The sequence below is a fragment of the Lepidochelys kempii genome, chromosome 2 (assembly GCF_965140285.1).
Source record: "Lepidochelys kempii isolate rLepKem1 chromosome 2, rLepKem1.hap1, whole genome shotgun sequence".
Lineage (NCBI taxonomy): Eukaryota > Metazoa > Chordata > Testudines > Cheloniidae > Lepidochelys > Lepidochelys kempii.
In genome coordinates, this window is record NC_136381.1 from 144395417 (window position 1) to 145548849 (window position 1153433).

The 1153433-nt window shown below is 42.5% G+C and overlaps 5 protein-coding genes and 1 long non-coding RNA gene across 25 annotated transcripts; 3 read left to right on the forward strand and 3 right to left on the reverse strand.

Moving 5' to 3' along the window:
* Positions 1-56251: 56251 nt before the first annotated feature.
* On the reverse strand, positions 56252-228486 carry MTRR (5-methyltetrahydrofolate-homocysteine methyltransferase reductase). Of its 12 annotated transcripts, XR_012157386.2 has the most exons (16): positions 228409-228486; positions 215039-215193; positions 210748-210901; positions 208016-208133; positions 206412-206793; positions 202644-202766; positions 194438-194591; positions 173815-173900; positions 142419-142599; positions 139272-139314; positions 137573-137744; positions 127277-127395; positions 103283-103375; positions 103011-103193; positions 102328-102423; positions 101530-101606 (listed from the first exon to the last, which is right to left on the reverse strand). XR_012157386.2 is itself a non-coding variant. In XM_073332380.2 (15 exons), the coding sequence occupies exons 2-15, from the start codon at positions 215180-215182 to the stop codon at positions 101462-101464; spliced, it is 2097 nt and encodes a 698-aa protein (XP_073188481.2). In that variant the 5' UTR covers positions 215183-215193; positions 228409-228486; the 3' UTR covers positions 97020-101461. The 12 variants fall into 12 exon arrangements, 9 of the variants coding, with proteins under 9 accessions (XP_073188490.2, XP_073188489.2, XP_073188481.2 ...); XM_073332380.2 differs by lacking the exon at positions 102328-102423 and having other exon boundaries at positions 97020-101606; XM_073332381.2 differs by lacking the exons at positions 102328-102423; positions 228409-228486 and adding an exon at positions 228138-228354 and having other exon boundaries at positions 97020-101606.
* Positions 119947-122700, forward strand: LOC140907134 (uncharacterized). Its single transcript, XM_073332395.2, has 2 exons — positions 119947-121428; positions 122011-122700. The coding sequence occupies exons 1-2, from the start codon at positions 120957-120959 to the stop codon at positions 122274-122276; spliced, it is 738 nt and encodes a 245-aa protein (XP_073188496.1). The 5' UTR covers positions 119947-120956; the 3' UTR covers positions 122277-122700.
* On the forward strand, positions 228089-243009 carry FASTKD3 (FAST kinase domains 3). Of its 3 annotated transcripts, XM_073332392.2 has the most exons (7): positions 228618-228722; positions 232822-234291; positions 235036-235121; positions 237190-237364; positions 239722-239791; positions 241174-241288; positions 242151-243009. In XM_073332392.2, exons 2-7 carry the CDS (start codon positions 232851-232853, stop codon positions 242247-242249), a joined length of 1986 nt encoding a protein of 661 aa, XP_073188493.2. In that variant the 5' UTR covers positions 228618-228722; positions 232822-232850; the 3' UTR covers positions 242250-243009. The 3 variants fall into 3 exon arrangements, 2 of the variants coding, with proteins under 2 accessions (XP_073188494.2, XP_073188493.2); XR_012157388.2 differs by lacking the exon at positions 242151-243009 and having other exon boundaries at positions 228089-228722; positions 239564-239791; positions 241174-241201; XM_073332393.2 differs by lacking the exons at positions 241174-241288; positions 242151-243009 and having other exon boundaries at positions 228089-228722; positions 239564-241167.
* Positions 243010-256259: 13250 nt separating this feature from the next.
* On the reverse strand, positions 256260-274454 carry CFAP90 (cilia and flagella associated protein 90). Its single transcript, XM_073332398.2, has 4 exons — positions 274068-274454; positions 260660-260776; positions 257066-257139; positions 256260-256332 (listed from the first exon to the last, which is right to left on the reverse strand). Exons 1-4 carry the CDS (start codon positions 274236-274238, stop codon positions 256278-256280), a joined length of 417 nt encoding a protein of 138 aa, XP_073188499.1. The 5' UTR covers positions 274239-274454; the 3' UTR covers positions 256260-256277.
* Positions 274455-282532: 8078 nt separating this feature from the next.
* On the reverse strand, positions 282533-713543 carry ADCY2 (adenylate cyclase 2). Of its 7 annotated transcripts, none has more exons than XM_073332374.2 (25): positions 712545-713539; positions 700468-700665; positions 614782-614943; positions 513817-513966; positions 432659-432807; positions 431097-431208; positions 424908-425035; positions 408261-408419; positions 407749-407881; positions 407169-407345; positions 405496-405539; positions 402279-402359; positions 385699-385768; positions 381942-382039; positions 369651-369735; positions 348417-348554; positions 318629-318748; positions 312836-313020; positions 311120-311204; positions 301256-301414; positions 293088-293234; positions 291005-291112; positions 288026-288140; positions 284337-284461; positions 282533-283355 (listed from the first exon to the last, which is right to left on the reverse strand). In XM_073332374.2, the coding sequence occupies exons 1-25, from the start codon at positions 712767-712769 to the stop codon at positions 283203-283205; spliced, it is 3306 nt and encodes a 1101-aa protein (XP_073188475.2). In that variant the 5' UTR covers positions 712770-713539; the 3' UTR covers positions 282533-283202. The 7 variants fall into 7 exon arrangements, 6 of the variants coding, with proteins under 6 accessions (XP_073188475.2, XP_073188479.1, XP_073188478.2 ...); XR_012157385.2 differs by having other exon boundaries at positions 283268-283355; positions 284337-284483; positions 712545-713543; XM_073332378.2 differs by lacking the exon at positions 700468-700665.
* LOC140907136 (uncharacterized) lies at positions 362675-381354 on the forward strand. Its single transcript, XR_012157389.1, has 3 exons — positions 362675-362773; positions 377212-377281; positions 381274-381354. It is a non-coding gene; the product is annotated as an uncharacterized LOC140907136 (long non-coding RNA).
* Positions 713544-1153433: the final 439890 nt, after the last annotated feature.

Genomic DNA, 1153433 nt, shown 5'->3' on the forward strand with positions numbered 1-1153433 from the left:
ACTTCATGGGACTAACAAGAATAAAAAGCAGTAAAATTTTAACTGCATATTTAAAACAAACCTATATTACTTTCAATACACACTAGAAGCAGGCCCATTGAATGAGGTCTTATGTTTACATAGCCATTTTTCAAAGTAGAGCCACACTTCAAGTCAATTACTGTTCTGCCTATGTGAAAACTGAAGGATTTGATACACATTTTTTTTCATGCATATTACAAAGTGATTTTTGAGTTGTGCTGAATGCCTGGGCTCCCATTCGAAATCAACAGAGGACAGGGCCTGAAAACTGCTACATTAAAAATATTGCTCATTCCATTTTTTCCCAATAACGTCTTTATATTTATGTACTTTTGTTGAAGTTTCAGTTTTATTATACATGATATATTCTATTCCAGAAAAATACACAATATGGCCCCAATCCTGCAAAACTCAATAAGAATTCAGTTCAATGGGAACATGGGTAAAGCTAAACAAAGAAGGTATGCATTTTCAGGATGTAGGCCTAAGACTGTGAGTTAGAATCATAGAAGATTAGGGTTGGAAGAGATACCACCTGCTCAAACCAGGACCAACCCCAACTAAATCATCCCAACCAGGGCTTTGTCAAGCTGGGCCTTAAAAACCTCTAAGGATGGAGATTCCACCACCTCCCAAAGTAACCCATTCCAGTGCTTCACCACCCGCCTCGTGAAATAGTTTTTCCTAATATCCAATCTAGACCTGCCGCCCTGCAACTTGAGAACACTGCTCCTTGTTCTGTCATCTGCCACCACTGAGAACAGGCAGGCTCAATCCTCTTTGGAACCCCCTTTGAGGGAGTTGAAGGCTGCTATCAAAATCCCACCTTACTCTTCTCTTCTGCAGACTAAACAAGCCCAGTTCCCTCAGCCTCTCCTCCTAAGTCATGTGCTCCCGCCCCCTAATCATTTTCATTGCCCTCCACTGGACTCTTTCCAATTTGTTCACATCCCTTATGTAGTCAGGGGACCAGAACTGGACACAATACTTCAGATGCAGCCTCACCAGTGCCAAATAGAGGGGAATAATCACTTCCCTCGATCTGCTGGCAATGCTCCTACTAATGCAGCCCAATATGCCATTAGCCTTCTTGGCAACAAAGGCACACTGTTTACTCATATCCAGCTTCTCATCCAGTGTAATCCCTAGGTCCTTTTCTGCAGGACTGCCACTTAGCCACTCGGTCCCCAACCTGCGGCAGTGCATGGGATTCTTCCATCCTAATTGCAGGACTCTGCACTTGTCCTTGTTGAACCTCATCAGATTTCTTTTGGCCCAATCCTCCAATTTGTCTAGGTCACTCTGGACCTTATCCCTGCCCTCCAGCATATCTACCTCTCCCCCCAGCTTAGTGTCCTCCATGAACTTGCTGAGGGTGAAATCCATCCCATCATCCAGATCATTAATGAAGATGTTGAACAAAACCAGAGCCAGTACCAACCCCTGGGGAACTCAGCTTGAGCTTCATACCGGCTGCCAACTAGACATCGAGCCATTGATCACTACCCATTGAGCCCGACAATCTAGCCAGCTTTCTATCCACCTTATAGTCCATTCATCCAAACCATACTTCTTTAACTTGCTGGTAGGAATACTGTGGGAGACTGTATCAAAAGCTTTGCTAAAGTCAAGGTATATCATGTCCACCGCTTTCCCCATATCCACAGAGCCAGTTATCTCGTGATAGAAGGCAACCAGGTTGGTCAGGCAGGACTTGTCCTTGGTGAATCCATGTTGACTGTTCCTGATCACCTTCCTCTCCTCCAAGTGCTTCAAAATGGATTCCTTGAGGACCTGCTTCATGATTTTTCTGGGAACTGAGGTGAGGCTGTCTGGTTTGTAGTTCCCCAGATTTGCCTTCTTCTCTTTTTTTAAAGATGGGCACTATATTTGCCTTTTTCCAATCTTCCAGGACCTCCCCCAATCACCACAAGTTTTCAAAGATAATGGCGAATGGCTCTGCAGTCACATCAGCCAACTCCCTCAGCATCCTCGGATGCATTGCATCTGGCCCCATGGACTTGTGCATGTCCAGTTTTTCTAAATAGTCCTTAACCTGTTATTTCACCACTGAGGGCTGCTCACCTCCTCCCCATCCTGTGCTGCCCAGTGAAGCAGTCTGCGAGCTGACCTTGTCTGTGAAGACCAAGGCAAAAAAAGCATTGAGTATTTCAGCTTTCTCCATGTCATCTGTCACTAGGTTGCCTCCCCCATTCAGTAAGGGTCCCACACTTTCCCTGACCTTCTTCTTGTTGCTAACGTACCTGTAGAAACCCTTCTTGTTACCCTTCACAACGCTTGCTCGATGCAACTCCAGTTGTGCTTTGGCCTTCCTGATTACACCCCTGCATGCTCTAGCAATATTTTTATTCTCCTCCCTAGTCATCTGTCCAAGTGTCCACTTCTTGTAAGCTTTCTTTTTGTGTTTAAGCTCACTGAAGATTTCTCTGTTACGCCAAGCTGGTTGCCTGCCATATTTGCTATTCTTTCTGCACATCAGGATGGTTTGTTCCTGCAACCTCAATAAGGCTTCTTTAAGATACAGCCAGCTCTCCTGGACTCCTTTCCCCATCATATTAACCTCCCAGGGGATCCTGCCCATCCCATCCTTCCCTGAGGGAGTCAAAGTCCGCTTTTCTTACGTCCATATTCTGCTGCTCTCCTTTCTTCCTTTTGTCAGGATCCTGAACTCGACCATCTCATGGTCACTACTGCTCAGGTTGCCACCCTCCTGTACTCCCCTAGTTGGTTCCTCCAGCACTTGCACCAGTAAGTTGTCCTGGTTCACCAGCTACTTACAGACTTCAAAGTATAATGGTAATATTACCAATAATAATAGTGTATAACTATTTTATGAGGTGCACCATACCTGCTTGAAGCATGAAACTAAAGATTATGTGCATCCAGCACCCTAAAACTGTACAACATATGTTATTCCATCTGCAAAATGTGGAGTTTATTGAAAAGGTCATTTAATTTTCAAACATTAATTTTAGACTGTAGATAGATAGATTAGATATTTTTTTAAAGCAGGGGAGAAATTTTCCAAGGCTCTCTAAGTTTTTCCAGATACTGTACTGGCCCACTCAGCAGCCCATACTTTTGGCGGGAGCAGGAGGTGGTTCATAGCTGGTTCAAAGCCTCTTTTTGCATTGGTTGAAAATTTAGTGCTGTATCTCTTAGAAGGGCAAATCAAAATCTCAGTCTGTGTCTGTTCTTTGACCTGCATGGTCTATATTCTCAAAAGTGATTAGGGATTTAGAGTGCCTCCGCTTTGGGGTGTCCTGATTTTCAGAAAATGCTGAGTAGAGCTGAGTAATTGGTTATTCAGTTCCGTGGCTCAGTCAAAAAAATCTGAAAAAAAGATTTTATTTCAAACTGAAACTGAATTTTTGTTTTTTCTCAGTGAAACAAAAACTCAAAAATATTTGCTTAGGTTGAACATAAGAAGACATGGCCATGGTGTAAAGTATAAAATTGCAAATGCATGTTAAAAAAAACCTACCCTAGGACATTGACATGCCTAAGACCTTTAGCATTTTCCCTTAAAATTGTCATCTGCACCCTGCAACTTCTGGTAACTTATATTTGAGGCCTTTTGCAACCTACACCTCAGACTGACATTCCTAAGAACTTGAGACAAACTAATGATTTTTGAAAAGTGCTTTGAACTCAGTGATAGTAAAGTCAGAGATTCTTTCATTTTTGTTTTTAATTACTGCTTTCTGTCTGAGAACACTTTCGGTCAGAATTGCAGCTACAGAACTTCAGATGTTTCTGAGATACCAATCAGTTCAGTCTGGAGTGGCTGTTTTCAGCAGACACTAATGGCTTGCTGATAAAAAAAGTCTGCCCCATTTGTGGGCCTAAAAAATCACACACCTGTGCATCTAAGTGTATCGAAAATGCATGTTAGTTTAGAAATAGGTGCAAAGTCTAACTTTTGCACACAGTCAATTCAAGCATGGCTTCATAATGAAAAAGTGACATAGGAAATAAATGAGAAACTGAGAACAAACTATAGCTAAAATAAGCCAACAGCATCAGCTTGGCAGTGCTATAAGTAATTGCACATACAGCGCACCAGGCCATCATCTTGCTTAATCACAAAGGGTACAGCTACACAGCAAAGGAAAACCCGCAGCTGGCCCAGGCAGCGGGGCTTTCATTGCCAGGCAGACTTCTAGGCTTGTGCTGGAGCCCGAGCTCTGGGACCCTCCCACCTCACAGGGTCCTGGAGCCCAGCCTAGAAGTCTATACAGCACCACAGCCCAAGTTCCGTGAGCCCGAGTCAACTGGCAGAGGGCCAGCCGCGGGTTTTTCTTTGGTGTGCAGACATACCCAAAGGGACCAATTCATAAAAGTTTTATGGATCATTTATGCATCTTTCACCGTGATTACTCAGATCAAACAGCTCACTTATTTTATTGCTCTTTGAAATTCCTTTCCCCATGCAAATTCCCATCTTAAGTGTTGTGCATCTGTGTTTGTGAATGATCAAAAAACAAGAAGTCAGCTTTAAAAATGAAAATGCTCTTCCTTTAAATAAACAAAACTGCATGTATTTCTAAAGAAAGGTTGTTTTTTTTTCATTAAAAAGACAGTGCATCAGTGAAAGGGACAGTATCATTTTTTAATTTAAAAATTACAGCACAGGACCTTAAAATGTATAAACTCAGAAAACTAACATTAATGCAACATTCAGGTAGAAAAATCAAGCCTTCAGAAAGTTCCAGACATTAAATTACTGCCACAGCTATATTGTACACACTGTGGGTGAATTCCTCGCCCCATTGAAGTCAATGGGAGTTTTCATTAACTTTAATGGGGTCAGGAAAGATTTCACTCTCTGTTTTTGGACAGTGTGCATTAATGACATATACAATAATACATTAGTTTTCATTTAACAAGGAAAACATGAATATAAATTTTCCCTATGGGTTGAAGCAAGTACTATACCATTCTCTGTATTATTAAGCATGGAGAAAAAACACTAATTAGTGTTTGATGATGCATGACATGCAATAATTTAGCATAACTCAATGATTGAGGCTGGCAGAAACAAACCAACATTCCCCCATGCACTGATCACACAGGGAATGGTGAAATACTTGCTACAATCCTTAGTCCATTTCTCAGATGTTCATGGTTTAGTTTTCAGGAAGGATATATATTTTGAGGATTCTGAATGCGAAACCAGACTTCATCTTCTCTTATTCTGTACTCCTTTTAGGAGTTGAAAGTCAGGCCCATATGTATTTTCAAATACAATATCCCTTAGATTCTGAATAATTGCTTATATATAACTTGTTATCTTGATTTTACAAGATATTAAAGAGTTCCAGACAATAAACATATAGGCAACAAAGATACTTTTTGTTACATTTGCTAAAATGCTAAAACTTGCAAAGACAAGCTCAATTAATAGAAAATGATGTCTAAAATTTTACCTAAATGCACCGATATACCATTCCTTTGGTGAAAAGTATTACTAATTTACAAATAATCTGAAGAGGAGAGATGCCTGTTATTGTGTTGCTGTATAGTTGATATTCCAAGCAAATCAAATATTGCTGACAGCACTATTGCGGAAAAAATATTCTGTATTGCGATGTGTTCTTTTTAACACCTTTAATTTCCAATCCGTCCCATGAAATATAAAACCATGGTCTCTTCTGACCATCTCCAGTGGCCTTTCAAGAAGAAATTAAAGTTAATAATATTTTAGCAATTAGCAATATAACCTCACATAACCCTGAGAGGTACAGAAGAATCATTATCCCCGTTTTACAGAGGGGCATATTGAGGCACAGAATAATTAAGGACCCCGTATTGAGGAGCGTGCACACTTACAGGCTGATCCACTGAAGTCAACAGGAGTCATTTTGACCAGGATCCTAATCTGCAGTTAGCCAGGCAAATTGGATATATGCAAATAGTCAGTTCTAGCTGGTCATTTGCAGATGCAAATACCTAATGTCCATGTGTAGTTGTAATAATTGCATATGCAAATTAATTGCACAACTATGTATACTTTTTGTAAACTCCATTTGTTCACATGCATTTTTGAAAGTTAGTCCATAAATGATTTACCCAGGGGGACACACAGCAAATTAGAGGCGTGGCCAAGATCTATGAACTCAAAGAGTTCCTGGTTCCTAGTCCTACCCTCAGTCCATAAGAGAACACTGCCTTTCAAGTTCTCAGGGAACTTGTCAAAAAACAGGGATCAGGGATAGCAGGGATCAGACCTGGAGACTCACAAAGAGACTTTAGGCATTTCAATGCTAAGTGCTACAAGGCCTAACTGCTAGGGGCTAGATTCACAGGACTTAAGCACCTAACTGCCACTTTATGGGCCTAAATCTCACAATCAGGTCCTGCTGGGATTCACAAAACCCACAAGCTGCCCCCAAATCTGTAGGTGCCCAAACTCACTTGGCACCTAATTTTTGCAGTAGAAGATCCCTAGCCACTTATGTTTCTGCCTCTGGAAGAAACTGCTAAGTGCCTAATGGCTGGCATGTTTTCCTAGTTGCCTCACTACCTGTACAACATCTCCAGTAACTCATTACTTAGTAAATAACTTCGCCATTACTTGTGACTGAAAATAACTACATAAAAGCAAATTCTGTTCTGTATTATTCACAATTTGAATATCTTTTGCCTGAAAGGAGCTATATCTGTCTAGATCTTTTCTCAGCATTCCTTCACTGGCTCACCTACTCCTTTTTAAAGCCCATCTCCCAACCCTTTTTCCACTTATTGTCTGTTAAGAAATCTGAAAAAATTCCATTCTGCTTAATAAGACTACGCTAGGACATTTGCCAATTTCAGATGGCCAGACATTCGCCAAAATCATAGCATCTCAAAACTTGGAAAGCTTCTTGAGTGATTTCATCAGGTTAAAAGGCAATACAAATAAAAGTATTTTAATAAAACCCACTCACACAATATCATCTGGTTATAAAAAAAATCACTTACCTTCAGTGAAAATTATAAAGGCTGACTTATGAAGGCTGACCCAGATGTATTTAGATGACACTTGCAGAAACAGCTTCAGAATTATTTTCCCATATTGTAAGTATACTTAAATAAAATATACATCAGACCACTGTTTATATCATTAAAGAAGAAAAAAAATACTTAGAAGGGATAAAAAGGAGAAAAAATAATGACTGACTGTGCATTCATAAACAAGCCTATTTTGAGCTAAGGACAGTTCTCTACCTTCACCTTTACCCATTCCCAGTGTGCATGAAGAACTGTCTTAGGTTACAGAATGATCTTGCATAACACACATGCTACTGTACAGTGCCTAGGGACAATCTGAGATAGAACTTCAAATGAAGCTTTGCTTCTCAGCTGAATCTATCAGAACCTTCCTTTTATTCTGACTGTAAAAGGTCATCGAGACCAACCCTCTGCTCAAAGCAGGACCAATCCCAACTAAATCATCCCAGCCAGGGCTTTGTAAAGCCAGGCCTTAAAAACCTCTAAGGATGGAGATTCCACCACCTCTCAAAGTAACCCATTCCAGTGCTTAACCACCCTCAGAGTGAAACACTTTTTCCTAATATCCAATCCAGACCTCCCCCACTGCAATTTGAGACCATTGCTCCTTGTTCTGTCATCTGCCACGACTGAGAAGAGGTGGGCTCCATGCTCTTTGGAACCCCCCTTCAGGTCGTTGAAGGCTGCTATCAAATCCCCCCTCACTCTTCTCTTCTGTGGCCTAAATAAGTCCAGTTCCCTCAGCCTCTCCGAAACTGGTTTCATTTGTTTTCTGGTGCTTCCTTTGCTCCACAGAGATTATAATCCTGCCTCATTATCTTTTTTTTTTTTAATTAAAGAAAAAAATCTTGCCACTGCTTTATTATGGACACCTTGTTCCCACTTAGAAACTCTTGGACCCCATTATTGCTTCCTATTCAGAAATGGCCGACTTGAAAATTAAGAAATCGTTAAGGCTTATCTGCTGGGCCAAATTTTGCTCTGATTTGCAGCACATGCAACCCTCTTTCTTTTAGTTAGGGCCCATGTGGCTTTCTGCTGTCATTGTTTCTTCAAGCGCTCCTTATTCTTAATGCTGTTTTGCCTCACTCCTCCAAGAATTCTCCTAGGCAGTTCTGTATACTATTTACTCATTAGCTATGCAGTACACCATTTTCTGGAAGCAAACTTTGAAAATAGGCAGCTGCACTATGAGTAAGGTGGCAGTAACAAGTGTGCTCACTGATGTCTTTCTTTCCAAGTAGAGCCTCTGCAGGCAGGGAGCAAAGAAGTTGGAGACTTTGTGTGATTCTAGAATTTTTCCTGTTATTGGCAAAATGCAAAACAAAAAGAACTTGTACATTCGATGTGTGAATTATTTTAAACCAATACAAACCGGAAATCAAAAGGCTAATCCAGTTCTTACAATGCCTGACCAAACAGAAGTCCACCAGCAGAAGTCAGAGGCAGAACCAATAGTTCTTTCTAGAATGCTCCTGCTTCCGCTATAGCCCAACAGTGCAAAAGTGCTGTTGAATCTGAAGAAAAATAGTGTGCTCACTCTTAAATTCTGAGTCATAATCAGGGTTGATGAGAGGGTATCTGAGGGGATCTTTGAAGGGTGCTAGAAACTTTTGTTTCGTGGAAATTGTTGAATTAATCACCTCAACATTTTCTGGTTTAAAACTAAACTGGGCCTTGCAATTTTGATGCATCCCTAGTATATTGCCTTGGCAAGCAGAATGACCATATTTTAGTAAAGAAAATATGTTTTTTATTAGAGTCTGATCCCTTCTATCTCAGTAATAGCCTCACATCGGGATAATTAAATAATAGCTAGGGGCATTATTTAGAGAGTCTTACAGATAGTTCCAAATATCCTCCTAACTCTACAAATCTGGAGCAGCTTTTTATGGATCAGAGTTTAATGTCACTACAGATCTTTCTTATTTGATATTTTTGTTGATTTATTTTTCAATAAAATGAGTTATTATTTTGACTCTTGTTGGGATTATGCAAATTGGAGAGTGTCCTGGATGTTATCTGGTGTCTCCTTTCAGAGTACACATGAGTTAATATTGGAAATATTATTCTTAGCTCATTATTTTGTATAGGGAAGGATTAAAATATGCTTTTCTTGTGTCTCAATTAACCTAGTATATTCAACAGTGAAAATGTTGACAAGATGAGGACAGGCAAGGTGTTGTTGGCATGCAGTGCCTATTTGCTCATGGAATGAAATGTTAGTGGCATATGGTGATGTCACAAACTCACCAGTCTACACTGTCACTGACACATCCATGCATGTTCCTGGACCCAAATACCTAGCCGCCAGTGCTCTGGATTTTAAATCACTTCCTAGCTTCTACTCAAAAGGAATGTTTAGCCTTTAACACAAGAACTATCTAGTCCTTGTTTTTTTCCAAACAGCAAATCGCTTTGGAAATGGAAAAGCAGGTAGATCTTAATTTGAATCAGATGCATATCAGTTAAATGTTTATGTTTTACCCAGAGAGGTGAAGACTAGTAGAAGGAGTACAGGACTTGACTGTCTGTTATTTACCCATCATATACCTGTACAGAACTAGAACAGGTGGAAGTATCTCTCTCTTTTCACCACTAGATGGCAGAGTCTGTGCAATGGATCTGTAGTTAGTCTAGAGGCTTGTCTCCACCTAGGGCGGTGCTAAACCTGATCGATTTGCTGTGCATTATTTAACTCTCAATACTCAAGTCGCACTAGTAATGTGCACAAAGAATGGCTGTGCCTCTTTTAAGTTCACAACATTGTGTACACAAGGTGGTGGCTTAGTGCATATCAAATGTGGGACGTTCTCCCAGGGCATTCTCTTTTGCTCTGCTGCTGAGCAGTTGGCATTTGGCATTTTTTCTCACTCTCCATTGTGTGATGCAAAGAGGAAGCAAGGTGGGTTCAATTTTTTTTAAAAAAATCCCATGATCCCACTCTCTTCATCCCATGCCTCCTCTCTTCTTGGATGGACTAGCACCAACTTCAAATTGCTGTCGGTCTGCACAGGCTCAACAGTGCTCCCTGACACTATGCCAACAACCTCAAATATGCAAAGGCTGCTTAGGCTGTATTTCAATGCTACATGAATTCAATTTTGGACTTCACCCACTGCCCCACCTAGCAGGTATTGTGGCAGTAATAGCAGATCCTCCAGCAGCACTAACAGTTCCAGCGGTGGTGAAGGAAGTAGATGAGGAAGAGGACGAGGATAAAGAGGACACCTTATAGACACTTTAACTGATAGTGGAGAAGCAGCTTTACACCACGCAGGGCTGTTTCTGGGCTCAGGAAACATTGGTGACAAAGGATCGTTCTGCAAAGGGTGACTCTTTTGAGATATGTGTTGAACTAACCCTGGAGCTACAGCAGCAGAGTACCATCATGTGGCACCCCATACCTGTGGAGAAGCAGCTCATCTTTGCCATCTGGAATGCAACCATGCTCTGAATGCTACCATAGCCAGCCAATTTGGAGTGGGGAGATCAACTGTTGGGGCCATAGTCATGCAGGTGTGGAATGCCATGGAAAAGGTACTATTGTACTGGGTTATAAAGCTTGTTCATGCTCAGGTGATTATTAATGTCATTGCAGGCATGGGGTTCCCAAACTGTGCAGGGGCAATTGATGGGACCCCATACTCATGGTGTGCCAAGTGCTGGTTGACCACCAGGTTTACAAATATAAATGCAGGGTGATCTGGAAGGGTGACTGATGCTATGAGAAGCACATGGGATCTTTATAGGGAAGAAGGCAGCACCCCGCATTTATTGAAAATACAACAGTTAGCATATGCTTTTCAATCTCTCACACACACACACACAATGCACACACAATGCACACAGTCCTGCCAGTTGATGTTTATCGTTACCAGTCCAGAGTCTGGATCAATCTAGTGGCCGGCCAGATTGGTCGCAGAGGGGAGCAGGGCTCTGTCGGTCACGATTTGATGCTTCTGGAGTGTGGCAAGATGAACCCAAAGTCCCATGGCCAAGCACCCTGTTCTTATAGTCTTTTTTCTCTGTTGAAGTCTATGGATTTTGCTGTATCAGTTTGTGACCGGTTACTTCTTAATTGGTGATGTTAACATTTCAAAACACCTCTGAGAGGGTCATCCTGCCCTGGTTTCGATTTAATCAATTGTCTTGTCTTCTGGGGTGCCAGCCTGCACCTCAGGGTTGTCAATCTGCTCTTTCTTCATTATGGATGCGCATTGATGGTTCTTTGACGTCCTTAAGTTCCCTCACTCCTTCCTCGGCCATCTGGCTATAACAATGGCCTTCACACCTTATCTTTTGCTGATGCATACACTCCTCATTCACACAAACAGTCTTTTACAGAGACCTTTGAGAATACAAACAGTGTCAGTTTATTTTGAATCTCCTTAACATAGACATACTAAACCTTAAAACAAAGAAATGTATATTTAACTAAAAAGAAAAGGAGTACTAGTGGCACCTTAGAGACTAACCAATTTATTTTAGCATAAGCTTTCGTGAGTTACAGCTCACTTCATCGGATGCATTAAGCTGTAGACTAACACAGCTGCTACTCTGAAACCTATATTTAAGTAGAGTGCCTAATTTGTAATACATATAGGAAACCATCCTAAAACAAAAGGGTGACCATAATCAGTCATAAGCATTGTTCTGGTCTGTCCCTGCCTTAACATCAGTACACACACTGGCAGTCTGTCAGATGCATTTCTGCCAGTGTCCCAGGCAGTCATTCCTTTCTGCTATTCAAATGGGTTGGCTGGTAAAATGAAATCAAGACATACATTAATTCTTATAGTACAAATATAAAATCCTGCTCCTACAATCTATCTGAACCTATTTACCTTAAAGGATAAAGGACAGTTTGCCCCCAGGATCACAATGGACAGGACTGGTGTGAACATTGCTCCAGTTATGCTGGGACACCCAGTATATCTTCTGCTTCCCTTGCTAATCAAGCCCTTCTCAGGCTACTTGGACAGAAGAAAGGAAGGAACTGTTTAACTATCGCCTCAGTAGCTGCAGAATGGCAGAGTGTGCATTTGGCTGCTTGAAAGGAATGTTGTGCTGTTTGCAAGCTAGGTTAGAAGCTGCAGAAAAAAGTGTGTCTAAGATTATAGTGGCCTGTTGTGTTTTGCACAGTATTTCAGAGAGTGAGGGAGAAGCCTTAACCATGGGTGGTAGGCTGAGGCACAGAGACTTGCTCAGCAGTTCGAGTAGGCAGCCAGGTGTCCACTAGAAAATGGGAACAGCCAGTGCTATGCTGTCAGGGATGCCTATTGATCCTCCTTTGAGTCTCAGGCCTGCAAATGTGCAGCTGTCTATCCAGCCGTTAACCTCTGAGGGGTGGGATGTAGTGTGAGCAGTGCAGTGTTGTTTATGGATGGAAGTGAAGTGGGACTTTGTGGTAATTCTGGTTTTACCTAGTCTCTGTGCCTAGATATTTTTGTAAAACCCTGTGAATTATTTACAATCTATGGATCTTTTGTGTAAAATGCATTGCTGACTCTTTATAAGTGAATTTTTAATGGTTTTTATCGTTAACCATCTATTATAAAGCAAACAGAAATAAGCCTTTCATTAGAAAATAATGAAACAAAAATTCAAAGTGTCAGTGCAGTGTAGGACACACCAAAGGAATGGGGGCATCACATCACAGCTGAGTAGACACTTGCCTCTGCCTTTTCTTGTTCTTTCTGGAATTGCGTGGTGAGGTTCCAAGTTATTAGGAGCTGGGCTCCCAGGTGTGGCTGTTCTCACCGTCCTGAGCTTGGGGCTGTGAAGGAATGGCAGCTGGGAGCATGGCTGCAGTGGGGAGGAGCTGCTTGTTGTCCCGGTACCCTGATCCAGGGGCTGTAAAACCCGGCCGGGTCCTGGTTTAAAACACTGCATCACCTGCTGCCCGAATAGCAACATACACTGCAGCCCAGCAGTCTGGCTCTGTATAGCCCCCATTATTTGCTTCTGTATCTCCCTCCCTTTTTTGCCATGGCAAAAAGGCCATGTCTCTGGCCACTGTAATGTCTTTGGCTACTCCAATGAGCCCTCTGGAGAGCTCCATTTCTTTTTCCCCCCTTCATCCTCACATACAGCCTCAATTTTTCCACTATTTTCATTTGTCTCTGGGACTCTGCAATGAGGTCTGTGAACATTTCATCCGGAGTTTTCCATTTTCTCCACCTACCACACACACATTCAGGCTAGCCAGCTGTTCATCTGTTGATAAAGGCCCCCTGGCTGCTGGCTGAGGATCTGGCTGCTGCAGGTGCCCTAGCTGTAGGAGTGGAAGAAACAATAAAATAAAAACACACATGCAGTTACTGATTACATTTTCATAGCCTCTCTGGAATATGATTTGGATATGTATTGCTGAGTTTCCCTCCCAGGGATTCTTCCCAGTCTTGAGGGAAGCTCACAGATAGTAAGTGGTATATGCATGAGGAAGGCAATACTGGGATTTTGTCTGTGCAGCATATGCTGTTTGTGTTTGCTGTTGTGGCTTGGTGACTAAGCTGGGGGTTAAGTTCCTGGTTTGGCTTTGCACTTTTGCATGTACAATGTGGGAGGGTTAGCAGGGGGCATGTGGGGACAAGCTGGATAATAATCCCCTCTACATCCTCTTTAGGCTATCCTGACTGAGGCAGATGACTAGAAGGCAGAGAATGGCCTTACTCAAAAAGGCAATGGGGTGGACCAGTAACCACCTTGGTGAACAACTTCAGTGTATTTCAGAAGTGCTGCAGGAGTGGAAGGGAGTTGTGAGCTATACCTGAACAAATGACCTGCAGCTATCCCTATAACGTCCAGACAAAAAAACCAAGAAATTTCTCAGTCTTTAATCAACCCTGCAGACATGATGAAAGTGCAGAGAACAGCAGAAACGGTTCTGCAATGATTTTCTGAAGCACTCGTTATTACGGAGTATTTATATCTCAGCAGGGAGTTGCACTCTTTGTACCTTTTCAGGAATACACTGTCCATGTCTGCCTCATGTAAACTGAAAATACTAATCAAGCTTCTTTTCCTGTAACCATTGTCTCTTTAAACGGTTGAATTTCACACAAATGAATGTTTTCATTATTCAAATCTGACATGGGAGGGTGGTGGGGTACAGGCGGCAGCTGCACCATGCTGCCAGCAGCCATTTTCAGCTGGCAAATGCAGGGGGTGCGGGGGGGAAGGTTCACCAGGCAGGACAGATGTGGTCAGGGAAAGGAAAATAGGTAGATGGGTATATGCATTCCGTGGCATGGGCCTGAAAATGGTCAGTAGTCAAGGCTTTAGCCTGAGACAGAGGGCAATTGCCCAGGCAGAGCAGCCGCCATTCTGAAAATGTGTACCGTGGGGGGAAGGCAGAGTGAACAGATAATTTGGACTGAGGGAGGAGAGAAGTGGGGGTTGGACACTCAGAAAGGCTCCTAGCTCACATCCACTTAAAAGATGGTGGCCATAGGATAACTGGAACAGAAGCTATCAGAGCCATGTAGCACAGTAATAATAATAGATACATGCCAAGGTTCCTCAAGAGGATCTGCCACCTAGGATCTGGCCTGGGTTTCTGTTTGGAAACTGGGCTGTGTTGCTGCATGGGAGACATTAGGCTTGCCTTCTGCCTGGCTGGCATCAGTGTCCTGGGTCCCAAAGAGATTCTGGCTTTCAGTGAACAGGTCTTCCCTGGCCTCCTCATGCTCACCCTCCGAAGAGCCTTGCTGGTTGTCTTTAGTGGGTGAGGGAGAGTGTTAACAGAGCAGGCAGCAGGGACCACAACCATCCTGGGTTGGGATGTTTTGTAGTTGATCAAAATACTGTACAACTCCTCAAACTAATGGACTAATCACATTTCCACCTTTCCTGCCATTCCTAACTTGAATGTAAAGTTCTCCTGAGCTGTTAGCTCTTTATCCTACACTCGTTGGCACATGAGCTGTGGCCCCTCATGGTCTCTGTTTGGCAAAGTCCACAAAAAGAGTTTTTTCACTGACATATCGCCCCAGAGAGAGATGAGATCCAGGGTCTCAGGACAGCTCTGGGTGGCTTCTAGAGCACTATCACAGCAAAGCTGATGTATTTGAATCCAAGAACAAATGGATAAATGCTGGCCCTGAGCCAGTTTTCAGATGTGGGATGGGACCTGCCACCAAATTGACCACAGACCAGCAGAGGGCACACAGATAGACAGACAGGCCAGGAATGGTTGCCTGCTAAGCAGTGGGGAGTAGCAGTTGGAGGGCTACCAAAGTACTGCACAGCAGCTTTGCATGCACACAAGCAATAGACCAAACTAGCTCAAGTGGCATCAAACGTAGTCACTCTGAAAGAGGATTCCGCAGTTCACATTAAATATGGAGGTAGTAAGTTATAATTAATTGCATCATGGGTACCAGAGATGACCTATACGTGCCAACAATGGGAGAGGCAGAATGAGGGCAGCAGCTTCAGCAGATGTTACTGAGCATGCTCAGTACCAGCCAAGCAGCAACTGTGTCTGTGTGGGGAACGTGACCCCATATCCCTCTACTCCCTCCCCCCTAGACACACACACATAGGTCACCTCTGATGGGTACACAAGTGCCTGGTTTACAGCCCTCATGTAGACCATCACTAAACAGTTGCTGCAAATACAATAATGCTTACCTCTTAGATAGCACTTTACATAGTCAAAGTGATTTACAGATATTCACTAATCAATCCTTACCATTCACCTGTGCAGTAGTATTAAGGCAGCATTAGCAGTATCCACAGCTTTCCTCTGGCAGCGTGTTATTTGATTATGTTTACAAAAATTAACAAAAATGTGGAGATAAGTCAATGGTCATTCCTGGATCAGTGCAGAGTTTATTGTCCATGGAGGCAGCTCAGCAACTGTGCAGTGTATGACGTAATGTACACAGCAGGGGATTTGTGAACTCATCCAAACCCAAGTGGCTGGGTGTATGGAAATGGAACAGTTGTTTCCTGTGGATCCAAAACCCAACCAGCATTTCCTTTATTAGGGTTAATTTATGAAGGAATATTTTATGCTGTTATCAAAAGAAAAAAAAACACCCCTAACACCTATTTTATTTGTATAAAGTGCTCAGACATGAGATGTGTCCCCCGATCACTCTGTGATGGCATAGAGCAGTATGCACTCAAGGTGATCATTTCCTCCTGAAATTAACTTGTCTTTAACTATAAAAAGCAGAATTAGAGCAAAGGGAAAATCCAGTTACTCAGAATTCACTTAATATTTGCCTCACATCAGGCAAAGAACTTATTCCACACAGAGTATGTTTTATAGATGGCTGAACAAGCTCTCATTTGCATTAATCCCTTTAAGTCATCCTTCATTTTAGCAGTACCCCAGTACTGCAATCAAAATGCTAGGGTTAAATATATCAATGGTGACACTTTGGAGGGGGATAAATGTGTGCTTTACTGCAAATTCTAATTTTTATTTGGTTATAGTTTTGAAATTTTTGATGGGCTGATAAATGTTTCTTCTTAATCCTTGAGGGAAAAATGCAATATGGTAAGGATCTGAGGAAATCTGGTTACTGAAGGATTTTATTTTCAAAAGGTACAGATCCAGCTTAAATTTAGCAACAGACCCAGGCAGCTGATCAGCCTTTCAAGATATCAGGAACAGTTTTAAGCTTCAGTCTATTGTAACAACATGTTAACCAGGATTTCTTTACTGAGAAGATAAAAGTGATGCAGTTAGTAAGATTTTAAAACTCAAAGATTCAAAAGGTAAGAAATAAAAATAATAAGTGCCACAGCTGGAGTTAGAGACCAGAATTTAAAAACACTGAGAAGTACAAGGTGAAAATGGAGACGCTGATAATATGATAAATGGAACTGATCATATCTATGACAGTCGTTTGATCTTCAACAGCCCACTAGACTTGAAATCTGCTGATAAGGCTTGCTATAATTACCTCATGTCATTCAAACCCTTTATGCAGCTCAGGACACCAGTAGATTGCAGGGGATATTGTTAAGGAAAACAAAAGCCTATTTGGCTTCTGAGCACCTTTGGAACAAGTTAACAGAAAGGGGGGGATGGAGCAGAGAAACAAGCTGCAATTGATGGAATTTGTGCTGACAAGCAGGTTTGTACTGTTTTTCGTGATCCAGTGATTTCTTGGTCTTTCAAACAGCTTTTGAAATACTCTTTCAGACACATCACCTTTCAAAAGGATTTCATTCCTTCAGCCTATCCAGAAAACAGGAATTCTGCATCAGTGCTGCAAATTAATTGCTACTGCAGCAAGTCTCCTGGGTTTTAGTGGATTTGTTGTGAGAGTCAAATCTTCATCATGCCATATCTTTAATCTCTGTTCATTGATCTAAAGCAGTGGTTAAATGAGAAGCACAAGGAAGTGGAGCAGCATTCTGGTTGCTATAGCTGTCCCCAGTCGTGATGTGACAACTAAACACCATCAGGCATACCAAGAATGTGCGCAGGGGTTATGGCAGGAGAAGCCCAAGAATGGCTGCCTCCGTTGGAGAGTTTCTCCCTCCCTGAACATCAGTTTATGTTTCTATGGGATCCAGAAGCAGCTGCTCAAAGAGATTGAAGCCAGGTAGCTACCAGCTCTGTTGCTCCTGGGAAGGCTGCAGGTGCACTGGAGGGAGTCCAGCAGTTTCCCTACTCCTACAAGGAAAAGAAGAGGTGACAAGTGGTACATTGCTCCTTCCTTCTGTGGAGAGGGCACATGTGCAGAACAGATCATAGAAGCAAAGAGAATCTGGGCAGGGTTGAGGGATAAGAACCACCATAAAGAATGGAAAAAATAAAGACACAAGAGAGACTGAGATAGATGAAGAAAAAAAATCAATGGTAGGGGGAGGATGGGGAAATAGACAGGACAAAATGACTTAGTCCGGGGAGGTGCACCAATTAGGGAGCAGAATATAAAAGATGTTAAGGGAAAGCAATGAGAGGAAAGATGATAGACAACAGGAAGAGAACAGAGAAATTAGAATGAACAAATAGGCAAGGATAATGGAAAAGAAGGGAGAAATATGAGAGAAAAGATGTGAAGACAAAAAGTTGTGAAGAAAAAGAGGAGATGACAGAAGACAAAAACAGGAGAACTGGATACAGTGGTGTAGTCAGCAATCCACTCCATGACTGCTTTTGAAATCCAGGCCAAGATTTAGGGATAACCTGTGTGGCAGCACTAGATAGTACAGTCTAGCAGTTAGTGAGCCGGAGAGAATGCCAGGCTTTGCCAGCATCCACTAGGCTCAGTAAAGCGCCCTTTCATTCTCTATCACCAACAACCTTATGGGTACAAAGGAAATAAGCAGAGAAACCCATCCTACAAGAAACAACATTTCTTATCAACCACAGAAAATGCTACCTCATGAAAAGCTATTTTATGCATTGTACAGGGAATCATAACCATGCCGTGATACACAAATCATGCAGAAGACTGGCAGATGTTAGCAGCAATACTTTGTTTTTAAAATTCTGGGTTCCTCTTAGGAGCACCAAGTGAATACAAGGGAAGGGAGTTTAAAAAAAAAAAAAACCTCAACAACCTTGAATAAAATGAAATCAGACTAGGTGTTTCCCCTAGATCCAAGTTGCTCTCTGCATATTCCAGGTCCCTCCTTTCTACTTTAAATTTTGAGACAGAATTTATTTTAACCACTCCCTCTCCCAAAACATAGTGCTTGGCAACATGCAGGGTTTCTACTAATTAACATTCTTCCAAAAGTGCCAACTCCAGTGGTTAAAAGCAAGACATCTACCCACTATTAATGAGACTGCTATGACACTTTCCCACTAGGTGATGAAACAAGGAGGAAGGAGTGTTGTTTCAGCTTCTAGGGTGGAAAAGGCAGGAGAGACAGCAAACACATCAGCACGACCACTAATTATTTCCATTAGTAGCAGTGCCCACTTCCTTTGGCCCAGCAGAGGTACAATTCAAATAGACTTTCAGGGATCAAAAGAAAGGAGTATGCTCACTTCAGACTGTGATGTCAAACATTATTGTTAACATCTGTCGAACAACAAGCACAACAATCAAGCCTCAGAAGTTTTTATCCCCAGTGATAGTGAAGATTTTGTTGGCTTGACTGCAGCTTGGAGGAACAAGATGTTTACGATTTTACACAGGCTTAGAAGTGCTGGTTAGATGAAGCTTCACATGCAGGGGAGCCACTGGAAAATGTGGCTCCGGGAAATACCACTTCATTTTGGAGAAAGCATTACTTTTCTTTCTGTGCTCAGCATGACATAATTGGTAGCAGATTTGAATATACCCTAGATGGTCACTTGGCTAGTGAAAGTTGTAAATGAAGGATAGCGGGCCTGAGGGTAAATGGTAGTTGATAACCATAGACTTCTAATGATGCATCAGCTAATCTGCACAGATTATGGGGAGGCTGTTCCTTTAATTAGTTAGAATTGCTAAGAGAAATGAAGAGGCAGTAATTATCTATGAACACAGAACAGCCATAGGACAGGATAGTGAGGTTCCATTCAAACTTAGGATCATTCCCATTGGTCTATTGGGCAGCAGTAGTATGAAGAAACATGCTGGGGCTCAAAGCCCAGCCAGATTTATTATGCCGAGTAACTGAACCGCAGGTGTCACTAAGTGCCAAGCAGGCATCAAGATGAGGTAGGATTCTCCTAGTGACAGGAATGTTTCCCCACTGAGTGGTGTAGAATTGGAGTCTGAAGCACAAAGGAGAGTGAGATTACCTTCTCTGAGGGGCACAGTCTCACCAGGGACAGAGGAGACCAAAGGGGAAAAAAAGGAAAGTTTGGGTTGGAAGATTAAGAACAATTATGTTCTAAGTGAGAGTTATATGGAAAGAAAAGAAGGAAAAGTAAAAAGGGATTTTTTTTTATGAGAAGGGAATTATCCTCATTCAAGTAAGTGTCATGATCAGCATGTGGGCAGTCTGACCTAAAGGTCAAAGCACGAGGCAGTTTGGGTCAGACACCATCAGGTCAGAGTCCAAGACAGGCCAGAGGGCATACCAAAAGTCAAGTGTCAGGAAGCAGGCAGGTCCAGTTACCAGGAGACAAACTTGAGAGCAGAACTATGGATGTTAACCTGAGTCAGGCCAGGTCAGGAGACCAGGAAGACCAAGCCAGGGGAGCGGGAGCAGGAAGCATAAGGCACAGTCCAGAGCAAGGCAGATCCCTGTTGCATGAACAGCTTCCCATTTCTGTGCTGGTTTTAAATAGGGGCTGTGAACCAGTCAGGGCCCCCAGCATTCTGCCATTCGGCTCCAAGGACTGGGGTCTTCTGTTTGAAGCCAGTTTCTAATTTGACAACAGTTAGTAGGTCCCTGTGTGGCAAGTTAGCAACTGCTAGCTCTGAAGAGCCCTGTAGACTAGGGTTCAAGACCCATTGTCCCTGACAAGTAAGTTCGTAAATAAAACTTAATATGAATAAATCTAGTAAAATGATCTTCCCTCTTGTATAAATATTTAACTAAAAGGTTTTATCAGAGTTCTATCCCAGAGATAATAGGAAAAGCTGTTTAATATTTTCTAGTCAATTATTTTGAGTAACAATCTTAGAGCCTGTCATCTTCATTGTTTTATGTAGGGGATGTATCCTGTCATTAGATTTAAGTCACTAGTGCAAGTCAAGCATACTACCTGAAGGTTTTCCAAGTATCAGAACATGGACACAAAGCCTTCAAAGAATCTAGAGATCCAACAGAAAGTCTGAAAATAGCCACACTGATTTCAGCACAAGAAGCAGGCAGATAAAACCAAACATTGGATACAATTGAACATAATTTTGACTTAGTGCAGAACTAAGATTCAATTGAATCTTTACTTTACAGAATGTTAAAATATCTGTTTAAAGGGTGAATTAGTGAATACACATTTTAAGCAGTTTACATTAACCATTTATAAATAATCATGTTAGTCACTGCCATGTTTCTCTCTCCAGAATTACAATCACTTCCATGCAGACAGCTAGTCTGTCTAGGTAACTATAAATCAAGCAAAACAATTCAGTTGTGATTACTACAGTTGGGAAATCCTACACCAGAAACAAGCAAGTATTTAAGTCAAATACTATACAGAATGTACCAGATGGTGTAGCTGGTGTAGACTGGCATAGCTTTGTTGACTACAAAGATCTGTTTCTTCAAATGCCACCCCACAGAAGATTGCCTTAGATTCAAATTTAAGATCCCTTGTGATAACTTACTATATGACTTTCGTATCAATGTAATGAGGAGTGGTTTTTAAACTGGTTTCAGAGTATCAGCCATGTTAGTCTGTATTCGCAAAAAGAAAAGGAGTACTTGTGGCATCTTAGAGACTAACCAATTTATTTGAGCATAAGCTTTCGTGAGCTACAGCTCACTTCATCGGATGCATACTGTGGAAAGTGTAGAAGATCATTTATACACACAAAGCATAAAAAAATGGGTGTTTACCACTACAAAAGGTTTTCTCTCCCCCCACCCCACTCTCCTGCTGGTAATAGCTTATCTAAAGTGATCACTCTCCTTACAATGTGTATGATAATCAAGTTGGGCCATTTCCACCACAAATCCAGGTTTTCTCTCCCCCTCCCCCACACACAAACCCACTCTCCTGTTGGTAATAGCTTATCTAAAGTGATCACTCTCCTTACAATGTGTATGATAATCAAGGTGGGCCATTTCCAGCACAAATCCAGGGTTTAACAAGAACGTCTGAGGGGGGAGCGGGGGGTAGGAAAAAACAAGGGGAAATAGGTTACCTTGCATAATGACTTAGTCACTCCCAGTCTCTATTCAAGCCTAAGTTAATTGTATCCAATTTGCAAATGAATTCCAATTCAACAGTCTCTCGCTGGAGTCTGGTTTTGAAGTTTTTTTGTTGTAATATCGCAACTTTCATGTCTGTAATTGCGTGACCAGAGAGATTGAAGTGTTCTCCAACTGGTTTATGAATGTTATAATTCTTGACATCTGATTTGTGTCCACTTATTCTTTTACGTAGAGACTGTCCAGTTTGACCAATGTACATGGCAGAGGGGCATTGCTGGCACATGATGCAATATATCACATTGGTGGATGTGCAGGTGAATGAGCCTCTGATAGTGTTATTAGGCCCTGTGATGGTGTCCCCTGAATAGATATGTGGGCACAGTTGGCAACGGGCTTTGTTGCAAGGATAGGTTCCTGGCTTAGTGGTTCTGTTGTGTGGTATGTGGTTACTGGTGAGTATTTGCTTCAGGTTGGGGGGCTGTCTGGAGGCAAGGACTGGCCTGTCTCCCAAGATTTGTGAGAGTGTTGGGTCACCTACCCATTTACCATTTGTGTTCCCTGTTGTGTTCCTAAGGTGCATTTTGTTGCAATAAATATTTGACCAATTTATATTGGAAGTCCTGTAAAATACTTTAAGTCTTTTCTCCAAAAGGTGTGAAATTATTGGGAGCCACCCGATGGCACTATTACAGATAATGAATGTATAATCAGCTGTTGAAGAAATGCTTTTTGTCAGTTTTTTTGGTTTTGTTTTGTTTTTTACTAGCTGAGAATATGAACAGTCATTTCTGTTCCTCCTGGAATCTCTGTAAATGAGAGTTACTTCCTTAGACATAGAGGCAGAGAGAGCGCTCTGGCTATCTGGGGGAAGGGAAGAAAACTATGGGGCAAATGGAGGACTCAGTGAAGGGGCAAGGTATTGAGAAGTTGGATAAAAAATTCTCAACTTTAGGGTGTTCATCTGAACATCAGCAAAGTCTCAACCTTGTGAGGTTCTTTGACCTTACATACAAAACCATTGTACCCAGGGCCTGTTTGGATGTAATTGACGATGCCTTTTAACTTTGTAAAACAGTTCTCATTTAATCTTTCGCTGTGGGAACTTTGTACCTAGCCAGTGTTAGCATCGCTAGCCTTAGCTGGCAATGTCATCTGGAAGCCTTCTGAAATGAACACAAATCCCGATAACTAATTAATGAGGCAAAAATCACTTGCAACTTGATATTAATCCTAATAATGCCTCAGTAAGAACAATATCACAGTGACACCAAACAGTCCATTCCCATTTTGCAGATGTTATGGTGGAATTGACTAAACTAAGGAAAGAGAAATCTATAACTTCTAAGAGACTATATTAGCCAAACATATTATGCCAGTCATAGGCAACAAGCTGAAAAAATAGATACTGCAAGCGTATCTCAAGATGCACAGACTTTAAAACCCCATTTTTAGTCCTTTTTTTGTTTGAAGGCATCAGCACCTATGTATTGTTTGCTCATCTAGTGCCTTCCAATTAAAAAAAAAATCTGTATATCTTGAGATATGCCTGCAGTGTCTGTTGTAAAGCATTCTCAGGTCCTTGCCAATGTTGCCTATTACTGGTTAATATGTTTGACCTTTGTAGACTTAGAAGTTACATATTTCTGGTTCCTTGGTTTAGTCAGTTCCACTATATCATCAGCAAAATGGGAATGGACTGTTTGGTGTCACTGTGGGATTGTTCTTACTGAGGCATTATTAGGATTAATGTCAAGTTGTAAGTGATTTTTCTCATTAATTAGTTATTTGCACTTGTGTTCATTTCAGAATGATTCTGGATTGCCAGCTAAGGCTAACAATGTAGTGTCAACAGAATTGAGGTTATATTCAGTGAAGCTTTCACCTGTTGTTTACATTTTTGCCCTTATGTTTACACTATATATAAAGCCCATTTCTCTACCCCTAAAAAGAAGCTAATGAAAGTAATGAAGCAGAAAGTTATGAATTGGTGGCCTTACATTATACCTAACTTGATCTTAACGACATTTAATTTACATTGCTGTGCAATATGGAGTCCTGCTGTAATCCTCTATACCTCAAGTACATATAAAGACCTTAAAGAAAGCATACTTGGAAAAAGCTAGTGTAGTTTCCTATTGCTCATTGGATTCATCATATCCTTTAAATGTTTGAAATATACCTTAAAGCACAATCATATAAAAAAGTTTCCTAATGTTTAGAATCCAATAGCTACTTATCCAGATTAATATTTTGTCTCAAGTGAACATGTTTTGTTCACTGTATAGTCTTGATCAGCTACTTGTTATACTGGCTAAGTTTTATTTTATCGTACTTGGTATCAATTTTTGCATGTCTGTTTTGGACCATTTGTTGATCTTAAAAAATACAGGAACACTTTTTAAAAAAAAGCAAACAAACATGTACATGTGAGCCTAAAATGTAACATCTGTTTTGAATGTTTAGGTCTCCCATTGCACCAGTCAAGTAAGTTATAGACACATCACTAGTGCTTGTTAATAGTACAGTATGCACATTCTATGTAAAAAAATCCTGAAAGGAGGGAAGTTTAATCTGAGCCTGTGAGTACTAACAAGTGTGCTTTCTTGCACTCACCCTGAGTGACGTTGGTGAGCATGGTCAACAAAATAAGTCCAACCTTGTCCCCGATCAAGTCAGTGGCAAAACTCGACCTTGCAGCTAGTAGATTTTAGACCAACCAGAGCTGGGTAATTTGCACCTACCTAGGGATTCCCCAGGAAATCCACTTAACATGTATTGTCCCAAAAATCAATACTTGTCTGGCACATCTTCAATATAGTCTTTTGAACTTGCAGATCTCACATCTCCCTCCTAGGGAGGTTACATGCAATCCTGGCCCACAGTAATATATAAACTTAATACAATAAGGTTTTTCAAGGATACTGCAGGAATTGTCCTGTCAGATCCCCCCTCTCCCACAAGAAGTGAATGTAACTAGGGTACTTGACTGGCATCCTAGGGGAATCCAAAGGTTTATTCCCAGGATAGCATTTAAGCCATTACATTTCATATTTCAACTATGCATAAAATAAACATTCTTCTATCAAGCCAGCATACATCCTTCAAAAATCCATACAGTCATTTGACAACAATGCCATATAATTTCTTTCTTTAGAATCAGTGTGACATAGCTCTTACCCATCCCTCCTTGCCCTTGTAGCCCCAAAACCTTTAGGTATACATTTGAGACCTCGTCCTCCCACCTGGTTTTGGGGGGGTCCCTTTCTCTCTGAAGGTGTCAGCTGTCCCAGCAGTGGTTTGCGGGCCCCCCCTCCCCCCGTCCTCATCCCTGGAGTATTCCGGGAAGCAACTTTTCAGACAAAAAGGGAGAAATAAGGCAGGGCTGCCTCTTTGTGAAGTGATTCTCAACAACTTTTAACAGCAGTGTGGTGAGGCAAGGGAGATTCTTTAAATCTCCCTTAGCCAAATTCCTTTCTCTGTCCCACCACGATGGTCTAAACTCAGCTTCTCTGGGAGGAGGATTGATCCGTCTAGTGGGGGTTCCACTCACCACTATCATGCCTCCTGGCATCTATGTCAGGGAATGTAGCTTTTGCTGTGTTGGGTGCCCTTTGCTGTTCATTGCTCACTCTGCAATAATCTTTCTTCTAGTAACTTACCCCTCTGGCCAGGTCACCATTTAGCCCACCCTTTCCAGGGTTACAAAGTCCGACAGGACAGCTCCCCACTTGCCATTGCCAGATGGTGTTCAGCCCCTCCTCAGTCTCTGTGCCACTATCCCAGTAGCTGGCAGGTGAACCTGGGCGCATCTGCTACAGAGGATTCCAGCCCCCCCCCCCCCCCCCCCATTGCTGTATCCTCCTTCCTACTCAGCCTGTCTGCCTGTCTCTGGCTCTCTCCTGTTTCTGGGTTTACCACTGGAACCAACTCTATTCCCTGTGGCTACTCCACCCCCTCCTGGCCTCTTGCTAGACTTCTTACTCCAGGGCAGGAGCTCAGAGCTTATTCTCTCACTGGACTGCCTCCTTGCTCCGAGAGTGACAACAGCCCCCTTCCCCTGCTGCTTTCAGCATCTTGGCTTTATAGTGCTGGCCCAGGCCTCCCCCAGCTTCTCTCTCAATTAACTCTGACCCTCCCTCACACAAGAAACCTAACTGGCCTCTCAAGTGCTTGTTAAGCCTATCAGGACTGGTGTGGGGTGAGCCCCATCACAATCACCCATCAGAGGGTGGTGGTCCTTTGATCCCCACATATTGAGTCAAGGTGAAAACATTACAGAGATAACATATAAAAACAATTTAAAAAACCTACATGCATGCCAAAAAGCTTACCAAAGCTCATCCCGACTCCAACCTCAGGCTCTGGTAGGTCTTAGCCCTTCAAAACGCACATGTGGATTTTCCTTGCGGTTACAACTTCATCTGCATCTTAGATCCAGAACCAGAACCCAGGCTGGGGCAAGCAGCTATTCCTTTATACAGCTTGGGCCTTTGATATTGGCCTTCTGTTACAGGTAATCAGCAGATAATGACCCACTCCTCGGGGTGCAGCTTCAAAAAGTTGGGGTTTTGCATAACCAGAATTGGGTAGTTTGCCTTAATCTCTCCCTAGAGATTCCCCAGGAAATCCATTTAACACTTATTGTCCAAAGATCTATAACTCTCTAGCAGATTTTCAATATAGTCTTTTGAATTTTCAGGTCTCACATCACATCTCATGCCCAGAGAGGTTACATAAAATCCTGGCCCACAATACATAGACTTAATACAATAAGATCTTTCAAGAATATTGCAGGAAATGACCCTATCTAGGCACTGTCCATAAGAGTAGTAGAGGGTCCCTGCCCTGAAATGCTTACAATCAAAATAGACAGACAGACATGGGGTGAACAACTGATGGCAGCACATATAGTTCTACAATCTTGTATTTTACTTTGGGGTGGGGGTTAGGAGTGGGTTAGCTAAATGGAGAGACAAGGAGAAGTGAGAAAAGGAAGGTATAATGGGTAGGTGTGGACTGAGACTGGGGTGAGAAGACTGAGGAGCTGGCAGAGGATTGGAGCAAACAGCCAATCAGCACAGGGCAGAGAAATTTCAGTCCAAACTGTAGAAAATGTTAACAGCATCCACCAGTCCTGGCTTAAACTGCTTCTGCATCTGCTCTGCTGGCATCAGCCTCAGCTGGCTCTTCCCTGCAGTTTCTTCTGGCTGTGGGAGGGGTGGCATTGCCTAGGCCCTAGTGCCCATCAGAGGTCATAGTGCCCATCTTCCCTGCACAGCTCTGCATCTGGATGTTACTTGTTAGGGGAGGGGTGGCCCTGGCTGCACCCCATTTTCCCTCCTACCCCAGTGCAGCAGTACCTGCTTCTGTGGTTGTTGTGATGGCTGCAGCCTCCGGCTAGCTCCTCCCTGTGGTTTCTTTCCCAAAGACAGCATGGCTGGGGAGAGGTGGATGCCATGTAGATCCTAGTCCCTCAGTGAGGGGTTGTTCTCCCTGCTGCTGCTGTCCTGGCTCTTGCTAATGTGTGTATCTGCTTCCACAGCTGACTCTGCCCCCAGGAGCCCCTATGCTTCCATTCCCATGTCCAGTTACTCCACAGTAGTTCCCCAGGTTCCAGCTGGAGGCAGTCTACTCTCAAAGTCTGGTTCCATCCTCTGGATGTTCCCTATTACAGTCACAAGCAGAAGTTCTGGATCTATTCCTATTCATATTGACAGAGAATTATTTGCCATATATGACATCTGCAGCTCATTTGTTTGCCTTCTGCTTTTTATGTGTTTCTCAAAAGATCTCTATAAAATAGATGTCTGGGTGGATCAGGTGATTTTTCTAACCCCTGAGCTCTATCAGTAGATCAAGTTTAAGAGTTTTTATGACAACTTTCCTTGTGACTCTCAATTACTTCAACCAGCTCCCTGTGTGCAATGCCATAGATCCTGTACAGTCCTTTCCAGATTTATAAATGTTTCAATCTTAGTTTTACCTTGACTTTTTGCAAAAACAAACAAACAAAAGCTTTCCTTCGAGAGACCTGCATATTTAAGTCCTGCCTTGTCAGTGGAGGTTGCAATGACTTGTACCAAGTTTGGAAAATTCCTTGAAGCTTTTAAATAGTCTGAGCTGGGCAGCTGATTGTTAGCTCTCTGCATGGGCTGTCAGGGTAGAATATTAAACTAACTTGAACATTTATTTTTGGTCTGCTCTTGTCAGAATTGATTTATGTGCAGAACGTCTCGATTCTCAGCCTGTATATTTTTAATATATTTCCCCAGTAAAGTGCGTTGAACAGTCTGTTAAATGAGCAGCTTGTGGATAGGTTTCCACATAGACTTCTTTGGTTTCAGGTAGAGCTGTGTGAAGAAGTTCTCACTGCTCGAGAAACTAACAAAAATCTCATGACCACTAACAATATTTGCATATATGCAAAGTACTCATGCTTCAAGACATCAAATATTAACTGAAATGAATATTTCACCTGCATATGGAATGTGTACATCTGTTGGCAAAATAATACATAATAATTCTTGAAATGTATTAGAGACCTTTTTTTTTTTTCAGAAGGTGGAGAAAGCTACCAGAGGAGAGGCTGTTCTAGTTTTGATTTTAGCAAATAGGGAGGAAGTGGTTAAGAATTTGAAAGTGGAAGGCAGCTTAGGTGAAAGTGATCATAAAATGATAGAGTTCATAATTCTAAGGAATCATAGGAGAGAAAACAGCACAATAAAGATAACAGATTTCAAGAAGGTGTATTTTAGCAAACTCAGATAATTGGTAGGTAAGATCCCATGGAAAGCAAGTCTAAGGAGAAAAACAGTTCAAGAGAGTTGGCAGTTTTTCAAAGAGACACATTATTAAAGGCACAAGGTCAAAGTATCCCACTGCGTAGGAAAAATAGGAAGTATGGCAAGAGACCATGCTGGTTTAACCAGGTGATCGTCAATTATCTGAAACTCAAAAAAAAGTGTTACAAAAAGTGAAGACTAGGTCAAATTACAAAGGATGAATATAAACAAGTACCACATGTATGTAAGAACAAAATTAGAAAAGCCAATGCACAAAACAAGATTAAACTAGCTAGTGACAAAAAGGATAACAAGAAAACATTATATAAATGCATTAGAAGCAAGAGGAAGGCCAAGGACAGTGTAGGCCTGTTACTCAGTGAGAGGGGGAAAACAATAATGAAGTATTTTACCTGGGATATTGACCCTCTAGTGGCTTGCACAAGAAGGGGGCATCTGTTTGGGGTACACCCGGGATACTGTCATTTTCAGGTTCTCTTCTCTGCACTTCACATGGTACCAGGGCTCAACATTTTGTCCACAACATTCCTCCCAAAATTATATTAGTTCCAAATTATATTGCCAGCAGATCGAGGGACGTGATCGTTCCCCTCTATTCGACATTGGTGAGGCCTCATCTGGAGTACTGTGTCCAGTTTTGGGCCCCCCACTACAAGAAGGATGTGGAAAAATTGGAAAACGTCCAGCAGAGGGCAACAAAAATGATTAGGGGACTGGAACAATGACTTATGAGGAGAGGCTGAGGGAACTGGGATTGTTTAGTCTGCAGAAGAGAAGAATGAGGGGGGATTTGATAGCTGCTTTCAACTACCTGAAAGGGGGTTCCAAAGAGGATGGATCTAGACTGTTCTCAGTGGTAGCAGATGACAGAACAAGGAGTAATGGTCTCAAGTTGCAGTGGGGGACGTTTAGCTTGGATATTAGGAAAAACTTTTTCACTAGGAGGGTGGTGAAACACTGTAATGTGTTACCTAGGGAGGTGGTGGAATCTCCTTCCTTAGAAGTTTTTAAGGTACGGCTTGACAAAGCCTTGGCTGGGATGATTTAATTGGGGATCGGTCCTGCTTTGAGAAGGGGGTTGGACTAGATGACCTCCTGAGGTCCCTTCCAACCCTGATATTCTATGATTCTTCTAGAACTAAAATTATATTACAATAGGGGGGTCACTACTGAAATATCTCATTCAAGAGATAGTTTGTTAGTACAATCAAAAATACTTCTGGTTAATCAGGTACTTAGAATTGCCTGGTAAGTGGAACAAGTGCGCGTTGAAGTATTATGCCCAGGGAAGGTTTGGAGGGCTTGTTAGAATATAGATATTCAGGCCTGCCTATAAAGGCCTGTAAAGGCCTACACTTTAAGAATTTAGGTGTATTTTTTATCACTTAGCTAGTTACAAGGGGTAAAAAAACAAAGAATCAAAATCACAGTCCGTCTGTGTATGGGCCTTCCTTTACTAGGATAGTCTGCAGCCTTGTTCTTAGGCTAAGGCCTTTGGCTAAGCAGAGGAGGCAGCCATAAGCTGGGAAAGGAATGGTCACATCCTCACATTCCAAACCAGTCACATTGAAATAAGGTGCTATTGGGCTGTTAGGAAGACAATCCTGTCCTGATAGTGCCCATCACCACCAGATAAAGAAACAGATCTTAAGATGGTTATAGAAAACTTAGTTCAATAGCATCCTGTCTGGCAAGAAATCACTTATCAATGGTTGTGGTTGAGAAACCCTCATTTCTGTATTGTTTTATCTTTATGGCCCCACTTTTCTATTGTTAATCTGTCTGATTCTCTAATTGTTTCTGTCTGCTGTATAATTAATTTTGCTAGGTGTAAGTTTATTAGGGTAGTGGAATATAATTGGTTAGAGAATTATGTTACAATATGTTAGGATTGGTTAGTTAAATTTCAGTAAAATGATTGGTTAAGTATCATGATTGGTTGAGAATATTACTGTATAAACTGGGGGTCAAACAGGAAGCGGGGGGAAGGGAAATTGGAATCATGTTTGCTAATGGGGGAATGGGAACAGGGAATAGGGAACGGGGAACAGGGACACAGGCAAGGCTCTGCTGTGTCAGACCTGGGAAGGGGGACATGGGGTAAATGTTCTGCAGCATCAGAGCTGGGAAGGGGGACACTGGGGAACAAACTATCGGCATAGAGAGATAAGCCCGACTGGTGTGAAGGGCTTCAGAATATGCTTGCTTGGAAACTAACCCCAATAAACATCACATTGTCTGCACTCTAGACTTCCGGTCTTCTTTTTTCTGTCTACGTGACAAGAAGCAGGGGAGAGGGTGGAGGGAAAGCCCTCTAACAGGGTTCAGTGGTCCCACAGTTCAGGGACGCTGTCACAGTGGTGAAGCGAGTAGGGTGAAATGGATAGCCTGTTGTTCTGAGTGAGATTTGCACTTCATGCACTGGTGTAGAGATTTTAACTGTGGTTGTTGAGAACAGTCAAAGAGAAGGTTACCAGCTTGTTGTTTTCTGTTTGCTTGTTTTGGAAAAGGAAACAGGACCAGAAAAAGCAGAACGATGGATAAGAGTGATGCAGTTGCAAAGTTAGAGCTGTTCAGACAGCAGCTGGCAGAAAAAGAGAAAGAACATTACAAAATCTTAGAGTTAAAGCAGCTGGAAGTTGAGGCTAACCAGCGAGTCTTGAAGCAGAAAGGGACAAAGAGGAAGCCACACATAAAAGGGCCATGGAATTAAAAGAACTGGAAATAAAGGCCCAGAGGCAAGCTGAGGAGTCAGCACATTAGTGGGCCCTAGAGCTGAAAACCAAGGAGGCTCGGGAAAGAGAGAGACACAGAAATCACCTACTGTATCTGGCAGACAAGTAGAACCAGAACCCCCCACTCCCACCCCCTCCATACACACCCACACCCACGCCACTGATTCCCACCTCTCAAAAAATCCACAAATGGGAATAATTGTGTCCTGCATAGAAAGAGACAGATAATGTTGCAGAATATTTCACTACCTTTGAGAGGCTGTGTGTGATTCATGAGATTCCTGAGGACAAGAAAATCCCCACTTTGCTTGCAAAGTTAACTGGTAAAGCTCTGAAAATATTTAATGAAATGCCAATTCAGGATGCTTTAAATTACTCTAAATTCAAAGAAACAGTTTTGAAAGAATTTCAGATTATCCTTGAAACATATAGGATCAAATTTAGGAATCTTAAGCGGGGTGCTGGTCTGAGTAATGGGGAATATGTAAACAGAATGAAAGATCTAATGGGAAGATGGGTGAAGGGAAAAGGGGTTGCAAAATTTGAAGAAATGTTTGACCTTATTGCTCAGGAGCATTTCTTAAGCATATGTCAAGATGATGTGAAACAGTGTCTATGGGACAAAAATGTGAAAACTGTGGATGAAATGGCTGCTCTTGCTGATGCCTTTGAACAGACCCAGGCATCTACTGAGAGTAAACCACAAAAAGAAGGTAGAAAGTGGGAAGTGGGGTTCCCGTTTTACCCCTGGGGAAAAGGAGGGTGGCTGGGAGGCTGGGCATTCACCTCCCCAAAACCATTCCTCTAATCCCCATTCTAAATGTCCTATGAAAACAGAAGAGCCCAAAAGGAGCTATCACTGTAATTCCACTGATCACCTGAAGAATAAATGTCCTATGCTGGTAGGAAGCAGGCAACAAATAGCATATGTTAATTCTGCTGTCCCACAGTCCAGGCTGCACCCCGGGGACCTTGTCACATGCTCCAACCCCTATGCCCTCCACGCATCCTCCTGGAGTGCGAGCCCTTGTTCCACTGGACACTCCCAGAATCCCCAGTTCCATTTTTCCCAAAGGAACAGTACCCCTCAATTTACCAGTTATGCTTCAGGATCACAGCTCTGCTTAACAAAAAGCACTTTGATATATTTGTTGTGAAAACAAGCAAACATCTGTATAACAAAGAGTAGAGATTCAAATCACAGCAAGTAAAAATATTGGAAACAATTGGTTATGTGCAAAACAAAATCATAATAAATTTGTTAGTCTCTAAGGTGCCACAAGTACTCCTTTTTCTTTTTACGTTCTAGAGCAGTGGTTCTGAACCTTTACTGCAGCCTGCACCCCTTTGGTTCACACCCCTTATCAAAAATTGTGGAAGTAGGTCAGTTCTTTAAACCTAGATATATTTTTGGTTTGGTTTTTACAGTAATCGTTAAAAAATGTATAATGTTAATAAATACATAGGTTTGATGAAACAAAGTAGTTGTACTTACGTGCCTGTGCTTAATTTGTTTTCGATGATTTACTTTCTAAACAAATCTGCCATGTCTCGCACCCCCAGAAAGGGCATCTCGCACCCCCAGGGGGTGTGAGCACCCCAGGTTAAGAACCACTGTTCTAGAGCCTAGATTTAAGAAGCAAGATACTTTCCTGGCTAATGAAGTTTTGCTCACCCAAAGTCTTTGCAGTATTTTTCAGTCAGGCTGGCTGTGACCTACCTTTCATAAGACAGAACACGCTGGCAGTGTGTCTCCTCAGTGAAAGAGACTCTCTGTCTCTTTACAACCCCAGATAAATCAAAACAGTCCAGTGATCTTTGTCCATAAACTGGACCCACTCTTGCTGTGTGTTCTTGCCTGTACATTTCACAATCTCTATTCAGTTATGCAACCTGGATTAGCTGGTGGTTCCGTGTGCAAATAGACTTACACTGTCAGACACATAATGCATAATACACACCTGGCCAGGCAAAGATTAGTGTCCAAGAACCTGAACCTGTTGAAAGCCAGTCTGGTGACCTGCTTTTAATTTCAAGGCTTTAAGAACATAATTTCCAGTATAGATATATGATTCCTTAAAAATTAGCCATCCATACATCTCACAATGACAATGACGACCAGTGCATTACAGGCTGTTGGTAGAGACTTCACGTGCCACCGTTTGGTGATTATTAGGCACATAGCCACAGGGGATTCTTATAACCCACTATGCACTTCTTATGTGATCTGCTAGTTGGCCTCAAGGGGTCCCTGCATCACAAGTGCCTCTGCTTGTGCAATAGAATACCAGAGGGGGAATTTCCTGGCCCCAGCTGGTGAGCTGCTCATACCCGAAAGCATGAGGGAGTGAAATGTATTTTATTTTATTGGCTAGGGAAACGTGCGCTGTATTTGTCATTCCTGTCAGCTGCATCAAGCAGTAGGTTTCAGCCTCAGTTATGGCCTGTTGCTAGGGAGCCATGTGGGAGGTGTCCCACCCTCCCTCTTCTTCTGGTTCCGTGATGGTGGTTTCAGCCCAGCATGACTTTCCTTGCTTCTGACATTAGTTTCCCATTAGCAGTGATAACTTCCCCACCAGGCCACCCCACGGTCTCCTGACGTTGGTTCAGAGTAATGCTTCCCTTTTCTTGCAGCGCTAATTTTTTTTAATTCCTTTTTAAACTGTTCATTTACTTTAATTAAACTCACCCACGCCTCATAAGCTTGCTTACCAAATGGATTAATTTGCAGCTCTAATTTTTAATAGGTTGGCTAGATATGATCAGGACAGCAAAAATGTCACTCTAATAAATCTGAGTTCTAAATCTATGGCTTTAATCACAGCAATATTTTAAGGTAAAGTTTTTCATTTTTACTTCTTACATGTTCTCTCATCTTGTACTTGTTCCTTGCTTATTTCTATTGCAGTCATATGTTAAGTGAAGGTGTCAAGGTTCCTCCCCCACTCTGAACTCTAGGGTACAGATGTGGGGACCTGCATGAAAAACCTCCTAAGCTTATCTTTACCAGCTTAGGTCAAAACTTCCCCAAGGTACAAAATATTACCCCCGTTATCCTTGGAATGGCCGCTACCACCACCAAACTAATACTGGTTACTGGGGAAGAGCTGTTTGGACGCGTCCTTCCCCCCAAAATACTTCCCAAAACCTTGCACCCTACTTCCTGGACAAGGTTTGGTAAAAAGCCTCACCAATTCGCCTAGGTGACTACAGACCCAGACCCTTGGATCTTAAGAACAATGAACAATCCTCCCAACACTTGCACTCCCCCTTTCCTGGGAAATGTTGGATAAAAAGCCTCACCAATTTGCATAGGTGACCACAGACCCAAACCCTTGGATCTGAGAACAATGAAAAAGCATTCAGTGTTTTACAAGAAGACTTTTAATAAAAAATAGAAGTAAATAGAAATAAAGAAATCCCCCCTGTAAAATCAGGATGGTAGATATCTTACAGGGTAATTAGATTCAAAAACATAGAGAACCCCTCTAGGCAAAACCTTAAGTTACAAAAAAGATACACAGACAGAAATAGTTATTCTATTCAGCACAATTCTTTTCTCAGCCATTTAAAGAAATCATAATCTAACACATACCTAGCTAGATTACTTACTAAAAGTTCTAAGGCTCCATTCCTGTTCTGTCCCTGGCCAAGACGACTACAGACAGACACACAAACCCTTTGTTTCTCTCCCTCCTCCCAGCTTTTGAAAGTATCTTGTCTCCTCATTGGTCATTTTGGTCAGGTGCCAGCGAGGTTACCTTTAGCTTCTTAACCCTTTACAGGTGAGAGGAGCTTTCCCCTGGCCAGGAGGGATTTCAAAGGGGTTTACCCTTCCCTTTATATTTATGACACGCCCCCCAAATCTCAGCTAGGGTGAAACACTGGCTGGGATTTCTTCCTGGAGCTCTAGGAAAACAGAGTTAATAAGACACATGCATCTCTAAATATACTACCAAGTACATAAAGACTAACAATATTTTCCACATCTCAAGGACGATTTTAACCAGTTGATTCTGGGAAACTTTCACGGGAGAGTGCATCAGCCACTTTGTTAGAAGCTCCTGAGATGTGTTGGATGTCGAAATCAAAATCTTGGAGAGCTAAACTCCACCGAAGAAGTTTTCTGTTAGTTTCTTTGACGGTGTGAAGCCACTTTAGTGCAGCATGGTCGGTTTGCAGGTGGAAACGCCGTCCCCAAACATATGGGCGTAGCTTTTCCAGAGCGTAGACAATGGCATAACATTCTTTTTCAGTGACTGACCAGTTGCTTTCCCTCTCAGACAGTTTTTTGCTGAGAAACACTACAGGGTGGAATTCTTGATCAGGTCCTTTCTGCATTAAAACTGCTCCCACACCACGCTCGGATGCATCTGTGGTTACTAGGAACGGTTTGTCAAAGTCTGGGGCCCTTAGTACAGGGTCAGACATGAGTGTCGCTTTAAGCTTGTTAAAGGCCTTCTGACACCTTCCGGTCCACTGAACAGCATTTGGCTGTTTCTTTTTGGTTAGGTCTGTCAGTGGGGCAGCGATTTGGCTGTAGTGCGGTACAAATCGTCTGTAATAACCGGCCAAGCCTAAGAAGGATTGAACCTGTTTCTTTGACTTTGGGACAGGCCACTTTTGGATAGCATCCACTTTGGCCTGTAGGGGGCTGATAGTTCCTTGACCCACCTGGTGTCCAAGGTAAGTCACTCTGTTTAGGCCTATTTGACACTTCTTAGCCTTAACAGTTAGTCCTGCCTCCCTTATGCGCTCAAGGACTTTTTGTAGATGTTCCAGGTGGTCTGCCCAGGAATCCGAAAATATGGCCACATCGTCAAGGTAGGCGACTGCATATTCTCCTAATCCCGCTAGGAGACCATCTACAAGTCTTTGGAAAGTGGCGGGTGCATTTCGCAGCCCGAAAGGGAGTACATTAAATTCATACAGCCCGAGATGTGTGATGAAGGCTGACCTTTCCTTGGCAGATTCATCTAGCGGTACCTGCCAGTACCCCTTGGTTAAGTCCAAGGTAGAGATGAACTGGGCCCTTCCCAGTTTCTCTAATAGTTCATCTGTGCGTGGCATGGGATAGTTGTCTGGGCGAGTTACAGCATTTAGCTTACGGTAGTCCACGCAAAAACGTATTTCCCCATCTGGTTTGGGAACTAGAACCACTGGAGATGCCCATGCACTTTCAGAGGGGCGGATTACACCCATCTGTAACATATCCTGGATCTCCCGTTCTATAGCAGTTTTAGCTTGAGGAGACACCCGGTAAGGGTGGACCCTAATTGGGTGAGCATTACCTGTGTCAATGGAGTGGTATGCCCGTTCAGTCAGTCCTGGGGTGGCTGAGAACGTTGGCGCGTAGCTAGTGCACAGCTCCTGGATCTGCTGTCGCTGCATACGCCCAAGGGTCATGGAGAGGTTCACCTCTTCCACACCACCAGCACATTTCCCTTCGTAGTAAACACCTTCAGGCCACTCAGCGTCGTCTCCTCCCTGGGCTGTAAACTGACAAACCTTTAATTCTCTGGAATAAAAGGGCTTTAGAGAATTAATATGGTACACCTTAGGCTTTCGGTTGGAGGTGGGGAATGCTATGAGATAATTAACAGCTCCCAGGCGCTCCTGGACCACGAATGGCCCTTCCCACGATGCTTCCATTTTATGGGCCTGGAGCGCCTTTAAGACCATGACCTGGTCTCCTACTTTGAAGGAACGCTCTCTGGCATGTTTATCATACCAGGCTTTTTGCTCTTTTTGAGCATCCTGTAAGTTTTCTCTAGCAAGGGCTAAAGAGGTTCGGAGGGTGTTTTGTAGGTTGGTTACAAAGTCCAGAATGTTAGTTCCTGGAGAAGGTGTAAATCCCTCCCATTGCTGCTTCACCAACTGCAATGGCCCCTTAACCTCACGGCCATATACAAGTTCAAATGGGGAAAACCCTAAACTGGGATGTGGTACAGCTCTGTAGGCAAAGAGCAACTGCTGCAATACTAGGTCCCAATCATTGGAGTGCTCATTTACGAATTTACGTATCATGGCCCCCAAAGTTCCATTAAACTTCTCCACCATGCCATTTGTTTGATGATGGTAAGGAGTGGCAACCAAGTGATTTACCCCATGAGCTTCCCAAAGGTTTTTCATAGTTCCTGCCAGGAAATTAGTCCCTGCATCTGTGAGGATGTCGGAGGGCCAACCTACCCTGGCAAAAATGTCTGCTAGTGCCTGGCACACACTTTTAGCCCTGGTGTTGCTTAGAGCTACTGCTTCCGGCCATCGGGTGGCAAAATCCATGAAAGTCAGTATGTACTGCTTTCCTCTGGGTGTCTTTTTCGGAAAAGGACCCAGAATATCCACAGCTACTCGCTGAAATGGAACTTCAATGATGGGGAGTGGCTGGAGAGGAGCTTTGACCTGGTCTTGGGGTTTTCCCACTCTTTGGCACACCTCACAAGACTGGACATAGGTAGAAACATCCTTGCCCATTCCCTCCCAGTGGAATGACCCCCCCAAACGGTCTTTGGTCCTGTTCACCCCAGCATGGCCACTAGGGTGATCATGGGCTAAGCTCAAGAGCTTGGCCCGGTATTTAGTTGGAACTACCAACTGTCTCTGAGGATGCCAGTCTTCCTGGTGTCCCCCAGAAAGAGTTTCCTTGTATAAAAGTCCTCTTTCTACAACAAACCTGGATCGATTAGAAGATCTGAGAGGCGGTGGGTTGCTCCGTGCCGCCGTCCAAGCTCTCTGGAGGCTTTCATCTGCTTCCTGTTCGGTCTGGAACTGTTCCCTTGATCCTGGAGACATCAGTTCCTCATGGGATTGTGGACCTAGGCTTGGTCCCTCTGGAAGCGATATAGGGGATGGAGCTGTTTCTGTTGACTGTGAACCGCTCTCCGCTGGTGCACTATGTTGGGATTCAGGCTCCGGCTGAGCCTCTTGTGTAGGGTTATCGGCTGCTGCCAGTTCAGGTTCGGTGGGGCCCTCTGGTGTTGAGGTTGCAAGTACTGGATTCAGTGCTGACACGGGGTCTGGTGTTGGTTGTTCGGCTGGTTCCGGTTCTGGGACTGGTTCCGTCTGGGTCTCTGGGACTGGATCCACTACTGCTGTTGCAGACATTGGCCTGGGGTCCAGGTCCATCACCTCTGACTGGGTCCTGATAGAAGTTTCCGGAACAGAGCTAGGCCTCACGGCTTGTTTAGCCTGGTTGCGGGTGACCATTCCCACCCTCTTGGCCTGCTTCACATGATTGGCCAAGTCTTCCCCCAACAGCATGGGGATGGGATAATCATCATAGACTGCAAAAGTCCACATTCCTGACCAGCCCTTGTACTGGACAGGCAACTTGGCTGTAGGCAAATTGAAAGAGTTGGACTTGAAGGGTTGAATCGTCACTTGGATCTCTGGGTTGATTAAATTGGGGTCCACTAAGGAAGCATGGATAGCTGACACTTGTGCTCCGGTGTCCCTCCACGCGGTGACCTTCTTCCCGCCCACACTCACAGTTTCCCTCCGCTCCAAGGGTATCTGGGAGGTATCTGGGCCTGTGGACCTCTGGTGTGATTCCGGTGCAATGAACTGTAATCTGTTGGGGTTCTTGGGGCAGTTGGCCTTTACATGCCCCAGCTCGTTACACTTAAAACATCGTCCAGCTGACGGGTCACTGGGACGAGGAGGGTTGCTGGAGAACGGGGTGGTGGGACGATAAGGGGTCTGGAGGGTTCTTTGGGAGGTAGGTGGGGCTTTGGGCGGCCCCCGGTAATAGGGTGTGGTCTGGGGTGGTCCCTTCTGGTCTCCGCTCCAACTGCGACCAGTTTTCTTCTTCTCTGCCACCTCCACCCATCTGGCTCCAATCTCTCCTGCCTCGATTACAGTTTTGGGTTTCCCATCTAGGATGTATCTTTCTATTTCCTCAGGAACACCCTCTAAGAATTGTTCCATTTGCATTAGGAAGGGCAAATTTACTGGAGATTCAACACTTGCTCCTGATATCCAGGCATCCCAATGTTTCACAATGTGGTAGGCATGTCGGGTAAATGACATGTCTGGTTTCCACCTTAGGGCTCGGAACCTCCGACGAGACTGCTCGGGTGTTATCCCCATTCTGACTCTCGCCTTGGATTTAAACAGTTCATACTTGTTCATGTGTTCTCTAGGCATTTCAGCTGCCACCTCAGCTAAGGGTCCACTGAGCTGCGGCCTCAGCTCTACCATGTATTGGTCAGTAGAGATGTTGTACCCAAGGCAGGCCCTTTCGAAGTTTTCTAAGAAGGCCTCGGTATCATCACCTGCCTTGTAGGTGGGGAACTTTCTGGGATGGGAAGTGGTACCTGGAGAAGGATTGTTAGGGTTTGTTGGTATGTTCTGCTGGGCCTTTATTCTCTCCATCTCCTCCACATGCTTCCTCGCCTCCATTTCCCTCTTGTGGGCAGCCTCCTGTACCTCCTTCTCCAGCCGCATGAGTTCTATCTGTCTTTCATGTTCCCTTTGTTTTTCCTCAGCCTGAAATTTGGCTAATTCCAGCTGTAGTCGAGCCGAGGATTTGGCCATTCTAACCTCTCTGTTTTTAACTAACTTTACACCCGAGGTTTAGAAATAAACAAACAAAACTTGGCTGTAATTTTTTGCTGTGCTGGAATAGAATACCTATTCTCTGATAGTGATTGTCAGCCTACAGAAAAAGACAATTCCCTTGTCTCTGCTCTGGGCCCAAATTAAAGCAAAAAACCTCGAACTACTTGGGAACCTGCTTACCCAGCCCAAAGAAAAAAAAATTTCTTTTCAAACCTGTGCTCCTTGTAAAACAAAAAAAAAAATCAAAATCCTAAAAAAAACCCTGCCACTTTTGTCTCCAGGCAAATGGGTAGAGCACACACCCCCTATTTACTTTTAGGAAGAAAAGAAAAAAAAAAACAAACCTCTGGGTTGGAAGACTGTGAATTTCCCTGCAGGAGTTAAGTACCCTGCCTCCAGGCAAATGAAACCTGCAATTCACAAGATAATCCCCTTTTGTCTCTGCTTGGCCACAAAGCAGAGAGAAACCAAGCTGCTTTCAGTTTCAAAGCTGCCTTCTGGACTTCCTAAAAATTCCTTTTTAAAATCTGTATTTCTAGTTCAAAAAATCTCAACTGGATCTCAAAATGATTTCAGGTTAATCCCACCGCTGCGCCACCATGTCAAGGTTCCTCCCCCACTCTGAACTCTAGGGTACAGATGTGGGGACCTGCATGAAAAACCTCCTAAGCTTATCTTTACCAGCTTAGGTCAAAACTTCCCCAAGGTACAAAATATTACCCCCGTTATCCTTGGAATGGCCGCTACCACCACCAAACTAATACTGGTTACTGGGGAAGAGCTGTTTGGACGCGTCCTTCCCCCCAAAATACTTCCCAAAACCTTGCACCCTACTTCCTGGACAAGGTTTGGTAAAAAGCCTCACCAATTCGCCTAGGTGACTACAGACCCAGACCCTTGGATCTTAAGAACAATGAACAATCCTCCCAACACTTGCACTCCCCCTTTCCTGGGAAATGTTGGATAAAAAGCCTCACCAATTTGCATAGGTGACCACAGACCCAAACCCTTGGATCTGAGAACAATGAAAAAGCATTCAGTGTTTTACAAGAAGACTTTTAATAAAAAATAGAAGTAAATAGAAATAAAGAAATCCCCCCTGTAAAATCAGGATGGTAGATATCTTACAGGGTAATTAGATTCAAAAACATAGAGAACCCCTCTAGGCAAAACCTTAAGTTACAAAAAAGATACACAGACAGAAATAGTTATTCTATTCAGCACAATTCTTTTCTCAGCCATTTAAAGAAATCATAATCTAACACATACCTAGCTAGATTACTTACTAAAAGTTCTAAGGCTCCATTCCTGTTCTGTCCCTGGCCAAGACGACTACAGACAGACACACAAACCCTTTGTTTCTCTCCCTCCTCCCAGCTTTTGAAAGTATCTTGTCTCCTCATTGGTCATTTTGGTCAGGTGCCAGCGAGGTTACCTTTAGCTTCTTAACCCTTTACAGGTGAGAGGAGCTTTCCCCTGGCCAGGAGGGATTTCAAAGGGGTTTACCCTTCCCTTTATATTTATGACAGAAGGCTTCTATCTATATGGGGTAGATGGGAGTGGGTGGGAAGGATGGTGGGTGGCATTTCTACAGACAGCGTGCTAACAGGTATATAATGCTCTCATTATTAAATCGTTAACTTCACCATTTGATATTTTTTACTGTGGGAGTCCCTGACTTTAAAGCTTCTCTGATTGTTGTTCAGTTACTTTTTCAACAGTTGAGGCTTATCGGAATTATTATCACTGATCGGACAAATAAATCAACTGTAACTTTGCAAACCTCATACACAATATATTCCGTAGATTTTTATCTAAACAATATCAAAGATTTCAACTATTTTCCCCTCATAGTTGATGGTAGAATTAAGACACTTATCTTAATACTGTGTTATCCTCACTGGCCAGACTACACTTCGGAAATGATGTTATATCATGTATCTCTACTAGTTTGAGCAAATGTAAATGGTGAGTGTGGTGAGTGGTGGACAGAGTTTCAGAGGTTTCCATGTGAAGACTGCACCCTTCTTAAAGCCTTTTGTGTACATTTCAAAGTATGCACTGTTTAAAATGTACCAAGGTTTCTGGGTGGACCCCCCCGAGCTGTAAGCTGTTATAGATAGCAACGAGCTGTCACCTCAGGATCCCTCTTGGACTCCACAAGGACAAGCTTGTAAAGAAAATGCACATGGAAACCTAGGGATTGGCATAGCAGATTAGGGGTCCATCTAAACCTGACAGTGGTCAGTAGCAGATACTTCAAAAAGAGGGGAAAGCAAACATTATGCAAAGTTTCTTTCTAATGCTGTCGGTTAAAGGTTGGCTCATGCCCTGAAGCATGAGAATTTATAACTCTATTTTTTAAAACTCTTATATCATATAAATGTGGGTGTTTGGGAAATACATATGTAAGGACATTTCAGTTAATTTATTTTTAATAAGAACACTTCTTTTCATTTTTCATATTATCACACACAAAATACTAAATTAAAAGAACATTAAGGTCACAAAGTTAGGAAATGCCAGAATTAAGGTTAGCTATATAACCTTATTTCTGCTCCGATAATACATTTCCACAGGACCACTACTTCATTCACTGCACAAGGGATGTACCTGCTCTTTGTATTGTGAAGAAGGTTGTAGGGCCCCTGCTTCACTTGTTGCACAAGTTGGAAGGTGTGTAGTGAAAGGCAGGAGACTGCAAGAAGAGAAAGGAGAGTCTCATAGTTAAGGCAGTCCTGGAATGCTGCTCTGGAGAATTGGATTCTATTCTTGCCTCTGCCACCGAGTTTCTACATGATGCTGGGCAAGTTACTTAAACTAAACGTTCTACAGGTAGTCTCTAATATTGTGTTCTTCATTTTCTAGATGCCCAGTTTGAGACCATGGCTGATTTGCACAACTGGTGAACACTCACAGCTGCAATTTTAGTCAACAAGAGCTGTTCTTTGAACATATAAAGTGCTATATACTGCTAAGTATTCTGAAAAATCAGATCTTAGACACCTTAAATTAGGCACCCAAAATTAGTAGAAACATTTGACCTAAATTTCTCTGTGCCTCAGTTCCCCACCTGTAAAATGGGGATAATTTCACAGGTATGTTTGTGAAGACAAATGAATATTTGTAGATCCCTCACATACCATAGTGGTGACCCTCATAGAAAAACCCATGAGGAACTTAATAGTTCTGTCCTCAGAGCAGGGTTTGAATGGGGCCATATATTGAATAATGAAGATAAAACAAAATATCGAATAACTACTCATTAAGTGAGCACCATCCATACTGTGCACTGAGTGAGGTAGGGGTCCTGTGGGGAAAAGTACATCATGTAATTAAAACACAAGGGGGGGGGGGCTGAATTAAGGTAGCATAAACTCTTGTCATCCTTTCTGTGGACTAGCACTAGAGGGGGATGAGACACATGCTTCACAGACATTTAGTGACAGCAGAGGGATGTGAGACTTGGGAATTTTGATTTCCATTCTAGGCTCTAGAAGGAAGTGTGCTCTAATGATCACAAACCCCTCTGCTGTCCACTGCCACCCAAGCTTGACCTTTCTGTCCCAATCCTGTCTCTTCCCTGCCCCGGCTCCTTATCTCAGTCCTAGTCTCATCACCCAGTCAAACAGAATTTTCCCCTCCCAGCTCCTCAGCCAATTTGTGTCTCTCCATACATACCCCACCATGCTCCAGGTATCCCCACCATCACTGGCTCACAGTCCCTTTCTCCCTCTTCAGATTCCTCTACCAATCTCAGTCTTCCCCCAGCTCCAGCCCCTCCCACCTTTTTGCCCAGTCTGTCCCAGACTGCTCATCTGACCTCAGTCTCCCACGCCAAAGGCTTCCCAGTCCACTTCTTTTTCTCTCCCTGGATCCCACTCTTCTTTCTGCTCTGACTTCCAGTCCCAGTTTCTCTCCCTCCCTCCCTCCCACCAAGTCCTAGTCTCCATCCACCCATGGCTTCTTGTCCCAATCTACTTTTCCTGCCATTTGGCTGTTGTTCCTTCTACATTTGACTCAGGCATCTTCCTCTTACACACTATAAGGGGTCACTGAGAGCACAGTGGTGATGGTCTCTCTGCTTTCAATTCTGGTGCCTTGCCCCACTTGGCCGGCAGCAACAGGGAAGCAAATGTGGGGAAGTCCTGCTGACCTTCTATATTCCTGGCCTGGAACATACCCCGTTGTTTTGTGGGGATGGCACATGCGCAAAAAGGTCTCACATAGAAGCTGTTAGGGACTGGAGCATGGTCAGTGCAGGTGGAATCTTTGGCAATTTCAGCTGCAAATCTCTAGCAAATCTCTGAGTATGTGCTGAAATTTTTCAAAGTCTTTATAACTTGGCTATATGTGAGAGAATTGTCATGAGAAGAGCAAAAGGCACACGCCAAACATGAATGCCGCCCCTCTACCAAATCTGAAATCCCTGCTCCACAGCTTCTGCAAAAAGGGATGCCAGAATTTTTTAACATGGCAAAATGTTCTTTTTCCTAGCCTTGCTCTTGAAAACAGCTGAACTGTTTTGGCTGAAACTTTCTAAGTGTAAAATAATCCTGAGGCCAGCACCCAGCATGGAAATTTTCAGCCCAAATGGTTAAACTTTGATAAAGTTATGGGCAACTGAAAATGGGGTTTTATAATGAGGAGAAATAAGCAACCATAATAAGTGGTGCTTCCAGCTCTGACTAAAATAATATTATTTTTAATTAGATTAACTAATGAATTGCTATATATTTCCAGCTTCAATCCTAACTGATTGTTCATCTGTGTATAATAAAGTTATTAAACAGGAGAATTACTTTTGATAATTAGCATTGACATTTCTACACTGTATTCTTCACTACTCATTATTTTCTTAGTGTATGGTCAGAATTAAGGTCGGGGTTAAATAAATGAGAACATCCTAAATACAAATGTAATTTTTTATCTGATCAATTTCATCTAAAAATAAAATTAATAGTTTAAATAAGAACAAAAGAACATAAGAACAGCCGTACTGGGTCAGACCAGAGGTCCATCTAGCCCAGTATGCTGTCTTCCAACAGTGCCCAATGCCAGGTGCCGCAGAGGAAATGAACAGAACAGGTAATCATCAAGTGATCCATTCCCTGTCACCCATTCCCAGTTTATGGCAAACAGAGACTATGGACACCATCACTGCCTATCCTGGCTAATAGCCATTGATGGACTTATCCTCCATTAATTTATCTAGTTCTTTTTGGAACCCTGTTATAGTCTTGGCCTCCACAACATCCTCTGGCAAGGAGTTCCATAGGTTGACTATGCGTTGTGTGAAGAAATACTTCCTTTTGTTTGTTTCAAACCTGCTGCCTACTAATTTCATTTGGTGACAGCTAGGTCTTGTGTTATAAGAAAGAGTAACTAACACTTCCTTATTTACTTTCTCAACACCAGTCATGATTTTATAGACCTCAATCATATCCCCCCTTAGTTGTCTCTTTTCCAAGCTGAAAAGTCCCAGTCTTATTAATCTCACCTCATGTCGAAGCCATTCCATACCCCTAATAATTTTTGTTGCCCTTTTCTGACCCTTTTCCAATTCTAATATATCTTTTTTGAGATGGGGCTACTGCATCTGCACACAGTATTCAAGATGTGGGTGTACCGTGGATTTATATAGAGGCAGTATGATATTTTCTGTCTCATTATCTGTCCTTTTCTTAATGAGTCCAAATATTCTGTTTGCTTTTTTGACTGCCGCTGCATATTCAGTGGAAGTTTTCAGAGAAGTATCCACAGTGACTCCAAGATCTCTTTCTTGAGTTTGCATTATCTTAACTCTTCATTTCCTGATTTTGAAGTTTTGCGTGTAGTTAAATTAGACATGCTGGAAGGACATGAAGCGCCACTGGGCACCTTAACTCTGCATTAACAGTGCTTTTGGGTAGTTAATACACACAGCTGTAGCAGCGAAGAACTATTTATTTGTTTTTGTTAAGCCTACAATGTGCTTGGTGCTTTCCAAGCATCAAAGAAAGCACTACCAGAACTAATCATGGCTCTAAGAAGTCTGAGTTCTAAAGCTATGACTTTAATCACAGCAGTACTTTAAGGTAAATTTTTTCATTTTTACTTGTTATATGTTTTCCAACCAGTCTGTCCGTCTGCTTCTTTGGGGGTGGGAGTGATAGCTCAGTGGTTTGAGCTTTGGCCTGCTAAACCCAGGGTTGTGAGTTCAATCCTTGAGGGGGGCTATTTTTGGATATGGGGCAAAAATTGGGGATTGGTCCTGCTTTGAGCAGGGGGTTGGACTAGATGACCTCCTGAGGTCCCTTCCAACCCTGATAGTCTATGATTCTATGACCTGGTGCTTATTTTCTACTGTATTTAGTTACTGAGTCCAAAGATCTAGTTAGTTAGTTATCCTGAGTGGTGGTGTGGGAGATATGGGAGTGATCAGCATTTGTTTGCATAGTGTGCTAACAGATACAACTCTTTCATTTTTAGATACCTGACTTCACTATCGATTGATTTATCTTTTACTTAAAAGCATCTCTGAATATTGTCTAATCACTTTTCCAGTGTTCGTGACTTACATTAATGAACCATTATAAGTGATAGGACAAAGATATCAGCTTTTGCCTTGCAATCCTCATGTACAATACACTTCATAGATTTTTATCTAAAGAATATCCCAGCTTTCACCGACTGCTCGCTCATAGCTGATGGTAGAATGTAGACACGGTTTTACACTGCACTATCCACACTGGCCGGACTGCACTTGGGAGAGGATATGTTACATCACGTATCTCTGCTAGATTGAGCAATGTAAATGGTGGGTGTGGTGAGTGGTGGACAGAGTTTCAGACGTTTCCACGTGAAGACTGCACCCTTCTTAAAGCCTTTTGTGTACATTTCAAAGTATGCACCATTTAAAATGTACCTGGTCTGCAAGGTTTCTGGGTGGACCCCCCCGAGCTGTATGCTGTTAGAGATGGCAACTAGGTGTGACCCCAGGGTCCCTCTTGGGCTCCACTGAGACCAGATGTAAAAGAAGATGCACATAGAAACCCAGGGATTGGTGTAGCAGATCAGAGGTTTATCTAGTCTGACAGTGACCAAGAGCAGATGCTTCAAAAGGAGGGGAAAGTGGACAGTTATGGAATGACCTACCCAGAGAGAATGCTATCAGTTTACAGGTTGGCTTATGCCCTGAAGCATGAGGGTTTATAGTTCTATTTTTGAAATCCTCTGTAATGAAAATATGGATGTTCTCACTATTCATACGAATATTCAGCTATTTTGAATGTTTAATGCTCCTGTGTAAAAGAAAAAATCAGTTCCTGTATCTGTTTTAAATTTGTTGTTTTTCAGTTCCATTGAATCTTGTTCTTGTATTAACAGGGAACAAATAGGAGCACATGATTATCCATCTCTCTGCCCTTCATTATTTTGTGTACCTCTGTTTTCTCTCTCTTCATTGCCTATCTCAGCCAAACATTTCTAGTCTTTACAATCTCTTCATGTAAAAGTCTTTCCAATACCTCTAATTATTTTTGTCACCCAACTCTGGATTCCTTCCCTTCTATTTCAGTTATATCTTATCCGATATGAGGAAACCAGAACTGAATCCATTATTCCAGGTGTGGCCCTATCACTGATTTATACAATGGCACCAGAATATTTTCTGTATTATTTTCCATTCCATTAAGTAACCTGATGCTTTTCATTTGCTTTTTGACTGCAGGTGTGCATTGGGGGAGGGGGCAAGAGTAGGAAAGACTGTGTATGAAATGGTGTTAGAAAGAGGATTACATCTCTGGAAGGAATGGCCCAAAGCCTTGTTCAGTTACAATGCTTATAGTGTTGCTTTGCACTGGCAGTGTGGTACAAAGTGACTACCTAGGATAAGGGGCCTAAAGCCTGCATAGTTGATGTAATAAAATGAATCTAAAGTCCTTAGACTAATCTAATCTTTCTCAAGAGTCCTCCTTCCAGTAAAAGAATATTTATAAATATAAAAAGCTGTTGAATAAAATTAGAGTCATGCATCATAAGCAAGGATGTCAGAACCTTTGAAGTAGATACCAAACCCAGTATGTCAAACTCTCTTTGAAACCTGAAATCCCGTCCAAAAATGTTTCAAACGGAAACATGTTAGCTTGATATAAATTGTTGATTAAATCCTTGAAGAACTGATTCAGCATCAGTACAAATTATGTCATTTTTATTAACATCTGAATTAATGCTTCAGTTCTGGTATAAAAGGTTTATCACATTGACAAAGCACCCAAAGTATATTAGGATTATACAAACTGTAATGGGTTTGTTACAAAAATAAGCAGCTTTCTAAGGCTCTCATTCACAGATGTTCATTTATCTCTAATCCTCTTCTAATTCTACTTCTGTGATGATAACCTGTATTTTCTTACTGTATCCATGCCTTTTATTCTAAACAAGGGGACAAATCCTGCTCACATCAGCAGACTCACTGCAAGACCCTGAGGATGTTTTCCAACATTTGCACTGTAAGACTGTCCACAAGGCAGATTTTTGTCCTCGATTCTAGATGGTACACTGGGTTTGTAGAGTAGTCGTTCCTTTGTTCTGAGAAGATATTGTCAATTGTGCCAGATTTTATAGTGGTTTGGTGATGTGCATAAATGACTAGAATGGGGCTACCAAGCTCCTTTGCATTTATTGGGTGGGCCAGAAGTTGAATGATGGGCAAGTGAACCAGTTTGACCATTTTTATAGGTTTTAGACAAACCAAGCTTCTGGACTTGTAGACTCTAAAGTCTTACATTGTTTTCTTTTTGAGAGCAGTTATGTAAGTTGCACTTTCACACTAAAGAGATTTCACTACAATACATGAATGAGGTGAATTGAAAAATACTATTTCTTTTGTTTATCATTTTACAGTGCACATATTTGTAATAAAAATAATAATATAAAGTGAGCACTGTACACTTTGTATTCTGTGTTGTAATAGAAATCAATATGTTTGAAAATGTAGAAAAATATTTAATAAATTTCAATTGGTATTCTATTAACAGTGTAATTAATCACAATAAATTTTTAAAATTGTGATTAATTTTTTAAATTAATCGCATGCGTTAACTGAGATTAATTGACAGGCCTAATCTAATCTAATCTAAATAGATGTATAGACAATTCCAGATTAAAGTACAACTAAGTGATGTCACTAGCAGAGTGGAGGGTATAGAGAAGGGGAATTTGAAAAGCAATAAGCATGTATAATTCCATGTGCACTGAATTTGTAGTTGTATATTCATTATGTGGTACTTAGCAGCATGCTGCCTATCTGCTGAAAAGTAAATCTTTAGTGTAAATCAGTTAGAATATGAATCTCACATAAACAGTTTTATTTCACAGAAATTAAATAGTTTCTCAGTGTCATACAGTGTATACTTTAATGTACTGATGCAATTCATCATTAGTGTCTAGTTTGGGTATGAATTAAGCCAAGGTAAAAATTACTCCTAGGCCAGTACTGTTTAGAAAGCCAGTAACATACTTCTTGCAAAGAACACTTGAAGGGCTGCTACCCAAAGGGGGCATGGTACCCCACAGATAGTGGGGAGGGATAGCAAGACATATAATAATTGCTCCAACCTCCCTATTTGCTGTGGGGAGAAGGAGGGAGAAGATTGTACCTCGAAGGCCAGGTCTACACTAGAGAAGGTTTGGCCATATAACTATACCAGTATATGACAGCAGACATTCCTAGTGTAGATGCTGCTTATACTAAAAGAAAGTGATGCTTTTGCCAGTATAGTTTATAGGATAGACCTGGCTATATTATTTTGTTTTTATTATTTATTTGTATTACCATAGCATCTAGGAGCCCCAGTCTTGGACCAGAACCCCATTGTGGTAGGCACTGTAAGATGGTCCATGAGTATGACAATTTGTGCACTCCCACGTGCACCAGCAAGCTCTGGGAGTCATTCTGCTTGTCTAAACAGAATATCCCCGAGCTTCTTCTGGGCCAGTGAGGTTGACTGCAATCAATTGAGGGCTGTGCCTGAAATCTAGTTCAATAAATCAGTTTCATTTTTACTAGAATGTTAGATCATCTTCACTCTGAAAATTAATGGAACCGATTCCATTTCAGAAATGTCTGAGGCAGAATACTGATCTGCTGCTGGACCACACCGGAGACAGCCTGATTGGATTACAATTCTCTTTTCCCCTCCTCTATCATTACAGTGACTACAAATAGTCTTATCTTCACAAATCACTTGACATACCGAGGACCTGTGACCAGTGACCTTTCTCAATCTGATTTCTGGACTTCAATGTGCTAGATGCTTTTCAAACAGAAAATAAAGCACAATCTAATCAAATCTACTCTAATCTATCTAGTTGTATAGATCAATTGCATGCACAAATAGTTGCTGATCTTCTCACAGAGTGGAGAAAGATTGGCTGTCCATTGGGGTATGCAAATTAACTCCAATGATAGAGTCAAGTTAATCAAGTCTTATGTTGTTAGAAGGTTTGATCAGATCCTTGAAGAGGTCAGGAAGGAATCCTTCTCCCCCACTCTCCCCAGTGTTCATTACACCATAACAGGTTAGGGACAAATTGGCATTTGACTTCCTCTGAAGTTTTTGGTATTGGCCATTTCTGGAGGCAGGGTACTGGATTGGGTGGACCAAAACTGTGAACCATTATGGCACATCCTGTGTTCCCTCTGATTTTTGCACAACAAAATTATTGTTTGCTAAATTGTTATATACATTTTAACACCTCATTTGTATGGGATGTTCATTTCCTGCCTGTAAACTTTATATAGCAATATAGGAAGATTTTCCAATATGATAGTTTCAACAGCAGCTTGAATCTTGGTATCAAACTGCAATTGTTTTGTTATTGCTTGTGTTCTGGGACACAGCCAGGCTAATCTCCTAAAAAAAAAAAAAAAAGCTGTGTTGTGATCATGGTAGAAACTTCTGCAATTTGGTACACTTGGGTAAATTCATCCTTGCTGGTGCAGTAGCGCTAAATTAAAAATCAACTGAATGACTTACTGTGAGTTGCACTGCAAATGACTAATACGTACGCACTATCGTAAGACAAAGTATGCACAGTGGGTTATTTCTTGCTGCTCATGTAATAAATTAGGTTTTTGTTTGTAATGTTGAGCTTCAGCAAAGAATGATTAAATTATTTTTTCTTGACTCATGAATGCAAACTCTCCAGTATGGGAGAATATTCAAGTCTGATCTAGTTGGAGACCTGGGCAACCGTGAGTGTCCCTTCAAATGATCACTTTCAGCTACATAAGTGATGATGTTGTTTATACTCCAGATCACATATAGATTTAAGAATCCAGAGCTTCTGGACACTTAACCAAAGGACAAAGTTGCCATAATAATGGAATAAAAAATTTCAGGGGGAGAACAATAGAGTCACCTGACTTGGAGATCTCTTTATTAGCATGGGGAAGCAGCTTTTTTTTGAAAAGAGGAAATGTTTTAAAATGGGGAATATAATATACTCTTAGATTTTTTCACGTGTATAATTGTATTGAGCACTTGCCCTGGTTACAGATAAAAATGAGTGAGTGCATCTTTGGATACAGACCAATCTGTGGACTCAGTTTTTGAAACCAGACTATTTGAGGCCAAGTTGTGGCTAGTCTTACATGGGTGCACAAGAGATGCATCATGCCCAAAGTGACCCCTTTTCACGTGCCCTGTGCAAAGGTCAATCACAGTTGCCATCCCTGCACTTGGTGGAGTGCAGAGGGCCCAAAGAGGCCAGGGAGGAAGAAGGTTCATGACTTTGCTCCTCTTCACATTGGTTTGCAGAGTGGGCCAGGTGGGCGGGGCGGGGGAGCAGTCTGACCCCCTACATAAATGAGAGTGCAGCCATTGCAGTCCCCTTGGGAAGGACTGTGCCTCTCAGAGACAGATTCTGTCTCTGAGCTTCCCCTGAAGTGGAAGGGCTCTGCACCACCCCATCTGGAGCAGAGCTCTACAGCTACAATTTGACCTCTGTCTCTGTAACTAATGAGTTCATCAAGGTGGTGGAAGGATCAGTTATGCTAGTGTATGGAAGAAATGGAAGTAAGTCAGAGTCCAAATTACCTAGAACCATGGCTCGTCGACATGGGGAGTTAATCTGCAGTGAGTTGATGCACGTTAGCAAATGTGTAGCACTCAAGCCACACTAATAGTGGGCACAGGGGATAACTGTACCCTCTTTCAGTTCACATCATTGTGTACATGTGGCAGGGGCTTGTTGTGTACTAAGCACATGGAGTTCTGGGAGATCATCTGTCAAGGTTCCTTCCCCACTCTGAATTCCAGGGTACAGATGTGGGGACCTGCATGAAAACCTCCTAAGCTTACTTTTACCAGCTTAGGTTAAAACTTCCCCAAGGTACAAACTATTTTACTCTTTGCCCTTGGACTTCCACTGCCACCACCAAACTTTATCTGGGTTCCTGAAACAATGTAGTTTGGAAATGTCTTCCCCCCCAAATCCTCCCAACCCTTGCATCCCAATTTCTGGGAAAGGTTTGGTAAAAATCCTCACCAATTTGCATAGGTGACCACAGACCCAAACCCTTGGATCTTAGAACAATGAAAAAGCATTCAGTTTCCTTACAAGAAGACTTTTAATAGAAGTAAAAAAAGAATCACCTCTGTAAAATCAGGATGGTTAATACCTTACAGGGTAATTAGATTCAAAACATAGAGAATCCCTCTAGGCAAAACCTTAAGTTACAAAAAAGACACACAGACAGGAATATTCATTCTATTCAGCACAGCTATTTTCTCAGCTATTTAAAGAAATCATAATCTAACACATACCTAGCTAGATTACTTACTAAGTTCTAAGACTCCATTCCTGTCTGTCCCCAGCAAAAGCATCACACAGACAGACACAGACCCTTTGTTTTTCTCCCTCCTCCCAGCTTTTGAAAGTATCTTGTCTCCTCATTGGTCATTTTGGTCAGGTGCCAGTGAGGTTACCTTTAGCTTCTTAACCCTTTACAGGTGAGAGGATTTTTCCTCTGGCCAGGAGGGATTTTAAAGGGGTTTATCCTTCCCTTTATATTTATGACAGTATCCCATGGTCCTTTGCTTATCTGCTGAGCTTTGTGCATTCTGGGATTTCTCTCACTGTGCACTGTAGGATGAACATGGAAGCCAGGCAGAAACCTGTGTAACTATGGGACTTGGGGTCAAATTTAAAAAAAAAATCCCATGATTCTGCTAGGGTTGCCAACTGTCTAATTACATAAACCCAAACACCCTTGCCCCGCACCCTACCCTGCCCCTGCTCCAAGGCCATGCTCCTGCCCTGCCCCTTCTCCAAGACCCCACCCCCACTCACTCTGTCCCTCCTCCCTCCGTTGCTCGCTTTTCCCCACCCTCACTCACTTTCACGAGGCTGGGGCAGGGGGTTGGAGTGCAGGAGGGGGTGTGGGCTCTGGGCAGGAGTTTCGGTGCAGGAGGGAGACTCAGGGCTGGGGCAAGGGGTTAGGCAGCGGTAGGGGGTGGGGAGCTTGGGCTCTGGCTGGGCGGTGCTTATCTTGGGTGGCTCCCTATGGCACATCCCTATGCACATCCCTATGGCAGCAGCTCCTAGGCCCACCTTAGCCCCGCTGTGCCGCACGACTTTTAGCACCTAAAATCTCCCAGTTTGTCTTCAGTAGCCTCTGGGACATAGGTCTTGATTACAGGAGACTCCTGGCAAAACCAGGAAGGTTGGCAACCCTAGATTCTGCTGCCTTCACCCCATGCTGTCTCTCTTTCTGGGTGGGCTAGCTCCATTTTCAGATTGCTGTTAGACAGCATGGGCCCAACAATGCTCTGCATTGCTGTGTTGGCAACTGAAAATATGCCAACGCTGCATGGGCTGTATTTCAGCCCTTGAAGCCACGTGGCCTTGGTTTTGGGCTCTGCCCACTGAACTACCTAGCAGATGATGTGGCTGCAGCAGCAGCTCCTCCAACTGCAACAGCAGTGGCAGAGGAAGGAGGATGAGGAAGACAAGGACCACACCGAGCAAATGCTACTACATGGACTCTTCCTGGAACAGCTCCACACACTGTAGCACCTTTTCTGGGCTTGGGAAGCCAGTATCAATTGGTGGGAAAGAGTCTTCCTGCAGATCTGGGATAACTAGCAGTGGCAAGAGAATTTCAGGATGGCAGAAAGCACCCTTTTTAGCGTTCTGTGCTCAACTAGCCCTGGAACCAGTGCTCATACCTCTCAAGAAGTGGGTCACCATTGCCATTTAAAGCTGGCCACCTTTAATGTTACTGGTCTGTAGCCATTCAATTCAGTGTGGGAAGATCAACTCTTGCGACCATTGTCATGCAGGTGTGTGTTGCCGTGCGTATGGTACTGCTGCACCAAGTTACAAAGCTTGGTAATTCTCAGGCTGTTATCAATGGCTTTGCAGGCATGGGGTTTTCAAACTGTACTGGGGCAATTGATGGGACCCATGTGCCTATTATTTGCCCCCACACCCTCCATGGATCAGAGTTTACAGGATGCATGGATGCATCCGATGAAGTGAGCTGTAGCTCATGAAAGCTCATGCTCAAATAAATTGGTTAGTCTCTAAGGTGCCACAAGTACTCCTTTTCTTTTTGCGAATACAGACTAACACGGCTGTTACTCTGAAACCAGTTTATAAACAGAAAGGGATATTTCTCCATGGTGCTCCAAGGGCTGGTTGACCACCATGGCAGGTTTACAGACATAAATGCAGAATGGTCTGGAAGGGTGAGCGATGCCAGGATCTATATGAGCTCTATATTTCACTAGGAGAGTGGTGAAGCACTGGAAGGGATTACCTAGGGAGGTGGTAGAATCTCCATCCTTAGAGATTTTAAAGGACCAGTTTGACAAAGCCCTGGCTGGGATGATTTAGTTGGTGTTGGTCCCGCTTTGAGCAGGGGGTTGGACTAGGTGACATTCTGTGGTCTCTTCCAACCCTAATCTTCTATGAGTCTATGTTTCCAACCAGCACCTCATTCCAATGCCCCAGTGCCAGCCATCTTCATCCACAGCGCACAGCTGAAAAATGTGGATCAGTTCAAGTCTGTGAGCAGCACCATCTCAAGTGAGGCTTCCGTTGATAAGGAAATTTCCTCTGTAATTAGTATAGCCAGCCAGGCCCTTGTCCGACTCCGAACAGAAATTCTTAACCAACACAACATTTGTATCTCCACCAAATTGAAGATATATAGTGCAGTGGTTCTAACATCTCACCTGTATGGATCTGAGATGTGGACTCCTTATGGAGTCACATTAAACGGCTTGAGGAATTTCACATGTGCGCCCTCCTCTCAGTAATGAGCATTTGTTGGCAGGGACAGAGTGGCTAATATTAAGTCCTTGAAAGAGCAAACACAACCAGTATTGAGGAAATGTTATTGAGAACACAACTTAGGTGGACCAGACATGTCATCAGAATGGAAGACCACTGTCTCCCAAAACAAATCTTGTATGGGGAGCTGAGTCAGGTCAAAAGAAAGAAGGGTCGTCCATATAAGTGCTCAGAGATAATCTGAAGAGCAGTCTCCAGTGGGCTGGCATCAATTCCAAATAACTTGAGCAAATGGCTTAGAACAGGACTCACAAGATCAGCATGTAACAGGTTTGAGCAAGATTGACAAATTCATCTCCAGGCTGCACATGAACATCACCACAGAGCTGCATCATTAAACATCATAAGTACAGACTTTCCATATCCTCAGTGCTGCCAACTCTGTGCATCAGGGTTTGGACTTCGGAGTCATATGCGTAGCCATAGATGAGAACTGCGACAATATCAGCAGCAGCAGCAGCGATGGACTACCAACTACCAGTGATGGGGGAGGGATAGCTCAGTGGTTTAATAATTAGCCTACTAAACCCAGGGTTGTGAGTTCAATCCTTGAGGGGGCCATTTGGGGATTGGTCCTGCTTTGAGCAGGGGATTGGACTAGATGACTTCCTGAGGTCCCTTCCAACCCTGATATTCTATGAACACTCTTTGCATTTAGGCAGCTCCAATTCTGCTAGAGACTGTAGTCTCTGAGGGTTGTTTGTGTTTCCTCGGCTCCTTCTTTTTTGTAAAATGAAAAGGAGTACTTGTGGCACCTTAGAGACTAACAAGTCCTCCTTTTCTTTTTGCAAATACAGACTAACACGGCTGCTACTCTGAAACCTTCTTTTTTGTAGTAATAGTCCAAATGGAGGCTTCTAGGCTGGAGTCCCCTTCATTTTTCCAGGTGTTTTACAGGCAGCCAGAATCTTCTTTGCAATGAAAAGCTGGATGTCCATAGAAGTAACTGAAAGCAAGGAAGAAGTGCCAGTACCGTGTGATCTGAGAGCTCCCAAGTGCAGAAAAGTAGGATCTGCAAACCTGCTCTGGAGTTGTTGTGCCCTCTTTATCCTGGGCAGGTCTCTGTGTCCATTCTGTTTCTTCTCTGTCTCTGTCTCTCTCTCTCTGGATCTTTTCGGTGAATGCTGGAGAACAGTGGGGAAGATGACATACATTCAGAACTGCGTTTTCCTGTCCCTTCGTTACATTTACTAGCCACTGCTGAGAAATTTGCAGAGTTCCAAGACTTAGTAAATCCCTTTCCCAGGGAGGACCCACAGTAAGGTTTTCTTTATTTCACAGTGGATTTATTACACCCCTCTCCTGCTCATACCAAGGTATTGCTAAAGATTTCACACTTCCCCCTAGGGAGCTACATACTCTCAATTTTTCCCCTGATTGGCCACCACATTTAATCATTCACAATGGAGAAGGACACCAAAAAATCACTGTTCTTTCCTCCTGCACTAAACGAATTGCAAAAAGTCTAATGTTCTACCAATGAACTTCCCACAAGTGTGATACATGGAGGCAGAGAGCTATGATTTCACATATGCCCATTTAATTCCAGTGTCAACAATCTCCTATCTAGGGATAATAAAAGTTAGATACAGATTCACTCACCAAGTGGCAAAAGTGACAGCTGGGGCATCAGCCTTCAGCATTGGATCTGTGCAGGATGACAGAGTAAGCCTCCTTCTTCTCCTCCACTCCCTGCTACCACCTGGAAAATAAATCCACCCCCCTGGTGAGCTAGCAAATGAACAAATTCACCATCCATGTAGCATATGCTGCATGCATGGCTGTGTTTATGCCACTGCAGATCTGCCTACAAAACATACCACAAACTAGTTATGTGAATCAAAATCAGAGAATGAAGACTCATGAAACCAAATACACAGACAACACACTGGAGAAACCTCCTGTTTTCAGTTTCCTTGTTTTCAGTCTCTACTTGCAGTTTTGTGACCCTTCACTACACAATGGTGGTGAGCCCGGTGAGGTGGAATTCATGGTCATTTTTAGGCACTCATTCATGAATAATTGCTTGTGTCTTTATGGGCAAACAAACCTGACTTTCCTGAGACATGCAACCCACTTCACCCCTGCTGGCAAATTGCACCCATTCCGTACCAGTGAGAACATCTGTGCTCTAGAGAGCTTTCCAGGGAAGATGTGTGATGAGCAAGCCACTGTCATCTACCAGGGATTGCATTGAAGGAGGGCAGTTTTAATTTGCAGCTGGTGCTCCATAAGAGTCCCTCTAGAGGGCACTGCCAGGGTGGAGGGATGTGTTCTGAATTAGCATGTTCCAGGTGCTCTGGGTATACCATAACCTCAGTCAATGCCACCCGCATTTGGGGCAGTGCTGGCCACTTCTGTGTTCGTGGTGGACCTGGGGCTGTGGATGCTTAAAACTCTTCTTGGTGTACGTTCCACCATCAGAACCCTAGCCCTATGTCATGCAAATAGAGACTCGTGTGAATGTAGTTCATAGACTGGAAGACCAGGAATACCACATAAAGGGGTTTTTTTTAGAGTACACTGAAAAATTATTTGTAACTGTAAATGTTGAAGTAAGGACATGACAAAATTCAGTACAGTATCATAATATAAGTAACAGGTAGGGCATATTCTGAACAATCTTCTTATTGCTTTCAAGCAGCAGCAGACTATGATCAGGCATTAACATGACACACAGACCTATTCTTATTATGCTGTGAATTAGAGATTTGGGGCAGATAGCATTTCCTGTCAATTGCCCATGCCTTTCAGCTAAACAGTAATGACAATATCATGCATTTAAGAAAAGACCAAGACTCCTACGATAGCACAAATAATAAATAACAATAATAAGACTGAAGCACAAATAAATAAAGGTCAACTTGTCTGTATTTCAGATTACAAAATACAGTATTTACACTGTCACTTCATTATTAATTATTATTTATTTGTATTATCATAGTCCCTAGGAGCCCTAGTCTTTAAAATCGGTAATCATAACTATGACCCCCACATCTTCTATTCTTCCTAGTTATTTTCATATCATACCCATCTAATACCCTGGTCCTCCCTTATACGGTAGCTTTACAGTCAGACCTCTCCAGTGCACAGGAGTTTTTAAATCACTACTACCATTACCGTCCATTACGCCCAGCCTCTGGCTTCTCCCAGATTTGTTGTAACTGATCAAATCTGGGGAAAGGCAGGCTATAAATATTTTATTGCCTGACTTGTCCTTGGCTTTTTTGTTGTATTTTTCCTCTTCATCTGGATATCCCTGTCCTTGTAGCATGTATACAAGGACAAGCAGAGAGGTTATACACAAGCTGACACTCATGGTGACACCTCTCTTTCCTTTGTACACAAGGCAGCAGAAAGCATTTTGTGAATGTTTCCAGCTTTAAAAAGTCCACTTAAAAAAAAGCAAAAGTAAATCTGTCCTTTGATTTAATTTCAGAACAATTTTCTGGGAGCAGGAAAGTGATTGCAAAGTCTAGAGACTATTTAACAAATTCAACCTCAGGCACTTCTATTTATCATTTTTGGCTGGTAGAATTAACTTAGTTTCAGAAATAGTGACAGATGGATTTCTTGATTTATGATTTATTTCAGCTGAAGCCTGAAAGAAACTCTTAAAACCCCTGTAGCAGAAATCTTATGTATTGACCTATGGGATGATTGATCTCCAATAGAAGGTAAAACAAATGCATAGTGCAGCTGCAAAGCCACATCTTATAAAAAGGGTTCATCAATCTTAATGCCTTGTTTAACTTTTTTTTTTAAAAGAGACTTTATCTTTTTTTTGTTAGGCTGCAGCTCATAAGGTGTCAAAAACAAACAGACAAAAACAACCCCAAATCAACTAACCTCTGACGAGTTTCAAAGTGTTTTGAAAGCAGCAACTTTATTTCTAAAATTTTATTAATATTTGAACCTTTTTTTCTTCAAAGACTGGATCATCTTGCTAATTACACTCCTTACTCAGAACATATTACAGATACTGCAGGAACCAATCAGGGGCTTCTATTTTTCTAATGAAACTAGTTATACCAAGTAAATTCAAAGAACTAAGGAATGTTGCAGTCGTCTAATGCCACTGAATAATGGCTCTTGGAAACAGTTTAATTAAGAGTCTTGCACTTAGGAAGGAAGACTCCCATGCACTGCTACAGACTAGGGACCGAGTGGGTAGGCAGCAGTTCTGCAGAAAAGGACCTAGGGGTTACAGTGGACGAGAAGCTGGATATGAGTCAACAGTGTGCCCTTGTTGACAAGAAGGCCAATGGCATTTTGGGATGTATAAGTAGGGGCATTGCCAGCAGATCGAGGGACGTGATCATTCGTCTCTATTCGACATTGATGATGCCTCATCTGGAGTACTGTGTCCAGTTTTGGGCCCCCCACTACAAGAAGAAAGTGGAAAAATTGGAAAGAGTCCAGCGGAGGACAACAAAAATGTTTAGGGGGCTGGAGCACATGACTTATGCGGAGAGGCTGAGGGAACTGGAATTATTTAGTCCGCAGAAGAGAAGAAGAATGAGAATTTGATAGCTGCTTTCAACTACCTAAAAGGGGGTTCCAAAGAGGATGGATCTAGACTGTTCTCAGTGGTAGCAGATAACAGAACAAGGAGTAATGGTCTCAAGTTGCAGTGGGGGAGGTTTAGGTTGGATATCAGGAAAAACTTTTTCACTAGGAGGGTGGTGAAGCACTGAAATGCCTTACCTAGGGAGGTGGTGGAATCTCCTTCCTTACAGGTTTTTAAGGTCAGGCTTGACAAAGCCCTGGCTGGGATGATTTAGTTGGGAATTGGTCCTGCTTTGAGCAGGGGGTTGGACTAGATGACCTGAGGTCCCTTCCAACCCTGATATTCTATGATTCTATGACTCTAAATAAAAGCTTTAAAATTAGATATATTAAAAAGCCACAGAAAAGGGCATCTATACAAATCAGAAGATATTTGGGATACTTAAGAACATAAGAACAGCCATACTGCATCAGGACAAAGGTCCATCTAGCCCAGTATCCTGTCTTCCGACAGTGGCCAATGGCAGGTGCCTCAGAGGGAATGAACACAACAGGTTATCATCAAGTGATCCATCGCCTGTTGCCCATTCCCAACTTCTGGAAAAAAAAAACTATTAGCCAGGATGGGCAGGGACACCATCCCTTCCCATCCTGTGTAACGGTCATTGATGGACCTATCCTCTATGAACATTATCTAGTTCTTTTTGAACCCTGTTATAGTCTTCGCCTTCACAACATCCTCTGGCAAAGAATTCCACAGACTGACTGCATTGTTTGAAAAAATACTTCCTTTTGTTTGTTTTAAACCTGCTGCCTATTAATTTCATTTGGTGACCCCCTAGCCTGTGTGTTATGAGAAGGATTAAACAACACTTCCTTATTTACTTTCTCCACACTTGACTAAATCCAGCTGACCATTGTACATGGAAATAAAAACCAACATACATCTTGGGCCAAATTTTACCTTTATTTGCACCTGGTGCAACCCCATTGACCCACAGAATGTCAAGACAGGATAATTGCTAGTGTGATATTTACTTGTGATAGTTCGTGGGGTGAAATTCTCCACCATACGCAGAAAGCCAAAGAAAATGGTTTTGAGGGGAGAAGTCTGAAATTCTGTGGTGGGTTGAAGAGACAGGCATCAAGCACAGGCATCAAGGCAGCTATTTGGGGCAGGGACCCTTTTCTCATTATGTGGGTGTACAGCAATTAGTACAGTGGAACCCTGATCCTCGATTTGGGACATTAGGTGTCACCACAGTATAAATAATAACAAAAAGAAGAGCTGAATGACAGGCCCTTCAAGCTATCATGAACTAGATAAGCAGCCACTGCCACTTTGCATACCCACCCTGTTCAGGAGTTAGGACAAGCAGATCCCCATAAGAGTGGATATAATGGCTGTGTTCCTGGCCTGTCTCCTATAGCCCCTTCCTTGCTACCCTCTTAAAGGTGGCATGGATCCCCTTATCAGCACACACAAGCATTCCAAAGCACCCGCACCTGGTGGCCAGTCCAGCAGCATGCTGCCTGCAGAGTGTCTGCAGAACTTTAGTAATGCAGAGGCCCTGGTAATTTTACCCTTTGCAAAGTTTAAAAAAGAAATGGGCCTGCTTCTGCTTCCATGGCAGTAAGTATAAAACTCACAATGACTTCAAGCCCCCGCCATGTCTCTGGAAGCACCCACATTCTATACCTGAGAAGGTTTAATCTTCTGGGATGGCACTTGTTTTATTTCTTACTAGCTCATACATTATGCACCATAATGCATCTTTGTTCCTCTCACCAGTTTGCAAAGCATACAATAAAACCAGGCTTCCTTAGCCATAATTTCTGCCAACAAGGAGGCTGCAACAGTTTCAGTCAAACATTCATTTAAATTCCATCAATGGAATGCAAGGATACACCTCATACAACAGTGAGCAGCACTGGGGAACCATATTTCCTAGCATCGGTGAAGATGCTGGGAATGAACAGCAAGATACTAGCCCTGAAAAAGCTACTGGATCCACATTAAGTTGTGAAAAATCCTTTTTAAAAGTGGTAGTTATTAAATTCTTAACAACAGATGATTGTCATTAATCAACATTAATGGTATATACCAGGGGTGGCCAACCTGTGGCTCCGGTGTGCCAGTGTGCCGAGGGGTGAACACTGCTGAACCCCGGCTCTGCCACAGGCCCTGCCCCCACTCCCCCCCTTCCCACCCCGTCCCCTGTGCGTGCCGTGCCCTCGCTCCTCCCCCTCCCCCCCAGAGCCTCCTGCATGACACGAAACAGCTGATTGGGAGGTGCGGTTGGGGAGGGAGGGGGAGGTGCTGATTGGCTTGGCTGCTGGTGGGTGGGAGGCACTGGGAGTCGGGGTGGGGGTAGAGGGAGAGAGCTGATGTGGGGGCTGCTGACTTATTACTGTGGCTCTTTGGCAATGTACATTGGTAAATTCTGTCTCCTTCTCAGGCTCAGGTTGGCCACCCCTTGTATATACTAAATAAAGGGAATACTGTGAATTTTGCACTAACTTTAATTATGCAAAAGGAAAAACTTTAAAGAGATCATTGTTTATAACTACTTCAATAATGATTTAGTTCACTGGAGATTTAATAATTTCATAGAATTTAAGGCCGGAACAACATTAGATCATCTAGTCTGACCTCTTGAAAAGAATTCCTAAAATAATTTTCTCCTTAAAACATTTGTTTTATCCTAGTTCTCAGGACAGTATGTTACATTATGAAGTATCCCAGTAGTACTGAATAGTATTGGTAGTAGTCAGGTAGTACTGAGTCTTGTTATGCAGTGTATTACAATGTAATGTGGAAAAAACAGAGTCTGATGGAAATGACTCTACAGGGCAAGTCAACACCACAGCACTACCTTGGCGCAGCTGCACTGTTACAGCTGCACCACTGTAGCATATCTGGTGACGATGCACTATGCTGCTGGGAGAGCACACTCTCGTTGGCATAATTACTCCACCTACACGAGAAGTGGAAGCTACGTTGGCAGGAGAGCATCTCCCGCTGACGTAGTGCCGGTGTGGACAGCTCTTAGGTCGAAGTAACTTCCATTGCTCAGGAGGGTGTCTTTTTCACACCCCTGAGTGACATAAATTACATGGACTTAAGCAGTAGACCATCCCACAATTACATTTCCCGGTATTAGTGGATCAGGGTTAGGTATGATTATCCCCAGGCTTCTCTAGATTAGCAAGTACAATAATTTGTTTATTTATGTTGTTGGAATCCAGATTTGAAATGGGCTTTCATTTATGAGGAATAATGTTCATTATGTTGTACAGATGCATTAGCAACTAGGCAAGCCTGTGCTTGTCCCCAAATATTAGCCGTGGCAGGGGAAATCCTTAAGTGCTGTCGCTAATGAGATTTGATGCAATTTTGGGAAGTACTTCTTCCAAAATGGTTTCACACAGCTTCAGTCAATCAGTATCCTTATGACACCATAAAAATGATCCACACTTTTCTGTGAAAAAGAAAACTATTAAGAACAGAGGATAACAGAGTCAAAATATCTGAACGATAAATAAGAGGTGAATATTTGCAATAAGTGATTATACCTTTCATATTTAACCTGAAAAATCACTGCCTCTTAATGTTAAAATATATGTTCCATTCTGGGGTATGGTAATTTGGAAGTCACAATTTGAAGTTATAAGGATATACAGCAGAATAAATAAAAACAATCCAGGAAGCTTCTGATGGATTCCATCTTCATCCACTGTGAGTCATGAAGCTGAATTGACTGATTTTAGGTTTATTTGCCAATTTGTTTGTTTGTTTTTAGGTTTTGGAGGCTGGTAATAACATAATCAAAACAATAAAAATGAGGGCAAAAACATTAGCTCTGAGAGTGGCCATTTAATAGTAAACCTAGACTCACTAGGGCCTGATTCTCCTCTTCTTTGCATTTTGTGTGTGTGTTTACAACATGGGCATAAAATGATGGTACTCTAACTGGCTACAGTAGACACAAGACTGGTGAAAATCTGGGTCTGTATTTCCAGGTCATGCAAAGTGAAAAAAATCCCTAAATGCTATGCTGCAACTGAAATAAAGTATGAAATAAAGTACCATAACTCCTCCTTTGACCCCAAAAGAAATGAATCAGGTTAACCTTAGAGTTCTTGGGTCCACAACTTGGAAATATTCCATTGGAGAAAGTGGAAAACCAACAATGGAATATAGGATGTTCTGTAATTAATGTAACATTAATTTGTTACCTTGTGTTGAATGAGATTGTCCTGAACTAGACTGGGTGCATGATGAGGCCATCTGGGGTGGTGCATTCTAAATCCCTCCTGTGGAAGCTGTTCCTCTTTGTGTAAAATACTTGAATAGCCATCGGGCCAGAAAGTGAGAATGATTCTGTAACCAATAGTTCAGGGTGTCACCTGATGGGGGACACCCAGGATCCAGTCCCTGTCTGCTGAATTCTTAATTATTTATACAAAGTGGAACAGCTTCTACAGGAGAAGGAACAGAAATCTAAACTTGGGTCATCCATATCCCAGGTGAGTACCCTCACCACTGGGCGATTGGATATAAAGGGTAGCACAACACCTCCCCCTCCATGTTTTTATTAATCTAGCACTTCATTTTCTCCTCTTTTATTTAAAACAGTTTAAAAATACACAGAATGAAATGTTCAGGTCAAATCATTTTTTTGGTTGAATTCCCAATGAACCAAAAACATCAATGATTTGCACAGTTCTAATAAGGACTGCTCCAGCCAGTCAGACCTGCACCACAAAATGGAGCTCAGATATCAGTGAGAGGACCTAGGGATAGATTCAAGGTGAAGAGAAGAGGACTTGGAGCTGGAGGAGAAGCAAACATGAAAGGGAGATGATGGCAGAGTGTCTTTGCTATGATTGGTAGTTAGACATGGCAGTTTAGAGGGACATGATGGAGAGATTTTCAGGATCATGGGGCAATCAACTCAAAGATCTCCTTCACAAACCACCTACCTATCCATGTCCAGTCCCATCTCTTTGTCTCCAGGGTACCATGGTCTCAAACCAAGTTAATGAACCATGGAACTGCACACCATCAGCAATATTCACGGCACTCTACCCCTGTTCCAATGTGGGGGAAGAAGAAGATATACTGATGATGTTATGTTATGTATGGAGCACTGCACATCAGTATCTTCAATATTCTCACTATTGATGGTTGGATTGTTTTGCTGTTATTTCCTTACATGCATCTGTTGCTGTTTTGCACTTTTTTGCTTTGTTTTGCACACCCTTTTGACTTTGTAATGGCAGCTGGACTGCCCAAATTCGTTTACCTTCAGCAAAGCTTTATTTGGTCCCTTACTGAGGTCTCCTTCTGCTCATAACAGCACATCACCACCACCACTGTCTTCTGCAAGCAAAAGGCCACCTCTTTAAAAATAACCACCGTCTCTTGATGGCTGCTTCTGCAGAGGCATACCAATGAAATATTGGCTTCAGAACAACCAGCAGCTGTCTTGCCCAGTTATGAGCCCAGGATGAGCAGGATCCATACTTTAGAGCACAAGCAGGTAACAGCAAACAAGAGTGGACTCTCCCAGGAAATGAATTTCCTGAGCCCAGACCATTTCTGTCCACAATCCCCAGGGGAGAGAGACAACAGCAACAGTGAGTGGAGGGGCAGGATAGTGGATGGAGGGGGGTACAACAGACGGAAGCTGAAATCTTATGAGAACAGCTCTTCTCGTGAGTTTTCTGCCAGCTGCGTTGGGATGCCGCAGCCAAATTCACAACCAACCTACCTTTGGATTTCAGATAAATTTTGGCTCCATCCAGATCTAGATCCAGACGTTGCCCATCTCTCATAATGATCTTTGGGTCAAGCACTTCTTGACAGTTGATGACTAGCTGGAGGAATTTAGGCCCTAAGGGTATGCTTTATACGGCTTATCAACCTGGATTTGTCTCATACAGTAACATTGGAGCATGAAAGTCTTCTTCCCCTTAATACAACTGAAAATCAAACGATCACTCCCTTAGATTTGTATCCAGAAACGTACTTTTGTACGACACTAGCTACCTGCACCACCTGGATGATTGAAGGTGCACTTGGGGGACTGGGGGGCTCTACCCCTTTCTCATGGCTCCCGAGGCAGCGCTCAGCCTACAACTGCCACACAGCAGCCCCCCTGAGCAGCTCTAGTAGGGAACCAGCACGGCACTAGCCTACAAAGGTCCCTGTCCCTGAAGCTTCTGATCAGGGGAAACATCCAGTACCCTGACTGGCTGAGGAGTGCTATTTAAACCAGGAAGAGGCACAGGAAGTTGTCTGAGCAGTAAAAGGAATCCTTGTCTGCCTCCCTCTATAGATCTCTCCTGCTTACCCAACTCCTGGTTCCTGTCCTCTCTATCCCTGTCTGGTCCCAGTTCTGACTTTCCTGACATGCTCCAGGTTCCTGCTCCTATGCCTTCCCCCGATACTGGCTTTGGCTCTGACCTCTGGTGTGGCACCTGTCTCTGTCTTTGGCTTTCTACCTGATGCTGCTCTGGTTCTGATCTTTGGCTTGGACTGGCTTCTAATCATTAGGTATGACGGCCCATGCCCTGGACATTACAGTATGTTAGGCCTGATTCTTCCCTTAGGTTATGGGGTAACTCCACTGAAATTAATGGAATTACACCAGAGTGAAACCAATGTAAGTGAGAGGAGATATAGTCTTCAGCTTCATAATTCATAGCGAACCTGAGGCATGCATTTTTATTTATGTAACCAAGCAAGTTTGGCTTTTCTACAAGAGATAGAAGGCAGGGCCTTGAGTAGTACTGCTTTTCCTTTATTATATGTAATAAGAAGCTGTTTGGATGTAAGCAGTGTCAGGATGAGCTCCACCCTGACATCTGGTGGTGAGGTGTGGCAAGTTGTGGAAAAGAACTTCAGGGGCCGATCTCATTTGCATAGGCACACCCACCACACCTAGAATGAGACCATAGCTGCCCAAATGGTCACTTTGGCTGCTGTGGGATCCCCAGTGTCTCTGTTATTGGGGCAGGAAGAATAAATTGTTATTACCCTGATTATGGGAACTGTGCTTGGAACTGTACGTGGCCTTTTGTTATGATGGAGGGATTCACCATCAACTAAGTAGCACTCGCTAGGCAAGGGTCATGGGTTCCAAAACTGTGTGAATGGAGAGAGGCTGGGGACAAGTATTAATACTTGGTGGCATGGGCCCCTTGGTGAGGGCCTTACATGCTAATTGCACTTCCTCCTCTCTCCACTGTGGAATATCAGAGCTAATTTTGATTTCATTAGACGTCTAGTTATAGGCTGCTGAGCTCACTTTGGGCTGACAGTGCACCAGCACTGGGGCTCCCCTACTATAAGCTGAATTCACCTAAGAGCTGAAATCACTGAGTGTTGTGTTAAGTAGTGGGGGAGCCTGAAGATATATTGTGGAGCAGTTTGCGGGACGGCTGGTGAAGCAGTTCAGCGCGGAGCAGTGTGTGGATGGCAGGAGCTGCTTGTGGGCCATGGAGCTGAGCGAAGGAGTTCGTGGGGCTGCTGGCGGAGTGGAGTGCCGCTATGGAGCTATGGGGCGGTCAGCTTCAGATCACGTAAGGTGCCTCTTACCCCCGTCCCATTTCCACCCAGGTTGGAAGGTAAAGCTCCGCAGATAAACTTTCGAACTCTGGGGCTGCCCTGACCAGGGACAGAGACTTTTGGGGCATTGGACTTTTGGGACTTTGGGTGATTTGGGGTTGCTGGACTCAAGAACCAAAGGGAAAAGGGCATGCCCCAATTTGCCTGGGGTGGGGTTGTTTTTGCTCATGGGTTGTGTTATGAATCCTGTTGGTGGTGTTTCCCCAACATAATGCCACATTGTTTCTCTCTGTTATTAAAAGACTTTTGCTACACTCAGACTATGTGCTTGCGAGAGGGGAAGTATTGCCTCTTGGAGGCGCCCAGCGGGGGTGGTATATATTTGTCCCAGGTCACTGGGTGGGGGCTCGAGCCGGTTTGCATTGTGTTATTGGAATGGAACCCCTAGATATTGAACCCGGCCCTTGTTGCTGCCAACTCTGACGGGCAGAAGGGTTACATTTTTGGGGGCTCGTCCGGGATGCTTGGGTCAGTACCCCTCGCAAGCACCTGTTGAGTGATCCACTACATTGGGAAACAATTTATATATTTTTTTTGTTTGTGCTTATATTTTGAGGAAATTACTGTTTGTATAATGGCTAATATGTCAGGTTTGTTGGGCCCTGGCTCAGCAGCTTCTAGCTCAGAGGCTGCAGCCTCGGCTGATGATTGGACAAAAGCTCTGGGGCAAATATTGGAAAAGGTTGTGCTGCCCCATGCTGAGTCAGACTCTTGTCGTAAGTTAAGATTATTTGCTGGAGAGGAGGAGTTTGAACCCTGGTTAGAGCATACCACTGAAATGCTGCAAGAGTGGGCCGTACCAGATGCAGAAAAGCGAAGATGCCTTATAGAGAGCCTTGGCGGCCCAGCATTAGATGTGATTCGCACCCTGAAGCTCATTGACCCTGGGGTCAGTGTGAAGGACTGCCTAGAGGCCCTTGAACACAACTTTGGGAGCATAGAGGGCCCTGAAGACAGCTACTGTAAGTTCCTTAATTCCCGACAACAAAAGGGCGAGAAGGCTTCAGCCTACATACAGAGACTGGAGAGACTGTTTCAGAGAGCTGTCATGAGGGGAGCAGTGACTGCTGAGCAGATGGATCAGACCAGACTGGCTCAAATTGTAAGAGGAACTCAGTATCAGAACCCGATTCTACTTCATCTCCGGCTAAGAGAACGACGGGAACATCCCCCAAGTTACTCCCAGCTGATAAAAGAGGTCCGAGAGGAGGAAGAAAGGCAGGCTGCCAGTGAGTTTTGGGAAGCCCAAACATTGGAGCCAGCCAGCACAACACCACTGCAAACGGCCAGTGTACTGATGGTGAGCACCAGAGAGGAACTTGCCCAACAAATGCAGGTCCTGACGGAACGGATAGCTGAGCTGCAAAGTACCGTTGACCGAGTTAAGACTTCCAGGAATAAGAAGCCTCAAACTGTGGCGATTGAGAAGCCCGCACTTAGAGCCACCATCCCCCCCAGGCGAAGGGGGAAAGGTCAATTCTTCTGCTACCGATGTGGTCAGGATGGACACAGTGCTGCCAAGTGCCGTAATGAAGAAAACCCCTCCTTAGTGTATGGAAAGCTGAGGATCAGTTGGGAGAGATCCGGTAGCTGCCAGAGGGTCTGGGGACGGGGACCCCCCAGGTCTGCAGGATTTGAAGATTCCCCCAGAAAAGACTGTCCAGCTGGGATCCCTGCAGGACTGATAGGGCCTCGAGCAGAGGTCATGGTGAGGATCGAAGGGGTGGAGTGTAAAGCAGTGCTTGACACTGGATCTCAAGTGACTATTATATTTCAGTCATTCTACCAACAGATGCTTAGGCACCTGCCTATACAGCCACTGACTGGCCTTGGCCTGTGTGGCCTCAGCATGGATGAATACCCCTACCAAGGGTATGTCATAGTGCACCTGGAATTCCCAGAGGAGGTTGCTGGGGTGAGAGAAGAGGTAGACACAGCTGCCTTAATATGCCCTGACCCTAAAGGGACCTCTGATGTGTCTGTGCTGATAGGGACCAACTCCAGTCTCTTCAAGGTACTCGCGGATTACTGCAGAAGGCGGGCTGGAGACCAATACCTGAATACCCTGATGATCCATACACTTTGTGCTGAAGCCTATAGGAAAATTGAGAGCGCTAAAAGGGACACATCTGAGCTACCGCTTGGGGCACTGAAGTACGCGGGGACAACCCCCTTAGTAGTGCCTGCAAGGACGGAGCAAGAAGTGCTTGTCATGAGTACCTGTCTGAAAGGCAGTAAAGGGACGTTAGCAATGATAGAGCAGCCGATGGGAGGAGAGCTCCCTGAAGGAGTGCTGGTCCCCAGTGGAGTCATAACCCTACCTGCTGAAGCCCAGGAAAGGGTGACTATACTGATTGCTAATGAAACGAGTCATGATATTTTTGTGAAGCAAGGACAAAAGATAGCAGACCTCTTTGAGCCTGAGTCGATTGTAAAACCCCAGTGTGAAACTCAAGTTCCGACAATAGACCCAGCAAAGTTTGACTTTGGAGATTCACCAGTGTCCGAGGACTGGAAAGATCACCTGAGGAAGAAACTTTGTGAAAGATCCAAGGTGTTCTCACTGCATGAGTGGGATGTGGGATGTGCAAAAGGAGTAGAGCACAATATCAGACTACATGACTCTCGACCTTTCAGGGAGAGATCTAGGAAGATTGCTCTCTCTGAGATGGAAGATGTGCGACATCATCTTCAGGAGCTGGCTGCGAATGGCATCATTACAGAGTCCCGCAGCCCATACGCCTCACCCATTGTGGTAGTCCGCAAAAAGAATGGGAAAATCCGGATGTGTATTGACTACCGCACCCTAAACAGCCGTACTGTGGTCGACCAGTACACTATGCCTCGAGTGCAAGACGCCTTAGACTGTTTGCTGGGAAGCCAGTGGTTCTCTGTGTTGGATCTTCGAAGTGGATACTACCAGATCCCTCTGGGAGAAGAAGATAAGGAGAAGACAGCCTTCATCTGCCCATTAGGGTTTTATCAGTTCGAATGCATGCCCCAGGGATTTCTGGAGCACCTGCCACCTTTCAACGTCTCATGGAGAAAGTTGTGGGAGACATGAATTTACTGCAAGTGTTAGTTTATTTGGATGACCTGATTGTGTTTGGAAGAACCTTAGAGGAGCATGAAGAAAGACTTCTTAAAGTGCTTGATAGGTTGGAGGATTATGGTCTGAAGCTTTCAATTGACAAATGCCAGTTCTGCAGAACCTCAGTGAAGTATGTGGGTCACATTGTGTCCCAAGAAGGTGTGAGTACTGATCCTGATAAAATAGAAGCACTCACTACATGGCCACGTCCAAGTAACTACAGAGAACTCAAGACCTTCCTTGGATTTAGTGGCTACTACCGCAGATTTGTGAAAAACTATGCTACGATTGTAAAGCCTCTGAATGATCTTACCAGGGGACATCAGTCCAGCAAGAACAAATCTAAGTCCAAGAATAAGGGGAGGGACGTCCCCAAAGCCTCCTGTGCAGAGACACAATGGCCCCTTTGCACCATTTGGGCCACGGTGGGATGAGAGATGTGAAAGGGCTTTTCGAGAAATCATTACTTGCCTAACTCATGCTCCAGTCCTAGTTTTTGCTGACCCAAGCAAACCATTTATCCTGCATACTGATGCCAGTTTGGAGGGTCTGGGAGCAGTCCTGTACCAGGAAGTGGAAGGCAAATGTAAACCTGTAGCCTTTGCCAGCCGAGGATTGTCTGATAGTGAAACTCGCTATCCCACCCACAAGCTGGAGTTTTTAGCCTTGAAATGGGCCATCACTGAGAAATTTCGAGACTACTTGTATGGTGCTCAGTTCCAGGTGTGGACAGACAACAATCCACTGACTTATGTGTTAACAAGTGCTAAGCTGGATGCTACAGGGCAGAGATGGGTGGCCGCCTTGGCTAGCTATGAGTTCAGCATTCAGTACTGATCAGGGAGAAGCAATGTAGATGCAGATGCATTGTCCAGGCGTCCGCAGGCTCCAGGAGTTGCTGTGATACCCACAGATGGAGTGAGAGCTATTTGCAGTGTGAGTCGTCGAGAGCCAGAGGCCTGTGAGAGCCTTCAGGGATGTATTGCAGAAGCTTTGGGCCTGCCCCCTGAATGCATGCCTTCTGCCTCAGTGAACTATATTGCATTGGACCAATCTCCTTTGCCCATGCTCAATGCGGCTGACTGGCAAGAAGCCCAGCAGCAAGATATTGACATTCGTGATACACTACTTGCCAAAAGGGAGGGGCGAAGCCCAGCTGCGGTTGTCCCACCTAACCCGGAGGGTAAACTACTATTGAGAGAATGGACCAAACTAAAACTGATTCAGGGAGTGCTACACCGAATGACCACTGACCCTTTACAAAAACAACGAGCACAACTAGTACTGCCAAAAAAGTACAGAGCCCTGGCCATGAGGGCCCTGCATGATGACTTTGGGCATTTAGGGATGGAGAGGACCCTGGAACTTATTCGTAGTAGGTTCTATTGGCCCCGAATGGCTGAAGATGTTCGCAGGAAATGTGAGACTTGCGCTCGATGTGTTCAAAGGAAAACTCTGCCCACGAGGGCTGCATATCTCAAGAACATCACCAGCAACAAACCTTTGGAGTTGGTATGCATTGATTTCTTGTCTGTAGAGGTAGACAAGAGGAATGTTGGAAACATTCTAGTAGTGACTGACCATTTTACACGGTATGCACAAGCATATCCCACACGTGATCAGAGGGCCACCACCGTTGCTCGAGTATTATGGGACAAATATTTCTCAGTCTATGGATTCCCAGCTCGGATACACTCTGATCAGGGGCGGGATTTTGAGAGTCACCTTCTGAAGGAGGTGCTGAAGATAGCAGGAATTAAAAAGTCTAGGACAACGCCTTATCACCCCCAAGGTGATCCTCAGCCAGAGAGGTTCAATCGAACCCTATTAGATATGTTGGGAACTTTGCGACCAGAGCAGAAGGCAACCTGGAGCCAGCATGTCGCATTTCTGGTGCATGCCTACAATGCCACAAAGAACGATGCTACGGGAGTCACCCCATATCTCTTGATGTTTGGGCGAGAACCAAGATTACCCATAGACTTGTGCTTTGGTGTATCAGAGGATGGAGATAGCTATGAAACTCATCAGCAATATGTATCCCGACTAAGAGAAAAGCTGCGGGATGCTTATCACTTAGCTACCGCTGCGGCTCGGAAGAACGCAGACCGCAACAAACATCGATATGATGCTAGAGTGCGTTCGCAGGAGCTCCAGCCGGGGGACAGAGTCCTGCTGCGAAATTTGGGTATTGCTGGCAAACACAAGATAGCTGACAGATGGAAGGCAATACCTTACCTGGTGATGGAAAAGCTGGGAGATCTGCCGGTCTACAAGATCAAACCTGAAGACGGTCCAGGGCAAATAAAGACGGTGCATAGAAACCTTTTGCTCCCTGTGGGGGAATTGGTAAGCACCCCTTGTGAGATGGGCCATGGCAGGGCCGCCGGGCAGAACAGAGGTGCTAGACCAAAGCCGCCATCCAACACAGACAGTGGGCCCCCTGCAGCTAACTTACCCCTATTCTGCACATCTGAGAGTGAGTCTGAGGAGGAAGACACCACCCTGGTGTATCCTGGAATGGAGACAAGATTTCAGTCTCGATCAGCTGAACCAAACGAGAGTTTTCCCTCTTCCGCCCTAAACCCAATGGCGGAACTATTTAGGCCCCTTTCTGATACCCCGGTGCTGCTGATGAGACCCCCCTGTGATGACACACACAGGTTATTGGACAATGGGGACAGACAGGTAGAGGATGTCCTGGGCACCTTGGACCCTCCAGCGTTAGAACTAGGAGTGCAGGGGCCTACGCCAGTAGCCGAGGGACCCTCCAGGGAAGCCTCTCCATCCGTCACTCAGGAGGATGTTCCCCCTACTTCGGCAACAGAGATTCTCAATAGACGAGACAGGGTGATAAGACCAGTGAAACGGTTAACTTATGATGCACCTGGGGTGACTAGTGAGGAGCCAATACATTTAGCACACAGGCTTGTGGAAGCTAAAGTGGGCTTCCTGAGGCCCTTTGGAGGAAACCAATGAGTTGGTATAAAGGGAGTGTGATTTGTCGGGACGACAAAGTCTCGGCTGGGGGGAGGATGTAAGCAGTGTCAGGATGAGCTCCACCCTGACATCTGGTGGTGAGGTGTGGCAAGTTGTGGAAAAGAACTTCAGGGGCCGATCTCATTTGCATAGGCACACCCACCACACCTAGAATGAGACCATAGCTGCCCAAATGGTCACTTTGGCTGCTGTGGGATCCCCAGTGTCTCTGTTATTGGGGCAGGAAGAATAAATTGTTATTACCCTGATTATGGGAACTGTGCTTGGAACTGTACGTGGCCTTTTGTTATGATGGAGGGATTCACCATCAACTAAGTAGCACTCGCTAGGCAAGGGTCATGGGTTCCAAAACTGTGTGAATGGAGAGAGGCTGGGGATAAGTATTAATACTTGGTGGCATGGGCCCCTTGGTGAGGGCCTTACATGCTGATTGCACTTCCTCCTCTCTCCACTGTGGAATATCAGAGCTAATTTTGATTTCATTAGAAGTCTAGTTATAGGCTGCTGAGCTCACTTTGGGCTGACAGTGCACCAGCACTGGGGCTCCCCTACTATAAGCTGAATTTACCTAAGAGCTGAAATCACTGAGTGTTATGTTAAGTAGTGGGGGAGCCTGAAGATATATTGTGGAGCAGTTTGCGGGACGGCTGGTGAAGCAGTTCGGCGCGGAGCAGTGTGTGGATGGCAGGAGCTGCTTGTGGGCCGTGGAGCTGAGCGAAGGAGTTCGTGGGGCGGCTGGCGGAGTGGAGCGCCGCTATGGAGCTATGGGGCGGTCAGCTTCAGATCACGTAAGGTGCCTCTTACCCCCGTCCCATTTCCACCCAGGTTGGAAGGTAAAGCTCCGCAGATAAACTTTCGAACTCTGGGGCTGCCCTGACCAGGGACAGAGACTTTTGGGGCATTGGACTTTTGGGACTTTGGGTGATTTGGGGTTGCTGGACTCAAGAACCAAAGGGAAAAGGGCATGCCCCAATTTGCCTGGGGTGGGGTTGTTTTTGCTCATGGGTTGTGTTATGAATCCTGTTGGTGGTGTTTCCCCAACATAATGCCACATTGTTTCTCTCTGTTATTAAAAGACTTTTGCTACACTCAGACTATGTGCTTGCGAGAGGGGAAGTATTGCCTCTTGGAGGCGCCCAGCGGGGGTGGTATATATTTGTCCCAGGTCACTGGGTGGGGGCTCGAGCCAGTTTGCATTGTGTTATTGGAATGGAACCCCTAGATATTGAACCCAGCCCTTGTTGCTGCCAGGTCTGACGGGCAGAAGGGTTACATTTATATTAAAGAAATTAACCAATTATCGCATCGTTTACAGACAGTAGTTGCATCTAAAGGCTTCAGGAGTCTGAGAATTGAGAAAGTAGATTTCATTTTCCTATGGGCACACCAGATATTCATTACCTTTCCACAGATCAGTTAATTTTAGTACCAAAAGCATTCCTATAGTCAACCTTGCTTCAGATGCTTCAAGAGTTAATGGAACAGTAACAGTATCTTAACGAGTGACTCAGTAGCTTTCCATGTCCTGCAGCGTGAAAATGTTTTAAGTGCTTGTACTGTTCTTTGAAAGGAAGAAGGACCTAGCTAATCACCTTCTCAGTCATGTTTGAAGGAAGTGATCTGTGTAAATTTGGAAATGGAACTATTTTGCTAAATTTTATGAAGCTTGAAGGATTGGAGGTGAACCTGACTGACAATAACCTTTAGAGCTCAAATACATTAGCATAACAAGAACTTCTTAAACATGAATGCTACAGGTGGGTGGCCTCCAGTGAAAAGAGGCAACAGTAAAAAGCCTCCAATATGTGCTGAAATGTAGAATGGAAATTATTAGAGTGGGCACTAATCTGGACTGCTATATAAAACTTACAAAATCCTTTCCATTATAACCTTCTGTTTTCAGTTGCTCAAAACATTTAAAAATATGCATCTTTGGGGGCAAAACTCTTCATATATATCTTTCCCAGAAGGTGAATTTTGAGTTATGTGAAGATGGGGAAAAATACAATTTTTCCCATTGCAAAATAATTATTGCAGCTTTTAACTAAAAGAGCTCAGGATAACTCTACAGTTGCTAATTTTTTTAAATGACTCTTGGCATGTAAATAACTTAAAATCAAATTTCAAACTTAACTTTGCATTTCCTGGTTCTGATTTGCTTTAGTTTTCATTTTTAACAGAGCATTAAAATGAGCTGTTTTTTCTTTAATGGAATATACAGAGGTTCTTCAAGCAGTTTGTGTTGGCATTGGTCTGGCCAGCATTTTGGTCCAGATACTAAATAATGTGGGTTACTCTGGAGCATACACACTGATGGGTTTTTTTAGATTGAATCTAGCTCAGGGTGTGTTAGGACAGGGGGTTCCACAAGCTCCTTCAGTTATCTTAAGTGCAAAGCAGCTAATTGTCCAAAAGTTCAGCTATTTAGGTTCTACAGTGACTACCAACCTCTCACTGGGTGAAGAACTAAATGTTCACATTGGAAAGGCAATCACCACCTTTAGCAGACTAACTAAAAGAGAACTAAAAGAGCATGTAACAACTAAAAGCTCACCATCAAGACCAAAATGTTAGTGTACCAAGCTTGCATCCTCAGCACTCTCATGTATGGTGGAGAAACATGGACAACTTACACTCATCAGGAGAAAAGGTTAAACAATTTCCACCTATGTTGTTTATGCCGCCTACTTCACACCAAATGGCAAAATAAAGTCACCAATGCAGAGTTTCTTCAAAGGGCAAATTTACCAAGTGTGACAGCCCTGCCCAAGCAAAGATGAATGCGCTGGTTGGGCCATCTGAGTAGGTTGGAAGACAGACACATACCCAAGGACATGCTATATGGGGAGCTATCAGAGGGAACAAGAACAACAGGATGTCCCAAGCTTCGCTATAAAGACACATTCAAATGAGATATGAAGGAATTTGGAATTGATCCTGACCAATGGGAAGTCTTGGAAAGTGATCATAACGTCTCAATCAGGGTATCAAAGTCCATGACACAAGCTGGTGCCTACTGGTTGAAGAGAGAAGAGCTCGTAGGAAGCAAGAAGCTCCCAAGATGCATACATTTGCAATAACTGCCAAAGATCATGCAAATCTTGGATTGGACTATTCAGTCACATGAGACATTGGAAACCATCTATATCATAGGCTTCAATTCCCACCATCTCTCACAGAAAAAAGGATGCCAACACATTAATAATTGGAACAATTTACCAAGGGTTGTGATGGATTCTCCATCACTGGAAATCTTTAAATCAAGACTGGATATTTTTCTAAAAAAGAAACACACTAGTTCAAGCAGGAATTCATTCAGTGAAGTTCTATGGCCTGTGTTATACAGGAAGTTGGACTAGGTGATCAAAGTGATCCCTTCTGGACTTATTTTGTGGTCCTATGTTAGGAGACCCAGAGGAGAGTAGTAAAATAGAGGAGAGTTGGTTGGTAGTCTAATCTCATTCCTCTCACCCCTTATTTAATATTAGTGTGGAGAAGGTGTTTGATCTGCATTGTGGTTTGTGGGCTTTGAGGAGGTAATGAGTCTTTTGAGGGTGTTTGAATAGGAAGGTAGGGGTTTGGACTGGGTTTGAAAATTGTTCCATGTATAGTGTCAGCACAGCAGAAATAATGGAGATGAAAACAATGGATGAACCTAGGTGAATGAAGATTTACCACCATGTGTAGTTGTGACTGGTGGCCAGGGCTGACCCAGTATCAATGAAAGATCTGTAATGTCCTGTGCCAAAGATTTCCATAGTCCTTCACTGTGATATAATTGGTATGTAATATAGCAGCCTAACATTCAGTACTTGGTGAAATTAAATTTCCATCTCTTACTCAGGCTAAATTTTTATTGACTTCAGTAAAAGTTTAACTTGCAAATTGACTTTGGTCCCTTTACGCATATGGGTTTTGATAGTCTTGGTCAACATCACATAGGATGACTATGGCAGAGCCAGGAACAGAACACAGATTTCCTTGGTCCTAGTTCAATGCCTTAAACAGAAGACAGCATCCTTTCTCTTCTTATAATCCTCTTCTTTATTCATTGTTCATCCTGCTTACTGCAGGCAGGGGTCTTGTAGAATAAGTAGTATGTTACCATTGAAGAGTGTATCAAAATCAAACTTAACATTCTTTTAGAATAGTTTTTTCTATATCATTTCCTCAGTTTAACAAAAATCCAACCCAAAAACAAACCAAAACCCCCTGAACCAACCTCCCTCCCATCCTTCCCCAGAGATGTGATCATGTGAAACCTTATTGACACTCCTTATGAGTCCTCAAAAAGATTTGAAGCCAGCACCTTTAGATACAGAACACAGACTGTTATCACTTCAACTTAAGTAACCAATACCTACAGTAGGTTGTTAACCTCTATGCGGACCAGTAGAAAGGTACATGACACACAGTTTGCCATTGGCTTATACAGCTATTTGCTAGGCAGCAAAGAAATGCTGGGGATTCAAAGTTTCAAACCCACATAATTGCTACTATATTATTTTACTCAAAAATATATATATTCACCAAATTTAGCTTAGAGCATTTTGGGTTTTTTTGTTTGTTTTTGTTTAGTTTATATATTGTGATACAGCATGGTCAGAGGGCAGCAGGAGAGTGGGTTGTTTTTTTTTTTTGAAGCAGAAAAGAGTTTTATTCCCTGTAGAGGGAAGAAAGTTTGCTATAGATTAATTAAAGCACCTGAAGCCAGTTACCTGATAAAATCCCCCTGTTTCAATCAGACAAGGGAAGGAGTTGAAGCAGAGTGGATTGGTGTTGGAGCAGAGAGCAGTTTGGAGGGAAGCAGACGAGAGTTTGGGGAAGTGCTGTGGTCAGCTAAGAAGACCAAGACCCTAGGTAAAGGGACACCTGGTTTGTGCAGAGGGAGGGCAGGAAGCCCCACAAGCTGAAGGGCAGGAGGGGGAAGTAGCCCAGGGGAAGGAACCGCTAGTTCAAGTGGTTTACCGCTATCCCTTGGGCCCCTGGGCTGGGACCCAGAGTAGAGGGTGGGCCTCTCAGAGTAGGGGTGAGAAACGGTGCCCTGAACCTTCCCCAAGAAGAGAAAGCGTGAGACCCATCAAAGTAGTGCTGGCAATTTGCCGCAATATATATAATAATAATTTTGCCTCAACCTGAAAACCTTGCAGCACAGGTCAAGTTTGTCTTCAACGAATACTTACATACCATGAAAACATAGGTTCATAGGGCAGATAATGACAAGCGCCTTATAATAGTGGTGCCAGAGGGTGCTATTATAATACAAATGGAGGCTATTAGTGTTGCAGGATGTAAGAATAACTGCTAAAGGTCACATTTACTGAATCATATTGTTACCTTGCTTTACAGTAGCAGAAAACAATAATAGTAATATAATCATCTGTCTTGTCAGGTGCCAACAGCCAAACTATAAAACACTGGAAGGCCTAGCCATCATCTCAATGTCTGCACATTTCAGCTCACATTAGATTAGAGCCTTGTTCTGTCACTTCTACTGAAGGATTTTGTTTCTGTGTATGCTAACAATAGCAGTCCCCAATTTGCCCTTAGCACTGACATGCTTATTTTATTGCCCGCTTGCCCTAGTGCTACTACCAACAGGATACTTGTGAAGGCTGGTAAGCATCCTGAATTTTTGCCAAAATAGAAAACTCTGTTTACGTGACTTAGATGACAATGTGCAGGCACACTCTTCACTCCACAATGTTACTTTATTATGTTAGACTGTGGCAGCAAAAGGCCTTTTTTCACATTTTGTTTAGCCAGCCAGATTTGGGCAAATACCTGAAAGCAATTTCTGCAGATATTAAGTTTGGGACTGGCAACACCAGAATACAAAGGACCACGTGGGAAACATTAATAATGCTGAGGTCTCTCTTCTCAGAACTAGACCCCCAGGTTGGTCCAGAATAATCGGCTAGCAAAGCTTCCTAACTATAGGTAGGCTCACACTAAAATCTCAGATCTGAACTCTCATGTACTTTGCGGAAGTTCAGATCCACCTTTGGATCTGACCTTTGCAACTTCAGGCCAACTCTACTCTTAATGTATTTTTGCATATAGAGAAAGTTTAATTTTAATTTTATTTCCTTGACAATGAAAGAGAGGAAGTGCACAGAAAAATAAGCCTTTGCAGGATACGAAGACAAAAGGTTTTCCTGTGAGTTTCTGCCTGAGGCTTTGTTGCTTTGACAGTTTGACAGTTATTGTTTGACAGTTACGGTGCCTACTGAGCTACTTCAGTTCTTTCATTCTTCCTTGGATTTGAATGTTACTGTACAATGTGGACTAAGTACCACATATGGAAGAAGCTGAATCAGCTTTCTGAATTAAACACTCTGAACAATTATTAGTACTAAAGTATTTATATAGCATATTTTTCTTCCATAATATCTTTTAGAAATGAATTTTGTTCCTTTGAGAGCTTAGTGTATGCAGTGGTGCTACTTTGCATACTCTAGTCTAGGTGGGTTTTAAAGGTCTTCTATATGAGGTCCTAAGAACTTATAAAAGTCTTCACTTTCGACACATACGTCCTAAAGCATATTTACAGCATGGCCAATTAATTTTACATTGTATTGCTTATGAATTACTCCTGGATCAATCTGACCCTTAGCTAGTCTCTGTTGCTTTGAGGAAAAATATTGCATTAGCCAGTAGGTCAGAAATAGCTTTATAAATCTTAAAAAAGAAAAGGAGTACTTGTGGCACCTTAGAGACTAACCAATTTATTTGAGCATAAGCTTTCGTGAGCTACAGCTCACTTCATTGGATGCTTCCTTTTCTTTTTGCGAATACAGACTAACACGGCTGTTACTCTGAAACCTGTCTTTATACATCTTATTTATAAACTTTGGAAGTTAACAGTTTATCCTTCTGAATGTTGAGAGGACGGGGTGGACCCTCCATTTTCTTGTCAAATATTTTGGGATAGCCCCATTTTTCTATGCTTTACATCCACACCATTGTAGTTTCATATCATGGCTACCATCTTTTTGGCCAATGAGGACTTACATGAGCTCCCTTGAGATCCCACCAGTGTCTCTTTATTGGCTGAAGGTTTTATGGTTACAAGGCACTCCACATACCTACACTCTACCAAAATCTGTGCTGCCTTAATACCCCAACCTTGTCAGGTGCCAATTCCCTGGTGAGAGCTGTGAACTTATCTTAATTTCCACCACCTTCATCGAACACTGAAGTTGCTCAGCACCTCCCTTGATCAGGCCCTTTGGGTACAAAAGTATAAAAACAGAAGCCACAATTTTGTCTGCCAGAGGGCAGTGTAGAGAATTTAATATGAAGTCACTAGCCCAGCAGTTAGTCTCCCTGAAATTTTAAGTTCTCATTTCATTTTCATAATGGATAATATCTACATAGTATCCCAGCAGGTGACCCAAGCCAATGACCCTTTATAAACCTGCAATGCTGCTTCACAATTGAAAAAAATGACATTTTAATAAGACCGTGCCTCTGGGCATAAGAATTGGATTTCTAAAAACACTAAAAACACCACAGGACAAGTTAACTATGTGCATTATTATTTTGGAAGAAGTCATAAAATAACATCTAAAGTCGCAGATTAAATGTCTTTTTTATTTACCATTTTGATCTGTGATTGTCATGGCTGGAACTTCTACTGCATTTTATATAACCTTTGATGTAGTTAATGTTATGTTCTCAGTATATACACAGAGAAGTTAGATAAAAACATAAATACTCCTGCTGGAAGATTGGAATGTAGCACTACCTTATTTCTGAACATTCAGAACAATAACACACAAGAACTCAAACAGAGAGAGAGAAAGCAGGCTGCTCCCTAACACAACTCATCCTACCTTACTATATGCCAGCTGTCTGAAGACTGACTGTTGCTACTAGGCCCAGAGCGCATACTACACTATGGATGAGGACACTCAGCCTTCCTCATGCACGCACACACACACACACACTCTCTGAAAGTGACAGCTTGCAAATGCAATATAGTCATCAAGATACCACAATTATTAATTCATACTACTTGGGGTACACAGCCAAAGTCAATACAAGCTGACTGAGAAATCCAATTCTTTTTCTATAGGTGAAGCCTTTTAGCTGTCTGACCCTGCTGAAGGTTTCATTAGCTACTGCAATGTATAAAGTGAACTTTATGTTCATGAAAAGTGAGAGCTCAACACTGGAGATTAAATCCAATTTTCTCTACACTACAGGTACAATAGTAGCAGTATACACTCCTCCCTCACTGCTTCACCAACATATCTCAATCCTATTTTGGAAAGACTATCTTTAGGAGTGTGAAAATAATTAAATTTCTATGTCCAATCATTTTCTTCTAAGGCTGACTAATTTCTCTATCTGTTTTTATCATACTATCTGATTGCTTGATGCCAACATGAAGGACATGTTCAGGAGTGTAGATAACATTCCACTAGGAACTGGCATTTCTAGACACATTCATAGAATCATAGAATCATAGAATATCAGGGTTGGAAGGGACCCCAGAAGGTCATCTAGTCCAACCCCCTGCTCAAAGCAGGACCAATTCCCAGTTAAATCATCCCAGCCAGGGCTTTGTCAAGCCTGACCTTAAAAACCTCTAAGGAAGGAGATTCTACCACCTCCCTAGGTAACGCATTCCAGTGTTTCACCACCCTCTTAGTGAAAAAGTTTTTCCTAATATCCAATCGAAACCTCCCCCACTGCAACTTGAGACCATTACTCCTCGTTCTGTCATCTGCTACCATTGAGAACAGTCTAGAGCCATCCTCTTTGGAACCCCCTTTCAGGTAGTTGAAAGCAGCTATCAAATCCCCCCTCATTCTTCTCTTCTGCAGGCTAAACAATCCCAGCTCCCTCAGCCTCTCCTCATAACTCATGTGTTCCAGTCCCCTAATCATTTTTGTTGCCCTTCGCTGGACTCTCTCCAATTTATCCACATCCTTCTTGAAGTGTGGGGCCCAAAACTGGACACAGTACTCCAGATGAGGCCTCACCAATGTCGAATAGAGGGGAACGATCACGTCCCTCGATCTGCTCGCTATGCCCCTACTTATACATCCCAAAATGCCATTGGCCTTCTTGGCAACAAGGGCACACTGCTGACTCATATCCAGCTTCTCGTCCACTGTCACCCCTAGGTCCTTTTCCGCAGAACTGCTGTCTAGCCATTCGGTCCCTAGTCTGTAGCTGTGCATTGGGTTCTTCCGTCCTAAGTGCAGGACCCTGCACTTATCCTTATTGAACCTCATCAGATTCCTTTTGGCCCAATCTTCCAATTGATCTAGGTCCTTCTGTATCCTATCCCTCCCCTCCAGCGTATCTACCACTCCTCCCAGTTTAGTATCATCCGCAAATTTGCTGAGAGTGCAATCCACACCATCCTCCAGATCATTTATGAAGATATTGAATAAAACCGGCCCCAGGACCGACCCTTGGGGCACTCCACTTGATACCGGCTGCCAACTAGACATGGAGCCATTGATCACTACCCGTTGAGCCCGACAATCTAGCCAGCTTTCTACCCACCTTATAGTGCATTCATCCAGCCCATACTTCCTTAACTTGGTGACAAGAATACTATGGGAGACCGTGTCAAAAGCTTTGCTAAAGTCAAGAAACAATACATCCACTGCTTTCCCTTCATCCACAGAACCAGTAATCTCATCATAAAAGGCGATTAGATTAGTCAGGCATGACCTTCCCTTGGTGAATCCATGCTGGCTGTTCCTGATCACTTTCCTCTCATGCAAGTGCTTCAGGATTGATTCTTTGAGGACCTGCTCCATGATTTTTCCAGGGACTGAGGTGAGGCTGACTGGCCTGTAGTTCCCAGGATCTTCCTTCTTCCCTTTTTTAAAGATTGGCACTACATTAGCCTTTTTCCAGTCATCCGGGACTTCCCCGGTTCGCCACGAGTTTTCAAAGATAATGGCCAGTGGCTCTGCAATCACAGCCGCCAATTCCTTCAGCACTCTCGGATGCAACTCGTCCGGCCCCATGGACTTGTGCACGTCCAGCTTTTCTAAATAGTCCCTAACCACCTCTATCTCCACAGAGGGCTGGCCATCTCTTCTGCATTTTGTGATGCCCAGCGCAGCAGTCTGGGAGCTGACCTTGTTAGTGAAAACAGAGGCAAAAAAAGCATTGAGTACATTAGCTTTTTCCACATCCTCTGTCACTAGGTTGCCTCCCTCATTCAGTAAGGGGCCCACACATTCCTTGGCTTTCTTCTTGTTGCCAACATACCTGAAGAAACCCTTCTTGTTACTCTTGACATCTCTGGCTAGCTGCAGCTCCAGGTGTGATTTGGCCCTCCTGATAACATTCCTACATGCCCGAGCAATATTTTTATACTCTTCCCTGGTCATATGTCCAACCTTCCACTTCTTATAAGCTTCTTTTTTATGTTTAAGATCCGCTAGGATTTCACCATTAAGATTTTCCACCATTGGCTGGTCGCCTGCCATATTTACTATTCTTTCGACTCATCGGGATGGTTTGTCCCTGTAACCTCAACAGGGATTCCTTGAAATACAGCCAGCTCTCCTGGACTCCTTTCCCCTTCAAGTTAGTCCCCCAGGGGATCCTGGCCATCCGTTCCCTGAGGGAGTCGAAGTCTGCTTTCCTGAAGTCCAGGGTCCGTATCCTGCTGCTTACCTTTCTTCCCTGCGTCAGGATCCTGAACTCAACCAACTCATGGTCACTGCCTCCCAGATTCCCATCCACTTTTGCTTCCCCCACTAATTCTACCCGATTTGTGAGCAGCAGGTCAAGAAAAGCGCCCCCCCTAGTTGGCTCCTCTAGCACTTGCGCCAGGAAATTGTCCCCTATGCTTTCCAAAAACTTCCTGGATTGTCTATGCACCGCTGTATTGCTCTCCCAGCAGATATCAGGAAAATTAAAGTCACCCATGAGAATCAGGGCATGCGATCTAGTAGCTTCCGTGAGCTGCCGGAAGAAAGCCTCATCCACCTCATCCCCCTGGTCCGGTGGTCTATAGCAGACTCCCACCACTACATCACTCTTGTTGCACACACTTCTAAACTTAATCCAGAGACACTCAGGTTTTTCTGCAGTTTCGTACCGGAGCTCTGAGCAGTCATACTGCTCCCTTACATACAGTGCTACTCCCCCACCTTTTCTGCCCTGCCTGTCCTTCCTGAACAGTTTATAACCATCCATGACAGTACTCCAGTCATGTGAGTTATCCCACCAAGTCTCTGTTATTCCGATCACGTCATAGTTCCTTGACATCACCAGGACCTCCAGTTCTCCCTGCTTGTTTCCAAGGCTTTGTGCATTTGTATATAAGCACTTGAGATAACCTGTTGATCGCCCCTCATTCCCAGTATTCATTTTTCATAGAACACCAAATAGCTATCAGGTAGTCCTGCTCATTTCTATTCTGGATTTGAACTGGTATCTTGGAGTTACTGTAAAAGAAAGATGCTGTGAGTCTAGCCAATTGTTTGAGAATTCTAAAGGAGTTTTTTCTCTCATGGGCCAATTGTCACAGGACCAGGGAGGATTTTTTTCCCTTCTTCACAGCACCTTCAAGCCACAGTGGGTTAAGTAGGAATGTGCTTAGTACTTAACTGAGGTACTTGTGTTGAGCTGTTAATCTGAGGCAATTTGTGACCAGTTTCCAGTGCTGCTAAAAGGATAAAATGAAAAGTTCCCAGAGGCAAAAGACCTGGGATTTGGTGATGGGCTTCGGCTCATGGGATAGGGTGAGACCTTGTGGCCTTCGTGAGCCAAAGTCAGACCTTGCAGGCTGAGGTCCCCATCCTTCTGCACCCTCTATCCCCCTCGAGGGGGGGAAAGGGGCTGCTAGGACTCAGAGAGCTGAGTAGGCTGAGGCAAGTTTACTCTGAGTTATGGATTATATGGTAAGGAGTCCTGTAATCCCTGCACTGGAACCAACTAAATGCCTGTTGTAGGAGAGTATGGGAGATGGGTGTGTAGCACCCCGCTCCTGAGCTAAAGTTGAATTAAAGTTGAGACCTGCTGCTTAATTCCATGCATGTGTCTTTTCTTATTTCACCACTGTATCCGCATCAGTGGAAACTTGTCTGGTTTTCTGACAGCTTACCTGCCAAGTTTCTGGCTGCCAGGCCTTCCAGGATCCCACACAGCCTGGGAGCATATTTTCGTTTTGTAACAAAATAGTCCTGCTGTGGAACGATTTAAGAACATAAAAACGGCCATACTGGGACAGACCAAAGGTCCATCTAACCCAGTGTCCTGTCTTCTGACAAAAAGAAAAGGAGTACTTGTGGCACCTTAGAGACTAACAAATTTATTTGAGCGTAAGCTTTCGTGAACTACAGCTCACTTCATCGGATGCATTCAGTGGAAAATACAGTGGGGAGATTTATATACACAGATAACATGAAACAATGGGTGTTACTATACACACTGTAACGAGAGTGATCAGGTAAGGTGAGCTATTAGGAGCAGGAGAGCGGGGGGAAAAAACTTTTTGTAGTGATAATCATGGTGGGCGATTTCCAGCAGCTGACAAGAACGTTCCTGTGGGAGATTTTGACAGGACAACGAATGATGAGGCAAGTACTTTGGTATGATTCAGTAATGCTTACTAAACCTGATTTCTTGCCTGTCTTGCCAATAATTAGGGCATAGGTTCATGACTGAAGATCCTATTATGTATGATTCAACTCCTACAATTTCAGTATTTAGATATCCCTGTGGTGATTTGATTTATGTGAAAAAGATTTTCCAAAAAGTAAAACAATTTCTAAGTAAGCAATAATTTTCTCCATGTATTCTGTAACTCCAGAATTATTTCTCCTTGAATTGGGATAACTTTAGATTTTTTAAAATTTCTATTGATTATATCTGATTATATTTTTAGAGCATAATTATGTTGCAAAAAATTTCTGTTGTAAATTTGTGAGGCTTTAATTTATTTCAAGTGAGAAAATGCCTTTTATAAAATGGAAAATTTACTATATACTGAAAAATAACTCCTTAACACTTAGTTTTTTAACATATAAAACCTTCTGCAGCAATTCTAAGACCAAAATATGTCTCAAACGACTAAATTCTTTTGGCTGCTTGGTTTGTTTAAAAAATGACAAAGGAGTATAATTGTTTTATATTCCATTGCTTCCACTGTTCACTAACAAACCTTCACAAATAATTCACATCTGAATGCTAACCTGTAAATTACATTTTACCCCACTACAGTGGCAAAGTTATTAAAGCAACGAAATACAGTTTCATAATAAAAGAAACTAACCTTCCATGTAACAATGCTAGAAAAGACCATTACTAAGTAGACTGTATGACTGCCCGCTAGTGCTGAACACACCCATATTGAAAACGTTATATGTGGTACTCATTTGGTGGCCTCAATGCATGATCGCCTATTAGATGAACTCTGGCTTAAATGGGGTGAATATGGGAAAACCTCGGTATAAGTCTCTGCTGCTTAACCATATGAATGTCTGTCTTAGCTCATTGGGCACTTTCCTGAAGACCCACATTCCAGTTCAAAAAAAGACCTCTCCTTATATAGTAGATTTCATTACTAACTGGCATACAGGCCTGATATTTGAAAAGCTGTGTAAGGAAAATGTCACATCAAAGAGGATAACCAGCTGCAGTGGAACATAGAGATGTGGGTTCGTGCATCAGGAGCAAAATTATTAATGCCATTTTGCTTAGTGAGAAGACTGAAAGGAGTCTTTGATGGCTGCTTGACTTTGCCCTTTTTACTTTACTGTGGGAGTGTGGTGTTGAAACTGGATTGTAAACCTGCTCAATTTTACTTTTTCATCCTCAGACAGGGGAAGCAGAGCAAGGAACTACAAGGTGTCCTTGACTTAAGCTACTAATGACTTTGCCAGGGTAACAGAATGTGGTGTTGTGAAAAAGTACCAATTACGGAATACAAAAACATAAACCTCTGAAGTAAAATATATGAAAAGCTTCACTGAGTTTTTAATTTTAACAGGATCCCATAACAAATGACAAAGGAGTAACCAGAGGCAAAAATAGGGCATACTGTACTTAAAATACTGTGAGAATGCTACATGTTTTGTTTTGTAAATGAACAAAAGGACAAAAAGGTTTTCTTGGATGTCTTCTATAAATAATGTGGGACAGTCACACATAGTGGAACAGAATATCCTGAACACTCCTTAGAGTGGCTGTAGACTCTTAAATTCATTCCCCCCTTTGAGCCAACAAAATCTGAGTTTGTTGTCCTTCAGGGCACAATGCCAAGCTCTTCTACTTGCTCTGTCTTTTGCTTTGGGGGTGGCTGAGTGGGATGATTCTTTCTATAACTGGCATAGAGTTCTCTTGAGGGTGATTTTTATATACAATTACTTTGGTTGATGTTTTTATGATTGAACGCCATTATTCCTCATCTACTCTCTGAAGAAACTACTCTTGAACAGTAAGAGGTGAAGTTTTAGTTTTGGGGGGAGGGGTGGTAAACACAGAAAACTGTATTCTCTCTCAATCTAAATTTTCTGAGATTCAGGGAAGATATCAAGACTCTAACCCTAAACATTCCTCAGTTCAAAAGAGAATGTGTAACAAACATACAAGAAAGTTTTTAGTAAATTTGTTGTGCTGTCTGATAGCTATTTTCCCTGCTTCTGTTATGTCCAATCTTTAGAATAGGGGCATACAGATATGATTGCTGGATGCTGGCAATAAATATCCCAACCCATTAGAAAGCCAGTATTTCTCTGTCACAGAGAAACTAGGTGGATGTAGTTTGGTGAAGGAGAAACTTTTACTCTTAGGGCTCCACTCAACTTTTGACTTGACTATTCCATACATCCTGGAACCTCTACGACTGCAGAAGCGCTTCTTTTCTCACCAGACTTGATGTTCAGAGGTTCTAGTCAGGATAAACGCAGCCAGAGCTACTCACAATCTGGAGACTAATACACAAATAGCACATTCCTTGCAGATTTCTCCAGGCACACGTATTCAGATACTGCCCAATAGCAACTTACTATAGTTGCATCTTCCTTAACCAAACTGTGAGGAAGTAGATCCGAATGGATGGCTAAGCCATCTTTAGAAGTCTAGAAGCTGCGTCAGAGCAAATGACACAGCCTCAGTGTCCAGCCTTTTCCAGAGATAAAGAAGAGACAATACAGAGAAATACCTATGGGTCTTCCCAATTGGCAATAAATACCATAATTACACTCAATCTTACAATTCTTGATAGACTTCTTCTTAGTTCTAGGGAAGCTGGGCACAGTGACCACCATGCAATGGGAGCAGAGAGACACTTATTCAGTGAAAAATTCACTGGTAGTTGCATATTTGCTGTCATGAAATCATTGCTAAATGTAGGATTTTGGTTGAAACTCCCATTTTAAGGATAGAAAAAGGCAGCAATCAAATTCTGTGACTGTATTTATAAGTACTTTGGGCTAAATCTGAACCAGAAATTGAGAATTTTCTTGTGGGAATTACATACTTAATTATTGACTTAGGCAAGATGGTGACAGATGGGAGGTCCTTTATCACCATTAAGACATACCATCTACTTTAGCCTTTATTTTCCCTGTTCCCCTAACCCAGCCACCAATCCAAGCTTAAACCTATAACTAAGCACAAGTGGAACTGAACCTGGCTCCAGTAAGGACCCAGCCCATCCTGTCACAGAAACATTACCTCAGAGGAGCTCTTGCCCACTCCATTTGTGAATGGCCACTGAAAGGACAAAGGACATTTAAACTCTGGCTGTAAACTCGGTGGTTCCATAGTGTCTGAGAAAACATGTTTGAGAGGCGCTGACTACAGATAAGTGCAGCCCACTTTATAATCCTTCCAAATGAAGTTTTTTTAAATCAAACTCATTATTAAATCCAAATCAGGCCAATTAGCCTATAAAATGTGGAGTCTACACTGCTTTTAGGCACAGATACAAACAGGAATTATGGAGGTGCCACCTATGCCTGAGGCCTCAGCAATGGCAGGAAATGGCTGTGTGAAATGGGCCCAGATGATCCCAGCTGATGAACCCAACTTGATGCTGCAAACAAAGGTGAAAAAGCGCCAAGGCCTTGGCCAATCTGACATGAAGGAAAATTCCTTCCTGACCCCAAATTTTGTGAGACAAGGTGTGGGAGGTAATATCTTTTATTGGACCAACTTCTGTTGGTGAGAGAGACAAGCTTTCGAGCAACACAACTCCCCTTTAGACCAAAGTTGAAAGTTTTTCTCTCTCATCAACAGCATTTGATCCAATAAAAGATATTACCTCACCCACCTTGTCTCTCTAATATGCTTGGACCAGCACGGCTACAAAAAACACTGCATACCCAAATCTGGTGATCAGTTTAACCTTGGGCATGTGAACAAGAATCATATGATGAAGCACTTAAGACCATAGGATTTGCAGGCTATGATGTAGCTACATAAATATTCACAGCACTTTACCAAGCCCGTGGTTATGACATGTCCCTGCCCCAAAGACCTGACAGACAAAGGGGTCAGATAGTGGATGCTTACTCACCCGGCACAGCACTCTCTCGGTTAGTTTCACTGCAGTCAGTGGGACCATTCATGAGTAACTACTCCCCAGTGGGAGTGAGAGGTTCACAGCCTAGCTCTAAATGTGCAAATACAAAATTCATTTTCTGCTGGTTTAGCAGGTCTGGGTGCGAGGCAGAGTCTGACCTGCCTTTGGAGTGTCCTGGACTTCTCTGATGGTCTCTGATCTTTGGCTATCACACTTGTTCTCTGTCTCTCTGTATGGGTTTCAGTGTTTGTGCACTGTCAGGCATGTGGCAAAAATGCCATTATTATAGCTACAATGATAAACTGACCCTGGCTGTGACTGTGCCTATGCCTCTCCCTGCCCCCACCTGAGCTCCAGTGATAGAAGAGATTGTAATGGAAAGATGAAATGGAAGATCTCCATTGTGACATCCCAGTGAGGCTGTTACCATAGTGACAGCACCTGTAAACTGCAGCTGAGCAGTGAAGTGGCTGCATTTTGACTGAACTACATTATTTTGGTCCATTCACCCACCCAACCTCCACCCAAATTGAGTCCTTGTTCCTCCTCTCACACCAAGAGGCTGTTGGTTTTCTTTGAAGGAATTAATAGAATCAGACCCAGGGAGTCCTGGAAAGACCACATGGGTCTGTGTTTGAATATTAACACAATCTGTATAAAAAGATTTAGCCAAATTTTCCAAGTGTTAAAGAGGCACAAATAGGTCATGAGGAGAAGATTCAAAAAGCAAAACTAGAAACATGAGAAAGAAGGAGGAAGGATACAGATTGGAGAGAGAGTCTGTGAAAAGAAGATAAAAACATGAAGACCAATAGGTAAGGAAGAGAAAATCTTTGACAAAGAGGCATGGAAAACAGGGCTTCTTATCTAATGCTGCCTATTGATAATGTCATTTATGCTAAAGCCCTGTCTAACCTTTTCCTAATATCTGCAGTAATGGTTGTCTCCCTTGCTAGTGCATTCCAGTAACTTCTTGCTCTTCCTGTCAATGTTTATCTTAATGTCTCAGCTACTTGTTCCTATCCTTGGTTTCACCTCACTTTTTCTCTCAGTAGTGTTACCTGGTAGATACTTAATTATTCTGATCCTGCCCCATCACCCTTGGGGTCCTGCTATATACCAGCTATCTAAGAGATGAGCCTAGTGATTCATCAGGCTATTTTATGTCAAGTTGTCTCATTTCAGCCTGTGTTGAAATTTAATGGTTATAGATAGGAGGTCTGATCCAAAATCCTAGATCACAAGTCCTATCTCTCCCAATTCTGACATTCTAAATTTGAACCAGGATCATTTTCTGAATTTCAGAGCCCTCCCACATCTGTATAATGAGTCATTCCAAAACCCTGGAGTCAAACCAAAACATCTTACAGCTTTTGTATGACTCTTAACCACTACAAGGCAGTGTTGCAGATTCTTCCCAGAAAACTCCAAGTCAGATCCTGCCTCAGTCAACTCAGGCATTTCCAGAGCTGTGGAGGTGCTGAGGGGGCAACTTCTTTACCATCACATGGACCCTACAGCCTTGAATGTTTTGCTCCATGTTTCTGTCAAGTGCTTGTTAGGTATGGGCAGAGTTTGTACCATATTGGCGAGAGTCAGGGTGCAATCTCCTGAGTCCCAAGGAGCACCCAGGGCACCAATACTGTGCTAGGTCCCACTGGACAAATGTTACTGTCTCTCCAACCTGTGACATAGGCCATCTTGGACTATTCCTCCAGATCATCCTCTAACATCACATCAAAAGGGACATGATCCTCCAAATCCACTTCTCTTACTCTGAAATGACTTCCCAGTGTAGCTGAGGCCTGGCCTGACATGAGTAATTAACACATGGAGGAAGGCCTCATTTCTTGGAGGATAGAATTAGAAAGGTAAACAGATCATTAGGCTGAAAACAGAATGTTTGTGCTAATTAAGATAAGTAAATAGGTCAGTAGGCAAAAAAGACAATGTCTGAGCCAGCTAAGATAAGAGGGAGAGCACCCATATACTAAGAATGGACAAACGTAGTTAGGAATGTAGAGAAGAGGAGTAGGTGGAGATTGGACAATGCATGGACAGAGCATGTTGCTGCACAGGGATTGGGTCCTGCAAAGTGACCAAGCCAGTCCAAAACATATGATGCAATGTAATGTATAAATGTATATAAAGGAAGCAGTTTTCTGTGTAACTCTGGATGTTTGGTATGCCCTATACTCATGCCCTATGCTTGAGTCTGATCAACTCAGCGTAGCTTTGCTGTATGCCAAGTAAAGGAACCTGAGTAGTGAAATCTGGAATGAAACTGAGTTTTTTGGATCCCAGAGAACTGGATGAAGTGTTCTCCCAGAATTGGACAAGATGTTTTGGACAAGCCAAGTGAAAAAGGTCTCGGAGGGAGTCCCAACACACAGCTCCCTAATTATTCAGATCAAGGGGCTTGTGCATGTAGGGCCAGGTTTCACCTCATTGGTGGGGCAGCATTTATTTTGGTTGTATAAAATTCCTGGGCACCATGAATTTCAGCACCCATGTCCAAAGTCCTAGCACCTAATTCCCATTAACTCATACCCAAAGAATAAATTTATTCTCCCCCCCCCACTCTTTTAATGACCTGGAATGGCGAGGACCAAGGAATAATAAGGGCTATAACCTATGAATGTGCTGCAAGGGTCCTTGTCTGAGACCCTGCCTGCCCAAATCCTTCCTTTTTAACATACATTTTTACTTATCCTGCTAAAACTCTAATTGACACCTCTTCATATATATATCTGTTTTGAAGCTATTACGATCCTCCACCTTCAATCTAGCTTTCTTTTCATTGCTTTAATGTATTTCATTATTACTTACAACCGTTGTCATATTCTTACTTATCTGCTTCTTGAGGTCTTGGAATTAGTGATTGGCTAGCTCTGTTCAGTCAGTGTTCATCCTCCCTAAACCGTTTTACGAGGGAGGGCTATATCTGGCTAATAAATCACACATGTCTATTTTGCTTTGCCCTATTATCTACACAGTAGATATGTTACTAACCAACTTTTTTATTTTTTACCACCTTTAAAAGCTGTCAACAAGACACATTCAGAAAGCAGAAAAATTACCTTTCATATTTTTATAACACTATTAAATATAAATCTACTTCTCAAACATTATTTAATATACATTTATCTAACACCATTCATTATAAGTTTCTTGACAACAACCTGGGTAGACAGACACGCACTAGCTCTGGTCAAGCTAGTGCGCTAAGAATAGCAGTTTGCCCATGGTGGGACAGGCTAGCCACCCTAGTACAATCAATCCCACCTGACCCCATGGATATGTACTGAGGTGGCTAGCCTGAGCTGCTGTGACCACATTGCTATTTTTTGCACTGGGAGGCACTCTCCCAGGGGCCATGTAGACATACCCTTACTAACGATAGCCTTTGTTCTGCTTGCTCTTCTGCAGTGCAAATGTTGGTGGCTAGGAATGTGCAGAAGTGTAACCCATTGGGAATCATCCTCCACAGCTGAGGGGGTGTCTTCAAGCCAGTCTCCTGATCCTGGGGGGAGCAGGGGCTGATGCAATCTTTAAAGAAACTTCGAGTTGCGTGCAGCCAACATGTCCTCTACGAAGAAGGTGGGAAACAGGTAATGTTGTGTCAGCTACACTAGTTTTATGTCATCTGAGGATTCCCCTACACCCAGGAACAGATGGCTGCTTTGTGCTGCCTTTTTATATATACAGTGGGTGACAAACAGAGAAACCACCAAAAGGAAGTGAGTAGATGAGACTGGCCCACAAAAGTAGAATCTGTTGTAAAATCTTCCTGAGACAGTCTACATTAAATGTACAAAGGAAAATTTCCCACATGCTACATTTTACTTCTGATAGTGATTCAGTGGTTACTAGGGAATTTATCTGTTTTCAAAAAACATTTTCATACACTGAGAATTTAGCATGTTTTAAAAACTCTTTGTCACTTGATTTTACATTCACTTTTCTTCATCCTCTCATCTAAGCTAATCACTTCAATAAACAAAGCCTTCAAAATAGTCTACACTTTGAACTGGCACTGAAGATGTTGGGAACACAGATCATCTTTATTTATATTATGGGGTTGATTTGTTGATAGCATTATCTGTTTAAAGCCAGAGTTCTCTCTTTCCAGCTATTATTTCTGTCACCAATTTTTATTTATTTTTGATTGATGTGTCTTTGCTAACCTATATGAGCTTTCTCTTTAGTATATAAGAAATCGTTTGAAAGATCATGACTTTCAAATTGTGCACTCCTTCTGCACATGCAAGGCAGGGCTCCCCTGTAATAATGATAAACAAGTGTTAATGAATGAAGAATTCATCTAGGAAAGTAAAGATGGTCTTTTGATTAAACCCCTGATCAATAGCTCAGAAGATCAGTGTTCAGTTCCTAGCTTGGCCACATGCCGTCTTTCTGACTTTGGGTGAATTGTATTGTGTCTCAATTTTCCATCTGGAAAAAGAGAAGGATACTTATTTCTCACAGCCTCTGTCTGTCTTGTCTATTTAGACTGTAAACCCTTCAGGGCATGGGCTGTCTCTTACTATGTTTGTTTAAGGCCTAGTACAGTGAGACCCTGAACTCAGCTGCGGCCTCTAGATGTTAGATAAATAAATAATACTAATAAAAGTTACAACTCATCCACATTTTTAGTGGTCAGACAAAAGAGGGGTGCTTGCTGTGAACATTCCTGGGAGAGAGAGAGAGAGAGTGAGTGTGTGTGTGTGTGTATGAGAAACAGCCTTGCAAAATTCTCCTTTCCAACTCACAGGGGATTTTTTTTTGCCTTTGTGGGCCAGTAAAAAACACCATTAATTTTTGCATCATAAATCATTATAGGTATTGAGCATATAAATTTTGTGCCAGGGTTGGTAAATTTTCCTAAAAAAAGTTTGTCAAGTCTGGTGTAAATCATTGCCCAAGCCGAGAGGATTAATGTCTGGTGTCACTGCAGAAATGTAGCCCCAGTGTCAAGCCTGTTACATACTTTGGAAAAGAGTGCTAGCAGAATTTGGCTTCCTCATTGAAAGAGTCAGCATCTCTAGTCAGAAATTAATATAACAAAGAGTTCAGTTTACTCCTCTATAAAGAAGGCACTATACTGTGTTTATCTGACATTCCTCAGCAGGCAATCTGGACTGCTGTGTTCCCTTAGCTCTTTAGCCTCAGGTGCCTTTTACGCTGCTTTGCTAGTGAACAGCAAACCCTTCCTGGCTTTGCTCACTCAGTCACCAGAATGTAAAGTCACTCAGAGCTGAATAAACGAATGATATGTCTAGACATTCTTGAATTATATATGGGGTGACACCTGCATATTCCCAGTCCCAACCTTGCTCCCCAAAAATGTGCATCTTATATTGCTCAGTAGCCCCCTGGACAGTATAAGATCATAGTTAATCTGGCATTCCAACAATGGGTAATGTTTATGCACCAGGCTTGTTGACTTAAATGGAGATTCCCAAGCACTTCAACCAAAAGAGCTTGATTTAGATAAAACAATAAAACAAGTTTAACTAGAGAAAGATAGATTTTAAGTGATTAAAAGTAGAGATGCATATGAATCAGGATTGGTTACAAAAGAAATAAAAGGATAAATACACAAGCTAATTCCTAAACTTTACCAAGGCTAACAGATTTAAAAGGAAAAGAAGTTTTTCTTACCAGCAGGTACAATACATTTCACAGGCTGTGACCATTTCTTTCCCCCCACCCTTTCAGTTCTGTCAGAGTTGTTGATTTCATAAGCAGAGAGATGGTAAGAGAGGGATGATGTGGAGGTCACTTTCCTTCTTTCTTTGAAGATTACCCCCCCCCCCCACACACACACACACACACAAGCAGGGTACAGGCAATCTCCCTTGTATATGCAGTTCAAAGTGTTTTTGGGAGGAAATGTAAATTTTTTGTTTATACCTCTCCCCCACCCCGCTGATTAAGTAGGTAATGGCCTTTTAGCTCTTTGCTTGTGTGCCAGTGTTCTTTGTCTCTGAGAAATTGGTTTGTGGGTGTTACCCAGACTTACAACATATTTCAGTAACAATCATATAGCAAAATCTCTTAATTTTACATGCAGTGTTACTACACACATTTCAACAAGAAGATAATCAGCAGATTTTGAGTTTTCAAATGATACCTCATGCTTTGTACAAATTATATCATAATCATATGAAAATGGTGAACATGGAGTACAGGGTGTCACAGTTTACTTCCATTATTTTCACCTACAATTTCAGGTTAAAACCAATTAAGATAAATTCTAGAAGAGGCTAGAACTGCAACCAGAGAAGCAATCAACTTCAATCTACATCTAGGTGAAAGTTCTCAAATCTTTGTTTTGGGATTTTACATATAAAAACTGAGATCCTTCTGGAATTTTGTAAGGTTTTCTAAGAATTTTTCAGCCATTTCCTGAGAATTTTTCAGCTGTTCCTGGCAGTTTTTCAGAAATGATCCTTTTTCAGAACTGATACTTGCGGTACCCCACTCGTTATGCCTTTCCAGCTTGACTGTGAACCACTGATAACTACTCTCTGGGAAGTTTTCCAATCAGTTATGCACCCACCTTATAGTAGCTCCACGTAGGTTGTATTTCCCTAGTTTATGAGGTCATGCGAGACAGTATCAAAAGCCTTACTAAAGTCAAGATATACCACATCTACCACTTCTCCTCTATCCCCCTTCAACATCCATTTTACCTCTTCCATACATTCATCACCCCCATCGTCTTCCAGCAGCCCGTGGAGGGGTGGGGGTGGGGAACCCAAATAACTTCAACTCCTAACATGGCTTACAATCAATTCAAGCTGACTAAACACAGATGAGATGGCCAGTGTGAACAAGGCCTGAGTTAGGTTCATACATTTCAGCATTACTTTGCAATTTGCTTTCACCCAACATCTATGGTCCAACACACAAATGAACAAAATAGAAATTAGCTTTTCAGGTATGTTACTTGTATCAGGAGGCAGGGAAAATGTGTAAAAACCAGAGGTTCTTCTGTTTGTTGTGAAGGCAAGGATGCCTTGGATATGGGTCACAGGGATGTCTGATGAAAGGAACATAGCAAAAAAACAAACAAAAAGAAATCAGGTATATTAAAGCAATTAGCTAGGACAGTTAGTGTTATAACTACATTTTCACATTCTAAAGAGGTTGTGAGATATGTATCCATTCTAAAGTGAAGTCATCTCCAGTGTCTCACATTTAGGACAGCTGAGGACCTGGCCACAATGTTTTGCATATTTCAACCATGCTGATACAATGCAGCCTATACACACGTCTTATTCCATATATTAATTTGCAAAAACTTCATTCACAATCCTTGTGTTTCTTCTGTTTTAGAACTTTGGTACTATTTGATTTGTGTTCTGCCTGTTGATTATTTTCAGTTTTGTTCTCCCATGCATGCCTTTCCCTTCCACAACCAGTGTCCCCCACAAAAGGCCAAACATATATAACATAGCAGAAAATCAACACCAACACCATCAGAGGGTTGTTGGTTTTGTTCTTTCCTTTTTCTTTTGTAGATGGTTATACACCTTAACTGTGATTTTAAAAATACTGGCACTTGTCTGCTATCAGGAGCTGTAGCAGTAGCTTTAGTGGCTCTATACTATCCAAGGATTCTAACACACTGACAAAATCCTCGAAGGGCTGGATTCACTAGCTTTCCAATTGCTGTAAATTGCTGGAGCAGTGCAACACAGGAGCCACAGTCAAGCTGGTTGGAAGGAGACCATATGGCCATTTAAAAAAAAACCTTATTAATAAAAGCTACTAGTAGTGTTACTAGACCAGCTAGCATTACTTCTGCATATCATATGATATAAAATGACTGGTAAGTGGTCTGAAAAAGGAAATGAAAATGGCAGTTTCTTAAAATCACTATTTCAAACTTTCCCTGGTATTTCCAAGACAACTCATTAATGACACAGAAAATAGTTAATCCTATCTGCTGAATGTGCTTCTTTGGATTTCCAGGTCTCAGTGATGTTTTCAATCAAACACTAATTTCTAAAAGATGATTAGCAATACATCTTTTTTGATTATGATAAAGCTAAAACCTTTTTGTCTCAGGTAAATAAAGACAAGTATGTGAAGGTGAATGCCTAGTCTAATATACTGATATTCATGATACACTAGTGATTCCAGCATAACAATAATAAATTATAGGTCTCTTTCTTTATTTTACTTTTGTGTGTGTGTGTGTGTGTGTGTTTCATTTTACATGTTGAATCCCAAATTACATTGTATTGATATTTTAATAGATTTTATTACATATATCTCCATCATGTCCTCTTTGTGGAGCATTATAACCTTTTTCTATAAAGCTTGGTATGTAAAATTTTAGTTGAGCTTTTCTATTGACCTTTTAAATAATTGCTACTTTGCAATTATGTCAAAGTTTTAATAAAAGTTAATTTCAATTAGAGTTAATTGCAGTTTCTTTTTTTAAAAAACTGAGATTTTACTCTATCACATTTTCCTCCAACTGCTCCCTCTGCCTATACTGAGCTCAAATACCACAGTGGCAAACATTATAAAACAAGAATCAGAATACAAAAAGTGCTGCTTTATGTGTAGGACAGAGTAAAAATGGAATTTTCCCTAACAAGAATACTTGAGCAATGCCACAACTGAGAAATATTTCTTCCCCTTTGTCTCTTCCTCTAAGGGTCTAATCTTGGAGAGAAAGAAGGGAAGGAACCAAAAGAAATGGGGACTTAGGAGTCATGAGTTAAAAGGAGAGGGAGCAAAGGGAGTGGTGAGTTGAAGAAAGGTAAAAGTAATGACAGTTGAAATGAGGAAGAAAAGAGCTTTTTGTCCTTTGAGCATCCCTGTTAGGCAGAGGATGGATTTTTCTACCTGAATTTGGAAAAAATTATTTTGGTGGTAGTAATTCAGATTTTTCTGAGGAAGCAAAAGATTTAAGGCTGTAAAATGAGTTTCAAATTACCTAATTTCAGAAAATATAATAATAATTTGATATTCCTATCTCAAGCTGCAATAATTATATCCAACAAAATTTAGCACAAATGTCAGATTTGTTCAGGAAAGGCCTAGAATTAAGCCAGCAGAGTTTAAAGGAATGAATTAAAGATACTTTGCATGAGTTAGCTGGGAAAACCTACTCAATATCAGCCAGTGTTTCCAAGTATCTGCAAAATGTTGTAAGCCCATTACTTCATCACTCAAATATCAATATTCATAGAAAAGCTTGGAGGTGGAGAACATAAGAACGGCCACACTGGGTCAGACCAAAGGTCCATCAAGCCCAGTATCCTGTCCTCTGACAGTGGCCAATGGCAGGTGCCCCAAAGGGAATGAACAGACAGGTTATCATCAAGTGATCCATGCCCTTTCACCCAATCCCAGCTTCTAGCAAACAGAGGCTAGGGACACTATTCCTGCCCATCCTGGCTAATAGCCATTGATGGACCTATCTTCCATGAATCTATCTAGCTCCCTTTTGAACCCTGTTATAGTATTGGCCTTCTCAACACCCTCTGGCAAGGAGTTCCAGAGGTTGACAGAGTGTTGCATGAAAAAATACTTTCTTGTGTTTGTTTTAAACCTGCTACCTATTAATTTCATTTGGTGGCCACTTGTTATTGTATTATGAGGAGTAAATAACACTTCCTTATTTACTTTCTCTATACCACTCATGATTTTATAGACCTCAATCACATCCCCCCTTAGTTGCCTCTTTTCCAAGCTGAAAAGTCCCAGTCTTATCAATCTCTCCTCACATGGAAGCTGTTCCATACCCCTAATCATTTTTGTTGTCCTTTTCTGAACCTTTTCCAATTCCAATATACCTTTTTTGAGATGGGGCGACCACATCTGCACACAGTATTCATGGTGTGGGCATACCGTGGATTTATATAGAGGCAAAATGATATTTTCTGTCTTATTATCTATCCCTTTCTTGATGATTCCCAACACTCTGTTCGCTCTTTTGACTGCTGGTGCACATGGAGTGGATGATTTCGAAGAACTATCCACAATGACTTCAAGATCTCTTTCTTGAGTGGTAACAGCTAATTTAGACACCATCTTTGTATATGTACAGTTAGGATTATGTTTTCCAATGTGCATTACTTTGCATTTACCAACATTAAATTTCATCTGCCGTTATGTTGCCCAGTCACCCAGTTTTGTGAGATCCTTTTGTAGCTCTTCATGGTCTGCCTAGGACTTATCTATCTTTAGTAGTTTTGTAGCATTTGCAAATTTTACCACCTCACTGTTTACCCCTTTTTCCAGATTGTTTATGAATATGTTAAATAGGACTGGGCCCAGTACAGATCCCTGGGGGACACCACTATTTACATCTCTCTATTCTGAAAACTGACCATTTATTCCTACCCTTTGTTTCCTATTTTTTAACCAGTTACCAATCCATGAGAGAACCTTCCCTCTTATCCCATAACTGCTTATTTTGCTTAAGAACCTTTGGGGAGGGGCCTTGTCAAAGGCTTTTTGAAAATCTAAATACACTATATCCACTGGATCTCCATCTCACGTGCTTGTTGACCCCCTCAAAGACTTCTAGTAGATTGGTGAGGCATGATTTCCCTTTACAAAAACAAATGTTGACTTCCCAACAAATTATGTTCATCTATGTGTCTGACAATTTTGTTCTTTACGATAGTTTCAACCAATTTGCCTGGTACTAAAGCGAGGCTTACTGGCCTGTAGTTGCCAGGGTCACCTCTGGAGCCCTTTTTAAAAATTGGTATCACATTAACTATCGTCCAGTCATTTGGTACAGAAGCTGATTTAAATGATAGGTTACAGACGACAGTTAGGAGTCCTGCAATTTCACATTTGAGTTCCTTCAGAACTCTTGGTGAATAACATCTGGTCCTGGTGACTTATTACCGTTTAGTTTATCAATTTGTTCCAAACCCTCCTCTAATGAGGGAGTTATTGTGCCCAGAATTCCTTGACAATATTTTAAATATTTATTGTTTGCAACTTGTGTCATATGTTATCAGGCAAAGAAAAATTCCTTCAAAATACTTACACGTAATATGTTCAACTAAATCTTGGCAATAAGATGTACGTGATAAACAGTACAACTAAATAAGTAATGTTATGTGTGCTGTATACGATGATATATATAATATTGGATACTATATAAATGCAGAAGTTTATTTTCAAAGTATACCATTATTAAATTGGAGGAATGGAGCTCCATGAGAATCTACTTGGTAATAATGCTACAAATTGAGGACTCATAGGTTCCATTTTGTTGTTGTTGTTGTAAAGGTTTTAAATGCCTTTCAAAAGATCAGTAGGAATGATCAAGAATTAAATGACTAGAGAAAATTTTTTTTTAAAATTATCAATTGGCTGCTTTTAAGAGAGAATTTACTTAAGTGAAGTTGAAATAACAGTAATCCAAAGAATCAGCGGAGTCTTCATACAGTATATACGGTGAAAATTATCTAACAGTCTTTGTTTTGCAAAGGCACAGAGGTCACACATTTAGGCCCAGACATCCTGTAGATAGCGTTTTTCTTGTCGTAATGTAGCCAGGGTTTTCATTGCTTCCAATTTGTCAACTCCAGCATCAGAGCTTAAAATGTCCACTAAAGTATCATTCACATCTTTAGCCATGTGCTTTGCATCTCTAGAAAAGACAGAGACAAAAAAATAGTACTTATTAGCAGATTTCTCCTTTCACCGGCAGCCACAGATACAGGATGTTTTTGGAAACAAGCAATACTTTTTAAAATAAAGAATTGTAGAATTTATGTTGGCTTATACCATAGACATTAATTGCTCCTGTACTTGGGAGTGGTGGCAACAGTAATACCTAAAACAGCTAAGACATGAAGCTTTCAATACATTCAAATGTATATGGAGCAGAAACTCAGATCCACATTTAAACTGGAAGAAAATAATTGCCTTCTGTTGGATGGAATTAGACTTGCTCAAGTGTTTGTGGTTATGCTACCCTCTAGTTGCTCAGATACAGAAACAATAAAAGCCCTAATACTACTGACCACTTAGTAGTAACATAAGAAACAGACTTCTGGTTTTGAAAGAGAAGCTACTAAGTTCTGGGCCCAATGCCACGTGTTCAATTAACTGTTTGTAAGTAATCAGGGATGCATTACAAACAGAGAGATGCTCCCAAAAATCCTGCACCTGCAAGTGTGTTAGATCTCCGTACATAAAAACCTCACACCATAAGGATGTTACCGTTACAGAAAACATTCCCTAAAGCCCCACAAGGGCAGGAAAAGAAGGCTAATGGAATTCTCCAAGGGAAGATATCCTGGGTAGCAGGCTGCTGCTCTGTACCTCCAAACCTATAGAGTGCCAGCTGAAGGGCTGTTATCACATACCTCCATAATTCATTACATGTATATATGTGTATATCTTCCACTTTCACAAGAGTTACACCATTTGCTTGTAGCCTGTCCTATTTTAACTGGAAAACCCTACATGAACAAGAAACATTTCTGAAACATTATGGTGAGAACAATCAATAGAGTAGTGGAATACTTGGCCATAACCTAAGAAAAAGATTAAGCTGTAGGGCTGGATGATTAACATTATACCATAAAGTTAACACTCTAAAAAACAGGAATATTTCAGTACAGTAGAACCTCAGAGTTACAAACACTAGAGTTATGAACTGACCAGTCAACCACAGACCTCATTTGGAATTGGAAGCACACAATCAGGCAGCAGCAGAGACAAGACAAAAAAAAAAGTCTAAAAAAGCATAATACTGTGTTAAACGTAAACTACTAAAAGAAAATAAGGGAAAGCAGCGTTTTTCTTCTTCATAGTAAAGTTTCAAAGCAGTATTAAGGCAATGTTCAGTTATAAACTTTTGAAAGAACCACCATGAAGTTTTGTTCAGAGTTACGAACTTCCATTCCCGAGATGTTCGTATTTCTGAGGTTCTACTGTATTGTAAATGCCAGTCATTTACTTGATGCTATTGCAAGTCTTTCAAATGTATTCAACAATTTCTATTAAATGCTCCCTCTGTTAGGCATTCAAACTCTAGTCTACTCACCCACATACATAGAAACAACCTCTCTCCTTCAGCAGGACTCTGGCAACCTCTTTAGCACAAAGTCGAATGTTGTCCTGCACATATTTAGTTGGTTTTTTTTCTGCTGCAGCTGGAGGGTCTCTTGAGAAACAAACCTTAAGATGAGTTAATGTGCCATTTTCAACAAAACTTCTGAGCTCATCTCTGAAAGACAATGCAAAAACGTTAGAAATCAGTATCCAAAGCATAAATACAAGGTGCAACAGAGTTCCAATACTACCTACAGAACCTGCCTGAATAAGTAGTCTCTGTCCTGATGCCGGCAGCCAAAAAACAGCCATGTCTCTCCAAACTTCCAGTCCGTATGCTCTTCTTGGAGTTTCTGTCTAAATGCACAAGGGAAAAAAGACACATGTACACATAACGTGGAAACCCCGTCTTTCATTCAGTCAGTACTGCAACTATTACATTCACAGATCATCTAAACTCTGAGGACCCGATTCTCATTTGCACTTTATGGCGGCAAAACAGCATAAAGGGGACTTCACTCTAAAGCACTCAGCACTGACTTAACTCTGCTATCACGGACATCAACGGGAGCTTTGCCATTGACTTCAAAGGGAGAGGAGTGAGACCAACAATGAGCCCTTTTGAAAATCCCTCCCTACAATCCTGAATAATGGAAGTGAAGGATATCATCCTTAGTATCTTTCACTAGAAGCATTACACAAATATTTGGGGAGAAAAATCTGCTCAAGCCATTTTCAGCATACTGCATATCTATCATTTCCAACTTTATAGGAGTAATCTTGGCAATACTAAATCACGGGGAGTTAGTTTTACTGCTAAAAATAATGCCAAAAATAAAAAGCTCTGTACTTGGTTTTTATCTGTGACTTTCTGTTTAACTTTTGTTTTAGAAATATTTCATATAATCACTGCACAATTTGGTGTTGAAAATTCTATTAACTTTTTAAAGTGAGATATGGAGAGTATTTCAAGATCTAAAGAAATGCTATAGGGATGAGAAATAAACACTAGGTTTGTACAAATGGATTCAGTTAATAACATAAGCACAGATCCAAAGTTTCACTCATCCCTTTAACATAACCTATTTTAAAATATGGCTACCAGAACCCCCTCTCTCTCATCATCTGACTTCCCCTGGTGAAGGGAAGGAATCAGGGAGGTCCCAAGACAGTCCATATTTGTTCCTAACATATCTAAAACCCTTCATTCGTTATACTTCCCACCCAATGACCACTTTTCTCTCCCCTTTACACTTTTCCAATGGCATTGTGGGACCCACCACATCTGGTAGCATCTCTCAAGAGTCCCAATTCCACTTTACCCAAAGTCAAACCTGCCAAGTTCCAATTAATTCTTCAAGAGACATTTGCCATGGAACAAAAGACATGAGCTAGTTTCTGCCAGGAGATCTGCACAGTAGGATGCTTACCTGTGGGAAAAATCATAGTTTTGCTCCTTTCCCTGAACTTAGCTCTCCCAAATTGTTCTCCCCTTTGGCTAATTCTGTTCCCCTCCTAATTCATTCCCTCCCCACGCTCTCTCTGATGGAAGGAGGCAAAGCAGTTAGCTGCCATCGTTTCACAATAGCCAATGATGGCTAAGAATGGTCACTGCAGGGAAAATCTTGCTGCTGCTGCTCATTATTATTGATTGTGTGTAAGCCAACTGGGTAGATGATGTTCCAACGAGGCTGTGAGAAGGCACCAGGGAGCAGAGCAAATGCATGACTCTGGGTAGCCCTGCTTACCAGAAAGATCACAAGTGGACCTGTGTCCTGTCGCTGCTAGAAGGGCTTCCTGGATTGGTGTGGGGGAATTGCCATGCAAAATTCTGATGCTGCTTGAGCTGGGAAGAGGGCCTTGGTTTCCCCCAACAAAAGCTGAAATGTTGCCTAGGGTTGGCAGAAGAGGGGCCCTGGTCTGAAACATCAAAGATATGAGAAGACAGGGGCAATGAGGGGGTCCTGGGATCAGTCAGAGGAAGGGAGACGTCACTGCAGACAAAGCCTTCAAAACGTTTGAATATTTTGGATCAGCTTTTCTAAACATCTGAATTTTCAGGTGTTTAAGAGAACCAAACATTTTAGCTTCACATCTGTTTACCAACAATACTGTAATGTTTTGGGTGAAGTCACATTAAAATTAAAGCTTTGGAATATCAAACTTTTACCCCAAATCAACAGTATGCCAGTACATTCTTATGGGTTGGTTTAATTAAAATGGGATACACATTTTACTATACACAACTAACAAATCACAAAAAGTACATGTGTATGCAATGCACTATTATTCATCAAACATTTTAAGCTTTCCTTGTTAAGACTTTTCAGTGTGATAAAAAGGCTATCAAATCATTTGGGACTAATCTCAATTATATAAGCAGTTACCCGCATCCCATAAGAAATACTAATGAGAGAAGTTCTTGGTCCAACACAAACCTACATAAATCACAATTTCACTGACTTTCAGAAGCAGCTGCCAATGCAATCCATGGGCATCTCCATCTGACTAACATAGACTATGTTAGAAAAAGAAAACCCAGAATGAAAGCTAGCTTTTTTTTCCTAACACAAAACTCTTCAGAAGAAAGGAACTAAACTTTCAACTCACAAACTACTGTGTTTAGAAGATCAGTCAATCGTTTTAAAATTAAAAAAAACCCCGTGGTTACTAACCTTTTGTAACTGTTGTTTTTTGAGATGTGCTGCGCATGTCCATTCCACGTTAGGTGAATCACAAGCAGTGCCTCAGGAGGTGAGCTTGGAGTTCACGGACATGCTGACTGCAACACGGCTCTTCTGAACCTAGCATCGTCTTGAACCTGTTGAGTGATGGCATAGTGGGATGCAAAGGGATGCATCAACAGCCAAGTTGCGACCCTGTAGATTGGAACCTGTGCGAGGAATGCTGCTGAAGAGGTCTGAGCACTCACGGAGCGTGCAGTTATGATGGCAGGAAGTGGGACCTTCGCTTGTTCATAACATGCCCAATTGCAGGAGATTACCCAGGATGAGATCCTCTGGGCTGACACTGGAAGTCCTTTCACCCTTTCTGCTAACTGCTACAAAGATTTGTGTGGATTTGCAAAAGGATTTAGTCCTCTCAATATAGAAGATGAGGGCATGCTTAACATCTAAGTGAATCTGGTGTTCTTCTGAGTTCTTGGGAGGCTTCGAGAAGAAGACTGACAAGAAAATGACCTGGTTGCTATCGAACTGCAAAACCACCTCTGGCAGGAAGGCTGGGTGCAGGCGTACTTGGACTTTGTCCTTGAAGAACACCGCGAAAGAAACAACAAAAAAGACAAGAATGTGCAAAGCACCATTTCTATTTGTTTAGATCCAGTAAAAAAAATAGACACAACTGCACATTATTTTTATTATTGAGTCTGCAAAAAGAAACTCTACATAAATAAATTACGATATTTGGACATGTATATTTTGTGTGTTTTTCCTAAAGTTAATTATTTTAGGAAAAAAACTGTCAGAGCGGCCACCAACAAAAGCTGGTGGCTGCACTCTGAGGCTACCAAAAAAATTGTTGTGAGAACCCCTGCCGTAGTGGATGGCTTCCTACTACCTAGCAAGACCTGGTGAATTTGTTCGAAACAGGCCTGCTCCTCCAGGTTCAGCCATGTAGCATCCATGCAGTTAGGGAAAGGGAGTCGAGGTTTGGGTGGAGTAACTGGCTGTGGTCTTGTGAGATCAGGTCTGGATGGAGCGGAGGCAGGGTTGCTACTGATGGATCTAGTAGTGTGCCAAACCACTGTTGGTGTGGCCACACCGGGGCTGTAAGAATAACACTCGCCTTCTCCCATTTGATTTTCAGGAGGACCTTGTGAACCAGAGGGACGGGGGGAAATGCGTAGAACAGGAGTTCTGTCCATGGAAGCAGGAAGACTTCACAGAGGGAGCCTGGGCTGTGCCCCCACAGTGAGCAAAACTAATTGCATTTCCTGTTATGCTTGGTCATGAACAGATCTATCTGGGGAGAGCCCCACCTTTGGAAGATGAACCTGGTGACCTCTGGGTGAAGGGACCACTTGTGGTGAGAGGAAGAGAATCTCCTGAGGTCATTCACAAGTGTATTCCAGGCTCCCAGAAGATGTGAAGGCTTGAGGTGGATGGAGTGCTTCATGCAGAAGTTTCATAGATGGATGGCCACCTGACACAGGGTGGAGGATTGAGCTCCTCCCTGCTTGTTGATACAGAACATGGCCACAATGTTGTCCGTCAAAGCTTGCACCACCTACCTGAGATCTGAGCAAGGAAGACTTGGCAGCTTAAGCAAACCGCCCTGAGTTCCCTGACGTTTATGTGCAGGGAAAGTTCTTCCTGGGACCACAGGCCCTGAGTCCTCAGGCTGTCCAGGTGGGCTCCCCAACCTAGGACTGATGCGTCCGACTCTAGGGACCCTGACAGCTGTGGGGGCCACAAAGGGGACTCCCATCATTACTGAACTTGGGTGAGGCACGGACCAGGGATGGAACAGTGACCACCAAGTCCAAATGGTGTCTGTTCGGGAAGTAAACTGAAGCTAGCCACATCTGCAGGGGCCTGAGGCCAAACCTGCATGCTGGACCACGTAAGTGCATGCGGCCATGTGCCCCAGTAGCTTAAGGCAAACTCGACTATTGTAAATGGGTGGACCATGACCTTGGATATCAGGTCCAACAGTCTGGAAACAGGCCTCCAAGAGGAAGGCTCTGGCTTGGATCAAGTTGAGCACTGCCCTGATAAATTCTGTTCTCTAAACTGGAATAAGAGTCCACCTTTGCTGGTTTATCAACAGGCCCAGCGCTCAGAAGGTGGCTTGGACCATGCTGATGTTGTTCTTTACTTGAGCCTTTGAATGACCCTTGATCAGCCAGTTGTCGAGGTACGGGCAGACCTGAATTCCTCACAGTCTGAGGAAGGCAGCTACCACTACCATGCACTTCATGAAGACCCAGGGGGCTGCAGATCAGCTGAAGGGAAGGGCTGTGAATTGGTAGTACGTTTGGTTTACAATAAACATGAGAACTCTCCTGTGGCCATGAAAGATAAAAATGTGAAAGTAAGTGTTCTTAAACTCGAGAGTGGTGTACCAATCCCCTGGAAACAGGAAGGGAATAATGGAGGCCATGTGAAACCTCAGTTTCTTGAGATATTTGTTGAGATGACATAGGTCCAGAATGAGTTGAAGGCCTTCCCTTGGATTTTGGGATTAGGAAATCTTGTGAATAAAACCCCTTCCCTCATGTCTTGAGGAACCTCCTCCACGGCCCCCATCTGTAGAATGGTCTGCACATCCTAGATGAGGACCTGCTCATGAGAAGGGTCCCTGAAGAGGGACAGCACTGGGGTGTAGGAAGGAGGGGTGGATGAAAACTGGAGGGCATAGCCAACCATCCCTGTATTTAGCACCCAGCAGTCCGATGTTATGCAGGACCACACCAGGCAGAAGCAGGATAGTCAGTCCAAAAATCAGGGGGAGGCAGGATCTGAGACGAGAACTGGTATGGCACCCTTGGGCGCATCTTCAAAAGGCCTGCGTGGGCCCACTGGAGTACCCATGCAACCCGGCTGGGAAGTTGAGGTGGAAGGAAGCGGCTGACGTTGCTGGTAATCTCTCCCTTTGTTTAAAAGGGTTCTGTCTCAGAGGTGAAGCCGAGAAGTGTGGTGGCTGTTGGGGCCTGAAATGCTTCCTTGAAGTAGATGAAGCATAGAGGCCCAGGGACTCAAGGGCAGGGGGCCCTTGAGTCCTTCAGGCCATATAGTCTCATGTCCATCTATCTCAAAAATAATGAGGAGCCTTCAAAAGGGAGATCCTGGATTGATTGCTGGACCTCGTGAGGGAGATCTGAGGATTGAAGCCAAGAGTATAGCCTTATGGTGACAGTGGAGGCCACTGTCCTACCTGCTGGGTCAGCTGCAACCAGTGCTACCTGGAGTGAGGTCCTGGCAACATTCTGACTGTCCTTTAAGACAGCAGAGAATTCCTGCCTTGAGTCATGAGGCAGAGAGTCTCTGAACTTGGACAAGGAGTCCCACAGATTATAGTCATATCTCCTCAGTAGGGATTGCTGGTTTGAGATATGCAGCTATAAACTACCTGTTGAATAAACTTTCCTTCCAAACAGGTCCAGCTTTCTTGCATTGTTTTGTTTGGGGGTAGCACTTGTCTGGCCCTCTTGTTGGCCACTGACACGAGGGACCCTAGAGGAGGGTGGGAGTATGGGTACTCGTACCTGTTGGCTGGCACATAAAATTTCTTTTTAGCACTCTTTGAGGTGTGGGGCAGAGAAGGAGGAGTTTGCCACAGGGCCTTGACTGGCCTCATTAATGGGCAAGTTAGGAGTTGCTTCAGCCATGTCGATAAGGCTGTGGGATGATTCCTTAAACTCCTCAATCTCTACCCCCAGATTAGCTGCTATCAGCTTCAGAAGGTCCTAATAGACCATGATGTCATCCTGCGGAAGTGAGCTACTCGGCTCAGAGATTGACTTGTCTGGGGAGGAGGCGGCAAGAGCGGCTTGTACCGGAGGAGGGGCTTTTTCCTTTTCCTCAGCCCCAAGAATGTCGAAGGAAGCCACATCCTGAACATCGGTACCGGGGTCGGTACAGGAGTTGGGTCCAGTACTGAGCAGGAAGGAGCAGTAGCCAGCCGCTTGGAAGCCACCAAGTAAGATCAATGGGAGGGGTGACCCAATACTGGGGAAACCTCCAAGGGTTCCAGAAAGGCCACTGCACAGACCACTGTTCACTTGGCCAGGCACTGGGGGGCTGACCAGTACTGACCGATGTCCGGAGATGCACAGAATGGGTACCGGTATTGGCCCTTTTGCTGGACATAGCGTTCCACCTCAGATTCAGAGTCCCCACAAGGCAACCACGGTGGAGTGGTACCCCCCTCTCTCTCTCCATTCGGTGCCAAGGATCTGGAGACCAGTGGCACAATGGAGATGGTCACGAAGAGGGTATCAGGCATGGCTTGTGCCCCATGCTCCCTCCTGCTCACAGTCAGTGGAGATGGCAGCTGTCCCATCAGAGTTGGTGGAACCGGGAGTGCCAATAAGTCCCTGTGCTGCAAAGGCCTCAGAGATTGACAGTACTGTCAATCTGTTGGTGCCATGGTGGCTTCTGGCTGTCAGGAGAGGGTCCCGCACTGGACTTGAAACTCTGGGCAGAGTTGACGGTGGTGCTATGGGACCATGGATGGAGAAGTGGCCTGGAGCAGGTTGCACTCCATTGCCTTTGCCATGTTTGTCCTTCTTCTCCACTGGTGAACGCCCTTTGTCGGTGCATTGCTTTTTGTGCTTCTTCCTCAGCACCGGAGATGGGGAATGGTACAGAGCAGCGTGCAGTGCCAGAGGAATGGTTCGTACCGAGGCTGACATGCTCAGTGCAGAATTGGAATGGCTTGATGGCTTACATTAGGATAGCCTTCAGTCTTACCTCTCTTTTCCATTTTTGTAAGGGGTCTAAAGTCCTGACAAATCTGGCACTGGTCTCTCATGGGAATTTTCCCCAAACATTCCAGACAACTGGAGCGTGGGTCGCTCACAGGCATAGGTTTGCCACAGGAGGCACAAGGTTTGAAGCCCAGAGACTGGGGTGTGCCCAGCCCCAGGGGCAAAAGCAGGGTGGAAGCAGGGTGGATTTGATTTAAATCAAATTGATTTAAATCATGATTTAAATCACGTCAGGAAGACTTGATTTAATCATGGATATCTACATAAAAGTGCATTCTTGGTGGCTGTTATAACCTTAATACATATTCTTCACAACTCAGAGATAGATTAGGTTTCATTTTTGGAAGGTACACATTATATATTTTTTAAATTATTTATTCTGAAAACTTTTCAGATTAGTTTTACAGCTATATCAGAAAATGAATGATTGTTTGGTTATTTCATTTACCACAGGTAACTGAAGCAGATATTTATGAAGTCATTGGGAGGTGAACTATCTCCAATTCAACAGGTTAATCATTAATATTTGGAGGATTTTCTTGCCACGCTGTATTAGGAGGAGAACATCACCAGACAGAGACATTTAAATTGTTTTATTTAAACTAAAACAACAACGGTATCTATTCTGGATTTTTTTTCTTTAAACAGCGAACAGATAATATTTTAACAAAACAAGCATATGAATTTTTGAATTTAAACATTTAAGTTTTTTAAAATCAGGTTTGCTTTTGTTTAAATTGCTTTTAACTAAAATAGTTAAATGAAATATTTAAAAAAACAAAACAAAAATTAAATCGACTATGTCAGCCAGGTCAACATGAGAAACTTAAAATATTGGCTTCTGCAGCTAACTCAGTCATCTTCACCTTCATTTTCTTGTTTGTTCATAATCTGGAAAAGAAAAACACGCTTTCCTGCTTTTTCAGGTCCCAAATGATTTCTCAATTTGGAATGAATTAGTCCAAAGGAAGAAAATATTCTTTCTAGACCACCAGAAGAAGCTACTGCTGTTAAAAGTGATATTATCACTTCAACAGTCTCTGAATCCAAGTGCTTAAGTGAATTCCACCAGTTCTGTGGTGTGACTTTTTTTAAATCATCAGCAAACATATATTTCTTGAATGGTTCACCCTTAGCTCTGAAGTTTATTATAGGTGGCATTATGGAGGGATGACTGCTGGATGTCCATGTCATAGCCAACTCCTCTTCTTCAGCAGTTAAGGTTTGACCCTGGTACAGAGTATTGAGAATATTTCCTAGAAAATGAGCTGGAGATAGCGCTTGTCCCATTCTTTTTTTTAATGCTTGTAATTTAACTCTGTCATTGCATATTTCTCTTTAAGATCTCACTCAGTTCCTTCCAAATTTCAACAGCGTCAGTGATAAAACAGCTATTTCCCTGCATTTTGTTCTTGGATACATTTGCAGCATTGTCTGTGACCAAGCTGCATACTAGATATTTGAAATTTTCCCCACAGTTTGTTATAGCTTTTACTGCTACTTCTTGTAAGTATTCTGCTATGTGTGCATTTCCTGATGTATCAATTGTTTCTGTAAGGAAGACATTCCCGTCTTCTGTTGTCACACAAGCACATACAACAGGATCATTGCAGACATTGCTCCACCCATCAAGACTCAGGTTAACAATTTTACCCTCTAGACCTTTTGCACACTGCTCAATTTCTCTTTCATACACTTTATCCAGCCTATGACATCTGCTGTGTTGGGTGGACTGTATCCTGGTCTTAATGACTGAACCATGTTAATAAAGTGTGGGTTCTCAATCATACAGAAAGGAGAGTTTGTTGCATAAACAAACCGGGCAATTTTTTCCATCAATTACTACTTTTTGTATTTTTTTTTTTAATCACAAACTTATCTATGGTTGTTTCTGGATGATGGCGATATAACTCAAACTATAGAAAATGATGGTGATCTTGAAGGTGGATAGTCTTCAGAATCCTGTATGTTGAGGATGGATTCTCCTAAACAAAATAAGTCAATGCAGTTATTTAATTATTATTACCATACTGCTCATTTAGTATTACTCATTGCATTCACTGACACTCAGTACTACTTTAAAGGTGAAATTGTAAAAGGAAGATTTGCCTATTTCAGCTATTTTTTTTATCACAACCACATCTAAAATGATAGTAACATAGAGTAACAACTATATTTTTTGCTCAAACATAAGAAATCAATAATAGTCCAGAAGGAAGAGAGGCAGTCCTTAAGAAAGAGGTATGAAATAAAAAAAGTTTACCAACCTGAAGATCCTGCATGTTTAGACGTGTTCCTTTCATCATCTTCAACGAAGTTTCCTCCTGAGAAGGAACACTTCTCATGATGTTGTTTCATTTGGACAACCAGGCCTTGCATTTCTTTGTTGCACTGTTTGCATTTTGCACGCATGCCTGTCTTACCCACAGGTAGAGGAACTTCATTAAAATATTCCCAAACTGGGTCTCTTTTACAGCCTGCTGCCATTATAGGTTTTCCATTCTAGTGAGAGAATGGTATGATAGATCTCAAATGAATTAAGGTTACAGTCAGAAAGGCCTCAAGACTTCTGGAATATGTTGCTCAAACAGTTTCACTTTTGTTTCTACTGCCTGTCCCTCCCTTCTCACATTTATCTCCAGACTTCTTCTCCTTATCCAGATCTCTTCCGCCCCCAACAATCTTCTATTCATTGAACTTTCTGAAACTTTTCACTTTTAGAGAGAGGTAAGGGATTGACTCTGTGCACACACATTTGCAGAGGGACAATAGGGTTGAGGTCTGTTAATTCTCACCTCTATATTATTTAGTTATTCATTTAAAAACATTTTTGCTGTTAACGAGCATGTTATCTCTAGAGACACAAATCCACAGTTTCAGAACTGCAAAACTAAGCATCCCTGATGGTATCTTTTAGACTGAGTCCCATTGGGTAGATAGAAAGATTAACCTAAATAATCTATACAGAAGCCCTTGGAACCCCATAAGATTGGATCCCTAATCCATGAACTATTGGAACTCATTTACAAAACTTTTCTTAAATATTACATGAATATATTGTCTCATACTACAGAATTAGAATTTATAATCCCTATTCCATGATGAGATATCTTTGAGCTATAATGTATCTTAATTAAATCTATCTTTAGATAGGTTTTTTCCTCAAAAAGCATTTTATCAAAAAAATCTGATTTAAATAAAAAAAAACAGATTAAAAAAACCCAAAAACATTGATTTTTATCCACCATGGGCAAGAGAGCCCCTCAACAATAGGAGAGAGGGTGTTCTAACTATTTACACTAATACTACTTATACTATATATTTACTAACTATACTTAAAACTAACAAACAAACTATAAAACAGAGTACAAAACCACCGAGAAGAAGCCTTGCTGAAGCAAGAGGAGTTGTTCCAGCAACCGTCATGGGCACTAAGAAGGAACAGAGGGTGTGTGGCCCCTAGCATCACCCCTTAATCTGGTGCATGGCACCAGAGGGCGCTAGAGACTGCCTGATAGATATCACTGAGGGAAAATTTTCCAGCAATGCTGCAATGCAGCTCACACATGCCTAATGTGGAATGCACATTAGCAAGCCCTTGAAGAATTTATTAAGCAAAATTTGTGGACTGTCAAAAATAAGATTAAAAACAGAACTGATCAATCAGGTGCAAACAATGTTGGATGGAAATTTGTGAAATTCCATTTGTGAAATTCAAATAATATTTTTGAGCAAGATCTAAGATTTTTTACGTGGTTTCAAGATGTTCCTGTTTGGACACTGGGTGTTTATGCATTCCTCAAAACACTGCAGATTTACAGAACTGTGGTATATTTTAAAGTTAGGATCTTAGCAGATGATTAAGCACAAATTCAAAGCACTAATTTTTGTCTGTTTTTAGTATATACTTTAAGCAGTTTGGTTGGAAACACCGACTGGAACTTGAAAAAAGCATGGAGTACACACATTAGTCCCATGATCTTAGCACCAAACTCTCAAGTATAGTCTCAGATCTGACAATAATTGCCTCTGTGCCTTGGGTCAGTCACTTTCCCTCTTTTTCCTTCTGAGTTTTCCCTCATCTTTAAAAAAATGCAGATAGTTCTACCTACCTACTTACTGGAAGTATTGTGAGGATCATTTAGTGTGTGTACAGCACTTTGAAGACTAAAAGCAATATATAAGAACTTTTATTATTTATTATTATTAATAGGAATGTGTTCTTCACTATGTTTTACCATAGGTTCCAAAATGTTCAGGGCAATCAAAACATACACAGTCAACACCCAGAGAACCTTCCATACTCACTAAGGGCCTGATTCTGCTCACAATCACGAAAACTCCATGCCCCTCAGGTCTCCTCAGCAACAGAGGCTACTCTGTGTCCTGAGAGAGAATTCCCCTAGCCCCGCCTCCAAAGGGCAGTCATACATAACTTAGGCCGCTGCCTACCTCTTTCCCATTCCCAGAATCTGTCCAGTCCAATTGCAATAAAATGCATTCAAGCTTTGAAAAATGATGCTGGGGAGGCTTACAGCTTGCTTAATGCCATCTGAACATCCCAGTGTGGGGAAACAGATGGGAGGAAAGGGTTAGACTGCGTCCCACATGAAGGATTGATTTAAAGGGGATGTGGAGCCTGAAGACATCATCTTGGCTTTCTGTTCAGAAACGGAGCTAGCTAGAAGACACTGGGGGTGAGAGGGACCCTTTATCCCTGCCCTGAAGTGGGAATGAGGAGGGGAGGGGAAGAAGCAGAGAGAGCACCATCTCACTCTACAAAGTACATTGCAGCATTGTTGGTTGTTTTGGTTTCTTCCTGACCTATTGATAGAGCTGTGCAAGAAGGGTACTACACTTCATTTATATCTTCTTTGCAGCTTCATGCTGTGGAGTGCATCCATTTCCTTTTTCCTGCCTCAGTCTCTTACACACCAACCTAACCTCTCCCAATGCACAGTCACTTCAGATGACCTACGTGCCCCAAAAGATGATGCAAGCCATGGTTAGGATTGGGTGCTAAATATGAAAATTAACACTTAAACTTATATTATTTATCATGTGAAAAAGATGTATGATAAAACTGTCAGCGTCCTAACAGACATTTAAAATGCCTTTCTGCCAACTTTGAAGGCAACATTAACAATACAGAAAAATTTAAATAATTACAGTATTGTGGTACAATTCTGTTATGGTCAGCTCCTCACAGTATTTGGAAGGAAACCTGTCAGCATGCCACATTTTATAAAGAGTCACAGGAGAGCATAAGGGCACTTGCCAAAGAAAATCTACCAATTCAAATACAGCTTAAAAGGTGAGTGTGAGATTCCTTGGAAATACAGATTATGTGTCAAGTCATGTGTGGATGTAGCAGCTTTCACAGTTATGCATCCAGGACTACATCCTCAAATGACATATATTAGCGTTGCTCCATTGATTTAATGAAGCTCTGCCAATTTATACCAGTTGAGCACCAGAGTCTGAGTCCTCCAGAAAGTTCAGGGAACTCAGACAAAATACAGAAGGCCAAATTCTGCCTTTTATATGCTCATGCACCTTGAAAGAGTACACCTGCTGTCTATACAAGCCACATATAACACTTTGCTCTTACAGAACATTTTTAATCTAAGGATCTCCTGGTATTTTACAAACAATAATTAAATCTCACTATTTGTGGGAGCTACAGGTAACGTGAAGTACAGATTGGTTAAGAGACTTGTCCAAGGTCACACAATACATAACAGAACTAGGAATAGAGGCCAGGAGTTCTGGCTCTCAGTCTTTTGTTCTAACCACTGCACACATCCTTCCTCTTATAGAGAATTTATCACTATGTATCAAATGTTATTCCTACAAAGAAGGCACGTGCTATGTTTGAAAGGAAATAGTATTTAAATTCAGCTCAGACAGAATGGGAGCACATAAAGCAGTATGATGCCCTTTCACTTTCCCTCAATCACTGTGTACTTTGTGTCCTCTGAAATGTGTGTGTGTCAGACACATTGTAATAATCAGTTTCATTTTGGAAATTTTGTTGACATTTTTGTTAAAAGATTAAATCTGATAAATTTGCTACTCACTAACACTCCAATTCAATAAAGCACTTAAGCCCATGCAAGTGTGTTGCTGAGTAAGGGCCCCAATGCTCATCCACCTTTGCAATATGCTTTGAAATCTGCTAGTGAAAAGTGCTTTATAACAGCAAAAGTATTACTACCACCACCATGGGGAATAAATTTAATAAGATCTTTCCAAATGAATCAATCAATAAATGTAAATTAAGGTGGAACTGTTTGAGCATATTGTGTGTGTGCGCGCATCTTAGGTTCTGATAGCATTTTTTTCCCATTTTGCTGTGATTTTTTTGCTGCTAGGAATGCTCTTTCAAATGATTTTTCTCCTGATCAGAGATCATTCTAGATAAGCTTCTGCTGCAGCATCTAAAGAAAACTGAAGAGAAATTTAATGGAACCTATCTTGCTTCTCCTCCCTGGTTCAAGAGTGGATTGAAGGATAATTGAGATGACATGTTTAAGAGCTACTGACAATGACCACTAGCCCTGACTCATGCAACCACAGCTGTAAACTTATTTAAATCTTTAGATTGAATATATGGACGTTGCAACGTTTAAACCAGCTTTACATTCACAAAACATTTCAGCAGGTCGTTATACCCTCTGGGGCTATGGACTAGCATTAAAAACTTAAAATGCCTTGGCTTGTAACTACATAAAAATTTGATTAAACTGAAATATTCCTGGCTGTCCCAAACAGCCCCTTAACAACAACAGGCTATTGGCATCATTATAATATGTAGAAAATTAGTCACAGCAGCAAATATATTGGCTTGTTAAACAGTACACATTATGATTTTCTTTAGTAGTAAAAACGAGAGTAAACTTAGACAACAAATCCTCTTAAACACCTCTACATCAGCAAATGCAGTTTCTGCCTGTCCCAATTAATATTTTGCTAAGAATTTATTACCCAACAGAAAATCATTTGACATTGCAACAATTCAATTTCATGCTTCACATACAAATACTTACCCTCGCTTTTTTTCCCCATTACTAACACATCACTTACTCTTCCAAATCTCACAGTGTAAATTAAAATCAAAAGCTCTGCATTCATGCCTTAAACCTATAAAGTTAAGTCAGAAGCAGGCTGGAAAACTGATCTGCAGATGTTTGAGTCCAAAACTCTAGTCTTTTCCACCACCACACACAAAAGGTCTACAAATCTACTACTTTCCTACAATATTGGAAGAATTGTCTTTATACACGTTTGAAACTCTTCAGAAATGAATGGGAATTAGCCCACATCAGTGCAAAAGAAAAGGGTTTGGCTATTGTCCAAAAACAACATGTCCAAGAATATTTTATTGCAGTATTTATAGTATATGAAACAAACCTGCTCCAAAAATAATCAAGCTTTGAGTTGATGGCAATGCACATAAATACCACATGTAAAATAACACTGATCTCCCATGGAAATGTTTACCGTTAAATATTTACCTGTGTCCTCTATTTCTGAAGGTAATAAACTTTGTTCAGCAGTCTCCTCTGTGTAATCATACATATCTAAGTAGTGGAGTGTTAACTGTAGATAGGATTATTTATTCTTTATAATGGCTCATATAGTAACTATTCCCACACAATATAACCAGGTGAACAATAAACCACCGCAGAAACAGATGCTCTCTTGCTTCTGTTTTAGTTTAGATAAAGTCTTTGAATGGTGTTTAAATTAAAACAAACAAAACAAAAAACAAAGTTGATATGACATGTGAAGAAGGGAAAGAAATGAGTTACAAATATGTTATTGAAAGCACTTCTAAAATGGACTCCAGGAAATATTTCCTGGCTCCTTTTCTTACAGAAGGAGAAAAATATATTGGTGACTAATTGATTATAGAATACATATTAATTAGAAAATGGATTGGTTTGAGATAAAGTATTGTGGTGCTCAAGTAAAGGAGCCTGAGTAGTTGAAATGCCAACAAACTAGAATGAGCAAATCTGGAATTATTGGTAACAAAAGGAATGCTGAAAAGACAAAGCACAAACAGAAAGTAAAAGCCATTTTGGTGTGGGATTTCTTTTGTTAATTATGGTCCTCCTCCTGCAAACACTACTGTTTGAAGGACCAGGGCATCTGTGCATAGCGTATATAATATTTAAAATTTCATTTTACCTTTTGAGCTTCAGAGAACATGCTATTTGATTTCAGTAAGTGAAAAGCTTAAAAAAACCCTGAAGCCAAAATTTAATTACACCATTTTAAAAAAGACAATCAGTACATTTCCACGCACCTCCAGGGCATTCACAGAACCAACTAACTTCAGCCACTCAGCAACACGCGATAAAAATCTACCTTTGCTCCCCTTATAAATGGAAGTTGTAAGAAGAACAGAAGGGGAAAGGTCTCCTCTGTACTTGACTGTGTGTTATGGGTACAGGTGTAAGTGTACCACTGGTAGATAACCAGAAAGATATGTTGGTGTCCCCTGTTCTAAAGTCATTTAATCACTAACTACTGTATATTTTACAGTAAGGAAGGTTTGCTTTGCCAAAAAAACTGTATATTATACCAATACACAAGTTTATACTGAGTTCCTTATTTTTTGATGGGAGGAGGAAGGAAGGAGAGAAGATAGCCAGCGTAATAAAACAAATTCCCATCTGAACTTATGGAACTATTGCACTTTTAGTGTTTTTAAAAAAGTATGCGGTCTTTGTCTCCTTATAATAAAAAAAACTCCAAAAATATGGTCTATAAAATCCATCAGTACACAGAAGCTGCTATTTTCCTCATAAACATGGAGGCTAGTGAAATTACTACTTCTTGACTACCACCACCACACAACTTTTTTTCAGATATTAAATCCTATCTTTTGTTAATGTCACAATGTGAAGAAAATGATTTATTACTGATATTTATTTTTGCTGTTTCTGGTATAACCGAATATCAGCTAAGTATAATTTTTACTGCATATTAAGGTGGATAAAATGCCTCTTTTGTTTCTATTAATATGGTAGAGTGTATGAGTATGATTATAAACTAATATCAGAATAATAAAACAAACAAACAGATTATACATCAGGTTATTTTACTAGTCAGATAAATTAGACATCATGTACATTATCTCCTTAATAGTATGAACTTCTGTAGTTTGTGCATTTGATGCACTTTTCAACTGTCAGGATTGTAATTGTTCTGTACTTTGCTAAACACATTTTTTTTCAATAGTACATTTAATAAAAGGTGCTGGACTGACTGCTTTGGAGAGTGAATCTGATACTGGAGAAATTCTCCAGTCCATCTTGCATTCCTGACCTCCATTTTGAATAAGCAAGAGTCACTATTGGAAGCTGCAGGTCACATGATATTTCTGAGCATGTGCAATACAAATGTAGGTGGAAAGGTCAAAAGTAAGGGAAAGGTCAGATGAGGTAATCATAACTCTGGGGTAAACAATGGCAGTAAGCATGGGTGGAATGTTGGCATGTGTTCAAGAATGTGAGGTAATGTTTGGTACTGAGCATGTGCAGGAAAGATCTGATGATGTCATGCATCTAGAAAGTTCTGACAGGACACTATAAAAGGCAGTGTGTCAGCGGGCAGCCAGGCAGTTAGGAGTGGAGCAGCCGAAGGAGTAGGAACTGAAGAGAGCAAAGCAGAGAACAGCAGCAGACCTGAAGAAGCAGCAGTGGCAGCAGCAGCAGAAGTCAGCAGAGTAAGCTTGCCAGTTATAAATATAGTACAGTATAGAAAAGCATAGTATAATGTTAGTGTGCATGTGTGGGTTAATAAAGATATATGTATGAGTGTTGATAGTGAAAGAAATGTATAAGATTTAAAGAGTATAGAAATTGCTGTCAGCAGCCTGTGACAGATTGGCCATCTGTGACAGGGTGCAACCACTAAGAACCATTTCAACTGTATGTTATTGCGGCTGGGGTGCTCTTTAACTTGTTGTGTTTTTAGATTACTACTGTATTACCCCAGTCTACACTAGGAGTTGTGGTCGAATTTAGCGGCATTAAATCGATTTAACCCTGCACCCTGTCCACACGATGAAGCCCTTTTTTCCGACTTAAAGGGCTCTTAAAATCATTTTCCTTACTCCACCCCCAACAAGGGGATTAGCGCTGAAATCAGCCTTGCCGGGTTGAATTTGGGGTACTGTGGATGCAATCAGACAGTATTGGCCTCCGGGAGCTATCCCAGAATGCTCCATTGTGACCGCTCTGGACAGCACTCTCAACTCAGATGCACTGGCCAGGTAGACAGGAAAAGGCCCGCAAACTTTTGAATTTCAATTTCCTGTTTGGCCAGCGTGGCAAGCTGCAGGTGAGCGCAGAGCTCATCAGCAGCGGTGACCATGCAGAGCTCATCAGCAGAGGTGACTATGATGGAGTCCCAGAATCGCAAAAGAGCTCCTGCATGAACTGAACGGAAGGTACGGGATCTGATCGCTGTATGGGGAGAGGAATCGATGCTATCAGAACTACGTTCCAGTTTTCGAAATGCCAAAACATTTGTCAAAATCTCCCAGAGCATGAAGGACAGAGACCACAACAGGGACCTGAGAGGCAAGCCTACCAGAAAACCAGAGAGGCAAACAGCCGCTCCAGGTCAGAGCCCCAAACATGCCGCTTCTATGATGAGCTGCATTCCATTTTAGGGGGTTCAGCCACCACTACCCCAGCCGTGTTGTTTGACTCCTTCAATGGAGATGGAGGCAATACGGAAGCAGGCTTTGGGGATGAGGAAGATGATGAGGAGGAGAAGGAGGAGGAGGAGGAGGTCGTAGATAACTCACAGCAAGCAAGCGGAGAAACCAGTTTTCCCGACAGCCAGGAACTCTTTCTCACCCTGGAGCTGGAGCCAGTACCCCCCGAACCCACCCAAGGCTGCCTCCCGGACCCGCCAGGCAGAGAAGGGACCTCTGGTGAGTGTACCTTTTAAAATAGTATTCATGGTTTAAAAGCAAGCATGTTTAATGATTAAATTTGCTCTGGCATTCGTGGCTCTCCTGGATGTACTCCCAAAGCCTTTGCAAAAGGTTTCTGGGGAGGGCAGCCTTATTCCATCCACCATGGTAGGACACTTTACCACTCCAGGCCAGTAGCACATACTCGGGAATCATTGCAGAACGAAGCACTGCAATATATGTTTGCTGGCGTTCAAACAACATCCGTTCTTTATCTCTCTGTGTTATCCTCAGGAGAGTGATATCATTCATGGTCACCTGGTTGAGATAGGGTGCTTTTCTTAAGGGGACATTCAGAGGTGCCCCCTCCTGCTGGGCTGTTTGCCTGTGGCTGAACAGAAATGTTCCCCGCTGTTAGCGACGGGGAGGGAAGAGGGGTTAGCCACACGGTGAGGGGGAGGCAAAATGTGACCTTGTAACGAAAGCACGTGTGCTATGTATGTAATGTTAACAGCAAGGTTTACCCTGAAAGAGTGTACCCAATGTTCTATAAAATGTGTCTCTTTAAATACTACTGTCCCTTTTTTTTTCCTCCACCAGCTGCATGTGTTTCAAGGATCACAGGATCTTCTCCTTCCCAGAGGCTAGTGAAGATTAGAAGGCGAAAAAACGCACTCGCGATGAAATGGTCTCTGAGCTCATGCCTGCCTCCCACACTGACAGAGCACAGACGAACGTGTGGAGGCAAACAATGTCAGAGTGCAGGAAAGCACAAAATGACCGGGAGGAGAGGTGGCGGGCTGAAGAGAGGGCTGAAGCTGAAAGGTGGCGGCAGCGTGATGAGAGGAGGCAGGATTCAGTGCTGAGGCTGCTGGAGGATCAAACTAATATGCTCCAGCATATGGCTGAGCTGCAGGAAAGGCAGCTGGAGCACAGACCGCTGCTACAGCCCCTGTGTAACCAACCGCCCTCCTCCCCAAGTTCCATAGCCTCCTCACCCAGACGCCCAAGAACGCGCTGGGGGGGGGCCTCCGGCCACCCAGCCACTCCACCCCAGAGGATTGCCCAAGCAACAGAAGGCTGGCATTCAATAAGTTTTAAACTTTTAAAGTGCTGTGTGGCTTTGTCCTTCCCTCCTCCACCACCCCTCCTGGTGCTTCTCTCCTTCACCACCCCTCCCGGGCTACCTTGGCAGTTATCCCCCTATTTGTGTGATGAATGAATAAAGAATGCATGAATGTGAAGCAACAATGACTTTATTGCCTCTGCAAGTGGTGATCGAAGGGAGGAGGGGAGGGTAGTTAGCTTACAGGGAAGTAGAGTGAACCAAGGGGCGGGGGGTTTCATCAAGGAGAAACAAACAGAACTTTCACACCGGAGCCTGGCCAGTCATGAAACTGGTCTTCAAAGCTTCTCTGATGCGCACCGCACCCTCCCGTGCTCTTCTAACTGCCCTGGTGTCTGGCTGCGCGTAACCAGTGGCCAGGCGATTTGCCTCAACCTCCCACTCCGCCATAAACATCTCCCCCTTACTCTCACAGAGATTGTGGAGTGCACAGCAAGCAGTAATAACAGTGGGAATATTGGTTTTGCTGAGGTCTAAGCAAGTCAGTAAACTGCGCCAGCGCACTTTTAAAGGTCCAAATGTACATTCTACCACCATTCTGCACTTGCTCAGCCTGTAGTTGAACAGCTCCTGACTACTGTCCAAGCTGCCTTGTATGGCTTCATGAGCCATGGCATTAAGGGGTAGGCTGGGTCCCCAAGGATAACTATAGGCATTTCAACATCCCCAGTGGTTATTTTCTGGTCTGGGAAGAAAGTCCCTTCCTGCAGCTTTTGAAACAGACCAGAGTTCCTGAAGATGTGAGTGTCATGTACCTTTCCCGGCCATCCCACGTTGATGTTGGTGAAACGTCCCTTGTGATCCACCAGTGCTTTTGCAGCACTATTGAAAAGTACCCCGTGTGGTTTATGTACTCGCCGTCTTGGTGCTCCGGTGCCAATATAGGGATATGGGTTCCGTCTATGGCCCCACCACAGTTAGGGAATCCCATTGCAGCAAAGCCATCCACTATGACCTGCACATTTCCCAGGGTCACTACCTTGATATCAGCAGATCTTTGATTGCGTTGGCTACTTGCATCACAGCAGCCCCCACAGTCTATTTGCCCACTCCAAATTGATTCCCGACTGACTGGTAGCTGTCTGGCGTTGCAAGCTTCCACAGGGCTACTGCCACTCGCTTCTCAACTGTGAGGACTGCTCTCATCTTGGTATTCATGCGCTTCAAGGCAGGGGAAATCAAGTCAAAGTTCCATGAAAGTGCCCTTACGCATGCGAAAGTTTCGCAGCCACTGGGAATCGTCCCAGACCTGCAATACTATGTGGTCCCACCAGTCTGTGCTTGTTTCTCAGGCCCAGAATCGGCATTCCACTGCATGAACCTGCCCCATTAGCACCATGATGCCCACATTGCCAAGGCCCGTGCTTTGAGAGAAGTCTGTGTCCATGTCCTCATCACTCTCGTCACCGCACTGACGTCGCCTACTCATCCGGTTTCTCTTTGCCAGGTTCTGGCACTGCATATACTGCTGGATAATGCGGGTGGTGTTTAATGTGCTCCTAATTGCCAAAGTAATCTGAGCGGGCTCCATGCTTGCTGTGGTATGGCGTCTGCACAGAAAAAAGGCGCGGAACGATTGTCTGCTGTTGCTCTGATGGAGGGAGGGGCGACTGACGACATGGCTTACAGGGTTGGCTTACAGGGAATTAAAATCAACAAAGGGGGTGGCCTTACATCAAGGAGAAACAAAAACAACTGTCACACAGAATGGCCCTCTCAAGGATTGAACTCAAACCCCTGGGTTTAGCAGGCCAATGCTCAACCCACTAAGCTATCCCTCCCTCTGGTATTTCAGGCAGGACTGAATCTCCATTAAAGTTTTCAAGGTGCCCCTGACAGACCTCACCAGAACGATTGTCAGCCGTTGATTTCACAGAGGGAGGGAGGGAGGGAGGGACGGACGGGGGAGCAAATGAATACAAAACAAATCTGGTCTATTTCTTGTTTTGATACACTCCATCTGTCTTTTACATCTTTAGCAGGCAGCAGACGGTGCAGTAGGACTGCTAGCCATCCTCATCTCCTGCCTGCTCACCGTAAGATGGTACAATAGTCCTGCAGGCAGTCCTAAAGAGAATGACCTGGTCGAGTCACTCCTAATTTAGTCCCTGCACTCATGTCTGGCCAGGCGCTCCTGACCAACCTTACCAAGGCAGCCAGGAGCACCTCGGACACAATGACGATGGTTTTCAGGCCTATTGCACCGTCTGCTGCCACAAGGCAATGGATTGCTGCTGCTGTGTAGCAATGCAGTACCGCGTCTGCCAGCACCCAGAAGACACATGGTGACAGTGAGCTGAGTGGGTTTCATGCTTGCTGCAGTATGGCGTCTGCACAGTTAACTCAGGAAAAAAGGCGCGAAACAATTGTCTGCCTTTGCTTTCACGAAGGGAGGGAGGGAGGGCCTGACGACATGTACCCAGAACCACCCGAGACAATGTTTTTTGCCCCATCAGGCATTGGGATCTCAACCCAGAATTCCAATGGGCGGCAGAGACTACGGGAACTGTGGGACTACTCACAGTGCAACACTCAAGAAGTCGACGCTCGCCTCGGTACTGTGGAAGCAGTCCACTGAGTTAATGCACTTAGAGAATTTTGTGTGAGGACACACAATCGACTATATAAAAACGATTTCTAAAAAAACGACTTCTATAAATTCGACCTAATTTCGTAGTGTAGACATACCTTTAGAGATTATTGCTTATACTAATCCAAAAATGCCTTGTTTTGGAAAAAAATACTGTTTCTGTCAATCATTTATTGGAAGGCTGTATCCATGTCCACCAGGTATTTCCTTAGCTATCCTGGAGACCCATACTTTCGGAAAACAGATTGGTTAATAAGTGGGTTGTTTTTAGGAAACCCTTAGTAAACACAGGAGAGGGCAATAGGTGAGCTATTCTGGGGATACTCTACATTTTTTCGGGGTACAATGCCCTTTATTCATCCGCAGAACAGGAACTGCAGGAGCATTGGCATATATCCCAAAAATTTTTGCTCACGTGCTTCAGCCATCACCTGGTGGGACCTCTTGGGGTTTGTCTACACAGCTAAAAAACACCCACAGCAATGAGTCTCAAAGGCCAGGTTTACAGACTGGGCTTCATGCTACGGTGCTAAAAATAGCTGTTTAGATATTTGGGTTTGGGCTGGAGCTTGAGTTCTAAAACCACTCTCTTGGACTTCACAGCCTGCGCCCGAATGCTTACACAGCTATTTTTAGTGCTTCAACACAAGCCCAAGTCTGTGGGCCTAAGCTCTGAGACTTGCTGCCTCAGGTATTTGTTTTGCCATTTAAACATACCCCTACAGTCAGCAGGGATTCCAATTTCCATGCCCATTCAATACATGGCCTCTTAAATATGACTGCCAGAAAGGCTGTCAAAAATTCCATTTGCCATTTTAAGTTTTGTGATGTGGACTCTTGTTCTGAAGGAAATGAACTGAGACTACTAATTCATTTCTCTTAGATCAAACAACAGCACAGTAACAACTTTCAATAACTATTGATCTCATCTGTACTCTTACTAGAGACTCAGAAATGAAAGATTTTGTTTCTTCTTGTCAGTCCCTTGAACCATCCACCTCCCCCTATATCCAGCACATTTATGTGAAAACAGAATGTGTTCCATGAATTTAGACACTATGAAAATTAAAATAAAATTGTTTCCAACAAAAGCCCTAGTGATGATGTAGTACAGAGGCGGGCAAACTTTTTGGCCTGAGGGTTGCATCCGATTTCTGAAATTGTATGGAGAGCTGGTTAGGGGAGGCTGTGTCTCCCCAAACAGCAAGGCATGGCCCGACCCCCGCCCCCTATCTGAACCCCCCGCTTCTCGCCCCCTGACGGCCCCCCCGAGACTCCTGCCCCATCCAACCCCCACTGTTCCCTGACGGTCCCCCGGGGACCCCTGCCGCATCCACCCCCGCTCCGCTCTCGGTCCCCTGACCACCCCTGGACACCCCCACCCCTAACTGTCCCCCGCCACCCCATCCAATCCCCTCCCTCCTTCCTGACTGCCCCCCTGGGACCCCTGCCCCATCCAACCCCCCCTTCTCCCTGACTGCCCCCGGACCCCTCACCCCTAACTGCCTCCCACCGCCCCATTCAACCCCCCCCTCCTTCCTGAGTGCCCCCCCGGGACCCCTGCCCCATCCACACCCCCTGCTCCCTGTCCCCTGACCGCCCTCCGCCACCCCATCAAATCCCTCCTCTCCTTCCTGACTGCCCCACTCCGGGACCCCTGCCCCCATTCAACTCCTATTCCTCGCCCTCTGACCGCCCCGACCCCTATCCACGCCCCTGATCACCCCCTGAACTCCCCTGCCCTCTATCTAACTCCCCCTTGCTCCCATACCCGCTGCCTGGAGCGCTGGAGGCTGGCAGCGTGGCTCCACCAGGACAGGCAGCCGCGCCGCGCCATGCCACGCAGCAGAGAACCGGGTCAGGCTGGGATCTGCAGCCCTGCTGCCCAGAATATAGCTCTGCGCGGCAGCGTGGCTACGGGGGAGAGGCCAGGGGCGAGCCTCTAGGGCCAGGAGCTCGGGGGCTGGGCAGGACGGTCCCGTGGGTCGTAGTTTGCCCACTTCTGATGTAGTAAGTGGCATAAGAATATGTCCAACTGGAAACAACTGAAGAAAGTTACCCATTACATGTCAACCTGACACCAGATATTATGAAACATTTTCCTTTACATAACAAACTGGTAGCTTTTCAGGTAATAATGCAGAACATACCTATGTTGCAGGAAACCAATAAAAGGTGAAACTCCCGTTCCTGGACCCACCATCATAAAAGGGACAGATGGATCTGAAGGTAAGTGGAAAGTGTTGATTGGACGAGCAAAAATAGAGACCTAGAATGAAATTAAATACTATTACATGTGTGGGAACATATGTGTGTGTGTGTGTGTTCGTTCCCACACACATGCACACGTGTACACAGAACAAATTAATGAATTATATTTGAATGATTGTAGTCTGCTTAAACTTCTCAGTTTACTGAAGTCATGTAAATATTTGAGGCCAAATTTCAAATAGGTTTCTGAAAATATAGATGCCAGATTTGCAGTCTATCTGCACGTCCAAAAGTGGGTAAATGCACACAGAAACATGGGTTTCTGAATATGAAAACTGATACAATCTCAAATTTAGGAGAGGCATTTTTAGAGGTTCTTGAAATTTTGATCTGTAGTACTCTGAGGAAACAAGGCTTTCTTGATGCTAATCTTAAACTGTTTCTTTCCTTCCACTTGTGACCCCTGCTCCCATCATCTCTTATTATTATGGAAAAGAGTCAAATGTGAGTTTCTCTGGAACTGCAAGACTGACTCCCAGACTTCCCTCTGCCCACACAGATAAAACTTATCCAGGCCCTCCAACATGTCACATATTGCAACACCTTTCTCTCTGATTTTGACAAATGCTTGCCCCCTTAAATCCACTGAAAATGCCACAAGTATCTTCTTGGATTATCCTTCTAACCACATTACCCGCCCCTGCATCCCTCTGTTAGTTCCACCTGTTTAGCTGTATCAAACACAAGCTCCTTGTCTTTTTCTTTTCAGGCCAATCATGTCAACCCCCACCTCTGCTCTGCCAGTGATGTCAACAGTCATTGTCCATCAGTGCAGTTTTTCCTCAGGCACCTCTGTGATTTCTTAAATGCCACCCCTTTTGCATAGTAGAAGCTACACTGTGATGGTTTGCTTTTGTGGGGAACACTGCCTGGTCAGGGCTTAGACCCTTCAACATGCGGGGTGGAGGGCAGGTTGGTAGGGGAGCCAGGGACCTCCCACTCCACTGGGTTCCGGCCTAGGGCCCTGTGAGGGCTATCAAAGGCCTAATACCCAGGCCTAGGCTGCCTTCCCTGGACCACTTCCTACCACTCCGCTAATGTCCAAAGTTCCCAGTCTGTGGCAAGGAGGTGTAAATGGAGGGGGTCCGGTGTAAAGTTGGCAAGGGGGTCAGGTTACCACTAAATGCCTCCTTGTGGCCATGCTTGGTGTGACAGCTCTCTCTCTCTCTCTCAGGGCAGCAGCTGCCTCCTCCTGTGACTTGACCCTCTGGCCAGGTCAATTTCCAATCTCTCCCCTGTCCTGGTAGTCCACAAACAACCCAAGGGGAATTAACACAAACAAACAATTCATATGAGAGAGAGAAGGAAATTCTTCCCTCTCAAGGTGTATCTGAAGCAGATTCTCCCTTCCCTCAGGGAGGAACCTTCCGGCAGTTGTTGCTGGGAGAGAGATCCTGCCTTCTCTCAGCCCTTTCCTCAGGAGCTACAAGTTGCAGGTCTGCTCCCTTCCCTGGTTTGCCCAAAAATGAGCTGTTCTTCTCCCTTTTAACACCATCTCTAGTGTGTGCATCTTTTGCAGGTATGGCAGGATGGGACTGGCTGAGCTCAGAACATCTCCTTAACCCTTGTTGCCCAGTATGGGGTTTGAATATCCCATCACATGTACATAAAAATCATCACAAAGCCACTACATTATCCTTCTTCAAATCACTCCTTCAACTTCACCTAACTGTGATGTCCACAAAACACGTGACAATGTGCTAGGCAGCTGGTGAACTGCGACTGCTGTTTGTTATACTGCAAATCATCTTTGTTTCGATTTTCACTAAGAAGGTTCGTGGTGACTGGACATCTAACATAGCGAATACCAGTGAAAATGAGGTAGGATCAGAGTCTAAAATAGGGAAAAAACACGTCAAAAATTACTTGGACAAGTTAGATGTCTTCAAATCACCAGGGCCTGATGAAACGCATTCTAAAATACTCAAGGAGCTGACTGAGGAGATATCTGAGCCATTAGCAATTATCTTTGAAAAGTCATGGAAGATGGGAGACATTCCAGAAGACTGGAAAAGGGCAAATATAGTTGTCCATCTATAAAAAGGGAAATAAGGACAACCTGGGAAATTACAGACCAATCAGCTTAATTTCTGTACCCGGAAAGATAATGGAGCAAATAATTAAGCAATCAATTTTCAAACACCTAGAACAGTAGTCCCCAACCTTTCTGTGGGAATAGCATATTGCTATTCCCAGAAGCCTGTGGCGGGCGTCGGACATCCTGTAGCCGAAATGCTGCTGAGAAGCAGCAGCGGCAAGAAGTGTCGCCGCTGAAATGCAACCGAGAAATCCAACGCTTCTCGGCAGCATTTTAGTGGGCGGTTCTCTGGCGGCCGTGCTCAGTGGAGGCATTTCGGCGGCAGGGTGTCCTATGGGCCCACAAAAATGCCCCAGAAGGTGCCATGGCCTAGAAGATAATAAGGTGATAAATAACAGTCAGCATGGATTTGTCAAGAACAAATAGTGTCAAACCAACCTGATAGCTTTCTTTGACAGGATAACAAGCCTTGTAGATAGGGAGGAAGCGGTATATGTGGTATATCTTGACTTTAGTAAGGCTTTCGATACTGTCTCACATGTACTTCTCAAAAACAAACTAGGGAAATATAACCTAGATGGAGCTACTATAAGGTGGGTGCACAGTTGGTTGGAAAATCATTCCCAGAGAGTAGTTATCAGTAGTTTAAAGTCATGCTGGAAGGGCATAACAAGTGGAATCCTGCAGGGATTGGTTCTGGGTCCGGTTCTGTTCAATATCTTCATCAGTGATTTAGACAATGGCATAGAGAGTACACTTATAAAGTTTGCGGACGATACCAAGCCTGGAGGGGTTGCAAATGCTTTGGAGGATAGGATTAAAATTCAAAATGATCTGGACAAATTGGAGAAATGATCTGAAGTAAATAGGATGAAATTCAATAGGGACAAATGCAAAGTACTCCACTTAGGAAGGAACAATCAGTTGCGCACGTATGAAATGGGAAATGACTGCCTAAGAAGGAGTATTGCGGAAAGGGATCTGGGGATCATAGTGGATCACAAGCTAAACATGAGTCAACAGTGTAAAGCTGTTGCAAAAAAAGCAAACATCATTCTGGGATGTATTAGCAGGAGTATAGTAAGCAAGACAACAAGTAATTCTTCCACACTACTCTGCACTGATTAGGCCTCAACTGGAGTATTGTGTCCAGTTCTGGGCGCCACTTTTCAGGAAAGATGTGGACAAATTGGAGAAAGTCCAGTGAAGAGCAACAAAAATGATTAAAGGTCTAGAAAACATGACCTATGAGGAAAGAGTTACAAAATTGGGTTTGTTTAATCTGGAGAATAGAAGACAGAGGGGACATAACAGTTTTTAAGTACATAAAAGGTTGTTACAAGGAGGAGGGAGAAAAATTGTTCTTCTTAAACTCTGAGGATAGGACAAGAAGCAAGGGGTTTAAATTGCAGCAAGGGCTATTTAGGTTGGACATTAGGAAAAACTTCCTAATTGTCAGAGTGGTTAAGCATTGGAATAAATTGCCTAGCGAGGTTGTGGAATCTCCATCATTGGGGATTTTTAAGAACAAGTTGGACAAACACCTGTCAGGGATGGTCTAGATAATACTTAGTCCTGCCTTGAGTGCAGGGGACTGGATTAGATGACCTCTCAAGATCCCTCCCAGCTCTCTGATTCTATGATCTTACTGCTATGTTGTGCTCCCCCAATCCTGTTGTTGCATCCATTTGTTGCCTCCTATCTTATACTTCAAATTGTGAATTCTTCTGGGCAGTGGTCATCTTTTTGCTGTGCGTGTATGATGACTAGTAGAGTGCAGCCCTAATCCCAAATCGGGGCCTTTAGCCCTTACCACAATACATATAAATAACAATAATGGGGACTCAACCTACTCCACTGAAGTCAATGGCAAATGACAAACTTATTTTTGTGAATTAATTCACTGGAGCAAGATTAGGTCCTTCGTTAAGGGAGACCCCAATTTCATTTATTTATAAAGTTTAAGGGGAGAAATGTTAGAATAAAATTTAAGAAATTCTGCTCTACCACGTAAAACAAGTTTTTTTTAAAAAAAACAACAACTCAGTTCTTGTTGTTTAATCCTCTGTGTGAAGCTCCCTTTTATCATTTCTCTAAAAATATTACAGCCCTATGTTTCTTTTTGCTATTTAACAATAAGAAATTAGTGCAATTCCTGCAGGGGAAGCTGAAGTTTGTATTTATAAAACCATAGTGCATTCCACCATATTTGAGTTAGTGGGTTACTTTTGCCATTATGTATTCCAATACTGTGTGTGGTTCTGATTTTTTTTAATATTGCTTCTGCAAATGGTACATGTATATCTATTTTTAAAAGAGTTTGTAATTAATCTAGTATATTTCTGCTCAACACCAGCCTCATTCATTTTGTATTGGTATTCTACATATTTTGCAATCAATGTGTACAGCTGCACATTTATCTATGTTGAATTTTAGTTTACACAGCAGATAAAAACAGATTAGAATTTTGTTCAGCCCACTGTAGTAATTAACCTTTCATTCTTCTCCCCCACACCCACCATATGTTTAGGCCCCTTTCCCATGTCCCAGTAGTAATTTAAAATGTGATAATATATATTAAATCAAAGATGTTTGTGAAAGCTGGGATAAACTACATCATATGCACACTGAGTCAATTTCCCTTGAAAATAATTTTTAAAAAATGAAAATAATTTTTAAGACAGATCTTCCTCTAGTAAATTTGACAAATTACCTCTGACTATGGATATCTTGCAACTGGACTCCCTCTTTTAATCAAATAGATGGTGATCTAAACTTTTTGGTGTCAGTTGTTCTTCCTTTTTGGCATGCTGCTTATACAGTATCCTGCCAGATTTTTGATATTTCACTTATTTCTAATGAGCCTGAGAGCATGATGAATATATATGATGGCAAGCAATTCTCTGACAAAAAATACCCTGTAAATCCCTTCTCATGAGGCAATAAATAATATACACATAAGGTGTTGTAAAAAGGTGTCATCTTCCAACAGTTCCCTGACCTTAGGTATAACACCAGAAATCTCTCAATCTTCTATGGTTGTTCCAGAAACTTTTCCAATATAGTAACTTTCAGTAACATGGCCTGCTACAAAACCTCACAAGAGATGGGAAAATCATGAGGTTCACCACTGAGAGAGAAAAAGAGCACCCTCTTGGCAACACTTACAGCCCCCAACAGCACTCTAACATGGGTTACAACATATTACGCGACTAAGGCCCTATGTAAACCATGATTTCATAGACTGCAAAGAAATCGTGAAGTTAGCTCAACACCACATTTTTTTTTCAATATTCTTAAACAAAATGAAAATGTGTACAAATTATTTCATACAAAGATCACTGTAGCAAACTGCACAGTTGAGATGTTACATCTCCATGTGTACTATTTTCCCGCATGCACAGAATAGTGTGCTGCAAAGTAATCACACCATCAATGCGACTGAATATAATCTAGCTGGGAAACACTGTACACTACAAATAAGAAAATGGATGCCTCAAAAAAAAAAAAAAAAAGTGTCTGCAGCAGATCACATAAAGCAGTATCCACCATGAGTTTTACCCAGTGATGGAGATAAGCTCTTCAGTACCTCCTGAAATGTTACTGTACATCACTACCAAAAAAGTTCAAAACAGTCAACTGGCTTTAGGTGCTTATCAAAAGGTGGAAACTGAGAGCAGTATAGCAACTCTTACTTGTGAAGAAATAAAAGCCAGTGACTTCCTTGTTTCAAAATTCCACTGAAAACTGTAAGGCACGCAATTCACTAAATATTGACAAGACAGACACATTTGTTTGCACAAATATCTCCCTTCATAAAACTGGACAACCAAAGGCTATGGGAATTTTTCAGAAAGAATGTAGTAAATGGTGGAGTGATTCCTTCATCAACCCAGCTGAGATATGAATATTTACCTAAAGTTGACAAGTGTCAGAAGAAGGAGATTATGGAATTTGTAAAGAAGTCTGGGTGGCTGTCCGTGGTCACTGACAAACTAACTGATGCCCAAGATGAGTATCTGTTACATATTTTGTTTTGAAAGTCCTAAATGGTGAAGACAATCTAACTTGTAACGGAAAGTTGTCCTTGCTGATACCATTTACCTATATGTGGTTATTTACAACACCATTGCACACGCTACTGTAAAGTGCTGAATACCTTTGGAGTGGATTTTGATTATATTAGTTCATCTATCTCTGACAACACACCCTATGTCAAAAGCTTACAATCAAATGCTTTGGCATTACTGCTTAACTCAGTTCAACATACCTGTAGTGCTCACATAGTAGCCCTTGATAATGAAATCTGAAGGACCAATTTCCCAAAGGTTGACAAGCTAACAGAAAGAGTCAAAAAAGTTTGTAAATATCATCCGAGCAGAAAATTGCATTTTAAAGAAAATCTGCAAAGGACAGTCTAGGCTGTGGGTTCGAATCTTCCTGTGAAACTGCCCCCTAAGGCAGTTAAGACAAGATAGGAAGCTTGTATGCTGCTACTGATTACCATACACAGTACATTACTTTTTACTTGAGTTTGGTGGAAGAGGAGATGAAAGTTACAAACACAAAGTGTTAAGGAGCTGAAACATCTGTTGTACGGTTCCGAAATTTTACAGCTACAACTCAATTTCATCTACACATAAGCGGGGGAATTGGTCCTGCTATTGTGGGGAACTTTCCCAGCTTATACACTACCTCGGTGAAGTGGGCTAGCAAAAGGATCTGAGTCCTCGCTCCCACTTCCTTTACCCATAGGCCTGCCTGACCTCAAGGGCTCCCCTTCCACTCTCCTGTCTGGCAGAGTCCTCATAACCCAAACAAAGCTGGGCCCAGGATTCCTTGGGGGCTCGATCCCCAACATTGTTTTGGTCACTTAGGGAAGGGGCTAGGGTGTCCCCACTCTGGGATTTGCTCTCTGCACTGGATGCTTCCCTGACCCACTGATCATTACATACAGTTCAAAGCAAATACAACTGATTAAACAGCAATCAATTTTAAAAAAATAAGGAAAAAATGGGAAAGGTTAAAGGAAAACACATAACCCCGCTCTGTGGCACGGGGACATCACAACCAGCATCTCTGGAATGTAAGGGAAGTTCAGTCTGTTCCTCACAAGCCCCAGGCCTCCTTCTCAGGCCTTTGCTGTGCTGCAGGGATGCTGTGGTTCAGACACTTGCTCTGGTGGTGGCCACACACTCTTAAGCTCTAGGTGGCAGGACCCTTCTTCCCAGAATTGCCTCCGCCCCACTGGGGTTATAATCCCCATCCAAGTCTGGCCAGCCAGGCGTCTTAGCTGGGCCCGCTGCCCAGGGTCCCCCTTGCTCTCCCCGGCTGCACACGGCACTGGACTGCCTCAACTCCAGCTCCACTCTACCTCAGCTCTGTTACTGCTGCTCTGCCTCCAGCTCACTGAGCTGCTTCTCTGGCCCCTCTGGCTCTGGTTGCTGCAGCTCTCCTCCTAGCACAGGTCTGCTCTGTGGGCTGCTTTTCTGGTCCCTCTGGATCTGGCCCAGCTCTGCTCCCCAGCTGAGCTTGGGCCCCGGCTTTCTCCTTAGCTCAGCCCAACTCTGTCTGACCCAGGCAATTCCAGCTCATACGGTGGACAGAATCCCCCTGGCCTCCTGATTCCCTGATTAGCCTGCCTACCCTGTCAATCAGGCTGACCTGGAGCATTGGCCTCTCCCCATTGTTCTTGGGGACAGTCAGTCTCACAGTCCTGATTTCCCATTGGCCCTTCCCCTTACTTTTGGTACTGGGAGCTAGCCAATCAAAAAAAAAAAAAAAAACCAACAACAACAAAACCTAACAAACAAACCACTGAGTTTTAGTAAGGGGACAACAGTCCCCTTACATTAAGGTATGGCAAAAAGCTTGCTGATTTGATCAAATGGTTCGAAAGCTGTGAGATGTGCATGAATCAAGTATACAATAAAGTTGTTGACTTAATTAACAACTTACTGAGCACTTAAAAGTGAGCAAGACAGTGGTGATGCAGGGATTCAAAGCCAATATATTAAAACTTTTACTGAAGTTGCAGATAAGATTACAAACTACAACCTCCCGAAGTGCATGGAAAGAAAACCCCATTTCACCCACCCAGCATGCCAGTTCCTTAAAGCAGTAAGGGTCTTTGATACCTTGCAAGTATATACTTTAAAAATGGATGCCATCCCACTCGATTTCTTAAATCATTTCAACAGGAGCTGCAAAACTGAAATAAAAGGCTACTGGTTTTATGCAAAGGAATGCAGCAATGACTACCTTTTGGAGGTCTACAGAACCTTGTCTTTCCATGTCTTTCAAAATTTGCCTTGCAATATTTATTTGCAGTCCCTAGCTCTGTGGATGCCAACCAGAGTGTTTCAGCATATGGGCGATTCCTACTGAGCAGAGGCAATCCATCAAAAAGGAACCACTCAACAAACTGATACTTAACTTTAATTAAAAAAAGAAATAGAAATAATTGAATATTTAGTTGACTGTATATGTGTTTGCTTACTGCTAATTTTAGTTGTAAAATTAATTCCATGCATACTCCATGAAATTCAATATTTTGCCCTTTACATTATGATGAATTTTTTAAACAAAACAAAATTTTCACAGGGCACTCTATATGACCTTCTTAGAAGTGCGTTGGGGCCAGATTGGGAGTCTAGTCTTTTAAAGAGATGGAACCTTACCGGATCAGCCATTCCGCTGGCTGACACACAAACCCACCTTTCCACTATTTCAACACTACACAGACATCCCTTCTACAGCATTTTTCAACAGTGTGGGAGCACTGCTCACACTTTCCCCTCCCAGCACACACATTGCAGCTCTGCTTCTCTGCCTCTGATCAAAAATCTTGGCTCTGGCTGAAGCACACACACAGAGCAGGGAGCTGAGTACTCTCTCCCTAATGCATAGGGGCAGAATAAAGTGCCATAACCCAAGAGAGAGCTGGACAGAAAATCAGGCAAAAGAGAAAAAAGACGTTCCTTTCTATGAGTAGTGTCGTAAATCTACCTTTTCAGTGGCTGTTCAAAGATATGAATCTTTCTCTAAAGGAAGTCATTTCAAGGAGAAAATGGCAAGAGTGAAATATTTTTTAGAAAAACAGAATAGGTTACCTGAACTCTATAATTAGTTTTTCACTTTCTTACATTACTGCTATATGTATACACTCATAGTCATACTTTGTGTGGTGGGATCGAACCATATGCAATTATTGAAAAAGGGGAGGGAATAGCAAGGATACTGTCAATACTGCAGTGTTACAACCTTTACCCATTGGCTGATCAAATGTACACATCTACCTGTGCAGAAAGACTCAGAAAGGGAGAGAAATAGTTTTACCAGAAATGCTGAAACTGCCCTCTGATTGGCTAACCGTAAGCCAGCTGACCCTTTTACAAAGTTATAAAAGACCGAGGCAGCTGTGGAGGAGGTTGTCACAGAAAAAAAAGCTCATGGACCAAGGTCCTGATCCTGATACCAGACTCCACTTTTCAGTGTCAAAAGTAGATAGGAAGCTGGTCAAAAGAAGCCTGGGCTAACATTACTCATGCACTAAATTCTCTGCTGACAAAAGTCAATGGAACTGAACCTATTTAAACCAATAGAGAATTTCAGTAAATGAGCCGTCATAGTGGGTTAATTTCCTTTTTAATATGCACATGTAACTCCCACGAAGATTACTGCAAGTTACATGTGCATTTCAAGGTGAGGATTAGATATGAGGAACAAGCTGCAAATGAAGATCTGCTTCCAAACTCCTCCCGAGTTGGAGGAGCATTTAAACCCGGGTTTTGGATTCTGGCCCATCATTATTAATTTTAAATCCCTCCATGAATTCACTCCAACATGATGGTTATATATACTTTGCCAGGATATGCTATTCACGGATAAAATTAACAGAGATTTTAAACAGAAAAAAATCCCATTGGAGATATACCACACTGCAGATATAAAGGGATCACAAAGGGAAGGAGAAACTTGTAACTAGGGGTGTAACTGTACAAATGGAGAAACATATTGCCAGTATCAGAATATCTGAGCCTCAGATCAAAGAAATAAGGAAAAATTTTTTTTCCAGGAATACACATTCTAATTGTATCACCCTAAAACCACAAGAATTTAGATCTTGTTTTGGTACCTTTACAGCTGACAATTTTTCTTCCTTTTTATGTGGCTGAAGCATTGGTGCAACTAACTCAGCGAGCCAACCTGTACACACTCCTTTTCGTGAAACCAGTCGAGATGGGGAGGATGGAAACTCCACAACATTAAAAACAAACTGCAGTTTTCCTGGTTGAAATAAATTGGAGCTGCAATGACACAAATGATTGAACAATCAAAATACTATCTGAGAAGGAATCAGTACAGTAGCTTCATTTTGAGCCTAATCCAAATCTCATTGAAGTCAGAGTCTATCCCTTGACTTCATGGGGTGGGGTTGTACAGGGCTGGATTGGCAGGTGCCTGGACAATACCATATGAATGACTCACAGAATTCAAACAGAACTCTTCTGAATTTATCAGATTCATATGCATGAGAGTTTTATTTTGTGAGAGCACTGGTAAAATGTTACCAGCCACTCAAAGAATATTGCTTTATTTATATGCAACCCAACATTTGTGTATGTTTTTAATTAGAACATTTTTATAACACTTTTTATTAAACTAAAAAATGAACTTAGATTCTTTTCTACCCAGGTTTTATTTTTCCTTTCTTCCACCCTATTTCTTCTCCTCCATCTATTGTCTCCATCTTTTTCTATTTCCCCTCATTCTAGATTTTATTTAATGTTTAATATTATTCCCTTTCTTTTCCTCTCTCTCTCCATTCCTTTCCTATCTTCCCACTCATCCTTTTTTAATCTTTTTCCAGCTCTCCATTCTTTTTTTAACCAATTTCATCACTTTCCTTCAATTACTTCCTCCTTCTCATCGTCAGTCTCCCCCTCCTCCATTCCCACTCAATAACTCTTCCCCTTGCAATCTTCTCACCCATAAATCAGCTTCCTGATGTCTTTCTCAGAGAACTCAACTTGGCCTGCTGGGGAAGGCTGCTAGGCAGGTCCTTCCCAGAGATTGCCATGCCTTCAATACTTGTCCCTGTTAAAGGGCTATTGGGGGTCTCTTCCTTCTCCTCTTTCTGCCTCACAGGATTTGGGGATGGAGAGCCAGGCTGCAGTGATCTTCTGTATCTCTTCCCAAAGGCAAAGGCTGGGAGCTACCTGGCTGAGTTAGTTCAGCAGCACTAGTAAATGGGAGCAGTTAGTCACTCCACTCAGTCTGCCTGATCTCAGAGTAAAGCAGTTCCAGGACTGGCAGCTGAGCAGCGAGACAGCCCTGCTGCTCATGGAAGACATCAATCCACTAGGCAAATGCCTCATGGCCCAATCTAGTCCTGAGATTATTTACTTGCCTGCTGTGTGTAACTAAAGCCATAGTGCACGCTTGTGCTGGAAGTATTCCAAATAAATCAAGGACATTTTCATGTGTTTAGTCTTGCCTCAAGATTTCTAAAAATAAAATAAAATAAAATAAAATAAAATAAAATAAAATAAAATAAAATAAAATAAAAAAAATAGTTCCACTGTGAGGGACTTCTGTAGAAGTAGTTACCTATGTGCTGGGGATTTTAGCCACTGGGGATTGCATGTGTATGTACAAACTCAAACAGGTAAAGCTGATTTCCACACTGACCGCAGGATCAAAGTTCTCTTAAACAAAACTAAACTGCAATATAACCCAGAGTTTGCTCTCTGTAATGCCTTAACAAGGTATCCTTTTGTAAGGAAAAACCATGCCTAAATTACAAACAAGATATAATCTAAATATATCAGTACCTGGAAGCTGAATAGGACCTGGCTTGCAGTTTAGGAAGATGTTCTGAAACGAATAATAAAAAACCCATTGGTTATCATTGTTACATCAAAAATCATAAGCAAATTTCCTTATGCCTTACTAATAACACTGTGGAAGAATTTTAAATATATTATTTTTTTCCATTCGTATTGATTGTTTACTTTTTGCATTCCACAGAATTTGACAGGGAAAACCAACAAGTGAATCTTGACTCACTAGTCTCCTAGTCAGACTATTATAGCTTCCTCCCCCCAAAAAACTGCATGGGATTAGCAGATGTGCACAATGAAACATGATTTCTGATTGGTGCTGTCTGTGAGTACACATTAACACAAACACAAGAAAATATAAACCAAAATAAGGTAGGTTTTGATTACTCTTTCAGTATAGCAGAGAGATTTACACATTTATTTCAAAGGTAGGGTGGCTCAATGGATGAGCCTTATGTTGGCCATATTAGATATCTGGGTTTCATTACAGCTCTATTTAAAGAATGGGTCTCAAACTCAATTTACCTTAGGGCCAGTGCCAGTCCTCAAATCCTCCCAGTGGGCCAATAATGCCAGTGAAGATGATGTTCAGAAAATAAAACGTTTATATTGTATTTTTTATTTCGAATTTATTAGAAATAATAAAACTGTCATATAACTTTATACAATTCTTCGCCTGCCAGAGAGTTGTTAGTGTTTGCCAGACTCCTGGCAACGCTTCTGTTCTGTCACTTTGTTGATGTTTGGCCTCAGTGACTGAGCAGCTGAAACCTTCAGGATTGCAACAATGTGTGCATCAGATAGTTGTGTTCGGTATTTAGACTTGTTTATAGTCATTGTGGAAAAAAGTGATGCTGCCTCGATGGCTGACTCTGCCCAGAAACTAGTGATGGTAATTCTGTCCCTCTCCTCCAGCCAATGGGAGCTGCGGGGGGCGGTGCCTGCAGGAGACATTGCTGGCAGCGTGTCTGCATGCTTCTCTCCTCCGCAGGCCGCAATGGGGAGGTTCTCGGGCCTCAGATGGCTTGCAGGCCGGGACTTTGAGACCCCTGATTTAAAGAGACCTTGTGTGACATCAGTTATCTTATCTATAAAATTGGGGAAACAATAGTTTCCTGCCATAGGTTATGGAGCCTTAATAGTAATGGCTGTGACGTGCACAGAAATATTAACAGCAGTTGGCTGAAGAGGTGAAATTTGAGTTCTTGGTTCCCCAGGTCAGTCCCTCTTAGACTACACAGTTTACTGTGTGGAAGTTTCTGTCTCTTTTTCTTCCTCTCCCCTCCTAGAATCCGAGCTCAGTGCTGGCATTTTAGGCAAATTCTGGCATCCTACTTGATAGGACTATTAATAAAGTTGAATAATTTTTATTCATGAGGTTATTCAGCTTGTTCTTGGCACAAGACATTAACAACAGGGACAGTCCAGTCAAATACATTATGCATGCACACTGCCCCATAGATTTTCCCCTAATTCTTTGCCAAAAAGTTATAAGAAAGTTGTTATAAGAAACATGAAATTTAAAAACAGGTGTTTTGGAAGGAGGCTGTACTTCGGGAACCCCTCAATGAAATATTACCAAATTTGTACCTGGATCCTAAACTGCCATCCCACTTTTTCAAACCAATCTTACTATGCAGATATTATACAGGCCTGAAAACACAAATTTAAATGAACACTTTTACAGCCTTAACTAGTGCTCACTCCATAATCAGACAGATGTGTATTTGCACATTTTTTCCTTAGAAAGATGCAAAAACTTAAAAGGTTCTATTCAGCAGTAACTCAGCCTTCAGAGTAATAACTTACACCAGCATAACAGTGGTAGAAATCCTTGACGGTACAAAGTGTGGCTTGGGAGCACGTGCACTGTGGTAAAGTAGCTGTAAATCCACTTGAGTAGCGAGGTGGGGAATGGAAATAAAGGGTACGCACAGCAGAATTATGGATAAGCTAGAGACAAAAGGGGCACGCACATTTCTTTGGCACTCATGTACATCAGCACAAAGATGGAAGAGTCGTGACATAATTTAAGTCTGCCCTTCCTCATCAACCTGGAACAGGACAGAGTCAGACATGTGACCTACCACCCACACTAGTGAATCTCCTTTCCAGGACAGCAAATTCAGCTGGTATCTTGCATACTACACGTGTACACTTGAAACCTCTCTGAGCCACCTTTTGCTGGATTCATACACCATAATATGGACTACAGTATTTTGACATAGTGGACCACAGTATTTTATCTGAATACAAAAATGCAGAGATTTCTGGGGTCACTGAAATATTAAGTGCTTTTGTTTTCAAAATGACATTCCTTCTCTACTCAGAGAAATTTGGAGATAGCTACAGCTACGGTCTATCCTTTTAACATTATATTTAAGTACAATCCTGCAATCCACTCACCCACTAAATTCGCATTAATTCCTTACATTAATTTGCATTAATTCCTTACAACACACAATATTTCAGATACTCAGATGCTCCAGGGCCCTCCAATAAATGAAAGCCCCAAAGTGCAGGAAATTCAGGGCTGTGTGAGGAGAACGCAAACTAGTTGTATCTTTTATGATTCATTCAAATATAAATATCTGCAAATAGCAAATATACAAAGCAAACTTTAGTAGAGTATTTGAACCAGAAAGTTTAAAGAAATCTACTGTATTATTTCTTGTGAAAATTATTTTTATACAAGGTATTTTTGGTTTGTTTTTAACAGTTATATGGGATACAGGGAAAAATAGAGTACCAAAAGAAGAACAAGAGAAGACAAAAACCTTAAGTGTTGGAAAATGGGCCCTTGAAAATGTTAGCCTTTTTTTAAAGCAGCTTTACAATAAAGGCCCTGATCCTGGAAACACTTATGCCAGTGCTTATCAATATGCACAGGAGCAGCGTAAAGTCAACAGGACTACTCACCTGCATGAAGTTCAGCATGTGCATAAGCACTGGCAGAATCAAGGCTAAACACTACAAAGCGAAGAGCAGGTCTTCATTTCCAGATTATAATTTCAGTTTGATAACCATGGCTAGTGATATTCCCAAAGAAGCAATAACTGAATAGTGTTTTGTTCTTAAACGTATACTCTGTTGCATTTTCAGAAATTAAACACAACTGAACTTAAATCAGCAACTTACCTATCAGCAGGTTAAGTGGAGGTCTGCATGTTGGAAAAGCATGGAGTAAATCCAACAAGCAGATACTTGGGTCTCTAATGAAACTACTGTAATCAGAGGCTCCTTGTTTGCTGCACAGCTCCTGAAGCCTTCGCTTTTCTCTGGCATCACTGGTGTATTCTACAAGAGCTCGCAAAAATGCCTAGGGGAAGAGAAAGCAGGTTTTAATTGGGATGAATTTTACTGTTTGTATTTTCATGATATTTTGTTCATTACCTCAGTGGAGATTTGCCCAACTAGCTGGGAACAATTTGGATTGCCTGCAGGGACATCCCGTAGGTTAACAAATAATGCAATTTGCTACGTGCTACATATTTTCACCTCCCATGAAAATTTTTCCATTTCTCAGACACCTCCTTCAGGGCCTGGGGCAGCGTAGCAGGTCACAAAATCTGATCTAGTCAGGTGGAGGATGGTGTATACTGCTGGATGAATGTGCAATATTAAGTACAGTATATACTGAGCAGCGTAAATGCAATTATAGTATTCTATTCTGTTCTCCTATGTCCACATACAGCAATATGAGCTTTTCCTATGGAAAAATAAGTTGTGTATTGTAAGACAGTGAAAATCATGTTTAAAATATTTGCAGTGTTATACTTTCAACATGACATTAAAATATACACAGTACATAAAAAGAAACACGTGAATCAAAATACTGTGTAAATCAGAACTTGTATTCTTCAAAAAAAAAGACTGAGTTTGCTCAAATTACATTCTAGCACCAGACCTCTACAGAAAGTAACAGTTTTGACTACAAAGTTATATAAAGCATGTTGTACACTGAACAGACTATAAAACAGATGGGTTATGAAAATTGTCTTGGGTGGTGTTCCCTAACCACTACTCTACTTACTCTCATTGCTGACACAAATTTTGCAGAACAGTTTAATGCAGTTTTGAAAGGTTAGGCCAATTAAAAGGCTTTTTTATATGGAATGTTGTATAATACTGACATCCAGTGGATCCTGCTGTAAAAACTACTCCAACTGAATGAGTATGGCACGTTCAAAAATGCATTTCATTGAATTTTTCCCTAAATGTATCTCCAAGTGTGTCTTAACAGAACTGTATACTAGTGTTGCATTTTTTTAAAACTTTCTCCTATTTCCAGGCATTAACTGTAAAGGAAGTAGTTTTCATTGGTTGTGAAATCAAATTCCACAACTGAACTGGCTCAGCTGCAAAATCTGTGGAGTATTTTGCCAAGTTATTGCAGAATTAAAGCACATGGGAGTTATGATTAAAATAAAAAAAATTTTGGATTGTTCGGATGTAGCAGCCCACCCATTTCTAGTAATAATACTGGAGATTTAGTTGGGGATTGGTCCTGCTTTGAGCAGGGGATTGGACTAGATGACCTCCTGAGGTCCTTCCAACCCTGATATTCTGAGTCTATGAGATGTAACGTGTACAGGATATCTTTGGTTAGTGAGCACAGCTTTGATTATACACTTACAGCCAAATTCTGCCATCCTCATGTTGAAGTAGCACCATATTCCATGAGAAGTACCATTTATTTCAATGGGACCACTCACTGAGCAAGGTCCTACTGAATATGAGTAAGGTTATCAGAACCTGGTCCTTAATTATATGCCTCATGAGGCTTGCCTGGTAAAGGTGAAGCGTCTAAAAGGGGAAACCTTTTTTAAAAGGTTATTTATTTAAAAAAATACAAAATAAACGTGTGCCTGTTTATTGATAATGGCTTGTACTTGAAGAACTATGGCAGTGTAAGAAGACAGACAAGAACAGATTTACTACAGACAGCACAATTAGGCAGTTTTGCAACACAACAAACAATTGTTTTATTGTTAGATGTCAGATCAACTGCAGTTAGTTCATTTTAAGCTTAACGGATCTACTCAGGTCAATGCCCTAGAAACTAATGGTATGTCTACACGGCACACTCATTGCAGCAGCGTGTAGAGTACATAAACTGCACCTCCTGCAGTATACGTATAAACAGCAGTGTAGACAGCGAGACATGGCTTAGGCATATAAAGACACATTTGAACCTTGTGGGTATGTACCCTACACAGCTCTCTACCTGCCAAAGCAGTGCCTTCTTCAGCTACACTGCTATTTTTAGCAGTTTTTTGTCCCACTCCCAAACCTTTCCCTGCCACAGAGAGCTGCTGGAGCTTTTCCCCTTTACCTCCCCACTGCCAAAGCCTTTCACTACCACACGTGGCTACATACTACAGCGTGGATGCAGCCTGCTTTTCACAGGAGCGTGTAGCTATGCATATGCTACATGCCATCACCAGTGGTGTACAGTGTAGACATACTTTAGGTTTCTGCCCCTGATAGCACAACTGGTCCCCATATATCATTTACCCTCTTGGTCCCTTAATAAGGACTCATACTTTTTTTTTTTGGTAGATCAAACACCCTGCATTTGTTTATATAAAGCACATGGGACTGTTAAGAAAATCATCTGTATACACAAAAAGAAGAGTACAGCTTCAACTGTTAATATCTGCATGTAGTGGGTAGTCTTTGAAAAAGTCTATAGCAGTTATTCTCAAGGAGGGAATGAAAATCAGCCTTCATTTAAAATTATGTTGTTGTTATTTCATACTATGGCCTGCAGAAATAGTACTACAGCTGGTACAAACACGATTTTTCGGTTCTCCATTTTCAACAAAAGTAGGACAAGTAATGGGCTTAATCTGCAGCAGGGGAGAGGTACATTCGATACTAGGAAAAACTCTCACTATAAGGATAGTTAACCACTGGAATAGGTTACCAGAAGAGACTGTGGAATCCCTGTCACTGACAGTTTTTAAAAACAGGTTAGATAAATGCCTGTCAGGGATACTTACTCATGCCTCATTGCCGAGGGCTGGACTAGGTGACCTCTCGAGGTCTCTTCCACATTTTCTATGATTCTACTAAATGTTTCATTTTGACTAAATAAAACGTAGCTTTTGACCACTGTTAAAATCTTTATAATTTTTTTTAGAGAAAATATAAGGAATCTTTTAAAACAAAGTCATTTCAAACTGAAAAATTGAAATGTTTCATTTAGAAAATGTGCTTGGACAGAAGACCTCCACAGAGAATCCCAGGATTCTGCAGGAAGCAGTGCGAACAATTCAGCATATAGAATTCTTTTCTCCAAGTCAGAGCAGTGGCCCATCTAATCCAGGATCCAGTCTCTGACAGCAACCAGTACCAGATTCTTTAATGGTGTAGAGAAACCCAGTTGTGAACAGCCAACCTTTGGGAAAGTTTCTTCCTATCCCTATATACCCATTGTTTTTTAATATTTAACCTATGTAATTAGAGCTGGTAAAAAAAAAGGAAAAAAGTATTATTTTTCAATTTTTTTAAGTGAAATTTTGAAATTTCAAAATTCAAAAAAATTATATCCAGTTCTAATCTAGTGTAACTGTGAATGTTCAAATGTCCAGTCCCTTTTTGAATATTATATTGTTTTTAAAATTTCTCTTCATATTTAAGACTCTCCATTCCTCCAGTTGTGTTTGCCTCTGGACAGCTTCTGTTTTTCTGTATCTTTATTGATGCAGCAAACTATTACTAATAGTAATCAAGCAAAACCCAGCATAGTGATAGGAGGCTGCTGTATTTTGGATGAGATGGAATAATCACTTCTAATCCCATTATATTTATGTCAGAATAACAGTGTTACCTGGTGTTCGTCTTGGGCAACTGCATTCTACTGTCCTGAATCCCTTCTGTTATGTCAGTTAGCTGTGCAAATCCTCACTGGCCTGCGCTAACGTTTGATTTAATAAAAGTGGCAAAGAGTCCTGTGGCACCTTATAGACTAACAGATGTACTGGAGCATAAGCTTTCGTGGGTGAATACCCACTTTGCCGAATGCATGTATATCGGATGCATCTGTTAGTCTATAAGGTGCCATAGGAATCTTTGCCGCTTTTAAGATCCAGACTAACACAGCTACCCCTCTGATATTTGATTTAATGTTGCTGATACATCTTCAATTGAGCGTGTGAATAAACACTTGTAGTTTAGCTTGTTGCAGCTGTAATTCATTCTGGGATCATTTGAAATGAAAGGTTATTTTTATATACGTATATATGCGTATCACAAGGCCTTGATGTAGCCAAGATCCTTCAGGGAGACACAGGCAAGAAGTGGTCTTAATGCTTTATTATTATTATTTATTAAGCACCAATGTTCTTGGTGCAGTTCAAAGCCAGAAGACCCTGGCTGGGATTCACAAAGGTTTTTTGGCACCTAACTTCCACTGAAAGGGGAGCTGGACACCTAGATACCTTTATGAATCCCATCCACTGTCCCTACCCAAATAACTTTGAACTATAAGGCGGTGGTTCTCAACCAGGGGTACATGTACCCCTTGGATTACGCAGAAGTCTTCCAGGGATATGCCAACTCATCTAGATAGTTGCCTAATTTTACAACAGTTACATGAAAAGCACTAGCGAAGTCAGTAAAAACCAAAATTTCATACAGACAGGGACTTTTTTAATACTGCTCTATATGCTGAAATGCAAGTACAATACTTATAGTCTAATCGACTGTAGGTGAACAGAGCAGTGCCCCACAGTGGAAGGGAGGGTCTTCGGCGTTGCAGTCGTGGCGGACGATAAAACCATAAGTCCCAGTAGAGCATCTGATGAGAATGCTGCTCTATGGCATGGTGCTGTTTGAACATATGGGCTGATGCCCAGGCTGCTGCTTTGCAGATGTCCATAATAGGCACATTGTTGAGGAAGGCTATCAATGTAGAGTGCTCTGGTGGAGTGTGTGGGGTTCCCCGGCGGGGGTTCTAACTGTTAATGGTGATAACAAAAGTCAATGTAGCTGGAGATCTATTTTCACAGCCTTTGTTTGGATATGGCGTCTCCCTTAGATCATTCCATGATGGAAAGAAATAACTTTGGTGACTTTCTGAAAGACATCCAGGGTACGAAGACTTGCATCTCGTTTGTTCCCATGAGATTTTGGGACAAACGATGGGAGATGGACGGGTTGGTTCAAATGGAATGATGAACCTATTTTAGGTAAGAGATTGGGATGTGGTCATAGGTGTGACATTGCACTCCACATGTTTTATGGAAATATGTTAATGAGCTTGAATATAATGTAACTGGAATATGCTTCATGCAAAAGGTCTCTTGTAAGGTATCATTACAAAGCTTTTAATCTACTGAGTGTAGTCATCCCATTTGTATGTTTGTATCATTCTTGTATCTAAAACTAGAAATATGAAGTCTAACTCTGAAGTCCTATCGTAATTATGCAAAGTGTGGGTCATTAATGATGGTTTAGAAGCTTGATGGCTCCCATTGACTATAAAAATTGGTTGTAAATGGCTCTATTTACTTGTAAGCCTTTCTGTGTTCATGTCAGTCAGGCCAGGAAGAATGGAGGCTTGGGGTCTCACAGGACATGTGACCATGTCTCCTGGTACCGGAATCCATCTTAAACCTGGTGCTTTTCCATTCAGAAGGAGGGGTGGGGACTCAGAGAGACAAAAAAGAGTCCCGCCTTGTGCCAAAGCTATAAAAGGGGGTGGAACAGAACAAAGGGGGCTGCCAGTCATGAGAAATCTCCTACTTACCACCTGAGCTGGAACTAACAAGGACTGTACCAGGGGAAAGGAAGGAGTCTAGTCTGTGAAAGAAGATTAAAACATCTCTGAGGGTGAGATTTACCTGTACTCAGTTTCTTAATGTATTAGGCTTAGACTTGTGTGTTTTGTTTTATTTTGCTTGCTAACTTACTTTGTTCTGGCTGTTATTACTTGGAAACACTTAAATCCTACATTTTAAACTTAATAAAATCACCTTTGTTTATTAATAAACTCAGAGCAAGTGATTAATACATGGCGGAGCAAACAGCTGTGCATCTCTCTCTATCAGTATTACAGAGGGCGAACAATGTATAAGTTTACCCTGTTTAAGCTATATACAGGAAGCTTTATACAGCTTATGCAGGAAGACCAACTTCACTGAAAGGTGGAGAAGTGAACATGTTGCTAATGGGTCAAAAGGGGCCACCATAAGGCATCGCAGGACCAGATCGAGGTCCCATTATGGAGTAGGGGCAGATATTTCAGGGTAAAGGTTATGAAGACCCTTGAGGAAGCGTATAGCAGGAGGGTTGGGGAAAAAAAATCAAGAAGAGGAGGTTACTCACCTTGTGCAGTAACTGACGTTCTTTGAGATGAGTCACTCAGTGGGTGCTCCACTTCAGGTCAAGGTGCGTCCCAGCACCTTGGATCGGAGATTTCTATAGCAGTACTCCTACGGGCCGCACATGTGCTGTGCCTACCTCACGAGCTGTCAGTGTTTGAATAGCGTATGCACTGCCCAGGCTCCTCAGTTCCTTCTCTACAATAGAGTGCGTTCCAGATTCCGAAGTAGAGGGGAGGAGGGCGGGTAGTGGAGCACCCAGAGGGGCACTCATCTTGAGGAACGTCAGTTACTGCACAGGGTGAGTATCCTCCTCTTCGAGAGAGAGATGTCCTGTGGGTGCTCCACTTCAGATGACTGAAAAGCAGTATCCCTTAGGATGGTTGGGACTTCGGATCAGGTAAGAAGGCTGTTGACAAGACTGCTCTACCCATCCTGGTGTCGGATGCTGCCATGTGCATGAGAGCGTAATGACTGGCGAAAGTAAGGTTCGATGCCCAGCTAGCTGCCTTGCATATGTCAGAAAGCAGGACATTATGGAGAAAGGCAGTGAAAGTGCAGACAGCTCTAGTAGAATGTGTCCTAATTGATGTAGGGGTTTGTAAGTGCTTCAGTTGCTAGCAGAGACGTATGCAGTCTGCAATCTATTTGGAGAGTCTCTGCGTAGAGATAGCTTTTCCCTGTGATTGCCGAGTGGTAGAGATGAAAAGTTTGGGGGTTTTCCTAAACGGTTTTGTTCTATCCAGGTAAAAGGATAGTGCTCTGCACACAACAAGAGTGTGCATTGCTGTTTCAGAAGCATTAGTGTGGGGTTTGGGAAAAATGTTGGTAGGTGTATTGGCTCATTGAGGTGAAAGGAAGAGTGAATTTTAGGCAGGAACTTTGGGTGCGTGCAGAGAGTGCGACCTTATCATGGAAGAATGTGGTATACGGAGGTTCCACCATGAGTGCTCCAATTTCTCCTACTCGTCTGGCAGGCGTGATTGTTATCAGGAAGGTAGTCTTGTTGGATCATATTAAAGAAGTTCTGTATTAAAATCACAAATGAGTTTGATTCCCCAGAGTTTAAATTCCAGGGTATTACTAATTAAGAGGTCTCTTGGTTTTTGGTACTGTTTCTCTCCCTCTATGTGTGAAACTTGCAAGCTGCTAATTGTGTTAGTACATTCTAAGACAGAGTCTATTCTCAAAGCAATTCACAGAGAGAGAGACTCAAAGCAATACTCTAACAACAGAAACAGCACCCAGAGACTCCCCGCCCTTTTGTTGTATTAACAATTGTGATTAAAATAGAGATAGAGGATGTATGTGGATGGATGCTTGGTGTGGATAATAACTGAATGATCAGGGAGGTGCCAGCCTAAGAATCCAGTGTCCATCGGCTGAAGAAGGCGTCAAGTGGAAATAACCAGACGACCCCCCCCGCCCCGGAGGGCAGACTGGAATCCACCCAACAGCCTCAAGGATGGGAGAACCAAAGAACAAGATAACATCTTGGAGCCGTCAGGAATGTGCTATCTGCTGATTGATTCAGCAACAGCATGATGAAGCAATTCCCATAGACTGGCATAGGAAGAAATTCCTATAAAAATGGACTCTAAAAAGTGAGAACTTTGGGGTCTGATTCTGCAAACCAACTTCCAGGAGCATCAGATGAGCATCTGACAAGGCCCTGCTCCCTCCTCATGTCCAGGCCACCTGGCCAGTGGCTTGGCATGAGCAACTCTAAGGCTGGTAACTATGATAACAACCTTGCAGAACCGGTGTGTGTGTGTGTGTGTGTGTGTGTTTGTATGAATGAATGTGTGAATAAATATGAGATTGAATGGAATGTTATAGCTATAACTAACTGCTTACTATGATTCTTTCTGTATTCACAATAAATGTGGTATTTTGCCTTTTTCCCTTTAATAAGATCCTGCTGGTTTTTATTTTATTGGTACAACATTTTGGTGGAGAATTGCGAAAGGGGGAATATTGGTAAAAAACCTCAGTTATTGTAAATATTGGTGTGCACACCGCCAGCTCCAGTGAGCTAGGCATTTCTATTAGGTTAACCAGACCTGCTGGCCTCCGAGAAGGTAGCAGGGGACCTGCTGGCCTCCGAGAAGGTAGCAGGAAAAACAGATTAAACCAGACCTGCTGGCCTCCGAGAAGGTAGCAGGGGACCTGCTGGCCTCCGAGAAGGTAGCGGGGAGAAACAGGTTAACCGGACCTGCTGGCCTCCGAGAAGGTAGCAGGGAGAAACAGGTTAACCAGACCTGCTGACCTCCGAGAAGGTAGCAGGGAAGAACAAGCATAGATTAAGCACTGAACAAAATCAGGAGTGATAGAAAAATTAAAAATTTGTTAGAATGTTAAAGAAAAAACAGGGTAAAGCAGGTATGGAGGGAGGAATGAAACCGGACGGAGCTCCCCCCTCAGCTTTCATTAGAGAAATTACACCTTTCAAACAAGTCCTCCAAAGATATGGACATAATCCATGGACTGAACAAGTCCTTGTAGATGTCTGTACTATATCAGACCTAGAGGATAGATTGGCTCAATACATCCTCATGTACAAACCTTCTAGTGCTGCCAAAAGAGACGCAGCAGCTATTTGGCTATTATGGGAGGCATGTAATAACAGTTACCTCCACCTAACTACCTGTAAAGAAAATAACATTTCTCTGCAGGAAAAACTAACCCAATTGGAAAAAGGGATAGAAAATTGGAAAGTGGTGGCAATAAACTCACAAAGCCAGATGGAAATAATAAAAGAGGCACTGCAGGAATACAAAAGCAAAGAAAGATTCCTGACAGAGCAAACTACCGCATTTAAACAAACAGAAAAAGAAAACCAAGCCCTAATTAAAGAGAATCAGGTCCTACAAGGGATGGTTAAAAAGCTAACATTAGAACAAGGCAGAACTCCGGTAAACCACAGTCGTTGTGAATCTATTATCAAACAGCTTAAATTGAAATTGGGCTTTGCCACCCGTCAAATCGCGGCTGTTAGCTCAGGAGAATGGGACCCTGCCAACCTTAATCTAAAATCAGATTGTGGGGGGGAAGCCTGGGATCACTGGGACCCCCAAGGAATTTGGGAGAAGGATATTGTGGACGACCTAAAGGAAAGTCCTTCAGCCTCGGTGGCTGCTTTAGAACGGCGCACCATTACTACCCGAAGGGCGGATGCTGAGGGAGGGGGTAATGAACAAATCACAACTATCCCGGTGTCAGCAGCAGACCTAAAAGCAATGGCTGACCACCTAGGTACACTAAATAGGGAATCCTTTTCCCGGTGGTGTACCGATGCCTTCCTATTAGCCGGGAGGAAGAGATTAACCACTACAGAGATCTACCGGCTTATTGGGATATGCGCAGCTCCAGAAATAAGAGCCACACTGGACCGCATTAAGGTAGAAGAAGCTACCAATGAATTATCCCTAATGGCGATTTTCGGGGAACAAATAGGCAGGAGAAATTTTATAGCCCAAGCTGTAGCTTCAGCCCAGGGTCCCAATGAAGACCCAGAAAACTATTTTACTCGATGGGCATTAATGCAGGTGATGGCCGGTCTAGTAACCGTGGCTGGCATTGCCAATTTATATACCTTACCATTCCCCATCTCCTCCCTGAGAGATTGTGCCGCGTCACTACTACCATATTATTCAGGGAAACTGGCTGTTTGGCAGGATGGGCATCCTGCTACTTTAGAAGAATTAAGGGGGATGGTGCAGCAAATTACCACACATGCAGGACCAAAACCTAACATAAAAAAAGAAAGAGTGGCATATGTGGCTGCCATGGAGCCAACAGTCACATATTCAAATGAAAGTGGGGAAAAGGGAATTTTAGCACCCCGTGGAGGTTCCTGGAGAGGGAGGTCTCGAGGACGGGGAAATTATCATGCAGGAGGGAGGTTATATCCAGAAACACACAGAGCTCGAATAACTGAGGAGAATAGACCATCTCAGGGATGCCCCGATAAGCTCGATCCAGATATGCGTCGAATGATGTGGAGATTGTTAATGCAGCTGGGAGGGGATCGGGAAAAATGGGACAAGGCTCCTATGGCTGATATCATGAGGGAAATCCTAAGACTGCAAAGCCAGCAGAGGAGGGTATCTGGGGTAACCACCCCAAGCGCTCCTCCGATGGATTTGCTTCCTCCCCCTGCAGAGGATCAAGAATACTTCTAGGGAAGCCCGCTGAATGTAGAATCCCCACCTGGTATAGGAGCACAGCAGTGGAGATTCATAGGAAAGTTAACATGGGATCCAGGAGGGAGACCCCACATATACATTCAGCAGGGAGACCAAGCTCCTACCCTAGCCCTAATTGATACCGGAGCCTCAGTCTCCTTAATTAAGGCAACCCCCCACAATGGCAGGAAGGGGCAGGAGGTAATCCTGCAGTCATTCCAGGGGAAACCCAGTATGGGACAAGAATGGACACAAGTCCCTTTCACAGTACAAGGTTTCCCGTCCTCAGTGCAATGCTATAGCACAACTGGGAACTTAATTCAAACAAAATACATGACTAACGATGTAATTCTAGGAACGGATTGGTTGTTTAAAAACAATATCCTAATCGATTTACCCCGGAGTGCCCTGTGGAGGCTGGAAGCCCTCCCCCCTTTTTTATCAAAAGAGAGCCAAAACAACATGGTTTCCAAAAGAGGAGACCGATCAATTGCAGCCCTCACTGCCCAACAGAAAGAGGAGTGGCGTGCAAAGTTTCCCGTGGTCTGGACCCAGAAGAAAACAGATTGTGGTAAAATCAATGCTTGTGTCAAAATTGTAGGGGAACTAATACCGCCCCAGAAACAATACAGGTACCCTAAAGAACTGAAGCACAATTGATCCAGATCATCAAGGACCTGGAAGAACAGGGGGTTATCAGGAAAACTAACTCTCCCTTTAACTCCCCTGTGTGGCCAGTCATAAAGGCAGATGGACAGTCCTGGCGACTAACTATTGACTACAGGAGGATCAACAAAGGAAGCATACCCATGGCTCCCATCATGGCAGATATGACACAAGTTATCCAAAAAGTACAAGCCACCTCCAGGTACTTTTCAGTTATAGATCTGGCTAACTGTTTCTTTGCAATACCCTTACACCCTGATTCACAGGACCGGTTTGCCTTCACCATAAGGGATCAGCAATACACATTTCAACGCTTACCCCAAGGATTCCAAGACTCTCCAGCTATTGCCCACAGACATGTGGTAGATATGCTGGATCAATTAAGTCCAGCAGATCGACTACTTGTTTTTTCCTATGTGGATGATATTTTGGTTTTCGGGGAGCTGGAGGCGCAGGTACAAAGGCTTACAGAGGATGTCCTCACACTAATCCAGGACACCGGATTCAAGGTAAGCCTGGAAAAAGCACAATTGGTGCAAACCCAGGTCAGTTACCTAGGGATTATCATTGGCCAAGAGGGAAGGCAGGTAGATCAAAGGAAGATGAGGGCATTAATTGAAATGCCAGCTCCTACCGATGTACACTCCTTAAGGGTTTTGCTAGGGGGATTCAACTTTTTACGGCCCCATATCTATAAATATGCAGAGATCACCCTTCCTTTATGGAAATTGCTTAAGAAAAAGACACATTGGGAATGGGGTCCAGACCAGGATACCGCTTTAAACACCTTAAAACAAAAAGCCCTAACCGCCCCTGCTTTGCGCTTCCCGGATGAATCAAAACCATTTGTCATCCGGTTAGCAGCTAATGAAGTGGCCATGGCAGCTACCCTCTTACAACAAAGTGAGAACCAGAAATTGGTACCCGTAGCATACGAATCTAAGAAATTGCAGGGAGCTGAATTAAATTTCGACACTTGCGAACGGGAGTGCCTGACAGCAGTATGGGCTGTTCAATCCTTTGAGCCGCTTACCGGCAGTGCCCCAATTACAATACAGAGCACACATACACCTCTGAAATACATCCTGTCTGGAAAGTTGATAGGAGGCAGGGTATCTAATACCAGGATGGCACAATGGACCCTAACCCTGGTAAATAGAGGAGTCCGGGCTGACACAGTAGCTAAACCTGACATGCTGACTCATGCTCTTATCGAAAGGGGGACTAAGCATGAATGTCCACTAGTTACACTAGAACAGAGAATCATGCAAGCCCAAGCGCCCCCCCTTGAAGAACTAGATACAGTGGGGCGGGAAAGACACATTTGGTTCACCATGGCAGTTCCATGGTGATCCATGGTAAAAAGAGAATCAGATATGCAGCCATAAATTTAGAAGAAGAGGTGCTAACAGGGTATTTAGATCAGGGCTCGGCACAACATGCCGAACTCCATGCAATATATCAAGTTTTAAAACAGTATGCAGCAGAAGAATGCCCCAAAACTGTATACATCTATGCTGACAGCAACTATTGCGTGAATGGAGTGCAATATTGGATGTTTGATTGGCAAAAGAACGGCTGGAAAGCCGCGGATGGTAAAGAAATAGCGTATATAGAGGAATGGAAATGGATTTATGCCTGGCTTACCTCTCATCCCGATCAGTTAAAAATCAAACATGTAAAGGCACATGGGAAAGGCTCAGCAGCTGAAACCATCTGGAATAACCGTGCGGATGCTATAGCCAGAGACTATGAAGGGATAGCAGCAGTAACCCGAAGGCAGGAACAGAAGGTATTAGGATCAGTCCACGTCCCAGGAAGAATTGAAAGGCAGGAACTAGTGAATATAGCTCACCAATTCATGCACGAAGGAGTGGAGGGGACGCTGGGAAGGTTAAAGCAAGTGGCAGAATGGAGGGGGATGAGAGATGATGTAGAAACATGGGTCAGGAACTGTGTTCAGTGCGCCAGAGATAAAGCCCGACCCCCATACCAGCCTCAATTGCTACATCAAAGAAGGCTGGGTCCCTGGCATAGGATCCAAATAGATTTCATTGACAAATTACCACGAAGTAAAGAAGGATTCCGGTACTTGCTAGTAATCATAGATTCATTCTCAGGATGGGTGGAAGCTTTCCCTACTAGGGACAATAGCGCTCGTACCGCAGCTAAGAAACTATTCTCTGAAGTAGTTTGCAGATATGGGACTCCCGAGATTATTGATTCAGACAACGGAGGATCATTTGTGGGAAACATATTTACCCTAATGCTTAAAGCTTTGGGGGTGTCACACAAACTTCATGTTCCATACAGACCCCAGTCCTCAGGACAAGTGGAACGAATGAACCGCACTATTAAAGAAGCTCTCAGGAAAGTTGTGGACCGCACCGGTAAAGACTGGCCTGAGAAGCTTCCACTAATACTGGCAGCTATCCACAGCAGCAACAGGCTGAGAACTAAAATACAGCCTTACCAAATCCTCTTTGGGCAGGCAATGAGGCTGGTCATTAACCCTGAGCAAACATCAGATACGGAGATAAACAATCCACTGGGAGCTCATGAGCACTGGCAGTGGCTAAAGCAGCTGCAGGAAGATAAAGCCACCTTACAGCATAGGGTGAGCCAAGCCATTGAGCTCATGAATACAAGAATGGAAAACAAAAAACCTGGGGACTCACTATTATGGGAGCCAGGGGATCAGGTAATGTACTTAAGGCTGGGCAAAAGGGATCACACACTAGAGTCGAAGTGGACTGGACCTTACTCCATAGTTGATCGCCTCAGCCCTCTCATTTATCGCATAGACAAGAATGGGAAATTAAAATGGGTTCACGTTTCACAACTCAAGCTGTTCTCATGACTTAATCCTCTCACACTGTAATTGTATTTTCAGACACAACACCCTGATAACAGTTGTGAACCAGGATCTGCAGACGTGGTGCGTTTATTTTTCATTCCTGCAGGCACGAAAGACTGCTGCTTAAAACCGCCAGCTCTGATCCTTATCAAAAGGGCAAAACAATGCCTCCAAGGAGATGGAAACCAGAGCTACAACAGACGCGGCAGCCCCCGTTCTGGATCAAAGCGTTAACCCTACTTACAGTGGTGAAAACACAACACCCAGGCGCTTCCACGCCCATCAATAACAATGGTATCCATGCTCCGGGATACATGGGACAAGGTAAATCAATTCTCACTGCCTTACTAATACATGCACAAGCCAACAACACACCATGGCTTCCACCACAAGAGACAGACATTCACTTAAGATGGGTTGATTTAAAAACTAATCTCACATTAACAACTTTAGGGGAAACACATGTATATATTGGAGAAGGGGAACTGGGGCTACAAGTAAATATCTCAGTCGCCGCAGGAAGGAAAAAACATTGGATGGTGGGGGTACGGACGGCAGGATATGTGGGAGATACCACCATACTTTCAGACTACCCCTCGCTCCCTTATATATGGGAGGGGTTTATAAAATCCGGGGACCTTGTAACTGTAATTGTAGTCTACTGCCCAAGTCACACACATGCAATGACATTCCCAGATGGGTGTGAATGGACTTGGGAAAAAGAATATGGGTTTATAAGAAACACCCCGGTACAAATGGCAAAACCAGCATTATTTAAAACCCAGACTACCCCGGTAAAAGCCTTGGTGAGCCCCCTGCTGGTAAAAGTAAGAATTGACATGGATTGGACACGACTAAATGTATCAAAAGTAGAGCCCAAGTGTATGCCTTTTTCTCTCCCCATACTATTAGCCTGGATAAAGACACAAACTGTCCCCTCCAGACACCCCTCACCCCAGAACTAAAAGAAACATTATGGATACCATGCTAGGCGGGTTCGGAGCAGGAGCAGGACTTGCCAACTCAGTAGATTTGGAAACTATTAAAAACAAATTAAACTCCCTGGCTCAACTACAGGACAACCTGATACAAAAACAAGTACATGCCAATGTAGACTTGGTACAAATTGGTTTGGGCAACTTAAAAGCGCAGTGGAATCTCTGGCAATGGCTCAATACTACTACATGGCTTATGCACAAGAAAAGTTTAGATATAGGAAACCACACGGCCATAGCCATGGGATGCACTGAAATGCAGATACTTGCCCTTGCCACATTGGAACATGAAATGTTCTGGGTCATATCAGGAAATATTAAGGTTTTGATGCATTTGGTAAAACAAAGAAAGAGATCTTTATTTGACACTTATCAATATGACTGGATGCAGTACGTTTCCAGTAGTGTAAAACCAGACTTGTTAATAGGGGAAATTGTTGTCAAAATTGCACACCAACAGTCCCTGGAGGCAAAGGTATTGAAGGTTAACCCACTCCCCATATTACACATGGGATCCTTTTGGCTACCCTGGACCTTGAGCCAGTGGGCTGGGGAGGGAGGGAAGCTATTGGACACTAGAGGTTGTACCGAATGGACTCCTCAAAAGTGGGTGTGCCTCACCTTGCCTGTTGCCCCAGAACCTTGTAGTAAAGATACATCACTAGGATCATGTATGTGGCATGAATTGGAATCACAAACTCAAATTGCCTCACAGTACTTTCTCTTGAATAGGCTACATAGAAAGTGACACTGACGATTATAAATCTTAGTTTCAAAAGGGGGATTATGTTGGATCATATTAAAGAAGTTCTGTATTAAAATCACAAATGAGTTTGATTCCCCAGAGTTTAAATTCCAGGGTATTACTAATTAAGAGGTCTCTTGGTTTTTGGTACTGTTTCTCTCCCTCTATGTGTGAAACTTGCAAGCTGCTAATTGCATTAGTACATTCTAAGACAGAGTCTATTCTCAAAGCAATTCACAGAGAGAGAGACTCAAAGCAATACTCTAACAACAGAAACAGCACCCAGAGACTCCCCGCCCTTTTGTTGTATTAACAATTGTGATTAAAATAGAGATAGAGGATGTATGTGGATGGATGCTTGGTGTGGATAATAACTGAATGATCAGGGAGGTGCCAGCCTAAGAATCCAGTGTCCATCGGCTGAAGAAGGCGTCAAGTGGAAATAACCAGACGACCCCCCCCGCCCCGGAGGGCAGACTGGAATCCACCCAACAGCCTCAAGGATGGGAGAACCAAAGAACAAGATAACATCTTGGAGCTGTCAGGAATGTGCTATCTGCTGATTGATTCAGCAACAGCATGATGAAGCAATTCCCATAGACTGGCATAGGAAGAAATTCCTATAAAAATGGACTCTAAAAAGTGAGAACTTTGGGGTCTGATTCTGCAAACCAACTTCCAGGAGCATCAGATGAGCATCTGACAAGGCCCTGCTCCCTCCTCATGTCCAGGCCACCTGGCCAGTGGCTTGGCATGAGCAACTCTAAGGCTGGTAACTATGATAACAACCTTGCAGAACCGGTGTGTGTGTGTTTGTATGAATGAATGTGTGAATAAATATGAGATTGAATGGAATGTTATAGCTATAACTAACTGCTTACTATGATTCTTTCTATATTCACAATAAATGTGGTATTTTGCCTTTTTCCCTTTAATAAGATCCTGCTGGTTTTTATTTTATTGGTACAACAGTCTTCGTGAATACATGGAGAAGGGAGCAGGTAGCCATTTGCTCAAAGGGTTTATCCATCAGGGCTCTGAGAACTAGGTGGACATCCTAGGGTGGAGCAGGTGGTTTTACATCTGGATATAATGTTTGGATGCCATTCAGGAACTTTTTGGTTACTGGATGGGCAAAGACTGTAGTGTTGTCGATCTTATGGTGAAATGTGGTGACTGACGCAAGGTGGACGTTGAGGGAACTCGTGGAGAGACCTGATGTTTTAAGGTCTAGCAGGTAATACAGTATCAGTGGGAGTGGGGCGGAAACTGGGGAGGTCTGTTTGGCCGTCCACCATGATGTGAACCTCTTCCATTTATGTAGGTAAGTAGTGTGCGTGGTGTGCGTCCTGCTGTGTAGTAGGACTGTCCACACTTGTTCAGAACATGCTAATTCCTCATTAGAGAACCATTGATTAGCCAGGTCCTCAGGTGGAGTCACTGTATGTTGGGGTGAAATAGCTGGCCCCTGGGTTGTGATAGGAGGTTGCTGAGGGGGGGGGAAGGGGAATCGGTGGCTTGACCTACATCCGCATAAGGAAGGGATACCATGGTTGTCTGGGCCACATTGGGGCTATTAGAATGATGTTGGATCTGTTTGTTCTTATCTTCTGTATTACTCTGTTAATATTACAGAGGTATTAGTGGAAACACATACATGAGAGTGTCGGTCCATGGGAACATGAAGGAGACTCCTCGAGAGCGTTTCCCCCGGCTGGCTCTGGGGCAGAATGTCGGGCATTTTTTGTTTATAGCCGTGGCAAATAGATCTAGTTAGGGATAACCCTAGGTCTGGAAAATGGTGGATAGAATGGTGTCGTTGAGTTCCCACTCGTGCTGTATGGGGAAAGATCGACTGAGCTCATCTGCAGTGGTGTTCTGAGAACCGGGCAGGTATGAGGCATAGATATGGATATTGTGCTGAAGGCACCAATTCCATAGTTTTACTGCCTCTGTGCAGAGGGAGTGGGACCAGGCTCCCCCCGTCTGTTCACACAGAACATGCATGCAATGTTGTCTGTCATGATCCGAATTTTGCAGTTTTGGATAATGGGAAGGAAATGGAAACTGGCACTGCGTACAGCTCAGAACTCTAGTAGATTTATATGAAGCTTAGTTTCCATAGAGGACCAGAGGCCCTGAGTGGTGAGGTGACCCATGTGCATTCCCTATCCTGTGAGGGATGCATCTGCAGCAATGGTCAGTGAAGGGGGTTCTTGTCAGAAGGGAATCCCGGCACAGATGTTGATAGGACAGGTCCACCAGAGGAGTGAGTCCTTGACTTTCGGAGGCATAGTTAGCAGTTTGTTTACTCTGTGGATATTTGGTTTGTATACCATGGCTAGTTACCCCTGAAGGCATCCCATGTACATGCTGGCATCTGGGACCACGAATGTGGAAGCGGCGATGTGCCCTAACAGCTGCAGGGAATCTTGGACTGTAACCCGCGGGCTGGCACGTATCTGGGTAATTAGGGTACCCGTTGTGTGGAATCTGCCCTGGGGAAGAGAGGCAAGACCCGTGGTGGAGTCGAGGTGTGCCCCGATGAAGTCTATTTGTTGGGTAGGTCGTAAGGTAGATTTGTTTCTGTTTATTTGCAGACCCAAGGTGTGGAAGCAGTGCACAGTTGCAGAAGTCGCTCGGATCGCCTCCAAGTGAGTGGGGGACTTGAAGAGACAATTGTCCAGGTAAGGAAAAATGAGGACCCCTTTCTTTCTGAGATGTGCTATTACGACTGCTAGCACTTTTTAGAAGACACGTAGGGCAGTGGAAAGGCCAAAGCAGGACCCTGTATTGGTAGTGTTCCATTCCCACAGCAAATCTGAGAAAACGTCAATGGGCAGGGTGGATAGTGATATGGAAATATGCGTCTTGGAGGTCAAGGGTTGAAAACCAATCTCCCTGCTCCACCGTTGGAATTATTGTTGGTAGAGTAACCATCCAGAATTTCTGTTTCTTGACAAACTTGTTTAGATGTCGAAGGTCCAGGATAGGGCACCATCCATTTTTCTTTTCTGTCAAGAAGTAATGTGAGTAAAACCCTTTCCCTCTGTTGAGCTGATACCCGCTCTATAGCTCCTAGTTGTATGAGGTGGTATACCTCTTGACGGAGCAACTGTTCGTGAGAGGGGTCCCTTAAGAGGGACAGGGTGGGAGAGTGGGGGGGAGAGTATGGAGAGGAAGGTGATGGCATAACCCGATCTGATAATTTCCAGGACCCATCTGTCCATAGTGATAGCTTCCCAATTGGCAAGGAATGGGCGCAGACGGTGTCCAAAGAAATGGATGGTTGAAATCGATGCTGAAGACTTCAAATTTGTTTGTTTGAGGCAGGAGGGTGAGTCACCATTGTTTGTGGAGGGTGACGTCATTGGGTTCTGGGTCTATGGTGTTGTTGCTGCATAACGTATTGTCTGAAATGTTGATTTTGAGCAAAAGCATGGCTGATATCTGTACTGCCTCTTTTTGTGTGGCAGGTGGCTGAATGCCTAAAGATCTGAGTGTAGCTCACGATTCTTTCATGGAAGGAGGACCTCATTGGTTGTAGAGGCGAAGAGCTTGTCCCCATCGAAGAGAAGATCTTCAACAGTGCTCTGTATCTCCTTGGGAAAGGAGGAAGTAGTAAACCATGAGGCACGCCGTATGATGATGGCTGTGGCCGTGGATCTGGCGACTGCATCTGCACCATCGAGGGCGGCCTGAAGAGCTGTGCGGGAGATCAATTGGCCCTCGGACACCACCGCTTTGAATGGTTGTCATTTGACTTCCAACACATCATCAATAAATTGCATTACTTTAGCATAATTTTTGTGGTCATATTTTGCTAAGAGCGCCATGTAATTCGCTACTCAAAATTGCAAAGTGGAAGATGAATACACTTTGCACCCAAAAGAATCCAGTCTCTTGTTCTCATTGTCAGACGGGGTAAATTGGAAAGCTGGTGCTTATTTTTCTGGTTGGCCATCTCGACCACTAGCGAATTGGGTGAGTAAATAGAAACTCCGAACACTTCGACAAGACAAAATATTTGTAGTCCAGTCTTTTGCTAGTGAGGGTTATTGTGGCCGGGGTCTGCCAGATAATTTTAGCTGGTTCCATGATGGCCCCATTAATTGGTAGGGCTACTCTGGATGATGTGGTAGCTTGTAATATGTCGGTAAGTTCGTGGTGGGTTTCTGGTACCTCCTCCAGGGTAATCTTGAGTTCATTGGCTACCCTTTTAAATAATTCCTGAAAGTGAATGAGATCATCAGTAGTGGAAGGCGGTGGGAGCACTGTTGCCTCCCGTGGTGCTATTGCTGTAGGATGGGGAGCCATGTCCTATGCAGGCGGAGTGGCTATTTCACGTCTTATCTGCATATCCGTGTAAGAGCATCAGGAAGCGTATGACAGCTTTTCTACGGGCGGCATGGTGAACACTCAATTGTGCCGTGGTGTAGTTCCATGGACCCCAGTGTGGCCATTGCCTAGGAAAAGAGGTAGGTGATCCCATGCAGGAGTTGCCATACCAGTGTGGGGAGCCATTAGAATAGGAGGGATGCATCTCCCACTTGTGCGTCTCCCACTTATAGGTAAGCGAACCTGGGAGGAATATTGTGAAGAAAACATATCGTCGTCATTCTCTTTCTCCTCTTCTCCACTTGAGAGGCTTGGAGCGGTAGGGGAGTACTGCAGATAGGGTGCTGAAGGTCCTGGTGATAGATCAGTGCCGAGTAGCGGAAATTGAGGGGTATGTGACATCTTAAGTCCCCTGGATGTAAACACTGAGGTGGTGTAGCGACTCCAGGTGCCGAATAATAAGGCAGGAGAGGAGTAAGGGTTAACTGAAGTGGAGCTGATGCCGCTGCCGTTGGTGCAGGCAGAGTCTGCGGAGGCATCTGCTGCACTGAAGGTTGCACTGGGGGGTGTATATTGTGCCACAAGAGAAGGCAGGCAGGCAGGCAACATAAGGAGGCTCTGTGCCGGGAGAGTCAGGTGAGAAAGAGGCGCTGCAAGATTAAATGGCGGTGCCGCAATCTCTACTTATGCTCTCAGCACCGTGCTGTCAAAGGTTGCTGAGGGAGAGCTGTAGGAGGCGGGCAGCTGAACGCCCTGAGCCTCAGCACCAGGAAGCTGAGCAGCCAACTCACAGTCGGTGCCTGAGGTGCCTGCAGAGTTAAAAGTGCTGAGCCATGGAGCGGCGAGCACTTGTGAGGTGGAAGTCATTTGAGACTTCTTTGCTGAGGAGTAGCCCCTGACAGGGGGAGGAAGCTGGCCGTTTCTTTGTTTTACCTTTCTCCCTTGAGGGTTTTAAAGAGCTTTGCTGGCCAGGGTCAGAGGTGGATCTGAGGGCGTTTTCTAAGAGGAGCAGTTTCAGTCTTAGCTCCCTGTCCTTGCGGGTTCATGCATTAAGCTTATTACAGTGGACGCATTTTGGGGGTACATAAGACTCCCCCAAACAGCATACACACTGTGAATGACTGAGATAGGGATGGTCTTGTTGCAGGAGGCACATCTCTTGAAGCCGCAGGAGCCGGGCATGTCCGTAGCCGAGGTTTTGGTTTTTTTTAAAAAATAACTACAAAAACTAAACTATTTTTCTTAAATAGTAACTATGACTAAACTATCTAAATTAAACTGAGAAACAGAACTATCTATGAGTAAATCTGAGAGGACTGCTGAACTCCGTCTCTAGCCAGGGATAGTCGAGAAGGAACTGAGGAGCCCAGGCCGTGCACGCGCTATTCAAACACTGACAGCTTGTGAAGTAGGCACAGCGCGTGCGCGACTCGTAGGGGTACTCTTGTAGAAATCTCCGATCAAAGGCACTGGGACGCACCTTGACCTGAAGTGGAGCACCCACAGGGACATCTCTCGAAGAGGAACTCATCTACTTAGTGGGGCAACACTGATTGCCACAAGATGTACTCTGACCAAGCTCATTCAGAGACCAGATTTCTTGAGTTCCAGTGTGTAACCCATTACTATTGATAAAGGAGAGGTAGTTGCTACTGTTTGCCTATTCTGGCACCAGGTATGGAATCTCTCTTATTTGCACAGGTAGGTAATTCTGTGTAGACGATTTTCTGCTGTTTAAAAGAACATCCCTTACCTCCTCTTAAGAGGTCATTTAATCATCTCAGAACCATGGAGTAGCCATGCCTTCAGGTGGAGTCTTGCCAAGTTTGGGTAGTAGATCTGACCTGCATCCTGAGACAGGAGATGAGGAAGAGTGTGTGGTGGGAACACAGAAGTCTTCAAGTGGTGAGGAAAACCACATTTGTCTCGGCCACGTGGGTGGATATCAAGGTGACTCTAGAGTTGTCGGTCCTTATCTTGTGTATGACCCTGGCTACAAGGGGCGGGGGCACCGGGGGAAAATCATACAGTAGATGTGCATCCCATTTGAGGAGAAAAGCATCGCCTAGAGAATGGGATCCCAGTCCCACTCTGGAGAAGAAGCATGGGCACTTGGCATTCTGGGTTGTCGCAAAGAGGTTTATAGTTGGGAACCCCCTGTGTCTGAATATGTTCTATAGTACGCTGGTGTTCATTTCCCACCCATGGTTCTGGGAAAATTTTCTGCTCAGTGCAACTGCAGTAGTGTTTTGGCATCCTGGTCGATAGAAGGCTGAGATGTCGATGTGGCAGATTCACCAGTTCCATAGTAGCATGGCTTCCGTGCATAGGGAGCATGAGTGTGCCCCTCCTTGGCGGAACATGTGTCCGTAAGCACCTTTATGGCCTTGTCCCTGATCATGGTTAGGAAGTTTGAGCATGCATTCCGGACTGCCAGCAGCTTCAGTAGGTTTATGTGTAATGTTGATTCTGACGGGCACCAGCAGCCTTAGCTTGTGTGGTTGTGCCTCCCAACTTAGCAGAGAAACATCTGTTATGACTATCATTGATGGAGGGGTCTGCAAAAAGGGAACTATCATGCAAACGTTGTGTGGTTGAGTCCAGAGAATTTTTTTTTACTTTGGTTGGCATCGTAAGATTTTTGTTTGTACTGTGTCTGTGTAGAAGATATGTCCTGAGCTTGCTTTGCAGGCATTGCATTTGATGACAAACATCATTGCTGACATATGGCCTAAGTGTTGGAGGCAAGTCCTGGCTGATGTCTGTGGGCTGGCTTGCATTATAGCGATTAGGTGGACTAGAGTGGAAAAATCTATGAGGGGGCAGAGAGGCTGTAGCATCTAGAGAGTCGAGGTAGGCCCCAGTGAACTCCAATCTCTGCACAGGTGTGAATATTGATTTTTGTTAGTTTATTTGTAGCCCTAGCTGTGTGAAGAGAGCTACTAACTTTTGGGTAGCTTCTACTGCCTCTTCCCGAGTCGAGACTTTGAGTAAGCAATCATACAGATGGGGAATATTATGACCCCTTGTCCATGGAGGTGAGCTGCTACCACTGCAAGGATTTTTAAGACTATCTGTGGAGCTGCAGATGAGCTGAAAGGGAATATTTGGTACTTGAAATTATCTGTTCCCAGAACAAATCTGAGAAATCTCCTGTGTGAGTGATGTATCCTTATGCATGGGGGAGGTCGAGGGCTGAGAACCAGTCCCCTTGTTCTAGTGGTGGAATTATTATTGCTAGAGGGACCATCCTAAATTGCTGGGTCTTCATGAATTTGTTGGGTCTTCCTAAGTCAAGAACAGGCCTCCATCTCCTGTTTTTTTTCTAGGTTAGAAAATAATGGGAGTAGAAACCCTTCCCTCTGTTGTGCTGGTACTGGTTCTACTGTGCGTAGACGTATGAGATGGTTTACCTCCTGTCACAGTAGGTGTTTGTGAAAAGGGTCCCTCAAGAGGAATGGGGAGAGAGGGTTGTTTGGAGGGGGATGAGGTAAATTGGATGCAATAGCCAGTCTTGATCATTTCTAATGCCCATTTGTCTGATGTGATTTTTCACCACACTGGGTGGTATGGAATCAGATGGTCTCCGAATGGATGGATGGTATCAGATGGGTCCACAATAGAAAAAGAAGGAGGTGTCTCTGGTCCTCAATCAAATCTTCAAAACTGTTGTTTAGAGGGAGTTGTTGGGATGTCGAGAACTGAGAAGGGAGTGGTCTCCATCTTACGGGTCTCTGCCACAGCCTTTGAAGGTCATATTGCCTCTGAGGTTGCGTGTAGGACAGGGGTGGGCAAACTATGGCCCGCGGACCAGATCCAGCCCCTCGGGGCTTTGGATCCAGCAAGCAGGATTGCCACCCTCATGGCACCATGGGCCCCACTCCGCTCCGGGAAACGATTGGCACCATGTCCCTGCAGACCCTGGGGGAGGGGGGCAGAGGGCTCTGGGCGCTCCTCTTCCCTGTGGGTACCGCCCCCGAAGCTCCCATTGACCGGGAACGGGGAACTGCAGCCAATGGGAGCTGGGGGTGGGGGGGAAGCACTCGCAGGCAAGAGCGGCACGCTCAGCCGTCTGCCGCTTCCCCCCACACACACCCAGGGGCCGCAGGGACGTGGCCAGGGCCAGCAGGGAGCCTACCCTGGCCCTGGTGTGAGCCACTGCAGGTAAGCTGCGGCAGCGGCACTGGGCCGGAGCCCACACCCCAAACTCCTCCTGCACCCCAAACTCCCTGCCCTGAGCCCCCTGCCTGCACACCAACCCCTGCTGCACCGCACATTCCTCCTGCACTCCAACCCACTGCCCTGAGCCCCCTCCTACACCCCTCCCTGCACCAATGCTCTGAGCCCCCTCCCACACTGTGCACCCCCTCCTCCACCCCAACCCCCTTTCCTGAGCTCCCTCGTACACCCCGCACACCTCCTCTGCCCCAAACCCTTGCCCTGAGCCCCTTCCTGCACACTGCACCTACTCCCACACCCCAACCCCCTCCCCAGCCCTACATTCATGGCCCTGCATGCAATTTCCCCACCCAGATGTGGTCCTCGGGCCAAAAAGTTTGCCCACCCCCGGTGTCGCATGTGGAGCTAGATCTTTGCATCGAGTTCCCGTTTGTTCTTTTGTGTAGGCATGCATATGCCCAAGGATCTCAGCGTCGCCCTGGAGTCCTTCAATGTGTGAAGGGACTCATCCTTTTTCGTTGCAAATAGCTTGGGTCCTTTGAATGGGTGATCCTTGCAGTTGATTGTACCTCTTTTGGAAAACCCAAGAAGTGGAGCCAGGAAGCTGGTCACATTACTATGGCTGTGGCAGTGGACAATGCCCCCGTGTCTGCAGATTCCAATGAAGCTTGTAAAGCTTTGCAAGTTAGGATCTGACCCTCGGATATAAGGAGATATTGGCTAGTGTCATTCAGTTGCACAATGCAAAGAGCAGTTTACATGTCAGAGGCTGTGTATGAACAGCTCAGGAGTGGGGATTCTCACAGCAGAGCAGGGTAAGGCTGGCTCCCAGAGTCATAGATTGGAGTGACCTAGCAGATCACCGGTCCATAAATGACCAAAGGGGAACGTCACAGTGGTGTCAGAGACTGTAGCAATGCTAAGCAGCTTGGTGTTGCATGTTTGAGTGGCTCCGGCAGTACCGAGGCAAGGATGGCAAATTTCCCTTTTTTGCCTTTTTCTGAGCCAGACGCTTAGGTCTTTGGCTCACACAGTACTGGATGGTCCCACTTCCTGAGGTAGACAGTCGGTACCGATGGGGTCTGAAGTGTTGAGGAATGTCTCTTTTTCATGGGTTTCTGAGAAGGGGAGGTCGGACCCCGTTTCTCTGTCACCTTTTTGGAGGAGTGCTCCTTCCTCTGAGAGGGTGATGGGGAACCTCTGTCAGATGCTGCCATCTCAAATCGAGGGCAGTAGAGAAGGAACTGAGGGAGAGTTGGTTGCACACCACTATGTAACCGCCTGAGGCGGTGCAGGACAGGGACAGCACATGTGCGACCCAACCAGGCACTACTAAAAATCTTCAATTACAAGTGCAGGGGCACAGATTCACCTAAAGTGGAGCAACCACAGGGACACTCCTCAAAGAAGACTCCTCTTTATATAGGCATCTGCTCTCTTTCATGCCTGGATGTGAAGAGGAGCACCATGGAAATAGAAAGGGACATGAAAATGTGGCATCCTGGCAGTTTCCACAGGTTTTGTGGATCTAGAGCCAAGAGAATTATTAAAGAATTAGAAAACATACCGTACAGTGACAGACTCAAGGAGCTCAATCTATTTAGCTTAACAAAGAGAAGGTTAAAAGGTAACTTGATTGATTTAACTCTGCACCTGTCCACACAACGAAGCCATTTTTTTTTTTTTTTTTTTTTTTTTACTTAAAAGGCTCTTAAAATCGATTTCTGTACTCCTCCCCATCGAGGGGATTAGTGCTGAAATCGACATCGCTGGGTCGAATTTGGAGTAGTGTGGATGCAATTTGACGGTATTGGCCTCCAGGAGCTATCCCAGAGTGCTCCATTGTGACTGCTCTGGACAGCGCTCTCAACTCGGATGCACTGGCCAGGTACACAGGAAAAGCACTGAGAACTTTTGAATTACATTTCCTGTTTGGCCAGCATGGTGAGCTCATCAGCAGAGGTGACCATGCAGAGCTCATCAGCAGAGGTGACCATGCAGTCCCAGAATCACAAAAGAGCTCCAGCATGGACTGAACAGGAGACACTGGATCTGATCGCTGTATGGGGAGACGAATCCGTGCTATCAGAACTCTGTTCCAAAAAACAAAATGCCAAAATATTTGAAAAAATCTCCAAGGGCATGATGGATAGAGGCTATCACAGAGACCCGCAGCAGTGCTGCGTGAAAATTAAGGAGTTCAAGCAAATCTACTAAAAAACCAAAGAGGCAAATGGCCACTCCGGGTCAGAGCCCCAGACATGCCGCTTCTATGATAAGCTGCACGCAATTCTAGGGGGTGCCCCTACCACTATCCCACCCCTGTACATGAATTCCTGCAAGGGGGAAGTCTCACACAACAGGGATGAGGATTTTGGAGATGAGGAAGATGATGAGGAGACGGAGGATGAAACCATTCTCCCCGATAGCCAGGAACTGTTTTTCACCCTGGAACCAATACCCTCCCAACCCAGGCTCCCAGACCATGAAGCCGGAGAAGGCACCTCTGGTGAGTGTACCTTTTTAAATAGAATACATGGTTTAAAAGCAAGCATGTTTAATGATTAATCTGCCCTGAAGACTTGGGATGCATTAACAACCAGTACTTCTACTAGAAAAGTCTGTTAATGTGTCTGGGGATGGAGCGGAAATCCTCCAGGGACATCTCCATGAAGCTCTCCTGGAGGTACTCCCAAAGCCTTTGCAAAAGGTTTCTGGGGAGGGCAGCCTTATTCCGTCCTCCATGGTAGGACACTTTACCACGCCAGGCCAGTAGCACGGAGTCTGGAATCATTGCATAACAAAGCATGGCAGCGTTATGGTCCCAGTGTTTGCTGGCATTCAAGCAACATCCGTTCTTTATCTCTCTGCGTTATCCTCAGAAGAGTGATATCATTCATGGTCACCTGGTCGAAATAGAGGAATTTTATTAAGGGGATATCTAGAGGTGGCCATTCCTGCTGGGCTGTTTGCCTGTGGCCGAAAATAAATCATCCCCACTGTTAGCCACATGGTGGGGGGAGGAGTGAAGCGATCATCCCAGAGAATTGGCTGGGGGGTGGTATTAGTTGGGTTTGTGCTGCACGTTAACCTGAAAACCGCAGCCCCTCCTTTTAAATGGCCAACCCATTTTAAATGGCCAACCCAACGGGTGCTTGGTATGGGAAATGAGGGCGCTGCTGTTTGAAACCATTCCCACATGTTATGAAGGTTGAAGAAGCCAAAAGACTGTGGCTTACCATGGCTGCCTGCAAGCTGAATTCTATTGCCCGGCCCTGCGTGTGTGATTTCACACCAAACCAGCAGGCCCTCAATATATCTTCTGGCTACCTAACAGGTGGCTTTGAGGGGTTCTAAGAGATTAGCTCTGCAGGTCCTTAGCAGTCCATAGGCACTCATTGGTTAGGGAATCTTAGATGGTTTGGGTGCTATGCTTTAAGGAATCATTAAATCTTTATAAGATTACTACAGTGTTTGGAGACCTCCTGACACTCAAGCTCTCCATTTATGCGGCATTGCAAGCCCCTATCCCACCATTATTGGAGAACATGTTCTGCAGATGTTCCTGCCAGTGATTGAGAACAATCACAGCTTATGACATTGGGATTTCTTAAGGAGACTTTAAATTTAGCAAACATCAGAGTACTGGAAAGTCGTAGGAGTACAAATGCTGAATGAATTTCAATGATCATGTGAACTTTCTCTTTTGAGGTCTCCCTGCTATGACATTTCCAAGACATCAGCTGAGGGTTTCTATATCAAGATCACAGGAATCTTCTGGCTGTTTAGAGTGTAATTTGTAATTTACAAACATTAGATACAGTGAGATCTGCAAGGCTAGGGACATTGAAGTGGTATGCTGTTTGTGTAAGAACTGAGAGATGGTGACCATTGTACTTGTGTCCTACAGAACTAGTTAAGGAATATATTGTGAGAATACACCTGATATATTGGGCTGGCCTGTGGAGTGGCTTGGCAGTGCATGTGTGGGTGGACATGCAGGTGTGGCCTGGTGGTGGGGGGTAGTGAGCGGGCATGTGGGCAGGGGCATCTGGGTTTCAGATGTGCAGGCATGCGGGGGTGGTATGGCAGTTGGCAGACATGCAGGTGTGGCCTGGTGGTAGGTAGGTGGGTGGGAATACTTGGGGTGGGTGGACATGCGTGGGTGGCCTGGCAGGTGGGAGCAGCCTGGCAGCAGGCAGGGAATCATCTGGGGGTGGCCTGGAAGCAGATGGCTGGGGATGATTTAGTTGGGGATTGGTCCTGCTTTGAGCAGGGGGTTGGACTAGATGACCTCCTGAGGTCCCTTCCAACCGTGATATTCTATGATTCTATGAGAGGCAAAATGTGACCTTGTACCGAAAGCACGTGCTATGTAATGTTAACAGCTTGGTTCACCGTGAAAGAATCTACCCACTGTTTTCTAAAATGTGTCTTTTTAAATACTACTCTCCCTTTTTTTCCTCCTGCAGCTGCAAATGTTTCAACACTCCCGCTATCATCTCCGTCCCAGAGGCTAGCGCAGATAAGAAGGCGAAAAAAAAGCAGTCCTGAAATGAAATGTTCTCGGAGCTCATGCAGTCCTCCCACACTGAAGGAGCTCAGCAGAATGCGTGGAGGCAAACAATGGCAGAGTCCAGGAAAGCAGAAAATGAACAAGAGCACAGGAGGGATGAGCAAGAGGAGTGGTGGCGTCAGCATGATGAGAGGAGGCAGGATGAAATGCTGAGGCTACCAGAGGATCAAACTGATATGCTCTGGCGTATGGCTGTATTGCAGAAAAGGCAGCAGGAGCACAGACTGCCTCTGCAGCCCCCGTGTAACCGCCCGACCTCCTCCCCAGGTTCCCTAGCCTCCTCACCCAGACGCCCAAGAACACTGGGGGGAGCAGCAGGGGGCATTCCAGGCACCCAGCCACTCCACCCCAGAGGACTGCCCAAGCAACAGAAGGCTGGCATTCAATACGTTTTGAAGTGCAGTGTGGCCTTGTCCTTCCCTCCTTCCCTACCCCTCCCGGGCTACCTTGGCAGTTATCCCCCTGTTTGTGTGATGAATTAATAAAGAATGCATGAATTTGAAACAACAATGAATTTATTGCCTCTGCAAGCGGTGATCGAAGGGAGGAGGTCAGCTGGCTTACAGGGGAGTAGAGTGAACCAAGGAGGCGGGTTTTCATCAAGGAGAAACAAACAGAAATGTCACACCGTCGCCTAGCCAGTCATTAAACTGGTTTTCAAAGCTTCTCTGATGTGCAGCACTCCCTGCTGTGCTCTTCTAACCACCCTGGTGTCTGGCTGTGCGTAATCAGCAGCCAGGCAATTTGCCTCAACCTTCCACCCCACTATAAACGTCTCCCCCTTATTCTCACAGATATTGTGGAGCGCACAGCAAGCAGCAATAACAATGGGAATATTGAGGTCTGAGGTCTGAGTCAGTAAACTGTGCCAGCGTGCTTTTAAACGTCCAAATGCACATTCTACCACCATTCTGCACTTGCTCAGCCTATAGTTGAACAGCTCCTGACTACTGCCCAGGGTGCCTGTGTATGGCTTCATGAGCCATGGCATTAAGGGGTAGGCTGGGTCCCCAAGGATAACTATAGGCATTTCAACATCACCAACAGTTATTTTCTGGTCTGGGAAGTCCCTTCCCGCAGCTGCAGACCAGAGTTCCTGAAGATGTGAGCGTCATGTACCTTTCCCGGCAATCCGATGTTGATGTTGGTGAAACGTCCATTGTGATCCACCAGTGCTTGCAGCACCACTGAAAAAGTTCCCCTTGCAGTTTATGAACTAGTTGCCAAGATGGTCTGGTCCCAAGATAGGGATATGCGTTCCGTCTATCGCTCCAACAGAGTTAGGGAACCCCATTGCAGCAAAGCCATCCATTATGACCTGCACATTTCCCAGAATCACTACCCTTGATAGCAGCAGCTCAGTGATTGCGTTGGCTACTTGGATCACAGCAGCCCCCACAGTAGATTTGCGCACTCCAAATTGATTCCCGACTGACCAGTAGCTGTCTGGCGTTGCAAGCTTCCAGAGGGTTATCGCCACTCGCTTGTGAACTGTGTGGGCTGCTCTCATCTCGGTATTCTTGCGCTTCAGGGCAGGGGAAAGCAAGTCACAAAGTTCCATGAAAGTGCCCTTACGCATGCGAAAGTTTTGCAGTCACTGGGAATCATCCCAGACCTGCAACACTATGCGGTCCCACCAGTCTGTACTTGTTTCCTGGGCCCAGAATCAGCATTCCATGGCTTGAGCCTGCCCCATTGCCACCAGGATGTCCAAATTGCCAGGGCCCATACTTTGAGAGAAGTCTGTGTCCATGTCCTCATCATTCTCATCACCGTGCTGCCATCGCCTCCTCGCCTGCTTTTGCAGGTTCTGGTTCTGCACATAGTGCAGGATAATGCACAAGGTGTTTACAATGCTCATAACTGCCATGGTGATCTGAGCGGGCTCCACGCTTGCCGTGGTATGGCGTCTGCAGGAGAGCAGAGTTGCAGCGGAACGGGTGGATGACTATGGTTTGCAGTCCTACTGCACCGTCTGCTGAAAGCAGTGTGGCGCCCACATGGAAAAAAGGTGCGAAAAGATTGTCTGCCATTGCTTTCATGGAGGGAGGGGTGACTGACAACATGTACCCAAAACCACCTGCGACAATGTTTTTGCCCCATCAGACATTGGGAGCTTAACCCAGAATTCCAATGGGTGGCGGAGACTGCGGGAACTGTGGGATAGCTACCCACAGTGCAATGCTCCGAAAGTCGACGCTAGCCATGGTACTGTGGACGCTCTCCACTGACTTAATGCGGACACACACAATCGACTGTATAAAATCACTTCTATAAAAATCGACTTCTATAAATTCGACCTAATTTCGTAGTGTAGACATACCCTTTTGATAATGGGCTCTTCAGTCTAGCAAAGAAAGGTATAACATGATCAAATGGCTGGAATTTGGAGGTAGACAAATTTAGACTGGAAATAAGGTCAATTTTTAACAGCGATGGTAATTAACCACTGGAAAAATTTATCAAGGTTCATGGTGGATTCTCCATCACAAAAAATTTTTAAATCAAGACTGGATGTTCTTCTAAGAACTATGCTCTAGGAATTATTTTGGGATAGTTCTATAACCTGTGTTATGGTCAGACTGGATTATCACAATGGTCCCTTCTGGGCTTGAAATCTATAAGATCTTTTCTTAAAAACAGCAAAGCAAGATATAAAAACCTTTTTGGGAACTGCTCTTATTTCCAGACACCAGGTAAGAATAAATTCCACAGTACTTCCTTTAGGTATATGCTCTGGAGCTGCTCCTGTGGAGTGGAGAAATGGAAATTAAATTAGTTAAAGCCAGCAATAAATTTCACAATGCATTTGTTCTTTAAAGAAATATCAGAGTTAAACTGAACTTCATATTCTGAATTACTGGCATTTTTATAGCTAGACAATATTCTCTAGTGAAGAACCTACCATAGAACTCAAGCTTACTGAAAAGGTGTGAAATAAAATAATAGGGTTTGTTAAACACACATTACTATATGCTTTACTGCTGAATTTTCAAGGCCTTATTGCCACCTCCAATGTGATGGAAAAATCTCCATGGAGAGAGGCTCTCCAAAGTTTTCCCCTATGCTCTCCATTACAATGGGAGGGTTTGGGAGGTCTATGGATTGTGGAAGCTGCAACTTTGCCACACCCCACTGACCTCTAAGGCTACATCTTTACTGCAATTAGCTCAAGTTAACTCCTCTCAAGTTAACCTAGTTACAGTGAGAGCAGCCACACTGCAAAACAACACTAAAGCTGCACAGAATGACTGCTCATCAGCTGCTAATATAGTGTGAAGTCTTACCCTCAACTCAATAAGAAAAGGAGTACTTGTGGCACCTTAGAGACTAACCAATTTATTTGAGCATAAGCTTTCATGAGCTACAGCTCACTACACGGCTGTTACTCTGAAACCTCAACTCAATGGGATTTCTCTCGAGGGGAAGGCAGGATTAGGGAGGAGAAATAGAGCAGACACACAGACCCCCTTCTCAGCCTAGTTCGCTTCCTGAAGCAACATCTGCTGCAAATGTCTCAGGAGGAGGAGCAGAGCTGAGGAGACAATCTCCTCCTTTGGACCTGGCTGGGAATTAGACAGACACATTCCCGAGCCCATTAGTCTAAACATTTGAAATAAAGTTTGGCATTTCCCTCGGAAAAGACCTGTAGCTGCAAGGTCTGGCTGAGCCACTGGCCAGTTGTAGGCAGAACAATCTTGAGGAAACTTTAGAGAGTGGGGCAAACTTCTGCTGCCAGTGACTGATGGGTCTGGTACTGCCCCCAAGATGCAAACAGCGTAAAGCATCAACTGTAACAAATTTGTGGCCCTTGGCACACAGAATGGAAAATTTCTTAACAATAATTTCTGCTAGCAGCATATTCCACAATTCTGGACATCTAGGCTGCTCCCTGCAGCTCAAGGAGGCGGATCAGTGTTTTGGCACCATATGCTCTGGCCACACCTCCTCTGCTCCCACTATTCCCCAGCTATAAAATTTATATAACACCAACAACAGATATGCCAGAGATAATGAAATAACTATGTACATTAGACCGAAGAAGACAGTCATATGGTAACGATTCTATTTAGTATCTGACTCTTAAGTCATGAGCCATCCAGGGTGGGTAGAACTGTGGAAGATGCTGCAAGCAGAATGAACATTATCAGTAAGAAATCTTCTGTTCTACAGCACAGCGTCTCCCACAATTCTGAATGTCTGGGAAGTAGTGACCAGTGAAGAGATGTAGGGAGGATTATGAAACAAAAGTCTGGTAGAAAAGAAGTATCCCCCTTTTTGTGAGCTCTCTCAAAAGTCTATTTCTGGGCCACTGCCTGCAGCATCTACCTGCCAAAGGAAGTCTCTGCAGAAGATAAAAGGTCCACCTTGTAGTGTTTAATGAAGGTGTTATAATTGTAGACCAAGTGACACTCTGTACATCAAAGTAGCACCCTGGAACCCCCATATTCACCACTGTGATTTGATTATATGTTTTATACAAAGTATGCCTTGCGAGGTACCATTTTGTAAGTTTTGATCTGATCTGTTGGATAGTATGTACTATCACTGTATGTGAAGTTATGAAGTATTACTATTTGTGTTACTGAAATATGTTGAGAGGTTGGAAACACCCACAACGAGCCTTTCAGTTACAACAAAGGAGTAGTCATCGATAGCCAGACAGTTGTTATTGGCTCATCAACACACAATCCACTATCCCAGAGGCTTCTAGAGAAGGCATATGCACAATACTGTTTGACCAATGGGAACTGCCTGACCTCCACATAACTGCAAGGATCTTTCTAGTAGCTGGAAGAAGGGATAAAAAGAGAGATGGTGACATAATCACTGGGTCTCTCCCCCGCCCCACAATCTCAATAGCTGGAAGAAGGTCTGAAAGACAAAGAATTTGAACTAGGGAAGTTTGGTCCCAGGTTGGAAGGTATTCCCAGCCTTCGTGTTGAGGAACTATAGCCTGTTTGTACCATCTGTCCAGGTGAGAAAAGGTGTTTGATTCAACTCTTGCTTAGACTAAAAGTTTAGGATTTAGAATGCATGTTTACTTTTTATTTTCTTAAGGTAACTCTCTCTGACCTTTATGCCTACCACTTATAATCATTTAATTTTTTTTGTAGTTAATAAACTTACTTTAATGTTTTATGCTTACCAGTGAGTTTGTCTAAAGTGCTTGGGAAACCTGAGCTCAGGTTACAAAGGCTGGTGCACATCCACTTTCCTTTGACAAAATGGCAAACTAGGTAATAAACTTACACTGGCCAGACTTCTGACCAGTGCAAGACGGTACAGTTCGGGGGTGCAAGACTGGGGAGAATTGGCTGAAGCCTCCCTATTGATAGTTCATGAGTGGCTGGGAAATCATTCATGAAACTCAGTTGGGTGCGTCCCTGAATGTGTGAGTGCAGTGCCTATCAGAGGCTTGGAGCTTGACATCAGCATCACAGTGTGAGAGGCCACCCAGGTTGGTTGGTTGGGAGGGCTCAGTGGTCCCACAGTCCAGGTTGCTCACCGGGAACCCCGTCAGAGCTGCTCCTCAAATTTCTGAAGTGGACACATTTGGTCATTCTGCCATGAGGTTGCTAAGGAACTCATGAAGTGAGCCTTGATCCCTTCCGGGACAGGAATCTCTGAAGATCTGTAGGCTTCCAGAATACATATTCTAATCCACCTAGCAATGGAGAACTTGAAAGCTCTGAATCCCTGGCATTTCAGGTGGAAGGACACAAATAGGGAGCCCAATATTCTTGTGGAGTCTGTTCACTTGAGATAGGTTTTCAACACCCCTCTGATCTCTAAGGTGTGCCACACCTGTTCAGTTGGATATTGTGTTTTGGACAGAATAAAAGAACCACAACTTGTTGGAAAGTATGGAAGGAGGAATTTACTTTAGGAAGACAGAATTCCGGTGCCCTTAGCTCCACCTGATCCTCGTGTAACACAAAGTAAAGCTCCTGTATAGATAAGGCTGCCAATTTCAACACTCGCCTGGCAGATGTGACAGCTACTAAGAAACAAGTGTTAATAGATAAATAAAAGGCCAACACTGAAGTCAGAGTCTCAAAATGAGTGGAAGGTGCCATTTTGGGAATAGCTGCCTGACTGATGGTGTGGCTTATTGGACTGCTCAAAGCAATGGGGCTATTTGTGGACTGTGTGCCAGGGAGTCTGAGGATTTTGCAAATAGCCTGCTACCTAAGAGCAGACATTTGATATGCAATGGTACTGGACTGATGGCCTCTGTCCATGCCGTCTTGGAACAAGTCCAGAATGGTTGAAATCTGTGTTCCCTGTAAGCTACGTGGTTGGGCAGCCACCCAGGAGAGATTCAAGTGCCACCCAGTTGATTAGCAGAGTGCGCTTATCCAGCAGTGTGTGTTCAGGTGTCCCTCCCCTGCGCTGCTTTGCAGCCTCATTGCTGTATTGCAGCTGCTCCCAGAACCCTCCTGCTGGCTGTACAGAGCAAGGGGGGGACGACGCTGACATCAGGGTGTCCCTCTCCCCTGCCCCTGTCCCCCATCTCCACAGAGCAGGGGAGAAGGGACAGCCTGGGTAAGGATGACTCAGAGCTGCTGCAGTCTGAAGGGTGAGTGATTGAGTGCCTTTCTTAAAACAGACAGCGCCCGGTTTCTGAGACTTCCCCAGCAGCCAGCTCAGACAGTCTTTGTCTCTCTCACTCATACTCTCTCTCCCCTCCTCCCCCATGCCCATGTACCCCATCTCTGCAGAGCGGGGGATGGGAGACAACAGGGCTCAGGACAGAGCAGGAGGTGCCTTTCACTGAGTGCCTTAAAGAGACAGCACATGACATTTCTCAGAAACTTCCCCAGCAGCCAGCACGCTCACTGTCTCCAAGTTGCGCGCACAGTCTCTTTCACACTCATCTCCAAAAACATACTTGTATTATTATTGTTGTTACTTCTTGGTACTTCTTGCAATACAGATATATTCTCTGTAATTTTATTCTTTCAAAGTGTGTTATTTTAGTGTTTTGACTGGTCTATGAATTTCATTATTTTCATTTCTCTTACACTTAAATTTAATTCTTTGAGTAGTGAGTTCTAAAATGCCTAGCCTGTCCCGACTGAAGTAATTATCCCTATGGTAACTTTTTAAAAATATATATTATATCTAGGTTTGTTTCTACTGGTGGCGCACATACTTCTGTGCGCATAAAATTTATTCCGCACATGGATGGAGAAAATTAGAGGGAACGCTGGTTGGAATTCCTGGAATTTCCATTGAGCTTTTGGCAATAGTCATTGAATCTGGACAAGATACTTTTAATGTTGATACTCTCCTAGCTGTAATCAACATCTTAATGACTCCTGAGGACAGACCAAGATCTTCTAGTGCTTCCCTCGCAATAACCAGACTGTTTGTTGTAGCCGTTTTGGGTCCAGATAAGGAAGAGGACTTTGCGAGAGGATGCCTGGTATCCATGGAAACTGGAGTACAGACTCCAGTGTCAGCCCCGTTAGGTCTAAGAATCAAGGTCTTCTCAGCCAATGAGGAGTTATCAGTATCACCTGTTGTCTGTTCTCATTTTATTTTTCAGTAGTGAAAAGGGTGGAAACTTGTAAGGTATGCCCTGCAGCCACCTGTGCGATAAGGCATCTGTCCCCATAGATCTGGAGTCTACCTCCCTTATGAGGAATTTTGGCCTATTTACATTTGTACAATTCATGGACAGGTCAGTCAAAGAGAGGTGAAACATCTGAATGATGAGATTGAGGAGACTGAAAACCTCCTGATTCTGACCCCACTAGGGCTTGTTGACCCTGGGCCTGCTGAGCCAGTCTACCTTTTGGTTCAGGTCTCCTTTGATGTGGTTTGCTCCGAGGAAAAGGAAGAACTGTTCCGCCCACCTCATTATTTTCACTGTAGTGCTGAACTTGTTGGTCCCCCTGGTTATTTAAATATACTATCATAGTCATATTGCCTGAATGAACTAGGACATGGTTGCCCTTTAGGATGGGCTGGAACTTTTGCAGAGCTAGCTTAACCATTCTCAACTCTCCAAGGTTTATGTTGTGAGCCTTTTCCTTTTAGCTCCAGCAGCCCTGAGCTATCTGGGTCTCCAAATGAGCTCCCCAGCCCTCCAGGCTGGTATCAGTTGCCAGGACTAAAGGAACTGGAAGGCAGATGGATATATCTTTGCAGACAATGTTGTGGGCTGGCCACCAATGTAAAGAGTTGAATACCTGTTTTGGAGCCCGTATTTGATCTTTCATGTGTTCTAGGAAGAGGTGCTAAACCTTTAGCCAACCTTGGTGCCAACCTTGAAGACTTCTGATGTGTGATTGTGCTGGTGGAGTGATCCCTATGCACAAACACTACGCGACCTAGAAGTTGGAGACATAATGCTATGGTAGGTCTCCTACAGCTCCAGGGCAAGAAAATAAATTTCTGGGTGGAACCAGAGAATTTTTCTTGGTACTAATGATGAAGCTGTACTTCTGGAGGAAAATCAACATCTGAGACGTGGCCCTGTATGCTGCTGAATGCGATGGAGCTTTGATCAGGATGTCATCCAGGAAGGGGGACAATGAGTTCCCCGACACCTGAGTCTGGCTACTATCAACCCCAATATCTTTGTAAAAACCCTGGAGGCCAAAGACACAGTGAAAAGGAGTGTTCAGTATTGACAACGTGTCCTGCCATAGGTGAACCTCAGAAGTATGCAAAGGCAGAGTCTGATGGGAATATGGGGATATGTTTCTGCTAAATCTACTGAATCTTATGGACTTTATACGCTCATCAGGAAAAGAGGCTCAACAGCTTTCATATGTGTTACCTTCATCGAATCTCTGGAATCTCCTGGAGGGACAGTCACCAACACTGAGATGCTCAAATGGGCCAGCATACAAAGCATGCAAACACTCCTCAAACAGAGACGCCCCCTCTGGCTTGGGCATATGTGCCAAATGAATGATGGGTGCGTCCCAAAGGACTTCCTCTATGGCAAATTGGCATGTGGAAAAAGAACCAAATGACGCCCAAAATGGTGTTTCAAGGATGCATGCAAGCGAGACCTCAAAGAAACGGACATAGATGTGAACAAATGGGAAGATCACACTCAAGACCACAGCCTTTGGAAACAAGAGCTTAACAAAGGTCTCTGGAGTTAGAAGAGGAAGCAGTCCAGCTTAGCAGAGGAGAAAAGAGCTCATAGAAGGCAGAGCCCAAAGGGTCAAAACATCACCTTTAAATGTGACCGATGCAGCAGAGATTGTCTCTCTTGAGTGGGCCTCTTCAGCTGCCATAAAATCAACTGAGTATACCTCTGAGGGGCGCACACCCATGGTCTCTCTACACTGCAAGATGCCTACTACTAGATCAACTGAAGTCAAGAAATCCCCATAGAGCAGGGATGACATTGTAGAGCCCAGAGTCTGCACCCAAAACTAAATTTTCTTCATCCACTTGAGCCTTTTGAGGTCAGGAATGGCTCTGATATCTCCCATTCACTTCTGTACAATGAAGAGGATGGAGTAAAACCCAGAGAATCTTTCTTCTGAGGGAACACAGTCTATTAGATGAGGTATTTCATTCTGGATCAGATTGTTTATGGGGTGTTGAAGCTGGGAGACTGAATAAAGAATGGATGTAGTTGAGCCCACAGCTGAGGGAGTATCCCTGGCTCATTATTTCCCTGACCTACTTGTCTGTGGTCAATGAAAACCATTCCTCTAGGAAATGAGAAATCCTGCCCCCTAGCTTCAGCTAAGCCGAGGCCTATGCAATCTTTGTCAGATTTTGGGGGGAGCCCTGGACCTTGATTCCACTGTGTTCCCTTGAGGAATCTGTTGTCCCTTCACTGGTAGCTCTGTGCTGACAAGGAGTGAAAGGAGACCCTCTCTGAAGGCTGGTCTAGATTCTCTCCTGAGACCACCTGGTTGCAAAGGGAGAGACTGTGGATTTTGCCATAGCCACCATCTTATCCAGCTTTTCTCCAAACAGGAGGGAGCCTGTAAACTTGGCTGAGCATTTTGACTGAGTTCCCACCTTCTAGGGTCGGTGCCAGAGGTGGCAACTGGCTACTGAGCTGGAAGCCATGGCTCAGCCTGAGAACCATGCTGCATCTAAGGAGGTGTCAGCTACAAATGCTGTTGCTAGGGAGACTTTCTTTAAAATGGAGCCATGTTTCGGGAGATCTCAGTCCTTAAGGCCTTTGAGATTTTCCAGCCAGGAATGAGATACTCTTTCAAAGCAGGTAGCTGCCAGGGGTGTTCAGAAGTGGCAGAGGCGGCTTCAAAGCCCTTTTAGAGAGTGGCCTCACGGGGTTATCTTTCCATTCATGGGGTCCCTAAAGTAGAACTCCCCTTCTGAGGAAATAACCATACCCCTGGCAAGGGACGCTGGCATCAACTTACAGTGTCTCAGCACCATTGGTCGTTTGGTTCTTGAATGTTATAGTGCCTGAGGTCACTCTTATTAATACGCTTGCCTTACCAGGCTTGTTCCATTCATCCCTAATCACTTCCTCAGAGGACTGAAAGGGTCTTGCAGCCTTGGGGAGGATTTTACGCTGAGGCTAAATCACAGGAGCCTGCTCACGTTTCAGAGCCGGACAGCTCACCCTCCTCATTGGAGGAGAAGGAAGAAAAGGAGGAGAATTCATATATCCTGGATTGTTTGTGCTTTTTCTTCCCCTTTTTAGATTTTTTTTTTAAACCTTTTTTGCACACTTTGGGAATATAGATGCTCTGCTGCAGCTTTGGTGAGGCCTTTTGCTGCTTGCCTCCCTTAAGGTCTTGAAAGGTTTGCCTCAGTATCCTTCCCCAGTGGGTCCTATTCCCCCTGCTTGGGGGGGGGGGGACTCGTAAGATCCTCCTGGTCGACTTGGGAAGGAGAGGACTAATTGAAAGCCCTGCTAGTTTCCCCAGGGTGCTTGGGACGCACTTTAAAACTTGGGGGAGGGGGTGGGAGGGGAAACCTATGGCCTCACAAGCCTCCATTCTTTGTTCTGGGACTTACCCTCCGAGTCAATTGGTCAGGGTCCTCCTCACCTTTGGAACCTCTCCCTGCTCTGCCCTAGGGTTCCTGGTCCATTTTTCTCAGTCGGGGTTGTGACTGCCTCATTGGGTAGGGGACTATACCTGCCTGTCTGACTTGCAGCTGCAGGATCTAACTGAGTTAGGACTGGAAGGCTGGATGCACTACTTACCATCTGCTGAACCTAGGAAGGCTGCCTCACATATAGAACAGTGCTTGGATTTGACCCAGTGCTTTCTTGGCTGCTCTGCTATTCCTGTAAGGGTCTGAGAAGACAGCAGGGAGATGCTGAAATGGAGTCTCAGGGAGGGCTAAACCCCTGATCCAGGGAGGAGATGTAATGCTGAGGAGGGAGAACATTGCTCCCCACTGCCCAAAAAAACTGGGCAGAAAAGTAGTAAAAGTAAGAGCAGGCGCAAAAGAGACTGCCACTGTCTGCTGCTGTGGAAGCAGACAATCTAGCTGCAAGTGGGAGCAGAGGGAGTGGCCAGACTGCAGCGCCAAAACACCAATCCATTTCCGCAAGGTACAGAGAGATGAGAACAGCTCGGACAGCCAGAACTGTAGGAGACACTGGGTTGCAGAAGGAAAAGTTTTTGAAAAGTTAATAACTGACTTCAACCATAGCAGCAGTCTCTATAGTTCATACACACATACCATATATACAGGAAATAAAAACAACCAAGTAAGAAACTTGCTCACTGAAGTGTTTTAAACAGCAATAGATCACAAAAGCATAATCTTCCCTTTTCATTATTATTTATACTGAGCAATTTACAAGTACAGCATTTCACAAACGAACAACACACAAACATGGAAACTGAACTACACTTCAGTTTCATTTTTTTTTCTGGGTAGTGCCAAATTTAGGGCTTGTCAAAGGTGCTACATTAACAACCCTAGAGATTGAATTTCTCTGGCTACTTATCACAGCCTGGACAGGCTGAGCAGCTGCAGTTCAAGCCTCCCCTCACCATCCTACTAATGTGCCTTGAATCTGACTTGAAGGGACTACACACCTCTTGGGGTGTGTAAATAGTGGATGGAATATGGAAACTGAACTACATTTTGAGTCCTCAATCCTTGGGTTTAGCTGAGCTGCGTCACTACAGCTGGGGATTTCCACACCGCAGCTGAATCCCAGTAGGCCCATTAAGGCACTTTTACAGCTTGCTTGCACCACCAGTGCAGCAAAAAGGGAGCTGGGGGCCATACAAGGGAAGGATGTGGGAGGGCATATCTGGCCCTACATGTTCAGGGGTCATGAAGGATCTGGCCCTACATTGTTCTTTAGCAAACCTACTATCAACTAATAATTAACAAAAAATATAAACGAGATGTTTCTATTGCCGTTTAGTCAAGACACTGCAAAGGCTGGGCAAATTAATCTTTAGTCAATGTGCTATATTTGCCGATTGTAATAAATTAAGGTTACTTACTTGTAACTGAGGTTTTTCAAGATGGACTCTGCATATTCACACCTTTGGGCTATGTGCCAGCTCATGCTATTGAGTGGGGCAGCCTTCGATTAGTAGTGCCCATTAGAACATTCACCCACCCCAGCCCCATCCTCCCCCTTAGCGTTCAAGCACGTTCCGACAGTGGGACTATAAGGGAGGGTGTGTGTGCGCAGCAGCGGCGCCTCAGTTCCATCCACTGCTAATCACAGCATCATAGAGCTGGAAGGTACCTCGAGAGGTCTTCTAGTCCAGGCCCCTGCAGTCAAGGCAGGACTGAGTATTATCTAGACCATCCCTGACAGGTGACTGTCTAACCTGCTCTTAAAAACCTCCCATGATAGAGATTACACAACCTCCCTAGGCAATTTCAGCGTTTAACAACCCTGACAGTTAAGAAGTTTTTCCTAAAGTCCAACCTAAACCGTTGTGCTGCAATTTAAGCCCATTGCTTCATGTCCTATCCTCAGAGGTTAAGAATAATTTTTCTCCCTCCTCTTCGCAACAATCTTTATCTACTTGAAAACTTATGTCCCCCCTCAGTCTTCTCTCCTCCAGACTAAACTAACCCAATTTTTTCAATCTTTCCTCATAGGTCATATTTTCTCGACCTTTAATCATTTTTGTTGCTCTCCTTTGGACTTTCTCCAATTTATCCACAACTTTCCTGAAATGTGGTGCCCAGAACTGAACAAAATACTGAGTAACAATGTAGAGTTGTGAGTAGTTACAACTCTGCAGAAAAAAAAAAAGGAAGGCAGAGAGTGTGAATATTCCTAATTCACCTCATAACTTTGGTTACAAATAACCTTCATTTCTTGAGTGTATTCTGCATGTCCCCACTCTTGGGACAGTTTAGTCAGCAGTATATATCGAAAGAGGGACAGTGGGTAAAAAAGTCCTAATTAAACAAGGACTACAGAACCAATCTACCAAACTGGTCACCTGATGCTAACACACACTGCTTAGTAAACATATGTATTGAAATCCACATGGCTGCTTTTACACATTTGAATTAGTGGGGAATGCCTTATACATGCTACAGAAGCAGCAATTCCTCTAGCGGAGTGTGCTCTCAGCAGAGCAGGAGGAGATTGTGAGGCGTTTTTATAAAACTTTTCAATATATATTATCTGACCCACCTAAGATCCCACTTATGCACAGATGTTATTTCCTTCATAGTTACCCACATATGAAACAGTTTGCATAAAAATCTAAAATCCATGGTCCTAAGTATCTTTTAGCATCCAAATAGAGTAATTCTGACTTGCCATTACTTGAATGTGGTCTGGGGAAAAACACTGGTAGACTAATGGATTGATTGACATGGAAATGAAAAATTACTTTTGGTAAATTCTGTGCGGGGACAAAACTACTTTATGAAAAACTGTAAATGGAGGACCACTAAGGCATGATGTTCACTAACTTTCCTGGTCGATGTTATTGCTATAATAAACGCAGTCTTAATCGAAAGATGAAATAGAGAATAAAATGATAAAAGTTCAAAGGGTGAAGACAATCTGTAATAACATTAAGTTTGAATTTCATGATGGGGTACGCTTTCTCACGGGGGATAGAGATTTAATAACTCTTTCAGAAACCTCTTAATATTATGCAAGAGTATAGATCTATTGTTATACAAAATGCTGCAATTGTGGCTAAATATACCCCAAGTGATGTAATAGATAAACCTTTATTCTTTGGAAAGAGCAAATAAATCTAACATGGATTGAATAGGAGCTGACATAGGATCAATACCCTTATCTAATACCTACAGTGGAAATCTTTTTCATTTTAAATCATAACATTTTCTGTTTGTTGTCTTGTAGCATTAAGTAAAACATGTACATCTACATCTCTAATTCTGTCAGAATCTTATTGCTCACATTATCAGACCCAATGAAAATAGACCTGGATGATGCACTTTCCATTGCTACTGTGATAGAAGATCCAGTGACAAACATAAGCAACTGTTTCAGAGTAGCAGCTGTGTTAGTCTGTATTCGCAAAAAGAAAAGGAGCACTTGCGGCACCTTAGAGACTAACCAATTTATTTGAGCATAAGCTTTCGTGAGCTACAGCTCACTTCATCGGATGCATGCTGTAGCTCACGAAAGCTTATGCTCAAATAAATTTGTTAGTCTCTAAGGTGCCACAAGTACTCCTTTTCTATAAGCGTCTGTAGTTCCCTTTGAAAAGAAGGAACCACTACTGTCTCGGCCACACAGGGGTGACAAGTATCATCTTGGCTGATCTTTACAACCATTAACATTGAAGAGAATGGTGGGAAAGCATATACATTAGATCTGTACCCCAAATGAGAAGGAATGCATCTATTAGAGAGTAAGTGTTCACTCCTGCTCTTGAACAAAAACAATACATTTGGTAAATCTTGTGGCCCGTCTATATTTGGAGTGCCCAAAATAACAAAAATGTCCCAGATCACAGAGTCTTTCAATGACCATTTATACATCTGGGAAGAGTCTCTGCTTAGTTGATCAACAAACTGGTTGAGACTTCCTGTCACATGCAGAGGCACTGCATAAATCTCATGAAGTATACACCAATCCCAAAGTTTCATTGCTTCCTTGCAAAGTTATCATGAGCAGGGTCACCTGTTTGTTTACATGATATATTGCTCTCATATTATCTGTGGCCACTTGAACCACAGATCCTTGCATTTGAGGGAAGAATGAGCTGAGCATCAAATGAATTGCTCTTAACTCCAGAACAATGAGATGAAGGTGACGCTACTCCTTATTCCAGAGACGACTTGTTACAAAATTGTTGAGGTGCGCGCACCCAGCCTCTTTTTGAGATGTCTGTTTTAATTATCATGGAAAAAGAGAGGGCTGAGCATCACTCAGCTCCATACATTTTCTTGGTCCATCCACCACAAGAAAGTTTTCTGGATTTTCTCTGGAACGTTATTAGATTCACATTTGTATTTGCAGGTCTGAAGCTTCTTGCTAACCAGTGTTGTAGAGGCCTCATCTTTAGTATTGCATAAGCTGTGACTGATGTCACTGATGCCATAAGAACCGGTGGGAAGAGGAAGAACTTTACTTTCTAAGATGGACTCTGAAGTAGAGAATGATTGGTAGATTTCATCTTTAGGAACTTCTCCTCCAGAAGGTCAGCTTTTGCCATTTTGGAGTCAAGAAGTGCTCCTAAGAAAAGGATATTTTGTGAAAATGTCATTAGAGAATTCTTTTTGTTTATCAAAAATGCCAATCTTTGGAACAGAGAGCATATGAATTGAGCAATTCCTTCAGTTAGTCTTTAGAAGCAACTTTTCAGAGCCAATAATCTAAATATGGAAAAACAAAAGCCTCCGGTCTTCTCAGAAAAGCTGCCACTACAGATAGGTTGTAAAGACTTAGGTACACTGTAAAAAGACCAAAAGGGAGGACCCTGCATTGGAAAAGGTCCTGCATTATGGAAACACAAAGACCCTTTCTGTGTGATGGTCTTATCAACATATGAAAGTCAGCTTCTTTGAGATTGAGAACAGCAAAACAATCTAGATAGGAGAGGGAGGGGATAATGGATTCTAGAGTTGTACATCTAAAGGTTTCGCTTCAGAATGTTCTGTTTAGCCTCCTCGGATCCAGGATTGGCTGAAGACCTCTTTCTTTAGAATTACGAAACAGTGTTAGCAGAAAGTGAAGGTTACTTACTGTAACTGGAGTTCTTTGAGATGCATGATCCCTATTTGTATTCCACACATGGAATATGCATGCAGGCCATGCACGCAAGTCCAGAACTACTTCAAAGCAGCTTCCATTGGCCCACACATGCACAGTAGCTCTCCTAGTCTTCCCAACCAAGAATATAACAGGCAGTGTGGGTCAATACCCCTCCAGTTCTTCTTCTTACCACAAATCCAACAGGATCTGAAGCAGAGCATATGGAGGTGAAGGAGTAGAATACAAATAGGGACCACACATCAAGAACCTCCAGTTACAGTAAGGAGCCTCCATTTCTTGAGTGATGGTCCCTATGTGTATTTCACGTATAGGTGATTGGCAAGCAGTGTTCAGACTGGAGGCTGGTGAGGAAGCTGGCAGCAAAGATGCTTGCAATACTGATGATTCCACTGCTTCAGCAGCCATGGCATGAACTAGAGTATAGTGCATCGCAATCGTGTCGATCAAACTCGAGGTGGCCACTCTACTGATGTCCTGCCGCAGAACGTGTGAAAGGGATGCCATGGACGCAGCTTGTGCTCACGTGGAATGAGGTGTGACACCCCCAAGGGGAGGAATATTTGCTATCTTGTAGCACTCTTAAGATTCACCTTGGGACCCATTTAGAAATCCACTAGAAGGATATGGCTTGCCCCCCCAATCTCTTTGCTATGGTGATAAAGAGTCTCAATGATTTCTTAATAGGCTTATTCTTTGCAGGTAGAATGCCAGGACACACTGGATATCAAGAGAGCAAAGTCTCTTGTCTTCAGAGGAAGCATGGGGTTTTGGGGAAAATACAGGTAAGTAACATTTAATTGATGTGGAGCTCAGAAACAGTCTAGCGGAGAAACTTGGGATGTAGTCAGAAAGAAACCTTTTCTTTGTGAAACACTTTATAAGGAAGGTCCACCATATGGCTCTGAGCTTGCTAACCCTCCTAGCTGAGATGATAGCTACTAAGAATGCCACCTTCATGGACAGGTAGGCCATGGTACAAGTCTCCAGGGGTCTGAAAGAGGACTAATGATCTTGGACAAGACAAGGTTAAGGTCCCACTCAGGGGTAGGTTTAAACATTTGTGAGAAGGTCCTGATCAGGTCTTTCATGAATTGTACCGTAGTTGGGTGAGTAAAGCTCGAGCATTCTTCCACGGGAGTGAGAAAGGCACTAAATCGCTGCTAGCGGTACTCTTAGTGAACTGAGAAAGAGACCTGAAGTTTTCAGGGACAGGAGATAGTTTAGACTATCAGGATGCTTACAGTATCTGGAGAACATTGATGTAATTGTGCCCAGGCTGAAAAGCATCTCTACTTAGCCTGCTAGCAGGTTCTAGTAGACTCTTTTCTATTCTGGTTAAGGACAACCTGAATAGGAGTCAAACACGAGCATTCTATTTCTGATGCCCACTCAAAAACCAGGCCATGAGGTGGAGAGAGCCCACTTCGGGATGCTTGGTCTTCCTCCCATCCTGGGTTAGTAGATAGGGGAACAGGCAGATTCCAATTGGTGGGATGGCACACACTGTTAGAAGTTCTATGAGCAGAATGTCTGGGCCAGTGGGGTGTTGGGGAATGATGTTGGTTTTGTTGCAGCATATCTTCCCTACGACCCGTGGAAGCAGCGGAATGGGAGGAAAGGCATATCTGAGGCTCTTCGTCCAGGACATCAGCAGAGCATCACCTTGGGAGTCGCAACCCATAGCTCCCCTGGAGCAACATAGGAGCAGCTGCCTTTTAGTTTGGGATACAAAGAGGTTCCATAGCAGAGTACCCTACTGTGTAAATATCTGGTTTAGGACGGTGTTGTGAATCTCCCATTCATGGTCTATCAAGAAGCTTCAGCTTAATTTGTCTGCCAGGGATACCAGGAAGACACACTGACTATACAGTTTCAGAGTAGCAGCCGTGTTAGTCTGTATTCGCAAAAAGAAATGGAGTACTAGTGGCCCAGGTGCCACTAGTACGCCTTTTCTTTTTGACTATACAGTGATGCAGTTCCTGACCCACCAGTTCCAAAGTCTGAGGGCTTCCTGGCAGAGGGGACAAGATCTTGCTCATCCCTGTCTATTTATATAGACTATCTTAATGATTTTGTCCAACATTACCTGTATATGGAGTGAACATAAAAGTGGAAGGAAGGCCTTGCTTGCGAAGTGGACCACTCTCAGTTCTGCTGGTCTCTCGTGGGGTCCAGGTGCCCTGAGCAGTGTGATTGTCCAGCTGAGAACCTCACCCTCAAAGGGAGAACTGTCAAAATGGTGGCCATAGGTGTGGGAGTTCAGAAGGGAACTCCCACCATGACCTTTTCCGGGTTGAACCACCACATTAAGGAGGTGATAATGGGTGGGAATGACTATCCTGGAGTTGATATGGTCATTATTTGGTTGATAGATCCAGTGGAGCTAAGCCTGCAAGCATTACAAGTGGAGTCTGGCAAAAGGAGTCATGCAGCCATACAGCCTAACAGAGAGCAGCACTTATGCACTATGATTTGTGGTCTGTGGGTGATGTGTGAAATCAGGTTGTTCATAGTATGAAGCCCTTTTGAGGGGAGGAATGCTCTTGCAGAAACAGAGTCAACCTTCCCCCTATAAAGTTTATTGACCTTGTGGGTAACAAAACAGACTTTTCTTTGTTTATGCAAAGGCCTAGGGCTGCTAAAAGTTGTAATAGAAACCCTGTCGCCAACCTGACCTCCTGACGAGATCGGTCTTTCAGGAGCCAGTCGTCCAGATATGGGAATACCCTGGCATTTCATCTGAATGGCTACCCCAGAGAAAACCTTTGTAAATACTCTGGGCTCCATAGCCAGCCCAAAGGGGAGGATTTGAATCGGGAAGTGTTCCTGGCTTACCATAAAATGCAGGAACTTCCTGTGTGATGGGTGAATGTCCACATGGAAATGTGTCCTCCATATCAAAAGCTGTGAACCACATCTTTTCATGAAGGGAGGGGATTTTACATGCCACCATAATCATCTGAAACTCCAGCTTTGGCAACTCAACATTTTTATTCCAAAGGTCCAGGATGGGTGTCCACCCTCCCTACTTTTTTTGGGGAGGGGGCGGGGGGGGGAGAATTAGGAAACAACAGGGAGAACCACCCTCTCCCATAGTAATGAGACAAAACACATTCTACTGCCCCTCGGTGTAAAAGAGATTATCCTTCCACTGAACAATTATCTCGTGTAGGCCTTGCTGGAGCACTAGGCATAACTAAAAGCATGAACCAAAGGCTGTGAACCAGAGTAGGCCTGGCCTTGGCAAAACACCATCACACAGGTACTAGCTAACACCAAGCAAGCACATTCCTGACTGGAGAGAATGGTTTTGTTTGAATTAGCTGGGTATAAAGATAAGGGTGATAACTAACCGTGTCTGGAGCGTAATACTTGTTTGTATCAACATAACAAAAGGAGAAGTCATAGGAGCAGCTTTGTCCTAGCCTAAGGGACAGGATCCTAGTGTCCTGACTGAGCTGGTACCATTGTCATGGGCATACACGTTAGTGTACCTGTAGATCTTATGGGACGCTAATACCGTGCTTTGTCAACAATAGTCCTGGCTGAGCACCTTTGCCATTGAACCAAGCCTATGGCCTTTCTGATGAATTACATCGAAGTCTGCTGAATTAACATGGTGTGAGCTGCACTAGTAGACAGTGCATCAGAGCTCCAAGAACAGCAACACCAGCAGCACTAACAATGCTGCAGCACAAATAACACGCCACAGCACCAAGTGCGGGGACCAGCAAGTGGGTTTGTGAGGAGGGAAGGACAGAAACTCTACGGAGTATCCCTGGTGTATAATCTCCAGAACCCATAGTGATCTTGTTCCAGTTGTGGGCAAAGGGTGTAAGATGGCCCCCATAGGTGATAGGGGAAGGGTGCTTGGCATCAGTGAGGTACGCAAGTCTCTACCAATATGTCTAAAGTGGCTCTTATCTGGTGGCTGAGAGTGAGTAGAGGCTGTGGCAGTAGAGGGGGCCAAGAAGCGAGGCTTCTGAATCTTTTAGCATAGCCACAGAGACTCAGCTGTGCACTGGTAATGAGGTGCATAAGGAGGGAGTGACCTCAGGCTATAGGATTGCCTTGGGTGTTTCCTCCTGGGGGCTGGAGTATAAATCCCCAGGGAATGCAGAGTCAATCTAAAATCTTTTAGTGAGTGCAGGGACTCATCCATTTTCTCTTTGAAGAGATTCAGCTAATCAAAAGGGAGGCCCTGGGTGGTGTTTTGGACCTCCCACTGAAACCCTAACAATTGCAGCCAGGAATCCCTCCTCATGACTAGACTAGCAGCCAAACTTCTGGAAGCTGTGTCCACTGCATCGACTGAAGCCTGGAGGGCTACTTGTGCCACTAGCTTCCCCTCATCTAAAATAGACAGAAATTGAGTCCTGCCTTCTGTGAGAAGCTTATCTCTGAAGTTTGCAAGCCTGGAATAAGTATTAAAATTGTATTTTGCTAACGCCACTTGGAAGTTAGTGACATAAAATTGCAGGCCTCTGGAGAAGACCTTCCCCCACAAGAGGTCCAGTCTTTAGAGCCTTTATCTGCCATTTTAGAGTGTGACTGAGCCCTTTCAAACAGCTACCTGAACCACCAGCAAGCTGGGGGGCAGAATGAGAGAATAAGAATTCAGCCCCTTTCGCAGGAACAAAATACTGTTTCTCAGCCCTTTTCCGGGTAGAGGCCCAGGATGCTGGAGCATGGCATACTACTCTAGCCAGTTATAGTATGGCTTCATTGAAAGGCATGGCCAACTTACTTGGTCCCTGCAGCTGCAAGATGTCCAGGAGCTGGTGTTAAGGGTCCTGGACCTCCTCTAATGGGATCTGTACGTCACTGGCAACTCTTTCTAACAGCTCTTGGTACCAGCAGTGGTTATCCAGTGGAGAAGGCAAAGGAGTGACTGCCTCATCCAAGGAAGATGAAGACACAACCGTCGGAACTGTTGGTACTTGTGCATCCAGTTCCTCCATCTCCTTCTTGTACACTGACAGAACTAGCTGGCAAGAGGGAGAGGAGTGGTATAATTCTTAAGAGTGGCCCGGATGCCTGCCATAATGATCCCATGGACACCAATAAGGCAAGAAAGAGGGATTAATGAGTTGTGGGGGACCCCAAGCAAATTGGTACCAATGACGCGGGGCGGAGGGGAGGGGGGCAGGAAGACCAGGGGGTCATACCCAACAGAATGGTAAGCATAACCCCTCCTTGACTATCTATCAGGGCTCAACTGGCTCTGTGGATATACTGTTGTGGACATCTCCTTTCATTTATCAGAGTCCAAGAACTGCTCCATCAATAGCAGTGGTGCCGTTGTACCAAGCCACTCCTGCCAGATGGTTGGAGGTGAGACAGCTCCTGGGACAACGATAGACTCCTCCTCTGGAGTAAGGACAACCCTTAGGAGGTCTGGGACAAAAAGAAGTGGAGTCTGTGGGTCAGGGAGGAATTTATACAAGTCTCAGTACACCCAGGTGTCCAGGGGGTTCCTGCAGTTAAGTCTGAAACGTGGTGAATCTGTAGTGACTAGATTGTCTTGAGATAGACAAGGCAGTACTGACAATGGGTCCAAACCAGCAATTGTAGACTGAACTGGAGAATATCTGCCTATCCTTTCGCTAGTACATACGTATGTACTAGGAAGGGGCATTTGGAGGGATGTGTGTGTACTGGAAAGGGGTATTTGAAGGGTGCTGGAAGGAGTTACGTGGAACCCCCCTGACCCAAACACCCACACACCAGCTTCCCGCCCCCTCCCCACCCGGGAGCCTAGCCAAGGGACCACACACCCACACTCCTCCCCTCAGAGTCCAGTCACAGGCTCTAACCCATCCAGCTTCATTACTGTCGTACAGAGACGACCCATACCTGCTGATAGTGATGGGGCACAATTTAAAGGTTTAGCCGCCCCCGGAACAACTCGAGTCATGTGTCTCTCCCTAGTTACTCTCAGTCTCACCTCCCAGAAAGCAGCAGGCCCTCCACGGAGCTCCCGATGGGGTGCAGCTCGCTGGCTCTGGCAGCTGCCACACAGGGAAGGGGCCTGGCTGCACTACGTGACCGAGGAAGGCTGGCAAACTTGGGAACCGCAACCTGCCCAAATCTCCAGTGCAGGCGCACTGCGAGATGGGGATTTGGGCTCTCCCATGTTCAGTGACTCCCAGTGGTGGCCAGCAGCTCTGCAGTGCCAATTATAGGGCGGGGTAGGGAGAAATGAAATTCTGTGCAGAATTCCCTGAGGAGTAGGATCTGAGCCTGGAGCCGGCCTCTTATTTTCATGTTCCTTAGAAATTTAGAAAAAAAAGTCTTAGAAATGTCAGAACTGGAGATTTTAACTCATAAGACTTCTAGCAGAAGGAAGGCCTGGAGCCTGTTCTGCCTCTTCCTTCTAGTTCATGATGTGAAAGACCAACAGATAGTACAAGGAATAGGAGAATGCCCTTTTCCTAAGCATTTTAGGCACGGAGCATGGGCATCTGATGCCGGAAAAAACTGTGTGATAATGCACATCTTTTAAATCCATATTTCTTGATCTTTGGATCCACCATAGCTAAGTAACAGTAATACCAATACTAACATTAACTATTTACAAATGTCTAACTATTTAAAAAGTAAGGCACGTATCTTACTAAGGATCTTGAATCCAAAGAATGCTCACATCTGGTCATGTGGCTGGAAGGAACTGAGGGAGCAACCACTGCCATGCCACCTTGTACAGCCCCATTCTCAGAACGTGCTAGAATGCTGAGGGAAGGGGCAAGGAGGAGTGCTCTAACAGGCAATACTAGTAGAAGGCTGCACTGGTCAAAGGCACTAGTCAGCACATATCCAATATGCAAAGGACACTCGAAGAAGAGCACACAGATTTAAAAATTACAAACGTAATCTTAGTAAAATAGTTTGTTTCACCAGGACAGGCTCCTGATTGTTTGAGAGATACCTAGTAAAATCATGGCCAGTGTTTTGCAAACCCATCCCCGCACTTTTTTTTTTTTTTAAGTGCCAGTAAGATTAAATGACCAAATGTCCTAACCGTTGAAAAATTCAAGCCAAAATGTTCACACCTATGAGCTTCCATTATATTTAAATAGGCAAACAAGCATTATTTGTTGCTTAATAGTGCATTATACATTACCTTTCTTTTTAGTGGCTTGTTTAATCTTTAAGCAAACAACGCACTCTTTCCTTTCTGAAAGTCCCAAGATATGAAGAAGTTCTTGCACCTCTTTGGGATTGTTGGGGCATATGACACAGAAGGCATCTCCAGGTTGGTAGCAAAATGTTGTTTTCTAAGATAAAGATTTTTTTTTTAAATAAAGCTGTGTAATAAACCATGGCCCATATTCTCCACACTCATAAAACAAAATCCTGCTGTTAAAGACAATACCATCGTTTTATATTTTTATTATATTTGGCCCTGGTACATCAGAAATATAAGCATGTAACCTTTTCTTTTTAAATTTAAGCTTTCTACTTAGGAAACCTATTCTCTTACTGGTTGAAGAGTTTTTCAAATATATAAAATAAGCCCAGTTAAACAGTTTATGCAGAAAAAAATGTGTTTACAAGGAGATTTGTATATACAAGAGGCCCCAATTCATCATTAGTTGTGTATATTGTTTTTCTATGTCTGGAGAACTAAATAATATAGCTACCACTAACAGCGACCACTCTGAAAACTAAATAAATACTGAATCTTCGTGGTGAACAATTTACATAAATTTGTTACCCTAACAGAAAATTAGCAGGTTAAAATACTTTGGTGAATGGTGATTATAATTATATACAATTATTTCCTTTTCCTGAGAAAATTAGCACAAGTAAGAGAAATTCAAAGAAAATTAAACATAAAACTAGATCTCTGAATATAAATAAGAGGTCGTAGTCTCTTTATTTGGCTGAGGTGCATGATGTTAACTGATGACTTAATCCTAAGCGAAGGTACATGATGCTAATGAATGCTTAAGTCTTAAGTGGAGCAGAGCATCTGACTCAAGAGGTGAATATAGCTGAACTGATTGTTAACAGCAACCATAGTATAATTCAATTTAATATCCTTGTGGGGCCCAAAGAAGCCCACCACAGTAGCACAAAACTACATAAAACCAAGGAAGCTAGTTAAAAGGTACAGACACAAAAACTGAAAGGTCTGTAAGATGCATAGAAACCTTTTAAAAACATTATAATAGAGGCTCAAATTAAATATATACTCCAAATTAAAAAATATAGTAAGAGGACCAAAATGTGCCATCATAACTAAACAAAGTAAAGTAAGTATTTAGAGGCAAAATGGCATCCTTTAAAAAAGGAAAGTTAAATCCTACTTAGGAAAATATAAAGGAGCATAAACTCTAGCAAGTCAAAAGGTAAAGTATAATTAGGTATGCCAAAAAAAAATAATTTGAAAAACAACTGACCAAAGACAAAAAAATGTGTTAGTTTTTCATTTAAGTACATCAGAAGCAGGAAGCCTGTCAAACAATTACTGGGGCCACTGAATGACCAAGTGCTAAAGGAGCATGCAAGGAAGATATGATAATTGTGGAGAAGCTAAATAAATTTTTTGCATCAGTTTTCACTGCAGAGGATGAAAGAAAGATTCCCACACCTGAACCATTCTTTTTTTGGTGACAAATCTGAGGAAGTATCCCAGAGTGAAGCATCAATAGAGGAGGTTTTGGAACAAATCAAGAAATTAAACAGTAATAAGTCACCAGGACAACATGGCATTAACCCAAGAGTTCTGAAGGAACTCAAATATAAAATTGCACAAGACCTAACTGTGGTATGTAACCTATCATTTAAATCTGCTTTTGTACCTGATAACCAGAAGATAACTAATGTTACACCAATTTTTAAAAATTGCCCCAAAGACGATCCTGGTAATTACAGGCTGGTAAGCTTACATTAAAATACCAGGCAAACTGGATGAAACTATAGTAAAGAACAGAATTATTAGACACAGATGAACACTATTTGTTGGAGAAGAGACAACAAAGCTTTTCTAAAGGGAAATCAGGCCCCACCAATGTATTAGAATTCTCTAAGGGGATTAAACATGAAGACAAGGGTGATCCAGTGGATATAGCACACTTGAACTTTCAGAAAACCTTTGACAAGGTTCTTCACTAAAGACTCTTAAGCAAAGTAAGCAATAATGGGATAAGAAGGAATGCCCTCTCATGGCTCAGGAACTGGTTCAAAGACAGGAAACAAAGGGTAGGAATAAATGGTCAATCTTCAGAATGGAGAGTGGTAAATAGCAGTATCCCTCAGGGATTTGTACCAGAACCAGTGCTGTTCAACATATTCATAAATGAGCTTGAAAAAGGGATAAACAATGAGGCGGCAAAATTTGCAGATGATATAAAATTGCTCAAGATAGTTAAGTCCAAAGCAGACTCTGAAGAGTTATAAAGGGATCTCAAAAACAGGGTGACTGGGCAATAAGATGGCACATGACACACAAGCCTCTTCGACTACCATTCCAGAGGACATGCTTCCATGCTGCTGATGCTAGTTTCAAAAAAAAAAAAAAAAAAAAAAAAAGGGGGGGGGGAATTAAATTTGTGACTGAACTCCTTGGGGGAGAACTGCATGGCTCCTGCTCTGTTTTACCCGCATTCTGCCATAAATTTCATGTTATAGCAGTCTTGAATGACGACGCAGTATGTTGTTCATTTTAAGAACATTTTCACTACAGAGTTGACAAAAAAAAAAAAACACCACATGCACACATAGAAGGTACCAATGTGAGATTTCTAAAGATAGCTACAGCATTGGACCCACGGTTTAAGAATCTGAAGTGCCTTCCAAAATCTGAACATGCTTTCAGAAGAGTTAAAAGAGAACCACTCCAATGTGGAAACTACAGAACCCGAACCACCAAAAAAAGAAAATCAACCTTCTGCTGATGGCATCTGTCTCAGATAATGAAAATAAATGTGCCTCGGTCTGCACTGCTTTGGATTGTTATCAAGCAGAACCCATCATCAGCATGGACCCATGCCCTCTGGAATGGTGGTTGAAGCATGAAGAGACATATGAATCTTTTGTGCATTGGCACACAAATAACCTGCAACCCCGGCTACAACAATGCCATGTGAATGCCTGTTCTCACTTTCAGGAGACATTGTAAACAAGAAGCAGGCAGCATTATCTCCTGCAAACGTAAACAAACTTGTTTGAGCGATTAGCTGAACAAGAAGTAGGACTGAGTGGACTTGCAGGCACTAAAGTTTTACATTGTTTTATTTTTAAGTGCAGGTTTTTTTTGTATATTCTACATTTGTAAGTTCAACTTTCATGATAAAGAGATTGCACTACAATACTTGTATTAGGTGAACTGAAAAATACTATTTATTTTGTTTTTAACAGTGAAAATATTTGTAATAAAAATATAAAGTGAGCACAGTATACTTTGTATTCTGTGTTGTAACTGAAATCCACATATTTGAAAATGTAGAAAATATCCAAAGCTATTAAAATAAATGGTATTCTATTCTTGTTTAACCGTGCGATTAATCACGATTCATTTTTTTAATCTCACAATTAATTGTGATTACTTTTGTTAATCTCTTGACAGCCCTAATGCAAAGTAGTGCACTTGGGAAAACAATCTCAACTATACACACAAAATGATAGGATCTAAATTAGCTGTTACCACTCAAGAAAGATCTTGGAGTCATTGTGGATACTCCTCTGAAAATATCCACTCAATGTGCCGCGCCAATCAAAAAAGCTAACAATGTTATGAACAATTGGGAAAGGGATAAATAATCAGACAGAAAATATCATAACACCACTATATAAATCCATGGTACGCCCACATCATGAATACTGCATGCACTTTTGGTCACCTGATCTCAAAAAAGATATATTAGAATTGGAAAAGATACAGAGAAAGGACAAGAAAAATGAGTTATGGGTATGGAACAGCTTTCCGTATGAGAAGAGATTAGAAAGACTGGAATTTTGGAAAAGAGATGACTAAGAGGGGATATGATAGAGGTCTATACAATGTGACTGGTGTGGAGAAAGTGAAGAAGAAAGTGTTATTTACTCCTTCACATAACACAAAGACCAGGGATCACCCAATGAAATCAACAAACAGCATGATTAAAACAAATAGAAGTACTTTACATAACACACAGTCAACCTGTGGAACTCATTGCCAGGAGATGTTGTGAAGGACAAAAGTATAACATTGTTCAAAAAAGAATCAGATAAAGTTCATGGAGGATGGGTCCATCAAGGCCTATTAGCGAAGATGGTCATCGATGCAACCCCATGAGGTGGGTGTCCCTAGCCTCTGATTGTTAGAAGCTGGGAGTGGATGACAGCGGATGGATCACTCAATGATTGCCTGTTCTGTTCATTCTCTCTGAAGCACATGGCATTGGCCAGTGTCAAAAGACAGTATACTGAGCTAGAGTGACCATTAGTCTGACCCACTATGGACTTTCTTATGTTGTTCTTATGAAACTCCAGCATGCATTGTACAAAGTATGTAGACAGTGTGTAGGCAACAACAATAAAAACATTTATTCATAAGATGCACCAGGCAAAAAGAACTCTGTGATCCTAACAATAGAGGCCCAAATTTTCAAATAAGTGCATGCACTTTTGAGCCTGACTCAGGAGTGCAAATCTTCTGGATGTGCATGTGAATTGGGGTTACACGCATAAGCACACACAAAAGAGTGCATACTCCCTTAGGTACTGACCTGTTTGAAAACTTGGGGCAGAATAATTTAAAAAACAAACCCTAATTGTAACCAAGGAAGCACTTCTGAAAAAGTCCTATTGAAATGAAAAATAATTAAACCAATAGGATTAAAGAGCCCACAGAAGGTACTTTAAGGACCTACAGAATTGAACAGACTGTGGTATTACTGCAGTAGAATTCTATAGGTTGGCTGTATGGAGTACATTGGATATTGTTTAAATAAGATAGCATTTTTATCATACAGTATCACCTAGCTCGTGTATGGTGCTTTTGCTCTAGTTTTCCCTGAGTAAAGCAAAGTCATTCTATTTTTACAACTAGGAAAATAGAGGTAGAGACTAAGTGCTATGGAGACACAAAGAAAGTCAGTGTCAGAACCAGAATTAGACTCAGGAATTCCTAGCCTCCTGTCTTGTACTCATATCACTTGACCGGGCCTCATTCCTGCTACACAATGCTAGTAAGATCAATGCTTGCATGTATTAAGTATCACGGAATACCAGTTTTACCTTATTACCCAGTGTTTCAAAACATCTTCAAAGTCGTGTATTCATGGAGTCTTTTTGTTATTTTTACTAGCATCAACTTTTCCCCTCATTTTCCTCATTTCTGGTTACTTTAACCCCTTTCTTTTATTGACAGAATCTTTCACAAAACCAGTCTCATTCAATCCAAAATTAATGGAAGTCACTGTGATGTTAATGTGGCTTTAAGAGAATGAACAGAATCTCTAGGATGTGGGAGCTGACAGCTGGAGGAGGCCGATGGTTTGAGGTTAAACTGAGAGACGGACCTGAGTTCAGATGCTCTGTATATATGTTAACTATGTATTTAATAAAGACAGTTAATTTATGAGCAATGAATTATTATTATTAAAGACTAGAGAGACAAAGTGGGTGAGGTAATATCTTTTATTGGACCAACTTCTGTTGGTAAGAAGTTGTGATGGAAGCCTATGAGGGAGTTTAGTCCATCTGTCCATGCAGAATGTCCATGGGCTGGGTTTGTAGGAGATGTAGGGTTTGTAGAGTTTCTCTTGGAGTTGTTTGGGGAAGGATTTGATGATATCCTTAAGTTCCTTGGTAAACTGTGGTGTAAGGTCTTCTTTGAATTCTTTATAGTAGATGGTGTCAGAGAGTTGCCTTTTGGCCTCGTTAATGTAGTCATCACGGTTGAGGACTATGATGGCACCCCCTTCATCTGCTGGTTTCATCACTGTCTGGTAGTTACATCTCAGGGTCTGTATGGCCATCCTTTTGCTGGTAGAGAGATTAGGGTAGATACGTTTGTGATGTTTCACAAAGCAATCCTCTATGTCTGACCTATCAGTCCTCATCCTCAAAGTCCACAACACTTTCAGAAGACAAGCCTGGGAGCTTAAATTTGTAATTCTGCTAGGCACTAAAAATCATGGACTAAACATAGACACTGCATTTATGGCTTATTACAACAATCAGTAACCACTAACCCCCTCTTTTTGTTCTCTGACTACAGAGGTGTTATCGGGACTGTCATAAATATAAAGGGAAGGGTAAACAGCTTTCTGTATACAGTGCTATAAAATACCTCCTGGCCAGAGGCAAAATCCTTTCACCTGTAAAGGGTTAAGGTAACCTCGCTGGCACCTGACTCAAAATGACCAATGAGGGGACAAGATACTTTCAAATCTGGAGGGGGGGAAAAAGGCTTTTGTCTGTCTGTGTGATACCTTTGCCGGGAAGAGATCAAGGATGCAAGCCCTCCAACTCCTGTAAAGCTAGGAAGTAAGCTAGCTAGAAAATGCATTAGGGTTTCTTTGTTTTGGCTTGTAATGTAAATTCCCTGTGCTAGAGGAAATGTGTATTCCTGTTTTTGTGTCTTTTTGTAACTTAAGGTTTTGCCTAGAGGGTTTCTCTATGTTTTGAATCTGACTGCCTGTAAGATTATCTTTCGTTCTGATCTTTCAGAGTTGTTCTCTCTTTTTTTTTTTTTGTTCTTCTAATAAAGTTCTGTCTTTTAAGAATCTGACTGGGTTTTTTGCGTCTTAAAAATCCAAGGCTGGTTTGTGCTCATCTTGTTTATTCTCAAGCCTCCCCAGGAAAGGAGGTGTAAGGGCTTGGGGGGATATTTTGGGGAAAATAGGAACTCCAAGTGGTCCTTTCCCTGACTGTTAAATCACTTGGTGGTGGCAGCATTTTACCTAATCCAAGGCAAAGACTTTGTGCCTTGGGGACGTTTTAACCTAAGCTGGTAGAAATAAGCTTAGGGGGTCTTTCATGCAGGTCCCCACATCTGTACCCTAGAGTTCAGAGTGGGGAAGGAACCTTGACAGGGACACTCTACTTTGAATGATCCCTTAGAATATGTGCTACGTGCTTATGCTAAACAATCTGTTCTCTCTTGCATTTACCTGTGAGGCCTGGAGTTCTTTTCCGAGAACTGAAGAGCTCTGAGTGGCTCAAAAGCTCGTCTCTCACCAACAGAAGTTGGTCCAATGAAAGATATTACCTCACCCAACATCTCATTTCTCTAATACCATTGAGCCGACATGGCTACAACAATGCTACATATATTAAAGACTAGTTGATTACTTGACTATAAAACAACACATGGTACCAAGAGCAAAGGAAGTTATAAAAAGAATTGAAAGAAGTTTAAAAAAAATAGCTAAAAGTTATTCAGAAGTGAAAAACAAATTGGAATGAAATAAGGCAAGAAGTAAATATAAATATCAGTGAAGTTTGTATCAAAATAATTATTACGATAAAGGATCGCATGAACTACCTTATTTGAAGCCAAATGATAAAGTACATATCTAAATGGTAGAAATTGGGTTCAGAAAGCCACTTCAACAAAAGACGTACCACCTCAATCTTGTGTCATGATTAATGATGGTCAAGTGTATAGACAAAATTGGAGACATTTGCAATTGTTGTTGCAATTTTCAAACTCAGCTGAAAAAAGAAATGATATCATACCGCATCAAGAGCGGCAAGAAAATGAAAATGACATTATCCCTCTAAAGTCATAAGAGCAACTTCAATATAGAAAATATGGAAGTTAGATGGTCACTGTATCAAAGGAGATTTGTTAAAACACTTATAGTAAGCAGTTAATTCTGATTTTGTAAATAGACAGATACACACAAATAAAGTTGTGCTAAAAATATTGAAAGAAAGTAGATGTGGTGTTACTGTGGCTTTAAGAAATGAATGGAATCTCTAGGGTGTGGGAGCTGACAGTGGGAGGAGTGAGTTGCTGTGATGCTGGACTGATAGATTGACCCGAGTTAAGATGCTCTGCATATATGTTAATTATGTATCTAAATAAAGATTCTTGTTAAATTACTAGAAATGAATTATTAAGACTAGTAAACTATACTTGCATATAAAATATGTAACAACTATAAAATGTTAGCTTATGTGGGGCCATACCCTCTACTAAATAAGTGAGATCCTTTGCATTACAAACAAGATCAACCTCAGTTGACCCACACTTCAACACACTATAGAAAGATATTTTAATAATATAACCCAGAACATTAGCATATAACATCACTCTTAACAGCTTTGTTCTCCAATTAATATTTTTTTTTACCCTTTCTTCCACCAGCTGAGGAGGTTTATCAACTTACTGAAATATCAAGTTCTAACAGCAAAGCTGTTTTTACTGCATCTTCCCTAGTGAGCTGAACTGCTTTGGTCACTGGAACATGGAAGACTATACCATCTGAAATCAATGAGGACACACTGAGTTCCTGAAAACAAGGACATAAAAGTTTAATCTGATTATATATGACCAACTGTATGGCAACCTACTATATAACATGCACAAATAAACTCACAAGTAATTAGTGGGACCATTTTCTTTTTCATATTAAGATCATAAAAACACCATACTGTAAACATGCACTCTATATACACATACAGTATCTCCCCCATACCTTTTTAAAAAATTCATGCCCGAGTACTAACAGGAACACTATTCAATTCTAAAGTGTAATAAGCACAAATTGTGGGGAAAAAAACACACAGTTTGATAAGTCACTGCTAAAGTGGATACCAAATACACGTTCAGTAGTTTTCTCTTTGAAGAGTTACCTTAAAAGATCCAATTTAAAAGTGGCAATTAAATCAGATACTGTATGAGGAAAAGATGACAGAGTGGCTAACACCATAACTAATGAATGTTGAAAGTAAGACTATAAACCATTTAAAAATTAGAAATATAAGATACAGCTAGGGTTAGACCAGTAAGCAGCTTATGGGAGAGAGCTTTAAATACGGTTGTATTTTTAAGCCTCAGCACTCTATAGACAGTACAACAAAAGAGCCAAAATTCAGGTTCTGTGCACACCAGGAGAGGCAACATGCTCAGTGCCCAGAAGGAGGAGCATGCTACGCTGTAGCAACCCTTTCTAACTCAATGAAGGGAAAACGCTAACAATTCCAGCCCATCTCTGCCAGAGGGTGTCCTCAATTAAAGGCAAGGCTCTAGCCCTCATTTCACTCCCACCTGTATCAGTGAGCATCATCCACTACCATTAGAGAAGAGTTAAGAAAACTGAAAATGGGATATACATTATACTGTTTTCTCAGATGGATTCGAATTGTTTTATCAATTAAAACAAGGGCAACTATTGACATCAGTATCCTTAAACAGAGTTGGGCAAATAACTAATTTTTCAGTTTGCTGGCAGTTCCAAAAAAATTATTTCAAGTCAAACTGAAACAAACATTGCAAAAAATTTCAGTTAACTGAAAAAAATCCATTTTGGTTCAACCCCAAATGGATTTTCCACACATTTGTTAAGGGCTAGATTCACAAAAACAGCCGGAGGAAGAGAAGGGGATGTGGTGGTACCATCCTCCTTATAACTTTTAGCCCAGTCATTAGGGCATTCACCTGAGATGTGGGAGACCGAGGAGCCATTTTCTCCTATGCCTCACATGAAATTATTTGAACTTGGGTCTCACTCACTACAGGAAAGTGCCTTAACTACTGGACTATAGCATATTCTGGTGTTGGGGGTCTCTCAATCCTTCCTGTTCAAATTGAAGCACTTTGCATAAATAATTTAAAAAATCACTGGAGCAGGAACTTGGGTCCCCCAGATCCCAGGTAAGTGTCCTGTCCACCAGGTTATATAGTCATGTTCACACTTTTCTTGGCACAATGACTATACATTGTCATTATGAATAGGCACCATCACCACCTCCTCCTCCTTTGTGAATGACAAGTCAGTCCCTCCCCAAATTTTTTTTTGCCAAAACTATTTAATGAATTGACATCAACTTCACAAATAATTTCAGGTGTACTGAACCGGTTTTCTTTTTCCAAACAAACTATTAGTCTGAAAAAATTCACCCAGCTCTAATCCTAAAGACTCCTTATAATTAAAGCAGAAGAACGAATAATATTCATTTTGAACTGTTACCCCTTAAAGAACATTTTAAATTGCTCTCAGAATGGTTTAGTTCCAGTCACTCAGACTCAGAGTCCAAATAAATCACTAAAGAGGCCACGCACCCAGCCCCGCACTTGAGAGTGGATGAGAGGGAATCCTTTTATGGGGACGCTAAAATCTGAGTTGATGGGCTTCAGTAGGAGTTGCCTTTAGTTTTGCTTAGAAGGAAGGGGATGGTTGCTGCAATGTGAGATCTTCGAAAATACGTATGCAGCAGGGTAACAATAGGGGAACAAAGAGCATGTCAGAATTCCAAATGTCATCTGAAAGAAACTTAGAAATGTAACCAAATGCTCATGGTCTGGAAAACAAAGTACCGTTTTTGAGCTGCATTTTCTAGACCATTCTGGGCTTTGTAACTACAGAGTGCAAAAGATCACAAGCTGAGGCTGTGGAGCCTTTCTTTGTTTTGTTTTGCATAGCATATCATACCATGGTTTAAAATGGCTTCTTTGTAAAAGCATATTGAGCTTAAAGCAGCAATATCAACCATTTGCTAGCTTTTAACCTGCAATTTATTGTTCAATTTACAACAGTAAAACTAGTATGAAGTTATTATGGTGGCAAGTTTGTCACAGCTATTGACTGTATTTTGAGCTGGTTTTGCATGATCATTTCTGACTTTTGTAAAGTACTGCGTTTTGAATGAAAATTGGACTAGACGGATATTAATGGAAGGAGTTTTTCATTACTACAAAATAAATTTTTGATGATTCCAGCAATTAAAGTTGTTCACTTCCTGGCATTTTGGAGTAATTTTCTTAGAGAGGGCTTATCATCTTGTCTGTTATGTAACTGGTTATACTTATCAGGTCATTGTCCGCTAAACTGACAAACATTCATTTTCTACCCAAGATATAAGCAGACATTTGTTACTTATAAAGTAATATGAAAATCTGCTTCCTTCAGAAACATATATGCCTTAGAAATTTTTTCAAAGGTCCCACTTAACTACAGAGACACAAGGTGGGGGAGGTAATGTCTTTTATTGGACCAATTTCTCCTGGCAAGAGAAACGAGCTTTTGAGCCACACAGAACTCTTCTTCAGCTCGAAAACTTGTCTCTCTCGCCAACAGAAGTTGGTCCACTAAAAAAATATTACATTACCCACCTTGTCTCTCTCTAATTTCTCAGACACAGTGTAAGAGTGGACTCACCCCTGCGGCGCCTCCTGCTGGTTGTCGGGAATTAGCTCACCAGCCTCTGGAGCGCCCTCTGCAGGCCGGTGATCCGCCTTACCATTGGCCCCACATCCCTCCCAGACCCAGTGCCCCATGTCTCTTGGATGGCTGCCCCCTGGCAGTACACCTATTGTCTCTCAGGGTCCCTGTCCCCACCCAGGGAAACTCCCACTCCCTATCCCTACCTTGCCTTAGTGTAAGGCTACCGCCAGTCACCAACTAGCCCCTTGTATCGGGGGAGACTACAGTGTAAAAGCCACTCATCGCTGGCAAGGAGAGGTTTGGACCTGCTGCCTTGGCCTACCTCCTTTGCAACCCCAATACCTGCCCTGCCTTGCTCTGCGTCCCAGTACCTCTATGGGCCTTGGACCAGGCCCTACAGCCTGAGGAGTTGCCAGCCTAGAGTGCCCACGCTCATCTTGCTCCTTCCCCAGCATTGCACCACCCTTCGTACCCTGTCAGGCAGGCATCCAGGCCCTGCTCTCTCCCAGCCTGGAGAGACTCTGGGCCTCTGGCTCACAGCCTTTTTATACAGGCCAGCTGGGGCCTGGCCCAACTGCAGCTGCTTCCCCAATCCGCCATCCCTAGCCACAGCACTCTCTGGGGCTGCTTTTAACCCCTTCTATTTTAGGAGCAGGATAAACACCACGCTTCACACAGCTACACTCTATTTAACTATAGGAACATGTGTGCAAACATCCATTGATCAGAATTTTCTCTATCTTTTATCATCCAAAACTCTGAAGTCCTTACCTGGCCAGTGCTGTCCTGAAACTGTACATCTATATATTCTGATGGCAGAGCAGGAATATTAAGAGCAGACTGTGAAAGAGGAGGGACTGATCGATCAAGTGAAGCTTCAGTATCTTGAACAGACACTACAGAATGAACATTAGCTGGTTTTTGGGATAAAGCATCAGTAGCCTTCACTTCTAAATCTTCTAGCTTCAAATGCTGTATTTCTGAGTCTAAGCTGCATATTCCTGACATGCTTGGGACTACAGTCATTGCAGAGACACCATTAGACACAGCCCTGAGATTGCTGCTCATGTCTTCTTTTATGTTCCATGACGTAAACTCTCTTCTGAGGGCAAGCCAAAGCCCATCAATCCATGGCTCAACCACTATTTCCAAACTGAAACAAACAAGGCAAAGTGAAGGTAAAGAATGACTTACTTCACTTTTAATTCTTACGGATAACCAAAAGAACAAAAAAGGCTTGATGACACTTCTCATTTTCTATTACCTGTACACAAACAGCTGCCATTAAAAGGACTTCCTTTACCAAAAATTCACGTTTGCATTTGACATGACATTTTTTTTCAGATTTAGGGGGAAAAAAGCACTCTTTCTGCCAACTATACAACCTTTATCCTCTTATGATGAAGCTTATTATAAGGAGTTAAAAGAGGAGTAACTGGAAAACACATGACTTTCAGCTGTTTATTGTAAGCTACAGACATAACTAATAAAGTTCCATTTTTTAAAAACACAAAAATAAGTCTTATGGTTGTGGCAATGTTTGTATGTTTTATTCTGTCCAGCACCTTCACATGGCTAACCAATATAAACAGCATTTCAAAATAGCTTTAAGCCAAGGCTCTGGTCTCCAACTGATGGAAAGTGAAACCAGAAAAACAAGAACAAAACTATTTTCTCACAGTAAAAATCTGTATCTCCAAAGAAAAGGAGACACTGAGATTAGTGGGCCATTTTACAGAGGAGAAACAAAAATAATTCAGGGAGTACTCAAACTAATCCTGCTACTATGGGGGCGGAGGCGGAGGAAGAGAGACAAAAACAAACTGCACAGAAGACTCCACCTGTTGCGAGACAAAAACTGGTATGCTCAGATGGGTAAATCTCCTTTGTATGAAGCTGAGGTCACAGTTTTGTTTGAATCCAGTCTCCATATACTAGCTAGAGGTCACATTACCCACTGTTTCAACTACAGAGATATTGTAGAACTGTGGTTGTTTTGTATTTATAAGACTGAATTTTCTTTGGTTAAACCTAAAAACTAGAAATAAAACCTTGTACCCATAATATAGGTAAAAAACGGCCAAGCATGTCACCGTTTATGAAAAGGTCTTCAGATGCAGTTTTTAGAAGTTCTGAGCCCTCACAGCTTCTACTGGAGTTATGGATACTTAGCACTTCTCAGTAAACAGGCCCATTCAAATCCACTGAAGATAAGTATGATTATTCTAGCTCATACTGGGTTCAATCCAGTCAGGTGCTTAGCATCGTCAAATACTACTGGCTTCACTGAGTATTCAGCAACTGGCAGGATTCATCTTTAAATCCCGTGTTTACTGGAAGAAAATAAAAAACAATTAAACTAATTCTGCTCATACCCTACGCAATCATCCGCCAGTCCAGTCTCATAGAAATGCTGTGCACCGAGTTCCTGGAGTCGTTTGTCTACTACCTTCCCACCATTGCAGAAGAACATGTATTCAGAATCTCCCAGACCTGAAAAATCCACGTAAAGAGGGTTTATATCTACCAAATAAATAAATATAAAGTTTACAGTGAAAAATCAAGATATTGTCTCACAAACAGGAAAGTTGGTATGTATATGAAAAGTAGATGTATTTAAGTCCTAAATTAACAAAACATGTGTGAACTGAAAATTGAATAGCTGATTACATTAAGGTATAGTTGACAAATGGTTCCTCTTCATTTACCTGCCCACTGCCAAGTTCAAAATGTTGTTTCTGTTGCAACAGCTGTGGGCACTAAAAATACCTCAAGCAACATCTTCCTACCATGTTTTAGGTGTTTATTATCAAAAACTGTTGTCTAACAAAACACCTAAACTAAAAACAAATTGTAGGTTGTAAATTCACATGAATACCCAAGAAATAAACTTATTTCAGCTAGAGCTAAGATTATTAATATATGTCACTAATTTAAGGGAGGAAAACATATTAAACATACTAGAGAGAAAAAGAAAAAGAGAAACATTGGAAATGCAGGAAAATTTAAGTAAAGGTAAATTTTAAAACCAGAGAGGTATATGGAAATACATGAATCAGGTAATTTCCCCCACTGTCTTGCTCAGGAACCACCAGAGATACTGAGTAAAAAATATCCAAGCATAACTCTTAGGTCCTTAAACCTCAATCGCCTTAGTAAAGATCCTGATCCAGCACAGGGTCAGAGAGAATATCTGCTCTTAACTACACTCTGATTAGGGGTCTCACTGCCTTCTCAATGGCTGGAGAGGCCATAGTAAAAGATGCACATAGCATAACAAAGGGTATCTTTCCTCACTATTCACAAAGAATCATAGAATTGTATGACTGGAAGGCACCTTGAGAGGTTATCTAGTCTAGTCCCTTACACTCACAGCAGGACTAAGTATTATCTTGACCATCCCTGACAAGTGTTTGTCTAACCTGCTCTTAAGAATCTCCAGTGATTGAAATTCCACAATCTCCCTAGGCAATTCATTCCAGTGCTTAACTGCCCTGACAGTTAGGAAACTTTTCCTAATGTCCAACTCAAACCACCCTTGCTGCAACTTAAGCCCCAGTGCTTCTTATCCTATCTTCAGAGGTTAAAGAGAACAATTTTTCTCCCTCCTCCTTGTAACAACCTTTTATGTACTTGAAAACTTATGTCCCCTCCCAGTAGGTATACTGTTAGTTTAAAGATGGCATTACACACAGAGCTAGCAAACATGAAATCAGTTACAAAAAAATCAATGCTCTGTTTCACATTCTCAATCATCCATCTGCAATAAGTAATAAATACAGTATCTTCTCCAGAATTAATAGGACCATGGCTGCATACTTCTTATACACCTCAGAAAACTCATAACTAAAAATAAACTTCAGAATACACATGACCAATTTTTTTAGCCTGATAGTCTAAATGCAGGTTGAACAGTCAGCAGCACTCTGGTAGTGGAATTAAAGCTTTTCAGATGAACTTTTGCATTTCCAGAACTTTCTGGGTTTTGGTTTTATACCTCAATATTATTTGATTTTTCCCCATTAACTTACTGACAAGTATTAATTTTAACTGTAGCTTAATTAACAAACGCCATTTGATGTTTCTCACTATTGTTGAAATGTATGTCATGGCACAAGCATTAAGAATTTTCAGAAAAAAAAAAAAACACTGACATTTTTACACTTTCACATCTCCAAACTTACATAGTCAATTTATTATAAATTTGGTAATACAAATATTTTCCAAACCCACACCTCGTATCTCAATTTGTAGTCTCAAATTACTTCTCACCCCCAAAAAGAAAAGGAGTACTTGTGGTACCTTGAGACTAACAAATTTATTTGAAAGCTTATGCGCAAATAAATTTGTTAGTCTCTAAGGTGCCACAAGTACTCCTATTCTTTTTGCGGATACAGACTAACACAGCTGCTACTCTGAAACGTCTCACCCCCAGGATGCCCAATGGATATTAAATTGATGAATCACATTTTAATCCTGAATCACATTCATGAAAAATCCCTCATATACTGCTCCACAATTATTACACATAAAATCAGCTAACAATATAGGAATAAAAGCTGTATTATAAGAGATTTGGTCCTGTCTCATAGCACTCTCTTTTGGATGGACCCTGGCTTGCTCTTGTTGAGCCACCACTCTCCCTGGGGGAATTCTGCCTGGAATCGTCTCACCAAGTCTAGGAAAGTTAGTTTCCAGCAGGATCAGTTGTTATGGTTCCTTTTCTTTTAGTTCAAGTCTACTTGACAAACAAGATCAAAACTTCTCAGTCTCCCTTCTGTCCATTTCTGTTTCAGGGAACAGTTCTTCCCAGCAGTAGCTCCAGTCTCTGTCAGGTATTGCAGCTCCTCCTCTCCATTTCCTGCTCTTCCTTTTATGAGAATCAGCCAATTAAGCTGCAGATCTTTTACCAGGCACAGCCAGCAGTGCTAGTCAGCCACCCTCTGGCTTCTGACCTCAATCAAATGGTATCCCTTATACCTTCAAAGGTATGAATAGGCTTATTTACCATTTTAAAATGACTTAAAAGATACCACACTACAGTGGGGACAATATAGTGATAAATTAATTTCTGATAGAAAAGGTGACACAGGAAATACTGTATTACCTAACAATCCATAACGTAGATGTGCAAAATGATCAGGTAGCAGGGTCTTGTTTTTAATTTCCTTAACAAACTTGCAAGCTGTGTCTGGAGGGTCTCCAGTACCAGTAGTGGAAATAACAATAACAAGAGGGTCCTTTTCTGTTGCCAGATTATACTACAAAAAGAGTGGAAAAAAAGCAAATTAAAAAGTATAACCCAATACACATTTATAGTCAAGTCAAAGAGTTGATCCTGGCAGTGTTGTCTTTTACAATTGAATGGTCTCTTACTTTCCCCCCATCCCACATTTTTATGCTCTCTCTTCTCTTTTCTTCCTTATTTGCATGAGACCATAGTAAGCCTTCTAAATAATGAAGAGTTTATTTGGTGGATGCAACATTCTCTCACTTTGTATTACTTTTTTTTGCTTGTAACCTCTTGTTTATTAACCTATTCTAATATGTGAAACAGTCTGTATAGAAGAAGAAAAGAAAAAAAAGACTATCAGATCGCATGAACTCATGTCAGAAGTCTGAACTGCTTGGTCATCTCTTAACTCTATGATGTATGTATAATTAACCTAAAGAATGCCAGTGGTGTTACACAACAGACCAGTGTTCATTTCTTTTTTGTACAAGACGTAAACAGCACTGTCTTGCAGTATGGTTTTAAAAAAAAAAAACTGCACTCAGTAACTTTACCCCTCTCATCCTCTTTCATAATCTTTTTGTAAAGTGTGAAAGCAATACAGGGGTATCCATACTAATCCTGTGAAATAATGGCATCTGCACATTTAGGGTTAAATTTTCAAGAAGGCTTTAATCTCACACCTTATCATTTGTATGGCCAATCAATTAAGGGCAAAATTCTGAGCACATAATTACTTGCATATCCAGACTTACATGTGATGTTCTGAGAATGTGGCCCTTTACAGTATCTGCCACCTATCATTTGGAAAACACATCTTTTGCATATCTCCTTTTAAGTGATTGTTAAGTGTTATATGTTGCTTTCACAAGAACTATTTAACCAACTCTTTCATTTATTTACATGCATTTGAAATTCTCATGTGAAAACAATTCCACTTGTTTGATGAGTCAAGTTGTCCATAGCAAGAAAAACGTGGTTGCAGCTGCACTGTGAGCTTAGTGGCAAAAGCATATCAACTGTCAGTTTGATTAATCAGACATCTACACCATCTAAAGTATCCCTGCAGGGTAAGTTTGGAATCACATGAACAGACAGCAGTTCATGTGAAAAAGACGTTTTTAAACACGTTCCAAGTGCTTTTATTTAAACAAAATGCTTACGTTTAAATATTAAGGTTATGACAAGTTATAAATAACAGGTACGACACAGATGTACAGTATCTAGCTTAGGCTACTAGTTCCTAATTTAAGCATCTATAGTACAGACAATAGGAGGTCTTATCATAAAGGCAGTATTAGGTCTTAATTTAGAACTTAAGATTTTGTGGGACTTTTTTCATACCCATAATAATGTAAATTGCTAGGTCTTCCACCTCTTTCTCAAGGCACACAAAAACATTACTTGCACAGACCCAGTACCATTATATAATTCTAAAAATTTCTGAGTTACGAATGAAGGCAAGAAAACAAGATCTGTCAGGACATTTTATTTTGCAACTTTTCAAATAACTTGTTTTAGCTGTTTCCAATATAAATTGTAAAACTAAAATGTGAAATGTATTTCGGTACAGATGCTGTTTTACACCCGAACTCAACCCCTCAGATAAAGCCAGCTCTAATGTTTATAATATAGCTGTGCAGGAATAAACCCACAATTAGGACAATGCATCATCTTTTTCTTTGTATATATAGAATCAAAATAATGATGCTTAAAAAGAGTCTTCCACCAATCCACAGGCAAGGCTGGCAATGCTGGCATTCAGTCACATATAGCTCTACAGAACCACAAACCCTTGGGACATGCTCCGAGTAAGAGGGCTAGCATACCATACAGAAGAGTCAAGACCCTTCCATACATGTATGTGCATGAGACTTCAGCAATTATGGCATAAATCGCTCCCCTTTATTGCTTTCGGAACTATCCCTGTAGCAGGCCCATTCGAGTAACTAAGAGTATGTCTATACCGCAAAAAAGCACTGCAGCAGCAAGTCTCAGAACCTGGGTCTACGGACTCAGGCTCACGCTACAGCACTACAAATAGCCATGCAGATGTATTGGCTCAGGCTAGAGCTCAGGCTCCGAACCCCGAACCCCACCCTCCTAGCAAAGACTTCATAACCCGAGCTCCAGCCTGAGTTGGAATGTCTATGCAGCTATTTTATTGCCGTAGTGTGATCCCCACAAGCCTGAACATGTAGACCTTGGCACTGAGCGTTGTTTTTTTGTTGTTTTTTTTCCAGTGCAGATATACCATAAAAGCATCAGAGATGCCCTGGCAGCTTAGCTGTTGTTGATAGGTCATGGGCCACCCTCCAGCTGAGGTCACTCCTGAGTGACCAGTGCTAGGTCAAGACCTTCTCTCCCTGCACTCTCAGATGCTGGCTTCTGTGCTACCCTCTAAGTGCAAAGTCAGGAGGTAAAAAAGAGAAGAGGAGGCATGGGGCCTGCTCCATCCTTGTCTTAATGTGTGAGCATGTGCATGCACAGCTGCATGGAAGTGCTTATAGGAGATATTGGAAAATTGTTATGCCCCTTTCCCTACTGGCAAAATTAGTCTAACTCAGCCAGCCGTTAGTCCCTGACCTGACACAAGCACAACCACACAAGATGTGCAGATTGTAGAATTTTTCCCCCTCAGGCCTCCCATGTCAGACTTCACTCAAGGCCCCACAAAACCTAGGCGTAGCCCTGGTATATTTTTCCCTGATTTGTCCCAGCCAAATAGAAGGCCTCTCCATTCAGGTACAGCTGCTCCCTGGACAAGGAGTGAGGGAACCTGTAATTGAAGAGATCTGCAAAGCTATACAAATTGTCTTCTTCTCTTACCAAAATAAATAATAAACTTTAATCAACAAATTCTCACATCTGCGCAACATTTCATCTCAGCAGTAAATCACAGCTCAGTGCCAACTTTCCATGTCTGACAAAATAGACTTGTTCCAGTAGCAGGCCACCTCCAGCCAAACAGGCCTGGAGATGCCTCCACAGCAGTCTGTAGAGTGTGTGGAAGGAAGAGACAACTGCTCTGAAGTAGATTGGAGGCTCCCTCACCTTTTGGGCTTGCTTTATGTACTCTCCATAAGAATTGTTAATGTGTATAAAATACACAAGATGTGCTACTGTAAGTAATATTACACAATAAGTGCTCTTTCAGAAGTGTAAGCTCTGCTGACAAACAAGTAGTACTTCCCATAAAGATGGCCTGAGAACAGTAAATAGTTTACCTTTTTGTTCTCTGTTGCTCCTTTGATTACATGAAAATATCACCCATCCCTGATCTCCAGAATAGGTTTTGTTTTCTGCTTACTTATTTCCACAGGAATATCAGGAATGTCAGGTTTTATCTTTTCTGTTCTTGTTGGAGGACCCAGATGTGTGGATTTGGTCCTTTCACAACCTTTAACAGAGGGTGTGGGATTCCTGAGTTCTTAAAAACACATTGGTTTACAACTCCCTTTACTAGATAGGTGTAACAAAACAAACCCCCCAAAGAATTTTAATCATTCTGAATCAAAATCACAACCCCACTCTATCAGGTCTTTACTTCCTGGATCACGCGGATATCATGTGTCATCCTTAGCAACTGTAAATTCACTTATGTCAACAAAGCTAGACTGGATAACTTCAGTGGGGATTCTACATATCACAGAGATAAACCTGCATGGATCTGACTGCCGTATTGGGATCTATGTATATATAGAACCCAGCCTGTTCTTTGGGCATTGTCATAATACAAACAATAAATAAAACTAAAAAAAATGTTGTGCTTTTTTTTTTTTTTTTTTAATGATAGCGCCTCCCATCCACTAAGTACTGAATTAATTCCAGCAACTCATTTCTGCATGTCCAAGAATCATTTCAACAGGCCACTTTAATGCTAGTGTAGACACACACAGAGAAGAATATTCATATACTCATTTACTACTCTAAGCAAACCATTAACCATAAAAAGGATACATTTGCTACAAGGCTGGTGGAAGCCTCAGTTAGTACTGATCCAAACCACTGACATGGATGTTATGAAAATATAAATGTACGTGATATACTCTCTTCTCTATGCGTGCACATAGCTTCCATTACTGTTAATGGCTACTATAGGAGCACACAGAGGGAAATACATTTCTTAAAAGTCTATTTTCCAAACCAGCATAGAGTATCTCACCTTGTCAGACTCACTTATACAGTGAATATCAGCTTCAAATCCATGTGCATCTGCCTGCGTGCATATTTCCTCAGCTATGGCTTTTGCCTGTCCCTTCTGTGTTGCATAAAGCAGCAAAAACCTCCTCTTTATTTCACAGCACATTTTTAACTACACTGCAGAAAGGAAAAGGAAAGGCAGGTTTACTTCATACAAAGAAATCGAAGCCTGATCATTTATAGAAAAATAGATACCTGGTTTCTACATTAAAAATGCAGACCAAGGGGCCTAGACTAGAGGGAGTCCCATGCAGGTTGACCCCTATATGCCTACACAAAGATCCTTGCAGGATTGAGGCTTGAAGGACCAGTTGGTGACAGCAACACACCATATTAATGTGGGTTTTCATTGACTTTACTTGGAAACAAAGCAACAGAGCAATGATTCTCACAAAACTGAATGCTGCTATTTGTCACATGATCCCTTATTTCCCACAGAAAACTGGTGTATATTCTGACATATTTTTGTAGTTTGCATAAGAGGAATGGGTGGACACTCGGTGAAGCCAACAGCGTAAACATACAAACAAGTGCATTTTGTTACTTATTTTTAAAAAAATTAAGCTTTCCCAATGCAAGTAATTTCTGCTCTAGCCAGTGTAGGCCAAATCCTAAAGCCCTTATACACAGATCAAAGAGCTACTGAAGTCAACAGGTGTTTTCCAGGAATAATGACTTCATCGTTTGGCTCTGTACTTTATTATTATTATTCTTTACTCCATGAGTCAAAAACTAAGTATTTCTAATCTAATAACAGCACAAATATCAGTATGTTTTTCCTTAGAATGAGAATATATATTAAAGAAATCAAAGCAATCCCTCATATGAAATGTGATTCCCTCCCCAAATATACATTAGGTTTTGGGTTCTGGGTTTTTTGTTTTGTTTTTTTACAACCCACAGCATATATTTATGTTTTCTCCTTTAATAACAAAAAAGGAAGTTATTTTACACGAACTACTCTCTCAAGATTTTCTTTTATGTGCATGTCAAAATTTTAAAACACCTTTAGACAAGAGAAGGAAGATTACTGGAACTGGCAAGAAAAAATGACAACTGGCTTGTACCTTCTATATATATTGTAAATTAATCCTTTGTACATTAATCTTCTGTGTCACCATTTTGCTGCTGCTGTGAAACTCCAGTAAAAAAAAATCTCATGACTATAGTTACTGTGCTAACTGAACATGTATTAAAGTAAATGTTGTCTTTGAAAGAGTTTTTTCGTGTGCTCAAATCTGATTTCTCATCATTCTTGCATCTTCCCCCTGCACACCCACATGATCAATTACAGCAGACTCAATTTATGATTCACATGCTTTGATATAGTGGAGCCTGTGACAAAATGACAACTGCATTTTCCTCTCTTCCCCCTGGGAAACAGGATCTACACCAAGCACAGTCTGAGTACAAAGGAAAAGCACTGCATGTCTGGTGCTCTACTGATAAGACAGGACATTGCTCTCCACAGCTTTATTGCAGGTAATGCATGAGAGTAATCCTTTACTGCTTTAAGTAGTCCTATAAATTAGAGTGGCTGAACTAAGACATATCTGTTAGTTGTACAGTGCAAGTACCATGCCTCAATTCCCTTAAATGATGGGAAAAGTAACTACACAGAAAAAATAAATCTTTCATTGCATTTTGGTGTATTAAAATACTCCATTTTACATAAAATTTAATATTAATAATTATGAAGACCTCTTCAAAAAAAATCTGTCTGAATTTGCAATCTGTGAGAAATAAGTTTTACACACAAAACAAAGGTACAAATTTACCTTTTTTCCTATTCAACAGGAATTACATAGCGTATATCACCTGTGGAAGTATAACATTGTATAAGGGGACATGCTGGATACATTGTACATGAGAGGGCATGCCAAAACATGTTACAAAGTATCTGAGGGAGCACACGTAGGGACAGTTAGCTTTTGAATGGAGAAGCAATTTAGATAGAGCCAGCACGTCTAAGAAGCAGGCATCAGAATGGAAGGTGTGAAGGGCAATTAGTTAAGTTAACTGGAAGCTGTTAAAGGAGATTGTTAAGGGTGGCAGGTAATTGAAGATACGTGACTGGTCTCAGGGATCTTGAAGGGTGGGGACTAAAATCTTTTTCTTTTGTCTGTAACTTCTCTGTAACTTGTTCTCCAAAAAACTGTATAAATTAAAAGACACAAGCCCCACTCGGGGGGCTCACTTCTAAATGTATTAGCAGAGCAGCTTTGCTAATAAAACAGAGTGGTCTGATAAATTGTGAGTCTGAGTCAAACTTTGACAATTTGGAGGTTCCACCGAGATGGCAAGCGGCTTCACTGAGGCTGTGTGATCCCTGACTGCCTTGCAGGACGATCATGGCAGCCGGCGCCTGGACGCTTAGTCCAAGCGATCCTCCATGAGACAAAGGTACACAGCAGCAGCGCAGTCTACGCCATTGAACTTGTTGGTTCCCACTCTGTTTGGGTAGGGGTCTTTGGATCCAGCTTCTGGAATCAGACATCTCAGGTAATTATTATTTTTGTGCTTTAACCGGTTTGAGGACTGTCTTGTCTTTGTGTCTATCCGTCTTCCCCGTGGTGTGTGTGTGAATCTGGGAGCCATCCCTGTCCGGAGACTGGCTGACCCAGGGGTCCCCGTCCCCACGGTCTGAATAAGTGGAATCTGCACAGCTGCAGCCGCACCACACCTTGGGTATAACCCCCGGTGTGAAAGCAAGGGCAGTTGAGGCAGTAGCCCGTGGGCTCCTTTCTGTGTGTTGCACCGGGTACCGCTCTGCTGAGCCCGAATTTCCTTCTTGTGTGAATGCTGTGTGAAGTCCTCCTGGATGGATAATCAGAAGTCTAAGGTAGAACAGTTCCCTAAGGGAACTCCAGCTTATTTTATGTATTTTAGGAGGGGTCCAGACTCTTGTAGGTTTCTTGAAAAATGGTCCAAATTACAGTGGCCACTGTTAGGTTTTTGGGACAAGGATCGAGTGGACGCTTTAAAAAGCAAACTCGTCCTCCCAAAAACCAAATTGGAGAGAGGAGAAGTAGACTGCTTCATGCAGTGGTGGGAAGAGGCAAATTGTAGACGGACTGAGTCAAAACTCACCTCTCTTAAAAATTCTATCAAAAAACTAACAGTTCAATTGGATGCAGTCTCTCCCACCACTAGTCCGAGCGCCCCCCTTTGCCCAGTCCTGTGCAATGATCCGGATCAAACCCGACCCCCACTTCTTTTCCAGTGGTTCCTAACCCTGCTACAATACTAGCGTCTATTCCTCCAAATGCAACCCACTTTACTGTTGTAGATTTGTGCTCCGCTTTCTTCTCTGTCCCAGTATCTCTTTGCCTTCTCCTACAAGGGTCAGCAATATACATGGACTACCCTTCCCCAGGGATATACAGAGAGTCCATCCTATTTTTCCTCAAGCCCTAGCCAGGGATCTCGCTGATCTGGTTTTCCCATCAGGATCCACACTGATCCAATATGTGGACGACTTACTCCTGTGCTCCCCCTGTCTGCCTCAGAAACTGATTTACTAACACTTCTCACAGCTTTAGCAAACAAGGGTCATAAGGCTTCTAGCACAAAATTGCAGCTCTGCCAAACCTCTGTCACATACCTAGGCTTCCTTCTCTCCCAGGGCTCCCGTACACTCTCTCCAGCCCGGGTACAAGCCATCCTTAGCTTTTCCCAGCCTTGCTCTCCACGCCAGGTCAGAAAATTCTTAGGCTTGACAGGGTTCTGTAGGCAATGGATTCCCCAATATGCTTCTCTGGCTAAACCAGTCCAAGAACTCACTCGATCCTCTGTACCTAACCCCATGCCATGGCCACTTGAAGCAAATGCTGCTTTCATCTCCCTTAAGCAGAATTTAGCCTCTGCCCCGCCTTAGGGTTACCTAACTATGACAAGCCTTTTACCTTTTTCTGTCACGAACAATCTGCTTGTGCCCTCGGGGTTCTTACTCAGGAACACGGTGACAGAAATTGCCCGGTGGCTTATTTTTCTGCAACCTTGGACCCTGTAGCCCAGGGTTTACCTCCTTGCCTATGTAGCTGCTGCAGCGCGCCTGGTCGAGATGTCTGAGTCCCTTGTCCTCCGCTCTCCTCTCACTCTCATGGTTCCCCATTCTGTGGAAACTCTCCTTCTGCAACACAACACTGCTCACCTCTCCTCTGCTCGCCTCACTAGGTATGAACTTTTGCTGCTTTCAGCCTCACATATCACTATTAAGCGCTGCTCCCAGCTAAACCCTGCTACCCTCCTTCCTTTACCTAGTGATGGTGAACCCCATGACTGCCTTGCAACTGTCTCCGCTATCACTGTCCTGCGCCCCGACCTTTCAGATGTACCTCTCCCTAACTCTGACCTGGTATTATTCACTGATAGGTCCTGTTATAGAAATGACCAAGGCCACCTTCTTGCAGGGTACGCTGTGGTCTCTGTCTCTGAGACCACAGAAGCTGCGCCCTTACCCTCTGTGACCTCTGCCCAGGGGCTGAACTGATTGCTCTAACCTGTGCCTGCTTTCTAGCCGAGGGGCTCTCTGCCACTATTTTTACTGATTCTCGGTATGCCTTTGGGGTTGTGCATGACTTTGGCACCCTCTGGCAGGCTCGAGGTTTTCTTACCCCTACTGGTACCCCTATCAAGAATGGCCCCTACATTGCCGCCCTCCTGTATGCAGTTTTACTACCGTCTGCCTTGGCAATTGTTAAGTGTACTGGCCACTCAGCGGCAGACACCGAGGTGGCAAAAGGTAATGCACTTGCTGATGCTGCTGCAAAACATGCCGCCACTATAAAACCTTCACCAGAAGCGTTTCTTGGTCCCCTCTCTGTCTCTGTAATGCCACCATCCCTGTCTCATCTCGCTCAGCTCCAGGACTCTGCCCCAGAAACAGAGAAAGACTCCTGGAGTGCTTTGGGTTGCTCTTTGCATTCTGATTCCCTTTGGCGATCGCCCACCGGTACCTTTGTAGCCCCCCTCCTACATGGTGTTTCGCATGTCGGCAAGGAGGGGATGGTCTCTGCTATGAGTAAGGTGGGGTGGCGGGCTCCCCATTTCAGCTCCTTTGCAACCCACCACTGTGCCGCTTGTGTTACTTGTCAAAGCCACAATGTACGCAAATCTGTAAAAGTAACACAAGGGTTCCGGGGTTTGCCTCAAGCACCTTTCCTACACTGGCAACTTGATTTTGTACAAATGCCAAAGTGTCAGAAATATGAATTCATTTTAGTTATAATATGTCTGTTCTCGGGTTGGATTGAAGCCTTTCCCTGTCGCAAAGCTGATTCATTGTCCGTTGCAAAATGTCTGTTAAACCACATTATCCCTACCAAGGGAATTCCTGCCACTTTGTCTAGTGACCAGGAAACACATTTTACTGGAAAAATTGTTCAACATCTAAACCAGGTATTACATGTCACCCACCTGTTGCACTGCCCTTACCATCCACAGAGTGCAGGGGCAGTTGAAAGGCGAAATGGTGTGCTTAAAAATAAGCTGGCAAAAATCTGTAGTTCCACAGGGTTAAACTGGCCAGCTGCTTTACCACTGGCCCTTATGGAAATTCGGTCATCCCCATCCCAGAGACACAAATTGAGTCCATTTGAAATCATCATGGGATGCCCTATGCGAACAATGGCTACTATTACCCCAGCCCCAGACCTAAAGGTGCGAGCAGCTTGGCCGACGGAACCCACCTCTGCTGCCTGTCACACTCTTGAGCCTGGTGATTGGGTCTACCTGTGGCACCACCTTCAGAAGCACGCCTTGGAACCCCGGTGGAAGGGTCCATACCAGGTACTGCTCACCACCCAGACAGCAGTGAAATTATCCAGCATCGCTGCATGGATCCACGCCTCACAGTATAAGCCAGCACCACCTCAAGGGGACCAAGCACCTCTGCAAGACCACGCAGAACCAGCTTCAACCCCAGAAGACAAAGAGGAACAGCCTGCAATACCTTACAATCTGCGCTCTCGTAAGGGTTGCCAGAAGCAGAGGGTATGCAGACAGCAGGACCCAACAAACAAGAAGCAGTAGTGAGCCTAGTGCCTGCTGCCTGGTGGACGTAAAACCGTGACTGCGGTTCCCTCGAAAGGGGTTGTCGGAACCAGAAAGGGTCCTGCTTCCAACATGTGTCCTTTGAGAAGCTTAATCGTCAGCTACTGTGTCCTGAGGGTCTGGGGAATCCAGAGTGACAGTGACAATTCTTTCATCCAACAACAGGTGCAGATAGCCCAGATCCTGAATATTTCTAATTGCTGGGTCTGCAGCCACATCCCAGCTCACTCACAAGCTAGTATCCCCACCATGGCAATCCCTTTGAATTCCTCAGAGCTTACTGGAGAACCCTATCCACTTAAAAGGACATGGAAGGAAAATGACACTTGGGGGCTGGGAAAAACATATGTTCCTAAACTTATAAGTGTGGTGAAAGGAAAGGGCCACTGGTGCTGGGTGTGTAATGGGACAGGGCTGAATCTAGGGAGGAGCAGCTGTCTCCAATACATCGTGTCCCATGGTGTATGGGACTATTCAAACAAAGTTGGAGAATGGTGAACCGGGTATGGAAAGATAAACTTCCTCTCAACCTGGGATCAAACCAAAGATTCAATCTCTTGCTCCCCCTACAGCCTCCCTGAGAAAAACAGCACCATCTACAAATATCATGTGAATGCTACCTCTTCTCCCAGTGAAAATCATCCTGTGCCCTTTGGAGGATACTATTCCTCCTTCGTAAATTCTTACATGTCAAAGGGTTGCAATCAACCCTTCCCAGCTTTAATGGGACATCATTGGGTTTGTGGGGAAAATGCTTACACTGTGTTACCAGCAAATTGGTCAGGTATCTGTTATCCTGCTCAGCTTTTCCCACAATTCCGGGTGCTTCAATTCCTCCCACGAAATCGCCTCCGTAATTTCAGGTGAAAAAGGAGGGACTTGCCAGATGCTAAATGGTATGTGGATAGCATAAGCCCCCTAACTTGGGAAGAAGCTGTTGGCATTTCTTTATTCCCAGTAGGGGGGGTAATCCACCATGCAAAAAGGCTTTTAAGGTTACAAGCGGTGGTTGAGATCATGGCCAATGAAACAGGAGAGAGCTTAAAAGCTCTAGCCAAAGAAGGAGGAGCGGTCCGACAAGTGGCCCTCCAAAACCGTCAGGCATTAGATATATGCTGGCAGCCAAAGGAGGGACCTGTGCTCTAATTGGAACAGAATGCTGTGTATACATACCTGATAATACTAATGAGGTAATAAATCGTGCTAGCCATCTGAAGCAAATTGCATACCTTCCCCACGAAGAACCAAGTTCCTTGTGGAAATGGATAAGTAACTTATTCAATTTCTCTAGTCTGGGAAACTGGTTGTTTCAAGGAATCCTGACTATCCTATTTGGAATTCTAATAATCTTTGTGTGTTTTCAATTGATTTCTTGTTGTATCCAAAACTGCACAAGACACACCATCCATCAGGTTACCCCTAACCAGAGTGCTAATCTAATGTTGTTAAATGTCACCAGTGAAAGTAATGAAAAAGAACGATTGATGTATGGAATCCAGTAAGTCATTGGTCCTGGGCGTAGCCTTGACCAAAAGGGGGGATTGTGGAAGTATAACATTGTATAAGGGGACATGCTGGATACATTGTACATGAGAGGGCATGCCAAAACATGTTACAAAGTATCTGAGGGAGCACACGTAGGGACAGTTAGCTTTTGAATGGAGAAGCAATTTAGATAGAGCCAGCACGTCTAAGAAGCAGGCATCAGAATGGAAGGTGTGAAGGGCAATTAGTTAAGTTAACTGGAAGCTGTTAAAGGAGATTGTTAAGGGTGGCAGGTAATTGAAGATACGTGACTGGTCTCAGGGATCTTGAAGGGTGGGGACTAAAATCTTTTTCTTTTGTCTGTAACTTCTCTGTAACTTGTTCTCCAAAAAACTGTATAAATTAAAAGACACAAGCCCCACTCGGGGGGCTCACTTCTAAATGTATTAGCAGAGCAACTTTGCTAATAAAACAGAGTGGTCTGATAAATTGTGAGTCTGAGTCAAACATTGACACATGTATGTTAAAGATTGGATTCAGACTGCAAATCCAAATCCTGTACGTTAATCCTGATTGGCTTCCCCTCCCTCTGAACGAGGTGAAATTACATTTCAAGAGGCTAAGTGTCTGTTTCTTCTAAACTTTTACTTTTCACATCCTCGAAGAGAGAGACATCCAACTCCTTTGCCTGATGCCACAATGCAACCACATTTATGCTGAAATACAGATATTCTTCTACATTAGCTCATCTACTGGAACTAAAGGGTAACTGGCTAACAAGCTTTTTGAATCATTCTGAATGGAAAACACACCAATACTTAAGCTTTAGCAAGGTGGAAAGCGATTTGTATTCTAGGACCTCAGAATACAATATAAACATGGATCATCATCAGCATATCTCTCCATAGCTCCACAAATATAGAAACCTTCTGTGGGGCAAGACTTTCGCTTATCAGAGACTCCTCTGATCTCACTAGACCAGTGGCTCTCAACCTGCAGGCCGTATGCAGCCCAATTAGCACACAGCTACGGCCTAGCTGCATGCTAAAGGCCGCAGGGGCCAGCAGCGGGATCCGAGTTGCCAGGCTGTCTTGCCCTTGCACTGGGGTCTGGGGCTGCCCTCACCTGCAGCGGGGTCTGCTCCTGACCCGACTCTGTGGAGGGGTCCCTGGGTGGGGGCTGGGGCGCTGGGCATAGGCATGGGGGGTTGGGAGGGAAACTGTGGTTCTCAACCTTTGGCCCAGGTAACACATTTTAGGCCGCGTATGAAGCCCACAATGATGAATAGATTGAGAGCCACTGCACTAGATCTATCTGGCGAGAAGTGAATAGTTTAAAATATCAGATTAAATCCAGAAAAAAAGCCTCTGAAATAAAAATCCATATAAACAAAATACCAGCTGTACATAGTCCTCAACAAGCGGATGTTTGTGTCAACCTGATTTGTTTTGCAACTGATGGCAATGGACAGGGCTTGAACCACTTACTGGCAATAGGACTAAACCTATTACCGGAAACAGATGCAAAAGGTTAAGAGAGGGAGAGCCAGTGAAGTCTATGGGAGATGTCTTGATGAGAATTCCACCTCCTCAGGTACCAGAATTTCTACCAGAATGCTTTCCCTGGCCCTGCTCATAGGATCTGTCAGGATTCCTTCCCCACTCTGAATTCTAGGTTACAGATGTGGGGACCCGCATGAAAGACTCCCTAAGCTTATTTCTAACAGCTTAGGTTAAAAACTTCACCAAGGCAAAAAGTCTTTGCCCTTGGATTAGGTAGAACGCTGCCACCACCAAGTGATTTAACAAACAGTCAGGGAAAGGACCACTTGGAGTTCCTATTTTCCCCAAAATATCCCCCCAAACCCTTACGCCACCTTTCCTGGGGAGGCTTGAGAATAAACAAGATGAGCACAAACCAGCCTTGGATTTTTAAGATGCAAAAAACCCAATCAAATTCTTAAAAAACAGAACTTTATTAGAACAACAACAAAAAAAAAAAAAAGAGAACTCCTCTGTAAGATCAGAACAGAAGATAATCTTACAGGCAGTCAGATTCAAAACACAGAGAAACCCTCTAGGCAAAACCTTAAGTTACAAAAAACCACAAAAATAGGAATACACATTTCCTCCAGCACAGGGAATTTACATTACAAGCCAAAACAAAGAAACCCTAATGCATTTTCTAGCTAGCTTACTTACTAACTTTACAGGAGTTGGAGGGCTTGCATCCTTGATCTGTGTGACAGAGACAGACAAAAGCCTTTTCCCCCCCTCCAGATTTGAAAGTATCTTGTCCCCTCATTGGTCATTTTGGATCAGGTGCCAGCCAGGTTACCCGAGCTTCTTAACCCTTTACAGGTAAAAGGACTTTGCTTCTGGCCAGGAGGGCTTTTATAGCACTGTATACAGAAAGGTGGTTACCCTTCCCTTTATATTTATGACATCCATCTTTCTTCTCTGCCTAAAGCTAGTAAGTGGCTAAGTACAGTAGAGTTAAGAACACCAAAGTTACGAACCAACCAATCAACCACACACATCATCTGGAACCGGAATTACACAATCAGACAGCAACAGAGGCAAAAAAAAGCAAACAGTACAATACTGTGTTAAACGTAAACTACTAAAATAAAGGGAAAGTTTAAAAAAATATTTGACACGGTAAGGAAACTGTCCTTGTTTCATTTAAATTAAGATGGTTAAAACAACACTTTTATTCTGAATAGTAAAGTTTAAAACTGTATTAAGTCAACATTCAGTTGTAAACTTTTGAAAGAAGAACCATAACATTTTGTTCAGAGTTAAAAACATTTCAGAGTTATGACAAACCTCCATTCCCAAGGTGTTCGTAACTCTGAAGTTCTACAGTATGAAGCTTCACCACCTCTGGCTTTGAGAATGGAAGAAGAGCTTTCTCCCTCCACATCAAAGTCTGACTACTGTGGGAGCAGAGCTCTTTTCTACCCCTTCTTCAACCCATGATTTTTGGGCCACCATCCGCTTCCTTCTCCGTGAAGAGCTCCAGTGTTTGTCACAACATTCCTAAGCAGCACAAGAGCAAAACTGATAGATGACTGGTGCCTCCCCAAAATTTTCCCAAGCTCCACCAGCTCTCCCCTAGTAGCCAGGCCCTGGAGGCACTCCTAAATGCTGCCCAGTGCAGCACAGCAGCTGCCTTGGAGAGTGCCTGGCTGTGGCTGGGCTTGGCTTCCGGGACAGAGGCTGAGCAAGTCAGAGCCCCGCCCCGCTCGCCCCATCAGCACTCTTAGAGTTGGCTCTTGTCCCTGGAACCTGAGCCTGGGCAGGGAGCAGAGGCAGGAGCAGCCTGCTCCCTGCCTAGGCTTGACTTCTGAGGATGGGAGCCAACTCTGAGCATGCTGGAGGGGCGCGGGTGCTCTGGTTTGCTCAGCCACTGTCCCCAGAAGCTCAGCACGGGCGGGGGTAGCCTGCTGCTGCCAGTGCCAGGAGCTCTCCGAGTCAGCAACTGAACTGCACCAGTCAGCGTGGCTGGAAGAGGCTCTGGTCCCGCCTCTTACATTCTTGCCCCGCCCCTTCCTCTCCCCATCTGGGCAAGCTGCCGGAGGGGCACTTGGCCTTTTGTGCACCTCTCACAAGTCTCTTCTGAACAGGTCAAGGTACCTGTGTTAGTCTAGTAAAACTACATGCTATCTGAACAGGCTTACTTCAGTTATTTATCTTTGAATACTGCCAACTTTTTTTTTTTTTATTATTTAAAAACTACAAAAGGAGATTTTATCTGTCCTGAATTAGAAAAACACTGTTGGTCAGAAATATCCGAAGACCCTGCCACACAAAGAAGCTAACTGAAGCCTACATGATTCACATAAAACGACAGTGACTCACACACTGGTGAATATCGTGTACAGTGCAGGATATGTACCTGAACTGATACTATTTTCTGTACTCTTCTTCCTTTCCTGTACATACTCAAAAGGCAGTAGGTCAGTTCACTTAGGCTACAGGTTCCAAATGAAAGATAATAAAATTGAATAATACTGAAGTGTCATATTTTGACAAGAGCGCCACATCAATGCCTTTTAACCTGACCACATTCACATCTGTTGAGACTTACATGCCCCCAAATAAAGTCTTCTAAACAGTGAAAACAGCAAGACAGGGATTTGCTGACCCAAAGAGCCCCGCAATGCCCACTGGCATAAGGCCCACGCTACTGTAACTGATATCTGGCCTGACATTCACTGCCTCCAACATCACACCGTTGTAATATGTATCCAAAAGGTATCTTGTAAGGTATCATATGTAAATCAATGAAAGGCTGGTCATGAACACCATTGTGTGACCTATGCATCTGTTGTGTGTGAACTCTGCAGCTGAACGCCACCTCCTGGGTCCTAGTGCCAGTTGTGCTCCCCTTCTGCGAGCTGGGAACCTTCCTGTTTTCTGTGCAACAGCCAGTGCCCGCAGTGGGACAGCGTGAGGGAGTGTGGGGATGAGGGGGGAAGAGGCAGTGGGGAAGGAAGGGGGTGGAATAGGGCAGGGGGAGGGGAATGTGGGAGTGAGGCATAGGTGCTGGAACTAGGGATGTGGGGGTGCTGCCATACCCCCTGGCTTGAAGTGGTTTCCATTATATACAGGGTTTCAGTTTGGTTCAATGGCTCTCAGCACCCCCACTATATAACTTGTTTCAGCACCCCTGGAGTGAGGAAGGGGGCTGGGGATGGGGTATCCCAGGGGGAAGCAGGAGCCCAACATGCAGAGTCCCCTCGGCAGCACCTGGGGCTCCCCTGTTAACCAGGCCCATCAAACCCTCACCCAGACAAGTCCTACCCCTCTACACCTGGACCCCCGACAAGCCCCCCATCCTCACCCCACCGAGCCCCAACCAGCTGCACCTGGACTCCTACCCCATCAAGCCCCACTCCCCCAAAATACAGTACTGTAAAATTATAGTTTGCATAGGTACTCTTTATTATATACTGTACATTACTGTATACATTATACATTTGTACATATTACTGTACAGGGTTGTATACACAAAACCATGTACAGTATACTAAACTTTATGGACAATTTAAGGGATTTTCAAGGGTAATTTTGACTATATGTGATTTTAGCCTTACGTGCTGACTCCCAGCTCCCAGCGCTTCCCACCAAGGGGCAGCCCGCCCACTCCCTCCCTGCACCTGCCGATCAGCTGTTTCATGGCCTGCAGGAGGCTCTGGGGGGAGGGGGGGGGCACGGCAGGCCCAGAGGAGGGGGCGGGAAGGGGGGGAGTGGGGGCAGGGCCTGTGGCAGAGCCCGGGGTTGAGCACTGAGCACCCCCTGGCACGCTGGAAAGTTGGCGCCTGTCGCTCCAGCCCCGGAGTCGGTGCCTGCACAAGGAACCGGGTATTAACTTCTGTAGAGCGGCACCCGGCTCAGAGGCCGCCGGTTGGCCACCGCTCCCCGAGGTTAACGGGCGCTACGCGGCGCCCCTGCTGGCCAGTCTCGGGAGACCGGCGGACTGAGGGGAAGGGAGGCGGAGGCTGCGCCCCGTTTCACCTGTAGGGCCGGTCTCGTCCCGGCGCCGGCGGGCAGGAAACGGGATTTAATTCTTTAACCCGATCCAGGTTTCCCGTGATCTCGCGTCCCGGGTTTATCGCGCCGAGGCCCGGCGGCTGAGCAGAGACGGCGGCGGCGGCGACCCCCCCCCGCAGGGTTCAGCCCCCCCGCAGAGCAGCTACGGGCCGCCCAGCCCGGGCGGCCGCCCGCCCGCCAACGGTCACCCCGGTCCGAACACGCTCGCGTCGCAGGACGCGGCCCGGTCCCTCACCTGCTCCGCGCGGCCCAGTCTCCCAGAGGCCGTCACGCCGCCCTCGCAACCGCCGCACGGAAGAGCGCCCCGGAAGCCAACTAGAGCGTTGCCCGGAGTTGAGCCAGGAGCGGCCCCGCCCCCTTTCCGGCGGAGACTCGACCCGGCGGGCGGGGCGAGTACTCCGGGTTAGTCTCTGGTTGGCCCACGTCAGGGCGCTGAACGCCAGGCGGAAGGGGGCGGGGTCTTATCGAAGAGGAGGCCGCGCTCACGCGCGTTGCGGGAACTGCGCGTGGGGTCGCCGCTCGGAGCCCGGCCTGGGCTGCGTCACCCAGGTACGGAGCCCGGCGGGGCAGCAGCAGGGCAGCTCCGCCGTGTTTTTCAAGCCAGCCACGGGGGGTGGGAGGGAGCTGGATGCAGGGGTGGCGGGAGCGGGGCCAGAAGGCTCCTAGCGGTGAGGGGAGGCTGCCCTTCCCAGGTGTGTGATCCTTTCCCCGTCGGATCGCTGGGGAATGCAGCCGGCTCCAGGGAAACGTGGGAAATTGGCAAAGGACGTTGTGCTAAAGCCCTGCTCTGGTGGAAACTGTCACTGGCTCTTTAAAGAGCGATCGAGTGGTTAAAACAATATTTCAGAAAGAATAATTCGTGTCTAACCACGCTTTGGGCTCTAAAACCTAAAAATAACAAAATGTAGTAGCCTCCTTGCTCTTTTCCTTAATTAGCAATGGAGACTGGTCCTCTGTGGCTCACAGCCAAGGGTCTCACGTGGTAAACACCAGTTAGCAAATAGTTGCTGTCTTGTAAACGCTGCCAGACCTAGCACTTCCTACTGGGAGTCGTTCTGCTAGCAATCCTGATTAACTGTTGCCCTCCTTTTGTAGTCATTTACCCCTGTCCAAAGTGAATGTAAAATGCTGCCAAAAAAGGAGAGCATTTTGCACCCCCATTGCACAAGTGTAAACAAATATAGGAACGGGTATAGTTGTGGATCAGGGGTTTTTGTGTCCTTCATTAGATTATCATGTACTACTGGAGTGTTAACTCTAGGTGCAGAGAAGTGTACCTTTACACATAGCTGTAACATGTTCTTTATGGGAGAGGTATCTGTACCTTGGGACTGAGAGGGCCAGATTCTTTGCTGTTGTAAATCAGTACACCTTTGCTGAGGCCTCCTTACTCTTTTTTTTTCATTATGAACAATTAGACTGTCTTTCAAAGGTGTTAAGACTAATGTTATAAAATGGGAGGAAGGGGGACTGATTCAAAGGCCTGCTTGAAGTTTCACACAGAGTAAATATTTGTATTACTATTCATTGTGTTTTTATAAGTAGCACCTGCTATAGGGCGTGGTGCTTTCCAAACAGAAAAAAGGGAATGGTCCCTTTTCCAAGGAATTCAGTCTAAGTACAGATTGACAGGCAGACAAATAGGCAGAAGTTTGGGGAAATGTGAATGACATACTGTTCTCTCTTTTTAGTTAATGTGCATGCCAAGTAGATTCCCTACTAACTTTGCAGGGGGGCAATAAAAATACTTCTCCGAAACTTCCTTCTGATTACATGCTAGTTTAACTCAAAGCAGAGTCAATGTAGCTATACAACTTAATTTGGTTGAATATGGATGGTAGTAAGAGGCAAGAAGGCATCCTTTAAAAAGTGGAATTTAAATACTAGTGAGGAAAATAGAAAGGAGCATAAACTCTGGCAAATGAAGTGTAAAAATATAATTAGGAAGACTAAAAAAGAATTTGAAGAACAGCTAGCCAAGGACTCCAAAAGTAAGTACATCAGAAGCAGGAAGCCTGCTAAACAACCAGTGGGGCCACTATACAATCGAGATACTAAAGGAGCACTAAGGGATGATAAAGCCATTGCGGCGAAACTAAATGAATTCTTTGCATTGGTCTTCATAGCTGGGGTGTGAGGGAGATTCCCAACCATGAGCCTTTCTTTTTAAGTGACAAATCTGAGGAAGCTGTCCCAGATTGAGGTGTCATTAGAGAAGGTTTTGGAACAAATTGATAAACTAAACAGTAATACCTCGCCAGGACCAGATGGTATTCACGTGAGTTCTGAAGGAATTCAAATGTGAAATTGCAGAACTACTAACTGTAGTCTGTAACCTATCATTTAAATCCGCTTCTGTACCAAATGACTGGAGGATAGCTTATGTGATGCCAGTTTTTAAAAAGGGTTCCAGAGGTGATCCCAGCAATTACAGGCCGGTAAGCCTGACTTCAGTACCGGGCAGACTGGTTGAAACTATAGTAAAGAACAAAATTGTCAGACACATAGATGAACATAATTTTTTGGGGAGGGGTCAGTATGGTTTTTGTAAAAGGAAATCATGCCTCACCAAATCTACTAAAATTCTTTGAGGGGGTCAACAAACACGTGCACAAGGGGGATATAGTGTACTTAGATTTTCAGAAATCCTTTGACAAGGTCCCTCACCAAAGGCTCTTAAGCAAAGTAAGCTGTCATGGGATAAGAGGGAAGGTCCTCTCATGGATCAGGAACTGGTTAAAAGACTGGAAACAAAGGGTAGGAATAATGGTTAGTTTTCAGAATGGAGAGAGGTAAATACAAGTATCCCTCAGAGATCTGAACTGTACCAGTCCTATTCAAGATATTCATAAATGGTTTGGAAAAAGGGGTAAACAGTGAAGTGACAAAGTTTGCAGATGATACAAAACTACTCAAGATAGGCAAGTCCCAGGCACACTGCAAAGAGCTACAAAAGGATCTCTCAGAACTGGGTGACTGAGCAACAAAATGGCAGATGAAATTCAGTGTTGATAAATACAAAGTAATGCACATTGGAAAACATAATCCCAACTATACATATAAAATGATGGGGTCTAAATTAGCTGCTACCACTCAAGAAAGAGATCTTGGAGTCATTGTGGATAGTCCTCTGAAAACATCCACTCAATGTGTAGCAGCAGTCAAAAAAGCTAACACAATGTTGGGAATCATTAAGAAAGGGATAGACAATAAGACAGAAAATATCATATTGCCTCTGTTTATATCCATGGTAGATCCACATCTTGAATACTGCATGCAGATGTGGTTACCCAATCTCAAAAAAGATCTATTGGAATTGGAAAAGGTTCAGAAAAGGACAACAAAAATGATTAGGGGTATGGAACAGCTTCCATCTGAGAAGAGAGAAGACTGGAAATTTTCAGCTTGGAAAAGAGATGACTAATGGGGGATATGATTGAGGGCTATAAAATCATGACTGGTGTAGAGAAAGTAAATAAGGAAGTGCTATTTACTCAGTCTCATAACACACAACCTAGGGGTCAACAAATGACATTAATACTCAGCAGGTTTAAAACAAACAAAAGGAAGTATTTTTTCACACAACGCACAATTCAGTCTCTGGAATTCCTTCCCGGAGGATGTTGTGAAGGCCAAGACTATAACACGGTTCTAAAAAAAGAACTAGAGAGGTTCATGGAGGATAGGTCCATCAATGGCTATTAGCCAGAATGCGCAGGGATGGTGTCCCTAGCCTGTTTGCCAGAAGCTGGGAATGGGCAACAGGGGATGGATCGCTTGATGATTAACTGTTCTGTTCATTCTCTCTGGGGCAACTGGCATTGGCCACTGTCGGAAGACAGGATACTAGGCTAGATGGATCTTTGGTCTGACCAAGTATGGCTACTCTTATGTTAAATACATAATTTATCAATGTGCAGTTCAAAAAATATACTTGTCAATAATAGGACTCTTGCATAGTTCAAGAATTACTGTTTTAAATTAACAGTGTGAACTTGAAATCAAGTCAACTTTAATAAGTGTTAAAGGTAGTTTCAGGTACGGCACTACACTTACTCCTGAGTTTCCATGCCAATTCTTAGGGCCTCTAATTGAGAAGCCATGATTCTGCAGATGTTTTCACACATGTTTCTCTATAAGCATTGAAGTCAGTCTAATAACTCATATACTTAAAGTGAACTAAATATGAAGTAGATATGTAAGTGTCTGCAGGAATGGGATGAGGTTGTCTTTTTTTATTTTATTTTATTTTATTCTGTTGCTGTATGCGCAGGTAACTAAGGCCCTGATCCTGTAACTGCCTGGGTATAGGCATGTGCTTGAGCAGGTCTACCCATAGGCTTGGGATCTAACTGACTATACACATGTTCTGCAGTCAAGTGTGCAAAGTAATCAAGTTGGGGAAAAAAATACACCAAAATAATTTTTCTCTGATGGGAGGAGGGGTGTCTTTGGGAAACAGACCATTAAGGGAGCAAGGAAGAAATCCTATAGACAGGTTGTTCAATGCCCTCTGTAGGGTTTCTTCCACCTCCCTCTGAAGCATCTGGACTAGATGGGCCACTGGTCTAATATGGTAAAGTAATTTCTATATTCCTGTTACACTGTCATTTCTCTATAATGTCCCTTTCTTTTTTTCCTCCTGTAGGCAACTTCCAGGGGAACACTTGACCTGATATGGCTTTGATTAACTTACAGAGTTTCCAGTTTTATTCTTCTACTGTACGCACATGCAGATCCCTGGGAACACTAAGAAAAACCTTGAACCACCTTAGTGATCAAGGCAGACAGCTAAGGTCATGGTGCTGTGGTTCCTCGGTCTTTGGCACAGTACTTTCAAGGGTTAGGTTTCGGTGTGTGTTTTATAGAAACTACCATGCAGAACTCTGGAACCAGCCTAACTCCATTACGGGAACTGTGCATCTTCACAGAGATGCTGGGAACAGTTCTAAATCTGATGGCAAATGGATGGATGAACAAAAATTTTTCATGGAGCTGAACAGCTTCAGTTCATCCAATGAGATTTTTAAATTTCTGAGTTCTTTAGAAATTATATCCGACACCATGGCGGCAGCAGCTTTACAGAGGATCTGTGAATTTGAAGTGGATGACAGTGGATTGAAGAATCCCAAAGACATATTGGAGAATGAAGTCTTCAGGGCATTATGCTTTCAGTTTGAACATGAATCACAAAAGCTGTCAGACACTGGTCTCGTGACTGCATTGCAGGCTTTGATAAAGTTGCGTGTAGATCCCTGGAGTACTTTGATTGTGCGTTTGGTATCAGAGAGCCAGGAACGGCTTGATAAGGGACAATTAACCATTAGAAACCTGTGTATTCTTGGAGAAAGCTTGCTTGATTTGGAAGGCCCAGGTTGTACAATGCTAGAACAAATTGTGAACCAAGCACAAGGAAAAAAGCTTGAAGAATGGACCACTGAGGAAATAGCAATGGTTTATGGAATACTGCAGATGAGTATTACAGAAGAAGGACAATACCAAGACTTGTTAAACCACATGAACAATATCACTTTAACCTTAGCTCCCCAACTAAGCCCTAAATTGATAAGCAGAATACTGAATGCGCTGGTTATTCTTGACCAAACTCAGGCAATTCCTTTAGTAATAAGACTATGTAAGTATTCAGTGAGGCATGTCCCTCGATTCACAAATGATGAACTAGCAAATGTGCTGGGAGCTTTCATACACTTTGGACATGCTGACCAATTCTTCACAGAAGCACTGGAAAGGCTTGTTCCCAAATCCTCCTTCACCATGCACCCGGAAGCAGTCAGCAAAGTCATGCAATACTGCTGCAGAAAGCTGATCCGTTCTAAGCCCATCTTTGATGCAGTGGCAGAAAGTTTTGCTTATAATGCCGACAAATGCACCACCAGACAGATTGCTGAGTATATTGTTCCATTTGGGACACTCAATTACCTACCACCAAGTGCTCCCTCTGTCTTCAGAAAACTTGAAAGGATACTAAATGCTCGCTTTACTCAGTTTCAGCCTCACACCCTGCTGAATCTGCTCCACTCATGCACCCTTATTGAGCGTTACCCAGTAAACTTTCTGGCAAAAATATTTAACCCCTATTTTCTTCAACAGCTGCAGGGTAAGGGAACTAAGTTCATCTGTGTCTCTGGTGCTCTGTATATTAGCTTCTCTCATACCAGCTCCTTGCCAACCTATGTGTCTCAAACTCCACAATCAGCTGTTGGAGCTAACTGAAGAAGAGGGGATCAGGAAGTTGAAGGTGCCTGTACGAAGTTTAGAGACAGAAATTTTGAAAGGAGAGCAGAAAGATAGGCTCCTTCCCTGCTTTAGTTGTTTCTGATTAAATAATAATACTTAGCAGCTTCGTATTTTAAAAGTGTTCCATAAACTTTAACCAGCTGATCCTCAGAAATTAGTAAATACTATCCTCGGCATAAACTTTAACCAGCTGATCCTCAGAAATTAGTAAATACTATCCTCGGCTTACAGATCGGGAAAATGAATCACACATTGTGGGGATGGGTGGAAGAGGCTTCCTTTCCCATGTTTAATCCACTGGAACTCAGTGCCTCTCTGATGTCATGATATCTTGCAAGATAACATGAAGAACCCAGATCTTGCCAGATATTTATTTTTCTTCAAAATTTAAAAATACAGCTATAAGTAAGTGAGAGAGATGATTTTCAAATATTTGATTTTTATATGTAACTTTTAAGTTTATGTGCATGTTCTGTTAATGATTCAGGATAAAGCAGCTTTTATGAATGTTTCTTTAAAAACAACTCCCCTTTGTACAATGACTTGCATGGGAATTCTTGTTGAACACATATCTGTACTGAATGTCTGAATCTTTTTGTTTCAGCTCAAACACCAGGTTTGGATAGATTTGTCCTCTCCCAGCTGACCCAGCTCTTTTTAACAGTTACCTTGGAGTGTCCCTTCTATGAGGTAGTAGATATAAGTTGAAATATTGTTTGGGATTTTTTTAGTCCACATAGTAATCATTGCATAATTGTTCCTTCTGAAGCAACATAATATAGACCAGTGGTCCCTAAACTTTTCAGGTTAATGCCCCCCCCTTGCCCCTGTCTGCCCCTCCTTCACCCCCTGGGCCAGGAGTGGGACCGTGGCTCTGGAGGAGGGGGGAATGGAGCTGCGGCCCAGGGCCAAGGCTGGGGCCAGTACTGGGGCAGAGGCACGGTCAGGGGCCGGGAGCTGCAGGCAAGGCTGAAGTAGAATTGGGAGTGGGGCTGGGTGGCACTTCCTCCCTGCCCCCTGTGGGGGCAGGCCCAGGCCCTGTTGCACCCTCCATGAACATTCCTCTGCCTCCCACAGTTTCGAGACCTCTGATATAGATATATAGGTCTCTTTTCATGATTAAAATTGTGAGACAATGAGCTTGTCCTACTTTATTTTTCTGTTCTCTGCACAACCAGTTACATACAATGCACCATATGCAGCCATTTAAAAAAAAAATCCCAGTGTGAGGTCATACAGTGGAATCTGTCTGGTTGCAGAGGGAAGGGTTATTGGCAAGGATTTCAAAAATGTGTAAAAGAAACTTAACCTACTCTGCCTGGCAGTTTGTCTGACAAAACATTTATTGGCAGGAAAATGCTAATTCATCAAAACAAACTTTTTGGAGGAAAGGCTTGGTCTACCCTTTTAATGGCCTGATGGTGCGAGATGCTGAGTGATATCCACACCCCTGGGGGTTGAGGGTATGCAGCATCTCACAGGGTCAGGTTCTTATGGTTTCTCTCACAACCACTACATAATAAACAGCTGTCCTGCTTCTCACACTTTAACCCATAGAAATTCAATATAATATACAAAGGCTGGTGAGAAAGGGGGCACTGTGATGAGGGGACTGCTTCCCTTAGCCTGAGATATGTTATAAAGCCTGTAGTTGTAGGTGTTGGGGATGAGGAAGTGACAAACTCTTTGGACCATAAATGAAATCCTGCTTTAGGTATGGAGGACCTTAAGAATTAGGTCTTTATGAAGAACTTTATGATGAGAAAGATGGAGTCTTTATTTTTCCTATCCCATAGGAAAGCCCAGTGGAGGAGCTAGCATTTTTTGTCTAGTGGGAGGAACATCTGAGTCATGGGATGCCCTCTTCTCTTCTCTTCTCTTCTCTTCTCTTCTCTTCTCTTCTCTTCTCTTCTCTTCTCTTCTCTCAATTTCTGGCTATGTAAAATGTTGGCAAATCACTCTTGCCTAATTTCTTTACTTTCCACAGGAAAGTAAAGTGTTGTCTGGCCCAGTTGTAAGAGTCTAACAGCAGTGTTGTCTTTTTCTCCTTGTTTCCTGTGCCTGGGTCTGGAGGGACAGGGCAGAGCTGATGTTAGTGTTGGAGCTACAGAATTCTGGGACGCACCTGTAACTGTCAGGAGGACTGGAAACCAAGCACATCTGGCAGGTGTAGTTACCATGACTCAGACAGCAGGGATCTCAAACGACATCCATTGGGAGTGAACTCACCCATTGCACTGAGCTGTGCATAGAAGACATTTCCCTTTGTTTTTTTTCTTTGGTATGAGAGGATATAGAAGGTAACACAAGCTCCTGTGATTCACCAAGCAGCTCCACTGGGAAATTGAACCCTTCAGGCTTGTCTCCTTGCAGCCTGTAGTGTGGACTAGCCTAGGCCATCCTTGAGGCTGATGGTGGATGAATATATATTTGAACATATAATAAGAGTCTTGCTTGAAGTGTTTCTGTTGTTTTAGTTTGGTGTAGTATTTGCATCCTGTTTGTTAGGGTCCTGATTCAACAAGATTCTAAAGCACATTATGTACACTCTTTTACAATAATACACTTGCTAACTATTAAAAAAATAGCTTACCCGCCCCATTATTTTTTAGTTTCTTAATTACCTGCATATGTAGGAAATGTTTCTATGTGCTACTGAGGTAACTGTAAGAGCAGAGCAGATAGAGGCTTAGATTTTATCTTTTTTCTTGCTAAGTGAAATTTTATGAGTATTTCCTTTTCTTTGCTCTTTTGATAGGGTCCTAAACTCCTTCCAAAGTATCGAGTAAAGTCCTTTCTCATACCAGGCCGTTCACTGGAGTCCTCTGTGGACGTTCACCTCTACAACAGGGTGAAGACTGGACTAGTTGATCTGCTAGGAACAAGAATGTATTTTGCTTCTCATGTGTTGACACCATATTGCTATACATTAGGTGAGTGGTGATGTCATTTTTTAAGGTAGAGGTGACTGGACCTATTGAGGTCCCTTCCAGACCTACACTTCTCTGATTCTATGATTATTGTCACACTGTCTGGAGTGGCTCAAGACTGAGAGTACCAATTTCAGGGCAGACTGTCAAAAAGCAGGGCAGACACCCCAAACTGGTGGTGTGATCTGTAATTAGATGTCACCAACCCAATAACAAATGTGAATTCCCAAAGTACAACCATAGTTTGCTAATGGAGTCACAGACAGCCCCCTTAGACATTCCAGTCTGTCTTGCCACCCAGGCAAGCTGGACTATGTGGCAAATGGTCACTTACAACAAAAATCACAAAATACTCAGGTTGCTTCCAGTCCCAAGAGACCAGTCACTTATCCCAGATCAGTTTGTTCCTTAGATCTCACACCAAAAACAACGTTGGTAACTAACTAAAAGTTTATTAACTAGGAAAAAGAAATCAGAGTTATTTACAGGTTAAAGCAGAAAGCATATACAAAAGTGAGTTTCAGTCTCTGATTCAAAAGGTGATAGAGTTATAGTAATCGGTCAATTCAAAGCATCTTTGGGGCTAACCCCTACCAAGTAGCATGGGGATCTCTTTGCTTATGTTTAGGAATATCTGCCCCTCAGTCTAAACAGCATGAAAGAGAGATTCAGTTTCTCCTTGTCAGGGATTTTTATCCCCTCCACTCCAGAGTTCAAACTGATGGGATGAGTTCATGGGATGAGGTCTCTCCTTCCTGGAGGAAATTAGGAATGCAGTCAGTAATCCTTCGATGCTACACAATGCTTAATTTGCCTTCAATGGCCATGGACAAGCACTTTACCTTAATCAGTGTTGTATGTCCTATTTGGCGAGTTACAAAATTATAGAGGTTTACAATGCAAACGCTCAGTGTAACTTTATACCATGGGCTATAAAGGTTATAAGTGAGATCAGTATATGCAACATATTACAAGCATTTTATAAAGTCTAAGCACATTCTTATCAATTTACCATCTAATATCTATTTTGATAATGCTAACACACAGGAAAGCAAGACTGGTTTCTAGCTATGCATTTTTAAGTGTTCAGTGGGGCCTGGGGCCTTGGCATGAGCTGGGCCTTGGCATGAGCTGGCACTTGGCCTACCAGTGTCACAAGTAATATTATAGTAGCGGAACTTTGCATCTTGTTGTCACAGTTTAGAGCAACTGCACCTGTATTCCCTCTCCGTGGTCCACGAAAGGTACCCATTTTAGTCTCGCAGCTCCTCAGCCATCACCTCTGGAGTAGAGACCCATGTCTCCTTCCCTCCTGTCTAGGATTTTTCCAGGCTGCACATTTTTCTGCCTACACTGATAGTCACAGCATGCCATACAGCCGAAACAGGCCAGCAGCTGCGCTTTGCTTTCTCTTTGAAGGCTGTGAACAGGTGTGATGGCCAGCAGTTACAGTTACCTCCCAGCTCTTTCTATGCAAAACAGAAAATGTGCAGTTTAATATATTCTTATTTGTTAAATGTATATTGTGATCTCTCAGACCAAAAAAAAAAAAAAATCAGACAAAATTAATGCTATAAACCTTTTTAAAAAGCAGTGTTCTCAAAATGTCATAGTTTGAAATTCAAAGTTCTTAACTGACTCATGGCACAGTGCAGAAAAAGAAAACTGAAAAATAGAGATTTTTTGTTTTGTTTTAAAAAAAATAAATTTTGTTTTAAACCATCTCCAAAATGTCTTGTCAGGCAGGGAAAGGTAAGCTCAGATTTGCATGTGCACACATAAATTTTATTTAGCAGGAGTCCACTCATTTTAAACTTTCGGGTGGAAAGGATATTTTATTAAGAAGTTGGTGGGGTGGTTAAAATGAGATCTAGAAAGGAAGTTACTAGGTGCATGCAGTGTTATACACTTACATTGTAGGCAATACAGCTATGGAAAAATGAAGATATGCCACTATCTTGTCTTGAATGTCAGAAAATTCTCCACTTCAAGTGTGCATGAAGCCAAAGAATCATTCCTTGATTAAAATCTTGGCAAACTGAAGGTCTAGGTTGTCCGTGGTAATTGCTGGCTGCCCAGATTATACATACCCAGCAGTTGCATAATTTACTTATGTCTTTTTTAGAAATATTTTCCATATGTTTGTCTGCCTTGTTTATTCTTTAATCATTAACCGCCTCTTTCTTCTTAACTGCTTTTTAGACGGGCACATGGATAGATGTAATTTGCAGTAGAAAGCTACGTTCGTTCTTGGGGAGTGTCCGTCCCTCAGGGAAAAATATTAATACAATTACAGTAAGCAGTGTATATTGTATGAAAGCATTTGTTTTTCTTTCCCACTCGTCCCTCCCCCAACCCAGATGTTGAGATTAAATTAGATGAAGAAGGCTTTGTATTACCTGCCACCCGATATGAGGAGGTGCACAGGAGGTAAGAGAACTACAAACACTAGAGGCAAAGACCATCAGACTGTGAGATTACATTAAATTGACAAAAATGGCAATATTCAGGGTGAAATTCTGGCCCGATTGAAGTCAATGGGAGGTTTGCAGTGAAGCCAGATTTATACCCTGGGTATCTTAAAACCTTGACTTGCAATGTATCACATATAGAGCCACATTGTGAGTGGTGATGAGGGACAGACGAGGAATTCACTCTTCACTATGTAGGAGCCAGAATGGATAACACTAATTTTCTAATAAATAAATAAATAAAAATTAAATCTAATTATTTTACTTTATTAGTTGTTTGTTTTCTTACCATTTTATACTTTTAAGTTGCTAAAGTGGATGTTTGGTACTTGTTTCTTTAGTTTCCTAATTGTAAAATTTCCGATTTTACATAAAGATCTTTTTTCTACTAATTAATTTCACCTTTAAAATGTCATCTGTGCTGAAAAAGTTAAGTCCAGGGCCTTATTAACATACTTCATGTGAGACCAGCACAACCTCAGTGACTAAATTGATGAGCAAGGAATTTATACTATATTTGCAATTGGACTTTCATAAGTCAAGGAAGCTGAATGCTTTGACCAGGCTGTACTCCTCCATCACAATTTTCAGTCTGATATCCTTGGGACTTGTGCTCCTAAGTCATATAGGTAGTTTTGAAAATCCCACCTATAGTTGTCTAAATGTGGGGTTAGGAGCTTAAACATAGCCTCTTACTTTCAAAAAGTTTGGCCTATGTTCACAATAACTTTTAATTTATTGAAAACTGCACATTGTGAAAGATGAGGCAAATTTTGCTTTGGAATGACAAAGGTTTTATGCCATTGAGAGACATTTTTAATCAAAATACAGTTTTTGGCCTTGATGCTGCAAACCTTATACACATGCTTAACTTTAAGTAACATTCATATAAGTAAAGCTACCTGCATAAGTGTTTGCAGGATCAGACTCTTGTTTTCAGTATTTTGTTTTTAACTGTATCAGTTTTGTAAGATTCAAATAAGATACCACACCAATAGTGGCATTACAAATAAACAATTTAGGTAATTTGATTCATTATATATTTTAATGTAAAATTGCTATGTAAAATTTTTTCAAATTAATTTTAGAAAGTTTCAACCTGATTTAAATACATGATTTAACAAAAAATCAAATTGTTTAAATTGCCTTGATTTAAATCACTCTACCCTGGGAGGGGCCAATCATAGTAGCAGCCCCTCTGCTCTGACCCCGTGAGGGACTATGTGCTCTAAAAGGGTGTGGGGAAGAGGCAGTATCCCTTGCCCCCTTCCCTGGGGCCCACAAAGTAGGTCTAATAATTGATAACGTTGTTTTTAAATGCACTTTTGTGTTTGATTTTAGAATAGCCCTGTGTATTGACGGTCAAAAGAGGTTTTGCAGCAACAATCACAGTCTTCTAGGCAAAGAAGCTATTAAACAAAGACATTTGCAATTACTTGGTTATGAAGTTGTGCAGGTAAGGGCTGAAGCCATCAGCTAGTGCTTCTCTAGCTAGAAAAAGATTGAAGGCTAATTTATAATAAAGGTTAAAGCTACTGCTGCAAACACTTCCCATGCTGGTTGTGGACTTGCTCCGGTTATGTGACCTCTTCCGTTTCTTGGTCTCTTCTTCTGGTCTTCCTTTTCTTTTTTATTATTAATTCATTCTTTCTGCTTGCCAGTTGCAAATTTCAAGAGCACTCAGCTCCTATGACTGTTTTAAGATTCAAATCCTGGTTCCATTGACTTCAGTGGAAGTTTTGTCACTTGAGTTCAGTGAGACTAGGATTTGTACCTAAATGTCTCACTTTTTTTTTTTTATTTTCAAAAGACCTTAACTGGGATTTTTTTAAAGGTGAAGGGTTTCTTGGTGTGTGTGGGTTTTTTATTTTTTTTCCTAAGAATACATATAAAGCCTCTCTTCTGTTCATAGAATCCCCACAACTAGGTCATTTTCTTTAGTTTGCTTGTTGTTCATATTTATTTAATTTTTGCTGAAAGACTTTTTTCCTGTGTGGATTGAAGTAAAATCCTTTTTTAAATTTTGCAAATGGAGAATTTGTTATAATCAGCTAGTGCAATGCACCCAACTTTAGTAACTGACTCTGATTCTGCAATGAACTCCACACTCAGGCAGTCCCTATAGGGTCCACTTGCATGGAGTCAGCTGCAAGATTGGAAGCTTAATTTGCATTTTTAAAAGCTTAACAAAATTTGACGTGAAATTATTCATTCACGAAAATTTCATTTTATGAAAGTTAATCTTAAAGAATATTGACTATAATGCAGTTGTTCATTTAAAGCAATTTCTCACAACCATTTCTCTCTTTAACTTCCAGATTCCATTTTTTGAGTTTGAGACTTTAGATAACAACAGAGAGATAGTAGAATATCTGCACAAGAAAATTTTTCCTCATACCTACAGGCTCAGCTGGTGATACAATATAACAATAATAGAATACAGACTGGTCTACAGCACCTCTAGGTACTGTGAAGTATAAATATTTTGCATGGGAGAACCACTCTACTTTCAAAGTAACTCCTCATGGGATGATTTTAGCTTCCGAATGTGAGTCTCTCCAGTTCCTGGATGGATTGATGTACAAAGAATTAGAAAGGGCAACAGAATGTATTTTGTTTTGTGTGAACATTTACTGCAGCTGAATAATAATGGAAAATGCTTGCAAAACCGTTCATGCTGAGTTTCCTGGGTATTGCACTTTTCTTTTTAGAGTTGACAGAGATATGCTTATTATTAGACAGATATGCTTCAGTGGTACAATAAATTCAGTTGCACAGTGTCAAATTGTGCACTGTCTTACACTGTGCAACACTGGAATTATTGGAGTTTCCAAAATATATAAAGCAGGGTAGAATTTTGCCACTCATGTGACATAAAAGGCTTAGTACTTATGAAACAAATTTAAATACCCTAAAGTAAAGTATGGTTTATTATCATAATTGCATATATATTTAAACTACTGTTAATTTCTTTAATAATGTGATTTAAGTATGCAAGTTTTCTATTTACCAGGAATTTTAAATGTAAAAGAAAATCAATGCACTTCATTCATATTTGCTCATGTTCTTATTTATATTTCTCACCATTTTAGATTTCTCAGCTGTATTCCATAGAACCTAAAATATTACTGGTTTTAATGTTCAGTGACTCTAATAAAGAGCACTATTGCCCACTGATCACAGAGTAAAATAATTTATTTGAAAGTATGAAGAATTCATTGCATTGTCATCAATCCAGTACTGTTTGTTGTACTGCTCTTTTTCCAGTTAAAATGAAGAATTATTCTTAAAGATGGAAACTTGAATCCCCAACTACCTTGCACTGTCAAATCAACCTTATTTTCTCTGATAAAGACCACTCGTTACAAGCTAATGGAGTTACACAGGTGGCACTGAGAGACTCGTTTGTTCGGCAGAATGTGTGTTGTTGGAGACGATGTCTGAGATAGAGGTAGCTCAGTTTTACTTTGAGAACACAGGATGAGTTCAGTGAGGAAAAATCTTTCATGCGGGCTAGATTGTTTCCTTTATGTCCAGTGATGTGTAGGTACTTGTGCAAATAGTAAAGCCAACCTACAAAGTTAAGCAAGATTGACCGTAATTACTACAGATGGCAGGTGACCTAAGTCAGAGGGAAAATTCGTGTAGTTTTAAAACCAAACAAAAATACACCTCTTCTTATTTCATTAAAACATCCACCTCTTCTAGCATGGGTTCTGGTTTTTTGTTTTGTTTTTTTCTGAAGGTACATCTACACAAGGATAAAAACCTGCAGCTGGCCCAGGCTCACAGGATTTGGGCTCTGGTCTGAAAAATTGCCGTGTAGATATTCAGGCTTGGGCTGGAGCCCATGCTCTGGAACTCTGCAAAAGGGAAGGGTCCAGTGCAAGCCTGAATGTCTACATAGCAATTTTTCAGCTCGGAGCGCAAGCCTGAGTCAGCTGACGTGGGCCAACTGCAAAGTTTTTATCCCTGTGTAGATGTACCTTCAGAAAAAAATCCTTGTTGATTGCTTTTGAAATGCAGACATCTGTCAGAGCTGCCAAACAGTACCCAGAGGTTTGAGGTTGATGCCAAGAGCTGGAAGGACATCTAGATTTTATTTACCCTGACGTGCTTTCTCCTCACTTTGTCCTCTCCCAATCCTTACCTCACCCCTCCCTTACTGGTGTGGGAGCATGGCACTCTGGCAAATTGCCAGTGTGGCCTCTTTTCTGGGTCAGTTCAACCATCCAAACTCCCGACTCTGCTGGCTCACATAGCTAGGGAATGGAGCTGAGCACCAGTCGGAAGACAGCTTGTGTTATAAAGAGCAAGCAGTACTCCCTGATCAGCATGTCAGAAAATAGTCTCCACAGGTGAAGTAAGGGGGAGCAAAGGAAAAGCCTTATTAATTATTTGTATTATCATAGCTTCTTGGGGCTCTAGTCATAGACCAGTGGTTCTCAAACTTTTGTTCTGGTAACCCCTTTCACATCGCAAGCCTCTATGTGCGACCCCCCCTTTTAAATTAAAAACACTTTTTTACATATTTAACACCATTATAAATGCTGGAGGCAAAGCGGCGTTTGGGGTGGAGGCTGACAGCTCGCGACCCCCCCTTGTAATAACCTCGTGACCCCCTGAGGGGGCCTGACCCCCAATTTGAGAACCCCTGCCATAGACCATTGTGCTAAGCACTGTACAAACCCAGAACAAAAATACAATCCTTGTCCCAAAGAGCTTGCAATCTGAGTGTAAGACAAGAGGCAACAGATGGAGACAGACAGGCGTCTACAAGAAAGCAATGAGACAGTACAGGCTGGCATGGTATGGTTGTGGCATCAGCGCACCAGCAGCTTAGTGGTAAGGGAAAGTTTGAAGGAGGATAATGTGCTAGTTTCAGATGTTTGCAGGGAGCTGCTCCCCAGCAGGACGAGCGAGGAGGAGGAGTCCTGCAGTAGAGGGATGCAAAGAGAGAGGGGTGATGTGATTAAAGTTATGGCCTAGGAGAATACTCTTTGCCTGATTGAAGCTGTAGCAGGCCTGTCTTATCAGTACTTCCCTTGTTATGAGTATGAGGTGGTGCTGCTTGTTTCTCTGACTACCCAGCAGGTGGTGCTGTTGTCAAATGGCTTGATGTTTTGTAGTTTTCAAGCAAAAATCATGTGTAAATGAAGTCAGCAGACTAGATGTGAGGACTAAATCTTGATCTAATGTATTTCACGAAAAATAACCTGTATGGAACATGGCTGTATGCTCCCTGGCTGTTAGGGTGTGGCTGTGTGTGAGGCGGGGGGTTGGCGATAGCTCTTGTGAAAGGTGCTACTGCACAGTCAGGACATGTTACCCTTATTACGCTTTGTTCTTGGTAGCAAAATATAAATTATGAGCGGGAAAAAAAAATCTGAAGGTGCTACCATTTCTTCTCTGCTTCCTCCACCACGCCACCCCTTGTTATGCTTGTTACTTGATTTTCTGCTTATGAAAGCCATGAGCAAGAAGTTATTTATAAAAACAGCAGAAGAGTTCAGCTGTGACCACAAAAGGCTTAGAACCTGTTTCGCAGAAGTGCAGACTAGTCACCACTGAAAATGAATTCAGTAGGAGCGGTGGGTGTTCAGCCCCTTTGACAATCAGGCCCCTCTTAATTGGAATAATCTTTACTGACTAGGCTGACTTCGATGGGGTTTTATCGGTTTTGAACATCAGTGATTGATAGTTCTTGTGGACATTTTTTTTTTCATTTTTAAACAGCAAAAATTTTGAGAATCAAATGGATGCACTGATGTCTGTTACAAGTCCTGATTAGAGAGACAAGGTGGGTGAGGCAATATCTTTTGTTGGACCAACTTCCGTTGGTGAGAGACAAGCTTTCAAGCCAGAAAGCTCTTCTTCGGTTCTAGGAAAGGTACTCCGAGCATCACAGCTAAATGCAGATGGAACAGATTGTTTAGCATAAGTAGATAACACATATTGTAAGGGACCATTCAAGGTAACTCTGCTAGACACTAAAAATCATGGACTGAACAGAAACACTGTATTTTTGTTTTATTACAACAATCTGTAACCCACTAACCCGAACTTTTTGTCCTGTGACTGCAGAGGTATTAACAGGCCACTGTACCTTGAATGCTCCTTTAGAATATGTGCTACCCACTTATGCTAAACAATCTGTTCCATCTTCTTTAGTTATGACGCTCTGAGTATCTTTCCCAGACCTCAAGAAGAGCTCTGTCTGGCTCGAAAGAGTATCTCTCTCACCAACAGAAGTTGGTCCAATAAAATATATTATCTCGCCCACCTTGTCTCTCTAATATCATTGGACTGACATGGCTACAACTACACTACATACAACAACTCGTGATTGTCATTTGAAACTGGTAATGAAAATATTGTGTATTCTGGGTTCAGTTGAAACATAATAGGCAGCAGGTTTAAAACAGACAAAAGGAAGTATTTCTTCACGCAATGCACAGTCAGCCTGTGGAACTCCTTGCCAGAGGATGTTGTGAAGGCCAAGACGATAACAGGTTCAAAAAAAGAACTAGATAAATTCATGAAGGATACGTCCATCAATGGCTATTAGCCAGGATGGGCAGGGATGGTGTCCTTAGCTTCTGTTTGCCAGAAGCTGGGAATGGATGACAGGAGATAGATCACTTGATGATTATCTGTTCTATTCATTTCCTCTGGAGCACCTGGCATTGGCCACTGTTGGAAGACAGGAAGCTGGGCTAGATGGACATTTGGTCTGACCCAGTATGGCCACTCTTATGTTCCTATAAAATTTATACAAACATTTAAGCAGACATTTCAGTCCTTTACTCTGAAAAGGAGAGATTTTTACTATCAATTAAATGTGCTTTTAGAGTGAGAGAACTTTTTCAGATGAATACTGTCCAAACCCAAGTGTGTCCTAAGGAGACATGCCTGCCCTTTCTAACACACTACAGTATTTAGTGATAATTAGAGGCCTCTTCATGCTGTAATTTTCTGCTGCTTTGGGTACTGAACCAAACAGGATTTTTCTTGTCAGAACACCAGGTATTTATCTTGACATTTAAGAGCAGCACAGCACCATTTTTCTTCAGTGAGCTTTGAATATTTGAGTCAGTTTAATTAATCAAGTTGTTTGTTTAAAAGTGGGATAACTTCAATAGGGGAGACCCATATTAGAGTATCCCACAGCTTAGCGTACTCATCTGACAGATGCCAGAGCCCTGTTGTAATCCCTTCTCCCCTTTGGTGGGACTTGAACCAAAAGGCTCCTACATCCTGGGTTAGTACTCTGTCCACTAGGCTAAGGGTTATAAGGGAGGGCCTCTTCCCCCTACCACTTCACAAGCTGTTTTGTGTGAACTTTTCTGAGGGTTCTGATGCAATAGGCAAGCTCATTGGCCCCCGGCAGGTGACTTAGACAGCTGAATGCTTATTTTCCCCTGCTTTGTGAGCTGTTCTTGGGCTCAGGCAGGAGATAAGGGCCCAGGCACATAGAGTGAGGCTGCAATAGGCATGTCCAGAGGCAAAAACTTATGCACCAAGTGAGGTTAGGCACCTACAAGGTTTGGCAGCAGCCAAGAGAGTTTTGTGGATTGCAGTGGCACCTAAGCACTTTCATGGATGTGGAATCTCACATTAAGATGTTGCAAAATAGGTATCTAAAGTTAGAAACCTAAACTCCTATTTAGGCTCCTATATGAGTGTCCCAATTTTTAAAAGTGTTGAGGACCTAGCAGCTCCCATTCACTTAAAGTGGAAGTTGATTTGAAGTCAGTGGGAGCTGCTGGGTGCTCAGCACTTGTAAAAGTCAGGGCATTGCTTTAGCTGCCTGGATATTAGAACTGAGAAGCATTTTTTGACCTTTCGTGGCTGGTCCCTTTAAGGGGAGTCAGGACCCAGTCCACTTGTGAAGGGCTTTTTTAAGGAGAACAAGCCCATCTCTGCTGACCAGTAAGCAATTAACTGCCAGCCAGCCAGCCCACCCATGCAGCTAATTGACTAACAAGCACCTAGGTCTGGTAAAAGGCTACTAGAGCTCAGTTGGAGGGAGGTGATCTTAGAGAGGAGTTTTGTGAAACTGTAGCAGGGTAGAGTTAAACTCTTCTGGTTTACTAGTGGGAAAAGTGAGTAAAGGGACCAAAGGGGAAAAGCTGACTGAAGACTACAGCTGGGAGAAGAGCTGGGAAATTCTGACCTCAGGAGAGGATGCTTGCTGGGATTAGCCCCAGAGCTAGAAGAAGGGTTAGGTTTGAAGGCCCTATGAGGAGGGGTTTTGTACTCTAAAGAAAATTAATAAATGAGACTTCACAAAGGGAGTCTCTTGTTCTCAGTTCCTGGGTCTGGAAATCCTTACATGACTAAAAGAGTAGTAGGCCTGCAAGGACTTGCCCATTCAGAGGGTCGAGGGAAACATTTTATGAGATGTGTTCTGGTCCAAAAAAACCAAAATCAGAGAGACAAGGTGAGTGAGATAATATATTTTATTGGATCAACTTCTGTTGGTGAGAGAGACACAAGCTTTTGAGCTACACAGAGCTCTTCAACTCTGGGAAAGGTACTCCAAGTCAAAACATGTTGTTGGTTTAGTGTCTTTGATTTGAAATAATTTTTCATTTAAAAACTGTAAGGGGGCTTATTCCTTCACCCACTTCCCTGGTCCTTCTCGCATGAACAGAGAGCAACAATACCTGAAGTCCAAAGGTGCAAACAATTCAATGTTTATTGGGGTGAACTTCCAGCAAGCATGATTCCAGTTTCATTCCTTACAGAAGAATTACCTCCAGGCTGTCCTTATTTTGTTCTATAGTCAGGCTTGTGAATTACCCCACTCACTGGTCATTTATGAAATTCATGAGGTGGTATACCTCAGTTTCCCCTCTTGTACAACAGACCAAGTTTGCAATAGTTTCTCTGCTGTACCAAGCATTAAGTTTATTCTCAGGTAATAGCTGAGACACAGCTTCAGATTTTAGCACTGTACACATACACATACCCCTTAAGATTAACCTGCCCCCCTTATTTTCAGGCTTGACTTGTTTTTTCACCTCCCTTTCCCAGAGGGCCATAATCTGAGGCTTCTAGTAGCTTGTTTGCTGACCAGGTGTATTCATTATTTGCAGCTCCTTTATGCCCATCAGCTAGGTAATTTGCATTTACACAGAGGCTTACTAGCTTGCTTCTGGATCCAAAGCTATTAGCAGCTCAGAGACTGTCTTAAAAGGGAAACATACCACTTCCACTAGAGTTCTGATTACTTTCCACTTTCATCTCCTGCTCCAAAACCCACAGATCTGAAAAAGAAAGCACAACCTATTGTGGCCCCTTTTGGAGCCCTAATAGGATTTTAATTAAGTACCATTTTTGCATTTTTTTTACCCCTTCTCCAATATACACTGCACCCATCCTGGGAAAATGCACATTCCTTCCATAGTTTAATCTCCATACCATATTAATTTTACACAAGGTGTAACTGCCTCCCATGCCCACAGAGTTTTCATGCACACCCACCAAAGCAACAATCTGATCCCCCAGAGCCACCCCAAGGCTCAGTGTTCCCCTCATTCCTCCCCTTTTCCTTTTCTTTTACCTGTGCGCACATACAATTCTTTTGCCTAACATCCCTTGCACTGTGATTACTCTTTACACAACTGTACCCCAATTATACTTCCAAGTTGTTCAACTAGACACAATGAGGGGCAGCCAAGTTAAGTTCCAATAGAAACCACTTACATCCTTTAGTGATTTTGATTAGGTTACCCAATAGTCAAATAATATTGATCTGATTCTCCTCTACCTGCTGCCTGTAGCAGTCCCTTATAGACCATTTCTGTGGGAAAAGGGCCCATTTTCCCTCAGAAAAGCTGTAAAGGCTTCTGGGGACAAGCATAGTGGTGCCAATCTATCTGACCCCCTTGGATAATTTAATTACCAAGCTTCCATCAAATGTGACTGCACAGAGTTGCACATACAGTTACATTTATATAACTGGGTTTTATCATTAAACAGAAACACCACAACTGTTACTCTTTTAACATCTTCACAACAGTTACTTTTTACCATCTCCAAAATGTTTACTTTCCTCCAAACCCTGTATTATCAATTTTTGCAAAAGCTATTTTGTGACTTTTCACTCACTCGCTCCTTCATTCAGTTCTTTAAGGTAGTGCAATTTGTCTGTAACAACTTAGCCACCAAGTACAATTATTGCCACACAGCTGCCTTAACCTGTGCTGTCTTTATCTTGAGACTGTTCAAAGAGGCAGTAAAACATTTGTCTCCATGGATGCCCATGGATCTTTTACTCCAAAAATTCCAGTGGAATACAGCAGACCTCCCTCATACTTTGTCCAAAAAAACCAAAAACATTTCATATAAGTATCCAAAGTACCCTCCATTAAAACTTCAGAAAAACAAAAGTGTGGAAAGGCTGGGGGAGAGGTGGAAAGAAACCAATAAAGCCTGTCAGGTCAGATTAAAGTATAGGCTACCAGCAGCAAATTAAGTAAACCGAGACAAAGAATAAAAAGGATATAGTTGGCTCTGAGCCAAGAGTAGGCTCCCTGGGTTGAAACAGTAAGGAACCCTTATCCCCAGGTTCTCATTCTGGCTCTGGGAGAAGAGTGGGGGTTGTTTCCTGCTCCTGCAAACCTGCCATTTTGCACTTTGAAACTTCCCCCCTTCTTTCTCTCCACTCCCCCAGGACCAAGTCCCAGCCCCAGTCTGTAAAGGTAGTCTGTTAACTCTGCTTTTGACTTTAAACCCTGTAGTGCCAAATCATCTTTCACTACCCCTAACTAATTTACAACCCTTCAGCAGCCCTTGCTGAAGCAGCACAAAACTTGAAAGATTACTGGCAGCTTCCCATAATGCTGCCCTTACTTCAAACCTCTCACAAGCAGACTGAAGTGCCTCCTTTCCCTGGAAGGCATTCAGTCCCCATGGGCAGAGACCTTCCTCCACTACCCATATACCAAGGAGTGGGGGGGGGGGATGGAAACAGGGACCACCCCCCATCCCTCTAGATCCCCTAACACTTCCTCCATTTCCTTTTTAATCTCATCCCAGGTTGACCCTTGCACCTGGTATGGGCCCTGGTTCTTCCTTACCCATTTATCCAAAAAATCCTTTACCCTGGCTTGCCAGAACCCACAACTACCATCATGAGAGTTTGCTATACCCCCTCCAAGCAGCTACGTGGACTGTTCAGGAGGGGGACTTACAGGCTGCCACTCACCTATCAGATGCAAAGTATCCAAGTCACCGGCACCATGATGTTAGGGGGCTTATTCCTTCACCCACTTACTTCCCTGGTCCTTCTCGCATGAACAGAGAACAACAATACCCGAAGTCCAAAGGTGCAAACAATTCGATATTTATTGGGGTGAACTTCCAGCAAGCATGATTCCAGTTTCCTTCCTTAGTGTCCCCCTTCCCAGCTCTGACACCACAGAGCCTTACACCTGTGTCCCTGTTCCCATTCCTGCCCTTAGCAGGGCATGATTCCAATTTCTCCATTCCCTGTTCCCACTCCCCCACACGCACTCTTCCTGATTGACTGCAGACTATATAGTAAAACTTGAGTCCTGCTTAGCTATACCTTAACCAATCATTTTCCTGAAATTTAACTAACCAATCCTAACATATTGTAACATGATTATTTAACCAATTATATCCCTCCACCTTAATAAGTTTACACCCAGCAAAATTAATTATACAGCAGACAGAAACAATCACAGAACCAGACAGAGATTATACAGACAAACAATAGGGAAATGGGGACTACAGTGATAGAACAAACACAGAAATGAATGATTTGTGTCCATTTATTCTTTTATGTAGAGACTGTCCAGTTTGACCAATGTACCTGGTCCAGTCCACACAAGAGATCCACTTCCTGGACACTACAGTGCTAATAAACAATGGTCACATAAACACCACCCTATACCGGAAACCTACTGACCGCTATTCCTACCTGCATGCCTCCAGCTTTCACCCTGACCACACCACACGATCCATTGTCTACAGCCAAGCTCTGCGATACAACGGCATTTGCTCCAACCCCTCAGACAGAGACAAACACCTACAAGATCTCTGTCAAGCTTTCTTACAACTACAATACCCACCTGCAGAAGTAAAGAAACAGATTGATAGAGCCAGAAGAGTTCCCAGAAGTTACCTACTACAGGACAGGCCTAACAAAGAAAATAACAGAACGCCACTAGCCGTCACCTTCAGCCCCCAACTAAAACCCCTCCAACGCATTATTAAGGATCTACAACCTATCCTATAGGATGACCCAACACTCTCACAAATCTTGGGAGACAGGCCAGTCCTTGCCTACAGACAGCCCCGCAACCTGAAGCAAATACTCACCAACAACCACATACCACACAACAGAACCACTAACCCAAGAACTTATCCTTGCAACAAAGTCCGTTGCCAATTGTGCCCACATATCTATTCAGGAGACACCATCACAGGGCCTAATAACATCAGCCACACTATCAGAGGCTCGTTCACCTGCACATCCACCAATGTGATATATGCCATCATGTGCCAGCAATGCCCCTCTGCCATGTACATTGGTCAAACTGGACAGTCTCTACGTAAAAGAATAAATGGACACAAATCAGATGTCAAGAATTATAACATTCATAAACCAGTCGGAGAACACTTCAATCTCTCTGGTCACGCAATCACAGACATGAAGGTCGCTATCTTAAAACAAAAAAACTTCAAATCCAGACTCCAGCAAGAAACTGCTGAATTGGAATTCATTTGCAAATTGGATACTATTAAATTTAGGCTTAAATAGAGACTGGGAGTGGCTAAGTCATTGTGCAAGGTAGCCTATTTCCTCTTGTTTTTTCCTACCCCCCCCCCCCCCCCAGATGTTCTGGTTTAACTTGGATTTAAACTTGGAGAGTGGTCAGTTTGGATGAGGTATTACCAGCAGGAGAGTGAGTTTGTGTGTGTATGGGGGTGGGGGGGATGTGAGAAAACCTGGATTTGTGCAGGAAATAGCCCAACTTGATTATCATGCACATTGTGTAAAGAGTTGTCACTTTGGATGGGCTATCACCAGCAGGAGAGTGAATTTGTGTGGGGGGGTGGAGGGTGAGAAAACCTGGATTTGTGCTGGAAATGGCCCAACCTGATGATCACTTTAGATAAGCTATTACCAGCAGGACAGTGGGGTGGGATGAGGTATTGTTTCATATTCTCTGTGTATATATAAAGTCTGCTGCAGTTTCCACGGTATGCATCCGATGAAGTGAGCTTGTAGCTCACGAAAGCTCATGCTCAAATAAATTGGTTAGTCTCTAAGGTGCCACAAGTACTCCTTTTCTTTTTGCGAATACAGACTAACACGGCTGTTACTCTGAAACCTTTTTTCCTGAGTTACCTGTGCAGACGCCATACCACGGCAAGCATGGAGCCCTCTCAGGTAACCGTCACCATATGTCTCATGGGTGCTGGCAGACGTGGTACTGCATTGCTACACAGCAGCATCAACCCAATGCCTTGTGGCAGCAGACGGTACAGTACGACTGGTAGCCGTCATCGTCATGTCCGAGGTGCTCCTGGCCACGTCAGCCATGAGCGCCTGGGCAGATGTGGGCGCAGGGACTAAATTTGGAGTGACTTGACCAGGTCATTCTCTTTAGTCCTGCAGTCAGTCCCATTGAACCATCTTATAGTGAGCAGGCAGGCGATACGGATTGCTAGCAGTCCTACTGTACCATCTTCTGCCAGGCAGGCAAGAGATGAGGATGGCTAGCAGTCTTACTGCACCGTCTGCTGCCAGCCAAAGATGTAAAAGATAGATGGAGTGGATCAAAACAAGAAATAGACCAGATTTGTTTTGTACTCATTTGCTTCCTCCCCTCCCCTGTCTAGGGGACTCATTCCTCTAGGTCACACTGCAGTCACTCACAGAGAAGGTGCAGCGAGGTAAATCTAGCTGTGTATCAATCAGAGGCCAGACCAACGTGCTTGTTCCAATAAGAGCAATTACTTAGGTGCACCATTTCTTATTGGAACCGTCCGTGAAATCCTGCCTGAAATACTCATTGATGTAAAGCCACCCCCTTTGTTGATTTTAATTCCCTGTAAGCCAACCCTGTGAGCCATGTTGTCAGTCGCCCCTCCCTCCGTCAGAGCAATGGCAGACAATCGTTCTGTGCCTTTTTTCTGTGCGGACGCCATACCAAGGCAAGCATGGAGGCCGCTCAGCTCACTTTGGCAATTAGGAGCACATTAAACACCACACGCATTATCCAGCAGTATATGCAGCACCAGAACCTGGCAGAGCGATACCAAGCGAGGAGGCGACGTCAGCGTGGTCACATGACCATATATAATAATGATAATGCGTGTGGTGTTTAATGTGCTCCTAATTGCCAAAGTGAGCTGAGCCGCCTCCATGCTTGCCTTCATATGGCGTCCGCACAGAAAAAAGGCACGGAACGATTGTCTGCCATTGCTCTGACGGAGGGAGGGGCGACTGACGACATGGCTCACAGGGTTGGCTTACAGGGAATTAAAATCAACAAAGGGGGTGGCTTTACATCAATGAGTATTTCAGGCAGGATTTCACAGACGGTTCCAATAAGAAATGGTGCACCTAAGTAATTGCTCTTATTGGAACAAGCACATTGGTCTGGCCTCTGATTGATACATAGCTAGATTTACCTCGCTGCACCTTCTCTGTGAGTGACTGCAGTGTGACCTAGAGGAATGAGTCCCCTAGACAGGGGAGGGGAGGAAGCAAATGAGTACAAAACAAATCTGGTCTATTTCTTGTTTTGATCCACTCCATCTATCTTTTACATCTTTGGCTGGCAGCAGACGGTGCAGTAAGACTGCTAGCCATCCTCATCTCTTGCCTGCCTGGCAGAAGATGGTACAGTAGGACTGCTAGCAATCCGTATCGCCTGCCTGCTCACTATAAGATGGTTCAATGGGACTGACTGCAGGACTAAAGAGAATGACCTGGTCAAGTCACTCCAAATTTAGTCCCTGCGCCCACATCTGCCCAGGCGCTCGTGGCTGACGTGGCCAGGAGCACCTCGGACATGACGATGACGGCTACCAGTCGTACTGTACCGTCTGCTGCCACAAGGCATTGGGTTGATGCTACTGTGTAGCAATGCAGTACCACGTCTGCCAGCACCCATGAGACATACGGTGACGGTTACCTGAGCGGGCTCCATGCTTGCCGTGGTATGGCGTCTGCACAGGTAACTCAGGAAAAAAGGCGCGAAACGATTGTCTGCCCTTGCTTTCACAGAGGGAGGGAGGGAACGGGGGCCTGATGATATGTACCCAGAACTACCCGCGACAATGTTTTAGCCCCATCAGGCATTGGGATCTCAACCCAGAATTCCAATGGGCAGTGGAGACTGCGGGACCTGTGGGATAGCTACCCACAGTGCAACGCTCCGGAAGTCGATTCTAGCCTAGGTACTGTGGAAGCACTCTGCCGAGTTAATGCACTTAGAGCATTTTCTGTGGGGACACACACACTTGAATATATAAAACCGATTTCTAAAAAACCGACTTCTATAAATTCGACCTAATTTCATAGTGTAGGCATACCCTAAGAGAAGGACCTTACACCGGCAGACAGTGATTTTGATTCTTTCTTTTATACCTCTATAACTAGCTAAGTCATAAGAATACACCTAAATGCTTAGGTTATATGCCTTTACAGACAAGCCTGAATATCTATGTCCTATCAAAATCTTCCTTCAGTACTATTGTACAAAGTTAAATACTTGAAACCAAAACAAAACACTTCATTTTGAATTGAATTTAAGGTTTAGTTTGACCCTCAAATGATGTATTTTTTTTAAATTTCCCGTTTGCCAAAAATCTCAACAAATTTTGTTTTCAGGTTGATCTGAAAATTGTTTATATATTTTTCTGGATTACAGATTTAGGCACCTGTTTTGGAAAATCTTGGCCTTAACCTCTTTCTGCCTCAGTTTTTCCATCAGGATAATACTGCTTACAAATCTAATAGGAATGGTTGTGTGGATTGTAAACTGATGTTTGTAAATGCTTTGAAGAAGAAACTTGCTCTATCCTATCGTAATACATTGAAAATTAGTAGAGAAATTATTTGCAAGATTTTAATGAAATGTAAAGGTACATTTACACTAACATGGGGAAACTGACAGCTCTTATGTCTTAATTTTTTTTTCTTTTTATCCAAGCCACACTGACCAGCTGAAGGAAAGTATTACAGGAAAAGGCAAAACAGTCTTCATTTTCTTATTGCTGTGAAAACTGTGTTACACTATGTTCATGTCAGTGGCTGGGGGGACAGGAGCTTTATGATGGTTCAAGACTTTGAGAAGGTTTTTCCAACAAGCAGGTGACTCCATTTTTCCTGTAGAACTCAGCCTGCACATGGTTAATCCTTGCATAATTTCTGATCGACTGCTCTACAGGCTGGTTTATGTGTCTCCCATATTCTGAAGAGGACAAAACAGCAATGGGTCTTGCCAGTTCCTGTAAGAACATTATTTAGATTTTATATTCCTTAACATATAAACACACATTCAAAACAGTAGAGGAGCCACTGCTGTGACAAATATAGATTGCTAGATCTGGTGTAGCAGCTGATGACAAGTGGTCCTTCAGCCTAGACAGAACTGTATAATATGTGTTAGAGCAAGGCACATTTGTTTATCCGACAGACAATTACAGTCATTAGTCTATTGTCCAAAATTCCTGACTGAACTTTAACAATAGTGATAAAATATGAATGCATCACTGAGATATGGATATCTCCACTGAGATGGAGATATGCTCTGAATGACTATATACTGATTACATGTACATACCCATATGTATATCCACACCGTAAACATGTGCAGATAATTTCCATGTCATTAGTTGCAGACCACATAAGAAATTAATTTAGTATGTTTTTTGGGGGCAGTAGCGAGGTTTTATTAGCACACAGTTGGGATGACCTGTACAATGCACTTGTGACTGTGATGCCTGTAATGCTCCCGGCCAGTTTTTGTGCTCTGCTATCTCTCTACACCTTCATGTATTCTGCCCACTTAACTTACTGCAAAAAATAAGTTAATGAAATCTGAGCGTGAAAAAATCAGTTCACTGACTCACCCGTGGTAAGCAGGAGGCTTTCCCTGGTGATTGTAGAGGACTAAGCCACTCATGTCTGTGCAATTAAAGGTCTCGTTTTAAAAAACAATCTTATGGTTATGACGCTAACCTTGTAAATGTGAACTGGCTGTAAATGTAGACTGGTGCAGCATTACCCTCCTGAATCACAGCAACCAGGAGGCTCTGGAGGCAAAAGAGACAGAAAACTTTCTTCCTTCCGGTAGCTACAGTGTGGATGGAACTTCAAATATATGAGAACTTGTATGTTTGTATGGGGTCTGGCACAGTCGGCCCCTAATCCTAGCTGGGGTCTGTAGGTGCTACTGTAATAATAGAGGGTGATACATAAAGATGGAACCTACAGCAGGGTTAAGGTGACAGCTCCTAATCTGTGTACAAATACTTGATAAATTTGGATCAAGCCTTAGCTACATTAAAACTTTGGTCTATGTACCACTGAAGCAGTTGTGCTCTGCTGGGACAATGCAGATCACGAAGGTCAGCGTCAAGCATTCTCTGTTGAGTCAATCCAACTACGGAGTGAATGTCCAGAGGAGATCAGGCAAAGCGGGAGTCTGACCTTTCCTGATATCTAGGAAACACTGCACAACATTCCTCTTCAAAAATGCTTTGCTGACATCATAACATTTCCAACAGTGACACCCCACTTGTACCCCTAAACTCTACCAAAATAAAAGGAAATTAATCTGGAGGAAATACAAAACACCCCCCAACCAGAATCTTGACCCCAAAAAGAGAGATGAGCCAGCTCCTACATGAAGGCTACTAGGCACTTTGCTTTTGAGGTTAGGCAGAAGCTGCTCAGATACAGAAGAGACACTGGGAGAGTTCCCTGACCCACCCAGAATCCCATGATTCACAGGGAAATCAGAGGTAGTTCTCACAGATCTTAGAGCTTCTGAACTGAGCATTTGCTCTCCCATGCTGGTGTCTGGGCACCCCTCCTCCCAGGCAGTATTAACTCCTACAAGGATCTCTCCACTTGGACATCCTAAATGGTTTCAGCCTAGCTTTGCTCCACAAACTCTACTGTGCCCGGAGAATACAGAAAATATAGAGAGGGGAGACTGCTAGCTCAGGAAAATAGGGTGTGTGTGTCTTTGGGTATGTTTATACAGCAGTTGGGAGTGTGCATCCCTGCTCAGGCAGCTGGAAACATGCCAGCGCTGCTTGAGCTAGTGCATTAAAACTATCAGGGGACGCTGCGGCATGGGCAGCAACGCGGGGTAGCTACCACAGTAGAAGCCTGCCTGACCCCTGGAGTCTGCACTTGGGTGACTAGCCTGTGCTACTACCTGAACTGCACCATCCACACCTGTCTACCCAGTCTGATGGGCGTGACTTTACTCTTGCCCTGAATCTGGTTTAGGATACTTTGGGAGCCTAAGTCCCATTTACAGACACCATTGACCCACAAAACTCCTGCTTGGCTGTAGGTGCCTAAACTCATTCAGCATCTAAACTGTTGCCTCTGGGCACATGTCCTGCAGTCTCACTTTAGATGCCTGAGTGCTTTTCTACTGCCTGAGCATGCGTACTGCTTCCTTGAGATAGGTGTCCAAACACCTCTTTCCCACCTAAGCACCAGCTGAGTCACGAACTAGGAAGGATAGGCGTTCAGCTGCCTAAATCACATGTGGGGCCCCAATCAAAACTGCTGGGGGGGGGGGGTGAAAGTGGAGAAGGACCTCCCTTATAATCTTTAGCCTAGGGTTCTCAGCCAGGATACAGAAAACCCCAGTTCAAGTTTTCTCTTCCCTCCCACTTCTGCCCCCTCCTGAGGGGAGAAGGGAGTTGAACAGTGAGCTGCCACATCTCAGGTGAGTGCTCTAACCACTAGGTTATAGTCATTCTAACATTCTCTGGCCCAATACATATTTAAGTATTCTGTTGTTTAATTAAAGTGGAACAATTTCCACAGGAGACAGTGAGGAAATCCTGTCTCAGCATGTCCCAGGGGTTAGAGCACTCACCTGAGAGGTAGCAGATCCATGTTTAAATCCTTACTCTTCAAGTGGAGGTGGGACTTGAAGTGGAGGTTTCCCATATCCCAGGTGAGTGCCCTATCTGCTAGGCTAGAGGTTATGAGTCCCTCCTGTCCCCCAGCTGTGTTGTTTCAGGCCCCACAAACAATTTAGGGAGCCAAGTGCCTATCTGCCCCTATTCATGGATTACTAGCAAAGCAAGGCACCCCTGTGGAGCCTGGACTTAGGCACCTATGTCAGAGAGGGGCAGGGTTTAGCATGCCCCCTCTCTGGTTGGTGTCGCCCATTGGCTCGCATAGGTGGCTCCCTGCCTAGTGTGCTGGCTTTGTGGATCACAGTCTAAGGTGCCTATTATAACAGTTCTTAGGGTACCCAGGACAGTTAGTCAACCTGTTATCTCCTGCCTCTGGTGTGAGGGAGTCTTGTTTCTGGTAATTGGCTGTTAGCTCCCTAGCACCATCAAGCCATTCAAGCACTCTCTTCTAGGCTATGCCAGCCCTGTCTTTGCCTTGCAGGTTAACAAAAGGTGCACCCCAACCCCTGAGTCACTTTGAATTGTTCACCTATGCTATCCTGCCCCTGGTACTGGCTATTCACAGAAATTCCAGATTCTCTGTACCCAAAGATGCAGTGTACCCCAATTTACCAGTTTCACCAGGGATGCTGGAAATAGGAGTACTGGGGGTGCAGCAGCACCTCCTGGCTTGAAGTGGTTTCCATCATATACAGGGCTTACAGTTTTGTTCAGTGGCTTTCAGCACCCCCCACTATAAAAATTATTCCAATTCCACTGGTTTCATATTAAACCACTGTTCCTCTAAACCACACAGCACTTGTAATAAAAAATGTAGTTTTATTTAAGAAAAAATAAAGATGTAACTAAATGGTGAAAGCAAGTGGTTACAACACAACACAAAACGAAAGCATAAAACACTAACCTGGGTCTACACTTTTCAATAGTTACGTCTACTGTATAACTAAGTTCAGTCCATTGCAGATCTGGCTGATTTCACAAGAACCAAAATCTAAATGTTCATGAAAGACCCCCACTCGTTAAGGGGTTTCCTCAGTGAATGGATCCAGAGTGCCTTTCCCTACACTCTGTTATTCTGAAACAATCTTTTGTCTTTATTCAGAGCCAGGGCAAGCTCCTGCTTCCTCTATTGTTCTTTTTCACCTTCAAGTGGTTCCAATCATTTGTGCTTGTCTCTGATGGTTTTCCATTGAGAGTTCTGGGATATGGCAAGGGCAGCCAAAAAAACCTGGTATTACCTGGCCAGCTGACTAGGGAGGGGTAACAACTCCCTCTTGTCTGAATGGGTCATCAGTGAGACACACTACCCCGATGACAAACCTTTACTCCAAGTCCTTAAAGCATACTTGTAATATAAATACATTATTCCTTAAATATTACTTGGTCAGATATTTCAAAAGGATTATGAAGCTTGACAGGTTACAAGATTTCTGTAGATATCCTAAGTTACTTTTTATAGATAAATATCCTATAAGACACATGTTTGGTGTAGTGAGTTTGTCAGGTCTGAGATAAGAGTGCTTTGCAAAGAACAGTGGGCCACATTGTCAAAAGGTCTCCGTCACATCTCTCTCTCCACATTAATTGTGTTGGAGCCTAGGCACCTAACTCCAGTGTTGTCAATATGAATGAAACCACTTTAATGTCAGCATATAAACCTTACCTCATCGTTAATGTTAAGACCTCGATTGTTTGCATGTTCTCTGTCACATCGGTGGAGTTTTTCATTGTAACCCATTGGCCTCTTAAAAATGGAGTCATATGTGGAAACAATCCCTGTCTTGGGATAAAGAAAAAAAATGATTAACTTAAGGTGGTGTTTAACAGTGTGAGTTAGAAAATAATGTAGTAGAACTACTAACTGGTGCATGTGCAGCACTAGATGCTGTGAGGAACATCAGTTATTAGCAACATTTGGGGCATCCTTTTGAAATAGTCTGAAGAATTGTTACAATTCTTTTGTGCATTTGGTTTGTCTGTGAAAAATGTGAAACTAAAACAACTTCCACGGTATATGAAAAGACATTGCCAGAGGATTTTTCAGAGAATTTCATATCACTGTTTCCCCCTTTGTAATTTATAGTAACCGCATGGAAGCTTAAATCAGTTTCCTTATTGAACTATTTTCCTTCAGCAAATGCACACACTTGATTAAAGAGACATTTTGACTGAAGAAAATGAAGAGAGAAAGGCAGCTTTGAAGTTCATTTTGAAAGAAATAGATATTGAAAGTAGCCTGTGAATCAGCCTTTATCTTCAAGTTAATGCATATTTTTGTGTAGCTCAGAAACATACGGCATGAGTAATCTCTGGTTCCAATAATATGGATAAATACACACTTGCCACCTCTCCCAGAAACATAAAAATGATTGTACTTAAAACATCTTTTCATATGAAGAACTCAGAGCTCTATTTAATGAGAGTCTCGAGTGAATCCCAGTCATGCATTGCCTGGTGTACTCAAGACTCACACTGATTGCAGCACTGGTTTTTTATATACAAGAAATGAAGCCTTGAGTCCTTGAAGGCCCAAGGTGCTAAGTAATGCACAATTAGCTACAGACACTAGAGATTTATTATTGTTTACAGATACTGAACTGTATGTTTCAGAAAAAAATGTTTGAGAGAGGAGAGGAAAAGACCTTTTGCAATATATTAATAATTACTGTACTTATGAAAATCATCAAAGGCTCAGCACTTTGACCAGAGAAGATCTCAACCTATCACACTGCTCTTGTGACACATGATCAAAAATCTGAAAAAGTGAAACTTTAAAAACTTCAACCCTCATTTTTGGCTCAGCAGTGATGTAGTTGTAATTAGGCTTGGAAGGATTAGATTTTTATAGGTAAATGCCAGTAAACATCGATTTCACTGTGTACATACAACCTGACCAAATAAATTCCATCAATAATAATTGAAATTTACAGATTGGCAAAGTAAGAAAAGTGCTGCTTGAGAACTTTACGGTTTGATTTAAGGATATTTACTTTGTATATTTTCATGTGTGTGGTTGACAATTTGTGGCTTTAATGGCTATAAAGTTTTAACTTTTTGAATATCAATGTGAATCATTAAATAATTATCTGACACCCGCCCCTCCAGTTTCCAACAAGTGTGAACATTTACATTTATAAATATAAAAAATGCTTAAACCCCATAATTTTGTGCAACTATGAACATTTACATAATTTAAAAAATTTAAAAGAAATTATTACCTATTAAACAAAATTCTGCCAGGCCTTATTGTACTTTAGAAAACTGAAGCATGTTCTGATTTTTATATGCTTTTTTTCTATTTTATAACTATTTCTCTGAAAATATTAAAGTCAGAACAGTACTAGATGGTTATAATGGTCCCATTGAAAGGAAACTTTTGGCACTGCCTTAACTATGGTGTCACTAGTGCACTCCTATAGAATCATAGAATATCAGAGTTGGAAGGGACCTCAGGAGGTCATCTAGTCCAGTGGTTCTCAAACTAGGGCTGCCGCTTGTTCAGGGAAAGCCCCTGGAGGGCCGGGCCGGTCTGTTTACCTGCCGCATCCACAGGTTCGGCCAATCACAGCTCCCACTCGCCGCAGTTCGCCACTCCAGGCCAATGGGGGCTGCGGGAAACTGCGCGGGCAAAGGGATCTGCTAGCCACCCTTCCTGCAGCCCCCATTGGCCTGGAGCGGTGAACCATGGCGAGTGGAAGCTGTGATCAGCCGAACCTGCGGAAGCAGCAGGTAAACAAACTGGCCCACCTTCCCTGAACAAGCGGCGGCCCTAGTTTGAGAACCACTGATCTTGTCCAACCCCCTGCTCAAAGCAGGACCAATCCCCAACTAAATTATCCCAGCCAGGGCTTTGTCAAGCCTGACCTTAAAAACCTCTAAGGAAGGAGATTCCACCACCTCCCTAGGTAACCCATTCCAGTGCTTCACCACCCTCCTAGTGAAAAAGATTTTTTCCTAATATCCAACCTAAACCTCCCCCGCTGCAACTTGAGACCATTCTTCTTGTTCTGTCATCTGCCACCACTGAGAACAGTCTAAATCCATCCTCTTTGGAACCCCCTTTCAGGTAGTTGAAAGCAGCCATCAAATCCCCCCTCATTCTTCTCTTCTGCAGACTAAATAATCCCAGTTCCCTTAGCCTCTCCTCATAAATCATGTGCTCCAACCTCCTAATCATTTTTGTTGTCCTTTGCTGGACTCTTTCCAATCTTTCCACATCTTTCTTGTAGTGTGGGGCCCAAAACTGGACACAGTACTCCAGATGAGGACTCACCAATGCCAAATAGAGGGGAATGATCACATCCCTCGATCTGCTGGCAATGCTCCTACTTATACAGCCCAAAATGCTGTTAGCCTTCTTGGCAACAAGGGCACACTGCTGATTCATATCCAGCTTGGAGGAGAAGGTATTTGTAAGTATTTGTAGAGACTGGTAGGGGCAGTGTGCTGGAAGAGAAGCTGAGCCCTGGTTAGGGGACGGGGCTTCTCTGACTAGGGGTCCTATAAAGGTAGCCAGCCAGTCAGGCAGCAGCTAGGACAGCTGCAGTGGCACAGGAGCCAGCAAACAGAGCTGTAAACAGGGGAGTTTGAGTGGGAATTCTGTTAGAGGAGAAGGTATTTGACTTAGGTGAGAAGGCGATGACCAATACAGAGGCAGCAGTGGTAGCGACCCAAGCAGTGGAAGACACAATGAAGATGACTGGATGTTGAAGCCGTGGCATGTATATGGTCCTGGAGGGGGTACCTGAAAAGAGTTTTGTCTGCATGAAGTGCCGCCTGATAGAGCTGATAGAAGAAAAGATCCGAGGATTGGAGATGCAGGGGGAAACTCTGGTTGAGTTTAGAAGGGGGTTTGAGCGGATGATGAAACAAAGGCATGAGGAGGCTGAAGGGAAAAGTTCAGACTTGCAGATGGAAGCAGGACCAAAGAATTCCAAGGGGAGACTGCTGGGTGAGGAAAGTGGACCGTAGAAGCATGTCACTAAGAGAACCAGGCAGAGGAAAAGATGGGCTAGTGAAGGAGAAATAGAGCTCAGGAACAAGTTTGTGGAGTTGGAAAATGAAGAAGGGGCACAGCAGGTGGTCACTGAAGGTGGAAGGGCAAGGAAGAAGAGAAGAGCAGCTAGTCTGAGGGGAAGAGTCAATGGAGATAACACCACCAAATATGAGCCCCAGGAGGATATGGGATGAGTCGCAGAGGATTGCAAGGGACAATAGGAATCAAGAGGATTTGCAGCCAGAGGGAACAGGGGATAGACCAGAGAATCGCACCATCACCAGGAAAAGGCAGGTCTACGTGAGTGGGGACTCCTTACTGAGAAGAATAGAAAGGCCTGTAACCAGAGCTGATCCAGAGAACAGAAGGGTTTGCTGTCTGCCGGTGGCTAAGATATGGGATGTGGAGCTGAGGCTGAAGAGGATCCTAACAGGAGCGGGAAAGAATCCACTGATTGCCCTTCATGTGGGAACAAATTATATGGCTAGATTCTCGCTGGAACTTATCAAGGGAGACTATGCAGGCTGGGGAAGATGCTAAGGAAATCGAGGCTCAGGTGATCTTCAGAGGGATTCTGCCTGTTCCTAGAGAAGGGCAACAAAGGTGTGACAAGATTATGATGATCAACAGATGGCTCAGGCAGTGGTGCTATAAGGAGGGCTTTGGGATGTATGGCCACTGGAAAGCATTAATGGACAGAGGACTGTTCTCTCCTTTTCTTTTTGCGAATACAGACTAACAGGACTGTTACTCTGAAAGCTGTTCTCTCGGGATGGACCTCACCTGAGTAGGAAGGGAAATAGACTTCTAGGATGGAGGCTGGCACAACTGATTAAGAGAGCTTTCAACTAGGAATTTGGGGGAGATGGTTGGGACATGTCCAGGTAATCTCCATGCCGGATTTTAACATTGAGAGGGAAGAAAATGAAGTAAGAAAGGATACAGCCATGCGTAGGAGAATGGACATAAGGAGGAAGGGTAGTTTAGATACCAGTCTAATAGGTGGTACTGGCAATAGAATGGTTTCAGAGTAGCAGCCATGTTAGTCTGTACCCGCAAAAAGAACAGGAGTACTTGTGGCACTTAGAGACTAACCAATTTATTAGAACATAAGCCTTCGTGATGCATAGAATGGAACATATAGTAAGATACACACACACATACAGATAAGTTAGAAGTTACCATACAGACTGAGAGGCTAATTAGTTAAGATGATCTATTATCAAGAGGAGAAAAAAACTTTTTGTAGTGATAATCAAGATGGCCCATTTAGACAGTTGACAAGAAGGTGTGAGGATGCTTAATTTAGTGAAATAGATTCAATATGTGTAATGACCCAGTCACTCCCAGTCTCTATTCAAACCCAAGTTAATGGTATCTAGTTTGCATATTAATTCAAGTTCAGCAGTTTCTCCTTGGAGTCTGTTTTTGAAACTTTTCTGTTGCACAATTGCCTCCCTTAGATCTTTTACTGAGTGGTCACAGAGGTTGAAGTGTTCTGCTACTGGTTTTTGAATCATAACATTAAAAAAAACAGTAGAAGAACACTTCAACCTCCATGGCCACTCAGTAAAAGATCTAAGGGAGGCAACTGTGCAACAGAAAAGCTTCAAAAACAGACTCCAAAGAGAAACTGCTGAACTTGAATTAATATGCAAACTAGATACCATTAACTTGGGTTTGAATAGAGACTGGGAGTGGCTGGGTCATTACACATATTGAATCTATTTCCTTAAGTTAAGACACCTTCTTGTCAACTGTCTAAATGGGCCATCTTGATTATCACTACAAAAGTTTTTTTTTCTCCTGCTGATAATAGCTCATCTTAACTAATTAGCCTCTCACAGTTTGTATGGTTTCAGAGTAGCAGCCATGTTAGTCTGCAACCAAAAAAAGAAAAGGAGTACTTATGGCACCTTAGAGACTAAGAAATAAGGTGCCACAAGTACTCCTTTTCTTTTTACAGTTTTTATGGTAACTTCTAACATATATACACATACAGATAAATGTTCCATTCTATGCATCCGATGAAGTGAGCTGTAGCTCACGAAAGCTTATGCTCTAATAAATTTTTTAGTCTCTAAGGTGCCACAAGTACTCCTGTTCTTTTGGCAATAGAATGTCTCTTTACCCAATTAGGCACAATGTGAGCGAAGCCAAACAGCAAAAATTAAGATGTTTGTACACTAATGTGAGGAGCCTAGGCAACAAAATGGAGGAACTAGAGCTATTGATGTAGGAAGTGAAACCAGATATTCTAGGGATAACAGAAACATGGTGGAATAGTGGTCATGACTGGACTACAGGTATTGAAGGGTCTGTGCTCTTTAGGAAAGACAGTCATAAAGGCAAAAGTGGTAGAGTAGCATTGTATATCAATGATGAGGTAGAAATAAGTGTAAAGAAATAAGAAGTGATGGAATGGATAAGACAGAGTCTGTCTGGGCAAAAATCACATTGGGGAAGAAAGCTACTAGAGCCTCCCCTGGGACAGCGCGTGAGATATGCTATAGACCGCCGGGATCCGATTTGGTTATGGATAGAGACCTCTTTAATGTTTTTAATGAAGTAAATACTAATGGGAATTGTGTGATCATGGGAGACTTTAACTTCCCAGATATAGACTGGAGGACAAGTGCTAGTAATAATAATAGGGCTCAGATTTTCCTGGATGCAATAGCTGATGGATTCCTTCACCAATTAGTTGCTGAACCAACAAGAGGGGATGCCATTTTAGATTTGGTTTTGGCAAGTAGTGAGGTCCTCATAGAAGAAATAGTTGTAGGGGACAACCTTGGTTCAAGCAATTATGAGCTAATTCAGTTCAAACTAAATGGAAGGATAAACAAAATTAGATCTGTGACTAGGGTGTTTGATTTCAAAAGGGCTAACTTTAAAAAATTAAGGAAATTAGTTAGGAAAGTGGATTGGACTGAAGAACTTGTGGATCTAAAGTTGGAGGAGGCCTGGAATTACTTCAAGTCAAGGTTGCAGAAACTATCAGAAGCCTGCATCCCAAGAAAGGGGAAAAATCTCATAGGCAGGAGTTGTAGACCAAGCTGGATGAGCAAGCATCTCAGAGAGGTGATTAAGAAAAAGCGGAACGCCTGCAAGGAGTAGAAGATGGGAGAGATCAGCAAGGAAAGCTACCTTATTGAGGTCAGAACATGTAGGGATAAAGTGAGAAAGGCCAAAAGACATGTAGAGTTGGACCTTTGCAAAGGTAATTAAAACCAATAGTAAAAGGTTCTCGAGCCATATAAATAAGAAGAAAACAAAGAAAGAAGAAGTGGGACCGCTAAACACTGAGGATGGAGTGGAGGTTAAGGATAATTTAGACATGGACCAATATCTAAACAAATACTTTGCCTCCGTCTTTAATGAGGCTAATGAGGAGCTTAGGGATAATGGTAGGATGACAAATGAGAATGACGATATGGAGGTAGATATTACCACATCCGAGGTAGCAGCCAAACTCAAACAGCTTAATGGGACTAAATCAGGGGGCCCCAAATAATCTTCATCCAAGAATATTAAAGGAACTGGCACATGAAATTGCAAACCTATTACCAAGAATTGTGAATGAATCTGTAAACTCAGGGGTTATACCGTATGACTGGAGAATTGCTAACATAGTTCCTTATTTTAAGAAATGGAAAAAAAGTGATCCGAGTAACTACAGGCCTGTTAGTTTGACATCTGCAGTATGCAAGGTCTTGGAAAAAAATTTGAAGGAGAAAATAGTTAAGGACATTGAGGTCAATGGTAATTGGGACAAAATACAGCATGGTTTTACAAAAGATAGATCATGCCAAACCAACCTGATCTCCTTTGAGAAGGTAACATATTTTTTAGACAAAGGACATGCAGTGGATCTAATTTACCTTGATTTCAGTAAGGCATTTGATATGGTTCCACATGGGGAATTATTAGCTAAACTGGAAAAGATGGAGATCAGTATGAAAATTGAAAGGTGGATAAGGAACTGGTTAAAGGAGAGACTACAAATGGTCATACTGAAAGGTGAACTGTCAGGCTGGAAGGGGGTTACTAGTGGAGTTCCTCAGAGATCGGTTTTGGGACCAATCCTATTTAATCTTTTTATTACTGACCTTGGCACAAAAAGTGGGAATGTGCTAATAAAGTTTGCAGATGACACAAAGCTGGCAGGTATTGCCAATACAGAGAGGGACCGGGATATCATACAGGAAGATCTGGATGACCTTGTAAACTGGAGTAATACTAATAGGATGAAATTTAATAGTGAAAAGTGCAAGGTCATGCATTTAGGGATTAATAACAAGAATTTTTTGTTATAAACTAGGGACGCATCACTTGGCAGTAACAGAGGACGAGAAAGACCTTGGAGTATTGGTTGATCACAGGATGACTATGAGCCACCAATGTGATATGGGTGTGAAAAAAGCTAATGCAGTCTTGGGATGCACCAGGCAAGGTATTTCCAGTAGAGATAAGGAGGTGTTAGTACAGTTATACAAGGCACTGGTGAGACCTCATCTGTGGAATATTTTGTGCAGTTCTGGTCTCCCATGTTTAAGAAGGATAAATTCAAACTGGATCAGGTACAGAGAAGAGCTACTAGGATGATCCGAGGAATGGAAAACCTGTCTTATGAAAGGAGACTCAAAGAGCTTGGCTTGTTTAGCCTTACCAAAAGAAGGCTGAGGGAAGATATGATTGCTCTCTATAAATATATCAGAGGATAAATACCAGGGAGGGAGAGGAATTATTTAAGCCCAGTACCAATGTGACACAAGAACAAATGAATATAAACTGGCCATCAGGAAGTTTAGACTTGAAATTAGACGAAGGTTTCTAACCATCAGAGGAGTGGAGTTCTGGAATACCTTCCAAGGGGACCAGTGGAGGCAAAAAACATATTTGGCTTCAAGACTAAGCTTCATAAGTTTATGGAGGGGATGGTATGATGGGATAGCCTAATTTTGGCAATTAATTGATCTTTGAATATTAGTGGTAAATATGCCCAATGGCCTGTGATGGGACACTAGATCGGGTGGGATCTGAGTTACTACAGAGAATTCTTTGGCTGGTGAGTCTTGCCCACATGCTCAGGGTTTAGCTGATCGCCATAATTGGGGTCAGGAAGGAATTTTCCTCCAGGGCAGATTGGCAGAGACCTTGGGGGGTTTCGCCTTCCTCTGCAGCATGGGGCACGGGTCATTTGCTGGAGGATTCTCTGAACCTTGAAGTCTTTAAATCATGATTTGAGGACTTCATAGTTCAGACATAGGTCGGTGGGTTGTTACAGGAGAGGGTGGGTGAGATTCTATGGCCTGCGTTGTGCAGGAGGTCAGACTAGACTATCATAATGGTCCCTTCTGACCTTAAAGTCTATGATTCTATGATTCTCATCCACTGTAAGCCCCAGGTCCATTTCTGCAGAACTGCTACCTAGCCACTCGGTCCCTAGTCTGTAGCAGTGCATGGGATTCTTCCGTCCTAAGTGCAGGACTCTGCACTTATCCTTGTTGAACTTCATCAGATTTCTTTTGTCCCAATCCTTTAATTTGTCTAGGTCCCTCTGTATCCTATCCCTATCCTCTAGAGTAGCTACCACTCCTCCCAGTGTAGTGTCATCTGCAAACTTGCTGAGGGTGCAATCCATCCCATCCTTCCAGATCATTAATGAAGATATTGATCAAAACCAGCCCCAGGACCGACCCCTGGGGCACTCCACTTGATACCAGCTGCCAACTAGACATGGAGCCACTGATCACTATCTGTTGAGTCCGATAATCTAGCCAGCTTTCTAGCCACCTTATAGTCCATTCATCCAGCCCATACTTCTTTAACTTGCTGGCAAGAATACTGTGGGAGACCATATCAAAACCTTTGCTAAAGTCAAGAAATAACACATCCACTGCTTTCCCCTCATCCACAGAGCCAGTTATCTCATCAAAGAAGGCAATTAGGTTAGTCAGGCCTGACTTGCCCTCGGTGAATCCATGCTGACTGTTCCTGATCACTTTTTCTCTCCTCAAAGTGCTTCGAAATGGATTCCATGAGGACCTGCCCAATGATTTTTCCAGGAACTGAGGTGAAGCTGACTGGCCTGTAGTTCCCTGGTTCCTCCTTCTTCCCTTTTTTAAAGATGGGCACTACATTAGCCTTTTTCCAGTCATTCGGGACCTCCCTGATCGCCATGAGTTTTCAAAGATAATATAATGGGGTTATTCAGTAAGGGAAATATGTTACTTGGTGTTCAAGAGGAGGGGCTGTTTTGTTTTTTAATCTATTCTCCCTTTCACTTCTCAGAGGCGATGAGCCTTGCAGAATTCTAGGTGGTGATTTGTCCTCTCCATTATTATACTTCACTATAGCTTTTCCTTTGCTCTCCATATTTTATTTAGAAGCCAAGTAAAGATCTACCTCATGCTGGTTAAAAAGAACTACTGCATTATTCACTGACTCTCTACATCAATGAAGAAAATTCAGCCTTTCTTGGATTTGAAGGTAGACAACCAGCCTATTATGTTAAACTGTAAATCTGTCCTAGATAAACTGTTTTGAGCAGTTCTGCCAGAATTATACCAATTACATTGCTGTGGTTACAGATCCTTGTTATCACCTGGCATGTCAAGTCCCACCTAGTTTTGCAATGTCTGGCTGGTTATTTTGTCTGCAGATACTTTACTGATATTAATGGTAGTCATTTCTATCAATTGCTAAATGCTAGAATAGTAGGCCTGTATTTTTAATAAACCAGTCAAAATGAATGAATCATGTAAAATGGACAAGCAATCCATGTCTCAGGTGAGCATTTCCTATGATCTGGCTTAATAAAATCAAGCACTTATAAATCACTTTGCAAACATTAATTAAAGTTCACAGCATGCCTAACAAATAGGCATGGGGTACTTTATAGATGGGGAAATGAAACACACACTGTTTACATGAATTTGCCCAAAACCAGAAAGGGAGTCATTGTCAAAAATGGGATTAAAATTAAGGATTTCCTGTCTTCCAGTCATGTTCTCAGGCCACTAGCCAGTGCATCTGTCTACCTCAATCTCTGAATTACATTTGTTTTTAACACTCTCTGTTGAAATAGTCAATAAGCTTACCCCAACAGTCAGTCAGCTTATTCCTCACAGTCACCCAATGCAAACCTCAAATTTGTCATGTCTTTTTAACTCATGGTCTAATAATTCCTTAGTTATGCAGACCCCTGGGTCACATCTATGCTTTTTTTCCAGGTCATTTCTCATGCTTATTCCCATGGTGCTATCCCAGATGAGAATCTATGAAATAGCTGTTAACACTTTTAGTTTTTATTTTATTTTTATATTATCAGAGTGGCATCTTGTAACACTCCCAGATTACCTGGTTTGTAAAAGTGACTTCATATTCTAAACAAAGCTCTGCCATATGGCAGCTGATCAACGTGAATTTGATATAGAATTTACAATGAGACTTTATCAGCCATTTTTGGAGCTGCAGCCTCACCTTGGCTTAATGTTGTTGTTCTCCCTTTCTTTCTTTAATCTTTTCAGCACAGCATTAACTATTCTCATTCACAATGCTCATTTGGCTCTGGCACTACAGTGCCTTTCCTGGGTAACTCTGAAACCTGCAGATGAAAATGAGCAATGTCAATGCGGATTATTTTAACAAAACCATCCAACCAATGTGGCAAGAGGATGGGCTGTGGTGATCTTTGTCAAATGCATTAGATAAGTGAATTGTAACATTTTGGATTGAAATGAGCAATTCATTTCACACACATGATTAAGCCACACTCAGACCATTGCAGCACTACTGACCTATGCTGAATGTGAACCAGGAACAGACGTGAAAGGTTCTATATCCTGTTACTTAGCTGTGAGCAGGTAGTACTTTTATCCTACTTCATATAAAATCTTCACAGTCAAACTTACCCCCACCTAGATTTTTGTCTTTGTTGGTGACTCCAGTAATAATAGATCATAAATCTCAGCCTAAGATTTCTCCTCAGTCTTGGCTGCTCCTAGAGTTTCCTACAGCACCTTGATAACTCTGCTTCTCCTTCTTGCTGAAAGTTAAGCCTCACCTGTCCTAATGAGTAAGCAGTATTTACTCAGCAGCTTTATGCAGTATTTTAATTCCTGCTAAGAGAGAGAGTTAACATAAGAGTCCTAAATCCCTTTGCTGGGTAATAGATTTGGCCACCTCATCTTCAAACTCTTAGGCACCTACAAAATCACTGAGATTCACAAAGTTGGAGTTAAGCACTCAGGCTTCCTATACAACAAATGGAGGCAGACAGGTACCGAAGAATGGATTCACAAAAAGCCAGCATGCCAGACGGCTTCCTGCCTAAACTAGCCAATGGGAAATGCCAAGGAGAAGGGCACGTGCTAAACGCTACCCCTCTCAGGCAGGTCAGTGCCTAAGGCTATGTCTACACTTAAAACACTGCATCGACTTAGCTGCAGCTGGGCTGCATTATAAACTTCAGTGTAGACATGATAGTGATGGGAAGTGTTCTCCTGTTTGCTTTAGTTAATCCATGAGAGGTGGTAGCTAAGTTGACAAGAATTCTTCCATTGACCTAGCCATCTACATGGGGATTTAGGTTGTCTTAACTACGTCGCTCAGGGGGTGTGAAAAATTCATACCACTGCACCGTGTAGCTGTATCAGTCTAATTTTCTAGTGTAGACCAGCCCACCGGTTGGAATGGAGGGAGGCACTCATCTCTGCTTGGGATTCTCAGCTATGAACCCTCTCCTGGAGTCAGATGCCTCTTGCAAGAAGCTTGTGGAGGGGGAGGCCTCCATAACTTCCAGTACAGTGGTTAGGGGACTCATGTGGGATATGGGAGACCCCCAGTTCAAGTCCTACTGCCTGAGGGGGAAAAGAGCTTTTAACAGGAATCTCCCACTTCTCAAGTGAGTGCCCTAACTGACAGAGTTTAGGTGCCTACAGGTTTGATGGCAGCTGAGTGGGGTGTTTTGTGAATACCATTGGTGCCTAAATCTGGGCCTACGTCTCTTTGTGAATCTAACCTATAGTAGTAAAGTTAACCATGTGCATGAATGTTTGTAGAATCAGAGCCCTACTGATGTTGAACTATTTTCCACTTCTGAACCAATATGGAAGCTATTTTCTATTTCAATCTCTGACAGCACAGACTTCTCAGCAGAAATTGGACACCTAATCTGTGCCAAATATAGATAGCACTGAGATATTTTTCAATAAAATCACTATCTGAAGTATGTTTAGAGATTTAAACAGAGGACAAAATTCTGTTTGTCAATTCAATATGTTTTGTTGAAATTCACTCCAACTCCTTTCTGTATCACTTTTCCCATCTAGAAAATGTGGGTAATACCTTTCCTCCTCCAGTAGTGTTGTCAAAATTAATTACACTCCACAAAGAACTTTGAAAATGAAAAGTGCTATGTAAGTGTTAAAGTGGACTTTCCAGCATAAGGCAAAAGTGTGACAGTCTCATGTGGTTGATTTGTGTGCCTTTAAACTATTGGCATCAAATTTCAGACGGTTGTGTTGTCATCATGTCTATTGTGACTCAGACCAACCCACCCAATTTTATTAAATGCAAATACATGGTCCCAGATTGAATTAGTCTGCATAAAAGACTGCCAAAAAGCTGAACTTCTTATACACACCCTTTATTAATTTCGCTAGGGCTCAGTAAATTCCCATTTAACTACTTTTTTTCTCTAGGCTGTAAATTATACTCTGAGGAGCAAACAAGATTTTCCAGATGCTGAACATCCTTGTTGATATTAATTGCTTTACTTCGGAGGAATGATGAGTGCTGACCACTCAGGGGCCCAGGCTCTGCAAATTAAAGATTTAAGGGTGGGGAGGGAAAGCCAAGAATGGATTTTCCTCTCCAGGTGAAATGTACAAACATCTACTTACTTCCTTGCACATCCGTGCGTGTGATGTTTCTCCTGCCCCCGGCAGCCTCTTCGCTTTCACTCCCATGCGCCCTCCTTTCTTTTTCCTCCTCTTTTCATTCCCTCTCCCCCAGCCCCGCTCCATGCTGTCCTCTCCGCGCCCTGCCCCGCTCTCCTCCCCCTCACCTTGAACTCCTGGTGGAAGTAGCTGTGCTCCGGAGGGTCCCTGCGGCCGGGCGGGATGTAGCTGAAGGCGGACAGGGCGCAGAGCGGCAGCTGGTGTTTCCCGCTTGCCTGCTCAGCTGCTTTCTCCTCCCGCTGCCCGTCTGGTTCCGTCGCCTCCTGGGTGCGCGGCATCCCGCGGCCAGAGCCCGGCCCGCCTGGGGCACGGAGCAGGGAGGCCCCGCTGTTGCTGGTCCCGTGGTTACTAGGAAACACACTGAGTATCCAATTGTGAGGCCACACAAAGGGAGCGGGAAATGAGAGGCGCCGTGCGCCACATAACAAGCTGTAGGCGTGTTGGCACCAAAGGCAGGTAAGTTGTGCCCTACAAAGCGCTCGCAGGGTGGGCGAAGTTTCCCCCCATGTGTTCATTTGTCCCTCTACAGCCCAGGTGGCTCCATAGCAGGACGCCCCCTTCTGGCTCCCGGCCTAGGTGTATTTTTGACAGGGTTTCATCCTTTCTGGTAATGTGCTGAAATAGCTCCCGCATGCTCAGATATTGGAAGGACATGGAAAGAGCCCCTGTGTCTCAAGCTCGCCTGTCAGGTGGCTCCCAGTCCCCCTACTCTGGGTTTGGACTGTGCTGTGCGGCTCCCACTTTCCACTTCACCGATTCTGTATTTGGCCAGAGGCTCGCTGTGGGGAGGCGGTTTGCTAGCGTGGTAGTTCTGTGCAGGGATCTGTGGTGCAGGCTTGTTGGTTTTTAATTGTTCTCCCCAGTGACTGGTGCATTGGGGTGCGGTTGCTGGTCTTGGCCCTAGAGTTCAGTTGTTGCACTGCTCAGGAGGTCAATGTTTCTGATTCTGAGGAGGAGTGAGATATAGGAGTGGATCATGCTTTTATTTGGATTTAATGTTTCCTAGGGGAGACTGAGCATCTGTAGCTTTGGCTGAGATGGTACCAATCATTTCTTTTCTTTCTGTGTATGTACGTGGGGGGATAGCTGGGGGGAAGGACAGCTCAGTGGTTTGGGCATTGGCCTGCTAAACCCCATGTTGTGAGTTCAATCCTTGAGGGGGCCATTTAGGGTTCTGGGGAAAAAAAAAAAAATTGGGGACTGGTCCTGCTTTGAGCAGGGGGTTGGACTAGATGATCTCCTGAGGTCCCTTCCAACTCTGATATTCTATGTGACCTTGAATAATGGACACTCCTGCATCTTCCCCCGCGTGTTCCTCAGTGACTGATCCCCCTCTCTGAGGAAGTCTGCAATGTATCTGGGCCGTATCAGTTAGAGCCCACAGCCAGAGCAGTAGAATAGGTCCTTAAAAGGTCATAAAGTTTCATTTACACCCATGTTTAAATCCCCTTTACCCTGCGAGAGCAAAGTGTCCTATTAGATATGAGAATTGGGCCTAACTTCTTTGCTTTCTAACTTGTGTTCGATTCTCCTCACTCAAATTGGGCACCCAAAAAATTAACTTCTGACTTAGTAGCAGTTTACAACCACCTCACATTCATTTTGTAGAGAGATAAATTTAATAATTTTATTAAGATAATGTTAAAGTAAAAAGAAAACAGTAGAGAGTTTAGGCCTAGAAGTTTTTGGTTATCAGGGAATAAGGGACAGATTATCAAGGGGTGCGAAATTCGGTTTAGTGGCATAAGGAATACATAATCTGCAATCTCCCCGATTGGGGGTAAAAGTTTAATGGGTCAAAGTACAGACATTGAGATATGGGGATATGTTGTCCATATAATGGCTATGTTCAGGTGTGGAGTATAATGAGCGGTTATGATGATGAGATGGATCTACCCTCATTTGGTGGGATTTAATGTTCAATGAGTTTATGGTCACAGTTCATATGGTCCAATGGAAAAAGTCTCTCAGTCCTTTCCCATAGTTGATGCACAATATCGTACCGGCTTACACCTCCTGGTACTGTCGGTGGCCGGTGATGGGTTTGATGTAGATGTCCCTGGACCATCGGATGGTGTCCGAGACCATGAGGTGCCACATGAGCCGTGAGTAGCATCAACCGATCCCACAGGTCCGCAGCACATGCTCGTTGCAGGGGTCCCAAGCGCCCAGGGCTCCGATGATCAGGGCATCCATCTGCACCTCGTAGCCCTTCGCTCTCAGGGTGTCGGCCAGGGGGGCGTAAAGGGGCAAGGCAATGGAGAATATGACCCCATAGAACAAAGTGGCAGATTGATCTGACAAGTAGTTTTATCTTCCAAGGACTCTGCTGTTGTGATTTTTACTTTTTAAAATATTCTTATCTGTGAGCTCCCTTTCTGACAAGATACAAATCATTATAACTCTGTTCGGTAGCGTACAACATCAAGGACACAATTCAGCAGAAGAGTTCATCAGTAAAGTCCCTAGAGAGGAACTTGTTAAGTAAATGGTAGCATTAGAAGCGCAGAAAAGAACAGGAAGACTGACACATGGCATTTAGAGACATGATGAGCACTGATGAGAATCATAAGAACTCTGATCTCGCTACCAGAAGTAAACTGAGCTGGCATAAAGTAGTAGTAGTAGTCGTCGTGGCACTGATGGCGGACAGCTAGCCTGCTTGTCAGATTAGCAATTCAACATTGGTAGGAATCATGTCCTTGATTTCTGGCCTCAGTATCTATCAGATGTCCAGATACTCTTGGTACTCAGCCAAGCCCTGCATTAGAGAAGACTTCCTAGCAAATGCTGCAACTGGTCATTCAGGTGAAGAGCTGGGAAGACTCTGACTAGTTTTTGAAGGTGACTTTTCCTTCCTGCCAGCATAACCTCTATCTTACTCAGTTAAAACTTGAGCCAGTTGTTTCACAGAGGTGCATATTTCCTCTAGACCATTGGGCAGCTGGGTGATGGCAGAATGTATGTGCCCCAAAAAAGAAGGAAACAGTAGAGAAGCTCTAGATGAGATGGGAACAGTAGAGTATCAGCAGTAGGGTTGAACAAATGTTTTATAGGAAATTTGACAAATTTCACCTCTGTTCTGTTCATCAGTTATCCACAAACCATTTTTAGAATGTTCTGGAATGTATTTCTTGTTCCAAGGGATTCCATGAATAACTTCTATGATTGATTCTTGGTGTGTAGATTCAAGTTTGTGTTTAGTCAGCATCTGAACCTTTTTGTTACTTTGGACTGCTTGCTGTTTGTGTTCCCTGACTTAGATGAGCATAACTCTGCCCCACAAACCTACTTCACAGACAATCATGTTCACAGGCTGAAATATGGGGCTTGGGAATCATTCAAAAAAAAAATTTCCCACAAAACAAAACTTCTAAAAACTATTTGTTCAGTGTCAATTAAAATGTTAATTTTGATAAAACTGAAATGGTCTCTTTTGATTTCCCCATTTAAAAACATTTTATTTGTATTTAATTTGATTTGATGTTTTAAAAATAGGGCCTAATACTTTATTTTATATTACATTCTAATTTAAAAATAACTTGGTGACTGGTATTCTACTTGGCAGAATTCTAATTGATTTGGCAACTGGTACTTGGTTTGCTCAATTGGTATTCTAACTTGCTATTTGTAATGGGTATTCTGTTTGGTAATTTGTATTGTAAATGGCCCAATAATATAAAATAAATTTCAAAACAACATTTTGAAAACAAAATCAAAATGTTCCATTCAATAAGGTCAGCCTTACTGGGATGCTTCATTTTGATTTTTTTTTTAATGAAATGTTATTGAAATTCATGCAGGACATTTTCATTTTGACTAATTGACATATTGTAATAGAAAAATGTTCCCTTGGTAATATTTTTGACCAGGTCTAGTCACGAACTGTTTTTGTCAGATTTTATCCTACAGCATGTGCAGTTGCTGATTGATTAAAATATTCTTCCACCACATTTCTACCCATCACAGGTTGCTGCTCCCCTTCCCCCTTAACTTCCACCCCCAATTAAGCATTTTAAAAAACTTAGGAAACTAACATACAAAAACTTGATTGTGAATCTGTCAGGGTTGCTATACACACACCATATGTGACAAACCCACAAATGCAAGGAAATAAAAAGTGAAGCCTCCTAGCAGTATATACTATCTTCACCCCACAACCACATCCCTTACCATTACCACAACTACTGGGCACCACCACTCATTGGCACACAACCATCCAAACTTCCCCAAACAACACAACCACCTACTACACCAAATATCTGCAACAACTAGGATCAGGAAAAGTGTGGTGAGTTTAGGTTGTGCTGTATGATAGTGGTGGGAAAGGTAAGGTCTGTGCTTGTGAGTGGTGGAATACAATTATGCACTGTTTTCATTGCCTTGTTTTGGGGGGTTTGTGTCAGGTATGCTGTGAGTGCAGCAACATGTAACTGCTCCAGCACAATACATGGTTTTTTGGTGCATTAATTCTTTGTTTGCTTAAAACTCTCTTTCTGTGAACGTTCCTGCTAGTATATTCATTTGCTGTAATATCTGCAGAAAGCAAACACACACCAAGCAGACACAAATTACATTTTTATTTTGGCAAACATTTATGGGAAAACCTGGAAGTACTGACCCAGTTCTAGTCATCAACGTATTATTGAAATATGAGCCCATAACACATCACTGTGTCATCTAGGGGTGTAACATAAATTGCTTAAGGCCAGATTATGCCTGGCTTCATGTGCACTGATGGAGCCAAGGATGAGGTGTGGCAGAGAGAATGTAAGATCATGGTTGGCTCACCCCCAACTGACTGGCCATTGGAACCGATCAGCTTCAGGAGGGGTACTTAACTGCACCTAAAAAGTGAGTAGTGGCAGCTTCAGCATGCCTAGGAAGTTTGGGAAGCAGGGTGCCTCTGCACAACCCCTTCCAGTGCATTTTACCGACATTAGCCCTTCAGTGAATCTGAACTGTATCCACTCAGCACCAGAACCTCATGCTGTGAGAAACTAAGTCACATCTAGCATGGCCTCGTGGGTCACCAAGAACAAGCAGAGAGTAGGAATGGAAACTCCTCCTCCTGCCAAGAATTTGGGCCTCCATGGCAGCTCTACCGGCAATCAGGGTCTCTATAAGTAACTCTGACCCTTGCCATTCCTAGATGGCAAAAGTCAATGGAGTGTACCTGAGATGCCTATTGATTGACTGTCATGTTCTTTTTTCAGGAGGGGACTCTATCACCCACCTTAAAATATGCAATGGCTCAAGTCACACTTGTGACACTGGTAGACCAGGTGCTAGCTCATTCCAAAGCCCCAGCCTCATTGAATACTTACAAATGCATTGCTGGAAGCCAGGCTAATTTACTTGTGATTGTTAAATGTATAAGAGTGTACCTGGTGTTTACACTTCATGAAAACTAACAGGATGTTGTTACATGCATTGTTTTCACGTATCTGTATCCTGTTATAATGTAATAGCAAACAACTACATTGCAAATACCCCTGTAACTAAATAACCCATCAAACGTGGAAGAAGCCTGTGTAATGCAAATGAAGAACTTAACAGTGAAGTGCTATATCTTGTGCATTTGAAGCCAAGTGGTCATAGTGTGTGCAGATCAGAGATCAAAGAACCTAAATGCACTCCTCTCTTTCCACCAATCAAAGAAAGAGCCTACAAAAGTGGTGACCCTGTCAGCTTTTTTTCTGTGAGAAGAATCTGGAACTATGGACTAAGGGAAAGATCCTTCATTGCTGGACTGTTTGGATTCTAACAGGGCAGAATAACTGAATGAGAAGACAGGGATTCCTAATGTTATTCTGGGTAGCCCTGAGAAACTTTTGGGAAACTGGCAGATTACTACATCTCTAATACCATTTGAAATTACAGACTGTGACTCACCTGTGTATATATTTTACCTGCTTTAACCTCTATAACTCTCATTCCTCTTTCTTAGCCAATAAACCTTTAGTTGGTTTACTGGAGAATTGGCTACCAGTGTTGTCTTTGTGAGATCTAGGATGCAAATTGACCTAGGTGCTTAGCTGGTCTCTTGGGACTGGGAGAAACCTGGAATATTCGTGGTTTTTGTGTAAGTGACCACTTATCACATGGTCCTGCTTGCCTGGGTGGCAAGATAGACTGGAGTGTCTAAGGGGACTGCCTGTGACTCCATTATAAGACTACTGTAGTACTTTTGGAGTTCACATTTGGTACGGGTTGGTGAAATCTAATAATGGAACTTACAACCAGTTTGGGGTGTCTGCCCTGCTTTTGACAGTCTGCCCTGAGGTTGGCACTAATGGTCGTGAGCCACTCCAGACAGTGTGACAATACTAAAAACACCAGTGCTAGAGACTTCTCAAATTCCTATCTACGACCGCAGTATCTAAACATCCCTTTTTCAGGCAGCTACTCAAGATGTCAGCAAAAAAGTTGTCCAAAACCACGTGTCAGCTGCCAGTCTTCCAGATCCTTCTGGAGGAAAAGTTTCTATTGCTCCAGTAATAACATGAGAAACTTTGACATTAACAAAATATGTGGACTTTGGACTCACTATGTTATTTATCATTTAACATGACACAATAATTAATTACTTAATGTTTACAAAGTACTTTGAAGATAAAAAGGCAGTTTTCAGATTTGTGAAAACATTTTTTCTAATGTTCTCTCAAATAATTTTAGAGACAAGGTGGAAGGGCAGCTTTTTACTGTGAAAATTTACTGGGCTATTTAAGGTTTAGGTACTCCTTTTTCAAAATGTCTTGGAAACAAGTTTGTTCCATTACACCATGAACGGGTTTGTCAAACTCCCCTCTTGTAGGGCTATTAATGAAAAACACTGGAGCCTCAACTTTGCAATTGACTGTTTGTGGGCAGACCAGTGCACAGTCACTCGAAAGACTGGGACCAAGGTGAAAAGTAGGGGGAGAAATGCTGAAAGTAAATGTGAAATTACAGGTCTTTCTAAATAAACAACAAATACATCTATAGACTTTGTGAAGCTTTTAGGCAACATGTGAAAGACAAATTGCTTTTCAGAGGAAAAGCTAAACACCTACTTTAACAGTAAATCTCATGGTATTTGAAAGTTTGTTGACATATCTACTTGAGTGTCATGACATAAGGCTCTGAATACAAAATAAGATGGAGACTTTAAACTGTATTGTCTTCCAAATTTGCATAGCTGTTTGTTTTTCTTTAGCAAGCATGCTGTAGTTGTACATCAGTGGAAAAAGCAGATGCACTGATGTCTTTTATTTAAATACTTTAAAATGCATGAAACAAAGATAACAAAAATGGGATGCAAGGTGATCTTTACGAAGTATAAGACCCTGTCTGTCTGTCTCTGGACACAGCATTTAAAAATATTAATTACTTGTACTCTGTATTACTATCTAATTTTGTAGTTAACAAGTAAAATGACAAATATCTACAAACTGGGTTTTTTTCTCTCTCTTCATCCCCAACTGGCTCTGCCAGTGTGGAGGAGGGCACTGCCAGGAGGGTAATAATGAGCCTAGCACACCAAACAATAAGTTAGCCCGTGATACATTGTCCCATTTGGAGCCTGTATCCAGAACAGAACTCTAAGAAAGCAGCAGGACTACCCACTACTCATGGTGTACATCCTTTACCCAGGTCTTTTGATCCACTCTAATGATGATAGTATAAATTCTACTGCCTTAATAACAGGCAAATGATGAATTGCAGTGTAACTCTGCTTTCTTATTCTCTGGGACAGGATTTGGCTTGATCATAGCAAAATGTCAGAATAGCATATGGATATTAAGAATGGTCAACACACAATTTTTGTGCCATTTACTTATATTGGTTTAGAAAGTTACCAAAATAGGTTTTACCACTATAAACATGTTTATATCGATATAACAGCTTCCACATTATAGGCTGCACGGATTTACATTGGTTTGTAAACCGATAGCTAATTTGGTACAATAAACTCTCAGAATATAGACATAATCATTTGTTGTTTCATTGGCTCAGTCACATTCAAGCCTTTTCAAATGTTACACAGTAATAGAGTATTGAAACACTAAACTTTATGTGACCTTTTGCAAAATCATAAAGCATAAGAGCAGCTTTTCACTTGGAGTATTTTTATTCTGCAAATTGAATGCTAGATATGCTACAAGTTCCCAAAATGTGTGAGACTGTATATGAAAAGCCTAACCTTGAATTGACAGACTAAAAGTGACAGATACTGTAATTTCCAAATGTGTATAGTAATTCATATCTGGCATAAAAAAATTTAATCAAAAATGGGTTTGAAGTGATTGCTTTGACCTGTTATTGGCAGGAAATACTGTCTGCATGACTGTAATGACACACACACAAGGTTAGAGCATAGTCAAAGCCTAGAGATGAAATAATATTATGTGTGAACAAGATATCCTTCCTAGAGAATATTTACAATAGGAAGATGGGAGACATTCAGAGGAAATCTTAGAGATAAATGACCGATGGCTTCCTCTGGGTAGAATCTGGGAAATTATTTCTTGTTGCCAATGGAACTATTTGCTGAACCGTGTGGAAAGAAGCAAAACTAAGAGACAAAGTGTAAGACAAAGTACATACAAACTTTTAATGAATTAACCTTACAAAAGACAATGGCATTAAAACAGCTGACGTGTTTGTACAAAACTGCTCCTTTATTGTTAGGACAGTCTCCAGGAAAGAATGCCAGCCAGGTACCCCCAACATGTCACTGGCTACGAGACACAGCTGGTGAACATATCCAAACTGTATATGGAGGGACAAAATCAACTTATTTACAAATACTGTATACTTTAATGTCAGACTAGTGGATGCTATTGGGGAGCTACTGTATCTTCCAGGAAACATCATGCACCAGAAAATATTATGCACCCCTAGCTTTATTGCCTTAAGATTGTTTTTGTTTATCACTAACATCATCTTAGTCCCTTTGGTATCAGCCTCTGCATTTTAGTCTCTTTATCAATCTCTGTTTCTTCTTTCTTGTCTTGAAGTAACAGTGTAAGTTGTAGTACAGTCTTCCAGTCCTATAGCACACAACACAACTGCCCTGGGATATAAGAATAGCGAGGTGCGTACTGCTGGCTCATTGGACCATTCTGCAGCCACACAAAAATAACAGTTCCATAATACTGGAAAATAACACGCACATTCATGTTAAGGGCCAAAATGGAGTTAAAAAGTGTGTGATACTTTCCTGAAAATATGGTATCGCTGACATCTAAAAATATTCTTCAGGATGCCACATTCCCTTGTGAAAGGGACCTCGTCATTTCAGTATGTACAAAATATGTTTTCAGTTCTCCTTTTCCTTTTACATTTATTATGCCTCTGCAAGTGCACATATACCCCAGCGTTTGTAAGACATTGTTTGTCTCCTCTGTAACCTGAAACATATAATTTTTTTTTAAATGATGAGCACAAAAAGAGAGAATAATAATCTCTCTTTAGCATCTAGGACAGAAGTCAGCCTGGATGCTTTCAAAGTTATTGTCATGATGCTTGGAAGATCTTTAAAAGGCACCAAAATACTGGAGGCTCATTTTTCGATCTTGAGCACCTACATTGAGTCACTCAGGAGTTCCATATGCGAGCCATCAAATAATCTGTTATTTAGGTGCTTAACACCTGTTTTAGGCATCTTACCTGATGTGCTTAGGTTTGAAGACACGGGGCCTGCAGCTGCACAATTAGCACTAAAAACAGCATTTGTTTAATCTACCATATGCTACTCCAAAAAGCATTTCAGATTTTCATGAACTGTGTATCATTCCTGTAGAGCCCATGGACTGAACAGAGACACTGGTTATGGCTTATTACAACAATCCGTAACCCACTAGCCCCCTCTTTTTGTCCTGCGATGACAAAGGTGTTAATGGGCCATTCTACTTTGTACAGTCCCTTAGAATATGTGCTACCTAGTTATGTTAAACAATCTGTTCCACCTTGCACTTAGCCGTGATGCTCCGAGTACCTTTCCCAGACCTGAAGAAGAGCTGTGTTGCTCGAAACTTGTCTCTCTCACCAGAAGAAGTTAGTCCAATAAAAGACATTACCTCCCTTACCTTGTCACTCTAGAACATCAACAGTTATTTTGCTACTGCTGCTTTTCCTTAGTGACTAAATGTGTTTTAAATCTTTACTTTCCCTTTTCAAGGCCTGATCTTTCTGTACTGTGCATCTCTGACTGCTGGCCCACATTCTATGTGACCCTTTTGGGCTGCAGATGCCTAGAGGCTGCCCCCCAATATTGTCAATCTGCCTAGTTCATCACTAAGAACACTTCATTGATTCATTTAATCTATCAACATGATGATCTGTTTCTGAAGGAGTAAGTCACTCAAATAGTAACATGAAAAAAGAAATACCTGTATTTTATCTAAGACACCAGTGCTGTCCATCCTGCTAGCCACATTCACTGTGTTGCCCCAAATGTCATACTGTGGTTTCTGAGCTCCAATTACTCCAGCTATTACAGGTCCATGGTTGATGCCTGTAAAACATTGGTTGACCCTCTGTGTTGATGAGAATTTACCAATAAGGATGAGTAGTATATTTCGCTCAAATATAAAGTAAATGAACATTATATTTGGCCTATGCCCGATAGAGGGCACAATAATAAATGGTATGGCCCAAGTGTATTTGATCACTTACTGCAGCAGGATATTAGTAATAAAAATGCCAAGTTAGCCCACCTCAATTTCACAAAAATTATTTTCCTTTTATAGTTTCTTAATAATTTGCTAGTGCCATCTTTAGAGAGCGTCTCTACCTTCAATTAAATAGATGTACTAGAATTTCCTTCAGTCTCTATAGCGAATGGGAATAACCTTCAATATTAAAACAATGACTGCCAAATCTAATTACTTTTACAGCATTCTTTTGTTTTTGACATACAAAGTAGACTAATGGACTCGGAAAAGATGAGTTCTCACTTATAGGACCATCTTTTGCTGATAGCATTGACCTAGAGTGTTTGGGCTAATAAATAAATCTACATGATTACATTCATACCTTCTGCTTAAGCAGTGTGTTATGGTAGTAAAACATTAGCTTTGATATAGATTGCTAGAGGGAATAATAAGATCATACATAGCCACCCAAGAGACTGTAGGCAATTCCATCCTGCAGTCATTCGTGGTTCCTGAGTTCATTTTTGTTGTAGCAACCAGGCAAGGTACTAACAAACTTCAATAGGACTTTATTTTTAAAGTGGAAACCTCTTTACCGAGCTGCTGCTGCACCCTCGGTAGCTCTCACTCCGCCTCCTCAACTCCCTCCCCCTCTTCCTATTTCCTGTCCTTTCAGGCTCCCAACAGCTAGTGCTCCCAGTTCTAATAATTACAAGCAGCATCTAAACACGACAATTTTTGAGAAGCGGGGGAGGGGCGGGAATGACTCTCATGTGACATAAGTTTCATTATCAGTAAACAGAACATGGCTCTTGTTTAGTTTTTATTTATACTATCTTGGAACTTCATACAAACATGCCCTTGACGTCAGTGGGAACTCTCATTGGGTGGGGATTAAGAGTAGTGTAATCCTACAATTATAACCTAGCCTATGGACCATGCTTAAAAAAAATGGAATGAAGCTATCAACAAAGGAAATGTGGCACTCCCATAGTAAGAGTATCAACAATGCCTTGATGGGTTTCTATAAAGAATTATACAGCTCCTATCCAAATGCCTCTACTTAGCAGATGCACTAGTTCTTTGAAGGAATTAATCATCCCTCTTGGGGGACGATGACAGAGGCCCTACAGGGTTCATTAACATGGAGGAAGTGGTTACAGCTGTTAAATACAGATAATTGGGAACAGGTGCAGCTCCCAAGTGATACCAGGTAGAGGGCTATAAATGTTTGTCTGAGCACTTGGCTCCTTAGCTTCTGAAAATACTAATTCCTTTAATAGGTTGCTTAAGGCCTTCACTAGATTAATTGAGAAAGGCAAAAACTGTTCATTAGGCTTAACAGATCATGGTATTGGATGGACAGAGGAGACTTGCTCTAAATCTGTTTTTATTATTTTTGGTCTGCCCTGGCGAGACTGTGCATGGAGGAGATACTAGGGTGACTAGCGCTCTAGAAACACCTCAAATAGCTTAGACAGATAGCTTAGATAGATAAATGAGTGTGTGTGTGATATCCAATAAGAGCAACACAAAACAACCACTAGGGATGCTCAAAATCAGCAAAAATGTAATCCTCTCTTTAACTCAGCTGCAGGAGCATCACAATTGCATGTGGTAACCAAAACAGTAGGAAACTACGATTGCATCTGAACTATGTCCTTGTTGATTGTTATTTGAACAACCTTTAACATCTCTCTCTCTTAACCCCATTAAGCAAAGGCGTACAATTTTTATAGACTATACAGTAACCCCCCCACATAGAAATCACATGTCAATAGTGTTGTTTAGAGAAGTTTGCTCCACGAACACTGCTTCAATATAATCTTTTGTACTACAATTAGTGTGTGGGTTTAGCCCTTGACTTTCATCAGCACTTGTTCGTCACATAATGCTGACGCTGCTGATACCACTGCCTTACAGGTTGTGTTGTTTGAATTAAATCACTGATGGGAATAAGAGAATTTCCATTTCCTACAGGATTATAACTCCACCTCTCTTGATAAACCCACCGACTTACATTCGCTTTGAACTGAAAGGGAAGGGAGAGGGAGATATTTCATCTTTGCTTTGCTGTTCCTATTAACTGTGGCTCATCCTACAAAGAATACTACTCCCAAAGGATTCATAGATTCCAAGGCCAGAAGGGACCACTGTGATCATCTACTCTGACCTCCTGTATAACACAGGCCATAGAACATCCCTGAAATAATTCCTAGAGCATAGCTTTTACAAAAACATACAGTCTTGTTTTTAAATTGCCAATGATGGCAAAACGTTTGAGGAGTACATGAATAACTAATATGAGACTAATGCCAAACTCTTACCACAGGGGTGGCACTGTGAACTAAACATGAGAGCACAAGCAGCAGGCACAATACATGGGAGTTACACTGCAAGGAAGACTAGAAAGGTGACTAGCTGCTGTTTAATTAGAAACTAAATACTTCAGGCATGTTTATAGGATGGATTTATTTATTTATTTCCAATAGTTATCCACTGCTTGCATTTCACACTTTCTAAATTTCATTTTGCATTCAAAAACTATCACAAATTATTACTGGGAAATTTAGTCTTGGGATATATGGGCTTCTGCCAGTTATAAACTCATTTTGTCTCCTTTTCCTGGCTTAGTGATAACAACCTTGCATTTATTTTGAAAAATGTCATGATACTTTAAGAGAAGAAGCTAGAAACTGAATGATAAGTGATATCCTTAACAAATAGAATTGACTAAAAAAATCTTAGTGTTTGAGGCTGCTATGTTCCAATAACTGTAGGGGTGTAATATAAAGGAGAAGCGGACAACATAACACTAGTTCTGCCAGTTATGCAACTGATGTTGTCCCCATCTATATGCGATTCCCAGCTGTTTTTGAAGGAAAGGGGTGGGTCCAACTTTCTTGTATTTTGGGAGGTTTGGTTTAAAACAGAGAATTAGATCTGTACATTTTGCAGAAAACAACATACTTTTGCTATTTTTATCACTTGAAAAATATGAGGACAGTTTAAAATGAACAGCAACCAATATACAAGAGAATAGAACATAAGACTTCATTATTTCAGATTGGGCAAGGTGGGTCATATTTTCAGCACCGAATGACTTAGGTGCTTTTGAAAATCCCACTCTGGATTCTTTTTGCCTCCTCTCCCATTTACATTTTAAACGTTAAAAATGTTTAAAAATGTTTAGGATAAAGACTGATGAGTCACTATCAAACCATTTCAGACACAAAGGCCAATATTCTCAATGGAGCCTATAATTCTGAATGCCTCCATTTTTTGGGTGCCCACCTTGAGACACATCTAAGGCCACAACTGCAGAGGAAGTCAATGGCAATACCATTCAATCTTTTTAATGTACTCATATTTCACACTGAATTCTCCCTTGCAAAATATTCTTGTAAGACTCTTGTGCCACATACCTATTCGTAACTTGAAGTCATTGAATGAGTGCTTGTTTATTACATCCAGTTTTGCCACAAGGGCAAATGCAAACTCCACCATAGTTCCTATGTGCATATACTGTCGTTCAGGTTCCTGAATATAAAAAAGCAAATAAATAGGAATCCACAGAACCAGAATCAACAGAATGTTTTCTGTGAACTCAGTTGCTGCAAGAACATGCACAAAATACTCAGAATCTTCAACATACTGTCATATGAGAGTACGTTGCATGAGAAACAAAGCTGCTGTGATAGACAATACCCAATGGTAGGGACTGAAATCTGCTCGGCTTCAGCTAGGATCAACTAGGGCATAACAATGTATTGTCTCTTTTACTTAATGTATGCACAGATGTCCAGGATGGGCGCGCGCACGTGCGTGTGTTAATGAAATCCTTTCCTTTTCTAGATACTTATAAACAACTTCACAAATATTAAGGTAGGTGTAAAAACACAGTGAGCTTGATCTTATAATTTTCTTCTACTTTCAGTTTTATGAGTGCAACTGGTTTTAGTAAATCAAATATATATAAGTCAAACACAGTTTCAAATTGTAATGGAAAACCATTACTGCAGCGCAGTCTGTTGTATTCAAAGCATAAAAATTACATTCACTTATTTGCTAACAGGCAATTTAAGAGGAACACAAGCTGCTAAAGAAATAATAATTTAAATGTAGGTAAATATTTTGCAGAATATACATCAATATTTAGCAGAAAGATTCTAATTGGGTGACAGAAAAAGAAATCAATTTACTCAAATAGAAGCCACTGAATATGCTTCATGCCTGCTATGCTACAGCAAATGATCTGGAATATGACATTTTATTAATATGGTAAATGTATTTTAGGAGGCTGGGTGACTTGATTGATAAAGTAACATCTTCAAGACTAGGATATTGCTTTAAATTCAACACAGATGTCTCAATTTAATGTTCAGTGACAAACAACATTCAGAAGCAGTCTAATAAGACTTAACTGTTTGACACAACTCTACTCTCACTTACACTGCTGTTATTCCATTGATTTAAATGGAGTTAACCCTGATTTACAGCAGTGCAGGTGAGAGGAGAAGCAAGCCCTTTGTGCTGATCAGGAGGAGACCAGTACTGAATAAGCAGGGATCATGAAGTGCCTGTTATCCCTGGAAGCTAGGTCAGTGACCTGAACTGAAAATTGGTCAAGATGATGACAGCAGCCTAGTATAGCGAAATTGTATTAGATACAATAAAATACAACTAGGCAAGGAGGAAAAAAGGTATATTTTGACTGGCTTTTCCTTTGGCTATCTCAATATTAATTTATTGCATTAGTATCTATGCTAAAACTGGCTGGAATTTCTGTGTGGCTGGATGATTTACAGCTAATGGCAGACCATATATTCTTGAAACAACATGGTGAAAGTTTGATGTCTAGTTTACATTATTTTATGCATACAAATTATCTTTCTTCTTTTACTGTGGCTGCTATGATACCCACTCTGATTACAATTCATGAGCATCATTTTGGAGAAGCTAGATAATGAAGAATTTTTAATTTGGAGATTCCTTACTTTTAATATTTTGATATTTAAAACTCTTAATAAATAACTGTGTGTGTGCATGCATGTGTGTGTGAATAGCACTATGCCTAACCTGCCATATTTGTAAAGGCTCTAAAATTTCTGGTAGCAACATCTCCATGTTCACAATGCAGCCCAAATTCAATCACTTTTGCATTTGGCAACATGCTGGAAAAAAAGAAATATTATTACTAATGTATTTGTATTGTGGTGGTGCTGAAGGACCCGACTGGGACCCATTGTGCTAAGCACTGCACAGACAGAACAGAGATGAACCCTGCCTCAAGGAGCTTAGAATCCTAGTAATAACTTACATAATTGTGTGTTGATAGATGTTGTAATGATATATTTCTTTCTTTCTCTTTTTATACAAGTGCTCACATTGCACAATCTCTGGGCTCTGCGAGTAAAGACTTACTGAACAGTAAAAGACTCTTGCCCCACTCCAAAACCAAGCCCCTTCTCAAAAATTATTCTTACAACATGCACTGGAGTTCAACAGGCTGCTCTGCTGCAGATCCAGGGGGAAGCAAAATCTACAGCCAAGTACCTCCCACCGAGGATGTTCCTCTCTCAACCCGTAAATGTCCAAATCAATGGTGGTTTAGCAAAAGCACTTCAGAGGACCTGAACTGCAGAGGGGGGGGAATGTGGCAGGCTATAGAGATACACTCTGTCACACTGCCTTTTAATCCCAATTTAAATTGTCACCACCATATGACCAGACAATTCGACTGGTCTGTGTGACTGTTCATGGAATCACTGAAATTAGAACTAGGAAAGACCCGTCAAGCTCATCTTGTCCATCCCATTGCAATGCAGGATTAAGTCTAGCAGTTTGTGTAGATATCTTATTTTACAATAACTAACAGAACTAGTTTAATGTGAACCTAGGTACCTTTTTAGTTCATGCTCACAGGGTCTACTAGGAACATTTACAATGCAGCATGCTGGTGTGTGCTCCAGTTTACACCCTTTTAGTCCAAACAGCAGGATCGTGTAGACAAACCCAAAGTATACAGCTGATTGTTTGTTTGTTGTTTTCCTTGGAACACATGTAATGAAACACCAATTTTTGAAGTCTTTCATAGAACTCTCTAAATCTATTCTAGCGAAGTGCTTCTGAGAACTGTTGCACTATAATAGGGAATAGTGGTTTTGGAACTAAAATGCCATATTTAGATTGAGAAACTGCAAAGAGGTCCTTTTATGTTACACTGTCTGAAGAGTAATAGTTCACAGAAACTTGAAGAATTTAGTGAATAAAAATATACAAAATCTTGTCCAATATGATAAAATCCATGCTAGTCCTGCAATACACTGAATCCCTCTGAATGTACTTTGAATTTCATGTGAACACAACTTTTACCTAGCAAGCTGTTTATGACTTTGCTGTACCTGACTGTGTTCTTGGCTGGGCGTAGCACTCAGTCCTGTAGCTGCCATGTAAGTGCTTCCAATGGTCTTGATCTTTTCAACTCCACTAAATTTTGGTTTAGACAACAACTGTGAAGAAATAAGAGTTATTCAATTACCCAGATTCTCAGTGTCTGGTAGCTACACACCTTAACAGTATTCTGATACTTAATCCTCAATGCTGTCTTCTACCTCTTGTTAGAAGAAATAAGTTGAATACAGTTTGATGGATGTAATTCCACATGGAATTTTGTTCTTATTTAGAATGACCTTAAAGTGCAATGGTCCATTTTACGCTTACACTGAACATCTTTTCAGTATTGTATGATCAGTAGAAAGTGTGTTCAGTGTATCAGAGTAACAGCCGTGTTAGTCTGTATTCGCAAAAAGAAAAGGAGTACTTGTGGCACCTTAGAGACTAACCAATTTATTTGAGCATAAGCTTTCGTGAGCTACAGCTCACTTCATCGGATGCATACTGTGGAAAGTGTAGAAGATCTTTTATACACACAAAGCATGAAAAAATACCTTCCTCCACCCCACTCTCCTGCTGTCCAGTTTGACCAGTGTACATGGCAGAGGGGCATTGCTGGCACATGATGACATATATCACATTGGTGGATGTGCAGGTGAACATCCACCAATGTGATATATGCCATCATGTGCCAGCAATGCCCCTCTGCCATGTACATTGGTCAAACTGAACAGTCTCTACGTAAAAGAATAAATGGACACAAATCAGATGTCAAGAATTATAACATTCATAAACCAGTCGGAGAACACTTCAATCTCTCTGGTCACGCGATTACAGACATGAAAGTTGCAATTCTTCAACCAAAAAACTTCAAATCCAGACTCCAGCGAGAAACTGTTGAATATGAATTCATTTGCAAATTGGATACTATTAATTTAGGCTTGAATAGAGACTGGGAGTGGCTAAGTCATTATGCAAGATAACCTATTTCCCTTGTTTTTTCCTAACCCCCCCCCCCCCGAGACGTTCTTGTTAAACCCTGGATTTGTGCTGGAAATGGCCCAACTTGATTATCATACACATTGTAAGGAGAGTGGTCACTTTAGATAAGCTATTGCCAGCAGGAGAGTGGGGTGGGGGAAGGTATTTTTTCATGCTTTGTGTGTATAAAAGATCTTCTACACTTTCCACAGTATGCATCCGATGAAGTGAGCTGTAGCTCACGAAAGCTTATGCTCAAATAAATTGGTTAGTCTCTAAGGTGCCACAAGTACTCCTTTTCTTTTTGTTCAGTGTATGTAATCTAGAATATAATAGTTGCTGTTAAGTATGGGCCAAATTCTTCTCTTTTACATGTGTACCATTCCTTGAAGCCAATGGGATCTGCATGCATCTGCGGGCATAAAAAGGTTCCTACTTGTGTCACATGAACCAACAGATAAGCCTTTTTCTGCATTTTGAGTATGTGACTTTGTAAAAAAAAATATGGGACTGTTTATTGTCTCATGTATTGCAATTTCCCTCTGAGTGTGTGCAGGTCAAATGCTGTCTGCAGTGTGTTGCATAGCTGTAATTGTCTTCAAATTCTGCCATCAGTTCCCCAGTCTGCATCTGTCTTTAGTTTAGGAGAAAGATGGGTTTTAAAACCTTCACATTCTTATTAGTCACTCAAAAACCAGAAAAACTTAGACTAATACAGATCAGATGTAAGGAAGTATGATTAATTTCAAGGGAAACAAATTTAGGTACCAAGTTTTAGGCACTGCAGTTCGAAAACTGTGGTAAGTTTCTGATATGAGGGTGTTGTGTTGAATAAATAAAGGGCCAAACTTCTCCCTCAGACACATGTGCAAGGCTCTCCCTGAAGTGGATCAATGGCAGTAGGATACATAAGCCAAAATATGATCTGCTCCATGACATATACAAATCTTTTCTTAGACCCAAATCTCTATCAAAATATCCATATGAAATGGACACTTAATGTCCTGCCAAACCGTCCTCTCAATTGCTCTCTCAAACATTCTCATTCACTATTTTACAAATTGGTCTCAAGGTTTAATTTGTATAATAGTTGTTGTTACTAGTACTTACATCATCAAAGTCAGCAATGATCTCATTTAGCAGTCTGAGACATTCCAAGCCTTCTTTATTTACATCAGATTCTGTGTAAAATTCTTTGAAATCCGGAATAGAGGCAAACATGACACAGACACAGTCATATGACTGGTGATATAGATCCTGCCCAAAAGAAAAGAACAAAGCTCTAAATACAAAAGATTCATCAACCATAAAAGGTATAGTGTGGAAGAAAGAGACATGATGGAGAGGACTGTTAGTGGGAGTAGATGTCCTCCCAAGATTCCCACGTTCTGGTACATGGAACTAACTTCTTACAATCTGATGTTTCTTATTCTTATTAGCTAGAGTTTGTTTAATCTACAGTAGGTAATTAAAAACAAATTAAACATATTTGTTAAAGAAACCTTCAATGTACAAAATTGGAAACATTCAAAGTGTTTTAAAGTTACTTGATTTTTTTCATTAATATAAACCCTGGAAAATAAGTTATCTTATAATGCTAATGAAATAGGGTCTATTTCTGCAAGCCTTCGATGCACAGAACTGCCTTTGACTTGAACAGGACTGACTGCAGGGCTGGACCTATAATTTACAAAACAATCTCTATTCTACTATTAACTATATGTATTGTAGTAGTTCCTGGAGGACACAGTCAAGATCATGCCTCCATTGTTCTAGCCAGTGTACCAATGTATAGCAAAAGACATAGTCTATGCCCCAAATAGTTTACAATCTAAATAGACAAGAGAAAGGATGACAGAAAGTAAGCATTATCCCCTTTTTACAGAGAAGGAACTGAGACAAAGAGATTAGAGAATGGATCTGAAACTGATTGAGGTCAACGGAAAGACTTCCATTGACCTCAGTCAGTTTCAGTTCCATTCACTAATGGGCTGTGGATCAGAGCTGAAGTGACTTGCCCAAGGTCACAGAGGAAGTCTGTGGCACAGCCAAGAATTGAACCCAGATCTCCTCAGTCCCCATTCACTGCCTTAGCCATAAGTTCATCCCTTCACCTGGAGGATAAATTTAAGTCACTTATAGGAAACAAAAAAAATACTTCTGATGCTAGCAACTTCATACTCATGGAGGCCAACACAAAACTTTAAGATGTGCCAAAATCAACTACTAAGAAGAGACTGTGCAGTATATGTGTCTTAAGGAAGATTATAATAGTGTTATAAGGCCAAATCCTGTTCATCTTATTTACATGAGTACTCCCACTGATTTCATTTCCATTTCAATATAGGTGTGTCCCATTTTCTGGGGGGCAAGAAAATGACAGCAGGGAAGATTGCATGTCTCCAGTCTGAGGGAGTTAGATGGCTCTGAATATTTCTGCATTTTCTATCCATGTTCTAAGAGTTAAATTACTACAGCATTCAGGGAGCTGTATCAGAAGCTTAATATGCTTCCCTGTTAGCTTTGAAGATAAAAACTTAAGTATATTAATGGCCCACATGTGAAGTACTGCTGTGCAAGGTGGTAAGGTTGGAAATGGTGTTCAGTAATTCATTTTTCTTTGATGTGTCCCTGTAGCTAGGACCATCAATACTGCCTGACTATGTCTGAAGTTTTATGCATAACTAGTATAATTTAACAGTGACTTGACAAGGTAAAATGAAAAATTAGTCAAGAAAATGTGTGCTAAGTCTGCCACAAAACAGTCTGTGGGGAACAGGCACTGTACAGGTAGGTCTCAAGCAACCTTTATAGAAATTTATCAAGTCCTACAAAGTCCTATGACCAGTATCTTTCTCAATATAGATAACAAATGTATTTTTCTGGGATATCAGACATGCTGGCAGGCTCATCTGTTACAAGGAGACATCCCACAGACACCTTTACATCACATTGTTTCAGCTTAGGTATATTTTTCAAGTTTAGCTTTCAAAATTACAAATCTAAAACACCGCAGGAAAAGTGGGGAAAAGGGCCTGATTCTTCAAGGTGCTGACCAACCTAACTCTCCCTCTGAAGTCAACAGGATTTGAGGGCCCTAAGGACTTTCTCAGATTGGACCCAAAGTGACTTCTCTTGGCCTGTATGGGTTGGCTCAGTATTAAAGCCAAGTCTAATGTCATTAATATCCCCAAAATATGTAGTGAATATCCCAGCATGTACCTAGAAGACTTAAAGAGGATTTTAGCCAAAGCTTAGTTTAGACCAGTGGTTCTCAAACTTTGGGGTCCCAAAACCTTTTGAATGGAGTCACCAAGGGCTGGTGTAGACTTGCTGGGGCCAGGGGCTGAACCCCAAACCCCACTGCCCAGGGCCAAAGCCAAAGCCCGAGGGCTTCAGTCCTGGGTGACAGGACTCAGGTTACAGGCCCCCTGCCTGGGGCTGAAGTCCTTGAGCTTCAGCTTTGGCCCTCTTGCCCGGATCAGTGGGACTTGGGTGAGCTCAGGCTTCAGTTCCCCCTCCTGCAGTCATGAAGTCATTTTTATTGTCAGAAGGGGGTCGCAGTGCAATGAAGTTTGAGAACCCCTGGTTTAGACTTCTTTATGTGCTGATTGCACCCCATGGCTTAGTGGGGTCAGACAGCACATATTTCTGTGGTAAACTCAGTTTTCATTTTACTTTCTCAAATCATTTTCATCCTCACTGAATTTTGTTTTTGTAAGTGAAATAGTCTGAGCCACCCAAACAGTGCTGGGATTTCAAAGGAGTGAAAGGCTGCTCAAACTGTGTTCAGTGGGAGCAGATGGTAGAGAAACCATTCAATAATCTTTATAAAAAGAGTAGGGAAAGTATTTATAGCAGACTCTAGCTAATGCACACAAAAGAGCTCCTTTTCTTCACTCAGCAAACTTCTATAGTTGGTTTTAATTACTGAAGCTTCTTCTTAAAAATAAAATGTACTACTATTATCTAATATTATAAATATTAGCATAAACGACGCATGTCAAAATAAACAAACTACATTCGGTGATCATTTATCCATCTTAAAAATTGGTGTTTGCTCACCTACTTGATAATTTTTAAAATTTAGTAATTCACAAAGGTCCTCCTGGTCATTAATTGGTGTTAATTAGCAAAGTTCTATTGTACTAGATTCTATATACTGTTTTAAGTTGAAACAACTCATTTATTCAATAAATATACTGGGCTAAATTCTACAGTGCCTTAAATTACACTGAAGTCACTAGATAAGCCTAGTTTAGTAAATAACACAGTGTAAGTATTAAATGGGTCTTAACTCAGTTGATCTTGCATTCTGGGTGTGTGAAACATGGTGGATCGGCAAAAATCAACAGGATAATGTAGTACCTGGCTATAAACTATTGAGGGAGGACAGACTAGATCAGAGAGGAGTGGTGGAGGACGTGCAACACCGCATCTAAGAGATTACATGAAATCTAATGGAAGAAAAGTGCTGAATGGTGGGAACTACACAGCAAAATCTACAAGAATATAAATGAGATTAGAGTAACAAGAATACGGATATATTAGTAAGGTTACACGCTGTTGGACTTTGATCAGGAACAGGATATTGGGTGTACAGTGCTGAAAATATGTCACAGAGAGAGATAATGATATAGAAAAGATAAACCAGGTGCATCTATCCTCTCATAATGTGGGAACAAGGGGACAGCCAATGAAACTGAAATGCAACAAATTTTAAACTGCAGCTGATTAAATGGAATACTTTGTTACCCAAGGAATAATAAATGTGAAGAGCTTGCTGCCATAAGACAATGTTAAAGCCAAGTCCTTAGCAGGATTCAAAAAAGGATTAGCCTTTTGTTAAAGTTATTAGGATAACAACATCCATAGTTATATTAGGTAGGATAAAAATATTTTAGAAGGGAAATGAAACCTCATGCTTAAGGGCAAGACCCAACCAATAACTGATAGGGGTTAGGAAGAGACTTTCCCTAAGAACAAATTATTCTCTAACTGCCCACTGCAGTGTTTCCTGCATCTCCCTTTGAAGCATCTGGTTCTGACCATTGTCACAGACAGGATACTGAACGAGATGGAATATTGGTCCACTTATGGACCCCAGGGTTATCTGCCATATAGACATCACCCACAGAAGCCACAAGACCCTTGCTGTTATGAAGGAGTGTTTGTGGTCTTCCCTGTGGAATAGGTTCATTGCCCAGAAGCAGTAGTGGTAATTGTGCAATGCACAATGATAAGGGAGAGAGTAAGGCACTGTTGTGAGAATGTGCATAGTGGGGGTACAGATGTGCTGCTGAGACTCAGAAAGCATCAGTGTGCATTACACCCCAGTACTGTTGGTTGTACACCAAGACGAGGACAAATAACAGAAGAGAAAGGGTTACAAGTGGGACTGTACCACGTGTAGATAGAAATATAACCTTGCCAGTTGCAAAACAGGGTTACCCCTCCCTTCCTCTCTCCCCGCGCTGAAAAACAGACAGACAAACTGGAGATGACAAACTCACTGCATGGCATATGTTGAAAGGGGAGGTGGAGCTCAGCTAATCTGTGCACGTCTCTGACACAGGCTAATGCTGTAGATCCTGGTGTTAATGTCTAATGGCTTCTGTACATTTACAGCACTGCAGCAGCGCTGCTGTCGGTACAGCTGTAGTGCTTAGTAAAGATGCTGCCTGTGCTGATGGAAGGGCTTCTCCCCTTGGTGTAGTCAATCTGCCTTCCCGAGAGGCCGTAGGTGCATTGAGGGGAGAAGCCTGCCCATCGACATAGTGCTGTGTACACTGGCAGTTGGGTCACTATATCTGCATTACACAGGGGGTATGGATTTTGCATGCCCTCGAATGACGTCGTTATACCAACATAAGTTTGTAGTGTAGATCAGGGCTAAGACACCAGTGAGTCAGGTTTACACAAAGCCAAGCGTCAGCATGGCCCTCACACAGGTGATGAGAGGATTTCAAACAGGAACTCCAATCTAATGAAGTTATTTGGCTTGTTGATATAATAAGGGCTTCCTTAACTTGGGAAAAGCATTTATCTGAAAAGCAGAACTCTCCAAAACATTAAGCCTAAGATTCTGTATACTTGAAAATCTAATGCAACAGCCATCAATGCTTTCCCTGTCTGTCACTCAGACATCCTGAATAGCTGTAACTAACTGAAGGAAAGGGTAGTTTTATTTCCATGTAATATTAACAAATATTCAAATAAATCATGACTTAAAGAATATATATTTTTGAATTTAAAATAAAAACAGTGAAACAAGCTTGCACTTCCGATTCTGAGGAGAAAGTCCTGGAGAAGGATCTTGCCCAGTTGCCAACATCTGCAAGGGACAAGGAGAATGCAATGGTCTCAAATTGCAGTGGGGTAGGTCTCGGTTGGATATTAGGAAACACTATTTCACTAGGAAGGTGGTGAAGCACTGGAATGGGTTACCTAGGGAGGTGGTGGAATCTCCATCCTTAGAGGTTTTTAAGGTCCTGCTTTGAGCAGGGGATTGGATTAGATGACCTCCTGAGGTCTTTTCCAACCCTAATATTCTATGAATGAGATCACCTCTGAAAGAAGGAAGTTCCCAGGACTTGGAAGGCAGCATCTTCCAGAGGGCAAAGAGGTATTGATGGAAGAAGGGAAAGGAAACAGTCTGGGAATGAATGGCTTCCATCTCCCACCAAAATTAAATGTTATGCTCCTTGCGGCAAGTTCCCTTCCCCCTCCTATTGAATCTCAATCTCTTCTGCCAGGCCCTCCTGCCCTTCCCCCCTCCACAGCCCAGCTGCTGACTTGATTGGTCCCAGAGATCTTGTGAAGGATGGAGGAACAATCAGGTCCTGCTTTGCACTATCTGTGGTAGGGGCCTGACACTTGCTTGCTTTCTTTCCATCCCTCCTAATGGGGCAGACTGCAGTGCTGGTCTAACCACTGTACTGGCGGCGGCTGCAATTAGTGGACTCTGTAGTGGGCTTGCAGGTGAGCTCACAGTAGTAAAGTGCCCACATTACATGAGTGCTTTGCCTCTCAAAGAAATTGAGGGTGACAGAGATCTTGAGCCTACACCATATGTTAAGTGGGTAAACACTAGTGAAGAGTGGATCTTTCAAATCCCAGCCCTGTCTCCTATCCTTCCCATTCATCCTTTGTTACCTTCCTTAACTCTCCTGATGATAATGTTCCCAGTTTGGTATCTGATACAGACACAGAATCCAGGAGGTTCCAACAAATAGATATTTATTACAGTTCACTCTGAGACCACTGCATTAGCCATTTGCACTTCCTGGTGTGGACCACTAGTGGGTCTCTTAAAGACAGATTCCCACTATCCGATCCCACTCATTCTCCATCTACCTCCTTTTTTCCTCCTTCATTCTCTTCCCAATAGTTTCTTCTTCCCTACCATACTTGTCTTGTTTCTCTTTCACATAAATCTCACAAATTAAATTCTGGAATAGATCCTACATTACTACTTTTGAAACAAATTTTGTTTAATCATTAAATGAATTTTAGAAACAGGGTCAAACTGTTTTCCGCAAACATAGTCTTAAATGAAATTGTGTTTGCACAAATGTTTGGAACAAGCAAATGCAATGGGTTATGAACACAACAAATTTAAATTGTCTGACATTTAAAATGTCTTTTAAAAATTCTCCTTTATTTATCCAACTCTTACATACACTTATGTGTGCACACACTCCCCCCCATCCTTCTGACCCCCACCACTGAAATGAGGCCATCTCAAAATGATTCATTTTCACGCTATTCTGACTTTCTTTATATATTTTATCATCATTCCCAACTACAAGGCCCTTCCCCAATATTAAAAGGAAAGCTTGTAGTACGCATAGATGCAACAAATCAGAAAGTTTTAAATGGTTTTCCATACCCTTAGTGTCATTAATTAAAACAAATCTGAGTAAACAGTTGATGTTTAAAACACAGCACACATAAAGCAACAGTATGCTAATATTCCTAAGTGTTTCCAAAGATTAATCTAGTAGCTGGATCTCGTCCATTTGAGAAATGGCTTTGAAACTAGTTGAAGAGAAAAATAACTAACAGAAGTATTACTCTAATCTTTTTTTAAAGGGAGGACCATTAAAGCATGCCAAACCAATTTTTCCTTTGCTTGACATGACAGCTCGGAGGGCTCAGCACATCACAGTTGCTGATCATCAGCAAATTTATCTAAAGCTAATTTCAATCACAATATGCTTGAGGGTGAGAATATAAATCTGGTTGCCTATAGTTAGGTGACCAGATGGTGCTACTCTGTTGGGCAGCTTTGCAATAGCATATATGAGAAAGTAGGCTCCTGATGGCTTGCTGTCTTTAACGCCTGAGCTGAGAACTGGATCTGTGCCAACCTGGCACAAAGCCAAAAACTTCTGTGGTTCACCGGTATCTTCTGCCAACTTTTTTTCAGAGTGGATACCAGCTCATGGGTAGTGAAAAGCAGAAAAGTTTTTATGTGCAGTACTTTACTATTAGGTCTTACTGCATGCTGAAATGAGGGAAGAAACGTTGCTCTTTCTGACCTAACTCATCAAAGATTAAACACCACTGCTAAGTATCTATTTTGATTTATTGTGAAATCATTACTCTGCTAAATACAGTTATTTTTGCATAGTTCAGATCTGTGAAGAATTTTACTCTCTACTTTATAAGCACTTTCTTTCATTCTTCATTACTACACCTTTAGGAACATTTAGGCGCTGGTCTACAGCCCACTGAAGTCAATGGGAGTCTTTCTATTGACTTCCATGGACTTTTCATCAAGTCCTTAAGCAGAGAAGAAATGGATACTGAGGCATTTAAAGATTCTTTTCTGAATGAATGTGTTCCCTCTGTCTTATTTTTTTTTTAACTTTTCCTTTGATAGCTAGGCTCTCCTGACATCAGCAGCAAATGGAGCACTCAAATACAGCTCCATATTGCCACTAGAGGAAAACAATTAATTTCACTGTAAATTCAGGTCCAGTCAATCGTCTCCTTTCTCCCTCCCTCTCCCTTTTCCTCCTTCCATGTCTGTATCTTGCTTCTTGGATGACAAAGTACTTTGTCATTTAGACAATTTCCCACTTTCTATTGCAAGCTACCATGCCACAGTCTCTGTTGTAAAACAGACCTTTAAATTATCATAAAGAAAAGAAAATAATTAGTAAATTTACAATCCTATCAATAAGGACCTATTGCTTAAATGATTGTTTTGAATGATATGTCCAGTCTCTGTGTGTTCATCACAGAGTAGCTGATAGTTAGTAGTGGCTGACCTCGTTCTTCAGGTTCCTGGCCAAGAAGTGTTCAGCCACATGTGCAGGAAGCACGTTCTCCAGCAGCACCCGATTCAGGTTCTCCATGGTCTCAATCTCCTCACGCTCTTTTTTGAACTTGTTCTTCCACAGGAAGTCTAACCTACAGTAATATTCATTCTGTTACAAGAGGACACAGAAGTAAAGAAACAATAGGCATCTTGTCCTGCTCGAGTACAGGTTTTAAGAGACAAAATAAGCACGGTACACCCTCCTTAAGAGGCTCCCTGTTATCAAGATTCTCTTGTATATGTGGCCACTTTATGGTAGCCCCATACTCCACTGAAGTTATTCCCAAGTGCCCATTTTGACATATGTTTTTTCTCTCAACTTAGTAAGGCCAAAATCTGGGACACTGTGGAAAACTGACCTAAAATGCGGGAAAAAACTCCACAGGGCAGAATGCCTTAAATGATAGGGAATTTACTTTTTTTTAATCCAACTATGCTTTCTGTGCCTTTCGATTCACAATTCAAAATTTATGAGAGAAAGAATTTAGAATTACTAAATAAGGTAACTTCTACCTTGTTTGGGATAGAGGCAAACTGGGGTCTAAAACACCGATTTCTTTTGTAACATGGAAGATAAGATGGGTGAGGTAATATCTTCTATTGGACCAACTTCTGTTAGTTAGAGAGACAAGCTTTCGAGCCACACAGAGCTCTTCTTCAGGTCTGGGAAATATACTCCGAGCATCATAGTTAAATACAAGGTGGAACAGACTATTTAGCATACATAACTAGGTAGCATATATTCTCAGGGACCATTCAAGGTACAGTAAAAAGAAAAGGAGTACTTGTGGCACCTTAGAGACTAACCAATTTATTTGAGCATAAGCTTTCGTGAGCTACAGCTCACTTCATTGGTACAATGTCTCTCTCACCAACAGAAGTTGATCCAATACAAGATATTACCTCACCCATCTAGTCTCTCTAATATCCTTGGCTCACCATGGCTACAACTGCACTTTGTAACATGAGACAGTTAAGAAGAACTGTCTGTACACACTACACTAATATTCATCTTCCTTGGTTCATGCAATCAGCCTGATAAAGAGGGTGTACTACAGCAAAAAGCAGACAGTTGATCAGTACACAGAGACTAGCAATGTAACATAATATTAATCTTTGTTCTGAGTTTGGACAAAGTTTCATAAAGCAAAAGAGTAAAAAAACTGAAAATATTAAAAGGATACAGTCAACCTGGATTTTTTAAATTAGCTATTTTTAAATAGTTTTAATTAAACTACACATAAAATTGTATACCCTAACATTTTTTATTTTAAAATCATTTTTAAAATATGCATATCAGAGTTTTTCTTCTCTCCTACAGTGTTTATAAAGATTCTTGGGCAGCCCCAAGAACAATACTGAAATGATGAGGCCTATACTACAAACAAATTTGTTTGCATACTAACCTAGGGATATAAGCAGTAGAGCAGATTCTTCTCAAATACCATTTATTTTTAGTAGCAGAAGTGGCAGTAGATCTTTGACAGGTTTGCTTTTGGGAGGTTTATTTTTGTGATGCTGTCTTGTCTGTGACAGGGTTGGGCCAAATGGCTACAAGACAGTGATAGAAGGCAGATATATTAGCCCCAGGTTAAGTAGGTCCCTTTTCCCTGGGTACGGTAACAGGGAAGGTTCCAGAACAATTACGAACTTTCTGGAAACAATTAAGACAGACAGGCTGATTAGAACAACTGCAGCCAATCGAGAAGTGGCTAGAATAAATTAAGGCAGGCTAATCAGGGCACCTGGGTTTAAAAAGGAGCTCACTTCAGTTTGTGGTGTGCATGTGAGGAGCTGGGAGCAAGAGGCACTAGGAGCTGAGAGTGAGAACGCGGACTGTTGGAGGACTGAGGAGTACAAGCATTATCAGACACCAGGAAGAAGGTCCTATGGTGAGGATAAAGAAGGTGTTGGGAGGAGGCCATGGGGAAGTAGCCCAGGGAGTTGTAGCTGTCGCACAGCTGTTCCAGGAGGCACTCTAGACAGCTGCATTCCACAGAGCCCTGGGCTGGAAGGAGTAGAGGGTTCCTCCCAAACCTTCCAACTCCTGGTCAGACACAGGAGGAGTTGACCTGGACTGGGGGTTCACGAAAACAGCCAAACTGAGGGCTGCCGTGAATCTCTGAGGCGAGCAAATCCACCAATAAGCGCAAGACCCACCAAGGTAGAGGAGGAATTTGTTATATGTATTAAATCCCACCATAAGAGTAGATTACAGTATATAGTATATATTTTTTCCTTTTCAACCATAGCATCTCCATTCTCATTTCCCATGCCGTCCTAAGTCTCTTCACTACTTTCCAATTTCTTGTTACTCTGCAATGATCATGTATGTAGCTGAAAAAAATTCATTTTATTTCATGGCTTTCTGACTCTTGCACAATGTCATCCCATGACAAGGAACTTTTTCTGTTATACCTATACGCCCTGCATACTTGGATCTACCTTGATAGACATGGACCCTATAAATTCCTAAATCTAGACAATTCACAATACCAGGGAATTAAGATTGTTGTGTTGGGGTTATTGTGGTATTTTGCAAATTTGGCAATTTCATCATAGTAACTTTACTGTACAGATTTTGAAAATTTCACTGTTATCCATTCTGGAGGTGCTTGCACAGCTTTTCCATTAGATTAACATATTTTGGGATAAATCCAAGGTATTATTTCTATATTACATTTAAAGACTATATGGGCCTGATTATGATCTAATTTAGACTGGTGTAAATCAACAGCAATTTCCATTTAGTCAGTGGAGTTCTACCAGAGTAAAACTGTTGGGAGGTCTGAAAAAGACCCCCAGACATTGCACTAAAGAACAAGATTATGCAAATAATTTGATGCCTTCTTCAACTACTACTTAGTAATCTTAGTAAGCCTTCACACAAAAATACATACAGTTCTTCTGGATAAAAGAGTGCTGTCACAGTATGAACTGATGCATAGTTGTCTTGTTGAGGCTACAGTCTAAGATGTTAAAACAGTAGAATGAGGCACCCAAATATTATTCCAATGACTGTATGTGGCTTCAAAGGAAATGCAGATAAATGACAGTGGAGTGAAAAGGGTATCTGTGAACACAAACTTTAAAAGGAAATAGTAGAAGAAAATCATGCCTCTGTTTAACACGTATTGATCAATGGACTGAAGCTGGCTTTAGATACTAATGACAAGCTGGATGGTGAGGCCCGAGTACTATGCACATATTTTAGTTACAAAACAAAAAGAGAAACTGTAAGATGAATTAACTTATCTACTTTGATCTATCTACTGTGGGAAAAAGAATGTAGGTTTAAATTAAACTGGATACTAGAAGTATAATGTCTCTGCAACCAAAAGGAGAACAGCTTTATTCATGAAAGTAAAATGGGTCTTAGCATTTCAGCAGGAGCATACTGTCCAAGCTAAAGCTGGAACTAGCAGGATAGTGAAGCAGAACAAGCAAAGAATCTGCAGCTTCTGAAGGAGCTATTCATATTGCTATCAAATGTTTTCAAGTGGTAAAAAAAGGAAATCAGAGTGGGAATAGTTAAGTGTGTACAGAGGCAGATTTAAAGGAACAGAGAACCTGTATACAAATCACCTTTTCTAGGATTCTATTGTTGACATTCTGCAGTCATCCTTACCACCAAATGACAATTCCTTATTACAAAGAATCAGTTCATGAACAATCTTGTTTCAAAATTGACCTCATTATGCAAAAGGCATCAGTCACTTTTCTAGAATACCTATTTTACTGTTCAATTAAGAGAAGTATTCTTTCAACTCCTTGTTGCAATCATATTAAGGAAGTGTCAATTTACAGTGAAAAACAAACAAGCTTTCCTACCCAGGTGGTTCCTAATAAGGATGACAAAGGAAAAGGCCACCAAATATAATAATTGCAGAATAAGTCTATTAAAAAACTGAAATGCCACAGTGATTGCCATAAGCTAGTTAAAAGTAAACTGGAAAGCTGAAACAGAATTTTGAAGTCATGAATTCTAAATACTCTATCAAGTTACAATTTTCATATGATATCAAACATCTGTGTTGAAAAGACTGGGTAAAACTAGGTGCTATGTGCACTATAGTCTTCAAAAAGTCTTCTAGTGTGTTTAAGGTTTGTATTAAATAAATAATTTATTTACTGCTTTATTACTTATCTCTTTAAATCTAAGATGCCACAGTAATATTGTGAAGAGAACATTGATATTATGAACAAAGATACACCATCAAAATTAGCTGTGAATTAAACAAGAAGTGTTAAAAAATACTGCTAAAGTACTGTACACTAAAAAATGCATTCTCTCTGGACTAGATTCATGAAGGATACCTAAAGATGCAATTAGGTGCCTAAATCCAACATTTAGGCAGCAGCGACACTCACAAAGGCACCACTCAGCTTCTGCCTAACACCGTAGGTGGCCATGTTTCCACTGGTAGACACGCGTAAAGCCAACAAAGCCTGATGATGCCCCACAGCTAACTAGCTGTTCAGAGCTCGCGCTCATGCCTTAGCCCCCATAGGATTCTCAAACCTGACATTCTCGCACCTATCTCATGTGTGGGACCCAATCTGGTAGCTGTACTCAGAGCGTACCCAACTCACACAAAAGACAGCTGGAAGGTCAGGAGGGAGCGAACGCGTCCACCCAGTGACCAGGGCACTCATCTGAAACATGGGAGATCCACTTTTGAATCCCTATTCAGCCTGATTTGGAGCAGGGACTTGAACCCAGGTTTTCCAACTCCCAGGTGAGTGCCCTAGCTGCCAGGCTATTGGCTCAGTCTCTCTTGTTGAAGCTATTCTACTTTGTATAAATACTGTAATTAAATATTTATTGGAGCAGGGACTTGATTCTCCCACAAACTAGGCAAATAACGTAACCACATTATTGGCTATAATAGGATGGGTCTCTCTCATTTTATTGTGAAAAAGGGCTGACCGGGTTTAGAAGACTAGATCCCCAACTGCCTCTCTCTGATCTGTCAGTCAGGTGCCTCAGGCCCAGATCAATGAGAGTGAAGTGCTGAAGAACCTTTGTGAAGCCCCACTCCTCTCCTCAGCATTTCATTCCCAGCTAGCTTAGGTGGCTCCCCACTCAGCTTGCTGGCTTCTGAGCATCCCTTTGTTAATCAGTCAGATAATTCTCCCAGGATAATGCAGGGGAGCCTGAGCATGCTAGGGCTGTGAACTTCACTGGGTGGCTGGCTGCCTAGGGGCTAGATGTTGCAATGCCTATGTCCCATTTGTGAATCTAGCCCTCTTTCCCTATGTATTTAGATTTGTTAGTCAATTTTAGAAACAAAGGACCAGCTACTCTCAGATGTTTTATTTGTATCGACTTGTTTTTAATGTTCATTTTTATTAGCATTTCCACAGTATAACTAGTGTTATATATAACAAAGTAAAAATCCTATTAAATCTTTTTATTTTTATAAACAATGTAAAAACTAAGATTCCTACTTTCACCTATTAGTTAGAGGTATCTCCTGAACGTACCCACACAGGGATTTGTGAATGTCTTGCAAACCTCACAAGAGGGGTCCCTGCAGGTACAGTATCCTCTGAATACCAAAGAGACCCAGCTTTTCTGGTTCAGGGATCAGCTACTTTCTTGGCTGTGACTCTTGAGATTGTGTACAACAGAAAGGGTGAGGAGAGAAAGTGCTGCCTTTATTTGTAAAGAACACAGCTCTACAGAGGGAGCTCACTCAACATAATAAGGGTTGATGTAGAGAATTACTGGTAAGAGACTGACCCAAGATTAGAATCTACAGTTTACGCCTAGACCACTATGCCACAGTGCATCTCAGTAAAGGCATTGGATTTTTCTGTGCCTTAGTTCAGCTAATAAGCCTTTGTGCTTTCCTAGTGTTTTTCCTTGCTATATTATATATAAAAGCAAAGCACTTTACAAATTTGGGTAAGCATGATTAGCTCAATTTTACAGTTGGTTTAACTAAATAAAGTGTATGTAAGGTAATTTGTATGTAAGGCAATATGGTCTTGAGGATATGATATGAGTCTATTATATCAGTTATCAAGGTTTTCTTCTTAGCTCAGTCACAAAATTCCTATACAAGCCTTGGCATGCCTCTCAAACTCTAATCCTCAATTACAATACCTGGAATATGGGGCAAATCATGTCAGTCCACGTTGGAATGGTGGTAGGAGTTCTCACTGAATGAAGATTGTGGAGTGCATAGATTTATTAAGGATTATCAGTGGAAGAGATGAAGATACAAATCAAGACCTGTGTTTATTTCCTTCGATCAACGGAGAATTTTAATGGAAAATATAGCAGAAGTCATTATACTGTGAAAGTAGAATGAATTATATTGAAATTATAATTCATTAAAGAAATGCTACTTGAAGGGTTTGTTGAAATGTAGTTGTCAGGAAGAAAAACATTAAGGAGTGTGAGACAATGGGTCCTCAAACTAATTAACTTCAAGCTCCTACTGAGCTAGGAGATTGGTAAACATTAGTATGCAAATAAGATATGTATGTATATTTGTCAGTTTCTGTTTTCTTTTGTCTCTTATGTTAAATTGGCTTTGGCTTATTGTATAAATAAGTTAGCTTGAGCCTCAGAGAGGGGCTCACATATCTGGGTGCACTGGCAAAGCACTTTGCTAATAAACAGAGTGGTCTGACAAATTACGTGAGTCCTGAATCTGACTTTGACAATACCATGGAGATTCCTTTTATTTTTCAAAACCAGCCTGACACAGATTGGAAGATAACAACTAATAGATACTCCACTGCCATGTGTTCTTCTTTCTCCATCACTAAACCAACTTCTGTACTTTTAAAATAATGACAGTTTATGAACCTTCTTAACAACTCTGCTCTTGAAAAACACCTCTTGCATGACCCAATATCAAAATTTACCTCCCTTTCAAATTTTGTAGTGCAATGGGATTTAACTGGGCAGATACAAACAATAGACACTTGGAAAAAGTGTTAAGAGGAACAATTTTGAAGTATTGTAATATCAAAATACAGTATAGGTATATGTTCTGAAAATTTTGCAAGTGCTAATTAGGCGGAATTCTAAAAAAGTTTACAAGTGTGTGGAATTTTTTTTCTTTATTTTTGGGGGTAGAATGAGTTACAAGGGGGCTCACGGTCAGCAGAGAGGGTACTGTCTCTTCCTAAGAACCCACACATGTGCTGAGCTGGGAGAAAAATCCTCGTCATACAGCTCCAAAAGTACAGTATACAGCTAAAGTATAATTTCTTAGCTGTCAGCTCTAAGAGCTAAAGCCACTTTTGGCCATCTGTAGGATATGTGTAGCTTCACGCTGCAGTGAAAAGCTAGTTGTGACATGTAGCTACATAGGTTAGTGAAAGGCTGTGGTGGGGGGAGCTTCTGGAGCCTTTCCCTGTTACCAGGGTCTTCATCTGTGGAGTGGAAAGGCTCCCGCAGTGGGGAGCTGGTTGAGCTTTTGCCTGCTTCAGGTAAGGACTCTGGAAATGAGCAGCTGCCAGACTCTTTCCCTGTGGCAGAGGAAGGCTCCAGTACCAGGGAGCTGGCAGCACCTTTCTTTGTTGCCAGAGACCTTATCTACAGCTGCAGAAGGCTCCAGCAGTGTGGAGCTGCCAGAGTCTTTCCTTGCTGCCAGAGCCTTTTCCTGCAGCAGGGAAAGGCTGCCGCAGCTGGGAGGCAGTGGGTCACTACATGACTGAAAATTAGGGCAGTCGATTAATCACAGTTAACTCAAGTGATTTTTTTAATTGTGATTACTTTTTTTGAATTAAATATAGTGATGAATCGCACTAGAATACCAATAGAAATTTATTAAATATTTTTGGATGTTTTTCTACATTTTCAAATATATCAATTTCAATTACAACACAGAATACAGCACATATTGTTCATTTTAAGAACACTTTCACTGCAAAATTGACAAAATGCAAAGAAGATACCAATGTGAAATTTCTAAAGATAGCTACAGCATTCGACCCAAGATTTAAGAAACTGAAGTGCCTTCCAAAATCTGAGAGGGATGAGGTGTGGAGCATGCTTTCAGAAGTCTTAAAAGAGCAACACTCTGATGGGGAAACTACAGAACCCAAACCACCAAAAAAGAAAATCAACCTTTTGCTGGTGGCATCTGACTCAGATGACAAAAATGAACATGTGTCGGTCTGCTCTGCTTTGGATCATTATCGAGCAGAACCCATAATCAGCACAGACACATGTCCTCTGGAATGGTGGTTGAAGCATCAAGGGACATATGAATCTTTAGCGCATCTGGCATGTAAATATCTTGCGATGCTGGCTAAAACAGTGCTATGCAAATGCCTGTTCTCACTTTCAGGTGACATGGTAAACAAGAAGCAGGCAACATTATCTCCTGCAAATGTAAACCAACTTGTTTGTCTGAGTAATTGGCTGAACAAGAAATAGGACTGAATGGACCTGTAGGCTCTAAAGTTTTACATTGTTTTATTTTTGAATGCAGGTTTTTTTTGTACCTAATTCTACATTTGTAAGTTCAACTTTCATGATAAAGAGATTGCAATATGGTACTAGTATTAGACACATTGGAAAATACTATTTCATTTGCTTTTTACAGTGCAAATATTTAATAAAAAATAAATATAAAGTGAGCACTGTACACTTTATATTCTGCATTGTAATTGAAATCAATATATTTGAAAATGTAGAAAACATCCACAAATATTTAAATAAATGGTATTCTATTATTGTTTAACAGCACGATTAATTGTGATTAATTTTTTTTAATCACTTGACAGTCCTACTAAAAATAGTAGTGCAGATGGGAGGCATGGCTTGGGAAAGTAGAGCGTCTGTAGGGTATATACTCAGGTACACACCTACACCCAACATGCATGTCTCTTCTCTATTCACCTAAGTTGTGCCTCACAGTCTACAGCATTGCTTAAAACCATAGTGGAAGGGCTACCTGAGTGCATACCATACATGCCGCTGAAAGAAGTGTGCAGTGTAGTCGTAGCATTGCAACTGTGGTGGGTCCAGTGTAGCAGGTGGGTTAAAATGTATCTCATATGAGGTCCCTGTAACCCAATGGCTTGCTTGAGTATGGGGCCTGAGCATCACACTGTGCAGTGAGGTGGTATGCCTCCATTTCTTGTGCAACATATGGCTCCATGTATTTCATCTCTCTTACCTCCTGAGTGGAGGAGAGGAATGGACTGGGGACTCCAGCTTCCAGCCTAAGTCCTTGGGCAGGCCTGAGGGTATACAGGTGTCATGGTGCCCAGTTAAAATCCCCACTGGAACAGCCCTGCTAGGTAGTTTGCAGAGTAGTCCCCCATTGGATAATAGTTTTAATAAAGTTGCAGCCTCCACATTTAAGCAGACTATAGCATAGTCGTCTCATTGTGTCTGCATCAATGGGTAATAATTGTGAAGAAAATAGGTTGTAATTAAGCAACTCTAGCCAATGAGTTATCAAGGTAATAACTAAATGGGAAGGTTGAAGAGGTAGTACCAAGCGGTGTTTGAATAAGAGGGAGACAAAGAAATGTTAAATAAAACCAGGGGAATTTTTTAAATGATCTGTAAATTCTACTTCGCCAAAACATTCACCATACTCCTTCCTTTAGAGTAATCTTCAGTCTTGTAGCCAAAACAGTTTTCCAAGGTAAAATTACAGGAGTGCTGAAATCAAGGGTTTATTATGGACGCTGGTTGCAATCTCATTAATTTTTTACATAATACCACTCTGTGTATACACTCCATGTGTATATGTGTATATATGTGTAAACACAGACACAAACACACATATGCATTCAAAAATAGTAAAGCAGATGAAAAGAGCATGCTGCGTACCTGTCTACCAAGAACTAGTAATGTCACGAAGAATATAAAGAGAGACACAGAACCCATTGTCTTCAGGTCTTTCAATATTCCTGGCCTGTAAAAAAGAAACACAGCTAAAATGAATTCAAAAAGGAAAAAAAACCCTGTAATCTTAATACTTAATCACAGTCTTGGTTTCCTCCCTTCATTTCTGTGCTGTAAACTCCTTGCACAACTTTTTAGTAACCAAACTAAAAACTTTAACATAAATTGCTTTATTGTTTTCTGGAATATTAAAACTGTACTACTAAATATATTTATATAATGGGCCCTGCTTTCTGACTGTACAACGTAAATCTGGAGAATAATATTAAATTTAATATATTCAATGCTTTTTTTTGCCTGTTAAAGGAGAGTTTCTGATTGCTTTTCAATATGTTGGTATAAGTAGACTGTAGAGAGAGTTTGTGATGGCAGTACTATATTCTGCTTCCATACTGTAGTGACTAACCACGTCTCTTGAGTGTGAAGAAGTGAAATGAAATCATAAGGTACCAAGAGGCTTCTTAAGCTCAGAACCACACAAGGCAAGAACCACACTAATCACCTCCCTTGGACAGCTTATTAAAACCCCAAGTTCCTTTGAGATGAGAGAATGTATGGCGAGGGATCTGGTCTACACTTCCAGAAGCTAATCTACATGAGCAAGGCCACTGTTGCTCCCACTGGTGGGAAAGTTTTAAGAAAAATGCTAGTGTAGAAATAACCTTAGTGGCAAAGTGCAGGTAGTCAAAGGTGTATGAGAAATGTAACATATCAAATGCTTCTGCAGTATATCACAGGGATGTCAACTACACGTGTGGTGTGTATTATACTGTGTACCTGAATACATCTCCTCACTCCCCCATTTGTGTGTTACACTTTGCATTTTCAAAGGTAAACAGAAACACAATGCTAGTCTCACTATTCTATTCAGATTCTTATTCCATGGTATCCTAGTGCCTTAAGATCTGGCTCAGTGAATGGAGTTAGAAGGCAAAGTACTGGAATTCTACTCAAAGCACTCATGATTTTCTACCATGGCGTATGCACTGCCTACACATGCTACCTTTATAAAAATGTATTTTTAAGAAAAGGTTGGGTAGAAGTAACACACGTCCTTTCTACACTGTAACAGGGAGGTTCAGGACACAATTATCTTGCCCACAGCAAAGACCCAAGTAATTCGATGCAAAATATATATTCATCCATGTAAGAAGTCATTCCCAATTACACCCATTCCTTTGCCCCCTCGAGGAGTAGTTTCTGCACAGGAAAACCTCTCTTTGCTCTGAGAAGCACGTATTATATAGTTAACAATTTAAGACAAATGCCCTAATTCTGGGGAAAAAAGATGCTCTGTCTGTGTGCAAAAAACCAACAACACATGTTAACAGGGTTCAGGTAACAAAGAGCTAATGCCTAATATCCTTTTTTATGACAACACAAATCAAACCATAATATAGTGCAAACATCAGATGATTTATGCAGTCTGAACAGGTTTATTTCTTTTATTCTAATACTGTTACATATACAATCAAATCATATATTTTGCACACAGGAGTCAGTTGTTATCTTGAATTGGGATTTGTAGATGTGTATATATATATTTTTTTAAAAAAAAATCCAAGCTCTGTTCTGCTCTGCTACACAAGCAATATTATTAATTGTCTTTCCCCTAGTAGCATGCTAAAATAACCAACCTACCTTTTCATAGGTGCCATTGCATACAGGAATTTGTTGTAATCATCCAGTGTGGAGCCATGAGTGTGCAGAAGGATGACATTGTAGCCCACCAATGCAATCAGCATGATCACCATTTTCAACTCATAATTTATCCGCAGGAAAACAGAACAGGATATCAGCCCCAAAATGCAGCTATAGATAAAGTACTGGCACATGGAAACCAAACAAGACAAACATTTAGGATTCGACCTAGTGAATATTAACTGGAGAGAAGAAAGTAATTTGTAATAAAATGGCCACATTAGCTTTACAAAAATGATTAAACCCCCATATAAATTAAATAGGAAATCTCTCATTACTACCAAATAATCAAACAGAACCCTGTGGACATTTATACTTCAAAAAAAAAAGGTAGCTTTTCTTAGGCCAAGTATATTTTATTTCTTATTAAGATATTTCTGGAACACTGCTGGCTTGTCGACAGAAGTATGTTTGACTGAACCTGAATCACCATATACTCATTTTGGGAGATCTCTGAGTGCTTTGCACAGCACAATCAGCCGTAGTTAACTTGTGATTTTAATTTTTCTCCAGTGCTTCTTATAATTTATTGCTGCTTGAAATAAGCAAAAAGTAATTCTTGTTCAGAATTACTTATATTAAATCTTCATTTAATCTTGTGAGTTCAATCTATATAAAGTAGCAGAATCCATTTTTCTACTATGTAAGCATTACTACTTTTGAAAGTGGTTTTCATACTGGAAAAATGTTAATGTTTGTGCATCCAAAAAGAAACACAAAGATCAACAAACTTTGTTGTGAAGAAAAGAGCACCGGTTAGAAACAGACAGCCCAATTTGCAAATGCTGCCTCAATGGGTGTGCCTGATTCAAGTTGAGAAGCCAAAAATGTAGGTACCTCAGATTGCTGTGCATTTTTGAAAACATAACCCTAAGGTTGTCTATTTCATTTTTTTGGTTATGTCTATACTACAGCCTATGTCAGCATAATTTATGTCACTCGGGGGTGCGAATATTCCACCCCCCATGAGCAACATACGTGACGCCCACATAAGCGCTGGTGTGCACAGCGCTATGTCGGCAGGAGAGCTGCTCCCACTGACACAGCTTCTGCTGCTCACAGAGGTAGCACAGAGCATCTTCACCAGACGTGCCACTGCAGCACTGTACATACAGACATGGCCATGGTTCTTATACATTAGCTTAATGCTCTTCTGTCTGGTTCCCAACACTGCATGGGGATGTTTAAATCCTGCAAGAATCGTGTTTTCAGTTAAACAAAATTTAAAGCCATGGAACCATTTGTATTTGTAGCAAACCTACCTTTTGGATTTAAACTACTAGGCAGTTTCATTAAAGCACTGTGATTTGGACCTTTCTTTCCCCACCTCAATCCCTCAGAGCTGGGGAATGGGGCAGGGTGGGGTGGGGTATGCCTAGACCAGGGTGTAAAACTGTGCAAAAAGCTGCCACCTCTGCATAGCCACCTAACTAATTCTTGCAAAAGATCCATACGGCCAATAGAACGGACAGGATAGAGGGCACAGATAGGGTTTGAGGAAGGAACAGCAAGGGGTAAAACATATGAAAAGTCAATACCACTGGAATTACCATTAATGTGTGTTGTGAGGTTTCTGATCCCTCTCAGCGAGCACAAAACTGCAATCTAGCAAACTAGTGGCACAATAGCTTTCTGGCCAGCCATTTTCTGCCCTGCCTAGATCAGCATGGAGGAAGAGTTCATCTGCATAGCTGGCCAGAATCTATAGATTTGGGGGACTTTTATATAAAGGATTGCTTTGCTTCTCATGTACTTGTAGCCTCACCACTAGTCTTTGCCCTCATACCCCTGCAGCGCTCACAGAAGATGGGTACAGAATACCCAGACAGCAGCTATTTCAAAGCCACAGAACTGCGCTATTCCCAACTCTTGTGATTTGCTCAAGAGACTTGTGGTATTTGGTATTTTTCTTAAAGCTTCAGGCCCTGGAGTGCTGTGATTCTGAGATTTTCAGCATTATTTAGAAAGAAAAAAATAAGTTGATAACCCTCATGGCTGTGGAGGACAGCTTGAAAATACAAATTCAAAGGGCTCAACATCCAGAGGCACATAAAAAGAACTCCAAATACATTATAAAACATCTCATGATATTCTGGGAGCTGAGTAATAAATTTTGAACATTTGAGGCTGGCAAGACTGGAATTGTTATTGTATTTTGTCTCTCACAGGAGGAGATCATATGGGTCTAAAAGATATAAATTCTGCATAACTTCTAACATTTGGAAACCATTTTGCAGCCTCCTAACAAAACAAAAAGACAACCAGTCCCTTTGCAACCGATTAAGTATTGCCTGACAAGTCTTGTATAACAGAGGTATGCACAGTAATGTAACTAAGAACATCTCATATTGCTGCAAAAAATATTAATTATCATGGTTCCAAATAGGGCTCAATTCTTCTGGGATTGAAGCATTTTAAAAATCTCTTATTCATTCATTCTAGTCTACATACTCAACAGATCTGTCAGCTTCACTTTTTATAAGTCACAGGCAGTTTCTCTGTGGGAGTAATGTTTAATGCCATTATACACATATACAAAAGACTGACTTTTAGTTTAAAAAAAGAATGTTTTGCCACCACGAATGTTCAATGTATCATCCAATAAACATAGAATAGTTTTATCTATACATTTTTAATTTTTCTAAATCAGTGATTGATTAATAATTCAAAAGGATTTTGCCTCTCCCCTGCTGTCTTTATCAAGCCAGAAATTATGAGCTCTGAAATGCTTTGGGTGGTTTAGGATGGAACTACTGTACAATTAGGAGGTTTTTAATAAATAAATAGGAAAGAGGAGTGTTAAAACCTTTATTCCACCATAAATTATTCACTATACCTGAATTATTAAGAAAGCAATGATAATATTTTGTTTATTTCTGTCATAACTAAGTTAACACATTTATTAAGTGACAGACAATATGGATGCTACATGTAAAGAATGCATTTTGATATTATTTAAGTTTTAAAGGAACATATTAAAGACCAGTGTGACAAAGTTTCTGCTCTACCTTGGTGGGTCTTGTGCTTATTAGCGGATTTGCTTGCCTTGGAGCTTCAAGGCAGTCCTCAACTTGGCCGTTTTTCTGAGCCCACAGTCCAGGTCGACGACTCCTGTGTCTGACCAGGAGTTGGGAGAATTTGGGGGGAACCCGGGCCAGCCCTCTATTTCAGGTTCCAGCCCAGGGCCCTGTGGAATGCAGCTGTCTAGAGTGTCTCCTGGAACAGCTGTGCGACAGCTGCAACTCCCTGAGCTAGTTCCCCATGGCCTCCTCCCAACACCTTCTTTATCCTCCCCATAGGACCTTCCTCCTGGTGTCTGATAATGCTTGTACACCTCAGTCCTCAAACAGTCCGCATTCTCACTCTCAGCTCCCCACACTCACACCACGAACTGAAGTGAGCTCCTTTTTAAAACCCAGGTGCCCTGATTAGCCTGCCTTAATTAATTATAGCAGCTTCTTGATTGGCTGCAGGTGTTCTAATCAGCCTGTCTTAATTGTTTCCAGAAGGTTCCTGATTGTTCTGGAACCTTCCCTGTTACCTTACCCAGGGAAAAGGGACCTACTTAGCCTGGGGCTAATATATCTGCCTTCTATTACTCTCCGGTAGCCATCTGGCCCAACCCTGTCACACCAGTTACTAGAAAAAGTCACAATACCATGAAGAGCTGGGTATCTCAGTAAGACACTGGATAGTGTCAAACAGAATGTTAAAAATTTATCCTTTGTTTTGGTGAAAAAACCCTCAAAAGAATGATAAAAGCACAACAAAATAACATATGACAAAAGAGATTATAAAATGTTTCTGTTTAAAACAAGATAAAAATAAATTAGTGGACTGACAGTTTTTCCATGTATGTACATACAGAGGACTGGGGAAGGTTGAGGTCAGTTTATTTACAGCAGAAGCACTTTAATCATATCCTTACATAGTAAAGAAATGTGCTACCAAATAAGCAATGAGCTCACACTAACAGATCAGGAGATAAATGTTTGACACCTTCTGAAATCTTCCTGGATGCTAGAACTCCTTGCAAAATATCAAATTCCATAATGTCTCAATTAAGAAAAGAGACTACATTTTTATTAAAATTTTTGCAAAAAATATGCTCCTTCTTTAGAACCACTGACCTAGAAATAAAAATGTGCATGAAGTTAATCCCCATTTAGATTCGTTGCTTTCACACTGACATAAAGCGAAAACTAGTGAGAGTTGCAAGAGGTCAGTCCACCAATCAGGCCCTGGCTGATTAAACATTTCTTTCAGAATTAATTAAAATGATGTTTATAATTAACACATTATCTAGTCAATCTTTACAACACGCCTCTGAATTAGTCATTATTTTCATTTTATAGATTGGAAAACTATGCCAAAGATGTTGAGTGGCTTGCCCATGGCCGCAGAGGGAGACAATTCTTAGAGGCAGAACTCTTGAGAGTTTAAGCCAGGAGAGACCATTACATCATCTAGCCTGACCTCCTGTATATCACAGGCCATTAAATTTCACCCAGTTACCCCTGTGCTGAGGCCAATAACTTATGTTTAGCTAAAGCATATTTTCCAGAAAGGCATCCAGTCTTGGTCTGAAAGACATCAAGAGATGGAGATTCCACCACTCCTCTTTGTAATTTGTTTCAATGTTTAATCATTCTCAGTGTTAAAATATTATGTCTAATTTGAATATATTTTGTTTCTGCTTCCAGTCACTGATTCTTGTGGTGCCTTTCTCTACTAGAATAGAAAGCCCTTTAGTACTAGGTATTTTCTCCCCATGAAGGAAGTTAGACATTAATCAAGATACCTCTCAATCTTCTTTTTTTGATAAGCTAAATAGATGGAGTACTTTAAGACTCACTGTAAGGCACAGTCTTCAGCCCTCAAATCGTTCTGTCTCTCTTTTCTGGACCCTCTCCAAATTTTCAGCATCCAAGGATCACACTAGCCTCTTTTCCCCCCCCATAGCATTGCACTGGAAGCTCATGTTGAATTGCTTGTCCACGATGACCCCCTAATTCCTTTTCATAATCACTGCTTTCCAGGATATAGTACCCCATTCTGTAGATCTGAGCACCCCTCCTTGTTCCTAAATGTATGACCTTGCATTTGGCTGTATTACAGTAAACTTGTTTGAATGGGCCCAGTTAACCAAGTGATCCAGATCACTCTGTTTGACTGCCCTGTCCTCATCATTATTTACTACTCCACCAGTCTTTGTTTCATCTGAAAATTTGATCAGCAGTGATTTTATATTTACTTTCAGATAATTGATGTGAGTATTGAATAGTGTCAGGCCTAGTACCGATACTTCTGGAAACCCACTAGAAACAGACCCATTTGATCATGATTCTTCACTGACAATTACTTTGAAATCTGTCAGCTAGTCAGTTCCTAATCCATTTAAGGTGTGCTCTACTGATAATGTACAGTACCATATTTTTAGAATTAGAACTCTAGAGTTCTTGGCTACTAGACATTCCTCTAAACCTCTTTCTTAATCTGAAATTCATTGACATTCAAAGTTAGGGTCTGATTTTCAGAAGAGCTGAGGCCCTGCACCTCTCCTTGACTTCAAATTAAGTTGTGAGCGCTCAGTACCTCTGGAAAAAAAATCAACCCTTCGGAGGCTTTTTGAAAAATCCTCTGAGCCACTAAGCCTCAAAAGGTCCAGTGACAGTAGGTTTAATGTAGACATTGCAAATTATAAATAAAGAAAGAAATGTAAAATGAACTTACTGGTAGGTAAAAATAGTTGTTTTGTATATACCACAGTGTTTGATCACTTGATTTGGGAAAACTTGCATTTGATGAATTAAGAATCGGGATGAAAACTATCACAGGATCATCCAGGAAAAACTAGAAGAAAATAATATGAAGTTTGTTCCTGCCTTCAGTGGTGACAGATCAAAGAAGTAAAGGGCATGAGAGGGAAAAGCTCAGTCATTAATTACTTATCTTAATTGTAAATTCTTTTCTATTGTAAATAGAAAAATCAAAAGGAACAGTATCAGTTGATTGCCTTTTGCCTGGATGCTTCAGACAAAAACAACTTTGTTAACCTATATCTGAAGCTTTCTATTTGAATAAGAGATGAAAGGCTGTTATATTCAGCTCTAATCAGCAGCTCTAACACACTGAAGGCCACAATAAAGTGAGCTTAATGCATATAATATTCCATGTATGCACCTCAGCCTTACCTCTTATTTAAGTGAAGGAAGACTTACAGAAAGAGCCTCTTTATTCAGTTCAGTTTTAAAGGCCCAAGCCTGCTCCCATTGAAGTAAATAGCCAAACTCCTATTTATTTTGATGGAAGCAGAATCAGAGGTCCCAAGTCATTTTTGAATTGAATGTAATGGGGTTTATTTTCAAATTACCATCATGTGTGCCCACAGTGCAAAAGAAAATACATCATGAAGTACTTTGATGTAAACTTATATTTAGGCTGGGCAGAATTACATTTTTAAAATAATTTTGACAAAGAATATTAATGTTTATTTTTAAGCATTTTCTTAATTCAAATTTTCACAACTGCAAAATTAAGGAGGGGTCAGACCATAAATATTTAATGAAAATAGACACTGAGATTCAAAAAGTTAAAGCTTTGTAACTGTTAAAACACACATAGTCAACATCACATGTCAATATATGCAAAGCAAATATAATTAAATAATACTTAAATAAGTTCTCAAACAGCATTTTTGTTACTTTGTCTATCTTTGTCAAAATTTCTATTGTCGTCGATGAAAATATTTTTTGTCAGCTTGTCTCTGTATGGTGACATCAACATTTACTAATAAAAAATCTAACCCTTCCAACCTACATTCATCTATCTTCAAGCACTGCCATTAAGCAGTCTACAACAATCTGAGGAACTAGAAACATAAGTTTTATTATACTATGAACACGTACCCAATGCCAGGTGAAATAGGAGACTAAGTAAAAAAATTAAATAAAAGAATACACAAGGGGAAAAATACACAGAAATGTTGTCAGTTTCCATGAACCAAACACCAATTACTTCTGAAGTACGTGTTTGTATTTTTGTCTCTTTTGTCCAACTGTGCCCACCTGCTATCTCACTTATGTCACTTTGGAGATTCTGTAGTGCCTGTATACACAGTATTTTAATGTAGCATTCTCTTTTCTCTCCATTAGAGATAGCTCAGCCTCTGCATTCACATCCTTGGGGCATGGAGGGGGGAGTGGAAAGGAAAGAAAGTTGTAATTTTATTAACCCCAATGTTTACCAGTATTTCAGCAAACTAGCACTAAGTTATTATTTTCACCTTTACTTTATACTCCAAGCAGATTTTTCTCTCACATTCACATAATCTATCCTCTGTTGTGGACCGTGTGCAATGCAGGATGACAATGATTGCTGCGCGGATGCTCCTTTGAAGAGGAACCTAGGATGAGCACTTTTGTGCTTTTCTAATTTATCTGACCAGAAGACAGTACAAATGCAAGACAGTGATATTAGGTTCTTTTAAGCTTTGTAACTAACTTGTTAGCTTCCAAGTGTGTTTACACTGAGGTATTTAGAGTAAAAAGTCATGTCATCCACTACAATCAAATCTAACAAAATCAAGAACAAATTGTTTAAAAATATACCTTTATCACCAATTAAAACTAATATTTTCACAAAAATGCAAGGTTAAAATAAAAAAAAGAAATGCATGTAGGGCTTTCTTGTGCCTTTAAAACATGGCCTCCCTCTGGGGCCAATTCAGAGGGGCACAACTCTCCCATTCGTAGTTCCCAGAGGCACTGTATATGGGATATGCAGATCTGAGGGAGTTTTAGGAAGTATAGCCACAGCTGCAGCTTTTGAAAGGGTGCAGAGTACACTCCCTTCCCACGTAAGGCCAGCCTTGCTGCACAGCACAGAGAGGGATAGGACCATAACAGCTCTCTCTGCACACCCTTTGAAGAGGTCCGGGCTGCATTAAGCGCTGCTTTTGTGCAGTACGTGCTGAGTGCAAGAGCTAATTGAGATGTTTCACCTCCTTGTGTACCTGTGCTGGACCAGGCAATCTTTCCCTTGGATGCTGTTGCTTTTTTAATGCATTTTTATCATTAAGTAGCTGAGATTGTAATTATTTATTTGTATTACAGTAGCATATACGGGCCCTAACTGAGATACGCACCTCATTATGCTAGGTACTATACAGAGAGATCGTAAGAGACAGTCCCTGCCCTGAAGAACTTGAATAAATAGAAAAAAAAACAGGCAAAGGTTGGGAAAAATATTATTATTAATAATCAATTAATTATTATTATTATTTATGATTATATGCTAGAACGATATGCTGAAGAAATCAAGTCTGAAGAATCAGGGCAGAAACAAAAACCCTCTTTCACTGTTTGCATTTGCATACAGGTGCTGGCTTATTTTGCCAGTTTCGAGAGCACCACATATTGGCCACTGTTATGTTCTTAACATTTTATATGTGTGCACTGAGACAAAATGGGTCTTGACTCCTAATGTACCCTTCTAAAATCTGTATGTTTCTACATTAGTTCATTTTTGGTTTTTTAAAACATATTTCAGCCAGTTCTAGATTTGATGACAAAAAAGACAAAATATCATTTTTCAAATATTTAAAAAGTAAACAAAGAATTGTAAACTTCCTACTTTACTTAGCTGCCTAAGGTAAATGTCACAGACTCATCAGATTTAAATTCACTGAATAAATATGATGCACGCAACCATGTAGTTAAATAAGTTTACCTTCTCCCTTAATATATTTACAAGAGTCTGTCCACAGATGCTAGACACAGGGTAAAATTTTGAAATAACATTGAAGAATTTAGTTACACACCTTCCATTAACATTAATGGAAATCACAGAGATAAATCTTACCCTTCTTTAGATATCTGACACCAGAATTAATTTAAGGGATAAGCACTGGGAACTGTGTTTTATGAGGCCTTAATCAAACCCACCCAATGTAATAAATCAACATAATATACTAAATTAAATTCAAATTTTCCTCTGTAATTCCTGTATTATATCATTGTGGTACCCAAAAGGAATACTCTGTAGAGGCATAAAGATTTCTTCATTGAACTATAAGTGTATCTTTTTGAGAAACAGTTTGTAAGGTAAATCTTATTTAAATATATAATATCTGTGTACATCAAGACTTTAAAATACATCACACCGTAGAAAATAATTTATAGTGCCAAATTATCTGTGGATGTAAATTCACGTGTTTATAGATTCCAAGATCAGAAGGGACCATTGTGAACATCTAGTCTGATCTGCAAAACACGGGGCCATGACCTCTAAATTAATTCCTGCTTCAAGTAAAATAGCTGTGGTTGAATTAGAGCATATCCTTTAGAAAACAAATCCAATCATGATTTAAAAATTGCCAGTGATGGAAAATCCACCACAATCTTTCATATGTTATTCCAATGTCTAATTATTTTCATGTGCCTTATTTCCGATTGGAATTTATTTGAATTCAACATCCAGCCACTGGATTTTGTTACACCTTTGTCTGATAGATTGAAGAGCCCTCTATTTTCAAATTTCTGTTCCCCATGTAAGTACTGACAAACTGATCAAAATCACTCCTTGATAAGCTAAATAGATGGAACTCCTTGAGTTTTTCACTGAACAACATTAACACAACTTACATCGACATCTACTTCCTGAGAAAATGCAATAAACAAAACATCATTCTCAGAGGACTCACCATCTATAACCCTCTGATCATTTCCTACAACTCCAAATATGCTGAACAGCTCTGCAGAAGGACTTCAGAAAAACTGAGAAACCATCTCCTGCACCTCACATACTCCAGAAGGGACCACTCAAACAAAAAAGAGGAGGTTTCTACCTGTAACTGGAGGTTCTTTAAGACGTGTGGTCCCTTTCTGTATTCCACTGAGGGTTATGCATGCGCACCATGCACTCAAAGTTAGAGAATTTGAAAGTAGTGTCTGTTGGTCCACCCATGAGCCCTGGTTTGCCTCATGCTTCTGTCCGAGGTGATAAAGGGCAAGGCGGACCGACTGCATCTCCAGTTCCTTCTAAATCATGAATCAGACAGATCCATAGCAAAGAGGAAGGAGGGTGGGAAGTGGAATACAGATTGGGACCACACATCTCGAAGAACCTCCAATTACAGGTAAATAACCTCCTCTTCTTTGAGTGATGGTCCCTATTGTATTCTGTTGAGGGTGACTGACAAGCAGTACCTAAGTTGGAAGAGGGTATGAGGATGAGGATGGAATGGTTGTGCAGAGAACTGCCGTGCCGAAGGAGGAGTACGCTGCAGAGTCCTGCACTAACGTGCAGTGTGTTGTGAAGGTGTGCACAGAACTGCATGTGGCCCCTTTACATATGGCCTGATGCAGCACATCTAGAAAGAGAGGCCATGGTGGAAGTCTGGGCTCTCCTGGGGAGAGCCCACACCTCAGCGAGGGGGCAGGGAAAGAGGCAGGCCTGATTGTTGGTAATGTAATGCAACCAGAATGTAATGCAACCTGAAATCCATTTAGAGATTCTCTGGGTGGAGATGGCCTGTCCCCTGAATCTCTGTGCTACTGCCAAAAACAGTCTGGGGACTTCCCGATAGATTTCATTCTCTGCAGGTAGAAGGCTATAGCTTTTCAGATGTCCAGGGAATGGAGTCAGTGTTCCTCTGCAGATGTGTGTGGCTTCGGGAAGAAAACAAGTTAGTGAATGGATTGATTGATGTGAAATGGGCAGATCAGCTTTTGTAAAAATTTGAGATGCAGGTATAGGAAGACTCTATCTTTGTGGAAAATTGCAAAAGGCAGGTCTACCATCATAGGTCTGAGTTTCCGACCTTTCTTGCAGAAGTGATAGTAAAAAGGAAGGCTTCTTTCATGGAAATGAGTGATAGAGAGCATGATGCCAACAGTTCAAAGGGGTGTGATTGGTTGGATGTGTGGGAAGGTTCTGATGAGGCCCTTCCAAAATCTAGTGGTTTGTGGCTGTGTAAAGACAGAGTAACCTTCCACAGAGTTGATGGTGAGACCTCATGCCTTCAAGTATAGACTGTAGTCCAGGAGGAGGGAGATCCCTGCTGATTCTGGTAAAATTCCCTTTTGTTGGTCCTAGTAAGTGAAACATTTCCACTTGGCCCCGGTAACAGGCCCGAAAAGAGAATTCCTTCCTGCTGCATCTGCTTTAGAATGTGCCTGTTCTTCAGCCATGCAAGATGGCTGAAGAACAGATCCATTCTAAAGCAGATGTCCATCCAAATACCACGCTCTGAGGTGGAGCACCTGTGAATTGGGATGTCTGATCTTGCATTGCACTGTGTCAGTATATCGGAGAAAGTAAGGATAGGTAGACAGTGGTAGACAATTGGTAGACACTGAAGGAGATTGGGAAACCAGAACTGTCTGGGCCAATAGGGGCCAATAAGAATGACCATCGCTCTGTCTTGTTGGATCTTGTGGAGTACCTGAGGCAGGAGTAGTAGAGGAGGGAAGACGTAGTTGATTTGCTTTGACCAGGATAGGAGTAAAGCGTTGCTCTGAAAGTGGTGGCTGAAACCTCCCCATGGTGCATTTGCTGTTCATATGTGAGGTGAATAGGTCTCTGGCTGGAATCCTCCATCAAGTGAAAATGTCATGTACTACTGAATCGTGAAGTTTCTATTCGTGGTTGATCACAAAATGTCCCCGGAAAATAGGCCGTGGACAAGAGGATCTGGCAATTGATGCACCAAATCCAGAGAGTGATCAATCTTGTGCCCCTGTCTGTTGTTGTGGAAAACAGTGGTGGTTGTCTGACAAGATGAGAATGTTGGATCATATTAAAGAAGTTCTGTATTAGAATCACAAATGAGTTTGATTCCCCATAGTTTAAATTCCAGGGTATTACTAATTAAGAGGTCTCTTGGTTTTTGGTACTGTTTCTCTCCCTCTATGTGTGAAACTTGAAAGCTGCTAATTGTGTTAGTACGTTCTAAGACAGAGTCTGTTCTCAAAGCAATTCTTTGTAACAACAACTACTCACACAGAGACAGACTCAAAGCAATACTCTGTAACAACAGAATCAGCACCCAGAGACTCCCCGCCCTTTTGTTATATTCATCTCCCTTTGTTAACAATTGTGATTAAAATAGAGGTAGAGGATATATGTGGATGGATGCTCGGTGTGGATAATAACTGAATGATCAGGGAGGTGCCAGCCTAAGAATCCAGTGTCCATCGTCTGAAGAAGGCGTCAAATGGAAATAACCAGAGGACCCCCAGAAGGCAGACTGGAATCCACCCAACAGCCTCAAGAATGGGAGAACCAAAGAACAAGATAACATCTGGCAGCATGGAGCCGTCAGGAATGTGCCATCTGCTGATTCCCATAGACTGGCATAGGAAGAAATTCCTATAAAAATGGACTCTAGAAAGTGAGAACTTTGGGGTCTTGATTCTGCAAACCAACTTCCAGGAGCATCAGATGAGCATCTGACAAGGCCCTGCTCCCTCCTAATGTCCAGGCCACCTGGCCAGTGGCTTGGCATGAGCAACTCTAAGGCTGGTAACTATAATAACCTTGCAGAACCTGTGTGTGTGTGTGTATGAATGAATGTGTGAATAAATATGAAATTGAATGGAATGTTATAGCTATAACTAACTGCTTACTATGATTCTTTCTATATTCACAATAAATGCGGCATTTTGCCTTTTCCCCTTTAATAAGATCCTGCTGGTTTTTATTTTATTGGTATAACAAGAACATGATGGGAACGGAAGAATGGGAGAAAGGATTGGCATGCCCTCCTTACAGCTTGGAGTTCCAGGATATTGATATGTGTCTTGGATTCTTGGGGAGACCATATTCCTTGTGTCTTGTGATTGCCCATGTGCTCTCCGCAGCCTAGGAGGGATGTGTCTTTGCTGATCATCTTGTCCGGGGAGGAGGGAACCCCTATGCATATGCGCTATGGGTCTGTCCACCACTGAAGGGATGACTGTACCCTGGCAGGGGCTGTCAGCATGAGATCCACGGTGGGACATTTTGTCAAGTAAACTGTCTGAAGCCACATCTGGAGGCAGCAGAGGCAGAGTCCAGTAGGCAGTCACATATGTACACAAAGCCGTGGCCAAGGAGGAACAGGCAAGTCTTGGCAGGTATGTAAGGATGGTTGACAATGTGAGTTATGATGTCTCTCATTGCTTGGAACCTATTCATTGGTGGGTAGGCCTGTGCTGTGACTGAATTGATGGTAGCCCCTATAAAGTCCAGGGATTGTGTGGGGTCTAGGAGCGATTTCTCAACACTGATGCTGACTCTGAGGGATGAAAGTTGGCCAAGTAACATGGAGGTTGATGCTTGGGTTTCATGCCTGGAGAGTGCAGGTAGAAGCCAGTCATCGAGATATGGAAATATGAGGACCCTATAATCATAGAATCATAGAATCATAGAATATCAGGGTTGGAAGGGACCTCAGGAGGTCATCTAGTCCAACCCCCTGCTCAAAGCAGGACCAATCCCCAATTAAATCATCCCAGCCAGGGTTTTGTCAAGCCTGACCTTAAAAACTTCTAAGGAAGGAGATTCTACCACCTCCCTAGGTAACGCATTCCAGTGTTTCACCACCATAGAGACTGTCCAGTTTGACCAATGTACATGGCAGAGGGGCATTGCTGGCACATGATGGCATATATCACATTGGTAGATGTGCAGGTGAATGAGCCTCTGATAGTGTGGCTGATTTGATCAGGCCCTGTGATGGTGTCCCCTGAATAGATATGTGGGCACAGTTGGCAACGGGCTTTGTTGCAAGGATAAGTTCCTGGGTTAGTGGTTCTATTGTGTGGTGTGTGGTTGCTGGTGAGCTTCAGGTTGGGGAGCTGTCTGTAAGCAAGGACTGGCCTGTCTCCCAAGATCTGTGAGAATGATGGGTCGTCCTTCAGGATAGGTTGTAGATCCTTGATGATGCGTTGGAGAGGTTTTAGTTGGGGGCTGAAGGTAATGGCTAGTGGCCTTCTGTTATTTTCTTTGTTGGGCCTGTCCTGTAGTAGGTGCCTTCTGGGTACTCTTCTGGCTCTATCAATCTGTTTCTTCACTTCAGCAGGTGGGTACTGTAGTTGTAAGAATGCTTGATTGAGACCTTGTAGGTGTTTCTCTCTGTCTGAGTGGTTGAAGCAAATGCGAGAGCTGAGGAAGCGTTGTTCTAAGTCAGCCATAAAAATGTTGGCATACTGTGGGGCCATGCAGGTACCCATAGCCGTGCCGCTGATTTGAAGGTATACATCCATAGTGGCCAGGATGGTGCTTTCAGGAAGATCACCGATGGATTGTAGTTTCCTCAGGAAGTCAGTGGTGTCTCAAAGATAGCTGGATTGCTGGTAGCATAGGGCCTGGGGAGGGAGTCTACATAGCCAGACAATCCTGCTGTCAGGGTGCCAATGCCTGAGATGATGGGGCCTCCAGGATTTCCAGGTTTATGGATCTTGGGTAGCAGACAGAATACCCCTGGTTGGGGTTCCAGGCCATCCTCACCACTATGGATGTAAAAGCCCTTGTCTGATAGAGGCCTCTATGATGGAGAAAACGTTGGTGAAGACCCTGTGAGTGGTGGCTATTCTGATGGGAAGCACACTATACTGGAAATGGTGGGTGCCAACTGTGAATCTCAGGAAATGTCTGTGGGCCAGATGAATATCGATGTGGAAATAAGTGTCCTGCATATTGAGAGCCGTAAATCACATGCCTTTTTCTAAGGATGGGATAATCGCTGCCAACGTGACTGTACAAAACTTGAGTCTGAATGAAGCAATTGAGATGATGGAGATAGAGGATTGGTCTTCACCTACCTTTCTTCTTGGGTATCAGGAAATAAGTCAAATAGAACTCCACTTCTTAATATGCATTCTATCACTCCCCACTGTAGTAGTTAATCTCTCAGGTGAGAATGCTGTTATGAGAGTGATAGGGAGGTTTTTTTTGGAGGAGGTAGCATGATGAATTTGATCATCTAGTCATGATGCATGACATTCAGCACCCATTTTTCCATTTTTATTGCATTCCACACTTGGGAAAAGAGTGCTAACTGACCCCCAAATGGGGTAAGGGGGTCATGAAGTGGTAGACAAAGGGGTTGGTGGCTCTCAAGGTTGTCTCAGAAATATTTCTTTGTTGGAGTTTGTAGTTGTGAGGATGAAGCCTGTAAAGGGGGTCCCAGGAGGCAGGATCTCTGGGTTTTCTCTCACTTCTTGGTGGCTCATAAGGTCTCTGAGGGCAGAACTTGGGGGACTTGTAGAGTTGGGTAGATGCTGGGTGGTGGAATTTATGTTCTGGACAAGAGCATAGATGCCCAGTGAGCAAAAGGTGGTTCTGGAATCCTTGTGGGGTATGTAGTGAATCATGCATCTTTTGATTGAAAATATGGGAATAACTAAAGGGGAGGTCTTCAATTGTGTTTTGCACCTTCCTAGGGAAACCATAAGAGTGGAGCCACGATACCTGACACATAATGGTGGCCTTAGCCATGGCCTTCAAGGAGGTATCTGCTGCATCCACTGCCAATCGGAGTGCTGTTCTGGCTACCAGCTTCCCTTTCTCAACACCCAAAAACTAGTCCTGTCATGTTGACGGAGACTATCAGCAAATTCCTCAAATTAGCTGTAATTCAGGAAGTCATATTTGTCTAGAAAAGCCTGATAGTTCCTGATCCTGAATTGAGGACTAGATGAGGAAAAGACCTTATGCCTCAAAAGATCCAAACACTGCTCTCCTTGTCAGATGGTGTAGAGCAAGAGTGCTGTTGTCTGGCTTGTTCAGTCACTGCTTGGACAACCATAAAGTTTTGGGGGAGGTATGAGAAGAGGAATTCAGACCCCTTAGCCAGAATGTAATAGCATCTTTCAGCCCCTTTGGGAGTAGGCATGCATGTGGCCATGGTGTGCCATACTGTTCTTGCAGGCTAAAGAATGGCATTTTTAATAGGCAGTGCAACTCTAGTTGGTCCTGAGGAGTGGAGGATATCCAGTAGTTTGTGCTGGGTAACCTAGATTTCTCGTGGCACCACGAGAACTGGACTAAGGCTCTTCTACCAACAGATGCCTGCTAGAAGGAGCTCTCAGTGGAGAGGCAGGTGAAGTTTCTCTTGCAGATTGGCCTGGTTCTGAGGAGGGTATTGGGACTAGGGTAGTATGGCCAGTAGGCCGTATCCGGGGAATGTTGAGATGGTCCTCACAGCATGGGGTACCAGTGGATCTGTGGTGGTTGAAGTGGTGGGTGTTGCCAAGACCAGGACAGCCTCCATGAATGCAAGTATGGATGGTTAGGAAGTAACGACAGTCCCTCCCCAGCTTCCTGTTCGTTGGTGGATGAGAAGGCAGACTCTGGTTCCATTGGTGGTACCGCGGGAGCCAATGAAAGGGTGTACGCTATTGGAGTGGGTGGAAAGGGGTTCCGCAGTTGAGGCATATCCTAAGGGGGAGAAATAATCTCCCTAGAGGTAGAAAGGCCTGACAGACCCCAGGTCTGTCAAGATGAATACATCCTGGGGCTCAAACACAGTTCCCGATTTCCCTGGTGATAGAGATACCCTCTCTTTACTCGGTACTGGTGTTGGTACCATGGACTTCCCCAGAGCGGGCAGATTCCGCATCTTGTGGGGCATCTGTGCTGACAGTACTAGTGGACTAGTGCTCAGAACCACCAGATCCCATTGTTTGTGGGACTTCATTTCATGTCTATGGGGTTTGGTGCATGCTCTGTCTCTGTGGCTTGAGCTCATGGAAGGATTGTCCACTTTCTTTGTCTTTGACTTAGCCCCATGCTTATGGGTATACTACCTTACCTCTTGATTAGTCCCTGGCATGGGGTCCACAGGGGCAGTTCCACTGGCACCAGATTCAGACTTGGTAGTAGGAGGTGCGCTGATGTATGGGGTGGGGTGTCCTCTGGCCTGGGTCCGAATGAGGCCTCATGGTGAGTTCAGTGAGGTGCTTCTGGAGGTGGAGAGCCTGATCTTCTCAAGAACAGCTGGGGAAGGACTGGCAGATACCTGGGTGAGATGTGAGCTTCCCCAAGCAGTAGAAGCAGTATTGGTGTTTGTCACATACTGAGAAGAAGTGCGGACAGGAGGCACTGAGTTTGAAGCCCTGTTTCCTGGGTATAGTCTGGTACCCACACAAGGATACAGGGGAGGTAGTGGGAGTGAAGAGAAATTCTCTGATTCTGGGTGCATGGTGTGCATGCATAACCTTCCACTGGGGGTTAACCTTCCACATCACTTGAAGAATCATCATCACATGTTTCCACACTCTGGAAAGAAAAAAATCATGAAACCTACCTGGAGATCATGCAAGGAACCCAAATCAACTATCAAAAACACTGACGAGAGCAATCCAACACAATAACAAAAATGGAACCAACTACAACTCCACAAACCACAGAATACCACTTCTGAGAGAAACCATGGTACCAGGACCCACCACATAGACACTACATGACACCCTAACATTATCAATTTATCAAGACCAACCCTAACAGGAACTGAATTATCTGTACTCTCCAAGAGACTGATCTTCTGCTTACCACAGAACCTGATACCATACTAACATGTGGAGAATTAGAAGTATTCGTTCACCTGACTCCACCTCAAACAATTCTTTCACAGCAGTGACGACACTACCCACAACTACCAAGTCCCCATAGACAGTCATAAGAAAAGAAAGAATCTGGACTGGATACTCCACAGTGGATTAAACGGCACACTTGATCGTTACATTGATTGCTTCAGGAAAAAACCTGACTGAGATCCCTAGCAAACATCATATCCATGACAATCTCTCCACTGCTGAAAGGACAAGTATACAGAACTTGAAACCGAACCACCAGATAGCAATCCAACCAGCAGACAAAGGGGGTGCCATTGTAGTTCTCCACCATCATGACTATGTCAATGAGGCCAACCAACAACTCTCTGACACCACCTACTATAAAGAACTCAAAGAAGACCCCACGCTAGAATTCATCCAAGAATTTAAGGATATCATCAAATCTTTCCTCAAACACCACACAAAAAACCATCTACATCCTCATCCCCCACGAACCCACCCCAGGGACCTTCTACATGCTTCTCAAAATACACAAACAAGGGAACTGAAGCAGGCCCATCATATCTAGCCATGGCATTCTTACAGAAGTAATATCAGGACTCATAGAAACCATCCTCAAACTCACACAAAGGGCCAGCTTCCTCCAAGACATCCCTGATACCAGCCACGTGGTGGGGGGAGGGGTAAAGCAATCATCCCAGAGAACTGGATGGGGAGAGGGGCTCGTTTGGTTTCTGCTGCTGCATGTTAACAGGAAAACCACAGCGCTAAATGGCCAACTCAACGTGCTTTGCTTGGTATGGGAGAGGAGGGCACTGCTGTTATGACGGTTGCAGAATCCAAAAGACTATGGCTTACCATGGCCGCCTGCAAGCCGAATTCTGTTGCCCGGCACTGCGTGTGTGATCTCTAACACCAAAGCCACAGGCACTCAATATAAGATACAAAATGCAACCTTGTACCAAAATCACATGTGCTATGTAATGTGAATAGTGTTGTTCACCGTGAAAGAGTAAAGCCATTGTTCTGTAAAATGTATCTTTTAAAATACTTCACTCCCTTTTTTTCCTCCAGCAGCTGCATAGTTTCTAGCCTCCCTCCTCCGTCCCAAAGGCTATCTCAGATAAGGCGGCGAAAAAAACGCACGCACAATGAAATGTTCTCTGAGCTCATGCAGTCATCTGGCACTGACAGAGCTGTGTGGAGGGACACAATAGCAGAGTACAGGAAAGTGGCTGATGAATGTGAGGACAGGTGGCAGCAGGAAGATCACAGGAGGCATGAGACAATGCTGGGGCTACTGCGGGATCAAACGGACAGGCTCTGGCATCTGGTGGAGGTTCATGAACGGCAGCAGGATCACAGACTGCCACTGCAGCCCCTGCTTAACCGCCCTCCCTCCTCCCCAAGTTCCACAGCCTCCTCACCCAGACGCCCAAGAACACGGTGGTGGGGGGAGGCTCTGGGCACTCAACCACTCCACCCCAGTGGACAGCCCAAGCAACACAAGGCTGTCACTCAAGAAATTTTAAAGTGGCCTTTTCCTTCCCTCCTACCCTCCTCCCACACCCACTTACAGGGAATTTAGAGGCAACCAAAGGGGTGGGTTTTCATCAAGGAGAAACAAACAGAAGTGTCACACGGTACCCTGGCCAGTCATGAAACTGGTTTTCAAAGCTTCTCTGATGCGCAGCACTTCCTGCTGTGCTCTTCTAACCGCCCTGGTGTCTGGCTGCGCGTATTCAGCGGCCACGCGATTTGCCTCAACCTCCCACCCCGCCATAAACGTCTCACCCTTACTCTCACAGAGATTGTGGAGCACACAGCAAGCAGCAATAACAATGGAAATATTGATTTCGCTGAGGTCTGACCGAGTCAGTAAACTGCCCCAGCAACCTGTTAAATGTCCAAATGCACATTCTACCACCATTCTGCACTTGCTCAGCCTATAGTTGAACAGCTCCTTACTACTGTCCAGGCTGCCTGTGTACGGCTTCATGAGCCAGGGCATTAAGGGGTAGGCTGGGTCCCCAAGGATAACTATAGGCATTTCAACATCCCCAACAGTTATTTTCTGGTCTGGGAAGTAAATCCCTTCTTGCAGCCGTTTAAACAGACCAGAGTTCCTGAAGACGCGAGCGTCATGAACCTTTCCCGGCCATCCCACGTTGATGTCTGTGAAACGTCCCTTGTGATCCACCAGTGCTTGCAGCTCCATTGAAAAGTACCCCTTGCAGTTTATGTACTGGCTGCCCTGCTGGTTCAGTCCCAAGATAGGGATATGCGTTCCTTCTACAGCCCCACCACAGTTAGGGAATCCCATTGCAGCAAAGCCATCCACTATGACCAGCACATTTCCCAGAGTCACTACCTTTGATAGCAGCAGCTCAATGATTGCGTTGGCTACTTGCATCACAGCAGTCCCCACAGTAGATTTGCCCACTCCAAATTGATTACCGACTGACGGGTAGCTGTCTGGCATTGCAAGCTTCCACAGGGCTATTGCCACTCGCTTGTGAACTGTGAGGGCTGCTCTCATCTTAGTATTCGTGTGCTTCAGGGCAGGGGAAAGCAAGTCATAAAGTTCCATAAAAGTGTCCTTACGCATGTGAAAGTTTCAAAGCCACTGGGAATCATCCCAAACCTGCAACACTATGTGGTCCCACCACTCTGTGCTTGTTTCCCAGGCCCAAAATCGGCATTCCACAGCATGGGCCTGCCCCAGTAACACCATGATCTCCAAATTGCTGAGGACCGCAGTTTGAGAGAAATCTGTGTTCATGTCCTCATCACCGCGCTGCCGTCGCCTCCTTGCCTGGTTTCTCAGGTGCTGGTTCTGCATAAATTGCACGATAATGTGCGAGGTGTTTACAATGGTCATAACTGCTGTGATGAGCTGAACAAGCTCCAGACTTGCCGTGCTATGGCATCTGCTTGGGCAATCCAGGGAAAAGGGTGCGAAACAATTGTCTGCCGTTGCTCTGATGGAGGGAGGGGCGACTGACAACATGTCTTACAGGGTTGGCTTACAGGGAATTAAAATCAACAAAGGTGGTGGCTTTGCATCAAGGAGAAACAGAATGACCCCCTCAAAGATAGAACTCAAAACCCTGGGTTTAACAGGCCGTTGATTTCATGGAGAGAGGGAGGAGAAAATGAATACAAAACAAATCTGGTCTATTTCTTGTTTTGATCCACTTCATCTATCTTTATACATCTTGCTGGCAGCAGACTGTGCAGTATGACTGCTGGCCATCGTCGTCTCCTGGCTGCTCATTAAAAGACGGTGCAATAGGACTGCCAGTGGGACTGAATCGCCATGAGATGAAACTTAAAAGAGTAATGACCTGGCTGAGACACTCCCATGTTTGCCCAGGTGCCCCTGACCTCACTGAGGTCAGTTAAAAGAGCACCCTGGAGTATGTTGACGATGGCTACCACTCATACTGCACTGTCTGCTGCCAAAAGGCAATGAACGGCTGCTGTGTAGCAATGCAGTACCACGTCTGCCAACACCCAGGAGACATATGGTGATGGTGAGCTGAGCAGGCTCCATGCTTGCCATAATATGGCGTCTGCTCTGGTAACCCAGGAAAAAAGGCATGAAACGATTGTCTGCCATTGCTTTCACAGAGGGAGGGAGGGAAGGAGGGCCTGACGATATGTACCCAGAACCACCCACGACAATGTTTTTGCCCCATGAGGCATTGGGATTTCTACCCAGAATTCAAATGGGCTGCGGAGACTGCGGGATAGCTATCCACAGTGCAACACTCCGGAAGTCGGTACTGTGGACGCACTCCGCCAACTAAATGCACTTAGAGCATTTATGTGGGGACACACAAACTCAACTGTATAAAAACGTGTTCTACAAAACCGAATTTTAGAAATTCAACCTAATTCCGTAGTGTAGACATGGCCTAAGACCTGAAGAGCTCTGTGTAGCTCAAAAGCTTGTCTCTTTCACCAACATATGTTGGTCCAATAAAATATATTACCTCACCCACCTTTCATGATAAGGCATTTTCCAATTCTTTACTCATTCTCATGGCTCTCCTCTGTGACCTTTACAATTTTTCAATATTCTTCTTGGATTGTAGACACCAAAACTGGATGCAGTATTTCAGTAACACTCACACCAGTGCCAAATACAGAGGTAAAATAACTTCGCTATTCCAACTCCACATTACCCTTTTATATCTCCAAGGATCACATTAGCTCTTTTGGCCACAGCGTTGAACTGGGAGCTCGTGTTCAGCTGATCATCCACAATGACTCCCCACTCTTTTACAGAGTCTCTGCTTCTCAGAATAGAGTCCCCTTTCCTGTCAGTTTGGCCTACATTCTTTGTTCCTAGATGTCTGACCTTACATCTGACCATATTAAAAGACATTGTTTGCTTCTGCCCAGCTTACTAAGTGATCCAGATTGATCTGTATCAGTGACCTATATTCTTCATTATTTATCATTCCCTCCCAGTAGTTATTTTATGTTTTCTTCCAGGTCACTGACAAAAATGTTAGATAGTGTAGGGCCAAGAAGAGATCCTTGAAGGTCCCCTCTAGAAACACACCTGCTCAATCACGATTCTTTGTTTGCAATTACATTTTTGTGACTTATCAGTTAGCCAGTTGTCAAAAAGGATTGTAAAGGTGACAGCTGCATTTTCTTCTATTGAATTTATCCATTTTCAGCAGCAGCAAATTTACCCATAATCAACTGACACAGTTTTTTACTGAGTCAGCAGACACTGGTGCTCTCTTTTAGAGACTCCCCTCTGTTGGCCTTGTCAGCCATGGTCCCACCTTTATCCCACACCCTTTACGGAACCTAATATCCAGGGATGTAATAGAAGGGATTCTGGCTAGCTGCTTGTCTCCTTGCCCACTTTGCAGATCCCCACAAAGGCTGGTTAAAACTTAGTCCAAAGAGAAGAAACAAAATAACCCTCTAATAATAGATTTTAAATAGGAAAATGGTCTCTTTCAAATGTATTTTTTCAGTTAGTATTACTTGTATTACAGTAGAACCTACAAGTATCTAGATGCTCTACAGATACATAGCAAGGGAGAGTCCCAGGGTCAAAGAGCTCACAATCTTATTGTCTAGATAGAGAAAGTAGTCATGGGGTGAGAGAAAGGGTATAATATATAAGCACAGGCAATGCAGTGGTGGTTCAAAAATGCCATGTTAGCACCACATTTAAAAATAATTTTGAGTGGGTTTTATTTTATTTTTATTTATATATTATGTATATAAACTGTATTCTAGGACTGGGAAGATGTAGTAAAGGTAGGAAGGAATTAGCTAAAAGCAAAAACAAAGGAAGGGAGAGGTGACATTGAGAGGACAGGAAGAATGGAGAGGACCAGACAGGGCAGGGAGAAGAAAAATGAACTGAAAAGACTGTGAAAAAGGAAGTAGGAGAGGGTTGGAGCAAGCAGCCAATCAGCATAGAGGAAAGAATGCTTTGAGTTTTGATAAAAGACACAGTACTCTAGTTTCATAGCTCCAAGCAGATAACAAAGATACATGCTTGTGAGACAGTATTGTGCCTTTATTCACAACTTCCTTTTCTATGCCTTCTGTGGCAGAGGTGGTTGAGGTACTTCTGATTTACCTGAATTACCTGACATGTATAAGACTGGTATAAAAATCTGCCATTCTTGGGAGCATGAGAACTCCCCTAGGTTCGTAAATGGTCTAAAGCTACTCTTACCATGACTTTAATCCTGTTAGCTTCCACAAATTAGGTTTATGACACAGATTGACAGGGCACAATGAAAATTAAAGTCTTCTATTTTCTATCCAGCTACTCATTAAGTCTCCCAGTTTGATGACCTAATAGGTCTTTTCTATCTCTGAGAGTTCAGGATTATTATCTACAGTATATTTCCTAGTGCTTTGTTCCATCCAGTTAAAATTCCCAACAAAAGGGGCATCTTCCTTTTCCCCTGGGTGAATATTGCACACTCTAACATAACTCACTACATCTAATCTTCAATGAGACCAGGATTAGACCCCACCGGCTACAGCTAAAAAATATTTCTGATATTTACATTACATTGGCTGTTTTAAAATTTCATCCCATTATTCCTGGCTATATTACTGTAACAACATTAAAACTAGATTCAAATATTCAGTAAAAAAATACTTCAAACTATCAGTGTTCTCTACAACTGTCCCTTGCAATATGAAGGGTGAGTTTTAGTTGGTATTTTGGGTTTGATTTTATCATTTATCAGATGCAGTATGGGTAGATATCCATTAGACCTTAAGGGCTACATTTTGCCTTTTCCTAATGAAAGAGTTCATGGAAATAAATGCAGTTAATGGACTCTATTCTTAAGAATATGTTGCTTGGAGATATAATAATAATACTTCACTCTCACCCACAATTTGCTATTAATATTAAGCCAATGCAAATTTTGCAAGAATATTTTAAAGTCATTTTTGCAAATCAGAGCTAAGATTTAGTGCTAAGGTGGGAATTGTACTTAAAATTATCATCAAATAAATGACAGGTTTCAGAGTAACAGCCGTGTTAGTCTGTATTCACAAAAAGAAAAGGAGTACTTGTGGCACCTTAGAGACTAACCAATTTATTTGAGCCTAAGCTTTCGTGAGCTACAGCTCACTTCATCGGATGCATACTGTGGAAATTACAGAAGATCTTTTTATACACACAAACCATGAAAAAATGAGTGTTTACCCCTACAAAAGGTTTTCTCTCCCCCAACCCCACTCTCCTGCTGGTAATAGCTTATCTAAAGTGATCACTCTCCTTACAATGTGTATGATAATCAAGTTGGGCCATTTCCAGGAAAAAACCAGGTTTTCTCCCCACCCCCCACACAAACCCACTCTCCTGTTGGTAATAGCTTATCTAAAGTGATCACTCTCCTTACAATGTGTATGATAATCAAGGTAGGCCATTTCCAGCACAAATCCAGGGTTTAACAAGAACGTCTGGGGGGAGGAGTAGGAAAAAACAAGGGGAAATAGGTTACCTTGCATAATGACTTAGCCACTCCCAGTCTCTATTCAAGCCTAAGTTAATAGTATCCAATTTGCAAATGAATTCCAATTCAACAGTCTCTCGCTGGAGTCTGGTTTTGAAGTTTTTCTGTTGTAATATCGCAACTTTCATGTCTGTAATCGTGTGACCAGAGAGATTGAAGTGTTCTCCGACTGGTTTATGAATGTTATAATTCTTGACATCGGATTTGTGTCCATTTATTCTTTTACATAGAGACTGTCCAGTTTGACCAATGCACATGGCAGAAGGGCATTGCTGGCACATGATGGCATATATCACATTGGTGGATGTGCAGGTGAACGAGCCTCTGATAGTGTGGCTGATGTTATTAGGCCCTGTGATGGTGTCCCCTGAATAGATATGTGGGCACAGTTGGCAACGGGCTTTGTTGCAAGGATAGGTTCCTGGGTTAGTGGTTCTGTTGGGTGGTATGTGGTTGCTGGTGAGTATTTGCTTCAGGTTGGGGGGCTGTCTGTAGGCAAGGACTGGCCTGTCTCCCAAGATTTGTGAGAGTGTTGGGTCATCCTTCAGGATAGGTTGTAGATCCTTAATAATGCGTTGGAGGGGTTTTAGTTGGGGGCTGAAGGTGACGGCTAGTGGCGTTCTGTTATTTTCTTTGTTAGGCCTGTCCTGTAGTAGGTGACTTCTGGGAAGTCTTCTGGCTCTATCAATCTGTTTCTTCACTTCCGCAGGTGGGTATTGTAGTTGTAAGAATGCTTGATAGAGATCTTGTAGGTGCTTGTCTCTGTCTGAGGGGTTGGAAAAAATGCGGTTGTATCACAGAGCTTGGCTGTAGACAATGGATTGTGTGGTGTGGTCAGGGTGAAAGCTGGAGGCATGTAGGTAGGAATAGCGGTCAATAGGTTTCCAGTATAGGGTGGTGTTTATATGACCATCGTTTATTAGCACTGTAGTGTCCAGGAAGTCGATCTCTTGTGTGGACTGGACCAGGCTGAGGTTGATGGTGGGATGGAAATTGTTGAAATCATGGTGGAATTCCTCAAGGGCTTCTTTTCCATGGGTCCAGATGATGAAGATGTCATCAATATAGCGCAAGTAGAGTAGGGGCGTTAGGGGACAAGAGCTGAGGAAGCGTTGTTCTAAATCAGCCATAAAAATGTTGGCAGACTGTGGGGCCATGCGGGTACCCATAGCAGTGCCGCTGATTTGAAGGTATACATTGTCCCCAAATGTAAAATAGTTATGGGCAAGGACAAAGTCACAAAGTTCAGCCACCAGGTTAGCCGTGACATTATCGGGGATAGTGTTCTTGACGGCTCGTAGTCCATCTTTGTGTGGAATGTTGGTGTAGAGGGCTTCTACATCCATAGTGGCCAGGATGGTGTTATCAGGAAGATCACCGATGGATTGAAGTTTCCTCAGGAAGTCAGTGGTGTCTCGAAGGTAGCTGGAAGTGCTGATAGCGTAGGGCCTGAGGACGGAGTCTACATAGCCAGACAATCCTGCTGTCAGGGTGCCAATGCCTGAGATGATGGGGCACCCAGGATTTTCAGGTTTATGGATCTTGGGTAGTAGATAGAATATCCAAGGTTGGGGTTCCAGAGCTGTGTCTGTGCGGATTTGATCTTGTGCTTTTTCAGGGAGTTTCTTGAGCAAATGCTGTAGTTGCTTTTGGTAATTCTCAGTGGGATCAGAGGGGTAATGGCTTGTAGAAAGTGGTGTTGGAGAGCTGCCGAGCAGCCTCTTGTTCATATTCCGACCTATTCATGATGACAACAGCACCTCCTTTGTCAGCCTTTTTGATTATGATGTCAGAGTTGTTTCTGAGGCTGTGGATGGCATCGTGTTCTGCACAGCTGAGGTTGTGGGGCAAGTGATGCTGCTTTTCCACAATTTCAGCCCGTGCACGTCGGCGGAAGCACTCTATGTAGAAGTCCAGTCTGCTGTCTCGACCTTCAGGAGTCCACCTAGAATCCTTCTTTTTGTAGTGTTGGTAGGGAGGTCTCTGTGGATTAGTATGTTGTTCAGAGGTGTGTTGGAAATATTCCTTGAGTCGGAGACGTCGAAAATAGGATTCTAGGTCACCACAGAACTGTATCATGTTCATGGGGGTGGAGGGGCAGAAGGAGAGGCCCCGAGATAGGACAGATGCTTCTGCTGGGCTAAGAGTATAGTTGGATAGGTTAACAATATTGCTGGGTGGGTTGAGGGAACCATTGCTGTGGCCCCTTGTGGCATGTAGTAGTTTGGAAAGTTTAGTGTCCTTTTTCTTTTGTAGAGAAGCAAAGTGTGTGTTGTAAATGGCAGAAGGAGGAAAGCAGAAGGAGACTCTGCTGGCTGGAAGGCATGAGATACACTGTCCTGAGGTTGGGGGTTCCACGACCACCACTCCCAAGAGAAGGAGGCGGGTGGTCGTGGTCGGGGACTCTCTCCTCCAGGGGACTGAGTCATCTATCTGCTGCCCTGACTGGGAAAACCGAGAAGTCTGCTGCTTGCCAGGGGCTAAGATTCGCGATGTGATGGAGAGACTGCTGAGACTCATCAAGCCCTCGGATCGCTACCCCTTCCTGCTTCTCCACGTGGGCACCAATGATACTGCCAAGAATGACCTTGAGCGGATCACTGCGGACTACGTGGCTCTGGGAAGAAGGATAAAGGAGTTTGAGGCACAAGTGGTGTTCTCGTCCATCCTCCCCGTGGAAGGAAAAGGCCTGGGTAGGGACCGTCGAATTGTGGAAGTCAACGAATGGCTACGCAGGTGGTGTCGGAGAGAAGGCTTTGGATTCTTTGACCATGGGATGGTGTTCCATGAAGGAGGAGTGCTGGGCAGAGACGGGCTCCACCTTACAAAGAGAGGGAGGAGCATCTATGCGAGCAAGCTGGCTAACATAGTGAGGAGGGCTTTAAACTAGGTTCACCGGGGGGCAGGAGACCAAAGCCCTGAGGTAAATGGGAAAGCGGGATACCGGGAGGAAGCACAGGCAGGAACGTCTGGGAGGGGAGGGCTCCTGCCTCATACTGAGAATGAGGGGCGATCAGCAGGTTATCTCAAGTGCTTATATACAAATGCACAAAGCCTTGGAAACAAGCAGGGAGAACTGGAGGTCCTGGTGATGTCAAGGAATTACGACGTGATTGGAATAACAGAGACTTGGTGGGATAACTCACATGACTGGAGTACTGTCATGGATGGTTATAAACTGTTCAGGAAGGACAGGCAGGGCAGAAAAGGTGGGGGAGTAGCACTGTAAGTAAGGGAGCAGTATGACTGCTCAGAGCTCCGGTACGAAACTGCAGAAAAACCTGAGTGTCTCTGGATTAAGTTTAGAAGTGTGAGCCACAAGAGTGATGCAGTGGTGGGAGTCTGCTATAGACCACCGGACCAGGGGGATGAGGTGGATGAGGCTTTCTTCCGGCAACTCGCAGAAGCTACTAGATCGCACGCCCTGGTTCTCATGGGTGACTTTAATTTTCCTGATATCTGCTGGGAGAGCAATACAGCGGTGCATAGACAATCCAGGAAGATTTTGGAAAACGTAGGGGACAATTTCCTGGTGCAAGTGCTAGAGGAGCCAACTATGGGGGGAGCTTTTCTTGACCTGCTGCTCACAAACCGAGAAGAATTAGTGGGGCAAGCAAAAATGGATGGGAATTTGGGAGGCAATGACCATGAGTTGGTTGAGTTCAGGATCCTGACACAGGGAAGAAAGGTAAGCAGCAGGATACGGACCCTGGACTTCAGGAAAGCAGACTTCGACTCTCTCAGGGAATGGATGGGTAGGATCCCCTTGGGGACTAACATGAAGGGGAAACGAGTCCAGGAGAGCTGGTTGTATTTCAAGGAATCCCTGTTGAGGTTACAGGGACAAACCATCCCAATGAGTCGAAAGAATAGTAAATATGGCAGGCGACCAGCTTGGCTTAACGGTGAAATCATAGCGGATCTTAAACATAAAAGAGAAGCTTACGAGAAGTGGAAGGTTGGACATATGACCAGGGAAGAGTATAAAAATATTGCTCGGGCATGGAAAAATGAAATCAGGAGGGCCAAATCGCACCTGGAGCTGCAGCTGGCAAGAGATGTCAAGAGTAACAAGAACAAGTATGTCAAGAGTAACAAGTAACAAGGTTTCTTCAGGTATGTTGGCAACAAGAAGAAAGCCAAGGAAAGTGTGGGCCCCTTACTGAATGAGGGAGGCAACCTAGTGACGGAGGATGTGGAAAAAGCTAATGTACTCAATGCTTTTTTTGCCTCTGTCTTCACGAACAAGGTCAGCTCCCAGACTGCTGTGCTGGGCATCACAACATGGGGAATAGATGGCCAGCCCTCTGTGGAGAAAGAGGTGGTTAGGGACTATTTAGAAAAGCTGGACGTGCACAAGTCTATGTGGCCGGACGAGTTGCATCTGAGAGTGCTAAAGGAACTGGCGGCTGTGATTGCAGAGCCATTGGCCATTATCTTTGAAAACTCGTGGCGAACGGGGGAAGTCCCGGATGACTGGAAAAAGGCTAATGTAGTGCCAATCTTTAAAAAAGGGAAGAAGGAGGATCCTGGGAACTACAGGCCAGTAAGCCTCACTTCAGTCCCCGGAAAAATCATGGAGCAGGTCCTCAAAGAATCAATCCTGAAGCACTTACATGAGAGGAGAGTGATCAGGAACAGTCAGCATGGATTCACCAAGGGAAGGTCATGCCTGACTAATCTAATCGCCTTCTATGATGAGATTACTGGTTCTGTGGGTGAAGGGAAAGCAGTGGATGTATTGTATCTTGACTTTAGCAAAGCTTTTGACACGGTCTCCCACAGTATTCTTGTCAGCAAGTTAAGGAAGTATGGGCTGGATGAATGCACCATAAGGTGGGTAGAAAGTTGGCTAGATTGTCGAGCTCAACGGGTAGTGATCAATGGCTCCATGTCTAGTTGGCAGCCGGTGTCAAGTGGAGTGCCCCAGGGGTCGGTCCTGGGGCCGGTTTTGTTCAATATCTTCATAAATGATCTGGAGGATGGTGTGGATTGCACTCTCAGCAAATTTGCGGATGATACTAAATGAGGAGGAGTGGTAGATACGCTGGAGGGCAGGGATAGGATACAGAGGGACCTAGACAAATTGGAGGATTGGGCCAAAAGAAATCTGATGAGGTTCAATAAGGATAAGTGCAGGGTCCTGCACTTAGGATGGAAGATCCCAATGCACAGCTACAGACTAGGGACCGAATGGCTAGGCAGCAGTTCTGCGGAAAAGGACCTAGGGGTGACAGTGGACAAGAAGCTGGATATGAGCCAGCAGTGTGCCCTTGTTGCCAAGAAGGCCAATGGCATTTTGGGATGTATAAGTAGGGGCATAGTGAGCAGATCGAGGGACGTGATCGTCCCCCTCTATTCGACATTGGTGAGGTTTCATCTGGAGTACTGTGTCCAGTTTTGGGCCCCACACTACAAGAAGGATGTGGATAAATTGGAAAGAGTCCAGCGAAGGGCAACAAAAATGATTAGGGGTCTGGAACACATGACTTATGAGGAGAGGCTGAGGGAACTGGGATTGTTTAGTCTGCAGAAGAGAAGAATGAGGGGGGATTTGATAGCTGCTTTCAACTACCTGAGAGGTGGTTCCAGAGAGGATGGTTCTAGACTATTCTCAGTGGTAGAAGAGGACAGGACAAGGAGTAATGGTCTCAAGTTGCAGTGGGGGAGGTTTAGGTTGGATATTAGGAAAAACTTTTTCACTAGGAGGGTGGTGAAACACTGGAATGCGTTGCCTAGGGAGGTGGTGGAATCTCCTTCCTTAGAAGTTTTTAAGGTCAGGCTTGACAAAGCCTGGTTGGGATGATTTAATAGGGGATTGGTCCTGCTTTGAGCAGGGGGTTGGACTAGATGACCTCCTGAGGTCCCTTCCAACCCTGATATTCTATGCTTGTCTAGTTTTAGTAAAGTCCAGCCATGTGGAAGCTTGTGTGGAAGGTTGGTTTTTTATGAGAGTATCCATTTTTGAGAGCTCTTTCTTTATCTTTCCTTGTTTGCTGTAGAGGATGTTGATCAGGTGGTTCTGCAGGTTCTTTGAGAGCATGTGGCACAAGCTGTCAGCATAGTCTGTGTGGTATGTAGATTGTAATGGATTTTTTACCTTCAGTCCTTTTGGTACAATGTCCATCTGTTTGGATTTGGAGAGGAAGATGATGTCTGTCTGTATCTGTACAAGTTTTTTCATGCAGTTGATAGATTTCCACTCCATACGGCTAAATGCAGTGCCTTGCATAATGACAGGTTACAGAGTAACAGCCGTGTTAGTCTGTATTTGCAAAAAGAAAAGGAGTACTTGTGGCATCTTAGAGACTAACCAATTTATTTGAGCATAAGCTTTCGTGAGCTACAGCTCACTTCATCGGATGCATACTGTGGAAAGTACAGAAGATCTTTTTATACACACAAACCATGAAAAAATGGGTGTTTACTACTACAAAAGGTTTTCTCTCCCCCCACCCCACTCTCCTGCTGGTAATAGCTTATCTAAAGTGATCACTCTCCTTACAATGTGTATGATAATCAAGCTGGGCCATTTCCAGCACAAATCCAGGTTCCCCCCTTTTCCCCCCCCACACACAACCCCCCACCCCCAAAAAGAAGTGTGTGGGGGGGAGAAAACCTGGATTTGTGCTGGAAATGGCCCAACTTGATTATCATACACATTGTAAGGAGAGTGATCACTTTAGATAAGCTGTTACCAGCAGGAGAGTGGGGTGGGAGGAGAGAAAACCTTTTGTAGTGATAAACACCCAAGTTTTCATGGTTTGTGTGTATAAAAAGATCTTCTGTAATTTCCACAGTATGCATCTGATGAAGTGAGCTGTAGCTCACGAAAGCTTATGCTCAAATAAATTGGTCAGTCTCTAAGGTGCCACAAGTACTCCTTTTCTTTTTTCATCGAATAAATATCATGGAACATGGTTATTTGTTACACTGCAGTCAAAAGTGCTAATTCTACAAGATGCTAAGGCTTTAAAGTACAGCTTTTGATGCTCTACAGTAATCTGCATTCTGAATAAAAGAAGAACTTGAACTAATTAAAGCCAATTTGTTGAAAAAAGCATCATTTTGACCTTTTTCAGTTTAGGAACAATTTTTAATTTTAAAAATATTCATATACTAGTGCAGTTTGAACTTAAACCCAAAAGTGAACTTCTTTGTTTCATTTCTACTTACAATTACCAAAAAGAAGAAATGCAAAATTTGGATCCAGACTGAGAATGGAACTTAGCAGAATTTTCAGAATGCTTGGATCTGTGGTTTGTTTTGAGCCCATCTCTTCTTATCATACAAGGTGGGGAATGTGAGGGCAACCTCTCATCCCCCAAAAGCAACCCCCCCAACCAACCTACAATTATCTTCATAGACTGAACCAGATAAAGTTCTAGTAGATCTTGCTTCTTTCACAAATCTTACATGTCAGTGTTTAGGAACTCAGACAAGTGGATTTCATCATTCAGACATCTCAAGTGTAGTTATTAAAAATGACTGACTGCTGTCTCCTGAAAAATGCTATGAAAGCAAAATAAAAAAAACAATATGTATTCAAAACTATTCTGTAATTAACTGAAGGACACTTACAATTTTCAAACTATTTTAATAACTCTAAATAATTAAGCATACCCTGTGAAAGAGCGAAGGTAACAATTGTCAAAAGTGCTTTTTCTAAGTACCATTGACTTTCAGTGAAATTAAGGCTATGTCTACACTGCGTACCTTCCAGAGGCACAGCTGTAAGGTCTCCCATGCAGCTGCTCTTTGCCAACAAGAGAGAGCTTGTCTGCTGGCAAAATAAAATCACTTGCAGTGAGCGGTGGTGGCTTTGCCGCAGGGAGAGTGTCTCCCACCGACATAGCGCTTTCCACACCAGTGCTTTTTGTTGGTAAAACTTTTGTCGGTCAGGGTGTGTTTTTTTTCACACCCGTGACCGAAACAAGTTTTACCAACAGAAGTACAGTGTAGACATAGCTGAAGGTTCCAAAGTGCTCAAGGCCCAGATTTTTAAGGTATTTAGATGTTCAAAAGGGATTTAGGTACATAGGAGCCTAAATCCCATTGACCATCAATGGGATTTTGGTTCCTAAGTGTCTAAATCCCTTTTGAAAATGAGATTAAGTCTCCTAAATAAGGTAGATATATGCTGAACACAGCAATACCAAAATACTTTAAACATCTGGGGTAAATCACTTTTGAAAAAAAATACTCTAAGTAAATAGTACTATTCCCATTTTTAGATGGGCAACTGAGGCAGAGAAATTACAAGACTTTTCCAATTTTAAAGAGGGAATCAGGCATGGGACCAAGAAAATAAATAGTAGTTCTTGGTTCCCATGCTCTACTCAAGCCACTAGACCACGTGTCCCTCAATTAAACATGATCAGTTGATTCCAATGCTATGCAGCCACAGGATTGGAGGCTCCCCACCCTTTTTAACTAACATTTAGAAATCAGTCAGTGCCCCCCTTGGAATCCCACTGAAATGGAATCATTCGTTTACTTGTGAATTATGTATTTAATAGGTTAGTAATGGACAATTAATACAATTACATGAATTTATCCTATTACAACAGAAGAGAAAAGCACACTCCTGCATTACTGGAAATGGAAAGCAATTTGTCATTTTTGCCTTCCACAGAGAAGTATTTAAAGAACAGAAAGAAAGAAGAAAATAAGAGAAGAGCCAGGATTTGACCTTATTAATTTTAAAGGGTGATCTTGCTCAGTTTGAAATCAATTTTTCTGTTAACTGAATTGGGACCTTAAATAATACATTTAATTTCATATAAATGAGAAATAATTAAACTGTATTAGAAGCCATTTTTATTACATGGTAGAATGCCCCAAAGAACTAGGATCTGCAACAAAATGGTTTAAACATTTCTCATTTTATCAACCATAACTCGTGATCTAAATTAATAGGCACAGATTGTGGTTTCTGCCATGCAGAGGAGGGGGAAGAAAAGGGGAACAGCTGTAGTGTTGAAGGGGTGGGGAGGGTATATAAGTCATTATGCTTCTGAAGGACAGACTGGCAGAATGGCTCAGGGGAGTCAGTGCAAGTATTCTCAGCACTAGCCTTTACTATGTGAGCTTCCCTAGTGCCAGCCACTGGACAACAGCTAACATGCTGTGCCCTAGCCAATGTTCCCTCTATTCTTTTCCATCCATGTGCAAAATGAATTTTGTTATGTGCACCAATATCGAGGTAATGTATGGATGTGCGCCACCAATAGAAACAAAAACTCTAGATATAATATATATATTTTTAAAAAGTTACCATAGGGATAATTACTCCAGCCAGGACAGGTTAGGCATTTTAGAACACACTACTCAAAGAATTAAATTTAAGCATAAGAGATGAATAAAAACTATGAAATGCATAGACCAGTCAAAAAACTAAAATAACAGCACTTTGAAAGAATAAAATCACAGAGAATATATGTGCACTGCAGGAAGTATCAAGAAGTAACAACAACAATACAAGTATGTGTTGGGAGGCGAGTGTGAAAGACAGAGTGTGTGTGTATGTGTGAAAGAAAGAGAGACACACACACAGTGTGTGTGTCTGAGACACACGTGTGTGTGAGACACACAGTGTGTATGTGTGTGTGTCTGTGAGAGACACATTGTGTGTGTGTGAGAGACACACAGTTTGTGTGTGAGACATGCGCTGCCCCTTTAAGCAGATCTGCACTCAGAAGCCTTAAGCCTACTTGTTCAGACACAGCAGCAGCCACCAGCAAGCTACATCCCCTGTCCCACTCCTGAGACCTGTCATATCCCTCCCCCACTCTGTGGAGATAGGGTGGGGGAGGAGGACACCTTGCTGTCAGAAACACCCCCTCCGCTCCCTCCAGGAGGCTCCTGGGAGCTGCTGGCCAGGGACTCCAAGGCAGAGGGCAGGAGCAGCATGGCATTGGGGGGAGGGGCACCTGAAGTGCGCAGCACTTGATAAACTGCTGGTAGCCAAGCAGCTTACAGGGAACTTAGGTCCTAGCCATACCACCTACCCAGCTGAGTATCTCCCCTCCCTCTTCTTGGTGCTATAGAGTATCACTGGGCATGTTTGCCTGGCTCTGCCTATCATATAAGAAGAGCTAGATCATCATTCTACCTGGAAGGGAGGAGGGGAATGAGGCTCTTTGTATTCTCTTCCTCATTAATGCACTCACATAGGGCAAGACAGAATGTAGCCCCTTATGTTGTTTCTGTGTTATTTAAAATAATTTTAGCTAGTATTTTTACCCCGTCTCACTACCAGTCTCTCTGATTTAAATAACACACGTTTTTCATAACATTTTCAAAGTCACCTTAGTGGCTTAGCTTTCATCCCACTAACTTAGTCACTTTGGCACTTTCAAAAATTTTAACCTTTGTCATTTTAAAACAGATTTTCTTTTTTTTTTAACAAGGAAGAATTTTCAATTAAATGGTGTGTAAATTATGAACATGTTGAGGGGAACGGACAGGTGTCAGAAAAATCAAAGTGAAATTCAAGCACTCTGTACGGCATTTTGCAGACATTCTGCTAACATCATAATCCACTGAACTGATCCCTGGACTGTGCTGAGCAAATATTTTGTTGTTTTTTGCTGACTATACATATTTGAATTATGGATTAGAATTATTTATTTTCACACTCAGAATGTTTTAAGATTCTCTCAGTACCTTTTACATTCAAAAATTCTCATAACACACATGTCCAAGAGCTGAATTATTGTTGAGAACGTCTCATACGCAGAGGTCAGAATTGATCACCCCCACTATACTGTATGTTTGCTTTGCTTTGAATTTCTGAGTCATTGGAAGGCCATTACTACTATTCACCCGACTGAAATATCTACAGACCACAACTTTAAAATGTCATCCAAGTAGATCATAAAAATAAAAATAGACCTCACTGGGGCAGAAAGAGAAACAAAACATCGTTATGCTTACCATATTGAATATGGCCAGTGTTAATGTTATAGTAGTAGTGGTCAATGTGAGAGTGATTCGTGGCCAGGGACGGTTTGCAATTATTCCAGATGACTTCAAAATCCACAACAGTGAAGCTGAGGCTTTCTTGCTGCATTGCTAAGTATAGAAAATATGAAACACATAACAGCATGAGTATTCTTAATTCCTACGAGTTCCTTTAGGTTATAATTAGAATGATCACAATTCTGAATGGCATTAATATGTAGGTCAATCAGCTCAAAAGAACATTGCACAGAAGTGTTCAACTGTTATCTTGCCACAGTGGTTAATTATCTTTCTTATAAATTAAGAAAATTCTTGACGTAATATCAGTCCAGGGATTCAGATTGCAAACTAGGTTATAGTTTATTAAACACCCACAATACAATATTACTAAATAATAAAGCATAATGAAGAATATAAAATCAACATCATCATCACTATTATTAAACTTTTTTAAAAAATAACCAATGCCTGAAGGCCTCTGGGCATTTAAAAAAACAACTAAGGGTACTGCACAGTTACCCAGATCTCTTACTCAGGCTTTTGCCCCTACCGTTCACACAGAAAAAACTAAGACCCAGGTTTGGAGGTGCTTTAAGCCCAGGCTAGTTTACACAAACAAGGATATAGATTAGAACCCACTCTCATTACTGTAAGGACACACGGAAAAAACACTCCAGTGCTGATAGTCCTCTAATGCCCTTCCTACAACTCCCTCTGCAGGATGGGCAAGTTTCCCCGCAATTGACACAAATGACTGAGAAAGTATCCTATAGCATCTCAGCATAAAGAACCAGAGATATCTGTGTCCCCCACAGGCCCTTCCTTCCTTCCCTCCCTCAAGGGCAAATGCGGAAACAGTAAGGACATAGTAATTCAAGTAGGGCTTTGCTGTGGGGATGTTCACATCCAAGTGAGGCTAACATGGGTGCTCAGACACAGGTGCCAATTACCCGGGTTGACTGTGCAGTGTAGCCATAAACTAAGCTCTTCAATGCAGGTTCAGGAATCAGCCCATGCAAATCTGTTTGCAAGACTGAGGCCTTTTAAATGGATATATTTGAAGTAGTCCATAAAAAACATCAGAAAGTGGATCAAACAGAAAGCAACAAAGATCTCCCAACATTCATTCCCCCATATAATGATATAAATATTATGCTGACTTTTTAATATATATTCAAAACATATTTTTAGTCTTTTTAGTTTTAAAGACTTGTTTGCTGGTGCTTGTTAAAGTTAAAGCAATGACATTTTAGGAAACTGAAGTCCTCTCTTCAGCCATTGGCAAAATAAAGAAACATGACAGCTCAGATAATAGTCTCACTTGAGCCGCGAAGTAAATTGGATGTGTATTGCAGATGGTTCTGCAGGTGGACATGCATGTAGAAGGCACAATTTGGCACTAACACTAACATTCCTCAGACACAAGGCAAAAAAATATTATTGCATCTACCTCCACCTATGTCAGTCTGCACCAAATTTTTTTCCTTGTGGCCTCTAATCATGTAGGCACAAAGTCTGGAGGCACAAGATATTCACATAACATAAACAACATTCTGTGCCCAAAGACTTCATTAACACAGTTACAGTTGCCCAATAGTACATTGTGCCCTTCTAAAATGTCAAATTCAGCTACACTCAAACCTCTGAAAGCTAGGAAATGAAAAGTTAAGGTACACACCAATCCACAACACAACCTTAACTCTGCCCTCTGCTCCAACATGCCAATAATACACATACTATCATTCTACCCTTACAGATAATAACCCCACATGTTGCCTTCCTTCAATCACAATCAGCCCCATTATTCAGGAAACGGGTGAAAAGCGTGAATCATGATTACATTCCCCCAACTGCTTATTGAGAGTCTTTCATTTTCCCTCTGTTTAGTAATGCTAATGTCCCAGACAATACTTCTGCATAAAATCTGAGTCTGCCTGTGGATTTCAGAGCACTTCAAAATTATTGTTCTTAAATCAGAAATGTTGGTCTCAGAACAAAATCACCACAAGAATCACTTGCAGATCACAGGCAGAGAACAAGGAATACGTGCAATACACATTCTCTGAAGCTCCTAAGAGCAGGGCTGAAACTCCCAGTTAATAGATATAGCGCAGGTTCAATGGCCACAGTACACCACCTACTGACATCCAATTACTTGGACAATCGAGTCCCAGAATCCCCCTGCCTTACAAAACAGCCCTACTTTTGCTCCACATGCCCTTTTTACTCACACTGGCCTGCCAATTTGTGTTGATCCGCTCTCTCTAGATGGAGAGGGTTATAGAAGTGCAGTACCATAGTTCTGTGCAGTGAATCTGAGCTCTCTTTGTTAAAATCCACTGTCAAACTGAATCAAGCTGAATACATTAATATGTCAGCCGTCATATGAACAATCTACAGTCTCTTGTGTACCTGCAGGGCTCTTCATCCCGGGAATAGTACTTGACATTATATATATTTTTAAAAGGCTAATGGACTGAATTTTGTATAATTCCTTTTAAAATTTACTCTTCTGTTTTTCTATTATAACAATAGTGATATTTATTACTACATATACAGAGAGCAGATTTATTTTATGAGGAAAAACTCTGGAGACTACATTACATTTCAGGAATCAATACATTGTGTAACAAATAAAAATTATCAATCAGAATTTGTTTTGGAGCTTTCATCAAGTTCCTTTCTTGTTTTTGTTGTTGTTAGTGTCATCTTGATACTGTAGAATCTATGTATACTGTTACCTTTGACCTGAAGAAAAATGTGGACACAGCCACTTTGTGACTTGAGAAACAAAGTTGTAGCTGGTTATTTCCAGTCCCCACACACCTTTTAGGAGCACACCACAAAGTTTCAAACTTTCATTTTGTATAGTACACCAAACCAAGATATTTTTAGAAAACTTCCTTCTAGAAGATAAGCCAATTTAGATCAGAAGATCTATCCGTCCATGGAAGAAAAGAAAACTGTAATCTTGATTTTGGTAAGTGTATCAGTCAGTTCCATTATTCATTTTAAGTTAGAAGAATTCAAAGTGCTGAAACCACTCTCTTTTCTTAAGACTTTCATTTTCCCCTTCCAAGACTGCAGAGGTGGCTAAAAAAAAATGCTGTTTTGTTCTCAAAAAGCTAGGAGCAAAAATGCATGGATTATAACATGGGTCTACCGTAGCTCTCCTAATGTAACATAGCTTTACATAAGGAATGTAGCCAAATAGTAAATGTGTAATTTGAACACATTCTTACGTTAGAGTTCTCTGAACTTTGTTTAATATACAATTGTTAGGCTAATTAACAAATGTGTTGCTTCCACTAAGCCACATTGTAGGAGTATGTGCCTAGTCACACAGTTAACAGTGTGCTTCAACAGTGTGCATTCACACTGTGCCCATGTTTGAAATCTTTAGGACTGGTACATGGATTTTGGCTCATACCTTCACAGATTACTATTCTCTCAACAATGCATCATGATAAGATAGTGTGTTGGGAGACTCAGTGCTTAGCCATTATTCAGGAAAAAAGTTTATCTCTGGCTTTCCGACTTGATTGCTTCTAGAGAGCTGCACAGTCCCTGCTCTTTGGAGCTTAAGAGTAAAGCTTCTGAAAGTAGAGAAGAACTGAGGGATAGTTAAAGAGTGAGTGGTGTTTACACCCTCAGATGACGATACATTCAGATCTCCTAGAGATCTGTACATGCCCCCTAATTGTCAAATACTGCTTAGAAGTACCACAAACAGTTAGATGGTCCTGAAAACTTAATTCTCTCTATATAGAAGCTGGCTGCTCTTTTGACATTCAGGGTGTGTAATCTTGTTTCCACGGTACAGAAAACACAGGTAGTGATAAAGATAATTTTAATGAAACCAGCTAGTTTCTGACAGAAGTTTTAGGTGATACTATAGTACTATTTTGTTCTTTTGAAAGATGGTCTAGAGTGAGTTTGCCATAAGATCCTGAAACTTTAAAATCTTCCCAGCTGGAGTGCCAGCCAATGACAGAGAGAGTGCAAAGACAATGAACTAAGAAATGCACAACTTAATATTTATATAGTAAAACTACACATAATAGCACAAAGTAAACCAGACCAATGACTGCAGAAGAACATATAAAAATGTGTAGTACACCAACTTTAGCTCTGGAAAAATACATAGAAAAGTAGTGAAAGGGAATCCATAAAGTTAAAAGTTCATTTCAGTAGGAAATCCAAAAGTTTAGCTGCTAATCCAAACTATTTATTTTCATGAGGAACTACATCAAATTATGTGGCCTTCCAACCCTAAACGGTCCCTCTCTTCTGTGACAAAAACATTCTGGATTTCCCCCATTTTATATTGTCTACTTGGTGGATACAGTGAACTGGCATCCCCTTCTGACTTCTTTAATGGATGATAACTCTTCTCAATGCTAGAGAAAGCAGTACCAAATGACTTCTGTGACCACCCTGAAACCATGGACTCTGAAGGAATACCATGCAAGTGTCATATGATTAAACCCAACTAATAAAGCTCAAAACTTAAAAATACACCATAAAAAGCTTCACCAACATTTTCGCTGACATCCACATAGTGAAATAATTTGTGCATCTTTGACACATTTTTTGTCAATGTGAAAAATTCTACAAAAAATTCCCTGACAAACTTGAAAGGAAGCAGGTGCTGAGTATGAATTCTGTGACTAATATTTTGCATAGTGCTAGATGAAATTATATCAGAACATAAGTGAAATAATTTGAGTAGTCTGAATCCTGGCTAAACACTACACAGCCACCACAGTTCAGTACTATTGGAAAATTAGGCAAACGTTTGATTCTGGGAAGCCCAATACAGTGGGATCACTGAATTTCAGGACTGAGTTGCATTAACAGAAAAATCAGTTACTAACCTTTCGTAACTGTTATTCTTCTAGATGTGTTGCACATATCCATTCCACTCTTCTAGAGTGCACCTCCCACACACAGTCACCATATATTTTTCCCTCCGGGGTACCTGTCAGGGTGGTTCAAGAGCCCTCTGGTGCCGCACACCACTGGCGTCGGTATAAATGCCCCAGCAGACCCAGAGCTTCCTCAGTTCCTTCTTTCTGGAAACTCTGATGTTGAGGATAGGAGGGTGAGTTGTGGAATGGACATGTACAACATATCTTGAACAGTTATGGAAAGTTAGTAAACATTTTTTCTTCTTTGAGCGATTGCACATGTGCAGCCCACTCCAGGTGACTCCCAAGTAGTAATATGGGAGGAGGGATTGGAGCTCATGTACACACAGATGGCTCAAGCAAATTTGGCATCATCTCTAGAATATTGGTTGGGGCATAATGAGAAGTGAAAGTGTGCACCAGGTTGCTGCTTTATAAATGTCCTGAATAGGGATCTGCACTAGGAATGCCATTGAGGATGTTTACGATCTTGTGGACTGAGCTCTTGTCTGGTGGTGAAATGCCTGCCAGATAATAATGAGATGAGATACAGGACGTTATCGAAGATGAACTTCTCTGTGAGGTGAGGTTTCAGAGTAGCAGCCGTGTTAGTCTGTATTCTCAAAAAGAAAAGGAGTACTTGTGGCACCTTAGAGACTAACCAATTTATTTGAGCATAAGCTTTAAGTGAGCTGTAGCTCACGAAAGCTTATGCTCAAATAAATTGGTTAGTCTCTAAGGTGCCACAAGTACTCCTTTTCTTTCTGTGAGGATACTGGAAGAACTTTAATTCTGTCTGCTGTAGTCACAAACATTTGGGTGGACTGCTGAAATGGTTTGAGCCTGTCTATGTACAATGGTAGTGATCGTTTAATGTCCAATGTGTGTAGCCATTGCTCATCCTTATTTGCATGTGGTTCTGGGTAAAAAAGAGATACATAAATTAACCAATTCATATGGAAATTTGAAAGTACTTTAGAGAGAAAACTCAGATGCAGGTATAAGTACAACTTATCTTTAAAGAAGACTGTATCTTGTGGTTCAGATGTGAGGGAACACAGTTCAGAAACCCTTCCAGCAGAAGTTATAGCAATTAGGAAAGCCACCTTCCAGGAAAGGTATAGTAAGGAGCATGTTGTGAAAGGCTCAAATGGTGGTCCTATAAGTTTAGACAGACCAAATTCAAGTCCCCAGGGGGAATGGGCTCCCTTAACTGAGGATACAATCGTTCCAGGACTTGAAAGAATCTGACTGTCATGTCATTAGAAAAAATAACAGGTTTCCACACGAGGGTGAAAAGCTGATATTGCTGCTAGGTGAACCTTGATAGAGGAAACTGCTAAGCCTTTCTGTTTCAGGTGCAGCAGATAGTTGAGTATATGCTGTATAGATGAATGCATCAGTGAGACTCCGGCATGATATTATCAGATAGACAACCACTTCCATTTTGACAGGTAGGTGGCCACGGTGGAGGGCTTTCTGCTATATAGTAAGGCCTTGTGAACTTTCTCTGAGCAAGTCTGCTCTCTGGTTTGACCATGGAGCTTCCAGGCCATTAGCTGAAGAGATTGTAGGTTCAGGTGGAGCAGCCAACTGTAGTCTTGGGAGATCAGATCTGGGTGCAATGGGAGTGAGATTGGAGTTGCCATTGAAAGGCCCAGTAGAGAGGAGAACCAGTGTTGGTGGGGCCACACTGGGTCTATTAATATAACTCAAGTGTGATCCCACTTGATCTTTAGTGGGATTGGGGGAAAAACATAGTGACGTTTTTCTGACCAGGGTAGAAGGAAGGCATGTGCAATGGAGCCCAGACTGTGGCCTTGCAGGGAACAGAACTGGTGAATTTTTCTGTTGGTCTATTTAGGGAGTCTCACACTGCAAATGCATATGGGTAAATCTGAGGAAAGGAATCACTTGTGGTGACTCGAAAATGACCTGCTTAAGCAGTCTGCTAGCTTCTTCTGCACTCCAGAAGGTAAGAGGCCTCAAGGTTGATTGAATGGGCTATGTAAAATACCCACAGGTGAACTGCTTCCTGACAAAGGAGGGATAAGTGAACTCCTCCCTGTCCATTGAGGTAAAGCATTGCTGCAGTGTTGTCTGTAAGAACAAACTGGTTTATCCCGCTGATATGAGGCAGGAAAGACTGACAAGCAAGACAAATCACCCTGAGTTCTCTGACATTGATATGAAGAGTGAGCTCCCTCGAGGACCAAAAACCCCAAGTTTGGGGGAGGGGGAAGGGTGAGCTCCCCACCTGAGAACTGCAGTGTTTGAGACCAGAGTCACTGACGGTTGAGGGCAGAAGATGGGAAAACCTGCACAAACATTGAGTGGATCCAACCACCAATTCAGTGAAAATAGAACTCACAGTGTCCAGATGAAGACAGCTTGGTGAGTACACTGAGGCCAGCTAAGTCTCGAGAAGTCTGAGGTGCAGCCTCACATGTTCTACTACATTTGTGAATGAGGCCAGTGCCCTAGGAGCTCCATATAGTTTCAGGGTGTTGTGACTGGATGAAATGTGAGGTCCGTCACTAAAGATTGACTAGACCAGAATCTTGATTCTCGGAGGAACATTCTGGCCTGGGTAGACTCCAACACTGCCCCTAACAGCATAATTCTCTGTACTGGGCAAAGAGTAGACTTATCTGCATTGATAAGAAGACCTAGAGCCTTGAAGGTTGACTGAAAGAGCTGAACACTGGATATAACTAGAGCTTTGGACCAACCCTTGACCAGCTAGTCTTCCAGGTGATGACAGACCTGCACTCCTACTCTCCTCAGGAATGCTGCCATCATGGCCATACATTTTGTGTACCTGAGGAGCTCCAGACAGGCTGAATGGAAGCACCATGAACTGGTAATGTGAGTGCTTCACTATGAACCTGAGGAGCTTTCTGTGCCCTTGGTATACTGACACATTAAAGTAGGTGTTTCTTAAATCGAGGGCAGCATAGGATCCATGTAGGGAATAATGAATGCCAGGGTGACCATGCAAAACTTAATCTTTTTGAGATAGTCGTTAAGCTGATGCAGGTCTAAGATAGGTCTGAGACATTCCTTTGCTTTTGAGATTAGGAAATGGGAGTAGAAAATCTTCCTTCTTAAATGTGTTGAATCTCCTCTATGTGTCCCAACTGAAGGATCAATTGAACCTCCTGGACCAGAAGTTCTTTGTGAGAGTGGTCCCTGAAGAGGCAGAGGAAGGGAGGGTGGGAAGAAGGGATAGAAATAAACTGGATGATGTATCCCACTTCTAGAGTGCCCAACACCCAAGGGTCCGAGGTGATACAGGACAAAACCCTGAGGAAATGGGAAAGACAGTTTGCAAACAAAACAAAAACAGGGTCTGGCATCCTGGGAACTGGCATGGCATCCCTGAGCATCACAGAATCATAGAATCATAGAATATCAGGGTTGGAAGGGACCTCAGGAGGTCATCTAGTCCAACCCCCTGCTCAAAGCAGGACCAATCCCCAATTAAATCATCCCAGCCAGGGCTTTGTCAAGCCTGACCTTAAAAACATCAAAGGAAGGAGATTCCACCACCTCCCTAGGGAACGCAGTTCCGTGTATCACCACCCTCCTACTGAAAAAGTTTTTTCTAATATCCAACCTAAACCTCCCCCACTGCAACTTGAGACCATTACTCCTCTTTCTGTCATCTGCTACCACTGAGAACAGTCTAGATCCATCCTCTTTGGAACCCCCTTTCAGGTAGTTGAAAGCAGCTATCAAATCCCCCCTCATTCTTCTCTTCTGCAGACTAAACAATCCCAGCTCCCTCAGCCTCTCCTCATAAGTCATGTGTTCCAGTCCCCTAATCATTTTTGTTGCCCTCCACTGGCCCTCTGTATCCTATCCCTACCCTCCAGCATATCTGCCTCTCCTCCCAGTTTAGTGTCATCTGCAAACTTGCTGAGGGTGCAATCCACGCCATCCTCCAGATCATTTATGAAGATATTGAACAAAACCGGCTCCAGGACCGACCCTTGGGGCACTCCACTTGATACCGGCTGCCAACTAGACATGGAACCATTGATCACTACCCACTGAGCCAGACAATCTAGCCAGCTTTCTATCCACCTTATAGTCCATTCATCCAGCCCATACTTCTTTAACTTGCTGGCAAGAATACTGTGGGAGATCGTGTCAAAAGCTTTGCTAAAGTCAAGGAACGACACATCCACCACTTTCCCCTCATCCACAGAGCTAGTTATCTTGTCATAGAAGGCAATTAGATTAGTCAGGCATGACTTGCCCTTCGTGAATCCATGCTGACTGTTCCTGATCACTTTCCTCTCCTCTAAGTGCTTCAGAATTGATTCCTTTAGGACCTGCTCCATGATTTTTCCAGGGACTGAGGTGAGGCTGACTGGCCTGTAGTTCCCAGGATACTCCTTCTTCCCTTTTTTAAAGATGGGCACTACATTAGCCTTTTTCCATCACATCAAAATGCCTGCTTAGAACCCTCTAGATGTCTAGGTATGGAAGGCATTGATATACAGGCAGAAGGGGGAGGTGGTCTGTGCCTATAACTTCTACTCTTTTTTCTCTGTAGGTCGTGTCAGACCACTAGAGCAGAATTCCAGAGAAGTTGCTGAGGCTGGAAGTGCTTCCTGGTGTGTACAACTTGCAAGACTTAGAAGTTGCCCTTGTGTCCTTTAACCCAGGGAGCTTAGCATCAGTTTGCTCTGAAAAGAGCAAGGAACTCTCAAACAACAGGTCCTGCAATCTGTTGGCCCTCCTGCAGGAGCCCAGAGGACAGCAACCAGGAGTTCCTACACATGGCCACTACCAAAGCCACAGACTTAGCAGCTGAGTCAGCCACATCCAGAGCAGCTTCAAATGAGCCCCTTGCCACCTCTTTTCCCTCATCCACTAGTGAGGAGAACTCCTGTCTAGCATCTTCTGGCAGCATGTTTTTAAATTTCAGCATGGAGTCCCATACATTAAAGTCATACCTGCCTAAAAGTGCATGTTGGTTTGCAACCCAGTAGAATAAACTTTCCTACCAAACTGGTCTAACTTTTTTGAGTCTTTTGATTTTGGGGTTGCATCCTGATGCTCCTGCCTTTCCCTCTCATTGGCAACGGATACTACCAAGGACACTGGATGGGGATGGAAGTAAAGGACACATAACTTTGTGTGGGCACATAATACTTGTGCTCAGCCCTTTCAGAAGAGGGCGGAAGGCATGCAGGGGCCTGCCACAGCCACTTTATTGGGTTCATAATGGCCAAATTGAGAGGTAGGTGGTGAAAGTATTCATTTACTTCCTCTACCTGTATGCCCAGACTTCAGGCAACCCTCTTTAACAATTCTTGATGTGCATTATAGTCATCTCGGGGAGGCGACATACACCCTCCTGTGACTGCCATGTCAGGGGAGGAGGAAGAGGAGACCAGCATTGGCTGCAGATGCTCTTCCTCTATTTCTTGATCTGCAAGGTCCTGTTGAGCTAGTTCTTGATGCCTAATACTGAGCTTGGTACCAGAGTCAGGAATTGGTGCTGCTCAGTGGGTAGGTGCCACATGTCTTTCTGAGATCAGCGAATAGGAGTGCCTGGAATACAATTTGGAAATGGGGTGACAGGCCCATGGATTCCAAAAAGGTCTCTGGACAGGGTCCCCAGTGACCTTCTGGCCATGAATGCATCCAATGAAGTGAGCTGTAGCTCACGAAAGCTTATGCTCAAACAAATTGGTTAGTCTCTAAGGTGCCACAAGTATTCCTTTTCTTTTTGCGAATACAGACTAACACGGCTGCCACTCTGAATCCTGTAATTATGCAAGGCACTGAATTTAGCCGTATGGAGTAGAAATCTAGATTTTCCACTGAATGTATCTGATGAAGTGAGCTGTAGCTCACGAAAGCTTATGCTCAAAAAGTTTGTTAGTCTCTAAGGTGCCACAAGTACTCCTTTTCTTCTTAATAACATTATTAGCCAAGTTGCTCAGGGATGCAACCCTATGCTCTGGGTGTCCATAAGCCTTTGACTGTCAAATGCTAGGACTTGATGACAGAATAATTGCCATACTTATGTGCCAATCATGTCACAGCTGAAACACAATGTCACAGGAACTGTCACACATACCCTTGACATGGTAGGTGTGGTTGGAATATCTTGATTGAAGACCTTTTATTTATTGAAAGCAAATGAATCATATTTTGTACAGTTCAGTCACTGTTTCGTTTATCTTGCAGACATCCTAATATTTTATTAAATTGTAAATTACAGAGTTAGACAGTGAGTAACCAAGGCAAAAAAAAATGTACAAGTTATTGATATAGCTATTTTCAGTCGAATTCAAAGAACAGGCCAAAATTCAGTTAAAATCCCAATCTAAGTTTTGTGAAAGGAACTAATGCCCTGATCTTGTAAAGAGAATGCACATTTATTCCAAGCATGTGAGTAGTCCCACTGACTTTAACAGGAATACTCTGGTACTTAAAATTAAGAACATGTGTAATTCTTTACAGGACTGGGGCCTTATTGACTAAATGACTGCCAAGTGACAGACATTCAGTTATGTAAGTAGGCTACTATTTGTGCAGTCCTCTTTGTTAATACTCGTAAAGAAAACCTTATAATCAAGAATCTGAACTAATCAAAACACTGCATCCTTCTAACAGCCTCAAACTTGCAATACCATTGGCATAATGTGTGTACCACTGCGGAGGTAAAGCTTGAAATCAAGAAAATGGTTTCACTACTTCCTCTGTACTGCTTGGAAGTATATGTTGTCTTTCTACCAGCTTTGTAAGTGATGTATGCACTAACAATGCTATTTATGCTAGTGAATTGCAAATACCTTTAAATAAATTATTTCTGATTACCATGTAAATTCTATGTAAACAGATGTGAAGGTTGTGCATCACTGCTACGGAAGATGACCAAACATTTAACTATGAGCTCATACACCTCATTGTAACAGTTCGACCCTAATACAAATTAATAATAATTACATTAATAATTTCTCTTTACAGCTCGAGTACAACAGCATCACTAAAAATAAGAGCAAATATGAGCATAGACATTTCAAAGTTAAGACAATGTCTTTATCGGTATGGGAAAAAAATTCCTTATGAAGAGCAATTGTTTACTTTAGGGAAGAGATAACAGAAGGGAGTATGATAAATATATACAAAACAAGGATTGGGAAAGAGAAGGTAGGTTGTTAGAGAGCTTATCCCTTTACCCTCCCATTCCCTTGTCCATCTCACGTGAATAGAAAGCAGCAATACCCAAAATCCAAAAGTGCAAACAATTCAATGTTTATTGGGGTGAACTTCCAGCAAGCAATGATTCCAGTTTCCTTCCTCAGTGTCCCCGTTCCCAGCTCTGACGCCACAGAGTCTTGCCTGTGTCCCTGTTTCCATTCCCACCCTTAGCAAAACATGATTCCAATTTCCACCCCCTTACTTCCTGATTGACTGCAGACTATATAGTAAAACTTGCTTAGCTATACCTTAACCAATCATTTTACTGAAATTTAACTAACCAACCCAACATATTGTAACATGATTATCTAACCAATTATATCCCACCACCTTAATTGGTTTATACCCAACAAAATTAATTATACAGCAGACAGAAACAATTAGAGAACCAGACAGAGATTATACAGACAAACAATAGGGAAGTGGGGACTACAGTGATAGAACAACACAGAAATGAGGATTTCACACCCCAGCTATTGATAAGAGAGTTCTTGCCAGACAGGATGCTATCAAAAGTTTTCTTTTAATCTTCTAGGCTCTTCCCTTTCTCTGGAGGTGATAGATTGGATCACCTTTTTAACAGCCCCAAACCGCCTTACTTCAGTGTGACTGGTGAGGACGTGACCGTTCGCTTCCTAGCTTATGGCTGCCCCTGTTGTTTAGCCAAAGGCCTTAGCCTAAGAACAAGGCCTTAGACTATCATAGTGAGAGAAGGCCTATAAACAGGCAGACTGATTTTGATTCTTGTTTTGTACCTCTATAATTAGCTAAGTGATAAAAATACACCTAAATTCTTAAAGTATAGGCCTTTGCAAACAGGCCTGAATATCTATATCCTAACATAGGTAGAGCACTTATTTGTACTTGTTCATAATATGGGAACAAAGGGAACAATTTCCAGTGAAATTGAAAGGCTGCACATTGGTAAAAATTGATTAAAGAAAATACTTTTTTCACACAATGCACAATTGGAATGTGAAATTCTTTGTCACAGAATCTCTTTGAGGCCAAAAATTTGCAGCATTAAAAAAAGAACTGGAGTTTGGAAGGGCTAAAATCCTCATGCTTCAGGGTATAAGCCAATCTCTAACTAAAGAGGGTTAGGAAGAAACTTTCCAAACTGGGCAAGTTATTGTATAACTGTCTACTCTTACACATTCCTCTGAAGCATCTGATACTATTCACTGTCAGAGACAAGTTATTGGGCTAGAGAGGCCAATGGTCTGATGTAGTATGGTATTTCCTAAAAGGAAAGAATTCTAAATTGTGGATGCAATGTGCTTGACACTTCAGAACCACTATATTTTCAAGAGATGGCTCTGTATGCATACTTGATTAATAATCTCAGGTGTTGAACTGCAGTGCTCTGGAATAGTGTGATCAATGGTCCATTAACTTATTATGATGAACCTAAAGTGAAAATCAAGTATAAATCTCCTACCTTTTGATGTATTAACTGAGTCCCAAAAAGATCTAGATAGTCACATAACCCTTAATGTCTTTAAATGAATTATTCTTTGAAGAGCATAAGTATTTTTCAAGTTCTCTTTCCAATGAAAAGAAAAGGAAATGTGCAAGAACTGTTAAAGACTGACAATCATTTCACATCTTATTCCCTTTGCAAAGATGACAACCATTTAAAACCAGAACAGATTGAGAGGGCAAACAGGTGTCATTTAAGTAAGATGAGTGCACAGTGTGATGACAGCCAGATGTCCTTAATTTCAACCAAGCAGAACCCAAGAGCATTACTTTGACAAAAAATATTGGTGTTTCCACTTTAAATCCTCAAGAAGTTTATAGCATTTCTCTTAAATATTTTTCCAGGATTGAAATTTGGCATAGCAAGGCTCGACAAGGTTAGGATACTAATTAGTTATTTATTTTTGCATATTTTAAAATGAAATCAATTGGCAATTTTAAGTTATATGAACACATACACATAACCAGGAGGACAAATGCTGCCCTCAGTTGTGTGTACATGTCTCCTGTTGACATAAATGTATGCAAGTTATCTGAGAGCAGAATATGGCCCTGAACATTTTGTTTTAAATTGTGTTACAGGGCCTTATTAAAGAAAAAACTGGCTTTGCAGCTGCCACCTCATACACTTTCTCGGGACCTTCTGTAAGGGGCTCCAAAACATCCATCTCTGGAGATCAGGGATGGCAGAACCCAGCTTGCCAAACAACTGTACGTATTTGCTTTTTTCAGATTGGTCAACAACAACAACCCACCATGATTATAATTTAGGTAAATAAATCCTGTCTTCTCAAAATACTGAAAATTAATGGGAAAATGGTTTCCTTCTATCAAAGCATGAAAGCCAAATACGAGAATCTGTGCTGGCCTGAGCATTTCAGGCTGTTCTTTTCAGTGGCAGAACAAGGGTGATGTCATGGTAGCAGTCTGCTATAGACCACCGGACCAGGGGGATGAGGTGGACGAGGCTTTCTTCCGGCAACTCACGGAAGTTACTAGATCGCTGGCCCTGGTTCTCATGGGAGACTTCAATCACCCTGATATCTGCTGGGAGAGCAATACAGTGGTGCACAGACAATCCAGGAAGTTTTTGGAAAATGTAGGGGACAATTTCCTGGTGAAAGTGCTGGAGGAACCAACTAGGGGCAGAGCTCTTCTTGACCTGCAGCTCACAAACTGGAAAGAATTAGTAGGGGAAGCAAAAGTGGATGGGAACCTGGGAGGCAGTGACCATGAGATGGTCGAGTTCAGGATCCTGACACAGGGAAGAAAGAAGAGCAGCAGAATACGGACCCTGGACTTCAGAAAAGCAGACTTTGATTCTCTCAGGGAACTGATGGGCAGGATCCCCTGGGAGAATAACATGAGGGGGAAAGGAGTCCAGGAGAGCTGGCTGTATTTTAAAGAATCCTTATTGAGGTTACAGGGACAAACCATCCCGATGTGTAGAAAGAATAGTAAATATGGCAGGCGACCAGCTTGGCTTAACAGTGAAATCCTTGCTGATCTTAAATACAAAAAAGAAGCTTACAAGAAGTGGAAGATTGGACAAATGACCAGGGAAGAGTATAAAAATATTGCTCGGGCATGCAGGAGTGAAATCAGGAAGGCCAAATCACACCTGGAGTTGCAGCTAGCAAGAGATGTTAAGAGTAACAAGAAGGGTTTATTTAGGTATGTTAGCAACAAGAAGAAAATCAAGGAAAGTGTGGGCCCCTTACTGAATGAGGGAGGCAATCTAGTGACAGAGGATGTGGAAAAAGCTAATGTATTCAATGCTTTTTTTGCCTCTGTCTTCACAAGCAAGGTCAGCTCCCAGACTACTGCACTGGGCAGCACAGCATGGGGAGGAAGTAACCAGCCCTCTGTGGAGAAAGAAGTGGTTCGGGACTATTTAGAAAAGCTGGACGAGCACAAGTCCATGGGGCTGGATGCATTGCATCCGAGAGTGCTAAAGGAGTTGGTGGATGTGATTGCAGAGCCATTGGCCATTATTTTGAAAACTCATGGCGATCGTGGGAGGTCCCGGACAACTGGAAAAAGGCTAATGTAGTGTCCATCTTTGGAAAAGGGAAGAAGGAGGATCCTGGGAAGTACAGGCCAGACAGCCTCACCTCAGTCCCTGGAAAATCATGGAGCAGGTCCTCAAGAAATCAATTCTGAAGCACTTAGAGGAGAGGAAAGTGATCAGGAACAGTCAGCATAGATTCACCAAGGGCAAGTCATGCCTGACTAATCTAATTGCCTTTTATGATGAGATAACTGGATCTGTGGATGAGGGGAAAGCAGTGGACGTGTTATTCCTTGGCTTTAGGAAAGCTTTCAGTATGGTCTCCAACCGTATTCTTGCCAGCAAGTTAAAGAAGTTTGGGATGGATGAATGGACTATAAGGTGATAGAAAGCTGGCTAGATTGTTGGGCTCAATGGGTAGTGATCAATGGCTCCATGTCTAGTTGGCAGCTGGTATCAAGTGGAGTGCCCCAAAGTAGGGGCATTGCCAGCAGATTGAGGGATGTAATTGTTCCCCTCTATTTGACACTGGTGAGGCCTCATCTGGAGTACTGTGTCCAGTTTTGGGCCCCACACTACAAGAAGGATGTGGAAAATTCGGAAAGCGTCCACCGGAGTGCAACAAAAATGATTAGGGAACTGGAACACATGACTTATGAGGAGAGGCTGAGGGAGGTGGTTTGTTTAGTCTACAGAAGAGAAGAATGAGGGGGGATTTGATAGCTGCTTTCAACTACCTGAAAGGGGGTTCCAAAGAGGATGGATCTAGACTGTTCTCAGTGGTAGCGGATGACAGGATAAGGAGTAATGGTCTCAAGTTGCAGTGGGGGAGGTTTAGGTTGGATATTAGGAAAACCTTTTTCACTAGGAGGGTGATGAAGCACTGGAATGCGTTCCCTAGGGAGGTGGTGGAATCTCCTTTCTTTGAGGTTTTTAAGGTCAGGCTTGACAAAGCCCTGGCTGGGATGATTTAGTTGGGGATTGGTCCTGCTTTGAGCAGGGGGTTGGACTAGATGACCTCCTGAGGTCCCTTCCAACCCTGATATTCTATTATATTATGATTTGTAGCTGATGGGTCAGATTCCAAATCTGCAATGGCTAAAGGGTGTAACTTGAGCTCACACACCTAGCTTGGTTGCAGTGAGGGTTGCTGGGATTCTGCATTGCAGAAGAGACAAAATTAGACACATGCAGTGGGAGAGGAAGACAGATATGAATGAGGGTCCAGCTGTTTTCCAGTTTCTCTTTTGCAGTTTCTCTTTTCTCTTTGTCTTACTGTATCAGGCACACAATTATGGTGCACAATAAATAATAATGGTGCTAACAGGAGCGATTATAATAATTCACAGCTATAATATAATAACCTACTTTGCAGATGCCAATAAGCTGCTTACTGACAGCCAAGCCCACAAGGCACAAATAGAAATAGTGCCCCCACTGCTTGCAGCTGCTCAGGTCAGCAAGAAATCTCATAGGTCACACAGATACAATCCCGGATCCCCCTTCAGGGGAACATATTTTCTCTCTATAGTAGAAAATATATGAAAAATATATTGTGAGCATTGAAAATAAATATTAGATATTATTAAAGTGGCATCATTTCTGGATACTGCCTACATTTATTGGAACTCTTTTGGGTTGCTCCTTTAAAAGAAAAGCCCCAGAAAAGAATGTTTGCATTCCCCCCTTTGCTGGATGAATGAGCAAAGACTTCAGTGGAGCAGGTATTCCAATATCATTTGACTCCAGTATGCCAGGACCCTGTCTCCTGTTTTCAGAACTGAGCGGTCCCATTGAGAATAGTGCCCCATCAACATACATTTCTGCTCTGTCCAAAGCACTGCAGCCTGCCATGTAGTCCTGCTGTAGCAATCTATTTCTTATTTCCTTCTTTTTGCTCTGCCATTCACCATTCACTGGCACATCTTTGCTGCCATCATATTTTTCCTGATGTCATTAATAGACAGTAATAAAAATGATATTATATTAGGTTTGTGCATAAGAGCTAATGTGGGCTAAAAAGTAATACTCAATTGTAATCTAGCAGCTTTATCTAAGAATCTCAAAGCACTTTATAAATGTTAAATTAAGTCTTGCACCATGGCTAGGAGGTAGCATTATTATCTGTATTATATAAAGAAGCAAACTGAATCACACAGAGATTGAGTTCCTCAAGAGCACACTTCAATTCAGTACTAGATTCAGATAAAACAATGCAGAGTTTTAGGGCTAGATTAACAATGGACTTGAGGCACTGCACTATATGGGGAGAGCTAGGCACCCAAGAAAGAGATCCTAGACGCCCACAATCTGAGTGGGAAGCCCCTTAAGTGAGCCAGGAGTAAAATGCAGAGGAGAGGGGTGCGGCTTATGACCCAGATCCTCACAGATACTTAGGCACTTCACTCCTACAGATCTGAGTCTTAGGCAGCCAACTGACAGGCTGGAAGGAGGTGCCGATCTCTTTTTGGGATTCTCAGCTGTGAACGCTTTTGTGCTTTTTACCAACTATAGTACAAGTAATGCTGTGTAAGGTTACTATACATGAAAGAGGTTAGAGGAAACAAAAACAATATTTCAGTTTATTTACTTTGGGCACTTGATAGCATTATGTGTATAGTCACTTTAACTATTTCCTCTGTAAAACCAGTACATCTGTTTTCCCTCTTGCTTGTGTAAGTCTTTCATACCAGGGGAAAAGTTTGAAAGAGTGATTGTAAAAAGCACAGCTGATAGAGGTGGAGAAGGGGCATGAGAAAGGTGAAGTATCTGAAGCTAGTTAGTTCATTAAAAAAAAAACTATTAGATTTCAAGTAATACTGTCATTTAAAATCATCTGATTATGAGTTTTATCTCCAGACTGCATAAAAAAGTATATCTAAAAGACAAACCCATATGTTTATCAAATGCATTAGATTGTATTCAGGTCAAGTATTTTCAAATAACATTCTCGGATAAGATACCTATCACCCTTGTAAGGGCTTCTCCCTTCAATCTCTCAAAAATCATATTACATAAACTGAACATTTCTATGCAATCAGCATATACTTCAGAGGGTGAAATCATTGCTCCTCTGAACTGAATGGGAGTTTTGCCATTGACTTCAATCGAGCCATGACTTCACCCACTATATTTTTTCATGAAGCAACTATAAACATTTCCAGTGGAGTGTGCTTCAAGCAAGGTTTGTTTACCAAGTTGTGTTGTTTCTCTCCTTAGTTAGGGTTATATTAAAGTGTTCATTTAAATAGGAAATATAAATGAAAAGGATTCTCCAGTTCTACATCTTTTCTCCCTGTGAACATATGCACAAGCTGTACACAGAGTTAATCACCAATTAAGAGGGAGAATTTTTGTGGCAGACCCTTGTTATCATAATGACAGCACTGTTCTGAAACCTCGTGTAACAGAAGTTAATACTATGTAAAATATACATCAGTTATTTTCTTATGATACTGGATCTGTTTAGTTTAGTAGGAATGAGACTGTAGATTTTTGAAATCCTAGGAATCAGGTTTCTCTCACAAAACATTAAAAAATACCGTGCTACCAAAGGAACTCTCCTAATAACTAGAGAGGCATATTGAGCAATATATATCACATGCATTTAGACCTAGACTTTCCAGGTCAGCTCATGGTAATGGCCAGACTCTAACTTCAGATGCTTTTTCAGCATTACTATTTATTTAAGAAATTTGCTACTAGGCATGTAACCAAGTACATGTTTTTAAAACCTCCTCATACATGAGTATAGGATCTTATCTCGTGTATAGTCATGGTGATCTGTACTGTGTACTAGTTTCCCTGTCTTGACAGCAACCCCACAATATTCTTGGGTTGGGGTCTATCCAAAGAACACATCTTTTCTTAGGAAGCATAACCAAACTTAATTTTCAAACAATCTTGTTATCGGTTTACTTCACATATCAAGTCCTTTTTCATTTATAGGTGATCCTTGATTTTTGTAAGGAAGATTGATATCACCTGTTTTATATGTATCTCATTGCTCTGCTTATTCCTAAAAATATTTTTATGGTATTCTTTAGTTAAGACTTGGAGTTCTAGCTTAGAATCCTCTAATTTTCTCATACCTGAACTAATATATACATGGACTGATTGCTCCTCTTGTACTAAGGTCCTCAATTACCTTTCTTTCTTTCTGAGACCCCCAAATGCAACCACTTATTCTCCATCAATCCCAGAATCCTCTCTTTTCTTCCTGCTTCAGTGGAATCTCTGACTGCATAGAAAGTGTGGAGCACCAATACACTCCGACTGATACAAGTGTACCAGGCAAGCAGGAAATAATCATAGAATCATAGAATATCAGGGTTGGAAGGGACCTCAGGAGGTCATCTAGTCCAACCCCCTGCTCAAAGCAGGACCAATCCCCAATTTTTGCCCCAGATCCCAAATGCCCCCCTCAAGGATTGAACTCACAACCCTGGGTTTAGCAGGCCAATGTTCAAACCAGTGAGCTATCCCTCCCCCGTCAAGTCCTATGATTGGTTTCAAAATAGAAGACGTCGTTGGAAAATAAAGACTAAAGAATATGTTTAAAGAATCAAAAGAGCTTAATTTTGATTTAATATGTCTGTGAGATGACACAGGATGAATGGCAAAACCACATATTAATTAATTAATGTGGAATTATACCATAATTATATAAATAATGTCCAGTTAGATTTTAGTTAAATATTAAGAGCCAAATTCAGCTTTCATTTACACCATTGTAAAGCTACAACCTCTTCCTGGCTCTCAAAGGAGTTATTCTGTGTCTACTCCAGTATGACTGAAGGAAGTATTTTGCCCTAAAACAATAAATATTTGTTAAACATTCTCTTAACATTTAACAAAATATCATGTTAACATGCTGTTCAAATGCAATATTTAAATGATCTTTTATGCAATTTACAGAGAAGAAGTTTGCCAACATCTTGCATTAAGTATGTGAAATACTTAAATGCTACACATTAACAGATGGGCTAATAAGTAGATAGTAACATTAACAGTTCACGTGGCAACAGTATTTTAATATCAAATTTCAGTATATAGTCTTCTGTCACATGATATTTAAATTACAATAAATATTAAATGTGTTATTAAATACAGATTACACAGTTGTTTAATATTTAAAAATCACACAAAATTTTATCACAACATGAAAGTATTCACCAGGTAAATAAAAAAAATATTCTATCTCTCATCAGTGCAAAAGCAAAAAACTCTACACCTTAGAAAATAAAGCAAATCAGTCTATTTATAATGCAAACCTGTCAGAGAATCTGCCCCCAATTGCAATCATTGTATGCAAAGATTGTCATCACATTGACATTTTATGTTTTTCAGATCATTAAAGAAGCTGAAAGCCTTAGGGACCTGGACCTCCATGCCTTACTCAGGGAAAATTCCCACTGAAACCAATGGGAGCTTTGGTACAAACAGCAGGAATAGGTCCTTATTAAACTGGCATTTTTCAAAGGTCACAGGATCTTGAAGACAGAAGGTTCTATGATCTGGCTTCTTATATATAAGAAATGGTATAGACCACTGAGTTAATATTTTCTGATTACCTACCAAAAGCTGTCCAGCGAAACAGATAAAAAGAATGAAGGAAAGCAAGAGAAATGCCACCCCAAAGGAAATTCCAAGGATAGATGTTCTATAAGACAATAAGAAAAAAAAGTTTATTAGGCATTATGCAAATGATGTACACATATCTACAGTGCAGCCTTTCTTTGTTCAGAATGTTGGTAAAGACAGTTAGAAAATGATATCCCAGGTGTTAATCCTGCCTAAAATGCAATTTTCGAACATCAATGACCCAGGGAAACAAATCCAGTATTTTACCAGAAGGCTAATAAGCATTACTTCTTAGTAAGGGGCTATATTTTGTGCACCAAATTACAATTTTCTAAATCTAACAATATCAGCAAGATTGCATTTTAAAAAAAAAACACCCACTTTTTAAAAATATGGTAGCTATGTTCCCGCCCCGCGGCCATTGTCTTTCTTCTCAACAAAGGCTGAACCATTTTCTATTCACAGTTTCCAAAAAATGATACCTTGGGCAGAGTCCAGGCCTGGAAAATTTCTGCCCATGAAGAGCTTCAGAAAATTATGAACAACTGAAAAGAGTGAATTATAACATTATACAACCTTAAATATAGCTGTTGATAGTGATTTCTGCATTGCTTAATGTTATTGAAGCAAAGGTAATTGATTTCTCCTCTTCTAAAGACATAATATAAGATATTAAACACCAGTTGTCTTTACTAATGCTTAAATGGGAGCAGACATCTATAGTATGTTTTCCTATAGAAACTCTGTATTAAAGGAGAATATTATTACTAACCTACTGCTATTTAATTATTGTAGAGTCTATTTAAATCCAAAATTAACATTAATAATAATATAGATTTCATAGAAGGAAACAAAGTGAAAAACAGTAAAAGGAAGCAAATAAATACATAATAACAAACATTTAAAAAAGTCCCTTACCCATGAAAAATAACAACGAAGAAAAAAAATCAACATTAAAATGAGAAAAAGGATTTTTTTTAAAAAAAACAGTCTATCTGATAATGAGCCTCTAATCCACCCTTTGCTGTGCGGTACCCATGGGAAAAACCTAGTGCAAATATCGTCCATATATGCCCATTAAATACAGAAGAGGAGAAGCAGAGCCCATATGGCATTGTGTTCCCTCCCCTAAGATACTGGAGGTCCTTCCATGTGAGAACCAAGGCCGGCCATGATGAATCAGTCCAGGTGGAGAGGGGAGGGCACTCACTCCATGAGGTATTATAATATGGTCACGTGGCAGATTTTCCCAGAAAAATACATTAGAGCTAATTGTGCTTAAGGAAGTATTGACTCTTGCTCTGTGCTTGGGGACTGGGAATAAGGAGATGCAGGTGCAGTCATGGCTATCCTACCAATGGCAAAACAGATCCTGAGTTAGCTTTACTCCTGGGGAATGCGAGGGGGAGGGAGGCAGGGGAGAGCAGCAGCACTCAAGGCCTAGTTCTTAGCACCAATCTGCAGTTTTACCTACAGATCTTGAGGCATCTGCAGAGTTTAAAAGTTATACTTCTTGGCTCCCCTGGGCATCAGCAAACTATTTCTTTGCCAAATATGATACATGGGCAACGCGTGGATGGAGTTTTCAAAATAAGCTTTCTACTCCTGCAGATTTTTCTGTTTTATGCCATACTATTGCCATTAAAATAATTTTTTCAGGGGTCAGTCACGGTCCATAGCTAGGGCTCCTAGGTGCTAAAGTAATACACCAAAAAAGATAAATAAATAAAATAAGTAATACACATTTTATATTATAAGCTGTCTGGCCAATTACTTAATGCACCTTTAAACTCTCAGTATTAGTAAAAATTCAATTTGGTGAGAACAGCTGAATAAAAGTAAATTTGCAAGGTCATTCATAATGCCCTCAGCATGTATTCATCTTGAAATAATCAGGATTTTTTTAAGTTACCTGAAAATGCATATTATTAATTATTATTATTAAATATTTGTGTTACGGTAGCTGCCAGAATCTCCAATCAGGAGTGAGGCCACATCACACTTAAGCAGTGCACATGCACATGTGAGGACAGAGGCCCAGATCCTCAAAGGTATTTATACAATTAAACTGCAGTGAGCTCAATGGGAGTTAGGCACCTGAATGCCTTTGAGAATCTGGGCTGTACTGGCTACCCTGAAAAGCTTAAAATATAAAAAGATAAGTGACACACAAAGGCTGGGAGGAGAAGCATACAATCCCATACATATAATTTTTACATATGTTAACACTTGCAATTGTTAAATAATAACAAACCTACAGAGTAAGTGCCAGCTCACCCCTACTGCCTCTCAAGCAAGCATTCATAGAATCATAGAATATCAGGGTTGGAAGGGACCTCAGGAGGTCATCTAGTCCAACCCCCTGCTCAAAGCAGGACCAATCCCCAATTAAATCATCCCAGCCAGGGCTTTGTCAAGCCGGACCTTAAAAACTTCTAAGGAAGGAGATTCCACCACCTCCCTAGGTAACGCATTCCATTGTTTCACCACCCTCGTAGTGGAAAAGGTTTTCCTAATATCCAACCTAAACCTCCCCCACTGCAACTTGAGACCATTACTCCTTGTCCTGTCATCTGCTACCACTGAGAACAGTCTAGATCCATCCTCTTTGGAACCCCCTTTCAGGTAGTTGAAAGCAGCTATCAAATCCCCCCTCATTCTTCTCTTCTGTAGACTAAACAATCCCACCTCCCTCAGCCTCTCCTCATAAGTCATGTGTTCCAGTCCCCTAATCATTTTTGTTGCCCTCCACTGGACTCTTCCCAATTTTTCCACATCCTTCTTGTAGTGTGGGACCCAAAACTGGACACAGTACTCCAGATGAGGCCTCACCAGTGTCGAATAGAGGGGAACAATTACATCCCTCAATCTGCTGGCAATGCCCCTACTTATACATCCCAAAATGCCATTGGCCTTCTTGGCAACAAGGGCACCCTGTTGACTCATATCCAGCTTCTTGCCCACTGTAACCCCTACGTCCTTTTCTGCAGAACTGCTGCCTGGCCATTCGGTCCCTAGTCTATAGCGGTGCATTGGATTCTTCCGTCCTAAGTGCAGGACTCTGCACTTGTCCTTGTTGAACCTCATCAGATTTCTTTTGGCCCAATCCTCCAATTTGTCTAGGTCCCTCTATATCCTATCCCTACCCTCCAGCGTATCTACCACTCCTCCCAGTTTAGTGTCGTCTGCAAACTTGCTGAGGGTGCAATCCACACCATCCTCCAGATCATTTATGAAGATATTGAACAAAACCGGCTCCAGGACCGACCCTTGGGGCACTCCGCTTGATACTGGCTGCCAACTAGACATGGAGCCATTGATCACTATCCGTTGAGCCCAACAATCTACTTTCTACCCACCTTATAGTGCATTCATCCAGCCCATACTTCTTTAACTTCCTGACAAGTGATGGTGTCAAAAAAAGTGATGGAGATGGTGTCAAAAGCTTTGCTAAAGTCAAGGAACAACAGGTCCACTGCTTTCCCTTCATCCACAGAACCAGTTATCTTGTCATAGAAGGCAATTAGATTAGTCAGGCATGACTTGCCCTTGGTGAATCCATGCTGACTGTTCCTGATCACTTTCCTCTCGTCTAAGTGCTTCAGAATTGATTCCTTGAGGACCTGCTCCATGATTTTTCTGGGGACTGAGGTGAGGTTGACTGGCCTGTCATTCATTTGCTGACTTCTAGGAGTCACAATGGAAGTGGGTATTGAGGAAAGATTTGATAAAAGAGAAGGTAGTGGCCTTATAGACCAGTTTTTGGAGGGTATTCCATATGTACGGAGAAGGAATGAGGAGCTGACATGTAGGCAGAATAGAAAGTCATTGCTGCAGAGTGAAGGAGGTGGGGAGAGGAGGCGATTTAATAAGAGGCCAGAGTGGTCAAATAAGGGCAGACTTGTGAAAGGATTTCAAGATCAGGACAAGAAGCTTATACTTGATGGGGGGAAGCAGTGGAGGTGTAGAAAAAGGAGAGTAATGTGGTCTAAGTAACAGCTGAAAAAAGAGGATCTTAGCAGCTATGTTTTGTACGTGTTAAAGGGGAGCAATGTCAGTGTGAGAGTAGCAGAAGACAAGGAGGTTTCAGTAGTCAAATGACAGATGATAAAAGCTGGGGTCAGAATTTTGATTGTCTGGACAGAGAGAAAAGGACAGATCTTAGAAATGTGGTGAAGGTAGAAGTGGAAAGTTTCGTCTGTATGGGCAAGAGAGTGGGAGTGGCCAAAGGTGACCTCTTAGGCTACAGGACTGACTGACAGGGAGGATGGTGGTCATGTAAACAGTGAGGAGCCTTTAAAGGGTTTTTGAGGAAAGATCAGCATTCTCTTTTAGTTACACTAAACTTACGCAGAAAGAAAAGGAGTACTTGTGGCACCTTAGAGACCAACAAATTTATCTGAGCATAAGCTTTTGTGAGCTGCAGATCACTTCATTGGATGCATGCCTTCTTAATATTTCCCTGTTTGCTGTATAGGATGTTGATCAGGTAGTTCTGCAATTTCCACTGTAGCTCACGAAAGCTTATGCTCAAATAAATTTGTTGGTCTTTAAGGTGCCACAAGTACTCCTTTTATTTTTGCGGATACAGACTATAACGGCTGCTACTCCGTAAGCTTAAGTAGTTTCACTTTGCTCCTTAAGCTACAAGAGTGGGAAGCAAGCTACAGAAAAATGAAATACCAGCATTTTAAACACTAACCATGGGAAAATTGCATCAGCAATTTACTTTTGTTATTGACATGTTTTAAGTTTGCAGGAATGTCATACAGTACCGTGTGTACAGGATACTGCATGAAGCAGGGTACCAGAGTATGTGGGTAAATAATTTTGATATGGCAATGTTTTTCTTGGGGCACTGCCCGCTGAAGTCAATGGGAGCTGCAGTGCCTGTGAAAATCAGGCCACTTATTTAATTGCCTAAATGTAGATTTAGGTACCTAAATTGAGGCACTCCAAATTTGAAAATCTTGGTCCAGATCTTTACATTAAAGATAATCCTGTGTATTGTGTAAGCTCTCCACATGTACTGTAGTAATTTATCAGATTCTTTTTATCTGCTTGGTTCAGACAAACCATTTTGGCAAAAGGGTATTCAGAAGCCTTCAGGTCCATTAAGTATTTTACTATACCTATTTGTGGGGGAGTGATAGCTCAGTGGTTTGAGCATTGGCCTGCTAAACCCAGGGTTGTGAGTTCAATCCTTGAGGGGGTCATTTAGGGGGCAAAAATTGGGGATTGGTCCTGCTTTGAGCAGGGGGTTGGACTCAATGACCTCCTAAGGTCCCTTCCAACCTTGATATTTTATGATTCTATGAATACCCTCATTTCCAGGAGTTCCATCCCCAAATGTTATCATTATTTACCTCACCGAGCTCCCTGATTGGCCAAGATTGTATATCATCACCTGTGGAAGGACTGATTTTTTAAGTGTGATGAAAAGATATAAGAACTCCCTAGTTTTCACAATACCTGTAAGTATGAGGAATAGATGATCTTGAGCATCCACATTATTAGCAGTCTCGTCTTATTCTTATGACAACATTGAGATAACTATATTTTGACCAATTCATCTTTTATGAGATTGTTTCAAAATGAAAATACATTAGTATTATATATAACTAATGTTGGCAATATTTTTATTGAAAATACTGATTCACAGTAAAGACAGAGATATTAAAAGATGGGGTGGGGTGGTTTTCCTTGTCCCTCACTTATATTATTGTGACAGAATATTATGTGTATTACTGAATATATCTTTAAGAATCCATTAAATGCTATGGTAATTCATGCCTCTGTTTCTTCTTGGCAGGGAACTAATTTTCATGTTCATAATTGTTTGACTGCAAATTCTATTCTTCACCTAAAAGCAGTAAAGAAATAATTTTTAAAAAGATGGAGGTTATACATGACAACACTAAATTTAACTTTGTTTTTGTAATCTAACGGTAGCTAAATCCTTGGGGATTTGGCTGATGCATTCACTGAGCCTTCCACAGATTCAATCAGTGCAAATACTTTAATAATACAATTGCTTCATTGTTGAGAAAAATCCTTTGAATATTAAAACTCATTTTCAGTCCCTTTTTTTTCTTTATTAGGTGCAGCAGAAACAGCTCATAGTGCTGTAGCTTCTTCCTCTTGTATTCTATTCTATTTTGAAAGCTTGCTTTCAGACAAAGGTGCTGCTTTTGTTCATCATGAAATTCAGCCTTGCTCAGCTGGACACTGTTCTAATCCCCCTCCCCCACCAAACATGTTCCTAATAAAGTCTTATGGAGAGAACTACATGAATCAGCATCTCTGCGTGACAAAAGACATAATGATGAATGATGCTGTTGTTAAACATAGATGCCTGTCAGAACAAAGCCCAGGGAAGAGATCTCAGATATAGCCAGGACAAACCCAGTACAGGCACAATTGCAAATGCCTTTACCTATATTGATGAGCAGTCACCCAGGAAAGTAGTCCCATTGAATTTTATGGTGAGCAGTTACTTAAAGGAGTAGCCTCAATATGAGTAAGTAGTTCACAATTTAGCATTCTGCATTTCAAAAACAAATAGTGCCAACTTATAGTCAACCAACTACATAAAACCAGTGTATAGAAGGCAAGAAGAGTGTAATTTGGTGTCAGTTACAAGAGAACGCTGCTGTGATCTGAATAAGGTGTAAGCAAGGGAGCAGTACTGGAAGTCCTGCTTTGAGAACATGCAGAGATCAAAGCCTTATGGTCATTTTAATGCAACTGTGTATCACAACTGCCCATTAATTTTTTCCAAGACATACTGGGTAACCTGATTGAATTTAACTTTATGTTTCATACTATGCAGTTTATTATGTAAACAAGTAATTGATTTATCTACTCAATGGGAAAAACTATTAATAAACAATGTAATCACAGGATAAAGAACTTCTGCCAATCACACACCTGAAATATGAAATGTTATAATAATCTTCCAAATCACTTAAATAGTGACTCTTATTCATCACTGTATTACTCCAGTTTTACGTCATTGCAGTTGGTGTTGCTGTACTGAAATCGAAGGAGTTACAGCAGCAAAACAGAAGTAATATAATACTAACTCAGGCCCCATTATGGATCCAGTTCTAGGTCCAGTTATCTCTCTCTGTGTTCACTCAAAAAAAAAAATCAAGGAAATGGTCTAACTTTTACTCTTCTGTTATGTTTATCTACGCTCAACCAACATCATCCTGGAAAGCCTGAGAGAGCATTAGTACAGAATTGCAGGGGAATTTTTTTTTAATCTTCTGTTAAAATATAGTTTATTGAACAGTCTTTGTGTTGTACATAGAGGAATTATGTTAATAGCATTGGAGTAAATTTATTGTAAATGAATTTTGTGATTATCAGCTACAACCCAATTGCAAATGATAAGCTTTAATGTTTAATTGTCCACGAAAGCTGCTAGTTGCCTTGCACACTCCTCCATCATTATCTTTTAATTACGGACAGGTGAAAATCCATATGCCTGCTTCACTTATAAATGTACAATGCCTTAAAAGTTGTCTGACTTCATTTATTTATTTTATAGGATTAAGAAGTACAGAATGTGAACCTTTTAAATATGCACTGACAGCAGGAAAAAATCCCTATGAAATAAGGTATATGTCATTTTTATTAAATATAGTTAATTTTAAGAGGATCATCATATATACCACAATTTTTATAAGCACAATGTTATTTGCAATTTGACTTGAATTTATGAAGAACACATTTTAAGCAAAACAGAAAAGTAATAATGGTCTTGTAATTAGTCACGTGTAGCTCTGAATTAGCTCTTTGGTTTGAAAACTGCAAAAAGTAGCAACTGCAGAATCATGATTGGCACAATTTTGCTTTCTCTATGTAACTCATTTTCATTAGAGATTTTCATTCTTGATAAGTTAAATAGCAGGGTGGTGGAAATGGAATTAAAGTATTTGATTCACTGTCATGGGCTCAAGAAAGTGACCCTTTCAATCTATATGGGTAGGATCAGTATCACACTCATTAATTGCTAGGCTGAGTTCCAAAAAAGACCCTCATTGGCAGAGGCTGCCAAGATATTGCACTGAATCAGTTCATCTTAAGGGGTCCCTAGCATGGTGTGAACTGTAGATGAAGTGCACTACTTTGCCTTGCTCAAGGTAGACTTTCTATAGCAAAACCCAATCAGAGAAGTAATGCCTGGTATTTATAACCATTACTTTATACAATGAACTTCTATAATATCTTCAGACTGAAGTTCTTAAATTGTTTAAGAAATATTACTGAATTCAGAACACTGATGGGGGGGTCAATATTAGTATTATCCTCATTTTACAGATGAGGAAATTGAGGTAGAGAAAAGTCACCTGACTTCCTCAGGGTCATACAGGAAGTTTGTGGTTGAGCTGAAAATAGACCTCAGATTATTTTATGAACATAATTTATGCATTCATTGAACCTTCTATAGATTCATTTAGTGTTAATTAAAAACACTACTGCTTCATTGCTGAGAAAAACCTCTCAGCATGAAAAACCTCTCAGTATGAGGGAATACTATTGCTGCCTCTTCCCCACCACAGAGGTTCTGTGTGCAGTTAGGTGGCTTCTGAACACACCTACCCAATTGGGCCTGGCATGCAAGTTAGGCAGAGGAGCAACTATTTTCCTCAGATCAGAGAAAGGTGCCTCCCTGCAGCCCAGATGATGGTACCTAATGCCGTGAGAAGGATGGGGCTTAGGACACATTCCTCTTGTCAACATCTCTCATTGTCTAGCTTAGGCAGCTCCTTGCTTAGCATGCTGGTTTTTGTGGATCGAATTCTAAGGTGCCTGTGTCTTCCCACACATTGCACGGAGAACACAGATGCCAAACTCAGACTTTGTGGATCACAGTGTTGTTCCTGTGATTTTTTTTAGGCGCCTAGAAGTTAGGAGCTGCAATGCGAAGTGTCACAATGCCTAAGTTCCCTTGTGGATCTGGGCTTCAGATCATATGAAACTGTTAGGAGTTTTGAAAAGCAGTAAGAACAGGAATAATGCAAAGGGATATAAAGAGTTAGAAACATGGAGAGGAAACAAAATGAGATTCATCATGGAAAAATGCAACCTTAAAATGAAAACATCTGGGCAAACCCCAAATAAATATACTTGGAAGGAGAAATCTATGCAGGAATAATGCTGAAATATATGCAAGGCTAATAATGGACAGTAATTTACAAAGATTATAATTTGGTAATTCTACAAAAAAAGTGCAATTTGGAGTGTCTATGCAAAAAATCACATGACAAGAGTCAGAAAGTAGTATTTACTCCCTATACAGCTCCATTGCCATCACACCTGGAAAATTTCATTCAGTTCTTGGCAACTCATTACCAGAGAGATTGACAAATTGGAGTGAGTCCAAACTGAGCAAAATGATGACAGGGTACAGAGATTTTATTATGAGGAAAAATTAAAAAAGCTAAATATGTATTGCTTGGCAAGGTGATTACTATTGTCTGCCACATCAGTTAATAAATATTTGAAGGCTGTTATAACACCGAGAAAAGAGAAGAATTGTTTAGGGTGGTCCATGATGACATAACTAGAAGTAATGGGAGAAAATGAAGAAAGGATAAATTATAGGCTTTCTTGTAGTGATAAGTATGCATTTGTAGAACAAAATCCTAAGGGAAGTGGTTATACCATCATTGCTTGGGACTTTTACAACTAGATTGGGCAAAACACTAACAAATATACAGTGAGGAATCGATACTGCACTTGTAGACCAATAGACTGGGTGATCTAATGATCTGGATGGCCTTTTCAATCTCTAAATTCTATGATTCTCCCTCTTGATTCCTGATCCCAAGAATAATACAAAGTCCTATTTTCCCCTCCAAAAAGAAGGAGCAAGCAAATATTAAATTTTAACCTTGTTGAAAATGCAGTGAAAATTATAAAAACAATCCAGAAACATAGACAAAGATAAACAAAAGGTCAGAATTTGCCCACAGATACACATATAACTCTGCACATATGCAAATGTGGGAAGCATTTGGTCCAAATATTATAAAGTAATTTGTCTTTTATGTTTTGCTTTATTTATTCTTTTTCTGTATTATTTTCTACTCTGTTGTATTTTTTACAATGTGTACTAAAAAGATTTAATCTAATATGTGAGTCAGAACCAAATATTGCACTCTAAAAAAGTAGTAAGTTTTATGCTTTGTATTTTCTACTTTCTAAAAGTGTTATGTAGCTGATATGCTACTACTTTTACAGTTTAAAATGTACCCTTACGAAGAAGAAAACATCTTCTAAGTTTGCTTCATGGGGAAAAGATGAATCATACTTGTGTTTCATTATGTGTGGCACGGAGGTGAGAACATGAGATTATACCAACAGATACCTCCTGTCATAAATATAAAGGGAAGGGTAAACACCTTTAAATCCCTCCTGGCCAGAGGAAAAACCCTTCCACCTGTAAAGGGTTAAGAAGCTAAGATAACCTCGCTGGCACCTGACCAAAATGACCAATAAGGAGACAAGATATTTTCAAAGCTGAAGGGGGGGGGTGAAACAAAGGGTTCTCTCTGTCTGTGTCATGTTTTTTGCTGTGACCAGAGCAGGAATGCAGGTCAGAACTCCTTCAAGAGTTACAGAGTAGCAGCCGTGTTAGTCTGTATTCGCAAAAAGAAAAGGAGTACTCTTGGCACCTTAGAGACTAACAAATTTATTAGAGCATAAGCTTTCGTGAGCTACAGCTCACTTCATCGGATGCATTCAGTGGAGTTAGTAAACAATCTAGTTAGATATGCATTAGATTCTGTTTTGTTTAAATGGCGGATAAAATAAGTTGTGCTGAATGGAATGTATATTCCTGTTTTTGTGTCTTTTTGTAACTTAAGGGTTTGCCTAGAGGGATTCTCTATGTTTTGAATCTGATTACCCTGTAAAACCATCCTGATTTTACAGAGGTGATACTTTTACTTTTTTCTTTAATTAAAATTCTTCTTTTAAGAACCTCATTGCTTTTCATTGTTCTTAAGATCCAAGAGTTTGGGTCTGTGTTCACCTATGCAAATTGGTGAGGATTTTTATCAAGCCTTCCCCAGGAAACGGAGTGTAGTGCTTGGGGAGATATTTTGGCAGGGTGAGACATTTCCAAGTGGGTACTTCCCCTGTTCTTTGTGTAACACTTTGGTGGTGGCAGCTTTTAACCTAAGCTGGTAAGAATAAGCTTAGGGGGTCTTTCATGCAGGTCCGCACATCTGTACCCTAGAGTTCAGAGTGGGGAAGGAACCTTGACACCTCTGAAGACAGGTGCACAGTTTCCCATGTTGAATATGGCTCCTGTGAGAAACTGTACATGTTTCTTAACTTCAAAGGCAAATAAGGCATTAAAATGATTAAATATCCAAATTAAGCAACAGAAAAAGGGGAAAGTAGAAGTCCTATCTATTACACAGTGGTAAGATCAGGCAATAATACTGTTAACCTAGTAAACTAGTAAAGAGTTTAACCCATGCAATCAAACAAAAAGTTAATGTGCCAGATGATGTAATGTAAACATTTATTGGAACTGCATAAGGCAAAATGTTGGTAATCTGTCTACTCTTACTTGGTTGGATGAACAATACTCTAGTAAACTCTGAAAGGTGCAGATTGTCCTTGGTCCTAAGGGGAGTATGCAAGAGGAAAGAAGTATCTAAAGGAAAGAAGGTCAGTTGTAGTCCCTGTATTTGATGGAATTTCACTAGAGAAGTTCAAATGCAAATGTTCATGCTTTTTTAAATTTTAAAATAGAAATTTCATCAAATTTCACAAAAAAGTAATATTTAAGGGATGCAAAAACACCCGAAAGGAAACGATGAAAATGTCCACAGATTAGAAGGTCAGAAAGAACCATTGTGATCATTTAGTCTGACATAATGTATCCACAGGCTATTGAAGTTACTTTAGTTATAATTACTTATACATAGTATTGGATACTTTTCCACACTCATTTCAGTTTGATCCTTGTCCCCAAAATAGGTCTAATTTAAAAAAAAAACACCAAAGGTGATAAGTATTAGAGCATCAGAATATTATGATATTTAAAAACAGAAGTTATATAACCTAGCTCTGAAGTAATCTGGAGGTCTCATTCATATCTGTTTCATTCCACTCTCCATGAATTAACACATGCATTCTGGCAAATGCTAAATTATTACCTACAGTTTAAGGATACTACCATTTTTTATTTATGATCCAATATGTAGCAATACAAATGAACTGGATATAAACTAGAAAATTTGAATAATATTTACTTACTTTGGTAATACCAGAATCTGCACGATAAAAATGCAGAAGAATATGAGACAAGCACATGTCACATAATACTTGAATGCTGGCAATGTAGTTGTTCTGTACTACAAAATAAATTAGAAATTGTTAAAACTACTGTTCCCAAAATAGATAAAATTGCTGACTAGCCTAAGCTGCATTTTAAACAGGAAGATATACATAAAAACCCTTTTGCAAAACTTAATTTATTTTTTCTTCAGTGATTATCCTCCCCATTGTCATGCATAGCATCGAAGCTTTTGCTCTCTTTCCACACTTTAGAGAGTGCTTCTTCTATCAAACTGAAATGTCCATATATTGTATCTACCCAAAGAGCATGATTATAATTAAACATCCTAGAGGAGATAATTAAGTTAACTCTAGAAACTTTAAATTTTTTAATAATGTTCAATTTTTCCATTCTCTTCAAATTCTCGTGCAACCCTAGCTAATGGCATAGGTGTTACAACACGTCCCACTTTGTCTAGGAGTGACCCATACCCTAAAGAAGGAACTAGCAATGACACCTATATTCAGGTGGCCTAACACTTTCCATTAGAAAAGATTTTTGTGATCTTTTTCTGACAAGCTCTCACATGTTCATTGTTTGCAGTAGGTCTTTGAAATTTGGCACAGTTATAGTCTGTTAGTGTAAATACTGTGATGTCGTTAAATTATATGCATGCAATTCGGTCCTTGTCTTTATAAATTCCTAATTAGTTTATAAAGAAACATATTTAAAAATAAGAAATAAAATATTTATCACAGGAAATGCATTGTTTGCTAGGTAGAAATATAGATGTCTCAAATCTAAACCAATAAAGTATTCTAAAAATAAATGTTTTTACTATTATAATTGTTCAGGGTCTAGGAAATCAGGGAAAATATAATTAATGCAAAATAGATCAATGAGTAATTTCGTAAGTGCTCAAAATGGAAACCTTATAAATGATAAGTGAATGAGTTGTGCTTTTTAACTGCAAGTACACAGCTATGCCTTTATACTAAAGGCCAAATTCTGCCCTGAAATACATGCACAGAACTCAAAATGCATATCTATGGACAGAACATAGCCCAAAATGTGAATTTTAGGACTTTTTTCCCCCAGGCACTCTTGAATTCTGTGGCACATTAAAAACAATTACTATCAGATGGTTAAATGAACTTTAAGGCATATGTCTGAATATATTTGCAGTTGGTTCTGTTGTTGCAGCTGTTGAAGTGGTTTGTAGTATTTTAATAGAACCACTGAACACTTAAGGCCTTGAGCTGTTGTTATAAACTCACAAGAAAATTCTGACCCACTCGATAATTTGTTTTAATATTTTACACTTCTACAGGCTTGCAAGAAGATCATGTAATTAGCTTCTTGAATTAAATAAATTATTTCTCTCATTACTTTGGTTTTCTTTCAGATCAAGTAAGGCCCAATCTTTCTCATACTGATGTCAAAGACAAATCGCTCACTGACTTCAGTGGAAGCTAAGGTTGCCAACCCTCCAGGATTGGCCTGGAGTCTCCAGGAATTAAAAGATTAATCTTTAATTAAAGATTATGTCATGTGATTAAATCTCAAGGAATACATCCAAAAAAAATTGGCAACCCTAGTGGAAGCAAGAGTGAGCCCATAGACAATAAAAGAAAACGGAGAAGGAAATTTAAAAAGTTGGATATGAAAATAATCATTATTTGTCACATGGCAGCACTCAGCAGCCCATATAGTGATCTGGGCTTCAGTAAGCTCAGCAATGCGCAGATACTTAAAAAAAAAGTCCCTACCCCAAAGAACTTGGACCCTGGAAACGCTTACACATGTGCTAAACATGAAGCACAGAATATTCCCATTAACTGGTCTACTGAAGCGGTTAAACACATCCATGAGTGTTTGTAGGATTGGGGCCTAGAATATCATTTCCTCTCCTCCACTCAAACTGACTTGCACTTTTCCTCCTTCTCTCTCCTGCTCTTCCTCTCCCCATTCCACACACAACTCATTCACTTTCATGTGCATGTGAAGAATGAGGGGGAAAAGAGAGATGACAGGAGAGAGAGGCAGAGAAAGGAGAAAGCAAAAGGGAGACGAGAGAAAATACAAGAAATAGAGTAATGTTGCTCATTCTCTCATCAGCAGGACTCATTACTTTCTCTCCTGAAGGAAAAGATTCATAGATTCCAAAGCCAAAAGGGACCACAGTGATCATTTAGAGAATCCACAACAACCCTTGGTAAATTGTTCCAATGGTTAATTACGCTCACTGTTAAAAATGTATGCCTTATTTCCAGTATGAATTTGTCTAACATCAGCTTCCAGCCATTAGATTGTGTTATACCTTTCTCTGCTAGATTGAAGAACCCACTATCAAATATTTGTTCTCCACGTAGGTACTTAAACATTGTAATCAAGTCTCCCTTTAACCTTCTCTTTGTTAAGCTAAACAGATTGAGGTCCTAGAGTCTACCACTATGAGGGAGGTTTTCCAATGCTTTAATCATTCTTGTGGTTCCTTCTTTGAACCCACTCCAATTTATCAATGTTCTTGAACTGTGGACACCAGAACTGGAAACAGTATTCCAGCAGCAGTTACATCAGCACTAAATACAGAGGTAAAATAACCTCTCTATTCCTACTCGAGATTCCTGTTTGTGCACATGAGGAGGAGCTTGAAGCGTGTTTCCCACCAGCAAAAGGAGTACAGCAGGAGGACTGGCTGTGGGATAGAGGAATGAATCCCTTCTCCCTAAGGTTCTAAAAATCAGAGGAAAGGAGAGCTCTGGACGAGAAGCAGAGGTGATAGCAAGGAAAAAGTGTTCTGTGGCCCCTTTCCTAGTTGTGCTGTGGGTGAGAAAGAGGCTGCTGTCTGCCTCCTACTTCAGGTCCCCTGCTACATGGGAGAACTCTACCCTGGAACACTTATCTATGTGCATTGGCAAGAGGGAGTCCAGCCACTCAAGCACGGCGCCTTCAGGGAACGTGATTCAGAATCCTGAAGATCATGAAGAATTATGGTACTCTATATGGACAGGATGCTTCACACTGCTGTTCACTATCATTCTTTTACCTATACACATCAAGTTACAGCCTCCTATTATTAAATTATGTTGTAATTTAGCAAACATAAAAGAAAATAGACACATTTACAATAACATTTTTTTAAATGTTGTAAAATTTTATAAAATGACTGTCAATTAAAAACAGAAAAAATGTGAAATTTGATAAAATGTACATTCTTTATATTGAAAATGCCCTCATTTACCCACGTAAGTCCCATATTTTCTATTCTGTTTGCAAATCAGGTTTTCACTTTTTTTTTATCATATTCTATTTTAACAATAACACTTAGGAAAGAGAAAATCAGATTCCCACCCCTATCCCTTCACCAGCCTTACCACACCATACCATATGCAGCTCTTAGTGCTAATATTAGCCAGTAACACGAATACTCTGTGTGGTGTGCATCCTGGCAGATAAGATGCACTGAATTCTGAGGTCTCAATTCTCCCTTGTTAGCACCATTTGTAATTGAAAGTATATAGAGACATTCAGAAATAGTTTATTTACGTTTGGGGGACTTTTACGGGCTGCATTATTTTTTTCCCTATGCCAATATAAACGTAAAAGAAGCTGATGATAAGTTTTAGCATTTTAAAAACAAAACATGTTAACTACCTAACAAATGTCTTTTGTGAATTGCATTATTTAAATTAAAATGCAGAAATAATTGATTCTGAGGTGAAAACAACTTACTTCTTTTTCCAGAGTTTTATTATAAAAAAGTAGTGATATTCTTTGAATGTCTTCAGATTTAAGCCATTGCCTGAAAGAATAAAGAAATATACAAAACATTATAAAGGGCACCAAAACAGATTAGCCCTGTTTTTTCTATCATTGAAAAGCTGTAAAGTAAGAAAAACAAGGCGGATGACGTAATATCTTCTATTGGAGAAATTTCTGTTGGTGGGAGAGATATGCTTTTGAGCTACAGAGCTCTTATGCAGGGTCTAGTAGGTACTCAGAGTATCACAGTTAAAGGCTAAGTGGAACAGATTGTTTAGTGTAAATAGATGATACATATTGTAAGACAACATTCAAGGTAAAGTGGGCTCTGCAGTCATAGGACAAAAAATGGGGGTTAGTGGGTTACAGATTGTTGTAATAAGCCATAAATCCAGCGTCTTTATTAAGACTATGATTTTTAGTGTCTAGTACAGTTATGAATTTAAGTTCCCACACTCATCTTTTGAAGGTGTTGTGCAGGTTTCCTTTGAGGACATGGACTGAGGGTTCAGATATAGAGTGATCATTTTGTGAAAAGTGTTCTCTCACAGGTGATGTGCGTTTTTGTCTTTTATCATTTTTCTGTATGAGTTGATTGGAGAGCATAGTGATTCTCTGATTTCACCCACATAGTTATTGGGGTATTTGGTGCACTGGATGAGACACAGGTGTTAGGCATGTGTAGGATCTATGGATTTTGAAAGGTGTGTTGCTGGGGGTATTGATCATGGTAGCTGTGGAGATATGTCTGCAGGTTTTGCAACTGTTGTTCTGGCAGGATCAGGTGCCACTTTGAGTTGGGGGAGTTCTGGTCTGCGGGGACCTTCCTTCTGATGACGAGCTTGATGAGGTTGCGGGCGTTGTCTGAAAGTCAGAAAAGGGGATTCGGGAAAGATTTCTTTCAGGATGTGGTCTGCAGGGAGTATTGGCTGCAATTGTTTGGTGACACTCTGAGTACCTTTCCTAGACCTTAAGAAGAGCTCTGTGTAGCTTGAAAGCTCTTCTCTTTCACCCATAGGTGCTGGAACTACGGTTGCAGGGAGTGCTGCAGCACCACCTGACTTGAAGAAGTTTCCATTATATACAGGTTTTACAGTTTGGTTCAATGGTTGTAAGCACCACTACTATACAAATTGTTCCAGCACCCTTGCTTTCACCTCCAGAAATTGCTTCAATAAAATATATTACCTCATCCACCTTGTCTCTCTGAATCCTGGGACCAATATGGCTACAAGAACACTGCAAATAACAATGTAAAGTAAGATGTCAATTTATGTGTTTTGAAGAAAGTCAGTTATTGTGCTTCAGAATGGAGAAAGTAAATCATATTGACTGCAACAGATGATCGTGTAGTTCCACCCTTCCACTTGGTTTCTATATCTAACACACACACAAAACTGATATTTTAATGAATGGGCTGTACGTGGATGGTTCATGAAAACATTCAAAAGGGAGCATTGCATTATAAAGTGTTTCATGTAAAAAGCTTTGCTGCTGGTTCTTCACTCTGTCTTCGATAATAATGATCCATTCCACAGATGTTCATACCTGGGACATGGGGCAGAACTTGGGGTGATTCTATCCATCATAACGTACAGTGACTAGCATTTCACAACACACAACCATGCCATTTAATGGATGCTTTACACCAGGGATCAGCAACCTTTGGCATCATCAGGGAAAGCCCCTGGAGGGCCAGGTCAGTTTGTTTACCTGCCGTGTCCACAGGTTCGGCCGATCGCAGCTCCCACTGGCCGTGGTTCACTGTCCCAGGCCAATGGGGGCTGCGTGAAAGGCGGCCAGCACATCCGTAGGTCTGTACCACTTCCCGCAGCCCCCATTGGTCTGGGATGGCGAACTGCGGACAGTGGGAGCTGTGATCGGCAAAACCTGCAGACGTGGCAGGTAAACAAACTGGCCCGACCGGGCTGCATGCCAAAGGTTGCCGATCCTTGCTTTACACAATATGCAAAGGTGAAAAAAGTAATTAAAAAGGGAGTGGGATGGATCTGTGTTTGAGATACATTCATCTAATGAATCTGAATCTCTTTCACATAGACCTTTTATTATCAAAGCATCATTTGCTACTTACAGACCAAAATGTGTAAAAATGAAAAAGTTGCAGTAAGATTGCACAATATGTTTTTGGAGCTATGTGTAAAAGTAATGTATATTCTAGCTAATAGATTATTGAAGTAGCACCAGACGAGGTCTATTTTTGAAAGTCCACATTCAATTCAATGGGAGATTTTATTTTTTTAAAATTAAACTGTAATTTAATTTTGACTCTTTCCAACTGGCTAGACCTAATGAGGACTAATCTGCTACTCCGTAAATAACATTTTTTTAAAAGAGCTCAGTTCTGAGCATGTGCTCAGCTTTGCAACACCTAACTTTAGGCACTCTGCCGCCCACTGGAATCCTCAGTGCTGAGTTAGGCACCCAGGATCTCTATATAAATCACAAGGAGAGTTAGGTGCCTAAGAATAGGATTTGCAGAAGCCAGCATGCTGAGCAGGGAGCCACCTAAACTATCCAGTAGGGAATGCTGAGGAGATGGGTACGGCAAAACTATTATCTTATTCTAATCCTATTAAGGACTTCACACATTAGCACTTTTACTAACTAACTTTTGAATCTTTAGACAGTAACATTAATGTTACATAAACATAAATTGTTGTATTTTAATTAAATATGCTGTTTGTAATGTAACTTACGAACCTTCACGATGAAAGGCAATATATGGGTATTACACGTTATTTATTAGATTATGAGAGCTGAGAGATTTAGGGTCAATCTACTTCCAGCTGAAAACAATCTATGGAAGATGGAAGAAAATCTTATTAAAACACTTCAGTGGGCAAAATATTCTTTTTTTCATTAATGCCACTCAGCTATTTGATTATAATGGGGCTACTCCTCTTTGTCTCTGATTAATGGGTGTTAATTGAGAATTTGCAGCATAAACAGTTTTCCTAACAGTACAGACCCTTTATAGATTTAGAAGAACATTTTACTTACAAACGTTACCCGGAGTGCATTATCATCTTAAATGAAATTACAGGAAACAGCAAGGTGAAGGTAATTTTCATGGAAAGCAAAACAAAGCAACTTATTAACTAAGATGCATTTATCAAATTGTTCAATTACTGCAGTTGGTAGAAGCATTTAGGAAAAGTGAATTCAGAGTAGTGTGAGCTGGCAATGCCTTCATCATGATCTTTAAATGTTGTTTCTCGCCGAAAAGTGACTCTGAAAAAAACTGCACCTTCTTATTCAACCAATCTGTTCCTTCTGGGTATCCAGAGTCATACATATATCCAGGGATGAAATTGGGCCGGTACAGTGTACCGGTAAGAAGCCGGTACCAGCCCATACCCAACCAACATTAAAGCGCTTTAACATAGCTGCCCCTTTTGCCTCCCTCTGACAAAGCAGGCAAAAGGGGCCCCTGCCCCAGGGCCAGCAATTTAAAAGGGCCTGGGGCTCCCGGCTGCTGCTACTACGGCAGTGGCTGGAGCCCCAGGCCCTTTTAAACCTCCGTCAGAGCCCCGGGCCGCACAAGCCAGGCAGCACGGATGGGCTGGCTAGGGAAGGCTGACCCCTAGCCCCGTCCCTTCTGCCCAAGGCCCTGCCCCTTCTGGGTGCCCAGAGCTGGCTCCTGTACCAGTAAAAATGTAATGTTACTTTACCCCTGCATATATCTGATGATATTAACAATAAAAATAAGTTTTTACTGACACTCCTGTTAGTCCTACAGAGCCATTCCATCTAAGATGAAGTGAGTTGGAATCTCTTCCTTCACATGCATCAGCAACAGGCTTCTTTTCTTCTTTTTCTGGCCTACAGATTGCAAATGTTTCTTTTGGGCGGGGAGCCTGCTGCTGCAATACATACGTTGGTCACCTTAGTCAAAATGCTCAATGGTAGTTGGGCACCTAATTACCTTGGAGAATCTGGGCCTTTGCCATTACACTGATACCACAATGCCTGCTACATGAGCATTCATCTTGAAATAATTCAGAGATTGAATCTGGTGTAGATGGTAATAAAAGAACAGGATATTCACTGACTGCTTGTAGGTTCTGGGTAAAATTTAAGGTATTGATTTTGACCTATAAAACCCCAAACACCTGAACATTTGCCTGAGAGACTGTCTCTTCCTTTGTGCTATACTGATGTGGTCAGAAGAGGTGCGTGAGCTGGAGTCCCCTCAGTAGAAAAGAAGAATGGCAACAGATTATTCAATTAACTTTGGAATTCATTCCCCATATTGGTCTGAAAAAGCCTGCACCTGATGCCATTCAGGGCATGCTGCAAGGCCTATCTCTTTACCCAGCATTTTGAGGAGGGAGAGGTATGATGAGGGCTGGTATTCATGGCTATGGCAGAATACTGGCAGGGTATTTTTTTGGATATGATAGTTATCTCTGGTGGATTATTGCCAGATTGTGGGGGCCCTGATTTTCATTTTTTTTTGTCATTACACTTTTAAAGTACGCCAAAGTTCTTATTCTTTTAGTTATAAACCAAACAAAAATAAATAAATCAACTGAACTGTTAACCAAGTTCCACTGGAACTTAGATTTTTTTCGGGGGGCGGGCTCCAGCTTTTGTGGTATCTGTGAAGCTGGCTGACAAGGTGCCAGCTCTTGCCAAGGCTTTAGGCCTCTGCTGAGTACTGACAAATTCATTGTTGGAAACCAGTCTGTTTCACCTGTGTGTTCATATGGTTAAGGTAGGTATCAGACTGTGTTTAGTGTTTCTTTAGTGATAATTTCTTTATCACATGCTATACGATAATATTTAAGTTTTTGCTTTGTAACTGTACAAACTGTTTGCTTGGAAACCGTGAACCTAGTCAGGAAGGACTGTCTTCTGCCCATCAAAAAGGGCTATCAAAACTAAACAGGCCACTGTGGAACATCACAATACAAATATTTTGTTAATTGCCCCTTACATTCATGAAAAAGATATGTGAAAAATGGCTCATCCTATCAGCTTGAATTCTGGAAGAAGGAAATAAAAATAGCTGACAACAATATTTTTAATCTCTTTTGCTGTTTGGACTCTCACAGAGCTGGAGCTATGAAACAGAAGCAGAGATGCCCAGGGCCAACCTGGGTTAGCAGTAAAAGACATTCAAAGGTGACAGATTTCTACAATTCTGTCACCTTTGAAAACCATAGACTGTAGCTTGTTTGTGTATATATGTTTGCCTTGTAATAACTCTCTAATTTCTTTTCTTAGTTAATAAATCCTTTGTTTACTATAGGATTGGCTACAAGTGTTGTTTTTGATGTGAGAATTAAGGTACAAATTGACCTAAGGTAAGTGACTCGTCCTTTAGGACTGGGAGTAACCTGAATACTTTGTGATCTTTGGTGTATAGCAACCACCTACATTAAGTCCCGCTTGCCTGGGTGACAAGATAGACTGGAATGCCCAAGGGGACTGTCTGTGACTCCAAGGTAAGACTGTTATAGTGCTTTAGGAGTTCATACTTGTTACTGGGTTGGTGAAATGTAATTATAGAACATGCAACCAGCTTGGGGTCTCTGCCCTGCTTCTTGACAGTTTTCCCTGAGGTTGCCACTTATGATCGTGACACTCCTGACAGCATGACAGTGTCTATGATTAAGGCTGCGAGTTTGTCCATGACTTCTACAGTGGCTGGTGCACCTGGCTTGGGGGCTGCCTGAGCAGCTCGAGCAGCCTCTGTGCCAGGCACACCGGCCACTGCAGGGGCAGTCTCGGGCCACCGCACCCCCGTCCCCCAGCTGCAGCAAGAGTTTTGGTGTAGGAAGGGGCACAGGGTTGGGCCATGGGATGAGGTGAGGCATGCTCTGCATGGTGCTTACCTCGGGGGGCTCCCCAGAAGCGACAACATCCCCCTCACTCAGCTCCTAGGTGGAGGCATGGCCAAGAAGCTCTGTGCACTGCCTCTGCCTGCAGGCACTGTTTCTGCAGCTCTCACAGGTGGTGGTTCCCGGCCAGTGGGAGTTTCAGAGCTGGTGCTCATGGTGGAGGCAGAGTGCGGAGCCAGGTAGGAAGCCTGCTGGCTCTGCCAATCCCCTCCTGCCCCGAGCACCTGTGACACCCCTAGGCTGCCCCCTGCAAGATCTAGGGCTATATAGTAGAAGTCATGGATAGGTCACGAGCCATGAATTTTTGTCTACTGCCCGTGACCTGTCCATGACTTTTACTAAAAATATTCGTGACTAAAAGATAGCTTTATCTATGACAGGCAGATGAAACCCATTTACACCTCTGTAATCCCACACACAACAATGGGCTTTACACAGCAGTAACTGAGGCCCAATCTGGCCTGCAGAAACTGTATTTTAGGTGAAGCAGCTAACACGATCTATAGTGAAAGTTGCCTGATATTTCCCATTATAAGACCCCATTCATTATAGTTTATAACTTTGCCGAATTAGGGATTAGGGAAAAATAAATTGTATTGCCTTTGTTAACAAATTTATTGTAAGATTTATTTTTTTTTAAAAAGATTTTTGGAACTGGGACTTGAAATTTGGCACTGGTGTCAAGAATGTGCCTTTTGCTGCTCCGGTGGAAAATATGCTTACATTTGGCCAAGTTGAAATTCTATTTCACATATGCTCAGTTCACATATGACCTGTTAAAGTTTGGCAGTTAAATTTTCTGAATATTCTGTCCATGCCCTCACAATTCCTGCATGCCGACCAGGCTGTGCATATGCCATGCCTGCAGAGCAGAGTCACTGAGCATGCTTCTTTCAAGGGTTGAATAGGATTTTCCCCACAATTGCTTTGCTGAGCTGCTTTTGTGTCAGATGTGACAGATATTGCAACCACTTGCAGTATTTGGGGACCATATTGTATTTTATGTTTAAAGTATGAAAACCTCAAAAAGTCACTGTATTAAGATGGGCCAGGCAGTATGAGCTGTAGAAATACGCATAGCTCTTTGTATCAATACAGGTGATGTGTACTTGTGTGTTTCTGGCTCACTGTGTGTGTGGGAAGGTTGTGCAGAATCTGGAATCACCAGGGAGTCATTTCTGCAAAATGCCAAGGGTGGCTATATAGATTTCCAGCCTTTGAATCTGCGAATAAGGGGAGGTTGCATCTGTTTTCAGTAGGCTGGGGGACAAAGCAGGACTTTTGGTATAAAAGGCTGAGTTCAAACAGATTCAGGGTTTTCCTTTTGATTCAGCAAATGGATAGGACCTTCTGTCCAAGAAAACACTCCAACTCTTGCTCAGCAGCTGGAATGGATGTTTGCCTATCAGACTCCCCATGTGGAAGATGGGTTAATTCTGGTATGTTTGTTACCAATAAGTAGAAACTTTTATTATCTTTCTATTATTTTCTCTGTTATGCCTCTGCCCCCAGAATGCTGTTTATTTTGGAAAAGCTGTGTGATAACCTGTAACTACTGGCACATACTGGTCATTGTCGTCACAGAGAAAGCACAGCCCAGGTGCTGGCCTTTAGGCTGATTGGTTTGCTGGAGATTTCATAATGTATGGCAAGGGGCTGTACCGCTTTAAAAAACCCGATCAGAAGGGAGATACACCTGGGTCGCTGGCCCATGAAAAATGACAACTGGGAACCTGAAAGCTCAAGAGGGTGCCCTTGCAGGACCAGAGAGAGGGAATACAGGGGTTCAGCTACCCAGAAACTATGACCAGGCACTAAAACTGACAGCATGGAAACTGTCTCTCCTGTGTTCTCAGTTTTCCTCACGGGGAGGGAGGAAGTGGGGGCTGCAGGAGACAGAGTGTTTGGGGGACAGTAGCCAGACAGTGGGGGAGCAGTGTGAGACAAGAGTGAGGGAGGGTGAGAGCAGGTAGGGAGAGGGACAAGAGTGTGATGTTTAGATGCTGCTTGTAATTATTAGAACTGGGAGCACTGGCTGTTGGGAGTCTGAAAGGACAGGAAACAGGAAGGAGGGGGGGAAGGTGAGGAGGTGGAGTGAGAGCTACTGAGGGTACAGCAGCAGCTTGGTAAATAAGTTTCCACTTTAAAAATAAAGTCCTGTTGAAGTTTGTTAGTACCTTGCCTGGTTGCTACAACATTTTGGCGAAGAGGATGGATCTTCCGCCTCTGAATCCACCTGCACCCTTTCTGCAAAGCCCAGGTGAACCTCCAATTGTTTTTACTGCCTGTATCCATATGCTTGGGACTTATCTGCTTGCAATCACTGCTACAGAGATTTCTGAAGTAAGAAAGCGTGCTCTGCTAATCCACTGCCTTGGAGCAGAAGGGCAGTATATATTTTACACTTTCCCCTCGCAGATGATAAATATGAGACTGCACTCACTGCATTAAAGAACTTTTTTGTACCAAAAGTGAATGTAGTAGCTAATCGCTAAAGATTTCACCAGCGTGAGCAGAAAACAGGGGAGACTATAATTTAGTATATTGCTTCCCTGAGGAGTCTGATTGTAAGTTGTGACTTTGGGAATATCGCAAATGAGATGACTAGAGACCAGCTCATTGAGAAAACAACCATGCTTCGCATAAGACAAAGCTTACTTCTAAAACCACAACTTACACTAGAAAAAGCAATAACCATTGCTATTCAGATTGAGTCAGCTACAGCTGAAGCCAAAATAATGAGCATGGATACAGGAGGCACAGTCTAGGCTGTGACTCCTTTGCAGAAAAGTTCACTATCGCTGCAGACAAATGATTACAAGAGGAAAACTAATGGAAAACCATCGAATCAGCAAATTCAAAATACAGTAAAAGCATGCTTTTGCTGTGGATCCCCACAACACAGGATGTCTGGCAAAAGTAGCTCAGTGGAATCATTGCAAAAAGATTGGGCATTTTGCTAAAGTATGTCGCAGCAGCCAGTTCAATCAACAGGTGCATGCAGGTACAATACCAGATGTTACTGTGCTGAGCATGGACAAAATCACTCCTGCACATATTCCAGAACAAATAAAGTGCACTGTAAACATTTCCGCCACACCCTCAGGCAAATCACACTCTATTCAGCTAATGTTGGACACTGACACAGCAGTATCTATACTACCTGATTCCATCTATTTGCATTACTTTAAAGATGTGCCACTTTACTTGGTGTGTTATTTGAAAAAACATATTCTAGTACATGGCTGCATGCCAGCAATAGTTGCTTTTGGTGATTGCTGTGTAACTGCAGAGTTCTATATTGCCCATAAAGGCACTCCTATCCTTGGCAGAGATTTATTGGCTGCTTTAAATATCAGGGTAGTTAATGGATGAACTGATCTTCCTCAGCAAAGCACTCTTGCGATACACACACCAGTTGCAGCTGGGACCCAACACCAGGTTGAGGAGAAACTCGGCTGTGCTTATGGGTTTCTGCATAAAGTTAAAATGCGGAATAATGTGATACCTGTACGACAGAAGTTACATTGCTTACCATTTTCAGTTAGGGAAGCTGCTTCAGAGGAACTTGTTCAAAAGGACATTATTGCAGAGATTGACTCCTCGGAATGGGTTTCACCTATAGCAATGACACAGAAGAAGGATGGAGGCATTCGCCTTTGTGTGGACTTAAGGGAGCCAAATAAAGCTATTATGATTGACAGACATCCTCTTCCTCACACAGAAGAAGTATTTGCAGAACTCCGTGGAGCAAAGATGTTTTCTACTCTTGATTTGCAGAGCACATACTACCAGGTTATGTTGCATGAAGATAGCAGAGACCTCACAGCATTTATTACACATGAGGGACTATTTTGTTTTAAACGTGTTCCATACGGTCTTGCATCCGCCCCAAGTGCCTTCCAAAAAATGATGTCATTGATTCTGAAGAATCAACATGGAGTTCAGTGCTATCTGGATGATATTATCGTGTTTGGAAATACTTCTGAGGAGCACGACAATAACCTGCAGTCTGTACTAAACTGCATCAGCAAAGCAGGCCTCAAGCTCAATAGATCCAAATGCAAATTTAGACAAATTGAATTCTCCTTTCTGGGGCATACAATTTCACAGGCTAGACTAAAACCTGATCCAGATCATATCCTGGCCATTTCAAACGCGCCTCCTCCAACAGATTGCAAACTTTATGTTCCTTCCTGGGTCATACCTCCTGGTATGCAAAATTCATTCCTAATGATGCTTTTGTCATTGAACCGTTTTGAGAATTACTACAGAGAAGTTTAACCTTAGTGTGGACAACTGATGCACAAGCTAGTTTCGAAACGGTGAGAGACTTGATTGTACATAGTCCAGTACTTGCACTATTCACTCCTGCTTTGCCCACAGTTGTAACTACTGATGCTTCTGATTATGGACTTGGGGCTGTCTCACATAACTTCATGAGGACAACACAGAGAGGACTGTTGCATTTGCTTCAAAGACACTAAGTAATGCTGAGGGAAAATATTCTACAGTCAAAAACGAAGCACTTGCATGTGTCCGGGCTACTGAAAAATGGAGAACTTGCCTGTGGGGGCCGCATGTTCAAGTTGCACACAGACCGCAGCCCTTTGATGACGTTGCTCACCATGAAAGGACTGCGAAGAGGAGGATATCGTATTGCTAGATGGTCTGCAAGACTACTCTCTTTCAATTATGAACTGGAATATAAGCCTGGAAACCAAAATGTGGTAGTTGATTGCCTTTCTCGCCTGCCTTTGCCTTCATCAGATGGTCCACCGGAGGATGAGGATGTAATAGTTGCACTTATTACAAGCACTCTTACTGCAGTTACAAAAGAACAATTTCAAGCTGCTTGTTCAGCATGTCCAATTCAACAAAAACTATGGGAATTTCTGACAAAGAGATGGCCCAGTCACCCTAAAAACCTTGACCCAGTTTTGCTGCCTTATTTTAGAGTTCGGGATGAACTTTCTTTGCTTGATGGTTGTGTGCTACTAGGTACACACTGGCTACTTGTGCCAGAATAAATATAGTCAAAACTCATACACCTGGCACATGATACTCATCAAGGAACTGTCAGAACCAAACAATGACTATGGGATCTGTATTGGTGGCCAGGGATGGACTCTCAAACCGAAGCGCTCATAAAATGCTGTGTCACTTGCCAAATGCATGATAAGACAGCAGTGACATGTACCCCTCCATTACAGCCTGTTCCTCTTCCTGAATCTGCATGGGAAAAAGTGACTATTGACACTGTAGGACCCTTTGATATTGCTCCAAGTGACTGCCGTTATGCCATCACTTTAATAGACTATTTCAGTAAATGGCCTGAGGTAGCGTTTACATCGCAAATCTCTTCTGCTACAGTAATTAAGTTCCTCTCTTCAGTTTTTAGCAGGGAAGGTAACCCCAAAGAACTGGTTTCAGATAATGGTAGTCAATTTACTTCCCTGGAGTTTGAAACTTTTCTAGCAGAGAGGAACATTTTACACAGAAGGTCATCCCTATATTACCCTCAAGCCAATGGGGACATCGAACGATTTAACAGAAGTTTGAAAAAGAGTTTGCAAATGGCTAAATTGGAAGGGCGATTGTGGATAACCTTCACTACTGATTTCTTGCAAGCATACCCGGCTACACAACATGCCACAACGCAAAGATCACCCACAGAGTTACTGCATGGGAAACAGATGAATACTAAACTGAACATTGCTGGATTGTTAAAGGAACGACCTGAGGCCCCAACTGAGGATGATGTGAGAAAAACAGTTGAACAGAACCAAGCAAGTATAAGGCTTTCACAGACAAGCGGAGGGGTGCTAAGGAACCAAAGTTTGAGTGCGGTTCCTTCGTTAGAATACGAAAAACTGGAATTTTACGCAAAGGGGACCATAAATTCACAGCTCCTCTTAAAATCATAGAGAAAAATGGACCTTACACCTGTTGACTTTCTGATGGGCGGGTATGGAATGCTTATCTTGCACCTTCCTATGCACCAATAGGAGATTATGCCAACACCCAGTCTGCATTGGATGACTTCACATAGTATCAACACAAGAAGACATTGCACTGGAAGCGGGGCTTGAGAGATGGCCTGTCAGACCCAGATGACCACCTGTCTGGACTAGAGACTATGTTATGTAGTATCTACAGTGTTTTCAGTGTAATATTTCTGCCAACAGTATAGTGTCTTGTTTCATATTTGCTCCTGTGGTTAGAATAACAATGTTTATTTTAATTGGGAGAGTTTCTTAAGAGAGGAGGGAATATGGTGTTTAGATGCTGCCTGTAATTATTAGAACTGGGAGCACTGGCTGTTGGGAGTCTGCAAGGACAGGAAACAGGAAGGGGGGGAAGTTGAGGAGGCGGAGTGAGAGCTACCGAGGGTGCAGCAGCAGCTTGGTAAAGAGGTTTCCACTTTAAAAATAAAGTCCTGTTGAAGTTTGTTAGTAGCAGTTTGCCTGGTTGCTACACAAAAGAGCTGGGAGGCAAGTGGAATAGGAGTACAGTAACAGTTGTATAGGAGTACAGTAATGTTGTCCCGGTTAACACTGTTTCATTGTTACATCACTGATCTATTAGAGATTATACTCATTTAAAGTTGCGCAATGTTTGCTTATAACGTTGTTTGGCCATGGGGGCTGGGAACCAATGTGGGGCGGCAGCCCTCCTATCAGCTCCCCTCCACCCCTCCAGCACCTCCCGCCCACTGGCAGCCCCATGGATCAGCAACTCTCTGCTCCCTCCCTGTGCCTCTCGCCTGCAGCAATTAGCTGTTTCGTGGCATTCAGGAGATTGGGGTGGGGAGTGGGGAGCAGCGAGGATGCAGCTTGCTTGGGGGTAGTGGGTGGAGTGGGGCAGAGCTGGGGGTTTGAGCACCCCTGCCCCCAGCATTTTGGAAAGAACAGCAAGAGGAGCAGCCAGACAATCCACCCTCCTTCACCCTCTGACTCCACCACCTCAACCAAGCTTCACAATCATCATTGCTGAGTATAGCATTGTTTGTTTGTTTAAAATTGTTTAAAACTTATATTGTATGTGTATATGTATATAGTTTTTTGTCTGGTGAAAAAAAATCCCTGGAACCTAACCCCCCTCCCCGATTTACATTAATTCTTATGGGAAAATTGGATTAGCTTAAAGTTGCATTTTTCAAGAATATAACTACAATGTTAAACAAGGAGTTACTGTACAGGAAAGGGAGGAATCTGGGAAATAATTAAGGATGGAGAACTGGAGCAGAGGAAGAGAAGCTGGGGCAGGGGCAGAGAGAAGCAGATGTGGGTGGACGGAGGGAGGACAAGAGGTAAAGAAGGTAGACACAAGCGTATGGTAAACGGGAGCAGAAATGTCTCTAATAACCTAAGTACACTACCTTCCAGAACCTAGAACTCAGACCAGGAATTCTCAGGCTCTGCACTCTTCTGCTCCCAGCAAATAGATCTGAAACTATCTGGCACAGTGAGTGTCTAAAGTCCCACCAGTGCCTGATCTACATATTATTACTCCTTCTGTGCCACTGCGTATGCACATAATTTATGTCCCCCACAGGTTTCTTTGCTTCCCCAGAGAAAAATGATTTTCTGATGGGGAAGCAAAGGGAAGCCACAAGAGCGGTCATGTACCCATCCCCAGTAGTATATTTTGGGTGCCCAGGGCAGCAAGCAGAGAGGTAAATCACTGTGGCGCAGGAAGCGGGACTGGGGAAGACCCAGCTGGTGGCTCCTACCCTGCACTGGGTTCAGTTGCTAGTCCAGGCTGGGCTGGAGAGGAGGTGACTTCCTCTTCCCCTGCACATCATCTGGGGCTGGGTCAGAACCACCCCCAGCTTTCTCCCCCAGCTTCCGGAAGCTCTACAAAATAACCCCCCACCCCATGAATCCTGCACCCATCACTCAGCTGAAGGGAGAGGGAACCCTGTACAGGGAGCAGCTCCCCCATCTGTCCATCCCCCATGCATCTAGTCCCCTTCAAACCCAGACCTTCCTGCCGAGCCTCACTCCCCGCACACTCAGAACATCCCTCCCCCAATGAGCCTCACTCCCCCTGTACCTGGACCACCCCGATGAGCCACCCACACCCAGATCTCCACACCACCGAGCCCCAACCAGCTGCACCTGGATCCCCACCCCACTGAGACCCACTCCCCGAGCATCTAGACCCTCCACTGATCTCCCCACACCCAGACCCCCCCGCTGAGCCCCAACCATCTTCACCTGGATCCCACTGCAGAGTCCCATTACTGTTGCATTCAGAACCCCCCAACAAGCCCCTGTGCATCTAGATCCCCCCCCTGCAACTGGACACCCCACTGAGCCACATGCACCCAGATTGCCCCACACAGAACCCTCTCAACCCACACCTGGATCCCCCCACACACACTTGCATCCTGCCTGCCCACACCTGGTGCACCTGGCAAGGAGGGGCAAAGCCCAGCAGTGTTTCTGGGGCAGGCTCGGTCATTGTGCTGTGTCAGGGTTGGGTGCAGCCTCACCCTTGAGTCCGTGTCCCGGGGGGGGGGGGGGGGGACTGCACAGTGATCTCCCACCTCTGTGCAGCCAGTGGCCTGTGCCCCCCAGTGCCATGCTGGAGCCTCCATATTTACTTGACAAATAAAATTTGCAGAATTTTAAAATATTGTGGGGAGAATTTTAATTTTTTTTGTGCAGAATGCCCTCAGGAGTAACATATGCAGCCTATTACTGGTATCAGTTAATCTAGTAACAGAGTGCAAATGGCAGAGGTTTGTGCTGTGTATTTAAAAGTTCAGAACCTGACTGGCCACTAGCTTAGGTAATCAGCAGGGTCTGAAATATGTGAACATGTAATTATTACTGTGTTAATGCATATGCACAGTCAGCCATATTTTTGATATTTCTTAGTTTTGAGCACTTGACTTTGCAATTTTACTGTTATCTGCATGTAGTTTTTGGATGTAGCTTTTACTAATAACGATGTGTGAGAAGGAAAGAAGTCAGCTTAGATCTCTGATCATAAGTTAAGACTGCAGGATTGGCAAGTTTTTACATGTAAACTAAGAACATTTGTTATGGAAATCATTGATAAACAACACATAATGGAACCACACAATGCCATTTTGCAGTGTCACTTTTTAGAGCCCATGTACTTTAAAACACACTAAAGCTATATGGATTGTGTCTTGTAACCCATTCTTAGACTAACATAGTGTAAACAAACCTATTTGTCTATCTGAGGACTTGCTTACAATCATTTTGTTATTTGTGTGTGACATGACTGTCAACATATACTTCCATTGAGAACTTAACTCAAAATTATTTTCTTAAAACTACAGACAGCCTGATGGGATTGTTACACATGAAAATTAATTGTGGTCCTTGAGTTTCTAGCAATTAGGTGCAGTATACAAGTTATTCAACTGAGTAAATATTGGACACCTGCAGTGGCGAATACAATTCATGACTACTAACCACAATTTTTGCAAACACTTCCCCCTATTTCACCCTGAAGTGATGGTTAATATTTAAAGGAGTCTGTACCCTTCAGTTAGAGAAGTATTAACTTTGTTCTAATCTATTCACTACCAGGATCTGATATCATCAATAAGTGTCACCTCCAGTTCCTCCAAGGACATATACTCAATGTGTGCCTCTCTGCCTCTGAGAACAATTTACGTGTACAGACTAGCTACATTATGCTCTAAGGAATCAATGGACCAACTGAAACAATGGTTATCAAAGGTGGCACAAGAGGTTCTGTTCTGTGGAGCTGCTTCTGTCACTCTGATTTCAGTATTAGAAAGTCCTGGTTATTATTTCTTCATCTCACTTACACTTCTACTGTGACAGATGCAAGTAGATATGGAATACAGCTAGAGGAGCATAATGCTTTATTCTCTTTTTCCATGTTTATCCCCATCTGTTTTTACCCGTGATCATTAATTATTTCCATTTTCACTCCTTACTGCTAATTTCCTTTGTTCTTTCTCCTTACCTCTGCTCTGTCTTTTCAATTACTATTTTAAGGTGCACTTATCTATGAAGTCAGAAAATAAAAGAACAAACCCAAATATTTCACTAGCAGTCCCATCAGTTTGGGTTATAACTACACTTAATTTCCCAGTTGTATATAAGGCTTTATTCAAGCATAAGCTTTCGTGAGCTACAGCTCACTTCATCGAATACATCCGATGAAGTGAGCTGTAGCTCACGAAAGCTTATGCTCAAATAAATTGGTTAGTCTCTAAGGTGCCACGAGTACTCCTTTTCTTTTAGCGGATACAGACTAACACGGCTGCTACTCTGAAACATATAAGGCTTTGTAACAATTCTTAGGAGGATTTGGAGGAGTGTTGTACACATGGGGACTTAGGGCCAAATCGTGGATTCCTGTAGAAGGCCTAAAGAACGAAGTTTTGAGCAGAGGAACTTCCAAGGGCAAACGGAATCTTCCCCCACTATATGAATCACAAGTGCAGCAGCTATTAGAACAATGCCCTTGAAAAAGTTGCTGCACAGTGCTGCTCTTTCGCCTGCAGGGAGCGTAAGTCTCTCTGAGGGGCCTGTTCTATTTCCTGAAGTGGAATGGGGGACGCTCCACAGCTTTTTGGGTGCTGTGCACCTATCCCAGGAGAGGCAGCAGACTCTGCCATCAATTGTAGAAGAATGTGAATGTTAAAGGGAGGAGATGTAAATATACTTTTGAGCATTAATTCCATCAATGGCCTGAATCATCCTCTCATTCAATTCCTCTTCAAATCTTTTCTTCTGTGATTTTGTTCTGTAATGAAAAAAGATGAGATATTATCATTGGATCTTGATTGGAAAACTGGACTATAGTCACCAAAATGAAATTCAACAAACACAAATGAAGGTGCTACAGTTAGGGAAGTAAACCAAATGTACAAATACAAAATGGGAGAAAACGGGCTTGACAGCAGCACTGCTGAGAAGGATCTGGGAGTTGTGAAGGATCACAACCTCAACATGAGTCAGCAATGTGATGCTTTTGCAAAAAAAGGCTGCATTAACGGAGGCACCGCATGCAAGTCACAGGAGGTGATAGTACCACTCTACTCAGTGCTGGTTAGGCCTGAGCTGGAGTACTGCATCCAATTTTGGTCATCAATTTTTTAGAAAGGATGTAGAGAAACTGGAAAGAATGCAGAGGTGAGTGACAAAGATGATCAAAGGGATGGAATGCAAGCCGGATGAGCAAAGGCTGAAGGAACAGGGTATGTTTAGTTTGGAAAAGAGGAGATTAAGAAGGGATATGATAGTTGTCTTCAGCTACTTGAAAGGCTACTATAAAAAAGATGGAGAAAAGTTGTTCTCTTTTGCCACAGAGGGCAGGACAAGAGACATTGGGTTCAAACTACAGCATAGCAGATTTAGATTAAATCTCAGGAAAACTTCCTGTCAGAAGAGTAGGACAATGGAATAGACTGTCTCCGGAGGCTATGGAAGACACTTTCACTTTCACACCTTCTTCACTGGAGGTTTTTAAAAGGAGGCTGGATAGCCACACGTCTTGGATGGTTTAGACACAACAAATCCTGTGTTTTGGCAGGGGTTTGGACTAGATGACCCTTGCAGTCCCTTCTAACCCTGTGATTCTATGACAAATCATCCCCCAAAGAACATACAATCTAAAAACAAAACATAAGGTGGTGCTTTAAAAACAAAACAAAATACACTTGTAGAAAATCAGAGTTGAGGAAATTTCTGTTAAAGGAAAGTACTCACTTCAGTAACGTAATGAATTTATAAAAAAGAATTTCATATTCTCAGCTCCTTAAAAATATCCATGTTTGCTGCAGCTGTTTTTGGTAATATTTGTCTACGTTGTGTGACTAGGTAAGAACATGCCATTCACATTCATAGGAACACTTTGTATGGTCTGATTAGAGGATCTAGAACTTTCCAGTAGCAGGTTTGGAAATAATTATCAAAATTTTATTTTCAAATATATTTCAGGTTTCTCTTTATATAGTCTGTAAAACTACTATAATGAACAAAAAGGTTCATTTTTATTTTAAGTTAGCTGGGCATGGAATGGACATAATGTCTGCATGCATAGGACTCTCTTCTGTTACACCAGGCTTCACTTGTTCACTTCAAAAGTTGTGCTCTCCTAAAACCTGGAGCACCTCAAATATCTCCAGGTTTTCTTTCCACCCTTTCAAGATTAGTATCCAAAATTTAAGATATAGGTAGTACCTTAGATTTGAACAACCTGAACTCCTAGGGTTTATAACTCACAGATAACTCACAGATTTGAATTTTGGCAAGGTTAATTCAAGCACTTCCTCCTTCTGTGCCATGACTTTTGGATTAGTTCTTAATAATTGAGGATCTAAAGGATGGTTCAATTGATAAGATAGCGTAGGTTTGCAGAGCAGTTTCTATAGAACCCTATTACTTTTCCACTGAACATAACTGATTTCAAAACTATTGACATGTATCACTGATTTCATGACTATTAGGTATGTGTCAAGTGTCTATGACCTATTTCTTACAAGGAGTCCAGGATAACAACAGATACTTGTCCAATCTTATCTAACCCTATCTAGCGAACAACTAAGAAGATGGGATTTCAAAAGAGCTGAGCGCTCACCTAACTGTTCCCTTTGACCTCACTGGGAGTGGTTGGGTGATCAGCTCCTTTGAAAATCACTACTTATTCAAGTGCCTTAATATGGATATAGGAGCCTGATTTTAGGTTCCTATTTGTGAAAATCTTGGCCATAAGCTATATTATATTTTCAGGCCAATACAATTCTAGTTTTTTGAACCTTTGGAGTCTATTTTAAAGTACAATTAAAGAATAAGAAAACAAATGCATTTCCAGCATTTGAAAGAATTTCATTCTTTGAAAATACTACAGTAAAATGGTTCACTCTTTCACTACAGTGCTGACATACACGATTTTCACATTCTGTGCAAACTGAAACATAACTAATCCCCTTTAGCCTTAAAGCCAGGATGTGTTTGTCAGGTCTTGTAGGATCAGCCAAAGGTTGGTCATCCTATGGGATCCAGAACTGCTTCTGAATGGGAACACCTGCCTTCTTGTCATCCTTTGGATAGTGTCGGGTATTTACAGGGCATGGACATGGGAAGAGAATAAAGAGAGACCACAGGATGAATTACCACCTTTGGAAAGGGAATGAAAATTTTAGTTTTGAATGGAATGGTTCTTTTAAACCAATTGATGGTACTTGTGATATCACTTATAGCAATGAAGAAAATATGTTATTTACAGTTTAGCTTTCTCAGGCTCTTAGAAAGATGATACCCAACTCTAATTTTCTTGCAATACCATGCTAATTTTATTTTCAAAGAACAGCCATACTCTTTTCTTGTTTTGGAAGTTTCCAAAACAACTTTGGGGATTTTTAAAGAACTTTTTCAGTTCACATACATCCATTTCTTCTCATTCTTTCCTAGTAACGGAAAGTTCAGCCATGAAAAATGACAAGTTGAACTTTATCATGTGAATTTATAAACATTTGTCTGGCAGTAACCCAGAATATGGCACAAAACAGCACCTGAACCACAATAATATTTTCTGAAGCTACTTTATGAAGTAAGTAACACTCAAAATAACAATTGAAAAAACCCTTACCAGCAGCCCCACTAGATTTAACTGGATATCAAATATCCAGGACAATGAGGCAGCTTCACTTTCAGATGATCCACACTGTACTGTAATGCAACTTTCTATGGGGTTAATGCTGCTTGTTGGCAGATATGCATCCATAATTAATAAGCATCATTTTAAAATATCTCCATTTTTACATCCAATCTCTTTGTTGGAAGGACTTGCTCTAAAAATCATATTTTGGAAAAAAAATGGTTCTTAATGGTGAAAGTGTTGTATCTATTGTACTTTATGTGAATACATTTATACATACCTTTCTCTGCAGCGCTGGAAATGATACTGACCCATTGGCACATCCTAAAAAATAAAAAAAAAAAGAAGGAAAAAACCCCTGTATCAAATGTAGAACATTATGAAAATATTCCTCATGTTGAAAATATTTGTTAGACTATAGCGATGCAAAATTTGTCAAGAAGAAAACTCTGCAAATACATTAGTGCTTATCTGTTACCAGATCAATACATGAAGTTTTCAAACAGGTGTTAATAAGTACCAGCTTTTTCACATAATAAGTTTTAATGAAGAAGAAAAAGGGAATGATTTGGAAAATATGATTAGGCAAGAAGCTTCAAGGTAAATATTAAATTATTAATATGATTTGGTTGGATCCAAAAAGCTTTTTCCCTATAAGTTTTACTACTTCAGTACCTAATCATGATCCCACTGAAATCAATGCCAAAATTCCCATTGCTTCCAAATGGGAGCTAGGGTTAGTCAGTGCCTTTGAAAATTAAGTAACATCTAATTAAGTGCACAAATATGCATTATGACCACTATTTTTAAATGATGATGATTACTGACAGCAACCATTATTTTGTGACTAAATAACAGTTTGATGCTTTTTATGGTTAACATGTTGCATTCGTTTTATATTTTTGCTTTGATGTACTGAACTTACTGATCAAAAATCTTGAGTTAATGAGAAGTTACATGGTTCAACCCTACATACTCAGTGCAAGGAACATGGGATTGAATTCCAATGTTGAATACAACCAGAATTCCACCCCCCCCCTTTTTTCTTTTTCAGTAGTAGATGATAGTGATGTGCAGTAATCACAGAAACATTGGGACTGAATGATAGGAAAAAAAATCTCTTACCTAATAATTTACTGGTGTGCTATAGAACTATTGATCCAAATCCTCATCTATGTTTGAGGAGACCACAATGAAGCTTGGAAAGGCAGGTGCTGTTGGCTTGTATACTCCAGGATAATTTAGAGCAGTTAAAGAGCACAGCAAAGCCCTGGCCATGCTGCCTTTTCCCCAACTATGCCTATACTGCAGTGAGAGAGTATATCTCTCAGAGAATCTCTCTCTACTGGTGTTCTCCTCCTGTGGCTGTCTGGCACTGGCTTTTAATCCAGAAACTGTCTGCATGGTGGTGCTAAGTAACCACACTATACCCTGGCGTTGTGTCCATAGGCCTAGAAAGCCCAAATTTGCTCTCCAGTGTGCACACACAACTCCTGTTGATTTCAGTGGGATTTCAGACTTGCACTGATAGCAGAATTTGCCCTTTAGAATCTGATCCAAAGCCCATTAAGTCAATGGAAAGACTCCCATTGACTTCAGTGAGCTTTGGATCTGGCCTTTAAAACTGGATCTCAAAACAGAAAGAAAATACAGAGGCATATGTTTTTGTTTAACAGGAAATTATAATTTTTTGCAGTGTTGCTGTAGCCATGTCTGTCCCAGCATATTAGAGAGACACGGTGGGTAGGTAATACCTTTTATTGGACCACCTTACCTGAAGAAGAGGTCCATGTAAGTTCAAAAGCTTGTCTTTTTCACTAACAGAAGTTGATCCAATAGAAGATTTTACCTCACCCACCTTGTCTCAGGAAATAATAGAACATTTAATACCAAGGATTTAATTTTTCTTTCAAAATAGCTATATAGTTTGAAATTACATAAATAGGCCCATACTGTGGTATTAATCTTGCCATTTTCAGTGGTCATGCTGTCCCTGTGGTGTAAGTGTGCAAACGGCTTGGCTGCACCCCAAGATTCCAGGTACCGAGTCATGCGGACAGAGGCCCTCATCTTAGCTCCATCTAAGGTATGCCGGGGTCTGAAGTGGTGCTGAGGACTTCGCCTTTCTCCCTGAAGGGGAAAAAAAGATGAATATTTGTCAATGATTTAATATAGTACATGCTTAAATCCTGTTGTAAAACACACGTGTGCACTCACACACATGCAAACATATGTGCACTCTCTCATGCTTTTATATGATACTATATATCCATACATTTAACTATAACTAAGAGGTGCTGAGAGCATGCAATTCCCAGTGGCTCCAATAGGAGTTGCAGAGGTTCATTTCTTCTCAGGATCTGGCCATTACTGTATATATCAAACAGAAGGTTTCTTTTCCAATCCAGGTAATATTTGTTTAGTACTTCTTGGCAACACTAAGTCAAAATCATTGTTCTCTGAGTAACATTTTGTGTACAGGTGTGTTTAAAAACAGAACTATGGTTGACAGCATAATGCAAGTACTACTAACCTTGGGATTGATTACAAAGTAGGTTTTAACATTATGCTCCTTCAGATATGGGTCCCTTACATCTCCAGCCCCTTCTTCCACTTTGTATGCTCCATTCAAATGTGCCAAGGTGACTGAAGTAATGTGAACACGGCTGAAATTATGTTTGTTAAATAAATTATTATGGAATATTAGAAATATTAATTTATAGCATTATTTTTAACTGAAAAAAAATTCAACAGTTTTCTTATATAGAGTTTTGCAAATTAAACATACGATAATTAAGGGTGCCATTTTCAAAAGTTCTTATGTGTACAAATCAGGTAGAAAGCAACAAATCTGGGGTTTTCAATATAAAAAGTATCAGCTCGACTCATACCTTCCCTCAGGAAAACAACTAACACATATTGATAATATTGATAAGAAGCTCTAAGTCCTGGTTAAGATTTCTTCACAAAGTTCTGCCATCAATTATCTATATATTATTTATTTGATAGGAAAATTTATTAAAGTTCATGTATACAAAGTCTTACCCTGGGACTCCTCCAGCTTCCATGTGGTTTGCCAGTGTAACATCATGTGACCATACATCATACTGCCACTTCTGTAGCCCAATAACACCACAAAGAACATTTCCAGAATGCACTCCTACACGCATATTGATATCAACTCCAGTTGCATCTCTGACCTTCCTACAATTAAGAAGAATAATCATGTTAGGATACAACATGGATCCATAATTTTGAATTTACAAGAAAGCCAAACAACAGTGATAATGGTACCTTATTTCATTTATCTCTAATACCAGGAGGTTACTCAGATGTTTTCTTTTACTAAAAGGTTTACTTTTTATACATTATCACTGTCGTCACATTTTTTGAACCATTTGTTTGCAACAACTCATTCTAAAGTCCAAACTAGAGTTCCCTTTTTTAATACCTATGTTAATTATTTGAGGAATAGTAAGCCATACAGAGGAGAAACTTGGCCTTCTGACTAAGCTTGAAGTGCAACTCTTTGGAAGATCTTTGTTCTATCCCAGCTCTGTTGCCAAGTATGTGTGAGATCTTCGATAACTCATGTAACGTCTCTGTACCTCAGTTAACCTATAATATTTACCTACCTCAGAAGAAGTGTTATTAATGTTTGTAAATGTTTTTAACTCCATGGAATGAAGGTGCAAAATTAATCACTTCTACACACTCCAGTGACACAAAGCAGCTGTAGTCCTGTATATATGGCCGGTTAATATAGTGGAAAGCAGCTGAAGCACACTGGTTAATCTAACCCTCAGATTATTTTGTTAGGAGGCAGAAAACACTCACAGTTCTTGTGATCCCCATGTATCAAACTTGGAAAATACTGAGAATGGGAAATCTGGTTTGGGAGGTTCAGAGTGGCAGTATGAAATACTGCTACAAAGAGATCCATATGCAGTAGTTATTGTAGGGTTTGGTACATGATATTGGTAACATAATCAGTCTAAGGGAAAGAATGGTACCACATTACCTTATAGTAATGTGGGGGGAGGGATAGCTCAGTGGTTTGAGCATTGGCCTGCTAAACCCAGAGTTGTGAGCTCAATCCTTGAGGGGGCCATTTAGGGATCTGGGGCAAAAACTGAGAATTAGTCCTGCTTTGAGCAGGGGGTTGGACTAGATGACCTCCTGAGGTCCCTTCCAACCCTGATATTCTATGATTACTTGCCTCTTGAATTATGGAACAAATATGGCACAGTCATTTCTCTTTCTTCTCAAGCACCAAGAATTGGCTTGGGCAGAAAGTGGGCACTGGACCTAATGGATGTCTGGTTTAATCTGGTATGGCAAATCCTATCTTCCTGTAACATTTCTGAAATGGTCTTTGGCCCAGAAGGTGAAAATTGGTGGAGTTTTATTTGACTGACAATGCTTCAAATCATGCTTCAAAATTATTTTTATGAAAGATGGGGTTGGAATTCTCAGATATTCTAGGCCCCATTCACTTGATAATGCATGTTTCCTTTCTACTACTGCTCTTGTACACAGTTTTTCTGTAGCTGACATACAGTTTGTAAGTGATCTCTGTAAGCAGTCAGCGTAAGATAAATGCAGCTTTGTTCTGCAGGACTTTAGTGCAATACATCTCTTTAACAGACTACTACAGAAAATCAACATCCTTGGGAGTTTTTTGTGCTTTAGCAAAGAACAGCAGAGAGGACAAAGTTCTCCCAGCTTTATTTATTTATTTTCTCCCCTACCTTGCATCTTTGATAGTCATTTACATCTGTGTATTGTGTTAGCCATCTGTGCAAAGCAGGTATAAAATGCTACCAAATCAGAACAGCAGTATTTAGCAAGCGCTTTGTACAGGTGGCTAACACAAAGGTCAAAGGCAGTTGAAATTTAGGCCCTAAATCTTTTTCCAGTGACATCCTGACCAAAAGTAAGATAGCAAATTGGCCTCTGCATTTCATTTTAGGTCACAAAGTTGACAAATCTTACATGAAATTTGAGGATTTTAATTAGCTTGAATCAGGTTTCAAGGTCACATTTTTCTCTGTGTGTTTCTCTCACAAACTCTGAGTTGGTTTTCATTCTTGACACAGAGGGTTTCTGGGAGCAGTGGGAGTAGCAATGAATCCTCATAATTCAGGCTGATGCTGCTAACTGAAGCTCTAAGGCTACAGTTGTCTGTTACTGCCATATCTTTGCTTCACAGATGGCCAATGTATCTGTCTAGCAAAAGTTTAACTGGGGAGCACAGCTTTCCTTCCCCACACCAACTTTTCCCTGTCCCTGCTGTGTGGGAGCCTGGACAGAGCCCACAAAACTTTGCCATTTACAGAGGACTCAAATGCCCTGTCAGTGCTTCTCAAATTGTAACCCCTGTTCCCTACCCAATGACCACACAGTTTCTGCTGAATAATGTGCTCTCTACAGCTGAGGAAGAGAGAGCAGAATGCGCTCCATACAGAAGTCAAAACAACAAAGAAATATGAGTATCAGAAGACATCAGAACGTTATACTGAGATTATTCCATTTTGATCTGTTATTACAGTGATGCAAAAAACAAACAAAAACACAACCCAGGAAAGCTTACAAGAAATAAATTGTGTTGATCCTCAGATCATGAAACAGGCTACAGAATATTGTAAAGAAAATAAACCATTATTTACTAAGTATTACAAAAATACAGTTTCGTAAATCAAATCATTATGAACTTTTATTGCAATTATACCCAGGACAATAAGACTGGAAGAATAAAATTTAATTGAAGAAAAGGCACTTTAAAGATACATTAGAAACAATTTCATGTAAGGAAGAGTGGCATGGAATGGGAAGTCTGTTGATGCAAAAGGTTGGAAGCAATTACTGTATATCCTGTGTAAGAAGAGTTATATTAAAAGGGTTGAATCATAAAAAAAATAGCTAAAATGCTTTCTTTTCTTCTTAATATTTTTTATGTAAGATAAAGTACTGCTCTGGCTAACCAGTAGGCTTTTTCAGAGGAAACCAAAGCAAGTTCTTGGTTTCTTTTGGATTTCCTTAAGGAGGGATGTATTAACAAAGAAGAATTAGAAAGACTATTGTAAATTAGAGTTATGGATGCAAAATGTCTAAGGCTGTGGAACTACTCACGTTTTTAAAATTAGGCATGTGCTTAAGTGCCTTGCTGATCTGGGGCCTAACTGGCTTTCTGACTATGCATACAGGCAACTAGATATAGAAATTAAGAATATACACACAGAAATTCAGCAGAGCACTTTGGCTAGGATTTTTCAAAGGAGCCTGAGGGAGTTAAAGTGCCCAAATCCCATTTAATTTGATTTCATTTGGGATGTGGGCACTTTGGGTCCCATGAAAATCCCAGTCTTAAACACATGCTGAAGTGTGTTGCTGAATCAGGACTACAGAAACTGAATGCTCACCCTATTTAAAGGGTTTTTGTTGTTCCAACAATTACTTTCATGTCAATGAAAATGTTCTCTGAACAAGAAAGAATTTCATGAGATTAAATCAAAGACAGCCGTTGAGAACCTCTAGTTCAGTAATATTTAATTGAGAAGGCCACCAGATGGTTGTGCGGGAGAGAGGTGAAAGAAAAACAACAACAGAATTTAAAATGAAATGTAGAATATTTCTTTGATATAGAATCATAGAATTGTGTGACTCTGAAGGGACCTCAAGAGGTCATCTAGTGCAGTCCTCTGCACTCATGGAAGAACTAATTATTCTCTAGACCATCCCTGACAAGTGTTTGTCTAATCGGCTCTTAAAAAATCTCCAATGATGGAGATTCCACAACTTCCCAAGGCAATTTATTCCAGTGCTTAACCACCCAGACAATCAGGAAGTTTTTCCTATTGTCCAACCTAAATTTCCTTGCTGCAATTTAAGCCCATTGCTTCTTGTCCTATCCTCAGACGTTAATGAGAACAATTTTTCTCCCTTCTTCTTGTAACAACCTTTTATGTACTTGAAAAGGATTATCATGTCCCCTCTCAGTCTTCTCGTCTCCAGACTAAACAAACCCATTTTTTTCAATTTTCCCTTACAGGACAGCACTATACTCCTTCCCCCAGCTTAGCTTTATGCTTAAGCCACCCAACTGAGGTACAATTGCTGTTAGTACAACAGGAAGCATATGTGCATATAGCTTGATGGGAGTCGTGGGCACTGAGCTCCTTTATAAGTAAGGCAATAACTGTAAGGCATATTGACTCCATAATGTGTAATGTAGACCACAGAAGTAAAGCATTCTGAAATAAAGATGATAAGTAGGACTATTCACATATTTACATGGGAATCATCACAACTTTTTACTTCAGTTGGGATAGTCATGTGTTTAAGAACCAGGCTAAATAAGGGACTAAGACCACAGATGACTAACTAGGCTCTCTATTTTTTTTCTATCACCTAACAATTTGGTCTAATTCCTCTTTTACTTTAGGGGCCACTGGAGCTGAAATTATCCTGATATGTACAGCAAAATCTATGCACAATTGCTAGTTTTAGTATCAAAGTGTTTTACTTTTGTAGTTCAGGGCCTCAGTGTCCACATATGTGTTGACCTGAAACAACTAAAAAAAAATTTCAAAGAGAAAAATAAATTCTATGCATATTAGATGACATCCTTCCACGAACATTCTTTTTCCTTCTAGGTTTTGCAGTGGCAGATTTAGAGTTAGTGGGCCCTATGCACAGCTTCATTTTCGCCCTCCCCCTGCCCAAGACCCAGCCAAGAAAAGAACATTCTCTCTCATCTCTCACCCATTTTTCGTTCTTTTTTTCCTGCATCCTTCTCCTATATTATAAGTAATAGGAAGTAAATGAAAATAAAGTGAGGTACCTTGATTGGGGCAGGGGGTTGGGTGCTGGGTGCAGGCTCTGGGCTGGGGCAAGGGTTTGCTACCCACAATTCACAATGTGTAGCAATGTATAGCAACCTCCGGCCGCTCAGTCAAAACTCCTTTTGTCTTAGGTAGGGGCTTGTGATTAATTTGCCCTTAGTTATGTTAATTTAGAGTGAGTTCACAGGCATCAAGAGGTCTGTGATTCAGCCAGTCATCAGTACCCCTCAGTTTAACAGTACAAAGCAGGAGGAAACAGGCTTTTTGGAGGCTGGTGAGTCTAACTTGGGAACTCCTTAGTCAAATGACCCCAAATCTTGGTCAAATGCTAAGTTTCCTCTAAGCTGCGCGGCCAAGCCTATCAAGGGTCGCACAGGTGCTCAGGGCTGTGGCAGGGAGACGCGAAGGTGGCTCTTCTGCGGCCCCAGCCCCAACCTAGTGTGGCCAGGGAGAGGCGCCTCGTCCCCCCAGCCCAGGTGCTGCTGCGGCTGGGGAGGGGCGCCTTGTCCCCCCAGCCCAGGTGCTGCTGCGGCTGGGGAGGGGCGCCTTGTCCCCCCAGCCCAGGTGCTGCTGCGGTGAGAGAGGGCTGGGGGGAGTCCTCTCTTCCCGCTGTGGGCCCCGGGGCAGCCTGCACCCCAAACCCTTCATCTCTGGCCCCTGCCCAGAGCCCACACTTCCAGCTGGAGTCCTCACCCTCTGCTCCAGCTCTGAATCCTCCCACACTCCAAGCCCCACAGGCCCACCCCCGCCACACATAACCTCCCTATTGATACACACAATAAAATTCACTCCACACATGCATGGGAAAAATTAGAGGGAACCAAAATTGGTCAAATGACACGATGCCCCCATGAAGTACACCAAATTTCAAAGCAGTTCAATTAGCTGTTCAAATTTTAGAGCACTTACAAACTTTAAAGCATATGAAATGGTGGGAATGGAAACACCTCTAGTCATTTTTCTGTTTTGGTGCATGCACAGTGAAAAACAAACAAACATACATTTTCTTAAATACTTTTCTCAGTTTGGGACACCCAAAGATTTAGTGGGTGCCATGCACTATGTTGGGTAAAACTTGACAGATTGAGACCATTTTAACCTGCATCACATCAACAGTTTGATCTCTAGCTCTGGAGGAATGCTGCCCCCCTCAACCTAGAATTTTTTTTAAATGGCTGTTTTTTGGGGGGCTGATATCTCTGGAATCCTGTGCTCAAATGACTCCAAATGTGGGCTACTACCCCACCACTGGACCCTTCTGAGGCATACCAAATTTTAAAGGAATCTGACAAAGCATGTACATTTTAAAGGACTTAGAAAGGTTGACCATTAAACAGATGTTGTGGTGCGACCTTAACTATAGCAGTGCTGCCATGCCACTATAATAAAATGTCCTATTTTGTTCACAGAAGCCAAAACAGCTGGAATAGAGAGACGGAGCAAACTGTCATTGCCTGGAAAGCAAGAGTGCCCTTTGCTTGGTAAAATGACTGCACTGCACCTTAAGTGGAGGAGGGGGCGGGTATTGTATGGCTCTCTGGGGGAAGGCGTATAGTGCTTTATGGGTGGGGGGTGAGTGAGAGGCTCAGGAGCTGAGGCAAAGTAGAGTGGGTTAGTGTGGTAATGCTGACCCATCTCCCAGGGACTGGCAGGGCTGGGGAGTTGATAAAGGGCAAGGCTGGCGGGAGAAGCCCTTTTCCCACAAACTAGGTGGAGCAACATCCACCCTCCCTCCCCTTGGAGGTAGCAAAATACCAGGTTTGGTCAGGATCTGCTGAGGGCATTGTGTTAGTCGCTTCTTTCTAGAGGGGCTGGGAAGGAATTTTTCCCTCACCACCAGATTGGCCAAGGTGGGCTGGATTTTTTTTGCCTTCCTCACAGCAGGTTCAGGGGGGCACTTTGTTATGGTGAGTAAGGAAGGGAATTAGGCTCTGATGTCGCAATTTGTTACATAAGCGTGGGGTGGATGTCCAGCACAGATACTCCATAGGGAAGGGATACAGTGACTGGATAAATGGCTCGGTAAAGGATTTAAAAAGAAGATGTTTCTTAAAGAACTGAATTGGGCAGGGGAGGAATTCACGGCTCCTATGACTGGTAGGGCATGGAGCTACCCCCGCTTCCTTATCATAGAAACATAGAATATCAGGGTTGGAAGGGACCTCAGGAGGTCATCTAGTCCAACCCCCTGCTCAAAGCAGGACCAATCCCCAACTAAACCATCTCAGCCAGGGCTTTGTCAAGCCTGACCTTAAAAACTTCTAAGGAAGGAGATTCCACCACCTCCCTAGACAACGCATTCCCGTGTATCACCACCCTCCTACTGAAAAAGGTTTTCCTAATATCCAACCTAAACCTCCCCTACTGCAACTTGAGACCATTACTCCTCGTTCTGTTATCTGTTACCACTGAGAACAGTCTAGATCCATCCTCTTTGGAACCCCATTTCAGGTAGTTGAAAGCAGCTATCAAATCCTCCCTCATTCTTCTCTTCCGCAGACTAAACAATCCCAGTTCCCTCAGCCTCTCCTCATAAATCATGTGTTCCAGTCCCCTAATCATTTTTGTTGCCCTCCACTGGACTCTCTCTAATTTTTCCACATCCTTCTTGTAGTGTGGGGCCCAAAACTGGACACAGTACTCCAGATGAGGCCTCACCAATGTCAAATAGAGGGGAACGATCGCATCCCTCGATCTGCTGGCAATGCCCTTACTTATACATCCCAAAATGCCATTGGCCTTCTTGGCAACAAGGGCACACTATTGACTCATATTCAGCTTCTCGTCCACTGTAACCCCTAGGTTCTTTTCTGCAGAACTGCTGCCAAGCCATTCGGTCCCTAGTCTGTAGCGGTGCATTGGATTCTTCCGTCCTAAGTGCAGGACTCTGCACTTGTCCTTGTTGAACCTCATCAGATTTCTTTTGGCCCAATCCTCTAATTTGTCTCGGGCCTTCTGTATCCTATCCCTACCCTCCAGCGTATCTACCTCTCCTCCCAGTTTAGTGTCATCTGCAAACTTGCTAAGGGTGTAATCCACACCATCCTCCAGATCATTAATAAAGATATTGAACAAAACCGGCCCCAGGACCGACCCTTGGGGCACTCCACTTGATATCGGCTGCCAACTAGACATGGAGCCATTGATCACTACCCGTTGAGCCCGACAATCTAGCCAGTTTTCTATCCACCTTATAGTCCATTCATCCAGCTCATACTTCTTTAACTTGCTTATAGCCCAACTTAACCCCCATTTGCGGGGAGGAGGGGTAGGAGGGATGATAAGGTTCCAGCAATGGGTTGGCTGGGGCACCTGGATGGAAAAAGAGTCAGGGGGTGAGCTGGCGAAACTGAAATGATCATGGAGTTACCTGTACTGTACACTTTATCTGCCGGGTAATCCCAGACATCTGATAATAAAGTTGTGGCCTGATTAAAACCATATCAAGTGTCTCCTGTCCTTCTTTTGGTATACCTGGCCAATATAAAATCTTATCACTAACAAGCACTCTATTAACTGTCTTTTCAGTCTCATCTAGGGATATTGCTTGAAATCCAGAAAGAGAATAAGAATACAGCTATCATAACACCTTAATAAACTCTCTTATTAGTCTCAAGAAACCAGTCATTGCAACTGATAAACGAAATAATTACTTTTATAAGCATATTGTTTCCCCAAGTGGCACCCTGTTCCCAGTAAGCTATATACTTCTCAAAAGTACACACTTGAGTTAAAATATTCTTAATATATTAAATGTATGATGTGTACTTGTATTTCGCTATCAAGATTCGTCTTAGTTGTCTAGAAGTTACCCTAAATCAATAAGCAGTTGAGAACATTGAGGAACTCATCATAACTAAGCCTAGTACTATTTGTAATGGGAAACTGGGCTTCTCTGCAGCAAAAATTATTGTGAGAAACCAGAAGTGTTTCAAAGATTCAGCCTAAAAATCATGCAGATTTTGTGGTCAAGAGAACTGAATATTATGTTTTTGGCTTAATGTGTGATATCCCTGTGCATGTGTAAGTGGCAAAGTTTGGCTATAAGTATCTCTTGGCCAACATAACTTTGAACTGAATTGACATTCTTTGATAATTAAGTTGTTTGTCTAAATTTTGAAATTCTACTGTAGAATTGTTTGGTTGAACTGATGTGAGCAGTCCCATAATTCCAGTGGCATATAAACTTGGCTGGAAGTAAATAAGGATCCATGCTTAAGAATCCACAATTCCATGCTGATACCAAAATCACCTGCCCAGAGTAGTACAGAAGTGTCCTTTTGTAACAAAACTGTAATAAGACCTTGAATTAGTGAATTGATTTATTATTTCTTGAAAGTTGTAACTTCCTATTTTGAGTTCATTTTTTAACATTGTGAACGCTATCACCTAACCATCTTTATTTTGCTTTCTGTAATTTCTTATCAGCTTTAAAAGCTGGTTAATTAAACTATTTAACCAATGTGTGGTTTATAACTTACCTTTCTCATACAGATAACTGTTCGAAGTGTTGTAGCTCTGTTGGTCCCAGGACATTGGAAAGAAATGATGGGTGAAGTAGTATCTTTTATTAGACCAACTTCTTTTGGTGAAAAAAAACTTCCTCACCAACAGAAGTTGGTCCAATAAAAGACATTACTGCACCCATCTTGTCTCTCTCATACAGATAACAATTGTATCACAACATTTGGACAGTATTATTACCAAAAACGTTTGTATGGAATCATTAGTGTACTTAAGAGCTTCCAAAAGAAAATACCAGAGTTCCTGTTGCACCTAGAAGTGATAGTTGCTAATACTGGATGGTATTCTTGTATATGACCATACAAAAGAGAAACATGATAATATAATGTTCAATGGAAAAATATTTCATTGGAAACAATGAAGTCCATAAGTCTCAAGCTCAATAAAAATAAATACTTGTACCATAAATAACTGAAAGTGATGTAAAGGGGGAAGACACACTTTTGTATTTGGATTTTTAAAAAAACATTAAGGAAAAGCACCCTCCTGATTCCATTCCAGTACTGAAAATAATAATATATATGATTCACCAAGTAGGAAGATATCAATCCAGCCTTTCAGAAAGGCTACATCCTTTCAATGAATGCCTGATATGCAAGAGTACTTCCTATTCTATCCATCTACCTACCCACTCAGGTACCTCTACTAGAGTAAACCACAAAAATAGGTATCCAATAGATTGAAAGAATTACTGTCTCAAGAATCAATACTTAAGTTACATCTGTGATGCCAGTAAGCATGGATGTGTGTAATTATGAATTAGGGGGAGTATTATTGCAAGGTCAGATAAAACCAGGTACACACAATCTATAGCAGGGATCTCAAACTCAAATCACCACGAGGGCCACATGAGGACTAGTACATTGGCCCGAGGGCCGCATCACTGAAACCTTTTCACGCAACAATACAAAAGTATAGTTAAAAATGAAAAAAACGAAGACTAATATAGTATATTATTAAAAGTCAATGTATTAACTTTTTAAAAACTGTAATGCGAAGAAGGGTTTTAATAAAATATAAACAGTCAGTAATGCACCTCCACTCAAACGACAAAACATGCATTTACTTTTAGAATTACTTCGCTTAAAGCCCCCACCTGTGCCCCAGGGGGCGGGGGCTGCATAGGGCACCAAAATGTCTAGGGATGGCCCTGGGTGAGGGGAGCTTGGCTGCCGGTGGAGTCGGCACCTTTGGCGGGTTGCAGGAAATAACTGGCTGTGTGTTTGAGACCCATGATCTAAAGAAGGCATATTATGCATGACAGGTGCAATACAAAGGCAGAGTGTACCTGGTAAGTTCCAGGTAGTTGCTAATACCATTATAGATACTCTTTAAATGAACTGATGCAGAAACATTGCAACTAGAAACTGAAGCTTACAAAAAAGCTGTGTAATCTTTAAAACTAAAGTCCAATTCACTGTTACAACAAATCACACAGATCACTACCAAAAATCTGGACATCTAGATGATATAATATTTTATGACATATAGGAAGCTTGCCAAACAGTACTTGGACTTTATTACTAGTGGTGAGTTTTGTTAAGTTATTGAGCATAATTAGTATAAGAACACATTAATGGTTGTTTAAGTGCCAAAAAACATCCTAGAAATAGACTAACATGAACTGAAGTATTTGGTTGTTATAGGAGAGTACTTCCAAAAATATTTAAATTTGTACATTTATTTGATGTTTCTACCTTAAAATAGTGCAATTAGATCTCTGCTTAATGGATGGTCTGCCCCATTCTGCACCAGCTTCACTTTCTGAATGAACAGGTTTAAGATAAGACTCTCAGTCATAACTGAGATGTGCTCAGTGAAGCAAGGAAAAATGGGGATAGGACAAAGGTGACTCCACGACATCTTTACATTTCGCCAATCCTCTAAATTGTCTGTCCCAAGAGCTCTTTTTGGAAACCAGAGATAAGGACACCTCAGTCATACCCCACACTCCCTCAGGAATGCACCAGGAGAATACTCAGATGCTGGTTAAACCATCTTCCTGACTGTTTTCCATTACCACAGCTTCAAAAATAATCCTTACCTGGATGGATAAAAATCAGTAATTTTTTAAAATTGATTTTGAAAAAATTAAATTAAATATAATTCAATTTGAAATTGATAAGCTTAGGCCTTAACATAGGTTATTATAATCTCTTAAAATCATTTACATTAAATAAAAAAAAATCCAAAAACAAAAAACTACCCAAGAGATTAAGCAGTATATGTCTATGGACAAGTGTTTAAAGAAACAATGAAGTGAGCTGTAGCTCACGAAAGCTTATGCTCAGATAAATTGGTTAGTCTCTAAGGTGCCACAAGTACTCCTTTTCTTTCTTCAAAACACAGAATTGGTGAAGTCACTAGCTTAGTACCTGGAGCCAGAGTTTGTTGAAATGCTAACCCAGCTTCTGATAATACTCTTTTCTGCAGGTGGAAAGAGAATATTTTCTTCATTTCAGTTTATTCAACTAGTTCAGTTCACAGATTAGTTCATTCAAAGTTAAAGAAACCAATTGGGAGTTGAAAAAGTAGGAAAGCTTGTTTTCTTCTGCCAATATATGAATAAAAACTAGGTGTAAGAGGATGAGAGCTACTAGTTGTAAAATGCTGAAGGACATGGTGAGCAGAAACAATTAGTACAGTTCATTAACTACATATAATACATCCTTTGATTAATAAATCAGATCATTTTAAATGCAAAACGTGTTTCGATTTTTTTCTCTCATGTATCCAGCACTTTTAAGTTAATAAAAAAATGTATATAGTGTTTTTGAGAATTTTTAAATGAAACTGAATTTCCATCCAAATAGAGCTTGATAGAAATCACAACTAAAACATTAATCATCATCTAGAAAAAAATAACTGCATCATTCTCCATTTTTCTAACATAAAAAAACCAATAAAAACTAAGAATCTGATTAAAAGTAAGTATAGTTACATATTGTATCCTCCTGGTTGGGGGCGTGGGTGAAAGAAAAGAAAAGGACGCACCAAATTTAATGTAAAGGTTATATTTTAGTGCTGTCAATTAACCAGTTAACTCATGGGATTAACTTAAAAATTAATCGTGATTCATCACAGTTTTAATCGCACTGTTAAACAATAGAACATCAATTTATTAAATATTTTTGAATGTTTTTCTACATTTTCAAATATATTGATTTCAACTACAACACAGAATACAACGTGTACACTGCTCACTTTATTATTATTTTTATTACAAATTTTTGCACTGTAAAAATGATAAACAAAAGAAATACTATTTTTCAGATCACCTCATACAAGTACTGTAGTGAAATCTCTTTATCATGAAAATGCAACTTACAAATGTAGATTTTTTTTTGTTACATAACTGCACTCAAAAACAAAACAATGAAAAACTGTAGCGCCCACAAGTCCACTCAGTCTTACTTCTTCTTCAGCCAATCACTAAAAGAAACAAGTTTGTTTACATTTTCGGGAGATAATGCTGCCCACTTCTTATTTACAATGTCACCAGAAAGTGACAGAAAGTGTCAGAAAGTGACAGAAAGTGTCACCAGAAAGAACAGGCATTCGCATGGGACTTTTGTAGATGCCATTGCAGGATGTTTATGTGCCAGATATGCTAAACATTCATATACCCCTCCATGCTTTGGCCACCATTCAAGAGAACCTGCTTCCATGCTGATGATGCTTGTTAAAAAAATAATGTGTTAATTAAATTTGTGACTGAACCACTTGGGTGCAGTCTCCGGCTCTGTTTTACCCGCATTCTTCCATATATTTTATGTTATAGTAGTCTTGGATGATGACTCAGCACATGTTGTTCATTTTAAGAACAATTTTGCTGCAAATGTGACAAAATGCAAAGAAGGTACCAATGTGAGATTTCTAAAGATAGCTACAAGCACTTGACCCAAGGTTTAAAAATCTGAAGTGCCTTCCAAAATCTGAGAGAGATAAGGTGTGGAGCATGCTTTCAGAGGTCTTAAAAGAGCAACACTTTGAGGCAGAACTACAGAACCTGAACCACCAGAAAAGAAAATCAACCTTCTGCTGGTGGCATATGACTCAGATTATGAAAATGAACATGTGTCAATCCGCACTGCTTTGAATTGTTATCGAGCAGAACCTTTCATCAGCATGGATGCATGTCCTCTGGAATGATGGATGAAGCATGAAGGGAGATAGGAATCTTTAGCGCATCTGGCATGGAAATATCTTGTGATGCTGAATGTAACAGTGCCATGTGAACACCTGCACTCACTTTCCAGTAACATTGTGAACAAGAAGCAGGCAGCATTATCTCCTGCAAATGTAAACAAACAAGTCTGTCAAACCTGTTTGGCTGAACAAAAAATAGGACTGAGTGGATGTGTAAGCTCTAATCTTTTACATTGTTTTAATTTTGAATGCAGTTATTTTTGTACATAATTCTAAATTTTTAAGTTTAACTTTTATGATAAAGAGATTGCACTACAGTATTTGTATTAGATGAATTGAAAAATACTATTTCTTTTGTTTTTTACAGTGCAATTACTTGTAATGAAAATAAGTATAAAGTGAGCACTGTACACTTGGTATTCTGTGTTGTAATTGAAATCAATCTATTTGAAAATGTAGAAACATCCAAAAATATTTAAATAAATGATTTAACAGTGCAATTAATAATTCAATTAATCACAATTAATCTTTTAGTCACATGATTAATCACGATTAATTTTTTTTAATCACTTGACAGACCTATTTGGTTGCAAATAGTATCTTTTCATGGTTACTAGCTAACGAGACTCAACCTTTCTTTAGAAAAATAACTAAAGAGTAGAAATGCAAAACACAATTAAAATTGATCATTTAAATCAAGGTTTCCTGCTTGCTGGTTTAAATCACTTTAATTTATATCAATCCACCCTGATCCTTATTTTTCTTGTACAAAATTCTCAGGTCTAAGTATAATCTCCCTGAGATTTCAATCACTTTACATTTAGATTCCCCTATTCCCAGTTCTAATTATTCTTTCAGAAAATAAACAGAGGAATCACATAGTAAAAGAAGGTTTCAGAGTAACAGCCGTGTTAGTCTGTATTCGCAAAAAGAAAAGGAGTACTTGTAGCACCTTAGAGACTAACCAATTTATTTGAGCATAAGCTTTCGTGAGTTGCATCCGATGAAGTGAGCTGTAGCTCACGAAAGCTTATGCTCAAATAAATTGGTTAGTCTCTAAGGTGCCACAAGTACTCCTTTTCTTTTTATAGTAAAAGAAGAAAGAAAGATATTATTCAGGGTATCTACAAGTCCAAGGCTTGAATTAGGTGCACAAGACTCTTTTGAAAATCTTAGCCTAAATACTTACAGAGTAAATAATAATAAGAGTAAAAATGAACCAGGTTTTCAAAAGTAAATATGAACTTTACAAAACCTCACAATATCTACCAAATAACTACATCTAAGAAAACTAAAGCAACAATCATATCAACAGCTAGCACTTATTTTCCTAACTAAATTGTATTAAAAGAGATATTCTTAACACAGACTCTTTGGTGAGCAACATGCATTCCCCTAAAGAAGTGGTCTGTTAAAGACAAACAGCTTTCATTTCTTATCTATGCGTTACAAGAGAAGTAGCCTTTTCCAAACTCAATTCTGGCTACTGAGACCTTAACCTATGCACAGGTATGCCCATGTCCTCATTAGATGCTGTCATAACCCCAGACTCTCCAAGCCCAGGAAATTCATTTCCATCCAAGACAGAATGGCTCTACCAGTTCAGAATCAAAAACAAAAGCTATTTTTCTAGTCCAAAGAAAGGCTTTGGAACTCATAGAGTTATAGAGTTTAAGGCCAGAAGGGGCTACTACAGGCGGAGTTATTTCCTGCGACCCGCCACAGGTGCCAATTCCACCGGCAGCCAAGCTCCTCTCACCCAGCGCCGTCCCTAGCCATTTTGGTGCCCTATGCAGTCCCACACAGGGGAGGGAGGGGGAGACTGTATGGGGCCCCAGGCCTCCGCTGGGAGGGAGCAGGCTTGGGGGGCAGGGGAAAACCACCCCCCAGCACTCACCAGTGGAGCGGAGCGGGCTGGGGCCAGGTCGCTCCACTTCCTGCCGCCTGGTGAGCTCAGGGCAGGCCCGACCCCGCACTCACGGGGCAGTGGGAAGTGGAGCTCCGCTCTGCTCTCCAGGCTCCCAGCCTTGGGACTTGGGCAGCAGGGGAGAACTGTGGATGGGAGCCGGCGGAGTGGAGCAGGCTGGGGTTGGGTCGCTCTACTTACCGCCGCCGGTGAGTGTAGAGCAGATCCCTGCTGGAGTCGTCAGGGGAGTGGGGGCGGGGCTGGGGCAGAGCAGGGGTGGGAAGGGGCGGGGTGGGGCAGGGGCTTTGGGGAAGGGGTGGAATGGGGGCAGAGCAGGAGAGGAGAGGGAAGAGGTGGAGCAGGGGCTGGAGCAGCACGCAGCTGCACAGGGCACCAGGAAATTTGGAGCTCCTGGTGCCCTACGCAGCTGCGTACTTTGCATATGGGTAGGGACAGCCCTGTCCTCTTTCTTACATATAGGTATGATTTACCTATTCTCCAGTCTTACAAAAAATTGACAGATTTGCTAAAAATCCTTGCTACCGGACTAGCAATCTCATGTGGACCAGATTCACTAATACCACCTGAGCACTCTGTTTAAGTAAAGCTGATATAAACCTAGTATAACTGCCAGTTTAGGTGTTTTTACAGCTGTTTTGTATTGCTGGAGCAGTGCGGAAGCAGTGGGCGTGCATCTGTGAATCTGGCCCTTAGTTTAAAACTCTAACCATGGGAATCCTTTGTTTCTTTTAACCAGCCCTGAAAAGCTTCTTTGTGAATAACTGATAACAGAAATATTTAACAGCAATTGCTGATAACAGCAATTTAATTATTAGTAGTAATAATAATTTTAAAAAAGAGTGCCTACCATGAAACTGGACTAAAAGAACCTTGCGTATTGTCTCACTGGATTTGTCATAGTCCATCCCTCATTTGTACTCCCCTTCATTCTCATCACCATCTTTGTTGTTGGCCAAATAACTAAATCATTCCTCCAAAAAGGTGACCCAAATAAGACACTGTATCCAAATGTGGTCTAACTAATACTTTATACAATGATGGGACCATATCCTTAGCTTGACAAAATTTATTTCAACAATCTTCAGCTGCTGCAGACAGAGTCAAGATTGCCATTTTGGATCTGGACTTGAAACATGAACACAGAGCTACTGAAATACATAAACCAAGACCAGAACTGCAGATGGAAATGAATGACATTTTTACTGTTGACAGAAAAATACTGTCCAGTTACAAAACCACTGCACTTACTTTATGGCTTCACACATGTCCAATCCCATTTTCACACAGTTCTTGGCATGATTTTGAAGAGATATAGGTAGTCCAGACACACAGTAGTAGCAATCACCTAAGATTTTAATTCTCATACATTCATTTTCCTGAAGGAAAAAGAAAAATCAATCAGAAGACAGTCACATAACAAATTACATAAACAAAATGACTAGTGACTGGATTTATGTTATATCATGATGTATGTTACTTCTAATGATATAACTATAATGGAGAAATCTTGTTAAGGAAGAACAGGATCTCGCTGAGGAGGTTTAAAAGGGCTGTTAGAGAATAATGTCCAGTTTTGGGCCCCACACTACAAGAAGGATGTGGAAAAATTGGAAAGAGTCCAGTGGAGGGCAACAAAAATGATTAGGGTGCTGGAGCACATAACTTATGAGGAGAGGCTGAGGAACTCGGCTTACTTAGTGTGCAGAAGAGAAGAATGAGGGGGGATTTGATAGCAGCCTTCAACTACCTGAAAGGGGGTTCCAAAGTAGTCTGCCATATTAGTAAGGCACTTTTACATGCTCCATGAGAGTCCAGTCAGGTCTGAACATTTATAAAAGTAAAATAAAATAAATAATATAAATAAAATGAGGGGGAAATCCTCTTTATTCCCATTCATTTTTTTTTTAGCTGAAATCATGATAATATGGTAACTCAACAATATATTTACTTTGACTGAATGAGTCATTTTTGCTCTTTTATCATCAAGTCTCTCAAATTTGCTGGAAGAGCTGAAGCTACTATTGATAAAATGCCAGGCCATAGACCGAGACAGGAGAAACTCTTAGAAGGATAGATTTTGCTCTCTTCAGAAATGTCTGAATTCCTTCCCCTAGCAAAGAGGATGGAAACAGTGAGCGGACCTGTGGAACCTCATGACATGATTTAGCATCTCATTCTTACATAGGAGGCACATTACATCCTGATAGCTCTTCCTAGTATTGCTGCTTGTGCACCCTCTCTTCCATCACTGAACCCCTCCCCCACAGCTCCAGGCCATCCCATCTACAAGCTGGCCTAAAATTGAGGTTTTTGTAACTAGGTGTTCGGTATCTGAGTTAGGACATGTGTATGTGTATTGCCGTAGTGTCTAGTGGCCAAAGCATGGATTTGGGCCCGCCATGCTAGGTGCTGTGCAAACACACAAAAGAATGATCCTCTACTCTACACCACTGTGAGTTAGTCTTTGTGTGAGGGGTAATCATAGGTACTGACTTCCCCTCTTTCCCGTGAGTGCTCTACCCCCCTCTGCCCCTGGCCCTTCCCCCATTCCACCCCTTCCCCAAAGTCCCAGCCCTCTCCCTGCCTCTATTCCAACTCCTTCCCCAAATCCCCACCCCCGGCATCGCCTCCCCACCTGAGCATGCCATGTTCCTGCTCCTCCCCACTCCCTCCTGGAGCATGCTAATGCTGCCAAACAGTTGTTTGGAGGAGGGAAGTGCTGGGAGGTAGGCAGAGAAGCAGGGACACAGTGTGCTTAGGGGAGGCAGAGGTGGGGCAGGGGGTGAGGGGAGCTTGGCTGCCAGTGGGTGCAGAGCACACACTAATTTTTCCCCGTGGATGCTCCAGAGCTGGAGCACCCACGGAGTCGGCCCCTATGGGGGGATTCATTCAGTGTGAGTATTTGGAAGTAAGGTTGGCTTGCAGTGTTTTGTACTATTAGTTAATTTACTATAGTTATTTGATCATATTTTTCAGTTTACCATTTTCAGTTTTTTACTCCTTGTTAATTTAAATAAAGCTGTTCTGGGAGGATTGTCAACATTCTGTTTTTATTGTCCACTTGCGTGTGCTTTAGTGGGTCCCTAGATTGTAAGGATGCCTTATTCACCTTGTAGTAACCCAAGTCTTTTAAAATATGTTTTTACTATGAGTAATGCACTTCAAGTTGCACATGGGCTCCATAAACTGAGCACCAGATAATTTTTCTTTAGCAGCAGCTATGTAGTCTATGTATGCGTCCTCCTATTTCCTCATGCTCTGCACCAGGGGAATAAAGAGGGCTGCCAGACTGCCACCATCTTAGCTCCTTCTCTAACGCTAGCTCCCAGTACGATTGCCAACTTTCTAATTGCACAAAACCTAACACTCTTTCCCTGTCCCCATCCCACCCCTTCCCCAAGGCCTAACCTCTTCTCAGAGGCTCCGTCCCCACTCACTCCATCCCCCTCCATCACTCGCTCTCCCCCACCGTCATTCACTCACTCACTCATTTTCACTGGGCTGGGGAAGGGGGTTGGAGTGCGGGAGGGGTGATGGCTCCAGCTGGGGGTATAGGCTCTTGGGTGGGCCATAAATGAGGGTTTCAGCAGGTGGGAGGAGGCTCAGGGCTGGGGCAGGGGGTTGTGGTATGGGGTGCAGGCTCTGGGAGGGAGTTTCAGTGCAGGAGGGGGCTCAGGGATGGGGCAGAGGTTGGGGGGTTGGAGGCGGTTCGGGATGCGGGCTCTGGGTGGCGCTTACCTTGGGTGGCTCCTTGGAAGCGGCAACATGTCCATGACATGTATTTTCATTTTCAAGACATGTATTTGTATTTGACATTACAATTCATGTCACCATATATCCATCCATTTTCATTTAATGAAAATGGATGGTGATACAGTGTACTACTCAGGATCCAGGAAAGTGAGAGAAAACAGGGTTTCATTATATTATCCAAAGAGACATCAAAATGTATGCTTGGATATAATTCAATCAGAGACAGAATCATTAAAATTTGCCTTCAAACAAAGTGAGTTAATGTGCTGACTGTACAGGTTTATGCCCCTATGATAGCACCTACTGCTGATGTGATTGATGACTTCTATGAATAGTTTGAAATGTCACTCATTAAAATACCAAACAGAGACATCACCCTCTTAACTGGAGATCTGAACAGAAAAGTAGGAGTGGAAATCTCTCATAAAGAAGTAATGGGAAACAATGGTCTTGGTTTATAAAATGGGAGAAAAAGGCATTTATTTGAATTTTGCTGCTCTTATCATCTGGTCATTACAAACACCATCTTCACCCAACATTCTATATATTTCTTTATCTGGAGGTCACCCAATGGCATGATAAAGAACTAAATAATAATACATTAAATTATATAATAAAATAATGATAGAGGGACGCTGGGGATTGAGCAGCCAATGGACAAATACTTTCCCGAGTGCAGACTACAGATCAGACCATCAACCGTTAGCCTCAAAAATAAAGTTAAAACTTAAAAAGGTAAGATGTTCAGCAGGTCCACTGTATCTGGACTTTACAAAGTTAACAAAAATTACATGACTTCTGTTGAGAATGGGTTTGAGGCACTGCAAAAGGTGAAAGAAGAGAAAAATCCAAATGAACTTTGGTATAAAATGAAAACTATCATGCCTGAAGCTGCCAAAGTAGATTAATTTAATTATCTGGGATCATACATATCCGACCAAGGAGGCTGCTCCAAGGAAATCTGAAAAAAACTAGTGATGGCTTGCTCAGCCATAGATTCTCTTTTGAAAGGGTGGAAATCCTGTGGCATCTTGAAATGTATGAAGGTTTGACTGGTGGAAAGCTTCATTTTTTCCACAGCAACATACATAGGTAAAATCTTGGGAAACTAATGTTGCTGATGAGGAAAAGTTAAGTCTCTAAGATGTGGTGCTGTCAAAGACTCCTGTGTTATCTCCTGGATGGAAAAGAAGATGAATGCTTAAGTTAGAAATATTATTGGAGAGAAGCAGACTTACTCTTGGAAATCAACAGGTGCAAACTTATGTAGTTTAGGCACATCAGGGTAGAGATGGAAATAATCTCAAGAAAGTTATCATGGAAGGAATAGTAACATCACAGTAGGAGATGACCAACGAGGAGATGGATAAATGGAGTGTGGCAGATCACTGGGAGGTCAGCTGCTGTGTATGTGAAGTTAGCAATGGATCAAGAATGCTTCAAAAAATCCTGTTATGTCTCTAGTATTCAGACATGAATAAATGGACTTTACACTATATTTACAGCAACAGGATAATGGAGAACAGGGTCATCATTCTGAACTTTAGGCGGCAGATGCTCTTGTTCAGTTCTCTCAAGTCCAGAATTGGTCTTTATCCCCATGTGTCAAGGTTCCTTCCCCACTCTGAGCTCTAGGGTACAGATGTGGGGACCTGCATGAAAACCTCCTAAGCTTACTTTCACCAGCTTAGGTTAAAACTTCCCCAAGGTACAAATTAATTTTATTCTTTGCCCCTGGATCCACTGCCACCATAAAACTTTAACTGGGTTTACTGGGAAACGTAGCTTGGACACGTCTTTCCCCCCAAAATCCTCCCAACCCTTGCACCCCACTTCCTGGGGAAAGTTTGGTAAAAATCCTCACCAATTTGCATAGGTGACCACAGAGCCAAACCCTTGGATCTTAGAACAATGAAAAAGCATTCAGTTTTCTTACAAGAAGACTTTTAACAGAAGTAAAGGAATCACCTCTGTAAAATCAGGATGGTAGATACCTTACAGGGTAATTAGATTCAAAACATAGAGAATCCCTCTAGGCAAAACCTTAAGTTACAAAAAAGACACAGACAGGAATAGTCATTCTATTCAGCACAGCTATTTTCTCAGCCATTTAAAGAAATCATAATCTAACACATATCTAGCTAGATTACTTACTAAAGTTCTAAGACTCCATTCCTGTTCTATCCCCAGCAAAAGCAGCATACAGACAGACCCAGACCCTTTGTTTCTCTCCCTCTTCCCAGCTTTTGAAAGTATCTTGTCTCCTCATTGGTCATTTTGGTCAGGTGCCAGCGAGGTTACCTTTAGCTTCTTAACCCTTTACAGGTAAGAGGATTTTTCCTCTGGCCAGGAGGGATTTTAAAGGGGTTTACCCTTCCCTTTATATTTATGACACCATGTCTTCACATGGATGAGAAATTACCTCAAATAGAACTCCTTTGTGTAGCAGATATTAGTTCTATTGCCCTCAGCTCAAGGATCAAGTCTGGCTCCTGCAGAAGAATGCTCTCATTAGAGGGGTCCCCAAAAGAGAAGGGAGGAGGAGGAGGGGGCTGTAGAGAGAAAAGAACTGGATGGTATACCTGAGAAGATGACCTCTTGTACCCATCTGTTGGGCATAATTTCTGTCTAGGAAGATAGGTAGTTGGAAAGTAAGCCTTTAAAGGGAGGGGAAAAATAGGATTTGTGCAGCTTCAGAGGGACAGTTGGGGTGCAGCTCTCAAAGTTCCAATTAAAACAACTTCTGTCTCTTTTTAGAGGGGTTGGATGGGGAACCTTCCCTCTTGTCCTTATGGGATCACTCATATCTCCCTTCTCCATTTCTGCCCTATCTTTGCTCTCCAGTCTCTCATTGTCAGAGGTGGGAATGGAGGCCACAGAGATCTTAGAGCAGCACAGGAGAAGAAGAAGGGGCCATCCCTACCTTCTTCAGGCTAACTTAGAGGTGGTTCTCCTCAGTCAGAGGTTACACCCACCTTCATTCCCAACTCCATGAGGAACTTTTGGAGCCGAAACTCCCTAGGCTGCTTAGTTCTACTTGGGAACAACCTGCAGATACTATAGCAGGAAGGAACCGGACCCCTGTTAAACTAATTCCTAACTAACTATACTAAAAACTAACTAAGAAACTATAAATGCAATCAATACTTATAAACTCTTTATGAAGTAGAAGTCAGCACGAAGACTGAAGCTGCATTCTAATCCATGAAAGGTAATGAGGAACTAAGATAGCGGTGATCCAGCAGCCTCCTTTATTTCCTCGTTGCAAAGCATAAGGAAAACGGGGACGCATATGCAAACCACATGGACACCGCTAAATTAAAACTGACCAGTGCCAGGAGCACATGCACAAACTGAAGTGCAATACAAAATCACTCGAAGAAACATTGTTCTCATTAGTATAAGAGCGCTACATTGGATTTCTCTGTAAAGTTTCAGAGGACACTAGCCCCTGAACTCCCTAAGTTGAAGCACTGAATAGTCTACATACTAGAACCAGGTTTAGCCTCCTGGAGAATCTCCACCTGGTTTCAGTACACTCTCCTGCTTAAAGCCTGAGGATTGCTGCCCAGAAGACTGTGCCCTTGCCAAGAGGAAAGAGTGTAGAGTTCCCATGAGGAAAGCATTGCACAGTAATAATAAACAGCTGTAGCAGAAATGAGAAAAGCCGTAGCAGATAATTACCTTTGCAATTTGATCAAACTTGCCAAAGAGCTCGTTAAGCATGTGTACCAGTTCTCCAGGTGAACAGTCACTAGCCAGCCGAGTGAATCCTACAATATCAGCATACAGAATACTACAAAGGAAAGGAAAACACACTTGATTATCAGTTTCCCTAGCTTTAGAATAAAGAAATATTTACCCCTAAGCAAAATCCAAAAATAAGTGCTCAGGACATTGCAGAATCAGGCCCATATGCATGAATCAAGGTGCTGCTCACAGCCATATATTCACAGCTCCTTAAAAATCTTTTTTCAACTTTGTGTGATAAGGTAATGACATGCCATTGCACTGAGACATAATCACACATTCTTCACAGAATTATTCCTTAGTTCATACTATGCTCCTTTCATGGGCACACTTTGTTGTGTCTAATTAGAGGATCCAGATCTTTCCAGCAGCAGGTTTGGAAATAACTGTTATTAAAACTTTAATTTCAAATATATTTCAGGTTTCTCATTATATAATCTGTAAAACTATTATAATGAACAAAAAGGGTCATTTTCACTGAAGTTAGCTGGGTAGGTTTATGTTAACTCAGAGATTTGAATTTTGACACGGTTAACTCAGCCCTTCCTCCTTTTGAGTTATGACTTTTGTATTAGCTCTTAAAAACTGAGGACCTAGAGGATGGTTAAAGAGAAATGATATTTTAGAGTAATTTTGATAGAAACCAATTACTCTATATAAGTCCAATTGATTTCATGCTTATTGAATGCATAGGTTTTAGATATGTATCAAGTGTTTATGACCTATTTCTTATAAGCAATCAAGGATTAAATAAACAGACATTAATCTTATCTAACCCCTTCAGCAAATTGCTAAGAGGACGAAAATGTCATATAAATTAAAATTTTCACAAATAGAAGCCCAGAGTCTGGCTCCAAAATTCACGTTCAGGTACCTAAATAAGTGACCTGATTTCTTTTATTCACCCAATTATTCGCGCTATTGTTTTCTATCTCCAGAAATGGGGACCATAGTACAATCCCTTTAATTTGACACAAGGTTTATGAGACAACTTTTTTCTTCTAAATTCTAAAAATGCCAAGTTTGATAAATCATCAGATTTTGCAGCAGAATCTGCAAATATGTCCTCAAGCATTCAGTCTATGTTAAAGCCATTTCTATTTCTACTCAGCTAAAAGCCTTAATTGAATTCTGTTCTAACTGACATAACTGGAAATTCAGAGTAACTTCACACAGAATTTGGCCCTTCAACTTGAAAGACTACAGAATAGGAAACTTTACAAAGACATCAGGATCAATGAGGAAAGCCCATTCTAATATAAATCAGAGGATGACTTCTATGAAGTTCTCTGAGTTGACTCCAAAAATAGCTATGCCTGACTGAAACAAGGAATCTGTTGTTAAGAGTTTGGTCAAATTAATATACAATATTTTTGTACCAGAACTTAAAGTGGTTAAAAAGCATGGTAAAACAACCTTCCCTCCACACTTTACCCCACCCCCCTGAAAATGTTTTGCTGACCTAGTTGATAGATGGTAGTAGTAAAGTACAATACCTCACATTGGTGTGCCTCTTGACATATAAATTGTGAAAGTTGTTCGTATTTTCCAGCTGGCCTGCTTTGGGGCCTTGTAACCTCTGAATAATCTCAGCTTTCATTTCCATGGCAATGTGAGCAGGCAGTAAAGAAAGTAGAAGACGTTCCTGGATTAAAAAAAAATTTTAAAAGGTCCAGTATTTTTATATAAAAAATTGGAACAGTGTGATAAAGAAAAACTGTTACATGTTCACTATTGCAAATAAGCTTTGAATAACTATGTGATGTGTGTATGCTTGTTTAGAATCATAGAATATTAGGGTTGAAATCCCCCTGCTCAAAGCAGGACCAATCCCCAGTTTTTCCCCAGATCCCTAAATGGCCCCCTCAAGGATTGACCTCACAACTCTGGGTTTAGCAGGCCAATGCTCAAACCACTAAGCTATCCCTCCGCTCCCTTTAGGATGGGCTACAAAGGTTATTAGCCACTTGAAATACCTGATGAACACACACATATATCAAAATAATATCAAAATTATTACAGACTTAGGGTAAATCAGAATAATTATTAACAAAATGTGAGGAGCATTACACTTCCAGTGATTTATTCAATATCTAGATGGATTATAGGATATCCAGAGATAACAGCCATAGGATAAATAGACTGAAAAAACTAAAAGAAAAAGGAAACAGCTTTGGAATGAAAATTTAGCAAAGAGGACTTTAGTCAAATGCAATGCTGTTGCCGAACACTTCTCATTATAAGACCCTGTTTTCAATTGCTTATAATTTTGTCAAAACATTAACCATTTGGGCTGAAATTTTGCATGACAGTTGTCTACGTCAGGTTTATTGGGGGAGGGGAGGGGCAAAGTGGGAGGGGAGACTGATTTCAGCCAAAATGGTTTGGCTGTTTCCAAGAACAAGTTTAGAGAAAAATACATTGTTTTGTCCCTGTTAAAAAAACAAACAAACTAGGGACATGAAATTTGGCAAGTAGGCGGCTTACATTATCAGAGATGTGACTTTTGTGGTCTCCATGAAAATCCATCTCAAATTAGGCCAAATGATAAGCCTTTGAAAAATCGCAATTCACACATACTCAGTAGAGACTAGCTAGGGTTTTGCAGCTAAATTTTCTGAAGATTTCCTCCAAACTGAGCATGCTGGAGCCTGGGGCTGAGCAGGATTTTCAATGCAATTTACTCCTGAGGGAATTCTGTGCCAAAAAGTTAAAAATTCTGCAACAAAAAATTAAAAATTCTGAGCACAGTATTTTCAAATTCTGCAAAATTCTGCATATTTTATTTGTCAAAATAACACAATATAATCACAGCAGTTTCAATTATTTTTGGTCGCTTATTTCAAAATACCTGTCAGCAAGTATGTCTGTAACAATATAGATAACAAAAAAGATTCAGGAAATGTTTTTTGACAAATAGATTCCTTACCTAGGCATATTAATACAGAAATCTGAGTAATAATTCCTTTAAATTACAACACAGAATCATATTTCCCACATGCCTCAGAAGCCGTGCAAAGGCTTGGGGGAGTTAGGGGTAATGAAGGAGCTGAGGGAGGGGGAAGTAATTGCTGGGAAGGAGCCTTGATGTGAACTTGGTGGGTTGTTAGATATGGTTGGGAAAGTTATGGAACAGGGTTTTTTTGGTGGGCGGTGGGGGGTGTTGGGAAGGGATTGTTAGGAAGCTTCCCACTTGCAGACCCTGGCTGGCCCCTAGCTTCTCCCATTCAGTCAGACACATCTTCCCTTTCCCTATGTGTCCCTGCACTCCCTGTCCACAGGTGTCCCTCCACCTCCACTCAGAAATGCACTCCCAACATCCCCATGTGTCCTTGCACCCCCTCCCCGTTTCCATGTGTCTCTGTGCCCCCACTCAGTCATCCCCTGTCCCAATGTGGCCCTGCACCTCCCTCCCCTCTGTGGCCCTGCAGCTCCACTCCCATTCAGCCCCTGTCCCAGTCTATCCTCCCTCACTAGCCCTTATGAGCCCCTGTCTGACCCCCCAGCAGCCCCACGCTGTCTGTTTTCCCATAGCCCCTGTCTCCTGACCTGACCAAAACAGGCACTGTGAAGAAAGCAGGCTCTTTCTTTTCCCTAGCTGGCTGGGAGCTTTTGCTCTGTTCTATTGCCATATCACCCTCTGGTGGGCAAAAGACAGAACTTCAACAACGTTCCAGCAGAAGCTTTTTTCTGTGCAAAAAATTAAAAATATGCACAGCTCATTAATTATGCACATGCACAGTGGCTCAGAATTCCCCCAGGAGTAGCAATTGCAGCGCTGTGCTGTGCAGGCTAGGACAGGTCCAGGTCTGGGCACTGGAACTGAAAACAGGGATACTATTTCTCCTGTGCTCTCAGTGCTCCCCCTCATGGTACTCAGGCATTGTAGAGGAGAGAAACTGGTATGGGGAGTTGTTGTGGGGGGGGGGGGTGCTGGGACTGGCTGGGCACGGAGTCTTGGATTGGGAGCAAGAGAGGGAAATGGGGGCAAACTGAGATCAGACTAAGAATTGGGAGGGGGGTAGACTGGGACTGGCTTGGCAAGAGGTGGAATAGAAGGTGGAAGGGGGAGGGGAGACAGCCCTGACCAGGATTCAGGGTGCTAAATACCAACACCAGAAAATATGGATACCTCCAGCACATCTGCAACTCTTTACTTTAATCATGATTTCTTCTTTAAAAAGGTACTTCTCTGTGATCATCTTTGTGTGACAATATAATGGTTCACAGTAGCAGACATGCATTGATGAAACAGAAAAACCTTCACATAGTTTGCCTTTCTACTCAGAGTAGACAATTGTGATGGCAAGTGCTCATGAAATTGAATCACCATGAGACTAACTCTGCACCCACTGACGTCAACAGAAAACTCCCACTAATTTCAATGGATGCAGACTCAGGTTCTATAGTAATTTGCACCCAAACTGATCACTTTGGTTTTGGAATAAATCAGTTTTTCTTTTGAGGTCTGTAATTTTTATCATATTCTTTTGTTGCTGTTAGTTTTGATGTACATACTGCTACATATTAGATGCATAGCGGGCAGTGTCATGAGGAAAATGTCATAAGCAAAGGTATATCTGTTGCTTGTTTTACTTAATACTTGCATGTTTTATTCAGAGATATGCTTGTCCCCGTAGGCCCCAAGTCTGACACTTTCTAACAAGCAGGTGGTCTAGAACATGCACGAGAATATATATGTAAAAGGTTTTCATTAAAATGTGAATGCTGTTGTATTTCTCTGGATGAAAGACAAAGTGGTGTTAAAGGCAGAAATTTGCAAGTACATCCCCAAAATGTCAATAGTTTCACTTTTAATACTGCAGAATTGGAAAATGTCTTCATTTTCTTGGCTGAGATATTTTGACAACCACAGAGAATGTCCATAAAAGCAAAAGGGCACTAAGTACACGATGTGAGCTTACACTTACTGCCTTCTATTTTCAAAACAGCTAGTGGCTGCATATGCTGTGACTTAAGGTACAGGTCAGAAACAATTAATTACCAGCACTATAGTACTAGTGAACTACTGGTAATATTAGATGAGGTGATGATATGCTCGTGTCCTATTTTTTGCTAGACATTTCTAAGCAAAGATTCCAATTATTGCAGGCTCGTTTGCTAGCTTCCCTACATTGCTTCAGATATTTTTTAAAACATGGTTTATTTAGATGTTTTTGAAGAATGAAACTATATGGAAAGGAACCCAGTGCAAGCAATCTAAGGTAAAGATGGAAATATACTTATGCAACAAATTTGATATAGAATAAAACAATGTTTGTTTTAAATTCCCTTGAAAAGAGCACCCATGTATATAGCATGATTCTGGTCACATGGTGACACTCTAATCTATTGCAGGTGTATTTTGTGTCACTTGCTCTTGTGGCAAGGCTCCACCTGAACCATATAATGGAAAAGGCCTCAAGAGATACAGAAACAGGCATAAGGTAGAGAAAAGAGAAGGAAAAGGCATTGAGAAAGGAGTAGATAAAGTTTTGAGTTTCTGAGACAGAAAAAAACCCAGCCATGAACATGAGACTGGTAAGAGCAGAAGGAAATAGTATAATCTCATCATATCATAACTCTCTCCTGCACAGTGGAGAAGAGGGGCAAGAGAGCACTGGAGGTGTGATATCGTTAGGGTGACCAGATGTCCCGATTTTATAGGGACAGTTCCGATTTTTGGGTCTTTTTCTTATATAGGCTTCTATTACCCCCCACCCTCTGTCCCGATATTTCACACTTGCTGTCTGGTCACCTTAGATATCGTAGACAAAACCCACATTTGACACTCTTCCATAAGGGTTAATGGCCTGGCCTGGAGAAAGAGGTAAAGTCACATCATTCTGCAACATTTACCAGCAATATCAAATGTGAAGGGAAGGAAACAGGCTTCAGAGGTGGTAGGAGACAGAGATGACCTAAGGGGTGGGCTGAACAGCCCTGAGCTAGGAATACCAGGAGTAGCCAAGCATGGGAGGAAGCCTGGACTTGACTTGTTTGGTTTGTTATTAAAAGTCAAATGCCAAGAAGGCACTGATCCTGAACAAGGCACACGTTGTTTTAGAATAGCAAGAAAGTAATCTGATTGCAATAGGGACCGCTGGCAAGAGGGAGCAAATAAAGTGGTGGAGGGAGGGAGAAGCAAAGAAAGAGAAAAAACCATCAATTAATAAGATGCATGCCAAATTCCTCTCAGTCATAATGCTTGTCTGATATATTCCTTTCCTCCACCTTGTGTGTTTTGTCTATTTAGAATATAAGCACTTTGAGGCATGGAACTGTCTTATTCTATGTGCTTGAGGAACCTAGCATTCTTTTGGGCACCTGATTAATAAAATGATTTTTTCTATGGGCATACCTACATACAGAAGATGTTAGAAAAATCTTGCTTCAAAGTACTGTACTGTTTTGGCTCTTATCCTGAAAACACAGACAATATAAAGGAAATAAGACTGTTTCCCTCTGATTTACCCATAAGTTCACTTAGCCCTGGTCTACACTAGGACTTTAGGTTGAATTTAGCAGCGTTAAATCGATGTAAACCTGCACCCGTCCACACGATGAAGCCCTTTATTTTGACTTAAAGGGCTCTTAAAATCGATTTCCGTACTCCACCCCGACAAGTGGATTAGCGCTTAAATTGGCCTTGCCGGGTCGAATTTGGGGTCCTGTGGACACAATTCGATGGTATTGGCCTCCGGGAGCTATCCCAGAGTGCTCCATTGTGACCGCTCTGGACAGCACTCTCAACTCAGATGCACTGGCCAGGTAGACAGGAAAAGAACTGCGAACTTTTGAATCTCATTTCCTGTTTGGCCAGCGTGGCAAGCTGCAGGTGACCATGCAGAGGTCATCAGCAGAGGTGACCATGATGGAGTCCCAGAATTGCAAAAGAGCTCCAGCATGGACTGAACGGGAGGTATGGGATCTGATCGCTGTATGGGGAGAGAAATCCGTGCTATCAGAACTCCGTTCCAGTTTTTGAAATGCCAAAACCTTTGTCAAAATCTCCCAGGGCACGAAGGACAGAGGCCATAACAAGGATCCGAAGCAGTGCCGCGTGAAACTTAAGGAGCCGAGGCAAGCCTACCAGAAAACCAGAGGGGCGAACGGCCGCTCCGGGTCAGAGCCCCAAACATGCCACTTCTATGATGAGCTGCATGCCATTTTAGGGGGTTCAGCCACCACTACCCCAGCCGTGTTGTTTGACTCCTTCAATGGAGATGGAGGCAACACAGAAGCAGGTTTTGGGGACGAAGAAGAAGAAGATGATGATGATGAGGTTGTAGATAGCTCACAGCAAGCAAGCGGAGAAACCGCTTTTCCCGACAGCCAGGAACTGTTTCTCACCCTGGACCTGGAGCCAGTGCCCCCCGAACCCACCCAAGGCTGCCTCCTGGACCCGGCAGGTGGAGAAGGGACCTCCGGTGAGTGTACCTTTTAAAATACTATACATGGTTTAAAAGCAAGCATGTGAAAGGATTACTTTGCCCTGGCATCCATGTCTCTCCTGGATGTACTCCCAAAGCCTTTGCAAAAGGTTCCTGGGGAGGGCAGCCTTATTGTGTCCTTCATGGTAGGACACTTTACCACTCCAGGCCAGTAACACGTACTCGGGAATCATTGTACAACAGAGCATTGCAGTGTATGTTTGCTGGCGTTCAAACAACATCCGTTCTTTATCTCTCTGTGTCATCCTCAGGAGAGTGAGATATCATTCATGGTTTCCCGGTTGAAATAGGGTGCTTTTCTTCAGGGGACATTCAGAGGAGCCTGTTCCTGCTGAGCTGTTTGCCTGCGGCTGAACAGAAATGTTCCCCGCTATTAGCCATGGGGAAGGGGGAGGGTTGAGGGGGTAGCCACGCGGTGGGGGGAGGCAAAATGCGAACTTGTAACGAAAGCACATGTGCTATGTATGTAATGTTAACAGCAAGGTTTACACTGAAAGACTGTAGCCACTGTTTTATAAAATGTGTCTTTTTAAATACCGCTGTCCCTTTTTTTTTCTCCACCAGCTGCATGTGTTTCAATGATCACAGGATCTTCTCCTTCCCAGAGGCTAGTGAAGATTAGAAAGAAAAAAAAACGCACTCGTGATGAAATGTTCTGTGAGCTCATGCTGTCCTCCCACACTGACAGAGCACAGACGAATGTGTGGAGGCAAATAATGTCAGAGTGCAGGAAAGCACAAACTGACCGGGAGGAGAGGTGGCGGGCTGAAGACAGGGCTGAAGCTCAAATGTGGCGGCAGCGTGATGAGAGGAGGCAGGATTCAATGCTGAGGCTGCTGGAGGACCAAACCAGTATGCTCCAGTGTATGGCTGAGCTGCAGCAAAGGCAGCTGGAGCACAGACTGCCACTACAGCCCCTGTGTAACCAACTGCCCTCCTCCCCAAGTTCCATAGCCTCCACACCCAGAAGCCCAAGAACACGGTGTGGGGGCCACCGGCCAACCAGCCACTCCACCACAGAGGATTGCCCCAAAAAAAGAAGGCTGGCATTCAATAAATTTTAAAGTTGTAAACTTTTAAAGTGCTGTGTGGCATTTTCCTTCCCTCCTCCACCACCCCTCCTGGGCTACCTTGGTAGTCATCCCCCTATTTGTGTGATGAATGAATAAAGAATGCATGAATGTGAAGCAACAATGACTTTATTGCCTCTGCAAGCAATGATTAAAGGGAGGAGGGGAGGGTGGTTAGCTTGATGGGAAATAGAGTGAACCAAGGGGCAGGAGGTTTCATCAAGGAGAAACAAACAGAACTTTCACACCGTAGCCTGGCCAGTCATAAAACTGGTTTTCAAAGCTTCTCTGATGCGTACCACACCCTCCTGTGCTCTTCTAACTGCCCTGGTGTCTGGCTGCGCGTAACCAGAGGCCAGGCGATTTGCCTCAACCTCCCACCCCACCATAAACGTCTCCCCCTTACTCTCACAGATATTGTGGATCACACAGCAAGCAGTAATAACAGTGGGAATATTGGTTTCGCTGAGGTCTAAGCAAGTCAGTAAACTGCACCAGCGCGCCTTTAAACGTCCAAATGCACATTCTATCACCATTCTGCACTTGCTCAGCCTGTAGTTGAACAGCTCCTGACTGCTGTCCAGGCTGCCTGTGCACGGCTTCATGAGCCATGGCATTAAGGGGTAGGCTGGGTCCCCAAGGATAACTATAGGCATTTCAACGTCCACAACTGTTATTTTCTGGTCTGGGAATAAAGTCCCTTCCTGCAGCTTTTGAAACAGACCAGAGTTCCAGAAGATGCGAGTGTCTTGTACCTTTCCCGGCCATCCCACGTTGATGTTGGTGAAACGTCCCTTGTGATCCACCAGAGTTTGCAGCACTATTGAAAAGTTCCCCTTGCGGTTTATGTACTCGCCGGCTTGGTGCTCCGGTGCCAAGATAGGGATATGGCCCCACCACAGTTAGGGAATCCCATTGCAGCAAAGCCATTCACTATGACCTGCACATTTCCCAGGGTCACTACCCTTGATATCAGCAGATCATAGAATCATAGAATCATAGAATATCAGGGTTGGAAGGGACCCCAGAAGGTCATCTAGTCCAACCCCCTGCTCGAAGCAGGACCAATTCCCAGTTAAATCATCCCAGCCAGGACTTTGTCAAGCCTGACCTTAAAAACCTCTAAGGAAGGAGATTCTACCACCTCCCTAGGTAACGCATTCCAGTGTTTCACCACCCTCTTAGTGAAAAAGTTTTTCCTAATATCCAATCTAAACCTCCCCCACTGCAACTTGAGACCATTACTCCTTGTTCTGTCATCTGCTACCATTGAGAACAGTCTAGAGCCATCCTCTTTGGAACCCCCTTTCAGGTAGTTGAAAGCAGCTATCAAATCCCCCCTCATTCTTCTCTTCTGCAGGCTAAACAATCCCAGCTCCCTCAGCCTCTCCTCATAACTCATGTGTTCCAGTCCCCTAATCATTTTTGTTGCCCTTCGCTGGACTCTCTCCAATTTATCCACATCCTTCTTGAAGTGTGGGGCCCAAAACTGGACACAGTACTCCAGATGAGGCCTCACCAATGTCGAATAGAGGGGAACGATCACGTCCCTCGATCTGCTCGCTATGCCCCTACTTATACATCCCAAAATGCCATTGGCCTTCTTGGCAACAAGGGCACACTGCTGACTCATATCCAGCTTCTCGTCCACTGTCACCCCTAGGTCCTTTTCCGCAGAACTGCTGCCTAGCCATTCGGTCCCTAGTCTGTAGCTGTGCATTGGGTTCTTCCGTCCTAAGTGCAGGACCCTGCACTTATCCTTATTGAACCTCATCAGATTCCTTTTGGCCCAATCTTCCAATTGGTCTAGGTCCTTCTGTATCCTATCCCTCCCCTCCAGCGTATCTACCACTCCTCCCAGTTTAGTATCATCTGCAAATTTGCTGAGAGTGCAATCCACACCATCCTCCAGATCATTTATGAAGATATTGAATAAAACCGGCCCCAGGACCGACCCTTGGGGCACTCCACTTGATACCGGCTGCCAACTAGACATGGAGCCATTGATCACTACCCGTTGAGCCCGACAATCTAGCCAGCTTTCTACCCACCTTATAGTGCATTCATCCAGCCCATACTTCCTTAACTTGCTGACAAGAATACTGTGGGAGACCGTGTCAAAAGCTTTGCTAAAGTCAAGAAACAATACATCCACTGATTTCCCTTCATCCACAGAACCAGTAATCTCATCATAAAAGGCGATTAGATTAGTCAGGCATGACCTTCCTTTGGTGAATCCATGCTGGCTGTTCCTGATCACTTTCCTCTCATGCAAGTGCTTCAGGATTGATTCTTTGAGGACCTGCTCCATGATTTTTCCGGGGACTGAGGTGAGGCTGACTGGCCTGTAGTTCCCAGGATCTTCCTTCTTCCCTTTTTTAAAGATTGGCACTACATTAGCCTTTTTCCAGTCATCCGGGACTTCCCCGGTTCGCCACGAGTTTTCAAAGATAATGGCCAGTGGCTCTGCAATCACAGCCGCCAATTCCTTCAGCACTCTCGGATGCAACTCGTCCGGCCCCATGGACTTGTGCACGTCCAGCTTTTCTAAATATTCCCTAACCGCCTCTATCTCCACAGATCTTTGATTGCGTGGGCTACTTGCATCACAGCAGCCCCTACAGTAGATTTGCCCACTCCAAATTGATTCCCAACTGACCGGTAGCTGTCTGGCGTTGCAAGCTTCCACAGGGCTATCACCACTCGCTTCTCAACTGTGAGGGCTGCTCTCATCTTGGTATTCATGCACTTCAGGGCAGGGGAAAGCAAGTCACAAAGTTCCATGAAAGTGCCCTTACGCATGCGAAAGTTTCGTAGCCACTGGGAATCGTCCCAGACCTGCAACACTATGCGGTCCCACCAGTCTGTGCTTGTTTCCCGAGTCCAGAATCGGCGTTCCGCAGCATGAACCTGCCTCATTAGCACCATGATGCATGCATTGGCAGGGCCCATGCTTTCAGAGAAATCTGTGTCCATGTCCTGATCACTCACGTGACCGCTCTGACGTCGCCTCCTCACCCGGTATCGCTTTGCCAGGTTCTGGTGCTACATACACTGCTGGATAATGCATGTGGTGTTTAATGTGCTCCTAATTGCCAAAGTGAGCTGAGCCGCCTCCATGCTTGCCTTGGTATGGCGTCCGCACAGAAAAAAGGCACAGAACGATTGTCTGCCACTGCTCTGACGGAGGGAGGGGCGACTGATGACATGGCTCACAGGGTTGGTTTCAGGGAGCTAAAATCAACAAAGGGGGTGGCTTTACATCAAGCAGTATTTCAGGCAGGACTTCAAGGAGGGTTCCAATAAGAAATGGTGCACCTAAGTTATTGTTCTTATTGGAACAAGGAGGTTAGTCTGGCCTCTGATTGATACATGGCTAGATTTGCTGACGCTTGCCTCGGTACTGTGGAAGCACTCCGCTGAGTTAATGCACTTAATGCACTTAGAGCATTTTCTGTGGGGACACACACACTCGAATATATAAAACCGATTTCTGAAAAACCGACTTCTATAAATTCGACCTTATTCCGTAGTGTAGACATACCCACAGAAGCAGCAGATAAAGCCAATAGTGCCAAATTAGTCAAATCCCTCAAAAGATAACTTTGCTGTTGTTTGAATGCATGTATGATAAGAAAGAAAAGCTGCTATTAAGTGGGAAAGTTATGTAACATTTATATCCTAAATATTCCATTATGTGGGGACACAATAAGTAATCCTGGATCACATTTGAAACAATGGGTTAATTTTTAATATCTTTTAATAAAAAATGAAACTTGCAAAGGCATCATACTGTGTCTTACTGTTTACAGGCAACATTCCTAGTCTGTTGCTATCAGTTTGTCAAACAGAAAGTAAATTGTAGCTTCTGTCTGCAAATAAGGAATGTTGGCAAACTCAACATTTTTAAAATTACATACTCTTCAGTGTTTAGTGAGATCTCTGACTGTTAAAAAGGAAACAGCTGAAAACACAATAATGCTTTCTAAACATATCACCCAGCTTGATGCTGTGGACTGAGCTGCCTGCAAACTGGAATGTAGTGAAGATCATGACAATTCAAAAAATGTCATTTACTTTTTTTTAAAAATTTGCCACTGCTCTCTCTGATGATGATGGGAAATCTGCAATGCACCATTTGAGAGACTGACTGACTACGTATTAGATGGCATGCCAACTGCAGACGATGTGACAGATGAAGATAGTCTACCCGTTTTTAAGGAGTTTGGAGGGGACTGGAAAGAAAAGGCATTTCTCAGCGCTACAATCCAAAATGAAAATTCAGGGGAAATTCTGAATAAAGAGGAAGAGGAAGACGATTCATCTGTCAGCCTATTCAAATTAAAAACTACAATGCAGCAATCAACATATTGGAGGAATGTAGGGATTTCTGTGCTTAAGAGAAAGAAAGAAAGAACGGTTACTTACCCTACAGAAACTAGCTCCTTGAGATACTGTAGTCAGTGTGGATCCCACTGCAGGTGTGTATGCATCTCATGGGTATGAGATTGGATTAAAAAAAAACAACAACAGTGTCTGTTGGGGCCGTACATGTGCCGTGTGCCTCCTCATGCTCCCATATGAGGGCATAAACAGTGGAGTAGCCATGTTATTTTCCCCTCTCCCTCCAGTTCTCTTGCAATTCAGAGCCTGTGTTACCGAGGTCCCTAAAAAGAAGGGATAAAGAGTTGGTTGTGGGATCCATGCTAACAATGTCTTGAAGAACCACAGTTACTATAGGATAAGTAACCATTCTCTTTCCTTCCAGTATGTATCAGTGTGGATCCCACTGTACGTGACTGACAAGCAGCATCCTCCCTGGACAGTAGAGTGAGGAATTTTGGCTGTCATCAAACAGTGATTGAATTACTGTTCTCTTGAACTTGGCATCTAACCTTGCTGCCATACCAAGGGCATAACATAAACACAGGTCAGTGGGTTACTATGTTGCAGCCTTGCAGATCGCAGAGACTGGAACATTACTGAAGCAGGTAGAAGATACTTCCTATGCCCTGGTGGAATGATACAATCAGAGGGAGAGGCTTGCCTTCCCTCTGATGGCAGGGATAGCAGTTGAAAAGTGTGATCCACTTAAAGATTTTCTGTGAAAAGATAGCTTGACCTTTCAATGCACCGGTTATGGCCACAAAGAAGTGGAGGGACAGACTGAAAGGAATGGTCTTGTTCAGTTAATAGAGCAAAGCTCTGGATAAATCCAAAGTATGCTGCTTCTTTTCTCTTGGTGTCAAATATGGCGTTGGGAAGAAGACTGGCAAGGTAATTGACTAGTTCAAGTGGAATTCTGAGGCCATGTTAGGGATGAACTTGGGGTCTGGTCTCAGCACCACCTTGTCCATATGGAAGGGCATATAAGGCAGTCTAGCCATCAGGGCTTGAAACTGACTGACTCTCTATTCTGAGGTAATAGCCACCAGAAAAAAAAAATCTTGATGGTCAGATGTTGTATTAAGCAATCTGACAGTGGTTCAATGTTGAGGTCCCAAGTGGGTCTGTAACTGGAGGATAAGTATGGAAGAGGAATTTTGATACCTTTGGATATGAGACAATCGAGTACAACCATACCAGCGTGTGACAGGCTGATATTGCTGCAAGGTGAACCTTAAGAGTTAAAAGCCATCCTGCCTGTTTCGGGTGCAGCATGGAGTCAAGGGTCATCAGTATCAGTGCCTCTTCTGGGTCTAGGAAAGGAAATATTTTCCATTTTGAAGAATAAGTCTTCTTGGCCTGTATGAGAATTTTCTGAACCTGCACGGAGAAGTTTGTCAGTAGTGCTCAGAGAGGCAACAACTATGGGCCAGGGTGCAGTATCTGACCCTGGTTCTCAGATATTATGTTGGAAGTGCAAAGTGTTTGGGAAGCCACACGGACATTTGCAATATGCCTGTGTAACCCTTCTGCCCATCAGAGCTGGCAGCAACAAGGGCCGGGTTCAGTATCTAGGGGTTCCGTTCCAATAACACAATGCAAAACCGGCCCTAGCCCCACCCAGTGACCTGGGACAAATATATACCACCCCCCAGGTGCCTCTAAGAGACAATACTTCCCCTCTGGCAAGCACAAAGTCTGAGTGTAGCAAAAACCTTTTAATAACAGAGAGAAACAATGTGGCATTATGTTGGGGAAACACCACCAACAGGATTCCTAACAGAAACCATGAGCAAAAACCCACCCCAAGGAAATTGGGCCATGTCCTTTCCCTTTGGTTCTTGAGTCCAGCAACCCAAAAGTCACCCAAAAGTCCAACAACTCCAAAATCCAGCAACCCAAAAGTCTCTGTCTCTATCCTTGGTGAGTTCAGAGTTCAAAAGTTTATCTGCAGAGTTTTAACCCCCCCAGCCTGTGTGGAAATGGGGTGGGGGAAGTAAAGGGACACTTTATGCGCTCTGACAGCTGACTGCCCCACCTCTCCGTGGTTTCCGCTGTAGCCTTTACCGCCAGCCACTCCTCTCTACCAGCTACTCCTCTGCAGTAGCCATCCTGTAAGCCGCTCACCAATATATCTTCAGGCTCCCTACTACTTAACACAGTACTCAGTGATTTCAGCTCATAGTGAGGGAGCCCAAGTGCTGGTGCACCATTAGTTCAAAGTAAATTCAGTTCTGCAATCTGTAATCAGACTCCCAATGGAATCAAAATTAGCTCTGCTATTACACAGTGGAGAGAGGAGGCAGTGCAGCTGACAGTTAGGGCCCTCAGAAGAGGCCTATACCACAAGGTACAAATGCCCATGTCCCCTGCCTAGCGAGTGCTACTTAGTTGATGGCGAGTCCCTCCATCATAACAAAAAGCCAAAGACAGTTCCACTGTCCTTGATTCACATAATCTGGATAATAACACTTTATTTTTCCTGCCCCAATAACAGAGAAACTGGGGATCCCACAGCAGACAAAGTGACCATCTAGGCGGGGTGGGTGTGCCTATGCAAATGAGATCAGCCCCTGAAGTTCTTTTTCACAACCTGCCACAAATCACCACCAGATGTCAGGGTAGACCTCATCCTGACTCTGCTTACACCTGATAGCCAAAATTGTCCAAGACAGTAAGGGGCTATCAGAATGACCATAATCATGTCCCATCTGATATTGGATATGATTCTGGGATGTGGAGTCAACTAAAAGGCATATAGGAATCCTTGAGACCTCTGAAGGAGAAAGGCATCTGGTAATGAGCCTGAGCTCATGTCCCCTCTGGAGCTGAAGTTTAGGAATTTGGCGTTGTCTACTGTAGCAAACAAGACTAATACAAAAGCCCCCCATTGGCTGTAGGATGGACTTCTGCAGCAACCACTCATCACTGTTTACCCCATGTCTCCTCAAGACACATGCTATATTTCTGCAGACCCTGGAAAGTGTACAGACTGAAGGGTTATCCCGTGTTGATGACACCACATTCAGAGCCTAATGGCTTTCTGGCAGAGAGGATGATCAAGGACCTCCTTGCTTATTTTTGTAGTGCATAATGGATGTGTTGTCCATCAGGATTTTCATCATGGAATTCTGCAGAATGGACAGGAACACTATGCAGGCCACTCTCATGCCTCTCAGCTCCAGGAGATACATTTTTAGTTTTAGGTCATTCTGAGAACATGTTCCTTGCATCTACAGATGGTTCAGGTGGGTACCATAGTCTGTTCCTGAAGTTTCTGTGATAAGTGTCATCATTGGGCAGGTGTTTGAGAATGGTATCTCGGTTAGTAGGGTCACTGGAGCTAGTCACCAACTGAACTCTCCCAGGACTAGAAGCAAGACTCTCTTGTTCATATGATGTCTGAATGGGGAGTAGACCTACCTCAGCCAGAATTTAAAAGGTCATGGCAATACGTGGTCTAAGAGTTCCAGATGTGTACACAATTATCAGTGGATTTGATTTTATGTCATTTTCCATCTACTAGAGAGGCCTGAATCTGTCCTCTGGGAGGTAAGCTTTTGCTGACTGGAAGTTGATCATAGCGCCTATGAACTCTATCATCTGTGATAGTATGATGGATGATTTATCATGATTAACAAGCAGTATCCTAGTTGAGAGAACAGGAAAAGGCTGTTACAGTCTCCTGCTGGAGATCTGCCTCTGATCAGCCAGTCATCCAGGTACAGGGAGAGCTGTATTCCGCGTTTGCCATGTGTTATGTGAAAACTCTTGGTGCCATGGAGATTCTGAAGGACAGAACCCTGTACTGGTAATGATTGGGCCCCACTATGTATTCCTCCTGTGGATGGATAGCTATATGGTAGTACGCATTCTGTAAGTCGAGAGCCATGAGCCAGTCTTGAACATGGAGAGATGGAATGATAGGCAAAAATTACCCTCCTGAACCCAAGACAGCGTATGTATTTGGTTAGTCTCCTCTGGTCTAGGACAGGATGAAGATCCCCTTTCTTCTTCAGAATGAGGAAATAGCAAGATTAGAAGCCTCTTCTCCTTAATTCTGGTGAAACCATTGTTATGGCCCTGACACAAAGCAAAAAAAGGCCACTTCCACTTGTAACTGGTTCTTATGAGAATGGTCCCTGAAGAGGGACTTGGAAGGGGGCTATGTAGGGGGCAAAGAGTGGAATTGGATAGGATAGCCATGGTGATGATTTCAAGCACCCACCCGACTGATTTTATGGAAGACCATAACTGGTTGAATCGGGATTGGTGGCTTCTGAACATAGTGCTCTCTGGACTGGATCTGATGTAGCTCCTGACAATCCTGTCAAATTTGTAGGATAAGGATGAACTGTTGAGGAGGAAGAAAGCTGACATATGTATTGCACCTCATTCTTTCCCTAGTATGGTACTTAGGTTGCCTGGAAAGGTAGGATGGCCCCTGTTTTCTTGACTGGTGTTCAAGGTGGTACAGCTGGGAGTGAAAATCCCCAGAGAGTGCAGTGTGACTTTTGAATTTTTTAACAAGTGTAGAGAACTGTCCGTCTAGTTTCTGAATTCTTCTGCTTCCTCAAAAGGCAAGCTGTCAAATCATGACCTCTACCTCCCTCTTGATGCTCAGTGCCTGGAGTCACACGGCTCTGCACATTGTCACCAGGGAGGCCATAGATCTGGCTATGATGTTGGAGGCATCCATCACTTCCTGTTAGGAGCTCTTGGCCATCAAATGGCCTTCCTTAATTATGCCTAATAATTCCTCTCTGTTGTCATGAGAGAACTTCAAGAGGAATCGTATAACCTAGCTCCAGGTTAGAAAGTTGTATTTGGCCAGTAAGGCCTGGCAATTAGTCACATGCAGCTGTAGGGAAGCCGAGAAGCATGATTTTCTTCCATTCATCTTTCAATGGAATGAGTTTATTGTAGGATGGAGAAGGCTTGAATCCAAGAGCTTTCAAATATGCCATGCAAAGTAAATCTTATTCTGTACAGAGTGTAACACACAATAGTCGGTCCAGACATGTTGATATAAATCTTGGCGATTACACATCAAAGACACAGAAGAGTTCTGAAGGTTTAGAACATTTTCAGAAAGTTTAGCCAAAACTAAGAACTAGTGGATCAGATACTAGCCAGGTTCCATCTCGCTGCCATGGGCTGTAAAAGGGAACAGAGAGAGGGTCGTGGTCATTCCACCCTTTATGCCCTTGTACAAGTCCATGAGGAGGCACAGGGCAAATGCATGGCCCTGATGGATATTCAAACATTGGTCTTGTGTATGAGGCACATGAGCACCTGCAGTGGGAGTCATACTGACACATACTTGAAGAATTTAAGTACTCTCTGCAATATTGTTGATAATTGCAAAGTGAGCATCAAATACCTTGCAAACCATCTACAACAAATGATTTATTGGCAAAATGCAAGGAGTCTTAATGCCTTCTGTATTGTCATCAGAAACATTTCTTTTAATGTACACACTAGGGCTGTCAAGCAATTAAAAAGATTAATTGCGATGAGTCACGCTGTTAAACAATAATTGAATACCATTTATTTAAATATTTTTTGATGTTTCCTACATTTTCAAATATATTGATTTCAATTACAACACAGAATACAAATTTCAGAGTGGTACAGTGCTCACTTTATATTGATTTTTATTACAAATATTTGCACTTTAAAAACAAAAGAAATAGTGTTCAATTCACCAAATACAAGTACTGTAGTGTAATATCTTTATCATGCATGTTGAAGAATTATGTACAAAAAATAACTGCATTCAAAAATAAAACAATGTAAAACTTTAGAGCCTCCAAGTCCATGCAGTCCAACTTCTTGTTCAGCCAATCTCTCAGACAAACAAGTTTGTTTACATTTGCAGGAGACAATGCTGCCTGCGGTTTGTTCACAATGTCCCCTGAAAGTGAGAACAGGCATTTGCATGACACTGTTGCAGCCGGCGTTGCAAAATATTTACATGCCAGATGCGCTACAGATTCATATGTCCCTTCATGCTTCATTCATTCCAGAGGACATGCGTCTATGCTGATGACAGGTTTTGCTTGATAACAATCCAAAGCAGTGTGGACTGATACATGTTCATTTTCATAATCTGCCACCAGCAGAAGGTTGATTTTCTTTTTTGGTGGTTCAACTTCTGTAGTTTCTGCATCGAAGTGTTGCTCTTTTAAGACCTCTGAAAGCATGCTCCACATCTTATCCCTCTCAGATTTTGGAAAGCACTTCAGATTTTTAAATCTTGGGTCAAGTGCTGTAGCTATCTTTAGAACTCTCACATTGGTACGTTCTTTGCGTTTTGTCAGATCTGTAGTGAAAGTGTTCTTAAAATGAACAACATGGGGGGTCATCATCTGAGACTGCTATAACATGAAGTATATGGCAGAATGCAGGTAAAACAGAGAAGGAGACATACCATTCTCCCCCTGAGGAGTTCAGTCACACATGTAATTAATGCATTATTTTTTTAACAACCATAATCAACATGGAAGCATGTCCTCTGAATTTGTGGCCAAAGCATGAAGGGGCATATGAATGTTTAGCATATCTGAGACGTAAATACCTTGCAATGCCAGCTACTTAAGTTCCATGTGAATGCCTGTTCTCACTTTCAGGTGACATTTTAAATAAGAAGCAGCAGCACTATCTCCCGTAAATGTAAACAAATGTGTTTGTCTTGGCAATTGGCTGAACAATAAGTAGGACTGAGTGACTTGCAGGCTCTAAAGTTTTACATTGTTTTGTTTTTAAGTGCAGTTATGGAACAAAAAAAATTCTACATTTGTAAGTTGCACTTTCATGATAAAGATTGCACTATAGTACTTGCATGAAATGAATTGAAAAATACTATTTCTTTTGTTTATCATTTTTACAGTATGAATATTTGTAATAAAAATGACAATATAAAGTGAGCACTGTATACTTTGTACTCTGTGTTGTAATTAAAATCAATATATTTGAAAATGTAGAAAAACATTCAAAAACATTTAATAAAATTGGTATTCTATTGTTTAACAGTGTGCTTAAAACTGCAATTAATTGTGATTAATTATTTTGAGTTAATCACGTGAGTTAACTACTATTAATCGACAGCCCTAGTATTCATATAGGTAAAATGCATTGTGTAATTAGTTTTGATGTGTTTGTTTTACCTTTTTTATATAACTTAGATAAAAATGCATCATCCAGTCTCATAAAATATGCTAAACTCAGTACAGATTTTCAGTTAGTTTTATCACTGTAGATCTTTTAAAGTAAATGGATCTATACCGATTTTTTCCTGCAAAGAATCTGGCCCTCTGTTTTGTACTGTGAATAACACATTGCTGCTACTTAACAAATAAATAAATAATCACAAGTGCTTGGTATAGTAGATTTTCTTAAGGGAAAGTTGATGATTCATTCTTATTAATCAGTTCCTTTGTTGGCCTCTTGGCCTATGGAGAACATTATAGTTTGTTTGTTTTATTGTATAACTTACAGAAGCCCATATGATAAGTATTTTGTACATCACTGTATTTATATTTTGTATTTACAAAATATTATGCTGCCAGAGTGTTCACTGGATCACTTGTATCGAAGTGCACAATATTAAATGGCCATCACCTTATCTTTTCAAAAACTAAGCACTGGTAATGACTCCAACAATTCAAAGATTCATAGACTTTTACGGACAGAAGGAACCATTAGATCATGTAGTCTGACCTCTTGTATAACACTGGCCATAAAATTCCACTCAGTTACCCCGTATTCAGCCCAATAATTTCTGTTTCACTAAAGCATATCTTTCAGAAAGGCATCCAGTCTTAATCCAAAGACAATAAGAGATGGAGAATTCACCACTTCCCTTGCTAGTTTGCTCCAATGATTAATCACCCTCACTGTTAAAAAGTTGTGCCTCATTTCTAATTGGAATTTGTCTCACTTGAACTTCTGGCATGCCTTTCGTCTACTAAAGAACCCTTTGTACCACGTATTTTCTCTTGGTGAAAGTACTTAAATACCTTAAACAAACCACCTCTTGGTTTTCTTTATGATAAGCTAAACAAATGAACTCCATAAGTCTCTCACTACTGGGCATTTTCTCCAGTCCCCAAGTCATTTTTGTATCTCTTCTTTGCATCCTCTCCTATTTTTCCAACATCCTTTTCAAAATGTGGAAACCAGAACTGGATGCAGTATTCCAGTATTAGTCACAACCAATGCTATATACAAAGGTAAAATCACCTCCCTACTCCTATGCACTACTCCTTTGTATTCTTTAATTCTAGAAGTATGACTTCGCATTTGTCTGTATTATAACATAATTTATTTGAATGGGCCCAATGTACCAAGAGATCTAGATCACTCTATTCTCCAGTCTGCCTATCTTGGTGTCATCCACAAATTTTATCTAAAGTGATTTTATATTTACTATCAGATCACCGATAAAAATATTGAATAGCATGGAAATTAGAGCCAATCCCTGAAGGACCCCCATAGAAACAATCCCATTTGATGATGAGTCCCTATTGACAATTCCTTTTTGAGATCTATCAATTAGCAGTTCCAAATCCATTTAATGTATGCTTTATTGATATTATATAGTGTTAAATTTTTAAGCAGAATGTTGGGCAGTACTAAGCCTTACAAATGCCTTAATACATTACATCTATGCAGATACCTTTATCAGCCAAATCTGTTATTTTACCAAATAATTAAATCAGATTTGTTTGACAAGATCTATTTTCGATAAAACCATGTTGAGTGTTGACTGGTATTAATTATATTCCCATTTTTAAATTCTTTATTGACTGATCCCTGCATCAGGTTTTTCCATAACTTTGCCCAGGATTGATATAGAATCATAGAATCATAGAATATCAGGGTTGGAAGGGACCCCAGAAGGTCATCTAGTCCAACCCCCTGCTCGAAGCAGGACCAATTCCCAGTTAAATCATCCCAGCCAGGGCTTTGTCAAGCCTGACCTTAAAAGCCTCTAAGGAAGGAGATTCTACCACCTCCCTAGGTAACGCATTCCAGTGTTTCACCACCCTCTTAGTGAAAAAGTTTTTCCTAATATCCAATCTAAACCTCCCCCACTGCAACTTGAGACCATTACTCCTCGTTCTGTCATCTGCTACCATTGAGAACAGTCTAGAGCCATCCTCTTTGGAACCCCCTTTCAGGTAGTTGAAAGCAGCTATCAAATCCCCCCTCATTCTTCTCTTCTGCAGGCTAAACAATCCCAGCTCCCTCAGCCTCTCCTCATAACTCATGTGTTCCAGTCCCCTAATCATTTTTGTTGCCCTTCGCTGGACTCTCTCCAATTTATCCACATCCTTCTTGAAGTGTGGGGCCCAAAACTGGACACAGTACTCCAGATGAGGCCTCACCAATGTCGAATAGAGGGGACCGATCACGTCCCTTGATCTGCTCGCTATGTCCCTACTTATACATCCCAAAATGCCATTGGCCTTCTTGGCAACAAGGGCACACTGCTGACTCATATCCAGCTTCTCGTCCACTGTCACCCCTAGGTCCTTTTCCGCAGAACTGCTGCCTAGCCATTCGGTCCCTAGTCTGTAGCTGTGCATTGGGTTCTTCCGTCATAAGTGCAGGACCCTGCACTTATCCTTATTGAACCTCATCTGATTTCTTTTGGCCCAATCCTCCAATTTGTCTAGGTCTTTCTGTATCCTATCCCTCCCCTCCAGCGTATCTACCACTCCTCCCAGTTTAGTATCATCCGCAAATTTGCTGAGAGTGCAATCCACACCATCCTCCAGATCATTTATGAAGATATTGAACAAAACCGGCCCCAGGACCGACACTTGGGGCACTCCACTTGATACCGGCTGCCAACTAGATATGGAGCCATTGATCACTACCCGTTGAGCCCGACAATCTAGCCAGCTTTCTACCCACCTTGTAGTGCATTCATCCAGCCCATACTTCCTTAACTTGCTGACAAGAATACTGTGGGAGACCGTGTCAAAAGCTTTGCTAAAGTCAAGAAACAATACATCCACTGATTTCCCTTCATCCACAGAACCAGTAATCTCATCATAAAAGGTAATTAGATTAGTCAGGCATGACCTTCCCTTGGTGAATCCATGCTGGCTGTTCCTGATCACTTTCCTCTCATGCAAATGCTTCAGGATTGATTCTTTGAGGACCTGCTCCATGATTTTTCCGGGGACTGAAGTGAGGCTGACTGGCCTGTAGTTCCCAGGATCCTCCTTCTTCCCTTTTTTAAAGATTGGCACTACATTAGCCTTTTTCCAGTCATCCGGGACTTCCCCGGTTCGCCACGAGTTTTCAAAGATAATGGCCAATGGCTCTGCAATCACAGCCGCCAATTCCTTCAGCACTCTCGGATGCAACTCGTCCGGCCCCATGGACTTGTGCACGTCCAGCTTTTCTAAATAGTCCCTAACCACCTCTATCTCCACAGAGGGCTGGCCATCTCTTCCCCGTTTTGTGATGCCCAGCACAGCAGTCTGGGAGCTGATATCAGGTTAACCAGTCCACAGTTACCCAGGTCATCCCTCGTGCTATTTCTGAATATTTGCATTAAATTAGCACTCTTCCAGTCTTCTGGAATGTTCACAGTATTCTTAGATGTATTAAAAATTAATGTCAATGGGTCAGAGATCTCCTCAGTCAGCTCTTTTAGGACTCATGTCTGCAAGTTACTGTGGTCTGCTGATTTAAAAACATTTATCCCTAGTAGATCCTGTTCAACATCCTCCTTAGTTACTTAATCAACAGGAAAATAGTTAATCATCCTCATTTCATAGAATCATAGAATATCAGGGTTGGAAGGGACCTCAGGAGGTCATCTAGTCCAACCCCCAGCTCAAAGCAGGACCAATCCCCAACTAAATCATCCCACCCAGGGCTTTGTGAAGCCTGACCTTAAAAATATCAAAGGAAGGAGATTCCACCACCTCCCTTGGTAACGCGTTCCAGTGTTTCAACACCCTCCTAGTGAAAAAGTTTTTCCTAATATCCAACCTAAACCTCCCCCACTGCAACTTGAGACCATTACTCCTTGTTCTGTCATCTGCTACCATTGAGAACAGTCTAGATCCATCCTCTTTGGAACCCCCTTTCAGGTAGTTGAAAGCAGCTATCAAATCCCCCCTCATTCTTCTCTTCTGCAGACTAAACAATCCCAGTTCCCTCAGCTTCTCCTCATAAGTCATGTGTTCCAGTCCCCTAATCATTTTTGTTGCCCTCCGCTGGACTCTTTCCAATTTTGCTCTGAGTATATCATCTTGCTTCTTTCCAAGTAATGAACAGAAATATTTTTAAACATTCTGTCTTTTCTGAATCATTACTAACAAATTTCACTGTCGCTATCTATTAATGGGCTTATATCATTGTTAGGATTTATTTTGTTCCTGAAATATTTAAAGTTTTTCTTGTTGTCCTTAGCCCTACCAGCAATGCATTTTCCCTTGATGTCTTTAGATCCCTTATTAATTTTCCACATTTCATAACTTCTAACGTATTTTTATTGCTATCTACTTACCCTTTTTTCCCTATTAGTTACACATTTTGAAGGAGGGGGTACTGCTTCCTTCACTTCCCTTAACCAGGATAGGCATTTAACTGAAGTTGTCCTCTTTTGTGATTGTAGAATTGTGGCTTTTTGGCCATCTAAAACCCTTCTTAAACAACTCCCCATTTTCATTCACATTTTTCTCTCTAAATTTTTCCTCCCAAACAATCTCACACTCAGAATTTTCTTCATCTTTGGGAAATGAGCCCTTTCAAGTATCAAAACATAAGATCTTTTTACCAGTGAACATACAAACCTGGAGGAGTCATCAGCTGATATCAAGAGAGGAAAAAGGGATCAGTGAGGTAGGAATTAGAAAATCACCACTCTGTTTTCTTGGCTCTTACTATTAGTGCTTTAAGATTGATGTTATATGAACATAAAACATTTGCACAAATATTTTTTCATATTAAATATATTACCTATGTTTTCAGAAACTGTTATTATGGCAAAATATTGCAATCATGAGTTACCCAAAGTTTGTGCTTCTGTTTTATGTATTGGAAAGACCTATGCTTCAGAAGAGTTGTAGAATAAAATACAATCAGTTCAGGCACTGTCTAGAAATAAAAGGATTCATTTTCAAAGTTAGTACACAACCATTTTGTGCACCCAACTTGCTAAAAATAGCTTCATTGCTTGTGAAAAATCAGGTATTTGTGCTGCTAATGTCTTCTTAGCTACAAATACCACTAAGGCTGTTTATAAGCATTGTTTTTTTGCAGTAGTTTCAGTAAAGGAGACTTAAATCTCTATTGCACTGCACTGGCTTTCCCACAGGTACCGTGGCAAGGCAAATTCATTTAAGGAATACTTTTGACATTTGATTTCTATGTACAGATTGTGTACAGGCAGTAAGTAGCCTGTGCCTAATTGAAAAGTCAGGTCTAGTATTGCTTTGGTATGCATGCACTTAGAGCCTGAGCCAATGCCCACTGAAGTCAACCCCCAGTGACTTCACTGGACCCTGGATAAGGTCCTGGATGTATATGGCTTTATATTCTGTAACTGAGTTCTACTGTGTTTGGTTCCTTCTTCATCAGGTCTCCTCCTTATAGTTAAGTTTTATGCATATTATTTATTGACTTTTATTTTTATTTGTTTTTATTGTGGTAGCATCTAGGTGCCCCAGTCATAGACCAGGAACACACAGTGTTGAGGGGTGTACAAACACAAAACAAGATGACATTCCCTGTCCCCAAACATATATGGCTTATATGTTTAAACACTAATAATTAGTAAGGATATGAGTTGGTCATGGAGGTCATTAATTCTGTGATTTTCATGACCTCTGCGACTTCAGCCCCGTGCAACGGTACTCGGACAGTCAGTCTCCCCGATCCCCACCCCGCGGCAGGGCTCGGGCAGTCAGCCCCCCTCAGTGAAACTCAGTCTGTCAGACCCAGGTGGTGGGACACAGGCTTCAGCCCCCCCTCCCCACAGTGGTCAGCCCCCTCCCCTCACACACACAAGTCCTGGGCTTCTGTGAATTTTTGTTTATTGCCTGTGACCTGCCTGTGTCTTTTACTAAAAATACCCATGACAAAATCTTAGCCTTAATCATTAATTCTGACAGATGAAGCTTGATGAAAGCTGATTTATTTATATTCTTTGAACATGATAAGTTCAGATACTATGGTGATGAGCACCCTGTGAATTATTAACAACGTAACAATATGAAATACTGTCAGTTTCTCACATTCTGTCACTTTTCACCTTTCTCCAATGTGGTAGTCTCCAGCAGGGGGAATCAAATTTCTCATTTTCCTCTTTAAAAGCAAAAACAATATATTCCTTTAATTCCAAAACCAGCCCTTTTTATGAGTTGATGAGAAGGACTTTACATCGCTTCTATAGTGCAAAACTGAGCAAAATGATTGCACATTTCTGCTCCCATTAGTGTAGCGAAAGGGATCACTCTATAGTGGAATAAGCTGACAGTAGGTTAACAACTTCCAGACTAATGGAGTTTTGGTTGAATGATACAGATATAGATAATGTCAAAGAATCTGCTGGTCTTTACATACTGAAAGGATACATATAGAAAACACTGAGTACTGGCATTGACTTTGCTAAGACCTTCTTCAGCTGTCCTCTTGGATACAGAAACAGCAACAAAGAGGATAAGGATAGGAGCTGATAGTAAGAGGAGGAAATTGTCTCACTGAACCATGAATGAAAGCATCACAAAATAATTCTTATAGGTTTCATTATTAATCAACAAAAACTGCTCAGCTAGGTGACTATGACCCTAAAACCCATTAATCTTGGTCATTAAATATGCTACTACATTTCAAAATTCATCTGATACTAAAACTTTGGCATAAAATCAATACCTTTTTGCAATCCTTACCTAAACAGCTTGGCCTCCCCTGCAGTGAAATTCTAATGTCTCGACATGGTGGAACATATAGTATTACTTTCACAACTAAGGTCTATGAATAAAACAAGCAGGGAAATGTTCAAGTTCAAGTAACATGTTAACAATGAATAATTCTCTGGACAAGTGCTGGGTTTAATGCAGACAAACTAATAGGAAAGCTCTCTCACTTCTGATTTCAATGAAAGACTTAGCAGCCCCCTAGTTTGGATATTAAACTAAGTGATGTGTTCAGGGGTATCAGTATTTTGACATCTAAATTATTTATTTCTCCTCTTTGTTTATATTTATTCCTATAGAGTTTAAACTTTTCTAAATCAATAAGTGACACTGCTATAAAAGAAAGGTAATTATATTAATATTGACATCTAAACTGATATCTTACCTCTGTCATTTTTTCATTTCCTGTTTTTCCCCTCTACCAACCTCCTTTGATTTAATTCCATGCAGTCATACAAAATAATAGAAAGTAAACTGAGACATACAGGGCCAGATTAAGACCTTTAGGGGCCCTAAGCACTGAAAAGATTATGGTGCTCCCCATATATAATTCAAAATAAAAACAATACTATACTGTAAAATAAAGTTTTATTTTTCGAAATGACACAAAACTTACATGTATGCTGAAATTAAAATAGCTTCTTTCTAGATTTTCTGATCGCAAAATTCTGGATAAGTTCATCGAAGCTGACTCAGCAAAGCATGTCCACTTCTATACACAGTAGGGAAAGTGAATCAAGTCTGTCCTGACACATTGCTGTTCTCTGAGGGTTTTTTATGCTTTTCAGCTGAGAAAAAGAGCATTCTGCGGAGCATTTAGTAATCATCAATGTTAGAAAAATATATAGTGCGATCTCTACATTTGGAAATACACGATGTATTCCGTCTTTCTATATTGTGTCATGAAGATCAATGTGACTGAATTTCATTTTTCCTGTTTCATTAAACTTTGTGCACATATAACAGTGGAACTGCCATACTTCCCCACAGAAATTCACGTTCAAGTCAACAGGGTATAAGTCGACTAGCTCTTGGGAACCTTGTGAATATTGTTAGTCAGATAAGTCCATATCATTTAGAAAAGAAAATCTACTTGATACTTCTTTGTACAATTCACCTCTCCTCTTCATATGAGCTTCAAGTGTATCAATTATAGCGTAGGAAGTAGATACGTGAAATTTGTCTCTAGGATTCAATGCTGTTTCTGTTGCACTGCTATCATTTGCTTGTTTTTTCCTGATTCACTTGTGGGACTGGGCTTCTTCATAGTTAGTATCAGGCGAGATATCTTTTGATATGTCTTCAAATCTTTCGAAATCATTCCTCAAAAGTGCATAAGTGGTCTGCTAATGATTGAAGAGGTCTACACGTTTTCAAATCCAATTCTTTTTCTTGGAGAGCTTGACTTGTGTGGTAAAAGTGTTGTAAAATTTCATTCCACATGATCAACATGAATACAAACTCTAGTTCTTGCATCTTGTATGCAATGTTTTCTGCCTCTCGTATAGTTTCTCCCTTTTGTGATTGGTCTTCAGCTATACTTTCTAATGCATCCACAATCTTTCAATAGGACTCCAGAATTGCACTTGTTGCCACTGCATGTGCCTCCCAGCGAGTATTAGAAAGAGATTTCAACACACGATCATTGCCCAAATATGTTTTAAGAACTGCCCATCAGTCTGTGGAGGCAGAGAAAAATGTATAAAGTAACTGGACTGTTGAGAAAAATCTTACTGTCACCGGACAACAATCAACAGCACTGCGGCCAACAAGATTGAGAGAGGGTGCAGCACATGGTATGAATATGGCATATTTGTTCTGTTCTAAAAGCTTCTTCTGCATTCCTTGATAACAAATTACACAACGTACACTATTTTTATGTATATATATGAAAGAAAAAAACCGAATCCAGCATGTATAACTCAGAAGAATATATCAATAATAAAACATAAATGTATTGCAATATGTGACAGGATTTGATTTCCCTGGTTTAGGTGGGGATAAGTAATAAAAAGATAACAGAAAAATGGGGGAATAGTGTATAGAGGAGTGTAAGGAAGTCTAACAAAGTTCTGATTTTTCCCGTGATGACTACTTTGATGCTTTTTTTGAAATATCAAATTTTTAAAAAAAAATCACATTTTTTGGTGCCCCCTGCTTTGCTGGTGCATTAAGCACATGCTTAGTCTGCCTATTGGGGACATATATCATAACAGAAATAATATAGAAATCTGCTACATTCTTCACACCTAAATTTGCTTACAACAATATGGTGCCATGACATAGCACTTGCCAGATTATGCCGTATGGGTGCCCTGACTCCTTGTCATTTAAGATTTCTAGGATAGTAGCAGTGATTTTGTTTTTGATTGATTTAAATAGAATTACTTAAAAATTGAAAAGGAGGCATGGATTTAAAATAGAATTTTCTTAAACTGGACATGATGGTGAACGGGCTTTTACCCCATTTAGATAAATTTCCAAATGATAAAAAAATATCATTGTTGCTACTCAATTACAAGAACTTATCCCCAAGGAGGCACAGAAAGCTAGAAAATGGTGGGCACAGCAGAGTCGCCAGGCACATGTTGTTCACCAGGAAGAAGAGCTACCAGTGAGGAGCAGGCAGTGGGGACACAAATCATACTTTCTGCAGATCTCACCGGTAAGTATTGCTAGTGAGAAGGCATTCCCTATAAGCTGCTGCCATTGCCATTAGGTATAACTGAGTTTAAATGAGCTCCCTAGGAGACAATCTACTCGGGTGTTTTCCTGACTAAGTGCATCACTATTAAGTGGACTGCACAACATCCCGTTTTTATTTTGAACAGCATTTTGAAAATGTTCCATCTAATCAGTACAACAATTATGAAAACCACCAAAAGTACATATAAAAAGAAAGCTATCTTACCTGATAATACTTGTGACTGGGTGCCTGGATGGGCCACACTGAGAATGCTATACTCAGGGCAAACTGCAAGGAATGGGGCAGACAATCCCCCAAACTGGTGGTTATAATTAGATTCACCAAGCCAGTAACAAAACAGCTTCTGTGATACTACACTGAAGCTATATACAATCCCCTTTAAGCACTCCAGCCTTTGGCCTCCATCCAGACAGCCACGTCTAATATAATGAGTGGTTACTGAAAACCTGATTCACCATATGTGAGGTTCACCAGTCCCAAAGGACCGGACACTGATCCATAGGTCCAGAGGTGAAAGCGGGCTGGTATGGTCCAGAGGTGAAAGCAGGCTGGTACGGTGTACTGGTAAGAAGTGGCCGCCGGTACCGGCCCGTACACAGCTGACGTTAAAGCTTTGCCATGGCAGCTCTTTAAGGACCCTCCTTAAAGTGCTGCCATGGCAGTGCTTTAACATTGCTGCCCCTTTCCTTCCCCCTCCCCATCCCCCCGGGCTGCTGAGAAGTGGAGGGGGGGGAAGGGGCAGGTGCCCCGGGGCCCGGCAATTTAAAAGTACTAGGGGCTCCTGGCCGCCGTCGCTACCGCAGCAGTGGCCAGAGTCCCTGGCCCTTTAAATTGCTGCCAGAGCACCAGGTGGCATGGGCCGGGCAGTGCAGAAGGACTGGCTGGGTGAGGCTGAGCCCCAGGCCAGCCCCTTCCGCCCAAGGCCCTGCCCCTTCTAGGGAGCAGGGCCCCTGTACCGGTAAGACTTCTATGTTACTTTCACCCTGCATAGGTCAATGTGTCTCAGATCTTACCCAATAATCATGTAGATACCAATTATCTAGTAACTAAAAGACTAAAGTTTTAATAATAATAGGAAAAAGAAAGAAGAGATTTGCAGTGGTTAAGAGATCAGTATACATACAGATATGTGTAAAGTCTTTAGGTCAGTTTCATTGCAGAAATGGTGAGGTTGCTGATTTGCAAAAGTCTTTCTGGAATCAATTAAAAAGGTTGTAGCAGGGGTGCGCAAACTTTTTGGCCCGAGGGCCACATCTGGGTATGGAAATTGTATGGCAGGCCAAGAATGCTCACAAAACCGGGGGTTGGGGTGCATGAGGGGGTGAGGGCTCCTGCTGGGGGTGCAGGCTCTGGAGTGGGGCTGGGGATGAAGGGTTGGGGTGCAGGAGGGGCTCCGGGCTGGGACCAAGGGGTTTGGAGGGTGGGAGGGAAATCAGGGCTGGGGCAGGGGGTTGGGGCACAGGATGAATCAGGGGTGAGAAAACTATGGCCCAGGAGCAGCATCCTTTTTCATTTCAAAAAGAAAAGGAGCTCAATCTAGTTAGTTTAACAAAGAGAAGTTAAGGGGTGATTTGGTTACAGTCTATAAGTACCTAAATGGGGAACAAATAGTTAATAACAGGTTTAAGAGTAGCAGCCATGTTAGTCTGTATTCGCAAAAAGAACAGGAGTACTTAGGACACCTTAGAGACTAACAAATTTATTTGAGCATAAGCTTTTGTGAGCTACAGCTCACTTCACTGGATGCATTCTGTGGAAAATACAGTGGGGAAATTTATATACATAGAGAACACGAAACAATGGGTGTTACCATACACACTGTAACCAGAGTGATCACTTAAGGTGAGCTAACATTCAAAAACCAGTCGGAGAACACTTCAATCTCTCTGGTCACTCGATTACAGACCTAAAAGCGGCAATACTTCAACAAAAAAACTTCAAAAACAGACTCCAACAAGAGACTGCTGAATTGGAATTAATTTGCAAACTGGATACAATTAACTTAGGCTTGAATAGAGACTGGGAGTGGATGGGTCATTACATAAAGTAAAACTATTTCCCCGTGTTTATCCCGCCACCCCACCCCCCACTGTTCCTCAGATGTTCTTGTCAACTGCTGGAAATGGCCCACCTTGATTATCACTACAAAAGGTCATCGTCCCCTCGTTCCCCCCCAGCTCTCCTGCTGGTAATAGCTCACCTTAAGTGGTTGCTCTGGTTACAGTGTGTATGGTAACACCCATTGTTTCAGGTTCTCTATGTATATAAATCTCCCCACTGTATTTCCACTGAATGCATCCGATGAAGTGAGTTGTAGCTCATGAAAGCTTATGCTCAAATAAATTTGTTAGTCTCTAAGGTGCCATAAGTACTCCTTTTATTTAATAACAGGCTCTTCAATCTAACAGAGAAAAGTATAACATGATCCAGTGGCTGGAAGTTGAAGCTAAGGAAATTCAGACTGGAAATAAGATGTAAATTTTTAACAGTGAGAGAAATTAAATATTGGAACAATTTACCAACAGGCGTGGTGGATTCATCATGCTGTAGAGACACACAACAGGACATTCATGCACTAAGTTACTCTCCATGTCTTATTAAGCAAAATATTCTTTAAGCCTACCCCATAACAATGGGTAAAGTTTTCAAAAGCACCCTCATTTTTACAAAAATCTCCTGAACTACTTAGGGGCCAGAGGGTAACATTTGAAAAAGTTCTTAAGACCCTGATTTGTAAAGGTATTTAGGCACCTAAAATGAAGGTGGATACCTAGTGGGATTTTCTAAAGTACATAGGCACCTAAATCCCACTGATATCAATTTTGATTTTAATGGAAGTTAGGCATCTAGATACTTTTGAAAATCCCTTAGGAGCCTAAATACTTTTAAAACTCTGGCCCTAAGTGGACTAAGAGCCTAGTTCCATTAATTTTCAATGGGACTTAGGGTACGTCTATACGACCCGTTGCATCGGCGGGCAGCGATCAATCCAGCGGGGGTCGATTTATCATGTCTAGTCTAGACATGATAAATCGACCCCCGAGCGCTCTCCAGTTGACTCCTGTACTCCACCACCATGAGAGGCGGAGGCAGAGTCGACGGGGGAGCGGCAGCAGTCGACTCACCGCTGTGAAGACACTGCGGTGAGTAGGTCTAAGTACGTCAACTTCAGCTACATTATTTACGTAGCTGAAGTTGCATAATTTAGATCGATCTCCCCGCCCCAGTGTAGACCAGGCCTTCGTTTTCTAATTCACCCAGGCACTTCTGAATAAATTATCCCTTAATTATGTAGGAGTTTTTGAAAATACGACTTAGGTGCTTTTGAAAAAGGTACCCAATTGCTTTAGAATCAGAGAACTGTTCTGACAGTGATGCCAATACATTTTCCTATGTTAATATGAATTAATTTCACACATTATGTTGTCTTACACAGAAAAACTGAGACTGCATCTCGCTAGGTTTGGTAGCATTATTTCTAATGAAAATGATGCATGGGATGAATTAAATGTATTCCATAATTAACACATTTTAATCATTTCAAATGATTTGTTCCTGAGTGAAATTTTTATAGGGATTGGAGAATTCTTTATATGGGGATCCTTTTAAAGTTAATTTTCTACATACAATATCTGTCACTTCCCATATTAAGGTAGGTTGGTTGGTTTTGAACTCTGCCACCAATCAACCAAAATTTAGATACTATGTTGTAAATCACTGCAATGTGCTAAAAATCAGAATTCTGATTCAAATAAGTAAAATTCATAGAATCATAGAATCATAGAATATCAGGGTTGGAAGGGACCCCTGAAGGTCATCTAGTCCAACCCCCTGCTCGAAGCAGGACCAATTCCCAGTTAAATCATCCCAGCCAGGGCTTTGTCAAGCCTGACCTTAAAAGCCTCTAAGGAAGGAGATTCTACCACCTCCCTAGGTAACGCATTCCAGTGTTTCACCACCCTCTTAGTGAAAAAGTTTTTCCTAATATCCAATCTAAACCTCCCCCACTGCAACTTGAGACCATTATTCCTCGTTCTGTCATCTGCTACCATTGAGAACAGTCTAGAGCCATCCTCTTTGGAACCCCCTTTCAGGTAGTTGAAAGCAGCTATCAAATCCCCCCTCATTCTTCTCTTCTGCAGGCTAAACAATCCCAGCTCCCTCAGCCTCTCCTCATAACTCATGTGTTCTAGACCCCTAATAATTTTTGTTGCCCTTCGCTGGACTCTCTCCAATTTATCCACATCCTTCTTGTAGTGTGGGGCCCAAAACTGGACACAGTACTCCAGATGAGGCCTCACCAATGTCGAATAGAGGGGAACGATCACGTCCCTCGATCTGCTCGCTATGCCCCTACTTATACATCCCAAAATGCCATTGGCCTTCTTGGCAACAAGGGCACACTGCCGACTCGTATCCAGCTTCTCGTCCACTGTCACCCCTAGGTCCTTTTCCGCAGAACTGCTGCCTAGCCATTCGGTCCCTAGTCTGTAGCGGTGCATTGGATTCTTCCATCCTAAGTGCAGGACCCTGCACTTATCCTTATTGAACCTCATCTGATTTCTTTTGGCCCAATCCTCCAATTTGTCTAGGTCCTTCTGTATCCTATCCCTACCCTCCAGCGTATCTACCACTCCTCCCAGTTTAGTATCATCCGCAAATTTGCTGAGAGTGCAATCCACACCATCCTCCAGATCATTTATGAAGATATTGAACAAAACCGGCCCCAGGACCGACCCTTCGGGCACTCCACTTGATACCGGCTGCCAACTAGACACGGAGCCATTGATCACTACCCGTTGAGCCCGACAATCTAGCCAGCTTTCTACCCACCTTATAGTGCATTCATCCAGCCCATACTTCCTTAACTTGCTGACAAGAATACTGTGGGAGACCGTGTCAAAAGCTTTGCTAAAGTCAAGAAAGAATACATCCACTGCTTTCCCTTCATCCACAGAACCAGTAATCTCATCATAAAAGGCGATTAGATTAGTCAGGCATGACCTTCCCTTGGTGAATCCATGCTGGCTGTTCCTGATCACCTTCCTCTCATGCAAGTGCTTCAGGATTGATTCTTTGAGGACCTGCTCCATGATTTTCCAGGGACTGAAGTGAGGCTGACTGGCCTGTAGTTCCCAGGATCCTCCTTCTTCCCTTTTTTAAAGATTGGCACTACATTAGCCTTTTTCCAGTCATCCGGGACTTCCCCGGTTCGCCACGAGTTTTCAAAGATAATGGCCAATGGCTCTGCAATCACAGCCGCCAATTCCTTCAGCACTCTCGGATGCAACTCGTCCGGCCCCATGGACTTGTGCACATCCAGCTTTTCTAAATAGTCCCTAACCACCTCTATCTCCACAGAGGGCTGGCCATCTCTTCCCCATTTTGTGATGCCCAGCGCAGCAGTCTGGGAGCTGACCTTGTTAGTGAAGACAGAGGCAAAAAAAGCATTGAGTACATTAGCTTTTTCCACATCCTCTGTCATTAGGTTGCCTCCCTCATTCAGTAAGGGGCCCACACTTTCCTTGGCTTTCTTCTTGTTGCCAACATACCTGAAGAAACCCTTCTTGTTACTCTTGACATCTCTTGCTAGCTGCAGCTCCAGGTGCGATTTGGCCCTCCTGATATCATTCCTACATGCCCAAGCAATATTTTTATACTCTTCCCTGGTCATATGTCCAACCTTACACTTCTTGTAAGCTTCTTTTTTATGTTTAAGATCCGCTAGGATTTCACTATTAAGCCAAGCTGGTCGCCTGCCATATTTACTATTCTTTCGACTCATCGGGATGGTTTGTCCCTGTAACCTCAACAGGGATTCCTTGAAATACAGCCAGCTCTCCTGGACTCCTTTCCCCTTCAAGTTAGTCCCCCAGGGGATCCTGGCCATCCATTCCCTGAGGGAGTCGAAGTCTGCTTTCCTGAAGTCCAGGGTCTGTATCCTGCTGCTTACCTTTCTTCCCTGCGTCAGGATCCTGAACTCAACCAACTCATGGTCACTGCCTCCCAGATTCCCATCCACTTTTGCTTCCCCCACTAATTCTACCCGGTTTGTGAGCAGCAGGTCAAGAAAAGCGCCCCCCCTAGTTGGCTCCTCTAGCACTTGCGCCAGGAAATTGTCCCCTACGCTTTCCAAAAACTTCCTGGATTGTCTATGCACTGCTGTATTGCTCTCCCAGCAGATATCAGGAAAATTAAAGTCACCCATGAGAATCAGGGCATGCGATCTAGTAGCGTCCGTGAGCTGCCGGAAGAAAGCCTCATCTACCTCATCCCCCTGGTCCGGTGGTCTATAGCAGACTCCCACCACTACATCACTCTTGTTGCACACACTTCTAAACTTAATCCAGAGACACTCAGGTTTTTCTACAGTTTCGTACCAGAGCTCTGAGCAGTCATACTGCTCCCTTACATACAGTGCTACTCCCCCACGTTTTCTGCCCTGCCTGTCCTTCCTGAACAGTTTATAACCATCCATGACAGTACTCCAGTCATGTGAGTTATCCCACCAAGTCTCTGTAATTCCAATCACGTCATAGTTCCTTGATTGTTCCATAGTTCCATAGTTCCATAATTGAAGGAGAGGACAAGATCATTTGGAGGAGTGGAATGGTTTTACAAATCTGAGACAAGCACTTTGCTCACAGTCCAGCTTTTTGTGGTGTGCCATACCTCTGGATGTCCTCATTTGTTGTTTTGTATTTTTCATGCTGGAAAAGCTGGAAAACACTGTGACACAAAGCATAATTTCAGTTTGAGTCAGGAAAGAACTCATACGTTTAGCCTAATCAAAATGAAAGGTTCTGTAACAGAGTCCTTGGTGGTGCCTCCTTCAGTGGGTGAGGGAACCTGACCACACCTACTTATTTACACTGGGTGGTCAAAATATAGGCCCTACTTCCCTACCATTTGCAAAGGAGCCTCCTTTAAGTCTTTCTGGCTGGGGGATCAAAATGAAGGTCACAAACATTGCACATTCAGGGATACTCCTTCCCTGTAGTCCCAGCAAAGGGGGGTGGAGTGAGGTGACCGCCAATAATCCAGCCACAACATAATGGGTTTGGGGGAACTGCTCTGTCTGGGTCTCTGAGACAGGCTCGGCCTGTCTGTCTTACCCTGGGAGTCTGCTGTACACTCCTCAGGATTGCGGTGAAGGTCTAGGAATTTCCTAGGAATTCCCTCTGTGGCATCAGGAGTCACTCCTGCAGTTTAGGGCAATCCTGCTCCTTCCCCATCACTGACTGCAGTTTTCTCCCTTTTAAAGGCTTCCTCTTTACCATGCATAACTGACATGACCAGAGTGGTGGGGCTAGCTCTACCGCCAGGGCCTCTCTGGCCCCTTCCTCATTCATGCGGGGCCTAGAAACTCCATCACAGCAATCTTAGTCACATTTGGCTCTGTTTCCTGTACCGCTCTTGGTGGAAATTCCTGCTCTCTCACTGCTACGAAAACTGTGTTTGTCTGGTGCTAGTGGGCTCACCAATATGGCAGTTTTCTTTTCACTCCATCCTCAAGTTTCCCATCTACTTACACTGAACAGTCATGAAGAAAATTACAAATCCTAGAGACAGAGAAAGGTTAATCCACCAGTTCTATACTTTTGCAGCCAGTTACAATAATCAAAACAAACCACACCCACAAAAAAAGTAAGAGACAATGAACTTGCTATTAAAATAGACTCAACAACTTATACAAATACATTATTTTTAACTGAGGATGGGGAGAAAGAGTACTATCAAGGCTTGATTCAGCAAAGCACTTAAACTCGTTAAACTGTAAGCATGTGCTTAAGTTTATCCTTTCATTCCATTGACATTCTTAAATTGTATATATCACCATGTGATCTGAGCCCTTCAGATATCACCTTCAGCACAGCACTTAAGGACACGCACAACTTTAAGCACCTGCTTAAGCCCATGCTATTCAGCAAAACACCTAAGCACATGTTCATATTAAACACATGCTGAAATACTGGAGGCAGTCTTTCCATGTGAGATTGAGTAGGATTCAACCCACAATTTCTGGGATTACAGCTAAGTACATAAACAACTCAGCCACCACTCCTCACTTAATAAAGGGGTAACTGGGTAAAATTTAAAGGCCTGTGACATACACAAGAGAAGACTAGATGATCTGATGGTCCCTCATGGCCTTAAAGTCTATGCAAACAAACAATCACCCACCAATGGCAAGACATGAATCCAATTCAGGATGATGACTTAGTGCCCATCTTTAAAACGGGAAAAAGGAGGAGCCAGGGACCTACAGACCAGTCAACCTGACCTCAATACCTGGGAAGTTACTAGAGCAATGTGTAAAACATCCAATTTGAAAATACCTGGAAGATGAAGGCATGATCACTAGCAACAAGCATGGGCTTGCCAAGAACAAATCATGCCAAACCAACTTGATTATTTCCTATGACAGGGTGACTGGTTTGGTAAATAGAGGGAATATGGTGGACATAAAGTATCTGGACTTTAGCAAGGCTTTTGACACAGTCCCACACAACATTCTGATAAGTAAGCTGGAAAAATTCAGGCTCGGCAGAACTACAATTAAGTGGATACAGAATTGGTGAAACAATGACGAACAAAGAGTAACTATTCATTGAATGATGTCAGGTTGGAGGGAGGTCTCAAGTGGGGTTCCACAGGAATCTGTTCTGGGTTTGGTGTTGTTTAACAGCTTTATTAATGCTCTTGATGTAGAAATAGAAAGCATTCTGATCAAATTTGCAGATGACAAAATGCTGGGGGGTGGAGTGTGTTGCCAACACTTTGGAACACACAAAAATTCAGCTAAAATTCAAAGAGATCCTGATATGTTGGAGAATAGGGCCATAGGCTACAAAATGAAATTTAACAAAAAGAAATGTAAAGTGCTATCCTTAGGGAAGAAAAAACAAATGCAGAAATACAGAATGGGGGATAACAGACGTGGCAGCAGCACTTCTAAGAAGGATCTGGGAGTTGTGATGGATAACAACCTCAGTATGAGTCAACAATGTGATGCTTTTGCAAAAAAAAAAGCAAATGCAATTTTAGGTTGCATTAAAAGAGGCATAGCATGCAAATCATGGGAGGTGATAGTACCATTCTACTTGGCACTGGTTAAGCCTCAGCTGGAGTATTATATCCAATTTTGCTCACTGCTGTATAGAAAGGATGTCGAGAAACTGGAAAGGATCTAGAGGAGAGCGACAAAGATGATCAAAGGGATGGAAGGCAAGTCAGGTGAGGAAAGGCTGAAGGAACTGGGTATGTTTAAGTTTGAAAAAGAGGAGGTTAAGGAGGGGACATGATAGTGGTCTTCAAATACTTGAAAGACTGCCATAAAAAAGATGGAGAAAAGTTGTTCTCTCTTGCCATAGAGAGCAGGACAAGAGGCAGTGGGTTCAAACTACAGAATAACAAATTTAAATTAAATCTCAGGAAAAAATTCCAAACTGTAAGAACAGCAGAATAATGGAACAAACTGCCTAGGAAAGTTATGTAAGTGCCTTCAATGGAGATTTCCTAAAAGAGGCTGAAAAGCTATCTACCTTTGGAGGTTTAGACACAACAAATCCTGCATCTTGGCAGTGGGTTAGACTAGATGACCCTTACGGACCCTTCTAAACCTCTGGTTCTGTGATTCTGTGACCTGGTCCTCTCTCATTGCAACTCTCATTTCAGAAACAGGAAGCAAATGAGACAGGTGGAGGACATTTCAGCAGAGGCTGAATGCTCTCCCTGGCCCTTGAGCACCAGCACTTGCAGATGAGGAAGGCCATACCAGTCCAGAAGTGGGCAGCTACTGCCACCTGGAAGCTGGCTACCCCAGACTGCTACAGCTTGGTGACCAATCAGTTTGACATTCACAAGTCAACTATCAGTGCTGCAGTGATGGAAGTGTGCAAGGCAATTATTGTTGTGATTTATGTCTGTGTGGGGAATCTTCATTCCCCATCCATCTGGTAAGGTCCCCAAAATAATTGCAGGCTTTGAGTGAATGTGCTTCCCGAACTTTCCTGCAGCCATCGATGCTACACATGTGCCTATGGCCTGCCTCTACAAAGTGCACATGAATATATCAACTGGGAAAGATACTACCCACTTATTATGCAGGCCATGGTGGACTGTAGAAGGAGGTTCATGAACACCAATTTGGGGGTGCAACATCAGTGTTATGACACCAGGGTATTCCGAGCTGGCATTTTTAAATTGGGACAAGAGGGGATTTTACTCCCACCCAATAAGATGGATATCAATGGGGTGCCTGTGTCTACTGTTATTCTGGGAGACCAACCTATCCTCTAGTGGCCTGGCTCATGAAGGGCACCCTGGTTCACCCTGATGTGAGAGCAGCTGGCAGAAGAAGTTTTAATTACACATTGAGCAGTTGCAGGAAGGTGGTGGAATGGGGATTTGGCTGACTGAAGGCAAGATGGCACTGCCTACAAACCTGTTTGGATGCCAGTGTGTATAATTCCATTTATATTGTTGAGGCCTGCTGTGCACTGTGCAACATGTGAGAAGGAGGGGAAACTTTTGCCAGAAGTGGGTCGATGTCTGTACTGGATTGCAGGCCCAATGCAGGCAGTCAGAAAGTGGGTTTGGTCCAGGAAAGAATGGGAAGTAAGGGATCCCTTGTGTGTACCCATCCTTGGTTTGGAGCAGGAATTATGATAATTGATAATTAGCATGCTGAATCAATTTACTTGTGAGATAATCAACTTGATAATCAATACAGGTATTGTAAATCTGACTTTATTCCAAGCTTTGCTTTGAACTTCCTGTTTCTCTTCATTGTATCCTAAGTACTCATACACTGAGAGACTGAAGTGAATTAATAATTTCCTAACAATATAAATATTTTAAAATATACTATTTAGCTGACACAAACAAGAAATAGCAACTGAAACAAGGTGCATCGACAACAAAATAAGAAATAAATCCTCAAAATGCAAAGTCACTTGTAATGGAATGTCAGCATATTTGTTCTCCTTTCCCCATGGATGCAGAGGGGTGGATTGCAGTGGGTACATCTGTCCATGTGCACTTCCATTCATTGACTGCATAGATTGGATCATTCCCCATCCAGAATTGTCCATTGGCAGTGTGATGTAGTAGCATGGAGTGAAGATCACTAGGGCAGGCTCAACCAGGATGGTGGCAAAGGCTGAGGTCTGCTGTCTGTTATGCCAAGAAGCTACTTGAACTGCTCCCTCAGCTGTTGTCAGTCCTGCTTGTGGCGCTTATCTCCCTATGTTTCCAAGCATTGCTCAGCCTGTGCTAATAATCCCAGCTTTGTACACATGCAACACAGTGTGCCACAGTACATTACTGTTTAACATTTTCTCCCTACTTGGAATCCACCTTAGATCATATGTGGCTGTGGGGGAGGAAGAGAGTCAAGGGAAATGGAGGATGTTCTACCCTCAACTGAAGTGTTGATTGCAAAGCTGCCAAACTGCAGGCTTTAAAGTAGTGAGATTGGCCATAAACAGAAAAATCTGTCCCCCAGGGTGTTGTAATCTCCCCAATAAAACCAATATATAGAAGGTGGTCTGTGTCATACCCAGCTGCAGCAATGACAGTGTCCTCCCTGGTCCATTAGCTCATCCCCTCCCCAGAGATGTTCTGAGCCATCCTTCCTTTGCCCTGAAGCAGTCAGCATCTGCTCTGACTGCTCTAACCCACCTGCCCCTTCTAGTCTAAAAGCCCATCATTTGAGAAAGGGAACTCCATGCTCAGGGCAGTGCTAAGTATCTGATGAAACTAATCCTAGAAGGGGCACATTTTCACTGACTTGCTGCACTGGCCATTGTGATTCTTGGTCTTCCTGTCCTCAAGCCTTCAGAGCTTTGATTTCCTCCCTGCATTGAGATGCCACCTGGGCAATCCCTCCTTTGCCAGCTTATTGGAGATTTCCTCATAGAACTGCTGATTTCAGGTCCATCTTCTCCAAAATTGGGTCTTATCAACCTCACACCAGAGGTAAACTAGAAGCTTGGTTCAGCATCTGGCCAACTGGCAGAAGACTGGGAGGATACAGAATGGAGCAGGCAACATGAAATGTAGGGCTTAAATATCAACCTGGGATCTATAAACTAGAAGGTTACGTCCAGTACAAAAGAAGGGACTAGACTCATAGTCTCAGACTTGAGGCCAGAAGAGACCATTGTGATCATATAGTCTGATTTCCTGCACATCAGAGGCCACAGAACCTCGCCCATCCACTCTTGTAACAGACCAATCACCTCTGGCTGAGCTACCGAAGTCCTCAAATCATGATTTAAAGACATCAAGTTACAGGGACTCCACCATTTACTTTAGTTGAAACCTGCAAGTGACCCAAGCCCCACGCTGCAAAGGGAGGCAAACTCCCCTCCCCCACAGCATAGAGAGCCAGGGGCCTGAGCACGCCAAGTGACTTCCACCAACTTCCGATCCGCCAGCTCCTGGCAGGAGGTGCACCCCAATTTGAAAACCTCTGTGCTGAATGGAAGGCAGAAATCTTGGGGGGGGAGGGGCACATGACCTCATGTGTCCCTTCACATGTCGCCTCTAGGGAGCGCAAATATGCTTGCTCACCCCAGGTGCTAAAATGCCTAGTTACAGCTCTGATCACAGGCTCTGCTTCTCTCACAGCACACTGCCCCCTATCAGCCTCTGCAAACTGAAAACAAACAGAAAGCAAAAAACAAAATACAAACCAGCAAGTAAGCAAAGAAACAAACTCCCAGGTACTCATTTATTGCCCCTAAAGAACAGAGGCTTGCCTCCCTTCTTCAACAGAACTGTGTGAAGTAATTGGATCATCATCAGCACCCATGTTTGATTAGCCTTCATGCTTCAACCACCATTCCAGAGGACGCGCCCATGCTGATGACGGGTTATGTTCGATAACGATCCAAAGCAGTGCGGACTGACGCATGTTCATTTTCATCAACTGAGGCAGATGCCACCAGCAGAAGGTTGATTTTCTTTTCTGGTGGTTCAGGTTCTGTAGTTTCTGCATTAGAGTGATGCTCTTTTAAGAAATCTGAAAGCATGCTCTGCACCTCGTCCCTCTCAGATTTTGGAAGGCACTTCAGATTTTTAAACCTTGGGTCAAGTGCTGTAGCTATCTTTAGAAATCTCACATTGGTACCTTCTTTGCGTTTTGTCAAATCTGCAGTGAAAGTGTTCTTAAAACAAACAACATGTGCTGGGTCATTATCTGATCCTGCTATAACATGAAGTATATGGCAGAGTGGGTAAAACAGAGCAGGAGACATACAATTCTCCCTGCGTGAATTCAGTCAGAAATTTAATTAATGCATTATTTTTTTAATGAGCATCATCAGCACAGAAGCTATAATGGTGGCCGAAGCATGAAGGGGGATATGCAGTGGTGAGCTGGAGCCGGTTCGCACCTGGGGTTAGCACAGAGGAGTCCATAAGCCAATAAGAAATAAAAGAAATAACCCTAATTGTGTCTTTCTAAACATTTGTGATCTACTTACACATTTGGAGTTTCAAATAAGTAGGGTTGAGGTATGATTTGATGTTTTTTTTCATACCTGGTTTTAAACCTGCTTACAGCTTTGCTGCTCTGTGTCTCTGCTCTTTCCTGGAGAACCACAACACACAGACAAAGGGAAGTTTTTTCCCCATTTTAAAAAGTACTAGCCCTGCCACTGGCTCTTTTCGTCAGGTGCCCACTCCTTTTCCTCTACCTGGGGAATTCTGTTTACACTTTACAAGTAAAGCAAACAGAGAACAGCCACCAAGAGGGACTTTATTACTAACTGGCTGGCTGGGTGTCCATAAAAGGGAGCCACCCCTCCCCTCCACTTCATTTATCACAGGAGGGATTCTGGCAGAAAAGTGAGAGACGTTTACTTTGAATTCATTTAGGTTGTTAAGGGTGGGAATTTTGCAACAGAAAAGCTTCAAAAACAGTCTCCAACGAGAAACTGCTGAGCTTGAATTAATATGCAAAGTAGATACCATTAACTTGGGTTTGAACAGAGACTGGGAATGGCTGGGTCATTACACGTATTGCATCTATTTCCTTAAGTTAAGTATGAATAGGCAGTTGTCTGTGATGTGTCGCATGGTTTGTACTTCACCACAGTCACAATTTGGGGATTCTTTAATTTTCCATTTGTGGAGGAAATATCCACATCTTCCATGTATCGTCTAAATGTCATTGACTGCAGAATCCCAGGACTTCTTTAATTGGATCTTTGTTTGGGATGTCACAAGTAGCCCTCAGTTTGAGCCAGTGAGTGCTGGAATCCTTTCCGTTGGACTGTAGCGTTGATGCTTGAATCCAAAAAGGATTTCTGGATTGGAGTTGGAAGAGTGGCAATGAATTGAGATCTTGGTGTACCAGTAGGTTCAGAGAGGCCAGGATCTTACTGTCCTCCCGGACCACAGCAGCACTGTGCCTGATGTTGGCTGGTATGATGCCCACCAAAACTGGGAGCCCCAGTGTTGGCACTGGTTTGAGGGAGCCACTAACGATCCTGAGTCCAGCACAGATTTTGTGAGATTGGTGTGGGAGCTGTTGCAGCAAACAGGCATACACTGTTGGCAAGAGCAGGGCTTGTACTGATGTTTGAAGCATGTGTCCACCACATCCCCAGGATGTGTCAGCAAGCTTCTGGATGATGTTAACCTTTATCCTCTTTATCTCCTTTTTGGTGTTCTCAAGATGTCGGTGAAAGCTCAGTGTCCAACTGAGGGTAACTCCAAGGTACTGTGGGTTGTGGTCATGTGATAGAGGCAGACCCCAAAAGTCCACTTTCAGCAGCACTTTGGCCTCATGGTTATTCAAGTGGAAGGCAGAGAAAAGTGTTTTTGAAGCGCTGGGCTTCAGCTGTCAAGCTCTGAAACATGTCTCAAGTGTTTGGAGGTGGTAGTTCATTACCTTTTCTGTGGTCTTCAGAGCGGACGCTTGTGTTGCTAGCACGTTATCACCTGTATAGATGAATTTACAGGATGCTGTGACCAGAATGTCATTTTTACAGAGATTGAACAATGCAAGCGCCAAAACGGATCCCTGTGGGAGGATGTTGTTCAGTCTCTGTGATTTGCAAGCAGATTCACCAAGGTGTACAGTGAATCTTCTGTTACTCAGCATCTTGGTGAGGAATCTGATGACTGAATGGCATGGGAAAGCTAATGATAACTTCATCAGGAGACCTTTGCACCATACAATATAATACCTAGGTGAAAGATGAATGAATGCTGCTGCTGCTTTTAATTTTTGCTGGCAGCCAGATTCTATGTAGCTGGTTAAGGCCAGCATCTGATCACAGTAGTTGTGACCAGTTCTAAATCCAGCCTGCTCTTTGGGAACCAGTTGCTCTAGTATCGGCTGTAGCTTTTGAAGCTACCAACTCCCACTTTTTCATGTGCTGTGTATTTATACCTGCCTACTGTATTTTCCACTCTGTGCAGATGATGAAGTGTGTTTTAGTTCCTGAAAGCTTATGCCCAAATAAATGTGGTAGTCTCTAAGGTGTCACAAGTACTCCTCGTTGTTTTTGCTGATACAGACTAACACGGCTACCACTCTGAAACTATACACTGTAACCTATCACCTAAATCAGCTTCTGTACCAAATGACTGGAGGATAGCTAATGTGACGCCAATTTTTAAAAAGGGCTCCAGAGGTGATCCTGGCAATTACAGGCTGATAAGCCTGACTTTAGTACTCGGGAAACTGGTTGAAACTACAGTAAATAACAAAACTGTCAGACATATAGATGAACATAATTTGTTTGGGGAAGAGTCAACATGGTTTTTGTAAAAGGAAATCATGTCTCACCAATCTACTATAATTCTTGGAGGGGGTCAACAAGCATGTGGACAAGGGGGATCCAATGGATATAGTGTATTTAGATTTTCAGAAAGCCTTTGACAAGGTCCCTCTCCAAAGGCTCTTAAGCAAAGTATGCAGCCATGGGGTAAGAGGGAAGGTTTTCTCATGGATTGGTAACTGGTTAAAAGATATGAAACAAAGGGTAGGAACAAATAATCAGTTTTCAGAATGGAGAGAGGTACATAGTGGTGTCCCCCAGGGGTCTGTACTGGGCCCAGTCCTATTTAACACATTCATAAATGATCTGGCAAAAGGGATAAACAGTGAGATGGCAAAATTTGCAGATGATACAAAACTACTAAAACTACTATAGTTAAGCCCTAGGCTGACTGGGAAGAGCTACAAAAGGATCTCTCAAAACTAGGGGACTGGGCAACAAAATGGCAGATGAAATTTAATGTTGATAAATGCAAAATAATGCTCATTGGAAAACATAATCCCAACTCTACATATAAAATGATGGAGTCTAAGTTAGCTGTTACCACTCAAGAAAGAGGTTTTGGAGTAATTGTGGATAGTTCTCTGAAAACATCCACTCAGTGTGCAGCGGTGGCCAAAAAAGCAAACAGAATGTTGGGAATCATTAAGAAAGGGACAGATAAGACAGAAAATATCATATTGCTTCTATATAAATCCATGGTACACCCACATCTTGAATACTGTGTGCACATGTGATCGCCCCGTCTCAAAAAATATATATTGGAATTCGAAAAGATTCAGAAAAGGGCAACAAAAATGATTAGAGGTATGGAACAGCTTCCGTATGAGGAGAGATTGATAAGACTGGGACTTTTCAGCTTGGAAAAGAGATGACTAAGGCAGGATATGGTTAAGGTCTATAAAATCGTGATGAGTGTGGAGAAAGTATATAAGGAAGTGCTATTTACTCCTTCTCAACACAAGAACTAGTGATCACCAAATGAAATTAATAGGCATCAGGTTTAAAACAAACAATGGGAAGTATTTTTTCACACAATGCACAACCTGTGGAACTCCTTGCCAGAGGATGTTGTGAAGGCCAAAATTATAACAGGGTTAAAAAAATAACTAGATAAATTCATGGAGAATAGGTCCATCAATGGCTATTAGCCAGGATGGGCAGGGATGGTGTCCCAGAAGCTGGGAATGGGCAACAGGGGATGGATCACTTGATGATTACCTGTTCTGTTCATTCCCCTGGGGCACCTGGCATTGGCCACTGTCGGAAGACAGGATACTGAGCTAAATGGACCTTTGGTCTGACCCAGTATGGTCGTTCTTATGTTCTAATGCCGTTACAGTTTGGGGGCTTTTGTCAGCTCAATATTGCCAGAAGAGTGCCTCACTCTCTTCTTTCCAGCAAAGAGTGAATGCTTTTCTGAAGCCTCTTGCAATGCCTGATTTGGCGGCCAATGTTAACAGGCCTACAAAGCAGTGGTAATGAACCGGATCTGGTGGGATCAGATTTATTGGGCCCTCTATGATCACCGCATAGCAGTACCAGTGAGCAGACTGTAAATTCCAGTACAGTTTCACTAGGAGCTGAATGAGTGGAACTTGGAGGCCTACGCAAATCACAACTGTGCGGTACCGGTTGTTGGGAAAGTCATCAAGAACTGACTTTGTAGATAGTATTGGATGGCCACTAATGTAATTAAAGACTGCATCATAATGCATATCACAAAGGGGTTGAATTAAGAATCCTTATTCTGGCATTTCCTAACTTGAGTGCTTGACTTAGCAACTTTAATTTTCTTTTAATATAGGGTATGTGGGGGGTTTTTTTGGTGCGTGCGTGCGTGCGTGTGTGTGTGTAATTTCCTAGGTTTTTAAAAAAGCAAAGGGAAAAAACAGAAATCTCATCATATTGACACCCACATGGGTATTCAGCAGTGTTGAAACCTTTAGATCGAATGCACAGACCTTTGCTGGTTGAGCTAATTGAGTAACTGATAGCAGTAATAGATTGTCATCCTCTCTAGCGACCAGCACTAGAAGGGGAGGAGACACACATTTTGTCAGTGGGTTTTTCACAGATATTTGCTGACAGCAGAGGACTCAAATCCTGGGTTCTATTTCCAGATTCTGGAAGGGAGTGTGTTCTAAGTGGGCACACATCCATCTGCCTGCTGTTTACCCAAGCCTTATGCCTTCTGTCCCATATCCTCCAATATATCCCAGTTTGAGTTCTTCCTCATTCAAGGCTCCTCATCACAGTCCTATTCTCCTGATCTAGCTAGTTCCAGACTCTACATCTCAAGTTTCTCGACCCAGTCCTAGCCTCCCCCTCTGGGCTCCTCATCCAATTTGTCCCTCACCCATTCACCTATTTGTCACACCCCACCCGCCCCCCACCCCACTGGCTCTCAGTTCCAGTCTCCCTTCCCGGGCTCCTCATCAAATCTCAGTCTCCACACCCTCAACCCCTCCTTAGTTTCTTGTCTTTGCTCAGCTAGTCCCAATTGTTCCTCAGCACCTCAGGTCCTCATCAGCTCTATCCCCCTCACCCATTCCTGTTCCCTCCACTGACACCCTCTCCCAGTCTCTTTGTTCACCCTTGGCCACTCCACCTCAGTTACTTGTCAGATCTCAGTCTTCCTGCCCCCTAAATGACTCCCAGTTCCCCCACATCCCCCCTTTTCCTCCAAGACTTCTTACCTGACCAGTTCCAGAGAAGATCCATCCAGTACTCTGCCTGAAGCTGGGATACTTTACATGTGTGTAATACCTGTACAATAAGATCCCAGAATTGTCACTCTGTCTGTGTTTCGCTCTGAAGCTCAGAATGTCTCCTGAGTCAGTATGAAGTGATAGAAAAAGTTACAAGCATGCCTGAGAGATTTTTTTTTCTGTTTAGCTGGGTTCATGGTCTGTTACTATCCAGTTTTTAACTTTTCAGACATTTTGACTTTATGAATTACACTCAAGTAACAGCAAGGCTTGCTATGCCAAGCATCCTAGACCATTGTGGTATTAGAGGTAAAAACCAACCACCTTCACCTTAGAGCTAATTTGCACACAACAGTTTCATTGGCGGCATGAAGGATACTGCACAGATCCTGGATTGCATTAACAGAGGCATTGCATGCAAACCACAGGCGGTGACAGTATTACTCTACACAGCGTTGGTTAGGTGTCAGCTGGAGTACTGGGTGCAATTTTGGTCACCAATGTATAGAAAGGATATTGTGAAACTGGAAAGGATCCAGAGGTGAGCAACAAAGATGGTCAAAGGGATGGAAGGAAAGCCAAATGAGCAAAAACTGAAGGAACTGGGTATGTTTAATTTGGAAAAGAGGAGATTAAGGGGGGATATGATAGCGGTCTTCAGATACTTGAAAGTCTGCCATAAAAAGATGGAGAAAAGTTGTTCTCTCTTGCCACAGAGGGCAGGAGAAGAGGCAATTGGTTCAAACTACAACATAGCAGATTTAGATGACATCTCAGGAAAAACTTCTTGTAATAACAGTAGGACATTGGAACGAGCTGCCTAGGGAGGTGTGGAAGCTTCTTCACTACAGGTTTTCACAAAGACACTGGATAGCCATCTGTCTTGGATGGTTTAGACACAAAAGATCCTTCATCTTGGCAGGCCCTTCTAACCCTATGATTCTATGAGTCTATGATTACTTGGCTCAACAGCTAAAGTTCTTCAAAACCACCCACCTAACAGCACACATATAACCCCAACACATATAAGCCCTCACAGCAGCACATACCCCTCATTCGCCATCTGCACAAATCAGCAAAAATCTCTCAGCACAACCCACCCAATACAAATAAACACAACCAGTACGCACAATAACGGCAAACACGCATAGCCTCTTATCATTGCACACACAACTCATTCACCAGCTGCAAAAATACACACAACTTTCACAGCACAACACCACTACTCATACAACAACGCAGCCAGCATACTCAATAACCCTAATCACACATAGCCTCTCACAGCAGGACACTCATTCACTTGCAAAAATCAACACAACTCTCCCAGCACAAAACAACCCCCACAAAAATCAACACAACTCTCCCAGTACAACATAGGAATTCACCCATCCTTACTCATACTAACCCCAATATGACAGCTGCGGGTCATCAACAGGTTCAGTCATTACTGGGATTTGTGGTCGGTTACCATTCAATTTTTAATTTAGCTATATTTTACTTATTTACACACATGAGCTTACAAATTACACCCATGTGGCAACATAAGTTTTCAGTGACTAGTACAGATATATAAAGTATACAAGTGTATATATATTTGTGTGTGTATGTTTATATACATACACACACAGATCCTGTTTTAAATGTCAAGTAAAATGGATATGAAAAAGCAGAATTTACACAAATTGATTTTACAGTCTTAGTTTTAGTGTATAATATGCACATAGCTGACAGGTAAGTACAATATAAAGTACATAGAGAATTAGAAACCTATTACAGGCTTGGTCTACACAACAGAGTTAGGTCAACATAGGACAGCTTATGTTGACCTAACTAAGTCAGTGTCTACACTGCAGCCTTGCTCCCACCAATGTAAGTGCCCTACTACACCGCCTTAATAACATCACCTCCAGGAGAGGCTTATGTCAGTGTAGTTGACGCTTATGTCCAGGGCTTATGTCAGTGTAGTTAGGGCGACACAGTGTCTGTATAGACACAGTGTTACTTACATCGGCTGTTAGCTTTAGAGCCCAGCTGCCCTCCACTCCCCTGGAAAGCTGGGCAGCTGGATCCCGCTCCTGGCTGGGAGCCACAGGTAGCAAGACCCCACTCCCGGCCGGGAGCTGGGGCGAGAAGCCCTGGGGGACTGGACTCTGCTCCCAGATGGGAGCATGGACAAGAAGCTGGGCTCTCAGCTCGTGAGGACGCACACCAACAACCCAAGAAGGGTAGTATGGACATGCATCACCGCAGTAATTACTGTGGTGGCTGTAAGTCAACCTAATAGACATATGACAAACCAAGATACAGATATTAATAACTGATTCTGATAACTAAAAATAACTATTGTAAAAGTATACATTGTTTTTTAAATTCTGACTCTGTAACATACTGTACCTGCATCAGCAGATTAAAGGCCCATTTACTCCACATATTTTTTTTAAAAAGCCAGGTAAGTGCAAATAAGTGTTCCCGTTTCTTGTGTTCTAACTGATATGCTGGCTTATATACAACCATGAAGCCACTTTAAGGGCTTGGTGAATGATAAGAATTTAATCTTCTGCACTACCAATGCAGTTTTAAAACAACCCAGTAATTAGATTGATGGCACTCAATACAAAGATAGATGCATTCTGTAACAGTTCTTATAGAACAGTTACGTTGGCCACTTCATTGTTCCTTGTTCATATATTTATCAACACTGTTCATTCTACTAAAATCATATAAAATAACAGATCTATTAGACTTATTAACCAATTCATTTTAAACCATTCACATCCGTAAATTGGCAGCATTTCTTTACTGAACAAAATACCTGTTTCCTTAGATCAGGGGTCAGTAACCTTGCTCCATCCTCTTTGGAACCCCACTTAAGGTAGTTGAAGGCTGCTATCAAATCCCCCCTCAGTCTTCTCTTCTGCAGACTAAATAGTCCCAGTTCCTTCAGCCTCTCCTTGTAAGTCATGTGCCCCAGCCCCCTAATTATTTTTGTTGCCCTCCGCCAGACTCTCTCCAATTTGTCCACATCCTTTCTGTAGTGGGGGCCTGTAGTGGGGCGGCTACCCCACTCCCTCAGAACAGGGGTTAAAAGCAACAGTGGAGAGGACAATGGCTAGGATGAGCAGCTGAGAGAGTAGCTGGCCACAAGTGTGGCCAGCTCAATTAGGGTCCAGCTGGCCCTGATAAGAGGGCTGGGGGTCAGAAGCTGGGAGGAGTCTCACTGTAGCCCTGGAGGGGGAAGGGCTAGCTCCCTGGGAGCAAGGTACCTGAGGTGGAGCAGTGCTGGGGAGGGGCAGAGGAAGCTGGGGAGCTCCAGCCTGGTAAAACCCCAGATTGAAGGCCTTGGTGAAGGCCTACAAAAGGTATGGGGGCTGCAGAGAGGCAGCCCAGAGATAGGCAAAGGCAGCAGGTCCTCCTTGCCAATAATGAGTGGCCTTTACAGACTGCAATCTGCCCCAGTGAGTGGGGGCTAGATGATGACTGACAATAGCCACTGAGGCAAGGTGTGTTTAAAGGATTGGGGGTTCCACTGGGAGGGGAGACCCAGAGCATGGGGGTACTGCTGGGGCAGAATCCTGAGGTAAAGGGGCACCGGGTTCCAGGAGGGACACGGGGGCCAGCAGCAGGTGAGACACTGGCCTGCACAGGGCGCTCTGGGTTGGAAAGAGCTAATTCCCAAGATGACCAGCAGGAGGCGCCGCACCGGTGAATCGTTGCCTCATTACAGGGGCCCAAAATTGGATGCAATACTTCAGATGTGGCCTCATCACTGCTGAATAGAAGGGAATAATCACTTCCCTCGATCTGCTGGCAATGTTCCTGCGAAGGCAGCACAATATGTCATTAGCCCTCTTGGCAACAAGGGCACACTGTTGACTCATATCCAGCTTTTTGTCCACTGTAATCCCCAGCTCCTTTTCTGCAGAACTGCCACTTAGCCAGTTGGTCCCCAGCCTGTAGCAATGCACGGGATTCTTCTGTCCTAAGTGCAGGACTCTGCACTTGCGCTTGTTGAAGCTCATCAGATTTCTTTTGGCTCAATCCTCCAATTTAGCTAAGTCAATCTGGACCCTATCCCTATCCTCCAGTGTATCTACCTCTCCCCCAAGCTTAGTGTCATCCACAAACTTGCTGAGGGTTCAGTCCATCCCATCATCCACATAATTAATGAAGATGTTGAACAAAACCGGCCCCAGGACCAACGCCTGGGGCACTCTGCTTGATACCGGCTGCCCACTAGACATCAAGCCATTGATCACCCGTTGAGCCTGATGATCTAGCCAGACTTCTATCCACTTTATAGTCTATTCATCCAATTCATACTTCTTGAACTTGCTGGCAAGAATACTGTTGGAGACCGTATCAAAAGCTTTGCTAAAGTCAACATATATCACATCCATCACTTTCCCCATATCCACAGCCAGTTATTTCATCACAGAAGGCAATCAGGTTGAAGAGCGAGGCAAAAAACCGCATTGAGTACTTCAGCTTTTTCCACATCATCGGTCACTAGGTTGCCTCCCCCTATGAAAATATTTTCAAGTTACAAGAACCAATAGCACACCCAAAACCATTTTCTAGTTTAATTCTTCCCTGCAAGAGCTAAAAAAGCAAAGAAATGAAAAGAAAGAAAATAAAATAAAAGGTAAACATATTTTAACCAAATTTATGTTGAAGTTAATGACTAAAAAGTATTTGCCCCAGGGCTGAGATGCTGTATATTTCATTTAAATGCATAGTGATTCATGTCCGCAAAACATGGTGTAGAATGGAATGGTGACAGACAATAACCATTCAGTGGGTTCAGTTATGGTCTAGTACAGAATGTAGTTAACTCATAATTACAGCCAATCCTTGCTAATTTGATTTTTAAACAGGCTATTTAGAATGCAAAAGTAAAAGGACAGAGCACTGCATATTTAAGCGTTCTCTGAAACGTTAAACTGTACTTAACAAGAACCAGGCTGCTGCCAAAGCAGTTTAACATTCTAGAAGATATTCTGGAACTGGAGTCAAGAGAATCACCAGCTGTTGTAAGGTCAGTGAGTTACTTCTCCTGACAGGTTTTTCAAAATCAAACTTACTGGGAACTACTGAAAAAATATGTCTCTGCTTTTGAGACTCAGTTGGAAACTTATGTAAAAACAAATCCCTCTTTTAAAAAGGTTCATTGAAAAACAATTATGTTCACATCAGCTCTGCTGCACTAATATGCATCTTAATCTGCAAGTGCAGGTATCAGTACTAAGAATCAGACACATATACAGAGATATATCACTTTCAGCCAAATATATATAGGGAAATGAATATCTGAAATATTTACAGTACTAAAAAATGTCTGCAAGAATTAAAGTCTAGTGGAATATGGCACAGCAAGCACGTCACAGGGAGCATTTTATTCTCAAGTTATACCTGAGTTGATAATGGAAAACAAGTCCATCCTCTTAATGATCAGCAGTTGCATCTCACTTGCAATGTCACCTTCCTTTTGCTCACAAATGTCTGATAATTATTTGATAATATTGTAGTGAAATCATTTTTATTTGCTTAGACGAGAAGCATAGTGTGTCAGTGCTTGACCTTTATGATGTAACAAAAAATAGCCATTAAAATGATGTTTTTCTAATTTCCCAATGGGATGGTAAAAACCAGTATGAGATGCGTTATATTGAGACACCAATAACCTCACTGAAATCAATGAGCAGTGAGGTCACTATTACACAGAAATAAAAAACAGGTGTAGTTGCAATATGTATAATGAGGCTATCAAGAGAGTAAGAAGATTTAAATGGGTGGAAAAATCTCTTGGATAAGGGCATAAGTAGTGCACAGTCACTGCCGCAAGATGTTTAAAGTCACTGTTGCTTTGATGCTGCTGCCAATAGAGCCCCAAGCTTGTTTACTGCATTCTTCACTTGAACATAAAAATAACCTTGAGCTTATATTCAGAAATATATGGAAATAAATTCATTTTACAGAAATTGAAAAGAAAACCATCATTTCACAGCAGCTGTACTGCAGGCAAGCATTTTGAACACTATAATCTTTCTCTCACCTGAACTACTATGACAGAAAAATTTGTTATTTTAAATAATAGTGATTTAGGATAGGGTTTAGAGTATTTTAGCTAAAAATGCTAAACCTTTGTGAAGTGGCTGCACATGTCCCACTTTCAGAAGGGGCTCAAGACTCCCACATTTCATCAATGTATGGTACTATGTTCTCCTTCTGACAAAACTTGTGGATGGAGCCAAATTCAACAGAAAAATATATAAAAAATGCAGAGGGAATGCATTTCTTTTTTTGAAAAAATGTTAAAAACTACAAGCCACAGAAATCATGTTAGAAAAGCAGCATAGCAGTTCAGCATAGATACAAGAAGATGAGTATAGTCAGAGCAAAGAAAGAATACTTTCAAGTATATTTAAATCCCTTGATCCCACCACCTGCTAAAGCAGTGGTGGGCAATCTGCGGCCCGCGAGCCACACGTGGCCCATCAGGGTAATCTGCTGGTGGGCTGCCAGACTGTTTACATTTGCATGGCTGCCTGCAGCTCCCAGTGGCCCCGGTTCACCATTCCCAGCCAATGGGAGCTGCGCAAAGTGGTGCAGGCTACAGGGATATGCTGACCGTTGCTTTCCGCAGCTCCCATTGGCTGGAAATGGCGAACCGCGGTCACTGGGAGCTGTAGGCGGCCATGCAAATGTAAACAAACTGTCTGGTGGCCCGCTGAGGGTTGCTCGCCACTGTGTTAAAGGGTAATATGTGGTTCCTAGAACCAATGACACTGTGAACCATTGATATTTTTGCGTCAGGGAGAGGAAAGAGAAAGAGATGATGGCTAAAAATGTTGCCCTGTAGTACAGCTACTGCAATTGCTGTTCTTTTAATTTTTTCTAATACATGTTTACTTTCTGAATAAAGATCTACTGTGTGAATTAATGGAGTGCACAGCATGTTGATTGTGACTGAACCAATTTATAATCACACTTTCATAGCAGGTGGTATTGCATTGAGATAGGAGCACATATAGAGATTACATACCAGTAACTGGAGTTTCTTTCAGATGTGTGACCCTTATCTGTATTCTGTACATGGGTACGAATGCGTGCCATGTGCCTGAGACCAGACAATTTGCTATCAGTGTCTGTTAGTTCATTCCTGCATCCTGATGTTCCACATACTCAATACAGAGGACATAAGGAGAAGTTTCAGAGTAGCAGCCGTGTTAGTCTGTATTCGCAAAAAGAAAAAGGAGTACTGGTGGCACCTTAGAGACTAACCAATTTATTTGAGATAAGCTTTCATGAGCTACATACGATGAAGTGAGCTGTAGCTCACGAAAGCTTATGCTCAAATAAATTGGTTAGTCTCATAAGGAGAAGTGTGGACTGACCGCTTATACAGTTCCTTCTCTACAATGAACAGAGAGACATGATCCAAAACAGAAGGAAAGCAGGGTGGGTAGTGGAATACAGAAAAGGATCACACATTTCAAAGAACCTCCAGTTACAGGTAAGTAATCTCAATTTCTTCTTTGAATGCTGGTCCCTATGTGTATACATGCCTGTAATACTGCTGTCCCAAAGGCTGAATCTTCAGAAAAGGCCTGGACTAAAACATAATACTTTGTGAAGGTCTGGATGGTACACCAGGTTGCCACCTTACTGATTTCCCTTTTAGGCACTAATCAAGGAGATGCTACTGAGTTTGCTCTAGTGGAATGGGCCCTCACCCTGTCTGGGGGAGGGAGATACACTAAAACGATAGCAGGAGATCCACTTGGAGAGTCTCTGAGCTGATAACACTTGTCCCTGTAAACACTCTGCTATAGAAACAAAGAGTCTAGGCATTACTCCGGGGGGCATTCTGCCCACAAAAAAAATTAAAAATTATGCACCCAATATTTTAAAATTCTGCAAAATTTTGCAAATTTTATTTGTCAAAATAACACTACATAATCACGCCAATTTAATTTATTTTGGTAATTTATTTCAAAATACCTGTCAGCAAGTATGTCTGTAACAATACAGACACACACAAAAATTCCCCTGGGGAGTAGAGAAATTAAAGAAATCCCTACGATAACCCAGTTCCTGTTTCTCTGCCCCCTTCCCGTCCGCAGGGCCCAGCCAGGCGGCCAGACACCCACAACCCTTTCCACCCCAGAGCCCAGCTGCGGCCCCCCTTGCCCAGATACTGGTCCCCCTCCCCCCCAGAGCCGAGGAACCCAGAGGGAGAAACAGCCTGATGCTCAGTCCAAGGCTTGCATAGATTTTCCTGCGTGCTGCCCTCCCCTTTCCTCAGGGTGGGTGGGGAACTGCAGCTGCCAAGAACCCTCTAACTTCCTCTCCCTCCCCCGAGCAGTGTCTTCTATGTGCAAGCTGGGCTCTGCCAAATCCAGTGGCCCTAGTGGTGGCTAACAGCACTGCAGCCGATTTCTGTAGGGGAAAGAAAATTCTGCACGCACAACGTTAATTTCTGCAAAATTCTGCATTGCACAGTGGCACAGAATTCCCCCAGGAGTAAGGCACTTTTCTAATTGATTTCATTCTTTGCAGGTCTAACACTGATGCCTGTCTGACGTTGAGGGAATAAAGGCTCCTTTCCTCACTGGAAGCATGAGGTTTTGGAAAGAATAGCAGTGAGTGAGTAGATAGACATGTGAAACTTGGAAATTACCTTAGAGATGGAATTTCGGGGGGAGGTGCAGGAAAATCTCCTTATGAAATATAATTATGATGAATTGACCATGAACACTCCCAGTTCACTCATCGTTCTGGCTGATGTGGTGGCGATGAGGAAGGTGACCTTCATGACAGATGGGACATCAAGCATGTGACCAGTGGTTCATATGGTGGGCTGGTAAGCACTGAAAGTACAAGATTGAGGTCCCATTGTGGTGTTGGCTTCACTACTGTTAGGATGATCCTAGAGAGACCCTTCAGGAATCTGATTGTTATTGGGTGAATAAAACTAGAATAGTCCTGTCCCGGAAGACAGAAGGCACTGATTGCTGTTAGGTGGACCCACCATGAACTAATGGAAAGTCTCGACATCTTGATGGTGAGGAGGTAGTCTAAAAGAGCAGGAATACCTGCTGTTTCTGTGGATAACTGTTATTTTGCACTCAGGCAGAGAAATGCCTCGATTTAACTAAACAGCATTTTCTGGTGGAATCTTTTCTGATGTGATAGAAAATAGTTTGAACGGCCTCCGAAAATGAATGTTGTAGATCTGACACCCATCCAAGTACCAGGCTGTGAGATCAAGAACATCTGGGTTGGGATGTCTCATCTTGCCATTTTCCTGAGTTAGCAGATCTGGGAAGGGTCAGATGCTGATAAAAGGATGGGTTGACATTCATAGGAGATTCAGAAACTAGAAGTCTCTGGGCCAATTGAGTGCGATGAGAATGACTCTGAAATCAGATTTTGTTGTGATTATTTTTTTTTTTTGCAGAACATGTGGTAGCAGTGGGATGGGGAAAAGGCATACCTCGAGTGGTCTGTTCAGGATAGCAGAAGAGCATCTCCCACGGAGTCCCAACTTAGTGTTGCTCTGAAGCAGTACAGATTGAAGTTGTTCACCTGGAAGGAGAACAGGTCCCAGGATGGTGTTCCCCGCTGAGTGAAGATTTTGTTCAGGACTGAACTGTGTATCACCAACTCATGGTCTGTGAAGAAATATCTTCTGCAATTGTCTGCTAGAGAGTTTTGCACACCTGGAAGTTATGTTGCCAACACTGGGATATAGTTCTGGATAAACAAGTTCCTTAAGTGGACTGCCTCTACATATGAAGAAGAGATTTTGCTCCTTGTTTGTTTATATCAAAGACAGTCATCATGTTGTCTGCCATTACCTGGATGTCTGGACCACACAAGCAGGAGGAATCCATTGGAGGCCACTTGGACTGCCCCTAGTTCTAGGAGATTAATATGCATCATGTCCTCCTGAGAAGGCCACATGCCTTGTGCCATGTGACTGCCCATGTGTGCTCCCCATCCTATGAGTCTGTGATTATGGTCATGTTGGGTGTGGGCAGAATGAAAGGGACTATAGCACACAACTTCTCTAGATTCATCCACCATACAAAAGAAGCTGTGACCTTGGTGGGGGATAGTTACCTTGGTATTCATGTTTTCTCTGTTTGATGAGTAAACAGACTGAAGCCAGGTCTGTAGAAAACAGAGGTGAAACCTGCGAACACCATTAGATAGATACACATGGCCATGTGGCCTAACAAGGAAAGACAGACTTTGTGCTTCAAGGTCTGACGGTGACATTTTTTGCCAGGCTGTTCATGGACTGGAATTTGCCCATAAGGAGCTAGGCCTTTGCTGAGGTGGAGTCTAGGGTTGCTCCTACTAAGTCTATGAGTTTTGTAGGAATCATAGGAGACTTCCCCCCGTTTACATAGATTCCCAAGGATGCCACAAAGTAAAGCAAAGATAAGAGTGTGTCATGGCTGGGTCATCATCAACCAAGCCCAGTGTTCACAGCCAGCATGCACAATCATGGAACAGGAGTTGAGAGTTGTCATAGAAGATTAAGGTTGGAAGTCATCTAGTCCAACTCCCTGCTCAAAGCAGGACCAACCCCAACTACATCATCTCAGCCAGGGCTTTGTCAAGCCGGGCCTTAAAAATCTCTGCAGATGGTGATTCCACCTCCTTCCTAGGTAACCCATTCCAGTGCTTCACCACCCTCCTTGTGAAATTGTTTTTCCTAATATCCAACCAAGACCTCCCGCACTGCAACTTGAGACCATTGCTCCTTCTTCTGTCATCTGCCGCCACTGAGCCAGTGGCTCCATCATCTGTGGAACACTGCTTCATGTAGTGGAAGGCTGCTACCAAATCCCCCCTCACTCTTCTCTTCTGCAGACTAAATAACCCCAGTTCCCTCAGCCTCTCCTTGGAAGTCATGTGCTCCAGCCCCCTAATCATTTTCGTTGCCCTCTGCTGGACTCTCTGCAATTTGTCCACATCCTTTCTGTAGTGGGGGCCCCAAAACTGGATGCAATACTCCAGATGTGGCCTCACCAGTGCCAAATAGAAGGGAATAATCACTTCCCTCGATCTGCTGACAATGCTCCTGCTAAAGCAGCACAATATGCTGTTAGCCTTCTTGGCAACAAGGGCATACTGGTGACTCATATCCAGCTTCTCATCCACTGTAATCTCCAGATCCTTTTCTGCAGAACTGCCACTTAGCCAGTCGATCCCCAGCCTGTAGCAGTGCATGGGATTCTTCCATCCTAAGTGCAGGACCCTTGTTGAACCTCATCAGATTTCTTTTGGCTTAATCCTCCAAATTTTCTAGGTCACGCTGGACCCTATCCCTGCCCTCCATCATATCTACCTCTCCCACAAGCTTAGTGTCATCTGCAAACTTGCTGAGGTTTCAATCCGTCCCATCATCCACATAATTAATGAAGATGTTGAACAAAACCAGCCCCAGGATTGACTCCTGAGGCACTGCATTTGATACCGGCTTCCAACTAGACATTGAGCCGTTGATCACTACCCACTGAGCCCAATGATCTAGCCAGATTTCTATCCACATTATAGTCCATTCATCCAATCCATACTTCTTTAACTTGCTGGCAAGTATACTGTGGGAGACTGTATCAAAAGATTTGCTAAAGTCAACATATATTGCGTCCACCTATTTCCCCATATCCACAGAGCCAGTTATGACATCATAGAAGGCAATGACGTTGGTCAGGCATGACTTGCCTTTGGTGAATCCACGTTGACTGTTCCTGATCACCTTCCTCTCCTCCAAGTCCTTCAAAATGGTTTCCTTGAGGACCTGCTCCATGATTTTTTCAGGGACTGAGGTGAGCCTGACCAGTCTGTAATAAAGAGGAGGACTATATTTGCCTTTTTCCAATTGTCCGGGACCTTCCCTGATCACCATGAGTTTTCAAAGGTAATGGCCAATGGCTCTGCAATCACATCAGCCAATTCCCTGAGCAACCTCGGATGCATTGCTTTGTGAATGTTCAGCTTTTCTAAACAGTCCTTAACCTGTTCTTTCACCACAGAGGGCTGCTCACCTCCTCCCCATACTGTGCTGCCCAGTGCAGCAGTCTGGGAGCGGACCTTGTCTGTGAAGACCAGGCCAAAAAAAGCATTGAGTACTTCAGCTTTTTTCACATCATCTGTCACTAGGTTCCCTCCCCCATTCAGTAAGGGTCCCACACTGTCCATGACCTTCTTGTTGCTAACATACCTGTAGAAACCCTTCTTGTTACCCTTCACATCCCTTGCTAGCTGTAACTTCAACTGTGCTTTGGCCTTCCTGATTAAACCCCTGCATGCTCGAGCAATATATTTATACTCCTCCCTAGACATCTGTCCAAGTTTCCACTTCTTGCAAGCATCCTTTTTGTGTTTAAGCTCACCAAAGATTTCTCTCTTAAGCCAAGCTGGTCGCCTGCCATATTTGCTATTCTTTCTGCATATCGGGATGGTTTGTTCTTGCGCCCTCAATAAGGCTTCTTTAAAATACAGCCAGCTCTCCTGGACTCCTTTCCCCCTCATATTAGCCTCCCAGGGGATCCTGCCCATCAGTTCCCTGATGGAGTCAAAGTCATAAGGCATACAGTCCAGAGCAGGGTGGATCCCAGTTGCATGGACAACTTCCGGTTCCTGTGCTGTGTTTATATAGAAGCTGTGAACCAATCAGGACCCCCAACATTCTGTCAATCAGGTTCCAGGATTGAAGTCATCTGTTGAGGTTCAGCTTCTGCCCTAGCAACTGTTAGCAGGTACCTAGCTGGAGCTTACTAGCTCTTAAGCATCCTGTTCACTGGCGTTCAAGACCTGCGGTCCCTTACAGACTGCTGACTGAACTTCCTAGCTGGCGATACCTGTTAGGAGTCAACTGTCCAGGTACAGGAAGACAGCATAGCTCCTTCATCTCATCTGATCCACCACCACTGAGAAGACCTTCTTGAAGACTCGTGGTGCTGTTACCAGTGAGAATGAAAGTACTCTGAACAGGTAGTGCTTTTGTCCTACCAGAAATCTAGAGAACCTTCTATATGTCCAGATGAAAATAAACATTTTTCATATTGAGAGCTGCGAACCACTTACCTTTCTCTGGGGAGGGAATTATGGATGCCAATATAACCATGCAGAATATTCATTTGCAAATAAAAATATTCCATTGACATACATTGAGAATGGGTCTCCATCCTCCTTTTTTCTTTGGGACTATGAAATATTGGGAGTAGAACCATTCCCCTTGATGTTGAGGTGGCATTCACTCTATACCCCCTCACTGGAGGAGAGAATTCACCTCCTGACAGAGGATCACCTAATAAGAGTGGTCCCTGAAGAAGGGCTGAAAAGGAGGTTTGTATGGCGGAAAGGAAAGAAACTCGATGGAGCTAGAGTGGAGGATATCCAAGACCCAGTTGTCTATTTTTTGCCCTCCAGTTGTGGGTGAAGTATGCTAGGTGCCACAAGAAGTTCAGGGGAGGAGCACAAGGGATGGCATCACCAATGGCATGCTGTTCTTGAGTATCCTGTCATAAGTAATCGCTAGTTGGTGGATGAGTTTGAGCAGATAATGCCAGAATGGAGGAGGCTGCATACCTCAGTCTTTGTACCTTCTGGTGTTTGTGTAGCAGTTCTTTTGGATGGTGGTGACAGAAAGATTGCGGGGGAGGCTTTGGCTTATACACTTGTTTACAGTGTTTCCTCTTCAGAGCTGGGACCCAAATGCCCAGGGAGCAGAGGATTGTCTTGGTGTCTCATCAGTCTTCTTGTTAAAGTGGTTGGACTCCTCAAAGGGCAAGTCCTTTTTTGTACTCCAGAAGCCTGTGCTCACTGTGTGGAGAATTTTTGTTGTTGTTGCAGCACTACATTTGATGTGTATAAATTATAAAATTTCATATTACATTAGGGTTACCAGCACAATTTCTAACATTCACCTACACACACTGCATAGGGAAATGTGGCCAAATATGAAAATGAGAGCTGCTAAACAAATATTGTAGAATGAAACTTGATAGCTCACGTTGACAAAAAAAGATAGAAATGGTACACCCTACATAGCCCATTGCGAAGTCAGTCAACAGGAAATGATCACCCATCTCAGGAACAAATGTGTTAATAGTCTATATAAAACAGCCTGGCTTAAAACATTTGAAGTCACCACCATACAGATGAATGTGATTATATAGTCATAAGATTTAGGCCAAAATTTTCTAACCTAAGTGCCCAAAGTACATTCTTACATCCACATTTTGGCTCCTATATCAGATTGGCCTTAATGTCAGAGGTGCTGAGGTCTACTGTTTTGTCTAGTCTAAGTATTTGTAAAAGTATCTAGAGGTGTCTACATAGATGATTTAAATAAATGTAAATAAATATGTACTTTGCAATCATAACATATCCTTTATCTTGTGTTGATTTCTGTATTATATAATTTCATTTTAAATCACCATAGATGTCTACTACTCTACCAGTAATAGATCTGATGTCATTTACATAAATTGGTATAACATGGAAGTGACAAAGCAGCAATTATAATTTGTAGAATTAGCCTTCCTGCTTTTAACTCCCAGGTAAAATCAGATTAAAAAATTTAGGGCTGTTCTCTAACTCTAAAGATTACTTTTTGTCAACACCCTGAATATTTAAAAAAGTGAATCTCTGACTCAATAAGATCAGATCATTATATTTTTCCTTATTATAATATTATCAGTGTTACAGAATTAATTTTAAATCTGGATTCTTACCGAGAGGGAAATTATCTATAAATGCATCAGGGCAAGCTATGCTTAATGATGTAATAACATGCATTTGTGTACAAATATGGACTACACAAATTTCCAAAAATTCTTTATGATCATTGACAAACATACAACCTTGAATGTGATAAATAATAGTGACTTTTATAAATAAAACTGATCATTATTATTTCTGGTGTTGTGCATCTGTAAACAGCATCCTGTGCACAGATTAACAAAAGTTTGGGATTATTTTGCAATGGCTGGGAGGATTTTTGTTGATGAAGATGTAATTTATTTAAGAATAGGAAGAGGACATGACATTATTAAAGGGGACAATGCTTCCTTTTTCATTTCCTTCTCTTTGTTTGGAATCACAAGTATTCATGTATTTCAAGACACCTGGCTATAAAAAAACCCAAACCATTGAATAAACTGTGCATCAAATGAGGAAGCTTTGGAGCTTGATTGATCTGAATTACATGACCACTGATAGCTAAGGGAGTTCAATCTAAAAAGACAGGCATTCTCAAATGTAGTACAGCAATTCTGTTTGCTTCTGTTTCCCTATTTTAACTTTCCTTTGCTGAACCAGCATGTGCAGAGTTACCTACTGAGAATTCAATTATTCTGTGAACTAACCCATTAGCTGATTTGTATGCAAAACAAGATTCACCATATCACAGCTCTGGAACAGAAAAGGCATGGTTTCGAATTTCTGGATCATACAGGGGTTACCAAAGGCCTGAGTCACCTATTAATTTAATCTTATACAAGAGGAGTGGGGGGGTTAGAGGATGACAATTGTTTTAAAAATGCCATTTACTCAAAATGCAAAGTGCAAGTGAATGAATAGCTTCCAGAAAGAAGCAAGGAGGGTTTTGTTTGTTAAAGAACAAAACTTTACCAAAAAGCACACTGACTACAGAATCACATTTCTGCTTGCAAGACCCTATTATACTTCCATTAGCTCTATTTAGCACTCCATTCTGTGTTTAAAACGCCCACCATTTAGTCTGAAATTGCTCATCTTTGGCTTTAGGCTAAAGATGATTTTGTGAGAGTGTTAGGGCTAGCTAGCTTGTTCAGTTGTAGGGCTCTGACAATGTTTCATTGTTAATATTTTAAAATGTATCTATTTAGCTCTGTATTAACTCAAAAGGAGTTGGAGCTGAAGACTTGCAATTTTCACATAAAATCAGGGTTTAGTACACAATTGTATTGTGTATTAACACTACTTTCATGCTTGTTGCCTTCTTGTGCTCCAGAATCTAGGCTTTCATGTAATCTTTATTAACTATTTCACTGCTCATCAAACCATGTAAGACAGGAGATGGAGGATCATATTAAGAATGTCTACAAAATCTACTGTAAGTGACAGCTTGTTTTGACACCACAAGTCTTGGGAGATATTGCCAATTTCCTCCTCCCACTCACACCCACACCCCACAGCTGCAGAACCAGCAGGGTAAGTGAGCCCCATGATGGGGCATCAAACTTGTGCAACAGTGACAACCCCCATCCTGAACCTTCAGTGCAGACTTTTACTACTTGGGAAACAGAATTAATTACATTAGATCCCTTGATCCTGCTCTCATTGAAGTCAACTGCTAAACTTCCATTGTCTACAACAGTACAGGATCAGGTCCTAAATTGTCAGCAGAAGACTATTATCCTATGTGAACAAGCCACTAGAGAAAGGTGCATAAAACACTGAAAAAATGGGTGACCTATAAAACTAGCCCCATTTTACAGACAACATAGCCAACAAAGATATAGCAGATTCTTGCTATGAAGCAGTGTGCCATAGTAGATGGAGTTTGGGTCTTTCATAGTAGAGAACTGTGCTCCCTTCCCAGCTGGTGTGACCTTTCACTGGGGTTTTAGATATTTATTAATCATAAGAGTTGTAAAGAGTACAGAATCACACCAATCAATAGAAGAGTTGATTCTAGAACTCATGAGTTCCTGCTTTCAAGTTATTATTAATTTGTACCTGCAACTGCTCCACTGGGTGATTGTGCTGCTCCACGTGGTCCCTCCAGAAAGGACGGACGGACTGCTGGAGTCATGTGTTGGTTCAGGAAGGTGGTCAAAGGAAACAGCTTAGTTTTCTTCCCCTTGCCTCCCCTCCACCATTAGAGCTGCTCTGGTGGCTGAGCAGAGTCTCTGCTCCTGTGGTTTCCTAGAACAGTGTGTACCACAGGGGCCGAGCCTTAGAATATTCAGGCTTTTTGGCATGGTGCCAAAATCAAGTAGTGACAATTCCAGCCACAGCAGGAAAATGATAATTTACAAATTTTTTACTTAGTCATATCTGAAAAGAATTTCATGGGATGAACAAAACACAGCTCTCTAACCCCAGAACATTTTCCCTGTCAGATATCAAAGCCCTGCTGCAAACAATTGAGCTTGTCAAAAAAAGGTTACAAAACTATTTTATAATGGAAAGTATTAGGCAACCTAAATATTGTCAGGATCCAAGGCCTGCAGCAGAGCTAGTCTCCAGGCTGCCTCACCCTACAGCTGTCCTGCAGCAGGCTGTTTGATTAGCTCTGCCACCTGACTGGCTGCAGAGGCCAACAGGCTGTCTCTTAAGCCAGCAGCAGCTCACTGGCTTCTCAACGCTCATGCTCACCACTATGTCTGCTCATGTGCTACCTTGTTCCTGCTACTCTTGCCTTGCACCCGGCCTAGCCTCTGTCCTGTCCCTACCTTGAGGTCTATCCTGCCCCGGCCTGATACCTTCAATTCCTGCCCTCCCATTTGATCCTTGGCTCTGGCTCCTGACTATGGACTCCAGCTTCACCAACGGCTCTAGTATATGGATTCTGCCTTCCGGTTTGACCCTTGGCTTTGGCTCCTGACTGTTGACTATGGCTCTGACACCGGCCATTAGGCCTGCTGCCTGCTCTGACCACTAGGCTAGACCACCATGTCCCGGTTGGCTGACAAATACAGGGTTTGCTGACAGCTCCCCCTTTAATATTCTGATATTTTGTGCCAATGACACTTCTTATTTGAATATCACCTACAACCTCTATTGATGCAGAGCTTTTATAAGATGTAGGTCAATAGAAAGTGTTGAGTTACAGCAGTCTGTGGCTGCGTATCTTCTTCAGAATAAGAGATGAGTGCAATTCCTTTGAATGTCTGGTTCTATGTCTGACTGATGGCACTGAGGGTTGCTGAACTTCTCCATGCTTCTCCTTATCTCTTCTTGGCTTTGCAAGGAAATCCACCAGTTGCTTGGTACCACTGGTTGGTTTCCTTTCAATTGTACTATAACACGCTGCCTCATGACGTGTGATGCAAAGAAAGATATTTGTAGTTTCACTGGATCTAGAAATCCAGTAAGTTTTCACTGGGCGCTATATTCTCACCTACCAAATGAGGTGGTGCTTTAGAAGCTGGCAGCTGATTTAGACACATACTGAGGTGCACTTCTCTACCAGTATTCAATGGTATTCTCACTGGTGGAATTAAAATGTGGTTACTTTTGCCTCCACTCTACATGAACTAGCAGTTTCAGTTCAAACAGTCCCTTCTTCTCAAGTCAAATGACCTGTCTCTGAATATGACAACAGATACTGAGGTATAAGTAGAAGCAGCACAAAAGGCATTTAATGAATTACCAGTGTTAGTTACTATAGTGTCTTTCATACATGTCCATAAAGTCTAGCAATATTCTCATCACACAAGCAATACTGCGGTGAAGGCAGGTAAATTCAACACAATACCCATGACCACAAACATTCAGCACTGTTACAGCATTGCAAGAATTGTAATAAACTGGAACTTTCTGCAAGAGTAGGAGTACTTGTGGCACCTTAGAGACTAACCAATTTATCTGAGCATGAGCTTTCATGAGCTACAGCTCACTTCATCGGATGCATACCGTGGAAACTGCAGCAGACTTTATATACACACAGAGATCATGAAACAATACCTCCTCCCACCCCACTGTCCTGCTGGTAATAGCTTATCTAAAGTGATCATCAAGTTGGGCCATTTCCAGCACAAATCCAGGTTTTCTCACCCCCCACCCCCCCACACACAAACTCACTCTCCTGCTGGTAATAGCCCATCCAAAGTGACAACTCTCTACACAATGTGCATGATAATCAAGTTGGGCCATTTCCCGCACAAATCCAGGTTCTCTCACCCCCTCACCCCTCTCCAAAAAACACACACACAAACTCACTATCCTGCTGGTAATAGCTCATCCAAAGTGACCACTCTCCCTACAATGTGCATGGTAATCAAGGTGGGCCATGTCCAGCACAAATCCAGGCTTTCTCACCCCCCCTCTTTTTTCCCGGACACACACACACACACACACACACAAACTCATTCTCCTGCTGGCAATAGCTCATCCAAACTGACCACTCTCCAAGTTTAAATCCAAGTTTAACCAGAACGTCGGGGGGGGGGGTAGGAAAAAACAAGGGGAATAGGCTACCTTGCATAATGACTTAGCCACTCCCAGTCTCTATTTAAGCCTAAATTAATAGTATCCAATTTGCAAATGAATTCCAATTCAGCAGTTTCTCGCTGGAGTCTGGATTTGAAGTTTTTTTTGTTTTAAGATAGCAACCTTCATGTCTGTGATTGCGTGACCAGAGAGATTGAAGTGTTCTCCGACTGGTTTATGAATGTTATAATTCTTGACATCTGATTTGTGTCCATTTATTCTTTTACGTAGAGACTGTCCAGTTTGACCAATGTAAATGGCAGAGGGGCATTGCTGGCACATGATGGCATATATCACATTGGTGGATGTGCAGGTGAACAAGCCTCTGATAGTGTGGCTGATGTTATTAGGCCCTGTGATGGTGTAAAAAAATAAATGGACACAAATCAGATGTCAAGAATTATAACATTCATAAACCAGTCGGAGAACACTTCAATCTCTCTGGTCACGCAATCACAATCAATTGGTAAACTCTGGCAAGTAAGGCCTCATTGTCATGGAATCTATCCTGGCCCCTACAAGCTCTATCGTCTGTGATGAGAAAAGAAACAATTTCTCCCTGTTCACCAGGAAGTCCAGTGGAATGAAGAGCGAGTGGGTGCAGCTGGGGCTTGTCAGTGTTTCCTTATGTGATCTGCCCTAATCAGACAGTTGCCTAGACACGGTAAAACATAGATTCCTTTCTTTTTTAGGTTTGCCACCACCATGCAAGGCATTTCATAAGGACTCTCATTGCAGTGAAGAGTCTATTTTGTACTGGTAATGAATTGGCCCCACTGTAAATCTCAGGTACTTTCTGTGGACCAGGTGGATGGCAATGTGCAAGTATTTGTCCTGTATGTCAAGCCACAAACCAGTCCTGAGCCACAAGAGATGAAATGATGGCTGCAAGTATTATCATCCTGAATCTGAGGCAGCATATATACTCGTGCAGTCTCCTGAGATCTAAGACAGGAAGAATAATAACCCTTTTTTTTCTTCAGAATAAGGAAATGTTAGGAGTAGAAGCCTATTTCCCTGCATTCTTGCAGCAGCTGCTCTATCGTCCCCTAACAAGGCCACTTCTTGTTGTAATAGGCTGTCAAGGAAGGATCCCTGTAAAGTGATGAGGAAAGATAGTGTGGAGAGGGCAAGGAATGAATATGGATGGGGAGCCATAAGCAATGATGTCTAACACGCATTTATCATCTGTAATCTTTACCACGTGTCATGGAAAGTGGTGAGGTGATTTCCAAATGTCTGCTCTGGGTACATGCATGTGTGAGTGCAACAGACAGAGATTTAAAAGACCAAAACTAAACTTTATTTCTAACTGCTTACAATTTAATTAAAATAAGGATTTAAGGTTTAATTTCCTCCTACTGCCTACACCCTGTCTGATGTTTTAATGCTCAGTAGTGAACTGTCACGTCCTAATCAGAGGATGATGATTTTGGGAAAGAAGAAGCAATACTGTAAAAGCAAAAACATGAACTCATGGGGAAAATTCTTTTTTTCATGCAAATACAAATGATACATTATCTGGTTTAGGCATTAAGTGAGCTTTTATGTATTCATTTTTAGTATTAGTTTACCAGAATATTTTTCAAACTTTTCCATTCATCGTTAACAGTTTCAACATCTCAGCAATTTAGAGTGAGATACCTTCATTTTGGATTCATTTTAAGGTAGTCCATGAAGTCTTTTCATCCTACACAGATGATATGTTTCAATGAGACATTTAAAATCCCACTCAATGATTTGAAATCTCTTTCATGTAAATCTGTTTTAGCTTGAGAGATCTGTTTCTAAGCCCATTATTACATTGTCTCCTTTTCACAGAAGGTATCTGAGAGAGCCCACTGAATGTCACTATCTCTATGCACTTCCTCCCCTCTATACTGTAACAATTTCTCAAAATATTTTTTCTGTGTCTCATAATGCAAAGCATCAGCAAGAAGGGTAATTATGCTAACTACTTGTCAATGTCAAAATCTAACATAGCTTTAAAGATTGATTACCCCTGCTAATTGTCAGCAAGGGTGTATCAGTGAGACAAATAATTTTTATAAAAGGGTATTTGAAATGCATATGCTGCAGCAAAGTTTCATATGTTAGAAGGTCAGGGTAATTTCACATTTCATTTTATATTTATTAATGAGAGGGAAAGCAAAGATGGAACAAACACATATGAACAGGTAGGAATCCTGTATTCTGAATGATACCTTTAACCACAGATGACATACTGTGTCCGTGAAACTAAAATCCACTGTTACCATAACCATGACTGACAAAGAGCAAAATATGCTAATAAGATACTTGAGAAGGATGCCATCAATGCTGCCATCAATTTCTGGGCCCAAGGGGCTATAATAAGTACACCCATTCCCATTGCACAGCTTCATTTCTCTCCCCTCTCCTCCCCCTTTCACCCTTTACTGTTAAGAATGTTCAGGATTCCAGAGTCCACACTGTAAAACCTGATGGACCCCATGAGGATCAAAGATGTAGAAGATTATGGAGGTGAACAATACGCAAAGGAGTCTAAGTCAAGATTTTTTTTCACCCATGAGCCGAAGATTTTCGGTTAGTTAGACTTTCTCTGCTCACTCTACATTTCAGAATGGATAGTTGACTTTTTTCAGGTAAATCTAAAGCAACTTCAAAACTGGGGGCACCATGAAAGCGTTATACAACTTAATTCAAATTTATAGGGACTTTAAAAGTCCATCCACTCTTACAAGGTATTAAGAAGATGAGGATATTCTTATTACAATTACATTGATAATGGAGGATCTGCTCTCACAGAGGGCATATTACATACAGAGGAATCAGAAGAAAACTGAGTCTCCAGGACACCTTAGGTGTATTGCCTGTTAGAATATAGATATTCAGGCCTGTCTGCAAAGGCCTATACTCTAAGAATTCAGGTTTATTCTTATCACTTAGCTAGTTATAGAGGTATAAAAGAAAGAATCAAAATCACTGTCTGACGGTGTAAGGTCCTTCTCTTACTGTGACAGTCTGAGGCCCTGTTCTTAGGCTAAGGCCTTTGGCTAAGCAGCAGAGGCAGCCATAAGCTGGGAAGCGACCGGTCAAATCCTCACATTCCAAACTAGTCACATTGAAAGAAGGTGCTATTGGACTGTTAGGAATACAATCCTGTCCTGATAATGCCTATCGCCTCCAGAGAAAGAGAAGTGCCTAGAAGATGTAAAAGGAAACTTAGTTTGACAGTATCCTGTCTGGCAAGAACTCACTTATCAATAGCTGGGATGTGAAATCCTCATTTCTGTGTTTGTTCTATCATTGTAGTCCCCATTTCCCCACTGTTTGTCTGTATAATCTCTGTTTGGTTCTGTGATTGTTTCTGTCTGCTGTATAATTAATTTTGCTGGGTGTAAACTAATTAAGGTGGTGGGATATAATTGGTTAAATAATCATGTTACAATATGTTAGGATTGGTTCGTTAAATTTCAGGAAAATGATTGGTTAAGGTATAGCTAAGCAGAACTCAAGTTTTACTATATAGTCTGCAGTCAATCAGGAAATGGGTGTGTGTGTGTGTGCGGGGGGGGGAATGGGAACAGGGAATAGGGGTGGGGAAATTGGAATCATGTTTGGCTAAGGGCAGGAATGGGAACAGGGACACAGGTAAGTCTCTGTTGTGTCAGAGCTGGGAAGGGGGACACTAAGGAAGGAAACTGGAATCATGTTTGCTGGAAGTTCACCCCAATAAACATCTAATTGTTTGCACCTTTGGACTTTGGTATTGTTGCTCTCTGTTCATGCGAGAAGGACCAGGGTGAAGGAATAAGCCCCCTAACATTGCCACCCCAGCCACTGACTCATCTGAATAATACTTTGTGTTTGGCACTTTACAAACATTACTTAATACAGTCTCACAATACATCTGTTAAGTACATGGATAATTGTGTGTGTGGCATGGAAGAATCTGGATGATCTCTTTCCGTCCTAACCCCATTTTTAAAAAACAGCTGGAATTTTCCAGGTAATACAGAAAAAAGAACAATCCATAAATTGAACTATTTGGCTTGACCCTACCTTTCTGGGCCAAAAGAAATCTGATGAGGTTCAATAAGGATAAGTGCAGGGTCCTGCACTTAGGACGGAAGAACCCACTGCACAGCTACAGACTAGGAACTGAATGGCTAAGCAGCAGTTCTGCGGAAAAGGACCTAGGGGTGACAGTGGACGAGAAGCTGGATACGAGTCAGCAGTGTGCCCTTGTTGCCAAGAAGGCCAATGGCATTTTGGGATGTATAAGTAGGGGCATAGCGAGCAGATTGAGGGACGTGATCGTCCCCCTCTATTCGACATTGGTGAGGCCTCATCTGGAGTACTGTGTCCAGTTTTGGGACCCACACTACAAGAAGGATGTGGATAAATTGGAGAGAGTCCAGCGAAGGGCAACAAAAATGATTAGGGGCTGGAACACATGACTTATGAGGAGAGGCTGAGGGAACTGGGATTGTTTAGTCTGCGGAAGAGAAGAACGAGGGGGGATTTGATAGCTGCTTTCAACTACCTGAGAGGTAGTTCCAGAAAGGATGGTTCTAGACTATTCTCAGTGGTGGAAGAGGACAGGACAAGGAGTAATGGTCTCAAGTTGCAGTGGGGGAGGTTTAGGTTGGATATTAGGAAAAACTTTTTCACTAGGAGGGTGGTGAAACACTGGAATGCGTTGCCTAGGGAGTTGGTGGGATCTCCTTCCTTAGAAGTTTTTAAGGTCAGGCTTGACAAAGCCCTGGCTGGGATGATTTAATTGGGGATGGGTCCTGCTTTTGAGCAGGGGGTTGGACTAGATGACCTCCTGAGGTCCCTTCCAACCCTGATATTCTATGATTCTATGATTCTATGATACTGGAAAGCCTGATCCTGCATTAAATCACAGAATCACAGAAATGCAGGGCTGGAAGGGACCTGAAGAGGCCATCTAATCCAGCCCCCCTACACTGAGACAGTAAACCTAGAACATCCCTGACAGGTGTTTGTCCAACCTGTTCTTAAAAGCCCCCCAGTTGTGGGGATTCTACAACCTCTCTTGAAAGCCTATGTCAATGTTAACTATCTTTACAGTTAGAATTTTTTCCCCTAATATCTAACCTAAATCTCCCTTGCTGCAGATTACACCAATTATTACTTGTCCTACCTCCAGTGGACATGGAGAACAATTGATCACTGACCTCTTTATAGCAGCTCTAAATATATTTGAAGACTGTTACCAGGTTCCCTCTACCCCCAGTCTTCTTTTCTCAGTTCTTTTAACCTTTTCACATATGTTAAATTTTCTAAATCTTTCATCACTTTTGTTCATCTCCTATGGACTCTCCAATTTATCCACATCTTTCTGAAAGTGTGGTGCCCCAAACAGGACACTACTTCAGTTGAGGCCTCACCAGCTAACTAGAAGACAAAAAACCCAAACCAAACAAATATGTGTATACATAATATACAAATAGAGTGCAAAATTTAACTCAAGCTCAACTATGTTGAATAAACTATGTAGCTATATAGGTACAATGTATAATACGTATGACTCATGTATTTGACTACATATATTCACTTGCATTTCTCCAGTTATTAATGTGTTCTGGTAATATTTGTCGTTGTCTGAACAACCCAGTGTGTCTTGCCAGTTGAAGTTTTGGGGTGATTTTGCAGAATGCCTGTTCAACTATTTTATTTGGAATAGAAACCAATTTACATTCTCAAAAGCAATTCAAAAGATAAAGCATAGGCCAAATACTTTAGCTCTGTATGCTTTCTTAAAAATAAGGGAAAAACCATCACATGATTTATAATATGAATTGCAGTTCAGCATATTTTTCAGTAGCAATTATAAGTTACATATTGTCTATGAATGCAAATTTGATGGGATATCCAAAGCACTTAGAAGCACACGGTTCCTGTACTCTATTCAAGCAAAACGCCCACTGAAGTAAATGAGAATTTTGACTGAGCAAGGAATGCAGGATGAGGCCCTTTAATTGTTATGCTACAAACTTTTTGTTCTAATGTTTTGCCTTGATCAAATTTAATTGGGCATTTTAAAATATTTACCCTCTCCTACTTTTTAATATGTCTCATTCCTATAGCAGCAAAACAGTAACACTAGGCCATTCTAGAATTTAATTTTGCTAATTGAAATGTAACACTGCACAGCAACTTTTGTAACCTCTCAGCAACACAAGTAGCAATAAAAGACAAAAATAAATCAGTCCTTTACTCCTGAGCTAAAAATGTTGCAGACGCAGCTTGCTCAGCCACTGTAGGAGGGAAAAATGCATATTGTTCTGAAGCTACGTATCATTCATCATTTTACCTATCTAGATATTCATACAGCATTCATCATCATGATAAGCAGCAATGGTGGGATTTCAAAGACCTACACTTCCCTTTTCAGGTGGAAGACTAGCAGGTATGACACAGGTAATTTAAGTGTGGGGGAGAGGGAAAAAAAGAAGATCCTTGGGGAGGAAGGGGTAGAGGTGGTGGTGGTCATAGGGAGGATACAAACAATAATGTGTTTATAAGAGGACATCTTTGAAAGCAGTTCTCCAATCCAGTTCAATTTCATCCATGCCACTGACCCATCTCGAGTTACCTATAAAAATGTGGAAAACCAGAATTGTAGGAAGTTATTCCTAGGTTTATATATGAGCCAAAGTTGATCGTTAATAACAGATCTCTTAATTGGCTATACTGCATGTTTATTTCTACTGAAGACAAAAATTAAAATAAAGCCTTAGCTTACTATAACAAAGGCAATACATTTTCCACCACTGGTCTATAATGATTGACAGAGTACATTAATGAAAGGGTGCTGTTATTACTGATTTACACTTCTACATTTTGTCAGGCTCCCAATATTGAGACTACTGTCAACACAACCCTGACAGGCAATATAGATCAAACACCCAACAAAGAGTTGTAAATTTGCACAGTTGCTTCCTTTCCACCCTCACAACCACAACCACATTTGCCTGATACCTTCGTGGAAGTTTTGGGAAACCTGAAATTGCTTAGTGGTACCTTCTCAGAGATATTGATATCCTTGAGCAGACAATGCCCACTGAAGGAAACCTCAGGCTAAAACGAGATCTTGTCCTACGTCAATGACTTCTTAAACACCTTTCTACCCCTTTTGTGCACTACTCTAACCCTTTGTATCTATAGACTTTGCACTCACAAACTCTCTTCCCTGATTCTGATACTAATTAGACGTATCAACCCACTAACTATACAGTATTTAGATGAGAAAACAAAAATGAAAGTAACACATAGAATCATAGAATCATAGGGCTGGCAGGGACCTCAGGAGGTCATCTAGTCCAACCCCCTGCTCAAAGCAGGACCAATCCCCAACTAAATCATCCTAGCCAGGGCTTTGTCAACCCTGACCTTAAAAACTTCAAAGGAAGGAGATTCCACCACCTCCCTAGGTAACCCATTCCAGTGATTCACCACCCTCCTAGTGAAAAAGTTTTTCCTAATATCCAACCTAAACCTCCCCCACTGCAACTTGAGACAATTACTCCTTGTTCTGTCATCTGCTACCACTGAGAACAGTCTAGATTCATCCTCTCTGGAACCCCCTTTCAGTTGAAAGCAGTTGTTTCAGTTGAAAGCAATTGAAAGCAGCTATCAAATCCCCCCTCATTCTTCACTTCTGCAGACTAAACAATCTCAGTTCCCTCAGCCTCTCCTCATAACTCATGTGTTCCAGTCCCCTAATAATTTTTGTTGCCCTCTGCTGGACGTTTTCCAATTTTTCCACATCCTTCTTGTAGTGTGGGGCCCAAAACTGGATACAGTACTCCAGATGAGGCCTCACCAATGCCGAATAGAGGGGAAAGATCACATCCCTCGATCTGCTGGCAATGCCCCTACTTATACATCCCAAAATGCCATTGGCCTTCTTGGCAACAAGGGCACACTGTTGACTCATATCCAGCTTCTAGTCCACTGTAACCCCTAGGTTCTTTTCCGAAGAACTGCTGCCTAGCCACTTGGTCCCTAGTCTGTAGCAGTGCATGGGATTCTTCCATCCTAAGTGCAGGACTCTGCACTTGTCCTTGTTGAATCTCATCAGATTTCTTTTAGCCCAATCCTCTAATTTGTCTAGGTCCCTCTGTATCCTATCCCTACCCTCCAGCATATCTACCACTCCTTCCAGTTTAGTGTCATCTAAAAACTTGCTGAGGGTGCAATTCACGCCATCCTCCAGATCATTAATAAAGATATTGAACAAAACCGGCCCCAGGACCGACCCCTGGGGCACTCCACTTGACACCGGCTGCCAACTAGACATGGAGCCATTGATCACTACCCGTTGAGCCCGACAATCTAGCCAACTTTCTACCCACCTAATAGTGCATTCATCCAGCCCATACTTCTTTAACTTGCTGACAAGAATACTGTGGGAGACCATATCAAAAGCTTTGCTAAAGTCAAGGAATAACACGTCCACTGCTTTCCCCTCATCCACAGGGCCAGTTATCTCCTCATAGAAGGCCATCAGGTTGGTCAGGCATGACTTGCCCTTGGTGAATCCATGCTGACCATTCATGATCACTTTCCTCTCCTCCAAGTGCTTCAAAATTGATTCCTTAAGGACATCAAGGACACTGGTCCTTGATACTCAACTTTGGACAAGGAGCACGCAGCACAGCTCAGGAGGGTGAAAGGTTTGGTTCCTCAAACATAAATAAGAGCACCCTAATTCCTATTATAAATTATGCTGGTTGGCGATGGCCCCAAGGAGCCATGATGGCAGCTGGGAACTTCCAGAGCACAGGGAAGACCCATATCCACTTTCCCCAACCACAGAGTGCAGGGAGGGGGGCTCATCATAGGAGTCACTACACCAGCTCTATACCACTGGAGGATTCCTCTGCCTAGGAGTGACCCTCCTGTGTGTTTGGCTATGGTTGCTTTGCTCCCACAGCATGGCCCAAAACAAGGATAATTCAGTGACAGTCTGGCAGGGCTGGCCTTACCATGAGGAGAACTGAGGTGGCCGCCTCAGGTGCCAGATTGTGGGAGGGAACCACTAGGACCAAAGTGTAGAAAATTGTGTCTGCTCCTGATGCATATGTATTCTCTCTGCTGTAGATGCACAGAGATGCTGGAGAGCTGTGCTGGAGGAAGGAGGGCACAAGAGACATAACAGGCAGGCAGGAGAAAAGGTGAGAGGGAATAACAGAAAGCAGCAAGAACTGCAGGGAGAGAGTGGAGGAGGAGCCTCTTATGTACCTCTCTAGCACCCCCAGAAGCCTGGACTGATTAACACCAGCTTCTCAGGGAACTTCCTGTTTCCTGCTGCTTCCCTGAACCCACTTGAGGAGAACAGGCAGCCAACTGAAGTAGTAGGAGCCAATTAGGCCCTTAAGACACTGATATCTTCCCTCACTCAGGCCCTGCTACCAGCCTGCTTATTTGTCCCCTTCAACTGATTGTTGAGAGTCACTATAGCTGGCACAGAACAGCAGTCATGAGTGAAAGAAGAAAACGCTCCTCTGGGGCAGCATTCAGAAAAAGAAAGAAAGCAAAGGAAGCTTTTCTATCTAAGCAGGAAGGAGCTCTCCTGAGATACAGAGACACAGATGTTCACGGTGAGCCTTCCAGCCCCAGTGAGGATGTGAGTGGTGAGGAGATGCCTGATCTTCCAGTTAGTCAGAGAGCAGGTGACCTGGCAGCTACTGCAGCATCCATATCTCCATCTCAAATGGATATAACCATGCACATTCCTGAAGAAAAGTGTAGATCAGAGAAGAGTGTGGTGGAGGCGCAAGAAACAGCTGCTGCTGAGTTTAGTTCCTTAAGTCTAAATGATCCAGGACTGTGGACCCACTTGAGCGGTAGCTTGTGGGACTTCCTTGTGCTGCATGGGCCACAGCAAGTGAAAAACTTCATGTTCCCCAAAGACAATGAAAATAGAAGTTTTCATCTAACACATTACTGGCATGAAATCCCCAATGGTGACAAAGTGAAAAGGCCATGGCTTATGTACTCAAAAACCCAGAATGCTGCATACTGTTTTTGTTGCAAACTCTTCCAGTCTAATGTTCCAGACACATTGGATTCTACAGGAACAAAGGACTGGAAAAATCTGGCTAGAAAACTGGCATGCCATGAGAAGGCAGGAAATCAACACAGAGCATTTCATAGTGGAAAGAGCTTGAGACAAGACTAAGGTTAAAGGCCACCATAGATGATCAGCATCAAGAGAAGATTGCATCAGAGTCTCTTTGCTGGCAAAATGTTCTGAAAAGGCTCATTGCCACTGTGAGAATGCTTGCTACCCAAAACCTAGCACTGCGTGGCACTTCAGATCAGCTGCATGTGCCAAACAATGGAAACTTCCTTAAAATTGTGGAGCTGATGACTGAGTTCGATGCTGTACTCCAGGAGCATCTAAGAAGAGTCACCACCCAAGAAATGTACACAAACCACTACCTTGGAAAAACAATTCAAAATGAGATCATACAGTTACTGGCAACAAAAGTCAAACAGAAGATTGTGGCAGATCTGAAGTCACCAAGATATTACTCTGGACTGCACACCTGACATCAGCCATACGGAACAAATGACTTTAATGGTGCATTTTGTAACAACAACAGAACCTAGTGAAAATGTCCCTGCAATGGTGACTGTCAGAGAGCATTTTCTAGAATTTACTGACATTGATGATACTACAGGAGCTGGTATGACAAATGTGCTTCTTAAAAAGCTGGAAGATACGGGAATTGCAATAGCTGACATGAGAGGTCAGGGCTCTGACAATGGTGCCAACATGAGAGGAAAGAACAGAGGAGTGCAGACATGGATTCGAGAGTTAAACCCTCAAGCTTTTTTTGTCTCATGCAGTTCTCATTCATTGAACTTGGTGGTCAGTGATGAAGCATCAGCTTCTAGTGAGGCTGCTGAATTTTTTAATGTAATTCAAAGCATCTGTGTATTTTTCTCTGCATCAACTCATCCATGGCAAATTTTGAAGCAACATCTGGGAACATCCTCTCTGAAACTGAAACCATTGAGTGCCACATGATGGGAAAGCTGAGTGGAGGCAATAAAACCTATCAAACATCAAATTGGGAAGATAGATGATGCCATAGTTGCCATTATGGAGGATAATGCTATGACAGGAACTTTTCGTGGGAGAACAGTGGCAGAGGGAAATGGAATCACCAGAAACATATTGTGACGGGGCAAGGCCAGATGGCTATAGAAAAGTAGTGGGAGACAGATATATTAGCCCCAGGCTAAACAATTCCCTGTTACCAGGATAAATAAATGGCAGCTGCTCCAGGTCAATTAAGACACCTGGGGCCAATTAAGATCTTTCCAGAAGGCAGGGAAGATAACTAGGTTGATTGGGACACCTGAAGCCAATTAGGGGCTGGCTGAAACTAGTTAAAAGCCTCCCAGTTAGTCAGTTGGGTGCATGCATCAGGAGCTGTAGGAGGAAGCCGTGCTGTTGGAGGAACTAAGCAGTACAAACCATATCAGGTGCAAGGAAGGACGCCCTGAGGTAAAGGTGAAGGAGATATTGAGAGGGGGCTGCTGTGGGGAAGTGACCCAGGGAATAGTACACGTCCTATTTCCAAAAAGTCAGCTACCATTGCAGATACTATTAGGATCCCTGGGCTGGAGTCTGGAGTAGAGGGCGGACCCGGGCTCCCCCCTCCCCTCCCCGATTAATCACTGAGACAGGGAGACAACCGAGTCTGTGCGAGGGAGGGTGGCTTCTCCTCACCTCCCTTGCTGGCTTATGATGAAAATGGCTCAGTAGGCTGTAACCCTTGCCACTAGAGAGAGAAGGGCTATGTGGAGGGTCACAGTGAGTATCTGCTGCGCTCCCTGGCAGATATTCAAAAGATCGAGGCAGCCGACAAGATTAATTGCAACCGAGATGAGTTCTCTACAAAACTGGGGCAGACGACTGAGACCCGTCACCATATCCCCACGATACCCAGAGCCAAGGTAACATTGAGACCCTACCGAATCCCAGCAGCCAAAAGAGAAGAAATCAAGGCTGAAGTAAAGAAAATGTTAGAATTAGGGGTTATTGAAGAATCTTACAGTCAATGGTCCAGTTCAATCATTCTGGTGCCTAAACCTGATGGTACCACAAGATTCTGTAATGACTTTCATGGACTGAATGAAGTATCCCAGTTTGATGCACACCCCATACCATGCATCAGCGAACTGGTTGACCGACTGGCTAGTTCCCAATTTTTGACTACGCTGGATCTAACAAAAGGGTATTGGCAGATTCCCCTGACCAAAGAAACTAAAGAAACGACAACGTTCTCTACCCCGGACGGGCTATTCCAGTATACCATCCTCACTTTTGGGCTACATGGGGCCTCAGCCTCATTCCAGCGCCTCATGGAAAATACATAACTTCAAATTTCTGTGTGGCTTAGTGTTGTGGCATGACATACTGTTTGAAATAAATAAGAGACTCCAAGGTGTTGACCTTGATATATCTGTAGCAATGGAACAACTGAACAAAGCAGTCATACCTACAGTCTTACTGGTCAGATGAGGGATTTCAAAACGTTCTGAAAAGTGCACTGAAGTTGGCAGAGTAATTTCACACTGAAGTTATTTTCGCACCCATTCAAGAATACAAGAGTCTCAGAAGAAGAAGACATTTTGATTACGAGGCACGGATAATCCCATAAGAGACCCCAAACAACAATTCAAAGTTGAATTCTTTAACCAGGTACTAGATTGTGCAATACAGTCAGTTGAAGATGTCAGTGAAGTCAGTTGTGCAATACAGTCAGTTCATGCAGCTCAAGGAACACAGCAGTACATTTGGGATGCTGTATGATATTCCAAAACTCCTCACTGTACCTGAAGAAGACCTACACCAGCAATACAGGGCACTAGAGACAGTGCTGACACATGATGACATGCGCGATATTGATGCGAGTGATTTAGGGGATGAACTGAAAACCCTTTCGAGACACAGTTCAGCAGGATCAACTCCAAAGGCTGTTCTGGAATATATGTGCACAAATAAGATGACCACCCTCCTTCTAAATGCTTTTGTTGCTCTGTGCATACTTCTAACACTTCCTGTAACAGTTGCCAGTGGAGAATGCAGCTTCTCCAAGCTGAAGTTAATAAAAACACATCAGTGCGCCACAATGACACAGGAGAGGCTAGTCGGCCTTGCAACCATCTCAACAGAGCATGAGCTGGCCCAGACTGTGGACCTTCAGCAGGAAGCAGTTCAAATCTTTGCAACCAAGAAGGCACGGAAAGCACCACTTTGATTATTCAAACAGATAAAAATGCCAGTGTTTACTATGCAGACAAAAAACGTTATATTTGCTGTTAAGGTGTTTGTTACTTAAAATTTTTGAACAAGGCATTTTAAGTTGTTAGTTCTCCATTATTGGGGTAGGTAGCAGAGCAGTACCATGAGAGGAGTAGAACAGGAAGAAGGCAAAATTGAGACCTTTCAAAGTTTTGGTCCAAGCGAGGGGCTGAAGGTAATGGCTAGTCGGGTTCATGCCACTAGCCGTCACCTTCAGCCCCCAACTAAAACCTCTCCAGCACATCATCAAGGGTCTGCAACCTATCCTGAAGGACAGCCCATCACTCTCACAGATCTTGGGAGACAGGCCAGTCCTTGCTGGACAGCCACCCAACCTGAAGCAAATACTAACCAGCAACCACACACCACACAACAAAAACACTAACCCAGGAACCTATACTTGCAACAAAGTCCGTTGCCAACTGTGTCCACATATCTATGCAGGGGACACCATCATAGGGCCTAATCACATCAGCCACACTATCAGAGGCTCGTTCACCTGCACATCTACCAATGTGATATATGCCATCATGTGCCAGCAATGCCCCACTGCCAAGTACATTGGTCAAACTGGACAGTTTCTACGTAAAAGAATAAATGGACACAAATCAGACATCAAGAATTGTAACTTTCAAAAACCAGTCGGAGAACACTTCAATCTCTTTGGTCACTCGATTACAGACCTAAAAGTTGCAATTCTTCGACAAACAGACTTCAAAAACAGACTCCAACGAGAGACTGCTGAATTGGAATTAATTTGCAAACTGGACACCATTAAATTAGGCTTGAATAGAGACTGGGAGTGGATGTGTCATTACACAAAGTAAAACTATTTCCCCATGTTTATTTTTCCCCCCTACTGTTCCTCACACATTCTTGCAACTGCTGGAAATGGCCCAGCTTGATTATAACTACAAAAGGTTTTTTTCTCTTCTGCTGGTAATAGCTCACCTTACCTGATCACTCTTGTTACAGTGCATATGGTATCACCCATTGTTTCATGTTCTCTGTATATATAAATCTTCCCACTGTATTTTCCACAGTGTGCATCCGATGAAGTGAGCTGTAGCTCACGAAAGCTTATGCTCAAATATATTTGTTAACCTCTAAGGTGCCACAAGTACTCCTTTTCTTTTTGCGGATACAGACTAACACGGCTGCTACTCTGAAACTAACTATTGGAACATTCATTTGAACATTCCACTTCTGGCAACAGGGATTACTCAGCCCATGGTCCCCTTATTTTGAGTTCCTGATCCTTAACAGTTCATAAAAGTCTGAATCTAATGACTTTTAGGGTAAGATGCAGTTTTCCTGTTTAGCATCTGATGAGATATTTTGTGCTTTAAAATTTTGTAACTGTCAGGATGACAGGCACTATGGAAATAGAAAGAAAGAAAGAAAGAAAGAAAGAAAGAAAGAAAGAAAGAAAGAAAGAAAGAAAGAAAGAAAGAAAGAAAGAAAGAAAGAAAGAAAGAAAGAGTCAGCCTTATATTTAGCTATTACAATAAGTGACAGATGCTCTCATTATGAAATTCCCCCAGCTCTTTGTTATCCTACTTGAACCTTAGAACTATGTCACCTGACTCATCTGTACTGTAGCTTGAAATACATTTTTAGGACAATACAGCAAGATTTTAGAGCAGTTCTGTTGGACAGGGAGAACGGATATTTCCCAAAGGCAAAGATCAACATCACATGGCTGATCCAATCAGAAGAAAACAACTGACAAACCTGAATACAGGTTCTATGTAGTGCCTTCACCTTCCATTGCCACAAAATATTTTTCATAAAGTAACTCAAGAGAAAACACTTAGATGATAACAGAAACAACAAGAAGTCATTTTATATTCAGATTAAAAATGTGACAATCATTAAACAGATTTTGCATGGAGTTTAAAGCAAAGCTTCCAGTGACTTAATCAATAAGCTTTTTGTACTCACAAAGTGGATTATGCTCTGATAAACTGGGGTTTTTGGAAAAGCAACAGAATGGACCAAGGTATGGGAGTAACTATACCTGCTGCCGCTTCTCAAATTCCAACTTGATGCGGGACTTGATGCAGTTGCAGGTGTCCTGATATGTCTGCTGCAGAGCAAGTTCCATGAGGTGCTTGTGATATGCTCCTGCCAGGTTTCCACAGATAAAAATGATAGCATTTGCCAATATCTAAGGGGGTAAAAAAAAAGAATAGGCGAGACAGTGAACTTATTCAAATGAGGTATCAGGAAATAATCACAAGCAGAAGCAAAATAGATTTTTGTAGTTAATGTGTTTTGTTCCTGTTTGAAGTTTATATTTAATGGACATTCTCCTTTCAAAAAGCCCTCATAATTACGGTCGCAAAATCCCTAGAGATGACCCGTTTTGGTATTTTTCATTTTTTGAAAAAACTTAGAACTCTGATGAATAATGTGTTTGCCTGTTTCATGATATACTGAAAAAGGAATTCAGTTCATTTTCTGTGTGCAATGTTGAGCATTAATTAGGTGCTGGCATGCTTTACTACTGCTAAATGACAGTCTTTGCTACTAATAATTATGTTATTGTTATTTCAATAGACCATTTTCTTTAGTAGTATGAAATGCTCACAGCCAAGAATCAGCCAAGTAGGAGGCTGTCAAGCATTTCTTGAGGCTCACCCACCACTATCCTGGAGCTAGAAACATTAAGTTTCACACAAGAACAAGCACTAAGGTCTGATACACAAAAGGAGTTAGGTGCCTATGTCCCAGTTTTAGGATCCACTGAGATTCACAAAAATCCCACTGTACTCAGTAGGTACACAACAGTCAAAGAGGAGCTCCCTCATAACTTTTAGTGCAATGGTTAGGATACTCACCTGGGATGCAGGAGACTTCCAGTTCAAACCCACCTTCAACTGTGGGGGAGAAGCGATTTGAACAGGGATCTGCCACCTCTCAGGTGAGTGCTCTATCTATTGGGTTTTGTGAAGTTGTTGAACCGTGGATAAATAATTAAAAAATCATTGGAGTAGGGGGACTAAACACTGGGTCTACCACATCCTGGACCAGTGTGCAAAACCACCAGGCTACAGAGTCATTCTCATGTTGCTTACTCTCTCTCTGTTCCCTCCTTCCCTCTCCCCATGTAGAAATATACAATTAGAGCACTCATATCTTATCTTTGCCCTGTAATGACACCATGCAATAACCATACAATTATGATTAAGGCATTTGAGTTTTTGTGGTGCTAGATTAAACTGATTTTTAAAAGACATATTACATTTCCCCCTTCATAGTTTCACTACAGGGCAGAACCACCTTAAAACAACTCTGCTCTGTATTCATAAAATGAATTCTTTTTATATTAAAAAGAGGACATTACCACTTGCTATTTTTAATTATATGAAAATATGAATGATCATTTTTTTTAGTTTAACGTTTATGGCCAGATTCACCAGTACATGACAGGTGGTTTCTGCTGTTCTTGCATATTGGATCAGATCAATGATCCATTTAGCCTGGTATCCTGCCTTCTAACAGTGGTCAGTGCCAGATGCTTCAAAGTGAAGGAACAGAACAGGGCAACTATCAAGTGATTCATTCCCACTCACAGCCTCTGGCAGTCAGAGGCTTAGGGACACCCAGAGCACGGGGTTGCATCCCTGAGCATCTTGGCTAATAGCATTGATAGGCCTATTCGCCATGAATTTATCTAATTCATTTTTAAACCCATTTATACTTTTGGTCTTCACAACATCCCTTGGCAATAAGATTGACTGCGGGTTGTGTGAAGAACTATTTCCATATGTTACTTTTAAATCTGCTGCCTATTAATTTCATTGGATTAGCCCTGGTTCTTGTATTATGTGAAGGGGTAAATAATACTTCCTTATGCACTTTCTCCTCAACATTCATGATTTTATAGACCTCTATCATATCCCTCCTTTGTTGACTCTTTTCAAGATCAACAGTCCCAATCTTTTTAATCTCTCCTCATACGGAAGATATTCCATATCCTTAATCATTTTTGCTGAATTATCTGTACCTTTTTCAATTCTAATGTATGTTTTTTTGAGATGGTGTGACCAGAACTGCACACAGTTTTCAAGGTGTGGGTGTACCATGGATTTATAAATTGGTATTATGATATTTTCTGTCTTCTTATCTATCCCTTTTCTAATGGTTCCTAATATTCTGTTAGCTTTTTTGACTGCCACTGCACATTGAGTGGATGTTTTCAGAGAACTTTCTTCAATGGTTCCAAGATCTCTTTCTTGAGTGGTAACAGCTAATTTAGATCCCATCATTTTGTACGTCTCGTTGGTATTATATTTTCCAATGTGCATTACTTTGCATTTAGCAACACTGAATTTCATCTGCCATTTTGTTGCCCAGTCACCCAGTTTTGTGAGATGCCTTTGTAACTCTTCACAGTCTGTTCTGGACTTAACTATCTTGAGTAATTTTGTATCATCTACAAACTTTGCCACCTCACTCTTTACCTTTTCCCAGGTCATTTCTGAATATGCTGAACAGCACTGCTCCCGGTACAGATCCCTAGGGGGCACCACTATTTACCTCTTTTCATTCTGAAAATTGACTGGCATATTGGATCAGATCAATGGTCCATTTAGCCTGCTATCCTGCCTTCCTACCCTTTGTTTCCTATCTTTTAATCAGTTACTGATCATGAGAGGACCTTCCCTCTTATCTCACATTGGCTTAGTTTACTTAAGAGCCTTTGGTGAGGGATCTTCACAAAGACTTTCAGAAAGTCCAAGTACACTATATCCACTGGATCATCCTTGTCCACATTTGTTGACCCCCTCAAAAATTGTAATAGGTTGGTGAGGCATGATTTCTCTTTTCAAAAGTCCTGTTGGCTCTTCCCTAACAAATCATGTTCATCTATGTGTTGGATAATTATGTTCTTTATTACAGTTTCAACCAATTTGCCTGGTACTGAAGCTATGTTTACTGTCCTGGAATTGCCTGGATCCCCTCTGCAAACTTTTTTTAAAAATTGGCTTCACATTAGCTATCCTCCAGTCATCTGGTACAGAGGCTGATTTAAGTGTTAGGTCACATAGCACAGTTATCAGAGAGGTGGCTGTGTCAGCCTATATCCACAAAAACAACGAGGAGTCTGGTGGCACCTTAAAGACTAACAGATTTATTCAGGCATAAGGTTTCATGGGTAAAAAACCCACTTCTTCAGATGCATGGAGTGAAAATTACAGATACAGGCATAAATATATATATACTGGCACATGAAGAGAAGGGAGTTACCTTACAAGTTGAGAACCAGTGTTGACAAGGCCAATTCAGTCAGGGTGGATGTGGTCCACTCCCAATAATTTATGAGGAGGTGTCAAAACCAAGAGAGGGAAAATTGCTTTTGTAGTTAGCCAGCCACTCCCAGTCCCTATTCAAGCCCAAATTAATGGTGTTAAGTTTGCAAATGAATTATAGCTCTGCAGTTTCTTTTTGAAGTCTGTTTTTGAAGGTTTTTGTTGTTGAAGGACGGCTACTTTTAAATCTGTTATTGAGTGTCCAGGGAGATTGAAGTGTTCTCCTATTGGCTTTTGTATGTTACCATTCCTGATGTCTGATTTGTGTCCATTTATTCTTTTACCTAGGGACTGTCCGATTTGGCCAATGTACATAGCAGAGGGGCATTGCTGGCACATGATGACATATATTACATTAGTAGATGTGCAGGTGAATGAGCCCCTAATGGTGTGGCTGATGTGATTGAGTCCTCTGAGGGTGTCAATTATTGGGAGCGGACCACATCCGCCCTGACTCAATTGGCCTTGTCAACACTGGTTCTCCACTTGAAAGGTAACTCTTTTCTCTTCACGTTTAGTATATATATTTATGCCTGTATCTGTAATTTTCACTCCATACATCCGAAGAAGTGGGTTTTTACCCACGAAAGCTTATGCCCAAATAAATCTGTTAATCTTTAAGGTGCCACCGGACTCCTTGTTTTTATAGCACAGTTAGTAATTCTGCAATTTCATATCTGAGTTCCTTCAGAATTCTTGGGTGAATACCATCTGGTCCTGGTGATTTATTACAGTTTAATTTATCTATTTGATCAAAACTCTCCTTGACTGACACCTCAAGCTGGGACAGTTCCTTGGATTTATCACCTAAAAAGAATGGGTCAGGTTGGGAAATCTCACTCACATCCTCTGCAGTGCAGACCAGTGAAAATAATTCACTTAGGCTCTCCACAATGACCTTGTCTTTCTTGAATGTTCCTTTAGTACCTCAATAATTCAGTGGCCTCACTGATTGTTTGGCAAGCTTCCTGAGTCTGATGTACTTAAAAAAATGTTTTGGCTAGTTTTTGAATCTTTTGCTTAGTTGCTCTTCAAATTCTTTTTTAGCCTGCCTAATTGAACTTTTGCACTTTATTTGCCAGAGATGATGCTTCTCTCTATTTTCTTCACTAGGATTTGACATCCAATTTTTACAGGATGTCTTTTTGCCTCCACGCACCTACTTTACTTTGTTGTTTAGCCATGGTGGCATATTTTTGGTCCTCGTAAAAAATTTTTTGTTTAAATTTGAGATATACATTTAATTTGAGCCTCTATTATAATGTTTTTTAAAATTTCCATGCAGGTTGCAAGCATTTCATTTTTGTGACTGTTCCTTTTAATTTCCATTTCATTACTGTCCTCATTTTTGTATAGTTCCCCTTCCTGAAGTTAAATATTACTATAGTGGGCTTCTTTGTAATTTCCCCTCCCCAATCAAGGATATTAAATTTTTATTATATTATGGTTGCAAGCACACATAGTTTCTCTCCATTCTACCTCTCCTTACATGCCCCTACTTGCACACAGACGTATACCATTTCCCACTCTCTTTTGCACACACACTCACATTTCCCAGCATACACAAACTTACATAAACACACACACCATTCATCACTTGCCTTCTCTCTCCTGCCTCCTCTATATTTCCCCCCTCCACATGGACACACACAATGTTGTCTCCGTCCTTCTGTCCTCCCTGTTAAGCAGATTTGGAGCAATAGCTTTGGAAAGAAATAGCTGGGATTTAATGTCCATTTTTGCTGTTGTTTTTCCTAGCTGAAAGTGTATCTGTCTGTACAGGCTGGTACCAAATAGTTCCTTCAGAGAGACTCATTCAGAATTGCCCTTTTTCAAAATGGCTGCCATTTCCCATTGTTCTCAGTGGGACTGAGGTTATATGCTGATGCTCACTTTCAAAATGGCCATCACCTCTTATTGTTCCCAGTGATAATTGGCCCAGGGAAAATGGGGGCTTTTGTAAAGGCATCACTCAGTGCACTCTCTATTCACAGTACTGCATGCTAGGAATGTGCTGCTTTATTCAACTACATAGTGTAACCCTCCAACTCCCTTACCATAAGCTGGGCTCAGCCAGGACTGAAGATTGCATCCCAGAAGCGTTGCTGCCTTATTGGCAGGCAACCTTTCCTTGAGCAGATAGGAGGCTGGAGGGAGGGAGCTAAAGCAGCAGCCCCAGATGATCCAAAAAAAGGGGAGCTCTGATGGGTTCTTTACCCCACAAACCAGTAGGGTTACCACCTTTGAAATGCAAAAAACCCAGCAGAACCCCAGATAAGGCAAGCCTGCTGCAACCTCAACCACCAACCACAAGGCAACTCTACAATCTCTCCCTTCAATACCCACTTATAGTCCCCATCGAGATAACACATATAGATAAGATTGATAACATTGCATGTCTCCTCACTCTCAGGTGATTCAGACCCTCTCTCACATATAGGCACGGTGCGCTTGCCTGTTGGTGGGCAGACAGCTGCTGTATTTTCAACAGTTTTGATCTATTATTGCTTAAATTCTGGAAGGGGAACACTGCAGTATATTTAGTTGGGCACAGAAACTTTTAACATTAGACATCCCAGTTGCCTCCTTCCTTGTACTGTGATAATAATGCAAACCTTCAAAATATTAAAAAGCTTTTTAAAAAAACCTGGCAGATTAAATGATTTTTCTGGAAACTGGCAAATCCATTAAAAAAAAGACAGGCCAGACAATTACCAGCCAGCTGGTAACCCTAGAGACCAAATGCCGGGGAGAGAGGACATAGCCCCTCTCTCTGGGGTGTCAGCTGAAAGGAAAGAGAGAGGGAAAGCAGTGAAGAGAGCCAGAAGGGGAGGGAGCACCCAGCTCCCCTTACGGACTGACTGTTTTTACTATTTTCCCAATCCCCATTTAGGAAACTCTGCCACGTGAGGTTCCCCTAGGGCCTGCCAGACCATTGCGAAAGAAAAGACAGCCCGACAGACAGTGCAGCTGACTGCCACAGCTGTCACCACCTACAGCCTGATCACTAACAGTTATTTCAGCCAGGAGGAAGAGCAGAAAGCTTATATCTAAGATTGTTACCACAATGTGAGGAGGATTCAGACCATCCATTCGAGCTGAAAAGCTATTTCTGAGACCCAGACAGCTCTACAGATCATTGGATCCCACAGACAAGACAAACAGAGGGAACAGTGCCTACAGCAGCTACTGGAGCACCACCAACAGGGACCTGGACTGGGGACTGACACGTTAGAGAAAGGGTTGCCAATTTGGTTGGACATATTCTTGGAGGTTTCATCATATGACATAATCTTTAATTAAAATTTAATATTTAATTCCTGGAGACTCCAGGACAATCCTGGAGGCTTGGCAACCCTAGTTAGAAGGTCGACTTAACGTTAAGAGTCAAGGAGACTTTGTGAAAGAAAAAAAAGGTTTCTGGAACTCTCTCAATCTAGTCATAGTCATATATATACAGAAATGCAAAGAATGAGTTATTATATATATATATAGTATAACTCATATATATATATATATTTAGTATAACTCATTCTTTGCATTTATATTATTTATATAAAGTTTATTGGAGTTGTTTGGTGTTTTGACAATTGTGTACTTATTTATGAAGTGAGTACAGTATCCGCTGTTCGGATGGATTACCTATTATTTCCCAGGAGGCACAACCATTAAAGCATCAGTTTGAATAATCCAGATCACCAGTGGGAGCAGTCATGAGTTTGGCATAGAGCCCACATTGGCAGAAAAAGACCCATGACCTCAGGAAATAAAGCACATCCCACATCTCCCGAGTTTGCACCCTCAGAGGTGCCAGGGTGTTGCGCTGACCATAAGTTACCTTGGGCTGTTGTTACAGCATGGTTCGGGGGGAGCTAGCAGTGAACTGGTTTTGACCAGCCGAGCTGGCTTGCAGCCACTCGACTGGGTAAACAAGTGACGAGATAAGTGAGGACCAAGATTGTGAAGTGTCAGAATAGGAAGCAACAGTGTTTCCTGGCAGAGCCCACCTGTGGGTGAATATGCCCCTCCCTGCCCCCCAGAAGGAGGTGATGATAAAAGCAGCTATGAAAATTGCCTTAGACAAACAGTATCACCTGCGGACCCTGGCCTTGTGGGTGCCCAGGAATTCCCCACGCTGGAGCAGCACCTGCTACGAGCCCTCAAGGACAAGGAAGGAGGATCCAGGACTGTCCATAGCAGAAGGGGCGTAAGCATTGATTCTTGCTTGCTTGCTGGAAAGCACGTATTTAGTAACATGTGAAGGCTGGGAGGCTTGTTATACTTTGGCGATAAAACAGATTATACTTATGCACCTGGCGTGGCTTCACTGAGTGTATCCGAGGCCTGCCCCCCCCCTTTGGGACCGACACCTGGCATAATCGGCAGGATACACTTGGTGACACCCCCGCGAGGTGTAGCCAGAAGTGGAGCAAGTGAGGATGTGAGGTTGTGGCCACCGACAAGATACCAGGCTGGAGTAGTACCTCCCTGGGCACCGGTGGCCAAATTGTTATGCCAGGTGGCTCCCCTGCTTAGATGGGACAGGGACGAAGTTCCCCTCACCCCGGCCAAACTGGCCGAGCAGATGGAGAAGGCAATAGAGTTATATGGGCATAATAAACTCTATAAGGATTGGGGGTGGGGATGGTTGTTCCTGATGGTGGTGGAAAAGCTGTTGGCAGATAACGAGCAACTAGAGAAGAATGTAAGCATCCTGGTTGATGATAAGCGGGCTCTCATGAATAAGAATAACATGCTAACTGAGGCTTTGGAAGTGGCTCAGCAAAGGGACCACAAGCAGCAGGAGATAGCCAAGACTATGGCGAACTGCTATGCCCAGGATCGCCATCGCCGCCTCCTGCAGAACCCCTGCCCCACCGTGTCCCAGTCCCAGGTTAGGGCCCTTATGGCATCGGATTGGGACCCCGATTAAAATCAAATGCCTGACTGAGGGGCAGACTGTTGTTTTACAGCCTGAAATCCCCATCACAAATTGGATTTTGGACCCCAATACTAGAAATTGAGTGGGGGAGGGCACAGCAAAGCTCTATTGTAAAGTAAAAGTGGTATATTAGTGACCGTGCCCACGCACGGCCCCAGGACACTAGTAAGCTTCGTGAACACATGCCGCAGCCCCAGGAGGATTGCAGGGTGGCCGCCCGCCCCCACTGCAGCCCAGCCCCCACCTGAAGCCCCCACTGTGTAATGGGGTGCCTCATTTGATAGTTTGAGCACTGCCGAGCAGCCCTACACCTGGTTTACTGATGGCTTGGCCAGGTATGTTTGTAAAACGCAGTGCTGGAGAGCTGTTGCCTTAAATCCTGTTCGCCAGTTGCGTGAGACCGCCAAGAGACAGGGAGCCTCCAGCCAATATGCTGAGCTTTATACTGTGCTGCTGGTAGTGAGGCAGGCGCTTGCCCCTGGGGACCCTGAGGTACACCTGTTCACTGACTCTCGGGCAGTGGCTCAGGGACTGGCCACCTGGATGGGCTGCTGGAGAGCCCACGATTGGGCCATCCACAGCAAGCCCATGTGGGGCACCACTATTTGGCAGGAATTGTGTTCCGCTGTGCAAGACCTTTTATGTCTTTCATGTAGATGCCCAACAGAATCGTACCCAGGAGCATTATTGAATGCTGCCATGGCCCAACTGGCCTACTTAGCCGAGTGTACGGCAGCCCCCGACAATGTGCGGGAGGATTTTTTTCCTCTTGGCTTCCTGGATACACACGCACTCAGGACACTTGGGCCCGGAGGGGACGTACCGTTGGGTGCAGGCCCGAGGTATCCCCACTTCACATGTAGCCCTAAAAACAGCTAAAGCTGTTTGTAAGATTTGCCAGATTGTTAGGCCCTTACAGGTGGAAATCAGCTACCCCGGACAGGTGCCATGGGGAGACAAGCCTGCTCAAATTTGGCAAGTTGATTATGTTGGTCCACTCCCTTGCGACCACTGCAAGGCATATATTCTCACCACGGTTGATACGGCCACCGGCTAAGGAGAGGTCTGGCCCACATCCCGTGACGACCAGTGGAATACAATCACTGGCATTACCAAGCGAGTTGTATTACACAATGGAATTCCCTCTCAATTGCATTCGCATAACAGTCCCATTTCGCCGGTAACACGGTGCAGGATTGGGCCGCATCTTTGGGAGTCCGATGCGTGTTTCACATCCCCTACCATCCACAAGGGGCGGGTGTCATGGAGCGGTATAATGGATTGCTGAAACAGCAGCTACGGCTCCTGTCACTAGTCTGCACACTCAGGGGGTGGTATGGGGTACTGACCAAGGGTGCCTATCAGCTGAATACACGTCTGTACTATGGCCTGACGCCAATGGAAAGCCAACATGGTGGAGTGAGTGTGCAGCCAGTGACTGAGGAGCCCGAGGGCTTGGGACAGTCAGACCCTGATGTGTTAGGAGTTGTACTGCTTCACCTCGCTGCCCATCTCCCGACTAGGGGGACACGAGAGTCAGCAGGGGTGGATTTGTCACCCCAGACACCATTGATCCTGCCACTCAGAAATTTATTCCCATCGGGATATGGGTAAAATTACCCAAAGGGTGTTATGGGACAGTGGCTTCCCGCTCCAGGCTGGCTTTGCGTGCAGGAGTGCACGTGCAGGTGGGGGTTGTAGACCATGACTACTGGGGAGAAGTACGAGTTTTGCTGTTCAATCTTGGAAAGGAACCCATGAGTACACAACCGGGCAATCAGGTGGTCCAGTTCATCTGTGAGCAGACTGCCCTCCCCCAGGTGCAGCGCCTGCAGGAAACGGAGGTGCCAGACACCGCCTGTGGAATGGGAGGGTTTGGGTCCACAGAAAGGGCTGAGGAAGAGGATGGCCGGGTATGGGTCCGGTACCTCAGGCGGGGCATCCAGTGAGGGAGATCGTTGCTCGGAGGCCCAGTGACACTTACTGGGTCAGCATTGATGGGATAATGATCTTGTTTGTCTTGATAGGGGCAAATTATTCCCAAGAGGATGCTCGTGTGCATCCTTTGGTGACATTGGGCTTCTGTGCTCGGTGGGCAAATGGGATCATTGTTGTACCGTGGACATTTGCGATGGAGTGCTGCGACCACAAATGGGACCATTGATAATTTTACCTGCCCTGCACATCAGAGCTGCCCCGACATGATGGTCTCTATCAACTGCACAGGCGTGTGTATGCTCCAACTCCCAGGCCACTGGCCAGGCACCCTCTTGGTATATGCTGATTCGTCAGTCAACGTGACCCTTCATTTGCTAAATGATTCCTCCCACTGGTGTGGACAGGTGACACCGCAAATCCAGTCCTCTAATACGACTGCACTATGAGAGCTGCTTAACTGCACTGGAAATAATACCCGTTTTCTCGTAACCCATGGGACTATGTGGAGCTTCACCAATAAGATTTACATAGAGGGGCACAGCACCTTTTTGATATTGCTAGATGTACTTTCTGGTTTTGCCCCACTGAACTGAAGCAGACCACATTTAATGGTTTTGCCCAACTCGTGTAGCCCCATAATTGTGGGACCACATATTGATGTAATTAATGTACATATTAATGTGAGGGCAGTCCATGTTAGAGGACTGGATTGTATAATGCAAGCTGTCGGCCCTGGGCAGATGGTTTGTGGAAGCAATGGCTAGCCTTCTTTGGCCCACTGGCAGGGAAGGGGCGCAAAAAGTGGGGCCTTATGGAGACAGTGCTAGGAGGGGCTGGTACTGGCACAGGGATATTAAATTCCTTTGATATAGAAGTACAGGAAGTCCTCACTTAATGTTGTAGTTATGTTTCTGAAAAATGCGACTTTAAGCAAAACGATGTTAAGTGAATCCAATTTCCCCATAAGACTTAATGCAAATGTGGGGGTTAGGTTCCAGGGAAATTTTTGCACAAGACAAAAGACTCTCTCTCTATATATATATATACATATATATATATATATACACACACACACAGTATAAGTTTTAAACAAACAATTTAATACTGGTACACAGTGATGATGATTGTGAAGCTTGGTTGAGGTGGAGGAGTCAGAGGGTGGGATATTTCCCAGGGAATGCCTTACTGCTAAATGATGAACTAGCAATTGGCTGATCCCTCAAGGGTTAACTCTCACAATCTACAAGGCAGCAGGAAAGGAGGGAGGGCAGACAGAAACAGAGACACACACCCTGTGTGTGTTTGAGAGACAGAGATGGGCATTTCCCCTTTAAATATGAAGAGTGGGGTCAGAAGTACACTGCCTTGTTAATTAGATCAGCAAGCTGAGACCAGAAGGCAGCTGCAACTGCTGCCTTAGGCAGCAGCTCTCTCCATCCATGTGTCCTCCTTGCTCTATGGAAGATGGGGTAAGTGAGGTACAGAAGTAGGGGGGAGAGGGACACCCTGAGATTAGCCCGCCCCTTCTTCCCCTCCCCCCCACACAGCAAGCAGGAGTCTTGGTGAGCAGCTCCAAGGCAGAGGGCAGGAGTAGCACATGGCAGTGGGGGGAGGGACAGCTGAACTGACAGCAACTGATAGCCTGCTGAGCAGCTGCTGCACAGGGAACTTAGGGGAGCAGGGAGCTGACAGGGGGGCTGCCGGTCCACCCTGATTCCAACCACCCACCAGCTAGCTGCAACGAGCTGCTCTTCCTGCAAGCAGTGGACAAAGCAGGCGGCTGCCAAACGACTTTAGAAGGGAGCACTGCACAACTTTAAACGAGCATGTTCCCAAATTGATCAGCAATGAAACAACGTTAACCGGGACGACTTTAAGTGAGGAGTCCCTGTACTGCAAAATAAGCTTGCCACATTGGGCGCACTCAACTCGGGGGTGATCCAGCTGCAGGCAGACTGGCTCCCCTTGTTGCTGGGAGCGTCAATTCAAAATTGGAAAGAACAATGGCAAATGTGGAAGGTATAGTGGTTGGGAAATAGCTTGCTTTGCTGCTAATATTGCATGGAATAGTAGTTTAATGGTGTCATGTGTAGTGCATCAAGTTGTAGCTTTGATGCAAATAGAGATGTTGTGGTTAATCCTTGTGCAGGGAGAACTGGTTGGGTTACGAGTGCTTGCCACCGTTTTTCGAGGAGCGCTGAAAGGCTGGGTTCGTGTCAGTGCTGGTCCAATTTTTATTCTTGAGCACCTGCGTGTCCAATTTCAAACTGTGCGTGCACATCCAGGGCAAGTTCCCTCGATGTGGTGCGATTACGTGGCCCTGCCACTATTATTGGCACCAGTATGTGGGCCCCTGAGTTCCACAAAGATAAGGTGATGCTTGGTAGTAATAGCACCTACTTGTCCCATGACTGCCAACACTGGGAGACCACTTGGGTGTGCCGTGAGATTCCCCCAGCTCCAGAGCCTTGCAGCCTCCGTCACGTCGTGGCCACGTGTGTGTGGCAACGGTTTGCTGCCGATGACACGCGGGTTTATGACAATGGCCAGGGTTGTGTGTGTGTGTCGTTTCACACTGTAGTCTGGGAGGATGGGGAATGCAGTGAGCCCACGGTGGAGCATTGCTGCTGCAACGTTATCTATGCAGTTGACCGCACCATAGGTGTGGTATACTGGGCCACCACAAGAGATGCTTACGAGCAGTGGCTTGAGTTCAGGCCCTGAAACGTTTCTCTGGAGCTCAGGGTTACCTTTGCTGAATAGGAATATTTTTTGCAGCAATAACCTATGGTTTCTCAGGTGCTTGCGGAGCATGGCGTGGCACTCACATGACTGCGGGTAAGAATGTTGTATGATCATGGCTCCTGTCTCCAGATGACGAAGGCTGAGTCAGAGCTAACTGTTTATCATTGGTGGGATGTATTTAAATTTAGTGCAGCCGTGGCCTTAGGGGGGCACCCCTTAATGTTGCATCTCATTGCTGTTTTTGTAGTGATTGGGGGCTGCTTTGTATTGTGGGTTGTGCTGTATTGTTGTATTCAACGGATGGCACAGTGGGTGTGAGTGTTCACGGCATACCATGAAGCTCCGTATGGCCCCCCCCCCAGTATAGCTCTGCCAGGAAACAAGGGGTGGCGTGTTGGGGCTGACTGCAAGTTACCTTGGGCTGTTGTTACAGCCTGATTCAGAGGGGAGCTAGTAATGAACTGGTTTTGACCAGCAGAGCTGGCTTGCAGCCACTCAACTGGGTAAACAAGTGAAGAGATAAGCGAGGACCAAGACCGTGAAGTGTGAGAATAGGAAGCAATAGTGTTTCCTGCCAGAGCCCACTTGTGGGTGAATATGCCCCTCCCCGCCCTTAGAAGGAGATGATGATAAAAGCAGCAATGCAAATTGCCTTAGACAAACAGTCTCACCTGCGGACCCTGGCCTTGTGGGTGCCCAGGAATTCCCCACGCTGGAGCAGCGCCTGCTACGGGCCCTCAAGGACAAGGCAGGAGGGTCCGGGACTGTCCATAGCAGAAGGGGCGTAAGCATTGATTCTTGCTTGCTTGCTTGCAAGCATGTATTTAGTAATGCGTGAAGGCTGGGAGGCATATTATACTTTGGCAGTAAAACTGATTATACTTATGCACCTGGCATGGCTTCACTGAGTTTATCCAAGCCGCCCCTCCCTCCCCCTCCTTGGGACGGACACAGGGCATTACAATAGCAAACAGAATGGGGAAAAAATCCACTAACTGAACAGGAAGTAAGGGTGGAGTTGAGCAGGACTCCAATTCATAATATTTCTGAGTAACCCAGTTAAATTCTCGATGACCACTTTACTACAGTGGTCTCCTATGTCATCAGAAGGGAAGAGAGGAATACTCAGTCTCCTTAAGAACAATGGGACATGGATGTCCAGCCCCTTCCTGGAAATCTAAGAGCAGCATGCTGCTTCTTTCTTATGGAGAACAATGAGAGATGGCACCCACTTTGAAAGAGAGCAGTTCTCCATGCAATTCTCTGTTTTACAACATTATTCTTCAGCCTTCAGCCCCATACTTACAGTTATGAAGAGTAGTGGGAGACAGATAGACCATGAGCCTTAAAAAAATCTCAAATGTAGCCTAGTTACAAAATTTCTCTACATTTAACTTATATGAGTTAACTGCTTTGTTAAGATAATTTAAGACAAAAAAGTTTTGACACATTGTGCTATATTCCTTTAAGGGCCCATTTAAAAATTAATATCAATTCCTAAACTAATTAACAGTTTCTAAACTCGAAAGTAGGTACTGTAAGTCTGGATTGGGGGGGGAAAGGGGGCTACGCTATATTTCTCAGACATAAAAAAGAGTCTGAATTTCTGTGTTAAGTGCACAACTCAGCGTAACCTTAACTGGTGCCTCCATAATCTGTTACTGGAGGAGATTACTATGATGAGAGAGACGCAAAAAGAAAACTGGGGCCCAGGTTAAAAAAAATGAGTAAATAGATGAGTATTTGGGGTAATCTGGGTTAAATGTAAGAAAGACAAGGTCAAAGGAAAAATAGAAAAGAAGAAATGTTCTCCATCCTTCCTCAGTCCCTTTTTTGTTCATTGCCTATTACACTCTTAGGGGCAAGGGCAGTGTATTTTACCATCTGTAAAGAGTTAGCATTCATTTAGGTAGTATATACATAATAATATATACACAGCATATGATAAATAGTCATTCTTTTAAAAATAAAATTAAGTTTGTGCTTAAGGTGAGCAAATTATCAAACAGAAACGTTCTGAGAAATATGGCACCAGGGAATTTCAATTTGGTCTGTAATTCTACTGAAGTTTTCCAGACATATCATGAACTTTTACATCCATGAATAAAGTTCTGCACTGTTTTCAGGCTGTCTACATTACATCACAGCTATAAACACTAATGGGAGATACTCTGCCCCAGGAGTTGTCATTAGAAGTAGCCCAAAACTACCTCCCTTATTTCAACTCTCCTCTCAGCTTTGTGAGTGCCTTTCTAAAATGAGACCAGAACCAGGCACACTGGAAAACAAATAAGTACCTTGCAGGGAGAATCACTAGGAATGCCTGAGTGACATAACAGAGCAGAAGGGCTGCTATGGTTTATACTTTTTTATCCTAGGTAGGGTGACCACAAATTATATTCTTATTATTCTTATTTTTCCCATAAATGTGAAATTTCATAAATCTTTCATAAATCCTGCTAAGTGCTTGAGTTCTTGGGGCAAGGAGTTTCATAGAGTCATTATACAGTGTGTAAAAGAGTATTTCCGTTTATCTGTTTTAAATTTGTCTTGATTTATCTTTGTTAGGCCATTCATTATGTTGTATACCTCTATTCTGTCCACTCTCATTAGTCTTTTCTTTAGAGTAACTAGTCCTAAACTCTGTAATTTCTCTTCAGTATGGACCACTTCCTTCAAAACATAATCTGGTGCTCAGATTTTACTGAGTCTTTATTCGAAGAAAAATCCCACTGATTTAGTTGCCGAAGGGTACTGTCTTCACTATTTGTCCCCAGAGAAGAAATATAGCTATAATCCCAAAGAAATACTTTGAGGATAAGATTTTCAAAAGTGCTCAGCATTGCAAAATTCCCATCAATTTCAACAGGAGGAAAGCTGGGCTAATTCAGAGCCTTTTTGAAAATCCCACCCTAAATTTATCTGCTCTTAAACATTATCAAGACAGCTAGATAACCCACTTGAGCCACTTAATTTGATAAATGAACCCTAATAGACATTAAAAATTTGCTAAACAGCCAAAACCTATGTATAGGCTTCATATTGGTACTGAATCTAAATTCACAGCAGGTTGAATATATTTTAAGTATGACTGATTTTCTGTAAAAGGAGCTAGGATTTGCCTGAACATCATTCAAAACCTATAACATACCATATTATGACATAAACTTCGGCACACTATGAGAAATTAAGCATTTTTATGTTGTGACTAAAGGTTAAAAATCTAACAAATGAAGTCAGTGTTTTGGTAATGATTTATTTCCATCTATGTGACTTGAATTTTTAAGGGCGATTATATCACCAATCCCCTCCTTAAAGGAAATGGATAGAACTAAAAACATCAATAGGAGAGGAAAGATGGTCAAGGTGCTAATCTAGAACTTTGAAAATCATAGAATCATAGAATATCAGGGTTGGAAGGGACCTCAGGAGGTCATCTAGTCCAACCCTCTGCTCAAAGCAGGACCAATCCCCAATTAAATCATCCCAGCCAGGGCTTTGTCAAGCCTGACCTTAAAAACTTCTAAGGAAGGAGATTCTACCACCTCCCTAGGCAACGCATTCCAGTGTTTCACCACCCTCCTAGTGAAAAAGTTTTTCCTAATATCCAACCTAAACCTCCCCCACTGCAACTTGAGACCATTACTCCTTGTCCTGTCCTCTTCTACCACTGAGAATAGTCTAGAATCATCCTCTCTGGAACCACCTCTCAGGTAGTTGAAAGCAGCTATCAAATCCCCCCTCATTCTTCTCTTCTGCAGACTAAACAATCCCAGTTCCCTCAGCCTCTCCTCATAAGTCATGTGTTCCAGACCCCTAATAATTTTTGTTGCCCTTCGCTGGACTCTCTCCAATTTATCCACATCCTTCTTGTAGTGTGGGTCCCAAAACTGGACACAGTACTCCAGATGAGGCCTCACCAATGTCGAATAGAGGGGGACGATCACATCCCTCGATCTGCTCACTATGCCCCTACTTATACATCCCAAAATGCCATTGGCCTTCTTGGCAACAAGGGCACACTGCTGACTCATATCCAGCTTCTCGTCCACTGTCACCCTTAGGTCCTTTTCCACAGAACTGCTGCCTAGCCATTTGGTCCCTAGTCTGTAGCTGTGCATTGGGTTCTTCCGTCCTAAGTGCAGGACCCTGCACTTAACATTATTGAACCTCATCAGATTTCTTTTGGCCCAATCCTCCAATTTGTCTAGGTCCCTCTGTATCCTATCCCTGCCCTCCAGCGTATCTACCACTCCTCCCAGTTTAGTATCATCCGCAAATTTGCTGAGAGTGCAATCCACACCATCCTCCAGATCATTTATGAAGATATTGAACAAAACCGGCCCCAGGACCGACCCCTGGGGCACTCCACTTGACACCGGCTGCCAACTAGACATGGAGCCATTGATCACTACCCGTTGAGCCCGACAATCTAGCCAACTTGACCAGATGTCCCGATTTTATAGGGACAGTCCTGATTTTGGGGTCTTTTTCTTATATAGGCTCCTATTACCCCCCACCCCCTGTCTCGATTTTTCACATTTGCTGTCTGGTCACCCTAGTGGCACTTGCTTCTTCAGGCAGTGACCACATCCAGTTTTGGGTGAGGGGTGGAATTGGGGAAATAGGCCTGCCCTACTCCACTGGGTTCCAACCCAGGGCCCTGAGGATCTGATACTCCTGTGCTCAGGCTCGGTCTCTCACTTCAAGAATCCTGTTCCCTGGGCCACTTCCTACCCTTACTTCCAGCGTTCGTAGTCTCCTGGCACCAGCGGTCTCTTCTCTGCCATCCTCAGTGGTCAGCTGGGCATCTGCAGGGGCCTCAGCACAGTTGACCTCCACAGCCAGAGGCTCCAGCAGCTTTCTGGCAGGAGTTTGCAACATACATCTGTTCTCCTCCTCAGTCAACCCAGACTGAGCTAAGGTGCTCCCTCTTATACTCTGTCTCCAGCCGGAGCATGCCCAGCAAGGGTGAGGGGGTGTGGCTTCTTCAGACTACAGGGTGTGGTTAACCCTAGCTGGGCCAATGTGGGGTTGATATACCCCATTACATTGCACTCTTCCAATATAACTTAACTCAATAAGACTTTATTACAATGGAAAGACTATAAGAATGTCAGTTAAGAAAGGAGAGGTTATTTATCTTGTACAGCAACTGGAGTTCTTCTACACATGTGTCCCTATGGGTGCTCCATGTCAGGATGTGGGCATGGCTGTGCACTCTTGACTGGAGATTTTCATCAGCAGCGTCCGCAGGTCCACACCAGCGACCTAAAAATGCACATGCTCCAGTACGAGAGCATATAGGGAGGGGTGGACCTACCACCACTCCAAATCCTTCTCTACCATGAAAGTCCCACGAGCGACCCCAAGGCAGAGGGGAAGGAGGGTTAGTAGTGGAGCAGCCCTAGAGACACACATCTCAAAGAACTTCAGTTACTGTACAAGATAAGTAATATCTCCTTCTTAGAATAGTGTCTCAGAAATGGTGTAACCTTCAGTTATAAGGGCTTGAAACTGTCCCCTCTGATCTTGTCGCAAGTGTACAATAAAGAATGAACATTTAGAATAGTTCATAAAATCAGATTTCGCCATCAGGGCTTAGTAATATTCTTCTTTGAACTGCAGTATGGCAGAGAAGAGGCTTTCCCGTTCCAGTCTTTTTTCCCATTCATTGTTTGCCTCCACATCTATAGAGTTGGGTTTAGATGGAAAAATAAATATTCTGAGTGTTTGGGAGGGATACAGAACTTTTTGTTTTCCCTTTAGCATGTAGGGGTGTGGTAGCTTGCCACACAGAATAGGGCCAGCAGAGCATAACTGATGGGCAAGGCAATTGGGCCTTGAGGAGCTGTCTGAAGTATGTTGGGGCTGCTGCATCTCCTTCAATGGGATGTGCAGGGTCTCTGCTACATGCCTTCATAAGGTCCTGAAAGGCCTTGAAATTGTCAGCATAAGATGGTGGGGGAGGCATGACAGCCTTGTCTGGTGGGGAGGAGGATTTGTGGGATAGTAATGTTTCTTCTTCCATGGGGGTTCTTGCCCCCTGTGAGATCCTGCTGTGTAGAAAGATCCAAGGGCACTGGCTGTTACTCTTGCATGCCCTTTTATGACATGGACCCTGTGGAAATGGCCACCTTAAGGGGCCCAGGGGTTTCAATAGGCCCACTTTGGTGGGGCGCAAAGGAAAAGGGCAGGACCACACTTTTGTCCTTGTCAATGCTGTGTGTGTCCCCTGTTACAATTTACAACATCAGGGTGTACCCTAAGTGAAGAACGTTGAAAAGGGGAACCCTGTATAGATATTCACAAATCTGACGAGGTGTCATCTCCTGTGTTAATTGGGGGTGGCAACCAGTGTTAGTAAAGGTGGTCAAATTTGTACTGGGATCTGAAAAGGATCTGTAATTGCATTGATATTGGGTGATGTTGATATGAAGGTACCAGATGGTGTCAAGTTGGTACTGGCTGGTGTCTGTTTATCCTCAAAGAGTTTATGAGGGACTGGAGGCCCTGATGGTACCAGAGGGTAAAACATCGTTGAAGATGGTAGTGACGGTTAGTAGGATCCGGGAGATGAGATGGTACCAGTGAGGAGTGACCCCTCAGCAATGGTGTCTCAGGCTTCTCAGGATCTGAAGGCCTGCATGGATCAAAAGCCTGGACAATACCAGGGAATCTGGGTAAGAAACATCAGGCATCAGAATACCTAGTGGTACCAGAGATGGTACTGAAGTATGATTAGTGCGTCCTTCACATGTGGTTGCTGGAAGTGGTACTGATGACAATTTCAGCTTGGCTCTGGAGTCCTTATGTTTTAGAAGCACAGAGTCAGTGCTGATATGTGTTCCACTTTAAGTAGTTTTCCAAACAGTTTCTCAATATGTGGCATGTTCATCTTAGCTGGTGCCTTGGTCTTGGTACTGGATGGGATGGGTGCCTCAGTCATACCTGTAATGAAACACAAGGTCTCCTAAGACCCAGATTTAGGAAGTGACTTTCCCTTTCTCTTCTCCTGCTGTAGGAAAGAGGGTCTTCTCTTCTTCTATGGTTTAGATGGTTCTGAAGAGCTCCTAGGGTCTGCGAACTTTTGCAGTAGAGACAGCTGGTGGCCCTCTGTGGATCCGATGTACAGGGGAGGAGGGACTCAGATCCTGTGGGTTTCTGGGTGTGCTCTATTAATAGAAGTTTGAGCCTGTCCTCCTTCAATTTTTAAATGTGTTCTTAAAGCCTGAACAAATCTTATTTAGCGGGGATGTGAGATTCCCCAAGGTAGTGGAGGCAGCTTGCAGGGGAAAGACCTATGGCAGGTCTAGCAGAATTTGAATCTCGGGGTCTTGGGCAAAACCTGCATTCAATGCTGTGGATCAAAAGCCCAAATCAGGCCCCAGCCTGAAAGGGAAAAAAGCCCTTTTCAAAGCACAAATTGTTCTAAACAAAAATAAAGAAAAAAATACTAAGCAAGTATAGACATTTTTTTTTTTTGCAAGACATGCAGCAAACCACAAGGCTAGCTAATGGATGCTGTGATACTCTATCTCAAGCCACAGGAAATGCAGAAGGAACTGGAGTGGTGGCAGGTCTGCCCCTCCTTACATGCCTGCAGGTGCAGACCTAAGGATACTGCTGATAAAAATCTTTTATCAAGAGTGCATGGGCATGCACACATCCTAATGTGGATCACCCACAGGGACACTACATGAAGAAGAACTGTTCTGTGTTCTCATATGTAATTCATTCAAAAATACAGGTAAATCTATAATACACAGTATTGTTTGCATGTCATATACTGACATAACAATGTCATAACAAGTCACTATATGTATCCAAAGATAAATGTTCACGTAATTCTTATAGATTATCTCCCTAATGTATTTATCTAACGCTCCCTGTAAGTATAGTTACACTATACCCATCATCTTTAAAACACTTCAGTTGCAAGTTATATTTTACAGTATTTAGAACACAGCAAATGACATACATCTTCTGGTTACAAAGTGAGATTCAGAGTTATTCCCGCCACATTTAGACATATTTGGGTAAAACATAAAAGTGACATTTGGTTAAGTGTTGAAAAGAGAAAGAATTGTGGTCTGTTTTTTTAGCTACCACATGTGCAATTATCATGACTGTGTGCACAAACTGCATTACTGAATGCACAAATTACCAGAATTGGTCAATTAATAACAACACTTACATTTTCTATAACACCTTTCATCTATAGATCTTAAAGTGCTTCACAAACGAGAGTAAGGATCCATGTTCCCATTTTACAAAAGGCAAAGAAAAGTGAAGTGACTTACACAAAGTCACATAGCAGGTGAGCAGCAGAATTAGGAACATGATCCTGAATGCCTGACTTCCAGGTCCATGCATATGTGCTGGACCATGCTACCTCCCAAAGCCCATGGCACTCATTAAACTTCCTCTTAACTTTTAATCTGCAACACTAGCAACTGAAGTGTGTGACCAAGGGCTGTAATGTTGAACACTTGAGTTTTGTTGTTCATTATGCTGTAATTGACAGATTAGAATAATTTTTCACTGTACAGCTTGTTTTAAGAGATCTTTTCTCACTGTGTGAATAGACCAATTTTTATTTTATTTTTTAAAAGCCTGGGAGTAAAATAATCTAGCATAAGCAACCATAATGATCCATTACACTGATCACCAGCAGGGTTTGACCCCTTGACTTTTAGGTCCCCAGTACAGAACTCTACCATTGCAGGTAAATTAGTAACTACTATCCTCTATATAGAGCATACACTAATGGGGGACCTAAGCATTCTGCTAGTCAGTTACACAGGTATTTGCTAGACAGCAGTAGAATATTGAGGGTCAGGATTCCTGATTATGGAAGGGGAGTATTGTCTGCATGTTAGGGCAGTGATTAGTGATGGGGTTGGTGTGTTCAATCTGAAATGCAATATAGATGTTACTCTGTTACTCTGAAATATAGATGATGAATGAGTCATGAGACAAGAGTAGTATAACATTTCTTAAGTTTGAAAGGGGGATATTCTGTCCCACACTAGTGAAAGATTTTAGATCACTGGATCATCCTGCAGTGGTGTTTCATGGTGAGATATGGGATCTTCATAACAATGGAAAGGGGAAACTCTCTAATTCTTTGCTCCCTTGGGACTTCTAACATTCAAAAAGTATAGGCAGCTTTAAAAGCTGCTATTATAAATACACATTTTTTACAAAGTTTATTACAGAAATGTTTTCACCTTTCCTACAAATGTGAAATTACTTCTCCATAAGAAAGATGTCTCAAGGTCCATCACAGACAATATTCTGTTCTTAAGCCTTGACAGGTTTAAGGTCTTGTATCTCATGGAATAACAGGGCTAGAAACAAGAATTTATACCTTTAGAATGCAAGGAATCCTGTGTTCCAATTTGATAAAACTTATTGCTTTAAAGTCTTTCAAATTCATGACATTATTATTAAGGCTGTGAGTTTGGCTGCAGGCACCACCCCCGCACCTTCCATTGGCCGCAGTTCCTGGCCAATGGTAGCTGCAGAGCTGCTACTTGGGGTGAAGGCAGCGTGCAGAGCTACCTGGCCATGCATCCATCTCAGAGCTGAGCGAGGGGGATGTCGCTGCTTCCAGGGAGACGTGAAGTCAGGTAGGGAACCTGCTGGCACAGCCAATCTCCCCCAGCACCCGCGGTGCCTCTGGTCCACGTCCCCTCAAGATTTAGTCAGGAATATATTGTAGAAGTCATGGACAAGTCATGGACAGTGAATTTTTGTTTACTGCCCATGACATGTCCATGACTTTTACTAACAAAGTCTCTGAATAAAGACTGGGAGTGGATGTGTCAGTACACACAGTAAAACTATTTCCCCATGTTTATTCCCCCCCACCCACTGTTCCTTACACATTCTTGTGAACTGCTAGAAATGGCCCACCTTGATTATCACTACAAAAGGTTCCCCCCCACCTCCTGCTGGTAATAGCTCACCTTACTGATCACTCTCCTTACAGTGTGTATGGTAACACCCATTGTTTCATGTTCTCTGTGTATATAAATCTCCCCACTGTATTTTCCACTGCATGCATCCGATGAAGTGAGCTGTAGCTCACAAAAGCTTATGCTCAAATAAATTTGTTAGTCTCTAAGGTGCCACAAGTCCTCCTTTTCTTTTTACTAAAAATACCTGTGACTAAAATGTAGCCTTAAGCAACTTTATAAATCCTTAAAAAATTCTGAAGTGGTCGTGTCCAAAATTTTCCTGTCGTGCCCTCCCCCTTACCAGTAATGGAAGCTGTCCACACCTCCTCCATTGCATTAATGCACAGCCAAGGCTTCCTCCACAGAGGTGCTTGGGCTGAAGGCAGAGATGGGGTCAGAACTGGGAATGGGGGAGGAGCTGGGTCTAGAGATGGAGCTGGCCTGGGGATGCAGAGTGAATGAGGACAGACCTAGGGGCAGAGTGTAGCGGTGGCTGGAGCTGGGCTGGAGGTTGAGCAGGGGGTGGAATGGAGCTGGGGGCGGAGCTGGGCTGGGGGCAGAGCTGGGGACAGAGCAGGGGGCTGAATAGAGCTGGGCTGGGGGCCAAGTGGAGCTGCAGTTGGGGGCAGAGCAGCTCCCTGCCCCCCACGGTGTGCCCCACAGTAGCCTGGGCCTCACTGCACACCCCTCCAAATGTTCCTCCATGCCCCCCTATGGGGGTGTGCCCCACAGTTTGGAGACCACTGTTCTAAAGTGTATAATTTAGATGAACAAAATATGTTAAAAATATTTTTTTTTTCTCTCTCCAATAAGACTTTCATTGCTAAAGCAGGCCTGGCTTTACAGGTGGAGAATAAGAAAACCAGTCCAACTAAAAATTTTCAAAACCCTATAAAATATTTGTAAAATATTTGTCTACATGGAAATTGGAAATGAAATAACTGCATCCAATGAAGTGAGCTGTAGCTCACGAAAGCTTATGCTTAAATAAATTTGTTAGTCTCTAAGGTGCCACAAGTCCTCCTTTTCTTTTTGCGAATACAGACTAACACGGCTGCTACTCTGAAACCTCTCTAAAATAGTTTATTTACAAATTGTGGCATATATCAAAGACCTGATGCTGGAGCAAGAAGGCTTTATTTGTGCTCTTTGAGAAAACATTCTTGTGGCTATTTTGTTTTTAAATCACAACAATTTGATTCTGCTCAAAGATCTGGAATATTAGAGTAATCCCAGTGGAGATGGATTAGTGAGGAAAGCAAAGGAAGCCAGTTGAAAGACTATATAACTAGGGTACTATGTTCAGACTTCCATGTGCCAATAAGCATGAGAGCTACTGCATTTTGCATGAGCCTTATTCTAAATGTGAAATGAGCAGGAGTGCCTGAAAATAAAGAATTACAGTAGAAAACAGAGAGGGCGTTTTTCAGTAATTCTCATATGCTGAGCCATGGTCTCAGGCTGACAGTAAAAAGTTTTAGTAACAAAATGAAGATAAATACACATCGTATGAAATGGACACGGAACATAAATCTGAAGATAATATAACACCCATGCTTTTAAATTTAAAGATGAAGTCAATAATACACTCTCAAATGGAAACACCCTGGGATCATGGCTTACGAGCTGCATAGAGCCATTAATCACCATTTCTGTTTTGTTCAGCTTCACCTTCATGAAATTGTGGGGTATCCACAGCAAAATAACCAGAATATAAATAATCAAAGTCAAGTCTTCACTGTGATAGATGGATGGAAGAGTAAATTATACAAGTATTATCTGCATAGCTATGAAAAAATAGATTATAGTTCATATGACTGAATCAACTGAAGCATGTAAATGGTAAAATGAAGAGCCCCAAAACAGATCCTCTAAGGGACACCAAAAGGAAAGGTTGTAGAAATTGATCTGTAGTGATCAGAAGATGCTGTTTCAGAAGTGTATGAAATATAACAAGCCATATCAGGCCTGTACCTGTCAACCTGACATGGACTCTGAACATGTGAAAAGAATACTATGTTCTACTGTTTCCAAGGCCATTGAGTGGTCCAAAAGTGACATTATGGTAGCATATAAGCACTCAACAAATCTTCAGTATATTTATTCTCAGAACATTCCTAAGAGAAACCGAGGTCCTATTATACCCATGTCAAGGTTCCTCCCCCACTCTGAACTCTAGGGTACAGATGTGGGGACCTGCATGAAAACCTCCTAAGCTTACTTTTACCAGCTTAGGTTAAAACTTCCCCAAGGTACAAATTAATTTTACCCTTTGCCCTTGGAATTTCCACTGCCACCACCAAACTTTAACTGGGTTTACTGGGAAACGTAGTTTGGACACGTCTTTCCCCCAAAAATCCTCCCAACCCTTGCACCCCACTTCCTGGGGAAGGTTTGGTAAAAATCCTCACCAATTTGCATACGTGATCACAGACCCAAACCCTTGGATCTGAGAACAATGAAAAAGCATTCAGTTTTCTTACAAGAAGACTTTTAACAGAAGTAAAGGAATCACCTCTGTAAAATCAGGATGGTAGATACCTTACAGGGTAATTAGATTCAAAGCACAGAGAATCCCTCTAGGCAAAACCTTAAGTTACAAAAAAGACACACAGACAGGAATAGTCATTCTATTCAGCACAGTTCTTTTCTCAGCCATTTAAAGAAATCATAATCTAACACATACCTAGCTAGATTACTTACTAAAAGTTCTAAGACTCCATTCCTGTTCTATCCCCAGCAAAAGCAGCATACAGACAGACACAGACCCTTTGTTTCTCTCCCTCCTTCCAGCTTTTGAAAGTATCTTGTCTCCTCATTGGTCATTTTGGTCAGGTGCCAACGAGGTTACCTTTAGCTTCTTAACCCTTTACAGGTGAGAGGATTTTTCCTCTGGCCAGGAGGGATTTCAAAGGGGTTTACCCTTCCCTTTATATTTATGACAACCCATCTTACAGACAAAGAATTGAGGCACAGAAAGACTAAGTGACGTACCTAAGGGCATACAGGAAGTCTGTGACAGAGTGGGGATTTGAGTCCAGGTCTCCTAAATCCAACGTTAGCACCCCCACCACTTGACCACCCTAGTTCCAATTCTTTGGATCCATGTGAAACTACGTGTTCTTTCCAGTGCAGGACATTCTCTATACCAGGGGTGGGCAAATTATGGCCCACGGGCCGCATGTGGCCCGTGAGCTATTTTAAGCCAGCCTGCGAGCTGCACCACGTGACTGGACCCTGCTCCGGTGCTTCAGCTGGGGCGTTCGGTCAGGGGTCACACCACGTGGCTCGGCCTCACTCTGGCACTCCGGCTGGGGTGCAGGATTGTGGGTCGCATCACGCGGCTCCTGGAAGGCGCGGCATAACCCCACTCCGGCTCCTACACGCTCCAATGGGAGTTGCAGGGGTGGTGCCTGTGGATGGGGCAGCATGCAGAGTTGCCTGGCCATGCTTCCGCATAAGAGCTGGAGAAGGGATATGCCACTGTGTCTGGGAGCTCCTTGTGGTAAGCGCTGCTCACAGCCTGCACCCCCTGAGCCTCTCCCCATGCCCCAACCCCCTGTCCCAGCCCTGATCCCCCTCCTGCTCTCCAAACCCCTTGATCCCAGCTCAGAGCACCCTCCTGTACTCCAAACCTCTCATCCCCAACCCCACCCCAGAGCCTGCACCCCCAGCTGGAACCTGCACCCCTTCCCACACACCTGCCCCAGCCCTGAACCCCCTCCCGCCCTCTGAACCCCTCGGTCCCAGCCCAGAGCATCCTCCTACACCCCAAATTCCTCATTCCCAGCCCCACCCCAGAGCCTGCACCCCCTCCTGCACCCCAACCACAATTTTGTGAGCATTCATGGTCCCCACTACAATTTCTATTCCCCAAGGTGGCCCTCGGGCCAAACAGATTGCCCAACCCTGCTCTAAACTATATTTTTATACACAAACAATTTAAAACTAATAAATAAAGTGAAATATTACTTAAAGTCTGAGACTTCTGCTGGATAAGTGACTTGTTGGCTGCGTTTAGAAACAGAAATCTGAGATGTCTGCTGGGTAAGTGACTTGTTGGCTGCGTTTAGAAACAAAAGATGACAAATTTAAGTAGATCTGACTCTGCTCTCACTAGAGTGTCATTGAAGTCAACTGTGTGATTTGAAGAAATGTTGGAATAAATCTGACAGTAGTGCCATTATGATCTCTCACTGATACTGCATTTTTCTAATTCTTCAGCTGATTAAGCCAGCCTAAAGAGGTATATGCATTTACTGCACAATGAAGTACTATGATATTGAAAAAGAGAGGAATTGTAAATTGTAAAAGAGGGTGTTGATTTTGAAGGACAGTTTATTTGTAAAATATCTGAGCTCATGCTGTTTAACAACTGCCGGGAAAACTCAGAGTTCTCTAGAGATTCAGAGCCTGCTCCCATTCAGTGTGGTACTTTGCATCCATTTTTTCTTCAGTATCCACTCTACTGTGCTCCCACATACAATTCTTGCATGAACAGAGTTCTTACAAAAATAAAACCTTTTATGAACTTGAAGGCAAAGTGGTGATCGAGGTTGTACATTTTCTCAGCACTGAAGTCCTGAAGATCTTGCATGCTTGCTTATAATTAAAAAAAAAAATCTCCCAAAGGATTAAATAGATACAATTTATTCTCATTGAAAATAGCAATTAGATCTTTATTAGAATGAACTCGTACTCAAAACTGTCAATCTGATTCCTGTTATCCTCTTACTGTCAACTTTCACTTGAAATGGATAAATAGTATGTACTTTAAAATGGTGCAGCTGGACTAGGAAGGAGAGTACTTTGACTCCTGAGTTTTGTCTATTATAAGAAACTGAAGAATTGATGGAAATGGTTTTCAGCAACATGCATGAATACGTAAAATGCTATAGAACAGGGGTGGCCAACCTGTGGCTCCGGAGTCACATGTGGCTCTTCAGACATTAATATGTGGCTCCTTGGATAGGCACCAACTCCAGGACTGGAACTTCAGGCGCCAACTTTCTAGTGTGCCGTAGGTGCTCAACCCCTGGCTCTGCCCCCACTCCATCCCTTCCCGCCCCCTCCCCTGAGACTGCCGTGCTCTCGCTCCTCCCCCTCCCCCCAGAGCCTCCTGCAAGCCACGAAACCACTGATCAGCAGGGCTACCAGTGGGTGAGAGGCGCTGGGAGCAGGGTGGCGGAGCTGATGGGGGGCTGCTGACATATTACTGTGACTCTTTGGCAATGTACATTGGTAAATTCTGGCTCCTTCTCAGGCTTAGGTTGGCGTCTCCTGCTATAGAAGATTGGTGGGAGCAGAGGTAGGCCATCACTGAGCACTTTTGGAAATCCCACCAGTAACTGTTAATCCAGACCGGAAAGAACAATTTTTAATATCATTTCATAAAGCATGATTGAGACTAGTAATGAAAGCAGTTTGGACCAGACTACCCTAACAATTAAGCCTTTTTCATTTCCAGCTACGGGGACCCATTGCTAAAAAACATTTTCAGCAACAGTTCAGCATTCTAGAGTAGGCAAAGTTTTGAAGGTGACTGAAGGCAAATTTTATTTCTCTTTAATTGTGTTGAATCTGCAGTTACTTCTGCCTAACTAAACAGGATTGTAGAGCCTCTGGCTTTTCAGAACCAACCACAACATCATTATCCTATTTCCAAGTTTATAGTTGCTTCCACTAATAAGCCATTGAAATGGTTGAACCAAACTCAGAAGAAAGAGTTGGACTTTGAGGCAGTTGGACAAGATGCAATGTGAAACCCAAATGCTTTTTAACACAAAGCTTTTTATCTTGCCTTGCCTAGCAAACCAGACTGCTGTAGCCAAGCAGCCATCCAGTAGATCATTTAGACACAGCAGTGTAAAAGAAGCCCATTGTATGTGCTAACGGATTGGGTCTTCCTATGGTCAAAACCTCATCAGTTTCCGATGGCTGGCTTCTATTTAACCTTTCTTTCCAATGCAATCAATGATCCAAAATACCAATTTACTAACTGTCTTGCAAGAATTATGTACCAGAGCAAGTAGGCCTTAATCTTACCCATTTGTGCATGAACAAATACATAAAGCACATGTGAAACAATCTGTTATACAGAAACAGTTACCAACAGTAGAACATACCCAACCCTTCACCACACAAATGACCAGCAAACTTAAAAAACATGTGTCAAGCATAAAAAGAAAACAAACACACTGGTCTGGAATTGGGGCAAAGCAAATGGCCAGACTCCAGGTCCTTACAGGATGAGAAAAATGGGAGCGGGGAAGGGGACAGAGCGCTGCAGAGGAAGGGATTGAGAGCTTATGTTCTCCTCATGGAAATCAATTGGGGAAACCGGGGTGCAAGGTTACTGCCAGAGTCCAGCCGCCTCTGGCATTTGGAAAATCAAAGTATACTCTGTCCATTTGGTCTCCCTTTCTACTGCCCTTCACAAGACCAGCCCAGTTAAGGAAGAGGCTAAAAGCCATCATTTTTTTCTCTTGGGATATTGATAATGTTTATTACTAATGTTGTACAGTGAAAATTACAGCTGGAAAGATGAAATTTATAGATTCAGAGTCACAGATTTTAAGGACAGAAGGGGCCATGTGATAGTCTAGTCTGACCTCCTGCATAACACAGGCCATAGGGCTCCCCTGTATTAATTCCTGCTTCAAGTTCAATTGCTGCATTTGAACTAGACTATTTCTTTTAGAAAAACATCAAATCTTGATTTAAAAATTGCCAGTGATGGAGAATCCACCACAAACCTCAAAAAACAACTGAAAAGGAGCAGCTAAAATGGAAATACATAGGCAACCTTAACTGTAGCTATCTCTATGGATACCATGTACTACAAAATACAAACTACTCTTTCCAGAAATAATTTTTTCCCCATTGATTTTAACTTACATTGTACACAAATTTAACATCTAATGTCCTGATTTTGAATTGCTTCACGCAGCACACTACTAGTCTATGTAGAGCTCTGGCTAGTCACATGATGCTGGCTCTTCTTCCTCCACATTTGCAGCTACTAAATTGCATTAAAAGAATTGAATACTTTCCTAATATTATTTTTCATGTAAGCAGTATCTGTAGCTGTGAGGTGAGAAATAAGAGAGGAGGTGATCAATCGAACTGTGAATGGAAGTAGAAGTGTGCACAATACAATTGCCTATTAAAATGTGATTCACAGTCTGCAAAAATGGGAGGTCCCCTTACTGTTGTGACAGTTTGTACCCTTATGTTCATCCCTTTCATAAGACTATGATACATTTTGTAGAAGTATGACTTGTGAGGTATTATTTGAAAATTCATAATTTACAGATCACTACTGTCCTGGTAAAATGCGTGTGGCAACATTGTATGTAAAGTTATAAGATTCTACTGTATGGTATCACTGAGACATATTCCAAGTCTGCAAAAACAGCCACAAACCTATTCCTCAGAAACAAAAGGCAAACCGATGACTCGGCCAGTTGTCAACAAGATCAAACGGACTGTCACCTGGTGAAGTGATAATTCTTTGGCAGGAAAAAAGGGTGTGAGTGAGAAATTTACAACTTGGCAAAGAAACGGCAGGAAGTTCCTCTCTTCACAGATTTTCTGTCTCCTGAACCTTAGCTGGAGACGATTTTCAAAAAAGAACTAAGAAAGGAGAACAGATGTCCCAAAATACTTCTCCCTTTCTCTCTCTGCCCATGGCATCAACAAAAACCTGAAGGACAAGGAGGGGCGGAGTTCTGGCTGAAAGGAATCCAGCCAGTAAGACTGCTGAAGCATGTAGTGAGAGACCTTTGCTTTGAATTTATTTAGCTTGTTAAGTTAGACATTAGAAGTGTTTTACCTTTTATTTTCTTGTAACCAATTCTGATTTTTATGTCTCATTACTTTTAATCACTTAAAATCTATAGTTAATAAACTTGTTTTATTATTTTATCTAAAGCAGCGTGTGTTTGGATTGAAGTGTTTGGGAAACTCCATTTAAGATAACAGGATTTGTACATATCATTTTCTATTAATAAAATGACAGACTTTATATGAGCTTGTATTGTCCAGGAGAGGGCTGGACAGTTCACAACACACATTTGTGAGGGAAAGTCTGGGACTGGAAGTTTGTTGATGTTTCCCTACTGGTGTAATTCATGGGAGGCTGGCTATAGTACTCATACAGTATAGCTGTAAGTAATTTACATGCTAGAGGCTGTGTGTGAGCAGACCAGGAATGGTTGCTCTCACAGTGAAGCAGTGTAACAGGCACTCCAGGTTATAGAACTGAGGGTGTTACACAGCTGTTCAATAGTCCAGATTGTACCCTGAGTAATTTCACAACTGTATTATTGTATTGCTTATTTAGAATGATTATGGCATTCTGAAAGTAATATTTTGAAAGTAAAAATTCTTTAAGTCCTTACATATATTGTAAGTTTTATCCAGTAAATATTACCAAAAGAACATATAGATGATGGAGAAATTAGTTTAATCAGACCCCAAGACAATGTGAGGAAGATTCTGGAGTGGCTTTCAAACCTGTTGACAATTAGATTAATGTTTAGCAGTTTGGCAAATTATTAGTCTCAATTAAAAAAGAAAAGTTTCAGAGTAACAGACGTGTTAGTCTGTATTCGCAAAAAGAAAAGGAGTACTTGTGGCACCTTAGAAATTGGTTAGTCTCTAAGGTGCCACAAGTACTCCTTTTCTTTTTAAAAAAGAAAGTAGTCTTGTTTTATCCAAAACAATGGAGAATCAACATGGGAAATAATAATTTGGTTTCAATTATAGTGATGTTTTATTATTCCAGCAATCAGAAGAAGATAGCATTTTCAGTCCTAAAATACAAAACACATGCATGCTAAAAATTCCCAGGCTGGATGTTGGTCTGATGTCATTTGGCTGTTTTTGTAGAGATGAAGGAGTATGAACCTGTGATTAGGTGATGTCTCCACATTTGTATATATGATGCGGTTTGTACGGTTTGAATACAAAGTAATAACTGAAGCCTTTCCTGCTAGTACTTGAATATCTCCAAGCATCATCATAGTGGCAGGCAGTGAGAAAGCCAAGACAAATATTCTTTGCTCACAGCAGAGAACTGTGTATATTTTTAGGGCCCTTTCACATTGTTGGGTCTGATGCTATATTGTAATCTCCACTTACCATTCTGACAGCTACTGGAAATGACTAACTTTTTCACAATTTGATTAGATTTTCCCCCTAGAAGTGCATATGTACAGGTAAAAATGAACCTAGTGCCATATAAGAACTGTAATAACAACACATACAATCAGAGTCTATAGATTCTTATCCACTATCATATGTAATTTTTTTGTATATAGAGATAGGATTACTTCCTTTAAGGGAACCAAATTATGTGAAAAATGTTTGCCCTATCCTGGATCGCACTAATTTTTTGTTCTCATTTTCTTTTTTCTTTCTTTCTTTTATTTTTTTAAAAGTAAATGAGTTGTGGTTTTGTTTTTTTTTTGTATTTTGACTTAGGTTCTGAAAGCTTTGTATGTTCCAAAAACAGAATTTAAAATCCACTCTCCCAACATTTTTGCTTGGATTAAAAAGCAATGTGTTATCCTGAAAAGTGTGAAAACAATTTTTATATAGGTTTCAGAGTAGCAGCCGTGTTAGTCTGTATTCTCAAAAAGAAAAGGAGTACTTGTGGCACCTTAGAGACTATAAATTGGGTTTGGCACAATCAGCTTGGGTCTGTGATCAGGGGATTTACACTTATAGTTTTGAGTTACTTTATATGTTCAAGAAGGGAGGATTAACTTCTCCTGGAAAAGACTGATGAGGCAGCTTCAATGAAAAGTCAATTTGGGAATAATTATTTAATATACATTTGGGGTTTTTCCAGATGGTATTTAGTTATTTAAGAAGGGAGGATTAACGTCTCCTGGAAAAGACTGATGAGGCAGCTTCAATGAAAAGTGAATATGGGAATAATTATTTAATATACATTTGGGGTCTTTTCAGATGGTATTTAGTTATTTAACTGGTTAATTTTTATGATGAGGAACTTGTCAATTTTTAGAAAAAAATGCTTCTTCCTCTGATATTGGGTTAAGAGTTAGTATATAAAAAATTTCAAAAAGAAAAGGAGTACTTAGTCTCTAAGGTGCCACAAGTACTCCTTTTCTTTTTTGCGAATAACTAAATACCATCTGAAAAAACCCCAAATGTATATTAAATAATTATTCCCAAATTCACTTTTCATTGAAGCTGCCTCATCAGTCTTTCCAGGAGAAGTTAATCCTCCCTTCTTAAACATATAAAGTAACTCAAAACTGTAAGTGTAAATCCCCTGATCACAGACCCAAGCTGATTGTGCCTATCCCAATTTATTGTAGTTTACCATGTTAGAATATGGTCAAGTAAACGTCATGAACCCTGCATAATATAACTAGGAGCTCATCTTGTTTCTGAGCATACTTCAGTGCCTTGTCTGGATGTGTGACCAGGAAAGCTTTTCTGGTGAAGCAGCAAGAGAGATGATGCTGTGTTCCTTGCTGAATTTCCTCACTGAGTTAAGAGCTGCACGCTTGTCCTGCAGTACAGCTTATATCTCGTTATAGTTGGGAAACTGGAACAATATAGGCTATAATCTGTGAAGCTCTGCAGGTATGGGGGTTGAGTATACAGTATTCTGTGCCCTTTCAGCTTTGAGCTTGTTATTTTTACTAATAAAGCTGCATGTCAGGATTTTAAAAATGAAATAGGATTACACAATTCAATACCTGCTGGGACTCCTATAATTCCAATATGTATCCTGCAATCCCTATCCTCACTATCTTCATTTAATTCCTTACACACTTGTAGTTTCTTTGCAGGATAAAGGGTCTGTCTTCATGTTAGTTCATGCTTCTTCTGCAAGTTTTGCTTATTTCTACGGTACTCCCATTTCTTAGTTAGGTCTTTCAGTTTAGTGGAAAACTCCTCCAGGACGGAATATGGAAAGGACTGTAAACCTTCACATTTTTTCCTATATTATGGCAAGATTTATGTAATTTCTTCCACAATTATAACTGCCAAACTGTCTCTCTTTTTTTAATAGTGCTTATGTCTGAGGACATGCTGCTGTTGGCACCATTTGTTATGTATCGCTGTCAGGAGACTCCGTCTTCCTTCTGGTTTTGAGCTGATCTAAATTTCAGATTTTCTTTTTAAGCAGGTGTGTCCAGAGAGACTTATTCCACAGTAAAATCCTATTTTGGCTCATTATCCTGTTGTTTTAGATGGTAAATGGAGCCAGAGGTCAATATAAATGCAGCTGTTAGCTAAGTCTGCATTATATGCCCACTGGCTCCCACATTTTATACATTGTACAAAGTCAGGCCAGACAGCTATAAAAGAGTGGTGGAAGGCACGTATATGTAAGCGGGGGAATAGTCCCACTATTGTGGGGAATTTTCCTGGCTTCTGCGCTACCCCAGTGAAGTGGGCTAGCGAAAGGATCTGAGTCCTCGCTCCCACTTCCTTTACCAGAGGCCTCCCTGCCCTTGAGGACTCCCCTTCCACTATCCTGTCTGGCAGAGTCCTCGTAACCCCAACAAGGCTGGGCCCAGGATTCCTGGGAGGCTCGACCCCCAACCCTGCTGTGGTCACCTAGGACAGGGGCTAGGGTGTCTCCACTCCGGGGTACTCTCTCTGCACTGGGCTCTTCTCTGACCCACTGATCATTACATACAATTTAAAGCAAATGCAAGTTATTTAATCAACAATTAATTTTAAAAGGAATAAGGGAAAATGGGAAAGGTTAAAGGAAACACATCACCCTGCTCTGTGGCAGGGAACATTGCAGTGTCTCTGGAAAAGAAAATAACAGAACGCTACTAGCCGTCACCTTCAGCCCCCAACTAAAACACCTCCAACGCATTATTAAGGATCTACAACCTATCCTGAAGGATGACCCAACACTCTCACAAATCTTGGGAGACAGGCCAGTCCTTGCCTACAGACAGCCCCCCAACCTGAAGCAAATACTCACCAGCAACCACATACCACACAACAGAACCACTAAGCCAGGAACCTATCCTTGCAACAAAGCCCGTTGCCAACTGTGCCCACATATCTATTCAGGGGACACCATCACAGGGCCTAATAACATCAGCTACACTATCAGAGGCTCGTTCACCTGCACATCCACCAATGTGATATATGCCATCATGTGCCAGCAATGCCCCTCTGCCATGTACATTGGTCAAACTGGACAGTCTCTACGTAAAAAACTAAATGGACACAAATCAGATGTCAAGAATTATAACATTCATAAACCAGTCGGAGAACACTTCAATCTCTCTGGTCACACGATTACAGACATGAAAGTTGCAATTCTTCAACAAAAAAACTTCAAATCCAGACTCCAGCGAGAAACTGTTGAATTGGAATTCATTTGCAAATTGGATACAATTAACTTAGGCTTGAATAGAGATTGGGAGTGGCTAAGTCATTATGCAAGGTAACCTATTTCCCCTTGTTTTTTCCTACCCCCCCTCCCCCAGACGTTCTTGTTAAACCCTGGATTTGTGCTTGAAATGGCCCACCTTGATTATCATACACATTGTAAGGAGAGTGATCACTTTGGATAAGCTATTACCAGCAGGAGAGTGGGGTGGGGGGAGGTATTTTTTCATGCTTTGTGTGTATAAAAAGATCTTCTACACTTTCCACTGCATGCATCCGATGAAGTGAGCTGTAGCTCACAAAAGCTTATGCTCAAATAAATTGGTTAGTCTCTAAGGTGCCAGAAGTACTCCTAGTCTGTTTCTTGTAAGTCCCAGGCCTCCTTCTCCAGCCCTGGCTGTGCTGCAGGGATGCTGTGGGCTGGACACTCGCTCTGGTGGTGCCACAAGCTCTCAGGCTCTAGGTGGCAGGACCCTTCTTCCCAGCGTTGCCCCACACTTTCAGGGTTACCAATCCCCCTCCGAGTCTGGCCTGCAGAGCCTACTGGCTGAGGTGTCTCCCTGTGCTGGGCCCACTGCCCAGGGTCCCCCTTGCTCTCCCCAGCTCTCCCCCTTGCTTTCTGTCAGTCTCAGGGTCCCCAGCTCACGACACCTGGCTCCGGACTGTTCCAGCTCCACTGTCTCCACTCCAGCTCCACTCTGTCTCAGCACGGCTGCTGCTCTGCCTCCAGCTCCCTGGGCTGCTTTTCTGGCCCCTCTGGCTCTGGTTGCTACAGCTCTGCTCCCAGGACAGGTCTGCTCTGCAGGCTGCTTCTGTGACTCTGCTCCCAGCACTGACCTCCTTCGTGGACTGTTTTTCTGGCCCCTCTGGCTCTGGTTGCTGCAGCTCTGCTCCCAGGGCAAGTCTGCTCTCTCTGGGCTGTGCCTCTGGCTTTGGGGCTGCAGCTCTGCTCCCAGGACAGGGTCTGCTCTTTCTGGGCTGCTTTTCTGGTCTCTCTGGATCTGGCCCAGCTCTGCTCCCCAGCTCAGCTTGGGCCCCTGCTTTCTCCTTAGCTCAGCCCTATGCTGTCTGACCCAGGCAATTCCAGCTCACATGGAGGATGGTACCTCCCTGGCCTCCTGACTCCCTGATTAGCCTGCCCACCCTGTCATTCACACTGACCTGGAGCATTGGCCTCTCCCCATTGTTCCTAGGGATGGTCAGTCTCAGGGTCCTGATTTCCCATCGACCCTTCCCCCTTTTTAGTACGGGGAGTTAGCAACTAAAATACCCCCACTGAATGTTAGTAAGGGGACAACAGTCCCCTTACATACATCAGCGCTAGAATGGCAAACGCCCTTTTCTCCTTGAGCAGAAAAGAGGTTACCTTAGGCAGTGGCAGATTAGACACTGGGCTGATGGGGCCCGTGCTCAGTGGGGCCCCAGAAAACGTGGGGGCCCAGAAAAGAGGTGGGGCAAGGCAAGCTCTTGCACCCTGACACCATTTCTCAGCACTCCTATCAGACTCAAAGGTAAGACATTATGGGACGCATTCTTTATACAGGAACATATTTCCCTTCTTACACTTCCCAAAGCATTGAGAAATCAATTAACCTAGAGCTAAACTCCTTAAACTGGAAAAATAAAGAGAACACATATCTCCAAAAGAAGCGACCAGCTTGAGCTTCAGAGGGGAAAACAAACCCGCAGGCTTTTACAAAATCCCTAAAATCAGAATATAAACCAAATATATTGTCCTTCATCCTCTTAAAATTAATGATAAAATCTAGGCCTCTTCCCACCAAAAACCAAACCAAACCAAACCAACTTTTTTCGTGTCAATATGCTGATACTACACTCAGCTGGGTGAAGTACTATGACAAATACATTCATTGGCTATTTAAAATCACTAAAGTCTATATTGTAAAGGCAGCAGAAGAGCAATATGTATGTTTGAGGCTTGTATGTTATTTGAGGGACTTGCAATCATTTTGTTTTTTCTTGAGTTCAATGGAGCCAAGATTTCACCCCTATCCTTTAATGGGGCCTCAAGTTGAGGGCTGTGATCCCCCTCTCTTTCTTTTGGCCTGTGTGGAAGGGGGAGAGGAGCTGAGGGTTGCCTAATACTGTTTACTTCTCCAGTCTTGGGGGTGGGGGTGGAATGGGGCTGGACTGTGGGCAAAATGGGAGCAAGGCCATAGGGGAAGGGGTAGAACAGGGTGGGGCAATAGGCAGGGCTGCAGGCAGAACAGGGGTTGGACCACAGACAGAAGGGAGGAGGGTGGGGGAGGGGGCCCCTACTTGCTCTGGCCCAGGGCCCCAGGACACCTTAATCCGCCTCTGACCTTAGGTCAACCAGGGACACCTCAGTCCAATTAAGGGCTCTCTTCTGGTGAGAAAGAGGGAGGAGAGATAAGCTGCAGCAAAGTAAGTGGCAGCAGGCACAGAAAGGCTTCTTCTGGGTGGAAGGCTGCTCTCCTTCCTGTAGGGGAAACAACCAAGTTAACTGTTTGAGGAAAGACTGGCACCCAAAAGCCAGCATAACAAGGCAGCACCCCAGAGAGGGGGCAGGGAAAGGTATTTTCTTTTTGTGTTAGGACTTTGTTTCTTTCATTTGGTTGCTTGGGCCTACCCTGAGCCTCACCTGGTAAATATTGAAAAATAAACCCAAGTGAGGAATAAAAACTCTCCAGCATGGGACTGATTTACATCAGGCCCGGCAACCCCCACTGCCAGAAAGGGAAACACTAAGTCCAACGAGGTGAAGGATGTGCCTTGTCACAATACATTATAAAAAAATATACATTTACATTTAAAATTAGATGAAAAACATGTTCACAGGTTATAATGATGTTAAAAACTGGGTTATATATCATCTATTGGTGAATTTTTCAGAAGACTAAATTACTTTGAATTCACTTATTCCAGAATTCTAAATCTCAGGAAACGACTAAGGGATGCTTAATTTAATTCTCTTTTAAGTATTTAGTTTGCTCAAATGTTGCTCTCCCTGTATCACTGAGGTAAAGATGGAAACAAATTTCAAAGGCTTGCTTATCCTTGGATTTACTGGCAAACATACTTTGCAGTCAGCAAAACAGGTTAATATTTCAGAGTTAGTAATAATCTGCTAATTGTTGGCATGCCTAATTGGAAACTGGATTATCTTTAAACTGTAATGAAAATAATTTCTGCCTCCTTCTGCACTCCCTTCACTAAACTGATAATACTTGTGATTTTTTTTATATACACAATCTAATAGAAACTGTTAGCATTTTACATTTTTCTTTCTCTACTGTTTGCTTACATTCTGTGATTTTCTATTTTATAGCGATGGCGAACAAAGATGAATTTTTTTAAATGTCATTTTAAATGCACATTATCACCTGCTATGTCTAAATAAAAGTACCATTCATAAAATCAATGTGTTTTTCCTGTGTTATGTTTCTTCTTTATGAATTTCCCAAAGTGATCATACTGTTTATGTTGTCTACCAGCCTCAAAAATATTCCTGAAATCATCTATGAGTTTGTCTGGTGACTAAATTATAAGTGCTTATTAGAGTTATTGTTAGAGTTGTACATCTCTCATATATGGCCATCCTTGTCAGGAAAAGGTACTCCGCAGGAAGGATGTACATCAGAAGGCAAGAATAAGAACTCTGTGGGCTAAAAAGTGGGAAACTTTGGACACACAAATCTGAATTATGCCAAACCCTGAAAGCCCTCACAGCCAGATTATTTTTTAATATTTATTATATATATTTATAATATTTTCCAAGACCTCCATTTTACTCAGTGAGGATGTCAAATCAACATTCACATTAATACATAATTGGAAGATTTCTAATGAGAAAAGTTACTCTTACCAAACCTGGACGCCAGATTTTTCTGGTATCAGATAGGCACTATCGGATAGTGTCAGCAATTCCAAACGCCTCTTAGGAAAGAACATTTAAATTGTTTTTATATTCAGGAAGGGACAAATTGCACATTAAAGCCTCTGTATATGGCTGACCACTCAATAAGCTTCCTATGAGGGGATGCCAGTTTCACTTCTTCATGGTTCAAAGCTGCCAGGGTGTTATTTGCTATAACCATTCCTATTACAAAGCACCATTACTGCAGGACTAATTACAAGCACTTAACCAGTAATGTAGTCAACAGAGTCAATGTAGAAAACAGAGTTTACTCACTTCTCATTTGAGGAATATGCAGTTTAGGTTAGGTTACTGACTTTTTTTGTTTTGTTTTGTTTTACCATTACCCCACTGTCCTGAACCAAATTCTGTTCTAAGTTACACTGGAGTAACTTTACAAGTTTACACTGCTGTAAATGACAGCACTTATTTGGCCCCTTCTGTTTACAGATTACACTTGCTTGAAATGTCAGGTAGTATCACAAGGAACAGGCTTTTACTCCTAAGCCTGCTGATATCCAATGAACTTTAATAAGTAATTAGATGCTTGCAGGGGGATGTTCCCTTAGGAAATACAGTAATATTTTCCATACAGCAATGTTTGCTGCACAACTTTTAGCTTGAATATAAAAGTAATATAATTTTCCCACCTCGTATGATGCAGTAAAATAAGTTGGTATAGAGTTAATATTTAAAACTGCTTTGGAAATTCCATGGTAAAAGCTTGCCACTACATTAAAATGAGTACTTTTCCTTTAATTAACAGTACAGGGATACAAGAAACAATACACCCATGGACTTTAGATTTAAGACTATATAATATCTTAAGGAATGTGCTCTTATTTAATCAAAAAGTGGGTAAAGTACATTCAAAATAACCAAGAATACGAGAACATACCAACAGCCATGTAGCTGCTTTCATGTGACATGGGCAGAAAGTTTAAAGTGCAGGGTGTGTTTTCCTTCTCCCCTGCTGTTCCCTACAAATCTCCTGCCGCCCCCGTGAGTTATTGCTTCTTTTCTCTTTCTGTATGAATGACTCAGTCTCTGCCACTCCCACTCCCATGTGTGTTTACACTTTTAAAAAAATCAATATGGAGTGAAATCCCTGGTAGGTGTGTGAGAAGAAACTAAAGCATGTCTGGTGCATGACTGATCTCACTTGTGCCTCTTGATTTAGACTAAACTAGAAACACCTGCCTGAGTAAATGGTGCTTTCTGAGTGCTTTTGAACATGCCAAGTGTGCACTCAACCATTAACCGCACCTAAGCCCACCCTCAGGGAACTTGTGTACAACTGAAAACCCTTAGTTGCCCAAACATGCCCTAAGCCCAAGCTTTTGAAGGTTTCAACCTATGTGTGTTCATCATGGGACTGAGTTCAGGGCATTCATAATAGGCTTTGGAACCTGCAGTATCCTCCCCCACCCGTACCATCCTCCCTTTTTTGGTCTGACAGGGATCAAATTTGTTCACCTTCAGAAAACTGTGTAAAACCCATATATTTCCCAGGCTTTCCTGAGGCACAGAGTGATAAGATATTCAAAATTGTACATGCACTTAGAATTCTGGATATTTTTATGTTGAAATGATTGAATATTAAAGACTGATTCCAAATGGACTTTAAGCAAAATCCCATGTATAAAGATCCCTCTTTTCTACAAGTTGGTGAACAAAACCATAAAACACTTAGAGCCTTGATGTTTTCATGTAATTCTCCTTGCATCTTTGCACCAGAAATCTAGCCTGCCTTGCCTTTTCTCTACTATATCTGATGTAAAATTTACAAATATTAGAAACAATGACTGGCTATCCCTATTGCAAAAAACAGTGAGGTGTAATGACAATGATAGAATAAATCCATACAGAGAGTCATCTCACAACAACATCTGACTAGGTTCTTGTGGCACCTTAGAGACTAACCAATTTATTTGAGCATAACTGTAGCTCACAAAAGCTTATGCTCAGATAAATTGGTTAGTCTCTAAGGTGCCACAAGTACTCCTTTTCTTTTTGCAAATACAGACTAACACGGCTGCTCCTCTGAAATCTGAATAAGTTCTTGTTCAACAACAAATGCTGCAAAAGGTGTCCTCCCTAAGACATTTTTTTTTACAAAGGCATTGTATTGCACCATATACAATGGCTCATCACATATGACCTTATTCTTATCCCCAACAACTTACCCCATAAGAGTCATCAGTCTGGCATATTTGTGAGGATGAAAGTACTAAGGAAAAGTGGGAATAAGATTAGAAAAGAGCTACTACTAGAGTATAAAGCATTTTGCTACACTTCACAAATTAGTCTTTTAATGTTTGCACAGATTGAACATTTTTACTTTGGCAGATTAGCTTTGGCAGAGAAAATGGACCCTGAAAACTGCTGATAAAGACATAGTTGACCAAATGGCCAGTTTGGGGAATGGGCTCATCTAGCAGCAGCAAGTGGCACTACAGCAAGCACAACTTCTAACTGGATCCAGGTAGCTCTGTAGGTGGGTAGGCTACGGTGCAGTAGACTAATTTTTAAAAAATGAATTATAAAATAAAATAGTAGCCTACACAATAAGTTAATCTGTAAAAAAAGGATTTAGATTTACATTTTTTTAAATTCTTTTGGCCAAATTTTCACTGATCCTGATTGTACATATTTTAATTTCTGTCTGATAGCTCTTCAAGGTTAACTTAAATAGTGGGGTATTGTTGTGAAGAGATGGTCAACAGAATCAAAAATACATATCATGGCCTCTAACTGTGAAGCACATAACGAAACTATATATTCCATATTGAGTAGGTTATATAAGAACGTAAGAATGGCTCAGTATCCTGTCTTCTGACAGTGCCGGTACTAGATGCTTCAGAGGGAATGAACAGAACAGGGCAATTATCCAGTGGTCCATCTCCTGTCCACAATTCCCAGCATTTGGCAGTCAGATGTTTAGGGACACCCAGAGTATGGGGTTACATCCTTGACCATCTTGGTTAATAGCCATTGATGAGCCTATCCTCCATGAACTTACCTAGTTCTTTCTGAACCCAGTTATACTTTTGGCCTTCATAACATTCCCCAGCAATAAATTCCACAGATTGATTATGCACTGTGCGAAGTACTTCCTTTTGTTTGTTTTAAACCTGCTGCCTATTAATGTCATTGGGTGACCCCTGGTTCTTGTGTTATGTGGAAGGGTAAATAACACTTCCTTATTCACTTTCTCCACACCATTCACAATTTGATAGCCCTCTATCATATCCCCCCTTTGTCGTCTTTTTTCTAAGCTGAAAAGTCCTAGTCTTTAATCTCCCCTACATGGAAGCTGTTCCATTTGTGCTATGAATCTAGGGTGCCAATGTGAGATCTTGGCAGTGAGGCTGACATTCATATAGATTAGAAAGGAATACTTTACCTGAAGTATTCCTAAGTAGTTTCAACATAATATACATAAAGAAAAATTCTAGTACTCAGTGAAAATAACTCCCAGAATTGCATTTCCATTATAATTGTGTTTATGTTTATATTTAGCTTTGTTTAATTGCTACATTTTGCATTTAACGTATTTCCATTTAATAAGGTTTGTTTATAGTCTGTATATTGCCCTTTAGCAATGTGAAATATATTGATGCCCACGAGCTTCAAGAGACTGATGTTTAAGTGTATCACCATACTTTGCAAAAATCATCCGACCTTGTCCAAAGGATCCTGCATACAAAGTTTAAATATATTAAATATATTTGACCAGCAAATATCTGAAGAAAAAAGTAGCACTCCAGTGACTGGCCACACTGTTTATCAATTCCCATAACTATTTCCAAATTCACATAACTGGAAAATTAAGTGCACAAAGTTATTACAATGTAAATGCAATGTATTTAGTGTATTTTTAAACTTCTGATGCACGTGTAAAAGCCAAAAAATAAACAATTAACTAGTAGTTCTATAATGTAATCCCCTGATTATGGAACATTTGCCTTTCCTTTTCTTGTCTGTTTGTGGACCCTGCAAAGGAGAGTCCTCTATCAGGATGATGTCCTAGCATGTATCCTATTAGTGACAACCCCAACCATACTGTTATAGAGAAGCCATTTGTTCCAGCTGCAGATGGAAGTTAACCTTTACAGTAAAATAAGCTCCACCCCACAAACTCACTTCTTAATTGTACTGCATACTTTTGTAAAGCTTTTTCTATTATCTTAAGGACCACAAGATATAAAATAAATATTAAACAAACCTACAAAAACATGAAAAAGTTGTACAGAGATGGGACTTACTTAACCCCTGCATGCCAGTGATCATCAAGAGTGAGTAGTAAATGTGACAACACCCAAAAGCTTGGATGTTACCTCCAGGAGAAGCCAACAATATTTAGCCCTAGCTTTTCATGGGCATGTATCATGCAAAACACAGTGCTTTTATTAGTATCCTTGTTTTGCAAACATATTCAATAATCAATAATTTAAACAAAGCAGCCGAAATACACAGCTTAACATAAAATACGTACAAATAATTTGACTTCTCACAATTACAACTGAGGTAAAAAAGACTTCCCAACATCATGGCAGTTGAAAAACAAAACAAAACAAAAAACAAAGTCATATATATCAATATGCATTATATATATACATACACACACAAATACAAACACATTAAATGTACACTGATAGTGTGACAGGGTCAGGCCAGACAGCTACTGGACAGTGCTCCTATTGGGTTCCAGGGAGGTGGTCAGGCGCAAACCTGCCCACGGCTAAAGGACCTCCCCCAGACTGTGGGGAGGATCCACTGAGCCCAGGAACTCAACTAATTATGTGGGACAACAGAAAATATAACAAGGGCAGGTGTGAAGGTCAAAGGGTCAAAACAAGGTAGCCTAAAGGGGCAAAGAACCCCGGACAGTGCCCACTGCTCCTCAAAGGTGTCAAGGCCATCAGATGCCGCCCAAAGGAACTCTGCCCGGATGCATGAATGGAGGGAGGATCAAAAATAGGCCCCACAATCGCAGGGAACCCCCTCAGCCAACATCCTCTTCCTGGTCTTATAGATGGCCACTTGGCCATAACCAGGAGGAATTTGATGAGGAGGTCCTGTGACTTTGTGGGGAGAAAAATACATCCAAAAATACAAAAGAAGATCTAGGAGGAGCTGGAAAAGGGGCTGCAACTTGGCGCACTCAAGGTAGACATGCGCCACGGTCTCCCTCACACCGCAAAAGGGACAGGCTCTGGGGACAGGAGTGAACCACACTAAGTAAATGACCGTGCTCATGGCTCCGTGAAGGAGCTGTCAGCTGATATCCCTGGCAGGCCTCGGGACAAGAGTGGAATACAGGCTGGCCCACCGGGGTTCCTCACCCTCAGCAGGTGACATTAGATCCCACCATTTGGTATCAGGGTGGGACACAAGGTGAGGAAATGGAGAGTATGGAGCACGAGTGTGTATAGATGTACCCTTGGCTCTGCTTGAAAGCGAACCACCTGCAGATCACACAGCTGGCTCAAGGTATAAGGGTGAGGTGGCCGGGGAGGCTCATGGGACGGGGCCCAATGAAAAGATCCAGAGGGCCCCAGGTGTGGGGTGGGCAGGGAGCACCATCCCTCAGGATCTGCTCAAGGTAAGCTTGAGAGGCGGGCGACAAGGCTGCCCTCACCTCCTGAAGTATGTGTCGGGGAGTACAAAGGGTGGAGAGTCCTATATGGTGAGCGAGCATCAGGGGATCTCCCCAGTCATAGTCTAGGAGGTGACTGTGGTCCCGCCAGGACCAATCTCTGGTGCACCAAGGGGGACTCTGCCACCTGCACACCAAGTTGGAGATTGTGTAGCAGGGGCTCCGTGAGGAGATCCACCCCCTCGGTGGCCACCATGGACCTGGTTGCTGAGACCAGCTTCCAGGTCTGGAGCAGGTCCTGATAGAAGATCGGCAGCTCAGAGAGGTCTAGCGGAAGACCTCTCGGATGGAGATAAAGGAGCTGGTCATATCAGAGCCAGCATACTCCACGCCAGACTACCTGCACCACAAAGAAGACTCTGAAGGGCCTGGAGGCGGAAGACATAGACCTGAGTGCAAAGGCAGATCCAGCCCTGTCCTCCCTCCTCCAGGGGAAGACTCAAGACCCCTGCAGAGACTCAGTGCAGTCCTGGCCAAAAGAACTCCAAAACCACCATCTGGAGGTAGGCAAGGAAATCTGGGGCCAGGATCAGGGTACTGAGCCGGTGCCAGAGCATGGACAGGACTAGCTGGTTAAGCATCGGAGAGACACTGGGGCAGTCCTGTCCTGCTCTGCAGCCGCTCAGCCACCCTGCCCTCCAAATCCTGCCAGTTCTCCGGTGGAGAAGGATGTGTGGTGGAAAGGTAAACGCCAACATAGAGCAGCGGACCCGCACTCCACCACATGGCTTGAAGGGAGCTAATCTGCCACCCATCTCTGACCATCATGCCAGAGCTCTTGAACCAGTTGACTCGGGCGGAGGAGGCCGCTGAGTAGATCGCCTGGCAAGCCTCCACCCACACCAGGTCACCTGGGTCCTGGACCACAAGGAGCATATCGTTGATGTACACCCCCCACTTTTTCTCCAGGGTGTAGAAGAAGCAGGAGCATCAATCCATCTTCCTAAGGAGATGGATGCGGAATCAAATGAATGCACCCCCGGCCTGATGATCCTTGAGGGCCCGGAGCTCCTCCCGGCACTCTCCACAGAGCGGTCAATCCCTGGGGCTGATGGCCAGATGTCTCTCCAGCTCCAAGACCTCCCACTCCAACTGCTCTATCCCCACATCCCTCTGCTGACTGGCGCCCCGGGTCTAGTCACGACAGAATAGATGGGCACACATCATCACTGTGCTGAGAGAAAGGCGCACCTCTGCCCTCGCCAGGCCAGCCAGAACTCCAGGAAGGATGTCACAAAGCCCACATCCTCCAGCAGGCTATTGTTAAAGTGCCAATAGGCCGGCCCTGGCCTCTCCGAAGTAAGAGAGGCCATCACGGCCACCAAATGGTGGTCCAAGAATGGGGCTGAATGAACGCTGGAGGAGTGAGCCCATGAAAGATGATGGTGAGAGAAGTAGATGCGGTCCAACCAGGAGTGGCGCGACACGTCGTCCAGTGATGGTTGCACCAGACTCCACCAGGGAGTGATGGTCTATGATCTCCTGGAAGACATTCATGGCAGCCGGGCATTGCTCGGTCCCTGAGCAGTCCTGCTCTTCGAGGGTGGTATTGAAATCCCCGCCCAGGACCAGCCACTCGCGAGGATCCATAGAGCCAAGGAAGGCAGATGCCTGCTGAAAAAACCACACCCACTTCAGGCCCGATGTCAGGGCATAGATGTTGATGAGGTTCAATGTCAGCCCCTCCATCCAGGCCCAGAGGTGCAGCAGGTGACCCGACATAACCCCAGCACCTTAGGCCGTAGGTCAAGGAGAACAGCTGTATAAGCAATGAGATGGCTGAAATACACCCTGTCCCCCAACTCCAGCCATCAATTAGCTTCAGAGGCTGGATCCGTATGGGTCTCCTGCAGGAAAACCTCAGAGTATCCCCCATCCTGAAGGAAGGAAAACACCAGGCACCTGTGGAGACCCATCCTATAGCCCCAAGTGTTTAATGTGGCGAAGATGGTCAGTGCCATGATGAGGGTTGGGGAGGATCATCATGGGCAGGGACACTAACAGCCACCTTTGGACCCCACAGCAATCCGTGACCAACATCAAAAGCCATCAGGGAGTCATGGAAGCTGTGGAATCTCCTCCAAAATGGCCCTCACAGCCTGGAGGACTTGATGGAAATCCCCCCAGCGCTGGAGAGCAAGCTGCACCTTATTACAGGAATAACGTGTGTCCAGGAGAAAGATATGCAGGTCATCTCACAGCACATCTGGGGTCAGGTTCGCAGATCCCTGACTGACCTCCGGTCGGTTCCCCATGACTGCCCTGTGGCCTATTGAGGCGAAGCATCCGTTCTGCCAGCGCCACACAGCCTGTCTCAGACCCCGGCATGGGAGGGAGCAGCAGACGGAAAACAGCAGCCCGACGGGTCGGGAGAAGAGAACATGAAAGCTGCCTTCAAAGGGCTGTCCAACGGTAAGGGGAATGAGACAACCCCAGCAGTGGCAGCAACATGGGAGGTAGACGGGGAGGGAATGGATACAACATCAGAGATAGGACCGGGGCCGGGAGCAGGGGTAGAACCAGGGTCAGGGATGGGGGAAGAACTGGGATTGGGAACCCCGGCAGCCAAGCTACCGGAGTGCGGCACCTCTAGATCTGGCACGGGGTCGAGGGAAGAGGTACGGGAAGGGGACCTTTTAAGATTCCGGGCTCAGGCACCATGACAGGCTTAGCACCTACAGCCATGGCATCAGGGAAAGGGGTGTCTACAGTTGGGCCCCCAACTGGAGGAGAAGGCAGCTGCTCAGCATCAGAAGGGTTGCACCCAATGGTTCGGATGCTCGGCACCAGCTATCACCTCAGCAGGCCCAGCGGCCACAGACAAGCTGCCATCTGTGGCTGGGCAGGGAGATGAGCCCAAGGACACCCCAGGAGTAAGAGTGGGGGCAGCGGTCAGAGGGAAGGGAGGAGGGGGCAGCATAATGGAACCTGCACCCAGATCAAGGTCCACTGGCTGGGGGTCGTCCTCCCCCTGGGTGACTGGGGTCAGACCCAGTGCCTCTATCTCCTCAAAGATGGAGCGGAAGTCCCCACCTGCTACCCCAGGGTCCTCCCCACCAACAACCAAGGCAATACTTGCCTCAGTGCCAACAAGGAGTGCAGATGACAAGGGGACAGGTGGGGGGGTCTCCATCCAAGGCCCCTGCAAGGAGGGATTCCAGAAGGGGAGCGGTACTGCTGCTCACTGCTGCCATGACTTCCCCAGCCTGCTTTAGGTGTTGAGATGGAAGGCTCAGCAACAGCAGCCCCCTTCCTGGTCTTGCGGGGGGCCTCCTCCCCCTCTGCATCAAGGGGAAAGTGCTCGAGATTGTGCCTTCTGCTTGCCTTGCTTCACCTGGACAAGAACCCAGCACTCTCAGGTGTTGGCTGAGGGTTGTCCGGCAGAGGCAGGGCCAGGGGGCAAGGGTGATGGTATAGAGTGTCGGGGAGGCATGGGGAAGGGAAAGCTTCTCCTGGGGCAGACCCTCTCCCATGCTCAGTAGTATCCCTGCTGCCCTCTCCTCTGCAGGCCCTGCCAAACCGCACATGATGGAAGCAGGGTCCACTAGTCTGGGCACACCATGGGGGCTACCCCCGAGGTCCGAACAGCGGCAATGGCAGGCTGCGGAAGAGGAGGGGCGACTGCAGGGGCCAGACAACCAGGGTCACCAATGATGACAGGGCCGGAGCCCTCCTGGGGCTTGGGGGTCCTAGGCATCCCTCCATGCTGGGCCAGGGGCAGTCCCTCTGGACGTGCCCCATCACCCAGAGGAGGTAACACCGGGCCTCTCCCAAAAAATAGTACAGCTGACTGTTATCAACACTGAACAGAGCAGAGCACCACACCGGTGGCGTCTGACAACAGGCGGCATTGGGAAGAAAGGGTGGGACAGAGGTGAACACCACCCGCAAGCCCAGGTCCTCCAAGGACTCGAGGGGGGCGTACATGCCCCCGACTTCCAGGCCCTTCTCCATTGCCTCCTGGGCAGCAGCCTCCGATGCCAGGAAGAAGTCCACCTTCCAGTACCTCTTAGAAGCTGCCACCATGGCCGTGGGTCCCGCCACCCTCACCAACCCCACACATAGGTCTCTACATGGGGTGAGGCAGGCATCAGGAGGCAGCAGACGCTGTGCGTCCTGGTTAGGGTGGGAAAGGGGCCCCAGCTGCCAGGGATGGAAGCGGAGGCAGTGGCCAGGATAGATGATGGAGTGGTGGGTGTAGTGGATGATGATCACAGCCATGCATGCCTCCTCAAATAACAGCAGATGCCAGTGCTCTGGCCGAAGAGTCAGAAGCATGAAAGTAAGCTCTGAGAACATGCTTAGCCACATTTTGTCCCTCCATCAACATTGCATTTGCTAATCTCCTCTTATCATCTAGAAAATAAAGCCATCTCTTCTCACAGATGGAACTGTTAATGGGCCATGCCCACCTGGTAATTAGCCACCTGAATTCCCAGAGAAGAGGAAGAAGAAAAACTCTCCCCCAAGGGCATCAATCTCCTTCTCTTTTCTGTCTGCAGGAGTCAAATGGTCTTGACCAGACCTGAGCCTATTACTGGCAGCAGCAACAATCAGAGAATTAGGCCCAGGGTGAGTGTAAAAGTACAACCCTCATCCTCATTGGATATCTGATACAACTTGTTTGCTTTCTTAGATATAGGCTGACAAGAAGTAGGGGTAGCCCAAACAGTCTTAGCAGGCTGCAGAAGACCATCCAGTACAGGAAATAACATCCTGTTCCTGGAAAACGCACCAAGACTGTTGAATACCAGGTGCAACACCTGTTCCACAGCAACTGAAGGTAAATTAAAACTGGATACCATACAATCCACTAGGTTATGGAACTGCAAAGCATCCTCAGGAGATGATGCAGAAGCAACACCCATGTGTTCATCTGTGACAAATCAGAAGGGCATGCAGGTCTAGGAGCCAATGGAGTCTCTCTTCCTCTCCCCCACTGAGCTCTCACTTGGATATGGAGAACACTCAAAAGCAGAACAGTGAACATCAGCCACCGCCACAGTAAAAGTCCTTTTTGGATCCAAGAATGGTCCCTGTGATGCAGTAGGGAGTGGGGTTATGTGACGCAGCAGGTAGGGAGGAGTGTTGACCTGGGAATGTGGCAGGGGAGTTTCATTGGGGAGGAATACCTGAGAGCCTGTAACCTGATCCGGGGGAGGGGGGGAATGGGGGAGGTAACACCTCTGCCCGGGAAGCTGGACAAAAGCTGCAGGAGAGAGCCGGCTGGAGGGATTTTGGTTTCAGTTTTGGGGTGGGTGGTGGAATGCAGGGAACCCCAAGGCTGGGTCTAAGCTCCCTGCTCCCCAGAAGGACTTGACTAAGGGGTCCTGGTTGTACCCACAAGCTCTGTTTTAGACTGTGTTCCTATTGTCCAATAAACCTTCTGTTTTACTGGCTGGCTGAGAGTCACAGTGAATCCCAGGAAGAGGGGTGCAGGGCCTGGACTCCCCCACACTCTGTGACAGTCCCCAAAAGGGAAAGGATGACTGTGCCAGTCCCAAAGAACCAGAAAGCACTGGATCTGGAGAAAGACTTAGCTCTGCACCTGAAGTCTTTGAAGTCAAACCCAGAACTGATTTAGGTTTCAGTCAGAATCTCAAAGGCCATGTCAGAATCAGATAAATCCAACAAGTCTGACATTTGGGATCTAGCACTGCTAACAGTGGCTGTCTTCTTCACCTTCTTCTTTTGAACCAACACAGTTGGAATTAACGGTGTGATCCCAGGTTTCTTAATAGACAGACAGACAGAGCCTGGGAAGCCTTGAAGGCTTTAGCAGGAAGAGCTGACAAAGCAGGAACCGGAACTGGAACTTTACGCATCTTAATTTTGCTACATGAAGCAACTGGATCCAAAACAGGTCTCGGTCTTCTGATCTGATGATCTCCTGAAAGCTGACAATTTAGTTGCAAGAACTTCTTTAATCAAGAGCACCTGTAGCCTGTTCTGCCTGTCCTTACATGCTCTGGGTGTGAAAGTCCAGCAAACTCACGAAGAGAACAGCCCTCTCCAAAGCTCTTAAGGAACCTAAGGTGGTCATTCGATGTGGGGGTGACAGCTGAGCACAAAGCACATCTCCTAAACCCCAGCTTCTGATTCTTCAGTTCTGACATTACACAGAACTGAACCAACAAATTACACTAACTATACTGTTACTAACCTAACATGATGCTTTACACTAAAAACAACAACTACAACAAACATCCAAAGGCACTTGAACAGGAGAAAAAATCCAGAACTGATGAACCAGAACAGTTCACTTCTGTCTGGTGCAGCAGTTGTAAGGAACTGAGGTGATAAAGAATGGAGCAACCCCTTATATCGTCTTGCACTCAGAACATTTGGAGATGTTAACATTTCTGGGCTGCAAATTATTGATATCTGTGTTTGTAGAGCAAAAGGTACTAAATGAATGGAGCTGAAAATAAGATGTCCCTTAAAATACATGAAAAGGTAATAAAACAAACAAAAAAACAACTAGATGAAGAACTTAGCAGCAATTAAATGAAAAATAAAAGACAGTCAGAATGGTTCATTTAATGTTTTTAATCCTAGCTTGATTAAGTGTAAATTAAAATTGATTTTAAAAGAATTTCAAAAGAAGAAATATTTAGGTTTAATAGCCTTAAGTTGCACTCTATTCTTCTAGTCTCCTGCTATGTCCTCAGAGCCATATTAAATTGATATTTAAATACTCCTCTACTGAGCCATGGTTTATGCTTAATATTCCATCTAGCGCTCATCCCATGAAACAAAGTATGTATATGCAATCTAAAAGTATTGAAAGATAAATCAAAACACCAACCACCAGTGTATCAGAGACTGAAGATATGAAAAAACTCACTGGTGTTTTCACTATAAGAAATGCATTAAAACAACAACATCAACAACAGCAGCCCACAAATGGTTCAAAGTCCATTAGCACTTTGTATTGTGGATTATGGAGAAACTGAAATCATGGTCCTGCCACCATCAGACAACCAATACTGAAAATGGATGATCAAGGAATACAGTTCTAAAGGACAACAAACATTAAGTGATAGAGGGAAAAATTAAGAGAAATTCATATTTTAAATACACAATCTTATTTTCATCTTTGTATAATATATTTATTATGAAGTTATATTACCAATGTTAAATTCTACTGCATTATCATTTTTAATATAACACCTCTGAAAAAGTTCAAGTATATTGAATGGGAAGAACCTGAGCATAAAAGGAAATCAATAAGAATAAACTATTTCTCATCCACATTACCTAAAATATTCAAAGCTATAGATTGAAAAATAATATGCACAAATTATTGCATTTGTAGAACATTTGTAGTACTATGGCTGGGGTGGGCAAACTTTTTGGCCCGAAGGCCACATTGTGGAATAGAAATTGTATGGTGGGCCATAAATGCTCACAAAATTGGGGTTGGGGTGTGGGAGGCAGTGCGGGCTCTGGGGTGGGGCTAGGGATGAGAGGTTTGGGGTGCAGGAGGGAGCTCCAGGCTGGGATTGAGGGGTTTGGAGAGTGGGAGGGGCTCCAGGCTGGGGCAGGGGGTTGGGGCCTGGGGAGAGGCTCAGGGGGTGCAGGCTCTGAGTGGTACTTACCTCAAGTGGCTCCCGGAAGCAGTGGCATGTTCCTTCTCCGGATCCTATGCAGAGGCGTGGCCAGGCAGCTCTGCACGCTGCCCCATCCGCAGGAGCCAGAGTGGGGCCATGCTGTAGCTTCTGGGAGCTGCGTGGTGCGGCCCCCGACCCTATGCCCTGGCCGGAGTGCTGGAGCGGGTCCAAGCCACGTGGTGTGGCCCTCAACCCAGCATCCTGGCTGGAGTGGGGCCAAGACGTATGGTGCAGACCTGACCCAGTGTCCCGGCCGGAGCACTGGAGTGGGGCTGAGCCATGGGATTACACTGCAGTACAAACATACCTCCTGTCTCTCTGCCAAGTTTCCTCTGACCAGACAGTCATGCCTACCTCTCTGAAGTTAGTAGTAGTTACACCACACTCACAATGTATAGTAGGCAGCTTTATGTAGCATTAAGAACATAAAAATAGCCATAATGGGTCAGACCAAAGGTCCCTCTAGCCCAGTATCCTGTCTTCTGACAGTAGCCAATGTCAGGTGCCCCAGAGGGAATGAACAGAACAGGGAATCAAAAAGTGATCCATGCCCTGTCATTCATTCCCAGCTTCTGACAAAGCTAGGGACACCATCCATTTCCATTCTGGCTAATAGCCATTGATGGACCTATTCTCCCTGAATTTATCTAGTTATTTTTTGAATACTATTATAGTCTTGGCCTTCACAATATCCTCTGGCAAGGATAGTTCCCAAAGTTCCACAGGTTGACTGTCCATTGTGTGAAAAAAATACTTCCTTTTTTGTTTTAAACCTGCTGACTATTAATTTCATTTGGTGACCCCTAGTTCTTGTCTTATGAAAAGGAGTAAATAACACTTCCTTATTTACTTTCTCCACACCAGTCATGATTTTGTAGACCTCTATCATATCCCACCTTAGTCATCTCTTTTCCAAGATGAAAAGTCCCAGTCTTATTAATCTCTCCTCATATGGCAGCCGTTCCATAACCCTAATAATTTCTGTTGCCCTTTTCTGAACATTTTCCATTTTAAAAATATATATTTTGAGATGGGGAAACCAAACTTGCACGCAGTATTCAAGAGGTGGGTGTACCATGCATTTATATTGAGGCAATGTGATATTTTCTGTCTTACTATCTATCCCTTTCTTAATGATTCCCAACATTCTGTTGGCATTTTTGACTGCTAATGCACATTGAGCGGATGTTTTCAGAGAACTATCCACAATGATTCCAAGATCTCTTTCTTCAGCGGTAAAGGTTAATTTAGACACCATCATTTTATATGTATAGTTGGGATTATGTTTTCCAATGTGCATTACTTTGCATTTATCAACATTGAATGTCATCTGCCATTTTGTTGCCCAGTCACCTAGTTTTGAGAGATCCTTTTGTAGCTCTTCACAATCTGCTTGGGACTTAACTATCTTGAATAGTTTTGTATCGTCTGCAAATTTCGCCTCCTCTCTGTTTACCCCTTTTTCTAGATCATTTATGATTATGTTGAGCAGTACTGATCCCAGTACAGACCCCTGGGGGACATCACTATTTACATCTCTTCATTCTGAAAACTCACCATTTATTCCTACCCTTTGTTTCCTATCTTTTAACCAGTTACCAATCCATGAGAGGATCTTCCCTCTTATCCCATGGCAGCTTACTTTGCTTAAGAGCCTTTGCTGAGGGACCTTGTCAAAGGCTTTTTGAAAATCTAAATACACTATATCCACTGGATCTCCCTTGTCCACATGCTTGTTGACCCCCTCAAAGAATTCTAGCAGATTAGTGATGCATGATTTCCCTTTACAAAAACCATGTAGACTCTTCCCCAACAAATTATGTTCATCTATGTGTCTGACAATTTTGTTCTTTACTATAGTTTCAGCCAGATTGCCCGGTACTGAAGTCAGGCTTACTGGCCTGTAATTGCCTGGATCACCTCTGGAGCCCTTTTAAAAAATTGGCGTCACATTAGCTATCCTCCAGTCATTTAGTACAGAAGCTGATTTAAATGATTGTCTACAGACAACAGTTAGTAGTCCTGCAATTTCCCATCTGAGTTCCTTCAGAACTCTTGGGTGAATACCATCTGGTCCTGGTGACTTATTACTGTTTACTTTATCAATTTGTTCCAAACCTCCTCTAATGACACCTCAATCTGGGACAGTTCCTCAGATTTGTCACCCAAAAAGAATGGCTCAGGTTTGGGAATCTCCCTCACGTCCTCAGCCATGAAGACCAATGCAAAGAATTCATTTAATTTCTCCACAATGGCTTTACTGTCCTTTAGTGCTCCTTAACATCTCGATCGTCCAGTGGCCCTACTGGTTGTTTAGCAGGCCTCCTGCTTCTGATGTAGTGAAAATTTCTTTTGCTATTACTTTTTGAGTCTTTGGCTAGCCGTTCTTCCAGTTCTTTTTTTTTTTTTTGGCCTTCCTAATTATATTTTTACACTTCATTTGCCAGAGTTTATGCTCCTTTCCATTTTCCTCACTAGGATTTTACTTCCACTTTTTAAAGGATGCCTTTTTGCCTCTCACTGCTTCTTTTATTTTGTTGTTTAGCCACAGTGACACTTTTTTGGTTCTATTACTAAGGTTTTTTAAATTGGGGTTGTAACATTGGGGTCATAGCATTGTAACTCCTGACAACACCATAGTTCCACAGCAGATGCTCGTACTCTGTTATACTAGGTATCACTTCACCTTGTTTCCTTGGCATACTGAAATACCTAGTATGCTGTTGGCACTATATAAATAACAATAACAAAAATACATTCCAGACTTTTTCTTCTGATGCAATACAAGCTCTGTTCCATGTGTTCTCAGGGGAAGAATAATTACCCCCCCCCTCCACATAAGGAAGATGGAAAAGAAAAGAAAAGAAGAAGAAGAAGAAGAAGAAAAACAATCCCACTCAGAGTTCCACTCAGGAATTCTGATTTTTTAGAGCAGTCCATGAGACAATGCAAGTAGCTTTTCCTCTGGCACATGCAAGCACACATTGCTTAACTTTAAAATAATGAATGAGAGTGTTACTGGCTTGATCTATTGAATGTGTGAGAGGATTTAGCAATGTATGAGAAGTTTATTTTTCCCCTCCTCTCCAAATCATGATCTTTTGCTTTGGGATAATATTTCTCAATCAGAAAAGTTCCTGATATTTTATTAATAATAATTTGGATATCAATAGCAGCCAAGGATCACCAATCGTTTTATAAAGGCAAGCATTAAAATCTCCATTTTACTGAAAAGAAAATGGAGGCCCAAAACAGAACGATGACATTCAAAGGCCCTCAATAAATTAGTGACAAAGGCAGAGATACCCCTGAAATCTTCTGATTCCCAGTGTGCTGTACTAAGCATTACTAAACCACGTTCTCTGCTCCACCTTTCAAAAACAGAAAGTATCCCTGTAACTGAATACGCTATTTCTTAGGCAGTACAACAGATTTCCGATAAAGCTGGGTAGCAATAAACTTAGTTGACATGTTTTAATTTAATTCTCTATAATACTATAGAAAAATAACAAGAGAGTTTCATTAATGCAACGCACTGTGATCATATTTGCTGTTCTCTTTTAAAAAGTTCACTAGACCATGACTATGCAAATGTCAGGGTGTAGGATTAATTAAAAACATTTGTTTTTTTTACAGGGTGAAACAGCTATTACAGCTATTATTTTGCAATTTTCCTCTAGCAAGTTATGTTTCTACAGTGTGCATTTTGTCTCCTGTCCAATGATTATTGTGAATGGAAGCAACAGAGAGCTGCAGCTACAAATTCAATGTATGTATGAGTTAAATATATGGGCCAGCATTAAAAAGTATATATAGCAAGCTAAAATTAAGCTCTTATGTGCACGTTTGGGCACCTAAATTAGAGGCCTATTTTTCAAAAGTGCTGAACACTTAGCAGATCTCATTGATTTCAGCAGGAAGCTATTGACTTGAAAATCAGTCCACGTATTTAGCAGTATGCTTCTAAACACATTTAGGTACACCATTTGGAAAATCATGGCCATGAACTATTGCTAAACACTGTTTAAACAGCACAGCACCACAGGGAGAGATTGTTCCCAAAACCCCAGTTCCCAGTCCTGGCAGGCAGACACTGATAAAGTTAAATGAGATCATGCAACCTTTGGGAAAAGGAAATGAATTACATACTAACATTGTAATGGTCTCTTGTAGTAGAAAACGCTTTATCACAGTTGCAGGGCTCTGTGGCACTGCATCTGTGATAAAGCGTCTTCCACTACAAAAGATCATTACAATGTGCCACATGTTATGCACTGTATATTTTCAGTGAGTCTGAACTAGCTTGGGAGCTTGATGGGTGCACACCATAGGCACCAGAAGGACTGCAAGAGTGTGGGTGGGGGGAGAGCCCCCACAACGGCCGAATCCTGCTGGAGCCTCAGCCGCCCCCACGAGTCCCACCCTACCAAATCTCCTGCTCTTCCCAACAGCTTCACCTTCTTGGAGCCCCTGCCCTTTCCTGAGCCCCTCCATCAGCACCCTCTCCTGGAGCCACAACACATACACCCCAGTTCCACCCTGCTGGAGCTTCAGCCACCTCTCCCACCATTTTCACACTCTTGGAACCCTTGCACCATCCCACCAGCCCCACCCTCCCAGAGCCCTTGCCCCCCCCACACCTACACTCTCCTTTTCTTATTCTCCCTGCTGACCAGCCCAAAGCCATCAGATGATGGATCTTTCCTGCTTCCCAGCCCCGGCAGATCTCTGGCACCAAGAGGCGCCCCTGCTGCAGTAGTCAACAGGTGAGGGCTCAGCTGCTAGCATGTAGCTTAATGCAAAACGGGACCTGGGTGCTGGCCAACCAGGCCAGGTCACAGCACGCTCCCTCCCAGCCAGATTTTAAAGGGGAGGGACAATGGAGTGGGAACTTTTGTAGAAGTGGAGGGGCTAAGGTCAAAGTGGTGAAGCAATTAATACTTAAATAACCTGCGAAAAGCACATATGTTTCTTTTGTTAAAAAGTGGGTGGGCCATGGTCCCCTGGCCATCCTGGTTCAGGCAGCTGTGGTGTACACCAGCTACACTGCAGTTCTAGAATGATCTCCTTCTGGGATACTTGGGGACAGTCCTCAGTTAAAAACATAATTCCATGGTATGAGAGACACTGCTCATTGCTTGCAGAGCAATTTGTGCATCTTCTGTGATCTGAACTTGCAGTTGTGTATTAGGACCTCAATGGCCACCTGCATTATGCTGTCTCCTAATACCCAGGTGTTTTTGAAAATGTCTCCTCAGTTAGCACTGAACTCACTTTATCAATCAGGCACTACTGTGCATGTTCAGATCTAGCCTCTGTGAACATGACAAATTAGGTATGAAAGATTTAAGACCAATTTTTTTATACACATAGGTTCCTTAAGTTAAAAGGTCACACAATCAACTTTGAAATATATCAGCTTAGAAAACAGACTAAAAAGTGGTAGTTTCAGCCTCTGAACTACCTCTGAATCCCCCTGTCTATTTCTGCAATTCTAAAATCACTTTCAAAAAGTTTTCTGTTCTCCCCTGTTACTGTGTGAAAGAACTACAAAATCTACAAGGGAAACTGATTATACAGAAAGTAAACAATCATTAAGAATTTAGATGATCCCATATTCTCTGGACCGTATTCATACTGGTGTTGTCTTAGAACCTGAATGCCCAAAGTTGGATCTGCCCTTGTGTAACAGAAAGTCTCTCCAGTTCAAGACACACACAGAGATTTGAGAGGAAAGCTTTCGTTACAAATTTCTTAGCAATCTGTGATAGTCCAGAAGACTTAGCAAGTAGTTTAAAAAACAATTTAACAGTACGACTGCTGCATTTCCTGAAAAGGCATAAGAACATTGGGTGGTACACTGATGTGATTATCTTTCCTTCAGTACTTTCCAGAAGCAAATCCTGTCCTCTCCTTTACAGTGGGCTCCATTTGCTGCAGAATCAGTGTGGTTCTCCTGCATGGTGGGGGCTGGGGAAGATTTGTAAAGCCTGTAGAGAGTCTGCACACTGCAGGTTGTGCAGCCCAGCTTTGTGGGGGCTCCTTCTGGGTCTCAGTACAACAGAGCTAGGGGGTCGGTGAGAGGACAGTGTGGCTTACTCTTCACTGGAAAAAAAGGTGTGTTTTTAACTCAATTTAGCTAACATGCAGTAAAATCCTAGTGAAGACAAGGTACTTTGTAGTTGTCACCCAAGTTACCAGGTTCAATTAAAAAGACTATGCAGGAGCCTAGGGTTTTACCTTGACATGCTAACTAGTTTAAAACTACAAACTGCCTCGTCTTCACTAGGATTTTACCTTGTGTTTGCTAACTCGAGGTAAGAACACACCTTCTTCCATAGTGAAGATTCACCCGGTGAGGGATGGGCCTGAGTACTACTGCTGCATGGATCAACTGACACTGCTTAGAGATGGAGGATTCCTATTGCCTGTCCCATGGAACTCCAATGCATATTCCTGACTCCTCAGGGATGTGGGCTTGATACAAATAATCCAAGTGTCAATCACTGTCCTCTTCTGCCAACAATGGTGACAATTAACTCCAAATAAGATGGTGGTGTAAGTGAAGTAGCCACCTATTAAGACATGGATTGACACCACCAAACTCACTTCACCTTGGCCAAACAGACATGAAATGTTTTTATTTTTTTAAACCAAAAGAAGCCTCCAAGGAAGGATATGTGTTTTTAGATTGGCCTTGTGCTTTTTGTTTGTTCGTTTTGGTGACTAAATATATCCTGAAGGCTTTTAAAACAGAAAGAGTGTGGCAGGGTTACCAGAATTCTTACACCATAAGCAATACTGGAGAGAAAGGAGATCTCTTGTAGAGATTCAGCACCCCAACATCCTGAATTCAGCATTGGCATTAACCAAAAACAAACAAAAAACTTGGAGTTTCAAACACTCTAACTAAAAGGTCTCTCTGCTCAGCTTTCAGTCTCATACAATATCATAATCCCAATCAATTTCTACTTCCCCAAAATGTCCTTCAGCAAAAGTAGGTAACCAACATTTTAATTTCTAACCTGAAAAACAAGCAGAAAAGCAGAACAAATTTTTGACAAGTCTTTCAAGCCTTCTTCATATATTTCAAAGAGGCACATACACAGCTTTTTTGTTTTGTTTTTTTACGGTAACAACAAGGAGTCCGGTGGCACCTTAAAGACTAACAGATGTATTCAGGCATAAGTTTTTGTGGGTAAAAAACCCACTTCTTCAGATGCATGGAGGGAAAATTACAGATACACGCATTAATGTATATTGGCACATGAAGAGAAGGGAGTTACCTTACAGGTGGAGAACCAATGTTGAAGGCCAATTCAGTCAGGGTGTATAGTGGTCCACTCCCAATAATTGATGAGGAGGTGTGAATACCAAGAGAGGGAAAATTGCTTTTGTAGTGAGCCAGCCATTCCCACTCCTTATTCAAGCCCAAATTGATGGTGTTAAGTTTGCAAATGAATCGTAGCTCTGCAGTTTCTCTTTGAAGTCTGTTTTTGAAGGGTTTGGGTTTTTTTTGAAGAATGGCTACTTTAAAATCTGTTATTGAATGTCCAGGGAGATTGAAGTGTTCTCCTACTGGCTTATGTATGTGACCATTCCTAATGTATGATTTGTGTCCATTCATCCTTTTACGTCCATTTATCCTCTACGTAAAAGGATAAAGTTTAGCAGCTGAAAATGTGGGAATAATGGCACTGAACCCCACAGTATAATGACTGGAACTGGAGGAATATCAAGTCCATTGCACTCATCCTATAATGGCTTCATCCTCCCTTCTTTATTAAATTCCTCTATTTGAATAATGTGCACTAATATCAATCAGGTCAGTATATTCTGTAGAAACATAGCACAAATAATTCCAGTAAGAGCATTAACTGAACATTTGTTTCGCAGATAGTGTTGTCTTCCTCCCATGTCTATAGTTCATGGTCAGAGGGCTTATCACAGTTCAGGGCACCTATATTCCTCCTCTGTGATCCCTCAAGGGCAGCTGCTGTAGGCTTCTGGTTCCTCAGCCATCACTTTTCTTGGGTGGAGACCAATCTCTCTTTCTCTCCTGACCATGGGTTTTCTAGGCTGCACAGTTCCCTGCTTACACTGTGATATCCCCAGCAAGTCAGACTATCTAAACAGGTCAACACCTGCACTTTACTCTCTCCTCAGGGGTTATGAACAATATATTACAAGCACATTTATTCTTGAAGTAAAAGGATTACAGAAAAAAAAATATAAAAACAATAAAAGTTCCTATACACATGCCAAAAAACATACCAGAGGTCACCCATCAGTCTTATGCACCCTCAGTAGGCCACAGTCCTTCCAAGCTTTCCCAGGAAGTATTGGGGCCCACTTGGACAGAAGGTCCTGTCCACTTGTTGGATGGAAAAGAAGGTCCTGCATCAGTTTAAACTCAGGCTATTTATACAAAAGTCCTTTGTCTGTTGGTCTCTGGAGTATCCAGTTTGAACTAGTATATGCGAGGCTCTCCTGCTTGTGGTACTTCTCTGGAGATATTACAAGCTGAGTAAATTTGCCTAACACCCCCCCCCCCCCCGCACTGTTCTTAGTTCCCCGTGGAGCTGTGGTTACCCTCCCACAATGTTACATAAACTGAATATAGTAAGATTCCCAAAGATGTTACAGGAAATTGCCATATCTGTTACAGGGCCTGATTCTGATTTGCCACAGTGATTCTGAGCTCCCTTACACCTGTGCAAGAAGTTACCTTTCTGTTATGGTATCATTTTATACCCATTCTATACCGTTCTAACTGACTACACAAAGTACAAGACATGTAGAATTTGTTTAAATGGCAAAACAAATGTATTAGTTTTCCAACCCCACTGCCTCCATTTCTACATGACTCAGGTACATGGAATATGTCACCAAATGCAATTAGCCCATTATTTTAAAAACAAAATGTTGACAAGCCTGGTTATGTTCAGGCACTGGTTATTTAAATAAACACTAGCATTGTACCAAGCCTAGACAAGTGTTAGAAAACAATTTGAAAACCTTTGGGAAAAGAATCCTTACCTAAAGATCGAACAAGCCTATGCTGAGATCTGACAACAAATTAAAAGACAGATTGGAACCTACAAGCAAAAGTATTAGACGTAGCAGCTACTACAAGTCCAGTAACCTGTACTGCAAATAAACAATCAAAAACCTCCTGAAATGAAAAAAAATAACATGGTCACATAAAAAACATAGATAAAAGTGTCAACTGGCTGTATGTAAGAAAGCAGGAAATTACATGAAGCAAAGGAAAAAGGATTGCCAACCAAATGCAAGAAGACTGCCCCCCCCCAAAAAATTAAAAAAGTAAAAAATAAAGGGGGAAAAACCTCAGCAGCTTACAAGGGAAACAGCACATTTAGAAGAGTAAAATAAGATGATGGTCTTTCATAGGCCTTCACTAGTCTTTAGGCAGGAGGATAAAACTTTCAGAGAGATCAGAGTACAGGCCAATTATCAGACATGTTCATAAGGAAGAATTCCCTTTTCCACTTTTGTTTTTTGGTGTAATGAATTGGTATCATGTAAGTAACTGCAGTTGTATATCAGCTGTGAGTGTGTCAGAGCTGCATGACTGGCATGACCCTAAAACACATGAGTAAACCAACAGAGACTCCTCACATGAGTAAGGGTTGCACAATCTGTCCCTAGATTAATTTTTAGTTTTTACCCCCTCTCCAACCTGTCTCTTCAAATCTCTCAAAGACCTCACTATAGTTCCCATTAAATTGACTGAGTTGACCCTGAGCGCCCTTGATCAGAAGGATGAAGACTAAATTTTCCTTGGGTCTGTGCTCCTGGAATGACTAACAGGCAGACATAGTGTTTATTGTAAGGGAGGGAACTGCCTCAGCCATAGGATGGAGGGACCAGCTCTTGTGGCTCTTTCTTAGCGCTTACCTCCAAGTCTCAAGGAGAATAATGCATGAGGATCTTGCCCGCTTGAGTTTCAAGCAATACATTTAAAAGTCTATCCCACTCAGTTCTCTGTCTTTTGTGCCCAATTTCTGTGGGCACAAAGAGAATGAAATCTACATGCTACCCTCCTTGGACACACACTCTATGGTCACATAATCCTTCCTCCTCGGGAATTTGAAAGGAAAAAGTCTCTCCCCTCAAGCACAGAACCCTGTTTTTTTCCATCCCCAGAGAGATATTTGTTTGAGGCCTGGCACAAGCACTTTGCTACGGTACTCATATCAGTCTGACTGTTACTGAATGGCTTTTTTAGACTATGCTCTCTGTGACTCTAACAGCATCCCAGTGTGAAAGGGCAGAGGGCTCTCTAGTATCTGGTAGTGAGTTTCAGCTGTCCTGACCTGTTCAGTGTACCCCAACTCACTAATGTCTTAACCCGTATCTAAAAGGTGTCATGTAAGATATCAATAGAAAGCTAATAACATGCTAATCAGTGATAATATTGTGTGGTGTATGTACAGAGGATGAATTCAAAATTACAAACATATTAGGAATTATGTTATCAAAATATGGCTGGAAATGCAATTTACATAGAAGGTAAATAGGGCCAACAAAAGGAGGAGATAACCACTCAGCACTGCAAAAGGAGGGGAGATTTCAGGAAACAGATCAATTTGCATTTTAGCAAACACCAGCAGTGGAAGAAACCAGCTCAAAACTTCTTTCACCAGGAGACTTCATGTTGCTTTTCTCACAGCTTGAATGAACTTTACTTTAGGGGTAACTTTCAGAATAATCCGTTTCAAAGATTCACTGCACTATAAAAGAGAAGGAAAAAGAACCCCAAGTCATCTTGCACTTAAGAAGACAAAGGAACCAGCACTTTGGACTTTGTGGAAGATCCTGACCAGAGGAGTGGTCAGCCATCTTACTGGAAGGTAGATTGGCAAGGAACTACTTTGAAGAAAGGCAGTAGCTTGTTTTGTTAAGTCTGAGCCACTAGAAAGCATTTTTCACTTTTATTTGCTTGTAACCATTTCCAACTCTATCGTTTATACTTGAATCCACTTAAAATCCTATCTTCTTTTCTTAACAAACTTGTTTTACTTTTAATCTAAATCAAGCCAGTGCTGTGTTTCACTTAAAGGGAATGTTAGCTCCAGTTAAAGTGATAGGCTGCGGATTTTGTCTCTTTAGAAGCGCAAAAACCTTATTATTCTTCTGAACGTCCAAGAAAAAGCTGGACATTGCAGAGCACATGGTTTGGGGAAAATCTGGGACTTGGGTTTTTTGGAGTCATTGTGACAGATGAAATCAGAGCTTGTGTATGCCAGAGTGTGACTGGAGTGTAACAAGCAGGCTGCTGGAATCAAGATTCTTGTCAGCAAGTTAAGGAAGTATGGGCTGGATGAATGCACTATAAGGTGGGTAGAAAGCTGGCTAGATTGTCGGGCTCAACGGGTAGTGATCAATGGCTCCATGTCTAGTTGGCAGCCGGTATCAAGTGGAGTGCCCCAAGGGTCGGTCCTGGGGCCGGTTTTGTTCAATATCTTCATAAATGATCTGGAGGATGGTGTGGATTGCACTCTCAGCAAATTTGCGGATGATACTAAACTGGGAGGAGTGGTAGATACGCTGGAGGGGAGGGATAGGATACAGAAGGACCTAGACAAATTGGAGGATTGGGCCAAAAGAAATCTGATGAGGTTCAATAAGGATAAGTGCAGGGTCCTGCACTTAGGACGGAAGAACCCAATGCACAGCTACAGACTAGGGACCGAATGGCTAGGCAGCAGTTCTGCGGAAAAGGACCTAGGGGTGACAGTGGACGAGAAGCTGGATATGAGTCAGCAGTGTGCCCTTGTTGCCAAGAAGGCCAATGGCATTTTGGGATGTATAAGTAGGGGCATAGCGAGCAGATCGAGGGACGTGATCGTTCCTCTCTATTCGACATTGGTGAGGCCTCATCTGGAGTACTGTGTCCAGTTTTGGGCCCCACACTACAAGAAGGATGTGGATAAATTGGAGAGAGTCCAGCGAAGGGCAACAAAAATGATTAGGGGACTGGAACACATGAGTTATGAGGAGAGGCTGAGGGAGCTGTTATTGTTTAGCCTGCAGAAGAGAAGAATGAGGGGGGATTTGATAGCTGCTTTCAACTACCTGAAAGGGGGTTCCAAAGAGGATGGCTCTAGACTGTTCTCAATGGTAGCAGATGACAGAACGAGGAGTAATGGTCTCAAGTTGCAGTGGGGGAGGTTTAGGTTGGATATTAGGAAAAACTTTTTCACTAAGAGGGTGGTGAAACACTGGAATGCGTTACCTAGGGAGGTGGTAGAATCTCCTTCCTTAGAGGTTTTTAAGGTCAGGCTTGACAAAGCCCTGGCTGGGATGATTTAACTGGGAATTGGTCCTGCTTCGAGCAGGGGGTTGGACTAGATGACCTTCTGGGGTCCCTTCCAACCCTGATATTCTATGATTCTATGATTCTAAGATTTGCTGAGTCAAAGCTACTTAACACAGAGACACTTGTGCATGCTTGTCTGCTGGCTGTTGGTGTCCAGGCTGTGAGCCATAGCAGCAGAGCATTTAAGAAATCCAGGGTTACAGGGCAGGCAGTGACATAACCCTTCACTGGTCTGGACTGTACTGCAGAATGTGACACACTCTCTCTCCAGTAAGGTCATCATTCCAAATAGTTTTAAGTCCCAAACTCTGTGGTAACTTGGGACTATGACATTTTGACTGTAGATGTCTAGAATCAGCTCAATCACTCCATCAGGGGAAATGTTTCAGAAATGTCTTTATCATTCCTTCATTCACTTATTTTAAATGTTGGGGGTCTTCCATGATCCTGGTTTTGGGGCCTGATTGATATAAGATGATCCTCTGGGTCTGGTGCTTTCCCACTGTCTCTTTTACTCTCCTGTTGATGAACTCTGGGTGGGTGGACACACTAATTCAATAAAATCAAAATTCTAATGGAATGAGGCATTATGGGATCTTGAGTGTCCCCTTTTCTTAGTTAGCCAAGGTAGGGATGGGTCACTTTCACTTTCTGGATATGTATGCAAGACTTCTGAGGACACTGAAATGAAGATTTATAACAGCTTAGGAAGCATTTCTGATCATGTCCAGTAAGCGCTGGGTGAATGCCTGGCCACTCTTCACATGGTTATTAATAGGGACCTAGAAGTGCCCCAGGGGATATGTTATGTACTATTATAGAGACTTACATACCTTAAGTTTCTGCTAAATAATTTTATCAAATCCTGGCCACATGAATAGCTGCTGGGTAAAGCTGTTCTCAGTGCACAACCTCTAGTAATATGACTCAACAGCATGGAAATATTATTAACCACATTCTCCAAAGAAACTTTGTCATGATGAGCAGGGCTTACTGATTTTTTTTTTAAATATATTGCCTTTTTTTCCAGGAAAAAAAATCAGAGTTTTGGAAGGGGGCAGATGGGTTAAAAAAAAACAACACAACAACGCTAAAACCCACAGGCATTCTAGGAAAGCAACTGTATACAACAGAAAGAAAAGGAGTACTTGTGGCACCGTAGAGACTAACCAATTTATTTGAGCATAAGCTTTCGTGAGCTAAAGCTCACTTCATCGGGTGCATACTGTGGAAAGTTTAGAAGATCTTATTATATACACACAAAGCATGAAAAAATACCTCCTCCCACCCCACTCTCCTGCTGGTAATAGCTTATCTAAAGTGATCACTCTCCTTACAATGTGTATGATAATCAAGTTGGGCCATTTCCAGCACAAATCCAGGTTTTCTCACCCCCGCCCCCCCCCACACACACAAACTCACTCTCCTGCTGGTAATAGCTTATCTAAAGTGACCACTCTCCTTACAATGTGTATGATAATCAAGGTGGGCCATTTCCAACACAAATCCAGGTTTTCTCACACACACACACACACCCCACACACACAAATTCACTCTCCTGCTGGTAATAGCTTATCCAAAGTGACCACTCTCCTTACATTGTGTATGATAATCAAGGTGGGCCATTTCAAGCACAAATCCAGGGTTTAACAAGAACGTCTGGGCGGGGGGGCGTTGGAAAAAACAAGAGGAAATAGGCTACCTTGCATAATGACTAAGCCACTCCCAGTCTCTATTCAAGCCTAAGTTAATTGTATCCAATTTGCAAATGAATTCCAATTCAGCAGTTTCTCGCTGGAGTCTGGATTTGAAGTTTTTTTGTTGTAAAATAGTGACTTTCATGTCTGTAATCGCGTGACCAGAGAGATTGAAGTGTTCTCCGACTGGTTTATGAATGTTATATTTCTTGACATCTGATTTGTGTCCATTTACTCTTTTACATAGAGACTGTCCAGTTTGACCAATGTACATGGCAGAGGGGCATTGCTGGCACATGATGGCATATATCACGTTGGTGGATGTGCAGGTGAACGAGCCTCTGATAGTGTGGCTGATGTTATTAGGCCCTGTGATGGTGTCCCCTGAATAGATATGTGGGCACAGTTGGCAACGGGCTTTGTTGCAAGGATAGGTTCCGGGTTAGTGGTTCTGTTGTGTGGTAAGTGGTTGCTGGTGAGTATTTGCTTCAGGTTGGGGGGCTGTCTGTAGGCAAGGACTGGCCTGTCTCCCAAGATTTGTGAGAGTGTTGGGTCATCCTTCAGGATAGGTTGTATATCCTTAATAATGCGTTGGAGGGGTTTTAGTTGGGGGCTGAAGGTGACGGCTAGTGGCGTTCTGTTATTTTCTTTGTTAGGCCTGTCCTGTAGTAGGTGACTTCTGGGAATTCTTCTGGCTCTATCAATCTGTTTCTTCACTTCCGCAGGTGGGTATTGTAGTTGTAAGAATGCTTGATAGAGATCTTGTAGGTGTCTGTCTCTGTCTGAGGGGTTGGAGCAAATGCGGTTGTATCACAGAGCTTGGCTGTAGATGATGGATTGTGTGGTGTGGTCAGGGTGAAAGCTGGAGGCATGTAGGTAGGAATAGCGGTCAGTAGGTTTCCGGTATAGGGTGGTGTTTATGTGACCATCGTTTATTAGCACTGTAATGTCCAGGAAGTGGATCTCTTGTGTGGACTGGACCAGGCTGAGATTGATGGTGGGATGGAAATTGTTGAAATCATGGTGGAATTCCTCAAGGGCTTCTTTTCCATGGGTCCAGATGATGAAGATGTCATCAATATAGTGCAAGTAGAGTAGGGGTGTTAGGGGATGAGAGCTGAGGAAGCATTGTTCTAAATCAGCCATAAAAATGTTGGCATACTGTGGGGCCATGCGGGTACCCATAGCAGTGCCGCTGATCTGAAGGTATACATTGTCCCCAAATGTAAAATAGTTATGGGTAAGGACAAAGTCACAAAGTTCAGCCACCAGGTTAGCAGTGCCATTATCGGGGATAGTGTTCTTGACGGCTTGTAGTCCATCTTTGTGTGGAATGTTGGTGTAGAGGGCTTCTACATCCATAGTGGCCAGAATGGTGTTATCAGGAAGATCACCGATGGATTGAAGTTTCCTCAGGAAGTCAGTGGTGTCTCGAATGTAGCTGGGAGTGCTGGTAGCGTAGGGCCTGAGGAGGGAGTCTACATAGCCAGACAATCCTGCTGTCAGGGTGCCAATGCCTGAGATGATGGGGCGCCCAGGATTTCCAGGTTTATGGATCTTGGGTAGTAGATAGAATATCCCAGGTCAAGGTTCCAGGGGTGTGTCTGTGCAGATTTGATCTTGTGCTTTTTCAGGGAGTTTCTTGAGCAAATGCTGTAGTTGCTTTTGGTAACTCTCAGTGGGATCAGAGGGTAATGGCTTGTAGAAAGTGGTGTTGGAGAGCTGCCGAGGAGCCTCTTGTTCATATTCCAACCTATTCATGATGACAACAGCACCTCCTTTGTCCGCCTTTTTGATTATGATGTCAGAGTTGTTTCTGAGGCTGTGGATGGCATTGTGTTCCGCACAGCTGAGGTTATGGGGCAAGTGATGCTGCTTTTCCACAATTTCAGCCCGTGCGCGTCGGCGGAAGCACTCTACATAGAAGTCCAGTCTGCTGTTTCGACCTTCAGGTGGAGTCCACCTAGAATCCTTCTTTTTGTAGTGTTGGTAGGGAGGTCTCTGTGGATTAGTATGTTGTTCAGAGGTATGTTGGAAATATTCCTTGAGTTGGAGACATCGAAAATAGGATTCCGGGTCACCACAGAACTATATCATGTTCGTGGGGGTGGAGGGGCAGAAGGAGAGGCCCCGTGATAGGACAGCTGCTTCTGCTGGGCTGAGAGTATAGTTGGATAGGTTAACAATATTGCTGGGTGGGTTGAGGGAACCATTGCTGTAGCCCCTTGTGGCATGCAGTAGTTTAGAAAGTTTAGTGTCCTTTTTCTTTTGTAGGGAAGCAAAGTGTGTGTTGTAAATGACTTGTCTAGTTTTAGTAAAGTCCAGCCACGAGGAAGTTTGTGTGGAAGGTTGGTTTTTTATGAGAGTATCCATTTTTGAGAGCTCATTCTTAATCTTTCCCTGTTTGCTGTAGAGGATGTTGATCAGGTGATTCCGCAGTTTCTTAGAGAGCGTGTGGCACAAGCTGTCAGCATAGTCTGTGTGGTATGTAGATTGTAATCTTTCCATTTAGATTTAGAACAACGCTTCCTCAGCTCTCATCCCCTAACGCCCCTACTCTAATTGCGCTATATTGATGACATCTTCATCATCTGGACCCATGGAAAAGAAGCCCTTGAGGAATTCCACCACGATATCAACAATTTCCATCCCCACCATCAACCTCAGCCTGGTCCAGTCCACACAAGAGATCCACTTCCTGGACACTACAGTGCTAATAAACGATGGTCACATAAACACCACCTTATACCGGAAACCTACTGACCGCTATTCCTACCTACATGCCTCCAGCTTTCACCCTGACCACACCACACGATCCATCGTCTACAGCCAAGCTCTGCGATACAACTGCATTTGCTCCAACCCCTCAGACAGAGACAGACACCTACAAGATCTCTATCAAGCATTCTTACAACTATAATACCCACCTGCGGAAGTGAAGAAACAGATTGACAGAGCCAGAAGAGTTCCCAGAAGTCACCTACTACAGGACAGGCCTAATAAAGAAAATAACAGAACACCACTAGCCGTCACCTTCAGCCCCCAACTAAAACCCCTCCAACGCATTATTAAGGATCTACAACCTATCCTGAAGGATGACCCAACACTCTCACAAATCTTGGGAGACAGGCCCCCAACCTGAAGCAAATACTCACTAGCAACCACGTACCACACAACAGAATCACTAACCCAGGAACCTATCCTTGCAACAAAGCCCGTTGCCAACTGTGCCCACATATCTATTCAGGGGGCACCATCACAGGGCCTAATAACATCAGCCACACTATCAGAGGCTCGTTCACCTGCACATCCACCAACGTGATATATGCCATCATGTGCCAGCAATGCCCCTCTGCCATGTACATTGGTCAAACTGGACAGTCTCTATGTAAAAGAGTAAATGGACACAAATCAGATGTCAAGAAATATAACATTCATAAACCAGTCGGAGAACACTTCAATCTCTCTGGTCACGCGATTACAGACATGAAAGTCACTATTTTACAACAAAAAAACTTCAAATCCAGACTCCAGCGAGAAACTGCTGAATTGGAATTCATTTGCAAATTGGATACAATTAACTTAGGCTTGAATAGAGACTGGGAGTGGCTTAGTCATTATGCAAGGTAGCCTATTTCCCCTTGTTTTTTCCAACCCCCCCCCCAGACGTTCTTGTTAAACCCTGGATTTGTGCTTGAAATGGCCCACCTTGATTATCATACACAATGTAAGGAGAGTGGTCACTTTGGATAAGCTATTACCAGCAGGAGAGTGAATTTGAGGGGTGGGGGTGGGATGGGGATGTGGGGGGTGAGAAAACCTGGATTTGTGTTGGAAATGGCCCACCTTGATTATCATACACATTGTAAGGAGAGTGGTCGCTTTAGATAAGCTATTACCAGCAGGAGAGTGAGTTTGTGTGTGTGGGGGGGGCGGGGGTGAGAAAACCTGGATTTGTGCTGGAAATGGCCCAACTTGATTATCATACACATTGTAAGGAGAGTGATCACTTTAGATAGGCTATTACGAGCAGGAGTGTGGGGTGGGAGGAGGTATTTTTTCATGCTTTGTGTGTATATAATAAGATCTTCTAAACTTTCCACAGTATGCACCCGATGAAGTGAGCTTTAGCTCACGAAAGCTTATGCTCAAATAAATTGGTTAGTCTCTACGGTGCCACAAGTACCCGTTTTCTTTTTGCGAATACAGACTAACACGGCTGTTACTCTGAAACCTGTATAGAACAGATCTGGTCTGCCTTATAACATTTTATTTGTACTGAAAAAAACCTGGAAGGAAGTTTCATACCCCATCGCTTTTTAAGGGTGAGCAAAAATAGGGTGTAAAGCATCTAAATGCTCCATTTCTAAAAAAAGAAAAAAAATTAAAGTCAAACATTTTTCATGCTTACAAGGATTTCCTTACAAAGAAAAATGAATTCCTATAAATGAGAAGGAAATGCCATTCTAATGAGTACAAATCCTTTTGTTCTAGCATCTTCCTCACTGATTCCTCTTCAATTTGGTGTCAGAATGCCAGTGACTTCATCACTCCAGTATATTCTGTCAGAACCAATCTCTGCCTTCCAGTACCAGAGTGAAGCAGAGATTAGGGCAGCTAATAGCCTGCCTCCCCAAATCTGCCAGAGTTTTGCCAACCACGACCTATCACCCTTACAGATGGGCCCAAGCCAAAGAACAAACAACTTGGGTCCAGATCTGTATTTGGCACTAGTTCTGCCAAGGCAAGGGGTATTGGGAAATGGGGTTTTTGTCCCATTGTGTTCCCCTCCAACTGATCAGGGGAATGGAGATCATCTCCAAAATACATGATCCCCATAAGTGAATCCAATGAGTCTCCTGAGTGCATTCAGAAAGGGGTGAGTGGAGATGTCAGTTGATTCTCCAGCTGTCTTGGGCTTGCTTCTTCTATTTGTGTGTTATGTGGGAATTTGATTCAGGCCCATCTCTAGCCAATATGGCTCAATGGAGCCTGAAATAAAGAAATAGAAAATAAATGAGTAGAAATTAGAGACCTACACGTCTAAAATGTAGCAAAGACCCTGAGAGTGACAGGGGCAAGTTGAGTACCAATAAGTGCCTACCAGGTAATAGCAGAGAGAAAGAAAGAGAATTATTCACAGCCTCAAAGGGTAGTGCGGTACGATCAACGAGCCTAAAGCCGAGGGCAACAGTTAGCTGAAACACTAGGGGAAACAATCACAGTAAAAGCAATTGTTTGGTGGAATAAACTAGCAAGGGAGATATCATCTCTGCAGAGATTCAACAGGGGGTAAGTATAGTAAATGCATAATTTAAATAATGCAAATACCAGTCAATAGGCAGCACAAGATAAGGTGTCCTATTCCTCATGATTTTATCAAATATTTTTCTCTTGTCCCTACTGGTATTTATGTTTTTATCACATTTTTACAATGTTAATTTCCAAACTGTCTCTTTTCCTCCTGTTTCTCTCTTGTCTGTTTTGCTTCATAGATCTTCTTGTCATGATCCTTTTGTGCCCTTTTAATACTTGCAAAGTGGACAGCTAAATCCTTTGTATTTTGTCCATAATCAAATAAAAACCTGTGTGGCCTTTCCCAGCAACACTGGGTCTGTTTCTAATAAATTAATTCCCTTAAAGCAAGCCAGCAGTCTCTAGGTATGAGAGGAAGGACCCACACCTAGAGAACAACGAATGGAGCCAAATAACATTTTGGGGGGAGAAATCAGTCAAAATGCAGCCACTTCCCTGCTCAGCTGCAGTTCACAGTTGCTGTCATTATGGTGATGGCTTCACTAGAATGTCACAATGGGGATTTTTCCATTCCATCTTTCTATTTCAATCTCTCCTGTCACTGGGGCTCAGGCTGGGGCAGGGAGAGGTGAGGACACAGTCACACCCATGGGCAGTTTTCCATTGTTGCTATAATAATTATATAATAATGACATTTCTTTCCACAGATCCAACAGTACAAAAGCACCAAAACCATTCACACAAAGAGTAAATGAGAGAGAGAGAGAGAGAGAGAAAGAGAGAGAGAGAGAAACAACTGAAACATCCAGAGAGCAGGGACCATCAGCAAAGCCCATGAGAGCCCAGAGGCTGTTCAGACTGTGTCTCACACCCACACCTGCTTCATCAACAGAGACTGAATTGTGTGTGTGTGTGCCACATTTATGGCTGGGCTGTGAACACTTCACTCTCACAGAGGAGTGGTTACTCACAAATATTACCCATTGACTGAAGAAGGACTATTTGCATGAGTAAATGCTCATCAGGGTGAGTGAGCACTCTACTTCTTGGCCCTTTGTCCATAAACTCTTTGGGGCAGGTTCACATCTTTGTCAGTGCACCACACATATTTACAACATAGTATAAGGGCCAAATTCTGCCACATGTAGGCTGAGTAGCACATTACTCTGCAAGAGATGCCACCAAAATGAATGGGGCTGCTTGTAGAGTAAGGTACTGCTCAAGATTAGAATGGGGGACTGAATCTGGCCCTAAGAGGTCTTAATCACCTTGAGTAGTACCTTGTTGCTTATTAAGGAAATCAGTGAAACAACTCATGGAATAAGATAGTACTCAACCTAAGTTTGGGTTAGTAAGAGCTCCTCTGAGCTAAGGAAACAAATAATGAATAGTTCAATGAATAGACAGGGAGAGTGCATTCTGAAACTATAGAGAAAATGCACAATGTACTTAGGGCATACCCTGAGGTGCTCTACAAATACCCAAGAATTTTTCAGTCCTATGGAATTCCTAAGCAACACCCCCAAAAAATTTACAAAGAGAAACAGATAACCTGTCAAAAACAGCAGGCCAAGCAGAGCTCAAGGACAGTTATGCTAAAAATTATCCGTGAAATCCAGACATCAAGTAGTAATATCACATTAGAAGGCAAAAATGCCAAGAAAGTCAACAGTTCATCTCCCTAGGCAGCACCATATTCGCCAAAGGAGACCTCAAGATGGAAGTGATAACAAGGATAGGAAATGCTGTGGATACAGCATTTACTAAACATGATAACATATTGGAAAAAAACATAGCATTAGAAAAAAACTGAGAAATTTAATTTCAAATGGAATCTCAGTGTTAACTTAGCTCAGAGAAAGCTGGACATCTACCAAAATGTTAGACAGAAAATTAGATACCTTTGAAAATAAGTGCCGATAAAAGATTCTGGGCATTGGTTGGAAAGACTTCATTACCAACTAAGAGATCTGAGAAATCACCAACCAGTAGCTCATTTCCACTAGAATCAGGAGGAAGTGCTGGAGGTATGTGGGGCATGTGCACACAGACACATGCCAACACAGAGATGCAGCTGTCAAGTGGAAACCAACTGATGTGAGGAAACAAGGGTACCCAAGAGAAACCTTAAGAACTCTTAGCAGGCAAGGCAAAATGGTCAATCTCAACTCCACAGAGCAGATGGAAGCAGCAGCAAATGACACAGCGGAGTGGAAGAGACCAGTTTCTGCCCTGAGTACCAACACTGGTGTGAAAAGGATATAATTTAATGGAATAGATAAGTGGTCTTGACGTGTTTCCTAAGCACCTGCAGGGAAATACAACTCATTTTGTTGGTAGGTGCAAACAAGATTAAGTCAAGACAAGGCTAATAAGCTAACATTTTAATACACATCTTGGTCTAAGTGGAGTGTGTGGGTGAAGAGGAATGTGGAATATAGAAAATTACAATTGCAGAGGAATGTGTTGCTGCATTACGCAGGCTGGCTTTCTACTGTATATCATTCATTTCTAGAAATCTAGTCCAATGGGCCAAACACCTTTTAAGTATGATAGGAAAAACAGCTGACAAAATTGTAGTTATTTGGTTACTTGCTGTTATGCCTATCACCATGGGCCTGACCCAACATCCATCCAGCAGAGTCAGTGTAAAGGAGCTGCCGACTTCATTGAGAGCTGATCCATTTCCATGATCATTGTTTATAAGCACTAGTCCACTGTCCTTAAACATTAGACATTTTTGCCTTCACTAATACAGAATTTCAAAACTGCTGTCTATACTTAGGTTACACATCAATGAATAAGAGGAAGCTTTTGCTAATCGCCCTGGGTTGAATCAATTTGAACTTAACAATTATGGGATTTTGGTTCAGCAATACACAGAGGGGCAGAAAGTGAAAAGTGAGAGGAAGATGAATTTATAGTTGCTCTTCAGGAACATGAATTTCTGACCTATGCAACTAGCTACACTTTATGTAAGAGGAAGTTACTTACCTGTAACTGGAGGTTCTTCAAGATGTGTGGTCCCTATTTGTATTTCACTGAAGGTTATACAAGTACAATATGAGTCTGGAGTCGGAGAATTTGAAAGTAGTGTCTGTTGGTCCATGCAAGTGTCCTGACTCACCTTGTGCTTCTGTCCAAGGTGATAAAGGATGGGGTGGACCGACTGCATCTTCAGTTCCTTTTCCACTGCAAATTTGACCAATCCGCAGAAAAGGGGAAGGAGGGTGGGAGGTGGAATACAGATACGGACCATACATCTCGAAGAACCTCCAGTTACAAGTAAGTAACCTCTTCTTCTTCTTTGAGTGATGGTCTCTCTTGAATTCCATTGAGGGGGATTAACAAGCAGTACTTACATTGGAGGAGAGTGTGAGGATGTGGAATGGTCATGTGGAGAACTGCTATGCCAAAGGAGGCATCTGCTGCTGAGTCCTGCTCTAAGGTGTAGTGTGCTGCAAAGGTGTATACAGAACGCCACATGGCTGATCTACATATGTCCATGAGCAGCACATCCTGAAAAGAGCCTGTGTTCAAAGTCTGAGTTCTTGTGGAGTGAGCCCACACCCCAGTGCAGGGAAGTAAGCCTGACAGCTGATAGCAGAGTTTAATGCAACCCAAAATTTATTTAGAGATTCTCTGGGTGGAGATGAGTGTTCCCTGAGTCTCTCTGCTCCTGCCACAAACACAGTCTGAGGACTTACTGATTGGCTCTGTTAGAAAGACAGAGCTTGTTGGACGTTGAGGGAATGCACCATTCCTCTGCAGATGGGTGGTCTGCCATCATAGCTTCAAGTTCATGACCCTTCTTGTGGAGGTGATAGCAACAAGGACGGCAACTTTCATGGAAAAGAGGGACATGAAGCACAATGCTAACAGCTCAAAGGTGGGCTTTGTTAGGAGAGAGAGAATTAGATTCAGGTCCCATTGGGGTGCAATCATTTGGATGGATGGAAAGGTTCTGATGAAGTGTTTCCAAAATCTAGCGGTTAGTTTGTGTGTAAAGACAGAATAACCTTCCTCTGGAGGGTGGACACTCTAATCACTGCCAGCTCTCAAAGAGCTTGGGGGAAACCAGAAGACTTTAATGACAGAGTGCCATCCAGGATGAAGGGAGATCCCTGCCAATTCTGGTAGAACTCCTTTTTTCTGAGCCCAAGATGAGAAACATCTTCACTTGGATAGGTAACATTGCCTACTAGAGTCCTTCCTGCTGCTGGAGATAATGTCTTGGACAGCTGAAGAGCACATCCGTTCTAAAGCAGATGCCCATCCAAATACCATACCCTGAGGTGGAGCGCATATGGACTGGGATGCCTGATCTCACCATTGTACTGGATCGGTAGATCAGGGAAATTGGGGATGGGAATAGTTGGGCAGGATGACATGCAGAGAAGATTGGGAAACCAAAATTGTCTGGGTCAGGAGCGGGATATGAGAATGACCGTCCCTCTGTCTTGTCTTATCTTGTGTATCACTTGAGGTAGTAGAGGGAAGGTGTAGTTGAGTTAGTCTGACCAGGAGAGAAAAGAGTCACCCTTGGAGCAGTAGCTGAGGGCCCCCCAGGGCAAAATTGATGTTCATCTGTTAAGTGATAGGTCTCGTGTTCTACAGAATTGTGAAGTTCCCACTCACGGTCGATGACAGAATGTCTGTTGAGTGAGTCTACGAGAACATTCTGTCCCAGGAAATAGGCCTGTGGACAGGAGGACCTGGTGATGTAGGCACCAATTACAGAGATTGACCACTTAGAGCATAGAGCAGATCTCGTTCCCACCTGTTTATTGATATAGAAAATAGTGGTGGCTTTGTCTGACATGATGAGAATATGATGGGAGCAACTGAAGAGAAGAAAAGATTGGCATGCCCTTCTTACAGCTCCAAGTTCCAGGATGTTTCTGTGCATCAAAGAGTCCACCATTCTGGTCATCCATGTGGGTTCCCCAGCCTACCAGGGATGCGTTGATGATGATCATCTTGTCTCTGGAGTCAGGAAAAAAGAAAACCCCCATGCATACATGATATGGGTCTGTCCACCAATGAAGGAATGACAGCACTGTGGTAGGGACTGTCATTGTGAAGTCCATGGAATGATGGCTTGGTGAGTAAATGAACTGAAGCCATACCTGAAGGCAGGAGAGGTGGAGTTGTGTGAACCAGTCGGGGGGGGGGGTGGAGGGGCATCTAGGCACAAGAAGCTATGTAGCCAAGAAGGGAGAGGCAAGTCAGACATACAGATTGCTATTGATGTGAGTTACAATGCCACTCACTGTCTGAAACCTGTCTGTGGCCAGGTAAAATCTTGCTGTGACTGAGTTTATGGTAGCCCCAATGACATCTAGAGAATGTGTGTGGTGAAGGATCGATTTCTCAAAGTTGACACTGACTCTAAGGGAAGAGAGGAGGCTGAGTAAGATAGAAGTTGATGTATGGGCTTCTTGACTGAATCTGGAGACTAGGAGCCAATTGTCAAGGTATGGAAACACAAGGTCGTCATAATACCTGATATGGTCCACTACGATGGAAAATACTTTGGTGAAGACTCTGGTAGCTATTCCGAACAGGAGCACTCTGTATCGGAAATGGTGGGTACCCATTATAAATCGCAGGAAACGTGTGGGCAGGATGAATATCAATGTGAAAGTAAGTGTCCTTCTTATCGAGGGATGTGAACCACATGCCTTTCTCTAGGGATGGAATTAACATTGCCAGCATGACCATACAAACTTGAGTTTGCAGATAAACAACTGAGGTGTTGAAGATCGAGGATTGGTCTCCACCCACCTTTGTTCTCAGGTATCAGGAAACAAGTTGAGCAGAAACCTGTTCCCTGATATTCTGGAGGAATGCATTCTATTGCTCCCCATTGTAACAAGGAGTTCACCTCTTGCGTGAGAATACTGTCATGAGAGTGGTTCCAAAAGCGAGACAGGGAGAGGAGATTTGGAGATAGCATGAGAAACTAGATCATATAGCCATAGTGGATGATGTTCAAATTCCATCTGTCCATTGTTATTGCACTCCAAGCATGGGAAAAGAATGCTAAGTGACCTCAAAGGGAATAAGAGGGTCATGAGGTGGTGTGCTTAGTGGTTGGCAGCTCTCAGGCTTGCATTAAGAATACCTCTTGGCTGAAGGTTGGGTCTGGGACCTTGAAACTTGTGAGGGGACTCCTGGAAGGTGAGACCTCTGCATCATTTGATGTTTATTTGGGGGGCTCATAAGGTCTCTGCAGATAGAATTGAGAAGACTTATTGTGTTGTCTGGATGAGTGGCAGTGGAATTTTTGTTTTGGGGCAGGAGTGTAGATGCCCTGGAATCCTTTAGTGTATGTAGTGATTCATCTGTTTTCTGGTTAAAAAGATGGGATTCATCGAAATGGAGGTACTCACTGGTCTTCTGGACCTCCCTAGGAAAACCAGCAGACTGGAGCCAAGATTCTCTATGCCTGACAATCCCTGTAGCCAGGGCCCTGGAGGAGGTATCTGCTGCATCTACTGCAGATTGGAGGGTAGTTATGGCCACAAGATTAACTTTGTCAACAAGTGCTTGAAAAGGAGCATGATGATGTTGTGGAAGGCTATCAGCAAACTCCTTGAATTGACTGTAATTAGGTAGTCATATTTGGATAACAAATGCCTGATAATTTGCAATTCCGAATTGCAGGCTAGAAGATGAGAATACTTTACATCCTAGAAGATCTAGATGTTTCCCTTCCTTATAAGCTAGGATAAAGTGAGGGTGTTGCTGTTTGGCTCTGTCTTTAGCAGCCTGGACTACAAGGGAATTCAGAGGTGTGGTGGGAGAAGAGAAATTCAGAGCCTTTGGCTGGAACATAATAACACTTCTCTGCTTCTTTGGGACAGGCAAGCATGTGGCAGGAGTGTGCCACACTGGCCTTGCAGGCTCCAATATGGCTTTGTCAATTGGCAATGCTATTCTCGTATAACAGCTTAATACCAGTAATCTCACCTTACTGGGAAAAGTTAATATAAACACCTACACAATGTAAAGCTAAACAGAGTTTTCTCTAGTGATCACAAATTTCAAAATTAAATCTAATTTGTGACTCTGTTCACTAAAAGTAATGAAATATGTTATTGCTCATGCTGTGCTACTTGTAAAATTAAAAATATATCCCTGGGACCCTTATTAAAAACACTGTAAAATTAACAATGCAGGTCATTAAGCTTAGCAGCACATGGACACGGACAAAGCTATTTTAATTAAAAATTGTAGTGCTGGTGCAGTTTTAGGTCCTCTGCATATTCTGCCTTCAGTAGGAAACAGTTTTGGATAAATCTTGCCTGTGCTGTCCTGGTGCACAATACAGGGGAAAGTGTGTCTCCCTTGTCTCCTCCTTGTCTCCACAGAAGCATGAAGTTAGGATCTCTCCATACCATGTAAAAAAATGCCCTGACCCATCTGCCACATACCAAGGGGAAGACTGGAGGAATGTCTAGCTTCACTCAGCACTGCTCAGCTAGTTGGGGATATACTGGGGTTAACAGCAATTACTAAGCAATGATGTATTTTTGCTGCTCAAGGAAGCAAGAAAGTGGTCTGTACAGCACATCATCTCCTGTCTATTTTGAAGTAACCTGGCCAATTCAGGAGGTTTTCTTTTGCCACTGGAAACAGTCATAGCTCCATTTCATTACATTGACTGAAACTTAGTCTTTGCTATATAAAGAAATAGAAATAAAAGTTCAAATAATGTTAAGATTGTTATAAAAAAGCCCAAGAATGTTAATATTAAGGCTGATGATCTACCTTTGAATTAAGTTGCTGTGAAAGGATGTATCACCAGTTAAAAGTAGAGCTTGGATTCTGGCACAGCGCCTCATGAGACACTGTTTATTATTTCAGAGACTTGTTCCAATAATGTATATATTACCACAGACAAACAAAGGAAGAGAAGTGAAAAGGCCTGCTAGACTACCCAGCCTCTCTCAGTGCACCACCATTCCCTAAATTTACTCGTATTTTGTTCAGTCTAGTTTTAAGTTATGGAGCTTCCAGCAAGTCTATTGCAGGACTACTCTAGAAACTTAATTTCACAGTAAAGTTCTTCCCGATTGTCAGCCCTTACGTTCCATTTCTTTCCTTTATCCTATTACTTTCAGTTGTACTCCCTCCCTTCACCTTGGAGATAGAGAAAGATATCCTGGCCATGGCAATCAAACAGAAGAGGACTGGGAGGAATTCCATACAGCTAGAAGTTTCCAATTGATACCAGGTTTCATCAGTGTGGAAACTGTGGAAGATTCAAGCTCAAGTTTCACTCAAGATTCAGCTAGTGCAAGGGAATAGAGAGATGTATAGGACATCAGTTTGGCCCAACTTGTAAGAAAATTAAGATTGCCCACAAAGAGTTCTCCAACCGTCCAAGGAAATCCTTGCTGGGGATTCAATACTCAGAAAAACTGAAAGAATATCTTGCAAGAGAGAGGCGGACAACAGCACGGCGTGCCTTCAGTGCCTTGGTGTCACTGAACCTGGTGGGATGATGCGCACAACTGGAATGTTAAAATCAATGGTTATAACCTATTTAGGAAGGATCAAATGGGCAAAAGGGGAGGGGGGTGGCACTCTGTGTCAAAAATATCATCACCTGCTTCTGAGTCACTGATAACTCAGAAGAAAATGATTTTGAATTCTTATGTATAAATATCCTAACAGATAAAAGCACAAGATGGGGTATGAACTGATGTCTGCTACAGATCAACAAATCACACCAGGGAAAAATATGACTGGCTCCTTACACACCATCTGATAATATGTTGGGAAAAAAGCTGCATTATCATGGGGGACTTCAATTTGATTGACATATACTATAATCTAATGCTCCAGTACTAAAACTTCCTTGGAATTTCTAAATATTATTATAAATGACAATTTCCTAACTCACAAAGTGTTGCATCCAATATGGAGAGATTCTGTATTTGACCTCTTCTTGACAGATACAGAGGAACTGATCGCAAAACTAAAAATCAATCATAGCTTAGACACAAGTGATCGTGACTTGATCATATTCATAATGTGAAAACAGAATAAAGTCCAGACCAGTGATATATAGACTTAGTGCTTTAAAGGGCCCAGTTTCATAAAGATGAAAACAATTATGAGCCAAATCACCTGGGAGGCAGAATTTAGTCAGAAAAATGTGAATGATAATTGGGAATTCATTAAGAAAACTTCACCAGATGCCCAAAAAGCCACAATCCCACAATTGAGGAAGAAGGCCATAAAAACAACCTGGTTTTGAGAGGAAGTGAAGGCTACTATATATATATATATATATATATATATATATATATAACTAATGGAAGAGAACGGAAGCTGATAGTAATGAATAAAAATCAGAAACTAGGAATTGTAGAAAACTGATAAGGGAAGCAAAGGAACACACGGAGACTCCCTATGGCCAACAGATTTAAGGACAATAAGAAGGAGATTTTAAAGTATATTAGGAATAAAGAGAATCCTAATAATGGCATTGGTCCATTACTAGATGGAAATGGTAGAATTATCAATAATAATGCAGAAAAGGCAGAAGTATGTTCAATAAATATTTCTATTTTGTATTTGGGAAAATACAGATGATGCAGTCATATCATATGATAACTATGGGCAGTGCGTATTGGTGGCTGGGGGAGGCTATACTTCCCCAAACCTCTGCCAATGCTTCCTGCCATGGCTGCGGGCTGGGCCACAGCAAGGCTTAGAGCTCCTCCAGGCAGCTACGGCTCTGGGCACCTCTGGCCAGCTGGGGATCTGGGCAGCATGGGCAGCGGGCCAGCACTCGGAGTCACTTGGGCAGGCCGGCACTCGGGGCCATTCTGGTGGGTGGGCCGGCATTCAGGTCGGGGCTTGGGTCATCTCAGGTGGGATGGCCGGAGCTCCTCTGGCTGGGTGGGGTCTCGGGGCTCCTCTGGCCCTGGTGGGCGAGAGTGTGGGGTTGGGGGGAGGGGGCAGAGTAGGGGCAGGGCCTTGAGCTGAAGGGGCAGGGCAGGGGACTATCTTCCCCAAACAGAGGGCTCACATGCTGCCCATGATGATTTTATTCTTTCCATTCCATTAGTATCTCAGGAGGATGTTAAACAGTAGATATTAAATCAGACATTTTTAGGTCAACAGGTCCAGATAACTTGCATACAAAAGGTTTAAAAGAGCTGGTGTGGAGCTTGCTAGACCATTAAATTTGATTTTCAATATTGGAATACCCAGGAAGTTCCAGAAGATTGAAAGAAAGCTAATGTTGTGCCAATATTTCAAAATTATACAGCTAATTATAGGCCTGCCAGACTGACATCAATCCCAGTCAAGATAATGGAGCAGCTCATATGGGGGTCAATTAATGAAGAATTAAAGGAGGGTAAAGTAATTAATGGAACTCAACATGGGTTTATGGAAAACAGATCCTATCAAACTAACTTGATATCTTTTTTGGATGAGATTAGAAGTTTGGTTGATACGGTAATAGTGTTGGTGTAATATACTTAGAGTTTTGTAAGGCACTGGACTTGGTACTGCATGACATTTGATTAAAAACTAGAATGAGATAAAATTAACATGGCAAACATTAAGTGGATTAGAAGCTGGCTAGCTGATAGGTCTCAAAATGTAAGTATGAACTGGAAATCTTCATTGAATGGGTGTATTTCCTTTGGAGGTTCCACAGAGATTATCTTTTAGCCCTTAGCTATTTAATGTTTTCTATTAATGACTTGGAAGAAAACAAAGTCATCACTAATGAAGTTTGCAGATGACACAAAAATTGGGGGAGCGGTCACTGATACAAAGCAATCTGGATCACTCAGTAAACTGGGCTAAGGCAAATAATATGTGTTTTAATATGGGCTAATGCAATCCTTACATGTATAAACAGGGAAATCTCAAGTTGGAGCAGAGAGGTAATTTTACCTCTGTATTTGGAACTGGTGTGACCACTGCTGGGACACTGTGTCCAGTTCTGGTGTCCACAATTCAAGAAGGATATTAATAAATTGGATAAAGTTCAGAGAAGAGACACGAGAATGATTAAAGGATTAGAAAACATACCTTATAGTGGTAAACTCAAGGAGCTCCATATCCTTGGCTCATCAAAGAGAAGGTTAAGGGGTGGCTTGATTACAGTCTGTAAGTATCTATGGGGAACACATTTTTAATAATTGGCTCTTCAATCTAGCAGAGAAAAACAAACACAATCCAAGGTCTGGAAGTAGAAGCTAGACAAATTGAGACTTGAAATGAGGTGTACACTTTTAAAAGTGAGAGTAATTAACCACTGGAACAATTTACCCCAGGTTGTGGTGGATTCTCCAGCACTGACAATTTTAAAATCAAGATAGGATGTTTTTCTAAAAGATCTCCTCTAGGAATTAATTTGGAGAAGGCCTATGGCCTATGTTACACTGGAGGTCCGTCTAAGTTATCACAATGACCTTGGAATATATGAATCAGCCTAAATCCAGATTGAATTTCCATTGTTGGTAGTTCTCTATCAATACATTGTATGAGGGGGTTTTTATTTGTATAATGGCCCTAAAGCAATGATTCTCAACCTGCAGCCTGTGGGCTGCTTGAGACCCAACCAGCACACAGCTGCAGACCATCTGACATCCTCAGGGCCATACAGGTAATATATATATTGTATGCACGTGGCCCACATAAAACAGAGAGCTGCATACGTAGCCCACAATGGTAATTAGGTTGAGAATCACTGCCCTAAAGGAAAAGGAGTACTTGTGGCACCTTAGAGACTAACCAATTTATTTGAGCATAAGCTTTCGTGAGCTACAGCTCACTTCTTGGATGCATTCAGTGAAAAATACAGTGGGGAGATTTATATACATAGGGAAAATGAAACAATGGGTGTTACCATACACACTGTAACCAGAGTGATCAATTAAGGTGAGCTATTACCAGCAGGAGAGTGGGGGGGGAAAAAACCTTTTGTAGTGATAATCAAGGTGGGCCATTTCCAGCAGTCTCTATTCAAGCCTAAGTTAATTGTACCCAGTTTGTAAATTAATTCCAATTCAGCAGTCTCTTATTGGAGTCTGTTTCTGAAGTCTTTTTGTTGAAGTATTGCCACTTTTAGGTCTGTAATCGAGTGACCAGAGAGATTGAAGTGTTCTCCAACTGGTTTTTGAATGTTATAATTCTTGACGTATGATTTGTGTCAATTTATTCTTTTACATAGAGACTGTCCAGTTTGACCAATGTACATGGCAGAGGGGCATTGCTGGCACATGATGGCATATATCACATTGGTAGATGTGCAGGTGAATGAGCCTCTGATAGTGTGGCTGATTTGATCAGGCCCTGTGATGGTGTCCCCTGAATAGATATGTGGGCACAGTTGGCAACGGGCTTTGTTGCAAGGATAAGTTCCTGGGTTAGTGGTTCTATTGTGTGGTGTGTGGTTGCTGGTGAGCTTCAGGTTGGGGAGCTGTCTGTAAGCAAGGACTGGCCTGTCTCCCAAGATCTGTGAGAGTGATGGGTTGTCCTTCAGGATAGGTTGTAGATCCTTGATGATGCGTTGGAGAGGTTTTAGTTGGGGGCTGAAGGTAATGGTTAGTGGCCTTCTGTTATTTTCTTTGTTGGGCCTGTCCTGTAGTAGGTGCCTTCTGGGTACTCTTCTGGCTCTATCAATCTGTTTCTTCACTTCAGCAGGTGGGTACTGTAGTTGTAAGAATGCTTGATTGGGACCTTGTAGGTGTTTCTCTCTGTCTGAGTGGTTGAAGCAAATGCGAGAGCTGAGGAAGCGTTGTTCTAAGTCAGCCATAAAAATGTTGGCATACTGTGGGGCCATGCAGGTACCCATAGCCGTGCCGCTGATTTGAAGGTATACATCCATAGTGGCCAGGATGGTGCTTTCAGGAAGATCACCGATGGATTGTAGTTTCCTCAGGAAGTCAGTGGTGTCTCAAAGATAGCTGGATTGCTGGTAGCATAGGGCCTGGGGAGGGAGTCTACATAGCCAGACAATCCTGCTGTCAGGGTGCCAATGCCTGAGATGATGGGGCCTCCAGGATTTCCAGGTTTATGGATCTTGGGTAGCAGACAGAATACCCCTGGTTGGGGTTCCAGGCCATCCTCACCACTATGGATGTAAAAGCCCTCTACACAAACAGTCCACACAAATATGGACTACAAGCCGTCAGGAACAGTATCCCCGATAATGTCAAGGCAAACCTGATGGCTGAACTTTGTGATTTTGTCCTCACCCCTAACTATTTCACATTTGGGAACAATGTATACCTTCAAATCTGCGGCACTGCTATGGGTACCCGCATGGTATGAGAGACTGCTAAATTGGAATTAATTTGCAAACTGGATACAATTAACTTAGGCTTGAATAGAGACTGGGAGTGGATGGGTCATTACACAAAGTAAAACTATTTCCCCATGTTTATTCCTCCGCCTCCTTCCCCCACTGTTCCTCAGACGTTCTTGTCAACTGCTGGAAATGGCCCACCTTGATTATCACTACAAAAGGTTTCTTTCCCCCCCGCTCACCTGCTGGTAATAGCTCACCTTAAGTGATCATTCTCATTACAGTGTGTATGGTAACACCCATTGTTTCATGTTCTCTATGTATATAAATCTCCCCACTGTATTTTCCACTGAATGCATTCGATGAAGTGAGCTGTAGCTCACGAAAGCTTATCCTCAAATAAATTGGTTAGTCTCTAAGGTGCCACAAGTACTCCTTTTCTTTTTGCGAATACAGACTAACACGGTTGCTACTCTAAAACCTGCCCTAAAGGGTATCTTTATTCAGCTGCCTGTTAGCTAGAGGAAGGTTCACACTGTGAAAAGGACATAAAGAGACTCACTGTGGCAAGTACCCCTTTTATGTAGCCATATAAGTGCAACAGGAAAAAATCAAGGCCCAAGAATATTAAGACATCTTTCGAAATCTTTAGTTGATATTAAGCTAACAGCCTCTTCTGGGATAGCCTCCACTGACCACCAACCTACACATCAGATTATTCTCTAGGAAGCCTATGTGCTCATATAAATGGGCACAGTTTCAGTCTTGCCCATTTACACCAGCCAAGTCCTTAGCCCTTTTTTTGTTATAGTTAATCTGCTGATACTGTGCTTCTATTTTTAACTGATAATTTAACATTTTTTAATGTTGACATCTATTAAGGTGCTCACTTAACACTCTGTAACTCAAATTAGCATGCTAAATAAAATTGTTAGGATATAGATATTCAGGCCTGTCTGCAAAGGCCTATACTCTAAGAATTTAGGTGTATTCTTATGACTTGGCTAGTTATAGAGATATAAAAGAAAGAATCAAAATCACTGTCTGCCGGTGTAAGGGCCTTCTCCTACTGTGACAGTCTGAGGCCCTGTTCTTAGGCTAAGGCCTTTGGCTAAGCAGGAGAGGCAGCCATAAACTGGGAAGTGAACAGTCACATCCTCACATTCCAAACTAGTCACATTGAAAGAAGGTGCTGTTGGGCTGTTAGGAATACAATCCTGTCCTGATAATGCCTATCGCCTCCAGAGAAAGGGAAGTGCCTAGAAAATGTAAAAGGAAACTTAGTTTGATAGCATCCTTTCTGGCAAGAACTCACTTATCAATACTGGGATGTGAAATCCTCATTTCTGTTTTTTTTTGTCATTATAGTTCCCACTTTGCTATTGTTTGTCTGTATAATCTCTGTCTGGTTCTGTGATTGTTCCTGTCTGCTGTATAATTAATTTTGCTGGGTGTAAACTAATTAAGGTGGTGGGATATAATTGGTTACATAATCATGCTACAATATGTTTGGATTGGTTCGTTAAATTTCAGGAAAATGATTGGTTAAGGTATAGCTAAGCAGAACTCAAGTTTTACTATATAGACTGCAGTCAATCAGGAAGTGAGTGGGTGTGTGGGGGAGATGGGAACAGGGAGTGGGGGTAAGGAAATTGGAATCATGTTTTGCTAAAGGGGGAGATGGGAACAGGGAATGGGGGTAAGGAAATTGGAATCATGTTTTGCTAAAGGGGGAGATGGGAACAGGGAATGGGGCTAAGGAAATTGAAATCATGTTTTGCTAAAGGGGGAGATGGGAACAGGGAATGGGACTGGGGAAACTGGAATCATGTTTGGCTAAGGGCAGGAATGGGAACAGGGACACAGGTGTAAGGCTCTGTGGTGTCAGAGCTGGGAAGGAGGATACTAAGGAAGGAAACTAGAATCATGCTTGCTGGAAGTTCACCCCAATAAACATTGAATTGTTTGCACCTTTGGACTTTGGGTATTGTTGCTCTCTGTTCATGTGAAAAGGACCAGGGAAGTAAGGGGTGAAGGAATAAGCCCCCTAACAGAAATACTGTATATTTTTTATATGCTGAAGTGTGAATTTGATCATCCAGACATAGATTATGGAGGCCCTATTAACGAGCGTGTGTTTGAAAATCAAGCTCACTGTATGATATTGTGAATTTTGTACCATGAATTTGTATGTAGTTATAAAGGCTTATGAGGTATTATCAATTCTGAAAGAATTATCTACTAGAATAAATATGTAGATATGACAGTTCCTGGGTACCCAGAGATGTGAGTCACCTTGTTACCTCCTGTCTCTATCATGAGGGACTCTTGCTTGTGATAACTGGCTGTTACCTCTCTAACACTGACAGTCTTTCAGCCATTCAAGAAATTTCCTTAGGGCTGTGTCAGCCCAGTCTTTACCTTGCAGGTTAACAAGAGGTGCACCCCAGTCCCTGAGTCCCTCCAGCCCGTGACACTGACTATTCACAGAAATCCCAGATCCTAATCATAGAATAATAGAATATCAGGGTTGGAAGGGACCTCAGGAGGTCATCTAGTCCAACCCCCTGCTCAAAGCAGGACCAATCCACAACTAAATCATCCCAGCCAGGGTTTTGTCAAGCCTGACCTTAAAAACTTCAAAGGAAGGAGATTCCACCACCTCTCTAGGTAACGCATTCCAGTGCTTCACCACCTTCCTAGTGAAAAAGTTTTTCCTAATATCCAACCTAAATCTCCCCCACTGCAACTTGAGACCAACGGTGCACAGTACCTCAGTTTGCCAGTTTTGCCTTAAACCACAGCTCCTGTAAACCACATAGCAATAGTAATGAAACAAAAGGAGGTTTATTTAGGAAAGAATAGTGATTCCACTTGAAACAAGAGACAGTGATGGAAACAAATTGTTACATAGAAAACAAAATCATAAAAAATGAGCTAGGGCCTACACTTATTCATAGTTACCTTTCCTATATTATAAAGTAGTCTTCCCCTTACCCACACCCCCACCCTACAATGTTTAGTCTGTTGCAAAGCTGGCTGGCTTCACAGTAACAGTAGTCAAACTTTCATGAAAAACTTCCCTGCTCAACAAGATATCTCCTCAGTGAATGGATGAAGAGTGCCTCTCCCTACTCTGTGTTATACTTAAACAATCTTTTGTCTTTATTCATAGACAGGGCAATCCCCTGTCTCTTGTAATGTTCCTTTTTTACCTTCAAGTGCTTTTGATTGTTTTCATTTGTCTTTGATGATTTTCCATTGACTGTTTTGGGATGTGGCGATGATAGACAATTGAGCAGCACATTACATCACTAGCTAATCAAGGAGGGATGGCAATACCCTCCTGAAGGAATAAGTCATAACTCCTTGGTGATTCCATTTAACCTTATAACCATAAGGGCATACACTTCAATATAGTTACATTATTCCATAAATATTACTTGTACACATGACGCCATGATTATGAACATTGATAAGTTGCAAGCTTAAACAGAGACCTTACATGCTATCCTTTATGAACAAATACCCTGTACGCAATGCATTTGATGAAGGGAGTTTGTCAGGTCTGAGACGAGAGCTGTTTGCAAAGAACAGGGAACCTTTTGCCAAAGGACTCAATGTGTCACAGTAGTCATTTGTGAAATACATAAATTTACGTTACATTGGAGATTTTAGCATAGATTTTGTAAATCCATATGTAAGTAGCTAATTGTAAAGGGTTGTGAGGGCTTGAGGTGGCTCTGAGAATGAACTATCAGTCCCTATACAAAATGTTCCAAGTGGCCAGCATAACATGTAGCCTCTGACAACCAAACTCTTATCCCTTGCCTTCTCATGGCCCATGTTCCAAACAAAATGTGGGGGTGTGAAAGGTGTGGGTCTAGCACTTTAAAACCACACTTGTCAAGGCAGGTGGAGCCCTTTAGCTGTGGCAGGCAACTCACGTAGAAGAAGGAAGACTCCAATTTAAACCACCTTAAGTTGTGAACAAATTTTTTTAGAGTGCTGGGCAACTCTGGAGCTCTGGAGAGACAATTGGAAACCATATATGTACTCCTGAGAACAACCTGGATGGTGTAATATCCACGAAGGGGGAAGCAGCATCCAGCCACTTGTCTTGGCAGGCCTCGCCAGCCAGAGACCTACATCATGGCATTAAGAAAAGGAGGACTTGTGGCACCTTAGAGACTAACCAATTTATTTGAGCATGAGCTTTCGTGAGCTACAGCTCACTTCATCGGATGCATACCGTGGAAACTGCAGCAGACTTTATATACACACAGAGATCATAAAATAATACCTCCTCCCACCCCACTGTCCTGCTGGTAAAAGCTTATCTAAAGTGATCATCAAGTTGGGCCATTTCCAGCACAAATCCAGGTTTCCTCACCCTCCACCCCCCCCCCACACACAAACTCACTCTCCTGCTGGTAATAGCCCATCCAAAGTGACAACTCTCTACACAATGTGCATGATAATCAAGGTGGGCCATTTCCTGCACAAATCCAGGTTCTCTCACCCCCTCACCCCACTCCAAAAAACACACACACAAACTCACTATCCTGCTGGTAATAGCTCATCCAAAGTGACCACTCTCCCTACAATGTGCATGGTAATCAAAGTGGGCCATGTCCAGCACAAATCCAGGCTTTCTCACCCCACCCCCCCTTTTTCTTTTTTTTTTTCCCAGGGACACACACACACAAACTCACTCTCCTGCTGGCAATAGCTCATCCAAACTGTCCACTCTCCAAGTTTAAATCCAAGTTTAACCAGAACATCTGGGGGGGGGGGGGGTTAGGAAAAAACAAGGGGAAATAGGCTACCTTGCATAATGACTTAGCTACTCCCAGTCTCTATTTAAGCCTAAATTAATAGTATCCAATTTGCAAATTAGGCTTAAATAGAGACTGGGAGTGGCTAAGTCATTATGCAAGGTAGCCTATTTCCCCTTGTTTTTTCCTACCCCCACCCCCCAGATGTTCTGGTTAAACTTGGATTTAAACTTGGAGAGTGGTCAGTTTGGATGAGCTATTGCCAGCAGGAGAGTGAGTTTGTGTGTGTGTGTGTGTGTGTGTGTGTCCCCGGAAAAAAAAAAGAAAAAGGGGGGGCATTAGGTGACATGCTGGATTGGGGGGGGGACTAGTCTGGCCTACTTATTGCCCCACCAGACCCTCTTGCAAACAATGGGAGGGATATTTAGCCCTAGACCAGGAGTTTGCCCACCTCAAGCCTGGCAGCCCCACGCCAAGAGTATTCCCAGTTACTGGCATCCAATTGTCTCCCGAGAGTTGGGAAGAACAGCCCAAAAGGTGACTCACCAGATGAAAATTCAGACTCATGAAAGAAATGTCTAAAAAATATTTGTGTCATCCTTAACAGGTAAAGTCATGCATCTGGACAAGATGAGTGTCCAAAGAAACATCAACATACTCTGTGTGCAAGAGACCAGATAGAGGATAGTAATCAATAGCTATTAGCCAAGAGGGTCAGAGACACAACTCTATGCTCCATGTGTCCCTTAACATCCAATTGCCAGAAGGTAGGACTGGATGACAGCTGTATAATCAACCCATTGAAAGAAGCCAGGGGTTATGCCTATGAGTCAGCAGGGCATGTAGGGACATGCCTATAGACAGGGGACTCCAAATATTTTCCATACCCATGTGCTGTGAGCTTGTGTTTGGGACAAAGGATATACAAGCCACATGGCAGGGATATAAAAAGGCAGCTGCATCACCTCCAATTAGTCTTCAATCCTGCTCCTCACCTCTGAAATAACTTCTTCACAAATTAAGCCTGGAAAAGACTGATCTGATGACCCAACCCAAGGTAGCTGAGAAATGGGGGCAGAAGAAGCAGATATATAAGAAAGTTATTCAAAAAAAGATGAATCTATTAATCAAAAAGGAAATTTATCAATCCAGCACATAGAGAGGAAAGATGCTATAGCAATAAAAGAACAGCACTGAAGTCAGCAGCTGTGCTCTATTCTTGGCTCTGTCAAGACTCCAGACATGACCCAAGACAAAAGATACAATTTCTGTGTCTTAGTATCCCAATTCGTAAAATGTGGTTAATATTATTTACCTATCATATCTTGAAGATTTATTATATTTTTAGAGGGCCACAAGATGTGTTTATGTAAAAAAAAACCAGAATAAATCTTGCACATCCTGGGCTTCAGGCCAAGTTAACTCTTTTTTATGAAGGTAGGGAGGGGGAAAGGGGGGAATTCCATATTATGGGCAAAGGGGACTGAAACGTATTCATGGCAGATTAGCTAGTTAGAAGAGCACAAAGATTTAGAATGTTGAAATAATTCCTGGAGGAGATGAAATAATGGGTAAAAGGAAATTGAGGCAGTCAAAGTTGCCTAATAAATCCATTTATCACATGTATGTTACCTCCAAATGTGCAGGGGAAGGAGGTGCACATCTAACAGTGATGCATTCCTATTCAGCAGGATACACTAATACTCAAGGCATATTCACATACATAGGATACATCCCTCAGCTCAGGAAACATGACACATTCTGCTTTTTCCCCTCTTTTTTTGAATATATTTTAACATGGTAGGCAAAAACTTAAGCTGAATTTTGTAAATTGACATTCTATACCACTGAAAAAATCCACTTGCTTTATTCAGGCTGTTTCATTTGCTATATTATAGTACATTGCACATTTGTGTCACATGGACAGAAAGGGTTAAACATCCTGCAAAATAAATAACCCTCAAAAGACATGTGGAGGAATAATATTTGTGTATTTACATATGTATGAGTAGAGTCAACGATGTAATCCACAGTCCCTGTCTATGGTGTATTCTGATAGTTCAGAGATTAAAAGAACATCCTAGCATGTAAATGAATTGTAAACACAGGCTGTCATAAATATAAAGGGAAGGGTAAACACCTTTAAATCCCTCCTGGCCAGAGGAAAAACCCTTTCACCTGTAAAGGGTTAAGAAGCTAGGATAACCTTGCTGGCACCTGACCAAAATGACCCGTGAGGAGACAAGATACTTTTAAAGCTGGAGGGGGAGAAACAAAGGGTTCTCTCTGTCTGTGTGATGCTTTTGCCAGGAACAGAAAGGAATGGAGTCTTAGAACTTAGTAAGTAATTTAGCTAGATATGCATTAGATTCTGTTTTGTTTTCATGACTGAGAAAATAAGCTGTGCTGAATGGTATGTATATTCCTGTTTTTGTGTCTTTTTGTAACTTAAGGTTTTGCCTAGAGGGATTCTCTATGTTTTGAATCTGATTACCCTGTAAGATATTTACCATCCTGATTTTACAGAGGTGATTCTTTTACTTTTTCTTTAATTAAAATTCTTCTTTTAAGAACCTGATTGCTTTTTCATTGTTCTTAAGATCCAAGGGTTTGGGTCTGTGTTCACCTATGCAAATTGGTGAGGATTTTTATCAAGCCTTCTCCAGGAAAGGGGGTGTAGGGTTTGGGAGGATTTTGGGGGGAAAGACGTTTCCAGGCAGGCTCTTTCCCGGTTATACATCTGTTAGATGCTTGGTGGTGGCAGCAATAAAGTCCAAGGGCAAAAGGTAGAATAGTTTGTACCTTGGGGAAGTTTTAACCTAAGCTGGTAAAAATAAGCTTAGGAGGTTTTCATGCAGGTCCCCACATCTGTACCCTAGAGTTCAGAGTGGAGAAGGAACCTTGACACAGGCTATCTTGGTATTCATCTCTCTTCGAAATATATTGTGAATGGTGGAAGAACAAGCAAATTGCCTTATATTAATTCTATAGCTAAGTACCGGCAATGGACCTCCTTCAGAGTCATCCTCATTACCTTTTGTTCCCAGAGAAACTCCTAACTTGTCAAAAAGGACATGAAATTGTATAAAAGATCCTTGGGTCCTGATTTGGTTATCTCAGATCCGCTTAGGCTTCATCAGGGGAAGTTTGAGTCACAAGACTGAGGTCCCAGTTATGCTGGTACACCCTGAATATGATATTTGGACATTGGACTATAACCTATTAACTATTTCTGAAAGAACTCTTTGCAACTACAATGCTCACCATCTCTGCTATGAATCTAAACCTCAATAAATTGAACTCATGTCTGTATGTATATTGATCTTTTAACCATACTCTCTCTCTTTTGTTTTTTAATAAATTTTAGTTTAGTTAATGAGAATTGGCTGTAGCATATATTTGGGGAAGATCTGAAACATTCAATAACCTGGGAGGTAATGTGTCCAATCCTTTGGGATCGGTAGAACCTTTTCTTTTATATGAGGAAATAAGATTTTCAGGAATCTTCATCATATTTGACTGAGGTACCTGGATGGAGGCCTGAGGCTGGATCACTTTAAGGGAACTGTGTTGTTTGGACTTCTGAGTAACCAGTAAGATAATAAAGAAGGAGTTTTATGCTGGCTTGGTAAATCTAAGTATTGGAATATCCACCAGCTTTATGGGGATTGTCTGCCCCATTCTTTGCAGTTCATCCTAATTGAGTGATCATAGCTGGCCCGCACTGGGACCCCAGTCACATTATATGGATTATTGTGAATTACTATTTGCTATGACTAGTTGCTATATGTATGACAATAAATAAATAGACAGCAGTGGGTTGAATTTTGCCTTCGGATATACACACAAAACTGCAATTGATTTCAAAGGAAATTGTGCAGATGGACCTTAAGGCAGAACAGACTTATTTAACTGCATATTAAGTTGAATGTGATTGTTATGAAAATTTCAACTTTTTATTTCCTAACTTTTGTCTATTTACAACTATTGCCTTAAAGTTACATTGATATAAATGTTTATAATTAACATTTCACTTAACACTGTACTTGTACTGTTAAAGTAACATTGGTATACAGATTGAAACAGTTGTTTTCTATTTTGTGAATATGTATATAGGATGGGTATGTGGGTGTAGCGGGGGGTGATGACTTCTTTCTACTATGAGCACAATATTTAAAATGTTTTCTTCATATACATTTATCAGTTCAGGAAACCTGTCATATTCTGCTGTATTTGTCTTTAAATTCATTCCAACATTGTTGGCAAACATCTTGTCTGAAGATATTAAAATCATTTTTGTGCCATGGGGAAATTCTGTATGTTATATTCCAGACCAACTGGCTATTACCCAGTCCTAGTCTGCTGGTGATCTCTCATGCAATCATTCCGATCACAGATACATGGAAAAGTCTTCTGTATAAAAAAAGGAAGTAACTGTTTTCATGATAAATCAATATCAGAAACCCTGTCTTGTGGTAACACAGATATGTATGCATGCTCAGCGATCCCATGCTGTAACAGTGGCAACTGTTATCAGACTTGCCACTGCCTCTGGATCCCTCCCACCCCTAGCCTATCTGAATACACAAGCATTCTCCCAGATTAACTTCCTACTGTTCCATGTAGGATCTGTGGAGAGGTGAGCAGGTGTTCTGTTGAGCCCTCTCGCATATCATAGATTCAAAACTGTTTGAAAAGGGATTTTTTCCTCCCTGGGGAGAAAGCTGAGGGTTGAGCTCCCCTTCACCAGGAGAGTCATTCCAGAGGCGCCTTTGTGCACAAAGCTGGAGGGTCCAGGAGTGAAAGCCAGACTGTAGCACTGCTCTCCTGTTGGGATTCAATGAATCTATGCAAAGATTAAAGCTGGCAGGAGCTAGTGCTGCTAGCATAGACCTATCATGAACATTGTAATTTAAAATTTGCATGGAGAACCACACTGCAAGTGTAAAGACATGGGCCCAGACATAAAAGTATAAAGGAGACAACCTTTAAAGTCTTATAGAAACTGCATAATCATCATATTTACTATTTGCTTAGTATCAGTCATGTGTTCCCTGCTATATGATACAGAAAAATAAAGACCATCAACTGCGAATAGGATTTTGATTCCTAAGTGCCTAAATCCCTTTTGAAAATATTTAGGTTTCTGAATTAGTTAGGCATTGCAAGGCTGAGTGAGAGGTACTGAGATTCACTGACACACACACCCCACAGTGTACACAGAGCACACTGAGCTGGCAGCAGTCAGCAGGAGCAAGGCATACAGCCACTGCCACACCATCCCCATAGAGGACTGCCAATTTTGATTTGACACATTCCTGGAAGTTTCATCACATGCCATAATCTTTAATTAAAGATTAATCTTTAATTCCTGGAGACTCCAGGATAATCCTGGAGGGTTGGCAACTCTATCGTAGGCAGGAGGAAGTAATCAGAGATGACAAAATCCAGCCCAAGAGGTCTGGGCTGTTTTCAGACCCAATCTGAATCCACTACTTGTAGTAGGGCCCCTCTGGGTTTGGGTCAGATTGCAAGACTCTAATGGTGACTGCTGATTAGGAGAAGATGCCTCCATAACATGTGTAAGTTTTCCATTAAGTTGTCAAAACAGGTCATATAACTGGGCTCTAAACCCCTGAACAGGCCAGATGAGATAGATCTGTTTGTTTATATCTCAGTGAGTACTATGTCGTTTGGACCCTTGGATCCAGGATGGATAAAAGAGTTACCTTTCCATAACTGGTGTTCTTTGAGATGTGTTGCTCATGTCCATTCCACAATAGGTGTGCTTGCTCGCCATGTGCACCGATGCTGGAAGTTTTCCCCTTAGCAGTACCCATAGGGGAGTGCCCCCTAGCGACCCCTGGAGTGGCACCGCCATGGTGCGGTATAAGGGGCATTGTGTGCTCCCTCCACCCTCAGTTCCTTCTTGTCGGACAACTCTGACAGAGGAGAAGGAGGGCAGGATGTGGAACGGACATGAGCAATACATCTTGAAGAACACCAGTTATGGAAAGGTAATTGTCTTTTCTTCTTCGAGTGATTGCTCATGTGCATTCCACAATAGGTGATTCCAAGCTATATCTGTTGGAGGTGAGAAGGAATTCACAGACACTTGGGATGGAACACTGCCCTGCCAAACTCAGCATCCTCCCTGGTTTGGGAAACGATCACATAATGCGAGGTGAACGTGCGAACCGATGACCAAGCGGCTGCCCTACAGATGTCCTGAACTGGGACTTAGACCAGAAAGGCAGCCGATGAGGCTTGCACCCTAGTCGAGTGTGCCTTCACAATCAGCTGCGGGGGAACTCCTGCCAGGCTGTAACAAGTACGGATACACAAGATGATCCAGTTGGAGAGCCACTGAGTGGAGATCGGCCGGCCTCTAGTGCATTCGGCCGTGGCGATGAACAGTTGCGAAGACTTCCTGAATGGTTTTGTACATTCCAGGTAAAAGGCCAGAGCCCATCTCATATCCAGCATGTGGAGGCGGGCTCCTCACTGGACACATGGGGTTCAGGACAGAGCACTGGCAGGAAAATGTCTTCGCCCATATGATAGGCAGAGACCACCTTAGGGAGGAATGAAGGGTGTGGTCAGAGCTGTACCTTATCCTTATGGAACATTGTGTATGGGGGTTTGGAGATCAGGGCCCAGAGCTCCAATGCTCATCTAGAGGATGTGATTACCACCAGAAAGGCTACCTTCCATGAGAGGTGTGACCAGGAGCATGTAGCAAGCAGTTCAAATAGAAGTCCATTTAACCTGGCCAGCACCAAGTTCAGGTCCCACTGACACATGGAGGGCCTCCTGCTCCCCAGGAGGACACCCTGAACCCCTTCCGAGCAAGTCCTCTCCTCCCGGCCTAACCACTGAGCAGCCATGCCATGAGATGTTGGGCCGCTAGGTTGGGGTGGAGGAGAAGACCCTGGTCCTGGGAGAGCAGGTCTGGGTAGGTTGGCAATGGCCAAGGCAGGGCGACTCCCAGGCTCGTGAGAGTCTCATACCAATGTTGCCTGGGCCATGCCGGAGTGATCAGGAGGACACAGGCCCTGTCTGTTTTTATCTTTTCCAAGACCTTGCCAATCAGTGGAATCAGGGGAAAAGGATAGAAAAGCTGACCCAACCAGGACAGAACGAAGGCATCGGAGATCATGCCCACGCGTAACCCTCCCCTGGAGCAGAAGCGGGGACACTGGTGGTTCTGCTGGGTCGCAAACAGGTCCACTTGAGGAGTGCCCCACATTTGGAAAATCCTGTGTACCACCTCTGGGTGCAGTGACCATTCGTGCTGAGAGGAAAAGTCCCGGCTCAGCTGATCCGCCCAAGAGTTCCGGATGCCCAGTAAGTGGTGGGCTTCCAAGTAAATATCGTGAGCTATGCAAAAGTCCCACAGCCTGAGGGCTTCCTGGCGAGGGCTGAGGAGCGGACCCCGCCTTGCCTGTTGATGTAGAACATTGAGGCCGTGTTGTCCGTGAGAACTCTGACCACTCTGCCTGTTAGGCGCGAGTGGAGGGCCACGCATGCCAGACAGACTGCCCTGAGCTTCTTGACATTTATGTGCAGGGCAAGGTCCTGTGTGGACCACAGACCTTGGGTCTGGAGGTTTTCCATATGGGCTCCCCAGCCCAGGTCCGATGCATCAGACACCAACTCCACAGTCAGGGGTCGGCCCCTGAATGGGACCCCTTGGAGCATATTCCACAGGGAGGACCACCAGCGTAGGGAGGCTATCACTGGTTCGGGCACAATGAGGACTTTGTCCATCCTGTCTCTGGACAGGGAGAATAACGAGGCCAACCAGAGCTGGAGGGGCTGCCTCCTGCATCTGACGTAACGAACCACATACATGCATGCTGACATATGACTCAGGAGTTGGAGGCACACTCTGGCAGTCGTCACGGGGAATCTTGTGACTATGCTGATGAGCTCCCTTAGGGTTTCGAATCTGTCCAGTGGGAGGGAGGCTCTGGCTGACGTTGCATCCAGAATCACCCCAATGAACTCTATGAGCTGCACCAGTACCAATGTGGACTTGGTGTCGTTTACCAACAGCCCCAGTGTGGTGCACATGGATAGAAGGAGCATTACGTGATCCTGTACCTGTGACCTGGAGCTACCCCTGACCAGCCAGTCATTGAGGTAGGAAAAGATCTGGACACCCTGATGCCTGAGGTAGGCCGCTACCACAGACATACACTTTGTGAAGACTCTGGGAGCCGTGGATAGGCCAAATGGGAGGAGAGTGAACTGGTAGTGCCCCTGCCCAACCGTGAAGCGGAGGAAATGCCTGTGGCCCTTGAATATATGAATGTGGAAGTACACATCCTATAGATCGAGGGCGGCGTACCAGTCCCCGGGATCCAGGGAGGGGATGATGGAGCCCAGAGAGACCATGCAAAACTTGAGCTTTACCATGTACTGGTTCAGGTCTCACAGGTCCAAGATGGCCCTGAGCCCCCCGTAGCCTTCGGGATAAGGAAATAGCGAGAGTAGTACCCCTTGTATCTGAACTCTGCCAGCACCACCACCACCACCCCTAAGTGAAGGAGCCGCCGCACCTCCTACTCAAGTAAGCTCTCGTGAGAGGGGTCATTAAAGAGTGACGGGGAGGGAGGTTTGGTGAGTGGAGAAGAAAGAAACTGGAGGGTATAGCCCCAGGAGATGGTGTTGAGGACCCATCGGTCCGAGGTCAGCTGTGACCACTCCAGGAGGAAACTACATATCTGGTTGGAGAAGGGAAGGTCGGGTGGATCCCTGGTACAAACTGGTAAGTTGCCCCCGGGGATCCCATCAAAACTGGCGCTTACCCGCCTGTTTGCCCTTAAGAGGGCCCAGGCTCGGGCACAGGCCAGGATTGCATCTGCAGGTGCTTTTTATCATCCCTTGACTTTTTATAAGGGGGCTCATATCTGGAGTGGGTGGCCTGTCTGGGAGCCTGCTGCGGTTCAAACTTGGTCCTGGCCAGGGCCAGAACATAGAGGCCGAGGGTCTTTAATGTTGTGCGGGAGTCCTTCAGACCATGTAACTTCACGTCTATTTGTTCCGCAGACAGGGCCTTGCCATCAAAGGGAAGGTCCTGTAAGGAGTTCTGTGCGTCGCTGAACAACCCAGACAGCAGGAGCCATGATGCTCTCCTCATGGATACCACAGAGGCCATAGGTCTTGCAGCTGTATCTGCAGCATCTGAGGCTGCCTGCAGGGCCACCGAGGTGGCAGTCGTGCCTTCCTCAACCAGAGCCTTGAACTCCTTATCACGCTCCTGGAGGGAATCTGCAAATTTGGGCATCGAGCCCCACAAATTGAAGTCATATCTAACCAGCAGGGCTTGGTTGTTCACCACCCTCAGTTGGAAGCTCGAAGATGAATAAACCTTTCTACCAAATAGATCTAGTCTCCTCGAGTCCTTATTTTTAGAAGTAGAAGCGGGTTGACCTTGATGCTCCCTATGGTTGACCGACTCAACCACTAGAGAGTTGGGGGCGGGGTGGGTATACAGGTATTCATGCCCCTTGGCGGGCACGAAATAATTCCATTCTGCCCTCTCAGAGATCCTTCCTAGGCAGTCATTTCCCTTTTGTATGTGTGTAACTGATTGTTCCTTCCTAAGTGGAATACTTTATATTTGTCCTTTATTGAATTTCATCCTATTTACTTCAGACCATTTCTCCAGTTTGTCCAGATCATTTTGAATTATAATCCTATCCTCCAAAGCACTTGCAATCCATCCCAGCTTGGTATCGTCCGCAAACTTTATAAGTGTACTCTCTATGCCATTATCTAAATCACTGATGAAGATATTGAACAGAACCAGAACCAGAACTGATCCCTGTGGGCTTCCACTCATTATGCCCTTCCAGAATGACTGTGAACCACTGATAATTACTGTCTGGGAACTAGACAGTACTAGTTATGCTCCAGATAAACAGATATTACACAGATATAATCACACACACATAAGTGGTAGCTATTACACTAATCAATAATGATTTTTTTTAAATGTAGTTGAATATTTCATATAATATTCTGGCCTAAAGTGACAGTAGCCCTGGCAGAAGGCCCAGAATAATTGTACCTTCTTTGTGTTTCCCCAACCCAAAGACCAAAAATCACCGCCAATAGGCAGGAAGAAAGTGAGGCCATATTCCTGATTCAAGTGAAACTCCTACAAAGAAATACACCTCAGATAATCTTTTCCTCATGCCTCATTTAATATTATTGATAACACAACCCTGCATTCAGAACTGGAACTAAACCTTAAATCTACTTCCCTAAAGTAGGAGTTTCAAGATATTTAAGTCAGCTTTATTGACATTCACCTATGATTTGGAATACGTTATACACAAACTATACATGGATTCTCTAAATTTTTCTAATTAAAGTTCCAAAACGTGAGTGGAAATGGTTTCATTCTTCATCACCTTATAATGCATTGATTGGTTGTTATTCTTACTGTCATTAGGTTAATTTTCTTGCCTGTTTTATGTATACATTTACAAAAATCTAAGCAAATTATTTTTTAAGCAATGCAGTTTCAATGCAAAAGAAAAATGATAATTTGTTCCTAAACAAGCCCATCTATTTCTATAGGGTTATACTAACACTGATAACATGAAAATTGTCTTCCAAGTTAAATATACATTTTTTCCTCAACATGTGTTTTAAAATCAAAGCTGAGATTCACACATTATTACAAATAATGTAAAAAAATTCTGGTAATTTGAATTTTTTTAAAAAAATCTGTGAATTTAATTGTACACAATGTCTCATGCAAAAACAACAGAGCTCAGTTACAAATTAGAAATAGTCTTTACTTGGAAAAATGGTATTGTAATTCAGAAATCAGGATAATGGATATGCCACATACAAAGGCTATGCTAACCTTAGTTTCTGTGTTGATAATTACTAAGCAGCCGTTGATTCTACTGGTGGAGTGCATGTTCAGCTATCCATTAACAGAACTGACATTTAACCTTAATATAAGAAAGAGTAAAGCTGTTAATTAGGTTGGCAAGCAATCCAAAAATGCAAAGAGAAATAAATTCATGTTCCCAGGCATAGATCACAGTATCTGCTGCCAAGTTTACCTGGCAATTCAGTGCGTAATCAATGATTAATTCTATGAATCACCTACCTGCCAAACCAAGTGTTCCTTTATGATGGCTGTAGCTGATAGACAGATGCTCAGCACAATGGTGTGGGATGAAGAGGTCAAGACGCTGGCAATTATAGCATCTCTCATGTTGAAGGGCAGCATGGTATATACCACAAATATAATGAACAAGAAAAATGATACCTGTGTGGAAGAGTAGGAAAAAAAGAAAACCTGTCAAATTCACTTTGGAATAAATAGAAGTTACCAGTCAACATTAAACTAGCTGAACTACAATTCAACTGTAAACTATAAAATTTCTTTATAATTCAACTTACGTTAACATATAGAGGAAATTTAAAATGTTCACGAAGGTGCCATAGACAAAAGTACTGAATTCTATTTGGTTTAAAAATTGCAGTTTCAGAATTTTTCCCATATTTGTTTTACAAAAACTTTCAGATTTGTCATTATAAAACAAAATAATAGTTTCATAGCATCATTCCCACAACTGAAGGGGGATTTTCTTGGAAAGAGAAGCTACTTACCTTACAGCAAGTAGAGTTTTTGAGATGCGTGGTTCCTATCTGTATTCCATTGTGGGTACAAATACACTCCATGCACCTGATACTAGAAGATTCTTGCTTGCAGTGTCTGTTGGTCTGCATTTCCTCCCCTCTCCTCCTCATGCTCTGAACGAAAGGTATAAAAGGTGGCATGGACCAACCACCTTTCCTGTTCCTTCTCTACCATAAATTAAGGAAAGAATCTGAAGCAGAGGGGAAGGAGGGCAGGTAGTGGAATACAGATAGGGACAGATAGGGATCTTGAAGAAATTCAATTACTTTAAGGTAAGTAATTTCTCTTTCGTCTTTGAGTGCTGATCCCTATGTGTATTCTATTTCACTGTGTTGAGTCACTGTGGGCGACTGTCATACAGGCAATGAGAAGGGCGCGAGGATCTGGGCAGCAAAGATGATTGGAGGACTGACACACCAAAGAATGTATTAGTTATGGAGGCTTGCACTATGGCGTAATGTGTCATGAAGGTACAAACAGAATTCTATGTTGCTGCTTTATTTCTTGGGGTGAGGCTACTAAAGCTGCTTGCACTCTAGTAAAGTGGGCTCTTGCTCTATGTGAGAGAGGAATATGCACCAACTGATCAGAAGGATACAGCCTGAAATGCTCTTGAAGACTTTCTGAGAGGAGATCAATTGACCTCTCATTCGCTCCACTAGGGAAACAAATAGTCTAAGTAACTTAGTGATTGATTTTGTTCTTTGCATTAATATTTGTCACACACACACAGGGAATGGAGTCTCTTATCTTCAGTGCTGGCAGGAGGCTTTGGAAAAATATAGGTAACTGTATTGTCTGATTTATGGGCAAGTCTCAGATTACTTTAGTGGTGAATTTTGGGTGTAATTTCAATGAGACTTCATCCTTATGGAATACTGTATACAGTGGATCATCTAGAAGGGTTCCAAGTTCTCCTACCCTTCTAGCAGGAATGATGGCCACTCGGAAGGCAAGCTTTATCAATAAGTGAGACATTGAGCACCCAGCTAATAGTTCAAACAGTGGTTTAGTTAAGGCTGAGAGTACCCAGTTAAAAGCGCAGATTGCAATCAGAATGGTTATTGGAGTAAAGATTCTAACCAAACCTTTAAGAAAATGTACTGCCACAGGATGGGTAAAAATGGAATGCACAACAACTGAAGGATGGCAGGTGCTGATCACTGCCAAGTGAACTCGCAATGAGCTAAGGGAAAGGCCCGCAGGAGACAATCCAGTGCCTGATTCCTCTGGGGACATGTGACAGCGCTGGGCCCAAATAGAGAATATCTTCCACTTGGCTAAGCAGGATTTCCTGCTGGATTCTTTCCTACTGTTAAGGATGGCTTGAATGGCTTCTGAAAATGTCTGTCATGTGTTTGACACCAACCCAACACCATGCCATGAGATGGAGAGAGTCCGTATTGGGATGTCTGATCTTGCCTTTGTTCTGGGTCAAAAGATCCAGAAAGGACTGGATGCTGGTAGGTGGACAGGTTGACATGTGAAGAAGGCTGGGAAATCACAACTGCCAGGGCCATCAGGGAGTGAAGAGAATGATTGTCACTCCATCCAGTGCTGCAACACTTTTTATAGTGGGGGTGCTGAAAGTCAGATAATGAAACTGTAAACCATGTGTGTTCAAAAGCAATGTGAAAAAGCACAATTCCTGCTCACACCACACGGGTGCAGCACAGCTCCCGAATTCTCAAGAATTGCAAAATAATTCTGGCTTCATTCTGACAGCACCAGCAAACTTTTCACAGTAAAACCTGCGGGTGTTGCAGCACCCCCTGCAACCGTGTCTATGACTCCATCCTGTTCGATATTTCAGGGAACTCGGGGTAAGAGTGGAATGGGGGAAAAGTGTATCTTAAATGACCCGCCCATAAGTCTAAATGGGCACCAGGAGTCCTGACCCTGAGCCCCTCTGGAGAAGTAAATTTTGCATTGCATGAGTTGTGAAGAGGTCCCAATATGGAGTTCCCCAGTAAGTGAATATATTGTTCACCATGGAATCATGCAGCTTCCATTCGTGGTTGATAGAGAAATGTCTGTAGAGGCTATCTGCTACTGAATTGTGCATGCCTGATTGGTGTACTGCTGATAGGGTAATCTGGTGCCAAATGCACCAATTCCACAGGCTGACCACTGACTATAACAGTTGCCATTGAGCTTGATGCTGTATCTGCTGCATCAACTGCAGCCTGTAGTGACGATCTATTCATCAACTTGCCTTCACTGATAAGGGCCTGAAATTATGCCCTATCCTCTTGAGGGAGTTTATCCTTAAATTCTGAGAACTTCAAGTAATTCATGAAATTGTACTCTGATAGCACGACTTGGTAGTTGGATATTCTGAATTGGAGGCTGACATCAAAACCTTACTTCCCAGAATGTCCAAACATTTGGCCTCCTCATCTGCAGGATTAGCTCTTGGGTGCTGTTGCCTACTCCTTTCTTTGACCACTTGGGCCACCACAGCAGGATGGGTAAACAAAAACTGCACACTTGGATGGAATGAAGTCCCTCTTTTCCACCCTTTTAGAAGTAGGCATCTGTTGCTGGAGTATGCCATGCAGTTCTAGAATGGCCTCTTTTATAAGAAGTGCTACTCTTATAGGTTTCAAGATTTATAAAATATCCAAGAGCTTGTGATGAGAGTCCTGAGCTTCTATATGGATTTGGGAGTCTGCCACTCCTTGACAGCTCTTGAAACTGCCTATGGTCATCTGGGGAGAGGATGAGGCAGGAGAAACTGCCTCATCCAGGGATAAGGATGATATTCCTGTCAGTGTCAGCAGTACCACTGGATCAGGCTCCTCTTCCTCCTCTTCAATGGATTCTGGATGGAGATCTGGTTGGTCTAATAGGGTAGAATCATAGATTTGTAGGACTGGAAGGGACCTTGAGAGGTCTTCTAGTCCAGTCGCGTGCACTCACTTAGCACTCAAGGCAGGACTAAGTATTATCTAGACCATCCCTGACAGGAGTTTGTCTAACCTACTCTTAAAAATCTCCAATGATGGAGATCCCAAAACCTCCCTAGATAATTTATTCCAGTCCTTTACTACCCTGACAATTAGGATGTTTTTCCTAATGTGCAGCCTAAACCTCCCTTGCTGCAATTTAAGCCCATTGCTTCATGTCCTATCCTCAGAGGTTATCAAGAACAATTTTTCACCCTCTTCTTTGTAACAACCTTTTACGTACTTGCAAACAGTTATCATATCCCCTCTCAGTCTTCTCTTCTCCAGACTAAACAAACCCAATTTCTTCAATTTTTCCTCATAGCTGGCGTTTTCTATTTTTGTTGCTGTTCTCTGGACTTCCTCCAAATTGTACACATCTTTCCTGAACTGTGGCACCCAGACCTGGACACAATACTCCAGCTGAGGCCTAATCAGTGTGGAATAGAGCAGAAGAATCACTTTTCGTGTCTTGCTTGCAACATGCCTGCTAATACATCCTACATAACCCCATCCTTTGGAGGTTTTTTTGCAACAGTGTTACACTGTTGACATATTTAGTTTGTAATCCACTAAGACCCCCAGATCCCTTTCTGCAGTACTCCTTCCTAGGCAGTTATTTCCTCTTTTGTATATGTGCAATTGATTGTTCCTTCTTACGTGGAGTACTTTGCATTTGTCCTTATTGTATTTCATCTTAGAAAGGTGATGAGACTCCAGGTAGGATTGCAGAGATTCAATCACCATGGTCCCCAGTAAGAGCAGCTCGAGGGTCAAAGGTAGGTTGTGGCAGTCCCAAGCATTGGGTACTAGTGGTCCTCTGGAGGGTGTCCAGACATGTGAGGAGGGGCCCAGGAGATTCTCGATCCTCTGTCTGGGCTGCCCTCTCTACGTGGAGGAGCTGTTAGACTATCGGATCTATGTCTATGGGTGGTGTCACTGGTACCACTGAAGTTGGCATATAGCAACTAGTAGATGGATTGGGAGATAGATTTCTCCCTTTCATAGTCCCTGTGGACCATTTGTGTCAGAACCTCTCTCATGAGGACAGGTTATTATAGAAAGGGATATTGTGAATCCAACTGCATGAAAATATCCTCTCTCCCACTCTTGGGAGATGCAGACTCTCTTCTTCATATACCATCAGAGCCGGTAAGAGGAGGCTTTCAGAGATTGGTGCTTCTTTATGAGAGTGTGGTGGTATTGTCGGTGTCTATGGCTCTCTACGTCTATCTATTGATCAGTACTGATAGTTCTCTTGGTTCCTGGTGTTGAGTGCTGGCTACTGATGGAGTTGGTCTTGCTCCAGATGTCAGGGCCGGCACTAGGTACTTCTGGTCTTATGAGCCTGTTCGTTGCACCCAGGAGTCTTAGGGAAACCTACATCTCTCGAACCAGAACATGAGGGATCACCCATTTTGGACAGAGACAGGGAAGAAGCCATCCTTTTGGAAGTGGAGTTAGGTGGGAACTTACCCCAAGATTTCTGAGAGCATTTTCTAGTCTCCTGCTGAGCCTGAGGAGTTGAGTCCTTGGCTCTCCTTTTGCCCACCTGAATCAGACGTTGCACTGCTAGGAGTTGCACTTCTCAATGTTTCTGCCCAGTGGTCCTGGTGGTCTGCCTGGCCAGGATCAGATTGGGCCTCATTGCACACTCTGTAAGATATTTCCTACATCTGAATTCCTGCTTGCCAGAGTCATCCAGGAAAGGAGCAGCACATGCAGCACCTTAGTGAAGAGAGAACTTTTCAAAGGAAGTAAAGGCACAGCTGGAGGTCACTGCTGACCAGAAACGAGCAGGGGCAGAAGATACAGTTCTTAAAGCCCAGAATCCTGGGCATAATCTGAGTCCTGTACTAGGAATGGGGGTTTCCTGCAATGGGAAGGGATGTCCCCAAATTCTAATAACTAATTCTAGACTGACTAAGACTAAATCTAACTAAAAAAGTCTTATTTACAGTATTTAAGGTTTAAAGTCAGAGAATGAAGTCCATGGACATTGAAGGGTCTGTCACAGACCATGTCATGGTAAAAAGCATCTGAAGACATGGTCAATCTATCCTGCCCTGTGTACTTTCCTTCAGAACACATGAAGAAGAAGGGTGCAGACCAACAGACACTGATAGCAAGAATCTTCCAATCTCAGGCACACAAAGCACATGCATGCCAACAGTGGAATACGCATAAGGACCAGCACTCAAAGAAGAACTGAGGATTTCAGACATCAGGGCTGGTGATATTTTCAGAAAGCACCTATCTATCTATCTATCTATCTATCTATCTATCTATCTATCTATCTATCTATCTATCTATCTATCGCCACACACACACACACACAGTAGCTGCACTAATAAGCAGAAGGCACTATGTTAAAGAAAAAATATGTACATTTCAATTTCTGATAAAATTAACATAATACAAATTTTGGTAAACTGAAAAATATCCCAACAGAAATGAATATATGAGGGCAGATTTGACCCAGAAGTCTTTCCGTATATAATTAGTCAAAACTCTGACTTTGTGTATGCAGGGATAATGCCTATAAAGTCAATGGAATTGCCTGTAAAGCTTATTTGGAGTCCCTGCAATGGTTGCCTCTCAGTCCATAGTACAGAGAGCAGCCTATCAAATGTCTAAAAGGATTTAGGTGCAACACAACTCTCGCAGTGACATCCTGCTGTGTGGTCAGTCAACACTGTATACTACATGCTCACTATACCACTAATATGGATTCCTCCAGACCATGGTTGTGGGGAAAGGTGCTCCACTGATGACTATGTTCTAATCTTTCTGCAAATAGAGGACTTCAATTATTAGAGATGTCTATCCAGCAGCTTTTTTGAACATTAGGGGCCTGACCCTGATGCCATTGAGGTCAATGGCAAAACTTCTTAAATTAATTTTATAGATATATAATAATTATACATACACATTCATATGTGTACATGGGGGTGGGGGGGGGAGGCACTTCCAAACTAGAGCTGAGCTGAAAAGGAAAGAAAGGAGGTATATCATGCAAGTGGCAATGACTGGAAACATTATGCCCATAGAGGTCAGGAGCAGATGTCTCCAGGAGCATTGAGACATTTTTCCGACACGTTTATAAACTGCGTAGCATGATCTCCCACCTAGCACAGCCTTCCAGATACAGCTACTTCTGTGTATGGGAAGCAGGATCATGGCCACACTCCCATGCCACCAAGATATAACCTTGTGTTCCACTGACCATTCTTGTCAGAACTCACAACTAGGGTTGCCAAACTTTCTAACTGCACATAACCAAACACCTTAGTCCCGTCCCTTCCCAGAGGCCCCGGTCACCCTACACAACAATTCCTGACTCTGAGTGAATGTCTCTCTGCAGAAGCACTAGTGGTGGAGGAGAGCATTTGGGCTTCTTGATTCTTTTCTCCCTCAGAACAACCATAATTTGGCCGACACTATATACTGCATAACATTCTTTTGGTTTTATGTGCACTGTGATGGAAATAATCTAGTAGAAATAAAATTGATTTTTTTTAAAACAAAAACTCACAAACCACAACAGCTCTCAACATTTTGCTCTTCCCTCCTCCTTCCTCCCCTAAGTTCCCTTTTGTATTCTCAAATTTGCATTGCATTTGCTCATTCCTGCCTATACAATCAGCCTTGGATACAAGAAGTGGCTCTCAAGAGCAGTAGCAGAACCATAAATATTACATTTAAATGCTGTCATCACAGACAGTCATTAGAATATGTTTGACTTCCCCGTTCCACTCAAGAAGTCAGATCTATGCATTTCTTTTTGACGTTACAAACAAACCACACATAACGCATTAGAAATGTACAGTAGCAGTGCTTGACTTGAAATGCATGAAATGCAAGGCAAAGAACACTTGACAATATTTGTTTGTGCAACTGACTAGTTCATTCAGACTATTTCCATTTTCAATGGTTTCTCCTAGCGATGATTTTTTTTGTTAAGATAGTGTTTGAGGCTTAATGGGCTTCATTCAGCAGCTGTTTGACTAGATGGTGATCTTGAAAACTAGGTCAAAGAAAGCTGCTACAAAATAGAAGAGTATAGTGATGGCTGGAAGTATTTGTGACAGTACACTGACAAAGTAAGTAATGCATCAGTTTGAAATTTTTCAAGGGAGTTGTAATTTCCATAGCAGAATTTAAAACCTACCAACAGTGATTTCTTTTGTTAGTGCAGTTGATTAACATACTTTTTTTTCCTCCACTTCCTCCCTTGTTTTGGTTCATTTTTCTTATACAAATAAGTTCCAACTGAGTTGAAAAAAAATCAAGAGAAGCTTTGAACAGCCTTATAATCAAGATACAATTCAAAATATCTGGGGGCTCAGTCATCCTACACTTTGTGCACTGTATGGACAGGAATAACTAAGATGCAGGAGAGGTAAGTATGCAAGCTTCAAAAAAAAATGATAAAAAGATCTGTCATGCTCACTCTGAACAGGAGGGTTTGGAGAGGTGAAATCTCACCCCACCTCCAGGGCCAAGGTAAGCTGCTGCAAAGTGACTATTACCTGTGTTATTGTTACCTTTGCTGACTCTCCACAAATATCAGTAGGTTGGAATAATCACTGCAGTCTCTCCCTGCTAGTCAGGGCCGGCTCCACAGTTTTTGCTGCCCCAAGCAGTGAAAAAAACTGCCACCATGGATGGCAAAAGGAAGAAGCTGCTGCCAATTCGCCGCCGTGGCCAGCAAATGGGAGAAGCTGCCATCGAATTGCCGCCGTGGCCGGAGAAATTGCCGCCCCTTTCTAACTGCTGCCCCAAGTGCCTGCATGGAACGCTGGTGCCTGGAGCCGGCCTTGCTGCTAGTTGTAGGGCCAGTGGATCTCTTAACCTAACCTATTCCACCTCCATCTCCTCCTCTTCATCAGTACCCATAGTGAGGTTTAAATGGTGCACAGGGCTTTGCCCTGGTTCTCCATGCCAGGGTGAATTTCACCATCTGTTCATAGTGCTGGATAATCAGCACAATTCAATTGCTGTTCACTTGCTGTTCAAAATCTCAGAAAAGGGGCATATCAAAGGAAAAAAAGGATGCAGATAAGGGAAACATGACACTGCTATGTTTCTCTGTTCCAGAGTGCCCCAAGCAGATGTATGTTATACTGATCTGCAGACCAGCATCTCTATGATACAAGAGTGATTCCATGAAGGATGGTGTGCCCATCCAGAAACAGCAGTAGCAGTGACAGTAGAAAGAATGAAAAACCCAGAAAAGAAATGGCTCCTAACCTAGGAGAACAGCTAGGGAGAAAAGGAAAGGCTGACGAAGCCTGTTATTTTTAAAACAAATCTCAAGTGATAAGTGGAACAGGCTCTACAAGTCAGCACTGCATTACTAAAATACAATTTCTTTCTTTCAAAGCATGCTGAGTAACAGACTTGAGCAACTCTAGTTTTGGTTCAAGCCTCACTTCAGTTTTAACATTTGTGAAATATTTTATCTTCTAATCTGCCACAAACTGATATTTTCAGGTTTTTTGCTAAATGAATATTATTTAGAGTTTAGTGGTCCCAAGTGAGAGAGTCTAAATAAAATAGGCAATAAAAAGGGCGAGAGAAGGAAGTCTCACTATCACCATTTTACTGAAGGGAAGATGGAGGCACAGAGATTAAGTGACTTGCTTACAGTCACGTAAGAAGTCTGCAGCAGAGACAGGAATTCAACCCAAATTCCCCTCTTCCCATCTCTTAACCATAAGGCCATAATTCATCTTTTTCTTTTGTTTTTATTTTTATGAACACTGAAAAAAGCAAACAAAGTTGACAGAATTTGCCGCTCACATCAATTTTACATTGCCTGCCCCATTGAAAGGGGAAGGATATTGCAGGATATATTGCTTTTTTACACCAAAAGCCAATTAAGAAAAAGAGACGCTAGATGTGCTTCTTACATCAATTACGTTCCAACAATGACCCATGGCTTCTCTAGCTGGATGCCGTTTTTAAACTATTGGTAAATGGTTAATCATAACTAGTCTGGAATTATGTAAAAGTCACTCAACTTAAAAAGTTACTGTCATCAGAGTTTCCCTCAGAGCTGTTTTCACTAAAGAGAGTGACATCCCAGCCCTGAAGCAGTCATGCAGATCCAAGTACACTGTTAGTGTGAACAAGGAGAAAGCGTTGCTCTGGACAGATGGTTGTAATGAGGCATAAGCCAATAAAACATTTGTAGTTAAATGGGACCATATTTTACTTGTAAATATAGTGACAGAAACATTTCATTAGGAAAATAATAATAGCTTTATGCTGTGTCCCCCTAGAAACACCCTGTTGCCACCTGCAAATATACACACTAGTTGGCCAATTTATTAAAGGATAATTCTCAAAGTATTTATCAAGATCCAGCTTTTTTTTACTGTAGAAGGAAATGGAGTAGACATTTCACTGAAGAATAAAGAATTATCCTCTTAAAAGAAAGATATTTGATTACAGCTATTGGTTTCAAAGGAAAGAAAAGGTATCTATATACAAAAACAGAGCAAAATAAAATAAAATTATACACACAAAATGTATTTAAGAAGTTTATTCCATTTTTGTTAATGTCTATAAAGCTTACAAAATTGTTTATACATATTTAATAATATGTTTGTTTTTAGGTTTAGGGAGAGTTTAGGGAAGCTGTATTCTCTATTCGGACACAAAGAGTTAACGTTGCAACTGCTGGTTTCAGAGTAACAGCCGTGTTAGTCTGTATTCGCAAAAAGAAAAGGAGTACTTGTGGCACCTTAGAGACTAACCAATTTCCTTGTGCCCTTCCTGAATGTGTGAGTTTAAGTCCTCAAACATCTAAAAACCAAGGTGCAAAATTAAGTTCATACTTCCCAAACAAGTTTCACTTCATGTTAGGATCACCTTCTGTTCTGAGTCACCAAATAGAAGAACCTATATGTAACCCATATAGGACAATAAAGGATAACAAATATGTGTACTTTAAGAATTTAGGTGTATTCTTATCACTTGGCTAGTTAGAGGTATAAAAGAAAGAATCAAAATCACTGCCTGCCAGTGTAAGGTCCTTCTCTTACTGTGACAGTCTGAGGCCCTGTTCTTAGGCTAAGGCCTTTGGCTAAGCAGCAGAGGCAGCCATAAGCTAGGAAGCGAACAGTCACATCCTCCCATTCCAAACTAGTCACATTGAAATAAGGTGCTATTGGGCTGTCAGGCACTATCAGGACAGGATTGTATTCCTATCACCTCCAGAAAAAGGGAAGTGCCTAGAAAATGTAAAAGGAAACTTAGTTTGATAGAATCCTGTCTGGCAAGAACTCACTTATCAATAGCTGGGATGTGAAATCCTCACTTCTGTATTGTTTTGTCATTATAGTTCCCACTTTGCTATTGTTTGTCTGTATAATCTCTGTCTGGTTCTGTCATTGTTTCTGTCTGCTGTATAATTAATTTTGCTGGGTGTAATCTAATTATTGTGGTGGGATATAATTGGTTAGCTAATCATGTTACAATATGTTAGGATTGGTTAGTTAAATTTCAGTAGAATGATTGGTTAAGGTATAGCTAAAAATATTACTATATAAATTAGGGGCAAACAGGAAGTAAGTTGGGATTCGAAAATAAGGAAAAAGGAACTTGTATTTAAGCTTGCTGGAAGTTTACCCCAATAAACATCGAATTGTTTGCACCTTCAGACTTCGGGTATTGTTGCTCTCTGTTCATGCGAGAAGGACCAGGGAAGTGGGAGAGTGAAGGAATAAGCTCTCTAACACAGTACAGTGGCGTACCTGATTTTCAGCAAGCAGGCAAGTTAGCTCCTTGTATACAGGGAGGAATAATGGGAAAGACTGGGGACTAAAAGGTCCAAAAAGACTTTTAAATGTTATAGAGCATTCCATAAAACCATCTACCACTCAAAAGGGGGTTGGGGGATGGACAAGAAAAGGCCTTTAAGATGGGGAGCACTATTCTCAGATATTACAGGGCTTGGTGTAGCCCAAAGTGAGGTTTTGGTTTATGTAAAACTATTAGTTATCTATCTAGCTGTAGCCAATACATCAGGGGTGACCTGTCTATATAGGCGAATGAGGTGGTCACCTAGGGTGCCAAGTTAAATGGGGCATCAAATTCAAGGACAAAAATCAAATTAAAAAAAATGAAAAAGATGAAAAAAATACAAATAAAATCACAAAGATGTCATTATTTTAATTCCCTTGAGCGTACAGAGGGAATATGAATGATAATTTCTCTACATTTCTGAGAATTTATTAATATGTCAAATCTTTTATTTACTGCAAAAATAAATAATATTTTAGCGAATTTTTTTTTTCAGTTTGGGACATAGGGTCAAGATAAGCCACTCCACAATTTTGATGAGCAATAACCCAGCCACAATGAAACACATCCGCCAGCAGCAAGAGCTGCAATGCTAATGACACCTAACTCGAATATACATCAAGGTCGCATAGCCGGAAATTCATGTAGAGCGGAGATATCGCAAGTTCATACATATCAAACGGTCATTTTAACACACGTCGCAGGTAGATGGTTAAGAATCGAGTGAATACTGTGGAAAATTGTGTTTCTTGTTGCCAAAGAATAAAGAATAATATCATTCAACATTATAAATCCAAAATGCGTATCTTTAAGCATTATTAAACCTTAGCGTTATTATCAGGCTGTGTAATTATGAACTTTTCTTTGTTGTGACTGGTTCACATGTAATAAATAAGGTCCATAAAAGAAAAGTAACAGCGTTAATGCTTAATAGACTATGAAAGTGATGACATCACACTCCAAGCAGCTAACCATGAGGAAGGGGATTACTTTCCAAACAACCGGTGTCGGGTTAGAACGTCCAAAAAGGTCATTTTGTTTCCTTGTAAATGCTGTAACTAACTGTTTTAATACGTAAGTGAGTGTCTGTTACTAATAATTGAAGCTTTAAGCAGTGAAAAGACATGTTGGGATGGCTGCAATGTGGTTTAAATCGCCAGCCATGTAGTGCGTGTGTCAGCCATCCTTAACGCTATAATGCTTGCAGTCGGGAGCACAGTAGATAGCAATATTCAAATGCCTCATGGCAGAAAGAGGAAAAAGAAAACCCTCAGGAGCTGAGTATTATAAACAAAAGGCTGAGAAGGAAAAGGACCAAGCAAAACAGCAGGGATCCTTCCTGAAACATCTCCTCTTTAATGCAAATAAAGATGAAAGCAGTTCACAGCATCCAGAAGAAGGAATTTTACTTGGAGAGGGGGAGATTAGCTCACATCCACATGGAAGCAGTTTGGAACATCAAGATGAAGTTATATTACTTCAAGATGAGGTTTCAGAGTAACAGCCGTGTTAGTCTGTATTCGCAAAAAGAAAAGGAGGACTTGTGGCACCTTAGAGACTAACCAATTTATTAGGGCATAAGCTTTCGTGAGCTACATCTGAGGAAGTGAGCTGTAGCTCACGAAAGCTTATGCTCTAATAAATTGGTTAGTCTCTAAGGTGCCACAAGTCCTCCTTTTCTTTTTTCAAGATGAGGGTAGCTCACATCCACAAAAAAGCACTTTGGAAACTCAAGATGATGGAAACTTACTTCTAGATGAAGGTAGCTCACAGCATCAGACTGATATGGAAGTGGAAAAAAATTATTCATCTTCAGAGATACATGCAGAAATTGAAGTAAATGAAGTAGAAGGAAGAAAGGATGGCGAAGTTACAAACAAGTTACAGTATGGGGACCCAGCTTTATAGCCCAGATGTGATGACAGTGTGCGGCAAATTCTCATGGAACATGGACCCAAACAAGTTCATGAATTTCCCTTCCCTAAGGATAGAAATAAAAGAAAATTCTCTGCTCAGCATTACAAGAGGAAACTCATTAATGGGGAAGAAATTCATCGAAACTGGTTACAATATTCAGTGTTGAAGGACTCTGTGTTTTGCTTTTGCTGCAAGTTGTTTTGAAATCAAGCAACTGGTACATCACTTACTGAAAATAGTTCGAAGGCCTGGAAAAACTTATCTTCAATTCTCTCTTCCCATGAAAGAAGTACAGAACATTTGGAATGTTTTCAAAATTGGAAAGAACTTGAATTATGATTGAAAAAAGGAAACACTATCGATGAAGAAAATTTATGTGTGATCAAGGAAAAAAGAATATTGGCATCAAATATTAGAGCATCTGATTGCTTTAGCGAGAGTTCTCGGTGGGAAAAATTTAGCATTCTGCAGCCGCGGTAGAAATGAAAAATTATACACTCCAGGTAATGGAAACTTTTTAAAATTTGTTGAATACCTAGTTTTGTTTGATCCAGTCATGAAGGAGCATCTACATAAAATAATTAATTAAACAGAAGTTCATTACTTAGGAAAAAATATGCAGAATGAACTGATTTAAATCCTAGCAAATGCCATTAAAAAGAAAATTGTAGAAGCTGCCCATTCTGCAAAAATATTTTTCAATAATACTGAACTGTACACCAGATGTGAGTCATGTTGAACAAATGATGATCATTCGTTTTGTGGATATGGAAAAGTCTGCAGATGAAGATAATGTTGAAGTGCTCATAAAGGAATATTTTTTGGGTTTCATACCACTGAAGGAGACGACTGGAGCATTTATGACAAACTATTCTACAAGAGCTTGAAACAATGTCATTATCTCTTGAAAACTTACATGGTCAAGGCTATGATAACGGGAGTAATATGAAGGGTAAAGACAATGGTGTGCAAAGGGGAATGGTGGAAATCCAACCTAGGGCCTTTTTCATTCCTTGCAGTGCACATTCTCTGAATTTGGTTGTCAATGATGCTGCTAGATGCTGTTCAGAGGCAAGCAGTTTCTTTGACGGGCTGCAACGTGTTTATGTGTTTTTCTCAGGCTCAACACGCCATTGGAAGATTCTGACTCGCCATGTGAATTCTCTAACTGTGAAACCACTTAGTCAGACAAGATGGGAGAGTTGCACTGATGCTTTGAAGCCTCTTTGCTATGTACTTGGGAAATATTTATGATGCCCTAATTGAAATTTCTGATACTACCTTTACTGGATCATCTTGCAATATGGCACGTTCAGATGCAGAAGCTCTTGCAAATGGCCTTTCCAAGTTCAAATTTATGACTTCACTTATTTTGTGGTATAATATCCTTTTTGAGATTAACCTCACAAGTAAGCAGCTTCAGGAAAAGAACTTGAACATACATTCTACTATTCAAAAACTGCAGCAAACTAAAAATATTCTGGAGGAATTCAGAAGTGATGAAGGGTTTGAAAGATCACTGGTGGAGTCTCTTGACCTTGCTGAAGAAATAGACTTTCCGACAGAATTTGAACCAGAGCCAGTTCACATTCGGCAAAAGAAACAGCAGTTTTTGTATGAAGGACGAGACACACCCATTCAGAACCCAAAACAAAGGTTCAAAGTGAATTTCTACTTTGCAGTCCTTGATACTGCTATTCACTTAGTTGAGGAAAGATTTCAACAGATGCACCAGCTAGAGTCAGTATTTGGCTTTCTATATGATATCCACAGCTTGCAAAAGAAAATAGCAAAACAGAGAAGAGAATTTTGTATAAAACTGGAGTCGGCTTTGACTAATGAAAATTCAAAAGCCATTCATGCTACAGATTTGTGTAGTGAGCTTCAGGCTTTTTCAAGACGACTTAAGAAACATTCCACTCGTGAAGAAGTACTGAAGTTTGTTTGTGAAAATAAACTCAGACAGTTTTCCAAACATTTTTATAGCTCTACGCATTCTTTTAACTTTGCCATTTTCCATAGCTAGTGGAGAACGTAGCTTCTCAAAGTTAAAATTGATATAAACATATCTGCATTCAACAATGGTGCAAGAGAGATTTGTTGAACTTGCCACAATGTCAACAGAGCATGAAATAGATGGAAAACTGGATCTAAAAGAACTAGTGACTGAATTTTCAAAACTTAAAGCAAGAAAAGTCACGTTTTAAGAGCACAGAGTGTTTTTTATTTGGAGTGTTTTGTAAATACAAGTTAAAGTTCATTGAAGAGTTTTCTTATTTCTTTCTATATTGGATGTGGTGGTAATGGTAGTTAAAGCAGGATAGCAAAATGGATGATTTTGGATTTGTAATAATAAAAACTATAATTAACATTTTAATGCATTTTTATTTGAAATCAGACTAAAATATCATCTAGCTGTTGTGTACAAATCTATTCTGAAAATTTCGTGTCTCTATTTTATCTGATCTCAGAAACATTGGTTGGACAGACGGACGGAGGGACAAACCGATTAATTATGCCTCTGTTTAAAAAAAATGCTTAAAAAAACATTAAAAGGAAAAAAAGGCGCTAAATGTTTCCCAGTTTACCAAAAACCACATCCTAGATCTACACTTGGGGTTTGGGGATGGGGGGCGCCGATTGCACGGTTCGCCTAGGGCACCAGTTGCTGGCAGCTAGTCTAGGGCCTCCCCTGCAATACATGCTACACCTCAAGAAGATACACTTGGTATGGGAAAGGAGGGTGCTGCTGTTTGAAACCATTCCCACATGTTATGAAAGTTAAAGAAGCCAAAAGACTGTGGCTTACCATGGCTGCCTGCAAGCTGAATTCTGTTGCCCGGCCCTGCGTGTGTGATCTCTTACACCAAACCGGCAGGCCCTCAATATAAGAGGCAAAATGTGACCTTGTACTGAAAGTACATGTGCTATGTAATGTTAACAACTTGGTTCACTGTGAAAGAGTCTACCCATTGTTCTCTAAAATGTGTCTTTTTAAATACTACTCTCCGTTTTTTTCCTCCTGCAGCTGCAAATGTTTCAACGCTCCTCCTATCATCTCCGTCCCAGAGGCTAGCGCAGATAAGAAGGCGAAAAAAAAACGCACTCATGATGAAATTTTCTCTGAGCTCATGCAGTCCTCCCGCACTAAAAGAGCTCAGCAGAATGCATGGAGGCAAACAATGGCGGAGTCCAAGAAAGCAGAAAATGAACGGGAGGATAGAAGAGACAAGCAAGATGAGAGGTTGTGGGAGCAAGAGGAGAGGTGGCAGCAGCATGATGAGAGGAGGCCTGAGGCAACGCTGAAGCTACTGGAGGACCAAACTGATATGCTCTGGCGTCTGGTGGAGCTGCAGGAAAGGCAGCAGGAGCACAGACTGCTGTTGCAGCCTCTGTATAACTGCCTGCCCTCCTCCCCAAGTTCCATAGCCTCCTCATCCAGATGCCCAAGAGTGTGGCGGGGGGGCCCTCCGGGCACCCAACCACTCCACCCCAGAGGAATGCCCAAGCAACAGAAGGCCAGCATTCAATAAGTTTTGAAGTGCAGTGTGGCCTTGTCCTTCCCTCCTCCCCCCATCCACCACCGCACCCAGTGCTTCCCTCCTCCCCCACCCCTCCTGGGCTACCTTGGCAGTTATCCCCCTATTTGTGCGATGAATTAATAAAGAATGCATGATTTTGAAACAACAATGATTTTATTGCCTCTGCAAGCGGTGATCGAAGGGGGGAGGGCAGTTGGGTTACAGGGAAGTAGAGTCAACCAAGGCGGTGGGTTTTCATCAAGCAAACAGAACTGTCACACCGTAGCCTTGCCAGTCATGAAAATGGTTTTCAAAGCTTCTCTGATGCACAGTGCGCCCTGCTGAGTTCTTCTAATCACCCTGGTGTCTGGCTGCGCGTAATCAGCGGCCAGGCGATTTGCCTCAACCTCCCACCCCATCATAAACGTCTCCCCCTTACTCTCACAGATATTGTGGAGCACACAGCAAGCAGCAATAACAATGGGAATATTGGCTTCGCTGAGGTCTAACCGAGTCAGTAAACTGCTCCAGCATGCTTTTAAATGTCCAAATGCACACTCTACCACCATTCGTCACTTGCTCAGCCTATAGTTGAACAGCTCCTTGCTACTGTCCAGGGTGCCTGTGTACGGCTTCATGAGCCATGGCATTAAGGGGTAGGCTGGGTCCCCAAGGATAACTATAGGCATTTCAACATTTATTTTTTGGTCTGGGAAGTAAGTCCCTTCCTGCAGCTGTTCAAACAGACCAGAGTTCCTGAAAATGTGAGCATCATGTACACTTCCTGGCCATCCCACGTTGATGTCAGTGAAACATCCATTGTGATCCACCAGTGTTTGCAGCACCATTGAAAAGTACCTCTTGTGGTTTACATACTGGCTGCCAAGGTGGTCCAGTCCCAAGATAAGGATATGGGTTCCGTCTATTGCCCCATCACAGTCAGGGAATCCCATTGCAGTAAAGCCATCCACTATGACCTGCACATTTCCCAGAGTCACTACCCTTGATAGCAGCAGCTCAGTGATTGCGTTGGCTACTTGGATCATAGCAGCCCCCACAGGAGATTTGCGCACTTCAAATTGATTCCCGACTGACCAGTAGCTGTCTGGCGTTGAAAGCTTCCAGAGGGCTATTGCCACTCACTTGTGAACTGTGAGGGCTGCTCTCATCTTGGTATTCTTGCGTTTCAGGGCAGGGGAAAGCAAGTCACAAAGTTCCATGAAAGTGCCCTTATGCATGCAAAATTTTCGCAGCCACTGGGAATCATCCCAGACCTGCAATGCTATGCAGTCCCACCAGTCTGCGCTTGTTTCCCAGGCCCAGAATCGGTGTTCCACGGAATGAGCCTGCTCCATTGCCACCAGGATGTCCAAATTGCCGGGACCCATACTTTGAGAGAAGTCTGTGTCCATGTCCTCATCACTCTCATCACCGTGCTGCCATCGCCTCCTCGCCTGCTTTTGCAGGTTCTGGTTCTGCACATACTGCAGGATAATGTGCGAGGTGTTTGCAATGCTCATAACTGCTGCGGTGATCTGAGCAGGCTCCATGCTTGCTGGGGTATGGCATCTGCAGGAGAGCAGGAGAGCACAGTTGCAGCGGAAGCGCTGACTGAGGACAGATGCCATGAGAATGGATATTTATAGAGAACGACGAGAGGACTTGTGAGGTGGATTCACGAGAGCAGGAGAGCAGAGTTGCAGCAGAAACGGTGGATGACTATGATTAGCACTGCAAACATTTCCCAAGGAGAAACACACGTACTCGGGAGCCCATGACAGACAACATGGAGAAATTCGCTATTGAGACAACAGCAGCGGAGCAGAGTTGCAGCGGAAGCAGTGGATGACAATGGTTTCCAGTCCTACTGCACCGTCTGCTGAATGCAGTTTGGTGTCCGCACGGAAAAAAGGCGCAAAATGATTGTTTGCCATTGCTTTCATGGAGGGAGGAGTGACTGATGACATGTACCCAAAACCACCTGTGACAATGTTTTTGCCCCATCAGGCATTGGAAGCTTAACCCAGAATTCCAATGGGCGGCGCAGACTGCGGGAACTATGGGATAGCTACTCACAGTGCACAGCTCCGTAAGTCTATGTTCGCCATGGTAGTGAGGCCGACTTAATGTGCTTAGTGTGGACATACGCAATCAACTGTATAAAATCAATTTCTAAAAATCGACTTCTATAATATCGACCTAATTTCATAGTGTAGACATATGCTGAGAGTCACTAAAGGGGAGCAGGGAAGAGAGCGCATGAATTACAAGGAGAAACCTTTACTACTGTCCCTGCCACCCCCACAGTCACCAGGGACATGCGAGCCACGTGACACTGTTAAGCCTGTCATCCTGATCCTAAAAAGCATCCTAACCAGAGTGGGCCAGAGAGAGGGAACCAATGACATCGCCATCTCGACTAGCTTCAGCTAAATCCTGAACAACACCCAGAATATGTGACCGAGGTTTCTGCTGCCACCTTCTCCCTAGTGTGTCATTTTCCTTCTTACGTAATTTCTCCTCTTCCCTATCTCTCCTCTTTTGCCTTCTGTGTAGTGCGAGTTTGGTTTAGTCAGCCAAGACAACGCCATCTTCTGCAAAACTCTGGTCACAGGCTCAGAGTAAAGACAGCTAAAAGCAAAACTTTAAGCACCCTGACACAGTTACAAGTCTACCAGGTCTCCAAGTGGCTGAAAAGACTGGGTGCTGTGCCTGTGGGTATGTCTACACAGCCAAAAAGACCCATGGCACCAAGTCTCAGAGCTTGGATCAACTGACTCAGGTTTGCAGGCCTTGTTCTGTGGGGCTAAAAAATAGCAGTGTAGGAGTCAGGGCTCAGGCTGGAGACTGGACTCTGAGACTCTCCCCCTTTGCCAGGTTTCAGAGCCCAGGCTGAAGCCTGAGCCCAAACATCTGTAGTGCTATTTTTAGCCTGTCAGCTTGAGCCCAAGTTAGTTGGCCCGGGTTCTGAGACTCGCTGCCGCAGGGTTTCTTGTTTGGTTGGTTGGTTGGTTGGTTGGTGTTGTTTAGATGTACCCTGTGTTTCTCCAGCAGTGAGGATGCAAGTAAGAGTTAGCATCAGAGACAGAGCTGCATTTTCTATCTTTGCTGTTCTTTTCTCTTCCTTTTTGGGTTTGTTTCTCTTGTGTTGTCTTTTAAGGGCACAGGATCAGACATCTCCAATAACAGCAACTACCATCTCAACTACCATTTCTCTTTTCCCCCAAAAGGCCAGTTAAATTCCATTTTTAATACCATCTAAAAATTGTCAAATATAGAATTTTCCTTTCAAAACTCTACAACAGAAGGGAAATGGATTAGGGCACGTTGTTAAAATGAAAGCCTTACTTATCTCTTTATATTTCAAATGCTTTAACTATTAGTTCTTCTTTTTCAGTATCTTTAATAAGAGATTTTTTTATAGTGGTTGCTACAATAAGAGTAAGCCTGTGATAGCTTGACACAAAACCCTGCACTGTACTTAACTATTTAATGCTGTAACAGTGAACAAGGGTGTCTTTAACATCTTATCACTTATTGGGGCCAAGTCGTGCCCCTTCCAATACAACATTGCATAGCATGGCACTCAAGGTGCTGAACAAAATATAAATAAAATAAAATAAAACCATAAATAAAAACCATGATTAAAATAGAACAAAGATATAACTAACTTAATGCGCTCTTAAAGGCAAACAAACAAAAGCAAATGAGAGGGTCCAAATGTTGATTAAATTAGTTATGTGCAAACAGAATAAAGTCCAACTCAGCAATATGTAAGCAAATTTGATGCTTCAAAAGATGAAAACAATTATGTGTCAAATCAGCTGGGAAAAAGGATTAACTCAAAAATATAGGAATGATAATTTGGAACAGTTTAAAACATTTTAGATGCCAAAAAAGCCACATTTCAGAAAGAAGATTACACCAAGTAAAAAAATAGCCTGCCTTAAAAAGGAAGTGAAAGCAGCTATAAATAATAAATATAAATAAATGGAAAAAGAGGAAGTTAATAGCAATGAATATGGACTATAAATTCAGAGTTATAAAAAAAAACTGATAAGGGAAACAGAAGATCATAAGGCAAAATCTATGCCTAGCAGAATTAAGGACAGTAAGAAGGTTTTTTAAAACATACTAAGATCAAATGGTATCCTAACAATGGTATTGATTAAATACAAAATGGAAATGCTGGAATTGTCAATAATAATGCAAACATGGCAGATGTGTTTAATAAATATTTTTGTTCCCTGTTAGGGAAAAAGCCAGATGATGTAACCTGGCCACTGCTGGAGACAGGATACTTGACTAGTTAGATCACTGGTCTGGGCCAGTATGGAAGTTCTTATTTACATCATATATTAATGAAATACTTTTCATTCCAACAATAACTAAAGAGTACATTAATTATCACCTACCAAAATCATACATTTTAAAATTAGCAGATCCAAATAACTTGCATCTAAGTTTTTTTTAAAAGAACTAGCTAAGGAGTTCTCTGGACCATTAATGTTGATTTCTTAAAAGTCTTGGAACACAGAGGAAGTTCCAGAGGACTGGAAGTATGCCAATGTTGTGCTAATATTTTAAAAGAGATGACCTGGGTAATTATAGAATTGTCAGTGTGACATCAATCCTGGGCAAAATAATGGAATGGCTAATACAGGACTATAGGATAACACAATTAATACAATCAACCTGAGTTGATGGAAAACCAATATTTTCATACTAGATTTTTTTTTATGAGATTAGAACTTTGGTTGATAAACATAATAATGTTGATGTAATATACTTAGACTTCTGTAAGTCACTTGACTTGGTACTGCATGCCATTTTAATTAAGAAACCAGAACAATACATGGCACACATTAAATATATTAATAATTGGCTACTAGATAGAGCTTAAAAATATCTGTAAATGGGGAATCATCATCAAGTGGGTCTGTTTCTAGTGGAGTTCCACAGGATCAGCTTTTGGCCCTACACTATTTAACACTTTTATCAACAACCTGGAAGAAAAAACTTTAAATCACTACATAGGGAATCAGAGTAGCAGCCGTGTTAGTCTGTATTCGCAAAAAGAAAAGGAGTACTTGTGACACCTTAGAGACTAACAAATTTATTTGAGCATAAGCTTTCGTGAGCTACAGCAGAGGAAATGAGTTACACTGCCTGGGGTCTTTCACAGCAAAGGTATTGTCTGCTCAGATAAGACATACAGTAGGATCCCTACTCGGTGTTGGTGTTCGAGGGCAGTCACCTGTCAGATTGAGGCTTCAAGGGGATGTCTCAATCCTGCCCTGGGTCTGCATGTGCAAAGTTCATTGCAGGATCAGAGTCCCAGAGGTCAAGAGGAGTTTGCCTGAGTCACAGACAATATAAGGAAATCAAGATTGAGCCCTAAAGGAACAAAACTAAGCAGCACTGTTCTGGAAAGTTATGGTTCAAGAAATGCTGTCTGTATAATTTACCTGTATAACCTCGGATGTATTTTGTGTGTCTAGCTCAGGGGTGGGCAAACTACGGCCCAGGGGCTGGATCCAGCCCGCCAGCCATTTTACTACAGCCCTCGAGCTGGAGCGGGGCTGGGGCTTGCCCCACTCCGATGCTCCTGCCGGGGAGCAGGGTCGGGAGTTTGGAGGGGGGGAGCAGGGCTGGGCGATTGGGGAGGGGGCAGCATGCAGAGCAGAGCCCCCTGGCTACCCCTATGCATAAGAGCTGGAGTGGGGCCATGCTGCTGCTTCCGGGAGCCACTTGAGGTAAGCGCTGCCCGGAGCCTGCACCCCGAGCCTCTCCCCACACCCCAACCTCCTGCCCAAGCCCTGATCCCCCTCCCACCCTCCAAACCCCTTGGTCCCCACCTGCAGCACCCTCCTACACCTCAAACTCCTCATCCCCAGCCCCACCCCAGAGCCTGCACCCACAGCCAGGCCCCCTCCCTTCTACCCGCACCCCACTCCTCTGCCCCAGCTTGGAGCCCCCTCCCGCATCCTGAACTCCTCATTTCTGGCCCCACCCCAGAGCCCACACCCCCAACTAGAGCCCTCACCCCCTCCCGCACCCCAGCCCCAATGTTGTGAGCATTCATGGCCCGCCATAAAATTTCTATTTCCAGATGTGGCCCTCAGGCCAAAAAGTTTGCCCACCCCTGGTCTAGCTGCTTACTCAGTTCTGTACCATACTGAAACATAAGCACTAATACATGAATATAAAATAAAAAGTTCTTGTTGTACTGCTGCATTCTTTATTATTATAAGTCTCAGTTTTTCCCCTTTATGTCGCTGTGCAATTAGCAGAAGCTTAGCTTTATTAAATATTAGAATTCTAAAAAAAATCAGTAAAAAATTATACTTAATAAAACATTGAAAGTTCTTCTTTGTGTAGCTTTACATGCTTTGAAAACCTGCAAAAGTATGACAGGGTGTATCGAGGCTTTGAGGCCCCCCTGCTGGAGGCCTTATGGTCCTACCACACTCCACCCCAGGAAAGGAGCAGTGAAAGTGGGTCCTCCAGGCCTGCCTAGACAGTCTGTAACGAAGCAGCCAATCAGAGCACAGCAGGCTCAGAAAAAAGAAGCTGCAGGGACTGAGCAGATCAGTTTCTGGCTGGGACCAGAAGTGTGAGGAAGTCCTGGAAGGCTGTGAAACTCTCCAGGTGAAGAGGAAGGGGCTACATGGGAACCAGTCCAGGAAATAGCAGCAGCAACTATTAAAGGAAGCAGCACCTGGCTGCTATTTGTAGGGTGCATGAGTTGGAACCCAGAGTAGTGAGTGGGCCCAGGTTCCCTCCATTGGCGAAGTGGCCAAAGTCCTGAGAAGGGAACAAGTTTCATTTAGAAGCCTAAGCACAGGGCTGGAATGTAAAGGGTTCAAGGATGGGGCTGAAGACCCTGAAGACCTTGTTGAACTTCCATCCAATGCAATAAAGGGCAGGTGGGCCAACAGCATCTCCAAGTCCTTCTCCACTGTGAATGGGACAGATCTGAAGCAGAGGGGAAAGACAGTGGGAAGTGGAATATAGATAGGGACCAAACATCTCAAAGAACCTCCAATTACAGGTAAGTAACCTCCTCTTTTTCTTCGTGTGATAGTCTATATTGTTTTCCACTATGGGTAACTGACAAGCAGTATCTAATTAGGAGGAGAGTGTGAAGATGAGGACAGAAGGGCTGTGCAGAGAACTGCCATTCCAAAGGAGGCATCAGCCACAGAGTTCTGCACCAGGGCACAGTGTGTTGCAAACATGTGGACAGAACTCTACATGACCACTTTACAGATGTCGAAAAGTGGCACATCTTAAAGAGATGCCATGGTCATTGCTTGAGCTCTAGTGGAGTGAGCTCATACCCCAGTGTGAGAAGATAGGTTTAAAAGCAGAGTTTAATGCAGCTGGATATCCATTTGGAAATTCTCTGGTTAGAGATGGCATGCCCTCTGATTCTCTCTGCTATTGCAATAAACAATTTTGAGGACTTCCTGATTGGTTTCATTCTCTGCAGGTAAAAGGTCAAGGCTCATTTAACATTGATGGACTGGAGTCTATGTTCTTCTGCAGACACATGCTGTTTTGGAAAGAAAATAGGTAAGTGAATGGATTGGATAAGGTGAAACTGTGAAACCACCTTAGGTATAAATTTGGGGTGTAGGCATATCCTTGTGGAAGACTGTAAATGGTGGATCCACCTTCATTGTTCCAAGTTCAACGACCCTCCCTTCCTGATGTGATGGCTACAAGGAAGGCGACCTTCAGAGAGAGGAGGGCATGCAGCAAATAGCCCGTGGTTCAAAGGCGGGTCTTGTTAATACCGAGAGTACCTGATTCAGGCCCCACTGGGGCATAATCTTCTGAAGAGTTGGGAAGTCTAGAAGAGGCCTTTCCAAAATCTAGGAGTTAGCAGGTGTGTAAAAACAGAGTAACCCTCCACAGGAGGAAGGAATGCGCTAATAGCCACTAGGTGGACTTGTAGGGAGCTGAGAGAGAGACTTGATGTCTTTAAAGATAGAATACAGTCTAGGATGAGGGGAATCTCTGTAGCTTCTGGTATAACACCTTTTTGTTGTGTCCAAGATAAAAAGCATTTCCACTTAACCCAGTAATATTGTCCAGTGGAGTCTTTTCTGGTGTTAGAGAGAATGTCCAGTACCACCAAGGAACATGCCCATTCTAGGGCTCACACCCATTCAGATACCATGCTCTGAGGTCCAGTGGTCACATATTGGGATGTTTGATCATGCCATTTCACTGAGTCAGTTTGGGATGGTAACGGATGGATGGGATACTTACTTGTGCAGTAGTTTGGGGAACCAGAACTGCCTGAGACAGAAAGGGGCAATCAAAATGATCGTCACTTCATCTCATCAGATCTTGTGTAGCACCCAAGGTACGAGTGGTGCTACACAAGATCTGATGAGAGGAAATGCATAGTTTTTGATACGGTCTCCCACAGTATTCTTGCCAGCAAGTTAAAGAAGTATGGGCTGGATGAATGGACTGTAAGGTGGATAAAAAGCTGGCTAGATCGTCGGGCTCAACGGGTAGTGATCAATGGCTCCATGTCTAGCTGGTAGCCGGTATCAAGCAGAGTGCCCCAAGGGTCGGTCCTGGGGCTGGTTTTGTTCAATATCTTCATGAATGATCTGGAGGATGGCATGGACTGCACCCTCAGCAAGTTTGCAGATGATACTAAACTGGAAGGTGTGGTAGATACGGTGGAGGGTAGGGATAGGATACAGAGAGACCTAGACAAATTAGAGGATTGGGCCAAAAGAAATCTGATGAGGTTCAACAAGGACAAGTGCACTTAGGATGGAAGACTCCCATGCACCGCTACAGACTAAGGACTGAATAGCTAGGCAGCAGTTCTTCAGAAAAAGACCTAGGGGTTACAGTGGATGAGAAGCTGGATATGAGTCAACAGTGTGCCCTTGTTGCCAAGAAGGCTAATGGCATTTTGGGCTGTATAAGTAGGAGCATTGCCAGCAGATTGAGGGATGTGATCATTCCCCTCTATTTGGCATTGGTGAGGCCTCATCTGGAGTACTATGTCCAGTTTGGGACCCCACACTACAAGAAAGATGTGGAAAAATTAGAAAGAGTCCAGTGGAGGGCAACAAAAATGATCAGAGGGCTGGAGCACATGATTTATAAGGAGAGGCTGAGGGAACTGGGATTATTTAGTCTGCAGAAGAGAAGAGTGAGGGGAGATTTGTTAGCAGCCTTCAACTACCTGAAGGGGGTTTCCAAAGAGGATGGAGCTAGGCTGTTCTGAGTAGTGGCAGATGACAGAACAAGAAGCAATGGTCTCAAGTTGCAGTGTGGGAGGTCTTGGTTGGATATTAGGAAACACTATTTCACCAGGACGGTGATGAAGCACTGGAATGGGTTACCTAGGGAGGTGGTGGAATCTCCATCCTTAGGTTTTTAAGGCTCAGCTTGACAAAGCCTTGGCTGGGATGATTTAGTTGGTGTTGGTCCTGCTTTGAGTAGGGGGTTGGACTAGATGACCTCCTGATGTCTCTTCCAACCCTTATATTCTATTATTCTATTTCCCATTTGTGAACAATGACATGCAGTGGGTACTCTAAATTCACTGTGGGCTTACTGACATGAGTGGGAACTCTTTTGTTGCCTTCACTATGCTCTGGATCAGGCCCTATGTGAGGTGGCTCTGGGCTCCACACCAACTCCATGCTGGCAAACATGTAAATGGACTTTGGGGGCATGGAAGATTCAGTGAGAAAAAACCCTCAATAAGGAGTGCACAGGGGTTGACTAAGGACACAGATGCTGTCAAGCCACCTCATGACCTGCACATAGTTCATTTTTGGTCTGTTCAGAGGATTAACACACTGTCATTCCTATAACACTATCCCAATATTTACTCTTACACAGACTGAACCATCCCTCCCTCTTTCAGTGGCTTCTCATACACTAAGCAGAAGGCTGACAGAATACTATGTTATAGCATCTGGCACAAGAGAACCTTCAGGACAGAGAAGAAATCATCCAGTGCTCTGGGTCTTCTATGACAGAAAAGAATGGAATCACTCAAGTGTAATTCCATCTATTCTTGACAGGGTCCACAAGCATGCCAACAAAAATTTGTGATTAGTGGTATCAAAGGCAACTGATTGCTCTAAAAAGTGTTAGCAAGGGCACTTGATTTTTGTCCACTGCCAGTAGGAGATGCTCAGTGAACATTACCAGGGCTGTTTCTGAGCCATGTAGGTCTAAAAATCAAACTAAAAGGATTCCTGGAAACATCAGGACATTAGCAACTGCCAAAGCTGCTTCGTTATAACTTTCTCTGTGTTCCAGAATACAGGCAGACTAGGTATAGAGAGATAATTACAATGCTTCAGTACCAAGAGAAGGCTTCTTGAATTTCCCTCCCACCCTAATAGTCAACAGAAAGCAGAAGTTCAAGGAAATAACTTTGATGATACATTTCCTTAGCCTCCACAAAAGTTTCAGGAAGGTATTCTGAAGCTCATGAAAGACTGATCAGTATTCTGTTCTAAATCCTTCCACATCACAGAGATATTTCCTTTTCTGCAAATTATGTTCCCAACCAAAACACTTCATATCTACATTTACACTTGTTTGTGGTGGGACAAGGAGATATGAATCATACCAAATTACTTCCTATTCTACAGTTCAAACCTACGACGCTCCCTCACACCCAGGATGGTAGTTCACACATAAAAGTGCAATCAATAGAAACAGTGCCAATGGAAGTGACACAGGTGCCTCAGGTATGCTAACTGGAGGAAATGATGATAGAACACTGATGGACTGTGTGTATTAACCTGGTGTCAGTGATCAAAGTCGCAGAAACTTTTAGGGGTGCTATTAGTTTTAATAACAGAAAATGGCAGCCTCAGGAACCTGATTGTATTAAATGGTAAGGTCAGTATTTACAACAATGCTTGTGTCACTTATTTAGCACCTTTTCCCCAAGGATCATAAAGATTTGTTTGTTAAAAAATGCTTGAGCCCCACAACACAACTGTGAGATAAATATAATTAAGCTCATTTTTAGATGTTGAAATTGAGACATGGAGCTATTAAACAACTTCCCCAAAGTGACACATGAATTCGGACAGATTTAGGAATGGAATTCTGGAGTCCTGAGTCATAGTTTTCAGCTCTTTGAGCTACCTATGGATAAATCTGGTGATTATTCTGCATCCAGTCCACCCCTACAAGCAGCCTGTTCCTACAGCAGTAGCTTAGTGAATGTTTGAACTAAAAATGGCAAAAAGCGTGAATTAAAGATGAAGGGATTAAAATTTTAAAATAGACTACTATAAAAAGTGACACACTCAGCAGCACCTTTTTCAGTCACTGCCACTCTAAAAAGAACAAATTTTTAATGACAGCCTACTAAACTGACACTGTTGGCAGCATTTGTGATCACTATGCCGAAGTTGAGTGTATAGATAAATTTGGTACCAATATACTTCTAAAAAGCACCATCATTCTAATTATTCACATTCTATACTAGAGATATTGCAACACATCTATTTTTAATCCTAATCCTTTTTTTAAGTTTGCAAATTGATCTAACTTTTCTCTTTCTGGATCAAGGCATTTTAATTTATGCACATTTGAGAAGCTCTGCTCTGGTGAATTAATATCCCTTCAGCATACAATTCTAAAAGAAAAACTTTCCCAGCCAAAGGCAATATGGCCCCAATCCTGCAGAGAGCCACATGGGGACAAAGTCCTGTGCGCACGCAGAGACTTACTGGCTGCATATGTGTGAAGAGGTCTGCCTACAAATTACCATGAGGGATCATGGCCTAAAGGCTCCAATCCCGTATGTGTCCTGAACTATGCATTTCTAAGGATCGGGTCCCAAGGGACTAAAGGATCTTTCATCATCACTTAACAGTAGAGACAAATTGATTGTTTCTCAGTAATCCCCCCCCACACACAGTGACAGTTATTATCCTGAGATATTATGGGTTTCAGAGTAGCAGCTGTGTTAGTCTGAATCCGCAAAAAGACAAGGAGTACTTGTGGCACCTTAGAGACTAACAATTTTATTAGAGCATAAGCTTTCGTGAGCTACAGCTCTCTTCATCGGATGCATGCAGTGGAAAATACAGTGAGGAGATTTTATATACACAGAGAACATGAAACAATGGGTGTTACCATACACACTGTAATGAGAGTGATCAGGTAAGGTGAGCTATTACCAGCAGGAGAGAAGAAAAACCTTTTGTAATGATGATCAAGGTGGGCCAGTTCCAGTAGTTGTCAAGAATGGGTGAGGAACAGTGCGGAGGGGTGGGGGGGAGGAATAAACATGGAGAACTAGTTTTACTTTGTGTAATGACACATCCACACCCAGTCTTTATTCAAGCCTAACCAATGTGATATATGCCAACATGTGCCAGCAAAGCCCCTCTGCCATGTACAATGGCCAAACCGGACAGTCTCTGCGTAAAAGAATAAATGGACACAAATCAGACATCAAGAATTATAACATTCAAAAACCAGTCAGAGAACACTTCAATCTCTCTGGTCACTCGATTACAGACCTAAAAGTCACAATTCTCCAACAAAAAAAATCTTCAAAAACAGACTCCAACGAGACAATGCTGAATTGGAATTAATTTGCAAACTGGACACCATTAAATTAGATGTTTACATATTCTGTAGGGGAAAAATACCTGAAGCTTGAGAGGATCACATGAGACTAGGAAACCTTTGGGAAGAGACGTGCTCCAGCTCATCCTAAATCCTAACACAAGCTGTTCACAGATTATAATCCAAATCTCTGATGTCCGCGCCACAAAAGTGCACCTGAAGAAGTGGGTATTCACCCACGAAAGCTTATGCTCCAATATGTCTGTTAGTCTATAAGGTGCCACAGGACTCTTTGCCACTCCACAGAAGTTCTTAAAACAAAATATTCTACAAGTTTGATTTCCCACAAAATGTAACCATTTCATCATTAACATAATCAAACTACAACTGTTCCTGTTCAGTCTTTGGAGTACGATAACTGCCAAACATAATTCATAAAATATTAATGTGTTGTGTGTGTGTGTGTGTGTGTATGTATGTATGTATGTATATATATATATATACACACACACACACACACACAATCTAGAAGAGAACAACTGGATGTGGTCAGAAACATTGGGCTTGAGTCTGAGATTAGTTATGCTGATTTTACTTCCCTGACTTCAGTGGAGTTAATCCTGATTTGTAGCAGTGTGAGATCAGGATCAGGTTTATTAGATCTAGTGTGGGAATTGGGGACAGGGGATGGATCACTTGATGATTACCTGTTCTGTTCATTCCCCCGGGGCACCTGGCATTGGCCACTCTCGGAAGACAGGATACTGGGATAGACGGATCGTTGGTCTGACACAGTATAGACATTATGTTCACTTCACATCTTACAGAGAGTTATTAACTATAATTAAAGGCAATAAAATTCTTGGCCATTCGCCTTTTTAGCTATTTGTATTACAGAGAATACAAAAAGGAATGAGTTCCATGCATGAGCACCACTGTCATCATCAAGTTCCTTTAAAAAAAAAAAAGAAAGAAAGAAAAAGAAACAGAAACAGCTCCTCCTGCTAATAGGTTTGTTGACAGAGCCATCCCTCCTGAACATGAATAATTCCAAAGCTGAGAAACAAAACTGAAACAAATATTACAGTTTGGAAGTGAAGAAATAAACACAACCATTATGTCAACAACAGGTCCAAACCGAGCAAACTGAACTTCAATAAGTTCAATAAGCAACACATTTTACAGCCAGGACACAGATGACAAAAAGGCATGGTTCTCATTAACTTAATTTTATAACTAGGGCAATCATGCACTAATTCTGATAGAACTAAACTTAAAGAAAGATAAATGTAGATAGATATGCAAGGCCACAGTGATTCTTGACAGTAAATGGAGAGCTCTGAAATCAATCAATGAAACAAACAGAAGTCAAACTAACCAATATATTTTCATCTCCAATCTGTACTAAATGCAGAGTGAAAAGTATATTATATTAAAATAACAGCAAAGTGAAAAATATATTAAAATTAATTCAGTGTTAATAAATATATTATTTGTAATCTAATTAAGTGCATTCTTTTTAAATATTTTTTACATGGCATTGTCCCTTTAAGACTCCACACAAAGAAACAAATTGTTCTGCTGTTTCAAGTATTTCTATATGAGTCTGAAAAACAAAGAGATCTACTAACTATGGAAATAAAACTCTTTCCACCTCCTGATGCATTATTAATCCATCCTTCTCAGGAGTTTATGGAAAAATAATAATTAATATACTGCCTGAAACTAATTTCAGATTTAAGGTCATTTGATTAATTACCAATTGGTGTGTTAGCCATTTTCTCTTGATTAAATAACTAATAGTCCCTGGGGTTCACTAGGAACTTTTTTTCTCTTCAATTTAAACAGGCTACTTTAAATCTAGACACAAATTCCCAGTCAATAGTGATTCAATATCTTCTTTTGAAATATTATTCTTGATCTCTAAGGGTAGGTCCAAAATATGTATGCATATTCCTGTTTTTAATAATATTTTCTGTTTTCCAATTTTCCTGTTAAGAAAAGTAACTTCATTTAAAAGCATTCAAACTAACAAATTCTTTTAATCTAAGCTACAGAGAATTGAAAGGTTTTTGTCAATGAGTCTACGTTTTAATCTGTTACTTTCACTTTATTATATAACCCTTGAAACCTTGGCGGAAAGCCAATACACATCTCTAAAGATGCAATAAAATTTCAGTAAGGTTGAAAAAGTTGACTCACTAGCTTCTAGCAAAACCAACCCAACTTTTGAGAATTTGTGCAGGAAAAATTCTCAAATGCCAAATTCCAGGCATACTGGGCCTCCACCCTATCCCCTTTCTTTTTTCTTTTTTTAATTAATAAAACAAGAAGTATCTACGTGATCACCTACAATACATACTTAAAAATACAATCAAAGAAAGAAACAGCAGGGCCATAACTTACAATACTGGGTAACCAACCGCTCAAAAATAAACCAAATTCCTAATTTTTCTTTAAAATGTTTTCCCCAACAATATTTACTTCAGAGGCCCTCCAAAGAAAATGGGTCATACAACGTTCCCCTGAAGGTCATCAGATTCAGCCTTTGTCTAGGTTGCTTTTCCACCTGAAGACAGTCCTGAATCACTTTATTTTTCTTGGCTTTCTCCTAGGGCATATTTACCAACTGCAAATCACAGACAAGACAGTCGTGTTACAGCACTTCCATACTGTCCAATGCATCCATTGGGTATTTTAATATTCAAAAAACACTTTCAGCAACTCGGCTGATTGTGCCTACATGCTTTACAGTAGCCAGTTCTGTAGAAAACAGATATAAACGATAGGACTCTTTCCATACATACAAGCAGTACAGAGATCTAGAGAATCTGGAGGTGCACCACAGAGCACGCAGTCCAGGGGTAGGGAACAAAAGTGGCTTAAAGCCACCACTGCTCCTTTCTGAACCTGGGGTGTTGTGACCCTGTCAAAGGGGGCTTTTGATTCAAAAGCCAGCAGTACCGCCCCATGGTGATACTCCGGACTGGGTCGCCTAGTAGCGAGTCTCAGTGGCCACTTTGCCTAGCAACTGGATTCAGTGGCTGTGTCACCCAGGGGCAAGAGACAGACAGTGGCCTGGAGTAGGGAAACCCAAGCATTCTCTGCTCCACTGGGTTCCAACCCAGGGCCCAAAGAATCAATCATTCAAAATGCACAGCTTAGGAGATGGCGCCCACCAGGCCTGCTCCTTGGACCACTTCCTACCCCAGTTTTGGATCCTCTGCTTGTGCCACTGGTCTGTCTTGGAGCTCTCTTGGGTCGCTCTCCAAAGGAGTATGAGGCGCAAGTGGTGTTCTCATCCATCCTCCCCGTGGAAGGAAAAGGCCAGGGTAGGGATCGTCGAACCGTGGAAGTCAATGAATGGCTATGCAGGTGGTGTCGGAGAGAAGGCTTTGGATTCTTCGACCATGGGATGGTGTTCCAAGAAGGAGGAGTGCTAGGCAGAGACAGGCTCCACTTAACAAAGAGAGGGAAGAGCATCTTTGCGAGCAGGCTGGCTAATCTAGTGAGGAGGGCTTTAAACTAGGTTCACCAGGGGAAGGAGACCAAAGCCCTGAGGTAAGTGGGGAAGCTGGATACCGGGAGGAAGCACGAGCAGCAGCATGTGAGAGGGGAGGGTTCCTGCCTCATACTGAGAACAAGGGACGATCAGCGGGTTATCTCAAGTGCCTATATACAAATGCACAAAGCCTGGGAAACAAGCAGGGAGAACTGGAGGCCCTGGCAAAGTCAGGGAATTATGATGTGATTGGAATAACAGAGACTTGGTGGGATAACTCGCATGACTGGAGTACTGTCATGGATAGGTATAAACTGTTCAGGAAGGACAGGGAGGCCAGAAAAGGTGGGGGAGTTGCACTGTATGTAAGGGAGCAGTATGACTGCTCAGAGCTCAAGTATGAAACTGCAGAAAAACCTGAGAGTCTCTGGATTAAGTTTAGAAGCGTGAGCAACAAGGGTGATGTAGTGGTGGGAGTCTGCTATAGACCACCGGACCAGGGGGATGAGGTGGACGAGGCTTTCTTCCAACAAGTCACAGAAGCTACTAGATCTCACGCCCTGGTTCTCATGGGCGACTTCAATCATCCTGATATCTGCTAGGAGAGCAATACAGCGGTGCACAGACAATCCAGGAAGTTGTTGGAAACTGTAGGGGACAATTTCCTGGTGCAAGTGCTGGAGGAACCAACTAGGGGCAGAGCTCTTCTTGACCTGCTGCTCACAAACCAGGAAGAATTAGTAGAGGAAGCAAAAGTGGATGGGAACCTGGGAGGCAGTGACTATGAGATGGTCGAGTTCAGGATCCTGACACAAGGAAGAAAGGAAAGCAGCAGAATACAGACCCTGGACTTCAGAAAAGCAGACTTTGACTCCCTCAGGGAACTGAAGGGCAAGATCCCCTGGGAGAATAACATGAGGGGGAAAGGAGTCCAGGAGAGCTGGCTGTATTTTAAAGAATCCTTATTGAGGTTACAGGGACAAACCATCCCGATGTGTAGAAAGAATAGTAAATATGGCAAGCGACCAGCTTGGCTTAACAGTGAAATCCTTGGTGATCTTAAAAACAAAAAAGAGGCTTACAAGAAGGGGAAGATTGGACAAATGACCAGGGATGAGTATATAAATATTGCTCGGGCATGTAGGAATGGAATCAGGAAGGCTAAATCACACCTGGAGTTGCAGCTAGCAAGGGATGTTAAGAGTAACAAGAAGGGTTTCTTCAGGTATGTTGGCAATAAGAAGAAAGCCAAGGACAGTGTGGGCCCCTTACTAAATGAGGGAGGCAACCTTGTGACAGAGGATGTGGAAAAAGCTAATGTACTCAATGCTTTTTTTGCCTCTGTCTTCACTAACAAGGTCAGTTCCCAGACTACTGCACTGGGCAGCACAGCATGGGGAGGAGGTGGCCAGCCCTCTGTGAAGGAAGAAGTGGTTCGGGACTATTTAGAAAAACTGGACGTGCACAAGTCCATGGGGCCGGATGCATTGCATCCGAGAGTGCTAAAGGAATTGTTGGCTGTGATTGCAGAGCCATTGGCCATTATCTTTGAAAACTCATGGCGATCGGGGGAAGTCCCGGAAGATTGGAAAAACGCTAATGTAGTGCCCATCTTTAAAAAAGGGAAGAAGGATGATCCTGGGAACTACAGGCCGGTCAGCCTCACCTCAGTCCCCGGAAAAATCATGGAGCAGGTCCTCAAGGAATCAATTCTGAAGCACTTAGACAAGAGGAAAGTGATCAGGAACAGTCAGCATGGATTCACCAAGGGAAAGTCATGCCTGACTAATCTAATTGCCTTCTATGATGAGATAACTGGTTCTGTGGATGAAGGGAAAGCAGTGGACGTGTTATTCCTCGACTTTAGCAAAGCTTTTGACACGGTCTCCCACAATATTCTTGTCAGCAAGTTAAAGAAGTATGGGCTGGATGGATGCACTACAAGGTGGGTAGAAAGTTGGCCAGATTGTCGGGCTCAATGGGTGGTGATCAATGGCTCCATGTCTAGATGGCAGCCGGTATCTAGCGGAGTGCCCCATGGGTCGGTCCTGGGGCCGGTTTTGTTCAATATCTTCATTAATGATCTGGAGGATGGTGTGGATTGCACCCTCAGCAAGTTTGCAGATGACACTAAACTGGGAGGAGTGATAGATACACTGGAGGGTAGGGATAGGATACAGAAGGACCTAGACAAATTGGAGGATTGGGCCAAAAGAAATCTGATGAGGTTCAACAAGGACAAGTGCCGAGTCCTGCACTTAGGACGGAAGAACCCAATGCACCTCTACAGACTAGGGACCGAATGGCTAGGCAGCAGTTCTGCAGAGAAGGATCTAGGGGTGACAGTGGACGAGAAGCTGGATATGAGTCAGCAGTGTGCCCTTGTTGCCAAGAAGGCCAATGGCATTTTGGGGTGTATAAGTAGGGGCATTGCCAGCAGATCGAGGGACGTGATAGTTCCCCTCTATTCAACACTGGTGAGGCCTCATCTGGAGTACTGTGTCCAGTTTTGGGCCCCACACTACAAGAAGGATGTGGATAAATTGGAGAGAGTCCAGCGAAGGGCAACAAAAATGATTAGGGGTCTGGAACACATGACTTATGAGGAGAGGCTCAGGGAACTGGGATTGTTTAGTCTATGGAAGAGAAGAATAAGGGGGGATTTGATAGCTGCTTTTAACTACCTGAAAGGTGGATCCAAAGAGGATGGATGTAGACTATTCTCAGTGATAGCAGATGACAGGACAAGGAGTAATGGTCTCAAGTTGCAGTGGGGGAGGTTTAGGTTGGATATTAGGAAAAACTTTTTCGCTAGAAGGGTGGTGATACACTGAAATGTGTTACCTAGGTGGTGGAATCCCCTTCCTTAGAAGTTTTTAAGGTCAGGCTTGAGAAAACCCTGGCTGGCATGATTTAGTTGGGATTGGTCCTGCTCTGGGCAGGGGGTTGGACTAGATGACCCCCAGAGCTCCCTTCCAACTCTGTTATTCTATGATTCTATCTCTGGTGGTTCATCATCCTTGGCCCCATGGCTGAAAGGTCTGTAGTGGCTTGACCGTGTGGCCTGGTCCCAGCCTTTGGGAGTCACAGCATCTTCTCTGCCGGAGGCTGCAACACTCAGACAGAGCAGGAGAGTAGCTATCTAGACTGAGCTGAGTTGCTCCCTTTTGAGCTCTGCCTCCACTGTTTGTTTATTTGGTAAAAAGGAAAGGAGTACCTGTGGCACCTTAGAGCATAAGCTTTTGGGAGCTACAGCTCACTTCATCGGATGTAGCTCACAAAAGCTTATGCTCTAATAAATTTGTTAATCTCTAAGGTGCCACAAGTACTTCTTTTCTTTTTACGGAAACAGACTAACACGGCTGCTACTCTGAAACCTATTTATTTGGTGTATGCAATCCAGTCAAGCCAAGCCACAGCATTCTTGTCAACAATGTTCAAGGCACGAAGACCTCCAGGAAGTTCAGCCATTTTGCAGTCTTCAATAATGTGTGTCATGGTTTGTGGCTGCCCACATCGACAGAGGACTGTCTCTAAACCACGACCAAAAATCTCCTGCAGAACAAATTCGATGTCCAGTACAAAACCGGTTAAGAAGACTTCATTGCCTTCAACGTAAATCAAACCCGGGTTGATGTCGAGTGGGGTCCAAGACAAGATAATTATTTGTCACTTTCTCTGTGGACCATGAAGCTTACCACGTGTCCTCTACCATAAATCCCTCACCTCGTAATCTTATCCACAGCGGGTGCCGTGAGGGCAGATGACCATGTGGAGGATTAAACAAGTCTTTAGTTAACGGTAGATGTGGCATATCACACAATTTCATCACCAGCTTTGCTATACTTTCCTCTCTGTGAACACAGGGTGGAGCAATATTTCAGAGAACCAGTAACCATGGTAGAGGAGTAAATTTAAGTGTGCCTGAAATAATACGCATGTTGGAATTAAAGTTGTACATTGATCATCCTTGTGTGAGAAGTGCAAGCCCTTACTGGAGCACAGTACTCCACCGCTGAGTAACAAAGTGCTAAGGCTGAAGTGCAGAATGTTTGGTGTTGGTGCCCCATGTTGTTCCGTCCAGTTTTCTGAGCAGGTTGTTGCGCGTTTTGACTTAGTTGCTGTCTTTGTACGATGGTCACGATATGTGAGAGTTCTATCCAACGTGACACGTACATAGATTGGGTATGAATCATGTTTTATTTGCTGACCATTGAGAACTATATTCAGCTCTCTGCCCATTTGTACATGATGTAAGTGGAAGACACACGACACAGTTTTAGTTCCACTGGGTATCAGATGCCACCAACGACAATAATCGAACATAGCTGCCATATCTGCATTCAAAACACTCTCAAGTAGGTCAAATGAGTATGAGTGCAAAGGCATATGTCATCTGCATACACAAACTTGCAAGACTTGGTATATGGTAGATCATTCAAATATAAGTTGAGTAACGTTTGAGATAATACTGATCCTTGTGGGAGGCCATTCTTCTGCCTCCAAGCACTTTTTCGGTCACCAATATGCACACAGAAATGGTGATTTCTCAAAAACAGAGCCATTTCACATACAAACCAACTTAACAATTTCACCATAGACAATTTCACCAAAAGGCCCAGGTGCCAAACAGTATCATATGCCATAGTCAGGTCAAGAAAAATTGAACCAGGCGTCAGTTTACATTGGAATCCATTTTTGATGAAAGTTGTAAGCACCAGCACTTGATCACATGTACTATGACCACAGTGAAAACTAGCTTGCTCTGATGCCAGCATGTCTTCCACAGATAGTGAAATTCTTTGCAACATCAGACGCACAAGTACCTCACAAGAGACGCTCAGAAGCTCTGTAGCTTGTAGGCAATTGTGAATCTTTCCCAGGTTTCAGCAAGGCAATGACCTTCGCTTGGCACCAGATTCCAGGCAGCCTGGATTCCCGCAGAACTCTGCTGAAAAACCAAACAAGCCATTCCCAAGTGCAAGGACCCAGATGTTTCATGAATTGAGGTATAATTCTATCATATCCTGGAGCTGTACCTGTTTTAAATCATTCAGCACTTTATCCAATTCCAGACTAGTGAATGGCTCCCTCTTACTATCAGCTGCCACTAATCATGCACCTGTCACTTGGAAACTCTGCCAACAGGAACTGTGGCAACCTTCAACAGATGACGGGAAATCTGATATGGAGTAACTTCCAGCCTGTTTTGTGTACATGGACGTTGAGCTGCACCTAGTCAACGAATTATGCTCCAGCTCCTCCAGCTTGACTGCATAAAGTCAAGTGCCACTATCACTTCCTCCCATCAAGCTCAGCGAGCAGCATCCAATGATTCTATAAGATGGTCCATAATCTCCAAATCACCTGACTGATCATACTGCCTCAGCAAGTTTGCACAATCCTCATTCAAATATGGAATGTACACTGGACAGAAGCCATATAGAATTGTTGCACTTGCAGCTTTAAAAATGGCACAACAGAAATGATGGTTTGCATCTTCCATGGAGATGATGTTTAATGGGATGGTTATGATGCTCTGTTCTAAGTACTTTGTAAAGAAGCCCCAATGTGCCTTCCGGAAGTTTCATCAAGGCTTTGGTATGCTTCTTATAATCGGAAGATGCATTCCCATCTGAATCAACAGACAAAGTTGGCTATGTGGAAAATCATTAAATACAGTACAAGCTGTTGGCTGCGAGTGATTGACAAATGACGTGACTCAGCAAACATCTGGGCAGTAGTCCCTATTCCAATGTGCTGAATGGAAGGTACCATGCTGCTTAGGATCATGGACCAGTGTGAGACCATTATTTGTTGCCCACTCCCACAGTTGTTCACTGTTGCAGTCACATAACCCCACTCACTACGATGACTATTAAAGTCGCCAGCATACACTGCTGGATGCTTAAGCCTTGGGACCCCATGTTTCACCCATTGGCTTTTATACATTTGCGATTAAAAACCCACTGACTTCAATCGTGTCACAAAAGGGTGAAGATTCAATATGGACAGCATCCAATATATCACTGCAGGTGTACATGTTTCACATGAAGATCATGACTTAACAGATCAAAACCAATGATCTTAAAACGGACGTGCTTCGTTCAGTGTTATGTGAGTTTCTTGTAAACAAAGAATGTCAGCTAGAGCTTCCTTTGCCAGAACACCAAGAAGTTCCCTCTTGGAGGAAGACAATCCTTCAACATTCAGCTGGAGGACCCATGACCGGTTTGACAGGTTGACCAAGATTCATGGTAATACTCAAATTTGATCTGCTAGTTGGATTGTCCATTTCTCTAGACCACAGACAAGCTGCAGCTGGGTATTTACAGGGGGTGTCATGAACACTGATCAGTTGTCCCCCTACTCAACTGTGAGCAGTTACATTGGAGTTACTCTGGACACACAGGAGTGCCCTGCTGCTCCTTCTGGGCATATCTCCACTATGAGCATGCCCAGCAGAGCATGGCCTCCTGTGTCCAGAGTAACTCCTTAACCCTTGCTTCACTAGTGTGGGGTTCGTACCCACCCTCACATGCCCCCAGAGTAAATGAGAGCAGCCAAAGGCTCCTCTAATTCACAGCAGCTACCCAAGAGCTGCCAATGGAGCAGCATGGAGTCTTCAGGTCCCAGCCTGTCCCCCCACTACACCCCTGTGCCAGTGCTTGCATGGGAGTGGCAATATAGGTCACAATGTTGCCAGCTCTCATGGTTTTATTACAAGCATCCCAATATTCAGGGCTTTTCTTAAAGCCCCAGCTCCTGGATTCATATTACATGAAAAGCTCCTCTTTCATTTAAAAATCGTTTCTATCCATTACAGTTATAGAGAAAAGTTTGACCATGTGACCCAAATGCAGCCTAAAGGTGACACCAGCAGATGAATAAAAAGACCTCCCCAAATTATTTTTAAAATATTGTGATTTTTAAGCAAATCTCATGATTTTTTGTGGGCTGACTTGTAGTTTTCAAATACTTGATTTAGCAATCCTGCTGAGCTTCCTGTAGGCTCATCTCTCCCAGCACTGACTGGAATCTGAATGAGTCTCTGCCTCCTTATGGATTTGACTTAGAAGAGCTGACTCAAACAGAGGGGGCTCACTAAGAGGCTTTGCAGTAGGAAAAGAACTGGTGGCAATATGTGACAGGTCTGGTGGAGGTTGATATTTGAGGTGCTCATATACTCAGACTGGCTCAGCTGGCCAACAGCAACTTCCTGTGGCCAATCTGCAGGGATTTACATAAAATGAGATCTAAACAATACTAGAATAAGCCCTGAAAACAGGAACATTTTGTCACCATAGTCTGGGGGAACTTGGTTTGAACAACATTGTTTTTCAGTTTCTGTAAAAACGACTAAAAAGTTTAAGCAATAGGGAAATTTTACCTAGCAATAAGGTTAATTAAAGAATAGGAACTATATGAGCACTTTTTATTACGAGATTCCCCACAGACTACAGAACAGAGTCACACCAACTTACCTATATAGTATAGTATTGTATTGTATAAAACCTCCTACTTACACTCTCAATAACAATTACACCTCCAATCATAAATCAAACCTCCTCCACAAAAATAACTTCCTATCCATTGAGAATGCTAATTTGTACCACTCAAACCCTAAAAACCTTTAATTCTGCATCCACTAAAAATGCAAAACTTTACTGTCTTTGAATACCACTGTAGAAATCAGGACACAGAACAGCAATATAGTGCTAATACCTACAGCATGTCCTCCCTTCCATCAATTAACTGTCAGTCCCAATAATTTGTCAATTCCCAGTAATATTTAACTCAAACAGCAAGTAATTTCCTGAAAATATCAAAAATCAGATAGTAAACTATACAGCTAAATCAATTAAAGAATTCTCTGTTTCTTATATAAAACCAAAGCAAATCTCAATTTTTCTTAAATGAATATTCGATAAAATTGTGCAGTTGTCTCTTTAAATAATTGGTATTCTTTTCTTGGGCTGATGTGCTCATTTAGTGGGGAAGGATATTTTGACTCTTTGCAAAAGATGGCATGGAAAGGAATCAGTTTATTAAAATACATATCGAGTTCCACAGGAAACACTTTTTAGTCACATCCGTAGTGTAAAATAAAAGTAAAACTGGCCTGAATTGAGGGACTCTCATTCACTGGCCTCACAGAAAGGAAAACAATGGGAAAGCCCAACTCCTATAAGAGGGGTTCCCAAGCCGCATCGTGTGGCCTAAATTTTCCAGGGTATATTGTCTTATGGATTCCATCCTCTCCTATATGCAGTTGAACAAACCACTTGTTCTCCCATTCACAACTGTGAAACATACCTGTGGCACTTTCAAGAATTGCTTAAATATGGGACAAGTAACAATGGGAAGGTTTTATATATAACTCTGTTTAGTGCAATAAATGTTTTGTCCTTTTTAAAAAAAAAAAAAGCTAATCACAAGTCTTATTTTATTCTTTTTGTTCTTCATCTCCATTAACATCTATTGTTCTTCTCTCAGCTGGAAACAAGCAGCAGAGCCGGTACCATGCAACCAGCCAGCTCTCCACACAACACCAGCAAGTGCTCCATGAACCACCAGTAATTCAAGAACCACAGTTTGGGAACTTCTGCTTTAGAACTTTTACAGAGCTTGCTGAAAAGGAGGCATCAACATGGCTAACAAAGTTTGACAGCACTGGCTGGAAAGCACATTCCTTTATTAGCCTCTGCCAGTGGCATTCCAACTGGAAATTCAAGCTGTCCTTGCCTGTTCAAAAACCAGAGCAGGGGGACAGGCAGGGGTAACAATGCCTGGCCTATCTTAAGATGAATCAAACCCAGATGCAGGTGTCAAAATTGGCACAGAGAGAAATAATTTTTTGCACCAGTCTGGCTCAATCTAGCCCTCTATATTTTTAATATTTAATAAACATTCAAAGATAAAACCCCTACAGGTTTGAGAAATGTATACTGATTACCCACAACATTCAACAAACAAAAAATAAGGGAAAAGAATATCAGATTTGGACATCTGGTTAAAGAGAGGGACTTGGCCCACAACATTTCTTCAGAAAATGTGTGTTGACAGTTCTGATGGAGAGTTAGTGATTAGATGGGGGGAAAAATTGATTGTTTAGCTTGTTTATAATGAGTTCTATTAGAGTTTTGTTATGAATGGGTTATTATCCTTCACAGTTCTCTGTATTTAAGTCAATATTTACTGGTGACACAGAGTTTTGTCCAGAGATGTCCGGTGAGTTAATAAAGTTCCCTTTGTTTCTTTTGCTCTCTGGAGTGCAGCTGCCCATGGTTAATGAAAAGAAGTCTGTCTCTCATAAATGTGTTCTGTTAGCATAACTTCTCTCACTGACCCTGTTTTCATGACTAGTGACTTTCATTGCTAGTGTTGCTTCTTTCAATACTGTATTCACTCAGTAAAGCTAAAGACTGTCATTAGTAGATGTACTTTAAATTTGGGCCTCATAGCTTATGAAATATGTGAGTTTAAATATACAGTAAAATGTCTAGGACCAAATTCTACTTCATAGAATCATGCTGGATTTAGACTGGTATATAGGAGAGAGTACAATTTGAACTCTTAATTTTGTTTTGTTTTACTCTTAGATGATTCAGGTTCTTGATTTTGCCAAAAGTGATATACAAGCCCAGGTAAAATTCTGAGAGGCAAAGCTTCTGCACACAAAGGATTCTTTGAGTGTGTACACTGTTCATTACAGAGGCACCTGGCAGCAACTCCAAAGTTAGAGTTGCATTCCGAAGTAGGTTTCAAATAGGACATCGGTTCCTGCTTTTCTCTAAAAGTAGGTTTCTAATCAGTAAGAAATTTCACACATTAGTTTTTATGACCTTTGAATTTTCTATGTAGTCTGTTCAGTTTCTCTTATTAAAATTTTATGAAGTCTCTAAATTTGGGCTCTGTGTGAAATTTTTCCTTGATAGTGATCAACAGTGAAAAATAGAATTTATACTTAGATTGTGAGCTCTTTGGGGGGATGAATCACATCTTTTTGTTCAGTGTTTGTACAGCGTGTAGCACAATGGGATTCTGCTCCATGAGTAGGGTTCCTGGGCAATGTGGTAAATAAAAATAATATGGACTCTCAGGACTGTGTTATGCTGGGGGCCCCTCCAGCCCTTGGAGCAGCCCAGAATTGAGATGGTATAAAGGTAGCTTAAAGGCACCATATTCCTCTCTCACCCATAGATTCTGAGTTGTGTGCTGTGTCTCTGCTATAGTGTTAATCTTCAAGTATTGATTTCTGAACATTGAAATCTAGAACTGTGGTTCAGTTTTATTTTATTTCCTATAAAATATTGCGCATTTCATAAAATTTTGGTAAAGAGATCCATACTAAGTGGATTAGTACAATAGGAATTTATCTATCAATAGATAGATAACATTTATGTTGGACTTGGTCATTTGTATGTAAGCGGGGGAACAGTCCCACTCTTGTGGGGAACTTTCCTGGCTTCTGCACTACCCGGGTGAAGTGGGCTAACGAAAGGATCCGAGTCCTCGCTCCCACTTCCTTTACCCAGTGGCCTCCCTGCCCTTGAGGACTCCCCTTCCACTCTCCTGTCTGGCACAGTCCTCGTAACCCCAACAAGGCTGGACCCAGGATTCCTGGGGGGCTCGACCACCAACCCTACTGTGGTCACCTAGGACAGGGGCTAGGGTGTCCCCACTCCAGGGTACTCTCTCTGCACTGGGCACTTCTCTGACCCACTGACCATTACATACAAAGTTAGTTATTTAATCAACAATTAATTTTAAGAATAAGGAAAAATGGGAAAGGTTAAAGGAAACATCAACCCGCTCTGTGGCAGGTAACATCACAAACAGTGTCTCTGGAATGTCAGGGCAGTTCACAGTCTGTTCCTTGTAAGTCCCAGGCTTTCTTCTCAGGCCCTGGCTGTGCTGTAGGGATGCTGTGGGTTGGACACTTGCTCTGGTGGTGGCCACACGCTCTCAGGCTCTGAGTAGTAGGAAACTTCTTCCCAGTGTCGCCCCCCTGTCAGGGTTATGATCCACGCCTGTCCTGCAGAGCCTCTTGGCTGAGGCGTTTCCCTGTGCTGGGCCTGCTGCCCAGGGTCCCAGATGCCCAGCCCCATCTGCACCACTCTGTCTCAGCACTGCTGCTGTTCTGCCTCCAGCTCCCTGGCCTGCTTTTCTGGCCCCTCTGCCCCTGGTTGCTACAGCTCTGCTCCCAGGGCAAGTCTGCTCTCTCTGGGCTGTGCCTCTGGCTTTAGAACTGCAACTCTGCTCCCAGGACAGGGTCTGCTCTCACTGGATCTGGCACAGCTCAGCTTGGGCCCCTGCTTTCTCCTTAGCTCGGCCCCACTCTGTCTGACCCAGCCAAATCCAACTCACACGGAGGACGGGACCTCCCTGGCCTCCTGACTCCCTGATTAGCCTGCTCACCCTATCATTCAGGCTGACCTGGAGCATTGGCCTCTCCCCATTGTACCTGGGGGCTGTCAGTCTCAGGGTCCTAATTCCCCATCGATCCTTCCCCGTTTTAGCCCTGGGAGCTAGCCAACCAAAACACCTCCCCCCCGAATGTTAGTAAGGGGGCAACAGTCCCCTTACATTTAGCTTTATTCACATTATAACTGAAAGTTTATGCACTGTGCACACAAACCTGATTGGCTGATGGCTGAGCACACACAAGTCAGACTGACTTATAGAGCAGTCACGTTTGAACTTGGCTGATGGGGCTGAGTACAAATAAACCGCATCAGGAGCTACATTTTTCTGTCAGATTTTCTCCTTCAACAGAGAAGGTTCCGTGTTCTATTACTGTTATATAAAGGGTTCTTACACCACTGCTGACAGATAAAATATTCTCTGTTAGCAGCTGCACTTTTACCCTCAAATGTCAGCACCCCACATCTCCAATTAACCCAAGCAAAGTAATGCACACAGAACTTTGTTATGATGCAGTTAAGTTTGCTACACACAGACATATCTAACACATACCTACAAAAGCAAATAAATGACAAGTTAAGCTACATAACTGTAGAAAAGAGTTGTACGGAGAGAGAATGAGGTTTAAGAGGAGAAGAAGTGAAAATGGAATTTGTGGAAGGAGGAACATATATTGCTAGGAGCCTCATGAGGCTGGGACCTCATACACCCAACTAAACATTTGGACAACAATGTACACCACCAATCGATGTATGGCATGATCAAATGTATTGTAAAAGCATTTCTTGGTTAAGCCTTGTTGTGTCTTGCTGGTCTTGAAAGTGAAGTGAAAGGAACTAATGACATATTTCTTATTAGAAAAGCCCTAGTGCAGTTTCTTTTGTTCTGATTAGTACTCAGAGTTGTGATGTTGATGTTTCACATGTTGGGAGTTTCTATTTTTAATTTTAAAGTAGTGTCACAAGCATGTCTGATTTCAACTATGCCTGTATCAGACAGATGGTTTGCTATACAGAAAGTTCTCCCAGTTCTCAGTTTATGCCTTCTAAATAAATGCATCTGATCTAAATTTCAATTTTAAATTATATAATTGTATCTCTGTACAGTAATGATGAGTACTCAGTGGATGCATTTTAACGGGTTTTGTTACTTGAGAACACAAAGTACTGAAAGCTTCATATGGTTTATTTTTAGCATTTATTGATCTACTTTGTTTTATTTTTTTTTACAATTATATTTACAATAAAAATATATCATTTTTTATCATCTGAAAATACAGTTCTGAAAATGGCACTGATCAGACTGGTGACTATGAAATTAAGATTTGGGTGTTCCAAATTTGTTTTCCATGTATAAATGTCATAGCAAATTCATATAGAAAATATCGTCTTTTAAACTCGATATTTTTCTATCAGCTGGCAGCATACTATGAATTTGTTATCTAAATATCAAGCTGACTTCCTGTTTTATATATCACCGATGCTGCAGTCAGAATTTCTATGGTAATTCTGCTGATGATACATGGGGGAGCAAAATGGAGCCCATTGCCATAATTATACTAGAGGTATTAGTACACAGTGGCTGACAGTCAATACAAATTGTTTGGGTCAGTTTTAATTAATCAAATGTAACTTGGAAGAAACAAAGAACCAGACTCTGATTTCCTTTACACAAAATTGTACACAAGTGTAACTAACTTCATTGGACTTACTCCCAATTAATGCTATTTTGCCAATATTAGTTATTTATTTCCTGTAGAACTAATTCTAATATATGTGCATTACTCAAGTACCATTTACACAATCTGTTTTCCCACCACAGCCAGGGTTTAATAAGAAAATCCCTCCCAACATACTGTTTTTTCCTCACAAAATTTAATCAGACTGATTTTGACACATATATTAAACACATGCAGCTTTCCTCTGTCTTCTCTATTTCCTTAAAAAAGCAGAAAACCACTGACACATCACATTTTCATGGCCTCGATTGATATATTATGAGTCAACAAATAGTTTCTCATCATTACACATACAATAGGATCTCCTTCACACAGAAAAAGAAATAAAACTATAGCTCACAGTTCAGAACCTCCTAATAAAGTCATAGATACGTGATTTATATCTATGCACTGTCCAAGGAAACTGCAAAATATGCAGTTGTGTGATTTATTCCAACTCTTGACAGCTGGAAAAAGAAAAAAAGGGTTAGGTTATATGAAAAAAACACATTTACATGCTGGGAGAATTCAAGGCCCCAATGAAGTCAACAGGAGTAATGGAACTGACTTATGAGGAGAGGCTGAGGGAACTGGGATTGTTTAGTCTGCAGAAGAGAAGAATGAGGGGGGATTTGATAGTTGCTTTCAACTACCTGAGAGGTGGTTCCAGAGAGGATGGTTCTAGACTATTCTCAGTGGTAGAAGAGGACAGAACAAGGAGTAATGGTCTCAAGTTGCAGTGGGGGAGGTTTAGGTTGGATATTAGGAAAAACTTTTTCACTAGGAGGGTGGTGAAACACTGGAATGCGTTACCTAGGGAGGTGGTAGAATCTCCTTCCTTAGAAGTTTTTAAGGTCAGGCTTGACAAAGCCCTGGCTGGGATGATTTAATTGGGGATTGGTCCTGCTTTGAGCAGGGGGTTGGACTAGATGACCTCCTAAGGTCCCTTCCAACCCTGATATTCTATGATTCTATGATTCTATGAACAGGATTTCACCCTGAGATTTTTTTTCCCTTTCAGTTCCCCATGTACATGGTATTTCTCGTACTTGTTACTATCACTGCACATTATTGTATGGAAGCAACATTTTTTAACAAAAATTGGTTAAAGAAACTGATTTAATGTGTTTATGCTTCATAAATATTTGGATATTGTCATTTGATTTTGTGCTAGCCAGAATTTATAAACTGAAATGGTCAGGGATGAAGTATTCATTCATGCCAATTACATATCTTACTGAACCACAGTTCTAGATTTCAATGCTCAGAAATCAATACTTGAAGATTAACACTATAGACAAAACTCAGAATCTATGGGTGAGAGAGGGATATGGTGCCTTTAAGCTACCTTTATACTCTCTCAATTCTGGGCTGCTCCAAGGGCTGGAGGGGACCCCAGCATAACACAGACAGTCCTGAGAGTCCGTATTATTTTTATTTACCACATTGCCTAGGAACCCTACTCATGGAGCAGAATCCCATTGTGCTACGTGCTGTACAAACCCTGAACAAAAAGATAGGTTTCAGAGTAACAGTTAGTCTGTATTCGCAAAAAGAAAAGGAGTACTTGTGGCACCTTAGAGACTAACCAATTTATTTGAGCATAAGCTTTCGTGAGCTACAGCTCACTTCATCGGATGCATACCGTGGAAACTGCAGCAGACTTTATATATACACAGAGAATATGAAACAATACCTCCTCCCACCCCACAAAATCAAAAAACAAAAAGATGTGATTCATCCCCCCCAAAGAGCTCACAATCTAAGTATAAAACTAGAGACAGCAGATGGGTACAGACAGGGTAGTACAAATGAACAAAGAGACAATATCAGTCAGCAAGGCCTCAGCATCAGCCTAACCAAGTATTTGGTAGGCATCACAGGAAAGGAGAGTTTTGAGGAGGGATTTGAAGGTGGATTATGAGGTAGCTTTGCAAGGAGCACCTCACAAGCATGAGTGGCAGCATGAGAGAAAGCACAAAGGTGCTTCCTTGAAAATGTAACAAGTGGGTGATGCAGGCAGGCATCACAGACTGATTGGAGCACCAACATCTCAATATTGAATGGGAGAGGATAGGTAGGGTAATGACTGACTATGAAGGGCCTTGAAAAAAAATCAAGACACAGCAACTTATGTTTGATTTGATAGAGAAGGAGGAGCCAGTGGAGAATTCGAAGCAATGGGCTGGGGAAATCATCTTTGCAGCAGCTTCTGAATGGATATGAGCTAGCATTTGTCAAAGCCACACAGAAGGATGTTGCAGTAACTGAAATGTGAAATGGAGAGAGCTTGGAAGAGAATTTTAGCGATGTGAATGGATAGAAAAGGCCCTATCTTGGAATTCTGCAGCCCTGCCCCCAACACACTTCCCCAAACCCTGCTCTATGCCATATCTTACAATCCTTCTCTAGTTGGCCCTGTAGGCTTTTATGGACCCTTTACACTGTTCCAGCCCTTTTCATTAGTTGAAAGGATCTCACCCGGCCTCTGCTTAAAGGTGGTTTGTTTTTTAAAGTTTGAAAAAAATATGGTACAACTACTTTTGAGTATGTGGAGGATGGGCGAAAATCCAGTTATGAACAACGTAGAGAAAGTGTCACTTTAAAAAAAACAAAAAAACCCTAAATGTTTACAGAGCTGGGAGAAAGTAGCTGAAATTTGGCAGGAAAACAGACCTTGTTGAACAGTATTCCAGTGAAAATTAGTTTTGATTTAGCTAAATTTTAAGCGTCTAGTAATAAATATTTGGTGCATGTTATTTTCTCAACAATTGTAGAATGAGAATGAGCCCTGTTTCATTCTCTAGGCACACATTATAAAGTATTCACATCAGTGTACATACTTCATAAAATGCATCCTGTGATATGGGTTGAATGGGGAAAAGATACATATCTTTAAAATGGAATTTTATGTGTAAGAAAAAAGTTAAGGATGTATAATTAAGCCTTCAAACATCAGAAGTTTCCAAAATTAAAGTTCTACATGCATGTTTAGCATGCCCTTTGACAATTTTGAGCTCTTAACCATGTACACTTAATATTTTTTCAACTTTGCTTTACTCTAAGCCATCCCACTCTACTCCCTTTCCATACGAAATACATAAGACAACTTTTGTAATTGAGGTTTTTTGAATTACAAAAACTAAAGTAATGATCATTGTAATATTTACATTTAATTTCATGCCAAATCAATGAAGGAATTAATTGTATATTTACTGAAGGGTTCCTTTGCAGCTGAGAAACCACACACTAAAATAAGCTATCCTTTCGTTTGATGCTCATGAATGCAAAGAATCCTGTAATTCAAGCACTTTCGTCAAAACATCCATTCTGCACTCATTTATATCAATGCAATCCCATTCAAGTCAAAATGTTAACCAGTGAACGTATCTTTATATACAAATAGGGCAGAGACAATGTTTAACACCTCAATTCTGCAATGAACTGTGACATATTACTGTACAATAAGACATACATCAATTCTTCCTGTCCCAAATAAGGAAAAAACCTTGCTGAGTTTCATTCTCAGTACTTCCATTTTGCTCAGTATATTATGTCATCTAGAATATTATTGTGAAGATCTAGCTTGACCCAACCTCAGATACATTAACAATGTGGCTGCAAGTCAGAAAGCAAAGGAACAGTCTGTATTCTGTGTCATAGAATCATAGAATATCAGGGTTGGAAGGGACCTCAGGAGGTCATCTAGTCCATCCCCCTGCTCAAAGCAGTACCAGTCCCCAATTAAATCATCCCAGCCAGGGCTTTGTCAAGCCTGACCTTAAAAACTTCTAAAGAAGGTGATTCTACCACCTCCCTAGGTAACGCATTCCAGTGTTTCACCACCCTCCTAGTGAAGAAGTTTTTCCTAATATCCAACCTAAACCTCCCCTACTGCAACTTGAGACCATTACTCCTTGTCTTGTCCTCTTCTACCACTGAGAATAGTCTAGAACCATCCTCTCTGGAACCACCTCTCAGGTAGTTGAAAGCAGCTATCAAATCCCCTCTCATTTTTCTCTTCTGTAGACTAAACAATCACTGTTCCCTCAGCCTCTCCTCACACGTCATGTGTTCCAGACCCCTAATCATTTTTGTTGCCCTTCGCTGGACTCTCTCCAATTTATCCACATCCTTCTTGTAGTGCGGGGCCCAAAACTGGACACAGTACTCCAGATGAGGCCTCACCAATGCTGCATAGAGGGGAACGATCACGTCCCTCGATCTGCTCGCTATGCCCCTACTTATACATCCCAAAATGCCATTGGCCTTCTTGGCAACAAGGGCACACTGCTGACTCATATCCAGCTTCTCGTCCACTGTCACCCCTAGGTCCTTTTCTGCAGAACTGCTGCCTAGCCATTCGGTCCCTAGTCTGTAGCTGTGCATTGGGTTCTTCCGTCCTTAGTGCAGGACCCTGCACTTATCCTTATTGAACCTCATCAGATTTCTTTTGGCCCAATCCTCCAATTTGTCTAGGTCCTTCTGTATCCTATCCCTCCCCTCCAGCGCATCAACCATTCCTCCCAGTTTAGTATCATCCGCAAATTTGCTGAAAGTGCAATCCACACCATCCTCCAGATCATTTATGAAAATATTGAACAAAACTGGCCCCAGGACCGACCCCTGGGGCACTCCACTTGACATCAGCTGCCAACTAGACATGGAGCCATTGATCACTACCCGTTGAGCCTGACAATCTAGCCAACTTTCTACCCACCTTATAGTGCATTCATCCAGCCCGTACTTCTTTAACTTGCTGACAAGAATACTGTGGGAGACCGTGTCAAAAGCTTTGCTAAAGTCAAGAAAAAATACATCCACTGCTTTCCCTTCATCCACAGAACCAGTAATCTCATTATAGAAGGCGATTAGATTAGTCAGGTATGACCTTCCCTTGGTGAATCCATGCTGACTGTTCCTGATCACTTTCCTCTCATGTAAGTGCTTCAGGATTGATTCCTTGAGGACCTGCTCCATGATTTTTCCAGGGACTGAGGTGAGGCTGACTGGCCTGTAGTTCCCAGGATCCTCCTTCTTCCCTTTTTTAAAGATTGGCACTACATTAGCCTTTTTCCAGTCATCTGGGAATTCCCCCGTTCGCCACGAGTTTTCAAAGATAATGGCCAATGGCTCTGCAATCACAGCCGCCAATTCCTTCAGCACTCTCGGATGCAACTCGTCCAGCCCCATGGATTTGTGCACATCCAGCTTTTCTAAATAGTCCCTAACCACCGCTTTCTCCACAGAGGGCTGGCCATCTACTCCCCATGTTGTGATGCCCAGCGCATCAGTCTGGGAGCTGTCCTTGTTAGTGAAGGCAGAGGCAAAAAAAGCATTGAGCACATTAGCTTTTTCCACATCCTCTGTCACTAGGTTGCCTCCCTCATTCAGTAAGGGGCCCACACTTTCTTTGGCTTTCTTCTTGTTGCCAACATACCTGAAGAAACCCTTCTTGTTACTCTTGACATCTCTTGCTAGCTGCAGCTCCAGGTGCGATTTGGCCCTCCTGATTTCATTTTTACATGCCCGAGCAATATTTTTATACTCTTCCCTGGTCATATGTCCAACCTTCCACTTCTTGTGAGCTTCTTTTTTACGTTTAAGATCCGCTAGGATTTCACCGTTAAGCCAAGCTGGTCGCCTGCCATATTTACTATTCTTTCGAGTCATTGGGATGGTTTGTCCCTGTAACCTCAACAGGGATTCCTTGAAATACAGCCAGCTCTCCTGGACTCCTTTCCCCTTCATGTTAGTCCCCCAGGGGATCCTACCCATCCGTTCCCTGAGGGAGTCGAAGTCTGCTTTCCTGAAGCCAGGGTCCGTATCCTGCTGCTTACCTTTCTTCCCTGTGTCAGGATCCTGAACTCAACCAACTCATGGTCACTGCCTCCCAGATTCCCGTCCACTTTTGCTTCCCCTACTAATTCTTCCCTGTTTGTGAGCAGCAGGTCAAGAAAAGCCCCCCCCCCTTCCAGTTGGCTCCTCTAGCACTTGCACCAGGAAATTGTCCCCTATGCTTTCCAAAAACTTCCTGGCTTGTCAATGCACCGCTGTATTGCTCTCCCAGCAGATATCAGGAAGATTAAAGTCACCCATGAGAACCAGGGCGTGCGATCTAGTAGCTTCTGCGAATTTCCGGAAGAAAGCCTCATCCACCTCATCCCCCTGGTCCGATGGTCTATAGCAGACTCCCACCACTACATCACTCTTGTTGCTCACACTTCTAAACTTAATCCAGAGACACTCAGGTTTTTCTACAGTTTCGTACCGGAGCTCTGAGCAGTCATACTGCTCCCTTACATACAGTGCTACTCCCCCACCTTTTCTGCCCTGCCTGTCCTTCCTGAACAGTTTATAACCATCCATGACAGTACTCCAGTCAGGTGAGTTATCCCACCAAGTCTCTGTTATTCCAATCACGTCATAATTCCTTGACATCACCAGGACCTCCAGTTCTCCCTGCTTGTTTCCAAGGCTTTGTGCATTCGTACATAAGCACTTGAGATAACCTGCTGATCGCCCCTCATTCTCAGTATGAGGCAGGAGCCCTCCCTTCACAGACGTTCCTGCCTGTGCTTCCACCCGGTATCCTGCTTTCCCACTTACCTCAGGGCTTTGGTCTCCTTCCCCCGGTGAACCTAGTTTAAAGCCCTCCTCACTAGGTTAGCCAGCCTGCTCGCAAAGATGCTCTTCCCTCTCTTTGTAAGATGGAGCCCGTCTCTGCCCAGCACTCCTCCTTCATGGAACTCCATCCCATGGTCAAAGAATCCAAAGCCTTCTCTCTGACACCACCTGCGTAGCCATTCGTTGACTTCCACGATTCGACGGTCCCTGCCCCGGCCTTTTCCTTCCACGGGGAGGATGGACGAGAACACCACTTGCGCCTCAAACTCCTTTATCCTTCTTCCCACAGCCACGTAGTCCACAGTGATCTGCTCAAGGTCATTCTTGGCAGTATCATTGGTGCCCACATGGAGAAGAAGGAAGGGGTAGCGATCCGAGGGCTTGATGAGTCTCGGCAGTCTCTCCGTCACATCGTGAATCTTAGCCCCTGGCAAGCAGCAGACTTCTCAGTTTTCCTGGTCAGGGCGGCAGATAGATGACTCAGTCCCCTGGAGGAGAGAGTCCCCGACCACCACCACCCACCTCCTTCTCTTGGGAGTGGTGGTCGTGGAACCCCCCATCTCAGGACAGTGCATCTCATGCCTTCCAACCAGCGGAGTCTCCTTCTGCTTTCTCCCCCCAAAACGTATCATCTGGTCCACTCTCCGCAAAGGTACCTGTGGAGAGAACATGAAAGCGGTTAGTTACTTGTGTCCGCGTTGCTGGAACCCGGACATTCCCCCTTCTTCTTCTGGAGGTCACATGTTGCCAAGCTTCTTCACTGGCCTCTTGGCTCCACTGTGCAACCTGCTCTAAATCTTTAGAGCTTTGTGCCTGTAGAAGCATATCCTGACTTTTGTCCAGAAAATCCTCAGTTTCTCGTATGCAACGCAGGGTTGTTATCTGTTGCTCAAGACCTTCAATCTTCTCTTCCAATATGGAGACCAGCTTGCACTTTGTACAGACAAAGTCGCTTCTGTCCTGTGGAAGAAAGACAAACATGGCACATCCAGTGCAGGTCACAACAGCTGAACCCCCCCCTTCCATATCACCTTCCTACTATGAGCTTCCTCAGAGAAGTTGGCAAGATGTGCGCCTCACTGGGCTCACTCTAGGCGAACTCCCAGGCAAACTCCTGCTGTGTGCTGCTCTGCTGTTCCCCGCTGCTCAGCTGGTTCGCCGCCGCTCACAGAAGTCTCATCATTTGTTCTGCTTGCATGTTGATAATTACCCAGTTTTTTCATGCTTTATATGTTTACATATTACAGAATATATAGAATTCTACATGAATAAAGATATATATTGTCATTAGAAATATGCAATAAAGAAAAAGCCATTTTAATATATAAATGATAGAAAGAACATTAAGCCAAGGGTTCAAAAGGTGATTTCACCAGCACGGCCAACACCAAATTGAGATCCCTAGAAGGGACAGGATCGCTAAGCAGAGTATACACATTTGATAAAGCTGGACGTGCACAAGTCCATGGGGCCGGACGAGTTGCATCCGAGCGTGCTAAAGGAACTGGCGGCTGTGATTGCAGATCCATTGGCCATTATCTTTGAAAATTCGTGGTGAACGGGGGAAGTCCTGGATGACTGGAAAAAGGCTAATGTAGTGCCAATCTTTAAAAAAGGGAAGAAGGAGGATCCTGGGAACTACAGGCCAGTCAGCCTCACTTCAGTCCCCGGAAAAATCATGGAGCAGGTCCTCAAAGAATCAATCCTGAAGCACTTAAATGAGAGGAAAGTGATCAGGAACAGTCAGCATGGATTCACCAAGGGAAGGTCATGCCTGACTAATCTAATCGCCTTCTATGATGAGATTACTGGTTCTGTGGATGAAGGGAAAGCAGTGGATGTATTGTATCTTGACGTTAGCAAAGCTTTTGACACGGTCTCCCAAAGTATTCTTGTCAGCAAGTTAAAGAAGTATGGGCTGGATGAATGCACTATAAGGTGGGTAGAAAGTTGGCTAGATTGTCGGGCTCAACGGGTAGTGATCAATGGCTCCATGTCTAGCTGGCAGCTGGTGTCAAGTGGAGTGCCCCAGGGGTCGGTCCTGGGGCCGGTTTTGTTCAATATCTTCATAAATGATCTGGAGGATGGTGTGGATTGCACTCTCAGCAAATTTGCGGATGATACTAAACTGGGAGGAGTGGTAGATATGCTGGAGGGCAGGGATAGGATATAGAGGCACCTAGACAAATTGGAGGATTGGGCCAAAAGAAATCTGATGAGGTTCAATAAGGATAAGTGCAGGGTCCTGCACTTAGGACAGAAGAACCCAATGCACAGCTACAGACTAGGAACCGAATGGCTAGGCAGCAGTTCTGCAGAAAAGGACCTAGGGGTGACAGTGGACGAGAAGCTGGATATGAGTCAGCAGTGTGCCCTTGTTGCCAAGAAGGCCAATGGCATTTTGGGATGTTTAAGTAGGGGCATAGCGAGCAGATCGAGGGACGTGATCGTCCCCCTCTATTCGACATTGGTGAGGCCTCATCTGGAGTACTGTGTCCAGTTTTGGGCCCCACACTACAAGAAGGATGTGGATAAATTGGAAAGAGTCCAGCAAAGGGCAACAAAAATGATTAGGGGTCTGGAACATATGACTTATGAGGAGAGGCTGAGGGAACTGGGATTGTTTAGTCTGCAGAAGAGAAGAATGAGGGGGGATTTGATAGCTGCTTTCAACTACTTGAGAGGTGGTTCCAGAGAGGATGGTTCTAGACTATTCTCAGTGGTGGAAGAGGACACGACGAGGAGTAATGGTCTCAAGTTGCAGTGGGGGAGGTTTAGGTTGGATATTAGGAAAAACTTTTTCACTAGGAGGGTGGTGAAACACTGGAATGCATTGCCTAGGGAGGTGGTGGAATCTCCTTCCTTAGAAGTTTTTAAGGTCAGGCTTGACAAAGCCCTGGCTGGGATGATTTAATTGGGGATTGGTCCTGCTTTTGAGCAGGGGGTTGGACTAGATGACCTCCTGAGGTCCCTTCCAACCCTGATATTCTATGATTCTATGATAAACCTTTCATCAATCTTTTGACCAAACAATGAATAAAGAATGATCTACAATCAGCAAAAGCATGATATTTGGAGATGTCGGCCTCATGAACTTTTAACAATGAGTTAGATAACCCTTGAGAGTTTAAGTACATTAAGTATTCCAGAACACAAGGAAATCAGGATTTTCCTTCATTCATGCCTGAAATCTGGTTCACTTTAAAAGATAAAATCTTAGTGCACTGTATTCTGGAGTTAATTAGTATGTCCTGCACAAGCAAAGAATATGACTGCTCCAGAGCAGTCAGAGTCAAAATCCAATAGCCCGCACCATCAGGAGAAGAGACTGAGTGCATGTGAGAGATCTTGCCCTCCTGCTGAGACAGTAAGTCTGGAGACAGAGAAATACACATAAGGATTCTGCCAGATAGCTGCAGAGATCAGTAAATCACTGTCAATGTGGCCAAGCAGGGGCAATGAGAATCATTCTTTCCCTGTCTTGAGGTGGGGGGGGGGCGCAGGGGTGCAGGGATAGCTCAGTGGTTTGAGCATTGGCCTGCTAAACCTAGGGTTGTGAGTTCAATCCTTGAGTGGGCCATTTAGGGATCTGGGGCAAAAATTGGGGATTGGTCCTGCTTTGAGCAGGGGGTTGGACTAGATGACCTCCTGAGGTCCCTTCCAACCCTGATATTCTATGATTCTATGTATCTTTCTCACTACCTTCTGGAACAATGGAAAGGGTGAAAAGGCATACATCAAACCTTCCCCAGTACAGAAGGAAAGCATCAGATTAGGATAGACTGTTCCTGCCTACTCTGGAAAAGAAGATGTGACACTTTTGTTAACTCTCATTGCAAACAAGTTGACATCTGGTCAACCCCAGCAGGAGAATATGGCAGGGGTAGCCAGAGTTACTGACTCTCTGAGCTGCATACGACAATCTTCAGAACTTAAGAGAGCCGAGGCATGCATGCTGGGGTTCAGGGCTTCTGCTGTGCGGGAGGCACCTGCCAGGGTTCAGGGTTTCAGCCCCGCTCCTACTGAAGCTCCAAACCCCAGCAGGCATGCCCCATGGGGCTGAAACCCCGAAACCCCCATTCTCCTTGGGCAGAAGCCCCTACACCTCCACCCTGCTGCAAGGCAGATGTTCTGAGCTCCTCCCTGCACAGGTCTGGTAGGTGAAGAACAGGGAGGGGGGTAAGGTTGTGGGGGGCTCTGTGAGCAGCACTTTAACTGTAGAAGAGCCGCATGTGCCTTGCAAGCCACAGTTTGACCACCCCTGGAATATGGTCTGAACCAAATGATCCTTGAGGGACCTTTCATCCATCTGTGATCTGCAACTATGTTTTTCCCCTGCCAAACATATGACCATAGTATAAACATCATGACAGATATGCCAATCCCATAGGCTTAAAGTCTCTTCACACAGGAGAGTGGAGTGTGCATCCCACTGCTTGTTGATGTAATATATTGTCAATGTGTTATCCATCACCATCTGTAAAATTCTTCCCCCCATAGATGAGGGAAGAACAACTTAAGGGCCAGATAAACAGCTCCCAATTCTGACATGTTGTTGTGCATGATTCTTTCCTAATAAGACCACTTACCTTGAACTGTCAAATGATTCAGGGGCATCTGAAGTTACCATCAGAGATGGGTCCAGGGGATCAAACTGTACAACTTTGAGCACATTCACTCTGACTGACCACCATGCTAGGGAGACTATGATGTTTTGGGCACATTGATCCACATATGAAAGTTGTCCCAACTTGGTCTATAGACCTGAGACATCCAGTGCTACATAGGTTTCATTCTCAGACACCCAAGCAGAGTTCTATAAGTAGAATCATAGAATCATAGAATATCAGGGTTGGAAGGGACCTCAGGAGGTCATCTAGTCCAATCCCCTGCTCAAAGCAGGACCAATCCCCAATTAAATCATCCCAGCCAGGGCTTTGTCAAGCCTGACCTTAAAAACTTCTAAGGAAGGAGATTCTACCACCTCCCTAGGTAATGCATTCAAGTGTTTCACCACCCTCCTAGTGAAGAAGTTTTTCCTAATATCCAACCTAAACCTCCCCCACTGCAACTTGAGACCATTACTCCTTGTCCTGTCCTCTTCTACTACTGAGAATAGTCTAGAACCATCCTCTCTGGAACCACCTCTCAGGTAGTTGAAAGCAGCTATCAAATCCCCCCTCATTCTTCTCTTCTGTAGACTAAACAATCCCAGTTCCCTCAGCCTCTCCTCATAAGTCATGTGTTCCAGACCCCTAATCATTTTTGTTGCCCTTCGCTGGACTCTCTCCAAGTTATCCACATCCTTCTTGTAGTGTGGGGCCCAAAACTGGACACAGTACTCCAGATGAGGCCTCACCAATGCTGCATAGAGGGGAACGATCACGTCCCTCGATCTGCTCGCTATGGCCCTACTTATACATCCCAAAATGCCATTGGCCTTCTTGGCAACAAGGGCACACTGCTGACTCATATCCAGCTTCTCGTCCACTGTCACCCCTAGGTCCTTTTCCGCAGAACTGCTGCCTAGCCATTCGGTTCCTAGTCTGTAGCTGTGCATTGGGTTCTTCTGTCCTAAGTGCAGGACCCTGCACTTATCCTTATTGAACCTCATCAGATTCAAGTAATGGCTGCCATAAGACTCATGAGACCCAAAAATAATTTTACTCCTTCAGTGGGATACTGTTGAATTTTTAATAGATGCTACTCATCTTGAGAAATGTGTCTTCTAGTAGGAAGGGTCTTCCTTGAACAGAGTCCAATACTGAGCATAAAAAGGGAATCCTTTGAGTAGGTCAAAATTGACTTTGAGCAGTTAAAAAGGAACCCGACACCTAAAACGAGATTGATTGTCAACATAATATGGCATAACAAGTCTTCACACACACTGGTCTGCTATAGCCAATCATCCAAATAGGGGTAAACAAAAATACCCTGATTCCTCAGGTGAGCTGCTACCATAGAGAGGCACTTCCTAAAATCTATGTGCCATGGAAAGGCCAAATGGAACACCTTGTACTGGAAATGGCATCCGACCACCATAAAAGGAAGGTACTTGTGATGATTGTGAGTAATTTAATATTTGAAAAATCACATCCTGAATAGAAAATTGCAAACCAATCCATGATCAACGGCAAAGTTATTAAGGCAGCCAACAGCAACATATGGAACTGAAACTTCCAAAATGTACTTGATAGGTGATGGCCCATTAGGTTTGATGACACCTGGCTAAGGGCATCAATTTTGTCCTTTGTCTCTGGGAAATGGTTTTACCCACTTCCCAGTCATGATTCAGTCATGATTTCATAACTTTACATATAATGTTGCTACATGATACTATTGACCAGCAAGTTATAGGTTTTCAAATGATACCTTACAAGGAGTATTTTGTACAAAGATTATTACAATAGTGTATAGGGTGTGAATCCAGGGGTGCATTCCATCATGGTGTTTATAGTGAAAACAAGCAAAAGGTTATTTAACAAAGAGTTTCAAATGATAGCAACTGTAAGTATTGGAAAGAAATGGTTACATAGAAAATAAAATCACATCACACATTCTAGAACCTAGACTAATTTAACTAGATACTTTAATGTCATATGGAGCAAAGATCACTCCAAGTCCTTCCAGCATTTTTCATCCAGGCCTAGCTGTGATCCTTTTTTCATGAGATAAATATGCTGCCAGCTTATCCCCTAGGTAAAGATACTGTGTGTCTCTTTACAACCCCAGATATATCAAAACAGTCCTTCGATCTTTATTCATAAATGAGGTACCGTCCCCCTCCCCCACCCTCCCGCTGCATGTTCCTTCCTGTAGATTTTGCAGTCTCTTGTTGATTTCACAATCTTGGTTAGCTGATGGCTCCATATGCAAACAGACTTCCATTATGAGATGCACAATGGCCAGGCAGCGATTTTAGCATCTACTACCCCCTGCCTGAACAGAACCTGTTCAAGGCACATCACCTCCTGGTTACATGCCTTTAACTTCAATGCTTTAAGAACACAATTTCCAACACTGATACATAACTATTTAAATATTATCCATACATACATTTTGCAATGATTATGACAACCAGTGGGCTATTTGCTCTTGATAGAAACCTTACATGCTACCCTTTGGTGAATTATTGTCCATATACTTCGCCCAAGGGATCCCTCCAAAACTCTATGCTCCTCTGTTGCCTCTGCCAGTTGGCACAAATTGATTCCTGGGTCACAGAAGGGAGAATTTTTAACTCTCATTCACACTGCTAAAAATTCAGCATGTCTCCCCCAAAACCAATGGAGTTGATCTGTTCTTCCATTGGTGTGACAGCAGAATTTGGACCCAACTATTTATCCAAAAGTAAAAAAAATGACATAAGGTTAAAAAAAGCCCAGTTTTGCTATCTCAAATTTCTTTTTAAATACAATTTGTTAGCTAAATACACCTGCCTGCATATCATTTGATATGAAACAATAAAACATTCAAATATAATTGATATTGCACTGCATGATGCTGAATTAAAATTAACCAAAGGAAGTTTAAAACAATGCAAATAAAGTTGCATTGCTTTTGGAGAGGTTGTTCAATAATGGTTATCCACTGAAACATTTTCACAAGTTGAGAGCTAACAGTTATCGTGAGAACTGCATTTAATAACTCATGTGTAGAAAAGCATGCACTTGAGTTGTACCATTAATTCTAAAATTTCCTTTTATTTAATATATAAAAGAGTGATTTACATAGACTGAAGGAAAAAGGTTTTGCAAATGAATGTTCCCTGTCACGCTTGTCATTGTAAATGGAATCTACAGATTTATACATTTTACATGACTGTTAGACTGATTTACTTCAAAGAATGCAAACTTGGTAAAGTGTTCATATATCTTTACACCGGCCTCTAGTTATTCACCAGCTAGGACAAACAAGCTCAGCATACTTTGAAATTGCCATGAAATTACTTCAGAGTTAAACTGGTTTCTTCAAGATTCCCTCAGCATCATCCAGTAGTCTGCATCAAGATATCTTGTCTTTTCTAATGTGTTCTTAATACATTCTTGAAATATAAAATGTATCAAATGCCCTGCAAAAATATCAGATTGGAAAAGCAGCCTGTGATGAAGTGGAGAAACTGTCCACCAGCATGGCAGGGATTAAAGAGACCCTTTGGGCCTGGCCAGCCTGGCCATGTTATATCTATAGACAGTACCAGGCCTGAAGCGGGGAGAAAAGGAGAGAGCCCGGCCCAGTTCCAGGCTGTCTGGCGAAGAGGCAAGAGCTCGCTACTCCCCAGCCTGAGAGGAAGGGTCACTATTCTGCCAAGCAAGGAAGCCACCAGGAAGCACATTATGCCTACCAGGCAAGGGAGGCTGCAGAGAAGACCTAAGTGCCTCCGGCAACAGAGGTAACTGAGTGACTGCAGCCCAGAGATATCGTGGGGTTTGGCTTCACCAAACTTATGCCTGCCCTACCAGAAGCAGCCTGGGACTGCAGTAGGGTGTTGCCCAAGATCCGTGAGAGGGTACATGGGAGGCAAGCCACCACAGCAAATTAAACTCTGTGAGCCATGCCCCAAACTGAAAGGACTCTGGTAGGAAGTAGGCCAGAGCAGTGGCTTTAGACTCCGTGCTCAGAGTGCCCCTATTCAGAGGTCAACTCACACAGAGCCCTGGGCTGGAACCTGGTGCACTGGGAGGGCTCAGGTTCCCCTACTCCCACTGCCTGAAAGACTGAGGCACTTTGACCAAAGAAACAAGGGGCCTGAAGTCTGGTGTGCCAACTAATAAGTTAGCTGGCCCTCCAAGCAACCTGTTACAGAGTCCATAAAGAGGAAAAAACATTATTTTTAATAAAGGGGTCATCAAATACTGTAACACATCAGGGAGAACACTAGCTCCAATTTATTACCTTACCTTTAAAAATCTGACAAGAGCATCAATGACAAGGATAATTAAATATATTGTATTGAAGTCCACAGTTAATCACCTATAAATAATGAAATTGTTCATATTCCTTCAAATTAGTAAAACTCGCTTGGTAATCAGACACCAAAACTAATCTAACTTATATCAGTTTATTTAACAGAGTGTGTGTGGGGGGAAGCATGTACCCCTGTTGAAATTGTCTTTATTTGTTTTAACTTCTTCCTCATAATTTACAAACTCTGAAAAGTATTCAGAGAGTAATGGGTTGGATTCTCCTGACAAAAACCTTTTTAGGTGCATCTTACAGAACCCAAGCATGGCTCAAAATTGGTACTGTCAGTGGCTAATTTCAATTTTCAGAGCTTTGTATGAGAGTTAGATAACTATCATGTGACCCATCTTAATGAGAAATAAAGACTCCTTTCTCCGCTTCACAGCCATCTCTTTTTCCACTCCTTTTAGAAGCTTTCCAGTTCTTTAAGTAAACACATTTAATTTCTAATCCATTAGCCTGTGGAGTTCTATCACGCTTCTATGTTCACAGAAAATCCATCATGTTTATTTCACTGACTTACTGGACAAGACGAGTCACAGATGCTAAAACAACAGTCTTTGTTAAAGTGATATAAATGGTCCAATGCATTCCAGCTGGGTCACATTTTACAGTCTATGTATTAGAGTTCAAGCTGAAGGTGTCAAATTCATTAGTAGAGAGACAATTCTATCTAGAATGCCTATCTGGATATAAATAATCTTGCAAGATCAATTTAAGCATTACTAGATAGCACACAATACACCTAAAAGCATCATGGTTGTTACAGTCTTTTATTAAAAAAATAAAAGGCTCAATTTTGATTTTGCGTATGTCTGACACACTGTGGGAAATAGAGGATTTGTAGTGGCTGGACAGAGTTTCTCTGCCCTAACCAGAAAAAAGGACTCAGCCTGGTTTGGGGACAGGAGTTGAGGCAGCCAAAGCAGAGGTGGTGTGGCCTGCCCTCACCTTCTCTGAATGACCACATTTCCTTGAAGCTTTGGAGCTCCAATGAGAGCATTAGCTAAGCCCCTCCTCATCACACACGCACACACCTAGTGCATGGCACCTGGTTCTAATAAAGCTGAGCTATGTGGGGAAGAAGCTCTCTCAAGTCAGTGGTAGTTTTGCCTTAATAGAGACTGAGTAAGGACTTCTGGATCTGATGTATTACAGAAATTTTTTATTCATTTAACAGAAAAGCTGTCTTTATACCTTTCCAAGGAAAAAGTATTTTAGCCCCTTGTGTTAACTTCTCACAATCATATATTCATTTAAAAATATTTATTATTTTTGCTTTGAAGATATACTAATTTATATCTCACACTTTATTTCAAACAGAAAGAATCCTGCCATATTCCTATAGTATGAACTATAACAGAAGTTTACATAAAAATAGGTGAAGCATTAGTAAGAGAAGCTTCACATGAAATTTTTTAGTTTTCATAAATGAATATAAATGCTCTATGTACTGAAGCAGAATTCACATATCTCCCTTATAAAGGAAATTTCAATAATATTTCTGGTCAAGAAAACCAGTGAAGAAAAATATGGAGTTTTCCTGAAAAATGAAGATAGGAACTTTAAGAATCAATTTGTTAGAGAACTGAGAAAGAAATCCCATTGTAATAGTGTTGAAATTGTAGAGAAGTTAACATACTACTTATTGTAAGAGTTACAGTTCAGTTCATGGCTGTGCTTTTGCATAGTCTTGCGAAAGTCAATTAAGGCTAGATTCGCAAGGAGAACTTAGTACCTAACTGTCCCTTTAGGTATCATTAAAACAACAAGGAGTCCAGTGGCACCTTAAAGACTAACAGATTTATTTGGGCATAACCTTTCGTGGGTAAACAAACACTTCTTCAGATGCATGGAGTGAAAATTACAGATGCAGGTATTATATAATGACACATGAAGAGAAGGGAGTTACCTCACAAGTAGAGAACCAGTCTTGACAGGGCCAATTCGATCAGGGTGGATGTAGTCCACTTCCAATAATAGATGAGGAGGTGTCAATTCCAGGAGAGACAAAGCTGCTTTTGTAATGAGCCAGCCACTCCCAGTCCCTATTCAGGCCCAAATTAATGGTGTTAAATTTGCAAATTAATTTTAGTTCTGCTCTTTGAAATCTGTTTCTGAAGTTTTTTGTTAAAGTATAGCTACTTTTAAATCTGTTATAGAATGCACAGGGAAATTGAAGTGTTCTCCTACTGGCTTCTGTATGTTACCATTCCTGATGTCCGATTTGTGTCCATTTAATCTTTTACATAAGGACTGTCCGGTTTGGCCAATGTACATGGCAGAGGGGCATTTCTGCCCATGATGGCGTATATCACATCAGTAGACGTGCAGGTGAATAAGCCTCTGATGGTGTGGCTGATGTGGTTGGGTCCTCTGATGGTGTTGCTAGAATAGATATGGGGACACAGCAGGCAATGAGGTTTGCTACAGGGATTGGTTCCTGGGTTAGTGTTTCTGTGATGTGGTGCCTGTAGAATGTGGTGTTGAAGAGTTCTGTGGTGTGTTTAGTGGCCTGTAGACTATGGTGTTGTAGAGTTGCCTGGCAGCATCCTGTTCATAATCCGACCTATTCTCTGTTCTCTGATCTTGGGAGGCAGGCCAGTCCTTGCTTACAGCCAGCCCCCCAACCTGAAGCAAATACCCACCAGCAACTACACACCATACCACAGAAACACTAACCCAGGAACCAATCCCTGTAGCAAACCTCGTTGCCTACTCTGTCCCCATATCTATTCTAGCGACACCATCAGAGGACCCAACCACATCAGCCACACCATCAGAGGCTCATTCACCTGCACGTCTACTAATGTTATATATGCCATCACGTGCCAGCAATGCCCCTCTGCCTTGTACACTGGCCAAACCAGACAGTGCCTAAGTAAAAGAATAAATGGACACTCCATGTATCTGAAGAAGTGGTTGTTTACCCATGAAAGCTTATGCCCAAATAAATCTGTTAGTCTTTAAAGTACTACTGGACTCCTTGTTGTTTTTGTGGATACAGACTAACACGGCTATCCCCTGATACTTTAGGTATCACTGGCATTCACAAAAACCCCTCTCAGCTACCGCTTAATCCTAGAAGCACTTAAGTCCCCAGGTGCCTAAGTTTCCACCAATAAAGCCCCCTAGTATGTGCCTAAATTTCTCCTGATGGACATATACAAAGCCACCCAAGTCCTAATGCCATTGAGCTGCTCAGTACCTAACTAACACTTAAACCCTGGTGGCATTCACAGATTATTCATTCCACCAGCCATGTTGCCTGATCCAGTAGGTGGAGACAATACCACTCCTTATACCCATAAACCCAGTAGTTAAAACACTAACCTGAGATGTGGAAGACTCAGGTTCAAACCCCTTCTCTGCTCAATGAGGAACAGGACTTGAACCCAAGTTTCCACCTCCCAGGAGAGTGGGTTATTTGGAGGATGGGTCACTTTCAATCTCTCCTGTTGAAGCTGTTCACTTTGTATAAAATACTTAAATATTCATTGGGCCATAGACAGTGAGAATGACTCTATAGCCCTGTGGTTAGGGCACTTACCTGAAAGAGATCAGATTGTTCTAACCACTGGGTTACTGGTATAAGTTCTCCACAACCACTTTTTCCTAGAGAAAGGCCCGAGCTGGTTTAAGTGCTCAACTCCGGGAAAGGGTTCATGGCTACGAATCCCAAGGAGCCTAACTATAGGCCAGAGGGAGGCAACCAACTCTCTTTGAGGGGCAGGGTTTAGGCCACACCCTCTCGATGGCATTTCCTACTGGTTAGTTTAGGCAACTCAGCATGATGGCTTCTGTGAATCCCATTCTTAGGGGCCCAAATCTCCCCATGCATCGTATAGGGAGCCTGAGCACCTAACCTGGGAACGTCAATTCTACTAGATAGTAGGGCACCTAAAACTTAAGAGCTGCTATGTTTAGCTTTGCAATGCTGAGGTACCCCTTGTGAACCTAGCCCTAAAACTCTCTATAATCAAGAAATATATGGCTACAAATCAATTCATAAAGTGGAAGAACAGAGACTTCCTGTAAACTTCATGAAGCTAAACATCATGACTATCTGAATACTCACTTTTAAATTACTGATAACAATTATAGCTGTAACCTGTTCAGATTAATTTTATGAAACAATTGGAAATATTCATTGGAAGAATTTTTTGCTTGGCAAATTATTTTCTTAGAAAATATGCTGAAACTGTGACTACTTTTAGGTGTATTTAACATTGGTAACTGTGTTTTGTAATTTCAAAAGCAAACCTAGCATAATGAGGCTGGCTTCTTTGCAGTGCTTTTCATTCCTATTGAAGAAACAGTGACTATGATGAAGTAGAACACAGTGTTCTTTAGATTTTTATTTTCTTATCCATGTTGTCTATCTATATTCTGGATTATAATTTATGCACTAAAAAAAGCTCACACTAGCATAATTTCACTTAAACTTTCCAAGGACCCTATTCATTTTTCTTTGTTAACCATTTGTGTCACATGTCACATTATGTTTAAAAAAAAGACAAGTTTTTAAATTTGTAAAATAGCAGATGGACATCATGTATTTTAACCAGCAATAGAAATTACATCCTGAATTACATGACTTTATTTAAACAGAGATCATCTTAAAGAACAGACAGATGCTAACCATGGTCAGTAATGGAGACTAAGCTCTTTGAGGAACAGTCTTTTTACTATGTGTTTACGCAGTGCTTGGCACAATGAGGCTCTGATACATGACTGGGAGTTCTATGTGCTACTGAAATACAAATAATATTGATTCTGTGGATATGAATTTCCATTTGCAACTAACCTTAGCAGCCACTAGATGTTACTATTACTCCAGATGCTGTAGCTTGCAGAATATTTGTGTGGCTATAGAACATGAGGATATGCATTGTACAAACCTAGAAAAGAGATAATCCCCTCTATATATCCATCACATATATGAGAGAGAAACAGAAAATAAACAACATTGATACCCATACTGTAATATCAGAAAAGAATGGAGAAGATTTACTGAAATTCCTTAGTCCTTAGAAATTCCTAAATAAAAAGACTCTGTAATACATTTGTTCTTTGCTTTCTCTAACTGGACCTTTTATGGAATGCAGAAAGTTTACATTAATATGCATGCTTAACAAGTTTTATTAATGTATTATTAATGACGGATGATATTATACTGACTAATGAACTTACTGCACCATTCAACTGTTTTTTAAAAATTATGGAGCACTGGAGAAATATGAACATACTAAAGAAAAACAAATCTAGTTCTGAGTTTTAAAGAGGAAGAATAATCCTCGCAATTCCTTTTTTTAAAAGACTAAATTCTACCCTAAAATAACCGAGCAAACAAAAATTCCCCAACATATCTAGAGGATAATGGGATATATAAGCAATACACAGCAAGAGTTTATACAGAACCAGCCAAGCCAGACAAACCTGATTTTTTATTGGTAGAATTTTATCATTGTGGATTAAAGGAATATGGTAGATGTAGCCCTTTGATATTTGGATTTAAGTAACTAATAACAATGTATCTCAAAAAATCTTACTGTCTTAATATTTTAATTAAAATTAGACAACAAACAACACTTCGTGGACTGAAAATTTGTTGCAAGGCCAAAAGCAAGGATAAATGGTAACATATTGAGTTGAGAGGAGGTGTCTTCATTAATAATTTGGAAGAGGGTATAAATGTCATGTTAATGAAATGTGCAGATGATACCAAAATTAGGAAAAAGGGATGACAGAGAAATAATACAAAAGAACCAAAAGAGATAAAAAACTCAAGCAGAAAATAATCAAATGAGATTCAGCTGTGAAGAATACAAACAATACATTAGGGAAATAATCTCAAATGGAGATATTCAAAGAAGAAAAAAACCTAGAAAAAAGTACCACTGAAAGAGACCCAGTAGATAGCAAATTAGACATGATTTTGCAATGAAGTATAAACACAATTTTTGGCTGCCCTACATAGAGGTGTTATGACATGAAGGAGAGAGGTCATAGAGACTCTCTGTACAACTACTCTACTTCGGATAGTGCAAATAATTCCTGACACATGATTACAAGAAAGATATTGACAAATTAGACAGTGCTCACAGTATAGCAACAAAAATGATTAAGGGGCTACGGTAATGGGCACTATACAAGCAGCTTAGATAGAAAGACAAAGAAAACATAAAAAGTTTAAATGCTTTCTTAGCTCAATTACATGACATTAAGAGTGGACAAAACAGTATACAAATATTTGAAGGGTGTAAAACATCAACAAGGAGCTGCATTTGTAAGGTGGTACAAAGGGATATAAGATGGAGGTACATGGGATGAATTTTAAAAAGGGAAAATTTAGATAGAATATCATGGAAATTTCTCTAATAATGAGATGTACTGGACAGTAAACAGTCTCCCCAGTGAGGTGATGCAAGCCCTACTGTTTTGGACAGTTAAAACTATGTTGGACAAAATTCTAGGACATATATTGTAATAAAGAATCTTTCACTGGGAGGGAGGATCTCCTACAAGATCTTTTCTTATTAATCATAGTTTAAAAATGTTTAAAGGAACATTTTTTAACAAATGTATTGAAAGTAAATGTATGCTTCATAACTAAAATATTCTTGCTGTCATTAATAATTGATGCTTTCTGTCAGCAATCACAATTATCAAACCACCATGGAGATAGAATGTAGTAACATACATAAAACATGAGCAATAATCTGAAGGTAAAATTTTTAGAAAAGACACGCAGATGCTGCAATACTTAACTTGCTATACTATACACAGTATGTTCCATTAATGGCTCTGATATTGTAATAATTTAGCTTTCCTATTACAGTTGCACCTAGAGGCCTCAAACAATTTGGGACCACAGTGTTATAAACACTCTATAGTCATATAGTAAATAAAAGTCCCAGCCCCAGAGAGCTTATTTTGACACACGATCTGAGTAATGAGACAGCAGATAGTTTTTCAGGATTATTTTTAAAAAATAAAACTAGAACTTGGAAATCTTATTAAGCTAATAAGGTCCACAGATATTTAAATTAGGGGCACAGGATACACAGGGAGAAGGGGGCAGAAATTAGTAGCCTACAGTGAAAATTATTTTAATGTTTCCAGAATTTAACAGTAGAATGTTTACATTTAAAGAAAAAGCCAACTGCACTGAGAACCTTGTCTAACTAAGTACATCGTCTACCCACTATTAGTATCCCTCTAAATTGTCTCATCTACTGTATGCTTCTTAAACAAACTGCAAAAAGGAAAGTGCTAAATATGCCAATTTAAATGTTATTTACCCCTTCACATAACACAAGAACCAGGGGACACTCAATGAAATTAATAGGCAGCAGGCTTAAAACAAACATGAGAAAATACTTCACACAATGCGCAGTCAACCCGTGCAACTCATAATCAGGGGATATTGTGAAGGCCAAAAGTATAACAGGATTCAAAAAAGAATTAGATAAGTTCATGGAGAGCTAATAAACTTGAAAATTGCCCTCTTTTGTTCATTGCCTCTGAAGCATCTGTCATTCGCCACTCTCAGAAGACAGGATACTGGGCTAGATGAACCATTGATCTGTCCAGTTTGGCCATTCATAAGTTCTTAAATAAGAATAAAGCATTAAAAAGAAAGATATGGAAATAAAACCTGGTGTTGGATTTCAGGGTTCTTGTGCAACTGCTTTTCTACTTCCGCTAATACTGATTCCACAGACTGATACGTTACCCACAACTTCTTCTTGCTAAGCTTAAAATCTGAGAGCGTTCATACAATTTTCTCTGAATAGTTTGTGTGAACCAGATGTTAATAAAGCATTTTTGCACTACAGTAAAGGAAAAAGCTTAGACCTTAGCTCTACACTGGTTATTGTTGAATTTTATTTAAATGCTCATTACTCTCGTTCTGATATTATTCAGATAACATGGTATGTGCAAGAAGCAAATAGAAAAGATGTATCCTAGGCACAGACATGATTAACAGGTATTAAAGTTATCTTCAATTATCACAATTAACAATGTCAGAGTAACATTATTCAAGTTATTATACTAAGGTATTAGACGAATATTACTTTGTCATAAAGTAACACACTTATCAGGATGTTTGTTTTACGCTACAAAATTAAAAGACAGTATTACTGTTAAAATAATGGAATCTCCCATCTTCTTCCTAATTGGCAACATGCAGCGTGCTGCACAAGACTCATTATACAATACAGAGCAGTTGCTTATTAAAATCTCCATCTAGCATCATGAATGTGACTTTTAAAACTGGGTTGAAGAAAAATAGCTGTTTATCACTGTCACAGTTGCAGGGCTAGCTACACCTCCTGTCCCCTTTCTGGTCTCTCTGGGTGCATCTCCTCCGATATCCAGCTCTGGGCCTTTATCTGTCCCAGGGTGGAATTTTCCAATTCTCACACTCTGAGACCCAGGCCCTGAGTTACAGTATCCTATAATCAACCATTCTCACCCTGCAGGTCTGCCTAATTTTGAGCACCTGCTGTTCTTCCCTTTGGGAATCTGTGACCAGCGCTATCAAGCATTCCAGTCTTCTTAAAACAAAAGTGTGGTTTCTTTTAGCAGTCGGAACAAAGCTTTAAGAAAAAAAGGGTTTTAAAGACAACCATCTTCACATGGCTATCTTGCCTGAAGCCCTACCATCCTGTGATGATGACCTAGACAAGCCAGACTTCTCCATACAAGCCAACAGGGTGTGAGGTACCTCACTTGGTTCCCCTGAACAACTACTGCTTGCCTCTTGAGAGAGGGTCCCTTTTAATCTCCCCAGAGGTTTGTTCTTCTCTGCTCTCTTCATCCTGGTTAGAACCAGTATTGGAGGTTGGTTGGAAAGAAGGCAAAATCACAGATAAATTAGTCCTGGCATTGTCCCCCAACAACACGTAAACATTTCCTGAGAGGTGGTTCTCTTGAGCCATTCCTACCTGTTTTTCCAGACAGACTCCTGTTAAGTTAAACCAATATCGTTGTTCAGAATAAACACCAATAACTGAGCCAACATATATAATTGATACTTGATTAAAAAATCTGTTTGCCACTCCGTAAATGAAGCATCAGTTATCAAATGAAGATGAGTAACATCCATCCTGGTAAGTGTGCATCATACAGTATTCTAGCCCCAAACTGAAACACATTTTCATACAACTCCCATTATTTATAACTAGTGATCTGTGACTCTTAAAATATTTCCGTCTCTCCTCTGCTTCCTATTTCCTCAGAATTTTATAGAGAATTTAGAGGGTTTTATTGCACTGATGAATCAGTAGTAAATGCCTTTCAAAGTTTATGGTAGCTCCTGTACCATAAAACTTATTTCTGACATATCGGTTAGATAGTTAAAGAGTAGAGTCAAAGAGTATTAAGCCCATAAAACGGGCATAAGTTTCAGAACTAAGAGATTAGTATGTGACTCCAGTAACATGGGAAATGAAAATTCATGATAAAACTCAAACCCTTGCTGACAATGAATCTAGGTCAAATATTTTATTTCTAATGGCCACTGTACTTAGCCATCCTTATTCATGTCATTGCTAGAATAATATATGTACATCATTTTGGCTATTCAACAGGTTTGACACACTAATAACCACACTACTTTCTTGCATATGAATTCACATTAACATACTTTAAACAGCAGGTATCCCAATATTTATATAATTTTACAGGTTGATCTGGCTATCAATGAGGCTGACATTCGCTGAAATATATTTATTTTAAAGCCACCTCATTACAGGTTTCATTCACTCAGAGGCAAATCCTGCCATCTCCTTCTTAGGCTTAAAAAACTTTCAGATTCTGGAGTGATGTGGAAAGCTACACTGTCAATAGAGTTAGCATCCTTCACTAACTACTGCTAACTATTATTATTTATACAGGGCCAGAACTGTACCTGGAGCTTCATAAAACACATAGAAAGATGAGGGTCACTGCTGCAAAGAGATTGCAGTGCAAATTTAGCTACTTCTAATCAATTTTCCCTCTGCATTTTACTGTATTTGGAGCAAAAACTTGCAAGCTTAAATTACTAAAGAATTAGAAACTTGCTTACAGGAATGGCGTTTTGATTGCTTACTTCCATTCGGTGAAGCAAGTGAAGAAATCTGAGCAATAACTGAAATCTGCAATTGAGTGTTGATTCATTGCACAATGGCTGAAAACACAAATATACTACATGGTATGCCTAGTCAACTTGTTATGCCAGAAACATTTCTATGGCAGACAGGTAACCAAAACACTACAAATGCACACAAAAGAAAAATAAAAAAATAAACACAAATATAAGGGACAGTATCATATTTATGCCTGCCTTGCTCAAGTTCTCTCTCAAATAAGCTTAATCCTTTACCATATTTCTCAGAGGCAAACATCAACAGTGAAAAACAGCAAAGTTTGCTAGAGTATCCCAGATGACACTTTCATAACAAGAACTTTTGTATAAAACTTTCAACAATTCTCTGAAATCTCATAATTCAAGTAATTGACACTAATATCTGTTATTACAAAAGCCTATTAAAAGGATTATTTTCTATCTCAAAATCAACTATTAAATGCATGTGAGGCTTACAATACTTTCTGAAAACAACATATTCCATTTCTAATTATGAAATAGCTTTAGAACACTAGAGTCAAAGAGATGGACCTCCAGCAGATTAGCAGCAGCAAGTCAGACAAAACAATATTGTGTGACACTATTTGGAATGAGAGTCTCTGATTGTTTCAACCTTGGCAAAAACATTTTGAGTTAATAGATTTGATTGATAGTATTAATTCTTTCACACTTTACACTGGCCAAAAATGTGTTAAGGTTCTAGGCAAAAACCTTAACTGTTTTAGATTGAAGTTGTCCTCATATAAAACCTGTGGCCTGCAATACTGATTAAGAATGATATACCAGGATGAAATCCAGTGGATCCAACTGTCAGAAACACACAGATCTGTATTATGTCTATTTCAGATTCGCAATTGCAATGCATTTCTGTGGAATTATTGTAATATTCTCCTTGGCTAAATGCATACGTATCCTTCCACGGAAAATCTCACAAGGCATACAAGGTGCACAATAATCCCCATAAAATGCATTGTTGGTTGAATCTTTGCATTTAAATATGCTCAGTCCTATAAAAGAAACTCCTAGAGTGCACAGAATTCACTAATGAACAACAAAATGCTGGAAAAAATCTCAGAGGTTTCAAAAGCTTGTTTAGATAAGAAGCCAAAAGATATTTTATCATAAATTATATTAAATCTTCTCTGGTTTAGAAATATGTCTCACAAGATTTACAATAATTCTTATACCTGGATGGATCAGAAATATAGTTAGAATATCATTTCAGGATATTTCAATACTTCAGGTTCCTGATCCAGGTGAACTCTGAAAAGGTAGAAGCATTCAAAAATAAAAAAGTTAACTGCAATATTTTAAGCCTGAAAAAATTTGGTGTGGTTTTGGTTTCAATTTCAGGCAAAGGTTCATGTTGATCTTTATTTTATCTGAAATAGTTCACTCATCCCTATACTGTATATGATAATAAATGCAACCTCCTGCACTGAAGGAATTTTGCATTTTAAAGCTAATCTCTTTCATACTTCTAACTCTGCTGCCATGTTTAATGATGCTAAGGGTTTATGCATATCTGGCCATGTAGTCAGAAAATGTTACCCACAAAACACTCAAAGAAAATATTTTTTTCAAATAATCAGCAACATTAATTGATTTCAGAGAAGGTATGGGGGAAATTATGCACCCTGAAAACTTCATTTAGGGCTAGAGTCTACCCTCAAATGCATGAAAAGCATCTAAAAAAATTATAAATGGTGTGACACAGCAAAGTAAACCCAGCATGTCAGCTGAAAATTAGTATTGTTTCCAAGGTCTGAATTTCAGAACACATTGAAAAAATACTGTAGTTTAGGTTTAGTTTAAAAAAAAAAAAGCATTTATGCTCAAATATCCAAAAGAGGTTACTCTCTAAAACTGTGGGAATCAGAAGTATCAAACCTTACCTGAAATAATTTATGCACCATAATTGAGCATACATGAAGAGCCAACTAGAAAACATCTGGTGCCACGGCTATGCACCCATAATTTCATTAAACTGAGATGAATACCAAAAATCCAGAAATTATGGAATTCATTAGATGAATGCTGTCTGAATTTCTTCCTTCTCAAGATCCACATTTTACCTTCTACTTAAACAGCACTTTTCACCCCGGGATTTCAGTGCACAATGAATGGTGTGTACACATTTAACATATCCAAGCACACTGACATACCTCCTGTACAAAAGACTGACAGCTATTAAATATGTCACAAGACTATGTAAAAAGGTGACTGTTGTCTAATAACTAAACTGTCAGTGAAATGAGAGGAAAATGATGCAATTTTCTTCCCATATTACATGTAATTCTGCCTGTGGGTGGGGCACTTACTCCTCCGTCATCAGGTGCAACAGGTGCTACTGCCTCAAGTTACCTTCACTGGTTGGACAGTTTGTATCTCACTGTTTGGTTAGTTTACCCAAATCAGAAAGTCCACATTTTCCAGGATAATGAAAAGTCCAAATAGAACAAAAACAGTACTTCACCCTCACCATCCCAGTCCTCTCCACAGCCCATGTATCCTTGTCCCCTTGATTGCAGGCTTCTAGTCACATGAATCATAGGACTGGAAGGGATCTCAAGAGGTCATCTAGTCCAGTCCCCTGAACTCAAGGCAGGACTAAGTATTATCTAGACCATCCCTGACAGGTGTTTGTCTAACCTGCTCTTAAAAATCTCCAATGATGGAGATTCCACAACCTTCCTAGGCAATTTATTCCAGTGCTTAACCACCCTGACAGTTAGGAATTTTTTCCTGATGCCCAAACTAAACCTTCCTTGCTGTAATTTAAGCCCATTGCTTCTTGTTCTATTCTCAGTGGTTAAGAACAATTTTTCTCCCTCCCCCTTGTAACAACCTTTTATGTATTTGAAAACTGTTATGCCCCACCTCAGTCTTCTCTTTTCCAGACTAAACAAACCCAATTTTTTCAATCTTCCCTCATAGGTCATGTGTGTTCTAGACCTCTAATCATTTTTGTTGCTCTTTTCTGGACTTTCTCCAATTTGTCCACATTTCCTGAAATGTGGCGCCCAGAACTGGACACAATACTCCAGTTGAGGCCTAATCAGTGCAAGTAGAGCGGAAGAATTACTTGTCATGTCTTGCTTACAATACGCCTGCTAATACATCCCAGAATGATGTTCACTTTTTTTGCAACACTGTTACACTGTTGACTCATATTTAGCTTGTGATCCACTATGACCCCCAGATCCCTTTCCACAGTCCTCCTTCCTAGGCAATCATTTCCCATTTTGTATGTGTGGAACCGACTGTTCCTTCCTAAGTGGAATACTTTGCATTTGTCCTTATTGAATTTCATCCTATTTACTTCAGACCATGTCCCCAGTTTGTCCATATCATTTTGAATTATAATCCTATCCTCCAAAGCACCTGCAACCCCTCCCAGCTTGGTGTCATCCGCAAACTTTATAAGTGTACTCTCTATGCCATTATCTTAATCACTGGTGAGAAGAAATTTATTCATAACCAAGTCCTTCATCCCGCGGCTACATGTATATCAACACACCATCTCAAAGTGGCACTATGAAGAATGAGGACCCATGCCAGTGTTCTTCTAAAGATTCCAGCCCTCTCCGCAATGAGCCCCACAATGGATTTTTGGTAAAATCCTGGTCAATGGAGAGCCCTATCAGCAGGTGCATGCTCTTTCCACGTCTCTTTCTACATAGGGAAATGACTGATCCTTCCAGTTTGTTTCTCACCTCCTGAGCATACCTTGCTAACTACCCTACAGTTCCCATCTGAGCCTCCAAGAACTACAACCACCAGAATGCCTACGTCCTGTGACCAGTCCTCATAGGACCAGTACTCTTTTACTCTGCCCTTAGAATCATAGAATCATAGAATATCAGGGTTGGAAGGGACCCCAAAAGGTCATCTAGTCCAACCCCCTGCTCAAAGCAGGACCAATTCCCAGTTAAATCATCCCAGCCAGGGCTTTGTCAAGCCTGACCTTAAAAACCTCTAAGGAAGGAGATTCTACCACCTCCCTAGGTAATGCATTCCAGTGTTTCACCACCCTCTTAGTGAAAAAGTTTTTCCTAATATCCAATCTAAACCTTCCCCACTGCAACTTGAGACCATTACTCCTCGTTCTGTCATCTGCTATCATTGAGAACAGTCTAGAGCCATCCTCTTTGGAACCCCCTTTCAGGTAGTTGAAAGCAGCTATCAAATCCCCCCTCATTCTTCTCTTCTGCAGGCTAAACAATCCCAGCTCCCTCAGCCTCTCCTCATAACTCATGTGTTCCAGTCCCCTAATCATTTTTGTTGCCCTTCGCTGGACTCTCTCCAATTTATCCACATCCTTCTTGAAGTGTGGGGCCCAAAACTGGACACAGTACTCCAGATGAGGCCTCACCAATGTCGAATAGAGGGGAACGATCACGTCCCTCGATCTGCTCGCTATGCCCCTACTTATACATCCCAAAATGCCATTGGCCTTCTTGGCAACAAGGGCACACTGCTGACTCATATCCAGCTTCTCGTCCACTGTCACCCCTAGGTCCTTTTCCGCAGAACTGCTGCCTAGCCATTCGGTCCCTAGTCTGTAGCTGTGCATTGGGATCTTCCGTCCTAAGTGCAGGACCCTGCACTTATCCTTATTGAACCTCATCAGATTTCTTTTGGCCCAATCCTCCAATTTGTCTAGGTCTTTCTGTATCCTATCCCTCCCCTCCAGCGTATCTACCACTCCTCCCAGTTTAGTATCATCCGCAAATTTGCTGAGAGTGCAATCCACACCATCCTCCAGATCATTTATGAAGATATTGAACAAAACCGGCCCCAGGACCGACCCTTGGGGTACTCCACTTGATACCGGCTGCCAACTAGATATGGAGCCATTGATCACTACCCATTGAGCCCGACAATCTAGCCAGCTTTCTACCCACCTTGTAGTGCATTCATCCAGCCCATACTTCCTTAACTTGCTGACAAGAATACTGTGGGAGACCGTGTCAAAAGCTTTGCTAAAGTCAAGAAACAATACATCCACTGCTTTCCCTTCATCCACAGAACCAGTAATCTCATCATAAAAGGCAATTAGATTAGTCAGGCATGACCTTCCCTTGGTGAATCCATGCTGGCTGTTTCTGATCACTTTCCCCTCATGCAAGTGCTTCAGGATTGATTCTTTGAGGACCTGCTCCATCTATCCAGATGTGATGATATACAACATGCCAGCCACAATGATTCTCTTTTCCTATGCAATATAGCTCATCGGTCATATTTAGCAAGACATGTTGCTACCATGTGGACACCAACCCCAGGCTTCTCCTACAGAGACAGCCTGTAATTATGCCTTCCTCACCCCACTTCAAGTTATGGCAGTTGGAGGCTAGAGGCTGGTAACAAGGTGTTGACATAAATGCAGGTCCACAGCTGAAGGACTTAAGAATGTAACAACATAAGAACTGCCATACTGGGTCAGACCAATAGTCCATCCATTCTGACAGTGGGCAGTGCCAGATGCTTCAGAGGGAATGAGTAGAACAGGGCAATTTATCGAGTGATTCATCCCGTCATCCAGTCCCGCTTCTAGAAGTCAGAGGTTTAGGGAGACCCAGAGCATGGGGCTGCGTCCCTGATCATCTTGGCTAATAGCCATTGATGGACCTATCCTCCATGAACGTATCTAATTCTTTTTTGAACCTGGTTATACTTTTGGCCTTCACAATATCCCCTGGCAACAAGTTCCACAGGTTGACTGTCCATTGTGTGAAGAAGTACTTGCTTATGTTTATTTTAAACCTGCTGCCTATTAATTTAATTGGGTGACCACTGTTTTTTGTGTTCTGTGAGAGGGTAAATAACACTTCCTTATTCACTTTCTCCACAACGTTCATGATTTTGTACACGACTACCATATCCCTCTTCAGTCATCTCTTTTCTAAGACTACCAGTCCCAGTCTTTTTAATCTCTCCTCATATGGAAGCTAATCCAAACCCTTAATCATTTTTGTTGCTCTTCTCTGTACCTTTTCCAATTCTAATATATATTTTTTGAGATGGGGTGACCAGAACTGCATGCACTATTTAATATGTAGGTATACTATACATTTGTATCGCGACATTATGATATTTTCTGTCTTATTATCTATCCCTTTCTTAATGGTTCCTACATTGCTAGCTTTTTTGACTGCTGCTACATACTGAGATGTTTTCAGAGAACTATTCAAGATTACTTTAAGATCTTTTTCTTGAGTGGTAACAGCTAATTTAGATGCCATCATATTGTATGTATAGCTGAGATTATGTTTTCCAATGTGCATTACTTTGCATTTATCAACACTGAATTCCATCTGCCATTTTGTTGCCCAATCACCCCATTTTGTAAGGATCCCTTTGTAACTCCACACAGTCAACTTTGGACTTACCTTGAATAACTGTGTATCATCTGCACACTTTGCCAACTCAATATTTATCCCTTTTTCCAGATCATTTATGAATATGTTGAGTAGTACTGGTCCCAGTATAGATCCTTGGGAGACCTTGCTATTTAACTCTCTCCACTGTGAAAACTGGCCATTTATTCCCTACCTTTTGTCTCCTATCTTTTAACTAGCTACTGATCCATGAGAGGACCTTCTCTGTTATCCCATGACTGCCTATTTTGCTTAAGAGACTTGGTGAGGGACCTTGTCAAAGGCTTTCTGTAAGGTCATGTACACTACATCCACTGGATCACCCTTGTCCACATGTTTGTTAACCTCTTCACAGAATTCTAATAGATTAGAGACATGATTTCCCTCTACGAAAGCCCCAACATATCATGTTCATCTATGTGTCTCATAATTCTGTTCCCTACTATAGTTTCAACCAATTTGCTTGGTGCTGAAGTTAGGTTTACCAGCCAGTAATTGAAATGATAGCCTCTGGAGCCCTTTTTAAAAATAGGCATTACATTACCTAGAAGATAATAAGGTGATAAGTAGCAGTCATCATGGATTTGTCAAGAAAAAATTGTGTCAAACCAACCTAACAGCTTTCTTTGACAGGGTAACAAGCTTGTGGATGGGGGGAAGCAGTAGATGTGGTATATCCTGACTTTAATAAGGCTTTTGACACTGTCTCACATGACCATCTAATAAACAAACTACGGAAATACAACCTAGATGGAGATACTATAAGGTGAGTGCATAACTATTCGGAAAACATTTCCCAGAGAGTAGTTATCAGTAGGGCCCTACCAAATTCACGGCCATGAAAAACATGTCACGGACCATGAAATCTGGTCTCCCCACTGTGAAATCTGGTCTTTTGTGTACTTTTACCCTATACTATCCAGATTTTACAGGAGAGACCAGCATTTCTCAAATTGGGGGTCCTGGCCCAAAAGAGAGGTGCAAGGGGGTTGCGAGTTATTTTAGGGAGGTCAGAGTATTGCCACCCTTATTTCTGCACTGCCTTCAGAGCTGGGCATCTGGAAAATGGTGGCTGTTGGCCAGGCACCCAGATTTGAAGGTAGTGCCCCACCAGCAGCAGTGCAGAAGTAAGGGTGGCAATACCATACCATGTATCAGAGTGGTAGCCGTGTTACTCTGGATCTGTAGAAGTGGCAAAGAGTCTTGTGGCACCTTACAGACTAACAGACGTATTGGAGTATAAGCTTCCGTTGGTGAATACCCACTTTGTTGGATGCATGTTCCATACCATGCCATCCTTACTTCTGCGCTGCTGCTGGTGGCGGCTCTGCCTTCAGAACTGGGCTCCTGACCAGCAGCTGCTGCTTTCCGGCTGCCCAGCTCTGAAGACAGCGCCTCTGCCAGCAGCAGTGCAGAAGTAAGGGTAGCAGTACTGCAAACCACCCCTCAATAACCTTGCAAACCCTGCCACCCCTTCCCACACACACACAACTCCTTTTTGGGTCAGGACCCCTACAATTGTGACACTGTGAAATTTCATATTTAAATAAATGAAATCATGAAATTTACAATTTTTAAAATCCTATTACTGTGAAATTGACCAAAATGGACTGTGAATTTGATAGGACCCTAGCTATCAGTGATTCACAGTCAAGCTGCAGGTCATATGGATCCTGCAAGGATCAGTCGTGGGTCCATTTCCATTCAATATCTTCATAAATGATTTAGATAATGGCATAGAGAGTACACTTATAAAGTTTGTGGATGATACCAAACTGGGAGGGGCTGAAAATGCTTTGGAGGATCAGATTAAAATTCAAAATGATCTGGACAAACTGGAGAAATGGTCTGAAGTAAACAGGATAAAATTCAATAAGGACAAATGCGAAGTACTCCGACTAGGAAGGAATAATCAATTGTACACATACATAATGGGAAATCACTGCCTAGGAAAGAGTACTGCAGAGAGGGATCTGGGGGTCATAGTGGATCACAAGCTAAATATGAGTCAACATTGTAACGCTGTTGTAAAAAAACTAAACATCGTTCTGGGATGTATTAGCAGAAGTGCCGTAAGCAAGATATGAAAAGTAATTCTTCCACTCTACTCCGTACTGATAAGGCCTCAACTGTAGAAATGTGTCCAGGTCTGGGTGCCAAATTGGAGAAAGTCCAGAGAAGAGCAACAAAAATGATTAAAGATCTAGAAAACATTACCTATGAGGAAAGACTGAAAAAATGGGGTTTGTTTAGTTTAGAGAAGAGAAGACTGAGGGGGAACATGATAACAGTTTTCAAGTACATAAGAGGTTGTTACAAGGAGAAGGGCAAAAATTGTTCTCATTAGCTTCTGAGAATATGACAAGAAATTGCAGAAGGGAGGTTTAGGTTGGACATTAGGAAAAACTTCTTAATTGTCAGGGTATTTAAGCACTGGAACCAACTGCTTAGGGAGACTGTAGAATCTCCGTCACTGGAGGTTTTTTAAGAACAGGTTAGACAAACACCTGTCAGTAAAGGTCTAGTTATTACACAGTCCTGCCTTGAATGCAGGGGACAGGACACGATGACCTCTCAATATCCCTCCCAGTCCTACACTTCTATGATTCTATGATTAGCTATCCCAGAATCATCTGGTACATAGGCTGATTTAGGTGATAGGTTACATACCACAGTTAGCAATTCTGAAATTTTATATTTGAGTTCCTTTAGAACTCTTGGATGAAAGCCATCTGGTCCTGGTGATTTATTACTGTATAATGTATCCATTTGTTTCAAAACCTCCTCTACTGACACCTCAAGCTGGGACAGTTTCTCAGGTGTGGGAATCTCCCTCAGATACTCTGCTGTGAAGATCAATGCAAAGAATTCATTTAGCTTCTCCTCAATGGCCTTGTCTTCCTTGAGTGCTCCTTTATTGCCTCAATAGTCCAGTAGTCCCACTGATCATTTGGCAGACTTCCCACTTCTGATGTACTTAAAAATATCTGACAGGTTTCAGAGTAGCAGCCATGTTAGTCTGTATCCGCAAAAAGAAAAGGAGTACTTGTGGCACCTTAGAGACTAACAAATTTATCTGAGCATAAGCTTTCGTGAGCTACAGCTCACTTCATCGGATGCATTCAGTGGAAAATACATTGGGGAGATTTATATAGAGAACATGAAACAATGGGTGTTACTATACACACTGTAATGAGAGTGATCAGGTAAGGCGAGCTATTACCAGCAGGAGAGCGGGGCGGGGGGGGACCTTTTGTAGTGATAATCAAGGTGGGCCATTTCCAGCAGTTGACAAGAACATCTGAGGAACGGGGGGGGGGGGGGGGGAGGGGGAGGAGAGGGGAGGGAAGGGAAGGGAATAATCATAGGAAAATAGGATAGGCAAAGGCAGCATGTCCTAACCTCCTTGCCAGTGATGAGTGGCCATTACAGACTGCAGTCTGCCCCAGGGAAAGGGGGCTAGATGATGACTGGAAGTAGCCACTGAGGCAAGGGCACCGGGGTCTGGGAGGGACTTGGGGCCAGCGGCAGGTAAGATATCGGCCTGCAGAGGGTGCTCCGTAAACTGCAAAAAGAGCTAATTCCAAGATGACCAGCAGGAGGTGCTGAACCGGTGAATCTTTGCCTCACTACAGGAAGTTAAAATGACTGCTGCAGATACTAAGGTGACCTTACCCACTCAAATGAAAAACTGCAATTTTTTAAGGGTGGCCCCTGTATTCTTATTCCTATCTTCTGCAATAACTGCAATGTGTGAGTTGTTTAGAGGAACAGTATGAAATAATGAATGTTTGAGTAATCCAGCCTAGAGATCACAAAGGTATGGACTCTCCGTTATCTAGAAGAGACTTCTTCTCACTCCAACCAATTCATACCTTCCTTTTTATAACAGAACGCTTTTGCCTGGGCCTACAGTGCCAATCAGTTAATAACACAGTGAACAGTAAATTTATTTGTTCTACTACAGGTCCTTTGACAGCGAATCCCTGAATCCTAATTCTCACTTACAGAGAGGAAGGCCGCAGACCTAAAATTAATTACATAAATGCTCAATTTTAAGCCTAAGTCAACAGTTTCAAAGGGACTGCTCATGTGTTTAAAGTTTAGCATGTGCCTAAGTGTTTGCAGGATCAGGGCCTAAGTAATAAGGCAGAGTGCTTTTTGAAGTTACTGTTTATCTTAAAGGATTAGAAGCCACCATATATATCACTAAAATGTTAAAGATTCTACCAAACTTTCAGTCTACAAAAATTTGCAAAAGGAAAACTTAATATACATGATAAAATCCCTGTTACAATTCAATGGGGGAGCCAGAGGTTGGTCCTGGCAGAAGTCACCAGAGTCGGAGACCTCCTGGACTACGACCAGGGAGACCGGCTGGATCCCCTGACACTCACTCAGCGCATGAGGCTCTCCAGACCTCATACTCCCCGGTGGCTACTTCAGGAGCTGAGGGCCACCTTGCTGCCCACTGCTTGGGTTTACCTGGACTGGGTCCTGAGAGAGGGCACGTCCCGCCCACCCTCCATCCCAGGCAGTCCGGATCTTTTCATCGGGCCCCTGCCCCGTGGACCCAACCGACACCCGGCCCCCCCCTCCCCCGCCTCTTCACCGTGAGCTGGATACATGAGCTGCACCCGGTCCGTTTCCAGACCGCGCCAAGGAAACATCTATACACGCTCGTGCTCCACACCCTTCACATCCTTACCCTCACGCCCCGCCCTGACACGAAGTGGCAGGACCTCCTGCCACCTTTAGAGGGTGAGAGGCCCCAGTGGGCTGGCCTATATTCCACCCTGGTCCCGAGGGCCACCAGGGATATTATTTGGCGGCTCCTTCACGGGGCCATGAGCACGGGCGTGTACTTGGCGCGGTTTACTCTACTCCCAGACACCTGCCCCTTTTGCGGTGTGAGGGTAACCCTGGCGCACATATACCTGGAGTACGCCAGGCTGCAGCCCCTATTCCGGCTCCTCACAAATATTTTGTTAAGATTTTGGTTGCACTTTTCCCCTCACCTCCTTATCTATGTACTCCCTGTCCTTGGCCCCGCTAAGTCACGGGACCTCCTGGTCAACCTCCTCCTGGCCCTGGCTAAAGTGGCCATCTATAAAACCAGGGTGAGGAGGTTGGCTGATGGAGTCTCCTGTGACTGTGGGGCCCAATTCCGATCCTCTGTCCATTCACGCCTCCGGGCAGAGTTCCTCTGGGCAGCGACCACTGACTCCTTGATGCCTTCGAGGAGCAGTGGGGGCTGTCTGGGGTTCTCTGCTTGGTGTCTCCGTCTGGTTTCCTTCATTTGACCCTTTGACCGCACTCCTGTCCCTGTTGTTTATTAGTTGTCCCCCATAATTATTTGGTTTTCCAGGTCCTGTGGACCCCTCTCTTAGGCTGGGGGGAGATCCTTTAGCAGTGGGCGGATGGCACTTCCTGGATCCCAATAAGACAATTCAATGGGGGGGAAAGCAAGAAAATAAAAGTTGTGAACTATAACTCTATAATACAGTGGATTATTAATAAGTATCAGAAATATAACAAATAAATCACAGTAGATTTACCAATTTAGGTATCAGTTCTGTGCCAACTGAATTTAATGGGCATTTTGACAGGGGTAGGTCATGCAATCCTGCAGTGATATTCATGGGAATGACACTGGCATGGGACAAGGCAGAAGACTCCATAAGATTTACTTTATGTTGCTCAAATCCTCCCCTCTGTGAGGAAGTACTGGGGTGCTGCAAAGAAAACAGGAGGTGCAGCCTCCCAACCCCATAGTTTTCTTCTAATCAGATACTAGGGTCCCACTTCCATGGAGGGGCTGCCTCTATGCATTGCTGCTGCTGCACCATGGCATAGTACTTCTGAGGCTGTGCTATAGCTGCCATTAAGGGGGTTCCTAGCAAGGCTTAATGCTCTTGAAACAGCATTAATTCACAATCAGATTTCTGCATGGAAGTCCAGAGACTTGGCAGCGGCTGATGTCATGGAGCTTAACTGAACCTAAAGAGCTTCAGTGAGGCGCATCAGTAAGATCCCACAGAGGCAGAAATAATGTTCCCCACCTTCATACCTCCCAGGAGAGATTTTTCTGGCCATTAGCTTCTCCAATCACAGAAGTCTAGGGGTGATATGGACGTTAGTTTTCAATCATTTATATATCACAGTTGTTTTTGTTCTCCTAGATACATTTTTATCTATCTAATTTATAAAGCAACATGCTGAGTCTATTATCTTCTGATTCACCTTGTTCAGTTCTTACATTAATTGAGAGACTTAATACTGCGCTCCTTAGCAAGTACCAATAGCAGAGCATGTTGGGGGGTGTGTGTTTTTTTAGTTTGTAATATTAGATTTAATAATTATATTGGTCACGCTTTGCTCATTTTCCAAGCCTATACTGAAAGCAGAAGAGAATTAGTTCTCTGGAATAAGTTACTTAAGAGGAATTCTAATACTCATTTACTTGCTTTTTCAAATAACTTAATCTGTCAGTTAAAGGATACAAGGACATTATTCAATACAACCAGATTCTTTTTTCCTCTTATTTGTTCCGTGCTACAGAATTTCATGTGTTGCTTAATCGTTATTGATATGAATAAACTAATTATAGATTAGGGTTCACATTCAATGACCTTCCAAAAACACCTTCACTAATCAGAAGAAGCACCTCTTTTTTTATATATGATAAATAAACTTATGATGTTAGAGGTGGTGGCATGTAAAGATGATCTGCTAAGTGGGCTTGAGGTTTTTGTTTTGGGTTTTTGGGTTTTTAATTGGGCTTGTGCCCTATCTTGCTTCTTTAAGACCTATAGAGAAGGCCTAGAAGGTTGTGGAGCAAAGTATTTTTTCCCTCCCTACTTTATTATCTTAGAAATATTGGGGGTATCCAGAAAGTTTGGGTTTTGTGGATGATCTTTTGGAGCACTCAGAACATTTGTACTGCAAGCTCTTCAATCTTAATTTACGTATTGGAGCATGAGCTTTCGTGGCTCATGCTCCAAGACGTCTGTTAGTCTATAAGGTGCCACAGGACTCTTTGCCGCTTTTACAGATCCAGACTAACACAGCTACCCCTCTGAAGCTTAATCTTAACTGAAGGGATGGGAATGTTGAATCTTTAACAAATACATCTTTTCTTCAATGGGTTGGAGTTGTAATTTATTGGAATTGAACACGTGTTAACAAAAACCAAAGTTTTGAACAGTCTGACTAAAACTCCCTTTCCCTCTCGATAACTCTGCTTTTGGTCACTTTACTCTTCTGATACCACAATTGCACTAGTTTTCCAGTCACCACAGAATATTTCATGATAGCAAAAACAGAATGTTCAATATCTAAACAAGCAGGCAAAAAGAAAAGAAATATTTCAGACCTTCTTTCTACAGTATTAAGAGCAAAAAGAGGGCACAAGCTAATTTTTTTCATGTTGCAGATAGAAATACATTTATGTAGAGTCTGAGCCTGCAAACCCTTACTTATGCAAGTATTTCACATGAGCTATCCCACTGACAGGAATGAGAATACTTGTATATGAAAGGATTCTCAGGATCTGACTCAAATATCATAAAGAAAAACAAATTAAAAAAAAAAAAACCTTACCTGGTCCCAGGGACACATGATACCTCCAAAACACATGAAGAGATATCCCATGGCAACAAGACACACCCACACCACCAAAGAGAAAATACGGAGCAGCTTCTTAAACACAGATTCTATGCAGACAAGGATAAATATGGCAAAGAAGATTGCTAGGGCTGTTGGAACGGTTATTAAAAATGCCACATGATCATCAATTTCCTGGAAAGAGAGAGAAGTGAAAAGGAAGTTAAAATTTAAAGAACTTGGGCTCACAACTAAAACATGTCTTTCTCACAAATATTTGATTAAACAATCAATTGTTCTAAATTGGTAGCCCATTGAGTTTGAATCTTACAAAGGCACGATGAATATACAGAACTATTTTTTTCACTTTTAATATCACATTTGGGACTATTTACATAATACAAAAACTGTTAACTATACTATTGCAATGTGCACCCTATGATAAATGGAGGAAATGATTATTACAAAGTAGAATCAGGAAAATCATTGTACACACTGAAGTGGGACTTAGCCATCTAAACCATTTAGGCTTGCAGTGCTGAGCGGAGCAATGCTTAAACATCTTTTTAAATTTTGGGCTTAACTCCTTATTACCTAGTCCAGAATAGCAGCAAAGAATGTGTGAGTAAAACAGGAATGTATTATTCACACTTCTCTGGAGGTTTTGTTGTATTGAAAGCTATATCAATTACTTAACTAAATGTTTCATATGCATAGACTGAGCTTAGTTTCTTAAGCCATATCACTGGAAATTTAGTAGTTAATGGAATCCCAGAGCTTGGCAAAATCAGTTACATGTGGATCAGGTTTCAATCATATCCAATCTACAATGAAATTTATTTAAACTAAGCAATACTTAAAATTATTTGCAGAACCAAAAATAAGTAATCAATTGTTACTACATGACTTTATAACTTTCAAGACAAATCACTTTAACATTATACTAAAATAAAATTGTTTTATACCATTGTATTAGCTCCACAGTACTTATGGTTAGAGGCACTAGCACTGTAAAGACCTGATCCTGCAATCCTTAAACACACAGTTACTCACTTATACAAGCAGTCCAGACTGTAATGGGATCAGTAGCGTGAGCAAGAGCTGTGGAGTCAGGCCCCAAGAGCTTATTTTTCAAATGCTTAAACCTTCCAGAAAATTACCCTTTAGGCTGAAATTTTTCATATTTGTTTCTCATCCCAAAGATGAATTCTTCTGGATAACATGAAAAATTCCATTTGGCCGATTTTGAGATGTGTAAGTATGATTGTTGTTGTTGAATTTTGTTGATTTTTTTTTCTGCTCTGATAACTTAAAACTGGCTTTGTTTTTAAACTTTAGAACTTGGCATGTCATATAATAGCTCTCAATGGGATGTGCACATTTTCTTTTGTTTGATCAAAAATTGTCTGACTAACAATGAAGTTAGATAAGATTGAAAATATATTCTGCAGGTGCAGTACATCCTCCTTCCCTTCCTTCCCCTTAATAATTCAGCAAAACACTGAATATCTGCAGAGATCCTTAGCATCTTCACAAAGTCTCTGGCAAGTCCTTCCCTTCCCCCTCTACCCAAAATCACCTTTTTTGTTTGTAGTATGTGATCATCATTGCATATATCATTCACATTTCTAACACTCAGATGCTTTGCAACTCTTAGTGTACAGTACCCTGGAAACCATCAGGGTAGCGAAGAAAGAGGACCCCACACCTTCTGGAGCCCAACATATTCCTTTTTAAAACACTGGGATGGTTTATGACACTTATCTTACCCACCTTTAAAGTTAGCATGTTCAAAATATACACTTATTTGACTGTGACTACAGACATGTAATTGTAGCAACAGCTTTTTGTTTCTACTTTTCCTTTCTGCTTTTTGAAATGACCCATGCTCCTGTGCCCATTAAAGTCAAGAGAAGCTGGATATGAGTCAGCAGTGTGCCCTTGTTGCCAAGAAGGCCAATGGTATTTTGGGATGTATAAGTAGGGGCACAGCGAGCAGATCGAGGGACGTGATCGTCCCCCTCTATTCGACATTGGTGAGGCCTCATCTGGAGTACTGTGTCCAGTTTTGGGCCCCACACTACAAGAAGGATGTGGATAAATTGGAGAGAGTCCAGCGAAGGGCAACAAAAATGATTAGGGGTCTGGAACACATGAGTTATGAGGAGAGGCTGAGGGAACTGGGATTGTTTAGTCTGCAGAAGAGAAGAATGAGGGGGGATTTGATAGCTGCTTTCAACTACCTGAGAGGTGGTTCCAGAGAGGATGGTTCTAAACTATTCTCAGTGGTAGAAGAGGACAGGACAAGGAGTAATGGTCTCAAGTTGCAGTGGGGGAGGTTTAGGTTGGATATTAGGAAAAACTTTTTCACTAAGAGGGTGGTGAAACACTGGAATGCGTTACCTAGGGAGGTGGTAGAATCTCCTTCCTTAGAAGTTTTTAAGGTCAGGCTTGACAAAGCCCTGGCTGGGATGATTTAATTGGGGATTGGTCCTGCTCTGAGCAGGGGGTTGGACTAGATGACCTCCTGAGGTCCCTTCCAACCCTGATATTCTATGATTCTATGAATAGCAAAACTCTGACTTCAGTGGGATGAGAAGTGGGACTGTAATGTGCAGAAGCTAACTTTTCTCCTGTTTTTATTTTTACCTTTTAATTTAAAAAGGTATCTCAAAAATAGTGAATTCAACATTAACAATTAGAACTTAAACAGAACTAATATCAGTAAATTTCAAGTTATGGTTCTTATATCCCACCATGAAACCTTGGCACATTGCACATACACTTTTATGCATATGTTTACCTTTAAGTACCTGAGTAGTGTTTTGGAAGACAGAGAAGACTGCTGCTTAAAGTTAAGCATGTGTATACATGTTTGCAGCAGTAGGGTCAAATATAAACACAAATGTAATCACACATGCTGTAATCACAATGACGAAATATTACATACAGGTAATGTAGCAGAGTTACAATTGCTGAACTCTATCTTTGAATCTCCTGAGTTTTGTGCATCTGCATTCCTGATCTTAATGATGTATTGTGACAGGGTCAGGCCAGATGGCTACAGGAGAGTGACAGAAGGCAGATATATTAGCCCCAGGTTAAGTAGGTCCCCTTTCCCTGGGCAAGATAACAGGGAAGGTTCCAGAACAATCAGGAACCTTCTGGAGACAATTAAGACAGACAGGCTGATTAGAACACTTGCAGCCAATCAAGAAGCTGCTAGAATCAATTAAGGGCACCTGGGTTTAAAAAGGAGCTCACTTCAGTTTGTGGTGTGTGTGTGTGAGGAGCTGGGAGCAAGAGGCGTTAGGAGCTGAGACTGAGAATGCCTACTGTTGGCGGACTGAGGAGTACAAGCATTATCAGGAGGAGGAAGGTCCTATGGTGAGGATAAAGAAGGTGTTGGGAGGAGGCCATGGGGAAGTAGCCCAGGGAGTTGTAGCTGTCGCACAGCTGTTCCAGGAGGCACTCTAGACAGCTGCATTCCACAGGGCCCTGGGCTGGAACCCGGAGTAGAGGGCGGGCGCAGATTCCCCCCAAACCCCCAACTCCTGGTCAGACACAGGAGAAGTTGACCTGGACTGTGGGTTCACGAAAACGGCCAAACTAAGGGCTGCCGTGAATCTCCGAGGCGAGCAAATCTGCCACTAAGCGCAAGACCCATCAAGGTAGAGGAGGAACTTTGTCACTGCATTAAAGTCAATAGCAAATTGGAGTCAACTTTGTCACTTTGTTACCTCACTGCATTTATTTTTTACTGTCTTAACCAAAGGAAGGTTAGACAAAGCCATACAAAAAGGAATTTCAGCTGAGTTTTTTCACTTCTGCATTTCTACTCTGGGATTGCACGGATCTGAGCCCAGAACACTATTATATTCTAAAGGGTCTAGTTTCCCTAGATTACTACATGTTAACATTAAGTTGCATGTTTTGTGTCTCATAGAAAGTGATGTTGCTAACCTTAAAGATGAACAGACTGCTATTGAATTAAACTAACAATGAAGAGAAACAGTGACTTAAAAGATTGAGGCTACAGTTCAATGATAAGAACAATACTGAAAATACCTGTTTTCATTATTTCAGTATATTCAATCATTTGTTTATAGATTATTGGCAAACCAGGCATCCTTAGCAATTCAAAATTCCACCCATTTCCCTCTTTTCAACAGCCAATGAAAATTGATTCAATACATTAACTATGCTCCTAGACAGACTGTGTCCAAATAGGGAGAACAAGAAGCCTTAGAACATAATGGGACAGATCCTCAGTTTGTGTAAATGAAAACATAATTGATTCAAAGAAGTTACACCAATTTATACCACCTTAGGATATGGCTCCTGTTTTTAATATCCAAAACCTTTCAAATATGCTTGTGTAAGTATATGTCAGAGTCAAAGAAGCTCAAAAGAATGAAACAGCATAGAAAACACACACAAACACACACACACACACAAATCACTAGGTTGGGATTTTTTTCTAAAGAAACCCCTTTTAACCATAACATTTTCTTATCGCTTCACTGGAATTACGGATGATCAGTGACATAAATTCAAAGGCTGAACATTTAAAACTGGCACAACACTGATTACAAAGTTACAAACATTAACATGATCAGTAAGCTGAAATCAGCAGACAAGTGCAAAGAGATGAAATCTTGAAAACCTGAACATCACATTTCTTTAGAAAAGGGCAAAGGAACATATTTTTGCCTTTTCTATCATTGGTCTCAGATTAAAGTACACTGAAGGTAATGGAATTAAACTGACAGCATGGTGCCTTCCAACATAATGGCTTAGCCTACAGTATATGGTTCTTCTTTGATCAGCTCTTTATCTTTCTAAACGTTTTCTCCCTTGCTGTCTTTTAATTACTGAACAAATTAAATGTCTACCACTTTCTGGACAGAATTCTGAGCTTTTATGCAATATGCCTGTTATCTCAGGTGGAAACTGAAGAATCACTCTCTGGGGTCTTTTCAAGAAGCTACAGCTTTTGTCATCCTTTACACAATTATTTCTTTGTCTAATAAATGGCATGACCTCAGGTTACATTTTAAACAACAGAACTACTGTACAACATTGAACTCTCTTATGATGAATCATACATTTTAATGAAGTGTCTCCATAAAATAATGGAAGCTTAATATTTTCAATTTTAGCAAATGTTTCCATGGGCTACTTTAATCCTTTGGCACTTTATGGTTTATTCTGTACTGCTAATGTAATTTGCCTCCAGTCTATGTGTAGCAGACTACTGCTGGGGTCTGAATCGTTTTATCAATCTTGTGCACACTCAAGCTGAACTAACTTGAATAGCTTACTATGTCCGTAGCTGAATATTATGAAAAGTTTTCTAACTTTAAATGTAAAAGCAAAAGGAGAATTTTGAAATGCTTCTTCAAACAAAATAGCAAAGTACATTAGTCTTCACATACATATTGTTAAAGTGTGGCTCTATTCAGAAAAGCAACTGTAACAAAAATAGGTTTCAGAGTAGCAGCCATGTTAGTTTGTATTCGCAAAAAGAAAAGGAGTACTTGTGGCACCTTAGAGACTAACCAATTTATTTGAGCATAAGCTTTCATGAGCTACAGCTCACTTCATCGGAAAATTTTCCATGGAATGCATCCGATGAAGTGAGCTGTAGCTCATGAAAGCTTATGATCAAATAAATTTGTTAGTCTCTAAGGTGCCACAAGTACTCCTTTTCTTCTTGTAACAAAAATAGTACTTTAGGGCTCAAGGATTATCATCCCTCAATGATTCAATTATTCTTGTATCAAATGTGACCATTTAAAAAACTTTTTTCTAACTTCCAGCCAAGCAAGTTTAGCTTGGAATCTGGAAGCCAAACTGGGTTATTATTTCCCACCACGTATCATCATCATTACAGTAATAAAGGGGTCTTCAGCACAAATTAGTCCCTCAGTGAGACTTTTGCCACCCATGGAATGGCAAAGGTGTAAATTATTTGGAATCCAGTAAACAACTACATTCATGATGCACAAACTGGAACAGAACACTAAGCTCACTGAATCTTAGCACTCTTGGCTCTGCAGAGTTGAGAGTAGTAAAAAGCAGAAAAATATATTTTTGTCACTAAAGTGAGCTGATATAACTCTGGATACTCAGAGAAAACAGATCTACTGAATAAGATGCCCTTTCCCATATTCACTTTTCAGCATGTGATAAATTATTATTTAATATTGGATAAATTCCAAAGATAGAAGGTTTTCCAGAAAATACATGACTGCATTAAAATACCCCTATTTTTAAAATTACATAATCATTTTATAGCATTTTGTTTTCCATCTAAAGAATAGGTCAAATTCAGCTCCAGTGCAACTCTTTTGGATTCAACAGAGACAATAGTTTTGATGCTGGAGGAATGTGGTTTGACCCTATGTTATACAAGACTCAGGGTGATTTTTGTAAACTGTTTTTATGCCTGACTCTATCACACATATACCACTATAAAGCAGAAGTAACCCCCTGGGAGTCAATGTCATTACACCACCATTAAAATGGTGTAAGAGATCTGAATCACACCCTATGTGCTGGTGTAAGTGATCCTTGCTTAATGACGGCTTTGGCAATCCCCAGACACCCAGTCTGAGCTGTTCTGACTCCAGTTATAAATCCATTCTTCCTGCTTTTTCCTTTTTCATTCTATAAATGTCACGTTTTTGGCAGCTTGCAGTATCTGGAATTCTTCTTTGATTTGCATCACTTGACTTTGTTAATGGTATATGAAAAATAAAATCTGTCAGCGCATATTAATTCACCTTTTTTGTTCCAACGGACTGGATGGGGTTTGGGGGATTGGAAATTGAATGCAAAGTCTTTCGCTTATATGGCACCATTTGAAATCCAGCCCAGCAGGGCAGTAATCAACAGTAGTAGCTCCCATCTGAGAATGTTTAATTGCCTATGGGAAATGAGTTAGTGGTCTCAGTCCAACTCCTAGTAGACTGGCGTCCACATCAGAAAAGCTAACTTTACAATTGCTGCTGGGTGGCACTCACAGAAGAGAAGCCAGGGACTATATGGGCAGAAACAATTAACTATATTTTCACCCCGTGAAGTATTTCCTCTAAAAAAGAGGTTAAGGCACATTAGCAGAGAAGTGCATGAAAGCAAGTACTGTACCTATCCTTTGGTTAAATAAGATCTGCAAATAAGTTCATCTGATGTTTAATATATTTGAAATACAAATATTCAGGTACATGTAAATACATTTTTGAAGTATACTTACTGAAGCATATTGTTTCCATTTTAAGTGTTATTATACAATAACAAATTTAGTGCAAAAAAAGCTACATTAATGCAACATTCTTATGCAGTTAAAATATCAATGATAGTCACAAGAGTTAAAGTTATGGTTTTCAGAGCAACAGCACTGGGTATACACATCAAAGGTCAAATATGTGCTTTTTTATATCCATGCAGCCCAACTGAAGTCAGGACCACTGAAGTGATGAATATCCAAGTCTTGAACCATTAAATAATGTAATGATAACTCTGCACTTTGACTCCCACTTTCAAATCAGCTACTAAAAGGTAGTTTTCTCCTATAATTTTGTTCCTGATATAGAACCAAATGCAGTTCCTGATCAAGCAAAGGTCTTGCTGACTTCAGGAACTGTTTGACTTGTTAAGGATCACAAAATTTGAGACAGAGTACATAACAAATTTAATATGAGGGAGAGGAAAATGGTGCTTATTTTTTTAATTATTTTTAATGAGAAGGGTAATAGACCCATACTATTGCTGGATAATTATTTTAAAACTTTATATTTTTCAAGAATTGGTCCAGAAACTTGAAGTCAGTATAACTAAATAACATTCAAATTATTTAACAGAGAACAGTGATTACTGAATAGTGTTTCAAATGTGTCATGAGAAACTACAAATTGGAATGAAAAGTTATAGAATACAGTTATTCTTATCACAGAAAAGATTCTTAAAGACACATTCTGCCCTCTTTTGTGCCTGTGAATCAAACTGATTTCAAATCAAAGGGATTTTTACTTCATTAAGGACTCTAGGATCAGACCCAGATTCTGCCTCTATAATAATGAAGCACCAGCATATGATTTTTTTCCCTTATTTAAAGAAAAACTAAGCCGAATGCTGGTAGCTGGAATATGAGCAAACTTCAGCCACACAGCTATACACAGTGCACATGATACTCTACTGTTTAAAATAGATGTCACCAATCTAACAGGTCAGTGGATTTCACTGTTACTTCACATGGTTACTTCTACCATGTCACATGTTACTTGTACCATATTGTGGTTAATAAAGCAGCTATCCAAATATATATGCTCTTTAAATAGTAACTTTAAGGTTAAACATTTATATATATATGGAACATCTCACTTCCAAAAGTGACCCCCACAAAATCTTCATTTAGTTATATAAGGAACAGAATGTCACAACTGTAGATATTTCAGAAACACTCCTTCACAATTTTACATTTCAATGGCCTTCAGACCCAAAATTAACCAATTCTTTTTTATTCCTACAAATTGGGATTATAACATACATATGGACAGAATTATTCAGTGTATTGCTGGCAATAGAAAGTCGTTTTTTTATACTAAAAAGGAGGGGGGGAAATGGGTTCCTCCTGCTCCATATATATGGAACATGGAAGCAACAAGAAAGTAAGTAGCTACTGAAAATAACACTGACATCTGGCACTGCTTTCTTAGTACTGGAAGGCTCTTAGGGATCTGGGAATAAGGAATTTGCTCTCCAACTTTTCAAGCAGCTGCCAAAGATGGAAGCCTGACCTGTTTCCCCAGTGTTTGATTTATTATATATTTTATGTCAAGTGCAGAGAAGCAAAAGGAGCTATGTGATAGAAGGACATTTAAAAGGCTGACACAGAGCAGGAAAAAAAATGTACAGTATCATTTAGAGTTTCTAGCTTTGACTGTTCATCCACCACTATCCCAGGAATTGTATATTTAATATGTAAGAGGTTCTAAACTTTAGTTTCAAAGGTTAAAAATACAGTATTCTTATGATATAGAACACAATCTCCAAAGAAACCATTAAACTAAAAATCTGTGTACTGCACAGTTAACAGAATTAGATTTCAAATGGCAATTTGAAATTCAAACCAGCTTCTTTAATATAATTCTGGTAAAGCTTCTATGAATTTTTCATCTTATAACTGGTATTGTGACAAAATAAATGACTAAGTGCAACATTTCCCTGTAAGGCTAGCCATATTTTGGAAATAGTTGAGAACGTATTATCAAAAAAGAATGATGAAGTCTGAGACATACATGAAATATATCAGCAATCAAGTAGGCATGGCAATCTATTTTAACAAAACAAATACAAATACTAAATAAAAGCAAAAAAAGTAGTCATCTTATGACTGTCAGCCTGAAATTTTCTTAGGGAAAGCCTGAAATATAAAAATACTTAATAATTTGTGTTATTCCCTTTACCTAACAGATGACTGATTCTAGAGTTCACTTCTCAAATTGGAAGTAAAAATAAGAAAATGAATCAAATATGTTGTGAAATGTCAAACTGGAATTTGTTTTCACAATGCATTTAAGATTATTCTGAAAGAATTTTAACTGCATAATAAGAAACCCAAAGGTGTGACTGTTAAAGATTTTCCTTAATTTCAAAATATGGTACATAACTGTTTAGAAATAGTATTGCCTTGGACTGAAAGATGACTTCATTTCTACTCTTTTACTGTCTGACCTAATTAAATATTGTACACAAAACCACCACATACTCTATGTGCAAAATAAAGTCACAGCTGGTAGTATTCCAGAATGGCTTTTCCAGATCAGATATGAATAACTTTATATATAATTGCCCAGACCCTTCATCTTGCTATCTGCAAAAAATGATTATGGTCCTAAAGCTAGGGAAGGAAGATGTAAATTCTAAATCAGATATAAGAGAAACAGATTTAAACCTTCAAAAATTCCTTGGCTGTGAATAATTCAAGGCAAGATTATTCTAAGAAGACATTTTTAGGTGGAAATCTAGGCAATGATCCAAAGAATTTTGTCCAATATCCAGTGGCTGCAGTCTCCAATGGCAAACTTTCACTCCGTCTTGAAAATGAAATCACTTTCATCTCACAACTGAAAACTTCAAAAAAGAATCCTTTTTCTATCCTCACTCACTCTTCATTGTCAACCACCAGAAAATGAAACATTAGAAAAAAATTCTAAAAGCAGGGGGTTTTTTTCTCTGTGGTATGTCTGGAATTCCAACGACAGACTGTACTATAAAATTCAGAGTGTTTCTGAGGTTGTAACTCGTGGCAAGACTTTGCCAACTTATACAGCTCTGTTTCCATAACTCTCAATAGTCTTTCAGTTTAGACCTGCTCTTACACCACTATTGTAAAGATTTACTTCAGAAATTGAGTTATGAAACAGAGCATGTACAGCCTGTTATAACAAGTTGTGAATTACACAGTGAATCAGAGAAATGAATGCTGGTTTTTATTTAAATTTTTTTTTGTAGTGATAATGACTGTGAGGTCCTGGTGGTACTGTCTTAACCCAAGCAACCACCAGGCAGGTACTCTGCACTCTTAGCTATGCAAGCACATCTTAATGTTGGCATCCAACACAGACACCTGCTTCTCCAGTCCTGGGTCTCTTGAGCACTGATTGTTAAGCACATTTAACCATGCAAAAATGTCTTTAACAAACTCGAATGAGATCATCAATTTAATCTGTGGTTTGAACACAGGGTTCCTGAAGTGAAACACTAGTGCACTAGCCTGCTGGACCACTAGCCACTTCTGCTGCTACTAGTTTTATGTTCCTATTGTTTTGTATCTATCCTCCATTTGACAGCTTGGGATCCTGACCTTAAAACAAACAACACCAGACTGCATTGTGCTTCTTTACCAAGTCTGAGCCCACCAAAAACACTTTGCACCAGTTGTCAAGAGAGAAGTCTTCAGATGCCATGAATGCGGGTGTTTGCACCTGGTAGGTAAGGAAAGAAGTGCCTACAGGGCTCACCTATTGTTTAAATATGCAATATCCTTCTTGAGCTTCTAATAGAGGAGATACAAATATGTTCAACTTCATTCTCTCTTGGAGGCTAACTACAGCCAATACATTTCAATAGACCATTCAGATAAAACATTCAAACTGAAAACCAGAAATTCCCATTCTTTTATTTAAAATCTGAAAGCACTGTTGCTTCGTATACATTGTGACAACCTGAACATGAAATGTGGAAAGACGCCATAAGGATTAGGAATTTTACTGCCCTCTGCAGCTTTTCCTTTCTCTTCAATTCAAGGGCACAGATCCCCCGATTTCTGAGTGAAACCATCAACTGGTAAGATTGAGATCTGCTGTTGTGACATTTTATTTCTCAGCTCCTGGAAGCTCTGCAGTTAGCATGCAGGAAGGGTAGCTAGCACAAGAAACTTTCATTCTCCTAAAAATTAAAGGCTTCACTCTGCAGCAGAACCTCTGTCTAGAAACTGGGTCAGTCTCTGAAAACGTTGTGACTACAAAGAAGAGGGGAAAGCTCCACTGCCTTTCTTCAATGCCATAAAATGGGTTGTTTTAAAATGCTGCTGGGGACTAAAGGTTTTTGCAGATTTAAACCCTGCCACTAAATGAAGATCAGTATGGCTAATCTGCCAGCGGGAAGAAAGCAGAGCCAATGAATTAAGCGAATTAAACTCGGTGCTTTGTCGAAGCAGCTTTAGATCCATTAAATACGAGCCCAGACTTCTGACTGCCGCTGCTCGAACTCGTTTTAAGACCACAACAAGAAGCAGCGAAGTTTGCGGCGGGGGAAGGGCTGTGGGGAGCCAAACGAGCCCCGGACCCCTGCCCACCGAGCTGCTGGACCGCGACACCCCTGGTCAACGCAACTTTCTTTAGCACCGCATCTGCCGCCTTCGCTGCCTGCTCTGCAGAGCGGAACGCGGCCACCAAGTTAGATAACAAGGACCCGCAGGCAGGCAGGGCAGTGGGAGGGGAGGGGGCCTGCCGGGCAGCCGTGGGAAAGGGGAAGGGGAAAGGCAGGAGCGGGAGCAGGTCGCTTACCAGCCCCGAAGCGAAGAAGACGGCGAGCAGCGCCAGGCAGGCGCCCATCACGATGAGCAGCAGGAAGACGAGGAGCGGGTGCTGCTGGCTCATGCAGTAGTAGGACTCGTAGAGCCAGTCCCGGGAGCGGGGCTGCTCGCCGCTCACCCCGCAGCCCCCGTCGGCCGCCTGCTCTGCTCGCTCCAGCACATAGCGGCGGCGCCTCATCATCGCTTCTTGCCACATCCGAGCGGCCCAGTGCCCCGCGCTGGTGGCCGGCGCGGCCGCTCAGCCCGGCCGAAGCAGGTTCCCCTCAGCGCCGCGGCGGCGGGCGGGCGGGCTCGGGAGCGGGGCGCAGCCCTGCGCTGGCCACCGAGAGGAGCAGCATGGTGCGCCGGCCGCCGCTTGGCTCGCAGCTCGGTGTGGCTCAGCAGCAGCAGGCACCACCCCCGCTGCACATGCCCTGCCCGGCTCCGCCTGAGCAGGGGTGGCGGAGCAGCTCCTCCTCGCGGAGGGGCGGTGCCCGCAGCAAGCGTCGCGGGGGGCCCCGAGGCTGGCCGTGCGCTCCCGCCCCGCTCCCACCAGCCCCGGCACAGCCAGGGGCTGCTCCTCTCCCGCCGCCCCAGCTCCAGCTTCGGGCGGCGGGCTCCCCAAAGGACTAGCGCATCTGCTCTCCCGCAGCGGCTTCGCCTCCCTCCCAGTACGCTCGCCCGTCGCGGTCTGTCTGGGGGCAGCGGCTGCCCTCCCCGCCCCTCTCTGCAAAGATTGCTAGCCCGCAGTGCAAGGGGCAAAGGGGAGAGAGGAGGCTGGGGACAGTTAAAACGTCGGCTCAGGCCAGGGTTCTGTGTAGAGAGAGTTGGCGAATGTGTGAATGAGTTCAGGCTCCCACCCAGTCCTCGCCCTCAGCAGTGGAGATTGAGCGTCCCCGACGGTACCTAATTAGCATCCTTGGGAGAGAAGGCGGAACAGATTCACTTCAGTCAGCGTCGTGTTTGAATTTGTCCTTCCCGTAAAATATAACTGAGAAAGGCGGAAGAGAGCTGCGGGGAAGAGGAGATGCTGAAGGCAAAAGAGACAACGCAAGACACAGAGCCGTGTCACAGTGTTGGGCAAAGTGCAGCGTTGATCAGAAAAATCTCCCTGCCCCCCCTGTGTCTCCACTCCTGCAAGAAGGGAAGGAGAGTTATATCTTTTGGACTCTTCACGTTGTGACACTTGTCACAAGAATATTTTAAATTGACTAACTGCTGCACGCGCTGCAAAACCTCTCAGGCTCGCTCAGCACAAGAGGGAGATACTTTAAAAATTGCCTTAAAATGATTCCTAAATAGGGGGAGGGCAGATTTGTTTCACTGAGTTGCTTTTCTGAAGATTGACTCGTCTCTTTTAAATCATGTCTTCATTTTTATCACAATAAGAATTTAATTAGGGCAATGAAGTCACTGACATTTCATCTTTGTAATTTAACCGTCTTTCTTTTGTTGGAAGTCTTGGCTAATCCTAACAAAATAGGAAATTGAATCACAATTTTAGTTGTGCATCTCAATTAATGCTTCTATCATACACATGCTCTCCGGGAAACAGCTCGCATGACTTTTAAGTCAGTTTTAAAATAGATTAAAATTAAAAATAAGAAGAGCGGACATCATGAAAAAGCCCGTTATTAGTCTTGGATGAAAGGTACAAACATGACTACAAAGGTACAAACACAGACCTTGAAAACTCTAAGGACTACCTGACAGACTGATTTACTATGTTTCAACATACTTACAACTGGTGTCACTGCCAGTGCCTACCATATATGCAGTACATATAAGAACATCAAGGAAAGGGAAGACATCGAGGCACTACCTCGTGTTCACCCCTCTCTCAATTCGAGCTCTGTCCACATGTATAAATGTGTGGATTTTTCTGAATACATTTAGACCGTCCTCTGTTTTCTTTTTCAGAAGGACGTGGAGAACAGCAGAGACAACTGTTATATAAGGTCCAACATAATACTACGGTAGAAGGCCGTGGCATACACATACAGAGTAAAAATCTGATACCGGCCTATTCATGCAATAATAATGTAAGGCACCGGAATTCGAGGTAATAAAGTTGACTTTATAAAGTAGCTACTCCCTGAGCTAAAAGTGCAGCAGCTCCAGTAGCTCCAGTTGCAGTGAACACTTTGACACATTAACTTTATTATCACACTCTAATAGCAAATGTCAGTAACACACATGCCACTTGGTCCACAGGGTAGTCTGTTGCTGATACATAATGCGCCCTAAAATATTTCTGTATAATGTATTTATTGTAGTAGTTATGTGATTCAGTTAGCATATACAGTACAGTAGGAGCTGTACAAAGGATGGCAGTCCCTGCACATGTATATAGAATTACTGTCACCATCCAAAATAGTTTTTGTGGCTCTGATATATTTTAACATATTTGTAAGGGCTAGATCATGTCCATCTGATTGGAGGAAAGGGTAGGAGGATGATGCTGGTTTGCATATGCTCTCCCCCAAATGATTCTGATTAATTTTAGTGGGGTTTTCACTACTTTCTACTTTCTACCATAGAATCATAGAATATCAGGGTTGGAAGGGACCTCAGGAGGTCATCTAGTCAAACCTCCTGCTCAAAGCAGGACCAATCCCCAATTAAATCATACCACATTTAATCAGAGGAGAAAATATGGCCCTGGGGTACATTCCACAAAACAATTTTACTATTATGGCAATGAGGTCATTTGTTTCTAGTTTGATCCAGAGCGATTTGAATGATTGGACCAACTAGTTCCTCATTATACTAATTTCATGCAATTTTGCAGACTTAATTGACCATCTTGTGCATATTCATTATGATGCATTCATGATCACAAGCTGTTTTTTCCACAGGACCCCTACCTCACTCAGTACAGAGGTTGGAGCTACTCTGGAGCTGAATGAGGGTTATGTAGTGAAGGAGGCTGTTGTGTGTAGGATCCCTGCTTCATATTTTGCAGAAGTTGGAAGGTATGAGGTAAATGAGTCGGGAATTGCAAGATGAGAAAGGAGCAAAGGGAGTAACTGACAGCTGTAGAAACTGTCTTCTCTGTGGACATGCTACTAGAGGGGAATGGAGACGTGTACTTTGCCAGTGGGTTTCACAGCTATTTGCTAGACAGCAAAGGAACATTGAGACTTAGGAATAATGGATTCAGTTCCAGGTTCTATAGAGAGTGTCATAGGGCAAACAGCCTTCTCAGAACCCCCTTCAGGCTTAAGGTTGCTCTACAGGCAGCCTACCTCCGTTTTCTCCCTTCAAGCGGCTCCTTAAATAAACTGCACACAAAGTACAATGCCACCCCTACTTGGGGTTGGGTTTTATTGACAGAATATTTCAAAATCAAGTCTTATCAAGTCCATCCATTTACCCACTCCTAGGTCTTTCCCAGTTACAGTCTTACTTGCCTGTTGTCTCACTCCTAAATCCCAGCTTTTTCAGTAGGAGCTTACTTGCTCCCAGAAGCCTCTGTACTTCACCCTGGTCTCCCTGAGTTTATCCCATCTCTGCAGCTTCCTGCTGCTCTTTACAGGGGAATCAGTTAATCCCTGCTCAGGTGTGTCTCTTGCATAACTAGGGTTGGCTGGCCCTAGGCCTGTAGCCTTTAACAGGCAAGCCACCCTATTATAGGCAGGATATTGTAGCGACTACAGACTTGTATGCTCCTGTGTCCCCAGAATCCCTATCCCCTTCTACTCCTATTCCCCCTTCCCAGCTCCTGTTCATACAATCACTGCCCACCCCTCACCCCCCACTTTCTGCTTCTACTCCTCTGGCTCCTGTCCCCCACATCTGTTCCTGTCCCCCTCTCCCTGGATCCTACCCCTCTCTTCACCCTGCTGCTATCTCCCTGCCTCCTCTCCATTTCCCCTGCCTAATTCCTGCCTCTTTCCCCCTACTCCTATCCTCCCCACTCTGGTTTCTTCCCTGCTTCTCTCCCCCTCCCTCCTCTGCTCCTGTCTTCTCCCATCCCTGGCTCCTGCACCCTTTTCTGGCTCCTTCTCTTCTCCCTCTCCCACCACAGGCTCCTATACCTGCTGCATCTGTCCCCTGCTGCTCTGCATCTCTTCCCTGCCAACAATTTCTCTGCCTGGGCATTCCAGACAAGGAGATAAACTTCCTTTTCCTTGCTGCCTGGGTGATAGCTAAGGGAGAATTGAGAACACATAAGACAGTCTCCCTGCTCTCAATTAACCACCTGTCTTAGATGGTTTAGACACAACAAATCAAAGGTTTTTAAGGCCCGGATTGACAAAGCCTTGGCTGGGATGATTTAGTTTGTGTTGGTCCTGCTTTGAGCAGGGGATTGGACTAGATGACCTCCTGAGGTCTCTTCCAACCCTAATATTCTATGATTCTATGAAATCCTGCATCTTGGCAGGCAGTTAGACTGGATGACCTTTGCAGTTCCTTCTAACTCTATGATTCTATGAATTCCTGGACCAGCACCCCAGTAGTCCCTGTCAGACAGGAGAAGCAACTGCAGGGAAAGTTCTGCTCAGCCCCTGTAGCTCTGGGATGGAGCATGCTCAGATATTCTGTGGGATGGTGCGTGCAGTCTGGTCAGCTCTAAGACCAATGAGGGGATGGAATCTGCAGAAAAATTATCTGTCGACCTCTACTAAGCATGTGCAAACTGAGGTTTTTGTTTTCTTGACCAATTTGGGGCAGATTTACACAGGGATATCACAAGGTACATCCCTGTCACCAGGGAGGTAATCCCTGCTGCCAAATTTCAAGTCTCTGCCTCAAACCATGGGAGCAGTAGAACTTCTTGATAAAACCATTGTAAAATTTTTTCTAATCTGAGCAAAACAACATATTTTTGTCTCTAACTTTATTCTCAGAAGTGATACAACCATTTTAGCTGAAACTTTTCCCCCCCAAAATTCAGTCTTAGGCAGACAGCTGACATGGCAAATTTCAGCCCCAGCAATTTAAGTTTTACTAAGTTATAAGCAAACAACAGAAAATGGGATCTTATAATGGAAAGTGACTGCAGCCTTAGCTATGGGCATTGCTACCTGCACTACCTATAACTGTCATGAAACACTGTTTTTGTTTATTTCTGTTACTATTTTATTTTTTTTTTCATAATAAATACACAATAATAAGTGGGTCTGAAAAATATGTTCTTGCACTGTAGCCTGACACAGTCCATGGAAACTGGCATCTAATAAACATTTATAACTCTTTATATTCAAATATTTCAAGAATTTCAAAAGCAAAAATAGGTCAATAATATGTACAAGGACTTTGGTAATAATAGGTATTATACATAGTAGAGTGACAAATACTGGGTATTGTAATGTCTGGGTGCAAACTATGCAGAAAAAACAGATGCGGAGGTAGCACTGTATCTAAAGGATTTCATAGAGTCTAACAAATTAAAAATTCTGCATGAAGGGGACTACACAGTTGACTCTATATGGATACAGGTTCAAACTGTAAATATATTAGTAAGGCTATACTTCCAACCTCTGCATTCAGAAAAGGCATTTGAGAGCACAATGTTGAAAAAGATCAAAGAGGTAGCAAAATCTAACAAAAATTATAATAATGTGAGGAGCCTCAACTACCCACGCATAAACTTCAAATAGCACAAGAGAACAAAGTTCAGAGAAACAATTTATTGACACTTGAAGTAATTGCTTTTTGAAACAGCTAGTTTTAGAGCATATGGAGCAGAGGCCACTCTTGATTTAGGCCGTGGGTACACAGGGATGTTAGATCACGTCAGTTTGTTCGCTCTAAATGCAGTGATTGAACTATATCAAAGAGAACTCCATCCACACCACTTTGTTTTGCCAATTTAAGGTACTTGCCCCACACCCCGACCCCGCTCCCTGGCAGAAGTTCTGGGCGGGCGGCATGGGCCATCCCCTGTGTCCCAACACCACTCCCTGGCAGGAGTGCCAGGCGCGGGGATGGGGCAAGCCCCCACGCCTTGACCCCATTTCCCCAGCAGGACCGCAGAGAGGGGACTGCAGGTGAAAGGGGTTGGGACAGGTCCCCACTTGTCCTGGCCCCGGAACTCACAAAACCGTATTCCCCATCTGTGGGGGGAGGTGGCACCCCTGTCATTGTCTGCCCACCTGAAAGCCAAGGCCCAGCCAGTTTTCCTATCCTAGTTACGCCACTGCTGTGTTGTCTGCATCATGTTCAATTTCAGGGCCATGTACTCCATTTTGCTCCTTTAAGAATACTCTATGAACCATCTGTGACAGGGTAGTCTGCCATTGAGGGCAATGAGGCCTAGTGGTCAACCCCAACCCGCCATCTGACTTGGCCCTTTAAGGGTTCGGAAAGGTCCAACAGATATATATAGAGAGACCTCAGGGTCCTGGAATGAATGGTGATTGGGGAAGGGATCTGGAGACTGTACCTTTCAGGGCCTGAAACCTTGCAGAGAAGGGAAGGCCAGGCTCCCCTTTCACCCAGCCAATGCGGAAAGAGTTGGGAGAAGGGAAGCAGCATAAAGGCTGCCTCATCTGTCACTGCAGACAGACAGATGCTAACAGGGGAAGGGTGGTCTAGTGAACCCAGTTTGGAAGACTAACTGGGAAGAGTGTTCAGCTGAAGGGAGCTGGCAAAAGCTTCGCAACTTCCTAAGCTAAGACAAGAGCCTGGAGACACAAACCCCAGCTCTAGAAAGAGAACTGAGAGGAACTCCTGCATGAAGGAGAGAAAGACAGATTACTCCAGGGCAAAGAGGCCTGGGATACATCCCCAGCTCCAGAAAGAGGGCTGAAGATCTCCTGTTTAATGGAGAGAGATACTGATTGTTTAAGGCAAGGGTCAGAGAACTGCTAGCAGTACAATCCAACTGCCACAGGGAAGAGCTGATACTGACCTTTAGGAAACACTTCCATAGCTAGTCCCAAGAGAATCTATGAGGAACCATAAAGTCAGGGTGAGGGCAGCAGAGTGTGCAGACCTTGAGAAGATGACAATCAGTAAAGAAAAGGTAGGAGTAGCACAGGGGCAATGGCAGAGAGATTGAAGGAATGGTCCTTAGCCATCTAAACAGGATCCTGGGTTGGAACCCAGAGGCAAAGATGGGCCTGGGTTCCTCTACCTTTCCCTCAGGCCAAGAGCAGAAATGGCTATCAAGAATACAGGAAACGAAGAATGGCAAGCACCAGATAGAGGCCAGGAGATGGGCTTGAGTGACATTAGATTTTGTGTTTCCAATTTTCTGAATTTCTGTTAACTGCCAGAAGGGGAATGGACTGATCAGTGATGTAGCCAGAAGGCTAGGCCACGTACATTGACACACTGTTGTGGCACTAGGATAACTGAAGGGGATGCTAGGCTGAGAAAATCCATGCAGCATGGCTAATGGACAATAGAAGGCATTCTAGAGATGAAAGATTCCCTCTGACACTATCCCCCACAACTCTGCCTTCCTGGCCTTCTGCTGGGATAAATTCAAAGGGGATAAAATGGTTGTTTCCCCACAGTTTTGGAATACCATTCCCATCTTTTCTTCTCACTCTGGGGTTTGCTTTGAGATGGTAAGATGTTTTCCAAATTACTTCCTTCTTGTATAGGCCTCCTGTAACAAAGGCGGGTGGCTGGGTGGCTGTGAAGATTCTAAGTGGATGGGGGGCTGTGGTGTGTGTTGTATGTGGGGGAGCAGGTTGCAGATTAGTAATTGCATGTGCACCCCAAGCAAGTTGTCCTTACGTTGAACGATATTACTTTGATGCAAATCCCCAAGAGATATAAATGGGCCTTTTTCAAAAAGGCAAACCAGGAAGATGTAATGTGCTGCTATTTACCAGGATGATGTAACCTCAGCTAATGTGGGAGTGAAAGGGAAATGCTGGCTAGATGGACAGTCCTGAGAGAGCTGATTTGCCTTGCAATGTGAGTGCTAAAACAGAACACTATCTTTGCCTTATGTTCTTTGATGACATCTAAAGATCAGCATAAAGTACATTGCAAAATGAATAGAACTCTGCAGTAATTGTTCTGAACCCAAATGCGGTAGAATCTCTATGCATTTTGAAATGTCTCTGTAGCCTGACTTGGGCCATTTACTTCATGAAAGCATGGGCCTTTCAAGAACTTTACTAAAAGCTGAGGGCAAAAATAAAACTGTGATCCAATGTACCTTTTCTATTGTTTTTTTTTTCTTCTTTGCATCCCTGCTGCTACAATAAACATACTTGACATGCGATGTCTTTCTGTGTTGTTGTTTTTTTTTATTCCCTGTGGTGCTGACATCTTGAGTGAGGGTAGTGAAAGGGGCTGTAGTGGATGACTGGGATGTGGGGAGAAAACAAGCAGCTCAGAAAGGGGATGTGGAAGTGAAAAATGTGACCAGTGGCTACAGGATTTGATAATGAAGGGAAATAAAACTTAAAGCTTTAGTTTAAAGTCTCTGCTGGTGACGCCATTCTGAGTATGCTGGGGTAGGGGGTTAAATGCTGAGCAGCTGGAGAGAGACTCCTAGCTCTGCCCAACATGGTGGACACCTAGTATTCAGAACAAGTTGTTTATTTCTTCCAATGCATCTGTATTGTAATACAAGACACAGTAGTTACTAGTACAGCTCCCCTTAGCATCACTTTTTGGCTGGCTGCTGGTACATCTGTCCTCCACATCAGTTTCAGTATGGCTCTTACAAGTCTTGTGTAATCTCCAAATTTGCTTGTCATATAGTGCTTGGCTGCCCTGATAAATCTCCTCCAAGCTGGACCATTCGGCATAGGGTTAAGGGAGCTTTCTTTGTGAAGAACTTCAAAAAGATCTCACAAAACGAAGTGATTGGGCAAAAAAATGGCAAATGAAATTTAATGTGGATAAATGTGAAGTAATGCACATTGGAAAAAATAACGCCAGCTATACATACAATATGATGGGGGCAAATTTAGCTACAACAAATCAGGAGAAAGCTTTTGGAGTCATCATGGATAGTTCTCTGAAGACGTCCACGCAGCGTGCAGCGGCAGTCAAAAAAGCAAACAGGATGTTAGGAATCATTACAAAAGGGATAGAGAATAAGATGGAGAATATCTTATTGCCCTTATATAAATCCATGGTATGCCCACGTCTTGTGATAGAGAATAAGATGGAGAATATCTTATTGCCCTTATATAAATCCATGGTATGCCCATGTCTTGAATACTGCGTACAGATGTTCTCCCCTCATCTCAAAAAAGATATAGTGGCATTAGAAAAGGTACAGAAAAGGGCAACTAAAATGATTAGGGGTTTGGAACTGGTCCCATCTGAGGAGAGATTAAAGAAGCTAGGACTTTTCAGCTTGGAAAAGAGGCAACTAAGGGGGGATATGTTAGAGGTATATAAAATCATAAGTGGTGTGGAGAAAGTAAATAAGGAAAAGTTATTTACTTGTTCCCATAATATAAGAACTAGGGGCCATCAAATGAAATTAATGGGCAGCAGGTTTAAAATAAATAAAAAGAAGTTCTTCACACGGAACACAGTCAACCTGTGGAACTCCTTGTCTGAGGTGGTTGTGAAGGCTAGGACTATAACGGGTTTAAAAGAGAACTGGATAAATTCATGTAGGTTAAGTCCATTAATGGCTATTAGCCAGGATGGGTAAGGAATGGTGTCCCTAGCCTTTGTTTGTTGGAGGGTAGAGATGGATGGCAGGAGAGAGATCACTAGATTATTACCTGGTAGGTTCACTCCCTCTGAGGCACCAGGCATTGGCCACTGTCAGTAGACAGGATACTGGGCTGGATGGACCTTTGTTCTGACCCAGGATGGCCATTCTTATGTTCTTATGTTTTGGGTGATTGCCATGCTGTCTTGAGTGCTTTGTGGGTAACTGTCCACCACATCTTTCTTATGTATAGTGGTGGCATTGCTTGCAAAAATGTGGTCCAGATTTGATGTTATTCTAAAAGCTATGCCCTAGGAATTATTTTAGGGAAGTTCTATAGCCTGTGTTATACAGTCATAAAGTTTAAGACTAGGAGTGATCATGTAGTCTGAACTCCTGTGTATCACAGACCACCACCACCACCACCCAGCACCACACATTAACCACAACTATCAAAATTAGACCAAAGTATTACAGCCCACCGAAGGTCAGAATAGATTATCATAACAGCCCCTTCTGGCCTTGGAGTCCACGAATCTCTGAAAAAACAAATTCTCAAAAGATACAACACAAAGGACTCTTCTGCTCTGCCAGGCTCTACTTACAGTCCCTGTTTCTGTATATAATTGTCAGCTGTCACAACCGGGCTGTTTACTTCGCAGAGAGATAGTTCCACGTTCAGTCACTATCTTCTTGGTTTAAGCCTTCCTTTCAGCAATCAACTCTGGCCCAGTTCTGGCCAGTCACAGTCCCCAAACAGTTCTTTGCCTCTTAGCAAGCAACTAGTCCCTGTCAGGCACTGCCTGTTTGCGTCCTTCCCTTTTCCAGCCTCAACTGGTGGACTTCCCTCTTTTTAAGACCAAACCCAGCTCAGGTGCAGTGGGAGTAATGACTTAAGCCCAAGTCTGGCCTTTAACCCTTTCTAGTTCTGGATATTGCAGAACTGGATGGGGTTCAGAGTGACAAAAATGGTCAAGGGCCTGGAAAAACTCTAATTTGAAGAGGGATGAAAGACTGGGATTGATTACTTCAAAAAGGAGACAAATAAAAGGGTATATGATAAAAGTACATAAAATAATGAATGACTGGGAACTTTTGTTCTCCCTGTCTCATAGTACAAGAACAAAGGGACATTCAATGGAATGAAAAGGTGGGAAACTGAAAATTGGCAAAAGGGAATAATACTTTTTCACACCAAGTGTCTTTAAACTGTGGAAATCACTGGGAGTCATTGAGGCCAAAAACGGATTGGACATGTATTGGATAATAAGAATATCCAGAGTTATCACAATGAATAACAAAAATTTTGGACAGTATATTACACCTTGTGCTTCAGGGTCTATGCCAAGCTCTAATGATTAGAGATCAAGATGAGACCTAATAGGCACATGGTGGTGGGGAGGCAGATTAACCCACATCTGCCAACTGTGGGGTTCTTACCCCTTCCACTGAAGCCCCTTGCGGTGGCCACTCTCAGAGATACCGTATTGAACTAGATGGACATTGTCTGATCCAGTATGGCAGTTCTGATGTTCCTAACAATTTTTGTAAGTTGATAAGGAATACTGATTTCTTGCTTAGAAGATGTTCTAACTAAACAGCAAAGACTCACTCAAACCATATCGGGCAGTTTACATGTTCAGGATACAAAAATGAAGGAACTTATATGTAGAACTATTGTTCAAAGTAATTTTGTTATGATTGTTGTCTTGTTTCCAAGTATTAAAATAAAACTTCCCAGTGATACCTAAAAGGATATCTTAACATTTGGGTCCCCAAAAAGTTAGTAAAGTCCATGTATCATATTAGATAATAGTGAGAACCAGAATATACTTTAGGAAGACATAGAAATGAAGCCTGGATTTAAAAGAAAACTAATGATCAATTAAAATAGTTCATTAAATATATGATTGCTAAAGAAGTTGTTCAAAACACTTCTTAGAAATCCCTATCATCTTTTCAGTATCTTCCTTCAGTGAATGGGAAAGCTGTCTCAGCAGAAAACTACTTCCCAGCAGAGGCCATGGTTGATTATGCAAACTAGTGGCCCAATCCTGCAAAACTCAAAGAATGGCCCCGATCTCACAAACACTGAAGCACATGAGAAATTTTACTTACCTGAGAGGTCCCTTTGAGTTCAATTGGTCTCAACAGTGGAAAGTTACACTGTTATGTAAGTGTTTGCAAGATCCAGGCCAGTCCTTGTAGTACTCTCTATTTTTAGTTTTATAACACACTTGATTTCAGTGGGCTCATTATGTTTTTACAGTAATCATTCAGTATTTCTTTTTCTTTTACAGTTATTCTATTTCTTGTTTTGCTCAGGTCTGGAAGGGTATACTTGGGGAAAATGGCAGTCTATTTAAACATTAAAAATAATTGGATTTGTCTCTGGAGTGCCTTCAATATTTGTCTCTTTTCATTAGAGGCCTCTCTCTCCTCCTCAGATGAAAAGGGAGGGAGACACAGGGGCTCTAGATTTGTCAGAGGAGCAGCTGAGGTCCTTCGGGCACAGGAGAGAAGCAATCAACAGAAGCAGAGCCCTGCAGATCAGACAAGCAGCATTAAGGGCTCAATCCTGCCAGGTGCTGAGTGCTCAGACCCCAACACAGCAAAGCACTTAAGCATGTGCTTAATTTTAAGCAAGGACAGAATGCTGATTTTATTCCTTGATTTATATGAAATAAACATTTAAAAAAATCATAATGTATTTGTGATTGGCACTCAAACACATACCAGTCCACCTACACAGTAGTATGAAAATGTCACTTTTTATAACTTATGTCAAATGATTTTTTTCTTGACTCACATGAGCTCCAAATTATTAATAATTAATTATTTTATTGAACTTAGAGGACAGCTAGGAAACTAAATGGGAAAATTGTGTAAATTATTAAGCAACTATTCAACATGTTAAAACCTTATTTTGTCTAGTTAGAGAGGGCTTTTTATTTTTATTTTTAGAAAGGGTAACCTAGAAAAGTCTAATTTTGACATCCATGTCTCATTTGAAATGTTATATACCATCTCAGAATATGATCTTGAGAGACCTCACAAGCTATAGAAAGTCAGTTTTGTCAGTACTTGAAGGGAAGTCCTCCCAGGGAAATCCCAGGGTACTGCAGGATGAGATGATGAAGAACCAATATTCCAACATGATGTTAATGAGCACTGTGCTGTTGCTGCCCTTCATATGAGGTATTCAACTAAGGACATGCTTTTGAGCCATGAGAACTGTTCTATGCATTTAAAATAAACTGCATTTGAAATTTGAACTGCAAATGGAAACCACTAGTGATTTGTTTAATTTTGTTCAGATCTGTAGAAATATTCTGCAAACTGTGTGTGAACTTTTCATTACTTGTTTTGAGTTTGAGATTTGTTTATTTAGATACGTCGCTAGTTATTTTTTCTGTGTTCTTACATGGCTAAAACTGTCCTATGTGAGCAGGAAGGTCAGCCTAGTTCAACATCAACCATTTTATTTAGTTTATCAGAAAAAGGTTAGGCTACATTTTAGCTCTCTACTCCACCTGGAAAAGTAACAAAAATATTTTCTCCCACCTCATGTTATCTGACAAGGGCAGTGACCTAGTAAAATTGTATCTTCTTTAATTTCTCAGCTCTTGTGGAACTCTCTTTTTTGTTTTAGGTGGGGTTGGTAGCACCATTCACGATTAAGACTGTCTGACACATCCCACTGTAAGAGCCTGTTTTCATTTGCTTACAACTTTCCATATTATAACTATTTAAGCTGGCATTTTCCATGCTGTGTATCTGCCTGAGGCTGATTTTTTATTTTGTTTTGAAAGTGTCAGCTAAAACAGTTCAGCTGTTTACAAGGCTAGGGAAAAGAGTTCTTACAGCCATTTTATTAAGAAGCTCTATTGACTTCATGCTTTACTGAAGGGACATCTCCTTAGCATCAACAATCCCTGTCAAAAATCACCCACATTTGGCCAAGTTAGTTATGAGCCTCTGAAAAATCTCAGTTTGCACATGCTCATTAGAGACTTGTTTGGCAGCTAACTTCTCTGAAGATTCCCAAAACAATATCTGATCATGTAATTGAAGATTGTATCATAATGCACCCACATAAGAGGGTTGAACTAAGGTTGAACAGACTACCTTAATTCTGGCATTTCCTAACTTTTGAGTGTTCGACTTTGCAACCTTAATACTGTAACTTTAGGATGGTGTGTATGTTGTGTGTAAAATATATGTGCCAAAAGAAACATATGCCAGTTTCAAAAGTTTTCTTAGAATCACACAAAGCTGAGCCCTAGTCTCTGTGTATTAACAGCTGAGGCTTTCTGCAGTTCCCTCAGTTAATGGGAACCATTTTATTATCAGAGCCCTAGATCTAAATATCCCCATGCTTTGGAAAAATTTTGATCCAGTTCTGAACTTGAATTTTCAAGCCTATCTATAATTTCCATGCCTATCAATCTTACAGGGGTTTTCTATCTCCATAGTATAAGAGGCAGAATCAGATCTGTCACTTAGGGGTCTACATTCCACCAGCAAAAGCAATATGCAGATTTTTGGCCTCCTTTAATACAACAAGGTGGTTACAGAGAGAAAAAAAATCTTTGGCTATTTTTTCTATATATACAAAAATAGGAGTGATTTGATTATCAAAGAGGACTATCAGAAGTTACACCAAGTAGTTAAATAGAAGCACTTCACTGTTAAACTGTCAGCAGTGGGAAAAATGGATGACATGTCAAAGAAATCAAAGTTATGATCCAGAACTGAAGTTTGCTCCCAGCCCCCTTTAGCTTAAGGAAGGGGAATTCTGTCTCATTTATACTATGGAGAAGAGCACCAAGGAATGAACCACTAACCTTCACATCTCCTTCATCAAGAATGCTGATGTCCTTCCTACACTGTGATTCAACATCTGTTTTATCTGGTAGGTGTTCCAGATCCATCTAGAGTCTGAAAAACATTTAGTGTCTGCCACAGACTCAGCTGTATGAATAGGGATAAAGAGTAGCCACTGTTTCTGGTAAGATGGTGACAAATAAAACTCCCATAGAGGAAAGGAGAAATTATTCAGTTATTTTTCCACTGGCATCTATATCCTACTGTGGGACTGGATTTTAGGTAGGATAAAGGAGAAAGAAAAATGCAGATTTGCCTGATAATTTCTGTTCCACTGTTTTTCATATCTGCCAGTCTAACCCACCCATTTCATGTACTTTGAGGAAGATTGTCCTGTGATTAGGGCATATGACGGGGAGTCAGGAAATATGGGTTCTATTTCTGATTCTACCACAGTCTTCCTGAGTGACCATGGGTATCTCACATAGTCTCCCGGTCTCAATTTCCTCATTGTTATTGTGGGGATAATAATAGTTATCTGTCTCATGAGTGTTCTGTGAGATTAATAAATGTTCATAGGGTACTTTGACATCCTCAGGTGGAAGCGGCTATAAAAATACAAAGTATTACAATTATTTACAACTTTTAAAGTTTGTTTTTCTCTAGTGTTTTGAAGTTCTAGTAGTTTTAAAAAAGCAGGATCATCAAGTTATAGTGGTATTCTGTGGTGGTTAACTGCCTATCAGTGTTGTGCTGTGGGGATTTCTCCCGAATACATGGTTTAGGCCCAACACTTGAAACACCTGATGGGGTTCTAACTCCTGTCACTATGCAGATGGAAAGTTCAATGTAGAACTGCATCAGACTTGGGAACTAGGAGATGAAAGTGATCAGGGAAACAAAATTTTGGGCTCATGGTGGATCCCAAGATTGGGATCCTCTGAGGAGGGAGTGTCCCAGTGCTTGGGCTTCAGTGCAAGCCCAAGCATCTACACTGCACTTAAACTGCCCCTTAGCCAGGCCCCATGAGCCCATGTCAGCTGACATGGACCAGCTGTGGGTTTTTAATTGCAATACCCTTAGACTTCCCCATTCTTGTCACATCCAATTTGTCACATCCAGTTTTTGCATTCTGTATTAAATGAAGTTGAAAGCTCTCTGGAGCAGGAACCAGATCCAGATTAGGTCTCTTAGTGCTACCATAATAAAAAAATAAATAAAAGAATTATATGTACAGTTCCACTGCAATTTAGAATGGATACATTTTTCTTCTCCATTTTGTGTTCTAAACTGTTGTGTAGGGCTTTTTTGTTCTGTTAAGCATCATGTTTTACCATAGTGATAGGTGAAATGATTCCTATGCTTGTAAAGTACTCTGGGGTCTTCCAGGATGAAATGCTCTACAGAATATAAGTTGATTTCACTGTCTGTAAAAAAGCAAAACAATTTTCCACCTAATAATATCACAAAAACTGACTACTAAAAGTAATTCTACTTATAAGGAATTTTTACATTTCCTTGTCAACATCCAGGGCACAAATGGCACAAGCTAACTCTTGCATGTATCAGGTGTTATTTTTGGTCCACAGATGTGACACGTTGCCTAAACTGATGCCCATCATGTATTAATTGAACTTGACATAATATACTCTTCTTTATTTAATACTGTCTAAAATAATTACATGCATTGACAATAGAGATTTTTTTAAAAACCCAAGCTCTGAGAACTTATACAACTATACTAAGTGCATTCTGCAGTACAATAAGTTAGGTCTGTCAGCCATAAAGAAACATTCAGTAAATGAGCCTTATCATTTTAGAACGAAATAATCCTGATCACTCATTGTACACCAGCCTTGTAAATGCCATACGTAGCTGAAGCGCGTATACTGATCATACACATTATTTACACTGTTACTGGGAAACCTTGCACATTAGTTTGAGATAACCACATAGTAAACTCTACTGGAAGCAATGGTAACTAGGAGGAAGTTGCACTACCATTATTGCATTATAGCTTGATACTGCAAACAATATGAAAATAACTTGTTTCGCCGGCGATGTCTGCATTACCTTATTACTACTTTTAAATTAATAATAATAAACAGAATGTGATCCTTGAACTAAGAAATTATGGGCTTTTAGGTATTTTTGGGAAAAGAACAGCAAAAGTAAGAGAGAAAAATTATTATAACTACAGTGCTAAGGACAGCTATAGTTAGGATCACCTATCTGTTTTCATTATGTTTCATTATAATCTTCTGTTATCAGCTGTATGGAACTTTCATCTTTCAGGCTGAAATCGTTCCAAGCCAGGTGTCTGCCTGAAAGAGCTTTTTTTCTTTCTTTCTTTTTTTTAAAATCTAGGTAAAAAGGTTCAACGCTTTTAGTACAAGGGTGAATTAAAAAAAAGAAAAAACAAAATACCCCCTCCACAAAAACAACTTCTCACTGTAAAGAAATTCTTACAACCGCTTTTGAGCTGTTCTAGCACAGAAATGGCTGGGGCAGAAAGATGAAATATAACAGGGAAATAGCCCTCTAAAGGCATGCCCTCAGTGTGGAAGTAAACTTCTACAGTCATTAGGGCCCTCACTTGGTGCTGTGTCCTATCCCATGCCAATCTCTCCCCTCTCCCTTTCCTTCCCACACATTACTCTGCTTCTGGGGAATGTGCCACTTCAAGACACCATGGAGCCAACCGCTTTTACCTAACACGATAGGTGTAGTAGTTTGACTTCTATATTTTCAGGGGAGGGGGGCAGCTCTAGTCAGGCCAAAGGGGCCGTGTGTGTGTTGGGGGGAAAATTCTTCACCTGCCTGAGGCTACACCAATGCCTGACAGCTCTCACTCTGCCACATCCGATGAAGTGAGCTGTAGCTCACGAAAGCTCATGCTCAAATAAATTGGTTAGTCTCTAAGGTGCCACAAGTACTCCTTTTCTTTTTGATATTTTGAAGTGACACATTCCCCCAGAGTTAAGCATGGTGCATACAAGGTATTGGGATGATGGAAAAGGATCCAGAATATCCTTACCTAAAAATAGGCTAGGTGGGGTGTCTGTCCCACCACACTGGAGGTGAAAGTGTTACTGTAGGCCTCAAAGGCCAGTTAACCCACATGGTTGCACCTGGAGTGTGGGCCAGGCATAATTAAAGATGACGCACAGCTGGGGAGGAGCTTGGTGGTGTTACATAGAGAGGAGGCCTGGAGCAGAAGGTGGCTGCAGGGAGAGAGGTAGGAGCCCTGCAGTCATTCTCTTAGTGCCAAAAATTGGCAGGACCTGTAGGGAACATGCAGGCTCCTGTAGGATGGGGACGCACAGGGAATCATAGAATATCAGGATTGGAAGGGACCTCAGGAGGTCATCTAGTCCAACCCCCTGCTCAAAGCAGGACCAATCCCCAATTAAATCATCCCAGCCAGGGCTTTTTTCAAGCCTGACCTTAAAAACTTCTAAGGAAGGAGATTCTACCACCTCCCTAGGTAATGCATTCCAGTTTTTCACCACCCTCCTAGTGAAGAAGTTTTTCCTAATATCCAACCTAAACCTCCCCCACTGCAACTTGAGACCATTACTCCTTGTCCTGTCCTCTTCTACCACTGAGAATAGTCTAGAACCATCCTCTCTGGAACCACCTCTCAGGTAGTTGAAAGCAGCTATCAAATCCCCTTTCATTCTTCTCTTCTGCAGACTAAACAATCCCAGTTCCCTCAGCCTCTCCTCATAAGTCATATGTTCCAGACCCCTAATCATTTTTGTTGCCCTTCGCTGGACTCTCTCCAATTTATCCACATCCTTCTTGTAGTGCGGGACCCAAAACTGGACACAGTACTCCAGATGAGGCCTCACCAATGTCGAATAGAGGGGAACGATCACGTCCCTCGATCTGCTTGCTATGCCCCTACTTATACATCCCAAAATGCCATTGGCCTTCTTGGCAACAAGGGCACACTGCTGACTCATATCCAGCTTCTCGTCCACTGTCATCCCTAGGTCCTTTTCCACAGAACTGCTGCCTAGCCATTCGGTTCCTAGTCTGTAGCTGTGCATTGGGTTCTTCCGTCCTAAGTGCAGGACTCTGCACTTATCCTTATTGAACCTCATCAGATTTCTTTTAGCCCAATCCTCCAATTTGTCTAGGTCCCTCTGTATCCCATCCCTGCCCTCCAGCGTATCAACCACTCCTCTCAGTTTAGTATCATCCACAAATTTGCTGAGAGTGCAATCCACACCATCCTCCAGATCATTTATGAAGATATTGAACAAAACTGGCCCCAAGACCGACCCCTGGGGCACTCCACTTGACACCGGCTGCCAACTAGACATGGAGCCATTGATCACTACCTGTTGAGCCCGACAATCTAGTCAACTTTCTACCCACCTGATAGTGCATTCATCCAGCCTGTACTTCTTTAACTTGCTGACAAGAATACTGTGGGAGACCGTGTCAAAAGCTTTGCTAAAGTCAAGAAACAATACATCCACTGCTTTCCCTTCATCCACAGAACCAGTAATCTCATCATAGAAGGCGATTAGATTAGTCAGGCATGACATTCCCTTGATTAATCCATGCTGACTGTTCCTGATCACTTTCCTCTCATGTAAGTGCTTCAGGATTGATTCCTTGAGGACCTGCTCCATGATTTTTCCGGGGACTGAGGTGAGGCTGACTGGCCTGTAGTTCCCAGGATCCTCCTTCTTCCTTTTTTTGAGGGAAGGTGCTTGGAACATACAGGATTGGTGCAAGCACCTGGGCTGGCCTTTACACAAAGATAGCATTGGACCTCTGGGGAGAAGCTCTGGGAGGTTTTGCTTCTTACAAAGAACCCAAGAAAGGGCTGGGAAAAGGGCTAGAAGAAAGGCTAATGGTAGGAAGGAGTCTGGGGATGCAGTGGCAAGGTTTCTGTTGGAATAGACCTTGACTGCTTGTTCTAGGATCTGTTGGCTGAAATCCAGTGTAGATCGTGGGCCTAGGCTTCTCTATCAGCCAGTGGGAAAGTGGTGTGAAGCCTTCTGATGTAAGGTGGGGGAAAGATGATTTACAACACTGAGGGAAGGGTGCTAGAGGAGGCACAAGTTGCTTTTGTTGTGATTGGTGTTTTGTTTTGAGCTGGGTTAAAAGACTCTAGGGAGAAAGCCTGGGGTTACTACTCTGACAGAAGATGGGGATGGAAGAGGAGCCCTGAAAGGGTGGAAAATGTCATATTGATGGCCAGTGTCAAGTGGACACTGGTTGTTTGGGCTATTGATACCCCAAAAGGAGAGAGACTTTAAAGTGAATTGGCCAGAGGGTCAACTCACAAAAAGGGAGACATCCACAAGGCCAGGACTGTAATCAGCTGTGGGTGTTAGATCAGGAGAAAGCTGCTTTGCCACGCCCAGCCATGAGGGGGCATGCTGGTGGTGAGTAATCTCTTCTATACAGCCATAGTTTCTTGCCATGACCCTTAATCAGACAATTCTTTGTGGCTGCAAGTGATTTGTGGACTGGAGTAATGACCAAAAAACTATAAGGGTGAAATTTTGGCTCTATTGAAGTAAGTGGGAGCATTGCTATTGACTTCAGTGAGGCCATGATTTCACGCTAGCTGCTTTTTTTTGAGGGGGGGAGTGAGGGGGACTGGGTAGAAAAAGGGTGATGACCACTATTGCAAAATTTAAGTTCAACTTCTAATGTTGTAAATTGTGCAGTGATGGTGATTGCCTTGTTGTGAATTGGGCCTACAAATTTACCTGAATTGTGAGATCAACTGTAAAAAGTATGTAAAAGTTCATAAGGTATTATAATAATCTAAAGCAACAATTGTTGATGGGAAAAGGTATGACAGTGAAACATAATAGCTGAATTAGTCTGACTAAAAAGGCCAAGTTGATATGATTCAAGGACTGTGCTGAAAATATGCTTGTTAAACAAAAGATGTGGAGTGGGAAGTAAATAATCCAAAATTGGCATGTTAGATATTAGGCCTAATGGGTGGACAAAATAATGAGGGGATTGGCTATTCCACCCATCATACCCTTTAAAAGTGAATAATTACTTTAAAAGATAGCAATTCTGTGGGGAAAATACGAAAGAACAAACGAAAAAACAGACAAAGGCTACTAAAGCAAGCCTTCACCATCAGAGCTGCATCATTTCCTGGTCCCACCGGATCTTGAGAGGTGTCCTGATAGAACGGGGCAGAGTGAGAGGAAGCCAGATAACATTGCTACCCATATTAGCTCCAGGGGAATCCCAAATACCACCTGAGATGTCCCTTATTACCATTTTTAATACCATCTAAGAGACTGTCAAACAACAGGGTTTTTTTTCATTTTAAAATCTCTCTCTTGCTAAGAGGAAAGGGTACAAGAAATGTTAAAATGAAACCCTTATTAAATACTTTACATTTCAATTTTTTCCTTCTGTTTTTTTTTAATAAAAGATTAAAAGGATTTTAATGGTCTGTTTGCCATGGTGCTAATCAAGCTGTCATTTCTCAGACCCAACCCTGGATCTTGTTTACAACTGTTTAATGTTGGACAGTGACAGTGTTATGTTAACACCTTTGGCCCATTTATACCATCTAAATTAATACAACACATTCACCTTCAGCCTATTCATCATGATACAGTATTTAGTTACATGATGACATACTATTTTTTTCAAATAATACATCACACGTTTCCCCCTACAATCTTTTAAGTTGCACAGTGAAATGCAGAGTTCTGCAGCTGCCCTACCTAATCCACTTTGGATATTGTATTGTGCAGAGAGTGATTCACTAAACAGCTTGAATATAAATAACTTAAGTTGTTTTCATACACAGAGTAGAATCCATAATAGAAGACGCTTAGATGTGTTTCTAAGTTTCTATTTATGTATGTTTGATATTATATTGTGTTTGCTCTTGCAATTAAATATTGTTTATAGAAAAGGCAATCAAATTAAGGATGCATGTGCAATCTTCAGTTTCAAATTTCCAGACTTTTGAGTGCAATGTTTCATGTTTTTAAATGAAATCTATATAAGAAATCTTAAAATAGTTTGTGCAAGAATTATTAAAAGAATATTTCAAGGAATATCAGTTGAATACTTCCAATGTTAAAAAGATCCAGTAAGAGAGAAGGCAAACCCTATTATGTTCTATGCAGGATGGAATTCTTATAAACTAGCGGTAAAATCAAAGAGCTGGCTTGAAGCGTTTGCTTCACCAATATAGAAATGAAAAAAAGTTTCATGTCTGTAGACAGATTCCATATTGGATTCAGCAAATGTATAGGGGTGACATATTTCTGATAGCTCATCATGGACAGTGTGTGTCCGTACATTCTAGGTTCTCTAAGTATTTTGATGACATAGTATTTTGATGACATGTCATAAATATAAAGGGAAGGGTAATCACCTTTCTGTCCACAGTGCTATAAAATCCCTCCTGGTCAGAGGCAAAACCCTTTCACCTGTGAAGGGTTAAGAAGCTAAGATAACCTCGCTGGCACCTGTCCAAAATGACCAATGAGGAGACAAGATACTTTCAAAGCTGGAGGCGGGTGGTGGGGGGGAACAAAGGGCCTGGCTGCCTGTGTGATGCTTTTGCTGGGAACAGATCAGGAATGCTCTTCAGAACTCCTGTAAAAAGTTAGTAAGTAATCTTATAAAGTTAGTAAGCTACTAAACTTTCTGGTGAAAACTGAAATTAAAAAGTCATTTAGCACTTCTGCCATTTACACATTTTCTGTTTTTGTTTTTTCCGCCTCAGTTAGTAATGGGCCTACCCTGTCCTTGGTCTCTCTCTTGCTTCTAATGTACTTGTAGAATTTTTCTTGTTACCCTTTATGTCTGTAGCTAGTTTAATCTCATTTTTTGCCTTGGCCTTTCTAATTTTGTCCCTACATTTGTGTTGTTTTGCTTGTGTTGTTTGTTTATATTCATCCTTTGTAATCTAACCTAGTTTCCACTTTTTGTAGGAATCTTTGAGTTTCAGATCATTGAAGATCTTCTGGTTAAGCCAGGGAGTTCTGTTAGAGGCCAGGAAGCCATCTGTATCATTACTTTTCTCAGTGGTTTCTATTAGTTTCCAGGGGGGAAACTGTTTTGACAAGACGTTTACCAGTTATGAATGTGGTAGAAAGAAGGATGTGGCTGGACTAACCCTAGTACAGTTTGCTAATACAACAGTTTTTTTGGTACTATGCATAGGTTGTAGCACTGATATATTTTAAAGTAAATCATTTATATGGTAGTCAAAACTGGAATTTGAATCTGAACCCACTCAAATTTTGTGCGGAAAGCAGGTTTAGTTTTGAATCACTGAATCTAAACTCAGCCCTACGTTTTTGGTAACAGGTCAGATCTAAATTTGGAAGGAGCCTATTTTCTATTCTCACTCTAACTGTGGATGAAGTCTCACGGGAACTGCCATTCTCAAAAGAATTCAGCTCAAAATGGCAGAAATACTGCAATAAATGCAGGTCTCTCAAGATTTCTGCAATTCAAGATATGACTTCAAGATGGCAGAATTCTCAGGAGATCACCTGATTTTCTGCAAAAATCTCACAGAAGAACACCTCACGACATTTGACAGACAATATCAAACACCAGGCTTGCTTTGGCCTTGAATCAGAACTCTTGTTTAAATCTAATCCAGATCCAGATATAATCATCTCGGTCCATTTGACTGATATAAATGTACACCATGCTATAAAATATGAAAAGGTGTGAGAGAAGTCCCTGCCCTACAAACACCTTACGATCTAAAAGCCAAAGGGAGTACAATGCAGAACAATATGAAATAGAACTAAAGAGTGGGGTATCATTAATAGAGTTGAAATGCTTCAAGGCACAGGTGAGTTTACAAGAGGTTACTTTGGAGAAAAATAAGAGCACTTGAGTAAAAATAACTGGGTGGCTGTTCCAAGAAAAGTTGGGGCAATAAGGAAGGCACAAGTTAGAAGTGGAAGGAGACATAAGGATAACATGAGAGGCTTAGATATGGCATAGTGAGCAGAGGCATGGATTTACGAAGAGATTATATACCAGAATGGAGCTACGTAGAGAGACTATAAGAAAGGATGAGTTGTATTTGCTGTGGAAGGAGAGTAGAAACCTGTGAAAGGATTTGGGGGCAGGGACAGGGACACGGCTGGAGCAGGAGAAGAAGATGGTGAGGTTGACAGAAGCACTGGAGGGTGGAGATGACTGATGTGGTTAGAAAGAAGCACTAAGTGTTTACAAACAAAATATTATAACTTTGTTTATTTAATTCTGGGATTGCTTTTTATTGTAAATAAGTAGGCTTTATTTTAAACATGCAATATATTATGTTGGTGCACATTAATTTCCTTTTTACTGGGTTAAAGAGGACAGTTAACATACAAAATATTTCTGAACAGAATTTGATGAAGATATTTCTTTCTAAAAAAAGTTTATTGCAAGTTAATGCTAGTGTACATAACACAATAGACTTTAGCTGCAATTTTATACTTCAAATTTACCATAATTAAGATGCTACTTAAACAGTCTTTGGAGGCCACAAGTTATTTATTAGACTGGATGTATTCAAGAGACCAGCAGATTGTAGTAACAAGTAAACTCTCATTATAAAGAGAAGATGCTCAGAGAAGCATTAGGAAGACAAAAAATGTAATTTCAGGATGCATTTGGCAGTTCTAAGCCCCTTTTTGGAGGGCTCTGTATCTTGATATAAATGGGCTAGTACACATAAAATGCTAAAAAAAAAAATCCTCCCCTGTTCTGCAATGATTGGTGCCTCTTAGTTTACAATATTAATTCCATAAAATCCAAGTCAGACCTCTTGTATAACACAGGACAAGGAACTTCTCCAAAATAATTCCTAGTGCATAGCTGTCACGGTTCCTCCCCCACTCTGAACTCTAGGGTACAGATGTGGGGACCTGCATGAAAAACCTCCTAAGCTTATCTTTACCAGCTTAGGTCGAAACTTCCCCAAGGTACAAAATATTACACCTTGGACTGGCCGCTACCACCACCAAACTAATACTGGTTACTGGGGAAGAGCTGTTTGGACGCGTCCTTCCCCCCAAAATACTTCCCAAAACCTTGCACCCCACTTCCTGGACAAGGTTTGGTAAAAAGCCTCACCAATTTGCCTAGGTGACTACAGACCCAGACCCTTGGATCTTAAGAACAATGAAAAAGCATTCAGTGTTTTACAAGAAGACTTTTAATAAAAAATAGAAGTAAATAGAAATAAAGAAATCCCCCCTGTAAAATCAGGATGGTAGATATCTTACAGGGTAATTAGATTCAAAAACATAGAGAACCCCTCTAGGCAAAACCTTAAGTTACAAAAAAGATACACAGACAGAAATAGTTATTCTATTCAGCACAATTCTTTTCTCAGCCATTTAAAGAAATCATAATCTAACACATACCTAGCTAGATTACTTACTAAATGTTCTAAGACTCCATTCCTGTTCTGTCCCTGGCAAGCGCAGCTTACAGACAGACACAGACCCTTTGTTTCTCTCCCTCCTCCCAGCTTTTGAAAGTATCTTGTCTCCTCATTGGTCATTTTGGTCAGGTGCCAGCGAGGTTACCTTTAGCTTCTTAACCCTTTACAGGTGAGAGGAGCTTTCCCCTGGCCAGGAGGGATTTCAAAGGGGTTTACCCTTCCCTTTATATTTATGACACGCCCCCCAAATCTCAGCTAGGGTGAAACACTGGCTGGGATTTCTTCCTGGAGCTCTAGGAAAACAGAGTTAATAAGACACATGCATCTCTAAATATACTACCAAGTACATAAAGACTAACAATATTTTCCACATCTCAAGGACGATTTTAACCAGTTGATTCTGGGAAACTTTCACGGGAGAGTGCATCAGCCACTTTGTTAGAAGCTCCTGAGATGTGTTGGATGTCGAAATCAAAATCTTGGAGAGCTAAACTCCACCGAAGAAGTTTTTTGTTAGTTTCTTTGACGGTGTGAAGCCACTTTAGTGCAGCATGGTCGGTTTGCAGGTGGAAACGCCGTCCCCAAACATATGGGCATAGCTTTTCCAGAGCGTAGACAATGGCATAACATTCTTTTTCAGTGACTGACCAGTTGCTTTCCCTCTCAGACAGTTTTTTGCTGAGAAACACTACAGGGTGGAATTCTTGATCAGGTCCTTTCTGCATTAAAACTGCTCCCACACCACGCTCGGATGCATCTGTGGTTACTAGGAACGGTTTGTCAAAGTCTGGGGCCCTTAGTACAGGGTCAGACATGAGTGTCGCTTTAAGCTTGTTAAAGGCCTTCTGACACTTTCCGGTCCACTGAACAGCATTTGGCTGTTTCTTTTTGGTTAGGTCTGTCAGTGGGGCAGCGATTTGGCTGTAGTGCGGTACAAATCGTCTGTAATAACCGGACAAGCCTAAGAAGGATTGAACCTGTTTCTTTGACTTTGGGACAGGCCACTTTTGGATAGCATCCACTTTGGCCTGTAGGGGGCTGATAGTTCCTTGACCCACCTGGTGTCCAAGGTAAGTCACTCTGTTTAGGCCTATTTGACACTTCTTAGCCTTAACAGTTAGTCCTGCCTCCCTTATGCGCTCAAGGACTTTTTGTAGATGTTCCAGGTGGTCTGCCCAGGAATCCGAAAATATGGCCACATCGTCAAGGTAGGCGACTGCATATTCTCCTAATCCCGCTAGGAGACCATCTACAAGTCTTTGGAAAGTGGCGGGTGCATTTCGCAGCCCGAAAGGGAGTACATTAAATTCATACAGCCCGAGATGTGTGATGAAGGCTGACCTTTCCTTGGCAGATTCATCTAGCGGTACCTGCCAGTACCCCTTGGTTAAGTCCAAGGTAGAGATGAACTGGGCCCGTCCCAGTTTCTCTAATAGTTCATCAGTGCGTGGCATTGGATAGTTGTCTGGGCCAGTTACAGCATTTAGCTTACGGTAGTCCACGCAAAAACGTATTTCCCCATCTGGTTTGGGAACTAGAACCACTGGAGATGCCCATGCACTTTCAGAGGGGCGGATTACACCCATCTGTAACATATCCTGGATCTCCCGTTCTATAGCAGTTTTAGCTTGAGGAGACACCCGGTAAGGTTGGACCCTAATTGGGTGAGCATTACCTGTGTCAATGGAGTGGTATGCCCGTTCAGTCAGTCCTGGGGTGGCTGAGAACGTTGGCGCGTAGCTAGTGCACAGCTCCTGGATCTGCTGTCGCTGCATACGCCCAAGGGTCATGGAGAGGTTCACCTCTTCCACACCACCAGCACATTTCCCTTCGTAATAGACACCTTCAGGCCACTCAGCGTCGTCTCCTCCCTGGGCTGTAAACTGACAAACCTTTAATTCTCTGGAATAAAAGGGCTTTAGAGAATTAATATGATACACCTTAGGCTTTCGGTTGGAGGTGGGGAATGCTATGAGATAATTAACAGCTCCCAGGCGCTCCTGGACCACGAATGGCCCTTCCCACGATGCTTCCATTTTATGGGCCTGGAGCGCCTTTAAGACCATGACCTGGTCTCCTACTTTGAAGGAACACTCTCTGGCATGTTTATCATACCAGGCTTTTTGCTCTTTTTGAGCATCCTGTAAGTTTTCTCTAGCAAGGGCTAAAGAGGTTCGGAGGGTGTTTTGTAGGTTGGTTACAAAGTCCAGAATGTTAGTTCCTGGAGAAGGTGTAAATCCCTCCCATTGCTGCTTCACCAACTGCAATGGCCCCTTAACCTCACGGCCATATACAAGTTCAAATGGGGAAAACCCTAAACTGGGATGTGGTACAGCTCTGTAGGCAAAGAGCAACTGCTGCAATACTAGGTCCCAATCATTGGAGTGCTCATTTACGAATTTACGTATCATGGCCCCCAAAGTTCCATTAAACTTCTCCACCATGCCATTTGTTTGATGATGGTAAGGAGTGGCAACCAAGTGATTTACCCCATGAGCTTCCCAAAGGTTTTTCATAGTTCCTGCCAGGAAATTAGTCCCTGCATCTGTGAGGATGTCGGAGGGCCAACCTACCCTGGCAAAAATGTCTGCTAGTGCCTGGCACACACTTTTAGCCCTGGTGTTGCTTAGAGATACTGCTTCCGGTCATCGGGTGGCAAAATCCATGAAAGTCAGTATGTACTGCTTTCCTCTGGGTGTCTTTTTTGGAAAAGGACCCAGAATATCCACAGCTACTCGCTGAAATGGAACTTCAATGATGGGGAGTGGCTGGAGAGGAGCTTTGACCTGGTCTTGGGGTTTTCCCACTCTTTGGCACACCTCACAAGACTGGACATAGGTAGAAACATCCTTGCCCATTCCCTCCCAGTGGAATGATCCCCCCAAACGGTCTTTGGTCCTGTTCACCCCAGCATGGCCACTAGGGTGATCATGGGCTAAGCTCAAGAGCTTGGCCCGGTATTTAGTTGGAACTACCAACTGTCTCTGAGGATGCCAGTCTTCCTGGTGTCCACCAGAAAGAGTTTCCTTGTATAAAAGTCCTCTTTCTACAACAAACCTGGATCGATTAGAAGAGCTGAGAGGCGGTGGGTTGCTCCGTGCCGCCGTCCAAGCTCTCTGGAGGCTTTCATCTGCTTCCTGTTCGGTCTGGAACTGTTCCCTTGATGCTGGAGACATCAGTTCCTCATGGGATTGTGGACCTAGGCTTGGTCCCTCTGGAAGCGATATAGGGGATGGAGCTGTTTCTGTTGACTGTGAACCGCTCTCCGCTGGTGCACTATGTTGGGCTTCAGGCTCCGGCTGAGCCTCTTGTGTAGGGTTATCGGCTGCTGCCAGTTCAGGTTCGGTGGGGCCCTCTGGTGTTAAGGTTGCAAGTACTGGATTCAGTGCTGACACGGGGTCTGGTGTTGGTTGCTCGGCTGGTTCCGGTTCTGGGACTGGTTCCGTCTGGGTCTCTGGGACTGGATCCACTACTGCTGTTGCAGACATTGGCCTGGGGTCCAGGTCCATCACCTCTGACTGTGTCCTGATAGAAGTTTCCGGAACAGAGCTAGGCCTCACGGCTTGTTTAGCCTGGCTGCGGGTGACCATTCCCACCCTCTTGGCCTGCTTCACATGATTGGCCAAGTCTTCCCCCAACAGCATGGGGATGGGATAATCATCATAGACTGCAAAAGTCCACATTCCTGACCAGCCCTTGTACTGGACAGGCAACTTGGCTGTAGGCAAATTGAAAGAGTTGGACTTGAAGGGTTGAATCGTCACTTGGATCTCTGGGTTGATTAAATTGGGGTCCACTAAGGAAGCATGGATAGCTGACACCTGTGCTCCGGTGTCCCTCCATGCGGTGACCTTCTTCCCGCCCACACTCACAGTTTCCCTCCGCTCCAAGGGTATCTGGGAGGTATCTGGGCCTGTGGACCTCTGGTGTGATTCCGGTGCAATGAACTGTGATCTGTTGGGGTTCTTGGGGCAGTTGGCCTTTACATGCCCCAGCTCGTTACATTTAAAACATCGTCCAGCTGACGGGTCACCGGGGCGAGGTGGGTTGCTGGAGAACGGGGTGGTGGGACGATAAGGGGTCTGGAGGGTTCTTTGGGAGGTAGGTGGGGCTTTGGGCGGCCCCCGGTAATAGGGTGTGGTCTGGGGTGGTCCCTTCTGGTCTCCGCTCCAACTGCGACCAGTTTTCTTCTTCTCTGCCACCTCCACCCATCTGGCTCCAATCTCTCCTGCCTCGATTACAGTTTTGGGTTTCCCATCTAGGATGTATCTTTCTATTTCCTCAGGAACACCCTCTAAGAATTGTTCCATTTGCATTAGGAAGGGCAAATTTACTGGAGATTCAACACTTGCTCCTGATATCCAGGCATCCCAATGTTTCACAATGTGGTAGGCATGTCGGGTGAATGACATGTCTGGTTTCCACCTTAGGGCTCGGAACCTCCGACGAGACTGCTCGGGTGTTATCCCCATTCTGACTCTCACCTTGGATTTAAACAGTTCATACTTGTTCATATGTTCTTTAGGCATTTCAGCTGCCACCTCAGCTAAGGGTCCACTGAGCTGCGGCCTCAGCTCTACCATGTATTGGTCAGTAGAGATGTTGTACCCAAGGCAGGCCCTTTCGAAGTTTTCTAAGAAGGCCTCAGTATCATCACCTGCCTTGTAGGTGGGGAACTTTCTGGGATGGGAAGTGGTACCTGGAGAAGGATTGCTAGGGTTTGTTAGTATATTCTGCTGGGCCTTTATCCTCTCCATCTCCTCCACATGCTTCCTTGCCTCCATTTCCCTCTTGTGGGCAGCCTCCTGTACCTCCTTCTCCAGCCGCATGAGTTCTATCTGTCTTTCATGTTCCCTTTGTTTTTCCTCAGCCTGAAATTTGGCTAATTCCAGCTGTAGTTGAGCCGAGGATTTGGCCATTCTAACCTCTCTGTTTTTAACTAACTTTACACCCGAGGTTTAGAAATAAACAAACAAAACTTGGCTGTAAAATTTTGCTGTGCTGGAATAGAATACCTATTCTCTGATAGTGATTGTCAGCCTACAGAAAAAGACAATTCCCTTGTCTCTGCTCTGGGCCCAAATTAAAGCAAAAACCTCCAACTACTTGGAAACCTGCTTACCCAGCCCAAAGAAGAAAAAAAATTTCTTTTCAAACCTGTGCTCCTTGTAAAACAAAAAAAAAATCAAAATCCTAAAAAAAACCCTGCCACTTTTGTCTCCAGGCAAATGGGTAGAGCACACCCCCCCTATTTACTTTTAGGAAGAAAAGAAAAAAAAAAAACCTCTGGGTTGGAAGACTGTGAATTTCCCTGCAGGAGTTAAGTACCCTGCCTCCAGGCAAAGAAAACCTGCAATTCACAAGATAATCCCCTTTTGTCTCTGCTTGGCCACAAAGCAGAGAGAAACCAAGCTGCTTTCAGTTTCAAAGCTGCTTCTGGACTTCCTAAAAATTCCTTTTTAAAATCTGTATTTCTAGTTCAAAAAATCTCAACTGGATCTCAAAATGATTTCAGGTTAATCCCACCACTGTGCCACCATGTCACGGTTCCTCCCCCACTCTGAACTCTAGGGTACAGATGTGGGGACCTGCATGAAAAACCTCCTAAGCTTATCTTTACCAGCTTAGGTCAAAACTTCCCCAAGGTACAAAATATTACACCTTGGACTGGCCGCTACCACCACCAGACTAATACTGGTTACTGGGGAAGAGCTGTTTGGACGCGTCCTTCCCCCCAAAATACTTCCCAAAACCTTGCACCCCACTTCCTGGACAAGGTTTGGTAAAAAGCCTCACCAATTTGCCTAGGTGACTACAGACCCAGACCCTTGGATCTTAAGAACAATGAAAAAGCATTCAGTGTTTTACAAGAAGACTTTTAATAAAAAATAGAAGTAAATAGAAATAAAGAAATCCCCCCTGTAAAATCAGGATGGTAGATATCTTACAGGGTAATTAGATTCAAAAACATAGAGAACCCCTCTAGGCAAAACCTTAAGTTACAAAAAAGATACACAGACAGAAATAGTTATTCTATTCAGAACAATTCTTTTCTCAGCCATTTAAAGAAATCATAATCTAACACATACCTAGCTAGATTACTTACTAAAAGTTCTAAGACTCCATTCCTGTTCTGTCCCTGGCAAGCGCAGCGTACAGACAGACACAGACCCTTTGTTTCTCTCCCTCCTCCCAGCTTTTGAAAGTATCTTGTCTCCTCATTGGTCATTTTGGTCAGGTGCCAGCGAGGTTACCTTTAGCTTCTTAACCCTTTACAGGTGAGAGGAGCTTTCCCCTGGCCAGGAGGGATTTCAAAGGGGTTTACCCTTCCCTTTATATTTATGACAATAGCTTTTACAAAAAATATCCAATCTTGATTTAAAAATTATCAGTGATGGAGAAACTAATGTGACTCTTAGTAAATTGTTCCAATGGTTAATTACTCATCGTTAAAAATGTAAACCTTATTTCCTATCTGAATTTGTCTAGCTTCAACTTCCAGCCATTGGATTATTATACCTGTATCTGACAGACTGAAGTGCCCATTATTAAATATTTGTTCCCTATGAAGGTACTTATTGGCTAATCAAGTCACCCCTTAACTTTCTCTTAGTTAAGCTAAGTAGACTGAGTTCTTTCAGTCTATCAGTATAAAGTATGTTTTCTAATCCTTTAATCATTCTCATCTCTCTTCTTTGAGCCCTCTCCAATTTATCAACATCCTCTTAAACTGCAGGCATCAGAACTGGAATTTCCAGTAGTGGTTGCACCAGTGCTAAATAGAGGCAAAATAACATCTCTGCTACTACTCAAAGTTCCCCTGTTTATGCATCCAAGGATCTCCTTAACTGTTTTGGCTACAGTGTCACACTAGGACCTTATGTGCAGCACAACCCTCAGATCTTGTTCAGAATAACAGCTTCCCAGGGTAAAGTCCCCAATTCTGTAAATATGGCTTGCATTCTTTGTTCCTAGAGGTGTACATTTAGACTTAGCTATACTATAACACATTATAACTGTGAGTTGACTAATTTTATTCCAGAATTCTTCTGAAAAAGGTTATGGGCAATAAGACACGAGATTCTAATATGAGTTCATGTAATAAAGAAGGCCTGAAAGGTTTTCTTTTTCTTTCCTCTCTCTGCTTGTATTTACCTTTAAAATATCAGCACAACCTATTTTACCAGCCATTTAACAAAAGGAAATGTAATGCACTTCTAGCTAGATTACTTACTAACTTCTTACAGGAGTTCTGAAGAGCATTCCTGATCTGTTCCCAGCAAAAGCATCACACAGGCAGCCAGGCCCTTTGTTCCCCCCCACCACCCGCCTCCAGCTTTGAAAGTATCTTGTCTCCTCATTGGTCATTTTGGACAGGTGCCAGCGAGGTTATCTTAACTTCTTAACCCTTCACAGGTGAAAGGGTTTTGCCTCTGACCAGGAGGGATTTTATAGCACTGTGGACAGAAAGGTGATTACCCTTCCCTTTATATTTATGACATGTCATCAAAATACTATGTCATCAAAATACTTAGAGAACCTAGAATGTACGGACACACACTGTCCATGATGAGCTATCAGAAATATGTCACCCCTATACATTTGCTGAATCCAATATGGAATCTGTCTACAGACATGAAACTTTTTTTCATTTCTATATTGGTGAAGCAAACGCTTCAAGCCAGCTATTTGATTTTACTGCTAGTTTATAAGAATTACTACTAACTAATAGGGTAGGCCCATTACTAACTGAGGCGGAAAAAACAATAACAGAAAATGTGTAAATGGCAGAAGTGCTAAATGACTTTTTAATTTCAGTTTTCACCAGAAAGCTTAGTAGCGATTGGACATCTAACATAGTGAATACCAGAAAAAATGAAGTAGGATCTGTTGCTAAAATAGGGAAAGAACAAGTTAAAAATTACTTAGACAAGTTAGATGTCTTCAAATCACCAGGGCCTGATTAAATACACCCTAGAATACTCAAGGAGCTGATCTGAACCATTAGCAATTATTTTCCAAAACTCATGGAAGGCAGGAGAGATGCCAGAGGACTGGAAAAGGGAAAGTCTAGAGCCAAGCTATAAAAAGGGGAATAAGGATAACACAGGGAATTACAGACTAGTCAATTTAATTTCAGTACCCGGACTGATAATGGAACAAATAATTAAACCATCAATCTGCAAACACCTAGAAGATAAGGTGATAAGTAGCAGTCAGCATGGATTTGTCAAGAACAAATCATGCCAAACCAACCTAAAAGCTTTCTTTGACAGGGTAGCAAGCCTTGTGGATAGATGGGGTTGTGGTATATCTTGACTTCAGTAAGGCTTTTGATACTATCTCAAGTTACCTTCTCATAAACAAACTAGGGAAATGCAACCTAGATGGAGCTTAACTATTTGGAAAACTGTTCCCAGAGAGTAGTTATAAGTGATTCAGTCAGACTGGAAGGCCATATGGAGTGGGTTTTGCGGGGATTGGTCGTGGGTCCAGTTTTTTTCAATATCTTCAGCAATGATTTCGATAATGGCAGAGAGAGTACTCATAAAGTTTTCAGATGATAGCAAGCTGGGAGGGGTGGCAAGTGATTTGGGGGATAGGTTTAAAATTAGAAATGGTCTGAAGTAAACATGATAAATTCAATAAGGACAAATGCAAAGTACTCTCCTTAGGAAGGAACAAACAACTGTACACATACAAAATGTTTGCCTAGGAAGGAGTCTATGGAAAGGGATCTGGGGGTTATTGTGGATCACAAGCTAACTATGAGTCAGTAGTGTAACACTGTTGCAAAGAAACCAAACATCATTCTTGGAAGTATTAGCAGGAATGTTGTAATCAGGATATGAGAAGTAATTCTTCTGCTCTACTGTGCAGCTGATAAGGCTTCAGCTGGAGTATTGTATCCAGTTCTGGGCACCACATTTCAGGAAAAGAGGACAAATTGGAGAAAGTCCGGAGGAGAGCAACAGAAATGATTAAAGGTCTAGGAAACTTGATCTATGAGGGAAGATTGAAAAAAAATTGTGTTTTTTTTAGTTTAGAGATGAGAAGACTGAGGGGGAACATAACAGTTTTCAAGTAGGTAAAAGGCTGTTACATAGAGGAGGGTGAAATATTGTTCTCGTTATCTCCTGAGGATAGGATAAGAAGCAATAGGTTTAAATAGCAGCAAGGGAGGTTTACGTTGGACATTAGGAAAAACTTCCTAACTGTCAGGGTGGTTAAGCACTGGAATAAATTGCCTGGAAAGCTTGTGGAATCTCCATCATTGGGGTTTTTAAGAGCAGGTTAGACAAACACCTGTCAGGGATGGTCTAGATAATACTTAGTCCTGCCTTGAGTGAAGGGACTAAGATGACCTCTCGAGGTTCCTTCCAGTCCTATGATTTTATGATTCTATGATTCTAAGGTGTTATGATCCAAAATGTAGACTTATTCCTCCGATTTATGTATAAAAACAAAATGACAACCACAGTAACAGAACAGGCACTGTATTTCTCCTCTAAAATGTGCAGATAAATCCATACCAATGATTACATTAAAAATAGATGTAATATTTCCCTTAATGTCATATCCTCATCTATGAAATGGAAAAATATACAAAATCAGGAAAAAAATGATTTAAAACAAAACACCTATCACTGGAAATTATACACTGTTTCAAGACATGGGCCTACTGGTAACATCTTGCAGTGACAATTAAATCATGCAAGATAGCCATAGCGCAATACCAAACCCACACACCTAGATGGAGTTTAAATTACTGTAATCTGAGTTGTTTGGGGGTAATACATTTCAACATTGTAGTGTTTTACTTAACATGAGAATAACATTCTATTAAAATTATTATTGCAGGACCAAGTCCTCAGAAGTGCTCAGTACCTGCAGCTCACACTAAAATAAGTTACTTCAGTGTTCTGCACCTCTAAGAAGTTGATCTATAGTGCTTTGGTTTTGAAATGTTCTCTTTTGGCCTTTTATTTTCCTTTGGATATACGGATTTCAGACAGGAAAAATGGCTTCTGGTTGAACTATTTTAAATGGACTTGACTCCTGTATTAAATATCAGCTATTACCCCACAAAGCTGTTTCTTGGCAAACAATGTTGTTCCTCTGAACTGGCTCAAAACACTGGAATATTTTACATGGGCAGATGGAACACAAGGCTATTTTGATCACCAAGTAAGAACATGCTGTTGTGATCATAGGCATTCAACAGTGATTTAAGAGCTGAAATATCCACACACGGGAATAATCTCCCTGTAACGTGGGATTCTGGCACTTTGGGGAGTTCCACACATGAATAATATTCTTATGATTCAGTACATTTACATTCAAAATGCTTTACAAACATTAACTAAATCTCCAGAGACCTCAATGGAAGGAAAGTATTATTGTCATTCCCATTTTACAGATGGGGAAATGAAAGACACTGAGATTGACTGATTCTCTCATGGCTATAGATAGAGTCAGTGTCAGAATCTGGTCTAAAACAGTCATTTCTAGCTCCCCATCTCAAATCAGCAGGGTACTCATCTATCTATGCCTTTTATAAAATGCTGGCTATTAGCAGAATGAAACGTATTTAATCAGAACAGCTCACTCAGGACTTATATTTTCAAAACTAACCTATGCTGATAACATTGCCACACTTTATCATCACCTCTACAATTCAGATAATAGATAAACATTCTCATTCAGTTAAGGGTTTTCAGAATGCACTGGTCTATACAGGAACTCAGAACCTCTGACAATGCTGAGGAAATTATTCCTGTTAATGCAGCACAGTCTGTGGCATTGTGGTAAAGGCTATTAGTAAGGCAGCTACAGAACTGGATGAATATTTCCCTATTCTGCAACTGAGTGCATGGGGATGACAGTTAGAATTAAGCAGCAGAATTACCTTTGACAACCACCTACCAACTATTGTCAGACAAATAGATATGTAGTTCAGCTTGGACCAAAATTTCAATGCATTAAAAACAATGAACCGTCTCCCAAGAATGGGGGTGATGCTACTTAGGTAAGTGAGGGGGGTCCTGGGTCTGTGTGGGGGAGGAGGAGAATGTTGGCAATTTAATTGTTTTTTGACAACACTCCAGGGCTTGCTCACTCTCATTTTGAGTTTTGGGTTTGCACAAATCTGAAATTGAAAACAAAACCAGGGAGTCTTGACATCATGGGAGGAAAACCTGGTGGTTCAGTTTGCCAAAACCCATGTGAACCAAAATCAGAAGGCTAAGTACAAACGGAATGTTCTCCTTGTATCCTTGCTTCAGTTTGAGTAAATACATTCTGCTTACTTATACAATTATTTGTACAGCTGATTCACAGTCATTTTCACTCGATGTGGCTTTCTCTCTTTACGCTTCTATAATTTGATATGTAGTATTGTTTTCTCTTGTAAAATTGCCATGCCTGACCTCAGACATGGCTGCATTTAAGTAGGCAACATGAGTAACATATTTTACTGTTAGCTTTTTTATAAAGAAAGCAATAGTATTGATGCAACAGTAAAGGCGAGTAACCATGTACACAAAAAGTCAGGAAATGCAAATTTCAGGCTGAAAACTCAACATGTTGCTTATACTTTAAAATATGGTCTCACTTTGTATCTTTATAAATCATTTGTCAGTTAAAATAATACAAACAGAAATTTCTGACACAACCTTGCATACAGGTACAATAAAGTACAGGACACATGGGCTTCAGAGATGTTTTTTTTTTTAAAGTATCAATGAGATCTACAAAGAATTCCATATCTGAAGAAGGTTGGGGAAAGGAAGAAGTAGGCAAGGAGCAGTTAAAAGATAAAGATCCAAAAAAGAATGGTTCAGTTTACTTATGCTTGAAGTTTGGTCATATCCAAATGAGAAAAGCAGGATTCATGTTGTGAATGGGTTACTAACTTGCAAGGAAGCAAAATGAATAGATAGAGTGGTGCAAAATAGTAACAGTGAGTTGGTGAAAGAAGGTGCACTAAAATGAACTTTGCAGAATAAGACAACCAGAAGCAACAAAATAAAACTGGTAATGAGTTACATGGCAGGCTGAATAAGCAATTGGCTGAGTGAATCAGATGACAGCAAAAGCTCAATTATAGTCAAATAAGCCAACGCTTAAAAACAGTAAAATGTGGAACTAATCTGTTGGCAAAATCAATCTATTAAATGAAAAATGGAATAACTAATTTAGGAAGTAAAGGCACATTCCTAGCCATTGAAAGAGTTCTAAACTGTGCAAAGGTCAAACAAAGCTAGATGCTCTGAAGACTCTCTTTTACTGGTGAGCTGCTGTTGCTGAAGAAAGAGCAGCAGATTTGAGCATTCAAGGGATCTGGGGATTTACACAATTTGCCTTCAGAAGTATTAATACTTTCAAGAGACGTGTGACCATGTGGTTGAGGTACTAGACTGGATCCTGGTGCAATTCCTGGCTTTGCTACAGAGTTCTGTGTGATCTTGGGCAAATCACTTCATCTCTGTAGATCAGGGCCTGGAGTCAATATCACATCCCAGGAGCTCAGTGTAGATACAGTCTGTGAAGCACTTGGATATGATGGTGATAGTAGTTATATAAATACCTAAATGGAAAGGTTCGTGGGCTGAGACCTTGAGCACAATTTCTACCACTGCGGAGAGCATTGTTTAGTCTAAAAACAATCCCAAGAAAAGCTGTGTAAAATATAATCCATATTTGGAGCCTGGAAGGCATGCAAACAAACAACATTTTCCTGGTCTATTCACCCTGATAGTAGTAATTCTGCTTGCTTCTGTATGTGTATGGTATATGCAAATTAAGATACAAAACACTCAATTCTTCTCAAAACTCCTTTCATGTCTTCTAGCAACTAGTTCTCCCCTGGCACTGAGCCTGTCGGTATACCAGTCTATTCCCAAATACCAAGCTCCCTTCAAGCAAACTCCAGAAACTCAAAGCCTTTCATCTCACTTGTACTGCAGTCTCTTGCATTGCAAACTTCCCTTCCACCAGTCCCTAATGAATGCAGTTCTCACTTAGTGGGCTTTTGCAGAACAGCTTTCAGATAAAAGTCTTTCTTTCCCCTGCTCTCTGTGGACATGCTCCTACTACCACAGAAGTCAATGATAAATTTCCCATTGACTTCAGTGGTGTTGATATTATATAGACATAGCTGTGTGTTCACTCCCTACATTTGCACAGATACATTAGAGATACCACGATCTCCATTTCCCATGTAAATATTTTGCAAGTTGTCTACAGTGACTCGCTACCATGTTGGTTCTCTTTGGTTCTGCCTTTCCTTTCTTGCATTAGATATCTTCAAGTCTATTGGTAAATATCTTCTACCTGTGTGCAATATTTTGTCTTTAAATAGTAAACCATAAGAGTACTTATCCAGAGATTGAAAGCCCTGACATTACTGATGGCATTTTCCTGTTCCCCCCACCCCAAAACATGTTTGAGCAATTTTTAGAGACTGCAGTTTGTCTTCTAGATTAAATGTATCTACCAGCTCCACGGAGGGACTAGCTACATATCATATGGTGCATACAAATAATGATAGTTTATTTCTTTTGCAAGCATCTAAATTAAGTACTGAAGCTCTAAAATAAGCAACACATCACAAAAGTTTTGTTTGAAAAACTCAATTACATTTCTACAAATTATAAATTTGACCTAATGAGTGGCTTCTGCAGATGCATGGCAATATCTACCTATAATTTTATGGCAGGGTTCGCCAGGTGGTGCTGTTACACATAGGCTTCAGAGTTTTTTGTTTATTTTTTTTTCTTTGAGCTTGTCTACACAGCACATTTTGTGTGACAAGCTAGGCTGCAAGCCTACAGTGTACCATCTTGCTGCACAGTAATGTCCCGTGTGGACATTGCTACTGCACACTAAAGGTCTTGGAGTGTGCCTTAGCACACTGTGATTTCAGGTAGTAGCATGCCGAGCTGTACTCTAGAACTTTCACTGCACTGTAGCAGTGTCCAGACAGGATGTGACTATATGGCACGGTGTGTGACTAGATTCACACTCTAGCTTGCTGTGCAGGAACATGCAGTGTAGGCAAGCCCTTCATGGGGTGAGCAAGTTCTGATGCTTGAGAAAAACTTGCTGGGGTGGTGTTAGCTTTGGATTTTGCAAAGGTGCATGTAGAGTCAGCTTTGGAAGAAAGAGCTGTACAAAGCGCAAGAGGATTTGCTCTTTCCCATTGCCTATGATCAGTCAACTCTTAAGTCAGTCATTTGTTGGGAACCAGGCTTTGGTGTTGACTTGAAATTCCTGGAAGAAAGGATTGGCCTGTATGCTGTCTAACCATCTTATTTCAGGATTCATGTATGTAAATAAAGCAGGTTACACTTAAAATATAGCCAGACTTTGCATTACTGATTTCTCCAGGAAGCCAACCTGTAAAGGCCTGGACATCTTCTGCTGTGTGGCAGAGAGAAGAAACTGGTCTCAGAAGAAGAGGAAATAGTATAATTAACATAGCTCCATAATATGTACTGTTTATACTTTGTATCTATTCAGCATATTTAATATATATTCATTCATGGCATACATACTTACGATGTGTAGCATTAGGATCAATCTTTATTCCAACATGTGGCAAATCAAGCCTGAATTGTACATTAAAATAATGGCCTCATAGATATAATTTTGGGTCCAAAAGACTCAAAATGTGACATTTTCTTTTAAGATTAATTTTATAACAATTGAGGGAAATAAAATACAAACACATAGTCATGTCCACTTTTGTACATAAAAAATGTGTCAAGACTCAAATACATAGGTCATTTTTCATCTGAAACTTACGATGTGAAAAATGTTGTAGGGCACAGGAAATGGTATAATCAGAACTAGCAGAACATGCTGAGTCAACTCTCATATTATTTACCAAGTTGTGGCAGTGTTTTGTGCCATACCACTGCTATCAGGATCCTGGGCAAAGGTAGGTGGGACTATTTGCAGGAGCTTGGTAGGGAAGAAAAACTGTCACAATTCAGAGTCAGTATCAGGGTCAATGGTCAGACCAAAGGGCAGAGCTGGAGACAGGTCAGGCATGGTCAATGGTCAATACAACTTATCAGGGTCCATGTGGGTGTTCCAGGGTTCAAGCAGGAGTCAAAGTCCAAGTCATGTCCAAGGTCAACAGTGGGAGTTTAGGAACAAGGGCAGGGTGGTTGTGGCAGCTAGCTAGTGATCTGTGTTATTGCCTGGACACTTCTTGGAATGCCGGTTGGGTTGGTATAGATCAGGAAGCCAATTAGGCACCATGAAGCTGCTGTCTGTAGGTAGGTCCCTGAGGTGGGACTTCCTGTTGTCTGTGCCTGCAGCAGGTAATGGGTAGGGGAGTGAGATCTGGTTATGGTTGTTGCTGGGTGGTAATGTGGAGGTGTTTGCTCCCTGAGAATTCTGCTGGTTTGGATATGAGACTTGCTGGGCCTTAATTACTCTCTGCTCTACGGGTTTGTCTGGGACCTGCCATGAGGTCAAGGGCATGGACCTGTGAAACTGGTTCCTAGGTTTGCCACAGCCCTCCTAGTTCACAAGGTAGCGGAGGGACCCCTGTTCAACTTTTAAGTCCAGCATTTCATGGACCTCATACTCATTGTGACCTGGGACCTGCACTGCGGCAGAAGGTAGGAAGTGTGTTTGATGTGCAAAGGGGTTGGTGATGTATAGCTTCAATAGAGAAACATGAAACACCTTGAAGGATCTGGGTAGTTGGAGCTGAATGGTTACTGGGTTGATCAGCCTGCTGGTCGGGTATGGGCTTTGGTACTGCTGGCTTAGTTTGCAACAGCATCAGTCTGTGTGGCGGTGTTGTGCAGAAAGCCCCATCTTCTATCCCACAACAAATGGTGGGTCTTCTAGATGCTGACTGTCTGCATGTTGGTTGTAATCCTTCTTGGTATTTTCAAGATGTCTTAATTTCCTCCTTGGCCTCATGGATTTGATGGACCCATTCAGAAGCTATGGGGTTTGTAGAGGTGGTGGGTACAGTCGGGTGGAGAGGGAGGTGGAACTTGAAGTGCACATAAAAAGGGCTTTGCCTGGTGGAGACATGGACAACGTTGTTATAGGTGAACTCTGCTTAGGACAAGTGGGCTGCACAATTATTCTGATGGTAATTCATAAAGCATCTCAGGTATTGCTCTAAAACCTGATTAACTCTCTCACACTGGCTCTCCATCTGTGAATGGTAAATGGAGGATTTATAAGCATGGTCTCCAAGCAATTGTAGAGTTTTGTGCCAAAATCATGACATGAATTGTGGAGTGTGGTCAGATGTGATCTGTTCAGGGAGTCCGTGGAAACAGATGATGTGTCATCAGGAGCTGGGCTATTTCTTCTGGGAGATGCATGATGGAGTGGAGCTGTGAGCTGTTTTGGTTAGTTGATCTACCACTGTGAGGATGACTGTGGGCCTGTCAGATACAGAGAGCGCACTATAATGTAGAGTAAATACTTCCCAGGGTTTAGACAGTCTTTCTGGAGGCATTAAGATGTCAAGAAACTTTGTGTGTGGCTTCTTGGTGTAAGCACATAACTCACAGGAGTCAACATAGCTGTGGACTGTTGCACACATCCAGGGCCACCAGAAGGAGTGGGCACCCAAGTGATGAGTCTTGAGGCATTCAAAGTGCCTGGCTAATGGAGCATCATGACACAGCCATAGCACCTCCCTTTAGGGGTATCCTAGTGGAATGTATATGTTGCACTTGACATAGAGCAAGCCATCTTGCTTACTGCCTTAAAGTCCCTGGGGAGAAATACCTCCTTCCCAGCAGAATGGATTAGGGAAAGAAGTCTTGGGAAATGGCAGCATTCACAAAGTTAGAGGGCTTGAGGATTCATGGAAGCTCTGTGCTGGAGTGACCGCAGTCAGGGAGGTATTCCCATTTCAGGACAGAGCATTGACTGCCTTGTTCTGGAGTCCTGGGTGATAGGTACATGTAAAATCAAAGTTTGTGAAGAATAGGACCCATTGAAAGCATCTGTCAGTGCCTTTACCTTATGAAAAAAGAACTCCTGTCAGGAGGCTGATTATGAGTCCTACTTTGGCCTGGTCAGTGGGGGTAGAACTGGGAGAGAAACAGCAGGCAACGTAGGTTGAGGGAAATGCCTAAATTTTTGGCAATCCCCATTGAAATGCTACGGGAGGGGGACTGTTAGCCTGTGGTATGGGTGCATAGTCAAAGCACATGCCTGGAGCATGTTGTTCTCATCTTGCAGTCGGGCAACCTGCTCCCAGTGTCTGGGTCTTGGTAGCATACTGTGCTAGTTGGGCCCATAGTGCAGTGTTTTCCTCGAGTCGCTGGATGGTCTGCACATTCAGGGCCTGGGTCTTAGATGAGAGATGCACAACTTGCGCCCACAACATGGAAAGATCCTCCTTGGGACTGGCAAGCTGTTCCAGCATGCCTTTTGGGACATGCTTGGTAGGAGTACCCCACTGCCTCCATGTCCCACAGGGCCAGCCTTCTCACAGGTTAGAGTGGTCCAGATAAACTGTCAGGATCCCAGGTAAAGATAGGTGGGACTTGTGGCAGGACTACAGTAGGCAGGATCAAATGCTGGAGTTTGGAAACAATGTCAAGGGCTATAGTGTATGTTCAGCATTAGAACAAAGAATGACCATACTGGGTCAGACCAAAGGTCCATCCAGCCCAGTATCCTGTCTACCAACAGTGGCCAATGCCAGGTTCCCCAGAGGGAGTGAACCTAACAGGTAATGATCAAGTGATCTCTCTCCTGCCATCCATCTCCACCCTCTGACAACAGAGGCTAGGGACACCATTTCTTACCCATCCTGGCTAATAGCCATTAATGGACTTAGCCTCCATGAATTTATCTAGTTCTCTTTTAAATCCTGTTATAGTCTTAGCCTTCACAACCTCCTCAGGCAAGGAGTTCCACAAGTTGACTGTGCACGGTGTGAAGAACTTCCTTTTATTTGTTTTAAACCTGCTGCCCATTAATTTCATTTCATGACCCCTAGTTCTTATATTATGGGAACAAGTAAATAACTTTTACTTATTTACTTTCTCCACACCACTCATGATTTTATAGACCTCTATCATATCCCCTCCTTAGTCTTCTCTTTTCCAAGCTGAAAAATCCTAGCCTCTTTAATCTCTCCTCATATGGGTCCTGTTCCAAACCCCTAATAATTTTAGTTGCCCTTCTCTGAACCTTTTCTAATCCCAGTATATCTTTTTTGAGATGAGGAGACCACATTTGTATGCAGTATTCAAGATATGGGTGTACCATAGATTTATATAAGGGCAATAAGATATTCTCTGTCTTATTCTCTGTCCCCTTTTAAATAATTCCTAACATCCTGTTTGCTTTTTTGACTGCCGCTGCACAATGCATGGATGTCTTCAGAAAACTGTCCACGATGACTCCTACCCACAATGACAAGCTAAGGGTCAGGCCCAAGGGCAGAGAGGAGACAAGTTGGAGATCAGGCTGAGGGTCAATATTAGGTATCAGGGTCCATTTGAGTGTTCCGGAGTTCAAGTGAGAGCCAAGGTCCAAGTCAGAGACCAGGTCAATACCAGGAGTTCAGGAACAAAGAATGCAGGGTGGTCATGGCAGCTAGTGACCATAGAATCATAGAATATCAGGATTGGAAGGGACCTCAGGAGGTCATCTAGTCCAACCTCCTGCTCAAAGCAGGACCAACACCAACTAAATCATCCCAGCCAGGGCTTTGTCAAGCTTGATCCTAAAAACTTATAAGGAAGGAGATTCCACCACTTCCCTAGGTAACGCATTCCAGTGTTTCACCACTCTCCTAGTGAAAATGTTTTTCCTAATATCCAACCTAAATCTCCCCCACTGCAACTTGAGACTATTACTCCTTGTTCTGTCATCTGCTACCACTGAGAACAGTCTACAGCCATCCTCTCTGGAACCCCCTTTCAGGTAGTTGAAAGCAGCTATCAAATCCCCCCTCATTCTTCTCTTCTGCAGACTAAAGAATCCCAGTTCCCTCAGCCTCTCCTCATAAGTCATGTGTTCCAGTCCCCTAATCATTTTTGTTGCCCTCTGCTGGACTCTTTCCAATTTTTCCACATCCTTCTTGTAGTGTGGGGCCCAAAACTGGACACAGTACTCCAGATGAGGCCTGACCAGTGTTGAATAGAGGGGAACGATCACATCCCTCGATCTGCTAGCAATCAACTTATACATCCCAAAATGCCATTGGCCTTCTTGGCAACAAGGGCACACTGTTGACTCATATCCAGCTTCTCGTCCACTGTAACCCCTAGGTCCTTTTCTGCAGAACTGCTGCCAAGCCATTCGGTCCCTAGTCTGTAGCGGTGCATTGGATTCTTCTGTCCTAAGTGCAGGACTCTGCACTTGTCCTTGTTGAACCTCATCAGATTTCTTTTGGCCCAATCCTCCAATTTGTCTAGGTCCCTCTGTATCCTATCCCTAACCTCCAGCGTATCTACCTCCCCTCCCAGTTTAGTGTCATCTGCAAACTTGCTGAGGGTGCAATCCACACCATCCTCCAGATCATTAACGAAGATACTGAACAAAACCGGCCCCAAGACCGACCCTTGGGGCACTCCACTTGATACCGGCTGCCAACTAGACATGGAGCCATTGATCACTACCGGTTGAGCCCGACAATCTAGCCAGCTTTCTATCCACCTTATAGTCCATTCATCCAGCCCATACTTCTTTAACTTGCTGGCAAGAATACTGTGGGAGACCATGTCAAAAGCTTTGCTAAAGTCAAGGAACAACACATCCACGGCTTTCCCAACCAGTGATACCTGGATGCTTCCTGGAATGCCCTTTGGGTTTATATAGGGTGGGACTTCATATGATCTGTGCCTGTAATGGGTCATGGGTAGGGGAGTGAGAGTTAGTTGCCGCTGATACTGAGTGGCAGTGTGGTGTTGTTTGCTGCTTAGCATTTGCCCAGGTTTGAGACTTGCTGGGCTTTACAACTGCTGAAAGCACATGTTGCTAATTTAACACATATTAATAGCTTTATAGGTTGCGCTGTCCCATTCTGTGGCAAGAACTGCATGAATGGGGGAGAGACCTCTTCTGCACACCTTTAAAATGTACACTTAAGAGGCTCAGCCTAAACCTTGTCCAAGCAAACAAGGTGCTGTGTTATATTTAGCTATCATGTAATTTAAGATTCTGCAGCAAATATACCCACCTAGCTGCACAGGGAAAATGATTAAAAATGAAACTTCTCCCATAAATATCAATTCAATGTTGATGCATACTGCCTTCAGCAGGCATCCACTGTGCAGCATAAATCCTGGGGCTGTATTTCATTCTTGTAACCTTTCAATAAGCAGAATAGGAATGAAAAGGAAAAAACATATGATGCCAGAAAAGCAGCATTTATTGTATTTAATTATTCCTCATTAGGACTTACTTATATACCAACAATTCTGCACCATGCCCACTTTAGATAGTACAGAAATACTAGTTTGTTTGTTTTTTTTTTTCAGTAGAAGTACAGCATATGCTTCATGAATCCATAGCAGATGCTACAGTCTGTCAAGCCTCATCAGTAGTCAGTGACCTCATCCTTTGTTTCATGTACACTTGATGCATCTCCATTTCAGGAAGGAATGGCAAGGCATAGGAGCTTGCAACACAATATCCCAGCATGGTTTTCAGAACTAAAATCCTAAAAAAACAATGGTATAAAAGCCATTGTAAAATCCAACAAGCAGTAACTTTATAAATACAATTGTGCTGCCACAGTTTCAGGCCCCACGTGGTTAGCTCCTGTATGTTTCTTGGAAATACAAAATATACCACTTAAAACTCTAATGGTACCAATTTTATTGCACAGAGATCATTCTTTCTCAGACAATAATCCCTTGCTAGTATCTAATGCATGTGTTAATCCCAGTTGATTTCTGAATGGCTGTAATGGGTTTCAGTCCTTTAAAAAGATTTAGCCACTGCACAAATTTAACATTTCATCTTTCTATGGGTATATGTATGACAACTTTTCCACTTCTGCAAGGATGTTTATTTTACTATTTCTTTTAATTTACAGAGGTGGGTGCAGCAGTATGGCATTCAGACCGTCAGCCATAAAAGTAGCAGTAAGATGTGCTCTTTTGATTTTGCCCTTATTGAAAAATGAACAGGAGAAGAAAATACTATCTGTATCTAATCTTCAGCAGATGTAATTCACAACTAGGCAAAGGGCTGCTTCAGCCCTCGGCACAAGGCCCAGGCACCACTTGAGACCCAGTGAAGCCCAGAGGGAACTGAGATCCAAATACTAGGAACCCTAAATCCAAATACCAGCCTTTCCATATGTTCCTAGTGGGCACAGTAAATATGACATGATGGAGATCCAGCGTACGAGATACAAAATGTCTCTTCTGTTTGATGGTTTTGTGTAAATATTCCAAGTACAATGTAGAAGAATCTTTCAGGATATTTATTTATTTTATTAATTATTCCTCATTAGGACTTACTTATATACCAACAATTCTGTAGCAACAATTCTGCAGCATGTTGCATGTTGTGATTTCAGCAGATACATACAAGTATTTCTGTTAATGTTATTCCCAATCCCATTTCAAAGCAGAATCAGAGTACCTTCAGGGAAGACAAATATTAGGAAGCCATTTTGCATGGGTAACCCATATTGAGTTACCTTAAACTAAAGACATGTTTCAATATAATTCCAGGTATGTTTAGATATATCTGAATCCTGATGATGGCCCAGGTTCAGAAAGAGGGAGAAGTTCCAAGGAAGTCAATGGGAGGTGCCTTCACTTATCATAGGGCTGAATTAGCTTCTAAGTATTGAAGCTACCATCCACTCTCAGGCCTAGATCCAGCTGTGAACATATGATAATTATTGAACACTGCAACTCTGATCACATAAAGACACTTAAAGACACTTAAAGAATTGAGAACTAGGTGCATGGTTCCCCCAGGCAGCTGAATTTTACCCTAAAGCATATACTGCTCTTGATCTGCTGTACAGATTCTATGGCTACATTATTTATTAAGGACAGTCATGCACCAAATTATGATGATATCTGGCCTTGTTCTTTCTTGACATCTCTAGGCTGTCACACTGCCAGTTACCACTTTGGGGTTGGTTCAAAGAATGCACTGTACTGTAGATGCTGAGAGCGGGAGGTGAATTTTCTTCAGATAAAATGTAAACTAAAGTCCATTCTGACCATTTAAAGGTCTGTTCCAATGACACTTTTCAAAAAGAGAGAGAGAACTCCCAAGCCATAGCTAACATTTCCTTTCTTAATAAAACTATATCAAAAGATATCTGTTAGTTGCTGAGCACATAATGGATACTTTAACTACACAACCACTGCGCTATCAATGCCTAGATCATCCTTTAAAAATAATTGTATTTACCTTAGAAGTAAAAATAGTATGATTATTCATGCAGAATAAATACTGCAATCATAAAATGCTGTAAATTACATGGGACAGACATAGAACAACATTGCATTGTATTAATGCTTATCTTATAGCTAGAGCTGCTGGTGCCAACGTTAGTTCCACTAGGATCCTGTTTTCAGTTGCTTATAACTGTGCCAAACAAACAAGTAAGGCTGAAATTTTCCATGCTGGGATCTGACTGAAGCTGAAACTTTGGGGGAAAGTTTCAGCTAAAATGGTTCAGCTATTTCAGTGAATGAGGTTAGGGGAAAATGCTTGGGTTGTTTTTGTTTTTGTTTTTCCTCGCATGTTAAAAGAACTCTTACCGTTGTTTTGTTGAGAAGATCAAACGCCTTCATAATTTGGAGCAGAGACTTGAAATTTGATGACAGGTGGGGAATAGAAGGGAAGGTGTCTCCTTAGCATGCGGGATGTGCCTTTTGCTATTGCAGTTAAAAATCATCGAAATTTGGTCAAGTCTGTTTGTACGTACTCCAGTAGAGACTTGTTAGAGTTTGGCAGTTCAGTTTTCTGATGTTCCCATTTGTGCTGAACATGCTTCTTCCCTTCAACTCCTACATGCTGACCAAACTGTGCATGCTTGACTTTGCAAACTTAATGTTCTTTTAACATAGTTTTTATGTAATTGATATAGAATGTAAAGCAAGTGATATGGCTGATACAAGGAGTCCCAACCCTATTATATCACCAGTTTGGTAGCGGGTATCTGTAGCAGAAAAAGCAATTGTACTATAAATAAGTCTCTTTCCAGAGATCTCCATTTTTCCATTTTCTGTGTAACTGTATTTGGTTTTAAAGATCTCCAATTTACTATTTTCTGAGGATCTGGGGAGTTAGGAAAGAGATTAATTGGAGGAGGATAGTGTGGGATAGCTGCCATTTTAGGGGAGTCTGTGATTTTAGCTTTTGGATATTTGTCTAACTGATTACTGTATCACTTTTATTGTTGAAATCTGTACATGTACTTAGAGTCCTGGATGGGTGGATTTAAAGCAAATTACAACAGAGAAAATTAGTGCCTGACCTAAGGCAATATTGTAGTCAGTGTTGCCAATTTTCAGGATTTAAATGATAGTCTTGGAATATTTGGTGTTCTTCTTAAAGCCCCAGCTCCAAGAGTCATGTGACTTTCATGAGAATCTCATAAAAGTACCAAGCCCTCATACTTGTAGAGAAAAGCTGGAAAACATGAGCTCTAAAATCCAAAATAAGAAGGCAAAAACTAACCCTCCAGCAAAAAAGTTATTAGTTAAACCTACCGCATAATTTTTAAGCCACTCTCATGTTTTTTAAATGCTTGGGGTTGGCAGTAGTGTGTAGCACTTGGGTATTGGGTGGGGCAGGCTGAGTCATTAGTGTTCCATAGCTGAGTATTCTTGGACAGCTTGAGCAAAAGGTTGCAGCCATCCCAGGCAAAAGATCTAACAGATTAAATATAAATCTTAAATCCATGAGTTGTCTTCTGTTTTTTATTGCTTTGTTAATTTTTGTCCAATTACTTGGTTTTTACTATAAATCTTGCTGCAGTGCAAGTAACATATTCCAGCCTGACTGTGTGAGCATTCCATACTTCCACCTAATCCTATCAAAACATCTTCTCAGAATATAATAAATCACTGATTTTTTTTCTAAAGGGTTAAAAGTAGAACTGATCAGAAATTTTCTGATGAAAGCGGGTTGGGTTTGACTAACTTTTGTCAAATCACAGTCGGGGTTCTGATTTGGATTGAAACCAAATTTCCAAACATCAGAATCTCATGAACTAGAAATCCTGAAATTTGGGCCTGCTCTAGTTAAGGGGCTATTGCCAAAATTTTGTGCAAGTCTTACTAAAGCCATAATATGACTAAGACCAGATTTGCTCTACTACGTATGATTAATGCTATGAAATATGAAATGTTATTCAGTCTGTCAGGATTTACATTTGAAGATGAGTATAATTAGCCTCAGTTTATAAAATTTGGATCTATTTGTGGAGATGGAACCAGGTCTCTTACACATGAAACCTTTATGAGGACTCCCATGGAAGGAAAAATGCACTTGTGAAACAAAATTCCATCATGTTAGTTGAGAGTGAAATCTACCCCACTTGCACAAAGCTTAAGTAAAACTCTTTGAGTGAAATCTGCCATATGTTGGCCCCCTTACAATGGGTGAACATCACTTGGAGGAAATAGAAAGGAAATTTTGCCTACAATCCCACACACCGCACTGAAAACTGATGAATTGTGAATTATTGGGTGGTTATTTTTATAGGTGCAAAAATCATAGTCGTTTTGTTTTTTTGACATCAGTAAAATGTACTGTTCAGTTGTCCCTAAGTATACATACAGTAACGAAGCACAGTGAGTCTTGACCTTACATGATCTTTCTTTGAAATCAGTGGGACTACTCATGATGGTAAAGTTAAGCAGGACCATAACTGTTTGCAGGACTGGGTGGCTGTATACATACTAAGTATTCTTTTTACTGAGGAGGTCAATATTTAGGTGTTCACAGATTATTCTGCATTGAAAGATTTTGAGTATTGAATGATAATGTTTATAACAATGACATAGAAAAGGGAATTCCCATGGTAGGTTATTGACCATGAATTTATTTAAACAATACAAGACCAATGCGATTTGAACCAATAAGAAATTTGTAAGTATCATTATCTGTAATAAAGTCAACTCACATTAGTTAAAATTTAGATTCTTCCCGAGGTATACAACAGAAAATGCATTTGTTAGCATTCCTAAATTTTCTATGTTGTATAAATACTTTCCATCATTTTCATAAATTCATTGTTCACCACAGAAACGTGAGAAGTCTCATTGGAAATATTTACCAGGTTAGATCTTTACCATTAGCCAAGTAAGGCTTTAACAATATGTTGCAGATAGGATGTATCAAACAGATCAACATATACAACGTAGGAATAAGTGGTAGTATTACTTGAACACATTAGAGTCAATAAGACTTCTTGGCACAATGTGGAAAGAGACAAAAGTAATGTGTAGCAAAGTATATAGCTTTTTAGAAATCAATGACCAAGAACTCAATAAATATGAGAAGAAGGAAAAAGGGTATACACCCTGTACCTGATATGAATGGACATTGGTCGGGTCTAAACATACTGCATATGAAATGGGACTGTTTTTCTCTTCTAAATTTTTTAACCTTGGTCTGTATCATCCTCCACAGATCCATGTGTGCAGGGAAGGCTCTATGTGCAACTAACACCAATTCTGAAGGGAGAGGGTTGGGGCTCAGCTAGCTCTGTGGCATCATTCACCCAATTTTGGGCCCCATGAGGCCTCTGAGGGACCTAGAGTCTTCATGGTGGTAGGGGATGGTGGCCCAGAGGATAGGAGCGGCTGGATTGGAAAAGGGATCGGGGGGGGGGGTGCGGGCAGAGAGGTGTGCTAACATGCGCACACTCCTCCTCTGGCTCCAAGAAGATGGTAGAAGAGAAGACAAACAGTCTGAGATTGCATTAGCGTCAATGTTCCCTCTAATTTTTGATAGGCTGTCTGCACAAAAAATTTCTTCTGTGCAAATTGTTGTGCTTCTGTGCAAATTTTTGTGCACGCTGTGTTTCACCGTGTGCGTGGGGTTTAGAATCTGTGTGCACACGCACAGCTTAGAGGGAACAGTGATTAGTGTCTCTACAGAGTCTACCTCTTGGAGACTGCACTGACCGGAGGAGGTCCTTGGTAGTTCTGCTTAACAGTACTGTGCTAACTGGAAGAACCAGAGACACCATGCAGATACCCCTGGCATCTCACAGATGGTGGGAGGAGAGGGTGAGGAACCTGTCAGGTATGGGAGGCAGGCTGACAGCTTTTACTTCAGGGAAGCAAATCACACCCAACAACTGGACACTGTGGGAAAATCTCTGTGAGGGGATCCAAGTGATATTTCCTCCCCAGGGATCCCTTCCATAGCAGAAAATGTTCAGGAGCCCTATGTGGATAATGCTGTTTGATTTCATTAATTTGCAAATATGTCCTAGACATGAAATGAAAAATAAGCAGGGAGAAACAGTTCAAAACTTGTGAGAATTCTAACTTGTATTTGTAATATTAGTTCAGATAATCAAACTATTCTAAACCATTGTTTGTCTCAACGGTACCTAAAAATCAACTAATATGAGTCATTCAAGGTAATACATTTATCATTATCAGAAAATACCAGAGCTTAGAGAATATCAATATTGGTGAACTGAACTCCCATCCAAAACCATGTTATTTGGCACCAGTTAGGAGGTAAAGAAAATGATTTACATAAGATTTTTGTAGAGTGTTGCACATTGACCACTGATAACACTTAAAAAGAAAAATAACAAACCTGAGAAAGTACTGTACATGGAAGCATTGACAACATGTATGATCCAATTCATCCTCTGCTTGATAATGATCCAACAAGAGATAAATGTTGATTTCTATTAAGTGAGAAATGTTTCCAACAACCTTCTTAGCGTTTAGGGAAAAATATCACTGGAGGCTCTCCATTTTACTGATTCTCTAAAGCAGCAAGCACAGAAACAGAAGGCAGGGAAGTATGAATAACAAAAACTATTACTATATTGGATGTCTCTGTTCAACACAAGATTTAGACAAAAATACAATAGTTATTCCTTTGGTAGGGGTCAAAGAATTGAGTACCTGTCAGGAAAAATAGGTCATCCTCTGACATTAAGCTCCAGTTTTGAAAATGTTACAGCTTAGTAAGACTGCTGATTGTTGGGGGCTGTAGGAGAGGAGGGAAGCAAGAGTCATTATGTTAATTTTAAAAAGCCATGGCCTGCAATATTTTAATTATGATTGTATTTATTTTCCATTAGCAAAGTGTTAATCAGCTGTCATTAGTTAAAGTGTACAAAAAGTGAGCAAAACACCAAAGATCATAGAATCATAGAATATCAGGGTTGGAAGGGACCTCAGGAGGTCATCTAGTCCAACCCCCTGCTCAAAGCAGGACCAATCCCCAATTAAATCATCCCAGCCAGGCTTTGTCAAGCCTGACCTTAAAAACTTCTAAGGAAGGAGATTCTACCACCTCCCTAGGTAACGCATTCCAGTGTTTCACCACCCTCCTAGTGAAAAAGTTTTTCCTAATATCCAACCTAAACCTCCCCCACTGCAACTTGAGACCATTACTCCTTGTCCTGTCCTCTTCTACCACTGAGAATAGTCTAGAACCATCCTCTCTGGAACCACCTCTCAGGTAGTTGAAAGCAGCTATCAAATCCCCCCTCATTCTTCTCTTCTGCAGGCTAAACAATCCCAGTTCCCACAGCCTCTCCTCATAAGTCATGTGTTCCAGACCCCTAATCATTTTTGTTGCCCTTCGCTGGACTCTCTCCAATTTATCCACATCCTTCTTGGAGTGTGGGGCCCAAACTGGACACAGTACTCCAGATGAGGCCTCACCAATATCGAATAGAGGGGGACGATCACGTCCCTCGATCTGCTCGCTATGCCCCTACTTATACATCCCAAAATGCCATTGGCCTTCTTGGCAACAAGGGCACACTGCTGACTCATATCCAGCTTCTCGTCCACTGTCACCCCAGGTCCTTTTCCGCAGAACTGCTGCCTAGCCATTCGGTCCCTAGTCTGTAGCTGTGCATTGGGTTCTTCCGATGATAAGTTATAAATGTGTATAAATTCAAGAAAGCATCTTATTCAGTAGAAGCAACCTGGGCTGAAAAGGACCAGGCCTGTGCCTGAAAAAAAACCCCTACAAGTCACAATTTTTGTCAGGGAAATCATAGTGATGACAAACTATAGCCTTAAGTTAACTATTAGTCTGCATATTAGAAGAGAAGGTTAGAGGACTAGAGAACCAGGCATCAATCCTGCATTGCATCAGAGAAAATGAAGATTTTCTGGATAGAAGTCGGTGTTTTGTTCTGGAAGCAAAATATGCTGAAGAATCAGAGTGCAGTGCAGAGCGGCGAAGAGTATTGGGAGCAGGTGTCCTCCAGAAGAAGAAAGAGGAGAACCTATGTACCCACAATGCAGATAGAGGTGTGAAACCGTTTTTGAGGCTCTCTCCACAGGTACTACTACAGAGAAGGAATTGAAAGAGCCCTCTGAGGGAAGGTATTAGAAGGAGACCCTATCGGCTGGAAGGCATGGGATGCATTGCCCTAGGATGGGGGTTCCATGACCACTATTCCCAAGAAAAGGAGACGGGTGGTGGTGGTTGGGGACTCCCTCCTAAGGGGGACAGAATCATCCATCTGCCGACCAGTCCGGGAGACTCGAAGTGTGCTGCTTGCCAGGAGCTAGAATCCAGGATGTGACGGAGTGTTTTCCGAGACTGATCAAGACCTCGGACCGCTACCCCTTCCTACTTCTGCACGTGGGCACCAATGATACTGCCAAGAATGACCTTGAGTGGATCACTGCAGACTACATGGCTCTGGGAAGAAGGATAAAGGAGTTTGAGGTGCAAGTCATGTTCTCATCCATCCTCCCTGTTGAAGAAAAAGGCCCAGGTAAGGACCATCGAATTGTGGAGGTGAATGTGTGGTTATGCAGGTGGTGTTGGAGAGAGGGCTTTGGATTTTTTGACCAGGGGATGTTGTTCAGGGAAGAGGGATTGCTAGGAAGACATGGGATCCACCTAGCGAAGAGAGGGAAAAGCATCTTCTCAGGCAGTCTTGCTAACCTCGTGAGGAGGGCTTTAAACTAGGTTTGCCAGGGGATGGTGACCTAAGCCCAGAGGTAAGTGGGGGAGTGGGATACCGAGAGGAAACACAAGGAGGAGGGTACAAGATGGGAAGCCTCCTGATTCATACTGAGAAAGTAGGGCAATCAGCTAGTTTTCTTAGGTGCCTGTATATGAATGCAAGAAGCGTGGTAAGCAAGCAGGAAGAATTGGAAGTCCTGGCACAGACAAGGAACTATGATGTGACTGGAATAACAAACTTGGTGGGGCAGTTCACATGACTGGAGCACTGTCATGAATGCGTATAAACTGTTCAGGAAGGACAGGTACGGGAGGAAAGGTGGAGGAGTTGCACTGTATGTAGGAGAGCAGTATGATTACTCAGAGCTCCAGTTTGAAACTGGAGAAAAGCCTGTTGAGAGTCTTTGGGTTAAGTTTAGAGATGAGAGCAACAAGGGTGATGACATGGTGGCAGTGTACTGTAGACCACCAAAGGATGAGGTAGACGAGGCTTTCTTTGGACAACTAACTGAAGTCTCCAGATCACAGGCCCTGGTTCTAATGGGGGACTTCAGTCACCCTAACATCTTCTGGGAGAGCAATACAGCAGTGCACAGGAAGTTTTTGGAGATTGCTGCACTGGGCAACACAGCATGGGGAGTAGGTGAGCAGCCCTCAGTGGTGAAAAAACAGGTTAAGGACTACTTAGAAAAGCTGGACATGCACAAGTCCATGGTCCAGATCTAATGCGTCCAAGGGTGCTGAGGGAGTTGGCTGATGTGATTGCAGAGCCATTGGCCATTATCTTTGAAAATTTGTGGCAATCGGGGGAGGTCCTGGACAATTGAAAAAAGGCAAATATAGTGCCCATATTTAAAAAAGGGAAAAAAGAGAACACGGGGAACTACAGATTCTCTTCAGTCCCCCACACAATCATGCAGCAGGTCCTCAAGGAATACATTTTGAAGCACTTGGAGGAGAGGAAGGTGATCAGGAACAGTCAACATGGTTTCACCAAGGGCAAGTCATGCCTGACCAACCTGATTGCCTTCTATGATGAGATAACTGGCTCTGTGGATACGGAGAAAGCAGTGGATGTGATATATCTTGACTTTAGCAAAGCTTTTGATATGGTCACCCACAGTATTCTTGCCAAGAAGTTAAAAAAGTATGGATTGGATGAATGGACTATAAGGTGGACAGAAAGCTGGCTAGATTGTCAGGCTCAATGGGTAGTCCATCACCGGTACTTAGCTATACAAATTAACATAAGGCCATTTGCTTGTTCCTTCACCATTCACACTACATTTCAAAGAGATGAATACTGAGAGATCCCGTGTTTACAATTCATTTACATGATATGATGTTCTTTTGACCTCTGAATTATCAGAATACAGCATAGAATCACAGAATATCAGGGTTGGAAGGAGGAAATAAATATAAAGGGAAGGGTAACCACCTTCTGTGTACAGAACTATAAAATCCCTCCTGGCCAGAGGCAAAACCCTTTCACCTGTAAAGGGTTAAGAATCTAAGATAACCTTGCTGGCACCTGACCAAAATGACCAATGAGGAGACCAAATCCTTTCAAAGCTGGAGGTGGGGGAGGAGGGACGGGGTCAAAGGGTCTGTCTGTCTGTGATGCTTTTGCCAGAAACAGATCAGGAATGCTCTTCAGAACTCCTGTAAAAAGTTAATAAGTAATCTAGCTAGAGATGCATTAGATTTCTTTTGTTTAATGGCTGGTAAAATAGCTGTGCTGAATGGAATGTATATTCCTGTTTTTGTGTCTTTTTGTAACTTAAGGTTTTGCCGAGAGAGATTCTCTATGTTTTGAATCTAATTACCCTGTAAGATATTTACCATCCTGATTTTACAGAGGTGATTCTTTTACTTTTTCTTTAATTAAAATTCTTCTTTTAAGATCCTGATTGCTTTTTCATTGTTCTTAAGATCCAAGGGTTTGGGTCTGTGTTCACCTATGCAAATTGGTGAGGATTTTTATCAAGCCTTCTCCAGGAAAGAGAGTGTAGGGCTTGGGGGGATATTTTGGGGGAAAGACATCTCCAAGTGGGCTCTTTCCCTGTTCTTTGTTTAACATGGTTGGTGGTGGCAGCATAGGGTTCAAGGACAAAGCAAAGTTTGTACCTTGAGGAAGTTTTTAACCTAAGCCGGTAAGAATAAGCTTAGGGGTCTTTCATGGAGGTCCCCACATCTGTACCCTAGAGTTCAGAGTGGGCAAGGAACCTTGACAGAAGGGACCTCAGGAGGTCATCTAGTCCAACCCCCTGCTCAAAGCAGGACCAATCCACAACTAAACCATCCCAGCCAGGGCTCTGTCAAGCCTGACCTTAAAAACCTCTAAGGAAGGAGATTCCACCATCTCCCTAGGTAACCCATTCCAGTGCTTCACCACCTTCCTAGTGAAAAAGTTTTTCCTAATATCCAACCTAAACCTCCCCCACTGCAACTTGAGACCATTACTCCTTGTTCTGTCATCTGGTACTACTGAGAACAGTCTAGATCCATCCTCTTTGGAACCCCCTTTCAGATAGTTGAAAGCAGCTATCAAATCCCCCCTCATTCTTCTCTTCTGCAGACTAAATAATCCCAGTTCCCTCAGCAAAAAGAGAAGGAGTACTTGTGGCACCTTAGAGACTAACAAATTTATTTGAGCATAAGCTTTCGTGAGCTACAGATCACTTCACTGGATGCATGCCTTCTTAATCCTTCCCTGTTTGCTGTATAGGATGTTGATCAGGTGGTTCTGCAGTTTCCGCTGTAGCTCATGAAAGCTTATGCTCAAATAAATTTGTTAGTCTCTAAGTGCCATAAGTACTCCTTTTCTTTTTGCGGATACAGACTAACATGGTTGCTACTCAGTTCCCTCAGCCTCTCCTCATAGGTCATGTGCTCCAGATCCCTAATCATTTTTGTTGCCCTCCGCTGGACTCTTTCCAATTTTTCCACCTTCTTCTTATAGTGTGGGGCCCAAAACTGGACACAGTACTCCAGGTGACATAGACAGGGACTGTTGATTACATTGTCTACCCTACTCATACATGTGTAAATACACAAAAACACAAACATTATCTCCTCATATATCTTTTGAGGGTTATTTATTTTGCAGGATGTTTAACCCTTTCTAGCCATGTGTCACAGGGGTGTTTAGAATCTCTTTATGCTGATCTGGCCATTTTACGCAGTGTAAAGGGGCTGGAGCAGAGGTGAGTATCTGGCTGCTGGAGAAATATGCTTGTTGAAAGCCATCTGGATTTTATCACCATCAGAAATGCTCCTTTTCCTACTGTCTAATTAATGGCCTGTAAGAGAAGAAAATCATTATCCCTGTACGGCAGAAAGTATACCACATATCTATGTGTTTGATGTAGTGAAAAATGTACCTTGCAGCGTGAAAATACCTGGAAAGAAGATAGAGAAATATGAATTGCTACTTCTTCTTCTCTACAAAATGAATGTAAGAGTGTTACCCTCAGTACATTTGTACAATCATTCCAAAAACATAGATGTGACACATTGTCAAAGAGCTATTGATAGTAAAAATACCACATGAGATGCTGGGTTTCCTTGCAAAATTACAACATCCGATGATATGAGTGACCTTTTCTACTGACAGGTTTCAGAGTAACAGCCGTGTTAGTCTGTCTTTGCAAAAAGAAAAGGAGTACTTTTGGCACCTTAGAGACTAACCAATTTATTTGAGCATGAGCTTTCGTGAGCTACAGCTCACTTCATCAGATGCATACCCTGGAAACTGCAGTAGACAATGTGCTCAAATAAACTGGTTAGTCTCTAAGGTGCCACAAGTACTCCTTTTCTTTTCTACTGTTAGACAGCACTTAAAGACAAAATCAATGAAACAAGTATATGATCTCCGATGCGCTACCAAAGAGACTTTTATACAAATGACTTAGAACTCAGTTATGCTCTCGGTTTGGCACTCCAACACTAATCCCCTTTTTTGTAGCTGGTAATACATTACCATTAGCAAGTTTCACAGCTTTGTACTGTACATAATCAAATATAAAATCTGTGGCATGAAATGTCTACTCAACTAACTGTTGCCAGTAGATTTTGGACTACTGGTTTACAAACAATCTTATTGAGACTGTGGAGTGTATGAGGCAGCTAATCATCTCACTGTAACCAGTCTCTATGGAAAACCAGAAGGGCAAGGGTTTATTAATATACATCTCAAACAAAATAGATACAGAGTTTAAACATCAGAGGTAGAAATCTAATCTAATCTAATCTAAACAGAATCTAATCCAGACAGTGCAAATTATTAATAAACTTTCTGGACATATACCATGCAAACAGACCAGATTATATGGAAAATATATACTTATATGAACTAGCTGAGTGATATGGAAGAAAGGTTTTACGGAACACAGTCCTCCCCAGCCCCCCCAAAGTATAATAAGTTTTAAACTTATCACAATAGATACCATAGATGGTTACAATCTGACTCCTAAAGTACTAGAAGCTAAAATCCTTCATGTACAGCAGGATTTGAAACTCTTCTGAAAGCTGCACTAAATTGCAGAGTAAATCTATGACAAAATAGCCTTATAATAATGAACAGTTTATAAATTACAATTCCAATCTAAAACAAAAAAGGGACATGAATCTTTTTTCACATTTGACAATGTAGATACTTCACAACTGCTCCAGAGAAATATGACATTTCAATGGATCAGTGATGTATGCACAGAAAGAAAGTAGCGACCATAAATTGAATTTTTTGTTGAAAAATGATCTATTTTTCGAAAGATGAAACTTTTTTTCACACAGTGGATGATTGAAATGAAATAATCTCAGCTTTGAAAGCGCATAGGACTTTGAGAGGGTGAGGGGGAGGCATTGCTCAGGTATGTTTAACCTAGGCTAATATTCTTAGTGTTCAGTTGAGCAGGTTTTTGAGAACTTTTTAAAGACCTATTAATACACTTTCTGGATATTCCATCAATGTGTTAAAATTAGGGCTGTCAAGCAATTAAAAAAACTAATCAGGATTAATCACACTCTTAAACAATAATAGAATACCATTTCTTTAAATATTTTTGGATGTTTTCTACATTTTCAAATATATTGATTTCAGTTACAACACAGAATACAAACTGTACAGTTGGATTATATAAATATTTTCACAGTAATTGAAAAATACTAGGTCTTTTGTTTTTAATCTAATACAAGTACTGTATTGCAATCCCTTTATCATGAAAGTTGAACTTACAAATTCAGAATTATGGGGAAAACTGCATTCAAAAAATAAAACAATGTAAAACTTTAGAGCTGACTCACAAGTCTACTCACTCCTACTTCAGCCAATTGCTCAGACAAACAAGTTTGGTTACAATTTGCAGGAGATAATGTTGCCCACTTCTTGTTTACAATGTTACCTGACAGTGAGAACAGGAGTTCGCATGGCACTGTTGTAGCCGGCATCACAAGATATTTACGTGCCAGATGTGCTAAAGCTTCATGTGTCCTTTCATGCTTCAACCACCATTCCAGAGGACATGCATCTCTCCTGGTGACGGGTTTTGCTCTATAGCGATCCAAAGCAGAGCAGACCAACATATGTTCATTTCCATCTTCTGAGTCAGATGCCACCAGCAGGTTGATTTTCCTTTTGGTGGTTCATGTTCTGTAGTTTCCTCATCGGAGTGTTGTTCTTTTAAGACTTTTGAAAGCATGCTCCACACCCAGTCCCGATCAGATTTTGGAAGGCACTTCAGATTCTTAAACCTTGGGTTGAGTGCGGTAGCTATTTTTAGAAATCTCACATTGGTACCTTCTTTGCATATTGTCAAATCCTCTGTGAAAGTGTTCTTAAAATAAACAACACATGCTGGGTCATCATCCAAGACTGCTACAACATGAAATATATGGCAGAATGCAAGTAAAACAGAACAGGAGACAAACAATTCTCCCCCAAGGAGTTCTGTCACAAATTTAATTAACACACTGTTTTTTTTTAACAAAACTCAACAGCATGGAAGCATGTCCTCTGGAACAGTGGCCAAAGCATTAAGGGGCATACGAATGTTTAGCATATCTGGCATGTAAATACCTTGCAACACTGGCTACAAAAGTGCCATGTGAATGCCTGTTCTCACTTTCAGGTGAAATTGTAAATAAGAAGCAGGCAGGATTATCTCCCATAAATGTAAGCAAACTTTTTTGTTTTAGCAATTAACTGAACAAGAAGTAGGACTGAGTGGACTTGTAGGCTCTAAAGTTTTACATTATTTTGTTTTTGAGTGCAGTTATGTAATAAAAAAAATCTACATTTGGAAGTTACTTTCACAATAAAGAGATTGCACTACAGTACTTGTAAGAGGTGAATTGAAAAATAGTATTTCTTTTATTTGTAATTTTTATAGTGCAAATTTTTGTAATAAAAATAATATAAAGCGAGCACTGTACACTTTGTATTCTGTGTTGTAATAGAAATTAATATATTTGAAAATGTAGCAAAACATCCATAAATTTAATAAATTTCAATCGATATTTTATTGTTTAACAATGCGATTAATCGTGATTAATGTTTTTGCGATTAATTTTTTTGAGTTAATGGTGTGAGTTAACTACAACTAATCAACAGCTCTAGTTAAAACCACAATCTCTGTTGATTTATAATTATGAGATTTAAAAGTGAAATATATTGAATATTTTAGCTGTAAAAATATACGGAATGTTTCCTCTTGTTTTCTACATAGATATATAAACCTTAAAGTTGCAATTCTGATTTTCTTCTTTGAGTTCTAACTATATTTGAGTTCTTTTTTTTACCATATTTTAGTCCAGAGGGAAATTTCAAGAGGTTGAGTTATAGATTCCTGAAAGATCAAATTGCAGCCCTTTTGCGTAATGCTGTAATTCATAAATATCCTTTTATTTCTCCACAATTAGGCTGTAGAATGTTGTCCTCAAAAGCCTCCATCATTCATGAAGCCTCATTTGTCATCCATTGACTTTGTAATGATAGTCTGAAGGTTTTACATGTTTATTCTCCTCCACCATAAGTCAACCTTGTCAGCAGTTGTTAAGCTTGATTTCTCTTCATGTTTGTCTTTTCATCAGGAAACGTTTCTTTTGTGCTCAGTTAGGATATTAATCAATTTACATTCAGCACTGAACAGTGTGTCCTGTGTCTCCCTGCTTATTTTTTTCCCAAGTATTGTGAAAATTTATTAACAATAAAAAGCAGGGTGAATGTTTTTAAGGATATAATTGCAACCTGTCCTGCTGGAATTTCTGTCCTCACTCCTGGGATTTTTGTGAAAGGATTTTGGTTCTCAATGTTAGGATATAGATATTCAGGCCTGTCTGCAAAGGCCTGTACTCTAAGAATTTAGGTGTATTCTTATCACTTGGCTAGTGATAGAGGTATAAAAGAAAGAATCAAGATCACTGTCTGCTGGTGTAAGGGCCTTCTCTTACTGTGACAGTCTGAGGCCCTGTTCTTAGGCTAAGGCCTTTGGCTAAGCAGCAGAGGCAGCCATAAGCTGGGAAGCGACGGGTCACATCCTCGCATTCCAAACTAGTCACATTGAAATAAGGTGCTATTGGGCTGTTAGGCACTATCAGGACAGGATTGTATTCCTATCACCTCCAGAGAAAGGGAAGTGCCTAGAAAATGTAAAAGGAAACTTAGTTTGATAGCATCCTGTCTGGCAAGAACTCACTTATCAATAGCTGGGATGTGAAATCCTCACTTCTGTATTGTTTTGTCATTATAGTTCCCACTTTGCTGTTGTTTGTCTGTATAATCTCTGTCTGGTTCTGTGATTGTTCATGTCTGCTGTATAATTAATTTTGCTAGGTGTAAACTAATTGAGGTGGTGGGATATAATTGGTTACATAATCATGTTACAATATGTTAGGATTGGTTAGTTAAATTTCAGGAAAATGATTGGTTAAGGTATAGCTAAGCAGAACTCAAGTTTTACTATATAATCTGTAGTCAATGAGGAAGTGACGGGGGTGTGGGTGGGGGTGGGCATGTGGGTGTGTGAGATGGGAACAGGGAATGGGGGTAAGAAAATTGGAATCATGTTTTGCTAAAGGGGGAGATGGGAACAGGGAATGGGGGTAAGAAAATTGGAATCATGTTTTGCTAAAGGGGGAAATGGGAACAGGGAATGGGAGTAAGGAAGTTGGAATCATGTTTGGCTAAGGGTAGGAATGGGAACAGGGACACAGGTGTAAGGCTCTGTGGTGTCAGAGCTGGGAAGGAGGATACTAAGGAAGGAAACTGGAATCATGCTTGCTGGAAGTTCACCCCAATAAACATCGAATTGTTTACACCTTTGGACTTCGGGTATTGTTGCTCTCTGTTCATGTGAGAAGGACCAGGGAAGTAAGTGGGTGAAGGAATAAGCCCCCTAACACTCAAGCACCAAAATAAGAAAAGCACCAGAAAAGTAAGTGCAACAGCTAACATTTAAGTGCATTATATAAAGTGCCACAGAGAAAGGAAATGGTTAAATATGAACTAATTGGAAAATAAAGTCTAATTACCAGAAGAAATATTTCAAAGGGTTGAGTGGAAATTGAAATTTTGTTCCTACAATATAACTTTCCTGATCTAACAGGTTTTTGGGGTTGTTTAACATACACAATAATTACAATATACAGAAAGGGGCACCTATTGATTTTTTAGAACACGAATCCTTGCGTGGATGGAAAAGAACATTGAAGGGGAAGAAGCACTACAAATACTGCTTGAGATAGTGCAGATTCATAAAGACTCTTGTTTACATTTCATATCAGGTATATACTAATAGAAGGTCCTATCCTGAAAAACGTTACTTACATAGTTAGCCCTTACTTACATGAGAAGAGCCATTATTTCCAATGAGATTCTCATAAGGACTACGTGTGTAAGAAAGAGTTTCCAGGACTGGACCTTGAATATCTAAGTTATTCCTCCTTCCCAGGCAGTTATTTAAATATACCACAGAATAGTGTGGCTCAGAATCTCTCTAGATCAAAGTCTTGTGGCTAGTGGGGTCTGATCAGTTTGCTTGACAGACCATCTAATATTGCAATGCTGATTAATATCTTCAGCTTCTTCCTTGCTGAGAGACAGCAGAATAACTATTCATCCTGTAGGCTGAGTTTTTACTACTCTGCAATATTCAGGAGAAATAGGAAGAAAATGAACACAATATTTTAAATGGGCTCGACAACATAGGTGTCAAATTCTCTGCTGGTGTGAAAGGGCAAGACTCCATTACACACCTACTACATTTCCCACAACTATATTTCTCTGTTATTCTTCATTGTTTGTATAATAACCATAGCAATTTGAAAACAAGAGTATTTATTCTGCAGACCTAATGCAGGCAAAGCTCCCACTTGACTTTGGGCCCAAATGTCAATTTACATTTGGCAAACGTTAGTTTCCCTTCCAATAGGATGAAATGGTGAGTGTAAGGGGAAATCATCAGTGCTATTTCTTTGCTTACTCATTTGTGCATCAGCACAGCTGCAGGTATAGTGTTTGTGCATTACATGCTGTTACAGAGGGGAAAATTATATAAACTCACCCTGCTACTTTTATCAAACCACCAAAAAACTAAACTAACTAAATACAGAGAAATCAATAGAGAAAATTATTGTGAATGACCATAGCAAAATGAACTGTCTCCTCTGTTCCTTTGCCATGAAAAAAACAAGGTTTGATGCAAACTCATTTCAGGTTGGGGAATTAATTTTAGCTCAACAACGGGGCCTCTCTCTATTGCCATCAGTCTAAGCAGAGTGAAGGCAAGATACTCAAATCAGATGTAAATCATGTGATAATAGTAAGGGCCCCTCTAAATATTTCAGTCCTATATTATGGCAGTCTTCTTAATCTAAGACAAAATGATACTCAAATATACAAGCAGAGCCAACTGAAAAGTTTGAAAAGTTTATTTGTATTCCGCTATAGAGGAACCAGGCAACTACATTGCACAAGAGGATGTGAATAAATTAAAATGTAAAGGAAATCTAGCTTCTGAAAAGATAATGATGTGAGAAAAGACAACCTATGATATAGCACTGTAATATAGAATGCCACTTTGCCAATTTAGAAGTTAGGTTTTCTTAGGGCTACTGGAAACCTCAGTATAACAACTAGTGTTGCTGCTCCATGTACGTGGATAAGCCATCTGAATAACGACTTCTTTGTAAGAACAGAGTGTCTGTTGCCATTTTATTCTGTAGTGGCATTAAAACACACGTACATTTCTTTGAACATTTCTGTGGCACTTATTTCAGTAGCTAAAATTTAAACAGCTTGACTTGCTACATCTCCCAAAGGCAGACTGGTTCTAAACGCCATGCTTTCCTATCAAATGGAGAAAGTACCACAATGCATCTGATTTGCCATGGACAGCTGCTAAGCAGAAATGAACAAATGGCTTTGAGTGCTAACAAAGAGACTGAGTTTCCCTTCCCTTCCCTGATTGAAAGTTTCACTCATGAAACAGCTGTAGGATCAGGCCCTCACCCCAAGATGATACTCAGCTCAGCTGTTATCTGTGATGGGAAAGGTTACCCTGAAAATTATGTGATAAAGCTAGCACAAGGAAGGCCAATAAAAGAGCAGCAGTGGATAATATGAGATACTAAACATGGTCAAGGTAAACGGGGTAGCTGAGATGGCTTCTCAATGGAAGTGTCAGTTGAGTGAAAGATGACTGAAAGATACAACAGGTGGTGGAATAAGTTATGCAGAGATTCATCCAGGAATGGTGTCTGGAATTTCAGCAGCCAAGTGAGAGGGGGACTATACTGAAGTAACTTTTCATTTGTTTAATAATTTTTATTTTTAAATCCCCCAAACATTCCCTTCTTTCTTCAGTGTCCGAAAATGAGCAACTGGTAAGTAATTGCTGTGGAACATGTTGTGACAAAGTGTAAGTCAAAAAGAGAACTCATATTCCACTGTCGCAAGATGATCTTCTTCACAAGAGAACTGCAAGCTTATGTGGGAAGAGATTTAAAACGACAGTAAACAAATAGCTCAGGCCGGGAAAGGCAATTGGATTACAGATGAGCTATTAAAAGAGGCTGGTGACTGTATGAATAATGCCCATTGTAAAGTTTCATAAGGTGTGAGAAAATGGGTAATAGTTACAAACTGGCTCACTTTAGTCTACTTCACATTAGCTAGAAAATAAATTGAGAGTAAATAAAAACTGAAGAACAGTACTGTTAATCTTTAGAGCTCTGCAGGAACTGGATTTTTTTTGTTTTGGGCAAATTTAACAATTTGAAATTTCTTCCATTCCATAATAGAATAAAAACAATAAAACAAAATATCTTGCATACTGAATTCAGAGAAAAATGCAATTTAGGTTGATCTAAATATTTTATTTTGACAAAATCAAAAAGTTGTATTCTCATTTTAACTTTTTCATTTTATATGATACTTTATAATATAACATTGAAAACATTGAAACAAAGTCATTTTGAAACAGCAAATTAAAATGTTCCATTCTAAAAAGTTCGATAAGTTTCAACCTTATCAAAATGTTTTTTCCCCCAATATTTGTTTTTAAGCAAATTTTAATCAGACGGTATGTTTCCGTGAAATATTTTCACCTTTGAATTGTTGTTTTCCAATGGAAAAATGTTTCATCAGAAAATATCCAACCATTTCTATTAACCATGCATATTGCTGTTCCTTTCTGAAGGAAGTGGGACACCAAGGAGGCAGTTAGACAACATTTCTAAGTCTCCTACATTTTACCTTTTGAATAGTAGCCCGATCTCCCACATAAGAAACATCTCAGTTTGTGCCAAAATACCTGTAGGGAGAGGATATGCATCAAAAACAGGGTACAAGGTAGCACCTGCTATACTTTCTAAAAGTGTTTTGTAAGACTGGTGACTAGCCAGAAGAAGGTTCTGGCTAATCATAGAATCATAGAATATTAGGGTTGGAAGAGACCTCAGCAGGTTATCTAGTCCAATCCACTGGTTCAAAGCAGGACCAACACCAACTAAATCATCCCAGCCAAGGCTTTGTCAAGCTGGGCCTTAAAAACCTCTATGGATGGCGATTCCACCATCTCCTTAGCTAACCCATTCTAGTGCTTCACCACCCTCCTAGTGAAATAGCGTTTCCTAATATCCAACCTAGACCTCCCCCACTGCAACTTGATACCACTGCTTCTTGTTCTCTCATCTGCCACCACTGAGAACAGCCTAGCTCCATCCTCTTTGGAACCCTCCCCCTTCAGGTGGCTGAAGGCTGCTATCAAATTTCCCCTCACTCTTCTCTTCTGTAGGCTAAATAACCCCAGTTCCCTCAGCCTCACCTCGTAAGTCATGTGCCCCAGCCCACTAATCATTATCATTGCCCTCCGCTGGACTCTCTCCAATTTGTCCACATCCCTTCTGTAGGAGTGGGAGGGACCAAAACTGGATGCAATACTCCAGGTGTGGCCTCACCAGTGCCAAATAGAAGGGAATAATCATTTCCCTCGATCTGCTGGCAATGTTCCTACTAATACAGCCCAATATGCCTTTGGCCTTCTTGGCAACGAGGGCACACTGCTGACTCATATCCAGCTTCTCGTCCACTGTAATCCCCAGGTCCTTTTCTGCAGAACTGCTGCTTAGCTGTTCGGTCCCCAGCCTGTAGCAGTGCATGGGATTCTTCCTTCCTAAGTGCAGGACTCTGCACTTGTCCTTGTTGAGCCTCATCAGATTTCTTTTGGCCCAATCCTCCGATTTGTCTAGATCACTCTGAACCCTATCCCTACCCTCCAGTGTATCTACTTCTCCCCCTCAGCTTAGTGTCATCTGCAAACTTGCTGAGGTTGCAATTAATCCCATCATCCAGATTATTGATAAAGATGTTGAACAAAACCGGCCCCAGGACCGACCCCTGGGGCACTCTGCTTGATGCCGGCTGCCAACTAGACATCGAGCCATTGATCACTGCCCATTGAGCACACCATTCGCGTATGAGGAAAAGCGTGGTTGCTGCAGCTTTTGCAAAACCAGAGGCAACAGTAGAGGGCACACAGCAGCAACCCCAAATGATGTTTTTAGCACTAGTAGACAATCCCACTATTAATAAATCTATACAATAGGCCACTGGAAGGAGAATGTACAAAGGATACCTATGAAAATTGCCTGTTTTCTGTGGCTCTTTTCATATCATTCACTGTGTATCTGATAGCTGTTCTTGTGTTGCACTGAAATCTGCTGCTGCCATAGGATTGATGGCATTTATTGGATGCCATCTGAGCTAGTGCCTACACAGCACTTGGTCATAGATGATCTCTGACTGCTTTTGCTGTATGATGCATTCTGACCTCATCCTTAGGATAAGTCTCTCTGGATGTGCACATACACGACAACCCAGATGAGCTTTGGTTCTTCTCTGGGTTGGTGTGCTTTGCACTGGGGTTTGTGCTAGTACGTCCTTTTCCTTCAGGTCAGCTCTGTGGGTTGTCTTTATTTCTCATCTTGCATCAACCCTTATCCTCTGATGGTTGTACAGAGTTGGACTGGGTCTTGCTGTCTGTGGGCGATCAGTCTTTGTCCCTGAACTGTATTCTTATGGATTGGTGTGCTTCTCATCCGGGCCATACTAACAAGACTACTCTTTTCCACTAACTGATATTGCTTTGCTCTTAGCCCCAGAGTGGTGCATGACAGATGTAGTTTAGCTGAGTCAGCTTTACATTATTCTTTTGCTGCACATTTTATGAGTACGTGCTGTGTATAAACTGGAGTGGCTTTATATTTCTCCTTATGTTCTTTTGCTTCCCTTACCAATTCTCTACAATTCCTAGCTTCTAAATTATATTCATTACTATCAGCATCCCCTTTTCCCATTCATATACATATTTACTGTCTTTACTTCCTCTCTGTAATCTTGGTTTGTAGCCAATACAACCTTCTTCCTTGATTGTTTCTTTTGGTGCATCTAGTAAAGTGTTCATAAACAATTCACAATTATCAACATTTTTCTGATTAAATTATTCCAAATCAGCTGTTTGGCTCCTAATTATTTTCAGCTTTATGAAATTGGCCCTTTTAAAGCACCAAGTAAATATATCACTGGACTGGACTTTATTCTGTTTGCATATTATAAATGTTATCAAGTCATGATAATTTGTCCTAAGGATATGGCTATGCTGCAAAAAAACACTGGCAGTGAGTCTCCAAGCCTGGAGGAACATACAGAGTTATTTTAAGCACCATAGTGCAAGCCCTGTGAACCTGAGTCAGTTGAGCCAAGATTTGAGATTTGCTGTTGTACAGGTGTTGTTTTATTTTTTTCTTCCCCAGGGTAGACGTACCCTTGGTTACCATTCATTGTTAGCTCTGGGATCAGTTGCTCTTTATCTGTCAAGATAAGAATGCCTTCATGTGGGATACAACACATTCTGAATTTGGAAATTTTCATGTATAATACTTAGAAATTCCAAGGATGGTTTAGTAGTACTGGAAGCATGCGACCTCCAGCATATGTCACTCTAATTGAAGTCCCCCATGATCATGCAAAATTTTTTCCTACACATTTTAGGAAGGTGAATAAGGAGGTAGTCATCCTGTTTCCTAGTTTGATTTTGTGGTCTGTAGTACACACCAACTAATCATAGAATCTCAGGCTTGGAAGGGACCTCAGGAGGTCATCTAGTCCAACCCTCTGCTCAAAGCAGGACCAATCCCCAATTTTTGCCCCAGATCCCTAAATGGCCCCCTCAAGGATTGAACTCACAACCCTGGGTTTAGCAGGCCAATGCTCAAACCACTGAGCTATCCCTCACCCCAAACTAATACTCCATCTTGTGCTTTATCTGTTAGGATACTGATCCGTAGTACTCAAGATCATTTTCATCTGAATTGTCAGTGACTCAGAAACAGCTAATGCTATTTTTGACATAGTGCTGTGACATTTTAAGGATCAACCACACCACTAATGGGTTCCTTCACTGTCTGTTTTGTAATCTGGGTGCCTTTAATGCTATGCTGCTATTGGTCAGAGCTCCGATACCAGTAGCCAGCCTACAAGCATAAAAGTCTCACCCTAGCTTCCACCTGCTTATTTACTCCTTTCAGGTCGACCCCAATAACCCTTCTGGTTCTGAGTCTCCTCAGTTCTATCCTCTGAGTTCTTAACTAGACCAGACACTCCAAATTTTCTCTTCTGGTTTGTCACCCCTGAAGGAATGAAACCTGCCCCCAGTATCACTCCACCCAGGCTGCAGAACAGAGGCCTGCTTAGGAAAAAATAAACAAAAAGTTATGTAATAGAAAAATCACATAGTCAAAGATGAAACAGTAAGAAAAAAACCAAATACATAGACATTACACAGAAAATAACCATAAAGACACAACCTCAGACTTTACACTTTTATGTTAGCTAAATTCCCTCCCTAAATTCAAGTTACCTATTGTCTCTCAACAATTTCCTACCATGCCCTCCATCAGAGAAGGGATCCAGTGTTTCATGGTGGCACCCTGTTTAGATGCTGACCCACTGTTGCTGCAGAGCCTTCACTTCAAACTCCCTCCCTTTTAACTGGGTTTGCAGTTTTTATATTTCTCTCTCAGGTTATACAGAACAGGGAAAACTTCCTCCTTCCTTAGTTTTCTATTGACCATCAAGTTCAGAACCTTACACGCTTTCATAAAAGACCTTACATGGCATATGTTTATACACAGTAACAAATGTACACAATTAGTTGATTTGATTGTTTTTGCTTTGGGTTCAGAGCCCCTGTTCTCCCCTTGGGATGTCTGGATCCTAACTGTCACAAGTGCCATGCACCTTTCCCCTTTTTCCACTCTTACTACTCATTCTCTCATCACTTCTTTGTCTCCCATTGTAATGAAAGCCTTATGCAGAAATACATCAACCTTTCTTTTATTTCTAATTGGCAATGTGCTCAGCTCTCACTCTTATACATATGAGTGACCATATGGTTAAGGATTAGCTTCTGATTGGCTAAAAGGGGTGGGGCAAACTCCCAGAAACAGAGTTTTGGCTTGTGACACTCAGCGGAGTGAGCTGCTTTTCTCTTCTATAGCCTTTCCCCCCCGCCTTTATATACTTTTAAAAAGTATCTTGGACATCTCTGAAAGGAGGCTGTAGAACAACTGTACCCTGTACATATGTAACTTACTCTGTTATATTTTCTCTAACATTAATACTTTTCAGCCTTTGTGCAATTATTTAACCGAATTTTAGAATTGTACTAGCCGCATACAAGAATATTTGTCTCTAAAATGAGGAAATTATATATGCATATAAAATATATGTATATGGAACTTCCCATTTATGCCTTTATTACTAAACTTATTACTAAACTTCCCATTTATGCCTTTATTATTTTTGAAAGCATTTGATTTGTTTAGAACTGTACAAACAGTTCTGTGCAATTATTTAATTATTTATTTATATTTGTACTAACTATATTTATTTGTTTTTAATGTGTCCAATAAGGATAAACTAACTAAAATTGCAAGAATACCCCATTTCCTTCCCCCGCAAAATGGCTAAATGGCACCATAAATTCGTAGAGGCCTCAGAGAAGGAAGAAAAGGTAGGCGGGACTTCCAGAAACATACAGGAAAGTCATTGGTCAAAAATTGCTCAGGACCGTAGTAGGGGTGCACAGTCTAATAGGGGGTCTAAGTGGGATAATATCATGGGGTATATGGAGACTTGTCAAAAATATATGATGAAGAAAGGTAAAGAGTTATGATTACTGAAGTTTCATAATAACAATATGCTCTTATAAATGCTACTTAGATTTCCTTTTTAGTTTCTTACTTTCTGAGCCACCAGAAAATTCACACAGTACCAGCCTGTTTCTTTTTTAAATCTCTAATCTTATTTTTATTATGATCCCTTCTAACCTTCCTGCATTTGGAAAGAAATAAATATTACTTTCTAATATTTTTCAGTCTCAACATACCTTGTTCATGTGAGCCTCTCTCTCTCTCCCCAACAAAATTTAGAAAGATCGTAAACCACACAATATCCATACTACTTATTAAAGTAAGCTTTAATAGTAATTCTGTTCCCTATATTTTCTGTAGATAAATTAAAATGTTTATCAAGCTGTGCTGTATTTTCAAACTATGTTTTACTCAAAAGAGGGGCTAGAAAGTAAGACTATTTTGGGGTTTGGGTTGTGGAATGAAGGGATTTATTCTGGCTCAGTGAAGTGATGGAAAAATATCAGGCAAAAATCTTTAAGATAAAGTACATATTGCAAAAATAAAAAATAATGAAAATGATCAATAAAAAATAAAATAAATGCATGAAAGTCAAGAAAATCATGGTTAATGTTCAGGCAGGAAATAACTGTTCTATCTAGTAAAAAACTTCCCCAGGTATAAACTGATGCAGTTCTAGCTTCTTAAGTCTGAAGACAGACAGTTTCATTGCTTTTGTTTCTGTTCATACTTTTACCAAGTTGCATCAGAGCAAAAACTGACATTTTTTTCAGTTTTTCACAATTGCTTATTATCTGTGAGCTGAGTGAAGCTAACAAGAATTAGCTCTGTTTATTTGGATGTAGCTGAGAAAGCTTGGGCAGTAGGGGGGGACAGTGATGGGCAAGAGAGACAGACTGGTGATGGGATAAAATAAAAAAAAGTAAGATATGATGTTAGTGTATATATGTGTGTATGTGCGTGTGTATACAAAGAGATAAATTTATGATGGAGAGGTGAGAGAAGAAAGAAGAGACAAAATATAGGGAAGGAGTTAGAGGACACCATGGGAAGAGGCAGAGAGAGTGAGAGAGAGAAAGCTAATGTAACCCACACACCTGCTGGGTGTGGTGTTCTGTCCCATCTAAAAAAAGTACAGGAGTACTTGTGGCACCTTACCGACTAACAAATTTATTTGAGCATAAGCTTTCGTGGGCTATAGCCCACTTCATCGGATGCATGCAGTGGAAAATACAGTAGGACGATTTTATATACACAGAACATGAAACAATGGGTGTTACCATACACACTGTAACAAGAGTGATGAGGTAAGGTGAGTTATTACCAGCAGGAGAGGAAAAAAACCTTTTGTAGTAATAATCAAGATGGGCCATTTCTAGCAGTTGACAAGAACGTGTGAGGAACAGTAGGGGGGGAAAATAAACATGGGGAAATAGTTTTACTTTGTGTAATGACTCATCCACTCCCAGTCTTTATTCAAGCCTAATTTAATGGTATCCGGTTTGTAAATTAATTCCAATTCAGCAGTCTCTCGTTGGAGTCTGTTTTTGAAGTTTTGTTGTTGTAATATTGCGACTTCTAGGTCTCTAATCGAGTGACCAGAGAGATTGAAGCGTTCTCTGACTGGTTTTTGAATGTTATATTTGTTGACTTCTGATTTGTGTCCATTTATTCTTTTATGTAGAAACTGTCCGGTTTGGCCAATGTACATGGCAGAAGGTCATTGCTGGCACATGATGGCACATATCACATTGGTAGATGTGCAGGTGAACTTAGAGGGAGATTAATGAGTCTGCTCTACATCTTAGCTAAGAGCCCTATAGCTTTTAGCTCACACAGTAGAGGCTCATGCACGAAACTCCAGAGTTCTCAGTTCGATTCTGCCCACCAACGACCGGGGTCTGTCGGCATTACACCAACACAAGTAAAGATACACCCTGACTAAGGAAGAAAAGAGAGAAATTGGAATCAAGCCAAGAAAAGTTACAACAAAAGCAAGACATTTTACCTTTAAAATATTATTTAATTTGAAAATGTATACTACTGCCAGTACCCCTGCCCATAGCAGACAAAAATTCCTCCAGGCCAGGTACATTTTTGGTAACATCAAGGCCCTTTGTTTTTATAATTCTGTGGCTGCAAAATTTGCCATAGAATCTCTCTCTCCTTGAAAAGTTTGGGTGTAGATTTTCTCCCATCTCCTATTTTAGCTCTTCAGTGGGTCAGTCTCAGAAGCCACTACTGCCTAGAATCATAGAATCATAGAATATCAGGGTTGGAAGGGACCTCAGGAGGTCATCTAGTCCAACCCCCTGCTCAAAGCAGGACCAATCCCCAATTAAATCATCCCAGCCAGGGCTTTGTCAAGCCTGACCTTAAAAACTTCTAAGGAAGGAGATTCTACCACCTCCCTAGGTAACGCATTCCAGTGTTTCACCACCCTCCTAGTGAAAAAGTTTTTCCTAATATCCAACCTAAACCTCCCCCACTGCAACTTGAGACCATTACTCCTTGTTCTGTCCTCTTCTACCACTGAGAATAGTCTAGAACCATCCTCTCTGGAACCACCTCTCAGGTAGTTGAAAGCAGCTATCAAATCCCCTCTCATTCTTCTCTTCTGCAGACTAAACAATCCCAGTTCCCTCAGCCTCTCCTCATAAGTCATATGTTCCAGACCCCTAATCATTTTTGTTGCCCTTCGCTGGACTCTCTCCAATTTATCCACATCCTTCTTGTAGTGCGGGGCCCAAAACTGGACACAGTACTCCAGATGAGGCCTCACCAATGTCGAACAGAGGGGAACGATCACGTCCCTCGATCTGCTCGCTATGCCCCTACTTATACATCCCAAAATGCCATTGGCCTTCTTGGCAACAAGGGCAAACTGCTGACTCATATCCAGCTTCTCGTCCACTGTCACCCCTAGGTCCTTTTCTGCAGAACTGCTGCCTAGCCATTCGGTCCCTAGTCTGTAGCTGTGCATTGGGTTCTTCCGTCCTAAGTGCAGGACCCTGCACTTATCCTTATTGAACCTCATCAGATTTCTTTTGGCCCAATCCTCGAATTTGTCTAGGTCCCTCTGTATCCCATCCCTGCCCTCCAGCGTATCTAGCACTCCTCCTAGTTTAGTATCATCCGCAAATTTGCTGAGAGTGCAATCCACACCATCCTCCAGATCATTTATGAAGATATTGAACAAAACCGGCCCCAGGACCGACCCCTGGGGCACTCCACTTGATACCGGCTGCCAACTAGACATGGAGCCATTGATCACTACTAGTTGAGCCCGACAATCTAGCCAGCTTTCTACCCACCTTATAGTGCATTCATCCAGCCCATACTTCTTTAACTTGCTGACAAGAATACTGTGGGAGACAGTGTCAAAAGCTTTGCTAAAGTCAAGAAACAATACATCCACTGCTTTCCCTTCTCCACAGAACCAGTAATCTCATCATAGAAGGCGATTAGATTAGTCAGGCATGACCTTCCCTTGGTGAATCCATGCTGACTGTTCCTGATCACTTTCCTCTCGTGTAAGTGCTTCAGGATTGATTCTTTGAGGACCTGCTCCATGATTTTTCCGGGGACTGAGGTAAGGCTGACTGGCCTGTAGTTCCCAGGATCCTCCTTCTTCCCTTTTTTAAAGATTGGCACTACATTAGCCTTTTTCCAGTCATCTGGGACTTCCCCCGTTCGCCACGAGTTTTCAAAGATAATGGCCAATGGCTCTGCAATCGCAGCCGCCAATTCCTTTAGCACTCTCGGATGCAACTCGTCCGGCCCCATGGACTTGTGCACGTCCAGCTTTTCTAAATAGTCCCTAACCATCTCTTTCTCCACAGAGTGTTGGCCATCTACTCCCCATGCTGTGATGCCCAACGCAGCAGTCTGGGAGCTGACCTTGTTAGTGAAGACAGAGGCAAAAAAAGCATTGAGTACAATTAGCTTTTTGCACATCCTCTGTCACTAGGTTGCCTCCCTCATTCAGTAAGGTGCCCACACTTTCCTTGGCTTTCTTCTTGTTGCCAACATACCTGAAGAAACCCTTCTTGTTACTCTTGACATCTCTTGCTAGCTGCAGCTCCAGGTGCGATTTGGCCCTCCTGATTTCATTTTTACATGCCCGAGCAATATTTTTATACTCTTCCCTGGTCATATGTCCAACCTTCCACTTTTTGTAAGCTTCTTTTTTATGTTTAAGATCCGCTAGGATTTCACCGTTAAGCCAAGCTGGTCGCCTGCCATATTTACTATTCTTTCTACAGATCGGGATGGTTTGTCCCTGTAACCTCAACAGGGATTCCTTGAAATACAGCCAGCTCTACTGGACTCCTTTCCCCTTCATGTTAGTCCCCCAGGGGATCCTAGCCATCCGTTCCCTGAGGGAGTCGAAGTTTGCTTTCCTGAAGTCCAGGGTCCGTATCCTGCTGCTTACCTTTCTTCCCTGTGTCAGGATCCTGAACTCAACCAACTCATGGTCACTGCCTCCCAAATTCCCATCCACTTTTGCTTCCCCTACTAATTCTTCCCGGTTTGTGAGCAGCAGGTCAAGAAAAGCTCCCCCCACACACACGTTGGCTCCTCTAGCACTTGTACCAGGAAATTGTCCCCTACGTTTTCCAAAAACTTCCTGGATTGCCTATGAACCGCTGTATTGCTCTCCCAGCAGATATCAGGATAATTAAAGTCACCCATGAGAACCAGGGTGTGCGATCTAGTAGCTACTGCGAGTTGCCAGAAGAAAGCCTCGTCCACCTCATCCCCCTGGTCCAGTGGTCTATAGCAGACTCCTACCACTACATCACTCTTGTTGCTCACACTTCTAAACTTAATCCAGAGACACTCAGGTTTTTCTGCAGTATCGTTCCGGAGCTCTGAGCAGTCATACTGCTCCCTTACATACAGTGATACTCCCCCACCTTTTCTGCCCTGCCTGTCCTTCCTGAACAGTTTATAACCATCCATGACAGTACTCCAGTCATGTGAGTTATCCCACCAAGTCTCTGTTATTCCAATCACGTCATAATTCCTTGACATCACCAGGACCTCCAGTTCTCCCTGCTTGTTCCCAAGGCTTTGTGCATTTGTATATAAGCACTTGAGATAACCTGCTGATCGCCCCTCATTCTCAGTATGAGGCAGGAGCCCTCCCCTCCCAGACGTTCCTGCCTGTGCTTCCTCCCGGTATCCCGCTTTCCCTACCTCACTTCCAAACTCTCAGCACACCAGGATATTCAGGGAAGAGCTGCTTCTCTACTAAAATGCTGCATCCATATGCTCATGTCTTCACCTTCCCATCCTCCAGTCTGCATGACATACGTCAAAGTTTTTCATTGTGAGAATCTGACCATTCTAGCGCTGAGATCTTCCATGAGAGGAGGCAGAGATCTGGGAAATAATGCTGGAGGAGCCACTTGGTTAGGGAGGAGGAGGTTGGGCTGCCAACTTTCTACTTGCACAAAACTGAACACCCTAGCCTTTCCCCTTCCCAAAGAACATGCCCCCTTCCCCACCCCTTCTCTGAGGCCCTGTCCCCCGCTCATTACATTCCCCCTCCCTCAGTGACTCACTCTCCCCCACCCTCACTCACTTTCATTGGGCTGGGGCAGGGATTGAGGTGCAGGAGGGGATGAGGGCTCTAAATGGGGGTGCAGGCTTTGGGGTTGGGCCAGAAATGAGGGGTTTAGGGTGAGGGAGGGGGGTCTGGGTTGGGGCAGTGGGTTGGGATGCTGGAGGAGGTGCAGGCTCCAGCTGGGGGTGTGGGCTCTTGGGAGAGGTCAGGAATGAGGGGTTTGGGGTGCTGGAGGGGGCTCCAGGCTGAGGGGTGGAGCCAAGGGATTCGGAGTGCAGGAGGTGGCTGTGGGCTGAGGCAGGGGATTGGGGTATGGGAGAGGGAGAGGGCTCTGGCTGGGGGTGTGGGCTCTGGGGTGGGGCAGGGATGAGGTTTAGGGTATAGGAGGGGGTTCTGGGTTTGGGGAGGGGCTCAGGGCTGGGGCAGGGGAGTGGGGCGCGGGCTCACCTAAGTTAGTGGCTCAGCGGGACTAAGGCAGACTCCTTGCCTGTCCTGGCTCCACGCTGTGCCCTGGAAGTGGCCAGCAGGTCTGGCTCCTGGGGAGGGTGGGACAGGGGGCGCTGTGCACAGCTCTCGCCTGCAGGCACTGCCCCTGCAGCTCCCATTGGCCGCAGTTCCTGGCCAATGGGAGTGCGGAGCCGGTGCTTGGGCCTGGGAGCCAGGCCTGATAGCTGCTTCCAGGGCACAGCGTGGAGCTGAGAGAGTTATGGACTAGCCTGCCTCAGCCCAGCAGCACCGCCAACTGGACTTTTAATGGCCTGGTCAGCGGTGCTGACTGGATCCATCAGGGTCCCTTTTTGACTGGATGTTCCGGTCCAAAACTGGACATCTGGCAACCCTAGGAGGAGGAGCAGCTGCAGAGAGTGGAGACAGCTCAGAGAGTCTACTTCTGCGTATTGTGATGAGCCCTACAAATCCTATCTGCAGCTCTGTGGAGGTTCCATCTTTGCCACATAATTTTTACATTTTATGTATAATTTGTATATTTTTAAACTGGCCCTGAGCACAAATTCTTATGGAGGACCAAGAACATGCTAAGTTTGAACACTCTGTAGCAAGCCCTATGGTACTAAGTTATGAGTAGATTGACAAAGGTTAACACACATTTCCAAAACTGTAAGAAACCTAGCAATTTCATAATTCTCATACCCCAAAAAGGCTTGTTATATTGAGTTTAAACTCTCCAAAAATATAACTTTTTCCACTTGCCTGAGCCTAAGCATGGGAAATTTCAGGCTTAGAATGGGTACTTTCCTTTAGCCTTAACTACAAGCACTATAATCAGTATTTTTTTAAAAAAGAAGACCATGTTAGGAATGAGTCAATAAAAGGATAGTTCTCTAATCTATTGGATAATGATACAGCAGTGAATATTCAGTTTCCTATGGAGCAGAAGTTATCTTAATCATAAATTTGTACACTGACCTAATTTCACTGACCTAATTCCACTTTACTGAGGTAGAACAAATTTGAGCATTGCACTCCTTTATATAATCAATCATCTGTTTCTCAACCTTCTGAACTGGGAGGCTTTGTGATCTGTACATTTGAAGGGCATTTAGTTTGTAATCTTGTGGAGCAATTTTCTGAACAGTGACTCTCATCAAAGCAGCTTCTGTTATCGCACAGGGAGTAAGCACGGCAAAAGAAGCTTGTTGTGTGATCTTAAAAACCAATTCAAAACCGCGTGATATGTGGTCCATCAATGAAACTTAGGAAATAGTATTGGAGGGAGAAAGCTTATTCCAGAGATAGAAACCTGTCTACCTCAGCATAATTGCACGCATACACACGGACAGATACAGGACTGTCACCTAACAATAATACACAGAAGTGCAATTCTTCCGCATGTGGTGTTTGGTTTTTTTGTTTGTTTGTTGTTTGTTTGTTTGTTTTAAGCATAAGCTAGAGATGTTCCCATATAGCATCCTTGGATCAGAAACCCATCCTTTCAGGTTCCAGGGATGGAGAGTCAGAATCACAATAATGGGCCAAAACTTTGGAGGTGTTTGAAATCTGGCTCTCTGTTTTAGGGTTTGAGCCCATCTCTAGAATTACAGCCAATCTGCACAACATGCAACTTCCCTATTTCTTCTGCTTCTTCTTATGTCTGAAACATAACTAAAGATCAGCTTTCTCTAGCTATTAAAACTACACAGGAAGGTGACTTTTGACAGACTAGCATGGAAAGAGTTAACATTATACATCTCTCAGAGACTAATTGGCACTGATCCTTTCATGAATTTACAGACTTTCACAGCCATAAATTGTAATAGAGAGGCAAGGTGGGTGAAGTAATATCTGTTATTGGACCAATGTCTGCTGGTGAGAGAGACATGCTTTTGAAATTACACAGAGTGCTTCTTCAGGTCTGGGAAAAGACCTACCTTGTCTCTCTAATATCCTGATACCAACACAGCTACAACAACACTGCAGATATAAATTGGAATATGCCTAATGAAAAAAATCCAGAAATACCTTTGTAAAAGCTGAGAAATTTGGCATAGTTTTTGAATTTCTTCATTCTTGCCAGGTCTTTAAAAGTGATATTGCATGGTTGATCAAGTAATTACTAGACTCCTATTGCCCTCATGAGAGCTGATCCAGTTCTTATATATTATAAAGCAGATGTAATTGAAGCGATCTTATCTGCAGCAAGTATTGTTTGTAGCGTTATCATGGAACAGTTTAACTGCAATCTCATAATTTCTTTCTTTCATATACTGTTCTATGTACATGAGGAGGGAGAAGCAAAAATAAAGTCCAGAGGACAATAAAATGTGAGAGGAGTCCTTGGTGCCTTATGGAGCTCAGAAAATTAGTGGTAACTTAGTTACAAGTGATCATTTTTTGAACACATTTGTGATATGCAAACAGAATAAAGTCCAAATCAGTTGTGTAACACACACACACGTATTGCTTTTAAAGGGCTAATGTCACAAAGCTGAAAACAATTATGAGCCAAATCCGCGGGGAGGAAGAAATTAAACAGAAAATATGAAGGATAATAGGGAATTGTTTAAAAGCACTTTACTAGATGCCCCAAAATCCACAATTCTTCAATCAAGAGAGAAAGCTGTATTGGTTAAAAATACAACCTGGCTTAGAGGGGAAGTGAAGACAATTATTTAAAAAAGAAATGAAAGAGGGAAAATTGATAGTAATAAATATAAATTAGAAGCTACGAATTGCAGAAAATTGTTAAATGAAAAAAAGGGACACAAAGAGAAGTATATGGCCAGCAGAGTAAAGGACAATAAGAAGCAGTTTTAAAGTATAATAGGAACAAAATGAATCCTAACAGTGATACTGGTCCATTACTAGATTAAAAATGATAGAATTATAAATAATAATGCAGAAAAAGAAGAAATGGTCAATACATATTTCTGTTCTGTATTTAAGAAAAAACAGATGATGTAGTCATCCATATGATAACACTCTCTCCATTCCACTATCATCTCAGGAGCATGTTAAACAGAAGCTATTAAAATGAGACATTTTTGAATTGGCAGGTCCAGATAACTTGCAACAAAGAGTTTTAAAAGAGCTGGCTGAGGAGGTCACTGGATGTTAATGTTTATTTTTCAATAAGTGTTGGACCACTGGGGAAGTTCAAGAATAAAGCTAATACACCCATATTTAAAAAGGGTAAATGGGATGACCCTGTAATTATAGGCCTTGTGGCAGGGTGTGTGTCCCTGCTGTTGTTGACCACCCTAGGAACTGATGAGACCCTTGTTTTAGTATCCATTCTGTATAATGTATTTAAGTCCCCTCCACCAATATCTATACATTGTACACAACAGTCCTAATCCCTATGACCTTCAGCTCCTATTCATCTGGGCCCTGGGAGGAAAAAAGATCCATTTTCCTTGGGATCTCCTCCAATATGGGCATAGCTAGACATGTCCTCCACCTCCCTTTATTTTCTTCCTGCCTTTTATCAAGCTAGTAATCTGATACACCAAATAATTCCTTAACTCAGGAAGACTGGGTATCTGATTAGACAACTCCTCTTTATTTTCTCAATCAGCCACAACTGGGGAAACTAAATGAGCCTAGAGTGCTGACAGTGCTGATTCATCTGTCAGGCCTTGGGATTCTGTCACAGGCCTGTCAGTCTGACACTGATCCTGGGCAAGATAATAGAGCAGCTGACATGGGATTCTATTAATAAAGAATTAAAGAAGGGTAATGTAATTAATGCCAATCAACATGGGTTTGTAGAAAAATTGATCCTGTCAGACTAATTTGATATTTTTCCCCAGGAGATTACAAGTTTGGCTGATAAATGTAATAGTATTGATATAATATATTTAGACTTCTGTAAAACATTTGACTTGGTACCATGACATTTTGATTTAAAAAAAACCCCTAGAACAATATAAAATTAACATGGCACACACACATTAAAAGCTGGCTAACTGATAGATCTCCAAATGTAATTGGAAATGGAGAATCATTGAATGTGTGTGTTTTAGTGGGGTTCTGCAGGGATCAGTTCTTGGCACTTTGCTATTTATTTATTCAATGACCTGGAAGAAAATGTAAATACAATACTGATTAAGCTTGCAGATGACACAAAAATTGGGGGAGTGGTAAATAATAATGAGCACAGGTCACTGATGAGAGTGATCTGGATCATTTGGTAAGCTGGGCAAAAATAATATGCATTTTTAAATGATATAATGTATGTGTAGACCTCGAGAAAAAAGAATGTAGGCCATACTTACAAGGTGGGAGACTCTCTTCTGGGAAGCAGTGACTCTGAAAAAGACTCAGAAGTCATGGTGAACTTGAGCTCCCAGTGTAGTGTTGAGGCCAAAAGGGCTAATGCAACCTTTGGCTGCATAAATTAGGGGAATCTCAAGTAGGATTAGAGAAGATATATTGTGTCCAGTTCTGGTGTCTACAATTCAAGAAGGATATTGATAAATTGGAAAAGGTTCAAAGAAGAGTCCCAAGAATGATTAAAGGGGTAGAAAAAAATGCCTTATGGTGACACACTTAAGGAGCTCAATTTATTTAGTTTAATAAAGAGAAGCTTAGGGGTGACTCGATTACAGTCTATATGTGCCCACATGGGGAATAAATATTTAATGATAACTACATACAAACATAAGAATGGCCATAGTGGACTAGACCAATGATCCATTGAGCCCAGTATCCTGTCTTCCGACAGTGGCTAGTGCCAGACACTTCAGAGGGAATTAACAGAACAGGACAATTATTGAGTGATCCATCCTCCGTTGTCCTGTTCCAGCTTCAGGCAGTCAGAGGTTTATGAACACCCAGAGCATGGGGTTGTGTCTCTGACCATCTTGGTTAATAGCCATTGATGGACCTGTCCTCCACAAACTTATCTAATTCTTTTTTGAACCCAGTTATACTTTTATCTTTCACAACATCCTCTGGCAATGAATTCCACAGGTTGACTGTGCATTGTGTGAAGAAATACTTCCTTTTGTTTGTTTTAAACCTGATGCCTATTAATTTCATTGAGTGAGCCCCTAGTTTTTATGACACATGAAGGGGTAAATAACACTGCCCTATTCACTTTCTCCACACCATTCATGATTTTATACACCTATGATATCCCTCCCTCAGGCATCGCTTTTCTAAGATGAACAGTCCAAGTCTTTTAGTCTCTCATTATATGAAAGCTGTTTCATACCCCCTAATTGTTTTTGTTTCCCTGTAAGTGCTTTATACTTTTTGCAATTCTAATATATCGTTTTTCAGATGGGCTAACCAGAACTATATGCAGTGTTTAAGGTGTGGGCATGGATTTGGATACTGAAATTATGATATTTTCTGTTTTATTATTTATCCCTTTCTTAATGGTTCCTGACATTCTGTTAGCTTTGTGGACTTCTGCTGCACACTGAGCAGATGTTTTCAGAGAACTATCCACAATGATGGTGGTAACAGCTAATTTAGAGTCTATCATTTTATATGCATAATTGGGATTATGTTCTCCAATGTTCATTGCTTTGCACTTATCAAGATTGAATTTCATTGGCTATTTTGTTGCCTAGTTTAAGGAGATCTCTTTGGAACTCTGAGTCAGCTTTGGACTTTTCAATCTTGAATAATTTTGTAACCATCTGCAACTTTTGCCACATTACTTCTCACCCCATTTCCAGATTGTTTATGAATGTTGAATAGCACAGGACCCAGTACAGATCTTTGGAGGACCCCACTATTTACCTTTCTCCACTGTGAAAACTGACCCTTTATTCCTAACTTTTGTTTCCGATCTTTTAATGAAATCTTCAATCTAGCAGAGAAAAACATTACATGATCCAATGGCTGGAAGTTGAAGCTAGATAAATTCACACTAGAAATAAGGCATACATTTTTAACAGTGAAAGTTATTAATCATTGCAACAATTTATGGCTTATGGTGGATTCCCCATCACCTGCAATTTTAAAATCAAGATTGGAGGTTTTTCCTCAAAACCATGTTCTTGGGATTACTTTGGGGAAGTTCTGTGGCCTGTGCTATTGCAGGAAGTCAGACTAGATGATCACAATGGTCCTTTCTAGCCTTGGAATCAATGGATCTATGAAAATGCTTTCCTTTTTACGTAACCCATAAGCTTAACATATTTATTTATTGTTTAAATAGAGTGATGAGGCTTTACTTGAATTTTCTCAAGAGCTGCTAGGAGGGCTGACAAGTTTTGGCAATTTATTTAGTATTTTACAGAATTATGTTTTAGCTTTGTAAAAATGGTTTTAAAATTGTGTACATATAATCGAAATAGACTAAAGGAGAAATCATATTCAAGATTTGCAGTTATTCCCAGTAATCCTCCCAATGATGTGAACTATTGGTATTAATAATATGGTGGTTGTGAAATAATTGTATTTTAAAGTTTTTTGTTTTTCTCTCTTTCTAGTGTGAATGGACAGCAGGGAATAACCCCCAAAACAGTTATTAATAACACTGTGACTCTGAAATATCTGTATTTTAAAGGGTTTTAAAATTATCAATAGACCAATCCAGCATTCCGATTCAAGGCAATGGACTTCTCCCTGATAATCTTCAGATCAGCAAGTATTATTGCTATTAATAATTTGTGATAAAAGGCTCTATGCAGTAACAATGTGAGGTAGACATTTAATGGTATTAAAGGTCTTACTTTCACCAGGGTTCTGTGAGTGGGATTTTGGTTTTGCTTACACAGTAGTTTTTGGAAGTGGCTATGTTGAATAGTTTCTGAAATAATTGTATTTTAAAGTTTGTTTTTAATTTAAATATATTTAAGAGTTAAATACATTAAAATGCGCTGCCATTAACAATGACAGGTTATATATGTATTAAAATATGGTGTTTTATATAATGTAAAGCAATATTATTTAATTCTTAAGGGCCAGATTATGTAATCAGTGAACTTTTTTCAGGAGAGATAAAGCAGTTTAGAGAAGATGGCCCCATTCACCCCCTCCCTTCCAAAAGCTAAACAGCTTTTTTTTCCATCTCACTGGAAGATTATTTTTAAATAAACATGACAGGACTTGTAGTTTTATAAAGAATCTTTATATGTTATTTTTAAAAGTATGTGTAATCATTATATCATTGATCATTATAATTCTGCTCAACCCATTCATCAGGCATTCATCAGGCATAAACCCGAGGCCCTCTGTAACATTACAGCATCTAAAGGGTTAAATATTTTTGACTCTGCAACAGGTGCAAGCTTTGAAGGAACAATATAGAAAATGGGCAAAGTTTTCCTCTTGATAGTTGAAAAGAGTCGGTCAAGGTATTGAAGGGTATGCTTGTGTTCATTTTACACAAAATGTGATTTAGAAAGTACTTATGCATAAAGAAGCATGTTGTGGCTCACCACCCTAGGAACATTCTAGAAAAGGCCAAGGGGAGAGGGGCGAGCTCAGCATGTGGAGCGGAGAAGTATAAGCATGTGATGAACAAATCCATCTATAGAAAGGTTAAATATGATTGGTTAGAGGTTTGTGTTATGTAACTTGTTATGTAACTGCCATGTGCTATAAAATAGCAATGGGAGGAGCTCCTTGCTGGAGGGACTTTGGCTGATTTTTGTACCGGGGCTCTCCCTTTGTGGACATTGAATAAAGTATTGTGGAATTGAATTGAATTGAATTGAATTGAATCAAAGAGCCTTGATTCTGCCTGGCATCTGACTAATTTGGTTATTATTGGGAACCACAAAATCCCAACAGTACTAGTAACAGAGGAAAAGATTAATCTAATTTTTGAGCTGTTTAAAAAATTTAAGGAAATCTGCCCCCTGGGGATTATTTAGGGGATCTGACCAGCAAGATCACATCAGATAGACCTCCAGTAGAATTTGTATCTGCAGATCCTAACACCTGTGGGTACAAACTAGTAGGTGGCAGTAAGACTTTTTTGAAGGTAAAAGAGATCATGCTCAACTCAGGGAACAGAGGGGAAAAAATCAATTTTGAGAGTTTAAAAGAATTTATCTCGGACTCCCGTTTAAACTCCAAAGGGGATGACCCAACACAGATTGAGGTACAACAGCCAGGGATCATGAGTGTGAAAAACCATTGTGTGATACATATAAAAACCCTTAAAAGCCCTGGAAAGTTGAGAAAAGAATTCTCAAGGTAGATATTAAAACCCTGCCCATGTGGGTACCAAATATTAGGCAAAGCCGTACCCCGTTTGTGCATCCTTTTTCCTGCTTGCTTCATGGCTTTCAAATTCAGGAACATACTTTTTATTAAGCAATTGTTAGAAAATAGTAATGGACAGTTAATGTGCATGTCTGAAAATATTGTTGGTGCTAGAGCTGTTGGGAACAGTTATATAAAGAGTTGTTACGTAAATTTACTTGTATCAAATTTATGGAAGCTTTATCTGATAGATGTATCAGTGAATGTGTATTTTCTAGTAATAACATGAATATGGTTATTGTAGATGACCTAATGGAGTCTTCCTTCAAAAGTGGTGAAACTGAGTCTTTTCTAAATATGTATAACCTAGGAACCTGAATATAATGTGCATTGTACAGAATGTGTTTTGCCAGGGGGAAAAAAGAGCTGTGCAATTCATTTAAATGTCAAATGTATGGCTCTTTTAAAAAACTACTGAGATAAACTGCAGATTACCATGTTGGCATGTCAACTGTACCCAGGTAGGATTCAGTTCTTTATACAGGCTTTTGAAGACACTACCAAAAACTCTGTGGTTACTGGTCCTGTCCGTGCAATTAAACTCTTCAATGCCCAAAGCCTACAGGTTGAGAATGGGGCTTCCCTCAACTGGCCATCTGTATATCTCTGTATAAAAAGAGCCATAAAAATAATTGTTTTGGCAAGCCTCACCATTTTGAGAAAGGCACTTCCCACACCTCTGATCAGGGGTGTGCGCAGGTATTAAATTTTACCGCTTTTTTTGTGGGGGCACATTAAATCATAACACACATGCATACATCATATACAAAGAAATAAACAGCAGTATATTCAACATTTTAATGAAAATCCATGCATCGTGGAGTCATCTGAATGAATGTATCCACAGCCTCTTCTATGTTAAATTAACACTGTTGGTTAAAAGAAAAGGAGTACTTGTGGCACCTTAGAGACTAACCAATTTATTTGAGCAAGTCACTCTTAAGTCACTCTACTGCAAGAATTAACAGTTGCTGAAGATGAGCTTCTGTCAGTCTGCTGTGAAGTCTAATAAGGATGCACTTTATAGCACTAAAACATCTTTCTGCCATTGCAACTGTAACAGGTAGCATTGCCAAAAGCACCAATAAGTCAAATACATCAGGATACAAAAGCTCCAGGTCATGTTCTTTACAGACCTTCATGAATTCTGGAAAAGATATTGCACTGTCCAATACCTGAGTGTTTAAAAAAAGAAAAGGAGTACTTGTGGCACCTTAGAGACTAACAAAATTTATTAGAGCATAAGCTTTCGTGAGCTACAGCTCACTTCATCGGATGCATGCAGTGGAAAATACAGTGGGGAGATTTTATATACACAGAAAACATGAAACAATGGGTGTTACCATATACACTGTAACAAGAGTGATCAGGTAAGGTGAGCTCTTACCAGCAGGAGAGCAGAGGAGGGCGGCGGGGGGGAACGGACCTTTTGTAGTGTTAATCAAGGTGGACCATTTCCAGCAGTTGACAAGAACATGTGAGGAATAGTAGGGGGGAAATAAACATGGGGAAATAGTTTTACTTTGTGTAATGACACATCCACTTCCAGTCTTTATTCAAGCCTAATTTAATTGTATCCAGTTTGCAAATTAATTCCTATTCAGCGGTCTCTCGTTGGAGTCTGTTTTTGAAGTTTTTTTTTTGTTGAAGAATTGCCACTTTTAGGTCTGTAATCGAGTGACCAAAGAGATTGAAATGTTCTCTGACTGGTTTTTGAATGTTATAATTCTTGACGTCTAATTTGTGTCCATTTATTCTTTTACGTAGAGACTGTCCAGTTTGGCCAATGTACATGGCAGAGGGTGCTCATATATCACATTGGTAGATGTGCTTGCTTGCTTTGACCTGTAAATAATTCTCATTTCTTTTTCCTAGTCAATAAACCTTTAGTTAGTTTATGACAGGATTGGCTGCAGCCTGTGGCTTTGGTGTGAGATCTAAGGTACCAAATTGACCTTGGGTAAGCGACTGGTCTCTTGGGATGGGGAGCAAACTGAATATTTTGTGATTTTTGGTGTAAGTGATCATTTATCACTAAGTCCAGCTTGCCTGGGTGGCAAGATAGACTGGACAGCCCAAGAAGACTGTCTATGACTCCATAGTCAGACTGTTACAGTGATCAAGGAGTTCACTGGGTTGGTGAAATCTAATTGTAGAACATACCATCAGATTGGGATGTTTGCCCTCATTTTGACAGTCTGCCCTGAGTTTGGCAATCTTGGTCATGAGCCTCTCCAGACAGCGTGACATTCACCAAGGCAATAATGCAATTGAGAAGAGAGATTCAAGACCTGGTTTTAAGAAGGAAGAATTTATATCTGAAATAATAGTAGATGTCACCATCATGGCTTGAATGACCAATATCTAACACTGAAGGGAGACTTTATTTCCCTTTGTTTCTCTGTCCATATTGATTGAATTGGCTTAGCAAGAAGAAAACAAGTTCTTCCTCAGTTCCAGCTCTAGGTACTATATTGACTGGGGGGAGGGGAAGAAAAGAAACTGAAATTACAATACATGCCAGTGTAAGATTTTGAAAAGACATAATGAACCCCAAACCACATTTTGTTTCTACTGAGCCAAAGAAACAATACATGTCCTTTTAAAAAATGCATCTAAGTCATCATCATACATACTAGGTTTCAGTCCAGTACTCAATAAAATGTTCAGTTTCAAACTTCTCAAATATATGAAATAAGAAGTACTTAATGACATAACTATAGTTACCAACATCAATGTAATATACTACTTGAACAGTTTTAAATACAGGCCAAAGTGGTTAACAAAGAAAACTATGAAGTTTAGGGCTAGACTTCTGCCTTCTGTACACAAAGAGTAGGAACCTTATTCAGCTGGTAACCATATAGCTCCATGGAATTCAAACTTTGTGAGTAAAGCTGACAGAACACAGTACTTAGGGTTCTTAGTAACATCTATCCAAAACAATTACGTCTTGAGATTCAAGGGAAGAGTAGCTGTTGAAAAATCAAAGTGTTCCATTTTGCATTTGACCACTGATATAGCTCACAGATCGATTGACCTTGGACTGTGCTGCCATTAAAATTTAGTACAGGTAGAAGTTGAGGAAGATACTGAATTAAGTTTCTTAAGAGGATGGTGCTAGTGCTGTGTTAATGGAAGAGTCCATAAAACTTATTTTGAATGTCCTCATTTATCCGAGTCTCTTTTGATCATAGAATATTAGGGTTGGAAGAGACCTCAGGAGGTCATCTAGTCCAATCCCCTGCTCAAAGCAGGACCAACACCCATTAACTCATCCCAGCCAGGGCTTTGTCAAGCCGGGCCTTAAAAACCTCCAAGGATGGAGATTTCAACACCTCCCCAGGTAACCCATTCCCGTGTTTCACCACCCTCCTATTGAAATAGTTTTTCCCAAATATCCAATCTAGACCTCCTCCACTGAAACTTGAGACCATTGCTCCTTGTTCTGTCATCTGCCACCACTGAGAACGGCCTAGCTCCATTCTCTTGGGAACATCCCTTCAGGTAGTTGAAGGCTGCTATCAAATCCTCTCTCACTCTTCTCTTCTGCAGACTAAACTCTTCTGAGTTCCCTCAGCCTTTCCTCAGCCCCCTAATAATTTTTGTTGCCCTCTGCAGGACATTCTCCAATTTGTCCACATCCCTTCTGTAGTGGGGGAACCAAAGCTGAATGCAGTACTCCAGATGTGGCCTCACCAGTGCAGAATAGAGAGGAATAATCACTTCCCTCGATCTGCTGGCAATGCTCCTACTAATACAGCCCAATATGCCATTGGCCTTCTTGGCAACGAGGGCACACTGCTGACTCATATTCAGCTTCTCCTCTACTGTAATCCCCAGGTCCTTTTCTGCAGAACTGCTGCTTAGCCAGTCGGTCCCCAGACTGTAGCAGTGCATGGGATTCTTCCTTCCTAAGTGCAGGACTCTGCACTTTTCCTTGTCAAACCTCATCAGATTTCTTTTGGCCCAATCCTCCAATTTGTCTAGGTCACTCTGGACCCTATCCCTACCCTCCAGCATATCTACATCTCCCCTCAGCTTAGTGTCATCTGCGAACTTGCAGGTAAAGAAGACTTAACATCCTGCATGTAATAAAGGTGTTACATAACATTCCAAGTGATGGGCATTTGGATTCTGGCTCTTCTCTGTTTCCAGAAGGTGTAAAAGTCTACACACTGTAACAATGATTTGCAATGAATCACATATATCCCTTCCTCCTCTGCATCTTTTTATGATTATTCGCCAATAAAAAATAACATGGTAAGCACACGCAGGAATATAGAACATAAATATCCTAAAAGAGTTAATGTATTAAAATACAATCCAACCTAATTAAAAACACATGGACAGGATGACATGAGGATTAATATCTTTAGTGGAAAACCAGCAAAATGATATGCCAATGAAAATCAAGATTCCATAATGAAGAGTGAAGCTGTACAATAAGCATGAGAATCACTGTACTAATTTAATCAAAGGGCATAGAGTAAGGTACTACTCAGTATAAGAAAGGGTGGCAGAATCAGGCTCTCAGAGATCTGCCTAGTTTTGAGTCAGCTGCTGTGTTTGGGCTGGATTGTTGAAGTCATACACTCTATGCCTTTTTTTTTTTTTTTTTGGCCAGTGATATAATGTGCCTGTTGGCATTTTTCTCTTTGAAAAGCCATTTACCTGGGGAACACTGTCCCAGATTCACTTGCTGCATCTTATAATGTCTTTGTTGCTGAGATCGTTCCTTCCCATGGCAGCAAACACTGTAGTGAAAAAATGACTTTGAACTTCCAAATTGTCAAGTGAAGTGAAAGTGTACTAAACAATAAATTGTTTTGTATAGAAAGTTTCATTACCAGAGAAACACGAGAAAATGTTTTTTTCCCCCAGATAATATCTTAGGTCTTTTTTTTTTAATCTATGGTAAAATATCCTGATCTTGTTTCTTAATAGGTCATTCTTTATACTTTTAAAATTATAAATGGCTTCAGCGTATCTGCTATGCTTCTAAATATGGCACAAATGTCTACAATGTACAGTAAGGTCATCCCAGATCCCAAAGGAACTAAGCTTAATGTGTCCTTTCTATTCTCTTTCTTTTTGTTTCTTTGTGGGATGTTTGCATAGGAACTTTAAAGGTAGAGAGCTAAATGAGTTCATCATTCTGAAAAGTCCTCAGGCTGGTGCCTCTTCTCATTATATCTTCTGGTTGATTTACAACATTATGGGAGGGCATTATATGCCAGAAAGGGCCTTCACTTCTCTTTAAATATCAAGGAAGGCAAAGGCAACTCTCTGGCATACATGGTTCTCCATGGTTGACATCTGGAATAACAGGGAAGTGCCTTCCCCTGTCTTAGAATAATGGAGCCAATATTTTCGAAGTTGGCTGCCTAAAGTTAGACATCTAACTACATATTTAGACAGCTAAATAAATGGCTTGAATATCAAAAGTACTAAGCAGCTATCTGTCTTGGTTCTTGTAACACAGCTTATAACTGTAGTATTTGAACATCTCCTGAAAGATAACTAATATCACCTCCAGCTCCCATTGAAATGATATGCAAATGCTTAGTATCTCTGAAAATCAGGCCACTTCTTTAGATAGCTATGTCTGGGCACCCAGATTTGAAGGTTATGGTTTGGAAGACTGTTTAAGTATGCTTAGTGGTATGTTGACATTATTGTCAAAGCGCCACACACAACTGAGGCCCAGATTTTCAAAAATTCTAAGTACCCTTAATTGGTGTGAGCTTTCTGAAAGGGCTCAGCTCCCATTCAGAAGTGGCCAGATTTGCACAGCTCTTCAGTATTCAGCAGCTCCTGCTGACCTTTGAAAATCTGACCATTTCATTTAGGTTCCAAAATAGGAGCTGTTGAGGCCTGATTCTTTGATGCCCTGAACTTTGTGTACTCAAAGGGGCTACACAAATGTACACCTGCCTAGAATCTTGGAAATGACACCTTAATGCAGCTAGTGGTAATCCATTTTCTGTATTTGTAGGTTTTTCTCCTTTGACTATAAAGAAGCTTTTATGTGAACTTCCCCATGTCCCTTGCATAGAATTCTGAGCCTCTCACAGAATGTCCTTTTACCTTGCACACAAGGGCATCATTTGCTATGAGGGAAGGGAGCAATTATCACCTCCAGAACTTTGGTTGCCTCCCATCCTCATATTTCATAGGGCTTATGATACATGAAGGGGAGTGGGGGAGTAGCTCCCTTTGATGGACACCCAGCCAGCCAGTTAGCTGTAAAATCCCTCTTGGTGTCTGTTCTCTGCTTGCTTTACCTGTAAAGGGTTAACAAGCCCACAGGTAAAAGAAAAGGAGTGGACACCTGACCAAAAGAGCTAATGGAAAGGCTAGAATTTTTAAATTTGGGAAAAAAACTTGCCCTTTGTTGTTCTCTGGGCTGCAGTAATGTAACCAGCTTTAAGCCAGATATGATTATAGATTATCAATTCATACCTCAAACCTACTTATCTGGAGCCTCAGATATGTAAGTAAAATTAGGGAATGTCTAAAAAGACGTGATTAGGGTTATTTCTTTTATTCTTATTGGCTTGTGGACTCTTCTGTGCTAACCCCAGATGCTTTTGTTTGCTTGTAACCTTTAAGCTGAAGCCCCCAGAAAGCTATTTAGGGTGCTTAATTTTTGGAATTGCTCTTTTAAAATCTAGCAAAAGCCTAAATTCCAGATGTATTTTTTTCCTTTTTTGTTTTTAATAAAATTTTCCTTTTTTAAGAACAGGATTGGATTTTTGGTGTCCTAAAAGGTTTGTGCTGTTTGATTAGCTGGTGGCAGCTAATTTCCTTTGTTTTCTCTCTCAGCTCTTCCTCAGAAATGGCTGAGAGGGTACCCCACAGGGAGGAATTCTCAAGTGCTCCTTCCTGGGTGCAAGGGGCTTTTTTGCACTTGGGTGGTGGCAGCATTTATCAAGCCAAGGTCAGAGAGAAGCTGTAACCTTGGGAGTTTAATATAAGCCTGGAGTGGCAAGTATTAATTTTTAAAATCCTTGCGGGCCCCCACTTCTTGCACTCAGAGTGACAGAGTGGGAATTCAGCCTTAACAGGGCTATATGCTGATAATTTCATCCACTTTTTGCCCCCCCTCCCCTGCCCTTGGACATGGTCATTATGGCAACAATAATTGCCTAAAGAGAAAAGGAGTACTTGTGGCACCTTAGAGACTAACAAATTTAAGCTGCCACAAGTACTCCTTTTCTTTTTGCGGATACAGACTAACATGGCTGCTACTCTGAAACAAATAATTGCCTAGTTTCTCTCATTCATGATGCTATTTGGGACTGTTTTTTTCTGAAATGCTGCCCCTGCTTGCATATGCAACTGCAATGAGACACTGTCAGTGGGGTGTCAAGGACACAAGGGATATTTAACAGAAAGCAAGTCTGGAAAACAAGTTTTGGTTTCCACAAAAGTCAAAGTGTTTTATTCAGTGCCTTAAAAGCAATTTAAAAATAAAAGCAACTACCTACATGGCCACAAATCTCCCTAATCCAAAACAAGTAAACAGCCCCCATTTACCAGGCAGCTAGCCAGAAACCTAGTGGCAATTACTGTCCTCCACACCCAAGCAGGCAGATGGTGTTGTGTTTATAGACTTCAGGCCCCTCCCCACTCACTGGGCTCTTTTTGTGCATGTATTACTTGCCAGTCATTCTAGGAACAGGCAAAGGCAAAAAAATCCAAAAAAAACAAATCCAAACCAGCTACTCAGAGCGCCTCATTTCTGTTAATCAACAGCCTGTTTTCTTACATGTTAGAATACGTTCCCCGCCTGCTTGTCGTCGCTTCTTTGAGCTGCCTGACCCCATACTATGTAGCTAGAGTAGGCTATTAAATAACTTTGGTTGAGCACAGGAGCTAGCAGTATTTGTGCTCCATACAAATTTCCTTTGCAAGTAGAAAAAGTGTAAACGGAGAAGCCAAAGCGGGCTGAGGTTTTTAGCAGTAGCACTTATTTCTGTTTACATGCCTCACTTATTTGGTGAGTGAGGGACTGGCTTGTATCAGTAATGGAAAATATGAATGGCGTATGTATGTTTTAAATATGTTTACTCAAGAAACTGCTTCCTGTTCTGATTGCATACAGAGGTGAGCCAACCTTATGTGATTATAAATAAACAAACTTAATAGCGAAGAAAGAGAAAGTATGAATGAAGCACTCTTGGTGCCATTAATTGTCTAGAGATAGTACCATGTAACTTCTGATTTTGTAAAGTATCTCAAATTATTTACAAGCTGTTTTATATTGTATTAGAGTCAAATGACTACTGTTTATATTAACTAACTAATTCTTACGGCCATATTGAGGTTTCTAATGCAGAAGCTGTCAAGCTGTGGTCAGTTCTTTCTTGTTGGTAGCCTGCAGCAAGCTGGCTGGTCACATAGTGCTGGCTCGCTTCCTTGTTTCTCGCTGCTAAATAGCACTGAAGAAGTTAAAAATACATTAAATATTTTCCTATTATTTGTCCAGGCCAGCCAATGCTGTAATTGGCACAGAGATCTTGTGTGATTGTGAATTGAAGGGTAGATAATTCATCAGAATCTCTCTAGTAAGATATGGTCCACACTATGAAAAAAATTATTCCAGTACTTGGATTTTTAAAATTGTAATTTTTTTCTTGTTTACAATTATTGACTTTTTCAATTTGAACTGCAGCTTTAATTTTTTTGTTTGGGAATATACATCTAAGTAGTGTGAATATCAGGGTCACACACACACACACACACACACACACAGTTAGTTCAGTTTGGTAACTAAGGAGCAGAGTGACAGGGAAATTTCTTTTCCCTAACTCACAGTAGGTGCCAGTTGTTCAGTGTTGCCTAGAATTAAATGATTTCTGACCTGGGGTAGGGTGGCTGGAGGTGGAGACAAGTGAAGGTCTAAGTTGATCTGTGTTACATCTGAATATATTACCATATGTGCCCTAGTGAGGCAGTTGTACTAAACCTAGCCATGCTGAACATATATTAAATTTGCAGGTATTAAAAAGGACACTGCTAAAAACGGTACATTTGCAGCCCTCAGTGGTGAAATTAGTTGAGCTATTATACCATTTCCCATGCTCAGTAAAGGGAATGTCACAAACACTGTAGTAGAGTTAAATTCTGTGATGTGATAAATGTCTATTTTTAAAAAAAATGGTGTTCACTGTACACTTGAAAATCCATTGCTGCACAGATTTTTACAGATCTTTGTTCTAAATTCAAATATCAATAATCTCCCAATCCATATTATGGATATAATTAAGGATAAAGACAATTGATATGATTTGTTGGACCAATATCTCTTATTTACACATCAAAAACAACATTTATTCGTTCATTTTGGATAAGTGGACATACATGTGAGATGTAATACACAGTTAAAAATGTATTATGGGGTCAAATTCCTGAAAAAGATGGAATGGACCCCCAAATGAGTGCACAATGGGGATGATCTAATGTATCTTCTCTCTTCTTGGGTATGTCTACACTGCATGGTAAATGCAGGCCTACACTCAGGTTTTAAGCCCAAACCCTTCTGCCATCCACACACTAAGCCTTCTGAAATGTACCAGAAATCTTCAGGCTGTGGGCCTGTGGACTTGCCCAAAGTGTATGGGCAGGTGACAGAGTCCCACTGTGGTGCAGGTCCAAGCCCACTTATTTTGCGTTGTAGACATGGCTGAAGCCTGGGTTGTTAGGCTTTGTTCAGAAAGTACACCAATGCTATCCCACAGTCCCCTCAGTCTGTGTGTCCTGGCCCTTCTCTTGCCAAACTACCCACTTCATTTCCAAAGCAACCAGAATACTGCTGGTTGGTGCTTAACCCTTGATTTTCACATGGACTGCTCAGCTGTAAATACAGTTAACCAAGCATGTCACTGAAAAAACCCTCTACATCTGGTGAGCTGCTAGCTGGCCAAAGTAACACAGCCAGATTCTGGTAAATTTGTAGTGTGAAGAGAGCAAGACCCAGGATTCAGGAAGAGCACAAGAAATGAGCATGTCTACTCAAGAATCTTGCAGAGGCTGGCAGAACTGGGGAGCCACCAGACTGCCAATCTATGGCAGGAGGGAGTCGTGAGCCTCAAGACTACCTACTGCCAAACCAGAGCTGACAACCGCACTTCAGGGAACTGTCCATCTATCTGCCTCTTCCATAAGGAATTGAGCTGCAGTGCTGCAAGGCAATCTTTTGAGCAGGGATGGAAAGCTTGTAACCCTAGAAGCGGAAGCACTGCTGGGGGACAGGCTGGAACAAACTCCGGGAGCAATCCTGTTGCTGACACTGGTCTGGGATCAGTCTGTGCTGCCAGAGCAGCTACAGCACATCCTGGGTCCATATTTGGAGGACCCAGTTTAGGGACAGTCCTGGGGAGTGGTCCACAGCTGAAGCAGCAGCGAGCACAATAAGGTCTGGAGCCAGAGATTGGTATGTTGTGGTTACTTTTTTGTTATTAATAGTAAGAATGTGGGGGATTTCTGGATGATGCCAAATTAAATTATTACAAGCTGTGGGATGTGGTGTGTTTCTATTGAAGAAGGAAGCCATGCCATTTCTCTAGGTCACCCCCCCCCCACCGCTTCCCTCCCAACGCAATGTGGGATTTAAAATGGATACTGGGAAATGAGATAAAAAGTTAAACAAGTGGTTAGCATTAACTTTTTACTAGATGCAAATATAAATATGGTAAAGAAATTTGAGTGTGTATGGGGATATGTGACTTAGGGTGTGTTCTGGCTGAATGCAATGTCATTACTTTATGGAGAGGAGGTAGCCCCTCCCCTCAGAGGGAGGGGGAGTAACAGTTGGAGGGGAACGGTAGAGGGACAGTGGCTGGCAGTGGGGAGCTTGAGAGAGAAAGATGGAAGGAGAGAGGATGGCCAGAGGGATGGTGGGAAACTGGGACTGAGAGAGACTCAGTGTTAGTGGAGAGACTGAAGTTGAGCAGGACAGACAGATGTGCAGAAGAGGGTTCTTCAGTTTAAAGCTGGCTGGGCAAGGCAGTCCGTGTATGATGGCATGTTCCTGAGCATCCATTACTGTTCCTGTGCATCAGCTCTGGGCATTTCCTATAATTGATTCCTGTGGTCCTGGAGACCTGGGACAGGAGAATCAATGGTCTTTTGGATCCAAGTAGTCAGTTATTGTGTGTTTGTGTGTGTGTGTGTAACATATATTTTTTGTTGTTGTAGATAGGTGGAATCCAGTAAAATTTATTCCAGTTTAAATAAAATCCCCATTATGACGTGGGTTTTTTTTTTTGACAATCAGTTGTATTATCTTGTCTACCATTAAATAATCTTTAATCATAGAATCATATCATCATAGAATATTAGGGTTGGAAGGGACTTCAGGAGGTCATCTTGTCCAACCCCCTGCTCAAAGCAGGACCAATCCCCAGTCCCCTAATCATGGGCTAACATCCCCCAGCTCTCACCTGCAAGGTAAATTATACCACCACTGTGGATCATTGCTAAGCCTTGGTCAGTGTGTGACATTATTGACATGAACTGTTACTATATAGATCATTGTTGCTGTCATAAATATAAAGGGAAGGGTAAACCCCTTTAAACTCCCTCCTGGCCAGAGGAAAAATTCTCTCACCTGTAGAGTGCTAAGAAGCTAAAGGTAACTCGCTGGCACCTGACCAAAATGACCAATGAGGAGACAAAAAAAAAAAAGCTTTCAAAAGCTGGGAGGAGGGAGAAAAACAAAGGGTCTCCCTCTACTTTCAAAAGCTGGGAGGAGGGAGAAAAACAAAGGGTCTGTGTCTGTCTGTGTGATGCTTTTGCCGGGGACAGAACAGGAATGGAGTCTTAGAACTTAGTAAGTAATCTAGCTAGATATGTGTTAGATTATGATTTCTTTAAATGGCTGAGAAAATAGCTGTGCTGAATAGAATGAATATTCCTGTCTGTGTGTCTTTTTTGTAATTTAAGGTTTTGCCTAGAGGGATTCTCTATGTTTTGAGTCTAATTACCCTGTAAAGTATTTAACATCCTGATTTTACAGAGGTGATTCCTTTTTACTTCTATTAAAAGTCTTCTTGTAAGGAAACGGAATGCTTTTTCATTGTTCTAAGACCCAAGGGTTTGGGTCTGTGGTCACTTTTATGCAAATTGGTGAGGATTTTTACCAAACCTTCCCCAGGAAGTGGGGTGCAAGGGTTGGGAGGATTTTGGGGGGAAAGACGTGTCCAAACTATGTTTTCTCAGGAACCCAGATAAAGTTTGGTGGTGGCAGTAGAAGGGCAAAGGGTAAAATAGTTTGTACCTTGGGGAAGTTTTAACCTAAGCTGGTAAAAGTAAGCTTAGGAGGTTTTCGTGCAGGTCCCCACATCTGTACCCTAGAGTTCAGAGTGGGGAAGGAACCTTGACAGTTGCAACCAGGGTTCTGTGGTTGCACCAGGTCTTGTACAGAGGAGGTCAAGTATGGTGTCTATGGAAAGGTTGTAGTTTGCTGGTTATGATTATGCTGTCTGCATGTATGTATCATTTTTGTATTTGAAGTTATGAATATTGGCTATGTATTTGTATCTCAATGTGTTTGATTCTAAGTAGCCTCAGTGAAGCATTTGGTCAGCTTCTTGAGAAAGGTCTATTCTCAGTAAGTGCCCAATCAAGAACACTTAACTGAAAATGGACTTTGGGAGACGCCAATCCACATCTGAGCTTTCCTGGGAACGTTCAAACTAACATGTAAACAATGGCATCGGCCTGCTAAAAGCTGAAGCCGATTTTGTTCAAAATCTTCATTAATGATCTGGAGGATGGCATGGATTGCACCCTCAGCAAGTTTGCAGATGACATTAAACTGGGAGGAGGGGTAGATATGCTGGAGAGTAGGGATAGGATACAGATGGACCTGGACAAATTAGAGGATTGGGCCAAAAGAAATCTGATGAGGTTCAACAAGGACAAGTGTGGAGTCCAGCACTTAGGACGGAAGAATCCCATGCACTGCTACAGACTAGGGACCAAGTGGCTAGACAGCCGCTCTGCAGAAAAGGACCCAGGGGTTACAGCGGACAAGAAGCTGGATATGAAGGCTAACGGCATTTTTGGCTGTATACGTAGAAACATTGGCAGCAGATCGAGGGACATGATCATTCCCCTCTATTCGGCATTGGTGAGGCCTCATCTGGAGTACTGTGTCCAGTTTTGGGCCCCACACTACAGAAAGGATGTGGAAAAAAATCGAAAGTGTCCAGTGGAGGGCAACAAAAATGATTAGGGGGCTGGAGCACATGACTTATGAGGACAGACTGAGGGAACTGGGATTATTTAGTCTGCAGAATTTAGTCCACGGAAGAGAAGAATGAGGGGGTATTTGGTAGCTGCTTTCAACTCCCTGAAAGGGAGTTCCAAAGAGGATGGATCTAGACTCTTCTCAGAGGTACCAGATGACAGAACAAGGAGTAATGGTCTCAAGTTGCAGTGGGGGAAGTTTAGGTTGGATATTAGGAAAAACTTTTTCACTAGGAGGGTGATGAAGCACTGGAATGCGTTACCTAGGCAGGTGGTGGAATCTCCTTCCTTTGAGGTTTTTAAGGTCAGGCTTGACAAAGCCCCCAAGCTGGGGTGATTTAGTTTGGGATTGGTCCTGCTTTGAGCAGCGGGTTGGACTAGATGACCTCCTGAGGTCCCTTCCAACCCTGATATTCTATGGTTCTATGAATCATTCAGGGACATGTGATGTGCGCAGGTGGCTACATAATTCCATCTTGTTGCTGTGACTTTGCACAGAAGAACAAAGGGGTTTCTGCCCACATGAGACAGAATATAAAAGGTCCTGGAAGCCTCTCCATTTTGTCTTGAGTTGGCTTAAGAGATAGCCTCTCCACCCCCAAGAGATGCCTGAAAGAAACTGGAACAAAGGACAGTAACTACGGGAGTGTGAGTTATTGCTGGACCCAGACTAGGACGGAGTCCAGTGTGTGAAAGAAGCTTATTGGAACATCTCTAAGGGTGAGATTTACCTGTGTGCAGTTTCTTAATGTATTAGGCATACACTTGCGTGTTTTGTTTCATTTTGCTTGGTAACTTACTTTGTTCTGTCTGTTATTACTTGGAACCACTTAAATCCTACTTTTTATATTTAATAAAATCACTTTTGCTTATTATTGAACCCAGAGTTAGTGAGTAATTCCTGGGGGAGCAAACAGCTGTGCATTCGCTTCCGTGGGGGAAAAAATATGGGAATTTATAAATGATTTTAAGTGATTTTGGTGTGTTGGCTGGAAGTGTAGGTTGCAGGAGCTTCAAAACAAAGCAGTGAATTCTGTGAATAAAATAAGCCCAAATGAAGAGTATCAGCCTTTGACCTTGAAGTGATGCAGTTCTTGAAAAAAGGGTAAAAAGCCGCCTTTTCCCCCCCTTGTTGGTCAGACAATAATGTGCTCTTTCATTTTCCTTGGCAGGCCCTTCCACCTCCTCTGGGCAAAGAGAAGGAACCAGGAGCTTGGGGGAGCACACTGTCAAAGAGCATGCAAGAAGGCAGAGAGTGAGGGATGAGATGATGGACACTTTGTCTAAGGTAGATGAACAGCGTGGCTGTCACAGAGAGCAGGGAGACTGAAGGGGAGAGACAGAGGAAGCGTAGTGTGAGAAGAGAGTGGTGGCCCCTTTCCTGGAGCATGACTGGAGACTGAAAGGGAGGACAGGGTGCAGCAGAAGGGACTCACTGAGAGTTTGCTCACTTTCATGGACACCCAGCTGCAAGCTCCAGCTCCACACTGAGTCCCTTCCAGGTTATTGAGTCATAAAGCGTTTGGACTGGGGTGGCTGGTCCATGGCCCAAGCAATGAACACTACATGGAACAGTCAAATGTACCTTGTACATTTCTTCCATGCCTGTTCAGCTGTGGCCCATGCATGTGAAGTGCACCAAAAGGGCCAAGGAGAACAGAAACACAGAGGACACTCAGTTCCAGAAACAGTGAAACTGCCATGGTGGCAATGTATATAGTTTAGCTATTTTACCTTTTTGTTCATTTGGCCACCCTCACGTGAGTGTCTTAGTGCTAGAGGGTCAGGAAAAGCTGATTGCACAGTTCCAGGAATGTCTGTTTTTTCATGCAAAAGTTCCAGAGACACTGCTGATCATCCTGGGTCTGCATGACTTACCCCTCCAATCTGTGCTCATGGCCCTTCTTGAGAAGTGCTGGTCTGCATATGGAGAATCTGTGGTTAAGGCAACAGGAATAAGATTCCATGACTGTACTCCCCTAAGAGAGGTGTCTTCAAAGGGACAAATACTGCCACCAAAATGTCCAGCATCTCACAGATGTTCTGCCTCATTCCCTAAATAGAGTGAAAGTGTGAGCAAGAGAAATTCTTCCACTGCTGCTGTACCTGTGTTGCTGGCTCTCGTTGCAGAGAGCATGCACATGCAAAAAATTGCTTGGCTAGATATGTTGGTGGGCTAAGAGAACTTCCCATCAAGTGCCATGAGCTGACCAGACAAGTTCTTTCCTCAACACATGATGAACTAAGCCCTAGAGTGGCTACAGCTGGCAAAGGTGCTAAGAACCATGGGAAACTCCCCCAGAAGCCGTAGCATTTGACTTGTGTCTCAGTAGTACAGTATGGATGCACTAGCACAGATATAAGGCTCAGAAAGCAGTGCGGTATAGATGCTCAAGTGTGAGCTTGGGAAGAACGAGTATGCAGCCAAGGGCACATGAACCCAGGTTTACTATGCAGTGAGGACATACCTGTGACAGCCAGGAGAGATTTTCACACACAACTCAGGTATCCCTAAAATTCCCTCTCTGATTCTAGAAAATTATCTGTGTTTTGTTGGAGTGAGAGGTATTGGGGGAATATTGGAGACCAGATTGTGTGACCTTACCATGCATTATATCCTTCATTTTAGCTAGATGCTATAAGAAAATGAAATATGGAGTTTTTTCTATTTTTCAATAGATCCAAGTTAGGAAGAATGCTGGAGCTAGGTGAGTAAGATGACTTTTTTTTAAGTCGTCAGACGTGTCACAGAGGGACCATAGGAACTGTGGGTTAGAATAGTGGAAAGTGACAAAATAGGAGTAATGCATGTAGTGTATCTGTGCTGGTCCCAGGTTATTAGAGAGACAAGGTGCATGAGGTGATATCTCTTATTGAACCAGCTTCTGTTGGTGAGAGAGACAAGCTTTTGAGCTTACACGGAGCTCTTCTTCAGGTCTCAGAAACTAACTCTAGTTAGACTTAATAGTATCACTATCTCTAGTTAGTTTCCCAGACCTGAAGAAGAGCTCTGTGTGGCTCGAAAGCTTGTCTCTCTCACCCAAAGAAGTTAGTCCAATAAAAAACGAGTAACTGAAGCTGGATGACAGAATGTATTAATGTTTGTCTCATGCTAGCTTTCAAACTTTGTTACAAAAATGTTGACCTTACTAGGCTACCTACAAGTGAAGGTGTTAATTTAGACATCTTTCTTTAGATTTGCACCTTGTTGTATTTAGTTATTAAGATCCCAAAGCAGCAATGCTTTGGCAGAGAAATTTGACCCACACCAAAGCTGCATGCATTACATGATTAGACCACGCTATTATTAGAGGGAAGAGTACCTTGCATATTCTGAGATGATTAACCCTTTCCTAGGTGCCACTGTGCATTACACTGCTGACTCTCCACTCATACATCCCTGACATACATATGCTTGCAGGATTTTGCCTTATGCATGCAGAACTGTTGCAGATTTTATCCTGTTTAGAAATTAACTTTTGCTCAGAAAGTATATGAGGCTTGCTCTTGAATGGCTCTAATGTGTTATTATGCCCTCTAATTTATTTACTTTGGTAATTGCATAAAGGAAATCTTAAAGACATACTTGATACCTTTGGGATATATTAGAAACAAGTCAAAATACTGTGGTTTACATTATGAAAAGCATTTGTCTGATCACATTGATATAAACTTAACGTGATATTACTTCGCAAGTGCAGAGAAATATTGTGATATTGATCTTATTGTGACAGGTTATGTGATAATGTTTCCTTTTCAGTAAATAGCACTGTAACCCAATAACAAGTTTTTACACCTTGCTGCATAACTAATGTAATCACGTCATTCCTGTGAGACAAAATAACCCTAACCAAATTACGAGAGATTTAGTTGCTGTTCATACCAAATATCCATATTTGAACTCAATTATGTTTTCTATCTCCATCTAGAGAGAGTCACTGTGCTAATAAGGAAGCCCTGTTTGGGGGACCTTTTGGGGTATATGAACTGCAGAGTGATGTTTTGCTGCTGCACTGGCATTTTACAGGAGGGAGAAGTTGCTGGTGCTACTATTGGGTAGGGGAACAGGCATGCAACTCAGTCCTCTGGAAGGATCCTGAGGTGAGGTGGAAGGGCCAGCCAATCCAGAGCTGTGAGGAGCTAGACAGCAGCCTTCTAAAGAGCCTAAGAGGGTTCCAGATATCTGTCAGCTGAAGATATGGGGAAGAATGGAAAGTTAGCAGGCTATGTGCATGTTGGTTTCATTATGAAACCACCTAATTTTGCCAGGGATTGCTCAAAATCTGTTTGGAGTTTGGGGATTACCCAAGCCTAAAATTACCAGTGGGATTTGTGGGGCCATGAACACAGCTATGCAAAATATGGTGGTTTTGGTTTGCAAAAGTGTTTAGCAGAATCTTCTTTTCAGTCTTTGGTTTATACCCTTTTGGGTTTCCTCAGAATTTAGTGTTCAGATGAGTTTGATCCCAAACTAGGCTGAATCTCAGCCCAGGTTTTCTCAAAGGTTTGTAAGTTTAGATGAACCTTTTGTTGAATCTAGCTTGAAATTTCAAACACAAAGCAAGGTGAGTTTAATATAACCCTGAGTTGTGTCACTCAAGTTTTGTATGAGTTTACTGCAAACCTCTGCTGGTTTTGGTTTGCCAGAACCACTAGAATTGATACTGATGGGTTTCTCACCTCCTTGTTAAAAGCCAAGGGAAATTGCAAGAATTTGAAACACAAAGTCTTTACTTGTGGAGAACTCTAGTTCCCAGTAAAGAAGGAAGACAATTGTGTCATTATAACTCTGTTGGATACATCATTGGAAAAGAGACAATGTACTGCAGGGTGCAGAAAACTACCAACTAATGCAGGATCCATGATTGTGTAACCCTTCTGCCCATCAGAGTTGGCAGCAACAAGGGCCGGGTTCAATATCTAGGGGATCCATTCCAATAACACAATGCAAACCGGCTCGAGCCCCCACCCAGTGACAAATATATACCACCCCACGCTGGGCGCCTCCAAGAGGCAATACTTCCCCTCTCGCAAGCACATAGTCTGAGTGTAGCAAAAAGTCTTTTAATAAAAGAGAGATACAATGTGGCATTATGTTGGGGAAACACCACCAACAGGATTCATAACACAACCCATGAGCAAAAAACCCCACCCCAAGCAAATTGGGGCATGCCCCTTTCCCTTTGGTTCTTGAGTCCAGCAACCCCAAATCACCCAAAGTCCCAAAAGTCCAATGCCCCAAAAGTCTCCGTCCCTGGTCAGGGCAGCCCCAGAGTTCGAAAGTTTATCTGCGGAGCTTTACCTCCCAACCTGGGTGGAGATGGGACGGGGGTAAGAGGCACCTTACATGATCTGAAGCTGACCGCCCCACAGCTCCATAGGCCTTCGCTCCGCTCCGCCAGCCGCCCCACGAACTCCTTCGCTCGGCTCCGCTCCGCGGCCCACAAGCAGCCCCCGGCGTCCCACAAACTGCTCCACCAGCCGGTCCACAAACTGCTCCACGTCCCACCAGCAGCTCCCGCCGTCCTACGAACTGCTCCACCAGCCTGTCCACAAGGCGCTCCAGCCGTCCCGCAAACTGCTCCACAATATATCTTCAGGCTCCCCCACTACTTAACACAACACTCAGTGATTTCAGCTCTTAGGTGAATTCAGCTTATAGTAGGGGAGCCCCAGTGCTGGTGCACTGTCAGCCCAAAGTGAGCTCAGCAGCCTATAACTAGACTTCTAATGAAATCAAAATTAGCTCTGATATTCCACAGTGGAGAGAGGAGGAAATGCAATTAGCATGTAAGGCCCTCACCAAGGGGACCATGCCACCAGTATTAATACTTGTCCCCAGCCTCTCTCAATTCACAGAGTTTTGGAACCCATGTCCCTTGCCTAGCGAGTGCCACTTAGTTGATGGTGAGTCCCTCCATCGTAACAAAAGGCCAAGTACAGTTCCAAGCACATTTCCCATAATCAGGGTAACAACAATTTATTCTTCCTGCCCCACTAACAGAGACACTGTGGATCCCACAGCAGCCAAAGTGACCATTTGGGCAGCTATGGCCTCATTCTAGGTGGGGTGGGTGTGCCTATGCAAATGAGATCGGCCCCTGAAGTTCTTTTCCACAACTTGCCATACCTCACCACCAGATGTCAGGGTGGAGCTCATCCTGACACTGTTTACAGTTGTTTTGTTAAAAATAGAGGTTACAATAACTTGTTTAATGGGACTGCAAATACTATCAACTAGAACCCAAAAACAGATGAATAGTTTTCCCTTATAACTGGGGAGAAAATATGGGCACATTGTTGCAGACTATTCCTGGACAAGCAAGGGATAAAAAGAACAGACTCTGGGCCAATACTCCTGATCTTCACTCAGTGAGACAGCATTAAAGTTTGAGAGATTTGGAATGAAATGAGATTGTGAGGTTTAACATCCAAGTTACACAGAAGAGACATGAACCAGCATCCAAAACTCTCAATCTTATCCTTAAGGATAAGGGCAAATTAAATCAAAGGGAAGAGATCAGAGATCATAATGCAAAATGCTACATGCTGTGTGTGTATCAAAGGTTGTAGTAAGTTTTCTGTTATGTTATACTATGCTATTTGTGAAAGGTGACATTCCCCAGTGTTAATGTCATTTGTTACATTGACTCTTATTGACAGAACCTTGATGTGCACTCTTGAGGACTAACTGAAGGATGTTTCCATTGAATGACCCCTAGTTGTGGAGCTTGCTCCCTCTAGTGGTCCTCCAGCAGCTGAGTTTACTGACCTTAAGAGCACAAGTCACACCCTTTAAGTCAAGCATTTTGTTTCCTGTGGAGGTTTCTCTAGTGGATTGGAGCAATGCAGGAAGCAGGGGTTATCTGTGCTGTGTGTTGTGGGCAGTTGCCTGTAATATGTTGCTCATTATACTGTATGTCATGTGCCCATACAGCACAGCCATGAGTGTGCCTGACATTTGTGACCACATTTTCCATTGTGTAGTTATTCTTGTTCACACTTATCCTCTTTTTTTTTACTCATGCTGTAAATTGTGCAATATCCATAGGTATATAGTTTCTCATTATTCCAGTATTTCTTCTGCAAAACATGACTTAATGTAAACATTACAAGATACACATGAAGTGATATTTGCAAGTAGACTTAGCTCTAGGAGAAATCTTTGAAGGTGATGGTTAGCTCTACTCTTTTCTCCAGATACAGGCTAAGTGTGCTGAGAGCGTAGGTCACTGCAGACTACTTCTCCATACAGACTCCTCCCCATGCATGCACCTGTCAAAAGTATGTGCATGCCGTTTCTAAGGCAGCTGCCTCCCCTCTCCCCCCACAACACATATACATTAGAATTCCACTTGAAAACATGTAAGCTTCCTAGAAACATCCCTCCCCCTACCCTGAGCCTCTGCCCACCTAGGCAGAATGCACCCTCTTGTGTGAGTCACCCAGTGGTGTTTATTTCTGTTTTCATTGGGTTATCATTATCAAAAATAGAAACCAAAAGTTAGGCTCCTAAGTCCATGTGTAGGCCCTGAAATAAATGATCTAATTTTTAAATGTGCTGAACACCTAACAGCTAGCAATGACAACAATGAGCACTGCGGGTGTTCAGCACTTCTCAAAAGTGCTGGTCACCTATTTACGTGCCAAAACATGGATTTTGAAGATTTTGGCCCCAGATCTCTTAAGGCCAGGATCTGTTCTTGGCTATGACTTTCACTCATATCAATGGGGTTACACCCTGCTCACTGAAAAGAGAATTTGGCCCACAGTATGGAAGAAGAAAATGCAGGTTCTTTCTATCTCCTCCTCAACCCATACTTCCTAATTTTGGAAAAGTGTATATATATATATGGGTTGCTACTGGAGTTGCATGAGATTCTATTATAAAGTGCTATGATGGAAATGATTCAACACAACTATTTTCTCATCATTGTGCTTTTATATGCCACTATTCTGTTCTTTAATTCTAGTTGTTTCTCCTGTATAATGTAACCAAACAGGGCCTCTTGTTATCTATACGAATTGGTCTGATTCACAGATTGTTCTATTTTTTGTTCTTTTACAGAATATAGACAGTAAAACCTATCTCTTGTTCACATGCCATGAATACACTTCTCACAGGATAACTACCTACTCTGACAGGTTTCAGTGGGGTAGCCATGTTAGTCTGTATTGGCAGAAATAATGAGGAGTCCTTATGGCACCTTAGAGACTAACAAATTTATTTGGGCATAAGCTTTCGTGGATTATAACCCACTTCATCAGATGCATGGAGTGAAAAATACAGGAAGCAGGTATAAATATACAGCATATGAAAATATGGGAGTTGCCTTACCAAGTGTGGGGTTAGTGCTAAAGAGGCCAATTCAGTTAGGGTGTTTAATTAGGGCAGTTCTGTGGTAGATCCCTGCTGAGACTATGAGCCCCCTGAGGAGAAGGTGGACTGGAAAGAAGCAAGATGTCTGAGCAAACAGACCTTAACTCCTTGCCACAAGGATCCCTGAGCCGAAACCCATGGTAGAGAGAGGGACTGGGATCCCCTACAGCCTTCCTAGGAGGACTAGTGGGAAGATCTCGGACACAAGGGGCCAGAAGGACTATTGTACCTGGACCAGGACTGTCAACTTGACATGATAACCTGGGACTATTAAATGAAAACCCTGGTTTACACTGAAAGGGGTGAGAGCAAAGGTGACTTGGCCAAAAAGCCAAGTTACAAGTCACAAGGGGGCCACCAACAGACCTGGGTGACAGGTCTAGATAATAACAAAGGAGTACTTGTGGCACCTTAGAGATTAACAAATTTATTTGAGAATAAGCTTTCATGAGCTACAACTCACTTCATCGGCTCACGAAAGCTTATGCTCAAATAAATTTGTTAGTCTCTAAGGTGCCACAAGTACTCTTTTTCTTTTTGCGAATACAGACTAACATGGCTGCTACTCTGAAACAGGTCTAGATAATGAAACCCTACAACACCACTCATAGCCACTAGGCAGAGTACCAGCTGGTAAGTCACTTTGCCACACCACTGCTTACCTGAATAGAAGCATAACACAAAGTGTTCATGCTGATTGCTTCTTCCCAGCCCTCAGCTACTCAGGAGGGTGCCATATGTATGTCAGGACAGTGCCAATATTTGGATGTGGACCTTCGGAAATGGATTAAAATTTAGATCACTGATGGAACATTTACAAAGTCTCTTTGAAAACCCATACCAGTAGCCCTCCAATATTTTTCTTTTGAAATGTGAAATGCTGACAGCCCAGCTCTTAGGTTTACCCTACAATAAAATCCAGTGTGTATTATACAAAACTACACAAATATGAGGAGGTTAGTTAAACAGAAATTAAAAGGTACAGCACCAAAAGTGAAATCTCTGTAAGCTGCATGGAAACTTTTTAAAGACATCATAATAGAGGCTCAACTTAAATGTATACCCCAAATTAAAAAAACATAGTAAGAAAACCAAAAAAGAGCCAACGTGGCTAAACAACAAAGTAAAAGAAGCAGTGAGAGGAAAAAAGGCATCCTTTAAAAAGTGGAAGTTAAATCCTAGTGAGGAAAATAGAAAGGAGCATAAACACTGGCAAATGAAATGTAAAAATACAATTAGGAAGGCCAAAAAAGAATGTTATAATTCTTGACGTCTGATTTGTGTCCATTTGTTCTTTTACGTAGAGACTGTCCAGTTTGGCCAATGTACATGGCAGAGGGGCATTGCTGGCACATGATGGCATATATCACATTGGTAGATGCACAGGTGAATGAGCCTCTGATAGTGTGACTGATGTGATTAGGCCCTATGATGGTTTCCCCTGAATAGATATGTGGACACAGTTGGCAACGGGCTTTGTTGCAAGGATAGGTTCCTGGGTTAGTGTTTTTTGTTGTGTGGTGTGTGGTTACTGGTCAGTATTTGCTTCAGGTTGGGGGGCTGTCTATAAGGAAGGACTGGCCTGTCTCCCAAGATCTGTGAGAGTGATGGGTCGTCCTTCAGGATAGGTTGTAGATCCTGTAGTGATGTGTTGGAGAGGTTTTAGTTGGGGGCTGAAGGTGATGGCTAGTGGCCTTCTGTTATTTTCTTTGTTGGGCCTGTCCTGTAGTAGGTGACTTCTGGGTACTCTTCTGGCTTTGTCAATCTGTTTCTTCACTTCAGTAGGTGGGTATTGTAGTTGTAAGAACGCTTGATTGAGATCTTGTAGGTGTTTGTCTCTGTCTGGTTGGAGCAAATGCAGTTGTATCGCAGAACTTGGCTGTAGACAATGGATCATGTGGTGTGGTCTGGCTGAAAGCTGGAGACATGTAGGTAAGCATAACGGTCAGTAGGTTTCCGGTATAGGGTGGTGTTTATGTGACCATTGCTTAATGGCACCATAGTGTCCAGGAAGTGGATCTCTTGTGTGGACTGGTCCGGGCTGAGGTTGATGGTGGGATGGAAATTGTTGAAATCATGGTGGAATTCCTCAAGGGCTTCTTTTCCATGGGTCCAGATGATGAAGATGTCATCAATGTAGCGCAAGTAGAGAAGGGGCATTAGGGGACGAGAGCTGAGGAAGCGTTGTTCTAAGTCAGCCATAAAAATGTTGGCATACTGTGGGGCCATGTGGGTACCCATAGCAGTGCCACTGATTTGAAGGTATACATTGTCTCAAATGTGAAATAGTTATGGACAAAGTCACAAAGTTCAGCCACCAGGTTTGCCGTGACATTATCGGGGATACTGTTCCTGACGGCTTGTAGTCCATCCTTGTGTGGAATATTGGTGTAGAGGGCTTCTACATCCATAGTGGCTAGGATGGTGTTTTCAGGAAGATCACCGATGGATTGCAGTTTCCTCAGGAAGTCGGTGGTGTCTCTAAAATAGCTGGGAGTGCTGGTAATGTAGGGCCTGAGGAGGGAGTCTACATAGCCAGACAATCCTGCTGTCAGGGTGCCAATGCCTGAGATGTTGTGGAGTCCAGGATTTCCAGGTTTATGGATCTTGGGTAGCAGATAGAATACCCCTGGTCAGGGTTCTAGGGGTGTGTTTGTGCGGATTGGTTCCTGTGCTTTTTCAGGGAGTTTCTTGAGCAGATGGTGTAGTTTCTTTTGGTAACCCTCAGTGGGATCAGAGCGTAATGGCTTGTAGAAAGTGGTGTTGGAGAGCTGAATTGGAATTAATTTGCAAACTGGATACAATTAACTTAGGTTTGAATAAAGACTGGGAGGGGATGTGTCATTACACAAAGTAAAACTATTTCCCCATGTTTATTCCCCCCCACACTGTTCTTCACACATTCTTGTGAACTGCTGGAAATGGCCCACCTTGATTATCACTACAAAGGTTGCCCCCGCCCCCGCTCTCCTGCTGGTAATAGCTCACCTTACCTGATCACTCTCATTACAGTGTGTATAGTAACACCCATTGTTTCATGTTCTCTGTGTATATAAAATCTCCCCACTGTATGTTCGGTGACGTGCATCCAATGAAGTGAGCTGTAGCTCATGAAAGCTTATGCTCAAATAAATTTGTTAGTCTCTAAGGCGCCACAAGTACTCCTTTTCTTTTAACTGTAGTCTGTAACCTATCATTTAAATCAGCTGTACCAGATGACTGGAGGATAGCTAATGTGACACCAATTTTTAAAAAGGGTTCCAAAGGTGATCCCAGCAATTACAGACCTGTAAACCTGACTTCAGAATTGGGCAAACTGGTTGAAACTATAATAAAGAACAATATTGTCAGACATATAGATGAACATAAATGGTTGAGATCAACATGGTTTTAGTAAAGGGAAATCATGCCTCACCCATCTACTAGAAGCACGTGGACAAGGGGGATCCAGTGGATATCGTGCACTCAGATTTTCAGAAAGCCTTTGACAAGGTCCCTCACCAAAGGCTTTTAAGCCAAGTAAGCTGTCATGGGATAATAGGGAAGGTGCTCTCATGGATTGGTAACTGGTAAAAAGATAGGAAACAAAGTGTAGATATAAATGGTCAGTTTTCAGAGTGGAGAGAGTTAAATAGTGGTGTCCCCCCAGGGGTCTGTTCTGGGCCCAGTCCTATTCAACATATTCATAAATGATCTGGAAAAAGGGGTAAAGAGTGAGGTGGCAAAATTTGCAGACGATACAAAATTACTCAAGATAGTTAAGACCCAGGCAGACTAAAAAGAGCTACAAAAGGATCTCTCAAAACTGGGTGGCTGGGCAACAAAATGGCAGATGAAATTTAATGTTGATGAATGCAAAATAATGCACGTTGGAAAACATAATTCCAACTTCACATATAAAATGATGGGGTCTAAATTAACTGTTACCACTCAAGAAAGAGATCTTGGAGTCATTGTGGACAGTTCTCTGAAAACATCCACTCAGTGTGCCGCAGCAGTCAAAAAAGCGAACAGAATGCTAGGAATAATTAAGAAAGGGATAGATAATAGTACAGAAAATATCATGTTGCCACTATATAAATCCATGGTACACCCACATCTTGAATACTGTGTGCAGATGTGGTCACCCCATCTCAAAAAAGATATATCGGAATTGGAAAAAGTTCAGAAAAGGGCAACAAAAATTATTAGGGGTTTGGAATGGTTTCCGTATGAAGAGAGATTAATAAGACTGGGACTTTTCAGCTTGGAAAAGAGATGGCTAAGGGGAGATATGATTGAGGTCTCTAAAATCATGATTGGTATTAAGAAAGTAGATAAGGAAGTGTTCTTTACTACTTCTCATAACACAAGAACTAGGGGTCACCAAATGAAATTAATAGTCAGCAGGTTTAAAACAAATAAAAGGAAGTATTTCTTCACACAACACACAGTCAACCTGTGGAAATCCTTGCCAGAGGATGTGGTGAAGGTCAAGTCCATAACAGGATTCAAAAAAGAACTAGATAAATTAATGGAGGTTAGGTTCATCAACGGCTATTAGCCAGGATGAGCAGGAATGGTGTCCCTAGCCTCTGTTTGCCAGAAGCTTGGAATGAGCAACAGAGGACGGATCACTTGATAACTAACTGGGAATGCACCTTCATTCCCTCAGGGGCACCTGGCACTGGCCATTGTCGGAAGACAGGATACTGGGCTAGATGGACCCTTGGTCTGACCCAGTAGGGCCATTCTTATGTTCTTATGTATACTTCTGGAACACAGTTTGGTAGGGAACTAGTTTGCTGCTTCAAGCTTCCAAAAAGGTTATTATAGAAAGGAAAGGAACTTGAGTGTCCATTTCAGTAACTGGCATTCAGTACTTTTCTTTCATACAGAAGTTTTGTGCAGGATCCACCTGGAAGTTAGGAGGGCTTAGATCATTTTTTTCAACCACTTGAGCTTGAGAGCACAAACAAGTCTTTAGCATACTGTATGATATGAAATAAAGCAGATGTGTTTTTCATCAGCTGAATTTCTGGTTAAACATTAAATTATGTGGATTTTAGTCTTAGTTTCCTATGTATGTAATCCAGATCTACTGCATTCTATCATCACTTTTTAAATTGAATAGTAACCAGTGGAACTTATGATTTTACGCATTTTTTTAAAATGTGGAGGTTGGAAGGGCTTGGGTAATTTTTTTTCAACTTTTTCCTCATTTGTCTACTTCTAGTGTTCCAGTTGCTGTCCCTGTTTCCTAAATCAAACACTCTTTCCATTCATGGGCATAGCTAATCTCCATAAATTGGCTTAAGCTATCATATTTGCAGCAGATACGATAGTTTTGTGTAATATATGGGATTGCATATTACAAGGAGGAACCACCTGGTAAGTGGTAAATAGTGAGAAATGATTAAGAGTGCATTTGGAGGACACTGTATAATATTTCTAAACAATAACATCATGATGTGCACACATCTTAGTGGAGTCAAATCACAGTCCCGTTGAAGTCAATGGCAAGATTCCCATTGACTTCAGCAGGATTAGGATTCAATAAATAAGTAAACCATGGGGGTCAAGTCATACAACTTCCTTGGCTTGTTTGTACAACTTGCTGCATAGCAAACAATAAAGTACAAGGTCGTGACAGATCTCCCTCTATGTATATAAATACACATGATCCTACAGAATTCAGTTTATACCTTCTTTCTTAATCTAACAATTCATCTTAACTAAATTGATAGAACAAAATTGGTTTACCCCAAAAATTTTTTATACTCTAGTTGTAAACAGTGCTGCTGAGTTAAGTGTGCTACAGTGTTATAGCCTCCTACTTGGTCATTAATTTGTTAACCTTCTTGAGTTATGACTAATGTAACACTCCGAATTCATTGTCACAAAGATCATTTAATTTCAGAGTCTAGCAGAAGATCTTAGCCACAAGATAACTTGAAGAATGGGGGAATTTCAAAAGCTTGTAGGTGACTTAGGAACACAAATCCCATTGACATTTGACATAACTTGTGTTCTTATGTCACTTAGTGATAGATCCAAAAAGGGACTTGCACCCTTAATTGTCACTTCAGGTGTGTAGTCCAAAATTTAGGAACCTCAGAGATGTTTAAAATCCCTGCTCATCTGTCACCCACCCCTGTAGGCATCTAAGTTTCCACCAGTTAAAACACATAAAACAGCCTCAGTCCTGATTCCACTGAGCTGTTCAGCACCCTTGCTCATGTCTAAATTCTGGCAGAATTCTCAGACTGGGAGTTCCCTGGATCTGAGAACACCTAGTGGATTGAGCCCCACAGAAGACAGCCAGAAGTTTGGCTGGCTGTGTGTCCCATTGTACTCACGAGCCCAGTGTCAAGGTTCCTTCCCCACTCTGAACTCTAGGGTACAGATGTGGGGACCTGCATGAAAGACTCCCTAAGCTTATTCTTAAGAGCTTAGGTTAAAAGCTGCCACCACCAAAGTGTTACACAAAGAACAGGGAAAGAGCCCACTTGGAAACGTCTTTTCCCCCAAAATCCCCCCAAGTTCTACACCCCCTTTCCTGGGGAAGGCTTGATAAAAGTCCTCACCAATTTGCATAGGTGAACACAGACCCAAACCCTTGGATCTTAAGAACAATGAAGAAGCAATCAGGTTCTTAAAAGAAGAATTTTAATTAAAGAAAAAGTAAAAGAATCACCTCTGTAAAATCAGGATGGTAAATATCTTACAGGGTAATCAGATTCAAAACATAGAGCATCCCTCTAGGCAAAACCTTAAATTACAAAAAAGCACAAAAACAGGAATGTACATCCCATTCAGCATAACTTATTTTATCAGCCATTTCAACAAAACAGAATCTAACGCATATCTAGCTAGATTGCTTACTAACACTTTACAGGAGTTCTGACCTTCATTCCTGCTCTGGTCCTGGCAAAAGCATCACACACACAGAGAGGACACTTTGTTCCCCGCCCCCCCAGCTTTGAAAGTATCTTGTCTCCTCATTGGTCATTTTGGTCAGGTGCCAGTGAGGTTATTCTAGCTTCTTAACCCTTTACAGGTGAAAGGGTTTTTCCTCTGGCCAGGAGGGATTTAAAGGTGTTTACCCTTCCCTTTATATTTATGACACGCCCCCCAAATCACAGATAGGATGAAATGCTGGTTGTGATTTCTTCCAGTAGCTCAAGGAGAAAACAGAGTTAATAAGACACATGCACCTCTAAAGAGACCACCAAGTGTATAAAGACTAACAATATTTTTCACATCTCAAGGACGATTTTAACCAGTTGATTCTGGGAAACTTTCATGGGAGAGTGCATCAGCCATTTTGTTAGAAGCTCCTGAGATGTGTTGGATGTCGAAATCAAAATCTTGGAGAGCTAAACTCCACCGAATACGTTTTTTGTTATTTCCCATGGCAGTATGAAGCCACTGTAGCGCAGCATGGTTGGTTTGCCGGTGGAAACGCCATCCCCAAACGTATGGGCGTAGGGTTTCCAGAATGTAGACAATGGTGTAAAATTCTTTTTCACTAACTGACCAGTGCTTTCCCTCTCAGACAGCTTCTTGCTGAGAAACACTACAGAATGGAATTCTTGATCCGGTCCTTCCTGCATTAAAACTGCTCCCACACCACGCTTGGATGCATCTGTGGTTACTAGGAATGGTTTGTCAAAGTCTGGGGCCCTTAGTACAGGGTCAGATATGAGTGTCGCTTTAAACTGGTTAAAAATTAAAACTTCTGACAGTCTTCGGTCCACTGACCTGCATTGGGCTGTTTCTTTTTGGTTAGGTCTGTCAGTGGGGCGGCGATTTGGCTGTATTGCAGTATAAATCGCCAGTAATATCCAGCCAAGCCTAAGAAGGATTGGACCTGTTTCTCTGACTTTGGGACAGGCCACTTTTGGATAGCATCTACTTTGGCCTGTAGGGGGTTGATAGTTCCTTGATCCACCTGGTGTCCAAGGTAAGTCACTCTGTTTAGGCCTATTTGACAGTTCTTAGCCTTAATAGTTAGTCCTGCCTCCCTTATGCGCTTAAAGACTTTTTGTAGATATTCCAGGTGTTCTGCCCAGGAATCCGAAAATATGGCCACATCGTCAAGGTAGGTTACTGCATAGTCTCCCAATCCTGCTAGGAGACCATCTATAAGTCTTTGGAAGGTGGCGGGTGCATTCCGCAGCCCAAAAGGGAGTACATTAAATTCATACACCCAGACATGTGTGGTGAAGGCTGACCTTTCCTTGGCGGATTAATCTAGCAGTAACTGCCATTACCCCTTGGTTAATGGTAGAGATGAACTGTGCCCTTCCCAGTTTCTCTAATAGTTCATCTGTATGTGGCACTGGATAGTTGCCTGGGCCAGTTACAGCATTTAGCTTAAGGTGGTCCACGCAAAAACCTATCTCCCCATCTGGTTTGGGAACTAGAACCACTGGAGATGCCCCTGCACTGCCAGAGGGGTGGATTGCCCCCATCTGTAACATATCCTAGATCTCCCATTCTATAGCAGTTTTAGCTTGAGGAGACACCCGGTAAGGTTGAGCTCTAATTGGGTGAGCATTACCTTGTGTCAATGGAGTGGTATGCCCGTTCAGTCTGTCCTGGGGTGGCTGAGAACGTCGGCGCGTAGCTAGTGTACAGCTCCTTGATCTGCTGTCGCTGCATATGCCAAAGGGTCATGGAGAGGTTCACCTCTTTCACGCCACCATCACTTTTCCCTTTGTAGTAGACACCTTCAGGCCACTCAGCATCATCTCCTCCCTGGGCTGTAAACTGACAAACCTTTAATTCTCTGGAATAAAGGGGCTTTAGAGAATTAATATGGTACACTTTAGGCTTTTGGTTGGAGGTGGGGAATGCTATGAGATTATTAATAGCTCCCAGGCGCTCTTGGACCGTGAATGGCCCTTCCCACAATGCTTCCATTTTATGGGCCTGGAGCATCTTTAAGACCATGACCTGGTCCCCTACTTTGAAGGAACGCTCTCTGGCATGTTTATCATACCAGGCTTTTTGCTCTTTTTGAGCATCCTGTAGGTTTTCTTTAGCAAGAGCTAAAGAGGTTCAGAGGGTGTTTTGTAGGTTGGTTACAAATTCCAGAATGTTAGTTACTGGAGAAGGTGTAAACCCCTCCCATTGCTGCTTCACCAACTGTAATGGCCCCTTAACCTCACCGCCATATACAAATTCAAATGGTGAAAACCCTAAACTGGGATGTGGTACAGCTCTGTAGACAAAGAGCAACTGCTGCAACTCTAGGTCCCAATCTTTGGAGTGCTTATTTATGAATTTATGTATCATGGCCCCCAAAGTTCCATTAAATTTCTCCACCAGGCCATTTGTTTGATGATGGTAAGGGGTGGCATCTGAGTGATTCACCCCATGAGCTTCCCAAAGGCTTTCCATAGTTCCTGCCAGGAAATTAGTTCCTGCACCTGTGAGGATGTCGGAGGGCCAACCTACCCTGGTAAAAATGTCTGTTTGTGCCTGACACACACTTTTAGCCCTGCTGTTGCTTAGAGCTACTGCTTCTGGCCATCAGGTGGCAAAATCCATGAAAGTCAGTATGTACTGCTTTCCTCTGGGTGTCTTTTTCGGAAAAGGACCCAGAATATCCACAGCTACTCACTGAAATGGAACCTCAATGATGGGGAGTGGCTGGAGAGGGGCTTTGACCTGGTCTTGGGGTTTTCCCACTCTTTGGCACACCTCACAAGACCTGACAAAGGTAGAAACATCCTTGTCCATTTCCTCCCAGTGGAACAACTTTCCCAAATCTTCTTTGCTTCTGTTCACCCCGGCATGGCCACAAGGATGATCGTGGGCTAAGCTTAATAGCTTGACCCGGTACTTAGTTGGAACTACCAACTATCTCTGAGGATGCCAGTCTTCCTGGTGTCCACCAGAAAGAGTTTCCTTGTGTAAAAGTCCTCTTTCTACAACAAACCTGGATCGATTAGAAGAGCTGAGAGGTGGTGGGTTGCTCCGGGCCACCGTCCAAGCTCTCTGGAGGCTTTCATCTGCTTCCTGTTCAGTCTGGAACTGTTCCCTTGAGGCTGGAGACATCAGTTCCTCATTGGATTGTGGACCTATGCTTGGTCCCTCTGGAAGCAATGTAGGGGATGGGGCTGTTTCCGTTGACTGTGAACCGCTCTCTGCTGGTGCACTATGTTGGGGTTCAGGCTCCGGCTACGCCTCTTGTGTAGGGTTATGGGCTGCTGCTGGTTCAGGTTCGGTGGGGCCCTCTGATGTTGGGGTTGCAAGTACTGGATTCAGTGCTGGCATTGGGTCTGGTGCTGGTTGTTCCGCCGGTTCCGGTTCTGGGACTGGCTCTGTCTGGGTCTCTGGGACTGGATCCACTACTGCTGTTGCAGACATTGGCATGGGGTCTGGTTCCATCACCTCTGACCGGGTCCTGATAGAAGTTTCCAGAACAGAGCTAGGCGTGACGGCTTGTTAGCCTGGCTGTGGGTGAGCATTCCCACCCTCTTGGCTAGCTTCACATGATTGGCCAAGTCTTCCCCCAACAGCATGGGGATGGGATAATCATCATAGACTGCAAAAGTCCACGTTCCTGACCAGCCCTTGTACTGGACAGGCAACTTGGCTGTAGGCAAATTGAAAGAGTTGGACTTGAAGGGTTGAATTGTCACTTGGATCTCTGGGCTGATTAAATTGGGGTCCACTAAGGAAGCATGGATAGCCAACACTTGTGCTCCGGTGTCCCTCCACGCTGTGACCTTCTTCCCGCCCACACTCACAGTTTCCCTCCACTCTGAGGGTGTCTGGGAGGTATCTGGGCCTGAGGACCTCTGGTGTGATTCCGGTGCAATGAACTGTAATCTGTTGGGGTTCTTGAGGCAGTTGGCCTTTACATGTCCCGGCTCATTACATTGAAAACATCGTCCAGCTGACGGGTCACTGGGGCGAGGTGGGTTGCTGGAGAAGGGTGTGGCAGGACGATAAGGTGTCTGGAGTATTCCTTGGTTTGTAGTTGGGGCCTTGGGCTGCCCCCGGTAGTAGGGTATGGTCTGAGGGTATCCCTTCTGGTATCCGCTCCAACTGCGACCAGGGTTGTTCCTCTCTCCTCCCTCCACCCATTTTGTTCCAGCTCGCCCTGGCTCTCTGTCGGTTTGGGACTGCTCGTATCAATCAGCATAAGAAGGAAGACCTTTTCTGCTGAGTCCATTTCCTTATCCTATAAACACTGTTTTATTTTCTCCTTGGACATATTCAGGAATTGTTCCTGTATCATCAAACCCTCATTCCTCCAAAGTTAGTTACAGCCCATCCGTTGAGCCAGTTATCAAACAGATCTGTCATCTGGTTTACATAAGCCACATTACTTAGTCCAGGCCCTCTCTTAAGGGTTCAAAATTTTACTCTAAGTTTCAGGTGTAATTTGAAATTGCTTTAAAACCAAATCCTTGAACTTATTATACTTAGAAGCCTCCTCAATAGGCATCTTATTGAATATGTCCAGAGCTCTTCCAGTCAATTTTGCAACCAATGTGGTCATCTTGTGAACTTCAGGAATTTTATGGAGCGTGCACAGTCTCTCAAAGGTGAGAAAATATTCAGCAATATCACTGGATTCATCATACTGTGGACATAGTCCCTCCCATTTGTGGATTGTTGGGGAAGGATGGTTAGGGTTAGCCAATAGATTCCGCTCAGCCCTTGCCTTCTCCAAGAGCCCTTGCCTCTTCTTCTGCCTTGTTTCCTCTCTTTTTCCTTCTCCGCCTCAGCATGCTTCCTCTCTTTTTCCTTCTCCTCCATTTCTTTTTCCCTTGCCTCCATAGCTCTCCAGTGGGCAGCCTCTTGGGCTGTTTCTGCCTTGGGCTCTGTCATGTTTGCCTTTCTGTTTTTAACTAACTTTACACCTGAGAGTTAGAAATAAAACAAACAAAGAAACAAACAAAAAACTTGGCTTGTCAAAAAATAGGTTGTGCTGTAACCTGATACCTATGTTCTCTGATAGTTATTGTCAGCCTACAGAAAAATCCTTTAAAAAAACCCTAAACCTTTGTCTCAAGGCAAATAGAGAGAAAAACCCTCTAGTTGCTCTTAGCTAGAAAAAAAACGCCTCTTCAGGTCTGTGAAGAACTTGTGAATTTCCCTGCAGGAGGTTAACTACCCTGCCTTTAGGTAGAGAAAACTCCAGCTCACAAAAGCAAGCTCCCTTTGTCTTTGCTCTGGCCCCCAGCCAGAGCTAAAAAAACCTCTAACTGCTTTCAGCTTAAAACCTGTTTTGAATCAGCCCAAAGGAAAAAATATGTCCTTTTAAAATCTGTGCTTCTGGTTCAAAAAATCTCAAATTGATCTCAAAATTATTTCAAATTATTCTCAAATTCACTGCGCTGCCACCATGTCAAGGTTCCTTCCCCACTCTGAACTCTAGGGTACAGATGTGGGGACCTGCACAAAAGACCCCCTAAGCTTATTCTTACCAGCTTAGGTTAAAAGCTGCCACCACCAAAGTGTTACACAAAGAACAGGGAAAGAGCCCACTTGGAAACGTCTTTTCCCCCAAAATCCCCCCAAGCCCTACACCCCCTTTCCTGGGGAAGGCTTGAAAAAAATCCTGACCAATTTGCATAGGTGAACACAGACCCAAACCCTTGGATCTTAAGAACAATGAAGAAGCAATCAGGTTCTTAAAAGAAGAATTTTAATTAAAGTAAAAGAATCACCTCTGTAAAATCAGGATGGTAAATATCTTACAGGGTAATCAGATTCAAAACATAGAGAATCCCTCTAGGCATAACCTTAAGTTAAAAAAAGGACACAAAAACAGGAATACATATCCCATTCAGCACAACTTATTTTATTAGCCATTTCAACAAAACATATCTAACTAGATTGCTTACTAACTCTTTACAGGAGTTCTGACCTGCATTCCTGCTCTGATCCCAGCAAAAGCATCACATAGACAGAGAGGACCCTTTGTTCCCCCCCACAGCTTTGAAAGTATCTTGTCTCCTCATTGGTCATTTTGGTTAGGTGCCAGTGAGGTTATCCTAGCTTCTTAACCCTTTACAGGTGAAACGGTTTTGCCTCTGGCCAGGAGGGAATAAAGGTGTTTACCCTTCCCTTTATATTTATGACACCCAATAATTAATGCACTTATGTGAGAGACCCCAATTTTAATGCCCACTCCACCTGATTTGGAGCAGGGAATTGAATGCAGGTCTCCCATCTTCCAGGAGTATCTCCTAATGACCAAGGTATTGGATATTCTAGGTGGGACTCTTAATCTCTCTTGTTGATGCTGTTTATATTTTAAAGTACTCCTGTTTAGACATTGTCAGGATACTGCTCAGGAAAGAAAACCATGAATGACAGTTGTTCCCCCTCACTCCCAAAAGCTCAAGTCTTAAACTTCAGCTCCCAGGACTACGCTATAAGCATTTCTAAGCGACAGACACTTTCATGTAGTCTCTGTCTGCCTCCCTGCACATTGGACAGTTGAGAGACATGATGTATGTAGCAGCATCTTGATAGCAATTCACTACATGGCTTGCTTTCTGTTTTGGAGAAGGGCTATCCTCAAAGTCATGAAAGACTTGAATCTTGTCCTAGAACAAAGTATAGAAAGCAATTTCAATTTTGTGATTGTAACAGTGCTTGAGGAACAGTAATTATTTGGAATCATCTTTTATTTATTTCAGTCTGAACTGCCATACTGAATGAATCTCAAAGGCAATTTGACTTGCTTTTCTTCCAAATATGTCTGAATAAAAGAAACTGAGCAAATGTTTTCACAGGGGAAAAATTCTATGGCTCAATATGAATCCATTTCATTAATCACATCTGACTGATTAGCATTGGTACAGCATCATTCATACAAAAGTATCTCAAAACTTCATAGTGAATGCTTCCCACTCAGTAATTACATTTATAATTAAACTAATGGACATAATGGATCAACTTCTCAGTTATCTCAGAACTCTGTTCTGTCGTTGTAAGTCAGGGGTGGGCAAACTTTTTGGCCTGAGGACCACATTGGGGAACAGAAATTGTATGGCGGGCCATGAATGCTCACAAAATTGGGGTTGGGGTGCAGGACGGGATGAGGGCTCTGGCTGGGGGTGTGGGCTTTGGGGTGGGGCTGGGGATGAGGAGTCTGGGGCATAGGAGGGTGCTCTGGGCTGAGACCGAGGGGTTTGGAGAGTGAGAGGGGGATGAGGGCTGGGGCAGGGGTGTGGGAAGGGGTGCGGGAAGGGGTGCAGGTTTTGGCTGGGGGTCGGGTTCTTGGGTGGGGCTGGGGATGAGAAGTTTCAGGTGCAGGAGGGTGATTCGTGCTTGGATTGAGGGGTTTGGAGAGCGGGAGGGGGATCAGGGCTGGGGCAGGGGGTTGGGGCATATGGAGAGGCTCAGGGGTGCAGGCTGCAAGCGGCACTTACCCCAAGTGGCTCCTGGAAGCAGTGGCATGTCCCTTCTTCTGCTTGAGCACCAGAGCAGGGCCAAGTGGCTGCTTCCAGGAGCTGCGTGGTGCAGTCCCTGACCCTGTGCCCCAGAGCAGGGCCATGCCACAGCTTCTGGGAGCCGCGTGGTGCAGCCCCTGACCAGTTGCCCTGGCGGGAGTGCCAGAGCGGGGCCGGATCTGCATGGTGCGGCCCTCGACCTCGCACCCCGGCTGGAGTGCTGGAGCAGGACAGAGGCATATGGTGCAGCCCCCGACCCGACACCCCGGATCTGGCCTGCAGGCCAAAGTTTGCCCACCCCTGTTGTAAGTCACCTTCACACAAACTGAATCTGAGGAGAGGCAAGAGACTAGATTGGTCCCTTTGTAATTTAGAGATGTCTCAGATCTGCCTCATCCCTTCATATCCCTGGTGTGTCCTCTATGCCAGGTTGTGGGATAGGCAGTGTGGGGATTTCCTTCTACCCCGTTAGGGAAGATTTCTGGGCATTTGTATGTGTAGCCAGGGATGAGAAAGGAAGGCAGACCTGCTGCAGAAACTATGGCAGAGGACAGGCAGCAGAAGGAGCAAAAAGTTGCTTTCCCTGCTCCTCTGTAGGCTTTACCCTAAGCCAGATTCCAGCTGCTCACTTTGCCCTCGCATGTTAGCCAAGGTTTCCCAGAAACCCCCAGAATGATGTAGTCCTCTTTCCCAAGTGCCTTTAAGGAACAGGATGGAACCAGGCCAGTGGCTTCTAGCTGCATTTGCCTTTTTCCTTTTCCATATTCCCCACCCAAAGGCTTTGAGAACTTTTGTACAGGCATGCAGTGACAACTGAAAAAAAAATCTCCCAGTAAGATCTGAGGGCCATGTTCTAGTTTTCTGTTCCAAGTATTGTCCACTCACCACAATCTCAGCCATAAAAATCATGAGATTACTAAAACAGAGTGGATTCTTCTTATTTGCCTTCTGATGTTTCCAAGCTTTCCTCTGCAACCATGAGAGCTAGAATCTTTCTTTTGTCTTAATGAAAGCTGAGATTCTCAGGTAATCACATGACTATAGGATCTTGGGCTTTAAGAAAAACACCATATATCAGAAGACTATCACTAAAAACAAGGACAGTCAACATTTCTGATCTTCTGTCTCAGTACCAAAGTAAGGCAGAGGCTTGGACTGTCCAAGTTTGCAGTGTAAGTTAATTACAACTATAATCCTTCTGCCAGATATTGTTGTCAGCAAGAATGGCTCAGTTCAACAGCGAGGGGTTTCTTTTAACATTACAAAACAGAACCAGCTTGAGCCTCCACCTAGAAATCTGGGGCAATTAAACACCATCCCGGGTGCCTCTAAGACACAGTGCTTTCCCACTTGCAAGCACTGAGTCTGTGTAAAACAAAAGAAAGCTTTTATTAAAACAGAGACAGAACTCAGCATTAATTTGGGGAAACATCAGAACAATGATTTAAAAGTGTGCAAACAATAAGTAAGCACCCGCTGCACAATATCTTGGAGAGTAGTCTTTTGCCTCAGTTTGCCACCCTGTAGTGTAAAAGTCCAAGGGACAAATGTCCCTTCAACATGCCACTCCCCTTTTTCCACCACTGGACCTCACCCACGGATGGTTGTCAGAAGTCAGTAAAGTCCCAGAATCCAAAAGTCCATTCACACAGGTTTACCTCCCATCCCTGAAGGGGTGGTGGTGGCCAAGCAATGTCTCTGTTGCTCACTGCTGCCACTTCCGCCTTGGCTGCAGCTTGTGGCTGTTCCCTCTGCCACAACTCAACACTGCCTCTAGCTGCGATGCAGTGTTCAGAGGTTCAACAGTCAGCCCAGTTCTTTGTGATTTCACCAGGTAGTGGGGACCCTCACTGCTGCTGCATCTGCTGCATTGTCTTTCACCATAATACAGTCTCCATTCTAGATCTAATGATCAGCCCCCTAGTCCAACTTATCAGTGATTTCAGCTGTAGCAATCATTGAGCAGAAAAAATAGTCTGATCAGCTGTCTCTAAACACTGGTGGGGGAGGGTCAAATGGTATCTATGACTCTAAACACAATCCACACCCCTTCTGACTTTCACTTGAATTTGGCATCACTACCCTCTGCTTAGTGAATGAGGTTAACTGAGAGTGAGGGCATGTTCAATACAGTTCTGCTTCCCTTTACTTGTACAATAATGATACCAACATTTCATTACCCCTGCCTCCAAGATTCGAATTAATTTTAACACAAAATAGCAAAGCAGGTCTGTCTGCTGATCACCTAGGCAAAGTTGCTGTGTCTATGTAAATACCATCTGCTCCTGAGTCTTTTCCCCCAGTTCATCAATAGATGGCAGGAGAGAGCTCCTTCAGACCCTGGCTTACACAACATTCACATGCTTTTTTAAATACACCCCAGATGGGGTCTAATGAGTAGGTAGTTTGTTTTTCTTTAGAGCTATTTCTTTTGTAAGACCAAAGCTCAAAGTGGAAAATACTTTCTTTTCTAATTTTAGCCTGTGATATTTTCTTTGATAGTAATAGTTTCTAAGATGATATATTGCCTGTAGATTGGGAGTACCCTTTCACGCCCCACTAGCTTTTATGAATAATTATGGTTTAAATGTTACAAGGAAATAGACTTTTAAAGGAGAAAATATTTCCTTAAGTAAAATTAAAATATTCCAGAAAAGGCATGCTTTACTTTTTGGAGTCTGGGAGGCACTGATAGACATATGCCCCGAAAACACTGAAGCGTCATACTACTACAATGATTTCTTCTGTCCTCTGTCACTGGTCCATGATTTATTGTGTCAGAGTATATTTGCTCAAGAAACACTATCTCCTGTCAGAGTCTAGATGCTTCACTGGCGAGAAAAGTGGTGTACTAAACGAAGATGTTTTAGAAAACATCAGTCTGCTGAAATATCAGCTTCTCTCTAGCCAGTATTTTCCATGATCAATCCAAATGCAAACAAAGCACGTTTGTTAGACAAATGATAGGTTTATTTTCTGGACAGTCATTTATTTCTGTCTTAGGTTGAGCTACTCCATTCTAGAGGCTGATTCCTGACATTTTAAGGGTTTTGTACATTATAGAAACCGATGGAATGCCAGCTTTTTTTCACCATAACAATGGTAAAGCTCGATACCCTTTTGCTAAATCAACTCACTTTTTCTGACTTACTTTATTTGTCTTTCCTTTATTGGATTGCTTCTTATCCTTATCATAGAATCATAGAATACCAGGGTTGGAAGGGACCTCAGGAGGTCATCTAGTCCAACCCCCTGCTCAAAAGCAGGACCAATCCCCAATTAAATCATCCCAGCCAGGGCTTTCTCAAGCCTGACTTTAAAAACTTCTAAGGAAGGAGATTCCACCCCTCCCTAGGCAATGCATTCCAGTGTTTCACCGCCCTCCTAGTGAAAAAGTTTTTCCTAATATCCAACCTAAACCTCCCCCACTGCAACTTGAGACCATTACTCCTTGTCCTGTCCTCTTCTACCACTGAGAATAGTCTAGAACCATCCTCTCTGGAACCACCTCTCAGGTAGTTGAAAGCCGCTATCAAATCCCCCCTCATTCTTCTCTTCTGCAGACTAAACAATCCCAGTTCCCTCAGCCTCTCCTCATAAGTCTGTTATGTTGCCAGAAGATGAGAGGAGTTTTGTGGGTAAGTATGAGGGGGAGATAGTGCAGCCGACCCCATTCTCACAGGAGGGATGAGGGGCAGAAAGAGCTCAGAATCTCTGGTTACTCCTGTGAAAAATGGATCAGTCTGCTCTCTGCTTCTCCCCCACACTTCTCCATCCCTGTAACCCCAGATCTGGGAAGGAGCAGAAAATGGTGGAGTCTGCAACTGCAGGAGTAGCAGAGGTGGGAGCTAGGAAAGCAGAGTTCGTGGGGTCTGTGGAGAAACTGTAAGCTTGACACCATGTGAAGGGCGAAAACAGGTTCGGAGGGTGTTTTGTAGGTTGTAGGTCTGTTCACCCCGGCATGGCCACTAGGATGATCGTGGGCTAAGCTCAACAGCTTGACCAGGTACTTAGTTGAAACTACCAACTGTCTGAGGATGCCAGTCTTCCTGGTGTCCACCAGAAAGAGATTTCTTGTATAAAAGTCCTCTTTCTACAACAAACCTGGATCGATTAGAAGAGCTGAGAGGCGGTGGGTTGCTCCAGGCCACCGTCCAAGCTTCCTGGAGGCTTTCATCTCCTTTCTGTTCGGCCTGGAACTGTTCCCTTGAGGCTGGAGACATCAGTTCCTCATTGGATTGTGGATCTGGGCTTGGTCCCTCTGGAAGCAATGTAGGGGATGGGGCTGTTTCCGTTGACTGTGAACCGCTCTCTGCTAGTGCACTATGTTGGGGTTCAGGCTCCGGCTGCGCCTCTTGTGTAGGGTTATGGGCTGCTGCTGGTTCAGGTTCAGTGGGGCCCTCTGGTGTTGGGGTTGCAAGTACTGGATTCAGTGCTGGCAATGGGTCTGGTGCTGGTTGTTCTGTCGGTTCCGGTTCTGGGACTGGCTCTGTCTGGGTCTCTGGGACTGGATCCACTACTGCTGTTGCAGACGTTGGCATGGGGTCTGGTTCCATCACCTCTGACCGGGTCCTGATAGAAGTTTCCGGAACAGAGCTAGGCATGACAGCTTGCTTAGCCTGGCTGCGGGTGAGCATTCCCACCCTCTTGGCTGGCTTCACATGATTGGCCAAGTCTTCCCCCAACAGCATGGGGATGGGATAATCATCATAGACTGCAAAAGTCCACGTTCCTGACCAGCCCTTGTACTGGACAGGCAACTTGGCTGTAGGCAAATTGAAAGAGTTGGACTTGAAGGGTTGAATTGTCACTTTGATCTCTGGGCTGATTAAATTGGGGTCCACTAAGGAAGCATGGATAGCCAACACTTGTGCTCCGCTGTCCTTCCACGCTGTGACCTTCTTCCCACCCACACTCAGTTTCACTCCACTCTGAGGGTATCTGGTAGATATCTGGGCCTGAGGACCTCTGGTGTGATTCCGGTGCAATGAACTGTAATCTGTTGGGGTTCTTGAGGCAGTTGGCCTTTACATGTCCCGGCTCATTACATTGAAAACATCGTCCAGCTGACGGGTCACTGGGGCGAGGTGGGTTGCTGGAGAAGGGTGTGGCAGGATGATAAGGTGTCTGGAGTATTCCTTGGTGTGTAGTTGGGGCTTTGGGCTGCCTCCGGTAGTAGGGTGTGGTCTGAGGGTGTTCCTTCTGGTATCTGCTCCAACTGCGACCAGGGTTGTCCCTCTCTCCCCCCTCCACCCATTTTTTTCTGGCTTGCCCTGCCTCTCTGGCAGTCTGCAACTGCTCGTATCGATCAGCATAGGAAGCAAGACTTTCTGCTGAGTCCATTTCCTTATCCCATAAACAATGTTTTATTTCCTCCTTGGACATATTCAGGAATTGTTCCTGTATCATCAAACCCTCATTCCTCCAAAGTTAGTTATAGCCTATCTGTTGAGCCATTTATCAAACAGGTTTGTCATCTGGTTTACATAAGCCACATTACTTAGTCCAGGCCCTCTCTTAAAGGTTCAAAATTTTACTCTAAGTTTCAGGTGTAATTTGAAATTGCTTTAAAACCAAATCCTTGAACTTATTATACTTAGAAGCCTCCTCAATAGGCATCTTATTGAATATGTCCAGAGCTCTTCCAGTCAATTTTGCAATCAATGTGGTCATCTTGTGAACTTCAGGAATTTTATGGAGCGTGCACAGTCTCTCAAAAGTGAGAAAATATTCAGCAATATCACTGGATTCATCATACTGTGGACATAGTCCCTCCCATTTGTGGATTGTTGGGGAAGGATGGTTAGGGTTAGCCAATAGATTCCGCTCAGCCCTTGCCTTCTCCATCTCCAGTGCATGCTTCCTCTCTTTTTTCTTCTCCTCCATTTCTTTTTCCCTTGCCTCCATAGCTCTCCTGTGGGCAGCCTCTTGGTTTTTTTCTTCCTCCATAGCTCTGCTGTGGGCAGCCTCTTTCGTTTTTTCTGCCTTGCGCTCTGTCATGTTTGCCTCTCTGTTTTTAACTAACTTTACACCCGAGAGTTAGAAATAAAACAAACAAAGAAACAAACAAAAAACTTGGTTTGTCAAAAAAATAGGTTGTGTTGTAACCTGATACCTATGTTTTCTGATAGTTATTCTCAGCCTGTAATGAACACCTCTGTCTCCAGGCCAAAAACCCTCTAGCTGCTCTTAGCTAAAAAACACACCTCTTCAGGTTTGTGAAGAACTTGTGAATTTCCCTGCAGGAGGATAACTACCCTACCTTTAGGTTGAGAAACTCCAGCTCAAAAAAGCAAGTTCCCTTTTGTTATGCTTGTTGCTTTTTCCCCTTTTACAAAACCCTTTAAAATCTTTTAAAATCCTTCTGTGCTTTTGGTTAAAAAAAACAACCTCAAAATGATTTCAAATTAATCCCACTGCTTTGCCACCATGTCAAGGTTCCTTGCCCACTCTGAACTCGAGCGTACAGATGTGGGGATCTGCATGAAAGACCCCCTAAGCTCATTCTTACCAGCTTAGGTTAAAACTTCCCCAAGGTACAAACTTTTACCTTTTGTCCTTGGACCTTATGCTGCCACCACCAAGCATGTTAAACAAAAAGAACAGGGAAAGAGCCCACTTGGAGACGTCTTGCCCCCAATATCCCCCCAAGTCCTACACCCCCTTTCCTGGGGAAGGCTTGATAAAAATCCTCACCAATTTGCATAGGTGAACACAGACCCAAACCCTTGGATCTAAAGAACAATGAACAAAAAGCAATCAGGTTCTTAAAAGAGAATTTTAATTAAAGAAAAAATAAAAGAAAAACCTCTGTAAAATCAGGAAGGGAAATACCTTATAGAGTAGTCAGATTCAAAACATAGAGAATCCGTCTAGGCAAAACCTTAAGTTACAAAAAGACACAAAAACAGGAATGTACATCAGCCATTTCAACAAAACAGAATCTAACGCATATCGAACTAGATTGCTTACTAACTCTTTACAGGAGTTTTGACCTGCATTCCCGTTCTGGTCCTGGCAAAAACATCATACACACAGAGAGACCCTTTGTTTCCCTCCCCTCCAGCTTTGAAAGTATCTTGTCTCCTCATTGGTCATTTTGGTCAGGTGCCAGCGAGGTTATCTTAGCTTCTTAGCCCTTTACAGGTGAAAGGGTTTTTCCTCTGGCCAGGAGGGATTTTATAGTTCTGTATACAGAAAGGTGATTACCCTTCCCTTTATATTTATGACACACCATCAGCCAATCAGCCAGAGCTGCTGCATTGGGTGCCAAAACCACTTTATACATTTAGAAGAACTGGCCATACTAATTGTCTCACACACACGCGGGGAGTGGGGTGGGGGGTGGGGGGTTCAAAAATAAAGACAGACCAAAACTACAGATATAATGATTGTGGTCTGACTCAAGGTTTTTTAACTTTTGGGAATGACAATACTGTAATTCACACCTGATACTTAGTCCCCAAGTCTACAGATGAAGTGGAGAGTTACATGGCAGTATACTTTCTAAAGTGAGTGGAGTATAGGATTGACTTAAAATCAGAATACAGCAGTGCAACTGGAATCACTCTGAAAATAAGAAGTCTTCCATAAGACATTCCAAGCACTGGCATTAGGACATTTTCTATTTCCTTTGCAATTGTTTAGGACACTGATTTATGTTGTATTATTATTTATTTGTGATAATGGCTAAAGTCCCAAGATTTCAAATTCTGGGACAATACTTTCACTTAGAAGAACATTTTTGGAATAATACATATTCTATCTATATATTAGGAGCGAAAACTACTGAGATCTTGTTATTACACAAACTGCCAGAGGCTTGATTTTATAAAAATCAGCCACATGTGAATATGCTGCCAATGATGACTGTTTGCTTTCTTAGAAGGATACCCTTTCACATATCACATGAACAATGGGTCACCTATGAAATTAATAGGCACCACAAATAAACAAACAAAAGGAAATGCTTATTCACACATCACACAGTCAAACTGTGGAACTCATTGCCAGGGGTTGTTGTGAAGGCCAAAAGTATAACTGGTTTAAAAAAAGAATTAGATAAGTTCATGGAGGATAGGTCTATCAATGGCTATTAGCTAAGATAGTCAGAGATGCAACCCCATGCTTTGGGTGTCCCTAAATCTCTGCCTGTCGGACTTGGATGACAGGGGATGATCACTTGATAAATTTCCTGTTCAGTTCATTTTCTGTGAAGCATGTGGCACCGGCCACTGTTGGAAGACAGGATACTGGGCTAGATGGCCCATTGGTCTGACCCACTATGGCCATTCTTATGAAGAACTTCTTTTGGTTGGTACTTATTTTATTCCGGAAGGAGAGCCACCAGTATGTCTCCTGTAGCTTTCTGTTCCATTCCTCCTGAGACTGGTTGTTCTGTAATTGACTTACTGAGTATCTGAATATGTTTTGATACTTCTAGTCATGTTGAGTGCCTCCTAGCTCTCTTTCCCACCCTGGGAACAAATCACCTGTCCACTTCTTTGGTTTCTACTCTTTCCAGTTCCCTTATGGATGATCCTTCCCCTTGTGGTATCTGTGACAATGATTTCCAAATTTGGTTGTCCAATTAGACTTTGTTTTCTCATATTCTGCACAATGTTGCAATTTATGCTTCCAGACCATGTTTCATCTCCTCCAGTTTCATCAACTTGCATTTCATACACCAGACATCTATTCTGTCTTCTAGTAAGAAAGAAAACACAGTACATCCAAGGCAGGTCACAGCAGTTGTTCCTTCATCATATGTATTTGCTATCTGGTGTAGAGCCATAATACCTAAGACAGGAATCGGAATCAGAATCCCTCTGCAAACTCCTACCAAACTCACCCAGTTTGTCACTCCTGTTCACTTGACCATTGCCTTATATACTAAGCCTCACTGTTCAGCTCCTTCTCTTGCAAACAGGGAGGGACTAACCACTCAGAGTCTTAAACATTGGTTCTATTCAAAGCCCCCAGGTTCCCAGAGACAAGGCCCTTATGGAGTCACAAACAGATTTGTCTCACCTGTCCAGTTCAGGGGTCCACAGCCCATCCACACAACACCTAACAGATAACAAACAATATATGAAACAAATACAACACTTGCCAAATCCCTCTACCTTCAGCTTCACCCTCCAAAATGTCCCTGTTTGCTACTCCTCTTGCCCTGCTAAATTGTGTCTGTGTTTCAGCAGAAACGGGAGAGGCTGGTGACCTGGGCCAGAATTTTTTGAAAAGAAAAATTTTCAAGACAGGGAGTTCCATGCCTCAGCTACATCAGAACAGTTGTTGGGACATGTGGGTGGGATGTGAGTGGTCTGACCTAGTGGTCAGAGCAGGGTTTGGGAGGCAGACAGGGTCAGGTTACCAGGAGATCAGCAGCAGGCAGAAGGAGCAAGTATTATCGAGGAAACAGTCCTAAGCAGGGTGAAACCAGGTGCAAGGCGACCGGATTGGGAAAGAACCCTGGTAATTGTGGGTGGTATCCATAAGAATGGCCATACTGGGTCAGACCAATGGTCCATCTAGCCCTGCATCCTGTCTTCTGACAGTGGGCAATGCCAGATGCTTCAAAGGAAATGGAAAAAAATCAGGGCAATCATCAAGTGTACCATCCCCTGTCATCTAGTCCCAGCAGCTAGCAGTCAGGGGCTTAGGAACACCCAGAGCTTGGGGTAGTATCTTGGTTAATAGCCATTGATGGACCTATCCTACATTAACTTATCTTATTCTTTTTTTAATCCGTTATACTTTTGGTCATAGTTGGTAAAAAAAGGGGCTTTGAAATGGAGAACCATTGTCGTAGACATAAGGGAAAAGTGAAGTGAAGACCAGTCATCCTTGTGGTGACTGACGTAGCATCACAGATACTGCTAGAGAATTTGGTTGGCCCTTTCTGTTTAGCCATTGGACTGGGGATGGTAAGAGGAGGAAAGACATGCACAGACCCGCAGCAGGTGCAGGGCTTTGCATCAAGACCGAGACATGAATTGAAACCCGTAATCAGAGGTGATGCATTCTGGAAGACCAGCTGCACAGAGAACTTTCTGTTCCTGTGCTGGGTTTAAATAGGAACTGTGAACCACTCAGGACCCCTCCGTGTTCTGACAATCCTTTCCCAGGGCTGGGGTCCTGTACCAGGGTTCAGCTCCTATTCTGGCAACAAGTTGCTTGTGGACTGGTTGAAGCTTACTGATTCAGAAGAGCCCAGTAATCCATGGCTCAAGACACAGGTCCCTGGCAACACATCACTAAGGGTGATCTGAGATTTATTTTATCGCATACAGCCAGTCAATCCTGCCTCCTTATTCAAACTCAATATTCAAAATGGAGGTGTGGTGAGGGTGATGCCATTTGGCAGCAAAATGTGCAGGAATGAAGCTTCAGGTCAGGGAGTGATATGTTCCTGCTCCTTCAGAACAGTCAGATGATTGTCAGTTTGTGTCACTGGGGGTGACCCAAAACTCATTTTGTCATGTAGAGCTAGTCATTCTGATTATTTAATTGATAAATACTTATATAATTTTCAATTTATTTTTATCACATTCAATCATATTAATTTGAATACATTTCTAAAAACAAAATCTTACACTGATGTATTTTTAAGTAATTTTGGCCTTTGAGTAAGGAACTAGGAACCACAAATAAGGAGTTGGTACCACAAATACAGAACTGGGAATAAGAAACAAACTTCACCCTTGTCCTTGTCAGGCTCCTACTGTGTCCTACTGAACACAGTGGAGTCAAGTGGAGAGGAGACATCTTCCTGGTCCTGAAGAACTCTGCTTGTGCTGCTGTTACTGTTAAACACTCCTTTGAAGGGCTTGTGGGGAACAGTGTGCATGTTAATTTAGCCCACAACAGTAGTGCATGACGTTAGGGTCACAGCATACAGACAGAGAAGTTAGATTAAAACACCAAATACTCTTGCTGGAAGGTTGCAATGTAATACTATTTTAGTTCTTAGAATTCACAGTGGTAACACACAAGAACCCCAAAACAGAGACAAATCAGGTGGCTCCCTAAACAGAGAGGTATAACTTATCCCACATTACTAGGCTGTCTGCCTGCTGACCAACTCAGATGACCCAAATCACATGGCTTCCTGCAGAGTCCGATAGCCTGCAAGCAGGACCAGGAAATCCTCACATTTAAAGTGATGGCTTGCAATTTTTAACAATATCCAATACACTACACATGAGAAAGGAAGGGTAACTAGCCTTTATAAAACAGTGAAACCAACTGGCATAAATTCCAGTTGGCTTTGGGTCACGCCCAAACTGAAAAAAAGGAGAATTTTTTCTTTTTTTTTTTTCCATTGAAGTGAAAGTAGTAGGTAAAAAACCTTCAGATAGAAGTTTTCAAGCCGGTGGGTGTCCAATTGCTTGAGCTTTACAGGGCAAGGTTGAGACAAAGGGTAGGAATAATGGAGACCTTGCCATCTGGGTGTCCTTAGAATATCCTAAACTTTACTTTGGGCTTGTCTACATTACCCACTGGATCGACGGGCAGCGATTGATCCAGCGGGGGTCGATTTATCGTGTCTAGTCTAGATGCGATAAATTGACCGCCGAGCACTCTCCTGTCGACTCCGGAACTCCACTGGAGCGAGAGGCGTCACAAGTGGAGACACCGCAGTGAGTAGACCTAAGTACATCAACTTCAGCTATCAGCTGAAGTTGCGTAACTTAGATCGAATTCCCCCCAGCGTAGACCAGGCCTTTGATGGACTATATTTAAAATAAAATTTGAAAAAACAACAACAAATGTAATAGTTTAAAGTATTTACACATCACATTTATTTATGAACAGTGTTTTTTAATATTGATCTAACTTCCCATTGCTGCTTATTCCATACTTTTAAATGTGTAAGTTTATTTTGCTGTGACATGTCTTAGTACATATACGTTTCAACTTTGAAGATAACCAAGATTTTTTTTTTCTGTTATATTGCAAGGAACTATGATTTGGGATAGTTGGATGTCTTAATTGTTATTAGGTTTTTCCACAGACAAAGACTAAACATGTACTTTCAATCTTGACTATTTTAATTTTAGATAAAAGGAAGTAAAGAAAAATTTAAAGACTCAGTAGGAGAGCACAGTGTGTGTGATTCACTCCATAACACCTTGAACTACTCTCAAGGAAAGCCCCTACAGATGGGTGTAGGGGACACTTGATTCTTAGAGATGCAGTGTATAGACAAGCCCTTATCAATCACAGGTCTGCTGAAAATTTGGACCTTACAATTTTTAAATACTTTGGAATAAAAGATGCTTTGAAAACATGGAATATTCAAAGACTATTATATTAATGTTATATGCATCTTTTATGGTCTTGCTAGTGATTGATTCCTGGTTCCATGGGCAAGCTAAAATGTGCTCCTTGCAAAGGCAATGCGGGATATTATTTCAGATTTCCAATATTAGTATAATACAGGTAACAAATATTTTTGAAGTTTCACCTCCTGGGGAAACAGCATAAAGATTGATGTGACCTGCTTCAGGAATCTTAACAATGGTCTTGAAACTGTATCAGATATCTGCCCTGACTAGTGGACATGGTCACTCACACTCAATCCATGAACCGACTGTAACTAGGGTGACCAGATGAAACAAAGAAAATATCTGGACACATGGGGGAAGCAAAAAAAAAAAAAAAAAACGGCAGGAGTAGCCAAATCCGCAATTTCAGGACAAATGTACATCAGTAGGGATGCAGGACAAAGACCTAAAAGTCTGGTCACCCTAACTCTAACCAAGAAAGACAGGCCCTGAGAGAAAGTCTGAAATACTTTTGTCCAATCAGGATCACTGTGTGGAAGATGGGTGACCATCTGGTAAGACAGGTACATAAAATATTTATCGTTCTCATTATGTTTTCTCTGATGCTTTTGTTCTGAATTAATAATGCTATTCTTTATTTGAATAACTCTGCCAGTCCTTCTGGGAGAACAGAACTGCAGGTGCTGCACTGAAGTCAGATGTGCTGAAGTTGTCACAGTGAATTGCAGGATTCTGCACCCTAAGGATATGTCTACACTATGAAATTAGGTCGAATTTATAGAAGTCGTTTTTTTAGAAATTGTTTTTATATAGCCAATTGTGTGTGTCCCCACACAAAATGCTCTAAGTGCATTAATTGCATTAACTCAGCGGAGTGCTTCCACAGTACTAAGGCTAGCGTCAACTTCTGGAGCGTTGCACTGTGGGTAGCTATCCGCACAGTTCCCACAGTCTCCGCTGCCCATTGGAATTCTGGGTTGAGATCCCAATGCCTGATGGGGCAAAAACATTGTTGCGGGTGTTTCTGGGTACATGTCGTCAGGCCCTCCCTCCCTCCCTCCGTGAATGCAACGGCAGACAATCATTTTGCACCTTTTTTCCTGAGTTACCTGGGCAGACGCCATACCACGTCAAGCATGGAGCCCGCTCAGCTCACTGTCACCGTATGTCTCCTGGGTGCTGGCAGACGCGGTACTGCATTGCTACACAGCAGCAGCTCATTGTCTTGTGGCAGCAGACGGTGCAATAGGCCTGATAACCATCGTCATCATGTCCGAGGTGCTCTTGGCTGCCTCGGTAAGGTTGGTTAGGAGCGCCTGGGCAGACATGGACTCAGGGACTAAAATAGGAGTGACTCAACGAGGTCATTCTCTTTAGTCTTCTTTAGTCCTGCCGGCAGTTGTATTGCACCATCTTCTGGCGAGCAGCCAAGAGATGAGAATGGCTAGTAGTCCTACTGCACCATCTTCTGCTGAACAGTCCATCTTTGTGTGGAATGTTGGTGTAGAGGGCTTCTACATCCATAGTAGAGTTGTTTCTGAGGCTGTGGATGGCATGATGTTCTGCATGGCTGAGGTTATGGAGCAAGTGATGCTGCTTTTCCCTTAACCCACCCAGCAATTTTGTTAATCTATCCAACTATACTCTTAGCCCAGCAGAAGAATCTATCCTATCTCGGGGCCTCTCCTTCTGCCCCTCCATCCCCATGAACATGATACAGTTCTGTGGTGACCTAGAATCCTATTTTTGATGTCTCCAACTCAAAGAATATTTCCAACACACATTTGAACAACATACTAACCCACAGAGACCTTCCTACCAAGACTACAAAAAGAAGGATTCTGGGTGGACTCCTCCTGAAGCTCGAAACAACAGACTGGACTTCTACATAGAGTGCTTCGGCCGACGAGCACAGGCTGATAATGTGGAAAAGCAGCATCACTTGCCCCATAACCTCAGCCGTGCAGAACACAATGCCATCCACAGCCTCAGAAACAATCCTGACATCATAATCAAAAAGGCTGACAAAGGAGGTGGTGTCGTCATCATGAATAGGTCGGAATATGAACAAGAGGCTGCTCGGCAGCTCTCCAACACCACTTTCTACAAGCCAATACCTTCTGATCCCACTGAGGGTTACCAAAAGAAACTACACCATTTGCTCAAGAAACTCCCTGAAAAAGCACAAACAAATCTGCACATACACACCTCTGGAACCCCGACCAGGGGTATTCTATTTGCTACCCAAGATCCATAAACCTGGAAATCCTGGACGCCCCATCATCTCAGGCATTGGCACCTTGACAGCAGGATTGTCTGGCTTTGTAGACTCCCTCCTCAGGCCCTATGCTGCCAGCACTCCCAGTTATTTTCGAGACACCACCGACTTCCCGAGGAAACTACAATCCATCGGTGATCTTCCTGAAAACACCATTCTGGCCACAATGGATGTAGAAGCCCTCTACACCAACATTCCACACAAGGATGGACTACAAGCCGTCAGGAACAGTATCCCCGATAATGTCACGGCAAACCTGGTGACTGAACTTTGTGGCTTTGTCTTCACCCATAACTATTTCACATTTGGGGACAATGTATACCTTCAAATCAGTGGCACTGCTATGGGTACCCACATGGCCCCACAATATGCCAACATTTTTATGGCTGACTTAGAACTACACTTCCTCAGCTCTCATCCCCTAATGTCACTACTCTACTTGCGCTGCGTTGATGACATCTTCATCATCTGGACCCATGGAAAAGAAGCCCTTTAGGAATTTCACCATGATTTCAACAATTTCCATCCTACCATCAACCTCAGCCTGGACCAGTCCACACAAGAGATCTGGACACTACGGTACTAATAAGCAATGGTCACATAAACACCACCCTATACCGGAAACCTAGTGACTGCTATGCCTACCTACATGTCTCCAGCTTTCATCCAGACCACACCACACTATCCATTGTCTACAGCCAAGCTCTACGATACAACCATATTTGCTCCAACCCCTCAGACAGAGACAAACACCTACAAGATCTCTATCAAGCATTCTTACAACTACAATACCCACCTGCTGAAGTGAAGAAACAGATTGACAGAGCCAGAAGAGTACCCAGAAGTCACCTACTACAGGACAGGCCCAACAAAGAAAATAACAGAAGGCCACTAGCCCTCACCTTCAGCCCCCAACTAAAACCTCTCCAACGCATCTTCTGGGATTTACAACCTATCCTGAAGGACAACCCATCACTCTCACAGATCTTGGGAGACAGGACAGTCCTTGCTTACAGACAGCCCCCCAACCTGAAGCAAATACTCACCAGCAACCACACACCACACAACAGAACCACTAACCCAGGAACCTATCCTTGCAACAAAGCCTGTTGCCAACTGTGTCCACATATCTATTCAGGGGAAACCATCATAAGGCCTAATCACATCAGCCACACTATCAGAGGCTCGTTCACCTGCACATCTACCAATGTAATATATGCCATCATGTGCCAGGAATGCCCCTCTGCCACGTACATTGGCCAAACTGGACAGTGTCTACGTAAAAGAATAAATGGACACAAATCAGACGTCAAGAATTATAACATTCAAAAACCAGTTGGAGAACACTTCAATCTCTTTGGTCACTCGATTACAGACCTAAAAGTGGCAATTCTTCAACAAAAAGACTTCAAAAACAGACTCCAACAAGAGACTGCTGAATTGGAATTAATTTGCAAACTGGATACAATTAACTTAGGCTTGAATAGAGACTGGGAGTGGTTGGGTCATTACACAAAGTAAAACTATTTCCCCTTGTTCCTCCCCCCTCCACACTGTTCCTCAGACTTTCTTGTCAACTGCTAGAAATGGCCCACCTTGATTATTACTACAAAAGCTTTTTTTTCCCCCACTCTCCTGCTGGTAATAGCTCACCTTAAGTGATCACTCTCATTACAGTGTGTATGGTAACACCCATTTTTTCATATTCTCTATGTATATAAATCTCCCCACTGTATTTTCCACTGAATGCATCTGATGAAGTGAGCTGCAGCGCACGAAAGTTTATGCTCAAATAAATTTGTTAGTCCCTAAGGTGCCACAAGTACTCCTTTTCTTTTGCGAAATGCCTATAGTTATCCTTGGGGACCCAGCCTACCCCTTAATGCCATGGCTCATGAAGCCATACACAGGCACCCTGGACAGTAGTCAGGAGCTTTTCAACTACAGGCTGAGCAAGTGCAGAATGGTGGTAAATGTACATTTGGACGTTTAAAAGCGTACAAGCGCAGTTTACTGACTCAGTTAGACCTCAGCGAAAGCAATATTCCCATCGTTATTACTGCTTGCTGTACACTCCACAATATCTATGAGAGTAAGGGGGAGACGTTTATGGTGGGGTGGGAGGTTGAGGCAAATCGCCTGGCCGCTGGTTATGCACAGCCAGACACCAGGGTGGTTAGAAGAGCACAGGAGGGTGAAGTGTGCATCAGAGAAGCTTTGAAAACCAGTTTCATGACTGGCCAGGCTACAGTGTGAAAGTTCTGTTTGTTTCTCCTTGATGACCCCCCACCCCCCTGCCCTTGGTTCACTCTACTTCCCTGTAAGCTAATCATCCTTTGATCACTGTTTGCACAGGCAATAAAGTCATTGTTGCTTCACATTCGTGCATTCTTTATTAATTCATCACACAAATAGGGGGATAACTGCCAAGGTAGCCTGGGAGGGGTGGTGGAGGAGAGAAGCACTGGGTGGGGTGGTGGAGGAGGGAAGGACAAGGCCACACAGCACATAAAAATTTTAAAACTTATTGAATGCCAGCCTTCTGTTGCTTGGGCAATCCTCTGGGGTGGAGTGGCTGGGTGGCCGGAGGCCCCCCCACTGCGTTCTTGGGCATCTGGTTGAGGAGGCTATGGAACTTGGGGTGGAGGGCAGTTGGTTACACATGGGATGTAGTGGCGGTCTGTGCTCCAGCTGTCTTTCTTGCAGCTCAAACATATGCTGGAGCATATTAGTTTGCATATTAGCTCCAGCAGCCTCAGCACTGAATCCTGCCTCCTCTCATCACACTGCCGCCACCTATCAGCTTCAGCCCTCTCTTCAGCATGCCACCTCTCCTCCTGGTTATTTTGTGCTTTCCTGCACTCTGACATTGTCTGCCTCCACACATTTGTCTGTGCTCTGTCAGAGTGGGAGGCCAGCATGAGGTCAGAGAGCATTTCATCGCGTGTGCATTTTTTTCACCTTCTAATCTTCGCTAGCCTCTGGGAAGGAGAAGATCCTGTGATCCTTGAAACACATGCAGCTGATGGAGGAAAAAAAAGGGACAGTGGTATTTAAAAAAGACATTTTATAGAACAATGGGTATACTCTTTCACGGTAAACCTTGCTGTGAACATTACATACATAGCACATGTGCTTTCGTTACAAGGTCTCATTTTGCCTCCCCCCCCACCATGTGGCTAATCCCTCACCCCTTCTCCCTCCCCGTGGCTAACAGCGGGGAACATTTCTGTTCAGCCACAGGCAAACAGCCCAGCAGGAACAGGCACCTCTGAATGTCCCCTTAAGAAAAGCACCCTATTTCAACCAAGTGACCATGAATGATATCACTCTCCTGAGGATAACACAGAGAGATAAAGAACAGATGTTGTTTGAATGCCAGCAAACATACACTGCAATGCTTTGTTCTGCAATGATTCCCAATTACGTGCTACTGGCCTGGCGTGGTAAAGTGGTGCCCTCCCCAGAAATCTTTTGCAAAGGCTTTGGGAGTACATCCAGGAGAGCTTTATGGAGATATCCCTGGAGGATTTCCGTTCCATCCCCAGACACGTTAACAGACTTTTCCAGTAGCTGTACTGGCCGCGAATGCGAGGGCAAATTAATCATTAAATACGCTTGCTTTTAAACATGTATACTATTTAAGAAGCTACGCTCACCAGAGGTCCTTTCTCCACCTGGCAGGTCTGGGAGGCAGCCTTGGGTGGGTTTGGGGGGTACTGGCTCCAGGTCCAGGGTGAGATACAGTTCCTGGCTGTCGGGAAAACCGGTTTCTCTGCTTGCTTGCGGTGAGCTATCATCTTCCTTGTCCCCAAAACCTGCTTCCATGTTGCCTCCCTCTCCATTGATGGAGTCAAAGCACATGGTTGGGGTAGTGGTGGCTGAACCCCCTAAAATGGCATGCAGCTCAACATAGAAGCGGCATGTTTTGGGCTCTGACCCGGAGCGGCCGTTCGCCTCTCTGGTTTTCTGGTAGGCTTGCCTCAGCTCCTTCAGTTTCATGTGGCACTGCTTCGGGTCCCTGTTATGGCCTCTGTCCTTCATGCTCTGGGAGTTTTTGACAAATGTTTTGGCATTTCGAAAACTGGAACGGAGTTCTAGTAGCACTGATTCCTCTCCCAATACAAACATCAGATCCTGTACCTCCCGTTCGGTCCATGCTGGAGCTCTTTTGCAATTCTGGGACTTCATCATGGTCCCCTCTGCTGATGAGCTCTGCATGGTCACCTGCAGCTTGCCACGCTGGCCAAACAGGAAATGAGATTCAAAAGTTTGGGGGCCTTTTCCTGTCTACCTGGCCAGTGCATCTGAGTTGAGGGTGCTGTCCAGAGCAGTCAAAATGGAGCATTCTGGGATAGCTCCAGCAGGCCAATACCATCGAATTGCGTCCACCCTGCGTACCCCAAATTCAACCTGGCAAGGCCGTTTTCAGCGCTAATCCCCTTGTCGGGGGTGGAGTAAAGAAATTGATTTTAAGAGCCCTTTAAGTCAAAAAAAAGGGCTTCTTCGTGTGGACAGGTGCAGGGTTAAATCGATTTAACGCTGCTAAATTTGACCTTAACTCTTAGTGTAGACCAGGGCTAAGTCATAGATGCTGGAATTAAGAGTGCTGCAGCACCCCCTGGTTTGTAGCGGTTTCCTTCATAGGGTTTACAGTTTGGTTCAATGGTTCTCAGCACCCACACTACACAAATTGTTCCAGCACCTCTGCCCTAAATCACAGTCTGGAGGGAAAGGGTTGCTGCATCCTGCCCTGAGAAAGGTGATGTCTGGAGGCTTGAGATCTGAGTGGGGAGTGCCCTCAAGGAGGACCCGAAAGTGTTAAAGGTGCAGTTAAACTCAGCAACTGTAACAAGGACTGTGTCTTTTTGTTTGTTCAAGACCTACCACAATGGGGCTATGATCCTGATGGAGACTTCTGAATTCTATTGCAATAGTAAGGATATTAATGATAATATCCCACATCTAAGGAATGGATTCCTTAGATTCTTTTTATAGGCCTTATCTAGCTACTTACTGATAAATAATCATGTTCCCTTAATATTCAATTTTGATGTCTGATTTCTATGGCTTTCCATGTTAACCCTGCAGTGTTCCTTAAGCAGAGAACAAGTCATTTCATTACAATATGCTGAAAACAGCACAGAACAGCATGAGGCATATGTTCTAACCTACTGGGTGGAGGGAAACTCATGTAGTGAGGATGTCTTTTAATTTTCCTTCAATCTGTTTCCTCTGAAGTTTCTGCTTATTTCAGATTGTTCTCAGTAAATTTCTTCTAGACATTTCTTTTATTTGTCTATGTTCAATGAGCTTTTGGACCTTACAATATCACCAAGTCCATTTTCATATTTTCCAATTATAGTACTTTCCTTTATAAGTACGATGTCTTATCCAAATGGATCACTCATTTAATGTAAGCTTTGTGAATGTCTGCATGTCTGCACTTAAAAACAATTTTACTGTGTTTCTTTTAATACTTATCTTTACTCCATTTTCCTGGCATTCTTGAATAACTTTATCCTTTGTAATGTATTGAAGAATTAAAGTAGTCTCTTCTTTCTGCATCTTAAATAAAATGTTATGTAGGCAGATTCATAGGGATGGGTGCCAATGAAGGGCCTTTTCCCATAAATCTTTATTCATGTGCATATTTCTTACTCAAATGAATAGCTCCCTTGCATTAGTAGGACTGCTTGTGAATGAGAGGTTTAAACATAGGAAGAATAGCTGTAGAATCAGTCCTGTGAAGCTGTCTGCCCTATAGGTCCTGACCAAATCCTCTTATTAAATTTTTTCTACATAAGGAATAAAGCTTGCACTTGTACCATATAAGGACAGAATAAAGAGAAGTTTACTAGTCTAAATCTGTAAGTAGAAGAAAAATATAAATCTAATATCAAGAATGCTCTACATTTACTTACCTTATTAACTACATAACACTTTACAGAAATTAATATAAAGGGTAAAATACCACCAAATTAATAGAAAAGTAGACCAACTTATAAATTGTAGATCCATACTCAAAATGATTTTTGCATAAAAATTCTATTGGCTTCACTGGGAGTTTTGGTATGAAATTGGAGTAGACTATAATCCTTAACAGGTCAGCTGGGAGCTTGCCTACACTACACAGTTAAGTTGACTTAAGTTATGTCGACATACAGACATCATTATAATTAAACCCCTGTTGCTTGTCCACACTATACTCCCTGTGTCGGCAGAGCATGTCCACAGTAGCAGCTCTTACACTGACACAGAAAGCAGTGCACCATGGGTAACTATCCCACCGTACAACTTGCAACCATCTACTGCAGGATGCTTTGGGAATGATTTGCAACTCCCCCCACCTCATCCCTCATACCAGGGGCTCTGTATGCCTCCCCATTCCTTCTCACCACATGCTGTGGCTCAAGTAACCAGATGCTGGGGCTCTGAGTGTCCCCGTATTTTTCTCCTTCCAGTTCTCTGATTTCCCCCCAAATCAATAGAGTTCTGCTTGGTGATGTCTAGAATATTCCCTGGACTTTTGGAATTGATCAGATGTGGCATTCAAAATGTATCACGTTATATCCAAACAAAGAAATAGAAAAATGCCATCAAGTTGCATGTAGGACCTCGCTTTGCAAGGCTAGTAGTAATAAAGGCTATGGCTACACTACAGAGCTTACAGTGATGCAGCTGCTCTGGTGCAGATCTGTGGCACTGCTAATGTAGACTCTCAGCAGATGGGGGAGATATCGCCTGTCGACTTAATTACTCCAGCCTCCACAAATGGTGCTTGTGCCTTTCACACCAGAGCTTAGGTCAATGTAACTTACGTCGCTCGGGTGGGGGAGGGGTGACTTATTCACAACGCTGAGTGACATAACTTACACTGACTTAAGCTGTAGTCTGTACGTTTGTTCAAAGTACATTTGTTCAAACCATCTCAAAGGGCTTTTATAAATATTAATTATGCTTTTTAGTTCACCTTTGGGTTTCATTTCCATTTCACAGATGGGAAAACAGAGGCTCAAAGAATCTTAGTGAAAACAGCATATTCTTTGATTATTCTGACTTTCAAATAAAAAAAGAAACTATGTTCACCTTAAGTTGATACATAGTTATAGTTTAATTCCTGCTTTCCCCAAACATAATATGGATTGGTGCTATTACAGTGCAGCTCAGATGCTATGTATCAGATACATCATACCTTTTGGATAAGAAGCACATTGAAATCTAATAAAACAGTACTTTACTGTGAATATATTATTAGATACATTCATAAATCACCAAGTTACATTATTGTCATCAGGTTATGCCACAGCATCATGGCATGTGACATAGCCTAACATATCTATCAGAAAGCATTGTTCAGCATGTGTACCATTGTCCCAAGCTAAAATCAATGCTCTGTCTTCAAAAGCAAATCAGTGTAGAACAGAATTACAGGTATTATTCTGATCAATGCTGCAGAATATGGGGAAGCTCCCTGTTGTGGCAGCAAATCAGTACAATCTCATTATCTTGTCTTCCTGCAGAGCAGAAGGGTGCACCTACACTGAGCTCTCCAATGGTCTCCATCACTATGCATTTCCTTAAAAGGCTATTGTCAGGTAATTTTCAGGGTTGGCAATAAAGTACCTTCTGACATTTCAGAGTCATCCACTTCAGAATTTCCTTACTTTTTGCCTCCTGTATTTAACACCCCCCCCCAAAAAAAAATTAACATGGTTCTTTGATTTAACAAAGTATAAAATGTGATGTAATTGTAGGGTGACCATATTTCTCCAAAGGGAAAATGGGGCCTGGGGCTAGCCCAAGGCCTCCCCCCACACCCTGCATGGAGCTAGCCTAAGTCCTGCACCCCCAACTCCCTGCTCGGTGCTGGCATCAGCCACTGGCCCAAGCCGCCCCCGCACAATGCAGAGCATGCCCGAGCCTCTTGCCCCCACTCTCCCCCCTGCCTGGGGCTGGCCTCGCCCGAGCCACTCACTTGAGCCCTCTCCCCCCTGCACGGGACTGGTGTCGGGCCCCCTCTGCACATTCTTCTGCACTAGGGGTCGCACTCCACTTTTTTGGCAAAACTGGGCATTTGTCCCATTTGGCTAGAGCAAACAGACAAATGCCCAGTTTTGCCAAAAAAATTGGGACAGCCAGGACATGGCTTAAAAAACAGATTGTCCTAGCTGTAGCCCAGTGGGCTATCTTGCCTTTATTATATTCACTACTTTGCATTATATTCTGATTTGCATTATATTCACAGTAATGCAAGGAACTTACAGGCTTGTATCCCGTAAGACATTAGCTACAGCAAGTTAGCATAAGGCTTGAGGCCTATGAACTTTGAAGAGATGAACTTTGCACAGATACATGACCCAACGGAAACTCCAAGTATTGGGGAGCTGAAAATAGAGTGTTTAAGGGGAATTTCTGACCACAGGAACATGATCCAATCACAAGAGCGTCCTGGCAATGAACCAACAAACATAACAGGTACATGCATAGGTACCTAAACACAAAAAGTGCCATGGTTATGAATTGACACATAATAATAAGTTATGATCATAAAGATAATAACCTATAAAAGAAAATATACACAGAGAAGACTTTATATATACACAGAGAATATGAACCAATACCTCCTCCCACCCCACTGTCCTGCTGGTAATAGCTTATCTAAAGTGATCATCAGGTGGGCCATTTCCAGCACAAATCCAGGTTTTCTCACCCTCCACCCCCCCACACAAATTCACTCTCCTGCTGGTGATAGCCCATCCAAAGTGACAACTCTTTACACAATGTGCATGATAATCAAGTTGGGCCATTTCCTGCACAAATCCAGGTTTTCTCACATCCCCCCCACCCCCATACACACACAAACTCACTCTCCTGCTGGTAATAGCTATTGGTTCATATTCTCTGTGTATATATAAAGTCTGCTGCAGTTTCCACGATATGCATCTGATGAAGTGAGCTGTAGCTCACGAAAGCTTATGCTCTAATAAATTGGTTAGTCTCTAAGGTACCACAAGTACTCCTTTTCTTTTTGCGAATACAGACTAACACGGCTGTTACTCTGAAACCTATAAAAGAAAGACACTCCAAAATTAGTAAGGTAAGGATATACAAATAAGGAAAAAGGGAAATACCCCTACTGGATATGCATCAAGCATAGTGTCATCAGCATATCATATTACAAAAGTTGCATCCCAGCAACTAATTTCCCTCAGTCTAGAGCCCATCTGTGAGGACAGAAGGGCTTTATTTGGCTGTGGCCCCCTTCAGACAGGGCACCACCTGCAGCAATGTTACTCAGCAAGACTAGGCAAATAATGGATAGCAAATCAAAACAATAGATCCAGATTAGGTCTACCTTCCCTCAGGGAGTCTCTGGCTGGCAACAGTCATCTAGTCAATTCCTGGCTCCAGCCAGGCTGTCTGGAAGAGTGAGAACTAGAGGTCTGCTTTCCCTCCCAGCCAGCTCCCAACTGAGCTTGGCTCTCCCCTTCTAACTCCTTCCTCCAAGCCTGAGCCCACGGTAGCACATTAACCCTTTTCTGGCCAGTGTGGGGTTTGTGTATCCCATCACAGCTGCACCTGAATTGTCCATAGTAGACAGTGCAGAAAGATGTGAAACCATCCCTTTCTTCTGCACCATTCTCATTTCCTAATGACCTTCTGCTGACTTGGAGTGCTCTGAAATAGCACAGTATGCTATTACTAGATAACTGAGCTTGCTTGTAGTTTAATTTGCATATTCATTAATGGAGACCATATAGCACTATCTATCTATTGTCTAGTCGTTCTAACATAATGACATAATTACAGATCATATACGTAGAAAACAGTGCACAGTACAATGCTGAAGAGTGCTCTGTTGGGGTACCTGTTCCTTGGGGGATGGGGGAAGCAATGGTAGCATGTAACATGTTTAGCCAAAACTGGCCAGACAACTTCTAATTTTCATATACATTGAGGAGATGGTTTTTGACCTTTCCTCACAGGGATATTATTTTATAAATTTAGAAGAAGACTGAGCTCAGCACAGTCATGATCTTTCTCTCTAGTCCAATGACAGTTTACTTTAGCAATCCACATGCTCAGCTGCACTCAGAACTGGAAAGATACACTCAAACACTTTTGCTGTTTCCCCAGCAGGTATTTGTTTTGATGGTATTGGTTTTTTTTTTCTTGTCTCTTTTACACTGTGTGTTCTAGGAACTTGTGAACATTATTGTGCTTCAGGCTACACTGATGGCAAAGTCACATGTCCTTAACTAAAAGGAAATAGGAAATATATTTTGTTTCAGTAGTATAATGTGATTTGCTTAGCCTGTACATAGGAGCTGAGATGGCAGGTGACAAAGGAATACCCTGCAGCACTTTGATTATGGGAAACTTCCAGTGATTCATGTATCTGGCAGAAGGATGGTTTCAGTTCTGCCCTTGATATACTTATCAAGTCTTAGAGTAGCAGCTGTGCTAGTCTGTATTCGCAAAAAGAAAAGGAATATTTGTGGCACCTTAGAAACTAACAAATTTGAGCATAAGCTTTCGTGAGCTACAGCTCACTTCATCGCATCTGATGAAGTGAGCTGTAGCTCACGAAAGCTTATGCTCAAATTTGTTAGTCTCTAAGGTGCCACAAGTACTCCTTTTATCAAGTCTTGTTTCCTTATATAACTGGAGCAGGCAAAAATGAGATAAAATAATGGAAACTAGTTAAATGTATGGCCTGAAAAACAGAGCAGTGAATTTTTTTAAAAGCATGCACTAACATTGTAGCCGTATACCCATGGAATGTGAAATATGTCAAATTAACAATGCTTAGAAGCAAGTGTTTCATTCTTTTTTTTTTCTCATGGGGCTCATTCTTGCCACCCCTACTCATCCGAGTGGACCAACTGAAGTTCATAGGACCTCATATAAGCGAGGATTATTCATGTGACTAAAAGGTGCAGGGTAAGTCATTATAGGCTGATTGAAGTAAATAACACTCTCATTGACTTAAGTGAGTGCAAAATTGATTCCTCAAACTGGGAGGAAGAGGAATGAGAAGGAGGTTGTTGAGAGAGAGCTCATTTGTCTTTCTACATGGTTTTGTAAAGTGCTGTGTAAATTGACAGTGCTATAGACATTATTTTATACTAAAATTATTGAGCCTGTACTGAATTCTTCGCTCAGTACTTAATGAAAGCCATTGGGATTTTGGCCTGAGGAAGAGCGGGGTAGGATTGGCCCCAAATGATCACTGACTAATGACCTTTTTTTGATGGATGAGTAAAATACCATTTCTTTTCTCATTATTATCACTCATGATGGTTAATGGTAGGTGACTAGATTTTGTTCCAGGCCTGAGAAATTTTCAAATCAATTTTTCAAGATTGCACTGAACACTGTATATATGACTGTAGGTTTGAATGTCAATAGTAACATGACAAGATGTCCCTCTGCTTTCCTTCTTGATTTGTTTACAACAACAGCAAGTTATGTATTATCACTTCCTTCTATGACAATACCCTTCATGGGCTCAAAGCCTGAGAATATTTTTAAAACATACATCTTCCCTTGATTCTGTGACAGTTATATTCTGTGGGATTAATTCTCCTTCCACTTGTGGAAAAGTCCTATAGATTATAATAAGGATAAAACCAACAAGAAATTTTGTGAGGATCTCTTGAAATATCCTTAAAAATTTAGAATATAATTTGATATGCTTTCCTTTATACTGGCTTTTGGAACCACTCCTACCAATTTAATATAAAATTCTGCCCCTGTAATAGAAAACAGTCTATAGTAAAAATCAAATTTTCTATTATATAGGATAATCCACAGAGAAATTAGATCAAACATCCAGTCAGTGGGCCAGATCTAACCTGTTTAAAACATTTAGCCAGCCCCTTGGATCATATTCAGGTTCAGGAGAATGCAAGTTTTCTAAACTAAAAAGTTTCTAGCCCTTGTGGTTATGAAAAAAATCTTCCAAATGTGAACTAACTATAGAATTATCTGTTGTCTCAGGAAAATCTCAGAGACATGAAATGCCCTCTTTCAGCACAATGAAGATTTATCATTGCACTTGAAAGTTAACACGCCAAGTCAGCTTTTCAAATAACTTTTTGTTAAGGCAAAGTTACATTAAAACTTTAACTTACTACATAGTAGATTGCTTTTTACTTATTTAGGATCAGGGTAATATTCAAATAACCTCACTAAAAATTCTGGCTTGCTGACTGAGGAGTCCTCTTCCTCTGAGTACACTAAAGAGGGTGACCAAATTTCTAAATAGCTATCCTCATTTTCATCTTTCTCTTGTGTATGTACTTGGTGTGAAAGTTTTTCCATTAGAACAGTCCATGTTTTACGATACCACAATTCCATAGGAGGAGAAGTTATATTTTTTCCAATAATGCACGGTACAAGTCTATCTGCAAACAATAAAATAATTAATTTGTCATTCTCTTTAAAATGTTGATCCTTTTCTGGAGCATTGAGTAAGCAGATCGGAGGATCTTTAGGAAGCTAGTATTTTGTCATCAGATTACTTTAATGATTTCCTCCCCAAACAACCCATTTCCTGGGCACAACCACAACATGAGCAAGTATATTCCCCTTTCCCTGTAACCCCTCCAGCAGAGTGCCTTCCTAGTGGTAAAAATATTAGGGATCTTAACTGGAGTCAAATGCCATCTATACAGTAATTTGTAAAAAAAAAAAATTGTGAGCTACACAAATTCCAAGAGAGACACCCAATCATTCAGATCAATTTCTTTGTCCATATCCATCTTCCAACTTTTGATCTGGGTTGCTTTCTTATCAATGTCTTTTTCAGTCAAAAGTGTACAGATATCTTAGAAATGCTTTTTCAATAATTTAAATGTGCACCTATGGTAATTTGCATACTTACTGCACTCTGAACTGTGTGCACAAATGGGTAAGTTCATGTGTCAACTGCCAAACAGTCAGTGTGAAGGAATAGCAGTGTTCCTAAAAGTTCTCTGCATCATTTTTTCCAACTAAGTGATGATGAGTGCACAAGTAAAAGAAGTTAGTTACTACATAATAGCCATATTCTTTGCTGGATCTTTGTGCAACTTTGTCATTATTTCCAGTGGGAGATTGAGATTCTCTCTTATTGAGGCTGTCTTGGAGAGGTATCCATTAGTGAGATAGTAAAATTTACAATACAATACTTTTTTGTTCTGAACATTGGAATGTGATTGAGCATAGTATATCACCCTGTTTATTAGATTTAGACCATCATAAAAATGTACCATGACTATCTCCACAAGATTAATTTGACACCTCTGCTACAAGACTTTTCCATAGGGGCAAATTAAAATACCTTGATTTAAATCAATGGGGCTATGCTAGTGTACAACTATTTTGAAAAGAGAAGTGGGTCCTATATTTCTTTATGCATTTAAGTGACACTGTAGCAGATTGTTTGGGCTGCAGTTGGTAGGGCCTGTTCAGCCTGTGCTGTTGTCATGGGGGACCCTCCAATGCTAGGATGAAGTTGACTGTTTATTTTACCGGTGGTGCATGAGGTTGTTGGTGCTAACAGAGCTCTCTGTGTTGTTCATAATTTAAGCCTACTGGTAAATCATGATCTTAACCCCCCTAGCAAACATTATCATCATGGTCCTGATTACATTTTTCAGGTTTTTTTCTCGTTGTGTTTAACAGAAGACCTCCACCTGATATTGTTCTAACTCCCTCAAACCTACATGCCAGTTCTGCACCTTGCGTATGGCATTTCAGTCACATGATTGTGGAGGGGTAGGTTTCACGCTGAATCTTGGATACTGCAACTGTGGTGTCTGATCCAATGATTGGGCAGGGGACCACAAATTTGTTTGAACCAGTGCTGGCAGTTGCACAATCATTCTAATGCTCAAAATAAAAAATGGTGTTGTAGATTTTAGTATCTCACTAATGTATACCTCTCCAAGTCAATCTTAGTAAGAAAGAGGGTACTATTCTCCATATGGTGTGCACAGAAGATGGATAAGTATTGGCATTCATACCTATAGATATTTGGCATGTTTCATTTGCTATTGTGCGAGCAGCAAAAAAATTTCAGGGAAACAATGTTACCCAGAAGAAAAAGCTATGTCTAGGACAAAATGAAAAATAAAAACCAACACACACACACAACAACAACCCACTAGCTGAAAGTGTTCAGTGCCTGAATGATCTCTATTGATTTTTCTCACCTCTGCTGATCCAAAATCTCCCTCATATCTGATGCCTTTTCCAAAACCAGATGGCAAATTGTCTAAACCAGGATTTGCTGCATTCTGTCTTCCAAATTAAGACTTTATCCGGTGAGCATCCAGCAGCATACTTGCATGGATGTAGTGCCACCAAATAGGATTATATCTGGTGTGATAAGATGGAAAATTTTCCACATACCTAGTTTGTTTGTGGATGCTTGTACCATCCCGATGTGCAAATTATCCGTCAGCTGCAGCAGCAGCAGCATACCTCCAACTTGCCTCAGTGTTAAGTTATATATAGTATATTAAATATTTTGCCACCTGCCATCATATTCCATTTTTGCTGGAAGTAGTTCCTCTTCAGATTCTTGGTTTAAAGTAGATTAGGTGGATTCAGTCTAGCACTGGATAGTCATTAATGCTGATGTTGCTATCATATGTAAATGCTGATATCTGAATCAAGGTGCTAGTAGGTAGAAGAGCAGGAAAGAAAATAGTGACTTTTTCACAAAGAACATGAATTTCAGTATAATTACATTAAAAGTACCATCAGGGACCTAATAAATGATTTATAAAATGCAAATTAACTATACAAAATCATTAACAAATTTTAAATTTGGGTTTAACTTAGTCATGGCTGTAAGTCTAGGGAAGTCTATGGAGTTGCACCAAGTTCATTAACTTCCCCACTTCTATCCGAAGTACTGTACTATGAGTTAGCAGCGGAAGTAAACAACATCTGGAAAAAATATTTCAGGTGGTAAAATGTCTGCGCTTTTCCAGAACAGTGGCCGTAAGCTATTCTAGGTCAATGGATCTCATATTTATATAACACCTTCTATCTCAAAGCATTCTGGTGTGCTTTATACAAGCTGATATACAAACAATGAACAGGGATCAGTGCTTCACTTACTAGTGCTTATAAAGAATGTATGAACGTCTGATTTATTTTATCATACTGCAGCTCAGGTTTACAGTAACTCTCCTTTTGTATGTCGATCAAAAGTTTCAATATATATATTTTTTCTTTTTAATAAACTTTATATTTGATTTACAAGCTAATGACAAAATCAGTGTAACATGTCAAAAAGATATGAGCATAATCCACAGTCAAGTGAGTTAATTGGATAAAAATGTTCAAGGCTACTGTGTCCATTTTTCATCCTAGTGCGGCCCATCAGCCAGCGAGCAAGCAATCTGTTCCAGTAGCAGTGATAACTGATTTTTAAGATACCCAATGTAAGCTCCCAACCTGTACAAGGATGGCCTCTATAGTACAATGATGTCAAATTTAATAAAAATCACAAACAAAACTTTTCTACAGATTACAACAGCCCTTGCACAAAGCCCCTGGTAAATACTATATTTTACTAAAATGGCCAACTTCAGTGTAGCAGAGAGGTGGATGTTGCACAGCCACTGAAGCATAACTGTTCAGATTCTTTTGCTCACATATTAATTTTTTTCACTCTGATTCATTCTGGATGTTTGAGCTGCATAATCACAGTGCAGTTATTCTTCAATAGCTGTACTGTATGCTAATCCCTGTACTCTGATTGACTGAAACCGTCATTAGCCAAACTGCAGCGATATCAATGATCAATGTCTCAATAACCATACTAAGGATAAATATGATTAGCTAATTAGCTGCTATAACTCTTTAGGTTATGATAGGTTCCTCCATATAGAATTTTCAAGCTGCCAGTTAGTAACAATGGAATAGATTCACAAAGGGGATTTAGGCTCAGTGTTGCAATGCCTACTTTAGGCACCCTGCTGCCTAATGGTATTCACAGTTCCAAGTCAGGAGCCCTGGTTCCTGGTGTAATTCTTGGGGAGAGTTAGGTTTCTAAGAATGGGATCCACAAAAGCCAGCAAGCTGAGCAGTGAGTTGTCTAGGCTCCCCAATGGGAGATGCCGAGGGAAGGGGTGTGGCCTCACGCCCACACCTCCAAGGGACTTAGGCACATAGGCACCTCTCTCCAACCTGGAGTTATCTCCACTTGGGATTCACAGCTGGGAACCTTTTTTGGAGTTAGGTGCTTAAGTCAGATCAGCCCTTTCTCTCAATAAATGGAAGTGGAGTGGTGATGGTGGTGGTCTTTTATCCAGTAGCCCAAGGATTAGAGTGCTCACCCTGGATGTGGGAGAAACAGATTCAGTTCCCCACTCTGCTTGAGAGGAGCAAGGGCTTGAACGCAGGTCTCACATCCCCCAGGAGAGTGCCCTACCCATGGGCTATGAGTGGTCTTGGATGGGACTCTCTTAATCTCTCACGTTGCTGCTGTTCCACTTTGTAAAAAATACTTAAATATTCACTGGGCCAGTGATAACAGGAATGACTCTGTAGCCTGGTGGATAGTGCATTCACATGGGAGACCCTGGCTGCAGATCCTGCTGTAATGACTCCCTCAGGACAGGGTCACAAGGCTCTTTTCCTCACAATAACTCTCTCATATGGGTTTTGCATTGGAGAATCCCAAACTGTCAGTTCGGTTCTGGGATACGGTGTAAAGAACAAACCACTGTCTGGACAGAAGAGCATTGCAAACATGCAGCATGTAAATGTCAAGGAGACAAGATGAAGTGGGGAAGTGAGGGCCAAAAAGGATTTATATTTTTTTTAAATGACCATGTAGCAGTTACGCAGGCTGTTTTGTTCTTGTTGTTTTCTATGCTCTGTCATTTCAATGTAAAACATGTAATTACAAAATTCAGCATAGTAATTACCTGAGGGTGCTTGTTATCCTGAAACATTTTTTTTTCTCAGTTTACTAAGGGCCCAATACAATGGCCACTGAAATGTATGTCCACTGATTTCCCTTCTCCTTCTCTGTTACTTCCAAGTAATGCATCCCCAGTTTATAACAGAAATTCTTGTTATTAATCCCTAAATGTATGACTTTGCACTTTTCACTATTAAATTTCATCCTATTAGTATTACTCCAGTTTACAAGGTCATCCAGATCTTCCTGTATGATATCCCGGTCCTTCTCTGTTTTGTCAATAACTCCCATCTTTTGTGTCATCCGCAAACTTTACTAGCACATTCCCGCTTTTTATGCCAAGGTCAGTAATAAAAAGCTTAAATAAGATTGGTCCCAAAACTGATCCCCGAGGAACTCCACTAGTTACCTCCTTCCAGCCTGACAGTTCACCTTTCAGTATGACCATTTGTAGTCCCCCCTTTAACCAGTTCCTTATCCACCTTTCAATTTTCATATTGACCTCCATCTTTTCCAATTTAGCTAATAATTCTGCATGTGGAACCGTATCCAATGCCTTACTGAAATCGAGTTAAATTAGATCTTCTGCCTTCCCTTTGTCTAAAAAATCTGTTACCTTCTCAAAGAAGGAGATCAGGTTGGTTTGACACAATCTACCTTTAACAAGGGCTGTGGTGATTCTCTGTCACTGGCAATTTTTAAATCAAGATTGAATGTTTTCTAAAAAAATAAGATCTAGGAATTATTTTGGGGAAGTTCTATGGCCTGTATTATATAGAAGGTCAGACTAGATGATTACAATGGTCCTTTCTAATCTTGGAATATATGAATTTAGCGAGTTCAGAGGTTTTCTCAAAGGAAAATCAAGTATTTTAGGGTTAAACAATGTTTAAAGGCATATCTATCGACATCAGTGAGAGATTTGCCAATATGAGGAAAACAGAATAGGAACCAGAGTGATTCATGAGGTACATTGGATCATTTTTATATCTCTTCTCCACTCCCTGCAAACAACTACGCTGGCTTTTTAAAAAAACAAAAAACAAAACGTAACATTAACATTTTCCAACAAATTAAGAAAAAACTTTCTAGTTAATCATAAAATATCATTAAGGGCTCAATCCTGCAATCCTCTCTAGACAACACTCACTAAAGGAGCTGGAGAGGACAGCTTGTGCATAGTGAAGACTGATTATGTACTAAATGAATTTTCCCCTCCATTTGCACTCCCTCTGTATTTTTATTTTGAAGAATTAAAGACTTTCTGTGCACTTCTTGAACATGCATTTTGTACAGCTGTTATAAACTACTCATGTTTTTCTTTCCCTCTTTCCTCCTGTAGTAATTTATGTGTATCTTTGAGCCCTGCAGGTCTAACAAATTAGTGCACTATATCTTGTCTAAATTCTCCGGAGTTTTCTATCAGATTTGGCTGAGGCAAGACATTGAAAATCCAAAATAAGGAAAAAAGGAAGGAAATGGAAACCTGACTTGAACCTTTCTGTGTTGTGAGACTTTGGGATCATTACATTTTAAGTATAAAAATCATATAAGAATGCCAGGATCAGTCTTCATTACTTGATCTTTTAAAGGTAACAGAAAAATAACAGCCCTGAGCTCTTCTGCTATTGTTGGTTCCCCTTTCTCCATCTCTGAAGACATTAAATTTTCTGACTTCAAAAATCTAGAGTTTTTTGTACTGGGTTGCTGCACATCTCCTGGTCTCTAACCAAGCCTAGAATATGTCAGAGAATAATCTCAGTTCACTGAGTTGGAAATGTAGCAAGATTTTTATTCTTAATGACCTTTTATAAAAAATAGGTTTTATTTGGTGATTGCTTTTTTTCTCAAAAATTGTGATCCCATGGTAAGTTGTTAGCATTATATAACTACTAAGTGTTAGGATAGTGAATCACTTATATTTATATTACACAGGAGATATTCTAAATGAACCCAGACCTGTCTGAGCACAAAACCAATGTGCAAAAACTTTCAAAGGAAAGTCTGAAAACTTTTCTTTTTAAATGAATTTAAGTCAGCTCTAACCACATGTATTAGGGAAATACTGGGTAACTGAATTTAGAGATGGAAAAGACCTATTAGATAATGGAATTCATCTTTCTGGAAGAGCAGTATATACTAGAAGAAGAAGAAGAAGATTAAGGTTGGAAGAGACCTCAGGAGGTCATCTAGTCCAATCCCCTGCTCAAAGCAGGACCTACTAAATCATCATCAAAGCAGGACTAAATCATCGCAGCCAGGGCTTTGTCAAGCCAGGCCTTAAAAACCTCTAAGGATGGAGATGCCATCAACTCCCTAGGTAACCCATTCGACTGCTTCACCACCCTCCATAGTGTTTCCTAATATCCAACCTAGACCTCCCGCACTGCAACTTGAGACCATTGCTTCTTGTTCTCTCATCTGACACCACTAAGAACAGCTGAGCTCCATCCCCTTTGGAACCTCCCTTCAGGTAGTTGAAGGCTGCTACCAAATTCCCCCTCACTCTTCTCTTCTGCAGACTAAACAAGACCAGTTCCCTCAGCCTCTCCTCATAAGTCATGTGCCCAAGCCCCCTGATCATTTTTGTTGCCCTCCTCTGGACTCTTTCCAATTTGTCCACATCCTTTCTGTAGAGGGGGGCTCAAAACTGGATGCAATACTCCAGATGTGACCTCACCAGTGCCAAATAGAGGGGAATAATCACATTATACATTATGTATTAGAAATAAACTGATATTATACTTAAGGTTCAAGAAATGAATTACTATATGATATTTGGTCCCTCTGTTATGGAGTTGATTTTATTTTTACTCATTAATTTTCATATTTCAATTATTTTTCATACGTGTCCCTGTCCCTAGCATGAATGATTAAGATTCTACTCTATTATACAACATATATAACTTATAATGTGAAAGTACTTTTGTATTTTACTTCTTTGTTGTCTGATCTGAATAGTTACATAAAAATTGAAACAGTTTTAATCTTAAAAGCAAAAGAGCAATATACCAAAGGTGAGTGTTCACCAATAGCTGAGAAAGAGTGACCAATCGAGAGGTGTGGGTGCGGGAGGGTGGAGAGAGAATGAGTTTGTACAGTGCCCAGGAAAATGGGCTGATTCTGCCTGCGGACCTTAGGAACTACTGCAACACAAATAATGATCAGCAGTGATGCATCATTAATAATATATGATGCTGCGGTATAGTTCAGAGGGATTTTTGGCATGAGTTTGTGATGGCTGCTGTACAATATTGCAAGTGGTGAAGTCACTGTCATATATTCTCTAAATGCTACATATGTTAGAGGACTATCGTAGAGAGTTTTAAAGATTGTATTGGTGTTATTTTTTTTATCCCTCTACCTGTAAAACCAGGTGCCTTATTTACCATGACTCCCTCTGTGTGAGGCTCAGAGGAAATCACAGAAACTTCCAAAAATGACCTAAACTTGCTTTTCTAGATATACAAATAATCAGTTCTAAGGTTCAAGAACTTTAAAATTGGGACTTTCAGGAAAGCTGGATTCTCCCCTTCTCAGTGCTAAAAAGACTCCTATTTTTAGCTCTTTGGTGTCATGAGATATTTGGACTTTGAAACTGACATTTTTATGTATAGAAATGTTGTCACTATTGCAGCACTGAATGTTTCCTGTTCTGGTCTTCAAAAGATGTGACTTTGTTGGGGATAATCCACATTCAAGGGACAAGAAAAAAACATTTGCCGGATGGTTATATTTTTTTCTTTTTCTAATGTGTGGCTCATTGAACCTGCCCAAGGTTGGTGTGGAATATCAGAATGCACCCCAGATTGCTGGAGTAGTGAGCAGAGTACAGGTGAAGCAGACAAATGTACATGATAAATTAATTTATTATGTGGTCCTTCAACTTATTTCATAAAAAATCCTTTCACACATGATGTATGTACATGATCATGTATGTTCTCCTACAATGCTTTAGAGACATGGGGACGTTAGTCAATAAAGTTCCAATAGCAGAGAATTTGGTACCAGATGTGAAATCAGAATCAGGCTAAGTGGCCTGTTTTTCAAAAGTGCTAAGCACCCAGCAGCTCCCACTGAGGCCACTTATTTAGGTACCTAAATGTGGATTTAGGAGCATAAATATTTTTGAAAAATCTTTGGCACCATGCCTTATTCCTGCTTCTCCCACTAACTCTGCTTGACCATGGGAAATCACTTCAGCCAAACTTTTCATACTTGGGTACCTAATATGAAGTGTCTAAGGCATATTTAGGTTCCACAAATCCCACTGATTTCAGTGAATTTCAGTGAACTTGAAGTCCATGGGAGATGCCTAACTTTAGACACCTGAGTTTGAAAATTTTGGCTTTAACTTCTCTGTGCTGTAGTTTCCTCCTCAGTAAAGTGGGGATAATAATTCTTACCGACTGTACCTCACAGGAGTATTGTGAAGCTAAATTAATTAATGCTGGTAATGTGTTTTGAGATTCTTGGATAGAAGATGTTATTTAAGTGTAAAATATTATTCTTATATAATGGGCCACTTTGACACAAAATATCAACATTTAAATATTTAAGTATTTACTTAGACCTCATTATAGTTTCGTATGGATAATTTTCTGAACCAAACCTCAAGAATGATTTTATATTTCCTCCTATAACATTAAATATTCATTTGTCTACTTACCAACAGCAGTAAATGTAAAAGTTCTGCAGTTAGATCTATTAAATATATGCAGTCTCTGCAGTATTGTTTGAATTGCTGTAAAATATAAGAATCAAGAACACCACTCACAACATATTACTATAGATTTACATTACATTACAAGGCTGGTTATTCTATTCTCTACTATAAGGCTACTTTTCATTATTTTGGCTTCCAAGTACATCAATCTGATTATCATTTTTTTGCCACACCATTTTATGATACCCAGAACTTCTGCCTCCCAAAGGTGTTTCAATAATATTAGTGGAGTAATGTGATGCTCTCCTCCGGGCAGCCCTGTAAACCACTGTGTTACCCCTCTGCCTTAGCAAGACTGAGCATTGTTGGAGAATGGATTGTGTGTTTGCTCCCTGCCACACCAGTCTGCCCACTTCACCAGCAAAATCCTCAAGATTCTGCCAATTCAAACCTTGCCTTGCAGGTAACAATCAGTGAACCCCAGTTCCCAAGTTCCCCAGAGATGGCTCTCTACAGTGTCCCATTATTCTCAATGGACATGCTCAGAAATTATTACATTCACTGCCTCCAGAGAGACAGTGTACACACCAGCCTGTTAGGTTGGCTGAGGACTTCAGTATGCTTCATATAACAGCACTGAGATGGTTTATAGTAAAACTAAGTTTATTAATACAGAATGGAGATGTAAGTGATATTAAGCAGAAGTAACAGAAACAAGAAATGGTTACAAACAAAATAAAATAAAATGCTTTCCAGTATCTAAGATTTAACTTTAACAAGCTACAATCTTTGACTAAACAGCTTTCTCTCTTACATCAAGTCACTAGCATCTCCAGACCTCTGGCAAAAAGACCCAGTGTTCATGGAATTAGAGGGTACTGTTCCCTCTGTATCCTAAGTGATGGATATCTAGAATGTTTTGTGCTTTACTGATATTTCCCAAAGTCCACTGTCTTAGCCTCAAGGGCCAGGAAAACCTCATGGGAGTTCAGTCTTCGGTGTGTCCTCAGGGTGCTCACCAAGCTGACACTTGTTACTTTGCTTTGCTTTCCTTATATGTAAATGTACTTTCATTATTGTCTAGCTTACAAAGCTTGGTCCAGACAGGTAAATCCACCTTCCTTTGTCTAAGTCAGGCTTATTTATCAGCTCTTTCCACAATGTATTTTAGGAACATATTTCTGACACACGTACATAACTATATCCCACATGTATATACAACACACAATAATATTCATGGCCAGCATGTCGCCATCTTTCATAAAAGACCTTACTCAATACCCTGTTATAGTACAATAATTATTGTATATTATCAGTTGATTCAAGTGTTTAATCTTTGGGATTCAGACTCCCTGCTTTCCCCCTGGAGTGTCTGGATTTTGATCATCACAAACAAATATACCTATTTACATTTGAACAAAACCCAACCCTAACAAATAATAGAACAAAGCAACATTATTCCAATATGTGCCAAGTCAACTCTATTCCTTACTAAGCCACCTCAAAAACTTCTGATTTAGTAGTGCATTACCCTGTAGTTTAAGAAAGCAGCATTCAACCTTTCCAAACTACTGTATCCTTTTCAGAAGTCTCATTTATCTTTCATACACCCAAGTTTCACCTCACTTAAAAACTACTTGCTTACACAATCGAGCATAAAAATGCAAAAGCACCACAGCACCCTATTACTGAAAATTTTTGTCATTTCTCATTTTTAACATATTATAAAATAAATAAATTAGAATATAAATATTGTACTTGTATTTCAGTGTATAGTATATACAGCAGTATAAACAAGTCATTGTCTGTATGAAATTTTAGTTTGTACTGACTTCGCTAGTGCTTTTCATGTAGCCTGTTGTGAAAGTGGGGCAAATATCTAGATGAGTTGATGTACCCCCTGAAAGACCTCTGCATACCCCCAGGGGTACATGTACCCCTGGTTGAGAACACACGCACACCCAAACATCTATTAGCATCTAACCACAAGCACCACTGGTTTAAGACACCAAAGCAGAGTTCACAGTGAAAATCATCCTGCTTAAGAATGTATTAACCTGTACTCAATGACTAAACTTTATCTGAAATTTGACCTATGCCAAAAAATTAGGGTTATGTTTGCTTGAGAAGTGAACAGTACTTTTCAATAGGCCTAAAGGGCAGGAAGGTTACCACATTATATATAGGGTCTTGCTTTAAGTCCTACTATAAGAAAACATATGTAGGCTATAGTACCACTAATCACATATTATTCTTATTTTCATGAAATTATTGCTATTACTGAAAATACTTTTTTGTGGCATAAAAGGAAGAAAATAATGAGGAAAAGTACAGAAGATCAGATGATAATATATCTACAACACACTAGTTGAGTATTTGTCTTTGTGACCTGTTTCTGAGCTAGTGACCTTTGAGGGGACAAGAAGAATGTGAGTAAAATGCTGTCCCATGGTGGTTGCCCTGCATGTGAAACAGTTCCTGGAAGTTCCACCTTCAAAAAGTGGCATTTCTAGGAATGACATAAAAATACGGCATAGCCCACTGGTTGGTAGTGCTCATGAGTAGGTGGGGACCTGGGGGACATATGACCTCTGTAGATTCAGAGAAGATGTGTAAATTAGAATCCTTATCCCCAGTTCTCAATGACGGCCCAGCCAAGCTCAGTGTGCATCAGTAACACTCCCTCCCACTCCTGACATCAACTTTCCCTCCTCTAGCCATGCCCCAGGGACTTCAAGGCAGAAAGGCGCATGGAGGTCTACTCTGCCAGCCCTGTAGCACCTTAATAGTGGGAACATTCTCTGGTGAGTAGATCATCTCTCTTTGCAGCCCTTTTATACTGACAGAGCCAACATAACAGGTCTATAGTTGAACTGGGGAAGGGGGCTCCTTATACAAACTGAAACTCTGCTGCATTTGGCTAAACTCGCTTATGTCTGCTGACACCCACTTACTGAAGAACATGGGATTCAAAATGTATGTTGTTTACATGCTGAGTGAACCAGGAGATTAAAGCTAGCTCAGGTATGTCTACATAAGCCACTGTGATTGCAGTATGGACATACCCTAAGGGAGTTTAAAGTCCATCCAAATTGGTCTGACAGGCACATTAAAGGGGTGGTGTAGCAGTGCAGACTCACCCCTGCGGCACCTCCTGCTGGTTGTGCTGGGAATTAGCTCTCTTGGACCACCAGGGTGCCTTTTACTAGCGGTGTCTCACTTGCCTTTACTTCCACTTCCTCCACTGTCTCTACCATCTGGACCTGTGTCACTCCTGGACCACAGCATCCTCTTCGGGACACAGCCCTCCAGCTGTGCCCCAGCCTGCTGTCTCCCTCCTTTCAGGGGGCAGGCGGTCCTCAGTCCTTCCACTTGCTTCAGCGGCCAACTGCAGTTTCTAGTCTAGCCCCTGGCTTCAGGGGCAAACTGCAGTCTAGATTTAGGCCACTCTTCTCATTGGCAAGTCAGGGTAAAGGAGGGAGGGGGAACTTGGCCCACCACTACTTTGGGTCCTGGCCCAAAGACCCTATAGGTGGCAGCCACTTACTTCCCCTCCTCCTATCCCTGCTGCCTACTTTCCCCCATAGCTCTAGCACCTTCCCTTTCCTTGCTTCAGAGCCTCACTCTGGCCATAGTCAGCCAAAAGCTCCCCTATTGCTCTGCTACCCTGCTCAGCACTGCAACATCTCCAGTGCTCCTTGGAGGACAATCCTTCCCACTTGCCCTTCAGGGAGAGACTGCCCTTGCTTTGCTGAGCAGCCCTTTATATATGGGCTGCTCCAGCAAGCCTTCTCTTGATTGGCTCTCCCAAAAAGTCCTTTCCTGATTGGCGGGGTTCTGCAGAGCCTCTCCCAAGCTGCCTTAACCCTTCTCATGCCTGTGTGGGCAGCCGCCCCATGACAGGTGGGAAGATGATGTAAGGTGCACTGTGTCAGACTCCTTCTAAACTTAAATAGGTTTCCTTAGACTCAAGAATTTGCAAATGGATTTGCAAATAGAAGAGAAGCTGTTTAGGAATTGAGGCCTGGTGGTGTTCTAGATACTGATTATATGTGCCATGTGTAGTTATGACAATATACTTCATGCATATTGTAATTAGAACCTCAGTGAGCTGTTTGCCTGAAATGTTACTTGTGTTAGAAAAGCCTTAATACATGTGCAGAAAATACACAGGCTTTCCTGTCTGTCTGCCTAGTATGGTCTAGTTATCAGAGATCTTCATGGCAACCTCACTTGTTTGATCTTCCATTAAAAATGATCTAGGTTTTGAACTAGGATGTCAAAAATATGTATAACAACCAGCATTGTTCACCTTGGATTTCTTGTTTTAATTAAATGTCTAAAGAAATAAACTCTTATCAGAAGAGGACATTTTGAACATAATAGTTTACATCTGTGAGCAGGAAAAAAATGAAAGGGAATTGGGCATGAAATGTATGTTATGGCTGCTGTCCCCCAATAGATGTAAGTGCAGACACCCAGGGAAATTATGAATTGGAATTTAGCTTTTATAGGAACTTTTTATAAAGCAGCTCCATCTCTGCTAGCTGGTGTCCCATTGCATAAATTTAATCTGTAGTTGTTGAGATTCCTTTTGGGACCACTTTTGGGTGTTTGTGAACAACCTTCCTTTTGGATTTGAGACTTTGAAAGAATGTTCAAATTCAGAAAAAAACAAACAAACAAACCCCAGCTCTCCTTCAATGCTATAAATGAGACTATTAATGCTAGAGGTAAGACTAGTATTCTCATTTTATAGCTGCAATTGCTGGAGTATTTGCAAGCTTCTTTGAACTTCTGAAAATCTAAAATACTTGAGAGAAAAGCAGATGTTTTGAGATGAAGCATACTTTATTTCTGTCCTCAGCTTCTTTGCTTTGCAAACACCGCAGAAATCTTACTTTTGGGAAACAGCCAGAGCATAAAAGATGAAAAATGTGTTGAAGATCCCATGAAACTGTTTCTTAGCAAGTTCACTTGATTTCTTAAATATGTTCTGGCACCAACCAGTCTTCTCTGTGGCACTTCAATCAGTCAGAGTAAAAAATAATATTGAAGTACTGTTTGATTTAATATGAATAATTTATATTGTATGAAACTCCTCACCTTTATAGGGACGCACTCAATAGTTACAGGCCCCGAATATGACCTTCTCCCTTTCAGTATCTAAGTCTTACCTTATAAATAGATTCCTAACATTAGAAAGACTATCCACTTGTTTTTACTGTATAGTCTTGGTCTGTTTCACAAATAGACAATTTTTGGCCATAGAATTTAGTCTACGTAGCTGAGCACAACAGTCAAAATTCATCCCTCTGTAACTTCTCTGATTTAATTGGTTTTACATCAGGATTGATTTTGGCCCAACACACGCATACCGACAGATTTCTAATGCCCAGGACACTTACTTTCCCAATACGGGAATGTTGAAGGAATTTGAAGACTATTTGTTCTTAATTAAATCTAACCATTTGTCTTTAGTTTTGCATGTGCAATCATTGTCTTCACAAAAATGAGAATTTATGTCCATAAATGGCAATATGCATCCAAATCAGGTAGGTAGACACTGATATAAGAAACTAGAGTTCCTGGGTCAGAAATCGTCTTCACTTCACTGAAACATTATCCTGCCAATGAAAACATGATTCCCAAATTGATGCATTCAATTGGTACATTCAAGTACCTTTTCATCCCAAATTTTGCTTGACATATATTATAAGAGAATTTTCCTTAGACTTATTAAAAGAAAAAGGTGTACATTTGTTTTGCAAGATTTTTATAAAACATATAATTTCTAATTCAAAATATAAGATTCCTTCTACCTAAGATTATATATATGTAATGGAATCTGTGTGTGTGTGTTATATATAACCAGACACTTGAGAAAGAATTCTCTGTAGTAACTCAGAGCTCTCTCCATCTAGTGTTCCATCACTGGCCCCTGGAGATATTTGCTGCTAGCAGTCACAGATCAGCCACATGCCATTGTAGACAATCTCATCATACCATCCCCTCCATAAACTTATGATGCTAAGTCTTGAAGCAGTTAGATTTTTTGCCCTCATTGGTCCCTTTGGAAGGCTGGTCAAGAACATCCCTCCTCTGATGATTAGAAACCTCTGCTTAATTTCAAGCCTAAACTTGTTGATGGCCAGTTTACATCCATTTGTTCTTGAATCCACATTGGTGCTTAAAAATAACTCCTTTCTGTCCCTGGTATTTATCCCTCTAGTGCTTTTTCTATTCCTCAGATCATCCTAGTAGCACTTCTCTGCACCTCTTCCAGTTTGAGTTCATCTTTCTTAAACTTGGGAGACCAGAACTGCACACTTTATTCCAGATGAGGTCTCACTAGTACCTTGTATAACGGTACTAACACCTCCTTATCTCTACTGGAAATACCTCGCTTGATGCATCCCAAGACCACATTAGCTTTTTTCACGGCCATACCACATTGGCGGCTCATAGTCATCCTGTGATCAACCAATACTCCGAGGTCCTTCTCCTCCTCTGTTACTTCCAAGTGATGCGTACCCAGTTTATAACAGAAATTCTTGTCATTAATCCCTAAATGCATGACCTTACACTTCTCACTATTACATTTCATCCCATTTCTATTACTCAAGGTCATCCAGATCTTCTTGTATAATATTCCAGTTCTCCTCCATATTGGGAATACCTCCAAACTTTTTGTTATCCTCAGATTTTATTAGCACCCTCCCACATTTTGTCGCAAGTTCATTAATAAAAATATTAAATAAGATTGGTTCCAAGACTGATCCCCGAGGAACTCCACTAGTACCCTTTCTCTAGCCTGACAGTTTACCTTTCAATATGACCCGTTGTAGTCTCCTCTTTAATCAGTTCCTTATTCACCTTTCAATTCTCGTATTAATCACCATCTTCTCCAATTTAACTAATAATTCTCCATGTGGAAATGTGTCAAATGCCACACTGAAATCCAGGTAGATTAGATCTACTGCATTTCCTTTGTGTAAAATATTCTGTTATCTTCACAAAGAAGGAGATCAGGTGGATCCGGCGTGATCTACCTTTTCTAAAACAATGTTGTATTTTATTTCAATTACTGTTTACCTCTATGTCCTTAACTACTTTCTATTTCAAAATTTGTTCCAAGACCTTGCATACACCTTCCCTGTAATATTTATTTCATTAAAAACATTAAAGAGGTCTCTATCCACATCCAGATCAGACCATGGAGGTCTGTAGCATACCCCAAGCACTATCCCAAGGGAACCTATGGAATCTCCCTAATTTTCTGATATTCATTAAAAATTAACATTAGTAATTCAGAGTTCCTTAGCTAGTTTCTTTAAGGCTCTTGGGTATAAGTTATCCAGGCCCATTGATTTGAAAATGCTTAATTTTAGCAGCTGCTACATCACAACATTCTTTGTTACAGAGGACAAACATTCTATTCTATCCACAACATTATGGGATGGAAAAATTCTCATACTGTGTTCCAGATACAGAACAGAAATATCTGCTGAACAGTTCTGCCTTTTCTACATTACTATATACAATTTTACCATCTGCATCTAGAAATATCTGACTTAGGGGTTTTCTTGTTCCTAATATGTTTTAAAAATGACTTTGTATTGTCTTTACCCTATTGCCTTTGCTATTTCATTGATACCTTTACCTTCCCTTATCAGTCACCTGCATTTAACATGTAATGTACATTCATTACCATTTACTTCTCCTTTTCCCATCCTTTATGCATTCATTTTTAATGTTTTATGGGGCCAAATCATGGGACTTGTCTATGTGATTACATGAGATGTGGAAGGTCCTTATTGACACATTTACTATATCTATGACTATAACAAGGTTAAAAGAGGAACCAGATAAAGTCATGGAGGATAGGTCCATAAATGGCTATTAGCCAGGATGGGCAGGGATGGTGTCCCTAGCCTCTGTTTGCCAGAAGCTGGGAATGAGCAACAGGGAATGGATCACTTGATCATTCCCTCTGGGCACCTGACACTGGCCACTGTTGGAAGACGGGATACTGGGCTAGATATACCTTTGGTCTGATCCAGTATGGCCATTTTTATGTTCTGTATTGGCTAAACCAATACTGAAGACAGTCTGGCCAGCTGCAGAAGAAGACTCAGTGGTTCTGTGCCTACTCTGTGGGCTGGACACCCGAAGTTACTGAAGAAGATGGTATGCTTATTCAGTTTAGTATTTTCCTCACGCAAATCTTTGCACATTATAGTCCTCTTCTCTCTTAGCACAGGAGTTGTAGGGTCTATTGTGGCTCTGGGACAGTGCTAATAATAAAATGTATATACCCTGTATCACAATAAGGAAACTACTCCAGCCCCTCCAAGCACACGTTTCTCTGCCCCCACTTCCCAACCCCCAACTTGCAGTAATATATCATTTTCACCATACTATCCTGCATCCAGGTGATAGCATTTGAGCAACCATATAGCTGCTAGCACTGATTGTTTTAGAAATAGCTAGCCCAGTGGGAGAAAGGGTAGTGGGCTTATCACATTCCGGGGTGAAATCCAGACCAGTGAGGGGTTGTGTCACTATCTGTCCTGCAGTATTGGGTTCCTCACCATGCTTTGATACTGTAGCTCCCAACCTGGGCACCTCACAAACAGCTAAACAGCATGCAGGTCACACCCTGAGTGTCTGTGTATAGCTGCAGCCTGCCAGCACACTCTAGTCACACCCCAACATACTCCCAGTCCCAGATTTTCCCCCAAAATGTGTGTTCTGTTCTGTCCAGCCCTCTCTTCAACAGTTAAGATATTAGAGATCTGTTAAGTCCAAAGCAGACTGCAAAGAGTTATCAAGAGATCTCACAAAACTGGGTGACTGAGCAACAGTGGTGCTGGAACAATTTTTATAATGGGGGTAACCATGTATATGGGTTTTTATGACTACTTCAAGCCAGGTGGTGTGGCAGCACCCCTCACACCTCTAGTTCCAGCACCTAGGCTGGGCAACAAAATGGCAGATGAAATTCAATGCTGACAAAGGCAAAGTAATGCATATTACTACTAATAATAGTAATAATAATAATAATAATAATAGTAATAATAATCCCAACTATACATACAAAATGATAGGGTCTAAAGTAGCAGTTACCACTCAAGAAAGAGATCTTGGAGTCATTGTGGATAGTTCTCTGAAAATATCCGCTCAATGTGCAGCAACAGTCAAAAAAGCTAACAGAAGGTTATGAACCATTAGCAAAGCGATAGATAATAAAACAGAAAAGATCTTAATGCACACTACATAAATCCATGGTATGTCCACACCTTGAATTCTGTGTGCAGTTATGGTCACCCCATCTCAGGAAAGATATATTAGAATTGGAAAAAGAACAGAGAAGGGCAACAAAAATGTTTAAGAAATAGCTTCCGTATGAGGGGATATGATAGAGGTCTACATAATTGTGACTGGTGTGGAGAAACTGAATACGGAAGTGTTATTTATCCTTCATATAACACAAGAACTAGGGATCGCCCAATGAAATTAATAGGCAGCAGGTTTCAAACAAACAAAAGGAACTACTTCTTCAAACAATGAATGGTCAACCTGTGGAACTAATTACCTACCAGGGGACATAGTGAAGGCCAAAACTATAATTGGGGTTCAAAAATAATTAGATAAGTTCCTGGAGAATAAGTCCATCAATGGCTATTACCCAAAATGGTCAGGGGTACAATCCCATGCTCAGAGTATCGCTAGCCTGTTACTGGCAGAATCAGGGAGTGGATGACAGGATGGATCACTCGATGATTGCCTGTTCTGTTTGGTCCCTCTAAAGCACCTGGTTGGAAGACAGGATACTGGGCTAGATGGACCATTTTATAATGGTCTGAGCCAGTATGGCTGTTTGTATGTTCTAAATAAATGCAAAATTCACAGCCATTGTGTGACCTCTTATTTGTCTTCTTTCTAAACAGAATAGTATTAATTTATTTAACTATTTGCACAAACAATTATAAAAACAATCAAGACTATGTCATTTTGAAAGGTCATGAACAAGCAGTGACTTGAAAGAGATAACAAAAGTCATGATGATGCAGAGAAGGTCATTCAAATGTTCATTACAGAAGATAAGGAAAAACCCAGTTGTTAGGATATAGATATTCAGGCCTGTTGGTAGAGGCCTGTACTCTAAGAATTTAGGTGTATTCTTATCACTTGGCTAGTTATAGAGGTATAAAAGAAAGATTCAAAATCACTGTCTGCCGGTGTAAGGTCCTTCTCTTACTGTGACAGTCTGAGGCCCTGTTCTTAGGCTAAGGCCTTTGGCTAAGCAGCAGAGGCAGCCATAAGCTGGGAAGCGACCGGTCACATCCTCACATTCCAAACTAGTCACATTGAAAGAAGGTGCTATTGGGCTGTTAGGAATACAATCCTGTCCTGATAATGCCTATCACCTCCAGAGAAAGGGAAGTGCCTAGAAAATGTAAAAGGAAACTTAGTTTGATAGCATCCTGTCTGGCAAGAACTCACTTATCAATAGCTGGGATGTGAAATCCTCACTTCTGTTTTGTTTTGTCATTATAGTTCCCACTTTGCTATTGTTTGTCTGTATAATCTCTGTCTGGTTCTGTGATTGTTCCTGTCTGCTGTATAATTAATTTTGCTGGGTGTAAACTAATTAAGGTGGTGGGATATAATTGGTTACATAATCATGTTACAATATGTTAGGATTGGTTAGTTAAATTTCAGGAAAATGATTGGTTGAGGTATAGCAAAGCAGAACTCAAATTTTACTATATAGCCTGCAGTCAATCAGGAAGTGAGGGGATCGGTGTGTGGGTGCGGGAGATGGGAACAGGGAATGGGGGTGGGGAAATTGGAATCATGTTTGGCTAAGGGCAGGAATGGGAACAGTGACACAGGTGTAAGGCTCTGTGGTGTCAGAGCTGGGAAGGGGGACATTAAGGAAGGAAACTGGAATCATGTTTGCCTCACCTCAGTCCCCGGAAAAATCATGGAGCAGGTCCTCAAGAAATCAATTCTGAAGCACTTGGAGGAGAGGGAAGTGATCAGGAACAGTCAGCATGGATTCACCAAGGGCAAGTCATGCCTGACTAATCTAATTGCCTTCCATGATGAGATAACTGGTTCTGTGGATGAAGGGAAAGCAGTGGACGTGTTATTCCTCGACTTTAGAAAAGCTTTTGACACGGTCTCCCACAGTATTTTTGTCAGCAAGTTAAAGAAGTATGGGCTGGATGGATGCACTACAAGGTGGGTAGAAAGTTGGCTAGATTGTCGGGCTCAATGGGTGGTGATCAATGGCTCCATGCCTAGTTGGCAGCCGGTATCTAGCGGAGTGCCCCAAGGGTCGGTCCTGGGGCCGGTTTTGTTCAATATTTTCATTAATGATCTGGAGGATGGTGTGGATTGCACCCTCAGCAAGTTTGCGGATGACACTAAACTGGGAGGAGTGGTAGATATGCCAGAGGGTAGGGATAGGATACAGAGGGACCTAGACAATTGGAGGATTGGGCCAAAAGAAATCTGAAGAGGTTCAACAAGGCCAAGTGCAGAGTCCTGCACTTACGACGGAAGAATCCAATGCACCGCTACAGACTAAGGACTGAATGGCGAGGCAGCAGTTCTGCAGAGAAGGACCTAGGGGTGACAGTGGATGAGAAGCTGGATATGAGTCAACAGTGTGCCCTTGTTGCCAAGAAGGCCAATGGCATTTTGGGATGTATAAGTAGGGGCATTGCCAGCAGATGGAGGGATGTGATCGTTCCCCTCTATTCGACATTGGTGAGGCCTCATATGGAGAACTGTGTCCAGTTTTGGGCCCCACACTACAAGAAGGATGTGGAAAAATTGGAGAGAGTCCAGCAAAGGGCAAGAAAAATGGTTAGGGGTCTGGAACACATGACTTATGAAGAGAGGCTGAGGGAACTGGGATTGTTTAGTCTACAGAAGAAAAGAATGAGGGGGAATTTGATAGCTGCTTTTAACTACCTGAAAGGTGGATCCAAAGAGGATGGATCTAGATTATTTTCAGTGATAGCAGATGACAGAATAAGGAGTAATGGTCTCAAGTTGCAGTGGGGGAGATTTAGGTTGGATATTAGGAAAAACTTTTTCACTAGGAGGGTGGTGAAACACTGGAATGCGTTACCTAGGGAGGTGGTGGAATCCCCTTCCTTAGAATTTTTTAAGGTCAGGCTTGACAAAGCCGTGGCTGGGATGATTTAGTTGGGGATTGGTCCTGCTCTGGGCAGGGGCTTGGACTAGATGACCTCCAGAGGTCCCTTCCAACTCTGATATTCTATGATTCTATGAAGTTTACCCCAATAAACATTGAATTGTTTGCACCTTTGGACTTTGGGTATTGTTGCTCTCTGTTCATGAGAGAAGGACCAGGGAAGTAAGTGGGTGAAGGAATAAGCCCCCTAACACCAGTTATATTAAAAGATATCATATTTAAACCTGATCAAAGGAAATACTTTTATACACAATGCATATTTAAACCAAGCAACTCACTGCCAGAAAAAAACTATTGAGACAAAGAGTTTAGTGGGATTCCAGGGATTAAATATTTATATAAATTAGTCTCAATCTAATTCTTGGTGGACAGATATGCACCTTTTGCACTAATTAACGCCTTTCCAGTCAGGGGCTGGATGGACATAACATAACAAGAAAGAAAGGAGAGCAGCAGAATACGGACCCTGGCCTTCAGAAAAGCAGACTTTGACTCCCTCAGGGAACTGATTGGCAGGGAGAATAACATGAGAGGGAAAGGAGTCCAGTAATATGGCTGTATTTTAAAGAATCCTTATTGAGGTTGCAGGAACAAACCTTCCCGATGTGTACAAATAATAGTAAATATGGCAGGCGACCAGCTTGGCTTAACAATGAAATCCTTGCTGATCTTAAACACAAAAAAGAAGCTTAAAAGAAGTGGAAGATTGGACAAATGACCAGGGAGGAGGATAAAAATATTGCTCAGGCATGCAGGAGTGAAATCAGGAAGGCCAGATCCCACTTGGAGTTGCAGCTAGCAAGAGATGTTAAGGGTTTCTAACAGGTACGTTAGCAACAAGAAGGTGGTCAGGGAAAGTGTGGGCCCCTTACTGAATGGGGGAGGCAACCTAGTGACAGAGGATGTGGAAAAAGCTAATGTACTCAATGTGTTTTTTTGCCTCTGTCTTCACGAACAAGGTCAGCTCCCAGATTACTGCACTGGGCAGCACAGTATGGGGAGGAGGTGACCAACCCTCTGTGGAGAAAGAAGTGGTTCAGGACTGTTTAGAAAAGCTGGATGAGCACAGGTCCATGGGGCCAGATGCACTGCATCCGAGAGTGCTAAAGGAGTTGGTGGATGTGATTGCAAAGCCATTGGCCATTATCTTTGAAAACTCATGGCGATTGGGCGAGGTCACGGATGACTGGAAAAAGGCTAATGTAGTGCTCATCTTTAAAAAAGGGAAGAAGGAGGATCCGGGGAACTCCAGGCCAGTCAGCCTCACCTCAGTCCCTGGAAAAATCGTTGAGCAGGTCCTCAAGGAATCAATTCTGAAGCACTTAGAGGAGAGGAAAGTGATCAGGAACAGTCAGCATGGATTCACCAAGGGCAAGTCATGCCTAACTAACCTAATTGCCTTCTATGATGAGATAACTGGTTCTGTGGATGAGGGGAAAGCAGTGATGTGTTATTGCTTGACTTTAGCAAAGCTTTTGACATGGTCTCCCACAGTATTCTTGCCAGCAAGTTAAAGAAGTATGGGCTGGATGAATGGACTATAAGGTGGATCGAAATCTGGCTAGATCATTGGGCTCAACAGGTAGTGATCAATGGCTCCATGTCTAGTTGGCATCCAGTATCAAGTGGAGTGCCCCTGGATTTCACTGTTAAGCCAAGGGTCAGTCCTGGGGCCGGTTTTGTTCAATATCTTCATTAATGATCTGGAGGAAGGCGTTGATTGCACCCTCGGCAAGTTTGCAGATGACACTAAACTGGGAGGAGTGGTAGATATGCTGGAGGGTAGGGATAGGATACAGAGGGACCTAGACAAATTAGAGGAGTGGGCCAAAAGAAATCTGATGAGTTTCAACAAGGCCAAGTGCAGAGTCCTGCACTTAGGACGGAAGAATCCCATGCACTGCTGCAGACTGGGGACTGCATGGCTAGGCAGAAGTTCTGCAGAAAAGGACCTAGGAGTTACAATAGACAAGAAGCTGGATATGAGTCAACAGTGTGTCCTTGTTGCCAAGAAGGCTAATGGCATTTGGGGCAGTATAAGTAGGGGCACTGCCAGCAGATCAAAGGACCTCTATTGGGCATTGGTGAGGCCTCATCTGGAGTACTGTGTCCAGTTTTGGGCCACACACTCCAAGAAGGATGTGGAAAAATTGGAAAGAGTCCAGAGGAGGGCAACAAAAATGATTAGGGGGCTGGAGCACATGACTTATGAGGACAGGCTGAGGGAACTGGGCTTATTTAGTCTGCAGAAGAGAAGAATGAGGGGGGATTTGATAGCTGCTTTCAACTACCTGAAAGGGGGTTCAAAAGAGGGTGGATCTAGACTCTTCTCAGTGGTACCAGATGACAGAACAAGGAGTAATGGTCTCAAGCTGCAGTGGGGGAGGTTTAGGTTGGATATTAGGCAAAACTGTTTCTCTAGGAGAGTGGTGAAGCACTGGAATGGGTTAGCGAGGGAAGTGGTGGAATCTCCTTCCTTAGAGGTTTTTAAAGTCAGGGTTGACAAAGCCCTGGCTGGGATGATTTAGTTGGGGATTAGGTCCTGCTTTGAGCAGGGGGTTGGACTCGATGACGTCCTGAAGTCCCTTCCAACCCTCATATTCTATGATTCTATGATTCTATTTGACTTCTGGAAGTAATCTCTTAAAATCTGGCTGGGTGAGAAGCAATGTGGGCAGCTAACATGACTGTTATCTCTACTGTACTTGTGCTATGGCTAAATGATTCAGTCCCAAGAGCTCTCAATGCAGCACCTTTCATGAGCTCTAAAGTCACATTTACAATTTATTTTTATGTATATTGTATTGGGTAAAACGAGACACAAAAGAATGTCCACAGTTAGGAGGGAAGAGTCATCACGGAGGGGAAGCAACAACAGAAGAGAGAAGCTGTTGTTTTATTAGACCCTCGCTATATGATTTATTTGTATATTTTGAACTTTGGTCTTGATTCAGCAAGATACTTATGTCTGTGCCTAATTAAAGTGCATTCTGCCCAAGAAGCACTGCAATGACACCGTTTGCCCATTAGTGGCTGCTCTAGTGCCACAATAGAGGGCAGCCACTCCTAGGCAGGAGCAGTCAGCTGTGGATAAGAGTCTGCGTTTCTCACAGTTCCCTGCCCATGAAGTCAGGTGAGGAGTCACAGGATATGGGAGGATGGACAGCATGGGGCACATGGGGCTGCTGAGGGGTCACAGACTGGGGTTCAGAAGGGCTAGTAGCCAGGATAGACTGGGGAGGGGCTTGAATGGGGGTACTGGGCCACATAGGGGCGGGAGGTGGATGTAGGTGCAGGGCCACAGTGGGACGGGAGGAGGGTGTACAGGGACACCTCAGCTCCTCCATTACCCCTGACTCCCTCAAGCCTTTGTATTGTTTCTGAGGGGAGCAGGAAATGCATTTCTGTATTGTAGTTTAAATTAATTATTACTCAAAGTTCTGTATTAATATGCTTAGTAAGGAATCAATTTGTCAAAAAACATTTCCTGAATCTTTTTAGTTGTCTACATTGTTACAGATATATTTGTTGACTGGTATTTTGAAATAAATTACCAAAATAATTGAAACTGGCATGATTATATTGTGTTATTTTGACAAATAAAATATGCAGAATTTTAAAATATTGTGAGTAGAATTTTTATCTTTGGCACAGAATTCTGCCAGAAGTAACATATTCATATTTATAAAGAATTAAGAAGATCACGATTGACTGACACAGACAGGGTAAGATGGGGGTATCTGTATATGAAACTATTTCTTTAATGCTTCCAATTCCATGTTAGTTTATATTTGTTCTTGGTACAATAAATAGGATAAATTGTTTTCATTAACTCTAACACTATGCTTGCTATGGCCTACTATGTTGTTTAAGCACCTGACTGGGGCTTCTTGAAATGACTCTACATAATAATTACCACGAACTAGAGAATATCTCTGGGTTTTCCAGTTCATGGGGGGGAAAAAGGCTAAAATCTTTGAACGCTAAGTCTAAAAGGGACAAAGAGTGAATAGTGGATATTGGCAGCAATGGTACAAGATAGAGAGTCACCAATTATATGTGGATGTATGCGTCAGCTGTTTACCAGAGGGGGAGCAGGACATCACATATACTCATACAGGCCGATAAGAAAACAAGAATTCTATTTCATGAAAATTTTTCATTCTACATCAGGATGAAATTGAGATCTTGTGAATTTTTTTGTGAAAAACCAGAATGAGAACAAGAGATCCATCACAAAACAGTCAATAGCCCATATACCTGGGATGTAGGAGACACAGATTCATCTCCCTACTGCATTTTCCCAATGGATAATCCCCAAAATTGAGCAACATTTAAATTTATTTTGGTCTAATTTCAGTTGTTGTGTTGGGTGTGCAGGTGCTGGGTCGTGTTGGTGGCCTGTGATGTAGAGGAGGTCAGGTTAGATGATGTGGTGGCCCTTCTGGCCTTAAACTGTATGACTCTATGAGATGCAGCTTTGAAAAATGTAATCCCCTCACCAAGTGTGTGTGTGTTACTTATAGCATGTTTACTGAGATGGAGGAATGAGTGGGAGGAAGAAGCTGGGAAACAGTGATATTGAATGAGACCCTGAGGTGGCAGGCGACAACAATTCAGAGATGAGTAGAGCAGATGGAAAAATTTTGGATCAATGTTTTTTGTCTGAAAATGCTTTTTCATTTAAATGAAATTGTTCCATGGGAAGTGTCAATGTTAAAAAAATGTAGTTTAAAAACATTGAAATATAAAATAGAAATAAAATAAAAATATATAATACAATTAACATAATATTAAAATCTTCAAAACTGAAACATAACATTTTGAAAATTTTGTTTTGAATTAAATTTGGAAATTTTCCAATTTGAAAGCAATTTTTTAGAAAATGTCAGAATTTCTTACAGAACAGAAATTCTGGGTTTCAATCAGCTCTACAGATGAGCTTGCAGGTGTTACTGCCCACAAGGCCAATGCAGACCCAAGATATCAGGTCATGAACAGGATACTAACGGCCCCTATCTAGACTAAGACTTTTCTCTTGCGACTGCACCTGGAACACTATGTTTATTTTGGATACTATGTTACAGAAAGATATTAGCAAATGAGAAAGAGGAAGTCAATAAAAAGTATCAGCAAGCTCAAATGCTTGATTAACACGTAAAGAAAGATTAAAAGAGTAAGTGAGGTATTTCTGGACTAAGTTACAGCTGATGGGGACTACAGATACTGAAAGGTATAAACAGTAAAAGCAGAAAAGAAATTAGGGAGGATGGTTTATAGGCTGTAACCAGGGAAAAATATGTGTAAATTAAAAAGGGAAAATTTAGGCTGAGTATTAGGAAGAAATTCCTGACTCTGAGTTATGTTGGCGATGGAATAGTCTCCTTAGCAAAACGGTGGAAGCCTCAAGACTTGGGACTTTTAAAACTGCACTGGATAGAACACTAGAAAACGTACAGCTGTTACAGAATACTGTACTGGTAGATAGACAGGTGAACTGGAGAATCTAACAGGACTTTTCTATCTCTAACTTCTATGATTGTGGAAGGGGAAATTTAGTAGAAATTTGGCTGCTTTCACAGCATGCAAAGTTTCCTTGGAATTTGAATACTGCGTACAGATGTGGTCCCCTCATCTCAAAAAAGATATACTGGCATAAGAAAAGGTTCAGAAAAGGGCAACTAAAATGATGAGGGGTTTGAAACGGGTCCCATATGAGGAGAGACTAAAGAGGTTAGGACTTTTCAGCTTATAAAAGAGGAGACTAAGGGGGGATGTGATAGACGTATATAAAATCATGAGTGTTGTGGAGAAAGTGAATCAGGAAAAGTTATTTACTTGTTCCCATAATATAAGAACTAGGGGCCACCAAATGAAATTAATGGGCAGCAGGTTTAAAACAAATAAAAGGAAGTTCTTCTTCACACAATGCACAGTCAACCTGTGGAACTCCTTGCCTGAGGAGGTTGTGAAGGCTAGGACTATAACAGGATTTAAAAGAGAATTGGATAAATTCATGAAGGTCAAGTCCATTAATGGCTATTAGTCAGGATGGGTAAAGAATGGTGTCCCTAGCCTCTGTTTGTCACAAGGTGGAGCTGGATGGCAGGAGAGAGATCACTTGATCATTACATGTTAGGTTCACTCGCTCTGGGGCACTGGGCATTGGCCACTGTCAGAAGACAGGATACTGGGCTGGATGGACCTTTGGTCTGACCCAGTATGGTCCTTCTTATGTTCTTAATTTATAGCGTAAGTACTTTTCTCTGAAAAGACATTGAGAAACCCTAAATCTATTTTTGTTAACTTATAGAAACTAAAAAAAAATAGGGTTTGCTGTAATTTGTTAGTTTCTATCCGCATGGATTTTTGTCCCTGAAAACCTGAGGCTAAGCAATCAGCAATCTAGTCAGCTTATGTGAAACTTCAAACCCAGTTAACAATATACTGCTTACAGCTATAGATAAAACCGGAAGATTGATTTTAAGAAAGTTCAAAACAGTTTTTAACACCAATCCTGGTTAGCAAGGAGTCACCCTAAGGACATATTTTGTTTTAGTTTCTGTTTAAAAGGAATCCTTAATGTCTTTGATGTTTACATCAGCAAGACACATGTGAAGTTGAAAGATAGCCCTGTTCTCAAGGGCAGAGTCATGATCAAAAGCAGATATATAAAACCTTAATTTTCTCTATTTGCTCATGGCCTTAGCTAATTTCTGAACTAGAATCCTTTTTCCTGTCTCAGTAAACAAATTAATTCAACAATTACTCTCGCTTCACTCTTAAACCTTGTAAGTAGCAGTCTGCTCAACTATCCTCCACCCTAACAATATCATTGCCATGATGTGGTTTTTGCAAACTAAGATCTACAATTATTAAATCACCTTTGTAACTCTTTTTCTGCATCAGACCTCTTTCCACATTAAATCCAGTAAGTCTAACAAATTCTCTTTAGGCTCAGGAATACTAATTTGAATGTGTTTCATTATTATATTCTCCTAAAATTTCTTGGAGGAGAGCACCTACCCACACATGTCTCTGGAGAATTACAAATCTATAACACAACTTCAACTTTTCAAATTTATGAACATTTTAAGAGAGTTAATAGCTGAGCAATTCACTCAATAATAGTTCATTGTGTTTGGAATGACACTCAAAGCCTGATGTGAGCATGTCCAGAGCTTTTAGAGCTCTGGAATGCAGCACAGTCAAGGGTCAAAAGGTGGCATTGTATGTGAATCTGGAGCTCAGGTAGAATGAGCTATTGTGGGACTTAGCTATCTAGCAACCTTGATTTAATAGAAATGGGAACAATGATCACTGCTAAGAGGTTGATACTCTTCTTACAACATCAGCACACAATACCAGAGACATTGGTGTAACACATTTCTAGAAGAAGCTAAATTTGAGAAAGTGACTTTTGCCAGGTATACCAAGCCACATTACTACGACAGTGTCTGTCTTTTTCAAAAATACTTTCTGTGTGTGGACTTCAAGAGTTAAATAGATATGGAGGTGAGACTTATTATAATATGTACCATAAATTGTTGAGTACTCAGACCATGGTGCAGCATCTGAGTGTTTATTAAATTTTGTGCTAGCTTTAGGTATCCATTAGAAGCTGTTGCTATTTCTCACTGCCCTTAGATTGTCTCCTTTATTCTGCCTTTGAGGGATGAGTGCAGATGGGGCAAAAGTATGAGTTTGAATTACATGGTTTTGGCATGGAATGTAGATCTAATCCAGTGGTGGGCAACCTACGGCCTGCTGGCTGCACGTGGCCCATCAGGGTAATCCGCTGGTGGGCCACACAGGACAGTTTGTTCACTTTTGCACGGCCGCCCTCAGCTCCCAGTGGCCGCGGTTTACTGTTTCTGGCCAATGAGAGCTGCGGGAAGCGACATGGGCCACAGGGACATGCTGGCCACCACTTCCTGAAGCACCCATTGGCCGGGAGTGGCAAACTGCGGCCACTGGGAGCTGTGGGCGACCGTGCAAATGTAAACAAACTGTCTTGTGGCCCGCCAGTGGATTACCTTGATGGGCCGTTGCCCACCACTGGTCTAATCTGTTCTTTTTAGCCACCACAAGTAGTGGTCACTGAAGCAATACACAGGGTTCAAATAAGGCAAAATAATGTTCTCATTGCTAATAGAATAAGATGGAATCCTGTGGGTGAAAATTAATGGGTTGTTAAAGGAGATGGAAACTTGTATATTTCAAGAACTGTGGGGTCGACAGGGTAGAGATATATCTGGGGCATATTGGGGCAATGCTGAAAGATGGCAGGATTAAGATTGAACGAGCAACCTTAACTGCATTTCCTTGTTTTCAGAATTTGAATATTGCTCAACTTAATGTTCTGCAAGAGGATGACATACCACCAAGCAACCTTAACTTGTTATTAACATGGGTATTTTGCCAGCAAGTTACCAGTCTAGAAGGGGCTTGTTGGTAGAAGATATTGTAGATGTGTAGAAACCACGCCAAATGTGCAGCTTTTTGGCACAAACATTAATGGCTCTACCAAGCGTAAAAATTACCACTGTCCTATTCCCAACATATGCATGTCCTGTATGCTGGTACGTAAATTATTTCCTCCTGTTACTGATGTTTTATAAATTTATGGCTTTGTTGCTATGATAGTCAGACATTTTGATTAATTTATAATTATTGAAATACAGGACATGACTTTTATAAGGTTATTTTCTCTACTCTACTCTTCCTCTCTCATGAGACATAACCAGTAACGGGGATGGGGAAAACAGAAGTAAAATTAATGTTTTTAGTTGTTTAGCTTTCTCCCTTAGGCAGCTTCAAAGTACAGGAAATGTGTAATATGAAGATTTGTATCACTTCTCTAAGGGTAAGTCTTCACTACGAAATTAGGTTGAATGTATAGAAATTGATTTTTAGGAAGCAATTTTATACAGTCTATTGAGTGTCTACACTAAGCGCATTAAGTTGGAGGAGTGCATACACTGTACTGAGGCTAGCGTCGACTTTCAGAGCGTTGCACTGTGGGTAGCTATCCCACAGTTCCCGCAGTCTCCGCCGCCCATTGGAATTCTGGGTTGAGATCCCAATGCCTGCTGGGGCAAAAACATTGTCACGGGTGGTTTTGGGTACATGTCGTCAGTCGCCCCTCCCTCCATGAAAGCAACGGCAGACAATCATTGTGCACCTTTTTTCCGTGCAGGCGCCACACTGCTTTCAGCAGACGGTGCAGTAGGACTGCCAACCATCATCATCAAACCACCGCTTCTGCTGCCACTCTGCTCTCCTGCTCTTGTCTCGATAGCGAATTTTTCCATGTTGTCTCTCATGGGCTCCCGCTTCCGCTGCAACTCTGCTCTCCTGCTCTCCTGAATCCACCTTGCAGGTTGTCATCCACTGCTTCTGCTGCCACTATGCTCTCCTGCTCTCTTGGTGGTCTCAAAGGGCCACTTCCACTGCAACTCTGCTCAGCTGCTCTTGTCTCACCATCACACAGCAAGTGTGCAGCCCACTCAGCAGTTGTGTCCTGGCAGCAGATGGTGCAGTAGGTCTTCAAACCATCATCATTGAATGACCTCTTCCACTGCCACTCTGCTCTCCTGCTCTGCTGCAGACGCCATACCCCAGCAAGCATGGAGCCTATTCCAATCACCGCGGCAGTTACTGGCATTGTAAACACCTCACACATTATCATGCAGTATATGCAGAACCAGAACCTGCAAAAGCAGGCGAGGAAGCAATGGCAGCGCAGTGATGATAGTGATGAGGACATGGACACAGACTTCTCTCAAAGCACGGACCCCGGCAATTTGGCCACACTGGTGGCAATGGGGCAGGCTCATGCTGTGGAACACCGATTCTGGGCCTGGGAAACAAGCACAGACTGCTGGGACCTCACAGTGTTGCAGGTCTGGGATGATTCCCAGTGGCTGTAAAACTTTCACATGCATAAGGGCACTTTCATGGAACTTTGTGACTTGCTTTCCCCTGCCCTGAAGCGCAAGAATACCAAGATGAGAGCAGCCCTCACAGTTCACAAGTCAGTGGCGATAGCCCTCTGGAAGCTTGCACCACCAGACAGGTACTGGTCAGTCGGGAATCAATTTGGAGTGGGCAAATCTACTGTGGGGACTGCTGTGATCCAAGTAGCCAACACAATCACTGAGCTGCTGCTATCAAGGGTAGTGACTCTGGGAAATATGCAGGTCATAGTGGATGGCTTTGGTGCAATGGGATTCCCTAACTGTGGTGGGCCAATAGATGGAACCCATATCCCTATCTTGGGACCAGACCACCAAGGCAGCCAGTACATAAACCGAAACGAGTACTTTTCAGTGGTGCTGTAAGCACTAGGATCACAAGGGATGTTTCACCAACATCAACGTGGGATGGCCAGGAAAGGTACATGACACTCGCATCTTCAGGAACTCTGGTTGTATGAACAGCTGCAGCAAGGGACTTACTTTCCAGACCAGAAAATAACCGTTGGGGATGTTGAAATGCCTATAGTTATCCTTGGGGACCCAGCCTACCCCTTAATGCCATGGCTCATGAAGCCATACACAGGCACCCTGGGCAGTAGTCAGGAGCTGTTCAACTATAGGCTGAGCAAGTGCAGAATGGTGGTAGAATGTGCATTTGGACGTTTAAAAGCGTACTGGCACAGTTTACTGACTCAGACCTCAGCGAAACCAATATTCCCACTGTTATTGCTGCTTGCTGTGTGCTCCACGATCTCTGTGAGAGTAAAGGGGAGACATTTATGGCGGGGTGGGAAGTTGAGGCAAATCGTCTGGCTGCTGGTTATGTAGAGCCAGACACCAGGGCAGTTAGAAGAGCACAGCAGAGCACGCTGCAAATCAGAGAGGCTTTGAAAACCAGTTTCATGGCTGACCAGACTACGGTGTGACAGTTCTGTTTGTTTCTCCTTGATGAAAACCCTCCCCCTTGGTTCACTCTACTTCCCTGTAAGTCAACCACCCTCCCTTCCCCCCTCGATCACCACTTGCAGAGGCAATAAAGTCATTGTTTCAAATTCATGCATTCTTTACTAATTCGTCACACAAATAGGGGGATAACTGCCAAGGTAGCCTGGGAGGGCTGGGGGAGGAGGGAAGCACTGGGTGGGGTGGGGGAGGAGGGGAGGAGGGAAGGACAAGGTCACACGGCACTTCAAAACGTATTGAATGCCAGCCTTCTGTTACTTGGGCAGTCCTCTGGGGTGGAATGGTTGGGTGCCCAGAGCCCCCCACCCCCCACGTTCTTGGGCGTCTGGGTGAGGAGTCTATGGAACTTGGGGAGGAGGGCGGTTGATTACACAGGGGCTGCAGTGGTGGTCTCTGCCTTTCCTGCACCCCAACCATACACCGGAGGATATCAGTTTGATCCTCCAGTAGCCTCAGCATTGCATCCTGCCTCCTTTAATCATGCTGCCTCCACCTTTCCTGTTGCTCCAGCCATCTATCCTCTCGCGCATCCCTCCTGTCCTCGTGTTCATTTTGTGCTTTCCTAGACTCTGCCATTGTCTGCCTCCACACATTCTGCTGGGCTCTTTCAGTGCGGGAGGACTGCATTAGCTCAGGGAACATTTCATCCCTAGTGCATTTTTTTCGCCTTCGTATCTGCGCTAGCCTCTGGGATGGAGATGCTAGTGGCAGCGTTGAAACATTTGCTGCTGCGGGAGGGAAAAAAGGGAGATTAAAATAAAAAAAGACACATTGGCCATTTAAAAGGTGGGGCTGATGTTTTGGGGTTAATGTGCAGCACAAACCCAACTAACCCCCCCACAACCAATTCTCTGGGATGATTGCTTCACCCCTCCCCCCACTGCGTGGCTAGCAGCGGGGATGATTTCTTTTCAGCCACAGGCGAACAGCCCAGCAGGAACGGCCACCTCTGAATGTCCCCTGAATAAAATTCCCCTATTTCAACCAGGTCACCATGAATGATATCACTCTTCTGAGGATAACACAGAGAAATAAAGAATGGATGTTGCTTCAATGCCAGCAAATACCAGGACCACACGTTGCCAGGCTTTCTTATGTAATGATTCCAGACTATGTGCTACTGGCCTGCCGTGGTAAAGTGTCCTACCATGGAGGACGCAATAAGGCTGCCCTCCCCAGAAATCTTTTGCAAAGGCTTTGGGAATACCTCCAGGACAGCTTCATTGAGATGTCCCTGGAGGATTTCTGCCCCATCTCCAGACACATTAACAGACTTTTCCAGTAGCTGTACTGGCCGCAAATGCATCCCAAGTCTTCAGGGCAAAGTAATAATTAAACAAGCTTGCTTTTATACCGGGTATTATATTTACAAAGGTACACTCACCAGAGGTGCCTTCTCCACCTTCAAGGTCTGGGAGCCCGGGTTGGGAGGGTACTGTCTCCAGGGTGATCAACAGTTCCTGGCTGTCGGGCAGAATGGTTTGTCCACTTGCCTGGTGTGCGCTATCTTCAACGTCCCCCTCCTCATCATGTTCCTCATCCCCCAAATCCTCATCCCTGTTTCATGAGACTCCCCTGTTGCAGGAGTCCACATACAGGGGTGGGGCAGTGGTAGGGGCACCCCATAGAATTTCATGCAGCTCATCATAGAAGCAGCATGTCTGGGGCTCTGACCCTGAGCAGGCATTTGCCTCTTGGGTTTTTTGGTAGGCTTGCCTAAGCGTCTTAATTTTCATGTGGCACTGCTGCAGGTCCCTGTGATAGCCTCTGTCCTTCATGCCCTTGGAGATTTTTTTCAAATATTTTGGCATTTTGTCTTTTGGAACGGAGTTCTGATAGCATGGATTCGTCTCCCCATACAGCGATCAGATCCAGTACCTCCTGTTCAGTCCATGCTGGAGCTCTTTTGCGATTCTGGAACTCCATGGCCACCTCTGCTGATGAGATCTGCACAGTCACTTGTGCTGATCAGCTAGCCACACTGGCCAAACAGGAAATGAAATTCAAAAGTTTGCAGGGCTTTTCCTGTCTACCTGGCCAGTACATCTGAATTCAGAGTGCTGTCCAGAGTGGTCACAATGAAGCACTATGGGATAGCTCCCAGAGGCCAATACCATCGAATTGCATCCACACTAACCCAAACTTGACCCAGCAATGTTGATTTCAGCGCTAATCCCCTCGTCAGGGAGGAGTACAGAAATAGATTTTAAGGGCCCATTAAGTTGACAAAAATGGCTTGGTCGTGTGGACGAGTGCAGGGTTAAATCACTCTAATGCTGCTAAATTCAAACTAAACTTGTAGTGTAGACCAAGGCTAAGGAGAGAGGTTCTAGGCAGAAGCTTTAATGTAAAGCAGGGAAAAATAGAGTGCCTTTGATAATACTGGTTTCCATTAGAAAATGAGAAAAGTGTCTATTTTTAGCTCTTCCGGGGTGCTTCAGAATTGTTCCAATTGCCTGGATGTAGTTCAGAGCAACCCTGTATGGCTGGCTATGGTCCCAAAGGACCATCTGGGACATGGGAATTGCTGAGCTGCATTGTATTCTAATGCCCCTGGGAACACCCCCAGCATGTCCCTTTTGCCAGGACTGCAGAGGGATAATAGAGGCATGCACTATTTTGGCTTTGCACCATCTTGGGAACTACCCATCCCCTCAGAGCAAAATTCTCAACCAAACTTGCAGTTCAGAATTTATCCTCTCCAGTTGCAGTATATGCCATTTGAAGCAATAATAATGTCATTACCAGTTTCATGAGAGGTTCACTCTCTACTTTGTAGATATGCTTGGTGTATGCTAAGTTTGTGTCCGAGGAATAGTAGTCAGGTGGTTTCTCTCATTTAGAATGATGAATTGCTCTTTGTATGTAATGCTGAAAGTTTTACATCTGTTTTGACGGCTAATAATGTTCTAGGTGGATACAGGACTAGGCAAACGTTGACATGTGGTGTAATTTATATTAATAGATCAGTTCTCATAAAAATAAAAGTGATTCTTTAAAATTATGATTATAAAAAATTAAATCCTACATGTAAACTCAGTAAAGTCAAGGGAAAATTTGCAGCCATGCTCAAAATTACCATTAAGAATTACAAAATTTAGATGAACAAGTGTATGTACACAAGCCCAAAAATATACCCTGAAGTGTATGTCTCTTTCTATTATGACATTTAAATATGAAGTGATACTGGCCTCGATCCACAAAAAGACTTAGGTGTCTAACTCCCACTTTAGGTGCCTAAATCCAAAATTTAGGTGCCACTAAGATCAGTCGAGCTGCTGCCTAATCCTGGAAAAAGTTTAAATTCCTTGTTGCCTACATTTATGTTATTAATATTCCTCAGGTGCCTAAGTTTCTTCCTCTGGGCATGTGCACTGCTGCATCAGTCCTGATAGCCAGTGCCTATCTAATGCCTAATCTCAAGCTGCATCCTCACACCAGGTGAAACTAGGGGTTGTCCTACCTATTTTGCCTGCGGGCCCCAATCCTGTCAGCATTCTCAGAGCATGCCTAACTCCACATAAAACAGTGGGGGAAGGGGCAGACACCTCTCTTGTAACCTTTAGCCCAGGGGTAGGGAGTTCATCCAGAATGTGGGAGGCCCCTGGTTCACTTTCACCCTTCCACTATAAAATTATTTTCACTTTTTCTGACCCAATACATATTAAATTATTTATACACAATGGAATGGCTTCAGCAGAATGGACTGAATGAGCCTTCTCACATCCTATGCAGTGCGGATACTCACCTGAGAGGTGGGAAAACACAAAGTCAGATCCTTGCTCCTCATTAAGCAGAGTTCAACTGGGGTTCTCCACATCCTGGGTGAATTCCCTAACCACTGGGTTAAAGGTGATGAGAGAGGTTTAATTCTCCTCCTACCCCGAGCTGTTTTGTGTGGAGTTAGACATGTGCCACTGCTGTTCTCGTAAGCAACAGCTTTAGGCACCTGACACCAGGAGAGGGCTCCCAGCTGTTCTGTCCCAAGCAGAGACACCTCATTCAGCCTGGACATAGGTGCCTAGCTCCCTGAATGGGGTGAGGCATGTGTCCCATGCCTCTCTTTGGCATCTGCTATTGGCTAGCTTAGGTGGCTTTGTGGATCCCATTCTCAGGTGCCTATCACTCTCATTTCATTGTTTAGGGAGCCTAGGAGCCTAACTGAGGGTTTGTGGATTCCAGTGGGTGATTAAGTGCAACAGTGTACAGCATTGCAATGCCTAAGTCTTTTTGTGGCTTTGGGCCATAGAGTTAATATGAAGATCAAGTTTAAGTCATCATTCAGGGTTTGGGTGTCTTGCCTCAGACTGAACCAGAGCTTGGTTTTGTATTACAATTTAATACCTTTTAAGTTTCATGAGCTTTTCTTTTGAGATTTTAGCCCCAAATGGTGGACATCATACAAGATCATCTTATTTCATGAGATTACTATTCTCTGGAATGAAAATATCATGAGATCAGTTCTTCTTAAGTTACGTCTACACTACCCTCCGGATCGGCGGGTAGTGATCAATCTATCAGGGATCGATTTATCGTGTCTAGTGTAGACGCGATAAATTGATCCCCGATCGCTCTGCTGTCGACTCTGGAACTCCACCCGGGGCGAGAGGAAGAAGCGGAGCTGATGGCGGAGCGGCGGCTGTTAATCCCATGCCCGAGGACACGAAGTAAGTGATTCTAAGTCAATCTAAGATACGTCAACTTCAGCTATGCTATTCTTGTAGCTGAAGTTGCGTATCTTAGATTGATTCCCCCCACCCCCAGTGTAGACCAGGCCTTACAGTAGAACCTCAGAGTTACACACACACCAGAGTTAAGAACTGACTGGTAAACCATACACCTCATTTGTTACTGGAAGAATGCAATCAGGCAGTAGCAGAGACAGAAAGAAAGAAAGAAAGAAAGAAAGAAAGAAAGAAAGAAAGAAAGAAAGAAAGAAAGAAAGAAAATGCAGAACAGTACTTTATTAAATGTAAACTACTAAAATAAAGGGAAAGTTTAAAAAAAGATTTGATAAGATAAGGAAACTGTGTCTGTGCTTGTTTCATTTAAATTGGTTAGAAACAGCATTTTTCTTCTGCAAAGTTTCAAAGCTGTATTAAGTCAAAGTTTAGTTGTAAACTTTTAAAAGAACAACCATAATCTTTTGTTCAAAGTTACAAACATTTCAGAATTATGAACAACCTCCATTTCTGAAGTTTTTGAAACTCTGGGGTTCTACTGTATTAATATTTTTACAATAAAGCTAACAATATGCTAACCAAGTATGAAGACAAGTTTCCTGCTTTGGACAGTTTATATTTAGATCACCATTTTGGATTGAAATCTCACAAGAATGCCTATTTTATATTTGTATTTGAAACAGAAGTGAAAAATAGGTTGCTTCCAGTTTGGGATCTGACCAATTCCATAGATTAGGGCTAAGATCTAAAACTATCTATGAAATTTGTTGGGCTCAGTCATTTTAGCCTATTTTTAATTAAAATTGAATGAAGAGAAAATTATATAATTTAATTTTATATATTGATTGAATGCACTATGCAGGAGATATTTCAAAGCATCTTACAAAGCAACGAGCAGGGGACAATTAGTACAGTGAGAATGTAACGTAGGTGAACAAAATCAGAAACCATGTTTAACAGTAGAACTGGCTTTATTAAGACAAGCAACAAGGGGGGGAGGGGAGCACATAGGAAACATCCTTTACTCTTCTAAGTGCCCATATGTTTATTAACCAGGCAGCCACCAAAGTCATGCAGAAATTAACAATGACACTAAAAAGTGATTAATTTGCACAAAGCAGTTTTCAGAATCCACAAGAAACAGTGACATGTTGTCAGGATATGATAATCCATGAGAGTTTGTTCTGAAGATATAGTGCTCCATTGTTGATGTTTCATTGGTTAAGAGTTAGATTCTGCCATCCTTACTCATAGCGGAAATCATAGTGGAGCCAAGAGGCCAGTGAAGAAGCTTGGCAACATGTGACCTCCAGAAGAAGAAGGGGGAATGTCCGGGTTCCAGCAACGCGGACACAGGTAACTAACCACTTTCATGTTCTCTCCACAGGTACCATTGCAGAGAGTGGACCAGATGATACGTCTGGGGGGTAGAAAGCAGAAGGAGACTCCGCTGGTTGGAAGGCATGAGATGCACTGTCCTGAGGTTGGGGGTTCCACGACCACCACTCCCAAGAGAAGGAGGTGGGTGGTGGTGGCCGGGGACTCTCTCCTCTGGGGGACTGAGTCATCTATCTGCCGCCCTGACCAGGAAAACCGAGAAGTCTGCTGCTTGCCAGGGGCTAAGATTCGCGATGTGACGGAGAGACTGCCGAGACTCATCAAGCCCTCAGATCGCTACCCCTTCCTTCTTCTCCATGTGGGCACCAATGATAATGCCAAGAATGACCTTGAGCGGATCACTGTGGACTACGTGGCTCTGGGAAGAAGGATAAAGGAGTTTGAGGTGCAAGTGGTGTTCTCGTCCATCCTCCCCATGGAAGGAAAAGGCCTGGGTAGGGACTGTTGAATCCTGGAAGTCAACGAATGGCTACGTAGGTGGTGTCGGAGAGAAGGCTTTGGATTCTTTGACCATGGGATGTTGCATGAAGGAGGAGTGCTGGGAAGAGACGGGCTCCACCTTACAAAGAGAGGGAGGAGCGTCTTTGCGAGCAGGCTGGCTAACCTAGTGAGGAGGGCTTTAAACTAGGTTCACTGGGGGAAGGAGACCAAAGCCCTGAGGTAAGTGGGGAAGCGGGATACCGGGAGGAAGCACAGGCAGGAACGTCTGTGAGGGGAGGGCTCCTGCCTCATACTGAGAATGAGGGGCGATCAGCAGGTTATCTCAAGTGCTTATGTACGAATGCACAAAGCCTTGGAAACAAGCAGGGAGAACTGGAGGTCCTGGTGATGTCAAGGAATTATGACGTGATTGGAATAACAGAGACTTGGTGGGATAACTCACATGACTGGAGTACTGTCACGGATGGTTATAAACTGTTCAGGAAGGACAGGCAGGGTAGAAAAAATGGGGGAGTAGCACTGTATGTAAGGGAGCAGTATGACTGCTCAGAGCTCCGGTACGAAACTGCAGAAAAACCTGAGTGTCTCTGGATTAAGTTTAGAAGTGTGAGCAACAAGAGTGATGTAGTGGTGGGAGTCTGCTATAGACCACAAGACCAGGGGGATGAGGTGGATGAGGCTTTCTTCTGGCAACTCGCAGAAGCTACTAGATTGCACGCCCTGGTTCTCATGGGTGACTTTAATTTTCGTGATATCTGCTGGGAGAGCAATACAGCGGTGCATAGACAATCCAGGAAGTTTTTGGAAAACGTAGGGGACAATTTCCTGGTGCAAGTGCTAGAGGAGCCAACGGGAGGGCGGGGAGGGGGAGCTTTTCTTGACCTGCTGCTCACAAACCGGGTAGAATTAGTGGGGGAAGCAAAAGTGGATGGGAATTTGGGAGGCAGTGACCATGAGTTGGTTGAGTTCAGAATCCTGACACAGGGAAGAAAGATAAGCAGCAGGATATGGACCCTGGGCTTCAGGAAAGCAGACTTCGACTCCCTCAGGGAATGGATGGGTAGGATCCCCTGGGGGACTAACATGAAGGGGAAAGGAGTCCAGGAGAGCTGGCTGTATTTCAAGGAATCCCTGTTGAGGTTACAGGGACAAACCATCCCGATGTGTCAAAAGAATAGTAAATATGGCAGACGATCAGCTTGGCTTAACGGTGAAATCCTAGCGGATCTTAAACATAAAAAAGAAGCTTACAAGAAGTGGAAGGTTGGACATATGACCAGGGAAGAGTATAAAAATATTGCTCGGGCATGTAGGAATGAAATCAGGAGGGCCAAATCGCACCTGGAGTTGCAGCTAGCAAGAGATGTCAAGAGTAATAAGAAGGGTTTCTTCAGGTATGTTGGCAACAAGAAGAAAGCCAAGGAAAGTGTGGGCCCTTACTGAATGAGGGAGGCAACCTAGTGACAGAGGATGTGGAAAAAGCTAATGTACTCAATGCTTTTTTTGCCTCTGTTCTCACTAACAAGGTCTGCTCCCAGACTGCTGCGCTGGGCATCACAGCATGGGGAGTAGATGGCCAGCCCTCTGTGGAGAAAGAGGTGGTTAGGGACTATTTAGAAAAGCTGGACGTGCACAAGTCCATGGGGCCGGACGAGTTGCATCCGAGAGTGCTAAAGGAATTGGCGGCTGTGATTGCAGAGCCATTGGCCATTATCTTTGAAAACTCGTGGCGAACGGGAGAAGTTCCAGATGACTGGAAAAAGGCTAATGTAGTGCCAATCTTTAAAAAAGGGAAGAAGGAGGATCCTGGGAACTAGAAGCCAGTCAGCCTCACCTCAGTCCCCAGAAAAATCATGGAGCAGGTCCTCAAAGAATCAATCCTGAAGCACTTAGAGGAGAGGAAAGTGATCAGGAACAGTCAGCATGGATTCACCAAGGGAAGGTCATGCCTGACTAATCTAATCGCCTTCTATGATGAGTTTACTGGTTCTGTAGATGAAGGGAAAGCAGTGGATGTATTGTTTCTTGACTTTAGCAAAGCTTTTGACACTGTCTCCCACAGTATTCTTGTCAGCAAGTTAAAGAAGTATGGGCTGGATGAATGCACTATAAGGTGGGTAGAAAGTTGGCTAGATTGTCGGGCTCAAAGGGTAGTGATCAATGGCTCCATGTCTAGTTGGCAGTCGGTGTCAAGTGGAGTGCCCCAGGGGCAGTCCTGGGGCCGGTTTTGTTCAATATCTTCATAAATGATCTGGAGGATGGTGTGGATTGAACTCTCAGCACATTTGCAGATGATACTAAACTAGGAGGAGTGGTAGATATGCTGGAGGGCAGGGATAGGATACAGAGGGACCTAGACAAATTGGAGGATTGGGCCAAAAGAAATCTGATGAGGTTCAATAAGGATAAGTGCAGGGTCCTGCACTTAGGACGGAAGAACCCAATGCACCGCTACAGACAAGGGACCGAATGGCTAGGCAGCAGTTCTGCGGAAAAGTACCTAGGGGTGACAGTGGACGAGAAGCTGGATATGAGTCAACAGTGTGCCCTAGTTGCCAAGAAGGCCAATGGCATTTTGGGATGTATAAGTAGGGGCATAGCGAGCAGATCGAGGGACGTGATTGTCCCCCTCTATTCGACATTGGTGAGGCCTCATCTGGAGTACTGTGTCCAGTTTTGGGCCCCACACTACAAGAAGGATGTGGATAAATTGGAGAGAGTCCAGTGAAGGGCAAGAAAAATGGTTAGGGGTCTGGAACATATGACTTATGAGGAGAGGCTGAGGGAACTGGGATTGTTTAGTCTGCAGAAGAGAAGAATGAGGGGGGATTTGATAGCTACTTTCAACTACCTGAGAGATGGTTCCAGAGAGGATGGTTCTAGACTATTCTCAGTGGTAGAAGAGGACAGGACAAGGAGTAATGGTCTCAAGTTGCAGTGGGGGAGGTTTAGGTTGGATATTAGGAAATACTTTTTCACTAGGAGGGTGGTGAAACACTGGAATGCGTTACCTAGGGAAGTGGTAGAATCTCCTTCCTTAGAAGTTTTTAAGGTCAGGCTTGACAAAGCCCTGGCTGGGATGATTTAATTGGGGATTGGTCCTGCTTTGAGCAGGGGGTTGGACTAGATGACCTCCTGAGGTCCCTTCCAACCCTGATATTCTGTGATTCTATGATTCTAAATCAATGAGAACATTTCCAGAGTGAAGTACTAATCCATGGGTTTAATTCGATTCTGTGCAAAGACCATGTAAGTGCTGTTTTGAAGATGTAAATCATATATTGACCATGTGCTAGCTGTCTGGCAAGGTAAGGGTGGCACAATATATCTCTACATTGTTTGCCACTTTTTATTCTGAGTTCTGAAGGAAAAAGCCTGTGGGAGCACCGAGTTCTTTCTGCTACTCATACAATCAAATAACAGATCTTAGATTAATATCTAATATCATTATGACCTTGACTGTCTCTCCATTTGTTTCAATTATTTTATTAGAATATTTTAATACTGTAGCATACACAGTGGTTGCCATTAAAATCCAACATTTGCCAAATTACCTCAGTTATTCATTATTCTATATGGGGGGGGGGAAGTGGTAATTTGGATGTCATTGTTAACTGTTGCTAAATCCTGACTTAAAGGACAAAAAGTGTTTTAGGGGACAAAAAGTGTTTTGCCACCATTAACACCATGCACTTGCATGCAATGGGTGCCCAGAACCATAAGCAGGTAAATAAAAAATCTTTATAAGGAAATTATCCATGTTGCTGCTATACAAGAAACTTGGTTTCTTACAAACAAAGTATATCTATTACAGGCTTTTACTACTTGAGAAAAGAACGCAGGAGAAGAGCTTGTGGAGGTCTGATGTTTATTATTAAGGAGACCTTCAAATATGAGAGAGCTATTGAAATACATGAGATGAACACCCATACTAAGTTGGATTGTATCACTATCAAGTTTGGGGGTAAGGAGTTAAGAGCTGTCAATGGCCAGCATGCTCATGACAGCCCAACTTTCAAAAAGAATCTTGTGATAGCATTGGAAAACTGCAGTGAAACAATTGTCTTTAGAGATTTCAGCGCCAAAAGTGAAATTTTGGGAAACAGAACATTGATATGAATGGAAATTTGCTAGAGGACTTTACTGTTGACAATGATTTAGTTGTCTTGAATGATGGCACTATGAAATATATGCCAAGATCATATGGCACACTGTCAGCATTAGATGTAACTCTTTTGAGCAATAGCATCTCCATGGGCTGCCCATAAAATGTTATGGAGGATGTCAGTGGTGATCATTGACCTGTACTCACTTGTTGGAACAGGAAGATAGTGAGAAATCAAATTTTGATTGGAGGTTGAAGAGAACCCTGGAGACAAAGAGGCCAGAAAAAAAATGGACAAAGTGTTGAAAGAATCACCTTGAAAATAGCTAAATGAAGGCACTGGGAAGATAGTTGTGAAAGGTTGGATTCTTATAGAGGAAAAGATTTATGGAAGGTATTGAAGCAAACTGAGAACAAAAAGACTAAGGTTTGCAATTTACAAAATACCAATATTCTGAGAAGTGAAGATTTAGAGGCATTAGATGACAAAGTGTCTACAAATATACATTGACATATTAGCTTTAGAAAGATCTTTCTCATACATGAGTTAGATGATGTAATTGAGAAGTTTAAACCAAACAAATCCCCTGGGCTGAACTTCTTCTATGGCCTTATGAGAAAGCACTTTGGGAAGAAGGCTAAAGCCAGAATGTTGGACATCATAACCAAATCATAAAAGGAAAGGTACCCCGTTGGTGGAAATAATTATTTTTCCTCTTAAGACTGGCAAGGTTTCCTAATTTCTGGCTAGTTATCAGTCTGTATCTTTAACCTGTCACCTTTGCAAGGTAATGGGAAAAATGGGACAGTCCAGGCTTTTACTGTGGCTTTTCAAAGAAAGGAAAACAGAACCTACAGAAATGGCATACAGGCACTTGCACCCAATTACATACCTATTGGTGGGTTTCTGTCAGCCTACCATTTATGAATTCCACCAAAAGCCACCACAGTCATCAACTCAGTCTTTTATGGATCTTAGTGAGGCATTTGATAGAGTTTGGCTTGATAAACTCTTAGTGAAATGGCAACCTGTGGCAAAATGTAGCTACAGTACACGACAACAACAGTACAACTAAATGGCACTTTTTCATAGGTTAGACAACTTGAGTGAGAGTTCCTCATGGCTCAGCTTTAAGTCCTCTTCTTTTCCTGCTGTACTCCTCTGGGATTGTCAGGCTGCTTGAAACCACCTTTATTGCAAATATATAGATGCTATTGTGCTTTGTGTCATGTGTCATGGAATAGATGTATTGAAGGATGAATTGAATGAGGACTTGGAAATTGTAACTAGATGGACAAAAGAATATAAATTCCAGCTGAATCCAGCAAAAATAAAGTCCACCTACTGTGACTCAAGAACCTCTTAATGCCAATTGGCAAGGGGATGCACAAGGTTTACAGAAATCTGGTGAGTCTGGTGTGTACGTTCTAGTTCACCAAAGAATGACATGTGAGGTCTCAAATGAAAACCAGTGTCACACTGATCACAAATATTGTTGTATGTACAGATAGTGTGTATGTACAGATACTATGTAAGGAGTTATATATACACACACACACACACACACACACATATTCTTAGAATATATGTTCTTAGAATTTGTATCAAGGTATTAGTCATCAGCAAAGGTGAAAAACAGGTTCTCCTCCACACAGGAAGTAAGAAATATGTATTTCTCTGTTGGGATGTAAATTAATCATTGTAAGCTAATACAGACGCTCCCCGACTTACGCAAGCATTCCGATCTGGAACGCCTTGTGTAACTCAAATTTTGTGTAAGTCAGAAATGTATCTCCGACCATTGTGCAAAAAAACCCCAAAAACCAAAAACACCCCTCCTATTTCTAGCTCAGGGAACTTTTTCCGTAAGTGCAGATTTGCATAAGTCTGGTATGCATAATCTGGGGATTGTCTGTACAATGGATGCCCATTTACATACAAAGTCAAATGATAACAAGGAGAGGTGAAGTCAACAGGGAAAGAAGACACAGGAAAAAATAAGTCATAGGGGAGTTGGGTTGCCTGTCTTTGAATAATGAGAAGGAATGTTGGGGATATTACTACAAAACAAAGAAGACACCCCTTCATCCTGCAGCTAGCAAATAAATGGTCAGTGCATTTGTATTAATGAAAATGGGGTTCAAGTCTTGGTTCAAAACACTGAAGAGGCTTTGGGTGAGATAAACTTTGTTAGATATGAGGTTAACCTGTTACTTAAGTTTAGTCTCTAGAAAGTGGGTTATGATTTTGTTTTCTATGTAACCATTTGTTTCCAATATTCTTACTCGCTATTACTTGAATCTTGGATAATAAATGTCTTCTTGTTTTCACTATAAATATATCTAAGTGCTAGGATTTAAAGCAAAGTGCTAGTCCTGAGTTGAATATTATAAGTTGATGTGTACTGTTCCTTTGGGAATAGCAGGCCTGATAATTCTGTGAGTATTCAGTGTTTAGGGGGCTGGACACTTCAGGGGACCCTCTGAATATTCAGGGATTGGTGTGTACCTGTTGCTACCTGTGCAGAGGGAGTAAGATCTGCAGAGGCCTAGAAGGTAGTGCTTGTGCTGCCAGAGGCTGGTGGTTTCAAGGAGCTGTTCCACAGCAGGCACAAAAAAGACTCCTTTACGCTAAGGGCAGGTGGTGATGAGGTGCCTCACAACCCAGAGTATCCCTGCAGAGAGTCACAGTGGTGTAGTCAGGAGGATTCACACCCAGTTTGCTGGTTAGCTAAGGATCATGCTCAAAGCACTTGTAAGCTAGATTCTGAGAGATTCACAAGTCAGAAGGTTAGGAACAGACAAAGAAGTTGTCAAACAAAGAAGTTACAGTTCATTATTTTCTGTTTGTTTATTTTGGGTATGGGAAATAGAACAAAGGAAAATATGAGACGAGGAAGCAGGCTAGATGACAAAAGGGTCAGACTGATTCATCAAAAGGGACTGAGTGCAAGGGTAGAACAAGCTTAGAAACCTGACACAGTTCCCATTGAGACAGTCATGCATGTAAAGCTGGCTGAGATGGAGATTCAGAAAATGGATATAGTGGAGCTGATCAAAAAACTGGAAATAGAGGTTAAGAAGCAAAAGTGGGAAGCAGAGAAGCAGAAACAGGCAGAAGAAGTGTCAGCACACTAGAGAGTTCTGGAAGCTGAGACAGCAGCACACCAGTGAGCACAGGAGCTACAAATAAAAAAACATGACGCTCAAGAAAAAGAGAAGGAAAGGCTGCATGCCAAAAATATGCAGACCCTTCATGCCCTGGGCACTCTTCCTTTCCAAGGACCATACAGATGGGATAAAGAAAAGGAGTACTTGTGGCACCTTAGAGACTAACCAATTTATTTGAGCATGAGCTTTCGTGAGCTACAGCTCACTTCATCGGATGGGATAAACTCTGTTCTAGTTACAGAGAGACTGATTGTATTGAAAAATATTTGACCGCCTTTGAAATGACCTGCAATATACAGAACATCCCTGAGGACCAAATTATGACTGATTTACCCTGCAAGCTGCTAGGTAACACATTACAATGCTTAATTATATGGATGTAATTGAGCCTATGAACTGTGATGTTTTTAAAATATCAGAGGGGTAGCCCGTGTTAGTCTGGATCTGTAAAAGTGGCAAAGAGTCCTGTGGCACCTTATAGACTAACAGACAGTATTGGAGCATAAGCTTCTGCGGGTGAATACCCACTTCATCGGATGCATGTAGTGGAAATTTCCAGAGGCAGGTATAAATATGCAAGCAAGAATCAGGCTAGGGATAACGAGGTTAGTTCAATCAGGGAGGATGAGGCTTTCTTCTAGCAGTTGAGTGTGAACACCAAGGGAGGAGAAACTGCTTTTGTAGTTGGCTAGCCATTCACAGTCTTTGTTTAATCCTCAGCTGATGGCGTCAAATTTGCAAATGAACTGAAGCTCTGCGGTTTCTCTTTGAAGTCTTGTCCTGAAGTTTTTTTGCTGCAGGATGGCTACCTTTAAATTTGCTTTTATGTGTCCAGGGAGTTTGGAGTGTTCTCCTACAGGTTTTTGTATATTGCCATTCTTAATATCTGATTTGAGTCCATTTATCCTTTTACATAGGGACTGTCCAGTTTGGCCGATGTACATAGCAGAGGGGCATTGTTGGCACATGATGGTGTATATTACATTGGTGGACGTGCAGGTGAATGAATTGGTGATGGTGTGGCTGATCTGGTTAGGTCCTGTGATGGTGTCGCTGGTGTAGATATGTTGGCAGAGTTGGCATTGAGGTTTGTTGCATGGATTGGTTCCTGAGGTAGAGTTACTATGGTGCGGTGTGTAGTCGCTGGTGAGAATATGCTTCAGGTTGGGAGGTTGTCTGTGTGCAAGGACTGGCCTGCTTCCCAAGAAACATAGAATCACAGAATATCAGGGTTGGAAGGGACCCCAGAAGGTCATCTAGTCCAACCCCCTGCTCAAAGCAGGACCAATTCCCAGTTAAATCATCCCAGCCAGGGCTTTGTCAAGCCTGACCTTAAAAACCTCTAAGGAAGGAGATTCTACCACCTCCCTGGGTAACGCATTCCAGTGTTTCACCACCCTCTTAGTGAAAAAGTTTTTCCTAATATCCAATCTAAACCTCCCCCACTGCAACTTGAGACCATTACTCCTCGTTCTGTAATCTGCTACCATTGAGAACAGTCTAGAGCCATCCTCTTTGGAACCCCCTTTCAGGTAGTTGAAAGCAGCTATCAAATCCCCCCTCATTCTTCTCTTCTGCAGACTAAACAATCCCAGCTCCCTCAGCCTCTCCTCATAACTCATGTGTTCCAGTCCCCTAATCATTTTTGTTGCCCTTCGCTGGACTCTCTCCAATTTATCCACATCCTTCTTGAAGTGTGGGGCCCAAAACTGGACACAGTACTCCAGATGAGGCCTCACCAATGTCGAATAGAGGGGAACGATCACGTCCCTCGATCTGCTGGCAATGCCCCTACTTATACATCCCAAAATGCCATTGGCCTTCTTGGCAACAAGGGCACACTGCTGACTCATATCCAGCTTCTCGTCCACTGTCACCCCTAGGTCCTTTTCCGCAGAACTGCTGCCTAGCCATTCGGTCCCTAGTCTGTAGCTGTGCATTGGGTTCTTCCGTCCCAAGTGCAGGACCCTGCACTTATCCTAATTGAACCTCATCAGATTTCTTTTGGCCCAATCCTCCAATTTGTCTAGGTCTTTCTGTATCCTATCCCTCCCCTCCAGCGTATCTACCACTCCTCCCAGTTTAGTATCATCCGCAAATTTGCTGAGAGTGCAATCCACACCATCCACCAGATCATTTATGAAGATATTGAACAAAACTGGCCCCAGGACCGACCCTTGGGGTACTCCACTTGATACCGGCTGCCAACTAGATATGGAGCCATTGATCACTACCCGTTGAGCCCAACAATCTAGCCAGCTTTCTACCCACCTTGTAGTGCATTCATCCAGCCCATACTTCCTTAACTTGCTGACAAGAATACTGTGGGAGACAGTGTCAAAAGCTTTGCTAAAGTCAAGAAACAATACATCCACTGCTTTCCCTTCATCCTCAGAACCAGTAATCTCATCATAAAAGGCGATTAGATTAGTCAGGCATGACCTTCCCTTGGTGAATCCATGCTGGCTGTTCCTGATCACTTTCCTCTCATGCAAGTGCTTCAGGATTGATTCTTTGAGGACCTGCTCCATGATTTTTCCAGGGACTGAAGTGAGGCTGACTGGCCTGTAGTTCCCAGGATCCTCCTTCTTCCCTTTTTTAAAGATTGGCACTACATTAGCCTTTTTCCAGTCATCCGGGACTTCCCCGGTTCGCCACGAGTTTTCAAAGATAATGGCCAATGGCTCTGCAATCACAGCCGCCAATTCCTTCAGCACTCTCGGATGCAACTCGTTCGGCCCCATGGACTTGTGCACGTCCAGCTTTTCTAAATAGTCCCTAACCACCTCTATCTCCACAGAGGGCTGGCCATCTCTTCCCCATTTTGTGATGCCCAGCGCAACAGTCTGGGAGCTGACCTTGTTAGTGAAAACAGAGGCAAAAAAAGCATTGAGTACATTAGCTTTTTCCACATCCTCTGTCACTAGGTTGCCTCCCTCATTCAGTAAGGGGCCCACACATTCCTTGGCTTCCTTCTTGTTGCCAACATACCTGAAGAAACCCTTCTTGTTACTCTTAACATCTCTGGCTAGCTGCAGCTCCAGGTGCAATTTGGCCCTCCTGATATCATTCCTACATGCCCGAGCAATATTTTTATACTCTTCCCTGGTCATATGTCCAACCTTCCACTTCTTGTAAGCTTCTTTTTTATGTTTAAGATCCGCTAGGTTTTCACCATTAAGCCAAGCTGGTCGCCTGCCATATTTACTATTCTTTCGACTCATTGGGATGGTTTGTCCCTGTAACCTCAACAGGGATTCCTTGAAATACAGCCAGCTCTCCTGGACTCCTTTCCCCTTCAAGTTAGTCCCCCAGGGGATCCTGGCCATCCGTTCCCTGAGGGAGTCGAAGTCTGCTTTCCTGAAGTCCAGGGTCCGTATCGTGCTGCTTACCTTTCTTCCCTGCGTCAGGATCCTGAACTCAACCAACTCATGGTCACTGCCTCCCAGATTCCCATCCACTTTTGCTTCCCCCACTAATTCTACCCGGTTTGTGAGCAGCAGGTCAAGAAAAGCGCCCCCCCTAGTTGGCTCCTCTAGCACTTGCGCCAGGAAATTGTCCCCTACGCTTCCCAAAAACTTCCTGGATAGTCTATGCACCACTGTATTGCTCTCCCAGCAGATATCAGGAAAATTAAAGTCACCCATGAGAATCAGGGCATGCGATCTAGTAGCTTCCGCGAGCTGCCGGAAGAAAGCCTCATCTACCTCATCCCCCTGGTCCGGTGGTCTATAGCAGACTCCCACCACTACATCACTCTTGTTGCACACACTTCTAAACTTAATCCAGAGACACTCAGGTTTTTCTGCAGTTTCGTACCGGAGCTCTGAGCAGTCATACTGCTCCCTTACATACAGTGCTACTCCCCCACCTTTTCTGCCCTGCCTGTCCTTCCTGAACAGTTTATAACCATCCATGACAGTACTCCAGTCATGTGAGTTATCCCACCAAGTCTCTGTTATTCCGATCACGTCATAGTTCCTTGACGTCACCAGGACCTCCAGTTCTCCCTGCTTGTTTCCAAGGCTTTGTGCATTTGTATATAAGCACTTGAGATAACCTGTTGATCGCCCCTCATTCCCAGTATGAGGCAGGAGCCCTCCCCTCACAGACATTCCTGCCTGTGCTTCCTCCCGGTATCCTGCTTTCCCACTTACCTCAGGGCTTTGGTCTCCTTCCCCCGGTGAACCTAGTTTAAAGCCCTCCTCACTAGGTTAGCCAGCCTGCTGGCAAAGATGCTCTTCCCTCTCTTCGTAAGATGGAGCCCATCTCTGCCCAGCACTCCTCCTTCATGGAACACCATCCCGTGGTCAAAGAAACCAAAGCCTTCTCTCCGACACAACCTGCGTAGCCATTCGTTGACTTCCACGATTCGACGCTCCCTACCTAGGCCTTTTCCTTCCACGGGGAGGATGGACGAGAACACCACTTGCGCCTCCAACTCCTTTATCCTTCTTCCTAGAGCCACATAGTCCGCAGTGATCTGCTCAAGGTCATTCTTGGCAGTATCATTGGTGCCCACGTGGAGAAGCAGGAAGGGGTAGCGATCCGAGGGCTTGATGAGTCTCGGCAGTCTCTCCGTCACATCGCGAATCTTAGCCCCTGGCAAGCAGCAGACTTCTCGGTTTTCCTGGTCAGGGCGGCAGATAGATGACTCAGTCCCCCGGAGGAGAGAGTCCCTGACCACCACCACCCGCCTCCTTCTCTTGGGAGTGGTGGTCGTGGAACCCCCAACCTCAGGATAGCGCATCTCATGCCTTCCAACCAGCGGAGTCTCCTTCTGCTTTCTCGCCCCAGACATATCATCTGGTCCACTCTCCGCAACGATACCTGTGGAGAGAACATGAAAGCGGTTAGTTACCTGTGTCTGTGTTACTGGAACCCGGACATTCCGCTTACCTCTTCTGGAGGTCACATGTTGCCAAGCTTCTTCACTGGCCTCTTGACTCCTCTGTGCAACCTGCTCTATATCTGTAGAGCTTTGTGCCCCTAGAAGCCTATCCTGAGTTTTGTCCAGGAAATCCTCAGTTTCCCGTATGCAACGCAGGGTTGTTATCTGTTGCTCCAGACCTTCAATCTTCTCTTCCAATATGGAGACCAGCTTGCACTTTGTACTGACAAAGTCGCTTCTGTCCTGTGGAAGAAAGACAAACATGGCACATCCAGTGCAGGTCACAACAGCTGAACCCCCCCCTTCCATATCACCTTCCTACTACGAGCTTCCTCAGAGCAGTTTGCAAGACGTAAGCCTCACTGGGCTCACTCCAGGCGAACTCCCAGGCAAACTCCTGCTGTGAGCTGCTCTGCTGTCCCCGCCGCTCAGCTGGTTCTCCGCCGCTCAGCTGGTTCACGAAGCTCTGGCTATTTTTAAACAGCCAGGCTTCCCTGTCGCAAACAAACAGACACCCTACTGCCCGCCCCCTGCAGGCTAGCAGCCAATCAGACACTCACTCAGGCTCTCACACTGCCCCCCCAGCAAACACACGCTCGGATACTTCCTCAGCAAGCAAACAAACACACACTCGGATACTTACCAGTCCCAGGAAAACTCCTGCTGTGAGCTGCTCTGCTGTCCCCGCTGCTCAGCTGGTTCTCTGCCGCTCAGCTGGTTTGCGAAGCTCTGGCTATTTTTAAACAGCCAGGCTTCCCTGTCGCAAACAAACAGATACCCTACTGCCCGCCCCCTGCAGGCTAGCAGCCAATCAGACACTCACTCAGGCTCTCACACTGCCCCCCCAGCAAACACACGCTCGGATACTTCCTGTGAAAGTGAGAGATCGTTGTCCAGGATGGATTGTAGATCACTGATGATGCGTTGGAGAGGTTTTAGCTGAGGACTGTATAAGATGGACAGTGGAGTTCTTTTGGTTTCTTTCTTAGGCTTTTCTTGCAGCAGGAGGCTTCTAGGTACACGTCTGGCTCTGTTGATCTTTCCTCATGTGGGTATCGTAGTTTTGAGAATGCTTGGTGAAGATCTTGTAGGTGTTGGCCTCTGTCTGAGGGGTTGGAGCAAATGCGATTGTACCTCAGTGCTTGGCTGTAGACAATGGATCGTGTGGTGTGTCCGGGATGGAAGCTGGAGGCATGAAGATAGGCAGAGTGGTTGGTGGGTTTTCGGTATAGGGTGGTGTTAACGTGACCGTCACTTATTTGCACCGTGGTGTCTAGCAAGTGGACCTCCCATGTAGATTGGTCTGGGCTGAGGTTGATGGTGGGGTGGAAGCTATTGAAATCATGGTGGAATTCCTCCAGGGTTTCCATGGGTCCAGATGATGAAGATGTCATCAATGTAGTGTAGGTAGAGAAGGGGCGTGAGTGGATGAGAGCTGAGGAAGCGTTGTTCCAGGTCAGCCATAAAAATGTTGGCATATTGTGGGGCCATGCGGGAGCCCATAGTGGTGCCACTGGCCTGGAGGTATATATTGTCACCAAATTTGAAATAATTGTGAGTGAGGATAAAGTCACAGAGCTCAGCAACCAGTTGTGCTGTGGAATCATCAGGGATACTGTTCCTGACAGCCTGTATTCCATCTGTGTGAGGGATGTTGGTGTAGAGGGCTTCTACATCCGTGGTGGCTAGGATGGTGTTTTCTGGAAGATCACCAATGCATTGTAGCTTTCTCAGGAAATCAGTGGTGTCACGGTGTCAAGGTTCCTTCCCCACTCTGAACTCTAGGGTATGGTTGTGGGGGCCTGCATGAAAGACCCCCTACGCTTATTCTTACCAGTTTAGGTTAAACTTCCCCAAGGCACAGGTTTCTTTCTTGTCTTGGGAACCAGCTTAGGTTAAAAACCTGGTATGCTGCCACCACCAAGCAATTTAAACAAAGAACAGGGAAAGAGCCCACTTGGAGACGTCTTCCCCCCAAAATATTCCCCCAAACCCTACATCCCCCTTTCTGGGGAAGGCTTGATAATAATATCCTCACCAATTGGTACAAGTGAACACAGACCCAAACCCTTGGATCTTAAGAACAATGAAAAATCCATCAGGTTCTTAAAAGAAGTATTTTATTTAAAGAAAAGGTAAAAGAATCACCTCTGTAAAATCAGGATAGTAAATATTTTACAGGGTAATCAGATTCAAAACATAGAGAATCCCTCTAAGCAAAACCTTAAGTTACAAAAAGACACCAAAACAGGAATACACATTCCCTCCAGCACGGCGAATTTCACAAGCCAAAAAACAAAAGAAAATCTAACGCATTTTCTAGCTAGATTACTTACTAACATTACAGGAGTTGGAAGGCTTGCATCCTTGATCTGTTCCCGGAAAAGGTATCACACAGACAGACAAAAGCCTTCCCCCCGATTTGAAAGTATCTTGTCCCCTCATTGGTCATTTTGGGTCAGGTGCCAGCGAGATTACCTTAGCTTCTTAACCCTTTACAGGTTAAAGGATTTTGCCTCTGGCCAGGAGGGATTTTATAGCACTGTATACAGAAAGGTGGTTACCCTTCCCTTTATATTTATAACACACGGAGATAGCTGGGAGTGCTGGTGGTGTAGGGTCTGAGTTGAGAGTCCACATATCTGGACAGTCCTTCAGTGAGAGTGCCAATGCCCGAGATGATGGGGTGTCCAGGATTTCCAGGTTTGTGGATCTTGGGTAGTAGAAAGAATAACCCCGGTCGGGGCTCTAAGGGTATGTTGATTTGTTCCTATGTTAGTGTAGGGAGTGTCCTGAGTAGATGGTGCAGTTTCTTAGTGTATACCTCAGTGGGCTCTGAGGAAAGTGGCCTGTATAATTTGGTATTGGAGAATTGTCTGGCAGCCTCCTTTTGGTAGTTTAGTAGTTTAGTTTGGTAGTTTGTTTTTAAATTGTCTGTTAAAAAGGTTTCAATTACACCAAAGGGATAGTGCCTCAAATTCAGGAACCTTAAAAAGGTTAATAATAAGTCATGTGGAATTTTTGCACAAAATGGTGGATTATTTGAAAAAAAATGGATAAAGAGTAAAGGGGCAGACACTCATGACAAGTTCGTGGATATAATAGCTCAGGAGCAGTTCTTTGAGGTCTGCAATGAGGAATTACAAACAGCTGCGTGGGAGAAAAGTGCAGTATCACAGGAAACAGCTGCTGAAATAGGTGACTTGCACATACAAGTGAGGCTATACAGGGAGCACAAGCCCCAAAGAGAAGAACAAAAACTTGGAGTAAAAGTGGGTCCCTGGTTTGTCCCAAGGAATACATAAGGGGTGGGGAAATGAAATCCACATCACCCCATCGATCTCCTTCTAGTAACCCTAATTATTGGACCATGGCCTAGGAAGAGGGCCCAAGAAAGTGTCATGTGTTTCCCTTGATCACATGAAAAGGCAGTGTCCTAGGAATGAGGGTCCCAAGTTCAATCCCTGATCTGTTCAGGTTAATCCATCTACTCTGGGATTAGAAACTTCAGTGGTGACAGAGAGTGCCCTTGTTAACTTTGTTAGGTCTGACCTCTTGGAGGTAGACAAAAAGGTTATAAAAATAGTCAAAATGAGTGGTACAGTCTTCCAAGGCTAGCAACACACTGGTGCTCAGATCTCTCTTGTCAAGAGAGATGTGATTTAGGAGAGCAGTATGCTCCCTGGTGAAGAGGTGACCCTGCCAGCTTTGAGTGTGGTTAAAATGACAGTGCCTTTAGCATGTATTGAATTGTAATGGGAAGGTTTAAGGAGTAACCTATAAATGAAAGTTCTTGAGAATTTGCCAGATGATGTGCTGGTTGGCAAAGGCATGATATCACTGCCCAAAGCTGGTAATATTGTGACGTAAGTAAAAGGGATCGGAGTAGCAGCCGTGTTAGTCTGTATTCACAAAAAGAAAAGGAGTACTTGTGGCACCTTAGAGACTAACAAATTTATTTGAGCATAAGCTTTCGTGAGCTACAGCTCACTTCATCGGATGCATCCTCCATTAGTAGGATGAAATCAGGTGGTCAACAGAGCGCCCAGTTTCAAGCCCTAACGAGGGCTGGCTCACTGCTATGAGTTGAGTTAAGTAGCGACAGCTGGGCTGAAGAGGAGAGGGCTATAAAAGCCCTGGGGAAAGCTCAGTCAAGAAGCTAGCCTGGGAGGGGATTGGAGAGTTACATCTCTGTCCAAGGAAGGGAGCCTCATGAGCCAGCAGACCCTGGGAAGGGTCTGACTGGGGATAGCTGTTGGGGGAAAAAAGGGGATAACACTGTTGCACTGTAAATAAAGACACAAGGGTGAAGCACTGAAGAAGGTGTGGGGACTCTTTATTTAACCAGCCAACACAGGGCACAGGCATGAGAGAATGAAAACCTGAGCAGACCCTGTGACAGAGGCCCTCAGCATGAGCCTGCTTTTTGACACTGATATGCAGCCTATGGAGCTGGCTGGCTGAGCCATTGTCATGGGGCAATCCTTTCATAATCTCTGGTAGATGCCACCTGTATTTACAGGCCTGGAGAGGAGGAGCTGTTACACTAAGCATTGCATTTATGAAAGGCATTTCTCCTCTTGTCTTGGCTGAAAAGTTTTCCAACAAAAGATAAAATTCTGCACAAAAGGCTGGTAAATTGCATATAAAAGAAAATAACTGCTAAAATGGTGGAGCAGCATCAGACTTCTCTGAGCTCAGCAGAGGTAGGAAAAATGAAGAGGAAGAAAGTGCAGAGTGGCCAGTAAGAGAGTACTGAAATGAAGGGTTCTTCTTTGACTTGTCACCTTGCCTGAGTAAGCAGTGTCATTGTCGCCATGTTGGTTCCAGGATATTAGAGAGACAAGATGGGTGAGGTAATATCTTTTCCAATAAAAGATCTTACCTCACCCACCTTGACTCACTGTGCCTGAGTGACTGATTGATTATACTTACTACCTTTCCATCTACATTGGCAACAACCAGGCCACAGACAAATATGATGACAATGGGCCACGTTCTTGGCCCTGATCAACCCCACTTACTTGTGTCTCTGTAGCAGCACCAAGGGGACAGAAAATTGGCTTAAACAGTTGCCTAGGGGTTCCCTTTGCACAGGGAGTCCTCATAGGGTGTAAAGGGGGTATTGCTGTCTCTATGCTACCAGCTTCAGGCCTATCCTTGTACAGTAAGTATTTCAGTCATGCCAGGGGTGAGACAGGCCATGGCTGCAGTACACTCTGCTCTAGTGATCCTGGAAGGCTGGACTAACACCTTGGCCATCAACACTATCAATTTAAGCTACAGTAGCCCTGAGGCTGCTCTAACTTGATCCTGGAGCCGAAGCAGCTCCTGATTTCCTCTAAAATTGAGGGATGGAATGTAACCTTCATTCACCCCTCTCATTAACTGCATGGAACATAGATTTGGGGCACCCCATGCTGGCACAAATCTTTTTCACAGTCACTGCTTCCCAGGGTAGAATCCCTCATCCTTAAATATAGTCTACATTCTTGGTTCCTAGATGTATACATTTCCTGTTTGCTTGTGTCCAGATTACCATAATCCAGATCACTCTGTATCTCTTCATCATTTACCACTCCCCCAATTTTTGTGTTGTCTGCAACCTTAGCAGCGATGATTTTATGTCTTCTTCCAGGTCATTGATAAAAATCTTAAATAACATACGGCCAAGAACCAATCCCTTAAGGACACCACCAGAAATATACCTGGTGGATGATGATTCCCTGTTTACAATTACATTTTTAGACCTATCAGTTAGCAAGATTCAAATCTACTTAAAGTGTGCCAGGTTAGTTTTATATCATTCTAGTTTTTTAATCAAAATGTCATGTGTTACCAAGTCAAATGCCTTACAGAAGTCTGTTATATCAACACTATTACCTTTACCAATCAAACTTGTAAACTCATTTAAAAATATATATCAAGTTAGTTTGGCAGGATATATTTTCAGTAACCTCATGTTGATTGTCATTAATTACATTACCTTCTTTTAATTCTTTATTAATTGAGTCCTGTATCAGCTGTTCCATTATCTTCTCTGAGATTAATGTTAATTAGGTGCTTCACAGCCAGAAGGGAGGGAAGAGGCATTAGGTGATAACTTAATAGACACCTGGGCCTCATGAAAGGGAGAGAGTTTTGTTTGAAGGAAGGGTCCACAGGGACTCCTATTAAGGGGCCTGAGCCAGAGTCAACAGGAGAACAGACACCTTAGAAAGGCAATCTGAAGGCCTGTGCTCAATATTGAAGCTAGGGGGAAATGACTCTGGACTAGCTGACAAAGAAGATTGAAGACAGAGCACAGATTTGTTGAGAGACTGGATATTAGTTTCAACTTTTGTTACCCCAAAAGCAGTCTGAATTACACATTTCTCAGCTGGAGGGCTGAGCTGCACAAGGTGGCAGACAGCCTACATGGGGCACAAAACCTGCAGCAACATTGCACCCTGATGTGAGGGCACACTCTAGAGGTGAGTGTATACCGTAACTGGTCATAACTCCACTCATGAAGTAGTTCTGCTTTGTTTTCCTTCACCATGAATTTGGGATTTTCCTGAAAAAATAATAATAAAAAATCTATATTATCTGAATGTCATTTTTACATATCCAAAGTTATTTCTATTCTCTGAAAGGGAGTAGGTTTATTTTTTTTTAAGAACCACATTCTGAGGAGAAAAGAATCTGAAATGAAGAGTGTAATTAGAACTCTGTGAAATGGAGTACTGCTTAGTTTTCTGAGGCAGTTCTTTTAAATTGTTTTTAAATAGATTTAAATACTGATGGTAATAGATTAAATGTATGTGAGAAATATCTCAGACAAGTATAATCTCAGGAGATTTGATAATAACTATATACAGAATACTTCCATTCAGTCATGCAATTTACAAAGAAGGTTTTAATCTTTGATGTCACTTTTGGATGTATATTAAAGTTAGGGGTGTTAAAATTTGGGTATCTTTTATTAGCTTTTTTAAATTTGTTATTTGCGAGGCTATGGAAATACAAAATAACAATATTCCTCTATCTAGGAAGGGTCTAGGAATGTGTTTTCTAAATGAACTCAGAAGTAAAAGCAAAAAGGAATTTGTTTTTGTTTTCAACTGCTCCTTCTGGGAATTTCATAGAATATCAGGGTTGGAAGGGACCCCAGAAGGTCATCTAGTCCAACCCCCTGCTCGAAGCAGGACCAATTCCCAGTTAAATCATCCCAGCCAGGGCTTTGTCAAGCCTGACCTTAAAAACCTCTAAGGAAGGAGATTCTACCACCTCCCTAGGTAACGCATTCCAGTGTTTTCACCACCCTCTTGGTGAAAAAGTTTTTCCTAATATCAAATCTAAACCTCCCCCACTGCAACTTGAGACCATTACTCCTCGTTCTGTCATCTGCTACCATTGAGAACAGTCTAGAGCCATCCTCTTTGGAACCCCCTTTCAGGTAGTTGAAAGCAGCTATCAAATCCCCCCTCATTCTTCTCTTCTGCAGGCTAAACAATCCCAGCTCCCTCAGCCTCTCCTCATAACTCATGTGTTCCAGACCCCTAATCATTTTTGTTGCCCTTCGCTGGACTCTCTCCAATTTATCCACATCCTTCTTGAAGTGTGGGGCCCAAAACTGGACACAGTACTCCAGATGAGGCCTCACCAATGTCGAATAGAGGGGAACGATCACGTCCCTCGATCTGCTCGCTATGCCCCTACTTATACATCCCAAAATGCCATTGGCCTTCTTGGCAACAAGGGCACACTGCTGACTCATATCCAGCTTCTCGTCCACTGTCACCCCTAGGTCCTTTTCCGCAGAACTGCTGCCTAGCCATTCTGTCCTTAGTCTGTAGCTGTGCATTGGGTTCTTCCGTCCTAAGTGCAGGACCCTGCACTTATCCTTATTGAACCTCATCAGATTTCTTTTGGCCCAATCCTCCAATTTGTCTAGGTCCTTCTGTATCCTATCCCTCCCCTCCAGCGTATCTACCACTCCTCCCAGTTTAGTATCATCCGCAAATTTGCTGAGAGTGCAATCCATACCATCCTCCAGATCATTTATGAAGATATTGAACAAAACCGGCCCCAGGACCGACCCTTGGGGCACTCCACTTGATACCAGCTGCCAACTAGACATGGAACCATTGATCACTACCCGTTGTGCCCGACAATCTAGCCAGCTTTCTACCCACCTTATAGTGCATTCATCCAGCCCATACTTCCTTAACTTGCTGACAAGAATACTGTGGGAGACCGTGTCAAAAGCTTTGCTAAAGTCAAGAAACATTACATCCACTGCTTTCCCTTCATCCACAGAACCAGTAATCTCATCATAAAAGGCGATTAGATTAGTCAGGCATGACCTTCCCTTGGTGAATCCATGCTGGCTGTTCCTGATCACTTTCCTCTCATGCAAGTGCTTCAGGGTTGATTCTTTGAGGACCTGCTCCATGATTTTTCCAGGGACTGAGGTGAGGCTGACTGGCCTGTAGTTCCCAGGATCCTCCTTCTTCCCTTTTTTAAAGATTGGCACTACATTAGCCTTTTTCCAGCCATCTGGGACTTCCCCGGTTCGCCACGAGTTTTCAAAGATAATGGCCAATGGCTCTGCAATCACAGCTGCCAATTCCTTCAGCACTCTCAGGTGCAACTCGTCCGGCCCCATGGACTTGTGCAGGTCCAGCTTTTCTAAATAGTCCCTAACCACCTCTATCTCCACAGAGGGCTGGCCATCTCTTCCCCATTTTGTGATGCCCAGCGGAGCAGTCTGGGAGCTGACCATTTTAAAGATGGTTCTCAATTTAAGCATTCTCTTCCTTCTCAGGGGAGGGTTTGGGAAGAGGGCAGTGCTAGCTGAAGAACAGGTTACAGTCTAATGATGAGATATGATCCTTCAGAATGCCAAAGGTACTGCCAGGCTCTTTCAGCAAAGACAGGAGATAATAATTCACATGTAAAAAATAATCAAGAAAGGAAGATTTTTGTTTTTTTAAACCAAACTTTGATAGTCTTTTAAAGATCATTTTAAAAGTAGAAAAGGAGAGGTTTTTTTTTCTTTGTAATTCACCTTTTACAAGGAGCACTTTGCCCATGTGTAATTATGGAATAGAGTTCAGATATTACAATGGTAAATGTAGACAAATAACAAACAATTTACTTCCAGTCAGGGGCATAGCTACAATGATGCAAGAGGTGCAGTTGCATGCAGGCCCACAAGGTGATGGGGAGCCCAGCTAGCAGAGACCACTCTACCTTAGGCACTGTTGTAGTTACACCTGTTTACCTATAGGCAGGTGGGGTTCAGAGGAGAAGGAAGCAGAACTCGCCAGCTGGGTTGCTAGGGAAGTACTTTTCACTCCCAACACAGGTAAGATCACAGCCACAATTCTTCAGATGCTGAGCAACTTGAGGCTGCTCCTGGCAGTGCCCAGACTGCACCTCCTACTCTATGCCTGGCTCCCACAGGATCTGCTGCCAGGCAGCCTCTGGTCCTTGCCCTGGCCACTGCTTGCCTGGACTGACACAGTGACTGCTCCTTCAACAGTGAGGAGCTCATTCAGTAAGACACAGGGGGCAGACTGGTGGGGGGTGGGGGTGGGAGTGGGGCGGGGCGGCTCAGGGTTTGCTGGGGGCCAGGTGGGAGGGGTGGAGTGGGGGGTCAGGGGAAGGGGTTGCAGGCTGAGGGGTTGAGCTGAGTGACTCCAGGGAAAGGGTTGCAGGACAAGGGGGTGCAGGTGATGGAAGATGAGAAGGTTGGGGAGGTTTGCTGATGCTGGTTAGGGAGCCACTTCCTAGAGTTGCCAACATTGTATTTAAAAAATACAGGGATGTTTTCTTAGCACCCCCACCTCACCCCTCCTCCCAATTGTATTATTATCATTATTATTAATAGTAATAAGCAGTACTCGCCTACATTTGACATAGGTATTTCTTGGTGCTTTTGCAGCACTGTTACTTTTTGCAGCAACCCACGATCTTGTTGTACTGGGATGGGGAAATCTTTGTAGAGTAACTGGAAGTTTATACAAATTTGGAGTTTGCTTTCAGTTAAATCTACGCTGCATCTGTTCTGTATGTCAGATCATTTATTCCCCGTTAATGAAAAAAAATCCTTTCTGTAAATGCATTTGATCCTGATACAGTAAGTACAAATGATACAATATGGAACAAGTTTTTTAAGTTTTCTTTTCCACACTTCTGAAACACATACATTTATTTTTCACTGATAGATTTGGAAATGAAATTTCTTGATATTTCAATCAAATCTTGACTGTTGCAGAACTCCTCATAGAGCTGGTCAATGTTTATGATTTCTCTCATTTTGAGTGCATCCCTTACACCCTCAAGATCTGAGAAACTAAGCTTCTTATAGAGGCAAATGGATTTCAGCTACATCACTGCATTGTCAGTAGAGAAATTAAACCATTTATTGATGTACAAAAGCACAGAGTAATAAAAATTAATGAAGTCTTGCTTTAACTTTTATTGTGGCAGTAGCTTTTCTATCAGTTGTTTGGCTTGGAAACCATAAAACAATCCTCTTTCTGGTTTAGCAACTTTATCTTAAAACAGCACATCTCTGCATACACATCATTAATGCATAACTTTGATTCCTCCAACTTTCTCACAAGTTCATCAAAGACACAAGCCACATTGTGGAAAAAACACATGTACGTTTCCACAATGCAGGCATATTTACCATCTTCTGTGAACATGTTGTTTAATGCTACTGGACAAGTCTCCCCTAGTGACTTGAAGTAGGCTGTAATTGCTGGCCAGTTTCCGTAAAGCTGATTGACTGCTGCGTTAAGGGAGAACCATGTTGTACTCACATGCCACAGTACTTCAACAACAAAAGCAAAAAAATTTCGGAGTTCTTCTCTGCATATTGTGGACAGAAAAATGGCTGTAAATTTTCAACACAATAATTTCTATGTCAACCAACAGCTGATCACTCTCATGTTCGAAAGTATTGTGGGCTATGTGTGCAAGGCAGTTCACCTTAAAAATTTGGTCATTTTTAGTACATAACTTATACATCAAATTGTGTTTGCCGTAGTTCACATTTACATTATCAGCAGAGTATGCAGTAATGCAACTAATGTTAAGCTGGTGTTTCTCTAGGCAGTTCATTATAGCATGATGAATGCCATTTGCAGATTCATCACTATCTTCATAAAAATCGAGCAGCTTGCACTGAACGCCATGTGATATGGCAAAATATCATTGGCACATCAGAAACATCTTTCTGCTCCCCTTCTTTGAGGCATCAGTCACTACAGAGAAATGCATGTGCTGTTCTGGTGGCAATGGTAATAAATCCCCTAAACTATCCCCCACAGACTTTGAGGCTGAAGAAAACTGGTCACTAATAGCTCTGCTTTGATTCTTCCACATCACAATTTGTTTGGAATATTTGAATCACAACATTTCACTGGTAATTTATTACCACAATCCATGCTGTTGTAACTTAGGCTGTGTTCAACTGTGTGGTAAACAGTTGTGCATTTCGCATGGTGCCCTGCTTGGGCTGAAACAACAGTAGATAATGCTCTGTGATAAGGTTCCTTTTGTAACAAACAATTCTTACCTGTGTTCAAAGGCTGTAGTCAAATCCCTTTAAATACAGAATTAAGAAGGTACCTATGTACTGTGTGTGTGTATGTGTGTGTGTGTATGTGTGTATATATATATAATTTCCGTCATTGAGAAGTACCATATCTAAACCATTACAAAAGAAAAAATCTATGGTTTATATTGAGCAGCCAATGTAACTGGATGAGAAGCTAATTGTTTGATATAATAAAATGCTAGTGATGATTTGTTAAGCTTTTTCTTGATCAGAGCCCATGCCAGTAAAGAATTGAGGATTGGGTAGGAGGGCAAAGGACAGTATGAAAAGCCTATCAATGTGACAAGGAGCCAACAAGCTAGCTAATGAAAGATGAGGAAGCCAAGGCTGTTCAAGATGTGCCCATCTGCCATTGGGACCCAGTCTGTAGAAAGCAAAACTCCTTTACTGAGAGCTGCACAGTTATACAGATGAATTTTGGACGCTGCCGACCCTCTTTTTGACAGGGGAGTGACTATTTCTTCAGACCCTATCTACCCGTTTTTTACCATGCCAGTAAATCCTAGTAGTAGCATTTTTAGTTGCATTACAAAATCATAAGAAAGAAGCAGCAGCAGTATCACCACGCTGTTAACTTTTCCACTTCATACAAAAAATATTTCTTACAGTTGCATAAGTTACTTAATCTGTGAATGTCTTGGACAAAATGGGAAAATAAAAGCTATGTAAAGAATATGCCCAGATAAATCCACAAGGAGGGTTAAATAGCAATCTTAATTATCTTATAAGAGCAATCTTTGCACTGGATGAAGATTCCAAAAATGTCCAGTTATGAAGGTGAATTTGAAACACAGTTTACAAGAGTAATCAGTCAATGCTGATTTGACTTAATTGGCTCTGTGAGGTAAAACAGTTGATCAACAGCCACCAACAAGGTTGTATTTTCCTCTACTTTCTAAAATCACTTTTTAAAATCAGCTTTTAGGGCAAAAATAAATTGAAATAGAAGGTAGACTAGATGAAAGTCCTTGTGTGGCATGGACCATAACAGTGCCAGGAGTGCCTTGCCCACCATGGAAGTAATCAAATAAAGAAGAGACGGAAAGGTTATTCCTTGGCACAGAAAATTAAGTCAAATGTGAGCCCTGATGCCTCTTCAACTAATGATCTAAATATTATTGGTTATTCCAATTCTACCGATCTGGCCAGAGTCACAAAGGGGTGTCTGCCTAAATGCCACTTCAGTCACCTAAGTCCAACATTTAGGCACCACCAACATTCACAAAACCCCTGCTTACCTGCCATCTAGCTCTGTAGGCGCCTAAGCTCTCTTGACCCCTACATTTCCACTGCAAAAGTTCCCTATAGCTGGGGTAGTTATGTTTCTGCCTCTGAGGCACTGTTGCCTCACTGTAGGTCAGCATTTCTCAAATGCAGCCATTGTGGCCACAAGCAGCCACCAGGAGGTTTTCCTGTGGCCACAACAGCCTCTTGCACAGAGCTGAGGGAGGAGGCAAAGCAGTAGCCCCTCCCGGCAGCTCTCAGAGGTGGGCTCCAGCCCCGCTCCTCTGGTTCAGGCATAGGCTCCGGCAGCAGGCTTTAGTTTCCCCCTACCCAGCTGCAGCTGAGATTCCTGAGGCAGACTTCAACCCTCCTCCCTCATTCCCGCCACCCATCTTCAGGGCTCTGGGTTTCAGACCCCCAGGGTAGCAGAGCTCTGGCTGTGCACTCTGGATTCAGCGCACCCCCATCCCCTGACTCCCAGCTCCAGCCACAGGACTCTGGGCTTCTGCAGGGCTGGCCTTACTGGGCACTGTGGTCCAGAAGCAAGGAGTGGGGTGAGCCTGGGGTCTGAGGCCATGGAAGGGAGTCTGGGGCAATGAGGGGCAAGCAGTGGGGCAGGGGTACCAAAATATTATTGAGTCTGCAAAAAACCCCTACATCAATCAATTATCTGGACATGTAAATATGCATATTTGTTTGTTTTTCTTAAAGTTAAGTCACCAGCAAGAGTTGTGAGAATGCTTGCTCTAGGTGTCCAGACTCCTAAGCCCCAGTGCAATCCATAAACCAAGGGAAGATAGGTGGGAAAATGATTAAAGAATCATTAGGAGGAGCAGATGCCGGGTCTCCCAACTTCTTGTCAATGTCCAAATTTCTTGGTCAAGGTATAGTCAAGGTCCAGATTCCAGGGAAAATTATAAAACAATAATAATAAATAATAAGTAAATAAAAAGATATTGTCCATTCAAAAGCATCTGGCGGTCCAGATTTGGCCCCCAGTCCACCTATTGACTGCCCTGCTATATAGTTATTTTTGGTCTTTCACTGTTCCAGTGACTAAGTGTTTATCCAAAGTGAGATTCACACAGCAGAATATCCTGTTGCCCAATGGTTAAAGCACTAAACTTCAAGTTCTAATCATGATGATCCCAGTTCTAATCATGTCGCCACATAGGGCAGAGAAGGGGAATTGAACCTGGGTCTCCCATATCCCAGGTGACTGCGCTAACCACTGGGCTAAAACTTATAAACTGGGCAGCAGCACCAGTGCCACTGCCTCCTCCATTTTTTACAAGAAATGGGTTAGGCATCTGATTCCAGGAGGTTCCCATCTCAAAAGCAGATAGGTGCTAGTTTGGGCGCCAAACTCCAGGAGAGAAGCAGGGCTTAGGAGACATCCATCTCATCAGTACTGCCTATTGGCTAGCTTAGGCAGCGGCTCCCCACTCAGTGTGCTGGCCTCTGTAAATCCCATTCTTAGGCACTTATTTCTCCTCAGTCATTGTATATGGCGCCTAGGTGTCCAGCCCAGGCGTTGTGGATCTCAATGATTTTCTAGGCACCTAAAAGTTAGTTGCAATGCCAAAGTACGTTTGTGAAATGAGCCCATAATTTGAAGATGTGCTGTCAGCTAATGATCCAGTTATTTCATTCTATCTGCTTTACTGTTTTCTGTGTATTACAGTTGACCCTGTTTGCTCAATATCATATAGAGCGACTCCTGTGGGGTGCTGATTTCAGTTGGAGTTCAGCACCTCCAACGTTTCTGTGGAGGTGCTCAACATTTTTTAGCATCAGGTTTAATGGTTTCACAAAGTATTCAGGACATAGGTAATAGCCTTGATACTCTGGACTGTACTCTTATTTTTCTCAAGTATAGTGAAGCAGATCTTTAACAGTGTCTGGCAAGTCAGCATTGGTCAAAAAGCATGCAGTAGGAGCTTTGCTCTTTTGAAAATAGTGCCATTTTCTTATCTATTTGTGAATAACTTTATTTTATCTATTTTGCCATTTCAGCTTGTGTACCATTATTTATTTATTTGCTTTATGACTATGTCTATAGGTCCTAACTAAGATCATGGTTCCATTGTACTGGGCACCATACATACAAGTAGTAAGAAATAGTCCTTGTCTGGTTGAGTTTACAGCCTAAATAGACATACAAAGAGGGGGAGAAAGGGATTATTTTCACCCCCATTTTGCAAATGAGGAAATGAGGCACTAAGAAATTAAGTGACTTGCTGAAGATCATGCAAGAAACCTTAGCATAGATGAAAAGTGAACCTGTGTCTCCAAAGTTCCGAAAGCATGTTTCAAAAGACTTGGAAATCCACAGTTAACATTCTTCACTTTCTAATAGATTTAAATCTCTTTTAAAATCACTGCTATATTGTGTTTGGGTAATGGTATGTTTTTCTAAGGCCACCATGTAATTATAACAAGAGTGCTAGAATTGGTCAGAGGTACACAAACTGTTAAAGGATGTGAAAACACATTCTGGTGTGCTATCAATGAAATAACATTGAATCTCTTCCTGCGCATGGGCCTGGATTTACTTCCTTCAAGGCCATACAGAATAGTAATGGAAACAGATGTTAAAGAAGGAAAAAAGTTACAAAGCAGTACAAAGCTTCTTTCCACAAATATATTTTAACGTTGTCCATGTTGCTGTCTTTCTCATAATGTCATCTCAACCATCATTTTGAAGTTGATTGCCCACCAGATGCCATTCAAACCAATTCTCCAGTAAAGTTAGTAAGCTTTAAACTTCTAATTCAACTCAGTTGCAAATGTGATACTTCACCAGATCATTGCAAAACAATGTAGCAATGCTATTTCAAGGTCACTGTAATTGGCTTAATCTTTATTATTTTAGAGTGGTTTATTTAGGAAATATGAGCAATTTTACAACTCATACCATACATATACCAGAAATGCAATATTAACAATTACAAATATGTACTTTTTATTTAGAGAAACATTATGAATGATATAGTCATCAAGTTTTTTTGACTTGGTAATACCAAGTCATGGAATCTTTAAACCACTACATATTGTTTCTGAACATTTTCTTTAAAAACTGAAAGACAATAATGTCTTTGCTCATATTAGCAAACCAAACAAGTCAGTTATTTATTACTGAAGAATAATAAAGTCATTTATCACATTATATTTATTTGTGCATTGTTTTGGTGGGCAACTGTATTCTGTCTGACCACTGAACAAATGGTAACCAAATATTTATGTATCTGTTTATCATTTGTCTATTTTTCTGTGTGTACATACTTGATGAGTTAATATTTCCATAGCAATAACACTCCCTGTTTTTTTAATGATTCTTCTAATTTTGGAAAAATTTACCTTTTTTGGCAAGAAACTGTCTGTAGTCTAGCCATTACTAACAGATGAGAGATTAATTCTTTATCTAGTTTCAGAGTAACAGCCGTGTTAGTCTGTATTCGCAAAAAGAAAAGGAGTACTTGTGGCACCTTAGAGACTAACCAATTTATTAGAGCGTAGCTCACGAAAGCTTATGCTCTAATAAATTGGTTAGTCTCTAAGGTGCCACAAGTACTCCTTTTCTTTATCTAGTGAGACCATTTTCATTAGTCTCAGAAGGATTGTCAAAATATCATTTGCTAATAAGTATCCTACCATTTGCATCAAACTTTATATATTAAGGTTTCATTTATAAATAGTTTTAGAAGGTTCAAATGATTAATAAATATTTAATAAATGTATAATTGTTTGTTAGTTTATTAGAGAGTGCAGTAGGTCAATAGGCTGCGTATGACAACATTTATTAACCATCTGTAACACGTTCCACTGATGTGCTTATAACCATAGTTGTAACATGTATATAACATCTATTAATCATTTAATACTGCATTATAAACTATACATTAATGTACCTTGATAAAAAAAAGGTGTGACCTCAGTTTGAAAATTTGATTGCAAATCACATCCCAGCACTTTGTAGTAACTTAAAATGTCCAGCATATACAATATACATAAAATCACCTTTTCCTCATAATATCTCTACCAGTTACCCTCACCCAATCTGTACAGTTTTTGCATCATGGGCTGCACAGCCATAAAGCATTAGTTCTTAGAGTCATGTGAATTTGTGTTCATTTTAAAAACAAAATAAATTTCTAGCCCTATGCTTACAAAGCAAAGCTTGAAAATGTGGTCCCCAACAGTTCAGTAAATGTTGTATTATTTGTATTTGCCTTCTGTTTCTAAAGTTTCATAATTTTAAGCCAGTTCCCTAATTTTGGGGAGGTATGACATATTTTGAAAACTTGGGGATGGCAATACTGCATTTATATGGATTTAAGTGCCTAATTTTAGACAACCAAGTAGAAAATTTTGGTCTAAATGGCCTACGTAAGATGATACTGAAAGTTAGTGGCAATTTGGAGTAGCATCAACATCTTTAAATACTGAGCCCCAGTCTTTAACCACAAGACCACTCTTCCTTACAATGGAGAGTGTACTGATCTCTCTATGCAGTAGTTTATAGTGCAAATAATTGTCTTTTCTTAATCAGATTTTGCCTACACTCACTAGATCTTTCAAAAATGATCCTTTGAGATTAAGACAAGCCATTTGTGAATTGAAGAATTTAGGAAGAAAGGGATTACTTTTTTGTGAAAATTCTTTGCATTCTTTTTGTTACATTGAATTTCAAAAATAGTTTTGGCCTAGAACCTTTAAACTCACCTCTCCTTGTTGAGATTTAGTACACAGAACTAGTGAGAGTGTAACCCACACACCTTCTGGGTGTGGTGTTCTGTCCCATCTAGTGGCACCGAGACCACGTACAGAGAGAGAGAAAATGATCTGCTCTACAGCCTTAGCTAACAAGCAGTTGGCTTTTAGCTCATGTGGTAGAGGCTCATGCACTAAACTGCAGAGGTCCCAGGGTCAATCCCACCCAACTACGACCGGGGTCTGTTGGAGTTACAGGAGCATTGCCTGTTTAAAGCTTCAGAGTTAGTCACTACTGATTTACTAAGGTTTGGTAACTTTGTAGCCATTCTAGCATAGCTCTCCCTCCATTGAACATAGAGGCATAATCCACTTTCCAATTGTCATCCCTCCACCACTTACACAATCCACCCAACATAAGAGTGTGTGCATGCACACATGCAAACACATCTCCTCCAAGTCTCTTTTCATACACACACACACACACACACACACACACACACAGACATACTCTCTCTCTACCAATGCTTTCACAATAGTTCTCTCATATACAATCCTCCATTCCCACCCTGGCGATTAATACACACACCCCTCCTTCCCTTTGCATACACATAAACATATTAATTCTCCCCCTGGAGAATTAGATCCTTCATTTGTTTTCCTCTCCTGGGCTGACAGTTCTATGCTAGTCAATTTCACTCTGATGACTGGCTGACATATTTTCCACTAGCATATAAAAGCATTGTGATTTCTACTGACTTCTTTTCTGAAACAATAATCTTGTAATGTGTTCTTTAAAAAAACTAAAGAAAAGAAGTTTTTGTTTATTGACTCTCTGTTTTGGAAGTTGAAAGTTTATACTTTCTTTTAATGTACAGTAGTTTAGTTCTGCATTTGTCCTTATCAGGGAAGTTCACCTTGGCTATGCAATACCTCTGACCACCATGATCCACATCTCCATGAAGGAGAGCTGTCTTCGTTTCACACCGTCCAGAAGAAGCTCCTAATGGTCAGTGCTGATGGACATAGTATCTTGTAGAAAAGAAATTAAGAGATTAAGCCATTTTTTCTTTAAAACATAAATGTTTTCAGTTTTTTTTTCTTAACTTAGATGTAGTACTTATGCAAGAAACTGCCTTGACAGTCTGGGTACCTGAGTTGTTTGTCTCTAGGTCAGGTACAGAATGGCAGCAGCAAAGTAAGTTTCCCTCATACTACTCTATTCCTATCCTGATGGAACCTTTCCTATGGATAAAAATTTAGTTTGGTCTCCATGTCCTTTGCCTGTTTGCTCAGAATACAAGTACAAGTGCCAGTTATGGTAGTAAATCTGTATCCAGATTATACAAACTAGGCAGTAAACTGAAATCATGAACTAATTACACAGGCCACTGAGTAATGTTAATACTAACGAGAACTAGATTTGAACCCATGATCTAGTGGTTCAGCCCTCTATACAAACCCAGTCTGAGTTTTGCAGTCCTCGAACTTGTATCAGTATACTGTAAATATTCCAGCAGTTTGGCAGGAAACCCAAATGAGTAGATTTCCAGCTCTCTCTTTTACAATGTTTGTTACAAGCCTTAATATTACAACACACCGTTCAATAATTTTGGCTCATTGACCATTCCCACTCAGGCAATCCAGAATTAAATAAGTATGTTGTTTCAGTTTTGAGTTATCTCATCTTAATTCAGAATTTATGTCGCTGGTGAAACAGTGTGAGAAATTTTGGGATTACCTCCACCACCTTCAGTGCTGCCTGTCAATAAAGAGAAAATTCTCCATTCGTTGTTGTCAGCTTCTTAATGTTTAGATGAAATATTATCAGTTTCTCCTCATGCAAATGAGATTGAGGAAAACAAATAACAAAGTTTAATAGAGCTTCACAGAACAACTTGAATTCTGAAAAAAAATATAGTTTGGTGAGCAGAAGATTCTTCAGATTCTGTTTCTGATGGATCAGCTTAAATTTGGATCACAGAAACTGACACAGTGAGTACTGCAGTGGCTCTAAAAAAGTCCCTACCTATGTTCCCCCCACTGCTAATGTAATACCTCTGTCATAAATATAAAGGGAAGGGTAACCACTTCTCTGTATACAGTGCTATAAAGTCCCTTCTGGCCAGAGGCAAAGTCCTTTTAAGAAGCTCAGGTAACCTGGCTGGCACTTGACCCAAAATGTCCAATGAGGGGACAAGAAACTTTGAAATCTGGAGCGGGGGGAAGGCTTTTTTCTGTCTGTGTGATACCTTTGCAGGGAACAGATCAAGGATGCAAGCCCTCCAATTCCTGTAAAGTTAGTAAGTAATCTAGCTAGAAAATGCGTTAGGTGTTCTTTGTTTTTTCTTGTGAAATTCACTGTTCTGGAGGAAATGTGTATTCCTGTTTTTGTGTCTTTTTGTAACTTAAGATTTTGCCTAGAGGGATTCTCTATATTTTGAATCTGACTGCCTGTAAGATTATCTTCCGTTCTGATCTTGCAGAGTTGTTCTCTTATCTTTTTTTGTTCTTCTAATAAAGTTCTGTTTTTTAAGAATCTGATTGGTTTTTTTGTGGTCTTAAAAATCCCAGGCTGGTCTGTGTTCATCTTGTTTATTCTCAAGCCTCCCCAGGAAAGGGGGTGTATGGGCTTGGGGGGATATTTTGGGTAAATAGGAACTCCAAGTGGTCCTTTCCCTGATAGTTTGTTTGTTAAATCACTTGGTGGTGGTAGTGTTTACCTAATCCAAGGGTAAAGACTTTGTGCCTTGGGGAAGTTTAACCTAAGCTGGTAGAAATAAGCTTAGGGGGTCTTTTGTGTGGGTCCCCACATCTGTACCCTACAGTTCAGAGTGGGGAAGGAACCCTGACAACCTCTCCCTCGTATCTCTCTGTACAGAACTGGAACAGTAAGCCTATTACCAAAACATGTTTTGGGAAATTTGAAAGTAGTTTTAGAGATGCTCACCGTTAATTCCACCATTCTACCTCCCAGTCCACATGCCAGCACCAGGAAGAGGCGAGGGGCAAGGAACTTCAAATCCTGTCAGGTAGGATGATTCCCTCTTTTGTTTCTGGTAGCCAGAAGTGGTGGAGGAGGGAGCAAGTGCTTCTCTATCCCAACACTCAGGATGTCATCTCACCAGCCTCTAGAAACTGATGAGGAAAGAGAAGCTTCCTTAAGTTCCCAGTAGCTGGGATGTGCCCACCGAGTATTTCCCAACAGGGATACTCTTCCCATCTCCCAGGAGTCATGAAGGGGCAGAGGGCAGGAACACTGAGTGATCTGGAACTGAGTTTCCCAGGTGCCACCAAGAAAAGTAAGTTTGCAGAAATTACAGAGTAGTGTATAAGGACGTTTTGCCTCAACGCGGGGCTGGAAGGAGTCTCCCCACCCAAAATGCATAAGCTGCATCCTCAACAACTGCCACCTTAAGACAGAAAATCATTCCATGTTACAGAAAGCACATAAAGAATGTTTATATTCTGGAAATAGGGCACTGGACCTTTGACCAGCACTTCTGGGAGAAGCCAGCTCCCAGAACAGCTGCTCCAAGTCACTCTGCTCTTATAACTGTGACAGAATGCCTGTGTCTCTGGAGATGTCCAAACTGTGCTGCTGACATGTAAACTCAGGTGCCTGAGATCTGCTAATGTAGAGACATATATGTGGTTTCATGGTGAATGTATATCAGCAGTAGGATGGCTACCTGATGAATGTAAGTGGAACAGGGAGAATCAGTTGACAGAAGTGGATCATGTCGGGGTTGAGGCACAATGGTGGAGATCTTGTGCTGTGGCTACCTATGTTAAATTGTTCTTCAGATAAATGAAGACTTGATACTTGCAGGCTATCAATACAGCATCTTTTACAAGAATTGTGTTCACACACAAACATCCAAATGAAAAGAATGGCCACTTAGCTAGTGTAACCGTGCCTCAGAGGGTCACAACTGAGAGTGCCAAATTCAGGACAAAATGCTGAGAAATAGGGCAAATATACTCCAAGACTGGTGGCTAATCCCCCTGTGATGGATTCGGTCACAGAGACCCCCTTGGGACGTGCTGAGATTACCTCTGAGCACATTTTCCCTGATGGCTTGGGATGCCAGAACCCTGCCTTGTTGAGCCAGACACGTCACCAACCCAGGTCTGAACCACGCCCCAAAGCTGCAGGCTTTAACTGAAAACCACTCAGTAGGTTACCTATCTCCAGCACCCAGACACCCAGTTCCCAATGGGATCCAAACCCCAAATAAATCCATTTTACTATGTATAATGTTTATACAGGGTAAACTCATGAATTGTCCGCCCTCTGTAACACTGATAGAGAGATTCACAGCTGTTTGCTCCCCCAGGTATTAATCACTTGCTCTGGGTTAATTAATAAACAAGAGTGATTTTATTAAGTATAAAAAGTAGGATTTAAGTGGTTTTACGTAATAACAGACAGAACAAAGTAAGCTACCAAGCAAAATAAAACAAAACACGCAAGTCTAAGCCTAATACATTAAGAAACTGAATACAGGTAAATCTCACCCTCAGAGATGTTCCAATAAAGTTCTTTCACAGACTAGACTCCTTTCTAGTCTGGGCCCAATCCTTTCCCTTGGTACAGTCCTTGTTAGTTCAAGCTCAGGTGGTAACTAGGGGATTTCTCATGACTGGCAGCCCGCTTTGTTTTGTTCCACTCCACAAGGCGGGAATCTTTTGTCCTTCTAGATCCCCACACCTCCTCCTAAATGGAAAAGCACCAGGTTTAAGATGGATTCCAGTTCAGGTGACATGATCACATGTCACTGTAAGATGTCCTTCTTCATTACCTAGGAGCTGGCAGACATGTACACAGGAAGGCTTGCAGGTAAACAAACCCATTCACAGTTCATTGAGTCTGAAGCACCCTTAATGGCTTCCACTTAATGTGTTTCCATCAGTAATAGAAGTTTATATTTTATTCTCCTAACTCCAGACATAGAAACAATACATGCAAACAAATAGGATGAACACACTTAGTAGATCATAAGCTTTGTAATGAAACCTTACAAGAGACCTTTTGCATCATATTCACACTTATAAACATATTTCCATAAAACAGATGGAGTGCAACATCACATCCCCATAGGATATACTAAACCAGCAACAAAAGTAAATTTCTGTTTCACCACACTGGCTAACAAGAAGTCATAAAAGCAGTTTCCTTAGGCATTCCAGTTCTTGTATCACCACCAAAAACACTAGACTTAAAGATATGAGTGGTTCTCTAAAAACCAATTTAATCAAATAACAGGTTCTTCTGAGCCCAAAGGACCAGCCACACACCCAGGTCAATATAGAACTTGGATCTTACCCAAAAACATGCTGTTGCTAATCCTTTAGTATCTAAAGGCTTATTTATAAAAAAAAAAAGAAATAAAGAAAATTGAGAGTTAAAATTGGTTAAAGGAATCAAATGCATACAGTAATTGCAAAATTCTTGGTTTAGACTTGTAGCAGTGATGGAATAAATTGCCGACTTAAGTCAAGTCTCTGATTGCTTCCAAATCATTGGAAGGACCTCAGTCCGTTGGTTAGAATGCTCCCATTAGTATAAGTCCAGAGACTTGAGCCAGATAAAGGCTGGAGCAGGATAGAGGTAAAATGGAGGAGTTTCCAGGCCCTTTTAAATCTTCTGCCATGTGGAGGGAAACCCATTGTTTCGAATAAAGCCCTCAGCACAGCTAGTGGAAAATGACAGGTGACAAGATATTGTTTGGAGTTACGAGGGCAAGTCATATGTCCATGCATGAAGGTTTGAACATAGTAGATGCCTTTACCTATACTTCCAACAGCATGTTTGCAGGACAGTCCATTCAGTATAGTCCATGGTCCATTGTCAGTTAAGTGTTTCTTGATGAGCCACTTACTTTGAATAGTCCCTCCAAGATGTGCTGGCTAACTACCTTGTGGGCATTACCTCAGGAGCAAACATTTGAAATTCAGGTATAGAACTAATATTCATAACTTCAAATACAAAAATGATACATGAATACAGATATCCTAATCATAACCAGCAAATCATAACCTTTTCAGAGACATCTTACATGCCACATTTTGTACAAGATTTGTTGCAAATATATAACAATGGTTGCAACAATGATCTATATGGTCATATTTTAATCAGATAAAGTCACAGCTAGTACCCAATTTAAGGAACTCATTTGTTAAGGCAAGTCAGTGTGTTACTCTGCTCTTTGTGACAGTCTGCATCCCTATGTTCACCCTTTTTACAAGACTATGATACATTTTACACAAACTATGCCTTTGTGAGGTTTCATTTGAAAACTCATAATCTGCTAAACATTATTTTCCTGGTAAAATATATGTGGCAACATTGCATGTGAAGTCATAAAATTTTACTTTAAAAGATATGTTCTGAGTCTAGGGAAGCAGCTTCAAACCAGTTCCCCGCATACAAAAGGCTAGCCAGCACCTCAGCCAGGTGTCAGCAGAATTATACGGACTATCACCTTGTTAAACAGACATTCTTTGGCAGGAAGAAAGGTGTGAGCAAGAAATTTATATCTTGGCAAACAGACTTGCTGTCTCCCGAACCCCAGATAGAGATGATTCTCAAAAATATATGAATATGTGAAACAGAGTCCTCAGATCACCTCTCTCCCTTCATTTCTATTCCTGTCATTAACAACACTTGAAAGACAAAGGAAGCATCATTGAATTGGGAGAGGAATCCAGCCAGACTGTTGTAAGCATGTGGTCAGAGAAACTTTTTTGCTTTAAATTCAATTAGCTTGTTAAGTTAGGTACTAGTTTGCATTTTAACTTATATTTCTTTGTAACCAATTCTGACTTTTATGTGTCATTATTTGTAATCACTTAAAATCTATCTTTCTGTAGTTAATAAACTTGTTTTATTGTTTTATCTAAGCCAATGAGTTTGGATTGAAGTGTTTGGAAAACTCCATTTGAGATTATAAGGTTTGTGCATATCATTTTCTATTAATAAAATGGACTATCTATGATCTCAGATTGTCCAGAAGGAAAGAGCTAGGCAGTACAATATGCACATTTCTGGGGACAAATCTGGGACCGGGAATTTGCTGGTGTCTCTCTGCAATATAATTCAGAAGTGGCTGGCTAAAACACTCATATTACTCAGCTGTGAGTAATTTACATGCTATAGGCTGTTTGTGAGCAAGCCAGGAGTGCTTGCTCTCATAGCAAATTAGTGTACAAGGCATCCCAGGTTGGAGGATTGAGGGGACACAGCTGTTCAGCAGTCCAGATTGTACCCTGGGTAATGTCACTCCCTTTTTGCTAAAATGTTTCATGTTCCCCACACTGCATTCACATTTTCTATTTTAAAATACAGTGTATATAAATAACAGAGATTCAGAGTACCTGTTATTTGAAACTATAATTAGTGCCATTAGAAGCAGACCTATGACAAGTATTCCGTCTGGAACACTCAATATCTTATTATTTCAAATAGATACTATTACAAACCTAAAGGAATTTCAAGACCTGTACCTTTTGTATTACTGAACCACAAGGTGATTACTGGCTCTTCAGACACTATAACAAATTTGCTTCCATCAGTATTTTCTTTTTGTCTCAGGCGCAAAATTAGTCTCATTATATGAGATCTCACTTCAATAGTACTCACATTAAGAAAGGAAAAGAAAAGACATATTGAGTTACAGAACACAAAGCAAAAGGTTGCAAATGACCTTTAATGTCAAACTAAAACCAAAACTGAGATTAAAATTGAGAAGACATAAATAAAGCAAAATGTTGAAAACACTTCATGTATTTCAAAATCAAACGAAAACTGAAGGTTTTAGTTTCCTACAAAGGTCACTTTGTTTTTTGCAATAAACATATAAAGAACAGTAAATGCATTGACTTTTATTTGCTGTCTTTCTTACAGAGATGACCTTTTATTGTGATGTTTGTGCGCCCATATACAAACTACTACCCCAGCATTTTTTTTAGGTTGTATCTTCTTTCTCTCCTCTTGACATTTCTGTTGGAGTCCTTCCAGGTTCTGTTCTTAGCCACTTCCTTCTTCTTCTTCTACCCATTTTCCTTGAGTGATGTTATGAGCTCCCAGGGGTTCAACTACCACATCTTTGCTGGCAATACCCATTTATACTTGTCCACTCTGGATCTATATCATGTAGTTCAGCCTCATTTCTATCACTGTCTCTTCAAAGTCCCATCCTGGATGGCTCGCTGTCAACTCAAACCCAAAGTGACTGAAATCACGTTCATTAATAATAGAATAACAGAAATGTAGGACTTTCCTTCTAATCTAGGGGTGGCCAACATGCGGCTCTTCAGAAGTTAATATGCGGTTCCTTGTATAAGCACCAACTCTGGGACTGGAGCTACAGGTGCCAACTTTCCAATGTGCTGGGGGGTGCTCACTGCTCAACCCCTGGCTCTGGCTTAGGCCCTGCCCCCACTCCACCCCTTTCCCCCGCCCCCTCCCCGGAGTCTGCTGTGTCCTCGCTCCTCCCCTTCCAAGCCTCCTGCACATGACCAAACAGCTGATCGGGAGCTGTAGGGAGCAAGGGGCAGGGGCTGCCGGGGAGGGGAAGGGGCTGGGAGTGGGGGGGCACAGAGCTGATGGGGGGGGTGCTGACTTATTACTATGGCTCTTTGGCAATGTACATTGGTAAATTCTGGCTCCTTCTCAGGCTCAGGTTGCCCACCCCTGTCATCTAATCTCTCTCTGTTACCTCCATTCTCTATTATGGCTGAAGACATTGCTATCATACCTGTCCCTGGCCCGGAAGAAGAGAAATAACAGTATAAAGAAAGGGTAAGAAACAAATAAGACAGTCATTAGATATAATTTAGTCATTTGATTTCATTTTATAATATTCCTCTGACTGTAAAAGGGGAATTGACCAGAAGGGGAGAACACAATTACATGGCAGGAAAAGGGAGGATTGTACGTGAGCTGAATGCTGACTGAATGGCAGAGCAGAAGAACGTACCAGTATCACACTCTCTCTTTTTTTTTCCTGTTGGGACACTAATGGGCCACAGGCTGAAATGAAAGTAGAGCTCTGGAAAATGGATTATTTTTCTGTGGAATATCTTTTGCTATTTTATTCTGTGCAATTCTGTGCCCCTATTTTCACCTCTCAATGGAATATGATTAAAAGGCTGTGTTTTAATTAAAACCACATGAAAATATATTTTTCAAAATTTGGGTTTCAAACTTCAAAGACATCTGGCACAAAATAGGCTAATTTTCATGGAAAAGACCCCTATTTTCAAGCAGAAATTTGAGCAGCATGGCAGATTTTTCAGAAGAATGGGATTCTTTTTTGAGTATGTAATGAATTGAAAGAACCCTCAAATTCTGAGTAGTTTTTCTTTCCTTAGTGAATATTTTGCTTTTCATTGTGAACATTCTCTAAACCTTTTCCCAGACAGAGGGAGTGAATGGTGTGGCAGGGATGAAGTGTAGATGATGAAGTGAATTGCAAGAGAAAAAATGGGGGCTCATCTGGCACAGTGGCAGGGGACATAGTGTATTTTTCTCTGACTAATTTGAAATAATTGATGAAGCAAAAGGACATGCTGTGTGTTGAAAAGAAACCCAGGTAAAAATAATCTGACGTGTTCCTCTCTTGTCTGGGTACATTAATCCTTATTTAGATAAAGGAAATGCAAGACAAAAGGAAGTAGAAATAATTTTGAATCCATGTTTGTTTCCTGTCCTTGTGTGCTTTTTTATTAATGGAAAGAACTCCAGTCAGGCTCCGCCTTGACCAGCACCATGCCTACTGAGGGCATGTCTACACTTACCGTGGATCGCTGCCGCAGCGGTTGATCCACCATGGGTCTATTAAAGATCTACTAAATTGACCACAGATCGCTCTCCTGTCAAGTCTGGTACTCCACCGAAATGAAAAGAATAAGGTAAGTTGATGGGAGAGTTTCTCCTGTTGACCCAGCACAGTGTAGACACTGCAATAAGTTGACCTAAGATACGTTGACTCAAGTTACTGTGGTAGACCCAGGCCAGTTGGGTTCAGCAGAGTACTGGCCGATGGATAAGCAGTTTTCTGTTCCCTGACTGACCAGAGCAGCGGCTGCTCCAGGTTAGGGTGGACACATGACTCCAATTAGCCTGCAAAGAGTCAGGTGAGGCTGTTAAACTAATGTGAACACCTGTCTCTAATTAAGGCCCTCTGATACTATAAAAGGGCTCACTCCGATCAGGCCAAGGAGAGCCAGGGATCCAGAGGAGAGGAAGTGTGGCTGAAGGGCCAGGTAATGAAGACACCTTCAAACCATTGGAAAGGGAGCCCTAAGGTAAGGGTGAAGAAGGTGTTAAGAGAGAGAAGCGGGAGAGCTGTGGGGAAGTGGTCTAGGGAAATGTAGCAACTCTGGCATAGAATAGAATATCAGGGTTCAGAGTAACAGCTGTGTTAGTCTGTATTCGCAAAAAGAAAAGGAGTATTTGTGGCACCTTAGAGACTAACCAATTTATTTGAGCATAAGCTTTTGTGAGCTACAGCTCACTTCATCGGATGCATACTGTGGAAAATACAGAAGATGTTTTTATACACACAGACCATGAAAAAAATGGGTGTTTATCACTACAAAAGGTTTTCTCTCCCCCCACCCCACTCTCCTGCTGGTAAACATACATTTTTTTCATGGTCTGTGTGTATAAAAACATCTTCTGTATTTTCCACAGTATGCATCTGATGAAGTGAGCTGTAGCTCACGAAAGCTTATGCTCAAATAAATGTTAGTCTCTAAGGTGCCACAAGTACTCCTTTTTCTTTTTGCGAATATCAAGGTTGGAAGGGACCTCAAGAAGTCATCTAGTCCAATCCTGTGCGCAAAGCAGGACCAAGCCCCAATTTTTGCCCCAGATCCCTAAATGGCCCCCTCAAGGATTGAACTCACAACCCTGGGTTTAGCAGGCCAATGGTCAAACCACTGAGCTATCCCTCCCCAACAGCTGCTGCCATTAGAGTCCCTGGTCCGGAACCCGGAGTAGATGGTGGGCCTGGGTTTCCCCCAACCAGCCACTACAGAAACACCTCCTGGGAGGAGAAGACAGGCCCCTATCAGGACAGGAGACTAAACTGTTCGGGAATTAGCCTGGAGGGACAACAGAGGCTGTGGGAGTTCTCTCACCAACCTCCTTGCTAGCTTATGATGAAAAGGGCTCAGTAGACTGTAACCCTGGCCTAGAGAGAGAAGGGCTATACGGAGGGTTGCAGTGAGCCTCTGAGGCTAGCATAAACCTCCTAGAAGCGCGAGACCCACGGGGACAAGGTCGGAGCTCTGCCACATTACGTTATTCATGTAGCTGGAGTTGTGTAACTTAGGTCAACTTAACCCTATAGTGTAGACCTGACCTAAGAAAACTCTTGCTTCTATGTAGTGTATTTAGGCCCCTATTGTAGCCACTAAGGCCTACTCATTTTTCAATTTTACACACTCTCTCTCCCTCTCTGCATCCACAACCTGCAAGACACAAACACATAGAGTAGTTATGATTCTTGCAGGGTGAAGGGTTCTGTACACTTTAGAAAAGTCTGAAATAACTTTTGGCATATCCAACTGAGCAACTATTTTTATGTGTAGTGTTCCCATCCACCCAGTTACCTACTTTAACACTAATCCCCTTATGGGTTTTGATGGACAGGAAGGGTGCAACTTCCTTCCCCCATGAATTTATTTGGCAGTGCTGCCCCCCCACCACTTCACCCCCACTCCTTCCTCGCAAGGTCACCAGGGGAGCTCAGAAGGAAAATTCTAACCACAGGGTAACCCCCACTTACTTGTCAGATAGTATTGTGCATGTTTGTGTCATTTCTTGGGAGTCTCAAACTATTATATTACACAGGAAGTAAATATAACTGGGTAAAATAATTCTCTCACAGTCACCGGTGCCAATACTGATAATCCACATGAATTTCCCATTCACATGACCTAATATATATAGCAAGAGTAAAATTTAGTGTCCCTTAACTTCTGGCTTGAGGATGCAGTTCAGAGAGTAGGGGTTTTCCCAAACAATTTCCCTATCTAACTAAAAAATGGTGCACTCACAACTGTGAATAGTCCTCAGGTTCAGAGAGGAATCTGGACTCCTCAGTCACTGCAGAGGGGCTGACACTCATGGCTGGCAGGCATGTTCCTCATGCAGGAGTGTGGCTGCTTCTCTTCACAGGGTTTTCCCTCACCACAAAGGGATACAGAGCTCAAAGTGCAAATTATAATATCTCTTCTAAAAACCTAACTCTAATATACTACCCTAGTGCTCAGATACCCTTGTGGACAAATTGGAGCGAGTCCAGTGGAGGGCAACAGAAATTATTAGGGGGCTGAGGCACATGATTTATGAGGAAAGCCTGAGGGAACTGGGATTACTTAGTCTGCAGAAGAGATCTGATAGCAGCCTTCAACTACCTGAAGGTGGGTTTCAAAGAGGATGGAGCTAGGCTGTTCTCAGTGGTGGCAGATGACAGAACAAGGAGCAATGGTCTCAAGTTGCAGCGCGGGAGGTCAAGGTTGGATATTAGGAAAAACTATTTCACTAGGAAGGTGGTGAAGCACTGGAATGGGTTACCTAGGGAGGTGGTGGAATCTCCATCCTTAAAGGTTTTTAAGGCCCGGCTTGACAAAGCCTTGTCTGGGATGATTTAGTTGGGGTTGGTCCTGCTTTGAGTAGGGGGTTGGACTAGATGACCTCCTGAGGTCTCTTCAAACACTAATCTTCTATGATTCTTTGAAGATACAGTCACAGTAGGCAAACCTAAACTAGCATCCATAGCAACACTTGCCACATGGTAACTGATTTACGTAGGGGGTTGGGGAGCTAACTCAGCCTGATTGGTGCGGGGGAGGGAGGGGCAGATTTCCCAACAAAATTCTATACACTGGGGGTCATCTTGAACAGGGAAAGGACCAGGCTTAGGGTTCTTGCTTCCAGGTCCCCAGATGCTAGCTCTCAGAGGGACCCTGTGCGCAGGCCTGGGACTCGCACTGGAATGGGGGGGTGTCAAGGTTCCTTCCCCACTCTGAACTCTAGGGTACAGATGTGGGGACCTTCATGAAAGACCCCCTAAGCTTATTCTTACCAGCTTAGGTTAAAAACTTCCTCAAGGTACAAACTTTGCCTTGTCCTTGAACCCTATGCTGCCACCACCAAGAGTATTAAACAAAGAACAGGGAAAGAGCCCACTTGGAGACATCTTCCCCCCAAGCCCTACACCCCCTTTCTGGGGAAGCCTTGATAAAAATCCTCATCAATTTGTACAGGTGAACACAGACCCAAACCCTTGGATCTTAAGAACAATGAAAAATCAATCAGGATCTTAAAAGGAGACTTTTAATTAAAGAAAAAGTAAAAGAATCACCTCTGTAAAATCAGGATGGTAAATACCTTACAAGGTAATCAGATTCAAAACATAGAGAATCTCTCTAGGCAAAACCTTAAGTTACAAAAAGACACAAAAACAGGAATATATATTCCATTCAGCGCAGCGTATTTTACCAGCCTTTAAACAAAAGGAAATCTAACGCATTTCTAGCTAGATTACTTACTAACTTAACAGAAGTCATGAAGAGCATTCCTGATCTGTTTCCGGCAAAAGCATCACACAGACAGACAGATGCTTTGGTATCCCCCCACCCTCCAGCTTTGAAAGTAACTTGTCTCCTCATTGGTCATTTTGGTCAGGTGCCAGCGAGGTTATCTTAGCTTCTTAACCCTTTAAAGGTGAAAGGGTTTTGCCGCTGGCCAGGAGGGATTTTATAGCACTGCATACAGAAAGGTGGTTACCCTTCCCTTTATTTTTATGACAGGGGGCAGGGTGTAAAGGAGAGTGATGGGAGGTGAGGGACGGGGTCTTTGGAGGAACATAAGAACGGCCATACTGGGTCAGACCAAAGGTCCATATAACTCAGTATCTTGTCTTCTGACAGTGGCCAATGCCAGTTGCCCCAGATGGAATGACCAGAACAGGTAATCGTCAAGTGATCCATCCCCTGTCACCCATTCTCAGCTTCTGGCAAACACCATCCCTGCCCATCCTGGCTAATATCCATTGATGGACCTATGCTCCCTGAACTTATCTAGTTCTTTTTTGAACCCTTTTGTAGTCTTGACCTTCACAACCTCTTCTGGCAAAGAGTTCCACAGGATGACTGCTTTGTGTGAAGAAATACTTCCTTTTGTTTGTTTTAAACCATCTACCTATTAATTTCATTTGGTGACTCCTAGTTTTTGTGTTATGAAAAGGAGTAAATAATACTTCCTTATTGACTTTCTCTACACCAGTCATGATTTTATAGACTTCAATCATATCCCCCCTTATTTATCTCTTTTCCAAGCTGAAAAGTCCCAGTCTTATTAATCACACCTCATATGGAAGCTGTTCCATGCCCCCAAATAATTTTTGTTTCCCTTTTCTGAACCTTTTCCAATTCCAATATATCTTTTTTTGAGATGGGGCGACCAAATCTGCACACAGTATTCAAGATGTGGGCGTACCATAGATTTATATAGAGGCAATATGTTATTTTCTCTCTTATTATCTATCCCTTTCCAAATGATTCCCAACATTCTGTTAGCTTTTTTGACTGTCACTGCACATTGAGCGGATGTTTTCAGAGAACTATCCACAATGACTCCAAGATCTTTCTTGAGTGGTTATAGCTAATTTAGACCCCATCATTTTATATGGATAGTTGGGATTATGTTTTCCAATGTGCATTACTTTGCATTTATCAACACTGAATTTCATCTGCCAGTTTATTGCCCAGTCACCCAGCTTTGTGAGATACCTTTGTAACTCTTCTTAGTCTTCTTTGGACTTTATTATCTTGAGTAGACTCATAGATTTGAAGGTCAGAAGGGACCATTATGATCGTCTAGTCTGACCTCCTGCACAACACAGTCCATGGAATCTCACCCACCAACTCCTGTAACAAACCCCTAACTTATGTCTGAGCTAATGAAGTCCTCAAATCATGGTTTAAAGACTTCAAGGTGCAGAGAATCCTCCAGCAAGTGACCCGTGCCCCACACTGCAGAGGAAGGTGAAAACCTCTCAGGGCCTCTGCCAATCTGCCCTGGTGGAAAATTCGTTCCCAACTCCAAATATGGTGTTCAGCTGAACACTGAGCATGTGGGCAAAACTCACCAGCCAGACACCCAGGAAATAATTCTACGTAGTAACTCAGATCCCACCCCATCTAACATCTCATCACAGGCCATTGGGCATATCTACCACTAATAGTCAAAGATCAATTAATTGCCAAAATTAGGCTATCCCATCATAGCATCTCCTCCATAAACTTATCAAGCTTTGTCTTGAAGCCAGAAATGTTGTTTGCCCCCACTGCTTCCTTTGGAAGGCTGTTCCAGAACTTCACTCCTCTGATGGTGTCATAAATATAAAGGGAAGAGTAACCACCTTTCTGTATACAGAACTATAAAATCCCTCCTGGCCAGAGGCAAAATCCTTTCACCTGTAATGTGTTAAGAAGCTAAGATAACCTCGCTGGCACCTGAACAAAATGACCAATGAGGAGACAAATTACTTTGAAAGCTGGAGTGGTGGGGAACAAAGCATCTGTTTTTCTGTGTGATGCTTTTGCTGGGAATAGATCAGGAATGCTCTTAAGAACTTCTGTTAAGTTAGTAAGTAATCTAGCTAGAAATGTGTTAGATTTCCTTTTGTTAAATGGCTGGTAAAATAGGTTGTGCTGAATGGAATGTATATTCCTGTTTTTGTGTCTTTTTGTAACTGAAGGTTTTGCCTAGAGGGATTCTCTGTGTTTTGAATCTGATTACTCTGTAAGGTATTTACCATCCTGATTTTACAGAGGTGATTCTTTTTCTTTAATTAAAATTCTTCTTTTAACATCCTGATTGTTCTTAAGATCCAAGTGTTTGGGTCTGTGTTCACCTATGCAAATTGATGAGGATTTTTATCAAGCCTTTCCCAGGAAAGGGGGTGTAGGGTTTGGGGGGATATTTTGGGGGAAAGACGTCTCCAAGTGGGCTCTTTCCCTATTCTTTGTTTAACACGCTTGGTGGTGGCAGCATAGGTTTCAAGGACAAGGCAAAGCTTGTACCTCGGAGAAGTTTTAACCTAAGCTGGTAAGAATAAGCTTAGAGGGTCTTTCATGCAGGTCCCCACATCTGTACCTTAGAGTTCAGAGTGGGGAAGGAACCTTGACATGCTGGCATAGCAGTGGGATAATTTTAAGATCATTTTGAAGCAGAAGCACAGTAGGATTTTAAAAGGACTTTCTTTTTTCCTTTGGGCTGCTTGGAAGCAGGTTCTAAACTGAAAGCAGTTAGAGTTTTTTTTGTCTCTGCCTGGGGGCCAAAGCAGCAAGCGTAACAAAGGGATTTGTCTTTTTTGAGCTGGAGTTTTCTCTACCTCAAGGCAGGATAGTTAACCTCCTGCAGGGAAATTCACAAGTTTTTCACAGACTTGAATGTTAGGATATAGATATTCAGGCCTGTCTGTTATGGCCTATGCTCTAAGAATTTAGGTGTATTCTTATCACTTGGCTAGTTATAGAGGTATAAAAGAAAGAATCAAAATCGCTGTCTGCCAGTGTAAGGTCCTTCTCTTACTGTGACAGTCTGAGGCCCTGTTCTAAGGCTAAGGCCTTTGGCTAAGCAGCAGAGGCAGCCATAAGCTGGGAAGTGACTGGTCACATCCTCACATTCCAAACTCTTCACATTGAAAGAAAGTGCTATTGGACTGTTAGGAATACAATCCTGTCCTGATAATGCCTATTGCCTCCAGAGAAAGGGAAGTGACTAGAAGATGTAAAAGAAAACTTAGTTTGATAGCATCCTGTCTGGCAAGAACTCACTTATCAATAGCTGGGATGTGAAATCCTCATTTCTGTGTTTGTTCTATCACTGTAGTCCCCATTTCCCCATTGTTTGTCTGTTTCTGTTTGCTGTATAATTAATTTTGCTGGGTGTAAACTAATTAAGGTGGTGGGATATAATTGGTTAAATAATCATGTTATAATATGTTAGGATTGGTTAGTTAAATTTCAGGAAAATGATTGGTTAAGGTATAGCTAAGCAGAACTCAAGTTTTACTATATAGATGGCAGTCAGTCAGGAAGTGTGTGGGGTGGGGGAAATGGGAACAGGGACACAGGTAAGGCTCTGTGGTGTCAGAGCTGGGAAGGGGGACACTAAGGAAGGAAACTGGAAGCATGCTTGTTGGAAGTTCACCCCAATAAACATTGAATTGTTTGCACCTTTGGACTTCGGGTATTGTTGCTCTCTGTTCATGCGAGAAGGACCATGGAAGTAAGTGGGTGAAGGAATAAGCCCTCTAACACTGAAGAGGTTTTTTTTTTAGCTAAGAGCAACTAGAGGGTTTTTCTGTCTATTTACCTGGAGAAAAAGGATTTTTCTGTAGGCTGAGAATAGCTATCAAAGAACATAGGTTTCACATTACAGCACAAAAATTTTACAAGTCATTTTTTTTAACTCTCGGGTGTAAAGTTAGTTAAAAACAGAGAGGCTAAGATGACAGAACCCAACGCAGAAAAAGCCAAAGAGGCTGCCCACAGGAGAGAAATGGAGATAAAGGAAAAAAGAATGGAAACATGCTGAGGAGGAAAAAGAGGCTGCCCACAGGATTTGGGGGGCGTGTCATAAATATAAAGGGAAGGGTAACCACCTTTCTGTATACAGTGCTATAAAATCCCCCCTGGCCAGAGGCAAAACCCTTTCACCTTTAAAGGGTTAAGAAGCTAAGATAACCTCGCTGGCACCTGACCAAAATGACCAATGAGGAGACAAGTTACTTGCAAAGCTGGAGTCGATGGGGGGGCAACGCTCTATCTGTCTGTCTGTGTGATGCTTTTGCCGGGAATAGATCAGGAATGCTCTTCAGAACTTCTGTTAAATTAGTAAGTTGTGCTGAATGGAGTGTATATTCCTGTTTTTGTGTCTTTTGGTAACTTAAGGTTTTGCCTAGAGGGATTCTCTGTTTTGAATCTGATTACCCTGTAAGGTATTTACCATCCTGATTTTACAGAGGTGATACTTTTACTTTTTTCTTTTCTTTTAAGATCCTGATTGATTTTTCATTGTTCTTAAGATCCAAGGGTTTGGGTCTGTGTTCACGCATGCAAATTGGTGAGGATTTTTATCAAGCCTTCCCCAGGAAAGGAGGTGTAGGGTTTGGGGGAATATTTTTTGGGGGAAGACTTCTCCAAGTGGGCTCTTTCCCTGTTCTTTAACATGGTTGGTGGTGGCAGCATAGGGTTCAAGGACAAAGCAAAGTTTGTACCTTGAGGAAGTTTTTAACTTAAGCTGGTAAGAATAAGCTTGGGGGTCTTTCATGCAGGCCCCACACTTGTACTCTAGAGTTCAGAGTGGGGAAGGAACATTGACAGATGGTTAGAAACTTTCATCTTATTTCAATTCTAAACTTCCTCATGGCCAGTTTATATCCATTTGTTCTCATGTCCACATTGGTACTGAGCTTAAATAATTCCTCTCCCTCTCCGGTGTTTATCCCTCTGATATATTTATAGAGAGCAATCATATCTCCTCTCAGCCTTCTTTTAGTTAGGCTAAACAAGCCAAGCTCTTTGGGTCTCCTTTCATAAGACAGGTTTTCCATTACTTGGATCATCCTAGTAGCCCCCCTCTGTACCTGTTCCAATTTGAATTCATCCTTCTTAAACATGGGAGACCAGAACTGCACACAATATTCCGGATGAGGTCTCACCAGTGCCTTCTGTAATGGTACTAACAGCTCCTTATCTCTACTGGAAATACCTCGCCTGATGCATCGCAAGAATACATTAGCTTTTTTCACGGCCATACCACATTGGCGGCTCATAGTCGTCCTGTGATCAACCAATACTCCGAGGTCCTTCTCCTCTTCTGTTACTTCCAAGTGATGCGTACCCAATTTATAACAGAAATTTTTGTTATTAATCCCTAAATGCATGACCTTACACTTCTCACTATTAAATTTCATCCTTTTGCTATTACTCCAGTTTACAAGGTCATCTAGATCTTCCTGTACGATAGACCAGTCCTTCTCTGTATTGGCAATACCTCCCAGCTTTGTGTCATCTGCAAACTTTATTAGCACACTCCCACTTTTTTTGGCCAAGGTCAGTAATAAAAAGATTAAATAAGAGTGGTCCCCAAACTGATCCCTGAGGAACTCCACTAGTTACCTCCTTCCAGCCTGACAGTTCACCTTTCAGTGTGACCTGCTGTAGTCTCCCCTTGAAGCAGTTCCTTATCCACATTTCAATTTTCATATTGATCCCCATCTTTTCCAGTTTAGGTAATAATTCTCCATGTGGAACCGTATCAAATGTCTTACTGAAATTGAGGTAAATTAGATCCGCTGCGTTCCCTTTGTCTAAAAAATCTGTTACTTTCTCAAAGAAGATCAGGTTGGTTTGACACGATCTACCTTTTGTAAAGCCATGTTATATTTTGTCCCAATTACCATTGACCTCAATGTTCTTAACTACTTCAAAATTTTTTCCAAGACCTTGCATACTACAGATGTCAAACTTACAGGCCTGATCACTGGTAGTTACCCAGACCACTTTTTTTCCTTTTCTTAAAAATAGGAACTATGTTAGCAATTCTCCAGTCATACGGTACAACCCCTGAGTTTACAGATTGATTAAAAATTCTTGCTAATGGGCTTGCAATTTCATGTGCCAGTTCCTTTAATATTCTTGGATGAAGATTGTCTCGCCCCCCCGTAGTTTTATATCATCTGGAAATTTTGCCACCTCATTGTTTATTCCTTTCTCTAGATCATTTATGAATATGCTGGATAGTATTGGTCCCAGTACAGACCCCTGGTAGACACCATTATTTACCTCTCTCCATTCTGAAAACTGACCCTTTATTCCTACCCTTTGTTTCCTATCTTTTAACCAGGTTTCAGAATAGCAGCCGTGTTAGTCTGTATTTGCAAAAAGAAAAGGAGTACTTGTGGCACCTTAGAGACTAACCAATTTATTTGAGCATAAGCTTTCGTGAGCTACAGCTCCCTTCATCGGTTGTATTAACCAGTTACCAATCCCTGAGAGGACCTTCCCTCTTATCCCATGACCGTTTACTTTGCTTAAGAGCCTTGGGTGAGGGACCTTGTCAAAGGCTTTCTGAAAATCTAAGTACACTATATACACTGGATCCCCCCTTGTCCATGTGCTTCTTGAACCCCTCAAATATTTCTAGTAGATTCATGAGACATGATTTCCCTTTACAAAAACCATATTGACTCTTCCCCAACAATGCGAGAGTGGGGTCCCGGAGCAAGGGGTAGTGCGAGGGTAGGGCCTCAGGGAAAGTGGGATATTGGTGGGAGGGACCATTGTTTGGACACTGGTAGTCCACCCCCACGTTTAGGGACCTTCTGCTGCTCCCCCTCCAGACTCTCCCAAAATGGCTTCCCCTTTTCACAGTGCTCCTGGGGGAAAGGCATCTCACTGAGGACCTTCTGATTGGTCAGTCTATCTCTTCCTCCCAGGTTTTATTTGTCAATATGACTCTTCCCCCTTCGTTTCTCACAGAGAAGGCTTCTACTCTGAACTCATGAGCTGGTGGCTGTCAAAGCACCCTGCTATACTCCCCTAAGCCAAAAAGTAACAGATTTTTTTTAGACAAAGGGAACACAGTGGATCTAATTTCTTGAAATAGTGTGTCTCCTTCTGCTTGATTGTCTTACAGACTCTGAGTCGCCTTTGGCACCTCTTTTTCCCAAAGACAGTGCCTCTCCATGAGTTACAAGCACACAAGGACCCAGGAACCCATGGAAAGCTCCTTGAAGGTTCCCATGAATCATAAATTCCTGTCATTCATGATATGTTCTTGAAGGCTTGCTTAAAATATATCTGACAGCTAAAAAACAAATCCTTAGGTTTTGACCAACCTGCTTTGCCAATTATTGCCATGGCACTTTGTGTCTTCTAGTGCAGATTATTCACCCTTAAAGTTATTTCTGATAGCTCTGACTTGGTTTTAATTTTCCTTACAAAAATGTGTAATTGATTTAACTGATTTTCACTCATGAGAGCATCATTCATATGACAGACATCTGCTACCTATCTTGAAGGATTGTGATTTATGGTGACAAAGTTTCTTTGGTGGTGGGATATTACACAAAAGGGGCAAAGTGAATGATTAGAGATATCAGCGTAAGGGGAAAAATTGAATTTCCATGCCCCTCTCTCTGACCTAAAGAAGTCCCCACCTTCCTCCACAAGGTTGGTCCCTCCAAAATCCATAACGAATTATTAATATTTAATACTTGTATTATAGTAGCTCCTAAAGGCCTCAACTAAGATCAGGCCCCCATGTGCTAGACACATAAATGCATCTAATAAGAGACTGATAGGGGATCTACCCCCACACAAGGCATGAACAGATAAAATAGGCCAATTAGCCATATAGGCTGCACCTGGAGGAAAACCAAGGACTAATAAAGCCTCACTGCTGATGAGGCCCAACTGGGGGAGGAGCTGGGCTAGGGTTATAAAGAGAGGAAGTTGGTGATGAGAGGGTATTGCGGGAAGGAACTCTCAAGTCATTCCCTAGAGAGGAGGGGAGTGGCAAGAGAGTTTGGGGGAAGTAAACCCTGGGATACTGTCTGGGAATGCAGTCTCTGGCAAGCCACAGGGAACAGAGGAGGTTCCAGTGATAACCCAGGTATGGGCCAGAAGACACAGAAAGGAAGGTAGGAAGGAGTCAAGGGAGATAGTGACAAGGTCTAGGAGCAAGCAGCCCATAGTTGCTGGACATAGTGTCACTGGGGCTGGAACCCAATGGCCTAGGTTCCGCTACCAGCCACTGGGAAAGTGGCACAGTCTGGGCAATGGAATGGATGATGCCTGAGATGGATCATCCAGTAGAACTTTGATACCCCGCAAGGGGCAAACTATAGTGAGCTGGCCAGAGGGCCATGCCACGAAGAAGGAGCACCCTGATTTACTAAGAGGTAGCTATCGAGTCCAGAGAAAATGGGGGCAAGAGATGGGGCAAGCAAATGAAAGAGGGGCAATCAGACTGATCAAGAGCTAATACCCAGACATGGGCATAAGGAGGTGCCATGCGGTGAGTAGTGTACCCTGTGACAGAGACCCATGTAGTAGAAAAATAGCCTAAGACATAAGTCCTTTTATTAGAGGCTTGGTATAAGGCAGGAACTGCTCACAGAATATGGCAAGAACAGGGCTAATATAACAGAAATACACATTCCTAAGAAGTGCAGTCACAGAGTACTAACACAAACACATCCCGATATCAAGTGGTACCAAAACATACTGATATCAAGGATGATACAAAAACATTCCCCAAGAATAACAGGAACACACTGACCCATCCTAAAAGATAAGGTTGGTATAACAGAATGTAATAGAAATGTTTTAATTGAACCAACATGTACAAGGTGATGGGTGATAACTAGCGACATCAGGAGGCAGTAACTAACTATATCAGAGGGGCAGTACTAACTTGTTTGTATTGGGCTATAAAAATGTATCTCAGAGTGAGTATCTTTGTCTGGCCCTAGGGAGGAATGGAAAGTCCCATCATTCACTGAGCTGGTCCACTGTTACAAGCATACATGTATCAGGGGTCCGGTAGAGTCTGCGGGATACCAGTCCCGTGCTTTGTCAACAATAAACAAGGGTGTCTTCATCCCTTAACGGACCTTGTGGACATTGGGTGGTTCGCTCAAGGTCTGCCATGCCAGCTGTCTATGCAGGGCTGGGGTGGCACACAAAGGGAACAAACACTCACAGCCAAACATCTATCAGCATCTAACCACAACCCACAAAAGACAGTTACTGCCTCAGAGAGCAACCTCTCCCAACTCTCCTCAGCCAGTATTATTTGTTTAGCACCAACAGTGTGCTCAGTGCTGTACAGTATACAAAAATAAGGACAGTCAGTGCTCTGAATTGGTTAAAGTCAAAACGGTAGATGAATAGAAGATGGGACACATGAAAACTCAAAAGTGGGTATAACTTAGTTTATATACATGGGTAGGGAAAATGGCACTGAGACTTGGTCTATACTACAGACCTAGATTGACGTAAGGTAGCTTATGTCAGCCTAACTATGTCAGTGTCTATACTACAGCCTTGCTTCCGCCAATGTAAGTGCCCTACTACATCGACATAATAACTTCACCTCCACCAGAGGTGTAGGGCTTATGTCAGTTTAGTAGGGTGACACAGTGTCTGTGTAGACACTGCATTCCTTACACTGGCTGTCAGCTGTCTTGTCAATTTCAGAGCCTTGAAATTGACAAGAAAGCCGGCTCCCCAGCCATGATGCTGCCGGGTCTCCACTCCAAGCTGTGTTGCCCCCCAGGTCCTTGCTCCCCACTGGGAGCACAGCAGCTGACCAGATTCTGGGTGTGAATCTCTCCACTAGAGGTGGGAAGCCCCAGATGGCTGCGCCACAGCTCCTGGCAGGGAAAGGGGAGGCAAGAAGCCCAAGAGGCAGCTGGGCTCCTGGCAGGGAGATGTGCGGAGCTGAGAGCCCTGGCTCTCAGCCCCCCACAGTGCCTCTCTTAAGAGGGTGAAAGGGCTCTTGGTGAGAACATACACCACCAATAGAAGGAGGGTAGTGTGGACATCAACCACTGCAGTAATTACTATCAAAGATCGACTTTAGATTGCAATGTAGACATGCCCTAAATTATAAAATCATTTATTGTGGGCTTCATAGAAACAATAGGTTGGTGAAAGCCATTGTATCCCATGGTGATATCTTACTTTATTCCAGAGTATTGGGGAAGAAAGAAAGGTGTTGAAGCAGGCAGGTAATATTAACACATTCAGGCTCTGGTGGGCAAAGAGGGAGAGCAAATTTCAAAACCAAGTATCTTTCATGGAGGACATCATGCCATCAGCCCCCTCTCTTTTAAAACAAGTGGGTTTAGCTGATGATTCTCTCTCCTAATTGCAATTGTAGTAGTATCACACAGGTAAGAGGGGGTGGTTAAAAGCTATACCTTGAGATTCTGCTGATATGGTGTAATGCATCTTACTTAATGGAAAATAGCAGGGAGCCTTTGAAAGACCTGGACAACTAACCTAGCAAGATGAAAGCTAGTGGAAGGAATAAAATCCATGGCAGGGATTTCCGTTTCCCCTCCTACTATGGCTCCTTGCAGCAGTATAAAGGTGATGGATAAGCCCCAGATCCAACTCTGTAGAATTCCCCCAGTGCAAGAAGAAAGCAAGAGACACCTTCCTTCCATCATTCCTTCCATAATGTAGGGGGTATACTGTGGGTGTGTAATGGATTCAATCAGGGCCAGAGTAAGTCATAGACACTATGGCTGGGATCCACAAAGGGATTTAGGTGCTGTGACACTCGGCATCCCATTGCCTAACTCTTAGGCTTCTAGAAAATCACATGAACAATGCTGCAATCCAAAAGCCTGAGTTAGATGTTAGGGGGCTTATTCCTTCACCCACTTACTTCCCTGGTCCTTCTCGCATGAACAGAGAGCAACAATACCCGAAGTCCGAAGGTGCAAACAATTCGATGTTTATTGGGGTGAACTTCCAGCAAGCTTAAATACAAGTTCCTTTTTTCCTTGTTTTCGAATCCCAACTTACTTCCTGTTTGCCCCTAATTTATATAGTAATATTCTTAGCTATACCTTAACCAATCATTCTACTAAAATTTAACTAACCAATCCTAACATGGATTAGCTAACCAATTATATCCCACCACCTTAATTAGTTTACACCCAGCAAAATTAATTATACAGCAGACAGAAGCAATCACAGAACCAGACAGAGACCATGCCAATAAACAATAGCAAAGTGGGAACTATAATGACAAAACAATACAGAAGTGAGGATTTCACAATTACATCTGTAAAGACATAAGAGTTTCCCAGCTGTGTCTATTGATAAATGAGTTCTTACCAGACAGAAAACTATCAACCTCAATTTCCTTTTACAGCTTCTAGGCACTTCCCTTTCTCTGGAGGTGATAGGCACTATAAGGACAGGATTAAATTCCTAACAGCCCAATAGCACCTTATTTCAATGTGACTAGTTTGGAATGTGAGGATGTGACCATTCACTTCCCAGCTTATGGCTGCCTCTGTCGCTTAGCCAAAGGCCTTAGCCTAAGAACAGGGCCTCAGACTGTCACAGTAAGAGAAGGCCCTTACACTGGCAGACAGTGATTTTGATTCTTTCTTTTATACCTCTAACTAGCCAAGTGATAGGAATACACCTAAATTCTTAGAGTATAGGCCTTTACAGACAGGCCTGAATATCTATATCCTAACATTAGGCACCTAGGCTTCCTATAAAATGAAAGGGGAGAAATCCACAAAGCCAGCACATTAGGCGGGGAACCACCAAAGAGAGCCAATGGGAAACACTGTCTAAAGGAGTGTGTGCAAAGCCCCACCCTTCTCATGGAGATAGGAGGCCAAGTCTAGGCTGCTGGGAGGTGCCTATGTTTATGTGTGATTCTCAACTGGAAACAATTGAGATAGATATTGCAACTGATGGATAATGCACTCCCTGACACATCTCAGGAATGCCATCTACTGGCCAGGTATGAATGCTCAAGAGAGAATATGTATGAAATGCGGAAAGACTATAGCAATTGACAATAGACAGAGACTCCACAGCCTCATGAAATGTCAGCCAACCTTTGGAAAAGGTCAGAATACAACTGTTCACTTTTAACGAAACTACAGGGTCAAGGTAGATTACCACTCCAATGTTGGGAAGGTGGACTATGGGGGAGCGGGGACTGTGACAGGGCATAGCTCCGCTCCTGTCTTCTTTGCTACAGAAACTGCACCGTCTTCACCAGGTGTGCACTCAATGACCTTTTATTTCAAGTTCCCTCCACTACATTCCCTATACAACTGTCTATTTACAATATCAATAGTGCTTTCAGGCTCTCTCCCCATGACCTGACGGAAACCGAGATCTCCCTTCTCTGAAGCATCTGTGTAACTAGGCTCTCCGCCCTCTCTGCACCCCCGCTTCCTAGTACTTCCTTCCTGGGCTTCTTTATCAGACTTGGGCTGATGGGCTATGTGGTAAATGAAGGGGGCAGGGTGTAGCTCCCTTTTATGGACACCTAGCCAGCCAGTACTATAAAATCCCTCTTAGTAGCTGTTCTCTAATTTCTCTACCTGTAAAGGGTTAAAAACTCTCACTGCTATGCATAGGTAAAAGGAAGTGAGTGGACCCTGGAATTCAGAAAAGCAGACTTTGTTTCCCTCAGGGAAATGATAGGCAAGATCCCCTGGGAGAATAACATGAGGGGGAAAGGAGTCCAGGAGAGCTGGCTGTATTTTAAAGAATCCTTGTTGAGGTTACAGGGACAAACCATCCCGATGTGTAGAAAGAATAGTAAATATGGCAGGCGACCAGCTTGGCTTAACAGTGAAATCCTTGCTGCTCTTAAATACAAAAAAGAAGCTTACGAGAAGTGGAAGATTGGACAAATGACCAGGGATGAGTATAAAAATATTGCTCGGGCTTGCAGGAGTGAAGTCAGGAAGGCCAAATCACACATGGAGTTGCAGCTAGCAAGAGATGTCAAGAGTAACAGGAACGGTTTCTTCAGGTATGTTAGCAACAAGAAGAAAGTCAAGGAAAGTGTGGGCCCCTTACTGAATGAGGGAGGCAACCTAGTGACAGAGGATGTGGAACAAGCTAATGTACTCAGTGCTTTTTTTGCCTCTGTCTTCACGAACAAGGTCAGCTCCCAGACTACTGCACTGGGCAGCTCAGAGTGGGGAGAAGGTGACCAGCCCTCTGTGGAGAAAGAAGTGGTTTGGGACTATTTAGAAAAGCTGGACGAGCACAAGTCCATGGGGCCGGATGCGTTGCATCCGAGAGTGCTAAAGGAGTTGGCGGATGTGATTGCAGAGCCATTGGCCATTATCTTTAAAAACTCATGGCGATCAGGGGAGGTCCCAGATGACTGGAAAAAGGCTAATGTAGTCCCCATCTTTAAAAAAGGGAAGAAGGAGGATCCTGGGAACTACAGGCCAGTCAGCCTCACCTCAGTCCCTGGAAAAATCATGAAACAGGTCCTCAAGGAATCAATTCTGAAGCACTTAGAGGAGAGGAAAGTGATCAGGAATAGTCAGCATGGATTTACCAAGGGAAAGTCATGCCTGACTAAACTAATTGCCTTCTATGATGAGATAACTGGCTCTGTGGATGAAGTGAAAGCAATGGACGTGTTGTTCCTTGACTTTAGCAAAGCTTTTGACACAGTCTCCCACAGTATTCTTGCCAGCAAGTTAAAGAAGTATGGGCTGGATGAATGGACTATAAGGTGGATAGAAAGCTGGCTAGATTGTCGGGCTCAACAGGTAGTGATCAATGGCTCCATGTCTAGTTGGCAGCCGGTATCAAGTGGAGTGCCCTAGGGGTCGGTCCTGGGGCCGATTTTGTTCAATATCTTCATAAATGATCTGGAGGATGGTGTGGATTGCACCCTCAGCAAGTTTGCAGATGACACTAAACTGGGAGGAGTGGTAGATACACTGGAGGCTAGGGATAGGATACAGAGGGACCTAGACAAATTAGAGGATTGGGCCAAAAGAAATCTGATGAGGTTCAATAAGGAGAAGTGCAGAGTCCTGCACTTAGGATGGAAGAATCCAATGCACCGCTACAGACTAGGGACTGAATAGCTCGGCAGCAGTTCTGCAGAAAAGGACTGAGGGGTTACAGTGGGTGAGAAGTTGGATATGAGTCAACAGTGTGCCCTTGTTGCCAAGAAGGCCAATGGCATTTTGGAATGTATAAGTAGGGGCATTGCCAGCAGATCAAGGGACGTGATCATTCCCCTCTATTCGACATTGGTGAGGCCTCATCTGGAGTACTGTGTCCAGTTTTGGGCCCCACACTACAAGAAGGATGTGGAAAAATTGGAGAGAGTCCAGTGGAGGGCAACAAAAATGATTAGGGGATTGGAACACATGACTTATGAGGAGAGGCTGAGGGAACTGGGGATGTTTAGTCTTCAGAAGAGAAGAATGAGGGGGGATTTGATAGCTGCTTTCAACTACCTGAAAGGGGGATCCAAAGAGGATGGATCTAGACTGTTCTCAGTGGTAGCAGACGACAGAACAAGGAGTAATGGTCTCAAGTTGCAGTGGGGGAGGTTTAGGTTGGATATTAGGAAAAACTTTTTCACTGGGAGGGTGGTGAAACATTGGAATGCGTTACCTAGGGAAGTGGTGGAATCTCCTTCCCTAGAAATTTTTAAGGTCAGTCTTGACAAAGCCCTGGCTGAGATGATTTAGTCAGGGATTGGTCCTGCTTTGAGCAGGGGGTTGGACTAGATGACCTCCTGAGGTTCCTTCCAACCCTGATATTCTATGATTCTATGACACCTGGCCAAAAGAGCCAACGAGAGGGCTAGAACATTTTAAAATTGAAACAAGACTCCCCTTTTGTCTGTCTTGTTGTTGTTCTCCTGAGGAGAGGCAGACAGGGCAGAGCTATGCTGTAAGAAGCTTGAGACAGGTATGAAAAATCGTCAGTATCATACCTAGAAACTACTTATTTGAAACCTCAGATATGTAAGTAGATCAGGAAATGTCTAGGAAGATGTGATTAGGTTTATCTCCTTTTATTTCTTTATGGCTTGTGGACTCCTCTGTGCTAACCCCAGGTGCTTTTGTTTTGCTTGTAACCATTAAACTGGACCTCAAGAAAGCTATTCTTGGTGCTTAATCCTTGTAGTTGCTCTTTTAAAATCTAAATAGCCTGAGTTCCCAGATGTATTTTCTTTCTTGTTTTTATTAATACAATTTACCTTTTTTTTAACAGATTTGGATTTTTGTATCTTAAGAGGTTTGTGCACATGTTGTTTAATTAGCTGGTGGCAACAGCTGATTTTCTTTTTTTTTCTTTCTCAGCTGTTCCCGGAGTGGGGGTGAGAGGGCTTGAGGGTACCCCACAGGAAGGAATTTCCAAGTGCACCTTCCTGGGCTCTCAAAGTGGTTCTGCACTTGCGTGGTGGCAGCATCTACCAATCCAAGGTCAGAGAAAACCTGTAACCTTGGGAGTTTAATACAAGCCTGGAGTGGTCAGTATTTAATTTTTAGATTCCTTGCGGGCCCCTCCTTCTGCACTTGAAGTGCCAGAGTGGAGAATTAGCTTTGACAGGCTAATTGAAACTTTATCCCACCCACCCACCCAGCCATCCTGAAAAGATAATTACCCCAATCACCTTCTTCTAGGGAACTCTGGGGAGTGCACGATCAGCTGTTCATGCCTTGCACTCTGTCATAGGGACACTTGTGCAAGTGTTGTTATCAGGAGACTGAAAGTGCATTTTATAAGGTATGAGATACCTGACATGCTGTGCTCCAGCAAACAACCACAATACAATACTTGGACAACAACTGCTTTTTTCTTCAGGCCACCCTTTAATTATCACTTTTTAAAGGCTCCCCAATGACTCATTGTTTTCCATTTCCCCTCTTATTTGTTGCAGTTTCCTGTTAGCTATGGAAATTGATTTTACAATCAGATCTACACAGGCTTGCATCTCTATTTCTAAAGTCTTCTCTGGTTTCCTAGTGGGAGTCGCTGCTCAGGAAACTTCATGAACATGAATTTACCAGACATGTAGATCACAACCAAATCATACTTTTGCAGCTTTATCATCATTCTATGAATCCTTAAGTTACAGTCATTTAGCGGTTTGCTAAATAACGCTATCAGGTACTTGTGGTCCGTTTCTGCTTCCACTGTCTGTCCATAAATATACTGATGGATTGTCTCACAGGCAAACAATATTCCTAAAAGCTCCTTTTCCATCTGTGTATAACTGGTTTCTGCTTCGGTCAGTGATTTGGATGCATACGCCACTGGTTGCCAACAATCCTCATGCTTCTGTAAAACTCTCTGCATCTAACCCAGACTGTGAAGCATTGGCTGAAATTGTAATAGGCCTTCCAGTAGCATAGAACTTCAACACTGATTCTTGTATCAGTTGTTGTTTTAAACTTTCCTGTGATTCCTCCTGTTCTGTACCCCCAATACCATTCATTTTTGTTCTCTAGGACATTTCTCAAAGCTGCTGCTTTGGTAGATAGATTAGATATGAATTTTCCAAGATATTCCCAGGAACTGTTGGACATGTTTCTTTGACTGGGGATGTGGCATCACTTCAGTGGCTGAAATGCCACTTCTTGCGAGCAAGTTGAAGAAGTATGGATTGGATGAATGGACTATAAGGTGGATAGAAAGCGGGTTAGATCATCGGGCTCAACAGGTAGTGATCAACGGCTCGATGTCTAGTTGGCAGCCAGTATCAAGCGGAGTGCCCCAGGAGTTGGTCCTGGGGCTGGTTTTGTTCAACATATTCATTAATAACCTAGATAATGGGATGGAATGCACCCTTAGGAAGTTCGCGGATGACACTAAGCTGTGTGGGGGGGGGGAGAGGTAGATACTCTGGAGGGTAGGAATAGGGTCCAGAGTGACCTAGATTAATTGGAGGATTGGGCCAAAAGAAATCTGATCAGGTTCAACAAGGACACGTGCAGAGGAAGAATCCTATGCACCGCTACAGGCTGGGGACCAACTGACTAAGCAGCAGTTCTGCAGAAAAGGACCTGGGGATTACAATGGAGGAGAAGCTGGATATGAGTCAGCAGTGTGCCCTTGTTGCCAAGAAGACCGACGACATATTGGGCTATATTCGTAGTCTGCAGAAGAGTGGGGGTGGGGATTTGATAGCAGCCTTCAACTACCTGAAGGGGGGTTACAAAGAGGATGGAGCTAGGCTGTTCTCAGTGGTGGCAGATGATAGAACAAGGAGCAATGGTCTTACATTGCAGTGGGGGAGGTCTAGGTTGGAGATTAGGAAAAACTATTTCATTAGGAGGGTGGTGAAGCACTGGAATGGATTACCTAGGGACCCTATGATTCTCTGAAATCTTCCTCTTACCATGTTTTACACCTTCATTGGGAATAATGTCCCCAACAAAAGTCAGTTCTGTAACCTCTAAAACACATTTCTCCCTATTTAGTTTGAGAATTGCAGCTCTAGTTGCATCCAGGACTTCCCAGAATCTATGATTATGCTCCTCTTTCATTGAGCCCCAGATGATGATGTTATGCACTGAAGTGCCAACACCTATTCCTGAGGGAATTCTGTGCCTAAAAATTAAAAAATATGTGCAAAAAAATTAAAATTTTGCATACAGTATTTTAAAATTCTGAAAATTTTGTTTATTAATAAATAAATGTGGCTTCAGCATGGCAGTGGGGAGCACAGGCCACTGGCTGCATTGAGATAGGAGATACGATTGCTCTCTATGAATATATCAGAGGGATAAATACCGGAGAGGGAGAGGAATTATTTAAGCTCAGTACCAGTGTGGACACAAGAACAAATGGATATAAACTGGCCATTGGGAAGTTTAGACTTGAAATTAGATGAAGGTTTCTAACCATCAGAGGAGTGAAGTTCTGGAATAGCCTTCCAAGGGAAGCAGTGGGGGCAAAAGACCTATCTGGCTTCAAGATTAAACTCGATAAGTTTATGGAGGAGATTGTATGATGGGATAACATGATTTTGGCAATTAATTGATCTTTAACTATTCATGGTAAATAGGCCCACTGGACTGTGATGGGATGTTAGATGGGGTGGGATCTGAGTTACTACAGAGAATTTTTTCTTGGGTGTCTGGCAGGTGAATCTTGCCCACATGCTCAGGGTTCAGCTGATCGCCATATTTGGGGTCAGGAAGGAATTTTCCTCCAGGGCAGATTGGAAGAGGCCCTAGAGGTTTTTCGTCTTCCACTGTAGCATGGTGCATGGGTCACTTGCTGGAGGATTCTCTGCACCTTGAAGTCTTTAAACCATGATTTGAGGACTTCTTCAATAGCTCAGACATAGGTGAGAGGTTTATCACAGGAGTGGGTTGGTGAGATTCTGTGGCCTGCATTGTGCAGGAGGTCAGACTAGATGAACATAATTGTCCCTTCTGGCCTTAATATCTATGAGTCTATGAGATCACCCAGAAGCCCCAACCTCCTCCAATACAGGGACTCAGCAGTGAGGTTGCACCCAACCCTGACACAGTGCAAGAGCCATGCCTGCCCCAAAAATACCCCGGGGCACTACCCCTCTTTGCCAGGTGCATAGGTGCTGAAACTAGGGGTGTGGAGGGTGCTGCAACCGTCCCTGGCCCGAATTGGTTTCCAGTGGTTACATATAGGGTTTACAGTTTGGTTAAATGGTTCTCAGCACCCGCACTATAAAAACTGTTCCAACACTCCTGGCCAGGTGCACCAGATGTGTGTGAGTAAGCTCAGCCCGGTAGGATCCAGGTGTGGGGGGATACAGGTGTGGGGTGAAAGATTTCAGTTTGGGGCATTCTGGGTGCAGGCAGCTTAGTGGGAGATCTTGATGCACAGAAGGCTGTGTGGGGGGGGTACTGGGTGCAGGGCCAATGAAGGTGGTTGGGGCTCAGCAGGGGGTTTTTGGTGTGGGGAGATGGGGCTCGGCAGGGGAGTCCGGGTGTGTGGGGCTCTGTGGGGGGTCTGGGAGCTGGGGGAGTGAAGCTTGATGAGGTGCGGGGTCAGGTGCAGTGGTTGGGGCTCAGTGGGGTGGGGGGATCTGGGGAGGGAACATTGGGGGTCCAGGTGTAGAGGGGTAGGGCTTGTAAGGGTGAGGGTTCGATGGGGCTGCTTAACAGGGAAGTCCCAGCTGCTACTGAGGAGACACTGCATATTGGACTCCTGCTTCCTCCACGATTCCCCTATCTCCTTTTCTTCCCCATCTCATCTTCCTCCCCCTCCCCACACTCCCCTCCACCTGCCCTATTCCACCCCCTCATCCTTCCTCTCTGCCTACTCCCTTACTCCCCCTTCCCTCATTCCCCCCTTTACCCAGCCCCACCATAGGCACTCACTTTTGCAGAAAACAGGGAGAATCCCAGCACACAGAAAGGGAGCACAGCTGGAACTAGGACACAGGAGACGTTTAGCTGCAGAGTCAGTGGAGCCGAGACACAGCCTCCTTGAGCTGGGCAGCTCTGCCCTTGCAGAAATGAGGGGGAGCAGCGTGCCCCCCATGCCCTGCCTCTGTTTGAGAGGGCAATTCTACCCCCCAAAAAAACCCTGCGCCCATAGTTGTCATCGTCCCCCCCACACTCGCATGGCTTTCCTTTGCTTCTCTGCTGTTTTCTGCAGGGAAGCACAGGAATTCTGCAGGGGATGGGGGTTTCAACTGGCACGCAGTCCCACAGAATTTCTCCAGGAGTAAGTACCATGAATATGTTAATAGATCATATGTATGGTTTTGTGGTACACTTCTGGTGTTGAAGTTATGCCAAAGGGTAAGCATAAGAATCTGTATCTTCCAAATGGGGAATTAAATGTGCATAGTTTGGAACTTTCTTCAGTTAATTTGAGCTACCAAAAACCTGAGGATGCATCCAATTTACTGAAATCTTGAGTATCTGCAAATTGAGCCATAATGTCTTCTCTGTTTAGTAGTTTGAAATGTTTTCTTTATATAGCCTTTGTTGAGGTCTCTCAGGTTTAAGCATATGTGTATCTGGCCGATACTTTTCTCCACAGTGACTAGGGATCTCACCTCTTTGGTTTGGTTTTCAATTTTTTGATTACTTGCATTGCTTCCATCTTTGCAAGCTCAGCCTTGAGTTTATCACAGAGTGCAAATGGCACCTTTCTACATGGATGGATAACTGGAGGGACCTGCTGGTTTCTCTGGATTGTATGTTCACCCCACAAGAAACCCAACCCTTGAAACAGATCATGATATACCTGAATGAGTGCCTCATAGCTAGGTTCAGTATGATCTTGTAGTGAGAGCACCCATTCTACCAGATTATGTTTTTCACACTCAGCCAGGCCTAAAATTGAAGTCACCTCCTTTGGCGCTACAATGAATGGGCGTTTTTATAACTTTTATTTTTGTTGGTCCCCATTTCAGTCTTATTTTCAGTTTCTCATAATCTTGTTCAGACTGAATATTAGCGTGAGCTCCTGTGTCCAGTGTCAGTGGAATAAGTGTTTTATTCACTTTTATAGGCAGTATCCAGTGCCTCTCATCAGGCTTGCTTGATCCCAGTTACATCTCCTCAAGCAGGTTGTTTTCAACTGAATCCACTTGATTCCTCAAGCAGGTTGTCTTGCTGCTCTAGTTGCATCCAGGACTTCCCAAAGTCTACTGTGATGGGTTACCCCCCACTCTGGGGTGCCTCCTCATGTACTGGGGTACAACTGAGTGCACCTGTACCAACAGTCTGGGCTCCCTTGCCCTGCCTTGCTGAGCCAGGCCCTCAAGCCTCCTCCAGCACACATACTAGTAGCGACACACCCAGCTGCAGAAAGACCCAGACACTGAGATCAGCTCTGCCTGGGAAGACTTAGCTTGGGAATTGCCCACCACTCAGGTGCACAGCCCCTCTGGAGTGTAAACCCAAAATTGTATCATCTTGTGCTGCACAGAGAACTGTAGAGAGTAAGCTCATGAAATCAGTCTCCTCCCTCAATGTGGATGAAGATATGCACAGCTTTTCGCCCCCCAGTTATGAATTCCACAGATTGGTTTTAGTTATTAACTACACAGGATAGATTTTAAGTGATTATAAGGGATAGAAAACAGATCAAAGCAGATTACTCAGCAAATAAAACAAAAAACACAATGTAAGCTTAAGACACTAAAGAAACTGGTTACAGGTAGTAATCTCACACTAAATGTTGTTTTAGGCATTTCTTTCACAGGCCAGACACCTTTTACAGCTCTTCTCCCCACTTTTGTCTTTGTTTCTTAGGGCTTATCTACACCACACAGATTTTAACGACTTTTGTAATTGATACATAGTCAATATTCATAACTTTAGATACAAAAATGATACATGCATACAAACAGGGTAATCACATGCAGTAAATCATAACCTTTCCAATGATATCTCACATGCCTTATCTTGCATAAAACATATCATAGTTATGCTAGAATCATATTACAACAATATTTCTATGAAGAATAAGGGGTGTAGCATCACACCTACAAGCATGAAAACTCCACAAGCAGGGTGTCTTCAATTGAATGCACTTGACTGTTCTGTATTTAAGATCTGCAGCATTTTGAAAAATGATTATTTTCTCCATATTTATGAGAGAATTTCCCAAAGTCAACACACTGTTTGGAGCCATGCTGTGATCCACATCTTCCACATAAACATCTGTACCCAGTCTTCCCCCTAGCAGCGGTTTTCATAGTGAGTAGTTCCACTTTTTGATTTGAGCTATTCTGGATATATTCTTTAGTACTTAGTACATGGATAACCCCTTCTGCTGAAGTTAGCTGTTTGGCTTGTGCTTTCACTGTTTCTGCTGCCCTGCATATTTGGAGAGCTTTTTCTAAAGTTAAATCTCCTTCACAGAGCAGTCTGTCTCTTAGTACATTGTCTTTAATGCCACAAAGGATTCTGTCTCTGACCAGAATGTCAACTCACAAAGTCACAGGTTTTACTGAGTTTCCTTAATTCTGTGACATATTGCTCTACGGTGTTGTCAGATTTTTGCATGCATGTAAAAATGTGTGTCTCTCAAAGATTTCATTCCTTTTTGGCATGCAATCTTCCTCAAATTTTCTTAGTATTTTACTTAACTTCAAGCTTTCACCTTCTTCAAACTTAAAGTTGTTATAAATAGCCAATGCTTCCTCCCCAACAACATGGAAAAAGATTGAGGATTTCACTTTATCATTTTTGTCCTCTGTTCCTATGGCTGCTAAATATAATTCAAATCTCTGTTGGAATTTTTTCCAGTTCTCTGCAACATTACCTGACAACTGCAGACTGAATAGAGGCTGCAACACATCCATTTTTGTCTTTTTCACCCTTTTTAAGCTAGTCAAGCTACTATTGTGCTCATAAAATATATACAAAAGCCTTTGTTCTTCTCTGTTTGTTTCTCCATGTGCACCCCTTGCCTGTGCTTTCAGCTGCAAACACAGGAGTTAACTTCAAAATGACTTCTCATTCAGCACTTCTGACACCATGTAATGATCTTGGGGTTCATCAGATAACAAACCAGTGAATAACAAAGGAATAAAACTTTTAATAAAACAAACTAGAGAGCTTCTGTGGTGAATAGCTGTGCACAGCTACACTGTGTTGTCAACCCCAGCTTCCAGGGCACATCTCTAAATTCCCATATTCATAATACTGTCCCTTATGAGAGAGCATCTCTAAATTATAATCTTCAACAAGCATATCTCTATAGTTAGGCTCAACAGTCTGTGTTGCACGACTGGGGCCTAAATCCTTCCAGTACTGCTGGCCAATTTGACTGGAGATGTATATATGCAAAACAATAGTCCATTTTCCAAAAATGTTGGAGATAAGTTATCTTATTAAAAGCAGAAAAACTGGCTGAAGAAAAAACATTATAAGGTAACCAAAAGAACTCTGTAAGCTAGTGTGGTGACTAAACATACTGGATGAGACAATGGCCATGTTTTAGCTCTTGGTTATACTGAAAGTCAAATCTAATGATGCAAAAGAAAACAACCTTTTTTTCTTCTTTGAGTGTATAAAAAAGCTACTATTCAATTGCATGGATATGCTGAAATATTAGTTTTACAGATTTTTTTTTAAAAGCCACAGTGTAATAAACATGTCCTAGGGCAATTTGCAAAAAGAAAGATTTGAAACACTTGTTTTTCCTTCTATGTTTGAAATTATCATGTTAACCAGAGAAATAAAACCTCTTCCAGACATTGAAAAGCATGGAACAACCCATGCATCATGTAATTTCATATTACTAGGCACAAAGTTTTCTTCAGGGCATCCTTTCAGTTAGCATTCTGAGAATTGCATTCAGTTAGGATCAAAAGTATTTTGATGAGAAGACATAGAACAAGTGTAGTGGGAACAATAGCAAAAACCTGAATTGAAAGAACTTGATGATTTACACCTCAATATATTGTCAAAGATGCTAATACCACAGGCACCCATCACTGTCAAATTTCCATATCAACAGAGGTATCATTAGGAAGAGCTGGTAATTATAGTTTTGCTCTGAGGATGGCAGTTAGAAGCTCTGGTGTTTTCCCTTCTTTTCTACAGCAAAGTAGTTTATAGCTGTATATATATCTTACAGTTCCACATACTCTGTGTAACGTTTATCTGTTTCTACTGATTTAGCCTTCTTTTTTGCATCTAACCTTTAGGTCCCTGAAGTACATTTAGTATTCTGCATCCATTTACTCTGGAGCTATGGAATCATGGTACACAGGGCAAGACAGCACTTGTCCTTTTATCCAAAATTAACACCCCCCCCAACAAACAAATAAACAATTTGTTAATTATTTACCTTGCCTCTCACTTTAATTGGTATGGCAATAAATAGAACTGCACTTTACTTGTCAAGATGGGCTCTGTAAAGATATATATTAATAGCTCGTCACCGGCTCCAGGAAAATAGAAACATGGAGTAATAGAATGCATAAAGATGAAGGAAATATATTGTCTGAATACGATTATTTAAAATAATCAATCTTGGCACCAGTAATGGAAGGTATTACTTTCTGTTAAAAATTAAAAATCATTATTAGTGACTCTGATTTCTGTCATGGCACAGTTTCTTACAGACTGCTCCCAAAAGCTTTATTACAGAGAGTATTGCACCATTTCCTGACATTGTGTAATAATTAACATAGAGTGGAATTCCATGATCTATTTGGGAAATCTTCTGATCTGCATGCAGTATATAGAAACTTGAAAATTGTAGGCTTTACAATTCAGACATGGAAATACAATCAGAATCTCTATTTGCTTTGTAAGAGGACAAAGTGAGTTCTGTTAGGCATTTTAAAAGCACAAGACCAGTCTATCGAGTTATAATTGGCTCTAATTAACATTGCCAAAAGCTACAACTGTTAAATTCTTTACCTAGAACTGAGTCACACTTAAAATGGTGCAAAATTATTTCCTTGCCTATGAAAATATCAGAGAAAATCACTTCCAATGTATTCCTTAAAGCTGAAAGCTGACTGATCACTGTAAAAGAAGACAAACACATCAGAACAATGGAAACTCTTTTCTAGGAAATTAAGATTTGATCTGTATACCTGAATGGTCACGAAAAGTGAAGTAATCCATAAAGTAATCCATAAAGAATTCTACTGCAGTGAAATGAATGGAATGTATATGATTTGTTCTATGTATGTGCAAATGTTAAATTACAATACTGAGCTTCATCATTAGAAATCCAACAACTCAACAAAGACAGGGAAATAGCATTATCTCAGTTTTATGGATGGGAAACTAAGCACACCGTGGTGACGTGACTTGCCCAAGATCACACAGTAAGTGAATTATGGTAAAATATTAACACTATTTGGTAAGGAGAGATTGAAAAAATTGGGTTTGTTTAGTCTGGAGAAGAGAAGACTGACGTGGGGACATCATAACGGTCTTCAAGTACATAAAAGATTGTTATGAAAAGGAAGGTGATAAATTGTTCCCCTTAGCTACTGAGGACAGAACAAGAAATAATGGGTTTAAATTTCAGCTAGGGAGATTTAATTTAGACATTGAGAAAAACTTTCTAACTGTCAGGGTGGTTAAGCACTGGAACAAATTGCCTAGAGAGGCTGTAGAATCTCCATTATTGTATGTTTTTAAAAACAGGTTAGACAAACAGCTGTCAGGGATGGTCTTGGCAATACTTAGCCCTGCCTCAGTACAGGGGACTGGACTAGATGACCTATTGAGGTCCCTTCCAATCCTAGATTTGTATGTTTTTATGAGTATATAATCCAATGTAAAAAGAATCTGTTAATGCAGAGTTAAGGGTACTTGTTGGTGTGTTATCACTTTGCAGAATGCTGAGCTGAGCAAAACTCAAACTTCTGTAAACCAGGAACTGCAGAGTTAAAGTTGCCTGTGCAGGGAGTTGTTATGTAAGGTATTGCTCATTGTCTACCTTGGACCAACCCAGACAATTCAGTGAAAAACCATAAAAGACCAACGATAAACATCAAAAACACTTGGAAGTGAAAAGGAACAATATGATAGAGAGTCTGCCATGCCTGTGAATTAAGACAAAGATTCATTCAGAATATCACAGGATGGAGAAAGACACTGGATCCATTCACGAAAGAGGTACCTTGATGAGCAGAGGTGCATCATGAAAGACTCGGTCCTGGCTCCTTGAGGCTAGCAAGTGCTTTAAAAGACTGAACATTGGGGGGAGAATCTACTTTATTAGATAGGAAAAGTAACTAAGTGTAGACCATAGTTCACATGTTGTTATTTTGTTTTATATGTAACCAGTTGTTTCCATCACTTTCACCAGTTTCTATTTGAATCTCTGTTCTTTCTAAAATAAATTTCCTTTTGTTTTACTATAATTGAACTCAAGTCCTGTGTGTGAAACAAAAGCAGTGGTCTAAGATAAAACTGGGGTACACTGTTGCTTTGGGAATGGACAATCTTGGATTTCCATGTGTATCCAGTGAGCAGGAAAAGGATAATGCAGGGATTTGGGGGCAGAGAGCATCTATTGTGAACCAGCAGGGCTGGTATAGCCCTGAGGAGAGTGCTTGAATGGCTCACAGGCTGGTTGTGTCAGGGAACACTTAGAGGCAGGTGACAACAGAGTGACTCACAGCCGACAGCCCTCGGTACTCCAAGAGGTGCAAGTGGGGGCGTTCAACCCCTGGAGGTCAGCATGGAACCTCAGATCCTGGCACATTCACAGGGGTTCTCACAGCACCAGAAGTGCAAGAGCCACTTTGTTCCAGATCACCTAAAGTGGGAAGGAGGGAAGCTCAGGCCCCCCAGAGGGGCAAGAGCCCCCCAGATCTGGACATAAACACAAGAGAGGAGAATGTGGACTGAGGGTCGCTCTTGCCAATATTCTCTCCCAGATGCCTTTCACTCATATCCATGTCCCCCTTCCCATTGCTCCACCTCACATAGAATAACAGAATCATGGAAGATTAGGGTTGGAAGAGACCTTAGCAGGTCATCAAGTCCAACCCCCTGCTCAAAGCGGGACCAACACCAAATAAATCATCCCAGCCAGGGCTTTGTCAAGCTGGGCCTTAAAAACCTCTAAGGATGGAGATTCCACCATCTCCCTAGGTAACCCATTCCAGTGCTTCACCACCATCCTAGTGAAATAGTGTTTCCTAATATCCAACCTAGACCTCCCCCACTGCAATTTGAGACCATTGCTTCTTGTTCTGTCATCTGCCACCATTGAGAACAGCCTAGCTCCATCCTCTTTGGAACCCCCCTTCAGGTAGTTGAAGGCTGCTTTCAAATCCCCCCTCACTCTTCTCTTCTGCAGATTAAACAAGCCACTCCTCATAAGTCATGTGCCCCAGCTCCCTGATCATTTTCGTTACCGTCAGGTGGACTATCTCCAATTTGTCCACATCCTTTCTGTAGTGGGGGGGATCAAAACTGGACACAGTACTCCAGATGTAGCTTCACCAGTGCCAAATATAGGGGAATAATCACTTCCTTCGAGCTGCTGGCAATGCTCCTACTAATGCGGCCCAATATGCCATTAGGCTTCTTGGAAACAGGGGCCCACTGCTGACTCATATCCAGCTTCTCGTCCACTGTAATCCCCAGGTCCTTTTCTACAGAACTGATGCTTAGCCAGTCGGTCCCCAGCCTGTAGCAGTGCATGGGATTCTTCTGTCCTAAGTGCAGGACTCTGCACTTGTCCTTGTTGAAACTGATCAGATTTCTTTTGGCCCAATCCTCCAATTAGTCTAGGTCACTCTGTACTCTATCCCTACCCTCCAGTGTATCTACCTCTTCCCCCCAGCTTAGTGTCACCTGCAAACTTGCTGAGGGTGCAATCCATCCCATCATCCAGTTCGACACCTGGGGCACTCTGCTTGATACCGGCTGTCAACTAGACATAGAGCTGTTGATCACTACCCGCTGAGCCTGACAATCTAGCCAGCTTTGTATCCACCTTATAGTTCATTCATCCAATCCATACTTTTTTAACTTGCTGGCAAGAATACTGTGGGAGACCATATCAAAAGCTTTTCTAAAGTCAAGATATATCACATCCACCACTTTCCCCATATCCACAGAGCTAGTTTTCTCATCATAGAAGGCAATCAGGTTGGTCAGGCATGACTTGCCCTTGTTGAATCCATGCTGACTGTTCCTGATCACCTTTCTCTCCTCCAAGTGCTTCAAAATGGTTTCCTTGAAGACTTGGTCCATGATTTTTCCAGGGACTGAGGTGAGGCTGACCGGTCTGTAGTTCCCCAGGTTCTCTTTCTTCCCTTTTTAAAATATGGGCACTATATTTGCCTTTTTCCAGTTGTCCAGGACCTCCCCAATGGCCATGGATTTTCAAATATAATGGCCAATGGCTCTTGAATCACATCAGCCAATTCCCTCAGTACCCTTGGATGCATTAGATCTGGACCCATGGGCTTGTGCATATCCAGCTTTTCTAAATAGTCCTTAACCTGTACTTTCACCACTGAGGGCTGCTCACCTCCTCCCCATACTGTGTTGCCCAGGACAACAGTGTGGGAGCTGACTTTGTGTTAACCCCCAAGCCTCCCCCACCGGAGCCGCCAACCACCCATCCGCTTTTATTCTCTGCTCCATAACACCATTCCTTTCACTGCAGCCCCAAACCCCTCTTCCCCCTCTTCCTCCATACCTCCCGGGATGGAATTATCCATATGTCTAATTCATTTCTCCAAATACTTTGCTTACATTCCCCCCAAATTAAAACTACAATCATAGAATGTAAGGTAGAAGGGACCGCAAGGGTCATCTAGTCTAATCCTCTGCCAAGTTCCAGGATTCACAAAACTGCCACACATGACTCACAAAGTGTAGCCAACTGCCAGCCACTCAATCCAAAAGTCCTTTTGTCTTAGGTTTGGGGGTTTGACTGATTTATCTTTTGGCCTATATAAAGCCACAGTACACCCACACCTTGAACACTGTGTGCAGTTCTGGTCATCCCATCTCCAAAAAGATTTATTAGAATCGGAAAAGGTACAGGGAAGGGCAACAAAAATAAGAGATTAAGAAGACTGGGACTATTCATCTTGGAAAAGAGATAACTAAGGGGTGATATGATAGGAATCTATACAATTGTGAATTGTGTGACACTGGCAGACCAGATGTCCACTCATGCCAAATCCCAAGGTCAATTCATTTGTAGTATTGATCAGAGTGATTGTTAAATCAATAAGACTTGGTGTTTAAACTTATGAAAACTAATGGGATGTTACATGCATTGTTTTTACTTATCAGTATCCTGTTATTATGTTATAGCAAACATTTGCATTGTAAATACCCCTGTAACTAAATAATCTATCAAAAGAAAGAACTGTGGAAGAAAACAGAGTATTCACTCTTAGGTTGGTTGTAACAAATCAGAGACCATTTATTCTCAAGCAATTGCAAGAGGGGAACCAAACACCTGGACAGGGAATCTCCCTCACTCCAGGTAGGGCTCCAGAGATAAACAATTGAGGCAAGCCTTTATACCTTTTTGCTACAGGCAATAATGATCACAGCTGCAGTTTGTTTATACACATTCCTACCTGCTATCTTATTTTTCTCAACAAATTCTTCTACAGTCTACATTCCATTTCTATCGAAGCAAGGTCAAAAAATAGCATCTCAGACAATTTTCCCAGCCACCAGCACAAGCCCCGCTTCTACAAATCTTGCATTATTAACAATAAGGTTAGCCTGTCTTCTGCAGGGCACTTGCCTAGCACAAAATGACTGCTACACTTCCACACACACACCTTTTGTGCTTCCAGCACAACAAACAATCTTAAACTTCCATTTTCATCAAACCTTGCATTTCTGATTCCAAATCAAATGGTTCAGCCTCATGGGCTTTAGGTGAATGCAACGACAATGCATGGTTAGTATGAACATGGAAGGTATTATTATTATTACGTCCTTTACAACAACAATAACATAATCCTAAAACAAATAAAAGCATTAACACTACCATTGTAATAATATGATGCAGTTGTTGTATAGCTTTAGTCACAGAACACAATACATCATAAGTAGTACATAAAGTAGATACTCTATAGGCTGTATGAAAGGCATACTTCTCTATTTGATATATATTTTTGCAGCACATGGATTTTCCCTTGTAATTCAGAGATTTTTTGTCTCTGATAGGAGTAAAAGCAAATTCTGGAATTGGTTGGGTACTAAGGGAGTCCAGTTAAAGGGCACCTGGAATCTCCAGGCTGACTGTAGAACTCTATCTGCAGGCCAGTAAATAATATGATTGCCTGCAGCAGTGGTGAGATTAAAATATATGTCTTGCGAAGTGGTGGCCTTAACATAAACACAGCTATTATTAGCTTGGAAAAACAGATGTCCTGTCAAGGTAGTCCCATACCATAGAATCATAGAATCATAGAATATCAGGGTTGGAAGGGACCTCAGGAGGTCATCTAGTCCAATCCCCTGCTCAAAGCAGGACCAATCCCCAATTAAATCATCCCAGCCAGGGCTTTGTCAAGCCTGACCTTAAAGACTTCTAAGGAGGGAGATTTTACCACCTCCCTAGGTAACGCATTCCAGTGTTTCACCACCCTCCTAGTGAAGAAGTTTTTCCTAATATCCAACCTAAACCTCCCCCACTGCAACTTGAGACCATTACTCCTTGCCCTGTCCTCTTCTACCACTGAGAATACTCTAGAACCATCCTCTCTGGAACCACCTCTCAGGTAGTTGAAAGCAACTATCAAATCCCCTCTCATTCTTCTCTTCTGCAGACTAAACAATCCCAGTTCCCTCAGCCTCTCCTCATAAGTCATGTGTTCCAGACCCCTAATCATTTTTGTTGCCCTTCGCTGGACTCTCTCCAATTTATCCACATCCTTCTTGTAGTGTGGTTCCCAAAACTGGACACAGTACTCCAGATGAGGCCTCACCAATGTCGAATAGAGGGGAACGATCACGTCCCTCGATCTGCTCTCTATGCTCCTACTTATACATCCCAAAATGCCATTGGCCTTCTTGGCAACAAGGGCACACTGCTGACTCATATCCAGCTTCTCGTCCACTGTCACCCCTAGGTCCTTTTCCGCAGAACTGCTGCCTAGCCATTCGGTCCCTAGTCTGTAGCTGTGCATTGGGTTCTTCCATCCTAAGTGCAGGACCCTGCACTTATCCTTATTGAACCTCATCAGATTTCTTTTGGCCCAATTCTCCAATTTGTCTAGGTCCCTCTGTATCCTATCCCTGCCCTCCATTGTATCAACCACTCCTCCCAGTTTAGTATCATCCGCAAATTTGCTGAGAGTGCAATCCACATCATCCTCCAGATCATTTATGAAGATATTGAACAAAACCAGCCCCAGGACCGACCCCTGGGGCTCTCCACTTGACACTGGTTGCCAACTAGACATGGAGCCATTGATCACTACCCGTTGAGCCCAACAATCTAGCCAACTTTCTACCCACCTTATAGTGCATTCATCCAGCCCGTACTTCTTTAACTTGCTGACAAGAATACTGTGGGAGACCGTGTCAAAAGCTTGGCTAAAGTCAAGAAAAAATACATCCACTGCTTTCCCTTCATCCACAGAACCAGTAATCTCATCATAGAAGGAGATTAGATTAGTCAGGCATGACTTTCCCTTGGTGAATCCATGCTGACTGTTCCTGATCACTTTCCTCTCATGTAAGTGCTTCAGGATTGATTCCTTGAGGACCTGCTCCATGATTTTTCCTGGGACTGAGGTGAGGCTGACTGGCCTGTAGTTCCCAGGATCCTCCTTCTTCCCTTTTTTAAAGATTGGCACTACATTAGCCTTTTTCCAGTCATCTGGGACTTCCCCCATTCACCACGAGTTTTCAAAGATAATGGTCAATGGCTCTGCAATTACAGCCGCCAATTCCTTTAGCACTCTCGGATGCAACTCATCCAGCCCCATGGATTTGTGCACGTCCAGTTTTTCTAAATAGTCCCTAACCACCTCTTTCTCCACAGCGGGCTGGCCATCTACTCCCCATGTTGTGATGCCCAGTGCAGCAGTCTGGGAGCTGTCCTTGTTAGTGAAGACAGAGGCAAAAAAAGCATTGAGCACATTAGCTTTTTCCACATCCTCTGTCACTAGGTTGCCTCCCTCATTTAGTAAGGGGCCCACACTTTCCTTGGCTTTCTTCTTGTTGCCAACATACCTGAAGAAACCCTTCTTGTTACTCTTGACATCTCTTGCTAGCTGCAGCTCCAGGTGCAATTTGGCCCTCCTGATTTCATTCCTACATGCCCGAGCAATATTTTTATACTCTTCCCTGGTCATATGTCCAACCTTCCACTTCTTGTGAGCTTCTTTTTTATGTTTAAGATCCGCTAGGATTTCACTGTTAAGCCAAGCTGGTCGCCTGCCATATTTACTATTCTTTCGACTCATCGGGATGGTTTGTCCCTGTAACCTCAACAGGGATTCCTTGAAATACAGCCAGCTCTCCTGGACTCCTTTCCCCTTCATGTTAGTCCCCCAGGGGATCCTACCCATCCGTTCCCTGAGGGAGTCGAAGTCTGCTTTCCTGAAGTCCAGGGTCCGTATTCTGCTGCTCTTCTTTCTTCCCTGTGTCAGGATCCTGAACTCAACCAACTCATGGTCACTGCCTCCCAGATTCCCGTCCACTTTTGCTTCCCCCACTAAGTCTACCTTCCCAACAAATGTTGTCATGAACAGTGACAACTTCCCCTGGCTTCAGTTTTCCTACACACTGAAGCTGAGGGGGTTCTAAGGGCCACAGTGTCCACTGATTCCCTATCCCTATCCAAATATCAGGAGTTATTCCAGGAGCACTGACTATAAATCAGTTAGGCATACTAGGTAGTTTAATTTCCCAAATGTCTGGGTGAATTATCCAATCCCACATGCATCCTCCCGATGGACCCGGTAGGATTCGGTATGTGGGAGCCCACATCCCTCCAATCGGTCCATATGCTTGGAAGGAGCACTGTGAATGCCTGCACTTCCACCCAGATAATCTCCAAGTATGTCTCCATGGCCACAGATCAGATGATACTCCTGAAGTGTCTGTAAGGGCAGTGGGCCAAGCCTGATGTTCCAGATCACTCTGAATAGCCATGAGCTGGTCATTCAGGAAATGCTGAATTTCTGAACAAGCCAGATCCCACTGCAATGCCTTCCCAGCCTCAGTGATATTTAACACCATCATCATCAGAAGCTTCTGGGTCACTGAACTAAGGGCGGAGATAACACGCAATTCACCAACTCCAGCCTGTACCTGGGTTAGCTGTGCTCCAGTAATAAGACCTGTGGCCTTCTCCAGCTGTCCCAATTTCTCTTCATGTTGTTGGCCTTTATAGATCTTCCAAATTGCAGCTGCGCTATAGGCGTCATCCCATAAGTGATCAGTCAAGTCCCTTTTCTTTCTGGAGGAAACCCAGACCCTTTGCTGTGCTAATCTGATGGAAACTCCTTTTGAGCAATTAGGATATGTAGAGGTGACCTGAAAACTGGATAAGGTCCATGTAAATTTTATAGTCCCTACTGTAGCATTAATCACAGTCCATCAATATCCTAGCACATCTTTCTTAGGGGGCATATCATACCACATCTGTTGGCTAAACACTTTCAGATACTTCTGGGAGGCATTAGCATCAATAGTGTAGGAAGGGGTATATTGCAATATAGTGCAGGTTAAATTATGGGTTACTGGGATTATTTCAGTATAGGTAAAATTACCGGTGGCTGAACAGACTCTTTGGGTAGACATTTGATTATTCACTAATTAGGTGACCACGTAACAATAAGGGCCTCTTTCATCTAACATACTACAAATTCCAGGAATGGCTATCATATCTACCTCACTATAGAACACATTAATCTCAATTTCAGATTCTTGGGGCTCATTTGTAGTGATGTCATATATTTCTATTTCCACCAACCCATTTTTTTTCCATTCAATTGTTCGCTCATATGACTTATTCTGAATCTCAATGAATAAATTTTCCAAGCAGAATTTCAGTAAATCACTAAGATGTGAAGGCCTTGGCCATTGTATTTCATCAGAATATATGATATTATCTGTATTTGGATAAATTACAGGGGTGGTAGTGGTGGTGAAGGAGATGGTAGGGGTAGCGGTTGTAGCAGCCAGATGCCTTTGGTATTCATCATCTGAAATCCAACTGGGGAGTGCTATACATGCTGAAGGTACCTGTCCAAAAGCACAGTGTGCATTACTTGGAATAAACCCCCAAATCCAATGGATACCACATTCCCAAGACTCGTCCCCACAATTTCCTCCCTGCCAGTATACAATACTCCATGTCTGCCACTAGTTCCAGTTCTTAATGTCCCTTGTGGTCAGGAATTCCTGGGCCTGGGCAGGTTCAGTGGAGCGAACTGTCCTTCCTTGGAACAGTCATGGTTCAGCCTTAGGCATGGGAGAGGTCACTAGCAAATCACCCTGGAATGCTTTAGTTCTTCTAGCGAAATCTAGATGCATGGTAGTTCTGTCAGTGGACAAGGGAGAAGTTACTAGCACCTCACCTTGTCTTTTTTCCCTTCTGTCCAAAAGAAACAGCAGCACTAGGAGGAGAAATAGGCTGATCATCAGCCAGAGAGTCATCTTGAGGTGGAGGGGCCTTTTTGCATGGGTTCAGGCAGTCAGTGCTTGGCACTTCACAGAGGTGTTGGTAGTCAGCAGGACTTGGTAAGGGCCTTTTCAGCGTGGAGCCAGGGCGGTCTTTCGCTGATGGACCTTTATGTGGACCCAGTCTCCTGGTTCCAGCGAGTGGCGGGGTTGCTCAGGATCCTCGGGTAGTGCTTCTTTTACCTGTGTATAAAAGGACCTATCACATTTCATTAGTGCCTGACAATAATTAAGCACTGTATCATCCATTAAATGAATGTCCATCTGGGCAAGGTTCAGCAGTGGTGCCACTGGAAGCCACATCGGGCGTCCTGTCAGAATCTCATGAGGGCTGAGTCCAGGCTTTTGACTGGGAGTGGCCCTCATACTCATCAATGCTAATGGGAGGGCATCTGGCCGCTTTAGGTTTGTCTCAGCACAGATCTTGGCCAGTTTATTTTTCAAAATCCCATTCTGACATTCCACTGTTCCAGCAGACTGCAGATGGTGGGGGCAGTGGAAGTTATGTTGGATCTGCAAAGCTCCACATAGCTCTTTTACAATCTGTCCAGTCAAATGAGTTCCACGATCACTGTTGATACTTACAGGTATGCTGAATCATGGTACAAAATCCTTAAGCAAAAGTTTTACAACAGTCTTGGTATCTGCCTTTCTGCAAGGAAAGGCCGCAACCCAGCTTGAAAAGACATCAACTAAACTAACTCATATTCATAATTACAACATTTGAATAAAATCAATCTGAACATTCACAAAAGGTCCCCAAGGAGGGAGATGCGCTGCCGGCTTAACTTTAACAGCTTTCCCAACATTATGTTGCTGGCAAATCATACATTGCTGACAGTAATGGTGAGCTACAGAAGAAAATCCTGGTGTACGCTAGTCCCGTTTGACTGCAACAACCATCCCCCCCTTTGCCCACGTGCGCTGTTCCATGGTACATGCAAGCAAAACAGGGCAAGAGCACCTGAGGCGCAACCAGGCGGCCATCCTGGGAACGCCAAAGGTGATCAGGTTGTAAAGTACACCCAGCAGCAATCCAAGAACATTTCTCAGCCTCTGGTGCCCCCTCCTGGATCTTAGCAAGATCCTCAAGGGAAGCCAGCAGAGGCTGCTCAATCAAGGCACAAGAAAATTCAGCCTGAGGGGCAGAAAGGGCCGCAGTTTTGGCTGTAGAATCAGCCAAAGCATTTCCACGCGTAACTTCATCATGAGGGGTCTGGTGAGCTATACATTTAACAATAGCAACAGATTTAGGCAATAAAAGAGCATCCAAAAGAGCAGATACATACAGACTGTTTTTAGTATGGGAACCAGTGGATGTAAGAAAATCCCTATACTTCTAAAGTAAACCAAAATCATGTACCACTCCAAAGGCATAGCGAGAATCTGTATAAATAGTGACTGCTTGATCCTGAGCTAAAGTGCAGGCTCTGATCAAGGCAATAAGCTCAGCAACCTGGGCTGAAAGCACAGAAGGAAGGAAAGCACTTTCAACAACAGAATGTGAGGGACATACAGCATAACCAGCCACCAATTTACCCCTAGAATCTCATAAGCACGAGCCATCCACAAAATAAATAAGATCAGGATTCTGCAAACGCATATCCATAAGGTTGTCTCTCGGGCGGGTAAGTACAGAGGTTACGGATACACAGTCATATGGTTCTCTGTCTCTTGGCCCAGGCAACAGAGTAGCAGGATTTAAAATGGGGCAGCGAGCCAAGGTAATATGAGACGACGATAGCAACACAAGTTCACATTTAGTGAGGCGAGAAGTAGACAGATGTTGTGTCTTAGATTTCAACAAGAGAGCTGCTACCACATGAGGCTCAGAAACAGTCAAGGGTGAACCTAAGACTATAGATTCGGATAACTGCACAGAAAAGATAGCTGCTGCTATGACTCAGAGACAGGGAGGAAAACCAGCAGCCACAGCAGCCAAAGCCATACTGTAATAAGCAAGGGGACGGTGTTTATCTCTGTGTTTTTGCATTAATACAGCCAAGGCAAACCCATTACACTCATGACAGAAAAGAACAAATGTTTTAGCATAATCAGGAAGTCTGAGGGCTGGAGCACTAGAAAGAGCTTGCTTAATGGCCACTGTCATAAACATACAGCTGAGGGTATAAAAAATCCCTCCTTACCTGTAAAGGGTTAAGAAGGTCAGGTAACCTGGTTGGCACCTGGCCAAAAGGACCAATAAGGGGAGAAGATACTTTCAAATCTGTGGGGGAAAGTTTTTGCTCTGCTCTCTTTGTTGGTTCTCTCCAGGTCAGCAAGGAATCAGGACAGGGAAAATACATATCCCAAAGCCCTACTTGAAATAAGCATCTAGATTACAAAAATTGTAAGTAAAGCAAGGAAATGCATTAGTTTATCTTTTGTTTTAGCTTGTGAATTTTCCCTGTGCTAGAGGGAGGTTTATCCCTGTTTTTCTGTAACTTTTAAATTTTGCCTAGTGGGAAATCCTCTGTGTTTTGAATCTGATTGTCCTGTAAAATTACCTTCCATCCTGATTTTACAGAGGTGCTTCTTTTACTTTTTTTTCTTTATAATAAAGTTTCTGTCTTTTAAGAATCTGATTGGGTTTTTAGTATCTACAAACCCAAGGGTCTGGTTTGTGCTCACCTTGTTTATTTTGCAAGCCTCCCCGGGAAAGGGGGTGAAGGCTTGGGGGATATTCTGTGGGAATAGGAACTCCAAGTGGTCCTTTCCCTGATTCTTTGCCTAAATCACTTGATGGTGGCAGCATACCTCAGTCCAAGGACAAATAGAGATTTGTTTCTTGGGGAAGTTTTTAACCTAAGCTGGTAGAAATAAGCTTAGGGGGTCTTTCATGTGGGTCCCCACATCTGTACCCTAGAGTTCAGAGTGGGGAGGGAACCCTGACAGCCACAAAGGCTTGTTCAGCCTCTGCGGACCATGGAAGTGGCTCAGGGGTGCCTGGCTTAGTCAGGTCATGCAATGGCTTAATCATTGTTGCATAACCTAAAATCCACTGTCTGCAGTACCCAGTCATACCAAGGAAAGTTCGCATTTGAGAAATAGTCACAGGCCTAGTCATATTTAAAATGGCTGAAATGTGAGAATCTGATAAATGGTGAGTGCCAGATGCAATATCATGACCAAGGTAATGAACTCTGGGATGACACAGCTGGAGTTTTTCCTGAGATGCCTTGTGTCCCTTGGCAGCAAGAGCAGTCAAAAGAACCAAGGTGTCAGTTTTACAGGATTCAAAGGAAGGGGATGATCATCAAAAGATCATCCACATATTGGACAAGTACAGATTTTCCTGGAAAAACCACATCATTCAGATCCCTCTTTAAGATCTGGGAGAACAGGGATGGAGATTCAGTACACCCCTGGGGTAAGCGAGTCCAGGTGTACTGGCACCCTTTATAGGTAAAGGCAAACAAGTATTGGTTGTTAAGGTGAATGGGAATGGAAAAAAAAGCTGAACAAAGATCCACAACAGTAAAATGAGTGGCTGTGGAAGGAATACAAAAAAGAGTTGTACCTGGGTTTGGGACCACTGGAAAAGAGGGAAAAACAACAGCATTAACCGCACAGAGATCTTGAACAAAGCGATAGGTATTTCTTCCTGGTTTCTTTACAGGGAAAATAGGTGTATTACAAGAACTATTAGTGGGAACAAAGACTGCTGTAACAGTCTTTCCCTGCTGTAACAAAGACAAAGTAGCTAGCACCAGATTGGTATTCTTATCAGGAGCTCATAAGAATACACCATCTTGTGTACAATAGATAATACAGCCCAATTTACACAAAAGAACCCATCCCAGCAGATTGACCGGAAAGGAGGGGCTAAGTAAAAAGGCATGTTTATCAGAAAGGGGCCGCAGGGAGACAGAAAGGGGTTTTGTGACAGGGTATGGAACAGGTTGGTTTGAAATGCCAACGGCATTAATGGATAAGGAGGTCAGGGGAACAGAGGAAAACTCAGCAGACCTTAGAGCTGATTTGCTGGCTCCTGTGTCCACAAGGCAGGTTACAGATTGTCCTGCAATTTCACAATTGACATACAGGACTTCTTGATTAATGGGATTAAAGGATTCATGATACAGTTACGTTCCCTCAGGCTATCCTAGTAAGAAGTGTTTTGTGGGGCAAAAACAGGTGTCTCAGGGTTTGAGAAAGGAGGTGGAGGATTTTGAGGCAGTCGGTTCGGGCATTCATTTCTCCAGTGTCCCTCCTGGCTACAAAAGTGGCATGCAGTGTTTCCTGTCTGGGTAGGATATGAGGGACCTCTCCCTCTTCCTCGACCTCATCCTCTCCCACCCCTCTTTTCCCTATGGTCTCTATATTTATAAGTTTGTAACTACAAGGCCAAGAGTTTTGTTTCAGTGCTTTCTTTCTTCTGCTCTGTGCAAGCTGTACAATGGTTGGCAACCGTCACCAATTCAGAAAGGGATTTAGTTTGCCAGCCAATGCAGATAGTCCTTAACTGCCGCTGGAGCTTTGGTAAGAGTCCCTGAACAAAGGCAGCCCCAACTGCCTCTCTGGCACTATCTGCTGTCTGGGCAATGCCCAAATGTTGTTCAAACACCTTAGTTAGTCTATCTAGATAATCAGCGGGGGACTCGCCTTTGTTCTGGTTACAGTTATCTCTGTCCAATCCATTTTCCTAGGGCAAACGTCAGTAATGATGGCCAAAAGGTGATTCCTAGCCTCAGTCAGGCCATTGTCAATTCCAGGGTTGGCATTGGGCCAATCGGCCTGAAGGGAGAGCGGTTGTCCAACTTCGGGTGGCATAACTACCTGCAAAATTTGATTAACATCTGCCCATGATGGATTATGACCTTGAATCACTGCCTGGAGCTCCTCTCTAAACTTTTCTGGCTCCTCTCTCACATTGGGAAATTCCTTCACTAGGTTTCTGAGGTCTCCTGGTGTCCAAGGGGCATGAACTGTAACCAAGTTATTTCCATCACCAGGTAATTGTCTTAAGGGAGGCTGGAATGTTGGTACCTGGCTGCCCATGGTGGGAAACCAGGCAAGAAGAAGAATCAGGGTCGGGTGAACCAGGGTCAGGCAAGCTACTGGAAGGATCGGAATCACTTCTCAGCTGCTGATGGGGCGGAGAAGAGGAAGACATCCCCCCCCGCCCCAGAGAAAGACCAATGTGAGCAGTTGATACATGCGTTGGTGAGGTCTGTGCTGCCGCATGGAAAACATTAGAAAGTGCAACCTGCGGAGGGGGGAAGGAGGAGGAGGCAATGGCTGCTGCCACGGAGTATTGCTGAAAAAATCCACAATGTCATCAGTGGCTTCCTCCTCGCTCTCAGTCTTAACTAATTGGGGATATAAGGGAGCAGAGCGAACTGCTCTGGCTGGGAGGCACCCGGATGCTTGGCATTTAGTTTTCAGATCCTGTACTTGAGACTTTATTTTTTCCTGGGAGTCCTTCAGACTCCTCACCTGAGACTCATGGAGTCTATTTGTAGCTTTCTTCCACCAATAGACAAATTCTCCCACTGTATGTCAGAGGCTTTTGGTGATTTAAGGGTTCCTCTGAGATATATGAGTTTATCTAGATAGAAGGTACCTTCTAGTGGGAATTGTCTAGATGGATTATCACGTGTGTAAAGGTTCCAATTATCTAAATATCTGCAGATCTTAGAACTATAATGCACATACATTTAATGAACAGGTGTGCCTTTCTGTGGCGGGGGAACTGTCTTAGACTGACCCCCCACCCATATTCCAATCACAGAAGGAGTGCCCTGTCCACTGAGGTAGCCGTTTATAAAGCTAAAATTATCACACCACCTCCTATTTTACACTTGGATCATTCACACAGGAATGATTTATTAAGGATGTCCATGACCTCCCTTCAGCAAAGGGTGCCGGCTAGTACTATAAAATTCCTCCTGGCCAGAGGCACAAAATCCTTTTACCTGTAAAGGGTTAAGAAGCTCAGGTAACCTGGCTGGCACCTGACCAAAAGGACCAATAAGGGGACAAGATACTTTCAAATCTGGGGGTGGGGTGGGGAAAGGTTTTGGTCTGTCTGTTCTGTGTGCTTCCTGGACACAGATCAAGGAAGCAAGCAATCCAACTCTGTTAGAATTAGTAAGTACTAGCAAAAGAATGCGTTAGCTTATTTTTGTTTTGGCTTGTGTTTTTCTCTGTGCTGAGAGGAAGGTGTATTCCTGGTTTTCTTTTTGTAACTTTAAAGTTTGACCCAAAGGGAAATCCTCTGTGTTTTTGAATCTGATTGCCCTGTAAGATTATCTTCCATTCTAATTTTACAGAGGTGCTTCTTCTACCTTTTTTCTTTATAATAAAGTTCTGTTTCTTTTAGAATCCTTGGGGGTTTTTTTTAGTGTCCTAAAAAACCCCAAGGTTGGTCTGTGCTCATCTTGTTTATTCTCAAGCCTCCCCAGGAAAGGGGGTGTGGGGACTTGGGGGGATATTAGGGGGGAGTAGGAACGCCAAGCGGTCCTTTCCCTGAGTTTGTCTAAATCACTTGGTGGTGGCTGCGTTACCTAATCCAAGGTACAAGGGAGAATTTGTGCTTTGGGGAGTTTTTAACCTAAGCTGGTAGAAATAAGCTTAGGAGGTCTCTCATGTGGGTCTCCACATCCGTATCCTAGAGTTCAGAGTGGGGAGGGAACTCTGACAGCTAATCTTGGAGAGAACAATGCCGCTTACTCTGATTGCTTTCGGTGAGATGGTCAGAGCAGTCAGTGGCTAAGGCAGGGAGGAGAGGGGGAGGGAAAAGGTCAAGGAAATGTACCTGGACTGTCCAAGAATGGGAAAAGGATGGGGTCACAAAATCCTAGACCTAGGCAGGCCCCTCGCCGGTCATGCCATGCAGAGCCTACCCGCCTTGGGTCAGATCTTTTACTGGTCCACTAATGTGCAGTCACAGGGCTTGCGTTAGAGACATCTCTGGTCACGAGCTTACAAGCTGCTCAGAGAGCTATGGGCGTCTTCCTGAGACCCTCAATTCATACTGACGCACACACCAAATCCCACTCATTCATTCATACCACAATGCATCTTTTAACAATAACCTTAATGCTTTATGTCCGGACTTAACCTTTCCCTTATATGAGGCAGCAAACAAATCCCTCAGCATCGATGCATTAACCTTATTGGGGGTGGCAAAACTATTCCCCAGTACTGCATATAACTAACCTTGTTGAGGGTGGCAAACTAAGTCCTCAGTACCACTTCAAAGTAACCTTATTGATGGTGGCAAACAGTTCCTCAGTACCACTTTGCGTCTCATGTTGTTACAAAAGCAATCAGTTTGGATGGTGTGAGTCCAAGAAGGACAGACAGCCCTACAGGCAGTCCTCCTCTGGTACCCCAATAGAGATTTCAAAAGGTCTCTTACCTCTTGTATGGAGCCTTGGAGTCGAAGGGGAACGGTCCGCAGTAGCTGCCACTGTCTCAGCTGGGCGTTACCATCCAAGTCATGGCACCAAATAATGTGGAAGAAAACAGAGTCTTCACTCTTAGGTTCGTTGTACCAAATCAGAGACCATTTATTCTCAAGCAATTGCAAGAGGGGAACCACACACCCAGGCAGGGAATCTCCCTCACTCCAGGTAGGGCTCCAGAGATAAACAATTGAGGCAAGCCTTTATACCTTTTCGCTACAGGCAATAATGATCACAGCTGCAGTTTGTTTATACATATTCCTACCTGCTATCTTATTTTTCTCAACAAATTCCACTACAGTCTACATTCCAATTCTATCAAAGCAAGGTCAAAAAACAGCATCTCAGACAATTTTCCCAGCCGCCTAGCACAAGCCCCGCTCCTACAAATCTCGTATTATTAACAATAAGGTTAGCTTGTCTTCTGCAGGGCTCTTGCCTAGCACAAAATGACTACTACACTTCCACAGAAGCTTCATGGAATACAAACAAAGAACTTGAACAGAAAAGTGATGACTTCAAATCAAGTGGTCATTGTGTGTGATGATCGGAGGTCAAAGATTCTAAATGCATGCCTCACTCTCTATCATCAAAGGAAAAACCCATATGGGTAGTGATACTGTGAACTTGTTTTCTGTGAGAATAAGCTATAAGCAATGGATTCAAGGAAAGATCCTTCATCTCTGGACTATTTGGATTCTAACAGGGAGGAATTACTGAACAAGAAGACAAAGATCCCCAGAGTTGTTCAGGGTAGATCCGAGATACTTTTGGGAAACTGACAGGTTACTACATTCTGCTACCATTTGGAATTATAGATTTTGCTTCACCTGTATATATATTTTACCTGCTTTAATCTCCAATAACTCTTACTTCCTTTTCTTAGCTAATAACCTTTAGTTAATTTACTATAGAATTGACCACCAGCTTTGTCTTTGGTGTAAGCTCTAGAGTACCAATTTGACATGGGGCAAGTGACTGGTCTCTTGGGACTGGGAGCAGCCTGAAGTGGTGTGATTTTTGGTTTGAGTGACCTTTTATCACAAAGTCCAGTTTGTCTGAGTGGCAAGATAGACTGGAGAGTCTAAGGGCATTGTCTGTGACTCCATGATAAGATTGGTATAGAGATCTAGGAGTTCACATTTGTTACTGGCTGGGGTGAAATCTAATTATAGAACACAGCACCAGTTTGGGGAGTCTGCCATGTTTTCAGAAAATCTTCCCTGAGGTAGGTACTCACAGTCGTGAGCCACTCAACAGCATGACAAATGGTATGAAGAAAGTGAATACTACATGCTCAGAATTCATGTTCCACACATTTTTTTCCCTCTGCTGGAAAGGTGCTGCAGTTACGCCTTTAGCCCACCACAAACTGCTGTAGCACCAAAAGAAAGGGTAGCCAGCTCAGGACTGTAGCAGTCAGCACGCAATAGGGAGGAGGAGGAGAGGCTGCATTCCTCACGGTTCCCTTCCCACAGGGCCAGGTGAGGAGGCACAGGATATGGGGGAGACAGCCAGAGTAGGGCACACAGGGCTGCTGGGGGATCACATACACTGTGGTTCAGAAGGGATACTCAGGGGGACAGTCTGTGTAGGGGCTGAGTGGGAGTGGGGGGTGCAGGACCTCATGAGGATGGGGGATGGGAGGGTGCAGAGTCAGATGGGGATGGGGCATGGCTGAGCGTCATACAAAGGATTTTGATCTGCTCTATTTGGTTTCCTAAGCACAGCACTGAAAATATTACTTTGCCACCATTAACTGAAAATAGGGTAAGAACTAAAATAAAATGAACTAAATTGGTAAGATATGGGGTGACAGTGATAGACCATAATTTTAAGATGCATAAGGTAACAATTCAGCATATACTAAAGATATAAGGTGATGGTTTATAGTTTAAAAGTTCAGTAATTTAAGTGTGAGTACAAAGTTGGCACACAGCCAAGGACAATGAATTAGCAGTTTAAGCAGGTTAGACTGTGGCTAGTGTGTTGTTAGGCAAAGTGTGAACCGAGATTAGGAAAAGATCACTTCAACACTGAAGGGAGGGATGAATCAGGCATGCTCAGTCCAAAACTTGGTAAGGGTCACCATCCTAGTCACCATCCCATAATACTAAATTTTGTTGTGTAACATTTTTGATTGCTAGCCAGATTTTGCATTTATGATTGGTCTATAAATATGGACCAATTAGAGTAGGTCTAAAGGTGATTGGAAGGTAGGTATGCTAATGCTAGAATTGAAAAATAAGCCAAACAGAACAGGTCAAAAACTGTATATAAAGCAGAGAGGAATCAGGCAAAAGTCAGGCAAGTTAGGAGTAGGAGAAGAAGAAGGAGAATCAGAAGAAATTAGAAGAAACCTAAAAGAGTAAAGAAATCAGAAGCAGTAGCAGAAGCAACCTCGGGGTGACAGTAGCAGCAGTGGGCTTTTGGGACAGAGCAGAAAAGGATCCTTAAGACAGAGCAAAGAAAACTATGGAGACTAAACTATAGTATATGATATAGAATAGAAACTATAGTATAGGATACAGAATAGAAATAGAGTTAATGAATGTGTATGCTTGGGATAATAAAGATGAGTGTCTGTGATGTGTATGTTTATGTTACTATGTATACAGTTTAGGGTTTATTAAGATTGCTGTTAGTGGCCTGCATATGACTGATCACCATGTGCAGAATATAATCACTTAAGGCAGTCCAACTGTACTTCCACAGAAGTACAAGGGGATGGCTTCCTTTGTCTTCCAAGGAAAAGATATTTGCCTAAGCAGGTTTCTCATCTATATTCAGTTCCCAGAGACTTCAACCTCTCCATAGGTGAGGGTCCCATCTTTCCCATCTTGCAAGAGCTCTGGAGCCTTGTTTCTGTCTAGTAGTGATGGAAGCCAAAGATGCTTCTGTCCTTTGCTTATATCTTCCAAAGTTTAAAGACCTTGTTTCAAGATACAGGAAGGTCTCATGCTGTTCTTCCCTTCTTAAAGACTTCTGTCAAGGTTCCTTCCCCACTCTGAACTCAAGGGTACAGATGTGGGGACCTGCATGAAAACCTCCTAAGATTATTTTTACCAGCTTAGGTTAAAACTTCCCCAGGGTACAAACTATTTTCCTTTTCCCCTTGGACTTTATTGCTGCCACCACCAAGCGTCTAACAGATATATAACCGGGAAAGAGCCCACTTGGAGACATCTTCCCCCCAAAATCCTCCCCAAACCCTACACCCCCTTTCCTGGGGAAGGTTTCATAAAAATCCTCACCAATTTGCATAGGTGAACACAGACCCAAACTCTTGGATCTTAAGAACAATGAAAAAACAATCAGGTTCTTAAAAGAAGGATTTTAATAGAAGAAAAAGTAAAAGAATCACCTCTGTAAAATCAGGATGGTAAATACCTTACAGGGTAATCAGATTCAAAACATAGAGAATCCCTCTAGGCAAAACCTTAAGTTACAAAAAGACACAAAAACAGGAATATGCATTCCATTCAGCACAGCTATTTTATCAGCCATTTAAACAAAACAGAATCTAATGCATATCTAACTAGATTACTTACTAAGTTCTGAGACTCCATTCCTGTTCTGTTCTGTTCCTGGTAAAATACCTGTGAGAGTTTGAATGTGGGTGAGCAGGCTGCTCCCACTGAAAGAATGCATTCCTGAGGTAACCTGAGTCAACCAGCATCCCTTTTAGAGGCAGCTGCTATAGTATGTCCCCTCCATGCCCTTTTCACTGTGCTCCAGGGCTTAAAAAGCAGCATCTGCCTGAAGTGTGGTTATTATAATCTGTTTATTCACTATGCATGCCTGTTTTTTGCTTAGGAAACCAGTAGATGCCTAGTATTCTGTTTCTGAAATGGATCAGAGGCATGTTAGAATTAAAATTCATTAGCATGCTGGATGTCTGGTTACATTATTGTTCCCCAGGGATGTGAAGTGGAAAGAGACAGAAGTAAAACAATACTCCATGCCTCCCGTCTATTTTATTTAAATGTAATTTTTCTTCCAATTCTTTTTTGTTGATAACCTCTTTAGCAAGAAAAACAACACTGTTGCCGACATATATGTTCTAAAACTGAGTTTTAACTTAGCACTGCTTTATGTTAAAATTGTATTTCCCTTAAATAGCAGAGTGAAATTACGACATGACTTATTTAGTGAAAAATCTGGAAAATGTCTAGCATGCTAGTTAATTTCTAGGCACATATCTCCACTTGAAAAGTAATTCCACTGCTGATTAATCCCAGTCTAAATCTACTTGTTATAATTATTATTATTATTATTGCAACACCTACCAGCTCCAACTGAGATGGCAGCCTCAGTGTACTATGCACTGTACAAAAACACATTGTGACTCCCTTACTTGAAGATCTTACAATCTAAAATCCAGATTCTGATTCCTATACTCATGTTGAGTAGCACCTTACTCTCCACAAATTTCATATTCTCTTCAGTGCCACTGCTTGCGGAGCAAGGTACTTCTCAGTGTGTGTGAAGCTATTAGCACTGACTAGTGAATAGGTAGGACAGACAAACAAAGCATCACAAGATAAGGAGCTGAAATACAGAGACATCAAGGAATTTGTCCAAGGTCACACAGAAATTCTGCAGCAGAGCAAAAGTTGAACTCAGATCTTCAGACTCCCAGGTTGCTGCCTTAAGAACAAGATCATTCTTCCTCTTTATTTTAAAATTTATTGTACAATGGGGATCCATAACTCACTGGTATGAAGTATGGTCCTGATCTTGCAAAAGGATCAGCTAGCATGAACCAATAGAGCCTCCATGTGGACTTATGAGGCTGGTGTTGCAAATCCTGTTGCAAACCTAAAACACTTTTATAAAGACAATAAATAGTACACAGCAGAAAAAAAGATTTACTTTTAGCACACAGTCATCTCTATTTACCACACTAATCAAAATGTTATTTTGTGCTTCCTCTGTGTGTGCTATCCATCTATAGTTCCTGGACATGATCATATGTAGAACTAGCTAGAAAAAATCCATACCAAATCAGGACAAAAAGTAAAAACGGCAAAAATTTTAATGGGAAGAGATTTTAAGAAGAAAATTGTGCTTGGGGAGAACTGAAATGAAATGTTGTATCTTTCCTGCTGCCGACCCAAGAGACTTGCAGCCCGGCAGCCAGAAAACAGAGATCCCAGCTGCCCAGTTTCCTCATAGCTCATGGAGCAAGAGAGCTCAGCTTCTCTGGCCCCACAGCAGGTAGGGAGCCAGGAAGGCTTAACGGTCCATGTCTCTGCCCCAGGGTCTTAGGTAAGGAGTCAGAGTGCTCAGCTTTGGAAGCTGATGGAAAATCAAAAAACCTTGGCAAAATTTAATTTTTCCTGAGGAAAATTTTGATTTTGTGAAAAGGACATTTTCTGTCAGAAAATCACCCTGACGGAAAATTTCCAGCCAGCTGTAATTGTAAACTCTTTCAGGCAGGGATGTCTTTAGGTTACATGTGTACAGCTCTTCGCACAATGGGGCCATAATCCATGACTGGGACTAGTAGGTGCTACTGCAATGCAAACAATAAATCATCAAAATAATAAATACTTAGGTTCCAATCCTGTAAGTTTTTCTGTGTGGGGAGATGCCCCTCTGTGCCTGTGCAGGATCCCACATGAGCCAATGTGACTTTCCACAGGGTCTGAGATTCTCCCACATGGAACAACTTTCAGGACTGGAGCCAAAGGGTGACACTGGGCTAAAATGACAATGCAATGTGTCCTTGCAGAAAATGACAGGCTTACAATTCTAGGAGCTACCAACTCTGTTAGAAGCTTCTGACAATGCACTTCTTGGGTATCTACTAGAGAAGTCTTCTAATAACAAGAAATAATAGCATTTTAAAATATATATTCTGGTATCCTGGAAGCAAACTCCTTTTTTTAAATGTCTCTAACACTAAACATTTACCATAACAGCAAAGTGCTTTGTCATACCTTGAAAAACTTGTTCCAAGTCGAGGGTGCATTATTTATTACTTAAATAATTATTTAAAGTTCAGAAAGTTTTGGAACTGGAACAAACCTTGTCACCTGGATAAAACAGGTATTATATTCTAAAGCACTATAAAAAGTAATCAGTAGTGACCATTTCAAGGGAAAGAAAAGGTGCATTACTACTGTTGGATGGGATGTGTTTTCCTATATATATTTTGTATAAACAATGTGTGATGGGGTGTACAAACCCCACAATGGACAACAAGGGGTTAAGGAGCTGCTCTAGACTCAGCCAGCTCCACCGTACTACACCTGTAAGACACAACAGGCTGAAGGAGGTAAAAAGGAAGCAGAACACTTCTCTTGTTGGCAGACCATGGAAGAGAAAAGACCTTCAACCTGCAGCTCTGGAAGAATGGGCTGCCTGAAAGCAAGAGCTTTCTAGATGACCACTGTTTAAAGGCCCCTCCCTAAGGGAAGGGAGGCCAGAGTCTCATGCACCTGAAGGGGGAATCAGTCCCTTCCACTTCATATTAACTCAGTTTCTTTGTGTTCATTCCCCTTGCTTTTTGTTCACGGACTATCCCAAAAAGATAGAGACTTTAATCTGACCTGGATAGAGGGCCAAGTTGCAGGAAGAGACAGGTCACCACAGAGGCAGAGCAGCTGTCAGCAGGAGACATCCAGTGGGGAGAAAGCTTCTTCACCATGCCACAAGGAGGTGCCCATGGTGAATCCATCCCTTCACAAATGTCAGTTATAACACAGCATACCACTTTGAGGTTGTATTATACAATACCATTCTCCTTCACAACTCCTTAATGTTCAGAGATGGTATTATCAACTGGGTATTTTTCTTACTATACCTTCCCTGTAAGGCTGTTAGAAATTAGACAGGGTATCGTATTTGCACTACTTGCTCTTGCCTCTCTTTGGGGTCCAAATTTTGAAATAATGAGCCTTGAGAGCTGTGCATATTGTCTGTCTGCACCTGCATTTACGAAACAGCCAGGTTGTGACCAAACTGTGAAAATAGAGGTTCACAGTTGCCTGCACACAGGTTTTACTCACTGACAATTTGGCCAAAAGTGTCTAGTATTGTAGCACTATGGATGGTCCATATATAGACATCTACTGTAGAGAAAAAAAAACTACACATATTTAGTTTTATGTAAAATGTGCCAGTCCGTTATTGTAGGTGCATGTAAAGTAATATGTTTAATTCAAAACACATACAATATCAATTTATCTGCTGGGCCAATGCACACAGATTTATAACCTTCCCCTACTCTCCTAAATTCAGACCTTCCCTACCCCTATCCAATAAATCCTCCATATCCCAAGAAAGTTTTTGTGGCATCAGACGTCAACAGATTCAGCCTCTGGTGGACCAAGGAGTGAAAACGAGTTCCAGATTTGAGGGGTCCTCATGGAGAATGCTTTCCTCCCAGCCCTTCCCATTTAAACCAGGTGGTGAAAATTCCTCACAGTGAGTAACATTCAGTTGTGCCACTAAATGGAGACAACCTGGATCCAACAAATTATTTACAAGTTGGAGCAGTTCCCTAGCCCCATTTACCTTAGATATCATGGAAGCCTGTTTGTTGTGGCTCCCTGGGGTTCAGATTCCATGAGTTGGGAAGGCATGGCTGACCATAACTCCAGAACCTCTGCACTCTAGCCTGCAGGGTGAGGAGGTGCATGTTACAGATGGCACAGTCTGTGATAATTTGTGCAGCTTCCCCTTCTATGCTGTGTAAACCTCAAGCCTTTCCTGAAGGGTTCTAGTTGCAACCATTGGTACTTCTCACACACTGGTGGCCCTCGAGTCTGGTCGATTCTCAGATTTCAATGTAGGTCTCAGCGGATACACATGTTAAGGAAGCTGAACTCTTGGTCTTTTCTGCAAGTGAAAGGAGGGGTAAACCACATTCCTTCATCTCCAATGGAAAAATTCCATTGAAACTGTGCAACATGGAGCTAACAGACATATCAGTTGTACCTTTCAGGCCCAGTGTGTAGTAGGGAGTCATGCACCAGCTTAAGGAGAAATTCTGACTCTTAGAGCTCCCCAGGCCCTCAGAAGCTCTGAGCTTGCAACTATACCCTTTCATGGGGGATGGCTTACAGGGAATTCTTGGGAGTGCAGAGCCATGACTCTACTCCTGCCATTGGGGTTACTACATTTCTGCCTGGCCCTTTCCATACAAGCTTGGAAAGTGGCCAGAATCTGGCTCACAGTTTCCACTACTCTACATGCAAGCAACCCACATAAGAGGGTACAGGCCCCCAGTTACTTAACCCCCGCTTCTCAAATACCTTTGGGCCTGCAGAGTATTTATACGTGTATGCGGCTTGTAAATGCAACTAGTCATAAATGTTTGCACCCTGCTTGAGTTAAGATAATAAAATCTCACAATACAAGAAAGCAAAACTATTTTTCTGTAAAGCATCGTAAAGCAAAAATGTTGACCATACTTTAAGAACGGTTAACACTCTCAAGTCTTAGACGTCAATCTTATTTCTCTTGAAGTCAGTGAAAAAACTCTTACTGACTTCAATGGAACAAATATTGGTTTCTTAATTTGTGTTTAAAGGCTCTAAAATGGTTATCTGAAAAGTATCAGTAAGTTAGAAATATCATGTTAGCTTACCCAGGGGTAATAAAGTGCACTCAATGTTGGCAGTCAACCAATGTAAACATGTAGTCAGGGGAAAAGCCATTTAAAAAACTGACCTTCAAAATTTGTGGTTGAAATTGATTTTAGAAAACTTATTTTGCAATGCCCCATACGTGACTAGCTACTTCTGAAAACAAGCATTTTCCTCTGTTTAGCAACGAGATAGATATTAAAATAATACATATTAATGCCTTCATGTACTGTGTTACAGTTAGCATTATTAGAGCATGCAATTAAAATACCAAGATATCCTGATAGCAGCTGGGTGTTCAGTGCAATGGAAAACAATAGTGTTATCAGAGTAGATTTAATATTCCACATGCCTTTAGCTAAATTCTCTCAGGGGGTGTGGGTAGAAGAAACATATGAGGATGCACAACATCCATGTAATTTTAAATGGGTTGTAGTCTGAGACTGAACAGCCTGATTTGGTTTCTAGGGTATTTAAAAGATAAATGGAGTAAAGTGAACAAGACCATCAAAAGCTTTAAAACAGAGTGGTGAGACTAGAAACTAGAAAAAAACAACTTGGTGAGCACTGTTTATATATTTTTTAAAGACCACCAATTCTGAAAGTTAGTGAAAGTTAATGGAGAATCAATATAAGGAAATAATTAATGTAATATGAATTAATTCACAAATATTGCAGATCCCTTGAAGCTCATGCAGGAGAAACGAGAGCAGTTTGATAGCAGTGATCACTCATATGAGGGATGAATTATGGGGAAACCACAGAGAGGCAATGGGAAGTCCATGCAAATTCTAACAGTAGAATCTATTATTTTTACAGTGAATTTAATACATATGAAAGGAGTCAGATTGAGACCCTGTGACGTTATTGACATAATCTGGGACCGTAAAGATCATCGTTGCAACCAAGGTCCTGTAGTAGCACCAAAGGGGGTCAATTGAGGTGTCTAAGACAAGGTTATGGTTTGATGATTATGATTATGCTGTCTATATGTGTGTATCATTTTTGTAGTTGAAGTTATGAATATTGGCTCTATACTGTCTGTATTTCAAATTTATGCTATGCTTCTGGGTGATGCCCCAGACAAGTTGGTGTCAACTCTGCCTAGCCTGCTTGATGGCCCATTAAGGACCATCAGCTATACAATTGACCCATTGAGAGAAGGCAGGCATGCCTTGTGACTCAGCAAGGTATGCAGGGACATGCCTATGGACAGAACTCTGAGGTTTTTCCATGCCATGTGATGGACAGCTTGTCTTTGGAACAAAGAAAGAAAGACCACATGGCAAGAGAATATAAAAAGATTCTGCAGCTCCTCCATCTTGTCTTCAAACCTGCTTCATACCTGTGGAGGAACTTTGCTACACTGAAGCTTTGAACCAAGGACTGAAAGACCCATCCTAGCTGTGGATGTACTCCAGAGACTTGAGTTGAACCTGCAGTTTATTCTATCACTGCTGCAAGCCTGAATCAAGAACTTTGCCATTACTGTATGTAATTGATTCCATTTAACTAATTCTAGCTCTCCTCTATATCTTGTCCTTTTATGAATAAACCTTTAGATTTTAGATTCTAAAGGATTGACAGCAGTGTGATTTGTGGGTAAGATCTGATTTGTATATTGACCTGGGTCTGGGTCTTGGTCCTTTGGGATTGAGAGAACCTTTTTTCTTTTACTGGGGTATTGGTTTTCATAACCATTTGTCCCCATAACGATTGGCACTGGTGGTGATACTGCGAAACTGGGGTGTCTAAGGAAATTGCTTGTGTGACTTGTGTTTAGCCAGTGGGGTAAAACCAAAGTCTTCTCTGTTTGGCTGGTTTGGTTTGCCTTGGTGTGCACAGAAACCGCAGCCTTGGGCTGTAACTGCCCTGCTTTAGGCAATTTGTTCTGAATTAGCACTCTCAGTTGGGTCCCACCAGAACCAGCATCATTACAGACCCTTAATACTATTCAGATCAGGTAACCTATTGCAAGAGTCTCCAACCTGGAAATGTGTCTCCACACTGATATGGAAAAAACCTCTGGAGTATGTTGATTAATATATTCTGGTATATATATATAATATGAATTTTCCACACCATATGCCTAAACTGGCCTACATCATAATCCTGTTCACTTATGATCAGTATCCCATAATTCCTTGCATTTGCTGAAGTAAGCATCTGGCATAAGCAAACAGGAAACCTGCCAAAATCAAGATAAATTCCTTTTATTCCCTAGTACGAGCTAGGGAAGTATCTTCATGGATCAGTATCTGGAATGATAATATCCAAAACAAAGATAAGGAAAGAATAGAATAACAAATTAGGGAACTGGAACAAACTAATTGGTTGGATTTCAGTGGTGTGTAAAGAAATGTGTAACTTGTGAAATCCCATAAATAATACCAACTGAAATGTGTGACTTAGGGGGCACACTTTCTGTATAAGGTAAACGTAATATCGCTGTGTGGGACTGCTCTTAGGAGACTGGTATCAATAGAACATTTTTCCTGTACTGTATGTGACATACTGTCCCCCATTTTCACTACTTTTATGTGGTTATGATATATTTTGTACAATGTATGCCTTGTGAAGTATCATTTGAAAACTCACAATCTACTGTCTATTATTATCCTGGTAAAATATGTACAGAAGCTTTGTATGTAAAGTAATGAGACTCTACTCTATAACAATGATTTTACCATAGCATGTTATAAAGTTATAAAAGTGGGCTTAAACTAGTTTTTCAGAGACAAAGACACACTTGCAGCCAGCAGTGTGATAAAAAGTTATTGCCTGTTTAATCGGAGATTTACCAGCAGGGGACTTATAAACAAAGTATTTATAATTCACCTGAAGGACAGCAGGCAGAGCACATACGCAATTAAATTTCTGACCCCATAACACAGCAAAGACTTTCCCAGTACAAAGGTTCAGAACATAAGAAAAGGGGGGAAAGGCCACATCTCCTCTTGACCTTACATCTCTCTGCTCATAACATCAATGAATACCTGAAAGACCCTGAACTAAGGGGAGTGGTCCCAGGCTGAAAGAAAATCCAGCCTGTGAACTAAGAACTGTGAACTGTCTGCAGCATATGGTTGGGCCAGAAAGCTGCTTGCTTCAAATCTTACTTAGCTTGGTAAAGTTTAGGAATTAGATTGTGTTTACCTTTTATTTCTTTTGTAACCAATTCTGACTTTTATGCCTTATCACTTATAATCACTTAAAACTTTTCTCTAGCTAATAAACTTCTTTTATTGGTTTATCTAAACCGGTGTTTTTGGTTGAAGTGTTTGGGAAATCTCTACTCAGGTTAACAAAGGCTGGTGTATAATAATTTCCTTTGATGAAATGATGGACTATTAATGAGCTTCCATTTTCAGCAGTGTGCTGAACAGTACAAGACACGTATTTCTCGAGGTGCAAAGCTGGGGCTAAGAATTTGCAGGTGTCACCCTGTATATAGTTCATGAGAGACTGGAAAAGCATTCTTATAACTTTGCTGGGAATGACTTTATATACTAGTGGCTGTGAGTGAGCAGAGTCTAGAGAGGCTGCTTTTCACTAGTAAAAGGCACCCTGGGCTGGAGAGTTAAATGGACAGAGCAGTTAAACAGTCCAGATTGTACCGTGGGGAATGTCATACTTATTAATAAATTTGACTGGCACTGGTTATTTGGTCTCATAAGGATATTTCATAATGAAAAAATGAACTGTGTGGTCAAGCAATTAACTATACAATTTATCAATAACATACTGTCTCCATGCTTCTTTATTCTTTGCCCTATAAACTGGGATGACAAATGAGAGTGCTGATTAGTGGTGAATGTGATTGTATGCAAGTGGCTTGAAGTAGTGGTATTTTTGTGATGTGGATGCCTGTTCACTAGGAACTTGGACAAACAGCCAATTTTCAGTAATTCACACAGGCCATTAAGAGCTGGTTTTAGAAGGCAGGGCCTGAAAGTCATTTTAAAAGGTGCCTTATAGAATCACAAAATATTAGGGTATGTCTACACTACGAAATTAGGTCGAATTTATAGAAATCGATTTTTTAGAAAGCGATTTTATACTGTTGATTGTGTGTGTCCTCCACTAATGCACTAAGCTCATTAAGTCAGCGGACTATGTCCACAGTACCGAGGTTAGCGTCGACTTTCGGAGCATTGCACTATGGGTAGCTATCCCACAGTTCCCGCAGTCTCCGTCGTCCATTGGAATTCTGGGTTAAGCTCCCAATGCCTGATGGGGCAAAAACATTGTCGTGGTGGTTTTGGGTACATGTCATCAGTCGCCCCTCCCTCCGTGAAAGCAACAGCAGACATCTTTTCGAGCCTTTTTTCCGTACGGGTGCCATACTGCTTTCAGCAGATGGTGCAGTAGGACTGCTAACCATCATTGTCATCCACCACTTCCGCTGCCACTCTGCTCTCCTGATGCTATGAATCCACCTCCCAGGTCCTCTATATGACCGTCGGCATCCACTGCTTCCACTGGCACTCTGCTCTCCTGCTCTCCTAGTGGCCTCGAAGGGCTGCTTCTGCTGCAACTCTGCTTGGCTGTTTTTGTCTTGCCATACCACGACAAGTGTGCAGCCCACTTAGCTGTTGTGTCCTGGCAGCAGATGGTGCAGTAGACCTGCAAAACTGGTCATCCAACCACTGCTTCCCCTGCACCTCTGCTCTCCTGCAGACACCATACAATGGCAAGCATGGAGCCCACTCAGATCACCACAGCAGTTATGAGCATTGTAAACAGCTCGCGCTTTATCATGCAGTATATGCAGAACCAGAACCTGCAAAAGCAGGAGAGGAGACGATGGCAGCACAGTGATGAGAGTGATGAGGACATGGACACAGACTTCTCTCAAAGCACGGGCCCCGGCAATTTGGCCATCCTGGTGGAAATGGGGCATGCTCATGTTGTGGAATGCCAATTCTGGCCCGTGAAACAAGCACAGACTGGGTGGACCGCATAGTCTTGCAGGTCTGGGATGATTCCCAGTGGCTTTTCGTTTTCCCAAAACTTTCGCACGCGTAAGAGCACTTTCATGGATGGAACTTTGTGACTTGCTTTCCCCTGCCCTGAAGCGCAAGAATACCAAGATGAGAGCAGCCCTCACAGTTCACAAGCGAGTGGCGATAGCCCTCTGGAAGCTTGCACCGCCAGACAGCAACCAGTCAGTCAGGAATCAATTTGGAGTGGGCAAATCTACTGTGCGGGCTGCTGTGATCCAAGTAGCCAACACAATCACTAAGCTGCTGCTATCAAGGGTAGTGACTCTGGGAAATGTGTAGGTCATAGTGGATGGTTTTGCTGCAATGATGCTCACATCTTCAGGAACTCTGGTGTGTATGAACAGCTGCAGCAAGGTACTTACTTTCCAGACCAGAAAATAACCGTTGGGGATGTTGAAATGCCTATAGTTATCCTTAGAGACCCAGCCTACCCCTTAATGCCATGGCTCGTGAAGCCGTATACAGGCAGCCTGGACAGTAGTCAGGAGCTGTTCAACTATAGGCTGAGCAAGTGCAGAATGGTGGTAGAATGTGCATTTGGAAGTTTAAAAGCGCGTTTGCACAGTTTACTGACTCAGTTAGACCTCAGCAAAACCAACATTCCCAATTGTTATTACTGCTTGCTGTGTGCTCCACAATATCTGTGAGAGTAAGGGGGAGACGTTTATGGTGGGGTGGGAAGTTGAGGCAAATCATCTGGCCGCTGGTTACATGGAGCCAGACACCAGGGCAGTTAGAAAAGCACAGCAGAGTGCGCTGCGCATCAGAGAGGCTTTGAAAACCAGTTTCATGGCTGACCAGGCTACAGTGTGACAGTTCTGTTTGTTTCTCGTTGATGAAAACCTGCCCCCTTGGTTCACTCTACTTCCCTGTAAGCCAACCGCCCTCCCCTTCCCCTTTCGATCACCTCTTGCAGAGGCAATAAACTCATTGTTGTTTCAAATTCATGGATTCTTTATTAATTCATCACACAAATAGGGGGCTAACTGCTGATGTAGCCCGGGATGGGTGGGGAAGGAGGGAAGCACTTGGTGGGGTGGGAGAGGAGGGAAGGACAAGGCCACACCGCACTTCAAAACGTATTGAATGCCAGCCTTCTGTTGCTTGGGCAGTCCTCTGGGGTGGAGTGGTTGGGTGCTCAGAGCCTCCAACCCCCCGCCCCCATGCATTCTTGGGCATCTGGGTGAGGAGGCTATGGAACTTGGGGAGGAGGGCGGTTGGTTACACAGGGGCTGCAATGGCGGTCTGTGCCTTTTCTGCACCTCAACCATAAGGCGGAGCATATCAGTTTGATCCTCAGTAGCCTCAGCATTGAATCCTGCCTCCTCTCATCATGCTGCCGCCACCTTTCCTCTTGATCCTGCCACCTGTCCTCTCACGTGTCCTTCCTGTCCTCGTGTTCATTTTGCGCTTTCCTGGACTCTGCCATTGTCTTCCTTCACTCATTCTGCTGGGCTCTTTCAGTTTGAATGGACTCAATGAACTCAGAGTACATTTTATCGCGAGTGCTTTTTTTTCACCTTCTTATCTGTGCTAACCTCTGGGATGGAGATGCTAGTGGCAGCATTGAAACATTTGCTGCTGCGGGAGGAAAAATGGGAGAGTAAAATTGAAAAAGACACATTGGCCATTTAAAAGCAGGGACTGATGTTTTCAGGTTAACATGCAGCACAAACTCAGCTAAACCCACCCACCCCATCCAATTCTCTGGGATGATCATTTCACTCCTTCCCCCACTGCATGGCTAACAGCGGGGATGATTTCTTTTCAGCCACAGGCAAACAGCCCAGCAGGAATGGCCACCTCTGAATGTTCCCTGAATAAAATTCCCCTATTTCAACCAGGTGACCATGAATGATATCACTCTCCTGAGGATAACACAGAGAGATAAAGAATGGATGTTGCTTGAATGCCAGCAAACACCGGGACCACATGCTGCCATGCTTTTTTATGCAATGATTCCAGACTACGTGCGATTGGCCTGCCGTGGTAAAGTGTCCTACCATGGAGGACGCAATAAAGAGCCTAGGTAACAAAATGGAGGAACTAGAGCTACTGGTGCAGGAAGTGAAACCAGATATTCTAGGGATAACAGAAACATGGTGGAATAGTTGTCATGACTGGAGTACGGGTATTGAAGGGTATGTGCTGTTGAGAAAAGACTGAAATAAAGGTAAAGGTGGTGGAGTAGCATTGTATATCACTGATGAGGTAGAATGTAAAGAAATAAGCGATGGAATGGATAAGACAGAGTCCGTCTGTGCAAAAATCACATTGGGGAAGAAAGCTACTAGAGCCTCCCCTGGGACAGCGCGTGAGATATGCTATAGACCACCGGGATCCGATCTGGTTATGGATAGAGACCTCTTTAATGTTTTTAATGAAGTAAATACTAATGGAAACTGCATGATCATGGGAGACTTTAACTTCCTAGATATAGACTGGAGGATGAGTGCTAGTAATAATAATAGAGCTCAGATTTTCCTAGATGCGATAGCTGATGGATTCCTTCATCAAGTAGTTGCTGAACCGACTAGAGGGGATGCCATTTTATATTTGGTTTTGGTGAGTAGCGAGGACCTCATAGAAGAAATGGTTGTAGGGGACAACCTTGGTTCAAATGATCGTGAACTAATTCAGTTCAAGCTGAATGGAAGGATAAACAAAAATAAATCTGCGACTAGGGTTTTTGATTTCAAAAGGGCTGACTTTCAAAAATTAAGGAAATTAGTCAGGGAAGTGGATTGGACTGAAGAATTTGTGGATCTAAAAGCAGAGCAGGCCTGGGATTACTTCAAGTCAAAGCGGCAGAAGCGATCGGAAGCCTGCATCCCAAGATATGGGAAAAAATTCATAGACAGGAGTTGTATACCAAGCTGGATGAGCAAGCATTTCAGAGAGGTGATTAAGAAAAAGCAGAAAGCATACAGGGAGTGGAAGATGGGAGGGATCAGCAAGGAAGGCTACCTTAGTGAGGTCAGAACATGTAGGGATAAAGTGAGAGGCTAAAAGTCAAGTAAAGTTGGACCTTGCAAAGGGAATTAAAACCAATAGTAAAAGGTTCTATAGCCAGAAATAAGAAGAAAACAAAGAAAGAAGAAGTGGGATCGCTAAACACTGAGGATGGAGTGGAGGTTAAGGATAATCTAGGCATGGCCCAATATCTAAACAAATACTTTGCCTCAGCCTTTAATAAGGCTAAAGAGGATCTTAGGGATAATGGTAACATGACAAATGGGAATGAGGATATGGAGGTAGATATTACTATATCTGAGGTAGAAGCGAAACTCGAACAGTTTAATGGGACTAAATCGGGGGGCCCAGATAATCTTCATCCAAGAATATTAAAGGAATTGGCACATGAAATTGCAAGCCCATTAGCAAGAATTTTTAATTAATCTGTAAACTCAGGGGTTGTACCGTATGATTGGAGAATTGCTAACATAGTCCCTATTTTTAAGAAAGGGAAAAAAAGTGATCCGGGTAACTACAGGCCTGTTAGTTTGACATCTGTAGTGTGCAAGGTCTTGGAAAAAATTTTGAAGGAGAAAGTAGTGAAGGACATTGAGGTCAATGGTAAGTGGGACAAAATACAACATGGTTTTACAAAAGGTAGATCGTGCCAAACCAACCTGATCTCCTTCTTTGAGAAAGTAACAGATTTTTTAGACAAAGGAAATGCAGTGGATCTAATTTACCTAGAGTTCAGTAAGGTGTTTGATATGGTGCCACATGGGGAATTATTAGTTAAATTGGAAAGATGGGGATCAATATGAAAATTGAAAGGTGGACAAGGAATTGGTTAACAGGGAGACTATAGCTGTTTCTACTGAAAGGTGAACTGTCAAGCTGGAGGGAGGTTACCAGTGGAGTTCCTCAGGGATCAGTTTTGGGACCAATCTTATTTAATCTTTTTATTACTGACCTCGGCAAAAAAAAAGTGGGAGTGTGCTAATAAAGTTTGCGGATGATACAAAGCTGGGAGGTATTGCCAATTTAGAGAAGGACCGGGAAATCATACAGGAAGATTTGGATGACCGTTTAAACTGGAGTAATAGTAATAGGATGAAATATAATAGTGAGAAGTGTAAGGTTATGCATTTAGGGATTAATAACAAGAATTTTAGTTATAAGCTGGGGATGCATCAATTAGAAGTAACGGAGGAGGAGAAGGACCTTGGACTATTGGTTGATCATAGGATGACTATGAGCTGCCAATGTGATATGGCCGTGAAAAAAGCTAATGAGGCCTTGGGATGCATCAGGTGAGGTATTTCCAGTAGAGATAAGGAGGTTTTAGTACCGTTATACAAGGCACTGATGAGACCTCACCTGGAATACTGTGTGCAGTTCTGGTCTCCCATGTTTAAGAAGGATGAATTCAAACTGGAACAGGTACAGAGAAGGGCTACTAGGATGATCCGAGGAATGGAAAACTTGTCTTATGAAAGGAGACTCAAGGAGCTCGGCTTGTTTAGCCTAACTAAAAGAAGGTTGAGGGGAGATAGGATTGCTCTCTATAAATATATCAGAGGGATAAATACCAAAGAGGTAGAGGAATTATTTAAGCTCAGTACCAATGTGGACACAAGAACAAATGGATATAAACTGGTCATTGGGAAGTTTAGACTTGAAATTAGATGGTTTCTAACTCAGAGGAGTGAAGTTTTGGAATAGCCTTCCAAGGAAGCAGTGGGGGCAAAAGAGCTATCTGGCTTTAAGATTAAACTCGATAAGTTTATGGAGGAGATGGTATGATGGGATAACATGGTTTTGGTAATTAATTGATCTTTAAATATTCATGGTAAATAGGCCTAATGGCCTGTGATGGGATGTTAGATGGGGTGGGATCTGAGTTACTACAGAAAATTCTTTCCTGGGTATCTGGCTGGTGAATCTTGCTCATATGCTCAGGGGTTAGCTGATCGCCATATTTGGAGTCGGGAAGGAATTTTCCTCCAGGGCAGGAAGAGGCCCTGGAGGTTTTTCACCTTCCTCTGCAGCATGAAGCACAGGTCACTTGCTGGAGGATTCTGTGCTCCTTGAAGTCTTTAAACTACAATTTGAGGACTTCAATAGCTCAGACATAGGTGAGAGGTTTTTCGCAGGAGTGGGTGGGTGAGATTCTGTTGCCTGCATTGTGCAGGAGATCGGACCAGATGATCATAATGATTCCTTCTGACCTTAGTATCTATGAATCTATGAATAAGACTGCCCTCCCCAGAAACCTTTTGCAAGGGCTTTGGGAGTACCTCCAGGAGAGTTTAATTGAGATGTCCCTGGAGGATTTCCGCTCCATCCCCAGACACATTAACAGACATTTCCAGTGACTGCACTGGCTGCTAATGCATCCCAAGTCTTCAGGGCAAAGTAATCATTAAACACACTTGCTTTTAAACTGTGTATTATATTTACAAAGGTACACTCACCAGAGGTGCCTTCTCCGCCTTTAAGGTCTGGGAGCCCGCGTTGGGAGGGTACTGTCTCCAGGGTGATCAACAGTTCCTGGCTGTCGGGCAGAATGGTTTGTCCACTTGCCTGGTGTGCGCTATCTTCAATCTCCCCCTCCTCATCATCTTCCTCATCCCCAAAATCCTCATCCCTGTTATGTGAGATTCCCTTGTAGGAGTCCACATACAGAAGTGGGGTAATTGTAGGGGCACCTCCTAGAATTGCATGCAGCTCATCATAGAAGCGGCATGTCTGGGCCTCTGAGCAGGCATTTGCGTCTTGGGTTTTTTGATATGCTTGCCTGAGCTCCTTAAGTTTCACGCGGCACTGCTGCGGGTCCCTGTGATAGCCTCTGTCCTTCATGCCCTTGGAGATTTTTTCAAATATTTTGGTATTTCGTCTTTTGGAACAGAGTTCTGATAGCACGGATTCGTCTCCCCATACAGTGATCAGATCCAGTACCTCCTGTTCAGTCCACGCTGCAGCTCTTTTGTGATTCTGGGACTCCATGGTCACCTCTGTTGATGAGATCTGCATGGTCACCTGTGCTGATCAGCTTGCCACGCTGGCCAAACAGGAAATGAAATTCAAAAGTTCACAGGGCTTTTCCTCTCTACCTGGCCAGTGTATCCGAATTGAGAGCGCTGTCCAGAACGGTCACAGTGGAGCACTGTGGGATAGCTCCCGGAGGCCAATACCGTCGAATTGTGTCCACACTAACCCAAATTTGACCCGGTGATGTCGATTTCAGCGCTAATTCCCTCGTCGGGGAGGAGTACAGAAATCAATTTTAAGAGCCCATTAAGTCAACAAAAATGGCTTAGTTGTATGGACGGGTGCAGGTTTAAATCGATCTAACTCTGCTAAATTCTATCTAAACTTGTAGTGTAGACTAGGGCTTAGGGTTGGAAGAGACCTCAGGAGATCATCTAGTCATTGGGGAAACCTGTGCTCCCATCCAGGCTTTGGTACATTTCATGAGCTCATGATGCAGAGATATCACTCTGAACTTCTCTATCTTTTGCATTTCATTAGCTCTGTTGGCTCCTGCACTTGAGAGGTTTTCATTTCCCAGTGTCTTGGAGATCCAGTTATCTCATTTTTTTTCATTCTCACTCACTATCTTGATCTTCAGATTGCTAATAAATAGCAGTCCTACTGGCTGAATGGCAATAGCATCATCAATTTGGAGAGACTAGTTTGTCATTGTTTAAAACTCTTTAACAGCTCAGTGCAGCTCTACTATTATTAACTAACTTATGGGGCTACTCAGTCTGATATAATTAAACCATACCCAGCATGTTTTGCACAGTAGACTGCCAAGTGAACTGTTCATCACTGCAGGCATTCTTAACAACAACCTAAACAATTTTGCCTGCAGGTTTCAAGTTCTAACCTTGCTATGGTTGTTACTGCATTTTGGAAAGGGCTCTATCCCACTTCCATTAAATTCAATCGGACTAGGGTTGGGCCCAAAGAGTGTGTGTGATTAAATTACCCCAGTTTGGAACAAACAATGGGCCTGATTTTCTTTTGACTTACAATAATGAAAATCTAGACAATTCTGTTGAAGTCAGAGGCATACAGCTAGTGTGAGTGGAGAATTGGTCCCTTAAAGTCCTATTAAATATAGGTCCCTTAAAATCCTATTTATGAGCTATTGCTGATTGCTTAATTTCAAATAGCCACTAACTAAACAAATAACCAAACGCATTATTTTGGATGGCTGATTATGGAATATTGTTCATAAATCCACAGCATGATATTTCTAAATCACATCTCATTTCTTGTATAAAGAAACAAATGATGGTCATATCTTGATACAATGATCATTCTGAGGATGAACCAGATGTTATTATGGCTTACATGCTGTCACTTGTAAACTCAATAGAGATCTCACATCTAACAGAAGTCATACTTTCTAAGAAGGTAATACATGGCATGGAAAACATAATACAAGATTTCAGTGACATATGGGACAGTGGGGTATAACTCACTTCCAATTCAGGAAATGACTCCCTTAGTCAGAAAGCATGCTTAAGTGCATGTTAAACTTCATGCTTAAGTGCTTTCCTGAACAGGAGCCAGGTAAGTTCATCAGCCTCAGCAGCAGTCCTTTATTATTCCAGGAGTCCTAATAATTCAGGCAGTTCCAGACTGAGTTATTTTGTAGGGTTCAGAGACTGAGTATGGGGTGACAAAAATATGGGGAGTAGAGCAAGGGATAACTGTACGGAGGGCAAGGAGTTTCTGCCCTTTAGCCCCTGACACCGGCAGGGATCCATCCCTGTTCCTGGACAATGCCAGAAAATGGGAGAACTCATGGCCAAATTGGTTTTCCAGTCCCAAGTGGAGGCAGGGACCCCAAGGGGAGGATATAGAGGGAGTGGCTCATTGGCTAAGACAGTTGTGGGGACAGTTTATATTTTTTTAAAATAATGCTAGTTAAAGGGGAAGTTGGTATAGTCTGTATAGAAAGAGAGGAAATACACTAAATATGAGCCCACAGACACGTTTTCCAGGCCCAGAAAGGGGAGAAAGGGGAGCCCAGGGAATTATGATTTGATAGAGAGTTTTGAAAATAATAATTAAATACAGATGAATTCAGTCCCTCAAGTGTTAGAAACAGGGAGCCCACATGATGGTAGGGTTCTGTCTTCATAATCCAGAACTCAAAGCCCTGACCATGGATCCCAGATTTTCAAGTTGAGATTGTCACTTGGAGCATTATAATTCACAAGGAATGTGCTTATGTCACAAAGTTCCCAGGTGATCAACATCTTAGACATGACAGCAGTTGGGCTAGCCCTTCAGGACTTCCCAGAACACCTAAAGAAGGAGTGCATCCTCTGTCAGTCAGGCAACATGATGAACAATTAATAAATAAACAAACAAGAGGCACAAGTTTCAGAGTAGCAGCCATGTTAGTCTGTATCTGCAAAAAGAACAGGAGTACTTGTGGCACCTTAGAGACTAACAAATTTATTAGAGCATAAGCTTTCATGAGCTACAGCTCACTTCATCGGATGCATAGAATAGAACATATAGTAAGATATGTATACATACAGATAAGTTGGAAGTTGCCATACAAACTGTGAGAGGCTAATTAGTTAAGATGAGCTATTATCAGCAGGAGAAAAAAACTTTTGTAGTGATAATCAAGATGGCCCATTTAGACAGTTGACAAGAAGGTGTGAGGATACTTAAGGAAATAGATTCAACACATGTAATGACCCAGCCACTCCCAGTCCCTATTCAAACCCAGGCTAATAGTATCTAGTTTGCATATTAATTCAAGCTCAGTAGTTTCTCGTTGGAGTCTGTTTTTGAAGCTTTTCTGTTGCAAAATTGCCACCCTTAAATCTTTTACTGAGTGGCCACAGAGGTTGAAGTGTTCTCCTACTGGTTTTTGAATGTTATGATTCCTGATGTCAGATTTGTGTCCATTTATTCTTTTGCTTAGAGACTGTCCGGTTTGGCCAATGTACATGGCAGAGGGGCATTGCTGGCACATGATGGCATATATCACATTGGTAGACGTGCAGGTGAATGAGCCCCTGATGGTGTGGCTAATGTGATTAGGTCCTATGATGGTGTCACTTGAATAAATATGTGGACAGAGTTGGCATCAGGCTTTGTTGCAAGGATAGGTTCCTGGGTTAGTGTTTTTGTTGTATGGTGTGTGGTTGCTGGTGAGTATTTGCTTCAGGTTGGGGGGCTGTCTGTAAGCAAGGACTGGTCTGTCTCCCAAGATCTGTGAGAGTGAGGGATCATTTTTCAGGATAGGTTGTAAATCTTTGATGATGTGCTGGAGAGGTTTTAGTTGGGGGCTGAAGATGACAGCTAGTGGCGTTCTGTTATTTTCTTTGTTGGGCCTGTCCTGTAGTAGGTGACTTCTGAGTACTCTTCTGGCTCTGTCAATCTGTTTTTTCATACCAGCAGGTGGTTATTGTAGTTTTAAGAATGCTTGATAGAGATCTTGTAGGTGTTTGTCTCTGTCTGCGGGATTGGAGCAAATGCGGTTGTATCTTAGAGCTTGGCTGTGGACAATGGATTGTGTGGTGTGTCCTGGATGGAAGCTGGAGGCATGTAGGTAAGTACAGTGGTCAGTAGGTTTCTGGTATAGGGTGGTGTTTATGTGACCATCGCTTATTAGCACAGTAGTGTCCAGGAAATGGACTGCTTGTGTGGATTGGTCTAGGCTGAAGTTGATGGTGGGATGGAAATTGTTGAAATCATGGTGGAATTCCTCAAGGGCTTATGGTACTTGGTCTAAGGGGCTGTTTAACTATGGCATAGATGTTTGGGCTTGGGCTGGAGCCCGGGCTGTAGGACCCAGTTAAGGACTATTTAGAACAGGTTAAGGACTATTTAGAAAGGCTGGACATGCACAAGTCCATGGGTCCAGACCTAACACATCCGAGGGTACTGAGGGAATTGGCTGATGTGACTGCAGAGCCATTGGCCATTATCTTTGAAAAATTGTGGCAATGAGGGGAGGTCCTGGACGATTGGAAAAAGGCAAATATAGTGCCCATCTTTAAAAAAAGGAGAACCCGGGGAACCAGCCTCACTTCAGTCCCTGGAAAAATTATGGAGCAGGTCCTCAAGGAAACCATTTTGAAGCACTTGAAGGAGAGGAAGGTGATCAGAAACAGTCAACATGGATTCAACAAGTCATACCTGATCAACCTGATTGCCTTCTACAATGAGATAATTGGCTCTGTGGATAGGGGGAAAGCAGTAGATGTGATATATCTTGACTTTAGCAAAGCTTTTGGTATGATCTCCCACAGTATTCTTGCCAGCAAGTTAAAAAAGTATGGATTGGATGAATGAACTATAAGGTGGATGGAAAGCAGCCTAAATCAGTATTCAATGGGTAGTGATCAATGGCTCAATGTCTAGTTGGTAGATGGTATCAAATGGAGTGCCCCAGGGGTCTGCCGTGGCGCCGGTTTTGTTCAACGTCTTTATTAATGATCTGGGCGATAGGATAGATTGCACCCTCAGCAAGTTCACGGATGACACAAAACTGGGGGGAGAAGTAGATATGCTGGAGGGTAGGAATAGGATCCAGAGTGACCTAGACAAATTGGAGAATTGGGCCAAAAAAAATCTGATCAGGTTCAACAAGGACAAGGGTAGAGCTCTACACTTAGGAAGGAAGAATCCCATGCATCACTATAGGCTGGGGACCGACTGGCTAAGCGGCAGTTCTGCAGAAAAGGACCTGGGGATTAGAGATGAGAAGTTGGATATGAGTCAACAGTGTGCCCTTGTTGCCAAGAAGGCTAACAGCATATTGGTCTGCATTAGTAGGAGCATTGTCAGCAGATTGAGGGAAGTGATCATTCCCCTCTATCTGGCACTGATGAGGCCACATCTGGAGTATTGTGTCCAGTTTTGAGCCCCCCACTACAGAAAGGATGTGGACAAATTGGAGAAAGTCCAGCGGAGGGCAAGGGAAATTATCAGGGGGCTGGGGCACATGACTTCCAAGGAGAGGCTGAGAGAACTGGGCTTGTTTAGTCTGCAGAAGAGAAGAGTGAGGGGGGATTTGATAGCAGCCTTCAACTACCTGAAGGGGGGTTCCAAAGAGGATGGAGCAAGGCTGTTCTCAGTGGTGGCAGATGACAGAACAAGGAGCAATGGTCTCAAATTGCAGTGCGGGAGGTCTAGGTTGGATATTAGGAAACTCTATTTCACTAGGATGGTGGTGAAGCACTGGTGAGTTACCTAGGGAGATGGTGGAATCTCCATCCTTAGAAGTTTTTAAGGCCGGGCTTAACAAAGTCCTGGCTGGGACGATTTATTTGGTGTTGGTGCTGCTTTGAGCAGGGGGTTGGACTAGATGACCTCCTGAGATCTATTCCAACCCTAATCTTCTATGATTCTATGACCCTGCTAGGAGGTGAATCCCAGAGCTCAGGCTGAAGTCTGAGCCTGAATGTCTGCGCTGCAATTAAACATTCCCTTAACCTGAGTGAGGTGGCACAATCCAGCTGTGGGTGTCTAATTTCAGTGTAGACATACCCTCTATTGCCTTTGCTCCAGGAGATCTGAAAGAAGGACACACATCATAAGCTGTGAATAACTTCACTAAGGAAGTCAGTAAAATTTACATGAAATGGCACTAACTAAAAAGAGAAATCAAGAACAAATTTAAATTGTGTATTCTTCACAGTGGAGGAATGGATATTTATCAATAAAATTCCAGGAGATTTCTTTTCTCAACAGAAAAAAGAAACCGTCTTTATTTGAAAAGAAATTATCTTATCCTTAGCATTATCACATTATCGGTCTCTATCTCTTTCCTAGCACTGCATGGGAGGTGGAGTGGGAAGCGGGGAAATGCTGTAGGACTAAATTATATACAAAGTCAAATAGTTCTCTCACAGCTTAATCCTGTAATATCCTCTCACACAATTACTGCACCAGAGCAATACTTCAAACTCTTTGGCCTGAATACACAAAAGGGGTTAGTTTCATATCTTTCACAAGGGCTCATGTGATTTCCCATGCAGTGAAAGATAAAAGAATGGATTGCTGTAACACCTGTTGGCAGATAGGCCTCAAGCTCTAGGCATCCTTCATGGTTATGCTGAAAGAATTGTTAGCAAATAGGCAAGACTCCCAAGAAGCTATGCAAAAATTATGATGAGAGAAAAGAATGGAACATAAGAATGGCCATACTGGGTCAGATCAAAGGTCCTTTTAACCCAGTATCCTGTCTTCCCACAGGGGCCAATGCCAGGTGTCCCAGAGGGAATAAACAGAACAGGTAATCATCAAGTGATCCATCCCCTGTTGCCCATTCCCAGCTTCTGGAAAACAGAGCCTAGGGATACCATTCCTGACCATCCTGGCTAATAGCCACTGGTGGACCTATCCTCTATGAATTTACCTAGTTCTTCTTTGAAGCCTGTTATAGAGTTGGCTTTCACAACATCCTACGGCAAAGAGTTCCACAGGTTGACTATGCATTGTGTGAAGAAATACTTCCTTTTATTTGTTTTAAACCTGCTGCCTATTAATTTCAGCTGGTGAACCCTAGTTCTTATGTTATGAGAAGGAGTAAATAACACTTCCTTTTTTACTTTCTCCACATCAGTCATGGTTTTATAGACCCCTATCATATACGTTCTTAGTCATCTCTTTTCCAAGCTCAAAAGTCCCAATCTTATTAATCTCTCCTCGTATTTACTAGTAAGGAATTTACTAGTAAGTGGAAGTCATATTGCTTGTAGAACAAAAATATGTTTAAGAACATGGCACAATTTTATAATTGTTTTTATGCTTGTGTGACATTCCTCAGGGTACAATCTGGACTGTTGATCATCTGTGTCCCCTCAATTCTCCAAACTGGGGTGCCTTTTACACTGCTTTGCTGTAAGAACAGCCACTCCTGGCCTTTAGCATGCAAAATCACTCTAATGTATGTTACATGAATGCTCTTCTAGTCCCAGCCTTGTCCCCCAGAAATTTGCATTATGTACTGCCCATCACCCTACTGGATAATACAAGCTCATACAAAGATCATCATTTTATCAAAGGAAAATGATATGCACCAGTCTTGTTATCCCAAATGGAGTTTTCCCCACCTTTTAATCCAAACACGCTGGTTAGATAAAACAGTGCAAGAAGTTTATTTACTGCAGAAAGAAAAGAAAGATTTTAAGTGACTACAGGTAATGAGATATAAAAGTCAGGCTTGGTCACAAAAGAAATAAAAAGATAAAACACAAGCTAATTGTCTAACTTAACTATCTGAGTGAACTTAAAAGCAAAAGCTTTTTCTAACTATAAGTGTATAGCAGTCTGTACAGGCTGAAAAGCCTCCCAGTTCAGTTCTTTTAGAGTTGTTAATGTCATGAGCAGAGATGAAGGAGGAGAGTGAAGTCAAGCATTTCCCCCCCCTCTTTATAATTTGATTTCTTGTGCTAGAAACATCCTTGCTGAGTCATGGTGGCAAAACAGTCTCTTGTGGACATGAGGTTTGAACCATTCTTGTGATGAAATGTAAATTTATTGTTCATGCCTTCCCTCTGTCAGAGAATGGTCACTTAGCTAAGTGATAGCCCACTTGTCTTTGTTAATATCTCTCTGGATTTGTAGGGTATAGTGAAACATGACATTTGCTGTTGTCAGTTACATAATTAACCATGAGATGTAGAAAGAGATAAACAAATGGTCTATAAAAACCTTTAGAGTTGTAAATCAACCCGGGACTGAGTGAGCTATGGACTGGACCCTGGATTAGTGAATACCACCTTTCTGTTTGTGATGATTAATCCTGGATGTATAATCATTGATTAATAAAAACCATATGGACTTAACTATTGATGTCTCATCGATTAATAATTGAAATAGACCCCATTATTACATTCTAATACACAGAGCCACAGTAATGGCAAAGATGAGCATATTCCACCCACAAAATCTCCTGAAAGGAAAATAAATTAATTTGTCTAATTACAGTATGCAGGAAGTGAACTGTGGGCAGAGATGGAGGGGAGTGGGAAAATAAACACACATTTCTGGATGAAGAGGGAAACATAAAGGTTACCTTCAAAGTTTTCAACCTAAACATATACATAAGACCATGTAAAATAATCCAATTCTGAATTTAAATTTTAAATGATGTTTTGAAATGATTACATCTGGCACTGTAGATTGGAATTCACTGAAAGGGAAAAAAGACTAGAATGAGAAGCAGCAGTGGCAGTAAAAACTTTGATGACTGTCATGGACAATATAGGAAGGGCATGAGCAAACTCGGTTAGGTGGAAAGCTAGTATAATTGGAGACACAGGATATTGCAACAGATTAGACTGTGTTATAAAGAGTTTCTGGATATTTTATTTTTATTTAAATCAGATTAAATCAGTAGCAGTACTTCAAATGAATGGACTTTACCAGCCAGTTGCCAGGAGTCAGGTTATGAGAAGATATTGGCCCAAACTAAAATCCCATATTCAAACCCTCTTGAACTTTGGGTGAATTTAAATGCAGCTCTAGATTTGCTGCTGTCACCTCTTTCTGGAATCAGTTCAACCAACACCCTGGAACCAAATCCCTATGAATTTTGTGAAAGTTCAGAAACTGGTGTGACCTCTGCAACTGAAGCCCTTCTCTTATTGTGAGTAGAAGAGATATTCATTGTGCGAACAGAACTTCCTAAATATAAGTCAGATAAAAGCTTGAATTGTGTAGTCATGTGAGAGACGTCTAATAGGAAAATGTTACAGGACTTGATAGTAAACGTTATACTTAAACCTGAACATACATATATGCTGAATTATATTTCATGACTGAGGGAAAAATTTGTTCTCAGAGTTCCACATGGAACTCTGGGAGACTACATTAGGAGTATACCCAAAGTCACAACTTGCCCTAAAGCTGTACTTCTTTTTTCCAATTTAAATTGACTATTTACAGTGTGTGTATCTTTCATGACTGATAAATAAGATTACTTTTTAGTCATGGGTATTTTTGGAAAAGTCATGGACAGATCACTGGAAGTAAACAAAAATTCTTGGCCTGTGGCCTGTCCATGGCTTGTACTATATAACACTGACTAAATCTTGGGGGAGGGACATGGCATGGGGGTTCCACAGGTGATCACGGGGGCAGCCAGGCGGGGCGCCGTGGGTGCTCGGGGGGGCAACTTGTGGGGGAGCGGCCTGGGGAGGGTGCCACGGGTGCTGGGGAGGGGCAGTGGCCTGTGGCCCAGGAGCCCCGCTGGTGCTGGGTGGGGGGCTGGCGGGCTCCCTGTCCTGCTCCATGCCTCCCCAGAAGCAGCGACATCCCTCAGCTCCTAGGCAGGGGCATGACCAGGCAGCTCTTTTCTTCCCCGAGTGCCAGCTCCACAGCTCCCATTGGCTGGGATCCATGGCCAGTGGGAGCTGAATGGGTGGTGCCTGCAGGCAGAGGCAGCACACAGAGCCCCCTGGCTGCACCTCTGCCTAGGAGCTGAGGGATGTCGCTGCTTCAGGGGGGCTCCACCACCAAGGTAAGTGCTGCCTAGAGCCCTCACCTCCTCCCATACCCCAACCCCAAGCCCTGAGTCCCCTCCCACACCCAAACTCCTGCTGCTGCTGGAGGAAGTCAGTGTGGTGGCCCGAGACTGCCCCAGCAGTGGCCGGTGCGGCTGGCTCAGGGGCTACCCAAGCTCCTCAGGCAGCCCCTGGGCCAGCTGCACCGGCCACTGCAGAAGTCACAGAGGTCCCGGAAAGTCACAGAATCTGTGACTTCTTTGACCTCCATGACAAACTTGCAACTTTACTGATCAATACTATTCTTGGTTCCTATTAGTCCTTTCCATCTCACCTACTAAGTTACAGAAGTAATAAAGGTGATTAAATATGTAATGCAATGTAAATAACAAGTAATTTCATGGTAATTTGTGCTAAAATTATTTCAAGTCATGGTAAATGCCTGAGGATTCATATCACCATGCTGTCTCCTGATATTAGTGCAATTAAATCATGATACTGCAATGTAATGAGGCCTCTTAACTCTCATTGGCTTCAGCTCCTCATAGGGCCAGACCCTTAATTTGCAACACTGCATTTGCTATCTAACCTGAAACTTGAAATTAGATTATGAAATGTTCCTGTCTTACTAGGTTTTCCTCCTCATACACTTGACTGCTTCAAGGCATTCCACTGATGAAATGAGAGTGTGTGGGCTGTGGTTTACATCAACACAGTAAAATATTAACTTTCTTTTGAGATTATGTGAACTGTAAAGATTGAAGCTTCAGTTCTTTTATCTGTGGTATATCCCTTAAAGTGGCAGTTGGAACTACAATAAACACATAATTAAATAAAACCACTTAGTTGCAGAAATGTTAGCATTCAGAAGTGCCAGTTGAAAATAAACTGTAAACAAATCTAAATTCTCACAACCTCTCTCTCATCCTTTGTTTGTCTTCTCCTTTTAAATCATGAGCTTTTGAAGTTTGGAGTTTTATCTCACCATGTGCTTGTGCACTACCTAGAAAAATGGGTCACCAATCTCTCATGAGTCTGCTAGATTTTGGGGCCTGTGGGCACTATACTAATGCAAATGACAGTAAATTTATCTCAAACTGTAATAACACTCAGAAGAGGACAAGACAGAGGAAGGGGAACTAGAGTCACAGCAAGATAAAGTGCCTTGTCCAAGATAACAGAGTAGATCAGTAGCGGAGCTGGGAATTGAACACAGCCCTTCTGATTTGTCACTCCAGTGCCCTGTATTTACTAACCCAGCTATTTTTCCTGCAAAGGGGCTCAGGTGAGCACACTTATGAAACTTTTCAGTACAGCTCAGTGACCATGTATAATGATTCTGTAGAAACAAGATATCGTCATTTTAATAACTGTTGAGAATGAGGATAGGGTGACCAGACAGCAAGTATGAAAAATCAGGACAGGGGGTGGGAGGTAATAGGAGCCTATATAAGAAAAAGGCCCAAAAATCAGAACTGTCCCTATAAAATCAGAACATCTGGTCACCCTAAATGAGGACTACATGTTTGGTTACATCATTTCCTTTCCGATTGGGAGCTATAGTAAGAGAACTGAAAGAGACACATGGCAGAGTGATGAGCATGGCATAAAAGCCTAAGCAGGTAGGATGGAGTCATGAGGAGCGTTTAAATAACAGCAGCAGCATGAAACAAAGAGCTTCTGAGGAATCTGTAATTTGACAGTTCAAGGACAAGCTATTTGAAAGACACAAACAACAGACAACAAAATGTGTGTACCAAGCTCAATAAAATTTGTAAGCTACATTTTGAGACTAGAACTAGGCATATACAATAAATAAACTCGTTACTACTGTCTTATGCCCATTCAGTCAGGAAGAAGAGACATAATGACTCTTTCATGAATGAGTTGCAGACCAAGAACTATTTTGAATAATTAAGACATTTGTGACAATTGCAATCCGTTCACAATTTGCAAACAGAAAAAAAGAGTTAAAATTCACTTAAGAAATGATTAAATATAAAATATTAGCCAAGCTGTAATAATGACACAGTTTCAAGAACCCTTCTCACATACTGGATTTTCTTTACCTGGCCTGTGCTGCAGGGGAAAATATTAATCACATTATGTTAGTTGGCAGGAACCAAATAATAATTGTTTGAGATAGTATAAATATAAGTCAGGTGACTATAGAAAAGAATATCTGCTGACATTCATGTCATTCAGATTCAGCCATCCCATCCCTGCCATTATGTTCCCTCCTACCTAATCAGAAAGAAGAGAGAACTTGCTGCTGGAACATTAACTTCACTCCCCCAAGTGGGGGAAAAAGCGATGTGCCCAACCTGGAAGGCAATTCCCCAAGCCATTCTCTAGCTCTGGGATTTAAAAGCAAGCAGGTGATTTTTAATAGAGCAGAGGTGGGGAGGAAATGGCTTTGGAAGATTTTCAAGATTTAAAAAAAAAATCCACATTGTGAGGAAACACAGACCTTCTGACTAAAAGAGACATATGCCTCCTAACCTGCAGCAAAGCCCAAAGCCTTGTACTTACCTCTGATGTGGGATATCTGGGTCAATTTCCTGTTCTGCCAGACTCCATTTTTAATTTTCCACCAAAAAAATTCATGGAAAAATTCTCAACCACTCATTTTATGAGTTTAATAATACCTGCAGGTGCAGATCTGATTCTATTGTACAGATGGAGACAACAGCTCAGATAAAAATATTTCATTTGGCCCTTAAACCAAACTGAACTTTGAAATCTGGTTTACTAGTCACAGCTCCTTACACCTCTGCCCTCCAAAAGACAGCATTGCTTCTATTGCTGCTGCCTTTTTGTCCTCTGCTGTTCTCAACTGAACAAGATCCAGTGTTTTAAGAAACACCTCAGTTTGAAACATTAGTCAAGCAACCTAGCAAACAGGGGACCACAAACTGGGGAGTTTGAGAGAGGGAGTTTGTAGGAGAGAGTCATAATATAATTGTTATGGTTAGGAAGGGCCGCATAGCCAGTGCCAACACTGCTCCTGTCTCTTCCGCCTGAGCCTGTATCCAGAGAGAGAACCTAACCATGGATGTAGATTTTCAGAGACTGTGTAGATCCTGCATTTCCCACTCACAGAAAGCCAGGCTGGGGGGACCAGTGTGGTAGATGCCTGCTGGTGGAATCTCTCAGGAAGCAGGTGAGAGAGCTACAGGAGGAGATGGCTAGGCTGAGGAGTATCCGTGCACATGAGGAATTCGTTGACACTATTCATATGGAGACGTCCAAGGCTGAGGAAGCTATCCAGCTACAGAGGATTGCTGTCACATCACCAGGGGAGGAGGATAAGGCCCTGGTAAAAGGAGGATACTGGCTGCTGGTTACTTCTGGCAGCACACAGTGCTCCACCCCTACTCCCAACCCACCCACCATGGTGATGGAGAATCGTTATGCTGTCCTGGCACCAAGTGATGAGGAATCATCCCCAAAGGTTGAAGAGGTAAATCCATGTACCCCCAAGGCTGAGAGGATCACAGCCACCACTCCCAGGAGGAAATGTAGGGTTGTGGTGGTGGGAGACTCTCTTCTGAGGGGGATGGAGGCACCTATCTGTCACCCTGACGTGGCATCCCAGAAGGTATGCTGCCTGCCAGAGGCCTGTATCTGAGATGTTATGGAGGGATTGTCGAGGATCATCTGACACTCTGACTACTACCCCATGCTACTCATCTATGTGGGCACTAATGATACTGCGAGTTATGACCCTCAGCTGATCAGAAGTGACTACAGGGCTCTGGGAGTAAGGGTGAGGGAGTTGGGAGCACAGGTGGTTTTCTCCTCAGACCTTCCAGTCAAGGGTAGGGGCCTCCGCAGAGACAGATGCATCCTGGAGGTGAATGCTTGGCTGTGAGGATGGTGTTGCAGGAGGACTTTGGCTTCCTTGACCACTGGATACTGTTCCAGGAAGAAGGACTGCTAAGCAGAGATGGGGTCCACCTATTGAAGAAGGGGAAGAGCATATTTGGCTACACGCTGGCTAACATAGTGAGGAGGGCTTTAAACTAGGTTCAATAAGGGCAGGTGACCAAAGCCAACATGTAAGTCAAAAACATGAAGACCTGGGAGAAGGGTCAGAATCTGGGGAGAGCATGGGCTGTTATAGCAGAAATAAGGGAGAGACAAGACAGAACTGTGCGGGGGAGGAGGAGAATCAAATCAGTATCTTAGATGTCTATATACTAATGTGAGAAGTATGGGGAATAAGTAGGAAGAACTCGAAATGTTAGTAAATAAACACAGCTATGACATAGTTGGCTTCATAGAGACTTGGTGGGATAAAATGCATGACTGGAATATTGGTATAGAAGAATACAGCTTGCTCAGAAAGGACAGGCAGGGAGAAAAGGGAGGAGGTGTTGATTTATATATTGAAAATGTATACACTTGGGCTGAGGTTGAGATAGAAATAAGAGACAGACTTGTTGAAAGTCTCTGGGTAAGGACAAAAGGGGTAATAAACAAGGGTGATGTCATGGTAGGGGGTCTACTGCAGACCACCAAACCAGGAAGATGAGGTGGCCGGGGCTTTTTTTAAACAACTAACAAAATTATCCAAAGTACAGGACTTGGTGGTGATGGGGGACTTCAACTACCCAGATATCTGTTGGGAAAATAACACAGCAAGGCACAGATTATCCAACAAGTTCTTGGAATGTATAGGAGACAATTTTTTTTATTTCAGAAGGTGGAGAAAGCTACTAGGAGGGAGGCTGTTCTAGATTTGCTTTGCTTTGCTTCTAAGGAATGGTAGGAGGGAGAACAGCACAATAAAAACAATGGATTTCAAGAAGGCAGATTTTAACAAACTCAGATTGTTGGTAGATAAAATCCCATGGGAAGGAAGTCTAAGGGGAAACTGAAGACAGTTGGCAGTTTTTCAGAGACACTATTAAGGGCACATGAGCAAACTATCCCACTGCGTAGGAAAGATAGGAAGTATGGCAAAGGACCACCTGGCTTAACCAGGAGATCTTCAATTATCTAAAACTCAAAAAAGAGTCCTACAAAAAGTCTATACTTGGTCAAATTACAAAGGATGAATATAAACAAATAAGACTAGTGTATAGGGACAAAATTAGAAAAGCCAAGGCAAAAAACAAGATCAAACTAGTAAGGGACATAAAAGGAAACATGAAAACATTCTACAAATACATTAGAAGCAAGAGGAAGACCAAGGACAGAGTAGGCCCGTTACTAAATGAGGGGGGAAAGACAATAAAGAAAATGTGGAAATGACAGAGGTGCTTAATGACTTTGTTTCGGTTTTCACCAAGAAGGTTGATGGTGATTGGACATCTAATATAGTGAATGCCAGTGAAAATGAGGTAGGATCAGATCTAAAATAGGGAAAGAACAAGTCAAAAATTATTTCAACAAGTTAGATGTCTTCAAATCACCAGGTCCTGATGAAATGCATCCTAGAATACTCAAGGAGCTGACTGAGGAGATATCTGAGCCATTAGCAAGTATCTCTGAAAAGTCATGGAAGATGAGAGACATTCCAGAAGACTGGAAAAGGGCAAATATAGTGCCCATCTATAAAAAGGGAAATAAGGACAACCCGGGGAATTACAGACCAGTCAGCTTATCTTCTGTACCTATAAAGATAATGGAACAAATAATTAAGCAATAAATTTGCAAACACCTAGAAGATAATAAGGTCAAGAACAAATCATGTTAATCCAACTTGATAGCTTTCTTTGACAGGATAACAAGCCTGGGGATAGGGGGAAGTGGTATATGTGGTATATCTTGACTTTAGTAAGGCTTTTGATACTGTCTCGCATGACCTTCTCATAAACAAACTAGGGAAATACAACATAGATGGAGCTACTATAAGGTGGGTGCATAACTCGTTGGAAAATCATTCCCAGAGAGTAGTTATCAGTGGTTCACAGTCATTCTGGAAGGGCATAATGAGTGGGGTCCTGCAGGAATTGGTTCTGGGTCTGGTTCTGTTCAATATCTTCATCAATGATGTAGATAATGGCATAGAGAGTACACTTATAAAATTTGCAGACGATACCAAGCTGAGAGGGGTTGCAAGTGCTTTGGAGGATAGGATTAAAATTCAAAATTGATCTGGACAAACTGGAGAAATGGTCTGAAGTAAATAGGATGAAATTCAATGAGGACAAATGCAAAGTACTCCACTTAGGAAGGAGCAATCAGTTGCACACATACAAAATGGGAAATGACTGCCTAGGAAGGAGTAGTGTGGAAAGGGATCTGGGGGTCATAGTGGATCACAAGCTAAATATGAGTCAAAAGTGTAATGCTGTTGCAAAAAAAGCAAACATCATTCTGGGATGCATTAGCAGGAGTATTGTAAACAAGACACGAGAAGTAATTCTGCTCTACTCCATGCTGATTAGGCCTCAACTGGAATATTGTGTCCCGTTCTGGGTACCACATTTCAGGAAAACTGTGGACAAATTGGAGAAAGTCCAGAGAAGAGCAATAACAATGATTAAAGGTCTAGAAAACATGACCTATGAGGGAAGATTGAAAAAAATGGGTCTGGAGAAGAGAAGACTGAGAGGGGACATGATAACAGTTTTTAAGAACATAAAAGGTTGTTACAAGGAGGAGGGAGAAAAAATGGTTCTCCTTAATCACTGAGGATAGGACAAGAAGCAATGGGTTTAAATTGCAGCAAGGGCGGTTTAGGTTGGACATTAGGAAAAACTTCCTAACTGTCAGAGTGGTTAAGCACAGAATAAATTGCCTAGGGAGGTGGTGGAATCTCCATCATTGGGGATTTTTAAGAGCAGGTTGGACAAACACTTGTCAGGGATGGTCTAGATAATACTTAGTCCTGCCTTGACTGGACAAGATGACCTCTCGAGGTCCCTTCCAGTTCTATGATTCTATAACCTGGGCAGCAGTGACCATAAGATAGTCGAGTTCAGGATCCTGGTAAAAGGAAAAAAAGGAGAGCAGCAGGATACGGACCCTGGTCTTCAGAAAAGCAGACTTTGACTCCCTCGGGGAACTGACGGGCAGGATCCCCTGGGAGGCTAATATGAGGGGGAAAGGAGTCCAGGAGAGCTGGCTGTATTTTAAAGAAGCCTTATTGAGGGTGCAGGAACAAACCATCCCAAAGTGCAAAAAGCATAGCAAATATGCAAGCGACCAGTTTGGCTTAACAGAGAAATCTTCGGTGAGCTTAAACACAAAAAGGAAGCTTACAAGAAGTGGAAACTTGGACAGATGACTAGGGAGGAGTATAAAAATATTGCTCGAGCATGCAGGGGTGTAATCAGGAGGGCCAAAGCACAACTGGAGTTGCAGCTAGCAAGGTATGTGAAGGGTAACAAGAAGGGTTTCTACAGGTATGTTAGCAACAAGAAGAAGGTCAGGGAAAGTGTGGGTCCCTTACTGAATGGGGTGGCAACCTAGTGACAGATCATGTGGAAAAAAGCTCAAATACTCAATGCTTTTTTTGCCTTAGTCTTCACAGACAAGGTCAGCTCCCAGACCGCTGCACTGGGCAATACAGTAGGGGGAGGTCTGAGCAGCCCTCAGTGGTGAAAGAACAGGTTAAGGACTATTTAGAAAAGCTGGGCATGCACAAGTCCATGAAGCTGGATGCAATGCATCCAAGGGTGCTGAGGGAGTTGGCTGATGTGATTGCAGAGCCATTGGCCATTATCTTTGAAAACTCGTGGCGATCAGGGGAGGTCCCAGACAATTGGAAAAAGGCAAATATAGTGCCCATCTTTAAAAAAGGGAAGAAGAAGAATCCATGGAATCATAGTCTGGTCAGCCTTACCTCAGTCCCCAGAAAAACCATGGAGCAGGTCCTCAAGGAATCCATTTTGAAGCACTTGGAGAAGAGGAAGGTGATCAGGAATAGTCAACATGGATTCACCAAGGGCAAGTCATGCCTGACCAACCTGATTACCTTCAATGATGCGTTAACTGGCTCTGTGGATATGGAGAAAGCAGTGGGCGTGTTATATCTTGACTTTAGGAAAGCTTTTGATATGATCTCCCACAGTATTCTTGCCAGCAAGTTGAAGAAGTATGGATTGGCTGAATGGACTATAAGGTGGACAGAAAGCTGGCTAGATCGTCAGGCTCAACGGGTAGTGATCAACGGCTCAATGTCTTGTTGGCAGCCAGTATCAAGTGGAGTGCCCCAGGGGTCAGTCCTGGGGCCGGTTTTATTCAACATCTTCATTAATGATCTGGATGATGGGATGGATGGCACCCACAACAAGTTTGCAGATGACACGAAACTGGGGAGCAGAATTAGATACACTAGAGAGTAGAGACAGGGTCCAGAGTGACCTAGACAAATTGGAGGATTGGGCTAAAAGAAATCTGATGAGTTTCAATAAGGACAAGTGCCAACTAGACATCAAGCTCTTGATCACTACCCATTGAGCCTGATGATCTAGCTAGCTTTCTATCCACCTTATAGTGGATACTGTGTTCAATTCTAGGCAGCACACTTTAGGAAAGTTGGATAAATTGAAGAGCTTTACAAAAACGATTAAGATGTTTAGAGAACCTGACCTACAATGAAAGGTTAAAAAAACTGCGCATGTTTAGCCTTGAGAAAAGAATACTGAGGGGGAAAACAAATAAAAGTATTCAAATAAACGAAAAGATGTTATAGAGAGGACAGTGATCAACTGTGATAAATTAAAGTTAGATATTAGGAAAACTTTCTATCTATATGTGTAGTTTACCTCTAGAATAGGCTTCCAAAGAAGGTTGTGGAATCCCCATCACTGGAGGTTTTTAAAAACAGCTTAGACCAGCGTTTCCCAAACTGAAAAGGAGTACTTGTGGCACCTTAGAGACTAACCAATTTATTTGAGCATAAGCTTTCGTGAGCTACAGCTCACTTCATCGGATGCATACTGTGTTCTGCTGAACACTGGTGTTCCGCACGATCTGAATAGATGTTCTGTGAAAGAATCGTAATGAAAAAAAGGGTCTTTAATTTTTTTTTAAATTTTAAATTTGGCATATTTGAAGCGTAGTTTACAACTCTTTTTGAATGGCTGTAATTTAACATAAAACTCTTTTTCTGGCATTATTCCTAAAATTAAGCGAATCTGTAATAGAAAAACTCAGAAACACCAATCCCATTAAATCCAAATTTGTATTTCTGTTTATAAAAATAGATTTTCCTAGTAAAAATCTAATTTGTATGGTGTTTGTGTATATATGAAAACAGGGTTCTTTTAAGTAGAACACTGTTTTTAATTTTGACTCTTGCACTTGATTTTTATACTACTTTATACGCGCTTTCCAGTTAGAAATTGTTAGCTTACGTTATTTTAAATTTGTATTTTTGCTTTGTTTTATAAAATAAAATATATTTGAGCATAAATAATGCAATTGTTTATTTGAAAACCAAATGACTACAAAATGACTCTGTAATAGGCTAAAAAGTTTTCCGTGGCCAAAAAAGTTTGGGAAACTCTGGCTTAGACAAATACCTGTCACAGATGGTCTAGATGTAGCTTTTCCTTCTCAGCACAGGGGGCTGGACATAATGACGTCTTGAGTTCCCTTCCAGCCTTACGTTCTGTGATTCTATGAACTGTCTTCTAGTCAGATTTCTGATGGTTTAGATCTGCATTGGTATTTTTTAGTCCAAATGCTATAAGGTCTTTGTGTTAGGTAGCCAAATACTTCTTTGTTAGCTTCTATGGTGTGCATAACTGTTTCTGAATTTATGAAGTCCTGATTGTTTGTGGACCATGCCACCAGTAAATTCCTTCAGATTACATGCTGATTCCATCTTTCTGTAGCTTAAGTGGGAGTTGTGATCGGGCAAGTGGGCTGTGGGTCACCCTTTTCCCCCATCTGTGAATGGTTCAGTAGCTGTCCTTTGGAAAGTCCAACCAATGAATTCCTCCAGTGGTGGTGATCCATAGGTTTGTGAGAAAGCTCCTGGAATCATTCCTCCTTTCTTTTCCCTCTCTGCCTTTTCTCTTCAGTGGCATTTTTTTGTCTTAGGCAGCTGATTTCTGTCTTAATGAAAACTTGTGCTCATATGGTTGCCACTGAAAATAATAGTGTCTTAATGTATTTCTTTGAATGTATGTATCAGTGTAACTGGCACGGGGTTTTGTGGGTGTTTTTGCTATTGGGGAAATATGACCTTGCTCATGATTCCTTCTTTTTTTGGATCTCCCACACCCTCAGGTGCATAGGGAATCCACCAGTTTCCACCATTTATTCTGGTCTTCTGCTGGTCTGCTTAGGCTTCTGAGTGTCATATTGACTTGGATTCATTCTCTATTGTTGTGCATAATGTTTATCTAAGTGTGTCTCCCCTCCCGTTTTCTTTTTCCAGGAGGTCTGTGTATTATCACTTGCTTCACATATTTTATGCTTTGGATTGATTGACTCTACTTAGATTTCTGATATTACATGAAACTCTTTTCAATAGACTCTGCAGATCTTCCATAGGCATTTACTTTGAAATGAGTTGCTCAAGATGAGAAGTATAAAAGCTGCCTTCTTTGCAAGTCAGCCTGACTTTTGACCTTTCTGATATTATGATGAAGTAGTTTATTATGTCCATAATTACCCATATATTACCCTATATACTAATTCGTATTCAGTATTAGTATCACAGATTTCCAAATGCTTTCAGCAGTGTTTGCTGCAACACAAAATATATTAAATATATGCTGTGTTTGAGTGTGTACTTTCCAGGAAACCTCAGCCAGTCCCTTTTGCATTCATACATGTAAGTGATCTAGGTGTTTTTAATTGAAAATATTTATTTTTAGAAGATGCTACTTTACATCCTCTTTTTTTAATAAAAGATAATATTGCTGTTCCATTGACAGCATCACAACGGGAGATGAGGAGCTCTCAGGACCATTAATGTTAATTTTTAACAAATCTTGGAAGACTAGGGAAATGTCATAGGACTAGACTGGCCAATGTAGTTCCAATATTTACAAAGGGTAAAGAGGACTACTCCGGGAATTATAGGCTGGTTAGCCTGATGTTGGTCCTGGTTAAAATAGTGGATAGGTTAATTCAGGACTATATTAGCAAAGAATTAGAGGCTAAAAATATAATTAATGCCAGTCAGCTTGATTCAATGAAGATAGGTCTTATCAAGCAATACTGTTGTTCTTTGTGGACAAAATTACAGGTCTGGTTGATAAAGGCAACTGTGTTGATATAGTATAGCTGGATTTCTCCAAGTCATTTGACTTAGCACCACAAGACATTTTAATTTAAAAACTTGCATTATATGGAAATAACAGGGCACAGATTAGGCAGATTAAAAATTGTTTTACTGATAGATCTCAAAATGTAGGTGTTAAGAGGGACACATCAATGTGCAGGGCTGTTTCCATCAGGGCCCCCCAGGGTACTTGAGTAAACTCTATTCAGTGTTTTTATTAACACTCTAGAGGGTGTTATAAAATCTTTGTTTGTGAAGTTTGCGGGTGATTCAATGATTAGTGGGGCAGTAAAAAAAGAGGACAGATTACTGTTACAGGGTGATCTGATTTACCTGCTCAAATTATCACAATGTGTTTTAATACAACCAAATGTAAGTACCTACAAGTTGGGAGTCTGTCTTGAAAAGCAGTGATGCAGAGAAGGACTTAGGGGTCATCACTGATGATTGCTTCAATATGAGCTCTCAGTGCAATGCTGTAACAAAACAAGCTAATCCGATTCTTGGATGTATAAAAAGGGGAATATAACATGGAAATGATCTTGCCTCTGTACACACCATTAGTAAGATGTTTACTAGAACCCTGTGTCCAGTTCTGGTGTCCACACTTCAAGAAGGATATGGAAATACTGTAGAGAGTTCAAAGGAGTGTCAAATAATGATCCAGGGACTGGGAAATAAGCATTATGATGTGAATCTTAAGGAGCTCAACTTATTCTGCGTCTCGAAGAATAATCATAGAATCATAGAATATCAGGGTTGGAAGGGACCCCAGAAGGTCATCTAGTCCAACCCCCTGCTCGAAGCAGGACCAATTCCCAGTTAAATCATCCCAGCCAGGGCTTTGTCAAGCCTGACCTTAAAAACCTCTAAGGAAGGAGATTCTACCACCTCCCTAGGTAACGCATTCCAGTGTTTCACCACCCTCCTAGTGAAGAAGTTTTTCCTAATATCCAATCTAAACTTCCCCCACTGCAACTTGAGACCATTACTCCTCGTTCTGTCATCTGCTACCATTGAGAACAGTCTAGAGCCATCCTCTTTGGAACCCCCTTTCAGGTAGTTGAAAGCAGCTATCAAATCCCCCCTCATTCTTCTCTTCTGCAGGCTAAACAATCCCAGCTCCCTCAGCCTCTCCTCATAAGTCATGTGTTCTAGACCCCTAATCATTTTTGTTGCCCTTCGCTGGACTCTCTCCAATTTATCCACATCCTTCTTGTAGTGTGGGGCCCAAAACTGGACACAGTACTCCAGATGAGGCCTCACCAATGTCAAATAGAGGGGAACGATCACGTCCCTCGATCTGCTCGCTATGCCCCTACTTATACATCCCAAAATGCCATTGGCCTTCTTGGCAACAAGGGCACACTGCTGACTCATATCCAGCTTCTCGTCCACTGTCACCCCTAGGTCCTTTTCCGCAGAACTGCTGCCTAGCCATTCGGTCCCTAGTCTGTAGTGGTGCATTGGATTCTTCCATCCTCAGTGCAGGACCCTGCACTTATCCTTATTGAACCTCATCAGATTTCTTTTGGCCCTATCCTCCAATTTGTCTAGTATCCTTCTGTATCCTATCCCTCCCCTCCAGCATATCTACCACTCCTCCCAATTTAGTATCATCCGCAAATTTGCTGAGAGTGCAATCCACACCATCCTCCAGATCATTTATGAAGATATTGAACAAAACCGGCCCCAGGACCAACCCTTGGGGCACTCCACTTGATACCGGCTGCCAACTAGACATGGAGCCATTGATCACTACCCGTTGAGCCCGACAATCTAGCCAGCTTTCTACTCATCTTATAGTGCATTCATCCAGCCCATGCTTCCTTAACTTGCTAATCACTAATAATCACTGTGTATAGGTACTTACACCTTGAAAAGATATCCGATAGTGGTGGTGGTGAGGGGTGCTTTTCAGCCTTCTGAAACAGGAATAATAAGATCCAATTGTTAGAAGCTGAAGCTAGATCATTTCAGCTTTGAAATAAAATGCAATTACCTAGCAGTAAGAAAAGGAATACTTGTGGCACCTTAGAGACTAACAAATTTATTTGAGTATAAGCATCCAATGCATCAATGCATCCGATGAAGTGAGCTGTAGCTCACGAAAGCTTATGCTCAAATAAGTTTGTTAGTCTCTAAGGTGCCACAAGTCCTCTTTTTCTTTTTGCAAATACAGACTAACATGGCTGCGACTCTGAAACCTAGCAGTAAGAGTAATTAACAATCAGAACAGCCTATCAGGGGAGTTTGTGGACTCACGTCACTTGGAGTGTTTAAAATGAGATTAGAGATCTTTCTAAAATATATGCTTTAATTCAGATTCTGGGAGAAATTCAAAAGCAGGTTTGTGTGCTGGGGGTTGGAGTGAAGAGTCATAGTGGTCCCCTCTGGCCTTGGAATTTGTGAATTTATGAAACCCACTGTTCATTCCCTTCCTTCATGGACCACGGGGAGAACAGGAAGTTCTGCATTGCTCTCAACATGCTCATAATACTTGCAGCTCTTCATTAACACCATGACTATAATTAAATCTAATGTTTCAGGGTATCAGCTAGTTGCCTAGGGTGGTCAAGAAGGATTTTTCTCTCAGTGTATAATTGGCCAGATATATTCAGGAGGATGTGAGCTGGGGGGAAGTTTCACCTTCCTCTGAAACATCAAATTGGCTACTGTTTGAGATGGGACAGTGAACTGGATAGACCAGTGCTCTGAGGTGGTACAGAGAATCCACTTTCTAGAAGCCTGGCTGGTGTGTCTTGCTCCCCTGCTCAGGGTCCTACTGGTTGTCAGAGTTGGAGTTGGGAAGGAATTTTCTCCCAGGTCAGATTGGAGGGAACCTTTCTTTTTGTTTGTTTTTCCCTCCTCTGCAGTATGAGGTATGTTTGAGCTGCTAGAATCATCTGGGCATATCTCACCTACTCAATGTCCTGCCATTACAGAATCCTCGGGCACTGGTGGCATCTCAGCCTTTTCTGATCTCTGCATGTGGGATACAATAGCTTAATCTCCTGAGTACAGAAGTGCTTTAATGTAACACAAGTCACTGGACTCAGTGGGGTGAAATGTAATGGCCTGTGATATACAGGAGGTCAGACTGGTTGATCTAATAATTCCTTCTTGTCTTAAACTCTGCAAAATCTTTTAATTCAGAAACTGTGGGAAAGAGGTGTCCAAATTCTTTTCTTTAGCCAGTAACCAGAAAAGTTTTATTTGAAACTACCTACCAGTTTGGCTCTTTCAAATACTTATAAATTATTCCCTCACTACAAGAGACAGGCTTTACTGGGAAATCATAATCAGCAATCAAATTTCAGGTTACCTTGTAATTTGAGGCCTGAAAGCTATGTGACCTTTGCTGTTCTATTTATAAAAAAAGAGTCCAGAGTTGAGATCCTTTTTTAGCACATACTATAATTATAATTCCATGATTTTCACATTTCCGCCCTGTGTGTTACACAGAGATAACCAATTTTCTGGAGTTTTTGTGCTAAGAATCAGGGGATTGTGTATTCAGAAGCAGTAGAAAATGTTATTCATTAGAGAAGTGGTAAATAACTGTTTAGTACAATTCACAAGGAGTTAGCTTGCAGGTCTTGTTGATGTTACAGGGGAGACACGGCTAAATTTCAGTGCACTGTTCTGAAAATGTATCCTCTGCTCTCTAAAATACACATAGTGAGCTGAATCATCTTTGTTTCTGGATATTACTTTGACAGTATTATCCAAACTGAAAGCTATTTTGTCACACATGTTTGAGAGCTAATAATTTCATTTTGTTCAATATTTTACCAGCGTGTTGTCTGAAGTACTTTAATCAAGTATTTGATGCATAGGCTGTAAAGGACGTTAGGGTTTGGGTAACTCAGTTTAGTCAAATTTCTCAGTTACTCCAGCACTAAAGATTCAAAACTTCTCATGGACTGATTTGGGAAACTTTTGAAGTTTTTATTTAATATAGGCAGTCAGAAATTGGTGGGACTGACAGGGACTTGGGGTGCTGGGTGGGGAAATCATTCCAAAGGGGCCTTTTTGGCCAGTCAAGGAGAAGCTTTGTTCTGTGAGGCGTGGATGAAAGAGGTTGCAACATAAAGCCTGGTGGGAAGAGAGGCAGATGTAAAACTGGTGAAATGAAAGAGATCCTCAAGAATTCAGCAGAGTTGCAGAGTCCTTGGGGGATATAGGATTCACCTTCTCTTGAACAGTGATAGGAAATATCACTGAGCATATATCATACCTCATCTCACAAACTGAATCATAGAATACAACCAATCTACAGGTTATCTGACTTTTAAGAAACTATCAATCAATTGTTGTTGAGGTCTACCCAGATTTAAATGCTATCCCAGATTTCTCAAAATAAAAACCAAGTCAAGCAAAATGCAATGTGGAATGTAGGAAAGGTAGATCACATAGCCTTCCGACTCTATTTTATTTAATGATTTAAATGACAATTACAATCTTAAAATTACATTCTTAGCATTTCCACATGCCATACTCTAGATAGAGAAAGAATTATAATACATATTCAGTTTCTTTCTTTATTAAAAAAGCAAATTTCAACTGTATATTTACATTATAGCTTTCTAAAAATTAGATCTGTTGTACAATACATAGTACTAAAGAAAACTATACACTAATAATCTTGAAATGTACACAAACATACCATCGCATATATATATTTATTCATACCAAGTAACAGGTTGCAGTTATTGTGCATTGTAGTTAGGGATTATAGTGGATCACAAACTAAATATGAGTCAACAATGTAACACTGTTGCAAAAAAAGCAAACATCATTCTGGGATGCTGGAGTGTTGTATGTAAGACACAAAAAACAATTCTTCCACTCTACTGAGCACTGATAAGGCCTCCACTTGAGTACTGAGCCCAGTTCTAGGTACTACGCTTTGGGAAAGATATGGACAAATTGGAGAAAGTCCATAGAAGAGCAACAAAAATGATTAAAGATGTAGAGAACATGATATATGAGGAAAGATTGAAAAAACTGGGTTAGTTTATTTAGGAGAAGAGAAGACTCTTGGGGGACATGATAACAGTCTTCAGGTACCTAAACAGTTGTTATAAAGAGGGTGGTAAATTGTTCTGCTTATCCACTGAGGAAAGGACAAGAAGTAATAGCCTTTTTTGCAACAAGGGAGATTTAGGTGAGACTGAAAAAAACGTTCTGACAACTATTACATAGGGAGGTAGTGGAATATTTGTTACTGGAGGTTTTTAAGAGAAAGTTAGACAAACATCTGTCAGAGATGGATCTAGATAATACTTAGTCCTACCTCAGTGCAGGGGTCTGGACTAGATGACCTGCCAAGATCTCTTCCAGTCCTACATTTCTATGATTCTATTTTCATGTAGGTTTCTCATCCCTAGTTGGGCAGAGTTTGCCCTATGTTCCAAAGTTCTCTAATGCTTATGAGTAAATGAATACAGGACACATAAGAAAGGCATGAGTAGAACCAATGGCTGCAAAATTGAAAGTAGACAATTTCAGGTTAGAAACAAGGTACAAATGTTAACAGTGAGAGTGATTAACGCTTGTAACAAACTACCAAGAGGAATACTGGATTCTCCAACTCTTGAAATCTTCACATGATGACTTTTTGCCATATATGCTTTCGTCAAACACAAGTTTTGTCTGTCCGTGCTGTGGATCAGCTCCCTGAAATCACCAGATTCTGTCAACACACTACTTCGAAGGCCACTGCAGGCCTCACTCTCTCTGTACAGGTTACTGACAGGCATGCACTAACCCCCAAGTCCTCTGAGGGTTCCCTATAGTGTCCAGCCCCTTATCCACTGAACACTCACAAAATTGCCAGTCCTGTTGTTCCCAAAGAAATAATACAACAAAGCTTACTAGTTATACCTTAGAACACAGCTCTGCTGAACACACAACGATTAGATATATTGATAGTGAAAACAAGAATAAGTTTATTCTGAAAGAACAAGAGATTCACGTGGTAGTGAGTAAGAAAATTGGAAACAAATGGTTACATATAAAACAAAACCAGAATACACTTTCTAGAGACTGAACTAAACTAACAAGGTATCCCTCTATTTCCTACAAGAAAACTTACCCCAAGTCTTTCCCCTATGTTTTCAGCCAGATTGGTTCAGACCTGTTCTTAGAAGATCAAGTCCACTGATAGCTTGTCCTCACAGATTGCGTGTTTATCTGTACCCCAGATATAGTGTCATAAGTTCATTTTATTACCCCTAAACAGGATAACTCCTCCTGTTTACCACTTTCTGTTAATTTCCTGTCTTTGAAAATTTCTCATCCTTCATTCAGCTCAGACTTGTGAGTGGAGATGCACAGTGAACCAAACAATACTTAATTTACATGTAAATAGACAGATAGATAAACATTTCTTGTTTGAAAGAAAACAGCTTTCTATCTTTGCTGGTGACCATCCTCTTGACACAAATCTTGGGAACTTAATATTTATTATATTTACATGAGTTTCACAATGATATTGATGACCTGTGTGACACAGGCTTTTATTAGAAACCTTACATGAACCCTTCTCATGAAAACACATGGGATCCCTGCAACCCTATGTACCTCTGTGTCCTCTATCAATTGGCATCAAGGGGTCCTTGGGTCATACCAAGATTCACCATCTGTCTGATTCTCAGGTGTACAACGTGTCAGTTAATATGCATCGGGTTCTTCACTTCAAGCTGTTTCCTACAAAACCAGTGATTAATAAAATCACTACTATTTGTCATTTGACCCATGAAGAACCTCGCAAATCTGCATGTACAATGTGTCAGAGCTGTGTTGTCATCTCTATGGGTTCAGCAGGAACCAAGGAGGGATTAATCGGATGGGAGAGGGTTGGGCGTGCATTTGGGACATGCATTTTACATCCAAACTAAGATACGGGTAGTGCCCTGTCCCCAGACAGATAGAAGTGAGGGTATACATTCTGTGTGAGAGTCTTGGGATGGGCTTATTTTGAGATTGATGTTGTTGTAGATTTTGGCTGGCAGACTGCAAAATCTGTAGAAGACTAACTAGGTTCTTCACAGCAGTGGTGTTTGAGGTTTATTGATCTGGGTGACTCCAGTAACCTTGCATGTGACAGTTCTATGATGAGCTCTTGATTTTCTAAATGCATTGAGAAAGCATACCTGTGAGTTGACATAGCAGTACACATTTTATATCTAGCATTTGCAATGAGATTGGAGGTTGGAGAGATGGGTACCAGCTATTATGCACCAGTCATTACTTCCAGTTTAGGACTGGGGCACAATTCTGTGCACAATTTTATACATGCAGCCATGTATAGTTACTGTGAATTCCTGCCAACCTTCAATAGAGTGGTCTGCAGCAGCCAGCAGACCACTCTATTGAAGGTTTGGCAGGAATTCACAATAACTTTTGTCCTCTGTCATCAGTTCAGTGACTCCTAAATGCCCTCGCCCAAAGCTGTCCTCTCACAGTTTACCATGATTTGCAGATGAGTTTCAACAGATGAAGCGAGTGCAGGAATGTGTAGAGGGGCTCTTAACTTTGGAAATCACCTTTCCCTTTAGATTTAACGGCCAGGACATATGGTAAAGCTCATCTTTCCTTTCAGGATTTTGGGCTAGGCTTGGATTGAAGGAGAGAGGTTAGTCATATGTGGTAGTTATTATGATACATCTATTGGTATGGAAAATAACTACTATTTCCTATGTGGGCAGCGTACTACAATGTTGCATGACATATAAATTGTGGGGTTTTTTTTAAATTAAGTGTCTTGAACCTAGAGCAAGGAATAAATACTTACATTGTAAATATAAATAAATAAAATATTCTTTCTGTGGTGAGCCCAAATCTCATCCTATTCATCACCATCCATATAGCATCCATCTTAGACCATCTTTCAGCATTAAAACAAAAAATGTTCCAAAGGCATTCTTTTAATGTAACACATATGTTTTACCTTCTGACTCATTCCTGGAGCTGATCCCTCCACTTTGATTCATTTTACATTTTATTCTGGTTAATTTGTTTTAGTTATTATTGTACTATTCTTTACACATGTTGGACAGAACCCTGAGTACCTCAGCATGGAAAGCATCAGCTGAAAAATAAGTGATTATCTTAGCAAAACCAAGAAAAGATTTGAGTATACTACCAATTGTTTTCAGTCTCCTATAAGATGGAAATAATTTTCTGCAGGAGAAACTGCCATTTTTGCCAAGGAAACAAAGCTGTTTTGCTGGAAATGTATGCAAAATAGTTGTGATTTTTTTTCACAGCACTCCATAATGGATGATATGTCCAAGACCTCTAGACTCTGTTGGGACATCTAAACAATGTAGTTAATATTCAGGAGACATATTTTTTTCTTTCATCTTCCTCTGAAACATCAGAGATTTTACCACAGGGGGAGACAGGATACCACATGGGACCAGTGATATGAGGTGGTACAGAGAATCCTGTATCTTAAGCGCCTGGCTGGTAGGTCTTGCTCTTATGGTCAGAGTTAAACTGATCACCAGATTTGGGTCAGGAAGAATTTTCCCCCCTACTTCAGATTGACAGGGAACTTGGGTTTTTTTGCCCTGCACCATAGGATGGGGTCAAGTATCAGAGGGGTAGCCATGTTAGTCTGTATCCACAAAAACAACGAGGAGGGTGGTGGCACTTTAAAGACTAACATATTTATTTGGGCATAAGCTTTTGTGGGTAAAAACCCCACTTTTTCAGATGCATGGAGTGAAAATTACAGATACAGGCTTAAATATACTGGCACATGAAGAGAAGGGAGTTACCTTACAAGTGGAGAACCAGTGTTGATAAGGCCAATTCAGTCAGGGTGGATTGGGCCCATATTCTGTAGTGTCTGCATCTCTAGTGTTAGGATATAGATATTCAGGCCTGTCTGTAAAGGCCTATGCTCTAAGAATTTAGGTGTATTCTTATCACCTGGCTAGTTATAGAGGTACAAAAGAAAGAATCAAAATCACTGTCTGCCGGTGTAAGGGCCTTCTCTTACTGTGACAGTTTGTGGCCCTGTGCTTAGGCTAAGGCCTTTGGCTAAGCAGCAGAGGCAGCCATAAGCTGGGAAGCGACCGGTCACATCCTCACATTCCAAACTAGTCACACTGAAATAAGGTGCTATTCGGCCGTTAGGAATACAATCCTGTCCTGACAGTGCCTATCACCTCCAGAAAAAGGGAAGTGCCTAGAAAATGTAAAAGGAAACTTAGTTTGATTGCATCCTGTCTGGCAAGAACTCACTTATCAATAGCTGGGATGTGAAATCCTCACTTCTGTATTGTTTTGTCATTATAGTTCCCACTTTGCTATTGTTTGTCTGTATAATCTCTGTCTGGTTCTGTGATTGTTTCTGTCTGCTGTATAATTAATTTTGCTGGGTGTAAACTAATTAAGGTGGTGGGATATAATTGTGTACATAATCATGTTACAATATGTTAGGATTGGTTAGTTAAATTTCAGGAACATGATTGGTTAAGGTATAGCAAAACAGAACTCAAGTTCTACTGTATAGTCTGAAGTCAATCAGGAAGTAGGGGGGTGCGCGTGGGCATGCGGGTGAGGAAAATGGGAACAGGGAATGTGGGTAAGGAAATTGGAATCATGTTTTGCTAAAGGGGGAGATGGGAACAAGGAATGTGGGTAAGGAAATTGTAATTATGTTTTGCTAAAGAGAGGAAATGGGAACAGGGTATGGGGGTAAGGAAATTGGAATAATGTTTGGCTAAGGGCAGGAATGGGAACAGGGACACAGGTGTAAGGCTCTGTGGTGTCAGAGCTGGGAAGGAGGATGCTAAGGAAGGAAACTGGAATCATGCTTGCTGGAAGTTCACCCCAATAAACATTGAATTGTTTGCACCTTTGGACTTCGGGTATTGTTCTCTCTGTTCATGCGAGAAGGACCAGGGAAGGAAGCGGGTGAAGGAATAAGCCCCCTAACATCGTTTCTTGTATTTAAGGAAAACCTCCTGTCACGGGGCAAATGCACCCCATCTCCCTCTTGGGGCGGGTTAGGCGTTGTTATAGCCCCATAGCTGAGTCTGCCCTACCACCCTTAGCCTTGCCTAAACAGCAACCTATGTCCTCCCTCCTCAGCAGTCAGCTCCAAGTGAGCTGAACTGCTCCCTTTATACCTGGGTTCCAGCCAGAGCATGCCCAGCAAAGCTGGGCGGGCATGATTTCCTCAGGCCACAGAGTGGGGTTAATCTTTGCCGAACCAATGCGGGGCAAGCGCATCTTGTCACACCTCCTATGGCAATTGCTTATCACGCATTGCTTTTCAAAGCTGTGCTTCCTTATATTTACCAAATTTGGACACACATTCTTGTTGTCCAAATCCATTACCACTACACCTCTGTTACTACTATTTATATAGCTATTACAGACCGGGTTATTTTCACAAAAAGACTTAGGTGCCTACAACCCAGAATCAAGCTCTAATGGGATTCACAAAACTTTTGCTTAGCTGCCACTGAACTTTGTAGGTGTCTAAACTTACTTGGCACCTAAGTTTTTACAGTAAAAGCTCCCTAAACCCTAGGTTTCTGCATCAGGGTACATGTGCTGCAGCTCCATGCCAGGCATCTGGATACCTAAGCCTCAGTGCAATCAATGTGTGACCACACCTGAAAAGTTTCTTTGTGAATCTAGCCCTCAGTGCCTTCAGCATGAAAGGAAAAACAACTCTCTTATGGAAAAAAGAATCATGGAAGAGACCAAAAAAAATAAGAGTGGGAGACAAAAATTCATTATTTCAAATTATGCAGATGAGTGAGGATGATCTTAGCTATTTTCATAATAGAAGTATTTCCTAGACTAAATGACCTTGTCTACACAATTATCTTACAGTCTCAGAATGGCTTGAGAACGACTGCCAGAAAAATTTTTCATGAATAGTTCTGTGACAAGAGCTAGATATAATCAAAGAAAAGAACATCCACAAGACTATTTTATTTTGTTAAAATTAATAATTAACATAGAAAAGATTCAATATTAGCAAATCTGTGAGGTTCTGCCTTTGCTTTTGTTATCATAGAATCATAGAATATCAGGGTTTGAAGGGACCTCAGGAGGTCATCTAGTCCAACCCCCTGCTCAAAGCAGGACCAATCCCCAACTAAATCAACCCAGCCAGGGCTTTGTCAAGCCTAACCTTAAAAACTTCTAAGGAAGGAGATTCCACCACCTCCCTAGGTAACTCATTCCAGTGTTTCACCACCCTCCTAGTGAAAAAGTTTTTCCTAATATCCAACCTAAATCTCCCCCACTGCAACTTGAGACCATTACTCCTTATTCTGTCATCTGCTACCACTGAGAACAGTCTAGAGCCATCCTCTTTGGAACCCCCTTTTAGGTAGTTGAAAGCAGCTATCAAATCCCCCCTCATTCTTCTCTTCTGCAGACTAAAGAATACCAGTTCCCTCAGCCTCTCCTCATAAGTCATGTGTTCCAGTCCCCTAATCACTTTTGTTGCCCTCCGCTGGACTCTTTCCAATTTTTCCACATCTTTCTTGTGGTGTGGGGCCCAAAACTGGACACAGTACTCCATATGAGGCCTCACCAGTGTCAAATAGAGGGGAATGATCACTTCCCTCGATCTGCTGGCAATGCCCCTACTGATACATCCCAAAATGCCATTGGCCTATAGTGGAGATAGTCTGATTATTAAAATATGAACTATTTGAAGCAAAATCTGTTGTTTTTCATTTGTGTATTTAAATGTGTTAAGAGGATATTAGACAACTGACAGCTCAATAACCAGGAAATGTCAAGTTACAGGTGAATTCTCAACATTAACTCTACCTTCTTCTGCATATAAATCACAACACAGTCTTCGATTTTTTTATTCTTTATTTTTACCACATTCCCAAATTTTTGCTCATTGCCTCACAATCATATAAACTTGTACAGTGTCTTGCTTTATGGTGTAACAGTACATGTAACATAGAGAGTATATTCAAATCAGTGACAGGAAAAGTACACAGTAACATATACTTATGCAACTTACTACACTAGTGTGTTCTCATTTGCAGCAACAGAGCATTATGTGTTGGTGTATGTATACCTATGTATATTTACACTCCGCATACATATGTTAACACTTAAGTAACATGAACTGATTCAACAACTACTGCACTATAAGGATGAAAGTCATCACTGTGAGAAGGCCAAGAGAAGGACTGTGATTCACTTAAGCTCTATTTTTGAGGACTTAATAGTGCTGCTGAATTTAACCTTAGATTTTTTTTAGTTCAATCTGTCTCTCTCTCTCTCTCTCTCTCTCTCTCTCCTCTCTTTCTCTGATTTGAATGAGCTGGGAACATGACTAGGCTATGAGAAAGGACTAAAAGCTTCAAGATTTCTTATAGTGTAGTCTGCCACTATTATTTAACACATTTACATATTTAGCTTTTGGAAAAATACAGGATCAAAGCATCCTGTTAGTTACACTGGTGCAAACCCCCATTAACTTAAATGGAATTGCATGGGTGTAATGGAGAAGAGAATTTGACTCATAAGGCTTTGCACAGGTATGCTAGACCAGTGGCTCTCAACCCTTCCAAACTTCTATATGCCTTTCAGGAGTCTGATTTGTCTTGCATATCCCCATGTTTCACCTCACTTAAAAACTACATGCTTACAAAATCAGAGATAAAAATAGAAAAGTAGCACAGACCACTATTACTGAAAAATTGCTTAATTTCTCATTTTTACCTTATAATTATAAAATAATGAATTTGACTATAAATATTGTATAGTATATAGAGCAGTATAAACAAGTCATTGTCTGTATGAAATTGTAGTTTGCAGGAGGGAGGAGAGGATGATGTTCTTGTGCTGCAAAAAGCATTAGTGGCCTCACAGAGGAGGCATGTCTGGTCAGGAAAGGACCATGCCCCATTTCAGTCTTTCCCCCTGACTCTCCCAACCCTTATGCAAGAAGACAATAGGTGTAGAATGCTGGCTACATATTTGCAAAGATGTACCAATCTTGTTTCCTAATGCACTCCCTTCAGCAATTCCCAGAGGTTTATACCTTCCTAAGGCATAATGCCTCCAAGCACTGACACTCAGGTGGTGTGTCTTCTTCTACTAAGAGGTAAAAATAAGCCTACGCAAATGTATTTGCATCCATAAATATTCAATTTTCACTTTGGTTTAACTTGTGAAGACAAAAATACATTTAATTTCAAGTCAGCAGTGAACAAGTATGAATTCTGTAAGCAACAAGTTATAATAGAAAAGGAGTACTTGTGGCACCTTAGAGACTAACCAATTTATTTGAGCATAAGCTTTCATGAGCTACAGCTCACTTCATCGGATGCATACTGTGGAAGATACAGAAGATGTTTTTATACACACAAACCATGAAAAAATGGGTGTTTATCACTACAAAAAGGTCTTCTCTCCCCCCACCCCCACCCTACTCTCCTGCTGGTAATAGCTTATCTAAAGTGATCACTCTCCTTACAATGTGTATGATAATCAAGGTGGGCCATTTCCAGCACAAATCCAGGTTTTCTCCCCCCCTCCCCCCGACCTTGATTTACAATGTCACCTGAAAGTGAGAATAGGCATTCGTATGGCACTGTTGTAGCCAGCATCGCAAGATATTTACATGCCAGATGCACTAAAGATTCATATATCCCTTCATGCTTCAACCACTATTCCAGAAGACATGCATCCATGCTGATGATGGGTTCTGCTCAATAACAATCCAAAGCTGAGCGGACCGATGCATGTTCATTTTCATCAGCTGAGTCAGATGCCACCAGCAGAAGATTGATTTTCTTTTTTGGTGGTTCAGGTTCTGTAGTTTCCACATTGGAGTGTTGCTCTTTTAGGACATCTGAAAGCATTTTCCACACCTCGTCCCTCTCAGATTTTGGAAGGCACTTCAGATTCTTAAACCTTAGGTCTAGTGCTGTATCTATCCTTAGAAATCTCACATTGGTACCTTCTTTGCATTTTGTCAAATCTGCTGTGAAAGTATTTTTAAAACAAACATGTGCTTGGTCCTCATCCAAGACTGCTATGACATGAAATGTATGGCAGAATGTGGGTAAAACAGAATAGGAGACATACAATTCTCCCCAAGGAGTTCAGTCACAAATTTAATTCATGCATTATTTTTTCAACGAGCATCATCAGCATGGAAGCATGTCCTCTGGAATGGTGGCCGAAGCATAAAAGGGCATATGACTGTTTAGTATATCTGGCACATAAATACCTTGCAACTCTGGCTCTAAAAGTGCTATGCAAATGCCTGTTCTCACTTTCAGGTGACATTGTAAATAAGGCAGTCAGCAGTATCTCCAGTAAATGTAAACAAACTTGTTTGTCTTAGCAATTGGCTGAACAAGAAGTAGGACTGAGTAGACTTGTAGGCACTAAAGTTTTACATTGTTTTGTTTTTGAGTGCAGTTATGTAACAAAAAACATCTACATTTGTAAGTTACACTTTCACGATAAAGAGATTGCACTACAGTACTTGTATGAGGTGAATTGAAAAATACTTTTTCTTGTTTATCATTTTTACAGTGCATATGTTTGTAAGAAAAAATAATAATATAAAGTGAGCACTGTATGCTTTGTATTCTATGTTGTAATAGAAATCAATATATAGAAAAACATCCAAATATATTTTATAAACTTCAGGTTTCAGAGTAGCAGCCGTGTTAGTCTGTATCTGCAAAAAGAAAAGGAGTACTTGTGGCACCTTAGAGACTAACAAATTTATTTGAGCATGCGCATTCGTGAGCTACAGCTCACTTCATTGGATGCATTCAGTGGAAAATACAGTGAAGAGATTTATATACACAGAGAACATGAAACAATGGGTGTTACCATACACACTGTAAGGAGAGTGATCCAGTAAGGTGAGCTATTACCAGCAGGAGAGCGGGGTGTGGGGGGAACCTTTTGTAGTGATAATCAAGGTGGGCCATTTCCAGCAGTTGACAAGAACGTCTGAGGAACAGCCCGGGGGTTTGGGAGGAATAAACGTGGGGAAATAGTTTTACTTTGTGTAATGACCCATCCACTCCCAGTCTTTATTCAAGCCTAAGTTAATTGTATCCAGTTTGTAAATTAATTCCAATTCACCATCATAGGGCCTAATCACATCAGCCACACTATCAGAGGCTCATTCACCTGCACATCTACCAATGTGATATATGCCATCATGTGCCAGCAATGCCCCTCTGCCATGTACATTGGCCAAACTGGACAGTCTCTATGTAAAAGAATAAATGGACACAAATCAGATGTCAAGAATTATAACGTTCGAAAACCAGTCGGAGAACACTTCAGTCTCTTTGGTCACTCGATTACAGACCTAAAAGTGGCAATTCTTCAACAAAAAAACCTTCAGAAACAGACTCCAATGAGAGACTGCTGAATTGGAATTAATTTGCAAACTGGAAACCAACAACAAGATGGTAAAATCCTATTCCTGTCTTTTAATGCTTTATTGCTGTATTTTATTGACTCAAAGACCAAAGATGTAAGATAGTACAGGAACTAATAATATTATTTACATTGTCTTTAGCTTAATTATCTATCCTATAATGAACTGCCTTGATAGTTTGAATGCTAACTGCCTTATGTAAATGAATATTCCTAGTTTACCGGTGTATGCATAGTGTAGTTAGATGTTTGGCTGCGTTTGTTCCCTCTGTATGCCATCCCAGCTCTGAGTAGGTAACTGGCACAGCAGACTCAAGCAAACCGCCCAATGACCACAAGATCTGTTAAGGCACAAAGGCACCTGGCCAGGTTTATTGTCAACAAAGCATGATAATAGCACCTGGCAGACTCTACGAGGACATTAAGACATGTATGCCTGTGACAATGGAAGCAGCTCAGTGAATGGCGGGACTTTCCATTCCCCCCTCAGCTGGCCAAAGACACTCCCTGTGAGACTCCATTTTATATACCAATACAAAGAAGTTATGTATTGCCCCTCTGACATGGTGAGTTACTGCTCCCTGACGTGGTTAGCTACCACCCATTACCTTGTACATGTTGGTTCAATCAAAACATCTCTATCCATCACACTGTCATCCTGACCTTATCTTTAGGAGGGGTCAGTGTGTTCTCATGTGGTGAGGATGGTGTTTGTACCATGCTTGGTATGGGGTGTACTGGCACCACCCTTCTGGAATGAGTCTGAATGTGTTTCCTATGCCTAGTATTTTTTAGGAATGTGTGTTTCTGCAATATCAGCTCTGTTCTTGCCAGATTCTGTGAGCAAGGCCTGCCTCTAGTTCACAACCTGACTTTGCTTTATATTAGCAAAGCTTTGACCACTACTTTAGCCTATGCCTCAGGCCTCATGCCAGGCTTCTGATACAAGGGCTTATGTCTCAGGCACTCTTCCTACTATACATAGGAAATAGACGATTAACTTCAAAGCAAAGGTCCACATTGACCATTCTCCCTAGGGGAAGGCCCTGCTATAACATTTTCTGTGAGGAGGCTTGCCAGCCGGCTAGAAAAGCTATAAAAGAGACGCCTTGGGCCCGATCCTGCCATCTCAGGTCTGCTTAAACTTTGACAGGGAAGGTCTAAGTCACAAGACTGAGGTCTCTGGGTTTACTCTGGATTTACCTTGGAATTCTCATGGAAGAACTTGAACAAACTTTACACCTCAAATGTGTATTGAGCTATAACCTTTTAAATAGATTCCAGAAAGACTTTTGCAAATCAGCAGCCTCACCATCTCTGCTGTGAAACTGACCTGAGGACTTTACATGCATTTGTATGTATATTGATCTTTTAACCATATAGAACTCTCTTTACTTTTTCTTTTATTAATAAATCTTAGGTTTGGTTAATAAGGATTGGCTCTTATCATGTATTTGGGTGAGATCTGAAATACTCATTAACCTGGTAGGCAATGTGTCTGGTCCTTTGGGATTGGTAGAATTATAAGTCTGGTGAATAAGTTTTTCAGTAAACCCTCACTGTATTAGACTTGGCTGTCTAGATGGGGGGCAAAGGCTGGATTGCATAAAGGGGACTATATTTGACTTCTGTATTTGACCAGTGTGGTATTACAGAACTTGTTTGGTTACTAGCTTGGTGAATCTAGTTGCAGAATAAATCACCAAACTTGGAGATTGTCTGTCCTAATTCTTGCAGTCTGCCCTGAGTTGGCATCCTCAGCATGGCCCATCCAGGCAGCACGGTCATACCACTGTTACAACATGAAGAGTCAAATTCTCAGCTCATATACACGGGCACAGTTTCATTGACTTTAAAGAGGTATGGTGAATTACATGAGCTGAGAATCTGGTTCATTTTCATTAAAGCATTTAAGATTCTGCTGTTTCAAGGTGTCAGGGGAAGCCTTAGGCACAGACAAAGAAGCCAGGACATGCAGCCTTTGCACTTGCAGGTAGTAAAAAAGATTCAGGGGGTTATTTAAGTAATAGGAGCCATCAAATCCCATTTATATTTATGGTACCAATATTCCAAAGGGCAGTCTTTGATGATTCTGGCATTATGAAAAAAAATGCAGTATATATAAATACATTTTAAAAAAGTTGTGTCAGTATAACATTTCATTTAGGACCGGCCTTAGGGAAAATGGCACCCTGGGCAAACTTGTATTTTGGAGCCCTGTCACCTGCTGCCTCCCAGGGCTCCCCTGCATCACCCCCAAGCCCTGCTGCCTCCCTGCCACCCAAGCTTTCTTCCACACTCTCACATGCCAGGCCCACCATGCTCCTTGCCTCTTGACCATGGTGCCCCCCTGGTCATTGTGCCCACCCGTAAGCCCAGCCCTGATTTCATGTGAAGCTTCTGCATAGGGCACTCCATCCAGATACTGCATGCCATATTAATTAAGCACATTATTCTGGTTTAGCACAAAGATAGAAATCATACAGCAAATTAATTTTACATCTGATTTGTAATGACATAACATAGCATGCTTTTCAACTGGAGGTTCAATACTGTAAATTGCTCTGGAGCAGATTAATATTGAATAGGGATTTTAACATTTTATTATACAGTCCCTTGGCCCTTTACAGGAAATATAGAAATACCCAACACTTCCCAATGCCTTGTGCTATGATCCTGTCAAAGGCAGTGTCGAGTGATATCAGGTTTCTGATGGTCAGAAACGTGGTACTTGGAGTTTGATTTCACAGAGATGGAATGCATTTACAAGAGAAAGATCATTCCTAACAGATCTGTTCAACATTCATGAAGAGACAAATCCTGAAATCCTTACTCAATCTTTTCTTAAAGCAAAATTCCCAATGACTTAAACAACAGTTTTGACCAAGTGAGAACATTATAATTCAGACCTAAGAAAATAACCAGAGATGGGTCAAACACAGAAATTTGAATTCCAGCCCTTTTGAAATGTAGTTTGGAAGGTGGCAGGCAGGGAGACAAATGCTGACATTTCAATGCACAGCACCTAAACTACTCCTCCTGTTTGAGCTCTCATTTAAATCAGTATGTCCTGTTCTCTGCTCAGGAAAAGGAAGAGTTTGAGGCATGGCCCAGAAGTAGTGGTTTCACAGCTCCAGTAGATTTGGGAGGTCCAAGGCCAGTGGCCCCAGACATCTTCCTCTGACCTTTTAGAAGGTCATTGGCCAACAACAGGGAACTTCCTTTCATTTTGTCTTTGTTTCTTGGCCTTTATCAGCAACTTAAATGACAGGCAGGCTTTCCAGCCTCTCAGTAAGAAGACTCAAGTGTCCAAGCTTTAGATTAGATTAAAACTGACTTTTGATGATCTAATTTTTGAATGTTGATCAAACATTTATACCTTATTTTTCAATATTCCTCCTGTCTCATTTCTGTGTTTCCATTTCCCCTTATTCCTGCTCTGTCCTTTTAGTGCATCATTACATTCTCTTGTTCCTTTTATTTTGGGACCACCTCTTTCATTTCCTACTCATTTTTTGTTTATTTCTTCTCACTCTTTTTTCCTTCTCATTCTCTTCCTGCTTTGAAGTGGTCCATGTACCAGCCAGAGAAACTGGAGTTATCATAATACTGCTTGAAAAAAAATCAGTAAGCACTTATGTATGACATCCAGTTCAGAAATGAATTCTTGGGGAAGGAACAGAAAGGCTCCAAGCAAGTCACTTCAAAAGCTCATGGGTACATAAAATAAAGATCATACATCCACTGGGAATACAAACAGATATATTGAGGCAGATGGGAACAGCACAACCAACCATTTTTAATGTCCTGCACAGTTACTGAATTTTCTGGCAACTGCACAAGAAGTATATTGTACATCTTACTACTGCATAATCACTGGAAAGAGCTAATAGCACAGTAGAATGGAGGACCTTAATTTCACATAATAGTTAACACACAGGCCAAGCAATATAACAGTAAAATGCCTTTTGTTTACCTACTTTGGTTCCCTTTTTGCCTTCCTGACTTTTGAGAGCCCAGCTGGTTGCAATAAAAAGGAGTATTTCTTCAAGCATCTTAAAGTTGGGATTTTTGATGTTTCCTAAAACCCTCAGTATCACTTTTATAATAAGTCACATAACATAAATTACTCTTCTTTCTTTGCAGTCAACATGAGGGGGTATAGCTGATCTTAATACTTTTAAAGGCTAATTGTCATGTATTCCTAAGCCACCATAGACCATGCCCTGGACTTCTAACATATAATTATGATGGCCAAATGAACTGAAAACAGTTACTGAAATGAGTTATTACCAGTGGTTAAATAGAAGAACTTAAGGTGAACCACATGCTGCCTGATAATTTCAAATGGCGAAAGCTATAGCGGGCAACTTTAAAGAACTGTAGTATTTGCACAGCACAGTGATGCCAACCTGAGAAAGAACCTGGCTCCTTGAAATTTAGGGCTACAGGGCAGCATTTTTTTTTATGTGATGGCTTAAACATCAATTGACATTAAAAAGTAAAGTATAGTTAATATATAGCTAGAACAGCTGACATTTTAAATAGAAATACAACATCCTGCCAATTTAGAAAATGTTGCTTTATGCATGTTGCCCAGTCATTCAAGAGTGATTAGTGAATGGAATTACTCACAAGAAGAAATTTTTAATGATTCTCAGAGGAGATATTTCAAAAGCAGAACAAACTGTATCTGCTGCATAATTTAGAAAGGTGATTTGTGTCCATGGCATAATTACCCTAAGTAACCTGACACAAATAGTAGTTGTAACACCTTCTCAGCATGGCAAACCAGTCAAAAACATCTCATAGATAAAGCAACCATTCAAGCTCTGGCAATGGGTTTGTGATTCCTGTGGATCATCACCGTATTCAAAGAATTAAAATGAATACTGTTCTCACAATCAAAATACAAATGTTTGTGTTCTCATTTGATGTATCTTTTGAGAACTTTTGACTTTACAGCACTCAGGCAGTTTCAAAATTTGCACAGAAAGCTGCAGATTGAGATGCTACCTGTTCAGGCACTCTGGGAAAAGAATTTTCAACTAGGAACACGGATAAATTTAGAATAGTTAATATTTGAGAGGCTAGGATGCTGACGTACATGGAATGTGACATCCACATTTCACCAGCCCAATCCGTGTCTGAAATAGAGGTCACTCTGTTCTTTTACAGACTAATTTCATTCCCACGGTGGGTTTGTTTTTCCCTAAAAACCACTTTGTCTTGCTATCTCACTGTACTGAAATAGCACAGAGACAGTGAATTAATGTGAGGAGCCCTAAAAAGTGCATACAATGCAATGGGAAGGCTAGCAGAGGGAGCTTTGTGGCTGTACCAGCAATGAAAGGGGGTTAAAATATTTTTTAAAATACAGTTTAAAAGAGAAAGAAAAACTGATTAGAAGTCTGAAACTGATTGAAGAGATGGAGAAAGATCTGGAGGAAAAGAGATAAGAAAGGAGAGGAAAATTATTTTTGTTCCCTATCCCAGCAAAAATCATCATCAGTACCCTACTTATCTGACATGCCATGTAGAAAACAAACTAACTATTTGAACAGTTAGAACAGGTAGCAGTGAGATCCATGGGCATAGATTCTGTTCTGCATGTGGAAATGAAGGGCAAAATCTGGCCCATGATGTCAAAATGTTTAGAGATGTGGAGCATCTACAGCCAACCCATAGGAGCTGTGATGGTTTGTTTCTCAACTGTCCTCATCTGGGTGGTATAATTAGCCCTTTAGCTAATTAGCTTTTTCTCACCGTCTTGATACTTTTAAAAATATGCGAGTCATACCCTTTCCTGGTCAGCTGCTTTATGAAGATTGTACAGTTTCAGCAATGTTTCCTTCAAGCTTATCAAACAGCTGGGCAGTTCAGCTATTTATCATAGTGGTGGTGGTGAACAAGGAGATGCAAAGTTTGCAGGGTGGATGGGAAGTGCATAACTGTGGCAGATGAGCAAAAATGTTTTTTGCATGTAGAGCCATGTTTTTCCACATGTACAGAATTTCTTTTTCGCTACATGACCGTAGATTGCTTAAATACAAGGATCAATGAAAGGGCAAATTAACTGAAATATAAAGACCAGATTTATGGCTGCTCTATTATCTTTACTATAGTGACATTGATTGAAACATTTTGAGCACAACAAAGGCACGATTTCCCCCAAATTTCAATATGGCAAAAGTATTTGCTCTGTAAAATAATTTACTCAGTTTTGAAGGTCCTGGAATGTGAAAGATCAATGACTGATTGTGAAGGTTATTCAAGAGTAGAGCCCAAGTCCTTCAGAGGGGTAGGAGAAAATCCAGTTCTTGTTCTCTGCCTTAGTCCAAACAGAGAGAAATTTTAATATTTGTCTGATACTGTTGCCCAGTTGTTTATATGTAACCCCTTTGGGGTTTAGAGAGCATGTCCCCTTTGTCCTGAGGGTGAGGAAATGCTGTTTGGAGGGTGGGAAAGGGGGAGGAGAGTGTGGAGAAAGGGAGAGAACAGGCTGTATGTGTCTGGAACTCCAGACAGAAGGGCTGCAGCAAGCATGCCCTCACAGAGTGAAGCAGCCGAGAACCTGCTGAAGCCTGGGAGGGACAGAGCGGTGAATCGGAGACACCTCAGGACAGGAGCCAGAAGGAGCACTGTGCCAGGGAGAAGGACAAACCAGAAATGGACCCAGTACCAGGGCTTGTGACCTTGCACAGGGAATAACGAGGGAGGCTGTAGCTAGCTAAATGGCGAGGTTGTCACTATGTGGGTTTGAAGAGAGCAGCAGAAGAGGGAAACTTTTTGTTGGGGAAAGTTTACTGGAGCCAAAGACGACCAGGAGCACCCAAGACTCACCACCGGAGCAGAATTGTGCCCAGGACTCCTGAACTCTCTGTGCAGTCGCATTGCTTGATATCTACCCTTTCAGACTGTGGTACCACTGGGCCTGTGGGGCCTTGTGTTGAATGTGACCCTGTTTTACCGCTCCCCACAGCTTTCCCCCTGTTTTTCTCCTTTCATTTCTCTGTAAATAAATATTTCCCTTTCCTATATTCACTGTACTCTTCCAGGGTGTGTGTGTGTGTTCGTTCATGCTGGGAGGGGGAGCGGGGGAGTGTTTGAAATAGGTGCCCCTGGGGTGGAAGGGACTTTCCCTGTTGTGTTCCCACAGGCTCCTTTTTGTGACCAGAGCTGCCTGCAGAGCAGACTATCTTGGCCATGAGGGCACTAAAGTTGCATGTAAATATACGTTTTACCTGGGGTATGTAAGACTCAGATGGCTTCCCACATGTTATCTCCTTGCTTCAGATATTAAGGAGACACATGCACATTCCTCTCCCCCCCCCCCCATAACATTGATGGGGCTGACAATCCAAAAAGAAATTGGCACTGGAAATACAAAGCAAGACTGAAGCAATTTTAGATAAAAAACCGTGTTCCAATTCCAATAGCAATCTCATCCTCTTGTTAGTGTAAGGTTTTCTGAATATTTTCATAATGATTTCTAGCCAGTTGATGAATCCAGGAATTTTAATTAAAAAAAGCTTCAGGTCTGTACCTCTGAATAATTTAGCCTAACTATGCCCTTGAGGCCAATGAATGTTTAAACAAACAAGTTGTGCTCCTAGAAATCAATTTCCAGCCATTTGTGACAGGGCACAGTTCATAATTAAAACAATCTGATACATTTTTGAGCATACATTTTGTCTTAACCTCATTTTGAAAGCTGTCACAAAGAAAACAATTTGTGCAGTGCATTTAACATTCAGGACCAGAAGTTATTAGAGTATAGAGGCAAACAGATTGCTGCAACATTGATAAACAGAATATTTTTATTTTAAAGAGAAAAAGTATGTGTGTGAGAGAGAGAGGGGAGATAGGGGGTTGGTGGGAGGGTTTGATAGGGCTCCAGAGCTGAGAGGGAGAAAAGGATGTATGTGGAAATAATAAGCCAGATCTTTACCCAGAGCTACAGTTGGTCAAAAGTTTTTGCACAAAAATCTTTTCTGCTGGTAAATAATGGTTTTGTGGAAATCAACATTTTTGAGTACTGACATTTTCCTACGTAACCCCCAAGGAGTTTACCTTGGTTCTTGGGTCTCTATGTGCTTGTAACACAGGGAGAAGCACAGTCCCTGGGAAGAAGAGGGGCCTGGGCAGACTCAGAGTCTGAGACAGAGAGAGAGACATACACACTGAGCAATAGGAGCCCCCTTGGCTCGGGGGAGAATAGCAGGGTACCTGGATGACTACCAGCTCATGAGCTCAGAGGAGGAGCTGTGTCTGTGAAAAACAGGAGCGGAGTCAAATAATTGATAAGTAAAAGACTAGAAAGAAAAGCTAGCCTTCCCAATAGGAAGGTCCTCAGTGAGATGCCTGCCCATGGGAGCACTGTGAAAGAGAAGAAGCAATTTTTTTGAGTTTCTGGAGCTGGCCCCTGTAAGGGCAGAGCTTGCTGTGGGTGACCTTGTGACTCCCAGGACTGCATGCAGGGTCTCCCTGAACACTGGCCTCTGGGGGCCTGGAAGCAGGATCCCTTAGCTTGTCCTTTCCCTGTTCAAGGTGACTCCCTATGTCTAGAGTTTTCTTGGAACATCACCCCCCACCCATGCCCGGCATCAGGCTGAGTTAGTCCCCCCTGCCCCCAGCTCCCTAGGTAAATCAGTTATCATGTGGCAAGTGCTTTTTGGCTGCTAGTTCAGGGTTGCCTACTTTGAGTGTGTTTGAGCACTAGGTCAGGAGATTAAATTCAGAGATTAGGTTTTTAATAGAGATATTATAATTTGTAACTTGAGCCCTTTGTGGTGAGGGGAAATCCTGGGAACAGAAGCAGCCTGACTCCTGCATGAAGAAGTGTCAGACCTTCTGCTGTTACTGAGGAGTCCAGATTCATCTCTGAACCTGAGGACCATTCACAGATTTGTGAGTGCACCACCATGCATTGTCCTAGGGATTGGGGTTTCATGAATTCGATTCCCAAGAGGAGAAAATGGGTGGTGGTGGCCAGAGACTCCCTCCTAAGGGGGAAAGAGTCATCCAGCTGCCGAGCAGACTAGGAGACTCGAGAAGTGCGCTCCATGCCTGGAGCTAGAATCCAGGATGTGATGGAGTGTTTGCTGAGACTGATCAAGACCTCAGACTGCTACTCTTTCCTACTTCTCCATGTGGGAATCAATGATACTGCCAAGAATGACCTTAAGCAGATCACTACAGACTACTTGGCTTTGGGAAGAAGGATGAAGGAGTTTGAGGCATGGGTCATGTTCTTGTCCATCCTCCCTGTTGAAGGAAAAGGCTCAGGTAGGGACTGTCGAATTGTGGAGGTGAATACATGGTTACACAGGTGGCGTCAGAGAGGAGGCTTTGGATTCTTTAACCATGGGATGTTGTTCCCATCGGGGAAGAGATGGGAATCCACCTAATGGAGAGGGAAGAGCATCTTCATAGGCAGGCTTGCTAACATAGTGAGGAGGGCTTTAAACTAGGTTCACTGGGGGATGGTGACCTAAACCCAGAGGTAAGTGTGGGAGTAGGATACAGGGAGGAAACACAAGGAGGAGGGTACAAGACGGGAAGCCTCCTGATTCATACTGAGAAAGTAGGGCAATCAGCTAGTTATCTTAGGTGCATGTACATGAATGCAAGAAGCCTGGGAAACAAGCAGGAAGAACTGGAAGTCCTGGGACAATCAAGGAACTATGATGTGATTGGAATCAAAAAGGAGAAAAACCTGTTGAAAGTCTTTGGGTTGAGTTTAGAGGCGAGAGCAACAGGGGTGATGTCGTGGTGGGTGTGGGCTATAGACCACTGGACCAGGAGGATGAGGTAGACAGGCTTACTTTGGACAACTAACTGAAGTTTCCAGATCACAGGCCCTGGTACTAATGGGGGACTTCAATCTCCCTGACATCTGCTGGGAGATCACTAGAGCATTGCACAGATAATCCAGGAATTTTTTGGAGCGTGCTGGGGACAACTTCCTGGTATAAGTGCTGGAGCAACCAACTAGGGGCCATGCTCCTCTTGACCTGCTGCTTACAAACAGGGAAGAATTGGTAGGGGAAGTAGAAGTGGGTGGCAACCGAGGCAGCAGTGACCATGAGATGGTTGAGTTCAGGATCCTCACAAAAGGAAGAAAGGAGAGTAGCAAAATGCAGACCCTGGACTTCAGAAAAGCAGACTTAGACTCCTTTAGAGAAGCTATGGGCAGGATCCCCTGGGAAGCTAATATGAGAGGACAAGGAGTCTGGGAGAGCTGGCTGTATTTTAAAGAAGCCTTATTCGGGGCGCAGAAACAAACCATCCCAAAGTGTACAAAGAATAGCAAATATGGCAGATGACCAGCTTGGCTTAACAGTGAAATCTTTGGTGAGATAAAACTCAAAAAGGAAGCTTACCAGAAGTGGAAATTTGGACAGATGATGAGGGAGGAGTATAAAAATATTGCTAGAGCATGCAAGGATGTAATCAGGAATGCCAAGACACAATTGGAGTTGCAGCTAGCAAGGGCTGTGAAGGGTAACAAGAAGGGTTTCTACAGATATGTTAGCAACAAGAAAGTGGTCAGGGAAAGCGTGGGACCCTTACTGAATGGGGGAGGCAACATAGTGACAGATGATGTGCAAAAAGCTGAAGTACTCAATGCTTTTTTTGTCTCAGTCTTCACAGACAAGGTCAGCTTCCAGACTGTTGCACTGGGCAACACAGTATGGGAAGGAAGTGAGCAGCCCTCAGTGGTAAAAGAACAGGTTAAGGACTATTTAGAAAAGCTGGACGTGCACAAGTCCATGGGTCCAGATTTAATGCATCCAAGGGTGCTGAGGGAGTTGGCTGATGTGATTGCAGAGCCATTGGCCATTATCTCTGAAAATTCTTGGTGAATAGGGAAGGTCCTGGACGATTGGAAAAAGGCAAATATAACACCTGTATTTTAAAAAGGGAAGAAAGAGAACCCGGGGAACTACAGACCACTCAGCCTCACTTCAGTCCCCAGTAAAATCATGGAGCAGGTCCTCAAGGAATCCATTTAGAAGCACTTGGAGGAGAGAAAGGTGATCAGGAAAATTCAGCATGGATTCACCAAGGGCAAGTCATGCCTGAACAACCTGATTGCCTTCTACGATGAGATAACTGGCTCTATGGATATGGGGAAAGCGGTGGATGTGATATATCTTGACTTTAGCAAAGCTTTTGATATGGTCTCCCACAGTATTTTTGCCAGCAAGTTTAAAAAGTATGGATTGGATGAATGGACTGTAAGAAAGCTGGCTAGATTGTCAGGCTCAATGGGTAGTGATCAATGGCTCGATGTCTAGCTGGCTGCTGGTGTCAAGAAGAGTGCCCCAGGGGAAAGTCCTGGGGCTAGTTTTGTTCAACATCTTTATCAATGATCTGGAGGATGGATTAATTGCACCCTCAGCAAGTTCACAAATGACACTAAACTGGGGAGAGAGGTAGATATGGTGGATGGCAGGGATAGGATACAGAGTGACCTAGACAAATTAGAGGATTGGGCCAAAAGAAATCTGATGAGGTTCAACAAGAACAAGTGCAGAGTCCTGCACTTAGGACAGAATTCCATGCACCGCTACAGGCTGGGGACCGAATGGCTAAGCAGTTCTGCAGAAAAGGACCTGGGGATTACAGTGGACAAGAAGCTGGATATGAGTCAGCAGTGTGCCCTTGTTGCCAAGAAAGCCAACGTCATATTGGTCTGTATAAGTAGGGGCATTGCCAGCAGATCGAGGGACGTGATCATTCCCCTCTATTTGACATTGCGGGGGTGAGGCCTCAACTGGAGTACTATGTCCAGTTTTGGGCCCCACAGTACCAGAAGGATGTGGAAAAATTGGGAAGAGTCCAGTGGAGGGCAAAAAAAGTGATTTTGGGTCTGGGGCACATGACTTACAAGGAGAGGCTGAGGGACCTGGGGTTATTTAGTCTGCAGAAGAGAAGAATGAGGGGGGATTTGATAGCAGTCTTCAGCTACCTGAAGTGGTGTTCCAAAGAGGATGGAGCTCAGCTGTCCTTAGTGGTGGCAGATGACAGAACAAGGAGCAAAGGTCTCTAGTTGCAGTGGGGGAGGTCTAGGTTGGATATTAGGAAACACTATTTCACTAGGAGAGCAGTGAAGCACTGGAATGGGTTACCTAGGGAGGTGGTGGAATCTCCATCCTTAAAGCTTTTTAAGGCCTGGCTTGTCAAAGCCTTGGCTGGGATGATTTGGTTGGTGTTGGTCCTGCTTTGAGCAGAGTATTGGACGAGATGACCTCCTGAGGCCTGTTCCAACCCTATGATTCTATGATTCTTTTGGGCTGTACTGAACCAAGTTACACAAAAGTTACTTATTGCTACATAGAAGATACCATGCAGTCACCAAATGCCCCTACAAAGCACACAACCCAATGGGACACTAAATTTTGCTCTTAGTATATCAGGTCATGTGAATGGGGAGTTTCATGGGTATTATCAGCATGGGCACTGGTGATCCTGAGAGTAACGTTTTACCCTGTTATGTTATATTTACTTCCTGTTTAATATAATTACTCTGTCGAATATATTGTTTGTGTTATTTCTTGGGAGTTTCCAACTATTGGCAAGTAAGTGGGGATTACCTTGTAGTTATAATTTTCCTTCTGAGCTACCCTAGTGACCCTGCTAGGAAGGACCAAAAGGGGTGGAGGCACTCTAATAAATTCATATAGGAAGAAAATAAATATCTTGCTGAGCTGGAGGTAGTATCCAGATGAACCCAGGCTTGTCCGTCAACACCTGTAAAGTGATTGGTGTTAAAAGAGGTAACTAGGTGGATGGAGGGCTACCCACTCAAAATTTTTCAGTTTTCCATAGGGAAAATCAAGATGGAAATTTTTGTTTCAAAATGCTGAAATGTTTTGTTTCAACCCAAAATGTTGAAAATTTTCATGTAGACATTTCCAAATTGAAATTCTTCAGGATTTTTTTTCATAAAGTTTTTTGGTATTTATTTTTTTTTGCCCGATTGGGGATGAAAACAAATGTTAAAACATGAGAAGTTGCTGAGAGTTCCCTCTTTATATACACACACAGTAGAGCACTGAAAATTGCATGCATACTAAAACCCAAAATGCTGTAAGCAATGTACATTTGACTGCTCCAAACTATGGAAGCAGTAGTCTGGACATCAGTGGTAGGGTTGCCAACTGTCTATTTGCAGAAAACCAAACACCATTGCCCTACCCCCTGCCCTGGGGCCATGCCCCATTCTCCAAGTCCTTGCCCCTGCTCACTCTATACCCCCTCCCTCTGTTGCTCTCTCTCCCCCACCTCAGCTCTGCTATAAATGAGAACAAATTTAATTTTCAGATTATAAAGCCAGAAGGGACCACTATGATCATCTAGTCTGATCTCCAAAAGGCTGAAGGAAAAACAAAGGGAGAAGTGACCTTCAGAAGATTGCAACTCTAGATTGGAAACAAAGGTGTGATTAGAACTCATCTCTCCTAGTCCAGTGTTCACACCTGCTACAACACATCGCCTGCTCTATGAGACCTGCTGTGCCTCCTTTTCAAAATGGACAGTATCAGTGTTGATAGTATTGACATTAGACCTCACTCCCAGGTGCATTCAGAATATCCCCTCCCTCAAATTTTATATGAGTCATCTACTTTTTTGTAGGGAGATGTCTTTCTTCTCTCTCAGTGGTCCCCAAACACTTTACCTTGCATACCCATTTATCCCTGTCCACACCCCTCCTCTGCTGCGGTTGGGAGCCGAGTCCGGGAGCAGGGGCCACGATCGAGGCTGCGGCTGGGAGCAGGGCCGAGGGCCGCAGTCAGGGCCAAGGCTGCACCCCGCCATGCCCCCCCCCGACAAATGTTCCTCTGTGCCTCTCTAGGGGCATATGCCCCACAGTTTGGGGACCACTGTTCTAGCTGCATCTTATGGACTCACTCCACTAAAGTTGAAGTACAATGGTTGCCCTTAAAAACTTGCCAGTGTAGTTTACAATAAATAGAAAGGGTTTTCAAAAATTTTGGAAGTCTAGATAGTAAAATGATTCATGATCAAATATTTGAAAAGACAAATAATTCCAAAAATCAGAGCATGCCTGTTAACAGAAAGATTTAACTTTTTATAAGGATAAAATGTTAGTTAAAAGAATTGAAGCACCATTAAAGAGGAAAATTGTTGTCTTATATAGTCCGGTGATGCTTCATAGATCATTGACATCAGTGTGGTAAGTAGATATGATGTTAAGGGGAAAACTTCACATTTGTAACGGACAAACAAGTCACTTTATAAATAATAAATCTCATTTTAGATGTCGTGAGGGCATTTGTATGGTTGACTTTCCAAAATACTAGGCAAAAATGCCAATTGCAGATGTCATAAAAACACATTTTGCTAAAGTATGCAGAGCTTGCATATATTTGAATAAGCATAAACCAGAGTAACTCTAAATTGCAAAGTGATGTGGCTCCCAAATTATCTGTGACCACAGAACTGAGCAAGACTCCAAATGTGATTTAACTATTAGTAGAACTGAAGCAAACATTTTAATAGGCTCTGGTTCCCCATATTAAGATTCCTGATTTGCTGCAGTAAACTTTATTTTCAAGTATATATGCAATTTGATGTAAACCCAGGTACTCTTTGAGTTTACCCAATTAACTTTTTCACTTCTGGAGTCACAACATTTATGCATCTGATGAAGTGAGCTGTAGCTCACTAAAGCTTATGCTCAAATAAATTGGTTAGTCTAAGGTGGGGGGAGGGATAGCTCAGTGGTTTGAGCATTGGCCTGCTAAACCCAGGGTTGTGAGTTCAATCCTTGAGGGGGCCAATTAGGGATCTGGGGCAAAAATTGGGGATTGGCCCTGCTGTGAGCAGGGGGTTGGACTAGATGACCTCCTGAGGTCCCTTCAAACCCTGATATTCTATGATACTCCTTAACATTTGTAGGGTAATGTATGTTTCCTCTTCAAGTTGGCTCATGTGGCATATATTTGGACCCAGCAGAGAAAGGAGACAGATACAGAGGGAGCGGATAGAAATACAGCTGTCTGCTGTGAGCCAGTGGAGACATTATTGTTCTGGCAGCAAAAATGAAACTGAAATCCAAGTGAGACTGTTTCTGACTCAGCACAGAATGCCTCGCCATTTAAAGGGATAGAACATCACAGCTAGGATGACATAAGGACCTGAAGATTTCACAAAGAAGTGTTTCAACATTTTAATGGCAGATTTTACTTTGACATTACTCTGGGAAAAACATGGGTGGATGTGGGGTGGGAAATCAGTACGTGTCTGCAAACTTCAATAAGTCTGTCCTAAAAACAGGACTATTATTGGAAATAATTTGCACAGGAACCACATAGTAATCAAATATCATTATTGCACTAGACATGGTCATTCATAACCTATTCCAATGAATGTTGAAAAGTAGTTGAGCCGTAAATGATAGGTAGCTCATCTAGCTGCTAAAGAACTGTATCAACTTTTTGCTATGGTCTGTCTGGTCCAGTGGCTGGGTTCAGCCAGCACACATACCACATTTCAAAATGCACTTTTGTACTTGTTTATTGAGTCCAGGTCTGTCCCCCACATTTTGATTATATTTTTGCATTTTGTCAATGGTTTTCTGTTGTGTTAGATTAGGAATGGCTAATTTGGACCATAACAGTGGCAAAAACTTGTATTATGGTAAGATCTTTTAAAACTATTCAGTATGGTTTAATATGTTACTTATATGTTTATTGATTACATTGGTATTTAATTACCCATCTTTTGTTAAACTACTGGAAGCTAAATGCTAAACATAGTAGAAAATATGTAGACTACAGTGTTACTGATTAATAGACACAAAGAATCAGAAGATCACACAGACAACTGCTTCAACTACTGTAAACATCCCCTCTCTGGCCCATTCCACTTTACATCTGTTCAGAATTAATAATTTTATTAAGATAATGTTGAAGTAAAAAGAAAACGATACAGAGTTTAGGCCTAGAAGTTTCTGGTTATCAGGGAATAAGGTACAGATTATCAAGGGGTGCAAAATTTGGTTTAGGAGCAGGTGGCGTAAGGAATTCATGATCTGCAATCTCCCCGCTGGGGGTAAGTTTAATGGGTCAAAGTACAGACATTGAGCTATGGGCGTATGTTGCCCATATAATGGCTATGTTCAGGTGTGGAGTATAATGAGCGGGTACGATGATGGGGATAGATCTACCCTCATTTGGTGGGATTTAATGGTCAGTGAGTTTATGGTTCCAGTTCATATGGTCCAATAGAAAAAGTCTCTCAGTCCCTTTCCCATAGTTGATTCACGATGTCATACCGGCTCACACCTCCTGCTACTGTCGGTGGCCAGTGATGTGTTCGATGTAGATGTCCCTGGACCATTGGGGTGATCAGCAGGTTCTCTCAAATGCCTATACACAAATGCACGAAGCCTGGGAAACAAGCAAGGAGAACTGGAAGTTCTGGCATAGTCAAGGAATTTTGATGTGATTGGAATAACAGAGACTTGGTAGGATAACTCACATGGCGGGAGTAATATCATGGATGGATATAAGCTGTTCAGGAAGGACAGGCAGGGCAGAAAAGGTGGGGGAGTTGCACTGTATGTAAGAGATCAGTATGACTGCTCAGAGCTCAAGTATGAAACTGCAGAAAATCCTGAGAGTCTCTGGATTCAGTTTAGAAGTGTGAGCAACAAGGGTGATGTCGTGGTGGGAGTCTGCTATAGACCACCGGAACAGGGGCATGAGGCTTTCTGTCAACTCGCAGAAGTTACTAGATTGCACGCCTGGTTCTCATGGGAGACTTCAAATCACCCTGATATCTGCTGGGAGAGCAATACAGTGGTGCACAGACAATCCAATCCAGGAAGTTTTTGAAAACTGTAGGGGGCAAATTTCCTGGTGCAAGTGCTGGAGGAACCAACTAGGGGCAGAGCTCTTCTTGAACTGCTGCTCACAAACTGGGAAGAATTAGTAGGGAAAGCTAAAGTGGATGGGAACCTGGGAGGCAGTGAACATGAAATGGTCGAGTTCAGGATCCTGACACAAGGAAGAAAGGAAAGCAGCAGAATACGGACCCTGGACTTCAGAAAAGCAGACTGACTCCCTCAGGGAACTGATGGGCAAGATCCCCTGGGAGAATAGCATGAGGGGGAAAGGAGTCCAGGAGAGCGGGCGGTATTTTAAAGAATTCTTATTGAGGTTACAGGGACAAACCATCCCGATGTGTACAAAGAATAGTAAATATGGCAGGCAACTAGCTTGGCTTACCAGTGAAATCCTTGCTGATCTTAAATAAAAAAAGAAGCTTACAAGAAGTGGAAGTTTGGACAAAAGACCAGGGAGCAGTATAAAAATATAGCTTCGGTATGCAGGAGTGAAATCAGGAAGGTCAAATCACACCTGGAGTTGCAGCTAGCAAGAGATGTCAAGAGTAACAAGAAGGGTTTCTTCAGGTATGTTAGCAACAAGAAGAAAGTCAAGGAAAGTGTGGGCCCCTTACTGAATGAGGGATGCAACCTAGTGACAGAGGATGTGGAAAAAGCTAATGTGCTCAATGCTTTTTTTGCCTCTGTCTTCACGAACAAGGTCAGCTCCCAGACTACTGCACTGGGCAGCACAGCATGGGGAGGAGGTGACCAGTCCTCTGTGGAGAAAGAAGTGGTTCGGGACTATTTAGAAAAGCTGGACGTGCGCAAGTCCATGGGGCCAGATGTGTTGCATCCGAGAGTGCTAAAGGAGTGTGATTGCAGAGCCATTGGTCATTATCTTTGAAAACTCAGGGCGATCAGGGGAAGTACTGGAAGACTGGAAAAAGGCTAATGTAGTGCCCATCTTTAAAAAAGGGAAGGAGGATGATCCTGGGAACTACAGGCCAGTCAGCCTCACCTCAGTCCCTGGAAAAATCATGGAGCAGGTCCTCAAAGAATCAATCCTGAAGCACCTGGAGGAGAGAAAAGTGATCAGGAACCGTCAGCATGGATTCACCAAGGGCAAGTCATGCCTGACTAATCTAATTGCCTTCTATGAAGAGATGAGATAACTGGCTCTGTGAATGAAGGGAAAGCAGTGGACCTGTTCCTCGACTTTAGCAAAGCTTTTGACACGATCTCCCACAGTATTCTTGCCAGCAAGTTAAAGAAGTATGGGCTGGATGAATGGACTATCAGGTGGATAGAAAGCTGGCTAGATTGTCGGGCTCAATGTGTAGTGATCAATGGCTCCATGTCTAGTTGGCTGCCGGTATCAAGTGGAGTGCCCCAAGGGTCGGTCCTGGGGCCGGTTTTTTTCAGTATCTTCATAAATGATCTGGAGGATGGTGTGGATTGCACCCTCAGCAAATTTGCAGATGACACTAAACCGGGAGGAGAGGTAGATACGCTGGAGGGTAGGGATAGGATACAGAGGGACCTAGACAAATTGGAGGATTGGGCCAAAAGAAATCTGATGAGGTTCAACAAGGACAAGTGCAGGGTCCTGCACTTAGGACGGAAGAATCCAATACACTGCTACAGACTAGGGACCGAATGGCTAGGCAGCAGTTCTGCAGAAAAGGACCTAGGGGTTACAGTGGATGAGAAGCTGGATATGAGTCAATAGTGTGCCCTTGTTGCCAAGAAGATCAATGGCATTTTGGGATGTATAAGTAGGGGCATTGCCAGCAGATCGAGGGACGTGATCATCCCCCTCTATTCGACACTGGTGAGGCCTCATCTGGAGTACTATGTCCAGTTTTGGGCCCCACACTATAAGGATGTGGAAAAATCGGGAAGAGTCCAGCGGAGGGCAACAAAAATGATTAGGGGACCTGAACACATGAGTTATGAGGAGAGGCTGAGGGAACTGGGATTGTTTCGTCTACGGAAGAGAAGAATGAGGGGGGATTTGATAGCTGCTTTCAACTACCTGAAAGGGGGTTCCAAAGAGGATGGTTCTAGACTATTCTCAGTGGTAGAAGAGGACAGGACAAGGAGTAATGGTCTCAAGTTGCAGTGGGGGAGGTTTTGGTTGGATATTAGGAAAACCTTTTTCACTAGGAGGGTGGTGAAACACTGGAATGTGTTACCTAGGGAGGTGGTGGAATCTCCTTCCTTAGAAGTTTTTAAGGTTAGGCTTGACAAAGTCCTAGTTGGGATGATTTAATTGGGGATCAGTCCTGCTTTGAGCAGGGGGTTGGACTAGATGACCTCCTGAGGTCCCATCCAACCCTGATATTCTATGATCGGATGGTGTCCGAGACCATGAGGTGCCGCATGAGCTGTGCGCAGTGTTGACCGATCCCACAGGTCTGCAGCACACGCTTGTTGCAGGGGTCCCAAGCACCCAGGGCTCTGACGATCAGGGCATCCATCTGCACCTCGTAGCCCTTCCCTCTCAGGGTGTCAGCCGGGGGATGTATTTTTCCGGCTTACGAGCTCAGGATTTGCGGAAGGCCAGGGTCCTGTTCTCAAAGGAGACCGTGACGTCGACGAGGATGATCTTTTTCTGGGCCTTGTCGGTGACTACCACTTCAGGTCGCAACTGGCTATCAGTACCAGGGATGGCGCAGTTCACGGCGACCTCCCCCAGGCGCGGTGTGATAAACATCCCCTCTCTGGCCCATTCCACTTCACATCTATTCAGAATGCTACTATCAAGATTACCTTTCTGGATTGTCACTCTGACCACATCCAACCTCTCTTTGTTGCCTTCCCTTCCTTGGTTCCCTCTTCTCCACCACATTGAACACAAGATTCTCATCTGTATCTTAAAGACCTTCTCCAAGTTAGCCTTGTCCTACCTAGCTGATATAGTAACCTCTGGAACCTTGATCACTGCTGTCTCACCACCAATGTTCCTAGTCTTTACTGCTTACCAGTCAGCTTTCTCAAACATCTTCATGTCTTCTCCTTTGCAACCCCACTGGATGGGGAAAATTTCACAGCAAACTCCAAGTTCTCATTCAAATATCTTCTCAAAACTTACCTTTGACATCATGCTTATGAAACCATGCCAGCTGATCACAGCCGAGATGTGAGCTTTAACTACGGCTCATTGTACAACACTTGTTTGGTTTTTTTTACTTTGCAGTCCTCTCACTCCTCCATTCCTGTTTGTCCTCTCCACTTTTTGTGCCTTTACATAATATTGCAAGCTGAGTAATTTGGATTAAATGTCAGTACAGTGCCTAGTACAATGGGGCCTGATTGGGGTCTGTTGGTGCTACTGCATGCTAATCCTAATCATTTCTGCCATAGCACCAACAGACTGACCCAGAATGAGAGCTACACATATCTATCAAAAGCTGATCCAGCCTGTAACTAAAAACAGAAAATATAAAGTGTCAGTTTTAATTCCTTTTCTAATGCAATCCAGGTACCTGCCTCTGAAAATTCCAAAGGCCATCTATCAAAGATCAGATGAAACTTTTGCAGCAAACAAGTTAATAAAAACAGATTGTAAATGCTGAATTGATGAAGAAAGCATAATTCAGTTCTGAAAATAAACTGGAACTTTGCCAAACTCTTCCCTAGCAATGAAGCGTTGCATTCATAGAACTTAGAAAGAGTGAGTTTAGAAGGCTTATGTATGACACAATCATGACTTCAGAAAAGAGATATTGTAACAAATCCAATTGCTGGATGATGTTAGAGTTCAATCCTTTCCACATACTCAGAAACTAATTGAACATTTATCACTTGTCTAAAAATGACAGTTAGGCAATCAAGTTAAATTTTCTGCACTCACAAGGAAAGGTTTAGCTATACTCATGGGGACATCTCTCAGAGTTGTTCCAACCCAATCAGACTAGACAAATCTTCCAATGTACCTATCTCTGCACCTTTACCCAATTTGTGAAGATATATGGAAGCCACCATGGGAAGCTATATCACACCCAGGGTCTTTTGCACACCTCAACCTTTTCCTAGACTCCTCCGGTGTCAATTCCAACTTAAGAAGTAGAGCCTTTTTGAACTGTTCATAATCACTAGTATCAAGTCAGTTGGTCAGGCATGGCACTGCAGTTGAGCCCTGCCTTGTTTATATCTAGGAGAGGTGAAATCAAGTCCAAGCAGACCTTCACATACTAACGAGCACCCCCTTTGGAGGGTTTTTTATTAACAGAAAGGACCAACATAAAACATAGATGAAACCTTTGCTCCACTACTCCACAGGAAAACCCTCTGCCTCTCGGTTAGTCTTATGTCTTGCTCCTTTAGCCATGGAGCACTCTTGTGCTGAATTCCTCTTCCAGAGTCAAGGATGTTCTGATGGCTGCCACTTTTTGCTTGACAGTGTCAGTCATTGTTGGATAAACTATCCAGGAAGTCCCTTGACCAGTTCCTTCTCCTGGGCAACTCTTCCCATGAGTCCCTTCTATCCAGAAGCACCTTTACCCTGGGATACCTACTCTAATTGAGATGGGGTACACTTTGTATTAGGGCCAGGTACTCATTTACAACTTAACCATTCAGCAGTCACCAGGGGCAGCCAGTTACTCCCGGATGGGCGTGCACAAAGCAGTTACAGGCAGACTGACACCTCTTAAAACCCTGTGACAGTCACAATATTTGAAATATCCATAGTATAGCATTAACTAATACTTCATGCCTACAGCAGGTCAGGAAGAACATTTTGTTAATGGCTTAATGGTGAAATCCTAGCGGATCTTAAACATAAAAAAGAAGCTTACAAGAAGTGGAAGGTTGGACATATGACCAGGGAAGAGTATAAAAATATTGCTCGGGCATGTAGGAATGATATCAGGAGGGCCAAATCGCACCTGGAGCTGCAGCTAGCAAGAGATGTCAAGAGTAACAAGAAGGGTTTCTTCAGGTATGTTGGCAACAAGAAGAAAGCCAAGGAAAGTGTGGGCCCCTTACTGAATGAGGGAGGCAACCTAGTGACAGAGGATGTGGAAAAAGCTAATGTACTCAATGCTTTTTTTGCCTCTGTTTTCACTAACAAGGTCAGCTCCCAGACTGCTGCGCTGGGCATCACAAAATGGGGAAGAGATGGCCAGCCCTTTGTGGAGATAGAGGTGGTTAGGGACTATTTAGAAAAGCTGGACGTGCACAAGTCCATGGGGCCGGACGAGTTGCATCCGAGAGTGCTGAAGGAATTGGCAGCTGTGATTGCAGAGCCATTGGCCATTATCTTTGAAAACTCGTGGCGAATGGGGGAAGTCCCGGATGACTGGAAAAAGGCTAATGTAGTGCCCATCTTTAAAAAAGGGAAGAAGGAGGATCCTGGGAACTACAGGTCAGTCAGCCTCACCTCAGTCCCTGGAAAAATCATGGAGCAGGTCCTCAAAGAATCAATCCTGAAACACTTGCATGAGAGGAAAGTGATCAGGAACAGCCAGCATGGATTCACCAAGGGAAGGTCATGCCTGACTAATCTAATTGCCTTTTATGATGAGATTACTGGTTCTGTGGATGAAGGGAAAGCAGTGGATGTATTGTTTCTTGACTTTAGCAAAGCTTTTGACACAGTCTCCCACAGTATTCTTGTCAGCAAGTTAAGGAAGTATGGGCTGGATGAATGCACTATAAGGTGGGTAGAAAGCTGGCTAGAGTGTCGGGCTCAACGGGTAGTGATCAATGGCTCCATGTCTAGTTGGCCGCCGGTATCAAGTGGAGTGCCCCAAGGGTCGGTCCTGGGTCCGGTTTTGTTCAATACCTTCATAAATGATCTGGAGGATGGTGTGGATTGCACTCTCAGCAAATTTGCAGATGATACTAAACTGGGAGGAGTGGTAGATACGCTGGAGGGGAGGGATAGGATACAGAAGGACCTAGACAAATTGGAGGATTGGGCCAAAAGAAATCTGATGAGGTTCAATAAGGATAAGTGCAGGGTCCTGCACTGAGGATGGAAGAATCCAATGCACCACTACAGACTAGGGACCGAATGGCTAGGCAGCAGTTCTGTGGAAAAGGACCTAGGGGTGACAGTGGACGAGAAGCTGGATATGAGTCAGCAGTGTGCCCTTGTTGCCAAGAAGGCCAATGGCATTTTGGGATGTATAAGTAGGGGCATAGCGAGCAGATCGAGGGACGTGATCGTTCCCCTCTATTCGACATTGGTGAGGCCTCATCTGGAGTACTGTGTCCAGTTTTGGGCCCCACACTACAAGAAGGATGTGGATAAATTGGAGAGAGTCCAGCGAAGGGCAACAAAAATGATTAGGGGTCTAGAACACATGACTTATGAGGAGAGGCTGAGGGAGCTGGGATTGTTTAGCCTGCAGAAGAGAAGAATGAGGGGGGATTTGATAGCTGCTTTCAACTACCTGAAAGGGGGTTCCAAAGAGAATGGCTCTAGACTGTTCTCAATGGTAGCAGATGACAGAACGAGGAGTAATGGTCTCAAGTTGCAGTGGGGGAGGTTTAGATTGGATATTAGGAAAAACTTTTTTCACTAAGAGGGTAGTGAAACACTGGAATGCGTTACCTAGGGAGGTGGTAGAATTGGAGGTGGTTTTTAAGGTCAGGCTTGACAAAGCCCTGGCTGGGATGATTTAACTGGGAATTGGTCCTGCTTCGAGCAGGGGGTTGGACTAGATGACCTCCTGAGGTCCCTTCCAACCCTGATATTCTATGATTCTATGATTGTGTCACCGCTAGTTTGTCATTTTCTTCCCCTGCACTTGGCAGACTGTGCTTTACAATCATTTTGTGAGGTGGAGCAATATCTAAGGACTAGGAAGAAGCTACCATTGTAATAACTTTCAGTTGTGTCTCAAGTGGTACTTAAACCCAAAATTCTAAAGGCAAAAATAGCTACAGCGCAATAATTCACTGTCCTAGGTAGGCCTGTTGTCATTTTTAAATTTTAAAATTTGCATTGACTTTGGACTGACTTGTGCTCTCAGTTACACTGGTATAAGTATGAGGTAGCTTCATGGAAATTGAGAGTTACTGTGGTTTTAAGAATTTGGTGTGGGATTTTCAAAACTGCATAGGTGAGTTTTAGACATGTGCTCCTAAGTCACTTAGGGCCATATTTTTACAGGTTTTTAGGTGCCTAAAGATGCAATTAGGTGTCTAAATACATTTAAAACTCTAGCCCCTAGAAAATTTTGAAAATCTCACCCATAGTCTTCAGTCAGTCTAACAAAAATAATTTCATTCTGTACCTCTACTGAGTGCAATGGTGAGTGCATACACTGTTTATTCCATTCATTAGTTCCATACAGATGCCAACATATTCAAAAAGAGTTGCCAAAAGCTAGGTTTCTATAGCTATATTTAGGGCCTAATCCAACTCCTACTGAAATCAATAGAAAGTAACATTTTCTATAATTTTATAGATCAACATATTTAAGAGCTAGAGAAAAGCTGCTTTTTTCTTATGTAAATCTTTTTTCTTTTGAATACTTTCATTGGATTATACAAGTTCTATTTTGTCTTGTGCTTTTGCATTCTAAATCTTCTGAAGTTGTTTCTCTTTATAAGATTGTCACCATTTCAAAAGAAAAGTCTCCAAGTATGTGAGAGCAATACATTTTTCTCACTGATAGTGTTTATTTACACAAGGAAAAAGCTATTGGCCCAATACTATCAAGATTTTCCATAGAAGTCACACAAAGTGGCACAACCATCTCCTCTGAACAGATTTGCTGTCAGTTTATAGATTTGTGGTACAAGGTCAGATACAGCTCTTTAACCTTCAAGCAGTTTGACCTAACTCTTGGAATTCCAGTGTTGTGAGCACTTTTCCTCTGCTGTTATCACTTTAATATTTTAAGCATTAAACCCCTCTGACATTTTACTTCTGCCTCTTCTCTTCAAGGGATCTCATTAATATCATTCTTATGAATTATCAGCAGGCACAGGAAAGCTCCAGGTGATTGTGCACACAGTGCTTGCATTATGCAACAATGTGACTGTTTTCTAGCTTGAACCATGGTGATTACAGCAAGTTGTACTTCACCACAGCTGTTTGAAATAGCTTGCAAACCTTTAATCACTATCTCAAAATAAAATTCTCATTAAAAAAAAACTGTCAAGCACATTCTTCCTTTTGTGTGTTCACCCCAAAAAAAGGTCAGAAAAGGGAGGGAGGAGGCTAGCCAGATGCAGAAAGGGGAGCAGGCTGGATACCTCCCCTCTCATAAGGGAGCTTGAACATACCCAGAGTTGATTAATGATTAAATTCCATAATCTCATTCACAATGCATTCTTGCACTACTGTCCTCTGCTGGACAGAATGTTAGAAATGCTCAAGTGTTTGTGATCATCCTCAAGAGACTAAAACTGGAATACTGTTATATAAACTTCATTGTTTCATAGGATACTGCTTGATAGTAATGTATTTAAAATATTTATCAGGTGTAACTATTCTTCTCAATACCCCTTTAAGCCACTTAGTGAGTAAATAACAGAATAAGGAATTACACAAGTTCTCTAGATTTCTTTTCCCCTGCTCTAAGTATATAGCCATGCTGTCTTTCACTACTACTCTTTCAGCTACTTAAAAAATAATGGGACTTGGCCACTTCACCACAGCTCCCCCGCTTCTCTCTTAATGCCTTCTTCACCATTACCTTAGGGCTCCCTTTCCAGTGGTTTGAAGGTATCTTCATAATCCAGCCCTTCAGCCACACTTCCTCTCCCCTGGCTCTCTTAGGCCTGGCAGGAGTGAGCCCTTTTATAGTATCAGAGGGGCCTTAATTAGAGTCAGGTGTTCACATTAGCTTAACTGCCTCACCTGACTCTTTGCAGGCTACTTGGAATCATGAGTCCAGTGTCCACCTTAGCCTGGAGCAGCCCCTGCTCTGGTCAGTCAGGGAACAGCAACCTGCTGCTCCTCCAGTGGCCAGTAGATCAGCCCTTGACTCCTCTCCTATAGCCCTCTGGCTTGGAGGGAGGCAGGAGGCTGCTCCCTCCCACCTCCTGGGTTTTCCAATAGGTGCTGCTGGGGCTGGTTGGGGGAGCCCCCTCACCTCACTACAGAGGCTGGTCAGTGTGCTCTGGCAGCCCTGCTGGCTGGAGCTCGCTCTCCCTCCCTCCCTTGGGTGATAGCTGCTGCTGCTGCTGGCTGGAGTTCCCTCCCTGGACTGCTGAGTGTGGGGGGGTCACTGCTGGCTGGTCACATCCTGGCATTCCAAACTAGTCACATCGAAAGAAGGTGCTATTGGGCTGTTAGGAATACAATCCGGTCCTGATAATACCTATCGCCTCCAGAGAAAGGGAAGTGCCTAGAAGATGTAAAAGGAAACTTAGTTTGATAGCATCCTGTCTGGCAAGAACTCACTTATCAATACTGGGATGTGAAATCCTCATTTCTGTATTGTTTTGTCATTATAGTTCCCACTTTGCTATTGTTTGTCTGTATAATCTCTGTCTGGTTCTGTGATTGTTTCTGTCTGCTGTATAATTAATTTTGCTGGGTGTAAACTAATTAAGGTGGTGGGATAGAATTGCTTACATAATCATAGATTTCAGAGTAACAGCTGTAGCTCACGAAAGCTCATGCTCAAATAAATTGGTTAGTCTCTAATGTGCCACAAGTACTCCTTTTCTTTTTACATAATCATGTTACAATATGTTAGGATTGGTTAGTTAAATTTCAGGAAAATGATTGGTTAAGGTATAGCTAAGCAGAACTCAAGTTTTATTATATAGTCTGCAGTCAATCAGGAAGTGAGGGGGTGAGTGTGTGGGGGGGAGGGGATGGGAACAGGGAATGGGGGTAAGGAAGTTGGAATCATGTTTGGCTAAGGGCAGGAATGGGAACGGGGACACAGATGTAAGGCTCTATGGTGTCAGAGCTGGGAAGAGGGACACTAAGGAAGGAAGGGTAGAAAGTTGGCTAGATTGTCGGTCTCAACGGGTAGTGATCAATGGCTCCATGTCTAGTTGACCGCCGGTATCAAGTGGAGTGCCCCAAGGGTCAGTCCTGGGGCCGGTTTTGTTCAATATCTTCATAAATGATCTGGAGGATGGTGTGGATTGCACTCTCAGCAAATTTGCGGATGATACTAAATGAGGAGGAGTGGTAGATACGCTGGAGGGCAGGGATAGGATACAGAGGGACCTAGACAAATTGGAGGATTGGGCCAAAAGAAATCTGATGAGGTTCAACAAGGATAGGTGCAGGGTCCTGCACTTAGGATGGAAGAACCCAATGCACTGCTACAGACTAGGGACCGAATGGCTAGGCAGCAGTTCTGCGGAAAAGGACCTAGGGGTTACAGTGGACGAGAAGCTGGATATGAGTCAACAGTGTGCCCTCGTTGCCAAGAAGGCCAATGGCATTTTGGGATATATAAGTAGGGGCATAGCGAGCAGATCGAGGGACGTGATCGTTCCCCTCTATTCGACATTGGTGAGGCCTCATCTGGAGTACTGTGTCCAGTTTTGGGCCCCACACTACAAGAAGGATGTGGATAAATTGGAGAGAGTCCAGCGAAGAGCAACAAAAATGATTAGGGGTCTGGAACACATGAGTTATGAGGAGAGACTGAGGGAACTGGGATTGTTTAGCCTGCAGAAGAAAAGAATGAGGGGGGATTTGATAGCTGCTTTCAACTACCTGAGAGGTGGTTCCAGAGAGGATGGTTCTAGACTATTCTCAGTGGTAGAAGAGGACAGGACAAGGAGTAATGGTCTCAAGTTGCAGTAGGGGAGGTTTAGGTTGGATATTAGGAAAACCTTTTTCACTAAGAGGGTGGTGAAACACTGGAATGCGTTACCTAGGGAGGTGGTAGAATCTCCTTCCTTAGAGGTTTTTAAGGTCAGGCTTGACAAAGCCCTGGCTGGGATGATTTAACTGGGAATTGGTCCTGCTTTGAGCAGGGGGTTGGACTAGATGACCTTCTGGGGTCCCTTCCAACCCTGATATTCTATGATTCTATGATTCTATGCTTGCTGGAAGTTCACCCCAATAAACATCGAATTGTTTGCACCTTTGGACTTCAGGTATTGTTCCTCTCTGTTCATGTGAGAAGGACCAGGGAAGTAAGTGTGTGAAGGAATAAGCCCCCTAACAACCTCCATCAGCTGCAGTTCAGCAGGGCCCATGGAGGAGAGGGCGGCGAGACCCTTGCCGGCCAAGGGAGAGGGCCTGCCCCAGGGGGAGGTTTCCCTTCCCCCTACTGTCCCACCCTTGCTCCCCCGAGCCCTGGAACCATCGCCCTTGCCCCCTGGCCCTACCCTGCTGACTGACCCTCCACCTTGGAGGTCTGGGTGCTCATCCAGGGGAAGCACGGCACCCGCAGATCACGGGCTTGATTCCTCCCCTCACTATATTAAACACCTAGGGCTGTAGGGTGGGTCTCTGCAGGAGCCAGGTGCTCTTCTTCTTTTGGGAGGGGGGGTACTCTGTGATCTTCCTGCTGGAGACCCACAAGGTTCCAGCCGTCAAGGCTACCTGGCAGCTGGAGTCAGGGGACAGGGTTTATTTTAGTCACTTCAGCACCCACTTGGCTGGGGTAGCCACCCTTTTCTCCTCCGAGCTACAGCCCGAGGTGCTGGGGGTCGCTGAGGTCTTGCCAGACCGCCTGCTGCATGTCCAGGCCTGTGTGGAGGGGCTGATCTTAAACTTAGCCAACATTTACACCCCAAACACAGGCCCGGACCAGGTGCACTTTTACCGGCAGGTGTTGGCCTTCTTTGGCACTCTGGATCCTCACGAGTGCCTGGTCCTGGGCAGGGACTTCAACACCACCCTGGAGGACCGGGATAGGTCAGGACTTGAGAATTCCCCGGCTGCCGTGAGCATCCTCAGGGAGATCGTGGACCATCACTCACTGGTGGACGTCTGGCATGGCCACCACCCGGACGATGATACCACCTTCACCTATGTCCATATGGAGGACGATCGGTCGTGCCACTCCCGGTTGGACCAAATGTATCTCTCACATTTCCATCTGGCACAGGCCCATGCCTCCAGCATCTGGCCAGCCCCGTTCACAGACCACCACTTGGTGACCATGATGCCCTGGCCTCTCTGAACTGAGAGAGGCCAGGACTGACCTTTCGGCATTTTAATAACAGCGTGCTGGAGGATGTGGACTTCATGGCATCCTTCCAGGAGTTCTGGCTGGCCTGGCGGAGGCAGCGGCACACCTTTCCCTCGTCACAGCGGTGGTGGGATGTGGGGAAGGTACGCAAGCGGCTCTTCTGCTGAGACTACACCCGCCGGCTGAGGGATGCGGTGATAGGGCAGTTGGAGCAGGAGGTCTTAGAGCTAGAGAGGTCTCTGGCCCCGAGGATCCACCCCTCTGTGCAGCGTACCGGGAGAAGCAAGAGGAGCTTGAGCCCACCCACCACCTGGGTTTTCCATAAGTGCTGGGGCTGGTGCTGGGCCCTGGCTCTTGCTGCTCCTGCTCCAGCTACTCCCCTGACTGGGCCAGACACGCCCCCCCTTCTCTGCTACCTGGCTGCTGGAGCCTCTCCACCCCACCCCCGGTTGTTGCTGCTCCTGCTGCAACTCCTTGGGTGCAGCCCCCCCCCCCCCCGAGGAGGGGAGTAAGGGACCCCAGCCATTGCTACTGCTGCTGTGGACACCACCACCACCTGAGAGGGGTTCTTCCTGCCTGGCCATCAGGAGCTGGAGCTGCTGTGGCTGCCTGGGAGCCCCTGGAGCCTTGAGAAGGAGGAAGACGGGGATGATCCGCTGCTGGAGGAGCACAAAGAGATTCTGCAGACCACTGTGGAGGGTGCCTTCAAGTACTGAGTAACTTTCAAACTGTGCTCTTATGGGTGGGATCTTGACTATGTTTGTGGGGACACAGGGGTGTGGCGTGGAGCCTGCCCCCTGGTCCATCTGTGTCCCTCCCCCCCGGCCCTCCACCACCATTGCTGCCCCCTCCACTACCCCTAGTGGACACTGACCATCTGACCTCAAGCTCCTGCCTCTGAGACTCAGCTGCTCACCTGGCTTGCCACACGCTGTTTCCACCATTTGGGCCTGAAGCAGCAGCCAGCAACCATTGACTTTTTTTTTTTTTTGCAAGTGCATGTTGGTGCATGTGCCCCCCGCCTTGGACTGACACTCCCCCTTCCCTGCAGTTGTCTCCCCCTCTTCCCTTCCAGTCCTTTACCCCCCCTTTTTGCCCCAGCCCCTCAGCAGCTTTAGTTTGTTTGCCTACCCCCACCCCCCTTTCCTTCTGCAGGTTTGTTTATTTGTTTTTGTTTGTTTGCCCTGCCCCAGCCTCTAAAGCTAGCCCCTTGATTTTCCTGTCCTACCTCAGGCCTGGCCCTCCCCTTCCCCCAACCACAGTTCCTCTGCCCTGACTGGCCTTTTGCTCCATGGGCCCGTGCCCCCTCCTATGCACTTGTGCCCCTCCCCTGTTTCAGTTTAACCCCTGTCTCATTGCACTCCCCTGATGCTATTATAGCCCCCCTCCCCTAGTGCAGCTAGAGGAGATGGAAGTCCTTGATAGCCCCCACATCCAACCCCCTCTTCTGGTACCCTCCTCCCCTGCCTGCAACCTAGCAGGGAGGAGTGGTTGATCTGCTTCCCCTTTCCATACTCCCCCTCCGGTGTTTCTCCTCCATCCCTGCTCATTATGGTGGGGGAGAAGGTGGCTGAGACCCCCCGGGCAGTCCCTCCTGCCCCTCCTCCACCCGCCCCCCAGTCATCCCACTGTGGCTCCCACCTCAACCACTGCTGCCAAATCACCCGCTACCACCCCCACTGGGGCACCAGCAGCAGCAAAAACAGGGTGAACATCCCTTGCCACCTCTGATTCTGGGGGAGCCCCTGCAGCCGGTGTGAAAGGCCAGGGAAAAAAGAAGGGTAAGGGCTCCACCAAAAAGGCTAGGCCCTCCATGGCAGGGACTGCCCTCTCTGCCGCAGCCCCACCACCGGCCATGGTGTCCTTCCCCCTTGCTCCCTCCACCAGCTCTGCAGGTGCCCCTCCCCCGGCCCCCAGGACGTACGCCCAGGTGGCAGCAACTCCCCTGCCTGCCGCTACATTATCTCTCCCTGCCATCACCTCTGCTACCATCTCTGGCGGCCTGAGCCCCTTCCCCACCTTGACCAGGAAGCATGGCATCCATTACCTCCAGGTGCCCACCTCACCCCACGTGGAGACCTACGTGTGGGCACTGGCGAGGGTGGTGGGGCCCATGGCCATTGTAGCAGCCTCCAAAATGTATGGGAAGGTCGTCTTCTTCCTGGCTTCGGAGGCCGCCGCCTAGGAGGCAGTGGAGTAGGGCCTGGCAGTGTTCTCCCCCTGGAGCCACTGGAGGACCTCGGCGTCCGGTTGGTCCTGACCTCCACCTGTTGGTCCTGACCTCTGTCCCTCCATTCCTTCCTAATGCTGCCCTGTTACCTTGCCTCTCTACGCTGGGGCAACCTCTCTCCATAGTCAGTCCTCTCTCCCTGGGCTGCAAAGACCTGCCCTCCGTCATGTCCTCTCGTTCCGCCGGCTGGTGCAGCTTCGGCTGGTGCAGCTTCAGCTGCTGCTGGCAGTGTGTGATGGAGAGGCATGCGAGGGGTCCTTTCTGGTCCCCTACCAGGGGGCCTGCTACCAGGTGCATTACTTTAGGGGGAGGCCTGGTGCTACCTGTGCCAGGCGATGGGGCACGTCCGAAGGGACTGCCCCTTGGCCCAGCATGGAGGAGCATCCGGGACCCCTGAGCCCCGGCAGGGAGCCGGCCCCATCATTACTGGCACCCCTGGCTGCCCGGAGCCGCCCCTTCTCCTTCCCAGCCCACCACGGCTCCCACTTGGGCCCTAGAGGTACCTCCCCCAGCGTGGCCAGATGAGCAGGAGAGCCCCGCCCCTGCTGTGTGCAGTCTGGCGGGGCCTATGGAGGAGGGTGTGGTGGGATTACCACTGGGATGAGAAAGGGCCTGCCCCAGGGGGAATCTTCCCTCCCTCGTGCCAGCCCACTGCTACCTCCCTGTGTTCCCATGCCATCGCCCTTGCCCCCTGACCCGACCCCTTCTGGCTAGCCTACAGATGATGCCATGGAGGACTGGGTCCAAGTACAGGGGAAGCGGGGCAAGCAGAAGGCTTAAGGTCTGCTCCTTCCAGCTGATGCACAGGCCCCCCAAAAGACCAGGAAGGTGGCCACCAACACCGAGCCTTCTGCCTTGTCCCTGGGTGCATCCCATCTGTTAGAGCTAGCTGGGGATGATGTGGCAGCAATGGCAGGTAGCACTGCCCCTCCTCCAGAGTCCCTCCTTGGGGGACCCCCCAATGGAACCCCTCCTGCCCTCTTGCCACCTGAACTCCCTGCATGCTCCAAGGCAAGTGTCGCTTTGGGCACCAGAGAGGAGGGCCCTGGGGTGGTGATTTTCCCCTCCATCTTTGAGGAGCTTGAGGCCCTAGGTCTGGCCCTAGGTCTGACCCCAGTCACTCAGGGGGAGGATGACCCTCTGCCAGCAGGCCTCGATCTGGGTGACCTCACCCCGGCCCCCATCTCTCTATGCTCCATCCCCCTAACCACTGCTTCTGCTCCCGCCTCCGAGGAACCCTTGGACTCTTCCACCAGCCCTGCCGCAGATGGTCCCCCACTAATGGCTGCCAAGCCTATTGAGGCAAGAGCCAGTGCCACGTGGCCGGGACCTGAGTCACCAGGGGCATCCCTCGTTGATGTGGGGCAGCCAACCTCCTTCCCATGTGGGGGCCCCACTGCTGCTTCCCCACCTATTGATGCCATGGCCACAACATCTGCCTTGGAGCACGAGCCCAGTATTGTTGAGGGCCCCCTTCCCACTCCACAGACCCCTGAGCCTGGCCATAAGGTGCTGCCCCCCAGTGGCTCGGCTTCAGGGGCCCATGATCCCACTTCTGCCCCTCTCCCAACCCTGCTTCTGACCTCTGCCCTGCCCCTTATGCCAACCCCGGCGCCCTCCCTTCCACTGCCCGTGCTGCTACTGCTGCCCCTGGGGCCATCTCCTTCCACTTCCCGGAAGACGACCCCCAGGGAGCAGCCTTTGTGTTCCCCTGTTCTGACCCTCTAAGGGCTGCTATTTTCCATCCACCACCCCCTACTGAGCCGGGGGCTGAGGCGGGCTGTGTGGCACCGGCACATCGGGTGCCATGCCAGGGGTCCGCCTCCTGCTTGCCCATCTCAATAGGCCACAGGACTTTGACAGGGGCCCCACTAGAGGATGACCAGGGGCCTGTAACCCTGCCCCCCAATAGGCTGTGAGAGGAACTGCAAGAGTTTCTCCAGGAAACAATGTGCAGCTTGATCTCCAGCTCTGGGGCCTGGGGTGCTTTTGTTCGATCCTGCATCCTTCTCCTTCGGGAGATGGATTGTGGCTCCCACTTCTTCTACACCCTGGAGAAAAAGAGGGGGGCCAAGAAGCATGTCACCTGCCTCCTGGCAGAAGACAGCACCCCCCTCATGGATCAGGCAGAGATGTGCGGGCGGGCCAGGACCTTCTACGCAGGTCTTTTCTCCCCAGGTTTGACCAATCCTGATGCTTGCAGAGTGCTCTGGGATGGACTCCTGATGGTCAGCGTGAGTGACTGAGACCAGCTAAGCTGCCTCTCACTCTGGCTAAGTTCTTGGAAGCCCTCCACCGCATGCCCACCAATAAATCTCCAGGCATGGACCATGGAGTTCTACCAAGTGTTCTGGGATGTCCTCGGCCCAGACCTTGTCACCGTCTGGGCTGATTCCTTGGAGAGCGGGGTCCTCCCCCTGTCGTGCAGGCAAGCCATGCTTGCCTTGCTCCCAAAGAATGGGGACCCCAATGACCTTCGGAATTGGCATCCCATCTCGCTCCTCAGCACAGACGACAAAGTCATAGTGAAGGCCACCTCGCTGCGGCTGGGGTCCATGCTCACAGATGTGGTCCACTCCGACCAGACCTACACTGTCCTGGGCTGTACCATCTTTGATAATCTGTATTTGGTCCAGGATCTCTTGGACCTCGGGTGTAGGGATGGTCTGTGATTCACCATCCTGTCTCTGGATCAGGAGAAGGCATTCAAAAGGGTGGACCATGGGTATCTCCTGAGCACTGTGCGAGCGTTCAGCTTCAGACCCCAGTTTGTGGGGTTTCTTCGGATGCTATACACCTCCATGGAGTGTCTGGTCAGGCTCAAGCGAACCCTGACCGAGCTGGTCAGCTTTGGGCGGGGAGTATGGCAGGGGTGCCCCCTCTCGCACTAGCTGTATGTTCTGGTGATTGAGCCCTTCTTCTGTCTCCTCTGCCAGAGGCTGACAGGGTTGGTGCTGTGGGAACAGAAGCTGCGGCTGGTCCTGTCAGTGTACACCAATGAAGTGCTCCTTGTGGTCCAGGACCCAGGTGACTTGGTGCAGGTGGAGGCTTGCCAGGCCGTCTACTCAGTGGCCTCCTCCACCTGAGTCAACTGGGTCAAGAGGTCTGGCCTGGTGGTCGGGGATGGGTAGCAGGCGAGCTCCCTCCCACCCGCGCTTCAGGCCATTCAGTGGAGTGCAGGTCCGCTGCTCTATCTTGGCATTTACCTTTCTGCCATGCATCCGTCTCTGCCGGAGAACTGGCAAGGTTTAGAGGGCAGGGTGGTAGAGCGGCTCCGGAAATGGACAGGACTACTCAGGTGCCTCTCCCTCTGAGGGAGGGCACTGATGCTTAATCAGCTAGTCCTGTCCATGCTCTGGCACTGGCTCCACACCCTGGTCCGAGCCCCGGCTTTCCTGGCCAACCTCCGGAAGTCGGTTCTGGAGTTCTTCTGGCCAGGACTGCACTGGGTCTCTGCAAGGGTCCTCCACCTGCCCCTGGAGGAGGGAGGACAGGGCCTGAAGTGCCTGCGCACTCAGGTCCACATCTTCCACCCCCAGGCTCTGCAGAGGCTCCTTTATGGTGCAGGTAGTCCAGCTTGAAGCATACTGGCGCACGCCCTCCTGCACCACTTCCGAGGGCTCTGATACAACCAGCAGCTCCTTTATCTCCATCCAAGGGGTCTTCCGCAAGACCTCTCTGGGCTGCCGGTCTTCTACCGGGACCTCCTCCAGACCTGGAAACTGGTTTCGGCCACCAGGTCCATGGTGGCCACCGAGGGGGCAGATCTTCTCATGGAACCCCTGCTACTCAACCCTCAGCTCTGTGTGCAAGTGGCAGAGTCCCCCTTGGTGCACTAGAGGTTGGTCCTGGCAGAAGTCACCAGAGTCGGAGACCTCCTGGACTACAACCGGGGACACTGGCTGGATTACCTGATGCTCGCTCAGCGCATGGGGGTCTCCAGACTTTGTACTCCCTGGAGCATAAGGGATATTACCCTTACTTCAGAAGGTGAGGGACACTTTACTGCCCACTGCTTGTGTCTTCCTCGACTGAAGGGAAAAGCTCAGACTTGCAGATGGAAGCAGTACTGAAAAATTCTGAGGGGAGACTGCTGGGTGAAAAAAATGGACAGTGGAAGCATGTGACTAAGAGAACAAGGCAGAGGAAAAGACGGGCTAGTTAAGGAGAAATAGAACTCAAGAACAGGTTTGCAGAGTTGGAAAATGAAGAAGGGGCTCAGCAGGTGGTCACTGAAAGTGGAAGGGCAAGGAGGAAGAGATGAGCGGCTAGTCCTATAGGAAAAGGGGAAGAGTCAATGGAGACTACACCAAATATGAGCCACAGGAGTATACAGGATGGATTGAAGAGGATTACAAGGGAGAATAGGAATGGAAAGAACTTGCAGCAAGAGGGAACAGGAGATAGACCGGAGAATCGCACCGTCACCAGGAATGGCACATCTATGTGATCGGGGACTCCTTACTGAGAAGAATAGACAGACCTGTAACCAGAGCTGATCCAGAGAATAGAAGGGTGTGCTGTCTTCCAGGTGCTAAGATACAGGATGTGGACCTGAGGTTGAAAAGGATCCTAAAGGGAGCGGGAAAGAATCCACTGATTGTCCTTCATGTGGGAACAAATGATACCAGTAGATTCTCACTGGAAAGTATCAGGAGAGACTATGCCAGGCTGGGGAAGACGGTTAAGGAAATGGAGGATCAGCTGGTCTTCAGTGGGATTCTGCCTGTTCCTAGAGAAGCAACAAAGGTGTGACAAGATTATGACTATCAACAGATGGCTCAGGCAGTGGTGCTATAAGGAGGGCTTTGAGAAGTATGGCCACTGGGAGGCATTCATGGACAAAGGACAGTTCTCTCAGGATGGACTTCATCTGAATCGGGAAGGAAATAGACTTCTAGGATGGAGGCTGGCACAACTGATTAAGAGAGCTTTAAACTAGGAATTTAGGAGAGATGGTTGGGAAATGTCCAGGTAATCTCCACACCAGATTTTAACATTGAGAGGGAAGAAAACGAGGTAAGAAAGGATACAGCCGTGGGTAGGAGAATGGACATAAGGAGGAAGGGCAGTGTGGATACCAGTCTAATAGGTCATATTGGCTGTAGAATGTCCATGCCTAATCGAGTAAAGAATGTGAGCGAGGCCAAACAGCAAAAATTAGGATGTTTGTACACCAATGCGAGGAGCCTAGGTAACAAAATGGAGGAACTAGAGCTACTGGTGCAGGAAGTGAAACCAGATATTATAGGGATAACAGAAACATGGTGGAATAGTCGTCATGACTGGACTATGGGTATTGAAGGGTATGTGCTGTTTATGAAAGACAGAAGTAAAGGTGGTGGAGTAGCATTGTATACGAATGATGAGGTAGAATGCAAAGAAATAAGAAGAGATGGAATGGATAAGACAGAGTCCATCTGGGAAAAATCACATTGGGGAAGAAAACTACTAGAGTCTCCCCTGTGATAGTACATGGGGTGTGCTATAGACCGCCGGGATCTAATTTGGATATGGATAGAGCCCTCTTTAATGTTTTTCATGAAGTAAATACTAATGGAAACTGTGTGATTATGGGAGAATTTAACTTCTCAGATATAGGCTGGAGGACGAGTGCTAGTAATAATAATAGGGCTCAGATTTTCCTAGATGCGATAGCTGATGGATTCCTTCATCAAGTAGTTGCTGAACCAACTAGAGGGGATGCCTTTTTATATTTGGTTTTGGTGAGTAATGAGGACCTCATAGAAGAAATGGTTGTAGGGGATAATCTTGGTTCAAGTGATCATGAGCTAATTCAGTTCAAACTGAACAGAAGGATTAACAAAAATAAATCTGCAGCTAGGGTTTTTGATTTCAAAAGGGCTGACTTTCAAAAATTAAGGAAATTAGTTAGGGAAGTGGATTGGACTGAAGAACTTATGGATCTAAAGGCAGAGGAGGCCTGGGATTACTTTAAATCAAAGCTGCAGAAGCTATCGGAAGCCTGCATCCCAAGAAAGGGGGGGAAATTCATAGGCAGGAGTTGTAGACCAAGCTGGATGAGCAAGAATCTCAGAGAGGTGATTAAGAAAAAGCAGAAAACATACAGGGAGTGGAAGACGTGAGAGATCAGCAAAGAAAGCTACCTTATTGAGGTCAGAACATGTAGGGATAAAGTGAGAAAGGCTAAAAGTCAAGTAGAGTTGGACCTTGCAAAGGGAATTAGAACCAATAGTAAAAGGTTCTATAGCCACATAAATAAGAAGAAAACAAAGAAAGAAGAAGTGGAGCCGCTAAACACTGAGGATGGAGTGGAGGTTAAGGACAATCTAGGCATGGCCCAGTATCTAGACCAATACTTTGCCTCAGTCTTTAATAAGGCTAAAGAGGATCGTAGGGATAATGGTAGCATGACAAATGGGAATGAGGATATGGAGGTAGATATTACCATATCTGAGGTAGAAGCAAAACTCAAACAGCTTAATGGAACTAAATCGGGGGGCCCAGATAATCTTCATCCAAGAATATTAAAGGAATTGGCACATGAAATTGCAAGCCCATTAGCAAGAATTTTTAATTAATCTGTAAACTCAGGGGTTGTACCGTATGATTGGAGAATTGCTAACATAGTCCCTATTTTTAAGAAAGGGAAAAAAAGTGATCCGGGTAACTACAGGCCTGTTAGTTTGACATCTGTAGTGTGCAAGGTCTTGGAAAAAATTTTGAAGGAGAAAGTAGTGAATGACTTTGAGGTCAATGGTAAATGGGACAAAATACAATATGGTTTTACAAAAGGTAGATCATGCCAAACCAACCTGATCTCCTTCTTTGAGAAAGTAACATATTTTTTAGACAATGAAAACACAGTGGATCTAATTTACCTAGATTTTAGTAAGGCGTTTGATACGGCGCCATATGGGGAATTATTAGTTAAATTGGAAAAGATGGGGATCAATTTGAAAATTGAAAGGTGGATAAGGAATTGGTTAAAAGGGAGACTACAGCGGGTCCTACTGAAAGGTGAACTGTCAGACTGGAGGGAGATTACCAGTGGAGTTCCTCAGGGATCAGTTTTGGGACCAATCTTATTTAATCTTTTTATTACTGACCTTGGCACAAAAAGTGGGAGTGTGCTGATAAAGTTTATGGATGATAGAAAGCTGGGAGGTATTGCCAATTTAGAGAACAACTGGGATATCATAGAGGAGGATCTGGATGACCTTGTAAACTGGAGTAATAGTAATAGGATGAAATTTAATAGTGAGAAGTGTAAGGTCATGCATTTAGGGATTAATAACAAGAATTTTAGTTATATGCTGGGAACGCATCAATTAGAAGTAACGGAGGAGGAGAAGGATCTTGGAGTATTGGTTGCCCACAGGATGACTGTGAGCCGCCAATGTGATATGGCCATGAAAAAAGCTAATGTGCATCAGGCGAGGTATTTCCAGTAGAGATAAGGAGGTGTTAGTACCATTATACAAGGCACTGGTGAGACCTCATCTGGAATACTGTGTGCAGTTCTGGTCTCCCAGGTTTAAGAAGGATGAATTCAAACTGGAACAGGTACAGAGAAGGACTACTAGGATGATCCGAGGAATGGAAAACCTGTCTTATGAAAGGAGACTCAAGGAGCTTGGCTTGTTTAGCCTAACCAAAAGAAGGTTGAGGGGAGATATGATTGTTCTCTATAAATATATCAGAGGGATAAATACCGGAGAGGGAGAGGAATTATTTAAGCTCAGTACCAACGTGGACGCAAGAACAAATGGATATAAACTGGCCATCGGGAAGTTTAGACCTGAAATTTAGATGAAGGTTTCTGACCATCAGAGGAGTGAAGTTCTGGAATAGCCTTCCAAGGGAAGCAGTGGGGGCAAAAGACCTATCTGGCTTCAAGATTAAGCTCGATAAGTTTATGGAGGAGATGGTATGATGGGATAACATGATTTTGGTAATTAATTGATCTTTAAATATTCATGGTAAATAGGCCCAATGGAATGTTAGATGGGGTGGAATCTGAGTTACTACAGAAAACTCTTTCCTGGGTATCTGGCTCGTGAATCGTATCTGGCTCGTGAATCTTGCCCACATGCTTAGGGTTTAGCTGATCCCCATATTTGGGGTCGGGAAGGAATTTTTCTCCAGGGCAGATTGGAAGAAGCCTTGGGGGGTTTTCGCCTTCCTCTGCAGCATGGGGCACGGGTCATTTGCTGGAGGATTCTCTGCACCTTGACATCTTTAAACCATGATTTGAGGACTTCAATAGCTCTGACATAGGTGAGAGGTTTATTGCAGGAGTGGGTGGGTGAGATTCTGTGGCCTGCATTGTGCAGATGGTCAGACTAGATGACCATAATGTTCCCTTCTGACCTTACAGTCAATGAGACTGGGTCCTGCGAGAGGGCATGCCATGCCCACCCTCCACTCTAGGCCCTACGGACCTTTTTCATTTGGCCCCTACTCCATGGACCTGCCAGATCATCCCACCCCTTTACCGTGAGGCAGCGGCACGACTTGCAGCCTGTTTGGTTCCAGACCGAGCCAAGAAAACACCTGTACACGCTCATGCTCCACACTCTTCATGTCCTCACCCTCGCATCCCGCCCTGACACGAAGTGGCGAGACCTCTTGCCACCTCTGGAGGGTGAGGCGCCCCAGTGGGCCAGTCCATATTCCACTCTGGCCCCGAGGCCCACGAGGGATGTCAGCTGGCGGATCCTTCACAGAGCCATGAGCACAGGCATGTACTTGGTGCGGTTCACTCCCCTCCCAGACACTTGCCCCTTTTGCAGCATGAGGAAGACCCTGGCTCATGTGTACCTGGAGTGCTCCAGGTTGCAGCCCCTATTCTGGCTCCTCTTGGATCTACTATTACATTTTTGGTTTCACTTTTCCCCTTACCTGTTCATCTACTCACTCTCCATCCATGGCCCCACAAAGTCATGGGACCTCCTTGTCAACCTCCTCCTAGCCCTGGACAAAATGGCCATCTACAGAACAAGGGAGAGGAGGTTGGCCGATGGGGTTTCCTGCTACTGTGGGGCCTATTTCCACTCCTCAGTCCATTCGCGCATCCAGGCAGAGTTCCTCTGGGCGGTGTCCACCGGCTCCTTTGTCACCTTTGAGGAGAAGTGGGCACTGTCTGGGGTTCTCTGCTCGGTGTCCCCATCCGGTTCCCTTCATTTAGCTCTGTCATAAATATAAAGGGAAGGGTAAACCCCTTTAAAATCCCTCCTGGCCAGAGGAAAAATCCTCTCACGTGTAAAGGGTTAAGAAGCTAAAGGTAACCTCTCTGGTACCTGACCAAAATGACCAGTGAGGAGACAAGATACTTTCAAAAGCTGGGAGGAGGGAGAGAAACAAAGGGTCTGTGTCTGTCTGTATGCTGCTTTTGCCGGGGATAGAACAGGAATGGAGTCTTAGAACTTTTAGTAAGTAATCTAGCTAGGTATGTGTTAGATTATGATTTCTTTAAATGGCTGAGAAAGGAACTGTGCTGAATAGAATGACTATTCCTGTCTGTGTGTCTTCAGAAAGTTTCTCTAGGACAGGAATATACACTTCATTTATTTGTTGTTATTGCCCACTTTCTTATGATAACTTGTATAAATTTACATAATTTGACAGTATAATCTTGTCCTAACTTCAGAGCTCCTGGCAAGAAAGTAACTGAACAATACAAATTATTGAGAAATAACTTTTGAAGACACAACATAATTTTGTATAGTTTTAGTACTATCCACCAGTAAATTTGACCAATGGATGCAAACTGGGAATCTGCAATTTGTGTAGTTCTTCCAATATTCAGAATGTTCCCACAAAACCTATTTCTACCACATTTTAAGGTTGTGGCAGTGTATGGACTAGATGCATGAAAAGATTATGTATGTATGGTGGAATGTTGCACTGTAAGAAAATATGAAAATACTGAAAATATGTTGTTGACAACACCCTTCTTTCTCTCTGCCCTTTTAACTATCAAGTGGTAATATCCCTTATGCAAATTTTAAACTTCGCTTCCTCTCAAAGAGTCAATAGGCCCATTCTAACAGGTGAGACATCTTGCCTGGGAAGCATTAATTAACCTACAGCTAAAATAGACAATTCCCAGGAAAGGAATGATCCTATGCTTGATGAGAAATTTTCCAGTTATTGTTAGTTTTTCAGACCAAAGGCTCCATAATTTACTCGTGGATAGGACATCCATCTCTCTTAGCCTAGCCAAGGAGGATCCCCACCAGGCAACAAACAAGAGTCACTGCCCCTTTACCTGTTCAAAATGTCCTATTGTCTCCTATATGTTAATTAAGAACCAGAGGAGAGGGAAAACAAAATGTGGGTTTAAATCAGTTAGGAATAACTTGCTGGTGACTAAAGAATTTGAAACTTCCAGAGGTCAAACTTCGTGATACCTCAAGAAGCCAGTATAATAATAATAATATATTTCTCTCCAACTTAGGAACTGTCCATTTGTTTGAGGCTAAAAATGAAATAGAATTCATTACATGAATCAAACCTGACACTAAAAGAAACATAGAAGAAATTTATTATACACTGAGATCATTTACTGGATATTAATGGAAGCAGCAGAGAAACTAAGAAAGCTAAAACCCAGTTGGCAAATGGCAATAGAAATCAGCTTCAAACAAGCCCTGAAATCAAAGTATACAAAACTGAGGTCACTGTATAGAACCTCAGTTTTTCCAGCAGATTTTTGCTGAACCCTGTAGTAGATAGAGAACCTAAAACATGAGGCTTGGCCTGAGGCCTGAACTAAAGTGATAGATCCTGCTGATATAAAGCAAAGTTACCAAAAGTCAGACTCTGAGCAGAAGTCAGGCCTTGTTATAAAACATGCCTACTTGCAGGTTCACTATCCAATACATTAACTTGTCAAGAAAAGGGACATTGCAAAAACACAAGCATTCCTAGGCATTAAGTATTCACATAAACACATTCCAGAAGGCTAGTATCAGAACACCTTAATACAAGGTTATGGTGTAAGCACACTCCCCAAATATGATACAAGGACACACTGACCCCCTTTTGAAGATAAGGTCAGGATGACAGGGTGATGGATAGAGATGTTTTGATTGAACCAACATGTACAAAGTAAAGGGTGGTAACTAACCACAGCAGAGGGACAATACACAACTTGTTTATCAGTATAAAAAGAAGGTCACAGGGTGTGTGTCTTTGGCCTGCTAAGGGTGGAATGGGAAGTCCCACCATTCGCTGCGATGAATCCATTGCACCGGGCATAAATGTGTTAGCGTACCTGTAAGCCTTGAGCCAGGGCATTAGGACCATGCTTCACTGACAATAAACCTGGACGGGTGCCTTTGCTACTGAAATGGGTCTGTGGTCTTTGTGGGCAGTTCAATCGAGGTCTGCTGTGTCAGCTAGCTGTGCTGAGCTGGGACAGCACACAGAAAGAACACAGGTATACAGCCAGTGACTGACTACAAACTCCATACTCAGGATAAAGAAGAGTTGACTGAACCCATAAAGAAGCTAAAGAATCCACAGCGCAACCAACAACTGGACCAGCTGTGTGTAAAGGACTCAACCTTTTTTCCAAGATCAACAGGGTAAGAAAATGTAATGAGATTTCATTTCAAGGATTGTATTTCCTCTTCTGTTCTTTAACATATATAACTGTGGGTTATTTTGCTGAGTCTACTCTCTTTAGTGAGATCTCAAGTAGCCATATTTTGGATTTTAACTAATGTTATACACATGCCCTGCCTTATAAGTCCAAGCACATTCTCTTAAGAGAGGTTTGAACCATAACTTTAAACAATTGTGTTGGATGTTCTAAAATTGCTCCTTTTTGGACAATCCATTCAAATATCAGGGACTATATGCTTAAAAATACCTTAAAGCCAAGTGAATTATTACTTCTTGGAGAAATACTGGAAAGGTATTAAGTACTAAAGAATTGATGATTAATGTCATAAGTAAATGTAATAAAAATCTTGGTGATTTCCATTGTTTGTAGATCTAATTACAGAGACTCAACTGTAGTCTATGACAGGGATGGGCAAACTACAGCACGTGGGCTGCTTCTGGCCCATCAGACATTTTTATCTAGCCCTTGAGCTCCCGCCAGGGAGTGGGATCAGGGACTTGCCCCAATCTGCTTGCCTGAGGAGCAGAGTCGGGGGCTTGCCCTGCTCTGCCTGCCCAGCACTCCACAGCCCCTGACTCACAATTCCACCATCTTCTGGCACGCACAGAGCCACACTGCGCAGGTACGACTTCACCACACTGTTTCTGGGATCAGAATCCCACCCTTACGCAGTAGCCCCCCCTTGGCAGCAGTGTGCCCAATCTCCTCCCAGTCTCCTGTGGCCCCACTCTTGAGAGCTTTGAAGCTGCCCAGGGGCCACACCCATCACAGCTGGGTTTCCTCCACCCATGGCAGTGCCTGGTATGACCACCTTGGTGTCACTGCTGGCAGGGCCCCTAGGAGTCCCTAGTACCGCTCCTGTAGAGCCCACCCCTGCCATATCCCCCTCCTTGGTAACATCCCTTATAGAGCCCCCCATGCTGCACCCCACAGAGTCCCCCACCCCCACTGGGCATTCATGGCCCACCATACAATTTCCGTACCCACAGGCAGCCCTCAGGTCAAAAAGTTTGCCCACCCCTGGTCTATGACAATTGCTTATTTGTCTGTTCAATACGTGTCTAAAGTATTGGTTGTGTGTACATTTGCTTAATGGACTGTTGATTGTATGTCAATGTGGTTCTGTCTAGTTAATAAACTGATGATTGTTTAAGAATAACCGAATGTTCTGATTTGAGAAACACTGTTCAATTTCAAAGTTGACCTGAAAATAACCTAGCATTAAAATGACTAAGCTAATGCTCCCTGGCCTCAGTAAAAAGGTGATTATCCTGTTAGATTCCATTCTAACATTGACTACAGTGTTCATCTTATTGGCAAATCTGGTTTTAGATTTCAGTTCTGACACCTCAGAAAATCCACACATTGACCCTCTTTCACACTTATAGCAGCTATTCCGTGTTAGCGACTCTACACAACAGTTCTTTGGAGGGGAACAGAAAAATAATTGCAGGAGGGACTTTTTTGTAGCAAAATGTAATAACTCAAAGATGAATTTAGGCAGGTGTCTTCTATTGTTGCAAAAGGCTCTGTGGGAGCTTCAATGACCACAAGTGATTAGAAAAGCACAGTGCCCTCTTACACATGATGGGGTCTGGGTTCAGTGCTGGCACAAAGGATAGTGATAGTTACTGAATCACCTATAGCATATGGATTTGTGTGGAGGATCTTCCATACTAGTAATCTCCAGGCTTGGCTCTGATTTGCTAATGAGAGCTGACTAACTTATAATACAAGTTGTTCCGACTGTAGGCATCTTTCTCATGAAGAAAACCAGGGATATTTTTCACCTTTCCATGTACTGTATGTAGGCCTTGACAGGATCATAAATAGCAAAGAAAATGCTTCACTGGGATATATAAGGACTCCTCTTGTCATAGCAACAATCACCTTCCTTCTTTTACTTTCCCAAAACAGGAACAGACATGTTAATCGATGCACAATGTAAACCTATTTAAACTGTTGAAATTTACAACAATACAGTCCTTTGTGAGCAAATGGGTAGGGAGGGGCAAAAGTAGGTGGATCAATGGCTCTATCCCCGCCTACATAACTGCCGGTTCGGGTTGCCAGGTGTCTGATTTTCGGCTACAATGCCTGGTCGAAAAGGGAGCCTGGCAACTCTGGTCAGCAGTGCTGACCGGGCCATTAAAAGTCTGGTCAGCAGCGTAGTGGGGCTAAGGCAGGCTTCCTACCTGCTATGGCTCTGTGCAGCTCCCAGAAGCAGCAGCATGTCCCCCATTTGGCTCCTATGAGTAGGGGCAGCCAGGATGGTCTGCACACTGCCCCCACCCCAAGCATCAGCTCTGCAGCTCCCATTGGCCAGGAACCAAGGCCAATACAAGCTGCGGGGGTGGCACCTGCGGATAGGGCAGCATGAAGAGCCACCTGGCCACGCCTCCACGTAGGAACCAGAATGGGACATGCTGCTGCTTCCCGGAGCTTCTTGACGTAAGCGCTGCGGGAAGCCTGCACCCCGGATCCCCTCCTGTGCCCCAACCACTGCCGTAGCCCTGATCCCCCTTCCGCCCTCTGAACCCCTTGATCCCAACCTCGAGCACCCTCCTGTACCCCAAATTCCTCATCCCTGCCCCCCAAGAGCCTGCACCCCCAGCCAGAGCCCTCACCCCCACCTGCACTCCAACCCCCTGAGCCAGTGAGTGAGGGTGGGGAGAGTGAGCAACAGTGGAATGAGGTGAGCAGGAGTGGGGCCTCAGAGCGGGGGGGTGCAGGGTGGGGCCTCGGAGGAGGGGTGGGGTAGGAGGCGGGGCAAGGGTGTTCAGCTTTGTACTAGTAGAAAGTTGACAACCCTACAGCTGGTGGAGCTGGCTGGATGAGGGCTAATGTACCATGTTCCTACCTTCCTCCCCCCTACATATGTACAAGCTGTAGAAGTTTACTCTGGAGGCAAACTACTTCAAAGTGGTGTCATTAAGACACAATTCTTTTCTGGCACTCCTCCTGGGATGGCCCAGCTGTGCACTGCCACTACTCAGGGCTGAACCTTAAGTTTCAATTTAGACCTCAGGAGGCTAATACTTTGAGAAAAGCAGTTTTTAGAAAGGGCTTTGCTGGGGATTTGAGGATGTTTTTTTTTAAAAAATGTTCATCTTTTGGGAACTGATTCATTTTCCTCTTAGACTTGCTCTGTCACAAACTGTGTGATATAAATGTATTCATTAAACTGTTCACATAGCCTAAATTATACCATTCGCACAGCCTACATTTGTAATAGTAGCTATTTTTCAACTTCTTGTCATGATGGAAGACAAGTCAGCAAGACCCAAGAAAATAGCAAACTCATTAAAGGAAATGGATGAATGCATCAAGATACTGAATGCATGTGCTAATCCATTAACTTCTGTAATTCAGTGATTATTAGTATCAACTTTGTTTTCAAGTTGTGAAAAGTTTATCATTTAAACATCCAATCATCTTTCACAGGGATTATGTTAGTATTGCTGTCACTTAATTCTCCTACTTCATATCAGTAAAAACCCATTTTCTCTGTCAAGAGTACTGATTAGATGAATGTTATTGGAAATAAATTGGGAAATATTATTGTAGAAAGAACTAAGGCCTGATTCAAAGTCTGGAGTCAAGGGAGTCTTTTCATTGACTTCTATGGGCTTTGGATCAGGCAAAAGGAAAATCATATATGGTTTGCTAAATATGGGTCAGACTGCAAACACCGTACTCCCATTGAAGAGTAGTTACTCACCAAGCAGTTCTATTGACTTCAGTGGAACTAATTGTGGGATAAAGTGGTCATCCATGTGAATAAAGGATGCAAAATGTAGATGTCTAATTTTAAATATATGACTGAAATTTGTAGTAGAAAGAGAGCCTGAGACATAAAGCCTTGTATCAGAAGCCCAGTGTGAGGCCTAAGGCCTGAGCTAAAATAGTGGGCAGGCTTTGCCGATATAAAGCAAAGTTAGCAAAAATCTGCCATGAGCAGATGTCAGCGTCTGCCTGCTTGCAAACTCTCAGAACCTGGCAAGACCAGGACTGGTATTGCAAAAATAAACACATTCCTGAGAAGTGCTATGCACAGGACACTCAGGCAAACACATTCCAGTAGGATGGTACCAGAACACCCTGATTCCAAGTATGGTACAAACACACAACCTAAAGATAACGAGAACACTCTGTCCCCTCCTAAAGATAAGGTCAGGATGACAGTGTGATGGATAGAGATGTTTTGATCAAACCAACATGTACAAGGTAATGGTTGGTAATAAATCACATCAGGGGGCAAAAACTATGTCTGAGGGGCAATATGTAATTTGTTTGCATTAGTGTAACAATCACCTTCCTTCCTTCAATAAAATGGAGTCTCAGAGGGCGTGTCTTTGGCTGGCCTAGAGGATAATGGAAAGTCCCTCAGCTAACTGAGCTAGTCCATTGCAATGGGCATACATGTGTTAGTGTACCTGTAACCATTGAGCCAGGGCATTAGGACGAAACTGGAGTCTCAGAGGGCGTGTCTTTGGCTGGCCTAGAGGATAATGGAAAGTCCCTCAGCTAACTGAGCTAGTCCATTGCAATGGGCATACATGTGTTAGTGTACCTGTAACCATTGAGCCAGGGCATTAGGACGAAACTCCGGTACCAAACTGCAGAAAAACCTGAGTGTCTCTGGATTAAGTTTAGAAGTGTGTGCAACAAGAGTGATGTAGTGGTGGGAGTCTGCTATAGACCACCGGACCAGGGGGATGAGGTAGATGAGGCTTTCTTCTGGCAGCTCACGGAAGCTACTAGATCGCATGCCCTGATTCTCATGGGTGACTTTAATTTTCCTGATATCTGCTGGGAGAGCAATACAGCGGTGCATAGACAATCCAGGAAGTTTTTGGAAAGCGTAGGGGACAATTTCCTGGCGCAAGTGCTAGAGGAGCCAACTAGGGGGGGCGCTTTTCTTGACCTGCTGCTCACAAACCGGGTAGAATTAGTGGGGGAAGCAAAAGTGGATGGGAATCTGGGAGGCAGTGACCATGAGTTGGTTGAGTTCAGGATCCTGACGCAGGGAAGAAAGGTAAGCAGCACGATACGGACCCTGGACTTCAGGAAAGCAGACTTCGACTCCCTCAGGGAACGGATGGCCAGGATTCCCTGGGGGACTAACATGAAGGGGAAAGGAGTCCAGGAGAGCTGGCTGTATTTCAAGGAATCCCTGTTGAGGTTACAGGGACAAACCATCCCAATGAGTCGAAAGAATAGTAAATATGGCAGGCGACCAGCTTGGCTTAATGGTGAAATCTTAGCAGATCTTAAACATAAAAAAGAAGCTTACAAGAAGTGGAAGGTTGGACATATGACCAGGGAAGAGTATAAAAATATTGCTCGGGCATGTAGGAATGTTATCAGGAGGGCCAAATCGCACCTGGAGCTGCAGCTAGCCAGAGATGTCAAGAGTAACAAGAAGGGTTTCTTCAGGTATGTTGGCAACAAGAAGAAAGCCAAGGAATGTGTGGGCCCCTTACTGAATGAGGGAGGCAACCTAGTGACAGAGGATGTGGAAAAAGCTAATGTACTCAATGCTTTTTTTGCCTCTGTTTTCACTAACAAGGTCAGCTCCCAGACTGCTGCGCTGGGCATCACAAAATGGGGAAGAGATGGCCAGCCCTCTGTGGAGATAGAGGTGGTTAGGGACTATTTAGAAAAGCTGGACGTGCACAAGTCCATGGGGCCGGACGAGTTGCATCCGAGAGTGCTGAAGGAATTGGCGGCTGTGATTGCAGAGCCATTGGCCATTATCTTTGAAAACTCGTGGCGAATGGGGGAAGTCCCGGATGACTGGAAAAAGGCTAATGTAGTGCCAATCTTTAAAAAAGGGAAGAAGGAGGATCCTGGGAACTACAGGCCAGTCAGCCTCACTTCAGTCCCTGGAAAAATCATGGAGCAGGTCCTCAAAGAATCAATCCTGAAGCACTTGCATGAGAGGAAAGTGATCAGGAACAGCCAGCATGGATTCACCAAGGGAAGGTCATGCCTGACTAATCTAATCGCCTTTTATGATGAGATTACTGGTTCTGTGGATGAAGGGAAAGCAGTGGATGTATTGTTTCTTGACTTTAGCAAAGCTTTTGGCACAGTCTCCCACAGTTTTCTTGTCAGCAAGTTAAGGAAGTATGGGCTGGATGAATGCACTACTAGGTGTGTAGAAAGCTGGCTAGATTGTCGGGCTCAGCGGGTAGTGATCAATGGCTCCATATCTAGTTGGCAGCCGGTATCAAGTGGAGTACCCCAAGGGTCGGTCCTGGGTCCGGTTTTGTTCAATATCTTCATAAATGATCTGGAGGATGGTGTGGATTGCACTCTCAGCAAATTTGCGGATGATACTAAACTGGGAGGAGTGGTAGATACGCTGGAGGGGAGGGATAGGATACAGAAAGACCTAGACAAATTGGAGGATTGGGCCAAAAGAAATCTGATGAGGTTCAATAAGGATAAGTGCAGGGTCCTGGACTTAGGACGGAAGAACCCAATGCACAGCTACAGACTAGGGACCGAATGGCTAGGCAGCAGTTCTGCGGAAAAGGACCTAGGGGTGACAGTGGACGAGAAGCTTTGACATTGGTGAGGCCTCATCTGGAGTACTGTGTCCAGTTTTGGGCCCCACACTTCAAGAAGGATGTGGATAAATTGGAGAGAGTCCAGCGAAGGGCAACAAAAATGATTAGGGGACTGGAACACATGAGTTATGAGGAGAGGCTGAGGGAGCTGGGATTGTTTAGCCTGCAGAAGAGAAGAATGAGGGCGGGATCTGATAGCTGCTTTCAACTACCTGAAAGGGGGTTCCAAAGAGGATGGCTCTAGACTGTTCTCAATGGTAGCAGATGACAGAACGAGGAGTAACGGTCTCAAGTTGCAGTGGGGGAGGTTTAGATTGGATATTAGGAAAAACTTTTTCACTAAGAGGGTGGTGAAACACTGGAATGCGTTACCTAGGGAGGTGGTAGAATCTCCTTCCTTAGAGGTTTTTAAGGTCAGGCTTGACAAAGCCCTGGCTGGGATGATTTAACTGGGAATTGGTCCTGCTTTGAGCAGGGGGTTGGACTAGATGACCTTCTGGGGTCCCTTCCAACCCTGATATTCTATGATTCTATGACCATGCTTCATTGACAATAAACCTGACCTAGTGCCTTTGTACCTTAATGGATCTTCTGGTCATTGGGCGGTTCGGTCATTGGGTGGTTTGCTGCTGTGCCAGCTACCTGCGCAGAGCTGGGACAGCACATAGGGAGAATGCACACATGCAGCCAAACTTCTACAAAAAAAGTAAGTCTGCCACCCTTATTCACTTTGAGTTGTACCTTACTTTGTGAGTTGTTCCACTGATTTTGTTACTCAACATGAGTAAGAGGGGTAGAAGCTAACCCTTTGATTAAATTTTGTAAATTCATAGCCGTTTTGTAAATATAGGTCAGAGTCTGCCATCCTTACAACTAAGGAATAATATTAGTGGGGATACTTATGGAGTAAGATACTGCTGTATGAATATGGTCCAGATTCTGAAATGCTTACGCACTTTGAATTTCACCTTACTCCATGAGTTTGTTTTTAAGAGACCAGCAAAAAGCCAAAACTAATCAATTAAAATGTATGTGAGAAACACCACTACCCCAGTCATCAGCATCAGCAGAGTAGGTTTTTCCTTTTTCTTTGTCAGACAATCAATGTCACATTCAAAACAAACCAACATTGAATCTGGTACACAATTTGCTTATTTATATCTACAGTTAGTCAGTGTGGATGTATATGTGTTTGCTTTTATTAAAATAATACTACTTCATCGAGATGTAAAAGAAACAAATAATAGATGCATGCAACCCAGTAGGCTTTATCTTAATGCAAATCAGTATTCTTCATCCACCAAGTTCTAAAATCAAGTGAATAATATTAGCATTCATCAGAATTCCAGTCTTTTTACTGCTGAGATTAATATTACATTATAACATGATAGTGTATCACACAGTTCAGCTGACGCAAATGCTCTTTACATTGTGTACTACATTGTGTTCATGGACTATTATACTGACATGGAACAATTTTATTTTCTAGAAAGTGATTATTGTTGTTGTAGTGAATTATTATCTGAAAGAAATTTAAAATAGCCAAATCAGAATTTTTTTAAAACGTCACTTTTTTTTGCTCAAAAACTAGACTATTGGGTCAATGGGACTACTTCCATACTTAAGGTTAAAAATGTGCTTACATGTTTTGCTGGACTGGTACCAAGAGAACAACTCTGACTGCTGACAGAGTTCTGAACAGCATTGCATGAAACATTCTTTTTGAGGCAGGGTTTGGAGCTGGGAGAGGAGCAGCACAACCTGGGGAGTTTCTGATCAGCTCCCACTCCTCACACAAAGGGAGACTTCCATCTATTTTGGGATCTAGAATGTGACTGGGGAAAGCCAGTCCTGCAGAGAACAGGGATCAGGTATCAGATAACCAACCTGGTGCTGGCTACCCACAGCCAGGCGAGACCTCCACAGGTCTCCAGACTAGGGAGCCTTTAGAGGACCCTATCCCTACTCGGGGTGATGACTCTCTGAAGGAACTCCTTTCTTTTGCTTTAAGCCTGCCAATGTTCACAGCATTGCAACACTTGTCACAGGACTTATCCTCAGCCTCCCATCAGCCTGGAATGGTTCTAGGGAATGAGCTGGGGGGCGGGGGGAGGGTCTGAGTACAATGGTGAATGCAGGGAGGTGGGGAATTTATTATACTGTTAATGTTTTAACATTGTAGTTTATCCTTTTCCTCCCTTAGAGCTGGTTTTTCCTGTTCCCAATAAAGTCCTGTGTGTTACATTGTTCTTTTTGAGTGTGCCAATTCATTGGCTGGGGTTTGTGGCAATGTATTGTGGTGTTCATGTACTGGGTTATACTCTTTGTGACCAGCCTAATAGTATTAGTTATTTCCCCAAAGGACAGCACCCCTTTTGTGAAAATGTCCTTTCCCCTTTGATCAAACTGGGATCCTTCAGCATAATGTTATTGATGGAACCCTGTCAATCATGGAGGAGAAGAGCTAAAGGGACAAGATATTACTACATTTTCTTTCAATCCATTTCTTCCTGTTGAAAAACTGACAAACATGACAGCAGCCTTAAATTACTTTTCACAAGCTGAGCCATTGCTGACCAGAATTGTTGAAAACTAGGTGAGCTTCTCCCTGCAACGTTACAGCACCATGTTTTTTAGTGGTTTACTATCTGTGCCAAAATAAATATTAGAACTATGTGGGCTTTGCTAAATGAGTGAGTTCTTATGCAATAATAATTAATATAGTAATAAATGAGAACATTAAAATATAGCATTAATTTTTGATTCAAGATCTTTACTAGACTTCAAAAAACTGAAATAGGCATATATCTGAGATCAAAAAATGTTAGAGATGTAACATGGAAAATGTTGACTTAATATACTATAAAATAGTTTATATCTACAAATATACTAGAAATCTATATAACAAAAGGTGAATGAACTGTATGGTTCTGAATATATATTCTCTATTGCAGTTCAGGATGGTTTACTCGACTATCCCTTCAGACGATTATTCTTTATCTTCTCACAAACAAATATATGCATATTCTTTTTTATATTGCAGTTCTGTCAGTCATGAGGCATTGCAAATAAGGAAAGGTCTTGATGGTACATGGATTTCAGAAGTCTCACAGCAAGCCATCAATGAAGAACTAGTTCATAGATAGAGAATAAGACTTTTTTAAAAAAAGTCTTGACAAAATATAATGGAATAAAACCTACTGTTCCTTTTAATTTTTCTCTCTGTAGGCTACATTGTTCCTTGGGACACAACGCTGAGCAAGGAGTAGTGTAAAAACTGCATCATCTCTGGAATACATCAAGAGTAAATTATGACTCACAAATTCCCCTCAGAGGAACAATTCTCACCCTGCTTGCTCCATGGAAGTAGTAATTTGCTGCTGACCTATACCAACAGTAAACTATAATCTCCCTGCTTAGGCATTGCCCATCCCTTGTTACTCCCTACCCATTCCCTGCCTGCCTGTTCTGGACACAAGCTTCTTACTCCTCTGCACAGGTATATAGTCCAAGTCACAGTTGACTCCTTTGTTTGTAACGCTGTGGTCCTATTCCAGCTTGGCTTAACAGTGAAATCCTTGCTGATCTTAAACACAAAAAAGAAGCTTACAAGAAGTGGAAGACTGGACAATTGACCAGGAAGGAGTATAAAAATATTGCCCAGGCATGCAGAAGTGAAATCAGGAAGGCCAAATCAGACTTGGAGTTGCAGCTAGCAAGGGATGTTATGAGTAACAAGAAGGGTTTATTCAGGTATGTTAGCAACAAGAAGAAAGTCAAGGAAAGTGTGGGCCCCTTACTGAATGGGGGAGTTCAACCTAGTGACAGAGGACATGGAAAAAGCTAATGTACTCAATTTTTGCCTCTGTCTTCACGAACAAGGTTAGCTCCCAGACCACTGCACTGGGCAGCACAGCATGGGGAGGAGGTGACAGTCCTCTGTGGAGAAAGAACTGGTTCGGGACTATTTAGAAAAGCTGGACGAGCACAAGTCCATGGGGCCAGATGCTCTGCATCCGAGAGTGCTAAAGGAGTTGGCGGATGTGATTGCAGAGCCATTGGCCATTATCTCTAAAAACTCATGGTGCTCGGGGGAGGTCCCGGTCAACTGGAAAAAGGCTAATGTAGTGCCCATCTTTTAAAAAAGGGAAGAAGGAGAATCCAGGGAACTACAGGCCAGTCAGCCTCACATCACTCCCCAGAAAAATCATGGAGCAGGTCCTCAAGGAATCAATCCTGAAGCACTTACATGAGAGGAAAGTGATCAGGAACAGTCAGCATGGATTCACCAAGGGCAAGTCAGGCCTGACTAATCTAATTGCCTTCTATGATGAGATAACTGGCTCTGTGGATGAGGGGAAAGCAGTGGATGTGCTATTCCTTGCCTTTAGCAAATCTTTTCACACGGTCTCCTATAGTATTCTTGCCAGCAAATTAAAGAAGTATGGGCTGGATGAATGGACTATAAGGTGGATAGAGAGCTGGCTAGATCGTCAGGCTCAACGGGTAGTGATTAACGGCTATATGTCTACTTGGCAGCTGGTATCAAGCGGAGTGCCCCAAGGGTCGGTCCTGGGTCCGGTTTTGTTCAATATCTTCATTAATGATCTGGATGATGGGATGGATTGGACCCTCAGCAAGTTTGCAGATGACACTAAATTGGGAGGAGTGGTAGATATGCTGGAGGGTAGGGATAGGATACAGAGGGACCTAGACAAATTAGAGGATTGGGCCAAAAGAAATCTGATGAGGTTCAACAAGGACAAGTGCAGAGTCCTGCATTTAGGATGGAAGAATCCCATGCACCGCTACAGACTAGGGACAGAGTGGCTAGGCAGCGGTTCTGCAGAAAAGGACCTAGGAATTATGGTGGATGAGAAGCTGGATATGAGTCAACAGTGTGCTCCTGTTGCCAAGAAGGCTAACGGCATTTTGGGCTGTATAAGTAGGGGCATTGGCAGCAGATCGAGGGACATGATCGTTCCCCTCTATTCTGCATTGGTGAGTCCTGATCTGGAGTACTGTGTCCAGTTTTGGGCCCCACACTACCAGAAGGATGTGGAAAAATTGGAAAGCATCCAGTGGAGGGCAACAAAAATGATTAGGGGACTGGAGCACATTATTTATGAGGAGAGGCTGAGGGAACTGGGAATATTTAGTCTGCAGAAGAGAAGAATGTGGGGGGATTTGATAGTTGCTTTCAACTATCAGCCCACTATCTGAAAGGGGGTTCCAAAGAGGATGGATCTAGACTGTTCTCAGTGGTAGCAGATGATAGAACAAGGAGTAATGGTCTCAAGTTACAGTGAGGGAGGTTTAGATTGGATATTAGGAAAAACTTTTTCACTAGGAGGGTGATGAAGCACTGGAATGGGTTACCTCGGGAGGTGGTGAAATCTCCTTTCTTTGAGGTTTTTAATTTAGTTGTGGATTGGTCCTGCTTTGAGCAGGGGGTTGGAGTAGATGACCTCCTGAGGTTCCTTCCAACCTTGATATTCTATGATTGAGTATCAGAGGGGTAGCCATGTTAGTCTGGATCTGTAAAAGCAGCAAAGAGTCCAGTGGCACGTTATAGACTAACAGACGTGCCGGAGCATAAGCTTTCGTGGGTGAATACCCACTTCATTGGATGCATGTAGTGGAAATTTCCAGAGGCAGGTATAAATATGCAAGCAAGAATCAGGCTAGGGATAACGAGGTTAGTTCAATCAGGGAGGAAGAGGCCCTTTTCTAGTGGTTGAGGTGTGAACACCAAGGGAGGAGAAACTGCTTTTGTAGTTGGCTAGCCATTCACAGTCTTTGTTTAATCCTGAGCTGATGGTGTCAAATTTGCAAATGAACTGAAGCTCAGCAGTTTCCCTTTGAAGTCTGGTCCTGAAGTTTTTTTGCTGCAGGATGGCTACCTTTAAATCTGCTATTGTGTGTCCAGGGAGGTTGAAGTGTTCTCCTACAGGTTTTTGTATATTGCCATTCCTAATATCTGATTTGTGTCCATTTATCCTTTTATGTAGGGACTGTCCAGTTTGGCCGATGTACATAGCAGAGGGGCATTGCTGGCACATGATGGCGTAGATTACATTGGTGGACATGCAGGTGAATGAACCGGTGATGGTGTGGCTGATCTTGGTGCTCATATCTCAACTGCTAGAAGAGGGCCTCATCCTCCCTGATTCAACTAACCACGTTATCCCTAGCCTGATTCTTGCTTGCATATTTATACCTGCCTCTGGAAATTTCCACTACATGCATCCGACGAAGTGGGTATTCACCCATGAAAGCTTATGCTCCAATACGTCCGTTAGTCTAGAAAGTGCCACAGAACTCTTTGCCACTTTTATGATTGAGCAGATCACTATGATGCTGCTTCTACACTTGTTTCATAAGGAAATGCTTAAAAATGAAAACCAAAAATTATGGCCCTAATTATCCCCTCGCACAGGAGTATTTCAAGAGTATTTTCAAATAACTTCAATTGAGTTACACTGGTGAAAAACTGGAGTGAGAGGAAATGTAGGCCAAATATTCTTATCACAGTGATTTCATTGTGAAAATCTTTGATTGGCAGGATTTTTTGATTCCTGCCATGAGGGTAAATGCATATTGATTAATATTCTAGATCATTCACTTCTCACTGCAAGAGGAAGAGTCTGAGTAGCCCATCAGTCTCACACAACTGAGCTGGCCACTACTTGTGCCAGCAAGTCACTGAGAGGACATTCCATAGAAGGAACAGCTGCTGAAGCAAGAAGAAATAAACACCTTCTGGGTTATGCAGTTATGCAGAAACCATGGATCATATATAAATGTTTGGATGGTACAATAGCTTCAGTACACTTACTCATAGACACCCAAAATGTTTGAAACTATTGCTTTTTTTCTAACGTGGTCTGTCCCATCCCTACATTACATAAAAAAGGAGTGCACAAAAATGGGATAGATGCCATTTTGCTATGAAAAGTGATTGTTGAAATAACGGTCCTTGGTTACCATCTCTGTGACATCTATATCTATTTTGCACCATTTACAAATGAAACAATGCTTTTTCCAACTGCCAGCTTAACGATTTGAGAGTCAAACTAAGTTTATTTTGGCTGGTGCATTAACATCAATAAAGGTTTTGCAGCTGAAACATTCTGTTGGTGGTGTGTGAACCAGAACAGAAACCAGCTCACTCCCCTTAAGATGTATAAGCTCTTCAGGGCAAACAGGAGTAAAAAACATGGTAGCAAAAAATTCTGAGAAAAAATTGATATGCAGAGGGAATTGCAGAAGGGTGCAAGGTAACTGGAGTCAAGATGAATTTGTATTTGAGGCTGGATTAGCTTGGGTTGTGCATGCCATGCAGGATTCAATTTATGAATGCATTTGAAAACTCAACCTTTAGTTTAGTTTGCAAGCATTACAATCAAACCAAACCTTGCAGGTTTACTTGGAGGTTCCAACAAACTTCCAAGGGAAATTCCACACAGCTGGCCATTACTGCCTCTTCCCCTCTTCAACAAGTACTCAACTCTTTCATTTTACCTTAGATGTGTGCAGGAGAGGGAGTTGGGATTTATAGATTGGGAAAGGGAGTAAGGGAAGCCAGTTCACAAGAGAGGTTTACCAGCTTCCTGGCCTTGCTAACAGCCTAAGCTAATGGTCCCTGAACTTCAGAAAAAATGGTCTAAGATTCATGACTGCATCAACCTTCAAATCTAAGACTGCTTAAGCGGTTCAATGCAAATATTTCACACATCTCTAGTGCCATAGCAGACATCTTAATCCTTAAAATAGAGAGTATCAGTGACTGAAAATAGGGAAGAGGGGTGAAAAAAAGGAATACATGTTTCTGAGTTAAAAAGTGAAGACTCTTCAGCGCTCACAAACATCTATGGCTGTTGCCAAATGTAGCTCTGAAAAAATGTTGTCAACTAAAGCAACGCTGAAAGAAGTTGCCCTTTCACTGCTTTCATAAATTTGCAGGGGAGGGGGGAGATTATTCCACCCAGTACTATTCTGTGACTTTTGCTTGAAGCAGAAACTGCTATTCCCTTTGTAAAACAAAGATATTTGACTGTGGAAGGAAGGACTGAAGGTCACATAATGACAATGCTTTAGCTTATTCATATACAAAAAATATCTATCTATATCTTATCCACTGTAATCAAATTAATTCACATTTATTCACAAAAGGGGAGTCTTGAAGATGGAAGTTGAGTTTGAGGAAATTAAGAGGAAAATTGGCTGGTTATTTTTTAAAAATAGGTGTAAAAAGCACATACTTTATTGACAGATCCTACAAGTGGAACCATTTATGTCAATGGAGCTCCACATGGGTATACCCCCAGGGAATTAATGGTGGAATTAAGGTTTTAGGGTGTGTTTTTTTAAGGATTAAATATTCTACATGCCTTTTCTTTCTGATGGAGACAGGAAAGTGTGAGCTGCAGTGAGAAATAAATTATAGTCTATGGAGACTGTGACAGGGAAGGATGTTAGGAGATTAAGAGAATCAGAATGAAGGTCCCAGAAAATCATAGCAAAGTACAAAGTTGAATTAAGAGGGAGGACGAGTATCATTCTGAATCAGTTATAGGAACAGAAGATATATGGATGTCAGTGAAGATATTTTTTCTACCATGCAGAGATGTGTGCAGTAGTAGTACTCATCCAATATCACCATTTCTTACTTGTGTGGGCTAAGCCAAGTCAGTTTGCTGAGCGTTGCTGAAGGATGGACAAGAAAATAGCAAATCTTGGAAAACTCATGGAGATCAGGGGAGGTCCTGGAAGACTGGAAAAAGGCAAATATAGTGCCCATCTTTATAAAAGGGAAAAAGGATAATCCAAGGTACTACAGACCGGTCAGCCTCACCTCAGTCCCTGGAAAAAATCATGGAGCAGGTCCTCAAGGAATCCATTTTAGCACTTGGAGGAGAGGAAGGTGATGAAGAACAGTCAACATTGATTCACCAATGGCAAGTCATGCCTGACCAACCTGATTGCCTTCTATGATGAGATAACTGGCTCTGTGGATATGGGGAAAGCAGTGGACATGATATACCTTGACTTTAGCAAAGCTTTTGACAAGGTCTCCCATAGTATTCTTGCCAGCAAATTAAAAAAGTGTGAATTGGATGAATGAACTATAAGGTGGATAGAAAGCTGGCTAGATCATCAGGCTCAACAGGTGGTGATCAATGGTTCGATGTCTAGTTGGCAGCCAGTATCAAGTGTAGTGCTCCAGGGGTCTGTCGTGGGGCCAGTTTTGTTCAACATCTTCATTAATGATCCAGATGATGGGATGGATTGCACCCTCAATAAGTTTGCGGATGACACTAAGCTGTGGGAAGAGGTAGATACACTGGAAGGCAGGGATAGGAGGTCCAGAGTGACCTAGACAAATTGGAGGATTGGGGTGAAAGAAATCTGATGAGGTTCAACAAAGACAAGTGCAGAGTTCTGCACTTAGGACAGGAGAATCCCATGTACCGCTACAGGCTGGGGACTGACTGGCTAAGAGGCAGTTCTGCAGAAAAGGACCTGGGGATTACAGTGGATGAGAAGCTGGATTTGAGTCAACAGTGTGCACTTGTTGCCAAGAAGGCTAACTGCATATTGGGCTGTATTAGTAGAAGCATTGCCAGTAGATCGAGGGAAGTTATTATTTCCCTCTATTCGGCATTGGTGAGGCCACATCTGGAGTACTGTGTCCAATTCTGGGGCCCGCACTACAGAAAGGAGGTGGACAAATTGGAGAGTGTCCAGCGGAGGGCAACAGAAATGATTAGGGGGCTGAGGCACATGACTTATGAGGAGAGGCTGAGGGAACTGGGCTTATTTAGTCTGCAGAAGAGAAGAGTGAGGGGGGATTTGATAGCAGCCTTCATCTACCTGAAGTGGGGTTCCAAAGAGGATGAAGCTCAGCTGTTCTCAGTGGTGGCAGATAACAGAACAAGGAGCAATGGTCTCACATTGCAGTGGGGGATGTCTAAGTTGGAGATTAGGAAAAACTATTTCACTGGAGGTGGTGAAGCACTGGAATGGGTTACCTAGGGAAGTGGTGGAATCTCCATCCTTAGAGGTTTTTAAGCCCCAGCTTGACAAAGCCATGGTTGAGATGAATTAGGTGGTGTTGGTCCTGCTCTGAACAGAGGGTTGGACCAGATGATGTCCTGAGGTCTTATCCATCCCTGATCTTGTAGGATTCTATGGTTATATGAAATCCCCAGGGAAGCAATGTGTCGATGCAGGTGTTACACAAGACCAGCAGTGGCATGACTAATTAAATGGAGGATTGCAGAGAGAGTTATTAAAAATAATTCCATACAATAGCAAGGGTGTAGAACAAAGTTTGAAGGAAAGAATAGTGAAAAGCATGATGAGAAATGGAAAAGGAGATAAAATCCAATATAAGTTTGCTAAAGATAGATCATGCCTGATAACAGATTTTTTGGACTAGGGAAATAAAGTAGATGTAATATACCTGGACTTCAGTAAAGCATTTGGCAGGGTATCACGTAGAAAGTATTAGTCAAACTGGAGAAGATGGGGATTAGTGCAGGAACTGTAAGGGGGTAAGGAACTGGCTAAAAGGGAGATGACAACAGGTTGTGCTACAATAGGCTGGAAGGAGCCTACCAGTGAAAGTCCTAAAGCAACTCTCTTGGGACCAATCTTCTTTAATAGTTTTATTAATGACCTTTGCATAAAAAGTAGGAGTGTGCTAATGAGATTTTCTGATGACACCAAGTTGAGGGGCATTGCCAATACAGTGGAGGATTAGAACATTACACAGGAAGAACTGGATGATTTTGTGGAGTAGAGTAATTGAAATGGGACAAAATGCAATAGTACAAGGTGCAAGGTCATGCACTGATAGACTAAAAGTAGTAATTTATGTTATAAGCTGGGGGCTCATCAGTTGGAAACATCAGAGGAGGAGCAAGACCTGGATGTATCTGTTCACAGAATAACTATGAGATACCAATGTAATGTTGCTGTGAAAAAGGCAAATGCTGTCTTACGATGTATCAGGCAAGGTGTTTCCAGTTGAGGTAGGTAAATATTAATATCATTATACAAGGCACTGGCAAGACCTTATCTGGAAAACTACGTACAATTCTGGTCACCCTTACCAAGATACCAAGAATATACCAAGAAAGAGGTATTTAAACTAGAACAGGGGAAGAGAAAAGCCATGGGGATGATCAAGAGAATGGATGGTCTATCTAATGAGAAGACACTGCTATGATCAGTTATGCCCACTGTGTTGCTAGCAGACCCTGCTGAAGCTGGCTTCCTCACAGTACCCCCGGCAACTGAAGAGCACTTTCTAGGGGCCTTAGGGTCTGGTTTTTCTGGGTTATTCTGGTGAAGGGGGAATCTGAGCTCCAGAGCATGGACATTCCCTTCCAATTCCCAAGACCATTTTTCCAGGCCACATCACTCCCAGTCCACAAGATAGTAAAGACAATTTAGGATTTGCTTAGAACCCAGGATTTCTCATACTTCATATTTTTCCTGCCCCTGAGCTTCCATGGGAGGGCGTGGTGGAGTGGAGCAGTTGGGGACTTGAGGAGGTACATTTAAAAAATTGGGTGTTCTTTCAGGGATGTGGGCAGCTAGAGATGGAATGCTACCAGGTTGACTTGTTCAGCAATCTTGAATGAACCTAGGTATGGATAGTCTAATTCGGTAGATGGGCAGGAGGATTTGAGATGATTAGTTGCACTCAATGTCAGTGCACTTGACAGTCTCAGTTTATATGTTTTCTTGGTGGCTTCCAGATGCTCCATAAGTTCCTGGTGAACTTGATAAAGGTGGGCAGTGAGGTGTGCCACAGCAGGAACTTGCAAGTCTATAGGTGTGACTAGACAGATATGAGGCATGCATTGTAAGCAAATATGGCAGGAGAGTGACCCAATCATTTTAGTGAGAGTTAAGAAAGCATCAAAGATATTGCTTTAAGATTTTATTTATGCACTTCATCTGCACCTTTGTCTGCGTGTGGTAGTCTAAGAAGGTGAAGAGTTTAATTCCTAGGAGTTTACAGAGTTCATACTGGAACTAAGAAGAGAATTGTGGGTCCTGATTAAACACTACTCCAGGTGGCAATCCGTGAAGATGAAAAACATGGTTTGCTAACAGACAGGCTGTTTCTTGAGCCGTGGGAAGAGAGAGAGAAGAAATAAAATGTGCCAGCTTAGTGAAAAGATCAATGGCTACCAGGATGACAGTGCAATCTTGAGAATGAGACAGGTCTTCAATGAAGTCCAATGAGACCACATATTAGAGTTGAGGTGGGGTGGGCAGAGGCTGGAGTAGACTGAGCAGTTTAGCATGTGGGCACTTTCTTCAGCAGCACAGGTCACAGGCATCTGCTTCCATGGTAAAAGGTTTAGCAGGGTATGGGTCCAAAAGATCAGAAGCTGAAGTGAAGGCTTTTTTAGCTTATTGAAGGCAGACTGTACCTCCATCAACCAGACAAAACAAGCCAGCTTTTGGAGGAGTGCAGTTATTGGTGCTGCTAGCCAGGAGAATCCTTTAATGAAGAGCTGATAAAAATTGGCAAAATGAGAAATCACTGAACTCCCTTTACATCCTTTGGAGTACTCCACCCAGTGATGGCAGACACTTTCTCTGGGTCCATTGTTAGGCTCTTGGAAGAAATGATATATCCAAGAAACTCAGTAGCATCCTTATTGAATTCACATTTCTCTGGTTTGGCATAAAGGTGATTCTGGCAAAGTCTGCCAAGGACAAGTTGCTCATGTACCTTCTATTTTTCAGAGAAGACAAGAATATTATCTAAACAGATAACAACAAATTGGTCCATCTTGAAAATGAGTTCACAAAATACTGAAGAATAGATGGAGCATTACATAGCCCAAATAATATAACTAAATACTCAAAATGTATTGAGTTCAAAACACACTCTTCCAGTCTTTGCCTTCCTTGATACAAACCAGACTGAAGTCTCCTGGAAGGTTCAGTTTAGAAAAAGCCTGGCAGAGTGAAGTCTATCAAAGAGTTCATTAATAAGTGGCAAAGGGTAGTGATTTCAAACTGTTGTTGTATTCAGAGCCCAGTAATCAACACAGGGGAGCCAGGAGCCATCTTTTTTGCCACAAAGAAGATCAGAGCCCTCACTGGAGAGGTAAAAGAACAAATCAACCCTTCTCCAAATTCTCAGGGATATATTCTCAGAGCGTTTGGAGTTCTGGTTCTGAGAGGCAACATCAGCCCTGGGTTGCAGGTCAATGGGGCAATCTTAGCTGTGATGAGGTGGTAAGACATCTGCCTTTCTTTTGTCAAAGACATTGGTGTAGTATTGATATTTCTCTGGAATATCCAAAGTGAATGAACGGATGACAGAGAGGGTGGCATCTACTTTTAAAGTACCCCCTTCCGCAATTTATCACAAGGGGGTTCGGGTTTGATTTCTGATCTTGGGAGACATGACTTGCAGCAGAATCTTGATGTAAAGTGCACCTTGCCTGATGCCCACTGGATGCATGGGTCATGAATGACCAGCCAATGAATACAAAGGATGACAGAGAAAGGAGGGGCTCAGATCGATCCAACCTGCAGCACCTGCCAGTGGTCCTGGAGTGTGGTCACCATCAACAGTGTAATTTGATATGTAACTGCGCCAGAGGAAATGAGGGACCCATCAATGGATTCCACCACATCAGGGATGCTCTTATGCTGAATGGGAATGTTATGGTCTGAGCAAAATCTAGGTCCAAGAAGTTGTCAGAGACCTCTGAGCCCACCAGTTCCCTCAGCTCGGCCTCAGACCTTTCTCTGCTAGAGTGAAGAGCCTGTTCTCAAATATTTGTTACCCACATAGCTACTTACAAACTGTGATCAAGTCACTCTTTCACCTTCTGTTTGATAAGATGATCCCAGAGATGTTAATCCTATTTATTTATATATATACTTAAATTTATAAACTTCTAATGGGTGCCCAACTTTGGATCTGGGAATCTATCCCATAAATTAAAAGCACACAATACAAAAATACAAGATAAAGGACTGTCCAAACATAAATAAATATCCGTCCAATGATGCATTTGTTCCCTGGTTGTTGGTTTGGGGCGGGGAGTTGTAAGGCTCTGCTAAAACATGTCTATGTTTAAATAAAAATATCTCATTTGTTTTGTTTTATTTTACTCTTGACTTTTTTTTGTGATGAAAGAGAAATCCAGCTCAGAGGAATGTTTCATGAACCCAGCTTTCCAATGGCAAGAGCCTGCCATTCTGATGTGATGGGCTACTATAAGAGCTCCAGAAAGCCTGGAATAAAGCTGAGCCTTTGATAATATAATCATCATTCCAGGGTAAAGAAAAAAAAGCTTCATGTCTAAACTTTGTTTCTTTCTTTGGTTGTATTTAATAAGATAAACTTGTTTGGAAACTTAAATCTCATCTCAGCATCCAAAATACCTAGCCCAAATGTAAATATCGATCCTAAAAATCTATCATTTTTCCCCCAGCTATTACCTTCCCTACACAAGTGTTACTGGTAAAAGATTAGTTCAGCTTCCATATATATTGAGCCCTTGGCCTCTGCTGGCATTGCCAGCTAGGGTGTGTCTTCATTATTTTTATTTGTTTATTCTGTGATGTGGATAACTTGTGCACTAGGAATTGGATGGAACTGGATTTCAATAGTACACCTAATAGCCATTATATGGTAACAGCTTTTGGTCAGTGTTTGCATAGGCTAAATTTGACCCGGTAACCTAGAAGTCAAAGACTATATTACAGTGCCAATTCTCTTATTATCCAGGCACCCCTACTACTGTAATTTATAACATTGAGCTATTGTACATTAGTGGAGCAGCCCATCTATGACAAAACATTTTGAAGTGCGTAATTGGTATGTAAAAATACTCTTTCTTAAATGGAAAAATAATGCACTAAGAAAACCTTACCAAAAAACCCCTGGAAAAGAAAAGTGTGTATCAGCAACTTATCCTATGTTGCTGTTGAATGGTGCAGTTTTTTGTAATAAAATTGATGCTATAAAGAGATGCTATTGTAATATCCACCTTAGATACATGGAAAGAAAAGGAGTACTTGTGGCACCTTAGAGACTAACCAATTTATTTGAGCATAAGCTTTCGTGAGCTACAGCTCACTTCATCGGATGTATGGATAGACCAAATGAGAGATGCAGTTCTGGCAAGGGAGTTCTTTGAGGCAGGGAGAAAATAAAAGATCCTTCATATCTCAGATCATCTTCATTGCTTTTTTTTCTCCTGCAACCCAGTATTGCTTTTAGAACTGAAATATCACCATCTATCTTATTTTCCCAGTCTAGAGTGTCTCAAGATTCTCTGTAATTTGTAAAGAAAGTCCTAATAATAACTCAGTACTTTGAGAATTACTTTTTCTTTCAACTGGAGAATTGCATATTGAACGTCTCTCTCTGCAATAATTATAGCAAGTAGCTGTGCAAACACCACAGGCCTGCTGAGACTGCATATAAATGTCTAATAAAATTCATGTTAAAAAGGTTTCCCCATCGCCTAAAAAAAGAGTACATCTGCAACCTCATTGATGCAGCAGCCTGAATCATTTTTAGAGGAGGTGCCGAAGGAATATCTTTAGACATAGAAAGCACTCTCGCAAAATGACAGGTTTCAGAGTAGCAGCCGTGTTAGTCTATATTCGCAAAAAGAAAAGGAGTTCTTGTGGCACCTTAGAGACTAACCAATTTATTTGAGTGTAAGCCTTCGTGAGCTACAGCTCACTTCATTGGATGCATTTGGTGGAAAATACGGTGAAGAGATTTATATACACACAGAACATGAAAAAATGGGTGTTATCATACACACTGTAAGGAGAGTGATCACTTAAGATGAGCTATTACCAGCAGGAGAGTGGGGTGGGGGGAGAGAAAACCTTTTGTAGTGATAATCAAGGTGGGCCATTTCCAGCAGTTAACAGGAACGTCAGAAGAGCAGTGGGGGGTGTGGGAAATAAACACGGGGAAATAGTTTTATTTTGTGTAATGACACATCCACTCCCAGTCTCTATTCAAGCCTAAGTTAATTGTATCCAGTTTGCAAATTAATTCCAATTCAGCAGTCTCTCGTTGGAGTCTGTTTTTGAAGTCTTTTTTTTTCCTAATAGTGCGACCTTTAGGTCTGAAATCGAGTGACCAGAGAGATTGAAGTGTTCTCCAACTGGTTTATGAATGTTATAATTCTTGACATCTGATTTGTGTCCATTTATTCTTTTACGTAGAGACTGTCCAGTTTGACCAATGTACATGGCAGAGGGGCATTGCTGGCACATGATGGCATATATCACATTGGTAGATGTGCAGGTGAACGAGCCTCTGACAGTGTGGCTGATGTGATTAGGCCCTATGATGGTGTCCCCTGAATAGATATGTGGACACAGTCAGCAACGGCCTTTGTTGCAAGGATAGGTTCCTGGGTTAATGGTTCTGTCGTGTGGTGTGTGGTTGTTGGTGAGTATTTGCTTCAGATTGGGGGGCTGTCTGTAGGCAAGGACTAGCCTGTCTCCCAAGATTTGTGAGAGTGATGGGTCGTCCTTCAGGATAGGTTGTAGATCCTTGACTCCAACGAGAGACTGCTGAATTGGAATTAATTTGCAAACTGGATACAATTAATTTAGGCTTGAATGATAACACCCATTTTTTCATGTTCTGTGTGTATATAAATCTCCTCACTGTATTTTCCACTGAATGCATCCGATAAAGTGAGCTGTTGCTCACGAAAGCTTATGCTCAGATAAATTGGTTAGTCTCTAAGGTGCCCCTAGTACTCCTTTTCTTTTTACTCTTGCAAAACGTTCCCCTGTGCCAGCATTGAACAATGTCATTCTTTTATTCTGCAAACCTCTCAGTGCAGCATGTTTTTCTCCAACTATGAATTTAAGCAATGAGCACCTTTAAGTTCTAAGCAGACTGACACTCTGAAAGACCATTTTTCACCTCAGTAACATGACATGAAAATTCAACCACCAGGAGCCATGATGCACCTGCTACAATTAAAATTACAGCATAGAGAATCATAGAATATCAGGGTTGGAAGGGACCTCAGGAGGTCATCTAGCCCAACCCCCTGCAGGGCCAATCCCCAATTTTTGCCCCAGATCCCTAAATGGCCCCCTCAAGGATTGAACTCACAACCCTGGGTTTAGCAGGCCAATGCTCAAACCACAGCATCTTTACACGTTCTATAGCAATGACATATTAATATGGAGTGTACAACTGTGGCTTTCAGTCTCTCAAGGAAAGGTTGATAGCAGTTTGGGCAGAGGGAGGAGTTAATAGGATTAGCAAATTTGAAAAGGTTAAACCTTTTCCTTTCTGGCCACATAAACCTTTCCTGGGGCATCATTCCTTGTTCAATTAGGTTACTGTATGATTCATTAGCCTGCTGCAGAGTTTAAATTTGATTTGCTCTGGGCATAGTCACAGAAAGTAATTGTGTGTATGTATATACATTCCTAGGTGCAGAGTATGGCCCTGTTGTTCTTATCTAATTGCCTCTGTGCCAGGGCCCGGGTGAGGTGAGGTGTTTTGGGAAAGTTGAGGTGTTTTGGGAACCATGGCTTCTGGCTATATCAGGCATTGCCCCAACCCACATAAAATATTTATGATCAATTGACATATCACCTTACAATTCATTTCCTGTCAGCATTTGCACAAGAAACTCTTGATTGCCCGAATGTCCATAGATAGCAAACACAAAAAGGGCACAGCGAGAGCAAATGTTTTTAAAAGTGATGTGAATGACTGTGGAAAATTCTACAGGGTTTGTCTAGTTCTAGTGGGGATGCCACTCTTCGATTCCATTCTAAATCGAAAGGACCATATCACATTTTTTTTAAGAAAACATGCTCATTTGGCCAAGATTCTGCCAGAGTGGTGGAGTATTATCAGTGTGGCTGTCAAGGTTCCTCCCCGACTCTGAACTCTAGGGTACAGATGTGGGGACCTGCATGAAAACCTCCAAAGCTTACTTTTACCGCTTAGGTTAAAACTTCCCCAAGGTACAAAATAATTTTATCCTTTGTCCTTGGAACATCCACTGCCACCACCAAACTCTAACTGGGTTTACTGGGAAACGTAGTTTGGACACGTCTTTCCCCCCAAAATCCTCCCAACCCTTGCACCCCCACTTCCTGGGAAAGGTTTGGTAAAAATCCTCACCAATTTGCATAGGTGACCACAGACCCAAACCCTTGGATCTGAGAACAATGAAAAAGCATTCAGTTTTCTTACAAGAAGACTTTTAACAGAAATAGAAGTAAATGGAAGTAAAGGAATCACCTCTGTAAAATCAGGATGGTAGATACCTTACAGGGTAATTAGATTCAAAACATAGAGAATCCCTCTAGGCAAAACCTTAAGTTACAAAAAAAAGACACACAGACAGAAATAATCATTCTATTCCGCACAATTCTTTTCTCAGCCATTTAAAGAAATCATAATCTAACACATACCTAGCTAGATTACTTACTAAAAGTTCTAAGACTCCAGTCCTGGTCTATCCCTGGCAAAAGCAGCATACCAACAGACACAGACCCTTTGTTTCTCTCCCTCCTCCCAGCTTTTGAAAGTATCTTGTCTCCTCATTGGTCATTTTGGTCAGGTGCCAGCGAGGTTACCTTTAGCTTCTTAACCCTTTACAGGTAAGAGGATTTTTCCTCTGGCCAGGAGGGATTTTAAAGGGGTTTACCCTTCCCTTTATATTTATGACAGTGGCATTATCCCCTTTTTTCAAACCTGTGGAAGGCCACGCACAAACTACTGGTTTTGGGCTCAGCAGTTTTGGGTGTATGTGGGAGAAACACTTTCTCCAGCACCATCGCTCTTCAAATCTGCAGTAAGTTCCCTGCAGCATGACCTTATGTGGGCTTGTATTCCCACATAAGGTCATGCTGCAGGGAAAGTGGTTGAGACCACCAAAGTATTTGTATCTCCTATTAGGAAACCAGAAATGTACAGAACTGTCTGAAGCCTACAGGAAAAGGAGAATGGGTGGAGTTACTTATTGATCAGAGGAGAGAGTGGCTAGGGTTGGAATCAGCTGTCACTGGAAGTTTGAGAAAGAATTGGTGGGGTTGTATATTGTTAATAGGGCTTGGTTTGCTAGAATACAGAAACTTTTGTGAGCTGGGCATGGCATTTGATAACATAAATATAGCTAGCTTGGTCATCTTGTTTTCAGTCTTCACAGTGCTGATTCATAAGACAGTTGTTTTTTTGTTTTACTGTACAAAACATGAAAGTGTCTGCTTGCTATGGCAAACAGGGAATTAATCTTTGAATGATTATGAAAAATCAGTGTATGAATGAATCTGACACCACATGTGTAAAATTGAAGGCACTGGTAGGAAATGAGTGAGTGTATGGACTGAAATAATGAAAACAGATAATTCTTCTAAAGCAAAATGTAAGAAATGCCAAGTGTAGTTAAGCAACAAGATAGAAAGGATTTGCAGATACTATGGTGGAGGTGAAGAAACCATTCTTTACTTCCTACACAGACATGGCATATAATCACAAAAATTCTTTATGCTACAATCAGTCAGACTCAAAGTGAGACTTCCTCCACTGGCATGTAGCTGCCTTCCCTTTAGCTTAATCAGTCACAGGCTATTTGAAAACCACAGTGATCTGAAAAAATGAAGAGAAGGAAACAGTCATTTAGGAACCACTTTATTGATAGCCAAAGAAATCCTACCATGATATTAATAGTGTGGTTTGCTGAGAAGAGAGTATTCTTCCCCAGAATCCTCTAAAATGCAGTGGGTTCAATGATATTTGCAGAGATTATATCTCCAAATTATATCTTCAAACTATTTAATAAATAAGCACTGCGATCTTTGTAGTGAATCCTGCAATCCTCACTGTGAGGGATTTGGCCTGAATGAGACAGAAGGTACCCAGGCTATTTAAAATTAAGGTCAGGTTTCAGATGCCCATGCGCTATACCAAGTACACACAAAAATCCCTTCCCTTTCATTTTTTGAACATTTAACCTTTTGTGTCACAAAGTATTATATTGGATTTAAATACAGAGAGGACATATAGAGTACATTCAAATTTTGAACACTGACTATCAGCAAATACAGGCAGACATAGATAGCTTAGACATATAGGTAATTTCAAATGTTTTTCTTAACCCAAATTTGAATAAATATGAGCTTAAGCCTCCATTTCCATGAGCAGAAGGGATGCAAAAAAGTACGCAACTGGCCCAGAAATTATAAGGAATAATGCCTCAGTACCAGCATCTCCATTTTCCCATAGCCCTACAGGAACATCTCATGGGTATACTGTGGCAACAAGGCTCAGAGTATTGGGAGGGCTTGGGGGTAACAACTCTCTGCATCATCAGCCTCACCCCAGCTCTTTGGGGAATCTCAGTGTGAGTCACACAATGCTGATCACAGCAGCACTAGCTAATACAGAGTTTCTTCCAATTCAGTAAACCAATGGATATCCTTGGCCTCTTTGGATCCTAGGAGATCCAGGGGTTTTGGAGACTGAACCCTCTGCCAGTTCTACAGTGTTTCACTGCTACTAATGATTTCCTTGCCAGTCTGACCCACACTTGAGGAACACTGAAGATGGAACTCTTAGTGCAAACATGAGGGATGATATGGCATTTTGTCACTGAAAGGAATTAGACAGACTGATATGAATTTATTTTGTAAGATTTGCATGTTATGTGATAACAATGAATATGTGGATGTGATAATGAATAAATGGATAGTATAACCAAGTGATATTTGAAAGAAAAAATACTGAGTTTCTTTTACTTCTATCCAGAATCATAGTAGTAAATACTGTAAAACTTTGTTTTGAAAGGGATACCAGTCTTCATGCTTCAGGGCTCACGACAATAATTAATAAGTAGGGCTTGAGAGGAAATGTCCTGAATTGGGATATCCCATGATTGCCTCGGATTCTTGTGCCTTTCTCTGAAGCATCTGATACTGACCAATGTCAGAGAGACTGGATACTGGACTTGATGACTACTGATCTGATACATTATGGCAATTCCTATGTTCCTCTTCTCTTCCCTTTCAACCACTTGATTGCCATAGAAAGGAGCTACGGTGTACAACATGAGTAAGGTGTCATGATTAGGTTTTGGTGTGGGTTTTGTTTGATGAAAATTTTGTGGCCCCCAACAAATTGGCCAACAAAAAGCCAGCAGAGACTTTGGAAATTTCAAGGTCCTATCTCACCAGCTGTTTGCCATGCCTCGTAGATTTTGGGGGTTCTGCTTCATATGACTGAATTAATGGAAGACAGATAGTGGTTGTGTAATAGGTTGTGCAGAATTCTGTGTGCTTTCTGAGAAGAGAAGAAACACCTTAAGGGAAGCCAGGGTTTAGTCTGAATTCCTAGGACCTGTGAGTGTGAATGATGCTCAGGGGGGATTCCAGCCAAATGTTTGTCCATCTTGGAAGCCTTCCTAGCTGTTAATTTAGTGTTATTACACTGAACTTGTACATTTTACTGCTTTTAACACCTGGCAGTGATTATGTGGTATTATTTATGTTTATGTCAATGTGCTCATTAATATTTTTTTCAATGTGTGATATTCTGTGTATTGTTTAACATACATTCTATAAAATGGCATGCAAAAACTACATTAAAAGAACATTTTAAGGTTGCTAATTCAAGCCCTCCAAAGTTAGGAAATAAATAGCCTGCACCACCTTAATTAAGCCCACTTGTACATGTTCATTATGAGACAGTCTTTAATTACATGATCACATAATATTTTTCCACAGCATCCCTGCCTTATTCAGTGCACAGGATGGATGGTGTTCAGTTAATGAGTTAATTCAATACTGTGTTTTATCCTCATTGTTCAAGGTGTGGCCTCAAGCTAGATTTATGGCACATAATTCAAACAATCTCTGACTACAGCATTATTAATTCCCTCGTGGTGGTTCATCACTATAGTATCAGAGTACTTCACAAACAATAATGTATCTTCATAACACTGCTGTGAGCTGAGGGAGTGATATATTCTTGTTTATAGATGGAAAACTGAAGCATAGAAATTAAGGTAAAAAATGTCCACTAATTTTGGCGGCCCAGTTTGAGATGCTGATGGTCTGATTTTTCAGAGTACTTAACATGACAAAGTACTTTATACATGCAAAGCACAGCTGACATTAACTTCAGTCGCAGCTGTGGATGCTCAGCACTTCCGCAAATCAGACATTAGGGTCTCACTCTTGGCATCCAGAAAATGAGAAACACAAAATTATTGACCACCTGTGAAAAGTCTGGTTTCAGATAGCTGACAAGGTTCACACAAGAACTCTCTGGCAGTGGCAGGAATAGAATCCAGTTCTCCAGGGAAGCATTCCACAGCCTTAACCATGGGATCATCTTTTCTCTTCCTGCAACCCCCCTGCCTCATTCACTACATACCTTCCAACTTCTACAAGAAATAAGGCAGGTTTCAGAGTAACAGCCGTGTTAGTCTGTATTTGCAAAAAGAAAAGGAGTACTTGTGGCACCTTAGAGACTAACCAATTTATTTGAGCATAAGCTTTCGTGAGCTACAGCTCACTTCATCGGATGCATACTGTGGAAAGTGTAGAAGATCTTTTTATACACATAAAGCATGAAAAAATACCTCCTCCCACCCCACTCTCCTGCTGGTAATAGCTTATCTAAAGTGATCACTCTCCTTACAATGTGTATGATAATCAAGTTGGGCCATTTCCAGCACAAATCCAGATTTTAATTAGGTTAATCCAGGTTAATTTAGGCTTGAATAGAGACTGGGAGTGGCTAAGTCATTATGCAAGGTAACCTATTTCCCCTCGTTTTTTCCTACCCCCACCCCCTCAGACATTCTTGTTAAACCCTGGATTTGTTCTGGAAATGGCCCACCTTGATTATCATACACATTGTAAGGAGAGTGGTCACTTTAGATAAGCTATTACCAGCAGGAGAGTGGGTTTGTGTGGAGGGGGGAGAAAACCTGGATTTGTGCTGGAAATGGCCCAACTTGATTATCATACACATTGTAAGGAGAGTGATCACTTTAGATAGGCTATTACGAGCAGGAGTGTGGGGTGGGAGGAGGTATTTTTTCATGCTTTATGTGTATAAAAAGATCTTCTACACTTTCTACAGTATGCATCTGATGAAGTGAGTTGTAGCTCATGAAAGCTTATGCTCAAATAAATTGGTTAGTCTCTAAGGTGCCACAAGTACTCCTTTTCTTTTTAAGAAATAAGGCGGGGTTCCTACAGACAACAGCCTCCTTCACTACAACAACCCTGCCTCACGCGCCAGAGCAGGTCCTTCCTGTGCATTGAATGAGGCAGGAGTATTGTGGAAAAAATAGTATGCAAGCATATAATTAAAGACTGTAACGTAATGCATTATGAACAACAAGGCTAATCTTAATTCTGGCATTTCCTAGCTTTTGAGTGTTTTATTTTCTTTTAATGTAGCTTTTGTGTGTAGTTTCATAGTTGTTGTTTTTTTAAAGCAAACTGAAAAAACAGAAATTCCATCACATGACATCACACTGACATCTGCCTGGAACCTTTAGATCCATCACACGGACCTCTGCCACTGGAGGTAATGACATAACTGATAGCAGTAGTAGGCTGCCATTCACAATGTGGACTTTGAGGTGGATGAGACCCACGCTTTGCCAGTGGATTTCACAGATACTTGCTGACAGCAGAGGAATGGTGACAGTCAGGAATCTTGGATTCCATTCCAGATTCTGGGAGGGAGGGTGCTGTAGTAGGCACAGACTCTTCTGCCTCTTATCCCCTTCTCATCTGTCCCTGTCTCAGTCCTGTCTCTTCATGACTCCTGGCTCAGGATCCCAGTTCCATTCTCTTTGCCTACCCAATCCCTGTGTCCACTCTTCAGGTTTCTCTTCCAAGTCCCATTCTCCTTGCCCAACTTAGCCTTCCCACCCCCCAGCAATTTGTCCAATTTCTCTCTCTTCTCCTTGCCTCCAGTTGCTCCTTTCCTATTGCTCCATTACCCCACTCCTCCACTTTTTGCCCCAGTCTCTCCCTACCTGGCTTCTTGCCCCAGTCTCCTTGCCCAGAGAGTCCCAGTCTCTACCTCAGGCTCTCAATGCTCTCAATAACCCAATCAGTCCCAGACCCCCGCGCAAACACCTCCCAGTCATAGTTCTCCCCCTCTCCAGTCCCACAGGACTCCTTGTCCAATCTACTCCTTTCCTTCTCCCTGGTCCAGCTCTTGCCCCCGTGAATTCAGTTCAGATGTCATCCTTCTTCATATTTCCCAGGTGCCAGAAAGGGGCTTATTGAGAGTGCAGGAGAGATATGCCCTTTGCTCTCAGCTCTCGTTCCTGGCCCTACCCCAGCCCAGAACAGCAATTATATGGACAATCTGGCTTTGCCTAAGCAGTCTTGGTCTAATCATGCTGATTCACTCTGTGGGGATGGTGCATATGTAGTGTGGTCAGCACTATGGCTGCAAGAAGATGGAGCATGCTCAATGAAGTTGGAATATTAGGAAATTTTTAGCTGTGAAACTCTAAGAAGACTCCACTGAGCATGTGTGAACTTGTATTTATCAAATACTTATAAGTTGGCCAAATTCAGGTGAGTTTCACAGGAACAGCAAAAGGCACATCCCTGACACAATAGCCACCTTATGCCAAATATCACTTTTCTCTTCCAAAGCATGGGAGCTCTAAAACTTAAAAGAAAAAGTGTCCAGAATTTTTTAATAAGAACAAACCAATGTATTTTTCTCTAGCATTGTCTCAGAAAATATTGTATATTTTGGCTGAAACATTTCAACACATTCAGCCTGAGGCAGACAGCCAGCATGGAAAATTTCAACTACAGTGGTTAAAATTTGTCAAAATTATAAGCATCTGACACGAGGGTCTTATAAATGGGAAATGTCAGCCCCACCTATAATATATGAACTGGAAAAAACACTTAACAGAATAAAAGAAAGAACCTTATAGCCAATGGAGTTGCTGTTTCTTAACAGTCTATACAGGAATGAATCTGAAAGCCAATGTCAGAAATAGAAACTAACCCTTTCTTCACTTTCTACCAAAGCTTTATGAATGATTTTTTCAAATTTTCTTATTCATGGGTGCAAGTTAACTTAGTTTGACCTGAGGGCCATTGTAAAGGAGCAGCAGGAAACAGTATTCATTTCATACAAACTGAACAGAACAAAACAGTGGCCTGATGACAGCAATTCCAGGCCCCAGGGAAGAAAGTCAGTGGGCCCCCTAGAAAGGGGGTTTACAACATTACTTTTAGGTTTACAACATTACTTTTTATCCTATTTATAATACATTAGAACCCACTATATGTAAGGTGTGGCATTGCTTAATGTAGTTAACTTTTTTCCCAGTTACAGTACCAGTATTAAACAAATTGTGAGCCTAAATATAAGATGTAGAATTTGTTATTTTGAATTATATATTTAAATTAAATAAATGCATTATGGAATGAAATTGGAGAGAGTCCAGCAGACAGCAACTAAAATTATTAGGGGGCACATTATTTATGAGGAGAAGCTGAGGGAACTGGGCTTATTTAGTCTGTATAAGAGAAGAATGAGCGGGGATTTGATAGCAGCCTTCAACCACCTGGTATGAAATTAATTCTTTATAGGATACGAAGGATTGCTTTCAGTACATATGCTATGGAAGAGAAAGTTGAAATAAAACATACTACACAAATTTTAATTGCTAGGAAAAATATTGGACTTTATCTGATCTTGAGATCAGACACTGTTATATAATTGTTCATCCTAGTCTCCAGTAGACATTTATCCACATTTAAAAATCACTACAGAAGTTTAGCACAATGTATGTGGCTGCTCAGAGAGCCACGTGGTCTCTTATACACAGGTGTGTTGCCAGTCAGGAGTGAAATGCACTGTTAGAGATCCAGATGGGAAGTTTGCACAATGCTTGCCTTTATTATGCCTGACTTCAGCTGATACTGTTTGTTGTCATTCTCCAGACAACCAGGGCCAGATCCTCAGCTTGTGTAAATTGGTGTGGCTCTACTCACTTCAGTGGAGCTACACTGATTTATACCATCTGTGATCTGGCCCCTACTTTTTAATGTAAAAAAAGTCACATAATTCCCCTCTTTTAGAAATCATACATATATAGTTAACATTGTATTAAAGAACAGCATAATGAGATGCTACCCCATGTTTAATAATGGAAGAAAATAAGGGTTATATTGGGTCAAATTTATCCCAGTGTGACTCCATTGACCTAAGGGACTTATGCCAAAGATGAGTTTGGCCCAGTATAAAATTTAGTAACTTCAGTCTTTAGCCCATTGTTGCTGGAAGTAAATAGGAATCAATGCTATGGATTAAACTAAGTTTTGCTATTCTACCAGCAAAAAATAAATAAATAAAATTGTTTTTCAAAACCCAAATATAGTAATGATGTATTCTGTGGAACTATAGGTTAGTAAAGAATAATTTAAATATACTAGAGGACTGGCTACTTCATAGGCTGATGGGGCACTGGGTTGACAGAGTTCAGTGGTGAAATTATGGTGATGGTGTTGTTATAACCTGTGTAGTAACTAAACAGGGACTGGGAAAGCTGTTAAAAATGCTTTGAAATGAGATTGCTATGACATATAATATACTGAGACAAACTTCAGACAGCCATGTACTTTATAAGCTATCACAAGAAATTGTACAGATAGAGGGGGAAGCACTGGGCAGAAATCTTTCAACTCTATTATGTTTTCCACCCAAAGCCAAAGAATTGCTTCTTTATAATACCATGAAGTGGCAATATGGAGTAGATCATAGCATACAAATCAAGAAGAATGCTCAGCACGTTTGTGAGTGTTTATGATCTGATCCAGCAATAGGAGATCTTCACCAATCCCAATGCAGATTATTCCAGGTCTAGCAGGAATTCTTGAATCTTCTCCCTTTTCTACACCAGCAAACAGAAAAGCATGGATTAGGCAATTCAGTAGCTGATCCTTATGGCAGGAGGAATGAGTTTCTTTTACATTCAGAGATAGCAACTGTAGGATCCCATTTGTGGAGTTTGGGGGCATAGACTCCAAGGTTGCCTCATTGTATCTTTCATTACAATTAGCTAAAAGAAAAGAAATAGAACTAACAGGGAATTTTTCAACAAAATGCTGTATGAGTGCCCCTACCAATGGGCTGGTTCTCTCTGTTTTCTTATAAAAAAAATACAAAGGATCCTGACATGAAACCAAATAGTTGACATTTTTCACAAAATGGAAATTTTGTGTTCTGGCCATTCCTAACAGTAAAACATATTGTAATTATATTAACCTTCTAGAACATTAACTTTCTCAACAACACCATCTGTACCAGTTATAAACATAAATGCAGTAGTTCATGGCAGGCAATAGCCCCCCATCCCCAAAAAATTACAGTTCCTGAATGTTTCGTAATACAAAGTTCAAACTTTGTTTTCCTAAACTCTTTAAAGTTATAGTATTATCTTTAACTGAGAAAAAAAAGGTGAAAATTAAAGTTAATGAAAATGAAATGAAAGCATGATGAAATTACAGCCCAAACATTAGAAACATCCAGTTTCACCAAATGCAACGGTGCAACAGTTAGGGCAAATAAATAAGCAGTCAACTCTAGCTGTAACCTGATTACACTGATTAGATCCAAAGGTTCCCAGGTGTTTGTACATCACTACAATTAAGTAACAGATTTGCACAGAACATCACCCTTTGCTGTAAAGCTCTTTAAAACAATAAGGTGGACTATAAGGTGGACAGAAAGCTGTCTAGATCGTCGGGCTCAACGGGTAGTGATCAATGGCTCCATGTCTAGTTGGCAGCTGGTATCAAGCGGAGTGCCCCCAGGGTTGGTCCTGAGGCTGGTTTTGTTCAATATCTTCATTAATGATCTGGAGGATGGTGTGGATTGCACCCTCAGCAAGTTTGCAGGTGACACTAAACTGGGAGGAGTGGTAGATACGCTGGAGGGTAGGGATAGGATACAGAGGGACCTAGACAAATTAGAGGATTGGGCCAAAAGAAATCTGATGAGGTTCAACAAGGATAAGTGCAGAGTCCTGCACTTATGACAGAAGAATCCCATGCACCGCTACAGACTAGGGACCGAGTGGCTAGGCAGCAGTTCTGCAGAAAAGGACCTAAGGGTTACAGCGGATGAGAAGCTGGATATGAGTCAACAGTGTGACCTTGTTGCAAGAAGGCTAACAGCCTTTTGGGATGTATAAGTAGGGGCATTGCCAGCAGATCGAGGGATGTGATTGTTCCCCTCTATTTGACATTGGTGAAGCCTCAACTGGAGTACTGTGTCCAGTTTTGGGCCCCACACTACCAGAAGGATATGGAAAAATTGGAAAGCGTCCAGCGGAGGGCAACAAAAATTATTAGGGGATTGGAACATATGTCTTATGAGGAGAGGCTGAGAGAACTGGGATTGTTAAGTCTGCAGAAGAAAAGAATGAGGGGGGATTTGGTAGCTGCTTTCAACTACCTGAAAGGGAGTTCTAAAGAAGATGGATCTAGACTGTTCTCAGTGGTACCAGATGACAGAGCAAGGAATAATGGTCTCAAGTTGCAGTGGGGAGGTTTAGGTTGGATATTAGGAAAAACTTTTTCACTAGGAGGGTGGTGAAGCACTGGAATGGGTTACCTAGGGAGGTGGTGGAATCTCCTTCCTTTTAAGTTTTCAAGGTCAGACTTGACAAAGCCCTGGCTGGGATGATTTAGTTGGGGATTGGTCCTGCTTTGAGCAGGGTGTTGGACTACATGACCTCCTGTGGTCCCTTCCAGCCCTGATATTCTATGACTCTATGAGAACAATTTGTAACAGCTCTCAATATGTAAAAATATAATCACCAGTAAGTAAAAATCTCCCCTTTTCTATGTGTAGTGGCAATTTCCTCTGCTAAAAGAATCCGTGATTTACTTATCCGCATAGACGAAGAAGACATAAGGTAATCTAGAGTACACAGTCTCATTTTTACTAGCACTGAGATGTTGTGGTATTTTGATTGTATGATTAGAAAGCACTATACAGAATAAAAAAAACAAAACATTGTGAATATAATTCCTTGTATGTAAACCAAAATTTATTGTATTGTTATTTTTATGTGTCTATCACAATGTCTCTAGGCACATATCCAGAAAAGTAAGACAAAATCAATATATCTTGATTAAACAAAATAGACCCTCATATAAAAAATGGGAATCCAAATATAATCCTTCAGGTTAAAGTCTGAGGAACAGCTTGTCCTTGGTCCTTGTGTTGGTGTGTAATGGGGAAGGGCACAATTTGTCTTCTTCTATCACTCTTGTTTACCCCATGCATAGATCAGGAAGAATTGCAGTCCATGGGTTTGGGGAAGCATGGTGACAGTTCTGCCTATGCAATCCCAGGGCACGTGTTGCCCCAAAGTGAGCAGGGAGCAGCAGGGCAAGAGGTGGGCCATGATGTAGCTTTTAAGATGGTGCAGCCTATGTGCTTCTCCTGTGCAATGGGGACCTTTGGAAGGATTGTGGCCTCCTCCTGTCTGCACAAATGATGTGGCTAAGTTCCATAGTCTAGCCCTCAGTGAGCATGAGGGCTGTGCACTGTGTCCTCACGTTCTTGAATTAATTGAAGCAGTGAGTGCCAGAGTCAAAGATCCTTTGGTTTGCCAGTTCCAAAGGATTTTTCATTTAGAAGTTTATATTATAGTAAAACAACAACAAAAAATGGAAAAAAAATCAATAAATTATCAAAACAAAATGTTTCAGTTGACCCAAACCTTGGTTTTTAATATATTTTAGGTTTGGCAAAATTTTCAAGATTTTGACTTTTTGTCCCAATGCAGGACAAATCTTGAAAATTTTCATGGGATGGGAAAACCACTTCCCACACAGCACTAATATTATATAGTAAATACAGGATGCCAGCTTCACACTGTTTAAATTTACATCTAAGGCCTTTGCAACTCTGATTGGTTTTATGCATTTTGTGGAGATTTATGAAGCCACAAAGGGTCGTGGGTAGGGTCCTACCAAATTCATGGCCGTGAAAAACACGTCACGGACCATGAAATCTGGTCTTTTGTGTGCTTTTACCTTATACTGTATATAGTTCATGGGGGAGACCAGTGTTTCTCAAATTGAGTGTCTTGACTCAAAAGGGAGTTGCAGGGGGGTTATTTTACGGGGGATTGTGGTATTGCCACCCTAACTTCTGCACTGCCTTCAGAGCTGGGTGGCTGGAGAGCAGCAGCTGTTCACCAGGCTCCCAGATCTGAAGGCAGCGCCCTGCCAGCAGCAGTGCAGAAGTAAGGGTGGCAATATCATACCATGCCACCCTTATTTCTGTGTGGCCGCCTTCAGAGCTGGACTGCTGGAGAGTAATGCCTGCTGACTGAGGGACCAGCTCTGCGGGCAGTAGCGCAGAGGCAAGGGTGGCAATACCATACCATGCCATCCTCACTTCTGCACTGCTACTGGCTGCAGCTCTGCCTTCAGAGCTGGGATCCCAGCCAGCAGCCACCACTCTGTCCAGCCACCACACCAGCTGTCCAGGTCTGAAGGCACTGCCATCATCAACAGCAGGGCAGAAGTAAGGGTAGCAGTACCACAACTCCCCCACCACACACAAACAATAACCTTGCGACCCACCCCACCCCCCCACAACTCTTTTTTGGGTCAGTACCCCTACAATACAACTCTGTGAAATTTCAAATTTGAACAGCTGAAATAATTGAATCATAGAATATCAGGGATGGAAGGGACCTCAGGAGGTCATGTAGTCCAACACCCTGCTCAAAGCAGGACCAATCCCCAACTAAATCATCCCAGCCAGGGCGTTGTCAAGCCTGACCTTAAAAACTTCTAAGGAAGGAGATTCCACCACCTCCCTAGGTAATGCATTCCAGTGTTTCACCACCCTCCTAGTGAAAATGTTTTTCCTAATATCCAACCTAAACCTTCCCCACTGCAACTTGAGGCCATTACTCCTTGTTCTGTCGTCTGCTACCATTGAGAACAGTCTAGATCCATCCTCTTTGGAACCCCCTTTCAGGTCATTGAAAGCAGCTATCAAATGCTCCCTCATTCTTCTCTTCTGCAGACTAAAGAATCCCAGTTCCCTCAGCGTCTCCTCATAAATAATGTGCTCCAGTCCCCTAATCATTTTTGTTGTCCCTGCTGGACACTTTCCAATTTTTCCACACCCTTCTGGTAGTGTGGGGCCCAAAACTGGATACAGTACTGCAGATGAGGCCTCACCAATGTCGAATAGAGGGGAACGATCACGTCTCTCGATCTTCTGGCAATGCTTCTACTTATACAGCCGAAAATGCTTTTAGCCTTCTTGGCAACAAGGGAACACTGTTGACTAATATCCAGCTTCTCGTCCACCGTAACCTCTAGGTCCTTTTCTGCAGAACTGCTGCCTAGCCACTTGGTTCCTAGTCTGTAGCGGTGCATGGGATTCTTCCGTCGTAAGTGCAGGACTCTGCACTTGTCCTTGTTGAACCTCATCAGATTTCTTTTAGCCCAATCCTCGAATTTGTCTAGGTCACTCTGGACCCTATCCCTGCCCTCCAGTGTATCTACCTCTCCCCACAGCTTAGTGTCTTCCGCAAACTTATTGAGGGTGCAATCCATCCCATCATCCAGATCCTTAATGAAAATATTGAACAAAACCGGCCCCAGGACCGACCCTTGGGGCTCTCCACTTGATACCGGCTGCCAACTAGACATGGAGCCATTGATCACTACCCGTTGAACCTGACAATCTAGCCAGCTTTCTATCCACCTCATTGTCCATTCATCCAGCCCATACTTCTTTAACTTGCTGGCAAGAATTCTGTGAGAGACGGTGTCAAAAGCTTTGCTAGAGTCAAGGAACAATACGTTCACCGCTTTCTCTCATCCACAGAGCCAGTTATCTCTTCATAGAAGGCAATTAGATTAGTCAGGCATGACTTGCCCTTGGTGAATCCATGCTGACTGTTCCTGACCACTTTCCTCTCCTCTAAGTGCTTCAGAATTGATTCCTTGAGGACCTGCTCCATTATTTTTCAGGGACTGAGGTGAGGCTGACTGGCCTGTAGTTCCCCAGATCATCCTCCTTCCCTTTTTTAAAGATGGGAACTACATTAGCCTTTTTCAAGTCATCCGGGGCCACACTTGATCGCCATGAGTTTCCAAAGATAATGGCCAATGGCTCTGCAATCACATCCACCAACTCCTTTAGCACACTCAGATGCAGCGCATCCGGCCCCATGGACTTGTGCACGTCCAGCTTTTCTAAATACTGCTGAACCACTGCTTTCTCCACAGAGGGCTGGTCACCTCCTCCCCATGCTGTGCTGCCCAGTGCAGTAGTCTGGGAGCTAACCTTGTTCGTGAAGACAGAAGCAAAAAAAGTATTGAGTACATTAGCTTTTTCCATGTCCTCTGTCACTAGGTTGAACTCCCCCATTCAGTAAGGGGCCCACACTTTCCCTGACCTTCTTCGTGTTGCTAGCATACCTATAGAAACCCTTCTTGTTACTTGTCAGATTTTTCTGCAGTTTCATACTGGAGGTCTGAGCAGTCATACTGCTCTCTTACATACAATGCAACTCCCCCACCTTTTCTGCCCTGCCTGTCCTTCCTGAACAGTTTATATCCATCCATGACAGTACTCCAGTCATGTGAGTTACCCCACCAAGTCTCTGTATTCCAATCACATCATAATTCCTTAACTGTGCCAGGACTTCCAGTTCTCCCTGCTTGTTCCCCAGGCTTCTTGCATTTGTATAGTGGCACTTAAGATAACTCACTTATTTTCCTGCTTTCTCAGGATGAGGCAGGAGTCCTCCCCTCTTGTGTTCTCCTGCTTGTGCTTCCTCCTGGTATCTCACTCACCACCCCCTGCCCCCCCCCCCCCCCCCGCCACCACTTACCTCAGGGCTTTGCTCTTCTTCCCCTGGTGAACCTAGTTTAAAGCCCTCCTCACTAGGTTACCCAGCCTGCTTGTGAAAATGCTCTTCCCTCTCTTTGTTAGGTGGAGCCCATCTGTGCCTAGCAATCCTTCTTCTTGGAATACCATGGTCAAAGAATCCAAAGCCTTCTCTCTGACACCACCTGCATAGCCATTCATTGACTTCCATGATTCAATGATCTCTACCAGGGCCTTTTCCTTCCACCAGGAGGATGGACGAGAACACCACTTGCACCTCAAACTCCTTTATCCTTCTTCCCAGAGCCAGGTAGTCTGCAGTGATCCACTCAAGGTCATTCTTAGCAGTATCATTAATGCCCACATGGAGAAGCAGGAAGGGGTAGTGATCCAAGAGCTTGATGAGTCTTGGCAGTCTCTCCATCACATCGTGAATCCTAGCTCCTGGCAAGCAGCACACTCTCGGTTTTCCCGGTCGGGACAGCAGATAGATGACTCATGACATTTATTTTTAAAATTCTATGACTGTGAAATTTACCAAAATGGACTGTGAATTTAGTAGGGCCCTAGTCATGGGAGTTAGGCACCTAAATTCCATTTGTACCTTTGAAAAAACTTCCCCCTTACTTTTTATAAGTTTTTTATGTTGCTTGGGGGTGCAGCTGGTGCACAAGCTTACACAGACAGCCTTGTATCAGCACTGAGTTCCCTGCCACTTGAAGAATTTTGTGCTTCCCATTGAAGCTAGAATCTTGCCCCTTGTTTGATAATAAACAAGAATCCAGTGCTCCAAGTTTAATACAGTTATGCTTATGGCATTTCTTCTGGCATCAGCTGGTTCCCATATCTGATCCGTCTGATCAACACTTATGTGTTACTTATTGTTCATATCACAGAAGTGCTTTTTGTTTTAAAATCTACACTGAGATTTAAAGTATCTGGCAAGTGGGAGATCAAGACAGAAAAATGTTTCAGCCAAGGAAATTGACATGATTAGTTTCTAAAATACTATGCTGTGAAGGAACCAGTCTTGCTCCCTTTAACATCAATGACCAACCTTCCATTGATTTCAGTGGGAACAGGTTTGGGTCCAAATTACATGCAGAAATAAATTACAGAAATACATAAAAACGTAAGATTACAGGAGATTAAAACAGGGATGTCTTCATCCCTTCATCCTTATTTTAAAATTGCTGATATACATACTCACAGACAAGGGTACAATACAATTCTTAGTGGGGTTGGTGGCACTGCCTATTATTAAGATTGTCCAACATATCCCACTCTAGAACCCTGTTTTCAGTTGATTATAACTTGGTGAAACTTTAACCATTCTATGCTGAAGTTTTCCATGATGGGTGTCTGCCTCAGGAGGATTTAAAAAAAAATTCATCAAAAACACTTCGGCTGTTTTTGAGAAGATTAGGAAGAAATACATTGTTTTGTGCATGTTAACCTTTTTTTGAAATGATCTAATACTCCAGTACTTTAGAGAAAGGACTTGACATTTAGCAGGGGGTGGCCTTAGTATCAGGGATGTGCCTTTTTCAGTGCTCAAGAAAATGCAACAAAATTTGGCCAAGTTATGGCTTTGAAAAAAAAATCACAATTTGCACATGTTCAATAGAGTCTTGTTAGAGCTTTGAAGCTACATTTGCCCAAGATTCTGTCTCCACTGAGACTGTTCCAGACCAGGACTGAGCAAGACTTTCCCTGCAATTGCAAATATGTGCCCTTGTGGTCTACGCCAGAGCTGGGCAATGGAACTGAGAGCAAGAAGTCTGTCCCTCATGTATTCTCAATTATGCCCCTGCTGAGCCCCAGCAATGTGGAGGAAGAATATGCCCGATTCAAATGAAGAGGGGAGGAAAGTTGCATTGTGTATAGGGAGAGGAAGTATAAATTGGGAAAAGGAGCTGGGTAGTAGGGAGATTGGGACTGGAGGATGGTGGGGTGGAGAGGGGAACTGAGATTGGGAGTTGAGGTTTGGGCAGAAAATGGGACTGTCTGGGCATGGAGAATGGGACTGGGATCCAGAAATAAAAGTGGGGGTGAGATGGGGAGACAGTAGTATAGGGGGAGACTGAAACTGATTGAGGAACTAGAAGAGAAAAATGTGATTGGCCAGGCAAGGATACAGGGACTGGGAACCAGTGGGACAGGGGAAATAAGATGTGCCTGGGGAAGTGTAGATAGATCTGGTAAAGAGCCAGGGTTCTGGGAGTGAACTAGCACTGTGTTAGGATATAGATATTCAGGCCTGTCTGTAAAGGCCTATACTCTAAGAATTTAGGTGTATTCTTATCACTTGGCTAGTGATAGAGGTATAAAAGAAAGAATCAAAACCACTGTCTGCCAGTGTAAGGGCCTTCTCTTACTGTGACAGTTTGTGGCCCTGTGCTTAGGCTCAGGCCTTTGGCTAAGCAGCAGAGGCAGCCATAAGCTGGGAAGCGAACGGTCACATCCTCACATTCCAAACTAGTCACATTGAAATAAGGTGCTATTGGGCTGTTAGGCATTATCAGGACAGGATTGTATTCCTATCACCTCCAGAGAAAGGGAAGTGCCTAGAAAATGTAAAAGGAAACTTAGTTTGACAGCATCCTGTCTGGCAAGAACTCACTTATCAATAGCTGGGATGTGAAATCCTCACTTCTGTATTGTTTTGTCATTATAGTTCCCACTTTGCTGTTGTTCGTCTGTATAATCTCTGTCTGGTTCTGTGATTGTTCCTGTCTGCTGTATAATTAATTTTGCTGGGTGTAAACTAATTGAGGTGGTGGGATATAATTGGTTACATAATCATGTTACAATATGTTAGGATTGGTTAGTTAAATTTCAGGAAAATTATTGGTTAAGGTATAGCTAAGCAGAACTCAAGTTTTACTATATAATCTGTAGTCAATGAGGAAGTGACTGGGGTGTGGGTGTGGGTGGGCATGGGCATGTGGGTGTGTGAGATGGGAACAGGGAATGGGGGTAAGAAAATTGGAATCATGTTTTGCTAAAGGGGGAGATGGGAACAGGGAATGGGAGTAAGGAAGTTGGAATCATGTTTGGCTAAGGGTAGGAATGGGAACAGGGACACAGGTGTAAGGCTCTGTGGTGTCAGAGCTGGGAAGGAGGATACTAAGGAAGGAAACTGGAATCATGCTTGCTGGAAGTTCACCCCAATAAACATCGAATTGTTTGCACCTTTGGACTTCGGGTATTGTTGTTCTCTGCTCATGCGAGAAGGACCAGGGAAGTAAGTGGGTGAAGGAATAAGCCCCCTAACATCTTGGTGCCGGTGACTCGGATGCATCGCATTGGATAGGTGAGTGGCAGCCTGTAAGTCCCCCTCCCCAACAGTCCGCGCAGCTGCTTGGAGGGGGTATCGCGAACTCTCGTGATGGTAGTTGCGGGTTCTGGCAAGCCAGGGTAAAGGATTTTTTGGATAAATGGATAAGGGAGGACCAGGGCCCATACCAGGTACAGGGGTCAACCTGGGATAAGATTAAAAAGGAAATGGAGGAAGTGTTAGGGGACCCAGAGGTATGGGGGGTGGCTGAGGAGCCCACCCTCCTTGGTATATGGGTAGGGGAAGAAGGTCCCTGCCCATGGGGACTGAATGCCTCCCAGGGAAAAGAGGCACTTCAGTCTGCTTGAGAGGTTTGAAGTAAGGGCAGCATTATGGGAAGCTGCCAGTAATCTTTCAAGTTTGGTGCTGCTTCAGCAAGGGCTGCTGAAGGGTTGTAAATTAGTTAGGGATAGTGAAAGATGATTTGGCACAAAAGGGTTTAAGGTCAAAAGCAGAGTTAACAGACCACCTTTAGAGACTGGATCTGAGACTTGGTCCTAGGGGAGTGGAGGAAAAAAAAAAATAAAAGTTTCAAAGTGCAACCTGCCTTTCCACACTCTTTTGTTTTTCTGAAGTTTTAATGGAGGGTACTTTGGATACTTATGTGAGATGTCAAGAAGGAAGTTTTTGTTTAATGATAAAACCCAGTTATATACATGTAACTGTATGTGCAACTCTGTGCAGTCACATTGAATGGAAGCTTGGTAATTAAATTATCCAAGGGGGTCAGGTAGAGTGGCTACTACCACCACTACGCTTCTGTCCACAGAAGCTTTTATAGCTATTCTGAGGGAAAATGGGCCCTTTTCCCACAGAAATGGTCTATAGGGGACTGCTGCAGGCAGCAGGCAGAGAGAGAATCTGATCAAAATTATTTGACTTTTGGGTAATGTAATCAAAATCACTAAAGGATGGAAGGGGTTTCTACTGGAACTTAACTTGGCTGCCCCTGGTTGTGTCTAGTTGTACAAGATGGAAGTGTAATCGGGGTACAGTTATGTAAAAAGAGTAATTACAGTGCAAGGGATGTTAGGCAAAACAGAATTTTGTGTGTATGTGTGCACAGGTAAAAGAAAAGGAAAAGGGGAGGAATGATGGGAACACTGAACCTTGGGATGGCTCTGGGGGATCAGATTGTTGCTTTGGTGGGTTCTGCATGAAAACTTTGTAGGCATGGGGGAGGCAGTTATACCTTGTGTAAAATTAATTTGGCTAATATGATGTTATGGAGGTTAAACTATATGGAAGGAATTTGCATTTTCCCAGGGCATGTGCAGTGTATATTGGAAAAGGAGTAAAAGAAATGCAAATAAAACATGGTACTTCATTAAAATCCTAATAGGGCTCCAAAAGGAGCCACAATAGGTTGTGCTTTCTTTTTCAGATCCCTGTGTTTTGGAGCAGGAGATGAAAGTGGAAAGTGATCAGAACTCTGGTGGAAGTAAAATGCTTCCCTTTTAAGACAGTGTCTGAGCTGCTAACAGCTTTGGATCCAAAAGCAAGCTAGTAAGCCTCTGTGTGTAAATGCAAATTACCTAGCTGATGGGCACAAAGGAGCTGCAAATAACAAATACATCTGGTCAGCAAACAAGCTACTAGAAGACTCAGATTATGGCCCTTCAGGAAAGGGAGGTGAAAAAAACAAGTCAAGCCTGAAAATAAGGGGGACAGGTTAACCTTAAGGGGTGTGTGTGTGTGTGTGTGTGTACAGTGCTAAAATCTGAAGCTGTGTCTCAGCTATTACCTGAGAATAAACTTAAAGCTTGGTACAGCAGAGAAACTATTGCAAACTTGGTCTGTTGTACAAGAGGGGAAACTGAGGTACACCATCTCATGAATTTCATAAATGACCAGTGAGTGAGGTAATTCACTAGCCTGACTATAGAACAAAATAAGGACAGTCTGGAGGTAATTCTTCTGTTTTTCCTGCAAGTAGCAAGGACATTTGTAAAAGAAAGTGGTATTATTATTAAGCAATAATCTGTCCCCACCATGGGGAAGGAAATTGTTTCTTTTGTTTTTCAGACACTCTACAAGCAAGCTGGCGCCAGCGGAAAAATAACCCAGAATACCATGGATCTATGTTTTGTGTTGTTTGTCTGTGGTGTTTGTCTTGTTGCTAGCATTGTTGTGTTTTAATGAACAGAAAACCTCATGATGTGGGTGGGGGATGGCTTCCAAAGGCTGGCCTTGGGGGGGAAGATGTGTATGGGAATGCAAATTCTCAACTAGGAGACCAGCACCTGTGTAATAGCTACCGTGATACCTGGAAATGGAATGGCAACTAAGGTGGCCCCCACAAGCCCTATGGAAATAATGAAAAGGGGAGGAGCTCACTGGAAATCAATGAGGGTGTGTGTAAAATAGTGTAAATTAATAGAAGATGTTTGGATGTGCCCCTCTCCTATGACTATAGAGGAGCGGGATCAATGGCCTATGCAAGGGGTGGACAATTGGGTGTACTGTGTATAAGGTGTTTTGCTGGGAATGTACATATTACTGGGGGCACAATTACACCAGCCCATAACCAAACTACACCCATCTACATGCTGCTATATGGACTTTGGTGCACAAATGGATCTGTGAATCTTATTGCTGTGAATAAGCCAGGGCTTACTGCCTGATTCCATACCAAGTGGTCAAGCTGGTTTGGACAATATCCCATTTCTCTGTGAACATTCAATGGACTTGTGATATGGACAAAAGCATACAAAACTTGAAGGAGCAGCTTGTTGCAACTGCCAGCAACTGGACACAAGATCGTGACCCCGTCGAAGGAGGAGAGGAAGTGTTCTGGGGGTGTCTTGGATGTTGGACCATACTGCAGTGGTCAGAACTCGGTGTTGCTGTGGATTTTGTATTGTTAACTGTACTTATGTTGCGTTGCATATGGAGATAACCTATAAGGAATGTAATAAGCCCTCCAAACCCTGCAGTGTACTAGACAACCTGGACCCAACCTTCTCAGGCCCACTCTAATGGGAAGTCTGGAACACTAATTGGAATAGGTGTGGTATGCCCGTACGAGAGAAGGTGCAGGGCACAATACTACACAAGGGGCAGTGGGACAAATGGAATATCGACACCTTCCACCTTGATGCCTGGCCCTATCAGGAAATGTGTCGCCATATGTCCTATGCTTTTCCAGGGATACCTGGGCAGGAGGATCCCAAAAGAAAAAAAAAAAAAAAGGGGTGGAGTGTTAGGATATAGATATTCAGGCCTGTCTGTAAAGGCCTATACTCTAAGAATTTAGGTGTATTCTTGTCACTTGGCTAGTGATAGAGGTATAAAAGAAAGAATCAAAACCACTGTCTGCCAGTGTAAGGGCCTTCTCTTACTGTGACAGTTTGTGGCCCTGTGCTTAGGCTCAGGCCTTTGGCTAAGCAGCAGAGGCAGCCATAAGCTGGGAAGCGAACGGTCACATCCTCACATTCCAAACTAGTCACATTGAAATAAGGTGCTATTGGGCTGTTAGGCACTATCAGGACAGGATTGTATTCCTATCACCTCCAGAGAAAGGGAAGTGCCTAGAAAATGTAAAAGGAAACTTAGTTTGATAGCATCCTGTCTGGCAAGAACTCACTTATCAATAGCTGGGATGTGAAATCCTCACTTCTGTATTGTTTTGTCATTATAGTTCCCACTTTGCTGTTGTTTGTCTGTATAATCTCTGTCTGGTTCTGTGATTGTTCCTGTCTGCTGTATAATTAATTTTGCTGGGTGTAAACTAATTGAGGTGGTGGGATATAATTGGTTACATAATCATGTTACAATATGTTAGGATTGGTTAGTTAAATTAGATCAGCAAAAAGACTGGCACAAAGAGTCAGAGGCAGGGACACACTGAGGGTGGATGAGTAGCCTGGGAGGAAGTGGAGATGAAGAACACAAAGAGTCAGAGGCAGGGACACACTGAGGCTGGATGAATGCACTATAAGGTGGGTAGAAAGTTGGCTAGATTGTCAGGCTCAACGGGTAGTGATCAATGGCTCCATGTCTAGTTGGCAGCCGGTGTCAAGTGGAGTGCCCCAGGGGTCGGTCCTGGGGCCGGTTTTGTTCAATATCTTCATAAATGATCTGGAGGATGGTGTGGATTGCACTCTCAGCAAATTTGCGGATGATACTAAACTGGGAGGAGTGGTAGATACACTGGAGGGCAGGGATAGGATACAGAGGGACCTAGACAAATTCGAGGATTGGGCCAAAAGAAATCTGATGAGGTTCAATAAGGATAAATGCAGGGTCCTGCACTTAGGACGGAAGAACCCAATGCACTGCTACAGACTAGGGACCGAATGGCTAGGCAGCAGTTCTGCAGAAAAGGACCTAGGGTTGACAGTGGACGAGAAGCTGGATATGAGTCAGCAGTGTGCCCTTGTTGCCAAGAAGGCCAATGGCATTTTCGGATGTATAAGTAGAGGCATAGCGAGCAGATCGAGGGACGTGATCGTCCCCCTCTATTCGACATTGGTGAGTCCTCATCTGGAGTACTGTGTCCAGTTTTGGGCCCCACACTACAAGAAGGATGTGGATAAATTGGAGAGAGTCCAGTGAAGGGCAACAAAAATGATTAGGGGTCTGGAACACATGACTTATGAGGAGAGGCTGAGGGAACTGGGATTGTTTAGTCTGCGGAAGAGAAGAATGAGGGGGGATTTGATAGCTGCTTTCAACTACCTGAGAGGTGGTTCCAGAGAGGATGGTTCTAGACTATTCTCAGTGGTGGAAGAGGATAGGGCAAGGAGTAATGGTCTCAAGTTGCAGTGGGGGAGGTTTAGGTTGGATATTAGGAAAAACTTTTTCACTAGGAGGGTGGTGAAATACTGGAATGCGTTGCCTAGGGAGGTGGTGGAATCTACTTCCCTAGAAGTTTTTAAGGTCAGGCTTGACAAAGCCCTGGCTGGGATGATTTAATTGGGGATGGGTCCTGCTTTTGAGCAGAGGGTTGGACTAGATGACCTCCTGAGGTCCCTTCCAACCCTGATATTCTATGATTCTATGAACATGACAGGAAGGGAGAGACAGACTGGATAAGGGACCATGACAGCAGGAAATGGAACTAGCTAGGCCAGAGACTCAGATTAGGGGTATCTGGGAGTAACTGGGGGAGGGGGGGGAGAAGACTGACTAGGATGTGAAATCTAGATGGGCATATTGGGACTGGCTATATGATGAGAATGGGACTGGGTTAAAGAGCCACGGGTAGGGCAGAGACAGGACAGGGGCAGGTCGGAGGCAACAGGGCAGAGGGAGGCAAGTTTGGTGGCAAAGGGCAGAAGAGTCTGTGCCCACTAGAACACACTTCTCCAGAGCCAAGAATGGAACCCAAGATTCCTGAGTTTCATCATTCCCCTGCTGTCAGCAAATATCTGTGAAACCCACTGACAAAATGTCTCATCCATGTCTAGTGCTGATTCACACAGAGAATGACAATCATTAGCTCAACTGGCAGAGGTCTGTGGGGTGGATTGAAAGGTCCCAGCACTGCTGATGAACCATATGGATGTCAATATGGTACCACATAAAGTTTTTTCAGTATCTGGTTTAAAAAAATTTAGGAAAGTATACAGAAAAAATCCCCTATGTTAAAGAACATTTAGGTTGCAAAATCAAGCCCTCAGACTTTAGGAAATGCCAAAATTCAGGTTGCCCATGCCCTGGTCTATATTTACTGCATGCTATTCAAACCTTGGCAGCTTAATAATGTTCTTTTCACATATTTTTGTGCATGTGATATAACATGAAGGACCATATAGTGACTAAACATAAAGTGACTATTACTATTTGTAAATATTACTGCATGTGAGAAAAGGTGGCAGAACTGGGCCCTATGTCACATTGTTCAATAGTACAATTGTTATTGTTGTGTATTATTTAATATAAGTTAAATAATTTGAGTTAACGTTAACATTTGCAACTCAGCTGTGTTTCCCTTTCCAGCAAAATCTGAATTCTAGGCTGTTGCCACATGTAGTCCCTGTTTCCATGTTCAAGGGGAGCTACAGAAGCCCAGTGAAGGCAAGAAAATACTAGTTTTCATTATCTTGGGTTTTTTCTCTTCTTCTCTTCACTTCCCTTCATAAATGAGCACAGTGGTTCATTCTGACCTCAGAACCTATGTATCTGGCCATTTCCAAGCTCATCCTGAGGATGAAAATGAAAACTATGCATGATGTGAGAAGTAGCATCTGGCATGATACCATAGTGAGGAGCATGGTAAAAAACCCTACATAGACAAATCACTAGAATCAGTCAAGTAAAAAAATTAACTTTTCTTTTAGTTTTGTGAAACTGCTCAAGTTTTACATAATTAATATTCAACAATAACTAAAAAGGCTTGGGGGGGGGGGAGTTTTGTGCACACAGTTGTTATTGCTGAGAAAAATGCCTGAGCTGGTGCATGCATCTACAAACTCAAAAATGCACAATGAAGGGCAATTTGAGACCCTAATGAAAAGCAGGCCTCTATATTTCATGAAGACTCTTTACCTTTCTCAGCCTTTCTGGCCCAGCTCTTCAGCTGGGCCACTAAAAGAGTTCAGTCCCCCTTCTCGGGTGCATCAAAGCCAAGGCCACTTTCCCAACGGCTGGGGGCAGGGGCAGGCCCATCCTCTACTCCAGGTCCCAGCCCACTGACTTTATAGATAGCAGCCATCCACCATGTCCCTTTAAATAAAGTGTGTTGCTGCTACAATTCCCAGGCCACTTCGCTGTGGCTCCAGCACATTCTTCACCTTTACCTCAGGGCCTTGTCCTCGTGGAGTCCCAGCCCAGATCACCACCCACTCTCCTCCAGCTCTAGCAAGGAACCAATCTCAGTCTGGCCCTGCAGCTCTTCTTATACTAACCTGCTGAGCTCTGATTGGCTGCTTCCCACACAGCCACTCTACGCAGCTTGGAGGAGGGATAGCTCAGTGGTTTGAACATTGGCCAGCTAAACCCAGGGTTGTGAGTTCAATCCCTGAGGGGGCCATTTAGGGATCTGGGGCAAAAATTGGGGATTGGTCCTGCTTTGAGCAGGGGGTTGGACTAGATGACCTCCTGAGCTCCCTTCCAACCCTGATATTCTATGATGATTCTATGACCTCTCTACTGCCTTTTTCAGGGGTTGGGTGTGGCAGGGCCACAAGGCCTCCAGCAGGGGGCCTCAGGGCCCAGTGCACCCCATCACAAGGACATTGAAAAACAGATACATATGTCAGGATTTCTTTCACTTCCAGACCTTCTCATCTCCTCACCTCGCTTCCACCTTGAACCATGGATCTTCTTCTCTTTCCCCTCACATCTGATTTTCAGATGAGCAGCACAATTTCCCATTAAAGTACTTGGAGTCAAAATTATAGAGTGGACATGCCTCCTCAGCATATTAGATGATGAAGTGTTTTTATTACAAAAGCTCTGAAAATTAATTTTCATTTGATACTGTTTAAAAACAAGACTTCTTAGAGACATAAAATAGAACAACACCACAGTGTATGATAGAAGACTTTTTTTTTAAATGGAGGTTTATCTTCATTGTTGTCACAGCTGAATCACAGCAGTATTGTACACTGCAGTGCAATCGGAGAGGAAATGCGTTAGTCTTAAATTTTCAGGTCAGGAATCAGGCCGTTATAGGAATTTTACTGCGTGTTAAAAATTCCAGCTTGGAAGGAGGGAAAACTCAGGAGAAGGGAGCAGCAAAGGGAGGACAGAACAGGGCAGGTGGGTTGGTGTTCAGGCCAGGGATACTGTGCTGTAAGCATAGTCCCTGTTAGATAGGCCACCATACCAAAATTGTCTCACACCCCTTCTTTTGCCCCCACTGTCCCCCACCACTGTCTCCCGTGGCCATGCACTAGCCTCCTCCCCTCTCTCTTTGAAGTGGCTCCCTGTATTCAAGGGCCAGACTTGTGCCTTATGGGGACACGAGATGGTGAGATGTTCCTGTCGACTACATTGTCCAACATGCAGACACCAGGCAGACTTTTGCCCTGAATGCGTAAACTGTGTTGTGGAACTGAAATCTATAATGATGGGCAAAGAATGCCTAGAAGGATAGTAACATCAGACGAGGCTTTCAAATATGTGTGTAAAACTTTTGCACAGGAAAATCCCTTCTCATTCATAGGAAAATCTGTAAAATTACTTTCATTTCACATAGTCCAATGTTAGTTTCATATTTATCTGACTCCCACATATCAGTACCAGTAAACACTTTCTGGGACAGTGATTTAAATCTATCTTATGCAGGTATTTTCAGATAAGGTGATTATAAATAAAGAACTAACTATCACAAAATAGCTGATATGTCCTTTTGACATTGCCTCTGGCTGGCTGAGTGGCAAGATGTTGAGGTTTTTTTAGAAAGAAAGAAAGAAAGAAAGAAAGAAAGAAAGAAAGAAAGAAAGAAAGAAAGAAAGAAAGAAAGAAAGAAAGAAAGAAAGAAAGAAAGAAAGAAAGAAAGAAAGAAAAAGAAAGAAAGAAAACTGTTTGGCATCCATTTTTTGCTATTGTCAATAAAACTACACAATACAAAATTTTAAATTTGAACATTACACCTGAGCATTCCATTCAGTGACAAATGCCTAGTACATCACCATAAGAAAAAGGCAGTGGTATTGAAGAAAGTATGCTAATTGCATCACCCAGCCAGTGTGTGCCTTTTTATCAGTTATGCCAGCTTTCTTTAATACTTGAAATCCATGCTGAAAACTGTGTAAGTAATCTGTGTTGCTGCTTCTTCTGAGATGAAAGCTAGCTCTAGAGTACAAAATTATCCCTGGAGTGACCAAGCACAATTCCATTGACTTCAGTACAATTACATCTACTTACCCAAGAACTGAATTTGGCTTAAAGCTCCATTTGGCTTAAAGCTCCATTCCCAATCTGACATTGTCTGTTTAGCAAAATGAAGGAAGGAAGACTGGTTTTCAGATTGTTCAATTAGTCATTCTGGGTTTTGTTGCATTTTGAAGCCTCAAAGCTTTATTTTATTGTTTCACACACACACACACACACACACACACACACACTTGTGTGTGTTTTATGTTTGCGTGGCTTGATGAGCCCATGCTGGAGTTCATTCGTTACATTTTACTTAATTCAAAGATGCTATGACCAGCCCTCAAACTGGATGTGCACTCTGGCCACTTGAAAATTGCATGTAGCTGCTTGGTGATTATCAAGTAATGGTTGATTGCTTTTGCTAATGGATTTGTTTTTCATGTTGGTCTTTGTGTCACTTCATTTCACAGAGACAATTGTGCATGGTTCCAAAGTGTTTTTATTAAAAGGGGAAGAATATTATATGTGTATTCCTCATACAAACCAAGGGTTTCAATTCAAAGAAGAATAAATGTATGCAAGTGCTTCTATCTATATTAGTGTAGATATAGTGCTAGGCAAACCACAAAACATTTTGAATGTTCAGTAAAATAAGTGCCTTAAAGTACAAAAACTTACCTGAAGCTTAACCAAGTACTAGAATTCAGAGTAGAAATTACTGGATTTTTGTGATATCTCTTCTATAATATACGTTATGTCTCTGGAGGAGTCATAAGTATCAAAATAATAGGTTTTCTGTAATAGTTTGTATTTCCAAATCAATCCTGTACAAGAAAATGCAGAGATGAGCAAAAATAAAAACACATCTCCAAAGAATCTCAGAAAATTTTGTTTTGGGTTTATGTATGTGAAACATAATAAGTAAGTACACATGCTCACATAACCATAACACATTAGGGAATATAAATCAACAGTACAGTACAACATGTATGTAAAGTAACAGTGAAGTGAGTACAAAATGTGATTTAAAAATGTAATAATGACCTTTAGGGCTAAATTTTCAAGGGCTCTTCAACCTGATCTCTAATTTTGAAACTACAAACAATTTTGGGTGTACATTTATAGATTCAAATAACTGCTCTCACACTTTATAGAACAGAGATGTCTGTCTAACTATGCAGTGTATAGGTCCAAGTGCTTTTTGCAATGTAATAGCAACAAGAATGCAATTAAATTTAACATCCTTGTAGGGGGGAAATGCCAAAGAAAATTATCATAGTAGAATTTAACTTCAAAAAAGAGAAACTTCACAAAGTTGAGAAAGCTAGTTAAACAAAAATGCCTGCAAAACATCATGCAGACTATTTATAAACACCAAAATACAGTCTCATACTAAATGTGTGCCCCCAAATAAAAAACAAACAACAAGAGAATCAAAAAAATGGCCCCTGGCCAAATAGCACAGTAAAAGAGGTGGTTAGAGGCAAAAAGACATCTTTTAAAAATTGGAAGTCAAATCCTACTGAGGAAAATAAAAAGGAGCAAGAACTCTGGCAAGTCAAGTGTAAAAGTATAATAAGACAGGACAAGAAAGAATTTGAAAAGCAACTACAAAAGACACAAAAACTAACAACAATTTTTTGAAGTATGTCAGAAGCAGGAAGCCTGCCAAACAGTCAGTGGGGCAACTAGACAATCAAGGTGCTAAAGGAGCATTCAATGAAGATAAGGCTGTTGCGGAGAAGCTAAATGAATTCTTTGCATTAGTCTTCACTGCAGAGGATGTGGGAGAGATCCCCACACCTAAGCTATCTTTTTTTGGCAATAAATCTAAGGAACTGAGGTGTAAATAGAGGAGGTTTTGGAACAAATTGATAAATTAAACAGTAATAAGTAACCAGGATGAGATGATATTCACCCTAGAATTCTGAAAGAACTCAAATATGAAATTGCAGAACTACTAACTGCAGTATGAAACCTATTGCTTAAATCAGCCTCTATACCAGCTGATGTATTGCCAAATTATAATTGTTTTTAAAGGTTCCAGAGGCAACCCTGGGAATTACAGGACAGAAGCCTAACTTCAGTATCACATAAATTGGTTGAAACTATAATGAGGAACAGAATTATCAGACACACAGATGAACATGGTATGTTGGGGAAGAGGCAACATGTCTTTTCGAAGGGAAATTATGCCTCACCAATCTACTAGGATTCTTTGAAGGTGCTGAGAAGCCTCTGATCAAAATATGATCCAGATGATATAGTGTACTTGGTGTGACAGTCTATACTATTATGGTCACTGTTTTTATAAGACTATGATCATTTTTGTACAAATATGCCTTGTAAGGTGTCATTTGAAAAGTCATTATCTGCTAAATATCATTACCCTATTAAAACATGTGTAGTGACACTATATGCAAAGTTATAAGATTCTACTGTATGATTGTTACTGAAATATGTTGTAATTCTGGGTAACAGTTTTTCAGAGACAACGATACAATAGTACCCCAGACTGGTGTTAAATGATTATCATCTACTTAAGTGGCCATCCCCCAGCAGGGGGAAAGGTGTAAACAACAAAATTACATTTCATCACAGGGATGATTCAAACCTCACATCCACAACGGACTGCGTGTCACCATGACTCAGCAAGGATGTTTCTACCCAAGAAATTGAGTTATAAAGAGGGAGGAAAACACTTGACTTCACCTATCCTCCTCCCATGCTCCACCTCTCCACCTCTCTGCTCATAACATCAATGAATCACAAAGAACTAAACTAAGGGGGAGTGGTCCAAGGCTGAAAAGAGACCCAGCCTGTGAAATTTACAATAGCATGTGGTGAGACAAAACCTTTGCTTTTAAGGTCACTTAGCTTGTTAAGTTAGGTATTAGCTTGTTTTACTCTTTTATTTTCTTTTTGTAATCAATCCTGACTTTTAGGCATCATCACTTGTAATCACTTAAAATCTATCATTCTGTATTTAATAAACTTATTTTATTGTTTCATCTTAACTAGTCTGTTTGGATTAAAGTTTGTGGGGAGCTCCATTTGGGATAACAAGGCTGGTGCAAATATCATATTCCTTTGATGAAATGATGGACTCTCTATGAGCTTGCATTGTTCAGCAGTGAGCTGGACAGTACAAGATGTATATTTCTGGGAGACAAAGCTGGGACTAAGGATTTGCAAGTGTTCCCCTGTATGTAATTCATGAGTGATTGGTCAGAGTGCTCATGTGTTCAGCTGGGAATGAATTTGCATGCAGAAGGCTGTGTGAGCAGGACAGAACTGGATGTTCTGACAGCAAAGTAGTGTAAAAGGCACTCCCAGCTAGACAATTAAAGGGACATAGCTGTTCAACAATCCAGATTGAACTCTGGGTAATGTCACACTTGGAGTTTCAGAAAGACCTTTCACAAGGTCCCTCACCAAAGGCTCTTAAGCAAAGTAAGCCCTCATGGGATAAGAGGGAAGGTCCGCTCATGGATTAGTAAATGGTTAAAAGACAGGAAACGAAGGTGAGGAATAAATTATAAGTTTTCATGGCAGGGAGAGGTGGGGTCCCCAAAGGATCTGTACTGGGACCTGTGCTGTTCAATTTATTCATAAATGATTTGGAAAAAGATGTGAAGAGTGAGGTGGAAAAATGTGCAGACAATACAAAATTATTGAAGTTACCCAAGTTGACTTCAAACAGTTACAAAGGGATCATACAAAACTGGGTGACTAGGCAAGAAAATGGCAGATGAAATTCAGTGTTGACAAGTGCAAACTAAAGCACACTGGAAAACACAATTCCAACTATAAACCCCCAAAGATGATGTCTAAATTAGCTCTTACCACTCACCAAAGAGATCTTGGTGTCATCAAGAATAGTTCTCTCAAAACATCTGCTCATTCTGCAATGGCAGTCAAAAAAGCAAACAGAATGTTAGGAACCATGAGGAAAGGGATAGATACTAAGACAGAAAATATCATAATCATAGAATCATAGAAGACTAGGGTTGGAAGAGACCTCAGGAGGTCATCTAGTCCGACACCCTGCTCAAAGCAAGACCAACTCCAACTAAATCATCCTAGCCAGGGCTTTGTCAAGCCAGGCCTTAAAAACCTCCAAGGACGGAGATTCCACCACCTCCCTAGGTAAACCATTCCAGTGCTTCAACACCCTCCTGGTAAAATACTTTTTCCTAATATCCAACCTAGACCTCCCCCACTACAACTTGAGACCATTGCTCCTTGTTCTGTCATCTGCCACCACTGAGAACAGCCTAGCTCCATCCTCTTTGGAACCCCCCCCCCTTCAGGTAGTTGAAAGCTGCTATAAAATCCCCCCTCACTTTTCTTTTCTACAGACTAAATAAGCCCAGTTCCCTCAGCCTCTCCTCTTAAGTCATATGCCCCAGCCCCCTAATAATTTTCATTGTCCTCTGCTGGACTCTTTCCAATTTGTCACATCCTTTCTGTAGTGGGGGGCCCAAAACTGGACACAATACTCCAGATGTGGCCTCACCAGTGCCAAATAGAGGGGAATAATAATTTCCCCCAATCTGATGGCAATGCTCCTATTAATACAGCCCAATATGCTGTTAGCCTTCTTGGCAACAAGTATACACTGTTGACTCATATCCAGCTTCTCATTCACTGTAATCCCCAGGTCCTTTTCTGCAGAACTGCCACTTAGCCAGTCAGTCCCCAGCCTGTAACGGTGCATGGGATTCTTCCTTCCTAAGTGCAGAACTCTGCACTTGTCCTTGTTGAACCTCATCAGATTTCTTTTGGCGCAATCCTCCAATTTGTCTAGGTCACTCTGGACCCTATCCCTACCCTCCAGCATATTTACCTCTCCCCGCAGCTTAGTGTCATTTGCAAAGTTGCTGAGGGTGCAATCCATCCCATCATCCAGATCATTAATGAAGATGTTGAACAAAATCGGCCCCAGGACCAACCCCTGGGGTACTACACTTGATACCGGCTGCCAACTAGACATGGAGTCTGTCAGGGTTCCTTCCCTGCTCTGAACTCTATGGTACAGATGTGGGGACCCGCATGAAAGACCCGCTAAGCTTATTCTTACCAGCTTAGGTTAAAAACTTCCCCAAGGTACAAACTTTGCCTTGTCCTTGAACCACCACCAAGCATTTTAAACAAAGAACAGAGAAAGAGACCACTTGCAGACGTCTTCCCTCAAAACATCCCCCCAAGCCCTACACACCCCCTTTCCTGGGGAGGCTTGAGAATAATATCCTAACCAATTTGTTACAAAATCATCTAAGACCCAAACCCCTGGATCTTGGAACAATGGAAAAATCAGTCAGGTTCTTAAAAGAAGGATGTTATTAAAAAAAAAAAAGAAAGGTAAAAATCATCTCTGTAAAATCAGGATGGAAAATACTTTACAGGGTATTCAGATTCAAAACACAGAGGATCCCCCTCTGGGCAAAACCTTAAAGTTACAGAAAACAGGAATAAACCTCCCTCTTAACGCAAGGAAAATTCACATAAAACAAAAGATAAACTAATCCGCCTTGCCTGGCTTACCTATACTGGTTGCAATATTGGAGACTTGGATTAGGATGGGTTGGAGAAGACGGATTTCTGTCTGGCCTCTCTCAGTCCCAAGAGAGAACAATCCCGTAAGTAAAGAGCACAAACAAAAACCTTCACCCGCCGCCCCCCAAGATTTGAAAGTATCTTGTCCCCTTATTGGTCCTTTGGGTCAGGTGCCAGCCAGATTAGCTGAGCTTCTTAACCCTTTGCAGGTAACAGGATGTTGCCTCTGGCCAGGAGGGATTTTACAGCACTATATTCAGAAAGGTGGTTACCCTTCCCTTTATATTTATGACAGAACCATTGATCACTACCCGTTGAACCCAATGATCTAGCCAGCTTTCTATCACCATATAATCCATTCATCCAGCCCATACTTCTTTAACTTGCTGGCAAGAATACTGTGGGAGACCATATCAAAAGCTTGCTAAAGTCAAGGTATATCACCTCCACTGCTTTCCCCATATCCAGAGAGCCAGTTATCTCATCATAGAAGACAATCAGGTTGATCAGGCATGACTTGCCCTTGGTGAATCCATGTTGACTGTTCCTGGTCACCTTCCCCTCCTCCAAATGCTTCAAAATGGATTCCTTGAGGACCTGCTCCATGATTTTTCCAGGGACTGAGGTGAGGCTGACAAGTTTGTAGTTCCCCAGGTTCTCCTTCTTCCTTTTTTTAAAGATGGGCACGATAATTGCCTTTTTCCAATTGTCCGGGACCACCTCTGATCACCACGAGTGGCATATTTCTCAAGTTTCCTGGTCTGGACTGCAGATGGATGAATCTGTCCCCCTTGGGAGGAAGTTCCCAACCACCACCACCCATCTCCTCCTCTTAGGAATGGTGGTCATGGAACCCCATCCCTAGGACAATGCATCCCATGCCTTCCAGTCAATGGGGTCTCTTTCTGATCCCTTCCCTCATATGATTCTTCCAAACCATTCTCCGCCATAGTACTTCTTCAAAGAGCCTGAAAACAATTTTTACCTCTATCTGAACTGTGGGTACATGGGTTCTCCTCTTTCTCCTTTTTGAGGTCACATGCGGCCAATTTTCTTCCCCGTTCTGCACTTCCCTTTCTGATTCTTCAGCATGCTGTGTCTGCAGTATCAAACACTGACTTCTATCCAGAAAGTCTTCATTTTCTCTTATGCAATGCAGGATTGATACTTGGGTCTCTAGTCCTTTAATCTTCTCCCCCAATATGGAGACCAGCTTGCACTGCATACAGACGAAGTTGCTTCTATCCTCTGGAAGAAAGACAAACATGGCACATCTTGTGCAGGTCACAACAGCTGATTGCTCACTATCCATATTGTCTTCCTTCTAAGAGCTTCTTCAGCTGTTGTATTTACTACTTACAGAAGCCTGAAAGGTAAAAAACTCTCTGGGAACTCCCCCCAGGTGAACTTCCAGGCAAACTCCCTCTGTTTGCTTGTCCTCTGTTTATAGTACACCCATATCTTGAATACTGCATGCGGTTCTGGTTGCGCCATCTCAAAAAAGACATATTAGAATAGAAAAAGGTACTGTGAAGGGTAAGAGAAATAATTAGGGATATGGAACAGCTTCCATATGAGTAGAGATTAAGACTGGGCCTGTTCAGCATAGAAGAGAGACAACTAAAGGGGGAAATGATAGAGAATATACTATAAAATCATGAATGGTGTGGAGAAAATGAATAGGGAAGTGTTATTTACCCCTTCACATAACACAAGAGCTAGGCTTCACCCAATGAAATTAATAGGTAACAGGTTTAAAACAAACATAAGGATGTACTTCTTCACACAATGCACAGTCAACCCTTTGAACTTGTTTCCAGAATCTGTTGTGAAGGCCAGAAGTATAACGGGGTTCAAAAAAGAATTAACTAAGTTCATGGAGGATATATCCATCAATGACTGTTAGCCAAGGTGGTCAGGGATGCAGCCCCATGCTCTGAGTGTCCCTAAACTTCTGTCTGCCAGAAGTTGAGACTGAACGCCGGGATGGATCACTCAAAATTGCCCTGTTTTGTTCAGTCCCTCTGAAGCATCTGGCCTCTGAGGAAGACAGGACCATTGGTCTGACCCAGTATGGTCAGTCTTATTTCTTATGGAAGCTCCTCATGTCTTCCTATGCTGATACTAAGCATTGCACAAAGTGGGGACCCAATCCTGATTGGGGTATTTAGCCACAGCATCCCTACATATGATAACTGTAAGGAATCCTCCTGGGTATCTTCCGATTCATGTCTTACGTTCCTAAAATCTTGTACTTCAGAGCTTCAGCTCATCACCTGTAGAGGTATAGAAAATTTCCCCACCTCCACTGTGTTCTGTTTTGTTGTTTTTGCTGTTATTTTTGTATTCTTCCTTGGAGGCATCAGAGATTACCACAGCTGGAGGTGGGACATTGGACAAGATGGTCTGTGCTTTCATGCCTGGCTGGCTAGTTCTTGCTCACCTGCTCAGGTTCTAACTGATCATCATATGCAATGTTGGGAAGAAATTTTCCCCTGTGTTCAATTGGCAGGGACTGGGGGGGTTGGGGGGGTTGTCTTCCTCTGTAATGCGTGGCATGAGTCACTTGCTAGTAGTATCTGAGTATATCTCTCTAAATCAATCCCTTCCATTGCAGGGACCTCGGGTATTGGTGCACCTTGGTCCCTCCTGTTCTTTGCCTTTGGCATATAATAGTTTTGTCTTCTGAGGGCTGTAATACTTCGGTCGACTTCTGGTGTTGGACTTGGTGTGGCCAGTGCTAGGTAGTGTTGGTGTCCTGTTGGTGTCCAGGAGGTCAGACTTCATGATCTGGTGGTCCCTTCTGGCCTTAAATTTTATGACTCCATGACTTATGACTGTGCAAGGTAGCTCATATCTGCTGTAGTTAAATGGCCATTATTCGTTCCCTTCTTTCTTCCTATTATATAGTATCTCATAAGAGAAATGTGGTACCAGGAATTAAGTAGATGATCTATATTTATTCTTAAATCATCTTTATTTTGTCCAGTTCAATGATTTAGAAAAGTGCCAAATGACATTGATTTAGTCACTAGTAAGGTTCAGTTGTAATGATGTATATTTAAAAGGTTAAATTTCACCAGATGAGCTGTCAGGGAAGAGGAGATAGAAATTAATGTGAAAAAGAATAAGACAGAGATAATTCAGGTTTGCACAGTTGCTGTTCTTTTTAATATGTCCATGGCAAAACATATTGTCTAAGACATTGTCAGGATGTCTGAATATTGGAGTTTGATTACCTAAGAGAGGGGAGGGCAAACTATGGCCTCCGGGCTGGATCCAGCCCATCAGGGCTTTCAATCTGGCCCATGGGATTGCCAGCCCCATGGAGCAGCTCCCTGCAGTGCCAGGGGGAGGGGGAAGCAGCGGGCTCCATGCGCTGCCCTCACCTGCAGGCACCGCCCCCTGCAGCTCCCATTGGCTGGGAATGGGGAACCATGGCCAATGGGAGCTTCAGGGGTAGTACTCGCAGGCGAGGGCAGCATGCAGGGGAGCCGCCTGCCCCACCCCAACTGCAGGAGTCACTGCCGGACATGCTGGCCACTTCCAGGAGTGGCATGGGGCCAGGGCAGGCAGGAAGCCTGCCTTAGCCCCACTGCGTGCCGCTGCCACCCTGGACCCTCTCGTGGTAAGCAGCGCTGGGCTGGAGCCCGCACCTGGAATCCGTCCCACACTCTACACCCCCTTCTGCACCCTAACCCTCTGCCCTGAGCCCCGAATCCCCTGCCCTAAGCCCCCTAACCTGCTGCCTTGAGCCCCCTGCTGCATCCCTCCTGCATCTCAGCCCCCGTGACCTGAACCCCCTGCTGCACTCTGCATCCCTTCTGCACCCCAACTCCCTGCCCTGAGCCCCCTGCCTCACCCTGCACCCCTCCTACACCCAACCCCCTGCCCTGAGCCCCTCCTGCACCCCCATGCCTACTGCACCCCAACCCCTTGCCCTGAGCCCTTTCCTGCACACTGCACCCCCCCACACCCTGCACTCCCACCTACACCCCAACCCCCTGCCCCAGCCCTACATTCATGACTCTGCATACAATCTCCCCACCCAGATGTTGCCCTGGGGCCAAAAAATTTGCCCACCCCTGACCTGATGTAGCCCGATTTAGTTCTTTAAAATATATTTTAAACATACTAAATCATAAATCTCTTTTTTCACCAAACAAACTTAATGATCTTTTAAAAAGTCTTGTCATCTTTAGATAAAAAGATGAATGATCAATATTTTATCTGCTGTGGAACCAATTTAAAATGGTGTTTGTAGCAAAATAGCCATGTTATTTGTGTTCAGGCAAAAAAAAATTAATATAACAGTTAGAAAGTGTTTTGCATAGTATTTATGCATCATTAGACCAAGAAGAGTCAGTTCCCAGGAGTGAGAGGTGCTTCCCTGAAAAGGTCAACCAGTCTGGTGTGTTTGTTTTGTCAACATCACTGAAAATGTGTAAACTATTTATATAGATATTTATATACATATAGTCATTTTTAATATATTGAGGATATCCATGAAGTAGTGTTAAGGAGTTAATGATAATGATTCACATTTAGATTTTATTTATGCATTTTTTTCATTTCCTAAAACCCATGCTCATCAAGGCCTCTAGAGTTCCTGACATAAAATAAAAAAACAAAAACAAAACAATGAATGACAAAATTGATGAAAAGGTAACTGTAAAATCACATTGCAACTCAGTTCACTAAACTTCCCTCCTTCAGGCAAAGATCTGAACAAACACCTAAACCTGAAGTTGTGACCTTCATGTCAACAAATTTGGCTATGTGAGATGGAGAAGGAAAATGAATGGCAAACTGTCAAACTGTGCCCTACTCTCGGGCCACAGACTTCTGGAGATTGTCAGAAAAAGCAACACAGTTCCTGTGATTTTTCAGCATACTGTAGAAGGAGAGAGGTGGTGTCTAAGATAGATGGGCAGAATGTCTTTCATTCAAAAAGAACCTCACATAGAACTATATTTTAAAAATACACTAGAAACTTTAAGGCTTCAGTCCTGGGGTTAAATCCTGACTTCAATGGGGCCAAGATTTCACCCTGATATTTGAACTGTTCAGATGGACCATGCAGAGCCTCATGACTTCCAACAGACTTCATGTGGATTTAACCATCCACTTCATGGACTGGATTGCAGGATCAGGATTTAAGATTGTTAAATTAAGCACTCAAAAGTCAGAAAATGTCAGGTACATTTTCACAAATAGAGATGCAGACCGAGTTAAGCCTTGTGAATATGACACAGTGTTACAACAATAAGATCATACTGTTATTTAGTATTTTTTCTCCTATTTAAATCAACTCATACTTGCAGTCAAGATGGAAATTATTTCCTACTTAATTGGCTTAGTTAATTAACAAAAAAAAATCATGTTTGTACCATAAAATTTTCTGGGACCGAGTGAATTTAAATTCTCTTCTCTTAGGGCATGTCTAGACTTATGGTTAAATCATCACTTCTGCGATCGACGCAGTGGTGTCAATTTAGCGGATCTGGTGAAGAGCCACTAGGTTGATGGCAGAGTTCTCTCCCGTAGATTTCTGTACTGCAGCTCCCCAAGAAGCGTAAGGTAAGTCAGTGGGAGTACATCTCCTGTTGACACAGCACAGTGTAGACACCACTGTAAGTCAACCTAAATTATGTCGACTTCAGTTACATAACTTACGTAACTGAAGTAGCATAACTTAGATCGACTTACAGCTTTAGTGTAGACCAGCCCTTAGTTTTCCTCACAGGTAACAGAGAAGAACTAAATACATACCAGAGCCATTTTGTAGAAACATGAAGGGAGGGCACTGAGGATGACATTAATTTTGAAAATGCATCTGCCTAGCTAGACAATGATGTTCCAACTGTTGGAAATGCTGCCGCTTCAGACAAGCATGACAACAAAATTGTTAGGCAGGGAAATGAGCAACCAAGACAGAGTAGAAAATGGAAACATCTGGACAACTTTGAAAACTGGAGTAATAGAAATAGGATGAAATTGTATAGTGTAAAGTGCAAGGCTCAGTGACTAACAACAGGAGTCTTTGCTATAATCTCAGGAGTTATCAGTTGGAAGCAACAGAGGAGAAGAAAGATCTGGATGTATTGGTCAATCACAAGATAATTAAGAGCTGCCAATGTGATGCTGCCATGAAAAAGGCTAACGCAGTCCTAGGATACATTAGATGCAGTATTTCCAGTAGAGATAGTGAAGTATTATTACCATTTTGCAAGGCACTGATGAGACCTCATCTGGAATACTGTGTGCATTTCTGGTCTCCCATGTTAAAGAAAGATGAATTCAAACTTGAACAGGTGCAGAGAATGGTCAGTAGGATGATTAGAGGAATGGAGAACCTGCCTAACAAGAGGAAACTTAAGGAGCTTGGTTTGTTTAGCCTAACAAAACAAAAGCTGAAGGGAGATATGATTGCTCTTTATAAATACATCAGAGGGATAAATCCCAGAGAGGGAGAGAAGTTATTTAAGTTAAGGGCCAATGTTGGCACAAGAACAAATGGATATAAACTGTCTATCAGTACATTTAGGTTTGAAATTAGATGAAGGTTTCTAATCATCAAAGGAGTGAAGTTCTGGAACAGCCTTCCAAGGGGAGCTGTGGATGCAAAAATGCTAACTTGTTTCAAGACAGAGCTTGACAAGTTTATGGAGGGGATGGTATCATGTGGTTACCTACAATAGCATATGGCCTCACTCCTGTCCCTGTTTTTTCATTAGTTGTCCCCCAGAATCATTTGGTTTCCAGGCCCTGTGGATCCTCCCCTTAGGCTGGGGGGAGGTCCTTTAGATTCCAGAATTTAGCTTCTGCCCGCCCACCTCCTGGATCCATAGGATAGCATATGGCCCAGCTGTAACTGCTATTAGTAAATATCTCCAACAGCTGGAGATGAAGGACTCGGTGGGGAGGGCTCTGCGTTACTACAGAGAATTCTTTTCCAGGTGTCTGGCTGGTGGGTCTCACCCACATGCTTAGGGTCTAACTGAACATCTTATTAGGGTTGGAAAGGAACTTTCCTCCAGGTCAGATTGGCAGAAACCCAGGCTGGGCTGCCTTCCTCTGAAGCTGAGGGCATGGATCACTTGCTGGTTTAAAAGAGTAAATGGTGTATTCTCTATAACATTTATTCTTTAAATCAAGATTTGAGGACTTCAGTAACTCACACAGAGGTTATGGTCTTATTGTCAAAGTGGTTGGGTAAGGTCTATGGCCTGTGATGCGCAGAAGGTCAGACTAGATGATCATAATGGTCCCTTGTGGCCTTAAAGTCCATCAGTCTATGATTCTATGAAATAGTTAGAAAGAGCTGCTCCTAAAAGTGCTGAAAATCCATTGTGAATATCAGCCTCTGGAGAAAGGGAAAAATACTGATTAACTTGTTGATAGCGCCTCTTGGGGAAAATTCTCCTTATCCAATGATGATTTAATGTCATTTTTTGTATTTCAGGTAAAATTATTCTTGGGTGTGTGGCTCACAGTTCCAAGGGAGATACTTGGGGATGAGGAAAAGAAGGCAGAAGAAAATAATATACATACCATAATCTCAAATCTCCTCAATAGATGAAGGCCCTATTCTTGGCAATTCCAGCTTATTGTGATTTCTCTCTCACGTACACATGTAAATGCAAAATGACTATTTATGGAGTCTCATGTGAGTGAAGTTCAGCTACCATTGCCCTTCAGAGTGTACACCAGCCAGCTGTGGAGCTTGAGAGAGCACACTAGCACAATTACTGTTTTGGGGGGTTTTTTTGTTTGTTTGTTTGTTTGTTTTGAGGAAAACTCACATTACCTAGCTGTATTACTTTTCTTTTTCTGTTTTCATTTTTTGTTTTTGTTAGCTGGGAGATGCCCCAGCCTATTTAGCCTTTTTAGTTTTAGAGGGTGGAAGTTCAAGTGTGGCTGTGTGCACCAGTCTGTGTGAGCACCCAGACAGTCTGCACAGGGAAGGTGTCAGAAAGGAAAATTCTCCAGATAAAAAGCCCTAACTAAACATTGTCTCATAACATACTCTATTAGAGTTCTGTGTTCTATGTAAGTCTGGAGAGACCTGGCACCTGTAATTTATGATGGTAAATAAGAGTTGTCTAATTTTTGCTTATCAAAAGTGTTTGGCTAAAGTGTGGATTATCATGGAGGTGGAGAGTTGAGTGGGGATGGGAAAGGTTTAGTCACCTCATCAGAATTCAGAGTAGCAGCCGTGTTAGTCTGTATTCGCAAAAAGAAAAGGAGTACTTGTCACTTCATCGGATGCATCTAAGGAGGAAGGTTAATAATTATCTTAGAAATTGTGGCTTAGACATTAGATAATTGGTTTCAGTATTGAGACACTGAACCATTTCCAAGTTACAGATCTGATTGACTTTGGTACATTTCTTTAGTTGGGATTTATAACCAAATCGCCTCCTTAGAATTCTCTTTAGAATTTATAAAGATTGATGATTTTTAGCATTAATTTGATGATTTAACTCATTTGATGTAACTTCAACCCAATATTGGTATTAACTTGTTGATTTAACCTTGATTTGATAGCTGTATTTTTTTGTTGTGAATTTAGTTTAGTACTATTGACAGGCATTTAACTGCTGTAATTTTTTTTTATTTTATTTTTGTTGAAGTGTTTTAGTAAAATTTATAAAATATACTACTGACTGATGGGTTTTTTTTCAGTAAACAATGTGGGTCCAGAGACTTTGAGGACCTGAGTGGATACCAGCTGGTAATCTAAAAGGCTGATCAGATTCCCCCTAATTAGTCTTTGTTTCTCACAAGGGGCAGTTAGACAGCATTCTCAGAAGCTCTGATATGCCAACATTTAGTACAGAAAATCATATGGCCAGGGCTCCAAATATCAGCTCTTCAGATATCAGTGCAGCCAGCCAGTATCAGATACTTGCAAACTAGTCTGTTTCAAGAGGATCAGAGATCTTTGTTCAGCCATTTTATTGTCATGATGAGGATGGACTACATGGAATTATTTATCCTTGATGCAGATTGGGAGCAGAATACCTCTTGAGAGCTCACAGTCAAGTGCCCCATTATCCAGCACTAATGATGTGAGTGCTCGTGCCTATTGACATGAATGATTTATGGGCAAGACAAGGGAACACTGATGGCACTCGTAGGAACAGAGGGTTTCTGCAAAAAAAAATTATTCAAAAGATAATGGACTAGATGAAGAAAAAATTAAATCCCATTGATTTGGAAGATAGATTGTTAAAGGACAGAATTAATGAGTGTAAATTTCCTTCAGCTACAGCAAATGGATCTAGCCAATGGTAGCTGGACACTAAACTGAGTAATTAAACAAACTCACATGCACATAGAGCCTACACCTGTAGGTTTCTGGGACTGGTGCCCTTGCTGTGCCATGCTTATTTCAATAAACATCTTTGGTTTTACAGTACATCTGAGAGCCTTTTTAGTTGCATTTATTTAATAAACTTGAAGGTTTATGTATGTGCAGGTGCATATTTTCAGTTTAAAGTTTCCTACAGTTTCTTGTGAATAGATGAAAGGAATCAGTCTAGCTGAAGCCACAAAGTTATGGATACAGTGGGCAAAGAATTCTGTTGACATCAGTAGAATAACACCATGAAAGTGAAACAGCCCTTATCACATTTATTTATACTCCTTTCAGTGCCATTGGACATTGCAAAACATGTATCCAAAAAAAGTTGTGCATCACAGATCCTCACATTCCATTTAAATCAATGATGCACAAAAATCTGACATGACTCCTGAGTATGTACTATACATGACACTTGAGGGGATAATGACTGCTTGGAAGTCATTACTACTTAGTACATTATCTCAACAGAATGAATTGAACAGGGTTCTTTAATAGCAAAGTAGGTCAGGTGGGAGTAACTGATAAAATCTATAGTCCCCAACCTTTTATTATGGCAAATTATAGCCTTCTATTTTGCCACCTGTTTACAGTAACAGGAGTACCTACTGCGCAAGAAGAACACTAAGAATTATACAGATATCCCAACTTGACTTTAAAATTATTGGGTTCAACTGCAAATAAGATGTTGGTACAGGAACTCCACTGTTCATTCCAACCAGGGAACTCCAGAAATAAGATGCTGTCCTATCATAGAAATCTTATTGGAGATGTCTGATCAACTTTGAAATACCTGACAACACAATGGGGTGGGGGATAGGTAAAGAAACAGTTCAAGATGAATTCTGAACACCACAGATGTATAGAGACAGAAACTGGTGGAATACCAGTTAAATGTCTAGGACCTGATTCTCCACTCTGTTATACCAGGTTTGTGCCAGTCAACTCCACATATTTCAGTTATTCTCTCCAGGATACAAGAAAATTGTGCTGTGGGTCTGTACCAGGGGTGGCCAACCTGTGGCTCTTCAGAAGTTAATATGCGGCTCCTTGTATAGGCACCGACTCCAGGGCTGGAGCTACAGGTGCCAACTTTGCCTGGGGTGCTCACTGCTCAACCCCTGGCTCTGCCACAGGACCTGCCCCCACTCCACCCCTTCCGCTCCTCTCCCCTAAGCCTGCAATGCCCTTGCTCTCTCCCCCCGCCCCGGCCCCCCAGAGCCTCCTGCATGCCAGGAAACAGCTGATCGGGAGGTGCGGGGCTGCCAGTGGGTGGGAGGCACTGGGAGCAGGGTGGGGGAGCTGACGGGGGCTGCTGATGTATTACTGTGGCTCTTTGGCAATGTACATTGGTAAATTCTGGCTCCTGCTCAGGCTCAGGTTAGCCACCCCTGCTCTGTACTGTATCAATGGAAACATATGTAAATGATTTATGTCCTGTTGCTGTGATTGTGGCAGATGCAAGAATGATTGCTGTTGATAGTTTTCACTAACAAATCTATCAGAGAAGTATAAAGAGCAGGGAAAAGAACCCAGAAAGTGTTACTTGAGCCACTGCCAAGTTTTGCCAGTGTGCAATGTCTGTTTTTGCACCTTGTTGTAATTAAAGCCAGAAAAAAATCCTGGCTTCACTTTTTTTACCTTGTTTTTCTGTAAAACTGAATTTTTCAAGTATCCACTTTTGACCATTATAATTAAATGTTGCACTGTGTTGATAGATGAAGGTTATTATTACCATTGATAGTACAGTAGTGCCTAGAGGCCAAACTGAGCTTGGAGCCCCACTGTATATGCACATAGTAAGAGATAGTACCTGCTCCAAAGAGCTTATAATCTAAATCAGCAAGTCAGACAAAGACCGGGAGGAGAAAGAGAGGAATGGAGAGGAAAAGTACCTTGCACAAGGTCACCCAGCAGGTCAGTGGAGGAGCTACCAATCCCAAGACCTACCTACTAGAATACCAGTCTTTCCAAGATCACGTTGCCTCTCCATTATTATTTGGTTGTGCAAAGTAACTTTCATTTTTTCTTATTTTTCCTACCGATTACATTCCCAAATGTTTTTTATTCAGAATTGATATAGCTAAAATGTAAAAACAGCCACGGAAGCAAAGACATATTCTCAGATGATATCTGAAAAGTGATAGAGTTGACAACACAGAGAAATCCAGAGGCTGTGTCAGATGTTAGGAACGGCTGAAGAGAAAGCTTGTTCACAGCCGTGGTGAGACTATGGGAAAGCATAGAGATGTAGCTGCTAACTGACAAAGCTGAAGGAGCAGGGAGAACAGTAGAAATGGACAAGGTCTGTCCTTCTTTACAGAATTGCAAAAAAGGTAAAACTTTCACAGTCTCACATCTTCACCTTCCTCTAACTTATACATTTTACTAAGGCATGCAAACTGAACTAATTAGTAGGGGAAGCAAAAGTGGATGGGAACCTGGGAGGCAGTGACCATGAAATGGTTGAGTTCAGGATCCTAACACAAGGAAGAAAGGAGAGAAGTAGAATATAGACCCTGGACTTCAGAAAAGCAGACTTTGACTCCCTCAGGGAACTGATGGGCAAGATCCCCTGGGAGAATAACATGAGGGGGAAAGGAGTCCAGGAGAGCTGGCTGTATTTTAAAGAATCCTTATTGAGGTTACAGGGACAAACCATCCCGATCTGTACAAAGAATAGTAAATATGGCAGGTGACCAGCTTGGCTTAACAGTGAAATCCTTGCTGCTCTTAAATACAAAAAAGAAGCTTACAAGAAGTGGAAGATTGGACAAATGACCAGGGATGAGTATAAAAATATTGCTCGGGCGTGCAGGAGTGAAATCAGGAAGGCCAAATCACACCTGGAGTTGCAGCTAGCAAGAGATGTTAAGAGTAACAAGAAGGGTTTCTTCAGGTATGTTAGCAACAAGAAGAAAGTCAAGGAAAGTGTGGGCCCCTTACTGAATGAGGGAGGCAACCTAGTGACAGAGGATGTGGAAAAAGCTAATGTACTCAATGCTTTTTTTGCCTCTGTCTTTAGAAACAAGGTCAGCTCCCAGACTGCTGCACTGGGTAGCACAGCATGGGGAGGAGGTGACCAGCCCTCTGTGGACAAAGAAGAGGTTCGGGACTATTTAGAAAAGCTGGACGAGCACAAGTCCATGGGGCCGGATGCGTTGCATCCGAGAGTGCTAAAGGAGTTGGCAGATGTGACTGCAGAGCCATTGGCCATTATCTTTGGAAACTCATGGCGATGGGGGGAGTTCCCAGATGACTGGAAAAAGGCTAATGTAATGCCCATCTTTAAAAAAGGGAAGAAGGAGGATCCTGGGAACTATAGGCCAGTCAGCCTCACCTCAGTCCCTGGAAAAATCATGGAGCAGGTCCTCAAGGAATCAATCCTGAAGCACTTAGAGGAGAGGAAAGTGATCAGGAACAGTCAGCATGGATTCACCAAGGGCAAGTCATGCCTGACTAATCTAACTGCCTTCTATGACAAGATAACTGGCTCTGTGGATGAGGGAAAGCGGTGGACGTGTTGTTCCTTGACTTTAGCAAAGTTTTTGACACGGTCTCCCACAGTATTCTTGTCAGCAAGTTAAAGAAGTATGGGCTGGATGAATGGACTATAAGGTGGATAGAAAGCTGGCTAGATTGTTAGGTTCAACGGGTAGTGATCAATGGCTCCATGTCTACTTGGCAGCCGGTATCAAGTGGAGTGCCCCAGGGGTCGGTCCTGTGGCCAGTTTTGTTCAATATCTTCATTAATGATCTGGAGGATCGTGTGGATTGCACCCTCAGCAAGTTTGCAGATGACACTAAACTGGGAGGAGTGGTAGATACGCTGGAGGGTAGGGATAGGATTGGGGACCTAGACAAATTGGAGGATTGGGCCCAAAGAAATCTGATGAGTTTCAACAAGGACAAGTGCAGAGTCCTCCACTTAGGACGGACGAATCCCATGCACCGCTACAGACTAGGGACCGAATGGCTCGGCAGCAGTTCTGCAGAAAAGGACCTAGGGGATACAGTGGACGAGAAGTTGGATATGAGTCAACAGTGTGCCCTTGTTGCCAAGAAGGCCAATGGCATTTTGGGATGTATAAGTAGGGGCATTGCCAGCAGATCGAGGGACGTGATCGTTCCCCTCTATTCGACATTGGTGAGTCCTCATCTGGAGTACTGTGTCCAGTTTTG

What these genes read in the sequence shown, in the direction of transcription:
- LOC140907134 (XM_073332395.2), top strand. Translation starts at nt 120,957, where the DNA reads ATGGGGAGAGGAATCGATGCTATCAGAACTACGTTCCAGTTTTCGAAA. An exon ending in AGGCAGAGAAGGGACCTCTG is followed by an intron (nt 121,429 to 122,010) that starts GTGAGTGTACCT and finishes TTCCTCCACCAG; the next exon opens with CTGCATGTGTTTCAAGGATC.
- MTRR (XM_073332380.2), bottom strand. Translation starts at nt 215,182, where the DNA reads ATGTGCTGTGAAATAAAGAGGAGGTTTTTGCTGCTTTATGCAACACAG. An exon ending in TCCACTTAACCTGCTGATAG is followed by an intron (nt 139,315 to 142,418) that starts GTAAGTTGCTGA and finishes TATTCGTTTCAG; the next exon opens with AACATCTTCCTAAACTGCAA. An exon ending in AAAAATTGTCAGCTGTAAAG is followed by an intron (nt 127,396 to 137,572) that starts GTACCAAAACAA and finishes ATTTCATTCTAG; the next exon opens with GTCTCTATTTTTGCTCGTCC.
- FASTKD3 (XM_073332392.2), top strand. Translation starts at nt 232,851, where the DNA reads ATGGCTTTGATTAACTTACAGAGTTTCCAGTTTTATTCTTCTACTGTA. An exon ending in TGGAGTGTCCCTTCTATGAG is followed by an intron (nt 235,122 to 237,189) that starts GTAGTAGATATA and finishes CTCTTTTGATAG; the next exon opens with GGTCCTAAACTCCTTCCAAA. An exon ending in TTGGTTATGAAGTTGTGCAG is followed by an intron (nt 241,289 to 242,150) that starts GTAAGGGCTGAA and finishes TTTAACTTCCAG; the next exon opens with ATTCCATTTTTTGAGTTTGA.
- CFAP90 (XM_073332398.2), bottom strand. Translation starts at nt 274,238, where the DNA reads ATGCCGCGCACCCAGGAGGCGACGGAACCAGACGGGCAGCGGGAGGAG. An exon ending in GTCTTAACATTAACGATGAG is followed by an intron (nt 257,140 to 260,659) that starts GTAAGGTTTATA and finishes TTTTGCCTCCAG; the next exon opens with AGCCTCCTGGTTGCTGTGAT. An exon ending in AGCCAGTTCACATTTACAAG is followed by an intron (nt 256,333 to 257,065) that starts GTTAGCGTCATA and finishes ATGTTCTTACAG; the next exon opens with GAACTGGCAAGACCCATTGC.
- ADCY2 (XM_073332374.2), bottom strand. Translation starts at nt 712,769, where the DNA reads ATGTGGCAAGAAGCGATGATGAGGCGCCGCCGCTATGTGCTGGAGCGA. An exon ending in AAGAGGCACACCAATGTGAG is followed by an intron (nt 431,209 to 432,658) that starts GTATTGTACTTT and finishes TTTCCTTTGTAG; the next exon opens with TATTCTGTATGCTGATATTG. An exon ending in ACAACTATTTTTACCTACCA is followed by an intron (nt 313,021 to 318,628) that starts GTAAGTTCATTT and finishes TCCATGTGCCAG; the next exon opens with TACTTTATCTATAGCTGCAT.